Genomic DNA, 1,145,838 nt, shown 5'->3' with positions numbered 1-1,145,838 from the left:
GACACACATGACTCTGGAAACCCCTGGAATTTTCCTGCCTTGTGATGGCTCCCATGAGAATCCCCATTTGTTCCAGGACTCCCAGTGAGGGATTGAAGGAACAGCCGTTATCCATAGAATAGCAGGCCTCTGTCCGTCAGAATGTTCTCCAGGACTCTGGGAATCCTGTTCCAGAGTTTTGTACAATGAGAAAGCATTTGATTTGGAGTTTGATGCCTCCAACCCACACTTATAAAAATAAACTTGGCATTCAGGAGAGGCACCTTCTTTACTTCCCCGAGCCTTGAGGCTCACACAATAGATGTGAAATAGAAGAGAGAAAGAGGGGGCAAAGATGGCTCCTGGGTTTCTGGCTGAGCACCTGGAAAGATGGAGTTTCCAGCAGTTGAGATGGGGAAGACTGAGGGAGGGGTGGGTTTGGAAGGGACCATCAGGAACTGAGTTCTACATGCGATGCATTTGAGGTGCTGGCTAGACATTCAAATGGGCAAGTCGGGTAGGCTGTTGGATATATGTGTTTGGAGTTCAAGGAAGAGGACCAGGCTAGGAACATAAATTTCAGAGTCATCAGCATAAGGCTGGTATTTAAGGTCATTTGGGGGATGAGGTTATGTGGAATGTGGCTCCCAAAGGCCTTCAGCCTGGGACATCAGAGCCTTCTAGCTGGCCTTGGCCAGCACTTAACCTCACTGTCTCCCCTCCAGCTGTGTGCCCTTCACGGCAGCTCCAGCAGCCCCTCACCCTTCCTCTGCACTCTGCGTGTGTCCACAGCTTCCCTCCTTCACCTGTCGCTGACTGCTCCTTATTCTTCAAAGACCAGAGTATCCGTCCTTTTTCTCTGTAGCTTCTTTTTGAAAGAATGAGTATTTCTATTCTCACTATTACAACAGCACTCTGACTATATGTATTGAAACCCTGGGGCAAATTACTTCACACCGTATTGTAATACTTGTGTCATTGGTAAATATTTGGAAATATTACCCAGTGCATTTTCTCCTTGGCAATTCCTTCTAGCATCTCAACCGGAGGCTCTTCCCTCTTTAAAGCCTCTTCTCTGAGGCTTAGTACCTCAGGGAAGAAATAGTACAAAGTAAAATCAACAAACAAACAAACAGCAAAAACAAAGGCTTAACTTCTTGGCTTTGAGTTTTCAAATTTCACTATTAAAAATCCATAGCATCAAGGGAATAAGAAGAGAAGCTGTAGATTGGGAGAAAATATTTGTGAGCAACGGTGCCTGATCCCCAGGTTATTGGGTCCAGGGTAGACCTGACCATTACTAGACCTTTCATATTCCCCCCACTAAGACTGGAATTGGGGCTTAGAGATGCCTGTCTGTGTCTGCAGTTCTCTGGAACTGATGTGATATAGACAGGCTCAGGGTACTATCACAGAAGCCCCAGTAGATTGTGAACAGGGAGAAGAGAAAGGTAGCCTGTTAGAAAGGATGAAGAACAGAGGCAGGGACTTCCCTGGTGGCACAGTGGTTAAGAATCTGCCTCCCAATGCAGGGGACGCATGTTCGATCCTTGGTCAGGGAACTAGATCCCACATGCATGCCGCAACTAAGAGTTCGCATGCCACAACTAAGGAGCCCTTGAGCCGCAACTAAGGAGCACACATGCCCCAACTAAAGGAGCCAACGAGCCACAGCTAAGGAGCCTGCAAGCTGCAACCAAGGAGCCCGCCTGCTACAACTAAGGCCCGGCACAACCAAAAAAAAAAAAAAAAAAAAACAGAGGCAGACACAGGGAGAAGGAGTAATAGGAGGACACACGTGACTCTGGAAAAGCCCTGGAATTTTCCTGCCTTGTGATGGCTCCCATGAGACTCCCCATTTGTTCCATGGCTTCTCTTTTTTTGCCCAAGCTAGCTTGAGTGCGTTTCTGTTACTGATAATCAAATGGTTGTTGACCAACAGTAACTGAATCCCCTCCAGACTGTAAACATCTTGGGAGCAAAACTGACTCTGTTCATCTCTCTAAATCCAAAAGGCTGGCCAGGACTCCCAGTGAGGGATTGAAGGTACAACCGTTACCCATAGAGTAGCAAGGCTCCGTCCATCAGAATGTTCTCCAGGACTCTGGGAATCCTGTTCCAGAGTTTTGTACAGTGAAGTTATAAGCATTTGATTTGGAGTTTGATGCCTCCGACCCCCACTTATTGCAGTGTGACTTAGGAAGCCCCAATTTCCATAGCTGTAACATGGGAGTCCCAGATTCTGCTTCACAGGGTCAGTGTCAGTATTGAGAGAAATAATTTCTGCAGAAGGATCTAGCCCAGTGTCTGGCACAGAGGAGATGCCCTGTGAATGGAAATCAGCATGATTTCTAACTGCTACTGAGAGCTGACATTATTCATTCAAAAAATATTTGTTGAGTATCTACTGTGCCCTGGAGTGGTGAAAAGAGAGACAAGACTCCTCTGGTGCCTGCCCTCATGAAGGTTACAATCTAAAGAAAAGGAGGCTTTTCTTGATTGCCTTCTGTGTGCCAGCTCCCCGGGTCCAGCTCCTCTTGATTAGGGAGGGTATTGAAAGAATCACACTTTGGATCTGTCATGATGTGGTGGCTCTGTGTAATAAAAGCAGTTCTGCACGTGGTTATGGTTTCTTAGTTTCAACACCACCATTTGTGGTTATGCCATGTTTATTTTTCACATCCTTCCAGTCAAACTCTGGTGAAAGAGAGCCAGCCACATTTATACACCTATCCCACAAATGTGTTCGTCCCACCTGCCTGCCTTCTGCTCCCACAAGCATCTGGGTTCAGTCTGAGAGCACAGATGAGATTAAAAACTGTGCAGATCAGGGTTAAGTTCTGTTTAGACAGCAAGACTGGTAACTGATGAGAGTTTACCCTCCCTCTCTCAAGGCAGAGTCAGTCTGTTCTATCTATCCTACAGATCAATACCAGAGAACAGCCTTAGGGGCAATGATGTATTTATTGAGAGAGCCCTCAAGGAGAGCCAAAAAGGATAAAAGTGATCAGTGGCGATCTCAGGTTCAGGATGCTGCTGGACTTGCTTCCTGACCTACGTGGGCTTGGACTGGCGAGCAGAGAGCTCCATGCTGTTCCCCGTACTCTGCCCACGTCTCTCAGAACAAGTCCTCTTTGTGGTATTGACCACCCTTTGGGATCTCATCATGTCTGAAATACACTGATCTTTTTTTTTTCCCTGACTATAAAGGTTATATATGTTCATTATTAAAATTAAAAAAAATCTTAATGGCCTTCCTCCCTAATAAGGAAACAGTGATTATTTTTATTTTATTTTTTCACAGCTTTATTGAGATATAATTGACATATAACACTGTGCAAGTTTAAGGTGTAAAACATGATGATCTAATAGATGTGTATATTGTGCAGTGATTACCACGATTACCATAGTAACACATCCTTCACCTTACACAGTTATTTTGTGTATTTGTGATGAGAACTTGTAAAGTCTGCTCTCTTAGTGTATAATACAGTATGGTTAACTGTAGTCACCATGCTGTATATTAGATCCCTAGAACTTATTGATCTTATAACTGGAAGTTTGAACTCTTTGACCCCCTTCACCCATCCTCCCACCCTGCCCCTGGCAACCACCAATTCACTCTCTGTGTCTATGAGTTCAGTCTTTTTTTTTTTTTAAGTATATATTTATGTATTTGGCTGCGCCGGGTCTTAGTTGCAGCATGCAGGATCTAGTTCCGTGACTGCAGATCGAACCTGGGCCCCCTGCATTGGGAACGTGGAGTCTTTACTGCTGGACCACGAGGGAAGTCCCCTGAGTTCAGTCTTTTTAGATTCCACCTATAGGTGAGCTCAGACAGTATTTGTCTTTCTCTCTCTGGCTTACTTCACTGAGTGTGATATCCTCAAGGTTCATCCATGTTGTCACAAATGGTAGCATTTCCTTCTTTTTATGGCTGAATAATGTTCCATTTTACATATCTATAACTATATCTGTCTCACACTTTCTTTATCCATTCGTCCATCACAGACACTTAGGTTTTTCCCATGTCTTGGCTCTGGTGAGCAATGCTGCAATGAACAAAGAGTGCAGATACCTCTTTGAGACCCTGTTTTCATATCTTTTGGATATATATATCCAGAAGTAGGATTGCTTGTAATTCTACTTTCCATTTTCTGAGGAACCTCCATACTGTTTTCCAAGGGAGCAGTGATTTTTATTGCCCTGGCAATATGGGCAGCCTCAGGCCATGACTGACAAAGCCAATTTCCTAGCCTCCTTTACAGTTAGGAGTGGCCAGGTGACCCATTTCTGGCCATGAGATCAGTTTCTGGGAAAGATTTTGCTCCTCACCCCATCCCCCATCCTGCCATGAAAGACGAGGCCATGACACCTGGCAGGAGGAGCCATCCTGTGCCCGTGAGGCAACAAACATGAGTGTAAAAGACAACCACCTGAGGAGGTCAGCACAGGATGGAAGGACATGTATTCTTAATGTCTTCATTTTCCTGTAATAAGAAGACTGGAGGTAGATGACTCCTGGCCAAATACATGCCTATTGTTCAAGCTACTGTTGGTTGGATGTTCTGTTATTTGCATCCATATTCCTAAATATGCTATAATATAGATATACAGACGGTCCCAGACTTATGATGGTTCAACTTAATGATTCTTGACTTTACAATGATGCAAAAGCGATCCGTATTCAGTAGAAACAATACTTTGAATTTTGAATTTTGCTCTTTTCTGGGGCTAGTGATGTGTGGTAGGATACTCCCTTGTGATGCTGGGCAGTTGCAGTGAGCTGCCACTCCTAGTCAGCCACAGGATCACAAGGATAAACTACCAGTATACTTACAACCATACTGTAACCAGACAACCATTCTGTTTTTCACTTTCAGTACAGCATTCAATACATTACATGAGCTATTCAATGCTTTATTATAAAATGGGCTTTGTGCTAGATGATTTTGCCCAATTGTAGGCTAATGGAAGTGTTCTGAGCACTTTAAGGTAGGCTGGGCTAAGCTTTGATATTCGTTGATGTATTAAATGCATTTTTGACTTAATGATACTTTCAACTTATGATGGATTTATCAGGGTGTAACCCCGTCATAAGACAATGAAGATCTGTAGATACACTAAAATAGAAGATGAAAGTCTCTACCCTTTCGCCAAATATAGCCACTGTTAATGTTTGGTATACATTTTTCCAAGTATTGTATACATATGTTAATACATATAAATAATCACAAATACATATAAAATTAATGGGCTCATAGAATAAATGCATTCTGTTCTATAAACTGCTTTTTTTACTTAACAAAATACCATGGTGTATTACTGTGTCAGTACAACTTTTTTAACAAGTTAATCTTGTATTGCTAGACATTTAGGATGTATTCAGTATTTTCTCATTATAAGCAATGCTGAAATAATTATCCTTGAACATACATCTGTGTGCACTTGCCTGTTTGTTTATTTTGGATAATTATTAGACATGGACAAAGGATATGCACATATTAAATGTTGACACATCTATCTATTAAACAAATGTTTATTGAGGGCCTAGTATATGTGGCACAGTTATGCTTGATGAACAGATACCTTGGTGGAGCTTTTAGTCTGGTGGGGAGACTGACAGTTGAACAGGTAAACAAATAGTACATAGTTACAAATTGTGATGAGTGACGAGCAGGAAATGAACTGATATGGTTTGTAAACACTGGGGAGGTACTTAAATAGATGACCAGTGAAGGCCTCCAAGGAGGTGACACTTAAGGTCAGAGTTTAAGGATGAGAAGAACCCAGGTCCTGTAAAGATGGAGAGGAGGCGTGGGCTGGGTGAAATCCCCCAGGGAAGAAAGAGCTTTGATGTTTAAGGGTCTAAAAGGAAACAAGTGTGGCTGAAACAGCTGAGAAGTGGATGGAGGGGCAGGCAAGGTCTAGACAAGACAAGATCTTGTAGGTCATGTTGGAGCATTTGAATTTTATTTATCTTATGGAAAGTCACTGGAGGGCTTTAAGCAAGGGAGTGACTTGCTACATTTTATTATTATTATTATTGTTATTTAATGACCACTCTTGTTGCTATCTTCCGTTGTTTGGATGGAGGCAAAGCCAGATCAGTAAGGGATTTATTGAAGTGGTCTAGGCAAGATAACATGGTTTGGAGTGGGATATTAGAAATATTCAAATAGGTCAGTGGATAGAAACAAAGCATTTATAAACAGGGAACTTATACTAGTGGCCCACAATTTTATTTACTGAAGTTTTACATTATATATTAATATGTTAGAACAATATTATTACTGCTCTAATAGATACTACACTATAATATAAAACTTACTTTACATTGCATATTCATCATTATTGTTAATAATGTTCTTATAATAATAATTTAATATTATTATTCAGTTTTAAGAATTTCTTGGATATTTTCCTGTATTTATTTATTGGGATAAGTTTTAAAATAATTTTGTCATGTTCCATTGCACCCCACCCCCAAATTATATTTGTTCTTTGATTTGGATTCCACTAAATTTATAAGTTGAGTTGGGGAGATAAGACATCTTTGCAATATTGAGACTTCCTGCCCAGGGATTTGTTATGTTTTTCCTTTACTAAGGACTTATGTTTTTATGTCCTTCTGTAAGGTTTTATAGTTTTTTTCCTATGGGCCTTGACATTTCTTGTTAAGTTTATGCCTAGGTATTTTATAGTATTCATTGCTAATGGAATATAATCTTTTTAAAAAGTCATACTTTCTAAATGGAAATAACAGATATTTAGTGTCGTAATTAGGGAATCTTCTAAGTAATACTTCTCCTCCTCTTCTGAATTTGGAAGAAACTGAGGCAGGGGTACAGAAAAGAGACATAGGAGATAAAAATACTAACTTCATTACTGATAAAGTTGACTGGAAAAATGTAGCTTTAGATCTGTAAGCACGTAGGCTTGCTGTATTTCTCCCTGAACTGGATAGATTTACCTCCATAAAAGCAGGTAGTGCTGGACTATAGTATCTTTATCCCGGAAACAGGTCCACTTACCACCTGGTGGAGAGCACATGAAAATATTTGCTCCCTGCAGTAAGCAAAAGCCAAAAAAGAGAACTCAGAGCATCTGTTCTTGTCTAGTTCCTTCTCCCAAGCTCACTAGTGAGATAAACCATTCATTGTCCTCTAGGCCACGAGTCTTCTTCTAATGGAAGTCCCTCTATATGGAAAAAAGTCTTTTCCCTTAACATTTAGGAAAGCCATTGATCATCATTTTTATCTTATAACTAGCCACCTTACCAAAGTCTCTAAGCTTTTTAGTTGATTCCCTTAAATTTTTATTTTTAGGCATGCATTTACATCATGAACAAATGACAATTTTGTCTCTTCCTTTCCATTATTTGTATTTCTTATTTATTTTTCTTATCTTGTTGCATTGGCTTTAGTTTGTAGCAATTACAATAGGCATTCTTGTTTTGTTTCTGACTTATATGAGAATACCCTTAGTGTCTTACCATTAAATATGTTTGTGGATGGCTTCTGATAAATAAACTTCGTCATGTTAAGAAACTTAAGTTTTCTTCCTAGTTCATTAAGAGTTTTTAAAGAAAATTGTAAGGTATTAGTGTTCAATTTATCAAATATTTTAAAAGTATTTCTCCTATTGATAATATCCTGTTGATTTATTTTTCTTTAACAATGAAATGAATTTACATACTCCCTAATGTTGAATCATCCTTGTACTTTTGGAATAAATCTTGCTTGATTATGGTGGATTTTGACTTGTTTTACAGCAAGTTGGATTCAAATTGCTAAAATTTTGCAACTGCTATATAGTTAAGCAGATTGGTCTGTAAGAGTAATGATTCACATGTTAGAGATTAATTGGTGAACTTTGAACAGGTGGTCCTGGCTCAGATGAGTTTGGGAAATGCCAGGTTAATCAGGTTTCTTTACTCTTGGACTTCACAGAGACCTTAATAATACTTATTGTGATTCTCCAAAAGATAGACCAGAAATGGCATGCAGCACTAGCACTTTCTCAAGTTATTTGACTGCAGAACCTCTTTTTCAAAAAACACATTAAATTCTCTGGAGACTAGTGTTCTATAACTGATCTGTAATTCTCTATTTTGGTGTTATCTCTGTCAGTTTTGTTATCAGAGTTATGCTAAACTTCGGAAGTGAAATGGAAAACTTTTTTTTTTCTGTGTAACAGTTTAAATAACATAAGGATTATCTGTCCCTTAATGGTTTGATAGAACTTGCCTGTAAAACCATCTGAAGTAGTGGCATTTCTGAGTGATACAGATGCTCTGGAATGCACACACTAACAAGGCTTCCCCACAGGACATTCTTTCCCAACAGCCAATTCTTCCTGGCACCCTTTTCTTTAGGATCAAACAGCTATTTTAGAAAAGCCTAGAATATGTGAAAATTAGACTTGAGGCATTAGTGAAGTGATGCTGATCAGTCCTGCAGGGTCCTCAGCTCTAACAAATAGCGTGCTGGCTACTGCTCCAGGGTGCCTTGTTGGGGCTGCGTAGGGCATTTTTGGTTAAGGGTGCAGAGTTGACTCCCACCTTTCATAGTAGCCACTGTCGCTGAGGGCCAAGCTCTGGACCCCTGTCCTCATCCAGTTCCATTTTATCCTCTGGCTTGTACCTTTTCCCAAGTACTGTAGGGCGATAGGTCTGCTTAAACTTCTTCTAGATGCTTCCTGGAGGCCAGCCCTCAATAGTGCTTGCTATAGACCTCTGTGGGTAGATCATTTGCCCAGCATAAAGGGGAGGCAGAGAATTGCCGGGAGATCGGGGTCAGTTTGAGAGGCCTGGTATTAGCAGTGGGGTCTAGGGACAAGCAAAGCTTATGTGGGGTCAGCTGGATCAGTGGGTCTCCTGAACTGTAATGAGCTGAAGGATTGGCTTGGGGTTCAGTAGGGCTGGGTGTCCCTGCAATTGAGGGGGGGCGGGTGGTGTGTGTGTGGCCTGGGGGCTTCTAGGGATCTAAGGCTGTGCTGAAGGATTAGTCTAGGGTACAATGAGGCCTAGGAGAGCTGAGGAGGCTGCGGGTCCCTGGAAGAGGCCAACTTGGGGGAGGGAGCAATTGGGGCCCAGGCTCCGACAGGCCCGGGGCTCCCGTGGGTCTGGGCTGCGGCGGGGGCCGCCTGCGTACTCGTAGAGGTCAGGTCGGAGGTGCCGGGGGTCCTGCCCCGGGGCTAACGGGCTGGGCCGTGGGGAGGCGGGGTGCCGGCCAGGCGGCGGCGCGGGCTCCGGACGCGAGGGCTCCCGCTCCCTCCTCCCGCCCGAGCCAGCCTCGGGCGCCCGGCGCCTCCCACGGAGCCAGCGCCAGAGCCGGGAGGCCCCGGCCCGCCGCCGCGGCCCGCGGAAGGAGCCGCCGCTGTTGTTGCTGGTGCCGCCGCCGCCGCCGCCAGGCCGCGCCCCGCCCCTGCCGCTGCCGCTCCCCTGTGAGGCTCGCGCTCGACCTGCGGCGCCGGCCCCGCCGCCTGGGCCCCGGGCCCGGCCCCTTCCGCGCCGCCCGGGCGATGAGAAGCTGCTTCTGCGTGAGACGGAGCCGGGACCCGCCGCCGCCGCAGCCGCCGCCACCGCCGCCCCAGCGGGGAACAGTTAAGTGAGGCCGGGCGGGCCGGGCGCCGCGGAGGCTCCGCCGAGCCGCCCCTGCTGCCCCCGTGGGCGGGCCGGCCGGCGCAGGCCCCGGGCCGAGGGGCGGGTGGACGGGCGGGCGGGCGGAGCCGGGCCGCACCGAGGCCTGCGGGCTGTGTGCCCGGCCGGCCGCGGGGACAGGCCCGGCGGCCTCTGCTCGGCCGTGCGCGCGCCGCGGCTTCCCGTCCCCGGCTTGGCCTTGCGGCTTGGCGGAGCCGGAGGGAGCTCGGGGACCAGGGTGCGAGCAGCGTCCCCTGGGCCGGGGCTGGTGAGGGCTCTCGAGAGCCATGTCCGCCCAAGTGAGAGGGGAAGCGGCCCACCTGTGCCGGGGCACGGCGGCCACCTGCACAGACCCGGACAGTGGTTTCACTGGTCGGGCCCGGGGGGCCACTCTCTGTGGTCACGTGGGTGCCGAGCCGACTGCACCTGAGCCTCGGCATGATCTAGGGTGCGGCCTCATCTGTGACCTGGGCAGAGCAGAGAGGACACCCAAACTCCAGGGCACCTGTGTGCAAGGTGAGGTGCCGGCTGGGGCACCCAAGACCCAGAGTACTCATCCTCGAAGGATGGTGCGCCTGTTGATGGTCACCCCACGGGGACTCCAGCGCAAGTGAGGCTCAGGGGCAGGGGCCGGGTGAGGAAGGCAGACCCTTGAGCATCTTCGTCCTCTTTGTTACCAACACACAACTCTTCCTGAATCATCAGCCTTTCCGGCCATTAAAAATGACTCTTGCATTCCCTGCCCCTCTGCAGCCTCTTCAGCAGGGCACAGGGGAAGGCCACAGGAGGGCAAAAGGCAAATGGCTGTTGCTCCTTCTCTGCTCCCAGCCCCCACCCACGAACCAGCCCCCGCTCAGTTTTCTGCCACAAAGCAGACAGCAGGCCAGAGTCTCTTTAGGGGCCTTTGTCTCCGTGATGCCTTCTCAGTATAATCTCATTGTACATTTCTCTACAGCTGGCTGGATCTCATCTCATTTTAACAGGGCAAGAAAATCTTATCAGCTGCACCAGAAAAGCCTTAGAAAAGTTAGGAGATAAGCTGTGTGGAAGCCTAGACTAACTCAAAAACGCAGTGTGCTCAGAAGATTAGTACAGGAGACAGGTGACACCTTTCTTGCTTGTGGGAAATTGAACCAGGTATTTCAAGATATTGTGCCATGCATAGAATATTTAAATGGGGCCTCTTCTGGGACCTGGGCACCAAGACCCATGTGCAGCAGTTGACATAGCTATTACTGGTTCATTTGAGCTTAGGATCATCTTCTTTCATCCACATTTTTCATTCCTTCCTTTTAGCTTTTAGGCCGCGCTCCTGGTTTACGCTGAAGGCGTTTCCCTGCCCTGCCTCCTTCCCGCTGGTGGGCTCTTCCCCACTTTCAGCTGGAGCAGTGCACCATGATTAAATGCAAGGACTTTATAATTAGGCCTCAGCTGAAACCTTGGCTTTCCTACTTACTGTGTGTTCTTAGGGAAATGAGTGAACTTTTCTGAGCCTCAGTGTCCTCATCTGTAGAGTGAGGCTAATGATAATATCTATCTCATAGAATTACAGTAAGAAGTAAATGAACTATTATAAGAGAAGTGCTCAGCTGCATTCATGCCACAGGGCAAGTAGTTAATAGAAATTAGTGGTTATTGGGACTTCCCTGGCGGTCCACTTGTTAAGACTCTGCGCTTCCACTGCAGGGGGCACAGGTTTGATCCCTGGTTGGCGAACTAAGATCCTGCGTGCTGCATGGCGTGGTTAAAAAAATAAAATTAAAAAAATTAAAAATTAGTGGTTATTATTAAGGGTTTGTTAACTGGTTAATCAGAAGAGTAGCTTCAGTTTTTTTTAGAGTGCGTCTTCTGTTTGTGGTTATTATTTAGGGCCACTAGGAAGGGATGGTAGAGTAGAAAGAACGCTGGGCTTAGAACGTCAGTTTACCTCCTGGAACCCAGGAGACCCTAGGCAAGTCATGGAACCTCATGGGACCTTTCTGAATCCCCATTTCCTCATTTGTGAAAGGGGCCTAAGAATAAAAGCTACCCCGTAAGGCTGAATGGGCTAATGTGTATGAATGTGTGTGACGCTGTGGAGGGCGTTGGCGGGTCCTCACTAAATGTAAGTGGGATCTAACGTCAGACCCTGGTTTTGTGGGTCTGCTATTTTGACGGTTTGTTGTGGTGGGGGAGGACTATAAGAAAAACAATGCAAGAATATCTTGTTTGTGTACAAGGATATCTTGGTGCTTTACAAAACCATACAACCGTGTGAACACATTGTGATCCCCTCTCAGGGCCTTGCAAGGGGGCAGTGAGCGCTGAAGGTTCATCTCTATCAGTTTCACAGCGGATTTGCTTGTGGGGCATCAGAATCCGAGTGTCCCCGGCCCCTCTGCTGTAGCAGGTTGGAACTGCTCCGTGCTTCGTGCTCAAAGAACGACATGCTTGCCGCACTGGAAAGTCATGATGGTGTTGGAGTCAAGAGTGGGAAATGTCAAAGGTGCTGTTATGATGGTGAAGATAACAGATGACTACATGGTTGGATGTGGTGGGCTGAGAACACTGTATTTAGTTGGCTGTGGTTGAGTGAGCAGTCTCGTTTGCGCGTTGGCTTGTGGGAGGGGAGGCCTGGGTTCTTTGAATGAGCTGCCTCTCCCCAGGCTGTTCTCGCTCTCTCTGAGGCCCACCCTGACCAGCGTTGCACTGGCCCCACTGGCTCTCCTTGGCCTCGTGCTTGCTGGGCTGCCCTTGGGAATTGTGGTTTCCCTGAGTTGTCGGCACTGTTTGCGGCGGGGTTGCCTACCTCACATCTCTTCTCCCCAGCTGCTTGGGAGGCAGGGTGTGCTTGACGTTGCCTTCTTGTTGGGGGACATCCTGTGGGCAAGCGTTGGTTTACTTGACACACTTCTGGTGGGATGCAGAGCTTGTCTAGGTTGAATTGTGAGAGGCCCGTGGGCCTAGAGCCCAGGGGTCACATACTAGAGCTTTGCAGCTCATACTCTCCTGAAGACTGGAGGGCCCTCTTGCTGGGCCTGTGGCTAGGATCAACACGGGATCGTTCTACACACACACACATACACACACACACACACACATACACACCACACACACACTTTTTTTTTTTTCCAAACAGATACTGATCAGCACAGCAAAATGTTCAAAAGAATATCCTTTAGGAGAGAGACATAAGTGAATTCTTAATGAACTAAGAACCCTTAGGATGTTTATTAAAATGCAGAACCCAGGGCCTCAAACCCAGATCTTGAATCAGAATATCTGGGGAAGGGGCCCCAGAATCTGCATGTTTAACAAGAATCTTGGGTTGTACTGATGCTTACTGAAATTTGAGAACCCCAATTATAGATGCTTTTTAAAAATATTGTGAAACACACAAAATAAAATTTACCATCCTAATTGTTTTAAAATGTATACATCAGTGGCATTAAGTACCTTCCTTCTGTTGTACAACGAATCTCCAGAACTTTTTCATCTTGCAAAACTGAAACTCTATACAGTTGACCCTTGAACAACATGGGTATGAACTGCGCAGGTCCACTTATACATGGAATTGTTTCCATAGTAACTACTGCAGTACTATACCATCCGCGGTCGGTTGAATCCCCAGATGCAGAACCACAGATACAGAGGAGCTCCGAATTTGGAGGGCCAACTCTAAGGTGTATTCGGATTTTCGACTGCTGGAAGGTTTGGCACTCCTAACCCCTTCGTTGTTCAAAGGTCAACTGTACTCATAAAACTCCTGTTTCCCCCTCCCCAGCCTCTGGCAGCCACCATTCTCCTTTCTAGGAATTTGACTACTCCAAGTACCTCATATAAATGGAATCATATTTGTGAGTATCTGTCTCTTTGTGACTGCCTTATGTCACTTAGCATAATGTCTTCAAGGTTCACCCACACTGCAACATGTGTCAGAATTTCCTTCCTTTTTTAAGACTGAATAATACTACATTGTATGTATAGACCACACTTTGCTTATCCATTTATCTGTCTGTGGACACTTGGGTTGCTTCCACCTTTTGGCTATGGCAAATAATGCTGCTGTGAACATGTAGGTACAAATATCTCTTTGAGACCCTGTATTCAATTCTGTTGGGTATATATCCAGAAGTGGAGTTGCCAGATCATATAGTAATTCTGTTTTTCGTATTTTGAGGAATCACCACACTGTTTTCCACAGCTGCTGCATTTCCATTCCCACCAACAGTGCACCAGGTTTCCGATTTTTCCACATCCTCACCAACACTAATTGTCTGGGTTTTGGTAGCAGCCATCCTAACGGGTATGAGATGGTATCTCACTGTGGTTTTGGTTTGCATTTCCCTAATGAGTAATGATGTTGAACATCTTTTCAGATGCTTGTTGGCCATTTGTATATCAGCTTTGGAGAATTGTCCTTTTTCAAGTCCTTTCCCCATTTTTTCATCGAGTTATTTGCTTTTTGTTATTGCTAAGTTGTAGGAGTTCTTAATAGATTTGGATTTTAACCTCTTATCAGATATATGATTTGCAAATATTTTCTCCCATTCTTTTGGATGGCTTTTCACTCTGTTGATTGTGTCTTTTGATGGAAGTTCTGCAAGTTCTTTATACACATTGAAACCCTGTAAAGAAAATATTATCGTCCATTATTCCAATTTGAGGGGCGTGGAAACTTAGGCCCAATTCAGTTGAGTTGCTTGGGGTCACACAGCTGTGTCAGAGCTGCGACTCAAGCCCTGGTCCCTCTGAGTCCCAAGTCTGGACCCTTTCCATTCCTCTGCTTTACCTCCCAATCCTTCCCTGAGCCAATAGCATGAAGAGGCCCTATAGGGTCTGCAGGAAGTGGCCTTGGCTTGAGAAGCATTCATTTACAGGAGAGGAGATAGGAAAGCAAGACTTGGGAGTCTCTTCCTTCTGACCACTGGGGCGCTCCTTCCTGTAGATCCACATCATTACTTAGACTTTAGAAGTAGCAGAGAAGTGCAGACAGGTTTTTAACAGTTTTGTTTATTTGTTTGTTTAAGCGTTTCATAAGCTTGTTTCAGAGCCCATCTGCTACTTACAGTTCCCCAGACAGTCCGGGACTGTTCACGCCACCGTTGGTGCCGTGTCTTCTGCCTGCACTCCTTGCAGTACTGTGCACCCTCCATCTTTCAGGAAGGCCAGCTCCCTGACTGCCCAGCAAAAGGGAGCATCGCCTCATTTGTGGTCCCTTTCTTTTGGGACATTTCCTGCAGCCCGTGAGCCCTGCAGGTGGTACCCATGACTTATTCGTCACTGTGTCACCCAGCACAGTGGCACTGCACCTTGGCTCTGCATTCTCCAGTCTCTGACCCAGCCCAGGTCAATTAGAACAGAACCTGGGGGTTGGAACAGGCAGCTGTAGTTTTTACAGACTCCTTAGGGGAGTCGTCGTGCAGCCTCCTGCCAGGCCCTCATCCAGCCTGCTCCAGCTGAGTCACACCCACTTCTGGAACCCCCTGGAGTGCCACAGTCCCACCTCCCTTCCTCGGCAGATGGCCCAGCCCTGGGATCGTGGTGTTTGTCCTGCATGGAGCATCAGTGACCCCAGCGTGGCACTCTCACCATTGCCTCTGCTGCTTTACATGCCCTCCTTAATCCGATGAAACATTGGCGATTTTGAGAGGAGGACAGGAACTTCATTCATCCATCCTCCCGTCCATCCATCCATCTATCCGTAATCCATTTATTGAGTTCTCATTGTGGGCTAGGCACTGTGGTGGACATATACCTTTGCACAACTGATGTTCTGCTAGGGAAAGTATTATAGCCTTCTGAGAGGCAAGACTGTGTGTAAGTGTGTATGTGCATGCGTGCACGTGTGCACATGTATGTGCCAAGGCCATGTCCTTGGACAACATCAGGATTCTTAGTGACAGCACCTGTCTGGCTGGGCAGTGGGGAAGGTTTGGGGTGAATGGGAGATGGGACCCAGATTTTGAATGGTGGGATGGGTGCCATAGGGGAGGAACTGGGTGCTCCTGGGCAACCTGTGTTGGGGAGGGAAAGACTGGGGGACTTACTCTGAGGCTGTTCCCCATGGATGATGACCTTCAGGTTCCTTCCTCCCTCCCTCCCTTCCTTCCTTCATCAAACATCTAATGAGTACCTACTGCCTTGTAGTCAAAGTTTGGACTATGGATCTGCTGTGTCAGCATCACCTGGATCTTGTTAGAAATGCAGCTTCTGGGACTTCCCTGGTGGTGCAGTGGTTAAGAATCCGCCTGCCAATGCAGGGGACACGGGTTCGATCCCTGGTCCAGGAAGATCCCACATGCCGTGGAGCAACTAAGCCTGTGTGCCACAACTACTGAGCCTGAGCGCCACAACTACTGAAGCCCATGCGCCTAGAGCCTGTGGTCCGGAACAAGAGAAGCCACCACAATGAAAAGACTGCACACCGCAACAAAGAGTATCCCCCCACTCACTGCAACTATAGAAAGCCTGTGCACAGCAACGAAGACCCAACACAGCCAAAAATAAAAATGAATAAAATAAAATAAATTTATAAAAAAGAAAAGAAATACAGCTTCTTAGGCCCCATCCTAGACCTGTTGAATCGGTATCTCTGGGAGTGGGTTTAAGACTCTGTTTTAACGAATTCTTCAGATGCCTCATGTGTGCTAGAGTCTGAGATCTCCTCATCCAGAATGTTGGGGTTTCCATCTTCACCATTGTTTCATGCTCAGCACAAGGGCTCTCCGTAAACGTTTGTGGGCTGACTGTTACGCAGCAGGTCCTGTTAGGTACCAGGACCGTGGGAGATGCTTCAGGTGGGAGGATGGCAAGGTCAGCCAGGTTTGAGGTATTAATGGGACACGTGGGTGACAATAGCCAGCAGGGTACTAGATACACTCGTCTGAGTCTCAGGAGAAAAGTCCGGGCCGTGGAGGTAATTTGGAAATCATCAGCACACAGAATGATTATATGACCAAAGAAACTCTGAAGACCCATGTGCAAGTCACAGAGCGGGTGGTGGTGATGGGAGGTGTCTGCTGGCCTGAAGCCAGGTGTTCTGATGATTCTGGCCTGGGAGCCCATTTGCCCAGCGTTGAGGTGACATTTTTCCTCTGGACACTGTGGCCATCAAGCCAAGGCTGTGACCGTTTTATGTCACCGAATATCAAGAGAATGTTGCTCTTGGGACCTCCTGGGTTCATTTGTAGGGCATCTGCCTTCTGTCAGTGTCCTCCTTGCTTCTCTCCAGGGGACAGTATGACACTAGACCTGATGGAAGTGGGTGAGGACGACCTTCATTTGCAGTGATTGTGAGCAAGTTGCAGGTTGCGGTGGGGCTCACAGTGTACTGGAGAACGCCCCCTCCTCCCCAGCACCAGGCTCCCTGGTTTTTCACATTCAGGCCTGTAGGGGGCAGGCCTTTGGCCACGGCAGTGCTGTAGAACTTGATCCTGGTTTATCTGGGGAGAGAGAACTCCAGGATCTAGCACTGCACTGTACGGGCTGCAGCAGCCCAAACCGCAGGCCCGCCTCACATAGTTTATGGAAAATCTGTTTGGTAATCAAATGGTTAATATCAGTCTAAACAGAGGTCTGGTGGAATGGATGCATCTGTACACCCGATTCTCCTATTAGAACTAACAGACCTTCACTGGAGAAAAAGGAAGTGCTTGCCGTTGTTAGTTCCCTAGCTGGAAAGTTCTTTGTGATCTAGGGGAGCTTAGGAAAATATTTGCTTTAGTTCCCCAGTACCTTTAGCAGCCTGTGGCCTGTTGCCACCAGGTCGTACTCAACAGCATTTGTCAGAACGATTTGGTTTCTGACTGGTCACTAGATAAGTGGTCCAGGCCCAAGTACAGGTGGCGCCAGGATGCTATCCTGAGGTTCCGTAGTGGACACCTCTCAGCCTGTGTCCCCCATGGGCAGCCCCCAGAGCCGGCTGGCCATTTGCCTGGTTGCCGCAGGGACTCTGGCTTCAGCCTGCAGTCTCCTTAGGAGGTAGGGCTCTGCACCAGGGCTGCCTGAGGTGGCCCAGTTTGTGTATTTGTGTGTGTTGTGGGTGCATTGGTGAAGGCTGGCCTCCCCTGTCCTCTGTCCCCTGCTTAAGATTTGTTAGCAGGAAGGTGCCAGGAATTATGGAGCAACAGAGGAGGGCATGGGCTCCCCGCAGCCCACTGGTACCACTGCTGCTGCTGGGAAACAGGCAGAGAGCTGCCCCACGACGGCCAGCACTGGAGCTTTTACTGGGGGACGGCCGTTCTCAGTGGAGGCCCTGCTCTTCGGCCGTTTCCCACAGGGAGTGAAATATTTATCCACTGCTTTTCCTCAGCCCCACAAGCTGCTAGATGTGGGCAGACAGTTTGTCTTTTGTGCCCTTGATTTTGGATTTCAAACAATCTGATCACAAGTTCATCCTTCTGTAGGGACTTAATTAACTCACTGGTTTTGTCATTTCAACTACAGTAGCCCAATTTAACCTGCTCCCCCCCGCAATACTTTGAAATTACTCTCCTCAAAAGTTGTGTGCGAGTCCCGCCTTCAGCCCTGGTGGGCAGCAGGGGCTCCGCTTCTGAGTCGGCCTTCCTTCCTCGCCTGGGGTCCCTGCTGCGCCTCCTTTGAAGGCGGCACCCCCTGCCCGCCCCCGGCAGTTGTTGCCTCCCCCCCGCGCAAAGTGCTTTAAACTCCTCGGCCTGCACCCCACCCTGCTGCTGGAAGGGCCTCCGTGGAGAGAGGTCTGAGCTCTGCTAGGTTGGATTTTGATTTCAGTACAGGAGCTGATAAAACGAGATAAACCCCAGGCTCACAGGGCCGGGGAAATTAAACAGAGATGATATCAAAGTTCCCCTGAGTTTTCAACTGTGATACAGTAGCTTAGTTTTCTCCCAGACTGGGGCCGGGAGGCACGCCTTTGATTCTGAAACAATGTTCAGCATCAGTTAAGCCCAGCACTGCTGACTTACAGGGATTAAGCACACTGTTGTAGTAGTTCTTTGATCAGCTACAAGGGAGCCGTGTGCTGTCTGTATGAAGGGGCTTTATAGTTAAAGTTCATTTCTCTGTGAACCTGGGATGACAGCGCTGGTGAGGTGCTGCAGAGTGCTGGGAGCTGGGGCCTCCCCCAGGCACTGTTTGCAGCATTGCAGGCTCACGCAGGAAGCTGTTCCCTTACCCAGTGTTATTGGATAGAACTCATTGAGCACAGCATGGAAAAAATCCTGCTGGCCTGGAGATCACACCGCACCCTAACTGACCCCATGCAGTCCCTCTAGTCCCAGTATGTACAGCGCACACACACACACACACACACACTCACTCACACACACTCATTCTCTGTCTCCCCACCTTGCAGAGAAATCCTCTTGGGGTAGACACGGGCACGCCTGTCCAGAGCGAGGCTCTGTAGCCCTCAGCCTTGGCAGTGATCTGAGTGAGGCTGGCTGCACACTCGGGGTAGAGGTTGGGATAGGGACCAAATAACCTGTGAGGTCAAGCTAGGAGGACTAGATCAAGGTCAGTGTCGCCAAGGGACTCTCTCCGTGCCCGAGGGCAGATGTGACTCCCAGGTGCTGCCGCCATCTTCATTCCTTACCTGGTGTTTACTGAGAACCGACTTAGCTTTAGGTTGGCTCAGTCCTGTAGTTCTCAGAAATCTCAACCTCTGTTATCTTGGCCTCTAAAATACTGCATCAACTTTTGACTTTTTCTGTGGAAGCCCTCCTGGCAGCCCCAGCTGGGATGGTAGAAGTTTCCCCAGTCGCACCTCCACCCCGGCGGTTGGCCCTGTGACTTCCAGTTGGTAATGGAGCCCCCGTGTGCCGTGGATCACACTCACACCGTGCTCTACATCAACCTGTCCCCTCCTGTGCAGGGCTCGGATCTCCCTCATTAGGTCTAAATTTACCTCCGTCGCACACAAACATGGCCTTAGCTCATTTTTATTGTTGTAAATTATTTATGAGGGAAATGTTGAATCTTGAAACTGAGGTGTGGGGAAAATTAATCCCATGTTACTTCTATCTTTCTGTACTTTTCTCCCCCTTGCTTCAGTTACTGGGCTACAGCTAGAGAAAGAAGAGCGTTGGCATTTTAAAATATAATTGGTGTGCAAAGTGCTTTCGTGATGGGATATCGGATGGGAAGTCCGTCTCTCTCTGCACAGTGTATGGAAGGCAGACCAGACTGGGGAAGGAGAGCCAGAGGTCCCGTTGGGCTCTGCCCTCTGCCAGCTCGTGGTGTCTGAGAACTCCAGGCTTCCGTTTTTCTCCTCTAAAATAGGGATAATACGCCCCAGCCACCTTCTAGGTTTGGTGTGAGCATCGATTGAGAAGGAGCCCGAGAAAGCTTTTTGGTAATTGCAGGGTGCTGTTCAGATGCGGGGAGGTGTGTTAGTGTGTTCTGTGTGCAGCTAGGATTTGGAGATAGAGGTGGGTGCTGGGCGGGGAGTGCTGAGGATGACACCAGCTGTTGCAAGTAGGCCTTCGCGTTTTCTGCTGTAGCCCAGCATCGCATCTTGCAAGACAGGTTAACGTTGGCCTTAAACACCCTGCTCCCCCCGCTCCTCTCCCCGCGGCAGGTCTGCTCTGCAGCCCGGCATTAATGGCCTCTTCTCCCCCTCGCAGAGGCCTGGCCTGTGACCCGGGCAGCCGCGGACACAGTGGTGCCATCCCTTCTGGCTGGAGGCTTCGCACAGCCCGGGGAGCATTGAGAGCTAGTTAATAAATGGCCTTTTGTTAGGAAGGTCAATTGAAGTGACGGTAGAGACGCTGTTAAGAGTAATTTGCAGTCAGAAAATATGTAATTCAGGGCAGGCTGCTTTGAGTGATTGCCTGTGCCGTGGATATCTTGGGCGTTTCTCATTAAAAGCTTCCTTTGCTGGTGGTGGTGCTTCCTCCACCGCGGAGCTCTCCGCGTGGCGAGGAGTCATTTGTCTGTATCTCACAAAGGCTGCTGGATCCCCAGGGCACGGTCACTGCAGGGGGAGGAAAGAGGGAGACGTGCATCCGAGATGCTCGGTGCTAATGCCCTGCTTGCCGCATCCTCCCAGCCTGCAGGCCGGGCCGTGACCAGGCACGCGGGCCCGGGCCGCCGGCTTCTTTGTCTGCTCTGGGAGGCCGCCCGCAGCCATCTTGAGGCCTGGTGCCGGGCTGCCCGGTGCATTGTGGGAGCAGCGGCGTTAGCCCCCTGCCCTTGCTCACGCTGCAGAGCGGAGGAGGGCCATTGTCATCAGTACGTGGCCGAGGATGTGGTGACCCGAGGATGGGCATCTCTCAGCTAATAAAATGTTTATTATTTATTCCCATGCTCACTTCCCCCCTCTCTCCCTCTCAGATAGTAGAAGCCCTACTATCTTAAAAAAAAAACAACAACACTTACCTCTGATGTTCTTTATTAAATTCACAGCATGATATTTTAGCACTGGCAGAATTGTACATTCTATTAATGAACTGTTAATTGCAAAGCATTTTGGTAACCAACAGCAGGTACCAATATTCTGCAAACTGCAGCAACGTTATTTCCATGTTACCAGGAATATGGGGTTTTCCAAGTGAAGTACTTTTTGATCAGTGTTTGCTTTGTTTTGTTTGTTTGTTTTTTGTTTTTGTTTTTGTTTTTGTTTTTGGTGCTCCAGGTGAGGCCCGAACGATCAGTGTTTGCTTTGGATTGGGCTGGTGCAGATATTTAATTCTAAAGCTTCTTTATTGGGGGCATGCATGCGGATTCCGTCAGTAAATATTTATTTAGTGCCTACTGTGCGCAGGAAGCATTAAGCCCTGTTCTTTATGCAGATAAAGCTGCCTGGTAAGTGAAATTTGAAAATAGAAAACGATGCAGTGATGTGGTTTGGTGTCCTGTCCCCCCTGCCCTGTGCTTCTAGAAGCTTATTTTCAGTAGAATGAAGTAAAGCATAACTTAGTTTGGCTTTTGTCATAAACAGAAGCTGAGAGTGTGGCTGCTGCCAGGCACTTTCTAGCCTTGACCCAAGACTTGGCTCCGTTGCACTGACAAGTCTGTTTCTGGAGCCTTTCGTGGGTTCCAGGGGACGCTGATTACACGGTGACTCGCATACAGCATTCTGGTTGTTTCTATTCAGGAGGCTGTAGTCATTTTGAATAGCCTCTGCCGTTTCTGATTCTAGGCTGAGAACTAAGAATATTCCTCCTGCCTGCCTAGTTAGGCAGGGCGTTTGGTTTACTTTAGAAGCAGTAACCAGCCTTGAGAGATCTGGCAGACCTACAGCCAGTGGAATTCAATTGCTGCAGAAGGAGGTGGAATTTAACTTGCTCTTTTTCACAGCTTGTCCTTTTAAAAGCACTAAACGTCATTTACATAAGGTGTCAGGTTTTTTATTTGCTTTCTGGTGCACTGCCCCTCGAGCTGCCCAGACCCAGTGTTCTCTATATTCTGCCTGTCTCCTCTGGTCACATCAAGAGGCAATCAGCAGCAGAATAATAATTTCATTTCCCTCCCTTTCTCCCAAAGTGCCCAACAAGAATTATGGTCATTGTTAGTGTTTAACTTTGAGTAAGTGCCCACATGACCTGTGGGATTAAACACAACAAAGGGACCCGCCAGTCCTCTTGGGAGCAGCACCAACCATGTTTCTGGCCAGTTACACTGAACCTTTGTATCCCAAACCCTCCAGTCTCATCTGCTTTTTTGTTGAGCACCTACTATGTGCCAGGGAACCTCTCCAGACCCTTGATTTACGTGACTCCTTTAGTTCTCACAGCAGCTCTGCGACTGTCCGTGTCCTGACCTCTTGCTTGCCCGGTCACCAGCTAGTAAGTCATGGAGCCTGGACTCCAGTGCCATGCCTTGGCCTCCATGCCCAGAGCACTTTCTTCTGTGTGTTTGCAAAGCTCTGCCACCCGAACGAACAGTCCACCCTTGGATGTGGTAGAGGCTGTGGATTTGGAAGGCTGCACTTCTGCGGGGAGGTACTGTGAGGGAGAGAGACGGAAGGTACTGTTAGATTTAGCCGTGTCTGATTTATCCTCAGAGAAGCTGGTGGTGTCTGTTCAGAAGTCAGGCAGCTGGGCAGGAGAGTGTTCAAAGCTAACTTGAGAAGAGCAGGGGCCGGAGATGACTTGAGTTCTTGATCTGAGGAAAGGGTCCAGGGCTCCCTTAGCCAGTCCAGGTACGTGGAGCTTAGTTCAGGATATTTACCCCAAGACACTGGTTCTGCCTGTGCGAGACTTTACATCATTCACTTTAAATGCTCCGTTTGAATTGTACGCTTTCTTTTTCCTTTTCGGAACCAGGAGCAATCCGCCATGCCTGAAGTCAAAGACCTTTCAGAAGCCTTGCCAGAGACGTCAATGGATCCCATCACGGGAGTGGGGGTGGTGGCTTCTCGGAACCGAGCCCCGACAGGCTACGATGTAGTAAGTCAAGATTCGCTGATTCGGCAAATAGTTATCTCCTGTGTTCAAGGCCCTCTGAACCCCGTGTGTAAGATGTGCTTCTTCTCTCTAGGAACTTAAAACAGGGAGGGAAGATGTCACCAATGGGAAGGCGTGGGGAGCGTCCTGCTTTGGGAGTAGATGACCTGAGCCCGTCTGGGCTGTTTCGTGGCCTTAGCTGGGTCACTTGACCTCTGTAATGGTCATCTTCACATGCTGTAAAATTAAAGGGTTGGATTAGTTGATTTCCAAAGTCATTTCTAGCTGTGACATTTCATGAAAAGGATCCACGAGTCTGAAAGACCCTTGGTTTGCTGTCACAGATTGTCCTACATGTATAAATGTCATAAACGTGTTGACGTATGTTTATATAGCCCCTTACGGTTTACAAAGCAGTTTCCTACCCATGAACTCATTTGGCTCTCATGATTCCCTGGAGGCTGGGAGGGGAAGTTGCTTTCTTCCCACTGTGCTGATCAGGAGAACTCAAGCTCTGAGAAGGGAAGTGACGGAGCCCCAGCCCTTGGGAGTGGTGAATCAGGACCAGACCCCCTCCCAAGCCCAGGGCTCTCACTGACCACATCACCGCAGTATAGCAGAGAACTTGCTTTGCTTTTCAGCAGACATCTGTGGTGGTGTTCAGTAGTACCGGCGGCTGGAATTGTTTATTTTGGTTTTTCAGTAGGTAAATTCCGTTTTGGGTGAAGCTTAAAAAGTGCAGAGGAACTATTGGGAGGGTTTAGTTCACAGTGACTGTTGTCATGTGTTCTGAGCTTCTAAGGTGCTCTTATTTTCACTTTCCTCATTTTGTTTATGATGACGTTTTATTCTTGCTCATTGAAAATGTGCACCAAGAATACATAAAAGAATACAACTCTCATCAGCCAGCATTGAAAACCTGGCACAGTGATTAGATCGGTGTCTGATGTCCCAGGGGTGGGAGGGATGCCATGCCCAGTCCAGAAGAAGCCCAAAGGCAGGGTTTCTCAACCTTGGCACTACTGACATTTTGGGCCAGATGATCAGAAAATAGTGTGTAGTCGGGCAGCATCCCTGGCCTCTTCCTACTAGATGCCAATAGCACACACCCCCGAGTCGTGACAACCAAAACCGTGTCCAGACATGGCCAGATGTCCCCAGGCGGAGGAGGTGGGCAGGCAAAATCAGCTCCCCGTGCGAACGGTGCGGTGCATTTTGCGTCAGCTCATGCCGGGCCCCGTGTGAGAAGGGGAAGCCTGGTAAAATGCTCCACATCACTTTCCCAACTGTTTGAAAGCTTATAAACATTTTAAAAGTGAAAGAATGGGGGAATCTTTTTTGACAAAGATTTGAGTCTTACCTGCTGCCTGACTTCAGAGCACTGTTTGAATGTATAACTTGCCATAAAATAGAATCATTAGGTATGGCTTTGTGCCATAAAACTCCTGGGGAAGCTAATAAAAATGTTCCTGATTTGAGAAGCCCAAGTGTCTTTTGATGAATTAGATATGAAGCAGTGAGGCGTGAATCAGGTCAGGGGCTTGGTACGTGCCATCTCTGGGAGGACTGGCTCCGTGGTGGCTCTCTGGGGGCGGGGGGTGCCTGGGGTGTGACCCAGGTCTTCTCGCTGTTCCCTCTTGCGGATCTGTGTCTTTAACATTCTGCTTGTACCTTCGGGGTCACCGTGAATGCTTGGCTAGTGGGCGACAGATGGCCTTTGATAGTCTGGTTTTCTGAAAGTCTTGGTAAGTCTGACAGGAGCAGAATCTATCCCTATCATTTTCTCCTAACATCTAGCTCAGGGCAGAAGAGCGCAGTGTCAAATGAGTTAGATTAATAAGCACATTTCATGATGAGGCTGTACCAGGCATTATCATGAAAGGTGAGCAGGGCAGGAGGCTCCAGAGGGTCAGCCCGGCAATTACCCAGCCCCTGCATGCCGAGGCAGTGTCCGAGCTCCCTCCGAAAGCCCTTTCAGGGAGGGGGACGGGAGTCCTCTCTTTGGACTGACCGTTGGACTCTTCCCAGATAAGCACCTGCTTCCTCAGAGGTCTGACCCTGAGTTCAAGGGGAATGAGGGAAGGCACGGGGTGGGCAGGCAGGGAGGCACTCCCCATTCCTCTTATCCGGAGGAGTGTCGTGTGAGGTCCACATCCAAACCGAAGTGCGAGGCATTGGGTGGTGGCTGGGCTGCAGAGAGATGCTGAGACAGAAGTGTGGTGGCTGAGGAAGCTGTGCTGCGGACTGTGGCCAGGCCTCTCTCTGTCGCATCTGCCAGAGGATTAATCCCTCCCTGTGCGCAGGGCACGTTAAGTACCGTGACACGCAGCCCCGAGAGCTAGGCGCTAGACGGGCTGCTGACCCTCGATGGTACAACCACTTTAAAATGAGCAGAGGCCCTGTTGCTGCTTGAAGTAAAAGATGCCAAGTGTTTGTTTATAAAAATTTAATTTTGTAATTTCTCTGCAGGTCAGGGGAAGCTACCTAGGCTAGGGGGCTGGGGATTATTTGCTAAACTTCTCAATTTATTGTCCCTATTTCTGCAGTCCCCTCTGAAATAGCCTGCACTTTCTGCCCCTCAGCCACGCTCTCAGATCTGGGAGTGACTGGGGTTCCCTGCCCTCAGAGGGCGGGTGGGTCTCGTGTGTCCACAGTCTCTGGTAGGATGACTCTGTGTTGTAGATGCGTGGTGGCACGTGCTGTTTTATCATATGTGATGGGCAGTTTTCAATGAATCGTGATGCCGTGGGAGCACTTCATGCTAAAACTCCTCTGCGCAAAATTAACCTTTGATTACCAGGTCCCTCTGGGATGTTGCCGTGTCTAAGGGCATCAAGCTGGACATCACCGATGACCACTGTTGGGTGTATTTCTGTGTATTTCCAGTGAAATACATCATACTTTTTACCTGCATTCTCTTGCCTTTCTCAGTGAGTGTTTACAACTCACAGACTAAAGCCACAACACTGTATTTGTGAGATGACTCTTTCTTTCCAAAAAGGAACTAGCTTCCTTTGATAATATACTTCTTGGTGACATAATTTCATATGATGATATACTTTTTTGGCAAAAACAAAAAGTCAACAATACAGAGAAAGAATAATCAAACACTCCAGAGTGTTTTAATTTTAAGTTGTTTATTTGTCCAACCTATATTTTTGGGTACCTACCATGTGCTGTCTGTCTAGGAGCTGGGGGTATAGTGGTGAATGAAAACACATTCCTGCCTTCATGAAGCTTAAAGTCTAGATAGGCAGAAAGACAATTAAATGATCATACAAGTAAATGTAAGATAAAATTGTGATAAGTGCTTTGAAGGGAACTCCTAAAAGACTGTTCCATCTTTCAGATCTAGCTTTCCAGATCTCCCCATTTTTCTTGCTAAGTCCCGGATTGTGACAACACGACCCTCTCCAGCTTAACTTCTAGAAGTTGCTCCCTTTTTTCCATACCTTGAGGCCTGCCCAGTGTCTCTCCTCCAGCTTTTCCTGAGCCTTTCCCAGGGCACCGGCTCAAGTGTGCTTGGGGTCCTTCGGCTCTGGCCTTCTCCCCTGCCACCACACTGCACCATTTTTGTTGGTGACATCTGTGAGGTCGCCCTTGTCTGGGTGCATCTCCCCCGCTAACCTGGCAAGGCTGCTCCCCTCTTCCTGGCCTGAGTGGGGATGGACACTGCTTTTCCTTCCACTCCCTTGTTCTGTGACCTTCCATGGTTTCCCGCAGAACAGCTGAGACCAGAATTACTTTTCATGAGACTTTTCTGGAGCTCTGAGGATGATGGGAACAAGAGAGTGAGGCTCAGAGAATATTGCTGCTGAGGCCCAGGTCCGTCCTCCGACCCCTCCCTGCCCGGCCTCTGCCTTGCTGTTGGCTACGTTCATTCTACCTAACGGCGTTTACAATTGCCATGTGTAGGGGCCCTGCCAAATTGAGTCTTGGCCTCAGAGAGCCTAGGAGACTTTTGTTGTTGTTGTTGTTGTTTTGTTTTGTTTTGTTTTGCGGTATGCGGGCCTCTCACTGTTGTGGCCTCTCCTGTTGTGGAGCACAGGCTCCGGACGCGCAGACTCAGCGGCCATGGCTCACGGGCCCAGCCGCTCCGCGGCACGTGGGATCCTCCCGGACCGGGGCACGAACCCGTGTCCCCTGCATTGGCAGGCGGACTCTCAACCAATGCGCCACCAGGGAAGCCCTAGGAGACTTTTTTTTTCTTTTTCTTCACTGCAATCTAAGACCTCCTTCATTCCCTTCCTGAGAAACCCCACCTGACACACAGGCGTCTTTCGGCACAGTGACTCTGAAGTGGCAGATTATCCCCTAGTTCAAGGACTGTTTCCAGATGTCCAGGTTGGGGATTCTCAAGCTTTCATGGGCCTCATTCCTCTGGGGGACCCCACGCCCCAGATTCCTGCTGCAGTAGGTCTGGGGTGGGGCTGAGAGTTTGCATTCTAACCAGTTGCCAGGTGATGTTGATGCTGCTGGTTCAGAGGTCACACTTTGAGAACTACTGCTCTAAGTTAAGTCATTCTCAAATAATCTGTACACGTGGTCACCACAAGTCTATCTCAGGAAGTGCTGTGCTAGCTTTTCCTGTTATTTTTTGGCCTCTCCTGATTTAAAGTGCAGAAAGTCTCAGGGGATGTCGTGTTGTCACAATCCGGGACTTATGTTTGTGAGTTTTTTTTTTTTTTTTTTTTTTTTTTTTTTTTTTTTTTGCTGTACGCGGGCCTCTCACTGCTGTGGCCTCTCCCGTTGCGGAGCACAGGCTCCGGACACACAGGCTCCGCGGCCATGGCTCGCGGGCCCAGCCGCTCCGCGGCATGTGGGATCTTCCCAGACCGGGGCACGAACCCGTGTCCCCTGCATCGGCAGGCGGACTCTCAACCACTGCGCCACCAGGGAAGCCCTGTGAGTTTTTTTTTAAAAAACATATTTTTAAAATACAAATGGGATGGTACTATTTATACTGTCATAAAATAAAAAAATATATTGTGGGCATAGCTCTACATCAGTCTATAGAAATAGATCACATCCTCTTAATAATGCCTATTTTATTGTCTGGCTGTACCAAAATTTGGCTAATAATCCCATATTGAAGGACATGAGTTTGTTTCCATTTATCATTTTTAACGTGATAAACAACATCCTTGTGTATGTATTTTGGTGTGGTCACCCTGGTGGTGCCATAGAATAATTTCATAGGTTGGAATTACGGGGTCAGAGTGTTCACATTTTAAACTTGCTAAGTATTGCCAGGGCCTTCTAGAAATGTTGTGACATTTTGTCAGTTTCTGTTCTCACTCAAGCAAGTGTTCAGTAAAGTGAAATTTGGGGGCTGAAGGATGAATTGATCAAGTTGCCCCCCTCCCCCACCCCAGGCTCAGCGCCCAGCTTCCTGTCACTGGCCCTCCTCTGGGCCAGGCAGACCTCTAGGGGCGAGGGCCTGGATGGTATGTTGTTTCAGTGGTAGCCGTGGATCTTCTCCCCAAGAGCTTCCTCCTCTTGGGTAAACCGAGAAAGGACAGATATCCAAGTCCTTTAACTGGGCGCACGTGCTCTCAGCGTGTCTTCCTGTCTCACTTCCTTCTACTCACTTCTCCTCCCGCCTCACTGAACCTCTTACTTTCTCATATTCAGAATAAGGAGCAACTCTGTACCATCAAAGCCTTGAACCCACTTTTCCCATATTTTCAAAATTCCTGTCCTCCCCCCCTTTTTGGATAAAATTTTCCTCATCTTTCAGAACCCACTTTGAAAACTCCTTGGTGAAGCTTTTTCTGATGTTATGCGTTCATTTATTGTTTCACGCAGTGGCTTCACAGATGTTTGTTGACCACCTACTATTGTGCAAGGCCCTGGGAATTCCAGTGTCCTGGGAGGGGTTCCATCAGGTGAAAGGCGAGAGATGAGGAAGGGTGGGTAGGTGAGGCTGGATCACCCCAGAATGTTGTCAGCTACACGAAGGCATTGGCCACGCTGAGGGTGGTAGGCGTCACGAAAGGACTTTAAGGAAAAGGTTCTTAGGTTTGTGTTTTTAAAAGTTTCCTTGGTGTGTACAGGAAGGAAAATAATTGGAGGGCATAGGTACTGAGGCAAAGGGCTGAGTTTGGAGGCTCTGTATTGGGGTCGAGTGAGAGGGTGGAAGCCTAACCCGTTAACAGTGGATCGATCTGAGGGACATGGAAACATGGGGCATGGGGACCCGGATACATACTCTTTCACAGAAGAGAAATGGGTTGAATGTTGGGAGATGGGTGCAGAAGTGAGGAAAGGGAAGGACCAGAGTGACACGAGGGCGTCTTGCCGGGCAGCTGGGTGGATGTTGATGCTTTCTGTTGAGATTGGAACATAGACAACCAGGTGGGTTGAGGGTGGAGGAGGACCGTTGGTTCGGTTTTGGACACACTGAGTTTGAGGTGCTTGTGTGACGTCTGGGTGGGGATGTTGAGAGGCCCTGTGTCTGAAGGTCTGGGGGAGATGCCTGAGTGTTATCATCACATGGGGCAGAGACCGTAGTGTCATGGAGATGGTCCTGTCGTATCAGACTCCTCGTCAGAGTCCCCTGGAGCATCAGTGATGAGGGATGGTTGGGAAGGAGGCACTCAAAAGAGGGCTGGGGCTGAGCATCCAGAGAGGTAGATGGAAAATTAGTAAGAAACTGGAGGAAAATGAGTATCTCTACAAGAAGAGGTGGTCAATAATAGTCAGAGTTCACTAAGGGGTAAATAAAATGAGGCTGAAAGCTTACTCTTGGGTTCACTAACAAGAAGGTGCTTGTGAACTTGGTGGTAGGCTCAGAAGCAAGACTGGAGTGGATTTGAAAGGTCCACCTGAAGTGGGAGGTGAGAGTGCAGATGGCCTTTAAAGGAGGGAGGGTGGCAGCTGGAGGACGATATGGGATCAGGAGTCTTTTTTCCTTTGTTAAAGGTAGGCAGGGGTTGAGTATGTTTAGTTGCTGATGGGAAGGAACCAGCAGTGAGGAGGGTTGATGATATAGGAGAGAGAGGGGCTGTCTGATGAAGCAGGCCCCTGAGGGGGCCGAGGACTTGGAGTCCAGAGCCTGGTCAGGGAAAAGCCCAGGAAGTTGTGTTTGTGTTGCTCTTGTTCCTTGCCGGCGCTGCGTGCTGGAAAGCCAGCCTTGGTCGTGGCCTCTGACCAGCAAGTGGGCCTCCGAGGGCCATGCACGGACCAGGCATCCCCTAAGTCTCCACTTGCCGTTTCTTCTGTGCTTCTTCTCCCCCAGCCTCGTTTCTCTCAACACTCCTGTTTATTTCTGAAACTAATTAGACAGCAAAACATTTCTTAAAAACTGCTGGTCCTGGGGCTTCCCTGGTGGTGCAGTGGTTGAGAATCTGCCTGCCAATGCAGGGGACACAGGTTCGAGCCCTGGTCTGGGAAGATCCCACATGTCGCGGAGCAACTGGGCCCGTCAGCCACAGCTACTGAGCCTGCGTGTCTGGAGCCTGCGTTCCGCAACGAGAGGCCGCGACAGTGAGGGGCCCGGGCACCGCGATGAAGAGTGGCCCCCACTCGCCGCAACTAGAGAAAGCCCTCGCACAGAAATGAAGACCCAACACAGCCAAAAATAAATAAATAAATGGGAAAAAAAACCTGCTGGTCCTGTATAGTTTATATATTTGGGATTTCCTAAATAATTGCAAGTTTCAAATGCTTGAACTGCCAAATGAGAGGGTCTTTGGGGGTGCTAGGAGTGATCAGCTCCCCTCTGGGCCTGTGGGCTGTGTCTAGGGGCATAGAGAAGGATAAGTTTAAAATTCTAAACCCGCACATGAGGTCCTGCCTACCAAAGTGGAGAAAGAAAAAAATAATCCACTAAATGCTGAAGCTGATTCAAGCAAGTTGGTATTTTTGTATAGAACTCAAGAAATTTTTAAAAAATCAATGAAAAGTATGTGAAGATGGGAATGATATCTTATTAAAAATATATGGTAGATATCAAGTGGGAGTTGTAGGACGTAACCATCTGTGCGGTCTGATCACAGCTGTCACATGAGTCTCCAGAAAGCTGAAGTTGTGTGGGAGGCCCGAGCCGGGCAGGAAGACCACCCTGCTCCTGTGGCCGGTGGATGGGAGAGCTGCCCCTCCTGAAGCTCTGGTTCCATGAAGCAGATGCAGGAGCAGGTGTGGCAGCCTCTTCCCGCTGCCCCTGGCTCCCTCCCCATGTGGCTTCGCTGTCCAGGGCCTGCTCCCAAGGGCGGAAATGACCGCAGACCGAGTCCCAACTCACCCGCTGGTTTATTTTCAGAACCAGAGCTAGTTTTGCTAAAAGGCACCAGGTGTTCCTCTCTTTTGTTTTGTGAGAAAATACATGAAACTGAGATTTACTGAAAACACGGAAAATGGTCTTATGACCAGCCCTTGAGCCTTTGTTTCCTGTGGCCTGGATTAGCAAGCTTCGATACAGCATTGTCCCTGCACCTTCCCCTGTGCCCTGCAGAACCCTGGCCTCGGGCAGTGGAGCCACGCTGGGCAGGACGCACATGGACCACTTACACATGCACATGCCTGGCTTCCTGGAGGGGTGCATGAGGCAAACATTGCTGCTGTCAGGATGACTCTGAGATCATGGCTTTAAATTGCCTCCTTCTAAGTGTCTCTGCCCCACCAACTATGAATTTTGATTTTGACCCAAAGACTTTACTCTCCCTAATGACTTGTTCCATGGTTGGTTCATTTGGAAAGGGGAGAGGACTTGGGGAGCACTGTAGTGTTCTGGCACTCCCTCCTGCTCGCTGAAGCCTCCCATTCATTATGAGAAAGGCTCCTGACAAAAAACCTCAAGTAGTGGATTAATGGGAAAGAGGAGGGACTTGCTTTAATCTTCCATTTTTTTCAATTGAACTTTTTATTTTCAGATAATCATAGATTCACATGCAGTTGTAAGATATAATATATAAGGAGATCTTGTTTGTACCCGTTTCCCCCCAATGGTAATATCTTACAAACTCTAGTACAGCATTACAACCAGGATATTGACATGGATAAAGTCAAGATACAGAACATTTCACTTTTAAAATGTACCTGGGGGCTTTCCTGGTGGCGCAGTGGTTGAGAGTCCGCCTGCCGATGCAGGGGACGCGGGTTCGTGCCCCGGTCCGGGAAGATCCCACATGACGCGGAGTGGCTGGGCCCGTGAGCCATGGCCGCTGAGCCTGCACGTCCGGAGCCTGTGCTCCGCAACGGGAAAGGCCACAACAGTGAGAGGCCTGCGTACCACAAAAAAAAAAAAAAAAAAAAAATGTACCTGGGATTTTATTTTTGTTTGGGTGTAGTGAGGCCTACAGATCAGGAGAAAACTGCCATTGAAAAGAGGGTTTGTTTTCACAGTCCAAGAGGAGGGGGCTTCCGTGCTATGCAGGGCCACATGGGGAAGCACCAGCGTTGGTCAGCAGGCAGAGGGAGCAAGGGGAAATTGTGGGCAAGAGCCTTTATTGTGGTTTCTGTAGGAAAGGCAGAGCAAGGAAGGGTAAGCAGATTTAGGATTGTCCTAATAATTTTGGCGTGCTCTGGGCTATAAGGGTGGCCTCTAGTTGTCACATACCTGGCCTTGGGGTGATTTAGGGCAGGAGGATAGTGTTTCAGACTGAAGGAGCCTGAGAAAGGGGGCAGGTGGGCATATGGCCTCAGGATTGGTTGGTTTGCATATCAAAAGTGTGCAAATTGTGTTCTGTCTCTAGGAATTAACTAACCTTCTCCTTAACCACTGACAACCACTAATTTGTTCTCCATTTCTATAATTTTGTCTTTTCAGGAGTGTTATATGAATGGAATCATATAGCATGTAATCTTTTGGAATTGGTTTTTTCATTTTCAAAAACTCAGCGTAATTCTCTGGAGATTCATCTAGAGAATCTATTGCATGTATCAATAGTTTGTTCCTTTTTATTGCTGACTAGTATTAATTGATACTACTGCACTGCAATTTGTTTAACCATTTACCCATTGAAGGACATCTTGGTTGTTTCTAGTTTGGAGCTATCATGATTAAAGCTGCTATAAATACTCGTTTACAGGTTTTGTGTTAACATAAGTTTTCATTCCTCCAGGATAAATGCCTAGGAGTACAATTGCCGGTCATATGGTAGTTGCATATTTAGTTTTTTAAGAAAATGCCAAACTACTATCCTGTGTGGCTGGTAACATTTTACATTTCCACCAGTTATTCCGCATCTTTTCCAGCATCTGTTATTGTCAACAGTTTTTTGTTTTAGCCATGCGGCTAGGGTTTTAGTAATAACTCGTTTGGCTTTAATTATATTCCTTTAGTGGCTAATGACATTGAACATCTTTTCATCTGCTTATTTGCCATCTTTATTTCTTCGGTGAAATGTTGCTTCATGTCTTGCTCATTTTCTAATCGGATTGTTGAGTTTTAAGAGTTCTTTGTATATTATAGATATGAGTCTTGCTAGTTAAGTGGTTTGGAAACATTTTCTTCTAGTCTGTACTTGTCTTTTTACCTTAGCAGGATCTTTGCAAAGCAGAAGTTTTAAATTTTGATGAAGTCCAATTTGTCAGTTTTTCTATTTATCAGTCATGTTTTTGGTGTCAAGTCCAAGAACTCTTAGCCTAGCCCAAGAATTCTTAGCTTAGCCCTAGATCCTGGAGATTTTCTCTTATTTTTTTCCTACAAGTTTTATAGTTTTACATTTCACATTTAACTCTGTGATACATCTTGACTTAATTTTTGTACAAGGTATGGATTTAGGTCAGAGTTATTTTTTCCCCCTATGCATGAACAGCTGCTCCAGTACCATTTGTTGAAAGTTGAATTGCTTTTGAACCTTTGTAAAAAATCAGTTGGGCATATATGTGTGACTCTCTATTCAGTTTTATTCTCTGTGTCTAGCCCTCTGCCAGTACCACACAGTATTGATTGTTGTAGCTTTACAATAAGTTTTGAAATTGGATTAAATGATTCCTCCGACTTTATTCTTCATTTAAGAAATTGTTTTAGCTATTCAAGTTCCTTTGTCTTTCCATGTAAATTTTTTTTTTTTTTTTTTTTTTTTTGCTGTACGCGGGCCTCTCACCGCTGTGGCCTCTCCCGCCGCGGAGCACAGGCTCCGGACACACAGGCTCCGCGGCCATGGCCCGCGGGCCCAGCCGCTGCGCGGCATGTGGGATCTTCCGGGACAGGGGCACGAACCCGTGTCCCCTGCATCGGCAGGCGGACTCTCAACCACTGCGCCACCAGGGAAGCCCAGATTTTAGAATAATCTTATTGGAATTTAGGTGGGAATTAATGTTTAAAAGGGACTGTGGGACTTCCCTGGTGGTGCAGTGGTTAAGAATCCGCCTGCCAATGCAGGGGACATGGGTTTGAGCCCTGGTCTGGGAAGAGCCCACATGCCGTGGAGCAACTAAGCCCGTGTGCTACAACTACTGAGCCCGCATGCCACAACTACTGAAGCCCGTGTACCTAGAGCCCGCGCTCTGCAACAAGAGAAGCCACCGCGATGAGAAGCCCACACACTGCAACAAAGAGTAGCCCGTGTTTGCCACAACTAGAGAAAGCCCACACGCAGCAACGAAGACCCAATGCAGCCATAAATAAACAAATAAATAAATGGACTGTGGACCAACATGGGGGTGGTTCCCTATACCAACAACAAGCAGTTCTCAGACACCAGCTGTAGGTGTCCTACAGTTCAACAGTTATGACACTGTCTACCCGGAGATAGCGTCAGAGTCCATAGGTTAAGGGCTCAGTCCCACAAGACTGCCCCTTCCCAACTTCAGACACTGATCACCAGCCCAGGTTGTCACCTGTGTGTCTGACCAACTGGCTGTAGTTCAGGGGTTCCAGTGACCCCCTCCTTAGGTTCAGTTAATTTGCTAGAGTGGCTCACAGAACTCAGAGAACATTTTACTTACTAGGTCTTTGGTTTATTATGAGAGGATATAACTCAGGAACAGCCAGATGGAAGAGATTTATAGAGCAAGGTATATGGAAAGGGTGAGGAGCTTCCATGCTGTCTCTCCCAGCATGCCACTCTCCCCAGATCTCATGTGTTCATCAACCTGGAAGCTCTCCAAACCTCATCCTTTGGGGTTTTTATGGATGCTTCATTACATGGGTATGATTGATTAAATTATTGGCCATTGGAAATTGAGTCAACCTCTAGCCCCTCTCCCCTCCCTGGAAATCAAGGGGTAGGACTAAAAGTTCCAACCCTTTATTCACGGTTGGTTCTCCTGGCAACCAGTCCCCATCCTTAGGTGCTTTCCGGAAGTCACCTTATTAACATAAACCCAGTTGTGGTGGAAAGGGGCTTGTTATGAATAACAAGACACCCATTTCACTTTTATGGCTCTGAAGTGATTTCAGGAACTAAGGACAAGAGACCAAATATGACAAAAGATGCTCCCATTGCTCTTACCCTTCAGGAGATTCCAAGGGTTTTGGGAGCTGTGAGCCAGGAACTGTGGGTAAAGACCAAATATATATTCCTTATTATAAATCATATTATCACAATGTTAAAATTGTACATCAATTTGAGGAGAATTCCCATGTTTATTATGTTGTGTCTTCCGATTCATGAGCATAGTATGTCTCTCCATTTATTTAGTACTTCTTTGATTACTTTCAGCAGCATTTTGTATGTTTCAGCCGACAAGCTTTATACGTGTTTTGGTTGCTTTAAGCCCGAATGCTTTATTTTTTATTTTGAGCAATTGTAAATGGAATTGTATTTTTAATTTAAAAAATTTTTATTTAATTAATTAATTTTTTTTTGGCTGTGTTGGCTCTTTGTTGTTGCTCGCTGGCTTTCTCTAGTTGTGGTGAGCGGGGGCTACTCTTCCTTGTGATGGGCAGACTTCTCATTGCGGTGACTTCTCTTGTTGCGGAGCAAGGCTCTAGGCACATGGGCTTCAGTAGTTGTGTCACACAGGCTCAGTAATTGTGGCTCCCGGGCTCTAGAGCGCAGGCTCAGTAGTTGTGGTGCACGGGCTTAGTTGCTCTGCGGCATGTGGGATCTTCCCGGACCAGGGCTCAAACTCATGTCCCCTGCATTAGCAGGCGGATTCTTAACCACTGCGCCACCAGGGAAGCCCTGTATTTTTACTTTTGATGTCTGTGTGTCTGTTGCTATTATATATAGAAATAAGACTGATTTTTTGTATGTTTATCTTTGCTGATCTCACTTCTGTATGTTTATCTTTGCTGAATTTTGCGACCTTGCTGAACTCACTTATTGGTGTATATTCCTTGGGATTTTCTATGTAGACTGTCATGCCATACTTTCTTCCTTTCAGGCCTGTATGCCTTTTATTTCCCTTTCTTGCCTTATTGTAATGGCTAGAACTTCTAGCACTGTGTTGCGTAAGAGTGGTGAGAGTAGACATCCTTGCCTTATTCCTGATCATAGAGGGAAAGCATTCAACCTTTCACCATTCAGTATAACATTAGCTGTAGGTTTCTTTTTTTTTTTTTTTTTTTGTGGTACATGGGCCTCTCACTGTTGTGGCCTCTCCCGTTGCAGAGCACAGGCTCCAGATGTGCAGGCTCAGCGGCCATGGCTCATGGGCCTAGCCGCTCTGCAGCATGTGGGATCTTCCTGGACCAGGGCACGAACCCGTGTCCCCTGCATCGGCAGGTGGACTCTCAACCACTGCGCCACCAGGGAAGCCCGTTTTCTTTGTAGATGCTCTTTATCAAGTTGAGAAATTTCCTTTCTGTTTCTGTTTTTCTAAGAATTTTTATTATGAATGGGTATTGAATTTTATCAAATGCCTTTTCTGCATTGATTGATATATCATGTGATTTTTTTTTCTTTAGCCTGTTAACATGGTGAATTACATTGATTTTTGAGTAATGAACCAGACTTGCATCCCTTGAATAAGTCCTACTTGGTCATGGTGTATAATTATTTTTTATATATTGCTGAATTTTCTTTGCTAATATATTTTTAAGAATTTTTGAGTCTGTATTCATGAGGGATATTGATCTGTAGTTTTCCTTTTTTTGTACCATTTTAATCTGGTTTGGTAATATTAGATTCATAAAATGAATTGAAAAGTGTTCCCTTTTCCACTTTCTGGAAGAGACTGTGTAGAGTTGGTGTTAATAAAATGTTAACTAGGATATAAACGTTAGGTAGAATTCTCTAGTGAGATCGTCTGGACCTGGAGATTTATTTTTTGAAAGTCTTAAAATGATGAATTCAATTTTCTTAGTAGTTATAGGGCTATTCAAATAATCTGTTTCATGTTGGGTAAGTTTTGATAGTTTATGGTTTTCAAGGAATTGATCCATTTCAACTAAGTTGTCAAATTTATGTGTGTAGAATTGTTCGTAGCATTTCTTTATTATCCTTGTGATGTCTGTTAAAGTCTATAGTAATACTCTGTTTCTGATATTGATAATTTGTGTCTTCTCTCTTTTTTCTTTATCAGTTTTCCTAAAACTTTGTCAATTTTATTAACATTTTAAGAAATGTTGTTTCATTGATTTTTTCTGTATTATTGTGTTTTCAATTTCATTGATTTCTACTTTTATCTTTATTATTTCTTTCTTTCTGCCTGCTTTGAGTTTATTTTTCTCTTTTTCTAGATTCTTGAGGTAGGAGCTTAGATTATTGATTTGAGTCTTCCTCATTTCTAATATATGCATTTAGTGCTATAAATTTCCCTCTCAGCACTGCTTTAGCTATGTCCCACAAATTTTCATATGTTTTATTTTTCTTTTTGTTTTCGTTCTGTCCAGTGTATTTTTAAATTTCTCCTTACATTTCTTTGACCCACGGATTATTTAGAATTGTGTTGTTTAGTTTCCAGACATTTAGAGATTTCACTGTAATCCTTCTGTTACTGATTTCTAGTTTGATTCCATTGTGATTGGAGTACACACTCTATATGATTTCAGTTCTTTTAAATTTGTTGAGGTTTGTTTCATAGCCCATGAAATGGTGTATTTTGGCATGTATTCATGTTTACTTGAAAAGACTGTGTATTCTGCTATTACTGAGTGGAATTTTCTTTAAATATCAATTAGACCCTTTTGGTTGGTAGTGCTGTTGTGTTCCTCTGTATCCTTGCGGATTTTCTGTTCACTTATTCTATTAATTTTTGAGAAAGGGAAGTCCCAACTGTGAATTTGGAATTGTCCTTTTTCCTTTCAGTTCTAATAGTTTTTGCTTCACATATATTTTTCAGCACTGTTGTTTGGTGCATACACATGTAGCGTTGCTATGTCTTTTTGGTATATTGACCATTTTATCATTATATAATGTCCCTTTCTGTCTGGTAATTTTCTTAGCTCTGAAGTCTATTTTGTCTCATATCAATATAGCTATTCTTGCTTCCTTTTAGTTAATGTTTTCATGAAATATCTTTTTCCATACTTTTACTTTCAACCTGCCTATAGAATTATATTTGAAATAACTTTCTTGTAGACAGCACATAGTTAGATCATGTTTTTAAATCTACTCTGCCAATCTCTGTCTTTTAGTTGGTATATTTAGACCATTTGTATTTAATGTAATTATTGATATGTTAGGGCTTAAAGCTGCCATTTTATTTTTTATTTTCTAGGGTTTTTTCCTCCTGCCTTCCTGTGAGTTACCTGAACATTTGTTAGAATTCCATTTTTAGCTTCTCTAAGTGTTTTTGAGTGTATATCTCTGTATGGCTTTTTTAGAGGTTGCTCTAGGTATTACACTGTGTGTGTGTGTTTGTGTGTGTGTCTGTCTGTGTGTATGTGTGTGTCTTATAATAATCTCCTGGTAACATCATTTTACTAGTTCAGGTGAAGTATAGAACACTTACTCTCTTATATATTCTTTTACCTTCCCTCATTTATAAATATAATTGTCTTAAATATTTCCTCTACATATATACAGAACCATATCAGAAAGTGTTGTAATTTTTGCTTCTACCATCAAACATAATTTAAAAAATTCAAGAGGAGAGGAAAGTCTATTTTATTTACTTATATTTTTGCTTGCCGCTTTTTTTCTTCCTTCCCAGTGTTTCAAAGTTCCTTCTTTTATCATTTCTTTTCTGTTTAGAGAACTCCCTTTCAGCCTTTATTTTAGAGTGTGTCTGCTGGTGACACATTCTCTTAGTTTTTCTTTATCTGAGAGTGTCTTTATTTCTTGTTCATTCCTGAAGGATAGTTCACTGGACGTAGGATTCTGGGTTGACAGTTCTTTTAGCACTTGAAAAATGGTGTGCCATTTCCTTCTGGCCACTATGATTTCTAATGAGAAATCTGCAGCCATTCTAGTTGTTCTTCCCCTATAAGGAAAGTGTCATTTCTTTCTCAAATCTTTAAAATTTTTTCTTTGTCCTAGTTTTTCAGAAGTTTGACAATGATGTGTCTTGGTGTGGATTTATTTGGATTTATTCTGTTTGCAGTTTGCTTACCTTCTTGACTTTGTGGATTTATGCCTGTTGCAATTTAGGAAATTTTTAGCCATTATTTCAAATACTTTTTCAGCTTAACCCTCTTTCTCCTCTCCTGGAACTCTGATGACAGGAATGTTAAATCTTTTGTTACAGTCCCACAGGTCCCTGATGCTCTGTTCATTTTTTGTTCAGTCTATTTTCTCTCTGTTGTTCATACTAGGTAATTTCTATTCTGTCTCCCAGTTCACTGATTCTTTCTTCCCTGTCTTCCATTCTGCTGTTGAGTCCATCCATTTGGTTGATTTCAGTTGTTGTATTTTTCAGTTCTAAAATTTCAGTTTGGTTCTTCTTTTATTTTCTGTTTATTTGCGAGCCTTTCTATTTCTTTGCTGAGACTTTCTGTTTTTTCATTTGCTTCAAGCATGTTTGTAATTGATCATGAAGCATTTTCATGATGGCTGCTTTAAAATTTTTTTCAGATAATTCTGACATCTCTATCATCCTGACTTTGACATATTGATTTTTTATTTTTATTCAGTTTGAGATCTTTCTCCTTCTTGGTGATTTTCTTTGATGAGTGAATTTTGATTGAAAACTGGAAATTGGGAGTATTATGCTACATGAGCCTGGATTTTTTTTTTTTTTTTCCTGTGGTACACGGGCCTCTCACTGCTGTGGTCTCTCCTGTTGCGGAGCACAGGCTCCGGACGCGCAGGCCCAGTGGCCATGGCTCACGGGCCCAGCTGCTCCGTGGCACATGGGATCCTCCTGGACCCGGGCACGAACCCGTGTCCCCTGCATCGGCAGGCGAACTCAACCACTGCGCCACCAGGGAAGCCCATGAACCTGGATTTTATTTAAACTTTCTATTTTAGCTAGCTTCTTTTGATACTGCTCTGATTCCTGCCAGCTAGGAGTAGTAGTCCAGTTTCCCCACTTGATGACACCTAAGGAGGTGGGGCTCCTTGTTACTGCTGGATGGAGGTGGGAGCTCTAACTCCCTACTAGGTCTCACTTAAACCTTCCTGGTAGGAGTACCTCATTACAGCTCCCCTTGTGGCCTCCACTGGCATCACAGGGTTGGGGAGGTGGCCTTGGTAGATATTATGGTGAAAGTCCTGACTCCCCACCAGGCCTCTTCAACATCACCCCACCACAGGGAGGGGTGCCTCATTACTCCCTGGTGGGGTTGAAAGTCCTGGCTCCCTACTTGGCCTTCCCTGGCACCATCTTGAGGTGTTGGGATGTCTTGTTACAGCCCAGAGAGGGTGGAAGGCTGGGCTCCCTACCCTGCTTTTGCTAGCATGGGTCAGGGGGTGGGCACCGTATTTTATGTGGTGTTTGGCTGGAGTAGATTTGTTACTGTCTAAAAGTTTCTGTCTTGCTAGGATTTTCCTTTGGCTAGAGAAAGCAGGCTTTTGCGGGGGGCTTGTTTTGGTCTGTCTGTTGCTGTTTCTGGGTTGCTGGCTTCTCTAGCTCCAAGCCAGGGATATGTCAGGCAGAAAGAAATCCAGGAACTCGCCACTGTGTTGTTCCTTGGGTCCCAAGGTCCCTAGCTGCTTACCTCCTTCTCTCACCTTTTCAGAGTCCACTTATGTTTGTTTCATATAATGTCCAGTGTTTTCAGTTGTACTTAGGAGGAATAGGGAAACGTATATCTACTCCATATTCCTGGAAGCAGAAGTCCTGGCTCGCTTTAATTTTATGTTAATTCAGGGTTAACTAGATAATCTGTTTGTTTCTAAACCTGTCAGAAATCTTTCCAAAACATTTATGTTCCAGCCCTATTACGTATGTAGGCAGGAAATACGGTACTGTGCGCTTGTAAAATACAAGCTAGTTATTCCTTAATGCCTATGAGACTTGAAATGCTCAGGGCCACCTTTCTCAAATTTTGTGGTCCACGTTTACAGTATTAAGAGGCTGTTTGTGTGAGGATGATGTGTATCGGGAAGAGGGGATGTGACTGAAGTTGAGAACTGTGAGTGTTGAGCTATATTATTGAAAAATCAAGATCGCTAAAAGGGAGAGTCCGTGAGATGTCTCCAGAAAAGGGACGTGAGGCTAGGAGGAAGTATCTGCTTTGGTTCTTGAATAGGCAGACATCCAGGGGATCTAGCAACCAGTTCCATTAATTAACTAGCTATTTGTAAAGTATTGTTTTGTCTTAATAACAAGTAACTATTGTTAACAGTTTGGTCTATATCCTTCCAATCCTTTTTCTATGAATTTGCAAATGTCTAATATATAGAGAGAGGCTGTATAGTTGTGGTCAAAAGCATAGACTCTCTAACCCTCCAACCTGGGTTCAGATCTTGGCTCCGCCACTTATTGCTCTGTGACCTTTGTCAGCGTACTCTACCTCTTAGAGCCTGAGTTCTCATCTCTAAAGTGGGGATTAATAACAGAACTTTCCCCAGAGAATTGTGGTGAGGATTAAATGAGCTAATAATGTTCATAAAGTGCCTACAACAGTGACTGGCATTAGCTTGAGCTATGTAGCTGTTAGCATGTTATTGTTATGATTATTATTATTTGTACAAATGCTATACATAATATTCTTTGACTTCCCTCTTTTCCTAAACAATATATATAGGAAATCTGTCCATGTCATGTCTGGACAAATATATCAACCTCATTCTTTCTATTGGGTGTTTTCCACTGTATAGTAAGTAACTTGTTAACCACTGCTCTGCTAATGAAAACTTTTTATTTTTGCCTTTGCAAAGCAGTGCTGTGATAAGTATCCCTGTACATACATCTCTGGGTGTGTGCTGATGGATCAAAAGATATGTACATTTAAAATTTTAGTAGTTACCACCAGTAACTTTTCAAAAATGCGTTACCAGTTTATATAAACTCCCAGTGAATGGTTTACAAAATGTTCTGTTTATCCTCATCCTTACCATCATTCTTTATTATCAGTCTTCTTATTTTTATTTTTCCAAACTAGGAGCTTGTGGTGTAAATTTGCAGTTCTGTTGCTAGTAATGAGGTTCAGCATCTTTTCATGTTTATTGGCCATTTGTGGTTTTTTTTTTTTTTTTTTCTTTTGCGGTATGCGGGCCTCTCACTGTTGTGGCCTCTCCCGTTGCGGAGCACAGGCTCCGGACGCGCAGGCTCAGCGGCCATGGCTCACGGGCCCAGCCGCTCCGCGGCATGTGGGATCTTCCCAGACCGGGGCATGAACCCGTGTCCCCTGCATCGGCAGGCGGACTCTCAACCACTGCGCCACCAGGGAAGCCCCCATTTGTGTTTTTTTAATTAATTTCCTGTCTTTACAGTTGACTCATTTGGTTGGCTTTTTCTTACTGATTTGTAGGATTCCTTCATCTATTCTGTTTATTAATTCTTTGCCTGTTATATTTGTTATGTATATTTTTCTCAGACCATCATTGTCTTTCAACTTTGTTCATAGTATCAAACTTGGTTTGTTCATCTAATCAAAGTTTTTCACTTTATGTAGTCACATCTGTCAAATTTTTTCTTTTTGGACTTAAAGGTTTAAAAGATCTGCCTAGATGCTAAAATTAGTAAGTAGAAGTTTTAGAAGAAACAGTATATTCACATAGTCTCAAAGTATCTCACAAAATACTAATTACAAAAGAATAAAAGTGGGGAAACCAAGCAGATACCACCTTAAACAAGTGGTCCAAGTTAACATTACCAGTAAGGAGACAAATCAATATCTAGTGCCTCTTGATATGATTATAAATGTTACATATATATGTGAGAGAGAGAGAAGAAGCAAATATGGTAAAATGTTAACATTTTAGGGAATCTGGGCACTGGGTATACAGGAATTCTTTTTTTTTTTTTTTTGCGGTACACGGGCCTCTCACTGTTGCGGCCTCTCCCATTGTGGAGCACAGGCTCGGGACACACAGGCTCAGCGGCCATGGCTCACGGGCCCAGCCGCTCCGCGGCATGTGGGATCTTCCCAGACTGGGGCACGAACCTGCGTCCCCTGCATCGGCAGGCGGACTCTCAACCACTGCGCCACCAGGGAAGCCCATACAGGAATTCTTTGTATTATTTTTGTAACAACTCTAAATCTTAAATTATTTCAAAATAAAAATTAAAAAAATTAAAGACAGAAAAAGCCTGCCTATCCCAGGATTATAGAAATATTAGGCTTTATTTTGAGCCAATACTTCATCTTGTTTTGTTGATTTGGCTTTTTAAATACCCAGATTTTTATTTTGGGGTGTAGTATAAGGTGGGGTCTGACTTATTTTTTCCAGATGTGTAGCTGTGTTCCGAGCACCACCCTCTACCTCTCTGATGTGCAACAGTTGTCGTAGGCTAGGTCGCTGCATATACTGCACAGGGCTGTGCTTTAGTCTGGCTAAAAGCTCATTTCCTGACCCAGAGGTGGAACTCAGCAGCTTCTTTTCCCTTAGGGATAGGGCCCTTATGTAGACAACACAGTACATGAGGCAAACAAAAATAAGCTGTATTATGGTCTCCTTCTGACCTCTGCCGACCCTCAGCCAGACCACCAGGGTTGAGGGGGAGATAGCTGATCTGAGGGATCCACAAGGAATGGTGGATAGGCCTTGCCTGTAGGGCTGGGATGTGAGTCCCATGTGCCTTTTCAGTAGGTATAACAACAGCTACACTGCAGCAGGCCCAGGGCCAGGGGTAGCACCCCAGTTTGGTCAAATTATACCACTAACAAACAGCAAATCGTGCCCTTAACATTCAACCCTGGCTTTTGTGCTTAAATCTAAACTCCTGCATTATGACAGTGTTGCAACATCTTGCTTATAACTGGAAGCCTGCAGCCATCAACTCATTTAGGAAGCAGTTTGGTGATCAGTCTTGTTGCAGGATGACATTTGCTTGAGCCCCAAAGAGGGGAATTTTCCAGACTATTTCTAGGCTCTCTTCCATTTCATTAATTTATTTAACCTATTCTTCTACAATAACACACTGTTTTAGTTATTGAAATTTTATAGCATGTGGATTTTTTTGAAGTTAGCAATTCCTTGATTTTCTAAAAATTGAGGTGAAATTAACCTTTTTTTTTTTTTTTTGGCGGTACATGGGCCTCTCACTGCTGTGGCCTCTCCCGTTGCGTAGCACAGGGTCCGTACGTGCAGGCTCAGCAGCCATGGCTCACGGGCCCAGCCGTTCCGCGGCATGTGGGATCCTCCCGGACCAGGGCACGAACCTGCGTCCCCTGCATCGGCAGGCGGACCCTCAACCACTGCGCCACCAGGGAAGCCCCGAAATTAACCATTTTAAAGTGAGCAGCTCAGAGGCATTTAGTGCAATTACAGTGTTGTGTAACCATCACCTCTATCTAGTCCCAAAACATTTTGTCACCCCAAAAGAAAACCATGTACCCCTTAAAAAGTCACTGGCCTCCCCGCTCCCAGTCCCTGGCAGCCACCATCTGGGTTCTGTCTCTATCGATTTACCTATCCTGGATATTCTGTATAAATGGAATCATATAATGTATGACCTTTTTTGTTTGGCTTCTTTCACCCAGCATAATGCTTGCAAGGTTTTCATAGCATGTGTGATATCTGATAGAGTGATTTCCTTCCTTTCTGTTTTCATTTTTCAAAATTTTTGGTTATTATAACCTACTATCTGAAAGAACTTGAGAATCAACTTGTCAAATTCCACAAAATATTATGTTTTGACTCACAGTAAAATGCACTGAGTTAAGTTGATTTGAGGGGAATCCATATATTTACAATATTGAATTTTCCCATCTAGGAACATGGTTTGCATTTCTATTTATTTAGGTCTTGTTTTATGTCCTTCAGTAAAGTTTTATAGTGTTCCTCATATGTCATTTCAGTTCTGTATGTGCTTTGTTTCCAGTGTAAATGGGTTGTTTTTAAATACTGCTTTATTGAGATAAAATTGATCTACAGTATACTGCATACATCTTAAGTGTTCAGTTTGATCAATTTTGATGTAGGTATGTATACATCTGTGAAACCATCATCACGGTCAAGGTGACGAGCGTGTCCACCACTGCCACAGACCATTCCTAAGACACCACTGGTCTACTTTCTGTCACTGTAGACTAGGTTGCATTTTTTAGAATTTTAGATAAATTCTTTTTTTGGCCTGGCTTTTTTCTCTCGGAATTTTTTGTTTGAATTTTTTCTCTCAGAATAATTATTTTGAAATTCATCTCTATTGTTGAGTATATCAATAGTTTTTATTTGCTTGTTAATGAACAGTAAAGTACTTCATTGAATACTTACATGACAGTTTGCTTGTTGATGATTATTTGGGTTGTTTCCAGTTTGGACTATTAAAAATCAATCTACTCTGAACTTTCAGATACAAGTCTTTGTGTGGACATATGCTTTCATTTCTCTTGGGTAGATACCTAGGACTGGATGCTGGATTGAATGGTAGAAGTATGTTTAAACTTTTTAAGAAACTGCCAAACTATTTTCTAAATTTTTATATCATTTTGCATTCCTACCAGCAGGACATTAGAGTTTAGTTGTTTCATATCCTTGTCCACACTTAATTTTTTCATTCTTTTTAATTTTAGCCATTCTAGTGTGTGCGTAGTGGCATTTGATTATGGTTTTAGTTTGCATTTCTCTGATCACTGATGAATTTGAGTATCTTACCTTATGCTTTTTTTCCATAAAGTTATTTATTTATTTATTTATTTTTTGCCTGCGTTGGGTCTTCATTGCTGCACGTGGGCTTTCTCTAGTTGTGGCGAGTGGGGGCTGCTCTTCGTTGTGGTGCGTGGGCTTCTCATTGCGGTGGCTTCTCTTGTTGTGGAGCACAGGCTCTAGGCACGCGGGCTTCAGTAGTTGTGGCACATGGGCTCAGTAGTTGTGGCTCGGGGCTCTAGAGTGCAGGCTCAGTAGTTGTGGCACATGGGCTTAGTTGCTCCGCGGCATGTGGGATCTTCCCAGACCAGGGCTCGAACCCATGTCGCCTGCATTGGCAGGCGGATTCTTAACCACTGCGCCACCAGGGAAGTCCAACCTTATGTTTTTTTGCCATTGGTATATCTTCTTTGGTGAAGTATCTGTTCAGATTTTTTTGCCCATTTTTTAAATTGGGCTGTTTGTCTTACTATCCATTTTGAAGAGTTCTTTGTATATTCGAAATATCAATACAAGTCCTTTGTTGGACATGTGTTTTACAAATATTTTCTCCCAGTCTCTAGATTGCCTTTTTATTTTCTTCACAGTATTTTTGAAAGGCAAAAGTTTTAAAGTTTCATGAATTCAGATTATTAATTTTTTCTTTTGTAGTTAGTGTTTTATATTACATTTAAGAAATCTTTGCCAAATGCAGGTCAAGACTTTTCTCTATAATCTCTTCTAGAGGTTTTATGGATTTAGCTCTTACGTTTAGGTCAATGACTTATTTCAAGTTAATTTTTATATGTGTTATGATATAGGGATCAAGTGTCACTTTTACATATAGCTGTCAAATTGTTATAGCACCCTTTTTTTAAAAAAAAGAAAGATTATCCTTTCTTCATTGCATTGTTTTGGCACCTTTGTCAAAAATCAGCTAATCTTATATGTGTAAGTATATTGCTCACTGTATTCTATTCCATTGATCTCTATATCTATGTGCCAAAACCACACCCTTTGGTTATTGAAGCTTTATAATAATTTTCAAAGTCAAGTAGTCCTCTAACTTTATTCTTTTTCAAAGTTATTTTGGTTATCGTAGGTCCTTTGACTTTTAATATAAATTTTAGAATCAGTATGTCAATTTCTACAGGAAAGGCCTGCTGGGATTTTGATTGGGATTGTAGTAAATGTATGGATCAATGTGCAGAGAATCGACATCTTAACAGCACTGAGCCTTCAGATCCAATAACATGGTATATCTCTTCATTTATTTAAGTCCTCTTTAATTTCTCTCGTGAATCTTTTTTTAGTTTTCAGTGTAGAAGTCATGAAGAGCTTTTGCTATATTTTTCCTTAAGCATTTCATATTTTTGATGCTATTGTAAATGGTATTTATTTCCATTTTAATTCATTCTGTTTTAAAAGAGAGATAACAATTCATTTTTGTTTATTGACTTGGTATTCTGCAACCTTGATTAGTTCTTATGCTTTTTTTTTTTTTTTAGTATTCCTTAAAATTTTCTTCATAGACCATCGTGTTGTCTGTGAATAAAAACAATTTTGCTTCTTCATGTTTGGTCTGTATGCCTTTTATTTATTTTTCTTGCCTTATTCACTGACTAGATCACTGGCTAGAACCTCCAGTGCACTATTGAGTTGAGGTGGTGAAGGCAGACATGCTTGCTTTGTTCCAGATCTTAAGAGAAAATCATTCAGTGTTTCACCACTTCATTATAGTGTTAGCTGTAGATTTTTTTTGGTAGATAGTCTTTAACAGGATTAGGAAGTACCCTTCTAGAGAGTTTTTATCATATATGGGTGTTGAATTTTGTCAAACACTTTATCTGCCTCTATGTAGATGGTCATATGGCTTTTCCTTTTGTCTTTTATTATGATGAAATATACTGATGGACTTTCTTTAATTAATTTTTATTGGAGTATGGTTGCTTTACAATATTGTGTTAGCCTCCACTGCACAACAAAATGAATCAGCCATACACATACAGACATCCCGTCCCTTTACTGATTGACTTTTGGATGTTAAACCAAACTTGCATTTCTGGAATAAACCCCAAATGACATACTTTGTTGTCCTTTCAATATATCATTAGATCAGTTTGGGAAAAAATTTTAAGACATTTTATATAGAGGTTCATGAGAAATATTGATTGTTCTGTGGTTTTCTTTTCTTATAATTTCTTTGTCCGGTTTTGGTATTAGGGTAATGCTGGAGTCATAGAATGAGTTGGAAAGTGTTCCTTCCTCATCTGTTTTCTGGAATAGTTAGTGTAGAATTGGTATTTTTTCTTCTTTAAATATTTATAGAATTTACCAGTGAAGCTATCTGGACATAGGAGTGTTTTTAACTTCAGTTCAAGTTTTTAAATAAATATAATGCTACTTAAGTTACCTACTCTTAAATGAGCTTTGGTAATCTGTGTCTGTCATGGAATTTTTCCATTTAAGTTTTCCAATGCCTGGGCATAAAGTTGTTCGTAATATCTCCTTATCTTTTTAAATCTCTGTGGGATCTGTAGAATATCCTCTTCTTCATTCCCAATAATTATAATTAGTATCAGCTCTCTTTTTTTCTTCCTTGGGCTGCCTGGGTTTTATTAATCTTCTCAAGAAACTAGCTTTTTTGGTTTTATTGATTTTTCTCTATTATTTTTGTTTTCTGTTTTATTATCTTTATTCCTTCTACTTACTTTGGATTCAATATTTTTGTTTTTTATTTTTTTAAATAAATTTATTTATTTTTTGGCTGTGTTGGGTCTTTGTTGCCATGCACAGGCTTTCTTTAGTTGTGGTGAGCGGGGGCTACTCTTCTTTGTTGCGGTGCATGGGCTTCTCATTGTGGTGGCTTCTCTTGTTGTGGAGCACGGGCTCTAGGCACGTGGGCTTCAGTAGTTGTGGCACACGGGCTCTACAGCACAGGCTCAGTAGTTGTGGTGCATGGGCTTAGTTGCTCCGCGGCACATGGGATCTTCCCGGACCAGGGCTCAAACCCGTTTCCCCTGCATTGACAGGTGGATTTTTAACCACGGCGCCACCAGGGAAGTCCCAAAACAGTGGACATTTTTTTTTTTTTTTTTTGGCTGTGCCGTGCGGTTTGTGGGATCTTAGTTCCCTGACCAGGGATTGAACCCACGCCCCCTGCAGTGGAAGCGTGGAGTCTTAACCACTGGACCGCCAGGGTAGCCCCTTATTTTTTTTTTATAAATTTATTTATTTGTTTTTATTTTTGGCTCTGTTGGGTCTTCATTGCTGTGCATTGGCTTTCTCTAGTCGTGGCGAGCAGGGGCTACTCTTTGTTGTGGTGTGTTGGCTTCTCATTACAGTGGCTGCTCTTGTTGTGGAGCACAGGCACCAGGAGCACGGGCTTCAGTAGTTGTGGCACTCAGACTCAGTAGTTGTCGCGTGCGGGCTTAGTTGCTCTGCGGCATGTGGGATCTTCCTGGACCAGGGCTCGAACCTGTGTCCCTTGCATTGATAGGCAGATGCTTAACCACTGCGCCACCAGGGAAGCCCCACCCCCTTGTTTTTTTAAAAGTAGAGGTTTGGGTCATTGATTGGAGAGCTTTCTTCATTTCCAACAAAAGCAATGTAATGCTGTGAATTTCCCTCTAACTCTGCATTAGCTGCATCCCTCAAATTTTGATATGTTGTGTTTAATTTTAATTCCATTCACAATACTGATTTCCCTTTTGATTTCTTCTATGACCCATGGGTTGTTGAGGTGTGTGTTATCTTGCTTCCATATGTTTGTGGATTTTGTAGATATACCTTTGTTATTGACATCTTATTTAATTCTTTGTCATCAGAGAATAACTCAGTTTTATGGCCTAGCATGAGTCAGCAAACTTTTTCTGTAAAGGTTCAGATAGTAAATATTTTAAGCTTTGTGGGCCACATATGGTCTCGATTGCATATTGATTTTTTTTTTAACCCTTAACAAATAGAAAAACCATTTGTAACTCACAGGCTGTACACAAACAGGCTACAGGATGGATTGGCCTACATTGACCCCAATCCTAGACTATGATCCGTAAATGTTTCTTTTCTCCTGAAAGGAATGTGTATTTTGCTGTTCTTGCAGTTGGAAAATTTCTGGTCATTATTAAAATAGTTCTTCTTCATCTTTCTTTTCTCTGGGACTCTTAATTACATGTATATAGACCACTTGATATTGTCCCACAGCTCAGGTAGCTTAGATGAACACATGGAAGGAAATAACATAGATATAATCATGACGTAAGAGAAGAGAAATTAGAAGTAAGAGAAAAGAGGGGAAAGTTGTTAATTGAGAATTGATTCTTTGTAAAAAGCATAATAGATAAACTTTTGGTAAATATAATAGTAAAAGGAAAGAAAATAAATATAAGCAGAATTTAGATTGCAAAGAGGAAAGTAAGAGTATAAGGACATTTGAAAATTATAAAAGAATATGATGTCTAGCTCTTATGTTCATCCTATGCAACTAAAATTGAAAATCTTGATGTGTTAGATCATTTCTACTGCTATTTAAGAAGAAATTTCATAACAAACCCATATCAAAGGAAGAAATTGGAAAAGTCGTTAGAGAATTATTACCAACAAAAGCACTCAACTCTTTGAGTTGGCCCAACTCTTTTTAAGGCAGCAGTCTATAAAATTGTCAAGAACAGGTAATTCCCACATTCTGCCAGCTATCTTAAAACTTCGAAAAAAGTTGGGAAGCTTCTCAGTTTGTATAGAGGAAAACTAATCTTTTAAAAATTTATCTTATGTCCAACAACCTCGTTGAATTCTTCTATTGTTTCTACTTCCCCACCCTGTTTCTTGGCTGTTCCGTGACCCTTTGGATCATGTTTTAGGCTGACAAGTTTTTTATGAGCTTTATGCGATAGGAAATTATGTGATTGCACATTGAATGATGTTTGTGGAGAGGGGCAGGTGAGAGGGGAAGGGCTTAAGAAGGGGTGGACCTGTTGACTAAGCAAATGTCCAACAACTCTATATTCTCCACTGTTTTTTGTAAGGCCTGTTGAATAGTCTCCCAGTGCCTCTCCCTAACTCCATTCTAACCTGTCTTTCCTTCATTCTCTCCAGGGGAAACTTTCTAAAAGATCAGATTACTCACCTGCTTAGACTTGTCCTCCAGCCCTCTGTTTTTAGATTCAAAGGCAAGTTCATTGTTTTACTTACTACTGAATGCTTAGCAGCTAGCCCTCCGTGGGTGTTTATCAAATGGGTGGACCTCACTGGAATCTAAGACCTTTTTGATTTGCCCCTTCCCTGCATTTCTAGCCCTCCTCCCGCCCGTGGGAACTCTGTATAGTTCTCCAGATGTGCTGTTGCCAGTCTCCGTGCCTTTGTTGCATGCACTCCGTTCCTCTCCCTGTGGAATTATGTTCGAGCTCTGTGTTGAGCTATGATAGTGCCTTTACTTTCCTCCATTGCAGCTCTTACCACTCTAGTTACAGAGGCCGGTTAGCGTGTCCCTTTCCCTGCAGCCGAGGCCCTGGAGGCCGTGCCGTGGTGTCTTTCATAGGCTCTCCCTCCAGCACGGTGCTTGGCTGCGTCCGTGCTCCACCAGGCATGCAACGAGCGTTTATTGAAGTCACTGACTCCTTTCTGTTTTGCCTTTCTGTGTCTGGGATATTGGATGCCAACATCCAGCTGAGTTATGTTTGTGTTAAACATGAATTGAAATGCAATTACAGCTGGCAATGTGGTTTGAGGGCTGAGTAATAGAGTAAATAAGAAGGGTGACTTAGTCACGAGTGCCAGTTCATCTCCTTTGCTTTCCCGCCTCCTGTCATTGAGTGTGACTCATGAGCCGCATGAGTTCAACTTGTCTTCTCTTAAATCCTATCACTTTCACTCTTCCTGTGCTCCTAGCCTTGTTGGGTCTCTTCCAGGGCGCCTTTGTTAAAACCGGTCAGAAGCCCACAGCCAGGCCTTTGTGGGCTGGTTGGTTCCCACAGCACCTCCACGGCCCGCTCTGGTGGTCTGTGTGGAGCCTGGACAGAGGGGGGCCAGTGACATGGGGCAGGGGGAGCCTGGGCCAGGGTGCAGCCGGCATCCTTCCTCAAGCCCCGGACGCCACGCACGGTCGCTGGGGTTTCTGCTGATCCCAGGATCACTAGTTTTCACTGTTTTCTTAGCCAGATCCTGCTAGCACCCTAGCTGAGGCAAAAACAGTGCCTTTTATCAAAGATGTTGCCCTCTTATCTTAGACCCGTTTTGTTTTTCTTAGCCTCGTTGAACTGCATTCAGGAATTCTATCTTATAATTTGGTCTTACCTTGAAGTTAACTGATTTGGTTTGATGGAAAAACTTCCTTCTTGTTCTGAAGAAGACACTTAGATGTCTTGGGGTCTCCAGAATCTTTCAGCCCTGTGCCCTTGCCTGTTAATGAGCATTTCTATAGTCTCCCTAAGTCGGCCTGCAGGCTCCTTCATAGAAGCACACTCTCCTAGGTGCGGAGGAGGGTTCCTTAAACTTTAGAGACTGAGCAGTTGACGAGGGGAAGCATTCAGGTATTAGCAGTCATTTGTCAAGCGCTCACCACGTGCAGGTCCTGCGCTGGGCCCCGGGCATGGTCAGGTGCAGTCCCCGCCCACAGGCAACTCACAGACCCAGACAGGAGGGGTAAAATGAGCAAAGGCATGGAGCCCCTCTTCCTTCCCAAGATTGATCCCCCCACGAGAGGGGAGTTCTCACTTCCACGTCTTCCTGCCTTGGTTCTTGCCTGTAAACCCCTCCCGTGAAACTCTCTCTCCTTCTCTCCCTCTTCTCTCCCCCTCCCCTCTCCTCACAAACATGCTTCTGTCCTCTCTGTTCCTGAAATCAGACGCAGCTCGCCCCATGCTCCCTAAGTGTCTCGCTCGATAGCTTTTTCCTAATTTTTATTCTTCTTGATCTCATCTCAGCTTTGGATGCTGTTGACCAGTTTCTTCCTTCCTTACTGTGTTCGCTTTCTGAATTTAGAACTAACACACGCTCATTGTAGACAATTTGGAAGATATAGAAAAGTACAAGGAAGAAAAAAAGTGGCTCATAATCCTGTCACTCAGAGGAAAAATGCTGTTAACGTTTTGACGTACCTCCTTTAGTTTTTTTCCCTCCGTGTGTGTGTCTTAGCAGTAGTGGGATTCTGTCATATAGTCTATGTGATAACATGCTTATGATTGCGTTGTACGTTACTACTATACGATCGCAGTGTTTCCTTGAGTCGTCAGATATCCTTCTCTAGCCCTTCTTGCGTGAAGCACTCTTATCCCTTAAATGAGATTCCGCCTCTCTCCTGCCTTGTTCTTCCCCGATTTCCCCTTTGCGTGGTATCTCTGCCACCCCCCCTCCCAGGTTCTGACCCAGTCTCCTTCACTGTATGCTCTCCTCCAGCCTGGGGCCCAGCCATTCCCCACTCCTCACCCACCCATGCTAGCCTCGCTCCTCAGCCAGGCCCACGTTTCCACCTGCCTGGCAGACAAGCCCACAGGTCGAGGCTGGCTGACACTCACTCTGAATATTCCCAAACTGAGCTGTCTTGTGTGTCCTCCCCAACTCCCCAGCCAGGTCCCCAACCCACAGCTGCCCCTGCTCTGAACTCCCTCCCACTTAGAGGCCAGACTCCTCCTGGGCCTCTTCCACCCAGCCCCCTGCCCCTCCCACACCCCGTCTGGCAGTTTCTTGGATTCTCCCCCTGCTTCAGCTTTTGCATCATCCTTTTCTGTCTCTGTCACCCGAGGGCAGGACCTCACCATTCGTGTCCTGGATAGTCTCTTCCAGGAGGACTCTGGTCCCTCCCTTCTCAGCTCTGGATTTTCTCCTTTCAGCATCACTCTTAGAATTTCTCTTCCCGCTCTGAGCTCTCCAGACACTCTCCCTCTTGCTCAGGGGCGAGCCCTGAGTCCTGCACCTGCCCTGCTCCTGCACCTTGACGTGTGTCTCCTCTCACAGTCCAGCCATCCCAGCTTCTCGCAAGTGGGTCTCTTAGGACCCAGGCCCCTGTCATTTCTGGTCCTGTCTTTTCTGGGGCCATGCCTTCCCCTCTTCCTCTGCTTCATTCCTGCCTGTTGATGGTTTATGAGGCCCCCACCTAAAGCTGCCTTTGATTCTTCTCTCGCCCCAGCCCACCTCCCTGCACCCTGAATATCCGTGCTTTGTCTGTCCCTGTGCTAGGTGCTTCCATATCTACTTCACAGAGTGACCACATGAAGATACTATTATAATCTTGTTTTACAAATAAGAAAACAACCTTACAGAGCTCAAGGGCTCAAGATCACACAACAGGTGTGGATGAGCCGAAATGAAACCTGGGTCTCCGGCCTCTAAGTGTTGCCCTCTTGCTGATTCATCACGTCTTCTGGCTTTCCTCTGAGGGAGGTTCCGTGTCTTACTCATACTTGTATATGCTGAAGCGCATGGTGCAATGCCTTGCGTATCGTAAGTGCTTAGTAAATATTTGCTGAAAGAAAAGTAAAGACTTGTGGCCTGAAGGGATGAATTGCAGCCTAGTGATGACTGTACCCATAGGTAGAAGTCTCTATTTAAAACCAGGTCAGCCAACATACCCCACTGCGGCACGGGAGGGACACAGTGCTTCTGATACAATGTGAGCAGCAATATTTACCACTGAGGAAGTGTTTTCTGTATTCTGGGTGCTCGGCAAGGCTCATAATTGTCTCTTTTAATTATTACTACAGCTGCGTGAGATAGAACCTATTGTCTCCATTTACAGAGGCAGAAGCTGAGGCTCAGAGAGGTTGAGGAACTCAGCCAAGGTCACACAGCTACTAAGTGGCAAAGCCAGGATTTGACTTCACATCTGTCCTGTACCAAAGCCCATGGTTTTTTTTGTGTGTGTGTGTGGTACGCGGGCCTCTCACTGCTGCGGCCTCTCCCGCCGCGGAGCACAGGCTCCGGACGCGCAGGCTCAGCGGCCATGGCCCACGGGCCCAGCCGCTCCGCGGCATGCGGGATCCTCCCAGACTGGGGCACGAACCCATGTCCCCTGCACCGGCAGGCGGACTCCCAACCACTGCGCCACCAGGGGAGCCCAAAGCCCATGTTTTAAGCTGCTGTGTTCTGCCTCCCTGGCCCAGGAGAGTAGGTATTGGGCCGTGTGAGGCCTAGGTTGTTAGCTCATAGCCAGTAAGGGACTTTGGAACACTGTGCCATGGTTAGCCAGGACAGAGCGGGTGGTCTTCAGGGTCTGAGCTAGGCTTCAGCAGCAGCTTCTTTTTTGTTCTCTTTTCCTTCCTCTGCTTGGCAGACTCATCCTCCATAATGAAATTCTTACTCTCCGGATTCCGTGATAGAGAGAGAATCAGTGAACCCTGCCTTTTTTTTTTTAATTAACAATATCTTCATAACATTTTAAAAATTATAAAAGCTCATTTCAGAAAATCCAAATCATATAGAATTACAGGAATAAAGAGCAAAAATATTACCTTTTCTTCTCTGTAATCCTACACGTATTATTAACAGTTTGGAAATACCCTGCTAGGCTTGTTTTTTCCTTTTTCAAGAAATTATATTTATTTTTAATAAAATAAGGAATACAAAAACCTCTTATTTTAGAAATATCAAACAACACAGCCAAAGCTCAAGCACCTGTCGACCGCACCTCTGATTTCTATTAGCTGCTGTCATCCGTTGGCTTTTTCTTCCTTCTCCTCTGCATTTGCATATGTAAGTAACTTTCAGAACTACAGCTTCATAACTTGTCCTCTCAGTATGAATTAGATCATGCAGTGAGCTCTCGCTACATCTTTACTGAAGGATGCACGTGTCATTTAGCTCTTCCTACATCAGCATCTGTAGGTCACACACGTTCCCGCTCCCCGGTGTGTGGTGTCCGTGTAGGCTGAGGCCTCTGTGCAGGCATCCTCCCACTGCTCAACTTTTAGTTTCATTCTGGTTTTTCGCTAAACAAAGCCTTAGTACAGTCCTCCTTGTTTGGGTCTCCAGGCTTAGCAAATAAGAATAAGAATACAGCATACCCAGTTGAGTCTGAAATTTTTGAAATTTTTTAAAATTTGAAAAAAATGATTCATTGCTTACCTGAAGTTCACATTTAAGTGAGTGTCCTTCCTGTGTCTTCTCTGGAAACGCTCCTCCTGTGCACATTTGCGTGTATTTGAATGCCTCACTCCTTTATTTTTAAGGTCTCTATCGTCTGATTTTTTTTTAATTAAAAAATTGTGGTGCTTCCCTGGTGGCGCAGTGGTTGAGAGTCCGCCTGCCGATGCAGGGAACATGGGTTCGTGCCCTGGTCCGGGAGGATCCCATATGCCACAGAGCGGCTGGGCCTGTGAGCCATGGCCACTGAGCCTGTGCATCCAGAGCCTGTGCTCCGCAACGGGAGAGGCCACAGCAGTGAGAGGCCCGCGTACCGCAAAAAAAAAAAAAAAAAAAAAAAAAAAAAAAAAAAAAACAAATTGTGATACAAAACATTTCATATATATACAAAAGTATAGACAATAACGTAACAAATATCCACATAACCGCCATGCATCTTTCCCAAGTCTTAACGTTTCACCAGGTTTATGTGAGTTTTTTTTTTTAATAAAAGAAACAAAACGTTACTGGTGCCTGTGCACCCTCCAGGCCCACGTGTCCTTCCACGTGCCAGAGTAACCACTGAGTTCGGTATTTATCATTCTTATATGTTCTTTTCTGCTTTTATATAGATGCTATCATATGGAATACATATCATACTGTACATATTTTCAACTTGGTTTTTTGCTTAGCATTGTTTTTGAGATTTATCCTTGGGGATATGTGTGGCTCCCGTTCATGTGTCTTCAAGGCTGTGTGGAATTCTGTTGCATGAATATACTGTGATGTATTTATTGACCCTTCTGTTGATGAAGATTTGGATTGTCGCCAATTATTCACTACTATGAACAGTATTGCAAATAATATCCTCATATCGTTATGCTAAGAATTTCTTTTCTAGGGAACAGTTGAGGAGCAGAATTGCTGGGTCATTTTCCCCTTACTGAACATAGTAAATGTGTCCTCCAAAGTGGCTGTGCCAGGTTGTGCCCCACTCATTTTGGTCAGATAGTTATGGTTTAGTCAATGATTTACCATGAATGGTATAAAGTTGTCATTTTTAATTTGTATTTTCCTAAGTGGGTGAACATTTTCTCATATGGCTTCTACATATTGTATATAATTTTTCTTTTCACTTATTTCTTTTTCTCCTTGATTTGCAGGGGTTCTTTATTTATTTTGGATATTAATCCATTGTCATTTATGCATTTCTCACAGTGTGAGGCTTGTCTTTTCACTCTTTGAGTGACCTTTGTGGTATCAAAGTTTTTAATTTTAGGATAGTAAGATTCATCAGTCTTCTCTTTTATGGATTTTCTTATACACGTGTTTATGTCTTTAATAATTCCCTCTATTAAACTCATAAAGATAGTTTACATCTTCTTTGAAAAGTTTTAAAGTCTTGCTTTTCACATTTATTCTGTAATCCACCTAGAATTTGTTTTTATGTGAGGCAGAACTCTAGTTTAGTTTTTTGGTCCACAGTGATTACTAGGTATCTGCGTGCTATCGATTGAGTAGTTCATGCCTCGGCCACTGGTGTGTCATCAGCAGCTCTGTCACAGATTGAGTGCTCGTGGCTGAGAGGAACCCACCCTCCACTTGGGTGCCAGCCAGCCACGAGGGAACCTCTAGGCCACTGATGCTGCTCTCCATGGGGTCTGTGGAAGTCCAGGGCTGTGTCCTGGCGTGGCTAGCTGCAGGTGGCAGAGGCAGGAGCATTTGTGGCCCAGGTGCTCTCTCCTGACCACCAGGAATGCGGAGGAGATTACCCTCTGATGCAGCCAAGTGCCCTGCCCATGTTTCCTTCCCATTTCCGGTCTCATGGGCCTCACAGTCCCCAGGAACTGATTTCCCTGTGTCTTCCCTTCCCCATCAGCAGATGCAGAAGCAGGGCTCCTGATTTCCAGGGGTGTCTCCAGGACCCTTTGCTTTCTCCCGCCCCGCCCAGCACCAGGAACCGGTCCCCTCTGTGCCTGCGGTTACCACGGCAGCTGCAAGGAGGGTGGAATAAAGAGAGGGCCGTTCCATGCAGCCCCTGATGTGCCCCCTTCCCTCCGTGTACATCTTTCACACTGTACATTCTTTTACTTGTTCATTCAGCCATCTGGCAGATATCTGATTGTGTCCTACCAGCAAGGTCTTGGGCTCTGTACTCTGAAAAATTTAAGGAGCAGAAGTAATAATAAAGAGCTAACAGTTTTGGAGTGTCTATCACGTGCCAGATCTTATGCTAAGAGTTTTTTTTTTAAATACAGCTTTATTGAAATATAATTCACATACCATAAAGTTCACCCTTTAAAAGTGTATAATTCAGTGGCTTTTCATATAGTCAGAGTTGTGTAATCTTCACCACTGTCTAGTTTCAGAATATTTTCATCACCCCAAAAAGAAACCTCATACTCATTAGCAGTCACTTCCCATCTCCCCCTGCCTCCAGCCCCTGGCAACCACCAGTCTATTTTCTGTCTCTGTGGATCTACCTTTTCTGGACGTTTCATATAATTGTGCAGTATCTGGCCCTTTGTGACTGTCTTGTTTCACTTAGCATAATGTTGTCAAGGTTCATCCACGTTGTAGCATGTGTCGGTACTTCATTCCCTTTTTATGGCCAAATAGTATTCCATTGCGTGGATAGATCACATTTTGTTTCTCAAATGTCCATCAGTTGATGGACATTTGGGTTGTTTCCACCTTTTGACTCCAAAAATCCAAGTTCTTTCCTCCGTCTCATGGTCTTCTCCATATTAGAGAAGGTTTGATGCACGCAGCTGTCAGAAAGGAAGATCCTGGAAGAAGAGAGTTCGCTCCTGGCTAGTGTGGGCCGGGAGCCCTGGCAGGGTGAGACTCTGTCAGCCACCCCCTGAGTGACGAGAGGGAGCCACGGGGGCAAAGCCGGGGAGGCAGGAGGTCGCAGGAGGTCGCCGGGCAGATTAGGAAAGATGAGCTCCAGGAGGGAGAGCTCGGCCCGTGCTCTGGGACGTGAGTGGAGAGAATAGCCCGGAGGCTGAGGGAGCGGTGGCAGGCTCAGGACAGAGCCGCGCATTCGTTTCTCTTGCTAAGAAATATCAGACATTTCAGCTGAAGACCCCTGGCAGACTTGAGTCTCCAATCAGGATTCAAAACAGTAAAATGATGCAAATCAAATCAGAACCGAAAAGCAAGCATTCCTGGGCTCATCAGCAGATAAGTCAAAAGGCTCTTTTCACTTTATCATTTTTAGAAAGCGTTTGGGCACACCTCCTGTTAGGGATCCAGAAGGATGTTGTGCCCACATTGGTCTGAATAAGGGTTTAAGGGGCTCCACGGTTGGCCACTGTCTGACCCGGGCCAAGTGTGTGTGTTTCAGCAGAGGATGATGTAACACATCAGGAGCCCTTTGAACGTTGCTCTTGTTTCTAGTGCCTGCCAGATATTTCCTTTGGAATGTCTGCAGAATTTCCTGGCCCCTTTGATTGCTTTCTGTCTGGCAAGCACATCTTTGAATTGTGGGTGGGCTCTCTTAACACACCAGGGTGTGAACAGATGGACAAAAACCGGTGGTTAGCTGTCTTTCAAGAGCTACTCTTTGGGCAAGAGTACTTGATACTGACATTGAAGGACCTCTGACAGTTCTAAGGATTTACTGCACAGACCCTCTCCAGGGGGCTTAGTTGGGGAGCTGATTTACAAAGTGTTTCTCAGGTTTAAATCCAGCATATCTTTAGTTCTCATCCCATCAAATGAAGTCTTTTAAATTGTTGTTTTTCTTTTTTTTTAACATTAATTTTTTTTAATTTTTGTTTTTCTTATTATAAACGCTATGTAGAGTGAAAAGGTACAAACTTCCAGTTACAAAATAAATAAGTCATGGGATGTAATGAACAGCACAGTGACTGTAGTTAATGATACTATATCACATATTTGAAAGTTGCTCAGAGAGAGTAGGTCTCTAAAGGCCTCATAGCAGACACACAAATTCTGTAAGTACATATGGTAACGGATGTTAGCTAGACTTGCTGTGGTGATCATTTCATAGTGTATAGAATATTGAATCATTATGTTTTATAACTGAAACTAATGTAATATTGTATGTCAGTTATACCTCAATAAAAATACATTTAAAAAAATAACATTAGGGCTTCCCTGGTGGCGCAGTGGTTGAGAGTCCGCCTGCCGATGCAGGGGACACGGGTTCGTGCCCCGGTCCGGGAGGATCCCACATGCCGTGGAGCGGCTGGGCCCGTGAGCCATGGCCACTGAGCCTGCGTGTCTGGAGCCTGTGCTCCGCAACAGGAGAGGCCACAACAGTGAGAGACCCACGTACGAAAAAAAATAATAATGAATAAAATAACATTAAAGAATACCCGTAATCTCAACTGTGCAGAACCAAACAGTAGTTAATATTTTGCTTTGTATTTGTCTAGATCCTTTTCTGTATAGATAACTTTTAAAAAACAAAATATGAAATTGTACTTTTTTAAAAAAATTTTTATTCAAGTATAGTTGATTTACAGTGTTGTGTTAGTTTCAGGAGTACAGCAAAGTAAATTGGATGGATATATATATATATATATATATATATATATATATATATATATATATTCATTTCCAGATCCTTTTCCCATATAGGTTATCACAGAATATTGAGTAGAGTTCCCTGTGCTACAGTAGGTCCTTGTTAATTATGTATCGTATATACAGTAAGTTTGTATATGTTAATCCCAATCTCCTAATTTATCACTTCCTCCCACATTTCCCCTTTGGTAAATTTGGTTTTGAGATCTGTGAGTCTGTTTCTGTTTTGTAAATAAATTCATCTGTACCGTTTTTTTAAATTAGATTCCGGGATTGTACTGTAGAAACCATTTTGTAACTTATTCTTTCCCCTGAACTTTCCATGTTAGTAGATACCTGTCCTCAAAGTTGTTTGAAAAGCCTGCTGAGTCTGTTGTAAGGGTGCCCTGTAATCATTAGAAATGCGTCACTCCCTCCCCACTTTTGCCGTTACACTGTCTAGACAGCACCCCTCCCCCCCACCAGGCTCCAGTCCCGAGCCCCTGTCTCTGCCCCTGTCGCCCATCAGCCTTGCTCCCCCTGCCGTCCTCACAGCACCCCGCCAGCCCCCCCGCACAGCTCTGTCTCCAGATCTCATGCCAGCATCTTCCTGTCACCTCCTCAGAGAGGCCTCCCCGGTCCCCCACCTGAGTAGCCTCTCCATCCCCGTAGTCACTGTCCCCATTACCCTCTTTTATATAAGATGCTTATTACCTCCAAAAATTATCTTTTATATTTGTTTATTTGTTCACCTGTTTATTGTGCATCTTCCCCCGTCTACAATGTGACCCCTGTGGGGTCAGGGACCGAGTCTGTCTTGTCCAACCCTCTGTCCTCTGCACAACTTCGGTGTCTGGCACCCAGAAGCTCATATGAAGGAGCGAATGATGATCCACTCTTGTGCACAGAACTGATGATCTCCTCAGACTCTCTGCCCAAAAATGGAATTCCTTGGTCACAGAGCATATATATCTTTAAGGCTTTTGATATGCAGCACCAAATGAATGTAATTTAAGGCTGTACCACTTAGTACTCATTTCAGGAGCAATTGGTGTGCCCATTTCCCCCTTATATGGATTCTCTCATACGCTTTTTTGGTAAAAAGATTCCCCCCACACACACTTAATAAATTATGGACATAATTCTATATATAGACATACTTCATCCTTTCTAAGAACTGAATATGTGTTCCATTACATAGACATACCATAATTTGTTTAGCCAAGATCCTTTTGTTCCTCAATTTCCTCATCTATAAAATCAGGTAGTCACTGATTATCACTTACAGTAACTCATAGGGTTGTTGTGTTACATGAGTGACTTACACTAACAATTTGATAATAAAATACTTAGGGCAGGTCCTGGCACGTAGAACACACACAGTAAATGTTAGGTGTTGTTATGATCCTCGCAGCGTGGAGAATGCAGTGGAATAGACCGCAGAGTAGGGTCGTCGATGATGTGGTGCAGCATCTCACATAAGTCCATGCACCTCTCCATCGAGGTCCTGAGCAAATGAACCCAAGTGTGTTCTCTTCCTAGGTCTGCCTGCTCGGGCACTCCTTGGTCCTTGGGTGACAACATCCTCTAGTACCTTTTCCTCCACCTCCCCCTGTGTGCGTGAGCTCAGGTATTCCCATGTCCTGCAAGTTAAAGAATGTAATTAGAACACTAGGCCTTGCCTGAATGTACAGGACCTTTTAAAACCATTAGGGCTATTAGCTTAAATTTTAAGTCTCACAAAATAAGTCAGTCATTTCAGCATTACAATTAGTTTGTTTTCTTCTCTTCTTCTGTCATCAAAGCGAAGCTGTCCAGACCCACATGCTTCCAGAAGTGTTCTCAAGCCCTCTCTGCCCTGTAGCATTCAGCCTGAACCTGTGCCATGTGCCCCCAGCTGCCTTTCACTGTGGCATTGCTGGTGCTTCTTTAAAGTGGCCCTGGGTGGTTCTTTGTGTTTGGATCCAGGGAGGTCTGCACGTGGCTTCTCAACTGACCCAAAGGCAGGGCCCACGGGTGTCCTGGTTTTGACCTGGGAGGTTGACTATCCTTCCCTGGGCCGTGTGGGGGGCTCTGCTTGCTGGGTGCTGAGGAGGGAGAGGCAAGGTGCAGGGAGACCCACCTCTGCTCTGACCAGTGAATGACTTTGAGTTTACAGAGGTTCTCCAAGCCTCATCTTCTCATCTGTAAACTGGGTAGTAAATAGTACCCATTCCATTGGGTGGTTGGGAGGATTCACTGAGAAACTGCCATAACCTGCTTCGACCAGAGCCTGGCAAACAGTTAAGTACTCGGCAGGAATTCCTGCCCCACCACCTGTCCGCAGACCGGGAGGGTTTCCTACATTTAACCTCAGGATCCCTTCACACGGGCTTGCCCCATAAGCCAGCTGCAGGTAGCCAGCCCCGCTCCCCGCGGGCCATCAGGGCTTCCTGAACACACGTTTCCCTCTGGGACTGCTGCACGTCGGTGCAGAATTTGACCTCTGAGCTTGAGCCCGAGAAGGAAGGAAGTCGGCAGCCTGGGCTGCGTGAGGCAGAGGCTGAGCCCGCCCTGGGCAGGCAGCTTGTTCACGTCCCGGCATTGGTTCTGCAGGACTGGGGGCTGCCACTCGCAGATGCTGGCCTTGGGGCTGCAGCCCCTCCTCATCCTCGTGTTAGCTCTGGTGGACTCCGGCAGCGGAGAAGGCGCATGCGGCTTTGAACATTGTCACGCATTGGGACACACTACAGACATGCCTAGAACCGAGGTCATGTGCTGTAGGAGCATCCCTGATGGTCCTGATAGTAATGGTTCCTCTAAAAGGAATGATAGCCCCATACTGTCTTCCATGGGACATTTTCCCAGCTCTCTGATTTTTTTAAATTAAAATTTGTTTTTCTTTTTAACAAAGTGATACACGTACAGGTTAAAAAATCAGCGTACTAAAAGGCTTATAAGAAAATATAGCTGCCCCCAGCCATGTCCCTGCCCGCTCTCCATTTTTCACTCCACAGAGGCAGTTACTTTCAACTCTTTTAGATTTTTCCATTTCTGGTACTTCATCTCCATATTTCTAAATAATGTGTTTATACTGCTTATTTCTTTTTTTTTTTTTTCGGTACGAGGGCCTCTCACTGTTGTGGCCTCTCCCGTTGCGGAGCACAGGCTCCGGACGCGCAGGCTCAGTGACCATGGCTCACGGGCCCAGCCGCTCCGTGGCATGGGGGATCTTCCCAGACCAGGGCACGAACCCGTGTCCCCTGCATCGGCAGGCAGACTCTCAACCACTGGGCCACCAGGGAAGCCCTATACTGCTTATTTCTTGATCTACCTATCCTCATGTTTAGTTTTCTCATAATCTCCCCCTATCAGGCAGTATCACAATTTTTGGTAAATTAGTGGGCAGTGTTTACACATGTAAACATTGGGTACCACTGAATCAAGTAATGCACCAGGACTAGAGTCTCTTTCTTGTAACCCTTTCCTTTTCTCGGAATTAGTTCTTGACTTGTTTCTTTCATTTGCTTTATTGTCTAGGTGCCTACTGATTTTTATACAAGAATTTAACATTTTTCTTTAAAATTTTCAAGCTAGTTACTAAATGATGTTTTCAAACAGCTTTACGCCTCTGTTTTTAATTTTGTAACTGCTCCAGTACGTCCGTCACGTGCCCGTCTGTATCTCTTCCCAGTGCTGGAGTACAGTGCCGTACTCCCTCCTCCCTCAGAGATGGCCGCATCTCTCTTTGTTCCACGACCTTCTCTCCTTTCCCTCCTGTCCAGGCCCTGCCCTACGGACGTGCTACCGCCGTCCCCTGGCTGTCCTGTGTGGGATCTGTTCCTGGATCTCAGGGTTTCCTCTTTATTGATTTAATCCCCAGCCGTGCTGATGCATCCTCCTGTAGGTTCAAGGGTGGGCAAGGGATGAATTTAGTAAATTGTTGCGCGTCTGCAAAGGTCTTTATCCTACCTTCATGCTTACTTGATGTTGGTTTAGGTGGAGAATTCCAGAGTTCCTTGGAATTTTGAAGAGGTTGTTCTCTTAGTTTCCAGTGTTGCTGGTGAGAAGTCTGATGCATTCTGATTCCATTCCTCTGCACGTGGCCTATTCTTTCGCTCTGGAAGTTTTAAAGGTGGTTTCTTCATCCCAAATTTGGTAGGATTCTCCATTGCTTTGCTTTGGGGTGGGGCTTTTTTATTCACTGTGCTAGAACTCTCAGGACCTCTTGAAGGTGGAGGCTCACCTTTTGTTCCATTTTTTATTTCTCTTTCTGGAAATTTCATTAATTGGATGTTGTATTGATTCTTCAGTTTTCTTAGTTTTTTTCCCCTCTAGTTAACCTCTTCATCTTTGTGTTTTACTTTCTGGAAGATTTCCTAAACTTTCTTTTCCAATATATTTTTTGAATTTTTTATTTTAGCCGTAAGTTTTTTATGTCTAAGCTCTTTATGTTGTCTTAAATTGTTCCTTTTAAAATGTTTCTCACAATATTCTGTTCTTGTTTGGTGGTTGCAATGTAGTCAGCCATCCTTCTGAAGATATTAACTATAGATGTGGTTGGTTGTTCCTTAGCCTTCACTGTTTCCTCATATTATCTGTGCTGTTTTCAAGTTCCCCTTTTCCTAATAATTTGGGCCCTGTCTTTCATATTTGAGACTCCCCCCAGTGCCTGGTGACCCTTTGTTGTCAGGTAAGAGTGAGGCCCTAGCTCCTGGGGTCGGAGCCCAGCGGTGGGGTAAGGCCTGACGACCTGCGGGCTGCACAGTGGGTGATGCAGCAGGGAGCTGGCCTCTGTAACAGGAGGCCACAGAGCCTGTGGGTGCTGGTCCTCTCTGGAACTCTTTAGTTTCTCCAGAGATGCATCCGTTCATTTCCAGCATTTAGAGGGTACACCTGGCTGCCGAGGTGCCAGAAGCAGGAAGGAGGCTGAGCCTGGAGGGGGCCACCATTCAGTCACCGTTCACTGTGCATAGCTACCCCTTGCTTTCACTCTGGAGTCTTACTTCCTCCTTCACCTCCTTCCCCATCAGTCTGGTGTTCTGGAGCCCTGAGCCCTACTGGTCCCGTTTCTGTAGAAAATACTTCTGAAACAGGGGTAGGGATCTGGGAGTCTAATGGCTTTGTTTATAGGCCTGTTCCCGTCTGCCTGTCTCACCCTAAACTCGCACCCACCCACCTCCAGGCCCTCCACCCTCATCCCAGGGGTATCTGGTGGCTCGGGGCCCTGGGGCGCCCGTCACCCCCTCCACTCTGCTACACCCCAGACCTTCCACTTCCCAGACCTCCACACATCCGATGGCCTCTCTCTTGTATTGTACTCCTCTCTTGCTCTTTATTTTAGTGGCCCCAGTACTTCCTCCACTTTGATTGTCATCTTAGAAGAATATTGGCAGGGAAGAGAGAGAAACCCATGTGTCCATTCTGTCACTGCCCACCTACTCCTCCGCAGAGGCAGCTCCTGTACCGGAGAAGATGCGAGAAAGAGAGGGAGGGTATGAGAGTGTGAGTGGGAGAGTGTATGTGAGTGTGAGTGTGTGAGAGAAGAGTGTGTGAAGCCCTGTGACAGACACTCTGGGGGCGCTGCAGCCAGCAGCAGCACTGGACATATTCTAGTCATTTGGGGAACAAGGCAGGGTCCAAATAAGAACCGAAAGAATAAGTGGCCTTATTGTTGAAATGGGGATGTGGCCTCAGAGTGGTGATTTTGAAGCGGATACATACACTCAGTTCAAGGGATTAAGTCCTAGAAATTTCATTTTTTAGCATTCTTATTACCTCACTCCAGGAGTCGGCAGGGTCCTTGGTTCTTCACGCTTTGCTCCAGATTGACTGGCTGATTCTTTCATTCATTTCTTCAGCAAGTTTTGGTGGAGCCCGTATGTATCAGGCAGTATGCTTAGTGCAGGGGATAAATGGCCCTCAGGCATCGTCCTCGTCCTGGTGGAGCTTTTAGTCCAGTGGCGGGGCAGTAGGGGCAGGTAAACGTTAATCACACAGGTGCCTGATTTGCGTCTGAAGACCAGGTCCAGTCCCAGGGATGGGGAAGGAATCCCAGAGGACCGGAGATTGGAGCTGAGCCCCATGTGACGGTGCAGGGCTTTTCTAACCCTGACGTAGTGTGATGTCACTTTACATATCCGTTTTGCTGCCAGAGCAGACATCCTCATGTTAGAGTAGACCTGTTGGCACTGGCTTTGTGGGGGTCCTGAGTGGGCACTGAGGCACGTCTCATGCATTCTCCCCTCTGTCCCCGCAGCGCCCTCAGGGTAGGGGGCTTGCTTAAGCATTGGGCTGTCAGGTTGGGGTCTGCTGTGCCTAGAGCACTTCTTCCTCCTCCCCCTGCAGCCTCCCATCCTGGGACTCAGGACTGAGCTCACAAGGGCAGAGTTTAGACGTGAACTTCTGCAGGCGCGCCCGTGTAGCCACCTGCCACATTTACCTTGTAGCTCATCTAACTTGGGATGGGAAGAGTTTAGGTTAGTCAGCACCTTTACGTGCCTGGGTTGTAAAGAAGCTTCTGGGTACTTCTTAGCGCTCCACAGAGGCCAGGGCTGCGAAGGCCCAGGCTGTTACACCATGGCCACTTGCCTAGTCCGGCTGGGAGCCAGGCCCGGGCCTTCCGACTCCCTGCTTAGCAGTGGAGCCGGCCGCCAGTGTGGATCCGGCCTGCAGGCAGCTGCGCTCTGCCCAGACACACACACACACACACAGACACACACACACACACACACACACAGACACACACACACACACACAGACACACACACACACACACACACTCTCTCTCTCTCTCTCTCTCTCTCTCTCTCTCTCTCTCCCCCCCCCCCGCCCCCTCTCTTTCTCTCCCTCCTCCTCTCTCACCCTCACCTCCCTCCACACCGCCCCTTGGCTGGGGTTGGAGGGCGATACACATTTTCACTTCATTGCAAAGGAGTCGTGGCCTCAGGGCAAAGCTGGGCCTTTGGTTGTCTGTGTTGAATGTTTCTCAGGAGCAGATTGGAGGACTGTAACTGCCACGATGAGAAGGAGAGAAGGGGGCCTCTGAGGAAGGAGCAGGTCCACTGCCTGCTTTCTCCCTTTGCACTCCTGCGCTGGCCTCTTTATCCTACCAAGGTGTCTTCTCATTCAGAAAAGGGAAAAGTCTAGCAGTGGGTGAGAGGAGGGAATCATCATTTTCAAACCCTGGAAACAATAGCCTTGATTTAGGGTACATAACACCCCTCGGTGGAATTTCCAGTAGCCTGGAAGCCCTTCTGAACCGCCTGCCTTTTCCGTGGGAGGTTGGACACAGCTCTCTTCCTTCTGAGTCCCAGCCTTTGAGTGTTCCGCAGTCACTCTAGTTTTAAAAATTTATCAAAAATAATGCATTTATTATAGAGAAACCACATAGGTTCCCTTATTTCTTTGTTCCTATAGCATCTTTTCACATTTTAATGGTTCTGAAATCAGGATGCATCTTAAAATAGGTTTGTGCATTTTGATATGACATTTCTTTTTTTCCTGAAGGAGTGTTCTTTAAATCCATGGGTGATTCCCAAATGACTACATCTTACAACTGAGGAAATACAATAAAAGTACAGTTTGGGAAACAAAAATCTTTCAAACATGGAACCCATGGGAGAAAACAAAGCAAAAGGGATCCTTGCGAGTGGGAAGTTGGGGCCACTGCTTCAAATTTCATGTTTTCCGAGAAACTTTATGTCTGACCATAACGGGGGGAGATGCGGACAAGACCTGATCCTGTTCCGTCGTGTTTCTTTCTGTGAGGGTGACATCCTTGGAGCAGACGTTCCCTGAGATTGTCCCCATACCATTCCTCCTTCAGATTTCAGGTCAAACCTATCTGCGTATTTAGAATAAGGACCTTTCTTTTCCCTTTGTTGCACTTGCTAACTTACAATCGTTGGGTTTGAAAGAAGGCATTTTTCTCTTGCCAGTTGGCCTTTGGGCTTTCCAGAGGCCCCTGAGAGAGCGTGGCCGTCGGGGCTCTGGGACCATCCCAGTGGAGCCCCCCCCGCCCCCCTGCCCTGCGCGTGTGACAGTCCGAGGTCGTGGGCCTGCTGTGCAGTGTGGACACGGGATGGGGCTGCGTCAGGGCCATTTTGTGTAAAGAATGGAGGTGCTTTCGGCAGTTTGTGAGAACGGCCTGGAGCTTGTCAGATCAAGGACGGCTCCCCAAAGCCTAAGCCTCAGAAGGACGAGCAGGGAGGTGCCCAGAGTGCCCTGGCGGGGGCAGGGGTGGCAACTGCAGAGCTCATCCCCAAAGGGGCCCTGCTCCCAGTCTTCTGGGGGATCCCCCGTTGGGGTCCAGCCAGGGTGTGGGAGGTTGACTAATACTCTGACCTGTTAGGCCGCTGAGGGAAGAATCAGCCCAGGCCCTGATGGTCCGTTAACGAGTATCTTGGAGAGAATGGGGAGGCCGCATCCTGGCCGGCCTCCGTCTCCTGTCCCGTGTCCTTGTGAACTCTTCCCACTAGCCGCAACCCCGCAGTCCCACGCACAGGTCCTGTAAAACTCAAATCAAGGTTGGCTTCATCCTTGAATGCTGCTTAGAGGAAAATTTCTGCAGCTGAATACGAGAAGATGGCTCTTTAGACTATAAACAAGCAGCCGAGTCTTTTTTAATTGTCTTATCATGCTACAGTTTCCGACCTTGACTACCACTCACAGAGCTTGTGCCGAGAAGAAACAGTGCATCTCCCAACTCCCCCTCCACCCAGTGCCCAGCAGAGTCCCGGTGACGGCAGCCCCTGGCCGGCCCGGGTCCCGGACAGAGCAGGAGGCCGTGCCAGGCTCACGGCGGGCGGTGCCCCTTTCAGGTGGCATTTCACGCCCCATTGGACTTTTTTCTGCACCCTGCACTGTCCCCCGAGTAAGTGGTAATGAGCAACTTAATTTGCTGACTTCTCCAATCCCTTCTTGGTCCATGACAACAAAATTTGCTCTTTTCTCATTAGAAACACTTTTGTCAGGGTGTCTTTAATCAATGGCTTCCCCAGGGACAGTATTTTTAGAAGTTGTTATTTTTCACACTCTCCCTTTACCCCTCTTGGAAAATCTCTTCCCAGGGCCTTATGAAATGGACTAATGAGATGCCGCTCAAGTCCAGGGTGGAGTTAATTGGTGCAGGTACGAAGAAGCTGCTCACACGCCCTCGGCTGCATCCTGCCTCACCTGCTGTCCTTTTCTCCATCTCTTTGGTGTAGGTTGCACAGACAGCAGATGGTGTGGATGCTGACCTCTGGAAAGACGGCTTATTTAAATCCAAGGTTACCAGATACCTCTGCTTCACAAGATCATTTTCTAAAGAAAATGTAAGTCTTAGTGGTTTTCTGTTTGCTAAGTGAGCACAAGTCATTTACATTCCTGTTTGAAATCTCCTCGTTTTTTGGTTGTGGTTTAGTTTCATCACTATGTTAATTTATCTGTGGTTTTAGTGAATGGGGTAGAATCAGCAGCCTGTGCTGTGTTTCATTTATTAACAGTATTATTAACCACATACCCAAGTGTACAGTGAATTCCATTAAAACGTGTTCTCCGAAGGAGACTAGGAGATTTCTCTCACGGCTCTTGTCTGCCTGCCTTTCCTCCAGGTAACAAATCACAGGGTAGTACGGAGGTAAGTGTCTTCCAGGGGAGCTGGATTTAAAGCTGACCAACAGATGGGAGCATAGCTAGAAGGATGCCACACGGTCACCCCTCCCCCAGACATGGCCTTGTTGACTTTCTCCCCCAGTCTCTCTGACATATGACATTTCATTGTTTCTGCAGGTAGGTATCCACCACACAGGCAGATTTCTTTTACTGGGTTGTTTTTAATACTTAAGCTCATAAATTAGGAAATTTTAAAGACATCGACTAAAGCTCTTCCAACAAAGTATTCTAATGGGTGGCTTAGAAAAAAGAGAAGTGGCTTTCGTGAGTGTCCACCCTGTGTGAGGCCTGTCCTGGGCACTCTGCAAATATGCCGCTTCTGTCCTCAGACAGGCTCTTGAAGTACTAGCTCCTTTCTGACACCAGGGAGTTTTCATGCTTGTCCAAGGCCACCTTTCTTCCCTAACTCCAAATAGGGAGGAGTCAGATTTTCATTTTTAAGGCGACATTTTATTTTGGGCCTGAATGCTAAAAAAAAAAAAAAAAAAAAAAATTGGGTGGGAAATATTTTTATTTATTTTTATAAGTTTTATTATAACAGTAATACATGTTCATGATTTATAAAGAAAAAATCAGGTTCAAACATCCCCATTCAGAAGCATGGAAGGGGAAAGGCAACGGTCTTTCTCTCCATCACAAACTCCACAGCCCCATGGTCCTATCACGGTCCTCATGCGTCCCTGCAGCATTTGCTGGCTGTGGACAGTCACGCAGTTCTCTGGCCCGCACTCTCTTCCACCAGCCATTCTTGTTGTTTGTTGGTAAGTCTTTGTTAGGAGAATGATTCCAAACATACGCAGGGAGAACTCATTGCTTTAATTTTTTCCCACTAATGATGAGAGTAATACATGCTTGCCGTAAAGAACAGAGTTTCTGGTGGAGTAGGGGAACGTCCTGGCAGGTGAGCCTGCGGTGGGTCTGAGCAGGTCCCTCAGGTCACGGTGCAGCCGAGGAGACCCCAGGAACAGGTCTGAAGGCCGGGTTGCCCTTCCAGACGTGGGGCTCGTGATCTTAGGGGCAGTGCCCCCTTGGCCCCATCCTTCCCTCCTGCGTCCACATCCACATACAGTTCACTCTTGTCCCCTTTGTCCCTGGAGCTTACCTAAACCTTTTTTGAAACTAGTCGTATTCTTAGCTTTTGTCACCTCTTTTCTGCCCACTGGCTACCCTTTCTGCAGAAGGTCTGTGTGTTCACTGCTGTTCAGGGCTGTGAGGACCAAACTCCTGAGGGTTGAGCATCTCGTTCACACCCTCACTCTGCCTGGTGGTTTCATGTGTTCACTCCTGGTCTCCACTCAGCCTCAGCCTCTCCTACTGAAGAGGACCTTGGCCACAGAGGACAGCTATGATCTCATTGGTCATTTCTGATTTCTGTTTTTGTTGCATTTCCTTGAAGGCCGTGGGGTGTCGGTACTCTAGGCCAGAAGAGCCCCTGATCCCCTGGAGTGGGGACAATGACAAGTCTCAAAATGATGGAGAGAAGTCACTGGGGCTTGTTAAGTTTAGGTGTCACGGGTTAAGTGGATGATAGAAAATACACCGATTTAGTCAACATCTGTCGAACGTTCAGGAGATGTTCCTTGAGTGCCTACTATGCGTGTCTTGCTCCATGAGGGCTGGGCAGACGTGGGTGTGATGAGGGGATGTAAGATGAGGACAAGGGCAGTGGGAGAATCCTCTGCCCCTCTTGAGACAGTAAGGAAATTAGGTGCATTTTATTTTCAGAAAAAGAATGAATGGGTCCTATAGTGAGATCCAGAGGGATACAGCTGAAGGGGTGGCAGGGGCCCACTTGCCAGCCCAGGATTAGAGCAGGAATAAGGCATATTTTAATGTTACAGCCGGTCTATCCCGGCCCTGCTGTCAGAGCCAAGACTTTGCATGACATGATTTTCTACAACTGCAAAGGAGGGATGTGGAATCTCAAGACTGGACAGATTCTTAATTAGGTGACTTGAGACTCCCTGTGTAGGAGTCTGGGAAGGCTCCTCTGGAACCTAAATTCCTTTCCCCCAATAATGCTATTAATACAGAAACCTGGCTTTGGAGTGACATTGCTTCCTGGGGAAGGATTGAGATTAATTGCGCTTTTCATGCCCTGTACTTTCTGCATTACCTGTAATAATAATGTACATAGATTAGGTAGGGAGGATATTAAACAGAAGAATTTATGAACATTTGAATATTAAGTTGGTTATCTGTGGCTACCTTAAATGCAAGGTTGTCAAAAATAATTACAGTATACTAGCAAATACTGGCTACCAGAGACAATATAAATACCTTGAGTCAGTGCATATTGGGCTTTTGGCATGAATCATTTGCTCAACAAGGATTGGGAATACGTTCTTCATATTTATGAGGAGGAAATGAAAGAGAGCACGGGGTGGGGGAGGGGAGAGGAACAAGCAAAATTAATGGTGTCGCAGACTTGCTGTATTAAACCCGGTGCAGTGGCAGCCCCTGCACCGAGGGACCACACTTGGGCTGCGGGAAGCTCTTGACAGTGCAGGCTCCCGTTCCATATGCACAGGAGGGGTTTTTTCATGCTTTTTTTAATGGCTGCACCACTGATGTTCTGGTTTTATGATCAGGGACATTTGTAGAGTGTGGAGTGTGAGGTCGCTAAGTGGTTTGCAGTTGACTTCTGTAAAACCCAACTTGTCAAGTAGAAGACGTTTGAGAAGGATATTGATGACCACCCATCCATCTATGGGGCAGGAAAACATACCCAGTTGCTAATTTCTCAATGCAGAAAACAGTGATGACATGGAAAAGCAACTGCCATGAAAAAAAATTATGATAGATTAGATCAGGTGATTCTGAAAGCAGCTGATGCTTGCGAGTTGGGTTAATGGTTCAGACCCTTCCTCCACAGTCAGAGATGTATTCCACATCAGTGAGGGTTCCGCTTTCCACTTGCTGCGCTGGTCTGTGCATTGTTTTCCTGAGACCCAGCTACCTGAAATGTAATAATATTAAATCCTCAGCAAATACCATATTTCTAGAGAAACGGTTTTGTGACCACAGTGCCAAAAAACACTGGTCATAGTTTACACTTGACATTTTGACCTTCATGGCTAAACTTAAAGAATTTATTTCATTTGTGTACTTTTGGTTTATAATACATTTATTAACTATACTTTTAGTGTATCTATTGATATTGTTTAGATTCATCATCCAAGCAAATCCAATTTGATTTCTGATTCTGAGTGGCCCGCCCAGTTAAAAATGTACCAAAAAACATTAATTTATTCAGCAGATAATTATTGAGCACCTACTCTGTGCCCAGATCTATGCTAGGCTTGGATATATAGTAGTAGCAGAGATAGTTTTGGTCCTCATGGCTCTCAAACTCTAGTGGGGAAGCAGATATTAAAATAAAAACCTCACAAATACGTCATTATAAATTGACATGAAGGAAAATTGAGAGTGCCGAGAGAGGACATAGCGTAGAATTTAGATGATAGGAATTCCCTGATTGCCTTTCAGGGATGGTGTTGGCACTGTGCAGGATGGGGTGGGGCACAGAGACAGAGGGGCACGCCCTTCTCTGAGCAGGACGCCTGAGGAGTTGCTGTGCAGGGCAAGGTGGTGGGGTCGTCCGGGAACGCAGAACAGGTAAACTGAGAGTGTGCTCATGGGGACTTGTGGGGATGAGGTGCTTCTGGAAGGTGAGCATTCCAAGTGCATTGCTAGTATCCTGACAGGAGAGATTTGGGATCAGAAGGCATCATTCTTTTTTTAACTGAAGAATTTAATGAAATCTCCGAGGTGGGCCCACATATTTAAGTTGTAGGGTACATCGCTTTAGAGCTTGTTTCCAACTTGAAATGTGGGCTGCGAGTGCCAGTGCGTTTGCAGAGAATTCTCTCTTGGAATTACAGGATGGCATGCTGTCTTCGAAGATATTTTTGCACTGGTTATGGAAACTGCACACTGTGGACCCCGTGCACTACCATACCACTAAGTAGAAGCTAAGCTATAAGAGGCCCTTGTGTGTGTCATTTTAGAAGATGTGTAATATCAGGCAGCAGGGCTTTTCACTGTGTATTAGTTTATGATTCGTGGGGTTTTACAGAATGTGTCTAGCCACCGAAATTTGTGTCAATATGCAGACTGGCGATCACTTAGGAGTGTGATTGGTTCTCTGTTAGGCTGAGATGCAGCTCTCCCTGTGCAGCGACCACCCCAGGAAGGTGCTCTTTCTAAGAAACCTGCTGCCCCAAGAGCTGATGCTCAGGGCTCATCTCGCTAACCAAGGCCACATCTGAGTGAGTGGCTTTGAGGTTCTGCAGATGAAACTCCTCCCCGGGGGCCACCAGAGTCCCTGTGTAACTGCTGGGGAACATTAAATGACACCTACTCTAATTAACCTGCTGTCGTAAAGCTGCACGAGTCTTGTGTTAAATATGCATCTTGAAGCCAAAATGGCAAACCCACCACAGGCGTGTTCAGATTAATCATCTGTATCTCTTTTCTTTCTTCCCAAGAGCCATTTAGGGAACGTGTTAGTGGACATGAAGCTCATCGACATCAAGGACACTCTGCCTGTCGGCTTCATCCCGATTCAGGAGACGGTAGACACACGTGAGTCACCCCTTACTACTTCTTGTCACGATGAGAATTTTCTTCCTCCAGGTATATTTTTAGACATTTTTATGTGCACTTCTCTTCGGAAACATTTTAGGAGGCCTTACTGCATGCCCCAAATAAACCCTGCTGGCTTTTGACATATGCCTGACTTGGTTCTCCAAGGAGTTTTCAGTGTTCTGGGTGGCGGCATGTAAATGAGCAGAACGGTGCTCCCTGCTGAATCGGCTCACTCAGGAAGGGGACAGTGAAACCGGTTATAGTTTGTCCTTAGCCCGTTCTCCAGTGCTGCTGAAGCCAAGCTTGGCATGAGACCCAGAAGCAAAAGGAAAAAACCAAAAGCACACAGGGAACACAAGGGCAATAATATCCCCATTTTTGGCTCTTGGAGCACACAAGAAAAGTCAGAAGCAGAAAGACTGCAACTTAGAGTCCTCAGGATTCGAAATTGAGGGAAGACTCTGATCCCTGAGCAACACAGAGGGGAAGTGAGCGGCTGACACGTCAGAAGCTTCTTCAGGATCTTGGGGAGCTTCGAGGTTCTTGTCGTGCACGCCAGTTATTAAATAGAGCTGGAAACCTCTGGGTAGTTGAGCCTCCTCATTTTGATGTGCTATAACTTGTTTTATTTTAAATTACTTATGACCAATGTTAGGATATCCACAACAGTGATGCAGTAAATAAAAAACAAATACAGAGAATCCTTTCTTTATGACACATGATCCATTTATGAAACTCTGCATTTCACTTTTTGTCACACATACTTTATTTTTCCATAGTTAACCCCATTTTGGACCTACTTTTATTTATTTATTTGCTGTTTTCTTGCAAGCATTTCTTATGGACCAGACTTGCCATATTTACACAGACCCCCACATAGCTGTTATTTTAATGAAACAAGTGGATTCCATTGTGTAGCCTACTTTTCTTAATACTCTCCTCACTTTTGGACATTGGGCTACTTTTGTTTGTTACTGACGTGTATTAGCTAATAATTGTGATAGTTGGTATTTAGTATGTCTTTACTGTATGCTAAATGCTCTACATACCTGATCTCATTTAATCTTCAGAAGACCCCTGTTTGGAGATGGGTATCATTATACCCATTTCACATATGAGAAAAATGAGGCACAGTAACTACTTAGGGATTAAAGAGCTTATCCAAGGTTACACATCTGGAAGAGGGGGAATAACTAGATTACACACACAAGCGTGACTCCCCACATTTTTAACCATGGTGCCACTCTGTAAAAGCATGTGTTTTAAGCACCTTTTACCAATAGATTTTATATATTTATGTATTGGAGCTTTGGGATAACAGCTTTCTTGAGGTATAATTCACATACCATACAATTTACCCATTTAAAGTTACAATCCAGTGGTTTTTAGTATATTCGCAGAGCTGTGCAACCCTTACCACAATGAATTTTAGAACATTTCATCACCCCAAAAGGAACTGTACCTGTTAGCAATCACTCTCCATTTCTCCCTAGTCCTCACCTCCCTACCCCCCTGCCAGCCCTAGGCAACCACTAATCTACTTTCCGTATAGATTTGCCTATTCTGAACATTTCATATAAATGAAATTGTATAATCTGTAGTCTTTTGTGTCTGGCTTCTTTCACATAACAATGTTGTCAAGGTAGGTTCATGTTGTAGCATGTCAGCACTTCATTCCTTTTTTTATTGCCAAGTAACGTTCTATTATATGGATATACCATTTTGCTTATCCATTCAATTGATGGATATTTGGGTTGTTTCACTTAGGGTTATTATGAATAATGCTGCTTTGAACACTGATGCACGAACTTTTGTGTGACCATATGTTTTCATTGCTCTTGGGTATATACCTAAGTGTGGAATTGCTAGGTCATATGGTAACTCTATATTTAACTTTTTGAGAAACTGCCAAACTGTTTCTCAAAGGAGCTATACCCTTTTACATTCCAGCCAGCAGTGTTTGAGGGTTCCAGTTTCTCCACATCTTCAACACTTGTTGTCATTCTTTTTAATTCTCACCATCTTAGTTGGTATGCAGTGGTCTCTCATTGTGGTTTTGATTTGTGTTTCCCTTATGGCTAATGATGTTGAACATTTTTTTAAATGCTTATTAGCCATTTGTAATTTTCTCTGGAGAAATGGCTATTCTAATTCTTTGCCCATTTAAAATTGGGTTTTCTTTTTATGATTGAGTTGTAAAAATGTTTTAATATATTCTCAATATGTCCTTTATCAGTTATATGATTTGCAAAAATTTTCTCCCATTCTGTGGGTTTTCATTTCACTTTTTTTTCTTTTTTTAAACTGAGGTATAGTTGATGTACAGTTATTCCATTTTTTTGATGCTGTCCTTCGAAACACAAAAGTTTTTTATTTTGGTGGAGTTCCGTTTATCTATTTTTTTTTCCTTTGTTGCTCATGCTGTTGGAATCATACCCAAGAAGCCATTGCCAAATCCAAGGTCACCAAGATTTATGCCTGTGTTTTCTTCTAAGAGTTTTATAGTTTCAGCTCTTCCATTTATGTCTTTGATGCATTTTGAGTTAAAGTTTGTGAATGGTGCAAGATAGGGGTTCAGATTTATTCTTTTTAAAAAAATTTTTTTATTGAAGTATAGTTGATTTAAACAAATGTATCCTTTTGCATGTGAGTATCCAGTCGTTCCAGCACCATTTGTTGAAAAGACTGTTCTTTGCCCCGTTGAATTGTCTCAGCATCCTTGTTGAATACCACTTGACTGTAAGCATGAAGGTTTGTTTCTGGTCTCTGAGTTCTCTTCCATTGATCTATATATGTCTTTCCTTATGCCAGAACCACACAGTCTTGGTTACTGGAGCTTTGTAGCAGGTGTTGAAACCAAGTGGTGTGAGTCCTCCAACTTTGTTCTTCTTTGTCAGGATGATTTTGGCTATTCTGGGTCCCTCAAATTTCCATGCGACTTCTAACATTAGTCCGTTTCTGCAAAGAAGCCAGCTGGGATTTTGATAGGAATGGTGTTGAATCTGTAGATCAGTTTGAACATGTATAGATTTTGAATGATTTCCTTGTGATACGTTTACAAGTACTTGAGGCTGCTGGGTCATACGTCCTCTACGGCCTGCTCCCGACCTTCCTCTACAGCAGAGGTCTCCAAGCTTTTTGGCACCAGGAACCGGTTTCGTGGAGGACAGTTTTTGTCGTGGGGGGGGGGGGGATGGTTCAGGCGGCAATGCCAGCGATGGGCAGCGGCAGATGAAGCTTCGCTTGCCCGCCCGCCACTCACCTCCTGCTGTGCGGCCCGGTTCCTAACAGGCTGAGGACCGGTGCCGGTCTGTGGCCCGGGAGTTCGGGACCCCTGCTCTGCAACGGACTTCTTACCTTCAAGCACCCCATGCTTTACCCAGACCGAGCCACTTACTGTGCTGTCTTCATGCTCCTTTCTTTTCGGACTCCATCTATTTGCATTGTTGTTTTCCCGGCCTGAATGCCCCTTCCCTCAACTCTGAATATCCACACCCCGTGTCTTTCAAGGGTGAGCTCAAGACTGCGTGAAACAGCCTCTGATCCCTAGATGTGAGTCTGAAGCAAGCTCTCTCTCCTCTCCACAGTCAGCCACAATGGATGTGCGTCTACTGTAGGCACTGCAGGCTTTGGGATATAAAGATGAGCCTAGGAAAAGAACCCACAAGGAGCTCAGTCTAGCGGGTGGCTGTAATCAGTCGGAGGTCAGGGTCCCCATCTGCCTTCTTTACTGCTTTTCACCTGCCTGGCACAGCACACATGTGTTGAAGGGAGGGAGGAGAGTAAGCAAATGCCAGTAACAGTGGTGGGAAGCCAAAGGGGGAGTGGTCGATTCTGCTTCTGAGTTCCCATCTTTCTCTCTGTTAGGACAGACTGCACCAGGCATCATGGGAAGAACTTAGGCTTTGGAGTCAGACTCGCCTAATATGGAGTCTGGCTCTGCCACTTACAAATGAGGGACCCTGGGCAAATGACTTCAGCCTCCTGGGCCTCGGTTTCCTCAAATGGGGGGGGGGGATATTTACTGTTTTCTTCATGTCTTTGCTACTTACTTTCTTCGAGGGCAAGATCCATGTTTAATTCATCTTTGAATCGCCTAAGGTACCTGCCGTACACAGTGCCTTGATCAGAGGATGGGCTCAATAAAGATAAGCTTTATTATCCTCTGTTGCCAAATTAACTTCCAGGAATACCAATTCATGTTGCCACTAATGATACCGGCTTGTACCTGTTTTCCACCGGCCTGCCAGCATAGGCTTTGCACTTTTTATTTAGTTTTACTATCTAATTTTATTTAATTTTCACTTATTATTTATTAGCAAAACAATATTTTCACAAGTGTTTGCTTGCTACTTTTGCTTATTCTTACATGAATGGTCTCTTTAAGAACCAAAATTGCCTTGTAGACTTTTTGTATTAATTTCCTACTTTTCCCCTGTGTTTTTCTTAGTTTTAAAATTTGCATTGTCGTTCGTTTTTGACAACTAAGTGGCTTAAAATGTCTTTATATTGATATACTATAGAGCCAAGGGAGTTCTCATTTGGCGTTTCCCTCTCAATTTGTTGAACCAGTTGAGCGAGGAGGCCCAGGGCTGAGTCCTGGTGTAGCTGCCGTGGGGCCCCAGTGATCCTGGGAAGTCCCCCCACCATGACTGGGGGTGCACTGATTGCTGCCCCATGGACATTCTGAGGTCGGGTCCTGGCACCTCCAACAAGTGTCTTATCACACAAGGAAGGGTGAGTTTAGGGTCGCCTATTCATTTAGGGTCCTGCGGTCATTCCTGGAGCCTTTACCCAGGGACACGTGAGCTCAAGCTGACCAGATAAACCTGTGGTCAGCTCTGTGATGCTTGAGAGCATTTAGGGTCCTGATTTTATCAAATCAGCCAGAAAGATGAGACGCCTGTAATTAATTTAAAATACGGTTTGTTGCAATGTGTATAGCACTTAAAAACTGGAAGACTGTTTGTTTTAGTAAAGTGCTGTGTCCTTTCTCTGTGTTCATTAGCGTGACTGAACACATTTCTGTGGACTCTGTATGTTTGCTTAAAATCAGGCCTGTGTAAGCACGGGTAATTAGTGGCTCCATCTCTTACCCGGAGTTTGCTGTAGATGGAAGAATGGAGCAGAGAGCAGCTGGCAGAGCAAGTACATAAAATACCTGCATCTTAGTTTACTTGGAGGAAAGGTCTCTCCTTCACACTCTCAAAGGCCTGATCTTATCAGCTCATAGTTTTTGAAGCTGCAGGGTTGCTGCGGACAGTTTACCCCCAGTTACCACCACTGCCTTCTTGGATACAATATTTGGGGTCTGGATTCAGTATCCAGTATTATTACTCATAGCTGGTAGATCTGGTCTAGCCCTCAGTTTCCTCACTAGGAAAAGAACCCACAAAGTTTCTGAGTTTCCTTCTGGTTCCCCCAAAATATCAGCACCTGATTCTAATCTCCCCTTGGCAAAAATCAAGACCAGCAGCAGGACTGCACTTCCCTCTTTATCCTGCTCCCTGATTTAAATGCACTTATTTCCTGCCACAGAACTGAAAGGTCTTGAAAATCAATGCCAAACACTGACACAAATTGTATGCCAGAGGCTTACTTACAATAATACGGTAAGGGGGCTCCCCTGGTGGTGCAGTGGTTGAGGGTCCGCCTGCCGATGCAGGGGACATGGGTTCGTGCCCCGGTCTGGGAAGATCCCACATGCCACGGAGCGGCTGGGCCCGTGAGCCATGGCCGCTGAGCCTGCGTGTCCGGAGCCTGTGCTCCGCAACGGGAGAGACCACAACAGTGAGAGGCCCACGTACCGCAAAAAAAAAAAAAAAAAATACAGTAAGAACGTCCATGGCTGTTCTTTACTGAGCACTTACTGTGTGCCAGGCACTGGGCTAAGGGAAGCATATGTGTCATCACATTTCATCCACCCAGTGTCCCTATGGCCTCAGGTTTCATTAACTCCCTTTTACCGATAAGTTAAGTCACTTGCCTAAGATTATGGTGCTGGGTAATGGTGGAGTTGGAATTTCAACCCAGATCTATCCAACTCATGTACTGAATGGCTGCAATTGATTGAAAGTCATGTTTAAAAACCACAAATGAACAAACAAAAAACATGTGGGTGGTTGTTCACCTTTGGCAGTTGCTGGGGTACCAACTCATCACTCTAAGACTTGCTAAATAAACGAATCCCATATTTATCTCTCCTCTCCTATAACAAAGCATGTTTCAGGGAGACCAGGTAGTTGAACAATAAGATGTTTTTTATATAGAAAAATTCCAGCTAATAAATGCAGAAGGAATGACAGAAAATCACTATGTTGACGACTTTAATGAGATTATGAATCTAGGCAACAGTCATCAGGGGATGAGAAAACCTCATGAGCATGGTTGTTGGGGACTTTATAACTGAGGTACCAACAGCAGTGGGACCTACCGAGGGTGGCCCAGCTGAGCTCCAGGCCACATGTGTGACACCGTCGGATGTACGTTGCATCACCTGTGATGTGCTCCTGCCTTATCGGAATCGAATCGAGCCTTTCACTCTGCCGGTTTACAGGAAGTACAGGGGGTGACCTGAGTTCTCCATCCTGTCAGTGCCCTGAAGATAAAGGGAAGGTGGAGAGGTTGCCACAGAACAAAAGAGGCCTAACAACCAAATGCAGTGCACAGACAGTGTTTGGGTCTTGGTCCAGACAAACCAGCAGTTAAATGACACTTTTGAGATGATGGAGAAAACGTGAGTGTAGACTCTTGGATGATATTAAGGAATCATTGTTCATTTTGTTAGGAATGATAACAGTCATGGTAAAAAAAATAATAATAATTAAAATAAAAAAGCCTGCCATGGATACCTACTGAGATACTGGTGGGTGACATGACGTGGTGTTGGGGAGTCATTCTAAATCTCCAGCAAAGCTGAAGGGGGTGGGGGAAGGAGATGAAACCAGGTCGCCCATTGTTGACAGTGTTCAAACCGCATGATGGGAACATACGGATTCATCTTACTGTTCTCTCTGGTTGGGGGAATGTTTGAAAATTTCTGTAATAAAAAGTGAAAAAGGACTTCCCTGGTGGTCCAGCGGTTGAGACTCCATGCTTCCAACTGCAGGGGGCCCGGGTTAGATCCCTGGTTCGGGGAACTAAGATCCTGCATGCCGTGTAGCGTGGCCAAAAAGTAAAAATTTAAAATATAAATAAATAAAAAAATTTTTTTAAAGTGAAAAAGAAAAAAGACCATGTAGTGAAATGTGTTGACACTCAGGGTGTCCGTGTGTTTGTATCTGATGGCTGGAGCAGCGAGCAGGTTGTAGTCGTGGGTTTATTCCAGGATGCTCCTTGCAGGGGTGTGTGTGCCCTGTGGGCCCCTTCTCGGCAGGGGTTGTCGGGGGTCAGGCCCCAAATGCAGAGCAGGGTGACTGGGCCTGTCCACCGCAGCCCTGCGTCCAGCCCTTCTTTCGGGCGACTTGGATGGCTGGTCACTTCCACCGCCGGGAAGGGAACGTGACAGGAGACATGGTGTTGAAAACGGAGACGTGGGCACCTCTGGAAGACTCATCCCTTTTCTTGTCCTTTGCTTCAGAGGAAGTGGCTTTTAGGAAGAAGAGGCTGTGCATTAAGTTCATCCCACGGGATTCAACCGAAGCTGCCATTTGTGACATTCGGATCATGGGCCGGACCAAGCAGGCCCCTCCTCAGTACACGTTCATCGGGTAAGTCTCAACAACCCCAGTCTCATCTGTGCTGTCTGCCGGGAGTGCTCACGTCACCCCTGGGGACCGGGTCCTGAGACTTCTGTGTGACCCGTGGGCCCAGCCGTCTGCCTCTCATCAGCCTCTGGCCTTAGCTCTCCTTGCTGCCCTCCCTGCCTGGGAGGCTGCTGGTTCAGGACACCACGCTCCTGACCAGTATTCACAAGTTCTAGAATTCATCCGCCTTGGTCTTGATTGATCTCACTGGGGTCCCGTGCACCCTGAGCCCGTCGCTGCTACCAGGAAATTGTCAATCTCTGATTGACCAAGTCTGAGCTGAAAGTGGGGTCAGCTCCATTGGAACTCAGGCACTGGGAATGAGGGGTGGCTGCTCCCCGAATACAGAGGGAAGGTAGAGAGTCCGAAGAGGGATGAAGGGATGCTGGATGTCCAAAAGGTAATAGATGTTCACCCATTATACTCAGTCAACTGAAATTCGGGTCTCTCAAATTAATAATGTGGTTGAGGGTTTTCGGCCTCTTGGCCATGTGCCTCTACCTGGCCGGCTTTGCAATCTTCTTGCTTATCCCTGTGGGTCCCTACATCATGGATGTGTTCTCCTACTTGGCTTTTGAGGTCGGCCTCCTGGATCTTGCTCCTTTGAGCCCAGACCCTCCTCTTTACTTGAAAAGCCATGGCCTTTCCTTGAAGGCTGCTCACGGACTGGGTGATAGAGAGAGAGAGATAGAGCTGCGGTGTTTGCTTGAAGCACGTGGGGAGCGGGTGTCACAGAAATAGAGGTTATTTTCATCTTGGTGCACGATAGCTTGTTTGGACTCTTCAGCTATGGAATCTGATTCTCTGTCTCAAGATTTTGTGGTCTTTAAGAAGGACTCGGGCTTCCCTGGTGGCACAGTGGTTAAGAATCCGCCTGCCGATGCAGGGGACATGGGTTCAAGCCCTGGTCCAGGAAGATCCCACATGACGCAGAGCAACTAAGCCTGTGCGCCACAACTACTGAACCTGCGCTCTAGAGCCTCCAAGCCACAACTGCTGAAGCCTGCGCACCTAGAGCCCGTGCTCTGCAACAAGAGAAGCCACTGCAGTGAGAAGCCTGCGCACAGCAACGAAGAGTAGCCCCCGCTCGCCGCAACTAGAGAAAGCCTGCGCGCAGCAACAAAGACCCAACGCAGCCATAAATTAATAAATAAATAAATAAATAAATTATTTTTAAAAAGGACTCTATGATCATACCCTTTCTACACAAAAATCCTGTTTTGCAACATGGTTTAAAGTCATTATGGAAACAGGATTATGGAAGTAGAAAATAGGTAAGAAAATAACCATACTTCAGGTATCTTAGAAACAGCCATTTACATACAAATAGTAGAAACCAACAATTTAATAATTACTGCATGTATTATGTATATTCAGTTGCTATGTGTATTCAGTTCTTCAAAATTACACACTATGCTACTTTAAACGATTCAATTTTTAACCAATTTAAACAATTCTAAAGAATAGATTCTTACCATATATGTCTTGGTAATCAAAACTAGAATCCTTTTTTTATATCGTTTTGAAAAGATTGCTAAATAAAGTGTATTTTTGTTTCATCTTGGGGCAAAAATTCTTTTCCAGAGGAAGACAATTCCAGTGTTATTTTTAAGGAAAGAGAATTCAGTGTTCAGAGCTCTGTCACTTTTTCTTAAAAATGGGCACAGTTTCACAGGTTACTTTGCAAAGGTCTGGGGTTGTCAGACTGGGAACAGCTCCTGCAAGGCCTGACTACAGCCTGATACCGAGAAGTGGCAAAATCAGTGCAGCTGATTGGAATCAACCATCTGATAAGACATGGCTGTGGTTCAGAATAGTGTGGTGTACTGAGAGGCTACCAGAAGAATCCTCTGAACAAATCTCTTCTCATTTTTTGGAGGGATGATCTTCCTCTACATCCCAATGTGTAGTTCTGTGCGGCAGCGGAGCAGTTGGACGTTGATGTGTCTAAAATAATCCTGTTACAGTTCCTGCGAGTATGCCTGTCTCATAAACACTTGTGACCGTGGGGCATGGGGCCGGGCTGCAGGGGTGTGTGCAGATCAAGTAACAGGAACCCTGACGTGGCATCCGTCGGGCCCTGTTATCACCACCCTTAGTTGTGGTGGTTCATGGGTCACGTGCCTCGGGCTCTGTGAAGATGTCTCCAAGACTGACCCTGAGAATGAGGCTGACTCCAGGTGACACCAGGCAGTGAGGAGCTTTATCCTGGAGGTGGGGGGCGGGGGGGGCGGCACGGCATGGAGCTGGGTGGGGCTAGTTCTCCCCATAGCTAAACACCAGGCACACGTGTCAGCCCAGTGCCCTATCTGTCTCGCCCTAACCACACAAAGAACTTGAAGCAGATGATCGCACAAATACCCACAGTGAAATGGAGGAATACAAAGAATTTTGCAGACCGAGAACCAAGGAAAATGTTGATAGCATATAGTAGGAAGGCAGGCCCAGGGGCGGGGGAAGAAGATGGCCATGTCAGACGGGCCTGCTGAGTTGGGACAGTTGCCATCACGTTAGGCTTTGAACTGTGATGCCCAGAGCACAAAGGGAGGTGATGTTAACCCACCTTCATGGGCGAGAATCGATTCCCTGGCGTCTGAGGCTATGATTCTCTTAAATGAGTTGGTTTGCTTTGTAGCTCAGGTAATTTTATGTTCAACGGTGCCATAAAGATTTCTCTTTTCTCCTAAAGGGAGTTGAACAGCATGGGGATCTGGTATCGAATGGGCAGGGTACCAAGAAATCATGACTCATCTCAACCCACGACGCCTTCCCAGTCATCAGCTGCTTCCACCCCAGCCCCCAACCTTCCCAGGTGAGGCCCTGTCAGTGGCATCTTGTTCTGTTATGCGTGTCACAGAGTCGCGTGGTCTTGGGTCCCACTGGGTAACATCTTAGAACCCCTCTACTTGGTATCTGCGGAAACATTGCAGAAGCGATATACCTTTAGAGGAGATTTTACAAAGCCGGTTAGAAGTCTTTGCATTACATGAACGTAAAAGCCATTCTGTAGTCAATTGCACCTATTCTGCAGGCTTCTAAAATAGCAGAATATGCAACTTAAAATGGGCTTGTTATTCTAAAGAGCTCATAGTCGCACACAGACACATGACTTGTAGCCACGCTGCCGGGAGTGCTGGCCGTAAAAGGTGGAATTCCGTCTCTGCCTTGGCCAGCAACTCTCTCAACTCCAGGAGGGTTGGTAAGTAATTTTGTTCATTTCCGTATTGTTCCTGTTCCCAAAGAGATACAAACTAAGAGATAGGTACTTTGGGTAGGAGAGAATAGTGAGAAGTTTGTCAGGGGCTGTTTACAAAGAAACTTGAGTGAGCAAACTGGTCTCTGCACCTGATTTCCGTTGGAGCAGAGGCAGTAGTGGTCTCAACACCTTCTGTCCGATCAAAAACCTCTGCATCATTAGCAGTAAATTATTTGAGGACAGGGAACAAACAGCAATGACAGACTAAGCTTGAGAAAGGAATTACAAAAGTAAATAAAACCAATACGAAGTGGTGAGGTGGTGCCATTTGGAGCTGGACATAACATAGATGAGGACGGATCTCAGAGCTTCCGCGTGGGCAGTTCGAGGTGAGCAAAATCGACCAGGAACAGGACAAAACCACTACTGGGTGCTTCCCCCTCCCCACGCCCCACGGTCCACACCCTGCCCCCGGGAGTCAGGGGAGAGGGTGGTATAGGCGGTCCCTTGCACCCTGTTCCTCTGCTGGGCTTCCCGCTGCCTCGGACGAACGCACAGTGGTGAACCGGCAGCTCGGGGCCTGTCCTTCGGGGTGTCCTCCAGAAGGCAGTCTGGCCTTTCTCACTCTCGACAGTTTCACAAACCAAGAGGGTACTTGATCGTATCTACCACTGCCATCGCCTGAAACTTGAGGAGTATTGACAGTTTTCAGTTTCACTTTGGTGTGAAGAGATATGACTAGCTGATGAGCTTCCCAGAGTTGCGCGTCTTTGGTTTAGGAGTACGAGGCTCGCACAGCTCAGTTCAGCACTTTGGAGTTCCTTTCTCACTGCCCAGGGCACCGTCGAGGCTGCGGTTCCCGTCACGTGTGCTCAGGGTGAGCTCAGGCCCATCGCCTTGGAGAGGTTCCAGCTGCTTCCTGTTGACATTATATGGTCTGGAAGGGCCTAGAAATAGGCACCACCGCAGGGCAGATTTTAACTTTCTGTGAAATAAAGGAAGAGCTCTGATTCTCCAGTTAAGGCAGGAAGAGCAATCTCCCCAGAAGCTAGCCGGCCAGCGTGGGCGCACGGGCTCTAGGAACTGAAGCCAGGGGACCCGAGAACACAGGCCACAGAGAGCCACGCAGAACTGGAGATAGTGCGTGGGAACAAGCCTTGTGAGGCTTATGTATTTTATAACCTCTTGTTGTACAGTTTATGGTTTACAATGGCTGCAAGGAAATTGGATCAGTTTTGTTTTACTTGCCAAATAAAGCAAATGTCAAAATAGTCAATATAGGGCTTCCCTGGTGGCGCACTGGTTGAGAGTCCACCTGCCAATGCAGGGGATGCGGGTTCGTGTCCCGGTCCAGGGAGATCCCACATGCCGCGGAGCGGCTGGGCCTGCGCGTCCGGAGCCTGTGCTCCGCAGCGGGAGAGGCCACAGCAGTGCGAGGCCCACATACCGCAAAAAAAAAAAAAAAAAAAAAAAAAGTCAATATAAAATGTATTCTAATTTGACTGAGTTAAGTCAGGCAGTATGCAGTAGGATAATTGAATGTTAAATTAATGCTTCTCAGGTGTACAGTGGCCTGTACACCTACATGAGCCCCCTAAATCATCAGGGTTTTTTCTATGTTCTTCAGTTTTCATATTGTTCTCCTATTGTGCATCTTTGACAAGAAATGAAATGCTGATTTTTCAATTTTTCCACTGAAGATTTATGAAATGATGAGTATGTTATTCCGTGTGGCTTCAGATCCCTGTAATCTGCCCAGCAGAGGAACCTAACAGCTTTCTCTCTGGTGGTGAGCTGTGGATGAGGCTTTTGTTTCTGCCGGGGGTCTGCAGTGGGCCTGTAGGATGGAGGCCTCCAGGTCTGTTCCCAGGACTAGTCTTCTCTCTCTTGTCCCCACGCCTCAAACTTTGAACCAATAGCCTCTTTTCCCCTTCCTATTTTGTGCTTCTGTGCCTTTGCTCATGTGGACACCTGTGCATCAGGTGTGTCTCCCATCCCCTACCTCAGATGTCAGCGCAAATGCCGCCTCTCCCAGTAGGCCTTCCCTGAGTGTCCTGTGCCTGTGCCAGGCTCTCCCCTCAGAGCGCTTCTCAGCCATTATACCTTCACTCATGTTGTAAACTCCTTAAAGGCAGGGACTGTGTCTAGTGCCTTTTATTTCCCAGAGCTCTGCCCAGGTGCAGGCATATATTCAGTTTTGCAACAAATGCTTCTCCAACAGCCTCAGACCCTGGGCTGTAGCCTCTCTACTCCCACCCACAGACAGCTCCTGAGTCCCTGAAGACTCCTCAGGTTTTTCTGATTATGAGAGGAATACAAGCTTGTAGAAAACTGACAGAGTATAGAAAATAATGAAAAAAACGAATTCCATCTCCAGTAAGCAAAGGCTCATAACCTTTGGCTATATTTCCTTCAAGTCATTTTTCTGTGTACTTTTTACATAGGTGATATCATATCATAAAATAGCAAGTTTGTTTTTGCTGCTTCTTTCTCCTGTACTATTAAACCACAAGCATGTAAGAAATACCTCAGCTGTGGCCTTTGTGTGGACACAGGGATCAAGTTGCAAAGCCCAGGCTGGAGAGAGAGTGCGGTGATGCAGCGCCCTCTACTGACCAGATTTGGAGGAGCCTGGAGGATAGGCAGGCTGGTTCCCCCGGGGGCAGCGGGCCGTTTTCCCAGCCAATCCCCGGGGGAAGGAAGGGAGTCAGGGAGGGCCAGTAGCCGAACTTGTTGCCTTCTTGAGCCGGAGCTTCTGTTTGAAAAGCTAAAAACGTGTTCGCTGCCTACATTTCTTTCGTTGTCACTCGTATGTCAAAGAATTTCCTGTCATTTTTTGGAGGGCTGTCATCCCCAGCTTATGTCAGACAAAAGGGGCAGCTGGTGGAGTTTCTGTTGATGGGTCATCACCTGAGGCCCTCGTGGTCCTGGCAGAGCCGCCTTCCCTTTCCAGAGGCCAGTACTGCCCCTCAGAACGAGCACCTCCTGCCTGTTTCCTCCCTGTTACTGCAGAGAATGCTAGTCGAGGGGCCAGATGTGGCGTTGTCCTTTCAGGATGGGCAGTCCCCTTGGCTGTATCCGGTGAATGGGACACAGTGGTCGAAGTCCACAGCCAAAGGCAGGATGAGATGTGTTGGCAGAGCTTCTCTTCCTCACCCAGCGAGTCTTCATCACACACACACACACGTCTCTGCACTCATTTCTTGACAGTTTTTCCCACGTGAGGAAGGGCATGACACTTCTTCCGGGGGCCTGGAGCCTCCGTTTTCTCCCTGGGCCCCAGCGCTGCCCCGTCCTCTGCCGTCTGCTTCACACACATTGATCAGCAGGGTGGGCCTGGCCTTGGACATCGGGCGTGATCCCACGTCCCCACCTCTCTCCCGGGCTGGCCTCAGCTTTGCAAGTCTGCCTGGTGTGTGTGAGCAAACGTCGGGGTCCCTGGATTTGGGCTTTTCCGATTGCTTCTTTGCTGCTGCTGTGGGGCACGTGCAGACAGAGGAAGCACCTTCCCCCTTCAGCCAGAGCAGCCCCGCTCCTCTCCCACACACCAGCTCTCACATATGATTCTGCGGAGAAAAGAAGGTTCAGCTTCTGCTGGAACCGAGGTCCGGAAAAGCTCGGGGAGGCAGGCAGACTCGCAGCTGATGGAGTACCAGTAGCCCCAGCGTGTGGCTGAGTGAACAGCTCTGTGCCTTCCCACGAGGGGCCCTGGTGAGCTGCTGCCCCCCAGCTTGCTGAACAGCAGAACCCGTGACTTGATAAAGACATCAGAGGCACGCATATCAAATGTGCAGATGACACAGAGTCATTAGGGAGAGCTGATGTGCTGAGTGACAGAATCAATACTCCGCATCTCCCCTACAGCCAGAACACCCTGCCGCTACCGGGGGATGAAAGGTGATGGGCGAAAATGGACAGGGCCCCCCAAGGTTCAAAAAGTCAGCTGCTCGGGCACCAAATTGAGGAGATGTGGCCTAGCAGTGGTCCATGTGAAGTAGCCAGGCTGGGCACGAGCTTGGGTACCTCGAGTGCAGCCTGACGTGCACAGTGGGGCACACCCCCTGACCCGGTGTCCTGCGCCCTGTCAGGACATCAGGAGTGTCGCGTCCACTGCCATGCACCACCTTGTCAGAGTTACCCAACTTGAGCATTAAGCTTGAGTGTGAGGAATCACTGAGTTTTGATCTGAGTCAAGGCAAGGCAGCTGGCTTCAAATTTCTAAATGGTCACCGCGTAGAAGGGAAAGTAGAAGTGCTTCCAGGTGGGGCTGGGGCATTGGGAGCCCCTGAGGGCAAAATTAGATCAGGTGGGATGAAGTTATAAGGAGGTAGGTTTGGGCTTAACATTTAAAAAAATTAATAAAGAGAACTTCCCAAGGGTAAAAAGAACCCCGTGGCATTGAAGAAGCCGGCTTGCGAGGTCATGTGCACCCAATTGCTGACAGTATTCAAATAGCGTTTGGGTTTTCAGACCTTCAGTGGTTCTTGAAATGCATCATATTCCCTAGCCCCACCCTCAGAAATGCAGATTCAGCAGACCTGCACGTTAGGGCCGCAGACACCTTGCCCCGGGTGACTCGGGGAGCTCCAGTGGGCACCTGTCACCCAGGTCTGCTCGCGCCGCTGTCGGCGCTTCCTCATCCTCCAACCTGCAGCCGGGCCTCCTCCCGCGCACTGGAGCCGGTGTCAGGACAGAGCTCAGGGCCTGCAGGGTGGCCACTGTGGCGCCCTCCCAAGATGGAGGCACAGAGGCCCACGCGCCGCAGCCCGTGGCTCCGTCCCAGCGTGGGCAGGCAGGAGCTCGCTCTCGGAGTCCAGCTGAAGCCAGTAGCTGCACGCCAGAGTGCTGGGATGTCCGGGCACTTCACGGCTCTGTGGACAAGGGCTGGGCGGGGACCCCTGGCTCCAGCAGCGCCACTCTGCCCTTCCTGCTGGCCTGGGGTCCTAAGGGAGAAGCGGCCCCCTGAACTCTGCCCCCCAGACCTCAGGCCATGGGCTCCTGCGGTGACCCTTCACCAACACTGTCCCCCCAGGAGAAAATGTCATCTTCCTTCCCAGAGACACAGGGCGCAGCCTCCCGGGAGCCTCTCCCCATGTCCGCTGGGGCTGAGCTTCCCTTATAAGGTACGTGGCGCTGCTCTAAGTTGTTCAGGAATCTTCTGGTGATTTGTCAGCTTCCAGCAAGTTGTCAGTCACAGGTTCCAAAGTATGTTTCTTAGTGACAGTCATAATTGTACTTAACTTTTTGCGTGGATGTTATCAATCTGTGACAGATACTCTGGGAAATGGGGCATTTTGACGGCAGAAGATCTGTCACATGCATTTAGTCTTCCACTCGGGGACACCAGGATTCAGTCACAACTTTTGCACGTCGATGTCAGGTTTTGAGAACAGAGATCCTTGCTGACCTCAGAAATCGTCTCGTCACTCCCATCCCAGGGCTGTCATCTGAAAGGTTAATAGCTCTTCCTAAAGGAGAGGAAACATCCCTCCGCGATGATCTAGCATTCAGGCCATGCACGTCCGGGCTCATCCCTGTCACATCCCTTTTCGGGAGCCTGTGGGCTGCTGTGCTCCATCCTGGACCCCTGACCCCACCTTCCTGCGGGTGTGGGATCCACTGGGCCACTTGATCCACCCACGGAAGAAGCCGGCAGCGGGGACGGAGCCTTTGCTCACCGGCTGCAGTCCTGTTGTCTGAGCTGACGGCCTAAAGTGCTCGGGCTGCCTTCTGTCAGTGTTCAGTCATAAGATGCTCTTTGAACCACAGACGCCATCTGTCACCTGCCCTGTTGTGGCAGGACTTGAACGGGAGGCCTGGAGTTGCACAGATCAGGGAGGCTGTTCTCCCTTTCCTGCCGAAGTGTCTGCCCCTCCCCGAGCGGCGGCTGGCTTGGAGCGGGGGCATTTGCCTATGAGGAGGCCCAGCGGTTTCTCCTCTTTTATAGGTTTTAGTAGGAGAAGGCTCGGCCCAGAGGATTGGAGGGAATTCATTTTAGAGTTGAAAGCTGTTGTTTAATAAGGGTTCATCATTTATGAGAAGGGTTGTATGTGTCCCCCGTCAAGGTAAGAGTAGAAGGCAAGCTCAAGGGCTGATTCCAGGGATTCTTTTTTCCCCCCGTAGCAAACAATTTATGACATGGATTTTGAGCTCCATAGTCGCAAGAGACAGTTTGGGGGTACGTGAGCCCAGGGAGGGCCTGCAGGACCTTGCCCCTCTGCAGGCCGTGGCCAGGCACAACTGCAGGTCTGGCTTTACTTAGGAGAAGTAGACTTACTTTCTGTTCATGTGAACACCACACACATTTTTGTTTAACTCTGAAGGTAGGACACACGTGTTCATATCCTTCCTGCTATGACCCTCCTTTGAAGATGGACACGGTAAGACAGCTTTGCTGCTCCGGCACAGGGAGCATGGGCGTGGGAATCATCCTCACTCTGCTCGTGGTGCCCTCCACCCGCTCCAACTCAAAGCACCAGCCACCAGGGGTGTCCCAGAGAAGAACCTGCTGGAGGGGTGGGACCAGAACACAAAATCAAACTTAGATTGGAGGCTCTTGGGGCTCGGTATTATTTCATTTAAATAGCCCACGCTTACATTCTTTGTCTGGAACTTTAAAGTCCTGGGTTGCCTGCCATCCTGTTGGAGTTCTCAAGCGTGCACGTGCCCTTTTACCTGTCCGGACCCTTCTCTGGCTTCCTATTGCCTGACACGCCCCCCACATCATGTCACTCGAATCAGGCCACTCTCCTCTCGGCTCCTGGGCACCTGTCCTCATCCCAGATCCATCTCTGCTCGGGCCATTGCTGTGAGCCCCTGCCCTCCTGAAAGACACAGACGGGGCTCCAGAGTGCAGAGGACGGGTCCCGTCCACCCTCCAGCCCTCACCTCGCCCTCACCTCTTCTGGAAAGCCTGGCCACATCGTTTTCCGCCTTCCTCTCCTCCAGTTGCCTGCACCGTACAGTCTGGCATTTCACGTTTCCCTGTCATTGCCGAGTTTATTTATGTTTGGTCTTATGAATAGATTTGCTGGCTTACTGATGACAGGGGTTCTCATGTTTCCTTTTTCTCCTTTAAAGCCTCAGAAAAGGCCAGTCACAAAAATAGTGATGATAACGTTGCATCACTGTGTATCAAAATTTACCCAGTACTTTGAGCTGCATCATCTCATTTGATACAGTAAGTATTCAGTGAAAAATATGTGGCTCCAAAATGGTAGGGACCTTTGAACTCCAGGTGCCTGGCACGTGGCGGCACTCAGAAAATATGAATTGAATGTATAAAGTGAGATGATTTAGACACATAGGACCAGGTATCGCATATTGATACATCTCTCCTTCCATCTACCATCCATGCAACCAACCAACCAACCGAGACTTATTTACTGGGTGTCAGGCACGATTCAAGTACTTTATAAAGAAAAGCTCACTTCATCCTCATAACAGATCTGTGAGTCGGGTACTATTTCTTCCTCCTTTTCAAGGTGAGGAAACTGAAATCAGGGAGGTTAAATTCCTTTCCCAAGGTCACACAGCTACTAAGTGTCAGAGCTGGGATTTGAACCCAAGCGGATGAGCTGCCCCTGGCTTGCAGACTGTCCCTGTGCCCTAATGCTCGTGGTTACAGGCTCACTGGTGTGAAGCATTTCACTGGGGAGCGGAGCGGTGGTTGGGTGCAGCCCCAGGTGTCCCATCCGTCTTCACGTGCAGCTTCTCCAGGCTCCTGACCGGCGCTGGAGAGAAGGACTTCCCAGAGCCTGCCATGTGGGCGGGAACTGGGGGGCCCGTCCACCTGAGTTGTGGTTGCTGCCTGAGGAGACCCTGTGAGGGCCATATGCCAGAGGGTCCCCTCGCCCGGCTTCCAAGCCCGCGATTACGCAGGGTTGCGAGCAGTTTGATTTATTCTGGGGATCATGAGAGTGGTGTGAGAGAGACCTACAGAGCAAGGTTATTTGAATATCTTTAAAATGCGTGGGCCACGAAGCCCGCACTGCTTTTGTAACAGTAGCAAACTTAGTTTTGGTGTCAGTAATATTGAAGGTGAAATTTCATTAGAATGCGGCTTGGTATTGTTACATATGAAGGATGAGTTTAGGCTGAATGGTATTATTTTTGATATTAATTTTTAATATGGCTTATTGGGAAGTCAGAGCTTCTATTTAATGAACAATTAGGTAGTAGTCAGTACGGCTCCCACCTCTGAGCTGGCCTTCCCTGCTTTCAGTCTCGCGCATCAGATTTTGGACAAGGTATTTGCTGCTTGTAAATGTGTTATCTTTGTAATTTTTGTGACTTTGTGAGTGTCTTATTTTTCTTGGTGGTTATGATGGTTATGTGGGCTTGTTGTTGTCCCAGAGAGCGGGTTTATAAATGTGAAATGATTCCCTCCTATGCCTGGTTCTCAAATGTGCTAGGGCTCTTTGCACAGTGGGTTTGAGCTCGGGGGGTTGGAGAAAGGCCTTTTTCAGGATTATGAAAATAGTTTTCCATGTGTCAGAACAGATTTATCAGTTCACTTCAGGGTCGGTTTTGTGAAGCAGACCATTTAGAGGAGGATATTTTACCTTTTATCAGAGTGGAAGCTGATAGTCTGTTTGCAGGTGGCTCTATGGAATATTTCACCTGGGTCTCGCAGTGTAAATCTAGCCTCCAAACAAAGTAAAAATGAGTGTTAAGTGAAATTTCCTGGTATTTTACCACCTCTGAGTGCACACCGCTCCCCCTGCCCCCCGCCCATGCTGTTCTATTTCAAGGCAGGATTTCCGTTATTTTTTTTTTTTTTTTTTTTTTTTTTTTTTTTTTTGTGATACGCGGGCCTCTCACTGTTGTGGCCTCTCCCGTTGCGGAGCACAGGCTCCGGACGCGCAGGCTCAGCGGCCACGGCTCACGGGCCCAGCTGCTCCGCGGCATGTGGGATCCTCCCAGAGCGGGGCACGAACCCGCGTCCCCTGCATCGGCAGGCGGACGCTCAACCACTGCGCCACCAGGGAAGCCCCGGATTTCCGTTATTAATTTGGATGTTTAGTAGAATCCTTTGCTTGCAGTAACTTTTCAAAGGCCTTTTGGATTTATTTAGGTGGGACTTTTGCCTGTGGATAGGGTAGCATTCAACTTGAACTTCCTTCTTGAGCAGCAGATGTTTTGTTTCCAGTTGAATAATAATATTAATAATTATCAGAATAAATACAATTATCACCATCATCATTATTATTTCAGCTACAGTTTTTTGAGCGTCTTGTGCCAGGCATTGTGTAAACACTTCATGTTATATCGTTTTAATCTTTACAACCATGCAGTGAGGTGAATAATCGTGTCCTCATTTTAAGAAATGAGAAACCCGAAGCTTGGAGAGACGGTGACTTACCCAAGGGCCAGGATTGGAACCCAGGCCCCACCATCCTGTCCTCCCTGCCTTCAGGGAGCCTCAGGGCTTCCTGAGTTTAGGACCCTCCACCTCAGTGTCCCCTGCAGCCAGTGGCACGGCCTTCCCCCGGGGACCAAACCCAGCCGTAAACGCTTCTAGACCAGGACCCACATTCCACCTCTTAATTAGTCATTGCTTCATTTTGCTAAACAAACTATTTTCCACAGCTTTGGAGATTGATTGGGCAAGAAGAGGAAGACGCACAGGGCCTTTCATGAACCTGAGTTTGGCAGCCTCGCTACTCTTGAATTTTGGAGAAGCGGGTATTTTAGTAGGCTGGAAGAAGATGAAAAGCTAGCCGTGCTCATATGTTCCTTGTTTTTAAAAGCAGGGTCATTGAGGTTTAGAGACTCTTTAAATATTTCAGTTTGCAAGATGAGACTAGCTCATCTGCAATGGAAGTGTGGTGCCCTCAGCCAGGCTTGGCTTTTTTCTTCATTTCTTTTATAATGGAAGTAGGTGTTTTGGCATTTCAGGGTTCAAGTGTAATAAAACTTACATGTAGTGAATAAATACCATGATTTGGAATGTTGCTGCAGCTATGAAAATTAGTTTCCCTTTTTCTTTTCCTTTTTTGTTTTATGAGTAATCAACGACTTGAAAAATAGCAGAGTGGTCCAAGAATGGTAGTTCAAGAAACTGAAAACTCCCAAGCGTTAAAGGAGTATAGCCTTTGACATTTTTCTAAGAAAGCATTTTCTTCACTCAATTAAATCTTCCCTGGTTGAGATTAGACATCTATCCTGAAATACATATTTGAATACTGTAGTTTGAAATTCTACACAAATGCCCATTTTTAGTGAAGACAGTATCATCCTATGCCCCCATTTTCTCTTGAATTTTGAAAGGTAAATGACATGGTGGTGGTTTTTCTTGATCCCAAGTTATTTATGGAAGCCCAGAATCTGAGGGACTGTCTAGCCCAACCCTAAGTATCCAGTGAGGGACTGTTGGCAGTGACTTGTTGATACTGGCACATGGGGAGAGCAGGGCTGGAACCAGGTCTCACCTCCCCGTTACGGTGCACCTGGGAGGTGAGACATTGGTCACTGACACGAGGTGCAGGCGGGGATGGCTGTGCTCACGGCCCTGGCAGAGCCACCAGATGCCCAGAGAGGTGGGCCCTTGATCTGAGTTGTCTTCCAGGGCTCAGCCCTTCCCCGCTGTGGAGTAAGCAGGAACTCCATTCTGCTGGCATTTCCTGTCATGTTCCCTTCACTCTTCATACCTCTCCGGTTCTAAGTTTCAGAAGTAATTTGTCACTTTAGAGGAGGGAGTCATTAATAACCATTATTCAGAACTGTCGAGTCTTCCTCTCTGTGTGTGAGTTAAGCATCCAAAACATTGGCCTTGTTGGTGGCAAACAGGGCCTCCCTATTGACAGATCAGACCTGCCCCGCCCGCGCTGGCCTTTCGCATGTTCTGGTTATTCCAAGTCTGTCTTTCATCACTGAAAGGGTGGTGACAGAGTGGTTAAAGCACATCCTCCTGGAATTCATTAGTATTATTACCAAAGACCGTGTTGTAAATTGTTGATTTTTTTTTAACTGCTCGGAAAAAATTTCTCCTTAACTATTTCATTTTAACGTACTTTTAAAAAAAAAAAAAAAAAAAAGATTTTTCTCGTCAAACATTTGAAACAGAATAGTTCAGGAGCCCGGACTTCAGATCCCAGCGGGGGTGGGCTAGGAGTGGTTGTCCCCAGTGAAGCTGTGAAACTGTGTCGCCATCAGGTTGTGGGGTGAGGGGTGGAGGAAGATAACCCCCAACCTTCCAACGGTGGTTACGGAAAAGAATTGGCATTCGATGTATGTTAATGCAGGTTGCGATTCTTTAACGTTAAAATTCCACTAAAGTACTAATAATTACTGTTAATATCTTCCAGTGGAAACTTACAGTAAAGGAGGAGTAGTAGAAACAGTATTTAAGGGAGAGCTGCCGGCGTGAGAAGAATGCAAATAAGTGTTATTAGCCTAATGATTTTGCCGTCGCCATGGTTGTGCGGCAGCAGTGTTGTGAATATGTCATCCGGCACCCGTGAATTTGGAAAGTGTGTCAAAACACAACTTCAATTAGTTTGCTCTAATTATGGCTCTGGAGAGTTTGTAACTACATCACTCCTCATTAAAAGAGATTTTCTTGTACGGATTAATATAATATACAAAGGAAAGTTTCAAAGTTCCCGACGCCACTTGCTCCCGCAAGGAGCGGGCTCGGAGCAGGGCTGCTGGATCCTGGGTCTCCTGCAGCCCGCCCGCCGGGAAGGGGGCCGAGCACGGGGCTGCGCGGCCGGCTCTTCCCTTCCGTCCCGTAATCCGCTTCCTGCTGAAAGTGGCCGCTGCATATGGAGCTCTGGCCACGTCCACAGGAGGGTAATTGAACCCATCGTGAGCTTCTAAAAGAAAATTGCTGGTCAGAAACCATCAGGACGCCCCTCATTCTCAGCACCTCGGTGGAATCTGGAAGCAGAAAGATCTCTGAACCCACCATGGCCAAGCGCAGTGTGCACAGTCAGCCTTTGGCTCCATCCTGGGGGTCTTGGGGGAGATTGCATGGGAAAAATGTGTTACTTCTGGTCACTCAGAATCCTGTGGCACCCGTGAAATGTCAATAAAAGTCTTTTCATACAGTGAGAAAGAGGACCTTAAGGAAATGTAATCTCTTGTCCACACTGATAGGTAGTTATAAATGCTACTGTTGAGCCATTGCCATTTTGAAAGAAAAAAAAAAAACCAAATTCACATTTTCTTGTCCTGTTACTGACCACGGCCACCCTGCCCTGGCCACCAGTGGTGTTGTGCAGTGACTGCCTCAGCAACGCTCCCTTGTGCAGGGTCGGGGCGGCAGCGCCAGGTGTCAGGTTTGCAGTCCAAGGCTGTTTCCTTGAGCTTTGCTGCCCATGCCCTCACCCGTCTCCGGAGCAGCTGGACACAGCGTCACTGTGATGTCCCAGCTTGGGGAGCTCAGTGGTGCATTTTGAATCTAAGAGATGAATTTTAGAATGCTGCTTGAGGAGGCCTGGGTTTGGTTACCCTCCCCCTCCAATTTATTTGCACGATGCAGAATATCCAAAATACAGCTTTAAATACATTTTTATTGACTGTTAAGTGTTCTCCTTGTCCCTTTTGGGGGGAGTACAAGGTAGGGGTGTGTGTGTGTGTGCATGCGATGAATAACTTGGCCTTCTTGATACCACTCACAAGCAGTGATACCTTGAGTAAGTTATATCAGTCCTCTGAGCCTCAATTTCCTTGTCTGTAAAATGGAGATAAGAATACCTTCTTTGCAGGGTTGCTGTGAGAACCAAATGGGGAAACACATGGAAGTGCCACGCCGGGCACACAGTAGGCACCCACACATGTGACTTTCTGTCTTGGTCCAGGGTTCGTTTCAGAGTTCACTCTGGGCACAAGCAGTTTGTTCCCTTGGACCTTTCTGTTGTCACCATCTGGCCCCTCTCAGCCTCGATCGCCAGCATCCCCCCTGAGTTCCCACGGCGTCAGGCTGGGCACAGGCCTTCTCCCCCCGAGAGCTGCGCTCACAGGTGAGCAGCTGGGAAGGGGTTAAGATAGCAATTGTGTAAGTCTTCCAGGCTTTCTCCCAGTTCTGCGGTAATTTGATGAAGAACTTCACCCTAATTAAATATTCAAATTAGGAATAAGTGTCAATATGGCTTCCCATTGCCTGGAATGATGATTAATTGTATTCAAAACTCTAGTGGCCCACTGTAATCTAAACTGAACCGTGTTCTTGATTATTTCTGCACCACACTTGCCATGTTTTTGTTTTAAGATTTAAACTAGTAATTGATTTGCCATATGCTGTCGAGTATGTTGTCGTAACATACTTTAAAGTTAAGCGTTTAGGAACTTGGGGAGTTTGGAATTGTGATTTCCTTAGTCTTCTGGTGGCAGCTTTTTTTCCCTTGTCCAGTGCAGAGTGATTTGGTTGGAGTGTGCTTGTGTCTGTGTGTGTGTCTGTGTTGCCCATGAGGAAGACTCATTATATAGTCAAGTTGGTAGGTGTGTCTGTGTTGCCCATGAGGAAGACTCATTATATAGTCAAGTTGGTAGGTTGAAGTTATATTGATCATGGCAAATGGGTTGCCTGAATGGAAAATGAACAAGTCTGCATTTATACTTTTGTGCTTGTGTTGTCTTGGTGAAACAACATGGCTTTGTGGAAAAAGCATGAACTCAAATCCTAGCTCAGCCAGTTCCTTTGGCTCTGTGACCTTGGACAAGTTCCTTAACCTCTCTGAACCTTCGTTCTTCCTACCTGTAGAACCCACTGGGTTGTGAAGATTAGAGATGAGTGAGAAGCATGAAGAATGTGCTCAGTAAGTGGTGACTGTCATAAACACAGGTGATAACAGGAACAAAGCATTCAGTGCCCCCCTCCTCCAGAAAGCCACTCCCAACCGTGAATCGGCAGTGACCTCCCAGGTCTCTGACTGCAGAAGGCTCTGTTGCCCCTCCCTTACTTTGTGACATTTCTTAGGTCGTTGTCTTGACTCTTGAATTGCTGTTTCGTTGCCCCGGCCTTTCCTCCCCCACCACGTTCTTCCCTCTTGGCAGGTGGCACTGCAGCTCCCACGTCCCTGGGTACTTCACAGGCTCTAGTGAAGGCACTGGTGTGTGGTAGGCCCTCAACAGATGTTTGTTTTGTTTTATGCCATTGCTTTAAAATGGAAGCATATAACCTTACAGTCTTCTCTTTGTATAGCTTATGATACTTAAGAGCTTTTTACTTTATGATAGAGAGGATTTATGTATGTGTTTCAATTTACTTATAGATACAACTAAAGGGGAAAGATATGAGTCTTATTTGGGTTTGGGGTTTTTTAAAAATTATTTTTAAAAGACTTTATTTTTTTTAAAGAAGTTTTAGGTTTACAACAAAATAGAGAGAAAGGTACAGAGATTTCACATATACCCCCTTCCCTCACCCACGCCTTACTTCCTCCATGATCAATGTCACTCACTCACCAGAATGGTTCGTTCTTTTTTTTTTAAGATGAACCTACATTGACACATTATAATCACCCAAATTCCACAGTTTACCTTAGGGTTCACTCTTGGTGTTGTACATTCTATGGATTTGGACAAACATATAATGACGTATGTTCATCATTATAATATCATGAACAGTATTTTCACTGCCCTAAAAATTCTCTGTGCTCTGCTTGTTCATCTCTCTGAGGCCCCTCTGGCAACTACTGATCTATTTACTGTCTCCATAGTTTTGCCTTTTCCAGAATGTCATAAGAATTGGAATCATACAGTATGTGGTCTTTTCAAATTGGCTTCTTTCATTTGGTAATATGCACTTATCATTTTTAAAAAACTATCCCAGGGCCAAACACAGTGCTTGGCATACAGTAGGAGCTCAATTAAAAACTGGTGGACTGAGTTGGTCACAACGTATTGATTCTAGTACCCTTGTGTGCCTCTGGATCCCACAGTCTGTCTCCCCTTGGATGGCATCAATTTATTGAGTATATTTGGAATTAAGTTTCAGGTCTGGGCATGGAAGGTTTAAGATAGTGAATTATCATTGCAGAAGAAATAGGTCCATTTTAGGTTTTATAAAACCTCACTTGACTTTGCTGATGTCATTTACAAAACAGAACAAAGCAAAATGTCTCATCAGATCACGAGAAAGGGTAGTAAACTTTGCACTTTCTGAGGTTTGCTCCAAAATCAGTGAGAAAAAAAATCGCCACACGTAAAAATATTTTAGGGCCCAGGGTCATTACAATAACGGACTCTGTGTTTTAGTAGAACCAGGTTACAAGAAAACACAGTGTTTTCTCACCTCTCCGGGTCTGCACAGATCTGAATGGTAACTCAAAATCTCGGTTTGGAAGCACAGGGGACCCGGCGCAGGAATCCTGGCTGTGAAGTCTTAGAGGAGGATGTGAGTGCTGGTCAGGCCCTTCCAGCTGAAAGTGATCCATTTTAATTACCTTCCAGAGTGCTCCAATACCTGAGCATATGGTCCTTAAGAAATAAGCTTCCCCAAACTGTCAGCGAGTGTGGGCAGTGGTCAGGGACCTGGTTCTGACACCGTTGACCAGCCTTGGAGAGCAGACGCTCTAGAAGGTGCTTATTAAAATACCAGCAGGTGCGGCGAAGGTTTCCCTTCCTGTGACTCCCTCACCCTGCTTGTGCCAGGTGTTTTATAAGAGCCTTTTTCTTCATTAAATGGCATTCATTAAGCATGTCCTTACACCTGGCACAGAAGCTGTGTGTCACAGATGACTTCTTCCCAATGGTGTTTTGCAGGAATAAAGTAGAATTTCATTTAGCCATTTGCTGTGTTCTTTCTCCCCCTGCCCACCTTCACTCAATTATTGTGGCTTTTGCATATTCCTCCTCCATCCCTCCCCCCATTCCATTACTTTCTTTTGCACATTACCTCTGGTCCTTGTCCACCAGCAGCCACATTAGCTGGAAAACAAGATGTTCCTTTAGCATCAAGTGCTGTTCAGGACGTTTTTATATACCCCTGCTCTTCTAGAATTCTTCTCCTAATGTTTGCCATCTTTTTTTCCTGATAAAAAGAAAAATAATTTCTCGTTGAAAAAACTAACATATAAAAATATATAAAAAGCAGGGGGAGGGCTTCCCTGGTGGCGCAGTGGTTGAGAGTCCGCCTGCCGATGCAGGGGACGCGGGTTCGTGCCCCGGTCTGGGAGGATCCCACATGCCGCGGAGTGGCTGGGCCCGTGAGCCATGGCCGCTGAGCCTGTGCATCCGGAGCCTGTGCTCCGCAACGGGAGAGGCCACAGCAGTGAAAGGCCTGCGTACCACACACAAAAAAAAAAGCAGGGGGAAAAAAATCCACACCCTGACCTCAGAGACTTGTATTGTCCACACCATGAACACCGTCCTGCATCCCAGTCCTGCCAGTAGCCCAGGGCCATCACTGCTATAAGCTACCACGTCCTTTTTGTCCTGGGACGTATGTGTATGCGTACCCGTAGGGATATATTGTTTGTGTGGTGGCTTACATATATGTCATTCTGCAACTTGTTTTTTGTTTTATTCCCTTTTGTTTTGACCTTACAGCCACGTCTTTGAGATCTGACTATGTTGATATAAAAATGTCTCGCTCGTTCCTTTTCTTTGGTCTGTCCTGCTAGCATTGCCTAAACACTCTCCCAACTCCTTGCTCTTACAAACGCCACCCCAAGGATCTGGTTTCTGCCTCTTCCTGCAGCCGAGATCACTGTCCTCAACACGGTCTGCACCCGAGTTCCTCACTGAGCATCATGTCATAAGCACCCTCCCCCAATTCCACCCAGAAAACCTGTAAACATCATTTTATGTCTGTAAAATATTCTGAATCAGACATCTTATAATGTGATTTCCTGCTTTTGAGGAGAGAGTCATGACTCAGAGCTGAATTTTGTAATTTGCCTCATCAGGGTTCAGATGCAAGCTCTGCCCCTCAGGCAAGCTGCTGGACCTTTCTGAGACCTTCTGTCCAATAGCGATGATCTCAGCGCCTCGTTATAGGATCCGGGTGGGATTACGTGATGCATGTGAAGGGTAAGCCCTGCGAAAATGTCAGCGAACATTATTTTACTGTTTTTATCTTAAATAAGTCATTTCTCATGTTTCAGATTGCTTCCTCAGGCTAGGTTTCCAGAGGGAAAGAATAAACGCCAGTCCTTTTGTCTCATTACTTCCCTATTCTTAGGTCTTAATTTTGAATCACCTGGAGCATGTTTTAATGTATTTCTTTCAGGAAAAGGGACGGGATCTTTTTTGTTGTTGTCTTCACATGTGAAAGACAACTAGGGATTCAGAAATTTTTCATCCATTCAGCTTTCTTTCCCTTCCTAACTCTGTGGCTCCCTAACCTTCAGCATGTAGTGTGACGGAAGAAAGGTCTGAAGTCACCGGTAGTATTTGCCAGGATTCATCGTGGGTCTCTGTTCATCGCCTTTTCTGGAATACTGTGAACCCCGTTGGCTTCTTTATTAGGTCTTTTTTTTTTTTTTTTAAGATCAGGAAAGTGTTTTCAGCTTTACCGAAGTCTACTCGATGTGCAATAAATGCACATATTTAAAGTATAATTTGATGAGCTTTGACATACGTAGGTATACACCTGTGACACCATCACCCAAATCCAGATCATGAATATATCCACCACCCTCAAAAGTTTCTCTGTGCTCCTTTGTAATACATCCTCTCTCCTCAGGCAATCACAGATCTGCTTTCTAACCCTATAGGTTAGTTTGCATTTTCTAGAATCTTATACAAATAGAATCATACCGTATGTACTCTTTTTTATCTTTCTTATTTTACTTAGCATCATTATCTTGAGATGATCCATTTTGCATGTATCACTAGTTCCTTTTTGATTGCTGAGTAGTATCCAGTGTATGGCTAGACCACAATATGTTTATCCAGTCACTTGATACTGGACATTTGGCTTGTTTTTAGTTTTTTACTTTTTACATATAAAGCTGCTCGGTACATTTGTATACAAGTTATATGCTTTTGTTTCTCTTGGGTAAAAATCTACAAGTGTAATGGCTGTCTTGTACCGTAGGGTACGTTGAACTTTTTAAGAAACTACAGACTGTTTTCTGAAGTGGTTGTACCATTTTATATTCCTACCAACAGTGCATAAGAGTTCTAATTGCTCCTCAGTAATGTAGGAGCAATTAGTAATATCTCATTGTGGTTTTAATCTGCATTTCCCTGATGACTAGTGATGTTGAACATTTTTTTCATGTGCTGATTTACCATTTGTATATTTTCTTTAGTGAAGTGTCTGTTCAAATCATATGGTCTTTTTTAAATTGGCTTGTTAGTCTTCTATTAGGTTGTAAGTTCTGGATATATCCTAGTTATAAGTAAGATATGTGTTTGCAGATATTTTCTTCGGGTCTGTGGTTTGCCTTTCCCTTTTTGTAACAGCATCTTCTGAATAACAAGAGTTTTAAATGTTGGTGAAGTCCAATATATCGATTTTTTTTTTTTCTGGAAGAGTTTTGGTTTTTTTGTGTCTTATTTAAGAAGTCTTTGACAAACCTAAGGTCACAAAGATTTTCTCTTGTCTTCTCTCTGAGAAGAGGCCATGCTATGCCTGGTCAATCAAGATGTGTTTAAATAAAAAGTATCAAACCCCAGGGCCTGGACTTAACAATTTACCCTCTCCTTTTCCTCTTTTCTAGAATAGTTCTGTGAATCTCTTGGGTTATTTTATATATGTATGTGGTGTGAGGTAAGCGTCAAGGTTCTCTTTTTTGTGTGTGGCTATCCAGTTGTTCTAGCACCATTTGTTGAAAGGATTACTGTTTCCCAGTTTAATTGTCTTGGCACCTTTGTTGAAAATCAATTGATCATACATGTGTGAGTCTATTTTTGGACTGTCTGTTCTATTGATCTATATGTCTGTGTTTATGCCAGTACCACACTGTCTTGATTACTGTAGCTTTACACTAAGTCTTGAAATTAGGTAGTCTTGAAATCAGGATTTATTTGGCTGTGAGTCTCTTGATTTTGCTTGGAATGTTGGGAGCCCTATTGGCTTCTATATTTTGTTTGTTGTTTAGTTGGTTTTTAATCAGGCAAACTTTAAACTGTTTTTTATTGTTACTTCTCTTTTAATTGTTCTGATTTCTTTTGAACACCTAGAATATTTAGGTTGGTCTTAGTTCTCCATATTTATCATATTTTTCCTCAATATATTTTTCCTCTGTGTTCTTTCCTTCCCTGCATTCTGGAAAATAGTGGGGGGGCTTATCCACGATCCTGCTGATTCAGTTTGGGGGATTTTATTTCCGCATTATTTCTAATGCAGATAGCTTTTTCTACATCCTACAGTACATTTTTTCCCAGAGATAATGTTCTTTTTATCTTGTTGTGTGGCCTTTTTTACAGGCCCTCGTGAGGATATATATTTCTAGACTGGGTGTTGGCCAAAGGGCAGGATGTGTGAGTTGCTCCTTCCCCCACCCCTCTCCCTTGGGCGCTCATTGTTTGGTGGTGATCTCCTGAACCATCATTACCTTTCTCTATTCGCATTAGTTTTTGTAGACCCTTGGTGACTGGAGTCTGGCTAGAGCCACGTCCGGCCCTACAAGTCATAGAGTCGTGATGTCTTTTTAGGACATGTATCATTTCATCCTCCTAGTTTGAATTTTTTTCAGTCTTTTAAATATTTTCAGCTAATGATTCTTTATACCAGTGAAAGTGAGTAAACAAATGTTATTTCTCATTATTTAGGTGATATACTGTTTAAATATCTAGAGTAGTCTGTCATTCTGACTCAGAGGGGCCTTGTGTCTAAGGAACATCCTGACCCAGAGGTAGCACAACCACACACCTGCCTCCACAGAGTTACATTTAACACATTGTCCTAGAAGAGTGGCTTTCAAACTTTTGGGTCTAGGACTTTAATAGTCTTAAAAATTGAGGATTCCATCCTGCTGGAGAAAAAAAAAATAATGAAGATTCAAAAGAGCTTTTGTTGATGTGGATTATGTTTATCTATATTTACCTTATTAAAAATTAAAACTGAGAAAAATGTAAAAGAGTGATGACATCCTCATAAGCTTCTGGAAGTTTTTTCTGTCTGCTCGTGAGAGGATGAGAGGGAAAAAGGCAAGTGATGTCTTAGTGTTATTATGAAAGTAGTGGTGACCTCGCGGTCTCCCCGAGAGAGTCTGAGGAGCCCCTGGAGGTCCCTGGAGCACACGCGGGAAACTGCTGCTGCATGCGGAAGGTGGTTTTGATACAGCCAGAAAACAGAATGGGAATTGTGATTTAACACCACAAAATCTGTTGGTTGCAAGTGTGTGTGTTTGTGTGTGTGCGTGTGCGTGTGCACGCACAGGGGGTGGAAGATAGAAGTGACATCTGTCTCTAACCATGAGTCCACCGCTGCCGTACCAGCCACGGGCCCCTCAGCGCTGCCCTCCAACAGTTTGAGAGGAGAGCCGGCATTGCGGCTGCCTGGGCAGAGCCATCTTCATTACATGTGGCCACTGGGTTCGGAAGATTAATGGTAACATTTTAAAAATTCACACAGACCTGGAATCAGCACTAGAAAATACAGATTTAAATTAACAAGGAAAAAGCAGAATCCCATCAAGGAAATAAATCGTGCTGGCAACTATTGTCACATAATAAAATGTATTCTATAACTGAAGGGCTTTTATATGGAGCTGTCTGCGGCTTAGTGGCCATGTTAATTGAATAAGGTGCCAAAGACTGACTTGGGGAAAAAAAACAGAATTTCCCTCAGCCTCTGTTTAGCCGGAGCTGTGGTTGGCAGCACGTGCGACGCTGACCTATTTATTACAGAACAGCCAGCGCCCGTGCAGAGAGACGTGATGGCTTGCAGGGTATGCCCTGTCTTCTCTGGGCCATTCTGGGGGTGGGGGACAGGGAGGAATGCTTGCTAAAGCTCCCCTAGGATTCAGGGGCTGTCCTGGTTGGAATTCTCTGGTTACCAAACAGATTTTGGAATCATGATCCATCATTTGAGTCAAGTGGCAAAAATTGCTGGCCTCTAACGGTCAGTCCCCTGTTCCAGTGGTCCAGGACTTACTGGGGATGGTACCAGAGGGTCTTCATCTCTAGGTGCCACCCCAGGTAGAGCCAGTTTCCTGAGTTCTTGGGTTTACTTCTCCTTGGCCTGCTGGTGATCTTTATGAACTCTCTTAAAATCTAAAGTACACTCTTCTAGATCAACAGAGTGATCTAGAGGGATCATAGAGTGATCAACAACTTTGGGGCCCATTGAAATGACTCCACTGAAATTGCTGTCTGGGGGGGTCCCAGCCAGCGTCATGGTCATGGACTTCATCTGAGCTTTGTGTGATGCCATCTCAGCTTTGTTTGATACTTGTTCTTGTAGCTCCCCTGGCTTAGGTGCTTCAGAAGAGCTGAGTGTTTAGTGCCCATGTTCCACTGAAGTGCCTGCTTCTTCTTTCTTTCCTCTTCCAGCAACCCCTAGTGCCATGAGTGGGGCATCCCTTTAATCTTATTAGATCATCAGGTTATGGGCAATAAGCCAAAGAGTGTTGGGTTAACTGATTACAATTCCAAGTGTAAAAATAAGGGTTTTATTTTTTTTCTCAATAGGCGCTATGGTAATGGGCATGGGTTCAGGCTATTAAGTAATCTCTAAAATATTTTAAATGACTGTAAAATATTTTATCAGATGGCTGTACTGTAATTTTTTAAGCGGTCCCCTATTATTTGATATTTAATTTGATTCCATTTTTTGGCTTTATAAGCAGTGCCATGACGAAGGTAATTCCTGTAAGTTTCCCCAAATGATCTCTAATTGCAGGTCAGAACTGGATTCATTGGTTCATTCAACAGCATTAGGTCATCTCCTAGGGTTCTCCCTAATAATTTTTAAGTGCCCACTGTGTGCAGGGCACTGTTGTAGGCGCTAAGGATACGGTGGAAAGAGAAAGTGTCACGGAGATCGTGTCCTAGTGACACATATAAACAAATCGACAGTCCTGCTAAGCGGGAAGGGCTCAGCAGAAAGGGAAGTGAGTGTCGAGGGGGGGCGCCGCCAGAGAGAGGCGGGGTGCTTCCCCAGGGGTGCCTGACAGAAGCAGGAACAGCATGTGCAGAGGCCCCAAAGAGGGAATGCGAGTGAGGGAAGGAGGGGACCAGAGGCAGCTGGTGAGGTTGGAGGGTGTGAGTGCAGGGACCACAGACAAGCCCAGGTCAGAGAGGAGGGATGGGCCAGAACTGGCAGGACCTGCCCGCTGTGGGGCAGCTCGGGTTTCATTCTAACGCAGAGGGAAGGCACAGGCGTTTCATAGTGGTCCTGTACTGAGGCCCTCGGGAGCGGGGCTTAACACAGTGCCAGGGAGGGCAGAGCAGGAGTCGTACTGCCACGTGCTTGGCACGTCCTGGCGCTGTGCTGCCGGCTCTGCCTGCGTCTGTGCACTGGGGGGTTACACCCCCTTGCTGGAGGGCACCCGGCCCCTGCTGGTGGCACTGGGATTTGAACCTACGTCGGGTGGACTCTGGGCTCGGCACTCTTCACCACGACACCAGCACTGCCTCCATTGGGTGTCCAAATCTGCTTTTCCCTTGTCCCATATTAGAGGGAATGTGACCTGTGAGGGTCACTGAGCTGGTAAGTGGCAGACAGGTTGGGTCCCTGGCATCATCGGTTTCCCGGGGCATCTCAGGGTGGACCCCAGATTCCTGGTTGAGTGATCTCACTCTGTGTACCTGATGGTAAAGATGATCCATCAGGGCAACTTTAAGATGATGATGGTAACCTCCAGAGGACACGTGGACCGACCTGTTCATGAATTCTAGCTCGCTTCTGTCAGCTTCGTCTCAGAGGGCCTCAGTTTCCTGTTCTGTTAACTGAAAGTGATTGTTCCTGCCTAAAAAGGTTGCTGAGAGGATTAGGCAAGGTGACACCCGTGAAGGCACCCAGCCCAGCACCTGGCAGGTGGGTCCCCACCAGATGCCGAGGAATTAGAATCTCATTTCGCTCTGAGGCTTGGCTGACTGCACGGCCGTTCCTGTGCGTCCTCACTTTCAGGCTGATAGGAGGTTGTTGAGTGCCCCTGGGCCACTTCTCCTTCAGCAGGGGACTTTTTTGTTTGATTTAACTACAGGTGATCTGTCTCCTAGGCCCAAACTGTCCACTCTCATTAACGGGAGGCCTCGGTGTGCCTTTTCGTTCTCCTGTCCCCACGTCCCTTCCTCCCTATGTCCAGGAACAATAGAAGTGAAAATGCAAAAACAGCAGCTATTTGTGGTGCAGGGACCCCTCTTCCTACGGCCATCTCTGGATGGGGGCCGTCCCACCGTCTGGTCTTAATGCTTCCCCGTCCCCCTCACTGTCAGCCACCAGAGCTGGAGTTTTTGGTAACCTGATTTCAATTTGATTGATTCCTGTTGAGCAACTGGTCTGTAAAAGAGTCAGGCCTGCAACTTGAAATCTTTTTTCGCTGTGGCCTCTCCCATTGCGGAGCACAGGCTCTGGACGCGCAGGCTCAGCGGCCATGGCTCACGGCCCCAGCCGCTCCACGGCATGTGGGATCTTCCCGGACCAGGGCACGAACCCATGTCCCCTGCATCGGCAGGTGGACTCTCAACCACTGCGCCACCAGGGAAGCCCTTGAAATCTCTTTTAATTTCCCATTTACCGCATCAGCCCCACATTGTCTATCGTATGTGATCAGAAACTTTTTCGTTTTTTTCCCTTGTAAATTCCTGGTTGCTGCCACCACTGACTTCTTACGTCATACCTGTTTTCCTCTGTCGCAGAGGGGAGTGGGATGTGTGGTGTCATGGGTCTCCCAGAGACCCCCTGAGTCTAACTCAGCAAACACACAGGCGAAAGTGCAATAGTAGAGGCAACAGCAGTTCATGTCCAAAAAGATCCAGGGGTTTTAATGCCGTAGGTTCAATACTCGATTTGTTCAACGGCCATTTGTTCAATGATTGTCTACTCTGGGGAAGAAATTGTCCTAGAAAATGGGGTACCAACTTGATCTGATCTGGTCCTGCTCTTGAGAAGGTGTCTTGGGATAACTGGAGTGAGAGAGGATGCACAGACACCCAGTCTAGCCTGGGACAAGCCCAGCAAGGGTTTCACCAAAGGAGAAAGCTTAGGTGGAGTCTTGAAGGACGAAGGGGAGTTTGAAGAGGAAAAGGAGGAAATGGGGATTCTAGGAGGAGGGAGTGGGGTGGCTGAAGAATCAGGCTGAGGCAGGAAAAAAACGTGGCAGATTCAGAGATGTACAGGACTTTCACTCTTCCTGGTGGAGGGAGGGGTCAGCAGTGACAAGAGAGTCTGGAGAGGCGGGCTGGTGTGTGAGGACGGCTAAAACCAGGGTACAGATGTGGGTTACGTTGCCCAGGGAAAGTGTGTGGAGTGAGAGAACACACTAAACCAGAACCCTTGCCAACAGCAACCCTCACAAGGTTGGAGGAGGAGCCAGGAGGGGCTGCTGCGAGACAGAAGGAACTAGGCCAGGGGAGGAGGAGTTGCAGAGTGGGGTCAGCCAGGCAAAACCTGTTGCCCCAGAGAGGCAGGCAGGTTCGGCCAGGAAGTCCCTGTGGACAGGGCAGCTGAGGAACCGGGCAGCTTGATTCTCTAGCATACACTTCTTAAGTCCCGTGGGCCATGGAATTACCCCAAAACTGTTCACTTAGAGGGTCACAGCAGGTGATACTGACGGGAATTGTTGTCTGCATGCAGTAGGTGCTGCAGAATTGCTTGCAGTTCCATGACAGTCCTCATCGTGATTGGCTGCTCTGTTCCCATCTACCGTGGCATCTCAGTTTTTTCCCTCACTTTCCCGCAAGCAGGTCATCTTTTAAAATTGTAAATTGGATCTCATCACTTCTCTGCTTAAAAACCCTTCAGGATAAAGTCAGAGCTTGTGTGGGGTCTTGGGTGCCGTGGCCCCCGAAGCTCTCTTCAGCCTGGTCCCCTACCCTCTCCCTAGCCTTCAGGCCCTGACCACCCCGGCCTCCTTCCAGGTCCCCCCCTCAGCCAGACCTCCTGCTGCTTAGGAGATGCCCCAGAGCCCCTCCCTGCCTCGCCCCGCCAACCCTGCCCATCCCCAGTTCCCCACAGGAATAGCACTTCCTCGGGGGAGTGCGGGGAGTCTTCCTGCTTGCCCTGCGTCAGCCGCTGCTCCTGTAAGTTCATGGACGTGTTTGTGTCCCCTGCTGCAGGGTGAGCTCTGCAAAAGCAGGGATCCTGCCTGTCCTGCCACCCCAAGTACCCCCTCCCCCACCCATCTGGGTTGATGTGGGCCACGGCTTGCTCAGCCATCTCTGACAGCCGAATGGCTGGGCTGACCCTGTCTTCTCATCCAAGGAGGAGGCCCTCTGTGCAGTCACCCAGGTGCACCTGTCGTCCGAGGTTCAGCCAACACGCCACCTCCTCTGTGAGCTTCCTGGAGCGGCTGCCGCACCGTGCAGATGTTCCGTGTCCTTAGTTAGACGGGATGCACCTGCTTAGGGCTCTTGGGGCACAGCAGTCTCGGGGTGTGGGTTCTTTCCCGGCTCCTGGAAAAGCCCTTGGTGTACAGTGGGTGCAGTGCCGACACCTGCCCCCCGCCAGCTTCTTGGGTGTGCTGCCAGTGCATCGCACAGAGCCCCGCGCTCAGGAGGGCCCCGCACTTGGTTTAACGCTCCGCCTCCGCTGTCGCCATCTTGAAATTCTTAATGATATTTGACAGGTCCCCCCATGGTTTTGCACCGGGCCCTGTACCTGCCTTGCGGGGGTGATGTGCGGGGCCACGAGAGAACCCTGGGATCTGTAGACCCCGGGGCCCAGCTCAGGGCGAGCCCTCTCCGCAGGGTCGCCTGTCACCATCTTAGCTCTGCTCACTCACAACCACAGTCAGTAACTCATTCTTCTGTTTGCTCAGCTTCATTGACTAAGTGCTGTGGTCAGAGGCATCGATCAACTGCGTAAAATCCCTCTGCAGCTGCTTCTCTCCCTCCCAGGGTTCCCAAATGCGGCCTGTCTTCAGAGGCACTGCCAGGGCTTGTCAGAGAGATTTCTGGGCTGCACCCAAGGCCCACTGAACCAGACTCCCCGGAGCTGGGACTGTGAATCTGTATGGTTAGCAGTAGTGCCTGCATCTGTGCTGTGACGTATGGAACCGAGTGTGAGAACCGTCGTCCAAGCGGATGAGCCCTTGGTGTGGCGTTTGGTGTCCTCTCGGTCTGGCCCCGGCTTTGTCTCCCACAGGCAGCCTAACCCTGCAGCAGAGTCAGCTCTCCCTGACTGCCATCCCTCCTCTGAGGCGGTGTCCCCGGAAGCCCCACCCGCCTGCTTTCGTGCTCACTCATAACGTGGTTTTTATTCTCCTCCGAGCATGTGTCCTGTTGCACAGTGGCTTGTTCCTGCCCGGTTGTCCCCCCAGCCTGAGAGCTCCTTGCAGGGGGTAGCTCACCTCTGCATCCTCAGTTCATCAGGATTGAGCCGTGGACACAGGACTCGCGCTCAGCAAGGCCCCACTCCCTGGTCCAGCCGGCCAGCCGGTGGCACAGATGTTTGCTCCTCCGGGGTCTGTGGGAACAGGCCCTGCCCAGAGTCATTCTGGGAGGTCACGCGTTTGTTGTGTGGAAAGGGCAGCTTGTAGAATGTAAGCTTTCTTTATGTGATCATTACCCACCCCTCTTCCATTTTAGAAATGACCGTGTGTGACCAGAGCTACTTCAAACCAACCCCCAGTCACACCATGAAGAAGTAATTGTGTTGCTTTTGTCCCCCAGACCTGTTGGGTTTTAAATGGTTTTCCTATTATTGTAACCTTTCTTCTCGGCATTCGCTAAAGGCAGCTAATGACCACAACAAGTGGATTATGTGTTTTGATCGAATACCTGCTTAAGTGTGGGCATCGTGAGCCTTAATGGCCAACACCTGCACCATAAAAGACGCGCTGGGTTGATGGAAGGTACTTTCTGAGCACCTACTGTGTGCTCCCACCTGATGGGGACATGCGGACACAGCAGTTCAGGGGAACGTGCCATGTGGTTCTCAGTGGGCATTTGTTTCCTGGACACACGTAGTAATAACACCTGACACCTTCATTCACAAAGTGCTTCCTGGGCTATGACCCTCCACAGCCCCGCGGGACAGGCGTGGAAGCCACTGGATGGGTAATGGGACCAAGACAACAGGACAAACCAAGTCCTGTGCTCAGAGCTGAGCATCCTGGTCCCACTGGTGCACTTTGCCCAGTGGGTAGAGATCAGGATTAAATCACCCACTTCCTCAGGGCACCTGCCACATCACTTAAGGCTTGGGAAACCCTTTCTTCCTCTTGGATGTCCTTCCCTGTATGGAAAAAAGTGGCCACGGATGTCTGGAAACTTCTGAGTTCCTAGGGGGACTCGAGCTGGTGGGGCAGCTCAAGTCCTGCTTGAGAAGGCGGAGGTCCCCAGGACTGCCCGCTTCCCGGGCTCTGTGGGCTGTTGGTGGCGCCTGTGCTTTCTGAGCCTTGGGGACTGCTCCATGCACCCTGTAACCTCCTTTTTCTCCTCTGTCTTTCTCAGGCACATCTCTCTCACGCTCCCTGCTACCTTCCGAGGCAGGAACAGCACTCGGGCTGACTATGAGTACCAGCACTCCAATCTGTATGCCATATCAGGTACGTGGGACCACTGCGAAGGGCCAGCTAGCGCGTCTGTGTCCCAGGCACCGCCTCCCTCTACGTGTTTCCTGGCTGCTAATGGCATCTGTGTGTCTTACCTCTCGTTTTACCCCTGCAGGGGGCCTGTTCCCTGCAGGGACCAGGCCTTCCCTTTCCTCTGTGTCGCCATAGCGCTTAGTGAAGGGCCAGATACTCAGCATGTTTTGAAACTAATGATGAAAAACAATGCGTGGATTTCACAAGCTTGAAGGGAGGTTTCCAGAGAATAGTCACCACATCGCTCACCTGCCAGATCCAGGGCAGGTTCCCTGCGGGGACTGGGGACCCCGCACACCTGAGGCCTGGTGCCGCCTGCCCTCCGTATCCACGCCTGTCCTCATCTCTCATTTCTCAAAGCCAGGTCTGTGACCAGCAGGTGCGCTGGCGTCTCCCCCACTCCCAGCCCCATCGTATGAGTCTGTGATTTCTGAACTTGGCCTTGAAATGGATAGTGTTACCTTGGCAGGAACTTCGTCAGTCCTGGTTTCCTTTTTCAAAAAACTCACAAGCCTTATTACAGAATTGAGATTCATTAGATGCCTGGCAGGGCAGGTGACTTGCTAAGAACTGAGGAGACCCACAAACTTGACTCTGATTATACAGGGCCTCCAGTTGGGGGGCGTTTGTATATAAGGGGGAAATGGCAAATCGGTGCCACTTAGCAGCACATACCCTTAATAGTGAGTGACGTTTTGAACACGGGAACATGGCATTCATTCATGTACCATAATGAATCGGTTATTTGAAAAGTAATCTTTTTTCTAAAAATTGCAACTTCAGGTTACTAAATAGATGAAATAGAACAATGGTATAATTCGTGTCAGTATTAGTTTTTCTTGTTATGATCACTCCCTAATAGGTTTGGAAGTATAAGCAAAGGCCAGTTGTTCCGTTTCTGGGTGGCGCTCCTGCTGGGGAAGGGGAAGGGGAAGGGGAACGACAGGGATGTTCTCGAAGCCCTCACCCTGGCTTTTCTCCAGGAGCCAAGCTCCCCAGGGCAGCGGGAACGTGTTGTCTAAGGGAAGCATCTCCAGGGAGAATTTCTTTTGTGCTCTGGCTATTTCAGCAGAGTCGACAAGGAGCATAACAAGTGTGGAAAGATGACCTATTTTGTAGAAAAGCTGAATATTTCCCCAGATGCCTCGTGGCAGAGTGGTGCAAAATAGGTCTGTGAAATCCAGCAGGGCGGCCCCGTTCGGAATGCACATAAGGAAAGCTCAGTCAAAGCAGATGACTTTTTTCCCCTCCAGCTCGCAAATCTTTTTCCAGCCAAGGGGTTCGGCTGCCCCCACCTTACCTGGATTCTCTGATGGCTTTCCCAGCTGTTGACGTTTCTGCAGAGAAGGGCCCGCAGAGTGAAATCTCCTCTGGTTTGGCAGGAATGTTCCTGTCTGCCTCTGGGCCACTGCTTCCTCGCCCCGCGGCTTTGATGAGGTGTTGTCTGGGTTCATTTCAGCTGTTAGTTTAGCAGTACCGAGGTAACAGCCTCAAGACGCAGGGGAAGCCACTCAGAAACTTCCCGTTACATTTGCGTAAGTGGCAGCCAATTGGATTTTATCTTCCAAACAGAGGTGGTTGAGGCTGTGGCCCAGGGCAGCAGGCAGCACCGAATCGCCCCACCAGGGTCCAGGACTGCTTCGTTGCGATGCTGCCAGACACGCCCCGCGGAACCCGCAGGCTCCACAAGGCCTGCAAACTCAGCACTGCGCAGCCGTGGTGCAGCTGGGAAGCCTGCCCAGCGGCAGTCTGCCTGCGAGCCATTCTGGCTAGAAGGGAGCAGAGACCGCCCCCCCACCCCACCCCCCGTTCCCACAGCATTTGTCACTGAGTGGCATGTCTCAGTTTGGTATTGCGAAGTTAAGGTTTCAGTGGTTCACTCCAAAAACAGTCAAGGCAACGTGTGCCCCAGCCCGTGCACGGTGCCCAAAGCCACGATGTCTGGCGCTCTGCTGGTAGTGGAACGAAATCACCAAACTGTTCTCCTCCCGAAGCAGCTCTGGCACGCGTTCGCTGCGGACGTCAGGCACTGAGCCTTTGGTGCGAACTCCTGGTCTGCTCTGGTTCGTTCCTGAAACCCTTTGATTACTGCGCCCCTTGCTTGCGGCCCCTTCCTAAGATAAGTAGGTTTCCAAACAATGTAATTAGAAGTTTGAAGAGCAGCCCACATTTACTTTGTACATATGGTTATTAAAGTAATATATACTTTTAAGTGTTTTCCCAAGGGCATACCTGTTAATATATTCCTTCTGTACCTTTCACTGAGACAGTTCATCTCTGTCCTGCCTGCAGAGGGAGAGACACTGCTCAGAGCTGCTGAGAGACCGGTGGACACAGCATGTAGCTCTGTCCCCAGCACACAGAGGTGCTCGTGAAATGGTTGTGGAAGGAAGGGGGGAGGAAGGAAAGCATTTAGCCTAGTGTCTGCCTTGCCTGGGGGTGCCCTCTGTGACCTCTGGGGCAGGTGATCGTCCTGATTTGCTGCTCCAACCCTACAGTGTCTGGGCCACCATCTCTGAGCAGCCCAGCCCATCTCTGCACGGTGCTCCTGTGTTCAGCAGGGCTGTCTTACTCTATGTTCATATCCATCCAGCCGTCTGGGGTACCACGCGTCCCGTCAGCGTTGCATACCGACTGTTCTGCGCTGTCCAGCCAGTGGGTAGTTCTCTCTTGCGCACAGAATTGGGGTGAGGAACATCGTGCTGAAATCCTGAGAAGCTTATTCCCTTCTCTGCCATCTTGTACCCTCATCAAAACGGCCATGAAGCACACCTTTGATCCTCACACTTCCTCTTCCAGGAATTTCCTCTGGACAACACAGATGTGCAAAAAAGATTTATCCACAAGGGCGAGCACTGCTGCTTTTTAAATAAAATACCCAAAAACGGGGTGGGGGGGGTGGATATCGTAAATGTCTAAAATAAAGGCAAGTGGTTAAATTATGAAACATCCATATGGTGGCCTTAACTTTTCAAGCATCAGAAACAGTTCTGATTTAGATAAAAAGATGTACATGAATGCTGTTAAGTGACAGTCAGGACGTGCAGTGTGATCTCATTTTAAAAAATATATCTAGGGCTTCCCTGGTGGCACAGTGGTTGGGAGTCCGCCTGCCAATGCAGGGGACACGGGTTCGTGCCCCGGTCCGGGAGGATCCCACATGCCGTGGAGCGGCTGGGCCCGTGAGCCATGGCCGCTGAGCCTGCGCGTCAGGAGCCTGTGCTCCACAACAGGAGAGGCCATAACAGTGAGAGGCCCGCGTACTGCAAAAAAAAAAAATATATATATATAAATATATATATATATATATATATATTTATATATATATATATTTATATATATATATATTTATATATATATATAGGTCTGGGAAGGTACATGCCAAGGTGTTTATAGTGGTTTTCACTGGATTTTCCTGCTCTTCTTTTTGTTTCCTTGCGGTGTCTCATTTTTCTGTGATAGCACATATTGCTCTCGTAAGAAGAAGCAATATAGGACCGATGTTAACTTGTCAGGCTCTGGGGAAGCCTTGCCGATTCCGGTGATCGCCGTCTTTTCTGAGTGCTCGCAAGTCTTCTGACTCATGCTTTCAAATTCTAGTGGATATCACTTCCAGGCCACAGATCAATAACTATCTTACTATCCCTTTCTGAGGACATGATTTTTTCCTGTTGTTCAGTCCCCTGGAACCTCCTGTCCACTGATGTTCCTCAGAGACCACTGGCTTACCTTTTGCGCCCGGTGGCCCTCCAGACACCGACTGAGTGTGAAAGCACCAGGCTGCTCCAGCCGTCTCCTCACCTTTCTTGCCCCTCAAATTCCCCATCACCGTGTTATTCACTCCTTAGGGTTTGAGGATGGTTTTCCTTGAAAGAGTACATGAAATAAAGTGGTGGGTACCTGGTTTGTCTCACTCTGTGACCTGCATATAGTAGGATTGGCAAACCACTTTTTAAATTGTCCTTACTTGTGATAAACGGCAGCTCATGGGCTCATGCTTTCCTGGCGATGTTCTTACTGGTGTGTCTCCCTCAGTTACATGCCCTTAAGATCTTGTCCTGGGAGGACTGGCTGCAGGGCCATGTTGATTTCTCTGGGTTCCATCCCAAAACCCCAGTTCCTAGGTTTCCTTGTCAGAACTTTTAGTGGCTGTTAGTTTTGTTTTAAAGAATATCTTCTCCCTCCTGAACATCTTCTACTTTCATCCCAGATGATGGTATCTTCCCTTTCTTTTTCCTTACAATTTTTTTAGATATTTAGGTGTCTGACCGTTTGCTCATTTCTCTTCCACCTATTCCAGAAAGATTTAAGGTAGCTGCAAAAATGCATGTAACAAAGTGAAAATGGAAGGGAAAAAGTAAGAGTGAATGAAAATACAAGATAACAAAGTAGGGCGCAGCTATGGGTGAGGCTTTGCATGAAGCGGAGATTCTGGATTTGGTTCTGAGTCAACAGTTTGCTTACGGACAACCTAAAAATAAGCTGGTTGTTGGAGGAGAGCCTAACTATTCCTTTTATGAAGTTTTCTCTGTACAGAGGGCCCTGTAAGGTGCTGGGAACAGCCGCTTTTCCGTGCGTTTGATAAGGACTGACTGTATGCCCATGTGAGGCAGATCCACTCACGTTTGAACCCCTAAAATGTTTGGAAGTTGAGTGAGACGTTTCTTAAGAAATGCTCTTGTGCTGGGCGTCATGTGCCTTAGAGGCTGGGGACCTCGGGGGACGTCAGGAAAGAGGAGGTCCCCAACGTCCTGTCCAACCTGAGGGCCACCTGTGCCGAGGGTCCCTGTAACAAGCAGCTCAGCCCAGAGGCACCAGGATTGCTTTTTCCAACGTAGGCATGTCTTGTCAGCCACGTGGCAGGTTTTACTTAAGGAACGGGTGACAGTAGGTATGGGACACTACGCTGTAAGGGTCTTTTGTTTTTGTGGTGGTTATAAAGTGATTTATAGCGCCACGTAAAGAATTTTTACCAAAGGACTTGTTTTTCTCCGTTTTGGAAAAAATTGACACAGTCATATAAATTAGTACAGTAAAGCAGATGCATATTAACACCAGCATGTAATAAAACCCCAAATCTCCAACTCAGCCCACAGTTTCAGGATGAGCCACATGCAGAAATGCGCTGAGGCCTCGTGGGGCAGGGAAGCACCTTTTAGCGCCTGACACCTTCATCTGTCCGTCAGCACCAGGCTGACCACGTGATTTATCTTCCACTTCATCACTTTTGAGAATGAAAGAGGCACAGAGTTGCATCAGGACAAAGCCGGAACCTGGAACCGAGCCGGCAGACAGGGGCTGTGGTCACCTTGCCTTTAGCTTTTCTGTTTTCTTCAGGTTTTTTTTTGTTTCTGTTTTTGTTTTTGCTTTTGTTTTTTGATTGCTGGAAAAGCCAGCTTATTGCCCTGCACAGCTGTTGCCTCTTAAAAACCAGTCTCTTTTCAAGATGTTTGACATCAGGAAGCGTGTGAGAGTGGACAAGCTTGAGTCCATCGGCTGGCAGTTTAGCCACGACACTCGTGCAGAGAGAAGGAGAATTTTATCTGAAACACAGAACCCCGTACGAGCCGTGTAACTCTGACATCAGACCGGGAAAGCGCAAAGCAATTAAAAATAATTAATGATTTCTGAATATCAGCCTTCTCCATGCAGTTTTAATCTAGTCCTCATTTAAATTGGAAGATGGACATTTAATTATCAGTATTATGAAATTCATGATTTATATATTTCATCCAACTGGATAAAATTTCTGCCATCAGCTCTTCATCTTATTATGAAAGAAAATCTGTATATTTCACAGTGTGATCATTTAAAAACTCATCTGCAGCATACCAAACAACTGCAAACATATTTTCCTTTCATTTCTGGTGATTACATCATTTCTATCTTTTAATTAGGAAAAAAAAAATCTCGCCTGGAATATCGGAAATAAACTTAATACTGTAATGATCATAAAGCACTGCCGGGTCAGAAAATGAAGACCAAAGGACTAAAACAATAGGGTGTGTGAGAAATGCTGTTCTTTTCTGTGTAAGGTGTTCTAACAGACAGCTGCTCCACATGTCACATTTATGCTGCAGAGTTTGCGTGTGAGGTGTGTGTGTGTGTGTGTGTGTGTTTCTCCTTTTCCCATGCATGTGGGTGAGTGTCAGCCTGCGATTGGGTTGACAACCTCAAAGGAAGGGAAGGGCCGCCAGCTTCTAGTGGGAGCCCCGGAGTAATGTGAATCGCCCTCTGCATTCGCAGGTACCCCTGTGGCCTCTGTCATTAATGGACATGTTCACGCAGCTTTTGTGGCCTTGAACTTCAGACCCCTGCTTTCCTTTATCCTCCGATGAGAATTTTCAGGCTCACCTAGGACTGGTTGGAGAGGTGGGGGGTGAGCATGTGGGAGGGTGGGAGGGATCCGAGGGAGGAACATCAGTTTGATGCAGCCCCAGATTATAGCATATGGGGAAAATTCCTCAATGAAGTGAAAAAATATTTATAATAACGGTGCTCAAATCAAGGAGGAAAGAAGTCATTTTAAAAGACATATAAATTTTTATCATCCCCTCTAACAGCCATTGCGTCCCTTGTCTATCCATCTATTCCTGCCCTGACAACAAAGGAAAATAGAATAAGAAAAAGCAGAAATGAATGGGAGTGGGCCTCCCTGGTGGCGCAGTGGTTGAGAGTCCGCCTGCCGATGCAGGGGATACGGGTTCGTGCCCCGGTCTGGGAGGATCCCATATGCCGCGGAGCGGCTGGGCCCGTGAGCCATGGCCGCTGAGCCTGCGCGTCCGGAGCCTGTGCTCCGCGACGGGAGAGGCCACAACAGTGAGAGGCCCGCATACCGCAAAAAGAAAAAAAAAAAAAAAAAAAAAGAAATGAATGGGAGTGGGTGGGCACTTTACTGCATAGTGTATCTGTACATCCTGACGTAAAGGTGCGGGTGACAGGTGGCCAGGTTTGCTCTGTACACAACCATGTGTGTGCTGTCAGACGCTCACACGCTGCCTTGTTTCGATTGATGAATTGCCTGCTTTCTTGATTAAACCTTCCGTCACTTAAGAAACAAAAAGCCTGTGTTTAGATGGCAGAGTGGGACACGTCAAAAAAATCTGTCTCCTTTACCTTTGTGCAGATGTTGGGCACAGACTGTAACATGTATTATTAAAATGAATGTGGCATTTGCTGTGCATTATTCCTTTCCTGGGAGAAAGGACTGTAAATTATATGCTAATAATAAGCTTTAACCCTTTCGAAATGCAAAAGATTTAAGAGTGCAAATATTCACGTAGGCCTGGCTAATTGGACATGCTTTCATACAGCCACCGTGGTCACTGAAGTCAATGAACAAACGGTGTGTGTGGGCGGACACGCAGGGCACTTGGGAACTCGAGGTGCTCCGCTCTGCAAGTGCCTCTGCTAGGATTTTGTGGAGAGAGACCCTGAAAGCCCTTGGCTGGGCTCTGGGTCATCTTACGACAGATGAGGTCCAGAGCCATGTCCAGTTCCCCCGGCGCATCTTCTGGACCTGAGCATCAGGCGTGGTCCTCTGGTGTTCTCCTGTGTCCCCGCTTACGGGGCTGGCTGGGCTCGGGCCCGGCAGGTACCCGGTGTTGGTGCCTCGCACTTCCTGGACCTGGCTTATCAGTCCTCAGTCCAGTTGCCCAGGTGGCAGACTCATGTCCCCAAAGCACAGCCTCTCAGATCAGACCTTGCGTTCTTTCATACCTCACCTGCCCGGCGTTGGGGCTGTCGGTGGCCAGTCTCCACCTGTCCGGTGTCCCTTCCTCTGTGCCCAGCAGCCGGGGTCACTCCCTGTGTCCTCACCTTTGTGTCTCTCTGTGCCTCTGCCCCTGCCAGTCCCAGGGCCCAGGTGGCCCCACCGTCTCTTCTCCTTTCCTCTGCTGAGCCATCCTTGAAGGCCTGCTCCTACACTACCTCTGCATGAAGCTTGTCTGCGTCCCTTCCAGTCGGGGCTGCTGGTCTCCTCCCACACTGCTTTGTGTTAGAGCGATTTCACCTGGGAGCACTCTGAGGCAGCAGAGGCTGTGTTTACAAGAGACGATGAAGGCTGTCTTGAATCCTTTTTGAACCCATGCGGTTGTAATTAAAGGCAGAGAGACCAGAACGACTGTTTACTTCCCTGTTCATTCAGCAGACAGCGCTGCCGTGTGCCAGGGCCCGTGTTCCCTCTTCGAGGGAAGCGTGTGGAAGAAGGTTCAGCATGTGACTGATGGGGCGTTTGGGGTCAGAAGCACGTGGGGCCATCACACAGAGCCACCGTGCATGGCCGCACTGCACAACGCGTGTGAATGGTTCCTGGCTGGAGCTGTGCAAGGGCCCTGCGTTATGTTACCCTGGGCAAGTCACTCAACGCTGGTTACTCACCCCTGGAAAATAATGCGGTAACCGCCCACTACCTTCCCAGGATTGTTGAGAGGATCCAGGATATAGAAGAGTATGTTATAAATCAGGAAGCAGTGCGGGAATGTCACTTCCCTCCATACTCGCCTCCCCTGCAGGGCTGTGATCAGAGTAGGAGCCCAAAGCTTTGATGAGGGTTATCACTCAGGACATACTGGCTCATCTTCTTAGCCCCGTGCTCCCTTATATGATTTTCTTTGTAAGATTACTTCTCAGCAGTCAGAGTGCTCCAAGTGCTCAGGGAAAACATCTTCCTCAGGCCAGAGAAACTTGCAGTAAAGGCTCTGGCAGGGCTCGGCTTGGCATCCCCTGGAAACCGAGACCCACTGTCACGCGTCGTCACTTAGACGTTGGCTGCTTTCCGTGGCAGGCAGCCCATGAACCCTGCTCGGGAAGGTGACAGGATGCTGGCTTGAGGGCAGGAAGGAAAGACGCACTTGGCAGAGTGAGCTGGCGACTTCCATAAAATCTTCCAACGTGCCTTTGGTGTTTTGGGAGGAAAAGTGCTGGTGGGCTGGCTGCCTTCCGCTCCAGGCTTTCATTTCTGCTTTTCCTGTGCTCCACCGGCAGGAGAAAGTTACGACTTTTTCCAGTTTCATCATCGTGAAAAATAAAAATATTATTGGGTGACAGATACTTCAGTGCGCTTAAAAGGTGGCCACCCCCCTGCTGCGCCTTCCGCCTCTCTTCGGTTTTTAGGCCCGGCAGAGTGTAGGCGGCGGTGGTTTAATGGGCCACGTCCCCCTGTTAAATCCTCGAGTGAGACAGCGGAGAGGCAGTGGGGAGAGGCAGAGCAGGAGCCAGAGGAGCCGGGTGCAGGCCCAGCCTCTCCTGCTGACCGGCCCGGGGATGCCAGGCTCGGCACCAGGCGTTTCTGGATCTGAATGCCCACGTCTCTCGACACCAGGAATTGGAATAACAACATCAGTAATTCAAATGTAGCCGTAGTTCAGCTAATCTTTTTTGGAAGTTTCCTCTGTGTCAGCCACTGTCTAGCATCTAAGGTAGCGGTGGTAACACCCACCTCCCAGGGCTGGGGTTGTGTGGGAAGGAGCCTGTGTGTTTTTCGGGTTGGGATACCTGAGGTGTTACTAGCAAATGTGTACTTACTGACTCCAGACTTCAGAGAAATTCCATCCAAACGCTGTCTTGACTATAAACTTCCCAGACACGGACAGTTAGAGAAAAACCAACTTTCTGACACCTTTCTCCCTGCATGTTTACCTTCTTTGTCTAGTTTTTAAGCAGAAATATGCCTCCAAAAGCAGAAACTAAAAAAAAATAAAAATAGAAATAAAATTAAAAAAAAAAAAGAAAAAGAAAAAGAAATATGCCTCCATTTCCCCATCGTAATTCCCTTCCTGGCAGGCAGCGTGATTGTGGTCCTTTCTGAAGGCCCAGCCAGAGAAATGCTGAAAACAAAGGGAAGACGCTTAATCCCAGCTCTTCATCTGCTCTTAGCACTTCTTAAGAGGTTTTCTCTGGGGCAAATGCAGTCGTCAGGTTTACCAAACACTCCTGCCTAGGAGCAGCTTATATCAAATTAGCCCTTTGTTTCTTTTTCTATCTCTGTCTCTCCCTGTGTCGCAATAATAGACTGTCAGCTGAGAGGGGAAAATGATATAATTAAGGTAAATTCTTTAAACACATTTAGGGAGCTGAAGTTGCTTTTGCTTTTATTAACATGGATTGCATTAATTTATTTTAATAATACCTAGCCTTCTTCTAGCACTTACTGTGTACAAGACTCTGTAGTAAGCCCTTTCCATGCATTTTGTTATTTAATCCCAAAAATCCTTACCAAGAAAACCTTACAGAAAACCTTTAGGATTTGTACTATTACTACTACTATCTCTATTTTACAGATACAGCACAGCTGCCAGCGTTGCTGAGTTTCTACGTTCAAGCCTTGTTTTGAGCCTCATAAAATAAGTAGCTTTATTTTACAGGTGGGGAAACTGAGGTTTGAGAGAGTGATTTGCCCACAGTTACACTGCCAGTAAGCAGGAGGGCTGACATTCAAGCCCATCCAGACCCTAAGCTCCCAGCCCCTGCATGGAGGAGGCTCCTTCTGGCTGTGGACCATTTCCCTGCCTTTGTCAACTGAAGTTGGAAGGACACACACCCAGAGTGGCTCACGGTTTATTAGGTCTCAGTGTTGTTTCAATCTCAGATGATCCCTGGCCCCTCATCTCTGGGACCGCATCAGAGTGAGGCCTTTGATGCTTGACTGGCAATGACCCCCCCAGGTCGCAGGGCACTGCCGAGAGCGGTGTGGCCCCTGTTGGCCGTTGCTGGGCAGAACAGTGAAGAGATGAGCACACAGCCCCACACTTGAAGCTGAGTGACCTTAGGCAAGCGGCTTCACCTTTCTGGGCCTCAGTTTCCTTGTCTGTTAAATGGGAATGACAGTGGTTTGTAGTGAAGATTAGAACCGTGCCTGGTACATGGAAGGTGCTATAGATGTGTTGATTATGATTGTAATTATTCCACAGCCCCTCCTTCCCGCCCCTTCTCAGATTCTTTCCCAACCAGGAAAGGGAATATTCCAGATGCTTCAGGGAACCTCCTCTCCATCCGTAGGCAAGGCTACTGCTGGTCTTGTGTCAGAGACGGAGACCTTTGTCAGGGGGTGGGGTGGGGTGTGGAGCTCTGGGCACCTGGATGTCCCCTTGCTGTGGCCTTCTATCCGCCCTGTGGTGGCAGTGGGCAGCACAAACAGACCATTTCACACCTTGGGACTGAACTGTAGGCGTCTTCTTCCCCTGTCCCAGCTTCCCGGACCCTGCCCACAATAGGGCTCTTATTTGAACTGGCAGTCACCTCAGTGCCATCCGCTTTGAAGCTTCGTTCTCTAGATTGGGCCTCCTAAGGTGCCAGCATCTGCTGAGGTTACTGAGCCATTCTAGACCCTGTGCGACCCTCTCCTGAGCTCCTGGTCCCAGCTCCCATCCTGCTGGCCCCACTGCCTAGGTTCTCCTGCTCTCCCGCGTGGCCCAGCTCCCAGGCTCCAGCCTGGCTGACTTACGACGGTAGTCACAGGGGATCAGCTTCCAGGTGAGCGTCTTTAAACTCCTGAAGACTTCGTGAGTAAAGGTGTGGGCGTCAGCAGAACTCGGGGAGAGGTTGGATGGCTGTACGGAAAGGATGTCAGGACGAATGCATTTGACTGCTAACGTTAGGACAAAAGACATTCTGATCTGTTCTGTAGCAGTGAAGCCACCTCTCCTCTGGACAGAATACCTGAATCCATCCGTTGTTGTGCAGTTGGTGTTTGTGTCCTGAATACCCAATGCTTTTTTCCCTCTTTTTATAAATGGCCGGTGGAGGTCTTAACCTTTTATGTTTAAAAACACAATCTTCACTGCTCCAGCCTAGGGTTTGGACGGGATGTATTTATCACATGCCCCGGAGAACGAGGCTCCTTACTCCTCAGATTTGTGTTTTGATTGTCTCAGACGGTGAGTGAGGCGGAACTCTCCTCCAAGCTTGAGATCCTTTGTTCAGAGCGCAGTTTCTCGCGCCTGGCTTGTTTTACAGTGTGAACGATCTCATGATCCACTGGCGAGGCAACATCCATAATTGAAGGAGAGGAAAGCGCGCCTCCTCGGCCCTAAGCATCGCTCCTGGTGACACACTTAGAAGTACTTAATCGCTTCCTACCTGGAGGCAATAAACGCACCCATCTTTCTGTTCCATTGCCTCCTGTGTTTACCTTAAATATGCCCTGTGCTAACAAAATGCCAGTGTCACTCCTGTCAGAGGGTCCTTTGGCTCACGAGTCACACATCCCCCACTCACCCTTCTTCTGCCAAAGGTGGTTGGACCTTTTCTAGGCCCAGCGTGGGCAGCTTCTTTGGCCAGAAGCCTCTTGGCTATTCATGCTGCTTGTAAACTTTGGCCGTCTGACTGGTTTCCCAGTTCTAATAAGGGCGACCTGTCTTTGGTTACACCCGTCTTGTTCAGTGCTCAGTTCTCTGCTGGAGTCCAGGGTCCGTCCCAGGAGGTTGGGACCACGAGCCTCCTCCACTGGTGTGTGTCCAAGCAGGGCCCGGCCCGCGGGAGGCGCTCGGTGCTATTTGTCGTTGGATTGCTTCTTGAAATCCACCCTTTGTATCCGCCCTTCCCCGCTGCGTGACTTTGCACAGTTTGTGTAACATTTCATTCGTCTCCTCTTCTGAATCTTGAGGATTAGGGATAATGGATGTGAAGTGCCTTGTACTGAGTGGGCCCCGCAGAGATGGCAGCTGAATGACTGTCACAGACACTGTCGTTCCAGGGAGCGCTGGTCTTTAGTCACCTGCAGTAAGACCCCCACCTCCACCCCGCCTAAAATACAGTCAGGAGGGGCAGCTGGTCCACTAGGCAGGGCCCGAGGGGAACTCACAACTCACACCTGGAGGGACCCTGCCCGGTTCAGGGGACTTCTTGGTGTCATATAAGACCAGCCCCCCATCCTAGCTCAGAAATTGGTAATTGCTTGAGGTGTAAGTTTGTTACTGGGTAAAACAGTTTAAAAGAGAACATCTCAACATTTAAATGAGCCTCCAATTTTCCCCTTCCCTTCTCCAACTGAGAAAGGAGCATATCCGTGCTCAGGCCTCTAAACACTTTGACTTCTGTCTTCTTTGCCTTTTGGTTTGTGGCTCTTTCTTTCCTGCCCCTGTCATCCCAGGACCCTTGAGCCAGAGTCCTTACATAACTGTGAGCCAGGGCTTGGTTTCAGGGTCCATGAGAGTCACACCACCCACCAAGCACATCATGAAGGCTTCCCTGCGCTCCAGAGCTGCTGCCAGGCCGGGTCCCGGCTCCAGGGCTTGTGCCGAGGACTGGCTCGGCAGCCACAGGACACACCATGCACTGAAGACCATCTTTCTTGGGGTTTGGGAGAATAGTTTAAACAACTTTCTTAGATGTCCCCATCTTAGGGGAGGAAGCCAGGGTATCTGTCGATGCTAAGGGACTGCTCCTTTCTTCAGACTACATTTTTCTAAAAAGATATTGTACCTTTTATTTGAATTTAATGAGAACAGACATTTTAAACAGAGGTTAGTCATTTATTTTTGCAAACTATTGTTTTGATTCATCATTTTTGCAGATAATTAAATGGTTCAGTTGGCACAGTGTGTCTACTTTATTTAAAAAGGTAATTTTGGAAGAAAAGAGAGAGAGAGATGCTATTTTTTGGATCACTGCACAAGAATTGCTTTTATCTTCATCTTTGAGCATAGTTTCTGGTTGTTTTGCCAAAAGGCTCTCTCATGTTCAAGCATTTGGTGTCCTCTCTGGTCTGGGGGGGGCTTGCCCTTGAATGATTGGGTTGTTAGCCTCTATGCCCTTTGAACCGGGAGGTGAAGAAAAAATTCTGTGCTGTTACCTTTTAGAAAGACTCTTAGGTTTTAACTGGATTGGGGAAAAGAGCCTACAAGTTATGAACTTTGCAGAGCAGCAGTTTTTATGCTAAAAACAGATTAATTGTAGCCCTCGCAGTGGGTGGAGTTTAAAAGTCAATTACTGCTTGTCCTATTATAATTTACACACCTAGGATTTGAAAAAGTCTGTCACTTGGTATAAAAATGAAAAGGTTACGTGTACTAGTTTGAGTATTCCTGTGACTTTTCATTTGTAAATGCTTTAGCTACACATATTTGTGTGTGTGCAACTTGTAGCTGCGGAGTTCTAATATTACTACAGCTGTGAGCTGGATTCTTCAGGAAGAGTAACCTTTAAGATTTCATTCTTTAAATCCACAACCGCTTGGAACATAGTCCTTTGTCTGGCGGTTCATTCCACTTGTAGGCACCGTGGCAGCCCCTGCAGGGCCTCGGGGACACTCCACTCCCGGGTCATGAGCCAGTAGGGGATGGCCCTTCAGGGGTCAGTTTTTTAAAAACAAATTGCTCACGACGTTTGCCTTCTTTGATTTGCCCGTGTTTGCATCCTGAATCCATTAATTCACTCCTTAAAAGGATTTATTTTAAGTGGACCAATTAAAACTTTGGAAGCTGATTTTTTGCTGAGTAGCGCAGACCTCTGGAAGCACCATTTATAATACAGCTTCTGCCCTTTCCCACCGAGGGCTGTCTGATCGTGCTGCAAGCTCTGGCGCTCAGAGTACAGAACCACTGTTCTTTGTCCTCCCGTCCCGGGAAGCTGCTGTGTGCGTGGGTGTCTCCGGGCCTCCGTTGTTTTATGGGGACCTGGCAAGTCTGAGGAGCCCAGCCCAGCCCGGGAGCGGCTCGCAGGATTTGTTTGCTTGCATAAACCCCATAGTTTAATTTTTTTTAATAGGAAGCTGCTGTGTAGTTGGGATATTTAAACAGCTATTAACCGAATGACAATTAACAGATTGCACAGACAGATTTTCTTTTGAAAACCTCTGAAATTGAGTACAGTTTGCAAAACTATCACGGCCTAGTAATGACAATGAATTTTGATTTCCCGGAACTGATATTAGACTCCTTATTAAACTATGTGCATCTGCTTTTAATTTACTCCAAATAATTGGAAAATGCAGTGAAGCTTTCCAATTAAAGCACGGCTTTATGCTGTTTAATAATACCCCCATAATATTATAGCTTATGACGTGACAGGTGAGTTGGTGTATGAATAAAACATAAAGCCAGCAATAAGGGACGGAAAACCGGAGACAGTTGTGGGGATTTTAAATGCTGGATGTAATTTGCATATATTAATCTCTTCTTTTCAGCCTTATCAGGCGTTCTTCAGTATTTGAAGTTAAAATAGCGTTGACAGGCGGGAGTACGCTTAGTTTTTTCAAGGATTTATTACTTGTATAATTTCTGATCTTTAATAAGCAGATATGACTGATCCTCATAGTTCTATAGAACTCGGTTAATTGTTCCAGATGGCGTGTACTGATTATGCAAAATTACTTTTCACACCATTTTTTTTGTCATGGAGTTTGGAGTAAAATTAAATTTTTTATAGCCTTCTTATCATGCTGTTTTACAGTGGTTTCTCCACAGAAGTTGAATTTAATCTACTATATTACATTGACCAGCACAGTTATTCTAATGTAGCATTTTGTGATTTGACAAAGAATAATAGAACACATTGCTCATTGTTCATTACTGTGTCCCTAATAAAAAGGAGCTCCTGTGTATAGAACATAGCTGTTATTTACGAAGAATGCCTAATTCATACAGTTAAAAATGCAAAATTGTACTATGTAGTAGTTCCTTGTGGGGAGAGAATATCTGGGAGAAGCGAATGGAAATAGGCTTGTTGCTACAGATTTTACATGCTAGAGGAGGGGTCTTCTTTTAATGACCAGAGTGTTTAAATTGTGCTACTTTCTTCTTGTGTGAAGGAGAAAAAAAAAAAGCCTAGATAATCTCATTCTATTAAGAGAGGTGTCACCAGTTGACTTGTCTTGATTTACGTAATCCCAGAAGTCTTTCATAATTGAATAGCATATATAAAAGGTGGTTATACTTTGGTATAAAGTATCAAACAAAAAGTCTAAAAAGCTCCAATGATAACTCGTCTCTTAACGTTCTCTATAGCGTTAATTTTTGCAAAGCGTCTTGCGTTGGTGTCAGATCCAAGTCCAGGCTGTGCGTGCTACTGGGTGACATTAATCTAGGCTTATCCTTGTCCAGGTTCTCAGATAACATTCTCTCTACAATTCAGCTGGTAGTGGGATATGATGGACTCAACAGATGCACCCCAAAATGGGATTGTAAGGCTCTTATCTTGATGCAGGGGTAGATGCCGTTTCTTTCCTTTGGGAGAACTCCTCCCAAGAGCAGGGGGGAGGGGATAGATTTTTCTGTTGCATGAAGAATCCTGTTTGGGTGCATAGTATTTTAAATACAGTACATAAAGAAGAAAAGCCTTTCTAATGTATATAATCTGAAGTTTGACTTGTTTTCAAGAGGCCGCTGGGTAATAAGTCTTATCAGGATTTTTATAGACTCGGGATATACACTTCTATTTCAGATAGAGTAGAATCTCTCATACAGAGAGACTCACAGATCTTTCTGTGGCCCGACTGCTTGCTCTGGGTAGTTAGTTCAGTTCTGTGCATCAGCACCTCACACCCACCGCCATCCTCCCGCAGGCCCTGAGAATGCTTCCTTGTTTGAACAGACTTGAGGTGGATTTGGATCTGTGTAAAAGGTTCAATTCCCTTAGCCCTGGGGGAATCAAACTTTTTAAAAAAATATCCTTCTACTAGTAACACTGATTGCTCTTCACAGGGAGGGCCCCGGAGTAGAAGCAGGACTTCACTGATGCCTCCGTGACAGGCTCAAGGGAAACAGACAAACAGAAGGTTGCAGACCTCAGAGGTCAGAGGACGTCTGTCCAGCTGTCTGCTGAGGGTGGGAGCACACGGTGCAGGGCAGGGGTGCTGTCTGGGAGCGTGGGCTCTCCAGAGGGCCCAGGAAAACAGATTCAGTTAGATGCCCAGATGTTACCACTGCCAGTGTTGTGTAGACTGTACTGTATTCTAGTCTTCAAAATATTTTCGGTTAAGGTCTACTTTGTATCTAGTCTAGTCGTGAAAGAAGTTAAATGGTAAGGTAAATATATTTGGCTGCCTGTAGTACTGGAATGACTAATTAAACCAAACATAAAGAAATGTGATTCGGAGCCCAGGGCACTTTCAGTAAGCAGTACTAACTAAATTCTGTATTTGCTGTACCTCCAGAGTACTTCAAACACTTCAAACCTTTTGCATGCCCTCTTTTGTAAGCTCAAAATGTATTTTGTGAAAATGAAAATTATATGAAAAAGAGAATGCATAAATCAGACATGATTAAAAATATTTGTTCTAACGCAGTAATAATTTGGTAGTAATGCTTTCATCAGTATAGCTTAAGGCTACATTAAGTGGACAGACTTTATATGGGTTCTCTAATTTTAATCTTCAAAATGCTATCTAATGTCTCATTAAGACTTGCATATAATGTATCTTAAGTACAGTCATTAAATGTAGTTTAGGGAGATTTATGTTCAGATATTGCTTAAAGATGTTTTAATAGGCCCATTTACTCTGATGATATTAATGAGCTCTTAATACAGACTAAGCTTCTAAAACTAATGGTAACGACTCCAGCCTGAACACAATTTGGGCTTAGAACCTGGTTTGCCCAAGAGCCCACAGGTTAGCCCTGCTGACACGCAGGGTCAGGGCAGACCCTCTGTGGAGCCTTAAGTTTTGGAAAACGGTCTCGCCTTACTTGGTCTGACTGCTGACCCAGACGACTCCCTCCTTCTGGCAGCCCTGAGCACAGTCCCACACCGTGCACAGGACATGTGCTAATTTGGCCAAATCGTCTGTCTCCAAGGTCATCTGAGTGGCATCGACGCCCTTGGCGGTATCGCTGGGGCACGGGAGGGTTAAAGGGGGCTGTTGCTGTGCTTCTCCTGGAAGCATCTGCCAGGTAAGGAGTGCACAGCCTGGCAGCGTTATGTGAACAGCTTCGATCTGCCATAAGTGAACTGTAAAAGGTCGCGGGGGTGTGCTTTCGTAGGCATTCCTAGTGACTGAAATATACATAATAAAGTGGTCCTGCAAGTTCAAAATTGGAAACAAAAACCCAGCCCACCAGAGTCTCTGTGTGCCCCACGCTTGTGCACAGTTGTTCCCCAGGCCCCACTGCTAGACGTGTCACCAAAAAATCTCTGTTGGTATTTCCTTTTCTTTCAGAGAAATGTTGAAAAGCACTTTTTTTTTGGGGGGGGTGGTTACAGTTATTTTAGGGGAAGAAAATAAAAAAGAACCTATGAGTTCAGAGACTTTTCTAATTACTAAATTGGTTTGTTATAAAAAGATAATAGCAAATTTCTTCTTTTCATAATTGGACGTTTCTTCCCTGTAGGCTAATGTATGCACAGCCCCTGCGTGCACAATAAGTTGTGCTTCTGAAAAGCCATAACTAGCTAATAACAGCTACAGTGTCATCAGAGAGTAATGGTGTGCTGATTAGCATAATTAATGACAAATGGTGGTGCAGAATTGGTGGATTGGTTTAGCGGATGATGAATGCGGCGAGGCCTGGGCTGGGACCTGCCAGCTAGGCCTCTCTGGCTGTCAGCCCTTCTGTTCTCGCGGAGGCAGCCCTCATTAGTCATGATGGGAGGTGCCAGTTTGTATTCTGTTTGGAGCACAGAAAACTTAATAATCCAAGCAAATGTGGCTTTCCCATTTTCCTCTGGTTTTACTCCCAAAACTCTCTTCTCGCCCGTTCCCACTGTGGCTGATCCATGAGCACACAGGTCCTTCGAGACGCTGCCCTGATCCTTGAAGGGGGAACACAAGGTAGCGTAGTGGAGGGACACGTGTCGCCTGGCTCTCCTCTGACCACAGATGAATTACTTCTGCTAGGAGGACTTCTGCTTGTGCCTCTGTTTATCTGGGTATTTATAAGGGGAAAAGAAATGAACTCGGTAAGCTATACATTCTGTCCTGAAATCAGACTAGCACATTTGTCTTTGACTTGATTAATCAGACCTAATTTGCATTCTCAAATGAGACTGATAAAAATGGATTTACCTTTTAACCTTTAGAGGGGAAAAGTATTTCTCTGCAAGGTTTCTAGGGCTATCTTTCCTTAACTGATAAGAAGCAACTCTTTTATCAATAAAGATGAAAATCCTTAATTTGCGTTAGTGAATGAGACTAATTATTATATAGTTAATTAGCATCTGGAAATGAGGATTATCTTAATTACAAAGCACAATTTCCCTAACAGCTACAAAACTGTAAGTTTGATCCGTGTGGAAATTGGTAACTATTATTATGTAATTAGTAATAACATTAATAGTACAGAGTATTTAGACATCATTTGCATATGCAAATGTAATTTACCTGAGCCAAGCAATTGGACCATTAATTATTAGAACATGACAGAGCTGAGTGGAAGTTCTAGATAGCTAAATGGTATCCATTATGCAGAGTATCTAAATAATTGTCGTAGAGTAGGTAAGGACCTTTTATATTTAGATGGTCAGAGTGGTTTTTGTTTTCAGAAGAATCAGGAGTGGAAAGTTTAAACCAGGACACTTCCCTGCTTAGGGAAATAGCTGGCCCCATAGTCATCTCCTTGACTCTGATTTTCCCATGCTTCCCAATATCCCTTGAACCTTAGATGTACTCTCCCTATATATTTTAACATTTCTGAATATTGGCTCTGTCTTACAATTGATGTGTACTCTTAAAACAGTTATACACACACATGAGCATAGTGAATTATGAAGTTGATGGTGCAGCTTACAGTTCGCAGGGGAAAATTCAGAGCTTTCTGAATTTTATCTGTGTAGCCCTAGAGTCTCCTCCCTTCGGAGCTGCTTCTTTATCTGCATCTCCTCTGGTACCTATCTACTCCCTCTTCAGGCTGTAGCAGTGTTTCCCAGAAGATGGGGTGCGTGCCCGTGAGGGAGTGTGAGATGCGGATGGCCTTTAAAATTATTTTATTTCAACCATAATAGCATATCAACAGATAGTATTGTTGAGAATAAGATTAAAGCAGGTGTATTAATCAGTCTTTGCTGGGTAATGTTGCAGTCAGCAAACAACCCCCCAAACCTTAGTGGCTCACCATACCACCATTTTGTATGTCACTCAAGTTCCAAGTTGGTGACTGCAGGTTAATGCTCCATATGTCATCTCCATATGTCATCTCTTTCTGGGACCCAGGATGCAGGAGCAGCTCCCATCTGCAACATGCTCTTCTCAGAGTAGAGGGGAAGAGCAGGAGACCTGGAAGAAACACCCAGTGGCTCTGAAAGCCTCTGGTCAGACATGGCAAGGCGTCCAGGCCAGCCAGGTCAGTGTGTGGGGTTCATCCTCCTCCCCAGGAGGCCCTGACCTCCCACCTCTCACAGGGGAGTGGGAACACACACCCAGGAATGGTAACTTTGAGTTTTAAAGAGTAGTTCAGGGGGCTTCCCTGGTGGCGCAGTGGTTGAGAGTCTGCCTGCCGATGCAGGGGACACGGGTTCGTGCCCCGGTCCGGGAAGATCCCACATGCCGCGGAGTGGCTGGACCCGTGAGCCATGGCCGCTGAGCCTGCACGTCCGGAGCCTGTGCTCTGCAACGGGAGAGGCCACAACAGTGAGAGGCCCGTGTACCAAAAGTAGTTCAGAAAAAATTAAATTTAAAATGATAAAAATAAAATAACATTTTTTTAATTTAAAAAAATTTTAAGTGAATTTTCAGATGTAAAGGAAAATATAAAGTCAGTAATAATACTGGAAAAAAATAAGTGAATCTGGGACATGAGATACTGTTTCCTGAAGTGTGGGAAACATTGGCCTAGACTGTCTGCAGCTTATCTTCAGCTCATCAGGAGCTTGAATTCTCCTGGGATGGTTAGGGATTCGCTCAGGGATTTTCACAGGTGTTCCAGTGTGGCGGAAATAGCACTGCCCTCTGGGATTTAAGGCTCATTTTGACCACTTCCAAACTTGAAAAAGTCGCTTCCTTTGCCTGGGATTCAGTTTTCCCAGCTGCAAAATGAAGCTCTTGAGCCAGGCGGTCCTTCTTGCTGTTCGGCCCTCCCACCACCCCTTCTGAGCACCTGTTGAGAGCCAGGCACCTGCAGGGTCTGGACCAGAGGTGCTCCAGAAAGTTCTGCCTCAGGGCTGGTGGGACTCAGCAGTTCCTATAAGAACCTAAGAAAAAGTTTGTTGCTAGACAGAACAGTTCATTGATATTTTTTATCAAAATAGACACAAACTTTTCTGATTTATAAAAGTAGAAAAGTTGGAAAATACATAAAAGCATAGGTTTTTTTTTTTTTTTTGTGGTACGCGGGCCTCTCACTGCTGTGGCCTCTCCCATTGTGGAGCACAGGCTCCGGACGCGCAGGCTCAGCTGCCATGGCTCAGGGGCCCAGCCGCTCCGCGGCATGTGGGATCTTCCCGGACCGGGGCACGAACCCGTGTCCCCTGTGTCGGCAGGCGGACTCTCAACCACTGCGCCACCAGGGAAGCCCCATAAAAGCATAGGGAAGAAGATAAATATCACTCATAATCCTGTTATCCAGAGAAACAATTATTTTACGGTATATATCATTTATATTTATATATAAAAGTATATTTCTACCTAACCATCCATTATGGGTTTTTATGTTAGATTTATTGAGGTATAATTTACATACAATAAAATTCACCCTTAATTTTATTGTGTATTTATTAAAACTATACTGTGTACAGTTAATTAATTTTGACAGATGTCAAATCACATGATAAATGTCATGTAACTACCACCACAAGTAAGATATAGAATTTTTCCATTACCCCCAAAAGTTCTCTTTTTCCTGTTTCCAGTCATTTCCTGCACCTCCCCCCAAGTCCCTGGCAGTCACTCATGTGTTTCATGTACCATAAATGGAATCATACAGTGTGTAGTTTTGTTGTCACTTGGTGTAATGTTTTTGTGATGCGTTGTTGAATGTATCAGCAGCTCCTTTTTATTCCTTAGAATGTCTGCTCCATCTGGAGACCCGCTCCTTTTTACTCATCATTTCCAGAGCCTTCCTCAGGGCGAATTGAACGTTTGCACAGTCTTCCTCATGGATCCAGTGCACTTTTTCTAACCAGTCCTCTGTGACTGGATACTTCTGTTGTCTTCACTTCTCAAAGTTATACTTTGGTGAGCATTCCTTTAGATAAGTCTTTGTTCCTTAGGTTAAGTGTGCATTTTTAAACATTTTGATGAGTAATGACAGATTGCCCACCAAAATGGTTGAATCCATTTATACTTCCACCTAACCCTTGCTTTCCCTGAAGCCTTTACCAACTGGCTGTTGTTTTCCCAACTCCTTATCAATTTGGAAGGTGAAATAGTGAGCGGGCTGTTCCCCATGTGGCTTGGCCACCGGGATCCCTCCAGCTCTTTCCTGTACGCACCCTCCCTCTCTTCTGTTGAAGTCCGGCTTTTGCTTATTGAGTTGCAGCAGCTCCCTAAGGACAGGATCTTTAAGGACATGCTCTCATGTTACTACTGCCTTTTTCCAGTTTGTGGTTTGACCTTTAATTTTGCTTTTCCTTTATTTGTTGTGCCTTTGCCATCACATTTTAGGAAGACCTTCTCTATCTCATGGTATATTCTGGTACCTTCCTTTTCTTTAACATTTAAATCTGAATTTCTTCTATAACTTGATTTATGACATGAGATAAGGATCTAACTATGTTTTCCCAAATTATTTATCATTGTCCTGGTGCTACTTATTAAATAATCTTGTTTTACCAACTTACTTGAAAACAATCTTATATTAACCTCCTGTTGTCTACTATGATATATTTTGTGGCTTATGTCCTGTTCCATTGGCTTGAATGCATATTCTAATGAGAGAATCACACCTCTAAGTATTATACATGTGTATGTTTTGATATCTTGTCTTACTATTCTTTGTAGTTGACTTTCAAAATGTTCCTGGTAATTCTATCTCAGTTTTTTACCCAGTTGACATTTGGAATCACTTTAAGTTCCAAGGAAAATACTTTCAAGATTTTGACTGAGAAATTATTGAAATTATAACTTAATTTGGGGAGAATGAAATACTTGATCTTTCCTTCTAGAAACGTAATATGACACTCCATCCATTCAAATGTTCTTTTATATCATGCAGTAAAGTATTATAGTTTTCTTCCTGATTATCTAATTCCTAGGTTTTAAATTTGTTGTTGTTGTTGCTTTGTCCATTGCTTATATATATTTTAAAAAGCTACTGTTGGTTTTTGAATATTCATTTTGTAACTGGCCACCTCTCTATTTGCTTGTTATTTCCAGTAGCTTCCAACTGATTACTTGGGTTTTCTCTGTAGACAACAGTGTCATCTGCAAATATGATTTTGTCTCTTCAATAATATTTATACCTCATTTCTTTTTCTTGCTTTATATTATTGGCCAGAATATCCAAAGCAGCAAATGATAGTAGCAATAGCTTGCATTCTTATCTGGTTCTCGACCTCAATGAAGATGTTTCTAGTGTCCTGCAGTCAGGTTTAAGGTAGGCTAGTAATTTAAGAAAGAGAGTTTGATCATGCTAAAGGAATGATTCTTCTATTTCTATTTTCCTGGGACTTTTTTTTTTTTTAACTTTTCGTTTGTTTTTTGTTTGGGGGGGTTGTTTTGTTGGCCTCACTGCACCACGGCATGTGGGATCTTAGTTCCCCGACCAAGGATTGAACCTGCACCCCCTGCATTGGAAGTGTGGAGTCTTAACCCCTGGAATGCCAGGGAAGTCCCAGGGTTTTTTTGTTTTTGTTTTTGTCTTTTAATTCAGATGCTAATTTCAAGTTCATATAAAAATAACTTCAGAATCTATCCATGTATTATTGTATTCATACTCGTTTAATTTATTGATATGAATCCTTTTATTTTGATGATTTAGCATTTAGAAAATTATTGCTATATTTCTGAAATAAATCTTACTTTACTATGGTGCATTATTCTTTATGGTACTAGATTTGAGCTGCTGTTATTTAAGTTAGGATTTTGGTATTTTATATGTAAGGTTGGGTTTAATGCTTATTAAGATATTTTTGAGTGATCTAAGAATCAGTTTTTTCTTTCAAATAAAAGAATATTTTTAAAATATTTTAATTTCTGTTCTTGGGGGGGAAAAGAAAATGAAAAAACAATACCCTGTAAAAACTAAATGGAGTTGGAAGCATTTGGGGGAGCTAGGGATGCTTTGGGAGGAAGGACAACAATTTCAATTTCTTTCACAGTGATTTTTTTTCAGGCTTTCTGCTTTTTTTGGTCAGTTTTGTCATTTATATTTTCTTTGAAGGAAAAATCAACCCTTTCACCTAAATGTTAAAGTTTAGTGGTACAAAATTGCACCTAAGGGTTTATTTTGATTTTAAACGTAACATACCTGTGGTCATATGTATCACAAATGGGCTTTTTTCTTCCTTTTTCTTAGTTATCCTTACTAAAGATTTGTTTTACTTATCTTTTCAAGTAACCAGTTTTTTATTTGCTTGTAAAGGCATTAGGATTTTGCTTTACATTTCATCATTTAGTTTTATCTTTATTAGTTCCTTTTTTCTACTTTCTTATGGCCTATTCTGGGTTTTTTATAGCTTCTTGGGTTGAAAGGTCACCTCATTTGTTTTCAGTTCTTTTTGATTTTTTGTAAAACGTATTTAAAGCTATATAAATATTCTTGTGTATTGCTTTGATGGTAGTCTGATATATAGTACTCATATTTATAAATACATAATAATTTTAGTTTTGATTGCCTCTTTGACTTAAATAATAGAAAACATTTTTTCTGAGTGATTGGGATTTTGTTTAATTAATTTCTAATTTTATTTGCATAGTGGTCAGAGAATATGACCTCTATAATTTTTTTATTTTTTCACATTTATTGGGTCTTTCTTTGTCATCTAGTACATGAACAGTTTTAGTATATGTTCCATTGTCACTTGAAACTATGTCTTCTTTCTGTGAGGCACAGTGTTTGACATACACACTACTGTTCTTTGATCAAATAGGAAGAATGGATCCATATCCATATGCATATATACATCCATCCATCATGTTTGACCAAAAATGGTAGCGTTTATTGTTTTTTAAATTTCTTCTTGTGTCATTATCATTTCGATCATCGGTTTTGTTTGTTTCAAAGTAGTGTTATTCAGGCTGTGAAGGTTTATGATTGTGTATTTTACCTTTCATCAAAATAAAATTCCCCCTTTTTGTTCCAGTTTGTGTTTGGGGCCTTAAGTTCTATAATGTTCTTGTCCCACGTTGGCTCTCGAGTTCTTAGCACAGGCCCTGAGGCTGTGGGCCTGGTAACTCTTCCCTCTGCTCCGGCCAGTAAGGCTCCGCAGGGTGCTGCCCACAGGGGCCTTGCTTTGGGCTTCCTCCTGCCCCAGAGAGCCTTCCTGTCCCCTCCGCATCCTCTCCAGCCCCTGCCCTGCACCCTAGCCCCAGCTCTTCCCAGAAGCCATTTATCCCTGGTGACTCCTGTTGCCCCCTGGTTCCTTCTACAAGTGCATCCAGCCCACCTTTGTACCCGAGCATGAGCACAGTCTCTCAAGTGTCCTTCACGTGAACGTCAGCTGCCCTGCGTCGGCTTTGTCCACCCCTTGTGGACAGGAACTCTGCCCTCAGAGTCTCCCAACCCTGGCACATGGTACCAAGTCTAGCCCTGCTCAGTCTTTCTTTGCCACATAGTTACCTTGTTACTAAAGGGGCTGATTGCTGCTACTGGCCATTCTGTTCTTCCCAGGCTGCTCTGGGAGCACGTGGGAGAGTTCACCAGTCCCTGGACAGATCTGCAAGCTCAGCAGGCCATCAGTTAGGCAGCCTAATGAGAGGAAATGGAATTTCCCCACCACCTCCCTGGGAGCCAGGCCTTCCTTCCCAGGCAGGGCCTGGGGTCCTGGCTCTACACAAGGCAGGTAACCTGCAGTGCAATCATGAAACACCAACTATTTCATCTTCCAAAAATTAAGACCCTTACTCTAAAACTTTGATCATCAGAAGTGCTGTTGAAGCCTTGCACATTCCCTGGCGATACTCCAGGGACACACACAAGAATACCAGGCGCGGGGCGGGGGCTGGGTAGGGGAGAACGCGGGGGCTTTGGAGACCCCCGCCGTCCAGTAACTTGCAGCTACTCTCATTCAGGCTCACAGGGCTCCCTGCACCCGTGTCACACTCGGGCCGTGAGAATTCACGAAGCCGTCCACTCATTCAGCAAGCAGTCACTGAGAAACTCCTGAGGGCCCAGCCTGCGGGCCAGGTGTGGTAGGTGACACACACAGTGCCTGGCAGATCCTGGGGACGGTGGGCAGGTGCTCAGAGTGTACCGCCCACCACGCTGCTGTGACCCACCACCAGAAACGTTCGAATCAGACACTGGGAATGAGACATGTTCGTCAGCTTGTGGATATGTCTTTGAAGAAGGCTCGGCAGCCACAGGCACACAGCGCCACGTCCAGAGTGAGCCTGGCCGGTGGGGACGGCCCCAGAGAGCCGCGGGTGCCCTCTCTCAGGCTGGGTGTCTGACAGACAGGCACGGCCTCCCTGGCTTCCTGTCATTAGCGTGGTTTCGGATGAGAGTGGACGTGCCCCAGCGCCTCCTCGCCGAAGCTCATTTCCACAGGAAGGCAGAGGCTCATCCTTCATGGTTAAGAGTAAGGACAGCCTATAACTGGGGCAGAGTTAGACACTTCCTACCTTTCCTGCCTGGAGACCCCAGAATTTTCTGAACCTGGAAGGCCTGGCCTGGGCCCAGTAAGCCCTGAGCCCTGTAGGCTGCGTCGTCACCCACACTGAGGACTGGCTCCGTGCCTCCTTGAACCAGCCGTCCCACGGAGGAGCAAGTGACACGCTTCTGTTTGGTTTCAGGAATAATAATATTCATTGAGTGAAATTACTTTCCTACAGGAATTTATTTAACTGTTATTCCCATTCTATAAATGAGGCACAGAGGTTCAGAGAGCTTAGTGGGTTTCCCAAGGTCAGACAGTAAATCACGACGGTGCCCCAGGGCGCGTTCATGGTGCCTCCTGCAGAATTCCGACGCAGCCTTTCACCATCTCCTCTTGGTTTCAGGTTTCTTTCTCGTTTCCTAGACTGGATACTCCATGAGGAAAGTGCTTGGCCTTGTCAGTCTTTGTACCCCCAGCCTCCTGATGTTTATAGCTTTGACTGCGAGGGCTCTGCGGTCAAGTTCATGCCGCCTTTCGGTCTCCCCTCCGGCTGACAACCTGCGCCGCAGCACAGCGGCAGCAGAGCGGCCCAGGCAGGCAGGCTCGCTAGGTGATGAGCGCTGCAGGTTACCTGCCTTGTGTAGAGCCAGGACCCCAGGCCCTCCCTGGGAAGGAAGGCCTGGCTCCCAGGGAGGTGGTAGGGAAATTCCATTTCCTCTCATTAGGCTGCCTAACTGATGGCCTGCTGAGCTTGCAGATCTGTCCAGGGACGGGTGGACTCTCCCGCGTGCTCCCAGAGCAGCCTGGGAAGCCGGCCCCCGGCGGTGTGGCACAGATGGCAAGCCCAAACGACAGAGTAAACTCCAATATGTCTTGGAGACATTGTCAGCCTGCAGCTTATTTGTCATGTCACAGCAGCCTCGTGGATCAGGGACGTCCCCCTCCCTTTCTGTTCCCTCCCTGTGTGAGGATTATTTACAGGAAACTGGTTTTCGTAGGTTGGGGGGAGGGCACAGCGACGGAGCATTTCCAGAATAGACGTTGGGTATTTTCTTTCATGTTTGGGAAGTGAATAATAATAACAAGAACAGATACTTACCTAGCATTTATGAAGTGTCGGCCCCTATTCTGAGTGCTTTACCCAAACCATTTCTATACTCATAACAGCCCTAAGGGGTGTAGGTATCATTAATCCCAGCTTACAGATGCAGAAATGAAAGCACAGAGAGCTTAGTTAACTTACCCGTAGTCACACAGCTCAGGCAGGCTGGTCCAGCAGCTACTCAGCCGCCACACTCCAGTGTCCAGTGTGTGGTGGAGGCTGAAAGGGCACTTGCCCCTTACTCGGGGCTGGCACCTGGGACTAAGGTCACTAGGGCAGCTGCGGGATCCCAGGGGCGTCCTGCAGGCCTGTGGATGCAGACCAGCCGCTCCCCGCAGCCTGAAATGCGAGACACTAAGGCGGGGGCGTCGGGACCGTCAGGCCTTTGTTCCACCCCAGGCTGTGGCCTAGCTCCTCTCTGGTGACATCTTCGCATCACTGGCAGGGCAGGGGTCAGAGGAGGTGCAAGGGGCCCAGGGGGTCGAGTCTCCCCCAGCTCTGCCTTTCACCCCAGACTGTGATCAGGAGGCAGGCCCCTCACCATCTGGGCCTCAGTTTCCTCAGCTGTAGAAACAGAAAGGGAGGCACGAAAAGCGTCCTCAGAGAATACAGTGAGGATTCACCGAGGTAAATGGCCTGGCCCACAGCAGGATCAGAGAGTGGGCTGGGGGCGGCAGCGAGGAAGAGCCATCGGGGCCACACGGTGGGCCCCTGCTGAGGGGATGACCCTGAGGGCTGGCTGCACCTGTAGGTCCTTCAGTGCTCTGAGGAGGGGCCCGGGCGCCAGGCCACAGCAGGGCTCTCAGAGAAGCGGGCCGGGGAGGTCGAGGTGGGACTGCCCTCGCCCCTGCCTTCCAGAGGTGGGAACAGAAAACACTCAGGGCCTGGCTGGGTGCCCAGGGTGCACCTGACTTATGCACAGATACCTGATGTATCTGTCTTTCTTTTTTTTTTTTTAATTAGTTTCTGCTTTATAACAAAGTGAATCAGTTATACATATACATCTGTTCCCATATCCCTTCCCTCTTGCATCTCCCTCCCTCCCACCCTGTATCTGTCTTTCTGATTTAACTTTAAAGATGCCCCAGAACGCACAGCCTCTGGTCACAGGTAAGCAGTGAAAAGCAACTTAGGTGAGCCGTGCGATTGTCCCGAGCTGTTTGCTAAGTCTCTGTGTAAATTCCAGGCCGGTTGGCTAACTGGAGCCACCTGGAATGTCCCAGGCTTGGCGGTGATGAGAGTCACACTGCTTCACTCCTCGGACCCGCTTACCGCTCATGTGACGCTTTGTACAAGAAACCCCATCCCCTCAGCCCCTGTGCACGGGGGAGCAGGGCAGCTCGTCAAAGCCTTGTGCAGACGTTCGAAATGAGGTGCCTTGTTTTTCTCTGGAAGATGAAGGAAGGAGAGAGGTTACGGAGTGCCCGGGAGGGTCTTCATGTCGAGTGTGCCCATACAGACGTACGCTGTATGCTTCATGCTCGTGTGGCCACATGCATACACGCAGGTGCACACCTGCACACGACCGGGGCTCTCGAGTAGAATTTGCGTTGTTCCTGGTGTTGGGTGTAGGCCTTTCAGCCAGTCCTTTATTAAACCCTGAAGCTGTGCTCCCCACCAGTCACTCTGCTTGATTCTGGGCCGTAAAAGGCAGAGAAGGCGGCCCTGCCCTGGGGGCTCTCCCTCAGGAGGCGGCACAGCTCTGCTGTGCACATGGGCCTGGGGCTGGGGAGACGTGTCCCCCACGGAGCACAGTCTGTGTGGTGATTTGGGGACAACCGCGGTAACAAATTTCACGGGGCCTCCAGGTTGTTTGGCTGTCCTGGAAATTGGTTCTATTCCAAATATTGCTGGAAATAACAGGGGAGCTGTCAGCCTCTGTGCTGGTGAATAGGCAAAAAGCGTTTCAACCAGAGAAGGACAGAGCTGTCAGAACTCTCTTCCGCCACACGTGGGCTCTCTCAGACCTGTGTGTCTGGGGTGCAGTGATTTGGGGTTGGGGTGAGCTTTTTGGCCGAAGTGCTTGCAGTAATAATTGAAATTTCATAGGAGGGAGGAAGGAGGAGAAGTTCGAGGGTAGATGCCGACTGAGGCCAAAATAAAAGCACCGGGAAGCACGCAGCACTCCAGGCCTCTCTGCAGGCCACGGTGCAGCTCTTTCTCTGGGACGAGTGACCTGCTAATTGGGCGGCAGGGGGCGGGCAGTTGGCTGCAGGACAGCGTGGCTTCATTTTAAAAGCCCTGGGCTCGCGTCACAGCTCTGCTTCTAGGACAAGCCACTCACCTTCCAGCTTCAGCTCATCTTCTGTCAAATGGGGATTGTGGGACAGACCACGAGGAAGATGTGCTAAAGTGCCCGGTCAGCTGTGAGATGTGTAAGGATGGAATCCCGATTTCCTCAATGCAGCAGGTTTTTACTGAGCATCTATTTTGCCTGTGCCAGTGTCATGTACACAAAATCCCATGAAGGCGCCACCTCCCTGTGAGCCCTCCCCAGGTCAGCTGGTCCTCGGCACCCTGCAGGGAACTTTCTGGTGCATGAACGGTGCTGGCAGCGGCCAGGGGGGATGAGTGGGGGTGGGCCAGGGACCTGGCCAGGGCAGCAGAGACACCCCGAGCCATCCCCATTTGCCCCTGCCACATTCTCAAGTTTGGAGTTTTATTGTCAACTCTACTGTTGGAAATTTCCGTGACTGTTTCCTCTTGGTCCCTGCGGACTATGAAGGAACTGGGTTGCCAACGTCAGTGGCCCTGTGTGTGCCCGGGGCTTCGTGGAAGAGGTCGGTAGTCACGCCTGTGAGGCTCGAGTGGTTTCTTTCTTCTCGCTGTGCCACTTTCTCATCCACACACGTGTGCACACACGCATGTACACACATACGTGCACACCTGGCCCTGCCTTCTCTCTGGATCATCAGCATTACCAACCCAGTCACCATCCAGGCCCTGAGAGGGCAAAGCGAGATAGAGAAAACAAATGTCTCTTGTCCCATCACAGAAAAGCTAAGCCAGGAGGAGATGCAGTACAACCAAGGCAAGCATCCAGAGACAAACATGCAGGCGTGTAGCTCTGATCTGGTGTGACTCACCGCCCATTAGCGCCTTCCCTTGGTGCCTTCAATAGTTTGAAACCGTCTTTCTATACCGAGAGGTTGCCTCTCTGCTTTTATTTTCAGACTTCAAAGATTACTTTTGAAATAGTTTTTCCTATGAAATTCCAGAGGTTTTACACATATGTGAAAGGAGGAGTTTGGCTGTTAAAATGTGTTTGTCTACCCCTCGGTTCTCTTAACTACAAAGGTTCTGAGACTGCCCCCACTTTGTTCCCTTAAATGTTATACCAGCTACCTCACCACCACGTAGCGCATCGCCCCAGCCTCTTCCCAGCGTCCCCCAGGCTGATTTCTGTTCAGCTAGAGCTCCATGGGGCAAAATTGATATTTTTTTTTTATTACTGGAAGAAATATTTTGTATTTGGGCACTGTTCACAGCTCTCGGTCCTCCCATGAACCCCAGTCTCGGTAACTGAGACAGCCACAGTGTCCAGTGCTGGGCAAAAGGGGTGATGGCCCTGGTCATGGCCAAAGGGATTTCCCATCTAAGAGTAGGGGTAAGTTTGCTGTGGCCGGGGGTGTGGGCATGGTTGATTTTAACCCCTGCATGCTTTAGCCCCACAAAGACCCAACTAAATAATTGGGGTGAGGGTGGACTTTTGTGCTTCTAATGCTCTGTGTTGTGTTTTTGTTGTCATGGGTGATTCTAGAATAGTGAACTTTGATAGGTCATCTTGAACATCTCGTCTGAATACAGTAATTAGACCATAAATGTTTTCATGGGACAGTTCCCCAAGACATTCCCAAATGCCCAAATTTAAAAACAGCTCTTTAGCACATAATTTCTCCCACAAAATCTAGTAATGTAAAAGTGAAGTGTGTTGGTGAACCTTTAGAACTAACGATTCTATGAGTAAAAACTGACATCATTTATAAAGTTTTAAAAATAATTTCTGTCATTTAAGTAAATTCCTCCATATATTACATCACCCTTAATAATAATTTTAACTGTGGGTTTTGTTTATGTAAAAAAGAATTGGGCCAAGACCCAGGCTTTTGCTAATCAGGCTGTCAGTGTACTTGGCCCAGGTTTCCATTTTGCCCCTTCCTGCGCCCCAGCTCAGGATGTTTGAAATGATGGCATGAATCTAAAGACAGCTGCAGAGGGAGTTCCCTGGTGGTCCAGTGGTTAGGACTTGGCGATGTCACTGCCAAGGCCTGGGTTCAGTCCCTGGTCGGGGAACTAAGATACCGCAAGCTACATAGCGCGGCCAAAAAACAACAAATAAATAAAAATAAAGACAGCTGTGGAGCCCAAGGAGCAGTTGTCCTTAGGCCACATGGAACCCGGAAGCTTCCTTTGCTCCGGGATATTGGGTCTGGGACGGCGTTTGCTTATAACAGAGGCCAGTTTCACCTGCACCACGTGTTCCTCCTCAGCCCTGAAGCCAGGTGGTGATGCCATCACCAGCAGCCTCCTCTGCCCCCAGTTCCCTCTCCGACTTCCCTTTGTAAAATACGCAAGGGACAAAAAGGCCTCCAAAAATTCTCAAGCTGCCTTTAGTCTTGGAAGTGTTCCCGGGTCCCTGCTTTAAAGCTCCTGAACCACCTTTGAGAATCTGTACTTTCTGTGAATATCCTCACACCACAGGTCAACCAGCTCTTCACTCTCACCCAGGTTCCTTCCTCTGTCCCTTGGTGAGCAGTCCTCACGTGGTCAGTGCCTGGCTGCGCCGGAGTCCAGCTGCGCCCTTGCCCCACCTCCCAGCCCACTCTGTGATTAAACCCAGACTCCTCTCCTCACCCTCCGAGATGCGCCTTCACTTTCTTAGACCTTTTTGACTCCCCCTCCCCCTTCCCCTTCCAGCACCAGCAGGTGGCTCTTTGTGGGGCTCAATTTTTTAAAATGAAGAAAATTCAAGAAAGTTAACTGCTTTGGGGACTTCCCTGGTGGCACAGTGGTTAAAAATCCGCCTGTCAATGCAGGGGACACAGGTTTGAGCCCTGGTCCGGGAAGATCCCACATGCCGCGGAGCAACTAGGCCCGTGTGCCACAACTACTGAGCCTACGCTCTAGATCCCGCGAGCCACAACTACTGAGCCCGCGTGCCACAACTACTGAAGCCCACGCGCCTAGAGCCTGTGCTCCACAGCAAGAGAAGCCACCACAGTGAGAAGCCTACGCACTGCAACGAAGAGTAGCCCCCGCTCCCCGCAACTAGAGAAAGCCTGCGCGCAGCAACAAAGACCCAACGCAGCCAAAAATAAACATAGATAGATAGATAGATAGATAGATAGATAGATAGATAGTTGCTGCTTTTGTGGGAGGAAAGTGGGAAGTATCCCAGTTGGGCCGAAATTCAGGTGCTGAGTGTCTGACGGGCTTACTTGCTGGCCAGACGCCCCACTCATAAAATTCCAGTTGTGCTTTTAGCAAAATGACAGATTATTTCACGTCACGGCCCGCAGGGTTTCCGCCAGTAGCAGCCACCACAAATACCGAGTACCGAGGGGGAGGCCGTTTCAGGGGCAAGGACAGCTCCCCTTTCTGCCTTCTCTACTTCCGATCGCACTGCAGACGACCCCAGAAATGGGGAAGTGTCACCTCTCACCCCAGAGGGGAGAGGAGGTGTGCTGGAGGAGCACCCCTCACCCCTGGCCACTGGGGACCCCAGGCAGAACAGTTAAAGCCACCTGGTGTTTTCACAACCCTCCGTGGAAATGAAATCACAGGTTGGTGCTTGTCCAACAGCCTGGACGGCATCAAGCTAAGAGCCCCAGTCAGCACACGGCTTTGCTCTCTGCAAAAACTAAACAATAAAAACAAGTGAAAAAGGTGTGCTTTCAAAGTGTGTCTGTCAGAAGACAATTTGGAAACTCTTTCACAGTAAGGACTGAGCAGACTGTTAATGACTCGTGTCCTCGGAGCCCCCAGGGCTGCTAGACCAGCAGCCCTGAACTTTCTCTCACCGAGAGGCAGCCTTTGACTTTGGGTTCTGGGATCTGTTCTAGGCCTCTGCTCAAATGGTTTTTCCACTGACCCAATAAATGATTACATAGCAGTCAGGAGACCTGTATTTAACACCCGGTTTTGTTACCGGCCTGCTGAGTCGCACTGAGCAAGCCAGTAAACCTCTCTGAGCCTGGTGTCGTCATGGTGAAACTGGGATAGGGTCAGCCTCACGGGCACAGGGTGGAGACTAGGCTAAAGGAAATCATAGGCGTGCAGCCCAGAGGACAGTTGCAAGGCACCACTGGTGTCCACCAGGGCTGCTCAGGACTGTGGTGTCAGTGCTCCCTGGCCCAGCTGAGCCCTCCCTCCCCACGGGCCTAGAGCTGTGCCCACTTGCAGGGTGTCTGTTCCCCCGAGGAGTCTGGTCTTTTTTTTTCTTTTTTGATTCATGTAATATTCCCCTTCCCCTGGGGCTTTAAGGAAAGTATTTTTAAGAACAGGCCCCTGGTTTCCTACTGACCTGCCTTTCTCAATGGTTGCCTGCTCCTGGCATGCAGCTTTTCCTCCCAAGTTACTGCAACAGCCCTGAAAGCCTCCTGGTGGAGAAGTCACTTAGGTGTATCTTTTTGAGCTGTTTGTTCCCATTGAAATGTGGACTTTCACACTTTGTTCTGACCAAAGGGTCCCTTTAAAAAATTCAGGGCAGGGCTTCCCTGGTGGCGCAGTGGTTGAGAGTCCGCCTGCTGATGCAGGGGACACGGGTTCATGCCCCGGTCTGGGAAGATCCCACATGCCGCGGAGCGGCTGGGCCCGTGAGCCATGGCCGCTGAGCCTGCGCGTCCGGAGCCTGTGCTCCGCAACGGGAGAGGCCACAACAGTGAGAGGCCCGCGTACCGCAAAAAAAAAAAAAAAAAAAAAAAAATCCAGGGCAGATTTTCAAGTGGCTGGAAGTCATCACTCAGAGAAGCACAGAAAGGTTTAAGAAGGAAACTCAAGAATCCGGTACAAGTGAGAAATGTGTCCCTCAGCTTCAAAATGTGAAGAGTTCAATTTGAGTTAGGTAGAGAGAGAGAGAGAGAAGCCTTCTGTCTGGATTCCAGAAAGACAGTCACAAGCTAAGTGAATCTTTTTTTACCTACTAGTGAAGGTAAAAGCCATAGAAACCTGAGTACTCAGAAACCTCACTACAGATATAGAGCCAGGAAAACCAAGGACCTTTCTGGGTTCTTTTTCCCTTGTGAGTTTTAGAGGCTCCGTCCACGAAGGGTCTGGACCGAAGAGAAATCCAGGGTTAGGTTACAGCATAGTGAAGAGTCCCTGGTTGTACTTTGGCACTGGTGTTTCTTGACACCAAATGCTGTAGGAGTGTCAAGAACCCGGCCTTCTGAGCTAGACAGACGTGGGTTACGTTGCTGGCTTCCCTTTCGACTGGAAGCATGGCTCCCTTGCCTCTCGCATAGGACAGGGTGGTCCCCTCCGCCTGGCAGGGTTGTGACAGGGAAAGGGTGGAGCAGAGTGCCTGGCACTAAGTCCAAGGCTTTCACCAAATGACAGCTGTGACCAGTGCTACGGTGCTGCCTTCCCTGCCGTGGTTAGTCCTTACAGGTAACAGAGAGCCCCGCTTGTGCAGAAAAGCTTCACGGAGCTGCACGCATGAGACCTTTGTAGCCGTTTGGTCCACGAGACCCTCAGCGAAGCGCTCTCTGGCTCTCAGCACAGAGCGGAGTTTCCCCTGGTGCCATTGTCCCTAAGTTCCTGAGCCCATCTCTGGAGGTTTGGGGCTAGGGATTCACTTTTTTTTTTTTTTCTTCGGTCCGCGGGCCTCTCACTGCTGTGGCCTCTCCCGTTGCAGAGCACAGGCTCCGGACGCGCAGGCTCAGCGGCCATGGCTTACGGGCCCAGCCGCTCCACGGCATGTGGGATCTTCCCGGACCGGGGCACGAACCCGTGTCCCCTGCATCGGCAGGCGGACTCTCAACCACTGCGCCACCAGGGAAGCCCCCGGGATTCACATTTTTAACGAGCATCCCCGGTCATTCTGACACACCTGGAGGTCCGAGAACTTGTGGTGTGGAGAGAGAGGATGCCTCTTCTGGAGTATGGGGCCAGCTCTGAAGGCACCGTCTTTAAAGCACTAACAAAGGCTGGGCTCACCAGTGCCCACCCTCCCTGCCTCCCCGTCTGGACCAGCATGTCTCCCATGGCGGTGCTACTTGTCACCTCGAAGGGTGTGATTGCTCTCCAAAGAGAGGGCCCCTGTGGTCGGCTTCCTGAGTGAAGGTGCCCTGGATGAGAAGCAGTGGCCCTACGATTGAGATTACCTGCCTGGACTTTCCATCTGGGGCTCCTATTGAAACCACTGTTTTTTCCCCTGCCTGTGGCATCTGTGATCTCATGTAGCTCCATCTCAGCGCCTCTGTCTCTTTGAGGGCCCCCTAGCAGTCCCCCAGATGAACCTGTGATATACCTCACAACCTCTAAACCTGGCAGAATTTCACCGAGCCATGGTTGCTTGCTGTGGCTCTGCTCAGACCTCCGGACAGAGCAAAACGAGGCCCTGACCGCCGGGTGGGGCCAGCACTCACTGCCTTAACGAGGCGGGACCTGGGCGGAGGTGCCCTGGGGCCTCAGGCAACCTGGGCTTGAGCTCTGGCTTTGTGGCCGCCCTGCTGGAAGTGTCCCTGTGAAAATCATGAGACTCTGACCCACGTGTCTCCACCTGAAAAAGGAGGGCATTCCGCAAGACAGGCCACCAAACTGCTGGCTTGGGCCTTCCCATGTCCCTTGACTTGTTTATCCTCAGAATTCTAACACTCCTGTTTCAACTCACATCAGCTGCGTTTTCCGCTTTTGCAGCACTTCCCATGTACTGTGGAAGCGACTGCTTGGACCCATTTCTTTCCACATCCCCTCTGTAAGAGAGGAGATTAGAGGGAGCCAGGGGTAGCGAAGCAGCTAATGTCAGGGCCAGAAGGGTGGGCATCCCCCTGGGTCCAGGGCAGCAGAGGTGGGCAGGAGGGCCAGGTTCCAGAGAGATCCCTGGGTAGAATTAAGAGGCACCGTGGCGTCGCAGGAAAGAGGCTCCTGGGTTCAGTTCCTCCTCTGCATCTTGCTGGCCATGTGCTCTCGGGCAGGTTGCTTACCTGCTCTTCGCCTGAATGTTCCTTGTAAAATGGGGATGATGATGATGATTTAAATAATAACAATATATAACCTCATGGGATTGTCATGAGAAATCAGTCAATACACAGAAAGCACCTAGACCAGGGCTTGCACAGAGCAGTTCCACTAAGTGTGAGCTGCCACCACTGACCACCCTCTTTGGGATTTAAAGAAACTGATGACAGATGTGAGGGAGGGGGCAGGTCCCTGTGGCTCCAGGCCCCGGGGTGGGTGGTAGAGACGCTCACCAGAATTGGGAAGACGAAACAGGAAGCTCGCAAAGAGAAAGAGATCCGCCCTTGCTTGCTTCTCTTTCCGAGAGAGCAGAACAATGCCTGCTGCCCCTGCCGTGGTCTCCTCGCGGGCTCCGCCACGTGCAGGCAGAGCCCCCGCGATGCCCGCCCGCCCGCTACGCTGCGGCTCTTCGGGATTGCGGTCTATTGTCTTTGAATCACACTGCTGGGGAGTAGTTTGCATAGATTCCCAAGTTTGTAATTAAAACAATTGAGAAACAATTTTCACTGTATAAAAAAAAAAAGAAATCTCTTTTAAGCAGATGTTGTGCTGTGAGCCCTGTAGAAATATTATCTTATCATCAACCCAGCACAGTTATCTCAAAGCTCAAAAGACACTAAGGGAACATCTTTTCTCCTAACCCAGCATTGTTTTAGCGCCTAATACCATTTCACATTGAAAGTTGACAACGGTATCTTTAACGTTTTTCTATTGGATTAATAACGTTTAATGTTCAAAGCAATAAAGCGAAATGTTTTCGTGAGGCTGCTTTATATCACTAGCGGAAAATTCAAGTTAAAGAAAAAGACCACACACACAAAAGTAATAGACGTCGAGAGCCATAAACTCAAAAGGGAGCCTGGGCCTGGAGGTGGTGTCTCAAGCTGGGGTTCTGGGTGTGCAAGGCGTGAGCCGAGCCGAGCCCCACCTGGCGCCAGGAGGGGCTTGTGCACTTGGCGTGAGCGCTCAGCAGCCTCACCCTCTCCCCCAGCCATTCATCTCCCCCCAGCAGCGGAATATGACAATGTTAGCATTTTTCATTTCCCTGACGTTACCATTAATAAAGCAATGATCCAAAAGGGGCTTTGCTGAGTCTGTTCTTTATGCTCCCATCACTCACGACTAGATAATTTCACACAGGATCGTTTTAAAATTAAATGACGATAAAAACGCTCTGCTGTTCTGTGTTCACCAGTTCATAGAAGTCTATCAAGTCATTAATGTGTCATGACAAACTGCTCGATGGATACAAGAGTAATTAATTATTTGAATAAATAACAAGTTGAACTTGGGGCTTTGAACCACAATGACATATGCATCCCATTAAGGGCGTCTGAGAACCTTTTCAGGGCGCTGGTATGAAGAGTTAAAATGCAGGCCAGGGTGTTAGAAATGATGAAAAACAATTTCGTAAACACAGGGTAATAATTTTACGAGGAGAAAGCCGAAGTGTCACGTTTCCATGCCCACATGGAGTGCGGTGTTAAAAGTTCTCCGGCTCTGGCCATTTCAAGATACCACTTCATCAGTGATGATTTCAGAGAACAATTATACAGATATTCATAATCACCATTAATCTCTGCATATTTTTCAAGATGATTACGGCAATTATTATTTAGATTTCTCTTTTATATGCCCATTGTAGAAAGGAACAAGTGCTTATTATACTGGATAGTTCAAAGAACCTTGGAAGAAAATTCTTTGTCATCTCCGCACTCATTATTTCAACTCATGCTGCCTCTGAAAGTTCATCAGCTCTAGAAATGAGAGCAATATTAGCAGGCTCTGTTATTAAATCTTAAGGTTGAGCCCAGACTGTGGTTAGGGAGGATGGCTGGATTGTTCGTTTGTGGGACTGCTGGGTTCAGTTGGAATTACTGTCAGGTGGCAGGAGATGCCCATGACAGATGTAGTCAGAGATGGGTGGCAGCCTCACACCTATTTTCCGTGATAGACTTACAAAGTGAGCTCACAACCAATATTTAGAGAATACATTTCTGTGACATGCCCTTTAAAGGTTAATATTAAATCTGAAATCTGGGTAATTTGTGGCATTGTACTTCAGAGGCGCAGCAACCAGATAGAAGGGAGCCCACTCCCCAGAATTGCACATCAAATCGGGTGTCAGCCGAGGCGTCAGTTCTGTCTGTGGCTGCTCGTTTTCCTCCCATTCCCGTGGTCCAGGGAGCTTGTCCACTGGAGCTGAATTTTGGAAATGTGATGTACTGTTTTCCCGGGAAGCTGTTTCCCAGGGAAAAGTCCCTTGAACGTTCCGCTGATTGGAAAGGCACCCCTGCGTCGGTCAGCGTGCCCGCCTGTGCCCTGTCCCAACTACAGGTGGTAATTCTGTCGTCTCCGGTCATTGCACACCCTCTGTGGGCGCCCGCAGCCTGCCCTCCTCACAGATGCTGCAAGTCTAGCTACATGAAGGGGAGGGAGCCCAGGCCTTTGGCTTTGAATTGGGAAGTTCAGTGTCTGAGAAAAATACAAGGTGTAGAAATGGGGTTTTTTTTCTTTTCAAATTAAGTTTTTTGTTTGTTTGTTTTGTGGTGCGCGGGCCTCTCACTGTTGTGGCCTCTCCCGTTGCGGAGCACAGGCTCCGGACACACAGGCTCAGCGGCCATGGCTCACGGGCCCAGCGGCTCCGTGGCATGTGGGATCCTCCCGCACCGGGGCACAAACCTGCATCCCCTGCATCGGCAGGCGGACTCCCAACCACTGCGCCACCAGGGAAGCCCTCAAATTAAGTTTTATTATAAAGTTACAACCTGGTTCGAAGGCACACAGGCAGTGCAATCTCATGTAAACATAGGTTGGATTTCGATTGTTGTGAGACTTCCTGTAGCAGGTTGCTCTTCATTTGGTCCATGTCTGTCTGTCACTGTGGCGGGGCTTTTGGAATCACTGGGCAGCTTGGGGAGGATGAAGCCTGGGGCCTCCCATGGTGGCTGCCCCTCCAGGGCCCACCCCCAACCCCAGGGCTCAGGGCCTTGGCTCCGGGGCACTCATCCTAAGTAAGTTCTCCCATTTACTCAGGGGCGCCCAGGCCCTGGGGAACGTGACCCCACTAATCATGATCAGAAGATCTGTGTGCTGTGGTACCAAAGTGTCACATTTTGTACCATTTTCCTTTAACCTGTGGGCAGTCTTTTTTCAAATCTTAAAATTTGTAACGAGGTTATACCTTTCCAGTTTGTGTGATGCCCAAGCCTACTATCCTATTGTTAAAGTACTTGGGCAAACAAACAGGTAATTAAAAGCTTATTCATTGATCATGGAATCAGAAGAAAAAGAGTTAGAACGTCTCTGTTTCACAGGGTCCTAGAGAATTCCCACCTCGAAACACAGCTTTCTTCTGAAAGGTGCCCTTGCATCATTTATCTGTCCATCGCTTCATCCTTGCGGCCCTGGGCTAGCCTGGAGCTTGTCCTCTGGGGAAAGGCATTGGGGTGGATGATGGCAGCAGAGTGGCATTGGGAGCAAGGCCACTGACTCCAGTGAGTGACAGCTCGGGAGGTGACCCCCATGGGTGACTTTCAGCTGGTTTGGGGGGTTCACGGGCAGGAGTGGGCTCTCCCGGCCGAGCACACAGCAAGGAGAAGGGCTTATCGCATACAGAATGCATGGCTTGGTCAGGAAATGGTGAGGAGGTTGGCGTAGCTAGATCCCAAGGTGTGGGGAGCCAGGGTGGGAGGGCAGCTAGACCACAAAGCCAGGCTGTGAGGGCCTGGGCTGAGGCATTTGGACATCACCCCTTAAACCTGAGGAAACAGTTGAAGATTTTAAGTAAGGGAATAGCCTAAGGAGACCTGCATTGAAAGCCAACTCCAAAGATCCCTGGGGGCAAGTATGTCTGTCTGGGCCACTGAGCGCTATCTCCCTGGGGTGAGAGCCCAGAAGACACCACGAAGACCCCGCACGTGCTGGCTTCTTAACACCTTCCAGCTCTGCGTACCTTCCGTTCACATGTTTGCCCTTCTCGATCATACCTTTCTGCTTCCATCCTTGGATGACTCCCTCATGCCATGTAGGGAGGTGTTCCCACCTCTTCCTCAAGTGGTGGGAAGGCAGTGGATTGGAAGAGCTCCCTTCCTGTACCAGCTTCGCGGCCCTGACCACGCCCCTCCCTCCTGGGCTTCAGGTCTCTTTGGCAGAGTGGGGATGGCGACACCCATGGGGCTGCTGGGAGGTTTAAGAGGGCACGTGTGTAAGTGCCCTGACGCTGTTCCCTGGACGGACGCCCCTGGTGCAGTGCTCTCTGGAGCGTGGGTCAGCGCTGGCTGTAGACACCCGGACGCCCTGGGACACCTTCTCTCCTTGCCCTTTGGCTCCAGGGGTGGGGAGGGGGAGGGGAGGGGAGGCATCTGGCCCAGAACCTGCTATAACTCTTCCTGATTGTTGCTTTTGAGAAGGCTGTTTGAGTAGAATCTAGAGGAGGGCTAGAGAAATCACATTACCTACGCGATGGGCCAACCTTGGTGGATTTTGTACATTGTAACTTCTGAGGTTTAAATCCAGGTCTCAAATCACCAATGCGTATTTAATACTGATGTTGATTATTATGGTTTGTGAGACTGAGAATGTCAGGGTTGGGAGGGATTTTTTTTTTTTTACATCTTTATTGGAGTATAATTGCTTTACAATGGTGTGTTAGTTTCTGCTTTATAACAAAGTGAATCAGTTATACATATACATATGTTCCCATATCTCTTCCCTCTTGCGTCTCCCTCCCTCCCACCCTCCCTATCCCACTCCTCTAGCTGGTCACAAAGCACCGAGCTCATCTCCCTGTACTATGCAGCTGCTTGGGAGGGATTTTTGAGATCATCTGATGGCCCAGGGCTGCACAGCCCTAGCTGCACATATTCTCACCTGGGAGCTTTGAAGAACCACTGATGCCCAGAGTCCACCCTCAGACCAAGTAAATCAGAACCTCTGGGGGAGGAACAGCAGGCAGCAGTAATAATTTTTTTAAGTTGCCAGATGCTCGCATCAGCCGAGTGGCTGATGTGGCCCAAGCCGTTCACTCACAGATGAGGACACTGAGACCTGACTGGCCTACACGTGGGCCCCCTGACTCCAAGAACAGTTCTCTTCACTGTTATTTATTCAACAGGTATTTATTCTCAGTGCATCATATCAGGAGGTCCATGATGTTGGCATGACCCAGCATTGGTAAAATTAGCTGGGATCACGTGGTTGAAGTGCTGTTTGCCAGGTTTCTTCACTGTGAAATTTCTGTTTTTCCTTTTGTAATTAATATGTAATTTGTGGGAAATACTTCAGGACTATGTAAATAGCTCATTCCTCATCAGATTTTCGCCTACTAGTTTTAGCACCCATTCATTTTATAACTCCATCCTTCCTTCAGTATTTCTTACTTGGCATTTTATTATAAGGAAGAGCTTTCCCTTATCCTCAGTTTGTGGGTATTCATGTGGACTAGTGGATTCTTATTCATTCTTATCATTATTTATTTTGATGCTCAAACTTTTTCCATATATAGCCCTTGGGAGCCCTGGCTCCTGTGTCCCTCTGATGCATTTCCCCGATTCTTAGAGAACGTCTTTACTTTCTGGTGCAACAGGATGTCCCAGGTGTGTTCCTTCCCTGCTCAGTGCTGAATCAGCCATTTCTCCAAAGAGCCCTATTTCTTTTAGAGGAGAATCCTGGAAACCAAAAGCTGGGCACTGGGTATGCTCATCACTCTCAAGGTGCCATTGCTTCTAGGGCCTCAGCAAACAGAAATATATTATGTGTGTGTGTGTTGGAGCACATACACATGCATGTAAATGTACATGTATATTTACATATACGTATCTACATGTATCTACACGTATACCTGCTTTTCTTATTTTGAAGTATAGTTGATCTTCAATGTTGTGCTAATTTCTGCTGTAGAGCAAAGTGACTCAGTTATACATATATATATATATGTATACATTCTTTTTTTTAATATTCTTTTCCATTATGGTTTACACAGGAGATCGGATACAGTTCCTTGTGCTGCACAGTAGGACCTTGTTGTTTATCCATTCCAAATGTAATCGTTTGCATTGACTAACCCCAAACTCCCAGTCCATCCCTCTCCCTCCTCCCCTTCCCCTTGGCAACCACAAGTCTGTTCTTTCTACAACAGAATACTACTCAGCCATAAAAAAGAATGAGATAATGCCATTTGCAGCAACATGGATAGACCTAGAGATTATCATACTAAGTGAAGTAAGTCAGAAAGAGAAAGATAAATACCATATAACTTCACTTATATGTGGAATCTAAAATATGGCATAAATGAACCTATCTACAAAACAGAAACAGACTCACAAAGATATGTCTGCTTATTAAAACCAAGTTTATACTAACACCTCCAATTTTTTGATCCATCATCACCGAGTACCTTCCAATCTTCTTCGCATTGTTTTGCCAACTTCTCTTCCTCAACCTGAGTGTTAACTGTCAGCATCCCTCAGTGTTCGTCCTGGGCCTGCCTCTATCCTCAAGTGTTTTCTTCCAGAACATCTTCCCTTCTCTCGTGTCCTTGGTTATCACCATCCTGGTAACTCCCAGTCACTCCGTCAGGGCTCACTTCTGTACTTGCATCCGGGTGGTCCTCACCAACCAGTCTTGCATTCTTGGTCATGGTGTTCCCACCAGTGTTGGCCAGGGTCTTCCCTTGGATGTCTCAAAAGCCCCTCAAACCTGACACATCCAAAATGGAACCCACCGGCTCATCCCCACGCTTCCGACTCCACCCCACTGGCCCCCACATCCGTGCCTGGCATCCCTTTCTCCCGGCTGTTTGAGGCAGAACCTTAGACACCCCTGACTCCTCCCTTACCCCTCCACAGCCCGTTGCGGGATCCCTGGATTCTGCCATCTAAATATTCCTCCATGTGTCCGCTCCCCTCCGTTCCTACTGTCACAGTCCTAGTCCAGGCCACCAGCCCCCCTTGATTTACTGTCAGAACCTCCTCCTGGTGGTCCTGCCTCCAGCCTAACTCCCTCTCATGTGCCTGGACTAGGAGACATCCCTCAAATATAAATACAGTGTCTCACTCTCCAGCTCAAATACCCTTCAGTGGCTCCCCAGGGGCCTCACGGGGACATTCAGGCCACTTTAAATGGCAATCAAGCTCCTTATGAGCTGGCCCTTGGTTGTCACCCCACCCTTCCTTCTGTGCAAGTGTAACAAAGACTGAGATAGATCTGTAGCTACCCTGACACGGAAACCCTCTGACAGGTGAAAAAAGCAAGTTGCAGAACAGTTATGCTGTGATGCTATTTTTATTAAAAACACAAACACATACCCCCCAAAATTCTACAGTTCTTCTGTACATGCAAACATATACATAAGCCCATAGGAAATGGGCTGGGGGGGACCCCAAGGACTGTGCACAGACCACTACCCCGGCTCTTCCCCTGAGGAGACCCCTGAGATGCAGCTCTGGAGTCAAGGGGTGCTTAACGCAGCTGGACTATTGGAATTGTTTCTTTAGAGAATGTATTCGTTTTTTGAGGGATTAAAAAGAATAAAACTTAAAAATATATATTAGTTGGTTTTGAGAAGGTGAAAAGAGCTCTGGAAATGAAAGTGCATCTTCTTGGGCTGGGGCCCGAGCCCTGCCCAGGCCTGTCCCGTCCCCATCAAGGCTTTGCCTCAGTCGCAGGAGGACAGTGTGTTTAGACCATGCCTGCCTCCCCAGGAATGTGCCTGGTGGCAATACCCCTGTGTTGGCCCCTCGGTTCAGCTTTTTATTCTGCACACCCAAAGCCCTTTTTGTTGGTCTCGAGCTCACCGAGGAGTTTCTGTTCGCGTGCACTGGGGAAGCAGGTGTGAACACATAGTGATGGTGACTTACCCAGGAGCCCCTCAACAACCAACAAGGAAAAGTCTCACTTCATTGGATTTTATCTTTACTTTGAGCAAAATGCAGTTGGTCTCTGCCTCAAGCCATTAAGTACTTATAAAGTTGGTTTTTTTGTTTGTTTGTTTTTTGCATTTACAATTGTATTATGCTTTATTGCTAATTTTGGAGCATAAACGTAGCTGTCTTATTTACCACCCTCTTGGAAATCACTTTATTTTTTTAATTTTATTTTACTTTTTTGTAGGTAAGTTTTTTTTTTGTTTGTTTTGGTTTTTTTAACATCTTTATTGGAGTATAATTGCTTTACAATGGTGTGTGAGTTTCTGCTTTATAACAAAGCAAATCAGCTATACATATATATATGTTCCCATATCTCTTCCCTCTTGCGTCTCCCTCCCTCCCACCCTCCCTATCCCACCCCTCTAGGTGGTCACAAAGCACCGAGCTGATCTCCCTGTGCTATGCGGCTGCTTCCCACTAGCTATCTATTTTATGTTTGGTAGTGTATATATGTCCATGCCACTCTCTCACTTTGTCACAGCTTACCCTTCCCCCTCCCCATATCCTCAAGTCCATTCTCTAGTAGGTCTGTGTCTTTATTCCTGTCTTACCCCTAGGTTCTTCATGACATTTTTTTTTCTTAAATTCCATATATATGTGTTAGCATACAGTATTTGTCTTTCTCTTTCTGACTTACTTCACTCCGTATGACAGACTCTAGGTCCATCCACCTCATTACAAATAACTCAATTTCGTTTCTTTTTATGGCTGAGTAATATTCCATTGTATATATGTGCCACATCTTCTTTATCCATTCATCCGATGATGAACACTTAGGTTGTTTCCATCTCCTGGCTATTGTAAATAGAGCTGCAATGAACATTTTGGTACATGACTCTTTTTGAATTATGGTTTTCTCAGGGTATATGCCCAGTAGTGGGATTGCTGGGTCATATGGTAGTTCTATTTGTAGTTTTTTTTTAAGGAACCTCCATACTGTTCTCCATAGTGGCTGTACCAATTCACATTTCCACCAGCAGTGCAAGAGTGTTCCCTCTTCTCCACACCCTCTCCAGCATTTATTGTTTCTAGATTTTTTGATGATGGCCATTCTGACTGGTGTGAAATGATATCTCATTGTAGTTTTGATTTGCATTTCTCTAATGATTAATGATGTTGAGCATTCTTTCATGTGTTTGTTGGCAGTCTGTATTTAGGTCTTCTGCCCATTTTTGGATTGGGTTGTTTGTTTTTTTGATATTGAGCTGCATGAGCTGCTTGTAAATTTTGGAGATTAAACCTTTGTCAGTTGCTTCATTTGCAAATACTTTCTCCCATTCTCAGGGTTGTCTTTTGGTCTTGTTTATGGTTTCCTTTGCTGTGCAAAAGCTTTGAAGTTTCATTAGGTCCCATTTGTTTATTTTTGTTTTTATTTCCATTTCTCTAGGAGGTGGGTCAAAAAGGATCTTGCTGTGATTTATGTCATAGAGTGTTCTGCCTATGTTTTCCTCTAAGAGTTTGATAGTTTCTGGCCTTACATTTAGGTCTTTAATCCATTTTGAGCTTATTTTTGTGTATGGTGTTAGGGAGTGTTCTAATTTTATTCTTTTACATGTAGCTGTCCTTTTACACTGTACATTCCTGCCTCCTTTATCAAAGATAAGGTGACCATATGTGTGTGGGTTTATCTCTGGGCTTTCTATCCTCAGCATAATAAAGGCCATATATGACAAACCCACAGCCAACATCGTCCTCAATGGTGAAAAACTGAAAGCATTTCCACTAAGATCAGGAACAAGACAAGGTTGCCCACTCTCACCATTCTTAAGTACTTATAAAGTTTTAAAATGCGTTTCTGTAGCAGAGTGAGGATGTTGTCCTTCATATATTTAGAGCCCCTGCGGGGCACGTGGCCCAGCCTCTGTGGGCTCCCGCCTCCCAGCAGAGACCCACGAGGCGTCCTGCTGCAAAGCCCCTGGGGCCCCCTGGGCGGTTACTCCAGAAGGAGGGATGTAGGAGGGCTGGAGGGCCCTCAGCTTCCTCCCAGGATGTGGGGACCTGGAAGGGTGAAGCAGGCTGCAGGGCTAAAGTGACAGTTACTGTCAGGTGCTCTGTGTTTTGGAGGCCGGGGGGGAGGGTGGTGGCCAGAGAAATGGAGGGGAGGGCTTCCTAATTACCCACACGAATATTCGTTTATGGTGTGAAGGCGCCTTTATTTGAAGAGTATGGTATTTCTGACTAACCTGGTGAATTAGCCTCCTGATGCCCGGGGCAGTTTTCTTCTCTTTGCTTTGGGGGTTCTTTTCCAGGGGACATTTAGCACCTGGGCCCAGCTTGGGCCCTGCTCCTGCCGTCGAGCTTGACCTGTGACAGCTCAAGGGATGGCAGATGCCAGGAGAGCCATGATCCGGACACTAAGGGAAGCCCTCCTGGGTAGGCTTTGCTTCCGCACCTCCAAAAGCCTTTGGATCCGGAGTTACAGCCCCGGGTTACATAATTTAATGTGGATGCACTTGTGTTTTTATGTAAAAGCAGGGAGAAGAAAAAGGTCTACCTTGGAAGGGCTTTTCCTCTAGTGCCGTGATGATGACAGTTACAGAGCAGTTAGTTTGTACCTGAGCCTTATGCTTTTTAAAAAATTTTTATTTATTTTTTATACAGCAAGTTCTCATTAGTTACCTACTTTATACATAGTAGTGTATATATGTCAATCCCAATCTCCCAGTTCATCCCACCCCCACTTTCCCCCCTTGGTGTCCATACGTTCATTCTCTACATCCGTCTCTATTTCTGCCTTGCAAACCGGTTCATCTGTACCATTTTTCTAGATTCCACATATGTGTGTTAATATATGATATTTGTTTTTCTCTTTCTGACTTACTTCACTCTGTATAACAGTCTCTAGGTCCATCCACGTCTCTACAAATGTCCCAGTTTCGTTCCTTTTTATGGTTGAGCAATATTCCTTTGTATATATGCACCACGTCTTCTTTATCCAATCGTCTGTCGATGGGCATTTAGGTTGCTTCCATGACCTGCTGAGCCTTATGCTTTTTTCTCATTTAAACTTCACAGCAATCCAGGTATGATTTCCTTCCTTCTACAGTCAAAGAATCAGGCACAGAGAGATTGAACGCTTGTCCTAAGTCAGAGGTGGGGCAGCGGGCCTGACCTGAATTCACTCCTCTGAAGAGGGCTGCTTGGTGTGCCTGCTGCAGACCCCTGGCCCCTTCTGGTTTCTTCCCGTCAGCCATGCTGCGGAGCAGCCGTGGCTGTCCCCCTTCACCGAGGACAGGCAGACGCGGAGGCTGAGTGACGTGCCCGGGCCCTAGGGTGCTCGTGCGTAAGGCTCCTCTTTCCTCCCTCGGAGCCACCTCATGCGTGGGACTCAGGGAGGCTCTCGCCGTGGCTGATCAATCACTCCTTTTGGCTTATGAATAACATGGCAAAACAAATTACTTTGGGGATCTAGAAGGAAGTTGTTGGCCTTGTGTAAACTCAATTGGAATGTCACCTAGCAGACAGCTCTGGGGCGTCTACAAATGTCTTCTAAGGAATATCCCCAAAGTGAAATCACCAGGAAAGCCGAAAGGGCTTGGTGTTTTGGTTTACAAATGAGTTTTGAGAAACGGCCTTGAGATCTAGAGTTGCTGGCATTTTTCCCATCACAAATTGTAAAGAACCTTTGAAATGCCGCAGGAAAGGGGAGAAGAAAGGGCCAGGTTGCTGATTATTTACAGCTCTGAGCCCCAAGCAGGCCCACGGAATTAAAGGTCTCCTACCATTCCAACTGCATTCAATTTTATTCTGAAAATGACTGCCTGCCAGTAAGCCACACTGTTCACCCTCATCTCTGCAAGGACTTCTGAGGAACCATGACCAGGCTCACTTAACACCACTTGGCAACTGTAAGCAGACAACAATGGAAGTGCTAGTGATGGAGTCTTTTTTAAAATTTTACATTTTTTTTACCACATGACTTTACGAATCTCTTTATCAAGTGCGTTGAAATTAACACGTGTCGATTGGAGTATTTCCTCGTTGAGGAAGGAATCGGCAGGCCTGACCAAGGTGATGGGCTGGTCCTGGCCTGGTGCCTTTGGGAGCTGGTCAGCGGTGGGTTTGTGCTGAGCCCTCAGAAGTCCAGGGGTGTGCATTTGGAGGGGAGAATCAAGGGAAGGCTCTGAGGGATTGCCTTGGCGAGTACAATTACACAGTAGCTCCCGTACGCGGGAGCTGTGACCCTATCCCCTTGCCAGGCAGAGTTCCTACAGATTCATGGCAGAGCTGTCTGTGCAAAAGCCGAAATCCAGTTTTATGTCCAAACAGATACGGCCTGCAAATTGGACTTCTTCCCCTAGGAAAGCAAAGGCAGGTATCCCGGTCAGTTGGGAAAAAAAGAAAAAAACTCACCCCCGCCTCCTTTCCTTCTTTAGAATAGGGGGTGGTATTAATACAGTAGCAGATTAGAGCTTTATTTGTTTAAACCTTGCAGATTCTGTAAGCATTCACAATCCTCTTGACTTGTAGTGCCTGATTGTAAAAAGAACAGTTGAATGAGCTCATTGTTTCCTGGTTTTTTTCTTTAATGTATTTTACAAACACTCTGGTGACAGGCCTGACACACTGATTTCTATGTACTCGCACTTCAGTTTGGGATTACAGCATTAATAACAGAGTTCCATGCATCATGCCATTTTTAAGCATGATCGTTATGATAAAGGGCATATACTTAATTACAGGCCTGCTTAATTACAGCTCTGCTGAAGCTCGTTTGTTTAGGAGAATGCTAATTGCGCCACGGAGCCCACGGCACAGCCTCGCTTTCATCTGCTCGACGCCGCTCAGTGCAGGGGATCAGCGTTTTGTTAAAACTGCCACCAAAAATAAAATAGGGAAAGGAAAAGAAAGGAAGACGATGAAGAAAGCACCGTCCTGGTCCCGAAAGGGAGCCTGCCTGGCACAGGGCTCTGGATTGTAGCAGAAGCCCACGTTGGCTGTGTGCCCCTTCCAGCCCTCACAGTACCTCCTAGGACAGCCGGCTGTGTTGTCCCTGCCTTACAGGCAGGGCGGCCAAGGCTCAGAGAGGCGAGACTGCCTCTCGCCACACGTGCTGCCCCATGGAGTTCAGGCCCCTCCTCCCTGCCACACCCACGGCAGCACCACACCCACAGCTCTGGACTTGAATCCTGGCCCCATCAAGCTGTGTAACTCCTGCAGCCTCAGTTTCCTTAAACGTAACTTGCACGTGATCATTTTGAGGGTTACGTTATTTGGTGCATGTTCGCTCTCTAGTATGAGGTCAGTCAATGCGGTTTCCTTTCCTTTTCTCTCTTCCTAGCCTAGAACTGGGCTAGGGGAGAAGCTCTGTTACAGCCAAGGTTTAAGGGAGCCGAGGAGCCTGGAGGGCGGACTGCTCTGGGTCCCGGGAATGCCGCCTTTGGTGCTAGTGAGGAAAGGATAGACTTCTGTGTCCTGCTTCTGGGTTGTGAGCGTGCATCCGTCAGGCCGTGTCCGTGTGAGAACCCTGTAGAACCCCAGGCTGACTGGGAGGGCCGGTTGGGGGGCAGACATGTGCCCCCTGAGCAGTGGCTCCGTGAGAGGTGCCCCCTCGTCACGGCTCTCCCTCCATCCCCTCCACTGCACGTCACTCCGAGGAGGACTCGGCAGCAGGCCGAAGGCTAGAAGGAGGATCACGGTGAGGTCGAAACGCTGGCCTCAGCTCGGGAAACAAGGAAGGAAGGAAGGAAACGTGGCTCCCCACAAGGAGCCCGGATGGAGATGATCTATGAACTTCTTTTGGAACGCATGAAAAATGTGTGCCATTGATTTTAAGAATTATGTTTGGCAAACCTCTAGATATCTTAAAATATGGAAAGGCTGCCCAGATAAGGAGAACAGAAATGGATGTCATGGTATTAGAAGGGGATTTAGCAGTCCCACAGATCAGCTTTCTAGCAACACATAAAACCCCTCCCGGGCTTCCCTGGTGGCGCAGTGGTTGAGAGTCCGCCTGCCGATGCAGGGGACACGGGTTCGTGCCCCGGTCTGGGAAGATCCCACATGCCGCGGAGCGGCTGGGCCTGTGAGCCGTGGCTGCTGAGCCTGCGTGTCCGGAGCCTGTGCTCCGCAAGGGGAGAGGCCACAACAGTGAGAGGCCCGCCTACCGCAAAAAAAAAAAAAAAAAAAAAAAAAAAAAAAAAAAAAAAACCCCTCCCTAACTCCCTGACAAGCGGCCGTCCACCTGGACCTTTGTCGGCCAGTTCTGCTGGTCCCGCCTTCTGCCTTTCCCCAAGGAGGGCAGGGTCCCCCCTCTGAATCGTGCCCCGTCTCTCTAGCCCCTCTTCTTGTGACAGCTCTGAGAACGTGTGCAGACATTGGACCACATTCACCTTCAAGGCCTCTCGTATCTGGACCCAACCCTATCTTGCTGCACTTCCCATGTGCCGGGCACGGCGCTGGGCTCTCGGGTGCCAGGTGGGGTGCAAGGATGAACAAAAGTGGACGGGATCAGGCCTTCCTGGAGCAGCAGGTCTGATGGCTTCCTCTCCTTCCCTCCTGTGGGCTGGCTTCAGGTCCCTCACCATCTGGCAGGCTGCCCAGGACGACCCTCTGAGAGTGCAGTCCCAGCACTGAACCCCTCCCTTGAGCCCGGAGCAGACCAAGGTGGGCAGCTCCCTCACCCTGGCACCAGGACTGCTGCACTGTCCCTTACAATGCCATCCCTCCCCCTTTCTAAACAGTCAAGTCACGCTGTTGACTTGTTCAACTACAGACCAGTCTTTTTTCATGTCTTCTGCTGTTATTCCAGCATGAACATCTCTTTCATTCCATCTAACGCAGTTGGTGTTGTGGACTTAAAGTACAGGACTTAGCATTGACCTTTAGTAAATTCCATCTGTTAAATTTAGCCCGTGACTCCAGCTTTTTGAGATCTTTATTGGTCTTTTGTTATCCAGTTTGTAGACTGTCCTCATCAGCCACATACTGGATAAGCCCACTATGCATGTCTTCATTAGAATAATTGATAGCCCCCTGGGCACCCTCCAGAGAGGTCACTTGAGGTCAACATCATTTTATTAATCAGCTTCTTGAACGTCTAGTCCAACCAGTTATGGATTCTCCTACCCTTAACATTGTCCAGCTGTATTTATCCATCTTGTCCATATGCATATGGGTAACATGGGAAACTTGTCAAGTGCTGTGCTAAAATCCACGTTCTTATCAGCCTACCATAGTCTTGGCTATATTAGATTTTTTAAATAAGTGGAACTTGGTTGGCATATCATCTGTTTAGCAGACTCTCACTGGCTCCTGGGGACTCTGGCTCCCCTTTGCAGGGACTCGGGGCGTGTCACCATGGCGACTGTTCCTCTTGAGCCAGCTCCCATTCAGGAGCTTCAGCCCCTGGGATCCTATGGACTCTCTTTTCTTCCAAGATTGTTAAAGTCTGTTGTCTAGAATACAAGGAGCATCCAGCTGTGCCCGTCTTTCTGTCCTGAACTCTAAGATAAGGTGGTAACTTATCCCCGAGTTCGCAACTCTCTCCCTTCCCAGCTCCCCTTGAGGTCAGATTAGGTCCGAGTGGATCTCCACGCCGTCTCCTCTGCTGCTAAACCCCGTCAGGAGGGCATCAGCCCCGCAGTCCGGAGGGCCACCCTCACTGCTGCCTCTTGCTTCGCAGACAGTCTTGGGAAGGCATCTTCCCTTTGTTCTCTCCAAATGTCCCCAGGCTGGAGCCCCGTTACAGGGAATGCTGAGCGCCCCAGGAACCCCCTGTGCTGGGGGATGACAGAGGTGACTCACACGTGGATGGCCAGAACCCTCAGCCGAGAGGGGAGATGCGGCCCTGGCTAGGCACCCAGGGGGCCATTCTGAGCGGATCCCAGAGGGATGGCGGTGGGTGGACGTAGGGTGAAGGGGAGGGGCATCCTGTACGGAGGGGCAGTAAGCACCTCACCTTGGAAATCCTCCTGTCTCTTCCCTTTGTATGCAGGCTTGACTGCCAGCCTCACGCTGGGCAGGGGTCACCAGCCTTCCTCACTTTCGCCCAGTGCTCCCCAGGTCTCTCATTTCCCGGGGTAGTCGGGCCTTTGCAGGTCACTTACCACCTTGTCAGAACACCAGTTCTCTGAACATGTGTTGACATTTGGATGCAAACAACTGTCACCAGGGAGAAGGGAGATCTTCACCATATCTTACCAGAAACCCCCAGACACTAAGGAGGTCTTTAAACACCAAAGGCAGAAAGCCTAGTGAATGAACGAGCGGGGTTCTCCGCTTAGCGATGTGGCCAAAGATGTGCTCACTGGAAACCGCTCTCCAGCGTTGGGTCAGATTGCTACCTGAGTGCAGGAAGGGAGCTCTGCCCTGGGCCCTGCCATCTGTCTCCTGGGCAGAGAGAAGCTGGGAAAGAGGTGCGTGTGTGCAGACACGTGTGCAGAGAGCAGAGAGTGACATGGCCAGGGCAGGTGACAACAGGGGGCTTTGAGAATCTGAAGAAGTAAAGTAGGCTGTGGCTTCTAGCGCCTGACTTGGGGTGGCCAGGATGGGGGCGGTGCCTTAACGGTGAGGGGGATGGCCAAGGAAAGAGTGGCTTCGAAAAGACCATGATGGGTCTGATGGGGCTGTTTGCACACAAGCCCACCTCCTGGCCCGTAGGTCTGATGGGAAGGAGCTGGTAGAAGGGCCAGCTAGACACTTGGGGAGGGACTGGTAATGTTGTCAAAACCGTGAAAGGCCCTGGTGTGGAAGAAGCAGGTTTGCTCTCAGAACTTCCATGTATACCTCATGGAAGGGCCAAAGACTGGAGTCACTGCTTGGCACCTGTGTGGGCTGTGACCCCCAGTCTGTGAATGATCAGAAATGCTGCCAGTGCTGCATGCTCTCCTGCCTCCGTGGCTTTTGAAAGGGGGCCGGGGTCAGAGTGCCGCATGGGGTGAGCCTTGACTCCCAGCCACGTTGAGAGCACGGTGGCAACTTCTGGGAAGGGAGCTTGGCCTCTCCTTGGGTCCTGGGTGGGCCTGGTCCTGCTCTTTCTAGAAGGCGTCGTGGCCTTTCCGGGATCATCTGTTCAGGGATGGGTTTTCCCAGCTGGAAGTGAACATAGGTGCTCAGATTTCATTAGTATATTTGCGTGTGTGCTGTATTGTGTAAGGTTACTGTGGGCTTTCCCCTGCCTTTCTGGGGAGCTGTCACACTGTCCCCGGTGCTTAGCTGGTCCTCTTCCAGGCAGTGGGGGCAGGTCGCAGGGCCTCCGTGATGCGAGGTCTCTGACCACAGACGTCTCTGTCGGAGCCCCGTGGCCAAGCAGGCTTCCCAGGAAAGGAGGAGGTTTCCAGTGCAGCAGCTGCGGCCAGCTGTGCTACTGCTTTTTCCTCAAACTTACCAGAGAAGGTTCCATTTTTATCTTCCCAGAAATTATGAATGTAGCTTAAAATGAGACATTTGGCTCATCTTGCTGATCAGAGAGGCTTTGTCCCAGATTTCTTTTCTTTCTCTTATTTCCTTTCCTTCTTTCTGTTTCTGTGACTCTTATTTCTTAGAACTGAAAAAAAAATTGTCCACCACTTGTGTACAGAGAGGGCCCCATCTTAGATGTCGGGGGAGGCAGAGATGATCGTGTCCCAGGGAACTCGTCACTCGGTTTCTTCCTGTGACCACAATTTACCAGAAAACCACTGCCCTCGGCGTGACGCTCCACGCCACGCCACGCCAGTGGCTGGGACCAGGGAGTCCGGCTTTGGCCTCTGCTCAGACCTGAGGGCGAAGCCGGGCCCCAGGAGAAGCCTCCGCCCGCCCCACAGCCCGCGGCTGCCTGGCCTTCGCGCTGCGGGGTAGCGGCGTCACGCTCGGTGCAGTGCGACCTGCTCCTCCGTGTCATGAGGTTTCCACGCTGACGTCATTATTCCGCTCCTCCCGGGAGAGGGCGCGCTCGGGGAGGCAGCTCCCGGTCGTGATTTGACAGCGATGACCTGGGGACTTGGTGGGACCTGGGGACTTGGTGGGCGCGGGGCTGTGGGAGAGGAACTGAACCGCTGACACACACCCCCGCCCCGTTTTCCTTTGCTGGGGACCCATTCCCGCCCCTTCTGTGTCCTGTTAATACTGAGCAGACAGGGGAGCCGCGATTCAGCCCAGGAAAGCGGACCAGGAGCCGGCGATAGTGGCCGGGCAGCCCCGCCTGCCGAGCACCTGGGCGCCGGGGGCGGAGCCTCACACAGCCCGCACACACCTACTCCTTCGCAGGCCACGCCGTCTTCTTTACGCGCAGGCTCAGCGGCCATGGCTGACGGGCCCAGCCGCTCCGCGGCATGTGGGATCCTCCCGGACCGGGGCACGAACCCGTGTCCCCTGCATCCGCAGGCGGACCCCCAACCACTGCGCCACCAGGGAAGCCCGCACCGTCTTCCTTTTAAACTCAAGCGCACCCAAAGCCGTGGCCAGGGTCCAAACCCAGTCTGTCTGACTCCAGAACCACTCTTTCCTCCAATCTGGACCCTTCCCGGGAGCCTGACAGCCTGGCTGTGATCAGGCTCAGCTGGAAGGACATCTCAGGAACACTGCCCACCTCTTCGCCGAGCCCGGCCTTGTCCCCTCAGCCCTCGTGTGCCTCTGTCCTGCCACCAGCCCTTCGGTGGCTCCCACCGCTTACAGGCTGGACCCCAGGTGGGCTCTGGACCCTTCCCTGCTCTCACAGCTCGTCTGCAGTTCGGCGGGGCGTCTGCCTCGCTCACCAGGTGTGTGTCCTTCCCGGGAGCAGGAATGGTACCTGGGCACCCATTGCCCTCGGCCCCACTCACCTGTGCACGTGTCGGCCGGCTCCAGCCCTGACCGGCCCGTACTGTCTGTGTCAGTATCTCAAGGTACTGAACATCAGTGGTGTCTGCAATGCCATTTCCTCTCTTTTTTTCTTCTTTTGCAGCAATGGATGGTGTGCCATTTATGATTTCAGAGAAGTTTTCTTGTGTTCCAGAAAGTGTAAGTTTTTGTTTGTTTGTTTGTTTGCGGTACGCGGGCCTCTCACTGTTGTGGCCTCTCCCGTTGCGGAGCACAGGCTCCGAACGCGCAGGCTCAGCAGCCATGGCTTACGGGCCCAGCCGCTCCGCGGCATGTGGGATCCTCCCAGACCGGGGCACGAACCCATGTCCCCTGCATTGGCAGGCGGACTCCCAACCACTGCGCCACCCGGGAAGCCCCACAAAGTGTAAGTTTTAAGCACGATCCCTCTCCCCTTCTGCCCCACTCCCCTGCCCCTGCCAGAATCACTGCTGTCCTCGTGTTCTCCCCCCGCTGGAAGCTCAGCCCTGCAGCCTACAGCAGGGCTGCCTGAGAGCCGGAAGTGAGTCGTGTTCCTCCCTGGGCCCCTTCAGCTAATGCTGCACGTAGTGGGTGCTTGAGAAGTGAAAGAAGGGATGAGGGTGGGGAGGGAGCAAGACAGACGAGCAGACACACTCAGACGCAGACGCAGCCAAGGCTTTTTGATTCAAATGTGATGGTAAATTGTACTGAACTTCACCGGCTGTAAATGTTCTTGCTTTCCAAGCTCACCTTACTAATTTCTGTTCTTTTTTATTTAACAAAGTCAATGTCCAGCAGAAAGAAAGCTGCCTCACTTCCCCATTGCCCCATTCCGTGATGACCACGTTCTCTGCTCTAAATCGCAGGCATCCGAGTGGCAGGGCTGGGCCTGCTAGTGCAGGGTGCCCTGCAGCTGTGGGTCTCCCGCCCACTGCAGGCTAGCACGGACCCCATGATACACGTGAGGCAACTGAGGCCAGGCTGGGCCCTTGAGCTATCTTTAGTGACAGAGGGACTGAGTGAGCTAGCTGGGTCTGAAGGCCAGAACCCAGATCGTGAGAAGCACCCAGCACGCACAGCTTTGCGGGCCCTGCCTGGCACCCCTGTGCCCTCTCTCCGGTGGTGCCTGCCCCCCAGTGTGGCAGTGGCCCTCCCTCAGCTGTGCAGGCCTGCTCCATGCTGGCTCAGTAGACTGCTTTCTGGGCTTTTTATTTTTTTTTTTATTTTTTATTTTTTTGCGTTACGCAGGCCTCCCACTGCTGTGGCCTCTCCCGTTGCGGAGCACAGGCTCCGGACGCACAGGCCCAGCGGCCATGGCTCACGGGCCCAGCCGCTCCGTGGCATGTGGGATCTTCCCGGACCGGGGCACGAACCTGCATCCCCTGCATCGGCAGGCGGACTCTCAACCACTGCGCCACCAGGGAAGCCCCTCTGGGCTTTTTAAAATCCTTTCTGCAGAAGTTTGCTTTGACTAGCTAATAAACATGAAGGCCCTAGTTTGGGCACCAGCTAAAGAATCCTTCAGTGTTTTTCTTGGACCCAGCTTAAAACCACCCAGCTCGCGATTTGACCTGCACTGGAGTTTCCATTTTCATGAAATATAATAGGCCTTCTCTGAACCCTTCTGGTAAGCAGCTTAATCTTGAAAAGCGCTCGTGACTTGACCTGCGGAGCCTGAGTAACTTCAGCTGACTCCACTTGGCCGCGTTGCCATGGAGACGCTGGCGCCTCTCCCGCCCACTCCCTGGGAGAGGCTGTTCTGTCCTGCGCACCGGCTCCAATCAGGAAAGTTTAGTGGGGCAGTTAGAGCCTAATGATACAACAGCTGGACCTCTGCTGGATCCCGGGCCGCTCAGGCAGGCAGCCCCACTCTCGCACCACTCGGGCTGGCAGCAGGAGAAAGCCAAACTGTTTTGTGGCTACTGGCAGAGCAGCCCCAGGAGCTGAGTGCCTAATTCGGTGGCCCTGTCCCAAGATCGGGCTCTGCCGACTCAGCAAGCGCTCAGGCAGGCGGATTCGGGCCAAGCCCGGTGCAAGCGTTTCCCTGCGCTTCTGTGTTTAATCTCAGCAGCCCAGCCGGCAGGGCCCGCCCGCAGTGCTTTGTAACCGGAGAGGAAAGGCTCGAGTGATTAACCTGCCGCCGCTGCATCACGAAGGGGCACTGAGCCCAGTTAGAATCCAGGTCCTCGGGCTCAGAGCCGGCCTCTTTCTACTACCCCTCCCAGGAAATCCCCCGCCTCTGGGCTGCAGTTCAGAACCGTGAAGGCCCTGGGGTTTTGTCAGAGATTCTCAGGTTTCACCTGTTCATCCCCGGCTGCCAGCTGCTGGCCTGGGCTGCAGAAGGCTGGGCTGGTACCCCTCGGGAATACAGACCACTGATGATCCCTGAGGGGACTCGGACCAGGGACCTCAGAGACCGGGTTCCCTCCACCCCTCACCGTGCATTATTTCAGCACAGGCTTCTCTGGGCCTCCAGCTGACTCTTGTTGCCATGTGCATTTGATTTTTCATGCTGTCTGGAAAAGCCAGCGTTTTTAAAGAAAGGTCCCCATCTCTATGAAGTCACAGAAATGCCCATTAAAATGCAGTGTTACCATTTTCCACCACCACTGACTTCTTAAACGACAGTTGATGGGCAGTTCCTTCATTACCCTTGCATTTTCAAAGACCTGGAATTCCCTCCAGCTCCTTCTCTGATGCCAAGGAGTCCCAGGCAGAAGATTGGCTGCCTGCCTCATGGAGTTCCTTAGACCCGTTCCAGCACACAGGCGCAGATGTCAGGGCGGTGTGGGGAAGCCGTGGGCACCTCCATCCCCGCGGCTGCAGAAAGAGCACACCGGCTTTTCCTGTGGGCAGGGAGAGACAAGAGGCAGAAATGATTGGTGACAGTCATGGTCTTTCAGGAGACCCGTGACCCGCCCCCCGGGTGCTGTAGACAGGTGCCTAGGCCGGGGTCCCCACCAGAAGGGACCCCGGTGACGGCCAGGTTTTCTGAGTCTGTGCCAGCTACTGGTCCATTTACCCTCACTCATCACTACAGTCACACTGATGGTTTCCATGGAAAAGGAGTGGAGAAAACGCCAGATCACAAGGGGGTTTGAAGTGTCACAATTGTGAATAAGAACAAATGTGAAGCAGCATTTTTCCAGCCGTTTAAAAGGATGACTTGATCTGTATTTTCAGATGCAGCCCTTTGATCTCTTGGGAATCACCATCAAATCTCTGGCAGAAATTGAAAAAGAGGTAAGCAAGCTTCCCAGAGCGGGACAGGTGGGGGGCTTAGGTCATCACTCACTCGACCCAGGGTCTCCCATCCCTATTAGGGTTTGTGTTCCAGGAACAGGAGGGACCTAGGTGTGGGGTGACCCTCTGAGAAAAATACTTTCATTGCATTCAAGTTTATTTCTGAGAAAAAGAAACTCACTTTTAATGTGTATATTACCTAAAGAAATAAGACAGAAGGTTTTACATGATACATGGAACAATCAGTTCTGCTTCATTTTTTTTTTTAATGTCATGGCGTAAAGAAGGTAGAGGTTGGGGTGTGTGTGCAGAGTTGGTTTTTCCTCTTTCTGTTTTATTATTTGCCACCAGTAGGAGTTTGGGGAAATGTCAGAGGCTCTTCGTGATTTAGAGGAAGGATCACGGTACATTCCATTGTGCTTGATAAGCCAGACCCCACTTGGCAGCCTGTTTCGAAAGAGTTTGGATGTTTTCCTAATAAAAAAGAAAGAAATCCAGGATTGGAGCACATGTGACAACTCCGAAGAAGGAGAGCTGAGATAATGGAATCAAGCTAGAGGTCAGATCTGCTGGTGGTCTCCCCACTTTCATAAGACAGCGTTAGCGTGTGTGTCGTCTTTCACATGTAGACGGTTGTTAAGTGGTCACGTGTTTGCAGCCAGCTCTCCTCTGAGAGGCACATTTGTCTCAAAGATGGAAATGGTAGAACCATTTCAATATTCTCAGTTCCTCTGGGTTTTCTGTTGTGTACCCAGCTTTCAGAAGCAGGTTGCATTATTGAAAGATGACTGAAATCAAGGAAAATTGAATCAATGTAGTACAACAAATTTCTAAACCTGTCATAGCAAAAACAAGACGAAAAAGTCCCCTTTTGTCTTTGATTTTCAGTAAATCATAAAAACCAACGTGATTGTCATCTATAGATTTTTGGGGGTGGGGGTAAACTTAGGAAAAAGAATTTCTGGCTACCACACCAGAAATATACATGTGCATGGAGCCCCAGGTCAGTCTTGCTCAAAATTAAGGCGGCTGTCCGCTTACAGACTGCCTTTGCTTGGGGTCTCGCACAGGGTGGCGCCAGCAAGCCTATATGGAATGCCTTTGCTGGGATGTGCTCTGGCAGCAGGCGGTGAAGCAGGGCCAGGCGTGGCCTGTGACCTTTCAGGATGGACAAGGTCACACAGACCTTAAGGGGCGCGCGTGGGGGTCCGGTGGTCACACCCCCTCTCTGCTTAAAGCCAGGATAACAGTAGAACCTGTCTCACGAACACTAAATGGATAGATGTGTGAAGCACTGCAGACAGCAATTGCTCGTCACCCTGGGTAGGTGGGGTAGGTGGTGAGTGCCAGAGACTGGGCAGCTGTGAATGTCTCCCCTTCTCTCCCCGCCCATCCTCCTGGGCTGTAACCAGAGCCCCGTTCATTGAAGCACCTGCTACGTGCTCCGCTCTGGGCCTGGGCTTTACCTCCGTCATCACCGATTCTCACCCCAAGTTGACCAGGTGGCATTGTTCCTCCCCATTTCATGGGGCAGAAATTGAGACTGAGAGGTGAAATAATAATAATAGCCAAGACAAGACTGAGACCTAGCATGTCATACTCCAAATCCGCTCCATTATGACGTCGAGTCTGTTGCTCCCTGTCCTACTGATGGGGCTGATGGGGACAGTGGTACCTGGGAGGCCTGTCGACCTGGGTTCTGACCCCGACCGGGCCTTCAGGTTACCAGGACGGGGTGAAATAGGAGAGAGCCCAGTGCAGAGCCAGTACATGTGGTGGAAACCACCATAAGTTCTCTTAATTCTCTTCCCTGCTTAAAGGGCCAAAAATGTGTTTGGTTTGAATGTGTTGTCTTGATGTCGGGTGCTCTGAACAGAGCCTGGCGGGGCAGAATCCTCAGTTCTTCCACTTAACCTTTCTGAGCCTCAGTTTCCTCTTCTGTAAAATCAGGATAGTAATAAAAATGCCCTGTAGCGTTTATGGGTTTGACCAAGACAGTCATGGAAGTGGCTTAGAACAGCACCTGCTGTGGCTACTGCCCGGTTAGTTATCAGCGGCTGCTGTCATGGTCATGGTCACTGTTACTACTGTTCCCTGGTCCACAGGAAGCGGGGAGAGTCGGTGTAAGTCTGTCCTGTTGCAGCCTGGCGAGCTGCCCTCTTGCTGGTGGCGGAGCAGAGACAGCCCCGTTGACCAAGCTTGGCTTGCTTCCTTGTTTTCAGTGATGAGTTAAAAAACACACGTCTGTGTTCTCTGTTGAAAGAAATTAAAGAAAATGTAGGGGAACGGGGAGAGGTTAGAAACGCTACATAGGGTGTAAAACCATCACAAATACCACTGAAGTCAAGGATGCTGTGGAGATTTTCATTTAATCTGAGGATTTAAAAGTTACTTCCACCAGCCATCCACATGCATTTAATGGTGATTAGTATATTGACATCTACACACTTTGGTGAACGGGCTCCTCCTTCTGCAACAAGGTCAGAGGATTTTCTCCGTAAATAAACTGGAACTTGCCCCTTTAAGCCTCTGAACTCAGCATAGCTCCAAGGGTTGGAGGCCGAGGAGAAGCTTTGCCCACGGCCCCCCTGGCCTCACACTCGGGCTCTGTGGGTTGGCCCTGAGTAGCTGGGGATCCCCCTAGTCAGGATGATTTTGCCCCTTTCCATTCCCAGTCTGGCTGCCCTGGTGGAGGCAGGGGGATGTGCTTGGGGAGGGGTCTTGGGGCAGGGGTGCTCCACTGGGGGTTTGCTTTGCTCACATTTACACCATCAAGCCAAGCGCCCTCCCCCAAGAAGGCGGGAGACTTCAGGGCTGACCATGAGCTGCACTGTCCCGTTGCCCATCCCGAACACCCCCTTGGATCTCGCCTGGGATTCCCAAGCAGCGGGGAGAGCCCAGCATCAGTGGGGGCTGCTTTGTCTGGGGCAGGCGCCCCCTCCCTTATCCGTCCGTGCCCCCTGGGAGAGGTGGTGTCACCCCAGCTCACAGCAGAAACTTGGGCTTGGGTGACTGCGGCCATAAAGGAAGTGGGGGTGCTCGGCCCTCCCGGCCAGGACAGGCGTGGGCCCGCTCTCCTGCCAACTTGAACGTACTCACCCTGCCCTGCCTGGGGGATGCTTCTGAATTTTAGCCTGCGTGCGCCCTGTCACCACCATTTAGCCTCGGGGACAGGTCACCCCCTGGACAAGCCCCATCACCCCATCAGCCTTGAGCTTGGTGATTAGGGACCCGAGGGATCACCAGCAGCCAGTCCAGGAGTGCCGTCCCCAGCGGCCCTCATCACCACAGCGCGGACCCGCCGTGAACTGAGTAACAGATGCAAAGAGATGAGGTGTCGCCTCCCCGCAGTGGGTGACAGTGCGCCTCCAGCCCGCCAACCCGAGAATCTGACGAGCTCAAGCAAGAGTGTGCCGCTCGGCCCGCCAGTGGGAAGGCGGGACGAGGCTCGCTGGCGGTGTGGGCCGGAGCCGCCTGCCGCGTGGGTGTGTAGATACTGGGTGTCTGCAGGGACGTTTGTGGACAGTGTAGACAGTGGAGGCAACACAGCATGGTGGAGGGACACAGTTTTGGAGTCGAGCCCCCCGGGGTAGCACGCCAAATCTGCCACCTAGGCTGGACCCTGGGGCAAGTCTCCTGGCCTCCCCCTCCTCAGGTTGGCGTGCAGGCCCAGGAATCCCACCCTGGCCGGAGCGCTGGTCCCAAGGCTGCCGCTGTGGCACTGACAGGAGGCCCCGGCAGTCGTGATGTACGCAGCACCTGGTTACGTTTCATGAAAGGCCCCCAAGGAAGGTCATGATTAAAATCAGTGCCCATGCCATCCGGCAGATACGGGGCAAAACATTCTTCAGACGCGCTCAGGTGGTGTGGGCTGTTGAAGTGGAAAAGCCAAGGTTGTAAACCAATTCCCTCTGTGAAGCTGTCCCTCTCCTGGTCCCCAGCGCTGAGCCCAGCCTCCTGCGGCCCGACCCCGCCCTCTAGCAGCCACATCTCCTGCCGTCCATGTCCTTCCGAGGCTCAGAGTAGGGGCTTTGTCATGTACATTACCCCGAGGCAGGAGAGTGTGTGTTTGCTTACCTCCCCTCCGCCCTGGGAGGCGACCAGGGAGCAGCCAGTGGCAGCTGTCGTCAGCAAAGGCGGGGGGCTCTGTGGGGCGGGGGGTGCTTTCTGGCCCTGACCTGGCCCCCTTGCCCCGGGGAGCAGCCGTCTGGCTCTGCAGGAGGGTGGCCGTGACCCCGCAGGGCTGTGTCCCAGTGAAGCCCTTATTGTCCTCCCTGTTGCCCAAACAAAAGGTTCTCTCTGTTCAAGAGTCGGGGAAAGTGTAATTTCGCAGCCGACCCGTGATGAAGCATCTTCTCTCGGAGTGAGAAGACGGGCATATAAATATTCTGTCTCTGCTGCTCTTTATTTCCCTTGTAAGCAGTCACCCTATTTCTCCATCTCATGGACGCCCCATCGCAGCCAGGGTGAGAGCTTCCCAGCTCCTCAGTTTGGGCAGCAGCTTCTAAAATAATTCCTGTATCTCGGTTACCTTTCCTGCAGCCTGTTTATCCTCCCTCCCCGCCCACTACCCCACCGTCCCCTGTGGCCCGTCCATCCCCAGCCTCGCCTCCCTCACAGACTGCCCTGTCCCTTGTCTCACGAGTGGTGGCCAGGAGACAGTGGCCTGGACTGTAGATTCCGTGCCGTGTGCATAACACTGCAAGCCTCTAAAAATAGGAGCCGGCAATTCCTGTGATTGAAACGGCATCCAGAGTGCCTTCCAGACCCGCACACAAAGCCCTTTCCCCACCTGCTGCCGACCCTCCATGGAAAACCACAATGCTCACCCTCCCTTCTGTGGGCACCACACTCAAAAACATGGCAAGGGAGCGTCATTAGCCCACCACACTTCCTGGTGGAGCAAACAGCCTCCATTTTCGCTCCACTTTAAGGCTGAAAGACAAGGGAGAGTCTAATTAGTAAAGGGACGATCTGATATTAATCACTCCTTTAAAACTGACAAGGGAGGCAGTTCATTTAACCACTTAATTGCTACAGGTTTTTATGGGCTGCTGTTTGCAGACATATTTAATGAAGAAATTATAAATCTAAAGGAGCTTAAAATTTTAATTTTATACCTAAATATTTTCCTTGTTCTTATGTTTGTAGTCAATCCTCAAGAGTGTAGTCACGTGGAATGTTCTTTAAATGAACATATTTGCTAACTGGCGTGATTTCAGTTTTTAAAACATTGGTTCCAGCAATTAGGCATTTTTTTCAGTTCCCAAATGACTGGAGAAATTCGTCTTGATTATAATTGCTCTTAGCCACGCATATCTAATTTGTGTCTTTTTAAGTGTTAATTAGTAAACAGTTTGAGCTGACATCTTTATGTGTTTGTGTATTGAAAAATGGGGCTTATTGCTTATTTAGCTTGGGGCAGATTCCACTAGCATTTACGTCACAGCATTGAGGTGAAATTAATGGAAACACATTTGGCATCACGAGGTAAAACGAATTTTTGACTCCAACTTCTGTACATCCACTTTGCATGGACTTCTGCAAGCCCTTCCAATATATGAGATTAGACTGGATTTGGGATGTGCATGTGCAGGAAGAAAGTGAGGCAGATTTTTGTATCAGTAATGAAATGGCAGAGTCCAATTTTATAAAAGCAAAATGTTCATATCCCAGCACAATTGTTCATTCTTTCTACTTTTGGAAAGCTTTCATTGTGCTTATTAATGTTAAAAAGAATTTTGTAGAGGGAGATGTTGCAAAATGTGTGATCTCTTTGCACCATCTAGTGGTCAGGTCTTAAACTGCAACAGGAAATAAGGTGTTTTCTATCTGTGAGACTTAGTATTTTCAACACCCAGAATCTTTTCTTCTTTCTTTTTCAGTCAGGAAGCTGATATGTTTTGGGAAAGAAATTTGCCTACTTCAGTTATTAAATAAAAGTTAGTTAATTAAATAGAAGTTAACCTTTCTTATATATTGTTCCGCTCCCCTTCTTTATATTGTTCAAAGACAGAGAGCTGCTACCCAATTCTTACAGAGCTATCACACTGAGTTGAGATAATTTCAGCCAGAAACAAAGGAACCTAATGAATTAGTTTAATGGATAGCCATTCCAAACGCATAAAAGAAGTGTTAGGCTTCTTTTGAAATGTGGGAAGTAGCCTGGGGACCTCCATTTCTTGGACTCTTCAGGAGTCTGACCACAGCTTGGGAACCACTATTTGATGCCACAGACGAGATCAGTTCTCTCCCCATAAATTGTGGCAGACATCATGGGCAGTTTGTCATCTTATGCAGCTACCCTGCTGATCAGAATCGATTTTTTAATATTTAGCGTTTTCTTTCCGAGTGCAAAGGTTGTGCGTGTTTATTAAAATGCAGACATTACAGAAACATTTCAAAGGTGACAGTCCCCCGTGGTCCACTCCTCGGAGAGACACACATACACACACACGTGTGTCAAACAAAGATCACAGGAGTTCAACACTGGACATAATATTCTGTATCTTGCTTTTGCACAGACTGGTGTATCTTGCACAACCTTCCATGTCATTTCACACAAATCTACCTCATTCTTTTTAATGACTATATATGGTTCCCTTTTATGATTGTCATAATTTATTTAAGCAGTCCACTACTGATTTACTTTTGAGTTGTTTCCAATTATTTGCTATTACACCGGTACAATATATTTCCTTGTACGTGTGTCTTTGCTCCCTGGGTGTTTCTTAGAAGAATGCATGGTATTACCATTTTGCCTTCCAAAAAGAGTGTGCCCATTTAAACTTCCCCTCCCCCATCCTGTGGTGTGTGAGCGGGTACCTGTTTCCCACATCCTCACTATAGCTAAGCATCACTGGTATTTAAAGGTGAACATCTTTTCATATGTTTATTGGCCATTTGTATTTCTTTTGTGAATCTCTTCTGTTCGTGCCCTTTGCCCAGTTTTTTCTATTGGCTTATTTAGCTTCTTTCATTCATTTTTGAGTTCTTTATGTTCTTTGCAACACCTTCTTTCTGTCTTGTGTTCAAACACACACACACATTCAACCAGTGGCTTTTCACCTTATTAAAGATGTGTTCTGCTATACAATGGTTCTTAATTTTTTCATGGGCAATTTTGTCTTTGTTTTAAGGTTTTATTTTTGACTTCATGTCCTACTTAGAAGATTATAAAAATATTCGCCCATATTTTTTCAAACCCTTTGTGTTTTAATATATTAAAATACTAAATACTTTTCAACTACTGAATCCATCTGAAGTTTATTAGAAGGTAAGATCTAGAACCAGCTTTATTTTATCCTAAAGTGTTAGCCAGTTTTCACAACAGTGTTTACTTTCTTCAGTGAGTTTTCAGTGTTACTCTTATCGGACAGTTCCATCTGTTAAGAGGATCAATGGACATTTTTCTTGACTCTGTTCATCTCTGTTCTTTTTATATGAGTGCCACACTGCTTTGAATCTGATAGCTTTATAATCAACTTTAATATATGATAAGGTTAGTTCTCCCATCTCACCTCAATTTTTCTAATTATATTCACATGATTATTCTTCCAGCTGAACTTGAGAATCTTTTCAGGGGGAGAAACTCCATTCTAGATGTTTATTGTGACTGCACTGAGCATATAGATTAATAGAGGAACGATTGGTGAAAAGCCTCCACCCGGGTCTTTGTTTCTGTCTCTTAGCAGAGTGGAAGGGCGTTCTTTGTGGAGAGCCTGCACCCTTCTTTGTAGGTTATTCCTAGGTGTTTGATGTTTCGTGGCTCTCATGAACAGGATCTTTTCTTCCATTATATTTTCTGTCATTTATGTATCAAAGAGCTGTTGACTTTTGCATCATTTTGTGGGCTGGCTCTCCCATTGACTTCTATTGTTTCTGACGGATTTTCAGTTGCTTTTCTTCAGTTTCGCAGGCCGGAGTTTATGTTGTCTGCAAATACCAACACTGCCTCCTCCTGTCCCTCTTCCTGTGCCTTCGCCTGGCACCGCAGCCAGCTCGGTGAGGTCACTAGGCCACCTTGTCTGGACGGAAGTCTCTAGTTTCTATACTAACTCATAATGCTGCATTTTGGCTTGCTGCATATAGACATATCTTTTTTTTATTATCATGTTAAAGAATTATCCATCTATTTCTGTTTTCCTAAATGTTTTTATCAGGATTAGATGGTAGCTTTTTTTTTTAAATTATTTTCATAATACCTTTTCTTTCTTTCTTTCTTTCTTTATTTTTGGCTGTGTTGGGTCTTCGTTTCTGTGCAAGGGCTTTCTCTAGTTGCGGCAAGCGGGGGCCACTCTTCGTCGCAGTGCGCGGGCCTCTCGCTGTCGCGGCCTGTCTTGTTGCGGAGCACAGGCTCGAGACGCGCAGGCTCAGTAGTTGTGGCTCACGGGCCTAGTTGCTCTGCGGCATGTGGGATCTTCCCAGACCAGGGCTCGAACCCATGTCCCCTGCATTGGCAGGCAGATTCCCAACCACTGCGCCACCAGGGAAGCCCTAGATGGTAGCTTTTGGTAAATGTCTTCTAATCATCCATTGAGACGATCATATGTTTTCTCTGCAGGAATGTTAATATGGTAAATTATATTAATAGAGTTCCTAATTCTGAGAGTCTGCGTCCCCCCCCCCCCAGCTTCTTTGGTTCTGTCGGCAGTGGTGTCGCCAAGCAGCAGCCGCCACCCAGGTCACCAGGTCGCTCCTGCAGCGGCCCAGGGCGTTCATCATATAAATGAGGGAGCCAGGCTGAGCCAGAGCTGATGTTTGGCGGACAGAATTACCTGCCCTGGATACTGTCATGCGTTGTATACCTGGGTCATGAAGAACTGAAGTCAAGATGAATATGCCGTCTTTTGAAGTCCATCATAAAAGGATTTTTCTGTCATTTTCTGTCCTTTTGGGAACTCTCATCCCCCAAGTTTGAAAGTAATACCTCCCCCCTGCCAGTTGAACTCTTAGAAGGTTGCCCAGCATGTAGGTAAAAAAATGAGCATGAAGATAAAGAATGGGTAGGGCACCTTCCCAGAGTCACCCCACAGCTTCTCCTTTTCCACTCAGAAATCAGCGCCAGAAAGCGGCATTGTTTTAAATATTTTCCACAAATAACCTAGGAGAGGGAAAATACAAATATCCATTTTTTAGGTGACATTCAGATGAATTCTGACATGCTGACTCAATGAGGGGTGAGCCCCCATGGCTCTTTGCCAACAGAACCGGCGTTTATTCAGCCACAAAGGCATCTGTCAGTCCCCAGCCCTGCCCAGAGCCCCATGCCGACACCAATGGCTGGACCTGCAGGTACCCGCTGGGCCCCCAGCCTTGCAGCCTGGGAGGGGCCAGGAGAAGGAAGCTTGTTATTAATCACGCAGCAGTCCTAGAATGTGCTTTCCCCCATTTTCCTTAAAATGCGTGGCCTTCTCTGTCTTTCATCTTTCTACTTTTAAGAGTCATGGGTGCAAGAAATATTTCACTTTCTTGCTTACTTTGTCCCCATGTGCCCACACAAAATGCACTCACAGTGATAAAATGGCTGTCGACACTCTGGTTGGGCAGTTCGTAGGGAATGGTGGGGACTGCGGCAAACTGGAAAGCACGCCTCTCTCTAAAGGAAGCAGCCTTCGTTCACCTGTGTGAGGCTAAGGGTTGGGGTGCAAGGATGAAGGTCCAGTATCGCCATAGCCCCCATTTGTTTTATAAAATCTGGAAAATGCTGGCATTTTATGCAAAGTCTCTTCAACTTTGCAATGTTTATAACTATTTTAAACACCACACAGGCCACCAGTGTGTGAACCTCCAGCTTGCCCATGTCTGTGCATGGAGATACAAACACAGATCACATGTCGACTCATAATTTCACCATTCACAGGGGTGATGTGAACAAGCCCTGGGGTCAGCACTTTGCCTCCATGAGTTAAATACCACGGATTAGGGGCCATCACACCATCAGGCTCAGAGGCTGTGGGAATTCAGAGGACCCAGGGCTGGACCGACACACTGCTGCTTCCAAAGACAAGACCAGAATGACCTGCCCCCTGCCTGAGGACTGAGTCCCTAAGCTAGCTGTCTTCTCTCCTTTGCATTGAGCTGTCCCCAGAGCCTGATCTGACCCTTCACTCACCTATCCACCCACCCGTCCATCCATCCACCTGTGTCTCCATCCACTCATTCATCCACCCGTCCATCCATCCACCTGTGTCTCCATCCACTCATTCATCCACCCATTCACCTCCCCCCTCCCCACAGCCTGTACCATCCATCCATCCATCCATCCATCCATCCATCCATCCATCCATCTATCCATCCATCCATCATTCATTAATTTATTCATCTATTCTGGGCCACAGCCTCTACCAGCCTCTGAAGCTACAGAAATGTCTGAGGCCCCATCCCGACCCTGCACTTAAGGAGGAGATGGAAAGTGATGTGGGGCCCTGGAAGCTAGTGATTAGTCCTCCCTGGAGGAGGATGAATGTCCCAGAGGGAGTAGCATTCGGAAAGGCACAGAGGTGTGGTGCTTCACAGGAAGAGGGAGGGGAGATCTGAGAAGCCATGTGTGGGGAAAGGTGTGTGCAGAAACCTTTGACGCCTCACTCCCGGAGCAGGGGCTGGGGCTCCGCCCGGGTGGGGACGTAGGAGTTACTTCACCGCTCTTTGATGCTCTGTCGGTTCCTAGGTGGAGGTGCTCCTGAGCTGAGGGTGCCCTGAGAGTGGGGGGGCTCTTGCGGCACTGAGCCCAGGGTAGTAAGCCGTGTAGGGTGCTGGTGGGTGTCACCATCCCCGCCCCGGGACTCCCCGGCTTAGAGCAGGAAAGGGGCGGGGGGTGCTGATGAGGGTTGATGAAAATGACCTGGGTGCCCCGGAGTCAAAAGAGGTACGGCTTAAATCGGCACGTGGTCCATGCATTCATCCGGCAGCCGTGCCCTGTGCCCAGACAGACGTGGTGCCTGCTCCTGGAGCAGGTGGGTCATGAGGGGTCCTTTTTCAGCCCCTCATTTAGGGTGAGACTGAGCAGTGGGACTGGGTGGGGCTCAGGGTTTCTGACTCTGGGGTTGCTGCTCTCGGGTCAGAGCTGAGGAGCCCAACGGGAAAGCCAGAAGGGAAACACAGAAGAGGCTTCCCGCGAGGGTCGCACTGACCCCGCTGTGGGCTTGTTGTGGGACCCGCCCGCTTCTCGACCCCGGTAGCCTCGGTCAGCCTCCTCCCCTCTCTGAGCCCCGCCGTGCTCACGTGGGAAGAACAGCAGTACCAGCTTCACTGGGAGTGAGGATTCTGTCCCCGACCCTGGCTTGGGACCCGAAGGCTCCCGCTCCTCCTGTCCCCTTATTAGTGACCACAGGGCTCATGGGGTGTAGTCCAGGAGCCCTGACCTCCAGGCCCAGCTGTGGGCTCTCAGCAACTGAGGGGATGAACAAGGCATCTCCCCAGCTCGGGGGTATTTCAGGACCGCCCCCCCCAGGTCTGGGGGGCAGTCCTGGCTTCCCTCCATCCCCCGGGCCCCAGTGTGCACATGACAGCCCTTCTCTGGACAGAGCCCCTCTACGGGCTTGTCAACCCCAGGGTCTCCCCCTTTCACCCATTTTTTTGGATGTCTCTGTGGAACCATGATCCAAGTATGAAACGAGCACTCCTGTGGGAAGAAATGGGGAGACTCAGGCCACAGGGTGTCCCCTCCTCAGGCCCGTCCCTGCCCCTCTGGTCCTCAGTGGCCCTTTTCATAGCTTGAAGGGGTGGAGTATTCAAATCAGCTGGACGGGCCCTCCCAGCACACAGAGGAGGCCTGTGCCGTGGCACGTGAGGCCCCTCAGGGCCCACTTCTCACAATGGCACCTGCCCCTTTCCTCTCCAGGGGTACCCGAGATCCAGCAGCCAGGCTTCCAGAAATAGATGGGAGGACACAGAGTCCTCGTGTGAGGAGAGGAAGCTTCCCGGAGCTGAAATTCCCAGAGGGGCTGAACCCGGGGTGACACAGCAGGTGTCATGGCCTGGCCCGTGGAGCCAGGACAGGTGCCAGGACAGGCTTGGGAAAGGCAGGCTGTGGGGACGGCCGGGGCCACTGCTCAGAACCTCACCCACCGCCCATCTGCCCTGGGGACCCGCCGTGACTGTCACTCCAGCCCTGCGCCAGACTTCAAGTTGGCTGGTGTCTTGTTCCTTTACTGCCCCCTACCTGTCCTCACCTGGCCAGGGCCCTGAGGCCCAGCCTGGGCTCCTTCAGACCCACTCTAGCCACATCCTTCCAGGCCCTTCTGTGACCCCCACCTGTCCCCCATTTCGGAATTCCACCCGTATGAGAGGTGCGTGTAGACACCGGTCCTGAGGCTGGTTGCCCCACCAGCAGTGTGCCTGTCCCCGCCCCTGGCCTCATCCAGCCCTCAAGGGACCTTGGGAAGTTTGATCCTTCCCTGAGCCTCAGCTTCCGCATCTCAAAACTCGGGTTCTAAAAACAATCCCTTACTGCTGTTTCTTGTCTGGAGCCCTCTCGTTGATTTGATAGTTACAAGACCCAGGGAGGGAAGGGTGGGAGGGTGTATGCTTGCCTTTGCTTCTTTCCCCTCTATTTTCTTTAGCAAAAGGTTTCAGGTAGTGGTTCTCTACCTGCTTAACCATTAAAGTCCCTTGGATGCTTTTAAGAAATGCTGATGCCTGCCCTGCCCTCACCCCACCCCGACCCCAGGCAGGGCCCAGGCAGCACTGGCTTTGGTTCAAACCCTTGATTCTGGTGCACATGGAGGACTGCTTTTTCACTCTCAAGAGTGGGTGGGGGGCTTGATCACCCTCCTTCTGCCATGAGGCTGGGGCTAGAGGGACTTGGCCTCCCCAGTGCAGCTGGAAACCAAGGTCGGCATCTCCCACCGCCAGGATGCTGGCCTCACTGTGACAAAAGGCTCTTGTAATCTGGGAATCGCGTGCTGTGGCAGGGTCTTCTGCCAGGGGCCCACCATCCTCGGCCCAGGGAAGCCCCACAGAGCCCCCGACAGCGACGTCTCTTTCCTGGACTTCCTGCTGCTGTGATAATGGCCCATGCCCACCAGAGGGCGCTGTGGCCAGGGCTGGGCGCCGCTCGGCTGAGCTCAGCTCTGCGAACCAAAATGCTTTTTAATTGAAAATTTTTTTAATTCAAAAAGGATTTGCTGTTTGTACGCGAGTGCAGGTTTTCCTCATGCAGGAGGCTAATGTTCTGAGTCAACAGATCCGGGCCCAAATCCACCTTCAAAGGTACTCAGTGTTTGCCCAAGGGAGTGAAAGGGCTTCCAGAAGCGGCCCTAGTCTCTTGGGCAAACACTTTGGGGCCAGCAATCCCAGGCAGAGGACAGCGTCTGTGGGAAGGGTTATCCACGGCCTAAGGGGGATTATGACGGGGGACGTATGTTGAAATTTCATTCGAGGAGTTAGAGAAAACAAGAGGTGCTTTTCTCCAGCCAAGATAACCTACAAAGGGAAGAATCTCAAGGGCAGGGGCGGGCGGACAGCAATCTGTGCGGCGGGTCCCTGGCCCCCTCCTGGGGCGGCGGCGAACTTGGGCCGTGAGTCAGGAGGAGGCGGCGGGTGCACTCCTGATTCTCCCCCTGCCCCGCCCCCGAGGGTGAGAGAAGCAGGAGTTTGGCAGTTTACCCTTGAAGACCCTTCTATACTCCCTCTCCTGCAGTGACCGTGTCCCTACCCCTGGCCACAAAGACTGGCCTCCGACCCCCAACCAGGGCCCTTCCACCCTGGCCTACCCACCTGCACCCCCTCATCCCCCCCCCCGCCACCCTGCCATCGGGAGTGTCCTTGCCGGGCCCACCCCGTTAGCGTCCAGGTCTGCGGCCCGTTCCCGGGCCGGCTCTGGACGTCTGGGAACGCGGGCTTCTGTCTCCCTCCACGCGCTTTCTGTGGCCAGCCCCCAACTAACCAAGGTGGCCTCGCTGCCCTGGGAGTCCCCGCCACCCTGGGAGCCGGACACAGCAAACACTCTGGAAGAGCAGAGGTGGTACAGCCCACAGCTGTCTCCCCAGCGCGTGACGGTGCCCCTGCAGGGCGCCTGGCGCTGGGCTCGCTCCCTCACCTCTGCTGCGGCCCCAGGTGGGCGTCTCCCAGGCAAGGCCTCAAAGCAGCCAAAGCGAGCCCCCCTCCCACCCACCAGCCTCCTCCCCCACCCTCTCCCCCAGCCCCTCTTCAGCAGCCCCTCAGCCCTGATGCCTCTGGTCTCCTCTCTGCTCACTCCCATCCACATCCACTCCCACATCTCACTGATTGGGCCATGGAACCGACCCACAGCATCAGGTCACCTGGGAGCTGGTTCACGATGCAGAATCTCAGGCCCCACCCCAGACCTAGTGAGTCAGGATCTGCGTGTGTTAAAGGCTGATCAGCCTGCTGTTAACAGCCTCTTCAGAGCTGGGTGCCACCCTCCCCCCACGCCTGAGGAGAGACCACACTCGCCAGTCCACGTCAGCACTGCTCTCTTGAATCTTTGCCCACCCAGAACTGCCTCTGCTAAGATCACCATGTGTTTTTAACTACCGTGCCCCCAGCCCGTGCAGTTCAGGCACTGCTGCCCTCCTCCCTGGCCCCTGGGTCCATCGTCAGGGCTAGTTTCCTCCTCCCTTCCTGGCCCCAAGTGCCAGGCCCATCCTCTTGTCTTCCGACCCTGGGTGCTTTTCTCGAAACAGCTCCACACCTGTAACTCCAGCTACCCTGCCCCCCAAGTACTTCCACTTCCCATCCCTTTATTCCTGGTTCCATATGTCTCCAGCAGGGCTTGTGGCACCCCCTGGGTGCTCCTCAGGGACCACCCTCGGCCATTGGCAGAAATGCTCTTATGCTCTCTCCCCCACACTGCTTTCGTCCTGTGTTGCCCATTTGGGTTAAAGGCCCCGGTGTGCCCATGTCCATCCCCTGCCACTCTTGTAGGGCTCTCACCTGGCCCCAGCTCCCAGCATGGGGGCAGGGAATGTGATGGGTGCCGATGGAGCCGTGATGCGCCTGAGCAGCCACCAGGTGGCGGTATTGTCCCAAACTTTGCCCGAAGACCTAGTTCGGGGCTGCACTGCTCCTCCAGCCTCCTGGGAGCTGGAGTCCCCAGGCCATGGTCATTAGCAGGAAAGTGGGGCTACTTTGATGGGCTCCCCCACGTAGCCAACAGATGTGCAGCGAGTGCTTGCGTGGTGCTGGGGAAGGCGGGCCCTTAACCTGCCTCACCTCGTCCTACCTTCACAATAGGCCCCGGAAGTAGAGATCATCACGCCACCTTTTTTATCGAGGTATAATTGACATATAACATTGTATTAGTTGCGGGTGTACAACATGTTTCACTATTTGTGTATATTGCAAAGCGATCATCATAATAAGTGTGGTTAATATCCCTCATCATACACAGTAACAATTTTTTGACTTCTGACGAGAACTTTTAATATTTAGCAACTGTCAAAGATGCAGTACAGTATTAATAACTGTAGTCACCAGGCTGTACATCCCCCCCGCATGGCGTAATTATTTCGTGACTAGAAGTTTGTGCCTTTTGACTCCCTTCACCCGTTTCGCGCACCCCACCCCACCGCTGCCTGTGGCAACCACCCATCTGCTCTCTGCACAGTGAGCTTGGTTTTGTGGTTGCTGTTGTTGCTGTGTTTTAGAGCCCGCATATAAGTGAGATCAGATGGTGTTTGTCTTTCTCTGTCTGACTTATTTAGCATAATGCCCTCAAGGTCCATCTGTGTTGTCACAAAGGCAAGATTTCATTATTTTATTTTTTATTTATTTTAAAAAAATTTTTATTGAAGTATAGTTGATTTACAATGTTGTGTTTCAGGTGTACAGCAAGTGATTCAGTTATGTATGTGTGTATATATACACATACATACATATATTCTTTTTCAGATTCTTTTCCCTTATAGGTTATTACAAAATATTGAATATATTTCGCTGTGCTATACAGTAGGTCCTTGTTGGTTATCTATATTATATATAGCAGTGTGTATATGTTAATCCCAAACTCCTAATTTATCCCTCCCCCCTGCTTTTCCTTTGGTAACCATAAATCTGTTTTCTATATGTCTGTGTGTCTATTTCTGTTTTGTATATAAGTTCATTTGTATCATTTTTTTCAGATTCCACATGTAAGCGATATCGTATGATATTTGTCTTTCTCTGTCGGATTTACTTCACTTAGTATGATAATCTCTAGCTCCATCCATGTTGCTGCAAATGGCATTATTTCATTCCTTTTTATGGCTGAGTAGTATTCTATTGTGTTTGTGTGTGTGTATATATATGAACATTGGGATGCATGTATCTTTTCGAATTATGTTTTTTTCCAGATATATGCCCAGGAGTGGGATTGCAGGATCATATGGTAGCTCTATTCTTAGTTTTTTAAGGAACCTCCGTACTGTTCTCCAGTCCTGTTCTCTGGTTATACCAGTTTACATTCCCACCAACACTGTAGGAGGGTTCCTTTTTCTCCACACCCTCTCCAGCATTTATTATTCGTAGACTTTTTGATGATGGCCATTCTGACCAGTGTGAGGTGATACCTCATTGTAGTTTATATCCGCATTTCTATATTAGCAACGTTGAGCATCTTTTCATGTGCCTTTTGGCCATCTGTTATGTCTTCTCTGGAGAAATGTCTATTTAGATCTTCTGCCCATTTTTTGATTGGGTTGTTTGGGCTTTTTTGATATTGAGCTGTATGAGCTGTTTGCATATTTTGGAGATTAATCCCTTGTCAGTCACATCATTTGCAAGTATTTTCTCCCATTCTATAGGTTGTTTATGGTTTCCTTTGCTGTGCAAAAACTTTTAAGTTTAATGAGGTCCCAGTTATTTATTTTTGTTTTTATTTCCATTACTCTAGGAGATGGATCCAAAAAGATATTGCTATGATTTATGTCAAAGAGTGTTCTGCCTATGTTTTCCTATAGGAGCAGTTAGGTCTTTAATCCACTTTGAGTTTACTTTTGTGTATGATGTTAGAGAATGTTCTAATTTCATTCTTTTACATGTAGCTGTCCAGTTTTCCCAGCACCACTTAATGAAGAAACTGCCTTTTCTCTATTCTATGCTCTTGCCTCCTTTGTTGTAGATTGATTGACCATAATTGCATGGGTTTATTTCTGGGCTTTCTATCATGTTCCATTGATCTATATATTCTTTTTTGTGCCAGTACCATACTGTTTTAATTACTGTAGCTTCGTAATATAGTCTGAAGTCAGGGAGCCTGATTCCTCCAGCTTCACTTTTCTTTCTCAAGATTGCTTTGGCTATGCAGAGTATTTTGTGTTTCCATACAAATTTTAAGGATTTTTCTTGTTCTAGTTCTGTGAAAATGCCATTGGTAATTTGATAGGGATTACATTGAATCTGTAGATTGCCTAGGGTAGGAGAGTTATTTTGATAATATTGATTCTTCCAATCCAAGAACACAGTGTATCTTTCCATCTGTTTGTGTCATCTTCAGTTTCTTTCATCAGTGCCTTATAGTTTTTGGAGTACAGATCTTTTGCCTCCTTGGGTAATTTTTTTTTAACATCTTTATTGGAGTATAATTGCTTTACAATGGTGTGTTACTTTCTGCTTCATAACAAAGTGAATCAGTTATACATATACATATGTTCCCATATCTCTTCCCTCTTAGGTCTCCCTCCCTCCCTTCCTCCCTATCCCACCCCTCTAGGTGGTCACAAAGCACCAAGCTGATCTCCCTGTGCCATGTGGCTGCTTCCCACTAGCTAGCTATTTTACGTTTGGTAGTGTATATATGTCCATGGCACTCTCTCACTTTGTCACAGCTTACCCTTCCCTCTCCCCATATCCTCAAGTCCATTCTCTAGTAGGTCTGTGTCTTTATTCCCGTCTTACCCCTAGGTTCTTCATGACCTTTTTTTTCCCTTAGATTCCATACATATGTGTTAGCATACGGTATTTCTTTCTCTCTTTCTGACTTATTTCACTCTGTATGACAGACCCTAGGTCCATCCACCTCGCTACAAATAACTCAATTTCGTTTCTTTTTATGGCTGAGTAGTATTCCATTGTATATATGTGCCACATCTTCTTTATCCATTCATCCGATGATGGACACTTAGGTTGCTTCCATGTCCTGGCTATTGTAAATAGAGCTGCAATGAACATTTTGGTACATGACTCTTTTTGAATTATGGTTTTCTCAGGATATATGCCCAGTAGTGGGATTGCTGGGTCATATGGTAGTTCTATTTGTAGTTTTTTAAGGAACCTCCATACTGTTTTCCATAGTGGCTGTATCAATTTACATTCCCACCAGCAGTGCAAGAGTGTTCCTTCTCCACACCCTCTCCAGCATTTATTGTTTCTAGATTTTTTGATAATGGCCATTCTGACTGGTGTGAGATGTTATCTCATTGTAGTTTTGATTTGCATTTCTCTAATGATTAATGATGTTGAGCATCCTTTCATGTGTTTGTTGGCAATCTATATATCTTCTTTGGAGAAATGTCTATTTAGGTCTTCTGCCCATTTTTGGATTGGGTTGTTTGTTTTTTTGTTATTGAGCTGCATGAGCTGCTTGTAAATTTTGGAGATTAATCCTGTCAGTTGCTTCATTTGCAAATATTTTCTCCCATTCTGGGGGTTGTCTTTCGGTCTTATTTATGGTTTCCTTTGCTGTGCAAAAGCTTTTAAGTTTCATTAGGTCCCATTTGTTTATTTTTGTTTTTATTTCCATTTCTCTAGGAGGTGGGTCAAAAAGGATCTTGCTGTGATTTATGTCATAGAGTGTTCTGCCTGTTTTCCTCTAAGAGTTTGATAATGTCTGGCCTTAAATTTAGGTCTTTAATCCATTTTGAGTTTATTTTTATGTATGGCAGTAGGGAGTGTTTCATACTTTTAAATGTCCCTTTCCAGTTTTCCCAGCACCACTTACTGAAGAGTCTGTCTTTTCCCCACTGTATATTCTTGCCTCCTTTATCAAAGATAAGGTGACCATATGTGTGTGGGTTTATCTCTGGGCTTTCTATCCTGTTCCATTGATCTACATTTCTGTTTTTGTGCCAGTACCATACTGTCTTGATTACTATAGCTTTGTAGTATAGTCTGAAGTCAGGGAGCCTGATTCCTCCAGCTCCATTTTTCGTTCTCAAGATTGCTTTGGGGCTTCCCTGGTGGTGCAGTGGTTGGGAGTCCACCTGCCGATGTAGGGGACACGGGTTCGTACCCCAGTCCGGAAAGATCCCACATGCCGCGGAGTGGCTAGGCCCGTGAGCCATGGCCACTGAGCCTGCGCGTCCAGAGCCTGTGCTCCGCAACGGGAAAGGCCACAACAGTGAGAGGCCCACGTACTGCCAAAAAAAAACAAAACAAACAAACAAAAAATACTGCTTTGGCTATTCGGGGTCTTTTGTGTTTCCATACAAATCGTGAAATTTTTTGTTCTAGTTCTGTGAAAAATGCAAGTGGTAGTTTAATAGGGATTGCATTGAATCTGTAGATTGCTTTGGGTAGTAGAGTCATTTTCACAATGTTGATTCTTCCAATCCAAGAATGTGGTATATCTCTCCATCTATTTGTATTATCTTTAATTTCTTTCATCAGTGTCTTATAATTTTCTGCATACATGTCTTTTGTCTCCTTATGTAGGTTTATTCCTAAATATTTTATTCTTTTTGTTGTAATGGTAAATGGGAGTGTTTTCTTCATTTCACTTTCAGATTTTTCATCATTAGTATATAAGAATGCCAGAGATTTCTGTGCATTAATTTTGTATCCTGCTACTTTACCAAATTCATTGATTAGCTCTAGTAGTTTTCAGGTAGCATCTTTAGGATTCTCTATGTATAGTATCATGTCATCTGCAAACAGTGACAGCTTTACTTCTTCTTTTCCGATTTGGATTCCTTTTGTTTCTTTTTCTTCTCTGATTGCTGTGGCTGGAACTTCCAAAACTATGTTGAATAAGAATGGTGAGAGTGGGCAACCTTGTCTTGTTCCTGATCTTAGTGGAAATGGTTTCAGTTTTTCACCATTGAGGACGATGTTGGCTGTGGGTTTGTCATATATGGCCTTTATTATGTTGAGGCAGGTTCCCTCTATGCCCACTTTCTTGAGAGTTTTTATCATAAATGGGTGTTGAATTTTGTCAGAAGCTTTTTCTTCATCTATTGAGATGATCATATGGTTTTGCTCCTTCCATTTGTTAATATGGTGTATTGATTGATTTGCATATATTGAAGAATCCTTGCATTCCTGGAATAAACCCCACTTGATCATGGTGTATGATCCTTTTAATGTGCTGTTGGATTCTGTTTGCTAGTATTTTGTTGAGGATTTTTGCATCTATATTCATCAGTGATATTGGCCTGTAGTTTTCTTTCTTTGTGACATCTTTGTCTGGTTTTGGTATCAAGGTGATGGTGGCCTCGTAGAATGAGTTTGGGATTGCTCCTCCCTCTGCTATATTTTGGAAGAGTTTGCAAAGGATAGGTGTTAGTTAGCTCTTCTCTAAATGTTTGATAGAATTCGCCTGTGAAGCCGTCTGGTCCTGGGCTTTTGTTTGTTGGAAGATTTTTAATCACAGTTTCAATTTCAGTGCTTGTGATTGGTCTGTTGATATTTTCTATTTCTTCCTGGTTCAGTTTCGGCAGGTTGTGCATTTCTAAGAATTTGTCCATTTCTTCCAGGTTGTCCGTTTTATTGGCATAGAGTTGCTTGTAGTAATCTCTCATGATCTTTTGTATTTCTGCAGTGTCAGTTGTTACTTCTCCTTTTTCATTTCTAATTCTACTGATTTGAGTCTTCTCCCTTTTTTTCTTGATGAGTCTGCCTAATGGTTTATCAATTTTGTTTATCTTCTCAAAACCTTTTAGTTTTATTGATCTTTGCTATCATTTCCTTCATTTCTTTTTCATTTATTTCTGATCTGATCTTTATGATTTCTTTCCTTCTGCTAACTTTGGGGGTTTTTTGTTCTTCTTTCTCTAATTGCTTTAGGTTCAAGGTTAAGTTGTTTATTTGAGATGTTTCCTGTTTCTTCAGGTAGGATTGTATTGATATAAACTTCCCTCTTAGAACTGCTTTTGCTGCATCCCATAGGTTTTGGGTCATCATGTCTCCATTGTCATTTGTTTCTAGGCATTTTTTGATTAGCTCTTTGATTTCTTCAGTGATCACTTCGTTATTAAGTAGTGTATTGTTTAGCGTCCATGTGTTTGTATTTTTTACAGATCTTTTCCTGTAATTGATATCTAGTCTCATAGCGTTGTGGTCAGAAAAGATAGCGGATATGATTTCAATTTTCTTAAATTTACCAAAGCTAGATTTGTGACCCAAGATATGATCTATCCTGGAGAATGTTCCATGAGCACTTGAGAAAAATGTGTATCCTCTTGTTTTTGGATGGAATATCCTATAAATATCAATTCAGTCCATCTCGTTTAATGTATCATTTAAAGATTGTTTCCTTATTTATTTTCATTTTGGATGATCTGTCCATTGGTGAAAATGGGGTGTTAAAGTCCCCTACTATGATTGTGTTACTGTCGATTTCCCCTTTTATGGCTGTTACTATTTGCCTTATGTATTGAGGTGCTCCTATGTTGGGTGCATAAATATTTACAATTGTTATATCTTCTTCTTGGATTGATCCCTTGATCATTATGTAGTGTCCTCTTTGTCTCTTGTAATAGTCTTTATTTTAAAGTCTATTTTGTCTGATATGAGAATTGCTACTCCAGCTTTGATTTCCATTTGCATGGAATATCTTTTTCCATCCCCTTACTTTCAGTCTGTATGTGTCTCTAGGTCTAAAGTGGGTCTCTTGAAGACAGCATATATATGGGTCTTGTTTTTGTATCCATTCAGCCAATCTGTGTCTTTTGGTGGGAGCAGTTAGTCCATTTACATTTAAGGTAATTATCGATATGTATGTTCCTATTCCCATTTTCTTAATTGTTTTGGGTTTGCTATTGTAGGTCTTTTCCTTCTGTTGTGTTTCTTGCCTAGAGAAGTTCCTTTAGCATTTGTTGTAAAGCTGGTTTGGTGGTGCTGAACTCTCTCAGCTTTTGCTTGTCTGTAAACGTTTTAATTTCTCCATCAAATCTGAATGAGATCCTTGCTGGGTAGAGTAGTCTTGGTTGCAGGTTTTTCTCCTTCACCACTTTAAATATGTCCTGCCAGTCCCTTCTGGCTTGCAGAGTTTATGCTGAAAGATCAGCTGTTAACCTTATGGGGATTCCCTTGTGTGTTATTTGTTGTTTTTCCCTTGCTGCTTTTAATGTATTTTCTTTGTATTTAATTTTTGACAGTTTGATTAATATGTGTCTTGGCGTATTTCTCCTTGGATTTATCCTGTATGGGACTCTCTGTGCCTCCTGGACTTGATTAACTATTTCCTTTCCCATATTAGGGAAGTTTTCAACTATAATCTCTTCAAATATTTTCTCAGTCCCTTTCTTTTTTTCTCTTCTTCTTCTGGAACCCCTATAATTCGAATGTTGGTGTGTTTAATGTTGTCCCAGAGGTCTCTGAGACTGTCCTCAGTTCTCTTCATTCTTTTTTCTTTCTTCTGCTCTGCAGTAGTTATTTCCACTATTTTATCTTCCACATCACTTATCCGTTCTTCTGCCTCAGTTATTCTGCTATTGATCCCATCTAGAGTATTTTTAATTTCATTTATTGTGTTTCTAATCGTTGCTTGATTCATCTTTAGTTCTTCTAGGTCCTTGTTAACTGTTTCTTGCATTTTGTCTATTCTATTTCAAAGATTTTGGATCATCTTTACTATCATTCTGAATTCTTTTTCAGGTAGACTGCCTATTTCCTCTTCATTTGTTAGGTCTGGTGGGTTTTTATCTTGCTCCTTCTCCTGCTGTGTGTTTTTCTGTCTTCTCATTTTGCTTATCTTACTGTGTTTGGGGTCTCCTTTTTGCAGGCTGCAGGTTCGTAGTTCCTGTTGTTTTTGGTGTCTGTCCCCAGTGGCTAAGGTTGCTTCAGTGGGTTGTGTAGGCTTCCTGGTGGAGGGGACTAGTGCCTGTGTTCTGGTGGATGAGGCTGGATCTTGTCTTTCTGGTGGGCAGGTCCACGTCTGGTGGTGTGTTTTGGGGTGTCTGTGGACTTTTTATGATTTTAGGCGGCCTCTCTGCTAATGGATGGGGCTGATGTTCCTGTCTTGCTAGTTGTTTGGCATAGGGTGTCCAGCACTGTAGCTTGCTGGTCGTTGAGTGAAGCTGGGTGCTGGTGTTGAGACGGAGATCTCTTGAAGATTCTCGCTGTTTGATATTATGTGGAGCTGGGAGGTCTCTTGTGGACCAGTGTCCTGAAGTTGGCTCTCCCACCTCAGAGGCACAGCACTGACTCCTGGCTGCAACATCAAGAGCCTTTCATCCGGGCTTCCCTGGTGGCGCAGTGGTTGGGAGTCTGCCTGCCGATGCAGGGGACGTGGGTTCGTGCCCTGGTCCGGGGGGATCCCACGTGCCGCAGAGTGGCTGGGCCCGTGAGCCATGGCCGCTGGGCCTTCGCGTCCGGAGCCTGTGCTCCGCAACGGGAGAGGCCACAGCAGTGAGAGCCCCGTGTACCGCAAAAAAAAAAAAAAAAAAAGAGCCTTTCATCCACACGGCTCCTCAATTTGGGATGATTCGTTGTCTATTCAGGTATTCCACAGATGCAGGTACATCAAGTTGATTGTGGAGATTTAATCTGCTGCTTCTGAGGCTGCTGGGAGAGATTTCCCTTTCTCTTCTTTGTTCTCACAGCTCCCGGGTCTCAGCTTTGGATTTGGCTCTGCCTCTGCGTGTAGGTCGCCGGAGGGCGTCTGTTCTTCACTCAGACAGGGTTAAAGGAGCAGCCGCCTCGGGGACTCTGGCTCACTCAGGCTGGGGGGAGGGAGGGGTACGGAGTGTGGGGCGAGCCTGCGGCAGCAGAGGCCAGCGTGACGTTGCACCAGCCCGAGGCGTGCCATGCGCTCTCCCGGGGAAGCCGTCTCTGGATCCCGGGACCCCAGCAGTGACGGGCTACACAGGCTCCCCGGAAGGGGGCGTGGACAGTGACCTGCGCTTGCACACCGGTCTCTTGGCGGCAGCAGCAGCCCCAGCGTCCCACGCCCGTCTCTGGGCTCCGCGCTTTCAGCCACGGCTCGCGCCCATCTCTGGAGCTCCTTTAAGCAGCGCGCTGAATCCCCTCTCCTCGTGCACCAGGAAACAAAGAGGGAAGAAAAAGTCTCTTGCCTCTTCGGCAGCTCCAGACTTTTTCCCGGACTCCCTCCCGGCTAGCTGTGGCACATTAGCCCCTTCAGGCTGTGTTCACTCCGCCAGCCCCAGTCCTCTCCCGGCGCTCCGACGGAAGCCTGAGCCTCAGGTCCCAGCCCCGCCCGCCCTGGCGGGGAGCAGACAAGCCTCTCGGGCTGGTGAGTGCAGCTCGGCACCGATTCTCTGTGCGGAAATCTCTCCGCTTTGCCCTCCGCACCCCTGTGCCTGTGCTCTCCTCCGCGACTCGGAACCTTTCCCCCTCCTGCCACCCGCGAAGGGGCTTCTAGTGTGTGGAAACCTTTCCTCCTTCACGGCTCCCGCCCACTGGTGCAGGTCCCGTCCCTATCCTTTTGTCTCTGTTTAATCTTTTTTCTTTTGCCCTACCCAGGTACGTGGGGAGTTTCTTGCCTTTTGGGAGGTCTGAGGTCTTCTGCCAGCATTCATTCAGTAGGTGTTCTGTAGGAGTTGTTCCACGTGTAGCTGTATTTCTGGTGTATCTGTGGGGAGGAAGGTGATCTCCACGTCTTACTCTTCCACCATCTTTCCCGGAAGTCGGTAAATGGGATTGTTTCCTTAATTTCTCTTCCTGATCTTTAATTGTTAGTGTGTAGAAATGCAACATATTTCTATGTGTTAATTTTGTATCCTGCAACTTTACCGAATTCATTGATGAGCTCTAGTAGTTTTCTGGTAGCATCTTTAGGATTTTCTATGTATAGTATCATGTCATCTGCAAACAGCAGTAGTTTTACTTCTTTTCCAGTTTGGATTCCTTTTATTTCTCTTTCTTCTCGGATTGCTGTGGCTAGGACTTCCAAAACTATATTGAATAAAAGTGATGAGGGCGGACATCTTTGTCTTGTTCCTGATCTTAGATGAGGGTGGACATCCTTGTCTTGTTCCTGACCTTAGAGGAAATGCTTTCAGCTTTTCACCATTGAGTATGATGTTAGCTGTGGGTTTTGTTGTATAGGGCCTTTATTATGTTGAGATAGGTTCCCTCTATGCCCACTTTCTGGAGAATTTTTATCATAAACGGATGTTGAATCTTATCAAAAGTTTTTCCTGCATCTATTGAGATGATCATATGGTTTTTATCCTTCAATTTGTTAATGTGGTGTATCACATTGATTGACTTACAGATGCTGAAAAATCCTTGCATCCCTGGGATAAATCCCACTTGATCATGGTGTATGATCCTTTTAATGTATTGTTGGATTCAATTTGCTGGTATTTTGTTGAGGATTTTTGCGTTTGTGTTCATCAGTGATATTGTAATTTTCTTTTTTTGTGGTATCTTTCTTTGTCTGGTTTTGATATCAGGATGATGGGGACATCATAGAATGAGTTCGGAAGTCTTCCTTCCTCTGCAATTTTTTTGGAATAGTTTTGAGAAGGACAGGTGTCAACTCTTCTCTAAATGTTTGATAGAATTCGCCTGTGAAGCCATCTGGTCCTGAACTTTTGTTTGTTGGGAGTTTTTTAATCACAGATTAAATTTCAGTACTTGTAAATTGGTCTGTTCATATTTTCTGTTTCTTCCTGGATCAGTCTTGAGAAATTGTACCTTTCTACGAATTTGTCCAATTTCTTCCAGATTGTCCATTTTATTGGCATATAGTTGCTTGTAGTAGTCTCTTATGGTCCTTTGTATTTCTGTGTCAGTTGTAACTTCTCTTTTTTCATTTCTGATTTTATTGATTTGGGCCCTCTCCCTTTTTTTTCTTGATGAGTCTGGCTAAAGGTTTATCAATTTTGCTTCTTTTTTCAAAGAACCAGCTTTCAGTTTCATTGACGATTTCATTCTTTTTTTTTTTTATCGCTGAGGAATATTCTACTGTATATGTACCACATTTTCTTTACCCATTCATCCATCGATGGACACTTAGGTTGGTCCATATCTTGACTATTGTAAATAATGCTGCTGTGAACACGGGGGTACGTAGAACTTTTTGAATTAGTGTTTTCCTTTTCTTGAGGTAAATTCCCAGAAGTGAATCATGTGACAGTTCTATTTTTAGTTTTTTAAGGAACCTCCGTACTGTTCATAGTAACTGTACCAATTTACATTCCCACCAACAGTGCACGAGGGTTCCCTTTTCTCCACATCCTCGCCAACACTTATTTCTTGATGTGACCCCTCTTTAGAGGTGAGTTCACTGAGGTTCAGAGGAGGAAAGACCTGCCTGAGGTCACCCTGCAACGTCAAGTCCTTCCCTCCCCGGCCCTTCCGTTTGTAGGGACCACAGTCCTATCACCAGTGTCACCTGGTCCCTGTGGTTGCTCAAGGCTGCTCACCTCTGCTGCTCACACGGGACAGCCAGGGCCAGCCCAGGCCTCGCCCCCGCACCCAGCGCCAGCCTGGATCTGTGTCTGTCCTGGGTCGGCCTCCGGGACCACTGGCAGGGTGGCTGAGGACGCAGTGCTGCAGTGGTAGTCTGCTGGCTGCCTCGGCCTCCCCACCACTTCCCTTTGGGAGGAGTAAAACCCTCCAGGAGCTTCTGCTTCCCCTCATTTCTAGAAGGATCCCTGAAGCCCCTCAGCCTGTAGCTGTGCTCCTTTCTCTGCGTGGCCCTCAGAAGTGCCTCCTGGCCGCAGGCAGCTCAGTTTGGGGGTCGGGAGGGCATTTGGAGCCCATGGCTGCGGCTGGGGTCTGTACCCTACTGGGTGGCCACCCAGCGGTCACCCTCCTGCTGGGATGGTTCCATGTCACCTTCCTGGCAGCCCCCCGCTGGTGTCCCCGAGGCGACAGCTTCAGGTAGTGGCTGAGTTCAACCAAGCCGCTCAACTTTGCTTTATGTAGGGAAGGAAGCCTGTTTTATGGCAATTCTACTGCTAAAAAGTTTTAAAATATTATATTTTCAATGTTTAACGACCACTGACCTAATCTAAGCAACTCATTTCTAAGACCCATGGACCCACGTGGCTGCCCTGTGTGGTGTCCAGGCCATTCCCACGGCCCCACTCCCCAGCCCCGCAGCCTCAGGCCTGGCCCTTCTGCCTGGCGGGCACTCCTCACCTGTGCCCCCTCTTCTTCCTGGCATGCCCTGCCCAACATTTGGATGTTGAAATCCTGCCTGGCCTTCAAGAACCACAGGTGTCCCCACCCCTTCTCTAAATCTCCGCCAGACTCGGAACCTACCTTCTGTCATTTCCGTGAGCCGGGGTCAGGTAGGTAGGCTTGGGTCTCAAGCAGGAGGGTTGAGCTCTGGTTCGGGCCAGCAGCAGGGCGGGCCGGGCACAGGTACACACCGCCGGCGCCCGCCCTGGCCCAGGCTCATGGAGCCCCAGGTCCATCACATGCGAGGACGTGCCTGGGAGCTCAGTGCAGAGTGCGCTTCGGGGTGTGGGATGGCGCCCCTTCCCTGCGTCCCATGTCAGCAGGTGTTTGTCTTCAGGTCAGGTCAGGAAGCAGTGAGCAGAGCAGCAAGTCCAGGGGTCCCCCAAGCCTGGCAGCTGCGGCTAGCCCAGGTCAGGTCTGGGATGGAGCCCCAGGTCTGTCCCCGTCCGTGGGACTCCTCCAGCAGCAGGAGCGTGGGGACCATCCGCCGGGGGGCGGCAGGGCACACGCGGGCAGCTGTGCGCGTCCACTGCAGGCACCGCGGCTTTGGGCACTGCTGGTGCCGAGAGCTCACCTTTCGGGGGCGGGCAGGGACCGGAAGGCACCAACTGTCACCAACTAGACAGCCACCTGCAGCACCAAAGGCATCTCCCCCCCCCGCCCGCCATGCATGTGCACAGCTCACGCCTGCGGTACATGTGCACGTGCAGAGGGCCGCCCATCCCGTGTCCTCAGGGCCTCCGCCTGCCTGTCCGAGGCCGTGGGGTGGGGGGGGTGTTCTCTGGTGTCCTCGTGCCCTGACTGTGCTGCTCTGCCCCCTCCCCCCGCAGTACGAGTACAGCTTCCGCACAGAGCAGAGCGCCGCCGCCCGGCTCCCGCCCAGCCCCACCCGGTGCCAGCAGATCCCCCAGTCCTGAGGGGCCGCCTGCGGGGAGAAGATGCATTGCCCAGACTACTGAGCGCCCCCCTCGCCCGGTCCCCCCAGCCGCCCATCCACACTACCCCGCTTGGCGCTTCTGGGAGACTCTGGGCAGCTGAGCTGTTACCTCCTCGGTCATCGGCTTGCCTGACGTGACACCCCGCTTCCCTGGGGATGCTGTTCATAATCTCGACTAATCTGTGTGTGCTGTAGTGACCAGTGGCTCCTACCATGTCTGTGTGATGACCAGTTGTCCTGTGAACAACCCTACCCACCACGGGAGTCACCCCGAGGGCCCTGGACAGTTGTTCTGGCTGCCCAGTGACGCCACCGGCTCCCTGCTCTCCGGACTGTCGCCACCACTAAGCCATTGCTTCCTCGCAGAAGACCCTGAGGGGCTGGTGGCTTCGCACGGGGCCCTCCAGGGCTGACGGATCGCCCCAGACCCACGGAACACATTGCTCAAGCCAACGGTATCAAGTGCCCGAGAATTTCACAGGGACCCTAAGGAAACATGGGAGGATGCCAGTGGGTCCCCACGTGGACCTGGGCCCGGCTCCCTGCCCGCTGTGGACAACCTCGGACTCGCCCCTCAATTCACACACTGGATGCCCTGAGGTCAGGGGACAGCCGTCCCCCAGCCACCGGCCCAGAGAGGACTTGCCTTCCCAGCAAGACGGCCGTGTGGCCAGGTGCTTGCCTGGACGTGAGCTTTGCTGCCAGGACGCTGGGCTCACTCACCTCACACCCTCATCCCCACAAAGGGCTCATCTCTGCAGTGCCCACGTGCCAATGACAGCCCCAACTGCCCGGCCCGGTGCTCTGACCTTGACCAGGCCGTGGGTGAAGTGGCTCTGTGAGCCCGTGCCCAGGGACGTGGACACGCGGTCACCCAGCTTCTCAGAGCCAGGCAGTGTCTTGGTGGCCTCTGCTAACAGGGACAGTTGTTTTGAAAAGTCCGTCTGACCCAGGTCACCAAACTGGGGCCAGAACTGACATTTCTGCCACAAGTGGCCAGTGGCCATGCTGGCATTCCCCACAGTGCCAGCTGGGACTGGGTGGCAGTCCCATGGGTGCTATGGGAAGGGGGCCGCTGTCCTCCCTGGAGGTTCAGTCCTCACCCTGTGGCTGCCTTGTCTGGCTGTTGGAATTTGTCCTAACTCCCCAGAACTTATTATCTCACATCTCGGGGGTCACCAGATGGTTGGTGCTTCGGACGTGAGGTTCGATGTGTGTCTGGTCGCTGGCATAGGAAGTCAGCCTAGGAGAGCCACTGCCCAGCCAGGGACAGCCCCTCCTCCCTGCAGTTCCTAGGATGGCACAGGGCTGGCTGGGGCGCAGCAGGAACTGGCCAGCAGTTAGGAGCCGCCGCCTCTGGCTGAGAAGTGAGGCTGGGGCAAAACATCCCTCACATACCTGCATCAGCCCCACCATCCCCAGGCCCTCCACTCTTCCCCCACGGCTGCCCCTTGATCTTCATTTCGATACCTCCTGATTTCTGTGCGTTAGAGATGTGCTCACCTCTCCCCACTGTCCCCGAGACCTGAGGACATCCCCGGAGGGGCTGGCCTTCCCGCATGGCCAGGTGGCAGGAAAAGGCAGTTAGTTGGTAGAACCCGCCAGGGCCCGGGAGGCGCGGGATGGCAAGTCCCCATGAGGACCCTTTGGGATCGGTGCTTACCCAGGACAGAGCCGATGAACCGGTCTCAAATGTATGCACTGAAATGAGCGGGCTGTTTCTGGGGAATTGGGGGAGCCCCGTGGGGCCCAGAGAACCTGTGTCTGCTGCTGCCGTTTGGACGGGTGGGGCTGGTCCAAAACCGGCAGAGGGGTGATGTCTCCGCTCACCTCTGTCTGGCTGTGTTGGCTCGTGGGCTCTGTCCTTGCATCTCTCCTCACACCCCAACTGTGGGATCATCTCCAACAGGTAACACCCCACGGCCTTTCTCCCTTGACTGAGAACCAAGCACTTCAGCGGCTCCGATGGGTCCTAGGAGGTCCAAAGACAGCCCCCTGGGATCCCTTGAGGGCAGTGAGGGTGTGGCTGGGGAGAGGAGCCGCCAGCCCCCCGCCAGCCCTGGGCCATCCTGCAGTTCTGGGACAGGCAGAGCAAGGCGCAGGGCTGCAGGGCCGCCGGGAAGAGGGCAAACCTCTGTGGACTCAGGCAAGCTGGAGAGACCCCCCCCACACAACGTTCCAGACTTGGTCTGGGTCTAACAGTGACTGTGAACGTCTCCATGACGGCAGCTTAAGACAATGAAGCAGTGACAGTGTTAAGGGAGAAGTTGGCGTCCGTGGCAGATTTTAGGCTGCTCCAAACTCTGCACCTTTCCTTCTGAGGTGGGTGCCCACGTGCCCCGCCTGCCCCGCGTGGAAGTGGAGCTCGCTCACCTCGGGACCGAGCCACCTCTCTTTCTTTCTGGGACGGTGCTTTTCTTCACAAACCCTCTGGCCACGTGGGGAGGGAAGGCGGGGCTTCTCTCGGAGACATGAAGGGCGGCGGCCTCCATCCTTCCCGGAAGGACTGACCAGAGCACAGCGTCCCCTGCTGCCTTCTCTTCCCCCCTGAACGTTCCCAGTCTCTCTCCACAGGCCTTGGAAACAGCACAGCAGTGATACGGAGCAAGCAGTTGACTCCAAGTTCACTTGCAAATTTATAACAAGGCTTTTTCCACCGAAGTCCGGGAACTGGTACCAGCCACAGCCTCCACTCGGAGGGATGAGCACCCCGGCGGCGGGGAGAAATAGCGGGTTAGGCCCCTGCCCTAGCTCCCCAGAGGGCCACCCTGCTGGGAGGCTCTGATGGCCACCACCTGCCCCCGTGTCCTTCAGAAGGCGGCGGGGGACGAGGAGGACCAACACGTACAAAGCACCTACTCCTTGCCAGGCGCTAGGCTGGCACTTGAAGCACATTTTCTCCTGTCACCACCCCTCCCCCCAAAAAAACAAATACTCCGAAGCGTATGCTGTTTGCTCCCGGTTCCAGCTGAAGAAGCTGAGACATGTCCACAGGCACAAAGCTGGTAAGTGGCAGGGGCGGGATCTGGCCCCAGAGCCCCCGGTGCCAGCTGTCCCATCACAAGCACCTGCCTCCAGTCCAGTAATGGGTTCCCAGCTGTCACTGGCCCTGCTGGTGTGACAGTGTCTCGCCGAGCACGGGACGAGAGCTGGGTGCAGTCCCGGGGCTGCGGGCTGCCCGTCACCATTTACAGGGGTCCCAGCCCGCAGCTCCCGAGACCTGGTGCACCCAAGGGTGAAGACACAGAGAGGCCTTGACGGCAGCCCCGTGCCTGCCGGGTGCACGAAAGCTGAGCTCACCTCCCCAGGGCCTGGAGGGGCCGGGTGCCCACCCTCACCACGCCCCCGGGTGGCCAGCTTTCTTCACCTGTTGCGACCGTGCTGGCGGGGCCTGTCACCACCAGGAGACAGGCCTCAGGCAGGTGGCCATGTCACTAGCTTAGGAACAATGCCCTACCGCGTGTATTTATTTGAGGTGACTCTAGTACTTGGCAAAGGGAAGTTTCACTGTGTGATTGTCTTCTTAATATAATTTGTTAAATAAACGTTTGTTTTAACCTTTCCCCAGCTCGCTGCTGTCTCTGAGGCACCGAGATTGGCATCCCTCGGGGGATGCTCTGCGCTCCAGCTCTTTCCAGCTCATCCCGGCTGCTGGCTGGGTTGGCCAGCACCCTGGCCTTCCAGCCTTCTAGAAAGAGCTGGTGGGCTTCTTTACCCCCATTTAGCTTAGATGACCTGGTGACAAGCCAGAAGGATCCAAGAGGAGTGAAGAAAGCCCTGCCATTCTCTGGCAACAGCCCTCTGGAATGCTTCTGGAGGGAGAAAACACCAGTTTCCATAAAAGCATGTGAAACGCGTGCATTTTAACAGGTCGCCAGCAAGGAACGCAGAGGGGCGCTTCTATCTCTGGCTCGCCCCGCGCCTTGTCTGTGCCAGGCCGGGGCCATTTGGCTGCCAGGAGTTGGGGGACATGCAACCACGTCCAGCGCCGGTGGTTTTGTCCTGTCTCCACTGCTCACCTGCTGGCGATATGCCACCCCGAATGCCAGGGAGGGGCTGCCAGCCCTGGACACACACAGGCTCCTTGTGAGCACGCGACCGGTCAGGTTTCACCACCATAGCTCTTTACCTTCTTCATAAGTGACTTTGCAGTTTGGGGCTGGACACCCGAGTCTGAGCTGTCACTGCCTCCAGGCCTGTTCATGCCAGACTAAGGTGAGAATCGGGTGACCCTTGACCATGAAAGTCCCCAAAAGGGTACTGGCACCTCCAGCCCAGGCCCCCACCTCTGGCATCCCTCAGGTCTTTTTCCCACAGTGGGAGAGGGAGAACAGCCCAGAGAATTCCACAAGAAACCCACGAAGAACACTCAACATGGAGTTTAAGAGTCCCTCCTAGCGCCGGGTCACCAAGGAAGTACACGTAGTAGCCTTTGACATCCAAGACACAGAATCTGTTTGTTGGAGGCCTCAAGCACTGCTCGGGGGTCGCTGGGGGGAAGCACCTCACACACAGGCCTTTGGGCAGCAAGAAATTGAAGTCCACACTCTACAGCCTGGGCCAGGGTGGGCTTAGTGGCCAGACCCAAAGGACACTCGGACCCCAAAGCAGAACACAGCCTAGCCTCAAAGGGGCCAGAGCAGGCAACACCTGTTTCTCCTCTGTCTCACCCACACTCCCTCGTCTGTGTCTATCTGGGCATCTTCTTGCTTCTTGTTCTCGCACACCCTGGCCCTCCCTCTCCCGTGCTCTGTGCACCAGCATATGTGGCACATACGTGCTCACATGGCCACCCAAGTTCGCACATTCTCAGTTCACAAGACCCAGAGGCAAGAGTCCCAGGACAGACTCTGATTGGCTGCCTGGGTCAGGTGACCCCCTTCTGCCCCTAGCAGCTCTGGCCCTTGTGGGAGGGGGAGTGTGTGATCACAAGGCATCTGGAGCAGGTGTAGGTTTAGACCCTCTAGAGGCATCTGCTACACAGTGGGGCGAGGCTGTAGGCAGAGGGGTGGGACACCTCCCTGGAGAGATGGAGGAGCCCTCCACCAGTCTGTGATGAGGGGGAGGATGGTGAGGTGGGTGGAGCACCATTCGCCCATCCACACATCCACCCAGCCGTCCAAGTTGTGTTGTATGAGCACCTCCCACATTCAGGCCCCGAGCGGGGCACCAGGGACTCAGCAATGACTGACACCACTGATGTCCCTGTCCTCGTGAAGCCGACGGTCTAGCCCATCCCGCTCCACCCCACACACACACACCCCATCCATGTCTCTCCTACTCCCTCTACTTCTGTCTGCTATTTCCCACCATAACTGGCTCATCCCTAAAACTCTAGAGGCTCCCTGAGCCCCACCCTCACCCCCCCTCTGCATCGTCCCGGCAGCTGGGAGCAGCTGTGTCTTTAACTACCCTTAGCTGTATCGCAGCCAGTCTCCTTGAGGTTCAGCCACATAGTCCCAGCAGCCACCTGGAGGTCTCCACTTGGATGTTTCGCCTTGACCTCAGCACATTCCGAGCTGAATGTACCATCTTCCCCCAGGCCCCACATTGTTCCCCTTCTCCTAACTTCCCTGTCTCTGGAGCAGCTCCACCATCTCTCACGAGAGTCGCCCACACGCCCACCTGGGGCCGTCGATGATCACCCTCTTTCCAGCTGGACAGTTCTCTCATCTAAACTGGCTTTCAAACTCAGCCAGTTTTTCTTGCTACTCCTTTGTAAGCTCTGGCCTCGACGCTTTTCCCTGGACGACAGCATCAGCCCCTTAACCCTTCCCCTGCCGCCCGTGTCCTCCCCTCTCATCCGTCTTCCTCATGGCCAGGATCCAGTAGGACTGCCCCACTGACAGTACTTCACCCCTCACCCTAAGAATGAAATCTGAGTCCCCCAGGTTTCCGTCCACCACTGTCCTAGGTCTGACCCCCACCTCCCATCCCAGCCTCACCTGCCACTAACCTCCCTGCTGAATTATTAGTGCTTCCTCAAACGCTAAGCTCTGCTTCCTTGCCTTTGCATATGCTATTCCCTCTGCCTAGAATACTTTTCCCTCATTTCTTCTGCCTGGTAAACTCTTGTTCATCCTTCAAGACTTGCTCATATATCTTCTCTGGGATGTCCTTGACTCCTTCAAGCCACTGTACACCTGGCATTTTAAAGCCATTGATCCACTGGTGGTATTGGAGCCATTTGATCCTCTCATTAGGTTATCTGCTCCTGGAAGAAGGGGTATATGTCTCATTTCTTACACATTCCTCCCCAGCCACACATATACTCAAACTGAGCACCCAGTACATGCCTAGAGAAATAGCAGGCATGAGCAAATGCTCTTTGAATGAGTTTCTTGAAGTGGGTGGGCTGGACTCAATTGCTGAGGAGCCTAAGAAGAATGGGCCCCAGTGGCACTTGCTATGAGGCTTGGTACCACCCCAGGGATCATGATGACAAGCACTGGGCCTCCATGGACAAGTCTACACTGGCTTCAGAGACACCAGAGACAGGAGTGAGAGCTGGGCCCTTATCTGGCTCCTTTCTGAAGCTGCAGCGCCCAACGCGATCCATGATGGCGGTGGGGTGGGGGCAGGAAGGTGGACTGCCACGGGCTGCTGGTTCTCTCCCTTGAGCCCAACTCAGGGAGATGCCAGAGAAAGAGACAGGAAGATTGGTGGACCACAGGACCCAACACTAAAGCTAGAAGGGGCTCGGTGAACAGCAACAGGCCAGAGGGAAAGACAGCCAGTGCTACAGATGAGAGATTGCATGGGGGAGCGGTTTTCTGGCTTTGCTCAGTCATCTGCCCCTCCCCACACACACACACACATTGCACTGCATGGGTCATTTTCATCCTTTCACCATCCCTTCACCATTTTCATCCTTTCACCACCAAAACAACAGCTAGGCTGGACCCCCTCCCTTCTCCCCACATCTTGGGCCAAGTAAGTGCAACCAGAGACACAGGTCTCAGGAAAGGTGGTTCTGGGGCAGAGGTCTTGGACACTTTCCTAAAGGTCTGAATTTCCCGAATGGGGAGGACACACGGGCAGAAGTTGGCACAGATTGGAACATCCAAGGTGCATCAGTTCCTCTATAACCCTCCTTGTCCTTCTCTGGACGGAGCGCAAGGGTTTGCAACATTGACTGCACGTTAGAATCACCTGGAGAGTTTTTAAGACGTCCTGTGCCGAGATCACAGAAAGCAGAATCTCTGGAGGAGGGACCCAGGAGCCAGTTGTTTGTCAAGCTCCCCAGTGATGTTAGTGTGCAGTTGAGGTTGAGAACCAGCTTCCTTGCCACTCTGCTCAGCTCCATTTCCAGCCAATGGAGCTGAGAAGCCTAGGGAACAGTGAGTTCACACGGGAAAAACAGACACCAGAAGAGCTGGTCCACCAAAAGGAAGACAAGAATCTAACCTACCAATACCAGAAGAATCACTAATAGACCAGACAGAATATGAGTTTAATATAAACAAAAAGTAGCCCTGGGCTTCCCTGGTGGCGCAGTGGTTGAGAGTCCGCCTGCCGATGCAGGGGACACGGGTTCGTGCCCCTATCCCGGAAGATCCCACATGCCGCGCAGCGGCTGGGCCCGCGAGCCATGGCCGCGGAGCCTGTGTGTCCGGAGCCTGTGCTCCGCAACGGGAGAGGCCACAGCAGTGAGAGGCCCGCGTACAGCAAAAAAAAAAAAAAAAAAAAAAAGTAGCCCTGAAGAGAGATGGGAGGACACTGAAACATTAGGCAGGAGCAACTTGTTTCAAGTAAGAGCCTAAAAGTTCTGAAATACTGACCAAAGAGGAAAAGAAACAGATAAATCAGCAACTGCACTTGAAGATTTTAATACAGAAACTGTAGCCAAATTGATTAAATACGAGAAAATATACAAGGCCAGCATTACCCTGATACCAAAACCAGACAAAGACACCACCAGAAAACAAAATTACAGGCCAAAAGCCTGATGAACATAGATGCAAACATACTCAACAAAATATTAGCAAACCAAATTCAACAATACATTAAATGGATCGAGTGGGATTTCCCCACCATAATAAATAAATCCCACCATAATCGAGTGGGATTTATTCCAGGGAAACAAGAATGGTTCAACATTCACAAATCAATCAATGTGATACACCACATTAACAACATGGATAAAAAATCTTATGATCATCTCAGTACATGCAGAAAAATCATTTGACAAAATTCACCATCCATTTATGATTTTTTATAAATCTCAGCAAAGGGGTTTAGAGGGGATATTCCTCAACATAATAAAGGCTACATATGACAAACCCACAGCTAACATCATATACTCAACAATGAAAAGCTGAAAGCTATTCCTCTCAAATCAGGAACAAGACAAGGATGCCCACTTTGGATGCCCACTCTCACCACTTTTATTCAACATAGTATTAGAAGTCCTAGCCAGAGCAATTAGGCAAGAATAAAAAAAGGCATCCAAAATTAGAAAGGAAGGAAGAAAACTGTCACTATTTTCAGATGGCATGGTATTATATATAGAAAACCCTAAAAACTCCACCAAAAACTGTTAGAACTAATAAATGAATTTATTAAAGTTGCAGTATACAAAAATCAACATACAAAAATCAGTTGTATTTCAATACACTAGTAATGAACTATCAAAAAGGGAAATTAAGAAAATAATACAGTTTATAATTGCATCAAAGAGAATAAAATACCTAGGAATAAATTTTTACCAAGGAGGTGAGAGGACTGTATATTGAAGACTATAAGATACTGATGAAAGAAATCAAAGAAGACACACATAAATGGAAAGATAGCCCATGCTAATGGATTGGAAGAATTAATATTGTTAAAATGCTCATACTATCCAAAGCAATCTAAGGATTCAGTGCAATCCCTATCAAAATTCCAAGGTCATTTTCACAGAAAGAGAACAAACCTAAAATTTGTGTGGAACCACAAAAAAAAAAAAAAAGCCAAAGCAATCTTGAGAAAAAAGAACAAAACTGGAGGCATCATGCTCCCTGGTGTCAAACTTTATTACAAAGCTTTAGTATCCAAAACAGTATGATACTGGCATAAAAACAGACACATAGATCAATGGAACAGAATAGAGAGCCCAGAAATAAACCCACACATACATGGTTGGTTAATGTGCAACAAAAGAGCCAATAATTTATAATGGGTAAAGGACAGTCTCTTCCATAAATGGTGTTGGGAAAACTGGACAGCCACTAGCAAAAGAATGAAACTAGACCAATATCGTACACCATACACAAAAATAAACTCAAAATGCATTAAAGGCTTAAATGTAAGACCTTAAACCATAAGACTACTAGAAGAAAACATAAGCAGTAAGCTCCTTGACATAGGACTTGGTGGTGATTTTTTGGATTTGAGATCAAAAGGTAGCGAAACCAAAAATAAGTTTGACTACATAAAACAAAAAAGCTTCTGCACAGCAAAGGAAACGATCAACAAAATGAAAGGCAACATACTGAATAGGAGAAAATATTTACAAATCGTATGTCTGACAAGGGATTAATATCCAAAATATATAAAGAACTCATACAACTCAGCAGAAAACCCTGTCCAATTAAAAAATAGAAGATCTGAACAGACATTTTCCAAAGAAGGTATACAGATGGCCAACAGGTACTTGAAAAGATATTCAACATCACTAATCTTCAGGGAAATGCAGATCAAAACCACCATGAGATATCACCTCACACTTGTTAGGAAAGACAGAAATAACAAGTAAGTGTTGGCAAGGATGTGGAGAAAAGTAAACCCTTGCGCCCTTTGGTACAAATGTCACTTGGTGAAGCCACTATGGAAAACAACATGGAGGTTCCTCAAAAAGTTGAAAATAGAACTACCATATGATCTAGCAATTCCACTTCTGGGTATTACCTGAAGAAAACAAAAGCACTATTTCAAAAAGATCTATGCACCCCTATGTTCATTGCAGCATTATTTACAATAGCCAAGATATGGAAACAACATAAGTGTGCATCAGTGGATGAATGGATAAAGAAAATGTGGTATATTTATACAATGGAATACTACTTAGCCATAAAAAATAATGAAATCTTGCTGTTTGCAACAACATGGATGGACCTTGAGGGCAATGTGCTAAATGAAATAAGTCAGACAAAGAAAGACAAATACTGTATGATCTCACTTACATGTGGAATCTAAAACTTAACAATAAGGACCTGAATCAAGATGGCGAAGTAGAAGGACCCAGAACTCACTTCCTCCCACGTACACATCAAAAATACATCTACACAGGGCTTCCCTGGTGGCGCAGTGGTTGAGAGTCCACCTGCCGATGCAGGGGACATGGGTTCGTGCCCCGGTCCGGGAAGATCCCACATGCCGCGGAGCAGCTAGGCCCATGAGCCATGGCCGCTGAGCCTGCGTGTCCGGAGCCTGTGCTCCTCAACGAGAGAGGCCACAACAGTGAGAGGCCTGCGTACCGCAAAAAAATATATATATATATACATCTACGGGACCTAGAGTCTGTCATACAGAGTGAAGTAAGTCAGAAAGAGAAAAACAAATACCATATGCTAACATATATATATGGAATCTAAAAAATCAAAATGGTTCTCATGAACCTAGGGGAAGGACAGGAATAAAGATACAGATGTAGAGAATGGACTTGAGGACATGGGGAGGGGGGAAGGGTAAGCTGGGACGAAGTGAGAGAGTGGCATGGACATATATACACTACCAAATGTAAAACAGATAGCTAGTGGGAAGCAGCTGCGTGGCACAGGGAGATCAGCTCGGTGCTTTGCGACCACCTAGAGGGGTGGGATAGGGAGGGTGGGAGGGAGACACAAGAGGGAGGGAATATGGGGATATACGTATGCATACAGCTGATTCACTTTGTTATACAGCAGAAACGAACACAACACTGTAAAGCAGTTACACTCCAATAAAGATGTTTAAAAAAAAATACATCTACATGTGGAACAATTCTTACTGAACACTAATTGGAGACTAGCAGAAAGGCTCCCATACTAACAAAGCTGTAAGATACAAGCAGAATCAGGTAGGAGGGAAAAAGAAGCAATATGTTCAGGACCTGTGTCCCCAGGAAGGGACTCAGAGGAAAAGGGAGATTAGATGGGTGGAGACCCTCCCTGGGGGTGAGCCACATATTGGGCATTCCAGCCCTGGGGTCCAATAAAGGGAAGATGAGCCCCTTGGCTGGTTGGAGGGCCAGTGGGACTAACAGGAGAGCTGTGGGAAGCCTGGACTCTGCTCATGAGGAGTGCACAAATGCTCGCTTACCCCCAAAGCAGGGCAGAAAGGGCAGACGGAAACAGCCAGCTGGCTGGATTGTTTCCCGCTACCACCCCAGTGTGCACCCAAGCCTGAGCCAAACAAACGCTCCAGCACCCTTTGCCTCACGTTGCAGCTCCACACTGGGGCAAGGGCTGCCACAACCAAGGAAGAAAGCTCGGGCCATGAGACACGGTGTCAGCTCGAATGCTAAGTGATGACTTAGTGGGGAGGGGGCAGCCATTACTGACGATTGCACAGGGAGGCCATCAGAGGCACTCCAGATCTCTGACGGCAGCCAGACCACCACACCCCCTGCCCTGACCCTCACCAAATGCTCACACTTGCCCCTCTTACTCCAGCACTGCTCCCCTCTGGGACTGAGGGTGCTGGACCTGGGAGGGGAAGAACACGCACTTAAAGGGAACTGAGCCAGGTCAGAGCCAACCCTCAGGGCTTCTGCTCCAGCAACTTGGGACCTGACCCCACCCCCAACAGGGTGGTGACATCCACTGAGTAGAGGGAAAGCTCCACCTCACACCTGGCTCCAGCCCTAGCCCCTCCTTCTCCAGCCCCAGCTCCTACCAAGGAGATCGCTGCCAGAACACCCTGAGGAAAGATGCAACTTATGTTCGTGTCAAATCCAGCTCTCCCACCAAAGCCACTGGGCACATGCAGACTGTATAGGGAAACTACCACATAAGGACACCCCTTCAAGACCACCATACGTAACTGTTTGACCTAATTCCATAGAGACAGAGAAAGATAGGCAAATGAAAAGACAGAGGACTTTGTCTCAATTGAAAAAGAGAAAGCCCCTGAAAAAACAACAAATGAAATAGAAATAAACAATTTACTAGATAAAGAATTCAAAGCATTAGTAGAAATAAGACTGCTAACTGAATTAGGGAAAAGAATAGATGAACACCGTGAGAAGTTTAACAAGGAACTAGAAAATATCAAAAGGAACCAGTCAGAACTGAAGAATACAATAACTGAAATGAAAAACACTCTGGAAGGAATGAACAGCAGACTAGGTGATACAGAAGAAGGCATAAGTAATCTAGAAAATAGAATAATGGAAATCACCCAATCAGAACAGCAAAAAGAAAAACAAATTTTAAAAAATGAAAACAGTTTAAGGAATCTTTGGAATAAGATTAAGTGTACCAACATTCACATTATAGGGGGTCCCACAAGGAGAAGAGAGAAAAGCGGGGGCAAGAGTCAAAAATGTATTTAATGAAATTATGGCTGAAAACTTCCCAAGCCTGAAGAAGGAAACAGATATCCAGGTACAGGTAGCACATATGGTCCCAAACAAGATGAACCCAAACAGACCCACACCAAGACATAATTAAAATAGCAAAAGATAAAGAGAGGATTCTAAAGGCAGCAAGAGAAAAACAAAGAGTCCGTTACAAGGGAACCTCCATAAGGCTATCAGCTGATTTCTCTGCAGAAACTTTGCAGGCCAGAAGGGAATGGCATGATATATTTAAAGTGCTGAAAGGGCAAAACCTGCAACCTAGGATACTCTACCAAGCAAGATTATCACTTAGAATTGAAGGAGAGGTAAAGAACTTCTCAGATAAACAAAACTAAGAGTTCATCAATACTAAACTGACCCAAAAAGAAATGCTAAAGGGACTTTTCTAAGGGAAGAAGAAAAGGCTATAACAAGAAGTATCTATAGAAAAGGGAAAATCCCATTAATAAAAGCAAACATATAGTAAAGGCTGAAGATCAACCACTTAAATAAGCTAGTATGAAGATTACAAGACAAAATTGTAAAAATCAACTATAACTAAAATAATCAGTAAACGGATAAACATGAAGATGTAAAATATAACATCAAAAATGCAAAGTGTGGGGGAAGGGAGTAAAAAAATGTAGGTCTTTTAGAATCTGTTTGAACTTAAAGGACTACCTAGTTAAAACAAATAGATATATAAATTAGGATACTGGGATTAACAAATACACACTACTATATATAAAATAGATAACTAACAAGGACCTACTGTATAGTACAGGGAACTCTATTCAATATTTTGTAATGAACTATATGGGAAAAGAATCTTGAAAAGAATGGAGAGATACATATATATACTCATATATATATACTCATACATACATATATACTCATATATATATACTCATACATACATATATACTCATATATATATATATATATATATATATATATATCTGATTCACTTCGCTGTACACCTGAAACTAACACATTGTAAATCAACTATACTCCAGTAAAAATTCTAAAAAAATAAAACATATAGAACTTCCGGGGAAGATGGCGGAAGAGTAAGACGCAGAGATCATCCTCCTCCCCACAGATACACCAGAAATACATCTACACGTGGAACAACTCCTACAGAACACCTACTGAATGCTGGCAGAAGACCTCAGACCTCCCAAAAGGCAAGAAACTCCCCACGTACCTGGGTAGGGCAAAAGAAAAAAGATTAAACAGAGACAAAAGGATAGGGACGGGACCTGCACCAGTGGGAGGGAGCCGTGAAGGAGGAAAGGTTTCCACACACTAGGAGCCCCTTCGCAGGCAGAGACCGCGGGTGGCGGAGGGGGAAAGCTTCGGAGCCACAGAGGAGAGCGCAGCAACAGGGGTGCGGAGGGCAAAGCGGAGAGATTCCCGCACGGAGGATCAGTGCCGACCAGCACTCACCAGCCCGAGAGGCTTGTCTGCTCCCCGCCAGGGCGGGCAGGGCTGGGAGCTGAGGCTCGGGATTCGTTCGGAGCGCAGGGAGAGGACTGGGGGTGGCGGCGCGAACACAGCCTGAAGGGGGCTATTGCGCCACAGCTAGCCGGGAGGGAGTCCGAGAAAAAGTATGAACCTGCCGAAGAGGCAAGAGACTTTTTCTTCCCTCTTTGTTTCCTGGTGCGCAAGGAGAGGGGATTCAGAGCGCTGCTTAAGGGAGCTCCAGAGACAGGTGTGAGCCGCGGCTAACAGCGCAGACCCCAGAGCCGGGCGTGGGACGCTGGGGCTGCTGCTGCCGCCGCCAAGAGGCATGTGTGCGAGCACAGGCCACTGTCCACGCCCCCTTTCCGGGGAGCCTGTGCAGCCCGCCACTGCTGGGGACCCAGCATCCAGGGACGGCTTCCCCGGGAGAGCGCACGGCGCGCCTCGGGCTGGTGCAACGTCATGTTGGCCTCTGCCGCCGCAGGCTCGCCCCGCACTCCGTACCCCTCCCTCCCCCCGGCCTGAGTGAGCCAGAGTCCCCGAAGCGGCTGCTCCTTTAACCCTGTCCTGTCTGAGCGAAGAACAGACGCCCTCCTGCGACCTACACGCAGAGGCGGAGCCAAATCCAAAGCTGAGACCCGGGAGCTGTGAGAACAAAGAAGAGAAAGGGAAATCTCTCCCAGCAGCCTCAGAAGCAGCGGATTAAAGCTCCGCAATCAACTTGATGTACCTGCATCTGTGGAATACCTGAATAGACAATGAATCATCCCAAATTGAGGAGGTGGGCTTTGAGAGCAAGATTTATTATTTTTCCCCTTTTCCTCTTTTTGTGTGTACATGTATGCTTCTGTGTGAGATTTTGTCTGTACAGCTTTGCTTCCACCATTTGTCCTAGGGTTCTGTCTGTCCGTTTTTTTGTTTTTTTAAATTTTTTTTCTTAATAATTATTTTTTATAACTTTATTTTATTCTATCTTACTTTATTTTACTTTACCTTCTTTCTTTCTTTCCTTTCTTCCCTCCTTTAGACAATGAATCATCCCAAATTGAGGAGGTGGACTTTGAGAGTAAGATTTATGATTTTTTTCCCTTTTCCTCTTTTTCTGAGTGTGTATGTGTATGCTTCTGTGTGAGATTTTGTTTGTAAAGCTTTGCTTCCACCATTTGTCCCAGGGTTCTATCCATCCGTTTTTTTTCTTAATAATTATTTTTTATTTTAATAACTTTATATTTTATCATACTTTATTTTATTTTACTTTATCTTCTTTCCTTTCTTCCTTCCTTCCCTCCTTCCTTCCCTCCTTCCTCCCTGCCTCCCTTCTTCCTTTCTCTTTCTTTCTTCTTTCTTTCCTTCCTTCCTTCTTTCCTTCCTTCTACTAATTCTTTCTTTCTACTTTTTCTCCTTTTTATTCTGAGCTGTGTGGATGAAAGGCTCTTGGTGCTGCAGCCAGGAGTCAGTGCTGTGCCTCTGAGGTGGGAGAGCCAACTTCAGGACACTGGTCCACAAGAGACCTCCCAGCTCCACATAATATCAAATGGCGAAAATCTTCCAGAGATCGCCATCTCAACACCAGCACCCAGCTTCACTCAACGACCAGCAAGCTACAGTGCTAGACACCCTATGCCAAACAACTAGCAAGACAGGAACACAACCCCACCCATTAGCAGAGAGGCTGCCTAAAATCATAAAAAGTCCAGAGACACCCCAAAACACACCACCACACGTGGACCTGCCCACCAGAAAGACAAGATCCAGCCACATCCACCAGAACACAGGCACTAGTCCCCTCCACCAGGAAGCCTACACAACCCACTGAACCAACCTTAGTCACTGGGGACAGACACCAAAACCAACGGGAACTATAAACCTGCAGCCTGCAAAAAGGAGACCCCAAACACAGTAAGATAAGCAAAATGAGAAGACAGAAAAACACACAGCAGGAGAAGGAGCAAGATAAAAACCCACCAGACCTAACAAATAAAGAGGAAATAGGCAGTCTACCTGAAAATTCAGAATAATGATAGTAAAGATGATCCCAAATCTTGGAAATAGAATAGACAAAATGCAAGAAACAGTTAACAAGGGCCTAGAAAAACTAAAGATGAGTCAAGCAACGATTAGAAACACAATAAATGAAATTAAAAATACTCTAGATGGGATCAATAGCAGAATAACTGAGGCAGAAGAACGGATAAGTGACGTGGAAGATAAAATAGTGGAAATAACGATTGCAGAGCAGAAGAAAGAAAAAAGAATGAAGAGAACTGAGGACAGTCTCAGAGACCTCTGGGACAACATTAAACACACCAACATTCGAATTATAGGGGTTCCAGAAGAAGAAGAGAAAAAGGGACTGAGAAAATATTTGAAGAGATTATAGTTGAAAACTTCCCTAATATGGGAAAGGAAATAGTTAATCAAGTCCAGGAGGCACAGAGAGTCCCATACAGGATAAATCCAAGGAGAAATATGCTAAGACACATATTAATCAAACAGTCAAAAATTAAATACAAAGAAAACATTAAAAGCAGCAAGGGAAAAACAACAAATAACACACAAGGGAATCCCCATAAGGTTAACAGCTGATCTTTCAGCATAAACTCTGCAAGCCAGAAGGGACTGGCAGGACATATTTAAAGTGATGAAGGAGAAAAACCTGCAACCAAGATGACTCTACCCAGCAAGGATCTCATTCAGATTTGATAGAGAAATTAAAATGTGTACAGACAAGCAAAAGCTGAAAGAGTTGAGCACCACCAAACCAGCTTTACAACAAATGCTAAAGGAACTCCTCTAGGCAAGAAACACAACAGAAGGAAAAGGCCTACAATAACAAACCCAAAACAATTAAGAAAATGGGAATAGGAACATACATATCGATAATTACCTTAAATGTAAATGGACTAACTGCTCCCACCAAAAGACACAGATTGGCTGAATGGATACAAAAACAAGACCCATATATATGCTGTCTACAAGAGACCCACTTTAGACCTAGAGACACATACAGACTGAAAGTAAGGGGATAGAAAAAGATATTCCATGCAAATGGAAACCAAAAGAAAGCTGGAGTAGCAATTCTCATATCAGACAAAATAGACTTTAAAATAAAGACTACTAGAAGAGACAAAGAGGACACTACATAATGATCAAGGGATCGATCCAAGAAGAAGATATAACAATTGTAAATATTTATGCACCCAACATAGGAGCACCTCAATACATAAGGCAAATACTAACAGCCATAAAAGGGGAAATCGACAGTAACACATTCATAGTAGAGGACTTTAACACCCCACTTTCACCAATGGACAGATCATCCAAAATGAAAATAAATAAGGAAACACAAGCTTTAAATGATACATTAAACAAGATGGACTTAATATTTATAGGACATTCCATCCAAAAACAACAGAATACACATTTTTCTCAAGTGCTCATGGAACATTCTCCAGGATAGATCATATCTTGGGTCACAAATCAAGCCTTGGTAAATTTAAGAAAATTGAAATCGTATCAAGTGTCTTTTCTGACCACAATGCTATGAGACTAGATATCAATTACAGGAAAAGATCTGTAAAAATACAAACACATGGAGGCTAAACAATACACTACTTAATAACGAAGTGATCATTGAAGAAATCAAAGAGGAAATCAAAAAGTACCTAGAAACAAATGACAATGGAGACACGACGACCCAAAACCTACGGGATGCAGCAAAAGCAGTTCTAAGAGGGAAGTTTAAAGCAATACAATCCCACCTTAAGAAACAGGAAGCATCTCGAATAAACAACCTAACCTTGCACCTAAAGCAATTAGAGAAAGAAGAACAAAAACACCCCAAAGTTAGCAGAAGGAAAGAAATCATAAAAATCAGATCAGAAAGAAATGAAGGAAATGATAGCAAATATCAATAAAACTAAAAGCTGGTTCTTTGAGGAGATAAACAAAATTGATAAACCATTAGCCAGACTCATCAAGAAGAAAAGGGAGAAGACTGAAATCAATAGAATTAGAAATGAAAAAGGAGAAGTAACAACTGACACTGCAGAAATACAAAAGATCATGAGAGATTACTACAAGCAACTCTATGCCAATAAAATGGACAACCTGGAAGAAATGGACAAATTCTTAGAAATGCACAACCTGCTGAAACTGAACCAGGAAGAAATAGAAAATATGAACAGACCAATCACAAGCACTGAAATTGAAACTGTGATTAAAAATCTTTCAACAAACAAAAAGCCCAGGACCAGACGGCTTCACAGGCGAATTCTATCAAACATTTAGAGAAGAGCTAACACCTATCCTTCTCAAACTCTTCCAAAATATAGCAGAGGGAGGAACACTCCCAAACTCATTCTATGAGGCCACCATCACCTTGATACCAAAACCAGACAAGGATGTCACAAAGAAAGAAAACTACAGGCCAATATCACTGATGAACATAGATGCAAAAATCCTCAACAAAATACTAGCAAACAGAATCCAACAGCACATTAAAAGGATCATACAACATGATCAAGTGGGGTTTATTCCAGGAATGTAAGGATTCTTCAATGTACACAAATCAATCAATGTGATACACCATATTAACAAATGGAAGGAGAAAAACCATATGATCATCTCAATAGATGCAGAGAAAGCTTTCGACAAAATTCAACACCCATTTATGATAAAAACCCTGCAGAAAGTAGGCATAGAGGGAACTTTCCTCAACATAATAAAGGCCATATATGACAAACCCACAGCCAACATCGTCCTCAATGGTGAAAAACTGAAACCATTTCCACTAAGATCAGGAACAAGACAAGGTTGCCCACTCTCACCACTCTTATTCAACATAGTTTTGGAAGTTTTAGCCACAGCAATCAGAGAAGAAAAGGAAATAAAAGGAATCCAAATTGGAAAAGAAGAAGTAAAGCTGTCACTGTTTGCAGATGACATGATACTATACATAGAGAATCCTAAAGATGCTACCAGAAAACTACTAGAGCTAATCAATGAATTTGGTAAAGTAGCAGGATAGAAAATTAATGCACAGAAATCTCTGGCATTCCTATATACTAATGAAGAAAAATCTGAAAGTGAAATGAAGAAAACACTCCCATTTACCATTGCAACAAAAAGAATAAAATATCTAGGAATAAACCTACCTAAGGAGACAAAAGACATGTATGCAGAAAATTATAAGACACTGATGAAAGAAATTAAAGATGATACAAATAGATGGAGAGCTATACCATGTTCTTGGATTGGAAGAATCAACACTGTGAAAATGACTCTACTACCCAAAGCAATCTACAGATTCAATGCAATCCCTATCAAACTACCACTTGCATTTTTCACAGAACTAGAACAAAAAATTTCACGATTTGTATGGAAACACAAAAGACCCCAAATAGCCAAAGCAATCTTGGGAATGAAAAATGGAGCTGGAGGAATCAGGCTCCCTGACTTCAGATGCTACTACAAAGCTACAGTAATCAAGACAGTATGGTACTGGCACAAAAACAGAAAGATAGATCAATGGAACAAGATAGAAAGCCCAGAGATAAACCCACGCACATATGGTCACCTTATCTTTGATAAAGGAGGCAGGGGGCTTCCCTGGTGGCGCAGTGGTTGAGAGTCCGCCTGTCGATGCAGGGGACGCGGGTTTGTGCCCTGGTTCGGGAAGATCCCACATGCCGTGGAGCCGCTGGGCCCGTGAGCCATGGCCGCTGAGCCTGCGCATCCGGAGCCTGTGCACCGCAACGGGAGAGGCCACAACAGTGAGGGGCCCGCGTACTGCAAAAAAAAAAAAAAAAAAAAAAAAAAAAAAAAGGAGGCAGGAATGTACAGTGGAGAAAGGACACCCTCTTCAATAAGTGGTGTGGGGAAAACTGGACAGGGACATGTAAAAGTATGAGATTAGATCACTCCCTAACACCATACACAAAAATAAACTCAAAAGGGATTAAAGACCTAAATGTAAGGCCAGAAACTATCAAACTCTTAGAGGAAAACATAGGCAGAACACTCTATGACATAAATCACAGCAAGATCCTTTTTGACCCACCTACTAGAGAAATGGAAATAAAGACAAAAATAAACACATGGGACCTAATGAAACTTAAAAGCTTTTGCCAGCAAAGGAAACCATAAACAAGACCAAAAGACAACCCTGAGAATGGGAGAAAATATTTGCAAATGAAGCAACTGACAAAGGATTAATCTCCAAAATTTACAAGCAGCTCTTGCAGCTCAATAACAAAAAAACAAACAACCCAATCCAAAAATGGGCAGAAGACCTAAATAGACATTTCTCCACAGAAGATATACAGACTGCCAACAAACACATGAAAGAATGCTCAACATCTTTAATCATTAGAGAAATGCAAATCAAAACTACAATGAGATATCATCTCACATCAGTCAGAATGGCCATCATCAAAAAATCTAGAAACAGTAAATGCTGGAGAGGGTGTGGAAAAAAGGGAACACTCTTGCACTGCTGGTGGGAATGTGAATTGGTACAGCCACTATGAAGAACAGTATGGAGCTTCCTTAAAAAACTACAAATAGAACTACCATAAAACCCAGCAATCCCACTACTGGGCATATACCTTGAGAAAACCATAATTCAAAAAGAGTCATGTACCAAAATGTTCATAGCAGCCCTATTTACAATAGCCAAGAGATGGAAACAACCTAAGTGTCCATCATCAGATGAATGGATAAAGAAGATGTGGCACATATATACAAAGGAATATTACTCAGCCATAAAAAGAAACGAAATTGACCTATTTGTAATGAGGTGGATAGACCTAGAGTCTGTCATACAGAGTGAAGTAAGTCAGAAAGAGAAAGACAAATACCGTATGCTAACACATATATATGGAATTTAAGAAGAAAAAAAATGTCATGAAGAACCTAGGGGTAAGACAGGAATAAAGACATAGACCTACTAGAGAATGGACTTGAGGATATGGGGAGGGGGAAGGGTAAGCTGTGACAAAGCGAAAGAGAGGCATGGACATATATACGCTACCAAACGTAAGGTAGATAGCTAGTGGGAAGCAGCTGCATAGCACAGGGAGATCAGCTCCGTGCTTTGTGACCACCTGGAGGGGTGGGATAGGGAGGGTGGGAGGGAGACGCAAGAGGGAGGGGATATGGGAACATATGTATATGTATAACTGATTCATTTTGTTATAAAGCAGAAACTAACAAAAAAAAGAAAAAAAAAGACACACAGGGACTGAGAGTGAGGGGGTGGTAAAAGATATTTCATGCAAACAGAAACAACAAGAAAGCTGGGGTACCAATACTCATACCAGAAAAAATAAAGCCCAAATCAAAAGACAAAGAAAGGCATTATATAATGATAAAAGGATCAATACAAGAAGAGGATAGTATACTCGTTAACATATACGCATCCAATACAGGAGCACATAAATATATAAAGCAAACATTAATAGACATAAAGGGAGAAAATTACAATGTAATAATAGCAGGTGCTTAAACACCCCACTTGCATCAATGGACAGATCATCCCAACAGAAAATCAATAAGGCCACAGTGGTCTTAAATGACACAGAGACCAGTTGGATTTTTTTTTTTTTTTTTTTGCGGTACGCAGGCCTCTCACTGTTATGGCCTCTCCCGTTGTGGAGCACAGGCTCCGGATGCGCAGGCTCAGCGGCCATGGCTCACAGGCCTAGCCGCTCCGCGGCATGTGGGATCTTCCCAGACCAGGGCACGAACCCGTGCCTGCAACGGCGGGCGGACTCTCAACCACTGTGCCACCAGGGAAGCCTGACCAGTTGGATTTAATGGATATCTACAGTACATTCCACCCCAAAACAGCAGCATACACATTCTTTTCAAGTGCACATGGAACATTCTCCAAGATGAATCCCATGCAAGGCCACAAAACAAGTCTCAACAAATTTGAAGACAGAAATTATATCAAGCATTTTTTTTCTGACCACAATGACATGAAACTTGAAATCAATTACAGGAAGAAAAATGGGAAAAGCACAAACATGTGGAGACTAAACAACATGCTATTAAAAAACCAATGGGTCGGGCTTCCCTGGTGGCGCAGTGGTTGAGAGTCCGCCTGCCGATGCAGGGGACACGGGTTCGTGCCCCTATCCCGGAAGATCCCACATGCCGCGCAGCGGCTGGGCCCGCGAGCCATGGCCGTGGAGCCTGTGTGTCCGGAGCCTGTGCTCCGCAACGGGAGAGGCCACAGCAGTGAGAGGCCCGCGTACAGCAAAAAAAAAAAAAAAAAAAAAAAAAAAAAAAAACCAATGGGTCAATGAAGAAATCAAAGAGGAACTCAAAAAATACCTCAAGACAAATGAAAATGGAAACACAACTTTCCAAAATCTATGGGATGCAACAAAAGCAGTTCTAAGAGGGAAGTTTATAATCATACAGGCCTAACTCAAGAAATAAGAAAAATCTCAAATAAATAATCTAATCTTCCATCTAAAGGAGTTAGGAAAAGAACAAAGCCCAAAGTCAGCAGAAGGAAGGCAATTATAAAGATGAGAGAGAAAATAAATAATAGAGACCAAAAAAAAGACAGAAAGTAAAGAAAAGATCAATGAAACCAAGAGCTAGTTCTTTGAAAAGATAAACAAAATTGATAAACCTTTAGCCAGGTTCATCAAGAAGAAAAGAACGAGAACCCAAATAAACAAAATAAGAAGTGAAAGAGGAGAAATAACAACCAATACCACAGAGATACAAAATATAATGAGAATACTATGAAAATTATATGTCAACAAATTGGACAACCTAGAAGAAATGGACAAATTTCTACAAAGACACAACTTTCCAAGACTGAATCAGGAAGAAATAAACAATCTGAACAGTCCAGTCACTAGTTGTGAAATTGAATTTGTAAAAAACAAAACCCCCAGCAGGGCTTCCCTGGTGGCACAGTGGTTAAGAATCCACCTGCCAATGCAGGGGACATGGGTTCTATCCCTGGTCCAGGAAGATCCCAAATGCCGTGGAGCAACTAAGCCTGTGCACCACAACTACTGAACTTGCGCTCTAGATACCACGAGCCCCAACTACTGAAGCCTGTGTGCCACAACTTCTGAAGCCTGCATGCCCAGAGCCTGTGCTCTGCAACAAGAGAAGCCGCCGAAATGAGAAGCCCACACATCACAACAAAGAGTAGCCCCTGCTCTCAGCAACTAGAGAAAACCCATGTGCAAGTGAAGACACAATGCAGCCAAAAAAAAAAATTAAATTAAATGAATAAATAAATAAATTTAAAAACAAAAAAACTCCCAGCAAACAAAAGTCCAAGACCAGATGGCTTCTCAGGGGAATTCTACCAAACACATAACGAAAAGCTAATACCTATCCTTCTCAAACTATTCCCAAAAAATTGAAGAGGATGGAACACTCCCAAATTCATTCTATAAGGCCACCAATATCCTGATACAAAAGACAGACAAAGACACTACCAAAAAAAAAATTTACAGGCCAATGTCTCTGATGGATATAGATGCAAAAATGCTCAGAAACTTAGCAAATTGAATTCAACAATATGTAAACCATACACCATGATCAAGTGGGGTTTATTCAAGGGATGCAAGGATGGTTTAATATTTGCAAATCAATGTGATACACCATATTAACAAAAGGAATGATAAAAATCACATGATCCTCAATAGATGCAGAGAAAGCATTTGACAAAATTCAACATCCATTCATGATAAAACTCTCATCAAAGTTGGTATAGAGGGAACATATCTCAACATAATAAAGGCCATTTATGACAAACCCACAGGTAACATCATACTCAACAATGAAAATCTAAAATCAGGAACAAGAAAAATATGTCCACTCTTGCCACTTCTATTTAACATAGAATTGGAAATCCTAGCCACAGCAATCAGGCAAGAAAAAGAAATGAAAGACATCCAAATTGAAAAGGAAGAAGTAAAAATGTCACTATTTACAGATGACATGATACTATATATAGAAAACCCTAAAGTTTCCACCAAAAAAAAAAAAGATAAGAATAAATGAATTCAGTAAAGTTGCAGGATACAGTATTAATACACAGAAATCTGTTGCTTTTCTATACACTATTAATGAACTATCAGAAAGAGAAATTAAAGAAACAATCTCACTTACAATCGTATCAAAAAGAATAAAATACCTAGGAATAAACTTAACCAAGTAGGTGAAAGACCTATACTCTAAAAACTAAAATATTGATGAAGGAATTTGAAAATAATGCAAAGAAATGGAAAGATATCCCATGTTCTTGGATTGGAAGAATTAATATGGTTAAAATGCCCATACTACCCAAAGCAATCTATAAATTTAATGCAATCTGTATCAAAACGCCCATGGCATTTTTCACAGAACTAGAAAAAATAATCTTAAAATTTATATGGAACCACAAGAGACCTCAAATTGCCAAGGCAATCTTGAGAAAAAAAGAATGTAGCTAGAGGTATCACACTCCCTGACTTCAGACTATACTACAAATTTACAGTAATCAAAACAGCATGGTACTGGCATAAAAACAGACACATAGATCCATGGAACAGAACAGAAAGCCCAGAAATAAACCCACACACTTACAGTCAATTAACCTACAACAAAGGAGACAAGAATATGCAATGAAAAAAAGACAGTCTTTTCAATAAGTGGTGCTGAGAAGACTGGGCAGCTACATGTAAAAGAATGAAATTAGAATATTTCCTTATACATATACAAAAATAAACTCAAAAAAGACCTAAATGTAAGCCCTGAAACCATTAAACTCCTAGAGGAGAACATAGGCAGAACACTCTTTGACATAAATCATAGCAATATTTTTTTGGATCTGTCTCTTAAGGCAAAAAAAAAAAAGAAAAGAAAAAATAAACAGATGGGACCTAATTAAACTTAAAAGCTTTTGCACAGCAAAGAAAACCATCAACAAAATGAAAAGGCAACCTACAGGACAGGAGAAAATATTTGCAAATGATATGACTGATAAAGGATTAATATCCAACACATATGAACAGCTCATACAACTTAATATCAAAAAAATAAACAACCCAATCAAAAAATGGGCAGAAGACCTGAAAAGACATTTTTTCCAAAGAAGACATACATGTGGCCAACAGACACATAAAAAGATGCTCATCGTCACTAATCATCAGAGGAATGCAAATCAAAACCACAATAAGATGTCACCTCACACCTGTCAAAATGGCTATCATCAAAAAGTCTACAAATAACAAATGTCAGCAAGGATGTGGAGAAATCCCGCTGTTGGTGGGACTGCAAATTGGTGCAGCCACTATGGAAAACAGTATGAAGGTTCCTCAGAAAACTAAAAATGGAACTACCATATGATCCACCTATTCCACTGCTGGGTATATATCTGAAGAAAATGAAAATAATAAGACACTTGCATCCCAATGTTCATAGCAGCAGCATTTACAATAGCCAAGATATGGAAGCAACCTAAGTGCCTATCAACGGATGGATAAAGAAGATGTGTGTGTGTACATGTATATATATATATATATGTGTGTGTGTGTGTGTATATACATATATATGTGTATATATACACATATATAATGGAATATTACTTAACCATAAAAAATAATGAAAGTCTGCCATTTGCTACAATGTGGATGGACCTAAAGAGTATCATCCTTAGTGAAATACGTCAGACCAGAAAGACAAATACTCTGTTATCACTTATACGTGGAATCTAAAAAATAAAGCAAAGAAATGTATATAACAGAAACAGACTTACAGATATAGAGAACAAACCAGTGATTCCCCATGGGGAGAAGGAAGTGGGGAGGGGCGAGATAGGGTTATGGGATTAAGAGACACAAACTACTTTGTATAAAATAAACAAGCAGGGCTTCCCTGGTGGTGCAGTGGTTGGGAGTCTGCCTGCCAATGCAGGGGACACGGGTTCGAGCCCTGGTCTGGGAGGATCCCACATGCCGCGGAGCAACTGGGCCCGTGAGCCACAACTACTGAGCCTGCGTGTCTGGAGCCTGTGCTCCGCAACAAGAGAGGCCGCGATAGTGAGAGGCCAGCGCACTGCGATGAAGAGTGGCCCCTGCTCACCGCAACTACAGAAAGCCCTCACACAGAAACGAAGACCCAACACAGCAAAGATAAATAAATAAATTTTTAAAATAAACAAGCAACAAGGCTATATAGTACAGGGAAATACAGCCATTATTTTGTAATAATTTTAAAATTGAGTAAAATCTATAAACACATTGAATCACTATGTCATACACCTAAAAATAATATAATATTGTAAATCAACTATACCTCAATTTTTTAAAAAAAGATAGAAAGGGCAGCCGTTATCACCATCATTTTACAGATGAAGAAACCGAATCCTCAACAGGTTAAGTGATTGCCTAAGGACATAAGCTGATAAATGGTGGATTTAAAATGGGGACACAAAGCTAACTTTTCAGATACGATTTCTGATTCGTAAGCACTTTGCAATGTATTATTTATAAATTAAAAAACACCACCACCACCACAAACCTAGCTCATAGTATAGAGGACAGACGGGTAGTTGCCAGAGGCAGGGGTGGGGGTGGGCAAAACGGGTGAAGGGGGTCAAAAGATACAAACTTCCAGTTATCAAGTCCTGGGGATGTCATGTACAACATGGTGACTACAGTTATTAATACTGTATTGCATATCTGAAAGTTGCTAAGAGAGTAGATCGTAAAAGTTCTCATTATGAGAAAGAAAAAATTTGAACTCTGTATGATGACAGATGTTAACTAGACTTACTGTAGTCATTTTGCAGTATATACAAATATTGAATTGTTATATTGTACACCTGAAACTAGTATGTCAATTACCTCGATGAAAAAATTTAAAATATTTAAAGTTATTAATAGAGTCCAATTATCAATCTTTTCCTTTCTGCGCCTTGTTTAAGAATCTTTGCCCATCCTCTCGACCCCTTTAAAAATGGCTTTCATATCCCACCAGTACCGTCCCTTGGAGAGGAGCCCTGGAAGATGGGAGAGAAAGGGTTCCTAGAGGAGACAAGGTGAGCGCTGACCTCTAAGGTGGCTGGACTGGGATGAAGGATGTTCCAAGTGAGGGACAAACAAATGGGGGGGAGGGCGGGTTGCATTTGGTCACACATCCCCGGCACACATTTACGTAGGGCAACAGCGGTTCTGCTTTGCATGTGTTATCATCACACTCCTGCAGGCGGGGACTCTCCATTTCAGCGCATGTAGAAACCAGGCTACAGAGAGTGCTCAGAAGCACGGGTCAACCACAGGGAGCTCAGGACGTCCAACCCGAGCATGCCCAGCTCCCGAGCTGTGCCTGAAGGCAGCCGGGATTTTGGCCACCGGAGAAAAGGCATCGTGTCTGGTATCGGGATGACTCATGAGGCCCGACAGGCCCAGCTCCGCCAGCTCCCCTGAATGCAACCCTGGGGCTCTGGGATAACAGCCAGCAGCCACCCAGAGCTTTCCAGAGGAGGAATTGAGATCAGACCCGCAGCATGCTTGGCGCAGGGTGTGGCACAGTGCTGGCCGGCACCCAGCAGAGAGCACTGGGCCGCAGGGAGGCCCCAGAAGACCCCTTCACCGTGGGCAGGAAGGGGGACAGAGGGTCTAAGGAGCCCCCGCGCCGCCCCCCCAGACCTGTCCACCCAGTGTGGGAGCCCCTGGCCTGGTGCACAGTAGCACATCAGTGTTCCCTGGCTGGATTTTGCCAGAAAATCCAAGAGCTTCGTGTTTGGAATTTGCTTCCAGCGCTACCGCACCCATCAGCACTTCCTGCTGGGGTAGTAAACCGCTGTGGGCCCCTGGCACCTCCCCGCCCCCCGACACGGACTGGAGGGGCTCCTTAGGGCAGGCCCCTGCAGGGGCTGGGACAGCCTCTCGCTGCTTCCAGGAAGGAGGCACTTTGGAGGGAGGCAGCCCCCCACTTTGAATCCCATTTCCCAGTTGGGGGAACCTGGGAGGTCTCTTGCACTTTTCTCCTGCTTGTTTTCCCCTCTGTAGAATGGGGACCATCCTAGCAGCTCCCTTTCAAGGTTCCTGGGTCCCTGTAAAGCGCAAGGCCCCTCTCAGCCCACAGCCCGGGCCGCGAGTTCGCGCGCCCAAGTCCGACCACGCGGGGGCGCTCTGCTGCGCCCAGCCCGGCCCGGCGCCGGCCCTCGCTGGGCTCTGTGGGGACTCCTCCGCGTGCGGGAGCTCGGCGAATACCTCCGACAGTTGGAAAATGAATCCATCGACTCCACCCTGCGGACATTTGTTTGGAAGGAGGCCAGCCCGCAGCGCGAGCCCCCTCCGCGCCGCTTGGAGGTCCCACCCCTGCTGCGCCCGCCGGCTTGCGGGGAGCGGCCCATGTGGGCTCTGGAACGCCCCGAGGGGGTACCGGCCGGGGCCAGAGATCCGGATCCGGATCAGCTAGAGGGACCCAAAGCCCCCAGCTCCGCCCTCCCTCCCCAGTGGCTTGAACGAGCCACATCACGGCGCCTCGACTCCCAGCCTCAACTTCCACATCCATAAATTGGGGAAGTCAACAGTCCCTACTTAGAAAAGTTGCTGAGAAAGTTAAAGGAGATGTATCACTGTTGTCCAGCTTCCAGGCCTTAGACAAGCCACTTGCATCTTTCTGAGCCTCAGTTTCCCCAGCCACAAAATGGGGATAATAAATGTCCTTACCTCCCAGGGTCATTGAACAGATGAGATTGCAGCAGCAGCCACCTGGCACCCCCTGACCGCTCAGTCAGTGGAGCCATTGGGGTTGTTTGGAAAGCTCTGCAGAGGCCCCGAGTCCACAGCTCACGCCTGTGCCCCAGAACCACAGGTTGTCTTTTAGGGATCAAGCCACCCAGTTTGGGAGCTGCCGGCTTAGAGCCAGCTGATGCTCCCTCACTTCCCTGGCTTGGATGGGGGTGGTTCGCTGTGCAGCCCACAAGCGTCTGGGCAGGGGGCTGGGAGGCAGTGCCTCCCTCCTCCTGACTGGTCTTCAGGGCCCTCTCTGGTTGAGTCACCAGGCAAAAACATGCAGCTTTGACACCATCCAGAAAATGAAAATGTCCCGGGCGTCTAATCCTTCCCTTCCTTTTGGCAACTTAAACCACCCTGAAACATAACCAAGATAGCAAACCCAGTGTGAGTGTTCACGATGGAGTCCCGGCTCCCCCGGTAAAGCCGGCCTCGGGGACTTTGTGCAGCAAAGCAATGCCTCCGGTCAGACTTAGCCTCACCAGGTATGCAATGACCCCTGACCTCACCAGTCCACATCCGTGCCTCCAAACCGGCCCCGACCTGACGGGCACCCTCGAACCCTGACTTCCTTCCCAGTCAAGGGCTGTTACCCACCCCCATTCCCCCACCCCCAAAATATTTGGAATGGTCTTTGACTGAAATGAGATTAATCCTCAGTTCCCTGACAGTGTCTTTGGGCATGTGTTTTTATAACCTCCCTTTCAAATGAGAACCATTTGTCGTGGGGAAGCTGGGGAGGCCCAGCCCCAACTGCTGGGCCAGACATCACAGGCACCTGATTGAATGTCAAGGACAGTGCGAGGGGGCAGGGCCGAGGTGAGGGCGGGCTGTAAGCAGTGATAACCTGTCCTTTGCTGGTCTCTGGCCCCAGCCCAAGCCAGTGGCATAAGCCTGAGGCTCCAGGCTCCAATCCTGCCTCTCCCACAAAGCAGCCAAATACCCTTGAGCTGGTGAGCCCTTTAGCCTTTGCCTCTCTGAGCCTTACTTTCCTCATCTGTAAAATGGGAGAGCTGATGGGCCCTATCTCCCAGGTGATATGCCCAGCCCAGTGCCTAGAAGACAGTAGACCCTCGATGTCCAAAGAAGCGTTCGGTGGGAAGGCAAAGTAGCCTTGGCTGGGGTCTTCCAGGGGGCTGCAAATGTCCATCCTAAGTGTGGCTCGACTCTTCGTCCTTCAAGGCTCACCCTAGGTGAGGGAGGCAACCCTGCGTAGAACTTGAGTCGCTGGTGCTTTAATGCCGAGAAAATACGGAGAAGGTTGAGTTGATAGGTGCCACAGTGTAGTCTCTTTAATTAACCCTGAGCCCTCTGTCGGTGGCCTCCTTCCTCAGCACAGTCTCCCCACCCCACCCCAGGTCCTGTTTGAAGTTTGCAAATCCCCCACTGCCTCCTGCCGCCCCTGCTTGCTGAACCAACTACAGACCCTTGGGGCTCAGCTGGGAGGGCTTTATTGGCAGAGAATTTCAATCATGGGTTCTTGGCTCAAACTTGTTGCTTCCCCCAAAATCTCCCCAGCAGTTTGATACTCATGGAACTGAGGCTCAAAGGAGACTCTGATGATCTCAGAACTCAGAATTCCACCTGGGCCTGTCGGGGAGTTCACAGCCCCTCCCTTGGAGGAAGGGAGCACAGAGCGGCAAGAAAGATGCAGGTTCCTGAGACGATGCGGAGGTACCAGAATTTGTTCACTTTCCAGGAGCTGCTTAGAAACTATTTCCACCTTCAACAGCACCCCTCCCCCAGCACTGCCACTTGTGTACAGGTGCCTGGATCTCCGCCGTGGGAGCCCCCTGTTGGTCTCCGGCCTGGGGAGAGTGGGGGCATCTGAGTGGAAAGCCCCAAACTGTAGAATTGGGCACCAGAGCCACAGAGATGTGCCACTTCTCTGAAGCTGTGTGCCTTTGCCTCTCCAAAGGCCTTCCCCCGGCAGTTTCCAGACCAAGGAGCCCACCCTCTTCCCCGGGAGCCGAGCCAAGAAGGTCCTGGGACAGAGGGCCCCATGTGCCGCTCATTTTTCTCCCCCTCTGGGCAGAGCTGACTCGTTCCGTGCCTCGGAGAGATCTTTGCAATGATGGATAAGCCGTGGCCCCGACTGCCGTGGCCCTGGGGAGAAGAAACATCTTTTGCAGTTTCGTGTAAAGCCTCCCACTTCTCGCTTAATAAGTGCTGAAAGCGGCACAAACAGAGAGACCCCGGGCTTGCCATGACTAACAAGATGACCACATCAGGCAGCCGAGCTGGGGGAGAGGACCGCGCCGGCCGGCCCGGCGTCCCCGGAGCGAGGTGTCCGATTCCGATTCCCTCCCGGGACGCTCCGCCAGCAGCGCTTTGAAGCCGGGCCGAGGCCGCCGCGGAGCTGGGAGCTCGGAGGCGCGGAGCGGAGGGGGGAAAGGGCTGAGGCTCCCTCCTGCACGATGGGCACAGATCGCCCGAGATAAAGGAACCACAGCCTCCGCCAACTTGTGCTGAGTCGCTCTTTTCAAAAGCCCTTTCAGATGGTTTCACTTCTCCGCGCGCGCTTTGTTGAAAGATGTAAAAATTTCAAACCACCACAGAGTAAACATTTCAAAACTCGCTCTTTGCAAAATCAGTCACATTTTCAAAAATCCCTTGAATTCCATCTCCACCCCCTCCGCCCCCTTCTTCTGCGCTCTTCGGATTCGAGTGTTTTTCATTAATTTAGAAGCAGTCCAGGTAAAGCTGGTGTTTGCGAGCTGGTGTTTTACGGGCGGGAAGTAGCTTTGTTATTTAGGAGATGTTTTAGATAAGTCAATGTCTTGTCAAAATCAAGCAGGTTTTCTTTATTAGGGTGAAATCGTAATGAACTCATCTGCTTCTAATATTTATAAAGAGAAGAGAGGCCATTAATTCTACTGCTTGTGAATAAAACCATCTGTGATTTCTTTCCATTTGATGGGTTTTGGTTTTAATATACATTTTTCACAAATAAGCGCAGAGATTTTTTGGTGAAAATGTCACATTCAGGATCTCATAAAGAAAGAATGCAAAGAGAGGAAAACGAAATGTTTTGTTAGCTAAGTAATTTCTCACCTTGCAGAGTGGGGAACATTTGAGCCAACTTTAGCACATCAGGTGATAGAATCACCCGTTCAACGCTAATGCAATCCATGACATGTTACAACTCGAACCGCGTCCGTTTTGAAGTTTGTTTTCCTTCGGGAATTACACAGTTCGTTTAACCTAATCTGTCCTGACACTTGAATTATAATATTATGAGCTTCTTCAGGGAAGTAAAACAGTAGTTGCCTGCTTAAAAGCAAAGCAGAAGTTAATAAAGAGGGCAAAATGTCAAGGAAAAGGAGCTAATCGAATCACAGTGTCATTCTCTAGAGAAAATACAGTCAAGTTGTATTTTTTTTTTCCAGTCGAAATCTTGGACGCCTAATGACACATTTCTGTCCAGCAAGAAATTTGAACTCTGAAACCGAACTTGATTAAACCCCAAACTGCGAGACCTTGCCCACTGGGACCGCTCGGGGACTTTGACTTCTGGGTGTCAGAGCTTAATTAAAATATTCATCCAGCTGCTCTCCCCTCGCCAAGGGGGCCCAGAGGAATTAAACCAATAAGCCTAATTCTATTAGTTCACCTGCCTGTGTACACAGAGGATGCGGAAGACCATTTACGGGTCCAGAAAAAAAGCACCAGACCCACCCTGCAGATTCAGCGTGGGCCGTCACTGCATCAGCGAAACGGTCCCCTAAACAGAGTTCCACGTAACACTCAGGAGTCTCAGCTCCTGGCCCTAAACACACGCAGATATTTTTAAATTCTCTTTCAAGAAAACGAAAATGCCAAGCAAGTCACTGTAAGGATTTACGAGTGTGTGTTATGATTTATATGTCGTCTATAATAACATGTAACGTTTACTGAATTCTCTGTGCCGCTGGGCTGAGCCTTTCCCATTCACGTCTCAAGGAAATCTTCACTTCCACTCTGTGAAGTAAACACCATTACTATCCCCACTTGACAGATGAGGAAACTGAGGCTCCATGAGACGAAGTGGCTTGAAGCCCAGAATCCTCAGACCACAGAGTCTCAGCTCCTAACCCCTAATATAATGATGGCTTTCCTGACATCTTGATCTTTGTTTTAAATTTTAATTATTTTATATCTGCCCTACACACACACAGTATAAAATTCAGCAGGTAGAGAGGCTGTAAAGGGAAAAGTCAGCCTTGCTCTCACCCTTCCTCAGTCCCCTGGTCCTTCCCCAGAGCAGTCTCTTTGGACAGTTTCTAATGTCTCCTTCCAGAGTTGAGGCTTATTCCAACAAATATGTGTATATTTCCTTTTTAAAAAACACATATGGGGACTTCCCCGGTGGTCCAGTGGTTAAGAATCCACCCTTCCACTGCAGGGGGTGTGGGTTCAATCTCTGGTCAGGGAACTAAGATCCCACATGCCGCTCGGCCAAAAATTAATTAATTAATTAATTAATTAATTAATAAAAATTTAAAACCACATACAGAGGATAGCAGGTACATAATTCTGTAGCTTGCTTTTTTCATTTCCTAATACATCTTGGAGAGTTCTCCGTCTCATGCCTTTTAAGATGGCAATGCCACAGCACAGGAAACTATATTCAATATCTTGTAATAGGGCTTCCCTGGTGGTGCAGTGGTTGAGAGTCTGCCTGCCAATGCAGGGGACACGAGTTCGAGCCCTGGTCTGGGAGGATCCCACATGCCGCGGAGCAACTAGGCCCGTGAGCCACAACTACTGAGCCTGCGCGTCTGGAGCTTGTGCTCCGCAACAAGAGAGGCCGCAACAGTGAGAGGTCCCCGCTTGCCGCAACTAGAGAAAGCCCACGCACAGAAACAAAGACCCAACACAGCCAAAAATAAAAATAAATAAATAAAAATTTAAAAGAAATTATAAAATACTTTGTAATAGCCTATAATGGAAAAGAATCTGAAAAAGAATATGTGTATATATATATACACACACACACGTATGCACATATATGTATAACAGAATCACTTTGCTGTACACCTGAAACAACATTGTAAATCAACTATACTTCAGTAAAAAATAAATTTTATAAAAAAGACTGCATGCCATTCTATTCAGTAGATTTAGTAGACTGAACCATATGAGAGTGTCAGTATTCAGCACTGTTTATAGGTACCCTTGGCACCTATAAACAGTGCTGTGCTGGATGACCTTTCACACACTGACAGGTACCATATATAGGACAGACTCCTAGAAGTGCCACTATCTGCAAAGTGGCCACACTGGCTAATTTCCGAAGCCCATGTCATCCCCACATTTGTAACCCCACAGCCTAACTAGAGATGCCCCCCCAGCTCATGAATATAACCGCAGCTCCAGGGCCCCCCAGATCACTGTGGAAACAAATGTTTTCCACCCAACACAAACTCCCTTCCTGCTGGCTGTATTTGTCAGCCAGGGAATGAGACAGTTCCCCGTGATCAATACAAATGGAATAGAAATCTAGCCCAGGCAGCAGCAAGATGTGGTTTTTCAATAAGGAGACCTCCAGAGGATATTGCATATTCCTATGACAACAGCCGACAGACCTTGATTTTTAGGGTCAGAACCTGTTTAATGCGAAGGCCTGCGGCTGGGGCCTGGCCGAGCACTGGGTGGGTTGTCTTGGGCTGGAACCAGGCTGGTCCTTCAAGCCTGCTGCAGAAACCAGCCACCACCCTTGCGGACCACCTGTTCACAAAGGCGGCTGCGTTTGCCAGCTGGGCTGCCGTGGAGGCTGCATGGCTGGCCGGCCAGAGGTGATCTACAGCCACGGACCTGGTTATTTACAGCTCACCTGTGGTCCCCAATGCCTGGGCATCTCTAGGGTGATGGCAGTTTGCCTTAAAAAGGACCAGGTACCTGGCAGAGGTGGCAACGAACGTGATTGACTATTGACAGTCTTTTTCTTATTATAAATTCATCTGGTAACAGAGCAAGTCAAAGAGACACTCTGAGTTGGTTGCTATTTGAAAACACTTGAGAAGGGCCAGCTGCGAACCGTCCAGGACAAACAAGGATGTTCTAAAAACACGATTCTTGCCCAAATAACCTAGATGCCTCTGAGTTTCGTCTCTTGATTCTTCTGCCTCTTTTTAAATTATCTGCTGATACAGACCAGGGCTGAGAAAGACGGCAGAAACAGGAAGACAGCTGGCGTTTAAGAGAGATGGGATCAGCAGTGATTTATTCCAAGGATTTGATATTTTAAGTTATTGTTGTTGTTATGTGTGTGCAATAAATCATGTTTTAAAGTATCTGTTAATAGAGTGTTTTATTCTTTAAATTTTTTTTTTCTTTCAAGTGGATGGATTGTTTTTTTTAGCTGAATTCCCAGGTTTTATGAAAAGATGTGACAATAAGTAAGAATGGGTCAATAAATTTTTCCACTGGGAAATTTTGCCACCCAATTTTATCACCTAGAAAAGGTCTTGTTCTTTAAAAAATGAGAAGGAGAAGAAGAAAGGGAGCCTTGGATGGTATTGCTTAAAATACTTTGTTTGAATTTATGTAAATGTATTTAGTCCTTTGGCTTCTTAACCACTGAATTCACGTTTTTGAATTTTAAATACCATGATGGGCTGAGTTTCAAAGAGCGACTCTCAAAGCTGCATCTACCAAAGCCCTTGAAACCAGGGTATAGTGGTCCCCCAAGGAAGGTCTTGGGGGATGATTACAACATTCCTTTCTGCGACACAATAACGCCCCGCTCGTGGACACTCTCGGACCCTCTGCTGAAAGTGGCTGACTGGGCCGAGGCTTACAACTAATCTTGTCCTCGGCTCCCCGGCAAGAGGTCAGGAGGTGAGTCTTTCAGAATATGATCTCCGGCAAGATCTGAAGGGCTCCGAGAATATAACAAGTTGTAAAAGGGTGGGGGAACGGGGAGAGAGAGAGAAAGGAAAAGAATAAAAGCAAAATTAAATTTTTACAATTAAGTATATTCCTTTTTTCTTATTTAGTTAATTTCCAGCTGCTCACGTTTATTGCACATTAATTATGCATACAGCTTTTGTGCAACTTAAAACGTGAAGAATGTGATCCTTATCCTTTTATGGAGGATCCAGCTGCCCCGCTGGAGGCCCTGCCAGAGAAGCTTCAGGTCAGATGGGGCAGGAGCTGCCAACAGCCAGAGGCCCAGACGGTGCTCTCCAATCCCCCACCTCGACTTGCTTAAAAGCGTTTCCTACAGCAGGGGTGATGACCGTGGGCCCCGGAGGGTCCAAATCTAGGGAAAGCATCCCAAACGAGCTCCCCTTGGCTTATCTTGACCAACATCTATTTCAAAGCCACTGGCCAGACCTGGGGCTAAAACACAATGTGACGAACAAGGGGTGTTGGGGACCCATAACCTTCCTCCAAGTCCCCACCCCGCATGCCAAAGGAAGCAGAGGATGCGGCAGCCCAAGGTGGGAGACCCTCCCCCTAGCCCCGCCCAACCCCAGCACCAGCCTCAGTGCCCGCACCAGTGGTCTCAGGAAGGGACGGGCAGGCGGCCCTCTGCCAGAACGCTCTGTGACACCAGAGAGGGCCACAGCCTCTCTGTGCCCTGTCAGGAACTGCGCAGAAAACCCTCTGGATGCCGGCAGGCCCCGTGCCTCTCTTCCTGCCCCCATTTAGGCCTCCCAGCCCAGAAACACCCAAAGAGGAGCCCACCGCCCGAATAGAGGTGGGGATTCATCACTTGGTACGTCCACCGGGTGGGGCTCAGGAGCCCCTTCACCAGCTGACCAGACCTGGGCCAAGAGCATAGATGCAGGGGCCCCAGGCCCCTAACTCCAGGAGGGAGAGACCCTGGGGGCTGAAAGTTGCCACGTTTGACCAGGACCCCCGGGCTCTTCTCAGAGCAGGGCTCCCTGTGTCCTCGGAAGCTGTACTTCCTCCCCAGCCTGAGGGCAGCTGCCGAGTCACCTCGAGGATGCCCACCCTGGGCCAGCAGGGCAGGGCTGTCCCCCTACTTCCTGCCTGGGTTCCAAGCAGACTCAGGACCCTAGCCAGCCACACTCTCACTGCTGGGCGGCTTGGGTAACAGGGCTCCCTCTCTCTGATCCTCAATTCCTCATCTGAAAGGGGGGATCAGACTGGACACAGGGCCGCCCTGGGCTTGGGTGGAATATGGCCACCAAAGCACCCAGCCCAGGGAGAGCATCCAGGAAACAGGAGCTCACAGCAGCCCCAGGGTAAGCGTGGAGACCCCATTTCACAGTTGAGGAAACTGAGGCTTTTGGAGGGAAGCACCCCCCCACCCAGTCTCAGTGGCAGGGCCAGCTGTGTGACAGCTCCCAGTGTCCTCCTCCTGGGTCCCACTGCCCTCAGCTCACGAGGGGCTGGAACTTCCACCCCTCCATGCACTGTGGGTGGAGAGGAGGTGAGAGGAAAGGAAACACACGCTCGGCCCCTCTGTCCCTCGGCCGGCTCTCATGGAGGGTTTGCCAGGGGCTGTCCACACCCTGCACGGCCTCTTGTCCCTGCTCTCCCCATTTAGAACCACAAACTGGCTACCCAGTGCCAGCCTGGGGAACAAAGGCTGCAGGCGCGGCCCAGCCAAGAGGCCCACAAGGCGGCCCAGGCAGTGCGCGGCTCCCACTGCAGCCAGACAGACATCAGGAGGTCAAGGCCGGGCCCCAGGACAAGGCACCCGCAGGCCACGCTGGCCCGCTGACCCGTGCGTGGGAGGGGGATTTGGGCCTGGGCTGCCTCCTCCTTTTCTGTTGTTTTAATAAAAACTGCCCACTACTTGGATAAACTGGAAACCGTGCCTCCCGCCCTTCTTTTCTAGACTCCCCACCCCATCCGGCGGGTACTCGGTGACAAACTTCAAAATAAAATTGTCATCATAAAAGAAGTCAACCGCACATACTAATAAACAACACGCTTAACATTTATTACTCGGCCTTCTGACAAACTAAAATGTGAAAACATGCCAAAATTCGGGTTTCATAAAACAATTTTTCATCAAGTTCTTTCCTTTGACAAAATGCCTCTGATTCATTCCTGGCTGGCGAGACTCACTTCAAACAGAAACGGTTCCAGAAACGGGTCTCGGGTCTGATGCTCCCAAGCATCTTCAGCTCTCTGAGACTTTGCCTGATTGACCTGTGGGCTTTGCTAACATGGGAGGAGAGGGGGGCACCATCGTTCTGAAACAGAACCTTAACAAAACAGCCAGTCAAAGGCACCGAATCCCCACCATTTTATTGTGGTAAAATACATAATATTTCTCTAACCATAATCCTAACTTTTTTTTTTTTTTTTTTTTTTTTTTTTTTTGCGGTACGCGGGCCTCTCACTGTTGTGGCCTCTCCCGTTGCGGAGCACAGGCTCCAGACGCGCAGGCTCAGTGGCCATGGCTCACGGGCCCAGCCGCTCCATGACCAGGACCGGGGCACGAACCCACGTCCCCTGCATTGGCAGGTGGACTCTCAACCACTGCACCACCAGGGAAGCCCAATCCTAACCATTTTTAAGTGTGCCGTTCAGTAGCATTAAGTACACTCACATGGTTGTACAACCGTCACCTGCATGCATCTCCAGAACCCTTTGCATCTCCCAAAACTGAAATTCTGTCCCCACTAAACCACAGCTCCCCATTCCCCCCTCCCACCAGGCCCTGCAACCACCACTCTACTTTTTGTCTCTGTGTATCTGGCTGCTCTAAGCCTCACATAAGTGACATCATACAGTGACTGTCCTTTGGTGACTGGCTTACTGCACTGAGCAAACAACCTCCAGGTTCCTCCATGCTATAGCCTGTGTCAGGGTTTCCTTCCTCTTTAAGGCTGAATACTATTCCATCATATTCCACCCAAACTCTCCTAACGTCACACACACAGGTACAAGATGCTTCCCCTCAGGGAGGGGAAAGTGCCTCACAGCGCCTGGGGAGGCACCACATCGCACCCTCACCCCAGATGTTTCGATGGTCCCAAGGGAACTGGAGATATGGGGGTACCCCAGTCAGCCCAGGTCTCAGAGATTCAAACAGCTCCAGTCTGTCTGCCAGGCAAGCCCCCACTCTCCCCACATGCCTCCCTCCTCTGGGCAAGGAAGGAGCCGGAAGGACAGACCCCTCTGTACTCTGGAGCATAAGGGGGGATTCAGGGATGCGCTGTTGCCGGGGGTGCATTCAATCAACAAACACCTCGAAACCACCCACTGCGTGCCCACGCTCTGCTCTCATGGAACTCACGGGCTTTGTCACCAGAGTGCCATCCCCTCCTCCTCCAGCTGCCCTGGATAGAGATTTAAACCAAAGGAAGCTTTTAAAATAACACTCGGCCAGGCCTTCTGTTTTTCTGAGGTACCAGCACTTGATTTTTAACTAATCATCAAGATCCCTCCCTCTCAAGTTACTGTTAATTTACTTCACATGGTAATGGTGTTAGTTACTGAGGAGAACGTCCTTATTCTTAGAAAATGCACACTGAAGTATTTAGGGATGGCATATGGAATTTACTTTTAAACTTATAACAAAAAATACACAGATACAGATATGTGTATACATAGATAAAGCAAGCACAGTAAAAAGTTCACTTGTGTTGAATCTAGGAGGTGGGTATGTGGGCATTCCTTGGACTAGTCTCACGATTTTTCTTTGTATTTGTAATAAAATGTTCTATGTATTTATAATAAAATGTTCTACGTATTTGAATATATTTGTAACAAAAAAACCAAACAACCCAATTGAAAAGTGGGCAGAAGACCTAAACAGATATTTCTCTAAAGAAGACATACAGATGGCCAACAGGCACATGAAAAGATGCTCAACATCACTAAGTGATTAGAAAAATGCAAATCAAAATGACAATGAGGTACCACCACACACCCATCAGAATAGCCATCATTTGAAAATCTACAAAAAATGCTGGAGAGGGTATGGAGAAAAGGGAATCCTCCTACACTGTTGACAGGAATGTAAATTACTGCAGTCACTATTGAAAATAGCATCAGGGTTCCTCAAAAAATTAAAAATAGAGTTGCCATATGATCCAGCGATCCCACTCCTGGGCACATATCTAGACAAAACTATAATTCAAAAAGATACATGCACCTCAGTGTTCATTGTAGCACGATTTACAATAGCCAAGACATGGAAACAACCTAAATGTCCATTGATGGACAAATGGATAAAGATGTGGTATATATATATATATATATATATATATACACACACACAGACACACACAATGGAATACTACTCAGCCATAAAAAAGAATGAAATAATACCATTTGCAGCAACATGGATGGACCTCGAGATTCTAAAACTAAGTATGTCAGAAAGAGAAAGACAAATACCATATGATATCACTTATATGTGGAATCTAAAATATGACACAAATGAACATATCTAAGAAACAGACTCACAGACATAGAGAATGGACTTGTGGTTACCAAGGGGGAGGGATGGATTGGGAGTTTGGGATTAGCAGATGCAAACTTATATATAGAATGGATAAAAAACAAGGTCCTACTGTATAGCACAGGGAACTACATTCAATATAGTGTGATAAACCATCATGGAAAAGAATATGAAAACAATGTGTATATATGTATAACTGAATCACTTTGCTATACACCAGAACTTAACACATTGTATACTAAATACACTTCAATACGTTTTTTTAACATGTTGGGGGAAAGTCCTCTGCTCTCATCATGCCCCTCCCTTTATCGCTGTTTCCCCCTGCACCCTCTTACCACAAATGTGACCCAGAGGTAACAGAGGGCATGTCAGTGATGGGACATGAAAAGAACACTCTGCCAGGGGCTCCAGCAGGAATTCTCAACTCTCCAGCCCCTAATGGAGGCGTCACGTGGCTCCGCCCACAAGCGGTGGGTCCAGGTGGGAGCGCGAAGCAGCAGAGCACACCACTTCCCCGACACACACCATCCCTAGGGACCCACAGGGGCCACGGGAGGGCTGCCACCCCACCCTGTAAGGTTCTGTCCCCAGCTCTCGCTCGGGGTGTGGCTGCACTCTGGGGCGTCCCAATCCACTGTGGAGCATGTGGCCCAGAGCCCAGTGCTGATCAGAATCAGAAACCACCACCCCTCCTTGAACACAGAAACCGCATCCACCTCACTGGCCACTGTGCCCCCGGTGCCAGCCCAGGGCCCGGCACAAAGTGGGTGTCTGATGGAATGAGTCAAGGCTTACAAGGTTCTCTTTTCACAAGTTAGACAAAAGTTAAGGTCCTTGCTCACAGCCCAGCGGACCACAGAGATCAAGAGTGACTGGCTGTGGTGATAGGGGCATTGGGCACAGCTGCCGCCCGTCTTCTGGGCAGCAGCGGCTGAGGACGAGCAGGCAGCCGGCCAGAGCCCTGATGGGAAAGCCTCGAGGGCAGGCGGCTGGGATCAGGGCAGGGGGGCCGGAAGGTGGGGGTGGGACGGCAGGCCACCAGGCCAGGGACAAGTCTGACCCTGAAGTCCAGGTGAGCCTCTCCGGAGCTGCCTTTGAAAGCAGGACCTGTCTTGTGTGAAGGCCCTGGGAGGGGACAGTCTCTCTCCGGCCATTCACCGTCTGCCGTCCAGAAAGGGGACTTTCCTCCCTGATAAGGAGGAACCACCTGAGAGGGTGTTTTCTTCTAATCAGAAATCAAAGCCAAGTCCCACTGGCTGGGGGTCCTCTTCTCTCCTCCTGCTTCAGGGTGCCTGGTTCAAGGCTCGCCCCTTCCAGAGCCACTGCCCAGGGCAACCTCTGGACACCTGGGGGAGGCAGGACCTCAGAGCTGGGGTCTTGCTAACATTATGACTGTGGTCTTACTGAAAGCCCAGTCACGGGTAAGAAGAAATGAGGGAGGGTCTGTGCACCTAGAAAACTGGTGTGTTGAAGGGGCTCAAGGGCCAGCTGAGGCTCCCGCCCCTTCAGGAAGGCCAGTGGTTAAGAGCTGGGCCGTGGGGGTGACAGATCCAGTCCCATCCTGCCTCTGACCAGTAGGCCACTGAACTCGGAGCCTCCTTTTGCCCCTCTGTAAAATGGGCACAGTATCATCCTTGTCAAACCTTTGGCTCGGTGCCCAGCAGAGTGAGCTCTCAGTAAGCAGACAGCATTATCTTTGCTGCCGCTGCTGTTATTGACCTGTGTTCGCTCACCATGCCAGCATCTCCCGTGGCTGCTAAGAAGCATTTTACATGATTTTTTTTTTTTTTTTTTTGCAGTACGCAGGCCTCTCACCATTGTGGCCTCTTCCGCTGTGGAGCACAGGCTCTGTACGCGCAGGCTCAGTGGCCATGGCTCACGGGCCCAGTCGCTCTGCGGCATGTGTGATCCTCCCGGACCGGGGCACGAACCCGTGTCCCCTGCATCGGCAGGCGGACTCCCAACCACTGCGCCACCAGGGAAGCCCTAGGTGATGTTTTTTGCTGGTGGCCAGCAGACCCGGTGTGGCTGGCAAGCAGTTCTGAATATCAAGGCCAGCAAAGCCCCCTCCTCTCCCCCAGCCCGTGGCCGGGGCCAGCATCCTCACTCCGGGGCCTGCCACCTCCCTGCCCTTCCCAGGAGGTGGGATGGCCTGTGTCCCCTGAGGACAGAGGCCAGGGACTTTGGCCCCCTCTGTCATGAAGGAGCAAAACCACCGCAGGGTTCAAAAGGAAAAGAGGAAAACCTGGTAACTCGACCCAGACGGTCCATCCGCTTTATCAAAGCTGAGTCCAGGGAGCAGCGTTCCCACCAGGAGAGGCCACAGCCTCATTAGGGAGCTCTGGGGACGATGAAAAAGCCCGGCCGCAGCGCACATCCCTAGGACAATTAGGCCTTGTCCCCTCCCCGCCCCCCCACCCCCGCCTTCAAAGGCAATCTGTGTGTGTGTGTGCACACGTGCGTGTGTGCGCTGTCTTTTTGATTCTGTTTCTCTCTCTCTCCCTCCTTTCCACCTACCCTCTCACTACTCCGAGCACCAAGCGATTCTGCATGCTGTTACCGATCCATCCTCTGCCCACTGGGTACCCACACATGTTCCATATACCAGAAAAGAACTCCCCCCACCCCCCAGAGACCCTGCTTTCATGTCCTTGGAACTGGCCCCAAGACGCGGCCCCCAGACACCCAGCGCAGCCAAAAGATGGGAACGATGCGATCACTTCCGTGGACTCCTCCTCCTGGACTCCAGCTCTCCCAGCCTCGGGGACAGAATGCAAACTATTCCCCCAGAGCAAACTCCCAGCTCCGGTTTCCGGATGCCTCCCTCCACGCCGCAGTCTGAGCCTGAGCGGAGATTCTTCTCCAGATCCTCACGAGCACCTCCCCCACCCCTTCCCATGGAATGTTCCTTACCCACTGGCAGGGGTCCTAAGCAGGGACAGTAACACATTCCTCTGTACCCGGGATGCTGCCTGGGACTTCGTTTGAGAGGCATCCTGCTGTCATGAGACACGGACTCCTTTTGGGAATGCCACCCCACATAGACCCAGGCCCCGAGCACGACACGGGCCTCCCCAGTCCTGCCAAGCCCGCCGCCGGCCGCCCAGGCCCCTGGCACCGTGGGACTTTCCTGTAAACCCACAACGCCCCTTGGGAGATGCCGATTCTGACATCAGGCAATTATTTGAGGGGATCAGCATGTAGCTTTAAGCGAGAAGGCAAATTCTAGAGGCTTGCTTTTGTCATAACACCAGAGGAAGCGGGCGCAATATTTGCGAAATTAGAAACAGCCTTGGGTCTCAGGCCCTCGCTGATGGCACCCAGGTATTAATCCATTAAGGCAATCAAAAGAGCTTAAATAAAAGTCTGAAGGCTGCAATATACATGTCCATGAACAAGCAGTAAAACTTCCTGAAAAGGTGATTTCAAAGCCCTATTGCCCACGCTTGGCAAATTGCATATTTAATTATTTTGTCAGTCCTGCTCTCTCCTCTAATCTTTGGGGAAAATGCCTTTGGACATACGAAACCAGTTAGGATAATTAAGGTACGATGGAATTAGGTGTCGGCTGATTTCTCAGAAAGATGGCATCCTCTAACCTGGTATGAGATGTGTGCAGGCCCCAAAAGGCAGTAACGTTGGTAATGTCTGCCTTTCTATAGAAAGATCAAAGGTCTTTTGCCCCTTTCAAGATGTTTGTAGAATTTGTTTCCCAATTATCCCACATTTGCGCGCTGGGACATCCTAGTTAACTCTTTGATAGCACCTCTGGAATTGGGCCGTAATTGACATCAAGCTGCACTTTCCGGCTCCAGGCTCCGGGCCAAGATTCCGATCTGAGATCTATGATCCCAAAGGGAAGAGAATGGATGGGAGCTGGAAAGGGGGTGCAGGCTGAGGTTTGAGTCCCTTGGGTTTCAGCCAGGCTCTTTGCTCAGTGAAGCAGAACTCTCCCGTGGTTCAGACTTGGCAAAGGGAGTGTAGGTAAACTCCCCTGCTCTCATTCTGGTGTGAATTAGGACTAGGATTTTGTCTTTGCAAAATTTGCCATCTTTAGAGCAGACCCTGACTGCCTTCGGATACCATTCTAGAAAAGAAATGCACTGAATACATTATTTTCCCATATTGGAATATTTCTCCTGGTCCGGGAAGATGTTAAAAAAAAAGAAAAAGCCATCAACTATTTGGAAAAAGTGAGAAAAAGCCATCAAGATTTGATGTTTTAGTTATATGGCATCTTGAAACTAAATGTGATTGCGTTTTAGCACGCCAAGGTATAAAGTCAGATGTCAAAAAATTTTAACGAAAATCTAACATAAAGACTTTTTTCTGTGTGTTTTACTTGCTTTTTATCTGTTTCCTTTTTTTTCGTGTTCTGTTGATCTTTCTTGACTCTGCAAATATTTTTTCCTGATTGCTTAGTTCAGATAATGTCTTTAACATCTTTCTGTTAGCTTAAGAAAGAGAGGGAGTGGGAAAGAAAAAGAAAGACCTTTCTAAGTCTCTTTATGTGCAAAGGCAATGGCCCTTTTGGAAATAATTTTTTGAAAAAGACCTCAACAATTTGAAAAATGAAATACCATTGATCCCAAGAATTATATTCCAAGAGCTGGCCCGAGAACATTTGCTGGTATTTTGTCTTTTTCCTTCCTTCCATTTTACGTCTTAAAAAAATCCACCTGTGTCCTAGCAAGTTTTAAATCAAGGAGATGAGCTTCCAGAAGCATCAGAGGGAAAAGTTTGCCTTACACCGTCAGCTGTTTTCCATATTCTTCCAGAGAAACAGGAGATCACAGAAGCAGCTTGCCCGGCACTACTGCCGTATCCTCCACAAACGAGGAACTCAAAAATGCCTCATTTCCCTGATAAATAACTCCCATTGTGAGGGAGCCCTCCAAGCCTCCTCCAAAAATATATACCGAAAGAAAAATATTGCAAGAAAATGCATTTTCTGTTCTTTGCAACAGTAAAGGAGTGATTACGGCCTCTGACATCTCCGAATTGTGAGAGCAGTGCCTCCAGCCCGGGTTCCTGCTGCCAGAAAAACGCCTGGAAGGTCCTTCCTGGGAGGGCACAGCAGTCCCAACTAGGGAAGGGGCCCTGGGTAGAGTTGTCAGATTTAGCAAATAAAAATACAGGATGCACTATTCAATAGGAATTTCAGGTAAACAAGAAATAATTTTTTTTTTAGTGTAAGTCTGTCCCAAATATTGCACTGGACACACTTATACAAGAACATTATTCCTTGTTATCTGAAATTCCAGTTGGATGGAGTGCCCTATATTTGATCGAACAACCCTAGCCCTGGGTTCCAGAAGGGGTCAAGGAAGCTGAGCAGGGACATCCTACTTTTCCATCCAGAAACAGAATCAAATCATCAAGAAAACAGTGCTTCAGCTGGGGCTGGAACAATGCTTGGCCACCATCGTCTGGCCGTGACTCCACAGACCCGTTCCATTCTCTCACTCTGTACCCCGGTTTTCCTATCATGAGTTGGCAACTGGGGTGAGGTCTGCAGCTCTGCACCAGCCCTGAGCGTGGCTTTCCGGGGTCTCTCCCGCTCCTCCCTTCCCAAGCCCCCCAGGTCAGTGGCCCTGGCGCAAAGGAGGTAGTGCCAGGCTGGGTCACCCTGTGAGCAGACAGAGCCTGTGCTTAGAGCACCGGCTGAACACAGACACCTAGATATTTTAGTTGGATTTTTAAAGCACCAAAGTATTCACTGTGGGTAGAACTGGGACTTTGCAGGCCTTCCTCACCCTTACTTTACAGTTTAGTACTTTACAGTTTATTTTGATGAGCTACAGGGTTGGGGGCTTCATGTTGGGGGGCTTTGGCCGCTAAAGGTCTTGCCTCCTGGGACCAGCTGTCCCCAGCCTGCGGGGGCCCAGGCCTCCGAGACGTGGGTCTCCCCTGAACCCTGACTGTTTAGCCTCAGAGGCTCCTGTCCAAGGCTTGAGGCCCCAGACCGCTGGCCCTGCTACTGGAGCAGTGGGGCTTCTGGCCCACGAGGCAGGGCTGGGTGGAAGAGGGTGGTGGATTCATTCAAATCATGTTGTAGAGGAGGGGGGTCAGTGCATCAGGGCTAACTTTCTGAGTTCTCTCTCCCTCTGGCCCCCAGGCCCTAGTTCGGAGCTGCCATCCTGTTTCTTACAGCTCCTCAAAGCCCGACCACTCCCCTCGGCCAGTTCTTTCTGCTATCCCCCCTAATTCTCTCCTGCTGTAGAAGATCTTCTGGTTCTGCCGGGCCTCCAGGGAGATAGAGAACAGCTGGTCAGCATCTGGTGTTCTCCATTAGCCGGGGCCCTGGCCCCCTGGGCCTTCCGCTCCCCAGGCCCAGTGACCCTGCTTCCTCTAAACTTTTGGCTGGGTCCTGTGCTCCGGGCCTTTCATCATGTCCATCGCCGCCTCTGAAGCTGCTCCAGGCTCCCTGGACCTCCTATGGCTTCTGCTGGCCCGGGCCAGGCGGACCAGTGGGAGTCGGGGCAGAGGGTGAATGACCCTCTCTCCTCCCAGCACAGAGAAGTGGGAGGGGGGGGGTGGGCAGCCATGTCCGGAGGACGGAGGCAGAGGTCAGGGCCCTGCTAGGTTCCCCAACTGTTAGGTGAGCCTCAGCTTGTGGTCTGCAAGCTGGGCAGCCTGTGCCCTCCCTTGAAGTTCTGACGGGAGGATGCCTGCAGGTGATTCGGGTAGGGTCATCTGCTTCTGTTCCCAAACTCTCTTCCTCCACTGGGTGACTTTGGGTTAGTAACCTCACTTCTTAAACCTGAGCTTCCTGGCACACAAAGGGGTAGTTAAGATTCCAGAGGTAAGCCCCTGTCCTCCAGGTGCTTCGCCCTGACCTGCAGCCAGACCTCAGGACCTGTATTATCACGGGTGCTGCGCCCAGTGACAGGATATCGTTATCTTCCCAGACAAGGAATGTGCACATCCCAAGGCTCAGCTGTCCAGGCCCTACTCTACCTCCCTCCCGGCCCCGGATCCAGAGACTGTGGGATTCTGCGCAGCCTTCTGGCTGGGAAGGAGGGGCCTGTGAACACAGCTGAGTTAAGTGTTCCTCCTCAGGGCTTTCAGAAAGATCTGGATTATCTCCTCTTTCCAGAAGCCTCTGTGGCCCCAGTGTGTTGTCTCTGCTGAATCCAGCAGCCGCTCTCCCTAGCGTGGGTGGCTTCCCTGGGTGGGGGCATGCGTGCACCAAGCCATATGGAAAGACCTCAGGTCATGTCCCTACCGCCACCATGGAAGTGCCCCAGAAATGCCAGTTATTAAGTGTCCAGAAGCAACATACACCCTTTGATTTAGGGATGAGCTCAGCATCCCGACCTCTGGTCCTCAGAGGCACCTCGTCCTGGAAGAGGCTGCGGATCCATGTCAGGCCCCCACCTCTCTCCCCTGGGCCTCCGTGAACCCCCAGGAGCCTAGGGCTGACTCTCCAGCTCACATCGAGGTTAAGAAAGAGCCACTGGCCGCATCCCCGCTCCCTCAGCCACAAGGCATCGTATCTGCCCAAAACCCAGCACATAGCTCACGATTAATTTGGTGATCATGATGTGGAAAGAACCCCGGAGACTAGAGAAATATTTATTAAATGCAAACTTCTAATTAATTCATGGAACGCAGATGAAAACTACTCCTTAAGTAATCTTTTTTTTCTAGTGACTGAGCTACCACCTATTTTTCTAGCAATTATTTTTAACATCCCCAAAATCGCCCTGAAGACATGCAAAACACATTTCCTATGAATCGCACTTAAGAGAGGCAAGCTCTCTTTTCTCTCTGTCTCAGTTACTAAGAAAATGGGAAGTCAAATTTATTGATAATCACATTTCCACAGTAGATCCTAATGTGGGTGACTCCCTCACAGCAAACAAGGAAAGGAAACCAAGAAATCAACCCGAGAACGCGCCTTCAACGTCTTTGTGTGTTTACCATGCCTGCCAAGGTGTGTGGGTTCCAGAGAGGAATCCTCCTGATGTCAAGCGGCAGCACCCCCGCCCCGACGTCCCGGCCCCCGCCCAGGGCTCTGTGAGTGGCTCGGATAGAATCTAGGGCCCTGGGAACTTACCTGCAGGCGTCCGAGGGGCAGGTCGGTCTCGGGAGCTGCCGGTGCCAGGGCTGGCCAGGAGAAGGTGGAGGAGCTGCGTGTGGAGGCCTTCTGTGGACAGGTGCATAGGCCCATCTCACTCCCAGGCTACCTGCGGTTTAGTGGATATTTATTAGAAGCCCACGCAACCTCGTGAAGCACCTGCAGGCAATAAAACCCCTCACATGTGTGAGGCCTTGAGGAAATTAACGGCTCCTCCCTGGGGATGCATATTTTGTGAAGATGTTTATTACAGATGAAGTGCACCCGGGGTGGAACATTAACAAGTTGTAGAGTGATAAAAGGATTTTTATCCTTTTTCAGTGACAGAAGTAGGAAGAAGGCTTTAACGGAATCTATAAAAGACCCACTTCCTAAGGAATTTTCTTAACTCTTTATTCATAGGGTCAGCTGAGTGGAGTCAGGGACCTTGGACTGCTGGACAAGGGGGGTGGGGCAGAATGGGGGCCGCAGGGCCTGGATGTTGGACAGAGGATGCACGAGGAGGAGGTAGGTGGGAATTCCAGGCACAGAAGGCCATCGGAGAGCCCGGGCACATGGGGAATGCTTTCTGCCCCAGGAAACTCATTTGGAGGCCCCTCCAGGTGATGGGGTGAGTCAGGCCAGAAAGCAGGTTCCAAGCCCCTCTTTTTAACCCCCTGTTCCCCACTCCAGCCTGCAGGCCATTACTGAGATGAAAGCCCAGAGAATGCCTTTGGACCACGACTGAGGAATCTAATTGAATTATATGAACGCAGTTAAACGTCTGCTTCAGAGAGGCAGGGCTCACTTTCAAGACTGGATGCTTCAGGAGTTAATAGGCTATTTGAACAATATAGGCCGAGAGCCGAGCACAGGTGGGCTGTGTTAATAACTTTATTTAGACCCACTTTTTTTTCCCCCCTTTGAGGCGCACAAGCCTTCCATTAATGCATTCATTAGAGTTTATGGCCGGGCTCTGGTTTTCTCCTAATGACACTGTCCAGACCCGGCTCACCAGCTAATTGAGGCCAGCTGCCTGGCTGCCCCGCCCCAGCCTGGGGACCCAGTGTCACCAGGATTAGCTGCTGGGGCTGGAGCTGGACCTGGGCCTGAGCAGGGGTGGGGATGATAGCAGTTGAGGACGGGAACCCTACTGCTCCCCCCACTCACTGTAGCTGCAGGGGAGGAGGGGGTCAAGGGAGCCTGTGTTTTTGGAGGCCACCCCAGCCCCGCCCAGATGGGTGGGCTTCCATCTCCACGTCTCCTCATCGTGGCCGATGTTGCCTCCACTCCTGCCCCCTCCTGGCCCTTCTCCCCACCGCAGTCACACTGCTGTTCCAAGAGGCCAACCTGATGCCACCAGGCCCTGCTGAGCAGCCCTTGCTGTGGCTCCCCAGGGCCCTCAGAGACAAGTTCAGACTCTGTCTTGGCATTCAACATCCTTCTAGTTGCCTTCAGTCTCATCTCTCATCCCTCCTCTGCTCGTGTGGACCAGCAGCCAGGAATGCCTCCCCCTATTCCTCATGGACCCCCATTCTCTCAATTCTGCCAGACCTAGTTCAAATGCAACCTCTTCCAGGAAGTCTTCCTTTTCTGCCTGGATCAGAATCCTATGAATGTGTATATGTCTTGTCACTGACCAACTCCCCCTACGAGAACATGAATACCTTGAGGAGACGATATATGTTCATTATTATTACTAAAGTAACTACAACACACTAGTGGTTCCCACTTGGCAGCCATTTGCTGTATGTCAGGTACTTTACAAGCATTAACTCATGAACGCTCCACAGCACCCCAGGAGATACGTTTTATTGTCCCCATTTTACAGATGAGGAAACTGAGGCTCGAGGACAGGAAGTTACTTGCTCAAGAATACCTAAATCTCCCATTCACCAACTGGGTGACCTCACTTCACCTCCCTGACCACAGCAACGACGTCATGGGATTGTAGCAGCCGTGTGCTGGAACTGATTCAGACCGGCTCACAAGAGGTGCTTGTTAAATTTTCGGGCATTAATTTTGTAAGGTGGTCATTAGAAACAGCCATTGTTAACAATTAAATTAGGTAAACTTACAATTAAATAAGCAATATTAAAATTAAAGGTAATAAATACTCCAAACCTGTCAATTCCTATAAAATTACTTCATTTTACTCTCATGGATGCCCTGGAGGTTGTCTGAGTCTATTGTATCTGTGGTGGAAATTCCACATGATGCTGTGCCACTGCCCATCTCTTCAAATTCCACCTCCCATAACATCGCATCAGTCGCTTGAAATCAGCCATGGTTGAAGTATTTACATCATGGAAATTGGCAAACTCTACAAATTAGGGTTTGTACGATTTTTCTCCAGAGAGCTGGTTGGGAGACCTGTACCAGCACACCACTGGATTATAGAGAAGAGTCAATAAAGAAATCACTCTGAGCACAGTGCCTGGTACATACTAAGTGCTCAATTAAAGTTCACTTAGACGAAGATTGAGTGGGGATGATGACAACAGTGATGTCATGTTCCCCTTGTTCCAAGCCCCAAACCTCTGTTCAGCCCAGGCCTCTCTCCTGAGTTCTAGACCCACCTGGCCCCAGCTTCCCAGACACCTCCACTAGGTTGCCCAAGAGCCCCTTGGACTTGACACCCCCAGAACAGAATCTCCCCTCTGGGACTCCCCAGCTCAGTGAGGGGCAAGGCATCATCAGTCTCGCCTTCTCCCTGCCTCCCTCCCCCTGAACCAACCCTTCACCCCTACCCCTTACCTGCACTGGGGTAACTTGCCAGTCTCACTCCTTCCACGCCACACCCCTCCCAAGGGGCAGCGTGACCATCCCCAGGCATAAATCCAACCACTCATTACCCTTGCCTGGCTCCTGATTCACTCAGAAGAAGGTCCAAGCTCCTTGCCAACACCCGAGGCTTGCCCCACTCCCCAGCCTGCTCCTGCTATCTACTGGCTCCCAGCCGCACCTCCCACTTCACCCCTCAGGTGTGTTCTGCTACCAGCAATGCCAAACTGCTTGTATTGATTGGGCACATTCTTCTAGATGGTGTTCTGAGTACTGGGGCCACAAGAGTGAACAAGACAAACTCCCTGTTCTCCCGAAACTCCCATTCTAACAGGCGAAAAAAAAGTTAAAAATCATATGTATATAGCATATCATATATTATGATATACACATACATATAGCATAAAATGTGTGTGTATGTATACATATATATGTATGTGTGTGTATAATATCAGGTGGCTTTACTAGCTTGGAAGAAAATAAAGCAGTGTAAGGACAGAGAATAACTGAGAGGGCTGTTGTTTTATACAGCGGTCGAGGACAGCCTCACCAGTTGGTGACATTTGGGCAGAGACCCAGGGAGAGTGAAGGTGTGAGTCTCTAGGCAGAGGGAACAGGCAGTGCAGAGGCCCTGAGTTGGTACTGTTTGGGCTCTCCAAGGAACAGCAGTGGTTGGAACAGAGTGATCAGGTAAATTCAGAGAAGCACAGGGGCCAGATCACATCAGGCCTTGCTCACACAAAGGACTTTGGAAAAAGTCTTAAAAAGCCATTTGTGGATTTTCAGCAGAAGAGTGACATGACATGCTAGGAGGCAACTACAATCATCCTGAGAAGAGATAACAGAGTTGTGCTTGTTCTTCCTTCTGGATCTTGGCTCACTATATCCCCTTAGCATGGAATGACCTGTCCCCACTTCTCCTCATCATGTAAGATTAATTCCAGGGCCACCTCCTCCAGGAAGCCTCTTGGATCTATCTTCCTGGGTTGGGTTGGATGGCCCTTCCCCATGCTCCCATAATGCCACTCATATCCCCCCAACTGCAATTACCTCACTGTGTATAATGTGTGTTTACTCACCTGTTTCCCCATTAGCCAAATAGCACCTTGAATACAGGGGCTAGGATTCTTTCCCCCCAGGGCCAGCATGTGACCAGGCACAAAGGAGATGCTCAGCGAACATGTGTTGATGTGAACTAAAAGATACAACAATATTAACACAGTGAATGCCATTCAACAGGAGTTCAAGGAATACCTATCAAAGGGAAGCTTCTACAGGGTGCCAGAGATTCTGCACTGAACAAAACAAGCCTGTTCCTATCCTCTTGAATCTCCTACTCTAGGGTCTGGGGAACTTCCAGAAGTTAGATATGGCCAGAATATAAGAGAGGGAGGGAGAGTGGTGAGAGTTGGTGCAGAGTTCAATCATACTCTACCTTGAATGTCAGGTTAAAGGATTTGTGCTTTATCCTGTGATCAATGAAAAATTATTGAAAGCATATGGCACAGGCAAATTTCAGTTTTAGAAAGATGACACTAAAATGGCACCAGGCCCAGATGGTTTTATGAGCTCTCACAAAAAAATATATAATTCACATGCAATTCATACTTTCCCAAGAATGGAAAAAGATGAAAAGCTTTTCTTATAATAGGAAAAGATGTAACGTTCCACTTATAATTCTCTGAAGCAGTCAAAAATCTAACGCCATAACCCAGGAAAGACAGTGCCATAAGCCCAATAGACCAATCTCATCTGAAATATTGATGGGAAAATGGGAAATCAAACACTATCAAAGGGAATCTGGTAGAACAGTAAAAGTCTAATACACTGTAATTAAATAGCATCTATTCCAGGAATGAAGGTCCAAGAATACATGGTCAGCACCAGGAAAAACTACTTAAGTAGCCCATTACATATGCACATTTAAATATTATGCAGACTTTGTACTTAGGAGTGAAATGCCAGCAGCAGACAGATGAGCCAGCCCAGGCTGCTGACAAGGGTGCCTGTGATGGCGGCTAAGCTACAACGTTGTCCCAGGGTCCTCCTCCTTTTGTCTTAGTGACACAGATACACACTTACATACCCTTCTCTTCATGGCCCCCTCCAGGTATTGAAAGTGGTGCTCAGCAGACTAAGCCACATCTGAGGTTACTGGTGATTCCCAGACCACAGACCCACCCACTCCAAATAATCATGACATACCAGTGAGCTAAGAGGAAGTAAAAATATTGGAAAAGAAAGCACCACCATTTTCAAATGAAGATGCTGTTTGCCTATAAAATCCAAGACAATCAAATAAAAAATTATTAGAACTAAAAAGAGAGCTTGGTAAAAAAGCTAGTAGTTAGATAATTAGAAAGAAATGAATTTTCTATATTTCATTAGCAAGCAGTTAGAATATATAATGGAAAAATTCCCATTTATAAAAACCATAAAAAAGTACCAAATGCCTAGAAATAAGCATAACCAAAAATGTATAGGACCTATACAAATAAAAATTTAAAACTTTATTGAGAGACATAGAAGAACTTTTAAATAACAGGGAGACAAGGCATTTTATGGGATAGGAAGATACAGTGCTATAAAAATCTATAAAATGCCTATCTTCTCTGAAGTAATCTACACATTTAACACAAATACAAACAAAAGTCAATGGAATTTTATTTTTCAAATTAAATGATTCTAAAGTTCATCTGGATATACAAATGTATTAGAATCACCAAGAAAGTTCTGAAAAGAAAGATTAATGAGGAGGGTTTGCTTGTAAGATTACAAAGCATATTATAAAACTACAGTAACTAAATCAGGGAGAGACTGGCAGAGGAAGAGACAAGCATGTCAGTGAGATAGATCCAAAGACAATAAGAATTAACTACAGCAAAAGACAATTCAAATCAATAAGGAAATAATGGGATTTTTAATAAATGACCTGGAGACCTAATGTCTAATGAACCATTGAGAAAAAAATAAAGTTAGAGCTCTACCTTAAGTGAAAATAAATTCCAGATAGATTTAGAAGGGAATTCATTTTTTAATTACCAGAAGAAAATATTGGTGAGTATTTTTATAATGTTGAGTGTAGTAAAGATCTTTCTAATCTGACTCCAAAGACAGAAAAATTTTTCATTGCTCTATTTAAGTACAAAAAATTGCAAAATATTTGGTATAGCAAAGTATTCCAAATGAGCAAAATATAAAAGACACACTGTAAATTGGAGGGAAGAGGGATATTTGCTAGATATGACAGAAAGAAGTGAACATATTTACATATAAAGTACATATACATACAAGTATCTCTCACAAATCTAAAAATATGTTAGAGACAATTCATGAAAGAAGAAATGAAAGTGGTCCATATGTGTAAGAAAAGGTACTCAATGTCACCAATACTCAAAAAAAGGCAAATTAATACAACATCAAGATAGCATGTTTGATTGGTCAAGTTTATCAGATTGGTCAAGATTCAAAAGAATGATAATACCCAGTGCTGGTGAAGCTGCAGGGAGAGTCGATTGGTCAGCCTTCTTAAAGAGGCAGCAAATATTGACAGCCTTTAAAATATACATAACGTTTTATCCAGCATTTCTGCTTCCAGGACTTTGTCAGGAAGATAGTGAGATAACTTCCATACACGAGCATTCAAGGAGGCACCATAAGTTATGTGAAAACTAGATACAGCTAAAAGTCTAGGAGACAGATAAATTGTTGCACATCCATCCTAAGCAGCATTAAAAAGAATGAGGGAGATCTTTGTGTGTAGATGTGGAACCATCTCCAAGACTATGGGTAAAGAAGTAAGTAAGCAAGTGCCAAACAGTATGTTTAGCATGTTTATAGTTATGAGAAAAAAAACATATATTTATTTCTATGTGCATAAAAATTCTGAAAAAATGTCCCCCCAAAACTGTTAACAGTGGATGGTAAGGGGGATATAGCTATTTGTACTTTTAAATTTTTCATCTTGTGATTTTTTTATTTAAAAAAAATAAAACAAAGTTATACTAAATATGTGTGCATTTTCACGTGGGAGAGCTGTCAAAAATTAGCACAAATAACATGATACCATCTTTAAGAAAAAAAAAGAAATACGCATGCGTACGCATGGGCGTGTGTATGTGTGTGTTTTGTTTGTATCTGGCTTAGTCATTGTTTCATCTCATTGCTTGGCACAAAATTGGGGCTTAATAAACATTTGTTGGATAAATCAAAATACACGTTCCTGGAAGATATATGTTAATATCTTACATGGTGCTAGTCCCTCGGTGATGAGATTATGAAAGATTTTTATTTTCTTCTATTTGTCATTTTTCCTTAAAGTTTCTTTAATAAATATTGTGTTTATTACTTTCATTACCTTTTTGATTAAAAAAATAAAAGCCAATCATTTCTCTACAAAATGGGCGACACAGCTGGTCAATGGGCCAAGGGGTTGAGGTCTGGTGACATCATGGAAGACAGATGGGAGGGGCCAGACATCCTGGCACAGTCGTCTGCCTCGGGTGCACACCTACTGAAGACCCCTCCCCAGCATCCCTTCCCCACCATCCTGGTTTCCATCCCAAATAAGCATCAGGTTCACCTGGAAGCTTATTAAAAACAGCCATCCCACAGTCCCAGCCCAGACCAGCCCTCTCACCAGAGGTGGCTGAGGGCAGTCTGGTCTAGAGCCTCCAGAGCCCAGTTGGCACCAGGGCATGGGGCAGCCCACAGATCAGGGCTCGAGGACGCTGCCCTGCTGGCACCCCTGCATTCAAGGTCTCTCATGATCTGGCCTCAGTTTACAGCTCCAAAGTCATATGGCACTTTGCTTCCCTTGAATTGCATTCCCCCCAAGCCCCAACTAAAGCTCTCACTCTTCCTGAAATAGGCCTGGCCCCTTTGCACCTTTGCACGTACAGCTCCCCTGTCTGGGATGCCCCCACTTTGCCTCCTGGCACCCTGCTACCCATGGAAGCCAATTCTGGGTGCCCATTCAGAGACACCCCACATTAACAAGTGGGGACTGGAAATAGCCCGCAGCTGTCCTGCACCAAGTGTCCCGGGGGCTCTGGAACAACTTCTCATGGCCCTGGACTCTGATCACCCCTCCCAACCCAGCCCAGTGCTGGCCCTGAGTGAGTGCTCCCCTCCCCCGCCCCTCTCCGCCCTTCCTTTCCTCCTCCATCACTTTGAACGAATAATAACTAATAATTAAGAAGAAGGAGAGGTTTGAAGTCTCTGAAGCCCACTGGGGATCCTCTTTGCTGGCTCCTGCCCTGGAGAAGGCCTTGCCCAGGGAGGCCCATGGGATGGAAGGGAAGCGATGGTCTGTAGTGGAGCAGCTCTGGGCCCTGGGCCCTGGGGATGAGGAAGGAATGAGGCTCGGAGCCTGGTGGGGAGTCAGAGACACGAACAGACGAGGGGGCGGTCCGGAGCCAGGGTGGGGCCCGCTCTGACCCGCCCTGAGCTTCAGCTCCCCGTCCCTGTCCCTGAGATGGGGGTCCTGATGCCTGTCCGCTGTGCTTTGCCCATGTCCACCAAGCATCGGTGAGGAGACCTCGCCAGGCCCCCCGGTCCTCCCTCAGGCCCCTCCGCCCCAGCCTCTCTCATCACCCCAGCCCAACAAGCTCCCCTTCCCAAGGCAATGGGGGCCTTCCAGTGGGAAGTCCCCTTGACATCTCAGGGCCCCAAATGGAAGTCCCCCCACTCTTGGGGGGACTGCCTGGCCTGCAGTGAACCCCTTCTGCTGGGCTCTGCCTTCATCAGAGGCCGCTTCTCTCGCTCTGCATGCACCCTTGGCCTATAACCTCTCAGATCTCTCCACTTTTTAAAACAAAAGTCCTTTGACTCCCTTCTCCATCAGTCACACCCTCTCACTGCTCCCCCCGCTGCACAGGCAAGCTTTCCAGTAGGGTCCTGGGCACCCCAGCTGCACTCCCCCCATAACAAAGCCCTGCCCTCCCAGCCTCCTGATTCCAGGCACGACTCCACCCATGTCAGCTCCCCCATCCAGCCTTCCTTGGAGACCCTGCCTCCTCTGGGCTTCCCTCCCCCTCTGCACGCTTGTCCCCCCACCCCCCAACTTCCTGACCTTCACGTTGAGCATCCCTTTTGTTCCTTGCTGAATCCTGGGCACCTAGAACGGCGCCTGGCACAGCTGAATGAGGGAGTTGAGTGAACAAGTGAGAGAAGCCAGAGCCCAGCGTGGGGGAAGGGGCTCAAAGGGTCCAGAAGGCAGGGCCAGGCAGGAAAGTCCACCGTGGTCGGCAGAGTGGGTGTCACTGTGCTGGCAGGGACCCCCATGAGGCCGCAGAAGTTGGTGGTTGAGGACAAGGATCACAGAGCCAAACAGTGCTGATTCCAATCCCGACTCTGCTCTCCAGGCCTCTGTTTTCTCATCTGTAAAGTGGGGTTAATACCCTCCCTGGGAAGGTATTTGTGGGGATTAAGCAAGCACATGACACCAGCTTGCTTCGGTCCTGCTTGCTGTAGGGGCCTGGGCTTATCTCCGTCTCACCACAAGCCTGGAAGTAGTCAGACTATTGTCCCCATTTTTCAGATGAGGACACCAAGGCCAGAGAGGTTTGGTGGTTTGCCCAGGTCCACCGGTCTCAAGGGCTATGGGGATGGGATTTGAACCCAAGCAGTGTGACCCCAGAGCCAGTATTCCAAGCACAGCACAGCAGCCAAGCACGCTGAAGGTGCTCCAGCAGTGAGGGTGACCACCCAGCATGGGGCTTACTCTCTTGGGTTGCCCGGAGATGGAGGCCCCAAGAGGCAGTAAAGAAGCCCATGACGGTGAAGACTTTGGGCTAAAAGTAAGGACGCATGAGGCTAGATGAGAAAGGACAGGGAACCTCACACTTCAGGCTGGGAGTTGGAATGTGAGCCAGGGAGCCAGAGCCACAGGGAGCCAGAGCAGGTTCTTGAGTGAGGGGAGCCCTCCAGCAGCAGTGGGCAGGGTGGGTGGAAGGCGCCGCGTCCGTAGAGCAGAAGTTTACACTCTAAGAGGACAAGGATCTGGCCTGGCTCATTCACCACTAGGCCCTCTGTGCCCTGCTTAGTGTCTGGCACATAGTAGGCTAGCTATGATGTTGAATAGTAGGAAACTATTGATGGATGGATGGATGGATGGATGGATGAATGAGGTTGCGGTGTTAAGATAGATTCCACCCTTCAACCCAACAAGTTCTATTCTGGGAATTGTTCTGCAGACAAACAACCCAGTGATATGTGTACAAGATTCTTCCATGCAGCTTTGCTAATAATAACGAAACACAGGCCATAATCAAAATGTCCGTCATAGGGCTGGTTAAATAAACCCAGGCATCTGCACAGTGGAATACTAAGCAGCTGGAAAAAGGAGAGGACCCTTCATAGCAACATGGAAAGATCTTCAGGATGTAGTAAGTGAAAAGAGCAAGGTAGAGATCTTCGTGCGCCGTGTTTTTGCTTTGTTTTGTTTGCACCTTATAATCATATCTAAACATATATGTGCATAAAGAAACTCGGGAAGAATACCTGAGACGCTAACGGCGGTGGTTCCCTGCGGGGGTGGACGTGGGAACTTCACTGTTCTGTCTGTATATAACTTGGAACCATATGAATTGTTACCTATTTTAAATAATTAAATTTAAAATATTTTGTAATGGGTTCCAGGGTGAGGCAGGGTCTGGGAGAAGACTCAGCTGAGCCCTGAGTCTAGCCTGGGGGAGCCGAAGCCGGGGCTGTGCAGTGCTGGATACATGGTGGGCGCCCCTTGGGCCCCTACTGGGGGGTGGCAGGGATCACACCCCTTCCCCAGGCAGAGTGATGGGTACCCCTGATGTGCGGGTGAGGAAACAGAGAAGACGAATCATTTGCCTGCCTGGTTTCTAGCCTGGTAAGAAGCAACACTGGTATAGGAGCCCCTGTTCCAAACTCAGGGTTGCTTGTCTGCTTCATTCATGCATTCATTCATCCATTCATATATCAGATATTCTCTGAGCCCCTGTTCTCTGGCAGGCTCTGGACTGGGTGCCGGGGATTCATATGTAACCAGAGGAGGACAGGGAGGGACACTGTGGGCTGGGACTTGAAGGACACGTCAGAATCCACGAACAGGAGGCAGGGCAGAGGGACCAGTACAGGCAAAGGCTGGGAGGTGGGAGGGCAGGTGCTGCTGCAGACACAGCACCTGGCCTCATCCTTCCCCTCCAGATTCAGCCTCCAAGCAGAGCTGGAGACCTGCCCATTCCACAAGCACTGATATTTGGCTGCCCCAGCCTCCAAGGCGCACTAGCGGATAGGGCCAGGGATGCGGGCAGCAGGAGGAAGACAAGACCTGGGCAGCTGGATGGGGGAGGAGGTGTGGAGCCAGGCCAAAGGCTCAGACCCAGGAATGGAGCAGCCCGCCAGTGTGCACTGCGGGAGTGGGGGACACAGAGTGGGAAGAAGCGGGGGTAGAGAGGGGCGGCAGCTGCCTCCCAGGCCTCATCACCCCTCTCTGGCTGGGCGATGGGCAGGGTGATAGCAGCAGTGTTGGGCCAGCCGAGGGGCTCACTGCGTCTTCCCTGCAAAGTTCCTTATCTGCAGGATGCGCCGTTGCCAGGAAACCTGCTTCAGGCCCTGCTCCAGCCGTTGCTGGGAGGATTATCAGAAAGATTTGAGTCTTTTTAATTAAATCCGAGCTGAATGCAATTCTGCGCCCGCCTGCTCGGAGAAGCCCATTTGGTATCCTGTCGACGACTCCGATAGCTTTGTCTCACAGGCCCTGCTATCAGGCTACCTATCTGGGCACAAAGCGGGCGCCCTTGTCCCCAGCCTGACAGCTGCGGGCACCTGGGGTGTAAACCTGCTGGGTGCTGCTGGCCTGAGGGTCTCTGGGGAGACCGCCCTGAGCCAGACCAGAAAACCAGGCATGGGCAACCCCTCCGCTCCGCTTTAAAAGCCATCCTCACGGGCCAGAGCACCCAAGCCCACGCCTTTTACCTGGTGACAGGTGTAGTACCTGACTGTGGATTCCTCAGTCTGCAGCCCTAAAAGGAAGGCTCTATCATCATTCCCATTTTACAGATGAGAAAACAGAGCCTCAGGGGAGAGTCACTCACCCAGGTCCACACAACTAGGAAGTGGCAGAACCAGAATTTGAACCTGAACCCTTGTGACTGCCAAGTCTCCACTCTTAATTGCTGCATCTAGGACCCTGAATGTCCAGCCTGGGCCTCCCCAGCCATCTCAGCCTCCCTGTCACCAAGGCCTCCTGGGCTCCATGCAGAAGCCCCCACCACTAGTGTCACAACATGGACAGTGTTAACAGCCAGCCTTTGCTGAGCGGTCACTGTGTGCCCAGCGGCCTTCCTCATTGTCTCATCCAGGCCTCACCCAGCCTCAGGGGGCAGCTTCAGCTTCTTGGTGCAGAAACAGACGATCTGGGTGGAGTGGGTCACTTGCCCAATAGCACAAAGCCAGGGAGAGTCCTGCCTGGTCTTCCGCTTTTCAAGCTGGCGTTCTCCGTCTTGCTCCTCCCCTAAGGAGGCAAGCGTGTGCCTGGCACAGCCTGGGAGCTAGAGGCAAGTCAGGGTCGGGGCTCGGGGCTCAGAGTTGGTTCACACTGTGGCCAGAGGACAAAATTAACGCGATAAATAACATGAGCACGCGGGGGCAGGGCTCTTCCTTTTAGAAAACCCGGGAGCTCTGGGCACCCTCGCCTGTGTGCTGAGTTTATAGAGCTAAATTTTAATTGCAGGCCCTATACCCTGGCTGCAGCCGCCCTGCAGAGGAGGATGTGTGTTCTTTTTAATTAAATCTGTCTGTTATCACGGGCTATTGTGATGAAAGGAGGCCCATTAATGGTGCATCGGCTGCTGGGAAACCTCTTGCTGCACTGGACGCGTGGAGAAATCCCTCATGGGGCCAGATTCCCTGACCCCTCTCCTGTCCACGCTGTACCACCAGGGAGATGCTCTGGACAGGCCCCCTCACACTCAGCTCTACTACACTCCAGACAGGCACCTGCCATCCAGAGCTCTTACCAAGCACAGGAGCCCCTCACAACAGAAACTGGAAGGAGTTGGGCTCTGGGGTCAGAGAAAACTGGGCTGAATCCCGGCTGGGCCACTGGTTTGCTGTGTGACCCTAGGAGGGTAACTTCACCTCATTGGTCATGGTGGTGATGGGCAGCTCACATAAGCTGGCCCATCCTGGAAGGTAAGCTATAGGCTTTAAGAGCACAATCCTACTGACCACACACAGCATCCCAAGAAGTAGAGGCTATTGTTATTCCCCTTACACAGACAGGAAAACTGAGGCTCAGAAACAACTTACTGTGGGTCATTATGACTGAGCTAGGATTTGGATGGATCCCTGCCTCAGTTTTCCCACCTAGAAAGTGAAGATAATGATCTTCAAGTGGGAATGGGGGCTTTAGATAGGACAGTGAAGGGCATGGAATGAATCTCAGTAAATGATGTTTGTTTTTACCTGAACTTTGTATTTTAAGTACAGGGGTGACTATTAGCCTGATTATCCAGATGAGGAAACTGAGGCTTTGGCCCCCATCACCCACTGTATAGCCCCCAACATCACCCCACACGTGGACATCCCAGCAGCCTCCTTATCAGGGTTCCTGCTCTGATTTTATGCCTTTCAATCCTGTCCCCTCTGGGTACCCAGAGTAGTCTCTCATTCTATCATTAAAATAATGTATATTTGATTTTTACCTGATTATATAATAAAATCAGGATAAACATGTACAAAAGAAGAGTATAAAAAGAAAACTGAAATCACCTGTAATCCAATACTGTTATCTCTTTAGGGTAATTTTGTCATTTTCCTGTTTGCTCATTCATTCACTGAGTATTTAGTGAGCTCTTACTCTATGCCAAGCCTTGTGCATGGTGCTGGGGAAACAGACCAACCTGGTCCCTGCCTTTGGTGAGCTCAACATAATGGGAGGAGATCGATATTAAACAGGCAAGCACATCTATGATATTGAACCTCGGGTGCAAAATGTGCTGCACCACATATTTGAAGGATTATACTCCATGACCAAGTGGGATTTATTCCTGGAATGCAAGGATAGTTCAACATATGAAAATTGATCAATGTAATATATCACATTAACAAAATGAAGGGAAAAAAAACACATGATCAAAAATGAAACAAAACAAAACAAAAAACACAGTCCTCTCAATTGATGCAGGAAAAGCATTTGACAAAATTCAATATTCTTTTATGATTAAAAAAAAACCACCCAAGAAACTAGGAATAGAAGGTAACTACTTCAACATAATAAAAGCCATATATGAAAAACCCACAGCAAACATCATACTCAGTGGTGAAAGATTGAAAGCTTTTCCTCTAAGATAGGAAAAAGGCAAGGAAGCTTGCTTTTGCCACTTCTGTTCAACATATTACTGGAAGTCCTAACCAGAGCAATTAGGGAAGAAAAAGAAATAGAAGGCATCCCACTGAAAATAAAGAAGAAAAATTGTGTCTGCTCACAGACAATATAATCTTATATGTAGAAAACCCTAAAATTCCACAAAAATCCTCCATACAACTAATAAACAAATTCAGCAAAGTAGCAGGATACAAAGTAAACACACAAAAATCAGTTGCATTTCTGTACACTAACAATGAACAACCTGAAAAGAAAATTAAGAAAACCGTTTCATGTACAACAGCATCAAAAAGAATAAAATACTGGGAATTCCCTGGCGGTCCAGTGGTTAGGACTCAGCGCTTTCCCTTTGGTGACCCAGGTTCAGTCCCTGGTAGGGGAACTAAGATTCCACAAGCTGCGTGGCACAGCCAAAAAATAAAAATAAAAATAATAAAATACTTAGGAATTAACCTGACCAAGGAGGTAAAAGACTTGCACAATAAAAACTGCAATGCATTTCTGAAAAGAAATTAAAGAAGACAAATAAATGGAAAGACATCCCATGTTCATGGATTGGAAGAATTAATATTTCTAAGATATTAATACTACCCAAGACAATCTATATGCTTAACACAATCCCTACCAAAATCACAATGATTTTTTTTCAAAAGTTAAAAAAACCTCATCCTAAAATTCACGTGGAACCTCAAGGGACCCCAAATAACCAAAACAATTCTGACAAAGAAGAACAAATTTGGATTCACACTTCCTGATTTCAAAACTTACTACAAAGTTACATGCATGAAAACAGTTTTGTACTGGCATAAATACAGACAAGTTCAATAGAATATAAAGTCCAAAAATAAATCCTCACATGTATGGTCAAATGATGTTTGACAAGAATGTCAAGAGTAGTCAGTGGAGAAGAGACAGTCTTTTCAACAAATGGTTCTGGAAAAATTGGACACCCACATGCAAAAGAATGAAGTTAGACACTTACCTAACACCATATATAAAAATTAACTCAAAATAGATCCATGACCTAAACATAAAATCAAAAACTATAAAACTCTTAGAAGAAAACATAGGACAAAAGCTTCAAAACATTTGGCAATGATTTTTTGGCTATGACATCAAAGGCACAGACAACAAAAGAAAAAGAATAGACAAATTGAACTCCATCAAAATTAAATTTTTTTGTGCATCAAAAGACACCATCGGGCTTCCCTGGTGGCGCAGCGGTTGAGAGTCCGCCTGCCGATGCAGGGGACGCGGGTTTGTGTCCCAGTCCAGGAGGATCCCACATGCCGCGGAGCGGCTGGGCCCGTGAGCCATGGCCGCTGAGCCTGCGTGTCTGGAGCCTGTGCTCCACAACGGGAGAGGCCACAACTGTGAGAGGTCCATGTACCACACACACAAAAAAAGACACCATCAAGAGAGTAAAAAGGCAACCCACAGCATGGGAGGAAATATTTGTAAATCAAATATCTGATAAAGGATTAATATCCAGGATATATAGAGAACTCCTAAAAGTCAACAACAACAACAACAAGCAAACAAGCCAATTCAAAAATGGGCAAAAGACTTAAATAGAAATTTCTCCAAAGAAAATATACAAATGGCCAATAAGCACATGAAAAGATGCTCAACGTCATTGATCATTAGGGTAATGCAAATCAAAACTACGAGATACCTCTTCATACCATTAAGATGGCTATTATGAAAATAAATAAATAACAAGTGTCGGCGAGGATGTGGAGAAATTGGGACCCTTATATACTGTGGTGGGAATGTAAAATGGTAGAGCCACTGTGGAAAATATTATGGCAGTTCCTCAAAAAATTAAAAATAGAATTGCTGTATGATCCAGCAATTCCACTTCTGGGTAAATACTCAAAAGAATTGAAAGCAGGGGCGGGGGGGAAGGGGGGGTGTTAGGGACAATGGAGAGGGGAGATGAAGGCATAACCCTCAAAGTTATCTTATACAACTTTTCAATTTTGTTCCACATGCCTTTCCAACCTAATTTTTTTAAACAGATAACATTCAAGAAATAAGTAATAAATAATATGCTTTGCAAATATTATGGTTTTAAAATTTCTCTTTGGGATAGAGCTTTGTTATCTATTTACCAGGGTTCAAATCCTAACCTCATCACTTCCTGGCTGTGTGACCTTAGCAAGTAGCCTCACCTCTTGGAGCCTCGGGCTCCTCATCCACACTATTCTGAAGGGAGCAACCTCGCGAACCACGAGAACAACATGTATTAAGTGCCCAGCACATAGTGGTGCTCAGCTCTTCCTACCCGAGCTCTACCAGGGCCCTCATGCTCAGCTCAGCCCGGGCTCCTTTACTACCTGCCCCACCAGGACCACCTCTAGCTGTGGCTTCAGCCAGGGTCTTTTCTGGGAGTGGCCCTGACCAGCTCTGGCCCCAGGCTTGGCCAGGAAGTCCCCTCCCCATGGGAAAGGGGACTGGAAATGGTGGCCTCCAAGGGAAGCGGTCCCCCTCTGGGGCTCAAGTCCCACAGCCCCCATCCATCTCCTGCCAGCTGGCCAGCGCATCTGAAACCCATGTGTGTGCTCTCCTGGCCAGGAGTTTGGGTTCCTTGTTTTATGGCTTCCTAATCCACACCTGGCAGAAAGGAAGTAGTGGGTCCACCCAGCAGCGCAGAGAGTGGCCAGAGGATCCAGACAGGAAAGATTCATGGACCATCAAATGGGACTTGTGCCTCTGAGGCCCCAGCCCTTCACATGGAGATAAATCACAGCCAGGGGAGGAAGATAAAAGGTGCAGGGATGTAGGGTCCTGCCTTACGAGAAGAAACATGCTAAGGAGGACTTTTCCCTGGACTCCTGCAGAGCTGGGCTGGTGACATCCCAGGGGCTCCTGAGACATGTCCCTCATAGGCCTTACCCAGACCCCTGGCTCCCTGGGCATGCAACTTGTGCAGTGACACAGAACCTCATACTTAGAAGGGCCCCACGCTTGGCTTGATGCTCTGACTATCTTGAAATTCTCACTTTTTGAGCAGAGGGTTCTCCATTTTCAGTTTGCACCAGACCCTGAAAATTATACAGCAGGAGTGGCCAGGAGTGGCTTTGGGCATCTGGTGCCCCACACCCTCTCTGTTGGGTGTTTATCCAGCACAGCTTGCACACCTCCAGTGATGGAGAACCCATTTCCTGGTGGGGTGGCCCACTGAGTCTGCTGAGGGGCAGCTGAAGCTCAGAGGTCTTATATGACAGTGGTTGAGGAAAGGCTCCTGGTCTCCTGGTCCTGGACACCCCCGGCTGTGACCTGGGGCATATTATTGCACCTCAGTTTCTTTCTCTGAGAATGAGGTTAAAAATAGGGCTATAATGAGAATTCAACGAGATCTTGCACAGGTGGCACTGGGCACGAACTGTTTTTGTAGTTAATCAGTGATAGCTGTTATTATGTTATTGGAAAAAGCTTCCTTCTGTGCAGTTGGGATCTAGAAGGCGCATACAAAATACACACAGACAGACAGACACACAGACAGACACACAGACACACACACACACACAGAGGCTCTCCTCTAAGGTCAAACCTGTGCCCTTCACCTGGTCTCCACCCATCAGGTAACTTGTTCTCTGCTGCCATCTGCTGGCTTGAATAGGGCACTGCATCACAGGTGGCGCTGCGGAACGCCAAGCTTCGTTTGTTTTTCTAATAATTAGAAGATAACCGAATCATTCGATAGCTGTTTACTGAAGGCCTGCTTTGTGCCAGGCACTGGGATTTTGCAGTGAACATAAAAGACAAAGACCCTGCCCTCTTGGAACTGACATTCTTGTGGGAGAAATGGATAACAACAAGAAAAACAATAAGTTGACTTCCACTAGTGAGAAGTACAACAAAAAGGAAAAAAATGCACAGGGCGGGTAATGGAGCTGGTGGACTCTCCTGGAGACAGGAGAACAAAAGTCCATTCGGAGGCAGGGTCAGAAGGGCCAGGGGCCGAAAAGCTGTCAGGCATGGAGACGGGATGGGCTCTGCTGCTTGTCTGGTCCAGTCAGCCTGGCTTCCCAGCCCCGCTCCCCCACTTCCTGTGTAGCTTTGGGCAACTTCTGCCCCCAACCCAGGCCTCAGTTTCCCCATCTGGAAAATGGGGAGAATCACAGCTACTCCTCAAAACTGTGCTGTTGTGAGGACTCAATGGGATCCTGGAGGGGAAAACATTTTGTGAATTGTATTATTTTGAATCATTATAATCTTATTGTTAGCTAATGTTTGCTAGGCACTTTCCAGAGCTCTTTTATAAATCACTGCATTGAGTCCTTAGAAAAATCCTGCTCAGTAGGTACTGTGATTACTCCCCATTTACAGGTGAGGAAATCGAGGCCCAGGAGATAAAGTAGCTTGCCCAAAGGCACAGAGTTCGGTGGCAGCAGAGGGGGCTTGAATGAGTGAGAGTTTGTGGACCAGCGCCTGTCAGCAGCAGAGCTGAGAGTCTCACTCTTTTCCAGAATCACAGCTCCCTCCCACTCTGAGTCAACTCTATCCATCCTTCCAATCCTCACCTCCCTGAGGAAAGATAGTGAGAGCAGAGGAAAGGGCTTCCCTCGTGGCTGTGGCTATGACTGGCAGACCCTGGGCTCCCATCGCCACTGCCCAGGAAAACATTATCTATTGAACATGACTGTCCCATGCCATGCAGCCCTCCAGATGGTGGGGGGCAGGGCTGTTACTCTATCCATGGAACTTAGTCATTCACCCTAGCAGGTCCCGTCTCTACCCCATCTGACCCCAGATACGTTGCCAGTTTTCTCAGCCTCAGTTTTCTCACCTTTAAAGTCAGGAGAATAAGCAGGATCATTGGGAGACTTGTGAAATAGAAAGAAAGGGCTGTGTAAACTGTGAAGTGCAGTGCACACAGGGCCTCTGCCATTGCTGCTTTTCTCCAAGCACCATGCTTAGCACTTTTCATGCATTTTCTCTTTTCATCCACATACAACCCTGTAAGTGACCAACTTGTTCTGGTTTGCCTGGAACTTTCCAGGCTTGATCACTTAAAAGTCCCACATCCCAGGAAATCACTCAGTTCTGGGCAAACCTGTAAAGTAGAGAACATTTTCTCCATTTTCCAGGGGAGGAAACTGAGGCTCAGAGTGGCTATGCAGTAGCCCCGGGTCCCACAACCAGGAAGGGGCCCGGGTCTCTGGGCTCCACAGCTGTCCTCTGGCTGAGGCACCTGGCTGGTCCCTGTGGACAGTGGGAGCCATGGAATGTTCAGGGAAGTGGCAGGCTCATGCCTGGGAGCTCACAGCCCACCCAGACAGGCCTGTGCCATGCAGCAATTGAGATGTCAGCCAGCGATACACTTCAGAGGAGCACAATCTGAATGAACAGCAAAACACCCGTTACCCTCCCTTCCACGTTTAGGTTTCGCCTTTGAAGATACAAATGCCTCAAATAAGTTAAACATGGACTCCAGGCCCAAGAGACTTGGGCCCCAATTGCTTCCAAATGGGACTGTAGACTCACCTCCCAGAACGTGTGGCTGTGCACAGGTAGTTTCAGATGCCTGGGGGGGGTCCCTGGCAGAGCAGAAAGGGGCCGCATTCGTTCCTGGAAGGCCAGGCCTTGGAGTGGGAAGGCTCAGGGTCAGGGTCAACAGGTCTGGGGCAAACCCCAGCTGAGTTCTATTGTCAGACGCCATTCACTAATTGATCATTGAGTAAGCCCATAGAAGTCACTGAATTCTCAATGTGTCATTGTCCCCATTTTACAGATGGAAAAGCAAAGGCTGAGAGGGAGCATGTCTTGCCCCAGGTCACCAGGGGCAGAGCCAGGTCAGACCCAGTATCTGACAGCCCCCAAGTTCCCACTGTTGGCCTGCATTTCCCACCTCCTGCATACTCAGGGGTGACCTGGGGGTCTCTGCCCTTTGCATCCTGGTTGGTTCATCTGGAAGCTGGGAGTAAGAGTCCACACCTCCAAGTGTGTTGAGAGGACTCAGAGAGGTTTGTTTTGCAGTGGGGAAGTGGGGAAGGACCGGGATCGTGACAGCGAAATGATTGACAATTGTGATTATCATTGATCACCAGTGAAGGGGCTCTTTATGTTCAAGTACACAATTTACTCCTGTATTTTTGCTGCCAGTGGGCCCATGACACCTGCAAGGGTGTCTAATCCTTATGTCCAACAGTCCTGGGATAGGCACCTCCTCCTCCTCCTCAGCAGCTTACAGGTGCAGAAATGCAGACCAGAGCTAATGAACTTCAGCTGCTAGGTCGTGGGGCTGGGATTTGAATCCAGGCAGGCTGGGTCTACACTCCGAGTTTGATTCCACAGGATGGAGACTCCCAGGGGTAGCTGGGACCCCTGGGATAGGGACAGAGCCAGAGAAGCCTGGCTTTGGTTGGGAGCAGGAAGCTGGAGGGCTCTGCTGGGGCCCCCGGGGCACTGTGGGCACTCAGATTGGCCCACTGTTAGATGCCCTTGGCTCCTATCTGTTTCCTCTATAAAGTAGAAGCTGAACTCCCAAAGGAAATGAAATCAGGGTGCAGGGATGGAGGTTGGGTGGGCCGGGGCGGCGGAGGGAGCCACGTTAGATCAAGTTGTCAGGGCAGCCTGGCTGAAGAGGTGACATTGGGGATGAGTCCTGAAGGATGAACAGAGCTAGACTTGTGAAGAACCGGAGACAGCACACCTGCTCACCAAGCCTCATCTGTAAAGGATGCAGGGTGGAGTTGGCCCCACCCTGAGGAGGTCACAGCCTGAAGTGAAGCAGAACCCCAGGCCGCTCTGACTCATGCGATCCAGGCAAAGCTCAGAGGAGCAAGGGGTCCCAGGAGCTGGAGGGGTTGACTGGGGAGCCTCAGGGGCCCGAAGGCTGGATCACGGCCAGCCTGGGGACTGTAGCTGCATCCCCAGTAGAAGGAAGGAGGACCAGCGAATGGGCTTGGGGTATGGAGCTCAGGGCACACAGGAAGCAGTGGGCAGGGTCCTAACCCACAGTGCTGAAATCTGCCCCTGGAGGGGCAGGGATGGGCTGACAGGACAGGACAGGACAGAGGCTGAGGCCCTCGGGCTGGGAGGGGGAGGGGCCACAGATGGGAAGCAGGTGGGGGGTGGATGGGAGGCAGGAGACAGATGAGGCCTGGACAGGGAGGAAACGGAGAACAAGATGAGAGATAAGATTTCAAAGACACGTCAGACAGTGGCAGCGGCTGGGCTGGACCAGGAAGGGCAGGGGTGGGGTGCATGGGGAGGGCTGAGGGACCTGAGGGGGGCGGGGAGGGGAGGGCTGGGGACAGCTCTGGGCCAGGCTCCCCCCAGAGCCCTGTCCACACCGCCGTGTCTCCACCACAGTCCACTGTGTCCCTGACTCTGTCTAGGTGAGACTCACTCCCACCATTCAGGGGTGAACCTACTGCTAACTGTCCCCTGCATCCCTGGCCATTGTGTGATCCCTGCTGTCCCTGTGTCCCCACAGCTCTGGCCATGCCCTTGCCTGGTGACAGCACCCACACTCCGAGGGGTCAATGTCTCTATGTGGTAGGAGGGGAAATCCAGACCCCAAGCGCACAGGGCTGCCCACCGTGTGGGATTCCCCTGAGCTCCTGCAGCCCCACGATTCAGAAGCAGATGGAACCCCAAGGGAGGGGCTGGTAGGGCATGGGGGAAGCCTCTGCAAAGCTGAGTCCCTGGAAGCATCTACAAGAACCTGGACGAACTGAACGTACCTCCACCCGACCCAGCCTCCTGTTTACACGGCATCCTAGGTGGCCCGCAGGTGGCTCTAGGGACACAGAGGCATGCAGATCCTGCGGTAGCCCCCGAACTGCAGACATCAGCCCAAAGCCCCCCTACTCCTGCAACCTTTCTGCACTACAGGTGTTGGCACCAGGCAGCCGGGTCAACACCCAGCTCCACTTGGCGCTTGCTGGGGGCCATTGGTAAGTTGTTCAGCTCTCAGGGGCCCAGGTGTGGATGGGTCGATGGTGGGACGTGCATCCCAGGGTCAATGTTAGGAGCCAGTGAGGGCCTGGCACACAGTAGGACCTCGTTGAATTGGCATATGATCCTCTGCCATCTCCATGGCTTTACTGGGAATGATGGTGTATGAAGGACCCAACTAGAGGGTAAGACTTAGGGGCGTCCCCGGGGCACCCGCCCAGGGGCATGAGGCAGTGTTGGAACCCAGGGTGGAAGGGAGAGCTGAGGAGGTGTCCCGATGGAGTAGATTGGGAGGCGGTGAGAGAGAAGAGTCAGGTTTCTGGCCGGAGTCAGAGGCAGGAAGGAATTCCCTGTGTAGAGATGGGGAAGGTCGTGGAAGGACCCGGCTGGGTGGGGAGGAGGTTGAACTTTAACTTCATGCACTGAGGGCAGCACGTGCGTGCAGCGGAGGATGGGGCTGTGCGGTGAGTGACAATTTACAGTGGTTGCAGAAATGCCACTGAGTGCGGGCAGCTTGGGCAACTCGGGCGGTGCATCAGGGCAGAGGGGCTGTCACCCCCTCCCCCCCCCAGCACAGGCACAGGGAGAGCAGCTCCTGGCACTGCAGGGCTTGGGATCTGACCACCCAGAGGGGCAGGAGTGAGTGGTGCAAAGCAGAGGCTGGGCCAGGTGGGCAGAGCCCGCAGGTAGGCATGGGGGTAGGGAGGAACCAAGGAGGTGGGCTCTGAGTGCTTTGAGAGTCCTGGGACCCATCAGGCCAGTGACGGTGGTCTGCCTGCAGCCTCTGACATCAGGGCAAATGGCGCAATGTCCACAACCTGGAATCAGGCCCAAGTTTGAATCCACCCTTTATTTCCCAGTGGACGACCCTGGGCAGCCCAGTCTGAAATATCTCTGGGATAAAAATCTCTGCTCAGTGACATTGAACCGGGAGGTTTTAATCCTCCTCTTTCTGTGCATTAGAGCAAACCCAAATTCACTTTTGTAAATAACTTTATCTCGGTTAAAGTTTATCAGGTACATATTCCTCGCCAGTCATTCCGCTAAGCACTTTACATGAATTATCTTGTTTAATCTTTATCCTAACCTTAACCTCGGCTGTTGACTCCTGGGCCAGTGATTGCCGATGGGCCAGTTGTCCACTAAAAGTCCTCCAGTTTGTGATAATGGAAACACATCATCTGAAAACACACAAAAAAATATATTTCTGACCTCTAGAGCTGTGCTGTCCAACACTAGCCCATAGCCCCATGTAGCCACTGAGCACTTGAAGTCCAGCCAGTACCAATGACACTGGCAGCTAGTATAAAATACACACCAGGTTGTGAACACATATACGAATGAAATAATATAAACTATCTCATTTATTTTTATATCAACTATATGTTGAAATAATAACATTTTGGATATCTTGGATTAAATAATATTTTATTGAAATTAATTTCACCTGTTTCTATTTTAATATGACTCCTAGAAAATTTTTAATTGCATATATTTTATGTATTCGACCAGACAGCCCTGCAAAACTGCTCCAGAGCAACCAAAGTATCAACAATTATCATCAAACACAACGGTTCCAACCCCTGGTTTATGTCACCGGACATCTTTTCTAACTTCCCAGGAGGCACTCCCTACTGGCGCTAACTCTGCCGGACCCAGAGTTGGTTCTGCGTAGGCATTAGAAAGCCAGCTAGGCTTACGAGGCTTGGCCCAAGGTCTCCCCAAAGGTCAAGACACAACCCATAAAAGCCACAACCACACGTTCTTTCTGGAAGGTTTCCTCACAGGTGACTCAGAGGGTCAGGTACAAGGCTGGCTCATTCTCATCTCAGGTCCCAGCTCAAATGTCACCTCCTTGGACATGCTGTCTGGACACCGTTGAACACTTCGTATGCATAGGGACAGTAGGACAATGCCTCACTCAGGCTGGGCGACCCTCAGCTCACCCCCTGCCTTGGGGTTTCTCCCTGCACATTGCATGGTGGAAACCCACTTGGAGCCCACACATTTGCAACCCAACCGTTCAGGAAGAGATAATGCCCAGTGGGGCAAACCAGTGACCAGCAAATGGGGTAAACCTTTGAGCAATGGGGGACTGATGTGGTGGACAACCCCTTCCCCCATCTTGCCACTTGTCCTATGGATTTGAGCAGACACTGTCCCTAAATAGCACAGGCCAGCTTGATGACAGGCCCTCACACTGACTCTCCCTCCTCCCCGATTCATTCTGCATCCCTCAATCCTCCCTGGGATCGTGCTCCCCGTAAAGTACTTGCACGGATGCCTTGTCTCAGGCCCTGCTTTCTGGGGAGCCCAGACTAAGACAGAGTCCCTCCCTGGCGGCCCGTTCCCAGCCCCTGGTTCCCCGTCTCAGCATCTTTTATGCTCTGACGACTGTGTTTGTTTGTTTGACTTGTGTTTTCCTCTCTGCCCAGCTAGACTGCAGGCTCCATGGGGTTCCCTCTCCAACACCTGAAACTGGGCCTGGTGCATACTTGGTGCTTGGTTGAAAGAAATGACCCCGAGCAAGTCTGACTGTTTCTCTTTGAGCACATTAGACTGAAAAGCCAGGACTCCACATGCATCAGCTGGGTCAAGCATATTTAGAACAGAATACCTGGCAAGCTGATAGGTCTTCACCCTGGGGAGAGAAGACGCTGCTCTTCTGAAAAATAGGATGTTACCTTCTGGATCCACCCAGAGAGGACCTTGCCCTTGAAGGTGATAAAAGTCAACAAAGAAGCAAGTATTGAAATCCACCAGTCAGAGAGCATTTGGAACAGTTTCGGGGACAGATAATCCTCCCCTGGAGCCTTGATGGCCTTGAGCTTCTAAGTCAACTGGGATATTAGGAAGTATCGCCAATGCCCCAGAGAGCAGCCTGGGAGAGCTGATGACATGGACTTCCTTTTGCAAAATGGCAAAGGTACTAAAAGAACTGAGCATCCCTGATTTCACCAGCCTCCCGGCGGGGCTTCCTCAGGGGTTGGGGTGGAGACGAAACAAGACACCGCGTGCAGGAGCCCCTGACATAGGCACTGTCTTCATTATTCTTCCCACCTAGGACCCTGAACCTCATTGTCAGACCTAAGAGGCAAGCCCCGATCCACTCACACAGAGCACATCCACACCAGAGGATGCAGGGTCTACAGCAGGGTTTCTCTACCAAGGGCAAAATTAGCCACCCTTCCAGGACACATTTGGCAATGTCAGGGGGCATTTTGGGTGGTCATAGCTGGAAGGAGGGTGCTACTGGCATCTAGTGGGTAGAAGCCAGTATGTTTAATCCTCCAGAGCAAGGACAGCCCTTCACATGAAGAATGAATCAGTCCCAAATGTCCGTAGAGCTTGGTTGAGAAACCCTGAGTTGAGGATGCAGGGTGTGTATGGAACTGTCCCTGCTGCACAGGGCAGCGTGGCCCCAGCAGACCTGGGGCTGAAGCCTGGACCCCCTCTGACTGGCTGTGTATCCTTGGGCAAGTGAAGTTCCCCTTCCGAGCCTCAGCTGCCTCGACTATAAAATGGGGAAGACCACGCCCATCTCTGTAGGTTGCAGGAGGATTAAGTGAGATAATGTATAATAGGGTTTAACTCAGTTCTTGGCAAAAAGAGCTCAAGGAATGGGGGCTGTGCTAGGTTGAATAGTTCCCCCCCACCAATTCATGTCCAACTGGAATCTCAGCCTGTGAATTTATTTGGAAATAAGGTCTTTGCAGATGTAATTAGTTAAGCTAAGATGAGGTCACACTGAATTAGGGTGGGACCAAAATCCAATGACTAGTGTCTTTATAAGAGAAAGGAGGGGGACATTCAGACGCACACCGAGGAGACCCCCACAGGGAGAAGGCCATGTGGAGACAGAGGCTGAGGTCAGAGTGATACAGCTACAAGCCAAGGAACACCAAGAATCATGACCAGCCCACACGCCGGGAGAGAGGCTGGAACAGATGCTTCCCAGGGCTGTAGAAGGAACCAACTGTGCAGACACCGTGATTTCAGACCTTGGGCTTCCGGAAACTGTGAGAGAATAAATTTTGGATATTTTAAGCCCCCCAGTTTGTGGTTCTGTTTTACAGCAGCCCTAGCAAGCTAATCCGGGGTTATGGCCATCCGGTGGCTGGGCTCATCATTACCTGAAGGGAACAGATCCAGAGCACACAGAGGCCTCCACCCCCTGAGGGGACCCACATACAACTCCGCACCCAGGCTGAGTCTGGAGCTTGGGGGTTTTCTCCTCACATCGAGGAGAACGTCTGTATCTCCAGACACCCAGTCATGTCTGGGAGTCACCAACAGTCCGCAGTGTACACCATCAGTGCCACCTGTGTGCACCAACCCTGGGGTATGTCCAAGGTGGTGACGGCACACAGCATGGTGTGTGTACCAATGCAGCTCGCCACGCGTGTCTAAGGAAAGGAGAACAAATTTGGAGGATGCAGACAGAGCCCGTGGCACACACGTGTGCACATGGGGGCAACACCAGGTGCAGCCCACACACTGCATCCCCAGCAAACGGACGGTAGTTACAGCACAGAGCGAGTCTGCAGCACCCGGGCGCATGCACAGCTTGCTGAGGATACCTGCGGCCAGGGAGGATGTCTGCCTGCAGCGATGGCTCCAAGGAACTCGGAGTAGCTATGGCACATGGAAAGCAGAGAAGGAGGAAAATCCATTTGGGGCCAAGAGCTCTGTCTGAACTTTGTCCTTTTCTCAAGCAAAAGAAAATATTATTTCACCCTCTAAAGAACCACACATAATAACAGGCGAAATGTCAAGACCAATGTTGATATAAACCCCCAAGGAAAACAAACATCTCTGTACCTTCTCCGCGGCCTCCCCACCTCACCCTGCTCAGCTAGTTTAAACAGATCTAGTGGTGGGCAGAGGGGAGGCGGGGGGAATGGGAAGAGCCTGCCTGGCTGGGAGAGCTTCAAGGGAACCTGGGCCTGTCCAGGACCAGGAGCCGTCTGGGCGAGCCTGGCCTGGCGGGACACACAGACCAGACCAGCCATTAAGAAGTCATCCTGGGCTTCCCTGGTGGCGCAGTGGTTGAGAGTCCGCCTGCCGATGCAGGGGACACGGGTTCGTGCCCCGGTCTGGGAAGATCCCACATGCCGCAGAGCGGCTGGGCCCGTGAGCTATGGCTGCTGAGCCTGCGCATCCGGAGCCTGTGCTCTGCAAGGGGAGAGGCCACAACAGTGAGAGGCCCGCCTACCGCAAAAAAAAAAAAAAAAAAAAGAAGTCATCCTGATTTCAAATCCCGGTGTCACTCACTGGCTGTGTGACCTTGGGCAAGTAGCCTGACCTCTCTGAACCTGAGGTTCCTCATTGGTAAATGGAGAGGATGGTATGGGATAATGCAGTAGGGCACCAAGCACGGTGCCTGGCACATTACTGATCGTTACCCTCTGTCAGGCCAGGTCTCCCCAGGGGGTAGGGGGTGGCAGTGTCACCAGGGAGGCCCCCAAGTCTGCATGACCACGTGAGAAAACATTCCCTGAGCACCCACTAGGTGCCGGCACTAGCCTACCTGCCCTACTGAGATCACCTCATTGAATCCATGCAGCCCTATGGAGATTACCATCGAGCTGCAAGAGGGGGGACAGGTTTGGAGGAGGTGAAGGGACTTGCCCAAGGTCACACAGCTGGGAAGATGGACGAAGTTTAAAGTCACATGTGTTTGGCTCCAAGAGCCGGGGCAGGTCTCATCCAGGAAGCTGGAAGCCCAGTTCTAGCCCCAGAGTTTGCAGGACTTGCCACACCCTGAGATGTGTGTTGGGGGGATGTTGGATTACACAGCCCAAGAGACCCCCCCAGGTTTGACTCAGGCTTGAAACCCCAATTCACTAGCCTTTGGCTATTGGTCCTCCAAGCCCCACCCAGGTGACCTTCCAAACTTCCAGTCGACTTTTTCTTTTTCTTTTCTTTCCTTTTTTCTTTTCTCTTCTTTTCTTTCCTTTTCTGAATTGGAGTCAATCCAATAAATACGCGTTGAGCTCCGTCTCCATGCTGGACCCTAGGCTGAGCGCTAGAGGCCCAGAGTTAAAGTTTACCTGAGCCCAACCCTCAGGAAACTCCCCGTCCAGTGTGGGTGGGGGTGAGGGAGCTGGACAGAGGTAACAAGACTCTTAAAATACAACAAATATTCACTTTCATGGTGCCTGTATAAGCTCCACTAGGACCATAGGAGAAGGGGCACCTGAGACTTCCAGGGGAGTCAAAGGCAGGTGGCATCTGAGCCAAGACTTGAAAAGGAACAGTAGTTTGCCTGGAGGACCAGAGAGGAAGGGTGTTCAAGACAGAAGGAACGGCGCATATAAAAGCATGGAGGCAGCAAAGCCCCCAGTGATGGGAATCTGCACGCAGTTCGTGCTGATACTGAGCTTGGGAGACTGGCAAGAGAGGGTAGCGGGCTGACCCAAGATGCCCCAACAAGAAAGTAGGACAGAGAGGCTGGCGGGGGCCATGGTGGGTTTTACTGAGGTGGGTTTTATTGCAAGAACAACGGGGAGCCACTGAAGGGACATAACGATCAAATTTGCCTTTGAGAGAGGTGGCTCTCTGTACAGTAGGGAGAAGAGTTTAGAGGAGCAGGGCTGGAGATGGGAGGCCAGCGAGAAGGCAAGAGAATATGGTGGCCTGAACGAGGGCGGTGGGCCGGGGGATGCGGAGGAGGGGGAACAGAGGATGTACAGAAGGTAGAAGTGATAGGACCTGGTGCCCCACTCGGAGCAGGAGTGAAGCACAGAGGAGAAGAGGGAGGAGTCTACAGCATGCTCCGACCTCACGCCTGGTTGGAGGCTGACGGTGATGTCCCCGAGATGGGCAGCCCAAGAGGAAGTCTCATTAGGTGTTCCGATGCGGATGTGCTGAGTCTGCGGGGCCAGAAGGGTGTCCCAGAGAAGACACCAGGACACCAGGAGGCGGTTGGCTCTGTGGGTCAGGAGAGAAGCCGGAGCTGGGGTGCAGGTTTGGACCTCACCCCTGTGGTCGCGGTGGCTGAGTTCCCCCAGGGAGGGTGGTCCATGCAGGAAGAGCTGTGGGTGCACCAACATTCAGGACAGGGGGCAAAGGAAGAGTTGCCAAGAAGTAGCTGGAGAAGAAGCAGCCAGAAGGTGGTGAACCAGAGGAGAGAGAGGGTAAGGAGGAGGTAAGATGAAGCCCAGAAGCTGGACAAGTGGACGAGATGACCCAGGGGTCAGAGGTGGCCTCACCCAGAGCCATTTCAGGGGAGACTTGGGAGCAGAGTGCAAAGAGCTGAGGGGTGGGTGGGGGTGAGGAGGCGGGCATATGGAGGGGCCATACACTGGACTTTTAAAAGCTTGGCAGGAGATGGAAAAAGAGATAGAAGGTGGTAGCTAGCAGGAGCCTCAAGGTCAAGGAAGGGCTGTTATCTCAAAATGGGGCAGTTGAAGAGAGCTGGCGATTCAGGAGTTCAAGTCACAGGGGCTGACTTGTCTCCTTGACTGGAGACAAGGAGGTCCCTGTGGAGAAGACCAAGGCTGAGGTCTGGAGCCCGAGCTGGGAGTGTGGTTCCCACACTGAGACTGAGTGACATAAGTCATGAGCGGAAGGGTCAACCCAGCGAGGGCGGAGGGAAAAGCGGCCGGACACCAGGCTGGGGAGCTTGTCAAGGGCGGGCTGAGGCCTCCAGCAGGGCCGCAGAGAGCTGGAGAGGCCCCGGCTCTGGACGCAGGCTGACCTGAGTTTGCATCCCCGCTCCGCCACTCACCAGCTTCGTGACCCTGCGGTCCCCCCGCACCGCTGCTCCCTCTTCCCTGAGACCAGGATACCAACAGTCCCTGCCCCATGGGAACAAATGCATGAAAGGCATTCAGCACAGGACCCAGCGAGCAGAGGACCTCGATAAATGCAAGCGAATAAGAATAATAAATAATGAGGAGCCATCGAAGGGTTCTGAAGCCGGGAAGTGACAAGGTCAAATCTGTATTTTAGAAAGACCCCGCTGGAGGAGGTGGTAGCCTTGGGGAGAAACTAAAAGGTCGTGCACTTCTCGAGGTATTTCTCTGAAGTCTGTGGGAAGTTTGTAGTGTCAGGTTAAAGATTTTATTGGTTCCATGTTTGGTTTTTGATTCGGCTGTTTCCTCGGGTCCTCACACATCGGATGCCGGTCTTACTGGCAGACTCATGACTGGCCTGGTGAGTTGGGTCTATCTGGGGCTTTGAGGTGTATTTCAGGAATGAAATGAAGTGGTGGGAAAAGTAAATACAGAAAAAAATTTAAATAACGGCGAGGGTGGATTTGGGGGAGGGCCTGGGCCAGGGGATGGGTGGTCCAGCGGTCCCGTGAGGAGGATGCGGCAGGGCGAGGGGTGCCGGCCCAACCGGGGAGGGGCTGGGGGTGATTCCTTGTGAACTCCCTGGTCTGCTCCCAGGGATGACAAGCAGCCGGGATTCACACACAGGTCAGCACCCCCTCACGCCCCTCACGGCCTTGGCAGGAGAAGCTTCCACTCGGGAACAGCATTGACACATCTTGTAGGAGACTCCTGGGCCCACGGTGAGCCTGAGGGTGTAGCACTGGGTGAGATGGAAGACTAGCGGTAATAATATTATAATAACATTCACAATGGTTATTACTGAGTTCTCACCCCTCATCAAGCTGCACGGATCTGACGAGACGGACGCTGTCATTAGTCCCATTGCACAGAAGAGGAGACTAGGGCTCAGAGAACACTGCTTGCCCGAGGCCTCGGCTTGGATTGGAGCCCCTTGGAAGAGATGTCCACACTCTTATCCATCTTGCTTCACGCACCCCGGCCTGTGGGGAACCCTTGGCAGTGTCTCTTCTGTGAAGCCCCAGGGCGGCTGAGATGCTTTGCCAGTAACTCAGGCATAAAGTAGGAAGAGCCTGGGGGAGCATGTGGCCTCCCCTTCCAGCACTCTGCTAACCTGCTGTGTGACCTTGGGCAAGTGGCTTCCCCTCTCTGTACCTTGGCGGCCTCCTCCTCAGTCAAGTGTGATTCAGCATTGGATCTCTGGGGGTTAGGATTTCATTGGCTCCCGGCCTAGCACATAGTAGGCACTCCACAGAGTCCCGAGCCCTCTTCCAGGGCTGCCCTGTCAGGGCCGATTATCTCCATGGAATCCACACTGTGAAAATAAACATGAACTCAAGTGGCCCCGGTCTCCGTGGCAGCCAAGGGGAAGCTCGGTCCCCAGCCTGTGTCTGTTCTGGGCAAGAACAAAAGTTTCCCTGTGAAGTTGCCCCCACCCCGCTTCCCTTTCGGAGCCAGCTGGGATGGGGAGGAAGGGCGGGGGGAGGGGCCAGGCCCACAGCCGGTGAGCCCAGCTGCCTGTCAACACCCAGCCTCCCTCCCGCCCGACCCCATCCCAACACCACCCAGGGCTCAGGCAGGTGAGGGGCCCCCGAACCCAGGGGCCCCAGGGGCAGAAAGCTGGGTCTGGTAGTAGGATTTGAGGAAGAGAAGGTTCCCACGGGTGGCCCTGGGGACCGAGTGTGTGGGACCAGAGTCCAGGGATGTGGACGGGAGAAGCTGCCCAGTTACCCTCGCGCAGAGCGCCATGCCATTCACGCTTCTCACATCCCTTCACCTACCCTCCTCCCGGCTCAGAGCCTCTCCCCTCGTGGGTTTCAGAAGCTGGCGGGAAATGGCCGGTCCTGGAGGACACGTCAGAACTAGCACAGAACTTGGCATCAGAGAGAAAATGGCACAAATTCTGGCTCCACCATAACTTGAGGCGAGAACTTGGGCAGGTACGGTCCTCTCTGTGAACCACCATCTCTGCATCTGCACCACGGGAACGGACCCTCCGACTGGGGGGGAGGCGCAGCCACATCGAAGTTCAGCAACACGCTTCTGCTCAGCAGCTACTGCGCCCACGAGGACCCAGCAGCATCCTGGGGTGGATGTGAAGCTCATCCACTGTGGGTTCGGACGTGTGACGTGTGACAGCCTGGGGGAACATGGGAGCAGAGTGCCGGGGAGGAGCAGTGGGCCCCTGGGAGAGGAAAAGAGCCAGACTGAGCCCAGGGCCTGAGGAGCAGAGAGGGGAATGGGCAGGATGTGACCGCTGTGGGTGGCAGTGGGGCTCAGCACCCACGTGGACACAGCTCTCCTGACTGCTCCCTGGGGAGAAAAAGGACTGTGCGGAAGGAAGCCTCACTTCACTAAACTCTGCCCCTCTGTGTGCCCAGGCAGTGCTGCTGCGGATTCCCCTAACCAAACAAAAGCCAGAGGAATGACCTCCCTTTCCCTTCCAAGGTCATCAGCGCACAGGAAGTCCACGGGGAGGAGTGTCTCTGTGTGGCCAGTGGCCACGGTGGTGAAGTTTGTTCACAGGGCAATGGCACAGGAGGTGAGGGAGGGTGAAGGAATTGTCAAATGACAACCAGGACTTGCGTGAATTATATCTCAATAATGAGTTTTAGCAGTTTTGTAGATTACATTGGATTTTTCTACATGGATGATCATGTCATCCGCAAATAAATCAATTCTATATTTTCCTTTCGAAGTAAAATGACAGCCAGGACTTACCTGTGGGTGCACATTCTACACCCCTTGGGGTCTCCCTGAAACACCAAGAAGAACGGGGCCCTGCAAGGCGCTAGGTCTCCTGAGTGAAGAGGCTGATGCTCAGAGCTAGCAAGATCCTGCTTCCTGTCATCCTAGGCTGATGCAGTCAGAGTTATGGAGATCACCGTCCCTCCCCTCCAGGGGAGTCATGAGAACTCATGACATCAGACCTGTAAAAGTGTCTGATGCAGAGAAGATTTGGAGCCCACAGAATTGGGATCCCTGCCATCTGGAAAAGACATTTAAATGTTTGATAATAGTGCTACAGGCTAAATGTTTATATCCCCACCCAAATTCAAGGTTGAAGCCTAATCCCCAATGTGATGGTATTTGGAGGTGGGGCCTTTGGGAGGTGATTAGGTCATGAGGGCTCCATCCTCACGGATGGGATTAGTGTCTATAGAAGAGAGACCCCAGAGAGCTCTCTCACCCCTTCCACCACGTGAGGACACAGGTGTCTATGACTCAGGAAGAGGGTCCTCACCAGGCACCAAATCCGCTGATCCTGGACTTCTTAGCCTCCAGAACTGTAAGAAATAAATTTCTGTTGTTTATAAGCCACTCGGACTTTGGTATTCTGTTATAGCATCCTGAAAAGACCAAGACGTGTGTTTTATTCAAAAACTAAACATTCCAATAAAAATTACAAGGTAGGTTTTTAAATCTGTGAAACTCTTTGACTCTGCAATCCTAGTCTTAGAAACTGATCATTAGAAAATTATGAAATGCATCAAGATACAGATCAATCGATTGACAGATGATAGAAAATGCCATCACAACATCATTAATACAAAAATAACTTGGAGATAATCTGAATATTCAACAAAAACATAGAATGCTATGCCGCTGTTACGAATGACTGTGCTGTGCAGATATATCTTTGTGATGTGTTTGATTTCTGAGTGAAATAGGTTATAATACAGTATTAGAAAATAATCCCATTTTGGTTTTTATGAATATATATATATATATATATATATATATATATATATATATATGAAAATGTCTGGAAGAAGAATATTTCAAAATATTTACCTGATTATCCCTAAGAGGTGAAATTAGGAATAATGTGCACTGTTTTCCCTGATATTTTTTGTTTTATCTGATTTTCTTGCTTTTCTACGAAGTTATAATGACAACAATATAAATAACTACCACTTATTAAGCACATACTTTGTTCCAAGTACTGCACTGAGGGCTTTCTATATGTTTCCTTATCTAACCCTTATAACAATTCTGGGAGACAGGATTCTTTCAGTTGAAAGTGACAGAATACCCAGGTACAATTGCAGGATTCTTTCAGTTGAAAGTGACAGAATACCCAGTTTGAATACCCAATTCAAACTGGTTTAAGCAAAGAAAGAGGATTAATTCACTTGTGTCAACGGAAAATCATGATTGGGCTTCAAGCAGGGGTTCAAAATTTGTCCACAACTGGTTTCTCTTGACTCTGTTCCCCTGGAGCATGTTCCCATTTGGGAGCAAGATGGCTTTGAAGCAGGAGCCAGTCACACCCTCACAACTGCAAGGCTATGGAAAAGAAGTGGTTTTCAAAGGCCCTAAGGGGTACTCCATTGGACTGGTGTGGGTCACATGACCACCCACCAACCAATCTCTGTGGTCAGGTGATGGGTGCACTGACTGGCGTAAGCCCAGGTCACATGCCCCAATCACAGAGCCAGGGAGTGAAATCATAGTTCAGGGTAGGAGAGAATTGGTTCTCCCAAAGCAACAGCAAAAGCAGGGTAATGGATGCTGGACGGGAGGGGGAAAAGCTGTCCACTGCAGTTATCTCCAACTTACTAATGAGGAAGCTGCAGCTCAGAGATGGGGAAGAGTTTGTTCAAAATGATACAGATAGTAAGTAAGGAGGCAGAGATTTGAACCTTCATTGTCTAGCTCCAAAGACCAGAAACTTCGTTACTGTGTGATATTGGCTTCCGTGATTAATTGTGTAGTATTTTGATGAATTTAGAAACAAAATAAAATCATAATCCCCTGTCAATGTGTTTAGGATGCCTGACTGCTTAAGGTCAGGGTGGGGTCAGGGCACACCTGAGACCCTCGTGTCCAATGCTTCCTTCTAAGATGGTTGGTCATCCAGTTGCTTCATATCTTTCTATCAAGACAAGTTGTCAAGAGCAACCCTCACACCAGAGAATGGCAAATGCCACTTGGATAGAAGAGAAAATGCTCCAAACACAAGTTATAATATCTGATATTTATTGGTGACTTATCACGTGCCAGCCATTGTGCTATTGAGTCCCCATGACCGCCAGTGGAGGTGCGAGCAGGTGCTGCTCTGTGTTACAGATGAGGGAACTGAAGCCAAGAGAGGTGAATTTCCTTGCCGAGATCGCACAGCCATCTCACGTGGAGCTGGGCTTAGGGTGAGTCTGACTCCAGAGACAGCCTTTAATCACACTCTGATGCCTGTATACAGTTCCTCTGTAGCCAAGAGAGAATTTTAGTGGTACCTGCAGAGATCAGAACTGTAGAAAGTGAATGTGCTGATAATATAACTCCGAGTATTAAAGGAGCCAAGTAAGGCTGATGCCTCCAGCTGACATTCTCAAGACATTTCCCTGGGCGTCTGCTGGGGAAAGATTGTATGGTCATGGCTGAGGCCCAGTGCGCTGCCTAGAAACCTGCTAAATATGCTTCCCATTATGACTTAACCTCAGTCTTGAGTTTATAATTATTTTATATGGTAAAGGATGTAGTCACTGGTGAAAATAAATCCAACCTCTAAGGAGACACTTAGGTTTGAAAAGATATTCGAATAGGAAAATGTTCATGATACATCGTTAGTGAGTTTTTTAAATGCAAACTACAGATCTATCTATCTATATATAGATATAGATATATAGCAAGATCCAAATATTGTATCTTAAAAAAAGATATTCATACATAAAAAAGACCAAAGGAATACACAAAAAGACTAACTTTGGAGGCTAGTATTATGGATTATTTTTATTTTCTCATTTGCGCTTTTCTATAGTTTCCAAATTTTCTATAATGAGGTGCATTATATCCATAATTTAAAAGTTATTAAATTTTTAACAAAGGTTTCTGAGTATAAGAGGCATAAGACTTCCATTACAACCACAAGCTTTGTTCTTCTTTCAACCTTCTTTCTTCATTTATTTATTTATTTATTCATTCAACAAACATCCACTGGTTTCTGCTGTGCGGGGCTCTCACTTCGAGTGGATCAGACAGATTCCCTTGAGGCGTTCCCTGTGCAGTGGTGGACCGACAGATGAACAGATGCTCGGACATGAATGATCCCCTAGATGCGAACCCCATGAGGATAGGACCCTGCCTGGTTCATCTCTGTATCCCAGTACCTGAGATGGGGTCTGAAACAGAGTTAGGAGCTTCGGAAATACTTATGAACAAATGGGTGAAATCAGGGAGACCGGAGTTCAAATCCCAGTTCGTTAGGTTCCAGTTTCCACTTCTGCAAAATAGGGGAATAATACCTACCTCATGGGATTGTTTGAAGGCTCAACTAACACACAGAAATCTTTTTACACAAACCTGGAAATAGCAGTAGGCCCTCAACAAAGAACAGAAATAACGTATTTCAAATTGGGTGGATTCTGACGGTGTACAAAGTCTGGGGTCAGGCCTTCCTCTGCCAGTATTTGGAGCTTGACTAGAAAGAAATTTGGTTTAAAATTTGGAGAAGAGTGTGTAGACTATACTCTTATTTATCTAAGAAAAGAGGAGGCATTACATTTTAAAATGAAAGGATAGGGACTTCCCTGATGGTCCAGTGGTTAAGAATCCGCCTTCCAATGCAGGGGACGCGGGTTCGATCCCTGGTCAGGGAACTAAGATCCCACGTGCTGCAGGGTAACTAAGCCCGTGTGACACAGCTACTGAGCCCATGCGGCACCACTACTGAGCCTGTGCGTCTCAACTAGAGAGAAGCCCGCATGCCACAACGAAGATCCCGCGTGCCCCAACTAAGACCCGATGCGGCCAAAAATAAAATTAAATAAATAAATATACATTAAGAAATAAATAAAATGAAAGGCTAAACTAAAAATTTGAAGCAGCAAAAGTTATCTAACAGGAGAGGAAGGGAACACGGTAGAGGGGCAGAGACAGAAGCTAGACTACTTGTAATATTCCATGATTTGTGGCCCTGAGTTGGAAACCAGGCAAATATGCTACATAACCACATTTTAAACATGTTAAACGTTTGGAAAAGAAATTCCAAATAACACAAGGAAAACAAACAAACAAAAAGCTAACTTATGGCAAATTGGTGATAAATACATGGAGAGGAATTCCTCCAAGTGACTAAAACACAGCAGTCTTGACTGTCCATCCCTAGTAAGATATTCCCTAAAGGCAAAGCAAAAATAAATAAGCTGCAAAATAAAAAAATCAATAATTGCATTTTTGGTGGTATTGGTAGTCTCATCGGAGAGTATTATGTGGAGTAGGACTTAGCAAATGAGTGTAACTTTCACTGGGGACTGGGAAGAAAGGACACACAGCATGGGAGAAAGGATATGCGGATGTAAGATGGATGAAACTAGGTAAAAACACTATAGCCCTGAATTTAAATTAGAAATGTCAATTGAACTCATATTTTGAAAATAAATTAACAGACTTTATTTTTTTAGCAGTTTTAGGGTTACAGAAAAATTGAATAGAAAGTACCAAGAGTTCCCATATACCCCTTCATCTCCGCCTCCCCAATTTCCCCCATTGTTTAACATCTTGCATTAGTGGAGTATACTTGTTGCAACTGATGAGCTAATACTGATATATAATTATGACCCAAGGTCCATAGTTGATATTAGGATTCAGTCTAGGTGCTGCACATTTTAAGGGTTGTGACAAACATATAATGAGATGTATCCACCATTGTAGTATCATACAGAATAGTTTCCGTGCCCTAAAAATCCCGTGTTCTGCCTATTCACCCCTCCCACCCACCCACCCCAACTCCTGGCAACCACGGATCTATCTCCAGAGTCTTGCCTTTTTCAGAATATCGTATAGTTGGAATCATACAATATGTATCCTTTTCAGATTGACTTCTCCCACCTAGCAACATGCATTTAAGGCTCCTTTATGTCTTTCTTTTCATTGCTTGATACCTCATTTCTTTTTACCACTGAATAGCATTCCATTGTGTGGATATACTAGTTTGTTTATCCATTCACCTTCTGAAGGACATCTTTGTTGCTTCCAAGTTTTGGTAGTTATGACTCACGATATAGTCTATCTTTAAAAAAACAAATGTATTTCCTAGCTCTGTCCACTGAAAATGCCCAGAAACAATGACCAACCCAATGGCAATAAGCATCACTTAAACCTTAATTGTGGTCTCTAAATACCACTCCCCACTCAAAGAAACCAGGGATCCTTGAAGAAATGGCTGATTCCAGGTCTGGGGCAGAAAATGTTCAAGACAAACCTGGGCATCTTGCTATTCCAGAAAGCAAGGAAGTTATCAAAGTCTACTGAGGTCAAAAGGCTGCAGGAGCCAAACCAAACAGTTCACTCTGGTCTTGTGGCATCATTTGAGTATCAATAAGAATAATAATTGCAGGGGATTGAAACACACCAAATAACATTAAATCCCTATGTTCATAATGATACTAAAAAATTAATAATAATAACTCAATAAAAAATAACTCCAAGGATGTCAGGAAACCAACTCAGTATTTGAGAACTATTAAAGAATCAAGTCTTTGTACTATCTGTATTGTAATGTATGAAGAATATTGTACTGTACCTTGGGGTAACTAGAGTTGAAGAAGAGAAATTTCGCTTTTACAAGTATTCCAGCTAATAAATGAAGAAGGAAGACAGAATTAGAATATCATCACTTTGCAATCCCCAATAAAAGAATGAACTTGGGCAATGAACATCAATGACTGCTAACCTCACAAAAAGAGAGATCACAAGACATTATGGGCCTCCTGATGGAAGGACAGGATACCTCCTGTGAAGTATTATGGCCAAAACTCAAACCTGAATCTCATCAAGCCTTAAATCTAATTACAGGAAATACAGAGGACAGAGGAACATGTTAAAGGAATTCACAGGAATACAATCCAGATTGAGGAAAACTCTACAGGACAAACAACCAGGTTCCTTCAACAAATAAATGACAAGGGCAGAGAGGTGGAGGGGGAGGGGATTACAGGTTAAAAGGGACTTAAGGGACATATATGGACTTTTTTACAAGGTACAAAAAACATTTATGAGACCATCAAAGAAATGTAAACAATGACTAGATATGTGTGATGATAATTTCTCCAGCTATGATAATGGTATTATGGCTATAGCCTTCTTTTATTTATTTATTTATTTATTTATTTATTTATGGCTGTGTTGGGTCTTCGTTTCTGTACAAGGGCTTTCTCTAGTTGCGGCGAGCGGGGGCCACTCTTCATTGTGGTGCACGGGCCTCTCACTGTCGCGGCCTCTCTTGTTGCGGAGCACAGGCTCCAGACGCGCAGGCTCAGTAGTTGTGGCTCATGGACCTAGTTGCTCCGCGGCATCCATGGAGATCCGTGGGATCTTCCCAGACCAGGACTCAAACCCGTGTCCCCTGCATTGGCAGGCAGATTCTCAACCACTGCACCACCAGGGAAGCCCAGCCTTCTTTTTTAAAAAAGATTTTCTTAATTTTTAGAAAGATACAGCCAAAATAGCTACAGTTGAGATGTTAGAGTGTCTGGGATTTGCTTCAAAATAATCCATTGGGATAGAGGAATTGGGGTGGAATGTAGATGAAACAAGATTGTGCATGAGTTATAATTGTTGAAGCTGGGTGATAGGTATATTATTCTCTCTACTTTTATATACGTTTGAAATTTTCCATAATAATAAAAAAAAAGCTTACCAAAAATAAAAATATAAGCTCCTTTTAACAAAGCCAGAGGCAACTCAGGGTCTCTTGTGCCTCTGATGTTTTTATGTTGTCACCTCTTTGTGTAAAATTGACCTGACTGGGCTTCCCTGGTGGCGCAGAGGTTAAGAATCCGCCTGCCAATGCAGGGGACACGGGTTCGAGCCCTGGTCTGGGAAGATCCCACATGCCGTGGAGCAACTGGGCCCATCTGCCACAATAACTGAGGCCCCGGCGCCTAGAGCCTATGCTCCGCAACAAGAGAAGCCACCGCAATGAGAAGCCCGCGCACCGCAACGAAGAGTAGCCCCTGCTCGCTGCAGCTAGAGAAAGCCCGACGCAGCAAACAAGACCCAAAGCAGCCAAAAATAAATAAATTAAATAAATTTAAAAAAAATAGGGCTTCCCTGGTGGCGCAGTGGTTGAGAGTCCGCCTGCTGATGCAGGGGACGCAGGTTCGTGCCCCGGTCCCGGAAGATCCCACACACCGCGGAGTGGCTGGGCCCGTGAGCCATGGCCGCTGAGCCTGCGCGTCCGGAGCCTGTGCTCTGCAACGGGAAAGGCCACAAGGGTGAGAGACCCGGGTACCGCAAAAAAAAAAAAAAAAAAAAATTTGACCTGACTGGTAACTTTCTTCCCCTTTTCCTTCCAAGTGCCTGCTGGTGAGTTGCTTCTAACCTGCCTGAGCAGAGGTCAGGAGGGGCCGCCTGTGATGCCCCCTCCCCGTATCAGCCTGCACCCCATGAACCACTACCAACCACCAGGCAGAAGGAACCAAGCTGGGTGGGGGCCCAAGCCCTGCAGCCAACTTTGCTTGAGTGAAGTAGGATTTTAACCCCCACTACCACTTGGGCAGGTTCCTCTCTGGGTCACACCAGTGCCAGGCGCTCACAGCCTGGCATAAACCAGGTAGATAAAAGCAGAAACGTGTAGTGATTAAGAGCCTGGGCTCTGAAAGACACAGGTTCAAATCCCAGCTCTCCCAGTATGTGTCTTCAACTGCCTCCGCCTCAATGTCCCCATCTGTAGATGGGGAACAACATGAGCATCTTCCTCATAAGGCTGGTGTGTGCATTCAGTGAGAATGTGTGTGAAGCAATGAGCTCATTGCCAGGCTGGAGTGGATCCCAATAAATGGTGATTATTTCTGCTGCTATTATTATTGTTATTATTTTATATTAATTATTCTACAGCTAGAATAGGAAGTAGAGCTTTCCCCCAAAAAATTATTCCTTATATTTGCCTCTTTCCAAAGCATGCTGTATTATGGGACATTCTCTCAATTATTTCATTTGACCAACAGAACACTGTTTGGGGAAGACGCATTAGCCTGAAATGACCTCACTGGGTGCTCATTTTGGATGTTAATCGCAGTAAGCTGACAAATGGGCTAAAAGAGATAAAGTAATTTCGTGTAGCTTTAGAATTTCTCCTGGGAGTGTGGCCTGGCACACACAGGGGTTGCACACTGTTGCAAACAAGCCTTTTACAACTCACTTTATGATGCAATATAGAAGCTCTGCAGATTATGAATGTGTACCTACAAGGAGAATAAGTATAGCCCACTGCCATAATGTGTGGCAAAGCGGATTTGTGGCTGGGATAACTACCGCACTAAGCATGAATTTGTGTGTCAAACAACTTAGAGAGAAGTGGAGAGAGGTGCTCTGGAAAGTGATGCTGAACATTTTTAAAAGTGCCTTCTAATGACAAAGGACACAGCTTCACAAATGCAGGTGAAGCACAGGCAACGAAAGCAAAAATGGATAAACTGGACCTCAAAATTGAAAATTTCTGTGCATTAAAGGACATGATCAACAGAGTGAAAATACAACCCACTGTATGGGAGAAATATTTGCAAATCATATATTTGATAAGAGGTTAATATCCGGAATATATAAAGAACTCCTATAACTCAACAACAACCAAAAACCCCAGGTCTTCCCTGGTGGCACAGTGGTTAAGAATCCACCTGCCAATGCAGGGGACATGGGTTCAATCCCAGGTCCGGGAAGGTCCCACATGCCGCGGAGCAACTAAGTCCGTGCGCCACAACTACTGAGCCTGTGCTCTAGAGCCATGAGCCACAATTACTGAAGCCTGCGCACCTAGAGCCCATGCTCCGCAACAGGAGGAACCACCGCAATGAGAAGCCCGCGCACTGCAACAAAGTGTAGCCCCTGCTCGCTGCAACTACAGAAACCCTGCATGCAGAAACGAAGACCCAATGCAGCCATAAATAAATAAATAAATAAATAAATACACAAAAAATTTAAAAAAACAAAATAACCCAAAACCCCACCAAACATGAGGGGAAGACTTGACAGACATTTCTCCAAAGAAGGTATACAAATGTCGAATAAGCACATGAAAAAATGCTTAGCATCTGGGACTTCACTGGTGTCCAGTGGTTAAGAACCAGCCTTCCAATGCAGGGGACATGAGTTCGATCCCTGGTCGGGGAACTAAGATCCCACATGTCACAGGACAACTAAGCCTGTGGGCCGCAACTACTGAGCCCACACACCACAACCAAAGAGAAGCCCGCGCACTGCAACAAAGAGCCCATGTGCCGCAACTAAGACCCGATGCAGCCAAAAATAATATAAATAAATAAATATTTTAAAAAAATGCTTAGCATCACTATTCATTGGGGACGTGTAAATGAAAACTACAATGACACCACGTCACACCCATTAGGATACTACTATCAAAAAACAGAGGAGGTGGAGAAATTGGAACGCTGGTGCACTGTTGGTGGAAGTGTAAAATGGTGCAGCCACTGTGGAAAACAGTATGGCCCTTCCTCAAAACAATTAAAATAGAATCACCATATGATCCAGCAAATTGAATTCTGGGTATACACCCAAAAGAACTGAAAGCGGGGATTTGAAGAGATATTTGTCTACTCATGTTCATAGCCGCATTATTCACCATAGCCAAGGGGTGGAAGCAACTCAAGTGTCCACTGACAGATAAATGGATAAACAAAATGTGGTATATATGTACAATGGAATACTATTCAGTCTTAAAAAAGAAGGAATTTCTGACACATGCTGTAACACAGTTCAGTCTTAAAAAAGAAGGAATTTCTGATACATGCTGTAACACAGATGAACCTCAAGGACATTATGTTAAGTGAAATAAGCTGTCACAGATGGACAAATACGTATGATTACACCTAAGTAAGATACCTAGAGTAGGCAAATTCATAGAGACAGAAAGTTGAATGGTGGTTGCCAGGGGGTCAGGGAAGGAGAGAATAGGAAGTTATTGTTTACTGGGGACAGAGTTTCAGTTTTTTTTTTAAATTGGAGTATAGTTGCTTTACAATGTTGTGTTAGTTTCTGCTGTACGACAAAGTGAGTCAGCTATACATACACATACATCCCCTCCCTCTTGGACCTCCCTCCTACCCCCGCATCCCACACCCCTAGGTCACCACGGAGCACCGAGCTGAGCTCCCTGCACTACACAGCAGGTCCCCGCTGGCTATCTGTTTTACACATGGTAGTGTATATATGTCAGTCCCAATCTCCCAGTACATCCCACCCCCCCTTCCCCCACCCACGTCCACACGTCCGTTCTCTATGTCTGCGCCTCTATTCCTGTCCTGCAAATAGGTTCATCAGTACCATTTTTCTAGATTCCACATATACGCGTTAATATATATTTGTTTTTCTCTTTCTGACTTACTTCACTCTGTATGACAGACGCTAGGTCCATCCACGTCTCTACAAATGACCCAATTTCGTTCCTTGTTATGGCTGAGTAATACTCCATTGTATATATGGACCACATCTTCTTTATCCATTCATCTGTCGATGGACATTTATGTTGCTTCCATGTCCTGGCTTTTGCAAGATGACAGGAGTTCTGGAAATGGGTGACGGCTGTACAACCAGTGTGAATATACTTAATGCCACTGTACACTTAAAAATAGTTAAGATGGCAAATTTTATGTTATGTGGATTTTATCACAATTAAAAACAATAATAAAAAAGGAAGAAATGCAAGTGAAGAGTCTGAAACTAAACTGTCTCAGAAACTGCAAGAAAAAAACAATATTTATATTTACTATCTCCTTTTAACCCATTTGTCAGGTTACTGTTATAAACATCCAAAATTATAATAATAAAAATTGTTAGGGCTTCCCTGGTGGCGCAGTGGTTGAGAGTCTGCCTGCCGATGCAGGGGACACGGGTTCGTGCCCCGGTCCGGGAAGATCCCACATGCCGCAGAGCGGCTGGGCCCGTGAGCCATGGCCGCTGGGCCTGCGCGTCCGGAGCCTGTGCTCCGCAAGGGGAGAGGCCACAACAGTGAGAAGCCCGCATACCGCAAAAAAAAAAAAAAAAAAAAAATTGTTATGATAATTTTGCAGGTAATACCCAACTCATAAAATTAATATTTTAAGTAGGCATTTGACAGTTTCTTTGTCTTGAGTTTCTATACTCAAATTGGCCAAAAACATTTGGGAATATCTTCTTGTTAGGCAAATGCAGGGTGTTCTCCATCCCTCCTCACATGTTCAGGGCATAATGGAATCACCTCCCATCACCACGGTCCCCCAGCCTGGCTCTCCTTGGGCAGCCTGGACTGTTCTGGGCTCCCACACAACCTAGAACTCAGAGCTCAGGGCCCTAAGACTCCCATGAAGCCTTCCGTCCCCCCGAAGGGGCACTTCCTCAATGCAGAAAACATTTATTGTCTAAAAGGCTGTTGTTTGGGTGTGAGGGAGGTGTAAGAAGGAGGGGATATGGGGATATATGTATACACACAGCTGATTCACCTTGTTATACAGCAGAAACTAACACAACGCTATAAAGCAATTATACTCCAATAAAGATGTTAAAAAAAATAAATAAAAATAAATAAAAGGCTCTTCCTTGTGTTGTACTTCTTAATGTTCTTTTATTAAAAAGAAATGGGCTTCTCAAAGAAATGGTTGAAAACAGATTTTTAAAATTGCTCCCATGCCCTCACACCCTGAAAACACAGGTTTCCTTTTGCGGGGTCCCCTCAGGGCTGTCACCTTCCAATTGCCCACACAATGACCTCCTTCCTTGGGAATCTGGCCTCCACTCAGGGGTGGCAGACAAGGGCTTGAGGCCTTACGGTTGGAGCCCTGACGGTCACCACCATGCACTGGGGGCTTATGATGGGGACCAAGCTCCCCGCTATCTCTTCTTGTCCGCTTGCTCTGTGTGAGACACCACAGCGCCTCCAGGAGTTGCCTTTATGGTTGCCATCAAGAAGACTTAAATAGGCATTTCTCCAAAGAAGATATACAGACTGCCAACAAACACATGAAAGAATGCTCAACATCATTAATCATTAGAGAAATGCAAATCAAAACTACAATGAGGGCCTCCCTGGTGGCGCAGTGGTTGAGAGTCCGCCTGCCGATGCAGGGGATGCGGGTTCGTGCCCCGGTCTGGGAGGATCCCATATGCCGCGGAGCGGCTGGGCCCGTGAGCCATGGCCGCTGGGCCTGCGCGTCCGGAGCCTGTGCTCCGCAACGGGAGAGGCCACAACAGTGAGAGGCCCGCGTACCACAAAAAAAAAAAAAAAAAAAAAAAAAAAAAAAAACTACAATGAGATATCATCTCACACCAGTCAGAATGGCCATCATCAAGAAACCTAGAAACAATAAATGCTGGAGAGGGTGTGGAGAAAAGGGAACACTCTTGCACTGCTGGTGGGAATGTGAATTGGTACAGCCACTATGGAGAACAGTATGGAGGTTCCTTAAAAAACTACAAATAGAACTACCATATGACCCAGCAATCCCACTACTAGGCATATACCCTGAGAAAACCATAATTCCAAAAGAGACATGTACCAAAATGTTCATTGCAGCTCTATTCACAATAGCCCGAAGCTGGAAACAACCTAAGTGTCCATCATCGGATGAATGGATAAAGAAGATGTGGCACATATATACAATGGAATATTACTCAGCCATAAAAAGAAACGAAACTGAGCTATTTGTAATGAGGTGGATAGACCTAGAGTCTGTCATACAGAGTGAAGTAAGTCAGAAAGAGAAAGACAAATACCGTATGCTAACACATATATACGGAATTAAAAAAAAAAAAATGTCATGAAGAACCTAGGGGTAAAACGGGAATAAAGACACAGACCTACTTGAGAATGGACTTGTGGATATGGGGAGGGGGAAGGGTAAGCTGTGACAAAGCGAAAGAGAGGCATGGACATATATACACTACCAAACGTAAGGTAGATAGATAGTGGGAAGCAGCCGCAGAGCACAGGGAGATCAGCTCGGTGCTTTGTGACCGCCTGGAGGGGTGGGATGGGGAGGGTGGGAGGGAGGGAGATGCATGAGGGAAGGGATGTGGGAACAGATGTATATGTATGACTGATTCACTTTGTTATAAAGCAGAAACTAATAAAAAATAATAATAATAATAATAAAAAATATATATATATAATGACAAAAAAAAAGAATCCCCAGGTATATCAACTATACCTCAATCTTTAAAAATTAAAAAAAAAGAATCCCCAGAAACAGAGAACAGCCTCTCCTTTCCTCACCCTCTGCCATCTCCCACCCCCAGGCCCCTTAGCTCCTCCCCCATCCCCAAGACCCTGCTGCCTTAGTTTCCCCAGATCATTCTACCCTCCCCTAGAATCTAGCAGGCCCAAGTCTCCATTTGCATCTTCTCCAGCATGGGCTGTGAGTCCAAGCTTTCTTCTTCCCCATTCTTAGCGCTCCCCCGGAGAAGGGAAGGCAGCGAAGCGGGGACGAAATGGGATGCTCATAAGAAATCAGACTCATCTTGTGCTGTGAGAAGTCATTTCTTGCCTTGAGTCCTCAGCTGGTCTACAGGGGAGACACATAGCTCCAACCACCGAGCAAGCGCAATGTGGACCGTGTTATATTTCGAGGGCACTTGTCCCCTCCCCGTCTTACAGATCCCCTTCACTGCCTTGACACTGAGGATGTGCTCCCCATCACTCCTTCCTGAGACCACAAGGGGACGGGAGAAGGGTGAGGAAGACAGATAACCCATCTCACCATGATGGAGAAACACACGTTGCTGAAAACATATAAGAGGTAGACCTAAGCTAGTATAGGGAGTGAAGGAAGCCTCCTGGGAGGTGGTGACATTTACACTGAGACAGAAAGGATGAATAGGAGTAAGCTAGGAATAGAGAGTGGAGAAAGCCTGCCAGGCAAAGGGAACAGCCTGTTCAGAGCCTGCAGGCAGGAGAGAGTAGGAGCTGCTTGAGAAGCTGAAATAAGGCCAGTACACTTGGCATGTAGTGCAGCCTGGAGGGGAAGGAGGTAGGGATGAGGCCAGGGAGGTGGACACGGGCCAAGAGGCCTTAGAGGCCATTGGGAGGATTCTAGACTTGGAAGCTTCTCCTGGGTTTGGAAAAGCCTGAATTACCAAGTTCTTCCATGGAGAATAACTTTGCAGGGCAGATTGTGTGGGCTGAAGTGTAGATGGAGGCCAGGATGCTGGGTTGGAATTTTCTGGCTTTTCTTTGCACTGGGAACAGTTGCAGGGCTGTCTGGATCCCAGAAAGTTCAACAACATGCCAGCTTGCCTCCCTTCTGAGGTGGCCCAGCACCCACAGGTGGCAGCCTGGTTCTGCCCCTCAGTAACCATGAGCAAGGCACTTCCCCACACTGGGCCTCACTTTCCTCATCTGTACAATGGGTATCAGTGCCAGCTAACTCACAGGCTTATTTTAGGACTCCATGAGATCCCAGATGTTAGAGACTGCACAAAGGCCTGGTATGGTAAGTCATCAATAAAGGTTAATTGTTGTCATCATTACTATCATTGTTATTATTGATGTTTGCAGCCTGTCCCAACTCCTAAACGCTGTTCCATCTGTTGATTGCTGGACTGTTTCAGGGACAGACACTGCCGAGCCCCGGGACTGCGATGCTCTACTTTTTTGCATAAACGTGCATCTTGCATTCAGAAGAGCCCCTCCTTCCACAGAGGGTCCAGCGGGGTTGCTTGGGGGACACATTCCAGACAGAATAACTCTGTGTAACATGAAACCCTGAATCTGGAAACACAACCTCTATGGGAAATTAGAGGATAAGGTCTGTTCTGTGGACCGCCCAACCTCATTCCATACAAAAGGGATATTGAAACCCAAAGGCCTTATCACTTGGTCTCCTGCCTATGGTCTCACCCCTCATCGCAGCCAGAGAGATCTTCCTAAAAAACAAACATGATCCTGGCACGATGCTGTTTAAACCCTCCCATGGCTCCCTACTGCCCTCAGGTTCAAGTCCACACTCCGCGTTGTGACCTGTAACGTGCTGTGGTCAGGCTCCTGCCTACACCTGCAGCCACATCCTTCCTCTGACCCAGCCACACAGGCTTCCAATGGATCAAGTTCTCTCCTGCCTCAGGACCTTTGCATATCCAGTGACCCTCCTGCCCCCTCTAACAGACCACTGCTAATTCTTCCAGATTCAAAAGCCCACGGACGTCATTGAACCCCCAAATAGTCATGAAAAGTAGTAATATTATCCCCACTTTCCCGATGAAGAAACCGAGGCCCTATGAACTATCACGTGGCTCCTGAAACTAAGCCCCAAGCCATGCCACCCAGACTCCAGAATCTTTGAGCACCCAAGAGGAAGCACCTGGCTGCACCCTCATCATAACAGGAGAGTGGAGGGGGCTCCAATAAGAAGACTGAGCCAATGTGGTACAGAGCAAAGACATACCACTCATACATTTGTGGTCCAAGGCAAGACACTGACCTCTTTGAACCTCAGTTTTCTCATCTGTACAGTGGGGCTAAATAATAACACCAACCTCATAGGCACCTTGTGAACATTTGGGGATGACATACAGGAAGCGCCTGGCACATGGTGGATATTCAGTGACTGGCACGATGCCACCCTCCCTTGCTGCATCTGGGGAGGCTGCACCAGTCCAGACCAGCCCATCCCAGACCAGACTTGCATCACCCGAGGTTAGGCTGCCGGGGCCTGGGAACCATCCCTGCCCTGTTTTCTGTTTTGGGTTTTGTGTTTCCCAGCGTTTCCTTTGGAAAAAGTCCAGCTTCCTCCCTGCTAGAAGGAGGCAGAAGGGGATTGTTCACGCCTGGGCCTGGATGCCCAGGGGAGCCATGTGGGGAGGTGACAAGAGCCTGAGGTTTGGGGTCCGGCCAATCCAGGTTTGAATCCAGGATTTGACACTTACAATGCTGTGTGACCCCAGGCAAGTGACTTCACCTCTCTGAGGTGCTGATTTCCTCACCTGTTAAAAGGTCTCATGATTTCTACCTCAGAGGGTACTGGATGTAGATGAAGGGACTGAGATAAGAGAAGATTCTGGATGTACTTTCCCAGTGTACACACAGTTAATTCCTTTTGGGGAGGGGTTGAAGATCAGGGGAGAAGCCATAGGTTTACAGCAGGAGTCACCAAGCCAGACACTGAAGAGGGCAGGTGTCCTGCCTGGAGCAGGGTGGGAGTGGGGGTTAACTGGGGGGAAGGAGGAAGGGCACAATTCAGCTCCAGATTATCAACACCCTGCTGGAATAAGGGTCCAAGATAATCAGACCTCTGATGTTTCAGGAGAAAAATCCATATTTTCATGCAAAATCTCATCATTAAAGTATGGTAAGACACATATACTCTATGATTCTGCTTATATAAAATTCAAAAACAGATGAAACTCATGTATGGTGTTAGAAACCAGTTAGTGGTTTCCTTGAAAGAAGGGATAGGTAGTGCCTGGGGGTGTGGGGCATGAGGAGAGATTCTGGGGAGCCAGAACATTCTCTCTCTTGATGGGGTGTTGGGGGCATCACTGTGTCCCCTCTGTAAATTTATGCACTGTGCACTTCTCTATACGTATATCATACTTCAATAAAATGCTAAAATAATTTTAGAACAAATAAATCAGGACTGCAGTGCTGGGAGGAGAGACAAGCCAGCATGGGCTAAACTGAATGCACCTGCAGGCTGCATCCTGGGTGCCAGGTGGACATGTGAGACGGGCACGGGTGCTCCTAGCCCCTGACACCCTGGATTGGCTCCTGGCCCTTAGGGAGCACCCCTACTTTCCCAAGCCACACAGGAGGAGCGCCTATCCTGTCCCACCCCGGCCGCCTTGTCCGGAGAGGGCTGGGAGCCATATCTCCGTTCAACCTGCCGCGCCACCAGATCCTGCTGAGCTCAAATTCCACTTAAATGATAACGTGACACCCCCCAAACTCACCCTTGTTGATTATTCATTTTTCTTCACCAAGGATACCCAGAGGACAGTAATCAAAAGGCAGGCAGAGTTCTGTTTCCAAAAAAAGCCTTCCTAGAATCTGTGTTTCACCAAGCCCACCTCCCAGCCCTGAGCAACTCTAAACAGGAAACCCAAAGGCTGCAAACTCATTTGGCAGCATCCTGGTGCCCACGAGCCCTTGTCAGAGAGGTGTTGGTCTGCAGTGGGACTGCCTCGGCTCCGCCCCTCTGCCTGGGCCGGATATCTTGATTTTATTTTTATTTTCACTCTCATTCTTTTCAGAGGACCAACGGAAGATGCACACGCCTCCTATATAAAGCAGCACTAGCCAAAACAAATGCACATCAAATGCATTTATTTGCACAGACACTCATAAAAACTTTACTAGACACCAAATAATTAAAGGAAGAGGCAAACCTCCAACTCTGCTGATCCCCAGCTTTTGAAGTGGATTTAAGATAAAGATCAAATAGGATGGGCGCTCACCCCCATATCACACCCAGTCCCCTTCCCCAGCCATGGACCCTCAGGGTGGAGACGAATGAACTTTCTTGCTTTTGTGAATTTGTGTCCAATTCATATAAAATGTCTTTCTGCGAGTTATTCTTAGTGTCCTAATGGGGGCTTTATGGCTCCAAATATGGTCCTTGGCTTTTTCTTTGTTCGGTTCAGGTCCTCTGTCGGGGAAGCCCCTGGTTCTAGATGGGCTGCTGAAATAACCCAACCCATCCATTTGGCAAGAAATGCAAAGATTCTTGAGGAAAGTGCCTTGTAAGAAATAAATATAAATGGCACCTTGAGAGTCCCACACATACAGTTTTGATGCATTGGCTGAAGCCCTTAATTTTGTTGCCTTCCAAAAAATCCCAGCCTGGGCTCCACAGCCCGAGCAAGTAGTGAAGGCTGAGACTGTCTGTGCTGGCTGTCTGGGCACAGCCTGGGGGGTCTCCTGTGCCCAGCCCACAGCTGCCTGGACCTGAGTTTCACCTGCCCTAAAGGAAGAGAGATTGCTGAGCTCAGCATGTGTCTGGTTCCCCTCAGGCCCTGGTTGGCGGGGGAGGAGGCAGCTGTGATTTCCCTAAGTCCTGGGGACTCTCTTTCAGCCAGTATTTGAGTAGAGACTTGCTAAGTGCCAGGCACTGTGGTGAGCACTTGAATTTCATTCAACAACCCTGTGGGAATACATGCTATTATGCCCACTTTGCAGACAAGAAAGCTGTGGTAGAGAGAGAGGGCAGGACTTTCCAGAGGTCCTGAACCAGATCTGGGTGACTCCCTGACAACTGCTCTTGACCCCACTTCTAACCACTGCCTGGCCAGTGAAAGACCTTAGCCCTGAGCCACCTGGCCAGGGCACTGTCCCTCGATAGCCCTGAGGGCTCAAAGCAGCCTTTGGATCTGAGGGAGCCTGATCTCCTGACCCACCAGGGAGAAATCCCATGACTAATGACCCAGACCTTGTGCTGAGAAGTCATGAGTCTGTGGCCAGAGACCCCACCAGCTGGTTGAGGGTGGGGCTAGGCTGCAGAGAGGGCAGAAGGACTTTGCTGGAGCTGGGCGGTCCCAACGTTGCATACAGACACACATCAGCACACAGCCTCAGAGCCACACACACCAGGCCTCATCAGCAAGCTCCGACTCAACTCATGTTCCCTGCCACCTCAGCCTAGAAAACTCCAGATGAGAGAGTGAGAACCTGCTCCCAGTCCTGAGTCAGAGGGACCCCAGCTTGGACCTCCCCAGTCATTCCTCTCTGTGGACCTCCACAGGGCTCAGGATCTCTGAGCTCTCCACAGACACAGGAAGACCACAGACACTTTTCCCTGGGCTGTGGGAAGGTGACCGGATTACTTATCACACACATCCATCTCTCTGCTAGCTGAGAAGGGGACTGAGCCTTTGACCCATGTGTCCTGGGGTCAAGTACAGCCGAGATCCAAGGAGACAAGGGTGGTCACCACTGGCTCCAAAGGCCGGGACACCCGCCCTCTTCCAGTGCCGGCCGGCCGGCTCCACTTCCTGAGCACGCAGGTCTCCGGAGCCCGGCTACGACCTGGGAATAGCAGCCCCCAGCCCGGGCCTTGGCTGGGGACGGCTCTGGTCCAGCCTGGGTCCCTCCCGCGGATCTGAGGATCCCCAGGGCCAGTGGTGGGCGGGCAGCGCGGGACGGGTCTGGGTGTTCTGGCAGCCCCAACTCTCCCTGCTGGCAGGGTGGAATCGCGGATCCCTGCAGCTCAGCGCCCGCGCCTTCACGCGCTGCACAGCACTCGGCTGGGCAGCTCCCTGTACTCCACCCCTGCCCAGGATTCTCACTTCTAGCTGGGGTTGTAAACTGGGAGGGGACCCCGCGGCTGGCTCTGGTCAGAAGCACCGCTCGAGGGAGGACGGACAGGCCTCCGCTGGGGGGAGAGGGGGGTCCTAGGGCCGTGCCTGTGGGCCGCTGGTAGCGAAGGCAGGCTTCGGGAGTGCAAAGCCCTACGGAAAGGAGCGAGGAGGCACAGTGGAGATGGGGCGTCTGCAGAATTGGAGGAGCTAACTCCCGCCCTAGAGTCTCCATCTCAGATCTTGCTTCTTCCCAAGTGATTCCAAACAGCCGACTCGGTCTTTCCTTAGGTGGAGAAAATCTGAAGCTGTTTCCGACGCTTCAGTCCGAGCCAGAGAGAATCCCGTATCGGCCGGAGCGCCGGGGGTTGCCCGGGGGAATCGGCAGTTCCTGGACCGCACCGGCTCCCGTCGGGCGCAGCAAAATGCCACTCGCCGCCTATGGGCAGTACCCGACTTCGGGCCTAGGCCCTGTTTCTACCATTCAGTCTGCCACGTTTTCAGCAGGGGAAGCAGTCGGGAGGCGCAGGAGCCACGATTGTGCTTGAAAGAGACCTGGGGCGTCTGAGCGCGTGTGTGAAGGAGCCGGGACGCCGCCGACTCAGCTGGGGGAATGAGGGACCGGGGAGCCGGGACAGAGGGCAAGGAACAGGACCTATGGGTTGATGCAGAGTCGGGGTGGGTGGGGGGATTAATGCACAGTGAGCAGGGAGGACGAGGAGCCGGGACCCCAGGTTCGTGGCCTGAGCAGCCCCACTTCCAGACCACAGAGAGAGGCCAGCTGCCTGGGTCCAGACCCGACCTCGGCAGCTGCGGGCAGCTCTGAGCACCTGCCTTGGCCCTCCTGATGTAGGCCCTGGTGGTGTGGGCTGTGACGCCGGCAGGGGCACGGGGTGACATGCCAAGATTCTGTGCGCCCCAGGCCAGATGAGCCGCGGCATCCGAGGGGGCCGCCTGCACGTCCTTCTGCCTGGAGACCCGGCCTTTGGGCGGCCTGGGAATGCGACCCTGGGCAGTCTCGACAACTCTGAACGCCAGCCAGGGAGTCAGAGAAGCCTCAGAGGCCGGGCCACAGAGGCCCCCATTCCGCCAAAGGGGAGAAGAGAAGTGTGGAGAAGAGGCCCGGCATACGGAAGGTGGGGAGTGGGAAACAGGGGCAGGGGGAGGGAACGCTGTACCGGGAATTTGGAGTCTGGGGTGGGTCTGCAGGGCCTGTGATGGAATAGGATTCCTAATCGATGGAAGAGGATTCCTAACTGCGCTCTGAAGGAGAAGAGAGGATCGATCTGGACCTGGAACATGGACCCTCTCGCCTGCAGGCAGTCGCCCGACAGCGGGTGCAGGAACGTAGCGCTGCCAGCAGAGGGCAGAATGCCCCCGATCGGTCCGCCAGCCCTGCGCCGGGCTCTGCGCCGCCCGGCTCTGCGCGCCCGAGCCTCGTCCGCCTGGCTTCTCCCGGCAGCTGTCGCGCCCCCGTCCCAGATGCCCGGAGCGGGCGGCCCAGGCCCAGGCCCAGGCCCAGGCCCAGCCTCGGGAGCTCAAGGCCTGGGGTTTCCAGGCTGCGCAAGGACAGGGGACCAAGGGCGTGTGAGAGAAACTCCACAACTACCTATCACCGTCCTGGATACAAAGACGCCAAGAAATCAAGAAATACACGGAGACACGAAGACACACTCACACACAAAAAAACTGTGGGACACACGAGCACACAGAATCATTCGGAAACTCGGAGGTACACAAAGACACACAAAGGTGACACGAAGACACATAAACAGAAAAGGATCCCAGACACAATACGGAGGATGAAAGACATATAAAGACCGTGGCACCCGCATAGAGTGACAGACACAGGGACACAGACAAAGACCTAAAAAAACACGGAAGAGATGGAGGTATGTAAGGCCCAGCAGATTCACATCCAAACACACACACGGATGCAGGGGACACAGATTCACACACTCGGAGCCACTCGGAGCCCAGACAGTCGCAGGGACGCAGAAAAATTGTGTGTGCACAGAGACACGGGTGCATAGACATGGAAGAGCCTCAGAGGCGGGAGCATCCATATGCACAGACACACACAGATACCCACCGACACACACGCAGGTACTGGGCTGGGGCGGGAGCTTCTAATCCTCCACAAAGCCGGGCCCCTCCGCGGGGCCCCGCGGCACAGGGGGCCACTTCTGACCAAGCCTCCCGCAGGCTCCAAATCCGATCCGCCCTCTCGCCTCCAGCGGGGTCAGAGGACCCGCCTCCCTTGCCCTCCGCCCCCGCCCCGCTCCGCGCCAATGCTCCGCTCCGGGAGGGGCCCGGGCTGCCCCGCAGCGGCTCGCAGGGTCAATCTGCTCCTGCCTCGGGGCTGCATCGGCCGCCCTGCTCCCGGGCGAGCCGCGACTCCATGGGGACCCCGGAGGCCGAAGACACAGCCGGCCCGGGCGCGGTGCACTGCAGCCGACGCAGCGGCCTGCGCACCCTGCGCGGGTGCCTGGCCCGATGGGTGCCAGGCCCGGCGGGCGCTGGACTCGGCCGCTCGGTCTCTCCGGCCTTTCGTTCCCCAGTGCCGAGGCCCACACTGCCCAGGCTGGCCAGAGCCCTGTCCCTGCCGGGCACGGCCTACCGACCCCGGCAGGGTCCCTCCGCCACCAAAGGTCGCCTATCCCAGCGATCAGTCCAATTTCCTTCGAGCAGCCCAACGCACATCTTCCAGGGCCTTCAGTCCGCGACCCTCGAGCCACCACTCTCTACCCATGGTCCTCACTCCCAATCCTGTGAGGCCAGGTTCTCGTCCATTGCCCCACTCGTACCCGCGATCCCTTTCTCACACCTAATCATTCTCTAAACTCTAGGTCGCCTGAAACCGGGCCTCACCTTTCTTGCCTTCCCAGTGTTTCCATCCTTGATCCCGGGGCTCTTCCGGGATCTTCGCTCACCTCTCCACCCAATCTCTGCCACGCCTGACGCTTTCCCGGACCCACACCCCAAATCTGGAGCCAAATCCCCCTCTCCCCGGGCCAGGACTTTGGCAAATCCTGAGCCAGCAGCCCTCCCCTCCTGCCAGTCCCCGTCCCTCAGTCCCGGCAGCCAGCCCTCTCCACAGACCAAACCGGCTCCGGGAAGGCGCCGCCACCCGGGGGACGCCAACTCAGCCTGGTGCGACCTACCTCGGCCGACAGTCGGGGTCCCTGGGCGGCCACTCCCGGCCGGCGCCGTCCCCTGGTGGAGCCGCTGCGCTCCCCGCCGCCCGTGCAGTCTGGCCTCGCTCAGGGCCACTCCTCTTAGCGCTGAAGCTTTACAAAATATTAATAATAAAGAAAGCGAGAAAGAAAAAAAGAAAGCCTTCATTCCCCAACTCCCAAATCAGTTTTTCAAGGGGGTGGGGCTGAAGGATTTGTTTCGAAGGCGACCCAAACTTCTGTGAGGGGCCAGCGGGGCGCTCGGCCTGGCCGGGGCGCCCGGGCCCGCACTCGGGGTCGGGCACGGCGCGGGGCGCAAGCCGGGGGCGCGGGGAGCCCTCCCGCGGGGGACGGGGGGGCAGCGACGGCACTATTTGACGTGGAGCCTCCGGCTCATCCCGGCGCAGGGATACGAGGCGCACCAATGAGTTCAAATGTCAGGAAGTTTGAGGAGGGGTGAGGCGGCTCCCGGCCGGAGTATCCCTCCGCCGCCAGCTCCAGCTCTAGACCGAGCGGCTCCTCGGGCGCACTATGGCACTAGAGTAGTTCGGGGAGCGCGCCTGGAATCCTGCGGCCCGCTGCGCCCCGCCCGGGACCCCGCAGCGCCGCCAGCGCCCCCCTCAGCCCGCGGGGCCGCCCCTGAACCCCCCCACCCCCTCCCCCGCCCGCCGCCGCCGCCGCCGCCGCCGTCTCCTCCCCGCGGCTCCGTCTGCCGCCGCCGCTGCAGCCCGGCTCCGGGGCTGACAAGCAGGTGACAGAGGAGCCGGCGCGCGTGGCTACGAGTGCTCGGGAGAGCGCGGCGCGGACTGCAGCCGCCCCGGCCCGCCCGCACGACGCCGGGGCCCGGGGCCAGCGCGTCGCCGCTCCGCGCTTGCCGGGGGCAGCCGGCGGTCCCAGCCGCAGACCCCAACCCGCGGGGGCCTCGCCTCTCCGGCTCCCGGGCCGCCGCGGCGGCGGCGTGCCGGCAGGCGGGCGGGCGGGCGAGCACCCTGGCCGGCGGGGCCCGCAGCGCGCCCCGCGTCCCATGGATATAGCAACAGGTCCCGAATCGCTGGAGAGGTGCTTCCCCCGCGGGCAGACGGACTGCGCTAAGATGTTGGACGGCATCAAGATGGAGGAGCATGCCCTGCGACCCGGGCCCGCCACTCTGGGGGTGCTGCTGGGTGAGTGCGGGTTTCGGAACGCCCGAGTGGTCACGGGCAGGGGACAGGGGCCTCGTCCCGAGGTGGACACAGGGGTCCAGGCCAACGGATAAAGACAGTGGTTTGCAGAACATGGGGGCGTGGGGGACACAGAGAGAAAACTCCTGGAGTGATCACCAGAGGGGCAACAGGCAGGCACTCCTAGACAGGCATCCTGAGGGGACAGAGGTATGCAGGGATACCACCTAGGAGGAGCGAGGACAGGACAGCTCCAGCCGCCACCCCCCATCCTCACCGGGCCTCAGTTCCAGAGCTGCCACTCCGGGCGAGAGGTAGGAGACGGGTGGCAGGGGTGATGGAGGACTCAAGTAGTCACCTTGGCAAGCTTGAGAGTGGTGCCAGGTCACTTAGGGAGAGGGAGTCTCTAAGAGGGAAATGTTCCCTGGGTCAGCTAAACAGATTTTGGGGAGATGAAGGAGAGAAGACAACGAACGCCACCGTGGGGCGTGTCAGCCAGCGGGCGCCTAAGCCTCACCTCTCCTGTCTCTGTCCCAGCCGGCTGCCCCGCGCCGTGCTCGTTCTCATGTGTATTATCACCAAGCGCTGGATCTCCGGAGAAGGGGAGCGCGCAGCGCCGAGCCGAGGCTCCAGGCCCGCGGCCTCTCCGCGGCGGAGTCCGCCGACTGGGACGAACCAGCTGAGGCTGCCCGGCCCCTGGCGCGGCGGCCGGGGAAGCGCAGGCGGCGGACGGCGGTCCCGGGCTGCCTTCGCCTTTGGGGCCGGAGCTGCGGGCACCGCGCGATCGGGACGCTGGGCCGGGCTGGTCGGCGCTGACGGCCCGGCTCTCGCCCTGTGCGCTGCAGGCTCCGACTGCCCGCATCCCGCCGTCTGCGAGGGCTGCCAGCGGCCCATCTCCGACCGCTTCCTGATGCGAGTCAACGAGTCGTCCTGGCACGAGGAGTGTTTGCAGTGCGCGGCGTGTCAGCAAGCCCTCACCACCAGCTGCTACTTCCGGGATCGGAAACTGTACTGCAAACAAGACTACCAACAGTAAGCGCCTCGCGTCCTTCTCCTTTCCCGCAGCCGCACGGTACTCCAGCCCGGCCGCCCCCTTGCCATGTCGGGCCTGCGTCCGCCCAGCCGCCGGCCCTGCGCGCCGCTGGGCCCGCCAGCTCCGAGAACTCCGCGGGTTGCGCGTCTCCCGGCAGGGCAGAGCCGTCCCAGCCCGGCCAACACTGGTGGGGTGGCCGGGACCCTCCGGCAGCCCTTACTGCCATCCTTTGTCTGTGAAACCTGCGCTGGGCCGAGTGGGGGGTACGATGCTGCAGTCGTGGGACAGGGGCTGGCTTCATTGAGGCCTGCATTGGGGACCGAGAATTGATCTTCAAACGAAAGCAGTGCTTTAGGGAGCCGGGCACTGGCGGTGTGCTTCCCCAGCCCAAAGGCAGGGTTTATGTTGGTTTGGGATTCTTGAAGCAAGGAGGTGGAATAGCGGGGTGCTGAAGTGCCCAAGCAGCCAGGGATGCCCCCTTCCTGCCAGGCTCCCTGCTGCACTTTCAGTCCCTGATGGAGAGAAAAGGGTGTGCATTCTCCCCAAACCGTTCCATGCGGGAATTTTGCTCGTATAATTATTGTTGGCTGGAGAAGCTGTCTAGGAGGAGGACCTTAAGAGGTGGGAAACCACAACTTGGGTTCCCCACGGGGTGAGGAACTGACCAAGTCAGCCTTCCCCAGCAGCCCTTCTTTCTTGCTATGTGTATGTGTTGGGGAGGGATGGCTTGCTCCGCCCTGGCGCAGCCCAAGCCTCAGCGTTGAGGCCAGAAACTGTGGGCTGAGCCCTACCTACTGACTTTTGCTTTTAGCTGAGACTGTGGGTTTGTCTGGCAGGGGGCTCCTGGCAGATAAGAGTAGATCCAGGTTTTGTTTTTTTTTTCTTTTGACCCTCTGAGTTTTGTGCCTGACAGTGTGGTTAAGAGGGAGGCAGAGAGGAGCAACACGAGGAAGAGGAGTGCGGGGATGCCCAGGGCAGCAATTTGGAGACAAGTGGGTGCCTGTGAGAACTTTCTAGCAAAGCCCAGAAAACCGTTTCAGATCGGGCTATAGGGTGGGTAGGCTGCTCGAGTGGTTTGGGCCTCAGAGGGGGCTGTGTGTGCCCAAGCCTCTGGGAAAAGGCTGGGCTGCCAGTGCTTGGTAGTAAGTGCAGCCTACCTGCTCTGCCCAGGGACTGTCCCTAAATCCAGGCCCTGATGGGAAGTGGAGCAGCTTGGCTGAGACCTGGAAATAGGTGGGACTGCAGACCAGAGCCCTTGAGAGGGCATTGGGTTCTACTTCAGAAGTCTCTGTGTGAGCCCTACGCTAGCACCGATTCTGACTATGCTCCCCTGGTCTGGGGATCCAGCAGGAGCTGCTTTTTCTGCCTTGCTCTTCCTGCCAGCTGGGGGACAGTGAGAGCAGGAATTGGGACCCTGTTCAGAGTCAGCTCTTCTGTGGTCCCAGAGACCTCCGCCTCTGGACCACCCCAGGTTAGGCACACTGCCATGGATCGTGTTTGTGCTGTGCCCCGGACTGATATGATTCTACTTCCAGGAGAAAGTGAGGCCACCGGTCAGCTCAGCCACAGGCAGGCGTACAGCAGCATAAAGTGATGAAAGTAGTTTGGGGTAGATGTGATCGGAAGCTTGGGGCTGGCCCCTCAGCAGGGCTCACCGGCCTCAAGTCCACACACATCCTGCTGTCCTGCACCCCTCGCCTTGCTCTGTTTGCCTGACCCCGAGCGCGGTTGTGGCAGTGCCACTCCCTGCACAGCTCAGCCTGGATCACTTAACACGTGCGGGCCGGAGGCCCAGGAAACTGGAAATGGGCCTCCGAATCATTTGTGCAATTTTTTGAAAAAAAAAATTTTTTACATTTTGTAAATACTCTTTCCAACCTCTTGTACATATCTGCTCACTCTCTCCTCCCCACCCCTCAGTCACTTACAGAGCTTTCCCTTAAAACAAGGCGAGGATGCCCCCTGGTTCTTCAGAGCACAGAACTGTACAGTCACAAATTCTGAGCTGGATGATCCCTTAAAGCTGAATGGCCAACTCCCTCATTTTACAAAACAATTAAACATTAAACAGCTATTGCTTTGCTGAAAGTATGTTTGTTTGAAAATGAAAAAAAAAGGCGCCTAAGAGCTTTCTCCCTCAGTGCAGTTAGGGGTGTGCCTGCGGGTGAATTTTGGTTCAGGGCGAATCTCCAGCTCAAGTCTAGGTCCTGAGGGCAGCAGGCGGGCATTATTCATGCCTCTCACGGTGCCTTCCTCTTTCGCCCCCCGCCCTTCTTCCAATAATGCCAATTAGGTATCTGCACTAGGCTGGCCAGTTGGGGGCTGAAGGGGGATTGTTGTTATCAAGACAATTCTGGGGACAAATACCTAGTCGGATCTCGCATCAGCTTTTCTCTGGGAGAGCCAGCGCAGAGACGCAGGCGGGGGCTCACTGGGAAGCGATGTTCTTTGCACAGTAAAAATGTATTTCACGATTTATTTTTTTCTTTGAGGATCGCAGATGCATATTTATTGCATCTGTGCGTAAATGCTTTTCAGACGAGAATCCAGGCAAGTGGGCGCAGAAACGTGCCTTCTCAATTTTGTGGAGTCTGTGCGTCAGCGGTATTGGGAAATTAACACACACCCCCGCCATAACTTTTGAAAAATGTTTCTTCGTCTCGATAGGAGTTGCCGGGCTCGGTCCTTGGAAGGAGATTGCTATTTTTATTAAGCGCCTCTTCCTCCTTTCGATTTGTTTTAAAGATCCGGGACACAGACCCAGAGGCACAGCGTTATTTTATGCACCACAGGGGTGATTAATTGACGTTCGGCGCATTTAATAGCATTTGATAAAATCCACCCGCACGTCCTGGACCTGCAAAGCGGAGCGCAGGCCACCACGGCATTTGTGCATTTTCACGCATAACTCGAAGTCTCCTTTTTCTCAGTACGTGTTTTTCGGGGGCTCCTTCAGGGGAAAAAAAAAAAATCATCGGATAGTTCTCCTGTGCCTGAGCCTCGGGCCCCTCGGCAGCCCGAGCTCCTTCTCGGACAGAAAACCCGGTTAGAAACCGGGAGGAAACGCGGCCTCCAAACGCAAAATCACGAACACCTCTCTCCTTCCTTCACCGGAGAACGCATTTTAAAAAAATGACAACATAAATTCCCCTCCTCATTTTTTTTTTCTTTGCCGCTTGGCCAAATAGAATTATGTAACTCTCTTTTCTTGCCGTCTGTCGCTTGTCTGGAAAGGGTTTCTATCTTTTTATCCCGAGGAGGTGGCGAATTCCGGGAGGAGGCTCCGGAAGGGGGGAGGGTCGGTGGAGAGTCCAAAAATCTGTCACAAAATGGAGCCTAATCGCTTGTAAGACAGCTCCCAGATCTGACGACCTGAGCCTCGTCGGTGTGCGAGCCGGAGCCTGCGTGCGCCCTGCGCCTACCTCGGCGTCCCGGGCTGGCGGCGCGCTTCTGCCACCGGGCCTTCCCGGGCGGCCTCGCCTCTCCGCCGCTGAGCCCGCGCCAGTCCCCTGGGCCTCGCCTGCCCAGGTAGGATGCGCCCACTGCAGCAGGAGTGGGGCAGCGAAGCTTTGATTGAGTTTCACAAAAAGCCGTCTGAGTCCTGGGGTGATTTTTTTTTTTTTTCTTTTAAATTTACCCCAGCTGGCTGCGGCTCCAGTGGCCCAACCCCGCTCTTCCCAGCACATTCCTTTCCTGGGAAGTGTTTACACCGGGAAAGGCCTTCCTGGGAGGCTCACCTCTCCTCGGAGCAGCGGGTGTGGCGCTCGGGTAGAGCAAAGTCAGGCCCCAGTCTTTTCTGGCTGCTGCTTCTCCCAGTTTGGGAGACCTCCCTTAGGCCCTGCTGTAGGGTGCCAGTTACCAGCAGCATCCCCTCCACCAGTGGGTACCCCAGCTGGCATGGCCCCCATCAGACCAATTCAGAGCTACAGACACCCCTGCCCACAGCCTGGGCCAGAGGGCCTGTCCTGGAAGTGGATGTCCTTGGAAGGAAGAGCCAGCGCTTTCCCTTGTTAAAAGGCCTCCGTAGTGCTCGTCCTGGAGATCTAAGGGCTGAACGGCTCACTCTGCCAGCCCAAGTCTGGGGACCCTCTGGCTCCTGGGAGGGCACCTCTGCATTTAACCCCAGTACCTTGGCTGTAGGCGGAAGGGTAACCAAAGGCCTTCCTGAGGCTGCAGTTCTCCGCTGCTGAACAGAGGCATTATTCACAGCTGACTCCTGGCTCACCCTGTATTCCCTAGGCTCCGGGCTGGTATAGCCTAATTTGTTTGCTGGGTTTTTCTCGAGTGGGGAAAGCAGGCTGTGAGGATCTCCTCTGGGGTATGTGATTGGTGACCCTCAGCTCCCTCCTGTCTGTCCATCGGAGCCAGGCTTAGGACCACAGAGCCTTGACACCTACCTGAGCCTCTTCTGTAAAATGGGGGACGTAGCCACCCGGGGGAAAGTATTCTTATAAGGATTGGAGATAACATGCCCTAAAGGACCTGGCATCTTGCCTGGCATGTTGTTAATACTCTGGAAATTATTGTTGTTACTTTATCACCATCAGCGTGGCAAGGAATGCCTTGTCTCCAAGGCCACACACCAAACTGCCCATGGGTTCCATGTCAAAGAGAGGGGCAGCTGGCATGCTAGGCTTGCCATAAGCCTCCGTGCAGGGAAGATGAGGGATACCCTGAGAAAATCATTCCCTTTTCCTGAGTGGGACAGTGTGAGACAGACCTGGGTTCACCTCCCAGCCCCAGCACTCAGTAGCTGTGTGAACTTAGCCAAGTGGCTGCCCATCTCTGAGCCCCATGTTCTCCATCAGCAAAGTGGGGGTGATGATATAATTTCTCAGGGTGGTTGTGAGGATTACACAAGGTACCTGGGTGGGGGTGGGGAGGTTTCATTAAATGTTTCACACTTCATGGGATCCAGTATCCTCTCCTGCACTTCTAGAGAGGCAGAAAAGCTTCTGATTACATGAGTGAAAACAAATGCCCACTGTGCATTTGCAGGAAAGGCAGGCAGCAGGGTGGGCCTGGTGTGCTGACCTGTTTCTCCTTGGGGGGTGGAGGTTGGACTAAAGCGAAGATCTTTCCACTGGGGAACAATTGGAATCTCCCTGGTATATAACTTGGAAAAGCACACAATAGTATAATTTAATATTTGGAAAACTGTTCATGCTCATTTGTTTTTGTGACTCAAATGACAGAAAATGAAGCTCAATCGACATCTCCGAGGCTGCAGGGGAGAGTCAGAAGAGGGGGTGTGTGAGGGAGAGATCCAAGGATTTGTATGTTTTTCAGGTGAGAGACACCAGCCTGGGCAGTCAGAAGGCTCCTCCAGCCCAAGGAGGTATTTTTGGTCCATGAAAGCTGGCAGTGCTTCCCCACGGAACTTCCTCTACCCTGCAGCTGTGAGGTTTTTAAAACAGAAAAGGGAAAACACACACACACACACACACACACACACACACACACACTCCTACTTTGGCATTAGTTAGGCAGAGAGATGGAGGATACTCTCAATGACGTGAGTTATAACTTCCAATTTGTTGGACACCACAGTCAGGCCCCAGCGTCAGGGGAGGGAAGAAGAGAGGGATGGTCCACTCATCCAAGGAGTTCCTGTGAGCTGTCAGTCAGTTGAGGGTGCAGGAGGACCCAAGGCCCTTGGCTCTCTGGCTGACCCAGCCCTCTCCAACCCCCAGATTCTGTGCTGATGGCAGCAGAGAGCAAAACCAAAATTATATATATTTATTGCCACTGCAGTCAGAAGTGGGGAGGCAGTGGTATTGAGGGGAAGGCAAAGCTGAAAACCATATTTGAAAAAGTTGATTCACGAAGGCAGAGGAAGCAAAGTGGCAGACGTTTGCCATTTCATCAACCGGCTGGTGTTCTCCATTCATGTCATAAATGTCTCCTGTCATTTGAAGCCAAAAGCAACATGATTTGGTTCCCCGGTGGCCTATAGAGTTTTTCTCCTTTTTTTCTTTTCTCTTTTTTTTTTGTGTGTGCAGTAAATGTTTATTTGTTAATAATGTACTTTAAACAGCCTAGCCTTGACCTCAAGTTGCCTGAAGCATCCATCTTCTCTCAGAAAAATCTTTCAAAGTTTGTGTAATTTTGGGGGGAAGGTGTAACTGACAGGGCAGTGAAGGGCCTGTGTTTGCTTTAACTACTGCAGTGTTGGCAGTGGAGGGGTATAAGGGGCCACTGTGCTCCGAATGGCAACTTTCTTGAGTTTCAGGCCTGGCTGACAGCTCTTCTTCGCTGCCCTTTACCTTTCCCTGGCCTGATCAGTACAAATAAATTTCTGTGTGGGCCCTTCCTTTGTTATTCCTGGGGCAATATTGTATCCATTTCTGTTCAGCTTCTTGACTGGCAGCTGCTGGACCTGCCTGGTGGACCCTGGAGCCCTGAAGGGATGTGGGGGAGTATAGGGGTCTGGGGGGAGGGGCTTTGTCACAACTGGGAGCCAGGCCCAGACCTGGACCAAGTGTGCCGGCTGATGGCGGAGCACCTGGCTGGCCTGGCACTTGGTGAACTGGGGTGAAAAACCCGGTTCCTGGAATCTGGTTCCAGAAGAAACAAAGATGTTTGCTGCTTCCTAGCCGGCCGTGCTGTAAGAGGTTTCCTCGGGAACTGTGAGCTGGTTGCCAGCGGGGAGGGTCCTGAAGGCTGCCCAGAGCAACAGAGGTGCCCATCAGGGCCGACAGGAGTCAGGAGACCACCGAGCAGCTGGCTAGGTGCAGGAAGCTGAGTGAGCATGCTGGAACACTGTGCTGCCAGGGGTGCCTCTGCTGGTGCTGCAGCAGCGATGATGGGGAGAGGGGAGGGGCAGCACTGTCCAGATGAGCTGGGTGTGACTGCCATTCCCCCCCCCCCCCGCCTCCTGCTGTCCTCCAGGACTCAGTGACTGTTGTCATGTGACTCCTGAATTGCCATAGTTGCTGGGCTGCCTGGGTGTGGGCACCCGCCCAGGCCTGGAGTTGCCCAAGCCTGTGGAGATGGAGAGGACCACGGTGCTCTGGGGCCACCTCCTCTAAAAGGAGGGCCCTCTGAGTGGGGCACATTTTCTCAAAGGCAACAGCAAGATTGCAGTTACAGATCTGGATCGAAAATGTCTCTGGCTCCTAGTGAGACAGGCCAAGGACACTTAGGAAAGCTGGTGCCTCTTCCCAAGCTTCAGTTTCTTTCTCTGTGTAATAGGGGTGATAATTCAAATCTCACAGGGTTGCTCAGAGGAAAGTGAAACAAACCCAAAGATGCCAGGCTTCGTTCGGCATTCAGTCAATGTATGTTTCCTTCCTGCCTGCCTGGGAAGTAAGCCGGAGGCTCCCTGCCTGGCAGGAATGCATTGTCTGCCCTGAGTGGGAGGCCCAGAGAGTGTAGCCTCCTAAACAGGCCTCCTGGAGCAGCCTTGCCCACCCTCTTGCTCCTCATCCGGGTCTGGGCTGGTGTTTTTGAATTTTTTCCTTGCAAAAGGAATGGGGCAGGTCTGGCTGTCAGAAACTGGTCCTTGGAGGCAGGCAGCCAGCATCCTGTGGATGGGCCCCCGTTACTCCTGAGGCACGTAAGTCCCCAATTTTCCCCAACAGATTCTTGAGCTTGGCCAGTGTAGATGTGAACTGGCAGAGCAGAGCCTCACTAACCCCAGAGGGGCAGGCCACAGCAGTGCAGCTAGAAGGAAAGGAATGGGTGTTTCTCCAGTGCCTGGATGTGCACTGACCTTTTTTGCTCTAGCTCCATGTATAGGTGAGCAAACCCAGGCTGAGGGAGTTAAGTCACTTCCCTCAGATCCGAAGTTACTCCTGTAGCAGATTCTCCCCCCCAGCGGGTCTAACTCCCAAAGCGGATGGGAGCCACCCCCCTCACTCCTGATCTTCCGGAAGCCCCAGATTCCCACTTTGGACAGTCGTGATTCTCCCTGGAGCACCCAGCGTGGAAGGTGGGTGGGTGGGTGTGTGCAGGGGGTGGGGGTGGGTGGGTCACTGCCCTTTTCCCGCCGGAACGCCCCCAGTAAGGCCAGTCCTTGCCAGAGAAGGAGAAAGGTTAGAATAACTGCCTTTCTCCGGGCGGGGATCTTCCTTCAGCGCCCTCCCTCCGGCGCGCGGGCGGGAGGGCTCTCAGCGGTCTCCACCCGCGTTCTCCTCCAGGCCCACCTCTCGGAGGGTTCCTGCTTTTCGTTCTCCTTTACCCCCGAGTGGGGCAGCGCCGTGCACAGGCTCCTTGGCTCCCGGGCTCCTTGGCCGAGCCGCGGGCGCCAGCGGCGGTTGATGAATTTCGGTGTCACCAGGGGTTTAGCCCGGATTTGGGAACCAGGGGCTCTAATACGCGCACACGGTCCTGCCCTTTCTAAAGCGCAGCCCTTTCACCCAGCCGCTGATTTATGAAGGAATCCGATCCCGGGACGGGCTGGGCAGGAGCCGGGAGCCCGGGGCCCCCGCGGCAGCCTTCGGGCTCTTTGTCGTTGCGGGGGCCCTTGGCGGCTGCGGGTGTTCTCCTGGGCTGGACTCAGGGAGCTCTGCAGGGCGGGGCCTCCCGCGGCCCAGGAGTTCCCTCCGAGCCACTTAAACCCTCTGGAAGGGAGCTAGGCTGGCGGAGAGAGTTCGCATTTTCATTCGGAATTGAGCAAAGCCCTCGCCCTCCCCAAGCCCTCCGATCGACCCCCTCGGGCAGGCCCCAAAGCGGCGAGATCGGGAGGTTTGTTTATCGAGGGAATAGAAAATTGAAAAAAAGAGTCTAAGACCTTTTTCCCGCCTGAGAAATGTGCAAAGTCCCTCAGCTCCTGGAGGCGGCGAGGCGCCCGGAGAGCCGAGTTCCCGGCGCGGACACTGGGGCCGACCCAGCCCCCTCCCTCCGGCGCCCCCGCCGCACCACGGCGGGAGGGCGGATTTTTTTTCAGATTCGGTTTGCAGGGGGGAAATGGGGTTGTATCAATCCACAAATATTTACTCTTAACAGACTTGTATCTGTGGAGATTTCGAACAAAGACAGTTTAGGGGGATTACAAAAACCCTAAACCCCGTTTTTCTCCCGGACTTGGTGCTTTAAATGCCAATTACAGGCGAGCCATATCCAACAGCAACGGGGGGAGGCGAGCAGGGTCCGGGGAGGGAGTGGGGGGAGAGTCCAGCCATTAAATGTAACTTTTCATTATGAAAAGGATTTCGCCGGTTTTATCTTCTAATAAGATTATGTCACGAACACAAGTACCTAGGATGGTGCTGAGTGACAGGGCTCTGTCGTTTAATCAGAGGCTGCGCCGCTCAAACCGCGGGGCCCTTTGTCCGACGGAGTGAACGACGGAAACTTGCCGTCCTAATCCCCTTATTCATGTCAAGCAGAGAAAAGAAGCCGAGCACCTTACAACCGTGTCCCCTCCACCCCTTCCGAGGGCGCAGGGAGGAGGGGGGCTCTAACCCTGGGCCCCCCCCCCACCCCGCCCCGTGCCTTTCATTTCCCATCGCGCTTGGGTTTCCCGGGCCCGCCAGGCGTTGCACCAAAGGTGGGGGAAGGGATTGCTTCGGGGGAGCCTCAATTGTCAGCTTCTGGAAAATGGGGCAGAGGGCTCAGGATACAGAGGATACAGGTTGGTGAGATTTTTTGCCTCCGCTGACGGAGGGCACAGGCCCCATCTGACCCCTTTTCCCAGGAAAAGTGGCACTGGGTAGTGCACACCCACCATCCCCAGTAAAGCAGGATTGAGAAGCAGGGAGAGGTCGAATGGAGATGCCAGGCTGGGCTCCTCCGCGGGGCGGATTTCGTTGGATCCCTGGGACTGCTGTCGCCATGCTGGTACTCCTGCGAGTTGACCATTCCCGGCCGCTTGCTGGGCCCCTTTCTTCGAGGGCGAATTCCTTTGTTCAACCCCTGCAGAAACCTGCTTCTCTGCTGGGCCAGTGGCGCCTCTATTCTCGCCACCGCCGCCGCCGCCACCCCTGTCCCACAGTGTGCAGATCTTTTCTGCGGCGCTCGGGCCGCCCAGATCCAGGCAGGTCCACCAACCAGGCCCTCAACGTCGCCTCCCTGCCCGAACCCTGGCTTCCAGCTCCGACAACTAGAACTCCAGTCCCACAGCGGGCGCCGCAGGCGCGCACCTTTGTTGCTGGCACTCGCCTCCGGGCACCGTGGGAAGACAAGGGTGTCGAGAAGCCGCCGCGCACGACTCCGGGTTGCTGCACAGGCTGAAAAAACCAAAAGCAAAACCAACACCCAGCAAATGAAACCCGCGCACCCCCAGGGCTCCGCTACCCCCTCCAGAGGACCAGGCCGGCGACCTCCCGCCCGGCTTCTAGGATCTCACACCCAAAGCCCCAGAGTCCACGGAGCTGGAGGGGGGACTTCGTAGGAATTTGTCTTTAATACACCCGACTCCTTGGCTTCCTTTTAAAGCTCTTAGGCTATGCTCCGGGGCAGCCTCCCGGGGACCCCAGTGCGCCCTGGGAGCGCTCCGGAGATGCCTGACTGCACGCAGTCTCCTCCCTCTCGAGCCCAGGCTCCGGGCGTGGGGAGGATCGGGCTGAAAGCAGGGTGTCACCTCGTAAAAGCGACAGGCAAGGGCTATTTTATGGGAAGGGAGAAGGGGCAGGAAGTGATGCTTCCCTCTCTGGCCACTCTGGGACAGAGAGCCCCAAGGAGGGAGCCCCATCTGGGCAGGGGACAACCAGGGGGACAGGGCAGGGTCAAAAATAGTAGGGTCTGAGGCTCTTAAGCAGGGCATGGAGACCCGCCGGAGCTGGGAAGGGGACCAACGGACCTGGGAACCCGGAGCTCACCTCCCGCCCGTGCTCTCCCGGAGCCCCCTCCGCAGTCCCGGGCTCAGCCAGCATCTCTGGCCCTTCCTTCCAGGCCGGGGGCAGGCGGGGGAGAGACTTTCTCCCTCGAAACACTTGATACCAACTTTGTTTTTTTGGCAAGAAAAATAAGCCTTGTTTGGAAAGGGGGGTTGGTGGTCGAGTGAAGGAGGGAAGGAGCGAGCCGGCGGCAGCAGAGCAAACTTTGCGGATTAGGTTTCAGCGCCTCCGCCCCACCCCCAGCCCCGCGGCGGTGATTTGTGTGCGGGGGTCTGTGACCCTGCGAGGCATCAAAAGGCCCGCGGGAACCGGCCGAGTTCAGAGGGACAGTGGGCAGAGGGGCGGCCTAAGACAACGCAGATGGTTCATATCAACCGGGCCGGGCCAGCCTTGGGCTCGCAGCGTCTGCCCGCTAGCCTGGGCTCCTCGGCAGGGGAGAGGCCTGGGGTCTTACAGGGAGGCCAAGGCCTGAGCGGTAATAGGGGGCCAGAAACGCAGCAGTCAATGGCCAGTGGGCCCCAGCTGAAAGAAGGCCAGGCGGCCAGTGACACAGTTCTTCCACCAGGCAGTCCTGACCCCATCCAGCTCAGGTGGAGCCTGACCTCCTGAGTAGCCTCGGAGAACGGAGTGATCTTGAAAGGAGACCCTCCCGCCTCTGCCAGGAGGCCAGAATTTACCCCACCCCTGCCCTGCAGCAGCTGGGGCTCACCCAGGTCATAGTGCCCCTCCCCAAGGGACCATTAGTAGCCTTTTTCCTCTCCAGGAGGTGCCATCTTCTGCCTGCCTGCTGTGATGGGTTTGGGAAGCCCTCTTCTCTCTCTGACATTCGTTCACTCATTCATTCATTCTACCACTAAGGTAGAATGCCCTTCCTCTCTCTGCACCCTTAGCCCTTCTGCCTGGCCTGGGCTAACTCCTTCCTCCCTCCTAGCTCCAAGGGAAAGCTAAGACAGAGGCTCACTCCCACCTTGGCCCAGACCCTTGCTCTGGGGACAGGGCCCTGTTCGGTTGGGGTGGGAGGGGTGCTTACCCACACCAGCCTTGGCTCTGAGCCAGCTGCCTCCCACCCCCAGAGCTGGAGTCCTGCTGTGTACAGCAGTATGCGCCGGCTTCCCTGCCCTGGTCTCCAGGACCTGGCTTTCTCCTTGTCCTGCAGGGACCTCGGAGGACCAGGGCCACACCCACCACCAGGACCTTGGGCGGGTTGAGAATGTCCCAGCTGAAGGCCTCTTCAAGATCCTTGTAGAAACGGGAAAAGTGAGGCCCAGGTGTAGCCAGGACTTGCCCAAAATCGTAGTTGTAGCAGAACAGAAGCAGGAACCTCAATCTGCCCTCTGCCAGGTTAGGAGTCTATGTGGCAACTCCACAATTCTTTCTAGAACCCTCTTCCAGACTCTGACTTTATCAGTGACCTACTCTGTCCCCCTGGGCTGAGGTCACTGAGAGGGGAAGGTCCTCTGATTCTGGTTCTTGAGCGGGGTAACAGGCCTCCATGATGAAATGATTCTGCGAGCTTTCTGTATAGCATGTGGGTTTGGGAATTTTATCTTCTCAATTGGGATGCTGAGGGACAAGAGCCAGGTGAGCACAGCGCCCCATCCCACCACCTCTCCATCCTCTTAGTGTCAGACTCCCAGACCCCCTGGGCTTGGCCCTTCTTCTCTACAGCAGGTCACAGGGAGGCCAGCAGCCTGGCCAGGGCCACAGAGGGCCACTGGGCTGCCAGGACCTCTCAGGGCTCCGACTCCAAGGGTCCCTGCCTTGGGGGAGCAGCCGACTGGGTCATCTGTGCACGGAAGACACATCTGTCCTCCACATGTTGGAGGCCGAACAGAGGACATGTGGTTTGGGACGTGTTATCTTAATCATATTTATTAACCAATCCTGAAATTAAAAAAGAGTTTGATATTGTTACAATTCGGAAAAGATCCCCAAATCTACACCGCAACAGATCAGGAGAGACTGCCAGCGACAGCCAGGTTTCTTTCAGCTGGGATCAGGACACAGCTTTGGAAGTTCTTTGAGTTGTTCTAGTGCGGTGGGATCTCTATGCTGTGAAGTAACACTTACCGCTTTCATTTTCCCAAGCAGAGATCTGAAGCAAAATTAATTACCCGCCTTGACTGATAGTTGTTCTGTTGGAGTATGGTTCTAATCCTTATTAACATTCTCTAAAGTCAGGCATGAAATATGACTTTTGCACCACACTCTTTGGCATATGTTTTTCTTTTCCAGGATATTTTTCAGGCTATCTCCGAGCCTCACTGCTGTTCATTATTTTTGCCATAGGTCTAAAGTTGCCAGCCCTAGAGCCAGTCCCGCGCTGAGCACAGCCAAGGGTGGGGGGGGGGGAATGACACATCTCCCCTCACAACGCAAATTGCTTCTGATTATTGAGCTTTGAATGTTTTCTTCCATCATGTTTTTATTAAAAACTCCAGCATATTTACTCTCGATGGTGTCTTCAATTAGGTTTTTTTTTTTTTTTCTAAAGCCGGGGGTTCCCCTTTCTATAGCAGCATGTAAAGAAAATAGTTGTTATGACCGCAAAATTACCGTCCAAGCCTGGTTCTAGTAAATCTGGCCCTGCTTTGACAAGCCCAGCAGGCTGGGAGCTTTTTTTCCTAAGTGTTCCAGCTGCTGGGGAAACAGACCAGGGAGGAAGCCCACAGAAGCATCTGTTCTGCAGGGTACTCGGAGCTCCTCTCAGGAGCTAACACTTCCCAAGTTTGTGAGCTGCAGAAGGGGGCCTGGCTGCAGGGGGCTTGCTGATGGGCAGGCCCAGCCCAGACAGCACACAATAGCAGCAGCAACAGTAATAATCACAGCTGATGCTTGTTGAGGGGCTGTGGTTTGTCAGGTGCTGTTTTAAGCCCCTCACATTCTTTCCAGAGATATGACAGGGGTGCTGTTATTATTTTCATTTTCAGATAAGGCAAGAGGCACCGAGGAGTTGAGTAACTTGCCCAAGGTCACACAGCTAGCAAGTGGAACTGGGATTGGAGCCCAGACATTCTGTCAGGAGAAAACTTTCAGCAATCCTTTGGGAGGCAGATTCTGGCCCCTTGCTGCCTTCTGTGCCCTGGTGGTGGCCTGGTACCAGGCTAAATGTTATTTGTTGAATGGATGCTTCATAATTAAAGGCCAGTGTTCATAGCATGCTGCCTGTGGTAAAGGTTTCAGGGGGATCAGCTCATTGAATCTTCTCACTGCCCTGTGGCAGGTATTCTTATCATCATTTCCCATTTCACAACCTTGACCTGAGAGGTGCAACAATTTTCCCCAAGGTCACGCAGCTTCAGGTAGCAATAAGAGCTACCATCTATCCTGGCCACATGTTATGTCTAGGCTCAGGGCTAAGCCCTTGGCACCCCAGACCTTAGTGAGAATTCTTAAAAGCTCTATTGTTTACCCAGATTTCCAGGTGACAGAACTGGGGCTCAGAGAGGTGAAACCACATACCCAGGGTCACATAGCCAGTGGGGAGCTGCACCAGCATGTAGCCAGCATCTGTAGGTGCGAAGACTTGACTGCTCCTCAGCCCTGAGGGGCCCGGGCTGGGGGGAGCACTGGGACCAACTTCTTGGTGGGTCTCACTTGGGCTGAACAACTGTCCTGGCAGTAGGTGGGGCATATTTTGGCCATGATGGGAGAAGCATGTCTGTGACCTGCCTCATGCTGAGAGGGCATGGCATCATCCCATCCTAGCCTCCCCTTGCAGATGGGGAAACCAGGGCACAGAGAACTTAAGTGACCTGCCCTGGGCCACACAGCTAGTGAGCAGCTGATGAGAATCACGCTCTGGTGTTCCGGCTTTGAGGCAGTGTTTCTCAGAGAGACTCTGACTCACCGTCTTCATCGTCAGCATTGTCAGCATCATGCATGACCGTCCCCGAGTGCCTTCTGAGTGCTTTGCAAATACACAGTGACAGCAGGGCGGTTCCCAGAGGGAAGGTGCTTTTCCCAGTGTCACACTGCAAGATATAGCCGGCCAGGGTGTGCCCTCCTGCTCTAGGCAAGGGGACAGGGGAGCAGGCCCAGCCCATGGATGGGATCCCTGCCAGCTCTCCCAGGGCTGCCTTTACTCCTGTCCTGTCTTCTGGGCTTGGGCTGCCGGTACAGCAGCTCTGGGCAGGCTCTGTCTGCCCTTTGAAGGGGACAGCCGCCTGAGCCTGTCACTTTGAACTGCAAAGGGGCCTGCGGTGAGGGCCCGGCCCCCTCCCACTTGTCCCTGCCCGCCCACCCCTCCAGGTCTGGTTCCAGTCGGCAGGCCTGGAGCCGGAGGGGCGGGCAGGGCGGCAGCCTCCCTGTGGGATGTCAGCCTGATAAGTGAGCAGCACAGACCCCTGGAGGAGGATGGATCAGGCCGCCCACTGGTCCAGCCGTCCCACGTGGCAACAGTTCAAGCCAGTCATTGAGGTGCCATCCTCCCACAGACACGCTCTGCTTCTGCAGAGAAACACCTCCCCGAACATCAAAGATTTAAACTAAAATAACCGTAATGATAGTAATAATAATAATAATAACTTATAAAAGGAAACATCTTGCCCTGGGGCACAGGGAGTGTCACGGAATCAACCACATGCCGTGTTTGGTGACTGCTCAGTGGCAGGAAGTCAGGAGGGGTATTAGGTAAGAGACGGTGCACCTGGGCAGCTAGTTACCAGGAACCCAGCTAGGGGCCTTTTAGTTGCTCAGCCAGGTCCTGGCTAAGCTGGGCCAGGATGGGGCAGACCTACCCTGCCCTCAGAGAGCTCCTGGGCTCGATGGGTGTCCTGGGGGTGGGGGCAGAGGTAAGCAGAAATCATGTCAGCACAGTCCCTGTGCCTGGAAATGTTGGCCTCTTCTCTGATTTTGTGACCCCAGAACTGATTCCTTGGGAGGCCGAGAACTTAACCAGATTCTTAGCCAAGTAGACAGAGAAAAGATGCCAGTGCTTTGGAGCTTCAGGGTTCAGAGTTTGATCTAGGCTCTGCCACTTACTGGCTGTGTGACGTTGGGTTAGGTGCTTTCCCTGTCTGTGCCTCAGTTCCCTCAAAGTCTGTTGAGGACCAAGCACCTGCCTTAGGGTAATGATGAGATTTTAAAGGCAAAAGCAGGTGAAACGTCCTCAGGTTATGTGTGTGGCTCTTGCTGATATTGTTACTGATGCTCCCATAGTCCTTTGTGTTGGGTCTGAACAGGCATCTGGCTATGGATATATGTGTCAGGCAGTCTCTTTGCCAGAGTTCATTGCGTGCACCATGCCTCGGCTAGAACAGGGCATGGCACGTAGTAGGTGCTCAGTTCGTATTGGAAGAAAATATAGGGGACTAGCTCGTGGCTAGACTGACTCGGCTGGATTCCAGGCTCAGCCTTTTTCTAGCTGTGTGACCCTTCTTTTAGCTGTGAACTCTAGCTGAGTTCCTCAGCTTCTCTGAGCCTGTTCTCTTGTTGCTAAATCAGGGATAATCAAAAAGCCTAGCTTCTACGGTTGTTGTATTAAATGAGATGATGCATGCGAAGAGCCGTCCTGGTAGATGTGAGCTGTTTTTGTTATCGAGAAGGGAAATGAGCAGGGGTCTGGTTAATCATGCAAGACAGCAAGGGTCTGTGTACAGCGTTACCCTGGGCAGGTGCCTGTGAGGTGAGAGGCTGGTGCCAAGGAGGATTTGGAGAGGGCATTCCAGGCGGGGGCACTGGTAGCAGGAATATTAGGGGTTAAATTGGTGGGCCGAGAAAAGTGGGCTGAGACAGTGAGTCTGACTAGAGGGACTGCCTGGGGGCTGCTGGGACTTGGGGCTGCAGAGTGGGGCGGGGACCAGTAGCTATGCAACAGGGTTTGGATTTTATCCTGTGGGCAGGAGGGAGCCATTGAAGGTTATTGGACAGGGGAGTGACAGGATTGGAGAGGCACTTTATGGAGATGACACTGGCAGCGTGTGCACAGGATTGGGGACTGGAGACAGGCAGGGGGAGGTGCTGCCACCTGGGAGGCGAGGGCAGTGGAGGGGACTAGAGAGGGGACAGGTTCAAGCCAACTTGAGGAGGCAGCTCTGAGGGCTGAGGGGGGGTGGGCAAAGGGAGAGTCAGAGGGGCCTGGGGCTTGGAGCTGGGGTGACTGGAACCCCCAGGTTCTGAGCACTCTGGGCTGGACGCAGCAAGGATGAGCCACTCGGCTGGGTCCTGGCCAGGTCCAGCTTCGTGGGCAAGTTAACCAGGTCCTCCACTTAGGAAGGCTTTGCACTCGGTTTAATGCTCTGTTGTCGCCCTCTTGAAATTCTTAATATGTTTTGAACAAGTGCCCTGGGTTTTCATTTTGCGCTGGGCTTTGCAAATTATGTAGCTAGTCCCAGTCCCCAAGTCTCGGGCTCTGGGCTCTTGGAATTGAGGCCTGGGAGGGCTCAAGCTAGAACCAGGCCTATGGGAATTAAGGAGACCTCCTTCTCTACCGTTGGCCCGAGGCTTGTTCTCAGAGGGCTTCTTCCTGCTGGCTCTCAGCTTGGCTTTCAAAGCCTTCCTCAGTCAGGCCCTGCCTCTTCTCTCATTCTCTGACCTCAGCCACCAGCTCACCTGCTGTTCCCACACATCTCAGACACTTGTCCACATCTAGGTCTTACTCAGGCTGTACCGGTTGTTGCAGGATGTGTCCCTGGCCTCTATCATCCTATCTTCTTCTGGAGAAGTCCTCTGAAGGCCTAGCACAGGAGTCACCAGTGTCACAGAGTCTCCCTGGCTCTCTCCATCCCACCCCACTCCCCTTGGAGGGGAGCTTGGGTCTGTCTTGCAGTGCTTGTTAAACATGCAGATTCCTACTCCAACTCTCAGGGTGAAGCCTATGACTCTGCATTGCCAGCTGGTCCCTGGGGTTGCCTGTGCACACTGGGGTCTGAGAACCTCTGCCCCAGATACCCCCAAGCCTGGCACAGGGCCTGGTACTGGAGAGGTGCTCCGTGTCTGTCTACCAAGTGAGTGAATGAGCTGTGGTTGTCTGTCATCTCGATGCATGCAGCCTCCCTGCGGCCTGGCCTGTTGCCTGGTGTGGAGTGGCATCAGTGGGTGACTCTAAATGGTGGTGGGATGGCAGCAAGTGTGGATCTGGAGGAGGATTGGGAGGACACCTGACCCATCCTAGGGACTCTGGCTGGGCCAGGGTTCTTCCCCTCTCCCTGAAACCCCAGGGTGTAGGTTGTGCCCTCTAGGAGACAGGAAGTAGGCAGAGCCCTTCCCCTCCCCCTCTTCCTAGAGGGCGGTCTGCTCCCAGTGTGGTTCTCTTTGCACACAATCAGAGCAGCGTGATAGAGGTGAAGGGCTTTAGGTTTTATTTCTTTACACTGCATAGGCACTGAGTTAAGGAGTTGAATTATTTCATTAAACCCATACAAGTCTATGAGGCAGGGTCTGTTATTATTCCCATTTCAGAGATGTGGAAACTGAGGCACAGAAAGGGGAAGTCAGCTGTCCAAAGCCACACAGCTTAGCTCAATCTCTCCACCGTTGGGCCTCTGAGATGTCTGATCCCCCTGTGGCTCCTGTTTGTGATATCCCAGGAAAGCAAATGCTCAGTGAGTATTTGGGGAAGAGAAGGAGAGTAGAAGGAAGCCCAGCCCACCCCCTGCATCCAACTGGAAGGACCCCTGCTCCAGGCAGGGCTGGGCTGACACCATGAACCCAAGGTGAGCAGGATCATCACAGCCCGGTGTGCCTGGGGATGGGGAGCGCAGGGGAACTCAGGGGAGAAGCAGCTGACTCTGGCAGGACAGGCTGTGAGGGAGCATCCAGAAAGCTCCGTGGTGGACCACAAGACCAGGAAAGCCTCCTTGCCCAGTGGTGACCAGACTCTGTCAAGAGGCCTGGATGGTCCAGTCTTCACAGATGGCATTCCAGAATCATAAGTGGAGCCCCTTCCATGCCAGGCCCGCGTGGGCACTGGGAAGGCCTGGGGAGCAAGACAGATGCAAGCCTTGTCCTTGGGGAGTTCATGATCCAGGGGGCAGACAGCATGGAGGAGACCCAGCCAGACAGGCCCTGGGGAACTGAGTGGAGTGGGGTCCAACCAAGGGAAGACAAGCACAGATGCCAGGAGAAGGCCTGGCACATAGTAGGTGCTCAGGGACTGTTCCCATGACATTTTTCAGTTGTCCACCTACTACAGCAGCCCCTTTAATTAGCACCCCAGAGGGCCAGGCTCCAGGCCCTCCCTAATGCCATGACAGTGCTGTCTTGGATGAGTCCTTTGACCTTTCTGAACCTCAGTTTCCTTACCTATAAAATGGGTGCAACTTTTCCTCCTCTCCAGGTCGTTGGAAAGATTAACCATAAGAGGATGTGAAGTGCTTAGCACAAAGCTCATCACTCAAAAAAAAAAAAAAATAGAGCAAAGAAAAGAAATCTTTCCTTACAGCTGTTGTTGTGGTGGTCATTTTATTTTTATTATTACTAAGAATTCTAACAAAACAAACCACAGGAAGGCCAGTCTACCCCCTCTGAGCCCTCCAGAGACTGACTTAGCTCCTTTTCTCCCCTCCCTCCCACCTCCTCGGGGCCAGCCCCCATCTCTGCTCCCACCCCCACCCCTGCACAGGGAACAGAGGTGACTCAACTGGTCCAGACCTTGCTGGAGCTCCAGCCTCACAGGGGACAGAGCCAGGCAGGGAAAGGCAGGGATGCTGAGGATAATCCTGTGAGTGGAGGGCTGTGGTAAGGGGAGGGTCCTTAGGGTTGGGGCACCTGGAGGAATGCTACCTGGAGAGATGGGAAAGCCTTTACTAAGCAGGGGACATTTGGACAGAGCTGGGAGAGGCAGGAGGGAGGCTTTCCAGGCCCAGTGAATGGTGAGGGCCAAGGCCTGGAGGCATGGAAGGCCGTGGCCTTCTTGGTGAAGCACAGGATCCCCTCCCTCCCCTTCCCTTCCTGCTCTGTCCCTGGCTGTCCTCCCCTCAGATTAGTGAGTGCAGTTTGGCTGATTTGGTTCAAAGTCTAGCACCTGCTACATGCAAGACTCTGGCTAAGCTTATCACATGTACCCTATGAAGCCCAATGACACATCTGAGAGGTAGGTGTGATTATTATTCCCATTTTACAGGTAAAGAGACTGAGGCCCAGAAGTGGTGGGCAACTTGCCCAAGACCACACGGCTGCATCACAACCAGGTCTGACTCCAGCCTCTGCCCCTCCCCCATCCCTTCCACTCCCCTTTTAGTCAACTGCTTGTCATCCGCTCACTCATTGCCCACGCCTGTCATGTCACATGCAGAACAGGCACGACATCCTGGGGCTCATACACAGACGAGGGTGTGTGGACTCTTGGGACTGGCGAGATTGGGAGCAGGTACAGGCGGAGGTGGACACAAGAAGTTTTTGAAAACCCACTTGCAATCAGAGGAGATGCTGGGGCGAGGGCACTCCAGGCTGAGGGGACTGCTTTGGGCAGAGGCAGAGAGGTTGGCAAGCCCCGACCATACTAATAATTCTGTACACACTGCTGATGACGTGACCCCATCAAAACCTTGGAGGGGGCTTCCCTGGTGGCGCAGTGGTTGAGAGTCCGCCTGCTGATGCAGGGGACACGGGTTCATGCCCCAGTCCGGGAAGATCCCACATGCTGCAGAGCGGCTGGGCCCGTGAGCCATGGCCGCTGAGCCTGCGCGTCCAGAGCCTGTGCTCCGCAACGGGAGAGGCCACAACAGTGAGAGGCCCGCGGACCGCAAAAACAAAACAAAACAAAACCTTGGAGGTTCAAAAGAATAAGTGTGTGTTTCAGAGCCTGGTGGTCCTGATCTTGGTTGCATTCCTTTCTGCCGTTTAACTGCCATTTCTTTACCTATAAATTAGGCAATCTAAAAACCCAAATCAGGATTTTCAGCAAATGAAGAAATGGTAACTGCTATTTTTAAAGTAATAATAGTAACAGTAATAACAATAATAATGATAATAAAAGTCTCTGAAGTTACAGCTGAGGAAACTGGAGCTCAGAGGGTTTTAAGTGGCTGCTCTGAGGTCACCCAGCTGGGAAGTGGGTGGTTTGGACTCAGGCCTGGGGGCTGTACCGCTTGGTGCGGTGGGTTGCTGCTTCCCCCTGAAAGGAGGGGAGGAGAGCCCAAGGCCTGATTTGAACCCAGGCAGTCTGAGCCAGCACCTGCCCTGTGGGCTGCCAGCCCTTCGGTGGTGGACAGTGGGAGGCATTTCACTCCCTCGGCCCAGGAATGGGTGCGGGGCACGAGAAGCTTGGTAAAGGCTCTGGTGGAGGAAGAGTGGGACATTGTAGACCCTGGAGACAGGGCTTCTCTCCCAGACTAGGGGGTGTGGAGGAGGGCTTCCTGGAGGAAGAGCTGTCTACACTGAGAGCAGAGGGATTATCCAGGTAAAGGGGGGAGGGGAGCAGCTTTTGGGCAGGGAGAATAGCATGCGCCAGGGCCTGGAGGTGGGCCGTGCTGGGGGCACAGGGAGAGGTCAGATCACACAGGGTGTTAAAGGCTGTGCTAGGAGTCTGGCCTTTACTCGGGGGGCCACTGGAAGCCATGGACGGATTCTAAGAGGGCAGTGTCATGGTCAGATTTGAATGAGGAAGTTCACTCTGATGGCTGCGTGGTTTGCAGGGGGAGCAGGGTGAGGCCCGAGAGGAAGCTGTGGACATAGGGAGGGGGCCCTGTAAGGCCATGTTCAGGTGTGCACACCTGAATGCAGATGGCTGTAAGCACAGATGGGCACGCGCATCTGCATGGGTGTCAAGAGACCTGAGCTCCATGAGGGGGACTCGGTGAATATGTGGTGACACGTGTCAGTAGGCACCAGGCATCCACGTCTGTGTGTGCATGTACCTGGCATTCATCTGTGTGAGTCCGACAGTGATGGTGATACGGCCCTGTGTGTTTTCAAGGCTCTTTGTGTATGTGCCCACACGGCAGCTTGTGAGGTGGCAGCTCTCTGTCCAGCTGTGCTGTGTGGGAGAGCCCCAGACAGCCTTGGGCCAGTTGGTGGGACCGGCCCAGCCTGGGTAGATACCACGTGCTCTTGACACCCCATCCCTGGCCAGAGGCTGTCAGCTCCGCCTCTGCTTAGCTTTAGTGCCATGTCATCTATCAAGGGGTTATCGCTGCTGTAAATTGTCCCGAGCAGTTTGACCGCCACAGTACCTGCCTGGCTCCCTGCGGCTGAGCTGATGGCAGGCGGGTGGCGGGCGGTGGGCGCAGCGCTCTGGAACAGGCAGCATCTGGAGAGGCAAGCTCTGAGCCTCCTTGGGGACCCTGGCTTATTCTCCTACATTTGAATGCCAGTGCATACGGCGGGCAGGCAGTGGGGAGGGACACCGCGCGCACGCGTGTGTGTGTGTGTGTGTGTGTGTCCCTGCACGTGCTACTGTGCGCCTGGGCGTGCTGTGTGCCTGCACATCGTCCTCTGTGCCCGTGACAGAGTGTGCCTACCCGTCACCGTGTCATTGAGCTCAGGTTTCAGGGTGCACATGCATGTTTGTACCTGTCTGCCTGTGTCTGTGTGTGTCAGCGTGGGAGGGCATGCTGCCACGAGTGTGTCTCCGTGTGTGTGTGGGGGGGGGGACATGGGTAATTCCATGGCGGGTGGTGTGTGCACGTGTTACATGGGGGGATGCCGTGTGTAGGTGTGGGTGTTGGCCACAGCGGGCTGATATGGCAGGACACGGGGAGGGCGTACACACATGTCAGTGAGGGCACTGCGTGTGTGTGTGTGTCTGTGTGTGTTTGGACACGGGGTTGGGTGTGATGGGTGGAGCAGCAGATGGCCCCTCCTGGTCTGTGACGTCCATGGCCACAGCTCTAAGAGCCCAGCCCAGGTTTTGGCAAGAATTTCCTCTCACTTTTGTCATGGTCAGGAGGGTGGAGGGTGGGGTGTGATGACGGATGGTGCTCTGGGGCTGCCGGCAGCGGGCAGGCAGTTGCCCTCCTCACTCCCTTCCCAGGCGGTTGCCCTCCTCACTCCCTTCCCAGCTGGGAATAGTCGGCAGCTCTTCTCAGGCCCCTTCCTCCTCCTCCTCCTCCTCTCTCCCTCCTCTCTTCTCATGTGCTGGGCCCAGGCTTAGCCCCCAGCCCAAAGGTGTGGCTACCCGGACACCCTCCCCAGAGGTCAGACCCAGACCCTGGGCGGAGACAGACACTCCCCCCTCCTCTTCCATGGCCCTTCCCCGGGGGTCTACTTTGGGTCTATGGTCAAGGAGCCTCATCAGGGTGCCCAGGCTGGGGCCTGAGGACCTGGAAACACACGGAAAGGGGTCAAACGGCACAGTGCCGGGGCAGGGGGCAGGTGCCTGGAAGCCCAAGGAGCCCCCAGCCCAGGTGAGCCCCTGCTGGTGTCCCTGGCAGGTGGGTCACGGCAGGTGCACTCCAGTGGATGTGCCCCAACTGGTGTGTGTCCTCACAGGTGTGCCCCAGCCCATGGCCCCCAACAGGTGTGCCCTGACAGGTGTGCCCTGACCGAGTATCCCGGGAGGAGCGAGCGGAGCCAGCCGCTGGGCCCATGGGGCGAGTGGCTGAGCCTCCAGGGCTCCCAGTACCCACCCCCGGCCCGGAGGCCAGGGCCCTCCCACCGCTGCCACTGCCCCAGCGGCAGCCCGGCCACCCCAGGGAGGTGACCCTGACCCCACCCGGCCCCCCACGTCCCAGCTCAGGGGCTCACAAAGGGAGAGGAGGGAGAAAAATCGCAGAGATTTGTCTTGTCTGGGGCTGACAGCGGAGCGAGTGATTGCCAGGCCCGCTTGGCAGTTTTTAATCATTTTATCTCTGTTCTCGGCTCTCCGGGGAGACAGCCAGTGCTTAGCAGTCTGCTCAGAAAGACCTCAGGGCGCGTGGCGCAGCGGCGGCTCCGAGCTCCCATTATTAGCTGTGCTCTTCGGAGCGCGCTCCGATCTCTCCCGGGGGAGACGGTGAAAAATTAACATGGGCCGGCGGCGCGGGCGCCCGATGTAACTGTAATTACTCCATTGATATTCCTCACACAATAGCGCTGTCATCAGTCATTTACATAAACTTTCTCTCCGCAAAGACGGGCGGAGGTGCCTAATCCTATTGGGTACTTCCACCGCATGCATTATACATGGCAGGGGGCCCCTAGGTGCGAGGGGAGGGGAGAGATCCGGGGAGGAGAGAGGGGAGGGGAGGGGAGGGAGAGTTGGGAGGATCCTTGGAGAGGAAAGGAATGAGGAGAGGAAGGGACTAGGGGAGGCCGGGAGGAGAGGAGGGGAAGGGAGAGGTGGTTGGAAAAGAGAAGTGGAGAGGAGAGAACCAGGAGGGGCGCTAGGGGAGAGCAAAGGGCCGGCTGGGCGGAGCGGGGGCCAGAGCCCGGAGCCGCCCTGCGGAGGGCAGGGTCCCCGTGGGCTGGAGCCCAGCGGGGCTGGGGTCCCGTTTTGCCCGATGAGGGTCCCACAGAATCCGGGGCCGGCCCACCAGGTTTGGGCAACGGAGGCTCCTCTGTTGCGGGGGAGGGAGGGCAGGTGAACCCGATCCTCCGAGGGCCCCCAGCAAAGCCTTGCCCCGGATTCAGGGACCGTCCCCCACTCTTACCCACCCGGAGGGCCAAGCCCTAAACCCCGCTGGGCATGTGGCTCAGGCTGGAGGCTCTTCAGCTCCTAAGGAGTTAAAACCTCCCTGGAAATTACCCCTGTAATGACCTAATTAAAGACTTGGTGGCGGGGGGCGGGGACACCTACTCCAGGGTGAAAGCTAATAACACCTGCCCAACAATAATAATCCTGGTGGAGCCTCCCCATTATTGCTGTAGCCTCAGCCCGCTTCTGACCACCCTCACTTGACCCCCTCCTCTGGTCCTGCCTGCACAAGCTGTCGGTATCTGGGGCGGGCCAGGGGCTGAGCCCCCAGCTGGGCAGGGAAGGGCTCAGGATGGGACCAAGGGGAGAGGTCCAGGATAGTCAAATTTCCGTTGCTGAATATTTAATGAAGCCTGTGCGGTTTATTTGGTTGGCCTGTCGATTTTTATTCTTCTGTCAATAGCTTCTCATATGTGGGGCTGTGATGATCTTTAGCAGGGCCTCTCCAGGGATGGCTGCCACTAAATGCAATTATGGATTTTATACCTCAATGTGTTTGATATTTCCACTGATCTAATTTGCAGCCTGGTAGTTTATTGTTTGGCATTTTAATGACGTTCAAATGCTATGGGAAATTTGATTTCTTTTTATAATTCCTCTTAACGCAGTTAATGCGGGTGGTGGGATGGCCCAGATTTAGAGTCCAATGTATAGAAAAAAGAGAAAAGAACACACCCTGTATATGTTTAGGGATGTGTCCGTTGAAGGGAGATGTCCCTTGGAGCTGTGGAGCCCAGGTGCCTGCCCGCCTCGGGGTGGTGACCTCTGATGGCTGGTGTGGGGATCTGGGGCTCAGATGTAGGGGAGCTCTTGGTGGCACCCAGGGCTCAGGCAGAGGGCCCAGCACGCAGTCCTTTGCTCCCGCTGCCCTGAACCCCATGGCCTGTAGGCTTTGTCACAAGACCTCTCTGAGTGGCTTTAGGTCACTGCCCTGTCCAGTTGTGAGCAGCTGCAGAGTCAGGGAGGCCAGCCCTACCACTGCCACCAGTTTTTGTGGCCTGTATCTGAGGGCACGGGCTGTACCAGTCCTGGGCCTTTGAGACCAGGAGTGATTTTGTGACCTGCCTGTCATCTGTGTGACAAGTTCTTGTGGGGCCTCAGCCACATTCACCAAATGTGTCAAGTTCCAAGTCTCAGGTCAGGGCAGTCCCCACTTCGGCCCCTGCCTGCACCTCTCCTTCCTGGCCTCCTTGGGAAGGCTAAGCATGGGCGCATGGCCAGGGCAGGCCCTGACTGCTCCATAGCTCAGACCTGGGTTCCTGGAGGCCGTGCTGGTTCTGTTCAAGGCTGGACTAGAGCAGAGAGGAAGCCGAGGTCCACGGAGCAAGGTGGAGGACCCTCACCTCCTTGGGGCAGTCCCCGTGAGCTGAGCCACTTTCTTTCCTGACAGTGAGTCCACAGGCTGAGCTCTGGGCAGGAGGGGCCTTCTGCCCTTGGTTAGTGGGGTACAGCCATGGAGGACACTGGGAGAGCCTACTGCTGGGAGCTGCCCGCCTGTAGCAGGACAGCTTGGGCTGGTCTACCAGCAAATGCCCTAGATTTTCTAAAACATCTTCTGGGGAAAAAGAGTCCAGAAAAGCTCGGGAAGTTCTTCCAAGTGGCATGCCTGGAAGTGAGCAGGGAAAATGGTCCAAGGCAGGTAGACTAAGTTCCCATGTCCTGGGTTCCCAGGCTCCACTGGGCAGGCCAGGCAGCCTGGCCCAGAGAGCAAGGAGGGAGCTCATCCTCAGGCCTTCCAGGGAGGGTCTGTCCAGGCTCCCTGCAGCCTGCAGACTCCAAGTTCTGGTTTGGAAGGTGCCCTTTCCTGGAGCACAAGGGGACCTGGAGTCCAGTTGTGTGGAGATGCAGAACTAATCCGGCTGTGCTTTACTGGACACCCACTGTGTGCCAAACAGCACGCTGAGCACTTTGCATACATCATCTCATCGCATCCTCAGGAAGCGCAGGTACCATTGTTATCCCCGTTTCACAGAGGCATAGACTGAGGCTCTGAGAGTTTCATAACACCTGCCTGAGGCCACAGTGATGTTCTGTTCCAGAACAGGAACCCAGGTGTGTGTCGCTTCAGAGGCGCTGCTCTTGACCACGTGCCTGATAGTACGTTCTTCCCAGGGCCAGGCTGGGCATGTCTGTGTCAGGAGGGATGTCACCCCCTAGCTGGGGCCCTCCTCCCTCCTGCTCATCCTCAGCACAGCTGACCGTAGTTTCTGTCCCTGGGCCAGGCTACCCCCATAATCCACAGGGCTGCTGGCTTAGGCACAGTGGGTGGGTTCTGTCTTGGGGAGAATTCTGTACCTTTTGGAAAGGAATGTCTGTCCTTCCCATCCTCCTGGGGGATTCTAACCCTGCCACCTCCCCCAGGTTTCTGCTGTGTCCAGTCCATCTTCTGCATGGCTGCTGTCCACAATGCCAGCCCCTCCAGCTTCTTGGCCACTTAAATGTGAGCAGTTACAGTAAGAGCTAACACTTATGAGTCCCTACTCCAGGCCAGGCCCTGGGCTAGCACTTCCCACACATTCCCCCACAACTCCATGGTTATCCCCATTTTACAGATGAGGAAACTGAGGATCAGAGAGGACACATTCCTGCTAGGGGCCTAGTGTGACTCAAAGCTTTCCCTCAACATCCCTTCCAATTAGAACAATTATATTATTCCATAGCTTTCTTTTGTGTCTCCTGCCACCTAATTGTGTTTATGTATGTGTCCCCAGCCAGCCTCAGAGGCCTGACAGGGCAAGGGCTGGGTCTGTCCTGCTCATAGTCTGTCTGCTGCTGTAACAGGGCCTGGCAGCCCTCAGATCCCAGAAGGACTGTTGAACAAATGCATGAATGGACAAGTGAAGGCCCAGAGCCCATACTCTTGACCTCTCCTTCCAGCAGTTCTAAGATCTCCTGGCACCTTCAGGAGAGATTTCGGTCTGGATGCCAGATACCAAGGTTTTCATAGTTTTCTTGCCACATACCCCTCAGGTCCCATCATCAGCCCCTCAGCCCCACCCCGGATGTCCAGTTCTCACCTCCAAGGCTCACTTTCCCTGGACACTCAACTCCCTTTCATGCCTCTGTGCCCCTGTCCACACTGTCCTCTCCACCAAATAGCTTTCCCCTTCTCTCACCAGGCAAACTCCGCTCAGCCTGCATGACCCAGCTCGGGTCATGCCCCAGGCAGCCTCTGCAGTGCCTCAGGCCTCATCACATGGCTTTGCCACTGTCCCCTGCTGCCCTGGCATAACCTGGAGGGAGAGTCTCCCGTTATAGCACAGACACTGGGGAGGGTCTGTTGAATGAATGAATAAAAGAAGGAAACAAGGGGAAGGAACACTTCTGTGGGCCATCTCAGATAACTCCCCTGCCCAGGCTGGAGGTTTAAAACAAACTGGCTTCCTGCTCACCCAGCAACTCCCACCCTGGGGTGGAAGGGAAAATGGATTGAAACTCTGTTGGCTCCAAGTGTGGACAGGGGCACTGTCAGCAGGTGATGGATAAGCAGCCCTCTTTGGCCTCACCCTGTCCTGAGAGCTGTCCGGGTGTTAAGTGGACTCCTCCCTTCCCAGACCCAATCAGCAGTGAAATCAGACCTGAGTAATCTGATGTTCCACTTAGGAAAGAAAACAGGATTCCCCAGCCTGGGAGGAGACTGCGGCCACGGTGGGCAGGGGGGGATAACCTACTAGCATCAGCGTCCGCCATCAGGGGCCCGATAAGATCTTCACAGCTTGTTATCCTGGGTCAGGCTGACTTGTGTGCATGGCTGGGGGGAGCTCTCCAGGTAGCTGGATCTGCTCTGTAACCCGCCTGTGGAGGGCTGAGGAGCTGTGTGGAGACGGCTGCAGGAGGAACCGGGGTCCCAAGACCTCTGTCTGCCCCCAGGAGCACCAACTTTTGATCCTTGAGCCTTCACCTGCATCTCAGTAGATCCCAGGGGAACGGATGAATGCAGGCAGTGCAGTTCAGTGGGGCCACACAGACCACAGCTCAGCGTGAGCCTAGCGCACTCGCTTCCCCGCTATGGCCCTTGAGCAAATCACACACCCTTTCTGAACCTCAGTTGCCTACTCTGTCCCTGGGGAGCACAACTCCTACTCCTGGATTGTTGACAAGATTTAGTGACACCTTATTTGTCCCCGACACGGTGAAGCAAATCAAAACTTAGGTGACCAAGCCATTCATTGTCCAAACCAGGACACTTTCAGAGTGAAAGAGGATGTTATTAATAATTATGCTGGGGGCTTCCCTGGTGGCGCAGTGGTTGAGAGTCCGCCTGCCGATGCAGGGGACACGGGTTCGTGCCCCGGTCTGGGAAGATCCCACATGCCACGGAGCGGCTGGGCCCGTGAGCCATGGCCACTGAGCCTGCGCGTCCGGAGCCTGTGCTCCGCAACGGGAGAGGCCACAACAGTGTGAGGCCCGCGTACCGCAAAAAAAAAAAAAAAAAAAAAAAATTATGCTGAGGCCACGGATACACATCAGGACCCTCCCAGGCAGCCTGGGATCTATAGTCACCTATCAATGAAGCACTTTCCCAGGGGTCAGAGCCAAGGCATCTCAAGGTGTATCACTGGGCTCCCATATCTTTCCCTAGTGCTTGTTGGTAGGCAAAGGGCTCCTGGGATTAGCTAAAAACAATACTATGTACACTTACTGCCTGCCAGCCACTGTGTTTTCTCATGGGATTGTCACGATAGCCCGATGAGATAGGTACCACTTTTATGTCCACTTGCCTAAAGGTCAAGTGACTTGCCAAGGTCTTACAGCCAGGAAGGAGCAGAACTGGGGCCTGAAAGCAGGTCTGGCTGACTCCCAAGCTGGAGATGTAACCACCGGACGCACTACCCACATTCCCACCAGGTCAGGCCAGTTCCTCTGCCCCAGCAGCTGAGGGGCGAGGAGGCTGGGCTGATAAAGGGCCATCTGGAGGCCAGGTGGGGACCATCTCACCCTGCCAGGTAACCGGGCCGCCGGCTTTTGGGCCTGCATGGGCCTCCCCAGACCTTCGGTGTCCTGCGCCCCGCCAGCAGGGCATCTGCAGAATTGGTTTCCCGGCTGGAGGGCGTCCCCCATCAGCTCAGCAGCTGTCAGGTTTAAAGAATGAGATGGGGAGAGAAATCTATAAGCTGCGGGTTTTGAAAAACCTGTTTGTTGGGTGAGCTATTGATTGACTGGAAGGCTCCTCCCAAGTCAGCATTTAAGCTTACTGAGGGACAGAGGATGGTGGGGCCAGGCACAGAAAGCGAGGGAGATATGTTAACTGCCCCCACCCTGCCTAGTCCCCTCCCCTAAATCACTTGCTTGGGCCTTGTTGGCTGTCTCCTTCCCTGGGATAGGGGGAAACTCAGGACAGCCTCAGGACAGCCATCTCTGGGGATCAGTTATTCCTTACTTTGGAAGCTCCCTGTTTCTGCCACCTGCATCTGGGAACTGTGTTGTGACATGGGCAGGGTAGGGCCCTCGCTGCGACAGGGCGGGAGGGACAGTGGCTTTGCCCTCCAGCTGAACTGAGTGAGAATCCTACCCTGCCACTTCCTGGCTGTGGGACCTGGGGCGAGTGCCTGCCCCTCCCTGAGCCTCAGCTTCCTTTCCTGAGCTTCGTTTGACTACTACCCACCATGCAGGGTGCCTTTGCCGGGAGACTTAGGTGCACACTCAGCTGGGCTCCATGTCTGCACTGAGGGCGGTTCCTGGGTGCACCTTCCTGAGTCAGGTGGAGATGGGCAGGTTTCTCTTGGGAGTCTCTGGAGCAAGACAGGCCCTTTCGGCAGTTACGTTGAGTTCCTCAGAATCCCTGACAAGAGCTGTCAGGGACGGGGCCCCGGGTGCTTCTCCTGCCCTCCCAGCCCACCTGGCCCCAGCGGCAGCAGGCATTGCCCTCGCTGCATTCTTCCTGCTCGCTCCCGATTTGTGTTCACGTGGCTGGGTCACCCCCACCCCCCGGAGGTCCCAGTGAAGAGCCTTCCTCAGTCCAGGGAGCCCACCTCTCAAATAGGCACACCCCCTCCCCACCCAGCGGGCACCTCGCTCCAGAACTCGGCACCTGGCCCTAGGCAGACCCCTCATCGGCACCTCCTCTGGGCCCAGTTGGCCTTGCAGGGGGGACACAGGGAGGACTCAGACCTGGACCCTGTCCTCGGGGAGCCCCCAGTCTGATAGGGGAGACAGATATGGACACTGGTGGTACCAAACCCAGGGTGATCCCTGCTGTGCTTGAGCAATGCCCTGTGGCCCAGCAGGAAGCAGAACCACGTCTAACCCAGCCGTCCCCACATGGTACATGCCTGGCAAGCAGAGCACAGACTGAATTTCAACCCACTCCCCGCTCTGAGGAGCGTCTTGTTCAGTGAACAACCTACACAAGCATACGGAGCGGCCCGGGAGATCCATGGAGAAGGCAATTACGTAGACCCTTTAACTCAGAGATGGTGCGCACAAGGCTGAAGGGTGGACGATCGGCTCCCCAGGGCCCTTGAGCCACAGGAAGGGAGGACGGGTTGATGCTGGTGGAGAATGGCTCCAAGTGGAGCTCGAGGGGAAGTGGGCTTGTCCTCAGAATTCTCAGGTCCATGGTTAAGGGTTGGAGTTGACTGTAGAGTCCAGAGGGGTTTTGGGCAAGGGAGCAACGGCACCCCAACTGCTTCAGAGAGGGTGTGCCAGTGCGAGAGGAGCTTTAGGGAAACACTGTAGCTCTGGGGTGGGAGCGCCGTGAGGGCAGGGCCTGCCCTGGCCTGTTCTGCACACTTAGTACAGTCCCTGGAGCCTGGTACGCATTCGCTAAGTATTTCCTGAGTGGATTATTGACCCATGGGAGAGTGTTACAATCTTGGCTCAGTTCTTCTCATTTGAGGCCAGAGATTCCTGGCTTCTTGGCAGTGTGACCGGGGCAAAACATCGGGCTAAACTCTATTCTTCCTCTTGAAAAGAGGAAGAGACCCTCAGTTTTCTCCCCTGTGATATGGGGTGATGCCCCAGAGTAGAGTGTGGATGGCAAGAGGAATGTCTGAGTGCCTAGGAAAGCAGGGAGGTATGCTGACCCCTCTTATCTCATTTATCCATCCACCCCACCCACCCATCCATCTAACCACCCACCCATCCATTTGTTTACCCATCCATCTGTTCATCTGTCCGTCCATCCACCCACCTATCCATCTAGCCATCCATCCATCTGTCCACCCATTCATTTATTCACCCATCCATCTGTTCATCCGTCCACACACCCACCTATCTATCTACCCATCTATCTGTCTATCTGTCCTCTGTCCACACATCCTTCCATCCATCCATGAATCCACCCACCCATCCATCCATCTAATATTTACTGAGAGTCCACTCCATACCAGACCCCGTGTTAGACAAATGAAGACATGGCAGTGAAACCTACACACAGAGCCTACCCTCATGGACTCACAGCCCAGTGGGGGAAACAGGTGATTAGGTTCAGCGGGCCCCAGTCCCATGAGTCCAGGGCCAGTGTGGACATCTGTTAGGACAAGCCCCTTGGCTGCTGGGGTCCATTTCTGGGAGATGAGCAGATTCCGGCTCTTAGAGCCAGTGATCCCAGAATCAAACTCTTGGTCTAGTCCACACATACTCCCCTGTGCCAGACCCTGCCCTAGTGCCGGGACACTACAGGCAAGGTCCCTACCCTTGGTGGGGGGCAGGGGGGGCACGCTCACACCTCATGCTGGCTATGCAGTTGCTGAGGTGAATTGAACAAAGTCACAGTTTAAAGGGGGGGGGGGACACAGACAGACTGTGATAAGTGCCCCGATAGCACCTGAGTCAAGGTTTGGGGTTTGCTAAAAGGAAGGACAAACACATTTCGCTTTGGTGGGTCAGGGAAGGTCTTAGGTAAGAGGAACCTAATGGACTTACTACTCTTTTGAACAAATATCTTTTTAACGTTATTATTATTACCAAAGCAATACATGGCTAGGAAAAATTCAAATATAAAATGTCTAAACAAAGAAGGAAAAGCTCTCTCCCCACCTCCTGCCCCCTCCCCTTGGAGATAAACTCCCTTAGAGGTGGGACCCATTCCTCCCGACATTGAGTTCTACACAGTTATGTTCAGTTCTACATGCGCTACTTTGGGACAGAATGGAATTGTGCTGCACATACTTACTCTTTGGCAACTTGCATTCTTCACTTGCTGGGCAGTTCCTTTCCTGTTGGTGCCCCGTCTTCACTGAGCTCTGGCCCGGAGTTCCTTTAACCAGCCCCTAACGATAAACAAGGGCTTTGCATCTGATTTTCACTATTACACACACTGCCATGGTGAACATCCTTGTGCAGCAGCTTTGCACAGATGCACAAGTGGATGTGGCCGTGGATTGGGAGAGTAGGGGACCACCAGATGGACCTGTGGGGAAAGCCAAACACCCACAGATACAAAGTGGCTTCTGCCTGGTCCGGGGACTGATCAGTGGCTCCAGGGGGCTGAAGTGCTGGCGTGCCTTGGTTGGGGGGATCCACGACCTGACGGATCCCCTCAGGAAGCCACACCAAGAGGAGGCTCAGGGCTTGGGGCACCTGCTCAGGACTCTGAAGCCTCTGTCCGTGCATGAGGATGCCAGCCTCTTGGGGAAGCCCAGAGGTCTCACACAACCCCAGGCCCAGCCTCACAAGCCCACCCTGCGTCCTTCAGAGCAGCCACCCCAGGGCAGTGCTGGGAAAGGACTGCGTGAGCTCATGGGGACACAGACTTCTCTCCCCAGAGATCCGATATCTGCCCCCAACCCTCCATCCTGCTGTCTCCAGGGAGCTGTCATCTCTGTCCTCCCCCTCCTGCTCTCCTGACCCTGGCGGCTCCTTGGGTGACGGGAAAGGCAGCTTTCCAGCATGTGGCCCTGACGCAATGTGGTATACATTTTTATTTTTTCAGCACATTGTGAAACTCATAACACTCGGTAATGACTTCCTCACTGTACTGGGTAAAGAGAAGGAAGGGGGGAAGAAAAAGGCCCTTGAAGAAAAATGAACCGTGGCGGTAGGCATGGACTCCATTTATAACAATATGGAAATTGATTGTTGAGTCAGAGGAATATTTTGTAGTTTGCTTAGCTGTGCTCAGCACTAATAGCCAGGAACATTAGTGAACCCCGGGAATGACTTATGGGCACATTAAGGAGGCCTCGAGACTCCTGGGCCTCCCTCGGAGGCGGGTCCCAGCCCCTCGGGTCTGCCCACTGCCATGGGCACTAGCTGCTTCCTCCCCTGGGAGAACCAGCCAGGGCTGCAGCTCTGCTGCTGGGGAAGAACACAGGTGCCATCTTGATGGGGTGATGGGGGCAGGACTTGGGTTCAGATCTCAACTCCTCTCACTTGTTGGCTGTGTTACCTTGGGCAGGTGACTTGGCCTCTCTCAGTCTTCGTTTTCTCATCTGCAAACTGGTGTTCATCATCCCTCGCTTAGGGAGTGTGGGAAAAATAATGAACGTGAAGCCAGGAGCCCAGAAGTGGGCAGAGTGGTGGCTCAGCGAGCCAGGCGGCCAGATGGGTGGACAGATGCATAGGTGTATGACTCGCCTGCTGAAGGTGAGGCCGGACTCAGGTGGAGAGATGCTGAGCTGCCAGTGGAGGCCTTGGGAGTGAGCAGTGGGGCGTCCCAGGACCATGAGGTCACCAGGACCGGGGAGGCTGTGACCATAAGGACCAAAAGTCATTAGGTGGAGGGAGGCCATGACTTCCAGCCCTTTCTGCACATCCGCAACTTCCCAACCCAGAGCTCCACCTGGATGGGGGCATCAGACTTCTTGACTTCCTCACATGAGGGCTCTGCAGGTCCCTGAGACACCATGGATCTTGAAGTCGTGGTCCCCACCACCACCCATCAAACCCTCTTTCCCATCCTGGTGAGAGGCACCTGTCGTCCTCCGGGTACTTAGGTCAGATTCCTTGATGCCTCCTTCTCCCTCACCTCCTATGTCCTGGCTGTTTGACCCGTTGACTGTCACTCAAAGCTCTTCCCGGGCCTCCCTGGTGGCGCAGTGGTTGAGAGTCCGCCTGCGGATGCAGGGGATACGGGTTCGTGCCCCGGTCTGGGAGGATCCCATATGCCGCGGAGCGGCTGGGCCCGTGAGCCATGGCCGCTGGGCCTGCGCGTCCGGAGCCTGTGCTCCGCAACGGGAGAGGCCACAACAGTGAGAGGCCCGCATACCGCAAAAAGAAAAAAAAAAAAAAAAAAAAAAAAAGCTCTTCCCTTCTCTCTGTCCCCTTGGCCATCCCCAACCCAGGCCTTCCCATCCTTCTTCCCTGGAACCATTGCCTCAGCCTCTTCCTGGCCTCCCTGCCTGCCTGCCTGTTGCTGCCCCCACCCCGAAGTCAGTGCACTTTTTAAAATGTTGATCTGACTTTATCACTCCCTTGCTTAAAAACCTTCCACGCTCTCCAGTACCCTTCCAGGGATTCAAGACCTTCTGGGAACCTCCTAGAGGCCTTCACCTGCTGTATCTGCCTGCATCCTCCCAACTCCTCTCCTGTGTATGCTCTAGCACCAGGGGTCTCAAGCCTGAGCAGGCGTCAGAACCCCCCGCCACCGCCCCCCTCCCAGGGCTTGTTAAAATAACCACAAACTACAACTGGTACAAACTACCAACAAACTAGTTTGTTAAACTAAACAGGGTTTCTGATTCAATACCTCTGGGGTGGAGCCTGCAAATTTGCATTTCTAATAGGATTCCAGGCCTCCAGGCTGAGGCCACTGTTCTAGGGAACCTCACTTTGAGAACCACCATTCTAGGCACAACTTATTTTTTTTTTAACTGTTCTCAAATGTCAGTTTCATTCTTGCCTCTAAAGAATTGCACCAGCTGTGCCTGCTCATGAGACTGTTCTTTCTTCCTCTTCTCAGCCTGGTGAACCCCCGTCCATCCTCTCCCCATGTGCCCAGGCAGAGGCCCACCAGGAGCACCTCTCTTACAGCATCATTTTGTCCCTGTTGGCCCACAGACCGGGAGCTCTTGTCTGACCACCTCTGAGCCTCCATGAGGGCCAGGCATCGGAGGCCCCAGATAAGGGGCTTTGTGCTCTGCCCAAGTATCAGGGCAGCTTGTCCTGGCAGGTCAAGCACAGAACCTGTCTGCCAGGCGTCTGGACCGTGTGTGGGGGCGCAGACCCTGGTCAGCCCTCCTAGAGGCCAGAGGGAGCAGAGGCCTCTGGGAAGACAAGGCCAGAGCCGCAGCTCTGACCGGTCAGCTGAAAGGCAGGCAGGCTCCGAGGGGGCCGCTCAGTGTTTTGTTTTAATCACGAGCGAGATGCTGACGTGGGCCTCCCTGGGGACGGTGAGGGGGAGACCAGCCCCACGGGCGGTAGAGGCGCTTCTGCAAACAGTGAGGAAAACCCAAGTCAGCAGTGGCGGGGGAGAGAGGGCCAGCGGTCCTGGAGGGAGAACATTCATTACGCCAGGAGGGCAGCGGGGGAGCCCTGAGACGCTGCTCGCTGCCCAGCGCTTGGGCCTGGCCCCTCACACCCTTGGGTCCCCAGGACAGCGTGGCCGGCCTTGCGGGAGCCCTGTTAGGAGCTGCCGTGCAGCTGGAAGTTGTGGCCGCAGCAAAACTTCCAGCGCATCCTTTTCGTGGGTGCCCTGGGCGGCCCTCGGCGGGCTGGGAAGGAAACTGCTCGCCATACCTATTTTAAACACCAGTGTAATGGTTTATGGCCCATAGAGGGATAATTACGGAGTGCAGAACCCAGCTTTTATGGCCCCCCCTCCCTGGGGCGCACTTAGAGAACAGTATGTGTCATGTAGCCAATTTAGATAATGATTCTGATAAAGATAAACGGAATTGTTTATTATAAGTAATTGGGTCTGCTAAGACCCAGATGAGGCAGTGATGGGGAAGGATGCAGTCGGATGTGGGGGGCTTGGAGACAGGGGCCTGGAAGGGGCTCCAGGTTGGAGACAGGCCTGCTCCCCTCTCACTCCTTGTGTGTTTCTCTCTCTCTCCTCCCCCCTTTCCTTTTCCCTCTCTCCCGTCTCCCCCGTCTCCCCCATCCCCCATCTCCCCGTCCCCCCGTCTCCCCATCCCCCCCCCCCGCCCCGTCTCCCTCTCCTCCCTGGGCCTGAATGGCTCCTCCTCCAACTGCATCCTGGGCAGAGGCAGCTCCTGGGCATAAATAAATCATGGGGCTTTCTGTCGAGTCAGCTGAGCTGGGGGAGGTACCTGGAAGGAGGGCTGGGAGGATAGGGAGAGAGTTCCGACCCGCCCTGGGCTCCAGGGCAGCCTGGCCTGTCGGCCACCGGACCCCATGCAGGTCCCTGGAACCCTGAAGCGCCGCTGTCCTCCTGGCAGCTGGCAGGTGCAAGGCGAGGGGGAGGAATGCAGGGAACTGGGGGCAGCCGGAGCTGAGATGCAGAGTTGTCTCAAGGGGGACAGTGGCCCCCTGGTGGGGGTCTTTGTGAAAGATAAACAACATGAAGGCCTTTCGAGCCCAGCCCCTCCTCACAACACACACACCTGAGACCTCTAATTGTGCCTCAGCCCCAGGCAGGGCCGTGGGAACGCTGCCCCTTTAACCTGCCCGCCTGACCCCTCTCCCCCAGGTCCCAGTTTCCTCTCCCGAGGCCTCCTGGGTCTCAGTGCCTGGCTCTGCAGGGAGGGGGAACGGGATCCTGAAGACCCAGATTCTGAAAGATGGAGCGCTCAGAGATTAGAGCCTCAGAGAACAGGACCATGTCCTCAGGGTCTCTGAAATGAGGATCCGCAAAGCCAGGCCCTGAGCTGAGGGCTTAACAAGCCAAGGTGTGCACCCGCAGATCCTGCAGACCAGTGCCCTTGGGGGTGCGGTGGGGACCTACAAGCCAGGGTCTTAGAGGGGGCCCACAATCTAGTTTGAATAGGAAACTGCAGAAACCAAGGTGTGAGCCTAGGGGACCCCACAAAATAGGGGAATCCTATAAACCAGGGTTCTTGAGACGAAAAACAAAAACCACAAGCCAGGGCGCCTGAGGCCTGGGGCTCCCCACGAGCCAGGACCCTTGAGGCGGGGTCCCTACACAGAGGCCCCCAGTGGCCCATCAGACGCAGGTGTAGGGGCCCCAGCTAGGCTGCCTGAGGCTGCAGCTCCCCCGGATTGAAACCCAAACCGGAGGAGCGGCCTGTCACCGGGCCTGTGATCCGCGGCATGATTGAGGGGGAGTGGGCAGGGCCCGCGGGCAGCCCCTTTGCGGAGCAGCAGCGCGGCAGGAACCTGAGGAGGAGAAAGAGCGGGGATTTTCTCTTTCTTCCCCGTGTGCTTATCTGATCGGAGCCGAGGGGAGGGCTCCGGTTCAAAGGCAGTGTCCTTATCAGCTGGGATTTGTTTGGGGCGTGAGAGCTGCACCTGGCAGGGAAACCTTCCTGCAGGTGGGCGTGGGGGAGGCAGCCTGGGCGGGTCTGGGGCTCCAGGGTGCACGTGTCCCCGTGATCCGCACATTCACGGTCTCTGCGTGCGCAGGTCTGCGTGCCCTCTGTGTCTGTCTCCGTGTGTGCACGTGGCCGTGCCGGTTCCGTGCACATCTCCACCTGTGCGTGACTTTGTGCACGTGGGTGGGCACGGAGCAGACATGCTCTGCGCAGAGGACCGAAGGAAGGGCCTCACATCTGTGCCTGGGATTGAGCTTCCCTGGTGATGCTGGTCCTCGCCTATCTGCACCTTCCTGTGGGAAGCAGGGGATGGGTAGGTAAGTGGCGTCACAGGTCACTCATGATCCGGCAGGGACAGGATGAGTGGGGAGGGGCATGATGCTGAGGTAAGGCCCTGGGGATGTTTACGGAGAAGAAAGAACGGAGAAGAAAGAACCCAAGGGTGAGGCCAAATCAGGTGAGGGGAACTGGTCCAGCCCAGGGCCAGGGAAGGCCGCAGAGGGAAACTAGCTACAGGTCCAGGGTGCCCAAAGGCTGGAACAGAGCAGTGGGCCCTAGGGTGCCGTGGGGCTGGTGTTTTTTTGTGCTAGGAGTTGACTTAGCTTGAGACCCATCCGCTGTCCCAAACCCCTGCTTCCCTGGTGTTTATTTCGGGTAGATGTTTTTAAATTAATTTTTTATTTTGAGATAATTGTAGAATCACGTGCAGTTGTAGAAAATAATCCAGAGATATCCCCTGTACCCTTTACTCAGTTTCTCCAATGGTAACATCTTACGCAACTAAAGTACAATATCACAACTAGGATATTGACATCAATTCAATTCAGATTTCCCATGTTATGTGCATTTGAGTGTGTTCTTCGCAATTTTACCACTTGTGTAGATTCCTGTATCCACCGCCTCAGATGTGGTACAGACCGGTTCTATCACAGGGAACCCTCCTGTTGTCCTTTTATAGCCACACCCATCTCCCTACCCCACTGGGGTTTATTGTTTTGTTTACTTTTAGAAAATGGCACTTCTATCTACCAGGCTCCCAAGCTGAAAATCAGAGTATTTTCTTGGTACCCCTCATCTCTGCCCACCCTGTGCATCTAATCATCAAGGCTTGGGCATCGCCTAACACCAGTCATTTCTGGAACTCTCCCCTTCTCTTCACTCTCCCATCACTGGCTCATCTCTCCGTTGGGCCCGGGCTCTCCCCCTCCAGTCTGGGCCCTGCCCACCCACCGACAGTGGTAGCTGTAACCGGGCCCTCCTTCTCAAACACAGCATCAGCCCCATCACCGCGTACCTCAGAGGTCCCACAGCTCCACTGTCAGGATGAGAACATGGAGCACGTGGCTAGCTCTGCCCTGCCCGCCTCCCAGCCCCCACTCTCTTTTACTCTGTATTCCAGTCATTCTGAGCTACTTATGCGGGGGGGCCCGGGATGCCACCCTCCCAAGCCATCCCCTCTGCTGGGGCCCAGGGCGCATGGCTGCCTCCTTCTCTTGGGTGACTCTGCCCCTCCTGCAGGTTTCAGCTGGAGTGCCGCATCCTGGGGGCCTTCCCCAGCACTCTGCCTGGCTTCGCTGCCCCTTGGCTGGGCTCCCGCAGCCCTCTGTGCTTCCCCCACCCTGGCCCCATCCTACGTACTGTCGTGATGTTTACTCACTGGTCTTCCCCAGAGACGGCAAATAACTTGAAGGCAGAGACTGTGTCTGGTTCAGCGCCCAGAGCCTGGTGTCTGCATGGCTGGGAGCAGGCACCCGAATCAAGTTTGCATGAATGATCAGTGGACGGGTGGGTGGATGGTAGGTGCCCAGGTGGAGACAGACAACCGGGGGTCGGAGCCAGTGGAGGGAGAGACTCGCTCTTGCCAAACCATAGCTGCATGTTGCAGAATAGGGCCTTCCCCCTGTGACCTCTGTCTTCTCTCCTGTGACCTGAGTGCCAAGACCTGAGCGGCTGGCTCTGGAGAAGGAAATAAAGGAGTAATTACTGAGTGCCTTCTGCATGCCAGGCGGGGAGCATGCCACAGGGAACAGGGCGGGCCAGTGGGAAGAGTAGGGAGTAGGGGCAGTTGCGACACACAGTCCTGGGTCTGTTTTTGCCTGCTGTGTGACCCTGGACAAGTCCCTTCACCCTGTGAAATGGTGTCCCTTCCTGTGAAATGGTGGGTTACGATAATACCTTCTGTGTGCAGTGCCCAGGAGGAGCCAGGGAAGCAGTGGGCGTGAATGGGATAAAGCTGTGCTTTTGTCGTGAGATAGTTAACTTTTTGGAGGCCCCCAAAGGTGCCCTGGCCTGGGGCCGAAGCCAGGAGGCTGTCCTCAGCTCAGCCCTGAGGACCCTGCCAGCCCTGCCCTTCAAGCCCTCCTGCGGTGGCCTCCACTGACGGGAAGGTCTAAGTGTCCTCACTGCCCCAGACACCCAGCTGGTTCTCTTGACAGGAACAAGCAAGATGAGGGCAGTGATGGGTGGGGCTGAGAGGGCTGCCCAGGGCGCCAGAAGTTGGGGGTCACCTGCCCAGCGCAGGGGAATTCTGTCCCAGGAGGGTGGACAGACAGATAGGAAGGGGGGGTGCTCCAGGATGACGGGTGTACCAGATGGAAATCCTGGCTTTGCTCCCTACTAGCTGAGAAGCTCTCCACAGCAGAGGCAGCATGGAGGGAGGGGTTTTGCTATTTTGTTTACCGATGTGTGTATCCCTAGTACCCAGAGCAGTAGCTGCTCAAAAAAGCTTTGTTGAATGACTGAATCAAACTTGGGCAAATCATGTCACTTCTCTAAGCCTCGGTGGGAAATGGGAATATATTGCTGCCGTTTTGTTTTGTTTTAGATATAATTCGCATCACATAAAATTCACCATTTCAAAGTGTGCAATCCCTGGTTTTTAGCGTAGCCGCAAGGTCTGTGCTGCTGCTTGGTCATTGAATGTGACACCGAGGGGTGAGCGATCTACACAGTGACTGGCTCTTCTGCTCAGGGACGGGGCTGTGCTGCTTCGTTTATGATGCTCACCTGCTACTTCCTCAAAGGCTGTGAGCCAGCTTCCCAGATTCTTGAAACAAAAGCAGTGGCTCAACTCCCTGGAGAGTGCAGGGGAAGTAAATCAAGCACCCAAGCGGATACTTTCCCGAGACGAGGATTCCACTGAGCTCTGAGCATCCCAGCAGCCAAGACAGAAGGGGAAATAGGATGGAGTAGAGAATCCCCCTGGTCTGACCACTGAAGGCTGATGAGTTCATTGGGAGAGATTTTCTTTTCCTGTTACCAAATTCATTTTTTGCAGGTGTCTTATATGAAGAATGGAAAATGGGCAGGTGTCAAATCCCCAGCCCTTGCCTTGTGCCTGCCCATCAGAGGCTCCCATTAAACCTTTGATGAAGTGAAATATTGAACAAGATCTCCAGCGGAGACCATCTCCCCCCAGCTCATAGTTTCAGACAGACAAGATGAAGGGCGAGGAAGCCGCTTGGAGAAGGTCTTTCTGAGGGTTATACGCCGGGGAAGGAAGGGATGTGATGCTTCAGGGAACTCGAGGGACCTGGGGGCAGGTAGGGCTTAGGAGCCTAACAGGAGGGTGGAGGTCTCCCTGCCCTCAGCTTGTTAGTGCTGAGCTCTCTGGCGAGAGTCGAGACCACGGTTTGACCGCAGCGTATCTCACCCTGGGCTGTATTGCTCTTTGTTGCGGGGAGCTGTCCTGTGCATTGTCGGAAGTTCAGCAGCATCCCAGCCGCTACCCACAAGATGCCACTAGCACCACACCCCCAGCCATGGCAATCAAAAATGCCTCCCGGCATCGCCGATGTCCCCCGGGGGGGCAGCAGATTGCCCCTGGTGGAGAACCACTTGAGTTGGAGAGACATCAGACCTTCTGACCTTACACTTTGGTGTGGCCACATTGGGAGATGGTGTGCACAGATACCCCAAACCGCCCTCCATCCATCCTGGATCTGGCTCTTGCCCGTCACCCCATGAAAGAAGGAATCTCACTCTTGTGAGGTGGCACTGGCCACCTCACAGCCACTCACCTGGCCCCATGGCCACCTTTTAAGCAATGTGTATGCATTTTGGGGGGGACTATTTTATTACATTTCGTTCTGAGCTTTTAAGAAAGTAAAACAAGGGCTTCCCTGGTGGCGCAGTGGTTGGGAGTCTGCCTGCCGATGCAGGGGACACGGGTTCATGCCCTGGTCCGGGAAGATCCCACATGCCGCGGAGCGGCTGGGCCCGTGAGCCATGGCCACTGAGCCTGTGTGTCCGGAGCCTGTGCTCCGCAACAGGAGAGGCCACAACAGTGAGAGGCCCGCGTACCGTAAAAAAAAAAAAAAAAAAAAAGTAAAACAAGCGGGAAATGGTCAAAATAAAAGCGCTACTACTAGTGAGAAGAAACAGCCTTCTCACAAAGGTAGACATCACCAGCTTGACAAAGTGGACAAAAGACTGTCTGGTTGGGAAGGAAAATAATGATGTTAAAGAACACGAACATGGTAGTACGTTAAAAACACTGGGGCTTCCCTGGTGGCACAGTGGTTGAGAGTCCGCCTGCCGATGCAGGGGACACGGGTTCGTGCCCCGGTCTGGGAAGATCCCACATGCCACGGAGCGGCTGGGCCCGTGAGCCATGGCCATTGAGCCTGCGCGTCCAGAGCCTGTGCTCCGCAACGGGAGAGGCCACAACAGTGAGAGGCCCGCGTACCGCAAAAACAAAAACAAACACTGGAGAGCATTTTTAAAGCCTGGGCAGGTATTTTTGTATGACACACAAAATGCACAAAAGAGGCAAAATGTGCTTGGGAATCTGACCATACTTTTAGTTCTCTGCAGAGAGAACTCTGATTGTATGTGTAAGTCTGCCACCGAACAGTGACTTGTTTCCAGGGGCTGCCTGCCTGCAGTAGGCAGGGGTGGGGGCCGTGAGAGAGGGAGAGACCCATGGGCTTTGGATCCCAGAAGTCTCCTGAGGGAGGGCGGCAGGGCGTCCTCATCGTGGAGCCCTTGCCACTTGCACAGGGGCGTGGATACCCTGCAGCTCCTGAGCCAGAATTTTGGAAGTGGGAGGATCTTGATGCATTCATCCATTCAGCAAGCAGTTAGCGAGGACATGCTGTGGGCCAGCCACCGTATTAGGCATGGAACATACAAAGATAAGCAAGGGAGCTCCCAGTTTTGTGAGAGCACCTAAGGCTGTTGATGAACTGTTGTATAGGTTGTTCACTGCACAAGGGCACCCAGCCAAGGGGGTGAGTAGGAGACTGAAATCTATCTTGTACTTTGTTCACCTGGTCTGGCCGGAAGAAGGGGTGCCACCTTCCTTTAGTATCAGGGTCCAGCATGGGCTAACAGTTAGTGAAGGGATGAACACCAGGCCTTGGGGCTTTGCTTGGGGGAAGTAGCAGTGGGATGGGAGAAATCCTCTCAGAAGAGGGGCCACAGGATATGATAACATTGTTGCAGAGTCCTAGATGCGGAGGGCAGAGTGAGTGCAAAGGTCAAGGAGGCGTGAATAAGGACTGTCTTTGGGGAGAGTGGTGGCAGGGTTGTAGGAGTCGGGGGAGGGGTGAGAAGTGAGGCCAATGGGGCAGGAGGGGTTGAGCCTGCAAAGGGCACCACATGCCAGGTTTGGAGTTTGCGGCTGGAGGGGTGGGGCGGGGAGGGTCTGCAGCCAGGGCGGGACTTGTCAGCTCTAGATCCTTTTGGCCAGGGTAAGGGGAGTGGGCTGGAAGCAAGGTAGCCTCCCTGCCCCCTCCCGCAGGCAGCCAGGCCTCCAGGGGCCTCGGGGCACCCTGCCTGCTGACCCTCTGCCCTCCCTGCTGCCTGCCAGCCCCCTCCCTCTGGTCCAAATTCCCACCTCCTGATTAGATTTGGGAAGGACTAATTAGATATAATTCATTATCCTCAAAAACGAGATCAGAAATCAGGAGCTCTCCTCAGAAGAAGGTGGCCTCGCCCCTCATCCATCATGCCTCTAAGTAACCAATTTAAAGTCAGGCGGACGCACGCGGCAGCATTATTACCTTGTCATAAATAGTTAGGGGAAGGCCCCCGAACAAGGCAGCTTTATAAATGGTTTTTATCACATTAGTTTGCAGTTATTTGTCATCCACTTTGCTTAAGATAAATGCCGAACAAATAATCAAATTATCAAGCCAAAACCTTGGAAAGGCATTTGCATTAATTGCAGCTGTAAAGGCCAGGCATCCCAGTCAGGAGAGCCCCCTGCCTCTCTCAGGCCTCGTTTGCGGGGTGGGGCTCGAGGACTTCCTGACAGGGGTGGGAAGTCTGTACTGGCAGCCGGAGACACCCAGAGGCCCTGCTATGGGACAGGGCCAGCTGGACCTGGGGCTGGGCTGGGCCTTTCAGGGAGCTGAGGGGCTGTGCTTTCCTGGGGCTGGGGCCGGGGTGTTAGGGTGGGTTTGTCAGGGCCCCATCTTCCTCATACACCCACAGACACGCTCCCACAGATACACACATACACACACACACACACGGATGCATGCAAACACATGCAGACTCTCTCTCACACACACACACACACACACACACACATACACAGTCCTTACTCTCTGTTGCTGGGAGCTCATTGGTGCCTTTTGTCTGGCCCCAGAAGGGCCCTGTCACAGGCCTGAATGGACCCCCTACCCCTGCAGAGCATGACAGGTTCAGGCGACTCATGCCCCAGGCCTGTCTGGTTCCTGTGCTGGCCACCAGTGCTCTGGTGGCAGGTGGTGAGGAGGGTCCCAGGCCTGGGCGGAACATGTCCAGGGGCGCCCACTGACCCCTCCCAGCTGGGCCCGGAAGGCTCCCTCCAGCAGCAGCCCCTCCGTAACGAATGGCAATTTCACGCCGCCCCCAGGAGGCCCTCCTGTGCCCCAGCTGGGCCAGGGACTGGCTAGGCCTGCAGGCTCCTAGCCGTCCTCCCCGCCCGAGCAGGGCCGGCCCTCGCCCACCCAGCTTCCTCCATGTTCAGGTCAGGGCAGGGGTCCTGCTCAATCATCTGGCTGCAGACACTGGCCTGACGTCAGAGGCGGTCCTGGGGGTGGGTGTCTACACTGGCCTCAGAGGTTGTCTTATGTGGGGTGGTCTACACTAGCTTCAGAGGCTGTCCTATGTGTGAGCATCTCCACTAACCCTAGAGGTTGTCCTGGTGTGGCCAAGGCAATATGAGCCTTCTGTGGTCAGTGTAGACCCTCTTGGAGCTGCCCAAGAAGGGATTTCTGAGGCCAGTTTAATAATAAAGTGATTAACATGGACTCTGGAGCCAGGTGGCCTGGGTCAAACCCCAGCTTGACCACTGTGAGCCGTTGGGCAAGTTACTTAACCTCTCTGTGCCTCAGTTTTCTCATCTCTAAATAGGGTAGTAACAATATTAACTGGGTTAATATTATTTGTAAAGCGCTTGTACCAAAGCCTAGAACACAGCACCATAGCAGCGCTTGAAATACAAGAGGTCAGAGTGATTTCCAGCCTCGTGTGAACATTCGAGCAATCTTTGCTTAATGGATTTATCTGCCTATCCTGTCCTTCCTTCAGTCTAACACTAGTCTTCCCTGAGCATCTCATGTGTGGGCCGGGGCTGCGGCTGTGGCCAGGCCAGCTGCGGTCCATGCCTGCTGTGGTTCTTGGGTTGGGATGGGGACACAAACAATGAAACAGGCAGCGTCGGGGCCTTTGGTGGGTGTCGTGATGGGGGACGACACAGGCAGCTGCTGCAGAGTCGGAGCAGGTGAGCTTAACCAGTCAAGGCACCCCACAGAAGGGGTCCCTGAAACAGCAAGATCTAAGATCTAAGATGGGAACGAGGTAGCCCAGGGAAGAAGAGTAGAAAAACTTCTCCACGCCGGACAACCTCTGAGGCCAATGTAGATACACTAACCCTGAGTGGCCTCTGCAGCCAGTGTAGACACCCCACGCAGAGTGACCTCTGAGGCCGGTGTGGACGCCCCAATGCAGGGCCGCTTCTGCAGTTCCATTGGCTTCTTGCCAGGAGCGCTGGCAGGGCCAGGGCGGGTTCCAAGCAGGGCAGCCCAGGACGAGGCAGGCAGACATGTCCAGGGCAGCTGCTCCGGGTGGTGGGCGGAGGGCTGGCGCGTGGGGGGCACTGAAGCTGAGCCACAGCACATGGTTGCTGTCTGTTTATTGGGCAGCGGAGCAGGTTTAATGGGCCAGCCCGCAGGCCATGGAGAGGCAGCCCTCAGAGGAGCCGTAGCAGAGGGAGGCCCTCCCTCCGCCCCAGCCGCCCCAGCTCAGCTGGGCCGCCGGAGCCTGGGGCTCTGTGGGGCCCCGTGGGGTCCCTGCCTGCCCCTCCCCGTCCCCCAGCCTCTGGTGTGGCTGTGGCCCAGCCCTGAGCAGGCACCTGGAGATGCCAGGCCCCGGTGGGAGGGGCTGGCCTGCCCCTCACTATCCTCAGAGGGGTCCCTGCAAGGTGTGGCCATCACAGCCGGGAGGAGGACACCTGGCCAGGCGCGACCTTTGCCCTCCCCGGGCAGGCCTGCAGCACCCCCGGCCCAGTGGCCCTCGCAGCCCCCAGCCGCATCAATCACTCATCTTCCCACCCTCCGAACAGCTGGTGCTTCCAGGGAAATTACCTAATGAATCAACAATGCGGGGATTGTGGAGGCAGAACGGCTAGAGACAGGCCTCTCCCAGTGCTAGGCCCACTGGGCACAGAGGGTACCCGTGGGCCGGTAGGGCCCCCTCCCCCCTCAGGCTCCTACCCCCAGCACCTTGCCGGTTAAAGAAGGCTGCAGTCAGACAGACCTGGGTACCACGGCCCGTCTCTCACTTGCCAGCTGCATGGCCTTACGAGAGTCACTTTACTTCTCCCAGCTTGGGTTTTCCTTGTCTGTACAGATGGGGTTAATATGGTACCTTGCGCTCTGAGACTGTGCTGACCGAGAGACATGGCCCATGTGCAGTGCTTAGCAGGGGGCCTGGCATGAGTGATTGCTCAGTGCATGGGAGCCTAATAATAATAGTTATGACCATACCTGCCCAGGAAACGTTCATTTATTTATAGTTCCCAGTGACCCTTGCCAGGGAAATTCCCTTCAGCCTCACTCTCCCTAGCTGTAAAGTGGGGCCAGGGGCCTCTTGGCTTGAGGGTCGTGACAGGGACTGAAATGTCCCAGCCTGTGCAGGGCGGCTGGCCTGGAGCCTGTCCCTGGAAACCTCCTGGCTCCCAGCCTGGGAGCACAGCCCTGGGAATTCTGCAGAACCAGTTCCCTGATCTAGCTGCATGCGACTCCCACGCCCTGCCCTCAGGGGGAAGGATGCCTGCGCCTGGGGTGAGCACAGGGGCCTGGGGAGGTACTGCGGAAGTGTGTGGGGCTGGGCTGGGAGCCGGTGGGCAGCCTGTTGAAGCAGGCCCTGAGCTGGGCACAGAGGGCCCATTGTTGCTGGGCCCAGCCGGGCTAGGCCCCGAGTTTCGAGAAGTGTCTAGACAGGGCAGCCCCAGGCCCTGGCCTGGCCTTCCTCTGGGCGGGGCTGTGCCACAGCGGACAGGCAGGGAGGCTGGTGTCTTCAGCTCAGAGAGACAGACGGAGGAGGCTCGGGTGGGGGCAGGGCTGCCAAGCGGGAAGAACAAACAGGCACAGTCCACACGCTGCTGGCAAGGAGGACGGGGTCAGCTGTGGTGACCCGCGTGGGACCTGGAGAGGGACCTAGACCTGGGAGGCAGAAAACCCCGGGCTCCAGTCCTGGCTCTGGGGCAGGTGATTGCCCCTCTCTGAGCCTCGGTGACCTCAAGGGAACAACCTAAGGCTTAACAACTCTGAAGTCAGAGAGACTTGGGTTCAAATCCCAGCTGTGTCACTACCCAGAGCTGTGTACCTTTTGCAAGGTATCTTTGTGAGCATCAGCTGCCTCTTCTGTAAAGTGCGGATAATGATAATCCTTTCCTCGTTTCTAAAATGAGATGAAAGAAACGAGATGTTTAGAGTGGTGCCTGGCAGGTAATGAATGTGCGATAAATGGTAACGACTGCAGCTATTATTATCATCATCATCCCGATTTGTTTTGGATGAAACCAGACCTGCACATCACCTGCCAGGCATTGCCTGGCACAGAACCGATGGTCACTGTTGAGAGAGCCTTTTCTGAGACAGCGTGCTAGGGCCCTGGCCCTGGCCTTGGCCTTGGCCTCGGTTGCCCTGCCCATGAAATGGGCTCATCCCAGACCAGGCCACCCACAGCTCAGGGGCAGTGGGCCAGGCCATCTGTGGGGAATGCCCCTCCGGGCCTCTCTGCCTCCCAGCGTGGGGCTGTTCTTAGCCGGATGGGTAGGAGTTGCTGCTCTTCTCTCTCCTGGTATTTTTGGCACGTCCTGACTGATGGGGCTCCTCTGCCCTGCTGCACCAGCAGCTCCCACAGAACCTGGCCTGAACCTTGTACCAGGGTCTTGCCTCCCACCCCAGTCCAGGGAGACACCAGGCAGAAGAGACACCTGTGCAGCCACCTCTCATTTGCCACCAGCGGCCTCCGGGCCACCCACAGCTGGCCCCAGGTCTGAGGCTGTGGGGGTCTTAGAGCACCCGCCAGGCTCCCCTCCCCCACATGCTCTGTGTGGTTTCCATGGCAATGAACACAAATCCCCTAGTGCTTCACAGAGGAGCCTTGTTTGTTTTGTCCACATAACTCTGGAAACCATGTCACAGGCCCCGGCCCCCCAAATCCCCCACTCAGCCCAGCACACTCCCCAACCTGATCAGATGGACGGGCCCAGAATGGGGGGCAGCACGCTCCTCCTTCTCTGGACCAGGCCAAGGGGCCATTGAGGGGGAGCCGAGCCGTGTCACCTCCCGGCCCCTTCCCCTCTTGGAGCCTCACTTCCCTTGCCTGTAGAATGGGGATGTGTCACGAGACAGAACGTGTGACATGGCCTATACTAGGTGCTTAATAAATGCACGAGTTGTGCAGAATCTTTCCTGTCCTTGACCAAAGTAATTCACCTTTCTGAGCCTCGATTTCTCTACCTGTGAAATGGGGATAAAGGTCTCTTACCTTATTAGAGGGGATGAAGCATTCAATAAAATGATGCATGTACAGTGCTTAGCAGGGTGCTTGGCACTGAGCAGGGGCCCACTCAGTGGCGATGCTTTCAGTGTTGCTCCTGTGTTATTATCATCATCCCCAGCTGGGGGTGGGCTATTCCCACCAGGCCCCCCTGCCTCCCTCCAGCTCAGGGAGCTGCTGCCTGAACCCAGTCCCCGTCCTCGATGCCACACCCCCACCCCACCCCCTGGCAGGGTAACCTGATTTGGGGGGAGGGGTGGTGCAGCCTGGCACAGCCCATTGTTCGGGTCCCCCTGGAGCTGGGGCCACGTGGTTGGCGGGGGAGCTGCCAGCTGTGCGGTGACATTCCGCAGCCCTGCTAACTGCTGCTCCTGACTCTGGTGGCTAAATTGAGTCTCGGTTTCCTTAAAATGACTATTTATTGCCTTAGTGCGGTACTGAGTATTTACTGAGTGTTGGCAAGAAAGGCTCGCCCAGCTCAGGGCGGTGCGGCCTCCAGCAGCGGCAGTGGGGCTGCTCCAGGAAGGCCGTCTGGAGAAGGGGGGCAGCCCCTCTTTCCCAGAGAAACAGAGGCCCCTCCGGTGCTCCCCGTGCTGGGCTGCGAGGGCGGGGTTGCCGAGTCTCTGATCTGGACCACCCCCTCCCCAGGTGGTGTGTATTCAGGAGGAGCAGGCCTGCCTGACACCGCCCCCAACCTCGCCCCTCACAGGCGTGGAGAATCGCTGGCCTTTGAACAGATCAGGCACCAGCTGCCCCCCACCTGCCCCCAGCAGCCCACCTCCTTGGCGGGGCCAGCTCATGCCAGCCTGGGGCATCTCAGCTGTGTCCCCTGCACAGAGACCTTCACACACCCAAAAGGCGGGGCGTGGGCCCTCCCTGAGGGCTGCACCATTGTCTCCAGTGTTAATGCAAACGCTGACCAAAACCCAGAAGGAGCCCTGCATTGAGAGGCTGCAGTGTTGTGCCTGTGAAACAGAGATGGGAGGAGAGGAAGCATCTCCATTGGAGCTGCCCTGTGTGGGGCGCCTGAGCCGGCCCTGGGCCGAGGTGCTGTGCCCCGGAGCTCAGGAATCCCCCTGACAACCCGTGAGGGTAGCTGCTGTATTTGCCCTATTTTACAGATGGGAAAACTGAGGTTTGAGAAGTCAGATCTGAACCCAGGTCTGGCTGCTCGGCTCCCCACCTTGCAGGGTCCCAGGGTGTTACGGTAGCCCAAAGGAGGATGCCAGGGGTGCGGGCAGGCTCCCTGGAGGAAGCGCCCATTGAATAGCCCTGAAGGACAGAAAGCATTCAACCAACAGCCCTGGAGGGGGCCCTGGGCAGGTCAGGAGGAGGGATGGGGGAAGCAAAGGCAGAGGGGTGGACCAGGAAGAATTTCAGAGTGCGCAGTAGCCACGAGAGTGAGGCCGATCAAGTGAGTGGAGCCAGATCAGGGAGAGCTCGCCTTTGTGCGGCTGGAGCCTCAGATCCAACTCCTAGAAAGAGGAAGGAGAGGCCGTGAGGGAGGGAGAGGGCAGAAAACTGACGGCAAAGAAAGAAACAGCAAAAGGAAGAGGGAAGTGGGGAAGAGAAGTTGTCGAAGTGGCCGCGATCATGAGGACCACAGCTCAGGTGTCCGGCCTTTCCTCTGCGCTGGCACCGCTCTGGGTGCTTCATGGATTCAGAGCGTGGATGGAGAGCTCGGGCTGGCCGAGGAGGACTTCGGAGGCACACTCAGACTGCGGGCTGCCCAGGGGAGGAACTCTGAAGACGTCTGAGCAGCGTGACACCATTTGACTTTCATTCCCAAAGAGCCAGGAGGAGGCAGAGAGGTCCAGGAGGCCAGTGTACGGGCTGGCAGGGCGGGTGTACAGGGACAGGGGTCCACAGAGGTGCCACGTGGGCAGAATAGGAAGCGGAGTGGACCCAGGTCGCGGGGTCCTGGACCTCAGCCCAGGTGTGAGTGTCACCTCTAGAAGAGCTGGGCAGATGAACCGAGCTTAGGGAGAAGAACGAATTGGGTTGCAGCACGTTCTTTCTTCTTTACATTATAAAAGTCTTTGTTGCTTGTTTAATAAATCCAGACCAAGCAGAGGTAAGTCAAGCAGAATGGGACAGTCCTCATCCCTTCCCCCACCCCCTTCTCAGAGGCGGTCAGCAACGGATGGGGAACATTCCAGACCTTTCCTCCATGTGTGCGAGCATGTTCTGCAAGCATGTCCTGTGCACATGCAGTTGGCTTTCCTTTTTAGGAATCCGTATTTTCTCTGTGCTGCTCTGCTCTGCACTTGTCTGCTCCACTTAGCAACGTGCTGAGGACATCTGCCCATTGCAGTGCATGTGGATTGACCTCTGTCTTTGTAACCACGACATAACAGTCCAGGGAATGGGTGAGCTTTGATTTATTAACCCATTTCCCCCACTGACAGCCCTTTGGACTGTAGCCAGTGCTTCACTGTCACACACACAATACATCAGCAAACATCCTGGTACATATATCTTTGTGCACGTGTGCCGCATGATGGGAACTGGGGTGTAAACACATTGGGTGGTGCTGCCCTGGGGGCATCTACTCTCAGCAGCCCAGGAAGCAGGTGGGCGAAGGGATCTGGAGCTCAGGGGAGGAAGGGGGTGCCTGAAGGAGGGATCAGTGCTGCAGAACTGGAGGTGATGGCTTGAGGGCATTTGGCATCAAAGTGACAATCGAAGTCATAAAGGGACAGAGACCTAGGGGTCCTAGCATTTAAGAGCAGGTGGCGAACCAGGAACCTGCAAATATGTGGGGGGAAACCAAGACCATGTGCCTTCATAGTTACCGGAAGAAAGGGATGGAGAAATGTGTAAATGGCAGAGGAGGCTGTCAAGCCCGTTGCATAGTCCTGGCACATAGAAGCTGCTCACTAAACATTGGGTGGTTAAAGGAATGAATGAGTGAATGAGTGAATGAATCAATAAGGCCCTTAGGTCTGGAAGGTGTTGTGTGTTTTCAGCTGAATGGTAGTTTGGGGCAAGTGGAGAAAGCTGAAACCAGGTTGCGTGGGGAAGGATGCAGGTAAGGCTGAGGTAGCAGTGGGTGTGGACAGTCTCCTCAGAGCCTGGCTGGCCAGGGATGGGAGTTTGCGGCTCGGGGACAGGGACTCTTAGGCCAGGGGCCCACAGGGACCTCAGTATTGAGGTGCTCAGGCCTTGGAGGGGGTGTGGGAGCCACTTCCTGAGCACCACCCTGGGCCCTCAGCACTCACCCTCTCCTTGTTTCTTCACCAGAACCCTGCGAAGGCAGGTGATAACCTCCCGTTTTACAGAGGAGGAAACTGAGCCTCTGGAGGTGAAGTCATGAGCCCAGGGTCACAGAGCTTAGATGAATCCACATCCTACAGACTCCAAAGGAGCCCCCCCTCCCCGCTCTGTGCCCCCTACTCTCACCCCGGCCCTCCTGGGGTGGCGCTTATCAAGGAGTGATACTTAAACAGAGCCAGGGGCCCCAGGGGAACTGGTTCCCTTTACCCACAGAGTGGGGTAAGTGTTTGCATTTTTCCTCCTTTCTTAAACCACCATGGAGGCTTTGTTGGGTAAAAAACCGAGATGCAGTCAGATTTATTTGCCATTTAGAAATGGACACAGAGGGCTTCCCTGGTGGCGCAGTGGTTGAGAGTCCACCTGCCGATGCAGGGGACACGGGTTCGTGCCCCGGTCCGGGAAGATCCCACATGCCATGGAGCAGCTGGGCCCGTGAGCCATGGCCGCTGAGCCTGCGCGTCCGGAGGCTGTGCTCCGCAACGGGAGAGGCCACAACAGTAAGAGGCCCGCGTACCGCAAAAAAAAAAAAAAAAAAATGGACATAGAGACGGTGACAGGCCTGGGGTCCAGTCCAGCCAAGGGGCTCTCTGGACACCTTGGGCACTGGGTGGCCCTGGCCCTGCAGCCTGAGGGGAGGACTGGGGAGCAAGAGTGAGGCTCGCACAGCAGAGAAGATGGGCGGGCATTCCAGGGAGTCAGCGGGCAGGAGTGGAGGTGGAGAGGGGACAGTCTGTGCAAGGAGCAGCAGGGAAGCAGAGCGGGGTCCAGCTGAGGGCTGGGAGCTCATGTGTCTGACATGGGGTGAGGCCAAGGGGAGCTGGATGGAGGGCAGGGAGGCCTGAGCAAGGCTGGGCCAAGAGGGCAGAAACCAGGATGGACGGCTAGCAAGGGTGTGAGGCCCCGGGGAAGACTGCAGCTCGGGAGGAGAGGCAGTCAGCAAGCTGGGGGCCCTGAACTAGCCACCAACCAGCCTTGGCTGCAGCCGCGGGCTGGCCTCTTCCCTCTCAGCCTGGGCCTCCTGCCCCACCCAGCATTAACCCTGTGGCTACTTTTAGGAGAGCCAAACCTTCCTAGACGTTTTCTTCTGAAAAAGAGCTTCACTTGGGTCTATAGTTTTTGTGTGTGTGTGTATGTGCACACGCGCGTGTGTGCATGTATACCTGTATGTCTAGGTGTGTCCCTTGCCACCTGTGTGGGCCTATGTGTCTTTGTTTTCATGTGTCGATTTGTGTCCTTGTTTTGTCCAGCATCTCTTAAGTTCTTGTGTGTTAGTGTATGCTTGGGTTTTTGTGTGCTCTGTGTGTGTTTGTGCACACTGTGTATCTGCAGGTGCCTGTGTATACCTTTGTATGTGCTCTCAGGTTTCCCTGTGTAAGTAGATGACATTCTAGTCACCTTAGGTGTGTGACTGTGTGTCCACATGTGTGTCCATGTGTTACAAGTGTCCCTGTGTGTGTGTATGTACTTATGAGGCCATGTGGCACTGGGGCTAGGAGGTCAGTTGTATCTAGGGCAGGGCAGAAAGGGAGCCCAAAGTCCCTTGGAAACGAGATAGCCCACTTCCCTTCCCCCAGGATGCCCCCCCCCGAAAACCCCCAGGACCACGAGGCAGGACAGGAGCCACAGTGACCCTGGCAGTGGTGAGGGAGGATGCCTGCAGAGGAGGCTGAGGGCAGGGCTCTCGGGCCCGAGATTGATGACAGCTGCAGGCAGGAGCTGCCTGACTGACAGGGACCCCAACATGGAGGCTTCTGCAGAAACCTGGCACTGGGAGGTCTCCCAAATCTGAATTCCCAAGAGTACCTCTGGCCTGTGCCTCAACCTCCCAGAACGGAGGCCAGCAGAACTGTGTCCCCCAGAGCAGTCACTGGAGCAAATGTGGGTGACACCCCTCTAAGGGCAGACCCCTGAAACAGCCCCAATGGCCTCCCATGGCTAGACACGCCTACACAGTGTCTCTGCCAGTAGGAATGTACATGCGTCCGTGGTTATGCACAGCGGTAGAACGTGTGAGCATGCTCAGAGATCAGCCTGTAGATGTAGTTATGCACACGTGCAGTCATAAAAGGAGGCACGTCTCTGTGTATGTGAATATGTGCGGACAGTATGTGTGTGCACGGCGGCACAGGCACTCGTGTGTATATGCAGGCATGAACAGCAAGGTGGGGCAAATACAGATGTTCAGGTGGGTGTGAGTGGCCGTACATGAGTGTGTATGGATGTGTGCCTATGTAGTGCCAACATACACATCCGTATTGGCAGGCTTGGGTAGGTGGATTTGGGGGGCTGTAGACTATTGGTGCATGCAACCCAGGCGTGCACGCACGAGTGCGTACAGGGAGGCGTGTGTACGTGTGGAGTCCTGTGTTCCGTGGTGGAAGGCGGGCTCACACGAGACTTGTGTACACGTAGACCTCTTCTCCCTGACTAAGCTCGCCGCTAGCACAGTGGTTGCCTGGTGGGGAGTGCAGGACACACAGACGCACAGCCAGGGGGCATCAGGTGGCAGAGTTGGGGGCGACGGAAGCTCAGGGCGAGGGCACCTCCCCAACACTCGCAGAGCTGGACATCCCGGGCACACGTCCAGGCCCAGCTCACCTGCGAGTGGGCAGGATTCCGTCCCGTCCCAGTAAACCGGTCTCTGCTCCGCCACTGCTGCCGGGCTGTGAGCGGGGCGGGGGTAGGGGGACCAGGCTCGGAAATCGACCATAAATTTCTTGAGATGCTTTTTAATTTTTTAAAAGCTTCGCTTAGATGTTTTGCATTGAGAAAACCCACAAATATCAGCTAAATGAGGTGTGCCAGCGGAAGGCCTGGTGGCCAGGCCCACGGCCCTCCCCTCCCCGCAGCTGGGCCTGGGCTCAGCTGGGGCCCCTGGCCTGGCCAGTGGGGCCGAGGGGCCCATCTTTGTTCCGAGCGGGGCTCAGACTGCAGAGTGGCTGGGTAAATAGTCGCCGCAGTAATCACAGGCTGATTCCAACTAATTAAATCCTGCGCCAAGAGCCCACTCCAGCCAGTATCCCGAGAGGCCACGAAAACACAGACACCCCAGACGGGGCTTTGCTCCAGGTCGGGTCTGGTGCTCTAATCCCATATCTTTTGAAAGATAGGCGAGTCCTGGGATGAGGGGTCAGCGGGCCTGCCCTGTGCCGAGCGGTGGAATTTTTCAATAACCAGCAGCTGGGTCACCCGGCACACAAAGGCAGTGTAATATCCTGTGGGCTTACGCGGGGAGAGAGCTCAGGCCGCGCAGAGCCAGCTCCCTCCAGGCCCGGGGCGGCGGTCCCCCACAGCCCAAGCCCCCAGCAGCCAGGCCGCCGCTGCTCTCCCACCAGAAGGGCAGAGACAGCCTCGGTCGCAGCCTCTGCTGCCCCCTCCTCCAGAGCCTGGGCTTCCAAGAAAATTCATCTTCCTTATTAAAAACCAGCCTTGATGCTCTTAGGCCCCAGCTGCAGGCTGTGCAGGGACCTGCCCAGGGTAGGGCTGTAGGGACCAGGCCCCTTCCAAGGGGGAAACGACGCTCCTCGTGCGGGAAGACCACGCTGAGCAGGGCAAAGGCCTCCAGCTCTGGAGTCTGAAGGGTGGGGATTCAAATCCCATGGGGCCTGTCGGCCTGAGGAGGTCCTGGCTCGTCTATGTGCTGGCTGGTGACCTCAAGCAAGATGTCCCCTTGTCCGCTTTGTGAGTGGGTGATCAGGGCACGGTCGCTCTCTGTTCCCTCCCCCAGCCTCAGTTTCTTCCACTGTATAATGGGGATCTGGGGCCTTCCTCACATGCTCTGGGGAGAAGCAGGGTTTGTGCCCCCGAGGGACTCACACACTGTAGAGGGCTGTCCTCGGCAGGAGCCATGCAGCACATGTGAGAGTGATTAGAAGCTGCAGAGACCCAGTTGATTTTATTTTATTTTATTTTTTCTTAGAGAAACAATAGTTGCCCCCTCTCCCGAGTCTGGAATGCTTTACGCCCAGGGTCTGGGACCCCTCATTTAAATTGGCTGCGAAGGGACAGGCGCTGTGAGCCCCGGGAGGAGGTTGTTAGGGATGGAAAGCCCGGGCCTAGGAATTTACAATCCGTTACTTGAGAGGTGTCCTGCCTCCCCCTCACCCCATCCAGGCCTTCGCAGGCCCAGCATGTGCCGTAAAGATGTCACACTGGGTGGGGTGCCGAGGAGGGATCCAGGGCCTGGCCTCCGGGGGTGGGGAGGGCTGTACACAGCCTGAGACAGAATCCTGGTTGCACTGTGTTCGGCAAGATGAGGCCAGACAAGAGCTTCCCTCTCCGAGCCTCGGTGGCCTCCGTAAAGCAGGACACCGAGAGTGCTGGGTAAGCGGGAGCGTTTGTTTTTATCACGCACCCCTCCCCCCCAGCAATGCCAGCTGCGAGTCCAGCGATGGCTTGATGTGATGAGGTCCACAGACCCATGGGGCGCCTTGCAACAGGGACTTGGTCAGAGTTGTGCACTTCCCACTGCCAGCCTGTGCCAGGCACAGTGCCAGGAACTCTGCTCACATACCAAGCAAGCAGCTCTTTTTGTCCTTTGCCAAATCATACACTGACCTTCTCTCTTATTTGGGGCTCTGACACTTTGTAGCTGCGAGGCTTGGCACAAGGCACAGTGCCTCTCTGAGCCTCAGTTTACTCATCTGTGAAATAGGTGGTCATTTCCCCTGCCTCACAGGGTTGGGAGGAAATGAGAGATAATGCATGAGCTCAGCCCAGGGCCAGGCACGCAGCAGGTGCTCAGTACACAGTGCTCTTGGTGCTGGGGCAGGGGGAGAGCCTGACCCTGTGGGAGCACCTCGCAAGGGAAAAGGCATTTGAGGGGACCTGGGAGAGTGAGTGGGACCACCAGCAGAGGAAGGGGGAGGGTGCGGCATGCTGGTGGCCGGGCACTGTGGGCACCTAACACACCCAGGTCCCCTAAACAGCTCACCACCAGACGGGAGGGTCAGATCGAGAGCCACATAGGAGCCTGATGGTGAGTCAAATGTGGGTACAGGTGGTGAGGGAGAGGGAGGACCCAGGCGTTGCTCAGGCACAGGTGCAGGGCGGCTGTTGGTGGCCTCAGGGATATGGAGACACCAGTCTGGAGGTCAGTCAGTGAGGTCAGCTTCCCTTGAGGCATCTGAGGCGTTATGGTTCGGACGCTGAACTGGAGCTGCCTGGGAGCTGTGAGGAACAGGGCAGAGGGCAGGCCTGGAATGGGGCCCAGGAAGCCTGGAGAGTCCCCCTTGGGAGCCCTGGGCAGACATATTCCCAGGAGGTGGTCTGAGAAGGTGATTCCCCAGACACACCAGCTTCACCGGGTCTCCAGATTCTGAGACACTCAGCTTCTGCTCTTGGCAGAAAGTGGGCATCGGGGAGCATTGCCGGGAGTCCCCTGGATGGAGAGTGGGCACCTGGGAGTGAGCTCTGCGGGGCCTCGGGTGACTGTGGCCCATCTGGGCCAATCAGCCATTTCAGTCACCAATTCCTGGAGCTCCCCCCCACTCCCCAGCCCTGAGCAAGGACATCCTTTTCTCAGAGTTGAACATTTAGGAATCTTCTCCGGGGTGGTGGGCAGGGGGTGGAGGGCGCATCCCCAAGGGCAGATTGCAGATGCCTTGCAAGGCCCTGTGTGTGTGTGTGTGTGTGTGTGTGACTGTGATGGGGGAGGGAAGCAGAGTAAACAGCCACTGCCCTGTCCTCTCTGCGGCTGTGGCCAGGTACACAGGCCTGTTTGGACAGCTGCCTTGTCTGTCCGTCTGTTTGGGAGATGCTGGCTGATAGATGGGGGTGGGCCTACTGTTAACCCCTCTCTGCCTGCAGTGCTCCCTGCCTCCTTCCATGGGGTTCAAGGGGGCAGAGGGTGGTCCTGGCTGCCCCTACCACAGCTCCTCTCTGGGAGGACACCTCTTGCTCTGAGTCAGGGACAAGGTTAGGGGGCTCCAGGGCGTGGAGAGTCTACGCCCCACTCCCGCCAGGGAGCGAGGGGCAGAGGAGGTGTGCCCTCCCCAGTGGTGACCAGGGGCAGAATCTGTCCAGAGCCCTTCTCCTCACCCCCACATCCATGCTCTAAGGAGCCTCCTCTACCTTTATTAAAAGCCAGCTGCCAGGCTTTCTCGGGGCTGCCCTGTCTCCAGAAACACAGCCTCAGCGTGGCGTGGATGAAGGAGGGGTTCAGGGCCACCAGCCGCAGGCCCCTCTAAAGGGAGAGCAGACAGAGATGGGGATTGAGGCTGGTTGTTGGGGAGCCGGGCTCAGATCCGGAGGGGGGAGATCCCCGACCCAGTGATGAATCAGACGCTGTGCTGGCTGTCGGTGCAATGAGACCAGGGTAACTTCGGACCTGGGGTCTCCACGCCGTCCCTGTCCACCACTACCTGTCCCCATCCCGGTCTTGGCTCTTCCATTCACCAGGCATCGGACAGGGTCAGGTCGAGGGAGCCACCCAGGGCTCCCCCCAACCCAGCCCAGAGCCCAGTCCATCTCATGCCTTACATCGCTCTCGGTAACCTGCCCCCTTCTTGCACTCCTGCACCCCTGGCCGGGACTCCCCGCACCTCTCACTGGCAGGGCACCGACAGTGATCCTCTTAGCTGGTCTCCCTGCTCCCACTCTGCACTCCCCCCTACCCTGGGTCCCTACTCAGCAGCCAAAATGATCTTCTAAACATGTAAATCGCTCCAACCACTCCCCACTTAAAACGTTTCAATGGCTTCCCATGGCTCTTGAGATTAAGACAAAAATCCTTTAAATGGCCCGCAAGGCCATCAACAGGGCACGGGTTAAATAAATTAGGGTTTGCTCATACAATAGAGTAGCGAGCAGCTGTATAAGGAGGTGCTCCAGGCCAAGACGGGGAGTCCTCTCCAGCAGTCATGCAGGAGGGCGGGGGAGGGGTGGGCGGGACACAAGAACAGTGTGTAAGGTAGTGTTTGCGTAAAAAAAAAAAAAGAAAAGAAAAATTGGACAAACCCCCCGACCAGTCCTCATTAAAAAAAAAAAAAAAAAAAGTCGAGGGAGGGGAATAATGGACCTACACGGGCTTGTGTATGGGCTATCTCAGGAAGGCGGCTTGAATGGAAGACTTGGCTGGTCTCTGGGGAGGGGATCTGCATGGCTACGGACTAGGGACAGGGTAGAGGAGAGAGCAGCAAACAGCCTTCTTTACATTTGAATATTAGACCATGCAGTGCACTACCTATTCAAAGCTACGTCCAATTATTTTTAAAACACCCTCAGTTTAAAAAGTAGATGGTCTGCGAGACCCTGCGCACTTCAGCTTGTTCCTGCTACTCTGCAGCCGCCTCTTGTCCCCTGCCACACACGCATCTCCGCAGCTTTTATTTCTGGTTAATGCTGGTCCCGTCTCTGGGCCTTTGCATGCACTGTTTCCTCTGCTGCCTGCACTGTCCATCGCTTGCCATCCTCACCCGGCTGATTCTCCTTCCTCTCTGTCTCAAACCTCTGTCTTCAGGAGAGTGGGCTTCTCTGATGCGCCCCCCCCAGCTTGGGCTGGCTAATGAATCATTGCGATATCTTCCTATTCGCTTGTCTCCCTTCTCGACTTGTAGGGCCATGTGGGCAGAGTCCACTTCTGCCTTGTCCACAGCTGTCCCCAGTGCCCAGCACTGCACCTTGCACACAGTAAACACCACATCGGTATTTGGGGAATGGGTGAACTAGCAACGGGAGAGGATGTCCTGAGCATTCCAAGGAGAGGGCTGTTGCCATGGAGGTTGGTAGGTGCCCACCTGGGCCTTAAAGCAGGAGGATTTTGCCCACCGGACTCACAAGGCGCCCGGGCACCAAGCAGAGGGCAGTGCCAGGCGCAAAACCCAGGCAGCTGGATTTCTCTCTCTCGCACCCGGTCTGCCAGCCCCGCTCTCCACGCTCAAGCTGAGCTGTGTGTCTTGGGGAAATTACCCTCCCTCTCTGCGCCTCAGTTTGCTCCTTAGCAAAATCGAGGCTTGGCAGGGGTCCCTCCGAGTTCTAGGGGCGGGGCCGGGGGGGTCCCACGGGGAAGGCGCGCACACAGTCGGCGCTGGATAAATGCCGAGGGAACTGCTGTGGGCGCAGGGAAAGGGTTAAAGCCGGGCGCTTTTTAATTGTCAGATGACTGCGGGCGATTAGCGCTGGCAGCTTCCTCAATAATCGCTCTTCTCTGTACCTGCTGGGAGCTTAATTAAAAAACAAAGAGGCTCAATTTAAAGGCCATTACTATGCTAATGCGGCCGGGAGGGCGGTGATTAAGCGGCTCGGGCGGGCTGCGGGCTGCTGGGGCGGGGCACGGGGCGATCAGTTACCTACTAAACGGGCGGCCTGGCTGCGGGGCCGGAGCGCGGTGCGTGGCGGGGCCCAGGCCCGGACCCTCCCGCAGGGCCCGAGCGCAGAGACCCGGGGAGGCGGTCTCCCAGAGCCTCTTTTTACTCCCTGGCAAGGGCCCGGGCCGCGGGGAGGGAATAAATGCCACCCACTCCTCTGAGGGCCTCCTCCTCCAGCATTTCCCCCCGGCCTCCCCCGGGCCTGGAGTCCACTCTGCTCCCGCACCCACTTCTCGGGTTGTCGTGTCTCAGGCCCCTCAGCTGGGGGACGTGTTCTGCCCATGCACTATGGCTGTGTCCCTGCAGTGTCAGCCGGGCACAGGCCACTGGCCAAGAGCAGGTCTGGGGCATTTGCTCCCCAGTCCCCAGGCAGCTTCTTAATCTCCAAGAAGGCAGGAGAGAGGCGGTTTTACTAGCCAGGCTGGCATGAGATGGGGCCCTCTCTCTACTAAACCAGCTGAGTGACCTTGGTAAGGAAGGGACTCCTGCCTCCGAGGGGGGTCATGAGGCACTGGTGAAGCCCCTGCCTGTGAAGCTATGAGCACAGGGCTGGTGTGGTTCCTGTGAGTGTGACAGTGGGAATGTATGCCAGTGTGCGGTTCAGAAACTGGACAGCAAGAGTACAGGTGTGTGTGTGTATGTGTCTGTGTGTCCGTGTGTGCACGCGCGCGCGCATCTGGGAGGCGGGGGCGGTGGGGGGTGGGGGGGGGTTGGTCCAGATCTCGTGAGACTGGGCAGTGAAGCCCTCAGTGACTGGGCTAACAATGTTATCTCTGGCTGCTTTAAGAGGAGTATACGGTAGGGAATAAGGGAGCAGACGAATCTTCTTGCCCATGGAGGACTGTGCTGAGCAGTGGGCTGCTGGGTGCCAGCTTTAAGGGCTGTTCTGACACTCAGGCTCATGACCAGAGTGTAGAGAAGCAGCCACCAGAACCTGGGGGTTATAAGCGGGAGAGGGAGGTGTCAGGGGAGAGATCACTGAGTAAGAAAGAGCACACTCAGTCTATGGGGTCCCAGCTGAAGCTGGACATTTCACACCCAACATAAGATACCACAAGACTGTCTTGACCTGTAGTTTTGACCTGAGCATGTTTTCATTGGCTGCCTGGTAAAATTTGTCGTCATCAACTTCGGTGATTTTGTTGCTAACATTAAAAACCACCTGAGCCTGGGGGTAAATTTAACTTGGTAAATTGAGCAGTACAAAATGCAACTGACAGCAGTGAAACTGCTCATGGTAAAATGTGTCACTGGCTACAAATTAACCGAAGAGTCAAATCCTGATAATCAGTAAGATACAATACAGGCACAAACCTGACAATGGAGCAAATCTTTTATCAAAAATTTTTCATGGGAAATAGTTTATCTCAGTGAAAATAATTTTAGTAAAATAAAAATGGAAATGGAAAAAGTTGTAAATTATTTAACTGCACTAGAAAGAAAATTGATCAAAAAATTAAATTGCCTTAATGGAGTTTGTTCCAGAAGACACTTGCTCAAAGGGAGTTTATCAGTGTTGTTATAACCCTAATTAAAATGCTGTGGTCTATGTATAGGGAGTCCAGAATCCTTGGGGTCAGAATGATGGGGCCAAAACATCAGTGAGGTCAGCTGTTAGGCTCTGTGGTGCCCTGGATATCTCCTTCTGAGACCTCTTTCCCCTGGAATATCTTGTTCCCCATTACACCAGGGGCTCACTGAGAGGAAGTGACCCTGTGTCTTGTTCCCCACTGATTCCTCGTCACTTAGCACAGCACTTGGTCATGGTGGGTGTTAGGTAAATGCTTACAGAATCAACAAGCCTTCCAGTAAGCCTTGAAAGGCAGTTTCTGCTTTGAAAAGGAGGAATCATGGCACAGGATTTGGCACAGAGCGAGTGCCTAAGTATACGTTGGATGGATGGATGGTATGGATGGATGGTTGGATGGATGGCTGAGAAGGGTGGATGGGTGGGAGATGGGTGGATAGCCCAGCAGGTAGGTGGATGGAGACCTGCGTGCATCGGTGCCTGGGTGTGTGTGTGGATGGATGGATGGATGGATGGATGGATGGATGAGTAGATGGAAACAAAAGAAACCTGACCTGTCTATCTTCTTTAGCCCAACATTCAAGGCCTCTGGCTTGACCCTTCTCCTTTCTCACCTAAGCTCCAACCTTTCTGACCCACTGTCTCCCTAACCCTGAAAATGGCCTCCATTTTCTTCATGGCTTCGCTTTTTATCCAACTCCTCCCTCCCAGAACGGTCTCTCTGCTCCTTTGCCCCTGCCTACCCAGAGCCCAGACACTGGGACTGGACACACTCCTGTTCGCATCCCAGGCAGCACTTGCCCCTTTCAATTATTTACACTCTTTATAGCCCCCTCCTCCAGGAAGTCAGTCCTCCTCCCCCACCCCACTGACCTTACACTTCCTCAGGCCCTGTCCTGGATCACTCAGCCCTTCCTAGGCTGCAGCCTTGGGCCTGGCCTATTCTGGCCACTCAGGACCCTGGAGAGAAATCCAAAGGCCTCTACATCTTGTGGTGTGTGGGGTTTCTTATCTTGCACCTGTGTTTTCAGCCCCTCATATCTGTACCTTCGGCACCCCCAGGCCCAGCCCGGGTCATGGGCCCACAGCGCTAAGTTAACGAACGGAGCAAGTGCAGAGTCATTCCAAGTGGCGGGCAGGGAGGATGAGGTTGAGGCAAGAGAGGGCTTCAAGCCCAGGGAGGTCCAGGAAGCCAGGAGGCGAGGCTGGGAGGGTGTGCTCTGGAGCCCGACGTCCCAGCTTCCATCCCAGCTCTGAGCGGTTGTGTTACCCTCTCCAAGCACCACTTTCCTCTCTTAGGAAAAGAGTGCCAGAGCCTGTCTCTAAGGGGTCTTATGGGGGAGGAGTATGTGTGCAAATAAGGCACAGGGCCTGGTATGTAGGAAACACTTAATAAATCTAGTAAGTAATAATAACAATAATAATGGCTGCTGGGACAGGAATAAAAACGCAGACATAGAGAATGGACTTGAGGACACGGGGAGGGGGAAGGGTAAGCTGGGATGACGTGAGAGAGTGGCATGGACTTATATATACTACCAAGTGTAAAATAGGTAGCTAGTGGGAAGCAGCCGCATAGCACAGGGAGATCAACTCGGTGCTTTGTGGCCACCCAGAGGGGTGGGATAGGGAGGGTAGGAGGGAGACGCAAGAGGGAGGAGATATGGGGATGTATGTATATGTATAGCTGATTCACTTTGTTATACAGCAGAAACTAACACACCATTGTAAAGCAGTTATACTCCAATAAAGATGTTAAAAAATAATAAAAATTGATGTTTCTAAAAAATAATAAAATAAAATCAAACATAGAAAATTTAAAATAATAATAGTAATAATGGCTGCTGGATTTGGCAACCTGGAGCTGGTGACTCAGTGAGAATGGGGGAAGGGAACCTAGGATCAGCTCAGAGGGGTTTGAAGAGCAGGTGGGAAGAGAAGGCATAGGGCCTGGCTCATAGTAGGTGCTCAGTGAATGTTGATGGATGAGTGAATAAATTATCAGATGAATGGAATTCACCAGGGAAGGGCAGAAAAAAGAGGGAAGAGTGTCAACCCAAGGGTTAATGAAATAATACAGGTAAAGCCCTTAGCTTGGGGCCTGGCCTGGAGCACACAGACCTCTGCTGCATGTAGGCCCCGGCTGGAGGGCAGGAAGAGGCAGATGGGGGATGATCAGAGGGACATGATGCTCCACCTTCCACCTGCCCTGCACCATTGATTGTCTCTCCCTGATGTCACCAAGAGAAGTCTGGTCCCCGGAGAAGCCCCAATATCCCCAAATGGAAAAGAAACTCCTGAGGCAGAGTCTGGGCCTTGCCCCTACGACCCCAGGGGTCAGAGCCCCAAAGGTGAGAGACTAGTTATCAGGTGCCAAGCCACGTATAACTCACTCTGTAGGAGTGTGTATGTGTGTGAGCGTGTATGTCTCCATCCTGGCAGCTCCCAGTGTCTCCAGCCCAGGGCCTCTCTCTGAACACCAGACTCGTACATGCAACTGCCCTCTGGACACATCCACATGGTTGTTAGAATTCAGCTCAGATGTAACATGTCCTGAACTGCACTCCCGACTCTCCCCTCCCCCACCTCGCCTCGGTCTCCATTTCATTTAGTGGCAACTCCATCCTTCCAGTTGTTCAGGCCCCCAAATCTTGGACTCAACTGTGCCTCTATCCTTTCTCTCACATCCTCTCGTGTCCCTGTCTACCTACAGAATGCGTCCCAGGTAGGGTGACTTCTCAGCACCTTCCCTGGTCTAAGCCGACATTATCTTTTGCCTGGATTATTGAGATAAACTCCCAAAGCGTCTCTGGGCCCCCACACAGCTGCCTGAGGAACCTGGTTAAAATGCAAATCAGATCACACCCCGCCTCTGCTCAAAACCCTCCCTCCAAAACCCCACGTGACCTGCCCCCCCTTCTACCTGCACCTCCTGGCCCCTTCCCCTGTTGCTCACCTGCTCCAGCCACATGGGTCTCCTTGTCTTTCCTCCAACACCCCAGATACACTCAGGCCTCAGGACCTTTGCGCTTTCTATTCGCTCTGCTGGGAACCCCCTTTCCCCAGATATCTCACTAAGGCCTCTGACCTTTCTAAATCTCCTGGTCTCACACACACACACACACACACACACACACACGCACACGCACGCACGCACACCCTGCCCCTCCCCGTCGCTCTTCTTTGCCTCTTTATTATTCATCATTGTCACCATTTGTTACACTCTGTCTGCTAGAGATCTGTCTATCTGTTGCCTGTCCCTCACCCTTTCGATTGGAAGCTGGGGGGGTGGGGTTGGGAGAGACTGTCCATTTGACTCACTGCTCTATCCCCAGCCTCCAGACAGTGCCTGGTACGTAGTAGGTGCCAAATAAATGTGTGTGGAATCACCGAATGTGTGCCTGCCTGGGCAGGCTGGCCCCTGGATGGTACCCCGGGCTCCCAGCTGGGCTTGTCCCTCCCTGCCCCAGGCCCGTGACCTCGAGCCCCGGCTGCGGGCTCCCGACAGCGCCCCGGGCCGGGATCAAAGGGCCTTGGAGCCAGCGGCCCCGCACAGCTGGGTCTGTGCGCCCGCAGGAAGCGCCGGGGCAGCCCTCACGGCAGGCCCGGCCCCGGCGCGGCTAGGTTGCGGAGAGGCCCGCGCGCCGGCGGCCGCCGGTCCCAGCGACCGGCCACGCCAAGCATTCCAGCCGCGTGATTGACGCGCGCGCACCGGGGCCCCCGCCTGCGGCTCCCGCCGCCGCCCGCCTGGCCCGCCGCCGCCGCCGCATCAAAGCAGATGTTTGCAGCTGGTTTGAGTTGGATCCCCATCAACAGGCCCCTTTTTGTCTCAAAATAAAAACCAGCTACGCGCGGAATGATAAGGACGCGGCAGGCACGTGGGGGAGATGTCAACGAGTCGGGGAGGGAGGCGGCCGGGCAGCTCCCTCTGCCTGCTTTCACCGCATCAGCTCCTGCAAGTGACAGGCAGCCTCCAGCAGCAGCAGCTGGCCCCCCAAGAGTGTCTGGAGTCCTGTCCCCTCGGCTCCTGTGAACTCCAGCTCATCTCTCAGCCAGCATCATCATAGACGCCACAGTCCCAGGAGCCATCCTAATACGAGCCACCTCCTGAGCGCTTACTATATGGGGGCCTGTCCTAGTGCTCTGCGGCCATTCCATCCTGGGCTCCCACGCCAGCCTGTGGAGGTGTGGCACAGAGCGGGCAAACATGGGACCATGATCACATGTTAGGTGGGGATTGTGGTCCGAGTTTTCAGACTGGAAAACAGGTTCAGAGAGTAGAGGTGGCTGGCTGGCCCCAAGGTCAGGCAGCTGTTAAGTGGCAGAGCTAGAGACTCTTCAGACCATTTTTTCTGCCTCCAGGACCAAGTTCTTTTAACTCTGTGTCATGTCACCTTTTCCAGGAAGTCCCCAGCTCTCCTCCAGATTGACTATCATGCCTTTCTATCCCCACCCCAGCCTGCTGAGTGTACCCCATCAAAGCACATGTCACGTTATGCCAGCTCCCATGGGGCGAGATATGACCTGACTCTGTTCCCCAAACATCTTGCACGAGCCTGGCACAGAGTCAGACTCCTTGGGTGTTTGCTGGGTGAATCCGTGAAGGTGTGGACAGTGGGGACAGAGGGCCTTCAGTTCCAGGTGCCAAGCCTCGTGGTCCCCTTGGAGGGAGTGTTTCCAGGAACTGTGAGACTTGGGCCTGGAGAGGCCCTAAGGGAAACCAGGACCAGAATCTCCCTGGTCCCCAGTGTGGCCCTCGGAGAGAGTCTCACAGAAGCTCATACCACAGGGAGAACTCAGACCCAACGATGTGATGGGGGCTTCAGACTTGAAATTGGAGGTGCAGAAGAGAAGGTTCCAGAGCCTGCACTGGGCACCACGTGAGACTTAGACTGGGGAGCGAGAGGGAGCACACACCTGCCGAGATGCCCTCTGGACTAGGCCTTCTCACATCACCAGGTGAGGGAAGGATTAACACCCCCATTTTACAGAAGAGGAAACTGAGGCTCAAAGAAGGGATGTGAATGACCCAAGGCCACATAGCTGGTGTTGGAGATGTGGAAAGTCACACCTCTGAGGACGAGGATGGGGGTGGGGGGGTGTTAAAAGGGCCCTTGAATGAGCAGGAGAAGGAAGAGACGCAGGACAGAGGGTCTAGTTGGCCCACCTTGAGTCAGGTGTCCAGGCCTGGCCCAATCACTTAAAGGTCAGGGAAGTCATTTTATACCAACTTGGCACTCCCAGGGCTTTCCCTGTGAACTATGGATGACAGTGCAGTGCGGATGTTGGGGGTGTTACTGCAGGACTCCCAGCCCAACAGGAGTGATGTATAGAACTTCATTGATAAAAAATTGGGACACTTTACTCCGGGTTGTTTAGCTGTGGAGGGGGCGCGGGAGGGCAAGTTCACTTATCTTGTTAGCTGGTAGTGTTCTAAGACCCCCCAGAAGCAGGTTAGCCAATATTCTATTGTCCTACCTGCCTGCCCATTTCATTTCTCCCAAGGTTATTCATTCACTCAACAAATAGTCACTAACCACCAACTCAATGCCAGAGCAAAGGGTAGGGGATTGAATTAGACCCAGTTCCTTATTTCTAAGTCAGTGGGGGCTTCAGACACACAAGTATCTGGATCTGTGGGTATCAGGGAAGGCTTCACAGAGGAGGTGACACTTGAATTGGGTCTTGAAGGATGAAGAGGAGTTCAACGAGAAGTGAAGGGAAGGGGTTGAGAAGATAGGTCGTAGAGTCAGATGGAATTTTAGGTGCTAAGGAGGCAGGAAGGGACTTGCTGTGTTCAGGGAACAATGAGAAGCGTGGCAGCTGTAGCAGAGCATCTCAGGCCCGGTGTGACGGGTAGAGTGGGGCCTTGAATGCCATGATTAGATCTTTGGGCTTATCCTAGAACTGTTGGGAGCTCTTGGACTGAGAACCCAGCAAGGGGCTACATAAACTGTAAAGTACAGTGATGGGGGTCTGGGAATGGCAGTACAGTGAGGAGGAGGAGGCCGAGGAGCTTCTACTCAGCAAGGATAGTGAACTGGTGCTGGGAAGTCTTGGAGAGATGATGACAGTGATCATGACCACCACGCGTTGAGCCTGGGGGGATGTGCCCAGGCCATCATCCCCACTGGACAGATGGGGTCACTGAGGCTCAGAGAGGAGAGGGGACTTGTGTAAGCTTCCAGTGCAAGGAAGTGACAGAGCCAGGATTCCAAGCCTAATGAGTGCCGTGTGGACTCCAAGATCTGGGGATGAAAACCCGTGAGGAGAGGCTGGAGGGGCCCCGGGACGTTAGGAAACCAGTTTTATCAGAGGTAAAAGAATCAGCTGTACTGCATGTATCACTGCAGGTGTCAGTGGTTTAAGAGAAATTAATTAATCAGTTTTGTAATCCACGTTCAAATGCTCCCGAAAAAATTGGCTTTCTGAGTTTTGTTTATTAGCTTTATGAGTTTAATAAATTGAGCATTAAATAAATAAGCCAATAAAAACTCAAAGGAGATGGAGACATGTTGTCGTAGCCTGGGACTCTTTAAGGGAAGGACATCCCGAAAAAGGGAATTTCTTAATCTGCAATCGCAGATGATCCTGGGGGAGGGGGAGATGTTCAGTTTGGTTGAAGAAACTGGGTGCTGGGCTTATGCCAAGTAATAAGAACTCGGGGTGTTCAGAGCCTTGAGGGTAGACAGACGTGGGCATGATACTCAGAGCAAAGGGCCAGGGTAACTGATGAACAAAGAAACATCTGGACGCACAGAGCAGGGAGGGAGTATACAGTGATGCTGCCGTGTGACCTTGAACCTGCCCTCTGCATCGTCCTGTGCTCATCTGTGAAACGGAGATGGAAACATCTTCCTTTTAGGGTTCTGTGAGGACTCAATGGGGTGATGCAGTTAGATGTTAACTGAGCTCCATGTTATTAATGAGACACAGAGAATTGAGCCAGGAGTGTGCTCTGTCCAGCCCAGGCCAGACGGAAGCTAGAAGGATGGATCCAGAACCCAGGGTGGTCATGAGAAGGGGGAATGGTTGGGACCTGCATCAGGAAGGCTGCTCCCAGGGACCCCTGGGAGACCCCAGCGAGGATAATCAATGAAAACATGTCGGACTCACGTGGAACAAGAGAAAGGCAGAAGCCAGCTCTTGTGGGATGCCTCCTTCATGCCAGCACAGGGCCGAGGGCTTTACATGCACTCAGCTCTCCCAACAGCCCCACAGGTAGGTACCATCATTCTCATTTTACAGATGAAGAAATGGAGGCTCACTATCTTGAACAAAGTCACACGGGGAGAAGTTATGAAGCCAGAAGGGAACCCCAGGCTGCCTGCTTTAGCCTCCTGCCCCACACACAGCTCCCCTCCCACGTGGTCCTGTCTCCCCAGGGCAGGTGGGTGAGGCTCCCACAGACCAGCCTGGGGGTGGGGACTGACTTGCCCTGCCTCACGGGCTGAACAGGGCTATATTGGATGGTTCAGCATTCGTTCAGCCAACATTCACTGCTCACCTGAGTGTGTACAGGGACTTAGGCTCAGCACTGAAGACACAGAGGTGACCATGGGGAAGATGCACCTGGAAATACGTAAAGTGTGGTCCTCAGGAGAAGTATCTGAGACTGGAGAGGAGAAGGGGGCTTCCTGGAGGAAGGGATGTCCAAGCTAAATCCTTCATAAGCAGATATTTGCCAGGCAGAGGCTGGGAGAGGGGGAATGGCGTTCTAGGTTGTAGGCACAGCATGAGAGAAAAAGGTCAGCGGTTTACATGAAAAATGGGGAGGGGATTGTGTGGATTGCCAGCAAGCCTGTGTGTCTGTGTTGTGGTCACAAAGCTGCCGTCTAGATTTGGAGCTTCTGGGTTGGGGAAGGAGCCAGGGCAGGGGGATTGGCACTGAGAGGGCGGGGCAGCTAGAGGGAAAGCCACAGGGAGCTCCCCGCTGGGCCAGAGCTTCGGAGCTGCCCCACAGCACCCCATCGTCCCCTGACCCCGGGGCCTGCCCCGTCCTGGCCTCCCAGCCCAAGTGTGGGAAGCAGCAGCACACCCATCTGGAATCCCCAGGCCAGCTGGGGTGTGGGGACTGTTGTCCCTATCTTACAGATGAGGAAAGTGAAGTTCAGACTTGCCCAGGGTCACAGAGCTGGTCAGGATGGAGAGCAGGACCAGGGCTCCAAATCCAATGCCCTTGATGCTTTCCGGGCCTTTCACGTCAGGCTCTGGAGCATCTCTGGGGCAGGAGGGGAAGGGAGGCCGGGTGGCCCGGAGCTTTTCAGCTTGAGCAACTCTACATCACTGGTCAGTATTTGCAGCTTCAGGGCAGCATTCACGGAGAGGCCTGCCCCGGCCCCCAATCACTCCCTCTGTGCTCACAGCTTTATCCTGACAACTCACTGCATTTTCACACTGAGAAACAGGCAGTGTTGCTGAGCCCATTATACAGATAAGTGAGCTTTGAGAGAGGAAATTACTCGCTCAGTCACAAACCAGCAAGTGGTGGAAACAGGCATTGAACCCGAGTCCATCTGATTCCAGTGCCACCCGCCTGTAGCTGGGGCTGCTGCTCAATGGCTGGTTCCACTGATCCTTCATGGTGGGAGGGATCGAGGGGGGGAGTGGGGGGCTCGCAGAGAGGAGGGCACCCCGCTGGCACCCCAGCGCCTCCCACACATGCAGTTGGTACCCTGGCACAGTAGACAAAGGCAGCCCCATAATCGGGAGCGAGTATTTCATGCATCCCCCCCACCCCGATGTTTTATTGGGTGGAGAGATGCTTGGAGACCAAACGGATGGCACATTCTGTTTATAAAGTGTGCAGTTTGTTTTATTTCCCGAGTTTTTGCAATCTAGATAACAGATGATGCCCCGAGTGGCTGGCGCTGCCTCCGTAATGGCGGCACGGAGACTTTGGAGAAGTATTAATAATAGATTGTGTTGATGAGTTTGGAGAAAGTAGCAATCAACCCCCTGCTGCCAAGGCATTAGCGGGGCTGTTCTGAACGAAGCCTGCATGGTGGCAGCGCCTGCTAATGCGGGTCACACACCCCTCCCCCCCGCTGCCCCCTCCCACAGACTAAGAGGGCCTCCTCTCTGGGAACCACCCAAGGTGTGCCAACCCAGCCTGGGGCCCTGGCCCTGACATGGTGACACAGAGATGCAGCCATTGCCTGTCCACCCGTGGGCCACAGAGGCCAGGCTGCAGTCCTCAGTGGGGCCGCCAGGTCAGGAGGTAGAGTGTGGGGAGAGGGACAAGGAGGCAGGGAGAGGGGCAAGGCAGAAGTGTCCTCTACGTCAGAGCAGCAGTTTCTCCAAACCTGGCCCCTCCCCTAGCCCCTTGGCAGAGTTGGAGGGCCAGCCAGATTCCTAAGGGCCTCTGCTTAGGGTACCTGGACAGTTGAGTGGGTTGCACCCTGAACAGAGGTCTTCAGCCAAAGGGCCAAATTGGAGCTGCATCCATCTCATATACCGTTGTGAAGGCATGTGCGGACCAGTGGGGTCCTGTCTGCCTGAGCCTCTGAGCCTCTGCACCCCCCCAAGCCTTCACTCATGGCTTTTTCAAACACTGAGGCCTCCTTGAGGATCAGGTGGACCTCTGTAGAACTGGGAGCTGACAGGGCCATGTGCCATCACTCTGATGTCGTACTCATTCATTGAGTTAAATGCTCAGTATCATTGAATCCTGACAACAGCCCTTTGAGGGAGGTCCTGTTGACATCCCCATTTTATAGTATAGGAACTGAGGCCTGAGATAAGCATAGAGGATGCCACCTCCCCCAGACTGGGGCATCAAAGAAGGCTTCCCAGAGGAGGTGGCATTGGAGTTGGGCATTGCAGGATGAGTAGGAGCCTGCTGGGTAGACTAGAGGTGGATGGCAGGGGTTGCTGGGGTGTCCCCAATTTGAGTGCCCTGGCCAGTGCCAGGGCAGCAGGCAGAGCTTGGAATGGCCCTGCCCACTGCGTCCCACCAGCTTGCCGTGGGCGGTGCTGATGGCAGCCTCGGGAAGGGAGGCAGGCCGAGAGCCCTGCATTTATGGCCATTTCTGTTCCAGAACCGATTAGTAGAGAATTGCAGCTGTAATCTGTGCCTGTGATGGCGGGCCATAAAGAGGGATGGGATGTGCACAGTGCTCCCCAGGTGGCGCCCACAGACGTGGCCCGGGGACGTGGGGAATGAAAAATGGTTTTAATTCCCTCCCAGCAGCAATAATTTGATTCTTCATAAATTTTTCCATCAAAGTGTTGTTCCCACAGAGCAGGGCACGTGACAGGGATCGGGGGCCGGGAGGAGCGGTCAGTAGGTGCAGGCAGAGGCGGGGCCCTGCTGCTCAGGCTCTTTCTGCACACTCGCCGGAGTCACGAAGACCCCTGCCGCCACCCCCAGCTTTGTCTCCGGAGATGGAAGATGGATCCTCCCTGTCATGGAGGGACTGGATCAGGCCCGGAAACAGAGCCGGCCCCATCATTTACTACCCACGTGACCCTGAGCACGTGACTCTGCCTCCCAGCACCTCAGCTTCCTTATCTCTAAAATGGGATTAATATTTCCTACCTCATAGGGTTGTTGCAAGGGTGAAATGCATTTCTGCATGCAGAGTGCTTAGAAGAACGGCTGGTACACCATACGTACTCAGATTCCTAAGCTCAGATGAGGGATAAGCAGGTGGTAGCCAAGGCAAGGGCCAGAACATGTTGAAGAGCCAAGCTGATGGTGCTCTGGAGAGACTGCAGGCTGTTCCATGGGGCCGAAGCCTCGGGGAGCAGAGTGGTAAGAGAAGAGGCAGGACTGTGAAGGGCCTGAGTGCCAGACTCAGGAACTTGAAGTTTCTCCGAGGGCACTAGGGAGCCATGGAAGAGTCTGGAGCAGGGAAGCAGCACGATCAGATGTGTGTTTTAGACAGATCTTTCTGGCTGTCATCCTGGAGGGTGAGTTGAAGGGGTTGGAGAGGCCAGGAACCGAGGGAGGGCACTGGGGCAGCCCTCAGGCAGGAGAGGAGGGACCCAGGCTGGGTGATGGGTTGGGCAAAGCTGGGGATTGCTTGGATGTGGGGGAGAGGCAGGGGCAGAGAGGAGAGCCGGCGCTAGAGTAAGGGTAGCTGGGACCTGTGGGCTGCTTGGCCTTCCCCTCAGGGCAGGGGCCCACCTGGCTCCCAGGGAAGGCAGAGGCTGAACCTGCACTCTGCCCTCTAGTGGCCACTGTGTCTATGAGCGGGAACGACCCTGAGCTGATGCTCCCAGAAGGCATCTCCGGGCAGGTTGCCCAGTGCCCACCGTGAGGCCGCCAGGGCCCTGTGAGCCAAGGGGGTAAGGCTCCCACTGTCTGGCTCTGTGCCCAGGGAGGGCCTCTCCTACTTGGGCTGGAGGGTCAGCGTGGCGGGAGGAAGAGGTGCTTTGTGGGCAGTGCCTCTGGGAGGGACCCCTGAGCCCAGCCAATGCACCCACTCTGCACCTGCAGGCTCTTCGCGGCCAAGTGCAGCGGCTGCATGGAGAAGATCGCCCCCACTGAGTTTGTGATGCGGGCGCTGGAGTGCGTGTACCACCTGGGCTGCTTCTGCTGCTGCGTGTGTGAGCGGCAGCTACGCAAGGGCGACGAGTTTGTGCTCAAGGAGGGCCAGCTACTGTGCAAGGGTGACTACGAGAAGGAGAAGGACCTGCTCAGCTCCGTGAGCCCCGACGAGTCCGACTCCGGTGAGCTGCGCCTGGAGCTGGGGCAGGCGGTGGGGAGAGCCGCCCCTGCAGGAGAAGCCCACTCGTGACCCCAGGACCTGCACTGTACACAGACACTGCACCCACATCCGATACGCACGCGCACTGATGGGTCCAGTACACACGTGCACACGTGGGGTGCACACAGACACGTGTGCACAGCCCCACAGGCGCACGAATGTACCTGGACACTATCACACACAGGTGTAGGTGCATGTGATCACAGATGCACACACACAAGCACATAAAATGCATGTGTGGATACCCATGCCCAGAAGTGTAAATACACAGACACATGTCCGTGTGTAGACATGTGCTTACATGCCCAAGCATGCAGAAGCCCACACCCATGTAAACAACATGTGCACGCACGCCCCAGCACACTCACACAGTCAATACCTATGCATGTGGCTGCACACGTTCATCCACGTGCTTACATGTCCTGTAGCTTGCACACACATGCTGGCACACCCCCTGCTCTCTGGCCCACCCCCCTCCCCCCGCTCTTATCCTTGCTGTGCCCCGCCCCGCCCCGTGACAGCACAGCATCCCAGGGGTCTCTCCCAGCACCGGGTCTGCAGGCTGCAGGTGTGTCTGATCTGACGCAGCCTTTCTGCATCATCCCCCAGAGCCTTCAGCAGTGGGGAGCAGCAGCCCCAAGCTATTCCCTTTTTCCCCCGCTGCATGGGGAGACTGGGGCCCTCGGTGATGGAGGGAGAGACTCCATTTCCCGGGGTGAAGCCTCCCCTCTACCCTGCTCCAGCCCCCAGAAGACTTCACCAATTTGGAGCCCTCCTGGCAGGAGGGGCAGGGCCAGCCGGGAACAAGTCTTAAGGGGGAAACGTCAGGGAGCAGGCTGGCACCGTGTCATTCCTGGGGGTGGCGAAGATGGCCTGGAGCAGGGGGCGTGGGGAGGAGGCGCCCTGATCCGCCGGGCCTTGTGGGGAACCTGCAGCCCATGGTCACAGGACCTGCCCACACAAAGGAACGCTGTCCCTGCCAGAGCCTTTGGAGGAGGTGTGAGCTCCCACCACCTGTACCTCTGTCCATCCCTGGGCAGGACACCACAGCGGCCAGGCTGCCTGGGCTCCTGTGGGAGAGAAGAGGCCAGCCAGGTGCCACTGGCACGTTCATGCCAGGCCTAGGGAGGGGTTCTCGGAGGGAGGTCCCCTCCACAGGGGCTCATGCTCAGAGGAAGATGGTCTAGGAGAAAGGAGACCAGTTCAGACTCGGGGTGAGCAGAAGGCATGGTGGGTGGGAGGGAGGCTCTGCTATCTGTCTGGGGCTGGCATCTCTGAGACCCACAACTCGGGCATGGAAGTGGGTGTGGGTGTGCCTCCAGGTGAATACACATGCTTCTGCATGCAGGTGTGTGTGTCTGTTCAGATGTGTGCATGTCTGTATGTCCCTGCCTGTGAGCATGCACCTCTACGTGTGTATGTGTACGTGTACACATGTCACGGTCACAGGTACTCCTGTGTGAGAACGTCTGGAGTGTGTGTCTTTGCCCATCAATTCTTAGTCCCTGGAAGCTCCAAGGAAGCAGGCTCCTGGTAGCCTTCTCTCTAGGCCGTGAGGCCCAGCTAGTGCTGGGCTAGTGCCATGGAAACTGGTTTTCCCAAAGGCTGACATGCTGGGCTGGGGTCTTCCAGGCACCAGAGGCCAGCAGGACAAGGTGGGTCCCAGGCAAGATGGGTCAGGGGAAGCCCAGGGCCAGAATGAACACGGATGCCAGCATCTCTCCTCAGGCGGGCCATGGGCCTGATGAGGACAGCAGATCGGCCACAAGTGAGCATCCTGTGCTCCCTCCAGTGTGTCCAGCCACATGTGTACACCTGCGTGCTTCTGCAGTGCCCATACCTGTCCCCACGTGGGCCTGTATCTCTACCATTCTGAACGTGTGCGCATCTGAGTGTGCAATGCATGTGTGCTTGTGTGTCTCTGCCTGCTCACCAGGGTGCCTTCCTGTGTGTGTCTGCCTGTGTGTTGTCAGCAGAGCAGGTCTGGGGGCCTTGGTTCAGGTCTCCCTGGGGGTCCAAGATAAGAAAGTGAGGAGTGTGTGCTGAGGAAGGGCACATACAGGACCCGGATGGGAGATGAGAGACTAGATAGGCAGGGCCTGTGGGCCGGGGGAAGGGGGCGGTCTTTACCCTGAGGGCACTGGGGAGTCGTGGCAGGTGTTAGCAGGAGGTGATGGGATCCCATCAGGTAGCAAGTTGCCTGAGGATACGAGGCTGACAGGCTGGGGTGTGTCCCCCACAGTGAAGAGCGAGGACGAAGATGGGGACATGAAGCCGGCCAAGGGACAGGGCAGCCAGAGTAAGGGCAGTGGGGACGACGGGAAGGACCCACGGAGGCCCAAACGACCCCGGACCATCCTCACGACGCAGCAGCGAAGGGCCTTCAAGGCCTCCTTCGAGGTCTCCTCCAAGCCCTGCCGGAAGGTGAGGGGCGCCTGGGGTGGGGTGGAGGCTGACAGCCCCGCACGCGCTGCCTTTCCAGACACCACCCCTTCTGCTCCTGCTGGGGGCTGGGCGTCCCCCCACTCCCCGCCCATCCCCCCAAACCTGCTGCCTCCCAGCTGCTGCCCCCACCCCCACCCCCAGGCCTGACCCGTCTCCTTCTCTATGGGCAGGTCCGAGAGACGCTGGCGGCAGAGACAGGCCTCAGCGTGCGTGTGGTCCAGGTCTGGTTTCAGAACCAAAGAGCGAAGGTGAGTACAGGCACCTGCCACCCCGCTGGACGGGGGTGGGATGGGGAGGGGGTGCAGGCAGAAGACCAGGGGCCTGATGAGGGTGGCGTGGGAATGAAGGGGGGCTGGAGGTGGAGACTGGCACACACTGTGTCTCCTGCAGATGAAGAAGCTGGCACGGCGGCACCAGCAGCAACAGGAGCAGCAGAACTCCCAGCGGCTGGGCCAAGGTGAGCAGGGCGGCCTGGGCTGGGGCTCAGTCTCCGTAACTAGACTCCCAAGAAACCTCCCACCAAGGCGATCAGAGCTCAGGGAGCTGCTGCCTTGGAACCTGCTGAGATCAGTAAAGGCGAGAGGCAGTGGGGGCCGTGGGACACAGGAGGGGCGATGGCAGGGTGGGCGGCCCAGAGGGGTGGCAGAATTTCCATATTCAAACAGTGATGCGGTGTGCCAGGCACTGTTCTCACGGTTCCGCACGCTCCGTCTCACTTAATTCTCACAGATCCCTGAGAGGAAGGGCATCGTTACATCCCATCTCACAGATGAGGAGACTGAGGCTCAGGGAGACTAAGGGACTTGTTGGGATCACTCAGCTAGTAAGGGGCACAGCCAGGCTTCAGCCCGGAGTGTAGGGCTCCTAAGCCTGTGCTTTTAACATGACCGTACACCCTACTGCCCACAGTAGAATTCAGCAGAAGTCTCCAGAGAAAGTCTGAAAGTGTTGAGGAGTCCAGGGTGGAGTGGGCTTTGCCCAGATGCTGTTTCCACAGCTTGGGCTGGGGCTGGCCTCCCCGGCCCCATGGGGACATGGAGCCTTCTAGGTCTTGAAGGGAGGGCACTGGGAGCTCCCTGAGTCTGCCAAACTGGGGGAGGGGCCTCAGCTGCCTGCTCCCAGGTGAGCCGGGGTCTCTGAGGCAGATGCCAAGGGATTGATGGGCAGCCCCTTCTACTCAGAACTCTGGGGCCAGACCAGTGTCCCAGGCTGGACCTTGGGCTTCAAGGCCGTGGCCTCAGAGCCCAGCTCTTCCTGTCTTCTCTCTCTGCCCCCTCTCCCGAGATGGCCCAGCCTTCCGGGGCTGCAGCCACAGCCTCAGGTCCCCCAGCCTGCTCCCAAGCTGTGTCTCACTCTCCGGTGTTCCCAGCTGCCCCCTGGATGCAGCCTCCCCAGGAATGCTCCACGGTCCCCTCGAGCTCATCACAGCCCATACTGCACTTCATACCGCTGCCCCTGCTGCCACATGCACAAAACACCTCCTACAGCTCCCCTACCCCGTCTCAGCAAATGGCACTACCACCCACCCAGTACCCACACCAGGAACCCAGGAGTCACCTCCCCCGTCCTGTCCTACACGCACTGCATCTGCTCAGTCACCAAATCAGGCAGTGGTTTCTTGTCCCATGTCCCTCATGCCCCTCTTAGTCCTTCCCACATCTGCGTTAATACAGACCCCAACACCTCCCAATGGTCTCCTCCTCCAGCCTCCACCCTCCCAGCCTTTCTCCACAGTCCCTCCACAGCTAAGACCCTCCACTGGCTTCCTACAGCCTCAGGGGAGCCCCCACTCAGCTCGGGTCCCCAAGGAACCATCTCTCTCCCCAGGCACGACCTTCTCTGGTCCTCACGCTCCATCCCCATGGACTGGGCTCTTTGCTCCCACAGCGCAGTTTCTCTCTTCTCTGCCTTTGCTGCCCTTCAGCCTGGCATGCCTGCCCCCTGCTCGGCTGGTTGAACCTCTGCTGGTTGTTTAAGTCGCATGGAGGTGGTGGACCCCTTCCTCCAGGAAGCCTTCCTTCCCTGAGCCTTGTTGGCCGGGGTGCGGGCTCCACCTTGATGCTCCCAGATGCAGGGCACTCACTGCACCCAGATGTTGTCGAATCAGTACTGGCTGCACACTGGAAGCCTCTGTCATCCCCAGGCTGGGAGCTCCTGGAGGGCAGGGCCGTAGGAGGAAGGGAGGAGGTGGGGAGGGAGGGCTCTTTCTGGAAGAGACGCTGGACTGTGTGTCTGGGGAAGGTTGGTGGACTGGGGGGTCAGATATGTAGGCTCAGTGACCCTAGAAGGCCACAGGCAACCTCAGCAGGGGCAGGGCTGGGAAGGAGGAGGTCAGAGAGACCGCAGTGGGCAGCCTGGACTGGGGTGTCATGAGGGAGGTCATGGGACTCCTGGGATACATCTGTGAGGTCTCCAGGACAGGGCAGGCAGGGCCAGTCAGTGAGGGCGTGCTCTGTCCCCAGAGGTCCTGTCGAGTCGCATGGAGGGCATGATGGCCTCCTACACGCCGCTGGCTCCGCCGCAGCAGCAGATCGTGGCCATGGAGCAGAGCCCCTACGGCAGCAGCGACCCCTTCCAGCAGGGCCTCACGCCGCCCCAAATGCCAGGTGACCACATGAACCCCTATGGTAAGCTGCCCGGCCCCCTGCTGCCCCAGCACGGCCCCTGCCCCCTGCCAGACCTGGCAAGCCTGGGGCCGAAAAAGCCACCTCCCGCCCCAGGCCCCCCCCCCCCCCCGCAGACCCTTCCGACACAGCCCACCTGCCTCCTCCTGACCGGAAGGGGGCGCCCTGGAGACCTCACCCACAGCCCCCAACCCCTCTGGTTGGGCACCGTCGGCAGGTCATCCTGTCCCTCCCTCACCTCCAGCCACACTGCCTGTAGGGCCAACAGGGCCCCCAGGAGCCCCAGCCTGTACCCCGGTGCTGACACCGCCTCTGCCCCCCAGGGAACGACTCAATCTTCCACGACATCGACAGTGATACCTCCTTAACCAGCCTCAGCGACTGCTTCCTCGGCTCCTCGGATGTGGGCTCCCTGCAGGCCCGCGTGGGGAACCCCATCGACAGGCTCTACTCCATGCAGAGTTCCTACTTCGCCTCCTGAGAGCCAGCCAGGCCGCACGGACGCTTGGGCAAGGGCCCTGGGGTGGGACTGCAGGCCGCAGAGGCCGCCCCGCCACCCGCACAGACTCTACAGACAGCCATACGGTGCCCTCCCCTCGGCCAACTGGGCCTGGCTAAAGTGCCCACTGGGCACAGCCAGACAGGCAGACGGGCACAGCCTGGGCAGGGGCTGTGTCCTGTCCACAGAGACTGTCACCCCCAGGGACCCAGAGCTCTCGGACAGCCACTCATCTCCCAGCCCCACCTCGGCCTCTGTCGCCTCCTTCCCCCTCCCCATCTCTTTTATGGGAAGCTTAAATTCTCTCTATTTTTTTAAATGTCCTCTCTCTGTCCAGGCCACCTCCATGGCATGGGCCTAGGTCGAGGCAGGGCCCCCGTGCATGCCCCCAGACGATGGTGTGAGAAGCGTGTGTACCTGTGCCCTGCACTGTGCCCACCTCCCCCGCCTCTGAGGGCAGGCCCGCCAGCCTAGGATCACCCCTTCCAGCTGGAGCCTGGAGCAGGAGTAGGGAAGAGCCTGGCCAAGCCCACCACAGCTCTGCCCTGAGGGGCAATCCTGGCGGGACCAGGGACGGGTAGGTTGAGCCCAGGCTGACTCAAAGGGATGGAGACATACATGCAAACGCACACACTTAAAGGCACACCCATGCGGAAACGCACACAGATACACAGACATGCTGAAAGAGACAGACAGGCCTCTGCGGGTCAGCCCTGCCCTGTCAGGAAGGGGGAAGCGGCCAGACAGGGGCAGGGAGCCCCTCTGGCAGCAATAGGAGGGGAGGGAGGAAGCGAGGAGGCTAAGGTGAGCTTGAAGCATGTGGACACAGATGTGTCTTAGCCTCTGCCCAGACGGGGGCTGCCTGGGCAGAGACAGAGGCCGAGAACCATGTAGAATCAGACCAAACAGCAGAACCTCCAGGGGGAAAAGCATCTCAAAAGTCACCCACTTGGCACTCCATAGGATGTTTGGTTCCTGCCCAAGCCACTTCTGCCTCTCCTCGCATACCTCCAGTGACTTCATCGGGCCCCAAGTCAGATGCCTTTTCTGCTGATTTCACCTCTGCCCTATTCAGCCCCGAGTCCTCGCTTCTCAAAGCCAGGCTTTTCCAGCTTCTCCAGCTCTTCCTTTTAAACTGTACCGCCCAGCCTGGCTGCAGCTTTCCCTCTAAAGGTATGGAACAGATATAACCCAGTCTTCCCACTGTCATCAGCCAGCCAAAGTGAGCAGGTCAATCACCTCCCCCACTTTAGGCACCCTGCCTCTGTTAATGTGGCCTGAGACCCAGTGAATGGTTTAGGGCACATAACCTTGGAAACTCACCCTGCCCTTTTGTAACCAGAGCCCCTGACCCTGACACATGTGTGACAGCTAAGCCACAACTCTCTTCTCTGTGTGTGTGGAGGGGGCACTTATCGGTCCCTGGAGATCCAGTGAAGGACCTTGACTTTTTTCTTGTTACGTTTCCTCTTATTTGATTCATTCCAGCCTGTGGAGTTTCTCTGCAGCCCAACTCTGTGACCACTGGTTTGTTCTCCCTCCTCAGCACATCTGCCGAGGTAAGGAGTTGGCCCTGTGTGTCTCACCCAAGGCATGTGGACCATTTTGTCAAACGCCCTGCTAAGAGCCAGATACACTGTATCAACCTCTGCCCCCAATCTACCCAACTACTAACCCTGTCAAAAGAGGAAGTGAGGCCAGGCTGATGGGCCCTGTTCTCAGTGACCCCTTGCTGGCCCCTGGAGGCCACTGTGTCCTCAGCCAGTGCTCATGGCTCTGCTTTCCATTCTAACACTGAGCCCTAGGCTGCAGAAGTCTGCCTGGTCCAGCCTTTGAGCTGATGGGATGACGGGTGTCTCTCCACCCGTCTGGAGAAGGAGGGCCCCTCTGTCTGGCCCTTCCTGGGATCCTCAAAGTTCACCAACATCCTCTGTGGTTTTGCTTCTCTGTCCTCTGGGGAGACCTCAGTCCCTCCAGAGTATCCTAAGCCGACCTCCCCGCCCCTCCTGGGCTTCTGCACTCACGTCTTGCCACGCTCTTCACCATGGCAGGGCTGTCAGAGCGGAGATGCAGCTCAGAGCCAGCCCTCAGGCCCCAGCAGCCAGCCTGGCCCTTCTGGGCTCTTCTTGTTCTACACAGAACTTGCACAGGGTCTTAGTTGATGTCCTGAGTCCTTCTGCAGTCTCAGCCCACCTAGGTTCTGTGCCATCTCTTGGTCCTGGGTCACCACTTGTCCCTTAGGCAGACACTCTGGTTTCTTGAGAGATGGTCCCCTTTCTCCTCTTATGTCCACACAGTCGAATCATGCCAGGGGCACCGGGGCAGGTCCAGGGGTAGATGTTTTCCCCCACCAGTAGGCCTGGCTCTTCTCTCTCAGACTCTTTAAGTTGGAAGGAACCTCAGGAATGGGTCAACTAGTCCACCCCTTATTCTGCAGCTGGAAAATGTGGGCCAGGAGAGGGGCAAGGACAAGGCCTCTCTCAACTAGTCAGGGACAGAGCTGGAGCAGAGAATAGGGACACCATGCCAGCTTCTCATTCTCTGTGTCTGGTGAATGACCTCCAGGTCAGGGGGCATGATTTGTCTTGGTAAAATTGCCATTCTGGGGCTTCATAAACCCCAACTCCAACCTGGGCTTTTCCTCTGCCATTACACTGCTCCTTGCCAGGAGCTGGTACAGGACACCCATGCTGATGACCCACAGGTTGTAAAGGAAGAGGGACCTCAGCCCCTCGTGCCAAAGATGCCCCATCAGCTAGTTTAGGTAGCACCTTCGCTGTACTGCAGCTCGCTGCCCCCAGGCTCTGATGCCCACTCTGCCCGGCCCTGGACTAGGTGTGGGGACACAGCTGCACAAGATGTAGGCCCCCCCGCCTTGAGGGTCTCTCTCCTAGGAGGAGAGGCATACACATTCCGCCCCAAGCCTGTCTGGACATTGTTGGGGACCCATTTCTCAGATGAGGAACCTGAGGCTCAGAGAAGGTCACCCAGCAGAAGCACGCAGAACCAAGCAGGCTTGCTGGGGTCTGGGCCTAGCTGAGATGGCCAGGCTCTAACCACTTTGCGTAGGAAGTGCAGCCTTGACCTGAGGTGGGGGGCGTGAGTGGCCAGGACCACCCCCGCCCCTGCCGTGACACGGGCTCACCGTCACATGGTGCCTGGCTGGGAAGCCCAAGGGAAGGGGGAGGTGACAGTCTGGTCTCTGGAGGAGGGGGGAGAAGTGAGAGGTGGGCAGGGGGTGTGCTGGAGCAAAGGAGAGTCCTATTTCCCTTGGGGGAAGTTGAGTCTCAGAGAGAGGAAGGACTAGGCCCCAGGTAACACAGCGAGTGTTACCACCTACCCCATGGAGCCTCCCAGGGAGGCCACACAGAAGGACGCTATGGTTCTAAGGGTCAGACCGTGGGCTCAGCAGAGCCCATAGAGGAGGGGCCAGTGCCAGTGGGCTGGGCATCTTGGGAGGCTTCCTGGAGAGGATGAGGTAGGGGGGTCCACCACGTCCAGATGAGCAGGGCCCTAGCAGTGAGGCTTGGGGGAAGGAGAACTGGCTGAGCCCTGCCTGGGCCCAGCCTCAGCTCTGGGCACCACCTGGGGTGAGAACCTCATCTCCCATCTGGGAGAACCTGCAGCTCTGGGCTCACTGTGCCCCACGGGGAAGGGGGTCCACGCTCACAGGCACGCACACAGACACACACCCAGACACACATGAAGGTTCACGGACCCACACTCGTAGACATGTCGCTTGGGGGCCAGGGGAGCAGGAGGGACCCTCCAACGTTTGGCCCTTGGACGGTGCCATTTCCAATGGGCCTCTCTGCTGTGCCCCGCCCCCTCCAGGGTCCCACGGGAGCTCAGCCCAGCCAGGTGTGGGGACCGGGCCACCGGCCATTGCTGTTCTCCTTGTACAGACTCTCACTGTCCACCCGCCATCCCCAGACACATTTTATTTAATAACTTGTCATTGTTAAATTATTTATTCGCGTTTACCACGTCACCACCCAGCCCTGCCCTCCACTCTCACCTTCCGCCTCTTCCCCCAAATGCAGGAAATGGAAACAACAAAAAAAGATGAGACATCAGTATATTTGTAAATAAACCAACCTGTACACACCTGTGGTGCCTCTCCTTGGGGGGAGGCTGTGCGGGGCCTGAGCCAGTCCTGCATGAGATGTCAGCAGATTTCTCAATGGCCACCAGGGACAGCAGGTCAGGAAGGGAGAGCCTGGGGTCTCTGGTCTAGCCGAACACATTCCCTTGTCCCATCCGTGACTGTCATCTCCCCAGCCTTGTCCTATCCCAACCCCAACCCATCTCCATCCTTGAAACAACTGCATCCCTCCCATCCCACTCCATCCCTTTCCCCAACACATTCATTCATTCAACCATCCAATATGAAGGACCCCTTAAGTGCCAGCCACTAGGCTGAGAACTGGGGCTTGGTCCCTGCCTCAGGGAGGTAGACAGTGTGATGTGAACTCAGTTGAGGTACACTGCAGCCTTGATATAGGAGTACCCAACCTCATCTGGAGGGGCGGAGCATCATGGAAGGCTTCCTGGAAGAAGCTACATATTAAGCTGAGATGGGAAGTTAGCCAGCATGGGGGCACTGAATGGGGAGGACTGTCTGTGAGCACTCCAGGCTTGTGCAGAAACTCAGGGGCTGGCAAAATCTTGTGAGTCTCTTAAACTGCAAGAATAGCTAAGTTTGGGGCTGGGGGAGAAGCAGTGAGGCTGGAGGCAAGGCCAGACCATCCAGGGTCCTGATGCTGAGTGGAGAATAAATCCAGTTAGGTCAGATGGACTGGAGACTGGGGTCAGCTGGGTCAGGTGACAGATGACGATGGCTTTGACTAGGGTGGTAAAATTGGAGAGAAAGAAGGGGGCAGATCCCGGAGATACTGGTGAGAGGGGAGTGAGGGCAACATCTAGGTTCCTGGATCACTGTGATAGGGTCCCTTGAGCACTTTGATCTGGGGCACGTGGAGCTGAGGGTCTCTGGGGCATCCAAGAGGTGTCCTGGAGAGGGCTGAGCCTCAGAAGGACCAGATCTGAGGCTCCAGGTGTTCAACAACCAGGTGGATGGTCACTGAGGCACAAGGTGGGCGAGCTCACCCAGGGGAATGTGACAGGGAGAATGAAGCTGAGGCCAAATCCTGAGGAATCCTGAGGACTCGAGGCTGGACATGGATGGCCCTGGGATCCAGGGGAGATGGGGTGGGGCTGGGGCCGGGGGTGTGGAGATGGCAGAGACTCAAGGAATGTGGTTCTCAAAGTAAGTTCCTTGAGGTCTCAAGTTTCCTCAGAGTACCTTGGGGAGTATCAGTGTGTGCGCGTGCGTGCCCATGTGTCTATGGAAATAGCTCTGTGGATCAGTTTGCCTGGGTAGATTGTGTAGGAAGCTGGGAGTCTGCACGTATTGGTTTATGGTGTGCAGCTGGCTGTCTAGATCCGTGTATGGAGTTGGGTGTCTCAGACTTGTGTCCGTGTGTCAGTGAAGACATTTGCACAACCACACCTGGGTGTATCATTGCACATATCTACCTGGTTGTGCATCAGGGGCACCAGCGCCCCTGGGGGCAGCTCCACCCCACCCTCTCCTGCAGCCTCAGGTGACTCCCAGCCCCAGGGGCTTCTGGGTGAGGCCCTTCCATTCATCGCTTTCTTCGCACCCCACGCACCCCCGAGAGGCAGATGTCAAGGTCCCATATTTCAGAAGGGAAACCCAAGGCTCAGAAGGAGGAAATGACCAGTTCAATATGACAAAGCCAGTAAGAGGCAGAGGAACCAGGGCTCAAAACCAGGTTTAGCTGTAAACCCATGGCCTCAACACCACCTCGGATGCCTCCCTAATCCCACACTCTCTGGCCCTGCATCCTGGTCCTTCAAGGTCAGGCCCAGGGGCCCATGGAGCAAGGAAACTCTCTCCTACCTTCAGAGTGGCCTCACTGAGGCTCAGAGAAATTAAGTCACTTGGCCTAGCCTGCACAGCACAGAGGCAGGACTAAACTGGGTCCTCCAACCAAGCCCCAGGCCTAGGCTTCTGAGAGAGGAGCCTCCCAGCTCAAACCCCCCACCCCACTCCCAGCAGTGGGCTGCCAGCTCTCTTGCCAACAAAATTCTGTCACTAAAAAATGTTTGGCGGGGGTGGAGGGGAGGGGCTGAGCTAATCCACTGCTCCCCTCTCTCCTGCCTGTCTTCTCCCCCCAGCCCAGAAAGTGAAGTCAGGGGATGGGGAGGAAATGTAGGCCGAGTACGGAGACAAGAGAGGGTGTGGGAGAAGGTCTCCCTCCAGGCCCCTCTTTCCAGAGGACCAATAGTAACCAAGTCCCTGCCACTGCCAGTCACAGACTTTAGCTCACTGACCCTCACAACAACTAAGAACAGCTCTTATCCCATTGCAAAGATGAGAAAACTGAGGCTTGGAGAGAAGTATCTTGCTCCAGGGTGATTCCTCCCAGAAAACGGGGGTTGGAGAGGGTCTAGATCACGGTTCTGTGGGAGTTGAGAAGAGGGGTGGTCCCAGGAGAGGAACGTGACTCTGAGCCCACCCTACAAAACTTGTCTTCGAGAGTCTGAGGCCCGGCCCGGTCCTGCCTCTGGAGTTCACCACTGCTGCCTTCCCTGAGAAAACTGCGGGCTGTGAGGCTGGATTGGAGAAGGTGAGGTCTCTGCAGCAGCTACGTGGGATACGAATCCACCTGATGCATGTGCAGTTAGATGGGCGGTCCAACAGGCATTAGGAGGATGATCTGAAGGAGGATGGCTGCATACAGCCCTGCAGTCCCCCACCGTGATGAGAGGGGCGCCCCCTGGGCTGAGGCAATGCAGCTGGCCTGCTCACCCATGGCTAACCTGCTGGAAGTTTCGATGGGCACTGAGGCAGAGAATTAGGTGGCTGAGGGGTTCCACCCATTGCCTCTGGGAGCAGCCTTCAGGGATGCTCACCGTGCACCCCACGCTGTGCTAAGCCTTGCATGTCTCGTTCCACTTTCTCCTCGAAGCCCCGTGGGGCGAAAACAATTGTAATGTCCACTTGACAGTGAACACTCTGCTCTCTGCTGTTCCTCCTGTCCTGCTGGCCAGGGCCACTCTGCCTCAGATGCCCCCTTTTGGCCTCTGAGTGTCCCAGACCCCACGCCAGGCAGACCTTGACCCCGGGCACTGACGGATGGACAGGGGGCTCTATTATGGCTTTGACTGCAGGGCAACCCCTGGGGCTTGAATGGAGAATGGAGACAGCCCCCGGATTGCTCATCCCTTTTGGTCTTCATCCCTTGCATGGCAGACCCTCCCAGGACCCTGTCCGCCTGGGAAGAGCTAAGAAGGAGCTGCGAGACAAGCACAAAGGACTCAAAGCTGGGGAAGGGGGGGCGTTCATCAGCTGTGCCTGGGAAATTGGGGGAAGCCTCCTGGAGGAGGGAACAGCCAGAACAAGTGCTCAGAGGTTGGAGCCTCAGAGGACCAATGAGGCGGGGCACACCCAGGTTAAATTCAGGGTCCAAAGGCCAGAGACGGCAGGAGGTGAGATGCCCACACTGGGCATGCCAGGTGTCAGTCAGGCCCTTGGCAGTGACAGGACAACTGACACATCCCATACTCTGATTTAGCTGAGAATAAAGTGAGCACACTGTGAGATTTTGAATAATAGAGAGGAGTATATGTAAAGTACCTATTTGTGGCCTAAAGAGGAATAATAAAAACCTCTGTATCCGCTCCCTAGGTTACAAAAATGTACCAAAAATGTACATTTTCAATTCCTTGGAGCCCTTGAGGTACCCCACCATGGTCCCAGAAGCCCGTTTCTTCATTTGAAAAGCTCTGATTCAAATCGGAGCCAAATCTGCAATGAAGTGCAGGAAGTTCTCAGCACAGAATCTAGCAAGAACGGGCCCAGTGGCAGGGGGCCCCTCGTTCATCTCCTGTCTGCACGGAACATCCAGGCGCCTTTCTGTGTGCAGCACCCCACTTTCACTCCTTACCTCCCTTGGGGTGCTTTGCTATTTAAATCCCCAGCACAGACCAGAAACTAGTTTGAATTTTGCTTCTGAACCTGCAGTCACCCATCAGGCCACGAGGTGGCGACCGGGAGTCAGGCAGGTGACAGCTGAAGCGTCAGTTAGGCTCAAGAAACAATGCAGAGATGGGGCAGGCTTCAGATCATGGCCAGAGAAGGAAGGAGGGAAGAAACTCTCCTTCTGGGAGGCTTCTGTGCACCAGGCCCTGTGTGAGCGCTTTACAAGGATGATACCATGCATTTCTCAGCATTCCCATCTTACAGAACAGAAAAGTAGGCTCAGAGATGTTAAGGAACCTTCCCGAGGCCACACAGCTAGGAAATGGCAAAGTTGCGAATTGAACCAGAGCTGGGTCGGTGACAGAGACAAAGGAGGAGGAAAACAAGGGGAGATGGGAGGGGGGAAATAGCAGCCTTTCCTTGAGCCCTTGCTTCAGCGACTTCCAGCCTTGTCTGTCCGTCTCACTGATTCCTCACACTCACCTATGAGGCAGCTACTGGCACTACCTCCATTTTACTGATAAGGAAACTGAGGCTCAGGGAGTCTTCTTATCCTCAGTGCCCTAGCTGCTGGGGAATCAACCCTCCCTGAGCCCAGAGGGAGGAGCGCAGGGCTGAATAGAGGACTGCAAGGCACCCCCCACAGTCCCGCCTGGCCCCTTCTCCACCCCTCCTTCAGTACCCAGAGAAGCCTCGTTCCCCGGGCACATAAAGGGGGGGGCTCCCTCACCAGTGCAAGATCCAGCTCCACTCTCAGTGTGTGCTGGTCCTTGTGGATGCTTCCAGAACAGGGGATGCAGGTCACAGTTGGGAGCCCCAGATTCAAGGGTCAGTATTTCATTCTGATCATTTCAATCCCTGTGGCCTACCAATGGGGGGCAACTGATCTGGTGGGGGCCTGGGGCTCTGAGGGTATCCCATCCCATCAAGCTTCAGAGAATGGGGGGGGGGTAAGTGCGATGATGTCGAGTTCCAGTCCCAGCTCTGCCAGTTGCCGGCCATGTGACCTGGGGCAAGTCACTTAACCACTCCAAGCCTTGGTTTCTTTGTAAACAGAGGGACAAGCATAGCGCCATCATGAGGCTCACATGAGCAAGTGAACCAGGCACAGAGTTCAGCCAACCCCAGGTGCTCAAACAATGCAGCTAAGATTATTCATGGGTGCTTCTCCCTCTGCCTACCCAGGAAGCTAAGTCAGCCCAGAACACTGAACCAAGAGGAGCCCAAGGGCCTTGAAGGCGGTGGACGGGGGGTGGTCCTTAGCACTGACAATGGCAAGGCTCCCCCTACCCCTTTAGGCCAGAGAAGCTTCCAGGAGCTGGGTTTCCTGTGACACCAGGCTACCTTTTGCCATGCTCGGAGGCTGACAGACACCTGGGCCTCCCATGACCTCAGGGGCCATACCAGAGGAGGCATCGAGGCACAGACAGTCAGCCAGGCCTGAGTCTCATGGCACAAGTTACAGGGATGCTGGTAGTTATGCTATCTGAGCTCTTGGCCATGAGCACATGCCTGGCCCCCTCTGGTGCCCCACACACAGAGGGGAACCCCCTCCAGTTCACCCACAGCTGGAACTGGGAAGCTGTGCCGCAGGGCCAGGCAGTGGGGTACTTCATAAGCAACAGAGGTCAATTGAAAAAGTGAATTACTGGTGCTGAGTTACTAATAAGCAAACAATCAAGTTATACCCACCACAAAAATGACCACAAACAGAGCGACCGTGACAAGAGCAGAAACCTGGAGTCATGCTCTGCAAAGCAAAGTGCAGCTGCAACTCTGGAAGAAAGCAGCTTACTACAAGGGGTCTTGTTGCTTATAAAATACTCTGCCAACAACGAACAATAATGATAATAGTGAGGACGACCAGGACAATAATGATAGCTACTGAGTACTGGGTACTTATCATAGGCTAGTGCCTTCAGACATGATCTCATTTTGTTTTCACTCAAAGTACTGTCATCCCCATTCTACAGATGAAGACGCTGAGGCTCTGAGAGGTGAAGGAGCTTGTTCCAGGTCACAGAGCTAGTGAGTGGCAGATTCTGAGAGCAACTTACCACTGTAAACAAGCAACTCTGCCTAGAAGGAAGGCCAGGACAGACAGGAAAAGCTCCAATATTTTGCAACTCTGCCTTTCTGAGGGGTGGAGCGGGCTTCACCGGACCAGGCTCCAAGCCAAGGATTGCCTTGGAATGGCCTGAGAGACAGAGAAGGAGGCCACATCCCAGGGCAACAGGAGTGAGGATTCAACAGCAAGGCCGAGAGGTGTGGCCCGTCTTAAGCTGCCTCCCAGGTGCTGACCATCAGGTTGGCTCAGGCCAGGACAAGAGAAGCAGGGAGAAAGGGAGACTGACAGCCAGAAAGCCACCCTCCCTCTCACGGCTAGCCCCGTCTATCACAGACATGGTCTGTGCCTCTTGCATCATTGCCTTGTGCAAAGGGAACAGCGGAACTCGGTGGTCAGCCACTTGCTAAGTTCACACAGCCAGTTGGCACAGACGGAAAGATGGGGAAGGGAAGAGAGAAGGGTGGGTCCATTTTCACAGATTAAAAGCCCCCCACACCAGGAGAGTCCAGGGAAGAAATCTTGTAGATTAGGAGCCTAGAAAGTAGATGAACATCAGGCAGGTCAGGAGGAGAAACAGGAAGAAGTAGGCATCATCCATGGGGAGGCCAGATATAGAAGCAGGTGCAGGAGCTGGGCTGGAAGTCTGGATTGGGACCCCTGGGAGCCTGGCCACACTCCGAGGCTTTTCCAAATCACTGGGAAAGGTGGGCACCTGTCTCAGAGGTGACTCCTCAAAGCCACGGCACTTCTCAAGAGGGGGCCTGGCCAGCAGCACCATTGCAGGGAGGACTCTACTACCTCCAAACAGGAAGAATACTAAGACAACTACTGAGATTTTTTTTCCCCTAGAGTTTTTACTTTATATTAGTTGACTGCTGTGTTGTTTGGTACAAGGTTTATGATTATTTTATCTTTCTCAGGGAATGTATCTTTCTTCATTAGCTAATGTCTATCTCTGTCCTGTTCAATGCTTTTGGTACTGAATTCTACTTTGATAATAATGTTGGTACTCCTACATTGTTTTTTGTGTGTGTGTGCCTTAACCTACTATCTTTGTCTCTGTCCAGCCCTTTATTTTATAATCTTTCTTTGTTCTTTTTTGGTTATACCTTTTTTTTTAAGTGTGTAACTGGAGTTCATTTTTCTTTTTGTTATATCTGATACATACACAAAACTTATAACTGATATAAGTTGCGAAGCATAATAAGATAAACACCTGTGAACCCAACTAGAGCATTACGAAAGATAGAAACTAGGACACTACCAAGACCACTGAGTCTTCCTGAGTATTGCAGCCCATCCCTCTCCTACCTCATCCTGAAGATAACCACTATCTTGTATTTTGTGTTTATCATTGCCTTGCTTTAAAAACAAAAACTAATTCCTGATCGCATAAAATTATTATTGTTCAGTTTTCCATGTTTTTGAACTTTATGCTAGTAATATACTATGCATAGTCTTCTACTAGTTCCATTTTTTACTCACTATTGTAGCCAACATTCATCCACATTCTTGCATGTGACCATTATTCATTGCTATCTAATATTCCATTTATTTTTTAATTTTCCTATTGCAGATATTTGGGTTTTTCCAATTTTTCATTAAAACAAACAATGCTGCAATGAATGTCCATCTACATGACTTCTAACGCACACATACCAGAGTCTTTCCAGAATATAATCTGGTGGGGAGTTGCTGGGTTGCCAGGATATGCACAGGGTCAGCTGTGTCAGACAAAGTCTGTATCTTCCATGGTGATTGTACTATTTACACTCTCACCAGCAATTAAGAAGAGTTCCCACTGCTCCCCATCCGTGACAGTACTTATCGATTTGGATCTGCCCCAGAGGATTAGTGAGGTTGAGCATCTTTTCATATGTTTATTCTCCATCTGTGTTTTCTCTTTTGTGAAATGCCTATTTACGTCTTTCACTCAATTTTCTTTTGGGTTGTTTGTCTCTTTCTTATTTATTTCTAGGGTTTTTAAAAATATATATATTCTAGATACAAATCCTTCACTAGTTTTTATGTGCTACAAATAATTTCTTCCAGCTTGTGGAATAGAAGTTCTTCATTTTTTTTTTTTTTTTTTTTGCAGTACGTGGGCCTCTCATTGTCGTGGCCTCTCCCGTTGCGGAGCACAGGCTCCGGACGCGCAGGCTCAGCGGCCATGGCTCACGGGCCCAGCCGCTCCGCGGCATGTGGAATCTTCCCGGACCAGGGCACGAACCCGTGTTCCCTGCATCGGCAGGCGGACTCTCAACCACTGCGCCACCAGGGAAGCGCCCGAAGTTCTTCATTTTAATGTAGCCTGATTCATCATACATTTATGGTTTGTGCTTTTTTTGTGTGTCTTATTTACAAAATCCTTCACTACCTGAATCAGAAAGATACTCTTTTATATTTTTTCTTAAATTTTAAAGGTTTGACTTTCACATTTAAAATTTTAACCCATTAAGAATTTATTTCGGAGTACAGGTGAGATAAGGGTCCAACTTCATGTTTTTCCATATGAATAATCAAGTATCCAGGCACCTTACATCAAATAGTTAATACTTTCCCAGTCATCTGAAAAGCCAATTCTATCGTATGTCAGCTTTCTACACATGTGAACTTTTATTACTGTTGCACTGGTCTGTTGGTCTAATCCCATGCCAATACCACATGATCTTAACTACTAACACTTGATATTAAGCCTTGATTGCATTTAGGCATGTTTAACCACCATTTCTTCTTCAGGAGGGTACGGCTAGTCTTGGGCTTTTGTTCTTCCACTTAGAATCAGCTTGTAAAGTACTTCAAAAAATCCTATTGGGGTTTTGATTGGAATGACAATTACTCTATAGATCAATATGTGGAGAACTGAACAGGATAAATCTCCCTGTTTATTAGGTCTTCTCTGACGTCTTTCAATAATTTTCTGCAACAGGTCTTGCACATCTTTTATTATATTTATTTTTAGATTCCTTACTTTCTGTTGCTATTCTAAATGTCTTTTTCTGAATTGTTTTATAAGCAAGTGTAGAGACGAGCAATTTAGTTTTGAATATTATCTTATATCCTGCCACCTTCATAAACTCATTAATCCTAATAATCTCTTGGTATATTATTTTGGATTTTTTAATGTAGATAATCATCTCACCTGGAAATGATAGTTTTGTTTCTTTCTAATCATTATTCTTCTTTCCTTCCTTTTCTTCTCCTTCTTGTTCTTTTTAAAATATTAAACACATTGGCTAGGCTTTCCAATAAAATGTTGATTTGGAGGATATTAAGATTCTTGTCTTGTTTTGTTAAGGATACTCCTTTTTACTTTTTATTAATAAGTACGATTTTGCTAAATTTTGTAAGTTAAGAAAATTCCCGGGCTTCCCTGGTGGCGCAGTGGTTGAGAGTTCGCCTGCCGATGCAGGGGGACACGGGTTCGTGGCCCGGTCCGGGAAGATCCCACATGCCGCGGAGCGGCTGGACCCGTGAGCCATGGCCGCTGAGCCTGCGCGTCCGGAGCCTGCGCTCCGCAATGGGAGAGGCCACAACAGTGAGAGGCCCGCGTACCGCAAAAAAAAAAAAAAAAAAAAAAAAAAGAAAGAAAGAAAATTCCCTTATTTTCCTAGGAAGGTAAGAATTTTAATCATGAAAGAATGTTGATTTTGATTAAATGCTTCTTCTACATAGATTTTCTCCTTTAACCTGTTAATGTCACTGCACATATTTACAATTTAATATATATCAATAATGTTATAGAACATGTAATACATGCTATGTAATATAATATCTACTATACATAATCTAATAATATATCATATAGTAATAATATTAATATTATATTAATATATAATATATATTAATGTTAAACCTCATTAGGTCCATGGTATAAACCTGGTTTGGTCACGATTTTTAAATACTTGTTGGATTCAGTCTTCTACTCTTTCTTGATTTTTGCATTTAGGCACATGAATGAGGTTGTCCTGATTTGAATAATAAAGTTATACTGGTTTCTCAAAGTGAGCTGATAAGTGTTCCTTTTTTTCTATTCTCTGGAAGAGTTTGTATAAAATTGTAATATCTGTTCTTTGAATGTTTGAAATTATCTGGGCTTGATGTTTTCTACGTGGGATTAGCAACCTATTTAATTATGTTTAGTGGTTATGGGACTATTCAGGATTTTTTTTTTCTTAAGCCAGTTTTGATAAGTCATGTGTTCCAAAGAATCTGTGTATTTTGCCTGTTTTAAAATTTATTTAATACAGAGTTATATAAAATATTCTTTTTATCTTTTTAATCTCTGTTCTAGCTGTAGCAATATTTCCTTTCTCATCCTTAATATTATTGATTTATGCCTTTAAAAAATTCTTTTTAAACTTTGCCAGATGTTTATCTACTTTATTAGTCTTTCAAAGAACTAATTTTGGCCTTGTTGATTCCCTCTACTATATCTTTATTTTTCTATTTTATTATGATATTCTTTCTTTTCTTTCACTGAGTTTTTATTCTTTTCCTATTTTTGTAAGTTGGATGCTTAGCTAATTGTCAGCTTTCTTTTTAAAAAATATAAGCATTTAAGGCTCTAAATTTCCCTCAAACTACCACTTACACTGCATTACAAAAGTTTTGATATGCAACATTTTCATTCATAAGGGCTTTAAAATTTTCCAGTGTGATTTTTTTCTAACTCACAAACACATGGAAAATTTTTTACTCATTGTTTTATCATTGATTTTTAACCTAGTTGCATTGCAGGTTACAGAAACATGATCTGTATACCAGATATTATAATTTATTAAGAATTGTATTATGTTCTAGTATGTGGTCGCTTTTTATACATTTCCCTTGTGTGGATGAAAACATTTGTATTCTCTAACTGTTGGATTCAGAATTTTATCTACATCCATTTGTTCAGGTTTGTTAATTGTGTAGTTAAAATCTTCTATATCTTAATTTTTTCTTTGCTTGACATAGCAATAACTACAAGAGATATGTTGAAATCTTCCATAATAATCATGGATTTACCAATTTTTCTCTGTAGTTCTGTACATTCCTCCTTTGTATGTTTTGAGGCTACTTTATGAACTGAATTGTTTTATCTTCCAGTTTCATTAAAACTTTTATCATTATTAGGAGCTCTCTTTATCTTTTACAATATTTAACTTAATGACTATTTTTTTGATAGTAATAAAGCCACTCCAGCTTTCCTTTGGTTGATATTTTTTCTCATGAATCATTTGGGTTTTTGTTTGTTTGTTTTAGTATTTATTTATTTATTTATTTGGCTGTGTCAGGTTTTATTTGCAGCACACAGGATCTTCATTGCAGCATGGAGGATCTTTTGTTGAGGCATGTGGGCTATAGAGCACACGGGCTCAGTAGCTGCAGCATGCAGGCTCCAGAGTGTGAAGGCTCAGTAGCTGAGGCACATGGGCTCTCTAGTTGTGGTGTGCGGGCTCTAGAGGGTTCAGGCTTAGTTGCCCCGTGGCATGTGGGATCTTAGTTCCCCAACCAGGGATTGAACCCATGTTCCCTGCATTGGAAGGTGGATTCTTATCCAGTGGACTACCAGGGAAGTCCCCTAATGTATCATTTTGATTGCCTTTATTTTCAGCCTTTTGGTGTCCTTATGTTTTAGGAGTGACTTTGTACATAACATACAGCTGGATTTTTAAAATATTTAATATTTCAAATATTATGTCTGTTTTCTTACTAAAGAGTTTAGCACATTTACAGTTTTTACAGTTAGTGATAAATTTGGATGTGTATCTGCCATCTAATTTTGTACTTTCTTTTTGATCCACACCCAAGTGGGGAGGTGAGACTTGATCCAAGCATTTGGGGGCAGGAACTGAGGGGGCCCCACCCAGCCCTTTCTGGGCTCTCTTGACACCATGGGCCTGCAGGGAGAGTGCGTGCTGGTTGCCATGACGGGTGATATAGGCTTCCCCCGAAGGCTCTGCCCCTGCACGGGGCAGCCTGCAAGCAGAAGGGGCAATTCAGTTCAGAAGGAGCACAAGGAAGCCCTCTGGGTCACTCATCAGCCCTGCCCTCCAATCCAGCATGATGAGTAATGCAGTTGATATTTGATGGGTCTGTCTCTGTGCCTTATTTCTCATTGGTTCCAAGCTTGGCAGGAAAGAGAGGGGTTTTATTTGTTGTTTCCATCTCAAGTATCAACATATGTATTCAAAATGACTGTGCTTTTTTTTTTTTTTTTTTGCGTTACGCTGGCCTCTCACTGTTGTGGCCTCTCCCGTTGTGGAGCACAGGCTCCAGACGCACAGGCTCAGTGGCCATGGCTCATGGGCCCAGCCGCTCTGCAGCATGTGGGATCTTCCCGGACCAGGGCACGAACCCGTGTCCCCTGCATCGGCAGGCGGACTCTCAACGACTGCGCCACCAGGGAAGCCCAATAACTGTGCTTTTAAATGAAGATACAAAACAAGTTTTGATAGAAAGGAAGGACCAGGCAACTGGGTCATTGTAGGTGGTGGAGGAGGGGTGTTGGGACAGGGGTTGGAGTGTGTGTCTCGGTTGTGCCTTTGTGTCCCTGATATTGGGGTGACTGTGAGTGAGTGTGTCTACATCTTTGTGTCCCTCTTAGGGACCAAGGACAGTGAATCCTGTGCCCCACCCCCTTCCAGCTCTTGCTTCCCTATTATGGGGGAGTCTCCCGTGGGCCTGGGAGGGTTTTAAGCCCGGGTGCAGTCTCTTCCCCACAGAAGCCCAGGACCCCAGTGAGACTCTGACCCCACAGAGAGGGTCTTGCTTCTCCAAAGCACCTGCTGGTCAGACCCCACCTGGGAGTGCGTGTGGTGGGTGAGAGCAGCACCCCACAAGCTGCACACCGGCCCCTGCTGCTTCCTGGCATCCCTGATCTCTGTTCAGTGTGTGATTTTTTACGATCGATCTTATATCCGGCACAATCAGATTTATGGCTCCTGCATCTTATGAAATTACACAGATGTTGCTGCTCTGCTTCTCTCCAGGACAGTAAAAGGCAATAACATTCTTGCAGATTTCGACAGCAGGCAATTCAATAAAGGGCCATGTATATTTTATAAGTACAATAAAGACAAGGCTCTCTGCCCGCTCTGCGGCCCGCCAGGGCCCAGCCCTGCACTGGGTGGCCGCCTGTGCCCTCTTCCTGTCTGTTTGTCGATCAGGCCTTTCCCACTGTCACACAGGGGAACGGGGAGATTTATCCCCTTTCTGATCCATTATTTAAGTTTGGCTCCAGGGACCCTGCAATGGGGGCTGTTTAAAATTTAAAGGTGTTTGTGGAACTTAATACTTTCCTTCTCCTGATTTGTACTATAAAATTTTATCTATATTTTTGTTGCCCCATAAAACGTTTCTATCTTATCAGGATGGCTTGTCCTTTTATGGGCAAAACCATAAATATCTGATGAGGTGCAGGTTGGCTGAAGGTCTCACAGAGGAGTCCTGGGAGTAGGCAGGAGGAGAGCATCCTGCCCTGCTCTGCCGTGGACACCCTGTGTGGCTGGAGGGGACGGGGTACCGTACCTCTAAGACTCAGTTTCTTCACCTGTAAAGTAAGGAGAAACATAGCACCCAGGGCTGTTGTGATTCAGGGAGATGTGGCACCAGTAGTGTTTCCTTGGTACCTGGCACAGCCCAGAGGTGGGAATAGTAGAGGAAAGGTCTCCATCTCCAGGGCAGGACTGCAAAGTGCCAGGCCGGGCTGGGAGCAAAGGTCTGTGCCAGCTTGGCAGTCACTCAGCCTTGGTGTCCTCATTTATAAGATGGAGACATGAGGTTCCCATCACATGAGGTGTTGTGTGGATTAATGAGTACTGCCTGCACAATTACTAGCTCAATGCCCCACACATGGTAACCGCTTCACATTTGTCAGGTGTTGCTGTTGTTGTCATTGTTACAAGGCAGTGCTGGGGCTGGGGCGAGGCAGGTGAGGCGCCCAGGGAGCAAAATGCAAGGAGACCTCCCTCTAGGAGGTGCACAGGTGCAGGTGGGCACCTGAGAGTGAAGCCGCCTTACATTTTGCACCTTACGATCCTCCCTTGCCTCACCCTGGCCCTGCTACCTGGGTCATTTTCATTTTGCTGGTGGGCAGTCGTGGCTGATCAGAAGCAGGCCCCCCAGGTTAGGGGGGTGGGAGCAGTGTTCCTCTTCAATAGAACCAACACCTCCTAGAGGTCTAGGCATTCCTGGAACAAGACTGGACGAATTTTGGTGTTCCCAGGGCCAAGCCAGGCCCATCCCTTCTGTGTGACACTCACCGATACCCGCTTTGTGCCAGGTGCTTGCTGGGCCTGGCAGCATCAAAGAGAGGCAAGTATAACCTCTGCCCTCAAGGGGTGCCTGGTCTAGTGGGGGGGACTGGCACATACTGGCATGGGGGTTCAGGGGCACAAAAGGGGAGGGGCTTCTACCTCTGTAGAGTGGTGGTGAGAGAAGTCAGGAAAGGCTTTTTTTTTTTTCATGGAGGATCCTAGTTCCCTGACCAGGTATCGAACCTGTGCCCCCTGCAGTGGAAGCTCAGAGTCTTCACCGCTGGACTGCCAGGGAAGTCCCAGGAAAGGCTTTTTGAAGGGGGCTCTTGAGCTGGAGCCAAGAAGGACAGGTAGGAGTTTGCCAGAGCAGAAAGGACACTCCTTCCAGGGAGGAGCATGAACCAAGGCGCGGAGTGTGAAATGCACTAGCTGGCAGGTACCAAGACTGAGGTCAGCGTCTAGTGAGGAACCTGTGTCCCCTGAAACTTCTGGAGGTTAAGGTAGAGGTGCAGGTCCTCAGAGAACGGAAGTGTAGACAGGAGTCAGTCAGTGCCTCCCAGAGCCTGAGCCGGCCGTGTCCTGGGGCCACTGGTAGGACGAGGGTCCCTTGAGGTGGGGCAGGTCTCAACACAGAGCCCAGAGCCCAGAGGTGTGAGGCTGGGTAGCTTCACTGCTGCAGGACGGCCTCACTCTTGGCTGGGGCCCCGACAGTGTGACTGGAAGGGCTCCACTGTTTAACGTAGTGGTTCTCAAGTTTGGCTTCATACCAGATTGATACAAACCTTTATCCAGTCCCTTTGGCTCCAAGAACTGGAGGGAGGGAAGCAGGATTGGTCAGAGGGTGAAGCTGAGCTGCGATCTAGTTACCACAGAGACCTCAGCTGATCTCAGCAGGAGCTCTGGAGCTGGGATGATGGCCCTTCAGAGTGGCTCCAGGTTGAGGCAAGGAGGCGTGTCTTTTACCTCAGCATCAGGCGGTCATTGGCTGTGGTCCATCCCGTGGGAAGGAGGCAGTCCCACTGGCCGGTGCTGTCAACAGGCAACCCTCCAGGAAGCTGAGTGAGTGAGGGTCTTGGTCCCGAGCCTCCAGGACACAGCCTCACCTGTCAGTGGGGATGGCTGGGTGCCCATTACAATAAAACACAGATCAGGGGCTTCCCTGGTGGCTCAGTGGTTGAGAGTCCGCCTGCCGATGCAGGGAACACGGGTTCGTGCCCCGGTCCGGGAAGATCCCACATGCCGCGGAGTGGCTGAGCCTGCGCGTCCGGAGCCTGTGCTCCGCAGCGGGGGAGGCCGCAACAGTGAGAGGCCCGCGTACCACAAAAACAAAAAAACAACAAAAGGTACAAACTTCCAGTTACCAGATAAATAAGTACTAGGAATGTAATGTACAATATAAGAAGTATAATTAACACTGCCCTATGTTATACATGAAAGTTGTTAAATCTGAGAGTTCTCACCACCAGGAAAAAAATTGTTTTTCTGCTTCTTTGATTTTGCATCTATATGAGATGATGACTGTTCACTAGACTTATTGTGGTAATCATTTATGATGCCTGTAAGTCAAATCATGATGCTGTATACCTTCAACTTATACAGTGCTGTGCATTAATTATATCTCAATAAAATTGGAAGAAAAATTAATTAATTAATTAATTAAAAAAAAATTCAGACCTGGAGGCTGCAGGAGGAGTGTCCTGGGCATGTCCTCTTCTGGGCAATCCCCCTTCCCAAGCATGTGGTCTCCATGAGAGCAGCTATTTTGTGCAAGGTCATCCTGACCCCTTGAGCTCAGACAATGGCCAAGGAGGGCTGGGCTGTTGTGTCCCTTGGGTGCTCAGGGAACCAGGCACTGAGAGTTAGGAATGCAAATGGTTTGTTTGAGAGTCAGGCTGTGAAGGGGGAAAGGAGGAGAGGCCTTTCTACCACAGCCTTGTGGAGCCACAGTCGTTGGCTGGGGCCACCCCAAGAAGAATATGACCTTGGCTCAAAAGCTGAGGCAGACTTAGAGGATTAGCAGCAGGGGGCTGACAGCTAACTACCTTCCTTGCAGGGGCAGCACGTTCTTCCTTGAAGGGGAGTCTGAGCAGTGCATCTCCACGTCTACACAACTGTTCACCCAAGCGGAACAGGCAAGCAAGGTCTCTTCCGGGACTAAGGATCTTGGACCTACAGACAGTAGAGTGAGGCTCTCTGGACAGCCGGAGCTGTGACATAGCCAGCTCTGGAGCCCTTGGTGGCAGGTGGACTGTCCTGTAGACATATGGCTGAGGGGCAGGGGAGCCAGTTTGTCGTGGGAGAGGAGGGTGAGGCAGGCGTGCAGAGAGAAGAAGTGATGAGTTGGGGGGAGGAGCCCACAGCACTCAGCTTGCTGGTGCCCGTTGTTCAGGCTCAGGTGTACTCTGCCCTTTTCAGCTTGGTGGTTCACCATGTTCTTCTCCAAGATTCCGCCAATAAATCCCCCCTTTTGTTTAACCTAGTAGTTTCACAAAACCACTAGACTCCAGAGTTTTAACCAACACAGGGAGGATTTGCTGGGGCTGGAGGAAGAGGAGGAAAAAGCACAACAGAAATAAGAGGATAGAGAGGAGGTACTGGAAGAGCTCTGCTGAGGGCCGCCCTGCTCTTCCATGGGTCGTCTCTTGGGATTCATCGTGACCTTATCCAGAGTGTGGCTGGTCCTTCCTGGATTCTGGGGACCGATTAGTGGAGGTGCCGCTGGGACCACACCAGAGACTCCCAAAGCGCGCCCCATCTCAAGCCTTGGGGGGTCGCACTTTTGCTGAATGCTCTTTACCAGTAGGCGAAGAAATCTGTTTTTCTGGCAGAGACTAAGCAAACACTGAAATCTCACCATCTATCATCAAACCCTGGAAATGGTCAGAAAAGATTTATAAAATAAGTTAAGGGATTTCCCTGGTGGCTCAGTGGTTGAGAGTCCGCCTGCCGATACAGGGGACGCGGGTTTGTGCCCCGGTCCGGGAAGATCCCACATGCCGCGGAGCGGCTGGGCCCATGAGCCATGGCCGCTGAGCCGGCGCGTCCGGAGCCTGTGCTCCGCAACGGGAGAGGCCACAGCAGTGAGAGGCCCGCGTATCGCAAAAAAAAAAAAAAAAAAAGAATCCGTCTGCCAATGCAGGGGACACGGGTTCGAGCCCTGGTCCGGGAAGATCCCACATGCTGCGGAGCAACTAAGCCCATGTGCCACAACTACTGAGCCTGCACTCTAGAGCCCACAAGCCACAACTACTGAGCCCACATGCCACAACTACTGAAGCCCGTGCACCTAGAGTCCATGCTCTGCAACAAGAGAAGCCACTGCAATGAGACGGCAATGAAGGGTAGCCCCCGCTTGCTGCAACTAGAGAAAGCCTGTGCGCAGCAATGAAGACCCAACGCAGCCAAAAACAAATAAATATTTTAAAAAATAAAATAAAATAAGTTAATTTAAATGGAAGTGTATTCGAAAGCAAGGAAGAGAATGTCCTAAGCAACAGAAACAAACAGGAATCCTTAAAGGAAGGAAGCAGATGAAAGCCACACAGGAAGAAGGAGCCAGTTATGGTCACATTACGTGTTGGGGGAGCTCCTCAAAGGTGAGCATCAACCAAGAGTCACCCAGCACCCGAGGATGCTGGCGCTACAGAAGAGCAACAGCCAGCTCAATAGATGAGGAATGTCACCTAGGAAGCAGATGAGTGAGCAAACGGAAAAGGACTTTGAATTAAGGACATTAGTAGGATCATCAGAGATAAAGGAGAAAATTCCATTCTACAATAATAGGAAGAAGACAAAATAGGCATTTGTGAAAAGGAATCGATTAGTTTATAAATAAGAACTAGATGACTATTGTTTTTTTTTTTTTTTTTTTTTGCAGTATGCGGGCCTCTCACTGTTGTGGCCTCTCCTGTTGCAGAGCACAGGCTCCGGACATGCAGGCTCAGCGGCCATGGCTCACGGGCCCAGCCGCTCCGCGGCATGTGGGATCCTCCCGGACCGGGACACGAACCCGTGTCCCCTGCATTGGCAGGCGGACTCTCAACCACTGCGCCACCAGGGAAGCCCCTGACTGTTGATTTTTAAGTTTGCTGAAGCTTAAATGAATGAGCTAAAATAAAATTTCAGAACATAGCACAGAGAGAAAAAGAGAAGGAAAATATGAAAGAAAAGTTAAATGACATGGAGACTAGATTCAAAGATACAAACATCTGTCTACTAGAGTTATAGAAATTGTAAAAGTGATACTCCTGCCCCAAAAGATAAATTACCTACAAAGAAATGAGACTCAAATGGACATGAGACTTCTCACCAGCCCCACTGGATGCAAGAAAAAAGGGTAGGAATGGCTTTAATATACTGATCAGAAATAACTTTGAACCTAGAATTCTATACCATCACTCAAATTCCAGGATGAAATAAATAAATACATAACAGGTATAAGGAAGCAGAAAGGATGCTACTCACAGGCCCTCCTAGAACTAACAAAAGACAAATTCCAGCAAGAAGAAAAGTGAAGCCAGAAGGAAGTTGTGGGCTATACGAAGGAATGGTGAGGCAATGTAACACAAGTTGTTAATTTTTAACAAGTTATAGTAAAACATTATTTTAAATAACAAGCTGGAGGGACTTCCCTGGCTGTCCAGTGGTTGGGACTCTGCGCTTCCAATGAGGGGGGCACAGGTTCCACCCCTGGATGGTGAACTAAGATCCTGAATGCTGTGCGGCATAGCCAAATAAATAAATAAATAAATAAATAAAAATAAATAACAAGCCGGAAACACAATCAAATCTAAAAGTGTGTGTGTGTGTAGAAGAAAATCGGGAAAATGTCAAAATTTTTGCATTTTTTCCCTTTAGGTGAATCACATAGACTCTGATTAACTTTAGACATTTAATGAAAACACATGTTTAATAATGGGCATCAACAAGTTAAGGGCAAAATAGTTTTTTTTAAGAATAACCATGAAAACAACAAATATAGAATGTATGACAAACTTGTAGAAGAAAAATTTTGATCAACAACAGAAGAAAAAAAGTGTGTGTATGAATAATGAAGAAGGCATGTTTATCACTTTTTTTTTTTTTTGCAGTACACGGGCCTCTCACTGTTGTGGCCTCTCCCGTTGCAGAGCGCAGGCTCAGCGGCCATGGCTCACGGGCCTAGCCACTCTGTGGCATGTGGGATCTTCCCGGACCAGGGCACGAACCCATGTCCCCTGCATCAGCAGGCAGACTCTCAACCACTTCGCCACCAGGGAAGCCCTATCAGTTATCTTTTGCTGAGTAACAAAACTATCCCAAAATTTAGCGGCTTAAAACAACAACAAAATAGGACATTACTCTTGAGGACATTATGCTAAATGAAATAAACCAGACACAAAAAGACAAATACTGTCTGATTTCACTTATATGAGACACATCGAGAGGTCAAATTCATAAACTCAGAAAGTAGAATGGTGGTTGCCAGGGGCTAGGGCAGGGGGGATGGGGAGTTGTTGTTTAACGGGTTTTGCAAGATGAAAAATTTCTAGAGGTCTGATATACATACAGCAAGGTGCATATGGTTAACAGTATTGAACTGCACACTTAAAAAGGGTTAAGATGCTAAAACAAAACCCAAAACTAAACATCAATTTATTTGGCTTCTGATTCTGTGGATCAGTGGCCTGGGCTACGCTCAGTGAGGCAGATCTGCTGACCTGGGCTGGGCCCACTCATGCATCTGCAATCAGCTGCCTTGTTGGCTGGACACTGGCTGGCATAATATGGCTCAGGTGGAACAGTTTCTCGGCTGCTGATGTAGGCCCTCATCCTCCAGCTGGCTAGCCTTGGCTTGTTCTTAGGGCAACTTTGGGAGTTCCCAGAGTGAGTGTCAGGCTCAGAACAATAATAGTGCTACTCCACTGTGTTCCATTGGTCAAGTAAGTCACAAGATTTCTGCCATCTTATCTTCTGTTCTCCATTTGCCATGCTGTAGTAGCCTGTAAAAATGGGCACAAATTATTTACCTCCCTATTCTTATCCTTATTTTACAGATAGGAAACTGAGGCTCAGAGAGTTTCAGTGATTTGCTCAAGGTCCCACAGCCAGTGGGGAAGAGAGTAAGGACATGAGACTGGAATATAGTCTGTTTCCAAAGCTCCTGGAAAGCAAGATGTGGAAAATCCACACTCCCCATCCTCTGGCCTCTTGAGGTTAAATAGTGCTCCCTTAATTCTTCCTGGCCCCCACATGGAGTGGGAACACAAAATTCCAGGAGAACTTGACCTTTGTAGGCAGCTGCCTTTTCTTAATGGCCACTTAGTTTCTAAATGGATACTCTTTAGGAAAATCCCAACTCTAAGTTAGATGAACCAACTCAGCAAGAAGCTTTTGATTCATACCAAGAATGTGTGGGGTTTTGAGAGGTACAGGACTACGGGACAGGAGAAGGAAGGCCTGAGAGCCAGGAAAAAAAGGGAAGAGAGAGAATTAGGAGGGGAAACCAAGATGTGGAAGGAAGGGAATTGAGAAAGAGAAAGAAAGGAAGGAAGGAGGGAAGGAAGATAGAAGTTTAGAAAGAAGAGGAAAAAGAAGCATTTAATTGGAGAGAGAAATTGAGGAAGGGATAAAATATGAGATGTAAAGACAGAAAACAGAAAAAAATGTCAGAAAGGGAAAGGCAATGAGAAACAAAGGCACAGAACTCAAAAACAGCAACAGAGAGAGATGATATAAGAGCACAGAGCGAATAAAAGAGAAAAACAGCAAGAGAAAGAGGGAGATGGGTGGGAGGGAGGGAGGGAGAGAGAGAGAAATTGGGAAGAAAGACAGGAGAAGAAGAAGGAGAAAGTAAAAATGAGAAAGGGCCCAACAGATGGAGACAGAAACTGACAAAAAGGATAGGAGGGGACCAGAGACGGAGGCAGGAGGGAAGACAGAAGAGAGGCAGAGGCAAACTTTGCATATTGAGGATGATTTGCTATCTGCTGGGAGGCTGCCACCAGTGGGTGGCAAACTCCCCCTCCAGTGGGAACTATCCTCCCCCCCACCCATGCCACTGCAGGCAGAACGCTCCCCCACCCCACCCCCGCCTCCACTCCCGGTACCAACTAGAAATCAAAGGCGGAGGTATTTGGTGCAAGTATTCCTCATTCAGAACAGAACCATTAATGTATTCTAAAAAGCTTTTTAGCTGTGGCCTGCTCTGCATGTTATTAATTTCTTTATTACAGATCTTGTTATTTTCAGAGGTCCCCGGGGACCCATTAACAACGGATTTTTATGGGAAAGAAGTCGGTTAAAGTGGTGGGAATAACTGCTCCTCAGCTCTGAGTCAGTAATCGGAGTTGCACCGAGGATAATGCAGGCTGTTTTAATTTCCAAAATAGCAACAGTTCAGACATTTAATTGCAGTTTTATGCCCTTTTTTCATGCTGCCGAGTGTAAAATATGTGACCAGTAATATATAACGGCTAACCACTGAGCCATAGACTGACCAGGCTGCCACATCTCTCCTGAAAAGGGGAGCAGAGAGGAAGGAAGGAAGAAAGGAAGGAAGGAAAGATGGAAAAGTGGAAGGAAAGGAGAGAGAGAGGGGAAAAAAAGAAGACCCTGGGTACGTTTCACTGAGCTCAAACCACTGTACTGGTGCAGTCCTCCTCACCTCGCCCTCTTTCACATTCTCCAGCTCTGTATGGTAAATTTGAAAACTTCATTTTCCCCTCCCCTTTTTCCTGTTGCCTCAACGTCCCCCACAAACACGCTGTGAGCACCGGCTCAGGGGACCACAAGGGACCAAGTGCGCCAGGGTGATAAATTCGGGCCTCCATCACAAGTTCCGCCTCCTTCCCATCCTTCCCTGACCAATGGAATGGACGTAATGAATGCACCAATGAAAACGCACGTAACATTAAAACGCACCAATGAAATCCCCTGGCGCCATTTCTCACGTGTGCCCCCACCCCCCTCCCCAGATAAAGGCACTTGTCCCGGGTCCTCACTAGAGCTTTGCTCCCTGGGCGCTCCTCCAGCGTGATCCCCGTCTCCCCGTGCAGTGACTTTGTCTCTCTCGAGGACCTCTGGATATAAGAAACTTTGTTTTCCTGAGCCGCCTCCGTGTCCCGTCTTGTGGCCGCGCCTGACTGACCATCGCCTAAAAGAACCCAGAACAATCTCCTAGCGTGGCAGCTGACATCTCGGAAATCTTTTCCGAGGGAACGCGCGAGCCCCTCCCGGGACGATGGGCGTGTGGTGCCGAGGGGGGCTCAGCACGCCGCTGGGAACCGTTGGGTCTGTGGAATTGGAAAGCTGCTTGTCCCGGTCAACAGAGGCCACCTCAGCCCAGCAGGCCGTCTTTTTTTGGAGCTGCCCGTGACCTGCAGGGCACTCCTGCTGCCGAGCGGGGACGGTCACTGGAGTCCGACGCCTTGTCCCCACCCCCACCCCCTCCCGCCCCCTCGTGCCGGGAAGGCACCCAGGGCCTCTGCGGGCGGCAGCTTCCCAGGTGTCTCTCCTCAGCCGACTAACAGGCCCAGCCGGGGATGGCAAAGACAAGGCGTTCCGTGAGCTGTGGCTTCAGGAAAACAGGTAACTCTGTGTGGAAGGGGGGTGGACCTTGGCATCACGGCGTGGCCTCCAGAAGTCCCCGCTCGTGGCCCAGTCTGTTTCTACAAGGCCTGGATCCGGGGCCCATCCTAGGGTAGCCTGAACGCCCTCAGGCCCCGGGCCCTCCTGGCCTGCGGGATAGGCCTGCCCTCGCCCACCGGGCCGTCCTTCTGGGGCTGCGGGTGCCCTCAGTGCGCCGGTGATGAGGAGGTTTGAAGGGGGCTTACTGTCAGGCCCCATCTGGGCCTGCTGTTCTTATGGGACTAGCGGCCTGACAATCCTTTTGTCTGTAATCCACAGGTAAAAGTAATTCTTTGCTTGTGAGGTAGAATTTATTGTAAGATACTTTGTTAATATAAGAATAGATTGTTGGGGCTTCCCGGGTGGCGCAGTGGTTGAGAGTCCACCTGCCGATGCGGGGGACGCGGATTCGTGCCCCGGTCCGGGAGGATCCCACATGCCGCAGAGCGGCTGGGCCCGTGAGCCATGGCCGCTGAGCCTGCGCGTCCGGAGCCTGTGCTCCGCAGCGGGAGAGGCCACAACAGTGAGAGGCCTGCGTACCGGAAAAAAAAAAAAAAAAAAGACTTTTGGGGAAGCAGAACGCTACAGGACAGAAGGCAGGTATCTCTGGTGGTAGCTCTATTCCAGGAAGAGGCCCTCTATCTAAATTCTTTTAGGCAGTCAGGGGGGAGGTCAAAGTTTCTTCCTATTTCGGGCCTTGATTGTTTTCAGCTGGAAATAATCTGCATCCCAAAGAGACATTTTGGGGTGGCAGAGTTTGTTCCCCTACCTCACTGTAGTAGTTCCCCTGAATAAAGTCTGCCTTACCATCAAAACAAACAAACAGACAAAAGCTCCTTGTCCCTTGGGCATCACCAGCCTCCATTTCTTTTCCAGTCCCTTCTTCCTGTGGGTGCCAGGCCCCAACCACTTAAAACCTTCTGATCTGTAAGCACCAGGAAAGCTGATAATGCACTAGTTCCCAAGCCTGATACAGTGTCTGGCACGTGGTGAAAATTGTTTGCGTGGATGACAAAGGTTTTCGTTTTTCTCTTTGGTTCCTGCCATCTTGGCACCCAAGGATGGAGTGTAAGCTCCTTCCATGGACACAGCTCTACAATCTCTGTGAGCAGGTTACCTACGACTCCCCAGCGTTCTTGATTTTACACAGTACCAGTTGAGGGAGTTTGTGCCTGGGGTATGCATTAACTCCCTTCTCTGAGAACTGCCCCTTCCTGCCCAGCGGAGGGCCCCCAGCCATGCTTTCCTGTGTGACTTGTGCCCCTAGGCATAGCCATTGGACCAGGTATGGACACATGACCCAAGCTGAGCCAGTCAGACTCTCTTTTCATGCCATTTGGAGGTTTGACAGCAAATCAGTCTCCATCAATGGCTGAAATGATAACTTGTATATTTATGAACTGTAGAGCCATTATAGTCCCTGTGTTAGAAAATTCTATTGTTAACTTGGTTAAGCTATGAACACCTCTCCTAGAATCTCCTTCTAGGGTAGAGTTGACTAAAAGAAGAATTGGGAAGTGGAGGTGCAGTAGCTGCCATTATTGTCTGATGGTCTTTGTGGCTAAAAATGGTGACAGACAGATGCTGAGGTATCCAGTGGGTCCCAGTCTGTCCTCCTTCTTCTTTGCTCCACAACCTGTGTTTGTTCCCGTTCGCCAAGAGCAATTCCAGGTTCACCATGAGATGCTCAGCAATGGACTCACAGGGGAGGTAGCGACCCAGAGGCAACAGTATCCCATAGACCTCCCTACAAGCCCCACTTGGGAATCCCACTTCAGTGGCTCCATATGCTTGGCCTCCAAGATTCCACCTGAGCCAAAGCTTCAGGCATATTGTTTAGTGACTTTGCCTCTGACCCTCTAATTCCCTCTCTGGACCTGCACTTCCCTAGCTCCGTCCACAGTTGTGTCAGGCCTAATCCCTATAATAAATCCATACCCTATAACACTCACAGTGGCTTTGCTTCCCTGACTGAACCCTGACTGATACAGTTATTAGTAGTGGTGATGCTTCCAGGGGAGCGGAGCTGTAAGGATGGGAATCTGACGTTGGTTCTCTGAGTAGATTTAGAGGCATTAAGGACACTGTTTTCAGGAGTAAAGGGGGTACCGGTGGTCCATAGCATGTGCTGGTGAAGCCGTTATTAAATTATCACCTTTAGACCCCTGCAGTCAAGGCCTATAGAAGGTGAGACTGACCAAATAGCTACTGCCAAGGAACATTTCAGTGGCAATAAAGGGTATAAGGACTGTGAGGTGGATTGGTTGCTACTTAGTGCACTGGAAAATTTGGATAAAAAAGGTGATGAGCTTAGGGCTTTAAATTCCCAAATCAAGATGTGGGTCAAGATCCAGAAAGCATTTATGTCTGCCCTGAAAGAAAGCCTTATCTCCTGGAGCTGCAGGTTGAGATTTCTGAAAGCCAAACCCAAAGTCTATTCGTGTGGATGGCTGAAGGACAATGCCAACTGAATTCACACCTTGGAAGTTCTCTTATTAAAGTTAGAGGGCTTTGACTGAGAAGGAGTGGGACCCTAAAAACTGGGATGGAGACACCTGAGCAGACTCTGATGAAGATGAGTATCATGAACTCCCAAATCTTACCAATCTTTTTGCCAGTAGAAGCATCCCATCCTCCCCTTCTGAGGAGGTTACTCTCCTGGTACCTGGAGAAACTCTAGTGGCCTCTTGAGGTGATGTTCTTATTGGGGAAAGGTGATCTTCCTCAAGACCTGCCCCCCACCTCTCATTGCTTCTAGATCTTTTACTAGACTTAAAACATGGCAAGCTTCAGGGGCTCAGGTACAAAGTGTGACCATGAATAGGCATCATATACACCAAAGAATTGCAAGATGTCTCTAACTTGTATCAATGTAGGATGGACCCAAAGGGTGTTGGATCATGGTGGAAGGAATACAATGTTGGAGCTGCCTGAATTGATTGATATGAATGTACTAAGGGATTCTAGATTAGTTATGGTAATTTGAGTGGCTTTGTATTGGTCAGGGTTCTCCAGAGAAACAGAACCTTTAGGATATAGATAGATTTAGATAAGAGGAAATTTATTGTAGGAATTGGCTCACCCAGCTATGGAGACACAGTGTCCCATAGTCTGCTGTGTGCAGGCTGGAGAACCAGGAAAACCAGTGGTATAATTCAGTCCAACTCTGAAGGCCTGGGAATCTGGGGGGCCTGATGATGTCAGTCCCCATCTGAGTCCAATAGCCCAAGAACCAAGAGTGCTGAGGTCCAATGGATGTCTCAGCTCAAGCCGAGTGAATTCACCCTTCCTCTGCCTTTTTGTTTTATTTGGGCCCTAAATAGATCAGATGGTGTCTGCCCACATTGGGGAGGGACATCTGCTTTACTTAGTTCACCAATTCAAATGTTAGTCTCTTCCAAAAATTCCCTCACAGACACACCCAGAAATAATAAATGACCAGCTATCTGGGCATCCCTTAGCCCAGTCAAGCTGACACATAAAATTAACCATCAGAGGCTGGGGTGGCTAATAGTTAGCTCAGTTGGTTTGTTGAAACCTGGACCCAAATATGAACTCCCCTGAGCCTAAATGAATAAGGCTGAGATTTCAGAACTTCCCAGATATACTATAGAGGGAGGCATCCAAAAGCTTAGGAAAAGAAGAATGCTAAGATGGATTTATTGTATAAGACCTGCTCACCTACCCCTCACTATGTCTCCTAGGAGGGTCCAGAGGACTGCTCACCAAGGCTTTGAGAAATACATTGGTGAGGGGAGTCCCAGCATTCTGAAGAGCTCTGTAATGTTCTCTGGAGGACAGGAATTACAGTGGGAAATGACGCCATGAAACTGAGCTTCTTGAATTCAGTGGGGACGATGGGATCCCAGGGAGGCACTTAACTGACAGAGACAAGGTGGCTGTGACTACCATAATTCAGAATAGTCTGACCTCAAGAATGTTTTAGCTGTGGCTGTTTGACTGTGGTGTCCCTAGGATTGAAATAGATGGGCAGCCTACTAAAGTCTTACTTGATTTGTATAAACCAAAAGCTCTAGATCTGGTGAACAGAAGTCTGGCCTGAATCAACACAATAGAGAGCTGCATTCTCCAAACCTGTTCCTAGATTTGAGCCATTTCATACACCCCAAACCCTTCGAATAATGGGGAGACACTTAAGGAAGGAATGCTACACTGACAAAAATGTATACTGTAGCTCTTTTTTATTTTTATTATTATTTTTATTGAAGTATAGTTGATTTACAATGTTGTGTTAGTTTCTGGTGTACAGCAAAGTGATTCAGTGATTACATAGATATAATCTCCCGCACTCCCAATTTATCCCTCACCCCGCCATAACTCTTCTTTAACGTACTGGAACTCTTCCTCCTAACCTTCCCTAAGGGGACCAGCAGCCATTTACCAGGGTGACTGTGCATGGGGGAATGGGAAATAACCAGACTTTGGGGGATCACTGTATGCTAAGGAACCCAAAATGACATTGTGGCCTACCAGCTGTAAAGGGATTATGGTAATTGGGTGATTAATGGAGTTTTGGCTTGAGTCAGTTTCCATGTGGACTCAGTGGTCTCCAAAACAGTGCTGTGGTTATCCACATCATCATATCACATCACTTCATCATCAAGTGGAAGTAGTTTATACTAGATTGGGCTTGATGGGTCTAGAAGGCACAAGTAAGTTGGATGAGTATGTAGCTCTTCTGCTGTTTTGCTTTCTCCCTTTTAGTCTATACCTACATTCTTATGAGAAGTTTCCCAATGACCAGTTAACAGAGGAAGAAAATATTGAGGATTTGAAAATGATTATGCGTGACATGCAGGAACCATCTAAAAGTGGACCAGTGTGGCACTAAGGCCCTACTGTGGGGTGGTTCTGAGAGCAGTGGTGAGACAGAAACCTTCCAGTGGGCAGTTGAACAGTACACTTCATTGTTCATCTTGCCTGGAAGGAGAAATGGCAAGAGGCACGGACTTACAGTGATTAATAAAAGTTAATTGCAGGAAGTGGCAAACGGTTTGGCTAGATGGTCAGGGACTTGGAAATAACAGAATTGGAAAATTGGTGACAAAGAGATCTTGGAAAGAGCTACGTTCACACTGTGTGAAGATATTTGTGTCCCATGTAAATGCTCATTAAAGAGCAACCTTAGTAGAGAAGGATCTTTATACTCAGATGGACAAGATGACCCATTCTCTGGATTCCAGTTAGTCTCTTTCCCCAGCCACTTTTGTTCTTGCTCAATGGACTCATGAACAGAGTAGCAATGGAGCAGGAATGGAGGTTATGCATGGGCTCAGTAACATAGACTTCCACTGAACAAAACTGATTTGGCTACAGTTGCCACTAAGTGCCCAATCTGCCAGCAGCAGAGACCAACACTGAGCCCTTATATGACAGCATTCCTCAGGGGAGCAGCCAGCCATGTGGTGATAAGGTGGTTACAGTAGACCACTTCCAACATGGAAGGGGCAGCACTTTGTCCTCACTAGAGTAGACACTCTGGTTGTGGATTGGCCTTCCCTGCTCACAATGCTTCTTTCACAACCACCATTACTGCCTCGTCCACCATCATGGTATACCACACAGCATTGCTTCTGTCCAGAGAACTCATTTTACAGCAAATAAAGTAAGGTGGCAATAGGCTAATGACTCATGGTATCCGTTGCTCTTATCATGTTCCCCATTACCCTCTAGCAGCTGGCTTGATAAAACAATGAAATGGCCTTTTGAAGACTCAATTACGACACCAGATGAGTGGTAATACCTGTGGGCCCAAGGCAGAGTCTTCCAGGTTGTGGTATATGCTCTGAATCATTGTGACCAATATGTGGTATCATTTATTCCATGAACAGGATTCAAGGTCCTGGAATAAAAGAGTGGACATGGGATTGGTTCCTCTCACTGTTATCCCAATGGTCCAATAACCATTAAGATGGTCATGTGGCTTTTGTCCTTTATTCTATTAATGGTGTATTACATTGGTTGGTTTTCTTATGTTGAACCAACCTTGCACTCCCACAATAAATCCCACTTGGTCATGGTGTATAATCCTTTTTAAGTTGATATTTGCTGGTATTTGTACATGTATATTCATAAGGGATATTGGCCTATAGATTTTTGTGTCTGGTTTTGGTATCAAGATAATACAGGCTTTATAGAATGAGTGGTAAGTGTTTCCTCCTCTTTTATGTTTTGGATGAGTTTGTGAAGGATTTGTGTTAATTATTCTTTAAACACCTGGTAGAATTCACCAGTGAGGCCATCTGGTCCTAGGTTTTTCTTTGCAGAAAGTTTTTGATTACTAATTTAGCCTCTTTACTTGTTACAAGGTCTATTCAGATATTCAGCTTGTTTTAAAAAAAGCCCATTTTAGTAGTTTGTGTCTTTTTAGGAGTTTGTCCATTTCATGTAGATTAATTTGTTCATAGTATTCCCTTATAATCCCTTTTATTTCTATAAGGTCAGTGGTACTCTCTCCTCTTTAATTTCCGATTTTAGTAATTTGAGTTTTCTCTGGGAATGGGACTTTGAAGGGGCACCAACCCATTCTGCCTCGTCCAATAGCTGCCAGCCTGCTGGTTTTTACTGTAATTGCAGTGAAAGGGCAACTGCAGAGCCAGGGAGGGGGAGATGAGAAGAGTGAAAGTTAAAATGCCATAAAGGTTGCTGTCATTACTGATATTCAGCTATTGTTTTTTTAAAAAAAATAATAAATGCTCCCCAGATTGCTACAAGCCTTTGGTTAATTTCCAGAGTTCTGAAAAAGTTGTTCCTGACAATTTTTGCTGGTGTTTTCACTACTTTTATGGAGAAGGGAGTTTTCAGAGGTCCTTACATTGTCATTTTTGCTGATGTCACCCCTCTTTTTTCTTAGAGGTACATAAAGTAATAGTGTTTCTTACAATTGATGACATCTTAGATTTGATAAAATATTATTAAGTCTTAGCTGTAAAACACAACTAACTACGTAATGGGAGAGTTAAAAATAAGGTGACACTAAATGCTAGACGATAAAAATAAATAGATTATGGGCTGATATATTAATTAAATGTCTTAGTCCTTATATAATTATGGAAAATGATAGAGACCTTGATTATTAATTCCTGAGTTTGTCACATCAGTTATTTATGTTAAGATGTAAGGGTAATTATTCAGATAAGGTAAACAGAATATGTAACTTATGAACCAATAAAAGGGAAAAGGGAAAATTATTAATTTAGTGGAAAGTAGGAAAGAAGAAAGGGACAAAGGAAAACAGTGAAGAGACACACAGACACAAAATAGATGTTATAAATAATCTCAAAATAATAATCACAATAAATGTAAATAAATTCACCCATTGAATGATGGAATTTTTCAGATTGGTTTAAAAATTCAGCTATATATCTTATTTATAAGAGATACACCTAAAGGAATGAAATGGATTGTAGTAAATGTATAGAAAGACATATACAGTAATAAGTAGATACTAACCAAAATAAAGCTGGTATAGCAATGTTAGTACTAAACAAAATAAACTTTAAAGAACAATATTAAGAAAAGTGGGTGATAATTAATGATGAAAAGAATAATTTCCCAGGAAAATATAACACTGAACTTTATGTAGCCTAGAAGGCATTAAGCAAAAATAGACAAATCCCCAGTAATACTAGGAGATTTAACACATTTCAGATGGAATAAAAAGAGAGAAAACTAGTAAGGATAAAGAAGATATAGAAGACTAGATAACAGAATTAACAAACAATAAACATGTAGAATTCTCAGTGTAGCAAATGGAGAATATACATTCTCTTCATGCATATGTGGAATGTTTATAAATATCAACCATTCTATCACATAAAAGAAGACTCAAGGGCTTCCCTGGAGACGCAGTGGTTGAGAGTCCGCCTGCCGATGCAGGGGACACGGATTCGTGCCCCGGTCCGGGAGGATCCCACATGCCGCGGAGCGGCTGGGCCCGTGAGCCATGGCCGCTGAGCCTGCGCGTCCGGAGCCTGTGCTCTGCAACGGGAGAGGCCACAACAGTGAGAGGCCCGCGGAAAAAAAAAAAAAAAAAAGAAGACTCAAAAAATAACAAAGAAGCACTGTCTAAAAGACCTCATGAAATTAGAATTTAATAATAAAAGGCTAGCCAGAGTGGGAAAGCATCCCTAAATAACTAATGGATTAAAGAAGAGATTATAACATGAATTACAAATATTTATAACTGAATAATTAAAACTCTACATGTCAAAAGTTGTGGGTTGCTGCCAAAGTGGAACTTTAAAAATTATAGCCTTAAAATAGCTTTATTAGAAAAACCAAAATGACTAAAAATAATTGAACCACATTTTCAATTCAAGAAGATAGAAAAGTGCACTAGAAGATAAAAGAAGCAACAGAAATTAGCAACAAAATCAAAAGTTAATTCTTTGAAAAGACGAATAAAATAGACAGCTTCTGGCAAGGTTGATGAAGGGAAAAAAGAATTTTTTTAAAGGGACGTAAGTACAGACACTGTAGAGAAGAAAAGGGTCACAAGGGAATACTTTCAATGCCTCTATGCTAGTGCATTTAGAAACTTGTATGACATAGATACATTGTTTAGAAATCTAAAAAATGATCAGCTTCAGAAAAAAGTAGAAAACGCAAATAGACCTATAACCGAATCTGACCTACAATGAAAACATCAGAATTTGGATATTTTTCAGGTGAATTTTACCAAAATTTCAATGAATGGGTAACTGCTGTCTTATTTAAGCTGTTGAATGAATAGAAAGAGAAACAAATCCTCACCTCCATCTCTTTTCTTCTGCTGAGATAACCATGATACCAGAATTGGAAAAAAACAGTGTGAGAAAGAAAAATGATAGACCAATCTCATTTTGGAACACAGATACAAAATTCCTTTTAAAATGGCAAAATGCATCTTAAATTTCATACTAAGAATACACCAAGACTAAGTTGAATTTATCTCAGGAAAACAAGGATGGCTTAATATTAGTATATCTATTGGTGCAATTCACCACGTTAATAGGTTAAAAAATAAGATCATTTAAAATCTCAATAGATGAGAAATAAAAATAAAATATTTAAACTCTTAGAAAACTATGAATATAAAAGAACTTTTAAACCTGATATAGTGAACTTACCAGAAATCTACAAAGATTATAAGTGGTGAAATATTAGAAGCTATCCCTTTGATTTTATACTGAAAAGAAATATGTGCAACACCAAAGACATGATGGAAATAATTGATAAGCTGGACTCCATTAAAACTGAAAACTTTTGCTCTGCGAAGAAAATATCAAGAGAATTAGAAGACAAGCCACAGACTGGGAGAAAATATTTGCAAAACATACAGCTGATAAAGGACTATTATCCAAAAATATACAAAGAACTCTTAAAACTCAAAAATAAGAAAACAACTTGATTTTAAAAATGGACAAAAGACCTTAATAGAGACCTCCCCAAAGAAGATATACACATGGCCAATCAGCATATGAAAAGATGTTCCACATCATATGTCACTGGGAAAATACAAATTTAAAAAATGAGATACCACTAGACACCTATTAGAGTGGCCCAAATCCAGAACAGTGATAACACCAAATGCTGATGAGGATGTGGAGCAACAGGAACTTTTATTCACTGCTGGTGGGCATGCAAAATGGTACAGCTAATTTGGATGACAGTTTGATGGTTTCTCACAAAACTAAATGTGGTCTTGCCATATGACCCCGTAGTCACACTCCTTTGTATTTAGTCAAAGGAGTTGAAAACTTATGTCCACACAAAAACCTGCACACAGATGTTTATAGCAGCTTTATTCATAATTTCCAAGACGTGGAAGCAACCAAGATGTCTTTCAGTAGGTGAATAGATAAATAAATTGTGGTATTTATGGAATAGAATATTATTAAGTATGAAAAAGAAATGAGCTATCAAACTGTAAAAAGACACAATGCATATTGCTAGGTAAAAGAATCCAGTTTGCAAAGGCTATGTACTGTATGATTCTAACTATATGACATTCTGGGAAAAAGCAAAACTGTGGAGACAATAAAAAGATCAGTGGTTGTCAGGGGTAAAGAGAGGGAGAGATTTTTTTTCTTAAGGCAGTGAAAATACTCTGCATGATATTATATTTATGGACATAGGTCATTATACATTTGTCCAAATCCATAGAATGTCAACAAGAGCGAATCCTAAGGTAAACTATAGACTTTGGGTGATTTTGACATGTCAGTGTAGGCTTATCCTTGTTAAAAAAGCACGTGTCATTCTGGTGACTGATGTTGATAAAGGGGGGGCTATCCATGTGTAGGGGCAAGGAGTATATGGGAAATCTCTGTACTTTCTTCCCAATTTTGTTGTAAACCTAAAACTGCTCCAAAAAAATTAAGTCTCTTAAAAAACAAAAGAAATACGAGGCATAGGGAAAAAAGTAATAAATTTGACACTTTTGTAAGAAAAATCTATTGAGCTAAGTACTGGGGGATACAGAAGTAAGCAAAACAGTTTCTACTGTTACAGAGTTTACATCCCAGTGGAGGAGGCAGACAAAAACAAACCAATTTATAGTATGTCAATTCTAAAAAGAAAAAAGGGGCGAGAAAGAAAGAGCACTGTGTGTGTGCATGTGTGCACACAGGGGTCAGGGAAGGCCCGACTGATTAGATATTTGAGCAAAGACCTGAGGTTGTGAAGGAGTAAACCAGGTGGGATAAGGGAGTTCCAGGCAGAGGGAATAGAAAATGGCAAGTGGAGGCAAATTTTATATGTTGTATATCCAAAGTATACACATTATCAGAACTAATAAGAGAATTTAGCAAGGTTGCCAGATACAAGATAAATATTCAAAAACCACTGGGGTTCCTATATAGCAGCAGCACCCAATTTGGACATAGAATGTGAAAAGGAAAAAGATTTCATTCACAATAGCAACAAAATCAACGTAACTATGACTAAAAGTAACAGAAGATACACAAGACCTATGTATAAAATAAATTATATATCTTTATTGATCTAATAAAATCTACTAAATAATATCTAAATATATGGATTATGTTTATGAATGGAAAAACTCAATATTGTAAAGATGGTAAGCCTCCACAAATTAATGTAGAAATTAATTGGAATTCCACACAACACTGTAAATCAACTATAATAAAAAAAAAGGAAAGAAATTAAATGGAATTCCAACCAAAGACACAGGAAGGTTTTTAAAAGGAACTTGGTAAACTGATCTTTTTGGATAAGGGCCAAAAATAGCTAAGACACTTTTTTGTGTGTGTGTGTGGTACGCGGGCCTCTCACTGCTGTGGCCTCTCCCGTTGCGGAGCACAGGCTCCGGACGCGCAGGCTCAGCGGCCATGGCTCACGGGTCCAGCCGCTCTGCGGCATGTGGGATCTTCCCGGACTGGGGCACGAACCGCGTCCCCTGCATAGGCAGGCGGACTCCCAACCACTGCGCCACCAGGGAAGCCCCAGACAGTTTTGAGGAGGAAGAACAAGGGGACAGGGAGGTGCTTGGCCATACAGTATTAGGATGGCACTAGCTGCTGAAACAAAACCTCAACGTTTAAGGCTCAAATGTGATAAAACTTTATTTCTAGCTTGTTTAAAATCCAGTTCTGATGTTCCTGATCAGTGGGCAGCTCTCCTTCAAGCAGCAATTCATAGACCCAGGCTTCTTCCATTTTAGGCTCCCATTTTTAAAGGTCATCATGCATATTTGCATCAAACTGGCAGAAGGGGAAAGAGAAGGATCACGCATGGGAGGTTTTATAAGCAATGCCTAGAAATAGTGTACATTGTTTCCATTCACATCACTGGTCAGAATTCACCCACCTACTTGCAAGGGGGGCTTGCAAGGGGGTGCTGTGAGATGGAGCCCAGCTGTCATCCTAAGAACAAGAAAAAAGAGGTGTAGCAAAGAGTGAGCCAGTCTTTGTCACATCTGCCATGTATCAAGATTTCTTATAATCCCAGTACTGGGCATATACCCTGAGAAAACCATAATTCAAAAAGAGTCATGTACCAAAATGTTCATTGCAGCTCTATTTACAATAGCCAGGAGATGGAAGCAACCTAAGTGTCCATCATTGGATGAATGGATAAAGAAGATGTGGCACATATATACAATGGAATATTACTCAGCCATAAAAAGAAACGAAATTGAGTTATTTGTAGTGAGGTGGATGGACCTAGAGTCTGTCATACAGAGTAAAGTAAGTCAGAAAGAGAAAAACAAATACCGTATGCTAACACATATATATGGAATCTAAGGAAAAAAAAAAAAAGGTCATGAAGAACCTAGAGGTAAGACGGGAATAAAGACACAGACCTACTAGAGAATGGACTTGAGGATATGGGGAGGGGGAAGGGTAAGCTGTGACAAAGTGAGAGAGTGGCATGGACATATATACACTACCAAACGTAAAATAGATAGCTAGTGGGAAGCAGCCGCATAGCACAGGGAGATCAGCTCGGTGCTTTGTGACCACCTAGAGGGGTGGGATAGGGAGGGTAGGAGGGAGGGAGACGCAAGAGGGAAGAGATATGGGAACATATGATATGTATAACTGATTCACTTTGTTATAAAGCAGAAACTAACCCACCATTGTAAAGCAATTATACTCCAATAAAGATGTTTAAAAAAAAGATTTCTTATATATAAATATAATCATCAAAACTGTAGTGGCACAGGGATAAACGAATAGATCAATAGAACAGAAAGCAGAACCCAGAAACTGACTTACTCATGTATAGGAAGTTTGTATATGACAGTGCTCGCTTCACAAATTAGTGGGAAAATGGGAAACCATGTAACACAGGGTGCTTGAACAACTGGCCATCTATATAGAAGCCAACAGAAAATAATATATAAATAATAATAAATATATGGAAGGCCATATATAAAAATCTAGGTGACATGAAGGCTAAATGTAAAAAAGTAGGGACTTCCCTGGTGGTGCAGTGGTTAAAAATCCACCTGCCAATGTAGGGAACATGGGTTTGATCCCTGGTCCGGGGAGATCCCACATGCCACGGAGCAACTAAGCCCATGTGCCACAACTACTGAGCCTGTGCTCTAGAGCCCATGAGCCCCAACTACTGAGCCCGCGTGCCACAACTACTGAAGCCTGTGTGCCTAGAGCCCGTGCTCCGCAACAAGAGAAGCCACCGCAATGAGAAGCCCACCCACCGCAACGAAGAGTAGCCTCCACTTGCTGCAACAAGAGAAAGCCTGCGTGCAGCAACAAAGACCCAACGCAGCCAAAAAAAAAAAAAAAAAGGGCAGGCTAAAAATAACTGGAAGAAAGTCTTAGAGAATATCTTGTGGTGTTGTTTAGGAAAAGAGTTCTTAAACGTAGGGGAGAGAGCAAACGAGGGGGGGTGGGGGGAACAAGAACCAACCATGAAGGAAAAGAGTGCTAAATTTGTCCTTTCTGCTCCATTGTTTTGCCTATTCCTGTGCCAAAACCACCATATACAAAGACATCCTAAGTTTAAAATATTTAAAAACCACAAAGTGGATGAATATATTTTCAAAATAAAAACACTGCAAAGGATTAATATTCAGATTATATAACTTCTTCAATTCAGTAAGATAGAAACAAACAACCAGCAGAAAAGTGGACAAAATACCTCAACGGCTAATATACAAAGGAGAAAATGGAATTTCCCATAAAAATGAAAAGATGCTCAACTTCACTAATAATTGGGGAAAGACACAAAAATGATCAGCAATAAGACACCGTATCATATCCATCAAATGGGCAAACATTTAAAAGTCTGGCAGTACCAAGTATGTATTAATAAAGATGTGGGGAAATGACTCTTGCAAACTGCTGGTGGGAGGGCAAATTAGTAAATTAGTGCAACAACTTTGGAGAGAGATTTGGAAACACAGCTTGACAATGTACACACCCCAGGACCCAGCAATCCCACTCCCTGCTATATTAATCAGAGATATTTTGCTCTTACACACAAAGAGACATGCACAAGGATGCTCATTGCAGGATCATTTGCAATTGCATAAGAAATAAAGTAATCTGTACATCTACCAATAGTGGAGGAAATTAAAAAATTATGGTGTCTTCATACAATGGGTTACTCTTCCTCAGGTAAAATGAATGGACCAGGGCTACATGTATCAACATAAACAAATCTTATAAAACAATGTTGAATGAAAGCAAGTTGAAAATGATTCCATTTATGTAAATATGTACATAATGGTATGTGAAACTTATTTAAATATTAAAAATATATAAAATAATACTATATTTTAATGGACACCTCTATAGTAAAAGTATAAAAATGTGAATAGCAGATACACACCAATTTAGAATAGTAGTTACCTATGGGTAAGTAAGTAGCAGTGAAGAAAGTAATGAAAATGGATCAGGAGGAGGGCAGAATCAGATAGACATAATACTATGGCAAAATGTTAATGATTGCTAAATATGGGTGATGAGCAGAAGGTTTTTATTATATTACTCTATTCTTTCATATATATGAAATATTTTATATTTTAAAATTTAATAAAATAACTTTTAAAAATCCCAGGGAAGGGGCTTCCCTGGTGGTGCAGTGGTTGAGAGTCTGCCTGCCGATGCGGGGGACACGGGTTCGTGCCCCGATCCGGGAAGATCCCACATGCTGCGGAGCGGCTGGGCCCGTGAGCCATGGCCGCTGAGCCTGCGCGTCCGGAGCCCGTGCTCCGCAACGGGAGAGGCCACAACAGTGAGAGGCCCGCGTAATGCAAAAAAAAAAAAAAAAAATCCCAGGGAAGGAGTCTAATTGGCCTATCCTGGGTCAGCTGCCCATTTTTGGACCAATCAACTGAGTCATGGAAGAACATGGCTGCTCTTGCTCTAGCCATGTATTGGAAGGAGGCTGGGGATGGAGATAGTGTCCTTGAGAAGGGAGGGGAGCTGCACAGACAGAACCAAAGATACCCACTGAGTGCTGGTCCCGGGGGCATAAACAGCCAAGATATATGGGAAATTAACTAGGGTACACATTAGAATCCCCTAGGAGCTTCTTTCAGGACTCAAACCCAGACCTGCTGAGTCAGAATTTTCAGGCATTCAGATTTCAAAAAAGCCTTCCTGTTGGTTCTGATGGGAAACCCTAGTTAAAGAAAATCATGTAAGGCCTTGGGTTCAAACCACCAAGTTGAAGCCCCTGGCCCAGGCAAGTGGGCCTTTATGCACTAGGTAAAATAGGGACTTCTTCCCTCCGAGAGTCAGCCTGTGGACAAAGGAGAGGACGCACACAGGTGGACTGGTTTCTAGGAAAACCCCACTCCCAGGCTTCATCCTTCAGTAAGTAATACCCTTGGCCTGAACCACCCATCTTGGTTCCTCTGGGGTTTGGCTTTAGGAGGTAGGTTAGTGAGGAGAGGGGTTTGAGCTTCTCTTAGAGGCCAAAAGTTTTAATGTTGGTGATTTTCCAAAGCCCCTTTGCATGGTTTAAAATGACAATAGTAAAAACAATGACTTGCTCATTGCCAGACACTGTGCAGAAATGATTCGTCCAAAGTCCCTAAGCTAGGGGTTGGCAAAGTCAGGACTCAAACCCAGGTCTGTCAGACTCCCAGATCTGTGCCCCGGGGAATCTTGGATCACTGAAGATTCTTCATAGTGTGGCAGCAACTGGCCTTCTCTCCTTACTGCCTGCTCTTGACACCCCAGAGTACACTCATCTCCGAGCACACCAAGCACGACCTGGTGGTGGTGATGATGCTGTCAATGGCTTCACACCCTTCTTATTGTTGCCCTCTTTACATGGTGTCCCCTGAGTATCCTTTCTACCAAACCATCTATGTGGCAAGTCCTCATGGGTCTTCAGGGCTTTGCAAAATGTATTGGGTAGGCCAAAAGGTTCATGTGTTTTTTTCTGTACGATGGCTCTAATAGCACTTAGTTGTCTTTAACGTCATTCGAAACAATTTTTTTAGATTGTATGTAACAGCTGTCATAGCAGCATGCATTAAAAAAAAAGACTTATCAAAACTGGTGAATTTTTGTGTAGCCATTTCAATATTGAAGATGGAAGAAAAAAAGCAACATTTTCAGCATATTATACTTTATTATTTCAAGAAAGGTAAAAACTCAACTGAAATGCACAGAAAGATTTGTGCAGTGTATGGAGAGGGTGCTGTGACTGATTGAACGTGTTACAAGTGGTTTGCGAAGTTTTGTGCTGGAGATTTCTCGTTGGACGATGCTCCACGGTCGGGTAGACCAGTTGAAGTTGATAGCAATCAAACTGAAACAATAATTGAGAACAATGAATGTTATACCACATGGGAGGTAGCCTACATACTCAAAATATCCAAATCAAGCATTGAAAATCATTTGCACCAGCTTGGTTATGTGAATCGCTTTGATGTTTGGGTTCCACATAAGTTAAGTGAAAAATACCTCTTGACCATATTTCTGCATGCGATTCTCTACTGAAATGTAATGAAAACATTCCGTTTTTAAAACAAATTGTGATGGGCGATGAAAAGTGGATACTGTACAACAGTGTGGAATGGAGGAGATTGTGGAGCAAGCAAAATGAACCACCACCAACCACACCAAAGGCTGGTCTTCATCTAAAGAAGGTGATGTTGTGTAAACGGTGGGATTGGAAAACCAAACAATTAATTCCAACAAGTACTGCTCCCAGTTAGACCAACTGAAAGCAGCACTCGATGAAAAGGGTCCAGGATTAGTCAACAGAAGACGCATAATCTTCCCTCAGGATAACGCAAGACCACATGTTTCTTTGATGACCAGGCAAAAACTGGTACAGCTTGGCTGGGGACTTCTGATTCATCCACCGTATTCACCGGACATTGCACCTTCGGATTTCCATTTACTTCAGTCTTTACAAAATTCTCTTAATGGAAAAAATTTCAATTCCCTGGAAGACTGTAAAAGGCACCTGGAATTGTTCTTTGCTGAAAAAGATAAAAAGTTTTGGTAAGATGGAGTTATGAAGTTGCCTGAAAAATGGCAGAAGGTAGTGGAACAAAAGGGTGAATATGTTGTTCAATAAAGTTCTTGGTGAAAATTAAAAATGTCTTTTATTTTTACTTAAAAAACCAAAGGTACTTTTTGGCCCACCCAATACAATACTGTTGGTTGCTTACCTCTCATCTCCCCCATTCCACTGTGCACTCCCAAAGGTGGGCACCGATTCACTCATCTCTGTATCCCGAGTTGATGAGCAGAATGTGAGGGGATGAGTGAATACACAAATGAGTGAATGAATCAATGGTAATGGCGATGGCAAGCAAATGGTAGCAATGCAGAGGAGGGGAGTGCGGGCCTGCAACCATAGTAACAATGATGTTGCTGTGTGATAGTGCTAGGAAGATGGTAACCATGGCAACACTGATGGTGAGGCCTATTTAGACAGTACAAGTGCTGCCCGCTGTCCATGCCAAACCTGACCCACTCAGTGGCCAAACAAGATGATGAGTACAAGTAGCAACTGTTGTCCTGCTCCCTGCTCTAAGACCCCCCACCCAGGGCTTAGTTTCACAGTGGTCACACCCTCTTCTTGAGTGACCCATGAGACTCTAGGAACACTGTGTTGGGGGCAAGGAGGTCCAGCCTGCCTGGGTGTGGGTATATGTGCACAGGCAAGAAGCAGTAGGATGGGCAAATGTATAAGGTGTGATTTGTGCTAAGGGCAATCTTCGTGTGTGCACTCGTGCCTGCTGCGAGTATGTCAGGGGAAGAGGGACAGTTCCATATATGTGTGTGGGGCACGGCCAGATGTGTCGAGGGCTAAGTGTGTGGGAAGGGGGAGTCAGCCTGCCGCGTGTGTGGCTGCAGTGCGGTGTTTCTGGGAGGGGCGCCGTGGCGGGGGACGGTGTGCGCGCGTACAGCGTACGGGGTGGGGGGGGGTGGGGGGGCTCTGCCCATCCATCGCCCCGAGCTCAGCGAGCGAGGCGGATATCACAGTGTCACAGGGGCTCGGCTCGCAGATCTTATCCTCTTCATTTCCGCCTGAGCCAAGCCGGCCCGCACTAGCTCCCTGAAGGCTCCATCCATCATCATGGAGGGAAAGATGAGGGCTGGACGGGGGTGGGGGTGGACTCTCAGATGGCGAAGGAGAGGGAGGGGGTGGCAGGAACCAGAAGCACCATCGGACACCCGAGAAAGGCATGGGGACAAGTTGGCGGGGGGTGGGCATTTTTGGATCTGCTCTTCCCCGTCGGGGAGGAGATGCTCTCTTGGCCCTGGCCAGGCTGAGGGACAGCGGCCGGACTCAGCCCTAGCCTGGAACACCACGCAGGTTGCTGGGGTCCGGATCCCTGGTGCCTGGCCCCGCTCTCCCAAGCTGGGGGGCAGTGTGGGGAGGGAGCGTGTCTCCATTCCAGCCCTAGGGAGAGGGGTGTATTAAGCGCGGGTCCGCACCTGGACCCTCCGAGGTGGCTCCGGGCTCGGGCGGCGCAGGCGGGGGCGGGCGCCCCGAAGGGAGGCCTTATTTCATTTCCCCGCACTGCTGAGGTTTCTGCGAAGTGTCTCTCTCACCTCTTTAAATTTTACGGTGCTTGGCTTGTGGCCGCAGGCCCCGCCCCGGGCAGGAAGTGGGTGCTGGGTCTGGGAGCCTCCCCGGCCAGGGGGTGACTCCACCAGGCAGGGCGTGGGTCAGGCCCGGGGCGCCCGGACTCTGCGGGGCGGCCAGCCTGCGACCCCCCTCTGGTTCCTCCGGGCCTTCCTGGAGGGGGTCTGGATTGTCTGGGCCCAGGGGTAGGGTTTGCCTCGTAGCTTCTCAGGCCCGGCCCCGCCCCCTTTCCCAGGCTCCTTCGTAGGCCACACCTCCCTCCTCCAGCTCCCAGTTGAGTGTTGGGGTGTGGGGGGTCGAGGAGGGATCCTGGAAGAGGGAATAAGAGGACTAGAAGTGGATATCAGCCTTGGGGCCCCGATCTCGGTCAGGTACACCAGTGCAGTCTGCAGGTGAGGCAGGTAAGCTCCGGTCCCTGATGGACGGGGCTGGCACCTGCTGGGAGATCAGGTTTGGGGGCTGGAAATGAAGGGAGGGGGCATGGGGAGGCAGCTGGGCCCCAACACTTCCCTCAGGAGCCTGCTATGACTCCTTACCTGGATCAATTAGTGGGGGCAGGAGTGTGGTCTGGCACTGGAGGGGATGAAGGAGAACAGGAGACGAGTGTGAACAGGAGGGGGGCTTGAGCGAGGAAAGAAGCGTGAGCAGAAGGGCGTGGAATGGCTGAGGATCCCGTTAACTGGGGGAGGCACTGCCCATAGACACCCAGCCAGTTAGAGTCAGGATGTGAACACAGTTATGTCTGACTCCAGAACCCCTTTTTAAGATTTGTAATCATCACCTTGATTTCTCTACAGTTTACTTCTTATTGATACAGCCCCAGATTACCCAGTCAAGCAGCCACAGACATAACTTTGTGACAAGCACATAACCAGAAGGAAACAAAAAGCACAAAACAGAAATTTGGCTCCCCTGGCCTGGGAGATGTGGAGCCAGTGGCCCAGCAGGGAGAGACACCAGCTTCCCAGATTGCCCCTTGTAGGGGGCTCTGGGACACCAGGGCTGGTTCAGTTCAGAGCAGGGCGTGGGAGTGGGGGGCAGAACTGCAGCTGGAACTGCCCGCCTGGTAGTTGAAGCCTGCTGGAAAAGGCTTTGAAACATTCTTTTTTTCTGCGTTGACCTGGAGAGGACATGTCCTGGATAGCACACTCCAGGGAGCTCAACCACCAGCATCTGTATGAGGAAAAGTGGTCACCTCCACATGACCCGGCAAGGGTCTGTTGTGGCCGCCCCTCCCCTTCTCCCACACCTGCTCCTGGCTAACGGCTCCTGTCTTCACACTCCTCACAGCCCATCTCTCACCGAGTGCTATGGATTTGCGCTTCTAAACATCTCTCAAATCTGTCCCCTTCTCTCTTATCCGTGCCACCTCAGTCACCGTACTCCTTACTGTGGTCTCTCCTTGTGTTATTTCAATGAGCTCCTATCCGTCGTCCTCGATAGTATGATGACAATAGGGCCCTGTCATACCCTTTTAAAGCCCTTTAAGGGCTGCTGGCTGCTCCCAGGATAAAGCCAAAGTTCACAGCGTTGAGTTCAAGGCTGCCTTTCCTGCTTCCCTCACTTCGTTTTACTAAAATAACCTTACCCCTTCATGCTTCTGAGCCTATTGCATGTGGTTCCCTCTGCCTGGAATGCCCTTCCCTCCCTTCTGTACTGGGCTAGATTTTTGTAACCCCAGGCCCAGCTCAAGTACCTCTGCTCTGGGAAGACTTCCTGGAGGGAATCCCTCTTCTGTGCTCCCTTGCCCCCTGGTTATAATTGGCTGTTAGGATCTGTCTAGGTCTTGCACTAGACTAATTGCTCACAGAGGGCAGGGCCCTTATTTCACATAGGAGCCTGAGAACCTGGCAGGAGGAGTCAAGAGGGGATTGCTGTTGAATGATAAAGGGGAACCGGTATTGTTTGGGACCTAGCACCAGGCTGCCCCCAGCCTGTTTCTGGACTTCCTTGGACATGGGACCCTGGGTCCATGATACTTGGGGTGTGCGTGAGGAGGAAGAGGCTGGTGAGTGGCATTGTGAGCTTGTTTGAACATTATCCCTTCACATGAATTCTCTTTCCTCTGAATCCCTCTCATACTGCCCCCAATGCTGCAGAAGACCTACCTGTAATTAGGACTGAAGATTCAGGAATGTTCCAATCACTGCCTGTGGCTTTTGCGTCTTATTGAATAGGGTGACTGGTTGTCATGGAAACCCGAGTGCAGGAAGCTCCTTCTGGCTCCCTTCCCAGGGTGGAACTGCGGGCTGAGTGCCCTCTATGGCCTCTGGCTGAGCTGCTGCCAAGCTGGCAGCTGGTGCTGGATGGCTGGGGCCTACCCACTCTAGGCCAGACTGGGTCTCATCATTCCTTCCTCAGTAGAAGTTTGTGGGTTCATCCCAGAGTGTTGACCTGAGCCTGCACCACACACTTCAAGGCTGTAACCCTATAAACATGCTTCTTCTCCTTTGGGGACCAGCAAGCCTCTGGATAAACTCAGGTTCAGGTTCTAGAGTCAGACAGCATGGGTTCTAGTCTTGACTCTGCCACTGCTTGTGTTGCTGTGTAGTCTTGAGCAAGACATTTAATTTTCTAAGCCTCAGTTCCCTCATCTGTAAAATGGGGATAATAATAGCATCATGAGGTTTCCACTTTGGGTAAGATGGTGAACTAGTGCTCTAAAAGGCCCTCCCACTAAAATACAACTAGATTCTGCATGAATTACAAAAACAAAACAAAATAAAACAAACCATTATTTTTAAGGCATTGCTGCATTTGTTAGAAAGTAAGGGAAATCTCTAAGGACTAAATATCCTCTGCCAAGAAAAACTCAACAAGACAGTGAGTAACTAAAACTAAAGCATGGAGTCATCACTAACAGGTAAACAGGAAAGTCAGGCTAAATGTTGAAATAAGCACTGTGATAGGCAAATTAAGTCTAGGGCAGAAGCAAGGTGAGAGAACTTAACTTGAGACCCCTGAATTGTGCCAAGGTCTCTTGAAGGTGGCTAAAGTAGTCCCAGGTTAATAGCAGCCCCGGCTAAATGCAAATGCCATCAGTATGAATGTAATGTACCTCCAATTTAGGCCCTCAGGATTCCCACAGATTAAATTAAAAATATGAGCTCACAATCAGTGATCACCAAACTACAAGGAAACAAGCCACTATGAGTGAGAGTCAGCAATACAATAAACAATATGCTGAGGCAATACGCCCTTCCTAAATACTTTGGCTATTGGAATTACCGAATACAGAATATAAAACAATCATGTATAAAATGTTCAAAGAAATACAAGATGGAATCACATCGCAAAAAAGTATGTGGAATAAAAACCTGTCTACAATGGCCAGAAGATTTGAAAATAAACCAAATAGAACTTGTATAAGTGAAAATTATAATCAATGATATAAAAATCTCATGAGATGGACTAAATAGATTAAATGCAGCTGAAGAGAAAATTATGAACTGGAAAGTAGATCTGAAGAAATTACCCAGAATATAGCACAGAGAAAAAAAGAGATGTAAAATATAAAAGGAGGTTAAGAGAAATGGAGACAAGAATAAGAAGGTCTACTATGCAGCTGAAACCCACAAGGAAAGAGCAGAGAAAGCTAAGGTGAGATTATATTTGAAGAGATAATGGCTGAGAACTTTTCAGAACTTGTAAGAGAAGTGAATCCACTCTGAGACACATTGTAGTAAACTTGCAAAAGACCAAAAATAAAGATAAGAACTTAGAAGCAACAAGAGAATAGAAACAAACTGGTTATAAAATAATGGCATTTAGACTAACAGTAAAATTATTATCGATAGCCACAATAGAAATCCATAAGAAATGGGAAACTATTTTCAAAGTGCCAAGACAAAATAATTATTGACCTAGGTTTGCATACTCAGTAAAACTATCTTTTGAGAATGAGAACAAAATAAAGTCATCTTCATATGAACAAAACCTGAGGGATTTTATCACTGATAGACTTTCATTAAAGGAAAGTAAAAATGATCCCCAAAGGAAAGTCTGATATACAAGAACAAATGGTGAGTAAGGAAGTGGTAAACAAGTAAGTAAATTTAAACAAAAAGTGTCTGTATAAAATAGTGTTAATAGGGCTTCCCTGCTGGCGCAGTGGTTGGGAGTCTGCCTGCCGATGCGGGGGACACGGGTTCGTGCCCCGGTCTGGGAGGATCCCACATGCCGTGGAGCAGCTGGGCCCGTGAGCCATGGCCGCTGAGCCTGTGCGTCCGGAGCCTGTGCTCCGCAACGGGAGAGGCCATGGCAGTGGGAGGCCCGCGTACTGCAAAAAAGGAAAAGAAAAAGAAAAAAAATAGTGTTAATAGCAATAATAATGTCTACTTTGTGGGCAAAAAAGAAAAAAAAAGGTAGAACTCAAATACTGGATGTCAATCATATACAAGTTGGGAGGGGTGATTGGAATTAATGTGGTTTAAAGTCCTTGAATTATCTGGGGATGGCAGGGAGACTAAATAATTATTAACCCTAGACTGTTTTTAAAGTTTGAAAAATAAAACTTTAAGGGTAATTTCTAAAAAATAATAGAAAAGGAGTATGTAACTACCAAATCTATAGAGGAAAAGAAATGGAATAAAAGGGGAAAACCTCTCAACTTTTAAAAAGGTGAGAAAGGGGAAACAAGAACCATAGGAAAGATGGCGGAATCAGCAAGGGGTGCAGAGAGAGGCCAGGGATGCTCCTCATGGAAATGTGAGTCCACATAGCAATAGAAGTATCTTTGTCTCTGGCCTCTCTTCCAAGATGAAGTCCCAAGGAACTCATGGGAAAGTGTGAAAAGATGGGGAAGGTGTACACAGGGCTCTGGGCTCTCTGAATGCCTGGAAATTACCTTTGCCTGTCAGTCACAGCTGCCCTTGCCCTACAGTTGTGTGAGGAGGGGAGAGGTTTTGAAGGACAAGAAACTGATACAGAGATAAGAGTTGGTTGCTCCCAAGGAGGCAGTCTTCCAACAGCATGCTATCAGCTATGCATTGCTGCGTAACAAATTACCCCAAAACTTAGGGGCTTGAAACAAGTGCATTTGTTATCTCATAGCTTCTTGTAGGTCTGGAATTCTGGGTCTTCTGACTCAGGGTCTCTCACAGGCTGCAGTCAAACATGTTGGCTGGGGATGTAGTTATCTCATGGCTCAACTGGAGAAGACTACTTTCAAGCTCACTCATGTGGTTTTTGGCAGAATTCAGTTTTTCATGGGCTGTTAGCCAGAGGCCACCCTCAGTTCCTTGTCACATGGGACTTGCCAACATGGCAGCTTGCTGAGGGTACAAGCTGAGAAGGCAATGGAGAGAGACCACCAACAAGACAAGTCACAGTCCTAATCACAGGAGTGACATCTCATCACTCTGCCATATTCTGTTCCTTAGAAGCAAGTCTCACTCAAGGGGAGGTGATACAAGGGCACAAAGAGCAGAGGCAGGGATCACCAGGAGCCAGGTCAGAAGCTGCCAATCACAAGCACTCTTTCCAGAAGCTCCTCTTATCCAGCCACAACCAGGGCCCAGAAGGATCCCTAAGGCTTGTGGTTCAAAGTGCACTACAATGAAAAACTAGGCATGGCGAGGCCAGACTGGTGAGTGCAGCGAGAGGTAACTATGACCAGGACCAGAAACAGGTGGCCCTGGATTCAAGAGTGGGATTTTTTACATTAAAGCCTGAAACCTCTCTTTAGGGGTGGATGGTATAGCGGGACTGTTCTTAGCTAACCAATCAGCCATTGCTAATCCCATTTTCTCTTGCCACCTTCCACGATAGGCCAAAAAGCTGTTATTCTTTTTCCCAGCCTCCTTTGCAACTGGGACAGCCTTTCAGTTCTTACCAGTGAGGTGTAAGTGTTCTGGGTAAGAAGTAGCTAGTGCCATCCACCTCCCCCTCCTCCCTGCCTGGGATACAGACATGATGTCTGGAGTGGTGGCAGCCACCTTGTGACCATTAGCTGGTAACCATGAGGCAGGAAAAGCCTACCTGCTAAGAATGTTGAATTAGAAAGACAGAAAGAACTTTGCAGGCATCATTGTTTATTGGGTCAACCACCACGAGCAGCCACCTTTCTCCAGACTTCTTATAGCAAGAGAAAATAAAGTCCTATGGATTTGAGCCAATGTTTGCTGGGTTTTCTGTTACCTACCCAGCCAAATACAACCTTTATCTGGCTGAAAATGGTAGCCAATAAAAAAAATGCAGCTTTGAAACAGATCTCTCCTTCTGTGAGGCAATGCAGTGAACTGGTTTACAGATGCAAAAGGGCAGAGAGAGATGAAAAAAATTTTAAGCACATGCCATCCAATTTGTCAGGAGTGTGGGAAAATGATCATTCTTATGTACTGTTGGTGGAAGTATAAATTGGTTTAGCCTTATCAGAGGGTAATTTAGCTATATCTATTATACTACAAAATGCATAAACTCTCTGACCTAGAAACCTCACTTCTATAAATCTATCCTACAGAAATAATCACATGCATGTGTAACGTGATAAGCATAAGAATGTTTATTGTAGCATTGCTTATAATAGCAAGAAGTGGATGCAATCTCTAATTCCATCAACAGGCACACAGCTAAATTATAGTTGAAGTCTGTGCTATCCAGTATGGTAGCCACTGGTCCTGTGTGGTTACTCAGCACTTGAAAGGTGACTAGTCCAAATTGAGATGTGATGTTAGTGTAATGTACATGCTGGATTTCAGAGATTTAATGTTTTAAAATACTGTAAAATATCTCATTAATTACTATATATTGTTAACATGTTGAACTGATATTATTTTGGACCTACTGCGTTAAGTAAAATATATTAGCAAAATTAACTCCACTTGTTTAATTTTCCTTTTTTCAGTGTGACTACCAGAAAATTTTAAATTACTTGTGTGACTCACATTATATTTCTACTGGACAGTGCTATTTTTTAAATTAATTAATTAATTAATTAATTAACTTATGGTCTCCGTTGCTGTGCAGGGGCTTTCTCTAGTTGCAGCGAGCAGGGGCTACTCTTTGTTGCTATGTGCGGGCTTCTCACTGCAGTGGCTTCTCTTGTTGCGGGGCACAGGCTCTAGGTGCGCAGGCTTCAGTAGTTGTGGCATGCGGTCTCAGTAGTTGTGGCTCGCAGGCTCTAGAGCGCAGGCTCAGTAGTGGTGGGGCACAGGCTTAGTTGCTCCGCAGCATGTGGGATCTTCCCAGACCAGGGCTCGAACCCCTGTCCCCTGCATTGGCAGGCAGATTCTTAACCACTGCACCACCAAGGGAAGTCCTGGACAGTGCTATTTTTTTTTTTTTTTTTTTTTGCGTTACGCGGGCCTCTCACTGCTGCGGCCCCTCCCGTTGCGGAGCACAGGCTCCGGACGCGCAGGCCCAGCGGCCATGGCTCACGGGCCCAGCCGCTCTGCGGCACGTGGGATCTTCCCGGACCGGGGCACGAACCCGTGTCCCCTGCATCGGCAGGTGGACTCCCAACCACTGCGCCACCAGGGAAGCCCTGGACAGTGCTATTTTAAACATAGATGGAATACCATGTAGCCTTTAAAAGAATGAGGTAGAGAGGGATGTTCATTTGGGAAAATGCCCACAGTATATCACTAAGTTAATAGAGAATTTGTACAACTAGAAAATTAATATGATCCCAGTTTTGGAAAATAAAGCAAGTGTTATGTGTGTAGACAAAATTCTTAAAAGGACATACTAACCACTAACAGTGGTTACCTTGGCGTGAGGTTGGGATCTTGCTTTTTTTTTTTCTCACACTTCTGTTATTTGATTTTGTTGCACCAAGCATGTATTTCTTCTGTAATTGAAATGATTTTCAGTGAGAAACAGAGAGGAGTAACAGCAGTAAAGTAGTAGCTGCCACATTTTGGTCATAGAAACTTGCACATTAGAAACCAGGTTTCTGAACAATGCAGAGTGGATGATCAGGGCAAAGAACTACAGAAAAGCCAAGTGGGAGGAGGGGGCAGCCCCAGGGGACAAGAGCTCAAAGGACACAGCCAGACAAGGGTGACACACCACTGCAGCATCCTGGCTGTACCTGCCCAACTGCTTGTGAAGAATTTTGGGCATCATCTCTGACCTCTAGGTACCAGAGGCTGGAAGCCACTACCAAGCCCTCTGGAGGCGGCACAAGATGTGAATGTTCTGAGGGCTGCTTTTTGGTAAAGCTGCATGCAGCACCCACTTCAGTGGTCTCAGTTAAGACCCATTTGTAAATAACAGAAGCCCACTTCCAACCACCTTAGGAGAAAGGGGAGATGTTGATATTGTGGGGTCTTTCCTATCTGGTAATCTCCTGACTGCCTGGTTTATATCTGCTTCTGTTACTTGCATAGCCATGGGCCCTTGGTCGGATTTCTCAACCTCTCTGTGCCTCAGTTTTATCATCCATTATTTGGGGATAATAGTAGCTCCTACTTTTTACATTTTCTATGAGGACTAAATGAATTAATACATTTAAGACGCTTAGAACAGTGCCTGGTGCAGAGCAAGCAGCCCAGAAACGCCCTTTTGCTCTTTACACATTTAGTGATCAGTGTATTAAACTCACTAATTTTGTAACCAAAAGTTCCCCAAACATTGAATATCCGTATGCAACTATTCCATCCAAACCTTTAAATGTAATCAAATTCTCTTAATCATTGATTATATTCACTTACTATATATATATATTCATTAATTATATGCATTTAAACATTGATTATAAATTTTCTCAAATCCTCCAAAACATCTAGATGAAATCAACCTCTAATATTTCATCTTTTTTAAATGCTTCAAACATCTTCAAAACTGACTAATCTGATCATGGTGATCACTCACCTCCCTGTTGCCCTTGTATTTAGCCTTTAGTAGAAGTTTCTAGAAAGTTGATAATGTGGATTTTTATCCAGTTCTTCATGATTTCCTCACTTAATCTTATACCTTCTTGGGGTTACAGTAATCATGCCTGACCTAAAAGAGAAAGAACACCGAGTCAGGCAGCTGAGACTTCAGGGTCAGGGTTCAGGACCTCCAGTCCGTGCCATTCAAGAGACACTAACCAAGCCAGAGCTGACTGGACAGGGCCCTTCTCGTAGGGAAAATTCATGTACTACATCCATGAGACTTCCTGAGGCCCATCTTATCTTGCAACTGGTGCCTTCCCACCCTCCTCACGTCCACTGACAAGGTTTTAGCCACGGCCTGGACCAGGTTACCATTGCCAGGTAACCTGGCTTTAGTGAGCATGGCTTCTGGGGGCCTCTCCTGTTAGGCAGAGGGTGGGACCGACTCACCCTCTCACCCAATGGGGGGATTGCTGTGGGCAGGGCAGACACTGCAAAATATTCCATCTCAGTGAAATATTTGCTGTTGTTCTCTTCGATTCATTCACACAAAAGTGAAAGAAACAGAAAACACAAGATGTCAAAAACAAGACCAATTAGGGAATTCTCTGTCGGTCCAGTGGTTAGGATTTGGCACTTTCAAATCTTGGGGGGCCAAGGTTTGATCCCTGGTTAGGGAACTCAGATGCCACAGGGCCAAAAAAAAAAAACAACACAATTATTTTCAGTTATTCAATTCTCCTATGAAAAGACAAAGATTCTTAAATTGAGTGAAAAGGAAAAATCGAACTCTATTTTTGGTTCAGTTATCTCCTGCTGAGTGACAAGCCACCCCTAAACATAGTGGCTTAAAGCAACAATGAATTGTTATTTCTCACAGTTCTGTGGTCAGGGATGGGAACAGGGCTTGGCTGGGGTCTTCTGCTCCATGGAGCATGGACTGGGGTCACTCAGCTGTGTTCTGCAGGTGGCTGGGCTGGACTGGTCAGTCCAAGAAGACTTCACTCACATGAGTGGTGCTCAGTGCTTTTCTCTGTCACCAAGTGTGCTTTATCATTTAATATTATAGCCTGAACTTCTTTAAAATATGGCAGCTGGCTTCCCCAAACACAAATGGAAGTTACCTGGCCTCTTAAAGTCTAGGTCTGGAACTGACACAATGTCACTTCCTCTGCTTTGTACTGGTGAAGGCAAAATACAAGCCATCCTGATTCAACAAGAGTGGAAATAGATCCCACCTTCCGGTGAGTGGAGTGACATGTGCTTATAGGGAAGGAAAGAACTTATGGTGGCCATCTTTGGCCTTCTCTTTGGCCAATTTGCTTTACAAGAAATCCATCTAAAGTTAAAAAATTATGAAAGATTTAAAATAGATAAATATATTTCAGGAAAATTCAAGTAGAATAAAGAGAGGGTGGTAATGTTCCTATTTTTAAAGGCATAATTCAAGGGGGAAAAGCATTAAATGGAACCGAGGGATACTTTAAACCGATGAAATGTGGGATCCTCAAGAAAATGTATTAATTATTTACTGAACACTCACATGGATAATTCTATTTAATTTCACAACAATTCTGGGAGGTAAATGCTATTCTTTGCCTCATTTCACAGACAAGAAATCTTAGACTTAGAAAAATTAAGTAAATCAGCCACACCTACGTATTTTGTAAGAGAAAAAACTAAGATTTGAACGTAGGTAACCTAACACCAGAGTTCCTGCTCTTAATCACTGAGTGATTGATTGATTATGAATCTGAATCCAACGTATGAACAAATACACTGAAAAGAATATACAAAGCAAAAACCGAAATATGAGGAGACTTTTAAAAAACCACAACCAGATCAGGAGATTTTTAAAACATCTGTCTCAGAATTTAACAGATCAAATATTTTAAAAATCATATAGACAATCTAAATAATAAAATTAACAAGATTGTTTTTAATAAATCTAGAGAGAATTTGAACAGGGAATACCTTTTTTTCCCAAATGCTCACAGAACATAAAGACAAATTGATTAAGTAATGAGTCTCAAAGTAATCCTCAATAAATCCCAAACAGTAGAAACTACAATTTCTACAAATCAATATTAAAAAGACAAATGACCAAGTAGAAAAATAGGCAAGAGATAGGAAGGGACAATCTACAAATGAGGATAAATAAATGGCCCCAAAGAGATAAAGATGCTCAGACTTCACTAGCAAACATGGAATTTGAAATCAAGTCAACAAGATATTATTTTTTTTCACCCAAGAAAATGGGAAAAATTTTTAAAATTGAACAATCAGTTGTTGGTAAGAGGATAGGAAAGGAGTTTGTATAGTGCTGGATGAATGTAAATGGATATAGCCATTGTAAAGAACAATTTGGAAGTATCAATTAATAATTTAAACTTTTTTTTTTTTTTTTTTGCTGTACGCGGGCCTCTCACTGTCATGGCCTCTCCCGTTGCGGACCACAGGCTCTGGACGCGCAGGCTCAGCGGCCATGGCTCACAGGCCCAGCCGCTCCGCAGCATGTGGGATCTTCCTGGACCAGGGCACGAACCCGTGTCCCCTGCATCAGCAGGTGGACTCTCAACCACTGCGCCACCAGGGAAGCCCATTTAAACATGTTTGACTATGTCACCCACCAACTCAATTTGCAAAATCTACGCTGGACTTCTGGTGCTGGCCAAGATAAAGGAAGCCACCATAACCCATCTCTCTCATTGCTTTCAGCTAAAAGGTCTGGACAAAATACAAAAGTCAACAGCCTGAGGACTCTGAAAATAGCAAATGGATTGGCAAAGGGAACCAAAACTCGAAGGAAGACTCTTACAGAGTAGATTTCCAGGGTTCTCTTCTTTTACCATCCAGCTTTCACCTGAGGGTAGCCCCAGTATGAAACTGTGAAGAAGGTGCAGGCAGCAAAAACTCAAGAGAAACCCATTTTCCTGGACAAAGGAATTGGAAAAAAGAGGCCTCTGTGAGTTAGAGTTTGGGCTATCTTTTTTTCTGTTTTCTCTCTTTCAACCTGTCCCAAGGGTGAACCAGTCACAAAGTTGCACTATGGTGGCAGAGGTGGTGGCATTGCCACCTAAAATCCCAAGAGAAAACCCACCTTTCTTGCCAGATGAACCAGAGGAGGGGGCTCTTATGGCTTAAGGAGTCTGGGAAAATTCTCATTATTTTGTCTCTCTCTGCATTGCCCTGAAGGTGGCCCAGGTCATATGGAGCGCAGTGCGACAGCACAGGTGGCTGAAACCTTAAGGGACATAGAAGACGGGTATAAACACGTCAGTTAAACGACAGCATTGTTAAGAAATTCCCTGGCAGTCCAGTGGTTAGGACTCAGTGCTCTCACTGCCGGGGGCCCAGGAGTTTGATCCTTGGTCGGGGAACTAAGATCTTGCAAGCCATGCAGCCAAAAGAAAAAGAAAAAAGAAAAGCCAAAGCTCAAAACTGGATTGAAGTTTGAATTAAAGTCAAGTTCCAAGACATTAAAAACAACAAAAAAAGACAACATTGGATTGAATACACACACACATACAAGGCACAACTACATGCTGTCTACAAGAAATTCACTTTAATTACATAGGTAGATTAAAAGTAAAAGGATAGAGAAAGTTATGCTATGGAAACACTGATCAAAAGACAGTTGGAGTAGCTATATTAATATCAGAAAAAGTAGACTTCAGAACAAGAAATATTACCAGAATAAAGAGGGATATTACATAATAATAAATAGGTTAATTCACCAAGAGGGTATAAAAATCCTAAATGTGAATGCACATAGCAACAGAGCTTCAAGATGCCTGAAATAAAAGCTGATAGAAAGAAAATGAGAAATGGAGAAATCCACTGTTATAATTGTGAGTTTAACACTCCTCTCTCAGTAAGCAATAGAAAAATAAACAAGCAAGGATATAGAAGATTGATCACTATCAGTCATTGTGGCCTGACATATACAGAGCACCGCATGCAAACAGAGCAGAATACACATTTCTTTAATTGCACACGGAACATTCACCAAGATAAAACAGGTGGGGTCATACAATAAACCTGAGCAATTTTTAAACAGAGAGATCATATATTCTCTGACCATAACATACTTAAACTAAAAACAATAGCAGAAAAAATCTTTTAAAATGCCCAAATATTTTAAAATTAAATAACACCGTTCTAAATAACCTGTGGCTGAAAGAGGAAGTATCTTTGAAAGGAAATTTATTAAATATTTTGAACTTGGGACTTCCCTGGCATTCCAGTGGTTAAGACTCTATGCTTCCACTACAGGGGTCACGGGTTCAATCCCTGGTTGTGGAAGTAAGATCCCCGCATGCCACCCAGCGTGGCCAAAATTTTTTTTTTTAATATTTTGAACATAATGAAAGTGAAAATACAACATACAAAAATTTGTGGGAGAATGCTGGCTGCCACGTGCTGAGGGGGGAGGGGAAATAGGGGCCCCAGGAAATGGGTATAGAATTTCAGTTCTCTACCGAATATAAAAAAGTTCTAGAAATCTGTTGTACAACAATGTGCATATGGTTACCAATACTGTACACTTAAACATTGTTTGGGATTTCCCTGGTGGCGCAGTGGTTAAGACTCTGCACTCCCAATGCAGGGGGCCCGGGTTTGATCCCTGGTCAGGGAACTAGATCCCACATGCATGCCACAACTCAGAGTTCGCATGCCACAACTAAGGAGCCCACACATCACAACTGAGGAGCTGGTGAGCCGCAACTAAGGAGTTCAGCTCCTACAACTAAGACCCAGCGCAACCAAATAAATAAATATATTTTTTTAAGATTGTTAATAGGATAGATTTCCTGTTATGTCTTTATCACGATAAAAAAATATTTGTAGGATTCAGCTAAAACATTGCCTAGAGGGAAATTCATAACATTAAATGCTTACATTAGGAAAAAAAAGGCATCAAATGTAATATATAAGCTTCCATCTTGAGAAACCAGAAAATACTAAATTAAGCCTAAAACAAACACAAGGGGAGAAATAATAAATATAAGAGCATAAATCAATGAACTGAGGACAGGAGAATAATAATCCATGAAATCAAAAGCTGGTTCTTTGAAAAAATAGTTTCAGAGCCCATGGGATATTAAGTCATACTCACTTTATGACCTTAAATACTTTTATTAACAAGCAACCAAGATTACAAATAAATGAACCAAGCATTCAACTCACAAAGAGTTAGAAGACAAATAAAATAAAATAGGAGGAAAGAATAAGTAAATATAAAAGCAGCAACTGCCTAGGTTTAAATCCCAGCCTCACCACTTGTTAGCTATATGTCCTTAGGCAAATCAGTTACTAACTTTGCAATTCAATTTCTCATCTGTAAAATGAGATAATAATAGTCCTTAACTCATAAGGTTGTTATGAAGATTAAATGAGTCAATACAGCTTGGAGTGGTGCTCAGCACCAAGTAAACACTATATAAATGTTTGCTATTATTTTTCTCTACTGCTACTATTACTATTAAGTTTCTGGCAATTCTGATGAAGAAAACAAAAGAAATAAAACACAAAAATACATCATGACTAAGATGAGAGAAATACAGAGATTTTTAAAATTATAAGCTAATACTATGTATCATTTTATGCTAATAAATCTGAACTTTTCTAGGTAAATAAGACAATTATTTCAGGAAGCTGTAAATGGCTCAAATTGACTCAATAGGGAGAAAACAGAAAAGACTAAAACTGTAGCAAATGACTTTAAGGCAATTGTCAAAGGCCTTAGGACCAAATGATTTTACAGATGAATTAGCAAACATTTTAGGAATAGATACTGCCTAAATTCTTAAAAAAAAATTTCCAAATCACTGAAATGCATGAAAATATATGGAAATATTCCAGTCCATTTTATGAGTCTTGCATAATCTTGATACCAAGAGCAAATAAAGCACACACACATACACACACACACACTTTATGAAAAATCTCACCTAGTTACAAAAATTCTAAATAATATATCAGCAAATAGCATCAAGTAAAGAGCAATATTTCATCACCAGGTTTATTCTTGGAAAGCAGGTTGGTTTAACGCAAGAGTGTGGGTTTGGGAGGCAAACTGTCAGATTTTGAATCTAGCTTTATCACTTTCCAGGAACTGGCTGGATGACCTGGGTAAGGGATGTAACCTCTCTGGTTGTTTTCCAGTTCGTAAAATGTAAATAATAATATTTACTTCACGGGCTTCCCTGGTGGCACAGTGGTTAAGAATCCACCTGCCAATGCAGGGGACACGAGTTTGAGCCCTGGTCTGGGAAGATCCCACATGCCACGGAGCAACTAAGCCCGAGCACCACAACTACTGAGCCTGCACTCTAGAGCCACGAGCCACAGCTACTGAGCCGCGTGCTGCAACTACTGAAGCTCGTGCGCCCAGAGCCCGTGCTCTGCAACAAGAGAAGCCACCACAATGAGAAGCCCGGGCGCCACAAGGAAGGGTAGCCCCCGCTTGCCCCAACTAGAGAAAGCCCACGCGCAGCAACAAAGACCCAACACAGCCAAAAAATAAAATAAATTAAATTAAATTAATAAATTAAAGTGAATAATAATAATAATATTTACTTCATAGAGATGGGAAGGTTAAATTAAAACAATTTATTTGAATTTAGCCAAGCATTTGGTACATAGTAAGCACTCAACAATGGCTAGATATTAGTATTCATTTTAAAATGATTTTTAAAAAAACCCTCGGTGATGCAATTGGCAGTTGGCTTGAGCTCTCCACTCAGCTCAAGTTCTCAAACAGGGGTCAACTAAATGTCAATTTCTGAGTGGAAGGAATGGAGAGGAAGGCAAGGAAGGGCATGGCAGGAAACTCAAGGAGCAGGGAGGCAGAGAGTGTGTCCCTGTGTTCCCAGTATTCTTCCAGCCCAATCTCCCTAGATTGGTTTGACAAAATTAATATCAAACCCAGAGAAATTCCTAGAATTGCTGCTCCCATCCTAAAAGTCCTAGCCAGCCACAGAACTCAGAATGGTCCCCATGGATATTTAAGTCATAGCAGCAAACAACCACCAGGAGGCAGCAAACTGAAGCTAAAACAGGGGCATACAGCCCAGCCCTGAGAGCCCCTGGCCTGCTGGCTGCTCACTTTCATCCTGTTTATTCCACAGTCGTGCAGTGTTGCAGTTTACCCCATGGAATATCTTGAACCACATTTAATGCATTGTGGTGGAATTTCACTAGACAAATTCAAAAGCAGGAGAGTATGTGACCATCTTCATAGATATCTAAACATCACTTGATCAAATTCAACTTCCATTTCTATTTTCTAAGAAAACCCTTAGTAAACCAGAAGTTGAAGAAAGTAGTCTTACCAGGATAAAAACTATTTGTTCGGGCTTCCCAGGTGGCGCAGTAGTTGAGAGTCCGCCTGCCGATGCAGGGGACGCTGGTTCGTGCCCCGGTCTGGGAAGATCCCACATGCCGCGGAGTGGCTGGGCCCGTGAGCCGCAGCTGCTGAGCCTGCGCGTCCGGAGCCTGTGCTCCGCAACGGGAGAAGCCACAACAGTGAGAGGCCTGCGTACCGCAAAAAAAAAAAAAAAAAAAAAAAAAAACTATTTGTTCACTCACCCAACAATTGTTTTTTTCCAAAACTCACAGCAAATGTCATACTTAGTGGTGAAACCTTAGAGCAGCAGCTCCAACACTACCTGTTAGAATCCTGTTCCAGGAGATGTTACACAGTAAGGTGTGAAAAAAAAAAGGTCAGTGGTCAATCAGTTGAAGATATGTTACTTAATCTTGAACATCGACAAGGCATATTAGCATCAAATTTTCTGATTATTGCTGAAGTAAAGAAGCATGTTTGTCTTTGTTTAACCCAGCGTAGGTTAAACAATAAAATAAAACTTTCTCCATAAAACTATTAGCATCCTGCAGAGGAGCGTTCTTCAGATGTCAGTTTTGGCAACTGCATTAAAGCCTTCCTACTCAAGGTAGCAACATTCAAGAGTGTCTGCCTTGGGGACTTCCCTGCAGTTAAGAATCCACCTGCCAATGCAGGGGACACAGGTTCAAGCCTTGGTCCAGGAAGATCCCACGTGCTACGGAGCAACTAAGCCCTTGTGCCACATCTGCTGAGCCTGCGCTCTAGAGCCTGTGCACCACAACTACTGAGCCCACACACTGCAACTACTGAAGCCCACGCACCTAGAGCCCATTCTCTGCAACAAGAGAAGCCACCACAATAAGAAAACCGTGCACCGCAACAAAGAGTAGCCCCTTAAACTGTATTCTTAAACTGTATTGCAAAATTGTCAGTCTTCCCTCAAGTAATCTCTAAATTTGATATGATTTCAATAAAATCTCCACAGGAAATTTTTATCTTGAGAAACTGACTCTATAGTTCCTCTAGTAGAGTAATTGCACAGAATGGTCAAGAAATTTGGGAACTAAAAGACCAGCCATGGGGGTGGGGGGCTTGCCGTACAAAGTTCATCCCAATACCATGAAACTAAGCTAATGGAAATACTGATGGAAAATTGGGCAAATAGACCAACAGAGCTGGGGGAAAAAGGCACAGAAATAAAATATCTGTGTATCTGTGGTGGTTTTGTCGAGGCTTTAGGAGTTGCAAAATTAAGATTATTTTACAGAATCGAAGTAAAAGGTAAACAACCAGACCTCAGGAAGAGTAGGAACCAGGGCTGTGCCAGGAGTGTCAGCAACAGAACGTGTGGCCCTGTGAAGCTGGTGCAGTCCTGCCTCCATCTCCTCTCCTTCCATCTCTTCCTTTTTTTTTTTTTTTTTTTTGCAGTACGCGGGCCTCTCACCGTTGTGGCCTCTCCCGTTGCGGAGCACAGGCTCAGCGGCCATGGCTCACGGGCCCAGCTGCTCTGCGGCATGTGGGATCTTCGCGGACCGGGGCACGAACCCTCATCCCCTGCATCGGCAGGTGGACTCTTAACCACCGCGCCACCAGGGAAGCCCCTTCCATCTCTTCTTCACTTCAAATCTGAAGCTGCTGACTTGGTGCTCTGCCGACCAGGTGTTGGCCTCTGATCCCACTACATATGGCTAGGGTGAAGGAGCTTACCCCTGGATGGAGAGGGAACAGTTTTCTGAGAAGCAGGTCGGTGCCTGGATACCCCAAAACCTGTCTCCACCTTGACATCACTGTGATCGTCATGGATACTTCCAACTCTACTCAAAATAACTGGACACAGGATCTTCCCCCACTAACCTGGTCCTTCTCCAAGTGTCTGCTAGTTCAGAAGGATACCATGATATTCCCAGTCAGGCAGGTCAGAAGCCAAAAGTCCTCTGACCCCTTTGCTCTCTCCCATCCCACGTGTCCAACTGACCACGAAGTCCAGTTGATTTTATCTCCTCAATATTCCTAGAATCTGTCCACTTCTGTCCATCTCTATTGCCATCACCTAAGGAATTGTCATCTGTCACCTGGATTTCAATAGCCTCTTTGCAGGCACTTTGCCACTTGCTACTATTCGCCACACTGCAATAGCCACCTTTAGCAAGTGCAAAGCTAATGAAGTCACTTCCCTTCCAACGTTTCCCATGAGACCCACAAGGCTCTGCACGGTCTGGCTGCTGCCCACCCACCAGCCCATCACCAGCTATGTCTTTCCTTATCTTCTGAACTCCTGGCCCACCGACCTCCCTCCGCCCTTTGAGTACCTCATGTGCTGTCCTGCCTCGGCATCTGTGCACACGTTGTTCCCTCTTCCCCAGGCTGCTCTGCCTGGGCCACTGCATTACACAACCCAGGAATACAATGATCTCTATGGTAGTGACGCCCCCTAGGGTTGTGCAGTGGAAGCAGCTCTTACCACCCAGCCTTCTCCAGGTTAATGTTTACTCACTCTTCAGAGCTCAGCTCAACACGACTTCACCAGGGAAGTGTCCCACCATGGGACCAGATCCATTGCCTGATGCTTGCTTTCACTGCTGCCAATTCCATGTAGCACTCACCACAATACTCAACATGTCATTTATTGTACAAAATTTTAAGGCAGCTTTACTGAGATGTAATTTATATATAGCAACATTCACCCTTTTCCAGGGTGCAGATCTACGAGTTTTAATAAACACATACAGTTGTGGGACCACCACCTCGATCAGGATATAGAACATATCTACCGCCCCAAAAAGTCCTCTCATGCCCCCTAGAATCAATCCCCTCCCCAACCCAAGCCCCCGGAACCACGGACCTGCTTTCTGCAACTATAGCTGTGCCTTCCACAGAAAGTCACATATATGGAATCTGTAATATATGCAACCTTTTAAGTCTGACTCTTTTCACTTAGTCGCTGTATAATGATTTAATGTGTGTCTTCTCTGCCAGAATGGAAGGCTCTGAACAGTGAGCGACCATGTCTGACTCAGTAACTACTGTGTCACCATAACCCACCCCGGTGTTTCTCAACATTTTTTTCATGATTGCTCCTCTAAGGAGAAAATTTTAATTTAATTTAAATTCTCCCTGATGAGAGAAATTAAATACTAAAGAATAAGATATTGTTGAGTAGAGACGAGCTTTGGAGAAACACAAGGCACTGAAATAACTAAATATTTTTTCACTCTCCAAGAATGAATTTTCACCCGTGGGAGGTGATATCATCCCCACTGAGCATGCATGGCCCAGCACATAGTAGGTGCACAAAAAATGTCTGTGGATTCAGGAGAGAATGCGTGTAGACATTGCCACATGGTGGCACCTCGCAAGAAAGCCAGCTCATCTCACTTGCAGGCATTGCTGTGTTTCAAGCAGAGTTGGGAGTGACTCTCCACCCAGACGTGGAAACACCTCCCTTCCTCTCTTGAAAACCCCACCAGTAACAGCAAGCACCATGCTAGTGGCTTCAGAAGTGAGGCCCTAGCATCCATATACTCAGGACATAATCAGATTTGTGCTTTTGAAAGTCTACTCTGTCTCCAGAGAGGGACAGGGATTCGAGGGAAGAAGATGGAAGTGGGGAGAGCAGATAAGAGGCTGTTGTAGTCATGGCAAGAAATGAAAGTAATCTGAGCTCGGCTAGTGGCAGTGCGGATGGAGGATAATTTAGAAAGTAGAATCAACAGAACTTGGTGATGAGTTAGTTGTAGAAAAGGGTAAGAAGGGTGGACATCCCTATTTCTAGCCTGGACATCCAGGGAGATGTTGGTGCCATCCACTGAGATTGGACACGGGGTTGCAGGGGGCTAAAGGTGGCATGAAGTTCATTTATGGACTCTTGAGGTTGAACTGTCTTTCAGTTGTTCAAGTGCAATGTCTTGTTGGCTGCTGGATATACAGGTGAGAAGTTCAAGAGAACTATCGAGGCTGGAAGTAAAGATTTGGGAATGGTCAATGTAGATGGTAGCCCAGGTCATGGGAGTGGATGACCTCATCAGAGAGCATGTAGCATGAGAAGAAAAGATGGCGCAGGGCAGACTCTTGGGACACTGAAGGGTGCCCAGCCAGAAGAAGAGGCACAATAGTGAAATTAACCGTTAACCTAGCATTAACATTTAGGTTGTATCTAGTTGTTGTTTTTTTTTGTCACTGTTGTTGATTGCTTTGTTTTTTGCTTATATAAACAACACTGTCACGAATATCTGTGCAGAAAGCTTTTTCTGAGTATAGGATTATTTTCTCAGGATATATGCTTAGAAGAAGAATAATTAAAGGATAAGAACATTTATGACTATTGATGTATTCTGCTACATTGCCTTCCAAAAGGTTATCAATATGCTTTCTTGTCACCAAAGTGTGCGAGCGTGCTCTCATGGACACAAGTAGTCTTCAGTCTTGTTCTTTTTTTTTTTTTTTTTTTTTTTTTTTGCGGTACGCGGGCCTCTCACTGTTGTGGCCTATCCCGTTGCGGAGCACAGGCTCCGGATGCGCAGGCCCAGCGGCCATGGCTCACGGGCCCAGCAGCTCCGCGGCATGTGGGATCTTCCCGGACCGGGGCACGAACCCGTGTCCCCTGCATCGGCAGGCGGACTCCCAACCACTGCGCCACCAGGGAAGCCCCAGTCTTGTTCTTTTTAATCTGTGTTAATTTGACAGGAAAAAAAGGAAGGGGGGGGAGGGAGGGAGGGAGGGGGCAGGTGATGGAATCCACAAGATTTGGTGACCCATGAGACGTGGAGGGTGGTAGCCACAGAGAAGTCAAGGATGAGTCTTAGATTGTCCATTTGGGCCCCTGGGTGGATGCTGGGATGGACAATTAGGAGGAAAAACAGGCTGGCATAAAGGTGATGCATTCCATTTTGGCTTCTTTGAGGTTGAGGTACATGTGAGGCATCCCGAAGGTCAGATGTTAGAGGGTCAATTGTGTTTGCAGAGCTGAAGCTCAGAAGAGAGGCTCTGGTTCCAGAAGGGAAGAGCTGCAATTGCAGTTCCTGATCCTGAAGTGGAGGGAGCACTGCAGTGTGGAGGGCACATTTCGGGGAGCCCCCAGGATCCTGCATCTCGTGCTCTCGGCTCTCTTCTGATTTCAGCTGCTGCTGCGGTGGGCAGTTCCATACAAGCTCAGACTCCCCTGGCTGGCAGGGTCCTACCTCAAGCACGCACCACGTCTTTTCCCCTCTCCTGCACCATGGCTGTGTGCTCATCCTGTACTCAAGTGCCCCCTGGAAATGCAGGGACTTAGTGCCCTTGTGTACATCCTCCCTGCAGTGGAGGCAGGAGTCAATGGATCTCTGAGCAAGGGGACCCTGCCTTTAACAGGCTGAACAAGGTTTATCTGCAGTCCTGGAATCCTGACCCTAAACCCTCTCCACAGAGCCTGGATCTTTGCAAAACAGTCTCCTGGAGGATGTGCAGTCTGGCTCCTCCTAATGGGAGGGAGTGAAGGATGGAAGGCAGGTTTCCAGTCCAGGATGACGCTCTACCCTCTGGCCATCGACGCCCCTGCCTTCTTCCCTGATCTGTACTGTCTCCGGAGCTGGTGAGTAGGACCTCCCCCCAAACCCAGGATGGCCCTCTATTATCCTCTGAATGTTCTCCGCACCACCCCCACCACCCCCACCTCGCAGGCTCAAGCTGCTCACCTGTCCTGGATCAACTGCAACAGCGCCACCTTCAGGCCACCCTGAAGTATTTACCGAACCCCACAGGGAGCCTGGATTACAATCCTTTAGGCTGGGAGGTGGGATGGCAGGGGCTGGGTTTACATTGCAAGCAGATGGTTTGGGACAACTCTCTTCCCCTCTCTGAGCCCTGTTGTAAAATGGGCACGACAATACCTCAAGGGGAGGCTCTGAGGATAAAGCGAGATAATTGCATAACACACTGAGAATGGGCCTGGTGCCCAGCAAGAGTGCAGTGACCATTTCCATTATAAGGTTGGATGACATGCTTGTTAGCCTGGTTTGGAAAATCCCCAAACAACCAACAATCTCTGGGTTTTATAAAAAAACAAAAACAAAAAGAAAAAACTTAAAGAAGCCCTTGGCTCCTTTTTCTTTGATTCTTTGCTTTTTCGCTTTGGACCTCAGAGGCACAGGATTCAATTGCTCACAATTGTCATCTCAGCTCAGTCATCATCAGCCACTCACAGGTCCTCTTGTGTTTTTGTTTGCTTTGCTTTTGTCTCTTCCATCCTCCTTCTCGAACTCCCTCCCTTCCCTCACCCCTTTCCCCACAGGCAAACATTCTTATATTGTCAATGTGTGAGTGTATGCAGCCATGAGAATATATACTGCAGCATATATAAGTAGTATCTGCCAGACACCTTGTTTGGCATTACCTTTTTACGATCTGCCCATGTTAATACACATCATTCTAATTCAGTCCGTTGAACCCTGCGTGGTGTTCATCATTTGCGTATGCACCCTGTGATTTATCTACTCCCTTATAAGTAGGCATTTCGGTTGTTTCCAGCCCTTGGCTATTACCATTAGATGCTTTGAGCAATATCCCTGGGCAAGTCTCTTTGTCTCCCTGTGTGAGAGGTGCTCTGGAGGATGTGCCCAGAGGTGGAATTGCTGGAGTGTGGGGTATATGCCCTCCACACCAGCCCCACAGCTCACACTCCTGCCAGGACAAGGGTTCCTGTGTCCCCACCAGCATATGCCCATCCAATAGCTATCAAGTGGAGCTGAGTGTCACCTTCCTCTCCTTGTCTACCCTGGCTGTCCCTCCTGGAGGTGCTGCAGAAGGAATCGATGATGCCATGTATTCTGTTACCTTTTAAGACAAGTGGCTCCAACTGCTGGATGTCCCCATACCCCATCACTTGCTATCGTCCACTCACAAGGAACCAGCTTGGTCCCAGCCAGCTGGACAAGGGATGGTGCAGGAGCCTAAAGATGTACCAGCGTTGTGTGTGGCCAGCCCCAAAATGGCCCTGAAAACTCCATCCATACCGAGAGTACCAAATCAACCCATCAAATGCAGTTTGTGTGCCCACCACCTCTCTCTAGGAAGTAGAAATTCGGGGCAAACAATAGCGGTGTGGGTGATTTTGTTAGGGCTGCTGTCCTGAGCCTCCATTAGCAATTTTCTTGGTTGTCTCTGAGGCATGAGGGGCCATGCAGCTTGGATAAGCTAGGGTCTGGGACCAGGTGGCGGTGAGCCCTTCAAGCTCACATTTCTCCAGATCTCTGCAGTACATTTGCCTATAAGACTTCAGAGTCACGGACTGTGGAGTCGGAATGTCCTGGGTTCCAGTCCCAACGCAGCCACCTCACAGGACCGCTGCAGATGACAAAGGCATAGTACACGTGAAGTGCTGAGCTGGGCTCCAGGCACATGCTAAGCCTCGAAAATGGCCATCTATATTTGTAACAATCCATAACACAGCAAATACATTCTCCACTTTACAAATTATAAAAGCGACTCCCAGAGAGGCTGAGCCACTTGCAGGAGAGCAGAATTCAAACTCAGGTCTGTCTGTCTCTGTTCGTTTCTATCTTCTCAGGAAACTTCACTGATTCCCGTCCTCTGCCAGGACCTTGGGCTAAGTCCAGTGCTAGACAGGACTCCAGGTCCTGGATTCAGTGGGGAACAGGCCTCCTGGGCCATCTTGGCAGGAGTCCCTCAGGCAGTGGGAGGCCCAGGGCAGGCCTGGGCCCCGGCCAGGCTGCAGGAGGCCCCCAGGTGTGGGGGAGGGCAGCAGCCTGGCCCACCTCCAAGCACATTCAGAGCCAACCCAAGGGAAACCCTGATTCTGTCAGTGCCGGCATGCCTGGGGCACAAGCATTGAAGACATTAAATATTAAATGTGTCGGCTGGCTTCCAAGCTTGGTAATTAAAACTCTTATTTCATATTTTACACAGGATGGACAGGAAGGTCATGGGGCTGTTCTAAGAGGTTTCATAGCTCCCTTGTTCACAGATGATGTGGCTCTTCTGAGGAAAACCTCGCTCTCATCCGGGACCCACACTGACCTATTTATAAAGTCATTTCCTGGGAGGGCAGGGAGTGGAGGTCGGGAGGTCTCCAAGAGCATAGGGCCCATTCAGGGCTCCCAGCAGTGTCTTAGGCTTTCTTTCTACTTCTCCAAAATGCGTCTGCGTTCCCGGGAACCTGCAGAGGGCCTGGCCTCAGGCCCCTCACCTCTGCTGCAATGGCAGCCTGGGAGCTGGAGCTGGCTCTGGAAATGGGGACAGAGAAGGAGCTCCAAGGCAGGTCTGGAAGGAGGACAGGAGGGAGGGAGGAGCCTTCCCTTAGCCTCCAGCGCCATCTGCTGACCATGTGCTGAACTGCAGCTTCCCCAGAGACCAGCTGGAGACCACATTTGAGCTCTAGGCTGGGGTGAGAACAGGGGATCAAGGAAAATCAGGCCTGATGCTTCCGGGAACACTTTAAAAACACAATTTACTTTGGTGAATTTTCCACTCTGTCATTCTCGGGGGTCAAGGGATAAATAAGACTCAGACTTGGATCTCTGGGGACCCAACCCAACATGATAACCAGGACGTGTGTGATAATCAGCATGCAGTGAGCATGGTCCTCCACGATTTATGGTGGTTATGTCATTGTGGGTGCTGTTCTCATGCTGCAGGCCCATTTGACAGATGAAAACATTCAGGCTGAAAAAAGACCCCAAAGCCAGATTACTTCCCTGCCCTCACCCCCATCGTCAATCTTTCTGCAAGGCCTACCATTTTCACCTCCAAAACACACCACGAGTTTTCTTCTTTGCCCCCATCGTCATTGTTACCTTCTCAGTCCAAGCCATTCTCACCTCTTCCCTGGACAAAAGCTTTCCACCAGGATCTTCCCAAGAGGATCTTGTCACCTCCAGCCTCGCCCTCTACCATCTATTCTTCACAAATAGCCAGTGGGATCTTAGGACACGAATCAGATCACATCCATCCCTTGCTCAAAAACTCTGATGGCTCCCATTGCCTTTAAAATAAAATCTAAGCTTCTTGCCAGACTCAGAAGAGCCCTGTGGGGTCTGGCTCTGGGGTTCTCACCAGCCTCATCTCATGCCCCTCTCTCCACCCTCCATGCTGCAGCCATGTGGGCTTCCTCAAACATGCCAAGATCTTCCTGAGCTCAGCTCTTTTGCAGAGGCTGTTCACTCTGCCCAGAATACTGTTCCCTTTACTTCTTCTCTCCTAATTAAAAGTTCTCTGTGTCACAGAACGCCTCAGGCCTTTCTTGACCACCCTCTCTAAAGAACACCTGCCCTGCGTTTTCTAACCCAGTCTTTCATTTTGTTTTCTTCATAGAACTTCTTGGCGCTTGCAACAATTGTTTTTATTTGCTCATTAACTTTTTTTTTTTTTTTAATTTTTTGGCTGCGTTGGGTCTTCACTGCTGTGCATGGGCTTTCTCTAGGTGTGTCAAGCGGGGGCTACTCTTCGTTGCAGTGCGCGGGCTTCTCATCGCTGTAGCTTCTCTTGTTGCAGAGCACGGGCTCTAGGTGCACGGGCTTCAGTAGTTGCAGCACGCAGGCTCAGTAGTTGTGGCTCGCGGGCTCTAGAGTGCAGGCTCAGTAGCTGTAGCGCACAGGCTTAGCTGCTCTGCAGCATGTCATGTGGGATCTTCCCAGACCAGGGATTGAACCAGTGTCCCCGGCATTGGCAGGTGGATTCTTAACCAGTGCACCACCAGGGAAGTCCTTTGCTCACTAACTTTTAAAAATTGTTCCCCCAACTGGAATGTAAATTCTGAGCAGGCTGGGAGCATGTCAATTTTGTTCATCATAGCACAGGGTCTGCCAAATAGTAAACACCAAGATGAATATCTGGCACCAAATGCAGATATAAAGCGTCAGAGAAGGTTTTCTGAGAAAGTGACATCTGCCCTGAGACCTGAAAAACGTATAGGAGTAGCTCAGGAGAAAGGGGAGGCGGCAGGGAGGAGCACTCCAGGCAGAGGGCAGAGCAGGTGAAAGTGTTATAAGGCAGGAAGATGCTTGGCACCTTCCAGAAATTAAAAATGGAAAGAAAGCTGGCATCACTGGAGAGGAGTGAGAATGAGGAGAGCCTGAGAGGAGGCTGCGGCGGAAGGCTGGGGGCGAATGGGCTTGGATCTTCGGCCTCAGAACCTGGGACACCATTGAGAGATGACAGGAGAGGGGGGAGGTGAGCAGAGTTGTGTTTTTACGATATCCCCCAGGCTGTACTGTGAAGCATGCAGGGGGCAGGCTGGAAGCAGGGAGACCAATTGGGAGGCCATTGCGGCAGTCAGGTGGGGGATGGGAGGAGGTGTGTCCCAAACAAGGGCAGAGGAGACAGCGGTGGAAGTAAATGGATAAGTCCAGAGGCCTCGGGAACATATCAGATAGAGAGTTGTGAAGGAAAGAGAAGTATTCACCGAGCTACATGTTTCTACAAAACTGGACCTAAGGAAGTAGCATTCATTGAGATGAGGCACAGGTTGATGTGTGGGGAGATAAATCAGCTGTGATTTTTTTTACATTGCAGATCACAGAAAACCCAACTTAAATTGGCTTAGGGACTTCCCTGGTGGTGCAGTGGTTAAGAATTTGTACCTACCCAGCCCAGAAGAAGAGAAAGGGCCAGCTGTGACTCCCTTGGGAGAATAGGAATAGTCTTTCCCTAAAGTGTCAGTAAACTTACCCTTATGTTGCATTGGTCTAAAGTGGGCTTTGTGCCCAGTTCTGTACCAGTGGCTGTGGCCTGGAGAATGCCATGGCTTTATTACTTCAGACCTGGCTACTTGAATTAATTGCTCTGGCCAAGGAGAGATGACTTCTTTGAGTGGATTAGACCAGGTTCTCCATCCCGTTTGCACATTCGAGTCTCTTGGGCTGAAGCCTAGGCCAGGGCATTTGGAGAGTTCCCCTAGGTGATTCTAATGTGCAGATAGGGTTGAAATCCACCAGAGCCTGTTCCTAGAGCCCGGAGTGGTGTCAACCCCACAATTCGAGTTGTCATGGGTACCCAAGGCAGGTGTTGTGTTGGGCACAGGATTCAGGGCTGGGATGTTTAGCCCATGATTTGACATCTCATAACCACAGAACAATCATTAGCTATTAATACTTTAAAGCTTTTTCAATGTCCATAACCTTATCTTATATTTGAATCAATACTGTGTTTGCATGCCCCCACCCACCTGCACTCACAGTGCAATTTTTTGGTTCTGACTGTTGATAGAAGGAAACAATTTTGTATGAATGGCTGTTTGGGGATCAAGGCATCACAGAGCCTGAACATTAAATTCACCTGTGGCCCCAGGTTGGTGAGGCACATTCCCACGATGCAGATTGGGCCAGCAACCCCCGTGGTGACATCCTCCCACACCCAGTCCATTGCACATTTTCCATTTTATCCTGTACCAGTTTGTCACTGCTCCTTAATAGACCACCCTAAAATCCTGTGGCTTTAAACAACAGTTGTTTGTTATCACTCACACACCCATAGGTCTGCTGGGTCTGGCTGAGTGAGGCTGGGCTCCCCTGGGCTGCACTGCTTGAGGCTAAAGGGGCCTCTGTGGTCCCTCCACATGCCCCTCATCCTCCTTGGACCAGCAGGCTGTGGCTGCCGAGCACAAGAGGGTAAGGGGAAATGCAAGAGGCGTCTTCCACCCTCGTATCACGTGGCCAAGACCAGGCAAGGATGAGGAGTAATCTCTACCTTTAGTGCAAAGGACTACAAGTTAAATGGCAAAGGATATGGATATGGGGGGAGTGCAGGATTGGAGCCAGTGAAGCATGGCTTTATTTATTCTAAGTAATGAACAGTGTCCCAGGATAAAATGATTGATGTTTGAGAAGTCAATCCCTCCCCCACACACCCCCTCTGAAAGGGGGAGTCTTGCTTGCTGGGTCAGCTGCTGGCTGCCCTTTTCTTGTGGAGGTTCTGGGTAATCGGCAAGTCTCACAGAAAGTAGCCAGAGGGGGAAGTTGATCTCTAGAATAAAGAAAGGAGAAAGAGGGGAAGCTGGAGAGAGTGGAGCTGCTTTGGTGTGGAGAAAGAACACTGCTGGCTTCCAGCAGCAACTCGGGCCCTGTTCCCATGCTTCCTGACACCTGGCTCAATCCCCGGCCTCAGTTCCTTTTAAGGAGCCATTGAAGGCGTCAAGGCTGTGAGTGACAAGATTTGACCTGCATTTTCTGAAAACCAAGACCAAGAATAGCTAAGACACTCAAGAACAGCAGGCATCAGCTGTCAGGACTTATGACAAAGCTTTTATTATTTATCATTATTTATTATTATATTATTAATTATTATTTAATATTAATTTTATTTAATTATTTTATTAATTAATTAGGATGGCATGGTTTCAGCACAAGGACAAAGACAGCAGAAGGAGAGCCCAGAAACAGATACACACACACACGCACACGGGCATGTGATAAATGACAAGGTGGCCCTGCAGAGCAGTGGGAAAAGGAGCGAGTTTTCCATAAGTGATTTTGAGGCAATTGGGTCTCCATAGGGGAAAAAATGAAATGGGACCTCTAATTCCACCATTTACAGCCATACACATGGTGTGCAGGCCTCAGGAGGATCTGGAACCAAGAACTGGAGGACTTTGGGGAACCTTGGTGGCTCCTCTGCCCTGACCCCCCTCTCCTCCCCTCCTAATGTTTACTGAGCACAGTTTAGGCGCTGGGCACTGTACTGAGGGCTTTACAGGCTCTCTTGTTGAGTCCCTGCAACATTGCTCTGAAGCCCGTGTTATTATCCCCATTTTACAGCTGAGGAAACTGAGGCTGGGGAATCAAGCTGTTTGTCCAAGGATACATGATGCATGTGCAGCAAGGCTGGGATTTGAACCCAAGTAGGGCAGTTCCAGAGCTCACTGTTCATTCTTCCTCCTACATAGCCCTTGAATCTGCCTCTTCCTCTAAATCTCCACAGCCATCCCTTAAACATCTCTCACACGGACAACTGCAGTAGGTGGAGACCTCATAGGTCTCTCCCCCCTCAGTCTTAAAATACAAACTAGGTGTGTCACTCCTCTGTCTAAAACCCTTCAGTTACTGGCACACAGACAGACATACAGTTCAATGGCATAGAATTGACAGCCCAGAAAGAAACTTACATATTTATGGTCAACTAATTCTCAACAAGGGTGCCCAGACATTTCAATGGGGGAAAGCTTAATCTTTTCAACAAATGGTGCTGGGACAACTGGATATCCACAGGCAAAAGAATATCTCACACCATATACAAAAATTAACTCAAAGTTGATCTAAGACCTAAATGGAAGAGACCTAACACTCTTAGAAGAAAGCATAGGTGTAAATCTTCATGACCTTGAATTAGGCAATGGTTTCTTAGATATGACACCAAAGCATAAGAAACCAAAGGAAAAATAGATAAATTGGACTTTGTCAAATTTAAAACTTCTGTGCTTCAAAGGACACTATGGCAGTAACTAAACAGAGCATTATGTTTTAATCGGGTTTTTAAAATGTTTTTTTTTTTTTTTTTTTTGGCCACACTACGCAGCTTGCAGGATCTTTTAGTTCCCAGACCAGGGATCAAACCTGTGCCCCCTGCAGTGGAAGTGTGGAGTCCTAACCACTGGACCGCAGGGAATTCCCATAGATGCGCATCTTCATATAACTGTTTTCCCACAGATGGCGGTAAAGCGGCTGGAGCAAGGAGCATCTTTTTCTAATTCTACCAGCGGTGTTCATAGGCTGTCTCAGGGCTGTATGCACTTCCTTTATCTCAAGGGATACTTGGCTGCTAGGCTGTGTCCCTTTCTACACTGTGAGCCCCACTTGTCAGGGGCTATATTGGGACAACTCAGTGTGGGGTCGCAAACATTTAGCACAGGACCTGACACACAGCAGACACTCAGTGTCCATAAAACAAAAGAGTAAATGAATAGCTAAGGGATGAGAGATGGGTAGCAGGCGAGAGCAGAAAGATGAATAAGCTAAGGCTTCAGGAGCTGGGCCAGAGGCAGAAAGAGGTGGCACAGCTGGGTAGTTCAGATTATGGACTCAGGAGCCAGGCTCCATCTCCATCATTTACCAGCTGTGTGACCTCCCACAAGTTACTTCACCTGTCTGTGCCTCGATTTGCTCATCTGTAAAAATAGAGATAAGAATAGCACCTCCTGGGCTTCCCTGGTGGCGCAGTGGTTGAGAGTCCGCCTGCCGATGCAGGGGACATGGGTTCGTGCCCCGGTCCGGGAAGATCCCACATGCCGCGGAGCGGCTGTGCCCGTGAGCCATGGCCGCTGAGCCTGCACGTCCGGAGCCTGTGCTCCGCAATGGGAGAGGCCACAGCAGTGAGAGGCCCGCGTACCGCAAAAAAAAAAAAAAAAAAAAAAAGAATAGCACCTCCTGCAAGGAGTTGGTAGGAGAATTTGTGGGACTAATGTTTGCAAAGAACTAACATAGCAATATACAACAGTTTGTTAAATAAATAGATTGATAGATAGATGATAGATAAAATGAAGGAAAGATGAATCATTTTGTTTCTCTCTCAAAGCCAGGGTGAAAGGCAGTCCCTGTAGAGAAGCTGCTGCCGGGTATCCCCCTTTGAGTGGCTGGAAGGTAGTGTAACACTTCTACTCTGAAAACATATAGGTTTAAGAGCATCAAGACAAACACCCCGGCTGGTAAGGACATCTAGACTAGAGGGTATTGCATTAGCATACTGTTAGTTAAGGAATTATAGCTCGTAGGATACCAGCTTCTGCACAATAAAATTATTTTTAAAACAACATTTTAAAAACCCGATTAAAACATAATGCTCTGTTTAGTTACTGCCACAAAATGTTTCATTTGCAAATTACAGCCTAGCGGATTTAATCTATTTTCTGCTGACACCGTATTAGACATGATGGACCAGGAAGGGAATGCAAGGCTGTAAGCTCCAGAACTTAGAAGCTTTTGGGCTCCTCTGCTAAGCCTTTTTGGTGGACGGGGCATGGCCAGGCTTCCTCCCCACCTCCGGGGCCCTGAGGGTCTCCTGATGGCCTGCAGGTAGCGCTTCTCCCCATAGACTCTTCTTATCAAGTAGGGCTTGGGACTTGGCAGGATGCTGTGTGCTGAGTACAGACTGAAAATTGGTGCTTCTTAGGGCCAAGTTCAGCCTGTTGATTGTCCACCTGCCTCATATCATGATTTCTAAATATTCAAGCCAACATTTAAAAATCAAGAGATCTCACTTAAAATCCAGATGCTTTGCTACTTTTGAAAAATGGGAAAGGTGGCACAGTGGTTAAGAATCCACCTGCCAATGCAGGGGACACAGTTTCAAGCCCTGGTCCGGGAAGATCCCACATGTCGCGGAGAGACTAAGCCCATGCACCACAACTACAGAGCCTGCGCTCTAGAGCCCGTGAGCCACAACTACTGAAACCTGCTCGCCTAGACCCTGTGCTCTGCAACAAAAGCCACCGCAATGAGAAGCCTGCACACCACAACAAAGAGTAGCCGCCACTCGCCGCAAGTAGAGAAAGCCCGCGCACAGCAACGAAGACCCAGTACAGCCAAAAATAAATAAATTTATAAAAAAAAAAGAAAGAAAAGAAAAATGGGAAGAATTGACCACATGGAACTGTCGTTGTCATGGAAATAAAAGGCTGGAGTTTTGAGAGGTCACGTGCTTTCCAGTTTGTCACAATCCCTACCATTCCCTACTATCTCCCTCACAGTCAGGAGTTTGAGACTTACTCAGATCCTGTTTGCTGTTGCAGGTGAGCTGTTGCTTCCTTTTTTTCTTTCTTTTTTTTTTTCGGTAGAGAAACATTCCCTGATTCCATATGCATCTTTTTGGGTACCAGCTGGAAACAGACGACACACTCAAAGCTGGGTAGTTGAGGAGAGTTTAGTAATGGGATTATTTACAAAGGTATGGACAGAGTTTAGGAAAAGCAACAGAGGGTGCTACAGCACCCAGTGCTACGAACACTGGGGAGTGTTCCAACCCTAAGTCTGAAGGGATGTGGGGAGGGGGACTGGAGAGAAAGCGCTGCTGTTGGAGCTGAGGCAGGGGCACGGGCTGCAGTCAGCCCAGGGTTCCTCCACATAGACAGAGCCTGGAAAAGACTCCTCCAGTGTCTGTCCTCCCTGCCTCCATTCTCCTCTAGTGCTCCCCATGGGCCACACCATCTGGAAGCCAGAAGACAAAGGAGTCCTCCCAGACCTCCCTTATAGCTCAGCTTCCTGGACACAGAGTTGGGGAGCATGGGAGGCAAAGAGAGGATCTGGAAGAAGGACCAAATGGAAGAGAGCCAGCATGACATGTGTCCATCAAAAAGAGTAAAACAGGGCTTCCCTGGTGGCGCAGTGGTTGAGAGTCCGCCTGCCGATGCAGGGGACACGGGTTCGTGCCCCGGTCCGGGAGGATCCCACATGCAGTGGAGCGGCTGGGCCCATGAGCCATGGCCGCTGGGCCTGCGTGTCTGGAGCCTGTGCTCCGCAACGGGAGAGGCCACAACAGTGAGAGGCCCGCGTACCGCAAAAAAAAAAAAAAAAAAAAAAAAAAAAAAAGGCAGCAAAACCAAACATACACAGAGGAGACCAAATGTTTAAGGAAAAATAAGAGAGTGTATACATCTGTGTGGAAGTTAAGAATAGGTATTCTTATACATTTAATGTGTGAATACCTAGTCCGCTTCTCTTGTCTGCATCATCCTCCTGGTCCCCGTAGGTATCCGACTTTGCATCACTGACCCTGGGAAAGTTATCCCTGTCCCTGCCTCCTCCCACCCCACCACAATTTCTTTTGGCTTTATTTCCATTTGGGAAAGGAGATTCCCATCCATTCCCCAAGGAGGTAACAGCATTAGAAACAAGACCCTTCCCCTTCTCCTCTCCACTCCCTCATCTGTGTGGTGAGGCAGGGTCCAAGTCAAGTTCAGACACAGCCCTCGCCCTGGGCGTGCCCTCAAGAACAGCTCATCCTTGTTTCTGTTCCTGTTGCCATGCAGGTATCTCAGCAAGGTGGAACATCCCTGCCCTTGGGAAAGGGCTGCCTGGTCTAACCACTCCCCCACAGCTGGGAGAGACAATTAGTCAGCTGAGGGAGGGAAGAGTCAGAAGCCCCATTTTGACCCCAGGATGGAGCTGCCTTCTCCAACTCAGATTTGCCACTAATGTCGCTAAAGCTATTGCTCCCATTTGATCTCAGTTCCTTATGCCCCATATGGAACATATGGCCTATTTTTTGACTGCCCAGCGTGGACCCCATCCTTTCTGTTCGAAGAATTCCCCATTTTATGAGGCTTGGAGGGGAAAAGAACCCATCTCCCACTCAAGAAGTCCCAAAGGCCAGGTGGTCACTTTCCCGGCCTCCCTTGCAGATAGGAAGCAGGCACAGGACCAGGCTCAGACAGCCAGAGGAGTCCGAATTGGTCCCTAGTGGCTCAGGTGAGGCAGCGGCAGCCATCGTAGCAAGATCGGCTTCCAAGGCAGCAAGGGCAGTAACAGCACAGACCGGGGTGTCCGTCAGCAGTGGCCACGGTGGTGGCCTTGGGGGTGGCAGCAGCATCCTGGCCACTCCAGTCCCGTGACCTGATTGTGGGCACAGCTGTGTAGTCACCGAGCCTGAGCTTCCAGCCCTCCCAGGGACTGTGTGAGCCGCCCATACCCCTCTGGTGAATTCCTTTTCTGCTGAAATCAGCCAGACTCCACTTCTGTTCCTTGTGACTTTGAACTCCTGCTGATACATGTGCACACAGAACCCTGGAGGAAAGAAGAGATAAATGGCACCTCCAGCCGCTGCCCCCAGCAACTCCCTCCCAGTCTGTGTGTCAATTAAGACTATCTTGATTGTAAAAAAGCAAAACAAAATAAAAGCAAAGCCTCAAGCTGACAAAGAATAAAGAGAACATGTGAGTTCACAGCAGCCTGATCCCGTGAGGCTAAAAACAGGCTCTCACTAAGAAACTGATTTGTCTCTGGCTCACTTGTATGTCTTTCTTGCTGTCAAGTTCATGTTCAGCCCCCTCACAGGGGCCCCTGCAACTACAGGCCCTCCTTTCATAGCAATAAAATGGCTACAAGAGTTCTCGACCTCTCCTCCTCCCATACCACCCCACAAAAGAGAGTCTCTTCTGGGAACTCCCCCACAAGTACAGGGGTGTCCAGATAAGGTCACAGGCTTGCCCCTGCATACACCATGGTGGCAGGAAAACAGCATAAGCTGATGGGCTTAAGGTAATCAAGGTTCATCTCTGGAGCTGAATCCCCTCAGACCATCGGGTGAGAATGGGGCAGGTGGTGAAGTCCCCAAGGAAAGTCAGCTTCCTGTTGGTGGGAAATGGGGGCATGGGTGCTGGGCGCCTTTGGGAGACTCAGATATCTGGGTCACCTCTCAGCTCTACTCCTGCCTGTCGGGGTGCACCTGGCTAGTCCCTTTTCCTCCTCATGTCTCAGTGGCCAGAACTGTACCACGGTGGAGAGTGGGCCACATTCTACAGGTCTGTGGGTCTTGGAGGCAGGGGTAGGTAGCATTACCTTGAGGCAGTGGTTAGATGGACTGAATTGTGTCCACCCAAAATTCATATGTTGAAGCCCTAGCCCCCAGGACTCAGAATATGACTGTATTTGGAGATAGGGCTTTAAAGAGGTGATTAAGCTAAAATGAGGCCCTTAAAGAGTAGGCTCTTCATATAATGTCCTTGTAAGAAGAGGACATTAGGATATACAGACACACCAGGAGCACTTGCCTATGAGGATACAGCCAGAAGCTGGCCATTAGCAAAGCCAAAGAGAGAGGCATCAGGCGAAACTAAACCCACTGACACCTGGATCTTGGACTTCCAGCCTTCAGAACTGTGAGAAAATAAATCTCTGTTGCTTCAGCCACCAGTCTGTGGTAGTTTGTTATGGCAGCCCCAGCTGACTAATACAGAGCTCATGAACTTGGAAGGGGAGGTCCATCTGGCCAAGTTCCCATATCCACTCTGCCTCATACCAGTTGTGTAACCCTGGGCAAGTCCCTTCACTTCTCTGAGCCCAGCAGAGAAGCTGGGGGAACACATTCTCCAAAAGTGGATACTATTTCAAAGTTTTTATTGGACACTTGCAGACACGGTGACTGTTAAGAGCATAATGAAAAGATATTAGAGGGGGGGCTTCCCTGGTGGCACAGTGGTTGAGAGTCCGCCTGCCGATGCAGGGGACACGGGTTCGTGCCCCGGTCCGGGAAGATGCCACATGCTGCGGAGCAGCTGGGCCCGTGAGCCATGGCTGCTGAGCCTGCGCATCCGGAGGCTGTGCTCTGCAACGGGAGAGGCCCGCGTACCGCAAAAAAAAAAAAAAAAAAAAGATATTAGAGGGAGCAGGGGGAGAGCTGGGGCCAGTCTGCTCATCAGGCAACTAAAGCATCAGTGGTCTGAGCTTGAGCCTTACGAGAAGTAGTCAAAGGGCAGTGTGCCCCCCACTGACCAGTGCCGGGGGTCCCCTCTCAGCTCCACATGCCCCACCTCCAGACCCTGCCCTCAGTATCTAGGGAACTTTTGGGGGCTCCCTCTCCCAGATGATAAAATCTGGCTTGTGCTTCTGCCAGAGCTCCAGATTCCTCATGCATAGAATGAGATAAGAGCATCACCTACCGCATGGAGTTGTAAATATTTAATAGGATAATAAATGTGAAGTGCTTAGCACAGCGCCTCCTACAGAGTAAATGCCTGAAGAGTGAGTGTGAAGGCTATTGCAGGTGCTTTTCAACTTCCCTTGAACTAGATATTGATCCTCCCAGTTATAACCCACATTTCAGCTAGACTCCTAGGCCTTTAAAAGACAAATAAGATCAGCTGAAACCACCACCTCTTCTCCTGTGGAGATCTCAGTGTGTTTCTAAGATGCCTGAAAGTACCCAGGGTGTACCTTTCCTAGTTACCCCTGGATCTAAGTGCCAGCCTATGCTGAATTTGTTCTATTTCTGTCATTGTCTCCAAAGGAACTTGACCCTTCCTTTGACGTACACACACACACACACACACACCACTCCTGCAGGGCTTTTGTGGGTCTAACAGCCATTATTGAAAGTCTAGGATGACAGGGGGTGGGGTTAACATCACAAGCATCCAAGCAAAAAACTCCTTAAATTCACATATTAAATATCCTTTATCTTAAATGAGCTTTCATGCTTCCTGCACCAGAGATGTTTCCCTGGCCACATCATAAAGCTCCCTGGACTCTCATCAACTTGCAGACCTCTCTATCCCTTTCATCCTTCCTCTTTACCCCCTCTTTCTTGGATAGGCCCCTCTGAGCTCTTCTCATTCCAGTATCAGAGTAACGATGATATATTGAGTTATCAGTCCTAATTCTTCACCCCTCTCTGTGTCTTTTTTCCATGTGACTTTGCATGTATGTCCCCCTCACTAGAACTGGAGTGCACCTTCCTACGCCTTGACTGTGGGCTCAGCCATGTGACTTGTATGGCCAGTGTGATGTTAACAGAAATAATAGAAGCAAAAGCATGAAATATGCTTGCACAGTGAGGCTTCATCTCTTACATCTCTGTATTCCATGAGAAGAGCTTCCCCTGGGTAGCTATACCGTCACTTCAGCTGGGCCCCAAAATGAAAACACATGGGCAGACCTGAGCCCAACCTGCCAGGAGGAGCCAGACCCAGCTGGACCCACAGCTTGAAGCAGAGCTGCCCAGCTGAGTCCAGCTTAGCTAACCTGCAGACACGAGTGAAGATAAATCATTGTTGTTTTGGGACTTCCCTGGTGGTCCGGTAGGTAAGACTCTGCACTCCCACTGCAGGGGACCTAGGTTCGATCCCTGGTCGGGGAACTAGATACCACATGCCGCAACTAAGAAGTCGGCATGCCGCAACTGAAAAAAAAGATCCCGCATGCTGCAACGAAGACCCGGTGCAGCCAAAGTAAACAAATAATATATAAAATAAAATAAAATATTTTTTAATCACTTTAAGAAGTCATAGTTGTTTCAGGCTACTGAGTTTTGGGGTGTCATTTTGCAGTAATAGCAGACCAATACAGTAATCGGTGCTGAAAGTGGGAGGTTGCAATACAAGTCACTGAATTTGGGACCAGTCAATAAGTAGCAAGGAAACATTTACATGAGGCTGGAAAACAGGGGGGAAACTGTTACAGGAGACAAGAAAAGGCAGCCTGTGTTAAGTAGTGAGAAACATTTAACAAAACAGTTGTGTATGAAGATATAAATAGCAGAAAATGTGTCTAATGAACTTTTAGAGTTGGGGGAAGACATCTAAAGACAAAATGTCAAAAATATGACTTTCTTGCTGCTGGATAAAGTTGAAATGTTACTACTACAGGAAAGAGATATGCTCAGAAAAGAACTGGCCAGTTTTGGAAGCAAGAGTTAGGGGGAATACAGAGTCCAGAGCTTGCTAAGTTGAAAAATAAAACTCTATCTCCAACCTCTCCAGCCAATAAAAGATAAAAAAAATTAAGAATCTTAAATCAAAATACAGTTTGTGGGCAATAATCAAATCAAGAACATGGATCATTTCAGCTGACAAAAATGTTCCTAGAAAGATTAAGGGTGCAACCCCACAAAATCGTGATGTCCCAAAGTACCAGAAGTTAATCGAGTCTATAGAAAGAGGCACATGTCAGAAAGCATTGTGAGTATGGCTTTTGTCACATGGAGTTGACTAGAAACACACAAATTGAAAATCCAAAATGTTTTTGAGAGCTATGTATTGGCAAAAGTGTCATCATCCTAGGCAGAGATTTTCCCAACTATTTATGGGAAAGAGAAAGCTGATCGCCACCAAAAAGTGTATATTCCTCAATACTCTCTGCAAGATGCTCTTCAAATTAACCCAGGGAGCTGTTGGAAAAGGAAGAATTTCCCAGAGGGCAGAACCAAGAACTGTAGAGAACAACAGATTGAGAGCCACTTCTTGAGAGGAGCCAGGGGCCAAATCAAGGAACACACTAATCCCAGGATGGGAATTTTTTAAAAAGGGGCAAAAGATTTGAACAAACTCTACACCACAGAAGAGATGAATATGGCAAACATGCACATGAAAAGATGCTCAACATTGTTAGTCATTAGGAGAATGTAAAATAAAACCACATGAGATATCACTACATATCTATTAAAATGACTTTTAAAAACTGCTATACCAAGTATAAAAGGAAGGATGTGGAGCAATGGAATTCTCCTACATTGCTTGTGGGACTGTAAACTGATATACTGAACAATGTAAAATGAATCACTGTGGAAAACAATTTGACAGTTTCTCTAAAAGTTAAACATATATTTAGGATACAACCCAGTAATCCCACACATACGTATTCACACAAGTGAGATGAAAACTTAAAACCTGTACATGAATACTTATAGTGGCTTTATACATGATTACCAAAAACTGGAAATAATTCAAATGTTCTTCGATTGGAAAATGGATAAACTGCAGTATATCCATATAATGGAATATCACTCAGCAATAAAAAGGAATAAACTACTAATACCACAACAACATGGATTACTCTCAAATGCATTATGCTAAGGAAAGGAAGCCAGACTCAAAATGCTACATACTGTATTACGTACGATTCTTTCTGGAAAAGGCAAAACTACAGGGACAGAAAACAGATTGGTGGTTGCCAGGGGTAAGGGGTTGGCTACGAAGGGGCACTGGGGGATTTCTGGAGCTAATGGAACTGTCCTACGTCTTGATTGTGGTTATAGTTACATGACTGCATGTGTTTGTCAAAAATCATAGAACTATACACCAAGAAGGGTGAATTCTACTGTATGTAAATTGTACCTTAATTTAAAAATGGAAAAAAAAACTGCACTAGTCATTTTAACCTATGTTATGCTAAAATAATAAACACTAACTTCTAACTCTAAGAAGCTTATAGCATCAAAAGCATATTTATTTATTACCCTATATTTTTATCTCTGGTCAGCTTAGGGCTCTGCTACATGCAATCTTCACTCTAGGACTCATTTTGATGGGGCAGCCACTTTCTGGAACATTGCTGGTCTCCATGGCAGAGAGAAAGTAGAGAGAGGGAAATTACACATTGGCTCTTAAAGCTTTCACCTGAAAGTGACACGTATCATTTCAATTCCTTTTACATTGGTCAAAGAAAGCCACAAGGCCACATCTGTGTTCAAGGGCAGGCCTACCACATATCCAGGAGAAAGACAGGAAATATTTGGTGGACAGCACTCATGAATTCCAGTCTCCACTCTGATGGTGAATTTGTCGAGTTCTCTTAATAATTCTATCAATTTTTACTCTATACCATAGTTTGAAGCTATTATAATATTACATGGATACAATATAGACTTATTATGTACTCCTGATGAGTTGAACCTTTCTCATTAAAAAATAGCCTATTTGTATTAGTCATCTTTTGTTAACTTATGCTGCAGTAACAACATGATAGCATGAATCATGAACTCGCTCAAAAAGTGCCCACTTGGAAGTGACACATTTCATATTACATTAGTCAAAGAAGCCGCATGACCACGCCTAACTTCAAAATCTCAGTGGCTTATAACAAGGAGAGTTAATTTCTCACTCACGTTATACATCCTTTGTGGGTCATTTGTGGAACTACCCACTCTTCATTCTATCTTATTTTCATTCAAGGACCCAAGCAGAAGGAGCGGTCCCATCTGGGACATGATCTGCTTCTGGCAGAGGGAAAGAACCGTGGTTCTTAAAGCTCTGCTCACGAGCACACATAATTTCTATTCACGTTTCAGTGACCAAGCCTGAAGTCCATGGGGTGGGAAGTAGAGGCCTCTTACAGGGAGGAGTAGCAAATTATGGAGAACAATAATAAAATTCACCACACTATTTTTAGCAGTGCTTTTTGCCTTAAAGTCTATTTCATCCAATGTTAATACAGCTAACAGACCCAGCATGGAATCTCTTTTACCATTCTTTTACTTCAAATTTTCTTTGTGTTTTAAACAGTGTACAGCTAGGAAACTCCCTGGCAGTCAAGTGGTTAGGACTCAGTCCTTTAACTGCCGTGGGCCTGGGTTCAATTCCTACTTGGGAGACTAAGATCCCACAAGCTGCACGGCAAAAAATAAAATAAAATAAATTAATTAATTTTAAAAATAAAGAGTGTACAGCTAAAAAAAATTTTAAAGCTGGTGTTATAATTTTTCTTTTAACTAGAAGGTTTAGTTTTTTAAAATATACTTATTGTGATTACTGAAATATTTAAATTTATTTTTCCACTTTATTTCATGCTTTATATTTTTCCACTTTTTATGTTCTTTTGTTTCCACCTTTATTTCCTTCCCCTTTTTCCCTTTCCCTCTTTTTAACAATATTACTTTTCTTCCTCTGGTTTGGTCTATAACTATTTTTATTCTTTCAATAGTAAGCCTTGAAATTTTAACATTCATATTTAATTAGAAGTCTAATGTTAATCAATATTTTTATGGACCGTGGAACCAGTCAATTAGATTGATTGAACTAATGGCTCCAGTTCTTCACTTTCTCAGTATGCAAACCCTTTGCCATAATCCTTCACAGCTCCCTCCTACTACAGCCTTGGACTCAGTTATGTGACCTACTCTGGCCAATGAGATGTTTTAAAAAAGTCTTGAAAAATGTGGTTGTACATTTCCATTGCTCTCTTTTGTGTCCCTGCCATTGCCATGAGAATTTATCCCAACATCCTGGCTGGTGAGTAAGAGACTCATGGAGAAAAGTCAAGGCTCCCAGTCAAAACCATACTAGATCAGCTGACCCCAGACAAGTAGGCAAGCCCAGGCAAGCTCAGCAAAGCTTTCTAACCAACCCCCAGCAGACACTAGACATGTGAGCAATAAACAAATATAGCTGCATCCCTCTAGGTTTTGTGGCTGTTTGTTATGCAATAGTTAACTAACAAACACACACTTTAAAATATTTTAACTTCAGTAATCCTCTTATACTTTATTACTATCGTTCCATTATTTTGGTTTTGCCTTTTTTTTTTTTTTTTTTTTTTTTTGCAGTACGCAGGCCTCTCACTGCTGTGGCCTCTCCCGTAGCGGAGCACAGGCTCCGGACGCGCAGGCTCAGCGGCCATGGCTCACGGGCCCAGCCGCTCCGCGGCATGTGGGATCCTCCCAGACCGGGGCACGAACCCGCATCCCCTGCACCAGCAGACGGACTCTCAACCACTGCGCCACCAGGGAAGCCCGGTTTTGCCTTTTTTAATCACACAAATTATAATTGTTCTTGTTTTTTGTCCCTGATGTTTGTTTATCTTTAACCATGTGTGCCATTTCATTTGCTCACTAATCCTTATTAGTCCTCAGATCTTCCTCCTGGGATCATTTTATTTCTTCCTGAAATATATCTTCTAGATCAGCAGTTCCCAAATTTCTGGCACCAGGGACCGGTTTTGCGGAAGACAGTTTTTCCATGGACCAGGGGTAGAGGGTGGGAGGAGTGGTTTCAGGATGATTCAAGCACATTACATTTATTGTGCACTTTATTTCTATTATTATTACATTGTAATATATAATGGAATAATTATACAACTCACCATAATGCTGACAGCAGGTAGAGCTCAGGTGGTAATGTGAGCGATGGGGAGCGGCTGTAAATACAGATGAAGCTTCGCACCCTCGCCCGCCGCTCACCTCCTGCTATGTGGCCCAGTTCCTAACAGGCTGCGGACTGGTACCAGTCCGTGGCCTGGGGGTTGGAGACCCCTGTTCTAGATCCTTCAGTTAAGTTCTTTTGGTAGTAACTCTTAGTTTTTGTTGATCCAAAAAGTACTATGTTTTCATTTTTGAAAGATTGTTTGCTAAGTATGCAATTCTAGGTATAAGATTATTTTCTCTCATCACAGTAAGGCTATTATATCATTAATGATATTATTTCATGCTATTATTGTTATCATTGTTCCCGTTATTGCTTTTGTACAGTCAGGAGTTAGTATCACTGTCATTCCGTGGTTGATTATCTGACTTCTGTCTGCTTTAAATTTTTCTTTTTAATTTCTTTTTTTATTTCTTTTTGGCTGTGTTGGGTCTTCATTGCTGTGCGTGGACTTTTCTCTAGTTGCGGCGATAAGGGGCTACTCTTCGTTGCAGTGCACAGGCTTCTCGCTGGGGTGGCTTCTATTGTTGTGAAGCACAGGCTCTAGGCACGTGGGCTTCAGTAGTTGTGGCATGCAGGCTCACTAGTTGCGGCACACGGGCTTAGTTGCTCTGCAGCATGTGGGATCTTCCTGGACCAGGGCTTGAACGGCGGGCAGATTCTTAATCACTGCGCCACCAGGGAAGTCCCCTGTCTGCTTTTAAAATCATATCATGCTTTGGTGTTCTGCAGTTTCACCAGACTGAATCTAGGTTTTCTTTTCCCCTATCCTGCTTGGTACTCACTGTGTTTCCTGAGGATGCTTATCTTTCATCGATTCTGGAAAATTCTCGGCCATCATTATTTGACAATTGCCTGGCTCATATTCACTTTATTATCTTCTAACATAACTGATAAGCATGTGATAGACGTCACTTTTTTTCATTTCCTTATCTCTGGGATGCTTTTGGGTAATTTTCTTCAAATCTATTTTTTAGCTCACTAATTTCTCTTCAGCTGTATCTAATTTGTTATTTAACCTTTCCAATGAGCTATACACTTAAAATGTATCTGACTCTGCCACTTGTCTTCTCAGCTCATGGGTTTCTGTTTTTTGATTGTGGGTTCATATTCATTTGGAAGCCTATCCATGGGAATTCTTTGAGACCTGGGTTGACAGTGAGTTCTTCTCAAGAGGACTTTGCTTTATCCAAGTACCATAGGTACTATCTGCCCAGATCTATTTTAAATTGAAATGTTCAGCTTGTGGGCTTTTGGACCATACAAATTGTGTCGCCATGTGATGGCCAGACTTTGGCCATGCATCCACTAGGAAAATGTTTTACCCTTCCACCCAAAACCAAGGCAGAGTCAACTTTCCTTGCTGCCTGCCTCTGCAGGGCAGTATTTTGTTTTTTTCTCGAGTCTATCCTTCCCCAAAAAGATATATTCCTTCTTGGGTCCCAACCTGATGTTCCAATTTGGCTGTCATCCTGCCTGGACCCACGTAGATGCCCCCATAGCTGGTAGTAGCATTATTGTTTACCTACCTCCAGAGATGATTTTCAAAATATTTGTCAGTATGGCATATGCACCAAACCAATCAGAACAGATACAGACTGTACCTGTGCATAACTTCTGAACATTAATTCTAACTTCCTAGGCTTATGTTTCTGCTCCCTTTCTGACCTCAGATGATTTTCCTGACTTTCTCACAAAGTTATCTATACATTTTAAAAGGGTATTTTCAATACTTCTCCTAGCAATTTTATATATTTTGTTGCCGTTATACTTGGAGATATGTAGTCTATAATATTGCTAGAAATAAAGTCCAAGTAAGTTTATTAGGCTCATGCAACAAACATCCAGGAGTGAGCAGTCCAAAGCTGAGACTGTAGCTTAACGTCATATGAGACCTAGGCTCTCTCAGTCTTTCTGCTTTGCAGGCCGTGGCCAAGCACTTAAGGAGCACACTCAACTAGAAGTCCTAGTGGACTCCGTAAAAACAAAAACAAAATAAGCAAATAAGAACTTTTCCAGAAGCCCCACTCAATGACTTCTATAATACGTATTATGGGCTAGAAGTTGGTCACATGCCTATGCCTAGTCCAACTACTGGCTAATGAGAATGAGTTTACCACTAAGAGTCTGGACCAATTATGAGTCATTCCCTCCAGTCGGGGTGGAGCTTTTCCTTGGGGTTCCCGTCATAGTGCTTGCCACACCGAGGGCACTGCTCCTTTCATTGAACACTTACTGAGCATCCACTACGAGCCAAAGGCTCTGTGGAGGCACAAAAGGATTTGACACAATCTCTGCTAGATAAGCTGAGATAGGTCAAAGGGTTTAGGACTCGGTATCCGCTCAATTCTCAGCGGTGGCCCTATAGCCCCTAATGCAGATTGACCTGCTCCAGGTTATACTGCGCAGCCGCCGGCTCTCTGTGAGCACGCTCCTGACGCCCCGCCCCAAACGCGAGTCCCGCATGCGCACATCGCTTTCTCTCTGACGCACCCCCGGAAGCACTGGCAGTTTTGGTGGGGGCTGGACCGGGAAGCGTTTCCGGGGGCGGGAGGCGCAGGCTGAGGCGGTCGCGGCGGCGACGGCTTGAACGGGCCTGGCGCCGGCGGCGGCGGAAAGTATCCCACCGGTGGGCTATGTGAGCGTCGAGGACTTGGCAGGTATGTCGGAGTCTGGACAACGGGTAGCAAGGGGGCAGGAAGGGAAACCGGTGAGGTATAAGGGCTTCTCTGCAGGTCGAGGCGCGCGCACCGCTGGCACCGCCAGGCCCATTACGCCGACCGGGATGCTGAAGCCGCGCGCGGGCCGTTGGAGTCCCGGCACCCCGGGTCCGACCCCTGCGGTCTCCGGCCAGCCCGGCGTGCGTACAGCGACCCCAAGGCCCCTGAGGCAGCATTTCGCCCAAGGTCACCCCGCGGTGGCGGACCTCAGCGGGCCAGAGCGCTTAGAGATCCTGCCCCCCCGTCAGTCCGCCCGCCGGCCTTTCGGGGGCGCCGGGTGGGCGCGGCTTAGCAGCCTCGGGATCGAGTCAAGGCCGGGAGAAAGACTACGCCGGGACTTCGCTGATACCTGCCTCTGTTTACCTCTGTGTTTCACCTTTTTTGTTGTCTGTGTCACCTGTTGTCTACCTGCCCTTTTTGCCTCTCAACTTGGCTCCTGTCAATTTTGTATTTCTCTCCACTTTGTCTCTCTCGAACTCATCTGAGTATCTGGACCCTGTCTTTATATCTGTTTCCATCTTCTGTGTCTCTTGACCATGTGTTTCCCTTTTAGTCCTTAACTCTCATTCATGGCCTGCCTGTCGGTCCAGCTCTTTGCCCATCTGTGTTTCTCTCTCTCTCTCTCTGCCAGTCCTGTGTCCTTCTGTCTTGTTTCTGCCTCTCCTAACTGGGTTTCTCTGGGCGGGCCTGCCCTGACCTCTGAGCCATGGAAGGTGACTCATGACCCTGTGAAGCTTCCTGCACGGGTGACAATGTCAGCGACTAGACTGCCGTCTGACCTCAACTCTGACAGGTGTCGCCCAGCCTAAGTGTCAGGGTGCAGGAGCTCCTGGAGGACAGAGAGCAGGCCATCTCAGGGCCAAAGTAGCTTGATGAATCCTTGCTTTTTCTTACCGTGGTTTTTCAGGCCTGCCCAGCTCCCTACTTCCCTTTGCTCCATCCACATGGCCTCCAGGGTTCTAAAGAGCCTGCTTTCTGAGTTACAGCTGCTTAACTAGGCCTGTCTCCAGGCTAAGGAAGGGTCTGAGATTCTCTGCCCCTTGGGGCTCATGGAACAGTAGCAGAATTTCTGGGAGAGCTGTATGCTTAGTTCAGAGATTGTGTCACTGTGTACAGTTAAATTATGAGAAACATAATAATTTGGGGTTCTTCATTCTTTGCTTTACAAAAGTATTCACCGGAGAAATAAGCCAGACACAAAAGAACAAATATTGTATGAGTCCACTTATATGAGGTATCTAAAATAGGCAAATTCATGGAGACAGAAAGTGGAGTATAGTTTACCAAGGGCTGAGTGGGAGGAGGGCGTGGAGAGTTTAATGGATACAGAGTTTTAGTTTGGGATTATGAAAAAGTTCTGCAAATGGATAATGGTGATGGTTGTACAAAACATAAATGTACTTAATGCCACTAATAGTACACTTTAAATGGTTAAAATGGTAAATTTCATGTTAGGTATATTTTTACCAAAAAAAATTGCTAAGTAGATTCCTGGAACTAACAAGCTCTATGAAAAATGTGACTTTAAAAATTCATTCTGTAGCTTTTAGGAACATTTAGTTGAACTTACGTTACTTGATGCCTGCTCTCCACAGCCAAGGTCCTTAGAAAAGGAGTTTGGTTGAAAGAATTTAGTTTAAAATTTCTACTTGTAGCAGGTTCCCACCCTGGCTGTCCCTCCATATTCATTGGATTCAGTGCAGGAATCTGCTACACAAGCAGAAAATTTGAGGAAGATTTTAACTTTTCACATGAAGAAAACTCTTAGGGTTGGAAAAATAGTCTTTTTATTATAATAGTGAAAAATTGTGTTATTTTCTTGTGTGTTTTCTGATGGGGGAGGCCTTTGTTTTATGTTCTCTCATCTAAGTTATCGGTTTGTTTGTAAGCTAGTTTATCAAGGTTTCTTATAACGTGTAGCAGCAGAATTACTACCATATTGAATCCTAGATACCATCGATTATTTTATGTACCACCAAAGGGAGAGAAAACGCTGCCAATTAAGCTATTGCATACGCTTCTTTACATTTCTAAACTTATTTAGACTTTTTTTTTTTTTTTTTTTTGGTTGCGCCGGGTCTTAGTTGGGGCGGGCGGGCTTCTTAGTTGCAGCATGCGAACTCTCAGCCACGGCATGCACGTGGGATCTAGTTCCCCCACCAGGGACTGAACCCAAGCCCCCTGCATTGGGAGCGCGGAGTCCAAATCACTGCGCCACCAGGGAAGTCCCTAGACATTTTAAAATGATACTCTAGTGTATGTGTAAAAAGAAGAAAAGTGAAATAAATTGGTTAAAATGTTCATTAACCTTCTTAACCTTCCTACTCTTGAATACTTTTCAATTCAGAGTTGCATCCGTGCTTTTCCACAGTGTCATCTTTTGTGCCATCAGAAACGTTGATGAGGCTCTCAGGAATGCTCTATCATTGTCTTAGGCAGAGACAACTGTTATAACTTCCACCTGGATATCACATGCTAATTTCAGAAATTTTAAAATGTGAAAAAAAATGTGCCTCTTATAATCAGTTGAATATAGTTCTATATTATTTTCATGAACTTTTCCTTTTTACCTTATTTATGTTTGCAATTAGAATAGAAAGAAACTTTTGTCTTATTTGTAACATACTGAGGGAAAAACTTTTATTTTGTTGGTATGTGGAACATACATACCAGCAAGTGCTGTTTCTTCCTTCTGCTTTCTTGATTGAGCTTCTTATCCGGAATTCTAATGAATATGAGGGTGCAGTTAAAAACATTTCCTTGGCTTTATTGTAACGTAATGGCAGGATGACTGATAAGTGGGGAGTTAGTGGTTAGAACAATAACTTCTCTTTTGAATCTCAAAGAATTTACCACAATGGACCATTTGCCCTGAAGTGTTTAAGTAAACATTCAGCTGTGGCATGAATCAAACTTCACAAAGTAGGTAGCTTGTTTTTTAAAAATCCTAAAATAGGTTTTACTAAGTTCTTTGGCTACAGTGTTCCAATTAGAAAATATAGGGGTATTGATTGATAATGGTCTGGAGGCCAAAAACACTTTTGCAAAGGATAGTTTAATTCTGCAAAATTACATAGGTATCGACCAGTGTTGGTTTCCTATTTTTGACAGATGTACCATGGTAATACAAGATGTTAACATTAAAAGAAAACTGGCTGACAGTCATATGGGAACTCAACATTTTTTACAACTTTTCTGTAAAACTAAAATTATCCCGTAATTAAAAGTTTATTTTAAAAATACAAAGGCAGAAGCTAAGAAGGTGCAGAAACAAAGCTAATATAACCAAAAAATATCAATCGTGATTAATTTTCTTTCTGCCACTCACCCACAAGTATAGTATTTATTAGCAAGGCACTGGTACACAGTGAATAGCATCAGCATCTCTTACATTTTCAACGTGATTTTTCTTTTCAGAAATCAATGTGATTTTAATTTGAAACAAAACTAAGAAATGAGTTCCTCTTCCTCGTTCATTCATACTGCTTTTTGATGGTCATGGCATAAGGAACTTTATCCCAGGAATACAACTTTGCATTAGGTAAGCTATAAACTTGCTAAAAATGCAGTGTTTTAAATTATTTACTAAAATGGTTTCTTTTTCAGTAAAAAAATAATAATGTAGTTGTATTTAATTGCCCTAGACCGGAAAGGTTCTTTTACTTCTCTTCTGAGGAGTATATATTGCACATTTTAAGGCCAATCACTGCCATACTTTGTACTGTTAGAGCATTTAAATTCCAAGAAATTTTCTGCTAAGTGACTTTTTTTTTTTAACTTAGGAAAATAGTAGATTTGGAATTACGCTTCTGTTTAAGTCCTGACATACCACTTCTGAGATATTGTGACCTTGGACAGATCTTTTAACCTTCTTGAGCTTTAGTTTAACTCGTGAGTGTGATGATACAGGGGTATTGCCAGACCCAAGTTTACATAGTCTGCTTTGTGAACTGTGAAGCATTTGACTAAAGTATTTTTGTATGCATGGGGTGTTGGTATTATTTTACATTTGTGCCAGTCTAGAGATTTACTAAAGTAATATTTACTGTACTAAAATGTGCTCTCTACAGTAAGCATGCAAATTACCATGTGCCGTGATTAAGAAATCTCTGGAGGGCTTCAAGAAAAGTCACTCGTGGGTCGGCTTCCCTATTATATTGTTGTCCTCTGTGTTTTTAGGGTATGTAATTGGTATTTAAATAGTGTATAAAACTTGACATACAATTCCTCAGCTGAATAATAAATACAGGCTACTTTTAAACTCGTCAGAGTTGGAAGGGATCTTGGAGGTCATCTAGTTCAGTGATTCTTTTTATTATTATTATTAATTTATTTTATTTTGGCTGTGTTGGTTCTTGTTGCTGCGCACAGGCTTTTCTCTAGTTGCGCCGAGCGGGCTACTCTTCATTGGGGCGTGCGGGCTTGTCATTGCGGTGGCTTCTCTTGTTGCGGAGCGCAGGGTCTAGGCACGTGGGCTTCAGTAGTTGTGGTGCACCGGCTTAGTTGCTCTGCAGCATGTGGGATCTTCCCAGACCAGGGCTCAAACCCGTGTCCCCTGCATTGGCAGGTACATTCTTAGCCACTGCACCACCAGGGAGGCCCTAGTTCAGTGATTCTTTAATATTTACCCTTTGTCCTCTTCTTTAAAAAAAAAAAAGCCAGATAATCTCAGTGAACAATGGAAGGAGTTAGCTGGTATTGGTGTGTTTGTTTTAGAACTGTTACTATTGGATTTTTTTTGTTGTTAACTTTGCAAGGTGACATATAAAATTGCTAGTACTTCATTAAATCTGAAGACGGTGAATAATTTGCTCTGGAGTTTATGAATGTGTTGTACATTGTAGATTGTTTCAGGTATTTATTTGTGAAAATACTCATCTTTACTTTCCATACTATCTCATCTCTCAGACTGTTTTGGGCCTGAGCAAGTGTTTTGAATTTAAATTCCAGGTTCACTGCTTACTGGTTATATGACCTTAGGCAAGTAGTTTAGCCTCTTTGTCTGTTTCTTATTCTGTACAATAGGAATAAAAAATATCTATCGAGTGGGTTGTTATGAGGATTAAATGAGAATACAAAAAGTGCTTTGCACAGAGTCTGTTACAATACATGCGCTAAATACGTGGTAGATGCTGTTACCTCTCCTACTAATTATGACATTTTCCTGGTTACCCAGTTGGGATTGGTAACTAGTTTACCTTGCATCACTCTATTTTTTACTTTTTATTTATTTATTTATTTATTTGTGATACGTGAGCCTCTCACTGTTGTGGCCTCTCCCTGTTGCGGCCTCTCCTGTTGCGGAGCACAGGCTCCGGACGTGCAGGCTCAGCGGCCATGGCTCATGGGCCCAGCCGCTCCCCGGCATGTGGGATCCTCCCGGACCGGGGCACGAACCCATGTCCCCTGCATCGGCAGGCGGACTCTAACCACTGCGCCACCAGGGAAGCCCCATCACTCTATTTTTTAAAACTTTTTTATTGAGACATAATTCATAGGTAGTTAAGAGGGTTTTTTTTAGTATATTTAATGGGTTGTATACCCGTCACCACAACTTAATATTAGAATTTTTGTCTCCCCTTTAAAAAAAAAACCAATTTGCAGTCACTCCTCGCCCTGTGGTTCCTTGCAGCCGCTGATTTCCTTTTTGTCTCTGGATTTCCCTATTCTGGACATTTCATATAAATGAAATCACACAAGATTTAGCCTTTTGTGTCTCACTTCTTTCATTTGGCACAGTGTTTCAAGGCTCAGCCATGTTGTCGTATCTATCAATACTTCATTCTTTTTGATTGCCGAAAGAATGGCATAATACATATAGTATGTAATAAAATGGAATAATATTCCATTTTATAGAGATACCACATTCTATTTATCCAGTCATCAGTTGAGGACATTTGAGTTGGTTCCACTTTTTGGCCATTATGAATAATGCTGTTATAGACATTCATGGGTAAGTTTTCTGTGGACATCATATGTTTTCATTTCTCTTGGGTATATACCTAAGAGTAGAATTGTTGAGTTACGTGATAACTCTGTTTAACTTTTTGAGGAGCTGTCAAACTGTTTTCCAAAGTGGCTGCCCCGTTTTACATTCCCACCAGCAATGTATAAGGGTTCTTTCTAATCGTTCCATATCCTCTCCAACACTTGTTAGTGTCTGTCTTATATATCATAGCCATCCAAGTGGGTGAAAAGTGATGTCTCATTGTAGTTTCGATTTGCATTTCCCTAATGAATAATGATATTGAACATCTTTTGTATGCTCTTTTGTGTATCTTCTTTGGGGAAATGTCTATTCAAATCCTTTAACCATTTTTCAATTGGGTAGTCTTTTTATTATTGAATTTTAAGAGTTCTTTATGTATTCTGGATACAAGTCACTTATCAATTATATGATTTGAATATATTTTCTCCCATGTTGTAGGTTATCTTTTTTTTTTTAATAGATCTTTATTGGAGTATAATTCCTTCACAATACTGTGTTAGTTTCTGTTGTACACCAAAGTGAATCAGCCATATGCATGCATATATACCCATTATCCCCTCCCTCTTGAGCCTCCCTCCCATCCTCCCTATCCCACCCCTCTAGGTCATTGAAAAGCACAGAGCTGATCTCCCTGTGCTATGCTGCTGCTTCCCACTAGCTAATTATTTTACATTCGGTAGTCTTTTCATTTTCTTGATAGTATTATGTGTACCTTGGGCTACTCTTGCATCTTCCTGCCTACCCAGTCAGTTAGTCCCATCAATTCTGTTTTCCATACCCACTGTTACTTTCGTTGCCTCAAACCTAGAGCATATTTACTGAAATCTTAGAATTGACCTTTATTTCAGACTTGCTCCTGCTTTAGGACCATCAACAGATTATCCTTTCTGAACATATTTCACAGCATGTCACACAGAAGTTTTCAATGCTGCCTGCAGTGCCCACATTTAAAGCTCAAACTCGGGGCTTCCCTGGTGGCGAAGTGGTTGAGAGTCCACCTGCCGATGCAGGGAACATGGGTTCGTGCCCCGGTCTGGGAAGATCCCACATGCCGCGGAGCGGCTGGGCCCATGAGCCATGGCCGCTGAGCCTGTGCGTCCGGAGCCTGTGCTCCGCACTGTGTCACACTCATAATACATTCAACCTACAAGAGATTAAAATAAACCAGAATGCCATGTGGTTTATAATGTTTCTTTCTGTGTTAATAAGTGAGATAGGCTTACAGTTTTTTCTTTGTTGTCCAGTTTTTTTTTGTTTGTTTTGTTTTTGCGGTATGCGGGCCTCTCACTGTTGTGGCCTCTCCCGTTGCGGAGCACAGGCTCCGGACGTGCAGGCTCAGCGGCCATGGCTCACGGGCCCAGCCACTCCACGGCATGTGGGATCTTCCCAGACCAGGGCACGAACCCGTGTCCCCTACATCGGCAGTCGGACTCTCAACCACTGTGCCACCAGGGAAGCCCCTGTTGTCCAGTTTTGATAGCACGGTTTTATAAAAAATAATTAGCAAATTTTCTCCCATCTTTGTTCCCTTTCTCCCTTCTTCCCCCTCTGAAACAGTTTATATAGCATAGGAATTAGTTTTAAAGAATTTTCCCGTTGTGCTTTGGGCAGTCATTTGATTATGTTTTATCATTTCTCCATAGTTACTGATCTGTTAGATTTCTATATTTTTCTATAAAGTTTTTATCAATGAGACTTTAAAATTTATTAGGGGAAAATTGTTTTCTATTTTAAAAAGTTTCTATCATGTGATTATATTTCATTTCTTATTCCTAATTTTGTGAATTTGACATTTCTAGATTTATTATTGTGTAATCACTTGTAATCAAATGAGCTCATGTATGCATTTCTGCTTTGGGGGATTTATTGATGCTCTCTGTGGCCACTTAATGATCATTTATGTAAATGTCCTATGGAAACTGAAAAAGAAGATGTATTATTTGTAGGATACAGAGGTTGTATGTTTCAGTTAAATTAGCATTATTAATGATAACCAGTCTAAACCTCTAGATCCAAATTATCTTTTGCCTTATTGATTTATTAAAGATTAAAAGAGGGACATTTATATTTCTTACTATAATTATGTTTCTGTCACTGTTGTTTTTTTTTAAACTATACTACGGTTTACACATACAAGTTCACAAGGTAGCCCTCATGTGAATTTTAGAATTCATCAATTATCAATAAACTTTCACCTCATTTGATGCTTTTTACATTGAATTTACTTTGATATTAATATTGTTGTCTGAAATTTTTTTGTTTTCATGTACCTGTTCTTTTTACTTTTGACCTTTTTTGTGATGGATTCTATTCACTTTCCTATATCTAAAAAAGTACTTCACCTTCATTTTGAAAGATATTTTGATTGGGTATAGAATTCTAGGTTGACAGTGTTTTCTTTCAGCACTTTAAATATGTCTACCATCTTGCATTGTCTCCTTTCTTCTGGCTGGCATTGTTTCTGACAAGAAACTTGCAACCTTTCTTACCTTTGGTCCTCTGTACACAATGAATCTTTTTTCTCTGGCTGCTTTTAAGATTTTCTCTTCGTTACTAGTTTTCAGTGATTTGATTATGCTATACCTTGGTATAGTTTTCTTCATACTTCTTGTGCTTGGGGTTTGTCAAGCTTCTTGGATCTGTGGCTTTGTAGTTTTTATCAACTTCAGGAAGATTTTGGCTGTTATTCAAATAAATTTTGGGCTTTATACCCTCCCACTCCTTCAGAGACTCCAATTTTGTGCCTTGAAGTTGTCCCGCAACTCACTGATACTCTTTCCCCCCTTCCTGTTTTCTTTTTTTTTTCAGCTTTTTTCTATTTTAGGTTGTTTGTGTTGCTGTGTTTTCAAGTTCACTAATCTTTTCTTCATGTTAATTCTTTTGTTATTCTCATCCAGTGTTTGTCTGTAGAAGTTCAATATGGGTTTGTTTGTTTGTTTGTTTGTTTTCCTGTCTACCTACTATGCTTAATTTTCCTCTATTTTCTTGAACACATGGGATGTAGAATTTTCTACCAGTTGTGTAAGTTTGTCATTTCTGGGTCTGTTTCTGTTGATCAGTGTTTTTCTTTTTTATCTCTCCTTAATATGGGTTATATTTTCCCGCTTCTTTGCATCCCAGGTGATTTTTTTTTTTTTTTTGCGGTAGGCGGGCCTCTCACCGTTGTGGCCTCTCCCCCTGCAGAGCACAGGCTCCGGATGCACAGGCCCAGCAGCCATGGCTCACGGGCCCAGCCGCTCTGCGGCATGTGGGATCTTCCCAGACTGGGGCACGAACCCGTGTCCCCTGCATCGGCAGGCGGACTCTCAACCACTGCGCCACCAGGGAAGCCCCTGATTTTTTTTTTTTTAATTGAATGCCAGACATGAATTTTACCTTGTTGGGTTCTGGATTTTTTGTATTATGTAAATATCCTTAAGCTTTGTTCTGGAACACAATTAATTTATTTGGAAATATTTTAATCCTTTTGAGGCTTTTTTTTTTTTTTTTTGGTTGCATTGGGTCTTCATTGCTGTGCGCGGGCTTTCTCTAGTTGTGGAGAGCGGGGGCTACTCTTCGTTGCAGTGCGCAGGCTTCTCATTGTGGTGGCTTCTCTTGTTGTGGAGCACAGGCTCTAGGCACGTGGGCTTCAGTAGTTGTAGCATGCAGCCTCAGTAGTTGTGGCTCACGGGCTCTAGAGCACAGGCTCAGTAGTTGTGGCACATGGGCTTAGTTGCTCCGTGGCATGTGTGAGGCTTGTTTTTTGTTTTGTTTTGTTTTGTTTTTGCGTTACGCGGGCCTCTCACTGTTGTGGCCTCTCCCGTTGCGCTCCGGACGCGCAGGCTCAGCGGCCATGGCTCACGGGCCCAGCCGCTCCGTGGCATGTGGGATCTTCCCAGACGGGGGCACGAACCCGTGTTCCCTGCATCGGCAGGTGGACTCTCAACCACTGCGCCACCAGGAAAGCCCCGAGGCTTGTTTTTAAGCTTTGTTTAATGGGACCAGAATTGCATTATTGTCTAGGGCTAATTTGTCCCCACTGCTGAGGCAAGACTCTTCTGAATACTCAAGGCTTTACACTCAGGCAAGTTTTCTTCTATTAAATATTTTATTTGATTATTCCTTCTACTCCATTTGTTTTGTTATTTCTTTCAAGGACGCTAATTAGCCATATGTTGGATCTCTATTCTCTGTTCTCCTGTTCTGTTATCTTCTCCCTTGCTGTTTTCATATTTTTATCCTCCTCCTGCATAAAAGTTCCTCAAAGTGCCTTCCACATCATTGATTCCATTTTCTATAGTTGCAATTCTGCTCCTTATTGCCTGTTTAAATTTTTGCTCTATTTTAGTTTCCTTACATCTTGTCTTTAATTCAGTGGCTCTTTTTTTCATATCATTCTACTGTTTTGTCTTATCTTCCTTAAACTTCATTCATGGAGACTGCGTTTTCATGTTTGTGGAAATCAGTTTAAAAATGCTGTCTAAACTGTACTCTTTGTTTACACTTTACTATTTTCTTTTTCTTGGTTATTGTAGAATCTATTTACAGACCCCATTTATTTACAGAATAAAACTATGTTGGGAAACATTTTGTTCAGGTCTGAAGATTTCCCCCTTTTTGGGCAGATTATTTTGGGGTCCTTCACTGTCTACCTGAATGCTGTTATAATCAACTCTTAGCTCTTTTGCTGGAGGATGGGCTGACTATATGGACACCAGGGTTAGCTTGAGTAAAATGGCTGGGGCTGGAGGCTAGGTCTGAGGCACTGTTAAGAGAGTTTGAGCACTTCCTTCTGTGTTGGTGAAATTGTTTTACCAGGGGCCTATTTTTGTCTCTTTGGCCCAGCTGGCAAAGGATGGGCCATGTTTTTGCCTCCTTCCTGGAGCTACCCTCTCGTATCAAGTCTTTAAAAGTTTTCTGCTGAGGCAGTGTGCAACCTTTGGTATCCCAATGCAGCCATCTCTGAATGTTGCCAATATGCAAGACCTTTCCTGTGGTCTGCCCTGGCTTTTCAGCTGCAGGCCTTCCAGATGAACAGGTATCCGTTGGTCCTCTGTCAGGATTACTGCTACCAGAATTGCGTGGTATAGCAGGTGGAGTTGCCAGGTCAGTGTCTCCCTTTATCCTGGCCCCATCTCCACTATATCCTTAATTAAAATTTGTTGCATGTAGATAACTCTGATCCCAACTTTTCAGGCTAGTTTTTCTGTATTTCTTAGATTTTTTGGTTATAGGATGTAGTAGATGGGAAGGATTGTATGCTGCTCTCAAGTCTTCCTCTTACCCTGGTGACACCAAAATTTATAGTGACAGGATATATAACTTTAGAGTATACCAGGTTCCCGCCTCTGAATTCCTCTTGAATTTGTAACTCTTTTGTGGTACTTTTATCAGGCTTTGCGTTGAATAACAGGGTTGTATGCGTGTTTTTTTATCTCCCTACCAGATTATAAGCTCTGGACAGTGACATTCCTTCATCATCTTAGAAATCTCCCACAGTACTTTGCATATAGTGTTTTATGTTGTAGGTTTTTTAAAAAAAATTTTTTAGTGAGTTAATTACTTTTATGAAACTCTTAACAATTGAAATGGCAACTGTACTATTAATATAGGTCACAACTGCCTGTGAGTTTGTAAATATTGCTTATATAGCAGGAAAACCAGTAGGAGAGGGGGAATATGTAGAAATGCGACATTCACTCAAATGTAAGGGTAGAAGTCAGGTACTTACTAAATTACAAAGACTGTTACCACCTTGACACAGTTAAAAATAAAGTTACATGACTTTTTTTCCAGTTTGTTTTTTTTTCATGTGTGGTAAAAAATAAATATCATTCAGGGGGCTTCCCTGGTGGCGCAGTGGTTGAGAATCTGCCTGGTAGTGCAGGGGACACGGGTTCGAGCCCTGGTCTGGGAGGATCCCACATGCCGCGGAGCAACTAGGCTCATGAGCCACAACTACTGAGCCTGCACGTCTGGAGCCTGTGCTCTGCAACAAGAGAGGCCGCGATGGTGAGAGGCCCGCGCACCGCGATGAAGAGTGGCCCCCGCTTGCCAAAACGAGAGAAGGCCCTCGCACAGAAACGAAGACCCAACACAGCAAAAATAAAATAAATTAATAAATAAACTTCTACCCCCAACATCTAAAAAAATAATAATAATAATAAATATCATTCGATTTGCCACTTTAACCATTTTCAGGTGTACAATTTAGTGACATTAATTATACCCCAGTGTTGTGCAATCAGCACCACTTTCTAGTTCCAAAATATTTTCGTCACCCCAAATAGAAACTCTATCCATTAAGCAATAACTCCCCATTTCTCACTCACCTGAGCCCCTGGTAACCTCTAATCTACTTTCTCTGAATTTGCCTATTCTAGATATTTCACATAAGTAGAATTATACATTTGTACTTTGCGTCTGGCTTACATAAATGTTTAGCATGTTGTTTTAGTGTAACGTTTGCAGTGTTCATCCATGTTGCAGCATATATCAGAGCTTCATTCCTTTCTGTTTGTGTTCTCTATGTGTCTTTTCAGTATAATTGATTTATAATATTGTTAAAGTCCTCTATTTCCTTATAGATCTTCTGTCCTATTTTTCTATCCATTATTGAAAGTGAGGTATTGAAGTCTCCACCTGTTTTGTAGATGTGTATGTTTCTCTCTTCAATTCTGTTCATATATATTTCTTTTGTTAGGTGCATGTATGTTTTGTTTTGTTTTTATTATTTATTTATTTATTTATTTGTGGCTGTGTTGGGTCCTTGTTGCTGCGCGTGGGCTTTCTCTAGTTGTAGCGAGCGGGGGCTACTCTTCGTTGCGGTGCGTGGGCTTCTCATTGCGGTGGTTTCTCGTTGCGGAGTGTGAGCTCTAGGCACGCGGGCTTCAGTAGTTGTGGCTTTCAGGCTCTAGAGCGCAGGCTCAGTAGTTGTGGCGCACCGGCTTAGTTGCTCAGTGGGATCTTCCCAGAACAGGGATTGAACCTGTGTCCCCTGCATTGGCAGGCAGATTCTTATACACTGTGGCACCAGGGAAGCCCTAGGTACATATATGTTTTTAATTATCATGTATTCTTGATAGAGTGATCCTTTTTGACTTAAAATCTATTTTGTCTGATAATAATATAGTCACCGCAGCTCCTTCTGTTTCTCTTTGTGTGACATACCTTTTCCATTATTTTACTTTCAACATCTTTGTGCCTTTGTATCTAAAGTGAGTCTCTTATAGACAACATATAGATAAACCATGTTTTTTAATCCATTCTGCCAGTCTCTTGCCTTTTAATTGGAGAGCTTAACCATTTACATTTGAAGTAATTTACTGATAAAGGAGGATTTACTTCTACCATTTATTTCTAGCTATCTTCTGTGTATCTTACATGTTTTTTGTTCCTCAACTCCTCCCTTACTGCTTTTTAACTGAGATTTTTGTTTTGTTTTTGTATACAGTTTTGATTCCCTTCTTTCCTTTTCATGTATATTTTTAGTTATCTTCCTAGTAGTTACCTTGAGGTTTACAAGTAACCTCTTAAACTTAGCTGGTTCCAATAGTGTGTGAACACTGCTCCTCTGCGTCTCCATCCCTCCCTCTTCATATTGTGATTGTCACTGATTACATCTTAATACATTGTGTGCCTGGTAACGTAGATTTATAATTATCGTTTTATTCATTTGTCTTTTAAATCATTCAGGAAAAAAAGAGGAGTTGTAAACCCAAAGTATAATATCAGCTCTTATATTTACCTATGCTGTTACCTTTATCAGTAGTCTTTATTCCTTCATATGGCTTTGAATTACTATCTAGTTTTTTTTTTTTTTTTTTGCGGTACGCGGGCCTCTCACTGCTGTGGCCTCTCCCCTTGCGGAGTACAGGCTCCGGACGCACAGGCTCAGCGGCCATGGCTCACGGGCCCAGCTGCTCCGCGGCATGTGGGATCTTCCTGGACCGGGGCACGAATCCGTGTCCCGTGCATCGGCAGGTGGACTCTCAACCACTGCGCCACCAAGGAAGCCCTCTAGTGTTCTTTTATCTCAGCCTGAAGGACGCCTTTATCGTTTCTTGTAGAGGAAACCTATTAGTAACAAACACCCTTAGCTTTTGTTTATCTGGGAGTGTCTTAATTTCTCCTTCATTCTTGAAAGGATAGTTTTGCGGGTGTAGAGTTCCTGGTTGACAGATCTTTATCCTAGCACTTTAAATATGTCGTTCACTGCCTTCTGAGTGCCGTGGTTTCTGATGAGCAGTTAGTTGTTGGTCTTACTGAGGATCCCTTTTGTGTGATGAGTGGCTTCTTTCTTGCTGCTTTCAAGATTCTCCATTGTCTTTGGCTTTCCACTATTTGACTTACAGTGTATCTCATGTGGATCTCTTTAATTTTATCTCCTTGGAGTTAAGCTTCTTGGATGTGTGAGGTTTATGTCTTTCATCAAATTCAGGAAGTTTTCAATCATTATATAATTTAATATCTTTTCTATTCTTTTTTCTCCTTCTGAGACTCTGATTTGCATGTTGGTATATTTGGCTTTCCATAGGTACCTCAGATTGTGTTTCTTTTTCTTCACTCCTAATACTCCTCAGACTGGATGTTTCAATTGCTTTACATTTGAGTTTGATGAATTTTTGTCCTTTTGCCTGCTTAAATCTGCCATTGGACTCCTTATTATGAATTTTTAATTTCATCTTGTATTTGTTTCCTTGGTCTGCCATAATAAAATACCACAGGCTAGGTGACCTAAGCAACAAAAATTTATTTTTTCAGAATTTTAGAGGCTAGAAGTCTGAGATCAAAATGTTGGCAGATTTGGTTCCTCCTGAGGCCTTTCTCTTTGGCTTGCAGGTGCCAGCATTTCACTGTGTCTTCACATTGCACGCATGCCTGATGTCTCTCTGTACAAATTTCATTTCTTATAAGAATACCAGTCAGCTTGGATTAGGTCCCACCCTAACAACCTCGTTTTAACTTAATTACCTTTTTAAAGGCTCTAAATCCAAATATAGTCACATTCTGGAGTACTGGGGATTAGGGCTTTAACATAGGAATTTTGGAAGGATACAGCTCAGCCCATAATACAGCTGTTACGCTTTTCAGCTCCAGAATTTCTATTTGGTTACATTTTATAATTTCTGTCTGTTTATTGCCATTGTTCTGATTTTCTTTAGTTCCTTGTCCATAGTTTTCTTTAACAATTTGAGCATATCCAAGACAGTTGACTTCAACAGCTTTGACTAGGACTTAACAATGTCTGGAATTCTTCAAGGATAGTTTCTAATTCTTTTTTTCCTGTGAATGTACCTTGTTTTCCTTTTTCTTTGTATACTTTGTAATTTTTGGTTCAGAACTGGATATTTTTAGTATTTTAATGTGGTAGCTCTTGAAATCAGATTCTTCCCCTCCTAGGGGATTTTTTTTTTGTTTCTTGTTGATGGCTGCAGTTGTCTGTATGGTGATTTTTTTCTAAACTGTTTTGCGAAGTCTATATTCCTTGTTGCATGTAGTCACGGAAGTTTCTGTTGCTTTATCTGTGTGATGGGCCGCGTCCTGACAGAGATTTCCTTAAATATTTGGGCCCAAGGAATGGGGAGTGGTGTTTGCATTTTAAAATCTTCCGATGGATGCTACTGGGAAAACCACTGCAGCCTGAGGGGGCCAAGAAAAAGCTTGTGTGGGCTGGCCAGACTGGCCAAGATGCAAAACCCCAAATTTTTGGACAGTGTTGTTCTTGCCACCCTGGCATCAGCCAGGCACTCTTGGAAATTGGGCCACTGTCCTGCAAATTGTGGCGGAGCCGAGGAATGGGGATTATTGCTGGTTTGCAGCACGCTGCTCTCTTAACGAGGTTTAGCAGCCTCTTCTTTCATCGAGCATTGCATTGGTTGCTGTAAGTGTCTGATCAGATTCCAGAGTTCAGAAATGGTTTATTCTGATCATTTTAACAGTTTACTAGTTGTTTTAGTGGAGGGATTGACACCTAAAGCTTCCTACTCCACCATTTTCTCTAACATCGCTTATGGCGTTTATTTTTATAGAACTGTTTTTAAAAGCCTTATCTCGGTCACATAAAATTCCACAACAGATATTTGAAATCTTGAGGAAAAGATGAGTTATTCAATAAATACTGTAGGAAAAACAGGCTTGCCATTTTGGAGGGGAAAGGAAAAACTAGATCCTAACCTTCTCCTTATACCAAAGTAAACTCTTTGCATATTAAAGGTTTAAATGCCTTTTTAAAAAATGGTGCCAGGAATAAAACCTAAACAATTCTTTTTACTTTTTAAAAATAATCTTGGAGTCAGGAATGCCTTTGTGTGTCTAACACAAAATCCTGGGGCCACAAAAGCAAAGATTGGATAATTTACACAAATTTCGAAGTTAATCTGAATTTACAAAAATCAGTAAGATGAATTGCTCAATTTATTTGAGCAAAGGATATGACTGATAATATATAGCAAAAACAAATGACCAGTAAACATGAATAGAATATCAGTCTCATTCATAATGAAAGAAATATTGATCAAAACAGTGAATCATGGATTATTCACTTAGGAGATTTGCAAACTTTTTTGCCTTGCTTGATAAAGTCCAGCATTGGTAAGGGTGTAGGGGAGTAGACACTGTCATTTACTGTTGGTAGGAGTGTGACTTGGTGCAACCTTTTTGGAAATTAGTTATATACGTATATATACATATATGAATGTCAAACGCATAGTCCTTTGACCCAGCAGTTCCACTGGTAGAGATTACCCTATAGCTTTTTCCAAGGATATGCCAAGATAGTCATAATTTCAAAAACCCAGACAATTGAAATTCTGTAAGAAGAGAACTGATTAAATTATCATACATCCACATAGGAGAAAGCTGTATAGCCATTAAGCAGAATGAGTTACCTCTTTTTATGCTAATGTGGTGTCTTAGTCCATTCGGGCTACCATAACAAAGTGTCATAGACTGGGTGGCTTATAAACAACAGAAATTTATTTCTCAGAGTTCTGGAGGCTGAGAAGCCCAAGGTCAAGGTGCCAGCAGATTTGGCTTCTGGCGAGGGCCCACTCACTAGTTCATAGACAGCTGTCTTTTCACTGTGTCCTCATATGGCCAAAGGGACAAGGGAGTTCTCTGTTGTCTCTTTCATAAGGGACTAATGAATCTAATTAATCCCATTCGGGAGGCTCTGCCCTCATGACCTAATCATCCCCCAAAGCAAACACCATCACATTGGGGTAGGGTTTCAACATATGCATTTGGGGGGACATAATCAGTTTATAGTATGTCAGATGTTCTACAAGATACATTGAGTGACAAAAGCTAAGTACAGAATAGAACGTAGGTAATGAGCCCATTTGGGTAGGAATTTTTAAAGGATGTATATGATTTATTCTGATATATGTGCAGAGAAGTTTCTAGAAGTATATACAGGAGTTTGTTAATGGTGATTTCCTTCCGGGGGAGGTGGGGGACTAGGAGTAAATGGTGGAGAGATTTTTTTTTTTAACAGCTTTTTTGTAAATTTTTTTATGCGTGTGTTTTATTCCCCCCTTCCTTTTTTCAAATAGCTAAAATCAAAATTCTTTACTGATGAGAGCAGAGAATCCAGATGTAGTTCTCAGAATATACATACCGCTAGTCTATATACATTTATGTAGTTAACTTTTCCTTTTGAAATTACAAATATCTAAATAATTTATTTCCTGGTCTTATTTTTTTGTTTTAAATTATTACGCAATGTGTTAAGAGCTATAAACCATAAATTAACACTTCATTCTGAAAACACTGCCTTACCTCTTAAAATTATTAATGACTAATCTGGTATTTTAGCATCTTCTTAGAAGAGGCAGTGATGTGATAGGAAAAATAGCATAGGCTTTGGAGTCATAGAGACCTAGATTTCAAATTCTAGCATAATAAAAACTAGCTTTTATTTTAGCCTTAGGAAAGTTACTTGAAATAGTGAACTTAAGAATGTCAGTCCTCTACGTTTGCAGGGTCATTACAAAGATTAGGTGAAAAAAGGTGTACAGTTCCTGGTATTGGGTTGGCCAGAAATTTCCATGTTACAGAGAAACCCAAACAAACTTTGGCCAACGCAGTATATAGTAATTACTCAGGAAACATTAGTTTCTTCTCTTGGCATCTCTCCCTATCTCTGAAAGATAACTTTCAACCTTTGTTGGGTTATCTGCTTCTTTTATCTCATACTTAGAAAATCTGGTATTTAGCAGTGTTTAGATATGGTATTAGACCTAGGTGACAAATAGCACCAATAAATCTGTTGAGTTTTCTGGTTTGTTTTAATTTACTATGGAATTATGGGGCCTGAGCATGCTGCAGAGTTCATCTCGTTGATCACTCTTGTTAGGAATTGTCTCTAATGCTTGACTTATCCCACAAAATATATTTACAATCCCTTATAAGGCAATCCCTTATTCTTCGTTATAACTTTATTTTCAGATTGAGTTCATTCAGTAACAGGGACAGTATTTACTGTCCTCTTTGTTCTATAACTTTTTAAACAATTTGGAGATCACCCGATAGAATACCTTGCCTTGCCATTTCGTTCTGCTTCACATTATGAGAAGCTCTTAAAGGGCTAAAATGCTGACAGCAACCAGAGAAACCCATATTGTTTGGGACCTCGGTGAGTTCACCCCTGTGGTGCTGAAGGACCAAAGGCCTGACTGTTTTGGCCCCACCTCTTCAGCCCCCTGCCCCCTTAGTGGGTTCTAGCCTGGTGGTTTCCTTGCAGTTCCTTGCAGTTACCATGGTCATTTCTGCCTGAGAGCCTTCACCTGTGCTTTTCCTTTTTTCCACAATTCCTTCCTCACCCCAACTTGTCAAATGTAGGTTGAATCTGAGGCCTCTTAAAAATTCTGTCGTTTGGAACAGGTATTGTGTTTGTTTTGACTAGAAATATTTACTTTGTTTTACTTGAGATTTATATAGCTTACAAATATCTCTGGATTCTATTTTCCCACTCATAGACACAGACAGTATCAAGAATTAATACCATAAAGAATGGTGGCTGGTTCCTGCTTTTGGCACACTCGCACCTGCAAGCCTTGCTCTGGGGAATGAATGCTCCACCCACCATGCCCACAGGCCAGGGGACTTTATGGAACTGTGGAACTTGTCTTAGTTTTCTTAGTGATCAATAAGTTTCTCTTTGGGCTGGAATTAGTACTAATATTTCTTTCTCTTGTAGCACCAAACAAGATTTGTGATGAAATGGAGCCTGGAACAAACTCTTTTCGAGTAGAATTTCCTGATTTTTCCAGCACCATTCTGCAGAAACTGAACCAGCAGCGCCAGCAAGGACAATTATGTGATGTCTCCATTGTTGTCCAAGGCCACATTTTCCGAGCACACAAAGCCGTTCTTGCTGCCAGTTCACCCTACTTTTGTGACCAGGTACTCCTGAAAAACAGCAGGAGGATTGTTTTGCCTGATGTGATGAACCCCAGAGTGTTTGAGAACATTCTCCTATCAAGTTACACGGGACGTCTAGTAATGCCTGCTCCAGAAATTGTTAGTTACTTAACAGCAGCAAGCTTCCTCCAGATGTGGCATGTGGTAGACAAATGCACTGAGGTTTTAGAAGGAAACCCTACAGTCCTTTGTCAGAAGCTAAATCATGGCAGTGACCACCAGTCTCCCAGCAGCAGTAGTTACAATGGCCTGGTAGAGAGCTTTGAGCTGGGCTCTGGGGGCCATGCGGATTTCCCCAAAGCCCAGGAACTGAGGGACGGAGAGAATGAAGAGGAGAGCACCAAAGACGAGCTGTCATCTCAGCTCACCGAGCATGAATACCTTCCTAGCAACTCGTCCACGGAGCATGACCGGCTGAGCACTGAGATGGCAAGCCAGGATGGGGAGGAGGGGGCCAGCGACAGTGCCGAGTTCCACTACGCCCGGCCCATGTACAGCAAGCCCAGCATAATGGCTCACAAACGCTGGATCCATGTGAAGCCTGAGCGCTTTGAGCAAGCGTGCGAGGGCATGGATGTGCATGCGTCCTACGATGAGCACCAGGTCACAGAGTCCATCAGCACCATGCAGACGGAGCACTCGGTCCAGCCCTCGGGAGTAGAGGAAGACTTTCACGTCGGGGAAAAGAAAGGGGAAGCAGAGTTCGATGAGCAGGCTGACGAAAGCAATTACGACGAGCAGGTGGACTTCTATGGCTCTTCCATGGAGGAGTTTTCCGGAGAGAGGTCGGATGGGAATCTCATTGGGCACAGGCAGGAGGCTGCCCTAGCAACAGGCTACAGTGAGAATATTGAAATGGTAACAGGGATTAAAGAAGAAGCTTCCCACCTAGGATTCTCAGCCACCGACAAGCTGTATCCTTGTCAGTGTGGGAAAAGTTTCACTCACAAGAGTCAGAGAGATCGACACATGAGCATGCACCTTGGTCTTCGGCCTTACGGCTGTGGTGTCTGTGGTAAGAAATTCAAAATGAAGCATCATCTCGTGGGCCACATGAAAATTCACACAGGCATAAAGCCATATGAGTGTAATATCTGTGCAAAGAGGTTTATGTGGAGGGACAGTTTCCACAGGCATGTGACTTCTTGTACCAAGTCCTACGAAGCTGCAAAGGCTGAGCAGAATACGACTGAGGCTAACTAAAAATAGGATCTGGCCCTTGAGTGGCAGGCACAAAAATAAACTATGGTAATTATGCAAATCTGGGCACAGATGATGCGTGCTACTTGCTATTATGAGAGAAGCTTAAAAAAAAGGAAGATATTTCTGAAAGACCAGCTCTAAGTAGGCCAATTAAAAAATCTTAATTCTTCAAATTTGTGTGTTCCAGGCCTGGAGTGGGTAATGGGGATAAGCTAGGCCCCCTCACACCTGGCAAGGTAAACCTTCAGGCCCATTGTGAATGAGGCAGGTGGACTTGGTGATAGCGACACCTGCACTTGGAATTGGACTCCAGCCCACCAGTTCCATTTCAGGTGGCAGGTTATTACAAGGTCACATGGGAATTTCAGTTTGCTCTTACTATAGGTACTTAGGTCATGTGGGTTTGTTTCGGTAGCTGCTTCACTGAACGAAATGCTACTTACGTAATAGCTACAAACAATGTGATTCCTAGGATCCTAAGTTGATTAACAGAGCTCTCTTACCTAGGTTTATTCTTTCTGAAGGGTATTTTAGCCAAAACTATGGAGATACTAAGAGGGTGACCTTCTAAGTAAGAAACAAATAACTTATGGTACAAGCTTCAAATTCTGTAAGATGCCACTGTCACAATGTGTTTCAGACTCTTGATAAGTCAGAGTTTTATATTTTAGTACTAACATTTAGTTTAAACAACTGTTTCTAATTGTAATTCTCTAGGGTGCCAGACATAGGTATTTCTAACTGGTTTGCTGTCCCAAATCCCGTTTAATTGTAGCATCCACACAGTGGGATCTGCTCTGTGGCTAGTAGACATCTAGCCTGCTTTGACTCTCTGACCACGGTACCATTGGCTGCTCCAGCCGATTCACTCCGTCTTAGATTATGGTGCTTCCTGAAGAGGTCAGTCAATGACCACAGTTACTGGGAAGGAGCCAGCAGTCACGGCTGAGAGTTACCTATGAACTTCAGGAGCTAATAGAGTGCTACAGTGACACTACAACTGGCAGAATGCGAGTAGCCGAGTAGCCGAATTTTGAGTGTCAGGTTATACTTGGGCGGGGCAAGTTGTGGGGTACAATTACCCAAGAAAAGAGGAGTCTTGAAAATACACTGGTGGGGGAGATACTCGTAGAGGGGTACACTGAGCTAATCCTCCTGGCTCTTTAGGAATGTGTTTTAAAAGGCAGAAAGAAAGAGTCCTAATTTTAGGAAGTAGTCCACAGATTCATGCACTCATATTATGGATAAAGCTGCGTAAGTTTACAAGTCTACATAGCTATATCTACCAAAAAAATGAGAAAAGCAGCTATTCTGAGACCTTTTCTGAGGATCACCCAGAGGTTTTAGGTTAAAAAAGAAGCATGTTCAGGCTGTTTTAAGCTGTGTGACACACCTGAAGTTGTCACCAGGGTAGGGACAGGGTGCTACTGTTACGTTAACTTTTCCGTAAACTTACCGGCTTATTATTTCTTAGTGGAAACTTTTTTTCCTTAAAATAAAAATAACTTTTCTTGGATTTGGGGTGAAATTTTGTTCTAAGAGTTTGGCTTTGCTCTGAAGTGGGAGACTTTGCTGGCAATGGCCTCTGATCCTCAAGCTCCTACCATCAAGGCATTTACTTGTTAAACGTTGTTTGGAAAGGGGAAAGAAAGACTTACTTACCAGTTAACTCTTGTAATCGAGGTTACAAAACAGGGATGTATTCATTAACACTGTATCATTCTCGATATATAAAAAGCACTTTGTATTTAAAACTTTATTATAAATATATATATATATATATATATATATTGATTTTTTAACCTAGAAACTAGATATTACCTCTTGGTTGTTTGCCACGTTAATATCTTCTTCTCTTAGTGTTGAAACTTCACCAGTTAACAGTCATTTCTCTGTGTACCTAACAGAGAATATAGAGGTGACTTACAATCAAGCTCAGTTGCTCCTTCTCTTTTTCTCACGTTAGAAGCAGTGGGTTTTAGGTATGATCCTAGCCTTTATATGTGAGGAGAAATTGTTGTATTACTCCTACTAATTTCAGTACTAAGGCAGTGAAGTCATTTTGTTCTGCCAAAAGCTGATCACCCTCTCCCATGGTTATCAGCAAACCATTTTCTGCCTGTTTGGAAGGTTTGATGTACTGGTTTCTATTAAAGATTATATTCACATGAGTGTTGGGACATTTGGAAAGAAGAGTCTGAGAGGTAAAATTAAAATATTCTGGAAAAATCATGGTCCTTCAGTTATGTTGAGATCAGCACAGCACCCCGTCATGAGGAACAGTGAGGAAGAGCTCTTGTTCAGCCAGGACTACTGGGCAGCTCTTCAGTGGTAGTTTTGGAAGCAGTCAGTTGTGCTGGGACTTATTTAATGTGTTATGAAGAGAGGGATATCTTTTATTGAACTCCTTTATTGTACATCAGCTACTAAATGTAGAATACAAAATGTAAGTTCCTCACATCTGCAGTTTAAAGCTTTTTATGATAGTGGGGGTTTTGTAAAAATTAGAGTTGCTAATCAGGTCAGCCAGACCCTGTGAGGTGGCTGGGCATCTGAAATGCTGGCCGTGTTCAGAGAGGTGGGGAAAGGGGATTGCCTTAGTTTGGATGTTAAAAGTGAATGTTTATAAACTTTGCTTTTAGGATTAGGAGATCATACTGTATTACTACCTTTTTTTTTTTTTCCTGCCCACCCTGGGTTGGATAGATAGTCTCTCTCCTTACCCTCAGCACAGCTTTAGAAAATCTTTATCCTTCCCATTGAGTTTGGATAGCAGGGGGTTAACATTTCCAAACAGTCTTTCAGGGATCTTGTCAATGGCCTACAACCAAGGTATTTGTCCCCTACTTTGAGTCTTAACTGTAGTTTTTCTCCAATCCCAGTGGGACGGGGCTTCAAGGCACCACCAGTGGTATTTAATATTAGTACTTATGCTATGCCTTTAATTTTAGATACACACATTGCAATAATCCACTTGGTAAAGTAGGTATCACCGTCTAACTGAGGAAGGACTACGATAGCCTTTCCTCAACTGTGGAGGGTTGTCCTCTGGCACTCTCGGACCCCAGCCTGTTGATTCTGATTTCTAGATCTCACTTTCCTCCAGTCTCTTCTTTTGGCCACTACTTTCAAAGAGTCTGCCCAAAAGGGTCTCCTCCGTTCTAGTGGGCATTTGCTGAACTAAACTGACCCTAAGCCGACTTCTAGCTGTTTGGGAAAGCTGCTTAGTCTCAGTGGTCTTCCCACGGAGGCACACACCTCCTCAAGCTGCTGTAGAAGTGAAGTTGGGGCAGAGCAGGAGCAACAACACTGTGCTTTCCCTGAGGAAGAGGCTTTGCTGCAGCCCCCTGGGGGAGGGTGGAGAGGATGCCGTCACACCAAAGCCAGGTGTTTGCTTTTATACGGTCTCCGATAATTAGGAATGCTGAAAACCAAGCAACATATATCCGCGGCCTCACCCCCCAGCCCTCTGGGCCACACTAATTTTGTGATTTAGGTTGCTTTCATGGGTGACTAACTTTGTTCAGTGAAACCAGGGTGTGTGTTTGTTTGGGTTTTTTCTTTGCTACTTATGTGTTTAAAGGTACATGTTTCTTATTTCAAATCTCTACTGATAGTGCCCTATGGGAAGATGCTGGAACACATTTTGCAAATGTGACTTTTTTTTTTTAGTTTTTTTTTTTTTAGTTTTGCTTGAAGCCTGTGTCATAATGTCAGTTGCTGCTGCCTTCTTTCCTTTTATGAGGTTCCCAACGTTTCTTCTAGAAAATTACTTTATTTATGCAAGTCAGGTGACTTAGACCACAAAACCATTTGATGATAAATAGATTATCATTAGGTGCATATCTTATTGATATTTTGTGAAATGTTATGCCTGTGTTGCAAAAGTTGAATAGTTTTGTCTTTATATATTGCTGTCTTCAGTGTACAGCATGGTTTTACTTAATTGAATGTTACTGTTTAATATTTTCTTCTTATAGAAGAGACCACAGCCTTTTGTATGACATGTTTTAATAAATGTTATCTGTCAACTTTGTAAAAGTTTTGTTTTTCACTGTGGATCTATGACCACATGTCTTTGTTTTCATCCTGGCTTTTGCCACCTGAGAATAAAAGTTATATCGTGGCCTTTTGACAAGTAAATGCCAAATAGACAGCCCGATCAAATGGGTAGCGAGTGATCATTTGCTGTGTCAGGCATTTATGACGATTAACTCACTTAAACCCCCACCAGCCCCATCAGGGATTTAGGTGTGCTGGTTATTCTCTGTTTGCTCCTCCAGATTCCCTCCCCACCTTGGGCTTCGCTTTGGAGGCTTGCCTCTATGGACCCGTCCTTCTGGCTTCTGGTTAGGATCTACCAGAGACACGCTGGGAGGAGCTTGGCGGATGGGAGGAGAAAGAAGGCAGGGCCTTCACTCGCCCGGCTCCTTTCTGCCAGGTGTGGGTGGACAGCAGATGGGCTCCTCTGCCAAGGCCCCAGCTCCTGTCAGGCAGCTTCAGGGCTGGGTAGCAACACCCTTCTCTTGTCCTTTCAAGCTGAGGGTTGGTCCTGACTCCCTGTCTTGCCGGCCCTCGGGGGCTTAAGTGTCCTCATAGGAGTTCCTTAGCCCTGCCCGTACCCTTTGTAAAATAGTCCCTTATGAAACTCTCCTCAGTCCCTGCAGCTGAGTATGGATCTGTTTTCCTGCCAGAACCCCAGATGATGCCTTGGGTATACTCACTTCACATGTGAGCCTGCTGTGATTCAGAGGAGGTAGGTCTGTTACCAAAGGTGGTTCTGCGACTATGGGGTGGAGCTGAGATTCAAAAGCAGGACTTCTGGCTACAACACACGGAGGTGGCTTTTCCACTGCTCTGTAATGCCTCCGTGCTCCTTAGATGGGTCTCTGCTTCACCTCACTTTCCCCTCCCCCACTCTCCTCCCTCTCCCCCACTCCCCTCCCTCTCCCCCACTCCCCTCCCTCTCCCCCCGCCCGCCAAGAAAACCCTCAAGAGGCAGCAGCAGTGCTCTTTAAAAGTGCCGCAGGCGCTGTGGGCCCCACGTATTTCCTAACAACAGCTCATTACCAGAGACACTGCTTGTTTTAGACCAAACTTAACCATCTTCCCACACAAACCTTCTGTTACCACTGTTTGTTGTGAGGGGTTTTTTTCCCCTCCCCACTGCTGATTTTGAAGCCAGCTACAGATTGCCTCAGCTAGCTTAGCCATTCTCTGTATGGGAAGAAGTCCAAAAGAACCATTTCTGGCCTTTTTTTGAGGTGGGGCCGGTCCATCCTGACGAAGGGCAAACAGTTCAGGCGCTGCAGCATGGTGACCCCTCCAACCCCTACTTCTACCCTTCCTGGGTACCCCGCTGAGGCCTCTGGTTACCTGCAGTCCAGCCCACCTAGGAAGCACGTTTTCCCATACAGCTCCTGCAGGGGCAGAGACCTCTGTGTGTGAAGATGAGAAGCACCGTTTCTTATCAGGAGAAAGGAAAAAGATGAAGTGGCTCATTTGTATTTGGGAACAGAAGCAGGGTGGAACGTGAGGGGTGTTATCCATTTGGAGCATGTAACACCTGTGCAGTTTATTTAGATTTCCTCATAGTCAGATCAGGGACTGCTTCCCACCAAACCACCGAAGCATTTCTTGAGAACAGTCTCCGCGCCTGGGCACCTTGGAGGGTGTACAGCTCTAGAATTTGCCCACAGTCAATGGACCAGTTAGCAGGTCAGCAACAGGAAATGAGGTAAGCTTGTTGAACTTGATGTAACAGTCATTTACTGTTTGGTAAGTGATTTTAAATTTATTCTTTCTCAGTGCAGAACATGAAAGATAAGAACTCTGTACCCTTCCATCTCTATCTTGTGTTCTTTTTAAGAAAACTTGCTCAGTGTCCTGTGTTTAGAGTATGGCGAATGAAGATAGGAACAAATGGCATTTTTTTCCCGTAATGAGAAATCAGAAGGGGAGTGAAGGTGGGGAGAGAAGTCTTACAGTCTTTTTCTGAACTGGTTTTACTAGTTCGAATCAAAACTGAACCATCTGATTTTAGAATCTTCTATCACTTTCTTGTCCCACTGCAAGTAGCTTGATTACAGGAGAGTCACAGCTGTCCAAGGGAGTATGTGGGCGCTATGAAACCAAGGTAGTTCATAAGCAGTATTGTAGGTAAATAAACTTAGGTAAATAAATAGGTAAATAAAGAAAAATAGTGGCTTTTAGACTGTAGAAATTGTGTGTTCTATTCTTTTCTTCCTCATATTCCAAAGTAAAACAGTACTAAAGCCCTTAAATGTATTTATAACTTAATGAGATACTTGTTACTCCCCAGAGTATAATGGTCTGTCTAATATAATAGCTAACCTTTATTGATAGAGGCTAAAGGCTGCCTCTAGAACGGCCCCTGTCTTGTTAACTTGGGGTCATCCATGCTGGGATAAAATCTCACTTGTTAGGGCTCTTTGAAAAGCTCCTCAGCTGCACAGCACTCCACTCATGGTGAATGGATGCCAAATCTGTAGACGATCCTAGAATTCCTGCAGGATCTGGCTGAGTAGAAATTGAAGGCTTTAAAATGATCGCAGTGACCTTGAACCAGACTAGAAAGGATTACTTTTTTACCTCATTTATATAGTGTGTCATAATGTGTGAAATATCTTTTGTCTACTCACAATATGAAGATACAGAGAATTTTTCTTGGAGAGTTGTTTTTTTTAATGCAGTTCTGTATATTTATTGGGCTCTGAACACCCACTCAACCCACTGAACACCGTACCTACTTCAATAGGTGTAAGAAGAACTGAGGTTGCAGACTATAAATAACAGCCCTAAGTGAAGGTTCATTGCATGCTTCACATATGCTAAGTATTTAACTTGCATTAACTCATTTATTCCTCGTAACAGTCTGTTTCTCCCAGGCCACCTTATGTAGTGGGAAAGGATGACAGCTTCCTATTCTGCTGGGGAGATGCTTTTTCTTTCCCCCTCAGAAAAAACCCTCTCTAAGCCCTTACTCCTGGGCCAGGAGGGATGTCTGTGTCTGCGATATGCATAGTTGTCCCTCTCCACCTGCAGGGCACTGAGCATGGCTTCTAACGTCGGGGAGCAAGGACCTACGCCAGATTATCCTGGTACACTTAGGTGGTGGGTGACTCACTGGGTGTCCCTTGGGTTCGTGCACTTTGCTGTCTTTGGAGAAATAGAGACTCCATCCAGAGACTATTCCGGGCCTGGCATCAGTAGCTCACCCTGCTTGAACTCCTAGGGTTCAGGAAATAATGTGAAGAAATTAACCCCAGGAATGGAGAGTCCAGTGATTTACAAACTGGTAGAAAAGTCCCCTCAAGGCCTACTCCAAGAAAAGGGGAGGGGAAAGGAGCATGATCCCCCCCACTTCCCACCAGAGCAGCTTTAATTTCACATAGTACAATCAACCAACGGCTTGCTCCTTTTTTTTTTTTTTTGGTGGTACGAGGGCCTCTCACTGTTGTGGCCTCTCCCGTCACAGAGCACAGGCTCCGGACGCGCAGGCCCAGCGGCCATGGCTCATGGGCCCAGCCGCTCCACGGCATGTGGGGTCTTCCCGGACCGGGGCACGAACCTGTGTCCCCTGCATTGGCAGGTGGACTCTCAACCACTGCGCTACCAAGGAAGCCCCTTTTTTTCTTTTCTTTTCTTTTTTTTTTTTTTTTTTGCATGCTTGCTGCTTAACAGAGTTTACATTTATGTGGGCCTACTGAGTTCCACACTGTTCTAAGCACTTTTCATGGGCTGACCCTTCACCTTCACACCTACCTTGTGAGGCAGGTGCTAATGCCATCACTGTCTAGCAGGAGGACACTGACAACAGCCAGGATTCAAACCCCGGCAACCCGAGTCCTGGGCTCCACTAAGCTACACATGCTCTGTTGGGTTCAGAATGTCCAGAGTAAACCCTACTCTGCCTGCTGGTGCCCTGGGTGTTAAATTTTGAATGTAAATAACCTAGAGAGGGGTTCCAAAGGCCGAGGGCTTATCTGGGCCCCCTGACCACTGCTCTAGTGTTTATCTCCAGGAGACCAGGTCTTGGCACCAGCAGCACCTGCTGCTCTGTGGGTTGGTGGGCCCCAAGCAGGCCCACTCTGTCCCGATTAGCCTCTGGGACAGGTATGCCCTCACAACAGCCCCCGTGCCTAACATGGTCTCCTACCACCTGACTGCTCCAAGCCCTCCTTCTCAAGCAGATCTAATCCTGTCACCTCCCATGATCCACCTGACAGGATCTTAACTCCTTAGCTTGCCATCCAAGGCCCTGATCTCACATTAGCCTACTTGTCCAGTCTTATCTGCTGATCTCCACTTGGGCCCTGGCTGCTCTCCTTGGGCTTTTCTTTGTCCTTGCATGAATGATTTTCCCTGCCTTGAATACTCATCCTTCTCTTTTCCATCCACATTCCCCTAACCTTTATCCTCCCGGAAAACTTTGTATTGTTCCAGGCTCTGCAAAAATAATCCCTGTGACGCCTTCCCTGAGCACGCCTGAAAACTATTCACACCACTCTTAGTGATTCCATTTTCATTTTAAACTCAATTCTGCTGTAGCGTTTGTCACTGTATTGTAATTTTATATATACCATCCATTCTTCACACAAACCCATGTCCCCTGCTAGACAGTGAGCTCCTCAGAAACAGGAACTGTGTCTTAATTGTCTCTGAGTGGCCATTCCTGGCACAGTCCTGATTAACAGTCAGTAAATACTGCTGAATTTAAAAAATAATAATATATGCAGATTCACTGTTGAATCTTTATCCACCAGTTACAGCCATGGACTTTTTGCTTTGTCAGAGATCTTTCTTAGGAAGTATGGGCACCCAACAATCTTACGAAGTCCCTCTTCCCACTAAATGTCATCTAAGTGTTGCTGAAATTGCCTGTTAGCTAAGAATTCTAAGATAAGTATACATCCTCTTTCCTAACCCAAATGAAAGATTTTGTATCCGAGCAGGTAATACTGGACACTTTAAGTAAAGTCAGGCAGAAGAAGGCAATGGGATTTATCAAAAAATGATTTCTGGTAGAGAAAAGTCAGTGTCTGGCTCACACCAGAATGTCAGTAAACAGTTGACAACTTGCTTTGGAAGCAGGATAAACTGAATTGCCATACTCCTTATTAAATATACCTGCCCTGTAGTGAAGAAAAGTGATGAATTTTTTGTTGTTGTTAATTTCTGCTGAGCAGCTTGTTCTAGAAGAGGGCATATTTTCAGTGAGATTTTGGCACAGTATAAAACAGATGGTTACATGTTATTTGGTCCTTCATCTAATACTAGAATTTGTGGCAATTGATTAAGGACCAAAAATTGCTTTTGGACAACATTCAAATTGTGATTGTGGCGATCTGAGCTTTAAGTAGCAATAGAATGTTATAGTTTGGAAACACAGGATCAGGCTAGACAATTGGGCGGGTTATAAGAAATAAAGCATTCGTTTTGCGTGAATGGCTCTGAGAGAGCATGGCATGAGACCTTTCTGACCATCTGAAAGTAGGGCAGCAGTGACCTTGTGACTCTCACAGCAGCTCTGTCTAGGAGGTATTAAGCAGTTCTGCTAGAAACCGATACAGAAGCATCTCAGGGCAAATAAATGTTCCCAGTCTTTTCAAGTAGAAGGATCTTTTTTTTTTTTTTTTTTTTTTTTTACATTTTATTTATTTATTTATTTATTTAGCTGTGCTACATGGCATGCAGGATCTTAGTTCCCCAACCAGGGATCAAACCTGCGTCCCCTGCAGTGGAAGCGCCGAGTCCTAACCACTGGACCACCAGGGAATTCCCAGCATCATTTTTTAATATTAGAAAAATTTGCAGAGCCCCCTCCCACCATGATAATTGTTGATCAAGAAAAATTCAAAATCACAAACCACTATTGTGAAGTCAGTAATACTTAGATGCATTTATATTTATTCTTCAAAAAGTATATAGTTGAAAAGTATTAATGCAAACATTTGGGATATCTCAAAAGTAGCTTTATATTCTTCCAGGGTCTGTTCTTTGATTCATTCATTTGCTCATTTATTTACCAAATGTTTATCGACCACCAGCTTTGGCCCTGGGCTGGGCCTCCAGATGGTGATTTCCTGTCTTCAGAGGTTGTGAAAAGCACTCCAGGAGACAAAGAAATGGACATTTCAGGTTAGGTCCTTGGCTGTTTGTGTCATACAATTGGCTAAATCTTATGAATCCAGGCCTGTAAATAAGATTTAACCATCAACTTTGAGAGAATACTTCCCAAACAAACCTAGCTGTGGATGTGGTGAAAGCCACTGAGCTTAATTCATCTGTAGGACAAGACCCAAGTTACAACCATTTCCTGTAATAACTACCCTCAATATCACCTGCTTTTCTGGATTTTCTGGATTTTAACTCATCACTGTCATCCTGAGGGTGAAGGGGTGATTCCCTATCAGTAATTCCTAATTCTGCCTTCCAGGATTTTCCCACTCTACCCCTTTGTTCTTCCTAAATTTTTTAATTAATTAATTAATTTCTTTATTTTTGCTGTGCTGGGTCTTCGTTGCTGCGCGTGGACTTTAGTTGCGGTGAGTGGGGACTACTCTTTGTTGCGATGCGCGGGCTTCTCATTGCGGTGGCTTCTCTTGTTGCGGAGCACAGGCTCTAGGCACGTGGGCTTCAGTAGTTGTGGCATGCAAGCTCAGTAGTTGTGGCTCGCGGGCTCTAGAGCTCAGGCTCGGTAGTTGTGGCTCACAGGCTTAGTTGCTCCGTGGCATGTGGAATCTTCCCGGACCAGGGCTCGAACCCGTTTCCCCAGCAGTGGCAGGCAGATCCTTAACCACTGTGCCACCAGGGAAGTCCCCACTCTCCCCTTTTGAACAGAACCCTTTTCTCCTAATTTGTCTGCCATAGTTCAGCACATTGAATTCACAACAACAATATGGACGCTGTAGAATAAATCATTAACAGGCTCTCAGCACACTATCTAGTAGGTAGAGTCATGCTTTCAAAAGGCCTAACACTATGTGCTGTTCTAGATGCTTGGGATATAGCAATAAATAGAACAGATAAAATTCTCAGCTCTCCTGGAGTTCACATTCTAGAGGCAGATAAGCCTGGTAGCTCTCTAACACTAACGAGAATCACCACAAACTTCAACACAGGAACAGGATAACTAGGGAAATGCAAGAAGCCTTCCTAGTGCCATGAGCATCTGAGCAGGGCCTGAAAGGATGGGTAGAATTCTGACCTGCGGAACTGTGGATTGGAGTGAAGAAGAGAACAACCTACCCAGAGGGAAAATATGAAGAAAGGCATGGAGGTGGGGAAGTGTGAAAGGAGCTGTGGGAATACAGTAGGAAAGGTAGGTTTGGGGGCCAATGTGTTACTGTGGTAATGGATGTCAACTACCAAGCATTCATTGTATGCCAGACTCTGTGCTACATTCTTTACGTGCAATATCTCTTTAGGTCTTTACTGCAATCCAGCTTGAAAGGTAAGGGAAAACCAAGGCTCAGAGAGGTTAAGTAAGTAAGTGGCAGAGCCAGAATTCTGAACTAGGTCATCTGACTCTGGAGCCCAAGTTCGCGGCAATTACAACATGTTGGTGCTCGAGGTCATGAAGGACCGCAGATCCCAGGCTGAGGAGTAGGGATTTGATTTCAACTCCAAAGGGCGATGATCAGAGCTGTCGGGAAAATTAACCAAATGGAATGGTATGACCCATGACGTATTTGTGCTGCATTCCCTACATGGGCTGAGTGACAAATAACAGGCTTGCCAACGTGGTCTCCTGGGTGTGGAACAGGTGCCTGGTGGGAGGAGCCAACGTGAGCCCAGGTAGGTCAAGTTCAAAGTCAGTGTTGAAATGGGGCAACCTGGACTCCTAGTAGCCTAATGGGGGGCTGTTGTTAACCTAGGTAGGGCCATCTGAGGACAATAATTGCAGAGGCTCCTTTTAAACTTGCTTTTCTCCATGGGATTTTTGCCTCTGGCACACTGATCATGTACCTTCCTGCCATGCGTGCCAGTGAAATTCCAATTAGCAATTTCTTTCATGTAATTCAAGAATTGCTCACCAGTGTCCTCAAGAATGGACAGCAGGGACTTCCCTGGTGGCGCAGTGGTTAAGAATCTGCCTGCCGATGCAGGGGACACGGGTTCGAGCCCTGGTCCGGGAAGATCCCACATACCGCGGAGCAACTAAGCCTGTGCGTCACAACTACTGAAGCCTGCGCACCTAGGGCCCATACTCCGCAACAAGAGAAGCCAAGGCGATGAGAAGCCCGCGTACTGCAATGAAGAGTAGCCCCCACTCGCGGCAACTAGGGAAAGCCTGCACGCAGCAAAGAAGACTAGCTCAGCCAAAACAAAAAAAAAAAAGAGAAGAAAAATGGGCAACGCTCACCCTCTTCTTTACATGAAGGTCACGAGGGGGAGGGTGGTTGGCCAGGAATTTCAAGAACTCCATCCACACACACATTCAATTAAGTTCAATTTTTTTAAGGGACTTCCCTGGCGGTCCAGTGGTTGGGACTTGGCGCTCTCACTGCCAAGGCCCTGGGTTCAGTCCCTGGTCGGGGAGCTAAGATTCCGCAAGCGGTGTGGAGCAGCCAAAAAAAAAAAAGGTCAATTCTTTGAAGACTTGGAAGGTGCCTGTCACCACCGCTGTCCTCTTTATCTCACCTAGATGATTGCGCCAGCCTGCTCTCCTCCACTTCTACACACACCTGTCAACCTCACTCTTCCATGTCACCAAGCTGCTCTGAAACCTCCAGAGGCTCCCCAATTCCTACCAAAGTCGGCCCAAACTCTCCAGACCATAGGATTAGACTTCCAGACTTCCCTTCTGGTTTGTTTTCACTATTTCTCCACCCTGCCTATTCTACTCTCCAGCTAAATCCCATATTCCCTTGAAATTGCTCTCAGCCTCCCTATAACCGTGAGCGTTACTGAGATTCCCTCTGCCAAGCATGCTCATTACGTCCTCTCCTCCTGCCAGAATCCTACCCATTAGTCCTGTCCCAAATAAAGGCCATTTCTAATGCCACCTCCTCAGAGAAGCTTTCACTTTTTCCCATCTCGGTATCATCTGTTCTTCCTTTAGAGCCCCTGAAAAATTTAGGATGTGTCACCCCTGCAGGCATCATTTGTATGCACATTGCTAAGCTCTGTGAGGACCAGAAGGGTGTAGAGACCTGCTTATGTCTGTTCATTACATGTCTGTGTTACAGCAGAGGGCCTGGCACCCAACCAGTTTGTTCAGTTGAAGTCAGAGCAGCCTCCTGCAGTCTTTAGCAAGGCTTGGGTGGCAGTGGCAAGATGAGAAACTGGAGAGACCAAGATACTCACTGAGATAAAGAAATATCACATTCTCGTTCTGAAGAGAGCTGAAAATGCGTGACACTATACCGTCATTGGTGGTATTTCCTCTTCTAAATTGTCGCCCTGCAAATGCAGATATTTTGCAGTCAGCCCCCCAACCCCCAAGCCAGGAACCACCTCAGAAATTTCTGGGTATTGAAGGCTGGCTTTGTCACATTCAAGTTGCTCCCTTCCTGGAGGCTGAAATGTGCTGACTCACTGAGAGGACCCTGCTGTACCTCCAGCAGCCCGTGAACAACAGTCACAGCCGCAGCAGAGCTGCTGCTCCTCGGGGGCCTCTCCTCTCTCCGCAAATGGAGGCTGATGATAATTCAGCTGTATTTTCTTTTTGAACTTAGAAAAATGACTAGCTTGTCTGACTTTAAGCACAGTCTCTTCCTTGTTCTGTGAGTAATCTTACCAGAGTCACAAACTGCTCCTTTTAGAAATCCAGACCCCAAAGAATCACCCTGCCTAGGGCAGGATGAAAGTCAACTTGTTATTCTACAGAATGCCTGGGACGCAGTGTGTCCTGTGATCAGAGTGGCACTTGAGGGGCAGTGATTCTGCAAGATGGAAGAGCAGCCTCAGAGTCTGTGGTTGGGAGCCCCTTCCCACATATGACCCTTATCTGCTCCAGGGGAAAGTGTTACACGTCTTAAAGATCTTTTCCAGACAACAGCTACACTTTCTAGCAGCTACTGACCCCTGGCCTCCATCAGAGGTCATGATGATAAAGAACTTGTACAGACAGTGATCAAGGAAAAGAGCCTGGGTGAGAGGTCCTCCCCTGTTCACTAGGAAAGGAGAGTTTTCTCTTGGTAGAGTTTAATGACCCCTACGGACACAAGAAACCTGGGCAGGGTGTGCTAGTCTTTTCATCGCTCTCTGAGTTGGTTTAAACTTATATTTACCCCAAAGCTTTGCATTATCATTGTGTGATTCAGTCCTGGACCTCAGGATTTCCTGCTGGCCACATGCACTTTTTTTTGGTAACTGAAATATGATCAAGCATAAAAATGCACAAATCATAAATGTACAACTCAATGAATTTTCACAAAATGAATGTACCCATGTCATCAAAAAACACGGGGCTCAAAACTCCCCTCATTCCTCTTTCCGTTTCCTGACTGTAAGCACTGTAGATTAGTTTTGCCTGTCTTTGAACTTTATATGAATGGGGTCGTAGAGCACACATACTCTTGTGACTAGCTTCTTTGGCTCAATGTTATGTTTCTGAGCTTTATCCACATTGTTGGGTGTGATTGTAGTTCCCCATATTCATTTTTAATTCTTTTGTTCTGTAAATGGGATGGTCCCCCAAATTGCAACTCAAACTCCATCAGAGTACCATACTCTATACCAGACCATTTCAGCTGTGGACTAGATTGTCATACATAATCCTCATCCTACTAGAAACAGCATTCCCATCTGCAAGAATGTGACACAAGCAAGGGAAATGATGGGTATTTGGAGAGACTCCTGGGCCAACAATATGGCTTGAATTTGAACAAGAAAGGGCCATGCTTAAATTTTTTCCTCCAATTCTGACTTTCTGGGTCTCTCGATAGAGGGCTACGGTCAGGCTGTCTTTGGAGTGTGCCTTAGAATTCAAGAGGGTCTTTCTGCTGAGGATGTTTAACTGGGAGAGGGATCCAGAGGCTCAAATTATCAGTGAAACTTAAGAGCTCCACACATTTCATTGAAAGGAATGGCTGTCTAATGGGTGGGTTTCTGGGATACATTTTTGGTACAAGATTGCTGATGTGTTAACGGAAAAGAGGGTGTTTTAGGTGACCTCTCCCACTGGGAGAAGGATCTCCATCAGTTACACGCTTCCATTGGCACCTGGGGCTTGTTGTTGCTCACTTCTTAGAGGTAAACTCTGCCTGGTTTTCAGCTCTGTGGAAAGGCAGGGTGAACAGCAATTTTGAGAGGAGATTGAAGTGAGGACTAGGACGGCTGGCATTGTAGGGGATGGCAGCTGGATGCTGCCCACTCAGGAGGGCTCTGTGAATCTATATTCCTACTTCTGAGCCATCTCATCCTAGTGGGAGCCAGCTGGAGCCTGACATCTTTTTATCCTTCCTTAGTTCTTGGTTTTAAGACATTTATTGAGCTTGGTGCTAGGCACAGGGACCACAGTGGGGAACAAGACACAGCCCCTGCTCTCAAGTCACAGGAAGCCCCTGACAACAGGAAATGCTGGTAACTTCTAAGAATTGTATGAGAGCCAGACAAGGTCCTTGTCGTTAAGCTGCTTAAGCCTGACAGACGAATCAGCAGATGCCTAGGGCTCAGCGTGATAGGTCCCAGGTAGTTGGACATGATAGAGAAGGCTTGGCAGGAAAATAAGACTTATCCTAACAAAACCCCACTGTGGACATAGGAGCTTCTGGCTTTTGCTTGTTTATCACACATAAGACACTTTGCAAAGTGCTTTACAATCATTATCTCATTGTACTACTCCTAACAACCCTTTAGGATCAGAACGCTTATCTCCATTTCACAGATGGGGAGACAAGTTCAGAGAGGTTAAGCATCTTACCTTTGTTCAGGGAGTTTTGATCAAAGAAACTGTGTTCTTAATTTTATTGCTTGACCGGAAGTTGAGCCACTCCTAACAAGACTTCAGGCCCCAAAGTTCTGCCTAAGACTTCAAAAAGATGAGCATGTCCAACTTGGTCAAAATTCAGGGAACTCAAGGAAAAAGAAACACGAAGAAGTTTAAAGGAAGAGGAGAATGGGTAGAGGTTACTTATCTGTATGTCTTGTGAGTAAGGGGAGTGGGTTAAGACATAAGAATTGTTACAGTGTAAATTGTCAGCTAGGCCAGGCTTCCATGCTGGGAGATAACCAAGGGGCTTTGATTCTCATCATGCAGAGATGAGATCCTCTCTGCAGAGGAGTGCCCTGGACAAATGTAACCCACTGACTAGTTTGGCCATGAGTGCATTTAAAGTAAAGAAGGGGCTAAGATTCCCCAACCTGCTTGAGTCTTGACTGACAAGGAAGGCATCATCCCCTTTGAACAGAGACTGTTCTTCAGGCGATGAGAGTGGGAGGGAGGGAGGGAGCAGGTCCGCTGAAGAGTTTTTCTCATTAAGTGGCCAGAGGCGAAGATTCCACGGAGCTAAGCTCCATGATGAAAGGGGAGCCGAGAATGACAGTGGTTGGGGAGGACGGGAGATCCAGAGGGGCTGGGGAGGGGGGACCGGAGACAAAGCCAGGGTGCGCTCCCGTGCTGCACTCTCCCCTGCATGGCTGCCATTAGCTCAGTCCCTCCTACGTGAACAGCTACTACTGATTCAGCATCCACTAAGTACAAGCCTTCGAAAACCACTTTATTTCAACTATCTCATGGCATTCCCATAACAACCATCTGGGACAGGTGCGCTGTGACCACGTCCACCTTACGGTTGAGAAACCGAGGTTCAGAGAGTCTGATTAACTTGCCCAGGGTCTCATGGTCTTTACCACGTTGCCCAATCTTAGAAAGGTGGCAAAAAAAGTTAAGTGTCTAACAGTGGACGCACTGAATCTGAAAACAAAGCCAGCCCCATTCTGGGCCAGGGATAGTGGACAGGACCACAGGGATGAGACCAGGAGACAGAGGAGACACAGGAGCTGCTGAGGAGCAGATCCTCGGGGAGCCCAGCACAAGAGGATTGATCAGAACAGGGCAGGTACACAGGCAAACCCCGGCTCAGTGTCAGCAGCCGGAAGAAGATTAAGGTCAGGAAGGCAGGTAAAGGTGCCATGAGCCCCTGCTCACCCAGCAGCTATGAGCATCCTCTGGTTTGATACAGAAGTCAGGTAAGAATTTCAAACTGGTATAAAAGTTTGTCATCGGGTAATGTACTGTCTTCTCTCTTTTCCCCTTCCCTGTTTATTTTTTCCATAGCCCTTCTCACCATCTAACATACTATATATCTTGTTAGTTTATTCCTCTCTTTCCCTGATAGCATGTACACTCCTGAAGGGCAGGGATTTTTTTTTTTTTCCTGTCCACTGCTATATCCCCAGCACCTAGAGCAATGTTTGGCACTTAATTAGCACTCAAAAAATATTTGTTGAATGAATAAATATGCAACAGTCATGTCATGACAGGGTTTCCCAGGTATTGTGTGCCTCCACTGCCCAGCTGATCTGCCCTGAGTGTGGTGATGTCACCTCCTCCTATCAGAGCTCCATCCTGCAGTCACTGATTCCTGCAGTGTGAACAGGCAGGGAGAGGATGCACGGGGACCCTGGGAGGCAGGATCAAAAACCAGATGCTGAGCACCTTGTTTGTGCTCAGCAAGTCAGAAAAGCAAAGGTCATGGTGGCAGATGTATACATTGACCAAAACTCAATTTACCTCATGAACGTTGATTAAAAGAAAGAAAGATGGACTCTCCTCCCTCCTCCACAGTGCCTGGAACCATCCTGAAGCCCCAGGAACTCAGTTCCCAAAGGGCTCCCCTCCATTCTGATTCTGTTGTAAGAAGGAAAAAAAAGAGGGATTAAAGAGACACCCCCTCTCCAGATCCTCATATTCGAAATCTTTAGTGAAGCCATCAAACAATCAGATGCCATGACTTTTATTTTTCAACAGCTTTCAACTCAAGAAAGTGCTGAAGTCATGTCTAAGGTCAGTGGAACTATTTGTTCTGGGGAATTTTACTGAGGAGAAAAGTTTCCATCTCCCCGGGCATCTTTTTTAAAGAGTCTTGGTCATCAAAGTCATCCTGCAAAACCCTCTGACTTCTGAGGGAAGGCGAGCAATGCTTCTGGTCTCGTGTTTGATGGACAGGATGTTGGCTTTACATTAAACACATGTGGCAGCAAGAATGCTCTTCACGTGCAGCTTGCTCACTTCGTTGAAATCCAAGGCATGCCTGGCAGGTTTGTGCCTGGTTTAGAACACTTAGAGCTCAATCACCTTTTGAAACCAGGCTGCATCTTTGCAGATGTCTTCACTTTACTAACTTTAGTCAGACATCTGCCTGTGAGAAAATGTGATGTGAGTTACAGCAGTCCACTTCAAGACATAGCTTTCAAGAATGCCATTGATTCTGAGATACACTCTGGATTTATTGACCGAGTTTGGGGCAAAAAACACAACCAGATTAAATATACTCACTGATTGTAAAATGTCTTTCCAGGAATGTTTAAATGTGAACAAGAATGTTTATTAAAAGGAAATTTGGGAATGTTAGGCTCCCTTGACAGATGGATAAGAAAGGGTAAAAAAGATTAAGTGATTCACCCAAAGCAACTCTGAAGTCTCCACTATTCTCTTGACCAGAAGACAACACTGCCTACCACGGTTTGTATGAGCGTTAAGTATGAAACTTTGCGATTAATGGCTTTGATGGAAATTAGGAGGTAAATGCACTGGGCCAAAAAGTGTTATGTATCTGTGTACCTTCTCCTGGAGGGTAGCCACCCTTTTGATGAGGTAGATGTGTTCTCTGCAGGGACTGGGGTGGATTTCCTGAAAACCTTATTTTTCAAATGAGAACGCCCTACAAATGTGGAAGATCTTTCTCTTCTTGCCCATCATCCTTGTGAGTCAAAGGAAGCTGCAAGACAGAGGCTGTTCAGAACCAAGAGACAATTTACACAGACAGGGGGACTCAGTCATAAGCCATGATGCAGGGAAAAGGGGAAGAGAGGTGTGGGTTCAGTCTCTCAGTTCATCCACTCATTTACTCCTGTTTTGTTTCCCTCAGCAAATATTCACTGCTGCTTATTTAGTACCAGGTTCTCCGCAGGGTGCAGAGGAAATGGATCAATTAAACAGCCCCTACCCTCAAGGAACACAGACATAGGAGCAAAAACTGGTAACCGTTCCTTATCTATTAATTCAACAAATATTTATTGAGTACCAAACACTGGAGAAACAGCAAGAAAGAAGTCAAACAAGGTCTCATCCTCATGGAGTTTACAAGCTAGTGGTGGGGGACACAGATATTAAACTCGTAATTGTACAGGTCATTAATTAATTGCCATTGTGGCTACTACACAGGAGAAGTAGAGAGTGCCAGCAGTTGTCTATTACAGGAGTGGTATTGGAGAATCAGCAGGAAACCAGGAGAGAGCAGATCAGGAAGAAAGTGAGTCAGGAAGGACTCCAGAGGCAACACCTGAGCCCAGTGGGTACCAGCAGGGCTCAGATCAGAGGCAAGCCAGGCCCACCCAGAGGCTGAGCAGGTGAGACAGGAGGACAGGAAAGAGCCATCTCTCTCTCCAGGAAGTGAGAAAAGGCTTCACGAAAATGGGTGAAGGCTCTTGAAGCCATCTTTCCTCCCTTGCTTTCTTGCTGACCAAGAATAATTATTGTGTGTGCCGTGCTCTATTATGGTCATATTTACCACTGAGGTCGGTGTCATCACCCTCTATACAGATGAGGAGGCCAGAGCTCAGCAGGGCGAGTGCCTGGCCCCACTTCAGATCACGGAGCCCTTGTGAGGCTGAGTTACGGCAGTCCACCTTGTGAGGCTGAGTGGGGACGGGGACCCGGATCCGCCTCACTGCTTAGCCATAGCACTCTACTGCCCACCCTTGGCTGTGGGAGGGGAGGCCACAAATCTCACCCCTCAGCCTAATTGCCATTTAACAGATGAAGAAGAAAGGCTCCCATCACACAGGCAGTGAGGACCAGAGAGTCTCCCAGGAAGACTGCTCTTCCCGGACTGGGTGGAACACCTACTCTACTCTGCAGAGTTGGCCAGGTGGAAACCTGACCCACTAGGATATTCTATAATAGAAGTCGTTGGACAGCTTGGGACTGTTTGGAGAGGCTGACTCCCCCTGCTGGCCCCAAACTACTCAGGTAGTGAGACAAGTGGAAGGGGCACACCAGTGGGTCCTGGTGAGGGGAGCAAGAGAGAGGAAATCCCAGATAATATAATTTTTTTGTTTAAAGGATATTCGTGACTTACGTGTGTCAAAACTCTGACAGGTGCCAACAGACAATAAGCTTTGCCAGACTCTGGGGATTTCAAAGTGGACCTGAGCTTTGGCAGAAGGGGTCCCCTTGTGGAAGCCAGAAGAAGGAGAGGCTGGGATCAGATAACCTGGCTATCTTGACTCTCTAAGTGCTCAGGAATCTGGAATAGATAAGAAGTGGAGATTTGGGCCCTGTCTGTCCAAGAAAGGGAAGAAGAGGAAAGGAGGGAGAAGGAATTAACTTTTACAAGCACTTCTACACTATCTCAATTAACACATGACATGGAGGGGAGGCTGGAAGATGTGTTTGGCCATGTGCCTTGGAAGAAGAGAAGGCAGAACACAGATATTGGCTAACACCAGACGCCAATGTTGCATACCTCCATTATGGCAAAACCCCTCTTTGACTGGATGAAATGTGACTTTTATCATTTCATAAATACTGCTAGGGAAACTGGGTAACTGGAATGAGGCCCATACATCACCCTCTAGTCTCTTTTCGATTTCAAATAGGCAAAGTTAAATCATTTAAAAATGCCACAAACATCATGGGAAAACACAAACACATGCACCCTAATTGTGAAGTGACACTTTTCTAACTAAAATAAGTTAGTAGAGATTATGACACATAATCAGCTAAATGACAACAACAAAAGCAGGGCACTGGAAAAATATATGAGTTGAGTGACCCAGTGAGGTGGGGGAATAAATATAAAGCTATGAGGGAAATACCCAGTGTCCAATGGACGGATGGCTAATAACTTTGAGACACGTGGCACAAAGTTTAAATACTAAGGAACATTTCAGTCTTTATAATCCTTAATGACACGCAAATACGATTATTACAGCCAAGAAGACCCCAATTCTTACCAATAAACTTAGCAAAAATCAGTTAAAATGATGAAACCCAAAGCTGGTCTGTGGGGAAACAGGAACTCACTCATGTGGGGTGTGAATCAGCCCAGTGGTCCTGAGGAAACCTGGCCTGACAAGACGATCGATGTCTTCCTATGCCTTTGGGTTCACAGACTTCACTCTTGGGGGCAGATCTCAAGGAAATAGCTCAAGAAGAATAGTAATTAGAGAGTGAGACTCTGCCCAGGTGCCTGCAGTTAGGTTACCTAAAGTTCTGTTCGGAATATTCCATTGCCACAAAAAGTTCCTGTCTGGAGTCAGACAGACAAGGGAGCTCCTCCCAAGTCTGCCATTTAGCTGTGTGACTTTAGATGACACTTAACTTCTCTGAACCTCAGTTCACTCCTTGATAAAATGGGGATATTAACAGTCCTGGGGCTGTGTATTAAAGGAGGTCATGTCTATAAAGTGTCTACACAGCGCCCTGCCCAGTGTCCAACAAAAGGTGGCCCTTGTTATTGGAAGGTGGCTACTGGACGGAGCCTGGAGAGTTCCCACTTGCGGAGGATGAGGTAACATCAGGAAGTCTCAGCTTTCTAACTTGAAGAGGAGCTGGTATCTTTGACTCCTAGTTTATTTTTATTACACAGTCAGAAAAAGGAAAATAAACTTCTGCCACAACTTCGCAGGAGTCCACCAAAATGTAAAGGGTGTTTACATTTCACCTTACATTTCACCTAACATAACACCTGTGTTATTTCATAACACCTTCAAAGGGTGTTAAATTCGCCTGAAACAGAGAGGAAAATGCTGAGCGAGGCTCCCACCCCAACTCGAGTGTCAAGATTGGGTGTCTCCAAGGATCTGGAAATGCACATTTTTTTTGAGACTTGGTCTGTGACAGGAGTTTCACATCCCCAAGTTCGTTATTTTTATCTCGGCTTTGAGGGAGAGGGAATCTGCCCAAGGTCCTAAGTTAGGTGACCCGGTCCGGCAAGGTAACCACCGCACAGGTAACTGCTGTGCAGCCTGGGTGAGGGGCAGGCATCCGAAGGGCTGTGAGAGAGAGGGTCTCGGAAGCGGAAGGCTGGACGCACGGTGGGTGCAGGCCCCGGGTGATGGCAGGTCGAAGGTCCTGGCCTCTCACCCATTCCGCTCCGGGAGCCCCGGGCGCGGCCCGCGGAGCAGCCCTCCTCCCGCCAGCAGGGGGCGCCGAGGAGAAGGCGGGCGGGAGGCCGTGATGCGCGGAGCTGCCGCCGTTCCCTCCCGGAGTCGGGACCAAGGCTGCCGCTCGTCCATTCGTCCGCGGCGAGACTCCCGGACACAGCCCGAGCGGGATCCCAGACTCGGAGTCCCGGAGAGAGACCCGTCCCGTGTCGCCAGCACCCCAGTCCGCGCCTGCCCGGAAGCGCCGGCGCTGAGGGGGCGGGGCCGAGAAGCGCTTCCGGGGGCGGGGGGCGCGGGCTGGGGCGGCAGCCGGAGCGGCGGGGACGGGCCTGGCGCCGGCGGCGGCGGAGGGGGCGCCGCGGGCGGGCAATGTGAGCGCGGCGCTCTCCGCAGGTGAGTCGCGCCGGCGGGGGGCGGCGGGAGGCGGGCAAGGCGCGGGCGGAGCCAGCGGGGTCGGTGGCAGCCCCTGGCCGCTGTCCGGTTCCCTCTGGGCGCGGCGGGGCGGGAGCCTCTGCGCCTGGTCAGCCCCTCGGGCCGGCGGATGGGCGGGTGGTGCGGGTTGGAGCCGAGGCCGGGCGGGGTCGGGAAGCTCTGGGCACCTGCTCTGGTCCGGCGCGCGCCCCCAAGGGGCCAACCCTGCTTGGCCCCGGAGTCCGGGCGCTGCTGGCGGGTCTGAGGGTAGCGCTCGGCCAGCTGCCCCGGGCTCCCCAGCCTCCGCCCGGGCGTCTCGGGATCCCCCGCTTCCGGGCCCCTCGGCCCCGGGGGCGCTCCCCCTTTGTACGGGGAGGCCGGATGGTTAAGTCCCCGGGAGAGCCGGGCCGGGCCGCGGGGTCGGCCCTGCTGGTGGCTGCAACCGAGCTCCTGCCCCACGCCACGGCTTTTCTCCAGGTAAACAGGCGGCGGCGCGTCCTGCTTGGCCCTGGACGTCTCCATGGTCACTCTCGCCCTCAGACGGTCCTACCATTACGGAGGGCTGGGCTGGCCTGGGTGTGTAAACAGTGTCCTTCTAGGCTAGGCGGCTGTGCCTTGGGGCATGAACAGTCTGGGAGTCTCAGTCTTGAGGCTTTCAGCAAGCCTCTTCCATGCTGGGCCTCAGTTTCCCCACCTGATCAGTGAGGGTTTTAGATAAGCTCTCTAAAGACCCTTCCAGCTCTATCATTCTGTGTATGTCTGAAATTGGAATGGCTGTCCCTGGTTCAAGATATTGGGCAGTTTCACCGAAGACTTTTTGCAAATGTGGACTTTTTAGCCGCTTAATACACTTGTTTTCAGACAGGGTTTAAAATGAATCCAAGAAGCGTTTCTAAACCTAACCTTATCCTAATTCATTCCTTGCTTTTGTTCCTAGTAGTAGTCAATCACATCCTGCTGAGTTTTTGCATGCAAAAATTTTTTTTGTTGTTTATATCTGCCCATTTTCTCTTTGTTCCCTAGTCAGGCCCTGTTTGCCTCACATCTGGATGATTGCAGCAGCTTTTTAGCTGGTCTCTGACTTCAGAAGTCCCCCCCACCTCTCCCATCCTTCCTTTATGCTAATGCTAAACTTAATATAGGAAGTCAAAAAAAGAGTTGAGTGTTTGCTTGCTTATTAAATGTCAAGATGCTGTTCCATGTGGTGGGGTAAAGTAGTAGGAGGCACACTTACAGCCTCCAAGCAGCTTTACACTGGGTGCTGAGACTTTACCTGTGGAAAGGTAATTGATTGATGAGACAAGCCTGTGTGCTGTAGTGTTAAGAGGAAGGAGAGATGGAGGTTACTATAGGCCAAGTGGTCAGGAAAGGCTTTAGTGAGGGGGTGGGGTTTGAGCTGGCTGTTAAAGGATGAGTAGGGCTCAGATAGGAAAAGAAGAATCAGACCCAGTGATCCTGTGGAGTTAGTGAATAGACCAGTTTCCTTGTAGAGAAGGGTGCTCAAAGGAAGGGAATAAGGAAAGATTGGCTGGGCTAGTTCCTGAAAGAACTTGAACACTAGGCCAAAGTTGAAACTATTCTAAAGGCAGTGGTGAGAGGCAAGAGACTAGGGGTGGTTCATGATCATTTACAGGAGGGGAAGGGAGAGGCTGGGGGCCAGGAGATAAGCTAAAAGGCCACAGGTATTTATACCACTATTCAAAGCTGAGTACATGCTCTGCCTGCCACACTGCGTCCAGTCAGTGCCCACCGTGCTTTTCAAGGCTCTCCTCACCTCCTTGGACCTTATTTGCTGCTTCTCCTCCCCGTCTGTCTCCTGCAGAAGCGAGTCTGTGACTGCTTCTAGGGCGTCGCTCCTCTGGTTCCCCCTTCTGAAGTCCTGGCCTCCTTTTTCTTCTCCTCTGTGTAAATTCTCCATTTCACTTCCTTCAAGCCCCTGCTGAAGATATACTTCCTCCAGAGGGTGTTCCCTGACTGCCCTACCCCCATGCCTTTGTGGCACTGAGAATCTAAAGCACAGGATTCAGCACTTGTTTCTTGGTTACTGAACTTGCTCTTGTCCCAGATGAAGTGGGTGTTTTTTTTGAGGGCAGTTTGTCTTAATACTTCTCTTGAAGCCCTTGTAATATCTAATACTGTAGCTGGGCTTTTGTAATAGGTATGCAAATACTTCCTAATTTTTGTTGGTAAATGACTTAAATTTTTTTGAACCCCCCCCCTTTTTAAAGGAGGAGCTTTTATTAGTTATCAGTTTTCTCTGTCATATATCATTTACGTCTAGTGCTGCCATTCAAGGTGGATGTTTTCAGCTTTCATTCTTCGAGTGCAGATAACATAAAATGAATCTTTGAAACATTAAAATGTTTACTCTTGATTATGGGAAAGGAAAACATCATGTAATCCTTCAGTTGGAGGCTGTGGGGAAAGTACATCAGCTTTGGAATCAGACCGGTCTGGGTTGGAATCCCAGCAAGGCTACTTACTAGCCATGTGAACTTCGACAATTTATATAATGTCTCTGAGCCTCTGTTCTCTCATTTGTAGTATGGGGATAATAAAATCCATTTCCTAGGGTTTTGTGAGTTTTAAAAAAAGTATATGAAGGAGGTAGCAAAGTTTATAGCACCTAGTAACTGCTTAATATTTACATTTTCATCATCATCATCATTATTAGGTGTAAATTTATCAAGGTGGAGAAATGATAGGCTGCTGAACCTCAGTGTATTTACTGAGCTGTGTATTTCTACATGTCTGTGGATCCTACTTTTACCTTCCAGCTGAAGCACTTGTCAAAAATGTCAGTATCACGAATCTATAATGTGTCATTATGTTTTATTCCCATTAATTTTCATCTTTCTCTAGTTTAAATTCTGCTTAATGGTTTTCAAACTTCTTAATTGTGTCCATTTAATGTTTTGTAGCTGACAAACTGCTGAATTTAGCTTAGTGAAGGTCATCAGCTGAAGGCAGTTTAATTTCTAACGGTTATTTTCTGGTTGTATTGATGGCATGGAAAACTTCATGGAAGAAAGCAATTCAAGGTGAGCTTTTCTAATCCTTTTATCTTTAGAGGTGGGACTTAATATATTTCCCAGGTCTGGTACCCCCTGAAATGCCAGCAGTAAGCAGATAAGATGCTACTCCTTGACTTTTTTGAGTTCTTTGCCCTAAGAAAGCTTATTCATTCTTTAACTGAAACAAATCTTTCTATTTCCTTATAGGATTTTAAGCATCTAATTGCCCACTTCATAGACAGAAGTAAAAAGAATGGACATTATGCAGAGAAATGGCTGCAAAGTACGAGGAATTGTAACCCCTTAATTATCACTGTGTTGGTGTAATGATACACCCTTAAATGAGAAATTTTCTTTCCACTCAAAGGTGATCAGTAAGACTCTAGCACCAGTAAAACCCCCTACTTCTCACCACTGTGCCTGGATTAAAATCTTATTCTTACGGGAGATAAGAATTCTGGCTCTGGAGACTGTCAAATCCAGGTTCAAATCCTGGCTCAGCCAGTCATTAGTGAGTTTGGGAAAGGTTCTTAGTCTCTCTGAGTGTTTTCTCATCTGTAGAATGGGGATAGCTGCCGTGTCTATCTCATAGTGTTGTCATGAAGATTCAGTGAGCAGGTAGAGAGCCTCCTTAGTGTACAGAGCACAGTTGGAGCTCAGTAACTGTTATTGCCAGTCAGGTTAAAGAGTCCATTCCTACTCTGCTAGCAAAGCTCAGAAGAAGCTTCTGATGTTCTGCACTGACTGAAAGACAGTCTCCACTGTCAAACGAAACCGCACTCTCAGAATTATTGTATCTGAGCAGACTTGGAGAATGTTAACGCCTTGGTAGGAAATCTAACAGTTTGGATAAAAATGTTCTTTCAGGCTCACATGAATTAATGCAGTAAGAACTCTAGACTTGTTTTCTTTTAAATTAGGATGAGTACTTCATGAATATCCATCACGGAATGCCATTTTATTTATTTTTTTCTTGCATTGGGTTTCAGCAGCACCAGAATGTTTCATGCAGGCCTGGTGTTATTCGGCTGCTGCTTTCTGAAGGATTAGATTGTACTTCATGACAGCTCAATTTTAGTTTTGCTCTAGACCCAGGCAGAAATACCTAGGAAAGTTATTTTTGTATCCTTGTGACTGCTGTTACCATGCCTGTTGTCCCCAGTGCTTCCATTCTGGTGTCTTTTTAATGACTTTTTGTTTGAGAATGATAAGGGATCTTCAGGTCTTCAGTGCCTGATAGAGAAAGTCTAGCTTGAGTTGTGTCTCCAGTATCAGCAAGTGACTGAAGCCAGCAGGTGCAAATCTGGGTTTGGAATCATGAGCATCTTGATGGAGAATAATGGGTACTTCCTGGTGCCTTAAACAACTTCCAAATTTGTAACCTTGCTTTCCTTTCTTGGAAGTGTCGCAGGGTATTTTTAAATGAAGTGGAGCAAATTAGAGTGTTTATGGGTTAGATGGGAGTGAACCACCTTGCTAGATTTTTCCTGCTGGTGAGACGATCCTACGTCTCTTGGGTGTTCAGCAGGAAAAGTTGAAAGCTGAGGGTGCCGCCATGGTGGCAGTCATGGATTTTGAGCCACCGGCTTGGTTTAGGTTGCTGAGAGCCTCTCTCTGCTAGACACACTGTTAGGCTCTGGGCACACAGTCCCTGCCCTCAGAGAGCTCACCACTGAGGGTGTGAGCTCAGTAGCACGGGAGGCTCAAAAATCAGCACATCTCATTTGCTTAGGTTTTACACTTTTACTTTTGCTCTGGTTGTCATTACGGGGAAACAGTTCCAGGGTTTTACCCAAGGATTTTTTAGAGGGGATTTCAAGGCCCACGTGGGTGTTTTGCCCAGATGACATTTAAGTGTCTTTTCTCATCTTTAGGTTCTCTTTAGAATGGATTTGCAGGGTGGGAAGATGGCACTGGTCTAGGTACTGGTTTTCACTGTTTGGTTTTCTTAGAGCTTAACAAAAGGCACGATGCAGAATTTTATTAGTCAATGAAACGGTGCCTTAAGGAGAGGGCTAGGTGTGGATGTTTCCTCTTTTGTGAGATACCATGTTACAGCAGGAGCAAATAACGGTTCCTTCTGTTCTCAGCTGTGTTTTCTGTTTTCCCTTTTAGTAACCGCATGTTACCACATCCATCCTTGGCTAGTACAATTTTTGATTACTCCCAAATTGTGCCTATTGGACAGCTCTGTTCAGAGGCCCAGTAGGCAGCCTAAACTCAGCTTGTCTGAGGCGGAACTAACTTCCAGAGTGGATAGCCCTGTTGAGTCCTCCTTTGGACTCGTGCTCAAATTGGCTGCCACCGGAATCCAGTTTGAGATTTCCAGTCTCGTATTCAAGGCCGTCCACGTTCCCACTGTGGCATTCCTCTTTCCCTCGTCACTCCTTGTACCTGGGCCCTGGCCACTACCCCAGACACCATACATTTTCACTCCAGTGTTCTTTGCTTCTGCCATTCCTCTGCCTGAAGTGTTCTTTCTGTTCCATTTGAAATGCAAATTCCTGTTCAAATATTACTTCCACCATGAAGATTTTATTTATTCTCTTTGATTAAAAAAAATTCTCTTTGGTCAAAAGTAATCAGTCTTGTCATTGCTCTCATAGTTCTTTGTTTCTGCCTCTATAATTGTCTGCTTGATACAATAACTACCCATCTGCAGCCTATCTTTCTCTAGATTCCTTGGTTTTAAAAATTATATATTTTTAGGTAAAACCCTATAACATGTCTTAAAAAAACTTTTAGTGAGAATAATACAGCTATATGATAAAAAAATTCAAAAAGTATAAAAGTCTGTTTCCCTTCCCTCTCTCCAGTCTGTAGTCCTCATTCCCAAAAGTCACCAACATTAATGGTTTCATGGGATTCCTTCCAGAACGGATACAGCAGTATATACTTGTTCTTTTAAGAAAAGTACATGAAGTGAATCACATATATACATACAGATTTTTCTATGGCTTGCTGCTTTTGGCTAAATATTAGAGCTCTTTTCCATGTAGAAGGATACAGGTCTATTTATTCTTCTTAATGGCTGCGTAGTGTTTCATTGTTGATTGGTTTTTTGGTTTTTTTTTGTTTTTGAACAAGTCTTCTCTGGATTTTGAGCTCGTTTTCCTCTTTTTTTTTTTTTTTTTGCTATAGCAAATAAAAATGCTCAGTGGACAGACATATCCTAATAAGCTATTGTAAGTACTGTGTATTTGTAGGCTTAATTCTTAATAGTTAATTGTGGGCCAAACGATGAATGCTTTTTACATCTTAATTGATATTACCAGATTATCCCTCAGGATTACACCTGCACACTTTAAAAATGTGTGCAGGTCTGATGGGTTATGAATGGTATCTCATTTTTTTCTTTTTGTAATTCACATGTCTTGATCATGAATAAAGCTAAACATCTTTTCATATGTTTTTGATCACTTTTTCTTTGAACTGTTAATATCTTTTGCACCTTCTTCCATAGGATTTTGTGTGTCAGTCCAAATCTGTTTGAGTTATAATATAGCCCTTTGTCAAATGTGCATGTACTTTCCCTCAATATGTCGTTTATCTTTCGGCTTGGGGGGTGGATTTTTTTATATATATTTCTATGTTGTCAAATGTATTTGTCCTTTGTGGCTTCTGGGACTTATGTCATGCTTGCAGAGGCCTCTATGACATTATTATAAATAAATTCACCCATGCTTTCTTTTAGTTATATTTTGGTGATAGTTAAGTCTTTTAAAAATAGTGTCAGAAGACTATAATGCCATTAAATGGAAAATCATAGGCCCCTCCTTACATTCCCTAGTGCTTTATAAGAAATTGTTAAATATGCAGCACCTTTGAAAACTTAGGGAGCTGTAATTTCCATTAATCGGGCGTTTTATTTTATGTGAACCTATAGTGGTCATATAGAAGAGCACGCACTACCTTTTTGCCTCATTTGCTCAAACTCAGTGGGAGGAGCCAGGTGAGAGGAGGAACAGAGTGGCGATGAACTGGCGTCTGTCCACCCTTCCCAGGATCAGCCATGTCTGTTAGATTATGGTCAGCTGGTTTCCCTGTCTTTACGAAGTGACTTTTCTAAAGCTCCTTCAGGTAAAATGTGTTTATTCTTGGTGAGCTTTGGAATCTGGATTAGGGGGTATCATTCCCTTGTTTGTAGCGTTTTCAGAACGGCGTCTTGTCCTGATGCCTGGGTGTGGTCATATGTTCCGTAGCTTTTTTTGGGTGGGAGCTTGCAGAGATTTCAAGCAGCTTTACTTGCTAAGCCTTGCTGTCATATGGTCTCGCATCAGATCTTAGTTTTCTTGTCAGAGCATGCGTGCGTGTTTATTTCTAGGACCCTTCTCCTTCGCTTTGCACTTCAAGTCTGTGGGTCGAGTATCCCCGGCTGGCTTGTATGGTAATTTAGGGGACAGCACCTTTCCCCTGTGGCTCGTGCCCACACTGCCTCGCCGTGTGAGTGGCCTCCCTTCTCTGGTTGCCCGGTCTGCCTGAACTCCCCGGCATGTGGCTGTGCTTTTCCCCAACCGGGTCGCTCTTCACTCCTCGGGGTTCTGCCTTGCTCTGGCCTGTGCTGGCCTTGCTGCTGTCCTCAGTGCTTTCACACCTGGCTTCCTCGCTACGTGGTCAGTCCTGGGTAGCCCCTCACAGCCTGCTCTTGCTTTTTAAAGGCCCGTCTCAGTGCTGCTTTGAATTCTCTTGAACTTGGGCTGAACCTGTGTCTTGGCAGCATCTGCTCTCCGTGACTCTCTTTCACTCTCAAACACCAAAAGGACCACTTACTTGAGCCCTAGATCGGTGGTTTCTAATGAATAGAGGCTTTAGCATATGAAGATAGCTGTTTATTTAAAGCAGGTAAAATCAGCCAGGGTGCAGGGCTCTGATGGGGAGGTGGGAGTAAAAGCTGTGAATATGGAAGGCATAATAGACTGCAGCTGGAGGGCCGCCTGAGACTTCTTTCTGATCATAGCCCTTCCTTCTACCGGTGACTTAGATCTAGAAAAGAGGGAGATTTTGATCTTGAAAGAGGCTACTGTGGTAAATTCCTAGAGCTGAGATTGCTCGTGCACAGACCATGTGCGCTTGTAAGTTTGATGGATATTACTAAAATGCTCCCTTTTGCCTTTCTTCATCTCCTTCCTCCTGGCAGAGGAAGGAGTAAGAGCCCTGGGCAGTGGTAGGAGGTTGTCACCTGTCACTGTCCCTTTCCCTGGCCACCACCCTAGGGCAGGAAGGTAACCTAGGGCAAGCTTTCGTTTCCTCCTGCCTTTCCCTCAACTCTCCTGCCTCCCTTACTGGTCCAGCTACTCCCCTTGGGCACATTAAACAAGGATAAGGGGTTATTGTGCAGGTGTCTAGATGGCCAGACTTTGCAGCAGCCCTGAAGAAGTTAAGTTAGCCTCTTGGAGCCTCAGTTTCCTCACCTATCAAGTGAGGGTAATCGTACCTGCCTTCTGGTGGAAGGTCAAGAGAATTCAGTGAAGTAATACATATAAGGCCTTTACGACATGCCTAGCATGTATCAAGCATTCAGTAAATATTGTAATTGATGATGATGATGATGGGCTTTTCCAAGTAAGGGGGGAAGGCTAAGGAGTGTGGTGGAAGGTGGCAGTGATCCCCTTGGACAGTTGCTGAGGCTGGTGTGGAGGTGGCTGGACGAATGTCAGGACTGCCCACGTCCGAGGTGGTCCTTCCCAGAACCCACTGTTGAGACCAGTGGTGGCAGAGTCTCGTCAGCTGACTGTGGCAGAGGCTGTGTGTGAGGTGAGAGCTGCTTCCCGAGGGGTGAAAGCATTCTCCAGTTAAAGAAATTGGAGAGCAGAAAGTCTGTGTGTCCATTGGTTGAATGAGCAGAAGAGCGTTATGAAAAAATCGGGGAGCTGACAATTTTGAACTTCCCAGAGACCATTGCAACTAATGTCCTCCTTGTATATGTTTTTAAAAAGAAGTATTTCACATTGTTATCCAAAGTATAGTTTTAACAAACAAAACCAAAATAAGTATTGTTAAAATAAGTATTAATGGTATTGAAGAAAAATATCCAGTTTATATATACTTGTTTTTAATTAAAATATAGCAATGTAAATGTCTAGTTTGGGGATTTTTTTTGTTTACTATTGATATAATGGGACAGAAAGACCTGTGATTAATCTGCTGAATTAAAGAATACTGATTCTGAGTGAGTGAATTCTGATTCTTTAGTGAGTGGAATAATCAAATTCATTATCGTTTTCTGAAGCAGCTGCAAACTTAGTCTAAGTGAAAAACTAATATAAATCACTTCTCTGCATTATCAAAAATGAACTCCATTCCCATCTCTCTCTGAGTTGGGAGGAATCTGCAGTAAGCCTGTATCAAACTGCAAGACTGGGACTCTTATTTATCTTTGAGTCCCCTTTGGTTTTGTGGACGTAAGAGATTGAAATTGAACATATCCTATAAATGTAGAAAAATAAATTCCCAGTCAGTATGTCATTTAGTGATTGCAGTTAAATCTAATACTTGCAGCACATTTGACAAAGGCTCGTTTTCTTAATTTGCAAAGAACTCTGACAGTTCAATAGAGAGTCAGATATGGGCAAAGGATATGGGTAGGCAGTTCAAAGACAAACTTAGACAAATTGCCATTGAAGATGAGAAAAGATGATCAACCTCATTTGTAATTAAATCACGGCAAAACAATGAGATACCACTTTTAACCTGTGAGTGTGGCGAAAGTGAAAAAGTTCAATGTTCATTATTGGCAGTTATGGGGGTACAGGCACTTCATGTGCTGTTGGTGAAGGGACAGTTGCTGCCACCTTTTGGGAGGTAAGTTGGCATTATCGATGGATGTGAAAATCTAACGCAATACCCCTCTGCTAGGAGGAGCTACTGTGCCTGTTTAAATGGTTTCCTGCTTTTGGTATCACCTGGGGACTGATTAAGTACTGAGTACGTGGTGGCACAGCCATCCATGGAATACTATGAAATCAGAAAAGAGGATGCAGTAGATGAGCTGGTGCTGCTGTGGACAGATTTTAAGGTACATTAAATACTTTTTTTTTTAATATCTGTATTAGAGTGTAATTGCTTTACAGTGGTGTGTTAGTTTCTGCTTTATAACAAAGTGAATCAGCTATACATATACATATATCCCCATATCCCCTCCCTCTTGCGTCTCCCTCCCACCCTCCCTATCCCACCCCTCTAGGTGGTCACAAAGCACCGAGCTGATCTTTCTGTGCTATGCAGCTGCTTCCCACTAGCTATCTATTTTACATTTGGTAGTATATATAAGTCCATGCCATTCTCTCACTTCATCCCAGCTTACCCTTTAAATACATTTTTAAAAAGCAGAGTACGGAGCAGTTTATGCTGATATATGTTTATAATTTTCTCTGAAAGAACACCCAAAAACTCTTTCCAGTGATTGAGAGACACTGGAGAAGAATTTTGCTATCCATTTTACATTTTTCTGTACTATAGTTTGAAGTTTGACCATATGCATATATTTTATTTTAAAGATGAAATTAAACATTGATCTAACTTTGGTGTAGGCCCACTGACATTCCATTCAAGGGAGAAATCAAGACCCTCGAGGAACCAGTGATTAGCCCATGCTGGAAAATTGCAGAGGAGTGGAGGGTTCTGTTTGAACTTGATGTGTCTGTGAGAGGTTCTGGCTTCCTTTGCTTCAGGACCACTGGACCTGATAAGTCAGGTCTGGGTGTAGAATTGTGATTAATTATGACTTTTCCTCCTTTTATGTGACTAGGACTTAAGTTACCTGTAAATTCCCTGTGTGTCGGTCTCTGAGAAGCCTCTTATTCGAGAGTGTTGCTTGTTAGCAGCTTTAGGCAGGAGTCTCTGAATCTCATTGTCACTGCCGAGAGGACGCGTCAGTGTCAAGGAGAGGAGAATGGAGCACTTCCTTTCTCATTTTGCAGAGAAGTGGAATTCCTCTCTTAGGTGTTAATCATGGTCTTTCATTTTTCTCTTCAGTGATTTTCTTTCCAGTGTAGTTCTGTACTTTTTTCTGAGAAGAAGATAAAAAGCCACACAGAAGAGGAAGACACCTCATTGTGGAGCTATTTTCAGTTTTACAGACTATTTCAGAAATGCTTTTTTTGTTTTCCTTTTTCTACTGGTTTTTGCCCAGGACTCTGTACCTTTAAAAAACTGAATCCACCTTTCTTTTGCCCTTTAATTCCAGAAGTCACTATTTACACATCCTTGTGTCCCGAAAATTCTGTAATGAATAGGTAACATTTGACCACTTGGCAGGTGCCAGGCAGTTTCTGTGTTTCTAGAAGGCAGTCTGGTGGAGTTATGAGCATGACCCCTGGAGCCAGACTAAGTTCATCTGTTAGCTCTGGGACCTTTGGCAAGTGTCTTAACTTCTTTTCTTCAGTTTCTTCATCTATAAAATGGCAGCAATCATAGTATTCCCCTAACAGAGTTGATAAGAGAATCAAATTAATTAATATGTGTAAGGTGTTTAGCACAAGATAGGTACTCATTATATGTAAGCTATTATACACATTCATTGCATGAATTTCCCTCATTCAACTATTACAGCAGTCATGTTGGGCAGTAGTTCCTCTAAGACCTTTTCTAGATACAGAGATCAAGGTTAATGGACTTGTCTGAGGTCACGTAACTATTTAAATGTTCATTGTTATTACTTTTATTAGAAAGTGGCACAACCAGGATTCATATCCAAGTCTAACTTCAAAGCCAGTTCTCTTTGTTACACCATCCTGTCCCCCTAAAAAAAGTCTCTAATAGCCAACCTTGATTGCCACGTGCCAGGCAACCGTCGTGCTAAGTGCTTCCTACATGTATTCCTTATAACAACCCATAAGGCAAAGACTATTGCTATTGATACTACCATTAAAAACAAAAAAACAAAAAAACTGAGACTTGGAAAGGTTATAAAGTACCTTGCCCAAGGTTTTACAAACGGAAAGCAGGTATCATTTGAATCCATACCCGACTCCAAATTAATGCTTCTAATGGTTATATTAGGATCTTTTCTTATCTCTTAAAAACTAGATGAGGTGCCTTAAATTTTTTTAATGTTACTTATTTTTAATAAGTAATACATTCACATAGTTTAGAAATTTTAAGAGTTCAAGGGGGCTTCCCTGGTGGTGCAGTGGTTGAGAGTCTGCCTGCCGATACAGGGGACGCGGGTTCGTGCCCCGTTCTGGGAGGATCCCACATGCCGTGGAGCGGCTGGGCCCGTGAGCCATGGCTGCTGAGCGTGCGCGTCCGGAGCCTGTGCTCCGCGACGGGAGAGGCCACAACAGTGAGAGGCCCTCGTACTGCAAAAAAAAACCCTAGATGAGGTGCCTTAAATTTTTTTAATGTTACTTATTTTTAATAAGTAATACATTCACATAGTTTAGAAATTTTAAGAGTTCAGAATGATTCAGTGAAAGCTAATGGGACTTCCAACTACCTCATCCCTGTCCCAAGAGGCTATTTGTTTTTGTGCCTCATTCCGGAAATATTTTGCTAATATTTATATATGAATATATTGACACAGTGAGGTATATATGTTTTCATAGTGCTTTATACAAATAGCATATATACTGCTCTGCATCTCAGCTTTTTCATTTAGCAATATATCATGGTGATTGTTTCATACCAGTATGAAAAGAGCTTCCTTATTCATTTTTTCTGGTTGTATAGTAGTCTTTAATATGGACATACCATAATTTATTAGCCAGGCTCCTCTTGATGAGAATTTAGTTTGTTTCCAATCTTTTGTTATGAACTGTCCTGTAATAAATTCCTAGAGTTGAAATTGCTCAGTCATGGGGGATCGTTTGTAATTTTGCTGGATACTACCGAAATGCCCTCCAAAGTATTTGTACCATTTTATACTCACCAGCAGTGTCTATGTCAAATTATCATCTAGTAGAGATTTAAAAATACATATATTTTTGTCATTCGAAGTAATACATGTTCACTATAGAAATTTGAAAAATACAGAAAAATACAAAGAAGAAAGTTAAAACATCTTTACTCTTACATTAATGTAAATAGTTTATATAATTCTTTAATATTATCTCTATGTATATTTACTATTTGTAAATACATATATACTTTTAGAAATATTATTCTGTATATTCTGTGATTACCTGATTTTTTAACAGCCTTGTTGAGGTATATAACTTACATATAAAATTGACCCATCTTAAGTATAAAATTCAGTGACTTCTAGTAAACTTAAAAAGTTGTCAAACTATCACCGTAATTCAGTTTTAGACCATTTCCATCGCCCATAAAGATCCCTCTTGTTCATTTGCAGTTGATCTGATTTCTTGCTGTGTTCTTAAGTATTTATTCATCAAATATTTATTGAGTATCCACCATGTGCCAGTCAGTTATCTGGCAGATAGTTAATATAACAGATAAAAATTCCTGCTCTCATGGGAACTAACTTACATTTTGTGGAACTAACTTTGAATTCTTCTTTAAAGTCATTTTAGTGATGATACCGTATTCAGTATATAGCTGTATCATACTTTATAATTCCCTTATTGTTGGACATTCAGATTGTTTCCATTGTTTGCTTTGTAATTGAATATAGTTATGGATAAATTCTTGTGCCTATATTCATGATTTTTTTTTTTTTTTTTACAACACAGAGTGCTGAGTTGAGAGAAATTCCCATTTTAAGGCTTTTATTATATTTGCCTCCCAGAAGTATGTGAGAGCACCCCTCTTCCTATGACACTGCCAGCTGGGTTGCGTTTTTAAGTCTGGGCAATTTGAGAAAGAACAATTGTGTCTTGTGTTAATTTTTATATTTTGGTTTTTTATTGATGAAGTCGTTAAACATTTTATCCCTATGTTTAAAGGCAATTAAATTTTTTTTTTTTAGCATCTGTTCATATTCTTTGTTCACTTTTCAGTTATTATATTTGGCTTTTATTGATTTGTAAGAGTTTTATACTTCCCTGCCATAGATGTTATATTTTTCATAATTTGTCTCTTTTTGTTTTTTGGTAAAAGATATTTTTTAGATGTATAAAAGTTTTACTTAAAGAGTTAAATCTCCCTTTCTTCTTCTGGTGTCTGCCTTTGTGTGCTCAGAAATGCCTTCTCTTGAAGTTATTTTTGGGTATGTTGTGAAGAAGGGATCTAACTTTATTATTATTTATTCATATTATCCAAGCAGCATCTATTTCCAGAAATCTTCCTTTTTCACTGATTGAAAATGGCCCCCAAAGGCCCATCCTGGTCTGATTTCTATCTACTTGATAGCCCCATGTGACCTCTGCCCTTGCTCCTTGTCCCAGCTGTGCCACAGTGCTCCAGTATTTCCTTCCTTCCTGACTTGGGCTCTCATCTCTTTGTGCATGTGATTCCTTCTGTCTGGAAAATTGGAACTTTCCTTGCAGCACCCCCCTGCCCCCCAATATTTGGCTAACCTTTATCATACTTTAGGTCTCAGTTGAGATATCATTTGTTCAAATGGCCTTCTCTGACCACTCCTCCATTATGAAAGATCTCATAGCTCTTATCACAATTTACAACAAGAGAATTGTAGCTCACCCGGAGCTGTAGTGCCAGGCATACGGAAGACTCTCAGTATATATTTACGAAATGAATGAATTATAGCCTACTCATACATTTTGACATCTATATGTTTGGCTGTATTTTTCTTTTTCTAAAATTTTTTCAGTATTTCTTCTTCTAGATCTAATGTCCAGTTTGGTGGCCATGGCCCACACATGGCTATTGAACACTTGAAGTGTAGTTATTCCAGATTGAGATGTGCTGTAAATGCAAAATACACATCACATTTTAAAGACTTGGTATGACAGACATGAAATTCTAAGAGTGTTGTGAAAATACCAGTGACTTAGTATGAAAAAAAGAATATAAAATATCTCATTAATAACTTTCTAATATTGTTGAAATGATAATGTTTTAGATATATTGAGTTAAATTTTATATTTTTCCTTTTAAACAATATAACTGCCAGAAAACATTACACACATGGCTTGTGTTGTATTTCTATTGGACAGCAGTGTTCTAGATGAATTTTAAAATCATTTTGTCAAGTTTCTAAGAAAATACTCCATTGGGCTGCATTATATTTATAAATTAACTTGCGGAGAACATGTCCATCTTGATAGTATCAAATCTTCCTACCAGAAGCATGATAATGTGTCTTTGTTTATACATATTTTTGTCCTTATTAAAGTGTTATAGTTTTCTTCTTGTGGATCCTATTTTTTGTTTATCCCCCAGGTATTTTATAGTTTATGTTAATATTGTTGCCTGTAACTTGTCATTAGCTTACCTAACCGGTTTTTTATGAATAATAATTTTTTAAATCCTTCACTTATTAGATCCTGATTCTAACAGATTTTTTTCAAGCAATTCTTTTGTGTTTTCTACGTAGTCATATCTCCCTTGGATGATAATTTCACCTCCTCTTTTCTAAAGGCTATATGCCTTAATTTTCTCTTGCCTTGTTTCTTTGGCTGGAATTTCAAGAACAACATTAAGTAAAAGAAGTGATGGGCAGACAACCTTGTAGCCTTCCAGGCACTAGCAGGAATTCCTTTACAAAATTGTTTACCAGAGAGTGTGCCAGGGAATACTAATTCTTTGGAATATTAATATGTGTACCTTGAGAGAAGAGTTTCATGGTTAAATGAGTTTGCAAACTGCTGAGTTAAATAGAATTCTTGTCTGTAGGACTTTGCAGATGGGTTAGTATGCTAATATGTTTTTTAATTCCTAGGAGGTAGGGATATTGAGCTTGGGGCTTGTGTTCTACTAAGTACATTTTGGGGAATGTAGGTATATTTTCTTTTTAAGGGTGATGTTGCCATTAGTTTGCAGTAGATGCTATTATATTAGGAAAATATTGTTCTATTCTTAGCTTATTAAGTATTTTTTTCCTTACTTTGAAAGTGACTTAACTTTTTAAAATGCATTTTTGGCATAGAATTGATTTGGCCATATGGTTTTTCTCCTTTGACTTATTGAGGTTGCAAATTATATTTGTGTACTTCCTAACATATAGCTGTTCTTATATTTGATCATAATATATTATTCTTTTAATAGGTTATATTTGCTAGTATTTTCTTTAGGATATTAAAGTAAGTCTGTTTAGTGAAGTCTCTTTACTTAGGTAAAGTTGACGGTCTTTATGCTGTTTGCCATATTCTAATACCAGACTTATGCCATATGAACTGAGATGCTTTAAATATTTTAGCATGCATCTAGAACAGTGTGAATGGCCTGAGGATCATTTGTGCTTTGGCACTTCTGTTTCTTTTTAATTCTGCCAATTTATGTTATTCTAAAAATATGTCCATTCCACTCGGATTTCAAATTGGTTTCAATCATAAATCTAGGATAAATAATGACACAGGATTCCTCTCTCACTAAAATGTTTTAATAAATTCTGAGGTGGTTAAGAAAAACTCTGATGTGATTTATTATCACACTGATTGATCTTTTTCTGCAAAAGTCTTAGATTTAGTTGCACATTGTCTTAAATTTTAAAACTTTGTCTCTGTGATTAAATACTGTTCTGTATTAATTACTTTTTTGTTTTCTTTGGGTTTAGTTTGTTCCTTTTCTAACATCATAAGTGATTTCATTTATTTTTATTTTTTATTGTTTAATGATAAAATTTTTTAAGGCACTGACATTGTTAAAATTTGTTAGTTCAGAACCCTGGCATTTCATTGTGAAAAATTTCAAACATACAGAAAAGTTGAATTTTACAATAAACACCTGTATACTCAATCTAGACTCTACACTTGTTAACATTTTATTTTGTTTGCTTTATCACATATCTGTCCATCTCTTTTTGGATGCATTGTTAAAGTAAGTTGAAGATATAAGTAAACTTCATTCCTGAACCCGTACTGCAGATTTGATGTGAATTTTCTTATTTTCTAAATAACTTTATTCTTTATTGATTTTCTCTTTGATTCAGTACTTATTCAGGAGGTGTTTAAATTTCTATTGATTGGGTTTTAAAAACAAAAATATAAATGTGCGATCTAGGGCTTCCCTGGTGGCGCAATGGTTGAGAGTCCGCCTGCCGATGCAGGGGACGTGGGTTCGTGCCCCGGTCCGGGAGGATCCCACATGCCGCGGAGCGGCTGGGCCCGTGCGCCATGGCCACTGAGCCTGCGCGTCTGGAGCCTGTTGTTTTGATCAGAGAATGCAGCCTGGGCTCTACACCCTTCTGTAGTTTTTTTTTGGTTTTTTTTGTTTGTTTTTTTTTGCGGTACGCAGGCCTCTCACTGTTGTGGCCTCTCCCGTTGTGGAGCACAGGCTCCAGACGCGCAGGCTCAGTGGCCATGGCTCACGGGCCCAGCCGCTCCGCGGCATGTGGGATCTTCCCGGACCAGGGCACGAACCCGCGTCCCCTGCGTCGGCAGGCGGACTCTCAACCACTGTGCCACCAGGGAAGCCCCCCTTCTGTAGTTTTGAGGGATCAGGGCTGTGGGTTCTAGGCAGAGGGCAGCCAGCCTGTCCTCAGCACACCAGCACTCTGGCTCACTCTGTGAGCACTAGCTGAGGATGATGCACTCCTGACATGTCCATCACTCTTCTTGATCCTACTGTCTAAAAACTCTTCACTGAAGGCGACCGAGCATTGCTCTATGAATTACCAACCCAAAAGGATGTAAATGTATGTAGAGCTGAAGGGGAAAAAATGCACATCAAGACAACAACTCAAACTCTAAAAAGGTTTAAGCTCCATTCAGTGTATCCAGTGTGCTGTATACTTGCAAAATACCAATTGGAAACATACAAATAAGGCAGAGCATTTTTTTTTTTTTTTTTTTTTTCCGGTACGCAGGCCTCTCACTGTTGCGGCCTCTCCCGTTGCGGAGCACAGGCTCCGGACACGCAGGCCCAGAGGCCATGGCTCACGGGCCCGGCCGCTGCGCGGCATGTGGGATCTTCCCGGACCGGGGCACGAACCCGTGTCCCCTGCATCAGCAGGCGGACTCTCAACCACTGCGCCACCAGGGAAGCCCAGGCAGAGCATTTTTTTTAATGAATTTACTTCTGTTTTACAGAGTACTTCAAATCCTCAAAGGTAGGTGAAACAGAAAAATATATTTCTTAAAAAGGATACCAAGTTCTCAGAGCTAAAATGGCTCTACTGTATGTTACATGCTTTACTTTGATCAAGATATATGTCAGGTAATTAGGAGACTTGGCTAATAGATCATTAGGTTATTTAGCTTTAGGTGAATTAACCAAGGCATGAAAGACTGAAAATAAGTAAGAGGAGAAAAGAAATGCTCAGGCGGACCCTAGGAGGTATAGTAGCTACAGTGGAGGGGGTGGTGGTATTTTTGCAAGGCTGTGTTTATGCCGCTTGTACTTAGTGAGGAGTCACTGGCGAATTATGAAACTCTCTCTTTCCTCAGATTACGCTTCATGTCAGTAGAAATGGACAGCAGCAGTTTTATTCAGTTTGATGTGCCCGAGTACAGCAGCACTGTTTTGAGCCAGCTAAACGAACTCCGCCTGCAAGGGAAACTATGTGACATCATTGTCCACATTCAGGGTCAGCCGTTCCGAGCCCACAAAGCAGTCCTTGCAGCCAGCTCCCCCTACTTCCGGGACCATTCAGCATTAAGTACCATGAGTGGCTTGTCAATATCAGTGATTAAAAATCCCAATGTGTTTGAACAGTTGCTTTCATTTTGTTACACTGGAAGAATGTCCTTGCAGCTGAAGGATGTTGTCAGTTTTCTGACTGCAGCCAGCTTTCTTCAGATGCAGTGTGTCATTGACAAGTGCACGCAGATCCTAGAGGGCATCCATTCAAAAATCAGTGTTGGAGATGTGGACTCCGTGACTGTCGGTGCGGAAGAGACCCCAGAGAGTCGTAATGGAGTTAAAGACGGCAGCTACTTTGCCAACCCGGTGGAGATCTCCCCTCCATACTGCCCCCAGGTGCGGCAGCCTACCACAAGCAGTGATCTTCGGATGGAGACGACACCCAGCAAAGCCTTGCGCAGCCGTGTACAGGAGGAAGGGCACTCGGACCGAGGGAGCAGTGGGAGCGTCTCTGAGTACGAGATTCAGATCGAGGGGGACCACGAGCAAGGGGACCTGCTGGGGAGGGAGAGCCAGATCACTGAGGTGAAAGTGAAGATGGAAAAGTCTGACCGTCCCAGCTGTTCCGACAGCTCCTCCCTGGGAGACGATGGCTACCACACCGAGATGGTTGATGGGGAACAAGTTGTGGCCGTGAATGTGGGCTCCTATGGTTCTGTGCTCCAGCATGCCTACTCCTACTCCCAGGCAGCTTCACAGCCAGCCGGCGTAGCTGAGGCTTTTGGAAGTTTGAGTAATTCCAGCCCATCCAGATCCATGCTGAGCTGTTTCCGAGGAGGTCGTGCCCGCCAGAAGCGGGCTCTGTCTGTCCATCTGCACAGTGATCTGCAGGGCTTGGTGCAGGGTTCCGACAGTGAAGCTATGATGAATAACCCCGGGTTTGAGAGCAGCCCCCGGGAGAGGAGTGCAAGAGGTCACTGGTACCCGTACAATGAGAGGTTGATCTGTATTTACTGTGGAAAGTCCTTCAACCAGAAGGGAAGCCTTGACAGGCACATGCGACTCCATATGGGAATCACCCCCTTTGTGTGCAAGTTCTGCGGGAAGAAGTACACGCGGAAGGACCAGCTGGAGTACCACATCCGGGGCCATACCGACGATAAACCATTCCGCTGTGAGATCTGCGGGAAGTGCTTTCCATTCCAAGGTACCCTCAACCAGCACCTGCGGAAAAACCACCCTGGCATAGCTGAAGTCAGGAGTCGCATCGAGTCCCCCGAGAGAACAGATGTGTATGTGGAACAGAAACTAGAAAACGATGCGTCAGCCTCAGAGATGGCCCTAGATTCCCGGATGGAAATTCACACGGTGTCTGATGCTCCTGATTAAGATGGTAAAGAAGTGCACCCACACAAAGCACATTAATCAATGCCTATTTGTGATTTGCTTTGTTGTAATCTTTGGTTTTCCCAACCATCTGGAAATCTCTTGGTCTCTTGGCAGTTTTTCTAAGGTTTCTGGAAGGAACACTTCATTGTGTTTATCCTTGCCCCCGCCCTCCCTCCCTCAAGGAGCTCAAAGCCTGAAGGGCCGCGTATCCAGGGAAAACACAGGCTGACAGGATTCCTCTCTGGCTGAACTCTTCATCCACAATCTGCCAGTGATTTAGCTATGCCAACTGGTTGACCCTACGTTCTCTGCCAAGAGGCATGCTCTCTCATTGTGTGCACTGGCACCAGTGCATTTCCATGGAGGGAGACTGGGATGCTGTCAGCTGATACAAATGGGTAACCTTTTCTAATTTAAAATTACTTTTAGGGGGTAGTTAGACAATTTTTATACATATATATATAATAAAGCAATTATTATATATATAGTATATATACATTCTCAAATTTGATTTTATTCTGGTTGAGGTGAATGTAAGAGGAATATATAATTTAATACAATGTGAACAGGGCTTTTGACTCTGTCTCGCCCCTACCTAATATGTTAGGGTTTTGCCCCTTTATTTCCCTTATAAAAGAATGTTAATAGGTTTTCAAATATATTAATCATTGTGTCCAAAAGCAAGCAAAGCAAATCACAGTGTTCATAGCTCTGCTTCATAACAAATACATAAACCAAATGCCATAAAATGTATTCAACTCTAGTTGGAAACCATTTGGAATTTTTGTTAGTTGTCCAGTAGGTTAAGCTGGATGACCCGTGGTGCTGACCTTTTTACATACAGTAGTGTTATATTAGTCAACCCCAAAGGAGCAGTGGTTTTCAATGTTTTTACTGGCCTATGAATCTACCTTCATTCCGTACTGTAGAAACATACATACCAGGTAACTAAATCGAATCACTCTCTACCGTGAGTTAGTACTCGCACTAAAGGAAAGGGATTTGTAGTTCTGTCTACAAAATTCTCCAAGCAGTGTTGTGGTTTTTTTCTTCTTTCTCTTTTCAAACAGCCAGTTCAGGTGCACAGCAACTTTTTCTACATGCAGTTCCCAGGGAAACTGCAGAACTTGGAATTTGTACTTTTTGTAAAGATATACTCTACGGGAATTGCAAGCAATATATCTATCTTAGTATTGTGTGAGCTGATGAGAGCCTCCGTGGCTCCCCCGCTCTCTCAGTGTTTCCTGCTTGAAGAAACCAACAGTTAAAAAGCCCTCTAAGATACTCTGTGTGTCACCAAATCTCTGTGTGTCACCATTTTTTTGGTCACGTGGTGCTATTTTTATGTTATGTATCTTTTAGGTCAGTATAGTTGTAGAAAATGTGAAATCGAATGGTAAAAGTGAATTCTAATTTTTTTCCTCTCTTGAGTTTATAGCTTGAAAAAAGACCTCAAAAGCATGTGCTGGCAAACACATTACTGTATAAAAACATACCTGAGTCCTATTTGGATAATGTTTTATTAGTACTTGAGGAAGTGTCTTCAGTTTTATATTTTGTTCACCCGTGTGCTTCTAGTATACAAAACGGGCTTTATGAGATTGCCCTGGTACTGTATACTCCGACAGAGCGTAATGTTGTAAGCAGTTTGGTGGTGAGTTTGTGCTGCAGGCTGTTGGTAAGATGTCAGCACTCCAGGCTCTCTGCTTGAGAACCTTGGCCCTGAAACTCACAACCAGCATGTCTCCACGGGAGAAGAGCCCAAACCACCTAAGAGAAAAACAAAAGCGAAATTCAGACCAACCTCAGAGGCTAGGAGTTAAAGGAATACAGAAGTAGATGTTTGCTGGTTTTCCGTGCTTTTTTGGCTCTTAAAATACCAAGAATGGAGTTGGGGTGGGGGGTGTTTGGGGATTTTTTTTTGGTTTTTTGGGGGGAAAAAATCATTCAGGCCCTTGTGTGTGATCGCCCCCGGGGGTGGTAGCTGTGCAGTAGCATCTCTTCAGCACAGGCGATCTGTTCACGCGTGAGCCGCTGCTCTCCACGTCAGTGTTACTACGTACAGACACGCGAGTCCTGCCGCTCCAAGGAGCGACTTCTGCTAACCGGGTATATAGTATGCCTTTTCCTGTCAGACTGCCTAAGTCAGGGGTCTGTTCTCTCCCTGAAGCACTTGCTCAACTCCTGTCAAAGCCGTGTGCCTCAAGGGGAGGCTGGGCCCCAAGTGTTTACCCACTTAAATATGTTCTGGGGTTTCAGGTAAATGTTTGTGATTTTTTTTTCCTTACATAAGTTTGGTTTTGATTTTTTTTTTCCTTCAAAGAATTAAATGCAAAAAATTTGTGTTGTGATACAAATCAAGTTTGTGACAAGAAGCGCCCAAATCGAGGACATGAGAGGTCAGGCTCAGGGAAGGAGCCTCCTTTTCACTCAGGCTTGGGGCCTTCTGAGAGGTCTCCAGAGCATCCTGTGATAAACGAGACAAGTGAGGAGGGGCGGCACTTGGGGCAAGCGCCTCGAATGTCCTGGTTCTTGTCACCGTGTCCGTCTTAACCTTATTTACATGGAGTTCTTTGTATTTGTAAATTTGTTTTACTGGTTTGAGTTTACCAAAGAGTGACTTATCCAAAATTGTCTTTGACAAAAATATACATTGCTTTGATTGTACAGTTCAGGTTCAGACATTGTAATGGGACTGTTAAGGGGCAGAAAATTGATTGCGTTTCTCTCTAATAATCATGATTCCACGTTTTGCAAGTTCCACTTGCTCCCATTCATGTTGCTAACACTTTACCCTTTCCACTGCTAGCAGTGTTAAGAATGAATTCTCAAGCCATAACCCAGTACTGTAAGGTCCCACAGGGCTTCGAGGGAGGCCGCGCGCGGGCCAGCACAGAGCTGCGTGGCCTCTCTGAGCGCGCGCACTGCCGTGCTTCTCAGTGTGCAGGGCGAGGGAAAGATTAACTCCGTTCACATCGGGCAGCAGCAATTAATTGTGCCTTGTCACATGAGGATGTGCCAGGAGGATTAACGTGACCACAGAACAGAAACGTTCTCTCCCCGAAGTTCACTTCACGTCTCTGCAGACGAAGTCCGCTGTGTAACTCCTTAGAGCGACTCTTTTTGGAAAGCAAAGTCCCTATTTCTGTACAGTTTTAGGTTAGATGTTTCATTTATAACAAATGCAGAAATCAAATAAGATAAAAGTGATATGTGAAGAAATCTTTTACAGTAAAATATATCCTGAATTCATATAGGTTTGTTCATAATTGAGTCTCTTCTTGAGCTACCTTTTCAAATACGTAGACAATGTGAAGACAGTGACAGCGTCCTTTTCTATAGGTGTTTAACCTGTTATTACAAACTGTGAAAACAAAGAATTTTATACTTTTACTAATGTGTGTGGTTTTAAACAGTTATTTTCATTCTAATCAGTTCTCTACCCTCTAACCTCTACTAAAGCTGTAAATACATTTAGAAATTCTATTTGTCAGTACAGTATATGAAGTCAAGTTAATTTGGGGGTCAGTGGAAAGCCTCCCAATTGGCTCTGCCTTGGCAGTTTTGTTTTGTTTTTTGTTCTTTCTTTCTTTCTTTCTTTCTTTCTTTCTTTCTTTCTTTCTTTCTAACAGCAGAAAGGATACTCTGTTGGTTCACTGTTCAGCAGAAAATACTGTAGAACTAAATTGGTAACTTCTACATCTTCCAGAGCATGAGTAGATGTCTTTTCTAATGATAGCAGTTATAACAAGTCTTTGTTTCTCCCCTGGCCCAGACCATAGGCCTGCATATTTTTGTGCGTGGTTTTGTTTTTACTTTTGTTTTTACAGCCTAGACTCTAGGAAGAATCTGCAGGAACACAGAACAAGGGCTGGGAGGGCATCATCTATGTGAATGAGCTTTACTTTAAAGAAATCAATGTATTTTATTTTAACAAAGTTTTCCATTAGTGACTGTGATTTTTTTTGTTGTCGTCGTCGTTGTTATTGTTAAATTCTGTAATGGTTTCCTGTGAAGCCTCCACTGAAAGGGACTCAAATATGCAACACCTAAACTATTTTCCAAGGGCACATGCCCCTTGAATGGTGCTTCTAGACTGGTCAGGGTTATTTATTAAATTTTATATATGAAAGTATTGGGGAATTATGTAAATTCTTTATATGAAACTCTCTAGTCCATAAATCATAGGTTTCATACTACTCAGTGCAACTGAACTGAAAGTTCAGAAGAGTCATTCACATTGTTCGAAATTTGTGATGGTTGTCACTCGTCACGTATGTCTCTTCAGTAAGTGCCAGAGTGTTTCCACTGTTTCTGCCCAGTGCGTGACTTCTCGGCCCACAAGAGAACCTTTTCTCTCTGGTTCCCCTTGGGTCTGGCACAGACAGGGCTGGTGTCGTTCTCTATCAAGTCCTGGAGTTAGCCTTGCAGCAGATTCAGTAAACAGACCTCTTGCTGCCCCTCAGTGACAAGTATGCTGTGAATTCAACCTTTGGACTTGCTGCCCAAGCCTTTGGTTGCTGCCCTGAGTATAGTAAGAGGTAAACTTACCTGGTTTCTTCGAGAATGACCATTTTCCTAATGTGAAAACCATCTCTCTCACCACTTTTATTAGTAGGGCTAACATTTTTTTCCGTTATAAATGGTTGAGCAATTTGAATGACTTAACACAGTGTCATTATCTTGCAATATAAACTGGTAACCTCACAACTCCACACTTCATCACCATATGAAGTAAATGAAGCTAGCTAAGCGGATGCTGTATCAACTAGTAACTTGCCATTAAGGATTATTTTATAGCATGAATATAAGACTATTTATTCAAATGATATTTTACTCTTGTATTCATTTTGTTTTAGATTTGTGACATGAATACTTCAGTGCTGCTTAATTTTGTTCTGAATTCTTGTTTCTTGCTTGTAAATGGCTTTTTTATGGTATAAAGTCAATGGAAATTGCTGTTTGTAAATAAAAATGCTGCTAGAGCAGATGTGCTGTGGTCTTCCTCCGTATTCACCTCTTCTGGCCCCTTGAGTTTCACAGGCTCTAACAAACATCCTCCGGTGTCATAGTTTCTGTAACCACTGTTTTTGAAAGGTTAGGATTTCCTAAGAAGCTCTTGTGCCACCGTGGTGCTGCAAAGAGGAGAAAGAAGCAGATCTCTCTCTGACCTTTACCATGTGGGGTAGAGACTGGATTGTCAGGAGGCCGAAGTCTGCGGCCAGGATCGCCGGTGAGCCCTTTCCGCATTTTCCTGCCGAAGTGCCCTCTGGCTCCATTGAGTGTGCCTCGTTCACTCCCACCACAGAGCTTAGAGGTACACACGCCCTGTCTCCTGCCTCCAGCTCTCTGAAACTGAGCAAGACCCTGTGGGGCCCTCCTGAGTACGGAAGCCTTTCTGTGTCCCCCATTTATTGTTTTCAGGAGGAAGGCTTCAGCCTCCTAAACCTTCCCTGAGTACCAAAGCGCAGATTCAAACGGTTGCTAATCGGAAAAGGGAGGGATTGTAGAAACGGAGGAGGAGCCGTCAGGAAACTCGTCAGCTACAGGCCGGGCCTGGTCCCTCCTCAAGGGATATACCTAACCATATACCTTTGAGTTCTGCGGGAACTAAGGCCCCCCCAGGTGGAGTTATTCAGACAGAGCACCAGAGTCCTGGAGCGCTGCCCTGTTATCACCAACCAGCCAGAAGAAAGTCACACACCCTGCAGCCTTCACCCCCAGTTCTGCCACCGTCCTCCTTGCTTGGCGCTAAAGTCAACGTTTCTCTGCTCCAAACTTCGACGTTTTGGTTTGTTTGGCCTGTGAACTTCTGTTCGGTATAATGTCTTCTCCCGAGAAGCCAGTTAACTCCTCCTCCTCCCCAGATTTTATTAATAGCTCAGGCCTCCCTCCGGCAGGGAGCCCTGCAGCAGCCCTTCTAGGTCAGGCCCCTTTAACAGAGCCTTTTGTTGAGCTGTGTTCCTCCAGCCCTACAGCGTAATTCATTGCTCTGAAAAATTGGTAGCTGTGTATTGATTAGTGAGATTATTCAATTAATGTTTCTCCCTCTAGCCTGCAAGCTCCATAACAGCAGGGATCCTGGACTGTCTCCCTCACCTGTATATCCTTAGCCCACAGGGCCTGGCATCGCAGCAGGCACACAGGTAGGATTGAATGAGTGAGCAAAAGCAGATATTCTGGGAGGGTCAAGCAGGGCAGTGTGGCTGGGAAGCGGGCCAGGATTAAACTTAGCTCCTGTGCTGACAGAGCTGGCTTGCTCCTTGCTGTAGAACAGGTTGTCACCTTTACAGTCGAGCAGGCAGTGCGGTGGTGCGTGGTGTAAGAGGTCCACGTAGGAACTGGCTTTATTGCTGGCTGGCAGCCTGCGGGACTCTGCAGGTACTAAGAGCATGGTGGAGAAAGTGCATTGATTGACTTGCGTGAATCTGGAGGTCTGGCTTCTAGCCATACCTTTGCCTGATACCCTCTTCAGCCCCAGTTTGTCTGTAAAACGTTGGAGCTGCACTCATGGCTCAGATAAGTTGTGAGGCAGTGGCTTCTGTAGGCTTGCTTTTTCCCTAAGGCTGGAAAAGTCACCCAACGTTAAGAATCAGGGGCGAGCCTCTCAAGCAGGGTTAGAGGAATAATCCCAAGGGGATGCGGTCCTGGAAATGAGAACACCACCTGAAGTAGATAAACTGAATTGGAGCAGATACGGTGTAGACCGCATTGAGCTGCTTTGCTGGCAAAGGCCATTGGCAGTAGCTGGCTCTTCATTTGTCCTAAGTCATGATCTGTGCTCGCTTTGCTTTCTTCCCATTATAGTTCATAATTATCCCCAGCTGGCTGCAGGGATGTCCGTGATGTCCTTTTCCAGTGTCAGCAACCACCAGCCAATCCCCGGACCATTTCCTTGAAAACCCCTCAAGCCTCAGTGACTCATAATTAAATATCTCTGTGATGTTTTCCTTTTGTTCTGCAAGGCAGGCCTAGCTTGCATAACTTTTGTCAGCAAGTGGGACTCCAAACTTCAGAACACAAGGTAAATGGCAGAAAGAGGCCACCTCAGAGGAAACTAATGTTGCGGAACGCATCAACTTGGGGTAGTGCGGTGGAGCCCTCACTGGGTGATTGCTGTGCTTGACGGAAGACGTACAATAAAGCCTGCTGCTCTAGCTTTCATTGGTCAAGAATGTGCTATTATTCTATAGTGGCAGTGGGAGGAGGTATATGTTTAAATTAACAGTGGATTATAACGCAGTCACCCACAGGGCAACCTGCCTGAGTCTGCAGGGACAGAGCTGTGTCTCTTTCCAACTCAGGCAGCAAACAGGTGCCCCAGGTGCCCTGCCCATCATCTTTCGAAGAGGTTGCTTATTAGGGCTTCTCTTGTTCCTGCCTCTGCCCTAAAGGAGCTTGGCCTTTAGGGCAGTCTGGCTGGGCTTCTAGGGGCTATGGAAATGACCCTTCAGGGCAGCCAGCTAGATGTCGCTGCTGCCCCCTCAGGCTACGCAGACAAGCCCATCTCGCTTTGCTGTGGAGGCAGCGAGGTCCCCGCACTCAAAACATGTCTTCATCCCTTTTGGCCTCGGCCTTGGCACTCTGATCAGCCCTTGGGCCCTCTTCTTTGTGTCCTGATGCAAGATTTGCTCTGTTGTCCTTCCCTGGGCTTCCCTGGACCCCACTAGTAGCTGTGCATAGCCTGGGCCTCTGAGCTAGAATGGATAATGCAAGTTTGCTTGCAGCTCCCCCAGGTGCCGTGTGTGTGTGTGTGTGTGTGTGTGTGTGTGTGTGTGTGTGAGTGTGTGTGTGTGTGTGTGTGTGTGTGTTTTCTTTAAAATGTGCAAATCAGGGGAAATTCCCTGGCTGTCCAGTGGTTAGGACTCCACGCTTCCACTGCACGGGGCCTGGGTTTGATCCCTGGTCAGGGAACTAAAATCTCGCATGCCACATGGCACGGCCAAAAAAAAAAAGGGCAAATCAGAGGGTAAGTCATTTTGAATTCTGCCCCCTTCCCCAGAGTGCTCAAGACACTTGCACTCTCCTAAGAGTGGGAACGGCCCTCCCAGGCCATCTATTCCCCGCCTCCCAGTACTAGGACTCCTTACCCTAGTCCTTGTAACTCATCTCCAGTTTCTACTTGCTGTGGAAACTGGCTGCCGCCCAGGGGACTCCGCTTTGACAGCTTTCCATGATAGAAAGTCCTTCCTTATCCTGAGCTCCAAAACTGCCTCACTGGAGTTGGCCCCTTGGCCCTCCGTTCTACCCCAAGGACCACAGCATTTCCGACTCCCTCCAGCCCTCTCTTTGGGCTTCTCTAGGCTGAATATGACTCTAAGCTATTTTCTCTAGAGCCTAGACCATGGGAACATCCTTCCTCTTTCTGTCTGCCCACTTCTCTCCACTTCAGGGCTTTAACAGATATTATCAGGAGACATGTTTCTGACAGAATTTTGTTGGAACTGAGGAATCTATAACTTGGAAGAACACGTCTTTGGCAAAAGAATTGCTTTTGTGTGACTGTTATTTTAACTAGCCTATCTGTGCCAGACGTTCCATTCATCACACATCTGGGTCCCTGGAGCAATTTTCAGGGGTTTTTTGTTGTATTTTTGTTTTACCCCTCAGCTCCTTCACTCTCTCCATTTACTTCTCCAAATATTAATGTGAGAATCAAAAGCTACCTTTCATTTTGGAGATCTGGGCTCTGAGGCTGGACTTTTGCATCTGAATTTCCTCGGAGGCCTCACACCATTCCCTTTGAGGGTTTCCTCTCACTCACTGTGATCACTGAGTCTCCGGGGGTGGGAGCTGAGGCTTTCTGAACTTCACAGGTGCTGGTGCTAATTCAGCCGGGCAAAGGGATTCCTGTCTTGCACGTCTCATCCTTGGGAGGGAAAGCACGGGCCGACTGCTGGCTTCATTCCACTTCCTTTCTGCCCTTTCAGCACAACTGCGTCCCCTCACTGGGACCTCATGCACTCCTTCCTCCCTGCTGGACCCTGGCCAGGCTGGTGGCGAAATGGGAATGTTATTGGTGTTCAGTAACTAAACTGCTAGTTCCCTTCTTTCCCTCCACTGCATGGTCCCTCTTTCCCCAGAATGGGGCTCCAGGGACCTCCTGTCACCATGCTCTGTTGAAAGGCCCCACGTCCAACTGCGGTCAGGGGATGACCAGCTGTAGTCCCTGTAAGGACTGGAGACTTCCACTCTGAAGGTAAGCCCAGCGCCTCTCCGCTTACAGTTTTCCTTGTGGAAATGTTTCCCTGTATAAAGTGTCAGTTGCTATCTGGATATAATGGTCTAAGCCCAGATGGAAAGAACTTAATGGCGTCCTTCCTGGGGGCTCTGTGCGGATAGCTGGGGCCTCACTGATCCCCCCGAGAGAGCCAGCGACAGGGTCTTGTAACTCTGAGAACTCTAGGAGGCCAGAGGTCCCAGGACAGGGTATCCTGTACCTTTGTCCTGGGCACTAAGATGACCACTCTCTCAGGCTCTGGATGGCAGAACTCAGGTGGCCTGACCTTGATTCCAGGACACCACGCCTTCCTACTGTCTCTGAAAAGGATTACATTGTCATGAGCCTTTGCCAGCCCTGGTGCACTGTGAAAAACCATTGAAATGCTGCTGGTTCTGCATTGGATATAAATTGCATTCATTGGCTGGAGCCAGTGGACACATCCTGTAAATAGAGACCTCAGCTTTAAGGCCTGTGTCTAGTTTTGAGTTCCCTTGAGAACCTATATCCTGCTGGAGCGAGGAGGCCCAGCTAAGTGAAGAGGGGGCAAGACCATGAAGGAGGGACTTCCTGGTGGTCCAGTGGCTAAGACTCCACGCTCCCAATGCAGGGGGCCCGGGTTTGATCCCTGGTCAGGGAACTAGATCCCACATGCTGCAACTGAAAGATCTCGCATGCCACAGCTAAAGAATCCTGCATGTAGCAACGAAGATCCCGTGTACTGCAACTAAGACCTGGCACAGCCAAATAAATAAATAAACACATAAATATTTTTTTAAAAAAGACCATGAAGCAAAATTCAGGTGAATTAAATAGTTAATTGTAGAAGAATGAAACCATGAAAAAAACTAATTTAAAAAAAGTGATGGATTATTTGCTTTTGCAGTGGGGGAGATATTCTTAAGGATAAGACCAAATAGAAAAAGTCCTAAGGGAAAAAATAGGTTTGACTATATACAATGTAAAATATGTTCAGTAAAAGCAAAACAACAAAACAAAAAAAACCACACTACAAGTTTAGAAAAAACTTTGCAACATATAGTACAAGAGCTTTTTTTCTTTATAAATTTATTTATTTTTATTTATTTTTGGCTGCGTTGGGTCTTCGCTGCTGCACGCAGCCTTTCTCTAGTTGCAGCGAGCAGGGGCTACTCTTCGTTGTGGTGCGCTGGCTTCTCACTGTGGCGGCTTCTCTTGTTGTGGAGCATGGGCTCTAGGCGCACAGGCTTCAGTAGTTGTGGCTCGTGGGCTCAGTAGTTGTGGTGCACGGGCTTAGTTGCTCCACGGTATGTGGGATCTTCCCGGACCAGAGCTCGAACCCATGTCCCCTGTATTTGCAGGTGGATTCTTAACCACTGTGCCACCAGGGAAGTCTCAGTACAAGAGCTTTTTAAAATTAATAAGGAAAAGATGAATGGTCCAATTCTAAAAAGGAAAGGACCTAAAGAAGCAATTCCCAGAAGAAATACTCAAGGCTAATAAGTACATGGTAAAGATACTTTATCTCTGCAGAAAGCAATCAAAGCAATAACAAGAGACCATTTTTCTATTTATTCAGTTGGCAATACCCAGCATTGATGAGGGTGAGGGAAAATTGGACACTCACACCTGATGTTGGGTTTGTAAGTCAGTATAACATCTCTGGAAGGTAGATTAGTACCCTGCTTCAAAAATTTAAATGCACATTCCCTTTGACACAGTGGTACTACTTTTTTTTTTTTTTTTTTTTTTTTTTGCGGTACGCGGGCCTCTCACTGCTGTGGCCTCTCCCGTTGCGGAGCACAGGCTCCGGACACGCAGGCTCAGCTGCCATGGCTCACGGGCCCAGCCGCTCCGCGGCATGTGGGATCTTCCCGGACCGGGGCACGAACCCATGTCCCCTGCATCGGCAGGCGGACTCTCAACTACTGTGCCACCAGGGAAGCCCAGTGGTACTACTTTTAAGAATTTAACCTAACAAGGTAGTCTAACAAATAACAGAAGATGTACAAATTTATTCATCCCAGTGTTGACTATAATATCGGAAAGTTGTAAGCCCTTATAATGTCCATCAGTAAATCTGATACATTCCTACAATGCTATTGTAGGGAATCATCTAAAAAGATGATATAAATGCATAAAACCTTTAAGGCATGGAGAAATATCCACGAAATATTGTTGAGTGTGGGAAAGCAACTTACAAAAGAACATATGTTGTGTGAGACTACTTAAAGTATACACATGTATATATGACATATGATATTACATTACATAATAACATACATAATGGCCTCTATATTGAATACCTATAGATATCTATGTTTTTTGAATGAGATCATGTATTTAATGAGTTGGAACATTGTAAATGCTTTATGAATGCCAGCAATTAGGAGATGAGGGTGGATAGGGAGCCAGATGTTTAGGTATATTTCATTTCAAGCTAAGGAATTTGGATTTTACCCCATGGCCATGGGGAGGCAGTAGAACTCCATTCAGTGAATGTTTCTGGAGTGTCTAGTACAGAAATGCCAAAGTTGAAAAGGCGTTTTCAGAGAGAAGATTGCTGAACAGGTTGAGGTTTGTACCAAGGGAACGTCAGCCAATTGGCTCCCAGGGTAGATGGCCTTGGGGACTTCACCAGGGTCTGGGGCCAGCCCTCAGACTGACCCACCTAGAAATCTGACTTTGGAACACAGGGAAAATGGGTCTGAATCTACCACTGACTTACAGTCACTAAGTGTAAAGACTGACGTCTAGAACTAGGGTGCTACTATATTATATTTCAGTGAGACCTAAATGGTATGCTAAAATGTGACATGTTTGGCACGTTAATTTTCAGCAGACCTACACGGGAAGCTACTACTATAAGCTATACCACTATGGATGTACCAATCAATGATGGCTGCCATTTATTAAATCCTTACTAAACATTTGTTAAACATTAGGTGCCAGATAATATATTAAGCACTATTCATGCATTATTTCCTTGAGTCCTGAGAACAACTCTGTAAGGTGAGTACTATTATTTATTATCTGCATTAAACATTTTTTTTTTATATCTCCATTTCCTAATACTGGAACACTGAGTCACCATATGACCGAGCTGCCCTTGAAGAACTGGACATTATCTGACCCACTGAGCCAAAGGTTTGGGCAGCAGCAATCATCAGGTAGAAATGGTATATGAGATCGGATTCAAGAATGTCCAGGAGGTACTATTCATACGTGGTATGAATATGTGACTCCATACCTGTAACACCTCCTCCTGCTGTATGGCCTCCTCTACCTCAATCTAAACTTAGAGCCTCAACCTCCACCTGTGCTGGCACCTACTAGAAATGACTGCTGAAAAATATCTCAGCCCCATGCAAGAGATGGTGTAAAGAGAAATCCTCCCAGTGGGCAATGCATTTGGTTGTCCATTTTTGTTGACTGAAAGATGACCAGAAGTGCAGGTGTATATAGATTCATGGGCAGGGCAATGGCCAATTGTCTGGGTAGATGGTCAGGGATTTGGAAAAAAAAGGACTAAAAGATGGTCACAAGAGGGCTTTGGGAAGAGATATGCAGATTGACCTCTCAGAATGTTCACAGAATGTGAAGATATTTGTATCAGTTATCTATGGCCACCTAACACACCATCCCCAAACTTAGTGCTTTAGAACAATAACCAGTTCAGTTCCTCATGATTCTGTGGATCAGCTTCATTGGGCATTTTTTTTCTGAACTTTTAGGTTCTGATAACCTAGAATCATTCTGTGATAGGTGATTTATAAGAAATATATATTTGGCCATTCAGATGACCAAATATATATTTCTTATATATATATGGTCTTCATTCATGGTTCCTGGCTCACAGCTCCCCAAACCCTAGAATTTCCTAAGCAATTAGAGCAAGGGCAGCATCTTTTGTTAAAATATGTGGTATCGCATCCTCAGTTCCTGGGGGGAAAAAATGCTTCAGAGCCATAACGATGAAATGGGTATCATGTTATCACAATGAGCCCCTTTCAACTGGTGTGTTAATGAGGTGACTTTGGGGAATCTCCCAAATATGGGGGGAGCTGATTGCCAGGGGAACCAATGAATAGAGGGTTGGAACTTTTAGTGCCACCCCCAAGACCTCTGGGGAAGAAAGAAGGGCTGGAGGCTGAATCAATCACCAATAGCCAATGATTTAATCCATGGTGCCGATGTAATGAAGACTCCATAAAAACCCAAAAGGATGGGGTTCAGGGAGCTTCCAGGTTGGTAAACTAGAAAGCTTCCATGTGCCACCGTGCCAGGCTTGAAACTCCATGAGGACGGAAATTCCATTGCTCAGAACCTTGCCCTCTGAATCTCTTCAACTGGCTATTGATCCCTTTCCTTTAATATCTTTCAAAATAAACTGGTAATCTCTTGAGTCAACCAGTTTCCTGAGTTCTTGTGAGCCACTCTAGCAAATTCATCAAGCCCAAGGAGGGGGTTGTGGGAACCTCTGATTATAGCCAGTTGGTCAGAAGCAGGTAACAACCTGGACTTTCGATTGGTGGCTGAAGTCAGAGACATTCCTGTGGGACTGAGCCCTTAACCTGTGGAATTGAGTTGACCTGTAGGACCCAGATGGTGTTGGAGAATTGCCAGTTGGTGTGGGGAAAACCACGCCCCCTCCCACACAGTGGAATTGGTGATCAGAACTCTTACTTTCCTTTGTCCCTTCAGCCCTGGGAACAGGCGCTCCTTTCTTCCATCATTACATGTTTCCTCAGGGTAATAAGGTCCTTACACTCCATGAGAAATGATATTATTTGAAGATAGGATCTGATTAACTAAAGATATATATTGTAAACCTTGGGGCAACCATTAACATTTCTTGAATGTTTAATGGTTTAACATATTTGTACTGGCTTGTCTGTAGCAACTTAGAACCATTCCCTGTTTCTTCTATACCCTCCCATGTATCTCAAGGTCTGGACGCTTAGGAGAGCTACATTTCCCAGCATTCCTTGCCAGAAGGGTTACTAGTTAGACTCTACCGGTGAGAGGTAGAGTTGACTCGTTATTCTCAGGAATTATGCCCTATAAAGTCGCTGAGAACACTAAGTTAGTGAATACTGAACCATTGCTCCTAGGGGAAATACAGGGTTAGGTTCTTTTGAGTCACCAGTCACAACATTTTTGCCAACCAATCAATACATACCCTTGTTTTATGTGTGTTTCTCTTTAAAGACACCTTACGTGATACATACTGGTGATCTTTTCACACGGAACTCACGACCAGCAGCTCTGTAACTCATGCCTGAACCAAGTTCATCTAACACATGCACTTTCTCAGTAAGGCACATCTTACTGAGATGTGCTTAGAACCCTGGACAGCACTTCGGCAGTATGCCTGGGGGCCACTTTAAACAGCAAAATCACCAAGAAAAAGTACAAGAATGTGAAAAACGTGGCACTAAATAGATCATGAAAAAGACAGTTGTTTACAGTGTGAGAGCTAAACAAGAAGGCAGAGTGTCACCTCATTTGACCTCTGCCCAGACACACATTGGGTGACTCAAATTTTTGCCTGTCTGTGAATGACCTTGACAGTGCTGGGAATGTTGATTTTTGGATTGCAAATAAATTTTAGCACTAGGCTAATTCACAAATATGGAAACATGAATAATGAAGATCGACTGTATGACCATTTCATGGCCACCTTGTCTACCATCTTCCAGGGCAATTAGGTATTTCTGCTTTACTGAGAATTGGCCATCGCTTCTTTCCAGGCTTCTAAGAGTCACTCCAGTAGCTGGAGTCCTTGCTAGGGTGTTAAATCCCATGTCCTGAGAAAGTATCCCCAATGAATTCTTGCTTATCTATTCTTACATTCCAGCTTCCTTGATCAAGCACCCTCAAAATTCAACCCCGGGGGTACTCCCCTGGCTTCTGCCAGTACATGCTGGCTAATTCTTCCATTCTTCAGGTATATAGCCTATTTTTTTTCCTTATCAGGCCCTGGGCATCAACAGCCAGGTTATGCTGAGATTTAACCCTAGTTACCAGCCCGGCCACCTGGAGAGGAGGTAGGGGCAGCACTGCTGGGAGGGACACCTGCTGTCTGTGGGGAAGGGCTTCTGTAGCACCTGCCAGCACAGTGGTAGCTCCGGTTCTTAATAAAGAAAAGTGTGCAAGCCCGAAGGAGCTTGGGGTTCATGCTGCAGAGTCAACATCCCCAGGAACATCCATCCAGATGTCTCCATTCCATTATTTAGAGTCCTAGGTTTTCCCCACCAGGGCTCTGACCTTCACCAAACAGACTTGCCTTGGCTGAGCAAATATCTCTGGAGCTCTAGACTCTAATAGTCAGGTTTTCAGCCTGCCACTCAATGTGTCTGTCCTTCCACTACATAGGTGATGAGAGCCTCTTTGTAAGCTACCTCCAGAACTCTCTGGCTGTCACACTTAGCCATTAACGGCTCCTGAACAGCTCTCGGTCTCTCATCATCCTTCTGTAATAAAACATAGCTTTAACCAGCCATCTAACTTCCTCTGTCTTTGTAGGCATTATCCTCCCCATGTTTTTCAAACACTGGCCTCATAGCACCAACCACAGTATCCTCCTCCACGGGGATAAATATCACCACCCAGGTCACTGCCAGTGAAATCATTAGCATTTGAGCCACCACCTTGTTCCAGGGACTTTCTGTGTTCCACGAGGAGGGCATCTTCTTTGCCTGCTGGGCAGTGGCTTAGTCAACGTTTCTGTGTGTCAGGAGTCTGGCAGGGCTTAGCTGGTTCCTCTGCTTCAGGGTCTCACAAGGATATACTCAACATGTTGGCGGGGGCTGCAGTGTCATCTGAGGCTTGACAGGGTAAGGATCTGCTTCTGAGCTCACATGATCATTGGCACCATTCAGTTCCTTGCAGGCTGCTGGACTGAGGGCCCCAGTTTCTTGCTGGCTGTTGGCTGCAGGTTACTCTCAGCTCCTTGCTGGGTGATCTTCTCCACAGGGCAGCTCACAACATGGCTGTTTATATCCTCAAAGCCAGCAAGAGAGCGTCTCCTAGCTAGATGGTTTACAACTTATGTAACATAATCACATGCAACCTAAAATCTCTGCCTTATTCTGCTGGTTAGAAGCAAGCCAGGTCCTGCCCACACTCAGGGAAGGGGATCACACAAGCCCATAGACATTGGGAGGTGAGGATTATGGGGGCCACCTTAGAGTCTGTTTACCACAGCTTCCTTGTTGATCAACATCTCTAATGAAAACGTCTCCTTGAACTGTCCCAAAGCTTGGCTCTCCGTGAAATACAAGCCTGTGCGGAGGCAGCTGGCCTGGCCTTGGTGACTTTTCCAGCCCTCCTTTCCTCCCCTGGCTCAAAAGTTCCTTCCCCTCATTTAGAGTTGGCCCATTCCATCAGCACACCACAGTTTCACTGTGGGTGATCTGAACCCTAGCAGATGCAGCTAAGATCCTCTCCACATCCTGTTACACAATGTTTGAGCATAGGAGTGACATGACTGATCAGACTTTCTGATGACTTTTAAAAACAGCTTTATTGAGACAAATTCATACACTATATAATTCACCCATTAAAAGTGTACAATGCAATGGCTTTCAGTATATTCACAGAGTTGTGCAATCACCAATTTTAGAATATTTTCATTATCTCAAAAAGAAAGTCCACATGCCTTAGCCATTACTCCCAATTCTTGCATCTTCCCAGCCCTAGACAACCACAAATGTACTCTCTATATAGATTTGCCTATTCTGGACATTTTACATAAATGGAATCATATGTGATCTGGCTTTTTCACTTAGCATGTTTTCAAGGTTCATCTATGTTACTGCATGCATTAGTACTTCATTTCTTTTTATATTCCATTGTATGGATATACCACATTTTATTTATCCACTTATCAGCTGATGGACACTGGGTTATTTCCACTTTTGGGATATTGTGAACATTTGTGTACCAGTTTTTTATATGGACATATGTCTTCCTTTCTCTTGGGCATATACCTAGGAATTCTTGGATCACATGGTAACCCTATGTTTAACTTTTTTTTTTTTGCGGTACGCGGGCCTCTCACTGTTGCGGCCTCTCCCATTGCGGAGCACAGGCTCCAGACGCGCAGGCTCAGCGGCCATGGCTCACGGGCCCAGCCGCTCCACGGCATGTGGGATCTTCCCGGACCGGGGCACGAACCCGTGTCCCCTGCATCGGCTCCTGTTAGGTACCAGGCCTTCTTCCATGTGTCACCTCATTGAACGCTCCCAGCAGCCTTTCTGAAGAGGGTGCTATTTTCAGCATATTTATTTTTCAATAAAGAAACTGAGGCACAGAGATGTTAAATAACTTGCTTACTTACACACAGCTTGCTGGTGGCAGAAGCAGAGTTTGGATTCAGGCAGTCAAAAGTCCCCAGAGTTTGCACTCAACACCGACCCTGTGCATTTCTGAATCCAAAGGCTCTGAGCAGAATGAACCATCGCATTACATTGTCTCTTGTTCTCTTTAAGTAAAATAGCTAAGTATCTTCTTTGATGATTATTCTTTCTTAATGCAACATGGCAGAAATTTCCCTCAGAGACTCCTGAAGACTCAGAAATGGTTTAATTTCCACTGACTCTATTTCTTTTCTTTTTGTTTCTCTCTTTTTCTTCCATAAGCTTTGGGAAGACAGTAACCAAATCTTTCCATACGCTGATGTTACTGCAAAATGAATTTGAAAATTGTCAAAATGACGTTCTACTTGTCTGTGTGTCCAAGAATCATTCAGAGTAACGCAGGACATAGGGCCTCCTTTCTGTGGGAGGCCGAGCAGAGATTTTCTGTGGTTCTGACTTACAGGGCTTCACAGAACTGGCTTCAACTGTCTTTACAACTTACCTCTGCGACTTTAATCAAATGACTTAACCCTTCTGCTCACCTCATTGTGCGTGGCAGAGTAAAGAATCTGAGAGCAGAGAGACAACAGACAACCTCATTTCTCAGCTTAGCACTTGTGTGGTCTTGGGCAAGTCCCTTCACCTTGAGGGGCTTAATTTTGCCCAGCTGTAAAATAAATGGGCTGGACCCGAGGCTCTCGAAGGTTTCTTCTGGCTCTGACGTTCTGTGTTCTGTGCCTACCTCCGAGTTGTAAAGAATGGGCATTAAGGTGATGTTTCTCACAAAACCATTTTTTGTTGAAAACAATAAATCCTAGGTAGAGGTTTCAAGTGTAAATTGTATGAGGCCTGGAAGGATGTATGGGGAATAAGATGCGCTGCTATTTCTAGGAAGGGGATGGGCGTGGCGGGGCGCTGAGGAGGGTGTGCGGGCAGCTGAGCATCCTTGCAGGCGGAGACCACGTCCGAGGGTTGCAGCGGAGGCCGAGGCCAGGGAGGACCTAGGCTGCAGCGGCTGCGCACTGGCGCGCCCAGCCGGTCGATTTGCGTGTCTCCGCCTCTGCGACGAGCTGGTTGGGGAGACTGGTCTGGCGCCGCGTGCCGATTGGCTGAGCGGCCCGCCGCTCAGACCCAGGAGAGGACGGTTCCTACTGCGGCTGGGCGCCGGCTCCGCTCCTTCGTCGGCCCGCGCTCCAGCTGCGCCCGGCCCTGGCCCGGCTTGGCCCGGCCCCGGCCTCCGAGCGAAGGCGCCGCTGCCGCCTGGGCCGCTCCCAGGGCCATGAGGAGGCGGCGGCAGCCACTGCGGCCCGCGTCAAGGTGACCGGCCGGGACTGCGGCGGCGGCGAGAGCGAGCGGTGAGAGGAGCGGCTGGCGGGGCGGGGCGGGGCCCTGAGGGCCGGGCCGGAGGGAGCTGCAGGTGTGTGGGGCGGGACCCTGAGGGGCCGCTGGGCCGGGGAGGGGCCTCGGGGCAGGGGGCGGGGCAGGGGTGTGTGTGGGGATTGTGTCCGGCGGTCTCGGGCACGGGGACCGCGCCGGCGGCTTTAGGTGTGTGGAGGGGATGGGGGTTTTGGTATGGAGTACAGCGGGTGTGGGGGTGGAGGTGGGGAAAGGCCGCCGGTGCGGGGGGCGGGGCTGGAGGAGGCAGCTGGGAGGGGCCGAGGGGGCTGCAGGTGCGGGGGGCGGGGCCGGGTGGGACCACAGGTTTACCGGGGGAGGGGGCTGCGAGGTGAGGCCAAAGCGGGCGGAGAGACCGGACCTGAGGAAACCACAGGTGCAGGGGGCGGGGCTAGGGAGACCTGCATTGGTGGGGGGCGGGGCCCCGAGTGGTTGCTGGTCCGGAAGCGGGGCCCCAGGTAAGAAGCGGGCAAAGGGTGAGTGGTCGCCGGAAAAGGGAAAGCCGCCCTCCCCGCTGTCCAGGGAGTTTGACTGGAAGCAGGAGCTTTGGGCTCTCTGAGGATTCTGGAGGCTTCGAGGTTGCGGCTGGGCCGGAAGGGCCGGCTAGGCCTGCCTGTGCGTCTCCTGAGTCGGACTTGGGTCTTAGCTGCCCTGGTTACTAGGCCGGCGGCTTCCCCCATGCCACGCCGTGCCCTTAAGTGGGGCGCCCCGTTTTTCAGTCTCGGGGGCTTTTCCTGTCTCCTAGATTGGTGGGGCGGTTGGCTTTCATTCCATCAGCTGTTGAGAAATGTGTGTGCTGGCAGAGTAGTTAGTGTGAAGCTTGAAGGGTTCTGGCTTGCTGTTTCCTGGTACCAGATGTTGCTGCAAATCTTAACAGTGGTCGTCTCCAAAAGACTGAAATGGCAGCCTGGTGAGCGGGCAGAACAGGAGTGAGGGTTCAGAAGCTTTTACCTCTGTGTTACCTGGAGAGTCTCTCACCTCTCTGAGCTTTGTTTCTTCCTTTGCAAAGTGAGCATCCTGGTTCTTGCCTTGTGTGCCTCTCAGGGGCCTTGTGAGGATGGGATGGAACAGTGCCTACTGGGCACATCGTCGGGTAAAGTTGTGAGTCTGCTGCCTCTGTGCCGATGGGCAGATTGTGTTTGGAGACTGAGGGTCGAAAGAGGAGGGGATTTCTAATCGGTAGACCATTTCTTGCTTGAGGTTGGGGTGAGGTTTGTGGTGAGGTGGTGACTGCTGCTCCCCGTGAGGCCTCTGAGGGAGCTGTGGCAGATGGAAAGCACAGGAACATTTCATTGTTTGCTGACCTTTAGACCCCAGCCCCAGTGAGGACTCTGAACTGGAGCCTGAGGCTTAGACTTGAGCCTTATGGAATTTCCCCTCCCCACCCAAGTATGACCCTGATTTTACCACACGCCAGAAGGAAGACACCCACAAAAGGGGAATGCCAGAACTTTGTTAGGTTTCTACCGGGCAGAGAGAAGAAAGCGAGGTGATGGGGCTCCCTCCTGTTTGGAAGGGTGTCCCATACCCATACGTGTGACCTTTCATTGCACAGTGCCTCTGCTCACTAGCAGTGTGACCAGTTCCTGCTGCCTGTGTTGCAGGCACAGAAGAGAAAGCAGGAGGAGGCTTCTCCTGTACTGGCCTGCAGTTTTCTTCACTTCAGATGCTGTGGGACTTTGGGGGACCAACCCCCATGATGCTGGCCTCTCTCACTACCACCTGGTGTGGCGGTGACCCAGTGGCATCATGGGGATGGCATCTAAGGGATGGGTCCTTACTGGGGCCCGTGCTTGTGTGGCAGGCACCCAGAGGCTCTAAAAGCAGCATGTGTGAATGATCCCATTCTGTCCCAGCAGAAACGATGTACATGTCTCTCAGAGATCGCTGCGCTCTGGGTAACCATCATGCTCTGTGGGTTAAAAGGAAAGCCCAAACTTGGTGGCACACAAGAGCTAGAAAATGTGTTGGGTAATGAGGGGACTGGCTTTGTGACTGGTGTTGTTGGAGTGACAGCACCCAGGGTTGAGAGAGAAGCTTCGTTCATGGAAAATCTTGCATCCAGGGCTCTCTGTGACGTGGCTCCAGTCCACCTGATTTTCCTTTTCAGCATGGAGGGTCAGAGCTCTGGCTCGGAAGTCAGACAGATACGTGTTTGAAGCCTTATACACCAGTTTCTTAGCTTCTCAGAGCTTTCATCTCCTTATCTGTAAGACAAGGATAATCATGTCCACCTTGAGAGGTTGTTATGAAGAATAAATTTGACAAGATCTGTGAAAGCAGGTATAGTAGGCTGTCAGTGTTAGGGTATGTTTCTGCCCCTCCCTGACTGCCCATCTTTCAACACAACAAAACAGCATGTCGCATGTGAGGAGAGCAGGACAAGTAATTTTGAGGCCTTCGCTTCTTTTTTTTTTTTTTTTTTTTTGCGGTAGGCAGGCCTCTCACTGTTGTGGCCTCTCCCCCTGCAGAGCACAGGCTCCGGACGCGCAGGCTCAGCGGCCATGGCTCACGGGCCCAGCCGCTCCGCGGCATGTGGGATCCTCCCAGACCGGGGCACGAACCCGTGTCCCCTGCATCGGCAGGCGGACTCCCAACCACCGCGCCACCAGGGAAGCCCGGCCTTCGCTTCTTATGTAACCTTGATCAGAGCCCTTCCCCTGTCCAGGCCTCAGTTTTCTTAGCTGAGTGAGGATGGTGTTAGAATACGGGAACATCAAGAGTGATCCTAGCTCTGGCCTTCTGATTGTCACGTTTTCCCGAAAGGCAGGAGGGAGGAAGCTAGTGACCTGTTGTTTAGCTCTTCTTTTAAAAATACCTGTTGAGGGCTTCCCTGGTGGCACAGTAGTTGAGAATCTGCCTGCTGATGCAGGGGACACGGGTTTGAGCCCTGGTCTGGGAGGATCCCACATGCCGCGGAGCAACTAGGCCCGTGAGCCACAACTACTGAGCCTGTGCGTCTGGAGCCTGTGCTCCACAACAAGAGAGGCCGCGATAGTGAGAGGCCCGCGCACCGCGGTGAAGAGTGGCCCCCGCTTGCCACAACTAGAGAAAGCCCTCGCACAGAAACGAAGACCCAACACAGCAAAAATAAATTAATTAATAAAAACTCTTACCCCCAACATCTTTAAAAAAAAAAAAAACCTGTTGAGCACTTTGCCTGGCACATAGTAGGTGCTCATTAAATACTTGTCGAAGGGACAGTTGAAGGACTTTCAGAAGAAGGTGTGGCAGATTATCTCTGCTGCTTATATGTATGCTGTATCTGCACCTTCAAAGTGCATTTTATTTACTGCAGAAAAAAAATGTTGCAACAACTTTATAGTGAAATTAGTGAACCTCAACATGAAAGACAAAAGTTGTTTCACAGTCCTATTTCACCACAAATTAAGCTCACCCAGTTTTTCATAAACAGACAAGGTTTTTTCATGGTTGCAGTCATATGTATGTGAGCATTTGGAAAAGGCCTGGTAATAAGGAGTTTCTTTAAATGGTGTTTTTGTCTTATTTTTTTTAAGAATTAAAAAAAATCACACATGGATTTTTTTAAAAAAAGACAAGTAGTTCAAGGGGGACAAATTGTAAAGTGTCTTTCTTGCCTCAAGCTGCCAGTTCCCAGTCTTCTCCCTAGTGACAACCACTATTACCATTTTCTTGTTTTGTTATATATTTTTTCTCTTATACAAAGAATAGCATCCTATACGTACTTTTGTTCCTTTATTTATTTACTTGATCTATTTGGAAATTGTTCCAACATTGGAAAATGTTCCAATTGGTACATACAATTCCTCCTTAATAGATGTTTTTGACTGATATCTTAAGCACAATTTTGTGTCTCCACGCTCCCCCACCCCTCCATGATGTTTACTCAGTAATGGTTAGCAGTCATTGTTTAGAAGACTAACAAGAGATAGCCCTTGTTTTTCTCTAGGAAAGAAATGGCTTTGGTTCCAGTGAACAATAGACTAAAGGGCAATCCATGTATCTGGATGCAAGGCAGACACAGAAAGAGAAAGGAAAAGGGATTTGTTCACTAGTAATTGAAAACTGATTTTTCATTCAGCCCATGATTCAAAGTCCGGCTCTGGCACTTACTGGCTGTATGACTTGGGGCAATTTACCTAATCTTTCTGCGTTTCAGTTTCCTTATCTGTAAAATGGATGGTGATAATAGGATCTGCCTTTTGGGGTTTTTGTGTAGAAGAAATGAGATCATGTATGCAAAGTACTTGCAGTAACAGGTCATGGTAGGTGCTCAAGAAGAGGTAGCTGCTGTGTTATTAATAATCTAAACTAGACTCTTATTCTTTGTTAGCAGATATTTACTGGACAGCTGAGGGTGAGCCATGGAGAATGCCCAAAGTCCTTGCCCTCAGGGTGCTCACATACTATGCAGAGAGACAAGCACACAAGTCACTGATGACAAAACAGGGCTCAGCGGTGGGGAGGTGAGCAGTATAGGGCTCAGGGAGGCAGGAAACAATGACTTTCCCTTGGTGGTTTGGGAATGGCTTCTCAGTTCAACTTTTCCCTTCTCTGTGAAATCTACTCTGTTCCTCTACAAGTGACCACTCCTGTCTGTGCTCCCTTGGCTTTCATTGTGTGTACACCTTGACCAGATCATGCGCCTCACTATTGCATGCATTATTCTATGCCTGTGTCTCCTCCCTGCACAGGGAAAGTTTCCTGCTTTCTTTGCTTCTGAGTCTCCAGGGTGGGCTCTTGGTGGACATTGTGATGGACCTCTGCTCAGACAGGTCATGCTACCGAACGTTGGCAGACTCTTATTGATAGGTCTCTGGTGAATCCCAGACTCTGGACTCTAGTGCTTCATTCCCCAAGTATTTGAGTGCTGACTGAGACACACATGTGCCATATACTAGTGGTAGGCTTTGGGTCTGAGTGGCGATACTTGTCCTACAAAGTCTTAGGAGTGGGAGAGGGAAGAATTATTTGCTCCAGATGCTCCAGGACAAGATGGGGAAACAGAAAGAAGGACAAGTCGGAAAATGAACTGCTCATACTTGCTGAAGCCCACCTCCCCCTTCCCCAGAAGTGTGGCTGCTGACCCTTCCCTTGAGGTGGACTTGCGGAGGAGCAGGCCTCAGGGAGCTGAGTGGATGGTCTTTAGATTCTGATCAGGGATGGGGAGAGTTGGTTGGGTTGGCTTCTGTGAGGGCCATCCTGGGGCCACTTCCTTCCTGTGGGCATCCATCCGCCAGCCTTGCTGCGCTCCTGCTTTGGGCCAAGCCCTCTGCTGAGTGCTGGGCACATGGAGATGAAGGAGCTCCATCCTGCCCTTGGGGAGCGGATGGTTGGTGGAGGAGTCACGTGCAAACAGAATGTGACCAGGAGGGGATTGGCGGTGACAGAGGACCCCGAGTGAAGTGGCCAAGCAGATTCACACTCTGGAGCCAGATCTGGGTTCCAATTCTGGCTCCTCCACACACAACCTCTGTGACCTCAGGCCAGTGTCTTCCCCACTCTTAGTCTCAGTTAACTGATTTGTAAAATGGGGATGGCAGGGTTCCCTTACTGGGGGCTGTCATTGAAGATTCCGTGGAATAACGCCGTGGGCTGCTTAGTGTGGTGCCTGACGGGAAGCTGATGCTTACAGAGTGCTCACTGTCTTTTATTTATCCTTGGTGCTGGGGCAGCACCAGGAAGCACCTGTTTGGCTGTTTTCTCCAGGTTCTAGTGTAGACGGTGCCAGTTGGTGGTGAAGGTGATGGCCAAGGTATCTGAGAAACCAGCTCTGAAGTCACAGAGTGCTCAAGGAGTCCTTGGGACTTTCCTTACAGGCCCACAGGTGTTTCCTCCCCCGTTTTTGCATGAGCTCTTCTCACAGGTGGTTCTAGCCCAGCTCCATCGCGAGCACCTTCTCTTTGACCCCCTGCACTGAGCAGTTCCACGGCTTTTCCCCAAAGGGAGGCATGAGTCAGGCTTGTCTCACCTGCACTTACTGAGGAGAGCAGAGACCATGAAGACGTGGAGAGGCACATTCTTCCCTGGTTTTTCTGCAGAGCTTTCAAATCCATTGTGTTCTTCAAAGGAGATTTATCTCCTGGCGTCAAAGAGGCAGACAGGGGAGCACTTACAGCAGACTCTGGAGTCAGGCCTATGTGGGTTTGTGTCCTGACCCTACTCACAAACCCTTTGACTTTGGGCAGGTGACCACTCCTCTTTTCCTCATCAATACAGGAAGTGTGATGGTACTTACCTCCGTCTGGTTCTTACAGGACTTCAAGGAGATGACGAGGAACAGGGCTTAGCATAGCGCTTGCACTTCATGAGCATCCAGTCAGCGTGAGCTAGAATAATCTTCTCTTAACCCATTGTTAGAGGGCTGTCAGGATGCTTGTTTTTTTTGCAGGGGATGTTAACTTATTGCCTGTGGAAGTTATGTGAGTTATTGCACAAGGAATGTGTTAAAGCTCAGAGGTACTTGGTGGTGAGGGCTGGTGGGAGCACCCAGGGTGGCAGGCAGTACTCAGCCTGCACTGGGACTGTGCACGCAAGCCTTGACGCCCACAAAAGCAGTAGGTGCTGATGAGGGGGAGGGTGGAGTCACCCCAAGCGTGGGCCTTGTCTCAGACCTGTCCAGGAACTGAAGGCTGGTTTCCCAAGTACTTTCTATTTCACTGTTCTGTGATTCCATGTAAATAAATGGGACTTTAATATAAACTTATGCAACATTATACTTTCCCTCTTTAGGATTTAAATATTTTTATAATCAGATTTTATTTTAAGGTTAAGACAGTTAACTTGAGTAATCAGAAGAAAATATAAATGTTTGGCCTCAACAGTCAAAGGTTTCTTTGAAAATCATCTTATTAGAGACAAAAGAAAGAGTAATGAATGTAATTAAATTCGTATTTATTGGATACAGTAATTCTCACCCATTCTTGTATAAGCTTGATAAGTAGGTCAAGGGGAATCTGTGTTTTTGATACATTTCTGAGTGATTAAATATTTATGGAAAACAAGTTAATAAATTCAGGAGAATTTGCTGTGTCTCTTTTTGTGGCAATAAAGTCTCTTATGTGGAATTAGTGACTTTCACTATTTTAAGATATTTTTTATTTTGTGCCCTCCCTGTAGCTGTGTTTTGTTTTTTCTTTCTAGGTACCATATCTCCAGCACTTTCAGGCCACTGGCATTTAGGAATGTTCCCACGGGGCTCCCACAAAGCCCTGCTCTGGCGTGTAGCAGCCTCGGCTTCCTGTGACTCCCCCACCAGACTTTGCAGAGTCAAAGTCTGCATTTCTTCTTCCCACCGTATTCAGGGCCTAGCCCAGGGCTAGTGCTCAGCAGCCAGAATGATCTGAGTGTGTTGTTCCCTCTGCTTAAATCCCTTCAGTAGCTTCTGGTTTCTCTTAGAAAAAACCCAAATTGTTTGCATGGCCCGCGGGTGTAACGACGTGCTCTTCGGTGTAACTGGTGTAACTGTTGTTCCTCACGTCCAACTCCCCGGTGCAGGGTGTGCAGTCCCGTCACACCATGGACTGTGGCTTTGCTCACAGTCCTGTCCTCAGTGCCTGCCGTAGCATCTGGCACGTAGCAAGTAGTACATAAATGCTTGTTAAATGGACAAATGAAATAAAGGGTGAGTGCCCAGTGACTGATTTGAATCTATAAAATGAGAAGGTTGTTGGATCTGAGGTCCCTTCATTATAAAATATTTCAACACTTTACAAAGTCTCTGACACCTGTGTCTTTAGCCTCATAATGATTCTTCAGGGTAGGTGGGGCGGCCTTTGGTGTGCGGAGGAGAAAATGGAAGCTCAGAGAGGGTGAAGGAATTGCCCAAGATGGAGCTATGGGAGACACAGAGGGCTCCTCAGGAGTCTTTTCTCACAGCCCGGGCTGCCTTGAGGTGTGGTTTCTGACACACATTGGAAGAATCACAGGTGAGATAGGGAAACAGGGATTCATGGACAAAAGGTACTTGTAATAGTTTCTCTTGGTTTTAGTTGTTTTAATGTTCCTGATAATTGAATTTGAAGAGTTGTGTTCAGTTTGGGGTGATGGGTTTAAGGTCTGCTTTCATTCTAGGGACCAGGAAACCCTGATCTTTCTTATAAATAGCGAAGGTATGGGATTGATGCATGTGCTGATTAGTTGATAACTAAGATTAGAATTTGTTCTTTCTGGGAAGCTTTTTGATAAAATTAGAAGTTACTTGCTGATTGATATGTAGCATTACTTTGCTGTTTTCAAAAGATGCTGGTTGCGTCAGTTAGCCTATTTCTCTAATTTATCTCTGGGTATACCTGCCACGGGGCTCTTCTGCAGTGAGCATTGCTGTGGCCGTTGTGCTCACCAGTTGTAGTGTCAGTCTGATCTGAAGGTTAGAGATCGTTGAGTCCACGCTTCCTACTCTCCACATGAGGATGGGGACTTTGCCAGGGTTTCATACTCAGGCGTACTGATTCTCCACCTGTAAAACCCATCCATTTGTATGTTGCAGTTTCTCAGTAGCTGCCTGCAGGTCATGTAACGTTGCTCATAGACCATGTCCATGAAGAAGCATTTCTCTCTGATGAAAACCTCAGCTTCCGGGTCCCCTGTTGAATCTACAGTGTGACTGGGGAAGAGGAGCTAACACCTGACTTGGTGTCCAGCACCGGTATTCGGTGGTGGTGGCTGGCTGAGAAAAGGCAGTGCCTCTTGTGGTCTGCTAGCAATATGCGTGTTGATCTTAGGGGGTTTCATCATGATGTTAGGGGGCTGAGAGGTTATTGGAACCTACTTTTATCAATATAACCAGTATACTTGTGGAACAGAGAGAGCAGCCTGGTATTGTAGGAGGATCACTGGGTATGAAGCCAGAATGCCAAGTGTGTCACTTTGCTCTGACACCTGCTTTCCAAGTAAATAGGAATATCCCCAGTGTGTGTGCATCCTTTCGTTAGTGGGAAAGCCCCATTTTTTTTTTTTTTTTGCGGTACGCGGGCCTCTCACTGCTGTGGCCTCTCCCATCGCGGAGGCTCCGGACGCACAGGCTCAGCGGCCATGGCTCACGGGCCCAGCCGCTCTGCGGCACGCGGGATCTTCCCAGTCGTCCCCTGCGTCGGCAGGTGGACTCTCAACCACTGCGTCACCAGGGAAGCCCTGAAAGCCCCAGTTTTAAGATCTGAGGTTGCTTTGTGAGGGTTGCGTCAGAGTAAAGAGAGCTCGATGTTATTCAACTCTTGTACCAGTCACGAAAGGCAGCCTTATTCCTTGTTCTTCCCTGTCTTCCAGACCTGCCTGCCTGCCAGCCCATCTGTCCATCCGCCGTCCATCCATCCAGTCCTTGTTCAGGGCCTGCTGAGCGCTAGCATTGTGCCGAGTGTGGGGCTGCAGTAGAGGAAAAAGACAAGTCTGGTCCTTGCTGTCGTTTGGCTCGCAGTCTAGTAGTGAAGTTAAGTGAGTATAAAAATAAGGACAAAACCCGTAACAAATAAGTGTACCAAAGATTAATTACAGCACTGACAGTGGCTGTAAAAGAAGAGTACAAGGTGTTCAGAGGCCATAAACCAGATGGGTGGTCAGAGACAGCTTCCCAGAGGAAAGAGGAGTTGGAGTTAGCAAGGTGAAGAGGTGGCGGCTGCATGTGCCGTGATCCCAGGTGGGGCAAGGGTGTGGTGAATTCGCGAAGTCACACAGCCGGGGTGGTCAGAGCCCTGAGCGTGAGGGGACTCTGCAGCGCTCACGGCCCAGTGGTCAGGGCATTGCTTTCTTGACCTGTGCTGGAAACGCCCGACAGAGTCTGTCGTTGCTGACTCTTCTTTTTCAGAACTCCCATCTATCGCCAAAAGCATCTGTTACTGAAACATTACCTGCCATGGTTTCCCAGATAGCAGTTCGCCTTGTTTTTATTGCTTTAAAGATTGGTTGCTTCCTTTGCTTCTTGAGGGGGTGGAAGAACACCTTGATCTCATTAGTGGTTTCACTCATGAAGTAAACACTTACTGAGCGTGTAGCTGGGCCTGGCACTGCAGTCCTTGCCCTCAGGAGCCCACCAGCCGACAGATGGGAGTAAATAAATGACGAGGATGTTGTGTCGGGGCTGGTAAGTAGTGGAAGTGGAAGCTCATGGCACCAAGTCAGACTCACAGGATCTCAAAGATAGATGTTCTGTGTCCCAGGTGCAGGGGGACACAGGCAGAGGAAACAGATAACAGGGGTCCAGAAGCAGGACAGAGCATGCTGCGGCTCGGGTGTGGTGAGCTGTGTGGGGTTGCAGGAAACAGGTCAGAAAGGTGGTTTGGGGTCAGACCTCCGAGGGACTCACAGGCAGCGCTTAGGAGTTCGGACGTTCTCCTGTGGCCGGTGGAGATTTGTTCCAGAGTTATAGGAGGAGAGAAACTCCTTCAGTTATACTCCTGGTGTGGAGGATGGGTGGTATGGGAGGAGACTGGCATTTGGGAGATGGGTGAGGGAGCCATGGGGATGGAGAGGAGAAGGTGGGTTCGAGAGAAACCGAGGTAGAGGCCTCTCTCCTTGGAGATTTAGCGGATGGGAGGGAGGGCGGGCAGTGCCAGGGTTTCTCACTTAGTGATGTGAGGTGCCGGACAGTCACAGGATAAGGAACGTGAGAGGAGTGTTGAGTTGGGAGGGGAAGTTGTGAGTTTGGTTTTGGCCATTTTGAGTTTGGGACGCCTGTGGGACAGCACCTGGCAGCTGGCCTGCTCGCCTGGAGCTCAGAGAGAGGTCTGAGCCAGAGCAGAATCCTCCGTGGTGTTTGTGGGAGAGAGGCTGGTCATCTATGTGTTGAAGGGTTTTCACAGGTGGTTCTGACGCCTCACTGGTCTGGAGAGAGAGCCGTGGCCCTTGGGGAGGTGGGAGTTACTCAGCAGGGTTATGAGTAGGGACCAGAGGTCCTGGCTGGACTGCTGGGGGCGCCCAGTGCGCGGCCGGGGCACAGTGGGAGAGCTGGGGGAGGAGCGGCCTAGGAAGGTGATGCTGTGGGAATTGGTGGGGGCGGGATCCCCTCCAGCTCTCTCCCCGCAGGGCCTCTGCCCCTGCCCCCCGGAAGCTGAGTGCTTTGGTGCCACCCCCAACCCCCTTATTTTCCCTAACAGCGGAGCCATTCCCACATGAGAGAGGTCGTTTTAATGACCTTTGCTTCCGTGTGTGTGTGTGTGTGTGTGTGTGTGTGTGTGTGAAAGACTCTGCAGAGGAGGCTCTGCATCCAGCCTCTAAACCCTTCAGCCTCTCTCAGAACCTTCTCGAGAAATCCACCCCGCCTTCTCTTGCTGGCCCTTCGGACTGAAATCTCTGGCTCCTGAAGCAGGAAAGTTGGGGCCCCATCTGGCATTCTTGGGGTTCAGGGTGGGTCTGCAACCTCAGTGGGAAGGGGATGTGTCTAGATCCCAGGAAAGGCAGCTAGCAGACATGTGGGAGGAAGTTCTGAAGGTGAGAAACCACTGGGCCTGGACCAATGTGGTGTGGGAGCCCTGTGACTTGGGAGTGCATCCTTGGTCCCCCATGTGTCCTGAGCTTGGATAACAGGGAAGAGCCTGCTGTAGAATTTCCAGAACTTACAAGTAAGGTCTTAGAGTTATAAGAGGACCTGAGATCTACTCAGACGGCTGGTGGAGGGAGGGTCCAAAGTTGTCAAAGTGGAGTTCTATCCCCCTGGTAGGACAGAATGCCTCAGATCAGCTAACAGAACCTGGGGAAGAGCCTTTAATCTGAGAGAGCCAGTGGGAGACTGATCGGTGATCCAACATGTCTGTTGTAAGTATCACCCTGAACCCAAAGACCTAGGAGTGTAGGGCGGAGGCAGAGACCCGCTTACCACTGACCCTGGTGCTGAAAGCCACAGCTGAGGAGCAGTGAGACAGGATCAGGGATACCTGGAGGGAAGTAGCTGTCCTTAATACCAGGGCCAGCCATCCTGGTATGAAGCCGTTTGTTCCTCAGGAAAGGAAGAAGAAAAGGGATTAATGTTTGTTTAGTTGAGAAAGCCCAATGCTTAGTCCAAGAGAAGGGAATAGATGGATAGATGGGAGTGCATGTACCTTACGGGACATAACATGTTCAGCTCTGTGGGACGGAACATAAAGAAATGGTTGAGAGTAGGGGGTCAGACTGAGCTGGGTTCAAATCCCGCCTTTGCCCAAGGGCTTGCTGCCATAGCCAGGGAGGATACTCTTATCGACTGTGTGTCCTTGGATAAGTTATCTAACTTCTTTGGGCCTCAGTTTTCTCACTTGAAACAATACCCAATGATAATAATACCCATCTTGGAGAATTATTGTAAGGACCAAGTGGTACATTCCTATGGGTAAGGTGCTTACCAAAGTATCTGTCACAGAGTATTGCTTCAGTAAATGACAGTAGTCATAGTGATGATGATGGTACCATCATCAGCTGAGGACCTCTGCAGGTATCTCCACTGGACTAAACCCCACCCATATAGCAAGAGTGTGAAATAAAAAACTTCAGCAGTAACAGGGTCAGCCATGTGAACATCGCCTACGGGCGGGCAGGAGCACTGAGAGGATAAGGATGACAGTGGAGCATCACAGGAAAGTTTACATGATGGAAGGTGAAAAAGCCCCAGGCCCAGGCACCTTGGTCAGGGGAGTGTTATTGACTGTGAAGAAGCGAGGCAAGAGGATTCTGGGTCAACAGCTGGAGGTGATGAGGAGCAAGTAGCACATTAGCCTTAGTCTTTAGTGACGATAGAGATTGGCACCACCTCTTTCACCTCCCTCAGTGTTCGGTGGGCACTGGGGGAGGTGGCATGAGAGGTTATTTACCTCAGGTCTGTTTGTCAACTCCACATAGTCTCATTTTTATGAATAGGCTTATTACAGAGTAGCCTCATATTAAATGTTTTGCATTGATACGAGGAAAATCAATGAGTCAATCAATCAATTTCTGGCTCTTTCCAGGGAAGTCTAAACGTAGTAATAGTGACAATACTCTATCTCCAAATATTGGTAAAGATTTAATGCAATTCCAATGATACATTTTATGAAACTTGATAACATAGCGATCTTCATCTGGAAAAATAGATTGGTAAAAAAAATTTTAAGGCAGTGAAATGGCCTCTTTCTTCCAGATTCTGTTTGTTTCAGCGAATGTTTGAGTTGCCTGCTCTGTGTAAAAACAGCACTTGCCCCTTTGTTGGGGGAATACAAAAATGGGTATTTATTGTGATACATATTCTCATATAACCTTTTATCATTCTCTTTATGAGGGAGCCATTTCTGTAGGTTAGGGTATGAATGACAGAGAACTCAAAATAATGAAGACATAAATAAGATTGAAGTTTCGGTCTTATGTGTGAGAAGTCAGGAGGGTAATCAGCTCAGAGTATTGAGCCTACGTGGTCAGAGACCCAGGTTCCTTCTGTCTTGTTCCATCGGGAGGTGATCTTGGGGATGGCTTCTAAGACCAAGGTCACTTTGTGGCCTGAGTGGCTGCTGGAACTCTAGCTTTTGCATGTACATTGCAGCCTTTGAGGGCCACTTTACAGCAATTGCACATGACACTTCTTGCATCCCGTTGGCCTTCTCTTGGTCTTATGGCCACACATGGCAGTAAGGGAAGCTGGGAAATGTAACCTGTATTCAGGGAAACCATATGTCCATCTAAAAACCAGAAGTTCTATTACTGAAGAAGAAGAGGAGGATGGGTATTGGGGACCAGCCTCACCATTACTGGCCCCATTAAACAGATGTGGAGCCTATAAATGGTTGAGCCTTCACAACTTACTATAAGGCAATAATTTATTAATCCCACATGGCACTTGGGTAAAAGCAGGAAAACAGATGAATGGAAAAGAAGTCAGTTCATTGGTAACTTACCCAGGAGCTAAATTCATGAGATATCAGGAGTTACACAGAAGCACGGGAAGGAATGATTATTATGCTGGGGCATTTGGATTTCAATGCTGAAAAGAATTGATAAGCTTAACCACTACTGCAGTGGATTCTAGGTGAGTTTGAGGTAAAGGACAAAAAAATGGAGTTAAAGGTGGGGAGATGTATATTGAATTCCGTAGTAAGATCTAGGAGAGGCAGGTTACTGGACCAGGTAGTAGGGGGAATTAGGAGGGAGAACTTTCTTGTCTACTTGGTATCTATTGGTATGTATAACTCCTGAGTCAGACAAAGGACTTTATTACCAGCATAAGCATCAGTGTGTGTCAGTTTCCCTTTCCCCAAGTCCCATGGAGGTGACACTGTGGGCCCAGATGGATGCTGTGCCTTGTGTCACACCTGAGAAACACAAGCCTGGGGAACCTGCTGCTTTATGGCAGGCAGTGAGCAAGGCTGCCCTTTGTCCCTGAGGGAGACATTATCGCATCTCTCAAGGTTGCTCTCTGCAACACAACCCTGTGAAATGGCCTAGGTAAAGGTGGTCAGGACCTTGCATTCTTGGCACTCCCAACAAGACAGGTTGGAGTGCCAGAGACCGCGGAGGACTGAGTCTCCCAACAGGTGTTGTCAGGATCAAATGGGACGATGCATGGAGATGCGTGTGCAATGGGAAGCTCTCGGTCAACGCTACCCTGTAGAATGGCTGTGGGCTGCGGAAAGGCAGGCCCAGCCATGACTCGGTCAGTTGGCACAGTCTTTCCACCTGGTGTGCCGTGTCTAGACAAGACTGAAGGTGCAGTGGGGAGGTGGAATGGGAGAGAAAGGCTGCTCTCAGTTGCTTGTGTTTAGCTTTTGCCTCTTGTACACATTTCATACCCAGTACATCCCTGGGGCATGTACTCTGCTAGCTCTTGGTAAATTATTTATAATTCTCTTTTTTCTTATGTATAATCAAATGAAGTCTGTTTCTTGAGCTTAATATTTGTGGTTTTCTTAATTAAAAATTGAGTACAGCGAGTCTTTCTTAAGAAATAGGGTATTTTTTGTTTATACGTATACTTAGCAAAATCCTTGACAATTGGTTCCAAACTAATGAAATTTTAAAACTAGATGATGTATAAAAGTATTATAAAAATGTGGAGCTAAAAGACATTTGAAGATTAGCTCAACTTTCTAGTTTTATACAGGAGGAAATAGGCAAAAGAAGTGAAGACGTTAACTAAAGAGTGGTCACCGTTGATGAGTGATGGAGATGGTGTTGGACCTTAGCTTTGAATCCACCAGGGTAAATGGAGAGGGGACCAAGGGGAGCCCATCTGCACTATTTTTGGATAAATCTCAGGCCAGGTCTCATCTGTCCTCATTCAAGAGTGAACAAATAGAAAAATTAAATTAGAGAGGACCCACTGAAAAGATCCAGCAGTATAAAGGGAAATAAACAAGGGTGCAAAAAATAGAGAGGATCAGGCTTTGGGAAAGAAGTTTCCAAACTTTTACTCAGTAAACTGAAGTAAATTTCAAACATCATCTTCTTTGTCCTCTCAGACAAGTTATAGATGCTATGAAAGACGAAATGATGAGTCAACAGACTGAGGTGAAGCAGGAGCTTGTGGACTTAAAGAACGTGGGGAAATAAATCACGCATGCCAGCACTGAAATTACTGGCACTGCAGAAATTCAAGGTGTCAGGAGGAGGACAAACTGCCAGTTTCACAAGGGACAAGAAAGCAACAGAGGAGACCGCAGATGTGGATGATGGACCAGACTGGAGACCAGAGCAAATCCTCAATTTTCCTGAACCGAAGAAGGACCTGAATCCATAAATTATAAGGGCTCATCATGAACCAGGCAAAAGTAACAAAATTAGCTAACACTTCAGATATCCAGGTGAAGTTTTTTTGTTTTTTGTTTTTGTTTTAATTTCAAGGATAGTGAGAGGATACCATTAACATTCTGGTAGAAGGAACCTTTAAATCCAAGAAAAAAAAAAACTAGGCTAGGCTCAGGCTTGTCTACAGCACAGGTGCCAGAGGCAGTGGAGCAGTACTCATCGAGTTTTGAGGGAAGGGTTGTGACCCAAGAATTTCATACTTAGCCAAGTTTTATTTCACAGTTGATGGCAACAGAAATTCATTTCAGTCTTACAAGGACACACCTTGAGTGTAGCTTTTGCCACCCCCATGCACCATTCCTGGGGGGGAAAAAATCACTGGAAGGCATGGTCCAGTAACTGAGAGGTGAGTCAAAATGAAAGCCCATGAATGGACAAGTCAGAGTAGGAAAGGATTGGCAGTCAGGGTGGAACCATTCAAATATAAAGTTATTTCTAAATGATTGTGATTATGATTATAAAATAGAATACAAATGAATTGATTATGAAAAGAAGATATAACATTAAACCTTAATTAACAGAAAAAGCAGGAATAAAATTCCTGCTCAAACCAGAGATCATGCATGTGAACACAGTCTGTACTCGAGAAAGAACTGTACAAATGCGAGGGATGGAAACATCTCCAGACTTTTTATATATGTCTGTTTCAAAGTTGGGTTGATAGACCCTTTTATTCTTTCTTTCCTGTCATGAGTCAGGTGTTGGGATTGGCATAGTCCATAAGCACGTTCTTTTTATCAGTGCGTTAGCCTCTTGTTGGGGTGTTTATGTTGGAAATAGTATTTCATTGCAGGTAGAAACAGTATGCTATTCGGAGTCAGAAGACCTGGGTTCCTGCTCTGATTCACCTTGGTGTTGTGAGCTTGAAAGAAGCACTGATTTCAGTCTCCTTTAAAAGTGATCGTAATACTTACTTTGTGATATCTTACTGACCAGGATGGCTAAAATGAAAAAAAAAAAAAACAACTATATCAAGTGCTGGCCAAGATGCCGAGCAGCCAGAATGCTCATACCCTGCTGGTGGGAGTGTAAATTTGTTTAGCCACTTTGGAAAACTGTTTGGCATCATCTACCAAAACTGAACACGTACTCACCTTATGACCCAGCAGTTCTGCTCTTGGGCATCAACCCAACAGGAAGGCATGCAAATGTGTTACCACGTGGCACCACTCAAGAGTGTTACAGCAGCACCACCTGTGATAGCCCAGACTGGAGACAATCCCAGTGTCCATCAGTAGCAGAGTGGACAGATGCAGGGTCACCTCCCACAGTGGGAACCTGTGATCAGTATGAGTTCATGAACAACCATGAAAAATGAAAAATGAGGATGAATTTCACAAGCATAATGTTCATTCAGGCACAAAAGGTTGTGTACCGTATGGCTCCATTCGTATAAAGTTTAAACGGACAGAAGTAATCCCTGCTGTTAGAAACCAGAGTGGTGACCACCCTTGGGAGGCAGGTAAAGATCGAAGGGGGTGCGGTGGGTGGTGGGGGGCTCGTGATGTTCCTCCATCTGGGTGCTGTTACACGGGTATGTTCACTTTGCGGGAATCCTTTGACCTGTGCGCTGATATTGTATTATTGTATACATTCTTCTGCACATATGCTGTACTTCCATGTAAAGTTTATTTAAAACTCTGTCAAAGGAAGCATAGCAGTCACATTGCTCTCACTAAAATTATTATTAATAATGAGAAGGAAAGTTTTTTGTATTATAGAATAAAATAATTGAACGTATTTCACCTTTATCTCTTCCTTCAACTGTTTGCATTTGTTTTGTAATGTATAGAACGTGTCGGTACTTGGGAACATGTATTTAATTTACGAATAAACATATGTATGTTAGAGGTGCTTGCTTAATGTTTTCTCAGCTGTTGGGAGTGAAGGACCTGAAAGTTTGATTAGCTGTGACTCAAGGTCGCAACAAAAGGGGGCAGCCCGAGCCGGGCCTGGCTGCGGGAAGCAGGTGGCGAGCGGGGCCCTCAGTCGGTTCGGTCGGCAGCCTGTGTTTGGGTTGCTTTCTTGCTGCTGGAGCGCGAAGTGTGGGCCAGGGGAGGGTGGCCTGAAGCTGGAGAGGGAGGCAGGGCCTGGCCTCTGAGCGCCTTGGGTTCCTGGGGGGAGGGGCTGCGAGGCAGCTCTGGAAGGGGGTGAGCAGAAGAAAGGAACCAGCAGAGGTGGCCAGAGAGGCCGAGGAGACAGGAGGAGGAGAAGCACGAGGTCATTGTTTGAGGCTGCTGATGAGTTTCCTGAAAGAGGGACTGGTGAGCCATGTTGGAGGCTACCGAGAGCTCGGCCACTAGCCTGAGCCTCAGCCGTTAGGCTGCCCTGCTGACCCGAAGTCGGGCGGGGTGTTGCCGTGGGTGGTGGGGAGGAAGCAGCCTGGAGTTCAAGGGCCGAAGCTCTTTGGAAGACTGGGAGAACTGTGGATGTTCTCAGGCCGAGAGAGTGGAGGAGACTGAGGTGCCTCAGGAGACTGAGGAGAGTGCTGGCCCTGGGTCTCCGGTGGACGCCTCTTCCTCAGAGGTGGGAGCGGGGGGGTCAGGAGAAGACGCGGAAGCATTTAGGTTAAAGGAAGGACCCGAAGGAGCCGAAGGCAACTTTCCGCAGTGAAGGAGGTCATGAAGCCGCCCACCTGGCTGTGGGGGGCGGAGGGAGGGGGTGCTTTGGAGGAAGGAAAACAAACCAGCCCCAGGGGCCTCTGCAGGCGCCGGGTGCAGGATGCTTGTCTGTGCCAGTGGGCGGCTGAGAGGCTGCCCCCCGTGCTGGGTGGGCTGGGCACTGCCTCCCTGGCATGCACTCTGAGGCAGGGGTCCCCAGGCGGACCCTCCCATGCTTACCACAGCATGTATCCAAAGCATGGTGGGAAAGGAGAATAGTGACCGAAGAAGTTGAAGTTAATTCCGGTGATCTTAGGACAGGCTCTGCTACCTGATAGGCTAATGATATCACATATTGATCTATGGGGAAGGTTTTTGACATTTCAAAGAACAGATTCAAATCAGATCTTCTAGCACTATAGTCGGTCTGACCTTGCTGAGCCTTGAGAAACAAGTCTTACTGTCTGGAACATCGTGTAAATGGAATTATCCCCCCTACTTTTTACAGCGGCTACTGTTTGGAAAGAGACGTGCTGGGATGGTTTATCCTATTGGCCTGGGATTATGAAGCCCAACATGTGTTCCTGGTAAGTGGGTTCACTGACCCTAGTGACCTGTGCCCTCTTGAGCAGAGAGCCAGGCTGTGGCACCCAGAGGTGCAGCTGGTACGGGTGAGCCGGGTCCTGTTGCAGTCAGAGGAACCTGCTATCAGCGAGTCTGCAGGGTCGAGGAGGGCACAGGGGCTTTCGGGACATCAGGCATCCTCAGTGAGCCACACGCAGAGGGTGTTTTAGGGGCTTCTTCTCGCCAGATGAATTAAGCTCTGGGGTTTTCACCACTGGTTCTTGTATCAAGGGTTTTTTCCTTTCTCTCTCTCTCTGCCTCCTCCTCGTGCAAGACCACTTGTTGCCACCCTGTTTTGCTGTCATCCTTTTGCTCCTGTTGCTCAGAAGACAAACATTCTGTATCGGCCTCCCAGCAGTTGGGGTGACTTGGGCGACCTCCTTTCTCTCAACCTCAGTCAGGTTCTTGTACCTCCCCACAAGCCCCTCCCCTCTCTCTCGGTTCAGCTCCCCTCCTCACTTTTGGCTGTCCTTGCTTCAGACCCTTCATCAGAGAGGGCCGGCTCATTGTGTGAGTTACGCTTGGCCCTGGGAGGATGGGTGAAGGAATATGAAGATATAAGGAATCTTATAAGATTCAAGGCATAAGACTTGATCATCGTCTTCAAGAGACTCTATAATCTACTCGTCAACCCCCTGCCTCCCTCTCCCCCCCGCCCCCCAATTCTTGCTCCCTGAGATTCAGCCCACCTCATCCGGCACCTCTTCCAAGAATGCTTTTCTGCACTCCCCAACTCACTGGAGCACTCCTCCTTTTAAACTGTCCTGACACTTGTTTCAACCCTCTCTCATGGCCCTGGCCACGATCCGCGTTGCATTGTGCTTTTTTGATGTCCCCTGTACCTCCTGCCTTAGCTCCTTGACTAGACTTCAAGCTCTTTTAAGGTAGGGATTGTGTCTTGCTCATTATTGTATTCTGTGCAGTGCCTTGCTCAATGCCTTATACATAGTAGGTGCTCCATAAATTTTACTAGACTGGAACCAACGTGGACTCTCTCATGGCTCCCAGCATCCATCCCCTTTGCAGCCATGGTCCTCAAGTCTTGAGATACCGTAAGATAATAGGGGGAGAGGCAGCGAGTATTTGCCTAGAAGAATCCTAGGAGATTTTATCCAGGTAGGAGCAGCCACAAAAATGCTAAAAGCTGAAATATTACAATATTTTTCAGAGTCTTCTAGTAGCCTTACCCTTCTGTCAACCTACTTTCACAAAGAGGCAGATGGTAAAGTTTCTGATGCTCTCCTGCCAGGGCCCCAGTCTCCCTTCCTTGATATTGCATGATTAACTACAGTGCAAGTAATTCATACAGTGCTTAGAGGAAGCAAGTTCCCTGAAACTTACGTATCGGAGGGATTGGTTCCCCTAAGGAGGATGCTGGAAATAACTGTTGGTTTAAAGGTAAGAGCATATGAGAAAACTGAGACTCAGAGATAAGTAATTTCCCTGTGATCACACAGCAAGTAAGTGTCAGAGTTGATATTTGACTCTAGGTCAATCTAGTTCTAGAAATGCAGTTCCTCTCCTCTGTCTGTGCTTTTGAGGCTGATTAGAGCTGGATTCCACGAGAGTGGCTGCAGCTGCCCACTTGCGTCCTATGCCCTCCGAGGGACTGCCCGATCTTGCCGATCCCAGGGGATCTGGGCGGAATTGCTTCCTGTCCGTGAAGCTGGGAGAGGACTGCCTCTCCCCCATCATCACTAGGGGACCAAAGGGCAGAGGGTCTCCTCCCCACTTCTCAGCAGGAAGATCACAGTTTGCCACCTCATTTCACTTGGGTCCCCTTGAGCAGAGGCTGTCAGGTCATACAGGGCCTCAGGCTTGTCACTGCCACAGAAGCTCGAGCGGTCTGCCATGAACAGGGGCTGTGTGAACCTGTACCCTTCAGCAGGCAAAGACACATGACGGCTTTGTGGGATCTTAGCTGGAGAAAGAGGGAAGCCAGGCTTCACACTTGGAGCAGTGGCTCCTTTGAGGCAGGATGGAAGGAGAGGATGTGTAAGAACTTTACAAGGAGAGAGCTCCTCGGGGGACGCAATTAAAGGGTACCAGAGGCTTGCTGGAACTAAAAAACATGGCTTTCGAATTTAAAATTCAATTTAAGAACTGAAATTGGTGGTTTGGAAGGTCAAGTAGAAGAAATGCCTCACAACCCAGAACAATAATAAAAAGAAATGGAAGTAATGAATTAAAATGTGAGACACTGTCCATGAGGGAAGGCCTTGGAGACCTTATCCAGGGGACCTGCCATGGAGTCATGGGAGTTCCAGAAGGAGAAAAAGGAATAGATGGAGGAGTAATAGGAAAACAATAAAAGAAAATGTCACTGAATTGAAGACAGATTTGATTCTTCACATTAAATGGATCCATTCATCCCATGCAAAGCCCAACACTTAGACCTACTTTCTAGTAAAATTCCTAAACTCCAAGAAGAAAGAGAAAAATCTTAAGAAGTTTTGTAGGAAGAAAGAACAGGCTGTTTTCAAAGGAGAGAGAATTAGGCTCTCATTGGGCCTCCCACATGCAGCCCTGGCGGCCGGAAGACAGTGGTCCGGGGTCTCCAGACTGTTGGAGACAGGGGGCCACAGCCCTCGCTGAGCCAGCCGAGATGTCACTCCTGGTCATTGCAAAAGAAAGACACTTCACATGCGTGAGGACATAAAGCATACGTCATCTGGTAGGTGTGCCTGAGGAAAATGCCCAGTGAAGTTCTCTAACCAAAGGACAGTTAGAGCAGAGATTCTGGGGTGGGGGACATGGAGAGTGCAGGAAGCAGTGAGCTGTGGTGCACCCTTTAGTGCACAGAGATTAATCTCACTGGATATTGCTACTGTGAGTTAGAATTTTTATTGTGTGTTATTAAGAACTTTTAAAATAGAGGAGAACTGTATGGGAAAACATAACAGGCTGAAAATAAAAATTCTAAACCATCTCTGTAAAACCCAAGGCTTTGGGAGAAAGAATGAGAGAGTGGGGAAATGAGTGTTCCACTTTTTTTTTTTTTTTTTTGCAGTACGTGGGCCTCTCACTGTTGTGGCCTCTCCCGTTGCAGAGCACAGGCTCCGGACTTGCAGGCTCAGTGGCCATGGCTCACGGGCCTAGCTGCTTCGCGGCATGTGGGATCTTCCCAGACCGGGGCACGAACCCGTGTCCCCTGCATTGGCAGGCGGACTCTTAACCACTGCGCCACCAGGGAAGCCCAAGTGTTCCACTTTTAAGAGACTTAAATAAACATAGGGCAAATAAAACATAAAGGCATTGTTATTTATGTGTATTACAAAAAAGAGAAATAAAGGTTCAATTTTGACTTTGGGGAATCAGAAGGTGTATTGGTTAGGAATAGATTTTGTTGCATGTAGTGGATAACCATGGAATAACGATGGCTTAAACATATAAGGGTTTATATCATTTCATGAAAAAGTAAAGAGGTTGGTGTGGTGGAATCAAAGTCATCACAGAGCCGCCAGGTTCCTTGTATCTCACTGCTCTTCCAGCCATAGCAGATTGCCGCCTGACTCAAGATGGCTGCTTGAGCTCCAGTCATCACATCTGCATTCCAGAAGCCAGAAGGAGAAAGGGGAGAAGAGGGGTGTGCCCTTTCCCTTTCAGATACTTCTCAGAAGTCTCACACAGCACTAACATTTACATCTCACCGAGTGGAGCTTAGCCACACTGAGCAGCAAGGGAGCATGGAGTGTGCTTAGCTAAAAATAGGAGTTTTCTTGCTGAAGAAGAAAAGGAGAAAGAAAGAAGTTGGAAATCCCTGCCTCAAAAGATCATCACTAGCAGAATGCAAATAAAAACAATAGTTTTCTTTTTTACCTTTTTAAGTGGCAAAATGTTACAAAGATTGATAAAATCCAATGTTAGCAAGTGATTGGGGGAAGTGAGTGCTCCCTTACATTGCTGTTGGGAGTATGAATCGTTCTAACTTTGGGGGAATATAATTGAAAATATTTAATGAGTATTAAATGTCCATATCTGTCAACCCAGCAACAATTCCTGCAGAACTAAAGCACCAATGCAAAAAGCAGTACAAAGCTGTTTTCTGCGCCACTGTTTGTAGTGGCAAAAAAGTGGAAGGAATGGGAGCCCCCATCAGCCGTGTATTAGGCAGTTATTAAAAAGGATCCAGCTCTCTCTGTCTTGACATGAGGGAAGCCCATGACACATTGTTAGGTTTAAAAAACAAATTGCAGAATAATGTCTCCAGCAGTGGTTGCAGACTGGTGGCCAGTAATAGTGTGTGCCAGGCGAGTGCTAAGTGCTTTACATTATTCTCTTCTCACAGTGAACTTACAAAGAAAGGACTGTTAGATTGCCTCTTTTCAGAGGATGAATTTGAAGCACAGAGACTAAGTGACTTTCTTAACGGTGACCTAGCCAATAGACACTGGACCCAGGATGTTACCAGGTCTTCATAATCTGAGCTCTTACTAACTCTGCTACTCTATCCAAGGAGCACTGTCCAGTCTCTCTCTCAGATGCCTTGTATGGCCAGTTCAGTGCTTTCCAAATGTTCAGAATGGAAAGCTTTAGGTGGCGTAGTTGGCCACAGGCCCCATCTGTCTTTATTCTGTGACACCTGTAGCTTCGCCGTGACATCATCTGCTGGGCCCCCCAGGCGTTTGAGGGTACAACCTTGGGTTCTGGTCTAGTCCCACTTGTTTACAGGTATTTATGTTGCTTGGCACAAAGGCTTGGAGGCGTGTACTCCTGGCTGCCCACTGTGATTGCCTTAGGTGGGTGGAAGGGGGTCGGCATTGGGGGAAGGTGGTTTCATGGCTTTTTATTTGTACATCCCTCTTGGGTTTGGCTTATGACAACAAAGATATGTTGCTTTTGTAGTTTAAATAGGAAGTCCGATAAAGTATAATTTAGAGTGATGAAATATCAAGAAACAACCCAGATAAATTGCTGCACCTTCCTTTTTGTCATTTGTTTCTTTTGAGATTGCCTTTATAAACATCTGTAAGCAAGGAGACTTGAGTTTTCTTTTTTATAAGACGAAGTTTTAGGACTTCCCTGGCAGTCCAGTGATTAGGACTCCATGCTTCCTCTGCCGGGGGCCCAGGTTTGATCCCTGGTCGGGGAACTAAGGTCCTGCATGCTGTGTGGCATGGCCAAAAAAAAAAAAAAGATGAAGGTTTAGGCTGTCAGTTGTATTAGCATTGACCTCTCATTCTTGAACCGCACATAAATAGGCATCAGCAGTGGTCCTCCCTGATCAGGAGAAAGGCTCTGCCCTATCGTAACCTCAGAGTCAGAGATGGGAAGCATGTGAAGTGGGGCTGCTCAGAAAAGGGTCTGTGAGCCGCAGAAGCCGTGGGCCGCTCCTGATGCTGCCTGCGTGACCCTCTCGCTGGAAATCTTGGGGAGGCAGCTGAGCGTGGCCACAGCCGTGACCGTCCAGGGAGGACGAACGTAACTCAAGACAAATAGGACGAGCGCTAAGAAGAGTCTGGGTGCTCCAAAAGCCTGTAGGAGAAGGACACAACATAGTCAGGCGTCACAGAAGGGGTCTCAGAGGACGTGACATTGAAAATGAGGCTGGAAAAGGGCAGGAAGGAGCGGGGAGGAGAGGAGGGACGAGGATGGTTCCAGGGAGAGAACCAGCCCCTGAGCACACCTGGCTGCGGGGGGGACAGCACGGTGGGCGTGGCCACCAGCCACTCTACCGCCCTTCTGGCACCTGTTCTATCTAGTGTGCACGTCTCTCCTTCCTTGGCTGGAAGCCCCTTCCAAGGGGCTGGGTTGGGGAGGGGCCTGCAGAGGCATGCACTGCCCTGTCCCCCCAGGGTAGTGCCTGTGACTCAGTGGGTTGGGTACCTCTCAGCCCCCTTCCTTCCCTCACACCAGCTTCCCTCAGTGACCTTGCCTACCGACCCTCTACTGCGAGGACCACGGCCCTGACCACCTGGGATCAGGGCTGGAGGGATTGTTAAGGCAAGTCCCACCCACTTTTCACTGAGGCCCCTCCTGGGTGGCAGCTTCTACCTGAGCTGAACCTGAGCCCAGAGCGTTGCTGCTTCCCCTGCCCCCACCCCAGGAGTTTGCATCACTTCTCCCTGCGTCCCCCACCCTCCCCAGTCCTGCAGGGGTGCTCTCCTTGAAGTCCCTTTGTGCAGTCCATGTGCCTGGGGGTGCTGATGGGCCCCTTAAGCATCGCCGTCTTGCCCTGAACTTGCCCCACCATGATGTAGTCGGCTGGGGGAGTAGTTCATTCATTTTTACTGAGAACACAGCAGAGTGCTGGGTACTGTGTTGGGAACTGGGAATAAAATAACAATGTTTGAGCACTTACCCCGTGCCAGGCGCTGTGATCAACACTCCACAGAGGTGGCCTCAGTTCAGGAACTTAATGCATATAAAACGCTTAGACAGCCGCCTGGTGCCCATCACCACTCCCGAGTGCCAGCTGGTGCTATTAGTTGTCCTTGCCATAACCACACGAGGGGAGGACAGTCCTGTATCTCCACGCAGAAACTCAAGCTTAGAGGGGCACTTGCCTGCTGTCACATAGGACTCAAACCTGAGCTCTCCGAGGGTGAATGTGTAGGTGTGACTCTCGCCTTCCAGAGCTCATGGTCTAGCAGGGAGATGCCCGGCAAGAGCACTTTCTTGTCAGAGTGCCGGGTACAGCGGGCTGAGTGAGGGCACACGGAAGAGGGGCCAAAGGATGGGGGAGAGGGGGAGACTATTCCAGGCAGAGTCCTCGCTGAGATCAATGTCACTTCCTCATCACTTGTGGGATGTCTGTTTCCTCTGGGCTTTGGCGAGGAGGCTCCGGTTTGGTGGTCTGTGCACGTGCTCAGTTAGCGGTTAATCATTTGAGGGCCCGGATATGGCTGCCCCTCCCAGCCAGACTCCTGGGACCTCGTCCTCCAGGCACTCCCATTGGGGAAGACCCCTCCACCTCCAACCACTGTGTGACCTGAGGTCCTGTCACTCTGTGAACCCCCAAACTTCTTGGGGACACACGTGCAGATGGCCTGGGTTATGGCTCTGTGTTGCCCACCCCGCTTCTCACTCCATTTCTGTGAGTACCTTCAGCTGCCCCGTAGAACTGCTCCGTTGCAGTTAACACAAAGGAACGAAATGTCATCATAGAACTATGATTGAAGATCCAAGCTAAATAAATCCCACCGTGACCATGCTACCCCAACAAATCAAACTGTTTATGTTGCCCATTTCGTTTCCAGTCCCTGTCCACAGGGCAGATAGGTTTTTATACAGTTATTGTGTGTCTTGCCTCTTTTTTATTGATAACCTTGAGGGGATTGGAAATGAGATTGATCAGTTAGGAGGTGGCCACCAGGTGGCGCCAGAGCACCAGACATCCGACTCCAACCTCCTACGTCTGATCCCTGCCGGTGGGAGCATCCGTCAAGTGCTTGTCTCTGGAAATTCACTTTCAGTTTTCCCTCCAAATGCTGTGTTGCTCACAGTAAGTGTTCCATAGTTATTTTAAAAGAAATCAGACAATACTGAAGTGTACAAAAAGTAGAAAGTAAAAGTGCCGTACAATGACACCTGTAAGAAGCATTGACATTAAGACTTGAGTACATATCCTTCTAGACTTTTGTGTGAGTGTTCACATGTATGCGCAGATATTTCAAAACATGTGCAGATGTCGTTTTCTCAGTGAGCACTTCTCAGACCACTGCCCCCATTTAAAATTGTAACCCCTCCCCCTCCCCACTCTGCCTATACCCTTTCTCTGCTTTACTTTTTTCTCTTTTATCACCAGCTTATAGACCATGTATCTTACTGAATGCTTTATTTATTGTCCGTTTCCCCCACTAGAATGTACTGGGGGATTTCTGGCTTTTTCGTCACTGCTTTATGCCCAGCACCTAGAATAGTACCTGACACATACTAGACTTCTGGTAACTTTTTGTTGAATGAATGAACAAATGAATAAGAGTGAACATGTCCTGAATCTGTGGACATCTTTCTCTGTCTGTAAATACTGATGTACCTGCCCAAGGCCACTCTGCAGAGAGTGAGCCAGAACTCCTGGGGGGCTTCTTTCTGTATTAAGAGAACTTCATCATCTCATGTGGCATTTCAGAACCCTGTCCTGTTTACTGACTGACTTTCACTTCTTTCATGATGTCTTTTCCTATACAGAAGTTTTAATTTTTCACATAGTTAAATCTGCGAATAGTTTCCTTTGTTTTCTAGCTTTTGTATCACCCTAGAGAGGACTTCACCCTGGGACAATAAAAATGAATAATGACTTGTGTTTCCTTTGGTATTTTTTTTTCTTAGAGCTTTATTTATTTATTTTAAAAAATTTATTTATTTGGCTGCGTCGGGTCTTAGTTGTGGCACGCGGGATCTTTATTGGGGCATGTGGGATCTTTCCTTGCAGTGCGTGGGCTCTTCGCTGAGGCACGTGGGCTCTCTAGTTGCGGCGTGCAGGCTTAGTTGCCTTGCGGCATGTGGGATCTTAGTTCCCTGACCAGGGATCAAACCCACGTCCCCTGCATTGGAAGGTGGATTCTTAACCACTGGACCACCAGGGAAGTCCCTCCTTTGGTATTTTTATGGCAATTTTTTGGTTTGGTTAAATCTTTATCAAAGATTTATTCTTATAAATGATACTGGGTAAAATTTAAAATAAATCCCCCCAAGTGAATAGAAAATTGTTTCATCAACATTTATTGAATAATCCATTCTTTCCCACTGTTTGAAATGCCATCTTGATCAGATATTAATTCTCAGCTATACTTGATCCTATTTTTCTGCACTGTGTTCTGTCCTGCTGACCATTTATCACACCAACTGCGGCTTCCTGAAAGGACAGGTGCCGTCTCATTATACTTATTTTTTGAAAACTTCTTAGCTATTTTTAATTATTCTTCCAGACAAAGTTTTTTTTTTTTTTTTTTTTTTTTTTTTTTGGCGGTACGTGGGCCTCTCACTGTTGTGGCCTCTCCCGCTGCGGAGCACAGGCTCCGGACGCGCAGGCTCAGCGGCCGTGGCTCACGGGCCCAGCTGCTCCATGGCATGTGGGATCTTCCCCGACCGGGCACGAACCCGTATCCCCTGCATCGGCAGGCGGACTCAACCACTGTGCCACCAGGGAAGCCCCAAAGTTTTAAATCAACTTGTTGAATTCCGAAATGAATCCTCTTAGGATTTAGAGTGAATTTGCATTTTGTTTATAGATCAGTTGGGGAGAACTGATGTCTTTACAATATCATCTCCTTATTCAGAAGGAGTGAAATGTCTCTCCTTTGATTTAAGTCTTCTTTTTTTGTCTATAAGTAAAGTTTAATAATTTGCTTCAAATGATTTTTGTACATTTCTTTTACAGTTTACTTCTATGTATTTTTTTTCTTTTCTTAGTAGGCCCTTGTGCCATTACATTTTCTAGCTGGTTATTGTTTGGATAGAGGAAACAGTTGATTTTATGGCCAGATGTCTAACACTCAGAGCTTTCTTCTCTATCCGATTCCATCTGCTTCAAATCTTCTAGGAATTCTTAATTTTTGGTTTGTTGTTGTCATCATTCCCTGTACTTCAACATTGCAACAGATTTCTCAGTCTTCTTATTTTTCATTTCAACAAGATTAGAAGAGGGGAAAGCATATGTGTCGACCTAGTTCATTGTCTTGAAACCAAAATATATTCATATAGTTTGATGTGCAGATGTCGTGTTCTACGCGGCCTTTGGCACCCTCCCACCCCTCGCGCTGCCGTATTCGCCACGGAATGTGGAATGGCACTGGGACATAACCTACAACTCGGTGGGTGTTACCCTTAAACCCGTGTTCACCCGGCTCACCCCGCGGGGCACGCCCTCTGCTCCTCGTCGGCTTTGTCCTGCTGCTGCCGCTGCTTCTGCTCCCCTTCTGCAGCCCGGCCTTGCCCACCCTGCCTTACTCTCCAGAGACAGTGTCCTTCCTAATTTGGTGGGAAGCGCCAGGCTGTACACAGTGGGTCAGCACTCGGTGGTACTTGTCAGGAAGGCCCAAGAGTGTGGGTGTTCTATTCTGCCAGCCTCCTCTTCACCTGGAGATTTCTGAAGCACCTGGTCACAGGAGGAGCAGCAGAGGAGGATAACGGACCCTCGCTATGAGCCGGCCCGTGCCTGTCACCCACTCCAGGGCTCTCTGGTCAACATTGGTTGAAGCAAGTGATGGCCTCCTAGCCCACTGGGGCCGCCCCCGCGCTCGCTCCGTATTGTGGGTCCTTGCCTTCCTCTGGCAGCGACAGTGCCCAGGGCCATGCATGCCAGGTGCACTCTTGGGTGCAGGTGGGAGTCAGAGCCGGCTGAGCCCAAGCAGGGCCCTTGTCCACCCTGTGGGTCTCAAAGCAGCAGTGGGGAGAGGAGGGGGCCCTGGACAGGCGTGTCACCTGTGACACCTGGTGATGCTTCTGACGGATGTGGTCCAGGCAATGACCTGGGCCGTCACCAGTCACACCAGTACTTCCTCTGCCCTTGGCAGGGACTAGGAGGGAGGGAGGGAACCTCTGCTCCTTATAGGAAACTGCCTTCCGTCCGATCCTCTGACTACTGTAGACGGTGTGTGTTTGGCCCACACGTAGTGGGCGTAAAATGCCCGAACCTCAACACCCCAGAGCACAACCCTTGAATCGTGGTTTGTGCGGGAAATGGTGAGTCCCAGGCATCAGGCCTGGCGGTGGAGCTTGTGTGTGTGTATTGAGGGGTTGTGAGGGTGTAGGATCCCTTTTTAAATTTAACTTTTTATTTTGAAATAACTTTAGACTCACAGAAATTTGCCAAACCGCGCATAGCATTTACACATACCATTCACCCAGCTTCCCTGTTGACTCACGTAACCACAGTACAGTTATCAAATTAACCTGGGTGAGTTAGTTTAGGTAGGACACTATGAACTAAGCTAGCAGCCTTTTCCAGATGTCACCAGTTCCCCTGCTCCAGGGTTCAGCCCAGGATCCCTCCCTGCATTTAGTTGTTGAGTCTCATCAGTGTCCTCCAGGCTGTGACACTCCCCAGTCTGCCCAGAGGGTCACACCAGGTCCTCACTGGATGAAATTCATGGCCTGGCTTTTGTGCTTCTGCTTCACCTACCTGTAGAGTCAAAGCGTCTCATCTGAGAGACTTTGCCGGGCCCCCAGGTACCGTCCTAGGTGCCCACGGCACTCTTGCTGCCAGATCCCAGGGCTGTCCCCAGCTCCATCCTGAAGGGTTCTGCGGTGTCTCAGGCCGCTGGCTGAATACTTTCTCCTCTTCCCGCTGCCGGCTTCTGTATAATAAGGTCACTACTCAGGTGGAGTCGTCTTCTGTTATCCATCAGGGTATTTCTCCAGCTTCCTTCTGGAGGAAGATCTGGGATGCAGCCTGTTTTCCTCCAGCTGGGTATGTATGCTCTGCATACAGGAAAATTCACTCTTTTTGTGTACGTCCTGCAAGTTTTTGGTTTATGTTTTCAAAGGATCACTCTGTTTGTGTCGAGAATAAACCATGAGGAGGCAGGGGTGTGGCAGGGACACTGCTTAGGAGGCCGTCCTGCTGTGCAGAGGCTCGGGTCAGTTTGGAGGTGGTGAGACGTGGTGTGTCCCCCAGAGAGGGCTTATCCCTGCTGGTGGCTGCCCATGAGGACACGGGCACCCCCGCTCTTCCAGTTGCAGGTGACATTGCCTGCCTTTCCCCAGAGCAGATGTCCCCTGGATGGTAATTAAGATTAAGTGGGTGGCTGAGGAGGGCTGTGCAGAGTCGGGGAGAGGGAGTGGGGCGCTGGGTCCCTTCTCTGGCTTTCACGATCCCTAACGTGCAGAAAGGGAAGTGTCACTGCCAGGCTTCCAGAATGGAAGCGTGCCAATCAGGATGCTCCCGGGCTGTCTTGGGTGTCTGGGATGTCCCAGGCAGGCCACCCTCATTTTCTCACTCTCTCTTTTACCCCCATTTCCCGAAGCTCTCTTCAAGTCCTCCCCCACACATATCCCTAGGTTTCCCATTTTCCTAAAACCTGCCTCCCCTCCCTGTGGAAAACTCAGGTCTTACTCATCAGCTAGTGGCTGCAGGTGAGGGTTTCTCTCTTCCCCCTGTTTTCTGCAGGCTTGTCCTGGAAGTGAGGAACCTTTGATTTCAAGAATAATTACATGTGCATGGGGCAGGGATGGGGAAGCTCCAGCCGGCCTTTTCAAAGAGGGTCTAAAATGAAACTATCCTGCCAACCAGAGGATTCGTTTTCTTTTGGGAAGCCTTTCATAGTTTTATGAGAAATAGATATTTTTCAGTCACATTCCTCCTATTACCTTAACTTAGAGGTGATTTCTTGTGGTCTCATGCTAAGAGAGCATTACCCTTGCTTACCCCTGCCACGGGGAGGGTGAAAGTGGTGGTGACGGGTGTCAACACAAATAATAGCTGTCATTAATGATGTACCATGCCAGCCGCTTTTAATGTGCACCATCCTGTGAATCCCTTCAGCCATCTTTGAGGTCGCTACTGCAGTGTTCCCCATTTTACAGATGAGGAAAGTGAGGCTTGGCCAGGTCAAGCAACTTGCCCAGGGCACAAGGTCAGTGATGGGTGAGAATTCAAATCCTGGTTTATATGTTTTCTAAGCCGCAGAGGTACCCAGCTCCTTCCCCTGCCTGAGAACTCGCTCTGCTGTAACTGTCTTATTCTTAGCTCCTGCCAGGCCTGTGGTTGTAGCTTGTCAACCTCTGGGGGGTTGGAGGTGTTGAACCACAGGCTGTGCCTGCATATATACATGCGCACACTTGTGTCTGTCTGTATATCTATTTGTGTGTGGCTGTGTGCACGGATGCTGCCCTACCCTGTGTGAACGTGTAACCTTGGGGACAGGGACTAGGGATTGTGGGGACTTCCCTTGTTTATTTTATACCTTTTTAAAGGTATTACTCTTATGTAAAGGATTCTGGAAGCCCTCCTACTTGAGAAGAGCAGGCCTGAGTAGGCATCGCTAGGCTGGACTTTCTGAGGACGGATGGGCTGCTGGTTTCTGCCTCCCCGGCCTCAGCGCACAGTGTGTGGGGCATGGGGGGTGCCCGGTCAGCGCTGTCACATGAATTCGCGGGTGGCTGCCTGTCTGTGCTGGCCCTACGTCAGCTCCATGCACGTAGGTGCTTCACTTCTCCAGGAAGACGCCCTTCCTTGTCCTTTTCTCCAGGTTTGCTCAGTTTCACAAGTTTTCTCTTGTTTTTGTCTATCTGCAGACCCTCAGACTCCGCACCCAGCTCTCTTCCCCGAACACTGCTGCTTTCTCTCCCCGTCTAGCCCGCTCAGCTCATTATCTGGCCCTCAGTGAGGAGGGGAGATGTTGGATGTCGAGCATCTGGTGGGTGGCTTGAAAGGGGCGGGGGAGGGCGTGGCGAACGCGACGCCGAGGGATGGCATCTCAAGTCTCATGTGCTCACGTGGCCGGGGCCTCGCATTGAAAGCCGCCAGGCGCTGCTGCTTGCCAGGAGGAGGCTTGGCCAGTTTGGAGAGGGTCGGGAGGGGGTATAGTGAGAGCGCCATTGCCAGCCCGCACGAGGGGACCTTTCCTGGGCGCCTGGCAGGTGGTCCAGCTTCAGGGTGACCGTGACCCTGGGGGAGGCCTTTTGGTACTACAAAACGGGCACGCTGTGGCTGTCCAGAGAGAGAGGGAGAGAGAACACATACACTTACTGTTCCTGACGTGGAGTGAACAGCTGGTTGTGGCAGAAACTCTCTTTGGTTCTGTCTCTTCATCTTCTGTTCAGACGCAGAAGGTGGAGCAGCCGTGCCCTAGCCTGCGGAGAGCAGCGTGCCCACGCGAGGAGGTGGGCTCGGATACGGGCTCCCGGCCGGCTCTGTGCTGGTCTGAAACATTTGGAAGACATCACTCTCTTGTACTTGAACATTCCTGGATGTGTGTATTTTCTTTGAAACAACCTCCCCAAGCTTAGGAAAAAGTGGTTTTTCTGCCTTCTCCACAGTGGTCTGCACCAGACTGTCTCCTGCTATTTCCTCGGTTTCCTGAACCTGCAACATTGAAGGAGAATTCTGAAAGTCTGGAAGGAAACCAACATCACATATGGGACTTTCCTTCCCCTCTTCAGGAGCCCACACACGAGACTGGAGTCTGTCACACAGAAACCAGAGACACGGGGTGGTGCTGTGGTTCTGATACAACTCCACGTTCTTACTAAGTTACGTCATGAGAATCTTTTCCTCCTGCAGGAGGCATTAGTATGAGAGTGTGTGCGTGTGTGTGTGTGTAAGAGGTGAAAGAGGGTGGGAAGACAGGGTTTTTGGCCGAACTTAACAAGCTGGTACCCTTCCCTCGGTGCCGGACTGCCTCCCTCTCCAGCAGGGGGTACGGGCAGGCAGGTGTGCGAAAAACGGATCCCCGAGTTACAGTGTAGTTTCTCTCTCTGAGCCTCAGTTTTCTCATCTGTAAAATGGTTTTTTAAAATAATTTTTTAAAATAAATTTATTTATTTTCGGCTGCGTTGGGTCTTCGTTGCTGCACGCGGGCTTTCTCTAGTTGCGGTGAGCGGGGGCTACTCTTCGTTGCGGTGCGCGGGCTTCTCATTGCGGTGGCTTCTCTTGTGGAGCACGGGCTCTAGGCGCATGGGCTTCAGTAGTTGTGGCATGCGGGCTCAGTAGTTGTGGCTCGTGGGCTCTAGAGCACAGGCTCAGTAGTTGTGGTGCACGGGCTTAGTTGCTCCACGGCATGTGGGATCTTGCCAGACCTGGGATCAAACCTGTGTTCCCTGCATTGGCAGGCGCATTCTTAACCACTGAGCCCCCAGGGAAGTTTTTTTTTTTGATGCGTATAAATCCTTAGCCAGAGCCTTAAACAGAGTAAGTGTCTAATAGATTGTTGTGATGACAGCAGTAATCAGACTGTGTGTGAGCTCCTCGAGGGCTGGCCTGAGTCCTCTGCACAGAGCAGGGCTTGGGAGAAGGGTCTCCAAGTTTACTGGAGGATTGAGGGAGTGACCAGGAGGCAAGATGCTGTTCCTGTGGCTGTAGTGTCAGGGCCATCTGTTAAAGCTGGCTCCGTGGAGAGCCCTGCCTGGCTTATTCGCACCCCTGTTAGTCTAGGATGGGCAGGGGCTGGGGTCAGGTGAGGAGGGGAACCTATTCCCTGTGCTCCTGGCACACTGGCCTCTGGGGTGTGCTTTCACACCTCTGGGCTTCTGCTCGTGCTCAGAGTGCCTGTGGCCCACCCCCAGCTTACCTAGAAACACTCACACTTGCCCTTTTCAGACCAGATCCACGGCTCTTAGTGATGTCTTCTTTGACGCCCAAGGTGAGCCCGTGATCTGTTACACCACGTGTCCTGTGAGTATCTACCTATGGGATTTTCTCCCCCCTGCTACACTGCTGGACCCTGGAGGGCAGGGCTGTGTCATCTTTGACTCTGGTCCCCAGAACTGGTCCTCCAGGTCTCACTGGATGCATGTTGAGCCAATGAATGAATGAACTGCTGAGCAGTTACCCATTTGTAATGGCCCTAAAGGTAGGAGTCATTTATCCTCCGTTCCTCTCTTTTCCTCTCCTGTCACATGCAGTCCATCAGCAAGTCTTGTCTGTTTCACCTCCAGAACCCCTCCCAAGTCCATCTCTTTTCCCCATGGCCAGCAGTCCGAGCTGTCAGCATCTCTTACCCCCAGCTGGCTTTGCTGCACCCATCTTTGGCCTCCCATGGAGTTCTCTGCATAATAGCCACTGTGATCTTCACAAACAGTGACATCAGATCATGTTACTCCCCTGCTCAGAACCCATTCCCAGGCATTCCAGGTAAAACCCAAACTCCCCACCATGGCCTGCAAGACCCTTTATGCTCTGGCCCCAGCTCGTCTGTCCACTGCCTCCCACTGACCGGGCTCCAGCTTGTCTGTCCACTGCCTCCCACTGACTGGGCTCCAGCTGTGGCCATCTCTCTCCATCACATACCTGCTGAGCTCCTGTGCATCTCAGGCCCTTTGCACTCGCTGTAGACTCTGTAAAGGACACTCTGACTGGTTTTTATGGTTGACTCCTTCCTAGGGCTTTAGCTCAATACTGCATCTTCAAAGTCTTTCCTTGACCACCCTGGCAAATACTGTCTTCCACCCTATTTTATTTCCTGAAGACCCTCATGATCTGAGTTCACATGTGGTTTCTGACTCCTGTGCTGGAATGTGAGTTTTCTGGGGGCAAGGTCTGTTCGCTTTGTGTCCCCTGTGCCTGGAACAGGGTCCTTGACCAGCCTTCCCTGCATTTGGATGGGAAAAAAATGACATCTTTATTTTCACTAACTTCTAACTGAAATTTGGCATCTTCCTCAGTTGCTAATGTAGACAATAAATTATAGTAATATTTACAGTACCTGGGACTTTGTCACCAATAAAAGTCACAGCTACCTCCATATCACATAATAATTGTGGGCATGCATCTCAGAAAATTTATGTTCTTGACTACTTTGAAATTATGGTAGTTATTAGACCCACCAATAGATCTTGCTATTTAATGCAATTATATATATATACATATTTTTTCCCTTACCTGAAGAAATACATATATTACTATATTATAAATTACTTTGAAAATAATTTTATAACTGAATTTTAATACAGTTGGCTTCCTGAGTAGCCCTGTGTAATTGGTTTCCTCTATAATTTTATTTTATTCATTTAAAAACATTTCTGTGAGAAGAGGCCCATGGGCTTCACCAGATGGCCAAAAGGGTCCAAGGTACAAAAATGGTAGGAACTCCTGGCTAGAACAAAGTCCGCACAAAGTAGGAGCTTGATGAATGCATGGATGGACAGGTGAAAGGATGGTGTACATCTTCCCCTGTGAGGATGAACCCCCTGTGTTTTTAGGGTCAGGTTATGGTGGCTTGACATGAACTTGGTATTTAGGAAATAGCTTTGGTCAAGGTCTTTTAGAGATCTACTCCAACGATCGACACTGAAAAAGAGACATTTATTACAGAGCCCCGGGGGCTGGAACCTTTTCTTTCAGACACAGGCTCCCCCTTCAGCTTCTCTCTGCACATCTGCTGCCTCCCCACTCGGAGGGACTCTCCTTGCACTGGGCAGGATCTGGCCACCCTCCCCTCCTGAGGGCATAGTGCTCAGTTCGGCTGACCAGCAGAGGCTGGCACCGTAGGGTCCTGAGTTCCCGGAGAAGCAGATGGGCATTCTGGTCCAATCAATCCGGCCTGGGAGGCACGGTCCACATATTCAGGGGCCTTCCCGTGGGGTGGGGGAGGGGTTCTCAGGGAGGGGCCTGGGCTGGGCTGACCCCTTGATGGGAGTCTGGTCCCTGGTGAGGAGTTGGGGCTTGGCCGGGCCTCAGGGACGGCAGGTGGATGGGTGAGGGTTCCTCTGGGCCCTGGAAAGGATGTTCCATTCTGCTTGGTCCTCTTATTTCTTTTCTTTTTTCTTTTTTTTTTTTTTTTTTGCGGTATGTGGGCCTCTCACTGTTGGGGCCTCTCCCGTTGCGGAGCACAGGCTCCGGACGCATAGGCTCCGGACGCACAGGCTCAGTGGCCATGGCTCACGGGTCCAGCCGCTCCGCGACATGCGGGATCCTCCCAGACCGGGGCACGAACCCGTGTCCCCTGCATCGGCAGGCAGACTCTCAACCACTGCGCCACCACGGAAGCCCGGTCCTCTTATTTCTTAGCATGTGAAATATCTCTTGTCTGAGAGTCACTGCCCATAAATTAGGCTGTTTTGTCAGTGGCGAGAACATGCAGGAGTCACATTGGAAACAAGCGATCTGTCTGTCTGTCTTTCCAGCTCAGGCCGCCAGTAGGAAGCACGATGGGTAGCATGGGTGGGCTGTCACTTTGTCTCTAGGTGGGCTGGGCCAGAGTGGGCCCGGGGCGGGGGAGTGGGGGGCAGGTCAGGCCTCATGGAGGAGGAGCCCTACGCTCAGACCCCTGGACTCAGCCTGTGCTCCTCTGGGGGCCTGAAGCCCACAGCTGGAAATCTCCTTCCCAGTAGGGGAGGCCCGTGGTTTCACAAAGCACCATGCTTTCCTTTCTTTAACGTTTAAAGTTAACTGTTTGTTTTAGGAAAAAAGAATAAGTATAAATGGATGAAACTGCAGGATTAGAATTAACACTAATAGCCATTAATAGCCTTAACAGAGCGCTTGCTCGGTGTTTGACCTGACCCTAGCACTTGGCGTGCATTTTCTCGTTCAGTCCTCACCTGGGCCCTCAGAGGAGGCCCAGGCCCTGGTGTCCACTGACCAGGGTTTGGACTCCCCAGTCCTGCCACTTAACTAGCAGTAAGTTACGTCACCTCTCTGGGCCTCAGTTTCCCAGGAGTGAGAATAGCCTCTGCCTCACAGAGTTGTTGTGAAGATCAAGTGAGCTAAAAATGTCGTGCTTGGCCCAGCGCCTCGCTCAGCATCAGCACTCCCTGTTCACGCCATGTGCGCGTGGGGTGGGGGCCCCGAGTGCACCACCAAAGGTCGCTGGAGAGATGGGCCAAGTTGGCGACGTCCTGCAGATGGGAAGTAGGGAGTGAGCAAATGACGGTCATGGAAAAGGGTCTGAGACTCATGGCCCCTAGGCTGAAGGGCTGCGTGACTGGTTACCAGGCCGGTGGCGAGAGCCACGGCCTCTGGTTTGAGCCCGGCCGAGCAGACTGGGCTCCATGTCTGGGCTCCCCTTGGAGAGCCCTGCAGAGTGCTGGGCGCTCCCTGAAAGCAGCAAAGCCCACCTCAGCCTGGAACTGGAGCAAGTTGGATCCACCCCAAGAGGGTTGGCTGGCTGTGTGCCACTCTGTCTCCCCATGGTGACTCCATCAGGCTAGGATCGAGTCACTTTGTTCAGATGGATGAGCAGCTTCCATCCATCAGCACAGCCTGGCTGAGTCGGCCCCAACCCCAGTCCATGGGAGCTGGTTTGTCTGGTCTGAGACAGCCCTGGCAGCCTGATCCCCTCAGCTGCCTTTGGACCCTTGCATTTCTGGATTCCCCACTTGGAAGTCTCTGGGCTTTCTTGGAGGTTTCTGTTGGAGGGTCCCACCCACTTGATTCCTAGGAGGCGTTGCTTCTGTTTCAGAGGTGGGTTCCTCTCCCCTCAGGCCCATCTCTTTTTTTTTTTTCTTTTAATGTGTTGTTGGATTCTGTTTGCTAGTATTTTTCTGAGGATCTTTGCATCTATATTCCTCAGTGATATTGGTCTGTAATTTTCTTTTTTTGTAGTATCTTGTCTGGTTTTGGTGTCAGGGTGATGGTGGCCTCATAGAATGAGTTCGGGAGTGTTCCTTCCTCCACAATTTTTTGGAAGAGTTTGAGAAGGATGGGTGTTAGCTCTTCTCTAAATGTTTGATAGAATTCACCTGTGAAGCCATCTGGTCCTTGACTTGTTTGTTGGGAGATTTTTAATCACAGTTACAATTTCATTACTTGTGATTGGTCTGTTCATATTTTCTGTTTCTTCCTGGTTCAGTCTTGGAAGGTTATACCTTTCTAAGAATTTGTCCATTTCTTCCAGGTTGTCCATTTTATTGGCATAGAGTTGCTTGTAGTAGTCTCTTAGGATGCTTTGTATATCTGCGGTGTCTGTTGTAACTTCTCCCTGTTCATTTCTAATTTTATTGATTTGAGTCCTCTCCCTCTTTTTCTTGATGAGTCTGGCTAATGGTTTATCAATTTTGTTTATCTTCTCAAAGAACCAGCTTTTAGTTTTATTGATCTTTGCTATTGTTTTCTTTGTTTCTATTTCATTAATTTCTGCTCTGATCTTTATGATTTCTTTCCTTCTGCTAACTTTGGGTTTTGTTTGTTCTTCTTTCTCTAGTTCCTTTAGGTATAAGGTTAGATTGTTTATTTGAGATTTTTCTTGTTTCTTGAGGTAGGCTTGTATAGCTATAAATTTCCCTCTTAGAACTGCTTTTGCTGCATCCCACAGGTTTTGGATCATCGTGTTTTCATTGTCATTTGTCTCTAGGTATTTTTTGATTTCCTCTTTGATTTCTTCAGTGGTCTCTTGGTTATTTAGTAATGTATTGTTTAGCCTCCATGTGTTTGTGTTTTTTACGGTTTTTCCCCCTGTAATTCATTTCTAATCTCATAGTGTTGTGGTCAGAAAAGATGCTTGATATGATTTCAGTTTTCTTAAATTTACTGAGGCTTGATTTGTGACCCAAGATGTGATCTATCCTGGAGAATGTTCCGTGCGCACTTGAGGAGAAAGTGTAATCTGCTGTTTTTGGATGGAATGTCCTATAAATATCAATTAAATCTATCTGGTCTATTGTGTCATTTAAAATTTCTGTTTCCTTATGTATTCTCATTTTGGGTGATCTGTCCATTGGTGTAAGTGAGGTGTTAAAGTCCCCCACTATTATTGTGTTACTGTCGATTTCCTCTTTTATAGCTGTTAGCAGTTGCCTTATGTATTGAGGTGCTCCTATGTTGGGTGCATATATATTTATAATTGTTATATCTTCTTCTTGGATTGATCCCTTGATCATTATGTAGTGTCCTTCCTTGTCTCTTGTAACATTCTTTATTTTAAAGTCTATTTTATCTGATATGAATATTGCTACTCCAGCTTTCTTTTGATTTCCATTTGCATGGAATATCTTTTCCATCCCTTCACTTTCAGTCTGTATGTGTCCCTAGGTCTGAAGTGGGTCTCTTGTAGACAGCATATATATGGGTCTTGCTTTTGTATCCATTCAGCAAGCCTGTATCTTTTGGTTGGAGCATTTAATCCATTCACATTTAAGGTAATTATTGATATGTGTGTTCCTATGACCATTTTCTTAATTGTTTTGGGTTTGTTTTTGTAGGTCCTTTTCTTCTCTTGTGTTTCCCACTTAGAGAAGTTCCTTTAACATTTGTTGTAGAGCTGGTTTGGTGGTGCTGAATTCTCTGAGCTTTTGCTTGTCTGTAAAGCTTTTGATTTCTCCATCGAATCTGAATGAGATCCTTGCTGGGTAGAGTAATCTTGGTTGTAGATTCTTCCCTTTCATCACTTTAAGTATATCATGCCACTCCCTTCTGGCTTGTAGAGTTTCTGCTGAGAAATCAGCTGTTAACCTTATGGGAGTTCCCTTGCATGTTATTTGTCATTTTTCCCTTGCTGCTTTCAATAATTTTTCTTTGTCTTTAATTTTTGCCAATTTGATTACTATTTGTCTCAGTATGTTTCTCTTTGGGTTTATCCTGTATGGGACTCTCTGCACTTCCTGGACTTGGGTAGCTATTTCCTTTCCCATGTTAGGGAAGTTTTCGACTATAATCTCTTCAAATATTTTTTCAGGTCCTTTCTCTCTCTCTTCTCCTTCTGGGACCCCTATAATGAGAATGTTGTTGCATTTAATGTTGTCCCAGAGGTCTCTTAGGCTGTCTTCATTTCTTTTCATTCTTTTTCCTTTATTCTGTTCCACAGCAGTGAATTCCACCATTCTGTCTTCCAGGTCACTTATCCGTTCTTCTGCCTCAGTTATTCTGCTATTGATTCCTTCTAGTGTAGTTTTCATTTCAGTTATTGTATTGTTCATCTCTGTTTGTTTGTTCTTTAATTCTTCTAGGTCTTTGTTAAACATTTCTTGCATCTTCTCGATCTTTGCCTCCATTCTTTTTCCGAGGTCCTGGATCATCTTCACTATCATTATTCTAAATTCCTTTTCTGGAAGGTTGCCTATCTCCACTTCATTTAGTTGTTTTTCTTGGGTTTTATTTTTTTCCTTCATCTGGTACATAGTCCTCTGCCTTTTCATCTTGTCTGTCTTTCTGTGAATGTGGTTTTTGTTCCACAGGCTGCAGGATTGTAGTTCTTCTTGCTTCTGCTGTCTGTCCTCTGGTGGATGAGGCTATCTAAGAGACTTGTGTAAGTTTCCTGATGGGAAGGACTGGTGAGGCCCATCTCTTCTGCCCCTGGAAATCCTGAAAGTTTTTTTTTTTTTTTTTTTTTTTTGCGGTACGTGGGCCTCTCACTGTTGTGGCCTCTCCCGTTGTGGAGCACAGGCTCCAGACGCCCAGGCCCAGAGGCCATGGCCCACAGGCCCGGCTGCTCCACGGCATGTGGGATCTTTCCGGACCGGGGCACGAACCCATGTCCCCTGCATCGGCAGGTGGACTCTCACCCGCTGCGCCACCAGGGAAGCCCTGAAAGTGTTTTTGCTTATTAATAACCATTGCCTGTCATCATGTGCTAATACAATTTGTTTTTAGTATTTTAATATTTCTTTGATTATTTCAAAGGGATGTGGAAGGGGGGAGTTAAATGTGTAAGTTCAGGTCACCATCACGAGACAGCTGGTGGCTGCTGCATTTGCTGCGGTTAATTTACCTACTGTAAAATGCACTCATTCCAAGTGTACAGTCCTATGGCTTTGTGGATTTCTGGGGCTGTGTAACCATCACCACATCCAGTTTTAGCACATTTCCATCACCCCAGAAAAATCCTTTGTGCTCATTTGCAGTCAGTCCTGCCACCACCCCAGCCTCTCATTGATGTGCTCCCCCTCTCTATGAATTTGGCTTTTTGGGCATTTCATAAGAATGGCCTCATATTGTACAATCCTTTGTATGACTTCTTTCACTTAGCTTGATGTTTTTGAGGTTTATTCATGTTATACTTTGTATCAGTGTTCCATTTCTTTTTATTGCTGAGTAGTATTCACATTGTCTATCCATTCCCCAGTTGGTGGGCACTTAGTTTCCAGCTTTTGGCTAAGATGAATAAATTCATGTGCATGTCTTCGTGTGGACATATGTTTTCATTTATTTTAAAGATAGCTACCTAGGTGTAGAATTGTGGAGTCATTTGGTAAGCTGATGTTTAACTTTTTAAGAAACTGCCAAACTGTTCTCCAAAGTGGCTGTGCCTCTGGTACCTCGAGCCAGAAGCCATGCATCCTCAGCTGGTTCCCCCTCCCCCCCCCACATCAGTTTCTGTTGCATTTCTGTCCTTACCATCTCTCAGTCTGTGTCCTTCTCTTTGGTGTCACTGCTGCCACTTTAGCTCAGAGGACCCTCGTCTCTTTCCTGATAATTGCAGTTGGCTTCCAGCTGGTCCCTTTGCCTTCTCCTTTCCTTCCCCCATTACATCCTGATCGCTTTCCTGGGAAAAAGCTGGTGGTGGCTACAGTACTCTGATGTTCAGTGATGTGATAAATGCTCTACTAGGGGCATGTACACGTTGGTATGAGAGCACTGGTTCTCGTTTGAGTGGTCCAGGTGCGATAACCAGGGGAAGTGACATTTGAGCCACGTCCTGAATAATGATGGTTTGGTGGGATGGCATGAGCAAAGACACCAAAGCACGAGTTACTTAACCTCTCTGTGCCTCAAATTCCCCACCTGGAATATGGGGGTAATAACAGGACCTACCAAGGACTGTTGTGAGCGTTAGAGGAGTTACTGTAAGTGAGGTGCGTGGCACATGGCGAGAACTCTCTGAGTCTTAGCTAGTATCCATATTATTATTATTATTGATGGAATGGTCTGGTGCACAGGGAAACACGGTAGATTCACTTTGTCTTCTTCACCTGCCTTCTTTTTAAAACAAAGGTCACAAACTCTAGTGTCTGCAGGAGCCAGGCAGGTCCCCAAGTGGCTGTACGGGCCAGGTGGGGTCTGAAAGGCACTTGCTCCAGTAAGTGCACCAGTACAAGGGGCAGCGCTGCCCAGCCCAGCTGATGGCCGTCATACAGGAATGGGGCCCAGTGCTGCCAGAAAAGTCACAAATCCAGAATTCTGTATGAAACCTTCCAATTTTTAAATGTTGGTGGTTAATTTAAAAAATACTAAAACCTGTACAAGCCTAGCTGACTGCATCTGTGGGCCATATTTAGCCTTAAGGCCACCAGCTTGTAACCTTTCTCTGACGGTCTCCTCTGGGGTCACCAGCTCAAGTCCAGCACAACTCTCTCCCAGGGTGGGATTAGCTTGGGTTTGAAGGCTGGTTTTTATGAGCCCCTTTGCCTTGCAGGACTTCTCCAGACAGGTTATGTCACCGACAGAGGCTGCCCTGAAGCTCCCTGTGGCCCGGAGACTATGTACAAGAAGAATGGTCTGATGGCTAGCGTGCTGGTCACCTCTGCCACTCCACAGGTACTGGGGCTGCGGGGCCGAGCCGGGGCCGTGGGTGGGGTGGGTGGGCCGGGGCTCCTTGCAGCTGACCCAGGCCCCCTGAGTCTTGGCCCGGGGGCTGCAGGCCTCCATGAATGCCACCATTCTTAGCCCTCCCGACCAGCCATGCCAGGCGTGAGATTTGGGAGGCAGTCAGTCCTGAGGATCAGTGTGTTTTCTGAAGTCGTTCTCTTCAAAGAAAAATAAATACCTGCCTAGTCCAGTTGTAGCAAGTGCCCCATTCCATTTTGGTGGCAAGAAGGGATCAGACCTTTCCCAAGCAAAGCCGTGGCTGATTATAAATAGGTCACACATTCTGGAATGAAGTCAGACAGAAGTGCTTCCAGCTGGCCCCATGTTCCTATTTACCTTGCTCAGGAGGAAATGGCTGTAAGGGCTGGTGGTCGAGAGTGGCCTGGGCTCGGGCCCCTGCCCTGGGGGTTTGGGAGTTTGCTTTCCAAGTTCTGTAATAGAACAGAGGCAGGCGGGGGATGGGGTGTCATCTGAGGCCTGGGGAGACCACCATGTCAGATGCGTAACGCTGGGCTCCTGTGACAAACGGACAAGGGGGTGCTCCGTGTTCTGAGCTCACAAGGCGCTCATGGTCGAGCTGGGGTTTTGAAATGATCCTGTGCAATCAGCTAGAATTCATAGGAACCAATCCATTTCTTATAACCCTTTAAAAAAATTCCTTAGCTTGATCTCTGGTTCTGAAAGCAGACTTGTGGGTACCCGTTAAAATTCCCAGATGGCGCCAGTATATATTTAAATAAAGTTACTGCGTCGTCATCACCACCACCACCTCCACCGCTACCACTGAATGTATTTGGGGCAACTTTTGATTAAATAAGGCCGCTTGTATGAGTGTGTATGTTTGGGGCAGGTGCAATGGGGTGTTACAGGAAAGTTATAAAACCTGAAATTCCAGGAATGGACTCTGTCTGGTAACTGGAGGAATCAGACTTCTCTTTCCATTTACAGTTTACACTCCGTCTAGAGTAAAATTTCTTTCTTTTTTAGCCTCCGTCTGTGTATATATGTATACATACACATATGTGTGCAAACACACATATATACTATATATATCTACATATATGTGTATATATATAAATATACATGTATATGTGTATCCAGAACGTGGTGAGAGCTTAATAAATACTTGTTGAATGAATGAACAAATGAGTGCATGTCTAATTGAAGTGCTCAATACATTTTGATGACTGAGTGACACGTTTATACAGATAGACACCCGTGATTTAGTGCTTAACTATATACCGGGCACTTCTTTTGTACATTCCACAGGCATGATCTCACTTAATCCTCACAGTAACCCCATCAGGCATGTGCTGTTGTTTCACCCCCAGTTTATAGGCGAGGAAACTGAGGCAGGGAGCAGTGAATGAACTGGCTTCAAATCACACAGCTGGTCAGCGGTGGGTGGGGATTCACAGCCAGGCCTCTGTGACTCTGGAGCCACTGGTCCTGACCACGATAACATTACACTCCCCGGAAGAAGATCAGCCCCGTCACCTGCTTCAGGCTGCTCTGTGGAAGGGGAACATGGAAGTGCAGAATGATTTATTGGTAGCCATTGCTCAGGGTCTATAAGACCGAGGGGTAGAATAGATGGCCAATTCCAGAAGTATTCAGGATTAGTCTTTATTACTTTTCAAAAGTGTAACACAGATTCTCCTCAGAGGAGAATGTCCCATCGCCCGTGGAACTTTCAAAATAGCCATGTCTGAGCCCACCCAGGCCCCTTGAATCAGCATCGCCCAGGGAGGGGATCCTGCCAGTTGCTTTGTAAGCTTCATTTTGTCTGACCTGTGCCACAGCCCTGGGGAGTGGGTTCTAATGGTGCCATTTTACAGATGGTAGCTGAGGCTCCGCGAAGTGAAGAGGTCAGACAGCAGCTCGGGTGGAGCTGGCATTCTAAGCAGGCCTGTCTGACTTCAGAGCTCAGAGCTTCTTAAGATCATCTTAGAGTTTGTGGTAGCCTTTAAATGACAGAGGCCTATTGAAATCTACAGGTTTAAGTTTCTGCTCCTCCTTTTAACCTCACGTTTTCAGTTGTTGACTATTGGTTTCCCTCCCTGGCCTAAAAACACTCTAGTTTCCAGTAAGATTTTCCAGATATAGCCATTTTGGAAAGAGTGAAATAAAGGGGAATTAATAAAAGCATATTCTCTAAATCCCGGTCCAAGATGTTGAGGTTAATGGAAACCACAAAATCCCTCTTCACAGGTTGAGACGAATAAAACCATTTATGAACAGGGCACAGTTTTGGGGTGGTAAGCTCTACTGGTTCCCCAAAGTAGAATTTGATGGAATTAAGTAAAATTGAAGAGAAGGTATGTTCAACATTCTGGGATGCCTACAGTGTTGGGTTTCATGTAACTGGCCACATTTGGGGAGTTTAACTCGCTCTTTTACGGGAGACCTTTCCTTTACGTGCAGGGCTCCCGGTGTTCTTCTTAACAAGGGGCTCTACTAAATATAACTTTCACGCCGTCTCCAAAACTGGCCGGTTACCTCTCACCTCATCAGCTAACAGGCTTTGAATTCCAAGTGGCCCCTACATGAAATAAGCCTTGAGAGTCAATTTAACATTTTGTATAATAATTTCCTGCAATGAATTTAAGTGGAAAAAAAAAAAAAGGTGAAACCAGGTAATGTTTGAAAAACATAACACAGCAGGTGATCTCCTCAGGCCTCCTAAGATGTGAAGGGTGGGCTGTATCTTTTCACCGCCCCTCCGCCACAGAGGCAGCTGGAAGCAGTTGGGGTGTAGTGAGTGAGGGGTAAGAGAGATATACAACTGGGCTCACATTCTGGCTCTTCAGTTTCCTAGGTGAGATACATTGGGGAAGTAGCACTGCCTCTACTTCCTTACCTGTAGTATGGGAATAATAATAGTGTGTACTCAGAGAGTTGTTATGAGAATTAAATTAGATTATGCATATGAAGTGCTTAACACAGTGCCTGGAATAGGGTAAAGCACTAAACAACAGAAGCTTTTATCATTGTACGGTTCTGCCCCTCTTGCATCCTCAGTTCTGAGGTTTGGGAGTCAGTGATTGTGGAGTCAGCCAGACTGCTCAGGCGGCCCCATCTCTCCCTGTCCTCCGCAGGGCAGCAGCAGCTCAGACTCTCTGGAGGGCCAGGGCTGCGACTATGCCAGCAAGAGCTACGATGCCGTTGTCTTCGATGTCCTGAAAGTGACTCCCGAGGAGTTTGCTGTAAGTAACAGGACTGATGTGGGTGGCTGGGCACCACAACGGGGAGCTCGAGGGGGTTGCTGCTCAGGGTTGTTTGCTCAGATTGGAAACAAGCCGTATATCCAACAACAGGGTATTGCCGAATAAAGTATTCTTTATGAAATACCATGTGGCATTAATAAAGGGTGATGTCTGCAGGCAGGGATAAATTAGGAGTTTGGATTAAAATATACACACTGCTCTATATAAAAGAGACAACAAAGAAGGACCTACTGTATAGCACAGGGAACTATACTCAATATCTTGTAATAACCTATAATGGAAGAGAATGTAAAAAAAGAATATATATATATATATGTATGTATAGCTGAATCACTTTGCTGTACACCTAAAACTAACACAACATTGTGAGTAAACTATATTTCAATAAAAATTTTTTAAAAGTAAAAAAACCCACAAATATTTTCAGTAGGTGTATTACAGTACCTGGTTTGGAAAAATTGTTGGAGCAGAAAAACCTTTGTACCTGTCTGGTTACAGATGCATTACAAAATTAATTTTAATACTTGTTGCATTGCTATAAAGATCAAAATTAAAAAAAGAATTAAGGAAGGAATGTATAATATAATTATATGAAAGCAAAATAATAAATAACTTTGAAGGATAAAAATACAGGAAGTTGTCTATCTAGGAATTTAACTACCTTGGAAGGCGTACACAATATGTATGAATAGTAAGTGAAAGGAGCAGGTTACAGCAGGGGTCCCCAACCCCTGGGCTGAGGACGGGTACTGGTCCGCGGCCTGTTAGGAAGCGGGCCACACAGTAGGAGGTGAGCGGCGGGCGAGTGAGCGAAGCTTCATCTGCCACAGCCCATCGCTTGCATTGCCGCCTGAACCGTCCGCTCTTCCCCACCTGGTGGAAAAATTGTCTTCCACAAAACCGGTCCCTGGTGTCAAAAAGGTTGGGGACTGCTGGGTTACATCACAACTTACAGAGAATAGTGCCATTTTTAAAAAGCATGCACAGCACCTACATATTTATATTTGCATAAGAAGAGGTCTAGATCCGATGTTTACATATTCTTAAATATGTGGATACCTGTATAGCCAAACATAATATTTACTGTAGTTTCCGGTTGTAGGATTCTAAATAATTGGAATTTAATTTTTCTTCTTTTTGTTTATTTGTACTTTCTATATTTTTACAATGACTGTTTTCTACAATGATAGACAATATTATTTGAACAAATTCTGTAATTATAGATTAAAAAGAATTGTTTTTCCTTCAGCCAGTGTGTTGCTGCTGGTCGGTCCCTGTGCTTCTTTGTTGTGGAGGAGCAGGCTTGGCTCCTCGTTTTGCCATGACCTGGTTTCTTCCTTGTGCACTTTGAGGGTGGAGGGAGGACGTCGGCTCTGGGGTGACCTGATTGCAAGCGCTGCCCAGGGCTGCATTTCTCTGCAGAACCACGGAAGTATTTCCGGCCATGCCCACTTTTTCCCGGTCCCCTTGCTGTAACAGGTTTGGTGCCCTCCAGGGGTCTGTGGAGCTAAGTGGGCCCCATCTCTTTGCTCTGCCATCACTTGCTCTCACGTTTACTTTGTGCCAGGCCATGCTGAGCCTGGCACATATGTCACCTCCCTCAGTGTGTCTGAGGGATCCTTTCAAAACCAGTGTAAAACTCTTTAGGGGCTCCCGTATACTAGAATGAGATCCGGAATTCCTCGCGAGCCTCCAGGGCCCCGTGGTCTGGCCAAGCCTCCTCTCCTGCCCCATCTCCTTGCTACCCAGCTGCACACCAGCTGCCTCTTTCTTCCCCAGACTCACCTGGCATCCCCCTGCCTCAGGGTCCTGTGCTTCTTCTTCCTTCTGTCCTAATGGCTCTTTCCCACATGTCTGCCAGTCTCTGTTCAGATGTCAGCCCTTAGATAGGAATTTCACGGGCTAAGGTAGCATCTGTACATCACACGCTTCCCTGACCCTGCTCTGTTTTCTTCATATCTCTAATGACTGCCCAACAGTACATTCTGTAATAGTGTTTTGTATGGTCTGTCTCCTCCACTAGGATGCAAACTCCCGAAGGACAGGAACTTTATCGAACTCTTTCCCCATTGCCCAGAATAGTGCCTCCCTCATAGTACACGTTGACTAGAAGAATTCAGTCCTCAGAACAACCTGATGAGGCAGATTATTAGCTCCCGATTTTCTAAGAAAGGAACTAAGGATCTAAGAGATTGGTTTTTTTTTAACCTGGATCATGTAGCCAGATGTGGGCAGAGCCAGGTCTGAAACCTTCATCTCCTGATTATCCACCTAATGCTGGATGGTGATAACAAGGGCAGCTCCCACTTTTGAACACCTACTTTGTCTAGGTCTTGCGCTAAGTGTTTTACATGCATTAATCTAACTTACTTTTCACCACAGCCTTACAAATTAGGCATATTTATTATTCCCAGTATACTGTCACCAGTATAGAGAGGAAAATCACCTCTTCATACAGATAGTAAGTGGCATTATCTGTCTGGGCTTTAAAACCAGGGCTTCTGACATTCTAGACCAGTAGAAATATAATCTGAGCCACATATGCAATTAAAAAATTTTTAGTAGCCACATTAAAAAAGGTGAAATTACTTTAAAAATATTTTTTATTTAACTTGCTGTATCTAAAATATTATCATTTCAACCTGTAAACAACATGAAATTGTTGAGATACTTTGCATTCTTTTTTCACACTATATCTTCAAAACTCAAAGTAGTCTTCTAAACTTAAGAGTGCTGGCGACATTTCAGATCCTCAATAGCCGCTAGTGAGGCTAGTGACCACTGTATTAGACAGTGTAGTGCTAGTCTGTCCTCTCAGGCACAAAACTGTAGTGCGTCTCTCTCCTTTAGAAGACATCATTGACCTTGCTGGCTGTTGGCTTAGCCTCTATATTCTATTTGCTTTTGTTTGCTTGTTTTTTGTTTTTTTTTTTTTTTTGGCTGTGTTGGGTCTGCATTGCTGTGCGCGGGCTTTCTCTAGTTGCAGCGAGTGGGAGCTACTCTTCGTTGCGGTGCGCAGGCTTCTCATTGTGGTGGCTTCTATTTTTTGTGGAGCATGGGCTCTAGGCGTGTGGGCTTCAGTAGTTGCAGCATGCAGGCTCAGTAGTTGTGGCACACGGGCTTAGTTGCTCTGTGGCATGTAGGATCTTCCCAGACCAGGGCTCGAACTGGTGTCCACTGCGTTGGCAGGCAGGTTCTTAACCACTGAGCCACCAGAGAAGTCCTGCTTGTTTTTTTTTTTTTTTTTTTAACATCTTTATTGGAGTATAATTGCTTTACAATAGTGTGTTAGTTTCTGCTTTATAACAAAGTGAATCAGTTATACATATACATATGTCCCCATATCTCTTCCCTCTTGCGTCTCCCTCCCTCCCACCCTCCCTATCCCAGCCCTCAAGGTGGTCACAAACTGCTTGTTGTATTTTTGAGCTGTGTTTTTTAGCTTTGTGAAAGGGATGAAGCAATAATGAGGTTTAAAAATCCCTTTATAGTTGTTCCCCACGTGGAAAGGCAGAGAGTTAGGCTGCGCCTAGAACATCATTGTCCAGCCAGACCCCTTGGTGAGATTTTGGGCCTGGTTTTCTAGTCTCAGCCCTAGAGTGTTGCTCAGCCCAGCCCAGTCTGGGAAGACTGTAGGGAAGGGCAGTGAATGCTCTGAGGGTGCAGTACTAACACTTGGCTGCTCCTGCCAGAGCCAGCATGTCTTCAGCTTAGATGTGAAGCCAAGTCCCCTGGAGTCTTTGGTCTTTGGGGAAGCATTGGAGCTGCCAGGTGTTGGAATTGAACCAGACCACCTGGTATTTAGTTTCCTGTCTAATAATATGAAAGATAGGAAAAAGCCAGACGCAAGAGTCCAATAAAAAAATCATTTGAGTGATTCTGGGAAGATGGCGGTGGCGGCAGCATAGTTCTTTATTCTCCCTGAATCCCCACGTAAAAACATCCAGAACAACTAGATAGCAAACCCTGAAACCCATGAGAAATATTTACAATAAAATTAGGTGTCAAGTTATCCCTATCAAACCCAAAATACAAATGGCTGGGGTACTCCATCAGTATCAAAAAGACCTGCAGAGTATCAGCTTCAGTATAAGAGAAAGCAGAAGTAAGTATTGGGGCATTTGACACACTACAGAATAGGAGAACCCCAGAATTTCCATCAGGAATTCACTGGAAAGTTCGGCAGGTTAATGTGAGCATAGCAACTGAAATTGACAGAAATTTTGAACACTCAGATAATGGGTGGGTGGAAGAGATCTGTGGACTAGCCCTATGAGCTCTTGAGACCAACCAACCAGGGCTCACTTCCAGAAGAAGGCTCCATATCAAAGAGAAAATGATCAGGATAGGGAAAGTTAAGGAAAAAGGAGGTCTAAATAAATTGTGTGTGTGTGTGTGTGTGTGTGTGAAATCTCAAAAAACAACTGCATGTTGTTGAACACTACATGAAAGTAACCAAATGAAGCTATATGAAGTTAGAAAAGCTACCCTGAGCCATGTTCCCCTCTAGAAAATTAGGAAAACTAATTTTACATAAAAATAAGCAACAGAAAATTATTGATATCAAGTCTTTCAAAGTTATTATAAGAAAAAAAGAGTAAGGACAGAATTCTGTAGATAACAAAAGCATGCCAGAAAGACATGCCATAAAACATTTAAAAACTATAACCTTTCTACTTCAAAATAAGCTAAGAGAAGATATTAAGATCACACTGTAAGACATGAACAACATAAGTCTGAAATAGAAAAATCTCAGGAATGAGGTGGCAGAGTTAGGAAAGCATTGAAAATAAAAGTTATTTTGGAAATGAATGTTGAACTAGAAGGAGCACAAGAATAGATAAACATAACAGAAAACGCCTTAAGGGGGGAAAAATTTTAAGATCAAAGTAAATGAAGAAAGAGATAATAAGACTTTGAAAAAAGTGATAGGACTTCCCTGGTGGTGCAGTGGTTAAGAATCTGCCTGTCAATGAAGGGGACACAGGTTCGAGCCCTGATCCGGAAAGATTCCCACATGCCGTGGAGCAACTAACCCCGTGCGCCACAACTACTGAGCCTGCAATCTAGAGCCCACGAGCCACAACTACTGAGCCCACGTGCCACAACTACTGAAGCCTGTGCGTCTAGAGCCTGTGCCTTGCAACAAAGAGAAGCCACTGCAATGAGAAGCCCATGCAACACAACGAAGAGTAATCCCCGCTTGCTACAACTAGAGAAAGCCTGCATGCAACAACAAAGACACAACACAGCCATAAAAAAAGAAATAAATTGGGGGCTTTCCTGGTGGCACAGTGGTTGAGAGTCTGCCTGCCGATGCAGGGGACACGGGTTCGTGCCCCAGTCCGGGGAGATCCCACATGCCACGGAGCAGCTAGGCCCGTGAGCCATGGCTACTGAGCCTGCGCGTCTGGAGCCTGTGCTCCGCAGCAGGAGAGGCCACAACAGTGAGAGGCCTGTGTACCGCAAAATAAATAAATAAGTTCATTAAAAAAAAGTGACAAATATTAATGATAAGCAAAGAAGATCCAACATACAGATAATGTAAATCCCTGAAAGAGGAGAATAAAAGGCAAGGAAACTGAACAAATACTTAAACTATAATTTAAGAAGATGTTCACAAAATAAAAAAAGATTCAAACCTACATATTGAAAGAATATACTGTTACTCCATCTTGGCTGGAACCCCTCCCCCCCCACCAAGTTCATAACTCAGTTGAGGAATTCTAGCATTCCAATGACAAGGAGGATGACCCAACTCTGAACTAGATTTCCCCCTTGTATGTGACATTCCATTGATCCAATAAATAAATCTTGGCACTCAATGCAAGTTCTTGGTCATGCCTGGGCAACCCAGAATAGTCAATACCAAGATACAGTCTTGGTAAACTACTTGGGTGAGAAAATTATAGAGAAACTTGAGGAAAGTCAAGATAGTGGTTACTTTTGACAGGAGGGAGGGACTTGTGATTGGGACAAGGCACATGGAGGAACTCTTTTTTTTTTCTTAATTGTGGTGAACTATATGTAACACAAAAATTACCATCTTAACCATTTTAAGTGTACAGTTCAGTTGTGTTAATAAGTACATTCACACGACTGTGCAACCAATCTTCAGAGCTGTTTTCATCTTGCAGACCCGAAACTCTGTGCCCATTAAACAACTCTCCATTTCCCCCAGCCCCCACCATTTACTTTCTGTCTCTATGAATCTGACTACTCCAGGTATCTCATATAAGTGGAACAATACAGTGTGTGTTTGTCTTTTTGTAACTGGCTTATTTCACTTGGCATAATGTCCTTGAGGTTCATCTATGTTGTCGCATGTGTCAGAATTTCCTTTCTTTTTAAGGTCAAATAATACTTCATTGTGTGTATATACCACATTTCTGGGGTCCATTCTGACATCAATTGGGGTGGCTGTTTCTTGACCTGGATGATGGTTATAAGGTGTTCGTCTTATAATTAAGTCATCAAACCATGCATTTGTTTAATGTGGTTTCCTGTTAATGTGTGTCATTTTATGGTCAAAAGGGTTACGGGGCTTCCCTGGTGGCGCAGTGGTTGAGAGTCCGCCTGTCGATGTAGGGGACACGGGTTCGTGCCCCGGTCTGGGAGGATCCCACATGCCGTGGAGCAGCTGGGCCCGTGAGCCATGGCCGCTGAGCGGGCGCATCCGGAGCCTGTGCTCCGCGGCGGGAGAGGCCACAACAGTGAGAGGCCCGCATACCCCCCCCCCCCCACACACACACACACACACTCACTCTCTCTCTCTCTCTCTCTCTCTCTCTCTCTCTCTCTCTCCATGGAAACAGAAAAATTAATACAAGTAATGACTGCTGTTGTTTCGACAGAAAAATATGTTCAAGTTCTGTTCTTTCTCGAGCAAAGAGCAGAAAGAAAATGTAATAAAGAAGAATTATATTTAAAAAAAAAAAAAAAAAAAAAAAGGGTTACGATCATTTCAAAGGTCCTTATAGTTTTTAGTGGGGCGCTCTGCAGCTAGACCTCAGTCCTTCTCCCCAGTGGCTGGAAGCCGAGCACAAAGCAAAGCAGGAACTTGTCTTTATCATCAGCAGGTCATGGACATTCTTCTAGATCAATATGTATAGATTTAATTCTCTGTTTTTAATAGCTGCATAATATTCCAGAGTCTGCATGTACCATAATTTTTTTCAACAAGTTCCCTTTTTGATGGCCTTTTAGATTACTTCCAGATTTTTACTACTACAAATAATTGTTCAGTAAACATCTATATTCATCTCTGTATCTAAATGTAGATCTCTCTCTCTCTAATCTTCTTATATACCAATGCTTTTCTTTCTGTATGAATTGGTATTGCTGTGTCAACAGTATGCTCATTTCAATTTTTAGGAGATAATATCTAAACATAGTGCCTGATCCTGGATGAGGAAAAACTTGCTATAAAAGACAGTATTGGGATAATTAGCAAATTTTGAATGTGGACTGTATATTAGATAATACGGTTGTACCAATGATAAATTTCCTAAGTATAATAATTTTATCATTATGTAAGAGGATCATCTTGTTCTTGGGAAATAAAATGCTGAAGGATTAAGAGGTGAAGAGTCATAATATCTGTATTTTACTCTCAAATGGTTCAGAAAAAATGTGTGTGTATATAATTATATATATATATATATATAATTATATACATAAAAATAAAGCAAATGAGGCCAAATGTTAATAATGAAGCTAGGTGAAAGGTTATAGAATTTATCATATTATTCTTGTTTTTTTTTTAGAAGATGTTGGGGGTAGGAGTTTTTATTAATTAATTTATTTTTGCTGTGTTGCATCTTCGTTTCTGTGCGAGGGCTTTCTCTAGTTGTGGCAAGCGGGGGCTGCTCTTCATCACGGTGCGCGGGCCTCTCACTATCGCGGCCTCTCTCGTTGCGGAGCACAGGCTCCAGACGCTCAGGCTCAGTAGTCGTGGCTCACGGACCTAGTAGCTCCGTGGCATGTGGGATCCTCCCAGACCAGGGCTCGAACCCGTGTCCCCTGCATTAGCAGGCAGATTCTCAACCACTGCACCACCAGGGAAGCCCTATCATATTATTCTTGCAAATTTTTTGTAAGTTTGACATTAAAAAATAAATTAAATGTTAAGAACGTTTTTTTTTTATGGGTTGCTGCCAGATTACTTTCCAAAAAGAACTGAGCAACTCAACTCATAGTCCCATTAGTGTGATGGCACTGATGGACCACAAATGGTGTCTTCCTCTTTAATTTGCATTTCCTTGACTATGATTCTAAAATTGTCAGACACAGCAGCTCTGGGAGTAGAAGCCAGAATGTATCTTTGGAGCTGATTACTTTTTGTTCCATGAGCCCTTCTGGGGCTCATTTGGATTGATCTAAATACAAATTGAAAGATATCTTCTATTATAAGACATACCACTGATTTGCCAACAGCTTTCTTTGTTTATTTGGACTCGGGGAGAGCCTTACACTAAAAGGTTGTGGCTGGTCAGCCACTGTTAGAGGGCAAAACACTACATTCAACATATGCAAAAACCAGTTTGTTTTCTTTTTGGCTAATTTGCTGTCATTTATCCACATAAAACCACCTCCTCTTTTTCTGTAGGGCTGTATTGTGACGCGATCCACTAGGTCTCTCCATTCTGAAGGCTTCATCTCTACAGAAACGTTCTGTAATATGTGGAGATTGGCCATTTCCTTAAAAAGCATGGATTTGTAGGGGGCCCTGGGCTAGGAGGGAGGAGGTGGGAGAAGGGGTTAGGGTAAAGGAAGGCATTGCCAGGTGACTAGCTTAATTGGACATCCTGTATTAAGGCTTTATTTTCGAAAATAAGGGGAAGCCATTAAGAGACTTGTTCCTGAGTGTCCTCATCACAGGCACGTGCCCTCACTACGGCAGGAACCACGAGGGCCTCATTGTCTTGTGTTTCTGTTGAGGCTGTGCCACACCCCTAGGAGCCTGGGACCCAGCTGTGAAAAGGAGCAGGACCTGACCTTGCCCTCGGGTCCCCACTCCTACCCACATCCTCCCTTTTGGTAAAACTGCCTGCCTCCAACTTCTGGAGAAGGATTGCTCATCAGCAACCTTTTCTACGTGTGTTTGGCTTTGTAGTAAAATGACATGAAATTTATAATCTGATGATTTTACCTATCTATCTATGTATTCTTGCTCTGGACACTGCATCTTTTTTTGGCCAGAATCGAGAAGATAGAAATAGGAGAGATTCTTCTGAAAACCCTCTGATTGTGTGTTTGGGACCAACCATTCCATTTTCAGTCTCGTGTCCTCTCTTGTGGTTTGTCTTGAATAAAATACCTGAACACATTTTCTGATTTATGGTCTGAGTGGGAATCAGAATATTTGAAACTCAGACCATCCAAAAAACTATGAAATGTAAAGTCACTATTTTAATACATCATTTGGAAATTTAGTAGCAAACCCTAGAACTGATGGCAGGATGGAAAGGAAGTTTTCTCATTTTCATATTAGCAGACTTTTGGTTCTTTCCCTAAGGGACATTGCAAGCATCCTGCCGGTTCTTCCGGATTGGGAATTAACTTGAACTGTGGGAGAGATTTCCAAGGCGCTGTGAGCTCTCAGCTGAAATCTCCTGTGTTCACAAGGCCTTTCTGTTCCCCAGGATGGCAGAATTAATCCACGTGTGAGGAGCACTTGGCTAACAATCTCCACGGGTCTGGCAGGAGAAATGCCAGTCTGTTTGCACTGCCTGGGACGGAGCTTAGGGCCCTGTAGCTCTGGGCCAGACACACAAGCCCATGGGCTTCAGCACATAGTAACCACTCACGTTGTGCTGATGTCCAGGGCCCGCTTGCCACAGGTGGGTGGACCCAGAGGTGGAAGAGCTCGGACTCCCTGGTACCATCCACGTCTCTGCTGAGCTTCCGTTAGTGGAGGCATTTCACCTCAGTGCCCATGACGAGCACCAGCCCCTTGGAGGGATGAAGCCACCTGCTTATTTCCGTCTCCTCCTCAGCCCTGGGGATGGTATGCTTTGGCCTGCATCCTGTGTTTCCCAGAAATCCAGTGATCTTGGACCACCTTTAAATTGTGCCAAGAGGTGACCACAATTCTGCACCTGAGCCCTGGATTGTGGTTACAGCTGACATACCATGTGTGTTGCCATTTTTCTCCAATGTATTCTTGACACGAGATTTTTTCTCATGACAATATTTGCTGACTTGAGGTAACAGCCTCCTTTAAGTATTTTTTAGAGCAACTCTGAAGCATGGATGTTCAAACAAATTAATGGTCCCTTCTTTCCTAGCTCATGTATTGGGCAGGAGCCATAAGTTCATATGCCAGTACATGAGCCCATGTATGTGACTCCTCTTTTGCCAAAAAATTATGACGTGTAAACATGTATATGATCTTTGTGAAAATGCAAGACAAGAGGTACAGAATACCTGGCACCTGTAGGTGTACACACACATATATGTACACATATACATATATAGAGAGAGCATCTATTAGGTGCCAGGCATTCTGTACCTCTTGCCTTGAATTCTCACAACGATCCTATTAGATAGGGATTATTGTCACCATATTCTAGATGTGGCAGCTGAAACTGGGAGAGGTTAAAGTCATGTGTCAAAGAGAATATTGCTATTAAGTTATGGTGTCCAGACACATGCCCAAGCCCCGTGGATTCCAGAGCCCATGTCTGTTCAGTGCATCGTGTCCTCCCAGATGCCCTGTGTACAATGGACAGGTGTCTTCTCTCATTAGTGGGCATCCAGAAGCTCTCATCTCTCCGTTCCATGGCCTGTCACAGAAGCATCTGTTAACTTGGTTCCTGGCATCCCATGTGACATATGGAGATAGGTATAGGTCATGTGAAGTCAGCGCAGTCCATGCCTTGGCCTGCAAAACTGTCAGCAATGACGCTTTCTCTTACTGTCACCTGATGAGCTTCTAGCGATGGGAACAGATTTTTAACTGGATGTGTGTTTTTGCTATTGACAAAACTAGTGCTTCTCAAGCTAGCTGTGATAAAGGACCAGTTTTTTCCTTTCCAATTAGTTAAAGACTGATACTTTAAAAAAATACAATAAAAATGTCATGGGGATTGCTATAAAAGTTTCCAAATGCTTGCTCTCAAATTCCGTAATTATCTCATTGTGGGCTGGTGGAATAAACAGTTTGTGGTCCAACACTGGTCTGTGGATGCATCTTGAATAGCACTTTACCATATAATTTAGAGGAGGCTGAGGCTTCAGAAGAAACGTACACTTTCTATAAGCCACAATTTTAAAAAAAATTAAATTTACAGTAATAGATAGTGTCTCTGTTTAGCATGCTAACTTATAATATGGTGTCTGCAACTTTTTAAAATTGTAAAAGTAATTCATGCTTGAAACAAAAACTCAAACAGAACGAAAATATCCAAACTTAAAATGTTCCCCTTACTTTCACTCCCACCCTCCAAACTACTATTATCAATTCTTTTTTTAAAATTAATTAATTAATTAATTTTGGCTGCGCTGTGTCTTAGTTGCGGCACGCGAGATCTTTTAGTTGCGGCATGAGGACTTCTTAGCTGCGGCATGCATGCGGGATCTAGTTCCCCGACCAGGGAGTGAACCCGGGCCCCCTGCATTGGGAATGTGGAGTCTTACCCACTGGACCACTAGGGACGTCCCTCCATTCTTAACTTGGAAGTTCGTCTCATGTTCGAGAAGGAAGGGTGGATCAAGATTTATGAAGAGGGAAGGGATGGGCGAGGCATTTTCAAAATTTACCCAATTTTTTACTCTATCTTGATTTTTATTTCAAGGGGGGAAGTACGACTTCTAAGCATCATACTTTATGACAACCTTATTACTCTGTATAGTTTCAAAGTCACATGACAGCTGTTTTTGGTTTCCAGTATTTTCTAACCCCGATTCTCTTTTGTTGCAGAGCCAGATCACATTAATGGACATACCCGTGTTTAAAGCCATCCAGCCGGAGGTCTGTACCTTGTTCTTGACACTGTGCTACTAATGCTGGGGCTGGGAGGGGAGGATTTAGTCGGCCATGTTAGACTGACTCAGTTTCCCGGTTTCTCTCTTGAAGTCTCTATAAACTCACCTTATTTAAAGAGGGCGTCCAGGAGCTTTCCATTCTCAGAGGTGCTCACTCTTTGAGTCAGGTGTTTAGGTTCTCCAGAGGATGTCACTGCATTTGGCCCCCTCTGGCAGGGCTGTGGGCAGTTGGTGCCTACCGCCTTCACACCTGAGGCAGGCCTGACCACGCTGATTCCTTTACCCAGGCCACCTCTGCTGGAGACGCTCACTGTTGAGACAGAGATGGGAGAGAACGTTTCCTAGAGAGCCTTCTTTCTGTTGATGCCAAATTCTGGTGGTTGCCTTGTTTCTGATTTTGAAGCCAGTTGCCACAGCAAAACACATACATATTCATGTTAAAAGCATACATATATTTTTAGAAACAGCATATTCAATAAAGAGAAAAAAAGTTGATTTTAGTCTTCGGAAAAAAATCTCTGGAAATGTTTAGCAGTTGATAACGAGGCTTTACAGTTATTTTAGTCAGGGTCCTGGTTTTGTTATCAAGTAATAGAAATCCATTTCGCGTAACTGAGTAGGCAGAAGAATAATTTGTTGCAATCATAAAGGGGGCACTTTCAGAAGCTATGGCATGGAGTTCAGGCAGCCTGAAGAGCCGAGCAGGATGCAAGCCCTCTCCCTGCTCCCCGCCTCGCCTCTGCTTTTCCCTCTCCTCTGCTTTCCCCTCTCCTCTCTCTCCTGCCCTCTGTCCTGTCTGCCCCTGTGGCCCAACGTGGCCTCCCCAAAGGGCCCATATTTATGTGATGCCGTGGAAGCCACCTTCCACACCTGAACCAGCAAATCTTAGTCCAGCCCCGCTGAGTCCTGTGTCCAGTGCTGGTTCAGAGACTCAGGTCAGGAGTAGGTGGCCAAGATGAGCGAGAACAGCTGAGAGGACCCAGCCTTGTGAGTGGGGTGCAGATTTCAGAGAAGAGGGGTGTGGGTGGGGGATATGTCAAAACTATGGTGTGAATTCCAGAACACCACTCTGAACATGATGCCCTTCTTACAGACTTTGAGAAGAACAGCATATTTTAATACAAAGCCAGACAAAGGATCCAGGCCTTCCTAGAGCTGGCATCCAACCCACTACAAATCAGGGGGAAACTAGTATTGCTAGCTGCACTCAGCATTTGTGTGAAGACGTGGCAGTGATTTGTATTTCAGTGTGTGTGTGTGTGTGTGTGGGTGGTGTTCATTAGGTTTGGGGGGCAGAACTATGTTTGCTTTTTTGAACTGGCTGACTTCAGTCTTTTTCTATTTTCTTCTAATGTGGGATTACACATTCTTTCTAATTAAAAACAAAAACAGAAAACAACCCAACACACTACATCTTGGAGCCTCTTGGGGAAGTAGTTGTGCGATGGTTGCCTTAGTTCTCAACTGAACCTAGCTCTGCTCGTGTTCTCTGCTTAGCTTTGATCTGGAGCAGTTTAGACGCTTGGATCTTTATTCTTTGTCCTGAGCATCAAGGAGGGCAGCCCAGCCTGCTGTGAGCCCAGGGAGGCTGGGGTGGCTGTTCGGGCTGACTGCAGGAGGGAAGGGATGGGGAATTCTTCAGAGGCACAAGCAGGGGCAGACCAAGACTTTTCCCAGGGCACTGCAGTTCGGAAGGTGCCTCTTCCAGGGCATATCTCGTTTCAAGTTGTCACAGGACATTAAGGTGGAGATGTTTTGCTCTCAAGACCAGCTTGGAGCTGTGGTTCTCAATCGTGGCTGCACATCAGAATCACCTGGGCAGCCTTGGAGACACGGGGTGCCTGGACTCTACCCTAGACCATGGAATCTGAGTCTCTGGGTTAGAGTCTAGAACACAGTCAGCTCTGTTTTCTATAGAAGCTTACCAGGTGCTGCTGCAGAGTCAGGATTAAGAATGAACTGCTTCAAGGTATCTGGAGAAACCCTAAACTTTTATGTCTTAGATCTATGATATGTTAGCTAGAGATGGAAGAGTTTGTTACTCATTGTCATTGTCAAAACTGTGGTTAAAAGGAGCACCCTGGGAGCTGTCCCAGCTTTTCTGCTCTTGTTATTGCTGTTAGCAGACTGAAAACTGCAACTTTTCCCCTTGATGATGTCTGCCACGTTATGGCTGGACCACCCCAGCGTCAGAAGCACACGTATAAGGGACACTTGTAAGTTTGATGTAGACGAGACTTTCCAGGAAGCAGAGGCCAGCATGTGAGAGCAAGATGGGCATTGTGAGTGTCTGGACTCCCAGAAGATCAGGAAACCTGTGCCTTTCATTCCTGGCTGTGCATCAGAATCACTTGAGGAGCTCCGTAAAAAAAAAAATCCAGATGCCTAGGCTTTATCCTTGGAGATTCTGATTCCATAGGGTTAGAGTGGGGCTGGGAATCCATTTCAGTCAGTTGTAGTCACTCTTCTTTTTGATGCATAAATTATCCTGCCTCTAACCAATGGGGTCCCTTTCATGTCATCTCCTGTATCCTTTTAACATGATCCCATTATTTTTTGATAGCTTCCTTGCTCTTTGATACAACAAGGCATGCTAATTTCCTGCTGAAGACCTGGAATCAGGCATTCCCCCAGGGGTCCTGGTTCCTTTTAGTAGAGGGTAGTATTTAGAAACCTGCAGTCTGGGTGAGAGGATGTTCATTGCTACTGGATTGCCATTGCTTTTAGACCTTTTTGGTGGACGGGGCTAGGAAATATTTATTTTTTTAAAGGAAAAGTCATGAGTTCATGATTGGGTAGGTAGTATTATTTCTCCACAGTCCTTCCTTCCCTCCTCATCCTTGTCATGACTCCCCTGTGGGTGGTGTACATTTCCCCACCCCATGGACTTCGTGCCTGGCCCGTGACTTGGGCACAAGTGATGGGATGCAAGTGGTGAGCTGAGCCAGTAAGAGGCAGGAAGCTTCACCAGCCGTCTCGGAACCTCCACTCTCTCTGAGGGACCCATAGCTATTGTGCATTTAGCCCGAGTCCCCAAATGAGGACATTAAAGATGACCTGACCCCAACCCAAAGCCTGAATTCCAGGCTAACCTGGCACAGCCCAGCCAACCTGGCAAAGATTAGCTGAACTGCAGTCACTCGGCTGACCGATGAGCATGAAATAAATGTTGTCTTTGTGAGCCTCTGAGATTTCAGGATTGTTCGTTAGACCACTTTATCGTGTGGAAACACGACCAGTACAACGTTGACCTTTCCCTCTTACATTCCAGGATTCAAATCTAACATTCCAGGATTGTTAACTTAATTCCCTTGTTTTTTATATGTTTTCTTTTACACTGACAATTCTGGTTCCTAACAACAATAAATAATGACTTTTTTGTATTATCTCATCATATATACGTATAATAGTTTTAAAATAATAATATCAGTATTACTATTGACCAGCAGACTACTAGTTAAATTTGACCATTTCTTTGCAGTTCTGTTTGTCTTTAGTTCCTTTTCTTCTCTCCCTCCTACCACTTACACATGCAGGTGGGCCTCCCTCCTTGGCTTCTCCCAAAGGTCTTTGGAAGCACCAGGGCAGAGAAGGAGTTTATGCCCACTTGGTTCTGAAGGGTGGCATCCTGAGAGACCCTGTTGTCATCCCAGTGCCTGGAACACAGTAGATACTCAGTTAATATGTGCTGAATGAGTGAAGGGTGATGACTGATTGAATGAGAGGAGAAGCGCTGTAGCAGAACATTATCTGACCAAGTTTAGGCACATGGCCAAGGAGGGCATACCAAGTAAGGGGACGTGATCACCCGGGTGCCTGTTTTGCGGTGTAACCACTTCCCCCAAAGCAAGGGTTTTGTCTGGTGAGCTCAGTCTTTGAAGATTCAGATTTCCAACTGCTGTTGATAACTGAGGGTAGAACTGTGGCTTCTGCTCATTTCTGCAAGGGGGACTGCAAGAGCATCGGCCCAGGGCTTAGAGGAAGCCAGGCAGATGGTGAGTTAAGGATTGGCAGAGAGCAAGGAAAGTAGAAGTTAGCAAATACGGAACCATAACTGCCCGGTTCCCCAGTGACTCCCACAAGTGACCAATTTTGTCAAAAACTGGCGCGTTAACGCAGATACAACTTTGTAGCATAATAGCTCACAGCTGTGTTTAACTTACTAGCTGTGGCCTAGAACCCCATCCCCACCGTGGTGGATTGGGCTGCAGGGCTGGGTGGGTTCCTGGCTGCCGTGGCTCGGGGTGGGGGCTGCATTGTGAAGGAGGGCTTTCTGAGGGGTCCTGGTGGCAGCAACCTTGGGAGAGGGTACATTTTCAGGGTGGCATGTTTCCCCCCAGCCTTACCTACCAAATCTGTCTGTCATTATGCCCACCTCCCAGCCTGTGGAATTGGAGGCCCAACAGTTTCTCAGAGACCAGCTTGAACGTCAGAATTGTTTTTGTCATTAGTTTTAACGTGGAGCATCAAGGGGGAACTGCTGTTCTTAGAATGTGCTGAAAATGTGCACGCTCTGCACTTGACTCAGCCCACTTTCTATCCAAGCCCAGCTGCTAGGCCCACTGGTGCTGCCTGGTGTGCTGGAGAGCACGGGCTCAGTCTGGCAAGGCTTTGTGCAGTCCCAGCTTCACCCTTCCTAGCTTGGACTGTGGACAAGTTACTCATTCTCCTTATGCTTCAATTTTCTCATGTGTAAAATGGTAGTTTTCACCTTACAATGGGTGTGTAAGAACTCAGGGCAATGCCTGCATATGCTAAGTTCCCAGTAACTTGTGGCTGTAATTTCTCACCGGTGCATATTTTGAATAGGTTCTGTGCATTTTTTAAATATTTATTTTTATTTATTTATTTGGTTGCACCAGTCTTAGTTGCAGCAGGCAGGCTCCGTATTTGTGGCATGCGCACTCTCAGTTGTGGCATGCATGTGGGATCTAGTTCCCTGACCAGGGATGGAACCCAGCCCTGCTGCATTTTTTAAAAATTAATTAATTAATTAATTATTTGGCTGCATTGGGTCTTCATTGCTGCATGCAGACTTTCTCTAACTGTGGTGAGCAGGGGCTACTCTTCATTGGGCAGCGTAGGCTTCTCATTGTGGTTGCTTCTCTTGTTGTGGAGCTCGGGCTCTAGGTGCGTGGGCGTCAGTTGTTGTGGCATGTGGGCTCAGTAGTTGCGGTGTTCGGGCTCAGTAGTTGTGGCTTGCGGGTTCTAGAGTGCAGCCTCAGTAGTTGTGGTGCACGGGCTTAGTTTCTCCACGGCATGTGGGATCTTCCCAGACCAGGGATCGAATCCATGTCCTCTGCATTGGCAGGCAGATTCTTCACCACAGTGCCATGAGGGAAGTCTGGGTTCTGTGCTTTTTGGACGTGAGATCATGCTCCAAAGTACATTCAGTGATGCCTGGGTGGGAGCCAGTGGCCCAGAGGAGGTGATGCTCTGAGTAGCAGAGTGGTTAAGAGCACTGTACTTAGAATCCTTCAGACCCAAGTTCACACCCTAGTTCCCTGGGTGGCAGGGAGGCTGCCATCTACATGGAGACTCACACCACGGTGACCTGGGGGCCATGCGAAGACTGCGTGGGAAGACTCTCTCTGCCTTAGGGTCAGGACACTGGCACTGAGCCTTGAAGGCTGAAAGGGATCATATCTGAGGGCTGATTCAAGGAATGGGATGGGAGTGGGAAGGGCGTTTCAGGCAGAGTGAATAACTCACTGAAAAGGCAGATAGTATATTTACCAAAGTTTAACACTACTTTTAGTGCCTGGCTTCTGGGGAGAAAAACCGGTGAGCCCATTGTTCTCTCGGTTCTGTGTTCCTCAGGGGCATGGTTTCCGGGGATGTGGGCATGCTCACCAGAGGTCAGTGTGTCACTCTCTTGCTGACTGGCAGCTGGGGGTGTGCAGGGTCTCAGAGGCATGTGGATGGGTGTCCAGCAGGCCCGAGTGTGATGGAAACAAACTGCGGTGGGTACCAAACTCAGTGAGGCAGAAGGTGTCTCCGTGTGCCTGTGGTTTCCAGTCTTGCTGTCCCTGCCGACATTGCTCCATCCCCGCTGCCGGATTTCCCAGTAGTCAGGCGGACCTTCACTCATTCACTTCTTCATCTGTCTACTGTGCCACATGCTGGAGGGACAGAGACAGAGGGGACATGGGCACCATCCAGTGAGAGTGAGGGGCGGACATGTAAACGGACAGTGGACAAGAGGCATTTGGGGCTGGCAGGGCCTCGAGGAGAGGGTGGCGGGTAGAGGGGTCAGGAGGCAGAGCTTTAGCTTGTTAACCTTGGGCGTTCACGGAGGGGTTTCGAAAGGGGAGTGACATGGACAGATTTGTATTTTAGGGTGTTCGTTCTAACTGTGGAGACAGAGCCCCCTGCAGTCAGGGAGACCGGTCTGGGGAGTGTGCAGCTGTGAGTGGGAGGCAAGGGTGGTAGTGGTGGTGGGAAGGGGCCTGGCCCTAGACTGAATAGGGGGCTGCTGTGAGGGCCGAGGCAAGAAGACACAGCAGACAGAGGGGTGCACTCTGCGTGTGGGGAGCAGAGGGCAGAGAAGGAGGCAGAGGAAGCGGCCCTGGAGGCAGGAGGAGGCCCAGGGAGCCCAGTGTCCTGATGTCGAGCAGGGTGGTGGGCAGCGTTTTGTCCAGGGGAGGGAGGCCAGGAGGTCCTGGAAGGAGAAGGATTTCAGAGTTCAGGGTCAGAGGTGGGGTCGCTCTGGCAACTGTGCTTGAAGGGGTGATGGCTGTGCTTGTGGGTAGCTGAGGTGGAGGGGGATGAAAGTCTTTCCAGGGGGAGGTTGAGGTGCATTGTGACCCAGAATTGAAAGGACACCACCCAGTGTACAGACCTCCCCGGAGGTGATGGCGGGAGAGTGGGAGGAGGAAACTGTGAGCCAGAGCTGAAGGCGAGAGCATCCTGGGCTCGGGAGCCAATGGCAACGTGGAGGGGAGATGGAAGGGCCCAGAAATGGCTCAGAAGAAAGCTGCAGGCCTAGACTGGAGCCTCGTGAGGGAAGGAACCAGAGTGTCACCAGCACCTGACACTTGGGTTTGAGGCACAGGCCAGGTGCTGAGTGTCAGTGGAAGGCAGGCAAGGGGTGTTCCAGCTGGGCATGCATCCTGGATCCTTGCTCCCCTCCTCCCTGCGGCCCTGGAGGGAGCCTGGGATTTAAAGGGGATATGTATATGTATAGCTGATTCACTTTGTTATAAAGCAGAAACTAACACTCTATCATAAAACAATTATACTCTAATAAAGGTGTTAAAAAAAAGTTACCTCAAAAACAAACAAACAAACAAATAAATAAATAAAGGGCAGATCCGGTGAGAAGGAGGCGGTGGGAGTGCATTAAGAAATGTTTTGGGAAAATGGAGGCGGTATCCAGATAGAACGCTTGTCCTTGGGCGGCACTCACTCTAGAGAGATTTGGTTTCACCCTTCCCCAAATCAGGGCTTGAGTCCTCGGGGCCTGGCTGGACCGGCATCTGCTGGTCTGCCGAGGAATGGAAGACTCCCCACTGAAGTACACGGTTTCCTCTGGGCCACATGACACGTTGCAGTTCAGGAAAACACTGCCTGTGGGTTCAGGAACCTGACCCTCTGGCCTTTTGTCTGGATACCATTTGCTTGCTCTGAAGAAGCGGGCATTCCAGAAAGCAGAGGTCAGTGCTGGATGTCGGACAAACCCTGTGTGTCTTTGCTGCTCCTTGGAATCACAGCGTTTGGCCCTGGGAGAAGGGAAGAACGTTGCCAGCAAGGCAGTTTTTTGTAAAGAGGAGATCGGTTTCGCTGACATCATTAAAACCCCTCTTTCAGGTCACATGCTGGGCCATTTTCTCAGACCATTTCCCTCCACTGACGCAGCCTAGCCTAAGCCACTGCCATCTCTCCTCCGATCACATCTCCCCACGTTCAATCCCGGCCCCTCAACCTCCTCTCTGTATTTGGAGACATCTCTCTAAAGCCAAAATCCGACTGTGTCCCTGTCCTACCTAGAACCCTCTGGGGTTCAGTGCTCCTAGGATGCCAACCTGTCTCTTTTACCCAGCCGGCCAGGCTCTGCATGATGGGCCAGCCGTAGACCTCCTGCCGCAGCCCACCGCTCCATGCTGCCCCGCGGCCTCCCTGGTCTCCCTGCCTTCCCATGTGCTGTGCTCTCCACCTGGAATGCCCACCTCTTACCCATCACAGGCGACTCCTCCTCCTCTGTCAGGAGATGCAGTGAACAGCTTAGATCTCAGGGTGCTGCAGGTTCCCCTCGGTTCCCTCTCACCTCACCATCTACCACCGCTCGTGTACAATGCTCTTCACCACTGTGCTAAAATGTCACGACTTTGGAAAGTCTGAACGATTAGTGTTTCAGGTCTATCTCCCTCCTAGATTATAAACTCCACGGATGCAGGGATCATGCCGGTACCCCATAGCCTGTGACCTGGCACAGTGCCTGATGTTATTTGTTGAATATATATAGGATGTAGGAGTAAAAATAATAATAGTATGGTCCCACTGAATACTCTCGCCGTCTACGCTCTCCTGTCTCTTTGTTAAAAAAACGGAATCAGGTAGTAGGGGGTGAGCCAGCTGCCCTCCAGTTGGGCCGAGGCCTGGGGAGGACAGCTCCAGCGTTTCAGTGTTGATGTTAGTTAGCAACAGAAGCCTGGGCAGCTGTCTTTCTCATCTGTTACTGCTCTGAGTTTGCATTTGTTATTTGCTTCGCATTTCCTAGTAATCACTCCATCCTTTGTAAGGATTTCTTGTCACAGTGAAAACAAAGTGGGAACGGGCTTTCCCCCAGCTCCCCTCGTGATGGAGACAGAGGTTGGAGTCCCTCTCTGGGCCCCAGAGAAAGACCTGCCTGAAGGGTGGGGAGAGCCGTCTGGGGCAGGAGTCGGGTCTGGCTGCAGACCTAGGCCAGCAGCACATTTGATCCAGTGAAACCAACACTGCAATTTCCAGACTCATTTTTTCTCCCTTCTTGAGTGTGGGTATGACATTAGTGCTGGTTAGAAACCAAATTTCCTTTTATTTATTTATTTATTTTTTGCGGTACGCGGGCCTCTCACTGCTGTGGCCTCTCCCATTGCGGAGCACAGGCTCCGGACGCACAGGCCCAGCGGCCATGGCTCACAGGCCCAGCCGCTCCATGGCACGTGGGATCCTCCCGGACCGGGGCACGAACCCGCGCCCCCCGCATCGGCAGGCGGACTCTCAACCACTGCGCCACCAGGGAAGCCCCCAAATTTCCTTTTAAATGAATTAATAACACAAAACAGAACATTTGGCGAACAGCTGTTTTCGTCCATGGGGACTTGCCTCCTGGTTGTGATTCTGTCTGCGAGAAAAACAGGGTTCGCTTAGACTCTTGCTGCAGGAGCAACTGCCTGATTGCAGGCAGTTTGGTGGGATGGGAGGCTCATGCTTCCGAGGCAGGAAGATCTGCATGTGAAGCCTGGCTCCGCTGCTCTCCAGCTGTGTGATCATGGCAGGTTCATTTACCTCCTTGGGCCTCATCTCCTTCATTGTAAAATGGAAACGATGCCCGTCTCACAGTGCTGTGATGCTTCAAGGAGATCACATGGGCAGGCAGCCTGGTGCACAGCAGAAACTCAACAAGCTATTTCTCCTCTTTTGAGAGAGGTCAGTGATGTAATAAGGAGAAAAGCAACGACAGGCTAATAAGTCAAGCTTAGAAGGGCCCTGGGCCCAGCAGTGTGTCGAAATCTCTGAGGAAGGACCTTTTGACACTGCTGTTCCCTAACTCCAGCCCCAGTGGCACATTATGGGGTCAGTACTTGTCAGGAGTTGTTGGATGAATGAGAGGCAGGTAGAGGAGCATTTCCTTCGGGGCTCTGGAGTGAGAAGGACTAGGTTTGTATCTCTGGGACCGTGCTTAAGTCACTTAATCACCCCAAGGCTCAAGTCACATGTCTGCAAAATGGAGCTGATGATATGACTACCTCAAAAAGTTGGACCTGAGGACGGAGTGAGATTTTTTCAGCCTTATTGAGGCATAATTGACATATAATAAATCATGCATAAATAAAGCCAATAAGTTGATGAGTTTGGATGTATGTATATACATGTGAAACCATCATCACATCAAGATAATAAACATACCCGTCACCCAGAAAGTTTCTCTGTGCTCCTTGCAGCCCCTCCCTCCTCTCCACTCCCACCGCTGTCTTCTTAAAATCAGGTAATATAAGTCCTTAAAATGTGTTCTTCTATTTCAAAATTGTTTTGGCTATTCTAGTCCTTTGCATTTCCATAGGAATTTTAAAATCAGCTTGTTAGGTTTTACAAAACTTGCTAGGCTATGATTGTGATTGGGTTGACTCCATAGATCAATCTGGGGAAAACTGGCATCTTAACAATACTGGGTCCCTGGAACCATGAACATAGTATGCACATCCATGTATTTAGGTCTTCTTTAAGTTATTTTAGTAATGCTATATACTTTTCAGTGTATAGGTCTTACACATCTTTTGTCAGATTTATTCCTAAGTATTTCATTTTCTATGCTGTTGTAAATGTTATTTTATTTAAATTCCAATTGTTCATTACTAGTTTATAGAAATGTGACTGATTTTTGTAAATTGACCTGTATCCTACAACTTTGCTAAACTCACTTATTCTAGGAGCTTTTTTTTGTAGATTCTATAGGATTTTCTACAAGATGATGATAGCTCTGTGAATAACAACAGTTTAATTTCTTTCTTTCTAAACTAGATGCTTTTATTTCTTTTCCTTGTCTTATTAACTGGCTATAATCTCTAGTACCATGTTGAGCAGAAGCGATGAGAGCAGATATCCTTGGCTTGTTTCTAGTCTTAGAGGAAAAGTGGTCTTTCATTTTTAAGTATGATATTAGCTGTAAACTGTAGGTTTTTCATACATGGCTTTTATCAGATTGAGGGTGTTCCCTCCTAATCCCAATTTGCTGAGAATTTTTGTCTGGAATGGGTATTGGGTTTTATCAAATGTTTTTCCTACATCTAATGAGATAATCTTTTTTTTTTTCAGTCTGTTGCTAAGGAGAATTACATGATGGATTTTTTGAATGCATTCCTGTGATAAACCCCACTTGGTCATGATGTAGAATCCTTTTTGTATATTGTTGGATTTAATTTGCTAAAATTTTGCTAAGAATTTTTGCATCTGTGTTCATGATGAGGAATACTGGTCTGTATTTTTCTTTCCTTGAAATGTCTTTTTCTGGTTTTAATATCAGTTTTTTAAATATCTGGTTTTAATATATTTCTGGTGTTATACTGACCTCATAAAACAAGTTAGGAAGCATTCTTTCCTTTTCAATTTTCCAGAAGAGTTTATGTAGAATTGGTATGATTTCTTTTGTAAATATTTGGTAGATTTCACCCGTAGAGCCATCTGGACCTGGAGTTTTCTTTGTGGAAAGGTTTTTGTTTTTTTCCTTTTAAATAGACTACTTTTAAGAGCAGTTTTAGCTCACAGCAAAACTGAGCAGAAATTAGAGAGTGTTCCCATATACCCCTTGTCGCCCCCCGACCCCCAACCGTTTTCCTCACTGTCAACATCCCCATCAGAGTGGTACATTCGTTTCATTGATGAACCTACATTGACACATCATTATTACCCAACATCTATAGTTTACATTAGGGTTCACTCTTGGTGAACCCTTGTACATTTTATGGGTTTTGACAAATGCATAATGACATGTATCCACCACTATAGTATCATACAGAATAGTTTCCCTGCCCTAAAAATCCTTTCTCTATTCATCCCTCTCTCTCCCCCTTGGCAACCACTGACCTTTTCAGTGTCTCCATAGCTTTGCCTTTTCCAGCCTGTCATAGAGTTGGAATCATACAGTTTTATGGCCTTCTTTCACTTAGTAATATGCATTTAAGGCTCTTCCATGTCTTTTCATGGCTTGATTAACATTTCATTTTAGCACTGAATAATATTCGATCATCTGGATGTACCACAGTTTATCCATTCACCTGTCTTACTGAGAGACATCTTGGTTGCTTCCAAGTTTTGGCAATTATGAATGAAGCTGCTATAAACATCCAAATGCAGTTTTTTTGTGTGTAGATATAAGTTTTCATCCCCTTTGGCTAAATACCATGGAGTGCAATTGCTAGATTACTGTGGAACGGTTTTTAACTATGAATTCAATTTCTCTAATAGATGTAGAGTACTCATGTAGTATATTTCTTTTTTTTAGTGAGCTTTGGTTGTGTTTTTCAGTGAGTTTGTCTGTTTTATCTAAGTTGCTAAATTTATTCCCATGAAGTTGTTCATAATATTCCCTTACCCTTTTAATATCTATAGGATCTGTAATCATTTCCACTCTCTCATTCCTGGTATTGATAATTTATGTCTCCTTTTTTTCTGATCAGTCTGGCTAAGTTTATCAATTTTATTGATCTCAGAAAAACAGCATTTGCTTCCATTAGTTTTTTTTCTATTGCTTTTATGTTTTGTAATTCATTGATTTCTGTTCATATTTTTTAAAAAAAACATTTCCTTTCTTCTGCTCACTTTGGGTTTAATTCACTCTTCTAGCTTCTTAAAGTGGAAGCTGAGGTCAATGATTTGAGACCTTTCTTCATTTCTAATATAGGCATCTGGTGCTATAAATTTCCTTTTAAGCATTGCTTTAGCTTTATCCCATACATTTTGATATTTTGGACTTCCACTTTCATTCAGTTCAAAATGTTTTCTAATTTTCCTTTTTTTTTTTTTTTTTTTTTTTGCGGTACGCGGGCCTCTCACTGTTGTGGCCTCTCCCGTTGTGGAGCACAGGCTCCGGACGTGCAGGCTCAGCAGCCATGGCTCATGGGCCCAGCCGCTCCACGGCATGTGGGATCTTCCCGGACCGGGACATGACCCTGTGTCCCCTGCATCGGCAGGTGGACTCTCAACCACTGCGCCACCAGGGAAGCCCCCTAATTTTCCTTTTGATTTCTTTTTGATCCGTGAATTATTAAAAATATGTTACTTAGTTTCTAAGTATTTGGGGGTTTTCTAGGTATTTTATGCTATTGATTTCTAATTCCATTGTGTTTAGAGAACATACTTTGTATGGTTTGAAATTATTTTAAATTTATTGAGATTTATGTATGGCATAACTATGGTCAATCTTGATAAAGTTCTGAGTGAATTTGAAAAACTGTGTATTCTGCAGTTCTTGCATAGAGCACTCTATGAATGTAATTGAGGTCCGGTGGGTTAATAGTATTATTGAAGTCATCTATATCCTAACCTAACTGATTTTCTACTTATTTGTTCTATTGATTATTGAGAGAAGAGTATTGAAACCTGCCATTGTAATTGTAGATTTGTTGATTTCTCTTTAAATTCTATCAGTTTTTGCTTTATGCATTTTGAAATTCTAGTATTAGCTGCATAAACATTTACAATTATGTCTTCCTATTGAATTTACCCTTCATCATTATGAAATGACCCACCTTATCCCTGGAACTATTCTTTGCCCTGAAATCTACTTTGTTTGATAATATAGCCATCTTTCTTTTGATCAGTGTTAGCATGTGCCATGGTCTGAATGTACCTCCCAAACTCATATGTTGAAATCCAAACACCCACAGTGATGGGATTAGAACATGGGGTCTTTGGGTGGATCCCTCATTATTGGGATTAGTGCCCTTAAAAAGAGACCCCAGAGAGGGGCTTCCCTGGTGGTGCAGTGGTTGAGAGTCCACCTGCTGGTGCAGGGGACAAGGGTTCGTGCCCCGGTCCGGGAAGATCCCACATGCCATGAAGCGGCTAGGCCCGTGAGCCATGGCCACTGAGCTTGCGCGTCCGGAGCCTGTGCTCCACAATGGGAGAGCCCACAACTGTGTGAGGACTGCGTACCGCAAAAAAAAAAAAAAAAAGGAGACCCCAGAGAGCTATCTCATCCCTTCTACCATGTGAGGACACAGTGAAAAGATGAACCAAGAAGTGGGCCCTTACCAGACACTGAGTCTACCAGCATATCCTGGACTTCCCAGCCTCCAGAACTGTGAGAAATAAATTTCTGTTGTTTATAAGCCACTCTATTTATGGTATTTTTGTTATAACAGCCTGAACAGACTAAGAGAGCATGATATATATTTTTCATCCTGTTACTTTCACCCTATTTGTATCTTTATATTTAAAGTGGGTTTGTTGTAGGAAGCATATAGTTGAGTCCTGCTTTTTTTCCCAATCTGACCACCTCTGCCTTTTAATCGGGGTACTTAGACTATTTATATTAAATGTGATTACTGATTTGGTTGGATTTAAATCTATTCTTGTTCCCTCTTCTTTGGACTTCTTTTTAAGTAATTGAGCATATTTCATGATTCCATTTAATCTCTTTTATTGGCTAACTAGGTATAATTTCTTTTAGTGGTTGGTTTAGGGTTTATAATATACATCTTTAACATATAACAGTTTACTTTCAAGTGATAATATACCATTTCATATTTAATATAAGAACTTCAGAAGAGTGTACTTCTATTTACCTCTCTCCCATTCTTTGTACTATTGTCATACATTTTACTTCTACATATGTAATAATCTTCTCAAGACATTGTTCTTGTATTTGCATTAAATAATTATCTGTTAAAGAGATTTTTTAAAGTACATATATTTGTAGTGAGGTGGATGGACCTACTATGGACCTACAGTCTGTCATGCAGAGTGAAGTAAGTCAGAAAGAGAAAAATACCATATGCTAACACATATATATGGAATCTAAAAAAAAAATGGTTATGAAGAACCTAGGGGCAGGACAGGAATAAAGACGCAGACATAGAGAATGGACTTGAGGACACGGGGAGGGGGAAGTGTAAGCTGGGACGAAGTGGGAGAGTGGCATGGACTTATATATACTACCAAATGTAAAATAGATAGCTAGTGGGAAGCAGCTGCATAGCACAGGGAGATCAGCTCAGTGCTTTGTGAGCACCTAGAGGGGTGGGATAGGGAGGGTGGGAGGGAGATGCAAGAGGGAGGAGCTATGGGGATATATGTATATGTATAGCTGATTCACTTTGTTATAAAGCAGAAACTAACACACCATTATAAAGCAATTATATTCCAGTAAAGATGTAAAAAAATAATAATAAAAAATAAAAGTACATATAGTGAAGTGCACAAGTCTGAAGGTACAGCTCAATGCATTTTTACAAAGTAACAAACTATGTAGCTGCCACTGGATCAAGATACGAAACATACCAATACCCCAGAAGCCTACCTCATGCCCCTCCAAGCCATTAACTACACCCAAGTGTGATTTATTCTAACTTCTATCACTACTAGTAGTTTGTCTATTTTTGAATTTTATATAAGTGGAATCATATTGTATCAATATATACTTTCTATTGTTACTTAATGTTATATGTGTGAGACTTATTGTGTTTGTGTGTGTAGCAGGAGCTTTAACCCTTTTCATTTCTGTATAGTGTTCCATCCATTGTATGAGTAGACCTTATTTTATTTATCCTTTCCAATGTTGATGGGTGTTTTGGTTGTTTCCAGGTTGGGGCTATTGTAAATAACGCTGCCACAAACATCCTTGAACATGTCTGTTTTTGGACGTAAACACCATCACTCTTGAGTATAATTTCCAGGAATGGAATTACTTGGTCATAAGGAATGTGTATGTCCACTTACTAGTTACTGCCAAACAGTTTTCAAAAGTGTTGCACATTCCCATCAGCAGTGTGGGAGAGTTCAGCTGTTCCGCACCTTTGCTGACACTTGGTATTGTCAGAGGATGGAACAACAGCAGTGAACAGAGAGCTCCCCTCAGTGCATTATCCTCTTTCTGGGGTCTTGGGCCTTCCTGGCTGCTTTGGTTGCTCTCTGAAATCTTTAAATAGCCAGGTTTTTGTTGTTGTTACTTTATCCAATTTTTATGGTTAATCTGATACTAGTTACTTTGTCATAAACAGAATCAAAAGCCTCTTTCTTTGTTTTGAAAACTATTCTTTATTTTGAAAACTATCTTCCGCAGAAAAAAGTTATTTTTCTCAAATCATATTAAGGTATCATTCTACTCCAAAAGTGTGTAGGTTGGCATGAGTTGCATACATCTGGGTAATGACAGTTATCACTGTCATTGTGTTATCTAATATTTTCCCTTTGAAAGGAATTTATGGAAGTGTACCTTACCTTTATGATTATGTACTTCTGTTTGTATTTGCAATGATCCTAGCTTAAGTCAAAAAATGTCAAACAAAAAGAGTGCAATGAAGCTTACATAGTCTTTGGTCTTCCTTTCATAACCAGACATGGAGGCTGCAGTGATAGGACTCTTGTCAGTGATCACATGACACCTGCAAAGGGGAAGGAGCACCCACCTCCCAAAGATTCCTAGGGGAGGGGAGACCTTATTGGGAAGAAGAAGCCTTGACTTGGAGAGGCTGAACATTTTCCAAAGCTCGGATTCACCGCAACACAAAAGCCTTGTTTTGGAATACCCTTCAGAATTGCTTATTGCTTTGCCAAGCAAGAGAAGTCAGGAGGGAGCTTGGTGAAGCCACATAACCTGGACGTGGCTGAGCTGAGCTGTGGCTCGGAGCTGAGGAAGGAGATTAAAGCAGTTCTTGTGTCAAATAATATCATTTCTAGAATAGCTGACCCATCTTCTGGTATTTTGAAATAGGTCATGGAAAGAATCAGTAGTTGTGCCGATTCTTTTGAAATTCATCGCACAATCTGCTAATGATAGTCTCAGAGCAGCCAGCTCCTGTTGCTGCCTGTTACCTGCATGTGGTCAGCATCCAGGAAGAATTCTTATATTGCAAACCTCTTTGAGAAACTTCCAAGTCTTCACGAATGGCAAACAGTTTCCTTGCCAAACTAAATTTTGACTGAAAGGAATGTCAAGGCTATCTGTGCACGGATGAAGCATCTGCTTTGTCTGACAACACATCTGGTTTTGTAGCTTTGATGAAGCAAGAAGGCCCACCTGCCCCTGTGGCTGGGCCTTCCTGTGCCAGCGTGTATAGATGTCAAAGGCTGCAGTGGTCCTGAAAGCCTGCTTTGAAAGCCTGCAGTTTCGTAAGAGCTGGGGCCTGGGGTTACTGCCTTCCCAGGAGGTCTTGCTATGAAATGGAGCAGAACATAGAGCGGCTTCGACTACCCAGGAGTTCGCTGGCTCTCCGAAGGACGAGTCTTGAAGTACCTGACCAAACTTCAGACTGAAGTTCTACAATTTTTTTCTTTGAAAGTAAAGGAAAACACACAAAACAGAGAAAGAGGAATTTATTCATGACTTGGCTTACTAGATATTTTTGGCCACGTGAATGAGGTAAACCTTTCATTTCCCCATTATAGATGTTTCTGAAAAAACGGGCTGTTTTGGCCATGCTGTCCTTTCGAAGAAGAGACTGTGCCAGACAAGTCTGTGAGCTTTCTACTGCTGGGAGACATGTTTGTGCAGCCTGGGAGTGGCAGAGTCATGCTAAGTCCTCAGCAGCAGAGATCTGGAGATACCTAGAGCACTGTACTTCTCTTTGAAAGGAAAACACGCAGAGGGAGTCTGGATTCAGTCCTTCCTTGGGGGCAACTCTTCAGTGAAGGAGACCTTGACATTGCTCTCCTCAGTGGGTTGAGAGAAAAGAAGGTGATGCAGCGTTGATTCACTTGGCCAGCTCCTGGAGAGCAGTGCTGGTCCTAGACATCCGATGCTGGCTGACTCTCATCAGTGGGCTTTGGCAGTGATGATCTGGTGCCACTGCCTTCCTCTGGGAGCCAGGGTTCAACGTCTGTTGGTAAACAAAAACGTCAAGTCGACTGAGCCTCAGGGTGTCACGTGTCAAGGAGCGTTGTGTGTGTTGGATGTCGAGTGTTTCACAATTCCAACGTTGTGTTCCGTCATAATATCTATAGCTGTGTTTATTGGGTGCTTGCTGTGTGTCAGTCACTACTCTAATAATTTTACATGAATCAGACTACTGAATATTCACAACGATCGTATATAAGGTAGGCACTTTTATTATCTTCATTTTCAAATGAGAGGCCAGAGAGGCTAATCGATCTGCCCATTGTTATAGGCTGGTCAGTGGTAGAGTCAAATTCAAACTCAGGTGGTCTGGCTCGAGGAGCCACACACTGACCCCTGGTAACTGCCTCTCTCGAGCCGGACTGCAGCAGGATCCACAGGACAGTCTTATCAGCACAGTTTGGATTTCTTTTAATTCTTTTTAGGAAGTTGGTGTTAATTTGTTTTGCTTGAAAAAAATAAGAGAAATAACTTCTGAAAAGATATTTCATTTAAACTTAATGAAAAAATAAATAGTGTAAAAACTTTCACATAATTTTGTGACTCACATTTTACTGAGGAGGGAGCCATAGCTTTCATTAGATTCCAAACGGCCCTGAAACCCAAGCCTCGTGTGTCTTTGTCTCTCACATGCTTGGTGCTGGGCACGTAGTATCTGTTCAGTAAATTGTCATTGACTCACTGACTGAAAACTTGCTGTGCTTACAGAGTTGAGCCGCCAGCATCTGGAACACTCAGTTTTTCAAATCACTTTACTTTCTGTGGGTTGATACAGGATTCCACTCACTCAGGCAGCAATTAGTTATTCGGCACCCGCTCTAGCCAGGTTCCTCCTTAGGAGCCGGGCATGCAAAGGTGAACAAGTTAGGCTCTTAGGTGCTATTCCTGCGAGTTGCTAATGGTCTAGGGAGGGAAGATGGGCAATTCAACAAGTGCCTCGATAAAGAACAGTCAGGGGGCTTCCCTGGTGGCGCAGTGGTTGAGAGTCCGCCTGCCGATGCAGGGGACACGGGTTCATGCCCCAGTCCGGGAAGATCCCACATGCCGCGGAGCGGCTGGGCCCGTGAGCCATGGCCGCTGAGCCTGCGCGTCTGGAGCCTGTGCTCCGCAACGGGAGAGGCCACAACAGTGAGAGGCCCACGTACCACAACAACAACAACAACAACAACAACAAAAAAGACAGTCAGGGCTCCTGTCCGGAGCGTTACAGAAGCCCTCGAAGGAGCATCCAGCTTGGCTTGGGGTCGTGTAGGGGATCAGGAAAGCTCGTCTGAACAAATGGTGTGTAAACCTGCACCTGAGGTGCGAGGTGGAGGTGGTCAGGTGCAGGGGAGGGAGGAAGAAGAATATTCCTCGCAGAGGGGGCAGCTTGGGCCAAGGCCTGAGGTGAGAGACCCAGACAGGGAGGACAGGGCACTGAAAGAAATCTCCCGTGTGGCTGGGTCATGTGCAGATTCTGGGCACCTCGGTGGCTGATGGAGGACAAGTGGATGATGGAGGGTGGGGTGGGCACTTGGGGAATTTGTTTTCGTGGGTGTTGAATTTGAGGTGCCTGTGAGACACCCACAGGAGGTGCCCGGCACCAGGAGCATGACAAGGCAATTAGATCACTTCACTTCTTCCTCAGAAGGTTTATTTATTTATTTATTTTTGGCTGAGTTGGGTCTTTGTTGCTGTGTGCGGGCTTTCTCTGGTTCTGGCGAGCAGGGGCTACTCTTTGCTGCTGTGCGTGGGCTTCTCCTTGCGGTGGCTTCTGTTGTTGCAGAGCACGGGCTCTAGGCGCGTGGGCTTCAGTAGTTGCAGTGTGTGGGCTCAGTAGTCGCAGTGTGCGGGCTTTAGGGCGCATGGGCTTCAGTAGTTGTGGCTCGCGGGCTCTAGAGCACAGGGTCAATAGTTGTGGCGCACGGGCTTAGTTGCTTTGCGGCATGTGGGATCTTCCCGGACCAGGGATCGACCCCGTGTCCCCTGCATTGGCAGGCGGATTCTTAACCACTGCGCCGCGAGGGAAGTCCCTCTCAGAAGGTTTAAATTGGTCTATTCTGTAGACCTATCTGCATGCCCTCCAGCAGATTCTAGGTTCTCGGGAGCTGCTGATCCTGGCCTTTTCTAGAGGAGGACCCCTAGGCTTGTGAAGAGATCCTGATGACTGACTTGCCACTGGAGACTTCTTAGGGCTCAAAGTGTCCCTGAAAGTTGGGACACTTAGTGGGACCTGGGAAAACAAAACACCTGAACGAGCAGCCTTGAGAGAAGTGGCCCTAGTGATAACCAGAGCAGCCAGGATGGGGTGCATCTTGGATAGGATCCCTGGTTGCCTAGAACCTTCCAGAAAGGAAGGGGAAGAGTCAGGGCTCTAGCACCTTATCTTTGGGGAGATTGTGTGGCATACTGGTTAATAGTGTGAGTTATGGTTCAGACAGAGCTGAGCGGAGATCTCACTCCATCACAAACTAGCTGTGTGAATTTGGGCAGGTTCCTTAACATCTTTAAATCTTTGTTATCTCATCTATAAAACAGTGATGACAGTAGTAGCTACTTCGTAGAGCTGTTGGGAGGGTTTGTGTGGTGATGCATTTAAGTCCTTACTTAGCACTCTGGCTGGAATATTAGTGCCCAGTAGGTGGCTGCTGCTGCGGTTCCTCATCTTCCTCTTTTTCTTCTTCCTTAAATTGTTGTTGTTACCACCCAGATGTCTCTCTGAGATGGATGCAAACTGGTCTTGAGTCTTGAATGCCAATCCTGTGGATTTAAGAAGGCCAGATCTTTCTCCAGATCCGTGCAGGTCCCTGGAGGCTTATTCCTAGCACGTACATCATTTCTACACCGAACCACAGTGATGCATCAACAACTCTGCAGGTTCCTCCCAAAGAATCTGCCACTTAAAGTGCTAGGGAGCCATGGAGACTTCTTGGAAAGGGAACCTTGGGACCCACAGTAACAGCTTTAACAGGCGCTGTAGGCATCACTGTTTCTAAAATACCATGGGCTGCACCCTCGCTGTGGGTCCTTTAGCTGATCCCAGCCTCTTCCCAGCTCTTTGTTCCCCTCTCAGGACCATCCATCTCCCTTCTCTGTACAGAACAGATCCGACCCCCAGCTTCTGCAGCCCAGTGTGCGGCCTTAGATCCTTCAAGGTACTCAGCTGCACAGAGCACCTCTGTCTAACAGGACCACCCTCCGTTGAGGACCGTGACTGTAAATAGTCCCTTTGGTGGGGATGGGGAGAAGAGGTCATTATTATTTTTATTGATGGTCACAAATGCTGCTTTGCTCTAGGCCCCAGGAAAGAAGAGTTGGCAGGTGAAATCTACTGAAGGCCTGGAGCTGAGACCATGGGTTTTGGTGTATGGCCCACCTAGGTTGAACTGGCCTCGCACTTGCTGCTGTGCAGCCTTGGGAAATTCGATTCACTTCTCTGAGTCCCTGAACCTCTGAGCCCAGGCTAGCTTTCCCTTCCCAAAAACTCCATACCCTGGGGCATATGTCCCCAGGATGCCTGTGCGATGAGATACTCTCCTAATCTCCACCCTTCCCACTTTTGAAGGATTAGCTCACAGCCCTGACTTCATTGACCTTTAGCTACATAACCCCTCTGCAGGGAAGCAGGGAAGCAAAGCTGCACATTGGGAATGTCAACAGAGTCCAAACTCCCTCGGAGTTGGAAACTGGAAACCAGGTCCCGGGTCTCTGGTTCCTGGCTCCTGACTCTTCCAAGGAGGTCCCTGGATTCCTGTTTGATTGGTTTCCCTGAGAAAGGGGCTTTCTACGCCTTGCCCTCCGTCAGGCTGTCCCTTCCCTTCCTCACCCTTTCCTTCATTGAGGCCACCCAGGCTGCTGGGCTGTGAGAACACAACAGTGGGAGACCAGGTGATGTTTTTAGTTTCAAGTAACAGAAAACAGCTCAAGCCAGCTTGACAGAGGGGAATTTGCCAATAAAAAGGGAAATTTGCTGTAAGCCTCAGGGTGTCTCATGGAACCCAGAAGTGGAGGGAGGCTGGAATCTGGGCTCAGAAGCCTGGCCAGACAAGTCCTTCCTCAGCTCCCTTTCTCGGGGCTTCTGCCGGCTCCCTCTGATTCCCTGGTAGGCAAGGGAGGCACAAGATGACTGGCCTAAGCCCTGGAGGCTGACTCCGTTCTCTCTCCCTGCACCTATAGTCCAAATTCATACACAAGGAATTATTGATGGCGCGGTGGGGGTCGAGTTCATGTCATCCAAGGTGACTACCCCTGTGATGGGGTCGAGGGCAAGGTGCAGTTCCCAGAGAAGTAGGAATGGTCAAGAGCTGGGCAGACACCCCAGCGTGCGAGTAATGGGGAACCAGTGTCCTTCCATGTCCCCTTGTCCCAATACATCATCTGCCTCTTGGGGACCTTCTGGCTCTGAGACCCTATCTGCTCCAGTCAGCACCCTTCGTGTTTGTACTGTGTGGGCTTCTGAGTGGAGTCTGAGAGTGGGGTGAGGGGTCGGTGCCTGGGAGGAGCCGGTTAAATGAGCTGTGGCTTCTGAACATGGATGCCCCCAAATGGTCCATGTTCAGACAGCCTTTATTTGCACAAGGCTTAGGTCAGATGTGGGACACTTGGCCATTAAGAAGTGAACGCTGTGTAGCTATTTGGGGTTAAGAAAGATCTCCTTATGCAGGAGCTCATTCTGCAGGTTAGTAACTCTTCCTGTGGTTTGTGTGTGTGCCTCTTTGGGGGATGAAAGTCAGCCTCTGGAGGACCCAGACAGCCAGGGGCCAGTCTGGGCCATCTGGGTCATGGAAGGAGTCCTCTGGGGTGGAAGGAGTCCCTGAGCCACTGCCGTCCCTTCCCCCTGGGTGGTCATGGCAGTGTGGCCAGGACAGGGGCTCTGCCTTGGCTGGGCAATGAGGGGTCTGCCCTGGGAGCTGGGGACATGTGTGGTGTCCCCGGACCGACAGCCTATTTTTTACGGAAGTACTTTTCCTTCAGACACTTAGAATTCGGTCCGTGTGTATTAGACAAATTATATATCTAACTGGAAAAATCTAACTGCATCTTAAATCCTTTACTTATAATGGGCTGATATTTAAAAAGCCATTTTAGTAACTTCTGACTAGGTTTGTACCTGTATGCAATTGAGACAGTTAGGTTGATGTTTAAAAAAAAATAAATACTGTTTAATAGGATTTTGCATGCCAAGATTGAGGCTGAATGTCAGAGCATAAAAATGGGTTTATATGTAATGGGGAGATTACAGACAGTCCCCTCTACCCCTGGCCCCCCTCCCACAGAGTGGTCCTGGCAACCCCTTCCTGCCTATAAATATTTGGGGTTGCCTCACTGGCATGTCAGCATGGGTGAGAAGAAGCCAGATGATTTTATGATCTATAAATGCAAGCACCAGACATGCTCCGAAATTCATTAGTGTTTGCTTGTCATTACAAATGGCCTGGGTTGTTTGCCTTCTGACTAGACGGGTGGACAGTCAGGGCCCAACTGCAGGGCGTGGAGGGCTCTGAAGTTCTGACTCTCTTGGGAAATGAGAGTTTAAAGCAAACTTTTAATTTATGGCTGGAGATTGTTCCTTTCTCTTGAGCGTAGGTCTTGAAAATTTGACTCTTTAGATGTAGATTGGCTTTTCCTTCAGTGGAAAATATGAGATTCTTGGATGAAAACTACTCATAAAATGAGTTGTGATCTCTTGTTTTTTTCCCTTTTTCTTCTTCTGCATTGTGGATAAACTTTTTGGAGAGAGCAAGCCTCTCAAAATGTTATGCCCAGACACCTCTGTGCACGGCAGGATTTGCATGTCTCTTCCCCAGCCCTGTCCCACTCCACAGAGCACAGCCCCACTCCTTGGCCACTTTTCCCTCCTCTTGGACCTGAGGCACTCAGGGCTCAGGTTGTGGCCAGCTTCTGCCTACCTGCCTACACTCCCAGGATCCATATCAGACCCCAGATGACCCCTTGAGGTGATTGTGAGGCTGTGGGAGGCTCTGAGCCTCTGCCCTCTGGTGTGGAGGCGGTCAGAGCAGCGCTGAGCTGTCTTGGCTGTGTATTTGCCGAGTCAAGGTATAGGCAACCCTTGGAGTCTGAGTGGCATCTGGAGGAAGGCTGATGTGCAAGGGGGCCAGTGTGTGGTCTCCGAGTGGAGCTGTGGAATTTTTTTTTTTTTTTTTTTTTTTTTGCGGTACTTGGGCCACTCACTGTTGCGGCCCCTCCCGTTGTGGAGCACAGGCTCCGGACGCGCAGGCTCAGCAGCCATGGCTCACGGGCCTAGCCGCTCCGCGGCATGTAGGATCTTCCCGGACCGGGGCACGAACCCGTGTCCCCTGCATCGGCAGGCGGACACTCAACCACTGCGCCACCAGGGAAGCCCGGAGCTGTGGATTTGAATGTAGTTAGAGGAGACGTTCTTCTAAGTGATCCTCTTGTGAATTGGGTAGGCATTCCTGGGCCTGCTGGGGACGGCGGGTTCCATGCTTACCGTTCAGTCGTTCGGCACATATTGACCTGAATGTATCACGTGTGAGGCTCCCTGCCTGGTTTTCAGGGGACTCGAGGGCGAATGCGGAATCCCTGGTCTAATGGGGAAAGTAAGAAATCTATGTAAATAATGGCAAGGGCCACACTGAAGGGGACAGACTGAGCACTGTCCGGGAGTGGGGCCTATACTCGTAGCCGGGGTAGCGGGCAGAGCATCGTGGAGGGGGTCCTGTTTGTTCATGGCCTGGAGAGATCCGTATGATTTGGCCAGAAGATCAGAAGAAAGGGTATTCTTCTGGGAACAGCTTGAACCTGGTAAGGCAGTTGGGAAGGACGTGGCCATGTACAGGGACCAGTGAGCAGGTTAGTTTGCTCAGAGCAAAGGAGAGGGGAAAGGTGCTGTACAAAATTAGATGAGAGAATAGGGTAGTCCCATTGTGGAGGACTTGAATGCCATGCCCGGGGCCCTTGGGACTTGGTTCTATAGGCAGAGCTGTGCTTCCTTCAAGAAGCAGAACAAGCAGCAGCCAAAGTTTTCACAGGCCCTGCGGCCACAGCATACCCCAGACCAAACCCATGATTCTTTCCCCAGAATCCTGCTATGGTCCCCATCCCTGGGATGGCACCCCTGTCCACCCGGTCAGGCCAGGAACATGGTGTCTGTCATCGGCGACTCCTCTGTCCGATGTTCTCTGCCCGTAGTCAGTCCCTGCCCCGTCTCCCCTCCTTCCCCCTCTCTCTGTCCCCAGAGTCACCTCCAAGGCCAGGCTGCCCTCTGGACGCCTCCTCATCTTACATGCTCATCTCTATACGCACTTCTGCCCCTCCCTGCTCTGTCGCCCACCCTGTACTTTTTAAATCTCTGTCCACATCACTGAGCTTCTTCAAGATTTCCACTGGTTTCCCCGGTGCCCGTAGGATCTGTCCCAAGTCTGGAGGCCACGTGAGACCTGGTTTATTCCTTCCTGTCCAGCCCTCCCCCCCGCCTCTCTGCTCCCCCTGCTCTGGCTTCCTCGCAGGCCCTCGGGTCTACCTCCAGGCCTGCGCGCCGGCTGTTCTCTGCCTGCCGTGCCTGCCCTCCGTGCCGCTCCTGTCCCTGTGACCTGGCTCGCTCCCAGTCCCCTGCTCCTCGGCTGTGCCAGCCCCCCATTACTCCTTGGAAGTTGTCCTTAGGCACTTAGCAACACGTTCTTAATTAACGCCTGTCTTCTCCACTGGAAGGCAAGTGCCACGTTCACTGCTTGATCCCCCAAGCCTCGCACAGAGCCTGGCACAGGGAGGCGCTCGGGGAGACTGGCTGGCATTGCTGATTAGATGGGGCTGGAGACAGAGTTGAGGGGCTGCCAGGCCTGAGGTGGTGATCGGAGCCATGGCCTCACTCCCTGTCCTACAAAAGGTGGTGTCACACCTCCGAGGCTGTTGGCTCTGGTGGCTGAAAGGCTTCCTCACACTTTTAATTTCAACAAGTATCCCTGTATAGATCAAACATTTGAAAGGTGGTTTTTGTTTTAGCTTCTCAGGAGAGGAAACAGCTTTTCTGAAAGAGCCATTCCTCCTGGGCTGCTTGTGCACTGGCCTTCCCTGGTTACCATCAGAGAGTTCCAGTGTCAAACCCGAGTCACTAGGTCCTGCTGCGGAGCCATTGCTGGAGTTTATCAGAGGTCTCACTTTGTTTCCAGAAATCCTGCTCTGTCCAGGGGCTTCACGTTGCTTGTTATCAAAAAACAAATTACCAGGGGTTGGGGAGAAGACTCAGTGTGACACGTAGAATGAAACAACTTTTTTTTTTTTTTTTTGCGGTACACGGGCCTCTCACTGTTGTGGCCTCTCCCGTTGCGGAGCACAGGCTCAGCGGCCATGGCTCACGGGCCCAGCTGCTCCGCAGCATGTGGGATCTTCCCGGACTGGGGCACGAACCCGCGTCCCCTGCATCGGCAGGCGGACTCTCAACCACTGCGCCACCAGGGAAGCCCGAAACAACTATTTTGATGAAAGAAGACTTACCCTGTGGCCCCTCCTGCAACTCTGCCTCGATCCAGATGAAGTCAGGCCTGGGAGCTGGGGTGGGGTGGGGGGTGGGGGAGGATGTCCTTAGGGCGGGGCAGCCTTGAGCCCCTGTGCAGCCTCCAGGCTCATCGTTTTCTACAACGCACCCCTACCGACCTCCCCCTGCCCCATCCCCAGTTCAGCCTTTTCTGAGTGAAATCTGTCCACTCCCAGGCCCCCTATCTGGTTACCTTATCTCATACCTCAGTGTCCCCCTGGGACCTTTTTGTATTAAAAGCTCAGGCTCTGGTTTCTGCCATTTACTGCCTAGATGAACTTGTATAAATGACTTCATCTCTGTGAGTCTCAGTTTTTCCATCTGTAAAAGGGAATAGTAAAATCGACTTCATGGTCTGGCTTTGAAACTTAAGCAAAATAAACTAGATGTAAGCACATTGCACAGTACCTAAAGTGTAGGAAACATGCAATACCTTGTGGTTCTCTTCCTTCCCTGACCTTTTGTTCGCTTTGTAACCCCTATAGTGCTATCCACTTTGCAGATACTCCATCAGTGTTATTCAAAATGTTGGTGAAAAATCATGGGAATAATGCTTGACCAGGCTGAAAGCACAGTGGTTAAGAGCTTAGGTTTTAGAGTCATACACACCTGGGTTTGAATCCCAGTTTTGTCACTTATTTGCTGTGTGACCTTGGGCAAGTGAATTATCCTCTCTGGATCTCAGTTTTACTTGTGTGTAAACGGGGGACAGTAATAGCGCTTCCTGGTGAATGCCGTTGTTAAAAGATTAAGGGACGTTAATGTAAGAAAAGTATTTAGCCTAGTGCCTGGCATACAGTAAGCAAGCTGAGCTGCTGTTGTTATTGGTTTATTATCATCATTATTATTATTCTTAGCCTGGGAACAGGACTGATCTTGTCTAGAAGTACCCTCCTCACAGAGTGAGGAGGAGCCATGGGGCTGGTGGTTGGTTATCTCAGTGTGCTCCCACCGTGTTCTCTTCCTGTCTGGTGAGATTGGGGGCCACACAGTTTGGGTCTCAGCCTCCCTGGATGTGTCCCTAGTGTCAGGTGGCCAGTGCTGCCTCTTTGGCATCTGACCAGACAGTTGTGTCTGCTCCTGACATGCAGACCTTCAGAGGATGCTTCTCTTGGGGACGTGGAAAGCCTGTGGGGCACTCCCCGGGTACTGCTTCTGCTCTCTCTCCTGCCCTGGACGGCGAGCTGCCCCCGTGGGGCCTCCACACCCTCCCTCCCCATCTGCTCCACCTGGGTGCGCCTCTCCCCTACCTGATCGCACTTGGATTTAACCCTGAATGCCTTTCTTTCTTCTCTCTTTTTCTCCCTTCTTCCTTCCCTCCCCTCCTTTCTTCTCCCCTTCCCTCCCCTCGCCTCCACTTTCATTCCCTTCCCTCTTTCTGTAACCTGGGCTGTGTTCTGTCTGTCTGCCCCCAGCCTGCCTCCCCCAAGCTAGTTCCCGGCTCCTGCCTCCCCGGACTGTCGTGTCCACCCCATCCCTGAGGACCGGCACAGTGCCCCGAAGCCCCCTGCTCCTTCTTGACTGCGTCTCTGAGACTCAGCCTCTCCACACCCCCTCAAAACACTTGCAAAGAAAACTGCTCAGTCCCGCAGTCTCTAGGGACGGGGCTTACTTAATAGCGTTTTTCTATAAAGCTACACTTGTGACCTCTGCTTCCCACAGGATCATAGAATGGGAGAACTGGGAGGATCTTAAGGACCATCGAGGGCCACTGTATTTTACAGACAGGACACTGAGCCCCCCTAGTGGGAAGAACTGACCCAAACTCTCAGAGGGGGTTCAGGGCACAGCTGAGGTTAGAACCCAGGACTCCTTACTTAGAAAGACCCTGTAAAAACGTGAAATTGCCAAAGTGGGCTATACATGTCTTTCTCTATCTTTTTTTTTTGTTGTTGTTGTTGTTAAATTTATTTATTTAATTTATTTATTTTCGGCTGCGTTGGGTCTTTGTTACTGCATGCGGGCTTTCTCTAGCTGTGGTGAGCGGGCCTACTCTTCATTGCAGTGTGCGGGCTTCTCTTTGCGGTGGCTTCTCTTGTTGCGGAGCACAGGCTCTAGGCGCGCGGGCTCAGTAGTTGTGGCTTGTGGGCTCCGGAGCACAGGCTCAGTAGTTGTGGCACACGGGCTTACTTGCTCTGCGGCATGTGGGATCTTGCTGGACTAGGGCTCGAACCTGTCTCCCTGCATTGGCAGGCGGATTCTTAACCACTGTGCTACCAGGGAAGTCCCTCTGCATCGTTTTTGAACGTATTTCATTCTGTCTGTAACCTGCGTTCCTATATAGCTGCAGTTGGATCTACCTCATCCGTTAGAGACAAGCTCTACCTCCCTTTGGAGGAGCAGGGGAGTGGAGGTGGGGTCAGACCTTCAGTAACAGGGACATACAGAACCCATTACTTACGGTCAGTCATGAGTGGGTTCCTCACCTGTTCTGTCTTCTTGCTTGTCCTGGGCTAACCTTCCTGTCTGCTTCTCAGCTGGCTGCCTTGGCTCCCCACCTCACCCCGGCCCTGCTAATGGGGCCTCTCGACTTGTCTTTGGTTCACCTGCCTGACCTCTCCTTTTCAGTAATTATATTTTGTATTTCAGTGTCATTGTCCATTGGTTAGAGCTGTGTTGTCCAAGATGGCGGCCTCACCTAGCTACTGGACACTTGAAATGTGACTGGTCCAAACTGAGGTGCTCTGTAAGTGTGAAAAACAGACCCGATTTCAGACATAGTACAAAAAGGATGTAAGCTGTCTCATCGATAATTTTGTATATTTTGTATTGATTACAGGTTGAAAATATAGTATTTGGGTATATTGAGTTAAATAAAAGAAATTATTAAAAATAATTTCACCTGTTTTTTTCTTTTTTTTAATGCGGATACTAGAAAATTTAAAATATATGGCTTGCATTATACTTCTGTTGCGCAGCACTGGGTGATAGGCCTTTCTCAACCAGGAATCCATGAGAGGATTAAGCCTAATGCCTGAAGGTCCATTGTGTGTACAAACGTCCCAGTCTTAGGAGAATTAAGACAGTCACCGTCAAATCACTTTCCGTGTTCTATGGTTCAGATAAGGAACCTTGTTGAGAAAGGATGCACCACCTGTTGTTTCTAACTTTAATTCAGATTCCTTTAGTGTTTCTCTTGTTATATAATGATGGCTGTTGGTTTGAGATAGATATTACTAAGCTTCTAAGAAGTTCTTTTTTTCTTTTTAAAATCCCAAATGAATGTTGCATTTTGCTAATTACTTTTTTCAGTATCTGAGAACATAACACTTTCCTCTTCTTTGACTTATTGATGTACTGTTATTATGTTAATAGCTTTCATAATATTAGCTTATTCTTACTTTTTTTTTTGCGACGCGGGCCTCTCACTGTTGTGGCCTCTCCCATTGCGGAGCACAGGCTCCGGACGCGCAGGCTCAGCGGCCATGGCTCACGGGCCCAGCCGCTCCGCGGCATGTGGGATCTTCCCGGACCGGGGCACGAACCCATGTCCCCTGCATCGGCAGGCGGACTCTCAACCACTACGCCACCAGGGAAGCCCTATTCTTACATTTTTTTTAGACAAACCTGCTGGGCCATGTACGATGATTCTTTTTCCCACTTGTTCTGTATTTGTCAGGTGTTAGGGTTTGGGGCTTCTTTCCATTGCTTTCTGTGCTCTGGAATAAATTATTTAGCATAAAAATTAGGTGTTACTTAAACACTTAATTATGAGGTCTGACAGGACTCACTGGTAAAATCACGTGGCCCTGGAAATTTTGAGTTAACTTTTCAAGTTTCTGATGTGGTGTTTAACATACTCACCAGACACAGAAAAGTTTTGTTTGGACAAAAAATCGTAGGCAGTGCGAGGACTAGGTCAGAGCGTGCCTTTCCCGGTTACTTCCAGAAGTTTCATTTTGTGTTCCCGGCAGTGTTACAGACGACTGCAGTTTGCGAAGATCCAGATTAAGAAGGGTTGAATTCTGCTGAAAAAACGTGATTACCAACTTTAAATTGCAGTGGAAACAGTGAGCAGCACACCAGATATTGTAGAAAACCAAAGGAGAATTAAAAGACAGACTAAAATTTTCTCCTAGAACTCAGAGGAAAAACAAAAGGAGACGAATATGAATTGTTTCTAGGAGACGTCAAGTGTGTATGGAGCGTGAAAGGAGGGTGGGGCAGATGTGAGAAAAGGTAGTAAGAACAAAGCCACAGCTACAGTGTGAGTTCCATTGAGAGAGAGAGTGTGTGTGCGTATGCGTGTGTACCTCTGCGTACCTCTGTGCCTGGGAGTGGGGAAGGGCCTCCGTTCTGGAGACGGACCTGCTCTGGGGCCAAGGGGCCAGGCTCCTGAGACCTACAGACCCAGGCTGGAATCTTGGCTCTCACGTTGACCACACATGTGGGTTTGAGCAAATTGCTTAACTTCTCTAAGCTTTCATTTCTTCATCTGTAAAATGGGGCAATTATAGTATCTATCTGATAGGGTTGTTGTGAGAATTCAGTGAGCAAAGGATGAATGTACATAAAACAATTGACATCGTGCTTGACGCTTAGTAAGTGCTCAGTAAAGTTAGCTGTTGTTGTTATTGTCATTATTGTTGACCGGATTGTAAATTCTGGTTTCTCTGGGTGTTAGGCTAATGGGTGATTTAAATTCTCTTCTGTGGGCTTTCTGTATTGTCTAGGTTTTCTGTACTGAACATGTGCTAGGTCCCTGATCAAAAAAAAATGTATTCTTTTTAAAAAGAAAACATCTGAATGATGTTATTTGGGAAAAAAATATCCCAAGAATACAGAGAAAGGGGATTGAGCGCAGTCCCCAGGGTGAGAGTGGGAAATGAATGTGAGGCCCTGTGGGCCTCGTGACCAGCCCGGGAATCCGGGTGGGCTGCACTGCGGGCCACTCTCCATTCTGCTCACAGGGCCCTTTCTCTGTCACGTGGACTGGAGGTTGTTCACAGGGTTGCACTTGGCCGCTGCCCTGCCTGGACAGCTGGTTCTAATTGTGCAGAGCTGCACAACACTAGGGCTGAAAAGGGAATGTTTAGGGAAGTTTGCGTCATCTTCATGACCCTAAATCTGCATGTTTGCTAAACAGACGGTAGTTTGAGGACTTGATGAAACAGTAGTGATTGTAACCCAGTTGCTGTACAGAAATGAATAGACTGGAAGCTGAGAAAGCGGAGCTCCTCCTACTAGGTCAGGGACCCCCACACACCCCGACCCCGCAGAAGACACCCATTTGTCCCCAGCGATTCTTTCCCCCTCGGTGGTTTGTCTAGCCAGGGCTTCTGAGCCCTCATGGAGGCCCTCATGTTCATTTCCCCCGGGGCCAGGCTCCTCCCTTTCTCCACACACAGCCCCCGGCAGGTGTTCCTTTCAAATTACTAAAGTGAATTGCTCTCAGGTGAGAAACTTATGTTGCCCGTGTATAAGGTTAGAGTACAGGTTAGATTGTATGTAGCACAGCACAAGAGCACGGGGGGGGTTGGGTCCGATAAAACCTCCCCAGCGCACAGCATGGGGCTTTTGGAGCTGCTTCTGCTCAGCCCCTCTGTAGCCTTCCAACCCCACTGAGAATAAACTCTAGTCCTTACCTGCCCTGGAGGCCTCCACCCCCTCCCTTGCTACCCCGTCTCCTCCCAGCCGCCCCAGAGGCTCAAGCAGCTCCAGCCTCACTGCCCACCTTGTGCTGTCAGAGCTTCCAGGGTCTTCACACTCGCGCTCCCTTCGGCCCTGGAACCCTCTCCCTGGATCCTCGCAGAGCCTGCTGCCAACCTCGTTCGTGGTCTCCACTCCAGTCGGTTTATCAGCCAGGCGTCCTGAGGCATCCGCTCCAATATTCCATTCCTGCATCCTGGTTAACAGTTTTTTTAAAGGATTTATCATCATGTGACTTATCACAAGTTTCTCATCTCTCTCCCCTCCTGTAGAACATAGAACGCAAGAGCATGTTTGTCTGGTCCATAAAACATACTTTAACTCTGGTATCGAATGTAGATGTGTTTTATAAATTGTCAATTACTGTTGTCTCTTCCTTTTCTCTTCCTCTTCCTTCTTCATCCTTTCTTCTCACCCTTTCCCCTCTTTCTCCTTCTTCTCCTTCTCCTCCTTCTTCTCCCAGGAAAGAGCTAAAGATGCCTCAGCCCACTGACAGTCACTCAGAAAGCTTGGATCTAGGAAATGTCTTTTTAGGTCTTCAACCTTCAGAAATAAAGCAGGAAACTGCAGTTGCTTTTTGTTGTCTTGAGTTACAGTGATTTGTGTTCATGTCTGTCTCCCCCACCGGCCAGACACTGAGCTCCTCGAGGTCTCGTCTGACTGTCCTGGAGCCCCTCCAGCGTGGGGGCTGGTGCTCAGCTGGCCCGCCCGCCCTCCTGTCTTCTTTCCCCTCTTCCCTGATCCCTCCGTTCTTCCTCTCCCTTCCTTTCTTTCTTCCATCCTTGCCTCCTTTTACCTTTCCTCCTCCCCTTTTCTTTTCCTTCCATTTTTCATCACAGCCAGTTTTGTCCCAGTGAGGGTCTAAGGCAGCCTCCCCGGTTAGCTGCTCCCTCCTCTGCGATTCACTTGGGTAAAAGCCCTGATGTTTCCTGTGGGACAGGCCTGTTTCCTGAAGGTTCACATGGTCATGATTTCACATGCTTACTCCATCAGAAGGTACAGAAGTGTCTAGTGGCCACCTGAAAACTATCTGCTATTTATGTTGACACATCTGCGTTGTAGATGTTGACCCTGACAGGTTATATAAGCAGGTTATGAGTTTATAAAAATTTTGTGTATTTGAGTGTTTGCTCAACTGTTAAAATTTAATTTTAGAAGGTTTACAATGTGTAATATTATAACATGTCACCTATTAAAATTTGTTTCAAAGTAATCTTTTCATGATATTCAAATAGTACAGAAGAGCTTATGAAGAAAGGCTTTGATCCCTTACTCCAGTCCCCTCCCCAGAGGATCTGCTGGTTATTTTTGGGACTTTATTTGGTGCGCTGAGACCTCGATTTCATCAACTTTATATAGTGTCTCTTGACTGCTCACTTCCCATGCTTTTCCTCCCCTTCTCCACTTGCCACCTTCTGTCAGCTGTACTTTTACATTGTCAAGTTAATTAAATTAACATTCTGACATTTTGCAGTTACACCAAGTCCATCAGTTTTCCTTAGGTTAACTCTAAAAGTTGCAAACCAACAAACAGCATTCATTTTTATGGCTATGTAAATGTGTGTCATTCAGTGTCAAGCTAGGTAGCGTGCCAGGGTTGTATTTCATTCTCTAAGGACCCTGGGCCATTCAAGAGAGAATATGCCTCACATCAAGGGCCCACAGATTCCCTTTTCTTTTTTTTTTTTTTTTTTGCAGTACGCGGGCCTCTCTCACTGCTGTGGCCTCTCCCATTGCGGAGCACAGGCTCCGGACGCGCAGGCTCAGCGGCCATGGCTCACAGGCCCAGCCGCTCCGCGGCATGTGGGATCTTCCCGGACCAGGGCACAAACCCGTGTCCCCTGCATCGGCAGGCGGACTCTCAACCGCTGCGCCACCAGGGAAGCCCTCCCTTTTCTTTTAATCCATCAACTGCCTAATGTTGGGGAAAAAATAAAATATTTAAATGTATACAGCTATTAAAATATATAATATTTAAACATTTAAAACATATACTATTTTAAATGTATGTATACTATTTAAATACATATATAACATTTAAACATATACAAGCAGGGCTTCCCTGGTGGCACAGCGTTTGAGAGTCTGCCTGCCGATGCAGGGGACATGGGTTCGTGCCCCGGTCCGGGAGGATCCCACATGCCGCGGAGCGGCTGGGCCCGTGAGCCATGGCCGCTGAGCCTGTGCGTCCGGAGCCTATGCTCCGCAACGGGAGAGGCCACAACAGTGAGAGGCCCGCGTACCGCAAAAACAAACAAACAAACAAAAATATACAAACAGGAATTTCTTGGTTTTTGTTATTCCTGGAGATTATAATTGCTTTTTTCTATCATCATTTGCTCTCATCATGTCCTCAAACTTTTTCAAGTTTGCTGTTATGTTTTTATTCCTATCATATTTTTAATGGCATTAATTTTTTTCCAGAGACCCTCCTTCAGGCCTCTTTGTCTTAGTCCCATGTGAACTAGTTGTCCTCGATGCTCGGACTGTTTTCTTTCCTTTTTTTTTTTTTTTTTTAGTCACACTTATTGAGGTTTTATTTTATCCAGTAAAATTCACGCTTTCCAAAAATTATTTATTTATTTATTTATTTATTTTCGGCTGCATTGGGTCTTCATTGCTGCGTGCGGGCTTTTCTCAGTTGCGTCCAGCGGAGGCTACTCTTCTTTGCTGTGCACAGGCTTCTCACTGCAGTGGCTTCTTCTGTTGCGGAGCACGGGCTCTAGGTGTGCGTGCTTCAGTAGTTGTGGCACACGGGCTTAGTTGCTCCGCGGCATGTGGGATATTCCCCGACCAGGGCTTGAACCCGTGTCCCCTGCATTGGCAGGCAGATTCTTAACCACTGCTCCACCAGGGAAGTCCAAAATTCATGCTTTTTAGTGAACAGTTTGGTGAGTCTTGATAAATGTATACAGTAGTCCTCCCCTTATCCGAGGGGGATACATTCCAAGACCCCCAGAGGATGCCTGAAACCGCAGATACTGCCAAACCCTTATGTACAGTTGAGCCATGAACAACATGGGGGTCAGGGGCACTGACCTTCCACACAGTCGAAAATCTGAGTATAACTTATAGATGGCCTCCTTATGCATGTTTCCTCCATATCTGAGGTTCTGCATCTGAGGATTCAACCAACTGCCCATCCTGTACTACTGTAGTATTTACTATTGAAAAAAATCTGCATAAAAGTGGACGTGTGCAGTTCAAACTTGTGTTGTTCAAAGGTCAACTGTACTGTTTTTTCCTATACTACATACATACTTATGATAAAGGTTAATTTATAAATTAGGCACAGTAAGAGAATAAAAACAATAGCTAATAATAAAATAGAACAATTATAGCAATATGCTGTAATAAAAGTTTTTTTTTTTTTTTTTTAAAGTTAGGTGAATGTGGTCTCTGTCTCTCAAAATAGCTTATTGTACAAATTTAATGCCTTTTTCATCTTAACTAAGCATTTATGCACTGTGGCTATAACTTTTGCAGTTTGAAGGGTGACAGCAAAACTAGCATGACTTTCTAAAAAGATATATTTATTTATTTGGCTGCTCTGGGTCTTAGTTGTGGCATGCAGGATCTCTCAGTTATGGCACATGGGATCTAGTTCCCTGACCAGGGATTGAACCCGGGTCCCCTGCACTGGGGGCATGGAGTCTCAACCACTGGACCACCAGGGGAGTCCCAAAACTAGCATGACTTTCTTTTTTCTCCTTCACAATTTCACGGATAGAAGATTTGTTCTTGCCGCAGATCTTAGCAACCTCAGCATATATTTTTTTCTTTCCTTATTAAGTCGAGAACTTTCGCCTTTTCATTTAAAGGAAGTACTTTACAGCTTCTTTTTGGCATATCCTAAGCCTTTAAAAAATTTTTATTTATTTTTGGCTGCATTGGGTCTTCGTTGCTGCGCGCGCGCTTTCTCTAGTTGTGGAGAGCATGGGCTACTCTTTGCTGTGGTGCACGGGCTTCTCATTGTGGTGGCTTCTCTTGTTGCGGAGCACGGGCTCTAGGCACACGGGCTTCAGTAGTTGTGGCGCGTGGGCTCTAGAGTGCAGGCTCGGTAGTTGTGGCGCACGGGCTTAGTTGCTCCGTGGCATGTGGGATCTTCCCGGACCAGGGCTCGAACCCGTGTCCCCTGCATTGGCAGGCGGATTCTCAACCACTGCGCCACCAGGGAAGCCCCTTGGCATATCCTAATTGCTAGCATCACTCCTCTTGTGCTTTGGGGCCATTATTAAGTATAAGGGTTACTTGAACACAAGCACTGTGACACCACCACAATCAATCTAATAACAGCTGGCTACTCGGTGACTGACAGGCAGGATATGCTGGACAAAGGGATGGTTCACCTTCTGAACTGGACAGAGCTGTAGGGCATGAGACCTCATCATGCTTTAGAACAGTGCATGATTTTAAAATGTATGAATTGTTTATTTCTGGAATTTTCCATTTAATATGTTAGGACCTCAGTTGAGTGCAGGTAACTAAAACTGCAGAAAGCGAAACCGTGGATAAGGTAGGCAGGACTACTGTTCTCTCATGGAACAACCACGATCCAGGGCGAGAACTTGCCTGGCATCTCAGAACTTCCCTGTGCCCCAGCAGCCAGTGATCTGGTTTCTGTCCCTATAGTTTTTACCTATCTCCAAATGTCATAAAAATGGAATCCTATAATATTTTTGTGTCTGGTTCCTTTTACTTAGCATAAAGCTTTTGACATTTATCTTTGCTGATGCCTGTATCAGTAGTTCATTCCTTTTTATTGCCGAGTAGTGTTTGATTATATGGATGGATCACAATTTGTCCCTTCACCAATTGATGGAAATCTGGGTTGTTTCCAGTTTGGGGAAATAGAGAATTTCCATATTGAGAACTGCCATAAACATGCACACAGTTTTTTGTGTGTACAAATGAAATGTTTGCTTTAGTGAGATTGCTGGGTCATTTGGTTAAGTGTATGCTTAACATTAAAAGAAACTGCAAAACTGCTCTCCCAAATGGCTGTACCATTTTGTATTCCCAGCCGTGAGGTATGAGAGCTCTGAAATGCCTTACTCCCTAGTCAGACCCCACTGCCAACCCCCAAACTGGCACTGTCTCCCCCCACTGCCTCAGTGGGTCACCCACTCCCTGGGGTGCTTTTAAAACTCCTTTGACTAGTGTGTGACTGTCCCACCAGTCCTTCTGAAGATTGTTCCAGAGGGTAGGTTGGGAGGGATGGGGAGAAACTTGGAGGTAGAAGGAAGGAAAAAAGGTTGCCGTTGAGCAAGATGGTAATGTGGTGTCAGTGGCTGGTGCTGCCTGCTGGTGGTGGTCCGTGAGGTCAGATTTAGTGACCTTTCCTTGACGTGGTGCATCTTCCATGTGGGCATGTTTTAGGAATGTGATTTGGAGAAGATTCCAGTTAGAATTAAACACATGCCTGGAAGGGCCACATGTGGCTGCTTATGGCTCAGTGGCTTAGATCCTGTGGAGGTCTTCAGGGAGGACTTGTCCCACTCCCCAGGTCTCCTCTTCCAGGGCCTTACCTCATTGACCCCAGGCACAGTCCTTTCTCAGGCCACCTCAGGGCATCTGACTCCCAAAACCCTAAGCACAAAGCTGGTGGCCAGAGAAGCTTCCAGGGTGAGCTGAAACCAGTGTTGATTCTTGCTGTCACCTAGAAATGCTTGCAGATGGGGGTATTAAGACAGAGTTGTTTTTATCTTGGTTAGGGATCTTTTCCATGGACAGTTTCTTTGTAATAAACACTCTCCTTTGTCAGATTGAATGTCTAAATGAATCTCATGTCATTAGGTGTTTTTACTTAAGGCAGCTGGTCAGACACCCTTTTGGTTCTAGACGTGCTGATTTTGAGGTGCCTGTGGGTGGCCAAGGGAGGTGTGGCCAGGAGGTGGCTGAATATCCTGGTCTAGAGTCAGGAGAGAAACTTGGGCCAGACATGGGCATGTGGTGGAAGCCATGGTGGTGTGTGTGATCTTCCAGGAAGGGATGCAGATGTAGAGAATATGGAAGACGACCCTGGTGGGGCTTGGGGGACATGTGTCAGAAAAGAACGAAGCAACTGGAAAATACACTGTGAATGGGGGGCCCGAGAGGCGTCAAGACAACCAAGAGAACACAGAGCTGAGGGGCAAGGACAGAGAACAGAAAATATGCAGAGGGGTTGCCTCGCCAGAGAAGGAGGTGGCCAGGGAAGCGGATTGAAACAGGGAGAACCGACAACCCTTTCAAGTGGCAGGGGCAGGAGCTAGAGGAGACGGGAGGTCTAGAAAAGATGGCTTTTGTTATTACTATCGTGGTTATTGTTGTCATCACCATTATTATTATTAATGGGAGAGGCTTTTGCACATTAAAATACTAGCAGGGGGGCTTCCCTGGTGGCGCAGTGGTTGAGAGTCTGCCTGCCGATGCAGGGGACGCGGGTTCGTGCCCCGGTCCGGGAAGATCCCACATGCCCTGGAGCGGCTGGACCTGTGAGCCATGGCCGCTGAGCCTGCGCGTCCAGAGCCTGTGCTCCGCAACAGGAGAGGCCACAACAGTGAGAGGCCCGCGTACTGCAAAAAAAAAAAAAAAAAAAAAAAAAAAAAAAATCCTAGCAGGAAAGAAATTGGAGAGGAAGAGGTTGAAGATACAGGGACCAGAGAGGGCATCAGAGCAAGGCCTCTGAGCAGGGAGGGGGAGGGAGCCAGGAGGAGAGCGGGTCCTGAGGGGACAGGACCTCTCTTCCACTAAAGCCTGAGGACGGGAGAGAAGGCAGGTAAATTTGTTTATTTAGTGGCAGAAAGTTTCTCCCAGGTGAACCCAGGGAACAGCCACATGACGGAGAAAAGGTTCCAGAAGAAGCTGGCAAGGACTTGTACAGGCTCTTACTGCCCTTTCACATCCAGTGGACCTCAGCAGGCAGCTCAGAGCCAAGGACAGCCTGGGCGAGATCAGGGCCCCAGCGCACCCCAGGGCAGCCACAAGGCTGGCTCTACAGCACGCAGGGCTACCAAGGCCTTACCAGCCTCAGCGCAGCCCCTTGTCTCCCTTCTAGAAGCAGCCCTGTCTCCTCTGGTCAATTTTAACTTAATTACACTCAAATCTGTTCTGTAGCATGGACTTTTTTTAGGTAATAGTGGCTGCAGGAGTGTTGTTCTATTACTTCACATTTTCCAAACCCACTTCACACAGATGGCATCTCATATTCCTATAAGGCCAAACACAGAAGAGGAATACTGCCAAGGAGGCTGGGCTTGGGACTTGTTTTAGTGCAGTTAGAATGGCCTTATTTCTTTTGACATCTTGATAAATCTTTCTGCACTGGATTTGGGAGATTTCAACACTGAGGAATGCTCATGCCATGTTCATTCAACAAATGAATCTGCTGTGAGCCAGGCCTGTGCCCTGCATGTCACCTCCTTTGTCAGGCTTTATCTCTCTTGGTCTCCACCACAATTCTGTGGAGTTAGTCTCAGCATCCCTGTTTTCATCAGCGATGCAACTGATGCCAAGAGAGCGGTCACCCAGGAAATGAGTGACAGGGTTGGGATTTGGAGCAAGGAAAGGACCCTTTCCATTTTATCAAGGAACCTCTCAAACATAGTGTTTTACCCTGTTGAAGTTTTAATTTTAAAGATTTTTTTTTTTGATGTGGACCATTTTTTGAATTTGTTATAATGTTGCTTCTGTTTTGGTCTTTTGGCCGCGAGGCATGTGAGATCTTAGCTGTATTGATGGGACCCGCACCCCCTGTATTGGAAGGTGAAGTCTTAACCACTGGACCACCAAGGAAATCCCAAAGTTTTAATTTTAAATGTGACATGTATTCCAGTGCAAAAGGGTCCTTAGGGAATTGTCAAACGCCAAGAACTGTACATACAGTTTTTAAATCAGGGTCTTAGAAATATTCAAATCAAACAAATTTGGGACAGATGTATTAAGTACCTGCTTTGGTTCTTGCCTGAATGACATCAGCAGAATGAAAGAGAAATAATAATTGATTTTGTTAATAATTCAAGACAGCAATGAGAGTGTGTGTGGAAGAAAGAAGGGAGTGTTTGGAGTTAAAGCCGTGTCTGACAGCAGCGTGACCCTGGAAAGAGGAGGCGGGTAATAACATTCACCAAGTGATTGTTACATGCCAGGTGCTCTGTGTGAGCTTTAATCTTACCTGTTCTAATGAGCGTCACGGGTAAATATACTATCAGGCCCATTTAAGGTGAGAAAAGTGAGGTTCTGAGAAGATACACATCACGCAGCTGGTGTGTGGAGGGTGGGCTCTGACCTGGCTTGGTCTGTAAGGTCCACACTGCTCCCTTTGAGGATGCCTTCCAAAGTTACTTACGGTGTGGAAATAGACCCAAACTCTGAATTAAGTGAACCCTTACACACGTGTACCCTCCCTGCCCCCCACACTTACGGATGTGTATATAACTTCTGCTGTTTATTAAAGAATTCAGGGAAAAACAAAGGGAGCAACCTCCAGCCAGAAACTGGGCAACAACCATGTCTCAGTCCTTGAACATCAGTTTTACAACTTCTCTTTTATATCCGATTATAACACATACATTTCCAGGGCTGGCTTTGGAATCCGTAGGGGAGAGAGGCTCTTGTCCTCACAGTTACCTTTCGAAAGGGCAGTAATATACATTTGCCGACTGCATATGTTCTAAGGGTGGGGTGGAGTAGGAGTCAATGGAACTGACTTTGTAGGTCAAATATACGCTAGAAAAGAAACTCAGATACACACAACGAGGAGAATCATGGTAAACAGGCAAACTCTACAGCTCAAAGGGATTCACGTCTACTTGTGAAAAGAAGTGGAGCCAGAGCATCATTCAAGGTGATGACTAGGACTCAGCCCTCTTCTTTATTAAAACGGACGTGGTGAGAATTACATGAGATAACAATTGATGCTCCCTGTCCCGTACCGACACATGGGGGATTCTTGGTAAATGGTAGCATTAGTTAATATCATTGTCATTACCATGACTTGGGATCTAAATTGTGAGGGTGAGAAGGACTTGGCAGGGTCAAGGATGTCTGCTGTATTTTTTCATGTGGGTGACTGGGAGGACAATGGTGCCATTTATAGAAGTGAGGCCTCCAGGAAGAGGAGCTGTGTTTCTTAGCTCCTGGTTGGTTCCCAAGCGTTCTCAAGTCCAGGTCATTCACCTTGAATCCGGAGCTGCCCATTGCCTGCAGCCGGCTTCCCATAGGCGCCTGCCGGTGACTTCAGTTGGGTCCTAAGATGCATTTGAAGGGCACGGCACTTCAGGCCTAACTGCTCAGTTTATCTTTGGCCATTCCCACAGCACCCCCTGACTTCCTGGTAGACCCCTGATCTGCGTCTATTCCAGCTGGTAGGCGACCGACCCTCACTAAAGCCCTTACAAAAGTTCCAGGTGTGGGGCAAAAAATAATGTCATTAATAATACAGAGGCTGAATATGAGTTAGAAGGAAGCCTTGTAACTGAGGGGTAGAGAACTTTCCTTTCCTGCACTCTCTCTGCCAGGGGTCGCCAAGGCACAAACTGGCAAAGCTGGGCATTTAGTTAATGGCTTTTCCTTCATCCTTTTATCTACTTCCCCCAGGTAATCCCATTAGATTGCTCCCGTTACCTCCCTTGGAGAGGAACCATCCTCACTGTTAGGTAACATTTAGGTCATTTGACTCTTCAAATTATAAGGCTAAATCTGCTAGAAAAGAAGAGACCAGGCTCCTGAAGAAGATAGTAAGGCGACCTGTCCTTCTGCTCCCTTTTGTTTATATGAGAGATGGGAGGGGCAACTTCAGGAAAGAATCTGAGGTCATCCCAGAAGCTTCTCTGATCGTAGTGGGCTTGGCCCAGGACGTCCCCTGGTTCCAGGGATGGAGGATGTCACTTGGTCAATGAAATCTGAGCATCTTCAGCCAGATTTTAATTTTAAGTTAGCCCTGGGGTATGAATCCTGCTCAATATAACATTATACCCTCTCTCAGACAATTTGCATTAAGAAAGGGCTTCTGGTCCCGAGGAGCTGGCAGAGTGGCAGTGGCGGGGTTGAGAATAATTTGGCACAGAAGTCCTGGGAGATGTGGCCGGGGTTATGGAGAAAAGTATCCTGCTTCTCACCCTCACCTCTGGGGGTCCCAGGATACACCTCCACCTATAGACCCAGCCCTCTTCTCCAGAGGAGGAGGAGAATCTCTCCCACCCGGGGAGGACATAGATGGCCAGTGCTTCAGTCCTTCCCCATCTCTGTGTCCACATTCCAGTTAGATGCCCTGCGGTGTTTGCATCCCCATTGGAATCACTGTTGAAATTGACTTTGTGCTTCCCAGGAACTAGCCAGCTGTGGATGGAGTAAGAAGGAGAAACATAGTCTCGCTCCCAACGTCGTGGCCTTTACCCGGAGGTTTAACCAGGTAAGAACGCCGCTTGCATGTGCCTGTGCAGATAGCGCTCTGTTGTCCCCCATGGGCTGGGAACCCCTCCAGGCTTCAGTCTCAGGCACCTGGCCCCAGGTCCAAACCCCTCTTCCTAAGCCCCACCTTCATCTGTGCTTTTTCACACAGCGGGTGGAATTGAACACATCTTTTCTGTGTTTAAATCATTTCGGTGGCTTCCAATTCCACTTAAGCTAAGGTTCAGGCACCTTCATGTGCCCTACAAGGTCCTGCATGGTGTGTCTGGCTTCTGTCCACCTCTCCAGACTCATCTCTTGACTGTCCCCCTACTCTGTGGACTTCGGCCATCCTGGCCTCCCACCTCTTCCCTGCTGCATCACATCTTGGTCTCATCAGGCCCCCATTCGTGCTGTCCTCCCTCTTCAGCTCCCAACCAGATCTCAGTGGGAATGTCACTCTCTCTAGGAGCCTCCCATGAATCTCAGCCTGTAAAAGGTCTCCCCGTCATATGTCCCCTCAGTGCACCTGTACTTCTCCATGTGGTCCTTTCCCCATCTGTCCTCATTCTGTGTAACTCTTTAGTCTCCATCTTCCTTGGCCATCTGTGGGCTCCACGAGGGTAGGAACCATGTCTATCTTGTTCATCACTGTGTCCCCCACCACCTTGCCCTATGTCAGGCATATAATAGACCTTCAGTAAATATATGTAGAATGAATGAATGAGGCACTCAGGAAACACGTCTTGAATTGAATTTCTTTGAATTTCTGATGGCCTGGTCACTGGCCGCACGCATGCTACTACAAACCGACTTGGTCCAATCAGAACCTTTGCTGCAGGTAGGAAGCTCTGCATCCCCACCTAAAGGAATGACATCAGGGACTTGGACCAGCTAAGTGGGGTAGGCTTCTGACTGCTCAGATAGACCTGCCAGGACATGATCTTCAGTAGAAAGTACCCTGCAAGACCCCTTTGAATAAACCAAAGCTCCAAATGGGGCTGTTGACAGCTTTTCCTCTTTCTTCTTGCTTTTCTGGTTTCAGATGAGGACAGTGGCCTCGAGGTTGCACAGTGTACGTGACTGGGGCTCTGGGTGTTGGGCCTGGGTTCCCTTTGGGCCTTCTCTCCAGCTGGGCCATCCCGCTGGGAAATGCCGGGTCCTGCACATTGCCGTTACTCAGCTCTCTCCAGGCTTCTCCAGCCCTGGCTGGTTACCGCTCCAAGCATAGTGGGAGCCTCAGAGAGGCGCCAGCTTGTGTTCTGATGATCAAGGCCAGAGTTCACATTATTGTTGTTTTCTGAGATACAGCAGGAACTAAGGAAGGCCTAGCCACATCTGTGGTAGGGACTGTACACCCTTTGTTTTGAACAGAGAAATACTGAAGCCTTTTTTTTTTCTTCTTTATTTTCAAAATCTTTTCCTTTTCAACTGAGCTTAGTCTTTTAAAAAAAAACAGATGTGTACACAGTATCAGGGGATTCATAGTTTCCTTAGCAAAACTATTTGGCTGGGAGCCAGCTGAGTCCCACCTCTGATCAGCTACAGAGCTCCCGGAGGAGGGCCACTGGCGGCTCTGATGTAATCTGCTCTGCACGTGGAGGCCAGGTCAGTTTGGCAAAGGGCAGTGCAGCTTGTTCTGCAAACAATTGTATTGTGTCCAGCTCAGACCAAGTGGGTGAAATGAGCCAGAAGTAAAGCTGCATTTTCCCAGACAGAATGCTCTGAGAAATGGTCTCCCTGCTGGCCTGTGAGCCACTTAGAGAGCAGTTCCTGGACACAGCCCTGGTAGCTCTGGTTTGAAAACTGGCCAGCGGCCAGTCCATCAGCCGCTGGGGCTGCTTTCTCTGAGATGAACTGATTGGCGTCTCTTCCTGGCAGACTTCCATGTGTGACAACAAAGCTGCTCATCAGACTCCAGATAAAGGCAAGCAGGTCACTTACCTTTCTGAGCCTGTTTTCTTTATCTGTCAATGAGAATAATAATAATACTCACTTTGCACAGTTGTTATGAAAATTAAATGAAATGATATAGGTAGAGCTCTTAGCGCTGTGTCTGTATGTAGTAGGCATCCAAACATTTTTTCGGGAAAAAAGGGAAGATTAGCTGATTGGAAGGAGGTTGCAAGGGAATCTGAGGCTCCCTGTGGCCAAACCAAAAATCCAGCAGCCAGTGTTCTGGTCGGCCTCTGAGGACGTGCCTGCTTCTCCATGTGACCTGAGTCCCTTGGGATTTGTTTATAGAGTGGCTGAGATGGAAGAGCTTGGCCAAGTTCCCTAAGGGTCTGTTATGGGCCAGGCTTGTGTCTTGGCCCCAGGGAGTTCACCATAAAGCCAGAAGTTCTCAGTCTTTTTCCGATCACGGGTTCTTTTGAGAATCTGACAATATCACATATGAACCTGCCCTCAGATAAGTACATAGATATATACATTTGCATTTAGTTTGAGTGGGTTTGCTGCCTCCCCTGCCCACTGCCCCCCAGAGTCTGTACATGAACACTTTAGAGGTCTGTGGACAGCAGGCTGAGGAGCTGTAGTCGCATGGAATCAAACAGGCCTAAGTTTCCACCTTAGCTCTACAACTTGTTGCCTGTATGATCTTGGGTTGTCTTTCAGCCTCTGACCTTCCTCATTTATAAAATAGGAAGAATCATTTCAAGTGATTTTTGAAGATTAAATAAGAATCATGGATATAAAGGGTTTAGCTCAGCACTTGACATATAGTAAACAAGTAATATTAGCCTTAAAAAGGATGGTAGTGTAGTGGGAGCTACAAGCTGAAAGGAAGGTTAGCCTTGGGCCTAAGTTCTGACGGTGGGGTTGAGATTGTGTCCTGAAGATGAAGAATTAGGAAGAGATGGAGAGGGAATTCGGATAATCTGGTTCCAGTCCAGGCTCTGCTGCTAACCTGTTCTGAGGCCTTAGGCAAGTCCAAGTCGAGGTCTCAGGACCCTTATGTATTAGCAGAGATTGGACCGGGCAAAGGTTCCCAACACTTTGCCCTGGAGGACTGCTTTAACTTTTCTCATGGACTCAGACTGAAACCCCAGCTCAAACTCACCTTACTGGCTTATGTAACAATGTCCAGGGAGAAACTAGACTTCACGTATTGCTAGGGGCCTTGGATGTTGCTGCTCTCTCCACCTGGAGGTCCCTGGAGACGTTTAGGGAGGTGTTTTCTCTGTGCTGGCTCCCCTCAGGCAGCCTCCTCCTCTGTGGTTCCAAGATGGCTGCCAGCAGCTCACTGTGAGGGCAACCCCTGCAGAAAAGACCTTCCTCTTCTTCAGTAGCTCCATTTGATGTCCTGGAACAGAGACTCTGGGGTTGATGGCCCTGGCTTGGGTCCCATCCTGTGCTTCGTGATCTCATCACCCTGACCAGGAAACAGGAGGCTCTGGCTGGCCGGGTCTCAGAAACAGGCCTTCCCGTGGAGGTAGGGTAGGGGGCCAAGGCCGCAGGGGATTGGAGGACTGGCAGTTCCTCAGGGAAAGTTGGTGCTTGGACAGGAAGAGGCTGAGGGATGGCCAGAACTGCCCGCAGACCCTCTTCCCTCTTGCACTCTTCCATCCAGCTCTGAGCTGTCTCCCCTGATCAATCTGCTGATACCCCATCCATGCATCATTAGCCTAGTCACTGAATATTCCTGATCCCTCTTGGCTTTAATCGAGACTATTTAAAAAACAGTTATTGAGCACTTAGGCTCAACTTACTGAGTTAGATACTGTGCTAAGCATTTAACTTGCATCATCTAACTCTGTTTTCACAAAACCCAATGAGGCCGATATTTTAAACCCATTTTATGGATGAGGAAGCTGAGGTTCTGGAAAGTGAAGTAACTTGCTCAAAGCCACATAGCTGGTGAGTTTCTTTACTGAGGGGCCTCCCCATTTTTCTGAACATGACTCCAGTAGAACCCCCTGTTCTTCCAGACTTCATTTATCACAGGGCTGGGAGGCAGTGTTAGCATTTTCCCTTCCAAATGCTACCTCCAAACAATTATTCTTTCCTCATTGTATAAACCCTCTTTCATTTGAGGCTCATTACTTCTGGTTATATTCATTTATTTATTTAATAGACATTGACTGAACATGTACCGGGCTCTGTGCTAGGTTCAGGGGGTCAGCAGTAAACTAGATGTAGCCCTTGCCATCATTAGCTCATAGTCTGGTGGGGGAGACAGACGTGATGGAGGGGATTACAGTCCAGGGGAATCAGTGCTAGGGTGGGAAAACCAGAGGAGAGGTGTGGGCATAGGAAGGGAGGCCAGGAGACTGGATTGGAGTCCGTCCCATTAATCTAGGCAAACGACAGAGATGTAAAGTGGCCGGGCTCAAGAGAATATTGAGAGACCGAATGATAGCACTGGGTGATTGACTGGATTTGGAGGGAGATGACAGGAAGGCGCAAAGGAGGCCCTGCTTTGGTTCTTGGCAGCATCACTCTTTGAGATGGTGAGTGCAGAGGAGGAAGAGCAGTTGTGAGAGAGGAGATGACAGAGAGGAGAGAGGTTTGGACGTGTGAGCTCAACCATGCAGCAGGTAATTGGATATTTGCGTCTGGGAGTCAGGGGAAAGATCCAGCTTGAAGATGCAGATATTGGAGTCACCTGCATTCGAAGCCACAGGAGTAGATGAGATTACCCAGGGGGCAACAGAGGCCCACGTGAGAGCCTCAGGGCTTACGGGAAGGGGCTGAGAAAGAGCAGCCTGGGCACGAGAAGAACACCCAGAAAGGCTGGCGTCTTGGAAATCACTGTCTCAAGGATAACGGGATGCTTACAGAATGGGTCATTTAAAAGGACTAAAAAAAGAGTCTTTTATGTTTAGCAGCACGGCGGTGCTAGGCTCAGCAGGAGCTGTTTTGCGGGGATGTGAAATGGAAGCTGGGCTGTAGCAGCTTGAGCGGTAGATGTGAGGAAATGGAGAGAGCAGGTGTAGGCGATGCTTGAACAGTGGCTCTAAGGAGAAAGATGAGAAGAAGGGGGTGGCTGGAGGGGTGGAAGACGTTCAGGGAGGTGTTAATGTTCCTCTTTTCTTTTCAGCAGAAAGAGCCTTGGGGGTGTACATATTTTGAATGGAAAGAGCCAGTAGACCGGGAAAAATTAAAGATGAGGAGAGGGAGGGAATACGTAATGAAGTGAAGTCCCCGCGAAGGTGGGAGAGGCCGAGGCCTGGGACCTCTTCATCGTAAAAGGCGAGTCGGCAGAAAGGAAAGATACAGACACAGGTCTGCTTGTAGGTGTGCAAGAGGTTCACGGCTCCTCTTTCCTCAGTGAAATAGGAGGTGAAGGCGGGGAAGCAGGAGGAAAGCTTGAGGGGTTTGGGGGGAGCTTGAAAAAGCCACTCCAGGGGAAAGAGAAGGTTGACTATGGAAATATAGAAAGACTTGTGGGCAGAGCCGATGGAAATAGAGGTTGTGGCTTTTAAAGTAGCCCCAGGGCATGAGGGTAGCTGGTTTTCTCTAGTTGCACTTTGCAGCCTAAAGAGAGGGGCACAGGAGGGCAAGCGGTTGGATCCATCCATGATGAGCAAAGCAGATTTTTTGAAGGACCATGGGGCAAGGGACCTAAAAGTACTGGCTAAGAAGGGGCTGAAGTGACAAATGATAGGGGATCCGTCTGCTCAAGAGGAAAAGGGCCACCAAGGACTCCAAGGCGTGGTGAGAGGGAAGGATGAGCACAGCAGTGGGGCTGGGGTCAAGGGGCAGGTGAGGATTAGAAGGTTAAAAGTTGTGGCCCGAGACTGGAACTTCAGGTTTCTGATGCAGGGCAGTCCTGGGTAATTTGGAGAAGGGGGTGACTGGAGTGATAGGTGGGTAACAGTTGCTGAAGTGACCATGGTCGTTCACAGTGATGTTGATGTTACCCAAGGAATAAGGCAGGGTTTGCTATGGAGAGGAAGGCAGTAGTCCAGATTCTGATCTGCTTGCTATCTCTAAAGTTTTACCTTTCCAGAATGTAAAAAAAAAAAAAAAAAGGGGGGGGGACTCATATATATGTAGCCTTTTCTGACTGTCTTTTCACTTAGCCATATGCATTTCAGATTCATCCATGTCTTTGTATGGCTTGATGGCTTTTTTATGAGTACTGCTCATTGTATGGATTTACTAGTCTATCCATTCACCTTCTGAAGGACTTACAGTTTTTGATGATTATGAGTAAAACTTCTATAAACATATGCATGCTGTTTTTTTTTGGTGTGGACATAAGACTTCAAATAAACTGGGTAGGGCCTCCCTGGTGGCGCAGTGGTTGAGAGTCCGCCTGCCGATGCAGGGGATACGGGTTCGTGCCCCGGTCTGGGAGGATCCCATATACCGCGGAGCGGCTGGGCCCGTGAGCCATGGCCGCTGGGCCTGCGCATCCGGAGCCTGTGCTCCGCAACGGGAGAGGCCACAACAGTGAGAGGCCCGCATACCGCAAAAAGAAATAAATAAATAAATAAATAAATAAATAAACTGGGTAAATATCCAGGAGTACAGTTGCTGGATCGTGTCTACCATTTTGCATTCCCACCAGCAAAGAGTGAAAGTTTGTGTTGCTTCAGGAAGAAATAAAACTGTCTTTATTCACAGATGACATGATGATCTATACAGAAAATCTCAAAGAAATCTATTTTTAAAACTCCTGGAACTAATAAGGGAGTATAGCAAGGATGCAGGGCACAAGATCAATATATGAAAGCTTTCCTATATACCAGCAATGAAGAACTGGAACTTGAAATTTAAAAAAAAAACCACCATTTACAGTAGCACACACATAATCAAGACATACTTAGGTATAAGTCTAACAAAGTATGTACAGGTTTTATATGTGGAAAACTATAAAACACTGATGAAAGAAATCAAAGTAGATTGAAATAGAGAGGTATTCCATCTTCATGTATTAGAAGACTCATTGTTAAATGTCAGTTCTTCCCAGCTTGATCTATAGATTCAATTCAATCCTAATTGAAATCCCAGCAAGCTATTTTATAAATATCAACAAACTGATTCTAAAGTTTATATGGAAAGGCTAAAGATGTAGAATAACCAGCACAATACTGAAAAAGAATGAAGTTGGAGGACTCACTCTACCTGATTTCAAGACTGATTGTAAAGCTATCAAGACAGCTTGGTATTGGCAAAAGAATAGATGTCTAGGATTATGAAACAGACTAGAGAGCCCAGAAATAGACCCAGACAAATATAGTCAACTGACCTTTGACAAATACATGAGGGCATTCAGTGGAGAAAGAGTAATTTCTTCAACAAATGGTGCTGGAACAATTGGAACTGTTTTTGTGCATGTGAAAAAATGAACCTAGACACAAGGGTTTAGGCCTTTCATAAAAATTAACTCAGGGCTTCCCTGGTGGTGCAGTGGTTGAGAGTCCACCTACCGATGCAGGGGACGTGGGTTCGTGCCCTGGTCCGGGGAGATCCCACATGCCGCGGAGCGGCTGGGCCGCTGAGCCTGCGTGTCCAGAGCCTGTGCCCCACAACGGGAGAGGCCACAATAGTGAGAGGCCCGTGTACCACAAAAAAAAAAATTAACTCAAAATTGATCATAGACCTAAATGTAAAAGACAAAACTATAAAACTTTTAAAAGAAAACGTAGAAGAAAACCCTACATGACCTTTGGTGATGAGTTATTAGATATAATAACACCAAAGCACAATCCATGAAAGAAAAAATTGGTAAGTTGGACTTCATTAAAATTAAAATCTTCTATTCTGCAAAAGACATTTTTAAGAGAATTAAAAGACAGCACAGACTGGGAAAAATATTTGCAAAACACATATCTGATAAAAGACTTGAATCCAAAGTATATTCTTAATACTTAACAATAAGAAAACGACCCAATTAGGGACTTCCCTGGCGGTCCAGTGGTTATGCCTTCGCCTTCCAATGCAGGGGGTACAGATTTGATCCCTGGTCTGGGAGCTAAGATCCCACATGCCTTGTGGCCAAAAAAAGCAAAACATAAAATGGAAGCAATATTGTAACAAATTCAATAAAGACCTTAAAAATGGTCTACATCAAAAAAAAATCTTGAAAAAAGAAAACAACCCAGTTAAAAAACAGGCCAGGGACTTCCCTGGTGGTGCAGTGGTTAAGAATCCACCTGCCAATGCAGGGGACACGGGTTCGATCCCTGGTCCAGGAAGATCCCATATGCTGCGGAGCAACTAAGCCCATGTGCCACAATTACTGAGCCTGTGCTCTAGAGTCCGCGAGCCACAACTACTGAGCCCAAACGCCGCAACTACTGAGCCGACACACTGCAACTACTGAAGCCCGCGTGCCTAGAGCCTGTGCTCTACAATAAGAGAAGCCACCCCAATGAGAAGCCCGCGCACTGCAATGAAGTGAAACCTGCTTGCTGCAACTAGAGAAAGCCTGCGCACAGCAACAAAGACCCAACGCAACCAAAAAAACAAAAAAAACCAGGCCAAATATCTGAATAAGTACTTTACCAAAAAGATGTAACCAAGGGCAAATAAACGTGAAAAGATGCTCAGCATTATTTGCCATCGGGGAAATGCAAACACTACGCACCTATTAGAATGGCTGAAAAAAAAACCCCAAAACAAACAAACAAAAAACTTCACCAAACCTGACAGTACCAATTGTTGACAAGTAATTGGAGCAACACAAACTCTCATTTGTTTTTGGTGGGAATGAAAAATGGTACGATCCAGCAATTGAACTCCTCAATATTTATCCAGTTTATTTGAAATCTTACATCTACACACATACACATATTCACACACACACACAGATACACAAATAGCACACAAATATTTATAGCAGCTTTATTTATAATAGTCAAATACTGAAAGTAACTAGGATGTCCTTCAATAGGTGAAAGGATAGGCAAACTGGTAAATTCATACAATGGAATAGTATTCATCCGAAAAAAAAAAAAGCCATCAAGCCATATAAAGACATGGATGAATCTTAAATACATATTGCTAAGTGAAAGAAGCCAGTCTGAAAAGGCAACCTAAGTGTGATTACCTCCCCCATTTTTTTTTGACGTTCTGGAAAATGCTGAAAAAGAGTTCTGGAAAGGTAAAATTATAGAGATGGTAAACAGATGAGTGGCTGCCAGAGGTGTCAGAAGGGGAGAGCTTTGAGTAGGTGAAGAACAGGGGATTTTTCAGGGTGGTGAAACTATGCCGTATGATACTATAATGTTGGATACGTGCCACTGTGCGTTTGTGAAAACCCATAGAACTTTACAGCTTAGTGCTAAATATGCACATTTTAATCACTGTGGAGATTAAGGGGTCCTAGGATGGAATGTAGAACAGAACAAGCGAACCTAACTGGATTATAAATGTATGAAACAACCTCCCTGAGAAGGGTGAGGGGAAAAGGTGCTGGCCTAAGTAACTCTGGAAATGAGGGAGCCTGAAAGATTAAAGACAAAAGGAACTGTATATAAGCACTGTACTCTGATCAAGTTATTTCCCAAAGGCGGATGGGTAACAAATCTGGAGCCATTATGCATGAGCACTGGAATTGAACAATTAAGGAAATGGGTGGCAGATGGTGGGACCCAGGTTTCTCCCACCTGTTGGAGTGGGAAGTTGTAGACAAGCAAGAGGAGGCTAGAATGATCCATATGGTAATGGATTGGAGGTGGAGACATTAGTAGTAAGTCATATTTAGCTTAATATTGATACAGATGGTTACATATAGAAATATTTCTAGGTATGTATATACACAAGAGTTAGGGTACACACACACAACATTTCCTTGCTCTGCATCTGAGAGGACCTAGAAACAGTGATACCTAAGTAGCACAAGCACACGTAGCTCCCAGATCTTGGTTTCTAATACCATTATCTAATAAAAGGAACCAGGGGGCACTTCCCTGCTGGTCCAGTGGGTAAGACTCTGTGCTCCCAATGCAGGGGGCCCGGGTTCGATCCCTGGTTGGATGCCTGGTCGGGGAACTGGATCCCACATGCATGCCACAGCTAGGAAGTCCGCATGCTGCAACGAAGATCCCGCATGCTGCAACTAAGACCCAGCCAGCGCAGCCAAAATAAATAAGTAAATAAATAAACAAAATATTTTTTTAAAAAGGAACCAAGGCTCCTTGGAGAAATGGCTGGTTTCGGGCTGGGACAAGAAGTGTACAGGATGAGGGGGTAGCATCTTGTAGTTCCAGAAAGTAAGGAGGCGTCAAACCGACCAACCGAACAATGCTGGGGGCATGTCGAAGCCAGCTCTCTGTGGCCAAAGCTGGAATGATTGGAGTACGGAGATACATAACATAGTAGTGGATCAAAACCTCAAAGTATAAAATCAATATCCACGAGTCCATTCTGAGGTAAACAAATGATGGAATCAATAAATGGGGGAGACTAGACAAACCTCCTATGCAGAAGAATTCCAAAGAATCTGTGTAGATACCTTGCCCTCAAGAAGGTGGCGCACAACTGCCTCCTTCCTTCCATAGCGACTTCCTTCCAGAGTTTGAGGTGATCGTATTATTTATGCAACCAGCTCCCTACTGGTGGGCATATTCTTTTGCTTTATAAACAGTGCTTCAGTGAACCCTTGTATGTATATCACTCTACATTCCTGTATTTTTGTAAGATAAACATTCCAGGGAGAATATAACTTTTAACAGCTTGAAAGATATATTCAAGTGGTTCTTCAAAATGGTCCTGTGAATTTCTACCCCTGCAAACAGTGTATGAGTATCAGTTTCTCCACACTCTTGGCACACTGTATGACTCACAAAGGGATAATGTATTCTCTTTAAAATAAACACCTTTTACTAATCCAGAGTCAGAGGACAGGTGTCCCAACGGAAAGGTGGAGGAAGGACCTGAACATGTAATTCACAGGCAGATAATACAAATGGCCTATAAATATTTGCAACAAAAAACTGAAAAAAAAACGTGCAAAAAATGTTAACCGAGGAGTCATGAAAGAAATGTAAAATAGAAACAGTGAGACATTAGTTTGTCCACTAGGTTAGTAAAGAAAGAAAGAGCTGTAATAACTGGTATTAGCCTGCTCCAATTTTTATGGATCAACAAATAAAACTTTTGGAGGCCAAGTGTTTAAATATATACTTTTGAAAAAAGGTACACATACTTTTATTCACTCCACCTTACAGGAATTTATCCTCAGACCTTAATTAAAAATGTATAAAGATATATGTATAAATATGTTCACCACAGCATTGTCTATCACAACAAAATAATTCGAAATAAGCTACCCAACAGTAGGAGGTTCCTTAATGATGAGACATCCCTAAGATGAAATGCTTGGCAACTGCTAAAAAATATGTTGATATTCTTATAGATTTATAAAAATTCTTGTGATAGTATGATTAATATATACCAATTTAATTGAAAAAGAGAAACATGTTCTATGACTAGACAGTCATACGTTCTGAGACATGACAAACATATGTTCCAAGAAGGACACATACCACAATGTTTATCACGGGGGTCTGTATGTGAGAATGAGCTTGCAAATGACTTCTGTCTCTTGTGCTTATCTCTGTCCCTTTGTTTTCTGCATTAACCTTCTCTTAAATTTTGTAGCTAAAAAACAATTAAAACCATGGTGATTCTCCCCTTGTAATGTCTCTCTCCTCTGCCCCTTTCCTACATCTCCTTCAACACTGCCCTTGCTCAGGCCTCCCATCTCTCACTTAGACCATCACCTCAGCTTCTTGATGGGTGTCCCTGCTCCTGCAAAAGGGTCTAGCCTGTCACTCCTGTGCTCAGAAGCCTCTGGAACTCCCCCTGCTCAGCATAGTGTCCCCTTGTTTCTCCAGACCCCCTTCCCTTCTAAGTTCAGTCTCCCTCTCCGCCCCAACCCCACGGGGCGCCTGCAACACCAGTCCTGTCCACCCGCTCAGCTCTCCCTGGTCTCCTCACCTGTTGAGGGTCTACCCATCTTTCAAGGCCCACCTCCTCTAGGAAGCCTTCTTTTCTCATTATCTCCCCCATACTCCAGTTCACTTGGTTTGAACTTCTTTGATGGCCATGATCACCAGCTGCCTTTTAATACAGTGATTTCTGGACTGACAGGTCTGGACTCGCAGTGCCTGGAGCACACAGTAAGGGCTTCGTGGAAGTCTGCTGAAGTGAACTGATCCAGAGTTGCCTCTGAACACCACCTGAGTCAACTCTGCCACGTTCCGTAATTATGCTTTAAATAGGTGTGATTTTTTTGACACATAAGAATCTATTAAATTATACATATAAACTATCACACTTGAGATTTATGTGGCATAAAGTGTGCATGTATTAAAATATAAGGTTTATGGGCATATCACCTAGAAAAAATCTTGCTATATGGAAAATCTTTCTTCTGTAACTGGCTAGTAACATTTGAGTCTGAACTTAATTTTAGGCAATTCCTTGGAAAAAATGATTCTATGGAAACCCAGGCATGTCCTGGAGGCAACCACAATTACACAGAGAAAACTTTTCTATAGTATTCCTGCTTAATATAAGAAGCCAAATTTTGATTCTTGGTGATTTAATCTTTTCTTGTTTTCTCAGTGAAAAGTGATAGTATTTCAGTGAAGGGAAATACATTTTGGTTGCAGCAGTAAACATGCTTTGATAACTCTGGACTGTCCTTAACTATTTTAGTCTTTGTAAAATTTAGAGGTTTTAGATGCTTAGCCTTCCTTTTCAATCCACGTCTCCCCTGTTCTCTGCCCATCTCTCCTCCTTTCTTTGCGGGGCTGTCATTGCACTCTTGGGCATCCATGTTTCACATAGAGCTGTTGTTACAGTCATGAAACATAAACAGGAAAGCAAACCACTGCCCAGCGTTTCTTAGCATGAAGCTCCTCTTGTTTCATTGAGGCATCGTGTGAGTCAACTAGACACTGGTGGATGACTTTCTTGTTCCCACCAAAGGACTCAGGGGCTCGAGGATGGTCAAGTGTGAATGATATTCTGAACCAAAAGTACCAGTATATCCTTTTGGCATATGCTGTCTCCAGAAAAACATGCCCTTTTACCTGCATTGCTTTACAGAACTTTGAGAGATGTTTTTGTATCACTTAAATTATTGGACAAACCTCTCCTAGAAAATGAAATTTGTTATAATTGTGCGAATATAGGTGAGTCCTTCTTGCCTTGGGTCTGGCTGGGGATATGGCTCTCATAGGTGGTACTGCCAGCATGCATATCCCTTTGTCTGGCCATTTGTCCATCGGTCCATCCATCCATCCGTCTCCCCATAACTGGGATCCTTCTGAGCAGAAATCCTGTCTGATGCATCTCAAAATTTCCTGAAGCACCTTCAGGGAGACCCATATGTCGATGGAGGCCCAATAAGTCCCCTGGCTAATGATGGGAGTACTTATTTCTCTCAGCACCACTATGCGTGTTGGAGAGCTGGTGCTGATGGCATGGGACCCACTTGTAGGGTTGGGTGTCATAAAGGAACCCTCAACCTCCTGCAACCCTAGGGTTTGCTCTCTCAGTCTCCCAGCCTCTTAGAAATCCCATAGAAGTAGTGGGCGGGGTAACTTGGTTGGTCCGGTATTTAACAACTTTTCTGGTGTGTGTGTGTGTGTCTGTGTGTCTGTGTGTCTGTGTCTGTGTCTGTGTTTGACTCTACAGGTCAGTTTTTGGGTTGTACGAGAAATTCTAACAGCACAGACTTTAAAAATAAGGGCAGAAATCCTGAGCCATTTTGTGAAAATAGCCAAGGTAAGCTGTTTTATTATGACTTTCCCCCTTCCTTTCCTTCCTTTTTTGTCGCAAAAAGGTGTTTCCTTGGTACTTTGGGAGCTGATTTGCTCTGGATGAGCGGGGCAGGGTTCAGACACGGGGCTCTGACCCAGCTTCCCCAGGCAGAGGCAGCTGTGGGACTAGCCTGGCTGCTTGCTCGGCCTCCCAGCCCCTGTGCATGCACAGGCAGGTGCCCTCCACCCTGTGGTTTTGGCAGCCAACCATTCTTTATAGCTGGCCTTTCACAGACTCTCCACGAGGCCCCAGCAGCTACCTCTGGGGTCCATTCATCCTCCTATTCAGATTTAGCCAGTGCTGGGAGTTGATGGCTTTTAGTCATCCTGCACAGTTTGTTCGCGGTCAGCAGAGCTCACCCCACCCACTCTTGCGCTTGAGGCCCGGGCCCTGCTGCCCCGACCCCACCCCCTGGGCCTGCCCTGGTAGGGTTGGTCCTTCCCGGTTATTGGGCACCAGGCTCACGTCTTTACCCCACTTTCCCCTCCTCTTCCCTCATCTCTGCCAGCCCAGGCTGTGATCCCACGGGCCTTCCTGGACCACTCTCATCTCTTACACAGTCCTGCCAGCCCCACCCAGCCCACTGCTCCCCACCACGGGGCTCGCCTGACTCAGCGGAGCACCGTCCTGTCTGTTTACTGCCCGCTTTGTGTGTGCATGTTGTCTTCCCACCAAGGTCCTAGGCCAGCTCACCTTCACTGCGGCCCCTCTCTGGCCAGGCGCCATAGCTGCTGCTTTACAGAAATGATTGCATTTGACGCTCACATTATTATTATCCCATTTCCTGAGGAGGAAGGGGAGGCTTAGAGAGGTGGGTGTCCACGCCCAGGCCCCACGGTCAGTCGGAGCATGTCGCTCTGCCTTCAAGAGAGCTGCTCTGCTGCTCCTCACAGCAAGGTTGTGTTCATCCAGCTCTAAGTATGTTAGGGGCATGGACACTTTTACGTCCTGTGCATTCTGAAGTGCCTGGAACTGTTGCTGGGCTTAATGATACTTGTTGCTCTCGGTGAGTTCGTGCTGGGCCACGAGAGAAAGTGGGATGAAGTTCCAGCCCACCTGGTGCTTTCAGTGTGGAAGTTTCCAGTCCCCACCCAAGGGATCCAAAACGATTCCTCCTTAAGCTCTGCCATCTTCCGATGGTGGATCATCATGCTGGCGCTGTGCCCTGGGTATGTTCTTGTTCGAGCCTCTTCCTTTCTCTGGGCCTTGGTTTCCCATCTATAAAATGGGAAAGGGGTGGATTAGATAATCTCCCAGAGAACCTTCACCTCTAAAAGAAATTCTGTGACAGGCATAGCCATTCAGATACAAAGGATGAAATTCAGCTCACTCAGAGAATCTATTATTAGACACAGCAAACGATTAGGGAATATTACGAGATGTATGAAATGCAGTATTAACTTGTGTGGTAAGGGAGAAATCTCCAGGTAGGAACAGAGCCGTGAGGACTAGGCATAAGGGCTTTTCGTGGATTTGTTCATTTCACTAAGCCCTGCTCTGTGCTGTACTAGGTCCTAGGGGTATGATGGTAGATACCGCTTCATCCCGGCTCTCAGGGAATACACGGTCCAGGGTGAGAGAGGGGCAAGTGCAAGCAAATACAGTCCAGTGGGCTAAGGAAATGCACAGGCTGCTGTGGGAACATGCAGGTGGGGTGGGGTTGGGGACAAGTCTTCCTGACAAAGAACAAGCAGCCCACGCCGCACTGCCCGCTCTCCCGGGTGCCAGGCACTGGTCTAGCAGTTTACGTGCACCGTCCCACGCAGCAGAGGTGCTGTGATTACCTTCCTCGTTTTAAATATGAAGATGTCGAGGCTCAGAAGGCTTAGGTAACTTGCCACAGGAAACACCAGTAGTGGGAACCAGGGTTGGAACCAGGCCTCTTGGTTCTGTGGAGCCTGCCAGCTACACAACTTTCACTGGCTCCTGGGAGTGAGAAGTGGGACCCGGGTCCTGTTGGCAGGTTTCCTTCAGCATAAAACCAAGAGCAGAGCAATTACATTTTTCTGTGCTCACCCTCACCTGTGTCTCCTTCTGTTGCCCTCCGTGGTAAGGAACTTGTCTGAGATGGAATTAAATCCAAATGTTCTCACTAGTTTGGGGTCTGGTTCAGAGAAGCATGGCCAAGTGGCTGGGAAGCAGGAGCTCCTTGCGCCCAGCTGAGGGGATCGTGCAGATTGATAACATCTTTCCTCAGCCTCCCGCTTCCGGGTGTGAAGGTAATCGCAGTAGACCCATGTTGATGTTGTTGGCACAGCAGAGGTTTCGGTTTACAAAGGCCTGCTGGAACAGTTCAGATTCATCTAAAAAAAGAACAGAAAGGACGTTATCAAACCTCATCCCGAGCCATGTTTCTGTCCAGCAGCCAGACTAGTCAGCTTACGGAATTTTGCAAATGTTTTAGATGCAGACTCACCTTTTGACAATCTGAAAGAAAAAGAGCATATGGTTCCTGTGAACTTCCTAGAACTGTATTTTCTACATGAGATACTTTTAAGTGTAATTGAATTTCATAAATATGACAATATTTGGTAACACTTGAGCATGTTTTTGTTCTGTTGTTTATAGCAGCAAAATAATCTATTCCATATCTTTTTTTTTTTTTCAGAAACTTCTAGAACTCAACAACCTTCATTCTCTCATGTCTGTGGTGTCAGCATTACAAAGTGCACCCATCTTCAGGCTGACAAAAACCTGGGCTGTAAGTTAATCTTCCTAAGTTTGTTCCTTTGGTTCGGGCCGTCCTTTCTTTGGTGAAGTTCTCCATTCCTTTAGCCCCAGAAGGCTTTCTCGGTCTGCCCTTTGCCAACGACGGAGGATGACTGTGGGTTAATGAAGTGTCCCGTGGCCACTCTCTCTCCTTCAGTGACCTCAGCCCCGTTTTGGGACAGGGAAGCTGTGAGGAAGCCGGCGTGGCTGGGGACCCTTCTGGACCTGACAACATCATGTATGATGGCGGGGTCAGTGGCATGACGTCTGCCCTCCACTTCAAACTGCCCCTGGGAAGCCTCGCAGTTGCGCTGGGCTGATGGCCGTACAGCTAAGAGTTTCTTTGGAGGAACCTGTGACCCTCATGTAGGGAAAAATAATTTTTTTTTTTCCTGAAGGCCATGGATAATTTCAGCTCAGAGGTGGAGTCTGATAGTTATATAATTGAGTCTGTAGGAAAGTTTTTCTGCTGTAAAAATACTTTGAAAATATCTCAGACCTCTTTATCCTCCTCAGCTTGGCACCGCGCCTGACGGGGGAAGTCATTGCTATTTCCATCCCTCATTAGCATTCACCTCCTGGCCCGCCTGATCTGGGGTCTCTCACAGCCACACAGCCCAAGCCTTTCAAGACCTGTTTATGTCCCACAGAACTGAAGGAAACTGTATGGAGTTGTCAGCTGTGCTTCCGCAACTAACTCACTTCCGAACTTCTTTCTGCCAGTCTGCGGGGCTGGGCTCTGTTTCAGACTTGGCTAGTTCAGGGGCCTTTAAAATACTTAGGGATTATGTTGTAGGTTGTCAGAAGTGAGCCTTGTTTCTTTAAATTGCAATTTTCCATAGATCAAGCCATAGCAAAGTGGAGTGAGAGGTTTTAGCCTGGAGTCAAAAGACTGGGTCTGCATTCAGGCACCGTCTGTGCAGAGTGATTCTGTGGGACTCGTCTCCTCTTATCTACTTAGGGAGGTTGGCCTGGATCTGTGGTTCTCCGTTAGTGCTTTGTGGAGCCCAGGGGTTCTTTGGAACTGACTTGGGGCCAGCAGGGGCTGGGGGAGAGGACGGAGGGCACCAAGCAGACCTCCAGAGCACGGTTTCCCGCCAGAGCAGCTCTGTTTGCATCAGTTCTATGTCCTGAGCTTCTGGGTGAACTTCAGTTGAGCAGTGGCTTTGGAGGTCAAAGCAAGTTTGGAAGCCACTGGTCTCTGTGGTTGCTGCCAGCCCTGTGATTCCCTGAGTCCATCTGAGCCATGACGCTTTTTTCAAAAGTTGCTTGGAGATTCTTTTTCAAATGAATTTTCCATCATTTAGATGCTGCTGTTGTTTCTTGGACTGCTGGGAGCTCTGTGTGGGCCCAGAAGAAGGAATGCTGAATCTCACGGTACACAGACCTTACTGTCAGTAACACAGGGACTCTCAGTGACCCCATAAGTGGCACAGTCAGTGAGGGCAGCAGGGAGTCAGCATGAGGGGCCAGCACAGAGATACCACCCACTCAGGGATGGGCAGGGCCCATCCATGGAGCTTTGGACAGCGTTCTCCTCAGGATGCTGTGCCTTGCCCAGGATGGTGGGGCAGCATTGGGCCAGAACAACATCCAGGACTGCTCCATGTGGCTCGGCAGAGTCCTGTGCCAGGGTGGCCGGATCATCACTGCCATTGATAGGTCTTTGCTGCAATGAAGATAAATCTCCCACAGCTCCTCAGAGAGCCTGGAATGAAATATCCACCCAGGACCCGTTTGAAAGCATGAGCTTCCTCACCTAACTCCCTTTTAGGCCCCGTGGGTCAGCTGTTCTTCCTTACAGATTTGCCAGGCACTGCTCTAAAAGCTTTCCCTATATTAACTCATTTCCTCTTTTTAAAAAAAAAATTATTTATTTATTTACTTATTTATTTGGTTGTGCCAGGTCTTAGTCACGGGGGCGGGCTCCTTAGTTGCAGCTCGCCAGCTCCTTAGTTGTGGCATGTGAACTCTTAGTTGCAGCATGCATGTGGGATCTAGTTCCCTGATCAGGGATCACATCCGAGCCCCCTGCATTGGGAGCGCAGAGTCTGAACCACTGTGCCACCCGGGAAGCCCCCTCATTTCCTCTTGACAGCTACCCACCATCAAGAGGAGGCACAGAGAGGTGGGATGACTTATGCAGGGTTCCCCAGCTAAGAAGCAGAGCGGGAATCAAACCGGAGCAGTCTGGCTCCGGAGTCCCTGCGCTTACCCACCACACCCCACGGAGCTCAACACGGACAGTTCCAGTGATGCCTTGTCAGTCAAAACAAGAGAGCGGGCCTGTTTGTTGTTTTGTCTCCTCTATACACAGTGCTCCAACAGGAACTTTAGAGGTGAGATCAGCAGACTCTGGGTGCTGCCCCAGGCCGTTGAGCCTCTGTTCTGGCTGTGGCTGCTGTTGGCCTGGCTGCTGGCCTCTGACGTGCACCCTTCTTTTGCCATTAATATCTGGTAATAAGCTTAGCCACAGAAATGTTGCCAGAAAAGAACTGTTTTCCCTCTCCCTGCTTGTCCCTTGATCTGGGGAAGGGAAGTCAGAGGAGGGCCCCAGGGAGGGGACACACAGCCAGAGAGCCAGAGAGCTGCAGCCAGGCCTTGAAGGCTGCCTTTTGGCCACTTACTCCTTGGTTAGTCCATGGCTTCCGCTGCTCCTCTGGTTCCCTGGGATTGACCGCTGACTTTGGCATCTAGCTGGTGGGAGCCAGGGAGAGGACAGGAAGCTGCGGTTACACGTCACCAAAGGACGGGGGACCCAGGGCAACAACAACTGTTCTTCTTCTGAGAAATCTCCCATCGCCTCCTAAGGGCTGAGAGCCAGGACTGTTTCCTTGGTTACAGAGGGCCACTTAGCAAGGCAAAAGGTGGGGAGATGCAGCATCCTAGGAGGTAAGAATGGCAACTGCCAAAGGCTGTGTCAGGGAGAGAGGAGGTGATACACACCGCGTGGATTCAGCATGACGTCTCCGAGGTCGTGTGTGGGGAGCTGTTTGTTCTGTGTAAACCCACCGTTCAGCCTGCTTCAGACCAGACTCTCCCCTTGCGCCCACCTGTCCTGTTAGTCCAAGGACAGTGGTTGGTGCAGAGCGCTTGGGAAATGGTGGGGGCCAAGCTCGCCAGCTTCCTCCTCCATCCAAATCCCCCAGCCCAGGAGAACCGACGATGCCGCTATATGCCTGACACTCTCTCTACACCTGCTGCGACAGAGCACACAGGGCATCTGCTCTGCAGTTTTGTTCACAGGTCTGCCTCCCTCTTTGATCACCTCCCGTCTTGGTGCAGACTGATTTTGTCTCCATATCCCAAATGACTGAGTTTACACTGGTCGTTTGAACTGTATATGTTTGTTGTGCTGAATTGTGTCCTTCTTTTGCTACTTCTTTTCCCAGTAATGAGATTAGCCACTGAAACGCTGCCAAAAAATTGCTGCTTCCCCTCCCCGCACTTGTCCCTTGATCTGGGACTGGTGAAATCTCATGGCCCTGCAGAGCAGGGAGGAGCAGGCCCACCAGCCGTAGCAGCCCCAAAGGTCAGAATTTTAATAGTCTTCGTTTTGCAGAGAAGGAAACTGAGGTTCCAGGAGTTGTAGTAACCTGTCTCAGATCATGGAGCTGATGAGTGCCAGAGCCGATGTGATGTAGCTTTGCCTTGATGGACACATAGTCCGTGTGCTTGGCCATTTGCTGGATGACTTGTCTATGATGGAACCTGATGTTGGAATCAGGCTGGGCACAGGGCAGGGAAAAGCAGGCACACACACTGCTTGGGAAGTGGGGCTGGAGAAGTGAGGCTGGCACACAGTTCCCTGGGGACAGTGTATGACCAGCTCGCTGAATGCAGTCGCTGGGGTTGCATTGAAACCCTGGATATCTGGGAAACCTGGATGGAAGGGGGTCACAGGTGTGGGAAGAGACCTGCCGCGTGGTTTCACTACGGATGGCCTTCAGTGAGGGCCAGTTGGTCATTAGCTGGTAGGCAGGGCAGCCTGTCGGCCTGTCCATGGCAGGCTGCTGAGTACCAGCAGCTGGGTGAGCTGGGACAGGGCAGAGGCTGACCTCGCACATAGGCTCTCACATAGTAGGCCCATAATAAATGCTTGCTAGATGCACAAACAGGGAGGGAGTCACCTTCTGCTGGCCTGGAAAAACGCAGATAGGGTCTGATTTATCCCAACACTGGGCCTGCTTTGGAATATTGGCTGCCTCAAAGCCATGAGACCTAAGCAAGAAATCCTATCGGTCAATTCTGATTTCCTGAGCACACATACTGTGTGGCTCTTATTCATTCTGCAAATCAAGTATTTATTGAACACCTCCTCGCCTGCTCCATGCCAGGACCCGAGGCTATGGTCAAGGCCCCTGTCTTCATGGGCTTTTATGTTATCCAGGGGAGACGGACACGTTTTTGTGGGAGAATAAACATGTGCCTAGTCTGGCTGGTGTAAAAAGTGATCAATAAATGTTTGTTGAATGCATGAAGTCATGAACCAAGGGCTGTCAGATAGGAATAAAAGTGATGCTGGAGACCAAAAGAGGAGGATGCGATAGGGACTGACTGGGTGTTCAGGGAAGGCCTGTCTGAGACCTGAGTGACAAGAGGGAGCCAGCCACGCCAAGGTGAGGGCACAGCCAGTGCAGAGGCCACGGTGGAAGAAACTCCAAGGCCAGTGTGACTGGAGCGCAGCAGGCCTGAGGGAGATTGTGAGGGTGCTGTGGACGGGCGGCGGGGCCATCTGGGAAGGGCTCAGCCCAGAGAGGAGTTAGGTTCTGTTCTGAGGGCAGTGAAGGGTTTTAAACAGGAGACAGACATGGTCTGCTTTAGAGTTGCTTTTGTTTTTTAAATTAGTGTTGCTACTATGTGAATAGCAAATTGGGATTGCATGGGGGCCAGAGTGGAAATGAGGCCGGGTTAGAGGGTTAGGGCAGAATCCAGGAGTGAGGTGATGCTGGCTGGCATCGGGGAGGTGGCAGTGGACATGGGGAGAAGGAGGCAGAAAGGGGAGGCATTCTGAAGACAGAGGTGGCAGGATTTATGCCAGATAGGATGTCGGAGGTGAAGAAAGGAAGGGACTGGAGGACGATCCCTAGGTTTGGGGCCTGAGCAGCTGGCAAGAGGGTGAAAACTTTTCTCTGATTAGGGTGATCCCAAGAGGAGCCTGACTTATATAGGAGTGACCTGGGGGGTATGGAATTCCTGGTGATTCGCTCATTAATTACAGTTGTATGCTATACATCATGTGTACACACATACACACATGCACACACACGCACACACACGCACACACACACACACACACACTCTGCTTGCTCTGGGCACTTTCCTATCATGATTTGCTCTTTCCTACTGAATTCATCCAGAGAGTTTGACTCATCTGCAGCAGCAAAGTGAAAACTGAAGAACTTGGCAGGGAGGAAGTCACAGCCGGTGGGTCAGGTGGCCTGGTCTGCAGGGTGGTGGCCTGGAAGGGGAACCCTCCTGGGAGCAGGGCTCTCACTTCAGGCATCTGGGGGCACAGGGTCGTTGAGCAAATCTCCCAGGAAGGCAGATGTGTGGGGTTCACGTATTTTGGATTTTAGTCTTTCATGCGGGAAGCGCCTCTCCTTCCCTGTGTCTGATGTGGGCCCCAGTGGCCCCTCTAATGTTGTTGAGAAAGTGGTGACGGGCATGGGCTGCCTGTCTCAGGTGGGAGGTGAGGTGGGGGAGGGAAGGCAGAGGAAACTGACATTTGCAGCCTCCGATTACTCATCCCCCAGTCATTCCTTGGCAGCCCTGCCTGCACTGCTTCTCAGAATTATGAGTTCTGCGGATATTTGCACCTTCCTCTTCCTTGACTTTGCCACAACTTTTGTCACCCCCTTCTTGAAAACTCTCTCTTTGCTTGGCTTGGGGTTCTCCCGCTGTTCTGACAGCTGGCTCCTCCCTGACTGCTTTTGTCCCTCTTACCCACTGGCTGTACGTGTGCTGCAAGGCTCTGACCCAGCTCTCACCTTCCCCAATCCGATTCCTGTCCCATGGGGCTCTCCCCAGCTTGGAGGGCTTCATCCACGTCCTCTGTGCCCCGGTGGTGGCTGCCTCCTTGCTCTCGCCCCGCTGTCTCTGGAGCCCCAGGCCCACGTTCCTGTGCCTGCTCCCCGGACCTCTCTGCTCCTGTGCTCCTTTGACCGATCACCCTTGGCGTGTCTGAAATCAAAGTTTGCTTCCAGGAAGTGATCGTGAGTGCCCAGAGACTCTCTGAGCAGACTTATTTTGGACTTTGAGGTAATATGGTAGACGGAGTGATGAGGGGGAAAGCCCCTCCCTCCCAACTGCCTGCTTCAAACACACAGACATAGATAAACCAAATTAAAAATCAAGAAGCAAAGCTGAACCAGAAGCCAAGAAAGGAAAGTCACCATGTGCTAGAAATAAAGAATGCTCTCAGAGTCAGCACAGCGAGCAGAGTTCAGAGAAGGCGCTGTGTGGAGACCTTTGCAGCTGGCGGGGGGCAGGGGTTCTAATGCCTGCACTTGGGGGGCTGGAATTCAGCTACTCACAGGAATCAGAGAGCCAGCAAGTGTCCCTCGTCAGAAAATCTCTGTTCAGCCTGGGGGAGCCCCAAGGGAAAAAGTCCTTGTGAGAAACTGTCACCCCAGCCTGTACCTCAGGTAGCTGTTGGGTCTCAGTACACGCGACCTGAATTGGTATGGGGACCACAGGCCAAGAAATGAGGGGCAGTGTCCCTTGCAGATTAAGAGTGTGGACTCCCGGGCTCAGCCTTGGACCTGCCTCTTATGGTAAGGATTAAATGAGTAAATATATGAAAAAATGTTTAATTTTCAAATGGGCTGGCAGAGGCTGCCATCGCTGTAAGCCAGGCCCTCTGATTTATGACCTGATAACATCCTCATCTTCTAGCTGGTTTCCTTGCTTCTGGTCTTACTGTCTTCCTCACACCTCCCATAGAGTGATTGCCCTACGGCATAGCTCTGGTGTTTTCATTTCCCTGATTAAGGACAATTTTTAGCACTCCCCCACCCTTTGCTGAGCTGGGGGTGTGTCTGTACTCACCACTCCTCCAGGACAGGATGCTCTGATGTAACCGTTTTTTTTTTTTCTTTAAAAAAAAATTATTCCAGCAATTTTATTTATTTTTAAAAAATTAATTAATTGATTTTTGGCAGCATTGGGTCTTCGTTGCTGTGTGCAGGCTTTCTCTAGTTGCGGCAAATGGGGTCTACTCTTCGTTGCGGTGCGCGGGCTTCTCACTGTGGTGGCTTCTCTTGTGGAGCACGGGCTCTAGGCTTACGGGCTTCAGTAGCTGTGACACGCAGGCTCAGTAGTTGTGGCGCACAGGCTTAGTTGCTCCGCGGCACGTGGGTTCTTCCCGGACCAGGGCCCGAACCTGTGTCCCCTGCATTGGCAGGCGGATTCTTAACCACTGTGCCACCAGGGAAGTCCTTCCAGCAATTTTATTGTATAATTAGTGAGCAAGTTAACATGAAATTGCACTATGAGACTTTTTTCTTTTTCTTTTTTTCTCCCCCCCACCATCCCACCGCCCTATCCCCTTTGGTAACCATGAGTATGTTTTCCATGTCAGTGAATCTGTTTCTGTTTTGTAAATAAGTTCATTTGTATCATTTTTTTAGATTCCACATATAAGTGGTATCGTATGATATTTGTCTTTCTCTGTCTGGCTTACTTAGTGTGATAATCTCTAGGTCCATCCATGTTGCTGCAACTGGCATTATTTCATTCTTTTTATGGCTGAGTAGTATTCCATTGTATATATATACCACATCTTCTTTGTCCATTCATCTGTCGATGGACACTTAGGTTGCTTCCCTGTCTTGGCAATTGTAAGTAGTGCTTCTGTGAACAGAGGGGGGTGCATGTACCTTTTTAAATTAGAGTTTTGTCCAGGTGTATGCCCAGGAGTAGGATTGCTGGATCATATGGCAACTCTATTTTTAGTTTTTTAAGGAGGCTCCATACTGTTCTCCAAAGTGGCTGCACCAGTTTACATTCCCACCAACAGTGTAGGAGGTTTCCCTTTTTCCACACCCTCTCCAGCATTTATTATTTGTAGACTTTTTTTTTTTTTTTTTGTGGTATGCGGGCCTCTCACTGTTGTGGCCTCTCCCGTTGCGGAGCACAGGCTCTGGACGCGCAAGCTCAGAGGCCATGGCTCACGGGCCTAGCCGGTCCGCGGCATGTGGGATCTTCCCGGACCGAGGCACGAGCCCGTGTCCCCTGCATCGGCAGGCGGACTCTCAACCACTGCGCCACCAGGGAAGCCCTGTAGACTTTTTAATGATGGCCATTCTGACTGGTGTGAGGTGATACCTCATAGTAGTTTTGGTTTGCATTTCTCTAATAATTAGCGATATTGAGCATCTTTTCATGTGCTTGTTGGCCATCTGTATGTCTTCTTTGGAGAAATGTCTGTTTAGGTCTTCTGTATATTTTTTGATTGCGTTGTTTGTTCTTTTGATATTAAGCTGTATGAGCTGTTTGTATATTTTGGAAATTAATCCCTTGTCAGTCACATTGTTGGCAAATATTTTCTCCCAGTCCTTTTTATTTTGTTTATGGTTTCCTTTGCTGTGCAAAAGCTTTAAGTTTAATTTGGTCCCATTTGTTTATTTTTGTTTTTATTTCCATTACTCTAGGAGATGGATCTAAAAACATATTGTGGTGATTTATGTCAAAGAGTGTTCTGCCTCTGTTTTCCTCTTGGAGTTTTATAGTATCTGGTCTTATATTTAGGTCTTTAATCCATTTTGAGTTTATTTTTGTATATGATGTTAGAGAATGTTCTAATTTCATTCTTTTACATGTAGCTGTCCAGTTTTCCCAGTACCACTTTTTGAAGAGACTATCTTTTCTCCATTGTATATTCTTGCCTCCTTTGTCATAGATTAATTAATTGCCCATAAGTGTGTGGGTTTATTTCTGGGCTTTCTATCCTGTTCTGTATGTCTGTTTTGTGACAGTACTATACTCTTTTGATTACTGTAGCTTTGTAGTATAGTCTGAAGTCAGGGAGTCTGATTCCTCCAGCTTTGTTCTTCTTTCTCAAGATTGTTTTGCCTATTTGGGGTCTTCTGTGTTTCCATACAAATTTAAAAATTTTTTTGCTCTAATTCTGTGAAAAATGCCATTGGCAATTTGGTAGGGATTGCATTGAATCTGTAGATTGCCTTGGGTTGTATGGTCATTTTAACAATATTAATTCTTCCAATCCAAGAACGCGGTGTATCTTTCCATCTGTTTGTATTGTCTTCAGTTTCTTTCATCAGCGTCTTACAGTTTTCAGAGTACAGGTTTTTTGCCTCCTTAGGTAGAATTATTCCCAGGTATTTTATTCTTTTTGATGCATGATATAACCATTTTGCTGCTGCTCTTTTTAATCCATCATTTTAACATTCATTACACTACCTTTAGTTTTATAATAATGAATATTTTGTCAGTCTATTTTAAACTGTCATTTGAATTTTTAACCCTGGATTTCAGCGATCCCTTAGAGTTAGGGAAGATACTGAGCTTGGATGAGAGAGAGGGTTTTTGGTTTGTCTTGATGGGTGTTTTTGAGGAAAACTTGCATTTGGGAATGTGGCACTTGATGAAAGTCCTCGAGTAGGGAGATCCTTACAGAGTACAAAGGACATAGTAGAGGCATTTTGGCAATGGCAGCAAATATCAAAAGGTTTCATACCTACTTCACACCTACTTCCTGACACTAAAAAACAAACCATAAACCTTTCAGCTGTGGCCAGTGGAGCATCTGCTGCCACCAGCAACATAGCAACCCAGAACCCCAAGTCACATACAGAAGAGACGCAAGAGTTGGCCAGAGGAATTTCCTGTTCAAACACAGCCACAATCAGCTCATTCTTTCCCCTTTGATTAGTATTCACTGTTCATGCTTAACTACTGTGATTGGCACCCTGTTGGCAAGTTGAGTTGAAATATCTGGAATAGTAGAATAAGCAGTCAAATTGGTCATCATATGTCCACAGTATCCAGAATGACCAAGTCAAAAACATACTTTGCCAGGTCAAGGTGGCCGTGTGGGAAGACGCAGAGTTAGTGTCTCCCCACAACTAGGGCACCTGCTGGCCACTGGTGGGGGGACGCTGACACCCAAGGAGATGGGAGGAACCCCAAAGTGAACCAGTAGGATGTAGGGGGACTGAGGGGGCAGTAGAAGTGGAGGCCAGATAGGATCGGCACCCCTGAGGCTGGGGAGATCAGGAGAGGCAGGCGGGAGGGGCCCTCCGGGAGAGGAGTGGAGGGCGTTTGCCCCGCCCACTTGAGCTCAGGAAGCCTGCTGGGCTCCCAGGTGAGGTCCCCTGCCCTCTGAGACCAGGGGTGTGGGGCACACCTGGGCCCCTTCTGTTCCTTGAGCCTAAGCCCCACCCCCACAGCCCCCAGGGCCTTTTCCAGCCCTGTGGGTCCTGAGCATTGCCCCCGCCCACCACCCAAACCTCACCCTTGCTTAAGCCCCGCCTTCCACAGTCAGGCCTCCCCTCCTTTTTTTTTTTTTCTCTTTTCTCTCCTCCTCTTTTTTACTATTGTGGTAGTGATGTACCTTCCAGTTGTTGATTCATCTATATTTTTATTTTTCTATTTTTCCTAACATATATGTTAGTTTCCTAGTCTAAGTTTATTTTTTACTTTGTTATTGCTGTGGTTTTTGCCACCCCAGGTGGCTTGCAGGATCTTGATTCATGAACCCGGGGCCGGGCCAAAGCTCCTACGGTGGGAGCTCCAAGTCCAAACCACTGGACTAACAGAGAACCTCAGACCCCAGGGAATATTCATAGGAGTGAGGTCTCACAGAGTTCCTCATCTCAGCACCAAGACCCAGCTCTACCCAATAGCCTACAAACCCCAGTGTTAGAAGCCTCAGGCCAAACAACCAGTAAGACAAGAACACAATCCCACTCATTAAAAAAAAAAAAAAAAAAAAAAGAGATGGCAAACAAACATGTCACAGATGAAGGAGCAAGGTAAAAACCTACAAGACCAAATAAATGGAGAGGAAATAGGCAATCTACCTGAAAAAGAATTCAGAGTAATGATAGTAAAGATGATCCAGAATCTCAGAAATAGAATGGAGGCACGGATTGAGAAAATAAAAGAAATGTTTAAAAAGATCTGGAAGAACTAAAGAACAAACAGATGAACAACACAATAACTGAAATGAAAAATACACTAGAAGGAATCAATAACAGAATAACTGAGGCAGAAGAACGAATAAGTGAGCTGGAAGACAAAATGGTAGAAATAACAGCCGAGGAGCAGAATAAAGAAAAAAGAATGAAAAGAATTGAAGACAATCTCAGAGACCACAGGGACAACACTAAACGCACCAACATTCGAATTATAGGGGCCCCAGAAAAAGAAGAGAAAAAAGAAAGGGTCTGAGAAAATATTTGAAGAGATTATAGTCGAAAACTTCCCTAACATGGGAAAGGAAATAGTCACGCAAGTCTGGGAAGCACAGAGAGTCCCATACAGGATAAACCCTAGGAAAAACACACCAAGACACATATTAATCAAACTAACAAAAATTAAATTCAAAGAAAAAATATTAAAAGGAGCAAGGGAAAAACAAAAAATAACATACAAAGGAATCCCCATAAGGTTATGAGCTGATTTTTCAGCAGAAACTCTGCAGGCCAGAAGGGAGTGGCAGGATATACTTAAAGTGATGAAAGAGAAGAACCTACAACCAAGATTACTCTACCCAGCAAGGATCTCATTCAGATTCGATGGAGAAGTCAAAAGCTTTTCAGACAAATAAAAGCTAAGAGAATTCAGCACCACCAAACCAGCTTTACAACAAATGCTAAAGGAACTTCTCTAGATGGGAAACACAAGAGAAGGAAAAGACCCACAAAAACAAACCCAAAACAACTAAGAAAATGGTAATAGGAACATACATATCGATAATAACCTTGAATGTAAATGGATCAAATGCCCCAACCAAAAGACACAGACTGGCTGAATGGATACAAAAACAAGACCCATATATATGCTGTTTACAAGAGACCCACTTCAGACCTAGGAACACAAACAGACTGAAAGTGAAGGGATAGAGAAAAAGATATTCCATGCAAATGGAAATCAAAAGAAAGTTGGAGTAACAATACTTATATCAGATAAAATAGACTTTAAAATAAAGACTGTTACAAGAGATAAGGAGGCAAAGTACATAATGATCAAAGGATCAATTCAAGAAGAAGATATAACAATTATAAAGGTTTATGCACCCAGCATAGGAGTCAATACATAAGGCAAATGCTAACAACCATGAAAGGAGAAATCAACAGTAACACAATAATAGTAGGGGACTTTAACACCCCACTTACACCAATGGACAGATCATCCAAACAGAAAATAAATAAGGAAACACAGCTTTAAATGACACAATAGACCAGACAGATCTAACTGATATTTATAGAACATTCCACCCGAAAGTGGCAGAGTACACTTTCTTCTCAAAGGCAAATGGAACATTCTCCAGGATAGGTCACATCTTGGGTCACAAATCAAGCCTCGGAAAATTTAAGAAAATTGAAATCGTATCAAGCATCTTTTCTGACCACAATGCTGTGAGACTGGAAATGAATTACAGGAAAAAAAACCTAGAAAACACAAACACATGGAGGCTAAACAGTGCACTACTAAATAACCAAGAGATCACTGAAGAAATCAAAGAAGAAATATAAAAGTACATAGAAACAAATGACAATGAAAACACGATGACCTAAAACCTATGGGATGCAGCAAGAGCAGTTCTAAGAGGGAAGTTTATAGCAATACAATCTCACCTCAAGAAACAAGAAAAATCTCAAATAAACAATCTAAACCTACACTTAAAACAACTAGCGAAAGAAGAACAAAGAAAACTCAAAGTCAGTAGAAGGAAAGAAATCATAAAGATCAGAGCAGAAATAAATGAAATAGAAATGAAGAAAACAATAGCAAAGATCAATAAAACTAAAAGCTGGTTCTTTGAGAAGATAAACCAAATTGATAAATCCTTAGCCAGACTCATCAAGAAAAAAAGGGAGAAGACGCAAATCAATAAAATTAGGAATGAAAAAGGAGAAATCACAACTGACACTGCGGAAATACAAAGGATTATAAGAGACTACTACAGACAACTATATGCCAATAGAATGGACAACCACGAAGAAATGGACAAATTCTTGGAAAGGTACAATTTTCCAAGACTGAACTGGGAAGAATTAGAAAATATAAACAGACCTATCACAAGTAATGAAATTGAAACCATAATTAAAAATCTTCCAGCAAACAAAAGTCCAGGACCAGATGGCTTCACAGACAAATTCTATCAAACATTTAGAGAAGAGCTAACACCCATCCTTCTCAAACTCTTCCAAAAAATTGCAGAGGGAGAAACACTCCCAAATTCATTCTACAAAGCCATCATCGCCCTGATACCCAAACCAGAAAAAGATATCACAAAAAAAGAAAATTATAGACCAATATCCCTGAAAAATATAGATGCAAAAATCCTGAACAACATACTAGCAAACAGGATCCAACAGCACATCAAAAGGATCATACGCCATGATCAAGTGGGATTTATCCCAGGGATGCAAGGATTCTTCAATATACGCAAATCAATCAATGTGATACACCACACTGACAAATTGAAGAAGAAAAACCATATGATCATCTCAATAGATGCAGAAAAAGCTTTTGACAAAATTCAACACCCGTTTATGGTAAAAACTCTCCAGAAAATGGGCACAGAGGGAACCTACCTCAACATAATAAAGGCCATATATGACAGACCCACAGCAATCATTGTACTCAGTGGTGAAAAACTGAAAGCATTTCCACTAAGATCAGGAACAAGACAAGGATGTCCACTCTCGCCACTCTTATTCAACATAGTTTTGGAAGTCCTAGCCACAGCAATCAGAGAAGAAAAAGAAATAAAAGGAATACAAATTGGAAAAGGAAAAGTAAAACTGTCACTGTTTGCGGTTGACATGATACTATACATAGAAAATCCTAAAGATGCCACCAGAAAACTACTAGAACTAATCAGTGAATTTGGTAAGGTTGCAGGATACAAAATTAACGCACAGAAATCTCTGGCATTCCTATACACCAACAGCAAAAAATCAGAAAGAGAAATTAAGGAGACACTCCCATTTACCACTGCAACAAAAAAGAATAAAATACCTAGGAATAAACCTGCCTAAGGAGGTGAAAGACTTGTACTCAGAAAACTATAAGACACTGATGAAAGAAATCAAAGATGACATAAACAGATGGAGAAATATACCATGTTCTTGGATTGGAAGAATGAATATTGTGAAAATGACTATACTACCCAAAGCAATCTACAGATTCAGTGCAATCCCTATCAAACTACCAATGGCATTCTTCACAGAATTAGAACAAAAAATTTTACAATTCGTATGGAAACACAAAAGACCCCAAATAGCCAAAGCAATCCTGAGAAAGAAAAATGGACCTGGAGGAATCAGGCTCCCTGACTTCAAACTGTACCACAAAGCTACAGTAATCAAGACGGTATGGTGGTACTGGAACAAAAACAGAAATATAGATCAATGGTACAAGGTAGAATGCCCAGAGATAAACCCACACACATATGGGTACCTAATTTACAACAAAGGAGGCAAGGACATACAATGGAGAAAAGACAGCCTCTTCAGTAAGTGGTGCTGGGGAAACTGGACAGCTACATGTAAAAGAATGAAATTAGAATACTCCCTAACACCATACACAAAAATAAACTCCAAATGGATTAAAGACTTAAATGTAACACCAGGCACTATAAAACTCTTAGAGGAAAACATAGGAAAAACACTCTTTGACATAAACCACAGCAAGATTTTTTTGAGCCTCCTCCTAGAGTAACGGAAATAAAAACAGAAATAAACAAATGGGACTTAATTAAACTTAAAAGCTTTTTCACAGCAAAGGATACCATAAACAAGATAAAAAGACAACCCTCAGAATGGGAGAAAATATTTGCCAATGAAACAACAAAGGATTAATCTCCAAAATATACAAACAGCTCATGGAGCTCAATATCAAAAAAACCAAACAATCCAGTTAAAAAATGGGTGGAAGACCTAAATAGACATTTCACCAAGGAAGACGTACAGATGGCCAAGAGGCACATGAAAAGATGCTCAACATCACTAATTGTTAGAGAAATGCAAGTCAAAACTACAATGAGGTATCACCTCACCCCAGTTAAAATGGCCATTATCAAAAAATCTAGAAACAATAAATGCTAGAAAGGATGTGGTGAAAGGGAACCCTCCTGTACTGTTGGTGGGAATGTAAATTGATACAACCACTATGGAAAACAGTATGGAGGCTCCTTAAAAAACTAAAAATAGAACTACTGTATGACCCAGCAATCCCACTCCTGGGCATATACCCTGAGAAAACCATAAATCAAAAAGACACATGCACCCCAGTGTTCATTGCAGCACTGTTTACAATAGCCAGGACATGGAAGCAACCTAAGTGTCCGTCAACAGATGAATGGATAAAGAAGATGTGGCATATATATACAATGGAATATTACTCAGCCATAAAAAGAAACAAAATTGAGTTATCTGTAGTGAGGTGGATGGACCTAGAATCTGTCATACAGAGTGAAGTAAGTCAGAAAGAGAAAAACAAATACCATATGCTAACACACATGTATGGAATCTAAAAAAAAAAAAGAAAAAGATACTGATGAACCTAGTTGCAAGGCAGGAATAAAGAGGTAGACATAGAAAATGGACTTGAGGACATGGGGTGGGAGGGCGAAGCTGGGGGGAAATGAGAGTGGCATCGACGTATGTACACGACCGACTGTAAAACAGTTGGCTGGTGGGAAGCAGCAGCGTAGCAGGGAGATGGGCTGGGTGCTTTGCGATGCCCTAGAGGGGTGGGATAGGGAGGATGGAAGAGAGGCTCAGGAGGGAGGGGATATGGGGACATGTGTATGCATATGGCTGATTTGCTTTGTGCGCAACAGAAACTAACACAGTGTTGTGAAGCAAGTATACTCCAATAAACATCTATTTTTAAAAAAAAACAAACTTTGCCAAATGGGGAGTTTCCATCTCTCTCTCACCTTCCAGCCTTGTACAAGGCAACACTTGCCTGCATTTCTGCCAAACTGCTGCTCCCTTAAGCATCCCTGTGTGTTCCTACCTCCAGGCCACTGCTCGTGCATTCTTTTGCTTCTGGAGCCTCTCCAGCCCCATTTCTGCTGGTTGAAATCCTTCAAGACTCGTTTCTATGACTACCTCTTCCTGGTTCCTCCTTCCCATAATGGAGTTTGTTCTCTCCTTCCAGAGCACTCTCATAGTGTTTCTGACCCTTCCTTGCCTTAGCCAGCCTTTCCCATGGCTCAACCAGGTTGAACAAATTGGGGTGTACACTGGGTACCTGGCTCCTCACCCACACAGACCAACTCTGGACCCAGGATGGGCCCTTGGCAAACTTCCGTTCAAGGACCAATCACATCCTCCTGGCCCTACTCTTGGGGCTTTGTAGGAATGTCTCCTGGGGTTGCCATGGCATATTTTCTTTTTTAATTAGCAAAATTATTGGAAATACATGATTAAAATTGTCCTACAAGATTATGCATTGTGTATGTATGTATGCATGTGAATGTATGTATGTGTATATGTGTATGTGCATATAAGCTGTTAATAATTTTTTAAAAGATAAAATCATGACTCATACAAGTATAAATGAATACTTGTCAAATATTTTATTTAACTCATTAATTAGTATGAGAACCAGTAAAATATTACAACTGTATTCCAAGAGAACTGAGACTACTGCACTTTTATGGTCAGGTAAAGAAGGCTGACATAATCTTTAAAATGGGTAGAAAATTAGTCAGTTTTCCCAGGGTGATGATCAGTGGGATTCCATGAGACATCATATGCCTTTATATGGGCTGGAATTATTTGCATTACTACATTTTCTACAGGTTAACATCTATCTGTACAGAGTTTAAAATAGCCTTAGTCAAAGACAGATATGGACAGCTAGCCAGGAGACTTACTAAATTTCAAAGTCATAGTTTTCTCTTATGTTACTTATAACAGTCTCCATTGCGTCTAATATTTTACATTAGATATATGACTTTGTAGTTTATTTTTCAGAAACCAATAGTTTGTATCTAAAGAGGTAAAAATTACTTTTTTTAAAGCACCCTAGTTTCATTCCATACTCAGTCTGTTGAATCCATTGGTCCATAGATTATCCGCAGCACTAAAAATTCTTTCCATACCAACAGTAGACACTGGAATTAAAATAGAATTTTGAGCCAGTTTTAACATATTTGAAGCAACAGGTTCTTCATTGAAAAGCGGCATTTCCACGTATCAAGAAATGTTATTTTGTTGAAAAACATTTCCACGTATCAAGAAATGTTATTCTCTCAAGGCAAGGGAACAAGATACCATCGTCCTCATAAAGTAGATTTGGAGGGCCTTATTTTTTTCTTCTATGGAGACAGCTTCCTGTTTTGAACTATTTACCAGAAGAAGGGAATTTTTCATCGTTAGTCAAGTATGAGTGCCACAAACAGGCTCTCAGAGCATGATAAGGGAAATTTCCAAGAGCAACCTGCTTCTTCAGGTATTTGACCAAGATTTGTGATCTTCGTAACATTTGACCCTGTGGTTTGAGTTCCATTTATCCCTTGCAGCTGATACTTGCCACCATGAAAATTATTTAAAATCAATATTCAAGGCTTTTATTTTTACCTTGTAATTTTAGTTCACTTTGCATATGTGGTTTTGCCCCTTTCTCAATCCTAATGTATATTTTTGCATTTTGCCTTACTTAATAGAGATTTTTACCTGTTTTATTGTGATTTTTATAAAATTTAGTTATTGGGTTTAGTTATCATGTCTATAGGTTTTGTGTTTAGTTATATATATATATATATTTTAAAACATAATTCCTAATTTTATCTATTAATCAATTTCTCCTACTCCCCCCCCACCCCAGTTTTCCTAGTTTCTTGAGTTGAATGTTAAGTTCATTTATATTCTTATTGTTTAATTATATAAGAGTTAAAAACCATGCGTTTTTCCTCTCAGTACAGTTTTGGCCTCATCACATAGTTTAACGTATAGTGATCTATACGTTCTGTATGTTTATGGTTTGTAAATAGTCCATTACCTTGGCTTTTATTTCTTCTTTACCCAAGAATTATTGGATTGTTCAAAAATTTCCAAGGAGTTGAATTTTTAAATTGTCATTGTTAGTTTTCTTATTTTTTTGTTCAGCAGATCTTTAGGCAGTGTTTTCTCTGTGTCAGGAACCATACCAGTTGCAGGGAATAGTGGAGTGAATACAACCAGCATGGTCACCGCCTTCATGGGAGTCTTCATTTGCTGAGGGATCACAGATATAATCCTACAGATAGTCACAATCGTAATAAATATTATGGAAGGGAAATCTCAGGGTGGCCCAATACGTCTAAACTTTACTAGAAGTGAAGTTGCCTGTTGTATTTAGTGAACTTTTCCTTAATCTTATTTCCTTACCTCTTTTCCTGAACATGAATGCTTTTAGTATCTGTTTGACTTAGGTAGGCAGATAATTTGTTTTCTTGCATGTAGTTCTGATGGTTTCTTCCTGAGGCTCCCTGTAAACTCTAAAATCTAAAGGACCCTCAATTCACAGGAGGTTTTCAGTTTATGGCTCTACTTGTAATAAAAGTTTAAAACATGTACAAGTAAATGCTGTTATATTTTGAATAAACAAATCCTATATTTAAAAAATTAAATCTTAAAAGAATTTTCTCAGCATAATACATGCACATGATTTTAAACATCACTAAGTACTGAAAGTCTCAGTGAAACAACTAACACTCATCGCTCTGTCTCTCCATACCCCATTCGTTCCCCCAGAGGCAGACACTCAGAGTTATTTAGTGGTTTCTTCTGGTCATTTCTGCCACGTTTCCATCAATGAGTTTTTGCTATAATTTCTTGATCCACTCACTTTAGACAGTATGTGGTGACTTCTTTGTATGATGGATGTTGGTTTAGTTTCCCTGAACCACCTTTCCTCATTCTTCAAAAACACTCATGTTACTATGGTTAAATCCCTTTTACTAAATGAGTATTCATGTTTTAATTATTAGGAATGTGCAACTATGGTTCTCTGTATAGTCAAGTAGTTAACTACGAATACCATGTCTTTTCTGGAATACTCTTTTGTTTCCCCGGCATTTCTAAATCTCTCTCTCTTTTTTTTTAAATTAATTTACTTATTTTTGGCTGCATTGGGTCTTTGTTGCTGCATGTGGGCTTTCTCTAGTTGCGGAGAGTGGGGTCTCCTCTTCGTTGCGGTGCGCAGGCTTCTCACTGCAGTGGCTTGTCTTGTTGCAGAGCATGGGCTCTAGGCACGTGGGCTTCAGTAGTTGTGGCTCGCGGGCTCTAGAGCACAGGCTCAGTAGTTGTGGCGCACGGTCTTAGTTGCTCTGCGGCATGTGGGATCTTCCCAGACCAGGGTTTGAACCCGTGTCCCTTGCATTGGCAGGCGTATTCTTAACCACTGCGCTACCGGGGAAGTCCCTCTAAATCTCTTTTAAGGAAAAATTCTTACTCTAGCTACCACTTATCTACCAGATATTTTATATGTATATGTAAATACACACATAAACATATATAATATTATTTAATATCTTATCAGATTTTTATATATTGTATATAAAATCTTTATTTTATTTAATTTTATTTTTATTATACATAATAAATATATCCATCCCCCCCACAAACGTGCTGTTCTGTCAGGCTTTCTATCAAGACTTCTCTTTCTCTGGAGACATCTCTTCTGGGCTTGATAGATGTAGACCAGTCGTTCTTGAGTCTTGCTGTTCATCTGTCATCTCCCTTTACTACTGATGGACCGGGTCCACTGTTTCCTAGATCCCATATCTTCCTGGACTTGGTTTATTCTTTTCATTTTGCTGGGGGAAGTTCTCAAGTAGTGTTCAAATGCTTGCATGGGAAATAGATGTTCTGAGCTTTTTTCATGTCTTCTAGCATCCTGTGCATTCCTTTTGAGGAATCTGATGCCATCCTGGACCTCGCTTGTGGGCACAGAATGGAGCAGATGAGTGTAGTCAACCAGTCCCGGCCCTTCTGAACGTGTGTGTGAGTGTGTGTGGGCAGGGATGGAGGGGGGGGTAGGAAGTATGTGTGTAGAGAAAAGGTTAACAGAAAGGTGTGGCCTGGAGGAGCCTGGTTTTAAATTTAGGAAGCGTGCAAATGTGGCTGCCTTTGGTGGTCTGACTCCACCAAAGAACCCCAGTTGTTGGTTTGAGGTCAATCTGCAGGGTGATTTTTAGGGATATCCTCCAGGGCTCGAATCATGTTGGCCTGGTCATGTCTATGTCAGGACACAGATGTCCTGCTGATCAGCTCTGTGGTGCCATGCATAGAGGCACTTGACAGGCTAGGCAGATAGGCCAAACATGCCAGGGGACAAGGGCAATCCCTCAGCTGGGTCCAGAGGCCCAGTGGAGGGAGCACTGGGCACCAGTATGGCTCAGCTGCAGTGTGTGTGAGGATAACATAGGGATTTGTTTGACTGCTGGACGAACATGGGTGACTGCCAAAGGATTCGGTGGGGTTCTAGGTTTCATTGATAAAGAGATGACCTGCCAGCCAAGGGGGTGAGGGGCCTGCTCAACTTTACAATGGGGCAATTCACAACTAGAGTATCTGGTTCTCATCTGGGTATAAGTAGTTCATTTAGTGAATTACTTGTCCTTAAATGTTCATTTCAAATGCCTCTCTCTATACAGAGGCATCCTTGATGCTTCCCTCGCCCATAATTTACTTGTTGTTTGTCTGGGTTCTTGGTCTCTATTTACTTACTTACCATGTTGCTATAATATACATTTTTCTCCTCTATTGAATCAAGTTCCCCAAGGTTACTCTGACAAGTCACTTAATCCTTGTGATTATGAACCTGAAATAGTGGCAATAACCCCGGCTCCATTTTCGTCCCTGGGCTTTGTTTGTAAAGATCAGATGCGTTGTATGTTATGGTGCTTTACAAACAGCAAATGGGAGATGGTGTGATTTCCTGTCCATTTGTTAATATGACGAATAACAGCCTTAAATTAGCAAGCCAGTTAAGCAGCCGTCATCCCAAGCATCTGTGTAGCATCCCCACCCTGATGTGTCCTGAATTTCTCAATGGGAAAAAAAAAAAACAAAACAGCTTGCTATTTACTCTCCAACTTCTTCAGCACTGGGACCTTCCTTTCAGCTTTTTCTTTTGCCTCTCTTCTCTGAAGTCCTTAAGCTGTCACTGCTCAGCTAGGCTGCTCCCCCTGTGCACTCCAGAGGCTGCACCTTCGGTGACTCCAGAGGCTGAGGATCAAGGAATTCGCCGATGCAGCCTGAGTTTGCTGGTGTACCAGGCATGGCCTCAGTTTGGAATGTGCAGACCTGGGTCCCAGGAACCCAAAGGGGCTATTTCAGCACAAAAGGCCAGCTTCTCCTGGTGCTGGACAGTCACTGTTCTACTTCTCTCTGCTGTATGATGGCGCTATTGACCACTGGCCTATCTCAGTCTGACTGATGTGACAGGGCTGCTGCTCCCGGTCCTGCACAGACCATGGGGTCTCAACGCCACACCTGACCAAGGATGCTCCTGGCCTAGGGTCCACACCCTCCGCCATGGATCTCAAATCCCACAGGCACTGGCCCTGGAAGCGAAACTTGGGGGTTCGCAACATAAGCCACACGCTGTGCCAAAGCCAGCCGTCTCCGGCTGATCCTTCCCCAGATCCTCTTTTTCAAGCCTGCTCTCAGCCTAGACTCCTTTCCTCAAAGCCATTTTATTCAAGGAGACTTACTGCCATTTCCTGGCACTGGGCCTTGACTTGGGACATGCAGGATGACCACAGCATGAGTCCTTAGCATCAAGTCTGGAGAACCAGGATTCAGTTTCTATTTCTTTCTTCCAAGAAGCCTCCTTATGAACACTGAGCCATCCCTTCCCTGGTGACCAGCTTTACATTCCAGAGATCTCAGTCACGAAGGCTCTTACGTCTCTAATCTCTGGGCTGTGGGTGCCTGCTCATCCTGTATTTGCATAACTAAATCACCCCTTAGATGACTGCATATGGAAAAGAAGTTTGGCTTATTTTGAGTAGAACACCGTACCCAGTGTAAATATGACACAGCCACAGACCACAGGGAATCTGGAGGAGATAGACCAGATTGGAGAGATGGCCTGGCTATGTGTTCAGCATATGCAGGTGAAGCGTGTGAGATCTTCCAGGGCCTTCAGCAATGGCAGAGATGTGGAGGAGAGAGCAAGAATCTCTCTGTGGACACAGGGAGAGAGACCTGACTTGACTGTGAAATAGCTCTAGGTGACCTTGAGCAATTTGCTTTACTCTCTGAGCTCCTTGCTGTTGTAGGGTCTGTGCGCCGTGAAGGTGGGTGCTATGCAGGGGATTCTGGCATCATCTAGAACGAGGGACTAGGTAGCTTTGGAGGGTATCTTCCAAGTGGGAGACTCTGAAAAATGACCAAGTCGAGCCTATGAAACACTCCATCTCTACATGAAACAGCACCTTAAAATCCTTAGTTGTGCCCAGGATGCTGCACATCATAGACATGCCATTTAGGAGGTTTCCTTTTAGTTTTCATCCGCAGTTATCCTTTCTCTTTTGCTTCTTCCGGTTTATTTCTCTTCTCTCTCATACTCTGTTTTTTCCTCACTCCAGCTGTTGAATCGAAAAGACAAGACCACCTTTGAGAAATTGGACTACCTGATGTCTAAAGAAGATAATTACAAGCGGACTCGGGAATATATCCGAAGCCTGAAGATGGTTCCCAGTATTCCCTATCTAGGTAGGAGTCTGAATTGGATTATTATTTTTTAAACCTGCTGACTGCCAGATAAGATGTTTTTACAATTTCTAGTTGAGAAATTTCCATGAAGCAGCATGGGCCATGGATAAAGAGGTGATTGGTTGGCTCCTTGGGTTAGAACAGGCTATTGATACTTCCTGAAGATGGGAATTTCCTGATGAGGGTCTTGAAACAAGGGATATTCTGCTGCTAATACAAATTATCTGTGAATCCCAAGCCTCCCCAGCCTGCAGCTCAGAAGGGTCACAGGACTCTTACTGGTTTATCCACATCTTCTTGAACTGGGGGCACTCAGGCCCAAACCCCTCTCTTCTGATTCTCTGGACATTATTAATATATAAGATTTGTTCCAACAGAATTATTATAATGATTGTTGATTTTAGTGATTCGAAAATAATACATGTTTATTGCAAGGAACTCGGAAGAGAAGAAAATTAGTATCATTTGCTATCCCACCTAGAGATAATCACTGTTTTGCTTCATATCTTTTCATTCGTTTGGATGCATATAAAATCTGTATGTTTACTCTGTTGTGAACATTTAACGTTATTACCTGCATTTCTATACTATGACTCAGTCCCATCACATGGATTTGTCCAGCTGGAATCTCTCTAATATTGACATTTGTCTATACATTTTTGCTATTAAAATTTTGCAGTGGACATCCCTGTGGCAAAAATCACCTATATAGTTATGATTATTACCTTGTAATAAATTCCTGGAAGTGTGATTAGTGGGTCAAAACTTTTGCAAAATTGTGTGCCTTTTCATGTATACTTCAAAACACTCTCCATAGAGGTTGTAACAACTTATATTTTCATTAGGAGGGGAAGAAATTGCCTGTTTTCCCCATGTGCACAAATGCTGTGTATTTTCATGTGCTTTTTTTTCTTTTCCTTTCTTTTTTTTTTCCTTTGCCAGTTTGACGGGTGAAAAATATTTCTTTTGGTTTGGTTTTTCACAGTTATGGTAATTTTATGAAAATTTTCTATCTCTTTATGATATAAAATAGTATTAAGAACAAGGAAAATTAAGGTTTTATGGAAGTGACTCCTAGTATTTTCAGAAATCTAGTGTAAGTTTTTTGAGATACATTTTTGACAACTTTTAACTGTCCTCTATGAGCATTGTTGTATTTAAGTTTCTAATTCTTTTAAAGCTAATTTGGAAAACTTAATGTTAGTAGGAAATTGTCCATTTGACCCAAGTTTTTGAAATTATTAGCATAAAGTTTTTCCTCACTTAATTTTTTTGAACATAGGGTTTTATATAATCACTTATAAATTTTAACCTCCTGTGTATGTATGGTTACATTTGCTTTGCATTCCTAATTGTCTGCATTTTTGTTTTCTCTTTCTTTTTTTAATTTGCTTTGCCAGAGGTATGTCTGTTGGTCTTTCCAAAGAATTAGACTTCATATTTGTTTATCAGTCACATTGTCTTCCTGCTTTCTAATTTACTATATTCCATTAGTCTAGGATGTGCTTTTTTTCTCCACATTTTTAAATCTCTCAAATTGGGATGCATCTTTCAATTGATGCTAACAAAGCATTGTGACATGGTTTAATTGGCAGCAGTTTTTCTTAGTGATACATAAAATTATGGTGCATCCTAAATTTATAATAGATGACATCCTAAATTTGACGAAATATGGAATTTATGCTTTTGTCTTTTATAATTCATTTCTTCTGCTTTCCTTAAGTTGTTTTGTTATTGTAAACAGATTATTGGCTTATTTGTATATATATTATTCTTTCTACTTTCATTTGGAAAACAGTTGAGGGTATATATTTCCATCTAATTGCTGCTTTGGTTGTATCCTACATGTTTTAATGTATAGTGTACTGAGTGATATCTTTAAATGTTCTGTAATTATAGTTTCAATTTTTCTTTTATCCAAGTGTATTTAAGGTAGTGTTTTTTTTTAATTTTCAAGAGCTTGAGTTTTTGGTTTTGGTTTTTTCAAATGGCTTTATTGAGTTATAATTCATGTATCATCCATTTAAAGTGTACAATCAATGATTTTTAGTATATTCACAAAGTTGTACGACCATAGGGCAGTCAATTTTAGAACTTTTTAATCACCCCAGCGAGAAAACCCATACCCATTCATAGTCACTCCTTTTCCTTCTCGCCACCTGCCTTCCACCTCCTCACCCTCAGCCCCAGATGAACTGCTAACCTACTTTCTGTCTTCATAGATTTGCTTATTTGGGACATTTCATATGAATTGACTTGTACAGTGTGGTCTTCTATGACTGGCTTCTTTCCCTGAGCGTCATGTTTTCAAGGTTCATCCCTGTTAGAGCATGATCAGTATTTCATTCCTCCTTATGGCCAAATAATATTCCATTGAATGGATGTACCACATTCTATTTATCTGTCATCATCTGATGGATATGTGAGTTGTTTCACTTTTTGGATAACACTATTTTGGCTCACTTTTTCACTATTATGCATAACCCAGCTATGAAGGGCTTTGGTTTTTAAAAATGGTCTTCTCTCTAACTTTTTTTAACATTGTTTTAGAATATATGACACATATGCTTTCTAGGTTTTTAAAAATGTTTGATATTTATCTTGTGGTTTAATATAACATCAGTTCGTGTAAATATTTCATGGGTGCTGGAAAAGATGTAATCTCTCAAGTTACTCTTATAATGACAACATTCAAAATTTTCATTTTTGACAACCTGGTCTGTCAAGGACAGAAATATGTCTCAGAGTCCCCTTGCATTTCTAACAGTTTCTGCCTTACATTATTTAGTAGACAGTTGGCCCTCCATATCCCTAGGTTCTGCATTCATGGATTCAGCCAACTAACTCTCAACCGAAAATATTCGGGAAAAAAAATCCACAGAGTTCCAAAAAGCAAAGCTTGAACTTGCCAGGTGCTGGCAACTACTTACATAGCATTTAATCGTATTAGGTATTACAAGTAACCCAGAGATGATTTAAAGTGTAGGGGAGGGTGTGTGTAGGTTATATGCAAATACTATGCCATTTTACATAAGGGACTTGAGCATCCCTGGATTTTGGTATCTGCAGGGGTCCTGGGGCCAATCCCACATGGATACCAATGAATGACTATATAGAAGTTTATAACAGTGGCAGATTCGTTATGAAGTGTGTCCCATACAAAACGATTTTGATTCCATTTATTATTTGCTTTTATTTTGTTAGTGTTAATTCTTTGAAATCTGATTTATTTTTCCTTTGCATTCATTTTATAAATCTTTGACTATATTGTGCATTTTAATATTTTAAGTTGTTTTGTCTTAAGTGTGGTCCTTAAAAACCGTATTTAGTTGGGCCCAATATGAGGGATCTTGCCTTTCAGTAGGGGAGTAAAAGTCTTTCCCATTTGTTTAGACTTAAGCCATGTTATTGAATTATCATTCTTTTTTCACGCTTCCTTATCCTTTCCTCGTTCTCGTCTTACCACTTGCTGTAAACTACAATGCCTTTCCACTCAGATCTGCAGGTGGAGGGCATGTTGGTGTGCGCAGCTCCCAAGCCTATTCCCACCTTGCCTGAGGCTAATCAATCGGAGGATTGGTCGATGGCATTAGGGTGCAGCCCACTGGTTCAACTAGCAGAGGTGCTCCAGGATCATTAAGGATGGCCTCTTCTCTCTCATAAAATGATCACAAGAGCTGCTGTTGATTGTCTCCTTTCTCTGTGCCCGGCACCTTGCTAGGTATTTTAATGCACCATCTCGATGAACACTCACAAAATGGCCCAGTGAATAAGGAGGTGCTGAGAGGGTCACATAACTGGAGAGTGGTAGAGCCAGGCCTTGGCCCAGTGGTGTGGCTATAAGCCCTAAGCTCTTTTTAAAATTATTATTATTATTTTTTTTTGGCTGTGTTGGGTCTTCATTTCTGTGCGAGGGCTTTCTCTAGTTGCGGCAAGCGGGGGCCACTCTTCATCGCAGTGCGCGGGCCTCTCTTGTTGCGGAGCACAGGCTCCAGACGCGCAGGCTCAGTAGTTGTGGCTCACGGGCCTAGTTGCTCCGCGGCATGTGGGATCTTCCCAGACCAGGGCTCGAACCCGTGTCCCCTGCATTGGCAGGCAGATTCTCAACCACTGCGCCACCAGGGAAGCCCTAAGCCCTAAGATCTTAACACTGCCCTCTCCTGACACCCTGCCTCCACTGTTCAGGTCATTATTTTCCTACTCCTCCCTTTCAGTTGCCACCTGTATGTCCTCTGCCATTTATGACTTGTGGATGGCCTCCATCGGGCGCTATGTGAAGTGGGATGAATTGTCTTGGCTCTTTCTTGTGACACTGTTCTTGGACCACAAACCAGTGCTGTCTTGGGCTTCTGAGAGATTGGTCGGTGGGCCTCAGCCAAGGGCTGACTCAACGAATACCATCTCCCCTTGCTGACCTGTGTCCCTTCTCATCAGACCAAACGTATGCCCCCAGACCCCTCCCCTTCGGAGGAGTCCCCTGTTCAGGCCTCTGGCCAGATGCCCCTCGTGCGTGACCATGATGGCTCTCATCAGGCCGCCGGGTAGGTCCACACTTGGCAGCGGACATGTAGTCCGTGCCAGGGCCCCTTGACGCTGAGTTTTTGGACAGATGCCCCCTCCTTGTCCTTGATCACCTCATCTCAGCTGTCTCTTCCTGGCAGGTACTTCCCAAGAGACTCCGTGCGGGCCTCTGTTCTCCTGTAAGACCCTCCTTGTCCCTGAGTGAGCCTAGCTCCACTGCCTGCTCCTATTCCTTCCCCACTACGAGGATTTCCCTCCCCCCTTGAGCCAATCGGACTGCATTTCTCATCCTTGCATCAGAATGACTCCTGCAGTGTACAAGTCAGACTGAAAGAACAGGAGGTGACTCCAGTGTGCTCTCTGTCCTCAGGACGGTGTGTGAGGGTTTACCATGGCGGGGGGAGGGCAGGGTTTCATTAAAAAGAATGAAGAAAGATCCCATTCTGAGGCTCAGCGGGGCCATCCATCCTGAGGGCAGCTAAGGCCTCCCTGCACCTCTGATTGCCATGGACAGACCCTGTCCAAATCCAGGTTGTGGTTTTAGTACTGGATTCCTCTTGAAAACCCAACATGTCCTGGAGATGGATTTGTTTATCAAAAGAGGAAGAGTTACATAATTCCTGGAAAGTACAATATAGGAAAAAATGTCTGAAACCATTTCTTTTTCCCCTGGCAACGTCCTCACCGTAGGTGTTTTCCTTGGGGGAGAGGGAGTTATCCTCTGGGAGGGACTTGAGGTCAGCCCTTGATATTTCCAGCTGCTTCGTTCGTTTAGTTCCTGCTTGAGACTTTGAGCGCTGCTTCAGTGGTTATTTGCCTCTAATAGCAAGTATAGGTTTTACTTTTGTAACGATTCTTTTAAACCTCTGTGGAAGGTTCTACGCTAACTGGTTTCCTGGGACTATTCACACATGTGTCTCTTACTCCATGTAAAGATACCCTCATGTACTACTGGCACATTATTAACCATGTGGGTGTGTATTCCAACTCCTTCCAATGCAAATTTTAGAGCCAGTTGGCTGCACTTTGGTGCACTGTTTCTTGTGAAGCATAATTTAAAAAACACTGAGGGAAAAACTTACTACATTTCAAAAATAAGACTCTCTTTGTCTCAAAAAGTTTATTCCCATTTATTTCAAAGTGCAAAAATAGTGGTGGGAAATAGTCAGGTCAGTTATTTGCAGCTTAATTTTATCTGATAGTTACTCCTCGTAAATACCCAGTTCAGGTCAAAGTGATAACAAAAGCAGGCAATGAGCTGTGAAGCGTGGCTACAGCATTTATTTCCAAGTAGCTTTATTGATTTAGAGGGTGTTTGGTTTTCAGAACCTATAATTCCCTCCAGGAAATAGCTAAATAAAATTACGAATGTAATAGATTTTAAAAGGTTTAGAGCCTGATTCTAAAAGTAACTATAGGCAGTGTGGAAAATTGTGATCTCTCAAGGAACAAAAACTAGGCATTCTGACAGTTCTGAATAGTTAGAGAACGTTTAGATTCCTGGTAAATTTACCCAGGCTTCTAATATGTGAAGTAAATTTCTAGAAGCTAAGCTATTCCTTCAAACAGCCGAATCCTCCCATTTTTAAAAAGCAAGGTATTATTTTCAAATATGGACTCCGAAGTTTAAAATAAAGGCAAGTTGTTTCCAAATTCTGGGTATAAAATTAAAAGACTTAAACTGTGGGATATCTAAAAGGACTTTCGAAAAGAAGTGGTCATTGGTCAAAAAGAAGCGTTTACGCTGATGCCCCAAAGCCCCCAGAACAGCTGGGAGTGAGGGGCTCACACTCTGAGCCTGAGGGCCTCACGCGCCAGGCCCCCTGCAAGGTGGGTGTGTTCTCACCCGGGCACCAGACTTCAGTTCTGCTCTGGCGGCGCTCACGGCCCAGATCTGATCACTGGCAGTGAACTAGAAACCAAAGTGAGCTGAGCACTGTGGAGGGAAAGGCAAAGGAGTGAAGAAAGGGGGACCCATCCCAGGCTGGGGGACCAGCAAGGGTTTTCTGGAGGGAAGCCCTAAACGATGAATAAGCTGGATGAAAGGGTGGCATGTGAGCATCCCAGACAAAGACAGCAGCTTGTGCAAGAGCCCTGAAGTGGGGAAAAACATGTTTGCTGGGAAAACTGCCTGGAGAGTAGAGAATCAGGGGGAGGGTGTCGTGAGAAGCAGCTGGAGTGGGAGGGAGGGGTGAGGTTGCTTAGGGCCTGGACACTGGGAGTGGGGGGCGGGGCTCAGGCTCCGGGCCTCCGCGAGCAGTAGGGGACCAGGAGGGTTTTGAGCAAGGGCGTGGTTGGCTTGGGTTTGCCTTGAACATGGGTCTCCTGGCCGACAGCAGGTGCCCGGCTTGGGGGAGGTCAGGCTGGAGGAGGGAAAACCAGGCAGGGGACCACACGGAAGCCTGTGGTGCATCACTGTATTTCAGAAACTGCTGGGGGTGGGGGAGGGGAAGGGGAAGCCCTTTTGCAAACAGTTCATTTTAGAGCAAAGCCTTGGAAAGACCTAAAACAGTTATCAGTGAGCATGTCCCTCATACCGGATTGGAGACTCCTGCATCTCCCCGTGCCTGGGCTCTGAGAATGAAGGATGTGCGCATCTGAGCAGAGATGAAAGGGCACGGGCATGCGCTCTCGTGATCTCCCTCCCGAAGGCAGGAGGGCTTGAACTGGTGGATGCCGGCAGATCTTCTGCTTCCCAGAACTGAATCAGAGTGGCTGTTGCCCCTTTGGTGGGGGCCTGTACCACCCCAGGACCAAAGTCCTATGGCTCCCAAGTTAGGGTTACCACAGTGTTATCCACCTGTCCCCAAGTTTGCCAGCATTAAGACTAATTCTTTCCTTTAACTCCCAACTGAAAAAATTCCATTCCACATGCAGGAAATCCAGCCTTTTTTCCCTTCAGTTCCCCACCCCACGTGTTCCCAAGAATCCCCAAGGAATACTCATTTGTTCCACAGATCCATCCTGGTCGTTCCTGGTGCCTCAGCCAGCTGCCTGGCCACAAACCCTGATCCCTCCCTCCAGTCATCTTCTGCTTTCCTACCCAGTCTCTCCAGCTGGACCTGTGTGGAGCCAAGCTCCTCCTTCCTTTTTTTCCTAATATATTTATATATTTATTTATTTATGGCTGCGTTGGGTCTTCGTTGCTGCACACGAGCTTTCTCTAGTTGCAGCGAGCGGGGGGCTACTCTTCGTTGCAGTGCGCGGGCTCCTCATTGTGGTCGGTGGCTTCTCTTGTTGCGGAGCATGGGCTCTAGGCGTGCGGGTTTCAGTAGTCGTGGCATGCGGGCTCAGTAGTTGTGGCTCGCGGGCTCTAGAGCGCAGGTTCAGTAGCCGTGGCTCGCGGGCTCTAGAGCACAGGCTCAGGAGTTGTGGCGCACGGGCTTAGTTGCTCCGCAGCATGTGGGATCTTCCCGGACCAGGGCTCAAACCCATGTCCCCTGCATTGGCAGGCGGATTCTTAGCCACTGCACCACCAGGGAAGTCCCCCCCTTTTTTAAAAAAATAAATTTATTTTATTTATTTTATTTTTGGCTGTGTTGGGTCTTCTTTGCCGCACGTGGGCTTTCTCTTAATTGCGGCTAGCGGGGGCTAATCTTCGTTGCATTGTGCAGGCTTCTCGTTGTGGTGGCTTCTCTTGTTGCAGACCACAGGCTCTAGACGCATGGGCTTCAGTAGTTGTGGCACGCCGGCTTCAGTAGTCGTGGCTCGCAGGCTCTAGAGTGCAGGCTCAGTAGTTGCGGTGCGTGGGCTTAATTGCTCTGTGGCATGTGGGGTCTTCCCGGACCAGGGCTCGAACCCGTGTCTCCTGCATTGGCATGCGGATTCTTAACCACTGTGCCACCAGGGAAGCCCCAGGCTCCTCCTTCCTTAGCCAGGGAAGCACAGCTCGGGGATGGCTAAGGGGATGTCAGTGCCACAAAGAAAATCTTAAGCCTGCGTTCTGGAATGCCTACTTCTGGAGCCCAGAGCCGTGCCTTTCTCCTCTTTGCCCGATGGCCACGTGCTACAGGGCGCAACCAGCCCAGGAGAGCCTTTGATCAAGTTTCTCCTTCTCCAGATGGAGACATCCAACCCCCTCTGGGGCCCAGCAAGCAGGGAAAAGCTACCTTCTGACGCATCTCAAACATGCTTCTCAATCAACAGAATAATCACAAAGACACAACCCATCCCAAATGAAGGAAACCTTTTCCATTATTTTTTCGAGTCATCAGCTGCATATGGTTTTAAATCTCTCCCTTCCAGAGAGAATTTTGCCTTTACTTTTGCAATCTCAGGATTTGTTACCTTAAAATCCACATTTCTCTGGGACTTCACAGTCTTGGTCAATTTTCACAAAAAGCCAGTGGATGTTATTAAAATCCCCATTTTGCGAATGAAAAAACCCTACTATTTCACTTATGACTTAAGCAGCATCGTACGCCAGGCAGACACCAAGTTTAACTCCAGACCTCATGCTCATGGCTGGGGTTCCACCCTGCCTTAACGTATGCATCCTCCGTTTAACATCTGTCTCCATGGAGAGAAGCAGCACGGGAGGAAAGCACGCTGGGGGAGAGGTTTCTTTCCTTCAGGCTTTGCTGCCCAGTGCTGAGCCGCTGGTCACATTTGTCCCTTCTGGGGCACAGGGAGGACCCGCAGTCAGCCTTTCCGTGGGTCGAGCAGTTTTGTCTGAACCCCGGAAAGGAGGTGAGAGCACGAGCCCGTTTTGTGCAAGTGAAGGTGTGTTTCCATAGCAGGAATCTGTGGAGTCATCAGACAACTGCTCCTCTTTGACCTTTGCTCTTTGGACTTCTAAATAGAAGCTGACAATAATAAAAATGACCAGCGCTCACATTTACTTCCTCCGCCACACAACAGGCCCCGCACCGAGTGCTTTACACTCCTGATCTCATTTAATCCTCCCAACACTCCTTCCTCGGAGGAAGGCACTATTTTTAACTTATGTCACAGTTGCAGAAGCTAAATAAGACTTGTTAAAAGTTTCACCACTTACTAATGCCACATTCTAGTGCTGCGACCCCAGAGCCCCACCACTAACCTCAGAATATGCCATGTGTTCCTGCTAACAGACCTTTACCCTCTGGAGAAACCAGACAGTGGGCTGAAGAGAGGAATGTCTCCAGGGCCCTCCTGTGTGGTACAGGGGCTCAAGGTGGGAGAAGGAGGGCCTTCCCAGGGTCAGCCAGCCCTCAAGAAGAGAAGGATTAGGGATGGAGGAAGGGCTAGAGTTTCTCCAGCCACAGAAATAACGTGGGGCCATTGGGACGTCTCTTTTGGAAAGAGTTAGGACAATGGCCCTGAGAATCTGAAAGATTTCACGTGGTAGATAGCTTCTAAGACGGCCCCGACGATCCCTCGTATAGTCCCTTCCCCTGGAGCTCGGGCAGAACATACTGACTTGCTTCTAACAAACCCCTACGTGACAGAAATAATGGGATGTCACTCCGGGATTCGATTATAAAAAGACTGCTTCTCTGTTGGGTGTTGCTGTCGTCTTACTCTTTCTTGGCTCACGCATCCTGGGGGACTCCAGCAGCCGTGTGTTTGGCTGTCCTCTGGCGAGGCCTGTGTGGCGAGGGTGTGAGGCCTGCCGATAGCCACGTGAGTGAGCTTGGAAGCAGATTCTTTTTTTTTTTTTTTTTTTTTTTTATTTTTTATTTTTTTTAATTTTTTAATTAGTTTCTGCTTTATAACAAAGTGAATCAGTCATACATATACATCTGTTCCCACATCCCTTCCCTCATGCATCTCCCTCCCTCCCACCCTCCCCATCCCACCCCTCCAGGCGGTCACAAAGCACCAAGCTGATCTCCCTGTGCTCTGTGGCTGCTTCCCACTATCTATCTACCTTACGTTTGGTAGTGTATATATGTCCATGCCTCTCTTTCGCTTTGTCACAGCTTACCCTTCCCCCTCCCCATATCCTCAAGTCCATTCTCAAGTAGGTCTGTGTCTTTATTCCCGTTTTGCCCCTAGGTCCTTCATGACTTTTTTTTTTTTTTAAATTCCGTATATATGTGTTAGCATACGGTATTTGTCTTTCTCTTTCTGACTTACTTCACTCTGTATGACAGACTCTAGGTCTATCCACCTCATTACAAATAGCTCAGTTTCGTTTCTTTTTATGGCTGAGTAATATTCCATTGTATATATGTGCCACATCTTCTTTATCCATTCATCTGATGATGGACACTTAGGTTGTTTCCAGCTCCGGGCTATTGTGAATAGAGCTGCAATGAACATTTTGGTACATGTCTCTTTTGGAATTATGGTTTTCTCAGGGTATATGCCTAGTAGTGGGATTGCTGGGTCATATGGTAGTTCTATTTTTAGTTTTTTAAGGAACCTCCATACTGTTCTCCATAGTGGCTGTACCAATTCACATTCCCACCAGCAGTGCAAGAGTGTTCCCTTTTTTCCACACCCTCTCCAGCATTTATTGTTTCTAGATTTCTTGATGATGGCCATTCTGACTGGTGTGAGATGATATCTCATTGTAGTTTTGATTTGCATTTCTCTAATGATTAATGATGTTGAGCATTCTTTCATGTGTTTGTTGGCAGTCTGTATATCTTCTTTGGAGAAATGCCTATTTAAGTCTTCTGCCCATTTTTGGATTGGGTTGTTTGTTTTTTTGCTATTGAGCTGCATGAGCTGTTTATAAATTTTGGAGATTAATCCTTTGTCAGTTGCTTCATTTGCAAATATTTTCTCCCATTCTGAGGGTTGTCTTTTGGTCTTGTTTATGGTTTCCTTTGCTGTGCAAAAGCTTTGAAGTTTCATTAGGTCCCATTTGTTTATCTTTGTTTTTATTTCCATTTCTCTAGGAGGTGGGTCCAAAAGGATCTTGCTGTGATTTATGTCATAGAGTGTTCTACCTATGTTTTCCTCTAAGAGTTTGATAGTTTCTGGCCTTACATTTAAGTCTTTAATCCATTTTGAGCTTATTTTTGTGTATGGTGTTAGGGAATGATCTAATCTCAAACTTTTACATGTCCCTGTCCAGTTTTCCCAGCACCACTTATTGAAGAGGCTGTCCTTTCTCCACTGTACATTCCTGCCTCCTTTATCAAAGATAAGTTGGCCATATGTGCGTGGGTTTATCTCTGGGCTTTCTATCCTGATCCACTGATCTATCTTTCTGTTTTTATGCCAGTACCACACTGTCTTGATTACTGTAGCTTTGTAGTATAGTCTGAAGTCAGGGAGCCTGATTCCTCCAGCTCCATTTTTCGTTCTCAAGATTGCTTTGGCTATTCGGGGACTTTTGTTTTTCCAAACAAATTTTGAAATTTTTTGTTCTAGTTCTGTGAAAAATGCCAGTGGTAGTTTGATAGGGATTGCATTGAATCTGTAGATTGCTTTGGGTAGTAGAGTCATTTTCACAATATTGATTCTTCCAATCCAGGAGCATGGTATATCTCTCCATCTATTTGTATCATCTTTAATTTCTTTCATCAGTGTCTTATAATTTTCTGCATACAGGTCTTTTGTCTCCTTAGGTAGGTTTATTCCTAGATATTTTATTCTTTTTGTTGCAATGGTAAATGGGAGTGTTTTCTTGATTTCATTTTCAGATTTTTCATCATTAGTGTACAGGAATGCCAGAGATTTCTGTACATTAATTTTGTATCCTGCTACTTTACCAAATTCATTGATTAGTTCTAGTAGTTTTTCGGTAGCATCTTTAGGATTCTCTATGTATAGTATCATGTCATCTGCAAACAGTGACAGCTTTACTTCTTCTTTTCCAATTTGGATTCCTTTTATTTCCTTTTCTTCTCTGATTGCTGTGGCTAAAACTTCCAAAACTATGTTGAATAAGAGTGGTGAGAGTGGGCAGCCTTGTCTTGTTCCTGATCTTAGTGGAAATGGTTTCAGTTTTTCACCATTGAGGACAATGTTGGCTGTGGGTTTGTCATATATGGCCTTTATGATGTTGAGGAAAGTTCCCTCTATGCCTACTTTCTGCAGGGTTTTTATCATAAATGGGTGTTGAATTTTGTCAAAAGCTTTCTCTGCATCTATTGAGATGATCATATGGTTTTTCTCCTTCAACTTGTTAATATGGTGTATCACATTGATTGATTTGCGTATATTGAAGAATCCTTGCATTCCTGGAATAAACCCCACTTGATCATGGTGTATGATCCTTTTAATGTGCTGTTGGATTCTGTTTGCTAGTATTTTGTTGAGGATTTTTGCATCTATGTTCATCAGTGATATTGGCCTGTAGTTTTCTTTCTTTGTGACATCCTTGCCTGGTTTTGGTATCAAGGTGATGGTGGCCTCGTAGAATGACTTTGGGAGTGTTCCTTCCTCTGATATTGTTTGGAAGAGTTTGAGAAGGATGGGTGTTAGCTCTTCTCTAAATGTTTGATAGAATTCGCCTGTGAAGCCATCTGGTCCTGGGCTTTTGTTTGATGGAAGATTTTTAATCACAGTTTCAATTTCAGTGCTTGTGATTGGTCTATTCATATTTTCTATTTCTTCCTGAGTCAGCCTTGGCAGGTTGTGCATTTCTAAGAATTTGTCCATCTCTTCCAGGTTGTCCATTTTATGGGCATAGAGTTGCTTGTAGTAATCTCTCATGATCTTTTGTATTTCTGCAGTGTCAGTTGTTACTTCTCCTTTTTCATTTCTAATTCTATTGATTTGAGTCTTCTCCCTTCTTTTCTTGATGAGTCTGGCTAATGGTTTATCAATTTTGTTTATCTTCTCAAAGAACCAGCTTTTAGTTTTATTGATCTTTGCTATCGTTTCCTTCATTTCTTTTTCATTTATTTCTGATCTGATTTTTATGATTTCTTTCCTTCTGCTAACTTTGGGGTGTTTTTGTTCTTCTTTCTCTAATTGCTTTAGGTGCAAGGTTAGGTTGTTTATTCGAGATGTTTCCTGTTTCTTAAGGTGGGATTGTATTGCTATAAACTTCCCTCTTAGAACTGCTTTTGCTGCGTCCCATAGGTTTTGGGTCGTCGTGTCTCCATTGTCATTTGTTTCTAGGTATTTTTTAATTTCCTCTTTGATTTCTTCAGTGATCACTTCGTTATTAAGTAGTGTATTGTTTAGCCTCCATGTGTTTGTATTTTTTACAGCTCTTTTTCTGTAATTGATACCTAGTCTCATAGCATTGTGGTCAGAAAAGACACTTGATACAATTTCAATTTTCTTAAATTTACCAAGGCTTGATTTGTGACCCAAGATATGATCTATCCTGGAGAATGTTCCATGAGCACTTGAGAAAAATGTGTATTCTGTTGTTTTTGGATGGAATGTCCTATAAATATCAATTAAGTCCATCTTGTTTAATGTATCATTTAAAGCTTGTGTTTCCTTATTTATTTTCATTTTGGATGATCTGTCCATTGGTGAAAGTGGGGTGTTAAAGTCCCCTACTATGATTGTGTTACTGTCGATTTCTCCTTTTATGGCTGTTAGTATTTGCCTTATGTATTGAGGTGCTCCTATGTTGGGTGCATAAATATTTACAATTGTTATATCTTCTTCTTGGATCGATCCCTTGATCATTATGTAGTGTCCTTCTTTGTCTCTTCTAGTAGTCTTTATTTTAAAGTCTATTTTGTCTGATATGAGAATTGCTACTCCAGCTTTCTTTTGGTTTCCATTTGCATGGAATATCTTTTTCCATCCCCTTACTTTCAGTCTGTATGTGTCTCTAGGTCTGAAGTGGGTCTCTTGTAGACAGCATATATATGGGTCTTGTTTTTGTATCCATTCAGCCAATCTGTGTCTTTTGGTGGGAGCATTTAGTCCATTTACATTTAAGGTAATTATTGATATGTATGTTCCTATTCCCATTTTCTTAATTGTTTTGGGTTCGTTATTGTAGGTCTTTTCCTTCTGTTGTGTTTCTTGCCTAGAGAAGTTCCTTTAGCATTTGTTGTAAAGCTGGTTTGGTGGTGCTGAACTCTCTCAGCTTTTGCTTGTCTGTAAACGTTTTAATTTCTCCATCAAATCTGAATGAGATCCTTGCTGGGTAGAGTAATCTTGGTTGCAGGTTTTTCTCCTTCATCACTTTAATTATGTCCTGCCACTCCCTTCTGGCTTGTAGAGTTTCTGCTGATAGATCAGCTGTTATCCTGATGGGGATTCCCTTGTGTGTTATTTGTTGTTTTTGCCTTGCTGCTTTTAATATGATTTCTTTGTGTTTAATTTTTGACAGTTTGATTAATATGTGTCTTGGCGTATTTCTCCTTGGATTTATTCTGTATGGGACTCTCTGTGCTTCCTGAACTTGATTAACTATTTCCTTTCCCATATTAGGGAAGTTTTCAACTATAATCTCTTCAAATATTTTCTCAGTCCCTTTCTTTTTCTCTTCTTCTTCTGGAACCCCTATAATTCGAATGTTGGTGCGTTTAATGTTGTCCCAGAGGTCTCTGAGACTGTCCTCTGTTCTTTTCATTCTTTTTTCTTTATTTTGCTCTGCAGCAGTTATTTCCACTATTTTATCTTCCACCTCACTTATCCGTTCTTCTGCCTCAGTTATTCTGCTATTGATCCCATCTAGAGTATTTTTTATTTCATGTATTGTGTTTTTAATCGATGCTTGATTCATCTTTAGTTCTTCTAGGTCCTTGTTAACTGTTTCTTGCATTTTGTCTATTCTATTTCCAAGATTTTGGATCTGGGAAATAGAATCTTGGATCATCTTTACCATCATTATTCTGAATTCTTTTTCAGGTAGACTGCCTATTACGTCTTCATTTGTTAGGTCTGGTGGGTTTTTATCTTGTTCCTTCTCCTGCTGTGTGTTTTTCTGTCTTCTCATTTTGCTTATGTTACTGTGTTTGGGGTCTCCTTTTTGCAGGCTGCAGGTTCGTAGTTCCCGTTGTTTTTGGTGTCTGTCCCCAGTGGCTAAGGTTGGTTTAGTGGGTTGTGTAGGCTTCCTGGTGGAAGGTAGTAGTGCCTGTGTTCTGGTGAATGAGGCTGGATCTTGTCTTTCTGGTGGGCAGGTCCACGTCTGGTGGTGTGTTTTGGGGTGTCTGCGGACTTTTTATGATTTTAGGCCACCTCTCTGCTAATGGGTGGCGTTGTGTTTCTGTCTTGCTAGTTGTTTGGCATAGGGTGTCCAGCACTGTAGCTTGCTGGTCGTTGAGTGAAGCTGGGTGCTGCTGTTGAGATGGAGATCTCTGGAAGATTTTCGCCGTTTGATATTATGTGGAGCTGGGAGGTCTCTTGTGGACCAGTGTCCTGAAGTTGGCTCTCCCACCTCAGAGGCACAGCACTGACTCCTGGCTCCTCAATTTGGGATGATTTGTTGTCTATTCATGTATTCCACAGATGCAGGGTACATCAAGTTGATTGTGGAGCTTTAATCCGCTGCTTCTGAGGCTGCTGGGAGAGGTTTCCCTTTCTCTTCTTTGTTCTCACAGCTCCTGGGTCTCAGCTTTGGATTTGGCCCCGCCTCTGCGTGTAGGTCGCCGGAGGGCGTCTGTTCTTTGCTCAGACAGGACAGGGTTAAAGGAGCAGCCTCTTCGGGGACTCTGGCTCACTCAGGCCGGGCGGGGGGGAGGGGCACGGAGTGCGGGGCGAGCCTGCAGTGGCAGAGGTCGGCGTGACGTTGCACCAGCCCGAGGCGCGCCGTGCGTTCTCCCAGGGAAGCCGCCCCTGGATCCCAGGACCCCGGCAGTGGCGGGCTGCACAGGCTCCCGGAAGGGCGGTGTGGACAGTGACCTGCGCTCGCACACAGGCTTCTTGGCGGCGGCAGCAGCGGCCCCAGCGTCCCACGCCCGCCACTGGGCTCCGCGCTTTCAGTCGCGACTCGCGCCCGTCTGTGGAGCCCCTCCAAGCAGCGCTCTTAATCCCCTCTCCTCGCGCACCAGGAAACCAAGAGGGAAGAAAAAGTCTCTTGCCTCTTCGGCAGCTCCAGAGTTTTCCCGGACTCCCTGCCGGCTAGCTGTGGCACATTAGCCCCCTTCAGGCTGAGTTCTCGCTGCCAGCCCCAGTCCTTTCCCTGCGCTCTGACCGAAGCCCGAGCCTCAGCTTCCAGCGCCGCCCGCCCTGGCGGGCGAGCAGACAAGCCTCTCGGGCGGGTGAGTGCCGCTCGGCACCGATCTTCTGTGCGGGAATCTCTCCGCTTTGCCCTACCCAGGTATGTGGGGAGTTTCTTGCCTTTTGTGAGGTCTGGGGTCTTCTGCTAGCATTCAGTAGGTGTTCTGTAGGAGTTGTTCCACATGTAGCTGTATTTCTGGTGTATCCGTGGGGAGGAAGTTGATCTCCGCGTCTTACTCTTCCGCCATCTTACCCGGAAGTCCGGAAGCAGATTCTGCCTGAGAGGAGCCTTCAAAGGAGGCCGCAGCCTCTCCATGACTGTCGTCTCATGAGACACCTTAAGCCAGGGGCGCCCAGCTAAAACATACCCAAACTTCTGACCCACGGAACTGCAAGATGGCAAATGTTTATTGTTGTGAGTTGCTAAATTTGGAGGTAAGTTGTCACACAGCAATGGATAACTAGTGCATTGCACCCACTTTATCACTACCCCACATTTGTTACTTTGTTGCCCCACCTATACTGGAACAAAATCAGCTGTAAAACTCAACACACAGAAGACTGTCAGATTCTGGATGTTAAAAATTGTATTGAAATGCATTAAGTTTACTCATTCACTCATTCATCCACTGCACACATATTTTATATGAACCCACCATGGGAAAATAAGAGGAGCCAAAGAAGCAGAGGGCAAATCACTGTCCTCAAGGTGCCTACACACTTGCTGCAGGAGACTACAGCAGGCACCATGATGGAATCAGGAGCAGGTTACAGCTGGGGCTAGAGAGAGACAGACAGACAGACAGGCAGACAGAGGTGAGTTCTACCTAGACAAATCAGGAGATTCCCAACCGCCCCACATAGCAACCTATGCAATGGTGGGACAAGTGTCCAATTCCTGTATCTATTTTGGGTTTGCTTTATTGATGGAAATCCAGAGCTGTGACCTGCTCCCTTGTGGAGGTAGGGCCAACCTAGAAAAAGGACATAAGTGCTGTTGACAGTCTCCAGACAGAGCAGATGCCTCAGGCTAAACTCCAGACTCTAGACAGCAGACTGTAGGGAGGAAAGGACTCCTTTTCTCTCCCTCTCTGGTCTTCAGTCTCTAGGGCCTGGGCTTTTACTGGTAGAGTTGGAGGTATGTACCCCTGGCAGTGTGTGCTGAGCTGATGTCTAGAACAAGGGACTAATCTAGGGGCTAAAAGGGAGGAATTACTTCCTACCTGCCCTTGACTATTTACGGAGAGGACTCTATGAACCCATAAATCCAGGACAAACCATCGATGACAAGATTCCTCAGATGTGTGTTATTTTCTGTTTACTTCTCAGAGACAATATCAGAGTAGTTGAGAGCAAGAGCCCTGGAGGCAAACTGCGTTCTTTCAGATCCTGACTCCGCTGCTAATGAGCTGAGTCCTCTTGGAAATGTTACTTCATTATCTTTAAAATGGGAATAATCACAGGATCTACCTCATGGGGTAGCTGTGAAGAGCAAATAAAGTATTCCATGTAATGAACTCCAGATAATACTCTGTATGGAGTAATTATTTGCTGTAAAATATTTATCATTAAAAAACCTCCTTAATTAAAAAAAAAAAGACTGTCAGATTGATCTCTGGGGCAGCAGGAAGTGCTGGGTCCCAAAATTAGAAGCTGATTTTGAGGGAAGGAAATCCTCTAGGGCAGAGGGAGCGGTTGCCACATGGAGAGGCGATGAATTCTGGAAGCTCTGTGAGGAAGGAAGGTGCCTGGGGACAAGCTGATTAGAGCCTGAAAGGTCCCAGGAAGTTACCCTCAGAAAGGCCTAGAGTGTAAGTCATCCAGGGCTTTAGGGGCCCAGGAGTGCCTGTTCAAGGGGGGGCGGGCAAGATCTCTGCTTCCTGCGGCCAGAAAGGCTGTGCCCAGCAGTGCCATTCAACTCCCATTCATCTTTTAAAAACTCTTAAAATGACAAAAGTAGCACATTGTTTGTCGTAAAACTCACACTAGAAAGTCTATAAAGTAGAAAGTGAAAATCCCCTTCCTCCCCTCCTACTTCGCAGAGGCATCCAGTGTTGGCAGGTGGGGTGTGTCCTTCCAGGCACTTGAATCCACACGGAGAAGTATCTGTGCACATGGGGGTCTGCAAAGAGTCTCGTGCTTTTTAACCAAAATGGGAACCTTTGGGTAGACAGTTTGTTTTGCACCTTACTTTTTGTTCCACTCGAAGTGTGGTGGGTACTGTTCGGTGGCAGCAGGTACAGAACTCCTTCATTCTTCCAAGTGGCTCCATGGCACCCGTGGCCACGTGGCGCCTTATTGGACGGGGCCTGGATGTACGTTGATTTGTTTAGCCCCTATTGATAAATGCTTAGGTTGTTTCTACTTTTTCCCTTGGCCGGGTGGTGCAGTGGAGAACACCTTTTTACTTGTATCTTTACTCACCTGCCAAGAGTATTTCTGAAAACACCAAGAGCTAGAAGTGGAATTGCTGGGCACAGGTGACGTGCGACTTTCTTTTTGGTCATTGCTGCTGGGGAGCCCACGTCCTGGGTTACAGTTCCACTCCCACCCACACATGCCAGCCTGCCTGTCTTCTCTGCTCTCACCAGCGCTAACCATTACCAACCAGTTTCTTATAATGAAACGACAGGTGAAAGATGGCCTCTGGTTTTGATACACATTTTTCTACCCACTAGTTCTTTGTGCTCTTGGCAAAGAAGCTGCTTCCTACTTCAAGCCCGTGCTCCCTGGGCCTGGGCTGGGCAGCCAGGCCTTCAGGCCTCGCACCCAGCTGCTCAGCTGCCCCTGTTTCCTGTGTCTGCATCCTGAATGTCTGTCCTTAATTCCTCTCCCCGCGTCCCCAGCACAGCCCTGCACTGCCCTGGCTGTCGGATTCCCGTGGAGAGGAGGCGATGCCCGGCACACTCGCCTCGGGCTAGGTCAGCTTTCTGGGTTCCAGGGAGGCTGTGTGCTTCCTCTAATTCTTTCCCCTCTTCGAGGTGACTAGGGCGTGGGCCTCTGTCATCACACTGCTCCAGAAGGCAATTCTAATGCCATTCCCTCTCTGTTAGCTACACTTGTGGGTTCTGGGCCACTCCCAGCTCTGCTAAGGGTCAGGGCGAATGTGGCCTGTCCACCCTTGCCCAGGGAGCGGTCCTCCTAATGTGAGGTGTCCCTCAGCTTTAGGAGGGTACATGCACTGCAGCAGCGGGAAGGAAGCACCCCTGACCAGCATTTATCATGACCGTCGGCGAGCAGTGGGGAGGTGCTGCGTGTGGAAGGGCTTTGGGAAGGCTGCACAGCTGGGAAGGATTATCTGTGTCTGAGTTCCCATGTTTGGGTGAGCTGACCCAGGATACCCCAGGTCAGGAGTGTCCCAGTGATTGTAGGTACCAAGGCATGTGTCCACAAGGGGGTGGAATCCCAGGCTAGAGCTCGTTCAGGCCTGACTGCAGGATCTGAGAGAGACTTGCCAAGCAAGCCCCTGTCCTGAAGGCATGGAGATGGGAGATAAGCCAACATAACAGGGGCCCAGTTACCAGATAGTACAGACCAAGGCTTGGACGAGATAGAACTGGTACATGAGGTGACAGCCAGACCAGCCACAAGCAGGGCACTCCTAGTGCCAGAGGGCGGCGCTTAGTCCAAGAGGAAGGGAGGAAGGCAGGGCCCAGCCACTTCAGCCCTGGCAAAGGATTGTGAGCCCCAAGAAGCTGAGAGATATTCTCCATCACTGCCCCCTATTATTCTGTGCCCTCAGCTCTGAGATAAATTGGGCAATCAGCCCTGGACTGACTTCCTGACAGCTGGGGACCTACTGTCCATCCAGCTGCTTCTGCACAGGTAGGCTGGCTGGCCAGCTCACACACCCACTTCTGTGGGCAGCAGGCTCCATGCTGCATGATTATCAGACATACTAGGAAGTGATGATGGGGTGAGAGAGGAGCCTTGGTCATTTCATTTCATCATTGGGGACAGTGATCTAATCCTGCAGAGGCAGGAGCTCAGGAGTCAGACAGACTCGAGCTCAAATCCTGAGCATCTCAGGCTGCATGTTCTTGGGCAAGTCACGTACAACTCTGAGCCTCAATTTCTGTTACGTCGAAGGGAGGGTAATTGTAGAACCCACCTCACAGGGTGGTTGTGAGAGTTTAAAGAGACACACATGGTGCCTGGCACATGGACAGCGCCTATAGATTGCGGGTGGTATGAGTGCTATCCAGAGCAAATACTGCCTGGAAGAGCCCAGCAGTGGGGAACTTGTTGCCTCCTATATCTATGAAAACTATCGAGAAACTCGGCGTATCCAGGAAGGGCAGGAAGAGCCTCCTCTGGGCACAGCCATGTGTCATGTTTAGTGACACAGCTGAGCCTGGGAGGGCAGGAGTCAGCAGGGGAGGGGCCGGGGAATAGGACATGATCTAACAAGTAATGGGACAGAATCCATCTAGTTGGCAAAATACGGTCTCCAGAGAGGATGGGGACCAACAACAGCTGGAGTGTAGTCCAGACACCTTTTTGGATATAGAGCCAGCCTTGACCTCTCCTCCGCTGGGACCGTGGGAACTTCCCCCACGCCTTCCACAGCCTTGAGCTCCAGCAGCCGCGTTCCTGCCACCAGCTCTGCTTGGAGCCCAGTCGATAGGAGTGAGGTGGACACCCAACCCTAGCGGGCCAGTCGGGTCCTCTGGCTGGGAGTTGGCTGAGAGGAGAGGGGCTTCAGGTCTTTGCTGGCACTCAGACCAGGAGGACACGTGAGCTCAGAAATTCCATGCTGGGAAAAGCTGATCCATGCACGAGAAACAGAGAGAGACCCTGCAGGCAAGGGAAAGGGAAAGGACAGAGAGAGAGAGGCTGAGAGAGCGGGTTCCTGGCCTCTCGAAGGCTTTCCAGGCAGTTTCTGGTTCCTGGTCCTTGTGAGGCCCAGCTGTGTCCCTGCTCATGGACTCCGGGAGATACCTCATGTCCTTATGTAACCAGCTTATTAAATGAGCTGGACCCAGTCAGGTGTAAGAAGAAACCAACTTTATTTTTCCGCAGTGTCCTTTCCAGCCTACTCTGTGGATTAGTTCTTTTCCCAGTCGACACTGAGAACTTAGCGGGTCCCGAAGTCTCTCTGCTGTTAACAGTCACGTCACTCCAGACCATCCAGTGTAGGGGTCAGAAGTGTGGACTCCTACAGCCGGTCCCGCTGGAGGCCTGGGGTGGGGGAGGGCACACGCTCAAGTGCCTCCACCAGACCCCGCAGTCCTATTGCCTCCCTCCTGGTCCACTGAGCTTTGTGGCCCTTGGGGTTGGAACAGACGAGACAGACAAGGGAGAGGCAAGGGCCCCTCTGAGGTGGCCTGTTCAGTCGGAGCCCAGAGCTGGCACCCGTGGGTATGCCAGCTGCCCAGAGTACCCACGCTCTGTCTTTTCCCTCTTCCCGTCTTTTCTCCCTCTTTGTTGCCGCTTCTTCAGAATTTCCCTTCGGGGCACCTCTGACTCAGCTCCCTCCATGGGGCAGTGCTTCTCCTCTAGCTGACCACTTATGGCCCTTCCTTGGCTCCTGGGCCTCCTGCACCGCCCCTCCTCACCATCCAGGCTGCCCTCTGGTTCCTAGGAGCTGTGTCCTTGCCTCCCCGCCCCCATCGGAGGGCTTACCCTTTGCTCCCAGTGCAGTACCAGCTTCTTACTGCTCCCTACCTCTGGCCTGCAGACTTGAGGTGTGAGTCAGATGGGAGTGCTTATACTCACCAGGCCAGGCTCTTGGAATGGTCCCTGGAAGCTCCTCTCACTGACTGAAGGAGGGGGAACACCTACCCTCCCTGTGGTGGCAGCGGGGGAGCATATCATGGGGACGACTCATCCCCCCACCCCGGGATACTTTTTCTGCACCTCTTACACAGGCTGCAGGTGGCTCTAATGCTGCAGAGCCAGTTTGGGGCCACCCCCTTGCAAGGAGGGTCTTGCACCTTTTGCTCTTGGCAGTTATGATTTTGTCCTTAGCCTTTCGAGACTCGGAAAAAACCGAGGCTGAAAGAGTGCCTGTTTAACATTTTGTTACACTTAAAATGTTCCTTTTTTGTTTAATCCAGTTCTCTAGCTTTCGCTTACTATAACTGAGAGTTTTTACCAGACTATGTAAAGCAGATGAGGTGCTCTGGGGAGATCGGGGGGACCCCTTGAACTCCCAGAGAGCATCAGCGGAGTATGAACAGCATGGATTCCCATCCCCAGTGTTTGCAGTAGTTCAAAGGTTTCTCTTTCAATCTGGATCAGATTGGCAAGATTCGGGGGGAGGGGGCCCTGTTCAGTGTCACTTGCTTGGGGACCATCTCTGTTTTCCTGCCGTGTTCCGCACACGAGCCCAGCAGGTGGGTGCCCTCTACTGATCAAGGTGTCACTGACTTCCTTCTGGGTCTACAGAGGCATTCACCGTGGAGACCTTAGTAACAGTAGGAGCCCTGTGACTGCAGGCCTTAGAAGTCCCCGGGCGGGATGGGCGAGGAGGAGGAGTGTTGATGTGCGTTGGTTGTGCCGAGTGCTGTTTGCCGGCAGGGGAGCGACTCCCTGGGCACCAGGCGTGGCGCCTGAGCACAGCCCTCTCGTCTCCCTGTTCTCTTCTTTGATGCTGTTGGTTTGGTAAACGTACTTCAGGGAGAGTGGGTTCCACATCTCTGATGGGCATATGCCTCCCTCTCCTTCCATACAGCCGGGGTATGATTTGACCAAGACCCAGGTTTAGGTATCGGGGTGTGTGGGGTTGGAGAACCAGTGGTGTCAGGCCCTACTTTTGTTTGGTTCCAGCTAGTTTAGTAAAGGGTTGCTCCCCGTTGTCCAGTGTGGCTTTCCAGAGCTCTCTGCTTTGGGGTTTGGACATAAGACCAGTGACTGGTAAGGTTGGGCCCTGTTTACCTTTACCGTCAATCCTTGCATCCCACACACCCGACTCCAGGTATGGGAGGGGGTGGGTGTGGTCTGGGCCAAGGTTGAGGACGCCTAGTGGTGTCCAGATTCCACTGTGGCCCCCAGCACTGACTAGGCCCTTGGGAGATTCGTGCCTGACATCCAGAACCTTCTGGACTAACTCCTGCTGGGGCATTTTACCAGCAGTCTGGCTGTGAGCCTCACTTTCTCCCCTTCTGTGAAGTGAGGGGAACAGTCCCTCCTACACAGGCTGCTGTGAGGTCACATAAGAAGACACAAGTCCAACTCCAAGCATGTAGTAGGCGTCAGTAAACATCAGTCTCTCCACAGTACAACTTTGCTAGAAAAGGCTCTCATATGGCAGCATTACTTTGTCATTAAGAAGAGAGATTGGTGAGTCCAAAGGTTTAATAAGTACGTTTTAAATTTTGATATATACGTTGCCAAACTGCTCTTCAAAAATATTGAATCAGTGTTTACTTCCATCCAGAGTACATAGAGTACATATTTCTCCATTCCCTTGTCAATGGGGAGATTGACATTTTTTCGTCTTTGCCAGTCTGCTAGGCACCATGTGATGGTTTATGCTTGATTTAATGTACAACTCTGGTGATTACTGAGGTTGGCCTCTTTTCTTGTTTACTGGCTTTTGTGAGTCTTCTAACATGTTTGTGTGCTTTACCAAGTTTTCTATAACAGTGTATCTTTCTTCTTAATTTGAAAGAGTTCTTGGTGTAGCATGAATATTAATCGTATACTTTTCTCTTTAATATTTGCCTTTCAATCTCAGTCATGTTTTATTTTATTTTGTTTTGTTTTTCAGAGGGCAAAAAATTCGGGACTTTCTTTAGTCCTATCCCTTCGTCTTTTCCTTTATGGTTTTGGGGTTTCTCATCAAGCCCAGAGGCGCCTTTCCTACCGACAGATTTGTTTTACAGGAAGGTGGTTCTGGCAGCTAGTGTGGAAGTCGGATTGGGACGAGGGAGGTGGGGGCACAGGGCTCCTTGGTCTGGTGGGGAGCCTGTTGCTGTGGTGGTGGGGAGCCTGTTGCTGTCGTTGAGGGGAGAGGGGAGGAGGGCCTACACCAAGGCAGAGAAGAGGCCTTGCATGGAGGGGTGGGTCGACCTTGGCCAGGGGGAGGGAGGAGTCCTGGCTTCTCACCTGAGCAATTGAGTAGATGGTATCATTTGGTGAAATGAGACCAGACCTGGGGAAAGGTGTTTCAGATGTTGACTGCACTGCTTGTGTCTGGCAGAGACATCCAGGACGCAGCTAGACATAAGGAGGTGGGGCTCCAGGAAGCCATCTTGGCCTGAGGTACTGTCGTGGGACTCCTCAGGGCAGAGTTGGAAACCAGGGATAGGGAAAGTGTGATTTAATTGATTTCCATGGATGAATCTCTTCCTGGTTTTACTCAAAGAGGCTCTGGTATCGGAGGTCCCAGGAAGGCATTCTAAAACAATAACGCACAGTGTAGATACATCCAAATAGCACTGATGGCTTTTATTGCAGATGTGTCATTACAAGGATAATCTGAGAATATATTAAAAAAAAAAAAACCGTCCCTTTTATATACACAAAACATGCTACATGGAACACTTTGTGAGACTGCTGAGGTAATAGGCACACAGCCAGATGCGGACAGTACCGAACATTCCAACATCTCGCCCACCCCGACCCACGTGCCCTCTAGGAGGGTCTCATCTTCTTGTTCATCCCTTGCTCCCTGCTTGGCAAGAGTCCCGGTAGTACCGAGTCTGATGCTCTGTGGCTAACAGGACTAAGAAAGCCGCCGCACTGTGATGCGCTGACCCAGGGCTCCGTGGCCCCTGGTTATTCAGTAACTCACGACAAGTGGCTAGTTCTCATTTTTGTGGCACTTGATCTCCGGGGAAGTGTAGTTTGGAGATGAGATGTGGACACTAGTCGGCCTGAGAGCATGGGACCTTTGGTACGTAGCCATTTGGGGCCCCCAACGATTGGATGATGACTTCTCTTCAATCGAATATCTGCTGGCAAGGTAGGTTATTATTTCTGTGAAGGTTAAGATGACAGGGAGGCTAAACTGTGACTGGAAAATACGAGACTGCAAATACCATTATCCTTGTGGCTGAGAGTTAGCTTTTGGGCCTGACTTTCCCTTTCCTGACCACGTGGAGTCCATGCTTTCCTACTTAGAGGCTAAGGAATCTTGCCTGGAAAGAAAGCACAGGGGTACAGAAAAGGTGAGGAGTCAGTAGGCAGGGAATAGAGAAGAGCAGAAAAGGTGCCTGGAACACAAGTGGCCAGGGACTGGAGCACGGAGGGCACTTAATTGAATGGCATTGAATGCATGGATAGGTGGGTGGATGGGTGGGCGGTGAAAAGTCCTGAGAATGAGGAGAAATACAGAAATAAAGAGGGATGGGAGTTTTGAAATTGGGTTAGGTGCCAAGGGGGATCTTAAGCAAGGAAGTTGAGAACCCCTATGTGAGAGAATAGTACTGTAGACAGTCCTGGAAGAATCCAGGCCTGTGGACGCCAAGGATCGTTGTTTGAATGAGAGCTACACAGTCTGTGATCTGCCCTTAGACTCAAGTAATACAACATGAATGAAATGCTCTTCTCCTAAGAGCAGAGCTGTTGTTAACAGCCTCAGCAGCTGAGAATTGAATATACGTGTATTTAGGTATATAAGGCAAACCTATATATGTATCTAGATATACGCCACGTGTATATATCTAAATGCATATATACATGGTATACACATAAGTGCACAAGGTCGGCTCACACACGTGTATATTATGAAGGTGTTTTGTTTGCAGTTGTGTTTTTATTGCTGGGGCTTTATTTAAGGAAAGACTTGTCTGCCGTCCTGTCCTGTCTGGAAACACGAGGGGCTGTCCGATGTGGAGAAGAGTAGTAGCAACAGAGAATACCGCTTGGATTCAGTTGTATTATCTGCCGCAGTGACTTGGGAAATCAGAGTCCAGCGTCGCAGTCCTCCCAGTCCTGAGGTGAACTGGAAGGAGGCGCTCTCTGTGCTGGGCCAGTACAGCCGGGCAGGCTCCTGGCGGCCACGAGGGGTCAGGAGGGGGGCCAGCCTAGTGGAAGGTGTTGGGGTTCGGCCGGATCATCATCACCACCTTCTTGAGCGAGTAGGAGCCTCCTCGGAACTCAGCCCAGTAGACTCCATCCTGGTAGCGGCTCCGGTAGTGGCCCCCGCGGTACCAGACCCCGTTGAGGTTGGAGTGGGCACAGGCATTATACCACCAGCCGCCCTTCTGGTAGTGGGCACAGTTGCCTACGGGAGAGAAAGAGCGAGAAGGGCTCAGGGAGGAGGTTCTCCCCGTGTCCACCGTCTGCCTGGGGGGCTTCCGAGGGACCCCCTGTGGAGGCATTTGGACCAAGGGTGCCTGAGAGGGGACGGGGCCTCAGACCTGCCTGCTGACTAACGAGCTCTGTGATCTCGGGCAGGCAACTTGACCTTGTTGAGCCACTGAATTCTCAAGGTAAAATAAGGATGAGCGCGCTGCCCCCGCACAGTACGGGACCCGTGTGGGAACCGAAGGAGGCCACGGATTAGCCCAGGGCTCGCTGCAGAGCAAGCACCAGGGAGGAAAACAGAAATGACCTGAAGTGGGCGGGTAGAGGGCCAGTTTTTCTGAGGAATGTTTTTTAAGAGCTGAAACTATTAGATCAAGAGTCTTTACAGAATGACAAAGGAAGTGTTTAAGATGAAGTGTTCCTCTATTCCTCCCAAGCCTGTATTCCAGCCAAAAACAATTTTTTTTTCCACAAAAGCAAGATATTTTCATAAAGTTTCTGGCACTATCATATATCATGCTGGATTTTGCTGCCAAGGACAAGCAGTTCGGAACAACAGTAAAAGTGTGGGCAAGGTACAAGCGGGCATGCAGGGGCATCGCCCTTCCCAGGAGGGAGAGGGAAGACATTGTCAGGCCCAGGGAGAGACCCACTCAGGGGAAGGGCTGCCCAGTCAAGTTTGTGGGTTTGGGGGCCCGATGGGGCGGGCAGCTCTGCTCCAGGAGAGGCCTTGGGGCCAGGTGAGGAGGGAGCAGGCCAGCTGAGGCAGAGAGCCGAGAGGAGACTCAGCCCCAGGCATCCCCCAGAGCCCCGGCAGCCCAGGTTTTCCCAGAGTTTTTCTCTGGCCCCTCTGGGCCATGACCCGAGGCCACGAGGTCCAAGCGGCAGCATCGGATTTGGAGGGCAGAACCCTCGGCGCGCCACAGCCAGCCTCCCGTCAGCCAGTGGACGCCCCTCCTGAGCTTGCCCCGCATGCCTCCAGGGACAGGGAGCTCACTGCCTCACATCCACTGACGCTGCTGCTGGACAGGCCTGAAGGTTGGGGTTGCAGAACAGTCTTCTCCCTGCTCCCCATAATGGTCCTCAAGAAAGGCTGTAACCAGCCTCTCTGTCCCCAGAGTCTGACAGTTCTGATGAGGGTCATCTTCCTGCCCTGTTCTTCCGGAAGCCTTGGCAGCCCTGGCCTCAGACGACACACTGCCTCCTCGGGGCCCCTGCAGCAGGGTCAGTTCTGCACCAGGGAGTAGGTAGAGGTGTCAGTGTCTCCCCCAGTGTGGTGAGAACAGTCTGCTGCTGTAGGGACCTGGAGTGGGGGTCCCTCCTCAGGGTGTAGGCGGCCGGGCTTGCCAGGGAAGTGCAGGTGGTTCCTGGGACAGTCCTCAAAGGGGAGGCTGTGGCCTTTAGACTGGGACCTATCAGGGAGCTGGGGCAGGAGGGGGCTGGGTTTGCCCATGAGAACAGCCTTGGCCTGGAGGCGGGCTTGGCTCCCCAGGGACCAGCCAGCGAGGGCCCAGGGGCCCTCATCTCAAGGAATTGAGGTGTGGAGCCTTGAGATGAATGTGGGGGGTTGATGTCTGGACTCAGGGTTGGACTGTGTGTGTTTCTTACAGTTTTTTGTTTTTTTTTCCCTTGTTTTTTTGTTTAATAAAGACCTGGACTTGAGGCACGTGATCTTGGACAGGTCGTTTCATCTCTCCTACCTGGTTTCCTCTCATAGCTTCCCATAGCACTGCATTGTCAGTACACACTAGAGACTGCACCCACTCAGAGCCTGACTCCTCCAAGTCCCAGACAAAGCACTTCAGGCACATTCTCACCTTCTCACCACCCCTCTACGTAGGTATGTCCTTACTTCCAGATGTGGAAACGGTCCCAGAGAGATTGAACAGCGTGCCCAAGGGCACAGGCATGTAGGAGGTGGGGCAGCATTGTTAGCCAGGGTGTAACATGGGGACATGTCGCCGTGACACCCAGCGCCTCAGGCAGGGAGTGATGCAGTGCACAGCCCAGTACAATGCCCAGCTTGGCCCAGAGTGGCCCTCGGATATGTAATTTGTGCACCTCTTTACCTCCCCCTTTTTGTAAATGCCATGCTGACCCAGCCTTGCGAAGGGGATCTGTGGACAGAGGGCAAAGGAGTGGGCCTTCAGGGGATGGGAGCGGGGTTGGGCAGCTGGGCCCTGGGATCTTCCTGTTCTCAGGCCTGGGGGTCAGAGTCTCGGCTTTGACTGACCTCTTTCCCCTGCCCTGCACCTAGGTGTGACTCCACTGGTCCTACCTGTGTAGACATCATGGTCTCTGTCCAGGGTGGTGAACTGCTTGCCATTGTGCCAGGTAAAGGAGTCACCGGCGTTGCCATGGTAGCGCCCCAGCCGCAGCTTATAATACTCGCTCTCAGGCTCCAGGCGGAAGCTGGCATATTCTGCAAAGACCTTGCGGCCAGACCAGTCTTCCATGGTCACCAGCAGTTTGTAGTTGCCTTGGTTCGTCAGCCAGTAAATGTTCTCCAGGCCCAGCCAGTACTCGCCGTCGATGTTCCCAAACCCTTGCTGGGGAAAACGTGGGCAAGCATTAGTGAGGAATATGCATTGATCGTACATGTGCCCGTTCCATTAGATCACGAGCTTAATCAGCGTGCCGCGTGAAACCAGCAACCCGCTCGGCAGGGATCCCTCTTCTCGCACCGGGCCCATTAATCGTGGGGGTAGCTAACGGTGGTCTTTATAAGACATCTGGTTCTTACTTCAGGACCAGCAGGGCCCGGCTGTCAGCTGCTCAGCGCCAGACAGAGAGGCCTGGAAACAGGCAGAGCAGAAGGCAGGCCTGCATTTAATTCCCCACTCCCCCACCTGGCTGTCACTTGTTGAGTCACTTTGCCTGTCTGAGCCTCAGTCATGCAACACTCAAGACTATTTAGAGAGTGCCTGTTTCATGCTAGGCATCGTGTGAACGTGGGAGACGCTATGTTACCTTCCCTGCAGGGTTGCTATAAGGACACACGTAATATGGTAAATTAAGAGCCTAGCACACAGTAGGCATGCAACATGAGTTCCTTGGACAATTCCCTTACCTTCTCTGAGCTTCTGTTCCCTTCTCTGGGAAGGGGCTGTGTGTGAGGGTCCCATGTAAACTAATGCACAGGTGTGAGCTGTGACAAAGGCATGCCACATCCACCTGGGCACCCTCCTAGGTCTAGAATCCAGGGGATTTGTTATAGTTTTTCCAAGTATTTTTGGGTGTCATCAGCCGAGTGGTGGCCACTTGAAGTCTTGAAAAATAGGTTGGATTCATTAATGATAATAATAGCTAGTATTTAGTGAGTACTTACGGTATACTGGCACTGTCGGCAGAACTTTCCGTAGGTCATTTTATTAACCCTCATGCCAACTCTATGAACTAGGTACTATCATTATCCTCCCTAGAGTGAGTGGACTGAGGCCTGGGGAGGCCCAGGGTCCCAGAGTGCGTGAGGGTGAGCCAGGATTTGAACTAAGAACCCAGACTTAACCACTGCGCCTACTGCTCTGAGGAAGAGAACGTGGAAAGGAGGCGGAAGGGGTTAGGGCGTCTTCAGAAACCTCTCAACTAGGAGGCAGAGGAGAAAGAGGAGAAAACAAAGGCACGGGCTGGTCAGGAGGTGGGCTGGAGGGCAAGCAGGACAGGACCGGGGCATGGCAAAGCCACGTGTGGGTGTCGTGGTCCAGGGAGTTTGTCGGCTCTGCAGGTGTCAGAGGCCCAGGCTGGATTCACTGCTCTCGCCCTTCCTGTCTGTGCCACCTCTTCATCTGTCAACTGGGTCCAGACCAGTCTCTCCCTCCTGGGGTTGATGTGAGAGCAAAGGAGGTAATGAACGGAAGCACCCAGCGCTGCGCCCGGCGTGTGGCAGGTGTCAGTGAACTCAGCTGCCCTCGCGTCCTCGGTACCACTTCTTTGTTCAGAGGAGCGAGACAGGTGTGGGGTGGAGCCCTTGCAGCCTTTCCTCCTACAAGGAAGAGCATTCAACTTCCCAGGAATTGGGAGCCCAGAGGATGAGCCCTGGAATTAGGACCCAAGTATCCCCACAGTTCCCCAAAACGGGCTATGTGGGAGATTTTCCCAGGGCTTGGGAGCCTTGGGACTTGCCCCTTCTGGGCTGTGAGGACAGGTCTTCCCCTTGAGAGCCCCAGCTGGGACCAAGGTGCTCCCCAAACCTGGCTGGGGTGAGGGGCTACTGCACCCCAGCATTTCGAAATTCCCACCCCATTCATGGGGCTTTTGTGGTCTGAACCCCTGTCTCTGTCCTGCCACAGTTGCCAGGGGGGCAGCAAAGGAGCGGCTGGTCCCCCCTACCCTGGTGGGTTTGCAGAAATGGCCCCGCCAGTGTCCTCCTCCCTTGGGCCACACAGGCCCTGACGGGCAGCAGGTGCCTCCTTCCGAGGGCCCTGGCACTCAGGTGGGCAGTCCTCACCTTGTACGTCTCCCAGTTTCGGAAGAAGTTGACCGAGCCGTCCAGGCGCCTCTGGATGACGGTCCAGCCCCCGGGGTCATGCCTCTGGTCGCACCACACCTGCATGAGGCGGTTGGTGTTCTCTGGCTTCACCAGGTAGATGGAGCTGGTGTCATGGCCATCCTCCAGGGCCTGCAGGCAGTCTCTCCACGGGCCTGGGGACACAGGTGTGCGGCCGTCACAGACCTCCCTGCTGCCTGGCCGCCGAGCCACGTCCTCCCCTCCCCTCACCCCTGGCTGCGACCCGCGCGGCACGGCCTCGGGCAGGACTCCAGCTGGAAGCCACAGACCTGCAGGGTGAGGGGCCTGATTTGGGTAGCCCAGGGCTAGGGGTCTGGGCGCACTGTCACCCCTGACTCCCCCATGGTGTGATTTGGCCGAGCTTCCTTACCTCTCCAAGCCCTCGGTTTCCCCAGTTTGTAGAAGGGAGATCATGTTTACCTCATTGGGGCTGTAAGGATTGCTTGGATCATTTGTGTGCCATTCCTGGAGTGATTTTTTTCTGTTAAGTTGGTTATACTGGCAAAAAGAGATGTGAGCCTGCTGAGAGACAGCAGGGTCCGTCAGCACCGAGCGGGCTCCGCCCGGGCAGCGAGCCGGGCTCGCTGCCCCTCCCAGCATGGCTGACTCCACGCCCGCCTTCCCAGCGACGGAGCCTGGTGACAGTCGTTGCAGTTTTTAGTAAGTGAACTTCCACGGGGGTCACAGGGGCCCAAGCAATGCCCAGAATCTGTAGCCAGAGGTCTCAGGATATTTCTGGGATTCAGATGCTGGCCTCCAAAGACCTTTAGGGGGGACCAAGTTTCTGTTCAGCTCCATCTGTATTTTCCAAAGGAGGCTCACCGAGGGCCAGGTGCTCAGAGCCCATGTTTCAAGGTCCATGCGCTTAAAGGATGGTGTCTAGGGCACCTTCCAATCCATGGCTGTCTTTTTTTTTTTTTTTTTTTTTTGCGGTACGCGGGCCTCTCACTGTTGTGGCCTCTCCCATTGCGGAGCACAGGCTCCGGACGCGCAGGCTCAGCGGCCATGGCTCACGGGCCCAGCGGCTCCGCGGCATGTGGGATCTTCCCGGACCGGGGCACGAACCCGTGTCCCCTGCACTGGCAGGCGGACTCTCAACCACTGCGCCACCAGGGAAGCCCCATGGCTCTCTTTTGAAACTGAGACGAGATGGGTTCTGTGATCTGTGGCTTCCCCAAGCTTGGGCAGCCCAGTCAGAAGGGATGGGTGTTGCTACTGTAGGTCTCTCAACACACCCCTCCCCCACTTCCCCTGGTGGCTTCCTGTGTTTGGACATTGGTCACGTCAGCAAGAGGGTACAAACCTGAGTCACCAAGGGCCAAATAAGCTGGCTTCTTCCTTATTGATCTGAGAAAACTTCGAAGTTTTTCAAGACCTAGCCATTGAACTGTGTATTTTACAATAAATAAAATCACCACACATAGCTTCAGCTTCTCTTCAAAACGATCCTAAACTGAGCATGGTTAAGACCAAACGTCCTAAAAATATTCCATCTTATTCTATTAATGTGTATGTTTATTCAACAACTGTTTATTGAGTCCCAGCCTCAGCAGGTCCTGTGCTGGGCAGTGGAAGCCTTAAGGCAAGCGGGGGCTGCTCCCATGCCCAGCAAGGGGGGAGCTGACTTCACCAGCTTTCTCTCAGCCTGAGTTCCTGTGGAATCCTGTCCTTCCTGTGCATGGGGGAGGGCAGAAAGGGCAGGCATCAGGGACGGGTGCATTTAGCTTTTCCTGTGTAGATCAGACTTCTCACATTCCTCCCTAGCTGTGATTGGGCTGGATTCGTCCACACCTGATGGTTAAACAGGGCAAGTTTGGGTTTGGTCTTTGTTGGACACCTCAGGTGGGCTTTTCCTGAGGCCTCACAGATGGGCGTGAGCATCCCCACCTGGAACCTGATGGCAGGGCAGGGGCTGTCTTGCTCACCCCTCTGTCCCCAGCGCTCAACCGCACCGAGAAGAAAGGTGGGCGTGGGTGCTCGCCGCTGACAGCTAACTGGGGCTCCCCCTTCATCCTCCAGCCATTTACCTGCTGGCCAGCCCTCCTTCCCCCAAGGGATGGCCAGGGCCCCAAGCACCCGCCCGGTAGCAGATGTGGCACAAGCAGCTGCTTCCTTCTTTGCCTTGTGCCTCTCCCGTCCTGGGAAGGGGAGGCCAGACCTCCAGAAAGAACATTCATGAAGGAGAGAAAGATTTTGGTTGTGTTCAGCCCGTGGCCCCGGGGACCAAAGCAGAGAATGGGAGTCTGTCTCCGGCAGCTGGAGCAGAGTGCAGAGCGGGCGTGGGGGGCCTCCCAGCTCGATACCAAGTCAGAAGCACAGGAGAGGCCATTCGATGCGGAAGCTGGCGACAGAAGGTCCGGCAGAAGCCTGCAGAATAACACCCAACTGAAAGCGAGCAGCCAGGCCTCTTCCTCCAGAGCCGCCGTGGGGCTCCATGGATTCTCAGGCTGAAAGGCTGGCTTTGAAGGCGGTGCCGCATGGGGAGAAGCTTCGAGGACGCCAGGAGGGTAGCTGGTCAGCCTCGTGGCTCCCATCCTACGCTACCTGTGTGGGTTCCCTGAGTGGTTCCAGCTTTACCTTTGACACTTCTACAAAGGGCTGTTTTTAAAAGGCAAGTGTTTTTAAATGTTTTGGAGCCAACCAATCCCTTTAAGAGTTTGGGGGAAGAAGCTCCAGACCCTCTATCTAGAAAGATGCACAGACACACAATTTTGCTTGTAATCAGAAGGTAAATGGACTTCCAAACCCAAGATTATGAAACCCTGCCTCTGAGAGAGGCTTGACTGGAACGGTAGTAACAATAAAATACTTCTACTAGCCAACACGTGCTGGGCGTTTACTACGTGCCCCAACCATGTATTTATACCCGAGATCTTCCTGACACACCTGCCAGGTAGCTAGTAGTCTCCTCACTCTACAGATGAGGTAACTGGAGCGTGGGGACGTTGGGTGACGCTCCCTCCCGGTAGGGGCAGGTGCGGTATCCAAACCCAGTGGTCGTCCAGAGCCCACACTCGAAAGCCCTCATCCTTTTCCTCAGCCGGAGTGGACTCCAGGGCAGGGGCCCAGGCTGACCTCTCTCTGTGTCCTTACAACTAGGCCGGTCAGCCAGGTTAAGAAAAATAAGAACTTACACTTCTTCTCTGTCAAGGTGTTATGCCTTTTTAAATCTTTGATTTGTTTTTCTTCTGTGCTTGCCTTTTGGTGTCCTTTGCCCATTTTACAACGATTTCGACTATTTTACAACTATTTTTAGTGTTTCTTATGATGGAGAATCTTTCCTTTCCTTTTTTTAAAAGGCAAATCTAGCACTTCTTTCCTTGAAGGCTTTTTAAGGTATGACATGCTTTCTAGAATCATGGAGTAGGTGCAACATAGTGTAGACGTATTTAGTATTTTCTGCTGTTACTGAAAAAAAAAGCCTCCATACATCTCCTACATCCTGCACTTCACATGACACTGAGGACTTCCCATCAAGAATGTTTCCAGACAGTTATCTCTCAGACACCTCTGCAGAGCTCTAGAAGATCTCCGGCATTCAAACATGTTCCCTTTTCTTATTAAAGGCACTAGTGGCAAAGGTCAGAAAATTAAATGATGGATGAAAATTAGTCAGAAAAATACTTGGCGTTGAAAAGTTGGCAGCAGTGAAATGATAAAGCAGCAGAAAACGGCAGCAGTGAGATGATGATGCCGCTCCATTAAAACGGCTGAGTCAAAACATCCTCCTCTGATGAGAAATCTACACCTGTTACCTATACACAGTGTAATTGTTGCGGGGTCAGCCGAGGTGTCAGACTGACTCAGGAATCTGTGCAAGCGTTTATGTGCTGGGGACAGGACCCCAACCTTGGAGTCCGGAGCCCTTAGCTCAAAGCTTGGTGGCCGCATCTCCTCACAGTGTGACTTTGGGCAGGTCCTCACTGAGCCTCCATCTCTTCTGTAAACAGACGGAAAGAACCCTACTTGTTCTGAGGGTCTCCCGAACACAGCACCCGTCACGAGGCCGACCAGGGCAGGTGCCAGGGAGGGTTCTTTTTCTCTTTCCTTTGACAGATGAAAGCTGGTGGTTTTGAAGCTGTCCACTCCCCGCCATCCCCTAGCCCCAAACAAGTGACTGTATTTGCTTTCGGATTTCCAAGACTAAGTATAAGATTATTTACTGATGGATGTTTTCCATAAAGGCATATTGTGAAAGTCAGAACTTCAGTGGAGAGGGCCACAAAGACTAATGGGAATGAAGAATGGAAACCTTCTTCTTTTGTCAATGAAGCTGCATCTTCAGTGTGCGGTGGGCAGGGCTCTCCTTGGAGCAGCGCGGAGTACCCGGCAGTGTTTCACTTGGCGCTCCTTCTGAAAGGGCAGCCCTGCCCGGAGCACCAGGCCAGCACTAACTCAGCAGCACCAAGGCTGTGAGTGCAGGGAGCGCCCCGACCTCATCTCTGCGAAGAATATATTTACACTGTTGGCGGAGCTGCAGCCAGAACGTTCCACATGAAGGAAAGCGCGGCTGCCATGGCCAAGCCGAGTCTGTGTGGTTCCCTAGAGGAGCAGCACAGGGTGTGGAAGGCACATAGGCCCTGCAGTCAGGAGGCCTCGGGGAGAAGGGACATTGGCAGTGGGAACACAGAGTTTATAGGTCTTGGGCCCCCAGACCCCAATGTCTGGTGAGCGTTGGAGGCGATCGGGTTTGGGGGCCTAAGTCCCCTCCCTGCTCCCTTCCTCCTCACTGGGGTTCCTGACAGAGGGATCCGGCACACAGGGCCCCTCGCCTCCCGGGAAGCCAGGAGCCACTTACTGATGGCTGCTCCGGGGCTCAATACCCCCAGTGTAGAGCCTTCCGGTAAAGCCGAGTTGGAGCCTGCAGTCAGCCCAGACCTACGGGTAACTTTCTAGTTCCAGTGTCCTCCCTGTGGGTCTGAGGCAGACCACCTTCAGCCTGACTTGCCCACCCAGGCCCCAGTGGAGAAATGGACTCACCAACTGCATCAATTTTCAGTGCAGTCACTAGGGAAGTGCGGCCCCATGAATATCTGACCAGGCCGATTGGCCGAGGCCAGGAGCTGAGAAGTGGGTAGACATCGGGCCTGTGTGGGCCAGAGTGATGCCTCTTCTCCCTGCTGCGCCTGAGCCATGGGGAGAGGGGCAGAGTCCTTCCCGGCCATCAGCTGGGCTAGACCACGCAGCCGGCCAGCAGCCTGACAGGCCTCTCTACCCCCTAAGCCCAAGTCTCCAGACTTGACCACCTGAGGCCACACAGAGGACCCTGTGGCCTGCGGGAGACGTTCTGGGGTGTTTTAGTCCATACGTGGGCACCGCAGAGAGGCTTCTGTGATGTCACCAGGAAGCACTGCTCTTATGTGAGAACCGTGTGCCGCTTCCTATTATTCTCATGGATGGTCTGCCTCCAACAAGTCTTTTGGCCCCTCCCTGAACCAGTTTTCTAACAGGAGAAAAGACTAGTTGTGTTGAAATTGGATTTTCTGACCCAAATGAATAATCTGAGCACCAGGGCACATGTCCACTGCTTAGGTGTGAGTCCTGCTTAGGCGTGAGTCCCACCCCGGCCAGCATGAGGACCTGCCAGGCGTCCCGGGTGAGGCAGGAGAGCCGAAACCCAATGCAGGGGGCAAGGAGCAATCACGTGTGCTGCTCGAGTCTCATGTATCCAGACGGCTGGGGAAATCATATTTTGGTTGTGAACATGTATATTCTATGTCACTCACCACTTTTCAGTGAACCAGAGCACAAAACAATAATCTAGCACAGGAACAGACGGTACATTCCCAAAGCCATCTCAGTCAAGTTCCTGCAGCGCCCCAGCGGTGACATTCTAAGTATCGTTTCTGGTCCTTCTGGGGAAAGAGTCCAGACGCTCATGCCTGCTGTTCAGGCCCTTTAAGTCCTCGGACAGCGAGCACACTGCCTGGGGCTGACAAGCTTTTCAGGAGTTTATGAAAAGTATTTGAGCCCTAAAAAAAAATTGTGAGCTATAAAATACGAAAAGAAAACTGCAAAGTCAAAATTTATAAGTATATAATTAAATTTCTACAAAGTGTAACATTTTGTCGAATTCATTAATTGTTAAATTTAGTCTTCATAAAAAATGTTATTACTTTTGAAAACAATTTGTAGGTTACATTTTTCTCACTTCACAAGAATTCCTGAACGTGCCTGATGTTTGCCGAGAAACCAGAGCCAACCATAAATTAATTGTGCTGCACTTGGCCAAGTAATTTCAAACACAAACTTATTAAAAAATCCTTTCAAAAATTTTACAGTAAAAGTTATATTAGATGTGCGAGGTGGGTGTATTTCAACGCACTTGGTACATCCTGAGGCATCCCCAAATAAGAGCCCCTTGGGCCCATGAAGAGCTTGAAGGGGTCCTGTTTCTGCCTGTTTGACCTCAGGATAAACAGATATTACAGTATTGCTTCCCAGAGAACACTTTCAAAAGCACCGTGCCCACTCCTAGGTTTCCACCAGTACCCTTGGGCAGGGGGAGAGACAGAGACTTTAAAGCGATTTTAAAAAGAAAAGAGGTCAGACTGGGAGGGGCTCTGGGGGGGCTCCCTGGGTGCAGAGGTGAGCAGTTCCCTAGGGCTCCCTGGACTGGTGGGGTGAAGCCCTGGGCTCCCCGGTCGCAGTGATGGGACTGAGTGGAGCTGTTCTGCGGGCACATCATGGAGGAGCTCATCAGACCCATGACTGTGCCCCGCAGATCGCGGACGGGGGGTCGTTCCTACGGTTCACCAGCCCGTTCACCCTTCCCAAGAAAGGGAATCAGCCTGTGGGCTCGTTCTGAGAGAACCTGTGTTGGCTTTCATTGATCACCTCTTCCTTTTCCAAATGCTCACACATCACTCTTCAAACTCTTTTCTATAATTTCACCGGGGTTTGACCACATGCCAACTGGTATGCAATTTCTAGTATGTCATCCTTTTTCTCTTTCTGAACACAGGACATTTGCCCAGCTCCAGGCCTGATCTCCCTGATTTCTTGATGATAGTGGCAGTGGTTGTGAGAGCACATCTACCTGCCCTCAGCCCTCCTCGTCCCCTCCTCCAGGAAGCCTGCCCCAACCCCAGAAGAGCTACTCAATCCTTCTCAGGGTTCTCATAGTGCCTTACATATCTGTCTTCACTGGAATATAGTAAGAGTGATGACTGCCTCGGATCCAGAGCCTTTCACATGCCAGGGGCTTTACACAATTTTATTTCAGCCTCACAAGCCCCTGCGCAGAGCGATCACACGACTGGGAAGCAGAGGACGTGGGGTCAGAACGGGCTCTGCCTCCAACGCCCTGGTTCTTTCCACTGTACTGTGCTGTGGCTGTCACACGTATTGGGATTGTGGGGGTCTGTCTCCCCGCCAGACCGTGGGCTTCTCCTGGGCCGTGACCATGGGTTGACCCCCCCAGTCCAGTGCCGAGAGCCACCTGGCGCCTCCCATGCCTTCCTCCGTCTCCCATCTTCTCACCACCGTGAGGTGCGTTCCCCTTGTCATCTTCATCCTGTTCTTTCCAGTTTAAGAATCAATGATAATAAATCCATCTGGAAACAGGGATCCCCACAACAAAGGATAATTAGCATCCAGACCAAACCTTGAGTAAGGAAACCTGTTATCTGGGGAAGCCTGGACAGTCTGTAGTAGAAAGCCTGCACGTTAATGCCCGGGGTAGGCCCAGATGATTGGATTTTCTGTTCTTTTTGATGGCACTCTAACACACCACCTAAGATATCTTAATTTCAACATTTGGAAATTTTAAAAAAACTGTTATATTTGTCACTTAAGCTTAAAACTTTCCTAGTGAAATTTCTCTCTGTATGTATAGTAATTTTAACTTAAATTATTCAAAAAAATCCATGAAGGGAAAATCACTTATTCATTTGAAGAAATGACTTAAGAGCACTCCAGGCCCTGCAGCTCCACTGGCTCAGCTCGAGATGCAGGGTCAGCATCCAACATGCTCGTCGTCCAGAGTCATCTCAGGGGCAGCTGAAGTGCTGCAGAGGTGGAAGGGGCTGTCTCAGTGTTCCCGGGGCAGTCTCTTTGGCCTCCCTCCCTCCTTGCTGCTGACTGAGATCACTGAGAAGTGGGCTGTGTTACTTTTACAACAGTACATGATGCACTGCGCTCGACAAACCTGGCCAGCCTTGTCTTAGACACTGTAGTATGGTGCTCACTTAATGCTGCTTTCTTTATCATTTTTTCGGGGGGAGTATCTCAGGGTTATGATACAGTTCACAGCATCAATTCACCACAGCAGTCCATTCATGTGACTAGTGAGCTGGCCACAGAGGCCTGAGCTCCCGGATTTTCTAGATTACGTTCATTTTGCCAGATGCCAAACTGGGGGGATTTCCAGGCCGCAGGATGCTAGCTCACAAACTGTAACAATAACAAGCTGGTGGTTTATCTCTCGGGGCTGTAAAGAGCCTGAGCATTTAGCCAAATGTCCTCCCTGCAAAGTGCCTGAGTAATAGAGGGAGAGCTTGCCATCACACTCCACTCCAAAGTACCCCAGGAGGAGAGACGAGGAAGCAAAGCTAGGAGGAAGATGACCCGACTCGAGCTCAAGTGGCTTTTGTTTATGAAGAAGCTAGCAAAGAATGCTCCTTGAAATATCACTTGATTATGTAGTTTGTAATGAATTTGGAAGTCTTATTTTGTTCAACAATAACATTCTAGGAACATGACAGCGTAGCACAGTGAAAACAGCACAGGCTCTGGAGGCAAGAGAGCCAGACTGGGTTTTCCCCACAGGCCCTGTGACCGTAAAGGCCGAGTGCTTGGTGGCTGTAGTCACCCTCACCGTCCTCACAATGCCCTTCTCCAACCCTCCGCCGGGCCTCAGGCGCATGTGGGACCAGCAGTGCTCACCTGGACAGACCATCGCTTGACCTCCAGAAGGAATGGAAGCCACGCGTGATCTATCTCGTTCTCTATTTTAGACCACAGTCTAATGTACATATTCCCTACCTCATAATGGGAAATAAAATACAAGGGGAGAAATCCGTCTAGGAAAACAATCTTCTTAAAGTTGCCTGTGCCTCCCTGGCCGTGGACCATCTGTTGTGAGGGATGGGTGGTTTCTGTGTGTTATCTGTGAAGCAGCGTGGCTGACACCTAATGTGGCCCCAAGAGCAGATCATAGCTACTGATTTTTATATATTTAGGGTTAACATATTTAAAGAAATCAGGACTTCAGACTTAGCTATACATTAAAATGCTGAGTTGGGCTTCCCTGGTGACGCAGTGGTTGAGAGTCCGCCTGCCGATGCAGGGGACACGGGTTCACGCCCCGGTCCAGGAAGATCCCACATGCCGCGGAGTGGCTGGGCCCATGAGCCATGGCCGCTGAGTCTGCGCGTCCGGAGCCTGTGCTCCGCAACGGGAGAGGCCACAACAGTGAGAGGCCCGCGTACCGCAAAAAAAAAAAAAAAAAAAAAAAAAAAATTGCTGAGTAGAAGTAATTCCAGACAATTTGTCCAGATTTGATACAAATGAAATATCAGATTTAATGGGAGCTTCAGTTGGGTCCATTTACTGGAAGTCAGGTGCATGTTACGTTTTCTGAGGGAGAGCTCTGTTGTTTCAGAAACTCCGTAGTATGAGGCTAACTTAATTCTATTTTCTTTATCTTATTTTCACAGTAATGATGTCTTTGTTATCAGAACCATAAGAGTTCTAATAACAAACCTAACAAATCTACCAGATCTTTTACAGGGAGCTGCCTGGAACCTGGTACATGAAATAGTGATGGAGAGTCAGGTCCCAGGCAGCTGGCACCTGGGGTCAAATCAAGCATTTATAGAGTGATTTTCACACCAGTTGCCCCCTAGCCTTTCCATGGGAATGTATAGTATCCCAGAGTGGCTAAGACACCCTTGCTTTGAGCATTGGCTGAGCCACTTACTTGCTGTGTAATCTTGGCTAAGTTACTTAACCTCTCTGAACCTTAATATCCTGGAAGTTACAAGCCCAGGGACCAGTGTTGGCTCTGTCACTGACAGACTCTGGGACAAGAAGGCTATGCCAGGGGATCCGAGAGGCCTCTGACAAGCTCTAATATTTTATGATTTTATGGTCCCCTCTTTATCCACTGAGAAAACAAACTGAGCTGATTATGTTTTTCTCAGGAGAGAAAACAGCTAGAAATGTCTACTCCTTTTGGTTTTTAAAGATTCATTTCAGACAAGGCCTCACTGTGGGCAGCTGGTGGTCACACTGCCTTTTCTTCTCTGGTCAGTCCCTAGGATGGCGCCACAGCAGGAGGGCTGGCATGTGCACGGCGGTGCCTGGGCTGCGCTGAGGAGTAGTGTCCTGGGCCTCCCAGAGCCACCTTGAGAGCAGGCTCTAGCCGAGGCTCCATGCTGTCCTCTCCTTGGCCTCTTAGAAAGTGACCCCTGCAGCCTTCCTCTTTAGCAGACCTGATTGACGTGGGTGCACAGGGCACACAGGTGGAGGAGGAGGTCGGGGACACGGAAGCGTGAGGAAGAGTGGACAGGAGGAGGGAGGGAGGCAGCCACGGGGCCCCCCAGGGGAGATGGCCACAGGCGGGGCCATTTGGCCCAGGCCTTATCACAAGCATCACTCTAATGGAAATGCCCTTAGGTCTGGCCAGACCTGAGAGGGACGCCAGGGAAGCCGGGAGCTGCCTGGGCCTCCGTCACTCAGGCTCTCAGAGACCTGGGCCTGGGCCTGGGGCCAGCCTGTTACTGTCTGGCTGGGAACAAGCTGGTGAGCGCAGCTTCAGATAAGGGGCCATGGCTCCCTCAGTCCCCTGGGAAAGGGCGTGCTGTGGGCTGAGCAGCCCCGACAATGAGGAAAAGAGTAGGTGGCTCTGAGGTTGCAGAATGAAAGATTTAGGAGCTGCCAAGGCTTGAGTGCAGAGGTGTTTAATTGCAGAAGTGTCTCTGGCTGAGTGATGTCCCCAGAGCAAAGAATCTGTTGGGCCAGAGCACAGAGGAAGGTTTTGTCTTCCAAGACCAGAACCTGCCCCCTAAGTTCTCAGAACAGGCCTGATAAGAGCTCTCTGCCGATTGGCTGAGAGAGACCATCTGCCTTTTCCTCCTGTCCTTTGTCCAACACCAGGAAAGGGCAGGGCCTCCCAGCCTCTCTCCAGGCTCTGCCCGCCCCTTCAGCTTCTGCAGCCAGGTGCTCAGTCTCGGCAGGGAATGCCTCGTGTGGGAGTGCAGTGGTCAGATGAGTCACAAGGAATCAGTTACAATCAGTACCAACATTTGGGAAGGCTTTGCTTAAAAAAAAAAAAAGGTAAATTATAGTGCATTCAGATTACCTCCATAATAAAATCACTGCCATTCCCTCCATGCAGGTGTGCTTCCTTAAGTGGGAGAGAAAGGGGTTGGTTGCACGCAGGAGCCTTGGAATGCACACAGTCCAGGCTGAATTATGCACGTGAAGAAGCAGGAGAACCAAACTACTTGAGGTGCCAGGATTAGGGCCATGCCCCTGGGTCTTTGCACGGATGCATCTCCACCGGGGACCCCCTAGTAACTCAATCACCCAACTCCCAAGTCCACCTGGTAAACTCTTACAGATCCTTCACTCTGACGTCCCCACCTCCGTCCAACTTGTCCCTTCTACTGCAGGCAGACTCAGTCATGCCACCTTAATAGATGTAGTGCCTGTAGGCAGGCACTTAGCACCCCGTGGTGTTACCATAGTGACTGCACAGCCCACGATTTTCACTGCATTCCTGATTTCAGGTACTTTGTTATGTTGGTCCCATAAATTCTCACAGCATTCTGGAAATTTTGGCTTTGACAGGTGCTCTCTCTCAGAGAAATCCTTTGTCAGACCTGATGTGCTGATTTTAGGGTCTAGAACTGGTGGGCACTGGATAGGTCCCAATGCATTCATGAATCTGCCGTCTCCCCCAGACTAAGTTCCTGGAGGTTAGGACTGTCGTTTTCACAAGCCCCCAAGTCCAGCACTGTGACTGGCAAAGAGTAGGGGCTCAGCTATTGTTGGCTGCCCCACGTGATGTATATCCCATGCCTGATTGCATTGAGTTTCCACGGCAACCCTGTGATGGTATGACTCTTCTCCCCATTTTATAGAGGAGAAAATTAAGGCTCAGAAGAGCTAAATAACTTTCTTATGAGCGAACAGCTAATAAGAGGTAGAGCCTGGGTGCAAACTTAGGTCTTTATTCCTACACTATGTATCCACCAGCTTAGTTCAAGCTCAGGAATGTCCTGGAATTGTTGAGTCAGAAACCAGAGATGCTTAAGCGAGAGGAGGTCTGTTGCCTAACTATTGAGGTCAGCCTGCCTCATGTCAGAATTATATCATTCAGCTGAGCCTTCATTTTGTGCCACGGGCATGTTTTACCCTCTGGGTGCTCTGGCAGGATGTATTAACACACTCTGCCCTCTCTTTTGGAACTCCCGGTTTAAAATAGACACGTGTACCGATGAACCAGTCATCAGCTGTAGAATGCCAGAGCTAAAAATGGTCTGTTTTTTAAATTTCAATCTCCTGTTTCAAGATGAAGAGACCAAGACCAAAGGAAGCTCATAGCTACCATGTACTGAAACTTACCATGGGCCAGAACTGTGCTAACCACATGTTGTGCAGTATTTCATTTAATCCTCAGGTAGGCACTATTTTAATCCATCCTCTGTTGATAGGTGGGGAAACTGAGGCTCTGAGGGGCAAAGCGACTTGCCTAATGTCCCAGAGCTAATCAGTGGGGAAATCGGAATTGGAACCCAGGTCAGTCTGCTCCAGAGCACAAGTCCTCAACCTGCACACCCAGTAGAGGGCTTGGCTGCAAGGAAAGATGCTCTGCCCTGCACCTCGCTACCCCCACGGACCTGCACACAGCGCCGCCCTTGTCTTTTGCGTGGGCCACCCTCGTGCACTCAGGTTCAGCCTTCTCTGGAGTTAGCAAGAAACTGCTCTTCCCAGTGTACTGGTGGTTATTTTCAGAAGTGTGAGATAAATGTAAAACAGGATAGTTTCAGTAAAAATATCTCCCTGTTTATATAACGAAGTGGTACAAATATCACTGACTTGAAGCAGATACGTGGTTACTTTTCTGCAAAGACGAACGTAGTCCTCATATGACAGCCCATTTGTAAGGCACATGAGGTCCTGGATGAATGAGATACTGAGCTTCAGGGGGCTGGGCTCGTGCTCCCCCCGGAGTGAGGATCCCCAGAGTCCTCGAGCACAGAGGAGTCAGCCTCAGCTTTAAAGTGAAAAGGCCTGAATTCAGACCCAGCCTGAGGATCCTAAGCCTGTGAGCAAGTCCCTCATCCTCTCAGTTAACCTTCTGTAAGGAGCTGCAGGGGCTAATGATGTAATAATATACATGAAAGCGCCCGGCGCCAGTATCTGGGTCAAGCTTCAAAACCTACCAGCAGCCCCATTCCTCCCCCATGATGATATTTTGAGAATTACCATATTTATTTAAGATGAAACATGTATTTAAGAGTGTATGGAATCATCACTGAAAATTCTAGATGCAGCAGACGCTAGGAAATGTGTGGGCTTTAGAAAGTACCCCTTCCTCCCCCACAGCCCCTCCCTACAATGTGTTCATCATACTTCTGCTGTGATAACACTTGCTTTTCCTCTGGTCTGTCGTTTCTTCCGTGCGCATTTACCAAATGCCAGTTCTGTGCCAGGCACAGTATGAGAGCTTGCAGGAGAGACGTCCTACCTGCCTACACAGAGCACCTCTCACAGAGCCCAGAAGACTCAGGCCTGGGTTTTTTCCTATCAGAAGCCAGAAAACACTTGTTGTCTTCTGAGATCCCCCTGTTTCCTGGTTCTACCTTGGAGCATCCATCTGAGGAATGTGGTCCCCCTCTCACCCCACCGGCTCTTGCGGCTTGGCCCAAGGGACCGCTGGGGGATTGATGGCGCAAGCCTTTGGCCTGGCTTCAACTTGCCGCGGCTCTTCCCCCACTTGTGGTCACAGCCAAGGGAAGCCTGGCGCCCGGCTCTGAGGCCCAGATGTTGCAGGTTCCCGGAAGGACTTACCCGACGGCTTGTCTGTGGAGGATGGGAGGCTGGTGAGGGTGGGCATGGTGGGCAGAGGGGGTGGCAGCACCTTCAGGTTCTGGTCGCTCTGGATCTCGTTGGTGGAGATCTGGTTGATGATGCGGTTGTAGGGGGGTGGCTGGTAGACGCGGGGCGGGGTGGCGGGGGGCGGCTGGGGCACGGGCCGGGCGGCGGGCACCCGCTGGCAGTGCTCCTCCAGCTGCGCGATGATCTCTGACTGGTTGTGGGCCAGCGTGGCCAGGTGCTGGTACTTGTGCTCCAGGTCCTTGTACTTGCTGGCCAGCTGCAGCATGTCAGCCGTCTGGTTGAGGATCCTGTTCTCCAGCTGGGAGAGCTCGAGCGCATTGTCCCGCTTGCGGATGATCTCATGCAGGAGCTGCATGTAGAGCTGCGTGACCCGCGAGTTCATGTTGCGGCTTTCCTTGCGCAGCAGCTTCACCTCGCTCACGATGCCGCCGTCCACCTCCACCAGCTGCTGCAGCGTCTCGATCTGCCGCTTCTGCTTGAGCAGCTCGTTGTTGAGCAGCTCCAGCTCCTGCTTGTGCACCCGGTTCTCCAGGAGCACCTCGGGCTCCTTGGAGTTGACGCAGATGGCGCCCGTGACCCGCTGCTGGGGAACGATGAAGGTGTAGGTGCACTTGTCCGAGGACTCGCCGGCCCGCTTGTACCTGTTCAGGTAGATGAACTCGCTGGGCGAGCCCTCCTCTGTGCCCTCAAAGCCCTCCTTCTGGCCCACAGCCGCTCCCAGGGCGGCCAGCAGTCCCAGCCACCAGCACGTCACGCACAGCGGCCTCATGGTCCTTGCAAAGTGGGGGTTCTTCTTTGAGAGCAGAGACTATGAAACCCTGGAAGTAAACAGAAGGGGAGACTCAGTGAGGGTCCTGTCACTGCCAGCGGGCCTGTGCCATAAATGAGCTCAGCCTTCTTATCAGGCAGATGTTTCCAAAAACGCAGCTTCAGGAGGCAGCCCTTCCGGGAGCCACAGAAAGAGACAGGCGGGCCCGGCAGAGGCAGGAAGGAAACAGGAGGGGACCGAGCATCTGAAGGCAGCAGGCCAAAGCTCCGCCACACCTGGAGCCTGAGAACCACACGAGGGCAGCTTGAAGCTGGGAGGGGAGGCAGAGGAAGGGTTGTCCCATCTCCCTCCTCCTCTGCCTCACGCTCCTCAGACCGTTTAGCCTCCCCCTGGACGTGCCCTTTGTAACACCCATCACAGTGGAGATGAATCTGAATTCTGTGTGATCTCTTCATGGATCTATGCTCCATAAAGGCCGGCGCTGTGTCTGTTTCCATCCTGTATCCCCAGGATGCTGCACTAAGCAAGCTTTCTGCAATATTTGTTAAATGAATGATTTGCTAGACATAGTATGGATGTGTTCAGTTTGTAATGAACAGTGTCAGTGAAAGGATGTGTCTAGTCACGTGGCTTTGGTCTGTGTTAGCCAAGCTCCAGAGCCCAAACAGGAGCAAACAACTCTTCTAAATCCAGATACTTCCAGCAGCCAGTAACTGCACGGTCCCCATCACCGCCACACGATTAAGCCAGGTGGGAGCAGAAAACAGACATGTGTCTCCAGATTTGTTTCAGTTCTATTCTTAGACCACTTGTTCCTTCCCTAGATATCCATTGAACATCTGTGGTATGCCAGACGGTGTGCTGGCTGCTGAAGATGCCGCTGCAAACAGGACAGAGCCAGCCCCTGCCCTCACGGGGCTTACCCATCATTACACAGCCCCTAAGTGCCGTGAGGCAGAAGTAGTGTATGCAGTGGAAGGGTAGAACAGGGAACTGACCTAACCAGAGGGGTCAGGAAAGCTTCTCTGAGAAAGTGACCTTTACGCTGACCCTGGAGTGTTGAGTAGGAGTGAGCCAGGCCAAGAGGGAGGGGACAGGCGTGCATAGATCGCTCCTCTCGCCTACTCAAGGACATGGCTCCAGCAGCTCTCCCCCAGCTCTCCGGCATGATCACATTTTTTCTACAGTCATGCTGTTATTCCTTTCAACTTAAAGAAAATCCTCTCTTGACCTCACATCCCTTCTCCAGCTACTGTTCCATTTCTGTGCTCCCCTTTTTAGCAAAACCCTCTGAAGAGTTGCCCACACTCACTGTTTCCAGAAAGTCCCTCTCCTCCTGTTCTCTCTCGAGCCCGTTCCCATCAGGCCTGGCCCCGTCCCCTCTGTCCCAAGTGTCCTAGACAGGATCGCCAGGGGCCTCACTTGCCAGACCAAATGGCCAGTTCCTGGTCCTCCCTGATACTTTGCCTCTCAGCACCCGGGGGACATGGCAGATCACTCCCTCCTTGGACTTCCTTCCCCAAACACCACCCTTTCTTCCTGTCTCACTGGCTACTCCTCAGTCTCCTTTGCTGGTTCATCCCCAACCCTGTCCTGGGTGGGGAGGGGGTGGGCGGAGCTCAGTCCTCAGACGTCTTCTGTACCTTGGTGATCTCATCCAGTCTAGCCTGGGCCTCACCCTGAGTCCAGACTCATATATCCAACTGCCCCTTTGACATTTCTGCTCAACTACTACTGCTGCTACTGCTACCGCACATCTCAACCGTAACTCATCAGGAAGTGAACTCCTGGGGTTCCCCACATCTCCACCCCAGCCTGTTCATCCCAGTTTTTCCTGCGTTAGCAAATGGCAACTCTGTTCTTCTGATTGCTCAGGCCAACAAACTTGAAGTCATCCTTGACTCCTTTCTTCCTGTCATACCCCACATCTAATTTACCACCAAATTATAATAGCAATATCCTGGGACTGTTCCCAGGATCCTACTGCTTCTCCCCACCTCCCCTGGTACAGCCCACCTTCACCTCTCGCCTGGACCTGACTGGTCTCCCTGCTCCTGCGCTTACCCATTGCAGCATCTCCTCAGCCCAGCAGCCAGAGTGAACCTGGTAAAAAAGTCAAATCAGGTCACTCTTCTACTCAAAATCCTCTGGTGGCTCCTCGTCTTGGAGAAGAAGCTAACGGGTCTCTAAGGCCCCCCCGCTCTGGCCCCACTCCCTCCCTGACCTCATCTCGCACTTGCTCCAGCCATGCTGGCTTCCTGGGCGTTCCTCAAGCGCACCGATGGCGTGGGGCCTTTGCACTTGACCTGGCCTAGAACACTCTCGGCCCCTTCCGCGTTGCACAGCACCCCCCCACCGCCGCTTTCAGGTCTTTGCTGAAATATCACCTTCCCAGTGAGGCCTTCCCTGCTTACTTAAAATTGTGACCTCGCCACCCTCCCCCTCCAGAGTCCTTGTCACCATCAGGCATGTAGTGTCTCCCTTCCAACCCCCGAGAGTGGAAGCTCCGTGATGGCAGGGGGCTTGTCTGTTTTGGTCACTCCTCACCTGTGGTGCCTAGCACAGGGCCTGGACTACATAGGAGCTCAGTGAATATTTGTGGACTGAATGAAAAGACACAGCCACCAACAGTTGCCGTGAAGTCGGGGGTGCTAGGAAAAGGGGTGTAGCAGGCGGGGCCGGGGAGGCCCGGCAAGTGACTGCCTGAGGGCGTGGGCGTGTATTACATTTATTACTACCGTCCCTAACATCCACTTAGTGAGTGCCCACTGTGTACCTGACCCTGCACTCAACATTTTGCAAGGGTTTTCTACTTTATTGAATTCTCACAGTGGCTTCTTGGTAGATACTGTTGTTATTTCCGTTTTAGTTTTTTGTTGTTGTTATTTGTTTTTTCTTTGTTTGGCCACCACGCGCAGCATGCGGGATGTTAGTTCCCCGACCAGGGATCGAACCCGCATCCCCTGCAGTGGAAGCACAGAGTCTTAACCACTGGACTGCCAGGGAGGTCCCTCCATTTTGCAGATGAGGAAACTGAGACTCAGCGAGGCTAAGTGACTTGCCTAAAATCACACAGCTAGAAGGTGGCAGAACCAGGACTCAGCCCTGGCCTGATGTACTCAAACCTTCAAACTCTTAATAACTACACAGAAATGTTCTTAATCTGGTTTCTAGTAATAAAGTACTAGCATCATGACTTTCTGTTTTCACATTAACTTACCCTAAAATAACAACCATGACACAGAACCTGAAGGTTTTGTCTTCCCCAGACCCCTCTGGGGGCTTCTCTGGTGGGCAGCCTGGACAGCAGGAAGTTACAAAACAGACCCGGTGCTCTCCAGGGCCACGCTGAGCTGCTTTCCACTTGAATGAGGAAGCCCCAGCTTGGTTCCGAAGGCGAGCTCAGGCCTTTCAGGCCAGGCAGAGAAAGGTGTTTGGAGCCTCTGGTGTGGGTTGGACTATGAGGTTAGGGCTGCAGTGACGTTAGTGTAAACCTCGCTGAGTTTGTGAGCGTTTGCCTAGTTTCCAGCGCACTTTTAGCTGCTCCAGTGCCGGCGGCCACACCCAACCCACACCAATGGGAAGGAGCCGCCCTCCTGGCCTGGGCGGGCCTGCCGTCGCTGCCTTCCCACAGGCCGCTCACCTGCCTCTCCATGCTGCTGTGATGCTGATTGCGGATGCCGGCGAGGGCTCCACCTTGGCCAAGTAACTGCCCCAGGACCAGGAAGGCAACTTGGCTTCAGGCCTCGAGACCTGGCCTGGTGGCACTGTTTACCACTGAGTTCTGTCCCCTCCAAGTGTGGGCTCTCACGGCTTCCCAGGCAAAGTTCTGTGCCCTTGGGCTTGAGATCCTGAAGGTGGAGCCTCTTCTGTGAAGTGGGGTGATCCAGCCCACCTTGCACAGTAGCTAAGGGCTGTGGAAGTGCTTCCAAAACCAGAGGTGGGGATGGCATGATAGCAGCATGAGAGCGCCAGCAAAGCCGACTGGCGGCGAGGAGTGCTGACCACACTCCGGCAGTGTGTCCAGCACGTGTACCATCTCCTTGATCCTACCATCCCCCCCGAGGAGATGCCAGGACTAACTGTCCCATTTGACAGCCGAGGACCTTGTTCCATGTCACAGAGCTAGGCCTGCCCAGGAATTCTGTCTAGCCTCACCTCCCACCCTGAAGGAGTCCGCTGGTTGGACTGGTCCTGGCTGTCATGGGGTCCCTAGCATCTCACACAGCGCTGGGCACAGAGTGGGGAGGCACCAGACGTGCAAATGCAGTCAGAAACTGTGCAGTCCTTAAAGAGCATTTCTTGTAGCTGTCCAATTAAAAAGAGAATGAAACTTGACGGTTAACACTCGTACAGCTTTTTAGGTTCACGAGGCCCTATACATACACATTATCTATGTAATCACCACGACCTTCAGAGCCGGTTAGTAGTAGTATGCCCATCTTGAGGGTGAGGAAACTGAAGCTCAAGAGGGTGTCAGGTAACTTGCTCAAGGTTGCATTGCTGCTGGTGGGACCAGTCATGAAGCCGCACGATTTGGGGTCTTACTGTCACATTTCTCCGGGGTCTGGGCTTGGCGGGGGTGACTTGGAGCCATTCAGGTTACAAGAAGGAAGGGAAGGAACAGTGCACTGTGCTAGGTGCCTGACATACACTGTCCCAGGGAGTCCAGCAAGGTTGGTATTCCCCCCAGTTTATAAGTGGGGGCACCAAAACCCAGACAGGCTAAGTGACTTGCCCAGGAGCACATGGCAGACAAGAGCCAGAGCCGACTCAGCCTAGAGCTGGGGTCAGCCTGACACCAAGGGCTGTGCTGTTTGTGCTGCCCTTGGCCTTGGAGTAATTTATTTTCCTTAAAGCTTCCAACCCCCTCCTCAGTTTTTTGCAAGTTTGGCAGTTCTTAATGGACGGTAATGAGTTTGTTTACTTTTGCTCTCTTGATATTTATTCAACTAATTGCATCCCAAGAGAAATAACTCCCCAGCATTCCAGCCATCTTAGGCCTGGGGAAGAACTCAACTCCAATCAAAGAGATGCTCCTCAGTTTCTTCCTATGACCAACAAAGAAAAGCAAATCCAACTGTTTTCCTTGGCTTCAAAGTGAAAATAAAAATGATTCTTGAAATTGCTTTTCCACATTGTATTGTGAGGAGTTTCCATTATGCACGTGTTTCCCTCCCCACAACTGGGGCTGGTGCGACTGAGCCACATGACGGGCTCTGCACACTGGGAGGCCACCTCCCCAGGGTCTGGGTCCCACCTAGCCTCCGGTGGGCAGCTTTAGGTGTCCCTGTTTGGCCTGCTGTGGTGGGACCCCACACCGCGTGTCCATGTCCCTCTCAGCACTGCAGCCCTGCAGCCCCGGTGAGGGGCCACTTTGTGGGAAGAATCATTTTCATAAGACAGAGCTGTGTGTCCTGCCCTGTAGCAGAACAGGGCATCTTGTGAGTTCTCACCCCAAAGGGTAGGAATAAGGAAATTTCAAATACTGAAAAAAATAGTAACTACAACCAATTATCACCATGATCCAAGCACCTCATAAACATTATCTCACTTCATCCTCCCAACAGCCCTGGGAGGGAAGCCATTATTTCAGGGTTGCCGCGCATGGTGGCCCAGGTTGTGCACTGTGCAACCCTAGGGAGCACAAGTCACATTCATAGTCTTTGTAGTTTTGTATATTTAAATCACAGCAATATTCTAATTCTCACAAAGACGCTTTTAAGGCTAACGGCAGAGCTGACAGTTGTCCCCATTGCAGGTGAACAAACTATTGAGATTCAAAGTCCATGAGTCATTTTGCCCAAGGTTACCAGCTTAACTAAGTAGCAGTTGGTCACAGAACCCCAAGATATATACCATGCTGCATGTATGGAAGTGACAGGAAAACTCAAAGGAGATTGTTCTCTGACAACTGCCCCCACTCCAAAGCAGAGGGAGAACAGGAGAGCTCTTGTGACCCCCGGGACTGCTGGCCCTGAATTAAATCCAGCTCCCAGGATGATGTTTCATCACTAGTCCACGTTGTAGTCCTGTCTGGGGGCTCACAGAACCCATCCCTCCCTCCCCAGCCAGCCCTGCCCCATCATCCTGTGATCACAGATGAAAGCCAGGTATGAGTCCGGGTCAGAGGCACTGCAGGAGGCCTGAGGAGTGGGCCCCTTTCAAGGCAGCAGGGGAATCTGGAACTGCCACCTGGCCCCAGTGTGCCCGGCGGGCCCCTGACAGGAAGCTAGGAACTTGAGCTGCACTTGAGTGAGTTTGATGGAACCGAGCATGAATCGTGATGTTAAACCAACATCAGGACAGAAAGAAAAAATCAAAACTTTGAAGTTCACAAACAGTTTTTCCTGCCAAAGCTGGTTGAGATGTATGATGTGCAGTTAGGTAGTACCAAACCAACTGGTAATCCAGGATGAGGGAGGGATCCAGATAAAGGAAAATTCCAGAAGAAATGGCCCTAGAGGGCCCAGCTGACCACATGACCAATTGGATAGATAATAACAGCTATCATTTGTTTGTTGTGAACTTACTGTGTTCTCAGCCATGCTCTATCTCATTGGCGCTTACAACCCTATGCATAGGGGACCATGCACGCTGGTTGGCCCCAGTTAGGACCCGTTATCGTATTAATTATTGACAGCACCCTGTTTTATTCTCAAAAGTGTCCTGATTAGGTAACAAACTATTTGGTCTCCTTACCTAGGAGAAAGGTATTATTATCTGTATTTGCAGTAGAGGAAACCCAGGTCCAGAAAGGTTAGGTCACTTGCCTAAGGTCCCTTGGAGTAAATATCGGGACTGGGATTCAGCTGTTGACTGCAAGGTCCATGTCCTCACCTCCATCAAGAGTGTCTCTCCAAGCAGTATGAGTAAAAGGTGCGCCTGTCTGTTTGCTTAATGGCCAAAATGCAGATTACTTCTTAGTCACTCTTGACTGACAAAGTAGAAATAGCTTTCAGGTCAGCACAAGGGTGAGTCTTGTTGGATGTTAGAAACAGTTCTTGATTATCCAAGTGGTGAGACCCCAGAATGGGCATCTAGGATGAGCAGTGGTGTCCTCACCTTAGAAACCCTGGAGAAGGAACTGTGCATCACTTGTCCTGGTGATTCACCGCCAGCCTGGAGGCCAGGGAGGGAATAGCCACATCTCCAACTGCCATCCCTTCCCAGCCTAGGATTCTGTGAATCATCCCCACCAGAAGGCAGTGTGGGTACCCAGGGAGTCTGGAGCTGATTCCCAGACCCTGCCAGTTCAACTCTAATAAGACCACCGAATGAGCCGTTTGTCCAACCAGCCAGCCTTCCATCCACTTAGCCTTCCCAGCCAGCCCGCCATTGTGTATCGCTGCGTCCTGGGTCCAGCCCTGTCGTGGGTTCTGGGAACACAGGTGTGAGCCAGAGAAGCAGGCAGGTAGGATCAGATGGATTTGCCTGGAAGAGTGGCAGTGGAGGGTCGAATCTGCCTGATGCTCCTGCCACTGGTGTGTTGCTGGCTCCAGGGCAGGGCTGAGTTCATGGAGGAGGCGGGTTGTGGTCGTACTGTGAGCTCATGGGGCAAGAGGGGATGTGGTTAGGCTGCGGGAGCTGGTTGCCTTTGCCAGGGGGACAAGGATGCTGCTGTTCCTTTTCCACGGTACATTATTTGGGAACCATTTTGAGGTGGTCCCAAAGCCTGCGCACTGAGCCCTCTGTGCCAGGAGCCTCAGCCAACAGAGCAGAGGCAGGAGAGTCTGCAGAAGCCATTTCAGAGCCCGGCTCCTGCGTTGGCTGCTGCATTTCCGGCAGTGCCTCGTGTGCTCTGGAGCCCTGGAGCTGGGGGAGCCTCAGACGGGAGAGAACAGCTAGGGACTGGGTGGACAGCACTGTCCCAGGGCAGCTTCCTGGGAAATCCGGACCTTGCCTGGAGCTGCTCTTCTGAGCCAGGCTGAGTGGTTGGCACCATGGCCACCTCGGCCTGTTGGCAGGGCCTGTCCCCTGAGCACTGGGACAACCACTCTGTGCCTACCTCACTGATCCCAGCAATTCTGTAAGGCAGGGGCTAGGATTATCCCCATTTCACAGATGAAGAAACAGAGGTAAGGATGAAGTCTTGCCCAGGCCTCAGAGCTACCAAGTGGTGGAGCTGGGCTTGGAACCAGGTTTGTGGACTCCATAGCCAGCTTTCTTACCCACACAGCCCTTCCTGGCCTTCCTGCCCTCAGCCGCTCTCTCCCCTGCACTCTGCACTGCTTGCAGCTCCAGGCCTCTCTCTCTAAAACACACATCTGGTCTTGTCAGTGTCCTGCTGAAAGACAGAGCCTGTGTTGTCGTGCCTCCCTGCGTCTGCACGTGCTGTTCTTTTTTTCTGAAGAGTCTTTTTTTTTCTTTTTTTTTTCTTTTTGCGGTACGCGGGCCTCTCACTGCTGTGGCCTCTCCCGTTGCGGGGCACAGGCTCCGGAGGCGCAGGCTCAGCGGCCACGGCTCACGGGCCCAGCCGCTCCGCGGCATGTGGGATCCTCCTGGGCCAGGGCCCGAACCCGCGTCCCCTGCATCGGCAGGCGGACTCTCAACCACTGCGCCACCAGGGAAGCCCCTGCACGTGCTGTTCTTTTTGCCTCGGCACCTTCCCTGTGTCCTGCCTGATGCATGCCTACCTTCCTTGCTAAGTTGACCTTCTCAGTGAAGCTGGCCATTCACAGGGAGGGCCCCCTCCCTCCTCCAGCTCCTAGAAGCAGCTGGGGCTGCTTCCATCACAGCCCCCAAGATACAGCATGTCTGGTTCTCTACCCCAGACTGCAAGCTTCTTAAAAGCGGGGTCAGGGTGGTTCCCCCTCTGAATACCCAATAACCAGGATGGCACCTGGGTTACTAAATAGGAATTCAAGGACTTCATTCATTGAACATATTTCCTGAGCATTTCCTCTGTGCCAGCCACTGTGCTGGGGGCTGGAGATAGAGCAGGAGCAAGGTAGGTGCCTGCCCTCTGGGGGCCACAGTGTCTGGGTCTGAGGCTCCCTCCCTCCCTCCTTCCTTCCCTGCTTCGTTCATTCATTCAGATCCCTTCTCTCCCTGTCCCTAGTGGGTATTGGAGGTCCAGCAGTGACTGAGAGATCCCACCTTTCCCTTGTGGGGGCTGGGGTGGGTCCATCTTGGGCAGGACTTTTGTCGTTCCCGGAGCTGGGCGGGTCCTCAGGCAGCTCTCAGATAAGAACAGAGTTCATTCTGGGCTTTTCTGAGGTGGTCTTGGGCATGCCTTTCTGGAGGACTAGGCAGCAGCGGGAGGCTGAGGCTCTAGGGCTGCAGGCCCCAAGACAGGCTGGTTTCACCAGAGGATCGACCTAACACAATAGCTTGATTGTGAGAGGCCTGGCTCCCCACACCCAGCACGTTAACATGTCTGTGATCAGAATGTGTCTTAAAACTGCTGTGTACGTGGAACGGGACATTGTAACATTTTAACTCCCCTCCCAAGGCTGTTATTAAGTCAGTCATACGGCTAATGGTCGTTGTGTGGGAATGTGGTTTTGTCATAGAAACTACCCTCGGAATGAGGTTCTGATGCGACCCATCTATCACCACAAACTCCTAGCTGCCAGTGGCTGAATAACCCTTCTATTTGGGGTGTTTCATATAAATTCGCAGAAAAGAAATGCTATTCAATGGATTGATTCATTCTTGAGATTCCCGCAGTGTGTTTGTCCAGGATGGCAGTGGGCTGGGGTGGAATGGGCCCAGATCTGGGCTTGGATCCTTGCTTTTTGACCCGCTAGTGGAGAGACCTTGGCAGAGGTGCTGCACCCGCTGACCCTCAGTTTCCTCTTCTGTAAAATGGGGAGAGCGCCATGCATCTCACAGTTCCGTCTTAGCGCCACACGCCTCCTCCTTACAGCTCTCCCACTGTTGTGCGTTTGTGTGATTATTAGATTCACCTTCTCCCTCTCCCCACTGGGCTGTGGGTGTCGTGAAGCAGAACGCCTCCCCCATCTGACTGCTGTCAATTGAGACCAGTTTGGACAAAGTGGGCTGTGACTCAGAGAGAGGCCAGAAGCTGAATGTACTTGCCTTGGGCGGGGCTGCTGCCTGTTCTGTTTGTTCTGCTGTAGCTGCCAGTTGCGGCTCCCGGATCTCTTCTCCGGGATTGCTCAAGTGTGGCCGGTGTAGGCCTTGAAGACCTGAGCTCAGGTTCTGCAGCCCTTGGAGTCTCCAAGTTAGGAATGTGGGAAACACACCAGTGGTACCTCAGGCACATAGATGACTGCTGGCCCGAGGCTCTGCCCCACTGAGCTGGTGCAGAGTTCCATGGAGCTGCCGGGGGCGGCAGCCATACAGAGCACCAGCTGCGCAGGGTTCTGAGCTAAGACAGCCTGGCTTGGAATCCAGTTCCACCTCTCATTGACCGTGCTAACGCAGGCGTGCTGTGTAGCTGTGCTGAGGCTTGGTTGTAAGAGGGGTGGCGATGAGGCCTGTACTGTCTCAGAGGTAGGCTTCTATGACATAAGCAGGTAAGCACGTGGCTTTCAGATGGGATGGTGCAGCGTCTCTAGGACACCAACCGAAACAGACTTGACTGCGAGACACCTTGAACAGGGCATTGGAGTGAGGCAGGGAAAGGTGTGGACTTTGGAGCCATACTGACCAGGGTTCACATCCCACAGAATCACCAACAGTGTGACCTTGGGCAGGTTGCTTAACTTCTCTGAGCCTTTGTTTTCTCATCTGTACAATGTGATGCTAAAACTGGAACCTGCCTCCTAAGTTTGTAGCGAGGATGAAATGAGATACTGCATGTGCCTTACTTAGCCCAGTGGTACTTAATAAATCACTGTGTGATGGAGGAATGGTTGGAGAAATGGCTTAGTTGCTCCGCCCATGAAAGTGCAGGAATACCGTGCAGTCTCCTCCTGGGCCATGTGCTTCACACATTTTTGTCTGCCTTTACTGAGTAATAATTAAGCTAATTTGTGTCAGGCAGGCCTGTGAGGTCAGTCAGAGTCTCTACTTGGCCCGGGCTGCCCAGAGAGCATGGTGAGCCACCGTGGTTCCCGGGTGGAGCCGTATATTTCCAAATGCTTCCAAGAGTTCAGGGACCTCTGGAGCCACAGGAGAGAAGCTACTGTCCGGGGCTAAGATGCATCAGTGTTGGCTGGTGTGAAATCCACCAGACTTGGCCATCTATCTTGTGGCCAGACTTGGGTGATGGGGGTGGAGTTTGGGGGAGGGGGTCCCTGCCTCACCCTCTGCAACCCCAGGACAGGCCTGGCGTTGGTCCTCCTGCTTTGTGGACCTCCTGCAGCACGGTGGTAGCTCGCTTTCCTCCCTGCTGGTTCTGGTGAGGGGATCAGCAGGCAGGGGAGTACTGCTGTGTGAGGGGTAGGATGTTCTTACTGTAAGGCTGGTATCAGATGCACCCGAGGTCCTTTTGTCGGTGCATCTGCACTCCTCCTTCATGTGGACTTCTAGGATCTGGATGTGCTGCAGTTGCCCCAGACATAAAGCCCCCCTCCTCGGGCTCCTGGGAGGATCCCCAGCATGGGTGGCAGTAGTGGTCATAGCACTGGCTCAGCCTGGTGGGATTTCCTGACAACCCCAGCAGAATGTATCCAGGATAGAGAATCTGGGTCTCTGCTCTTCTCTGTCTGCAATTCTGATTGTTATGGCTCATAATACTCAGTGACTAATGTTTTCTGAGGCTTTGCCACATACCAGGTACCGTGCTAAGGCCTTCCCGGTCATGATCCCATGCGCTCCTCCTAGAATGCAGTGGAGCGTGTTTCAGAGTGCTGGGTTCAAGTGCTGGTGCCGACATTTACTAACCATGTGGCCTTGGGCACAACACTTAACCTCTGTGCCTCAGTTTCCTCACCTGTGAAATGGTGATGACTAACAGTACCTGTGTTATAGGGTGGTTGTGAGGACTCTACCTCTTGAGCGCAATGTAAGTGTTAGTTGTTACCAAGAGATGGGCGTTACTGTTATCCCATTTTACAGATAAGGAAACTGAGGCTTAGAGAGGCTAAATGATCTGCAAGGGCCACTTAGCTCATAAGTAGAAGAGCTAGGATTTGAGCCTAGCGTGTGAGCACTACCTCACTTTGTCTCAATTTGGAAAAATACATGTGGGGAGCATTTGGCCAGCTTCGGAAGTGGCATTCTCAACTTTCCTCAGAGCCCCGGTGAAAGGGGATCCTTTTCTAAGTAACCGAACTGCCCTCTGGGAGCTCTCATAATCCCACAGCAGAGGCAATAGCTGACCCATGACACACATATCACAGGAGGAGAAGGGAGGGATCAGTGAAGAATTTCTGTTTGGAAATGTTATCTAACGAGTGCTTTCAAGGGACTCAGAATGCAGAGCCTGCACCGTCCCCCAGCCGGGTGCCGGGGAAGCCTCATCCTCCCCTGTGTCCTGGCCAGGCCACGTACAGCCTGCTGGAGACCTGGGGCTCCGTCCCGTCCCATCCCGTCCCATCCTGTGCGAGGAGGGACCGAACGTCCTTGGACCCGCCGGGAAACCAGGGCAGCGCTGTGCCCCGAGTCACAGCGGCAGGAACCTCTGGCTGATGTGTCCCTCCCGGCTCTGGACCCCTCCGCTCCTCCCCGGCTGAGGGCATGAGCAGAGGCTGCTCAGCACCAGGGAACTTTCTGAACGAGGGCTCCCGGCTCTCGCAGGACAGCGTTTGCTTTTGCTTTTGCCTCAGCAGAGTCTCCAGCCAGGGTGCATAGGAACCCAAGACTGAAAGACAGCTTCCGGAGTCCTCGGGCTAGCCCTGCGTCCGTGACTCCATCGGCCCGCTGGCCCCTCAAGGGTACCCATCCACACAAGCTCACGCTCGCGCACACACCCCGGCTGCGGAGCCCTGCCCAGGAGCCGCCTGCCTTCACCCCAAAGGCTCTTTGTCTGAAGGAGAGTGGGGCTTACTGATGGAGCCCTCGAAACCCCAGCCATGACCTCACGCCCCCAGAATGCCACCCTCTGCCCAGGTGTCCACAGGTCCTGTCCCAGAAGATGCCTTGTTTGGCTCCAAGCGAAAGCAGGAGGGCCCAGCTGCGAGCATCCCCTTCCCTGGCTGGAGGGGTCAGGGTTCTCGGACCCAGAGACCCGGCGCCAGCTGCTGCCTCTCGCCCCCGTCCCTCGGTGCCACAGAGTGGGCTCTTACCTCTTCCCTCCTGCCTGGCTCCCGGGGCAGCTCCTCACATGCTTCACCTCGGCCGTCAGCGGGGCAGCCCGGCCATGGCCTCCCTGAGTCGCAGGCTGGACCGGCCGCAGAGCAGCCCTGCCTCCCTGGCCTCTGCTTGCTCCGCTCTGCCTCCGCAGCGGGGCTCCGGCCGGGGGTGGGGCGGGGGCTGGCCCGGGGTCCCGCCGGGCGGCTCACAACCTGCCTTCTCTCGCGGGGGCCGGCAGCTGCCCCAGTGCCATGCTCTGCAGGTCCGGAGCTCAGGCGGCACTGCTCAGGGCGCGGGGTCCATCCTCAGGCCGTCTGCGGCAGCCTCATTTGAACTCCCAACTCCTTTGTGGAGCCTTTACATGCTGCCGGAGGAAACTGTGAGCACAGCCTGACCCTGGTTGGCTGCAGGCACTTCTCTCCACCCACCAGTGCAAGAGGATCCCCCAGGCCCCAGAAAGGCTCAGGGCCTCCCCTCAGCCCCAGACAGAGGCGGGCCGCCCGGTGATGTCACACTAGCTCCGGCCCCAGCTGGCCGGGCCCCTCCCGCCCCAGCCTGCTTTGGCGGCCTCGGCGGGCCCCCTCCTTCCTTGGCACGAGCAGCAGCCGGGCCAGCTCTGCTCCCTGGCCCAACAGCTCCCAAAAGCCCGGGCAGCCCCGGGTGCGCTCTGCCGAGGCAGAGAGCTTCCCCTCCGACTCAGGTAATGGGTTTAGATCCGCCCCAGCCGTGCAGGCAGCGGGATGGCGTGTGGGCTGCAGGGAGCCGGGTCCTCCCCTGGATCGCTGCCTCTTCCAGGCCTGCCCCGCAGAGCCCCAGGTGGGCAGGCAGGGCAGCCCCGCACAGACGGCCTCTCCCCATCAGCCGCCCTTCTTGGAGGCTTCACTCTCACCTCTAAACCCTGGGGAAGGGAGCCCCAGGCTGTCTGCACAGCAGCCAGCAGGATCTGGGCTGTGAAGTTAGGGAGAAGCAGTGGCTTGGGACAGTGGAAGTACCACTGGCTGGGGTGGGGGCAGCGCTGGGGAAATGCTCCATCACTTCCCACCTGAGGGGGCCTTGATTGAGTCACTGCATCTCTCCGGGCATCCCTCTCATGCATCAGTAAATGAGCTAAAACAAGTAATCTACCTCCAAGGGCTGCGGCGAGGATTCTATGAGGTCATGCAGGAAAGGCCTTGGCGTAGGGCAAGGAGGCCTTAGTGGACTGAACTCAGGACTCTGGCGTCCAGCAGGCCAGGGCTCGCGCTCCCAGAACTTCCGCTGGGACCTCCCGTCTGGCTCTTCGAGGAACGCACGATGGGAGTCCATCGGCACCCTCAGCACAGAGCCTGCCCCCGAGACGGAGCTCATGAATGTTTGTGGAGTCAGAGCAAGAGAGCGGCCTAGAGGCTCATCGGCACAGGCCGGGGGCGCTGGCCTGCTGAGTGGGCGGAGGCGAGTCCTGGGAAGGAGCAGCCAGGGCAGGTTTGTCCTCTGCCTGGACAACAGCCTTGTGCAGTGTTGGTGGTAACTCTCCTTTCCCTTTTAAAACATTTTTAGTGATGATGGTGGTGGTGATGATGATGTTTGGGTACAAACTGGGAGAGAAACTTTAGTGGGGTTTTCCACACCGCTGGGCACAGCATATCGTGTTCCCGGGTCCACCGCACTCCTCCCCTCCCCAGGATAGCCACTCCTGTCTTTGCAGAAGGAGAGCACCTTTTCTCTTTGCCTCAGCTTCTCCCATCCTGCTCAGACCTTGTCCTCTGGCAAAGGTTTTCTTTGCCAGAAGACCCCAGCATCTTACAGACCACCACATTAGCCAGACAGCAGGATGGCACAGAAACCTTCCCCACATCGACTCCGGGGGTGAAGGTGTTGCCCGTCCTGTGGATTTTCCAGAGGGCCTGGAGGGTCCTGGTGGGGCCACGGCAGGCTGGGGGCTCAAGATCAGCTGGAGCATATGAGAGGGGCCTAACTTCTTCCGAGCTGCACCCTAGACAGCCTGGATGCAGGCATATTCCTTTCTTTCCCTCCCTCCTCCTTCTCTCTCTCTCTCTCTCTGACTCTCTTTTCCAGGATGTATTTTTTGGGAACCTGCTCTGAGCCAGCACTAGGAAGGCAAAGTCCCTGTCCTCACAGAGCTCGCAGGCCGGAGGGGAGACAGACAGACAGACTCGGGCACCTGAGAAGTGCCGGGCACAGGGAGTATCTAAGCAGGATGTCTGATTAAGCAGTCAGGGCAGGTCTCTGACAAGTGGTGCTTCAGCTGAAAACTGGAGGATGGGTCAGAGTTAGCAGGTGGTGAGGTTGGAGGGAGGATGGCCTGGGCGGAGAGAACAGCGCATGAAGCGGCCCCAACAATAGCTCCCCGCCTCAGTGAGACCTTGACACTCTTCCCAATGAGAGGTAGGATCTCTGCCCCCTCCCCTTGAATCTGGGTGGTTTCTGACTTGCTTGTAGAAGTAGAATGCCGTGGGAGTGACACTACCTGACTGCCAAGACTGGGTGGTGAAAGAAGGCAGTGCAGCTTCTGCCTTGTTTACTGGCACACCCTGTGTTGGCGCCATGAACCAAGCTGGACCCCAAGAAGTCCAGCTACCCGGAAGCTGCCGTGTGAAGACTGCATGTACCATGGGTCCCAGCTGGCAGCTGGCATCAACCCCCAGACATGGGAGGAAAGAGGCCCATCGCCATTGAGTCATCCCCAGCTATAGCGTCTTCCTGCTGAGGCCCCAGACATCAGGCAGCAGAGATAAGCCATCCTAGTGTTCCGTGTCTGAATTCCTGACCCACAGAACCCATGAGGATAAGGAAATGGTTATTTTAGGCCGCACAGTTTTGGTGGTAATTTGTTACGCTGCAGTGGTAACAGGAGCGGACCCTGAGGCGAGGGCAACCATGAGTTCTTCCAGGAGCTGAGGGGACTGCGGTGTGGAGGAGACAAGGGGAGCGTGGCAGAGGGTGAGGCCTTGTCAGAGGGGGGACTTCACCCCAAGGGCAGCCAGGAAGCACTGCAAGGTTCTGAGCAGGACAGGGTTCCGGCTTGCCTTTGTTTTCAAGAAGGCCACGCTGGTGTTGACTGGATTGACAGGTGCTGCGGCCGAGGCATCAGAGCTGCTGGGAGTTGGTTGCAGCTGTCCTGGTGAGAGAGGTGATGGAAGCGATGGGACCCCCTGGGGCAGGAAGCATTCCCAGGACATCCCCCCTGCTCTGGGAATAGGTGCAGCCCAAGTCCCTTGGTTACTAAACAGATTTGCTTTCACAATTCCAAGTTCCTGGGATCCCACCAAGTGGGAAAGGAGCAGCAGGATGGCCGTCTTTCCTCACCCACTGCCCTGTTAGTGGCCTTGGGCAATCAGGGCACACCCCTGGGGAGCCTGAGCTGGGCAGTCAAATTCTGGTTCTACCGCCAGTAGCCCTGAGCCTCACTTTCCTCCTGTGGAAAATGAAGATGATGTAAGGATTTACCTCACAGGGCTGTTGTGAAAATTAAATAAGATGTGACACATTAAGTGTAACACACATGGTAAGCACTCAGTAATGTTGGCTCTGGTCGTTTTAGTTGCCCGGGAGTCCCCTGAGCACGGGGGCATGTGTGGCATGGGCCGCGTGGAGCTCTCCTTTTGTCCAGCCCAGCACAGCAGAGTGAATAAAAGGATGGCTGGTGGGGGAGGGTAAAGAGCTGTGGCTCAGAGGCTGATGAACCTGTGCTCAAATCCCAGCTCTGTCACTAACCTGGGCAACTTTCCAATTCTCTCTCAAACTTTGTTTCCTCATGTTAAAAAACGCAATGATAGGGCTTCCCTGGTGGCGCAGTGGTTGAGAGTCCGCCTGCCGATGCAGGGGACACGGGTTCGTGCCCCGGCCCGGGAGGATCCCACGTGCCGCAGAGCGGCTGGGCCCGTGAGCCATGGCCGCTGAGCCTGCGCGTCTGGAGCCTGTGCTCCGCAATGGGAGAGGCTACAACAGTGAGAGGCCCGCGTACAGCGGGGGGGGAAAAAAAAAAAAAAAAAAAAGGCAATGGTAATACTGACTCCTAGGGGTTACTGTGAGGATTAAGATAACATACCGAACGCGCTTAGCACAATGCCTGGCACTCGGCATCGCTCAGGAAATTGCAGCTGCTTCTCCCGCCCCCAGGCCCCTCCCCATGCGTACCCAGAACATCCTCATCAAGCCTCCGCCTTGATGGCTCCCAGATCTTGGAATCCTCCTGACCTCAGTGAGCACCATCCCTGCGTTTCCACCTGCCTGTTGGACTGGTGTCATGCGACTAAAGCATTTGAGGAAAAGGGAATCTTTTTTTCTTTTTATAGTTTTTACCGGAATGAAAAAGATGTGTGATGTTTACATGGTGGCAGAATACAAAGAATCTTCATTATGTCCCACAGTTTGTGTAAATTTCATGTGTTTTCCTATTTATCACCTTCCTGACAGTTACAGGTTGTTGTTGTTTTTTTCCTGTTGGGAATGTTGGGATGTTCTACTGAGATAACTGTGTATGAGGGGTGGGGGCTGAGGCGGGGGGAAGTGCACGAATAATGTGTGTTACGTAGGCAGGGGTGCTTGGGAGGGGATGTTTGCTGTGTCTCGCAACCTCGGAGTCTTACCAGCATTTCAGGCTTCCCATTTCCCAAGCTGATTTTTTCCTTTCGGCACTTTTGAAACGCCTTTCCACCGTCTCCTGGCTTTCACTGTTTCTAATGAGCAGTCAGCTCTCTTCCTTGTAGTTGTTCCTGTGTACGTGGTGGGTCTCTTCCCCTCTGACTTCTTTTTTATTTATTTATTTTTTTTGCGGTACGCGGGCCTCTCACTGTTGCGGCCTCTCCCGTCTCGGAGCACAGGCTCCGGACGCGCAGGCTCAGCGGCCATGGCTCACGGGCCCAGCCGCTCCGCGGCATGTGGGATCCTCCCGGGCCGGGGCACAAACCCACGTCCCCTGCATCGGCAGGCGGACTCTCAACCACTGCGCCACCAGGGAAGCTCCCCTCTGACTTCTTTTAAGATTTCTCTCTATCTTTGATTTTCAGTAATTTGACGATGATGTGACTAGGTTTGATTTTCTTCATATTTATTCTGTATGGGATTCACTGAGCTTCTTAGATCTGTGGGTTGATATTTTTCACTAAATTTGGGAATGTGTTGGTGGGGGAGGTTGGGGGCCATTATTCCTTTAAATATTTCTTCTGCACAATTCTCTCTCCCCTCCCCTTCTGGAACTCCACTTACACAGTTGGTGTTGTCCCATAGGTCACTGAAGCACCAGTTATTTATCTTTATCTTTAAAAAAAAAATCTCTGTGCTTGTTTGGATCGTTTCTATTACCTGGCTTCAAGTTTGCTGATCCTTTATTCTGTAGTATTTAATCTGCTGTTAATTTTATCCAAATTATGTTTTATGTCAGGTGCTATACCCTTTTGGTTTTAGAATTGCCACTTAGTTTATTTTTATGTGTCCCATTTATCTTCTGAGATTCCCTATCCGTGCGTTCATTCTGTACTTCATTTCGTGAAAACCCTGTACATATTTATAACATGTACACGTTTTCAAGTCCTTCTTTACTAATTCCAACATCTGGGTCGTCGGTGGGTCTAATTTTATTATTTCTCTTGATCGTGGGTCACATTTTCTTGCTTCTTCACATGCCTGTAATTTTTAAGTTGTATGCTGGACATTTTGGATGCTACGTTGAAAAGACTCAGTATTTTATTGTCTTCCTCTCAAGAATGTTGGGTTTTCTTCTGGCAGGCAGTTAAATTACTGGCATATTCCCTTGATCTTGTGGAGGCTTGGTGTTTAGGTTTTGTTCAGGTAGGTTTATTTTGGTTTTGCCCTTAATCCTAGAGTATAACCCTTAATCCTGGGTTCACTTGTAAGGCATGGCCTTTCTGGGGTTAAATTGAGAGCCTTAAGTGCTGGCTAAGCCCCATTAACTTGGCAGGACTTGAACTCCAAACTCCATCTTTCAGGCAGCTGCTGAACTTTCTGCCTCTCAGCTGCTGCTTTCTTTTGGGCTCCCAGGACTGACTCTCTCTCTCTCTCTCTCTCTCTCTCTCTCTCTCTCTCTCTCTCTCCCTCTCTCCATGTATACAATTTAGGGGTTAACTAAGGATTCAAGGGGAATTTGTGTAGTAGTTTTGGAGCTCCTCATTCTGTGGCTTTCTCCTTTCTAGCATTTTCCCCTTCAATTTCCATCCTCAAGGTCCAATCTCTTTCTCCTCTTCCCAGCCAGTAATGCTGCTGCCTTCTGTTTTGTCATTCTGTGTATCACCTTGAGTAGGGAAATACCCTAGTGTGCTTCCTGTCTTTCAAGGACCATGTCTCCTCCAGCTTCTATTGCTTTGGATTGCTTTCAAGTGCTTTCAAGCAGTTGTCTTTTGTGTATTGTCCAGCTTTTATCATTGTTACTGACCAGAGGGTTAGTTCAATACAACCTCCTCCTCCTTTTCAGGAACTGGATCTCCGCACATCCCAACTGAATTCGCCTTCTCACCCAAACCTCCTGCTTTTTATTGATGCCCTACCATAAACCTAGCCAGTTGGTTGGTGGTCCTTAATTCAGTTGTCTGCCCTCCCTGTTCTTGGTCATAGTCTGTTGGGAAATATCAGCCCCAATAATTCATAGTTTGGTTCAGCGCAGTGTACCCACCAGGGCACTAGAAGATGAAAGAAATGTGTGGCCTCACAAGCCTTGTTAGAGCACCTTATGTAGCTACCTGCGATGGGCTGGGTGTCAAGCTCAATATTTTATATGTATCTTTTTTTTCTTCTCCTCCCAAAACCCTATGAGGGAAGTATTACTATTTTGTTCTACTAACAAGAAGAGTGAGGCTTGGCAAAGTGAGCTTCCTTGCATCAGGCCACACTGCTAGGCAGTAATGGGACTGTGATGAAGACTTACATCAAAGATAGCAGAAACACTGTGTTGTGTTGTCCTGAAAACAAATTACATTTCTTCAATTTTAACTTTTTTTTTTTTTTTTTTTTTTTCGGTACGCGGGCCTCTCAGTGTTGTGGCCTCTCCCGTTGAGGAGCACAGGCTCCAGACGCGCAGGCTCAGCGGCCATGGCTCACAGGCCCAGCCGCTCCGCGTCATGTGGGATCTTCCCGGACCGGGGCACGAACCCGTGTCCCCTGCATTGGCAGGCGGACTCAACCACTGCGCCACCAGGGAAGCCCCGATTCTAACTTTTTAACACTTTTTTCTTGTTTTAGGATCTCTGAAATCAAGAGGCATCTTAAAGTTAGTAGCATGTCAGGGTTTAATTGGCAGTACTTTTTCTCTTTTACTGGAACATGGCCCATTTAATGGTTGACGACTTCTCAGATTCGAGGAAGTGTGGCAGTTTTTAGTGATCAAGGCTGCAGTGAGGCTGAGCCATGGGTGAGGGACAAAAAGGCCAGGCCCCTCCTCTCCTGGTCAGCTGGTCTTGGAAAGGCCTACGGGAGTGTCTGAGCATCAGGAAGGCTGTGGAACTGCCAGAAGCGTCCATCCATCCAGATTTAATGAAGCAGCTGCCTCTGAGCTGAGAGTGAGCCAGCTGGTCCCCTCCTCTCCTGGAGGCCTTGTGGTCGGGTCCTGTGACTTGCTGCCTCATGTCTGGCAGGGGAGCCACATGTTTCCTGGTGAGAAGTTAGGAGACTTCTTTTATGGGAAGTATCTAAGGCAGTGCTAATAGTCCTCCCATACTACCCAGTGTCACAGGGGATGTCCCAGTATACGGAAAGCCCTACGAGGACACTGTGTCTGTTAAGTGCTTGCCGGGCAAGTCTATCCAAATGTCAGCACAGGGTGCATGCTCAGTTACAAAGCAGTTTGGAGAGGCTGTTGTCAGCTTGTCCATCTCATTCCCGACTTCCCAACCCACCTGCCAGGGGACAGAGTCAGGGCAGTGCCTCTTCTCAAGCCTGGACATCACCTGACAAACACATTCGCTGCAGCTCAGGCAACAGATACTTATTAAACCCCATCTGAGCACCAACTATGGGCTCCAGGCCAATTTGCCCGAAGCCAATTTGCTGAGACTTCAGTTGACTGGTTTTCATTTTGTCTTCGTAACAGTATCTTAAGGAATGTTCATTTGGTTTGTCGCCTCTCTCTCACCCTGCAGCTCACGTGGGGGCTTGTCCCCAAGAGGGGAGACTGAAGAACAGAGACAGGAGAGATTTAATTTTCGTTTCCTGGTTTTCTTCTTGGTTCGTAAGAAACACTTCACAGGAAATTTCCAAAGCTGTTTAAAATCATCCCCATCCAGCATAAAAATTTTAAAAACGGTTGCTTCTGGAACGCTGTTGTCTGTATCAGACAGGACCTTTGTCCTAAACAGGAGATGAGGGACTGGAGGCAGTTTTACGGTCAGTGGGAAAGGACCCCAGTTTGCTTACAGATAGATACCTGCTGAAATTCTCGTCCCGAGGGGTAGCCAAGCTGTTGCCAACCTTGCTTATCTGTCCTGGGGCCCAGCGAGGCGGCTGAGCAGATAAATAAGGGCTTCTGACAAGAGACTGATGGAGTGAGCTCCCCAGGCATGAGGCCAGGGCGGGATCACGAAGGAGAGGTGCTGGCGCTGGCGGGGAGATGGGCTGGTGTCATCATAGAGGTCCAGGGGCTGGGCCTGGGGCTGCCTCATTCTGGGCTCTGGCCTGAGCATCTCACTTGAGGCCTAGTGCATAGAAGCACACGCTAGTGAATGACTGTTGAATGACTACAGGGGAATACTAGCCTTCGAAAGCTCATCCAGGGTTTCTGACTCAGGGTCTCGGGGGTGAGGGCAGCAAGGGGCACCATTCGGGAGTCTACCTAGGAGGAGAGCGGGGAGGAGACCAAGGAGAGAAAGACAGCCGCCCTGACATGGTGAGGCTGTGTCTAAACCCCTGGCGAGCTGCCCCAGGCCTGCCCCAAGCTGGCTCCCTCCTCCACTGATCTGGCTCCCGGGTGCCCCTGCCCCAGCCTTGCCCTCTCCTCTTCTCCACTGCTCCGTCTGCCAGGCAGGTACAGGAAGGAAGGCAGTACCTGTGATGGGCCTTTCGGGGCCGTCCCGCCAGGTGTGGGTGAAGCAGCAGAGGGATGTCCGCTCATGTTCCTGGTCCAAGTGGATGATGTCCGTGTCCCCAGTCTTAGCCCCTCTGCTCTGCAGGCAGGGCTGGGCCCCAAAGTGCTTTGGCGTTTGTTGTCTCCCTTGAGTCTCACGGCAGGCCTGCGGGTGGGGAGGGCAGCAGTTACTCCTTTTCATAGGTGAGAAAAAAGAGATGTGAAAATATCGTGGTCGTCACTGTCGTCATCGTTTATTGTTTACTCCGTGTCGGGCATTGTGCCTGTCCGTTCCCCGGCCTTATCTCAGCCAGTCCTCCCGGGGTCTGCGCGGGCGGCGCCGCAAGCAGGGCCCGCGACTCCCTCCCTCCCTGGGCACTTGGTGAGCTCCTTCCCCCACTAAAAATATTAAAAACCATCTTCCATGACTGCATTGGTGTAAGGACAAATATGCGAACATTATATATTAAAGCATTTTCTGACCTAAAATTTCACTTTTTACTCTCATTTTAAAAGAAGCTAGGGCTTCCCTGGTGGCGCAGTGGTTGAGAGTCCGCCTGCCGATGCAGGGGACGAGGGTTCGTGCCCCGGTCTGGGAGGATCCCACATGCCGTGGAGCAGCTGGGCCCGTGGGCCATGACCGCTGGGCCTGCGCGTCCGGAGCCTGTGCTCCGCAACGGGAGAGGCCACAGCAGTGAGAGGCCCGCGTACTGCAAAAAAATAAAAAAATAAAAAAATAAAAATAAAAATAAAAGAAGCTAGAACATTTTGGGGGCCCCTGATAGTATCGTGAGCCCCCGGCCCCGTGCCTGCTGCACCTGATGGATGACTCGGCCCTGACTGTGAGAGCACACTCCCATCTCCATGAATTCAGAACCCCAAATTGCTGAAAAAGTAAAAAACAAACAAACAAACAAAACACCCCAGCAAGCCTTTTTTTAGAAGTTGGGCACAAGTTCATTTGGTGATAAAATCTGACTTGACTTGCCGTGAGGTTCTCCGTAGCGTTCAGGCTGCGTGTTTGCAGGCGGCCACCTGAGTCCACGGGGCCACCACTCGGTGCTGACGTCGCCCCCTCCCAGTGGATGTGTTCGCTTGCAGATCTGCTCTCCTCTCCTGCACTGTGAGTTCCTTGAGGATAGGCCCATGTTGTGTGCATCTCTGTGGATACAGATATTAATCATTCCTCTTTAAATCCCTCATTTCATCTTTCTCAGTGAACCCATAGGGAACTGCTATTCACAAGTTATCTATAGCTGGCATCCAAAGCGATGAGCCAGCACCTGAGGGGGGCGGGTCTCTGGGTTTGCTTTGCTTGAGCAGATACGGGAGGATGGCTGCGCTCGGGTCCCAGAAGAACATGTGGGAGACAACTTCATGGGAACTGGTAATGGCGATGACACTGGTTGAGCGTTTACTGGGTGCAGGCACTGTGCAAAAGGTCCATGTGAATTATCTTCTTTATATTCACAACAACTCCAGGTGGTAAGAAGCACTGCTTTCCTCCTTTTAGAGCTGAGGAAAATAAGGGTTAGAGTGATTAAGTAGCTTGCCCAAGGGCCTACAGCTGAAGCGATGGAGCAAAGACGCAGATCCAGGCACGTGGACCTCTGGTGCCACCAGGATAGAGCCTGAATCCGGCCTGGCTCCCAGAGAGCAGCTTGAGCTTGAGCTCTGGACAGCGAGGGCTCTCAGCAGAGGCCTGAGGAGCTGATTTCACTACACTCGTGGTGAGACCAGGGCTCATGCAGTGCTGAGCCATGAGGCTCGGGGCCACAAGTCTCAGCAAGTGCCGTGGAGCAGGGCAAAGGCCCCCTCTTCTGTGGGAGACATCCACTCAGTTATTTCACACATGTTTACAGTGCCAGGAGCTGGGGACCCAGCAGTGAACAAGACAGACACAGCCCCTGGCCTTTTGGAGTGTATGTCTTTTTAAGGAGGCAGACAATGAAGAGATGAGATAATTTCCAGACCGATGAAACCAGTTAATGGAATAGGAAAGATGGGGGTGGGCGGGGGTGGGAGGGAGGCTATTTTAAACGGGGTGCTCAGGGAAGGCTTCTAGGAGGGAGGGTCACGTGAACCAAGGCCCAAAGACTGGAAGGAGGCAGCCATGCAAAGGAACAGCACGTGCAAAAGCAATGGGGTGGGAATGAGCTTGGCCCTGAAAGATCAGTGTGGCCCAGCAGAGGGGCCAAGCAGGAGAGTGGAGGGAGGCGGAACGAGAGAGGCATGCCGGGCAGGTCCTGTAGGCCAGGTGAGGCCTTAGGGTTGGATTCAGCGTGCAGTGGAGGCCCCTGGAGGGCTGCAGGCAGGCAGATGATATGCGCTGCTTGGCGTTTTCTCATTGTCCCTCTTGGTGCTGGGTGGAGAGTGGTCCAGGTGGAATAAGGATGGAGCTGAGAACACTGTGAGGAGACTTGAGGGACTGTCCAGGTGAGAAGCCAGGGGACTGGCACCAGGGCAGTGTCAAGGAGATAGTGACCAGTGGTTGGACTCAGGCTAGGTTTTGGAGACAGAAACCCAGCACGACTCTGATATGGTGAGCATCGTGCTGCACTGATAAGCACCTTGAAGGTTTGCCACTTGGGAGCCCTTGAAGTAGAGTTCTGGGAACAAGGTAGTGACCCACAGTCGGGACTGCCCGGTCCAGTTGGGCAGTACACACCCTGTGCAGCTGTACATGGCAGCCCTGACCACAGCCAGCACTGACAGTTGGGTAGTGCTGGGCACCATCCTGTAGGAGTGTGGGGAAACAGGTGCCAGCAAGGAGCTGGAGTGAGGAGACCCCACCCCAGACACTACCAGAAATAACTGGGGGAAACCTGGGAATGAGTTTGCGGTGCTGCAGATATGCTGGTGGATCTATACAACATTTTTGAATTGCTGTTAATGTGATCCTGTGTGTCCCCTCAGGCTGGAGTGGACTGGAAAAGTCCATTTACTTACCCCACTCCTTGAACTAGTTTGTTTTCATCCTTGAGGCAGCTCCTGAGGTGAGTGCTCACAAGGTTATTACCTGGAGAGACATGGACAGCTCAGGGTCTCCTGGGGCTTGCTGGAAATTGTTTTCAGCAAAGATTCATGGCTCCGCTGCCCCAAAGCTGGAAGGGGAACTTTGCAGCAGGCCCTGTCAGGGAGAGGCGAGAACTTGTAGCTGTGGCCCTTGAAAATCAGAATGGGTTGTTTCTGCATCTTCCTGGGCTTAAGGCTCTCAGACCTGCCCTGGCTTCTCTGACTAGTAGGTCTGGAGTGTGGCATCTCAGGGGCACCCACACAGGCCCTGCAAGGAGTAGGGGCAGCTGGTGCAGGAGGCTTGCTTCAGCCCCGCTAGCCTCCAGACCACCCCCACTGCCCTTCCTCTCACCCTCCCTGTGCTGGACTGGATAAATCTCAGCTCTGAGGCTGAAACCCTGGAGGGCAAGGGACAGGTTTCCCCTGTGCTGGATATTCTCCAGTTGCTGCCCCGTGCCCAGAGCCTGACCTGTATGGATTGCCTCGATGGGCTCCCTTGCCTTCTGGCTTCGGGTTGGGTTTGGCCAATGGCAGGTGCCAGCAGGTGATGAGAGGGTGGGAAGAAAGTGAGGACAGGTGTATCGCCAGCTCCCTCCCTCCCTGCTGGACCATGGCTGTCGTGGTGGCGTGATGGGGGTCAGCCAGGCCTGGGCTTGAATTCTACCTCTGCCTCTTATTAACCACGTGACTTCTGAACGTCACCAATCCTCTCTGCGTCTCAGTAACCTCATTTAACAACTGTGGATGGTAGCACCACCTTCCCAGAATGGCTGGCAGGAATAAGTGAGTCAATGTGAGCGCAAATACCCTAGTGCAATACAGGCTACACTGTAGGTGTTCGGTAAATGCTGGCTCTCTTCCTTTAGTAACTGGGAGCCCCATTATCCTGGGTTTCCAATACACTGGGTCCTCGGGAGATCACTGGTCATTTTGTATCTCTCCAGATGGCCTCCTTTAGTTTTCCCTCTCTGGTTTGCATGTCTGTCTGTCCCAGAACCACTCCCACAGAGCCTCACGACCAACAGTCCTTTAGCCATAGGGTTGCCTCCCTGCCCCTGCCTTGGTCTGCAGCCTGTGTGTGAAGTCTGCTTAACCAACATGGCAGGAAGCAGGCTTGTGGAAATTGCACATGTGCACATCCAAATGTGATTTGTAACATTTACTGAGTGCTTACTGTTCCTCAGAGCAACCCCAAGAGATAGGTTCCTTTATTATTACCCAATTTTCAGAGGCAGAAACCGAGGCTTAAGAAGTTACTTGACTTGCCCAGGGTAAGAGTGGGTACGTGGTGGGCTAGTGTTGAACTTGGGCAGTCTGGCACTCTCAGACCCTGGTGACCTGCCTCTGTCGTGGGGAAGCCTCAGCTCTTCAGGCTCCAAGGACCAAGCCGTTTTGGATAATCAAGGTGACTGGGAAGCTACAAGATTATCTCTCGAAACATCCAGTGCTTTAAAATTTTTATCCATTCTCATTAAGCTTTTCACACAGACCCACATAGACACACACACACACACACACACACACACAGCACACTACCCTCTGAAAATCTTGGCTAATCACACTCTCCTTGGTGACTCAGTCGTCTTGAATAGACTAACTTTACTGCCTGTAAGCTCCAGGCAGCTGTGTTTGTTGTTACTTTTCTAGCTCTTCTTTCCAAGGCAGCAGTCACCTTCCCTTCCCGGCCTCCCATCCCTCTCCTGATTTGTTGCTTCTCGCCAGCCGAGGTCCCAGAAATCTGATAGAATTATTTCTAAATAAGAGTAGCTGGGCTCTACACTAGTCTGAAGAGCTCTCCTGTGAGTGAAGTACATGAGAGTCACTGCCTGCACTTGATCACATCAATTTCGGGGGCTCAAAGGCCCTCGGTACTTACAAGGTCTGTGCTCTTACAAAATATCTACTGTCTGCTGCACACTTACTGTGTGCCTGGCATGGTGAGAGGCCTTTTAAGTGGATTATTTCACTGAATCCTCAAAAACAGACACTTCCAGGAGAGGTTCTCTTTACTGTCTTCCATTTTAAGTGATGAGGTAGCTCAGGCACAGAGAGGGTAGGGAGTTGACCCACTGCCACACAGCCAGTAAGTGGCAAAGGCAGAATTTGGACTGGCTGGGCCTGTCTGCATCCAAAGTCCACAGCCGTTAACAGGCTTTAAGCTCTCAGCTTCCCAGCAGCGTGAGGATGGGCAAGTTAGGGAAGCTCTGATCCTCATTTCTTCACTTGTAGGATAATACTGTTTGTTCCCAGAATTACTATGAAGGTTGAGATGTTGTGTGCTTGACACATCGTAGGCACCCAATCAGCGCTGGGTCCCTTATGCTCATCATTCCAGCCCATCCTAGATCAAAGGTTCTCAAGCTTTAGCAACTTTGGAATCACCTGAGAACTTGTTAACACACAGTTTGCCACCCCAGAGTTTCTGATTCTGTAGGCCTGGGGTGGGGCCTGAGAATTTGCATTTCTAAAAAGTTCCCATGAGGATGGCGCTGTGGGAACCACTGCTCAAGATAGATGAGTTTGCCAAGAACGTGAGGCCGGGTGGCCCAGCCGTGACCATCCCTACTTCTGACGGCTGTGTGGTTTGGCTTTTCGCAGCCATTTCCTGGGAGATGGCTTGAGGCTTTTAGTCTCTCCCTTTGCCTCTCCTTCACCAAAATGGCCAGGTGTCACTGACCTGGGAAAATGGGGTGTTTAAGCAGCAGGGGATGTCTGGACTGTGAAACAAGCTTCATTCGACCAATTTTATTAACATGTCCCTGACGTCCAACTGCTTTCCTGGCACAGAATAGGAAATAAAAGGCACATGAAAAAGATAATAAATCATCTTGCAGAAATGACTTTTATAAATTTTCAAACACCGCTTCCCCCTCAAAAAAAGAAAAAACCTTCTGAAGCATCGCTCAGGCCAGATACACCTTCCTTCACACTTGGAATTTTAGGTTTATTTATATACTGGTGTGATTGATGTTCTCCCCTCCCGCAGCAGGCTGTACGGGTGAAGCGGTCACCTCGTCACCCCTGGGTCCCCAGTGCTCAGCACAGTGCCTGGCACACCGCATTGGGTGCTCAGTTGTCATTGCTGTTGGGTGGATAAGTGAAGGGCTTGGTGGTACAGTCATGGGTGCTGGAGTCGGAAGGACTGGGGTTTGAGCCCAGGGCCTGGCCTTCCTGGCTGAGTGGCCTTGGGCAAGTAACTGATCTTTTGTGCCTTCATTCCCCCCTCTGTAAATTGGGGATGATAAAAATAATACCTATGTTTCATAGGGTTGTCATGAGAATGAAATGACATAAGGTATCCAAAGTGCCTGCCATGTAATGAGTGCTTTATTTTTTCATCATCATCATCATCATCATCATCATCATCATCATCTTCCTGCCTGGCAGGCCAGTGTACTGGTATAGAGTGTGGGCTCTAAAACCAAACTTTCCACCACTTACTAGCTGTGTGGCCTTGAACAATTCATGTCACCTCTCCGTGCTTCAGTGTCTTCATCTGCAAAGCGGGCATTCAGAGGCACCAAGCACGCAGTGTTCTTGTCACCGGTTAGGACGTATCCACGTAAGGTACTTCCACGTCTGCAGAGCCTGTGGCACGGGCAGCCAGGCCGCATGAGGAGGACACAAGGGAGGAGGCACAGTGCACCCCAGGGGGCTGCCCTTCTCCCCGATGCCCACCCACCCTCGGCCCAGGAGAGAGAAGAGCAGCGGGGCAGGGGAGCGCTCCTGGGTAGAGAAACGTCCCCAGGCTTCTGCAGCTGGAAATCCCTCTTCCTGGCAGCCCTTGGAAGCGCAGCTCCGTCCTCAGCTGGTTCTGATTACTCTCACGGGCTCCAGAGCATGCTGCGGTGGCGTTCCCCTCCGCAGAGCCGCCTTTGTCTGCAGACGTCACTCCCTTCCCGCTACCTGCCAGGCTGGAGCCGCTCGGGGTGGGGTGTGCCCGGCAGGGACGAGCCCCTGCCCGCCCTCAGGCCTGCCATCGCCTTTCTTCCTCTGCCAGGCTCGTTATGGGCACCCCGAGACCTGGCCCTCCTCCCTGGCATTGTCAGAGAAGCTTTCAGCACCTCAAAACCCACCCCGGGGCGCCCTCCCCATCCCCCATCCCCTGTAACGTGGAACCCAGACCGTCTTGGTTTCTATGTGTGCAGAGCGTTTGGTAAACAGAATGCTTGAGCCCTGACTTGCTGGAAGGGGCGAATCCCAGCTGACGCCCCTGACGCTCAACCTATTTTGGGCCTTGTCTCTCCCCTGCCGAGGTCTGTGGTCACAGTGTTCATCCGGTCCCCTCACCCCCACCCCAGCACCTACCATGGGGGTCGGAGGGATGGCCGGAGGAGTGGGTTTCAGCTTCCTTTCCGGCTAGAGCCTTGGCCCAGCCAGGTCTCCGGCCCCTGCCCCCCCGGGCTGCACCCACGGATGCCTGGTACCCGCTTGGTAAATGCTCTTGTCCCCACTCCCACTGTGAATGCCGCAATTCAGCACACACAGAGAAGAGCTTCACTTAAGAAAGAAAGTATTCACGGCTGCCATCCAGCTCCAGCAGGCGCTCCGGGAGACAGCTGCCGGCTCCCGCCCCTCCCGGATGGGAGGGCCACCAACCCTCCACACACACAGGGGTCTCTCCTCCTTTTTTCTTTTTTTTTTTTTTTTTATGACCCACAGTCTCTTTTGGTTGCTGGACCAAATGCAGTTTAAGTCTGTGTTCAGAACACCTCATTAGTAAGTAGCAGATGAACAGTCTTCTGGAATTAAGAGAACACCTCCCATTCAAGGAAATATGTGTTACAGGCCCGCATGTACCCGGCACTGGGCTAGGCTCCTCTGCCAGAACTGGTGCAGCCTGAGGACACCGAGCCTGTGATCCCTTCTCCACCCAGGACCCCTTTCGTGTCTCTTCTTTTTTTTTTTTTTTTTTTTTTTTTTTTTTTGCTGTACGCGGGCCTCTCACTGCTGTGGCCTCTCCCGTTGCGGAGCACAGGCTCCGGACACACAGGCTCCGCGGCCATGGCTCGCGGGCCCAGCCGCTCCGCGGCATGTGGGATCTTCCAGGATAGGGGCACGAACCCGTGTCCCCTGCATCGGCAGGCGGACTCTCAACCACTGCGCCACCAGGGAAGCCCTCGTGTCTCTTCTTAACTCTGGGTTTTGAAAACTCCTGTAAATAATCATAGCTGCCATGTGTACTGTGAAGTTCAGGTACAGTGTGAAGCTCTATCCTGATCTACATCATGTAGATGAGGAAACCGAGCCTCAGAGAGTCAAAGGTCTTGCCCGGGGTCACCACCTCGCTCCTGCCCCCAGAACAGATGCAGAGCTCTGTTTCTTTACTGTTGCAATAGAAACTGTCTCTGTGAAACGTGCTGCTGGTGTTAGGTGAAAAGAAATGCCTCACCCCCTTCTTGTTAACAAGCTCGTAGCTAACCGGAGCTTCCGACCAGCCGAGAGTAACTGTATAATGTTTGTCGCACGGAACTGAGGTGATGGTTTCCGGCCCTACCTCCAGTCTCAGCCCCTTCCCCACACCCACCCCTGTGAATCTGGGAGGCGTCATGCAGGAGAGAGGGTCCTGGACTCACAACAAGGGTAGTTTGAGGTGAGGCGGGTGCTTCTCCTCCCCAGAGCCAAGTGGGGAATCTCTGGGGGAGTCCTTTGCGAAGGTTGGGGTGCCTCCTACAAGAGAGGGACTGGGCACATGATGAGGGACTGCAGGACCCTCGGCCCACCGTGGAGCGCGGGAGCACCCCGGGGCAGCTGAGAGCAGGGGCTGCATCCTTTTCAGCTCCCCCCCACCCGGGTAAGGAGAGGGAGAGGGTGATTGACACATAGCCCCTGAAGTTCAGATCCTACTGAACATAGAAACTGGTGCCTATTTCTGGTGTAGGGATTTCTGAAGGGGGGCATCTGTGGAATCACCAGCCTTAAAGAACGCGGGTGTCTGGGAAGAGGTGGGTTCACCTCCCATTCCCGTTCGCGGTGGCCCTCACAGGATGCCAACAGCCACCCCAGATGTTACTGTGTCTCCATGTGAAGGGAGCTGAAGCTGGCAGTGGGGCAGGAGCTGTGGCTGCCCAGGTGGCCACCGCACCAAGCCGTGGGGGACACTCAGCCTAGAGAGGGGTCAGGACATGTGCCCCTCATGGCAGGGAGAGGATGCCTGGCTGCCCTTCGGCCATGGAGGGGCCAGGACACAGCTGAACACATCCCCAGGAGACCCAGAGCACCACCTGCATCAGAGGAAACCAGACCAGGTTCTCCCACCAGTGACAGGTGACCCCTGTGTGAGCGGATCTCACTCCCCACCCCGCCTCCTGGAGAGAGTGGGCCCAGTGAGGTCTGCTGGAGTCTGAAAGGCATTAGGGAAGGAGGTTCAAACAAAGAAAATGGCCTTGGTAAAAAGCACAGCACCCTCCATCCCACCTCCTCCAGACCCCCAGGGAGGGGTGGGGGGGAAGGGAGGACAGAGGTGAGCTCTGAATGGAGTTTGAATCAAGTCTTCAGATAAACAGAACCGAGTCTTAAATCTTGAAAGGCTACTATGCTAATCATGGAAAGTGACTGCCAAGTTACAGAATCTGGCGCAGATTTCACTGAGGGACCAGCTGCCCAAAATTGGAAAGGGGAGTCAACACAGCGCAGCTGAGGAGTGGCGTTGGAGAGAATAAAGCATTTCATGTCTGTGCCCCCAGTGGACTCCAATTCTGCAATAAACTAGTAATGACCTCAGTCATCCAACGACCCCAGGTTGGGCGTCACCAGGCTGGCCACCTGAACTTCCCACAGATGCCCAGAAGGCCCAGGACTGCCCAAGGAGCCTCAGCTCACTGGGTGGGAGAGGTGTGGTTGGCAGCAGCCCAGAGTGGGGCGTTGACATGGATGAGACCCACTGGGGCTGCCAGCCAGGGGAGCCATGGCAGCAGAGGTGATGGGGTGAAGTGGGAGGAGAGAGAAGCAAGCAGGAGGGGAGAGTCTCCTGAGCGTTATGGAGCTCCGCCCTCTCCGCCACTCTGTGTGGGGCTTTCACAGGTCTCCTTCTCACCCACCAGCTGACCGCAGAGGACCAGACCTGAATCTGGCCCCATCATGGCACATCAGCCCCCAGCCCGTCGTGGGGCTCACACTAGGTCAGTTAGAGTTCTGCCTGCTTGTTTTGTTTTGTTTTGTTTTTCTGAGGCCAGGGAGAGGGGGGAATCTCTGTGCCTTGGTTGCAGCGCTGACATATCCTGACACCACAGCTGCCAGTGGCCTGACCTCTGCCACGTGGAGAGTCTGAGTGAACGAGGCGTGCAGTCGCGCCCCAAGACGGGCAGCAGTCCAAGGTGGGGAGAGTGGGTTGTGCGGGCAGCAAGCGCCCGCTCGAGTCCCCTGCGCCAGCCTCCCTGGGGCTGCCCTGGGGCTGCCCGCATTCTGAGGTGCAGCCCCTGGTCCTGTGAGCTATTCTGGGATTCTTAAAGTCCTTCCCCATTTTGAAGCTGTTCCGGGTGAGTTTCTGTCACTTGCAACTAAAAGGGTTCTGATTTACACATCTTCCACCGCCCGCCGCTTCTTTGATTTAAGAGCTATTTACTAAGAGCCTGGGGTGTAGGAGACACTGCGGTAGTGCTGGGGAGGCAGCTCTGGGTAGGGCAGACGTGGCCCCTGGCCCTCGGTGCTCAGAGCCTGGGGGCGCAGGCGTCAGGTAATCAACAGGTCGGGCAGACGAGGCTTTGGACCCTGCTCTGTCCCTCGCTGTCCAGGTGATCTCAGGTTGTTCAAGTGCTCTGAGCCCAGGTCCCTCTTCTGTAAACGGGGCTGCCTGAGGGTTCAGGGAGGTGTGATGCGGAGCTGGCAGCAGCCCTCGGGGAATGGAAGCCTCTCGCGTCATGGGGATCAAAGCGACCCGTTGTTACAGAGGAGAGGCCCGAGGTGGGCAGGGGGGCTCTGCAGGGAGTGCGGCCCGAGCCTCAAGCTGCAGAGTGAGCGGGCCGTGTCCAGGCGTTGGGGACAGCATGTGTGTGCTCATGTCCACAGCCTTATACTTCATGACACGGTGTAGAGCACACTGGTCTCTAGAATCAAAGCGTTCTTGACTGTCAGGCCAGAAGTTCCAACCCCCTCGTTTACAGATGAGGTTATGGGGCTGCGGGGAAGTATGGGAATTCGTCCACGGCTGTGTTGCTCGTAAGGGCCAGAGCTGAAACAGGAGCTCAGGCCCGAGCCCGACTCAGCTGGTCCAGTACTCATGGCGCGGTACCAGCCACCAAGCTGCCGGCGAGAACAAGGAGCATGTCCCGGAAGCCGGGAGCCCCGAGGGGAGCCCCGAGGAGAGAGGGTGGACGGGCACCAGCAATCCCAGGCCAGTGCAAGAAACGGAAGCCAGAACCATCCCGGGCGCGGGCTCCCCCCGGGGAGTAGGTGTTGGATAAGCTCACAAGTTGCCACCATCCTCAGGTTGTCCAGGAGGCCCTGGAAAATAGAACCCTTCATGCCAGCTCTCAGCCCGCAGAGCGGCGTGTCCCGTGGAGGTCGGCCACTGAAGGACAGAGTCTGGGTCCTTCCCTAGCTGTGTGACCTCGGGCACCTCCGTGTCTCAGTGTCCACGACTGTAAAGTGGGCATAATGCTGGCAGCCCCCTCGGTGAAGCCCAGTGCCGGACATCCAGGGGGCCCTCAGCCTGTGGGACTTACTAGTTTATTATTAGTGCACTAGGGTCACAGTTACTGGTGGGTAGGCAGCGCTTTCATGGCCGTAAGTTGTAACTCAAACTGAATCTGAATTCTCTGTGTCCTGTTCTGGTCCTGGCAGGGCTGAGGAGCCCGAGCTTGGGTCCCACAGGATCACTCTGTCTCTCCCTGTTATCTGCTCCTGTGCCTTTCCCTGCACCGCAACTGTCTGTCCTCATAAGGGATGGAAGACGATCCTTCCGGGGAGATGAGTCCAGGCCTCAGGGCCAGCAGTGCCTTGTCTGGGCTCACCCTGCCTCAGAGGAAGGTCTGGCCAGAAGGGGGGTCACGCTGCCCTGTGCTGACACACAGCAGGCCTGGTGAGGCAAGAGTCCACAAGCCACCCCATGCCCCCAACTCCAGGAGGCTGCTGGTGCAGCCTGGGGCTGGGAGAACTTTCCAGACCTGCCATTGCTGGGGCACTCTGACTAGGAAGTTGTGTCTGCCAGGGCTGTGGCAGACTTCACCCAGCCACACCACCACCCAGTCTTCTCCTTCTCGGGAAGAGGCACCCTACTCAGCGCTGCACAAACACTCCCATACCCAACCTGATGTGTGCCTGGCTGTGCCAGCCACAGAGGCCCTGGTGGATAGGACCGGTAAGAGACCTGTGGGGAGGTGGATGGCGAACGGCCCGTGGTGTGACCCATCTGGGATCAGAGCTCAGAGAATCTTCACTGGGCTACGTGTGAGTAGCCGGTGGGTCAGCAGAGCGAGGGTGGAGGGGAGGAAAAGCAGAGGTGTCCTCAGCGGAGACCAGGGCGATAGAGGCCCAGTCTCCAGGGCTCAGGCCCTAACCCCAGTCGCCACTCCCCGGGTGCCAGGAACCTCCCTGCGCCTTGCCATCCATAGAACAGCTACTGTGAGGATCCTAAGACAATGCATTGTTTCCCCAAACTTTGGGCATTTATGACCATCTTCACTAATCCTACTAATGTTCTGGCTCAGTTTTTCTCTTTAAATCTATTTTGTTCTTATCTGTGATTTTGAGGGTTTGCTGTGCTGTCGTTTTTCTAAACATGTTAAAATAGATACAAATGTCCATCCCTGGACCAATGATCCTCTCAGTGGGCTGTGTCCACACGTTGGGGAACACGGATGACACGTGTTGATTGCTGGTCTTGATGCTCCACACGTGGTGACCTCCGAACACGGGTCAGCTTTTATGCTGTTGTGATTATGATTGTTGCGGCCATTGTCAGGGCAGCAAGCCTGTAGGAGGGAGGAGGGAGGGAGCTGGGGCTCTCTCGTTACTGCAGACCCTCTTCTCCACCCCAGGAGGTCCATCCTCTTCCTTTTCCTCCCACTGTGAGAGTTGGCTTTGGGGCACCAGAGAAGGTGGTGAGGCAGGGGAGGGCCTGACTGACGGGGTCAGATGTGCGCCTGTCCACACCCAGACCCTGGAGCCGGCCCAGCACCTGTGTAAAGCAATAGCTCTGATTATGTGCTGTCAAGATGGACCTGGACAGGACACACCCTGGGCTGGCAGCGGGGCCCGCGGCAGCCCCTGTCCGTGTCCTGGGGCCTTCTCAGAAGGCATCTAGGGTGTCCAGTACTTAAGACAATGCGCCAGCGCCTCCGGGGTTGGGACCTTTCCATTTCCACTGAAGAATGAGTCCCCTGGGGCCTTCCACCAATGGAACTGTCCACCAGAACCACGCCATGGCCTGCGGTCGGCTTGTACAGAGGAGTGTGTTTATGTGAGGGACACACCTAGATCCCACGAGAGGTCATTTCACAACCGTGGGATTACAGGCAGTTATTTTTCTCATCATGCTTTTCTGTGTTTTCTAGGATGAACATAAATTCCCTTTAATCAGAAAAGAAATGTTCTTTTAAACCTTAAAAAAAAAAAAAAAGTTAGTGTAGATAGGGAGACATTAAAGATACCCGAATGAGCATGGAGTCAGCCTGGGAGTCCACGCTGGCGGAGGTGGGGGGAGGCGAGGGAGGGTGGAGAACGGGTGCAGGCAGATGAGGGCAGAGCAGGAAGCCCAGTCGTTCACTTAGGAGACGACAGGGTGCCCCCAGGGAGGGACAGCTGTGGGGTGGGGGGTAGGCAGCCTTTGGGGAAAACCAGCCACCAAAGGGAATAAGAGAGGCACCAAGGCAGGGAGGGACTGAGGAGTGGGCTCAGGGCTGCTCTGAGGTTGGAAGCTGGGCACCGGGAGGGATGGCCGTTCCACGGGGCTGGGTGGTTGCCCCCTCATAGCACTGGGCAGCCTGTGCAGCGGCTGGGAGCCGCTCCGGAGATCCGTGAGAGCTGGGGCTTTGCCATCCTGCACCTGCCAGGCCAAGGAGGGGCGCCGGGGGCTGAGGCCCCGAGTGAGACTGGGGTTCAGGTGCTCCGCCCTACGGTAGGATGTAAACTCTGACCGGAAGAAAGAGGAAGGAGGAGAACTCAAGCTTGAGATTTTTGTCCCAAACTGAAATTCCTCAAGTATTTTTTAAGTTTTAGAGATCCTGCAGCCTGCAGCAACACAAAGCTGCCTCCCTGCCTGACCATCTAATTTTGCCTTACTCACAAGCCGCCCTTGGGGGTTTCCAGCTCTGGCGCCCTCCGTGCCAGCCAACAGTCTGCCTGCTGCCAGAGAAACATGTGTGACCTCATGCTAGTGGGTCCCAGACTTTGGATTTCATGGGGAAAAGAAAGTTTGGAGACTCTCACAAGGCTGCCAACTTTATTTTTAAATGGCGAGTAAAGATAATATAAACTATCATCATTGTTTCCCCGAGGAAGAACATTTTAATACCAACAATGCAAGCAGTCCATAATCTCAGAATAAACGATATTTCTTCCCAAGTAAGAATAATTGCCAGCCTTTTGCTGACACGGGTTTTTAAGTTTTCCTTTCTTTCTTTCTCTCTCTTTTTTTTTTAATGTATTCTTTAGTTAAAACGTGTTGAATATAGAAAATTACAACATAAATTTTATTGCTTGGTTTTACCTTATATGTAAATGTGTCTTTGGTAGGAATTTGTCATTTTGTAGTGTGTATTCAACAGCCCATTCCAGGACTTGGCATTTTTCACAGCTGTTTGTGAAAATGGGAGCAGCATTCACATAGGTCTGTTGGTGAAAATGGGAGCGGCACTCTAAAATGCTAGTTGCTCCGTCTGGAACATTCTGGGAGAACATAAGCCTCATGCCTTTTCACCTGCCTTCTCCCCACTGCTGGGAAGTAAATCAGGGTGGCAGGCCAGGTTTCGGGCTAGCCAAGGCTGCGGCTCTCCTGCCCAGCAGTGGCAAAAGCCCAAGGCTGAGCATCAGAGGCCTGGTCACCTCTTGAGGAGCAGGGGCTGCCTCCAAGAGGGGCTCAGGGGCCAGTGAGGCCACTGTCCTTACAGACCGGCCTGACGTGCAGGTGTGTGGGAAGCCTCCGTCTCGGGCGCCCAGAGTAGGGATAGAGCGCCCGATTGATGACCGTGCAGCAAGTTCATGGGCGAGTGCCACCCTGCACTGCGAGTGCCTGTGAGATGGACCAGGCCACCGAGGGCCTGGGATCCCAGGCGGAGTAGTCCCACCCAACTGCGTGGGTGAAAGCCAGTGGGGCAGAGACCCGGGGGCGACGGGAGGGGCGGCTGCAGCTGGAGGGAAGCAGGAACCGTCCCGGCAGGTCGAGTGAGGTCAGCAGGCACGCGCAGCTCTGTCCGCAGGGAGGGCTCCAAGCTCTGTGCCCCTGGCTGTAAACAAGACCCCGGAGTCACTGTGGGCTCACGGGCATTTCGTGTGCCCCACGTGATGGTTGACCAGTTAAATAACTGGGAGGAGGAGGGACACGAAGTTTCCTGGTATTTGGGGAGGAAACCCCAACGTGGGGGGCTTGTTGACTTTATATTTACATATATGCGTAACAAATACATGTATTTATTGCTACTTTGGTGAGAAACTTAAATCTGACAGTAAATATCAATGATTAGAATAAAGTGTTATCTTACTTAAAGATGAATTATACATTCTTTTTAAAAATGCACTGACAACCTTGCAACACTGCTGTAAATTTTCTTAAGTATTTCAAACCCCACCAGTTCTAGCACTTATGTTCCCATATTTTTGTCATGTAGTTCATTTTAATTTTCTTAGCTGTCTCCCTATTGTTTGACATTAGAATGTTTCCAATTTTTGTTGTTTTGTTTTGTTTTGCTTTTAACCACCGTAGATGTCCCTGCAATGAATACCTTTGTGTGTACAATGTTTTCCCTTCTTTTAAAATTATTTCCTCAGAATAAGTTCCTACGAGTGGGATTACTTAGTCAAAGGATATCAATATTTTTCTGGCTTTGGAATCCCTAATGCTTTCCAAAAAGGTGGTACCAACTTACCCTGCTGCCAACAGCGTATGGGTTTTCCCGTTTCACCACAGCCTTGCTAGCTTTCGGCATTGGTCTTATTTTAAATTTAATGATGTAATGGATTTTAAATGGCCGCTTTTATTTATTAACTAAAATTTCTCTGTCCACTCCGTTTCTCCACTCAGAGCCCCTATACTTTTTCTCCACATTCTCCTGCCACGACTTGATTGCTGTCGACCCCTAGACATGAAGCCCGAATGAATGAATGAATGAATGACCGTTTGGGGCTGGACACTCTTCCTTGTTTCTATGGGAACTACCTCAATAGATTTTAAGGGAAGGACAGTGGAAAGATGTTTAAGCTATAAATAGACTTGGTGACACCTCTTATTTGGTCGAGGTGGTCCCAGTAATGAATGTAGACTCTGTGCTTCTGGGAGTATGTTTATGTCTCATTTGAATTCCAGAAGACATCAGAGTTAAAACGTTAGCGCATGATGTGTAATTTAAGTCAGAGATGAAAGAGTCCCCATCATAAGCAACCCCTTCTTTCTAGGCGTCCCATAATGAGCAAAGCAGAGGTCTCCAAGTACGCGCTGGACTCCCAGATGGAGCCTGTCTGAAGGAAGCTTGAAGGCCAGCCCCTGTGCTGTGGCCTCACCCTCTCCTCCTGGCCCCTGGAGAGTCGGCCTCAAGAGCAAAGAAGGACAGGACAGCCTGCAACTAGCCCCAGACCCCTCCTGGGGCCTTGGCTCTGCAGTCGTCTCTGTTGCGGGCCGAAGCCCTGGGCCCTCCACCCCGTCCCTCCAGGCCATCTCCTTGTCTCCTCGGTGCCCCGTGTTCCCACAACTACGTGGGCTGGAGGCTTACCCCTCAGGCCCGATGATCAATGCTGCCTCTCTGGCTCTGACCCCTGGCCAGCCCCCTCTCACAGTGCTTTTGACCCATCCGGTAGCCACTGCACCTAACCTAGCCCCAGGTCCCGGGACCCCACCCCAGAGCACCCACTGCTGGCAGCCTCATACACGGTAAGTGAGGGGATACGTGAGCTCTGAGCTCCCCAAAGTGTGGACGTGCACTACTTTTGGGCCTCCTGATCTTAGATGGCATGTAGATTACCTCTCTTCCTTTGCTAGCTAAGTATCTCTCTTAATGCGATTAGCACAATAAATTCGTGATTTCACTCAAAAACTGTTAGGTTAAAAAATATCTGGTAACCCAGCAATTCCACTCCGGGGTATACACCCAAAAGAACTGAAGACAGGTATTCACACAAAAACTTATATATGAATGTTCATAGCAGATGAATAGATGAACAAAATATGGCATGTACATACAATGGAATATTATTTAGCCATAAAAAGGAATGAAATACTGATACATGCTCCAACATGGTGACCCTTGAGAATGATATGCTAAGGGAAAGAACCAGGCACAAAAGACCCCATCTTGTATGATTCCATGTGTATGAAATGTCCAGAGTGGCAAATCCATAGAGACCGAAAGTAGATGAGTGGTTGCTTAGATTGAAAAGAGGGGCGAGTGGGGAGTAAGTCAGTACAGGATTTCCTTTTGGAGTGATTGATGAAAATGTTCTGGAACAAGATAACGGTGGTGGTTGCACAGCATCATGACAGTACTAAATGTCACTAATGATCAATTCTGTGTTATGCTTATTTAACACAATAAAAAATTTATACTGTAGATGCTATGTTGGTAAAAATCATGAAGGTGACATGTAAATAAGTGAAGTTAAAAGAATGTTACAGTAAATAAAGCAAACCAAGAGCCAAGAGCTGTATACAGGTCCTCACCCTCCAGGGAGGTCTGTTTTATCACTGAGATCTGTTTGCGGTGGGGAGGACCAGCTTTACCCTCGGTGTCTGCGCAAGGACAGCCGCTCTGCCTGGTGCCAAGTAAAGCGCTTTGTCTGATCTCACTGCAGCCTCACAGTGGCCTTCCAAGGAGGTACACTTATTCTCCCCATTGTACAGAGCTGGCCAACGGCCGAGCCAGGCAGGCACGCCGACCCACCAGGCCCTGTGGCGACCTGCATCTTCTCGCCTGGGGTTCCTTGGAAGCAGCCTACTGGTGACACCCCCTACCCTTAGTTTTCAACAACGGGGCAGTTATCTTCCTAAACTCATTTATCAACTATAGAGTTCCTCCCGCTGCTGCCTTCCCAGGGGTGAGTGACCCCCGGGACAAGCCCTCCAGCTTTCTGCTTCAGGTTAGGAAGGGCTGCAGGTCACAGTGGTGCACGGAGGATCAGCTAAGTCGTTTTGCTCTCAGGCAGCCTTCTGGTTCCACCTTTGCTCTGACCAGTGGCTCTTAGACTAGAGGAGGAGCCCTGGGAGGTGGTGGGCTCTCTGTAGATGATCTGGAACCGCCGATGCTATTCTCAGCATAATCCGTTTAATGAGATTTGGAGCCCGGCTCTGCTTCTCACCAGGCGTGCAACCTCAGACCAGTTGCCTAACCTCTCTGATCTCTAATTTCCTCACCTAGAAAGTGTGTGTAATGGCATTTACTCTGAGGACTGTACTTCTCCTTTGTTGTTCTTGTCATTACAGTTTCAGTTAAATAGTTTATTTGTGCAGTTACTTGTTTACTCTCTGACCCTCCTGTAGGTGGTCAACTCCACAGAAGCAGAGGCTGTATTGGTTGTGTTCCTTGCAGTATCCCTAGCTTCTAATCTAACATCTCGATAAGTATTTGTTGAATTAAAGAATAAATGAATGCCTGAAAGCGCTCAACACAATGCTTGGCACATAGTAAATGCTAATAGATGTTAGCAGCCATTAGTGTTGTAATTATCATTATTATTATTCCAGGTGATGTAGCAAATGCTTTCATACAGTAGCTCTGATTCTTGAAACAAGGTTGGAATATGCTCCTCTTGCAAAAATGGAAATTGAGACTCAGATAAACTCAATAACTTGCCCAAGTCCCATAGAACTGCTGCCCATGAAGCCCATAACCTGCCACTGCCCTAAATTCCTCATCAGTAGCTGCAAAACCCTGAGTCGTTTTGTACAAACTGGGAACAGTGTATGTGATGTAAAATTATACCTGTCTGAGCACACATGTCAGAAATAAAGCACATTTTATGGGAGGCAGTACAGTACTCAGAACTTACGGTTATTCAGAAGGTGAGCAGCCTTCCCAGGGTGCTACCCGCCAAGTGCAGAAGAACTCCCCAACCCTGGGCCACCAACCTGGGGCTCTCTCTGCCACCCAAGTAGTGGCCAGCTCCCCACTGGACCCGGGGTCTCCGTGGAAGAGAAGCATCTGTTCAGTGCTTGGTCGTCAGGCCCAGGAGGGCAGGCAGGGAGCACGTCTGGTTTTTCTCACTGTGGTTCCCCCAGAGCCCAGTGCAGAGTTGGTGGAAACAGTGCTCAGCAACTGTTTTGTGAATGAAAAATGAATGCATGCCTGATTGAATGAATGATGGAACAAATGAACAGAAAAATGAACCACCCTGCTGTGGTTACATTATCTCATGTAATGCTCGGGGTGGATGGATGTATAAGGTGGGCACAAATGAGATCAGGTCCAGGTGACCAGGCTGCTTACCCAGGGTCCCCCGGTGGAATGGGTATTCAGACCTGGGTCTCCCTGCTCCGTGTGCCGCCCTGAAGACTAGAGAGGGTTCCCTTTCCCCAGACAAGAGTGCCCCTCACAGCTCTGTGATGGAGGCCAGAGGAGAGGCAGGAGCAAGGGACGAGATGTTCCCAAGGTGGTCCCATCCTTGTTCAGCCCTTGCTGTGGATGTAACGGGACGTGGGGGGCTGGAAGAGGGAGAAGGCGGTGTGGGGCTTGGAAGATGCAACCTGGGTCCCCCTTTCTCGGTAGACTGGGCCTGCCACAGACAGTTACTTCTAGTGATGTCATCACAGCACCTCAGCCTTTACTGGGCAGTGACCTTCTTCAGGGGGATATACATACCTCACCTGACTCATCCCACCTCCGCTTGAGGGAGGTACCGCTAACGCCCGTCCCCTGCTACAGAGGCCACAACTCGGGGTCAGAGGAGCTGAGGAACTTTTCTAAGGCCACTGAGAGCGTCAGTAGCAGAGTTGGCCCTCCCCCCAGGCTGCCTGGCTCCAGAGCCCACACCCTACATGGCACCCCGGGACTGCCTTCCCAGGCTGGCCTCCAGAGGACCGCATAATCCCCAGAGCCTGGGCCCAGGCACCATTTGGAGTGTGTTGGTGGGCCACAAATCACCCAGCCTGAGCTCTGGGTAATACACTTGGAACTAAGTCCTGTTCTGGCCTGGAGATGTTTCCATTCCCCAGAAGGACATCTCCCCCTCTGAGGACAGGGCCTATGACTCAGCCCTCCAGGCCTGGGCTAAGGATCTCGGAGGGTAGGGACCACAGGACTCAGCTGGTGGCATGAAACAAAGCGGGGGGTCCCTACAGTCCTCCTGTTGAACAGAGCACGGGTTGGGACCAGCCAAACCTAGATTCCAATCATGGCTTCTCCAACTACTGGCCAGGAGACCTTTGGAAAGTCACCCTGCCTTTCTGAGTCTCAGTTTCCCCATCTGGATGATGGGGGTAATGATGCTTTCCTGGGAGCCCAGTTGGTAGATGAACTGAGGAGATGGTCTAAGGCCCAGAGCACAAAGTCTGGTTCAGGGTCACCCCACAAATGCTAGTGTCCCCACCCCACCTTGGCAGGCTTCATGCATTCATTGGCTGTCCTGCACAGCCAGGACGAGAAAGGGCGAGTATCAGAGCCAGACTCCAAAGTGAGGCCTGGGGGGCATTGTTGGCTCTGCCACGCACTCGCTGTGTGATCTGGGACAAACAGTTTAGCCTCTCAGAGGCTTACTTCCCCTTCTGTAAAACGAGGACTCCATGAGATTATGCAGGTGCAGCTCTTAGCCTAGGGCCATGCTCGGTGACCACGCTCTGGTCGCTCCCAGCATTCACTTGCCCGAGGCTCATGTCTCCCACCCCACGCTCTGAGGCAGCTGTCTTGCCCCAGGAGCCTATTTGAGCTCCCCGACCCCCGGGTCCCTGTGCACCAGAAGGTCTTGCTGAGAGTAAGATCCAGGCCAGATTGCTGTCAGGAAACCCGGATGGAAGGAGAGGAGCAGAACTTTGCCCAGAGCCGGGCCCACTGCCACCCAGGAAACAGGACATTAGCAAAATAGTCTTCCTTCACCATTGCCCTGAGGCAGACTTTTTTTTTTTTTTTTTGCGGTACGCGGGCCTCTCACTGTTGTGGCCTCTTCCATTGCGGAGCACAGGCTCTGGACACGCAGGTTCAGCGGCCACGGCTCACGGGCCCAGCCGCTCCGCAGCACGCGGGATCCTCCCGGACTGGGGAAGCGCAAACCCGCGTCCCCTGCATCGGCAGGCGGACTCTCAAGCACTGCGCCACCAGGGAAGCCCCCAGACTTTTTACTTTGGCTGAGATGAGCTTTTTCAGCCTCCAAATAGACCTTCTTACTGGCGTCCCCAGGCTACCTCATCCCCCCACCCCCAGCCCCCTCTCAGCGCCCCCCAGCCCACCTCCAGGCAAGCACAGTCTCCTGCTTCCCGGGTGCTGGGTGCTCCCGGATTCGGCAGGAAGCACTCTACTCACACCTACTCTGGACTTGACGGAGTTGCCTCTCCCTGTGCTGTTTCAGCCATGGCCGAGTGGCCTCTCCCCTGGGCCCCGCAGAAAAGCCATCATTCTCAGAGTTCGTCTGCACTCTCCACATCTGACACAGTGACACAAGCCACCGAGCGCTTGCTTTCTCCTGCGGCATGTGCAGGAGGGGTTTCTGGGCTTCACAGACTGCTGACGAGGGAGTATGGTTTAGAGCACGTGTGATCCGTTAATACTGCATCCAGAAGTCGACGTCTTCTGCTGCCCTTAGGCTGCGATGGTGAAACATTCCCATAAACTTATGGAAAAAATGTGCATTGACCAAATTTTATGGCATCCAAAATCATATGTCCTCTCTTTGGGTCTTTATACTTAAGTACCATAATCACTAGGGGAAAATATTTTTCTTCTTAAAAAATGAAAGCAATTGACAAATCACCAGATGTCCTAACATTTCATGAATAATCAGTCCCTCCTGCTTTGAGAAACTCCTCCTCCCATGGGGAAACTCTTGCGCAGGCAGTTACCGTATGTCATCACAGTCATTCTGGTGGAAGGTCAGGTTCAATTAGACCCAAGCAAAAGGGGCCCCTACAACTCACTTGGAGGGTCAAGGTCACTTCCATGGGTTTTTTTTGTTTGTTTGTTTTGGGGGGTTTTATTTTTGTTTTGGGGTGGGTTTTTTGGGGTTTGGGGTTTTTTGCTTTTGCTTTTTTGCGAGATTTTTTTTTTTTTAATTCAAACATTTATCCAGGGTGTGTCTAGGGATGGATCTCTTTCCCGGGACCTGGGACACGCTCCTTGGGTAGATGCCCTTCCCTGGGTCAGCTCTCTGTTCTCAGGCCCCTGCATCCCGTATATTCTTTCTTCCCTTGCCCTTTTCCTCGGCACTTGACCTCGCCAAATTGCTCTCCCATATCATTGCTGTGAGTATACAAAATACCCATTTTGCTCCTTGCTGCCTCCGATGTTAGTTTTTTTCTTTTTTTTTTTTTTTTGCGGTACGCGGGCCTCTCACTGTTGTGGCTTCTCCTGTTGCGGAGCACAGGCTCCGGATGCGCAGGCTCAGTGGCCATGGCTCACGGGCCCAGCCGCTCTGTGGCACGTGGGATCTTCCCGGACCGGGGCACGAACCCGTGTCCCCTGCATCAGCAGGTGGACTCTCAACCACTGCGCCATCAGGGAAGCCCCGGATGTTAGTTTTTAAAATTCTTCTGTCATATTTTTAGTTTCTTTTTCTTCTTTTCTTATGTCATGCATCTCTCTTTCTAGCTTATCCTCTTGCAGTTTCGCCCCTGACAGTTCTCTCCTATCCCAGAAGCCTTGTCTTCTTGTGCTGTGTTGAAGAGAAAAGGTGTCCCGAAACCTTCTTCCGGATGCTGGAATAGACCGAGGACATATGCTCTCATTCTCAGCCCCCTCTGCATGCAGTTCAGGCCCTGTTATTTGGCAGTATTTTTCCATGTGCCCCTTACTGGATTTTCTTTCTTCTGAATGCATCCTTGACCAAGTTGGAATCTGTTCATCTCTGGGGCTTATCAATAGGCATTTGGTTTTCCCTCTGGACATGCTTTAGTTCTTTTCCGGGGGTAGCCATCTGCAAATGGATGTGAGAAGGTGGAGGGGAAAGTCCCAGAGCCCCTCAGATCAGCCCCTGCTGGGCAGTGTACTGGTCGTTGACCCAAGTTTTCATGTTTTTCTGTCTCTGATTCTCTGCGTCTGGGGACAGGCCCTGGGAGGCACACATTGACAACGTCTACATTTGCTCAACTTCTGTCCTCTACATCTGCCTGTAGTCTATTCAGTTTCTTCCTAGGTTCCAGCAATAAAGCCGTCCATCAGTCTTAGCTAATGGGGTGGTTTTCTTCTTTTTTTCTATTCACAAAAGTTTTAGTGATAAGTCAGGGGAGGCTCCATGAGGGGCTGTCTGGTCTCTTCTGGAAGGTTTTCAGAAACAGGTATGTGCCCCCATCACCTCTTAAAGTTGTTGGGTTTTTTTTTTTTTTTTTGCAAGTCACTTCATTGAGTGCCTGCTTTATCTCAATACTACGCCAGCCCCTCTCCTGTGCATTAGGTCCTGAGTCTTCACCTCGGCCCTGTGAGAAGCTACTGTCTCCATTTCCCAGAGGAAGAAAGCAGTTGAAGAACTCACCCGGGATCACACTAAACAAATAAGTGACAATGCCAGGATTTGAACACAGGTGCCTCGAGTTTCAGTATCACTCCTCCATGTATTGAGCTATAAGAAACACATATAACATAGTCCATAAGAGTGCCGGCCCTAGGCCAAAGACCTGGGCTTAAATCCTACCTCTGCCATGTCTGTGCTGAGTGACCTTGGGCAGGTTACTTAGCATCTCTGGAATTGAGGAGAGGGGCTGAGGCAGGGACCAGCCCATCTCTGTATCATATACCACTGGTTCCTCTGGGGTCGCTCATGGGCACCTGAGGATAATTCCCCAAAGTAAGTATGCACTAGAGTATTATTTTTTAGCAGTTCTGTGTGCTTAATTATTTGTGTAACTAATGCCTCTGTTGAATGCATCTGCCAACTAGTACACCTCATGAGGTCAGGGACCGTGCCCGTCTATACCCCTGTGTCCAGAACGTGGGAAGCACTCAGTAAATATTTGTAGCACTAATGCCCTTTCACATCACCTAGTGGGCTGGTCCCTGAGCACAGCACCCTGTGCCCTTGCAGCTTCCTCTCCCCACAGCGACCCGCCGCCTTCCGTCTTGCTCCCCACCACTTCTGATTGGTCAGCAGACATGCTTTCCTGCCACTTCGGCCTCTCTCTTCCCTGCAAATCACCCTCCGATGGTATAGCGAGGAATGAATGTCCTAGTAAGGGTAGTGTTGGCCCCAGAGCCTGCTGGAACGGCAGTGTGCTGTGAAGAAAGGGAGGAGCCAGGACTGAGAAAAGTTGGTGCTGGAGAACCAACCAGAGTAGAGGTCTAGGTCCCAAGGAGGCGACCAGGAGCCCAGAGTCATGGGGGTCAGGTGCTTTGAATCATTTCCCAAGGGCGTTGAGTCTAGTGGGCCGGGGCTGGGGAGGGGCAGGCAGCACAGAGAGTAGGTGTGGGTGGGCCTTCCAGTCTGACACATGATCCCAGCCAGTGACAGCCTGGCTCCCCTCCACCCTCCCATCCCACCCATCAGACAATCCCAGACTAGCAACAGCATGACTACTTCCAGCGCCCCCTGCTGGTGGGGGCGAGTGTTTCTCCTGCCCTGGTGAGATCGGCTCACAGGCTCCGTGGGAGTAGCGCCCCCTACAGACCGAGACTATGGCCTAGGGCTGGAAAAGGCTGGGCTGGCCCTGGGCCAGCTGGATCTGGCTGGGCCAGGGAGGGTCTCCAGTGTGACCTGGAGCAGGGCAGAGCCCACAGAGATGGCCCCCACGGTAGGGCCACAGGAGCCCCTGTTCTCTGAAAGCAGTTTCCCAGGACAGTCCTGCGGGACTCCCATCCTCTCATCTACATCAAGAAAGGCAGGGAGAGATCAAAACACCTGAGCCTGAAAACCACAAATAAATCAGTAGTCAGATGCCTTCTTTCTTCCCAAGGGGCCCAGGGAGAGTCTTTCAGTATTTCATTTCAGCAAAATCAGGAAAGAATTTGCTTTCAGATAGTGAAAATCAGTTTGGATCTAGGTAACCCTCCACAAATCTGTTGCTTGTTTCCCAGAGAATGCAGGGATTGGTGATTGAGGTTTAGAATGTCGTGTTTTGTTACACAGTTTCCATTGAGTAATGAATAAATCTGACAGTTTTGCCTTTGCCTCCATTATTTTTTTGTTATACTTAAAGACTAGGTGAAGTGTGGTCACAGATACGTGAGCACATTTGGGGAAGTGGAAAATACTTTGGTGATTGAAGCAGCCGTCTGTGAGCTCATTCTCTGGCTGGAATCCTGGTGGCCTCGGACGTCCAGGGAGCCTTTCTGTGCACAGTAGCGAATCCTTGAGCCAGGGTTGGAAAGACAAGCTGGAGAGTGTTTTCCTTGGCACATGGGCAGCCTCGGTTCTACCCAACATGAGGCAGGTTTCCGAGGCTTTCGCTGGGGGAATCATCTTGCGTTTCCTTTTGGTGACGTTAGCTACTCTGGAAGCCCTTCATAGCACTGAGAAATACGGGTATTTAGCTTGGAGACACCAGAACACAGGGCTGACCCTGTTAGGGTGGCGGTGGAGTGGGGTGCTTGGCAGCCACGGCCACTCTTATCCACTGAGCAGTGGGATTTTGGTGGCCAGAATGAAGAGTCATGTATGTGCAGATAAAGACTCAGCGTCCCGTTTGGTTGTCCCCTACCCTGTGCTGGGCCCTTGAGAATGCAGAGACGGAAAAGACGCAGCCCTGGCCCTTAAAGAGTGTGTGATAAATACTGTAATCAAGGGGAGGGTGCGTGCTCTGAGAGCCCAGGAGGAGCCCGCTAACAGCCAGAAAAGGAGGCCGAGTGGGCATGGGGTGGACACAGCTCTGCCAAGCTCAGAGGCACGAAGCAGAGGGCCGGTCCAGGGAGCCAGCCACACGGGGCCCGCACCCAGCTGGAGCATCACATGAGAGGAGGGCGGGAGGAAAGCCCAGAGACGCAGGCAGCGAGGGATGGAACCCAGGAGCCGTGAACACCTACAGAGGGAAAGTTGTTGGGTAATTTTAAATTGAGGAAGGGCATGATCTGATTGGGTTTGAGAAATCACTGGGCGGAATGGGTTGGAGGTGGAGACCAAAGGTGATAATGAAGTGTAAACAATGGCCTGGAGACAGATCACAGGTAGTCTGTAGAGGTTTGTGGCCTTTACATCGGAAACTAAAGACCGGGTTTTCAACAGGAGCTGAGAATGCTCGGAAAATCATTTGCATCAACTATTACGTCCCTTCTCCCTGCCAAAAAGTGTTTGCTTTTTTGAAGAAAGAAAGAGAGATAGAGATCTTGCTCTTTTCGATTTCTAAAAGTAGTACATATTCATAGCTAAAGGCTGAAAAAATATAAAATTGTATAAAACAAAAAATAACCCTAAACTATCCCTGAAGATGGTTGCCGTTAACAGATTGGGCAATATCTTCTCTCTCTCTCTCTTTCGTGTGTGTGTGTGTGTGTGTGTGTATCTCAATATCTCAATATAGGGGGGTGTGTGTATCAATATGGAGCGTGTGTGTGTGTACGTGTGTGTATCTCAATATAGGGGAGTGTGTGTGTGTGTGTACCTCAATATAGGGATGTGTGTGTATCTCAATATAGGGGTGTTTGTGTGTATCTCAATATAGGGGTTGTATCTCAATATGGGGTGTGTGTGTATCTCAGTATAGGGGTGTGTGTGTGTCTGTGTGTATCTCAATATGGGGGTGTGTGTATCTCAATATAGGGGTGGGTGTGTGTGTATCAATATAGGGGGGTGTGTGTGTATATCAACATAGTGGTGTGTGTGTGTATCTCAATATAGGGGTGTGTGTTTGTGTGTATCTCAATATAGGGTGTGTATGTATTTCAGTATAGGGGGTGTGTGTGTGTATCAATATAGGGGTGCGTGTGTGTGTGTGTATCTCAATATAGGTGTTTCTGTGTGTGTATTTCAATATAGGGTGTGTGTATGTGTGTATCAATATAGGGGTGTGTGTGTATATGTGTGTATAGTCATACCAGATTTGTTCACTTAAAAACACATCATGTTGGATCTAGAGACTGTCAGAGTGAAGTAAGTCAGAAAGAGAAAAACTAATATCGTATATTAACACATATAGGTGGAACCTAGAAAAATGGTACAGATGAACCGGTTTGCAGAGCAGAAATTGAGACACAGATGTAGAGAACAAACGTATGGACACCAAGGGGGGAAAGCAGCGGTTGATGGGGGTGGTGGTGTGATGAACTGGGAGATTGGGATTGACATGTATACACTGATGTGTATAAAATTGATGACTAATAAGAACCTGCTGTATTAAAGAAAAAAAATATATATATATTATTCAAGTCAAAAAAAAGAAAACATCATGTTGCCAACAAACACATGAAAGGATGCTCAACATCACTAATCACTAGAGAAATGAAAATCAAAACTACAATGAGGTATCACCTCACACCAGTTAGAATGGCCATCATCAAAAAATCTAGAAACAATAAATGCTGGAGAGGGTGTGGAGAAAAGGGAACCCTCTTGCACTGTTGGTGGGAATGTAAATTGATACAGCCACTATGGAGAACAGTACGGAGGGTCCTTAAAAAACTACAAATAGAACTACCATACGACCCAGCAATCCCACTCCTGGGCGTATACCCTGAGAAAACCATAATTCAAAAAGAGTCATGTACCACAGTGTTCACTGCAGCTCTATTTACAATAGCCAGGACATGGAAGCAACCTAAGTGTCCACCAACAGATGAATGGGTAAAGAAGATGTGGCACATATACACAATGGAATATTACTCAGCCATAAAAAGAAACAAAATTGAGTTATTTGTAGTGAGGTGGATGGACCTAGAGTCTGTCATACAGAGTGAAGTAAGTCAGATAGAGAAAAACAAATACCATATTCTAACACATATATATGGAATCAAAAAAAAAAAAGAGGTTCTGACGAACCGAGGAGCAGGACAGGAATAAAGATGCAGACACAGAGAATGGACTTGAGGAGATGGGGAGGGGGAAGGGTAAGCTGGGACGAAGTGAGAGAGTGGCATGGACATATATACACGACCAAATGTAAAACAGATAGCTAGTGGGAAGCAGCTGCATGGCACAGGGAGATCAGCTTGGTGCTTTTTGACCACCTAGGGAGGTGGGATAGGGAGGGTAGGAGGGAGACGCAAGAGGGAGGGGATATGGGGATATATGTATACATATAGCTGATTCACTTTGTTATACAGCAGAAACTAACACACCATTGTAAAGCAATTATACTCCAATAAAGATGTTAAAAAAATTTTTTATAAAAAAAGGAATGCTAGTGATTTATGTATATTTACTTTGAACTTAACTCTGTTATTTAGTTGTAATAGTTTTCCAGTTGATTATCCTAGATTACTTAATTATATAACTAATATGGTAACTAATTATATAACCTAGAAATAATGACAATGTTACATGTATCTTTAATATTTATACCACATTTCTTTGTCTTAGCTCATAGATTTGTGCATCCAGAATAGTGTTAAATTATAGCAGAATGGCAAGTATTCTTGACTTGTTCCTATCAATAGGATTTCAATATTAAGGAGGTTGTGTTAGTGTTTCTACCGTGCATCCTTTGTCATATTAAGGAAGTCTGTTTCTAGCTTAGTGCTTTATCAGGAATAGATACTAAAGTTATCAGTGACTTTTCAGCATCTCTCAAGATCATTTGTTGAAATACCATTGCAATCCCATAGTAAACCTGTTTGCTTCAAGATACTGCTAATTTGATTTGCTATTTTTATTATTTTAAAACACTGGTGAGTTTTATTTGCTAACATTTTATTTGGATCTTTATTTACTAATGATATTGGTCTCTTTTTTTTTTTTTTTTTCAGTGAACCAAAACAGCCTTTATTTTTAGGATACAAATTTTCTTCTGGTTCAAACTTTTATGACATCCTTGGACCATCCAGCTCTGTCAATTCTTATTTTAAGGTTCAGTTCTAGAACAGTTTTTTGTTTTTTTTTTTTACATCTTTATTGGAGTATAATTTCTTTACAATGGCGTGTTAGTTTCTGCTTTATAACAAAGTGAATCAGTTATACATATACATATGTTCCCATATCTCCTCCCTCTTGCGTCTCCCTCCCTCCCACCCTCCCTATCCCACCCCTCTAGGTGGTCACGAAGCACCGAGCTGATCTCCCTGTGCTACGCCTCTGCTTCCCACTAGCTATCTATTTTACATTTGGTAGTGTATATATGTCCATGCCACTCTCTCACTTTGTCACAGCTCTTTTTTATGCCATGTCTGTCAGGTTTTGATATAATGGTTATGCTCGAGTCATAAAAAGAACTGCACATATTTCCAGCTTTTCCTGTGCTCTGGAACAGTTTAAGTAATACTCGGTTTTTCTTTTACTGTTTAATGGATGGGTCCATAAAACCACTTGGATATTGTGCTTTTTAATCATGGTATCTTTCTTAATATTGTTAATATTTTTCTCTTTATTTGGTGAGTTGAAGGTTTTGCCCCTTCTTGAGACAATTTTGGGAAGATAGATTTTCCTAGTAAGCACACATTTCATCTACATTTTCAAATATGTTGGCATAAAAATTGCACATGCTACTATTTTAACTTCTCCTCCATATTTGAAATCATATCCCTTCTCTCATCCCTAACAATGCACATCTGTGTTTTTACCTTTCTTTTGTTTTTTCCTCCATCATACATACCAAAGGATTGTCTACTTTATTGACTTTTTCAAAGAACCAACTTTCAGTTTTATTTATCACTCTGCAGTGATAAATATTTCTGATTTTATATTTTTAATGCTTTCTCCTATTTTGTTCTTTTTAGTTCTCTATAATGAACACTAAGTTCATTTCTTTTTTATCTTTCTTAATTATTAATATAAGCATTTGAGACTATGAATTTTTCTCTGAGCAGAGTTATGTGATTTTGATTGCATCCTATATGTAGATAGTTTGTGATTTTAATTCCTTCTTTCATCTCTGAATTTTTTGGAGTGTTTTTTTCCTTTCCCAAATGGTTCGTTTTTAAAATTTGTTTTTACCCCTGGGGCAGGGGATGGAATGAAATTGCTTCAGACCTATCAAAACCACATGGGTTACAAGTATGGGAAGTATGGTTTCCCCCAAAGGAAAAGTGAAGGCTGTTTCCAAAAGAATTGGGAATAAATTAAAAAAAAAAAAAAAGAATTGAGAATAGATGTTAGGCAGACAAAAAGTACCAGTTTCTTCTCTACTGCCAATAGAATTGTTGAAGGATTAAATTAGATAGTACGTGTAATTTACTTAGCACAGTGTCTGGCACAAAACAAGCCGAATAATAATCACCAGATTAATGCCCTCTCCTTACGCCCTTTCTTACTGCTGGTCAGAATACCAGCACATGCTACACAAACCCACAGCTCTTAGGAGAACCTTTGCAGACAGTAGGCCATCCCATTGCCCCTGTAGATTACCAGGTAATCCCCAGGGCAGGGGGGGGATCGGTGGTTGTGTCTTCATTTGACCTCAGGGAGCCAGAGGAGATTCTCTGTGGGCTGCAAGGCTTTGTTCACGTGCCTTTGTGATTCACCGGCCCCAACACCAAGAAAAAGAGGAGGCCATGTGCTCCTCTAAGAAACATAGCCTCTGAACACCTGAGGTGTGACTGCCTGGCCCCGCCCCCTTTCTGCAGACCTGGGAAACGTTTGTCTCAATGTCAGCCAGCTTCCAACACATTTCACTTGAGGAATATTCTTTAGATGAGGATTTGTTCTGAAGTCTGTGTTTTACACAACTGATACTAATTAACGGGCACTAATTAACACTCAGTCTTCTGCATCAGACAGGGCACGCGAGCCGCCCACTGAGATCTCCTTGTGCAGTCGATGGCATCGCTTTGTGCCCTCATAAAAAAAAAAAAAAAAAACCCCAAAAACAAAACCCTAATGAGCTGCTGCTCTCTTATTTCATTTGGAATTTATCAGGAGTTTATGTGATCAAACCACACAAGTATAGTTCCGGGTGCCAGCACTCCTCATTTCTGAAGTTTGAAAGTGATCTTTTCAAAGCAGAGCAGGAGAACATGGGAAAAAAGTCTTTTATCTCAAACTTTAAAAGAAAGAGAGAAAGAAAATGGAAAGCATAAGATGGAAATGTGGCATATTTTTATGCTGTGGAGGGTTTTTTCCCCTCAACACAGCAGAATTTCCCTTATTAAATAGATAGCTGTGTGAGAAAAACCAAAACCAGACTCGGGATGGAAGTGAGACGGGTGGCGATGGGAGAAACAAGAGAGCAGTGAGTTTCTGGGCTGGCGGTGAAGCCCGGTGCCAGCCGCGGGCTTTGGCTCTGGGAGACTGGGAGCGCCCAGCTTCAAGCAGGCTCTGCACCACGGAGCCTAATGTCCCTCAGCTTAAGAGAAGGGTCTGTTCAGGAGAGCACCTCCTTTGTCAGCCTGACACTCCCTCCTCAGGGCCAGGGTGTCTTGTGGACACGCCTGGCGGGGGGCCTGGACTCACTGTCAGGAAGAAGGTTTGGCCACATGCCCCTGGGCTTGGGACCAACCCAGCTGGGGAGGCATCCACAGCAGAGCCAGCAGAGGGCTGCTCATCCCCAGCCCCGGGGCTCTCTGCCTCACCATGGCAGGCTGGTTGGCACCCCTGTTGCAGCCACAGCAGTGTCACCAGCCCCTCTGTGGGGTGTGGCAGGAGGGAACAGAACATATTCTGGGTAGCTGTCCATCTCACAGGAGGTTGAGTCTGCAGGCAGGCAAGCCACAGAGTGGACGCTGGCTGCCAGCCGTGTCCTCGGGTGGGTGGCAGGCCACAGGAGGGGTCCTCGCAGCCCCAGCTCTGACTCTGGCACCCTTGTCCCTGTGCCAGCCAGGACTCCCAGCCCCCAGCTTTCAGCACTGCTCTCTGTCCCAAATCTTTGGGGTCAGGCGGGCATGAATTCAAATCCTGATTCCCCCACTTGTAGGTTGTGCGGTCTTAGATGTGTCCCTTTTGCTCTGTAAGCTTCCATTCCCTAATCTGTAAAATGCAGAAATGAGAACACCTACTGTGCTGTGCCAGTTGCGGTGAGGATGCTGTGGTACAAGCAAGGCCAGCCTCTCCTGTCGCAGACAGTGGCTGTTAGTATTACGGTTGTTTCCTCCAATGCGTCTGCACCTCCCAGTCTAGCCCCAGCCCCTGGCACTGCTCAGCCTCATAGCCGCCAGGGCCAGTAGCTGGTCCAGTTGCTGTCCATCTTGACAAGGCCAACAGCACGGTGTCTTTTGCCGCAGTAACGCTGTGTAAAAGGAAGGGAGCTGAGACATCCCAGCTGTGCTGTCTCAATCCAGATGGAAGCTCCCAGAGCTGGTCGTCTGAGGTAGGTGGCCGCACGTGGTCAGCATCTGGGCGCCATCCACAGTTATGGCAAACCCGGCTGGGTGCGTCTCTCCCACGGGCGTCCCGCTCCAGTTCCAAGTGGGGCCTCGCCATGGAGCCAGGCTCGGGGTCAGCTCAGCTTCACGGGCACCTCAGTGGTCCAGGCCCTGGGCCGGGAGACTTCACAATCACCATCATTATCCCCAGTCACAGTCAAGGAAACACAGGTCCCGGGAGGCAAAAAGGCTTGCCTGAGGCCACCCAGCTGGTAGGCAGCAGAGCCAGTATTCCAAGTCTCCTGGCTCCAAGCCCCACGCTCTCCCACTTCCACCACAGCTGTGTGTCATGGGGCAGAGCTGGCAGGGCCCCCAGGCCATGGTGGGCCCGCTGACGATGGGACCTGGGACAGAGGTGTCACGATGGGTGCCAGGGAGGCCGCGGGGAGGAGGTGGACGGTGCAGCCACCGTGTAGTCGTCAGCCTTCCTGGAGACTGTTCACTCCAAGGGGGTGTCAAGCAGGGAGAGCCATGGCCTGGATGCCTGTGGGGTCAGCTGTGCCCCATCCTGCCTGCCTCACCAGCTGCCAGGCTCCAGGGGATCTGGCTGGGGTCAAAGAAGGACTTGACAGTATGGCAGCCTGGACTGACCTGTGTTCGAATCTTGCCTATGCCACTTGCCAGCTGTGTGACCTCAGACAAGCGATGCAGCGCTCTCAGCTTCAGCTTCTTCCTCTGTAAAGTAGAGAGAAAACCTCCCTGACAACAGCATGGTTATGGCAAATCGACAAACAGGGCAAAGCTCTTAGTTTAGGACCTGGAGCACAGTAAGTGTTCGGTCTTATTAGAATCATCACTTGACTCCCCGTGTCTCTTTCTTCAGCTCCAAAATGAGGGTAATGATGTACTTTGTAAGGTTACGTTGTGGACTAAAGTATGCCTTTATTCATCCCTTCCTTCTTTCAACTAATGTTCACCAAGCAGCTCCTGTGTGCTCTGTTCCAGCCGCTGGGGTTGAGCTTGTGGAACAGGACACTTCCTCCTCAGAGGGCTTTTAATAAAGTCTGATGGGGGAATCAGACAGTAGATACAGGAACGAGGCCAGTAAGTATCTAATGGTGGCTGTGGTTGAGTGCTGTGTGTCAGGCTTTGTGCTGCTCTGGCCCAGTACAAGTGAGAGGTGGCTCTTCTGATGATTTCCTCACGGTTTAGGCTTTTAAATATTTCCAGTTACAGGCTAATGACAATACTGGGAAGATTTCTCTGGATTTGTGCAGTATTACCTGTAGATTTGCTGCTTTGGGAGTGACAGGCTGTTCACTTGGGAATTCTGTCCAGGTGTTGCTGAGGCTTGGGGTCTGCCCTGGCCGCCAGGGCCAGGAGGCCTCCTTTGGGAGGTCCCCTCCGTCCTCACATGTGGTGGCCCTGGCCTGGACTCTCAGGTCAGGGGGGCAGATAGGTGTTTTGTGGAGGAGGGTGATGAACACTGTACAGTGGGGTTTATTCTTAGGAAGTAGTGAGCTCCCCATGCCCCGAGGGGACAGGCAGCAGCTGGGGTGGAAGTGGTGTTCGGCCCCTTCGAAGGCGAGCTTCTCCTGACCTCTGTTTGCAGAGCCAGGACCTGACAGGGTGCAGAGGGGCCAGCCCCGGTCCTCACGGGGCAGCGGAGGGTGAGCCTTCCATGCCGGGGGTGTTATTTGAGAAAAGGCGACTGATTCCTCGTGCGTTTCTCATGCCCAGCGAGTGGGTCGGAACAGGCACTGGAGCCAGACAGACCTGGGTTCAAATCCAACACACTCGCTGTGAGGCCTCAGGCTCATTTCTTAATCTCTCTGAACCTTAGTTTTCTCCTCAGCCTCCCCATGGGGTCGATGGGAGGACCACAGGAGAGGAGAGGAGGAGGTTCCCGTCTTGTAGCCAATCCCAGGAAGCGTCAGTTCTCTCCCGTTTCCCATATCCTGCTCCTTGGTGTCCCTGCTCCCGGGCTGAGGTTCACTCTGCTGCTCAGAGCCAGCTGCGTTCGGGTCGCACACAACGTTGGCCTCTGGAACAAAGCTGCCTCGTGTCCCTTATCCCCTCACCTCATGCTCAGCACTAGGGGGTACTTTTTGTTGTGGTTGAAGCGTTAATGGGATTTTCGGGATTGCCACTGCTGAATCCTTGGGGAGGTAGCCGAGTTACATTTTTAAGAGGGGAGAGGAAAAACAAGGTCGAGAAGTAATAAATCTGTGGACTTAAATGTTCCAAACTTGGAGCTTCTATACAAGGGAAATGACTGCTAATTTTTAAAATTTTGGAAACATGGTGCCACTAAAAAGAAGGGAAGTGGAAATGATTCCTGTGAGAAGTGGTAGCATATGTTTCTGTGATTAACAGTTTCCCGTAAAAATGTGTAGCTATTTTGAAAGCAGACGAATGACTCATGGTATCCAGCACCAGCAGTCCACTGTGATGGCAGGAAGCATGTACTCTGCGGAGGCAGGCTTGGGTTCAGCTCCCATCCCCATCATTTACCGGCTATGTGACCTGGAGCGAGTTAAACATCCTCTGTGCATTTCCTTTTCCTCCTCTGTAAAATGGGTTTTATAAGAACAAAGAACATAATGAATGTGTAAGTCAGTGCAGTGCTTGTCCAGCCATGCAAAAAACCTACAACTTTCATATTAAGTACCTGGTTAATTACATTTGTTATCATTCTTAGTAGTTTAATAGTCAACCTTCAAGGCTATAAATTTTCCTCTGATTACCACTTTGGTCTGATCCCATAAATTTTGATATGTAGTGTTCTTATTGTCATTGTCTTTGAATAGATTTCTTATTTTAGATTTTTTTGTTTTTTCTTTGACCTGAGAGTTGCTTATGAGTGTGTGTGTGTGTGTGTCTGTGTGTTTAACAAATGGTTAGAATTTTTTCTATATTTATTGTTAAATCCTAGATGTACTGTAAGGTCAAAGAGAGCAGATAATATGACATTTACTTTTTGGAGCTTATTGAGCTATTTTTTATAGACTAGCATATCATCAGTGTTTGTAAGCATTCCATGAGTATTTAAAAAGAATTATATTTTTATTTATATAACACCAAGCTTGTTAATTTTGTTACTTAAATACTACATTTATATATGGACACATACATATGTATATCGGTAGATGCATGTATGTATATGTGTATATTTTTGTATGTACATGCATATGTGCGTGCACACACACACACACACACACAATTCTCGAAGAGACATACCAAAGACTCCCTCCATGTTTGTGGCTTTCTTGAATCCACTTTTCATTTTTGGCACTCTTTTGCTTTGTATATTTTGGTGCAATGTTGCTTTATGCATAGAAGTTAGTAATCATTAGATCTTCTCAATCCACTGTGCCTTCCATTAATATCAATCACTCCTCTTTGCCTTGTTCAACGTTTTCTGCCTTAAATTCTGCTTTACATCACTACTCCTGCTCAACCCCACCAATATTAATGGTGTAGTGGCAGTACTCATGGGGGGCTGCTGGAAGGATATGCCACCCGTTGTCCATGCACATCTCCAGAGAGACTAAAGTGCGACCCTGCAGCAAGCCAGTCAGCCGGGCCACACCCCACAGCCTGTCCTGTTTTCTCATCCCTGGCCAGGTGGCTTGTCCCAAATTCCCCCTGGGGTGATGCCATGAGACCATGCTGAGGCTCCACCCTGGCCTATCACGGCAGTGTTTTCATATCCCACGTTATTTTCTTATTAAGCACCCTCAGCAGAATTCTCTGTCTAGCCTTAGTTCTTTGTACCAAGGATGGTTGCTTTTTCGATTTCTTCTTTTGTTCTTTAATTTATGATTTGGGGTGTGTGTATGTGTATCTATGGACAGATAGATAAACAAGTAGACACACAGCTAAGTGAATAAATGAAAAACTGAATTCAGACAGTGTTCTCCTGGATATGACACCTTAGACTTATTAAACTGCAGTGGTTGGTAAAAAACACAAGTATTCATTCATCCCTTTCGTGTCCTGTTATTTTCCAGTTGGGTTACAGGTAATAACCCTTGTTGCTGGAGCGTGTATGAACTAGAAATGCTAACATCTTGCCAGCATTCATTTTGGTTGTTGCTCAGATGTTTGATTTAAAGTTGAGCAGTCTGTGTGAAGAGTTAGTAGTCAGGATTGGAATTGAAGTCCAAATCATACCGCAATTTTCCATGTCATCCTATACCTTCTAGCACAGCAGTTCTGTTTTGTGCCATTTTGTTCTGATTCATGGTGAACACCTACCATCATTAAATATCTTCCTTAATTTTAGGCATCTATCTTCTGGATTTAATCTACATTGATTCTGCATATCCTGCCTCAGGCAGCATCATGGAAAACGAACAAAGATCCAATCAGATGAACAATATTCTCCGAATAATTGCGGATTTACAAGTTTCCTGCAGCTACGGTTAGTACCCCTGGTTGTTGGAATTGTGAAATCTTACATCACCGAAATTTGGGTCCAGCACCTTATCAGTGAGAAAGCTCTAGAAACCAGGTAGTCCCCACAGAGCTCTTCATTTTGATATCTTGAGTATCAAACACATTCTGGATCTTTTATAAGCATGTTTGATCTTCAGAGACCATGCAAACTAGATGTTACTATTTCTGTATCACAGATGAGGAAACTGAGGCTGAAAACAGTGTAGTCACTTGTCTAAGGTCACACGTCCAGTGAGTGGCAGGGCCCAGGTCCTTCATTCATGAAGAGCTTTGTGGGCACCTCCTGGGTGGCTGTCCTCCAAGCAGATTCAGGTACTTGGGCTCCTCTGTCTTGTGGCTCTGCTGTGTCCCATGGCCCTGAGTCCTCCACTGACCTCTACATCCAGCTGCAGAAGGAGAGAGAATCATACCAGAGTGGGATTTATGGACCAGACTTGCACGTGGTGCTCATCAGTTCTGGCGAGGGAGGCCGGGAATGCAGCGTAGCTGCGGGCCTAGAGGGGACAGGGGAGTGACTTGGTCAACAACTGGCCAGGCTCTGCTACACGTGACCAGATCCAAGGGGTGACTGTGATGGTGGGCGTCTGAGACGGTTGGAGGAGGTGTTGTTGGCAATGCCGATGGGCCGTCCACGTGGACGGTGGGGGATGGGGCTTGACTGTGAGCCAGGTGCCCCGGTCCTCCAGGAATGGGCCTGAGTGACCAGGGTGTCCGGCAGCAGGAGTCAGCAGAGGGGGAGGGTGGCCGAGCTGCAGGAGTGTGCCTCCTTGGAGCAGGTTTTCACAGGACGGGGGGAGTAAAAGTCTGGAAGCAGCAAAGCGGGACAAGGAAGAGACCGACACCACCTCCAGTACGTAGGGTGGGAGAAACCAACAGCCTCCATGTGGCAAGGCCACTGCAGGGGGGCCCACACAAGCAGAAGGTCCGCTTATGAGCGCCGCCCCTACAAGCGCCCGCACTTCCAGACCAGCTCTCCTTCTGCCCAGAGGAACAGGGAGGGGACTGTGTTCCCACTGCCCTTTCCACTCAAGGACCTCAACACTGGTCCTGCTGGCCAGCAGAGCAATTACATACACAGCTTTGGGGCCAGACAGATGTGGGTTCACGTCTTGGCTCCGCCTCCTGAAAAGTCACTTTGTCCTGTCTAAGTCTGAACTTTTCTCATAGTAAAGATGGGGACATGACTGTGCAGGGCCCTTAGCCCGCCTCAGCATTTCATTAGAGCTCAGGAAATGCTCACTCTTACTACCATTATGTTCCCCTGCCCCTTCCCCGTCGTCAGCTCCGTGAAGCAGGGGTCATTATCCCCATTTCAGAGACAAGAACACCGAGGCCCTAGAGAGAGAGAATCTCACAGTTACGAGGCAGAGCCATCAGGGGCTCCTCACGGCACCCGGATGCACCCGCCCGCACCCCGGGAAAGCGAGGGCCCTTTCCCACCCTCTCTCCGCTCCTCTCCACAGCGTCCTCCACTGCCTCAACCCCTCTCCTTAACTGGTCTGTCCCACCCTGTGGGGAACGAATGGCAGACAGCATCAGGGAGGGTTTACGGCCGCCTCGGAAAGAGCGCAGTGACTGTGACAGTCTGGGGAGTGCACCTGTCGTCAGTCACCCCGGGACGGAGAGACAGGGCCGTGTGGCCGAGGCCGCAGGTGACCCGGGGTCAAAACTTCTCAGCAGTGTGACCTGGCAAGTCGCCATGGCTTCCTCCTGTGTGCAGTTGACATCTTACTCCCCGAAATGAGGCAGGTGCAAAGGTTGAGGCAGGTGGCTTCTAGAAATCACTGGGTGCAGAGCCTGGCACAGAACAGGTGCTCAAGCGTCTAGGCCCTTCCCTTTCCTCTCAGGGTGCAGCAGCTCCAGCCCGTGGGCCAGACTCTCAGGCTGTGCCAGGATCTGGGTTGGGCCTGCACACCAGGCTGGATGGGGTTCATTCCTTCTTGCATTCTTGTCACACGGGGCTGGGCAAGTGTGGGAGACTTGGCCAGTTACTCCAGTGGAGACCTGTTTTAGGGCACACACACCTCGCTGGAGACCATCTTTCCCCCAAGACCCATCTTCCCCCAGCCAAGGAACTGTGGTGACCTCAGGGTGTGGTGTCTGTGGCCCCGCCATCTGGGGGGCACTTCCTGAGGGACCCCTCTGGGCCCAGCACAGGCCTGGCCTAAGGGATCATCAGCAACTGTTGAAAGACTGAATATATGTCTCAGTCCCTAAGGAGCTTCTCATGGGGGGCCTGGGGATGGGGAGAGACTGAAGCCCCTGGGTTTTGTCCTCCTCCTCCAGACCACCTCACAACCCTGCCCCACGTGCAGAAGTACCTGAAGTCCGTGCGCTACATTGAAGAGCTCCAGAAGTTTGTGGAAGACGACAACTACAAGTGAGTGCCCCCGGCCCCCTGCAGGGCTAACGGGAGGTCGCTGCAGCAGCACCGGCACCTCCCCCCACCCAGTACGTGTGCATAAGGTGACCTCTGACCCCACAGAGCCCACAGCAGGGCTGCTGAGTGTCTCCTCCCACCCGCCCCAGCCCCACAGGCGCCACCGGGCCGAGGAGGGTGTTCTGTCAGCTTCTCAGCGTGGCTTTTTCTAGTGGGGAGCGTGAATGAATTTGGGCTCCACAGCTGTGTGTGGTGCAGGCTTAGTGCTCCAGGTTCTCAGGAGGGACTGCCCCCACTCAGCGCTGAGCGGAAGGACAGCTTTCTAGCCACATCTCCAGGCTGCCAAACAGAGCTCTCCAAGAGCCTGTTTCACGCACGAGGCAGCTCCCTGGGGCCCCAGCTTGCTGCTGGACTCTTGCCACCTGGCGCTGGCTGAGGCCCCGTCTCCATCCCACGCAGCCCGTATGGAACAGGCCCCATTCCCATGAAGACCCCTGTGGACCCTTTGGCCTCGTCTTCCATTCACCTGCTCTGGCTTTCAGTTCTTTCTTCGTTTGTGGCAGCTGGGAATTTATCCAACATTTCTATGGATTTAGAGGCAGAAGGAAGGTTTTTCACGTTGGGTCTGTCTGCCGTATTGATTGGATGGATGTCTTCTTGGCTCACTTTGAGCCTGAGGTCAGCTAAGGGCCTCAGGACTTGTCATATGGCCTGATATATGATGGCGGCAAGTCTCAGCTGTCTTGTAACTGATCATTTTCCCCCCTAAACGTCAACTTTACATGTATTCTTTTAAATCTCATCTTACTGGTTGCTTCCAGTAAGCCATGCATGATCCCTTTGGATCCTGCTATCCAATATATTTTTAAATCTCTTCCAGTTTTGTGTCTAAAAATTTGATCAACTTGATGATTTGGTCTTCATCAAAGTCACTGGAAACTGTAGAGAACTGTGGCCACTAGAGACACCCCAGGTTACCCCTTTTCACTCACCAAGACCTTGGGAATGGCTGTTCAAGGTTTTTCACCTGCCACCTCTGCAGGAGTGGATCTCAGCCCTGGCTGTGGATCAGAGACACCTAGGAAGCCTTCTAGCCATCCAGGTTTGTGGGGGTGGGCAGGGTCTGGAAATTTGTATTTTTTCAAAGCTCCCCACATGGTTCTCATGATTGGCTATCTTTAGGAACATAAACATAGTGTCTTCAGTTGTTATTGTACAATAGAATATAATAAATTTTGATCTGTTACATAATCATAACGGCAATAAATAAAGGCCAGAGATTACCATTAAAATTACGTTTGCCACAAACTGCTCATTTTTACTTACAAAGCATTTGCTGTTCCTGAAAAGAGTACCCCGGAGTGGGAAATTATTCCCACTTAGGATCGGGGGTAATATTTTCCATTCATGTGCCAATAATGCGGTGAAGGAGACAATAGTTTTTCATTAACACTAATATCCTTTAAGGAGAAAAATGGTCTATAAATACTTCTGGCCGTGAGATAATCCTTGGACAAGCTGCAGATTGTGAGTAATAACGCCTTCTGTTCTTAAAGACATTGAACACCCCCAGCACCTCATGCCTGGATTTCACACAGGCCCTTTGCTGTGGTCCAAGTGGACAAACCCAGGGAGGAAGGCTGCGTTCTCGCCCCGTGCCCAGACCACTGAGGGGGTCCCTTCCCAGGAAGACCCTGGCTCTGAGTGACACGGGACGCACAGGGCTTGTGACTCTGCTTGAGCATCCCACACTCCCTGGCCCAGCTCACCCCCCCGAGACGGTCCCCACCCCAGAGGACGCAGGCTTAGCTCTTACCTTAATGACGTTGTCCCGACCTGCTTTGGAGGCGTTGGGCCAAGGAGCCCAACCAGTGCTTTGTTTTCCTCAGCCTTTAGTCTATTTTATTTTATTTAAGAAAAATTACCCAAATTCCTACCACTTAGAAAGCCTGACGGTTGGCATCAAGTGAACATTATTTTGGACATTTCTCTATGCATAGAAAGTACATCTATATATATATATATATATATATATATATATATATATATATATGGAGAAAGATGAATAGATGGATGGATGCAAGAATAGAATTTATTAAAATTGGATTATACCACACTTTCTATTTTTAATTAAAAGTATTTACTGTAATTTAACCAGAAAAAGCAACTGAAATAAACCATAAGGAATTGCTGCTCTTCAAATAAATATTTCTCCACCACAAGAGATATTATTTCCTAAAAGGGCCTTCTAAGATTAACAAAAGAGGTCAGGAAAACCATGAAGAGGTTGGAGTGCCTAAGTTCTCTTTTAACTAGATTTCCATGGTGAGCAGGGTCCGTTGACTCTGGTAATGAAAGATGAGATCGTTAGCAAGCTCCCCCCTCCACTGCACCATCTTCCAAATCCTTGTGATTTATCTTCTTATTTCTACGTCATCCAAGTTTATAACATACACGTCATGTTCAGGAATCATAATTCCTACTATTTCGTGTTTCGAAACATTTTCAATTCTTACCACCTGTCACTTCTCCATTCCTGGAGTCTTTATTTTAAATCAATCCCTTATTTAGCTGGGTTTCGTCATGAAGTACGTTTTCGAAAGTCCTACACTTTCGAAAGAGTCCTCCGATCTCTTTCATGAAAACATTTGCATCTGACTTGCTGGGCTCCTTTGCTTCCCTCCCTCAGGACACGCAGAGCCTGCTCCACTGCCTTCTGGCGCTGGATGCTGTCGTAGACAAATCTCACGCTAGTCTGGTTTTTCCCTCTTATAAGCAACTTGTTTTGTCTACCTGGTGGGTGAAGAATTCCTTGAGGTTCAAAAGCTTCACAAGAGGAATGACTCGGAGTGGAGGGTTCTGTACCAGATTTCCCTGGAACAGGGTATGCTCTTTGTTCATTACAGAGGAATTCTTTTGGTTTCTGTCTTTGACTACTTCTGTGCCACCTGGCTTTTCTCTTTCCAGCGTTCCAGGAATCCATGATGCTCTGCCTTCCAAATCCATCAGCTTCTTTCTAATGGCCATAATCTCCATCTTCTTCATCGACAGTCACTGGGATGGTCTGTTTCTACCCTGGTATTCCTCCAGTCCTCTCTTGTTTCAGTCCTTGATTTGTTCGTTCCCCTAGATTTCCAGTCTCCCCTTTCATCTTACCCATTTGTGTTCTCATCTCATTTTTCAGGTTTTGTTTTATTCAGCCCGAGTTCTAAAGGACGTGGGGGATTTCCTCATGTGCCTTGGGGCTGCCTTCTGGGCTGGGGAATCTGGACAATGCTCTCTTCTTTCCTCTTTCCCTTTTTCCTGAGAGGACATTTGCTAGTTTGCCACACCGTTTCTTTTCATCTTGCTTCCATGTGAGAGGCTTCATCTGGATATTCCATGGCTCTCATGCAGGGAGGCGACGTCTGACCCTGCTCCCCTGTGTGAGAGGGGCTGGCTTGCCTCCTGCTGTGCTGTGAGGCCCAGGGCTTCTCAGTCTCTGCCCTCTCGTGCAGCCGGTGGGGGGACGCAGAGCTCAGGCTCCGTGGAGGCAGGGAGCAAGCGGTCTGTTTTACAGACAGCAGCTCTATTGAAAGGCCTACAGCAGGGTTTCCTCCACCTAGTTTCGGGCTGTATCCCATTCCTGAAAAGGATACCCTCAGGTTTCGAATCATCCCCCACCCCCCACCGCCATGGAGCCTTCGCTTCCATCAGAGTATTCCCTACACTATCCACCTGGCCCATCCGTTTCTCTCCAGAATCTGCAGCCAGTCAGAAGAGGGAAAGGGAAGGGCTCCCGCTCAGACCCACCAAGAAGTCTCAGAGGGCAGGATAGGAGCCGCACCGTGTTAGGACTCTTGGCTAGACTGCAGGATCCACTTTTTCTTTTCTTGGCTACAAGTTTCTGAAGTTCATGGCTTCAGTTTATACCCCCTCCCTTGCTGAGTAGCAGCTGGTGAGTTCTTTTACTCCTGAGCCTTTATAATTGTTTGTTCGTTTTGTTGGGTGAGGGAGAAGTCTGGTAGCCGGCTTCACTCTTGTCATTTTCACCCAGAAGTTCTTAATCGATGCTTTTAAAAAATAGTAATAACCGTTGCATCAGACCTCTCTGGGGGCATCTGAGAGAGACTGCAGTCTAATGATTAAATGCCCTGGTTTGGGGTTTGGGGTCAGACAGCCCTGGTCCCCTGCTCGGCCACCTGTTAGCCCTGTGAATCTTGGGGAAGCTGCTTGACTTCGATGCTCCTCAGTTTCTTCCTCTACAAGACGGGGATGGTGTTCCTAGTTTATAGCGTTGTCTTGAGAATGAACACGTCTGTGCCCGGCAGATGATGGGCCATGATTACACTGTTTACTGTGTCTTCCTTAACCATTATTTTTTGGTCATGGAAATCCCCTGGGGACCTTGGAAGGCAGTGGCTGTGATCTGGAGCAGACCTCAGAGTATTCCTGGGTTCTGTGACTGTAATAGCCCTTAACAGAAGTCCAGCTTCTCAGTTCCAAGCGTGCACATGTTAGCTTCCGCTCCCCACCCCCTGACACGCCAGAGCCCATCTAATCTTTTGAAAATCTTTGTTTTCAGACTGTCGCTCAGAATTGAACCAGGAAGCAGCTCCCCGAGACTAGTCTCCTCCAAGGAAGACCTTGCAGGTATCGTAGCCACCTCAAGTGGGGGCAGACTCTCCAGTAGCCCTAATGTGGCTGCCAGGGTTGGTCTTTCCTGTGGAGCCAAAGGCCAGAGTCCGGTTTGCAGGCTGGCAGACTCAGCGTCCCTGCTCACAGCCTGCCCAGGCTTCGGATCACATGGGGCCCCTCTGGGCTGGGGCTCCCTGGAAGAGCCTGAGACCTAAGACAGGCAAGATCAGAACCCCAAGCTGGGAGCAGGCACAGGGTAAAGAAAACCCCAGCACCTTCTCCTGGTCACCTGGACCCTTGTCATCGGGCCTACCGCCAGGCTCGGGTTGACAAGCCCCGGAAGGGTGTGCGGGATGCCTGGGGTATTTCCCACCACACACACACAGCTCGCCTTCCTCGGGCATCAGTTTTATTGACATATTGACAGTGTTCCCTAGAGGTTAGGGGCCCAGGCTTTGAAGTCAAATCCAAGCTGTGCCGTTTCCAGCTTTGTCACTTTACCTCTGTGATCCTCACTGGCCTCATCCACAAGATGGAGGTGATACCAGCTCTCACTTTTCAGGGCTGTGCCACCCGGGCAGGGTCACACTTTAAAGCCCTCCGCCCACGTGTGCACGCAGTGTTAGCTGCTTCAGAGTCATGCCTGAGTTTCCTTTTATCCGTATTCCATCCAACTCTTGTCACTGGGACTGAGCTCTGCTGCTGCCTGGGCGGGGTGGGGGGGGACCAGATTGGGGGCGGGGGTCTGACTCTATTTCCTCCTCCTGGTTTGAGCTTGGGTGACACCAACCTGGGTTCTAGGCCACTGCAGTCTTGGACAAGCCACTTCATGCCCTCTGGGCCTCAGTTTCCTTACCCATAAGATGGGGATAATCAGTCATCCATCCCAGAGTCGCTAGAGCATCAAAATTGAAATGATATTCAGAAGGCACGCAGTGTAGAGTCTGACAGGCAGTGAGTGTTTGGTGAGGGGGTGGCTGTCGCAGGCTGCTGCCTGGTGTCATGCCACCCCCAGCCTGTCGATGTCTCAAGCCACTCTTTCTCCTTTCTGGAGCCAGGCCAGTGCAGCAATGCTGCTGGCCCAGGACCGCAGAGCCACAAGAGGTGGTGTATGCAGCCTCCCACTAGCCCTCCCAAACAAGGCCTCTGCCCTGAGGGTTTTCTCTAGGCTCCGTACCTTTCCCAGCCTCTCCTGGCTCCATTGTGCAGGTTGGACCCTGCCCCTGGTCCCCCCTGGGTGCGGGGGGGGCGGGAGTTGTTCCACAGTAACTTAGCAGAGGGAGATGCTGGTTGATCCACACAGCCTTGGGAGTGCTGCTGTCCACAACTCAAGAGACAGAGTGCTGGCCTGAGCTTGATTTTCACAGTGTTCCATGAGCCTAATATGCAAATATCTTCTGCAGTCTTCTCCCACATCCACTGCCTTCCACACGTGGCAGATGACCCACCAGCAGAGGTGACCAGAAGGGAAGCTCCTGGCACTGGTCCTTCTCTGCCTTCTCAGCTCTGCCCCTGTTCTAGAACCTTCCCCCGCTCAGTCGGACGTGTTCCTTCCGGACGCTCAGCTACACCTGACCGTGGGTAGGGGGTGGACGGGGGGCAGGGATTTCATCAGAGGGATGTAGGAAGTAGCAGTAGGATTCTAAAGCAATCGTTTAGGGCCACAGAAGGAACAATAGGAAATGCTAACCACTCAAGACTATTTCTTCAGAAGAGAATGCCAGAATTCTGGAGCCGGAGAGTGGGCTCAAATACAAAGTGTTCCGCCCTTCTGAGTCTCCTCCAAATTAGTTTGAATAGAGGCCTCTGCACCCTACCTGGTTAATACACCTTAACAAGATGACCACATACATCTCTGGCCTTCCCCAGGTGCCAATAAGTGCCCACCACCACACTTTCTACCCTCCAGACATGCTGGAAGATTCATCTCCCAGTGCCCCAGTTTGGAGACAGGAGCCAGACGCAGAAAACTAACACTGCTAGTTGGGGGTCTCCAGGACTGGACCACTCACTGAGCCCTGGGCCGGAAAGGAGGAGCTGCTTTCACTTTTGACCCCTGCCTATGATGGAAACCAGTACTGGAGCTGGGACCCAGCCGCCGGTCCAGCCTCCTCAAGGTTCAGCCGGACTCTCCTTCCATCCCATCCCCCATCACCTCCACCTGCTCCGTTGTGTATTAGCCATGTGAAACCAGAAGCCAGCAAGTTAACTAACCTCAAGCATCTGTCAGAAAATCCTGGCAGGAAACAGAATTGCCCCCGGATGACTCACAGGAAGAAACTTAATGAAGGTGAAATGGCAGTAGGAATAAATACTTCACACAAAGGATAGCGAGGCCCCCAGCGCCTCTAGGCTGAAGGACCTGGTGGGGAAAAATGTTACCGACTCTGGCAAGCTCTGAGTCGCAGAGGACGGTCAGCTTGGCAGGAGCTGTGGCAGCGGAGGGGGAAGCAGGAAGGAGGGGGAAGAAAAAAATGCCCTGACCTCACTCTCCTCTGCCCTCCCACCCCATCTGCTGCCAGAGCCTCCCATCGGCCAAACCCATTTGGAGGCCTGGGTGAGGGAGCCAAGAGATGCCTCTCGGGGGTCAGCCTCCCACAGGCACCAAGCAGGGCGAAGAATGCATCTGAAGGGTCAGACAGAACACCCCACATACCCGCCAAGCCTCAGTTTCTCCATCTGTAAAGCGGGCATAATCACACCTCCCACAGAGAGTTGTGCAAATTTATTGAGGTCACGTGTGTATAAAACACTTAGCAAGTCCCTGACTCATGGAACACACTCATCAAGTGTGACTTTATTAGGGGGATGATATTATTGTCAATATTATGATTCTGCCTCTGTCAACCTGAATCACTCCTCAGGTTTTAACAGAACGTCATGGCCCCAGGGAAGCCTTTCCTCCACCCAGCCCCACCCCCGCCCCCAGGTCAGGCCCCCTGTTACACTGGGGTCAAGGAGCACACCATGGCCCTAACGCAGCCCACCCTGGTTTGTATCGGAACACAGCCACACGCAGCCGTGGGCACGTTGGCGGCTTGCTCACTACGACAGCAGAGCTGAGGTTGGGACAGAGACCCCACGGCCTGCAAAGCCTAAAACATTCACTACCTGGCCTTTTCCAGAGTCTGCCGACCTTGCGTTATACCCTCTTGCAGCTTCTTTGTCCCTCTGTGTCTGCTTTCCCCACCAGCCCGGGGTTCCCAGAGCCCGGCACCTGGGGCGCTTGGTTTCTGGGCTCCTGGCGGGGCCCTGTGGGCACCTGGTTCCCGGGCTGCCTGCTGACTTCACATTCCTCCCAGAAAAGTGCTGAGGCTGGCGTTCCCACACAGTGTGGCTGGCAGACCCCGTGGCCCAGGAGCGTCTGCACTGACTTTTCAAATCCCTGGCTCCAGCCTGGAAGCAGAATGTTAAGGTTTTCATTGATCACCAGAGGGCCTGGGCGCATCTGGAAGGCTTCAGACGCACTCAGTGGTCCCGGCTTCCCACCCTCAGACGACAGAGGGGACCCGCGGGGTCCCGTGGGGGGCGGGACCAGAGGGCAGTTCCAGGGAGGCCTTCTGTGTCTGGCAATTAGACTGGGCTGCGTGGCAGGAGCCCGACCAGATCCGGGGACAGGAATGTGCCTCTTGCAGGCCCAGGAATGGGAGGAACGCAGCCTCCCTTGGCTCCTTGGGATGGGGGCTGGGCCTACAGCTCTGGGCTCTTTCCAGCCAGCAGGCACCCCACACCTGCCGAGGAAAGGCCCCAAGAGGCACCTGTTCACTCGAGGCTTCACATGCCAGGGCCGACTGTGAGCCAGGCCCCGGCGGAACCCGGCGAAGACCTGCCCTCCTGGGCTCCATTCATGCCTTAGTCGGGGAGGCAGGAATCCGAAGGCGTGAGGGGACAGGGCAGCACTGGGTCTCTGCGATGCCCCTGCGCACCACTCTCCACCCCCGGGGAGCAGCTGTGCCAGCAGCTCTGCACCGACAGATGGACAGACGGTGAGGAGGGAAGTGGAGAAACCTTCTCAGTTTCTGGTCTGGGGAGAAAAAAGGCCAGGAATGCCACGTCTTCCATTCCCCCCCCCATATGTAATGTTTAGTTTATATAAATGAACTAATATTTTCCTGGAGAGCAAAAATCATAAAGAACGTTGACCCCAAGAGAGGGCAAATGTTTGTGTGTGCCTTGGAACCGGTGAAGACATTTCCAGATCTCAGGAGCCCCACCTCCACGTGGCTGAACCAACTGACAGGTTTTCTCTGAAGATTCCTTGGCAGCAAAGCAAGTCCATGGAAAATCTCACCCTGGGCCGCAAGTTTCCTTCAGGACTGCTCTCCGACACACCTTTCCATCTTCCTTGTTCTATGGCCCAGCGGGTGAAAGCCCTGCTTTGGAGTCGGGCAGACCTGAGTGCAAGGGCTGGCTCCCGCCCTTCCTAGCTCTGGGACCTGGGCAATTGGCGTAGCCCCTCTGAGCCTCGGTTTTCTTACTGGTGAAATGGGAATAGGAATAAATACTTCACGTAGGCTTACTTCACAGGGCTGAGGCTGGGCTGGAAAAGCCCTTAGATAGGGCCTGGCCCTCGCCAGCAGGCTCTGATGCTGACCGGATGGAGGGACAGCGTGACACAGCCAACAGAGCACTGGATGGGGGGCCAGAGTGCCCTCACCTCAGCTCCAGCTCACCACTCACCAGCTGCGCCAGGTACCACGGCCGTATAACCTGCCAGCCCGGGACCTAGTGGCACAAAGCGACCATTTTATTCTATGCATAGATTTGCAGGTCAGGAATCTGGACAGGAAACAGCCTGTCCAAATTCTGCTCCACGATATCTGGGGTCTCAGTTGGAAAGACTTGAAGGCTGAGAGGGACTTGATGCTGGGGGCTGGAACCATCTGGACATGCATGGTGCTGGCTGGTTATCTGGGGCAGAACACGAACATACATGTGGCCTCCTGTGTGGCCTGGGCTCCCCTGCCGCATGGCAGTCTCATAAGTCTTGCATGGCATTGCTCCCCGAAAGCAGATGTCCCCAAAGCATCATGGCATCTGTGTGACCCACCTCGGAAGTCACATAGCCTTGCTTTTGCCACACCCTGTAGGTCAAGGCAGTCCACAAAGGCCTGCCAGGCCCAAGGAGAGGGCAGGTAGACCTCTCCAGTTGGTTCATGGTAGGGAAACAGGGGTGCAAAGATAATAATAGTAATCGTAATAGTAACGGCAGCTAACACGTACTGAGGGTATACTCTCTGCCGGGCACTGTTCTAAGCCCATCCCATGTGCTCGGTTGGGGAGCCTCACACCTACCCTGTGAGGGGGTGGGGGGCGTGTGTGTGCAATATCATCCCCATCCTATAGGTGAAGGTGCTGAGGTGGGTGCACGCCCTCACCCCCCATCTTATGCCTGGAGGAAGGGCAGAGCCAGTTGCTGAGCCCAGGGGTCTGGACTGGTTGTCACCTGTACCCAACACGTGGAAGAAGCAGGATGCACCTGAGGGCCCCAGAGCACTCTGGGCTCTGTCCCCATCATCTGTGCAGGGCAGGAAGCACCCTGCCTCTGGTGACAACCTTGGCACATCTGTGACTTTCCCACAGACACTTGGAGTTGCAGGCTGTCCCAACGTGGTCCTTAGAAGACTGGTTCCACGTAAGAGTAGAACTCCAGACCTGCTTTGGCATTAACTCTCCTTCCCTCTCCCCAGCTGGGGCCTGACTACCTGTGACGAGAGAGCAGGGGTGTTGGCCGCTCTCCCTCCCTGGGCATTTCTCCACCTTCTTCGGCTTGCTGACTGCAGGGTCTCCACCTTCCTCGGCTTGCTGACTGCAGGGTCTCCACCTTCCTCGGCTTGCTGACTGCAGGGTCTCCACCTTCCTCGGCTTGCTGACTGCAGGGTCTCCACCTTCCTCGGCTTACTGACTGCAGGGTCTGGGTGCCAAGAACAGTGCGGGCACAGTGCCGACTCCAGATGCTTCTTCCTCTCACGGCACTTTCATGGGTTTTGCAGAGATTCCACCGGTCCCTTGGCCCAGGCAGATGCAGATTTATTCCAGGGGCCACTGCATGGCCCCTCAGTCTGTGCCCGCCACCAGCTTCTTGCTGCTTGGGATCCCCTCAAGCCTTCAGCTCCATGCCAGCTCTCCTCACAGGGGCCACCTTGGTCCATGGGAGGCCGTACCTGTCCTGGTACCAATGGACCTGTGAGCACAGCTAACCCTAGTGTGGCCACCACTGTCCTCTGGCTGCAGCCATGTGGGCTCCAGGCCTGAGTGAGGCACTGGGAGTGCCCTGGGTTTCCCAGCTGCTGGGGGACATAGAGCAAGCTCCTCAAGTGGCCTGGAGACCCCTCACTGTGGTTGGGGAGAGTGAGAGAGCCCCCCACAAGTGAGGCACGAGGACCCCCCCACCCTCTTATATTCTCAGAGTGTGTAGGGGCTCCTAGTGAGGGGCTCAAGAGTCAGGGAGCCAGTTCACCCTGGAGTTCACATCTACTTGTCCTTGGAGTCTCCCATCTTAGTAGCCTGTTAGTGTCAAGGTCAAGCAGATGAGCCAAGACTTAAACCTGCTGCCTGCTGCGGTCTGGGGATCTGGGCCTCTGGCTCTGAGGAGAAAGCGTCTGGGCCTCACCACAGTGGAAGGGTGATCGGATGCCATTTTTCAGAAGGAAATGAACTAGGGCAAACTGAGTGAGTGTGAGATAGAGCCTGGCTCACAGTGAGGACCCGTAAGAGCTACATGTATGAGAAACAAAGAACGCGTGTGAACGTAAAAGTCACCGGCTCCCAGGCTCCACCATGAAACCTGGCCAGAGAAGGCTTTCAACACAAACAGACTTTCTGTGCAGAGGGGCCCCCAGGCCCCGGAGGGCCGCCGGGCTCTGGCAGACCCAGGGAGGGCCCCGGCCTGAGAACAGGGCTCTCAGCCCGCGCAGGAAAGAAACCAAAAGACGCAGAACCCCTTGGAATCGGGCGAAAGTGGGCGCTGCGCCCCAGGCGCTCAGGGCGGCGCTCGATGGCTCCGGATCACACCAGTTGTCATCCTGGTCTCCAGGGAGGACACGGAGGCTCGGAGTCTGAGCGGACTGGACCACGGGCTCCCAACTCAGCCCAGGCAGAGGCTGGACTGGAATGCAAGTCTTGTGATTCCAGATTGAGTCGTTTCCCTCCGACACAGCTGCCTCCCATTAATTTCGAATGTGTGAGACTTGGAGCACAGCCCCAAGAGCGGCAGCAGGGCTGCCAGGCTGCTTAAATCGGGCAGTGCTGACCCGGGACAGGGCCACTCCGATGCCACTGGAACCCGTGGGAACGAGGCTCCCTATCCCGGCCACGTGTCCTCCTCCGTAGAGCCGGCTTCTCTGCAGCCGTGCACATGTCACTGGGCCATTCAGCACACTCGGCTGGTGCTCCGACTGCTCGCCCAGGCCTGCACTGGGCACTGGGGACGCGGTCCCTTCCTCCCGGGGCTGGTGTCGGGGCGGGGGCGGGGATGGACGGTCAGCGGGAAATCACACACGATTGCTTAGCTTCAGATGGCTGGGCGCTGAGAAGGCCAGGCACAGGCCACACGTGCCCAGGAGGATGGGGTTGCCGCCCTCTTTGTGAGAACTCAGGGACCTGAATTCTGTGAAGCACTGGGCCCTGCATCTCAATGAAAGCCCTCGCCCGTGTCTAATTTAACCCCTGAGGGTGGGAGAAGACCAGCAGTTCTTTCCCTCCCAAGAGAAATGTACAGGATGAACAGGAGGTCGTTTCTGGGGCGCTTTGGGCTTGTCTGCTGTGGTCCACGCTGGTGGGTAGCAGAGGCCCCTGGCTCCTGGCAGCCTCCTGGTGTTGGCTGGCCGGCCAAGGCCGCCTCTGAGAGGAGGACATGACAGCTGAGACCAGGGGCTGCTGAAGTCAGCATCGTGCAACACTTCTGAGCCGTCTTCCTTTAGAATTACGAACGAAGCACAAGATCACTTTCTTTGTGAATTTAAAATGATCATTTTCTCAAATACCTGTTCTGTTGATCCTGGTTTCACACACGTCCCTTCTTAGCCTTTCTCCTCTTCTCCTCCCACAAACACTGGTTTCCCGCCTTCTGTCCCAGGCCTTCCCCCTTCCCACTGAACTTACAGCCTGGATGTCTTGCCCACTCCCGGGGCTCCACACACTCCTGTGCTGACAAGTCCTGCACACCTGTCCCCAGCTGCCATATCTCCCGAGCACCGCACCCATCTACCCAGTGGCCCGCAGACATCAATCCCAAACTGAGCTTCTCATCGGCCCCCCCAGCCTGCTCCCTCCTTGGTGAATAGCACTAGCCTCCACTGATGGTTACCCCTGAATACCCCTTGTGCCACGCAGCTGGTCCACCTCCTAGACACCTGTGGCTCACATCTCTCCTTCCCAGCCTGTGGTCTTGACCAGAGTGAGATTTCTAGGGTGCAAATCTGAGCATATCACCCCCTCTCCTAAAAATCTCCACGCCTTCCCCTCATTGAGCTCCAGGCCCCTCTGGGGCGCCCCCCCCCACCGACACACACAGACACACACACGCACACACAGACACACACACACACACACACTTGCCACCCTCAGCTCTTCAGCCTGGCTGGCTCTCTGCAGTTTCTCGACTAGGTCCTGTGTCTGTCATCGTGGGCTCCTTCTGCCTGTACGGCTGCCCCTGCTGGAACTCCTGTGCCAGTCTGGAGGTCAGACCCTCCGGGTCCTCTCTGACCTTCTTATGTCCTCAGGTGCCCTGATCATGGCTCCACTGCTTACCAGCCCCTCGCCCGACCCTTCCGACCGCGGGTCCCACACCATTGAGATGCCAACAGGGCCTGTGAGGCAGTGTTACTGTGAAGCTTGCATCAGATCCTGTGTACAGAACACTGAGCACAGCCTCTGGCACCTTGTAGGTGCTCGATGAATGTCAGCCATCACCACCACCACCACCATTATGGTCGTGGTAGTTATTCAATTGATGTATTGAATAGTTCTTGCTGTCACCGTATTTATTTATTTTTTTCCTATCCAAGCACGTGTCTTTCCTGGGTGTAGTTATCTGGTTGCTTGTCTCTGTCCCCACTTGAGTGTAACTGTGTGAAGGCAGAACATCAGCTCTCTAATTCAGCGTGGCCGTACCGCGCCTGGCCCGGGTGGTGTTGAGGAAGGCGGGAGGCTGCTGTGTCGTTTCCTCCTCACAGGCAACCTGCCAGGCCAGACCACTGCCCCCGTCTTGCAGATGCAGAATTCAGGCTCAGAGGTACGAGTGACTCGCCCAAGGTCACTCAGCCGGGAGGTGGCGGATACCAGTGGGAGCCCAGGCCTGTCTGCCTCTGGATTCCATGTTCTTTGCTGTCGCCATTCATCATCCTTAATCCTGTCCACTCCAAAGCCGTTGTTAGAGGGCCCTGTGCTCTTTTCTCTTCCAGTCAATGAGTGGTCTGTTGGGCAGCATGTCAGTTTCTTGAGAGAAATGTAATGAAAACCAGATTTCTTTCATGATATCTCGTTCCCCAGTGACTGTCAGTTCTCATATGTTCCAATAAAACTGCTAAAGAAACAGCCACTTAAAGATTATTCATGGAAAAATTTTGCAGAGGAAAAATAGAGCAATCTTCTGAGATAGTCAAGCCGCGTGGTCAGTTTTTCCAGCTGTCCGTGCCATATCGGGCTGGGCAGTGGGGACCACACTCTGCTAAGCCAGGCCAGGGCCAGGCTCATTATCACCGCCCCCGCCCCAAGGGCAGGGAGAAACAAACTTGCCAGCCACCCGCTCAGAACCGGTCCCAGAAGACACGTGTCCCTGGTGCTGTCACGTGGTGGCCTCCCCCCCAGGCCTTGGTGGGGCAGGAACATGAGGCCTTTCAGTAGCAGAGTGTTACGGTCAGAGAGGCCACCTCCATCCCTAGGTCCCAGCTGAATGGAAATTCTTCTGCTTCGGCGTCAAACCCGGGCTGTTGGTCCGCGATGCAGGGATGGGAGTGTCTGAGACCCAGGGCAGTCTGAGCAGCCTCAGCGTGGAGCCTGGGCCTAGGGAGATCACAGCCTCTTCTGCTTGTGCCCCCACCCCGCCCCCCAACCCTTCCCTCAGCTGGCTGGAGGGGCATCTGAGGCCAGGCATGTCTCCCGTCCAAAGCAGGGAGAAGAGGGGGGCGGATCTGGGCCTCGGCCTGGAGGGAGAGTCAGGAGCTGAGTGGAAGAAACCAAGGGCGAGTCTGGAGGCTTGGGAGAGCCAGAAGTAGGGGTCAGAGCCAGGATGCAGGAACCACCGGAGACAGGTGGGGCAGGGAGTGGATCAGGAGTGAGCAGAGACTGAGGAAGTTCCCAGAAGAGCCTCAGAGCGAACGGCTCTCGCTGTACACACGGCCGGTTAAAGGAGCAAACCCAGCACCCCTCTGCCACGTGACCAGGTGTGCCTCCCACACAAGGACACGAGGATAGTCAAAGTATCAACTGCACAGGAGTCGTTGAATTCAGACACTGAAGTGTGTACACAAGCCTGGCACACAGTTGCTGCATAACAGATGTCAGTCTCCTTCACCTTCCCTTCCTCGGAGTAGCAGTTGGACCTTATCCGTCACACGTGGCCTTCAGGAAGTGCCTCCTGCTTATCAGATCACCTCAAGTGTGTCACCGTGTTCCTCCTTCCTCAGGTTTCCACTAATGCCTGACCTTTGAACTGCTAGAGCTCCTCCCCCGCCACGTGGCCCCCACTTGCCACCACCAGCAGAGTGGTGTAGCCCTGGGCCCAGGTCCTGTGCGTGGTAGATATAGAAGCCCTGGCTCTCTTACCTGCACATCGGGCCTCCTCGGAGGACCCGCCCACAGCACGGGGCCCGGCCCTCAGCATTCAGTTATCACCATTCTTAATACTACGACACCACCAGTTCAAACCACGAGGAGGAGCCAGGAGATCTGACCTTTATCAAATAATTTCTGAACCTGGGCTGGGAGCCAGAGTGACTCAGGCAGTGAGACTGTAATCCCACGTACATGCAGCTGACAAACAAGGCGCATTCCACCCTCCGCATGGATACATTTATTGAGCAATATGTGCAAAACAGAAACAAAGCCGGATGCTCCCATGCTTGCCTTTCCTCCCTGCAGCAGCTACACGAGATGTTTCCCCTGGGACAGAACTTGCTTTCACTCCATTGCTTTGAGCAGAAGTTCTTCACCGGGTGCCCATCAGAATCACCTGGAGATCAGCACCCCCAAACTCCCCCTAGGCCAGCAGAATCAGACCCTCCTGGAATGGGCCCAAGAAACTCCATCTCTCACACACCCTCCAGATGCTTCTGATACAAACATGCCCTGGTTAAGAATGACAAGCTCGAAGAAGCTGATGGCGGCGTGGAACCCCTCACAGGAAAATGCACACATACACGAAGCTTAGCCAGAGTCCTCGCTGGCTCCCATGGACCCTCCCAGGGTTGGTGAAGTCCAGGCCACGACACTCTGACTTCAGTATTTTTTTTTTTAATTTTTTTGGTTTTTGTTTTTTTTGTGTGGTACGTGGGCCTCTCACTTGCTGTGGCCTCTCCCGTTGCGGAGCACAGGCTCCGGACATGCAGGCCCAGTGGCCATGGCTCACGGGCCCAACCACTCTGCGGCATGTGGGATCTTCCCTGACTGGGGCACGAACCCGCGTCCCCTGCATCGGCAGGCGGAGTCTCAACCACTGCGCCACCAGGGAAGCCCCTCTGACTTCAATATTATGGGTTGGTCTGTCCGAGCCCCGTTCTTGAGATGCCGTATGCAGGCGGGAATTGGTACCTCAGACAGCACCCCCTCTTGTTACCGAATTACGTCCTGTGGACCCTGCTCCAGCCTTAGCCTGAGCTCTCTGTCTCAGCAGAGGAGGGTTATTTTTTCCATTTGGGTCCCAATAGGCAAATGACGAAACAGAAGCTGAGATCAACACAGCACAAGCTTTATTCAGTGGCCAAAGAGTGGAGAAGCAGGAACTAAATTCACAGATCAGTTAATTTTAGAGTAAAGACAAAGGGAGGAGGAGTGAGGTAATGATGGGGAGAAGGATGCATTAGTCTGCCGGGGAAGGGACGGGGCTTTTTCGAGGGAGTGGGGTGCCACCCCCTTTTTGTCCTTCTTTGGTCCTTAATGTCCAGTCCCGGCCACAGTAGATGTATCATTTAATGTGCTAATGTAGTCAGATCAACATATAATGAGACTCAGGGTCTGTTGGAAGTCAGATTCGTGCCATCTTGGTCCCAGCTGGTTCTATGTGGTTTTTTTCTTTGTGTGTGTGTGTGTGTGTGTGTGTGTGTGTGTGTGTGTAGCTTCCTTTATCATCTCTGGACCCTTTAACTTAAAGATTTATGTTCACTGCTGCTAGAGTCGGAGGTGTTGGCAAGTTTTGAGCAAGGACACTCCTGCTAACAGAGGAGGTTGATGGGTTTTGAGCAAAACCTGGAGCTGCTTTGGCAGCACCCTCTCCTGCCACCTGGCCGAGAGGCGGTGTGATGTGGCCTCCTTGAGAAGGTTCTTTGGGCTGCAAACAACAGAGGCAGACTCTGGCTGGGAGGGCTGAGCAGCCAGGTCAGGGAAGGTCAGGGGGGCACTGGGACTCCCTTCCACCTCGCTTTTTGCCTTAACCGTGAGCCTCTCTCACCATAGACCCGCCTGCTCCTCCTCCACAGGCAGGGAAACATGGCCATCGACCGTATCTAGGTTTTATTTCTCATCCCAAAGAGAGATTGTCCTCAGACATGTTCCTGGCCCAAATCTGAAAATCCTGGGGAAGGTGTCTCCCCCAAGCCGGGGTCAGGGGCAAGGCCACAGTGGCACTGGTCTGGGGTTGGCTCCCCTGTGACCCCCATCGGGGGAGGGGCGATTTCTGGCAAAGGTGCTGGGCAGGTGGTCCCAGGTGCCCCTTCTGTGCATTCACAAGGCCTAGACTTGAACCGGATTCCACGACAACCAGGCCCCTGTCCTCGAGGCTTAACCCCCTGAGCTTCTGCTTCCCCATTTGTGAACCAAGGCTAATAACAGGCCTCAGGGGGTGTTGTGTGGGTTAAATGTGAAGCATTGCAGGGCTGCGGCAGACACAGATGACACTCAAATGGGGTGATCGGAGGAGAGTGTCAGAACGAGGGTGTCGGGAAGCCCAAGGCACAGCCCAGCACCCCCAGCTAGAAACAGTGGGGCACTGTAACTGCCCCTAGGCCTGCAAGGGTGCAGGGAAGCAGCGGTTACCAAAACCAGAGCAGAGGGGTCCTGGAGACCGCACCTCTCAGGGGTGACCACAGGAGAGAGCTGCAGGAAGCGGTGCCCTAGCCTCGCTGTCGTCCCTTCCCCCGTCTCTGGCCCGGGCTCCCCATCATCCTGAGCTGACCAGGAGCCAGACGGAAGGGAGCCCACTGACCTAGGCCCCATAGTGCATCCCCCAGTTCATGGCACAGGGTGGAGAAGGACGGATCTGGAGTCCAGCACAGCCCCTTAGCACGGTGCCTGGCACAGAAGGGGTGTCCACTCATTTTTCAAGTATGCTCATTTTAAATGACGAAACATTTATACATAGAGAATACCCATTGTACCTCCCACCCATGTTTAACAGAAGTTAACATTTTGCCGTACTTTCTTTATATTTTCTTAATTAATTACAGGGAGAGCAGAAGTCCCTCTCACCCCATCCTTTCCCTTTCTTCCCTATGGAGGTGTCTACTGTTCTGATACAGTTTGTGTTATCCTGTGTAAATTTTTGTGTTTTACTACAGGTATACCTATATACAAACATATATACCATTTTTTGGTATGTTTTTTAAATTTTACATAAATGGCATCATGCCATCCACATAAACATTCTTTGGAACTTGCTCTTCCTACTTCTGTGATTTTATCCATACTGATACCTGTGGATCCAGTTTCTTCATTTTTTCCTGCTCTGTAGAATTTGTTGAATGAATAGACCACAGCTCACTTATCCATTTCCCTACCGAGGGGCATGCAGGCTGTTTCCACATTGAACATCATTGTAAACGTGTCCCCTTGTGCACGTATGCAAGAGTTTCCTGAGGGCAGACACCCAGAATTGGAATCCCAGGGTCGCGGTGATGCCATGAAGGCATGGCATCTTCACCTTTACTCAGCATTGCTAATTGCTTTCCAAGTATTTGACACTCAAATGAGCCCCAAACTAGCATTCCTGTCTCTCCACACCTAGCCAACACTTGATATTGTCACGCTAATTATTTTTTTACAATCTAATGAGGTGAAAATGTACCTCATTTTTTACTATAATTTGCATTCCCATTATTACCAGTGAGGTTACGGCATCTTTCCCTATAGTTATTGGTCATTGGAGTCATTTCCTCTTTTGTGAATTGCCGCGTTTGTCTCCTTTGCCAGTTTTCTGGGGGTGTGGGTTTGCCTGTTTCTTACTGGTATTTGAAGTTCTCTGTAAATCTGAACATGAACCCTTTGCTGGTGATGTGGGTGACAGATACCTTCTCCCAGACTACAACTTGCCTTTTAACATTGCTTTTGCTCTCTTTTATTTATTTGTTTGTTTGTTTCTTTGGGTGCAGAAATGTTTAATTTTAAATGTAGTCAAATTTATTCATTTCTTTTCCTTTAGGGTTTATGCCTTTTGTTTCTTTCCTTTCCCCAAGGTCATAAGGATTGTCTGTTTTCTTCCCAGTAGTTTTGCATTTTTGCTTTCCACATTTATGGCATTAATCCACTTGTATAATATAAGGTAGGAGGACTCTAATTTCATCTTTTTCCACGTGGAACCCAGTGGTTCTAGCCCCATGTACTGAAAAGAGCCTCCCTACCCTCTGAATTGTAACGCCGCCACCACCATGAAGCAAGTCCAGGTTTTCACTTCTGATTCACTGAACAGTTCTCTGCCCATGCCCCAACTCCAGACTGTTTGAATTACTATTGTTTTGTGTTCCAGTCTGATATCCGGTAGGGCAAGTCCTGTACTATTCTTCTTAGGATTTGTCTTGGCTGCTTTGTCCCTTTATTCTTCCATCAGGATTGTAAGATCAGCTGAAATGACCAGGTATGGCAGGGATAGAGTACCATATGCCCCTGACGGTTTCAAGCAAGGAAATGACATGGTCAGCTTTCCATTTATCAAACACTCATGAATCTGTATGGTGGTGGGATTTGAGAAGATTAGACTGGTTGCAGGAAGAAGATAAAGTGTGGGGACCCAGACCAGTCAGTGACAAGAGAGGTGGGCAGGGAGGGGGTGTACAAAACCTAGGGGTCTTGGCGGTCGTGTACAGCAAGTGAGAAGAGCAAAGCAAGTCACCGTCTGGAAGAAGCCAAGACGACCCCTCCTTCCCTCCTTCTGGAAGAAGCCAGGTGACTGAGTGGCCAGCAGGGCCTCCAGCCAAGGCTGGAAATACAGGAGGAGGGTCCAGGTTCAACCCCGGCTGAACTTGTGGTATCTTAGGAAAGTTCAGATGGAGATGTCATGCCAACGGGTGGATACGTAGGTCTCAGGCTCAGAAAAGAGGAAGGCGGTAAAGATTTGCGTCATCAGCCGATCTGCTGAGTTAAAATCAAATCAAAACCAGGAGCCAAAGAGGGAGGCCTGTGTAGACAACACCAGCTGCTGGAGGCTAAGGAGCCCGTGGAGGAGGCAGAGCGACCGAAGAGGCACAGGGAGAAGCAGGAGCGCGTGACGTCACAGACGCCCCGGAAGCAGAGCCTTGCGACGAGCGAGACACCAAGGGTGCTGGTGAGGAGGCCGATGAGCGTTCAACGATTAGGCCAAAAGGAGGTCAGTGGGAGTGTCATCAGGAATGAAAACCAGATTCAGCGACTTGAGGAGTGAGCGAGGGGGTGGCAGCGGAGTAAAGGCCTCTGTCTGAGGAAAAGTGGCTGTCCGGGAGGAGAGCCGGGGCCGCGAGACCTTTTCACGGAAGATGAGACACTAGAGTGTGTGCACAGGCTGGGGAAGGGGCCTGAGTGGCGGGAAGGGGAAAGTGGGGGCGTGACTTCTCAGAGGGAACAGTAGGGCTGGGAGGTGGTCCCGGCTCCCCAGGCCTGGCAGGTAGGCTGGTGTGGACGGAGGTGCACGTGGCAATTGCAGAGCCAGACGCGAGGAAGCTCAAACTTGACAAGCACAGTTTTCTCATGGCAGGAGAGTGGCATCCTTTGGAGGGGAGGGTGTCTAAGAGTTGTGCAGGGGGCTGAAGGAGGGAGGAGACTCCTGGGGAATAGATGTTGAACGGAACAGCGGAGACCTAGTAAGGATGTGGCGGCAGGAACTTGGGGAAGTGAAGGAGAAGATGTCGGGGTTGGGGGGTGCGGCATGGAGGGGGTGCAGGGAGTGGGATGGCGGCTGGGAGCATGAATTCAGAGCTTAAGATGACGTGAGTTCCTTGCCTTGTGAACCCTCCGAAGTGCCAGAAGGGAGCTAGAACTTTCCGCAGTGGACAGGCTGGGGACAGGGGTCATTGTTTTGGACACTAAAATAAGAATGAACCAAGCATGCTGGAGGACATGGGAACCCTTAGGTCACTTGTGGATCTGCGGCGTCTTGTGGCGGAGGATCTGGAGCCCTAGATGGACCTCGGGCCTCACAGGCCCTCCAGGACGTTCCCCAGCATGGCCAGGCAGCAGCCCCTTGGTTTGCAGGGTGTTTGATGTGCTCCGCAGGAAGTGGCCCAGCCCCTTTGTGGAAACCCTGGCCCCCACTTCCGGTGTCTGGCCCAGATAGCTAAGGCTAAGCTGGCATCTGGGGTCATGTCCCTTTGAGACAGGCTGGGACCTGGGGCCCTTTGCTGCAGGGCTTGTACCTGGACAAACGTCTCCTCCAGCAACAGATTTAGAGAAACTATAAGGGACTAAAAATAACTGCGGGCATGGGCGGCTGGGGCAAATTATGAACAATAAGATACAAAAAGGCCAAAACCCAACTGCCACTTCTGAGCAGGGTACTACACGTGATCCCTGCACACAGCACCCCCAAGGGGTGGGCACACCACCTAAGCCACCCCTCCAGCCTGACCCACCCATCCGCCCCTGCCCTGACCCCACAAAAGGAACCAGCTCGTCCCCCTTCAGGGAGTGAGCGAGGGAACCTGTTACTTGTTTTCGCTCCCCTGTGAGCACGAGTCCGAATAAAGCCTTGCCTGAATTCCTCGTCTGACCTCTTGTCAGTTTCTGTTGATTAGAGTCCAAGAACCCGTCTTCGTAACACCTTAAACACCTCCCTTCCCAAGCCACAGAAACTAAAGAGTACCACAGTGGTCCAGACCACACCCCACAAAATATAGCTGTGGACATGGCCAGCATGAAGGATTCTGCCTCCATCTCTGCATATGTGGCTCAGTGGACTTTGTGGCCCCGACCCCCTGGCTCTGATGACCTCCTGTTGGCCCCATGACTGGGGCTGAGGAGGACAAGGTAATATTATCATAATAAAACCCGAGTGAACGCTAACTCTGCACACATTACTTAATGACCCCTCCCAACCACCTGCCAGGTGAGTGAATTATTCCCACCTTTCAGATGAGGAAACTGAGGCTCCAGGAGTAAGTAACCCATCCAAGGTCACCCAGGCAATAGCTGAGAGGCCAGGGGTCTGAACCCCTGCCTACGTAGCTGTGCTTCCTCTCATTAAATCCGCTGCTCCCCGATAAGCCCTCCACACCTCCCTTTTTGTCGGATGTGTGGTTGAGAACAGAAAGTGGCCGTGGAAGGGCACAGGGTAAGGGCCCTGGACCTAGACTCAGAAGTCACACTGTTAAGGCTCAGCTCTGCCACCCAGCTGGGTGGCCATGGAAGAGTCTCGCCACAGGGAAACAGGCCAGGATGCTGATCCCCGCGTCCAACTCCACGTCTGTCCACGGCACTCTCCCCCGTATGAGCAGCAGGGCTGCCCAGTCAGGGGACCACCACACAAAGCAGGACACTGGCGCTCCTGACGGTCGGTTGTCAGCCTGGAAGCAGAGAGGGAGGGGTCAGGGTCTCGCGAGTGAAAGCCCACGGGACTTGGGAGAACCTTGCCCGCCATGACAGCCGGGCCAGGTGCCTTCCCCCAAACCCGGCCCCCTCTCCCCTGAGCCTCCACAGCACCACCATCACTCTCTCTGCTCTGTTCACAGCCCCCGCCAGCGGCTCCAGTTCTGCGAGGTTCAGCCGGCGGCCCACCTGTCCTGACACATCCGTGGCTGGCAGCCTCCCCACGCCCCCAGTTCCGAGACACAGGAAGAGCCACAGCCTGGGCAACAAGTGGGTGACTGAGCGAGCACCCCCTGCTCCCCGGGTCTAGACTGGGCTGAGCGTGGGGCGTGGGCTGAAGGGCTGCTGGGAATGCCGGCCCACCGGGCCCTCCCCCGCCCATCTGGGAGTCCCTGATGGGCACTCTCGGCGTCCCGGGCTGGTGCCCTCTCCTCAGGCCTGGCATGCGCTCAGGAAGAGTGGGGGCGTCCGCGGCAGCACGGCCTGCGAACTGGTGACGGGGTTTCGCGGGCTCGGCAGCCAAGGGAGGAAGTGTGCGGGGAAGGGCAGGGAAACAGTGGGGGGATTCCAGGAGGTTTGCCCAGGCTCGGGTAGTGCCTCCTTGTGGAAACCCCAGAGTCCAGTGGACGCCATGACCGTCATCCAGGGAGCACTAGGTGTCTCATGGTGCTTGTGTACTGGGGCTCAGAGTCTCTGCTCGCCAATTGTTGCAGAAAGCCTGCAGAGCAGTGAGCCTGCTGCTGGTTCACCCAGCTGTGTGGGGCTGACAGCTGGGGGACATGCATGGTCCTCAGCGTAGCCGGGGCAGCCATGCCCATGTCCCCAGGGTGTTGGGCACAGAATCCTGAGCAGTTGGGTCCCTTCCTCCCTCCCTCCCTCCCTCCCTTCCTTCCTCCCTCCCTCCCTCCCTTCCTTCCTTCCTTCTTTCCTTCCTTCCTTCCACCATTAAGACACAAGCCTCAACCAGCCCAGACCAGCCGTGGAGTCACTTACAGGCTGGAGGAGAAAGGGTTGCTCTCCAAGTGTTTGGGGCTTGCTCTGTGCTAGATGCTCTGCTACGTTCCTGTCCAGCATTCTTTCACTGAGCCCCTGCAGGCCTCCAAGGTAGGCGCTATATGATACACATTGTAAGAACGAGGCTGGTGAGGTTTGACAGGTGAAGTACGTTGCAGTGGTGAGTAAGGCTGGAGCGAGGATTTGGACCAGGTTTGTGACTCCAGAACCAGACGTGCTGACTGCAGGGTCACACTGTCCCTTCGCTTGTGTGGCCCCATGGCTCACCAGCACCCTCCGCTCACTTGAGCCTCATAGTCATCCTGGGAGACACGCAGGGCAAGTATCGTAAGTCCCCATTTGACCGGTGGAGAAACTGAGGCTCAGAAGAAGGATGTGACTTGCCCAAGGTCACACGGGGAGATAGGGCAGAGCCTGGACTTAGACCACGGTTCTGGGTGGAGGTCTTTCTCCTGCAGCTGCGCCGTCTGCTCAGGATGCCAGGGCAGGTGTAACCACTGTCACTCCCTAGATAAGGAGCTTTGCCTTTCTTTCTTCCTTTCCATTTTCCAGTATGATGTGTCAGTTGAGTGTAGTTGAGAGTAAAAGTGCGACATTCCCATCGGAGAAAGCGAGGCACCTGCTGGACGACAGCGTCCTGGAGTCGCGCAGCCCCCGCAGGGGCCTCGCCCTCGCCTCCTCCTCTGCCATCACCAATGGACTCGCCCTCGGTAAGCGTCTCCGGCCTGCACACCACAGCGGGTGGGCCACAGCCCAGCGTGTGTCTCTGTGTCACCGTGCAGTGCCCGGTGGCCCCTCACCCCCTGCAGAGGGGGCTCCCCACAGGCGTCACCAGAGCTAGGGAGGCCTTTGCTTCCCGGCCTCCGAGGCTTCACGAAATGCCCTGGGTTTGTCCTCATCCTGCTGGTGGCCCTGAGAGTGGCAGGCAGGCTGGACAAGGACCTGAGACCCGCCATCCTTGGCCGGCAACTGCCAAAGCCTGGTTGCTGCCCCCGCGGGGCTCCGTCCCTGGGGAGCCACAGCCCCCTCCCGTAGGGCAGAGGAGGAGGTGCTGCAGGGTGGCCACTGGGTGCTCACTGTGCCCCTGTCTTCACACTGAGAAGCCAGAGTGAGGGAGGGTAAAAAACTGATCTTCTGGGATGAAAGCATATGTCTGAACTTCAGCCAGAAATGGTGCTTATGTCAGTGGAAGGACAGAAACTGAGCTGCTGGGGCCAGGAGGGGAGGGGTCAGAGCTGAGGATGGTGTTGAGCTCTGGTCACAGGTCTGTCCCGCTGCAGTGTCCAGGTCACCTGACCAGGTCACCTAGGTCATTTCTGCTGTCAGACAAGCGTACGCTCCACTGGCCGTGTCCTTTCAGTGTGCCCATGCTTCTGTAGTCTGTGTGTCTGTCTACTTCCCTTAACAGGGAGTGCTCCTGGGGCTGGCAGCAGGTTAGTCGGAGGCCTGTAAGGTGGAGGGCCCCATGGAAAGGAAGAGGGTGGTGCGGACAGGACAATCGGGCAGGAATCTCACATCCCACGTCCTCATGAAATGAGGCCGGTCTCTGAGGCAGTGCCAGTGCAGGGGGCAGCTGTCTCCTACGTCCTGGAAAGTCTGTGACAAGCAAGGTCCATGTCTGCCTTCTGTCCAGGAAGGAGGTCATCCCACTTGGACCCAGTCCGGGGTTTATACCAGCTTAGGAAAGTGTAGCCTGCGGTTCATGGGTGTGCCTTGGGGAAAGAATTCAGGGTCTGTGTGTTGGGGAAAGGCTGGAATAAACCACGTAGGCAGGTCCCTTCCCAGAGACTTTAACGTGCTTATGGGCTCTGTGGGTCTCCCAGAAGGCAGCGGAGTCTGCAGGTTCCCTCATTATCTGGGCCGAAACCATCTTCCTTGGAGAGTCCTCTGGGATGGGGTCCTAAGGAACCAGTCTGGGAAATGCTGGCCCAAGAGCATTCAGCTGGGCAGCAGAACAGCTGTTTTACATCCAGGAAACTTTCTGAGCTGTGCCTGAGCCCAGGCCTTTCTACTCCTGAGACAGAAAACTGAGTCAGACGCAATGCTGTCCAGTATCCAGGTGGGAGATCACCAGGCAGTTTGGTTCTCAGCTCTTCTGCTCGGGAAACTCAGATGTTTTTCCGTTTGGAGCTGAAAGGCTGGGAGCACGTTGCCGTATGTGCATGTGCCCTGTCTGGAGCTGAACTGGTCCCCTCCGTCCTGTAACTCCCAAGGGACCTGAGATCTCCTCCTTTTCCCCCCTCGCACTGCCCGGCTGTGGTGTCAGCAGGCAGCCCAGGCAAAGAGTGTGGAACCCAGGCCCCTTTGAGAAGATCTCTCTACTGTGCTTGTGGCTGAAGCCGGGCCTTGGAGAGTCCAAGTCGGCCACAGGGGCAGGCCTGGGGGAGGGCTGGGCCCCGCTGTGAGCACACTGCCCAGGATCTGAAGGGGCGCTCCGTCGGGGCCTCTGTCTGCTGCTAGGCAGCTGCTCCCTGACCAGCGTCTAGTCGAGCCCTGACCTGCGGAGGAAGAAGTGTGCTCGTTGGGCCCCTATCTTCACCAGGTGAGGCCTGTTTGACACTGGTTTTACTTGGGCCAGAAGGGAGGCGGTGGTGAAGCCAGGCCAGGCCAAGACACAGGCCTAAGGGCCCAGACCTCAGAGGACTGGTGGGCAGGCAGCTGCAGCCCTCAGGGGCAGGGAAGGGAGTGGAGGACCCACCCTCAGGGGCAGGAAACAGTGGGACGGGATGGGCCGAGAGTCAGAAATAGCAGCAGCAAAGCAGAAGCCGAGCCACGCTGACAGCCACAGGGTCAGGAAGCTGTTCCTCCGGCATGTCTGTGCAGCTCGGGGCCCGGGCCCGGTGACCCAGGAGAACGGGCCACTCCAGGTGGCCCCTCTTCTGCGAGGCGGCCGCACTCATCCATCTGTGTTCCTCTTGCAGGCAGTAGTGAGAGCTCAGAGTTTAGTGAAGAGATGTCTTCAGGGCTGGCAAGGTGAGTGTGGCCTCCGCTCGGCCTCCTTCCCAGGGGAGTCGCTCAGGGCCTGGGGAGCTGGAGACCAGCCCCCCGACCTCACCGGCGGCCCAGCCTGGTGAGGCTGCCCTGTGGCTCCCGCAGGGCAGCGTGCGCAGCCCACGGGCGGGGGTGCCAAGGCGGGAAGGCCGCTGGGCAGGCTGGGCATGGGGCGGACGTCCCAGCCCCTGCTCGGGCAGCCCCGCGTATCACCTGGTCCAGAGCTGGCCCGCGAGTCTGAGGCCAACTCCCGAGGAGACCTGGGTGTAGATTTGGTCTGAAATGAGGGTTCTGGAAACCAGACGCCTGAGAACGGGCCTCGTCTGGAGATGGGCTTGTGGCTCCGCCTGGTGGGGTCTGAGAGCGCTGCACCCCCGTGGCCTCAGGCCTTTGGGCCGACACCTGCCGTGCTGGGCACTGGTGAACTAAGGGGACCCTGGCCCGGGGTTGGGCTCCCTGCAGCCAGCCCGTCTGCCCTGGGGATTCACCCCCTGCGCCTACTCCGCTTGCTGCCGCTTCCTCTGCGCCAGGCACCAGGTGGGCTCTGGGAAGACGGGGACTCTGCACGGGGAGCTCCCACAGCCTAGGCGCCGCCCAAGGTGAAGGGCATCGTGGCGACTTAAGTTCTGAGGGGAGCCAGGGAGACCCAGTGATGCAGAGGCAGGTCTGCACCGTCCCTCAGAGTAGCCCCTCCACTAGCCTGTGTGCACAGCGGCCTGTGTGCAGACAGGCACACACACACTCACACAGACACACACACACACGCTACACCCTCTGCGTACGTGTGTATGTACACACATACACGCACACTCATGTATGCTCACACAAATTTGGGTGTACATTCACAATGCAGGCATACACATGCCTCTCACGCATATACACACACTCCTTCTCTGATGTTGAAGCCGCCTGTCTCCTCAGCCTCCACAATCATAAATGGCCAGAGAAGGGGTGAATCCGGCCAGTCCATACAGGGCAGAGCGCTATCATGTGGGGATAAGTGATCTTTGCTGAGCACTCCCTGTGTACCAGGCACTGTCTTGGTCTCTCCCAAGCCTCAGACCTAGCTACGCGGTGGTTACTCGTAAAACGTCCCCGTTTCGTGCCTGTGGGCAGCAAGGCGCGGAGAGGTGACGTGGCGGTCCCGCCTCACCCGCCCCGGTGGGCAGAGCTGACCCACGTCCACCTCGCCCAATCTGGGGCCCACCTCTTCGCCACCATGCCTCGTCCAGAGCCGCCGTGATGCTTCAGGGACTGGCCCCATGTCGGGCAGCCAGTCCATCAGTCCTCGTGAAACCCCAGGTCGGGGGCTGAAGAGGGGGAGGGACGACGCCCTGAGCCCTCGGAGCTGCTCCCTCTGTCCCGCCGCAGGCCTCCTGGAGGGACGTTTGCTCTGACTTGGGGAGCACAGGCAAACGGGCCCAGCTGCCCTCTCCCTGCCCACCCCAGGGAGGGGTGAGAGCCAGACAGGCACCGGGCAGACTCCGCATCTGACGAGCGGGAGTTTGACTTTTCTCAGCACTGGTCAGGGGACTCGTGGGGCAGCCCCGAGGAAGGGGGCTTACGGGCAGTCCAGCACCTCCCCAACCACGGGCCGACGAGAGGACATTGATCCTGAATGGTCTCCACATCTGGAGCTGCTCATGGCTTGTTCGTTCCTTCATTCACTCATCCTTTCCCTGTGTTCACTCGTTCACTCATTCATTCAAAGCTGTTTATTAAGCAGTTGCTCCCTGCCAGACACCTTGCCAGTCACTGAGGGTGGCAGATCCGGTTCCTACTAAGCACCCACGGCTGAGATCAGAGCTACCAGGGAGGAAGGTGGAGAGAGAATTCCCGCTCAGGGAGACGGTGCTGTGCTCCACTCGGGGGAAACACCAAATGCTGCAGCGTTTCTCTTCTGTCTCTTTCACTTAGGATCTAGCATTAGACCCGCTCTCCATCTGAATGTCTCTCACAGGACGCTGGGTGGGCTTTCTGGCAAGCGCTGGTCTCACAGACAGCTGGCCTGTGCAGGTGTCCAGCCCCGCCTCCAGGAGAATGGCCTGTCCCTCACCTCCTCGGGACCCAGCTCCCGGTCCGACCCCTTCTTGCGGAGGGGAACAGGAGACCACCTGCTTTGGAAGATGCCGGTGGGGCTAAGATGTCCCCTCTGGCGCCTTCCGAGACCCAGGGCGGTCCTGACGGTCCAGACGCCAGCTGCCCCTCGGTCTCCAGCTCCCGCGGCCCAGCCTCCAGTCTCCATGTCCATCCTGCACTGGCCTCTTCTCATGTCCCCCAGAAAGAGTCCACTCCCTCAAAAGCATGTGAGCGTTCTAGACTTTCCTGAAGACCCCATGGGAGACCCGGAGGGGATTTATCTCACACGCTTTCTCTCACGGTTCAGTGGCCACAGTTCGTGTTGCTGCCTGGGCCCCCTTATTCCTAACCTCCGCCCGCCCAGAGCCCAGGCCCACGGGACCTCCGTCCACGCCGGCCTCCCCCATGCCACGTTGCCCCTGCTCACTGAAGGGGAGCAGATTCCCTCTTCCCCAGGAGCCGGGCCTCACTCTTCCTGGCCCCAGAGACCAGCGGCTGTCCCCAAGGAGCCTCCCCTGCCGGGCTCCCCGCCCACTGTTCCCAGCAGATGCTGTAAGAACCCGCTCTCCCTGCATCTTTACACGTGCATGGGTGGACGGTGGCGTCAGAACCAGAGACAAGGGTGCAGGAGAGGGCTGGGCCAGCCCCCCCAGAGGAGGAGGTCCTGTCTGTTCCAGTCCCCAGAGGCCAGGCTGGGAGAGGCGGGCAGCACCTTGCCCCACAGCCCTGAAGCTTACAGGCCACAACCTTCAACTGACTTGCCCCCCAGCCCTGGTGACAAGCTTGGCCTTGGCCAGGAAGAGACATGGAGCCAAATACCAGCATGCAGGGCCGGGAGGCCCAGGCCAGCGACCCGCCGCCAGCACACACCCCTCTGTTGGTCTCAGGGCACATCATAGTCAGCCTTTATGCTGCTGTGAACAGGCGGGTAGGATGGTTCTCGTTGTCTGGCCAAGGGTGGGATCGTGTGGCCCATCTTGCGGGTTTGCCTTTCCTGATTCACTCCCCTGGACGTTTCAGCCCTGTGGCCCCCAGGCATTCTTGGGTGGCAGCCGGAGCTCAGGCTGCGTCCAGTGCTTCCTGAAGTGGCCAGCCTTAAAGAGCACCCGCTTTGGAGCCCCCAGAGTCCTGGGACCCGTCCGGCTGCTCTCTGGCGGAGTGGCCGCATCCAGCCACTGTTCCTGCTAGGACCGTGGAGGGTCCAAAAAGCCAAGGCGGCCTTCTGCCGCTGCTCTCACCCTCCTGCCCCTCATCCAGCTCAGCCTCAGCAGGTCGCAGGGCCCGTGGGCTGAGGAGGGACGGGAAGAGAAGGGAACCCTGAGGCGGCCAGACCCTGGGCAGTGCTGGTCATTTCTCAGCCCCCCAGCGGCCCCCAAAGACCCTCCCTATCTTCAGGGCCCAGAATGAGGACAGAGTGGTGGTCCTGGGTCAGGGCCCTGGGGAGCCAGAGGGCGGAGTCTCTGGGGAGGGGGCAAGGGTGGGACGCCCCTCACGTCCCTGACCTGATGTTTTCTCACCTGTGTCCTGGGAATGGGACAAAGGCAGGAGAGCCCTGTGTCACATCTGCTTTCCCAAGGAGGCAGGGAGGTGGCCCCGGAAAGGCATTTTCAATGCATCCTGGATGAAGTGGAAGGTGGGAACTGTGGACGCTGCACCAGGCTGGCCTCAAGCAAACCTCAGCCTCCTCAGAAATGGAACGGGCAGCAGGGAGAGTTAGTCGGGCCTGTCCGTAAGAGGTAACAGCTGCTTCTTTATGCCTGCGTTGGCACTGAAGTGAGAACAAGAATCTCAGCGTAGGAGTTAAACATTTTAAATGAAGTTTTTACAGAGAGCGAAGTGGGTGATGGGGATGAACACATATGTGTGTATGTCTGAAGGTACATAATATCATTCCTCTTGGCTGTCTCTGCTTGTAGAGTTATTGAGAGACTTTATGTTCTTTTTCTGTATTCTCCAAATTTTCTACAATGGGTAAATGTTTCTTTTTCACCCAGGAAAAAAATAACATTTAACTTTCTAAAAGAGGGTGTAATCAGAAATGTTTCCTGGTCACTTTTTAAGGGGTGAAATATGAAAGCACGTCACAAAGTTCATTCCGAAATACTCAGCCATCCTTCTCCTCTAGTCTGACGTTGCCAGGCTGTGCAGAATGGCCTTCTCACATGACAGACAGGCCAAACTATGGGTGGTGGAGAGACTAGGAGGCCGAGGGGTCCTTGGAGGAAGCCCCTCTGGTGGGAGAGGGAAAGGGAGCAGGAGAGGAAAGGGCGCCGGCCCCCTGAGAAGCAGAGCTGTTCGTCCTCCTTCCTGGGGAGGCCGAGCTGCATCAGGGGGCCGGTCACAGCTCATGGCCGAGGTGGGAGACAGAGATTCAGTCCACGATGCCAGGTGCACAGGGGGTCATGAAGAGGATGCGACGGGAAAGCCCAGCAGGGGGACCTGAGTCAGACTGGGGGTTCAGGGGTGGCTTCTGGTAGAGGCAGTGGTTCAGCAAAAGCCGAGGACATTGGGTGAAGAGGACCACAGTGGGCCCTCAAGGGGGGTCCTGGGACCTGAGGAGGCTGCGAGGCCTGAGTCGTGTCCAAGGAGGGGAGAGGTGGCCCAGGGAAGCTGCGTGCCCCTGAGACTCTGCAGGAGGGGTGGGCTCCGTGATGAGCCCTGGTCTCTGAAGTTCTGAGTGTGCCTCTGCAGAGAGAGGTCATCGTGACTTCTGGACACTGTCAGCAGCGTTGGGGAGTGGAGAGGTGGGCAGGGCTGAGGTCAGGGCTGCTTCCTCTCTCAGGGACCTTGGGCATGTCTCTCAAGCTCTCTGAGCCTCAGGTTCCCCAGCTCTACAGGAAGGATGCTCACAGGAAATACTGGACACATAGGTGCAGTTGCTCCTGTCGGGGAACTTACTTTGGGATGTGTGTGAATTTCGCTCAGTAGGAACTTCTCGCCAGCAAGCAAGAGATCCCGGAGTCTTAAGGCTGGGTGGGACGAAGAGAAAATTTCCCACATGGCAGTCGTCATGGGGTGGATGGGCTACAGTGCAGGCAAGTGTCTGCCAGCCCTGCTGGCCTCCAGGGTGACTCTGAACTGCGGGGAAGGCCCCTTTAAGAGGGTGCTGTCGACAGTTGGCCTGTAGGTGCTCTGGGGTGTGGAGTAAGTTGGGTGACACAGTTTCCGCACTGTGCTGTCTTTAGCCTATGAAATCTTCTAGCATCCTTAGGGAGACCCCAGGAAAGTGGAGTCATGGCATCAGAGCCCCAGGCCTGCTACCCCCAAGTCAGAGTCTTTAAAACACTCCTTTTCCTCCTGGAGAAGGTCAGAGGACTCTGGTAGATGCCTTGGGATTGCCAGGGTTCAAGGGTGCCTCTTGGGCCCCAAACTCTGCAGCATGTTAGGAGAGGGAGGCGAAGTTCTGGGGGCGATCCTGGAGGCAAGGGGTCCACTTCAACTGAAGTGCAGCCATGAGGGTGGCTGTTCTCAGGGTGACCCTCACAGAGGGCCTCACTGCCCCACCCCCATCCCCTGTGGCTGAGGCCCAGGAACCCCCCAGGCTGGTGGCCCTCCCCTTCCTACCCCTCAGTCTGGTTCCCCGGGTCCATCCCGCTGCTCCATTCTGCTGCTCTGCCTTGGGTGACAGCCCAGTTGGGTGATGTGCCAAGCTTCTGATTTTGGTTTCCCCCAGAGATGACCTCTCTTGCCTTGTTGTCAGCATCAGACACTGACGTCTGGTGAGTAAGGCTCTACCCAGGAGCTCAGGCCCCTCTGGGAGAGAAAAGCGGGCAACAATCCCTGGCCTTTTGCTTGATCCTGTCCTTGGACCCTGACAGACAAGGGCTGGGCCCTGTCTGCTAGCTGCTGCGACTTCACAGGTAGCTGAGAAATCTCTGCCCACAGCCTCTCTGTCCAGCACCTACAACCTCTCAGAGTCAGGTCCTAGAAGGTGGACAGGACCCTCCTTCCGTCTGGTGTTGACCCTTCTCCATGCATACCTGCTATGCTCTCCTCTCCTTCTGCAGCCCAGATTTCTAGACCTCTCGGCTCACACTGGGGAAGCTTGATGCCTCATAGCTCCCAAGTTTACATGTTATAGCTTCAGCAAGCCACAGAGCCTGACTGTCAGCCTCTCAAATCTGGTTCTTAATTGCCAAGAGAGAAAACCTGATTGACCTGGCTTGGCTCAGGGGTGGTTCTGTCCCCTTAGCTAAGCATGCAGTGCAGATATGGCTCCTAGGGACCCACTCAGTGGATCAGGGGCGCTACCCAGAGAAAAATGTGATTCCCAGGCCGCAAAAGCCCTTTAACAAGTACTGCAGGAAGGGACATCCCAGGCCCAGCAGAACTTAGGGTGGCAGCTTCCTGCCTGCAGATGAGGGTAAGTCATTAGGTAGCGGCAAGGACCAAGACCTCGTCCAATGGGACGGCCTCCCAGCAAGGGTTTGCTGGTGCAGGTGGACACTGTTGATGAACAGCATCACTTGAACCCTTCCACAGGTACACTCCTACCAGGGGCCCTGTGCACTTGAGCCTGAAGAATGGTGGGGGGGCTGGTACTTCCGCTAAGACAAGATTACTGAGGCCTCAGTGTAATTATTATCCAAGACTTCTCCTGGCTCCCCACTCCTGGGCCAGCAACAGAGACTCAGGGCTTTCTGAAATTTAACCCCCAAGATACCTGCCACCTAATGTGTACCTAGAAAACTACTGAGGAGACGATGCCTTTCAGACCTGCCTCGGCCAGTCTGAATTCTCATGATGCTGTTGGCCTAAGCAGGACCCTGGCTGCTTCCACCTTAACGGCACCAACCATCTTCCTTTTCCCTATGTTGTGACCTTGGGCAAGTTACTCCACCTCTCTAAGCCTCAGACTCCTTGTCTATAATGTGGGGATAAGAACAGTGCCTGCCCCACAGTATTGTGTGATTAAATAGGATAGTGAACGAGTACTGCTTAGCACGTTGCCTGGTACCCATCCTCCCCGTCATCACCATCATCCCATCCTTTGATCATCCTGATCCTCATCATCACCATCCTGTCCCCATCATCATCATCTTTATCATCCCCATCATCTTCATCATCATCATCTTCTTCTTCTTGAACACACTTTGGGACTGAGGTGTTCTACTTGGTTGCCAGCCCACAGCTTCCCCAGACCAGACTTCCCATGAGGAGGGTGGCCTACTGCAGCCCTCTTCCCCCACTCCTCCTCAAGATCTATCCCTGAGAGGGAGCAGTAGAATGGCCTTCCTGGGATACATTCTGTTCAGCCACTTGTTCCCAGTATGTTGCTGGGAAAGGTATCTGTGGTTCTGGAGTTGGGAGGCCCCATCAATTGGAGAAATGCCTTTATTTCTGGAGTTCACCAGATACCACTGCCCACTCATTTTGCATTTTCTGGCCATGAACATTCAAATAACAAATCTCAAAGCACTGGAAGTGGTTCCAGTGGCTGAAGATCCTGGCTCCTCTGTGCTGATGCTAGCCTGCCTGGGCCCAGCCAGAGCCGCCCCACCTGTCACAGCCCTCCTCCAGCCCTGCAGTGCTTGCCTTGGGAGGGAAGGCTGGCCACCACCCTGTCTATACTCTCCTAAAAGCTGGCCTTGGGGAAAAGTCACCATTACACTGCACTTCAAAGCCAGCGTCACTCCCCAGGCTCCAGGTGGAGCAGGCTCTGACCTCCCCCACCTGGAGCAGCTTGACTGATGCGGGCCCTTGGCTCACATGGAAAAGACATCCTCCCTATGTGAGCACTTGTGTCTCCATCCCTAATGACAGGCCAATGTGTGGCTTCACCTCCTTGAGCCCCAGTTTCCTCATCTAAGACAGAGTGAGAACAGCGCCCCTCACAGAGCTGGGAGGAACGGTGTGTGAAGGCACTTAGCCACCTCCTGATAAGTGGGCGATAAATGGCAGCTGCTCTTAAATGCCAGGCAGCCAGAACCACCCGGAGAAGACTCCATCAGGGGAGTCAAGGGACCAGGGACCTGGGAGGTGGCCCCACCCCAGGAGATCCAGGGGTGTGGATCTACAAATCTGTGGCCATCCAGCCTCACAGACACTGACAAAGCCCGTCCAGCGTGAGCTGCAGCAGAAACCTGTGAGTAGGGGTGCCTCTGAGAGCGGAATGCCAGGAAGCCGCCCACATGGTGCTGGCTCCAAACGAGGACCCTGTCCCCATGGCGGACTCCTCCCCATGCGACAAATCAACCTCTCTCCCACCCTGAAAACTGTGGGTTCAAATGCTGACTTACTTGGCTCATGCCTCGGTTAAGTGTCTTCACGTCACTGAACCTCCGCTCCCCATTCTGGGGAGGAGGATGGTGCTGAAACAAAGCTCCCGTGAGATCATCAGTCGCCTGACACATAGGAACGGTCATTAACTAGTCACTCTCCCGTGAGCCTCCCCGTGACCCCCGGCGTCCCTGCGCTGCCCCCAGCAGTCCACTGACCTTGGGAGCACCTCCTTTAGGAAGAGTGTGAGGAAAGACTGCTTAAAAGCCTAGACTGGTTGGAAGACGCTGATTTAAAGCTCTCCGTCAACAAACGTCAGTCCTGCCAAACGTCTGCCAAGTGTGCAGCCACGGAGTGTCTCAAAGAAGTGGAGAGAATGATCGAGAGACGGTAGCGGCACCAACCACATCGCCCCATCTGTGGAACAGTCCACTGTCGTCACACATTTTCCTGGGGTATCAGGAACAAAGACTCATGAGAAGAAAGGTGGAGAAGAAGGGGCCGGAGGATCCAGCTCTGCCAAGGGAGGCTCCATCTCCAATTCCAAACAGACGGCGGCTCTGAGCGGGAACCCAGGTCAAACGAGGAGACATCCTCCGGGCACAGAGATGCTCACCGTCAGACCCTGCCCTGACTCATAAGCGATCCCGGTTACAGCTGTGGAGGGGAGCGTCCCTGGAGGCAGTCTGTTGGCGCTCTGCACAGCCTGCTCAAGCACGGGGATGTGACGTGCCGTGGTGTCATGCCCAGCTGTGAAGAGAGGGAGGAGGTGGTGTGGCCTGTAGGCTGGGAGGTGAGCGTGTCGGGACCTCTGAGCCACGGCTCGTGGTGCGGGTGGGGTGGGCCTGTGACCATCATCTGTCACGAGGGTTGGGTGGGGAATGGGCTGAGACCCATTACGTTTGAGGACTTGGGGGACCCAGCACATGCTGCAGCTCTTTGTCACCTAAAGAGGAGTGGCTGATGGACGAAAGGGACAGGGTCCCAGGGCAGTCGACCTGGAGGACCATCAGACTCCCACCAGCCCTGAGCGTGGGCTTCTGGACAGCAAACCCAAGATGGTCATCAAGAACAGTTCCTTCCTGAGTGGAGGATGGAGGGGCGGAGAGCAACACAGCCCCCTCTCGGAGGAACCTGAGCTCAGTGATGGCGCGATGCACCTGCTGCAGTGAATGACGATGACCCCACACCACCCCCCAGGTGTCCAGTGCCACAGGGGAACGTGGCAACCTGGGACTGGCAGTGGACAACAGAGGGAACACTTGAAATGGACGTCTGGACCTTATCTGGCTTTATAAATTGGGTTGCATCATTGTTTGGCCAATGGAAAGCTATAGCCCAGGGATAGACCATGCTGCAGGGGTGGGGAGAAGGTGGAGGAACAAGTAGACACAGGAAGTCATTCTGCCAAGAGAGGAAAAGGATAAAGAGAGGAAGATGGAAGCCTTCCCTCAAATAGGTTAAGATCCCCACCTACCCTGGAAGCTACATCTTCCCCTGGAAAGGCTCACTGCTGGGGAACTACAGGTGAGAGAGCGGCCTGATGGGCAGCCCACGGAGAGGTCCTGGAGCACCAATTCTTGGACACTGCAGCAGGTCACAGAGCAGGTTTGCAGGGAACCATCTGGGACCAGCAAAGAGACTGTCCGATGGAGAAGACGTAGCAAACGGAAGAATTCAGTAGTGTCCGGGTGAATAATGATGCTACACATGCCCCACCCCATCCCCACCCTGGGCCAACATGCAAGACGGCCCACAATTCTGTGTCTGTGCGCTTTTAATTGGATTGACCATGGAATATTTGGGCTACACAGCATTTTCTCTCAACCTCACATTGGGATAAGGGGTGTGCCTGGATCTTAGTCATCCCCTTGACACTGGAAGAAAGGTGAACATTCAGTTAAAAGGTTGAGGAAACACTTACCTGGAGACTTGGGGACTCGCCCTGATGGAGGCTCCAGGGGTGTTGTGTTCACTAACCTAGCAGCTCCAGCTGTGCCCCAGATGTGCTTGCAGTGTGACTGAGGAGGCTGGGGGAAGAGTTGGGGCTGAGGCTTCCTGAGCTAATGACCACATAGTCTGCGATGCCCTCGCCTTCTTCAGGAGTAGCTGGTCTTTCCAGGCTGTTGCTAAAACTCAACCCTTTTCCTCTGAAGCAGGGGACGTCTCTATGCCACGCTGGGGCCCAACTGGCGGGTTCCAGTTCGGAATTCTCCCAGAACCCGGAGCTGCGTCTACAGGTATTCATTTATTCATGTGATCATTTATTCGACAAGTAGCTCTGTGGTGCTTGCTGGGTGCCAAGCACTGTGCTTGATGCTGCCGACGAGACGGACTCAGCCTCTGCCTCAGCCTGTAGGGCTTTTGCTTCAGGAGAGCAGAAACGGAACAGAAAATCACAGGTGCCGATGGTCCAGAGAGGAGGCCTCCCTGGAGAAAAGACTGGAAGAGTGATAGGAATCAGCCAAATAAAGTGAAGAGAGGTGTAGGGGTAAGAAGAGTACCTGCAGCCCAAGGGACAGCCCATGGGGCTGTGAGGCAGGAAGAGCTGGGGGATTTGGGGAGTGAAGGAAAGTCCACGTTGTAAGAAATGAGCCGGGGAGAGGGTGGCAGGTGAGGCCAGAGAGGTGGGCCAGAGCCACGTCCAGCAGGGGGAGAGGATGGTGGTCTCAAAGGCACTGGAGGGGTTGCCTGGGGGTGGGGGGAAGGTATCGGCAGGGCCAGGTCATGCTGGCCACGGTGTGCAGGGCGCATGGGAGGAAGGCAAGCGTGGACGCAGGGAGGTCAGGCGAGAGTATTGGGCAGCCGTTCAAAGGATGACCAAGTTCTGGCCTGAGGTGGGGGGAGTGGGGTGGCTGAGACGGGCATATTTAGGCCATGGGATCAATGAGTCCTTGGGATTGATGAGGTTTCGGAGGTGAACTGATGAGAGGAGGGAACCCCCAGGTTTCTGGCTCCTTCAGCCAGTGGATGGTGATGCCTTCCACTGGGATGCGGAGGGAGCGCTGCTCGGCTTTCATGCAGGGTTGAGGGAGGTGTCTATGGGAGGTGCCTATCCAGGGAGCTGAAGCTGATGCTTAGGAGAGCGGCCTGGGCTGTGCTGCACTTGGACTCTTCACCTGTAGGTGGCGCCCGAATCCCCATGGCAGAGGGAGAGAGAGGAGCCCTGTCGCAAAGGCGCAGGGCGTCGGGGTTTGGGGCCGCTGTCCCCCTTCTTACTCCATCCCCTCCACTCCCACTTCCTCGCTGCTCCTGCCAACACAGGAAGGAGGAGGTGCTGCGCAGGCCCCAAGCTCCGCAGGTGGAGAGGAAGCTCCGCAGGTGGAGAGGATAGGGTACGGGTGCTGCTGGGGGCCTGGGTTACAGGGAACGTGGGCACCAAGCCTAGAGCCGCTCAGCACTCAGAAAGACGAGGGAGGTGCAAGTTCTCAGCTGTGGGTGAGCCCAAGGCCACCGTCCTTCAGGTTTTCCGGGCCCTCGGGGCCCTCCCCTCCCCAGCCTTGCCCAGCACTGTTGAGTCCTTGTCCTGTGGCGCCATTACGGACACGGCAGTGGGGGACCCGTGGGCCCCAGTGGGTGAGAGGGTGCCTGACCTCAGCTCCTCCAAGGCGATGTCTGACTGGGGGTCTCCCCCGCAGCCCCACCGGCCCGTGCATCTGTACGCTGGGGAGCTCGGCGGCGGTCCCCACCATGGAGGGGCCTCTGAGAAGGAAAACTCTGCTCAAGGAAGGACGGAAGCCCGCGGTGAGTGCAGAGGCACATCTGTCTAGAGGCGGCATGGGAGGGCATGGGCTCCAGAGACCGGCCGACCAGGGTTCCAATCCAGTTGTGCCACTGAGTGGGCAGGGCCTCAGTTTCCACATCGGTAAATTGGGATAAAATAGTCCCTACATCCTGGAGGACTTGGCAGGACTGTCACGTGTGTGGCCCTGCACACATTGAGCAGATGGTGAATGGGACTGTGCGATTATCTTGAGGGCAGGTGGAGGCCTGGAGACCCTGGGAGTCAGGGTGGGTACTGTGCCTGAGACGGGCAGCACGGCCTGGGTGGTATCCCGATGCAGATCTCCTCCCCCTTCGGCAGCATCATGAAACGCGTGGTGGAAAGGACAGGGACAAGGAATCAGGAGGCCTCTCAGGCTCCCCCATCAGCCACTGGGTCACCACGTGCTGAACCCAGATGTCCCTGGCTCCATGACCCCTCAGCCGCTTGCCAAGACCTCTTTTGTTTGTTCTACGGAGCATCCACAGCAAGCTGCCTGCAAGCCCGCCTGTGAGCTGCATCTCCAGGCAGCATCTGCCCGTGTCTGCTCTGGCCTTCCTCTCCTGCCCTGGCTGCTGCTTGCCCCTGTCCACTGCCCACAAAGCCACTTGGAGATGCCCCCTCCTACCGGCGCCCAGTGTGAAGATGCCAGGCCCCTAGCCCAGGTGCTGCTCTAGAAGCTCCCCTGTCTTCGGGTGCTAGGTGGTTCTTGGGTGAGGAGAAGAGTCTTCATCCCAGCCCTGGGCCACACTCTGGCCCTTGGACCCAGAGTGTCACAAAGCATCCTGCGACATGAGGCCCTATATCTGGTCTGCTGTACAGACCTGCTTGCTGCCCTCCTGGACCCAGAGTCCAGGCTCCAGTCATTCTGGGGCCAGAGCGAGACACTGTTTTCCCGATGCTGGTTGGCCCGCTGGTGAGCGATGAAGTTAATCCAGGGGGTCATGACCCATCTTTCTGAGCTGGATAGAATAGACTGGAAAATGTCGGAGTTTCTTACACATAATAAAAGTGAACATTGTTTCATGAAGCTTCTTTCAGTTCAACATACATATGCACGTGTGTTGTACACACCTGTGGGTGTTGTCAAAAAGGTCTGAAAGCCAGTGCTTTCACCATCTGAGGTGACGCAGTTCCCCCACCAACCCCGCGCCACCCCCCCACCCCGCCAGTGTGAACAGGAGCCTTGTAGGTCGTGATGCAGAGCAGTCTGCTTCATGCCTAGGGAAACAAAAGCCACACCTGCAGCGTGGCCCTGCCGGGCATCCCCACTTCTAGCCATAAATGCTTTCAAAGTGCTGCCATCCGCTCGCAGCCAGAGCACCCCATCGCAGACATTACGGTTCTTCTAGGTTATGGTTTAGCTTGTCCGTGTTTTGAAACTCTTTTTCCCCAGGACATTCTTGGGTTCAGGTCACCTGAATACATAAAGGTTGTGCCTTGGCACTGCCCTAAACAAGGTGGGAAAAGGAAGGGCTCTTGGGGTAAAGGAGAGGGAGGGCTTAGGGCTGATGAGCTGCTGAGGAGTCTCCCTCCTCTGGGCCCTGGGAGGAGTGGCACTGAGGGGTGGCGGGCAGGGACGAGATGAGGCCTGCGCTGGCACCGCTCGGGAGGAGGGGCCCCCCCTTTCCACCCATGTAGCTGGGTCTCTAGTCAGGCAGTGGGGGACTCTGCCCCTCCCCGTGTGACATTGTCACTCTGCCTCTGCAGCTGTCCTCGTGGACCAGGTACTGGGTCATACTCTCAGGATCCACCCTCCTGTACTACGGAGCCAAGTCCTTGAGGGGCACAGACAGAAAACACGTACGTTCCACGAAAGGCCTCTCTGTGCCGGCACTTCGTTTGGTGCGAAGCGCAGGGGGGTGGGTGGAGGTGGGCAAGGCGGCGGGAGTGGAAGGAACCTCGCCTGGCCCAGCTCGGCCTTCCCTGGGGAGCGGAGGGTGTGGGCCTCACGGCTATGCTGTTGTTCCCCTGCAGTATAAATCCACACCTGGCAAAAAGGTCTCCGTCGTGGGCTGGATGGTGCAGCTGCCCGATGACCCTGAGCACCCGGACATCTTCCAGCTGAATAACCCCGACAAAGGTAGGCAGCAGGCCAGCGCTGGGTGCCTGCAGCTTCTCTCTACCCGCTTTCTTCTGCTGCTAAATGTGCATTTTGAAACAATAGGGACTTCTGAGGCTGCTGCTTTCCTTTTGCTTTAGGCTCTGATGTTCACAGGGTCCCTCGTTGGTCCACAAAAGCTGCTTAGATCGTGGTGGGCGTGTCCACTGAGCAGTGTGCATGGCACGTGGCAGCCGGAATCCTTTTCACCTATGGCTACTGGGGCCCATCACCCCTGGAACTCTAGCCTCAGGGTCCTGGAATGAATACATAGTGCTGGATGAGGCAGTGACCATGCGGCTGGAGGAGTCTTGGGTGTTGGGAGATTTCAAGGACACCCCAGCGTTGCCTGTGCCGTGAGACTCTGGCAGTGTCCTGCTCCAAGGCCAAATCAGAGAAGAACCCTTCTATAAAAGCTCCAACTTTCACTTGCTCAGTCATCTCCCGGTTCCTCCTGGTTTTATACTTCCCCCATGACCATGCTGAGAAGAAGGAGAGGTTCTGCACTGAGGTTCAGGATAGGCCATGCTAACCTCCTTGGCAGCCTATGTCACGTGACAAAACCCTGGATTTCCTGGGTATCCTAGCTAGGCAAGTTCACTGGAGCTGTAAAGACCCTGAGCATCTTCACACCTTCACAGGAATGTTCTAATGCAGGGTTCATGTACCTACGATTGCCCAGGGATCTTGTAAAAATTCAGATTTGGATTCAGTGTATCTGGGGTGGAGACCAAGGTTCTGTATTTCTAACAAACTCCCAGGTAATGCAGATGATGGTGCTGGTGGAGGGTCAGGGTTTGAATGTTGTTAGCTGGGAATTAAAGAAGTGAGAGCCTCGAGGGGCCCAGGGAATGGAGAGAGCTAAGTCCTCTGCTCTGCTTCTGAGTGACTGAAACACGTTCGGCTACGCACACGTCATAGTGTTTCCTCAGGCTACTTACCATTTGAGTTTCTTCCGCGAGGCTCTGGGACCAGATTAGAGGTGGTTTCTTTAGGAAGTAAAGGTTGTACCTATACCAGCTTGACTTAAAGACTGTATGGTCATGGGGTCCACAGGCCATTCTCGGGGCTGAGCCCAGAGGAAAGCACTGTCCCCAAGCAGAGGGAAATATGACACAGCAGGTGGCCAAGGTCCATGGATAGAATGCAAAAGGTCTGTGAACTTGGGTGGGAAAAAGATCACATCTCTGTTTTCCATGACCTCTAATTCCTTTAATTATAAGTATTAAACTACTAACTAGAATGTTCACAATACCTGTGATTTTATCTGCAAGAGAAACCACGGATATTTTCATATCACGTATTATTGCAGATATCTTAGAATAGCATTTCTGTTCAGCTTGTTGCAGTTACAGTACAGTATTAGGCCTGCCCCCAGATCTTGTCATTAGCGCATTAATAAATAAGCACGTAGAGAATGATATCACTCATTTATTTTTTAGCAGTTTGGTAACTGTATTTCAGTATTATTGATTTTCTTTATATTTTATTTTATGCATTTGGAACATAATTCTGAGAAGGGTCCACAGGCTTCACCAGAGCCAAAGGCACCATGGCCGGAAAAATGTTTAAGAGCCCTGGTCCAAAGAGACAGGCGGGGGGCAGGGGAGCCTCCTCCTCTACATGCCCCGAGCTTGCTTTGGGCTGCTCCTGACCTTCCCTAGTTTAATTACCCAGGTCCACGTTTATCTTCACGCCACAGTCACAGGCAGACCCTCCCATGTGACCTTCCTCTTAACCAGTGGTTTTCTACCCATCAGGCAATGTTTACAAGTTCCAGACTGGTTCCCGGTTTCATGCAATACTGTGGCACAAACATTTGGATGACGCATGTAAAAGCAACAGGCCTCAGGTAAAGTCACCAAAGTCCTGCTTGTTACCTAAAATACCCTCTCCCACCCTCGGGACTAAGGGTCCATAGAAAACACACCTCCCTCCTTCCCCCAGAGCCTAACAGCTAAGCTCCCAGGCGCCCTATTTTGATCAGCCTTTTCCCATTAGACAGGGCACCCACTGCCCCTCTTGGAACTAAGCCCAACTTCAGACTAGAACTTTGAATCTGGCCCCTGTCTTTCCTACTAAAGGAAACGCCACAGAAACATCCATCAGAGATAGGTTACAGGTGGGATAGTGCCCCAAGGGTCAGGCTACAGCATCTACTGAGGTCACCCCCCGAAAGTTGATTCATGGGCAAACTCCAGTCTGACAAAAGGGCCTCCCTGCCCCCGACAACCCTTAGGAATAATGATAATAATAGCTCATTTGTTGAGAAGCAACCATGGCTGCTGGTGAGTGGGGCTGTCCGGCCCCTTGGCATGCTTGAACCAATAGGACCTCTGGTCCGCCATGCCTGCCTGAGGCTCTGCTCCCGCCCCCCACTGCTGCCCCTCCCAGGACCAGGCTTCAGGAGAAATGCTTTACGTGCAGGAATTGGCCGAATCCTCCCAACATCCCTGTGAGGTAGGTTCCCATACTGTCTCCGTTTTATGCTGAGGACACTGAGGCTCAGAAAGTGGCAGACACTTGTTTAAGGCCCCATGGTGAGTAAGATCTAATCCCGGTCTGCCTGACACCAGAGTCGGTACTTGCCGGGTGGGGGTGGGTGGGGCGGGGACCTGGCTTGCTCAGCCTCCTGCCGTCGAGCCAAAGGCCTGGAAGCACAGCCTCTGCTGTCCAGGCTTGCTAGAGGGGTGGCTGCTCAGCCCTCACACCAGCCCGGGCAGCAGGTGGGCTGCTGGGGCCAGGAGCACTGAGCTTCCCTGACCTGTTCCCCAGGGATGAGCTGGAATTGGGGCTGGGGAGCTGGGTCCCTCTCCTCCATCTGGAGAGAGAGTGCCAGGGCTGGAAGAGACTGGTGGCAGCTTCGAGGAGGAGGAAGGTGGTGCCGAGTTCACAGCAGGCGTGTGAGGCCCAGAGGGCAGGGGCTGCAGTGGTGCTGGTCACAGCACAGTCACAGACTTCCTGGCCCCTCAAAGGGGCTCTCATAAGGCAGAGGGAGGTCTCTAGTGGTGTGTCCCATGATTCTGTGCTCAGTTTGGGCCTATTCAGGATTTTCATCTGTAACATCGATGAGGACACATATAACAAGCTGATCAAATTCTACACGATAAGAAGCTAGACGGCGAAATTAGCAGAAAGTCCTCGACAAACTAAAACAGTAGGACAAGACTGATAAAGGGATAAACTTGAGGCACCACAGGGAAACTGAAAATAAATTGCATTCGAGTCCCCCAGCTCACTTGCTAGAAATTTGTCTGGGGCATATGTGCACACACGCACACACGGGTGTATGGGTGAGAATGTCCACTGCAGCATTGTCCTTAATAGAAAGAGAAAAAAAAAAGCACCTGGAAACTCGGCAACCCTCAGTAAACCCCTATTGTGTACCCCTGATCTGTGTGTGATCATCTGAGAGGGGCTCCAAGACATAAGTGAAAAAGTAAAGTGTAAAAACACGTGTAAGGGCAATCTCATTTGTGTTAAAATACACATGCATATTTATTATATGCATGTCGGTGCCCATAAAATGTCTAAAATGACGTACAAGAAACTACAGCTCTGCGGTCTCCAGAGTGTATTTTGTGCTTAAGCAAATGTAACTGCCCATCTCCACGATGGGGAGACCAGGGTCTTTGGTTGACGGTTACCTCAAGGCGATGAACAAGGTGCTGCCTCAGGTCACGTTAAGAGGGGAAGAGCGTCCTGACCTCCTCCACCCTGGTCACTCCGTGCATGCCTGGGGCCCCTCCTTAGCTCTGAGAGCACATTGCGCTGGAGCTCACCTGCCGCACACAGGTGACCCGGAGGAGTGACAAGGACTGAGGTGGGCCACACAGATGGTGGGGGGAGAGAGAGGCAGGGCCTCGGTATCTGCTCCACGGTGACAGTCGTGGCCCTGGTGGGAGGGGGCAGCCGGGAGCAGGATGGCTGCCCTGAGCAAGTGTCCACTGACTCTCTGGGGGTGGAGGCAGCCTGAGGGTAGCAGCAACTGCCCAGCAGGTAGCAGGGAACTGGGTCAAACCCACTTGGTAGAGGAGGTGTTTGGTCAGAAGGACAAATGGACTGAATTTCACGTCTGGCAAACGTGGTGTACCGTGACAAGCTTTGGCAACGTTTAAGTATTTTTGTCCAGTTTTTAGACCTAAGGGAGACGGTCTTCTATTTTTTCTCCTTTTTCTCCTTTTTATTTCTAATTCACTTTCAAACAAATGTTCCCACCCTCTGCTTTATGTAATAAGAAAAAATTGGCAGAACTAAATATTCCACAGCAGAGGATTATTGAAATAAACCACACTACCTGCATGTGATGGCATGCGATGAGGGCGTTACAGAAATGCATCTACTCCTGTAGAAAATCTCAGTGACTAAGGTGACTTTTCTTTTTTGTGGAACTGCATTTCTTAAAATTGTGTGTGCTAGCACTGAATACACTTCAACTTCATTGATAGCATATGTGTAAGGTGTAAACCACGGCAATAAAGCAAACACTCGTGTACCCACCACCCCGTCTAAAGGCAGGACCTCCCCAGTCCTCGGAACTCCTCCCGTCCAAGGGCTTCTTCATAATTCTGTCTCCCTCCCGCTCACCTATGCGCCATAACCACTCTCCTGATTTGTTTGTTTACCATTCCTTTAAAATGTGAACACATGTATTTGATTCCTTAATGTATTGTCTGGGGTACATTTTTTGAAACTTTTTTTTAAAGAATAGAACCATAACTGTATAGTTTCTTCTGTGACTTGCTTTTCTCCTACAGTATGTTCCTAAGATTCCTCTGTGTCAGTGTGCATAGCTGTCATTCATTTACTTGTAATTTTTTTTATCAGTTCTTCTGTCCGTGATCCCAAGAATGATTTCCTGCTTTTGGCTATTCTGAACAGTGCTGCTGTGACCGTTCTTATAACTGTCTCCCAGTGCAAGGAGATGCATTTTTTCCAATTCATCATTTTGACCAAATTGCCACCAAGATGGATTTGTTTTTGATGAAATTGCTTCTCATCAAATTTCCGGGAACCCCACGGCAGTGCTTGGGGAGGAGGCCTGGGGCTGGGGGCGTGTCCGCAGCCTTGAGGGGAAGGAGAAACACCCTGACCTTGGGGCTGGTGGTCCCCCCAGTAAAGGTAGCTGGGATCTGGGCCTGGGGACACAGCATGGGGAGCCTTGGGGTTCCCGATATCCCCAAATTTCCCCCTTCTCCTTGTGCTTCCACTTGCCAACTCCTGCCACCCGCTAACCACCCCCGCTCCTCTCCAGAGGCATGTGCTTGTCCTGCAGGATTGGTCAGCTCTCCACTCCAAATGCACTTGTGCTTTGACCCAAGGATAGAGGTGGAGAGCGTGGGCGCTGGTGTCTTAGCCCTTTCACTCACCCGCTGTGTACTTCACCTCTCTAAGCCTCAGTTTCCTCATCTTTTTAATGGGGATAATTCCAGTACCTGCCTCCTGGGGTTGTTGTGAGGACTCAGGACACAATACAGATGCGGTACTCAGAGCCTTGCCTGGCACACAGCAGCCCCATAACACGTGGTGGCTGGTACCACTGCTGTGCCCTCTCCCCTTCCCCCACCACCCACTCATTCACAGACTGACTGGGAGAGGCCTGAACCCTTCCCTTAGGGACCACCCCCGTCCCCTCCTGAAAGGTCAGAACTTTGACAAGAGGCTGAGCTTTCTCTTCTAGGTACCTGCAAACCTTATGTCATTTGAATAAGTCTCTGCAGGACTTAAAGTGACTTCAGAGGCCTCTGGGAGCCGGCCTGGGACTGGTGGCGAAGCGCGTGTCCGGGGCACAGGCCTTTGGTGGGGTGCTGGGAGACTCAGAGCTGGACTCAAGGGGACATGGCCGAGGCCTCACAGTCCAGAGGGCTCCACCGGTGCGGGGGTCCGCCTGCCGATGCCCAGCCACCCCCATGACCCCCGTTCTGCAGCACCACCTCACGGCGCCACGATGGGTCCCCAGACTGTACAACCCGTCCTCCCTCCCTGGGCCTTCATCCGTCCACCAGCTGCTGCTGCGACCAGAGAGCATCCGTCCCACGTTGGGTCCCCAGTGCTTTCTCCTGCACAAAAGAGTGGACAGCGTCCCCCCGCGTGAGGGCTGGAGGAAAGGGACAGGCGGGGACTGGCTCCAGTGTGCCGGGTCTCTCGCCCACAGGGCTGCCTCAGATTTTGTACAACCCCGAAGCGTCCTCTGCGTGTGCGTGCCGTGTCTGTGTGCGTGCAAGCGAGCGAGCGTGGACTCTCCGAGAAACATGCATTTTGGCACAAGACTCGCGACATCACACACTTCATTCTCTTTGAGGCCCTGCTTTAACCTTAAGCGATCGGCTGGTCCACCGAGGAAGGTCAGAGTGAGAGCCCAGATTCCTCCTGTGTTAAGGGTCCCTCGCATTCTTTTACTGTAAACAAACAATGCCTTAAATTGTGTCTTGTTTTCTGTTCCTATGGGTGCTATTCATCCGGAAGGCCTGCTCCCTGGGCCCCTGGGGCCCTTCCAGGCCTTGTTGCCGTCGGCTCTTCTGAGGCAAGACCCAGCTTCAGGACCGTGGACTGGGCCGGCACTGGCCTGCTTGCTTCCTCCCAGCCCCTCTCCCGCAGGGTCTGAAGGCCCCGCTCTTCTCCCCCCTCCCCCCTCCCCCGGGTCAGCATGGGAAGTCGTGACGCCTTCTGCCAGCTTCTCGAGGCCGCCTGCACGCACGGTGACCTGACCGGCTGCTCAGAAGCTACTTTTGCACCGACCTCTCCCCGCCGAGCAAGGCTTTTGCTCCCATCCTCTCACCCCTTTGCCTCCACTGCCAGGGCAGGGCCACTGGGATTCTTGATTACACTGGGGAGCTGAGTGACACTGAGGCCTTAAGCTCCCCCATTCTTGCCCCCAAACACAGTCACCAGCAAGTTCTCCATCATCCAAGTCCAAGGGCACAATTGTTGATGACCATGGTGACGAGAGCAAAGCCCTGGGGAGGGGACGGTCCGAGCTCTGCTTTGGGCTGAGAGCTCTTCAGGTGAACAATGTCCTTCATCTGTCACTCCTTGTCATACTTTTAAGTGACTTTTATTTTGCACAAATACATTTTTATTTAAAGTAATGAATAAAAATTAGCTTTATTTATGGTAGCCTTATCACCATAGCTTCTCCCTTCAGCCCTTCCCCACCCTCTCTCCTTCCCTCTCCCCTTCCCTCTCCCTCACCCTCTTTCCCCCTCTCTCTTTTTTTTAAATCTGGGTGTCCTAATTCTGAGAAGGAAACTCTTAATGATTTTCTGAAAGAGACTGAATTTCTGCATCCTTGTTGCTATTGTGGTTTCAGAGCTCACACTGATCAGATACTAAACTACTCTTAAGAGTTTCTGGGCAAGATGCTTCAAAACAACATCTTAACCAATAAACTGTAATAATAGGTCGACTTAAGAACTACCAAAGGACCCACCACTGTATTTTGATCAAACGGTGACCACTTTTCTGAAAATTCAGATGAATTGGTGAGGAAAGTAATTGTCATCAGGGTCTTATTTTGTGGTTGAGTCTTACTATGCTCCGTAACTAACCCTCCTTCAGAGCAAAATCTAGAATACTTTCATGCCAGGAGAAACTCCAGAAGGTGAAATTGAGGCCAGCAAACCTTGGTCATCGGTGCTTCGCACACCCTCCCGCAGCTGGGGTTGAATGCATGCACCTAATTCATACCAACAACTGCTCAAATTAGCATCTGGAGGCTGAATGAATACAGCAGACACTCCAAACATCTCTCACCAGAACCATGCAGTGTTAACGCTTTAACTTACACTGAATCTGATTCTACCTGTTAATTTTTTTTAAGTCTTAAGTTTGAATGAAATTGCCAGACTACTTTCCTTGAATTTCTCTACTCTTGAAACTCTCCTGGTTTTTCTGACATGAAATTATAGAAGCCAATCCAAAAACCTCAAAATTTCAGACTCACACCAAATCAGGAACTTTCCTGCCCTTTACAGATTTTCCTTGTCTTTACAAATGTTTTCCTCTGAGCCTAATTTTGAAATAGCACAATTGCAATTCTTTTCAAAGTGTCTAGTCTTCTCACTAAAATTGAGATTGATCCCATGTTCCCTCCCGGAAACACTCCTAGCTTGGATTCTCATAGAACTGGTAAGAACCTTAAACTTACCAGCAGAGTCCTGCAGATGAGGCTGTAAGGCACTTGGCTCTCTCCCAGCAGGGGCTCAGGGCCAAGCATGTGAGTTAAGTGCTGATTGTCTTTCCAGTGTTGGTTTGTCCCTCAAGCTGCAGGTGAGGAGGCCTGCAAGCCAGGGACAGAGGGGGACAGGCACAAAACCCCAAAGGGGAAAGTCCCCGGGTGGATTCTGGCCCTGGAAGGTAGCATTTCTGGGTCTTGCTCTTGGACTAGTCATGGTGCACAAATGTCTGTGATGTGTCTTGCATGCATATGTTGTATCATTTTTTGTTAAGCAAAGAGATCATGGCACCCCAGGATGAAAGTTACAGTTTGCTATCTACAAACTGTGGAGTAGGTAGCCGGTATCCTCATGATGCCACCCACACAGCTCACTCCCCTCTCCCCGAGGAGTAATTTTCACCCCTCTCAGTCCAACACGGTTTGTAACTCAAGGTCAGCCAAGTGCATTCTGACAACTGAAACTTCGTGGAGGATAGATTTGGTGGAAAGCAGTAGAAATATTGTTCTGAGCGTGCCCAGTGGGACAGTGTGGCCTCCCTTCCCTCCCTGAAGAAGCCTGCCCGTTCATCACCCTGTCCCCTGTGGACCCTAAAGAGAAGACACTTGAAGCGATTCTGCTTATGAAAGAACCCGCTCTCTCTTGCCAGCTGAGTTTATAAAGTGTTTTTTCTTGTTACCAATATGGCCAGTATTTCTTTCATCGTCTTCCTCCCACCTCCCAAGCCCAAGAATTGTATCTTTTAGGATGCCACTGTACAGGTGGAAAAATGGTCCATGAAAACGGGAAGCCATTCGCAAGCAGGGTCTGCTTTCATTCCACAGGCGGAGTCTAGAGCTCTGGGTCCACGTTACTGTTGCTTAGAACCAGGTGAACGTTGCTAAAAACACAACCTAACTTATTTTTTGTGACTTTCATGAATCACTTTAATCAGCCCCACATCATGCTGCATGTTAGGTGACTTCATGTTTTAAAACGGAAAAAAAAGAAAACAAAAAAACTACGAGAGTCCCTCTGAAATAACAGATGCTCTGTGTGAAACCACCCATTCATCCATTGATTCTCATCTCTTGTGAGTGCTTCCTGTGTGCCAGGCTCCACCCAGGATAGAAAAGTCTGAGAACAAGACAAACCCAAGCCCTGCCCTCATGGAGCTGACCCCTCAACGAACAAATAATCTTCACCATGCCATTTCCTCTCTCCCAGCAAGACCCTGCCTCCCTCCTAGCACAGGGTAGAAACCAGGTGCAGATTCCTCCAGAAAGGCTTCAAAAAGCTCAACAGACTGAAAAGTCCAGTTGCTGTCCTAGTGACTGGTTGGCACAGAACAGCCAGGCACAGAGCTACAGCTGAACACAGTGAGGACTCCGAGGTGGAACCGGAGGGTAGGGTCAGAATGCTCACAGTATTTACTTCAGAGGTTTTTTGGTTTTAATTTCAATGTTAAAGACAAGTACAGCATGAGTGAGAGCTGCATTTCCTTGGGTGTCGAGAACTCGTCCCATGGACCCCCTCGCCACTGGTGCTGCACAAGTGTGTGTGCGCCACGGGCAGCCCCGAAACCCCTGCTCGCAGCAGCAGCGATGGATCATCTGTCGGTTCTATAACCACTCATCTCTTTATCCATTTCTGAATGACTGTGACCATTCAATAATGAAACAATAGTGATTAATTTATTAGTATGGTATAACCTTCAATAAATTTTGTGCCAAAATGCATGGTTTTCCACTTAGCATTCAAAATGTTGCATAGAGAGTAGTTTTCAATTTCTTATGTATTATTCAAAGTAAGTTGAACATCAGTTTTTACATTTTAATTTGTCTCTTGTTCAGTCTGTTGCACTCTCCTGGGCTGTCTTTTCTCCCGGCAGACCCCCTGCATGCAGTTGAGTAAGGACTTTTCCTAATTCTTGTGAATTGTCTCATCCACAGTAACCACTGAACATCAGCCCTCTGTGGGATTCTTTAGATTTTTGGTGAAGTATTTTGTTACCTCAGTCTTGTATCAAGTTGCTGTATTTTTCAGCTTGTTACACTGATGATAATTGTTTCACTAATTAAATAGTTTAGTGTAAACATTTTTGTTTACTTTGAAATTAAATGTTTTCCAATGAATATTGCTCAATTTATTAAAGTCACATGCATTTATTTAGCCAACAGTTGCTGTGCCAGACAGAGACGTGAAGGAGGTATGGGCGCTCAGCTAAGAGGTTACTAGAACATAGATGACATACAGGAGCAGTGCCCTCAGGGAGGGGCGGAGTCAGTGCTGTGGGCACTCCGGGGAGGCACCTGGGGGATTGGGAGAAGCTTTAGAGGGCAGGGGCATTTGGAGAGTCATTTCAGAGATCGCTGAACACATGGTGGGTGGGAGAGGCAGGAAGACAGAAGAGAAGGAGCAGGATAATATGGGGAGGCAAGCAACCCAGTCTCAGTAAAGGATTTGGGGGAGCAGTGGGATCCCAGTCTGAAAAGATGTGTTGAGGGGAGTTCATGATGCTAGGCAAAACCCAGAAACCCACTCTGGCTTGCTTAAGAGAAGAGGGGGCACTGTCTTACAAGGATTGTCCCATGGAAACCTGAGGGGAGGACGAAGGTGAAGTCTCAAGGGGCAGGAAGGAGAAATGGGAAGCCCCCTACATCTTTTCTCTCCCCTGCATTCTCCCTCCAGACTGGCTTCTCTGCTGGAATGTCCGGCAGTGGAGGAGTCCAGGCCTTCTGGGAAAGCACCTTGAAGTTATTGAGGGAGTGTGCACCAGGGGGTGACATGATCCAAGATGATCATGGGCACCCCTGGCCCCGCCTGCCTCAGCTTCCCAGCTAGTGCCTTCCAAAGCTGCGGTGGCCGATTCTCCAAGCTCAGGCTCCTGCACACACACTCCGCAGCCTCTGCTCCACCACCCCGGTTCGGGCCCGTATGGCCACACCTCCCTAGCTATGACAAGCCCCGCTGGTTGAGGGGCCCTAGCTCACCTGCTCCTCACGACTTAGATGGTACAGTGACCCACAGCTTTACCCGGATGGGGTCGCTGCCCTCAGCCCCAGGGCAGTGTTCGAGGGCTGTGAGATGGATGCATCTGACGGTGCAGGAAAGTGATGAAGTCAAGACCAGCTCACAACTGGTAGCCTGCAAAGCTCCAGCCCCTCAGCCTCACTGCGATAGGCACCACAAACAACACTTGGAGAAAGCAGTACCTCCTTTTGATGGATGGAGAGATCGGCGAGCTAACGCAGACTCTACGGTAGAATTCCTATTTAGCCTCGAGGGCCGACATCATACCCGGGAATGTAGCCAGCAGGCCAGGGCCAGGGCACCCGCGGAGGTGAGGTGGAGTGGGCGGGGCCACATGCGGAGGCGGTGCTGTGGGCGGGGACTGTCCGGGTTGGGTTGAGCAGGGCTGGGAGCTTGAGCTTGGCCGGCACTGTCGAGGCGAGGAGAGAGGGCGCTTTCGAGAGAAAAAGCAGGGCCTTGCCTATGGTTGGGGCACGGGGAAAGGCGGCCCTAAGAGGGGACGGTGCTACGTTAGAAAGGGCCGAGAGGTACTGAGATGTGGAGGGGCGACTCTCTGAGGAGCCGACCCTTGGGGTGAGGGCGGAGGCCGCGCGCGAGAGCTCAGTAGTGGGAGGGTACGTGGGTGGGGCCTGGGTCGGTGCTGAGGGCCACGGAGCGGGAGGGGAGGGGCCGTGGACTGTACGGAGCTGAGGACGGGGTGGCATTTTAGGCTTGTGGGCCTAGCAGAGGTGCTGACAGCCCGCACGGGGAACCCCGCGAGGTCTGTGTGGGAGGGGCGTGGCTGGAGTCCGGGGCGGAGCTGGGGTGGGGTCTGGACCTGGCTGAGAGGCGCGGAGTGGGCTGGGCCGCAGTTCGGGGCGGGGTTAGGCGGGGTCTGGACCTGGCTGAGGAGCACAGAGTGGGCGGGACTGAGCCTTAGGGCGGGTCCAGGGCGGGGCCTAGATCCCGCCGAGGGGCACGGAGCGGCTGGACCGAAGTTAGGGGCGGAGCCAGGGCGGGGCGTAGGCCGGGCAGAGGCGCGCGGGGCGGGGCGTGGGCTGCGGCGCGCGAGCCGAGCGGCCCGCCGAGCCCCGCCGAGGCCCGAGCCCACCCGAGTGCGCCCGAGCCCGCGGCCCCCGCCCGGGGCGATGGAGCCAGAGCCCGGCGGGGCGGCCGCTGCGCTCCTGCGGCAGAAGAGGGCGGCGCTGCGGCGCAGGGGGTGCAGCTTCGAGAGCCCCAGGTACAGCGGCCCGGGAGGGGTGCGGCCGGGAGGGGCGGAAGTGGGGAGCCGGCCACGTGGGGGGTGGCCGTCTGAGGGGACCGAGGGCCGCGAGGTCGCGGCGGGGGGAGGGGTCTCGGCTGGGGTGGTGGTCTGAAGAGATCTGGCGAGGAGCCTGAGCACAGCGGCCGGGAGTCGAAGGGGGCTGGGCTGTCCGAGCGGCAAGTGCGGGAGGGGGTTGCCCCAGAGAAGCACCTGACGAGAGTCGGGAATCCAGACCCGACTGGACGGGTCCAAAGCGTCGTTGAGACGCCCCCAAAGCGTCGGCCCCTTGTCAGGCCCCGAGCAAAGCCGTGGCTCTAGGCGGATTTCGGGCTGTGGAGAATTTGCCCTGCCCGCCTCTTGTAAATGCTCAAGGACAAGGTCGAGAAATAGCCCCCCTAAAGTCCAAGGGAGGTAGGTCTCCCTCCCCGGGGAGTCCCTCTGAGCTGCCCCAGGACCCAGGCCAGCTCCAGCCTTCCTAGCCTGGCTCCCCAGATAACGCACACCTGCTGCCTCACGGCCCCGCCCATCCTGGCCGCTGGCCCCGACATGCCCGGCCCCTCCTGCCCCTCTGACCCGCCGATGCCGTTCCTCTGACAGGGGTGCCCGTGCCCCTCCCGCCCGCTTCCTTTGGCTTGGGGAACTCGCCTGTTGTGTCCGGGTCCTTCTTCTCCCTGGAACCTTGCCTGGAAGACACGCCCTCTCCCGCCGCGCTCGGTGGCGCTCCCTCTGCTTGGCGAGATTCCTTCCCTCAGAGGGCATTTCCTTGACTTGGAGTGTCTTCTCCCGCTCCAACGTCGCTGAAGTGAGCCCTCCCATTTTTCAGTCCCTGGTCCCTTCCAGAATACTCCAGCAGCCCCCCAACCACACTTCCCATCTTTACTCTTCCACGTCTCAAATCCACATTCTCATTGGCCGCTGGAAGAGTCTTACTGCACTGTCCACTGTGCCCCTCCCATGTCTTACCTCCCCTCCCCCCTCCCAGGAGCTCTCCGTCTCCCAGGGCTGCGATGGGGACTGGGGCAAAAAGGAAGGGGAGAAAGATAGGACTCTGGCCCTCCCTGTGGCAGAAAAGAGGGTTCAATTGCTAGGATAAAAAACAGGACCCTTAATATGAGATGCCAGGCCCTTGTCACCTCACCTCACCCTTGGTGCTTCAGAAGTACCTGATGAGAGTATAAGCATCCTGAGGACAGAGACCATAGCTGTTCACTGCTCTGTCCTCGGAGGCTGGCTCAGGCCGGGCCCATCACAGGCATTTACTATCTCTTGAATAAATGCCTGACCAGCTGGTAATTATTCCCTTATGCTGTGCTCTCATCTGTGCCTTTACTCATACCATGCTCTTTTCTCTACTTAGAATAGTCTTGTCTTTACTTTTTGGGTAACGCCAACCCCTCCTCTGGGAAGTCTTCCCTGAACCCCAACCTGAGCTCTGTGCTGTATCAACAATCTACACATTGACTGCTAGTCCACACACCACTGTGTATAATTACCCGGATAACACCTCTCCCCCACTAGACCGGGAGCACCAGGCAGATATGGTCTCTGCCCTTCTGATGCTTACACTCTTGTTGCTGGAGCATGAAGGATGGAAAGTGCACCAAGAGATGAGGCTGAAGAGATGAGTCAAAAGCTGGATCCAGGCCTGAGGTAGAATGTTTAGAGCAGCACTGTCCAATAGAACTTTCTCTGATAATGGAGGCATTCTATAGCCCATCCTGTCTGATACTGTGACCACTAGCCACCTGTGGGTATTGAGCTCTTGAAATATGGCTCATGCAACTAAGGCAATGAATTTTAAATTTTATTTAACTTTAAATAGCCACATATGACTAATGTTTCCAATATTGCACAGCACTGGTTTAGAAAATTTCTCTCTTCCTCTGAACTCTCACTTTTACCACCCCCTCCTTTGTCTTCATGATGTTACACCTGAAAGACTAAATGACTTCTTGGCCTCCAAAGGTGTTTCCCTCTATTTAACACTCCATGATATTATTATATAAACCATAGAAATAATGATTACCATTTTTGTGATTATAAAAATAATTTGTTTGTTGGAAGACAATGTATTTAACCCATCCTTTATTATTGTACATGCAGTTTATTACCAGTTTCTTACTCGTACTAAAGACACATTGAATCCATGTACATTAGTCTGTGTATGAGTCTGTAAGAGGTAATCATCTCCTTAAGATAAATTCATAGAAGTGATAGAGATTATTGGATCCCAGAAAATGAACATTTTAAAGGCTTTTGAAGCATAAGGCCAAATTGCCCACCAGAAAGTTGTGCCAGTTTATAGTTCTCCCAAGAGCATACAAACGTGCCTGTTTTTTCTCATCCTCACTGCTAGGCATTATCATTTATAAACATTTGCCAAAGCGATATCTTGTTTTAATTTGAATTTCCATGTTTAGTAGTGAGGTGAAACTTTTTTCTCACATTTATTCATAATTGGTATTTCTTCTTCAAATGAAATACATATAATGTACTTTGTCCAGTTTTCCTTTGGAATATTTATCTTTTCCTTATTGAATTGAAGCACTTTTTATTTATTAAGGGAATTAATTTTTTTGTCAAATATGTAGCAAATTTTTTTTCAGCTACTTTAATTTGTTTTTTTTGTTTTGTTTTGTTTTTTTGTGGTACGCGGGCCTCTCACTGTTGTGGCCTCTCCCGTTGCGGAGCACAGGCTCCGGATGCGTAGGCTCAGCGGCCATGGCTCACAGGACCAGCCGCTCTGCGGCATGTGGGATCTTCCCGGACCGGGGCATGAACTCGTGTCCCCTGCATCGGCAGGCGGACTCTCAACCACTGCGCCACCAGGGAAGCCCTAATTTGTTTTTAATAGATCTTTATTGGAGTATAATTGCTTCACAATACTGTGTTAGTTTCTATTGCACAACAAAGCGAATCAGCCATATGCATACACATGTCCCCATATCCCCTCCCTCTTGAGCCTCCCTCCCATCCTCCCTATCCCACCCCTCTAGGTCATCGCAAAGCACCCAGCCCATCTCCCTGCTACGCTGCTGCTTCCCACCAGCCAACTGTTTTACAGTCGGTCGTGTATATACGTCGATGCCACTCTCACTTTGCCCCAGCTTCGCCCTCCCACCCCATGTCCTCAAGTCCATTCTCTGTGTCTACCTCTTTATTCCTGCGCTGCAACTAGGTTCATCAGTACCTTTTTTTTTTTTAGATTCCATATATATGCGTTAGCATACGGTATTTGTTTTTCTCTTTCTAACTTACTTCACTCTGTATGACAGACTCTGGGTCCATCCACCTCACTACAAATAACTCAATTTTGTTTCTTTTTATGGCTGAGTAATATTCCATTGTGTATATGTGCCACATCTTCTTAATTCATTCATCTGTCGATGGACACTTAGGTTGCTTCCATGTCCTGGCTATTGTAAATAGTGCTGCAATGAACATTGTGGTACATGACCCTTTTTGAATTATGGTTTTCTCAGGGAATATGCCCCAATAGTGTAATTGCTGAGTCATATGGTAGTTCTGTTTGTAATTTTTTAAGGAACCTCCATACTGTCTTCCATAGTGGTTGTATCAATTTACGTTCCCACCAACAGTGCAGGAGGGTTCCCTTTTCACCACACCCTTTCCAGCATTTATTGTTTCTAGATTTTTTGATAATGGCCATTCTGACTGGCATGAGGTGATACCTCATTGTAGTTTTGATTTGCATTTCTCTAATAATTAGTGATGTTGAGCATCTTTTCATGTGCCTCTTGGCCATCTGTATGTCTTCCTTGGGGAAATGTCTATTTAGGTCTTCCACCCATTTTTTTTTTCTTTTTTTTTTTCTTCCACCCATTTTTTAACTGGTTTGTTTGTTTTTTTGATATTGAGCTCCATGAGCTGTTTGTATATTTGGAGATTAATCCTTTGTCTGGTGTTTCATTGGCAAATATTTTCTCCCATTCTGAGGTTTGTCTTTTTGTCTTGTTTATGGTTTCCTTTGCTGTGCAAAAGCTTTTAAATTTAATTAAGTCCCATTTGTTTATTTTTGTTTTTATTTCCATTACTCTAGGAGGTGGGTCAAAAAAGATCTTGCTGTGGTTTATGTCAAAGAGTGTTTTTCCCATGTTTTCCTCTAAGAGTTTTATAGTGCCTGGTGTTACATTTAAGTCTTTAATCCATTTGGAGTTTATTTTTTTGTATGGTGTTAGGGAGTGTTCTAATTTCTTCTTTTACATGTAGCTGTCCAGTTTTCCTAGCACCACCTATTGAAGAGGCTGTCTTTTCTCCATTGTATGTTCTTGCCTCCTTTGTCATAAATTAGGTACCCATATGTGCGTGGGTTTTTCTGTGGGCATTCTACCTTGTACCATTGATCTATATTTCTGTTTTTTTTTTTTTTTTTTTTTTTTTGCTGTACGCGGGCCTCTCACTGTTGTGGCCTCTCCCGTTGCGGAGCACAGGCTCCAGACACGCAGGCTCAGTGGCCATGGCTTACAGGCCCATCCGCTCCACGGCACGTGGGATCTTCCTGGACAGGGGCACGAACCCGCATGCCCTGCATCGGCACGTGGACTCTCAACCACTGTGCCACCAGGGAAGCCCTATATTTCTGTTTTTGTACCAGTACCATACTGTCTTGATTACTGTAGCTTTGTGGTATAGTTTGAAGTCCGGGAGCCTGATTCCTCCAACTCTGTTTTTCTTTTTCAAGATTGCTTTGGCTATTTGGGGTCTTTTGTGTTTCCGTACGAATTGTAAAATTTTTTGTTCTAATTCTGTGAAGAATGCCATAGATAGTTTGATAGGGATTGCATTGAATCTGTAGATTGCTTTGGGTAGTATAGTCATTTTCACAATATTCATTCTTCCAATCCAAGAACATGGTATATTTCTCCATCTGTTTATGTCATCTTTGATTTCTTTCATCAGTGTCTTATAGTTTTCTGAGTACAAGTCTTTCACCTTCTTAGGCAGGTTTATTCCTAGGTATTTTATTCTTTTTGTTGCAATGGTAAATAGGAGTGTTTCCTTAGTTTTTCTTTCTGATTTTTTGTTGTTGGTTTATAGGAATGCCAGAGATTTCTGTGCATTAATTTTGTATCCTCCAACCTTACCAAATTCATTGATTAGTTCTAGTAGTTTTCTGGTGGCATCTTTAGGATTTTCTATGTATAGTGTCATGTCATCAGTAAACAGTGACAGCTTTACTTCTTCTTTTCCAATTTGTATTCCTTTTATTTCTTTTTCTTCTCTGATTGCTGTGGCTAGGACTTCCAAAACTATGTTGAATAAGAGTGGTGAGAGTGAACATCCTTGTCTTGTTCCTGATCTTAGTGGAAATGCTTTCAGTTTTTCACCATTGAGTATGATGCTTGTTGTGGGTTTATCATATATGGCCTTTATTATGTTGAGGTAGGTTCCCTCTATGCCCATTTTCTGGAGAGTTTTTATCATAAATGGGTGTTGAATTTTGTCAAAAGCTTTTTCTGCATCTATTGAGATGATCATATAGTTTTTATTCCTTAATTTGTTAATGTGGTGTATCACATTGATTGATTTGCATATATTGAAGAATCCTTGCATCCCTGGGATAAATCATGGTGTATGATCCTTTTAATGTGCTGTTGGATTCTGTTTGCTAGTATTTTGTTTAGGATTTTTGCATCTATGTTCATCAGAGATATTGTCCTGTAGTTTTCTTTTTCTGTAACACCTTTGTCTGGTTTTGGTATCAGGGTGATGGTGGCCTCGTAGAATGAGTTTGGGAGTGTTCCTCCCTCTGCTATATTTTGGAAGACTTTGAGAAGGATCGGTGTTAGCTCTTCTTTAAATGATTGATAGAATTCTCCTGTGAAGCCATCTGGTCCTGGACTTTTGTTTGTTGGAAGATTTTTAGTTATGGTTTCAATTTCATTACTTGTGATAGGTCGGTTTATATTTTCTAATTCTTGGTGTTTCAGTCATGGAAAATTGTACCTTTCCAAGAATTTGTCCATTTCTTCCTGGTTGTTCATTTTACTGGCATATAGTTGTTTGTAGTAGTCTCTTAAAATCCTTTGTATTTCTGCAGTGTCAGTTGTGATTTCTCCTTTTTCATTTCTATTTTTATTGATTTGCGTCCTCTCCCTTTTTTTCTTGATGAGTCTGGCTAAGGGTTTATCAATTTTGTTTATCTTCTCAAAGAACCAGCTTTTAGTTTTATTGATCTTTGCTATTGTTTTCTTCATTTCTATTTCCTTTATTTAGCTCTGATCTTTATGATTTCTTTCCTTCTACTGACTTTGGGTTTTCTTTGTTGTTCTTTTCTAGTTGTTTTAAGTGTAGGTTTAGTTTGTTTATTTGAGATTTTTCTTGTTTCTTGAGGTGAGATTGTATTGCTACAAACTACCCTCTTAGAACTGCTTTTGCTGCATCCCATAGGTTTTGGGTCATCGTGTTTTCATTGTTATTTGTTTCTATGTATTTTTAAATTTCTTCTTTGATTTCTTCAGTGATCTCTTGGTTATTTAGTAGTGCACTGTTTAACCTCCATGTATTTGTGTTTTTTACAGTTTTTTTTTCCTGTAACTGATTTCCAATCTCATAGCATTGTGGTCAGAAAAGATGCTTGATACGACTTCAACTTTCTTAAATTTTCCAAGGCTTGATTTGTGACCCAAGATGTGATCTATCCTGGAGAATGTTCCATGTGCACTTGAGAAGAAAGTGTATTCTGCCACTTTCGGGTGGAATGTTCTATTAATATCAATTAGATCTATCTGGTCTCTTGTGTCATTTAAAGCTTGTGTTTCCTTATTTATTTTCTGTTCAGATGATCTGTCCATTGGTGTAAGTGGGGTGTTAAAGTCCCCTACTATTACTGTGTTACTGTCGATTTCTCCTTTCATGGTTATTAACATTTGCCTTATGTTTTGAGGTACTCCTATGTTGGGTGCATAAACATTTAATTGTTATTTCTTCTTCTTGGATTAATCCCTTGATCATTATGTAGTGTCCCTCCTTATCTCTTGTAACAGTCTTTATTTTAAGTCTATTTTATCTGATACAAGTATTGCTACTCCGGCTTTCTTTTGATTTCCATTTGCATGGAATATCTTTTTCCATCCCTTCACGTTCAGTCTGTATGTGTCCCTAGGTGCGAAGTGGGTCTCTTGTAGATAGCATATATATGGATCTTGTTTTTGTATCCATTCAGCCAGTCTGTGTCTTTTGGTTGGGGCATTTAATCCATTTACAAGGTTATTATTGATATGTATGTTCCTATTGCCATTTTCTTAATTGTTTTAGGTTTGTTTTTGTGGGTCTTTTCCTTCTCTTGTGTTTCCCATCTAGAGAAGTTCCTTTAGCATTTGTTGTAAAGCTGGTTTGGTGGTGCTGAATTCTCTTAGCTTTTGCTTGTCTGAAAAGCTTTTGACTTCTCCATCGAATCTGAATGAGATCTTTGCTGGGTAGAGTAATCTTGGTTGTAGGTTCTTCTCTTTCATCACTTTAAGTATATCCTGCCACTCCCTTCTGGCCTGCAGAGTTTCTGCTGAAAAATCAGCTCATAACCTTATGGGGATTCCTTTGTATGTTATTTTTTATTTTTCCCTTGCTCCTTTGAATATTTTTTTCTTTGAATTTAATTTTTGTTAGTTTGATTAATATGTGTCTTGGTGTGTTTTTCCTAGGGTTTATCCTGTATGGGACTCTCTGTGCTTCCTGGACTTGGGTGACTATTTTCTTTCCCATGTTAGGGAAGTTTTCGACTATAATCTCTTCAAATATTTTCTCAGACCCTTTCTTTTTCTCTTCTTCTTCTGGGACCCCTATAATTCGAATGTTGGTGTGTTTAGTGTTGTCCCAGTGGTCTCTGAGATTGTCTTCAATTCTTTTCATTTTTTTTCTTTATTCTGCTCCTCAGCAGTTATTTCCACCATTTTGTCTTCCAGCTCACTTATTCGTTCTTCTGCCTCAGTTATTCTGTTATTGATTCCTTCTAGTGTATTTTTCATTTCAGTTATTGTGTTGTTCATCTCTGTTTGTTTGTTCTTTAGTTCTTCCAGATCTTTTTAAACATTTCTTTTATTTTCTCAATCCGTGCCTCCATTCTATTTCCGGGATTCTGGATCATCTTTACTATCATTATTCTGAATTCTTTTTCAGGTAGATTGCCTATTTCCTCTTTATCTATTTGGTTTGTAGGTTTTTACCTTGCTCCTTCATGTGTGACATATTTTTTTTCAAGGTTTGGGTGGTGGGCAGGGCCTATGCTTAGGACCCACGGGGCTGGAAAAGGCGCTGGAGACTGTGGGGGGTGGGTCTTAGGCTCAAGGAAAAGAAGGGGCCCAGTCGTGCCCCCCAGCCCTGGTCTCAGAAGGCAGGGGACCTCACCTGGGAGCCCAGCAGGCTCCTTGGGCTCAAGTGGGCAGGGCAAACGCACTCTTCTCCTCTCCTGCTCCTCCGGCCTGGGAGGGCCCCTCACACCTTCCTCTCCTGATCTTCCCAGCCTCAGGGGTGCAGATCCTGTCAGGCCTCCACTTCTCCTCCCCCGTCAGTCCCCCTGTGTCCTACCAGTTCACTTTGGGGTTCTTCCCGTCTCCTTGGATGTCAGAGTTTCTCACCAGCGGCCAGCAGGCGCCCTAGTTGTGGGGAGACGCTAACTCCACGTCTTCCCACACCGCCATCTTGACTCCACCTTCTGTAGCAAATATTTTTTGCACTTCATTATTTGCCTTTTAACTTTCTTTATGGTGTTTTTTTGTTAGACTTTATTATCATTTTTTTTTAAGTTTAGTCAAATCTACTAATTTATTCCTCCTGTTTATGCTTAGTTAAAAAGGTCTCCGTGACTTAAAAAGATAAATGTTCGTCTACAGTTTCTCCTAATGTTTCTGTTGCTTTAAAAAAAATTACTTCTTTAATCCGTTAATCCAAATCATCTCACTTTTAAGTGAGAAATATTAAGAGCTGTCTTGTATTGGGCTGACATCGTGGACTTTTAGGGCCAATGAAGAACAGTCACCTGTGAAACATCTTAACCATATAAGTGTGTGGGTCCCTCCTCCAGGCCTATTGTTCCAGAAAGTCCAGGGTGGTAATGGGGCGTGGGATGCAGGTGATTGTGATGGACAGCCAGGGGAGGGAGCCTTGGCCTAATTTGTGGGCGTGTTGCCAGATTAGCCTCCCTTACTCCAAAAGTCCTCCACTACTTCTCATTTCCTATTGTGTCAAGTTTAAATGCCGCTGCCTTGTGTTTAGGGCCTTTCAGAATCTGGTTTAACTATATTTACTCAATCATCTTGGTGACATCAAGGCAAAAAAGGCATTATTTCAGGATGGCAACTGTCTTTGCTGACTATCCTCTATCACAGTGGTCCCCAACCTTTTTGGCACCAGGGACCAGTTTTGTGGAAGACAATTTTTCCACGGACCAGGGTTGGGGCGGATGGTTCAGGTGGTAATGCAAGCGATGGGGAGCAGCAGATGAAGCCTTGCTCGCTCACCCACCGCTCACCTCCTGCTGTGTGGCCTTGTTCCTAACAGGCCGAGGACTGAAACCGGTCTGCGGCCTGGGGGTTGGGGACCGGTGCTGTATCAGCTCCTACAACTGGCAGGCAGACACAACACATAATGAACACAAAGGAGCAAGGAGGGGCCCAGGCAAGAGGCCTCCGAGCAGGTGGCAGTGAGGAGGACTAGCTGGGAAACCTGGAGGCCATAGGGCCAGACGCTGATGCTGTGAAGCCGCTTGCCCTAGATGTGTTTGTCCTCATTTTGTAGGAAGGCATATCAGGCTGTGTTCAAGAACAAGGGCTTTGGAGCGACACAGACCTGGGCTCAGGTTTCTGACTTTTCGCTTGCTGTGTGTGTGGCCTTGGACAAGTTGATTAACCCCTCTAAGCCTTGGTTAACTCATTTGTAAAATGACCGTAACACCGCTCTCACAATATTGATGTGAGCTTTAAGTGAACTGATTTGTGCAAAGTGCTAAAAACAGTGTCTGGCACAAAGCATTACTAAATCATAACTGTTATGGACAAAAATGATTAATGTTTATGTGAAGGTTCTCAACCTTTCCCTTCCCATGCCTCATTAAAATTCTAGCTTTGCCCATTCAGTTTTTCCTCCTCTCCTGCCCTCAGAGCAAGGTCCTGCCTTGCTTTTTTGTAGTTTTTTGAGCTGTAGATTTAGGAAAAGAGGGATTGAGGCAAAGGACAATAGGTCCACAGGGCACTGGTTAGGACTGCCTGAATAAAAATCTGTAGGGGGTGCAGAAACACCTACTTTGTCTGAGTGTGGCTAATAGGTTTCCCTATTGTTTTTGTTGCTCTAAGATATATTTTAAGAAATATATCTGTTATCTTTTGTGACTTTGTGATGAACCTGAGTTATTTTAAAGTACTCCTCTCTTGCTGAGCTGTGTCATTTTGGCTGCAACACTTCGTGGAGCCAGACCACATGTGAACCAAAGCATTAACAGGGTTACGTAGTAGGACTGGATTTGCAGCATAAATCCTCAAGATCAAAGAATCTCAACATTGAATGGAACTTTAGACATCTCTTAGGTCAACCTCTCAGACAATGGTACTTAAAGTGTGGTCCCTGGATCAGTGGCATCAGCATTACCTGGGAACTTGTTAGAAATGCAAATTTTCAAGCCCAACCCTAAATTTACTCAATCAGAATCTCTGGGGATGGGGGCTTAGGAAACTGTTTGAGAACCAGTGCTCTCAAGTCTAATATAGTGGTTCTCAAACCTGACATATATGAGAATCACCAGGAGGGCTTCTTAAGACTGTGTTCTGCCCCTCCCCCACCCCCCACCCCGAGATTCTGATTTCCTAGGTCAGCGTGGGTCTATGAATTGTATTTCTAACAAGCTCACAAGTAATACCAGTACTGCTGGCTCAGGGACATATTTTGAAAACCATTCCTCTAGGATAATACAGGAATCTTTTCTACAACACTTGCAGCTGGTCATCCAACTTCTGCTTATTACATCTAAGGTCAGGGAACCCACTACTGCAGGCCTTTTTGTTATTGGGCAACTCTATTATCTTTCCCTAATAGTGAAGTCAAATCTCGCCTCATTATACTTACCAGCCATCATTCATAACTCTGCTTTCATAGCCACTTGCAGTGGGCAATGCCTGTGGCTCTGATACCAGGTGAAAAGTGGTGGCTTGGATTGTGGTCAAGTGATTCCTACTCCTGGCTACCCAGTTGTAATCACCATTGAACAGTTCTCCTTCAGCTACAAACAGGACTAGTAACACATTGCACCTTTTCTGATTAGTGCCTTACCAGTTGTTAAAATTTTTTTAAAGATTATCAAAGGCTATGAATGGCAAGCAGAGGAGACTCATCGATTCATGCAACTGCAGAATGCTGGGGGAGACCAAGCTTTAGGAGAGGATAGATCCAGGTGCTCAAATAATGTCATCATTAATCTTTCTTCATTTTCTGGGTTGACCTTATCCTCGAGGTCTTTTCTCTTGGAGGCAAAGAAAATGAATGAGTCCAGGTTCACTTTCTATCAATGGACAATCCCAGCAGGAAGATATTACCTCTTTCTCAAAGGTTCTAGAGCACGTCCCAGGCTTGACATTCGTTGGATCTCTTGGGTTCTCTGCTCATCTGTGAACCAATCATTTTGGCCAGAAGGGGGTAAAACATGCTAATTGGCTGGGCCTGGGTCATGTGCCCAACCGAGAACTGAGGGGTTAGATCACTTCATAGAGACCACAAGGAAGTGATTCCCCAAAGGAAAAATCACAGTACTATTACCAGAAGAAGGGGAATGGATACTGGATTGCCCCCCTGCCCAAAAATAGTGCCATTAAATTTGGAAAGCTTTCCAAATTATAGATACCCAGATGTCACCCTAGAGTCACAGAATGGGATTTCTGCATTTTTTAGTACTCATTGTAAAAGACTACCTTAGCTGAGTGGTTAAATTATGCTTACTATGTTTAGCCACAGAGAGGGAAGAGCCCTACATAGACAGAAGATTTTGAATTACAAATGGAAAACATATTTTCCACTTTCCCAGATATTGCTTCCTACATAGCGGCTTCCTTATTAGTAATGCATATAACTCACGCCTTGTGAGAACAAATTTGATGCCAAGACAAATGCTTTCGTGTTCCTAAAGATGGCTTTCCAGGCCAAGATAGAATCAGAAAAGAACAGTTATCCATTATGCATTTGGTTGCCTTCTTTTCTTCTTCCTTATGTTTCTCCTGACTCTTAGATTCTTAGTTTTTTTTTCTTTTTTCTTTTTTTTTCAGGAGACTTTTTTTCCCTGATGCTTGTAAACAAGCATTTTAATGTGAGCTGTTTTCACAGCCTTTGTCCCTCTATATTATGTCATTATTCTTTTTTTGTGTGTCAGGCCCTTAAGTATTTAATCACAAATAGATCTGCAGCTGTCAATTTTCTTTTGGAAAAACAGCAGACCTCCTGAGAAAGGCTATTGGGAGCTGTCTTGTATCGGGCTGACATAATGGGCTCTTAGGGCCAACAGAGAAAATTAATTTTCATATTATGTCTGTTCTCCTAAGAGAAGGGAAAAAAACAACTTTTATTATTCACTAAGAGTTTGAGTTAATACAAACCAGATTCCTTTCTTGGAGGAAGACAATAGTCAAATTAGTTTTGCTTTAGAAGGTTAATATGAGAAATTATATTTGGTTGTCTGGTTTCCAGAGCTGAAGATCTGAACAGAGATGAAGTCTGACAAACGATGCTGTAGGAAAATCAGGAGATTTGGCCTGTACAGTGAGACTCACTGCTGGTTTTCCTGGGGAAAAAATTTTTAAAGCAGCACGCAAGTGTAGAGGTGTTGGAAAGTCTGAACCACACATGTGGTTGTCTCTAGAGCTACGATCTTAGAGGACAGGAGGCAAATATGAGTTAGCAATGAGGTGTGGCTGCCCAAGAAGCTGTATATAGAAGGCTGTTCACTGTAGGATTGCTTGTAAAAGTGTAAAAAAAAGTCCAACAGGAATGTGTCAATACGATGCTAGTCATCTGTTAAAAAGACTGATACCAATCTGTATTCTGACTTGGAAAGATATCTAGGATATTCATGGATGTTTAGTGAAACGAAGTAAGTGGCTTCTTCTGGTGATAGCAAGTGTGTAGAATTACATATGGAATTTAAGATTTTCTAGTGGCCATATTTTAAAAAGTGAAAAAAAATGAAATGAATTTCAATAGTTTATTTTGTTTAACTCAATATATCCAAAATATTATCATTTTAACATGTAATCAATATTAAAAATAATTAAGATAATTTCCTTTTCTTTTCAGTACTGTCTTTGAAATCTGGTATGTATTTTACACTTCAGCATCTTGGTTCAGAGCAGCCACTTTTTTTTTTAACATCTTTATTGGAGTATAATTGCTTTACAGTGTTCTGTTACTTTCTGCTGTATAACTAAGTGAATCAGCTATATGCCTACGTATATCCCCATATCCCCTCCCTCTTGGCGTCACCCTCCCTATCCCACCCCTCTAGGTGGTCGCAAAGCACCGAGCTGATCTCCCTGGGCCATGCAGCTGCTTCCCACTAGCTATCTATTTTACTTTTGGTAGTGTATATATGTCAGTGCTACCTTTGCACTTCGTCCCAGCTTAACCTTCCCCCTCTCCATGTCCTCAAGTCCATTCCCTATGTCTGTGTCCTTATTCCTGTCCTGCCCCTAGGTTCATTAGAACCATTTTTTTTTGTAGATTCCATATATATTTGTTAACATACGGTATTTGGTTTTCTCTTTCTGACTTACTTCACTCTGTATGACAGACTCTAGGTCCATCCACCTCACTACAAATAACTCAATTTTGTTTCTTTTTATGGCTGAGTAATATTCCATTGTGTATATGTGCCACATCTTCTTTATCCATTCATCTGTCGATGGACACTTAGGTTGCTTCCATGTCCTGGCTACTGTAAATAGTGCTGCAATGAACGTTGTGGTACATAACTCTTTTTGAATTATGGTTTTCTCAGGGTATATGCCCAGGAGTGGGATTGCTGGCTCATATGGTAGTTCTATTTGTAGTTTTTTAAGGACCCTCCGTACTGTTCTCCATAGTGGCTGTATCAATTTACATTCCCACCAACAGTGCAAGAGGGTTCCCTTTTCTCCACACCCTCTCCAGCATTTATTGTTTGTAGATTTTTTGATGATGGCCATTCTAACTGGTGTGAGGTGATACCTCATTGTAGTTTTGATTTGCCTTTCTCTAATGACTAGTGATGTTGAGCATCCTTTCATGTGTTTGTTGGCAATCTGTATATCTTCTTTGGAGGGATGTCTATTTAGGTCTTCTGCCCATTTTTGGATTCAGTTGTTTGTTTTTGTGATATTGAGCTGCATGAACTGCCTATATATTTGGAGATTAATCCTTTGTCAGTTGCTTCATTTGCAAATATTTTCTCCCATCCTGAGGGTTGTCTTTTCATCTTGTTTATGTTTTCCTTTGCTAGGCAAAAGATTTTAAGTTTCATTAGGTCCCATTTGTTTATTTGTGTTTTTATTTCCATTTCTCTAGGAGGTGGGTCAAAAAGGATCTTGCTGTGATTTATGTCATAGAGTGTTCTGCCTATGTTTTCCTCTAAGAATTTTATAGTGTCTGGCCTTACATTTAGGTCTTTAATCTATTTTGAGTTTATTTTTGTGTATGGTGTTAGGGAGTGTTCTAATTTCATTCTTTTACATATAGCTGTCCAGTTTTCCCAGCAACACGTATTGGAGAGGCTGTCTTTTCTTCATTGTATATTCTTGCCTCCTTTATCAAGGAGAAGGTGACCATACGTGCGTGGGTTTACCTCTGGGCTTTCTATCCTGTTCCATTGATATATATTTCTGTTTTTGTGCCAGTACCATATTGTCTGGATTACTGTAGCTTTGTAGTATAGTCTGAAGTCCGGGAGCCTGATTCCTCCAGCTCCATTTTTCTTTCTCAAGATTGTTTTGGCTATTCGGGGTCTTTTGTGTTTCCATAAAAATTGTGTGATTTTTTGTTCTAATTCAGTGAAAAATGCCATTGGTAGTTTGATAGGGATTGCAGTGAATCTGTAGATTGCTTTGGGTAGTATAGTCATTTTCACAATGTTGATTCTTCCAATCCAAGAACATAGTATATCTCTCCACCTGTTTGTATCGTCTTTAATTTCTTTCATCAGTGTCTTATAGTTTTCTGCATACAGGTCTTTTGTCTCCTTAGGTAGGTTTATTCCTAGGTATTTTATTCTTTTTGTTGCAGTGGTAAATGGGAGTGTTTCCTTAATTTCTCTTTAGATATTTCATCATTAGTGTATAGGAATGCAAGAGATTTCTGTGCATTAATTTTGTATCCTGCTACTCTACCAAATTCATTGATTAGCTCTAGTAGTTTTCTGGTAGCATCTTTAGGTTCTCTATGTATAGTATCATGTCATCTGCAAACAGAGACAGTTTTACTTTTTCTTTTCCACTTTGGATTCCTTTTATTTCTTTTCCTTCTCTGATTGCTGTGGCCAAATCTTCCAAAACTGTGTTGAATAAGAGAGTGTGGGCAACCTTACCTTGTTCCTGATCTTAGAGGAAATGGTTTCAGTTTTTCACCATTGAGAACGATGTTGGCTGTGGGTTTGTCATATATGGCCTTTATTATGTTGAGGTAAGTTCCCTCTATGCCTAGTTTCTGGAGAGTTTTTATCATAAATGGGTGTTGAATTTTGTCAAAAACTTTTTCTGCATCTATTGAGATTATCATATGGTTTTTATCCTTCAATTTGTTAATATGGTGTATCACATTGATTGATTTGCATATATTGAAGAATCCTTGCATTCCTGGGTTAAACCCCACTTGATCATGGTGTATGATCCTTTTAATGTGCTGTTGGATTCTGTTTGGTAGTATTTTGTTTAGAGGATTTTTGCATCTATGTTCCTTAGAGATATTGTGTTGTAGTTTTCTTTTTCTGTAACACCTTTGTTTGGTTTTGGTATCAGGGTGATGGTGGACTCGTAGAATGAGTTTGGGAGTGTTCCTCCCTCTGCTATATTTTGGAAGAGTTTGAGAAGGATAGGTGTTAGCTCTTCTCTAAATGTTTGATAGAATTTGCCTGTGAAGCCATCTGGTCCTGGACTTTTGTTTGTTGGAAGATTTTTAATCACAGTTTCAATTTCAGTGCTTGTGATTGATCTGTTCGTATTTTCTATTTCTTCCTGGTTCAGTCTTGGAAGGTTGTGCTTTTCTAAGAAGAACTTGTCCATTTCTTCCAGGTTGTCCTTTTTTTTTTTTTTTTTTTTTTGCGGTACGCGGGCCTCTCACTGTCGTGGCCCCTCTCGCTGCGGAGCACAGGCTCCGGACGCGGGCTCAGCGGCCATGGCTCACGGGCCCAGCCGCTCTGCGGCATGTGGTATCTTCCCGGACCGGGGCACGAACCTGTGTCCCCTGCATTGGCAGGCGGACCCTCAACCACTGCACCACCAGGGAAGCCCCAGGTTGTCCATTTTATTGGCATATAGTTGCTTGTAGTAATCTCTCATGATCCTTTGTATTTCAGAGAAGCCACATTTTAAGTGCTCAAGAGCCACGTGTCATTTGTGGCTGCCTTATTGGATAGTGTAGATATGGACCCTCAGGTGGGAAATGTTTGAAAGAATGCATCCAGGTCTTTGTTTTGTTCTTTAATGTGACTATGAATCATAGTGAAATAGGGAAAGGTAAAACATTTGTGGGAAAAAATGTAGGGATACCAGGAGACTTTAGGAAATCGGAATCAATAAATAAACTGTTAGTGGGAAGGATGCCTATGATTTGATGGACTTAGGTTAACTGTTCATATAAATCCCAAGTAAAAGTTAGACTTTGAAACTTATATGTGAAACCATTGTGTCATGGATACATGATGTAATTTAATGGGGGGGGAGGAATTAGTGTAAATAAACATTTTTAAAATAGAAAGAGGGAATGATTTTTTGGGTCAAATATTGCTGCTGGGTCACCCAGTGGAGAGCCAAGAATTGACCATTGGTTTAGCATCATGTGGGTCATAGGTGGCCTTTGACAAGAGCTGTCCTTTGGAACAGTAAGGATGAAAGTCGCACTGGACTGGCTTTGAGAGATAATGGAAGGACAGGAACTGGAAACAGTGAACCTAGTCAGCTTTTCGCAGGGGTGGAAGGGATGTGAGTTGAAAAACTGTTTTATTTGGTTCTGGTTTGGGGTGTTCTGCTTTTGTTTTATAAAGATATTTATGTCTGATGGGAATGGTCCAGTAAAGAAAAAAAGATTTCAGTAGGGAGAGGGGGTGTTTTACTTGAAAAAGAGAAAATTCACAGAGGATATAAAAGCTGCCCTCCCACATTTGAAAGGGTGTCGTATGAAAAAGGAATCAGGCCCACTCTGTGCATGGCCCAGGGCTAGACCTAAAATCACAGTGGGTACGAGGGATACTAAAACAGACTGGACTCAATACGCGAAAAGTACATTCCAGCAGTCAGTGTGCCCCAAGCTAACATGGCTACTTCAAGATGCAGTAAAATTTTTGTTACTGGCGGTTAAACCATCTGTAATTTAGACTAGTATTTCTCAACTCTTCTGTGTTTTCAGTGCACTTTTGGATACAACAGTTTTAGGTGACACACCTGGAAAGGCTCAAGACAACACAAAAGCAGGTCGGGGGTAGTGATCTCAGAGTCACTGCTGCAGCGTAGCAGTGACCTTAGAAGCGTCCGCAATTAGTGTGTGTTCTTTTGGTTGCCCTTCAGCACCTCTTTGCTGATTGGAACAGAAATGCCTAGTGCTTTGAGCAAGCTCTCTTTTAAACTCACAAGGCAAAATGTCTTCCCATCAAAGTACATAGTCTCTTTTTCTTGCCCGCTGGAGGTTATACCACTGCTCCCACCAGAAAAAGATTGTGCGTACTCTGCACTCTGCACAGGGTCACACGAACTGTTAAGCTCAAAACCCAGTTGGACAGACATCACTATATAAGGCCTATCGGTCAGTAATCTGTTGCAGACGACAGAATAAACTTTACCTGGTAGAAATAGAATGAGATATAATAGTGATATGGAAATTACGTGCTTACAGAATTGTTGGCAGGGCCGGAGAGCAGATTCTAGTCTGAGCTCCCAGTCACAACTCCTGCCCCCAGGACCACTGTGCTCTGCACTGATCAGGGAGGCTGCCACTGCATAACAAGAAGCTGATCTATCAAGAAGCAGCTGCAGGGCTTCCCTGGTGGTGCAGTGGTTGAGAATCCGCCTGCCAATGCAGGGGACACAGATTCAAGCCCTGGTCCGGGAAGATCCCACATGCCACGGAGCAATGAAGCCCATGCGCCACAGCTACTGAGCCTGCGCTCTAGAGCCCATGATCTGCAACAAGAGAAGCCACCGCAGTGAAAAGCCCATGCACCACATTGAAGAGTAGCCCCCGCTCGCCACAACTAGAGAAAGCCTGTGCGCAGCAACGAAGACCCAATGCAGTCAAAAATAAATAAATAAATAAATAAAATTTATTTAAAAAAATAAAAAAAAAGAAGCAGCTGCCACCTAAGCCAACAGCAGAACCAACTCTACTTTGATCCCCAAAGCTGCCCCTGCTCCCTCAGAAAGCCAGAGAATCAAGAAGCTGCTGACTCCAGAACCACAACAGCTCTGTCATGATCTATAAAAGCAAGCGGATGCCCTTTGTCCTCTCCCTTCATCTGCCTGGCTCCGTTCCCCACCAGTCTCTCATGAGTGCATCTGATTTAGAGTGTGGACTCTAAATCATGTCCAGAACTCTGAACTGCCAAGCAGGTTAGGACATTACGTCTTAGCCTTCCAACTTTTGCAAGTTGTTCCAAAATATCTGCCACAGCCAGCATCTTTCTTCAATCACAGCAAACATAAATAAGACACACTGATCCAAAGTTGGTAGCACACACTGGTGTGCGGCTACATACCTGGCACGCCTATCTTGGAGCCGTTTTAGTAGGCGAGAAGGTAAAAATGGGAAATCAAGACTCAGGTGGCAGCGTGAAGTGGATTTTCCAACAGTTAAGTGTCGGTGATTGCATAGCTTTAACACAAATGAAAGTTAGGACATAAATGCCTGTCTTGCATTTTATGACCAGAGAGACAAGTGTCTTTAGAAGAGCTACCAGCCATGAAGTCTTTCCTAGCATCAGTGCCGTATATCAGGCCTGGGCTGATGCTCGGCAGATGGATTGCCTTTGCTCCACTTGTCACAGTCCTCACAGAGCAGCTGCCTGCCAGAGGTTGATAAAGAAATAGAGTAGGTCCCATAGCGGTCTGACTGGGGCCACCAGCGACCTCATTCAAACGGGGCCAGAACAGCCCGACAGAGTCTCTCTATTCCATATGAACACTTTCCTCATATTTTTGCGGCATTCCCGTAGTCACTTATTCATTCAAAATATATTTACTGGACTTCCCTGGTGGCGCAGTGGTTAAGATTCCACCTGCCAATGCAGGGGACACGGGTTCGAGCCCTGGTCTGGGAAGATCCCACGTGCCGTGGAGCAACTAAGCCCGTGCGCCACAACTACTGAGCCTGTGCTCTAGTGCCCACGAGCTACAACTACTGAGGCTGCATGCCACAACTACTGAAGCCTGCACTCCTAGAGCCCGTGCTCCGCAACAAGAGAAGCCACCGCAATGAGAAACCCGCGCACCGCAACAAAGAGTAGACCTCACTCGCTGCAACTAGAGAAAGCCCGTGCGCAGCAACAAAGACCCAACGCAGCCAAAAATAAATAAATAAATTTATTTATTTAAACAAACAAACAAACATATTTACTGAGCCCTTCTCTGTGCTAGGCACTGGGCGTAGACCGTGAACAAGGCAGATGGGGCCCCTGCTCTCATGGACCTAACATTCCAGTGGAGGGAGGGCGGGAGGCAGACAGTGTACCAATAAACAAACACATAACTGGGACGGCTCCAGTGGCGTGAGTGCCACGGAGGAAGAATGCTGCAAGATGGGGAGTGACGGCGTGCGGGAGGGGCAGTTTCGATTTGGGAACAGAAGGGATTTGTCTTCCCGCTGCCCCCAGCTCTGTAGGGGTTACTGCTCCCTTGGCTACTGAGCCAGCTCAGGCCCCAAATGCTGATCGTCATTGCAGATAAGCAAGAATGAGGATTTGTGCTTGGTTTAAGGTTGTTTTCAGCCAACAATCCAAACGAGGATAGGAGGTCAATAACGCAAGGGAGTGGGTGTGGCTCCCAGAAGTTTCCCGTGTTGTTACCTTCTATGCCATTTTGCTGCCTTCAGGGGTCTACCTACCAGTATATGAGACAGACAGCACTTGTGCCACAGTTGTGTTCCCCCGTGGTCTGTTTCTCGCTGCATCACTGGGCCTCAGCAGGCCTGGCTATGGCCCCCACAGGTGCTGGTCCCCATCTGGGGCTCCTGGATGGTTCTTCTCAGTGACTGCGTCCTCGTGGCCATCAGCAGAGGGCTAACTGTGAAGGAGGCCACATTTCTCTTTACTCCCATCCGTTTAGACTCATGATATGAGCCCTCAAGTTGCCCTGAGGGCTTGGGAGTCACAGAGGAGAAAATTGTAAGCTGTGTGCTTCTGAGGGCTGCCCCCAGGCCAGGAAGAAACCACACGCATACACAGCCCCAGCTCTGGAGATTCGCTCACAGAGGCCCGCATTTCCTCCCCTTCAGGCCCACCCCCAGAAAGCACCTCCACGACGTGAATCAACCCTTTTCCTGTCACACTCTGGGATTTTTATCCTAGAACCTTGAGAAGTCTGTTTATGTATTATCTGATCTTTTGTTTTGAGTTCTTACTCTTTCATTTTCTTGAGAACACAAAGCTGTTATATGTTTCATCGGATTCCTGTTAAAAATCTTCTCGTTTGTACTTGTATCTGCCTTTTGCAAACCTCTTTTCATAGGTCCTGTGCTAGTTTTTTCCTGCATGTTCATCTGGGATAGAAGCAGCTCTGTCTGGGTCTGTATTTACCCACTGATAATATGGGTAGATTCACCTTGACTCCTTTCCCTGTCTCTCTGAGTGATGGTGAATCTTCTCTTTCAGAGCTGGTGCTGGAGGTCTGGCTTTGATGCTTCTTGGGAAGTGGGACAGAGACAGTGGGAATGTGCCATCTGGTTGTACTCTCTCCCCATGCCTGCCCTCCTGTCTGCAGAGTCCCCTGTGCCTGTGGTGAATGTGACCCCGTGGCAGGACTCTCCTTAAATTTTCAGCCCCCCACCCACCCACTTCAGGGCAGACAGCCTCCTCCAAAGAGGGTCTGGGTCAGCACGATTTCCCATGATTCGTGGACCTTCTTTTAGTGGGTTCAAATGTAATTGGTTAATACCTTTCAGGAGGTTCAAATGGCTCTTAAGATATACTTTTCCTTCTCTCCTTCAGCTTTTCCTCCGATTAGGCCACCCCTTCTTGTTAAAAAGCTGGGGCAGTGAAAAACAAAGAACAAACAGCTTCCGCCTCAGTGCTGCCCATGCTTCCAGGCCTCAGCCCTCCAGATCGGGCACTGTCGGCCTTTAGGACATTCTTGCCCATTTCCCTCACGTTACATAAGCTAGGTAGACCTTGATGTTCGCTTTCAGTCTGTCCACAATTAATTGTATACAGCAGATCTTCAGAATTCTAGCATGGAGTTTGGTCATTCTCTTGTTTCAGTGAGTTTTCTTCTATGTATTGGGCTATTTTTTCTTATTTCCATGGGTTCCAAGGAGTTATGCAAATGAGCACTTCCTCTGCCATTTTCCAAGAAGTTCTTCCTCTGCTGAATATTTTAAATAGTGAGACAAGAAAGATAAAATATGTCAGAAGATTAAGAGGAATGTACATTTTTTAAATTAGAAAGTTAAGACTAGAAAAGATAACAAATGAGGAAAATGATTAAAATTAACAGTGATGAGACAACATCTGAACAGTTAGAAAATGAAGCTAAAGAATTAGATGAAAGTATAAAACAAGAACTCAGAAACTCTAAGGGTAAAGGTATGGCAAAAAGACAAAATTAAATGGTGGGAAAGGTTAAAGGAACTAGCATTTAAGTGTTTCTAAACAAATTTTAAAGATGAAAGGGCTGGACAATAACACACTAAAACAATGAAATAATCTTAGTATTTAAAGATTAAAAAGATATAAGCAGCATATGAGGTTATCCCATTCTGTCATGTTCCATGTTAAGATGTACCTTATGTACTGATTTACAAAGATGTCTAAGACTGTGGTTTAGGGAGGAGAGCAAGTCATGGAGCGTTATATATTCTCCGCATGTGTGTCACAGAAAGGTTGCAGATACGTAGAGAGAGGAGTGATGGGAATGATACCAAACCGTTAACTGGGAGCGGAAAGGGAGTGGAGGTGGGGATGTTGTGCCTGCCATCGGGTCCCCTCAGATCCCCTCACCATTTCTGGAATCTTCTCCCCTCCCCTCCTCAGTGCACTTTTTCTCCAATACCCACACCTGGGCGGCGACTCTTCCTAGGTGGGCCGCCCTTGCTCACCGCGGCTGCTTTGCCCACCTGTGCAAAGAGTGCCAAGTACCCGGGGACTTCACAGCCCTCACCCCGACCCGGGGCCCTCAGTTCCTCTTGGCAGATGGGACAGCTCTGAGGTGTAACCAACCTCGAGCAGATTGTAAAGCAAGCTATGTATGTGATTTTACGTTTTCTAGTAGCCACATTAAAATCAATTCTAATACACTTTATCTTCAACATGAATCAACATAAAAATTATTGAGATGTTCTGCATCCTTTGTTATCTGTACTAAGTCTTCCAAGTCCGGTGTGTGTTTTACACACGCACGTCTCGCTTTGCCTGCCCCCATTTCCTTGCTCAGTGGTGACAGGTGGCGCGTGGCTGGCGCGTGGGACAGCCCAGCTCCACTCAAGTTGAAGCTGAACCTTCACAGGACTTTGCCTGAAAATGAAACCTCACCTCCCTGTCCTGCTTATTGGTTTCTTTTAGGAGCAGTTTCTTTCCTTTTCTTTTTTTTTAACTTGCATGATTAAGAAAGGAACATTTTCTTAATAAATGTTTTGCATACAAGTGTTATTTTTGTCATTGAAAAAAAATCTAGAGGGTTCAAAGAAAAAAATATGTCTCTCATCCAGAAGCCCTGCTTTGTTATTTGTTTGTTCGTTTATTGCTAAGGCAGCCATAAACTCTAGTGACACTGGGTTGCAGAAGACTTGAGGCTCCAGTGAGTAAAGGACAACTGACATCATAGCAGAGCCTTCCCTTCTTGCCATTTGTCGTACGTGGAAGGCTTGAGCCTTTCATGTCTATAGAATTCCTGCCAAGATAAGTGGCCTGAAGCCAGCTTAGAGTAAGATTATCCAGCAGTCCGGGTCAGATATGCAGCCTGTGGCTTCTCGGGCCCAGGTAAGGTGATGGGGGAGGATGGGTCATCACTTATGAAGGAGGAATACCAGGGGGACCTGGCAAGAGTGGCCTTTTTTTCTTTTGCAACATGCTGCAGCCTATAATTGGTACTACTGTAGCAGCTTGGGAGTGGGCAGTGCCCATCTGGCTCCAAATTCCCAGGCTGTATGGAGTCACTTCTCTTGGCATCCAAACCCTGCAGCAGGATGGTGGCTCCCTGTGCAGATGCCTCTTCCTCACTAATAAGACCACTAGGTCTTTTGTCTTTTGCCCTGTCACAGCGTTTTATTAAGAAGACAATATAAAGAGTCCCTTTTGACAAGTGTTATCTAAGATTGCTTTTTATTTTTATTTTCCCATTTCCAAGTATTTGGATTTTCTTTGCTTACTTGTGTGTCACCTGAGGTAGAGGTGGGGGAAGAACGCTACTGATTGGCTCAGAAAATAATTCCAATCAGAAAGAGCAGGGATGCCTACATTTCCCTAACAAAGCCACCCTTCTTCATCCCAGAATCACCTTACCTCCTTACTCGCTGTGTCATCAGAGAAAGAAGCAGGCATGTTTCAGCAGTGCATTTCCCAATTTATTCCCATTTGTTAATTCTGCAAGCATTTACTGCTTACTTCCTCTATGCTATTACTCTTGAATGTGGGTTTGTCCTTTTGTCTACAGTGTTGTTGCCTGTGTAGGCTCTTTTTATGGCTTCTCTTGGCTATTTTAAATGGAAACTGGGAGATAAACCAGGCACTCCTGGACCAAACACCAATGGCCATGAGGCCCATCCTCTGAAGGTACTCCAGACAGAGCTTTCCCTTCCTCAGTGAATGTTGCCTTTTTCTAAATAAGTTTGTGATGGTTCACATGCTCACCTTCCTCCTTTTACCTTCGACCCCGCTGACCTGAGAGTGTGGAGGACTCCACTTATTGCTGAGGGATGTGATAGGATTTGGACGGTTCCAGGGCCACGAGGCCACAGTGTGCAGGAAGGGCGTGGTGCTGTCTTAGTGGGGCACCTGGGTCTTGGGAGGGCCTTGGCTTTACCCTCTCCTCATTACTGATGGGCTGGCCCCTGGGGAGGAGCGGCCAGAATGGGCCAGCGATGGGCCCGCGTTCTTCTCTGTTCTCAGTGCCTTTCCCACCTCTTTCTGTTTCAGTACAGCACTGCAGCCTCCAGGCCCACTGATGGATCCGCTGACGAAAGGGTCCAGTGGGAGTCAGATGGCACAGACCCTTCTATGGAAAGCCAAGTCGTCTCTCTCCTTTGGCATCCAGCCCCTGCAGACGTGGCCAACAAAAGACCCCGAAGTAGAGGCCCAGGTCAACCTGTAAGTAAGTAAGAGAAGCATCATCTCAGTTGGGGCTCATGCTCACTCTAACTTGAAACCCCTTAATGCTCAGGAAGAAAATTATCTTTGGGGGGAAGAATAATGAGAGAGAGAGGAGTGGATATTTGGTTCAGAGATTTCATTTCTTTCTTAATGGTGCCTTATGTGTATGTATGTATGTATGTATGTATGTATGTATGTATGTATATATATTTATTTAGCAATGTTCATTGAGCACTTACCCTGTCCAGGCCTTGTCTCAGGCATGGCAGGCAAAAAAGATTCAGTTCCTGTCCTCAGGGCATTTACAGCTCATGGCACAGATAGCCATTAATCAAATAATCATACAAATAAATACGAACAAATTGTGACAAGTGCTATGAAATGTAGTACCTTGATTCAATAAACATTTACAGAATGCCCCCAATGTGCCAGCAACATACTGGGGATATAAGAGAATAAGACATCTCCTCACCCGTGAATATCAAATAGTATCTAGAAGGGGAAAAAATTCTAATTATTATTCAGAAGAAATGATAATAACTATGCTATAACTAATATATTAATAGATTCCAGGTCCCATAGGGTGGTAACTATGTTTTCCTGTTTACTCCTGAATCCCCAGGGCTTTGTTACGGTGTACAATATTTGTTGGATGAATGAATAAGTAATGAATGAAGAAGATACTACAACACAGGGGTGCTTAGCTTTCCAGGGGAATCAAAGGCAACTAGGTGCAACGATCTAATTGCCTTAAAAGCAAATGAGATGCTTCATCAGTTCAATGCAACAAATATTATTGATGCTTACTGTACCTAAGGCCAACCCCAGAGATTCTGATTCAGTGGCTCTGGAGTGGGTGAAAGAGGACTCTTCAGGGACAGCCTTTCCAGGGAGGCAGACAAGTAACCAAATAACTCCAGCACTGCTAGAAAAGAAGCATGTATAATGTGCTATAGGAGGAGGGGATCTGTGGGAGGACAGGGAGGAAAACGGGGAGCAGTTGCTCTTAGCCAGGCAGGATGACCATCGCGCCAGGCAGGAAAGGGGAAGAAAGCCACTTTAAACAGAGGAAAGTGCAGAGCAAAGGCTCGGATCCATGAAAGTGTGTCCCAGCAGTGTTGACAGGCATTAAAGCAGTGATTCTCAACCCTGGCTGCACAGGAGAATCATCCCCGGAGCTTTAACACATATGAAAGCCTGCACCATCCGCCCAAGATTCCCAGGTCTAGGGTGGGACACAAATACCAATATTTTATAACGCTCCCCAGGGGATTCTCTTGTGCAGCAAATGAGAAATGCTGCTTTAAAAAATGTAACCACACAAAAATAAATACAAAATAGTTATTTAGCACCTTATATGCCTAGCTAAGGGGTATGAATTTTTATATCTCGAGCAATGAGGAGCCACTGATAGCTTGCCTGATTTTAAACGATAATACAATTTGAAATAGACAAGGTTCACAGGGTCTGGGTAAATTCACGACTGCTGGTTCTGCAGTGGGTTCTTCTGGGAAGCTAGAGAAGTCTGGAGTCACAGCTGCCTTTTCAGAGCTGCCACCATACCCCGCACCGTGGCGCGGTAGGTCCATTTATGAGAATATGGGAATTGAATGTCTCCTTGATCTGAAACTGAAATCTAAAATTTCAGTGAATGCTGAATTATCTGGGCGAAATGCTCCTGTTTCTTGGGGGCCGCTGGTAACCCACGTGTGGGCAGCTCCAGCTCTTTAGAAAGGAGGGCAGGGAAGCCTGGGCTTTATCTACTAAAGGTGGAGCGGGGGTGGAGGGTGGGGTGGGGGGGTGGGGAGTGGAGGTAGGTGGGGGGGTGGGGGGAAAGGCCACTCTTCCTGCCTCTGAAGCTCCAGGCGGGACTCTCAGCGCTGCTTCTTTCTAGACTACAAGCCCCACAGTGCACCGCGCGGATGACGTAGTCAAAGGGGCGGGCAGGACTGCCGGGAAGCCTATGAGACGCAGCGGAAGCAGCCCGAGGTGGTGCTTTCCGGGTCCTATTGGTGAATCTGGTTAGGAGTGGGACCAGGCCTTGATGATTGGCGGCCGCAGGGCTAGCGAAGCTGCCGTGAGAACAGGGCGGGCGGCGTCCGGCCAAGGGCTGCTCCCCAGACTCAGGGGCTGGGCTTGAAACTGATTCCACCAGGAACCAGATACTGGGTTTTCTGGAAAACAGGCTAGAAAGATGCGTCTTTTAAGAACCGCTGCCATTCTGCGGGCTGCTCATTTATTAACTCATTCATTCAGCAAACTTAATTGATTACCTGTGTACCAGGCACTTGTGCAAACATCCCAAATGCGTTTTCTCTTTTAGTCTTCACAAAAAAACAGATAACTACTGCAGGCTCCATCTTACAGATGAGGAGGCTGAGGTCCAGAAGAGTTAAGAGACTTGTTCAGGTCACACAGCTTGTAAGTGACAGCAAGGATTTGAATCTAATCTGTCTAGCACCAGTTACCATCTCCTAATCTCAGTGTGCTCAGCGTGCCATCAGGAGCAAAGTGTTTATGGGGTGTCAGTGTCCACAGGGTGACTTGGTATTGTCGGGTGAAGATTATAGCAGGACCGGACTGGACACCAATAAAGTTGACCAAGCACAAAGTTGGGCCTTGTGCGAGGTCTCTTGGTCATACAAGGCCTGCTCTCACCAGAAAACGTTTTTGGTATCTATGAAAGAACCTACTGAGCACCTGTGTGCTGTGCTGGGCCCTGTGCTAAGCACTGGTATGCAAACGAAGCATCTCCTTCCAGATTAAGCGAGCCTTATGGAAGTGCCGTTACCTAGGGCAATCCAAGGAGATTTCTCAATGGAGAGACTACTTGAAGTGTGGGAACTTTACCAGGCAGAGGTGAAGGAGGCCTCCCCAGACAGAGGAGACTCTCTGTGCAAAGGCCAGCAGCGTTAAAGCATTCTGGATTTGAGGGGAACCACAAACAGTCTGGTCCAGCTGGAGCTTCCTGGGGAGCAGTGAGCCTGGGATGGCAGACAGAAGCCAAGTCACTGGGGAGTGGGAGGGCTTAACCTGCCTGCTAGGAAGTTTGGTCTTAATTCTCTCAGCCAGAGCACAGCATGATCAGATTTGCATACTGGAAAGATAACTGGTGTCAGTGGGCAGCTAGATTGCAGAAGGATAAGGCTGGTGGCAGGGAGACCTATCAGAGTGACCGGATAGGAGATATTAAGTGTTCTGATGAGTGGCAGGAACAATGGGATTGAGTTAAGAAATATTTAAGAGGAAGGTTAGCAGAAACTAACACGCCATTGTAAAGCAATTATACTCCAATAATGATGTAAAAAAAAAAAAGAGGAAGGTTAGAGTGGACCTGGTAAATGCATGGGTGGTGGGGTGAGGAATAAGACAGAGATCATTAGATACTGCCGTGGGGGCTGAAGAGGGGTACAGTTACATCTTTGGAGGAAGGAAGTTCTTAGAAAAGTCTTAGAGAGAGTAATGTGAAGTGGATCTTGAAAAAGGAGGAAGAACGTTCCTTCCTTCTTTTCTTTTTCTTGAGTAGATTTTAATTGGCAGAGGTGGGGAGGAGGGTATTCTGGATGGCCGGATCCTGGTTTGCCACTTGTATGGTGAAGTAGGAGGAAGTTTGGAAGGTCAAATTGGGGAACATATTGTGAAAGGTGTTGTACTTAATGCCAGGACATTGGGAGTCTGAGTGGCTTTTGAGACAGACAAGTGATGGTTTGAGCTCTGAGGTTTTTTTTTTTTTTTTTTTTTTGCGGTACGCGGGCCTCTCACTGTTGTGGCCTCTCCCGTTGCGGAGCACAGGCTCCGGACGCGCAGGCTCAGCGGCCATGGCTCACGGGCCCAGCCGCTCCACGGCATGTGGGATCCTCCCGGACCGGGGCACGAACCCGTGTCCCCTGCATCGGCAGGCAGACTCTCAACCACTGCGCCACCAGGGAAGCCCTGAGCTCTGAGTTTTAAGAGTTAATTTCACTGATATGTACAGTGAGGAGGCCAGGAAGCCAATTAAGAGATGGACTAGGGAGGGGCTCGTCGGTTGTAAGTAACAGCAACCCAACTCAAAATAGTTTAGGCGAAAAAGGAGAATGTGTAGGTTAATGTAACCAAACTACGGGAAAGGACAGATCTCGCTCGCTTCAGAGAGTGACTGGATCCAGGGACTCTAGTGCCAACAGTCAGTCCATTCTTCTCTTACACCCTCAGCCTCCACCCCTTAGCCCTGCTTCTCTCTGCCTGTTGACCTCACTTGTCTCCTACCGTCCATGAGTTTTCACCACGCAGCTGTGGGTGTGATCTCAGGCAGCATGGGGTATGTTCTCAGAGAGGAAAAATCTTCCCCATCAGTTAGAAGACGCTGGGGAAGGACTGTAGTTGCCCAGCCTGGGTCACATGTCCATTCCTGGCTCTGTGGGGGAGTGTCTGTTACCAGGGGCAGAGGGGGTAGTTCTGCTTGCCCTGGCAAACAGAGCAGGGGTGGTCAGGAGGTAGGAGAACAGAATTCAAAGGGGTCCGAGAGGCCAGTGGAGGAGTTGCAAGAAGGGCAGTGCTCTCTGACCGGTCACAGAAATAACTTAGCAAGTTTGTTCAAAAATAGAGATCATGGAACCTACTTAATTAGAATCCTTAGTGGTGGGACCCAGGGATCTGGCCGAAGGTGTCAAATATAACAGAAAGTTTGAAGATCGAAACTAAAATCTTCCATTGAACTTGATGATTCGGAAGCCATGGGGCTCCTCTGAAAACGCCGTTTCCGTTGGGAAGGGAGGGCAGAAGGGAGATGGCGAGTCTCCCTGCTTCCTCACGTCTCCTCATTCATAACCTCCTTTCAGGGCCATGTCCCACCCTACAAGAGGCAAAGTTTCCTCATTAGCTCAATACATTAGAAAAGACAAAGGAAAGCTATTGGAAAGATGGTTATTTGAGGGGCATTCTGCCTTAAACGGATGTCAGCCAAGAGCAGAAGGAAGAAAGTTTGAAAAGTTTTTAATTCCATCTGAATTACCTGCCCATTCTTTTTTCCCATCAGTCCTTCCTGTGATTAATTACAATATACTACCAATAAGTTGGATTTCTTAAAAAGTATAATTCAGACTTAATTTCCCTCACTCGGCTGAGTTAGCAGTGGTTTGCTTTTTGATCTTTTGGAGAAAGTTGCCATGTATTTGAAAGAGTTTATCATCAAGGCATGATACAAATATCAGGCAATTTCATATTTAGACATTTTAAAATAGCTTCCAAAAGCCTCAAAAGACCTAGTTTGCTCCTGGGTAAGGGACTACTTGATTTTAAAACACAAAGCTGGAGAGAAAGTCTTTGGGTTTACTGTTGGGGAAATTCTATTGTTTCCATGAAGAAACTTCTCCTCCAGTTCCATGGAGGAAAGAGGCTGGACAGCTGACTTGCCCCTTCCTCTTTTCCTCTCTTACCTTTGGGATCTGGTTGCCCACCAAGCTTGTGCGTTAGCTCCTCTCCTGTTTCCACATGGAAAAACACACCTGCGTCTTCTAGAGACAGGTGTGGAGGCCCATCTGCCTTGGTATGCCCTGTTGGAGCTCGACAGTCATGAGACAGTGATTCCTCGGCAACCATTCAGGCGAGTAGCTGCCTCTCTGCAGACCAGACTCTCCCGCAAGTGGGCTGCTCCAGGTCTAAACTTAGGGGAAGTAGTAGGAAGTCTATGTGGCTGTCGGGCTCAGCCACATTTGCCAATGAAACTCTGACAGTGAGGAAACTGATGTTTTGATTTCCATTTGCCCGACTCCTGCCTCTAATTCTCAACCGATTCCAAACACAGAGAATAGAGCAGCTTGATTTATTAGAAAGCTCCCAATGCTCAGATAATTGTGAGACAGGCTAGGATCTGTGTGGGTCTGGTTAGGAGGGGGTTTTGTTTTGTTCTGTTTGTTTTTATTCTCTTGTTCTTCCCTGTCATAGCAGAGTATGTGGCACATAGGAAGTGCTCACTAAATACTTGTTGGGTAAGTTAAAGATAATAGATTAGAGATGCCAGTTAGGAGGCTCCTGCAATGATGCAGGTCTGGGCTAAAGCAGAGAACGTGAAAATGGAAAGGGGAGAAGTGGCAAGGGACTGAAAAGCATGGTGGAATTCTAGAAATATCCTCACATGCAAAATGGCATATACAAGGTTATGCATTGCAGTTTATTATTAGTAGCGAAAGGTTGAAAACCGTTTACCTAGGAAACTGGTTAAATAAAATACAGTACATCTACTCAGTGGAATAGTATGTAGCCATAAGAAAGAATATGGAGGATCTTTTGGTATTGATTTGGAAAGATCTCCAACGTACATTAAATAGAAAAACAAGGAGTGGAGTTGTGTATAGTATGCTACCATTTACCAAAGACAAAAGGGAATATGTATTTCTCTTTCTTTGCATACAGCATCTCTGGCAGACACGCAATAAACAATAGAGGTTGCTGGTGAGGAAAGGAAATGAGGGGCCGAGGAGGGAGGAGAGGACAGACTTACCCCTGTATGGCCTTTTGGACTCTTGTGAGTTTTGAAGCAAGTGAGTTTTACCTCTTCAAAGAGTGAAATACAGATACAAACATACAACAATCAAAAGCAACACTGTGTGGGGCCTGTACCGGGGGCCTGGAGACTGATTAAGATGTTGGATGTGAGAGAAGACCTGGGCGATGACTCTGAACTTGCACCTCGAGTGACTGGGAAGAAGATGGCAGCTCTGCTGACTGAGCTGTGAGTGAGGAGTGGGAGTGAGGGTGACTCAGGCATTTTATGTTTTAGACGCCCCCGGGGGTGTCTGCAGAGCCATGTCCGACAGCTGTAAGTCTGAACTTGCAGTTGGAGAGAAAGATTGAGTTGGAGATTTGGTCTGGGGAGTTGTTAGCATAGAGGTGGTATTTGCAGGTGCCGCAGCAGTAAGGTCCCCAGGGAGGTGAGCGGCCTGAACGGAAGGGAGAGGAATGTGGATCTTCACAGCTCAAGGGTGGCGTACGGTTCAGCACTGAGTTGCTGCTCTGTGTGATCTAAGTCAGGGAGGAGTACGGCATCTCTCTGCCAGGACATCCTGGTCCTTTTCTGGGAACAGAAGCTGTACCATTGAGCTCCACATCCCCTGGAGGAATAATCACTAACAGCAATCATTCTTCCTCAAGGAGGTTATGCCATTACTAAGAACTCTGTTCCTTTGACTATTCGCGTTGTCTATTCTTTCAAATTTTATAGTCCTCGAGGGCCAGCAACCCATTTTTGGTGCTCACCTCATCTCAAAGTACAGTGCGGAACACCACAAGGACACACTATAAATAGTGACTAGAGAGTATGACTCTTTTTAATCATTGCTTTTAGGAGGCAAAAGGAAATGGTTTAGGCTGCCCTGCCCTAAATTCACCTAAGCCAACGGTCTTTTTTTTTTTTTTTTTTTTTTTTTTGCTGTACACGGGCCTCTCACTGCTGTGGCCTCTCCCGTTGCGGAGCACAGGCTCCGGACACGCAGGCTCAGCGGCCATGGCTCACAGGCCCAGCCGCTCCGCGGCATGTGGGATCTTCCCGGACCGGGGCATGAACCTGTGTCCCCTGCATCGGCAGGCGGACTCTCAACCGCTGCGCCACCAGGGAAGCCCCTAAAGTGAGAGCATTTTAGATTACAGGAGAATCTAGCTTATCTCTAGGTTTCCACAAAGAGACTTTTTTTCTTCTTCGTGTTGTTCTTCACATGCATACACCTTCCTAATGATGCAAATCTCTGTTTCTTCAAATAGTAATTGTGCTCAGACTATTCACCTGCTAAGTGCTTCATATGTATTTTCTCATTAAATGCAACAGCCCTATGAGGATTGTCCCCTGGTTATCAGTATTTGTTGAATTAATTCATTAATCAAGCCCCATTTTACAGTTGTAGAACTGAGAGCCCATGAAAGACTGTTTCTTGCCTAAAATCAGGCCGTGAATTAGTGGTGGGTTAGACAGAGTTCAGTAAATATCAGGCAACACTTATGTACATGTAATTTCTCTATACATATAGATGTTAGTTTATTTAAGTTTAGGATCAGAGTTTCTTTTTTTTTCTGTATGACATTCTAAAGTAATTTTTTATTGTACTATAATTTACAGGCAACAAAATGCAAGAATCTTAAGTTCACAGTTGGATGAGTTTGACACTTGCAGATGATTCACTTTTTAATGTTACAGTGTTGATCCATTGCACTTAATTGTATTGCCTATTTATTGAAAAATGCCAATCTCTAGACATAGGGAATGCCAGCCTCATCATGAGCTAATGGCTGGTGAATGATATCACAATGTGTTCATTGTGATGGCCCCCACAGCATTTTCTTTGTTTGCTCATATTACTGGCATTGTATTAACCTCTGAAGTGAATTTTTTGAGATTAACCTGATGCAACATTTACAGTATTTTCACGTCTGACTCAAAGACAAATTTCATGAATATGCTGTGTAATGCAGTTCACTTCCAGCAGCAGCTGACAGTGGACTTGTGAGCAGCCGGGGGTGTCTCTCCAGGCCTGATCCTAGAGAAAGTTATGAAGGGGTCCCTGTGTTTGCCCGGCCCCTTCTCTAGGTACCTATCTAGTATGGCTGGCCTCACCCTCCTGTGTCACTCCTGGCCCCCCAGTAAAGAAGAAAAACCCTAGGGGACATGGTGGCTCTCCTCAGACATTTGAAGGGCTTTCCTATAGAGGCGATCTTGTTTTATATGGCCCCAGAGAGTTGGCTGGCTTGCTTTCATTCATTCATTCATTCACTCATTATTAAATAAAACCCCACTAAGAGCTAACTCTGTACCAGGTATTATGTTACAAGCTAAGGATTTTTCATTGAACAAAACCAACAGAGAACCTGCCACTGTGAAGCTTATATTTTAGTAGGGGAGGCAGATGTTAATCCAATACCCTCTTTGTAATTTCCAACCTGGGGGTGGAGGTGGGGTCAGGAAGAAGAAGGAGTTTGGAGGGCTCATTCCAGGTCCTAAGATGAGAAGATGCTCAGCACGTTGAAGGCAATGAAGAAGGGCATGGTGGTGGGAGTGCTGAGACAGGGCGAGCGGGCCAGACAGGACAGCTGGCCGGGGGTGTGGAAGTGATGGTACGGAAAGTAAGAAGAAGTGAAAGGGTGAAGATGGGGGACCAGCTGGTGGAAAGTAAAGTGTGATGGATTTCAGTTCAATGTAGAAAAAACTGTTGGACAGGAAGAATGGAATGCCCTGGGGCATACTGTTTCTTTATCACTAATAGTGTGTAAGTAGAGACTTGCTGGCTATATTTCAAGTACCTGGTAGAGAATACACTATCACAGATACCAGACTGGACACCAAATGACCCTTAAGTCTCTGGACCTGGAAGTCTCTGGACGTCTCTGGAAGTCTCTTCTACCCTAAGATCCTATGCTGAGGTGGCAGGAAGACTGACCAGGCTATTGTAGGGATCTGGGTATCAAACAGTGAGGACCCGTGAGATGAAGGACTAAGCTGGCTAAATATGGGAGATGATCACTGAGGAAATGTCCAACCATGGGGGAATGGAGAATCAGTGGGGTAGTGATACAGCAGGAGACTACACAGCACTGTGAGTGATACAGGTATCAATGTGTACAAATCTCAAGTGCCAATTGTTCAAAGAAGCTAGCTGCAGGGAGATAGTCACGGTATGGTGTACATTTGTGTAAAATTTAAGATCATGCTAAACAGTACTGCATATGGTTTATGACTACATAGTACAAATATAAAAAGCAAGCAGGGAGTGCGAACCAAATTATTTAGTGATTGTTTCAAGGGAGAGAGAGATGAAAATGAGATCAAGGAGAGGTACACAGGGGTTTCAACTGTATCTATAATGTTCATTATATTATCCTCTATTTTTCTGCATCTTGAAGAAATAAGACAAATTAGAGAAGAAATCCAGGTGCTTCTTACGTATAGCTAGGTTTTGAGAACCAGAGTCAGTGCTTCTCAAAGTTCAGTGTGCATTTGAATCCTCAGGGGACCTTGTTAAAATGCTGATTCTGTCTCATTAGGTCTGGGATGGGGCCTGAGGGTCTGCATTTCTAACCAGCTCAGGGAAAAGGACCACTCTGAGTAGTGAGTGTCGGAATGACCTTGGTGTTCTCTAGGATTCTCGCTGCCCACAGGACTGTTTGCAAGTGCCCACTCTGGACAGCATGCCTCCCTTCAGGGTCTGGGTACAGTTGGGGGCAGTCTGGGAATCTCAGGAGAGAAGCTTTGAGAACTTGGGAAGGCACACTTTGGAGGGATTTCTCCAAAGAAGTTAAATCGACAGGTGATCCAGGGAGGTACGCGGCAACATATGTTGTCTGCTGATTTTTTTTCCTTAAATACGTTTCTGTTTAACACTTTGTGGTCATGCACGGGCAGGTATCCTGTGGAGCATTGTTTCCCAAACCAAATTGTACTCTGAGCTAGACATCCCTTTAGTCTTGACGTTATAGGAAAGGAGAAGCCAAGGTCGCTAAAGACTGGGGAGGGAGGGAGGGAGCAGATGTGTGGACATTACACTTTGCAGGAATCGTTTTCTAGGTAGCAGCTCCCAGGTTTCTGGATGGTGGGTCTTGAACTGAGCAGAGTGACAGGCCTCTCCTATCCTGAGATGGCATATGCTACTCAAGAAGGGAACAGAAGAGGCTGTTGTACAGTTTACGAGATTTGCTATACACAGGTGTGCTGTGCTTGCACAAAGCTTTTGTTCCTGTGAAGTCCGACGGCCTTTGTATTTTCCCACCGCGCCGGAAGTGCTATAACAGCAGGGAGCACACGTCTCAGGTTTAGCACCTGGCCCAGCACCTGGGACCTCACAGGTGCTCAGGAACTGTTTATGGAATGAGTGAATGGATTTCAACTCAGATACAGGTTTTTTTTTAATTAACCTTTTTATTCTGAGAACATAATAGATTCATATGCAGTTATAAGAAATAACACAGAGAGATCCCAGGTACATTTTACCCAGTTTCCCCCAATGGTGACATCTGGCATAACTATAGTAAAGCCAGGAAATTGTCAGTGATCCATTGGCCTTAGATTTCCCCAGTGTCACATGCAATCTTATCACGTGTGTAGGTTCATTTCTCCACCACCACAGATAAGACACAGACATGGCTCCATCACCACAGAGTCCCTTATGCTGCCCTTTTATAACCACACCTACCTCGCTCTATAATTTTGTCATTTCAAGAATGTTGTATAATAGAATCACACAGTAAGTAATCTCTTATGGTTGGTCTTTTCCACTCCGCACCGTTCCCTGGACATTCATCCAAGTTGTTGTATCTGTCAGTAGTGTGTTCCTTTTCCTGGCTGAGGGATATTCCGTGGTGGGCATGCACTACAGTTTGTTTATCCATTCACCCTTCCAAAGATTTCTAGGCTTTTTCTAGCTTGGGGCTATTATGAATAAAGCTGCTATGAACATTTGTGTATAGGTATTTGTGAATATATTTTTTCATTTCTCTGGGATAAATGCCCAAGAGTGCAAGTGCTGGGTCATATGGTAACTGCATATTTAATTTTATAAGAAACTGCCAGCTGGTTTCCAAAGAGGCTTGGCTTACCTTGTACATTCCCACCCACAGTCTATATATATATATTTTTTTTAAATAAATTTATTTATTTTATTTTTATTTTTGGCTGTATTGGGTCTTTGTTGCTGCACGCAGGCTTTCTCTAGTTGTGGCGAGCGGGGGCTACTCTTCATTGCGGTGCACATGCTTCTCATTGCTGTGGCTTCTGTTGTTTCAGAGCATGGGCTCTGGGCGCGCGGGCTTCAGTAGTTGTGGTGCATGGGCTCAGTAGTTGTGGCTCATGGGCTCTAGAGCACAGGCTCAGTAGTTGTAGCGCACGGGCTTAGTTGCTCTGCGGCATGTGGGATCTTCCCGGACCAGGGCTTGAACCCGTGTCCCCTGCATTGGCAGGCGGATTCTTAACCACTGCACCACCGGGGAAGTCCCCACCCACAGTCTATAAGTGGTCCAGTTGCTCCATGTCTTCGCCAAAGTTTGGTATGGTTGCTGTTTTTTATTTAGAGATAGAATTCCAAGGGCACTGGTACAGATTATTATTGAAAGGAGCCTTGCAATGAGTTACCACAAGACTTTAGTAATAGCAGAGAACCTGGTAAGTTCCAGGGACACCTCTCTTTGTCCAGAAACTTAGTAGACACATAAATACTGTAGGAGGAATGCATTCTAGAATGTTAGAGAAGTGAGGATTAGAATGAGAAAGATGACTGACTAATGGTGGGAGGTAACGTCAAATATACCCAAAGATATGTCAGAATATCTAACGGCAGATGGGGGGTGGAGGAGGGAAAGGAGAAAAGGGGGCAGAAACCCACCTGCGTTCAAGTAGAGCAAAGGCCAGCAGAGGTTATCATTAATTCATGACTCATTAATTCAACAAATATTCATGGAGCAGCCTGCTATGAGCCAGGCATTCTGAGACACATGGGACATGGTCATGACTGAGGTCGGTAAGGTCCCTGACAGTTAGAATAACCAACATTTATTTATGTGTCAGGTGTTGTGCTAAGCACCTATGATATCTTTTAATCCTCCCACAGAGACAGATGTTATTTTAAGCCCATGTTACAGGTGAGGAAACAAGCTCAGAGAGGATAAGTAACTTGCCTGGGGCCACAGAGCTAGAGTGCCATGGAGCTGACATTCAAATCCAGGCATGTCTGACCACCTTATGGTTGGTGGAACTTGCTAAGGGATGGTAAACTTAAGATCCTGGTACAGGAGCACCTGGTACTGTGACCCCAGAAGCACAGTTGGGGAACAAGATGCTGTCTGGAGCCAGAATCCAGGGGCTCAGATTTCCTGGGACTCTTACACTCTAGAAATCCTCTCGCTTACTTCCTACTTCCTAGTGTCTGAAATCTCTTCAAAAGGGGACAGGATTCTTCCATTTCGTCATTAGAAGTTAATGTATAATTGCAGCTCTGCTTTTTTGTGTCACTTATCTTCAGAAGGAGAGACAACTGCTCCCTTATGTGCAATAAGCTATTCTCGTACCTGTTGTTAGGAGGCCCGGGGCTACTTCCAAGCCTAAATCTGTAGTCTGGCACATTTTTCAGCTTCTGTGTCCCTCAAATAGGGGGATCCCATCCATCTGTCTATTACAAACTGCTTATCAAGGGGGCGGAGGTGTTGTCCTGGCGCTCCTGACATGGAGCTCTGCTGTTGGTAAGCCTGTTGCTTTTCACAAATTCTCTCTGCTGATCCAGGAAGAATACCGGTCTTCCATTGGCTTTAACTCTTCCAGCAGGGCTGGAGTTGACTGAGGCCCGGAATAGTGGGGTCTGGCAGTTGTTAGGGTCAGTCACTAATCTCTGGGCCACTTGAGTAAGGACCTGTATTGCTGAGTTTCAGCTTCCTTTTTTTCCCCTTTTTCAGTTTCCATAACTTCGACTCTTTGGAGGGAGTTGTCCTGCTTTCCAGGTCCCTGACTTACATAATGGTAATTTTTCCAGCCTCAGTGTGGAGCTGGAAATCTTTGCTCTCATCCCAGGCCTTCTTTAGAGATTTAACATGCTGGTCCTCAGCTCTGTGCATGCTCGCAAAGCGTGATCCAGCATCCTCTCACGTTAATTTACTAAAACAGAAAGAGTTTCTATTGAGAGCCTAGACCATAGTCCCTGTGAGGAACTTGAACCCTCTGATTCTTTTTTGCACCTGCCTTGTTCTGGTGACATGCTCTTGGGTCCCAAGTATTTTCTAGGTGAGGTCGCACTGCCAACACTTTTAGGGAGAGGATGTCGTGCTGAGCTGTGATGCTGCCCTGAGCCCCGCCCTAGGAGGCTGCTTGGCCCCAGGTCTCCCTTTCCACCACAGGGGAAAAAAAGGCATCTTACATTTGGTAGTATATATAAGTCCATGCCACTCTCTCACTTTGTCCCAGCTTACCCTTCCCCCTCCCCATGTCCTCAAGTCCATTCTCTACGTCTGCATTGTAAAGCAATTATACTCCAATAAAGATGTTTAAAAAAAAAAAAGGCATCTTCTTTAAAAATTCTTTAAAATGTTGGTAATCATGTATGCTGCACGCCCCTTCCCAGGGCTCTCTCTAACAACCGGAGAAGAATTCATACTCATAAAAAGAGCGATAATAATAGCTAACATTTATTGAGTAGTTTTCATGTAATAGACGTTATGCTTAGAATAAATTTTTACCTGCTCTTTTTAGTGTATTCTTTATAACCCTATTAAGTAGGTGATACTATCAACCACATTTTATACATGTGGGAACTAATGCCCAGGGAGGTTAAGAACCCACATCTGTGACTGAAGCACTTGCCCTTAGGGACTATATGACACCTCCTCCCATTCATGGAAAACTTGATCAAGGCCTTGTCCTTCCTTATAAAAGTGCCGCAGAATGGCTAACAGGTTTCCCAGGGATTCCAGAGTCATCTGGGAGAGCAGTATTTTTCAAAACATTGTCTGTGAACCCCCTGCATCAGAATTCCCACCACTGCTTATTAAAATCGCAGTCAGGCTGAATCACAACCTCTGGGAATAAGGCCAGGGAATCTGCATTTTTAGAAAGCTCCCCCCCACACACCCCCCCAGGGATTCTGCTGGACTCTAATAAACACTGCTATTTTCATTGGCATACTAATCACAGCTTATGGGTAGGCCTGAAACCAGCAAAAGGGATTGGTGAGGCTCTAGGGCAGGGATTGGGCAATCTTTCTATAAAGGGCCAGAGAGTAAATAGTTTGGGTTTTGCAGGCCCTACAGGTCTCTGTTACAACTCCTCGACCCTGCCATAGAAACACAAAAGCAGCCACAGACAGCCTATCACCAAAGGGCGTGGCTGTATCCCAATAAAACTTAGTATTCAAAAACAGGCAGTGAGAGGCCAGAGCTTGCTGACCCCGATAGTCATCCTGGCCCACCAGCCCTCTGACAACCCCTTTTTTGTGGGGCTTATTCTTACACTACTTTCTGTTACCTACAGAGAGCTGTACCCATGAAATTAAAATCACCTGTTGTAACAGATAAACCTTGAGTCTTAGTGGCTTCAAGCAATAAAAGTTCTTTCTCATCTCACAGTCCAGTGAGGGTGTGCCTACTTAGGATATTCTGTGTGGTCACTTAGGGACCAGGACTCCTTCATGGTGCGGCTTCACCCCTCTTGGTCCTCACAGCCATCCTCACAGCCAGCGGATGAGGAAAGAGAGCAAGGATTATTCATGGGAAATTTGTATGGGCATCGTCTGGAAGAGGTACCCATCATTTCTACACACATTTCACTGGCCAGAATTCTTATTGTTTGGGGTCCAGAAACAGTGATTTCTCAAGCTTGTGAGGCCCTTGGTCTCGAGACTCTCTCTAGTCCCTTCTGTCTTTGTTTGAAATCCATCCAGTTCTAGCCCGGGCTCATCTCTTCCTTGAAAAAACCTTGCTAAGTTCAGCCAGTAGGAGCCAGCCCACAGGTTCACTGTGACCTGTTGAGCCACGTTCTTTAGAGCTGCAGGCTCAGAAGACACAGGTCTACCTCCTCAGTTACTGTAGGTGCAAGTTTTATCACCAGTTTGCTACTCTACAACCTAGATCTCTGTCTCTCCAGCCTCTGAGATGCATTTCCTCCCTGGCTGCTGCCTGCCTGTGAAGCCTGTGCCACATATTTTAGGTTGTTGTCATGGTAGTAACACCCCACTGCAAGATACCGACTTCTGTCTAGTTCAGGTAGCACAGCGGCTTTCACAGGTAAACCCAAACTCTACATGATTAACACAACTAACTGTTTATTTCTTGCTCACAGCATATTCTAATACAGATGTTCTTAAAGGTATGACCTTCCACTTGGTTTTTTCCTTCTTGAAGCTCTGCCTTCCTCTGGGCCCTTATGGTCCTCTCCACCCTGCTGGCCGCAGGGCAGGAGGGCAGGCGCTTCCCATGGGATCCCACAGGCACATCACTTTGGTCTGTATTCTCTTGGCCAGAAATCAGTCATATGGTCACAGTCACTGCAAGAGGGGCTAGGAAATGTAGTCTAGCGACAAGCCCCAGGGGAACAGGAAATAGGTTTTGGTGTGCACGTAGGCATATCTGCCTCTTGGGCCAGGACTGTCTGGACTGATGGAGTACCGTCCGGGGGCTTATCGGGAAGAAGGTCAACAGGTGGCCTGCCTTGGTGCTCACGAGGGGCGTTATCAGGCAGCAACTAGTGAGATCTGAAAGATGTGCAAATATCTTCACAAACGCAGCAAACGTTTACTGCATGTCCACCCTGTGCTCAGCAGTGGGCCAGACTCTGGGGACCTGAAGGAGAACAAAAACTCCCCTTGGAGCTTGGGGTGATCCCCCTAAACACAACCCTTGTGCTGCTGGATGCCAAGGGGTCAGAGAGCCTGGGGACAGAGGAGGGGAATGGGGTGGGTTTTTTAACATGGCTGGTTTGAGTGCCTCCTGCCGCCCTAGAAATGCATCCTGTATAGTTCAGCCTGCCAGCCACCATTAGCAAGCGCTGTCTCTGCAGTGCATCGGATGAAATGTAATTAGAGGGGAAAAGGGCAGCCGATAGCTGATGTTCTGTTTATCTCTCTTGGTTGTTTTCCTAGGACATTGTTTTCCCTCTATGAGGCTTCTAAGGAGGTGGTTGCTCCAGGATGTAGGGTCGTCACCTTTTTTGTGTTTGTTTCTGGCTGTTGGCAAAGTTAGGGAGCTGGCACTGTGTCTTGGACCCCCCTCTGTGGTGCTGAGGACGGCACAGGGAGGGACCCAGAGCCCGGCATCCTTGCTTTTTTCATATTGTTGGCCATTTGGGTTAGAAGCCGCTGCTGCTGCGGTTGGTGACTGCATCATGGGCCTGGCTTAACTGGTGAGGTGGGCTGAGGTCTGGGCAGACAGCGCTCAGTCAACAGCCATTGAGCATCGGCTCCGTGCCCGACCTCTGTCCAAGCCCGTGGACACCTCCCTCCCTGGAGTCCACTCCCTCTCGGTAACTCAGGGCGCCGGGGAAGGATCTTGAAACTGTTATGTAAGGCAATGGCAGTATTCTCCAGGAGCGTTTTCAAAAAGGGCTAAGAAAATGGGCATAGAGAACATAGCTAATAGTGCAGCAGGCCACGGAGGGAAGTTTTTACATCTCTTTCAGAGATTTTTCAGTAGAAAATCATGTCACTAGAAGCAGGAAGGTAGCCTGGGTAAATATCTAGGACACCCTTCCAAGCTGCATTCATTAATTTGTCACATGGTTTCAGCTAAGGCAGTGAGGACTACAAAAGGTTAAATCTCTCCTATACGATGAACTCAGCCATCCCTGTGAAATGGAGGACGCGGAATACCATTAGACTCTCTAATTTCATTTCTCTCTTGCTGTCCTTCTTGGAGCCTATCGAATAGTGACCTGGCAGAGAGTCAGTTCTGTGGACGTGAAACATCCGAGTCAGTCTCTTTCTGAACGTGCCAACAGGGCTGTAATTTAGAAAATGTAGCCTACCTTTTAAGGAAGGATGAAAAGGTACTAAATGCACCTTTCTTTGCATGTTAGATCCCAAATATTTGGGATATATTAAACACGTAATTTCTGGGGAATTTTATTTTCTGTTTTATTAGAGTATTTGCATGACATATTAGAACCAACTTATTAAAACTGTTTGTATTTGTGGATCTCTGGTGGTTTCATGAGTACTGCTTGAGGTCCTATATATGCCAACTATTCAATAAGATGTGTCTTTTGAGTGTGTAACTATGCATTCAAGATGCAAATGCAGTAACAGTTTTGCCCTTGTTTTAATTACTCTTCCTCAACAACGCATGTGATTTTTCTTATCGGATTTAAGCCTTTTCTGAGGGGAGGGGGTAGGAAAGTATTAGCTACTGCCATGTAAGAAAAACTAAATATACTTGGAAGTTGGAATTTTACATTTTTCTGTTAGTCCTAGTCTTTTTCCATATTGTCATGTTGTCATAAATTAAAGGGGAGGGCGTGGGGCCTACCAGGATTTTGAAGGGGTTTTTTTCCTCCTATAAAGTTTATGTCTCCTGTATAGCATCCCATAATGCTGGTTATTTTTATGCTGAATATTTGGGACAAAGAGCCTCTCTTAAACGAAAGATAATTGCAAGCTTTGTCCCTTGCCTCAAGTTTACTGCAGGGTTTCTGTCCTCGTTGGTTATACAAAATGAAATTATAAACCACCAGTAGCCTGGGAGATGTCAATCGATTCCAAATGACTAAATATTTAATTCAATCATTGCCTATACTTCCAGGGATGACTCGGGTGTTTTTCTTCTTACTGAGGGCTCCATGAACGCCCGGCTCTGCAATGGCTGCTGAGGACTGTGTCTGTTGCAAGGAGGCTCCCCTGCAGTGAGGAGCTGGGCAAGCCTGTTCCATAGCAGCCCTTTTTGCAAATGGTAGTGGATTTTTGCAGAAGGTTTGTGGCCAGATCGCTATGTATAATACTGATGAAGCATTTTTGTTCCAGCTCTGTCTCGGAAGACCTAGGCTGTAGACGTGGGGATTTCAGTAGGAAACATTATGGATCTGTGGAGCTGGTAAGTTTACACTGTCTGTTCAGTGGTAGAACATTGATTTTGATTTAGAGAGGATCGCCAAGCTCTTCAGATCTTTTGTTGTATATTTACTGTTAGACCATGTGAGTACAGTATAAGGACTGGATGGGAATGAATGACTACTGAAAGGCTATAATAATTTGATCATCTTTATCTGTGTGCTTTTACTGTTACGTACTTTTAATCTGTGTCTTTCAGTGTGTTAAAACATGTGGCTTGGTATTTTTCTCTGTTAATGGTGTTATATAATTAAATAAAATCATTTATGAATTAAGAAAGGTAGCATTTGTTTTTATGTTATCTTGTTCCTAAAAGTTTCTAAATCTAGTTTTTGAGGTTTAAATATTATTGTAATACATATTCTGATTTTTCTGTCCCTTTGCTCTCTGGGTACGTGATAGGAGTTAGAATATTTATGAGCTCTTTTTTTTCCTGTTAAAAGTATATGTGTTGGGCTAGATAAATGACTGTGATAGGTAATAGATATCTGGAATGAAAATATCCATATTTCCCTTAATGAGAGAAATTGGGGATTGTGTTATGATTTTTTTTAATTGTATGCTTTCATTTTAAAAGGGGCATAATGAAGGCATATCATAGCCTCAGTTTTTTAAAAGACAGAATTATGAGTTCTTTTCCCACAAGAAAAGAACAAATTGCATGGAAATTTGAATAAATTTTCAGGAAAATGTGCTGATGAGATTCTCTTGGTTATTAAAACATTAAATTTATTATTTCTATCTATTTACAAAAACTGAGTTGATGGGATCCATTTGTATAGTACCCAGTTATCCCCAATTAATATAAGCTGCATTCTTGCAGGGTTTAAAAAGGAAAAAAAAAATTATGCCAGAATCATGTGCCAGTAGCATTCTACTTGAATTCAAGCATATATTACAGGTTTGACTGTGTACCTGCCCCAGGTATATTCCTGAAAATATGCATTAAGTAAAAGATTTGGTCCTTGTTCTTAAGGCGCTTACTGTCCTCCAGCTGGGCAGATAAGATATACATAGTATATCTAAAGAATGAATTTAGTCACATAAAAGATGCACTGGTTGATTCAATCAATGCCTGTTCTGTGTGAGTCACTGGTGACACCACGCCAACTCAGACCACCGCCTCTCCTGAAAGAGCATGTGTATAACTATAATTCAAAGTGGGAATTGGTAAATATTGTGAGAAGCACACAGATAGGCCCTGGTGGGGGTTGGGAGAAGGAGGGAGCGACCCATTCTAGCCAGGCATCTCAGGGAAGCAGCCTGGAAGGCCTTATGGGGGCTGTGGGATGTGGGTTGGTGGCAAGGAAGACAGACAGTAGATATTTGCACACAGCAAGATTCTTGGCAGTGATGATTCGAAGGGCAGCAAGCAAATGGTCCTGCCCAGCAGAGAGGGTAGGGCAGCAGAGCGTAGTGGTTACACAACAGCTAGGCTTTGGACTCAGACAGGCCTGCGTTCACATACCATTTCCATCACTTATTGTCTTTGTAAACATCTCTGAACCCCAGGGGTGCCTAAGAGCTTGTGCTCTGAAGTCATTCTTGTTTCATCATTTACTAGTTGTATGATCTAGAACTTCTTTGAGCCTCAGTTTTCTCATCTATGAAATGGGGTTTATTAATATTATCTACCTTACAGGGTTGTCAGGAGGATTAAATGAGATGATGCACATAAGCACAGTCCCTGTTAACTAGCTATAACAGCAAAGATGAAATTTGGTAGCAAAAGTAGGACCTTGACTCTTAGGTAAAGACTTGAACGTGATCTAATGAGTATGGAGCTCTGTAAACAATGAGAGTGGTGTCTGGGGGAGACAACGTAGGTGTGTAGGATGGACCCTTTATAGACTTGTGGAAGTCGCAGAATATCAGACTGGGAACGTACTTCAGAGCAGCAGTTTCAAGCTTGAACAGGCATCAGAATCACCTGGAGAGTTTATTAAAACAAATTGCTGGATCCCACCCCCAGAGTTTCAAGTTCAGTAGATTGGGGTTAAACCAGATTTTGCACTTCTAACAAGCTCCCAGATGATGTTGATGCCGCTGGTGCCAGGACCACCCTTGAAGAAACCCTGCCTTACTGAATCCTAGACTAGGCATCAGTTATCCCCAGCCTGATGAGGCAGCTCACTGAGCAAAAGTTCTTCAATCCATCTGTTCAGGTTTTTACTCTAGAGCCATGACTGTGTGTGTGTGTGTGTGTGTGTGTGTTTATAACTTTTTAAATGTTATAAAGTAACTTTTAAATACATTTTAAAATTCCATGTGTAATTTCACCATCTTGCAGAAAGTATTTTCATCTCCTTTGGTACCTTCCAATTTTTATAGCTCCAAAGCCATTTCTACATGGCTGTAATCAAATTATACATTTACTTTCACATTCCTCTTTTTTCATTTAACTGTATTTTGTAACTATCTTCTTGTTATGTAGTCTTTGAAGTTACCATTTTAATTGGTGCATGATAGCCCAACAAGGTGATAAACAATTATCTGTGGAACAGTTTCCCTCCTTTTGTAAAATCAGGTTGTTTCTAGTTTTCCCACGTTAGAAATGACATGCGCTAGAGGCTGCAATGGTTGGGAAAGATGCAATGAGCAAGTTCCAGTTGTGCCATCTGAGGATCTCTTGAAATTCAGACTCCAGTGTGTTAAGGGAGGAGACATTTTCTCTCACCTATGAACGGCAGAGTATTATTAAATTAAAAACCATTTTATGCATCCTAAGTTCATGAGAAAGCGAGTTTAATTTTTCTTACACCTGGTTTGACGAATATTGTTGGGAACCCAATCGATCTTGGGCGTCCTGGAACTCAGACTTTGTAGAGAGGTCCTTAGGATTCTGTAAAATTGAAATTTTAGCATAAACTTCTTCTGACCTTCAGCAAATTAGGTAGAAGTCCTTGTGAAGAAGGATATCGGCCATTCAAATCAGCAATGAGGGCAGATGCAGGGGCTTGGTTCCTAGGTTTCAACTGGGTATACATTTGGTGAGAGACTGTGGAGCTCAGATCTCTACTGACTCACAGGAGAGTTTCTCAGCCCTGATTCAACAGCTGTGTGTTGAAGTTTCCCGCCATGGGGCAGGCACGGTGCCGGGCACTGCGCGAGAAGGAAAAAACCAGTTGTTCTGCTCTCCTAGAGCTGGAGATAGTCTAGCTTTAGAAACCAATGGCCTCAAACTTTGAGTCTCCAGGCCATGTGTGTCTTGGCTGCCCCCAGCTGTGTTCCCTGCCTTAATCAGGGATGGTTTCCTCGCAAAGAACGGAGATCCACTGGGTCCAGCTCAGGTATAAAGAAATGCATGGAAAGGGTGTGGGTGAGTCTCCCCAGAATGCAGTGCAGGAAGCACAGCTGGGCCCCATGTGACTGGGAAGCCATCAAGCAGCTATTCTCATTTCTCTCCAGTCCCTGTGATTTCTCAGCTTGCACTCTTCTCTGCGTGTTGATACCAATCTCCTCTCTGCACGCCAGCTTCCCTGAAAGCACGGTTGCCTCTCTCCAGTCCATTTTTTTCCCAGCAGCGGTGGTTTTTTTTTAATACTTCTTTTTATCATGGTAAAATATACACAACATAAAATTTACCATTTTTAAGTGTACAATTCAGGGCCATTATGTACATCCACAGGGTTATGCAACCATCACCACTATCCACTTTCAGAACATTCTTCATTATCCCAGGTAGATACCGTACCCATTAAACAATGATTCCCCCCACTCCCCAGCCCCTCGCAACCTCTGTTCTATCTTCTGTCTCTGAATTTGCCTATTCTACATATACATGTAAGTGTAATTATACAATTTTTGTCCTTTTGTGTATGATTTATTTCACTTGGCATAATATTTTCAAGGTTCATCCATGTTGTAGCATGTATCAGAATTTCATTCCTTTTTATGGCTGAATAATGTTTCATCATGTGTATATACCGCATTTTGTTTATTCACCTATTGATGGATGCTTGGGTTGTTTCTACTTTTTAGCTATTGTGGATAATGTTACTGTGAACATTGTTATACAAGTATGTGCTTGAGTCCCTGCTTTTAATTCTTTTGGGTATATTAACTAGGAGTGGAATTGCTGGATCTTATGGTAATTCTATTTTTAACTTTTTGAGGCACTCTCAAACTAGTCTCAAAGTGGCTGCACCATTTTACATCATTCCCACAGCAGTGCTCCAGGGCTTCAGTTCCTCCACGTTCTCACCAACACTTGTTATTTTCCTTTTTTTTTTTTAATAGCCATCCTAACAGGTATGAAGTAGTATCTCATTGTTGTTTTGATTTGCCTTTCACTAATGATTAATAATGTTGAGCATCTTTTCATGTGCTTATTGGCCATTTGTATATCTTCTTTGGAGAAATGGTATTCAAGTCCTTTGCCCATTTTTAAATTGGGTTGTTTGTTTTGTTGTTGTTGAGTTTTAGGAGTTCTTAATATAGTCTGGATATTAATCCTTTATCAGATATATATGATTTGCAAATATTTTCACCTATTATGTGGGTTGTACTTTTATTCTGTTGACAATGCCCTTTGATGCACAAAAGTTTTTAAATTTTCATGAAGTCCAGTTTATCTGGTTTTTTCTCTTGTGGCCTGTGCTTTTGGTGTTTGTATCCAAGAAATCATTGCCAAATCCAGTGTCATGAAGATTTCCCCCTATGTTTTCTTCTAAGAGTTTTATAGTTGTAGCTTTTACATTTATGTCTTTGATCCACTTTGAGTTAATTTTTGTATATGGTATAAGGTAAGGGTCCAACTTCATTCTTTTGCATGTGGATGTTCAGTTTTCCCGGCATTATTTGTTGAAAGGACTGTCCTTTTCCCATTTAATGGTCTTGTCATCCTTGTCGAAAATCAATTGATCATGTATACAGGGTTAATTTCTAGGATTTCTCTTCTGTTTCATTGGTTTATATGTCTGTCTTTATGCCAGAGTGATGTTTTTAAATGTTGACAACACAATGTCTTTTCTTTCTTAAATCCCTTCTGTGGCCCATTGCACTGCAAGCCCAGACCTTTTACAAAGCCCTACAAGATCCTGCGTGATCCCTGTTCTGCCTTCCTCTCCCACCGTCTCTCATGCTACTCACCGTGCTTCAGTGGCCTGATTTTGGTCTCTAGAACCATTTGAGTTCCTCCCTGTCATTTGCCCTTACTATTCTCTCTTCCAGCTGTTCTCTAACTCAGCATCCTCTTTATTTTCTTAATGGTGTTTATCACAATTGATTTTTTTTTAATACTTCTTTGGCCGTACCGGGTCTCAGTTGTGCCATGCGGGATCTTCGCTGAGGCATGTGGGATTTTTTTTAGTTGCAGCGTGCAGGATCTTTAGTTGCTGCATGCGGGATCTAGTTCCCTGACCAGGGATCGAACCTGGGCCCCCTGCATTGGAAGAGCGGAGTCTTAACCACTGGACCACCAGGGAATTCCCACAATTGATATTTATTTGTTTACTAACTACTCTCTCATCCACTAGAGGTGAGGGTGGGAACCATGTCTGCCTTGTTCATTGTTGGATTTCTAGGCCCTGGCAAGGCCCTGGCACATACAAAGTTCTCATTCACTGTTTCTTATTACTAAATTGATTTCTAGTCCCCCAATCCCCTGGTCTTGCAGCCCTTTCGCCCCTCATAGTCATAGGGTGAAGGGTTCATTCTTGGACCCTAATTTCTTGGATTCGGGTATCTATCCCTGATTCAAACAGTTGAGTTCAGGGTAGTGGGATCATGTGGTATAAACGTGGCCTCCTAGACCCACATCCTCAGCAAAGTTTGTGGATAGGGCAGATTCTCTCTGAAAAGGATATAGAGAAAAATCAGTTTCAAAGAGCATGAGCTGGGAAGGAGGCCTCACATGTGTCTGCAATATTTCCTCTTATAGTAGATGATTTAAAAGCTCCAACTATAAGCACCTGGCTAAAATGTCATCCTCTGCCAGTGGACTATTATCTCTGACACTTTTTTTAATCCCATAAACAATGATATGGATTATAAACTCTCTAAAAATAGGAATCATGGCTCTTTATTTACCACTGTGTCCCTCATACCAACCACAATGCTTAGCATTAGTAACTTAGTAAATATTAATTGAATGAATGAATGGTTCAATTTGGTTGGAATTAGAGAGTAACCTAACCTGTCAAAAATAAAGACGGGGGCTTCCCTGGTGGCACAGTGGTTGAGAGTCCGCCTGCCGATGCAGGGGACACGGGTTCGTGCCCTGGTCCGGGAAGATCCCACATGCCGCGGAGCGGCTGGGCCCATGGGCCATGGCCGCTGGGCCTGCGCGTCCAGAGCCTGTGCTCCGCCACGGGAGAGGCCACAGCAGTGAGAGGCCTGCGTACCGCAAAAATAAATAAATAAATAAATAAAATAAAGAAGGAAAAACGAGCTTCTTTGATCCCCCCTCCCCAGTATAGACTCATCAGCTTGCAGTGCATTCCATCTGAAACATATGCCGTTTTTCTTCCTGATGAATTGAAAGTCTGGTCTGTCGTGGCAGCATTCTAAGCAAGGCACAGCTATTACCCCATCGACCATTCTTCTTTACTTTATATCGAAATCTGTCAGGATAAGATTGTTTGTAGTTTTTACTGATCTTTCCTTGGCCTTTGACTCAATGGGTAAGAAACTGATGTGTTACAAATGATAAATGGTATGGGCGCCATATGGACCTCTCCCCTGCCCAGTCCAGCCACTGATCCTCATATAACCCCACATCTGGATACCTCTGGGGAAGCCACAATCTGCAGGTAATTTCAAGTCTGGATAAAACAGGGTGGTATATTGTCCATTCCTTTTAAAACTTGTACCCTAATGACTCAAGCCTGCATTTGGATCAGCTGCATGTTCCCCTGGTATGTCAGAGAGACACATATAAATGCGACTCTGTGAGGGTAGCATGGGTTTGTTGTTATGAGCTCAGGGTGGCCTCAAAGGACGTCTGGCTGTACTGAGCACAACCAAAAGAGGGGTTTATCATGAGCTTGGTTGGCATCTGCAGATTTTAACATTTGAGGTTTTGACTATGCGAAGATTTTTGAAGTCTGATATGTAGTAATTTGTATTTTTGCTCAGGCACAAACTTGAATTATGCCTGTGGGACTATTGTGCAGAAACACGACTCTTGGCTAATGAGTGATTTAGCTAGCTGCCTGCCCAGCATCCCTAATACTCTACAGGGTTGAGTAGGCTTTTTGTTTTCAGAGGCATTTTATGGGAGAATTATATTCTATGTAGTATCACTAAATTGAGAGATGAGTGAAGGTACCAGCATATTTCCCTTAGGAACATCAAAACATCAAGACTTCTACATTCTACAACTAGAATCATAATTTTGGCAGATGTTCTCTGATATTTAACTGGCTTATATTTAAGGCTTTGATAGCTGGTTGACTCATGTAGGTACTGCAAGGTGTAACATTCATCTGGAGTTGTCAGTGAGTTAACGTGGTTAAAAACTCTGGTGCTCTTTTTAATATTTTTGAGGCCTTTGTGGATGCTCAGTAATGCCGACATGGAACATTTTCCAGGCTAAAATTATTGCAACCATTTTCAGTAATGTAGAACTTTAAGACCTTACTCAGATCATTATTTATGCATGAGAATGGAACCAGAAATCTTTTATTATGATTATTATTTTATTATTATTATTAGTTTTGCTGTTTACTGAATGCTTACTATGTACCAGTGACTGAGCTAAATACTTTAGACGCATTTACCTATTTAATCCTCCCAAACAACTATAGGCAGTAGATGTTATTTGATTGCACCACACACTGTGGATGCTCAGAAGACATTTGTGGACACTGAATGGATTCCCGTTTATCAGACGATCTCAGAGAGATCCCACGGCTAGTGAGTGTAGCGGCGACACGTCAGCCCAGGTCTGTCTGACTCCAAGAGCCCCTGTGCTTAATCTCTCAGTCTACGAGCCTGTGCTGTCATTGTCCTGCCACTTGTGGGCTGTTTCCTAAGGCAATTGGATTGATTGTTAGAGCAAACATCTCTGGCCTTCATCAACAGCATAGAGTAGCTCTGCTTGAGGTTTTAGCTCAAATACATAATTTCGAACTCTCTTAGGTCCAAATCTTAACAAAAGCTTGATTTTAAGAAGCATGTTCATAAAGAATTACCTAAGAGATGTCCATGCCATAAATGGTTTAAATTTAATTTCTGGATTAGGCCCAACCATAAGGTAGCTGCAGACACTTGGCCTGCCTTTCTTGGCCCCTCTTAGTCTGGCTTTTCTTGATCTGTGCCTTGGTGTTACGCCTTTAACTTGCACTGATGGACAGAGCAGGAAGGAGCCATATGGATCTGGACGGTGCGTCTCTTGCAGGAAGGTCTTGAGGATTTTTCTCAGTCTGTCACACAGTGTCTCCTTTAAGAGGGCCTATGAGAAAAATTTTCCCGGGACCAAAAAGCAGCTTTGTTGTTATCCTTATAGGCAGTAGGAATCCTCTAAATGGCTGGCTGGGTTTTTTCCTCTTTGCATTGGCCTCTAGGAAGCTCAGGACCCTATTTATGGCTTGCTTCTAACAGCCTTAAAGGACTTTATAACATGCAGCCTAATCTTATTCTCTTGTTTTCAGGTTATTTACCCACACCTAATTTTCCCTTGTTCTGAATTTCTTCTGTATCTAATTTTCTCCTTTGAGTGAGATACATTTCAGTAAGCTGCTTTAAATCTCTTCTAAAAAATAAGGTAGGGGCTTCCCTGGTGGCGCAGTGGTTGAGAGTCCGCCTGCCGATGCAGGGGACACGGGTTCGTGCCCCGGTCCGGGAGGATCCCACATGCCGCGGAGCAGCTGGGTCCGTGAGCCATGGCCGCTGAGCCTGCGCGTCCGGAGCCTGTGCTCCACAATGGGAGAGGCCACAACAGTGAGAGGCCCGCGTACCACAAAAAAAATAAAATAAAAAATAAGGTAGAGCAAAAATTTAAAAAAAAAATCCGTATTCAGCTTCTAGCCCTTAACAGCATATCCTCTGTCCCCCATTGATGGTGGCTTAGTTTATAGAATGGTTTTGACCCTTGTCTCCTCCCTACCCTACTTTTTGATTAGTGCTTTCATGAACTATTTTCCTAGGATCAACAACACCTGGGGAGAATTAGCATCACCTGCCCAGCCGTTTGGTGACCACCTTGAGCACTGAGCCCTGTGTTAATGGTCTGGATAATTGGGGTCCAAAAATCTTCCAAATCAACTAGCTAAACACACACTGTAATCAGAATACCAGACAAGTCCTCCAACTTTTCCAGGCAAAATCAACCCTGGAAACAGCCATTTCAATGATACTTGGCACCAGCGTGCTCTCTAGTTTCACAACTAGGACTGCAGACGCTCCACGCCCTCCTGGGTAGCACGGGCCTGGGTAGCTCACGCTGGGTTCCTCGTGGCCGCACAAGTCTCCCGTTCCTCCCACGTCCTCCTCCGGGTGACCCTCTCTGCTGCCGCGGTGCCCTCAGCTCAGCTCATGACCTCTGGCTCCTACACCTGCTGCTGGAACCCTGGGGTCTTTGTTCTGTGACTCCAGTGGTCTTCAGCTGGTGGGATATAGTACTCTGCTGGACTATTAAAATACTTTCAAATTTTGATCAATGTACAACAGTTTGTATTTTGTGTACCCACAGCTACAAACTGTTAACATATTGTTTATTGGTTAATTCTTCACAGCAAACCTAGTTTTCTACCTTGATTGTGGTCTCTTGTATACTCTGGAGGTAAAATTCTCAAGTGTGTCTCAAACACCCAGTCTTTCTTAAGTGTCTGCTTGGTTGATATCCGTTGCCTCTCACAACTTACTTGTGCCAAGGTGACCTCTGCCCTATACCAGGTCCTGTCATGTGCCCAGCTCAACTTTTAGTAAGACAGACCAGGCTCAGCGGTATGTATCGTCAGTTGTAGCAAAAATAAATTTTAAGCTTGATCAAAAATATATAATGTTGGGACTTCCCTAGTGGCGCAGTGGTTAAGAATCCGCCTGCCAATGCAGGGGACATGGGTTCGAGCCCTCGTCTGGGAAGATCCCATGTGCCGCGGAGCAACTAAGCCCGTGTGCCACAACTACTGAGCCTGCATGCCACAACTACCAAAGCCCGCGTGCCTAGAGCCCATGCTCTGCAACAAGAGAAGCCACCACAACAAGAAGCCTGTGCACCGCAACGAAGAGTAGCCCCCGCTCACCGCAACTAGAGGAAGCCTGCGTGCAGCAACAAAGACCCAATGCAGCCATAAATAAATAAATACATTTATTTAAAATATATATATATAATGTTATATACCTTTGTATACTGCTCTTATGAATACAAAATATTTTCAGTTTTCTGAAAGGTATTTTTAAGAACCTGTGTTTACTTCTGAATTCAGGCAGGTCTACCATCAAAAATGTAGTACTTGACAGCCATGAACACAGACCCAAGAGTTTGAAAAACACCCTTTTACTTCTTTTAATGCTGTTACCTTGAAAATGAATCTTATTTTTTGGCCAACCTTTCACCATCTGGGCTCTGAACAGTCATAGCTCTTTGTTAGACCCTCAGAACCAAGTCTAATGCTTTTAACTTATTAGCTGCCCCCTGGTAGGCAACTTGGGACAAATTTCCCCGGGGGTGTGGGACCCAGAGCATTTGAGGCTTCTTTCGGGTCTGTCTCAGCACCCCCAAGCTGAGACCCTTGTCTTCAGCTTTCTTCTGTCTTGGGGCAAGTCCCTATTTTGTTGGGGTACATATCCATTCCATGGGTTGGAGCAGCTTCACCCTCTTTGTAGGAGAGGAGAATATCTGTGGTTTTAAAATTTGCTCCCCTTTTGCCCCCCACTGGGTGAATTTAGGGAAAGTCATGCCCAAATCCAGTGTAGCCTGCCGTGACTGACTTACCAAAAAGGGCTCCCAGTTTCATGCCACAATGAATATTCTTATTTTTATATTGAACTATTTTACGTATTTAATTAAAGCAGTTACTTTGGGCTCCTTTATGTGTAAGAAAAGGATTGTATGCTTTTTGGCCTCAGCTTTTTAATTGGTCTTTCGCAGTTATCACTGTGTTGCAATCTTTTAAAATATAATCTCAGGCTGTGTTTGCTTAATAGATGTGAAGACTTTTTAATTATGTTGGGAGTACATTTCAGCCCCTCTAAATTCTCCTTTTGATCCCCACGATAGTTCCACAAATTCCCTTGCAAATTCGCCTTTGGATGCTTCCCCTTCTTGTTCCCACTGAGCCTGCTCTTGCCAAAGTCACCAGAGACCTTTCTGCTACCAAATCCAGATGATGCGTTTAGTCTTTAGCTCACAGGCCCACTCTGCACATGCGCCCTGTTAAAACTTTCCCCTCCCTTGGCGTCTGAGCCTCTGCTCACCCGTGCTTCTCTTTCTATCTCCCTACTGTACCTTCTCAGCTTCTTTTAGGGAGCTCTTCTCTTCTGCCTGGCCCTTGAATTTGGATGCTCCTCAGGGTTCTCTTCTCACTCTGTCTGCTCTCCCTCGCCATCTTTCCTATCCCATGGCTTCAGGTACTGTCTTTAGGCTGGTGACTCACAGATCCATATATTCTTCCCAGGTCTCTGCCCACAGCATATAGGACCACCTGCCCAAATGTCCACTGGTCATTGCCATGGGCAACTGAACCTTAAAACGCCCACTACGGAACTCACCGTCGTTGCTCTTTGCCCACCCACACCACTGGGTAAATGGCTCTACCTTTCCTTCCGTTGCTAATATCAGAAACCAGGAGCTCACCCATAGCCCATATCCAATCTCTTACCAAATCCTGTTGGTTATATGTTCTCAAAAGATTTCATGGGTAAGTTGCTCTTATTCACATGGATGTGCACTCACAATGCCAGACCGTCTTTTGAGGAGACGATAGATAGATAGATAGATAGACAGACATATATATGTATATATATGTATGCATGGAAATATGTATTATGTATATGTACTAATATAAATTTCACAACTATCTGATGAGGTATAGAAACTTTTGTTACCCTCATTTTATAGATGAGGTAACTGAAGTTCAAAGAGATTAACTTGTCCAAAGTCACATAACTAGTAAGTTCCAGAGCTTGTCCCTCTGTCTTATGCACAGTAGGTTGTATTTATTTAAAAGTTCTATAATCTCCCCATTGTTATAGGCTGTGCTCCAATGCCCCTCATACTTTACGGCACATAAAAACCACTTGAGGAATTTGTTTAACATTCAGGCTCTGATTTGACATGTCTGGAGTGAACCAAATAGTGTGCATTTTTTTTACAAGCTTCCATTGTGAAAGTGACTTTTAATTCCTTATGTGTTTCTCATTTGATCTCTTAAGGAGATAGGAATAGGAAAAGGACAGGCGTGTTTGCTTCTATGAACTCCCTTTTTGGAGTGACATCTGTGTCATTTCCTCCTTCTCTGAGCTTCCGTCAGTTCTTCTTGGTCTCCCTGACTTCTCAAAGATTCCATTCAACAAGCTTTGATAAGAGCATCTAGTTTTTCAGAATCCTCAGCTGTAGTTAACCTGATTCTGGGGGATGATTTGCTTAATGCTACAAAGAGTACTTTCCCAAATGTCCCACTCTGTCAGCCTCATACTTATGCTTTCAAACAAATAACAACAACAACAAAACAACATCAAAAAGCCTTCACATCTCTCCTTTGCTTATGGAATAGAGCTTTTAGCTTTCCAAAAATGCCTCCAACCAGTCTTTGGAGCCTTCACACCTCTGGTCCATGATCCAGGCAAATAGGCCTTTACTCACCGTCACCCAGGCCTCTGGGGCTTTTTTATGCCTCTCCGTCCTTCTAAAATGCCTTCTTGAAATACACCTCTACCAGGGCTGTTTTCCATGCAGCCTTACCTGCTTCCCCTATGGGGAAATCATCTTTCACTCTTTAGAACCCTGCAATTCTTTGCATTTCTCTATGGCACATGTCATATTTTACACTGAAATTATTTGTGTGCATTTCTTATACCTTTTCAGTGGGCAGAACTCATGGTTCTTTTTTGTTGTATCCCCAGTGGCATCTAGCTCACTGCCAAATGTCTATGTATTAGCTAAAAGATCAATTTTGCTAAAAATCTGGTGTCTGATCAACTTTTTTCCTTTCTTAAATTTTTATATTACTTTCCATTCTCTGTGTGTCTATGTACACATGCACGCCAGTATACTTTTAAACATACTTTTCTGATTATAAAAGGAATACATGCTCATTATAGAAAATTTGAAATATAGTGAAAAAGCACTGGAAAATTAAATTAGTCTGTAATACTACCACCTATGGATAATCACTGTTAAGACTTAGTGTGTGTCCCTTTAGTAATTAAAGTTATATACAAAACGGTTTTATATATTTTTTGTGCTTCTTTACTTAAAAACAAAGTAGTCTCTTTTTGAAGACATAGATACTCTTCCACAAACAACTTTGTCTTCTTCCATCTAAATCTCTTATTTCTTCTGTGTGTCTGATTGGCTACGCACTGGCTAGGACTCCAGAACCATGTTAAATATCATGGTTGCAGGCATCCTTATCCTGCAATTCCAGGTAAGTTTTTTAGGAAGTATGTGAGGGTTATCTTTTCTCAATCATTGTGTGTCTGAGAACGTCTTGAGCTATGCCTTCCATAAGAACAGCTTGGTTTGTTTTTAAATTTCTGAGTCATCACCTTTCTCTCTTAAAAATTCACAAATGTGGGGGACTTCCCTGGTGGCACAGTGGTTACGAATCCGCTTGCCAATGCAGGGGACACAGGTTCGATCCCTGGTCCGGGAAGATCCCACATGCCGTGGAGCAACTAAGCCCATGTGCCACAATTACTGAGCCTGTGCTGTAGAGCCTGAAAGCCACAACTACTGAGCCTGCATGCCACAACTATTGAAGCCCACGCGCCTAGAGCCCGTGCTCCGCAACAAGAGAAGCCAGTGCAATCAGAAGCCCACGCACCACGATGAAGAGTAGCCCCCACTCGCTGCAACTAGAGAAAGCCCGTGCGCAGCAACAAAGACCCAATGCAGCCGAAAATAAATAAATAAATAGATTTATTTTTCGAAAAAATTCACCAATTTTGATCTGTTACTGTATTGTTTTCCTAGGTCTGCCGTAACAAATTACCACAAACCGAATGGCTTAAAACAACAGAAATTTATTCTCTCGTAGTTCTGGAGGCTAGAAGTCTGAAGTCAAGATGTTGGCAGGGCCACACTCCCTCTGAAGGTTAGAGGGAGAAATCCTCCCTTGCGTCTTCCAGCTTCCATGGTTGCCAGGAATCCCTGACATCCTTTGGCTTGTAGCTGCATCACTCCAATCTCTGCTTCACATGGCCTCCTGACCTGCATTTCTGTAACTGTGTCTCCCTCTTTTCTCTTATAAAGACACCAGCCATTGGACTTAGGTCCCACCCTAATTCAGTGACCTCATCTTAACTTATGTAATTACATCTACAAAGGCCCTCTTTGCAAATAAGAGCACATTCTGAGGTTCCAGGTGGATGTAAAGTGGCGGCAGGGGGCAGGGGACACCATTCAAGCCAGTACAGTTACTTTCTGCCCTTCAGTGTTCAGAAAGAAGCCTGAGACAGTTTAGTTTATTTTCTTTCGCAGAAACCTTTCCTGCCTGGATCTTTCTCAAACCTTCTTTATTCTTTTATTTTAAAAATGTTTCCCATAGTTTCTCTGTCTTTCTCTTCTCACCAATTTTTCCTAAAATATTGCATCTTTGCAAATCTTGGACCCAGGTCTTACATCACGGATGAATATTTTCTTCAGATATATCTTTGATTATTGCTCATTTTTTCCCCTTGAAACGATAAGGAAGATCTTTTTTCTGTTCTCTGTAGCTGTCTTTTCCTTCTCATTATTTTCATTTTGTTTTGCTCCTTTTCATTTGGAAAGGCATCTCAAATGATAAACATCCTACTCTCTCTGTTTTCTACAGTAAATGTTTTGCTTTCCTTCTCCAATGAAGATTTTAATCCTACATTTGCATATTTTGTCCTCTTTTATCTTGCGTGCTTCCACAAGCTTTATACACTTGTTGCAAAAATTGTCTTCTGTTTTATTGAGGACAACAACCGCTTTTCTAAACTTTTATTTTGGTTTCATAGTAAAAAATGATGAGCTTCCTTTTTTATTTTTCAGGATCATACGTAGCATTTTTTTTTCATAACTCCCATGTTGGTGATTTTTTTTTCCTCTTTACAAAATCTTCAAACAAAAACAAAGAGCTATTCAGACCTTGTATTTTCAACAGACAGAATGTACAATGGCCTGAGCTCTCATTGTCCTTTTGGGTACTGCAGCTTCTCTGAACCAAACATCTGGATGGCCAGTGGTTGTGCAAAGCTCCCTGATCAATATCCAGAATCTAGCTGGCATTTATCTTGTAAAGCTCTGCTGGAATGAGATAGGATGTTCTCCGTGCTTGGATTTTTGCTGCTCTGAACGAGTAGCTCTAGAATTTATACATATAGCCAGGACTTAGGGGGCTCCAGGTAGCAGTCTGGTTGGAAGAGGAGTATTAAAGTAATGTTTGCTTAGCTCTTTACATAAGCTTGAGAAAATACCATGTGTGTAGATTAAAGAACAGGATGGAGATTAAGAAGGTTCTATCTCCCCCCATCCCAACCACACTTTGGTGCGCTCAGCAGCTTGGCATATTGACAAAACCATGTTCCCCAGGGCGCTCTGCTACCAGGACCCTTCCGGTCTGTCTCCCTACCTATGGCACGTTGCTTATGAAGACTGCATTTTCTAACGTGGACTTTGTCTCCCTCCCTCCCCACATCTTGCCCAATGTGTTCTTAGAGAGAAAAAGGTGCTGGAATGGCTGGGGCTACCTTAAAATGCAGTACCTGTGCAGTAAAAGGATGACACCTAATGTTTTATTGTTACTCTTCATATAGACCCAGTGGTTCTTAGTCCAGAGGAGGTGGTGAAGAGAAAAATAAACTACCATCCAGCTTTCTGTAATGACCACAGATTTGCTCTGTTTTGGGCAGCCAAGTCAGTGACCGAATATGTTTCCCAGTTCTTTTCTCCATTGGCCATACAGTAAGTAGAAAACGTCCTGATATTTTGGCCATAGGGTGGACAATCAGTCTTCAGACTCATGAATTGTCATCTTTTGTGCTGAATCTTCACAAATATTTTACTGGGAATTTGAGTATCAGGGACTAGTCAGATATTATTATTATTATTTTTTTTTTTTTTTTACGGTACGCGGGCCTCTCACTGCTGTGGCCTCTCCCGTCGCGGAGCACAGGCTCCAGACGCACAGGCTCAGCGGCCATGGCGCACGGGCCCAGCCGCTCCACAGCATGTGGGATCCTCCCGGACCGGGGCACGAACCCGTGTCCCCTGCATCGGCAGGCAGACTCTCAACCACTGTGCCACCAGGGAAGCCCCTAGTCAGATATTATTTTAATGAAGAAACCAAGATGGATAGCGTTTGAGATGGAGGGTTAGATGACAGTACTCATCCTGACTTGCCTCAGATTTCTCAATAGAATAGGTGGAGAAGTCATTGCTTGGAAGAAAAGGTGTTTCTGGAGTGGCAATTTGGTGATTGAAAGGTCAGGGCCAAGATGGGAGATGTAATGGGAAGTGAAAAAGGAATGGATAAAAGAACTGGGGAGCAGTAGTGAAGATCTAGCCATGGTCAAGAAGCATGAGCTTGTCGTCGGCCTAGTCATATGGAAATATGTTTCTTTGAACACAGAAGGGAAGCATGAGAGTTTACTTGGTAAGAGGTGATTGAAAACTGGGACTTGCCTTGGTGGGCTTGAGTAGAACTCAGCAGTACGAAGGTCTGTGTGTTAGTAAATGCAGTGTTGATGTGATTAACCACAGATCCCCAGCTAGAATGTGTACCGGAAAGAGCCAGCGTGGGTTATAAGTCAGGTACTGTGATGACAAATCTATACCAGTGTGGGTGAGAGCAGGTTTGGGGTCTTAGTAGTGGACGACAAAGCCATGGAGTTAAGTGAGGTCATTAGATTTGAGACAGCTGAAGGACGTGAGCTCAAGACATCAGATAAATCACTGTGATGGACGTTGAGTTTGCTGAGGATGGTGGCCAGAGATGTGGATGATAAGTCTGAGCCCAGATCCGAGGCCTTGGTTGTTCTTTAGCCAACAATTATCTTCCTAGCTGGAGAATCTTCTAACCAATTCAGGTTCTCTGACATGTGCCCTGGTGCCCAGCACTCCAGCTGCCCAACCTCCCAAATCTTTTCTCCACCCCATGGCACAGGCAGAAGAGGATGGAAGTGAAGAGTGGGAGGAAGAAAACATCTCCTCTGGTCCCCGTCTCCACTCCCTTGCCTCTCGCTGCAGACAGCGGAAGTGAACCAGACTGACCAGGAGAAGTGAACCAAGGGCCCAGGAGCAGCACTCGCCAGTCAGGGGATGGCTTATTCCACCCATGTTCAGGCCTTATCTCCCCACCTTTTTCTGATGGAAACATTTTAACTTTCTTTCTTCCCTTCTGAGCCATACTTTCTAAGTCAGGGGTATGGATGTGTGTCAGGGTGTCTACATGTCTGTGATTTGTGTATGCAAATGGTCTCCTTGACCAGTATTTGTAGTTTTAAAAATCTACTTATGTTGGAAATCATTTCTCAAAGGTCCTGTACATCTTCCAGAATAAATTGCATTATAGCGACAAAACCTTCGCTCCCCAAGGCAGAGTTGTCCCTCCAGCCTCTGACCGCCCCCAGTGCTCCATCCTTACTTCTGTGCTCTGGCATTTAACCAGGTTATGTGTGATTTATCTGTTTACATGTGTGTTTCTCTCTCTCTCTGTGCTCCTCCAGGGTAAGGATCATGTTGCATTTGTCTTTATAATTCCAGCAGTTAGTACAGACCTTGAGAAATTAGTTCTCAATAATATTGGAAGAATGACAAATGTTTAAACAGATCTTCCAAGAGTGTAAATGCAGCACTGAAATGGTTTAATCATACTAACAATAGTCAGGGCATTTTATATTAATCATTATCATATTATTATTAAAATACATATTGTTATAACAGGATTGAGCACTTCCTATGTCCAGAAACTATTCTAGGCTCATTCCATGTTTTATATTATTGAATCGTCTCCACAAGCCTAAAAGTGGCTACAATCATTGTCCTCATTTTAGAGATAGGGAAAATGAAATTTAGAGAAGAAAAATTGAGTGATTTGCCCAAGGTCACACAGCTAGTAAGTGTGGAACTGAGATTTGAACCTGATCAGTTGGGTGCCAAAACCCACACCTGTAACCACTCATTTTAAATAGGGACAGGGGATGGAAATCTGAAATATTATTTTTAAAGATATAATTTACACAAATTTTAAAAGATTTTTTCCTAAGTTAAAATACTGTTTCTGTGACTTATATATACCTGAATGCCAAGTACCCAGTGCATGATAAGCAGAGATCGCAGGGATCCTAGTGCTGCTTAAGGTATGGAAACAGACACCAGCCCAAAGAAACAAAGCAATTCAGTAGAGAGGAAAGAGCCTTTTGTTTTTGAAAATTTATGTATTTGTATTAATTTAGGAAATATTCTCATCTAATTGCCTCTAATATTAAACTAATAATACTTTTATTTACAGTAGTTAATGAATAACACTTTATTCTTCCTTTTTTAATTTTTTCTTTTACATTAATTTGTTAAATCATACAGATGGATATTATTGCTTGGATATTACTTTTTTCCAGAAATAAAACATCTAAGATATTGAACACTGTTTACTGTTAAATGAATCAGTTACAGTTTGGCTGAAATTAGAAAGCGTCTACTCCAGATATTAAATTACATGAATTTCCACCATTTTTAGTATATTTAACTAACTGAAGGTGTTTCAGCCTGAGAAACTGAATTGATCTTGGTCACACAGAGTTGCATCAAGGTCCAGCATGTCACAGTCCTGTCAAGTAGAACTTTCCGTGACTGTGGAAATTTGTCATTTGCTCTGTCCAGTGTAGCCATCACCTGTGGCTACTGAACACTTAAAATACGGACAGCGCAACAGAGGAACTGAGTGTTTTTTATCTCAATTAATTTAAAATTAGATTTATTAAATGGGGCTAGTGGCTCCAGTATTGACCAATGCAGGAACTCTAAAGGAATTCCTCACAGGACCAGGCAGATCCTAACCAAGTGATGATTTGATTTGCTTTTTCCCTTTTCTCTCTTGGGCGCAGTCCTCCTCAGTACCGATCCTTTAGTGTATGACCAGGTTAGAAACGTTAGACAAAATAAAATAACGTAAAAACCGTGTCCTTTTTTCTTAGCATTACTGATGTTAAATATATGTTAATTTCCTTCCCCTGAACTTCTGCACCAAAACAAACTCAAAAGAATTCTGCTGTTTGTATCTTCTGTAGGGAAACTCTCCCCTGCGTTCCTGGTGAGTGAGGGTGTGGCTGGCAGGTGGAAATGGGGCCCTTCCCCTCCTTGAAGACCCTCTGAGCCAGGACTGCCTCTGTGGGGTGTTGTTCTGACAACCTCTCCAGTTCTACAGTTACTGGTGTATTCAGGTTTCTTCCTCTCCTTAAAAGAATCTTCATTATGTATATTTTCCTAGAAAATTTCCATTTCACTGAAGTTTTTGGTAATAGTCGCATAGTCGCACATGGTATTCTCTCACACTTTAAAAAATCTCTTTTCTGCTTAGCAGTTATATTTTCTTTATTATCACTCTGTGTATTTGTGTTTGTCTTTGATTTTTATTTATTTCTTTATTTTATTGAAATATAATTGATTTACATTATTGTGTTAGTTTCAGGTGTACAGCAAAGTGATTCAGTTATATATATGTGTATATATACACATTTATGTATATACAGTATATATATATTTTTTCAGATTCTTTTTCATTATAAGTTATTACGAGATATTGAATATAGTTCCCTGTGCTATACAGTAAGTCCTTGTTGTTTATCGATTTTATACATAGTAGTGTGTATCTGTTAATCCCAAAGTCCTAATTTATAAAAATATGGAATGCTTCACAAATTTGCATGTCATCCTTGCTTAGGGGCCATGCTAATCTTATCTGAATCATTCTAGTTTTAGTATACATGCTGCCGAAGTGAGCACTCTTTGCTTTTTAGAATCAGACTTGCTGGCCATCTCTTGGATGTGTTTATCAATTCTACTGCCTTTCTAAATCTGTAATTTCTGCTCTGATCTTTTATTGACTCCTCCCCCCTGCTTTCCTTGGGTGTATTTCATTGTTCTTTTTGTACCTTCTAGCAGTTAATGCTTTAGTTCATTGTTTTTATTCTTTCTTATTTAATGATGAAATCGTTTAAGGATATGAATTTTCCTGTAAATACAGCATCTATTGCATTATCTGTTTTGATAGGTACTGTTTTCGTTGATGTCTGGATAGTGTCCAATTTTAGTTTTCTTACTTGAGTTTTTTCAGATGTATATTTTAAAATTTCCCACTTTTTTATCCTTTTGACACTAATTTCTCATTTAGTTGCACTATACTAAAAAAATCATCTGTATAGTTTCTGTTTTGCAGAATTTATTCATGCTTGCTTTTATCCAATATTTGATCAGCTTTTAAAACTTTAATAGATTTTCTTAAAAGGTATGTATTCTCTGTTTGTACCTTGATAAATTCAGTATATGTCTATTAAATCATGCTTATTAATTTTATTATTTGATTCCTCTGTAATTCCTTACTATTTCTTGCCTTGACCTAGCAGAGAGAAATATACTAAAATCCCCCATTATAATTATAATTTTAGAATCTCCATCTATTTATAAGAGTTTTGTTTTATAATGAGTGTCTATAATTATTATATTTTGGGGGTGAGTAGATCTAGCTATCCATGTACCATAACTTTTTTAATGATATTTTTTTCCTAAGTTCTACCATCTGATTTTATTATTCCCTCACCATTTTCTCCCCAACTTACCATGAATATTTTTAACTTTGCCTTTCTTTTTCAGGATTATCTTATTGTATTTATTGTATTGTTTTATTTTATTATCTCTTGCAGCTAGTTGGATTTCATTTGTATTTCCAATCCTTGAGCCTTTCTTCCTGTAATAGAGGAGTGTAGCCCATTGATATTTATTGTAATTGTCTGTGCTGTTCTCTCCAATGACCTCTATGAGGTGTTCCAAACTCCCCGTTATCCACTTCCTCATTTTACCCCTCTCCCTCACTCCATCCTTTAGGAGTGCAGATCCGGACTGATCAGATAAAAAATATCTTACTGGTCACTGAACTCCTGGGTAGGCAGAGCGCTTGCAAAGGTCAGAGCACATGTGGGAATGTCCTTTTTGGACATTTCTCCTGAAGAATAACAAAGGGCCAGGTATACTCCTGTGTGAGGAGACTGCCTGACTCCCTCCTCTCTGCTGGCTTTGGAGGGGTGAGCTCTCAGATTGCCTTGCTCTCTACTTTGTTTCTAAACCTTTCGGGCTGGTCTGCAGTAAATAAAGGCATTCTCTAGTTGTGGTCTAGCTCATTAGTAGGGGACCTTACCAGAGGGTAGTTGGTCTACGGAATGATTTGGTTGGCCTTGGGTTCTCTGCCCAAAGACCATCTTAATAACACCCCAGTCCATTATTCCTTGCATTTTTCTCTCAGGTATGTTCTCTGTGTTTTTGATAATCATTTTCCTCTATTTATCTCAAACTGATATTCTAATCTACTCTTTTGGGGGTATTTTCTTCTCAGTATCTAATTTTGAATTCACTATGGTCACTGTGAAATGTGGTCTACATTTCAAAATTCAGAAACCATGCTTTTACATCAGAAAGCTGATCACAGATTGTTCCATATTCATAGATCAAGTATCCTCCCAAATTATTACAATTAGTGATGACCTAAAATTTCCTTGTGCTTTTTGTAGTAAATTATATTTCCTAGAACATTTGCTCGTATACCTCAAGTCAGTTTCCACATTTTAAATTATGGACTTGTCATAGGTTTAATGATTTTTTTCTTTGTTCTTCCTTGTAGGGTATGTTATAGGGTATATAGTTGGCTTAGAACATCAAAATGCAGTTAAAAACAAGTGTATTTCTCTGTCACATCGAGCCAAGCATTTTAAGTTGTTGGGTGGCTGTGCCCCACACATTCAGGCTTGGGATGAACCCACTGTCTTCAGTATGGACTTCGAGGTCTCTCTGGTCATTGAGGTTTAACCAGTGGAGGGAAAGAGCACGTCTGGGGGCACCTCCCCTCTCTAAAGGGCTGGGATCCCTGCATGCCACTGGGACATTGACCCACCTGCAAGTGGGGATATGAAGTCAAATGGCCACCTTGAGGGAACTGTGGTCTAGCCATATGTCCGGCTACAATTCCATTACTATGGAAGATGGTGAGAATGGATTTTGGCGGCAACCAGAACTCTGTACCACGTGGAAAGAGTCGGAGGAGAGGACTTCTTGGTTGTGCAGTACTGGACATTTAGATGGGTTCTAGTAGACATTGTGTCATTCCTGAGTCAAATCTCCTTCCAACAAAGGGAAGAGTTTATAGATTTTTAATAGTTTTAATTGGCCAGATCAAAGGCTTATGAGGAATAATAGAAAGAAAACTACTGATAGAAACAGTTTCTCTGCTGTGTTAAAAGGATATTTTTTTCCTGGAGTGTTATTTTTTTCAACCCCTCATTCACTAGAGCACTGTCCCCTTTCACATCAGGTGGTGTACCAGTCCTCATCAGCACCAGCCTCCACGGCACCCTCTGGTTTATTTAGCCAGCTGCCCGAGCCAGCTGGGGGTTGGGGAGGTGTGGGGCAGCGGAGCTCTGGGGCTGCCATTCCACTTGCCAGTGAGAGTCACTTCCCCAGTGTGACTGGTAGGTCTCCTTCCCACCTACTGCCCGAATACCACCCCCTCACCTCAGACAGCCCTTGCCAGCATGAGCTCAGCAGTGTTAGTTTGACCTTAGTTGGACTAAGTTACTACTCAGGCTACCTTTCCCTTGCAAATGGTGATTCAGGTGATTTGGTCTGTCCTTCACCTTGGTCTTTCTTTCATCGTAGACCTGGTAGAATCTCTTTGAAATTTCTTGGGTGAGTAATGAACCTTCTTGCTTTCTGGGGCTAGAGTAGATCTTTCTCCCAGTCTCATATCCCTTTGGTCATTTCCACAGGGATTTGGCATTCATCTGTTCATGGATTTCTTGTGTAATAAATATTTAGTGAGTATCAATACTATGTCAGGCAGTGAGCATAGCTCTGGGGAGGCAGTGGTGAGAAAACCATCGTCTTCCTGGAGCTTCTCAATGAGAGTGGAGGGGGTGCATGAGGAGAGACGGGCATGAATCAGGTGATGGCACAAAGGAATGGCATTCAGGACCCTGAGGCCCTCTCTGAGACTTGCAGTGGGAGCTTTTCCCAGGCAGTGAGGTCAAGGAAGGTGTCTGAGCAATGGGAGCTGTGGTGGAACTGAATGATAAGGAGTTCACGAGGGGAAGTGGGGAGAGGAAGACCTTCCAGGTGAGGGGGTCCTGTGCGTGCACGTCCCCTGGTGGGAAGGAGGGGGATGCCAGGATAGAGATGGGACAATAGAGATGGGATTGTGGGACAATCAGATTCGCAGTTGCCAGAATCCCCTGCGCTTTGATGTGAAGAGTGGTTTGGAGAGAAGTGATGGTGGGTGGATGCACAGGCCAGTGAGGAGATGGTTGCAGTCACCCAGGGGAGAGATGACAGTGACCTGATGGAGATGGTGGTGGTGGCGATGGTGACGGTGATAGAGTTAAACGTGTTAGACTAAGGCAGGAGTTCAGGGTCTTCATGGGTTTGTGATTATAGTTCAGAGGAAGCTAAGTTCTTTCTAACCATCAAATCATTAGACATGTCCTTCCTTTCTTCTTTTTGAACCTTTCAATCAAGGTAAGCGATAAACTTCTTGCTCTAATCTCAGCAAAGGAAGAGGGAATCATAGCCTGTGCCTAGCAGTGTCTGGAATATAGTCCACCACTATTTATACTTGTTATGTGAATGAATGACTGAATCAGTGAATGATGGTCAGTCTTCTCCCAAGCCTTTGATTCCTTGATGAGACTGGCTCTAGTGAGGACTGTATCTACCAACCTCTAATACAGGGATGTGTGTGTCACCCTCTCTCTTTATACGCCTATGGCAGACATTAGTAATTGATTGCGGCTCCTGGCAACAATGTGTGACAGAACACATGGAGTATCACCAACCAGGGAAACCTTTCTCAGTCTTGGTGTCCAGAGGTAGATCTGATACCGTGTGACCCAAAGCGCCCACCATACTCTGCCATGTGGCTCAAAGTCCCCAAGCAAACAGACACTCATGCAGGACATTCCCAGGGCTTAGAGATCACCTCGCAGGAGCTGAGCGCAAAGGTCAGACCTCTTTTTTGGGCAAATTAAATCCTTTGCTACGTAGCCTCTGTTGCCCATCTTCAGTCTATCAACAGTGTAATGATCTGATGATATAAAAGCTAAACATATACATAAAAATCTTCTTTGTAATTGTTTTTAGAAATGATTTTGCAGGATATAGGTTAGGTATACATATAAGTTAGGACCTTATCATGGACATTCCATGGAGGAGGGTTAAGTAGGGTAGTGGTCAGATGAGGATAACAGGCTTCTGGCGTCTGACTGCCTGTGTTCACATCCCAGGCCCACCACTGACTTAGATGTAACCTTGCCTAGTTATTTAACCTTTCTCTGCCTCAGTTTCGTCACTCATCAACGAGAGTAATGATAGTACCTACTTTGGGTTGTTTTTATGAGAATTAAATGAGATAACACATGTTAAGGCCAGAGGAGTACATGGCATGTAGAAGCGCTCAATAAATATCAGATACTATTATTTTTGTATTTATCGCGGGAAAAGTTTATCAATCTTTTTCAAACAGTTTTCCTTAGGGAAAGTTGTAGAGTTTTTCCCTGACATTTTTCCATTTATTTTCACACTTTCACATCTCTGAAACACGAGTGAAACTATGAGATAATCATTCTTAAGACATTGTGTGTCATTTTCCTGGGTAGGACTTGAGAAGTGCCCCTCTGGGCACGTGTGTTCTAATGGGATTTCTGGGATCTGGAAATTGTTGGCAGCTCTGCAAATCTGTGGGCAGGTCTCAAAGGTTAAAAAAAAGACGTGGCATTTTCCTACGTTGCTACTGAGAAATCTCGAAGATTTAGGAGAAAGTAAGTTAAATCTTGAGTCAGCGATTTTAGGACTGATGCACCAAGCACTGATTTCTGTTTACCTCATCTCTTTTTAGCACCGAGCTCCTTGAATGGAGCCTGCCTATTTGCAAGCATCGCATTGCTGGAGCTAAAATACAGTCTGGCAGCCTTGGAAGGGACTAACTGGCCTTTTGGAAACTGTTTGAAACTGAATGAAGCACAAGAGCTTTCTGTGATGTTAGTAGAGCCTTGAGTTTCTGCCAGCCATTAATTGTTTTTTAGGCTTTCCTGTGAAGGCAGCTGAACTTGAGACTTGGCTTTCGGTGTTGCCATCTGTGAGCTACGCTTGTCCACGTGCGACGTGGGTTAAGCTTGTGGGGAGCGTCACCTCAGTGCTTCAGTATTGGAATATGTTCAAATTTAGATTTGATGCTTTTGTTTTCCACTCTTATGGGTTAGGTGTTCCTCACTCTTCAGCTTCCTAAAGACTGTGGGGCCCACCTGTACGAGGGCGTGGCTGATAGAGCTTCCAAGAGACTGTTAGCTCTAGGCTGGGCCCTCCAGCTCTCACTGGATTTGACTTACTCATAGGCAGATACGGACAGATGGAAGGGGCATTGCAAATGGTGACCCAGCTTCCTAACTGAGTGCTCTTTTGTCCCCCAGCTTATTTCTAGTGATGCCGATGGAGCCATCCAAAGGGCTGGAAGGTTCAGAGTGGAAAACGGCTCTTCAGATGAGGTAAGGAAGTCTGTATCATCACCAAGCACACAATCATGGTGCCTGTGATACAGCCGTGAGCAGCTTGTGATCCTCTTTTCCACAGAACACCTGCCTAAATGGAGCCCAGGAAGGGGTCAGAAGGGCTCTTCAGAGTTTTGCTTGAAGCAAACAGGAAGGGAAAGTGCCATCATTCTCTGTATGGAAGGTGCTATTAATAGAGTGACGCGTACCCTTTGAAAGATCTGTAATAAAGCCAGGTAGACACATGAAGGTGGTCTGCCAGCAATGGGACCAAAAGACAAATTCACAGCCACAGCACCCTTTGTGAATGGCCCCTGGAACCCTAGCTCTTACCCTTTGCCAGGCTTGTAGGCTTGGAACTGCCGTGTGAGCAATGTCGGGGTCCAGGAGAGAGATGCAAAATATTACTGTGATTATAAGATGCCGTCTTTATTCAGAGGAGACACCAAGAAAGGAGGCCATTCCTGTCTGCCACTGCTTGGGCCCAAGCCCTCTTTCTGGGCTCTGCTGGTCATCCTCGCCATAGGCCACAGGGACTCACCTTGCTGGCCTTTCTTTGTTAAATCTTCCACTGCCCGCTCCATCCCTTGGGGTCTACCCCCAGAACTGCTGAGTGCTACCTAAGCCCCCCAGTTTTTTCTTCCTTGCTGCTTCTCTGAGAGGCAGCCCATTGCAGTGCTTCAGCACCCCCAGCTTTGGCATCAGGCAAGCCTGGGCTCAAGTTCCAGCTCCCCCACCTCCTAGCTGTGTGACCCTAGGCAAGTAATCAGCCTTTCTGAAGCCCAGATTCTTCATCTCTAAGGAGGAAACGGTCTTGGGATTATCGAGAGGATTCAGTGAGCTAAGCTCTTAAAGCTATTAGCGCTCTGCCCAGTGTATAGTGAGAGTTCAGTGAGTGAGAGCTGTAATAGTAATAATGGTTGTTGTTGTTCCCATAAGTGGTGCTGTATGGCCAGCCTTGCCCTCCTGACCACTTCCTTAATCACCTTCTTGGTGATGGGCTATGGATTTAACTTGAAAGCCACAGCATTCAGGAAGTTGTTGCTCATCTTCACCTTTGCCTTAACTTAGCAAAGCCCTTCACCCAGACGTGGTAACCTCACCATTGCTGTGAGGCAAAGGGGGCAGTCCCACCTTGGGCTGGACCCCTGAATAGGTGCCCACATACTTCTTATCCAGAATAATGTCAACTGACCTTCATAGAAGAAAGAACTCCCAGGGAAATTTGCTTCTGAAGCTTGGAAACAGCCCTCCCCAAATGGTCCTGCTCCTGAGACAAGACAGTCTTATCCTCACAGACTCAAGCAGCCAAGGGTGTCCCAGGAGCTAAGTCAGGAGCAGAAGCATCGAGTCCTCATCCTCCAGTGCTCAGAAAGCTAGCAGCTGCCAGGCCGAGTATCTACTTTGAGCACCTAAGTACCGAAGATACCAGAGGTTGCTGTACCTCAACACATCTTTCTGCTACCAAAATTTTTCAGAACTTCAGCCCAGCCCGAAATGAACAAACTGTACTGGCTTTCCCCACCCCCACATAAGCACAACTCTGGCCCCTGCCAAAACCAGTGTCTAGAGGAAATCCACAACTCCCCAGAAAAACATAAATGGAGCCTTCATGCAGTCCTAGGATCACCACGCACTTTGGTTATCAAACACTCCTGCCTGGCCCTGTCACCTGGCCATGCCACATGCCAGAGGACAAGGTCAGGGACTGGAAATCACCTTTGGCGGATCATGGGCAACAGTGGCTCCAGAGTCAGGCTGCTGGGGTTCAAATCATGGCCCCGCAACTCACCAACAGTGTGGCCATGGGCGGTTCACTTAACACCTTTAGAACCATTTGGTGGAGTTACTGATTTAACAAATCCTTGTGGTCTGTTGCATTCAAAACACAGTCCTGTCTCAGATTGCTTCTGTGGGCTCAAATACTGTTTTAAACTTTGTTTCCACCAAAGCCACCGAGCATGAGTGCTCCATTGGAGCACCTTGGCTGGGTTTATATCCATGGTCTTCAGTTAAAAGCTCTGGCCAGTGCCAGCGCCCAGCCTGGTGTAAGACCGTGGAGGAACATGAGACCCAGAGGAAAAAAAACCTGGCTTGCTCTGAGTTTGTTAAAGCAGTTAGTGCATTAGAAGGCTCAACACGCTGCTTGAAGTTTTTCAAACCCATGAACAAATTGCAAAGCAATTTCATTACTGAGTTATTTTTCCTTTTATCGTTGCATTGATACAGTATGGATACTAGACCCTTATCAGATATATGATTTGCCAAAATTTTCTCCCATTCCTTAGGTTGTATTCTCACTTTCTTGATTGTGTGCCTTGAAGCATAAAAGTTTCTTAATTTGCTAATATCTAGCTCATCTATCTTGTCTTCTGTTGCTTGTGCTTCTCCTATGGTATCTAAGAAACCATTGCCTAACCCAGGGCTGCTTGGTCACTTTTTAGAGTTTACTCTTCCCTTCGGATAATGTCAAATTTGTCTTTTATTTCTTTAAACATAGTCAGTATAATGGTTTTATTATCTGTGACTGATAATTCCAATATGTGAGGGTTTTTGTGGCCCTCTGTTAGATTTTTCTCCTGGCATATTCTCATGGTGTACTGTGCTCCTCTGTGTGCTTGGCTGCCTGATTGTGTGCTGTTTGTTGTTCTTGAAGATGACTTTTTTAGGAATAATATAAGGCTTAGGATGTGTTGCCTTTTGGTACAGAGTGTGATCCTGTGATTTGTAATAAGAAATACATATTTGGTCTTCGTACCTCCTCCTGGCACAGAGCTCCTAAAACCCTTGGAATTTTCTAGGTAATGAGAGTGATCATGGTGTCTTTTGTTATGTTAATAAGTGATTTCTGGAAAGCCCTTAAGTTTCCTAAGGATGGGGGCTGGTCACCAGAGAAACCAACCACGTGATTAGAGGGTTAGCGCTTCAGTCCAACCCCAGCCTCCTGGGAGGGGAGAGGGGCTGGAGAGTGAGTTCAATCCCCAAAGGCCAATGATTTAATCAGTCGTGCCTATGGGATGCAGCCTCCATAAGAACTTGAGAGGGCAGCGTTTAGAGAGCTTCCAGATGGGTGAACACCTGGAGATTCCAGAAGAGTGGCCGGCTCCGAGAGCATGGGCACTCCACACCCCCTCCCACATCCACATACCTTGCCCCATGCATCTCTTCCATCTGGCTGTTCCTGAGTTATATCCTTTTATAATAAACTAGTAATCTAAGTAGTCAAGTGTTTCTCTGAGGTCTGTGCTCTAGCAAATTAATCGAACCCAAGGAGAGGGTCATGGGAACCTTCAAGCTATAGCCAGTTGATCAGAAGCACAGGTGACCACCAGGATTTACAGTTTGCAGCAGAAGTTGCAGACGTCAGAAGCAGTCTTGTAGGACTGAGCCCTTAGCCTGTGGGATCCGACACTGTCTCCAGGTAGACAGTGTCAGAATTGAGTTGAATTACAGGACACCCAGGTGGTGTCGGAGAATTGCTTGGTGGTGTGGGGGGAAACCACATATTAGAATTGGTGTCAGAATCAGAGGGAGGGTTTGCATTTGCTTTTGCCAGACACCTTTAAACTAAAGTCCCAGCTTGAAATAAACCCTTTAAGCCAAGATACAGGATGGAGCTGCAACTTTACATGAAGGCTGGCTTGTGGTCACAGCACCTCAGAGACACTCCTCCACTCAGTACTGTGGCAGGCTTCCTTGGAGTCTTTGGGGTAAAGGTGGTCTCTTCCAGTTCACTCTTTTCTTGAATGTGTAACCCTTTGGGGGTCCCAGCTTAATGTGGGGTGGGTCTCCTATAGACCTACCTACTTCAGTGGATCCTGGGGGTTTGATTCTTTGCCCTCTTGCCTCTTGAGGTCACCAAAACCCAAGAGTAATTTTGCCAGGATCGATAGATGTCTTCAAGCTAAAGAGAATTTCCATGCTCCACTTACCTCTCCGGGTTCCCACTTGCCTTTGTTTTGACTGGTAATTCCTTACTATCTTGTAAGCTCTCCAGTGCTTTTAAGGAGATGACTTTAATATTTGTCTAATGCTTTTAGTTTCTTCAGTGGGAGGTTTGGTCGAATAACCTAGCTCACCATTACCAAAAACATAAGTTACATCAGGAGCGCTATTCCTATAATACATCAAGTCATTCATTCAACCCACACGCAGGATCACTTCTCGGTGCCAGACAGGCTGAGCGCTGGTGATGCGGGAATGAATAAGACTGCTGACTGCTAGGGTCCCTGCCCCCGTGGGCTCACAGACAGGCAGGAGAGTGGTCAATAAATAACACAGATACATAAGACGATTGCAAATTTTGGTAACTCCTGTGGAGAAAACACACACGGGGCGTGTCATAAGGACGTCACGGTGAGGCCCAGGCTCTGAGCAGTGCTTCTCAGACTGTGTGTGGTGAAGGGCCTGCTTTTTTAGTTCCAATCTGTTGCAGGACTCTCTGTGGTCCTACGACGACGTATGACCGGTTTGCAGCACCCACTCATACAACTCACTACCAAAATCAGTAACATCCGGATTGGTCTGGGTTCTGTTTAGGGAAGCTAAGCCCCCAAGACTCGCTCTCCACTGCTGTCTACTTCATCACAGACTGTAAGCAGATCAGCACCCACCCGTGGACCGCACCTCCCTGCCGTAGAGTTCATCTAGGCCCATCCTCCACCCGTGGACCGCACCTTCCTGCCGTAGACTTCATCTAGGCCCATCCTCCACCCGTGGACCACACCTCCCTGCCGTAGACTTCATCTAGGCCCATCCTCCACCCGTGGACCACACCTCCCTGCCGTAGACTTCATCTAGGCCCATCCTCCACCCGTGGACCACACCTCCCTGCCGTAGACTTCATCTAGGCCCATCCTCCACCCGTGGACCGCACCTCCCTGCCGTAGACTTCATCTAGGCCCATCCTCCACCCGTGGACCACACCTCCCTGCCGTAGACTTCATCTAGGCCCATCCTCCACCCGTGGACCACACCTCCCTGCCGTAGAGTTCATCTAGGCCCATCCTCCACCCGTGGACCACACCTCCCTGCCGTAGAGTTCATCTAGGCCCATCCTCCACCCGTGGACCACACCTCCCTGCCGTAGAGTTCATCTAGGCCCATCCTCCACCCGTGGACCACACCTCCCTGCCGTAGAGTTCATCTAGGCCCATCCTCCACCCAAGGCATGAACCCCTGCAACAACTTTGCCAACAGTTAGCTCCTCTGTCCCTGCCTGAATATATCTCCAGTGATGGGAAACTTGCTCCCCCCTTGATAGGGTTTTTCCTCGGGACACCAACCAGTTCCATCACCAGCTAAGTCCCCTACAATTCCGTTCAATCCTGACCGGAACCACCTGGAGCTAGCGTCAGACTCCACTGGTTTCAGGCTCAGTTCCACACGCTGCCCTCACTTCAGACACCGGTGGCAAATGTCAGGTCCCTAGGGTACCCACACATCCGTCTAACTGGGCTACAAAGTTAGGGGTTCCCATAACCCCCGTCCTCGGGTTCAGTAATTCACTGAAATGACTCACAGAACTCTGGAAAGCACTTTACTTACCATACCCATTTATTACAAAGGATACAACTTGGGAACAGCAAATGGAAGAGATGCAGAGGGCAAGGGATGGGGGATGGGGGCACAGAGCTCCCCTGCCCTCTTTGGGTGCACCACCCTCCCAGCACCTTGATATAGTCACCAACCCAGAAGCTCACATGGGTATGGTTGATTCATTCATTCAATCTCCAGCCCCTCTCCCCTCCCGAAAGGTTGCAGGGTGGGGCTGAAAGTGCCAAGCTTCTAATCAAGCTTGATCTTTCTAGCTACCGGCCCCATCCTGAAGCTAGCTAGGGGCCCACCACGAGTTGCCTCATTGGAGCAAAAGATGCTCCTGTCACCCTTATGTCTCAGGAAATGCCAAGGGTTTTAGGAGTTCTGTGCCAAGAGCCAGAGACAAAGCCGAAATATAAATTTCCCATTATACCACAGCCCTAAAGTTACTTCCATTTTTCGGCATCTCTCATTGCTAGAAAGTTTTTTTTATTGAACAGAACTCATCTGTCTATATTTTCCACTCAGAGTTTCTATTTATGGTTTCTGGAGCCCATAGTGTAAGGCTGAGCCTTCTTCAGCATGATAGACCTTCAAGCTTTCCAAGACATCTGCTGTTTTTCTCCTAAGACATGGACTCAGTTCCACTTATCATCACACTCCCTGCTGCTCCTTGGACACATGTGAGGTGGTTTATGGACCTTTTAGGTGGAAGTGCTCGGAATGAACACCTGGCCCCAGGTGCCCCTCACGGCCACAGAGTGAGGCCGGCTCATCCCCTTCCTTGCTGTGCACACACTCCTCTTTTCATGAAGCCCAAGGACTCATTACGAACCTACGATATGCTACCCCCAACTCCAGTCTTTTTCACGTGTGCTGTTATTTAGCTGTGAGGCAACATCATGGTATAGTGGAGACAGTTTTGGAGTCAAGCAAACCTGGGTTCAGACCTCAGCTCTACCACTTACCAGTTTATGACTCAATGTCACGGAGCCTCAATCTCCTACTGGGTAAAAAAGAGAGAGAATTCCTACTTTGTAGCACCTGGCCTTCTCCACCCTTTACTTGTACAATTTGTATTTGTACCTAAATGTAGGACTCTGCATTGTCCACACTGAATTTAATCTCATTAGTGTGTCCTGTAATTGCTAAGTGTCAAGAGGTTTTTTTGACATCTTGATTCTGTCACCTGTCCTATTAGCTAACCCAGTGAGAATCTTTTTTTTTTTTTTTTTTTTTTTTTTCAGTATGCGGGCCTCTCACTGTTGTGGCCTCTCCCGTTGCGGAGCACAGGCTCCGGATGCGCAGGCTCAGCGGCCATGGCTCACGGGCCCAGCCGCTCCGCGGCATATGGGATCCTCCCAGACCGGGGCACGAACCCGTATCCCCTGCATCGGCAGGCGGACTCTCAACCACTGCGCCACCAGGGAGGCCCGAGAATCTTTATATTACCTTCAGATGTGCTTATCCTGCCATCTGTGTGCTCATTCAGATTATTAATTAAAATGACTGTGACCCTTGGGTAGATCCCTGGAAACCTCCCTTACAGCTCACTGGTATGTATCAATTAGTATTTGGTGGAGCAGAGGGCACAATCTTTCAGCTTTTTATAGATCTCTTCCTTAGCACGGGGAGGATTCTCTTACACACTGTTGGGGGACATGTAGATGAGCACAGTCTTTGGGGAAGGCAATTAGCAATCATTAAAAATGTGTAGGGCTTCCCTGGTGGTGCAGTGGTTGAGAGTCTGCCTGCCGGTGCAGGGGACACGGGTTCGTGCCCCGGTTCGGGAAGATCCCACATGCCGCGGAGCGGCTGGGCCCGTGAGCCATGGCCGATGAGCCTGCGCGTCCAGAGCCTGTGCTCTGCAACGGGAGAGGCCACAGCAGTGAGAGGCCCACATACCGAAAAAAAAAAAAAAAAAAAAATGTGTATATCATTTGGCCAGCAGTTCTACTGCTGGGATGTGTACTGTAGCGTTATTTTAAAATAAAAAAATAAAACCACTTGGAAACAACATCAGTTTCCATCAGTAGAGGAATGATTTTGAAAATTATGATTTAGACACTGGAATGCTTAGTAGCTGTTAGAAAGAATGAGGTACAGGTAAATGTAATACCGTAGAAAAACATTTACCATACAGTGCTAGACATAAAAGCAAGTTCCAGAATGATTCGTATGATATCATCCCATTTCCTTAAAAACAACAAAAAAGATCAACTTGCTTGTCAATATTCAAGAAAATTTCCAAAAGGTTACCTAAGAATTTAATAGTAATTGCTTCTGGAGTGGAAATGGGAGGTCAGGAAAGAAGTTAGAGGACCTTAACTTTCTACCCTTTTATGTTTACATATTTTACACATCTGTACTCAACTGAAGTGTTTAATTTTTTTAAAAAACTATGTAGTTGTTAAAAGGAACAAGGTAGATCTGTAAGTACTAACAGAAATATTTCTAAGATTTCTTTTTTTAGTGAAAAAATAAGTTTCAGTGTAATACCTATAATACTATCCCATTTTTGAAAACAGATTATGTGTATATATATACATATGTATGTAAATGTATGTGAATGTGTATACGTATGTATAGACACATTTTTGTAAATGCATAAAAAGACCTGGGACTATCCAAACCAATCTGGTAACATGGTTATTATATGGCAAGGAAGTAGATTAGGACATGGGGGTTGAGGGGAAAAAAAGCATTTTAATTTTTGTATGATCTAACTTTTTTCAACCAGCTTATATTTATATTTGCAATTCAAATTTTTTGTTTTTTTTAATCCATCTTCTTTATTGTCAGTGTTCTTTCAGCAATTTAACCTAGAAAGTGAAGGAAAGTCAGTTTAAAAGCATTCATTCATTAATTAAACTCACTCTGGAAGAGGCTCTGAAAAATCACAAGCATTATATAAAACTGTGGATCTCATTTGTAGCCTGAGTGCTTGTGTTGTGTGGACTCCCTGCTTAAAGTCAAGTATTAGAGAACATTCAGATAAAATGGGGGTGTTATACATGGATTTTGATTAAATTCTCTTCACAATATCCTGGCCATATACAGTCTTCATCCTTCACATCCCGCAAGTATAAATGTGGTTAAACAAAGCAAAACAAGGAAAGCAACAAGGAGCTTTTGTGGGCTTTGGAATTTGATGCAGAAATGATTCAGGATTTCTCAGTCTCAAGACTCATTCAACCCTGTGGGCATGTTCAGGCACATCTGCAGCATAGAAGAATTTGAGTTCATTACTGCATAATACCTTTTAGCAAATAATTGTCTAAAAGGGATAAAATTAGCATGGGTGTTTGTAATGTTAAACTTTGATTGGAATATGTGCTCATCAGAATATTTCCTCCTAACATTCTTGTTGATGTCAAGTAAATACTGTGTTCCTGTGTAACTGTCACCTTAAAATGCTATAGGAAGTTTCTGTATCTTTGAAATCCTCTATAAAGTAGGCCATACTTAAAATAGTTAGGATTTATGGTGGTTATGTAAGAAGATACTCCTATACTTGGGAAATACACATTGAAGTATTTAGGAATAAAGGGCTATTATTTATGCAATTTAGCCTTAAATGATTTGGGAAGAAGTGTGTGTGCGTGTGTGTGTAGAGGGATAGAGAGTAGTGAACAAGTGAATAATGGGATAAAATGTTAGCAGTAGGTGAATCTGGTAAAGGGCATACAGATGCTTTTTGCACTCCTCTTATTCTTGCAACTTTTATGTAAGTTTAAAATCACTGCCAAATAAAAATTTATATATATGGGTGTGGGTGTGGGGGGATATATATATATATGTATATATATATATATATATCGCTGATTTTTTTAAAGTCAAGAAAATTCAATAAAGGCACAATAATACTAAGAATTTTAACCTACTTTTTACCCCTTGATAGATTAAAAAGGCATAACATTAAGTAAAAGATTCAGAAGATGATATAATGGTTAAGATTTTAAAAAAGAAAAAAAACACTCTGACATTGGAACTGATTTGTTTTAGCTCCACTGCTTATTATTTCTGCAACCTTAGGCAACAAACTTAAATTATCTAAGCATCAATTTCCTCATCTGAAAGTAAGGGGATAAAATCGACTCTATCTCATGAGTTGGTGGAGATACTATGGAGATAATTCATGTAAAGTGTGTGGCCTAATACTTGGCACTTAGAGCTCTTTCCGTGAACGTCATTATTTCCAGAGCAGTGAGAAAGACAGAAAGCATCCTAATTCACTTTATAAAGTAATATAACCCTGAAAGCATGACAGAAATATATACTGAAAAGAAACCTAAAGATTCATCTCACCAACAAATATGATACATAAGTCATTTTTTTTAATCCAGCAATACAGTATATCAACAGAATACCTATAAGGGTGTCTTCCAGAAATCTAAGAACCATTCAGTATAAGAAGAGCCAATGGTATAATTTATTACATGACTATGATTTTCCCCATTTAACCTATTTGCTAAATAGTTGCCAAAAAAAAAAAGCTTTCAGTAAAATTCAATATTCATTTCTGAGAAAACCACTTTATAAACTTGGAATTGAAGGGAACTTCTTCAACATGATAAAGAAACTGACCACAGACATCCAGTAAATCACTAGAGCCATGTCAGAATGAGAAAAGAATGTTCCAGCAGTCTGTCTTACACACAGGGCACAATGTAGATGTCAATGGAGTTTCAAACTGTATATTTAGTATGATTCCATTTTGGTAAGAAAAGTACGTATGTACATGTAGGGGAAAAATTTGAGGAAACCATATCAAATCATTAATAGCGATTATATCTTTGGATAGAGGATTCGGATTATTCGTTATGTTTATCCATGTTTTCCACATTAATTGAGTTACAGTAAATTTTTAAAATTCTACAAAGAATATGAACTCAAATAAGATGCTGCCGAGATGTGTTCCAGGTGAAATGTGCCTGTTACAGGGTAACAAACAGAAGGGCGTGCCTCTGCGGGCACCAACTCCCAAATGTTGTGGAAGCTTCAGCCCAGAAAGGAGAAAAACTTTAAACTCAAGTTAGAAATTGCTTAACTCACTGGTTCACCTGGTGCTTTTTCCTACACCCCAAGGACCTTCAGAACATTTCTATGATGTGGATTTTGACAGGTGTCTTTTCTAATGAGAACATGTGGTTACAGCCCTGTTTGTACACTTTTAACAGTGACTTTTCTGGTTCTTTGGCATCTGGTTCATTGCTACCTTGTTTACTTTCTAAATAAGCCTCTTAATGGCATAACTTTGTTCCATTACAGAATGCAACTGCTCTGCCAGGCACTTGGCGAAGGACAGACGTGCACTTAGAGAACCCAGAATACCACACCAGATGGTATTTCAAGTATTTTTTAGGACAAGGTAATTATGTCATTACAGTGGTTGGAAAGAAAGGATATTCAGAATGAAAATTAGTGTTGGTATAATTTCTGGTACCCTATATGTGTGAAACTTATCAGTTTAGGGACACTGAGGTCAGGGCATTTCATTTCAAGGTCAGTTGTAAGCTTTGTAGATTTGTAAGCTTTGAAGATTCAGCCCTAGTAGGTTTTCCTCCGTTTTAAATTTGTTATTTATATTTTATTTTTTATTTTATATTTTTATCTTAAAATTTTTTATTTAGTTAGTTTTTGCTAGTTATTTTTGTCCCTGGGGAGTTAAAGAGGATTAGATAGTATGAATGAGTGATTTGCGAGATGAGAAGAATTTGCAGGGCACAAAACAATTTTAGACTTAACAAGGCACTTACCCGGTCTACAGTGGGCTTTGAACACTTAGTTGAAGGCAGTGAGGGGGAGAAACGATTCCCTGAGCTCCAGGGCTAATGCAGAGCAGAGAGGCATTACGCTGTAGGCTCTGGTGACCAGGATTTGTTTATCACTTACCATGTGCCAGGAAATGTGCTCTTGCAAAGGCAGCTATGATTCCTGCCCTCATGGAGACTACGGACTGTTTGAATCCTGGTTCTGCCGTTATCAACATAGGACCTTAACACTAGTTACTGCCACTTCTCTGAGTCTTAATTCCTTATCTGTAAAGTGGGGGTATTACTAGTACATACCTAGGAGGTTTGAACAGAAGTGTCAGTGAGGCACACTAAGCCTGGTGCCTGGCACATACCAAGAGCTCTGTCATGAATAGTGATGTACATTTGAAGTGAAGGGCTCATGTGAACATATATGGAAAGGTGGAAAACAGGAGCGTGGTTAGCGACAGAAAGCAATGGGAATGGAAGAATAATCACTATGGCAGGATTAGAAATGGGTTAGATAAATTGCTTATCAGGCTAATGCATTTATTTATTTGTAGAAGGTGTGATACTTGAGCTATAAAATGAGAGTGAGCAGACCCAAATGATGTCTTTTTAAAAATCGGATACTGTATTATTCCAAGAAGTTCACTTATTTGGCAAGACATATCTCTTTATAAAGAAAGAAATTGGGGGGCTTCCCTGGTGGCGCAGTGGCTGAGAATCCGCCTGCCAATGCAGGGGACACGGGTTCGTGCCCCGGTCCGGGAAGATCCCACATGCCGCGGAGTAGCTAGGCCCGTGAGCCATGGCCGCTGAGCCTGCGCGTCTGGAGCCTGTGCTCCACAACGGGAGAGGCCACAACAGTGAGAGGCCCGCGTACCGCAAAAAAAAAAAAAAAAAAAAGAAAGAAAGAAATTGGGGGAAAGTTGCTATCTTCCCAAATGCTTGAAAGCATAGTGCTTGGATGCCTTCAGCTGCCTCAACGGGCTTAAACAATAAGGGAGACAACAAGAGACCCAGAGGTAGGGCAAGCTCTGGGGTTGGTGGAGTCAGAGGCTTGGTGATGTCATCCATGCTGGCCTTCCTCAGGGTCACAAGATGGTTGCAGCAATTCCAGGCATCACTTCTAGACACCACTGTGTCCAGGGGAAAAGAAGGCCATCTTCAGGAGTGAGGAAGCCCTTCCAAAAACCCCTTGACACACTTTTCCTCCTGTCTCATTGTCCAGAATTGGGTCACATGTTCATTCCTGAGTCCATCCCTGGCAAGGGGGGACAGGAGAGCATGATTAGGATAGAGTAACCAGGTTCTTTTCCGAGCTGGGCTGGAGATGACTGTTCCCTGACCCTGTGGGAAGGGCTGGCTGCCACCTGCCATGCCCACTGCTCCCAGTGCCTGGAGGAGCCGGCTGCATCTTCACTGTTCTGAACCTGCCTCTTTTCCAGTCCATCAGAACTACATTGGAAATGATGCGGAGAAGAGCCCCTTCTTCCTGTCGGTGACCCTCTCTGACCAAAACAATCAGCGTGTCCCTCAATACCGTGCAATCCTTTGGAGGAAAACAGTGAGTATCAGACCTGCACCTGGAGTTTCAGCACCACTCCAGAGTTTAATCAGTGTCATTGTCAGCCTTTTTCTACTAGGGTTTTTGAGTTTGGCTACTGAGGATTATCCTGTTCACAGGGGAGACCTTCACACTCTGAGTTTAAGAGCAATTTTTCCTACATAAGCCACTAAGTAGACGTGTTCATTCCCCTCAATCTCTGCCCTCTCGGAATACACAACTATGTTATTATCGCTGTTACTGATACTGAAAGTGATGAGCTGGCACACCTTCAGCTAAAAGAAACAAGATTTAGTGGAGGAATATAATACTGTTACATGGGCACAGCCCCTGGGGGGCTCCTGTTTCCATGAGTCAGTTGGTCAACTGCTGAATCAGCTGTGCTTCTAGGATTTCTTTGAGGCTTAGCTCCTTTCATCAATTTCATGGTGTAGAAAAGCAACCCTAGATCTAACAAGTACCTCCTGCCCACGGTGGGCTCTGAACACTGAGCTGGGGACAGCGGGCTGAAAGCAAGCCCTTTCAACTCGAGGGTGCAGGTCTTTCTTTAGCTCAGGAAAGTTTTTTTTATGTTCATTGGTGTTGCTTCTTTTCCTGTTCTGAATTTTTTCTATTAATTCTTATATTCGACCTCTGTCTTTCATCTTTTACCTTTTCTCATTATCTTCTTCTCTTGTTTCTTTTTTTCTTTGCTTCTCAGAGAATTTTTTAGAGACCATATCAACACTAGAAAGAACAGAGGGTTTGGAGTTAAGCAAACTAGGGTCAAATCACCTCAATAACAAGCTCATTTTGTGTGAATTTGAGATATTTGCTCATGCCCTCTGAGCCTCCATTTTCTTCTTTGTAAAATGGGAAAAGTTCTGGGCTATGGCTCACAGGGTGATGAGCACTAACAAGACTACCTGAAGTGAGATCTTGCTTGAAAATTTACCCAGTGTCCCAAATCGTCAAAACTGGTTAGGTGCCTAAAGGATAAGACATCTTATTCTTGAATTGGTGAGTATGGTGTATAATTTTAAAAGCAATAAAATAAACCACACTTAGAAAATGTTAGTTCTATTATTTTGTGGTCCCACCTGATGGGTACATTTGTTGAAATCCAGTATTTAAATAATTGCATGCTGATTTTTTTAATATATATATACAGCAGGTTCTTATTAGTCATCAATTTTATACACATCAGTGTATACATGTCAATCCCAATCTCCCAATTCATCACACCACCACCACCACCACCCCCGCCACTGTCCCCACTTGGTGTCCATACATTTGTTCTCTACATCTGTGTCTCAATTTCTGCCCTGCAAACCAGTTCATCTGTACCATTTTTCTAGGTTCCACCTATATGCGTTAATATACGATATTTGTTGTTCTCTTTCTGACTTACCTCACTCTGTATGACAGTCTCTAGATCCATCCACGTCTAAACAAATGACCCAATTTCGTTCCTTTTTATGGCTGAGTAATATTCCATTGTATATATGTACCACATCTTCTCTATCCATTCATCTGTCGATGGAGACTTAGGTTGCTTCCATGTCCTCACTATTATTGTAAATAGTGCTGCAATGAACATTGTGGTACATGACTCTTTTTGAATTATGGTTTTCTCAGGGCATAGGCCCAGTAGTGGGATTGCTGGATCATATGGTAATTCTATTTTTAGTTTTTTAAGGAACCTCCATACTGTTCTCCGTAGTGGCTGTATCAATTTACATTCCCACCAACAGTGCAAGAGGGTTCTCTTTTCTCCACACCCTCTCCAGCATTTGTTGTTTGTAGATTTTCTGATGATGCCCATTCTAACTGGTGTGAGGTGATACCTCATTGTAGTTTTGATTTGCATTTCTCTAATAATTAGTGGTGTTGAGCAGCTTTTCATGTGCTTCTTGGCCATCTGTATGTCTTCTTTGGAGAAATGTCTATTTAGGTCTTCTGCCCATTTTTGGATTGGGTTGTTTATTTTTTTTTAATATTGAGCTGCATGAGCTGTTTATATATTTTAGAGATTAATCCTTTGTCCGTTAATTCGTTTGCAAATATTTTCTCCCATTCTGAGGGTTGTCTTTTCGTCTTGTTTATGGTTTCCTTTGCTCTGCAAAAGCTTTGAAGTTTCACTAGGTCCCATTTGGGTTTTTTTTTTTTATTTATTTCCATTACTCTAGGAGGTGGATCAAAAAAGATCTTGCTGTGATTTATGTCAAAGAGTGTTCTTCCTATGTTTTCCTCTAAGAGTTTTATAGTGTCCGGTCTTACATTTAGGCCTCTAATCCATTTTGAGTTTATTTTTGTGTATGGTGTTAGGAAGTGTTCTAATTTCATTCTTTTACATGTAGCTGTCCAGTTTTCCCAGCACCACTTATTGAAGAGACTGTCTTTTCTCCATTGTATATCCTTTGCCTCCTTTGTCATAGATTAGTTGACCATAGGTGCGTGGGTTTATCTCTGGGCTTTCTATCTTGTTCCACTGATCTATGTTTCTGTTTTTGTGCCAGTACTATATTGTCTTGATTACTGTAGCTTTGTAGTATAATCTGAAGTCAGGGAGTCTGATTCCTCCAGCTCCATTTTTTTCTCTCAAGACTGATTTGGCTATTCGGGGTCTTTTGTTTCTCCATACAAATTTTAAGATTTTCTGTTCTAGTTCCATAAAAAAATGCCACTGGTAATTTGATAGGGATTTCACTGAATCTGTAGATTGCTTTGGGTAGTATAGTCACTTTCACAATATTGATTCTTCCAATCCAAGAACATGGTATACCTCTCCATCTGTTGGTATCATCTTTAATCTCTTTCACCAGTGTCTTATAGTTTTCTGCATACAGGTCTTTTGTCTCCCTAGGTAGGTTTATTCCTAGGTATTTTATTCTTTTCATTGCAATGGTAACTGGGAATGTTTCCTTAATTTCTCTTTCAGATTTTTCATCATTAGTGTATAGGAATGCAAGAGATTTCTGTGCATTAATTCTGTATCCTGCAACTTTACCAAATTCATTGATTAGCTCTAGTAGTTTTCTGGTGGCATCTTTATTATTCTCTATGTATAGAATCATTTCATCTCCAAACAGTGACTGTTTTACTTCTTCTATTCCAATTTGTATTCCTTTTATTTCTTTTTCTTCTCTGATTGCCGTGGCTAGGACTTCCAAAACTGTGTTGAATAAGAGTGGTGAGAGTGGATACCTTTGTCTTTTTCCTGATCTTAGAGGAAATGCTTTCAGTTTTTCACCATTGAGAATGATGTTTGCTGTGGGTTTGTCGTATATGGCCTTTATTATGTTGAGGTAGGTTCCCTCTCTGCCCACTTTCTGGAGAGTTTTTATCATAAATTGGTGTTGAATTTTGTCAAAAGTCCTTTCTGCATCTATTTAGCTGATCATATGGTTTTTATTCTTCAATTTGTTAATATGGTGCATCACATTGATTGATTTGCATACACTGAAGAATCCTTGCATCCCTGGGATAAATCCCACTTGATCATGGTGTATGATCCTTTTAATGTGTTGTTGCATTCTATTTGCTAGTATTTTGTTGAGGATTTTTGCATCTATATCCATCAGTGATATTGGTCTGTAATTTTCTTTTTTTGTAGTATCTTTGTCTGATTTTGGTATCAGGGTGATGGTGGCCTCATAGAATGAGTTTGGGAGTGTTCTTTCCTCCACAATTTTTTGGAAGAGTTTGAGAAGGATGGGTGTTAGCTCTTCTCTAAATGTTTGATAGAATTCACCTGTGAAGCCATCTGGTCCTGGACTTTTGTTTGTTGGAAGATTTTTAATCACAGTCTCAATTTCATTACGTGTGATTGGTCTGTTCATATTTTCTTTTTCTTCCTGGTTCAGTCTTGGAAGGTTATACCTTTCTAAGAATTTGTCCATTTCTTCCAGGTTGTCCATTTTATTGACATAGAGCTGCTTATAGTAGCCTCTTAGGATGCTTTGTACTTCTGCGATGTCTGTTGTAACTTCTCCTTTTTCATTTCTAATTTTATTGATCTGAGTCAGTCCTCTCCCTCTTTTTCTTGATGAGTCTGGCTAATGGTTTATCAGTTTTGTTTATCTTCTCAAAGAACCAGCTTTTAATTTTATTGATCTTTGCTTTGTTTTCTTTGTTTCCATTTCATTTATTTCTGCTCTGATCTTTTTGATTTCTTTCCTTCTGCTAACTTTGAGTTTTGTTTGTTCTTCTTTCTTTAGTTCCTTTAGGTGTAAGGTTAGATTGTTTATTTGAGACTTTTCTTGTTTCTTGAGGTAGGTTTGTATAGCTATAAACTTCCCTCTTAGAACTGCTTTTGCTACATCCCATAGGTTTTGGATCGTCGTGTTTTCATTGTCATTTGTCTCCAGGTATTTTTTGATTTCCTCTTTGATTTCTTCAGTGATCTCTTGGTTACTTAGTAACGTATTGTTTAGCCTCCCTGTGTTTGTGTTTTTTACGGGTTTTTTCCCTGTAATTCATTTCTAATCTTATAGCATTGTGGTCAGAAAAGATGCTTGATATAATTTCAGTTTTCTTAAATTTACTGAGGCTTGATTTGTGACCCAAGGTGTGATCTATCCTGGAGAATGTTCCATGCACACTTGAGGAGAAAGTGTTATCTGCTGTTTTTGGATGGAATGTCCTATAAATATCAATTAAATCTATCTGGTCTATTGTGTCATTTAAAGCTTCTGTTTCCTTATTTATTTCCATTTTGGATGATCTGTCTGTTGGTGTAAGTGAGGTGTTAAAATCCCCCACTATTACTGTATTACTGTCGATTTCCTCTTTTATAGCTGTTAGCAGTTGCCTTATGTTTTGAGGTGCTCCTATGTTGGGTGCATTTATATTTATAATTGTTGTATCTTCTTCTTGGATTGATCCCTTGATCATTATGTAGTGTCCTTCCTTGTCTCTTGTAACATTCTTTATTTTAAAGTCTACTTTATCTGATATGAGTATGGCTACTCCAGCTTTCTTTTGATTTCCATTTGCATGGGATATCTTTTTCCATCCCCTCACTTTCAATCCTTTCAGGTACATACGTGTCCCTAGGTCTGAAGTGGGTCTCTTATAGACAGCATATATATGGGTCTTGTTTTTGTATGCATTCAGCAAGCCTGTGTCTTTTGGTTGGAGCATTTAATCCATTCACATTTAAGGTAATTATCGATATGTATGTTCCTGTGACCATTTTCTTAATTGTTTTGGGTTTGTTTTTGTAGGTCCTTTTCTTCTCATGTGCTTCCCACTTAGAGAAGTTCCTTTAGCATTTGTTGTAGAGCTGGTTTGGTGGTGCTGAATTCTTTTAGCTTTTGCTTGTCTGTAAAGCTTTTGATTTCTCCATCGAATCTGAATGAGATCCTTGTCGGGTAGAGTAATCTTGGTTGTAGTTTCTTCCCTTTCATCACTTTAAGTATATCATGCCACTCCCTTCTGGCTTGTAGAGTTTCTGCTGAGAAATCAGCTGTTAACCTTATGGGAGTTCCCTTGTATGTTATTTGTCCTTTTTCCCTTGCTGCTTTCAATAATTTTTCTTTGTCTTTAATTTTTGTCAGTTTGATTACTTTGTGTCTCGGCATGTTTCTCCTTGGGTTTATCCTGTATGGGACTTGCTGCGCTTCCTGGACTTGGGTGGCTATTTCCTTTCCCATGTTAGGGAAGTTTTCGACTATAATTTCTTCAAATATTGCACTTCCTGGACTTGGGTGGCTATTTCCTTTCCCATGTTAGGGAAGTTTTCGACTATAATCTCTTCACATATTTTCTCGGGTTCTTTCTCTCTCTCTTCTCCTTCTGGGACCCCTATAATGCGAATGTTTTTGCGTTTAATGTTGTCCCAGAGGTCTCTTAGGCTGTCTTCATTTCTTTTCATTCTTTTTTCTTTATTCTATTCCGCAGCAGTGAATTCCACCATTCTGTCTTCCAGGTCACTTATCCATTCTTCTGCCTCCGTTATTCTGCTATTGATTCCTTCTAGTGTAGTTTTCATTTCAGTTATTGTATTGTTCATCTCTGTTTGTTTGTTCTTTAATTCTTCTAGGTCTTTGTTAAACATTTCTTGCATCTTCTTGATCTTTGCCTCCATCCTTTTTCCGAGGTTCTGGATCATCTTCACTATCATTATTCTGAATTCTTTTTCTGGAAGGTTGCCTATCTCCACTTCATTTAGTTGTTTTTCTGGAGTTTTATCTTGTTACTTCATCTGGTACATAGCCCTCTGCCTTTTCATCTTGTCTCTCTTTCTGTGAATGTGGTTTTTGTTCCACAGCCTGGATTGTAGTACTTCTTGCTTCTGCTGTCTGCCATCTCTGCATGCTGATTTTTTTTGTGTGTGTGTGGTACACAGGCCTCTCACTGCTGTGGCCTCTCCCGTTGCAGAGCACAGGCTCCGGACGTGCAGGCTCAGCAGCCATGGCTCACGGGCCCAGCCGCTCCGCGGCACGTGGGATCTTCCCAGACCGGGGCACGAACCCGCGTCCCCTGCATCGGCAGGCGGACTCTCAACCACTGAACCACCAGGGAAGCCCTGCATGCGATTTTTATCTCAGCTACGTAGTGTATCAAAATTGCTGTGTAGGGCTTCCCTGGTGGCGCAGTGGTTGAGAGTCCGCCTGCCGATGCAGGGGACGCGGGTTCGTGCCCCGGTCTGGGAAGATCCCACGTGCCGCGGAGCGGCTGGGCCCGTGAGCCATGGCTGCTGAGCCTGCACGTCCGGAGCCTGTGCTCTGCAACGGGAGAGGCCACAGCAGTGAGAGGCCCGCGTACCGCAAAAAAAAAAAAAAAATTGCTATGTACCTCTTTTTGGAAAAGAAATTAGCAGAAACTTAAAAGAACAATAATTTTTTTTTAACTTTTAAAATTTTAAACATCTTTATTGGAGTATAATTACTTTACAATGGTATGTTAGTTTCTGCTTTATAACAAAGTGAATCAGCTATACGTATACATATATCCCCATAAGGAACAGTAATCTTTTATACACACATACATACACACACATTTGCATGCATGCATACCTATATTGCAATAAAGTAGCAACTTCAAAAAGCCCAGAAAGAATTTCCAGGAACTACTACAGAATAAACTGTGGCTAGGAACTTTTTGTGATGATTAAAACTAGTACTAGTAATAACAATAAAATCTAACCTTTATTGAGCATTACTGTATGCCAGGTAAGTCCTCCAAATGCATAGGTGTTATTATAGTTTAGGGAACTTAAATGACATAACTGAGGGAGGTGGCAGACCAGGCAGAACCCAGGACTGCATGCTGAGCTGTCACCACTGTACATAACTAATTCTATATGTGATTCTTTGACTCATGCTGTCACTCTCCCTATCCTGTGAGCTCCATGAAAGGAGGGGACATACTGCTTTGTCCTCAGTATCCCCACCAGCAAGCCCAGTGCCTGGCACATAGAAGGAGCTCGATAAATATCTGTTGAACGAATTCATGAAATGATTAATAATTAATGAATTGAAGTCCAACTTAACGTGTGCTCTGCTGCCTCTATGTATCTAAACTTCTATTTTATGTTTCAGACATTTTTCTTTCTTTAAGCAGGTTTAAGGTAAAAATCTGATCTAAAGTAGTTAGGTCTTACTCGTGAATTATTTCCTGCAGACAAGTTTTGGCCTTACCCCTCTCCCCGTGCCACTGCATTTGGGATCAGTCTTGCCATCAGCATGGCTGTCCTTGAAGCAAGTTTAAGCGTCAGTTTTAGAAGATAACGCTGGAGAACAGGTGCCAGTTTTCCCCAAGTGCATGATCATCTCTTCTCCTTAGTCACCTACTGAGAAGGGCTGGTGCCTTCGTCCAAAGCCTCTTATTTTCTGCACCAGGAAGGCTGTTTTCTGGCCCCCTCCATTTTTTTTTACTTATTTTTTTTATGTTTGCCTATTACCGTATTCCAGTCTCTTCTGGCTCAAATATTCTCTTCGGATGACTCTGTCTCTTTTGGACAAATAATCAGCCTTTCCGATTTCAGTCCCCTAGCCCTGTTTCTCCTGAAGTAAATGTTTGGGTATGTGAAGAGAGGGTCTCTGAGGCCTCATGGTGGGGGGAGGGGAGGACCTGGGATCCACCCGGGGCCCTCTGGGCTCTTTCTGGTTTCTGCTTTGGAGGAGCAACCCCTGAGGTGTAACTGGTCTCCTCCGGCTTTTGCGGGGGGTCACTGGAGCACACCTGTCCCTGAAGTCCGTGTCCCAGCCGTTTGCTCCGTGTAGTGAAGTCACTGTGCGTGTGAACACTCTCACCTGACCCCAGGTCTCTGCCGCTCGCCGAGCCTCTTGGAAGTGCTGCACTCTCTCAGCCCTGGGTCAGACGGGAGGAGGCGGGAGCGTCACCTTAGGCTCGGGTCTCTAATCTTGCTGGCCATCCCTGCTGGAAGCTACCGAGTTACTGCCCCTCACTGTGTTCAGACAGGTTCTACCTGGACTTCAGGACTCCTCTGGAAGGCCGTGCCTGGGAAGTGAGCCTCTAGTCCAGGTGCCTCCAGGTCTTACCTTGATGTGCTTACAGCTTCCCCACCCCTACCCCTATCAAGGCCTGCCCTCGGAACGGAGGCATCAAGGGCCCCAGCACCTAACCCCTCAGCTTCCCTGTCTTCCTCTTCCTTCCTTCCACTGAGGCAAGGGTCCGTGTCGCACTTCTGCTACCTCCTTCTGGAAGAGATTTTCTCAGTCCTATCTTCTTCCTTCAGAAAACAGTCACTTCACCTCCTCACCTGGGACGGTTGCCAGGTACTGGGGCAGGAAGAGTGGGGCAAAGGCAAGGGGAAGTTTTGCTTCTTTTAATTTCCAAAGCTATTGTCTGTATTACATTATAAATTGTGATGAGCACTCTGAAGGACACGAAGACAGAGAACAAACAATACAGAGCCCTGCCCAAGTGGGATAGTCCAGGGAATGCTTCCTGAGGAGGTGACATTTAAAGAGACCCACAGGATGAAAGGGAACCAGCCACATAGAGAGTAGGGGGAGGGGTGGGGGGAACGTTCCAGACAGAAGGAACAGGAAATACAAGAGAAACAGGAGCCTTCTGGGGATGACTCTTGGATGGTGAGAGAAGTCAGGGAGGTGGGATTGAGACCCAGGACCACCATGGAGGCAGCATGGGGTGGGCAGAAGGAGCATTAATCCCCTTCTTCTGAGAAGTGCCAATGCCCAAACCCAGAGCCTCTTCTCTCGGCCCTAAATTACGTGCAGGGCCGGGTAGGTGTTTGCTGCCCACTGAAGGGCAGTGAGGAGATGAACACATCAAAGCAGAACATCGGCGTCAGGGTCAGTTATTGAGCCCCTGTTGGCCCAAAGCCAGCGCTGGAGGCTGTGAGGAATCCAACAATGCAGGTGACTCAGCACTCCCTCCCTCCCCCCATGAGCTCACATTCTCTCATTAAACAGAAACACAGCTAAACGTATAAACCCTGCTAGAAACTGTCTTACACATCTCTGGCTGTGTTCCTTCTAAACCCAAAGAGAAAAAATGACTCACACTTGTAAAAATTCCATCCAGACAATACAGCAAGTGAAAACGAAGAGGATCAGGGCTTCCCTGGTGGCGCAGTGGTTGAGAGTCCGCCTACCGATGCAGGGGACACGGGTTTGTGCCCCGGTCTGGGAGGATCCCACATCCCGCGGAGCGGCTGGGCCCGTGAGCCATGGCTGCTAAGCCTGCGCGTCCAGAGCCTGTGCTCCGCGACGGGAGGGGCCACAAGAGTGAGAGGCCCGCGTACCGCAAAAAAAAAAAAAAAAAGAAGAGGATCAAAATCCAACTACCCAGTGATAATCACTGCAGCGTCCTTCTCGACATCTGTCCATACACACACACACACACACACACACACACTAAATGGGGTAATGTGGACACGCACTTCTGTGTCCTGCTCTGCTCACTTAGTGTTTCCTGATACGCACGTGTACTTGACTCTCCCTGTGCATTTTTTGGTTCCACTGAAAACAGAGAACTGGAAGGTGTTTTTTCTAGAACAGCAACCCTGGAAAGCCACAAAAAAAATGACGAGAAGGAAGAGCTTTACCCCTTTATAGTGAAGAAAAATACAGATCCACAATCCCAAGAGCCCTGGGTTTCACATCCATTTCAGCAGCTTGTGACGATGTTACCAGCACCCAGGCAGGGCTGGATCCTCCCTCTCCCATTCCATACATTCCCCCCAAAGCTGCTCCAGTCTTCTCTTAAAAGCTGCCTTTGGTGTGTTTGGTGAGAAGAAAGGGTAGACAAGCAAGAAGGTCAGATTCAGGACCCTGTTCTAGACGGGTTGGCATCCCACACAGGTGACCACAGCCTGAGGTAAGCTGGGGCCGGTGAAAAAGTAAGGCCACAGGACTAACTCAGGTTTCAGTGGGTGGGTCATGTGGAATTTGAAAATGCATATTCCTATCATAATATTTATATGTAGAAAATTTTTTAACTCTACGTAATGCAAACTACAAAAAAAACTCAACCTAAATTCCTTGGTTAGTAGAGAATCCAAAAGAAGGGCTCTACCTAGTGCAACTTCTGACACTTAACTGGGAAGGCATACTCATCCCCAGCCTGGAGTAGGGGTGAGAATACCCAGTTCTCCAGGGCCCTGAGTGTGAAAGTTTAGTTTGCCAAAAGAGATCATGGGCTTGAAAAGTTTGGGGGACTCCACTCCGTGCCATTGGTCAGGGCTCGGACACATGAGTTTGCAGATGTGTCCTGAAAACACGAACAAACTTGCCTGATTCCTACAAGGAATGTCCTTTCCCTTCTCTAGCTGTTTGTGCTGCCAACTTTATTAATAGTCATAGTTAGAAAGGGAATTTTATACATGGACTGCGTCATAATCTCTTTTGCTAAATAAGCATGTAGTATAAATCCTTTGCGAATTATAAATCTGTATCGTCTCTTTCTTGGAGATTGTAAAAGAGACTAGCCCTCATCTCTCCTGGGTGGGTGCTTAGACATGGAACTGAGCCATCAGGCAATCCTTCCTTCATTCCCTTTCATTCAGCCAGTATTGATTGAGTACTTCCTATGAGTTGGTCAAAATGGGTACTCATGCAGAGAGGAAGAAACAGACTTTAAATAAGTAAACACAGACAAATATAAAAGTACACATTATGAAAACTTCTCTGAAAGAATCAGGTGATTTCTAGTTTAAAAACTCTTTGACCTGGAGGAATCACATTTGGGTCCCGTTGAATGTGTGGAGACAGTTTTCTTCTTCTGATCTTTGAGGCTGATCCATTTCCTGGCTCAGAGACCAAACCCCCTTCTCCTCTGGTTCAGACGGCTCATCTGCTCATCACAGCACCTGAGACAGCGCGGACCCAGCAGTCCAGACGCTGAAGAGTAATGCTTAAAGCATAAATGCCGGGACTTCCCTGGTGGCACAGTGGTTAAGAGGCCGCCTGCCAATGCACGGGACAAGGGTTCGATCCCTGGTCCAGGAAGATCCCACATGCCAAGGAGCAACTAAGCCCGTGCGCCACAACTACTGGGCCTGCATGCCACAACTACTGAAGCCCGCGCACCTAGAACCTGTGCTCCGTAACAAGAGAAGCCACCACAATGAGAAGTCTGCACACAGCAACGAAGAGTAGCCCCCGCTCACAACTAGAGAAAAGCCCATGCACAGCAGCGAAGACCCAATGCAAAAAAAAAAAAAAAGAAAAGTGTAAATGCCAGGTAGGGGGGAATGGTGGAAGATGCTGTCAAACCTCAGTAAGTGTTTTTCTAACATAGAATGTATTTATATATATGATGAAAAATGAGAAAGACTGGACATGGGTTTCTTTTAAATGACCAGGTAAGACTCTCTCAGAGGTGGAAATTGCCAAACTTCTCACTGGTTTGCTGTTTTGACTTTCCAGGGTACCCAGAAAATATGCCTTCCCTACAGCCCCACAAAAACGCTCTCTGTGAAGTCCATCTTAAGGTGAGTACAAATGAGCAGAAACCCAACACCTGGCACCCATAAATGGGTTTTTTCCTGTGATCATTCTGATGTCAGCTTGCTATTTCCTTGGGCCTTGGCATTATACTCAACATTTTGCTAAGCCCTCAACATGCATTACCTCACTGAATCTTCACAGCAGCCCTATAGGACAGATAGTGTTATTATCCCCATTTTATGGATGAGGAAATAGAGGCCCAGAAGGACAAAGCCAAGATCACACTGCTTGCGTATAGTAGGACTGAGGCGCAAGTCCAGGTCTGGCTGCTTCCGAGCTTTGCTCTCAAGCGTTTGTGTTCTGCATGCGTCACCTGCTTCTTTTTTCCGGCACTCATGCAAATATTTTGGTTTCGTAAAGAAAATCAAGAAATTTTTTTCCTTTCATTTTTCTGGTTTGAAATAGAACTCAGATGTCAGCAAATGCTACTCTGAGAAGAACGTGCTTATTCTTCACCAAGAGAAAGTTAAATGAATGGAAGGAACCGCTCGCTGCTCGGTGCTCAGCTGCCTCTCGTGCCCCCATCTTTCCACCTCCCTCTCATCTCTCCCCCATGTCGGGTGGCAGCCCCCCCTCGGGAATGCCACCACGCAGGTCGGCCTGTTGCTCTGTCACCAGCTAAGATGTTACATCATAGTAACAGTAGCTTCTGTTAGTCAGGTGCTGTGCTAAATGCTTGACAAGCATTCTCTTGGGGAATCTTTAAATCAGCTCCATAAAGTAGATCTATTACCACCACCACTCCACATAGGAGGAATCGGAGCCTCAGAGAGGTGAAGAGATTTGACAAAGGTCTCACAGCTGGTAAACCACAGAGCTGGGAATTAAACCTGGGTTCGTGTGATGCCAGGGCTTGGGCTGTCAACCACTAATGCCATCCTGTGTGAATCTGAGACCTTATCCTGGTGGCCTGGTGATTTAGTCTTTATTTATCTGCAACTAGGTGGTGGCAGGAGGTGGTGTTTTTGATGTTCCCACCCACGGCTCGTACTTGCCAGAATGTCCGTTAGAGTGACAAACCTGACTGACAGTTAGGCATTGCAATTGGCTGATGAAAGGGTCCTGAGATTAAGAAGTAAAACATTTCATATCTCACGTTCAAGCTTGACTTCGTCTTCAGATTGCAGACCTTCTCCCCTCTGCTCTAGGCCCCCTGATCTTTCTCCTGGCCAGTCTGAAGCCCAAGCTAAGAGGGCATCAGTGCAGAGGTTAACCTTTTTCTTGAGCACAGAAGTATCTTGCTGCTTCTAAACCTTAACTTGCTTTGAGAGCAATAGTTTGAATTATATTGGCTTAAATTTCTGTGACTCCTTTTTTCTTCTTCTTCTAAAATGAAGTTTCTCCAGCTCCTTTCTTCTGTATATTTAAAGACCAGGGATTTCACTGAGTTGTAATTTCATTTAATTGTCTGAGTAGGCCTTCACTTTTCAGTCCTCCACTCATAGCCAGAGCAAGCTGCAGCAAGAGAGTATTTTTAAAGTTGCGAAGATTAAAACTTCTACAGTTGCTGCCAATAGAAGAAAAAAAAAAAATATATATATATATATATATTTTTTTTTTTTTTGCGGTACACGGGCCTCTCACTGTTGTGGCCTCTCCCGTTGCGGAGCACAGGCTCCGGACGCGCAGGCTCAGCGGCCATGGCTCACAGGCCCAGCCGCTCTGCGGCATGTGGGATCTTCCCAGACCGGGGCATGAACCCGTGTCCCCTGCATCAGCAGGCGGACTCTCAACCACTGCGTCACCAGGGAAGCCCAGAAGAAAATATTTTATCTCTGTTTGTTACAATCATGAACTTGGAAACTTTAAAGGAAATTAAAATATAAATACTATGGAGTCAGATAAGCCTGAGTTCACATCATGGCTCCACTACTTCACAGCGTTGTTATCCTGGACTATTTCTTTAACTTCTGAGCCTCAATTTACTCATCCTTAAAATGGGGATAAAATAGTACTTGCCTCATAGAGATTAAATGAGATAATCCATGTAAAGCATTTAGCAGGGTGCCTGGCATATAGTAAATACTTTGTAAATATTAGCTATTATTTTTACCTTTCATTTACAAATATGAGGATTCTTGCTGAAAGGGGCCTTAGACATCGTCTAGTCCAATTTCCTTGTTTTACCTCTAGAGGAACTTAGCTCAAGGAAATTCACGTTGCTTGTCCAAAGCAAAACGTAAAAGAACAATCCTGCTAAGGACAGCCTTTTGCCCTAAGTGGGAGAGGAATTGCCAAAGGAAGAAAGACACGTCAGGTCATCTTAATTACATTTCATTTTATCCTTAATTGCTATGTAAATGTCAGTGAATCACTTTTTTAGTAAATAAAAGTAAGAATCATGGAGATTAGTCAAGGTTGCCTGAAACAGATGCTCTCAATTCCCCCCTCCCTCTCTTACTCTGTGAGTGTGCCTAGGGTACAGCCACTGCGGTCGGTTACTCGCGTATGTTCCTTCACTGATCACTCCTTGTTGGTCTGTACCTCCTGTGGCCCTTCAGGGAGTCCAGCTATGATTTTCCAGGAGGTAATACTTAGCTTTCCTGAAGACCTGGGAGTGGCTCCACATTACTTAAGTTCCCTCCACACTGCAGCTCACTCTGTCCATTCTATTTCAGTGCCATGAATCTGGACAAATTCGAGAAAGGCCCCAGGGAAATTTTTCATCCTGAGATACAAAAGGTAACAGAGAATTTTGTGCTTCATAATTGTATAAATTTGATCACAGTGTTAGAACTGACAAATCATCAGTGATTCTTCGCCTAGGATCCCAACCAGAATCACCAGTGGTTCTCATCATGGAGAACCTCCCACCCGACATTCTGATGCAGTCAGTCTAAGATAGAGGCTGGGAGACTGTCATTTTCAGAAATTCAGAGGATAGAAGATGTCCAGAAAGCTGTTCTAGGACTTACTATTAAGGGAAAGCAGTCCGCCTTGGGAGAAAAAAAAGTTAGAGTCATAAACTAGGTAACAGTCCCTCAGAAAAATGTCAGCCAAACTTTTGTCTTGCAGTTGCAATCAATTTGGCTTTGAAATCATCCCCTTGAAACATAAACACAGCCATCACTAATGGCGTGACAGTTGTGTGTTAGAGCTGAGCTTCGAGGAGTTGGCCTGCCAGGTGGGGTGACACAGGAAGAGGCTAGAGAGGCAGGTTGGGCTCTATCTAGGAGACAGCAGGGAGCCAGTAGAATCTTTAAGCAAAGGAGCATAATGCTTAAATGTGCTTTTTAGGGAAATAATTCAGGCAGTGTGAGAAGGATGGATGGAAGCGTGAGCGATCTTTGTGTGCATACCTTCACGATACAGTTAGCTTTTATAATAAGTTACTGGCTCTCAACTTAGCTTACCAGAATGTATAGAATTGTGAATTCCCATGTCTTTTGTTCTAATTTAATTTTTAAAATAGTATTTGTACCCTGACTCAACCCCAGAGGGAACTGAGGCAAAAATGGATGTGTTAGGTTAAACTTTAAGCAACTTTAAGCCATAATGTGCTTAATAGTAGTTCCTTATAGCCACCTTAAAAACAAATTAGAATTATAAGTTCAGTACCAGTGTGCCCTTATTACTTAATTTGTACCAGTTATCATACTCAATCCTTTCCTTCTTAGAGCCTGGACCCCCAGACACTGGGGCCAAAACCCACGAGCCTTTTGGATGCTTCCTTCTGCATCTTGCTGCTGATCAGATCCCGTCTGCCCAGAGAGGTTACCCCTGCCTGGCCATCCTTATCTGCTTTGTCTCTCCCACAAAATGAGACAGGACAAGAAAACGAGATACAGCAACCTTCTGCCTATTTATATCATCACTCTATGCCTGTTTTTCACCAAACAAAAGACACTTTCACACTCTCTCTTCCATTCATGAGCTTTCCCTCCATCCTCTGTGGGTGTGAGCATCCAAATGTGTGTGTGTGTGTGTGTGTGTGTGTGCAACTTACCAGCAGTAGTTCCCCTGCTGTCATCAGGTGTCTGTAGATTTCCCTTAGGAAGGCTTGAGCAACAGGCTTCCGGTGCAGGGAAAAGAGTTCTTACAAATCACTGGATCCAAAAGGTAAACAGAAAATAAACCAACTGCACTCTAAAGAAGGCATCTTTCCACCAAAAGTGGGAAGGTGGCTGATGCTGTTTTAAAATATTATTTGTCTGTTTCTGCTGCCCTTCTGTGTGACATTTTTCTTGGGCGAAATCTTCCCAGAAGCGGCATATGATCATCTGGCTTTAAGTGGTTAGAGAAACCTGGGCATCTGTGTGTTTCTTCCCATCGCTATGCATCATCTTTGTTTCCCGATAGTTGTGGTATAATATGCCTTTCCTATATGACCAGGTATTGTATAAAAATCTGTAGAGCTAAATTTGAATATTTTAAGCACTTCGAAGGGGAGAAAAGTGGTGTCAATGTCAGTAGACTGAAGCTTGGCTTTCACAGAAAGTCAACATAAAATGACCACCGTTCAGCATGGACATAACTTTTCGAACTTCATTTGACAGGACTTGCTGGTTCTTGAAGAACAAGAGGTAAGTAGTCTCGTGAGACTCCTGGTCCTGCCGCTCCGCCTCCATATTTGTAAACGAGCTTCCCCTTCACCAGGAACACAGCCCTTTCTCCCAGGCACACCTCTCTGTGGATTTGCACAGAGAGAATCTCTTATCACTGAAAGACTCCACTGACATGTTTTCTTGGGTGTATTTCAGAATTTTCTATACAGCTAGCCGTAAAGATAGAAAAACAGTCAAGCTGCTTAAATCTGCTTGGAAATATTCGAATGTTAACCTCATGATCAGGGTAAGGAATTAGGTTTTTGTTTTCATTCAGTTAAAGCTAGTGTACTTTATTAGCACACTCGACTTACAGAATGCCATATTATTTGCATGTTTCCATTTCCTGTTGTCCCACTTTTAAAAAAAAAATATGTTGGGTTTTCCAAGTCCGTAACTAACAGAGAAATATCCGAAATATTCTCAATAGACAGTTGAGTAGATCAGTGGAGTGTGTGTACACTGTGCCTCTCGGTAAATGGCAGTATCATCCGTCCAGTTGCTCAGGCCAAACTTGGAAACATCCTTGACACCTCTCCTTCTGTCACACCCCCCATCTAATCCATGAGCACATTCCATGGACATGACTCAATGCCTCCACCACCACCGCTCGAACCCCTCGACACCAGCCCCACCGTCTCCTGCCTGGACTCTGCAGCTCTCCAGCTCTTCTCCCTGCTTCCTCTCTTGCCCTCTCTTCTAGTTTTCACAGAGTATCCAAACATGCCAGGCCCGGTCCTCCCTACGAGGGCCTGCGTGATATGGCTGGTGCCACCTCTCCATCCTCTGCTCTGCACTAAGCACGCTGACTTCCTTCTTCTTCCACCTCCTCAGGAAGCCTGCTCTTCCCACCGCAGGGATGCTCCTCCCAGGTGTCTCACGGGTCACACCCTCACTTGATTAGCATCTCTGCTCAGCAAGGCCTTCCCTGGTCGCCTGTTTAAGACAGCACACCCTGTCTGTCACCCACCGCCCTTCTCACTGCTTTGTTTATCTTCTTAACACATGGATTTCATTTGTTCCGTTTTTATCTGTTGCCCCCATTAGAATGTAAGCACCATGAGAGCAGGGACTTATTCAATTTTGTTCACTGCTGTATCTTCAGAGCCTAGAACTGTGCAGATAGAGGACACAGAGTAAATATTTGTTGGTTGAATAAGTGAATTATGTATTGATTGAATGAATTATGAAATACTATGATGCCATTAAAAAGAATGAGGTAGACCTCTATTTACTGGCATGGAAACATTTCCACGACATAGTATTTACTGACAAAAAAGCAATTCACAGGGCAGTTGTTTTTATAAACACAGATTTCTATGTGTATTCATTCATTCACTCCTCTCCTCCATTCATTGATTCAACAAATGTTTACTGAACTCTGACTGTGGGTGAACCGTGTACTACTTGAGGCATTGGGGATACATTGCTGAACAAGACAAGGTCCCTTCTTCATGGAGTTTACAATCTGGTGGGCTAAGACCAACTAAGCAAGTAAATAAGCAAACATAAACACGGTACTGTTGACAGCCCCAATAGCTGTGGGGAAAGTAAACAAGGTAGGTGATGTGGGGTCAGGAGTAGGTTTTATACATTAACCAAACAGGGAGGGTTTCTCTGAGGCAACGGCATCTCAGCTGATTCCTGAACATGGTGATGTAAATGCAAGGAAGGAAGCTGAGAGGTTTCACCGCTGACAGTTGGCAGGAGTTGCTTTGGGCAGGTTCATGGAAGTGTAAGGTGGAAGGAGGCTGAGAGGTTTCACCGCCGACTGTTGGCAGGAGTTGCTTTGGGCAGGTTCATGGAAGTGTAAGGTGGGATGAGGCAGAGAGCAGGCAGAAGGAGACATCTACATTTTAATCTACATATTAACCATGTACGAATCATGCTTTTTGCTAAAGAATCCATGAACTCCACATGTAGTTTGTAAAAGGCAAGAAATAAAAGTCATACACATTTCTGACAAACATTTGAAAAATACAGAAATGCACAAAAGGCATAAAGAAAATATCACCTACAATCATGGAGAAAACTAGTATTGGTATAGTATCACATTTTGATATATGTTTGTTATATTTTATATAAAATTAGGATTATACTATATATAGTTTTTATGTCTCAAAATTACTCACTAATTCACAAATATTTATTGAACACCCAAGAGTGCATGCACCTGCCCGTTGTGACAAACAGTACAGAAATTTATCAATGGAAAACATGAAAGCTCCCCCACTTCGCCACTCCGCCCTCCCTTGAAGAACCACTGTTTGCTCTTTGGTGTATATCCTCTCACACTTTTCTTTGGATCTCCCAAATTTTGAAAAAGGAGTAGCTGATCTCTTTATTTCTCAATTTTATTTCCTTACTAAGGGGGTATTTGCTAGAAGCAACAAGAGCACTCATGACAGTGTACCTGAAGAGGTGTGAGCAGTGGTCAGCCTCCTTCAGAGCTTCTCTGAGAGCTGTGTGGCCAGTGCACTCTTCTTTAATCCTGCCAGCTTCTTGACTTCATCTCAATTCCACCCAATTATAGTGATAATCAGCTGCAAAGATGGGCAGGGAAAAAATTAGTAAACAATACTAGTGATGTTTCTGAAAGGTTAGCTATTTGGTAAAGTGTTGTTTGGTGTCCTGAAACCCAAGTTTTATTTGTCCACTGTGTAGAGAGCGCCCCCTGCCCCCGCCAGGAGAGAACGTGGCATCCCAAGTAAACACACGTGGAGAGGGTGACAGATGTGTAGGAACATGTGAATCACAGAAATATGGGGACATTGCCTAAATAAGAGTAACAAGGAACCGGGGGTGTCCAGTTTTGAATCAGGACATCATTTCTTGATTCCAAAAGATTCTTCTGGAATCAATGGGACGTTAGTCTCCCCCTTATACTTCACTTTCTTCAGAAGAAATATAATTCCTAGCATACTATTAATTCCCAAGAATGTGACTATACGTTGGTTATAATCATGTTGAGTTTTGTCTCAGGAAATTTAGAACTTAAAAATTTAAAGTCCCATACAAGTAGGCATTACAAATATGACCTTATCTCTATGGTGAGTGTCTGAGCAGGACTGAAGTTCTGAGAAAACCAGTTCCCACAGATTCCCTCCGCCAGTCACCTCCCTCCAGGGGCCCAGGTAGGGTCTTGGGACTTTGAGTACTCCCTCCCATCCCCCAAGTAGCAGCCAGCCTCATGAAGCACTGATGATGTTAGGTTCAACACTTCGTTAAAATATGGCCCGTGGTGGTCAGGTAGGCCCTCCTCAAATAGCCCCTCCTAAAAACTATCTCCTCAAAAAATATAATGCATCTGTTCAGCGATGCCTTGATTTCTGGAGATAGGAGAAAAGTCTGTTATTCATTGACATCATTTGGGAAGCCCGGGAAACAAAATTACCAAAATGAGACCCCGTAAGGAATTTCAAGTACTTATCAAGGCCTTGCAACACCAGTCTTTCTGGAGCCTCACCCTGAAGTGTGTGAGTACTCTCAGCAAGGGTACTGATGCCAGTCACAGAGCTGCCCCAACAAAGCTTTTGAAAGCTTCAGCCAGTGATCAGGCAGCAGTGGGTCCTCTTTCTGCTTGTAACTCTTAGCTTCGCTCAACTCAAAACCATCCTGAGAAGACTCTCCCACTGCGTTGGAAAGAGCACTGGATCAAAAGTCAGGAGACCCGACTTCCGGCCCCAGTCCTGCCATCCACTTAGTACCAGCCTTGGGCAAGTCTCGTCTTCCCTGGGCTTCAGTTGTCCTGTCTGTAAAATGAAAGCTATGGATTCAGTGGACCATAGGGTCCCTTCTGGTTCTAACAGGCTGTTAGTTCATGGCTCATGGCTCATGGCTCCGGTCACTGACCCAGTCTTTCTGCCCTTGGCTTGCTAGCTGTCAGCTCAGCTGGACCTGATCCTGAGCCTCCTGACCGTCTGCTGGTTGGTTCCTCTAGTCCTGTCGTTCTCAAAGTGGGGTCCCTGGGCCGGCAGCATCAACGTTACCTGCGGACTTATCAGAAACACAAATTCTTGGACCCTACCCCAGACATGTGGAACTGGAGACCCTGGGAATGGGGCCAGCAATCTTTATTTTAACAAGCCTTCCAGGTGATGCTGATGCCTGGTCAAGTTTGAGAACCACTGCTTTAGTCTCTGCACTGTTATTCTAAGAGGGTCATCTGTCGGACCCCAAACTACTGTAGGTGCTTGTTAAGGGACCTCTGAGAATGGAAGCGGTGCCAGAGTCTTAGAGACATGTGATTGCTATCACATTCCCAAAGGAGAGAAAGAAGAGCTACAAAAAAGCATAGAACCCTGAAGTGGACAGAAATCCGTGACAAAATCCTAAGAAGTTTACCAAAAATGAGTTTGTGATGAAGAGGTGATCATCTGGAAGCAGCTTGTGAAAAATAAGTTGTATCTGACCACTTGTGTTTCTTTTCTCATTTATGACGCACACAATTATGCCATGAATATTTATTAACCCTCTCCAGTATACCCAGCACAGTGGCGGGTTCTGGAGATTCCACGGAAAGTAAGATGTGTACCTTCCCTCCTTCACAGGACTTAAGTTCTAGTGGTAGAAATGGACAAATATGCAAGCTCAATAAAAAGAATTACAGAGTGTGAATAGTGCTATTAAGAAAATAAATAAGCTGCCGTGAATAACAATGCAGGGAGTGTGTTGGGAGATCAGGGAAGGCCTCTCTGGAAATTGACGTTTGAGCTGAGACCTGCATGGTGGGCAAGAGCTTCTGTAGAAGGAGCTGTGGAGGAGCCCCGGGTGGAGGGAGCAGCCTGGGAGCCGCCTCCCTCTTCCTCACTCCGTAGAGGAAACCACCAGGTAGAGAATTACTACTACTGATGGGTATGCATCTGTCCCTCAGGTATATCGGGGGCAGAAGAATGTTTAGAAGTTCAGCCGTAGACCTTTGGATTTTCAGTCTTAATTCTCCCAGATCCAGCTGTCCTGAATTCAGGCATTCTGCCTTGATCCCCGCCCCTCTGACCCACTGGCAATGTTTTAATCACCTTTGTTCTTTGACCCTTAACTGACCACCGAGAATTCCCCCATCAAACAGCCTTGCAAGGGTTGATTCTTTTCCAACCTCAGATTTTTTAAAATTATGAAATACTTCAGGCACACAAAAATGTATAGACAACAATATAATGAAGACCTATAACCCTATTACCCAATTTAAGAAAAAAAATATATTAAAAATACAGTTGAGCTCCCTGATCCCATTCCTCTCTCTTCCCTGTGGAAGCTGTTATCTTGCATTTGGTATTTATCATTCCCACAGAGTCTGATTTTAACCCAGCATTTAAAGTTGAGGATAGTAGACTGAACATTTGTACTAACTACTCCTTGATTGCCTTTTTCTCCCCACATCTGTTTTATGATTTCTTGAGATTAAATAGCTTTAGGAATTGGGGCAACTGAGCTTTTAGAATACGTTGCCTACAGTTTCCATTTCTATTTCTAAAAGAGTCCACGAGATATCAGCCTCAGATTGTTGTGTTAAATTTTGAATTACACTGAGCTCTCCAGGTTCCAGACTGCTGCTGCTGGGCTGATCAGAGGATGGTGCCAGTCCTGTGAGTTCCTGTGGGCTATTTATTTTGAGCACTGTTTTGCTGCAGAATGGACCTGGCATCCTGCAGATGCTATTAGTAATGAAATTTCAAATGAACTCACAGAAGAGCACAGCTTCCTCTGTAAGCTATAAAAATCAAGGAATGATTGTTGTTAATATTGGTCAAAATTGAGATGGAGGGGAGGAAGTAATCCACCAAGTAGTCGTTCCGGTCACTGTAGTGTTCCTGCATAACGACTGGCACATCTCATGACTGTGTACGCTTTGATGAGAAAATTAAATTCAGCACCTTTTGTTGTCTCCTTGTAAGGGCTCTGTGAATTTCAAGTTTGGGGTTCTTTTTGCCAAAGATGGGCAGCTCACAGACGATGACATGTTCAGCAATGGTGAGTGTCTCCTTTCTTCTAACAGACACCCCGCCCCGCCTCATTGCAATTTAGATGATCCCAGCTGAACTTGCCTGTTGCATTGGAGTTTTTTTGTTTGTTTGTTTGGGGTTTTTTTGCGGTATGTGGGCCTCTCACTGTTGTTGCGTCTCCCGTTGTGGAGCACAGGCTCCGGACGTGCAGGCTCGCGGGCCCAGCCGCTCCGCGGCATATGGGATCTTCCCGGACCGGGGCAGGAACCCATGTCCCCTGCATCGGCAGGCGGACTCTCAACCACTGTGCCACCAGGGAAGCCCTGGAGTTTTTAATGCAAAGAAACAGCCAGTAGTTTTATGAAGTTGAAGGGTAAATTTTCAGGGTAAATTTTATAGGAAAGAAGTTGCCCAGTTTCCTTCATCTGGCAAATATTTATTGGTCACCAAATTACTGGCACCAGGGATACAGTCTAACTGGAAAATTACATGGGGATTTGAAGAATTTCATTCTACATAATCTCAGGAGCAAAGAGGCGACTTTTCTCGGGGATTTTTATGCTTTATGCTTGAGAGAATTATAAAATGGTCCTATTTCCTGTTATTTCACACTTTTCATATTAAAGACCTGTTTCTTATCAATGGGAGCAGTAATGATTTTAAAATTTTCAATACTAGACCCTTGTGACCCCAGTCTGGCAGCGCTCAGGTTGGTTAGTCTAATTCTGTGGTTTTCCTTTCCTCGGATTCTGGGAACCGTGACCCTCCTGTACAGTCTCCGAGAAGAGGGAAGCACGATTTCTCATGCTGTTCGCCTGCTGCACATGTCGGTGGAGCCTAGTTAATTTTCAAGTGATTTCACTGCATAGTTAGAAAACGGGGACTTGTGGGCACTGTACTTTCTTCACATTTGACCTCTTCTTACAGAAATCGGAAGTGACGCTTTTCAGAAATTTTTAAATCTCCTGGGTGACACAATCACTCTCAAGGGCTGGACAGGCTACCGTGGAGGTCTGGACACCAAAAGTAAGGTTGCCTCCTGATCCCTTCTGCTGTAATTTGTATAACTTTTGTTAGTCAGCCTCATCTGAATTTGAATTTATACCCAAGGTGGGGTACGCTATCTTATAACTGTACAGCATTTCTAGTTTTTTTCCTATACTTTTACTTCTGCCGTTTTATTTGCTCTTCACGGCCAGTCCTTGATGTAAGCCAGGCAGGTGATGTGAGGCTCATTTGGCCTAAATTTGGTAGGCTTCACATCAGGTACCCTGACCCTCTGGGGGCCCCATCTCGCCCACATTGGAGTCATGTCACAGATTCTGAATACGGAAAGGTTAGGCGATTTGTGAGAGCTGCCCTGTGAGTAACTTAACTGGCAGAGGCAGGGGTGAAGGATTCCGTCCCAGTTGTCAGGCCTCAGCTCCCCCCCACCCCTGCCCGCCTGACAAGCTCTGTGCGCCTGTGGTGCCTCCTGGAGAACCTGCAAGTCCGTCATCCTCACTGCCCTTTCCCAGTGTAATCTGACAGACATCCTAGGAGTTAGACACTGTTTTCGTCCCCATTTTCAAATTAAGAAACTGAGGTTCAGAGAAGGCAAGGTAACATGTCAAAAGGAACATAGCTAATGAGAACTCGAATCCAAGTCTAACTCCAAAGCGCATGCTCTGAATCACTATACAATGCTGCCAGGGATATAGTTCCTTTTGTTTTATGGACATGATAGCTGTTTGTATGTCATCTTGTGTTCATTTTGTCCTGAACACCAGCAGTACTAGAAGGCAAGGAATTGTAACGTACTCTCCTTTTGAGCCCAGACTTCTCATGATCTCCTCTGCTCCAAGGCAAGGCATGAATCAGACAGCAAGCGAGCTTAGAGGGGGCTGAAGAGGTCCCCCCTTGTGGGCAGGAGCCTTGCATCAGTTGGAGGGGGATCCATACTGTTGCTTCCACTCAGGTGGATAATCATAGGACCTTTGGGATGTACTAACTGTGCTGTGTTCCTCTAGCCTGCAAATAAAGACTATTTCCTATGGCCTCAGAATTCTCTGTGCTCACTAAATGTATATTGTATTTTACAGATGACACCACAGGGATTCATTCTGTTTATACCATCTACCAAGGGCATGAGATCATGTTTCATGTTTCCACCATGTTGCCATATTCCAAAGAGAACAAACAGCAGGTACGTGTGAACATGCAAACCATTCAATTGTCAGTGACCTCAGTGTGGAGAAAGCATAGCTATGACTTCATAGAATTAGAGACTATGGATGTTAATACATGAGCTGAACTTCAGGCACCAATTTTGGGGATGTTGTTACGGTCTGTTTATTTGAACTTTCAACAAGCCGTAGGAAGAACTACCGTCACTGATCAGGAAATAAAGGATCAGAGGCTTTGGTGCATGTACACGTCTCTGTGGACGTGTGTGTGTGTGTGTACCTTTGTGTGAGTGTGGTTTTCTACACTTCTGAGGGACTATCTTGCATATACGTGGCCTTTTCTCTGTGACTTCTGTCTATGTGCCTTGTGTCTTGTCAGAATGAGATTTTTCCAAGATGCAACACTATGTTTCCTGAGGAATGGTTGCAAGTGTTTCTTCAGGTTAGTGCAGGAGGTTAACACTGAGCATCCACATGGCCTGTGCCCTGTCGGGGAAAAAACTACCTGAGAACACTCCTCACCCACCCCAGGGATTAGCCGTTTCCAGGAGAAAACTTGCCAGTTTGATGAAATCTAGATGTAACAATGATACATGCTGCTGGTTTTTGAAGGATTTGGGGGGTTCCATTTACCTTTTTATTAGATTCTTGTCCCTTTTTTTACACACTGAAGGCATCTGTATAAGTAAATATCACAAACATGAATGGACAGTTGTTCAGCAAAGATTTGTGAAAAATACGAACCTAGAGAGGGTATGTGATGGGCTAAAAGGGCTTTTTTCTGAACACTTATAATCCATATTTCAGTAAGACTTCGGTGAGGGGGAAAGACACAATGCAGATCATTGGTCTAAAACATGGCGGTGTTGTTTTTAGACATAGCGGTGCTTTGGGGACATGGTGGGGGGTGAGGGGAGGTCAGGAAGAGCTCGTTCTGTCTGGTGGTTTGGGGCCTGGAATAAGGAGCTGGTGAGTTCTCTTATAGGCAGTGGAGACCCATTGGAGGTTTTAAGCTTGTTCTGATTTTAGAAGGCTATCTGGTAAAGGACAGGCGGAAGCAGGAAGTGCCTCAGCCCAGGAAACCTGCTTAAGTGGCTGAGTTACTTTCTGCAAGGCGTCTTCCCTCGTGTGGTTGAGGTGACCTGTGTTAGTGCTACCAGGCTGTCTTTACCTCTTAGGAGCTGAAGCTCTTAGGATCTTGGGATCACGTGGAGAAGAGAGACCAAGCTGGCCTTCCCAATCGTCATGAATTGTGTTGACCTCTTACATCTCAACAATAATAGCGAAAAACTTCCACTGAAGTATTTTACAATCCTCCTCCTCCCCCAACTCCGTCCGACATTTTCAGCCCTATACATTCACCAACATTGCCCATGTCCTGTGACAGATAAGGGCATTAGCCAGAGACAGGAGGAAGCAATGTGACAGTTCAACCTTCACCCAACCCAAGTCTTTAATCTTTTTTTTTTTTTAATTTAATTTGTTTTTGGCTGCGTTGGGTCTTTGTTGCCGTGCACGGGCTTTCTCTAGTTGCGGCAAGCCGGGGCTACTCTTCGTTGCGGTGCGCGGGCTTCTGGTTGCGGTGGCTTCTCTTGTTGCGGAACACAGGCTCTAGGCGCACGGGCTTCAGTAGATGTGGCATGCTGGCTCAGTAGTTGTGGCTCGCAAGCTCTAGAGCGCAGGCTCAGTAGTTGTGGCGCACGGGCTTTGTTGCTCCGCGGTGTGTGGGACCTTCCCGGGCCAGGGCTCGAACCCGTGTCCCCTGCACTGGCAGGCAGATTCTTAAGCATTGCACCACCAGAGACGTCCTAAGTCATTAATCTTATCTTTTTGAGGGGGCTGTTAGCATATTAAGACATAACGCGCTTACCAGGAGAACTGAAATATTCCCAGATGGACTCTGGTGTGCTCAACATCCTGGCCAGCTCCATGGGTAGTGCTAGGGTCCTCCACTTGCCCAGCACCAGTAGATTTGAAGAAAATCACAAGTAGAAAACTTGTCTCTATTACCAGGAAGATAAAGCAGGTGGGAAGAGTCAAAGAAATGCACAGTGACAGTGAACCTTGTTGGTGCCTGATTGTGGGAGAGCAGAGAAGGACCGCTAACTGCAAGCCTCCTTCTGAACCTGTCATGGTTTCTTGGGGGCCTAGGGTAGTGGTCAGAAGTCAGAGGCCAACGTGGCTCATAAAATTTTGGTGGCTTTTTGACCTCCTAGCATCTAGAATGCTAGCGGAACAGTCCAAGCCACGTTCCCAAATCTGATGTAAAGAAACAAGCTTTCACAAAGATTTTGTAGGTTCTGGTATTACAGTTCACTCCTTCATCTCTCTCCTCCATCACCAGACCAAACCACAATGGGGGCAGGGGAGGGGGTGTCGTTATTTGGCTCTCTGAGACTCATCTTCTCCCTAACGTCCCGTGATGTCTGCACCCCTAACGTCCAGTCTCCCAGCATCCCAGACCCCGACTGCAGCACTAGGACCAGGTGAAAGCACGGATCTGGGCCAAGCCCTAGCTCTGCCACGAGCCAGCTCTGTGGTCTTGGACACCCCGTGTGTGCCGCCAGCCCCAGAGCTCGGTTCTCGGCTCCCTTCTCTTTCTACACTCATTCGTCCCTTTATGATCTCATCCAGTCTTATGGTTCTGAATAGCTTTTATATGCCGCTGACACTCAAACTTACAGCTCCAACCAGCCCTCGCGGGAACTCCAGACCAGATACGCAGCGTTCTCGACACCTCCCCTGGGCTCGACATCTCACACCTAGTCTTTCCAAAGCTGAACTCCGACTCTCCTCCAGACCTGTTCCTCCTGCAGTCTTTCTTATCTCTGTTGATGGCTCTTCTGTTCTTCCAGTTTCTGGGGCAAAATGACTCTGGGGTCATTCTTGACCCCTCTCTGTCTCATCCCATTTTCAATTTATCAGGAAATCCTGTTGGCTCGACCTTCAGATGACACCCAAACTCTCCTCACCCTTCTATTACCATACAGCTCTGAGCCCCATCACCTCTTGTTGGATTATTGCAGTAGCTTCCTCTCTGGCCTCCCTGCTTTTACCCTGGTGCCCTGATAGACTGTTTCTCAGTCCTCCAGCCAGAGGGATCCTTTAAAATGCACATCAGTCTCTTCCCAAACAGTGGCTCCTGCTTCACTCAGAGTCAAAGCCAGATCCTTAGAGTGGCCCGCAAGGCCCTGTGTGACCTCTGTTCCTTCTCTGGTCCCATCGCCCACTACTCTTCTTATTTCCTCCCTCCCAGTCATATTGGCTTCCTTTCCTGTTCCCCAGAGTCACCAGATACTGTCCCATGTCATGGTCTTTGCGTTGCCCTTCTTTCTGCCTAGAACTCTCCTAGAACTCTCTCCTACCAGGTATACTCTGGCTGACTCACTCACCACCCTCAGATCTACCCAAATATCAGCTGTTAAACTGAACCCCTGGCTGAATTTAAAGCTGCAACCCACCCTCCCCCAGTGCCCCCAGGCCCCTGCGTGGCTCGCTTTCCTCCACTGCACGTATTACTGCCTAACGTTATGTGTATTATTTAGTACACTTGTTTGTTATATTTACTATGTAATTTCTGTGCCCCCTGCTAGAGTGTACACCCCATGAGGGCAGGGAGATTTGTCTGCTTTGTTCCTGGCATATACTAGGAGCTCAATAATTACTTTTAAAAAATATATAGGGCTTCCCTGGTGGCGCAGTGGTTGAGAGTCCGCCTGCCGATGCAGGGGACACGGGTTCGTGCCCCGGTCTGGGAGGATCCCACATGCCGCGGAGCAGCTGGGCCCGTGAGCCATGGCCACTGAGCCTGCGCATCCGGAGCCTGTGCTCCGCAACAGGAGAGGCCACAACAGTGAGAGGCCCGCGTACCGCAAAAAAATATATATATATACATATATATATATATATATACATATATATATATATGTATATATATATATATATATAAAAGCCATGGAAGCAACCTAAATGCCCATCGACAGACTAATGGATAAAGACGATGTGGTACATATATTCAATGGAATATTACTCAGCCATAAAAAGGAATGAAATTGGATCATTTGTAGAGATGTGGATGGACCTAGAGACTGTCATACAGAGTGAAGTAAGTCAGAAAGAGAAAAACAAATATTGTATATTAATGCATATATGTGGAATCTAGAAAAATGGTACAGATGAACCAGTTTGCAAGGCAAAAATAGAGACACAGATGTAGAAAACAAACGTACGGACACCAAGGGGAGAAAGCAGGGAAGGGGGGGCGGTGGTGGGATGAATTGCGAGATTGGGATTGACATATATACACTAATATGTATAAAATAGATAACTAATGAGAACCTGTTGTATAAAAATAAATTAATTAATCTCAAAATAATAATAATAAAAAATATATATAAAAGCTTTATTGAGATATTATTCATATACCATACAATTTGCCCACTTCAGTATGTTCACAAGGTTATTCAACTATCACCAAGATCAATTCTAGAATATTTTATTACCCCAAAGAGAAACCCCTCTCCTCTTAGCCATCACTCCCCACTCCACCACTGCCCAGTCTCTGGTAACTACCAATCTGCTTTCTCTCTTGATTTGCTTATTCTGGACACTTCATATAAATGAAATCGCATAATATGTGGTCTTTTGTAACTAGTTTCTTGCACTTAGCATGTTTTCAAGTTTCATCCATGCTGTAGCCTGTATCTGTATCTCATCTCTTTTTATTGCTGAATGATTTCCCATTTTTTAGATACCTACCACATTTTGTTTATCCACTCATCAGTTGATACATCAAAAATTACTTATTTTTATTTTAACATAAAATTTACAATTTTAACCGCTTTTAAGTGTACAGTTCAGTGGCATTAATTACATTAAGCACAGTGTTGTGCAGTCATCACCACCGTCCATCTCCAGAACTTTATCATCTTCCCAAACTGAAACTGTATACCCATTAATCAATAAATCTGCATTTCTCCCTCCCCCAGCCCCTGGCAACCACCATTCTCCTCTCTGTCTTTATGAATTTAACCATTCTAGGAATCTCATATAAATGGAATCAAACAACATTTCCCTTTGTGTCTGGCTTATTTCACTGAGCACAATGTCCTCAAGGCTCATCCATGTTGTACCATGTGTCAGAATTTCCTTCCTTTTTAAGGTTGAATAATATTCCATTGTATGTTTATACCACATTTTCTTTATCCATTCATCCACTGGTGGATGTTTGGGTTATTTCCACCTTTTGGCTATTATGAATACTGCCACTAAGAATATTGGTGTACAAATATTTGTTTGAGTCCCTGCTTTCAATTTTTGAAGTATATACCCAGAAGTGGAATTGCTGGATCATATGGTAATTCTATGTTTAATTTTTTGAAGAACCACCATAACATTTTCCACAGCAGTGGCTATATTTTACTTTCCCACCAGCAATGCATAAGTTCCAATTTTTCCACATTTGTAACAACTCTTGTTATTTGGGTTATTTTCTTTTTTTTTAATAGCTATCCTAATGGGTGTGAAGTGGTATCTAATTGTGCTTTTGATTTGCACTTCCCTAATAATTAATATATTGAGCATCTTTTTGTATGTTTATTATCCATCTGTATATCTTCTTTAAAGAATTGTGTATTCAAGTACTGTGCCTATTTTTTAATCACATTATTTGTTTTTTTGTTGTTGAGTTGTAGGAGCTCTTTATATATGTTATTGGATATATGATTTGCAAATATTTCTCCCACTCTTTGGGCTGCCTTTTCACTTTGTTGATAGCATCCTTTAGTGTACAAAAGTTTTAAATTTTGATGTAGTCAAATTTGTGTATTTTTTTCTTTCATTGGCTGTGCTTTTTGTGTCATATCCAAGAAACAATTGCCAAAAATCTTTTTGAACTGAATTGAATTGAAATTATTAGAACATCTCTAAACCTTACTTTCCTTATTTGCAAAATGTGAATAATATCTAATATGAATCAGATAGGGATCCTGTTCTCGGGAGCTTACTGTATAGAATAGGGGACACACAAGGGATCCATGGAGTACAGTGAATCATCCTGTTTGGCCAATTAGGCAAAGGTGTTGGACAGGGGTTGGCAAACTATGGCCCATGGGCCAGATCCAGCGTACTGCTTGTTTTGTTAAATAAAGTGTTACTGGACACAGCTATGCCCGCTGATTTATGTATTGTCTAGAGCTGCTTTTGTGTCACGACAGCAGAGCTACATGGTTGTAAAGAGACAGTACGATCTGCAAACCCAAAAATATTTACTGTCTGGGCCTGTACAGAAAAGATTCACTGACCACAGGTCTAGGAGATCGTTTTGGAAAGGTCAGCTGGGGTCAGATTAGGTGGGGCCATTGTTCTCGCCAAGTATATGCTTCAGAACTAGCGAAGGCATTTATTTATGTTTTTAAATATACATGTTTGAGCCCCATCCCTAGGGAATTCTGATGCAATGCCTCTAGTCTGGGGGCCTTGAATGCCAGACTAAGGAGATGAAGCAGGAGTGAAGGTGAACCCAATCAGAGCAGTAAAGTGGGAGAGAACAGAGGCAAGGAGGCTCCTGAGGGAGGGTAGTCAAGAGGAAATGCAGGCCTAAGTTGGGAGAGGAGGGGAGGAGATGGCTAGGGAAGCCGGGAGATGGGCTGGTGAAATTTGGTAGGCAAGGAGTCAAAGATACTGAAGCTCTGGGCTCTGCGAGCGTTGGGGTTTGTCGTGCCGAGTTAGTGCTTTAACTCTGTGAATGTACCGTGTATGAGCAAACTTCTCAAGGGATGTGTTGTATGTTTGCATCCAGGTAGAAAGGAAGCGCCACATTGGAAATGACATCGTCACCATCGTGTTCCAGGAAGGGGAGGAACCTTCTCCTGCCTTCAAGCCTTCCATGATCCGCTCCCACTTTACACGTATCCTGAGCCTGTGTGAACCCTCCCATTAGCAAGCTGTTGGTCAGCCTCACTGGACTTAAAATGACCCTCAAACCAAATGTTACGGTTGACTGGCATGTTGTGGTTGTTTTGCATTGCTAGATTCTTAGACCCACTGTGTTGTATTTTTCCCTCTTCTCTCTCCATCCGTTGCAGTAATGGATGGACGCATTCTCAGAGAATTCTTGACTTTGGAACTATCTTCCCTTTCCTCAGGTAGTCTATGAAATGAGGGAAACTTCCTACCACCCATTGATAATAAAGGAATTAGAAGAATTATAGTTAGTGAATCCTCTGAGAAATTTGCTTTAGGTATAAAAACTTGCAAGTTAAGATAAAAAGCCAAAATAATGTGTCTTTGTTGATTCTAAGCCCTAGCTGCTACATTACCATCTCTTGACATTTGAGATATGATAGAATTAATCCTATTTTTATTTGCTTTCCCTCTGCTTCCTCTCATCCCTCTTTAGCTCATATTGCTGCCAAAGCCCTGCTGAAGTTCTCGGTAATGTCCAAGTTCAGCTCAGTCACACAGGCCTGGCACATGAATATGGTCAGCCCAACACATCCCCAGCCTTGGCCCTGTTGTCCTGGGCCGCTGGCCGTGACAGTGAGACCCAGCGGTAGTGCCTACAGGTTATACCTAATAAGTAAAAGGCAACTAATAGGCGTTTTCAGAAAAAAATTCTGGTTTAGTTGTTCGTGTTCCTTGGAAACTCCAGTGAAAATGTTGGGAGACAGAACCGTGGTGACTCATTGCATCTGCAAGTAGATTGCTCTGCATCCTTTGACTTGTTCACTGTAGCCTCACAAAATTGCCATGAGGACAGGGAAGAAAACAGATATGCATGTACACATTAATAATAAGTGATATCTTGCTCTGTTCACTGATGTAGGACTAATATTTCCCTCTTCCTGCAGCGGGTCTTCTTGTAGAACAGAAAGAAAACTTCTCCAGGAGGGGGAGGGAAGTGATCAGAGTGATGGAGAGCTCATCATTATTTTTAGAATTTCCTTTTGTTATGAGTTTTAGATTTGAGGCTTGGCATATTTGTTTCTGGAAAGGGACAAGCTGATAATTAATGCAAATTCTTTCCACTAAGTCTGGGAGTGGAAACGCTTTGAGAGACTGAGGATGGTTTTTAGCCCTAGCTAAGGAAAGCCGGGGCTGGGAGATGGTGGGGGAGGAGGAGGAATGGGAGAAGGAAAGGAAAGCTGGTGGAGGTGGTACTATTTCAGACTCAACTCGCCCGACACAAGCAAAGTAGATTCTACTGAGAGGCTGCCACCAGCTGCACTGGTTTGTTTTGGTTTGTTTTGTCTACCAAAGCCAGAAGGAGAGAGAAGGAAGGTGTACAGTGGAAACATTTACATTTCTTTTCTTTTCAAAATGTGTGAGATGAAATATATGACTAATTTCATTTTGGGATCTTGTTTATACTTTCAGGCGAGGGAACTGATCTTTTTGCTTTGTTGTAGTTGCTTAATAGTGTTATTTATATTGCTTTTCTGACGGATTTGGAGAAGTAGCCCTTTCCTGAAAGGATGAGCACGCAGAGCTTGAACCTGTGTCTTCCTGGGCTGTCTCTTTAACAGAAGTCAAGGTTCCATCTCAGCCTATGGGTGACAGGAGCCCTGACCCCAGGAGCAGGTCCAGGATGATTCTGCACACAGGGTTTGCAAAGCACAAGCCGTTGACTGTGTGAGTTGGGGTCGTTGATTAATTTCCTTAACCATCACCACAGATATTTTTGCCTTAGTGAGGTATGATCAGCAAAAGGACAATTACAGGTTGGTAACAACTTTATCTCGATTGCTTGTTCTAATTCTCATGTTTACATGTTAATTTGGCATTCATTTTAAGATTTTTTTTTTTTTTTTTGGTCACGCCGGGTCTTAGTTGCAGCAAGTGGGCTCCTTAGTTGTGGCTCGCCAGCTCCTTAGTCGTGGCATGTGAACTCTCAGTTGCAGCATGCATGTGAGATCTACTTCCCTGATCAGGGATCGAACCCAGGCCCCCTGCATTGAGAGCTTGGAGTCTTAACCACTGCGCCACCAGGAAAGTCCTGAGACTCTTGATATACATATTTTTTGATTGATTTGAAAGCCACCGTGTCTTCAGGAAAAGCTTGTTTCATATAGTGTTGCTCCATGCAGTAGACCCAAGGGTCAGGGTCAGGAATGTTACTGTGCTCCACAGAGGGCACAAGTGTGATATGTTTGATCTTGACCAGAGTACCCTCCTCCCTAGGCTACATTCTTGCCCGTTTATCCTTCTCAAAAATTAATCCCGTTCTCAAAAATTAATCTGTTAAAAGGTATCGTGATGTTGTGAAAAGAGCATGAACTTTGAGCCAAATAGATCTGGGTTAGAATCCCAGCTCTGTCACTTATTAGCTTTGAGGCTTTGAAAAAAAAAATGTTTATCTTCTTGGAGCCTCAAGCCTCGTCTGTAGAGTGAAGGTAATGATTCTACCTGGACAGGTTAGTGAGAATCAGCTGATGCTATGTCTTAAAATACCAAGTATGCTGCCTGGTGTGCAGTGGGTGCACAGTGGTGGTCTTTGCTGTTGTTCCTGGGGTGCCTGACCTTGCCTGCGGCTTGGTGGGTTGGACCACGAAGGATCCAGTAAGACTTGGTCTTTGCCCTAAAGCACATAGGATTGCTGCATGGTGGCCAAGGCTCTGGCAGCCCAGAGAAGGCCCTCCTCCTATGGAAGGAGTATTCCTAACAAATCACATAGGCAACTGAACAAATTTAAGATCCAAATATCAGTGATCTTTGAAGGAAAACCAAGTAATTCTGCAATGTTCTCTACACAGGCTGAAAATATTTTCAGAGGAAAGCGTACCACTCTTTGGCCCACCCTTGCCCTCCCCACCAGTGTTTACAGACCACCAGGAATTCAGGGACTTTTTGCTAGTGAAATGTAAGTTTCTATTTTGAAATGTTTTTGCAATTGTTCTACATCAGAATACATTTCTTCCAATTCTCCCAGGATGCTGTAAAGAAGACATCATTGTTTAAGCATTGATGGCATTCCACGTTCTGTTAATCCTTCACGAGAAGCATATTTAGTTTTCTGACAGTGTTGTGAAGGTCTCTCCTGGGTTCTCATCTATACCTACCATCCTACCCACCAAATAGCTAATATTTATTCAGTTTGATATGCCTAGCTCTGTGCTCTTTTATACATATTATATGACTTATATTCTTACAACAACCCTATAAGGAAATATGGTTATATCCATTTTACAAGCTAGAAAATTGAGACCCCAAGAATCTAAATAATTTGCTTAAAAATGCACAGATAACAGCACAGCTGGGATTCAAACCCATAACTATCTTTTTTTTTTTTTTTTTTTTTTTTTTTTGCGGTACGCAGGCCTCTCACTGTTGTGGCCTCTCTCGTTGAGGAGCACAGGCTCCGGATGCGCAGGCTCAGCGGCCATGGCTCACGGGCCTAGCCGCTCCGTGGCATGTAGGATCTTCCCGGACCGGGGCACGAACCCGTGTCCCCTGCATCGGCAGGTGGACTCTCAACCACTGCGCCACCAGGGAAGCCCCACATAATTATCTTGACCTCAAGCCCCTAACCGTACTGTACACTTTCTATTATGTGCTCTTCCACTTTATTGACTCTCAGTGTCTGTTGTCCACTAAACCACCGGCTTTTTCTTCCAGAAGAAACTTTCATTGAGCTAAGAATCCCAGTACTCTGCTTAGGCAATTGTTATTTTTTCTAACAAAATGCAGCAAATATATATTTAATCCCATTGAATGGCATCCTGGTGGTTTGGCCCATGGGTTGGATGAGTGTGTGGATGGGTGGGCAGGTGGATGGATAGATGAGTGGGATGGTTGGATGGATGGGTGGGTGGGTGGACTTGTGGATGAGGGCACGTTGGGTGTGTGCTAGGTCTTCAAGTAATTAGACGTACCCTCTGCTCAGGAAGCTTGTAATCCAACAAGAAGGGTAAGATAGACATACCTATGGACTATGGGTTTGTACAGAGAAATTTAGAGAGTTTTTAAGCATTCTTCCATGAAAGAAGAGTTATACCAGTATTAGGAAAGTGGGTCGGTGGCATTTACTGTGAGGAGTTTCCTTGAGAAGGGCATTCTTCAATAGCCTGTTAATATTTGTAACTCCCTTTATAACTTGATTTATTTTAGTAATTAATGGTGAAAAAGCCACTCTGGAAACCCCAACGTTTGCCCAGAAACGTCGACGAACTCTGGATATGTTGATTCGATCTTTATACCAGGATTTGATGCCAGATTTGCATAAGGTAACCCTGGGTCCATGGTGTTCTTTCCTTCTCACGGGGTCTGAGTTGAGAACACAAGTCCTAGCGATGAGTCCTGGTTAGAAAAGCATAGAGTCGCCTGATCCTGCTGTCAACACTGGACTGTGGCCTCCAGGGGCTCATGTTCTCTCATGGTTGTCACAGGAAGAAGGGATGTTGAATGTCCATATACAGGAGCATGATTTTCATAAAGCCAAGGCCTGTGGAAGTCGAGATGCAGGCTGAGGGCGTGAATGTCAGTCAGCAATCCTTGGAGCATTTGAGAGTACTTTTGGGGTATCTGTCTTTGGGGGTACTGCTCAGCATTACCCGTGCCATGGAGCTGATAGACAGGCAAAGTGGGGATTTTGGGGGAGAGACTGGGGGCTCTATAAGGTTTTCTGGAGATTTACTGGCGAACCCCATATTCAGGCACTGAAATAAGCATGTACATTTACTGAAAATCCACTCTGTGCCAGATACTTCCTAGGCTGAAGGTGTATCCACACTGATGGGACCCAGTACCTCCCTGAGGAACCCAACGCCTCGAGGGGCACCCATGCTTTTTGGAGGCCTCTAGACTCAGTGCGAGATCGCCACATGTCAGAGTGGCTAACGAGTGTTAATGCAAAATGAAATCATCGTTGTTTAGAAGCATTTCCCAAATTTAACAAGGAAGCGCAGAACAAGGGGGGAGACTTCCCTAGAATCGGTACAGCTACAAACTCCAGCAAAAGGAGTTGCTACTGACGTGTGAACATAAATGCAGTGTCCGGTCTCAGGTGGCCTCCCGGAGAGATGAAGAACATCAAAACGAGCTGGTGCTCGTGCAGTCCTTTCCCTTCAACACAGTGACCACCACCATCTTATAGGTGCCCTTGACTTCTGGCTGGCCAATACACCCTAACTACTCACAGGGACTGGTCCAGACCACCCCCAGGGCCCTACAGAGCCAGCCATAGTTGGCAATCTGTCCATCCCTTTTTTCCTTAGAGTCAGGAAACGGTGAAGAGAGGGTACCAAGAGGAATATGTGATGTCCTTCAGGTCTCAGCTGAAACATCACTGCCTTAGCGGCCTTCCCCAGCCCCCACCTGAAGCCACGTGCCCCTGTTAAATGCCTCCACCTGCTTTACGGACCTCCCCTTCATACACATTATCCCATGTGCCAGTCACGGAATCAGTTACTTAATCTGTCTCCCCCGTAGACTCTGCTCCACCAGGACACAGACCATGTGCATCACATCCCCCAAATCCGGCACAGCAGTAGATGCTCAGCCAATACTTGCCAACTGCATGCGTGCACCCAGTTCTCGGCAGTTTGGAAGAAAGCTAACATTTACTGAGTATATGCCCAAGCACCTTCCATGCATCTCCTCACTTAGTCCTCGTAACACACCTCAGAGACTGGTGTCAGCCACACAAAGACACTGAGACTCAGAAATTAACTCCCTTGCCCGAAGTTACCCAGAAGGCCACAAAGTTGCACAACTCCAGGGAGTACTGTTCACATAGAATTTTGTGTGTCGTGTTCCAGGGGTGCCCCTCTCTGAGAATGGCATCCTTGGAGCTGTGCAGCATGGTGGCCGACCACGCTGTTAGGCAGTTAGTAAGAGGGGGCATGCTGGTTTGCTTGATTCCAGAGCCCGTGCTCTCAGCCTCCACGGGGCGGGCTCTCCCCCTGTTGCTCCTTAACCCCTCGCGTCTAGCACAGACCTGGCAGGCACTTAAGTGGTGCCTCATAGATGCTTATTGAGAGAATGAATAGAGAAGGCAGAAGTAGGGCCATTTGGACAAATAGGTTTGTGCACTAAGAGAAGCCAAAGGATGAGATTTGACAGCCATCTTTGGAATTCATAACTTGTCTTTCTTTTTCAGAACATGCTTAATAGACGATCTTTCAGTGATGTCTTACCAGAGTCGCCCAAGTCAGCGCGGAAGAAAGAGGAGGCCCGCCAGGCAGAGTTCGTTAGAATAGGGCAGGTGGGTTTTATTCTGACACCTGTTTTATTCTGACATCCAAACCAGATGCCCCGCCTGCAAAGAATGTTATGTTTGCATACTCCTGGAAGAGCTCTGTGACTTCTCTTAGGATTATTGTGGAACCACGAGTGAGATTTTTTTTTAATTTTATTGAAGTATAACTGATTTACAGTGTGTTCATTTCTGCTGTACAGCAACGTGATTCAGTTATACATATATATTCTTTTTCATATTCTTTTTCATTATGGTTTATCACAGGATATTGAATGTAGTTCCCTGTGCTATACAGTAGGACCTTGTTGTTTATACGAAGATTTTTTTTTCCTTTTTTTGGCTGTGTTGGGTGTTCGTTGCCGCGCACAGGCTTTCTCTTGTTGTGGCGAGCGGGGGCTACTCTTTGTTGCGGAGCATGGGCTCTAGGCCCACAGGCTCAGTAGTTGTGGCTCGCAGGCTCTAGAGCGCAGGCTCAGTAGTTGCGGCACACGGGCTTAGTTGCTCCACGGCCTGTGGGATCTTCCCAGACCAGGGCTCAAATCCGTGTCCCCTGCATTGGCAGGCAGATTCTTAACCACCAGGGAAGTCCCTAGACGAAGGAGATTTTTGATAACCATGTAGGCGTAGCTCTCTGCAGGCGTGAGCGAGAGGAAAGACCTCTGCTGAAGTGGGGTGACACTGGCTGGGAGCAAGAGGCCACAGGGCCCAGGCTGGGCTCCCTCTTGATAAGGGAGCACGTATCATTTGCCTGCCTCCCGGGGATTTTCTGAAGTGTGGGGAGCCAATTTAGGGAAAGCACCTTGAACTCCTCCCTGGCAGGAGTCAGCACACAGGGGGTGTCCTCGCAGGAGACCTGGATTCCGCCTACTGCTTGGAAGTAGTCGTCACAGTGAGGCGGCTCCCAGGCATCACCTTATTCCAGATTTTGGAGGAAACCATTCCCCCTTTGCCTTGCTCCTACGTGACATTAGTATTTCTCAGTTCTGGGGGTGACACAGCTTTCTGCCTTGGTCCCATGTCACAAGAGGGAGGAGGAGAGCTGCCAACTGCAGACAAGTTTCTGACCAGAAAGTCGAAGCCAATAGCAAGGCGATCAGGAAAGCTTAACGGCAAAGATAACCTTTTCCCAAAGCAGGTGCACTGTTACTGGGGCCGTCCAACTTTGGTCCATGTTTAAAGATACCCCGACTCGGGACTTCCCTGGTGGTCCAGTGGTTAAGACTCCATGCTCCCAATGCAGGGGGCTCGGGTTCGATCCCTGGTCAGGGAACTAGATCCCACATGCCACAACTAAGACCCGGCGCAGCCAAATAAATAAATATTAAAAAACAACAAAAAAAGATACCCTGACTCTACTTTCAGAGATTCTGATTCATCAAGTTTGAGGAGGGACCTGGGGATTTTTTCCAATACCATCATTGGAGATCACTGTACTGATATACTGATTAGTTGAAATGACAGAAAGCATTTGGAGTCATGAGGGCTTCACCAGGTCCAGCTGACTCCTCCGTTCCTTATCTTCAATGATAGGGCAGCATGGGAACCTGAAACTTTAGCCTGAAATTAACTCCTGTTTCATTAAAAAAATTTTTTTCAAATCATACTTGTTGATCCTGCTGTTGTTTTACTGCCTGATAAACTGAAAGAGATCTCTGTTCTGTAAGGCACTAAAACTGAAATCCATCGTGAGAGGGGATGCTCCATCAAGCCTGGTGGCAGCAGGGATCTGTAAAAAAGAGGTGAGTCGATGATGCTTTCAAGTTCAACTGTGAATGTCCTTTGTCCTCAGTGAAGTTGTTGAGATTCTTAGGAAGAGGTTTGTGGAGCAGGAGAGGAACAGCGTGTCTACAGCAGAGTCCGCAGGGGAAGCCCCAGATAAAGCTGGGTAGCATCTAGTGAGAGCCTCCCTGTTTCCATATTGTGCCTGTGCCTTTGCTTAAAGGAGCAGAGCTTCTAGACAGGACCTGGACGAGCAGACGGGGCCCAGCAGTGCTCCTCAAGCCCTGTGTGCCTACAGACCCCCCAGCCATCCTGACCAAGGGCACGTTCTCATCAACAGCTCTGCGTGGCAGGGCCAAGATGCTACATTTCTAACAGGATCTCAAGCGGTGCCTGTGCTGCTGGCCATGGACACACTAAATGGCAAGGCTCTAGGGCAGTATTTCTCAAGCCTTAGTGTGTGTTAGAACCACCCCCCAGAGTTTCTGATTCCATAGGTCTGAGTGGACCCTGAGAATGTGCATTTCTAACAAGTTGATGCTGATGGTGTTGGTCAGAGAACCTCAGCTGAGCAACCACTGCTTCATCTGCAGTTCATTCAGCCAAACCAATAACTCTATGGCCTGAGTATCTACTTCTCATTTCCACTTCCTGTGGAAAAAGAACTAGGTGGTCATCAAGCATAGAAGAGAAAACAATGAAAACAAGTCACAGTACAAACTTACTGTCTGCATGATTTTGTATTGTAAAGCCCATACCCTACATACTGAAATATGTCCATGTTCAGAGTATGTAAAAGGTAGTTAAATGGAACAAATCCACAGTCAATGCATCACTGGAGAAATGGCCATCGTAAAAGCAAAAGAATTACGAATACATCTACTCTCACAATAAAGGTATGGATGATCTGTATCTGAATTGCAGAACCTACAAACTTTAAAGTCTGGTTTCAAGAAAATGATGAGCTCAAAATACAACTGATGCGGAAAAACCACAGCCAATTTCAGACACGACCGACGGCAAAGCATCTTTTCCAAAGGTTCCAAAGGTTGCAAAAATTCCCACTATCTGCTTGTTCTATGAAGAGTAGAATTTGCAGTGTTGTCAAGCCCTTTATAGATAACAAATTCCAGTAAGACTTAGTCACCTTCTTAAGAAGAAGTTCTTCGGTGTACATAAAAATGAAAGTAACTTGTTCACCAGTAAACGACAAAGAAAGGGCTTCCATGTTTTGGATCAGTGCATGACCTACCAGTGGGCCACGGGCCATCCTTGAAGAAGCACTACTCTACAGGCCCTCGTGGACTGTTGTGCACTTGGCTCCGCAGAGGCCAGAGCCCCACATGCTGTTCCCGAGAGCGCTCTACTTGCAGAGCATGGGCATTGTCAGCCTCCTAGGCATCCATCATTTCATGAGCTGTGTTAATGTCCATAGCGGGGAGCCAGTGAAGAGCTCTGGGCTTGGGCAGGAAGGCCCGAAGGCCACATCACTGCCCTCAGAATCTGCACCAAGCCCGTCATGTGGCAGCGGGGAGTCCAGTGCAATGATAAATGCCATCAGGCCTCAGACCAGAGCGTCTGTGGGTCTGGGGCTGAGTTCTCATCGCTGACACCTCCTACATGATGGCCTCAGACTCTTGCAGTCCCCAGCCACTTTGAGGGCCTGTGAAGCCGGTGGACCTCCATGCCCCCAACACACACACTCCAGCCCATTAGAATTACGAATGGCACCTATACAGCATGTTGAACACAGTTTCAGGGCTTCACGGACCTCCCTAAGCCCCCCTGGATCCTTCAGGGCCCCTAGATCTTCTGGGTTAAAAATCCCAGTTCTGCATAAGCGTTCTGATCTTGTGTCCTGCACTCAGAGAACGTTCTGATATTCGGAGTTGGCTTTCCACCTTGGTGTCTAATGCTCTAGCATCTGTGTCTTTCGCCCAGTTGGCATTTACATTGGCTTTGCTTTTCCATATCCTCCTGCTCTAAGTCACGAACTCAGAATTTCCAGACATCTTAGGGAACTGCCATTCCAAGTAATGACCTGCACTTGTGCAGCCCTCTTTCAGTTTATAAAATATCTTCACATTCTTCATGTGATCTTTTCACAACAGCCTGAGCCTCATCTTAGCAATTAGAATATTCATTTTGCGGCTGTTGGGTTTTATAAAGGGAAAGCATACTTTTCTAAGACAGCAATAATGCACACAGTGTTTACCCTCATCCCAAATGACACCCTTGCAGGTGACCTCAGAGCCATCGCTTCTACTTTGAGTGTGCGAGCGTGTGCTCACCCGGCCCATGCAAACACACCTACGCATGCACACGGGCTCTTGTACAGCCCCAGGTAAAAGTGAAGACGTGGGACTTCAGCTCGTCCCTGAGAATCTCCACAGACTTCCTTGTCCCTTGAGGGCAAGCCACATGCTTTGGAGGGAAATTAATGGTTGAGAATGTCCCTGATTCTGGTGTGGTTCAGAAGCCATGAACAGCGCCTGCAGACTCCAGGCATCGGCTGCAGCTCCGAGGCAGCAGTGAGGTGGGGCTGACTCTTCCTGCCCGACATGGAACGAAACTAAGGATGCGGGTTCCATGACGTGAATGTGTCACGTGGGGGAACACGAGTGGGTTTCATCAGCAGCCCTCGCCATATTCCTACAAACAGGTGTTATTTTTTTCTTGAAGATTTGTAGCCTTAAATGGGTCAGTAAGCATTTTCATGTTAAGACGATATCAACTTCTTGCATTGTATACGTTTAATAATTTTGCCGAATCAGCAACACAGGAATCTGACTTTGTTTAGAGAGTTGGGTGGGACTTCCTTTTATAATAAAGAGAAACGTTTGCTTAGAAAACGTTACCAATGCTCCGATTGCCCCTGTGGGGCGTCATTACGATATAGACTCTGGTCACGGTGCCAGAAACATGTGACTCCAGCCTTTTCCTATTGCGTGCGTTTCTGGAAGGAGACTTTTCTTCTTAAGAAAGGTAACTGAGTCAGAGCCCTTCTAGCTCCCAGGGTTTGAGGGCATCTGTGTTGCTGTTTTGGGCGGTGGTGTGCTGTGCGTTTCCACCTGATGGGCCGGTGTGTTCTTTCTGGTGCACTTACCTTCTGATGCTTGGTTGCCTCGCAGCCTTGGGAGCCCCAGTGTTTCTGCAGTAATTTCCCTCACGAAGCCGTGTGTGCAGATGCCTGGGGCCAGGCCTTGCTGGTTTCCACTGATGCTGGCGTCTTGCTAGTGGATGGTTAGTGAGTAGCTGCTCCTTCAAATGTCTCTCTGTATAACTTGTAGTGCTTCTAAGATGGGTGACCGCCGGTCAGCTCCCTTTAGATAAACGGGTCCTCAGCAGTGTCCTTAGCAGAGCTTTATTTCCTTAAAAATTACTCCCTTGTTTTCAACAGGCAAGCCGGGGCTGGAGGGGGGCGGGGGGGTGGGCACGGGCATGCATGACAGTTTCATCCCTTCCAATTAGTCTGTGGATATCAAATAACCTGCAAGGAAAATCTCCTTTGTGGCCAATACTTATGATTCCAAAATTTTACTTTAAATTGACAAGGGCAGGTTGTTATTCAGAGCCGCTGTCTCAGGGATATACTCTCTCTTGAAGCACTTTTGTTTTTCTTTTAAGATTTCTAATTTGAAAAGTACTCAGTATCCAAAACAAACAATAAGAATCTTAGATAACCTATATTTGATGGATAGAGAAACAAAGATTTTGACAGGAAGACAGATCTCATCTCAATATAAAACCAAACTTTTCACAGCTGGGTGGGTCAGCCTGCCCCCAGGGAGGCGGTCAGCTCCCTGTCACCACAGATCAGTCACCAATCAGACATGACCTTGGCAAGGATGCCATAGAGGGCATTCAACTTCGAGTGGGGATTTAATTTAGCCTCAAGGACTGTGTGGTCCTTTCCAGCAGGAGGCCCCTTGGATTCTTCCAGACTCCTAATGAATGATAAAGGAGCTAAACACTAGTAGCAAGTCATGTCCTGGGGCTTCAGAGGGAGCCATAGGTGTAGAGACAGCATCTTCCAAGGGCACATCCTCCGTGCACAGGAGCAGGCTGCCCGGTCTCTGGTTACCATAGTGATGCTTTATGAGCATCCTGAAGGCCACCTCCTGTGGGAGTAACGTAACGGCCTAAAACTGCAGCATCTTCCCATCCTTGGCCTCAACCTTTACTCCCTCCTCAGTCCCTGACTCAGCACATTTATAAGTATGTGCTGTGTTCCGGCCCCGTGCTAGGTGCCTCCTGTAGGACGATGAGAGGTGGACAAGACTTTATAATGGACTTATTTCTGACCTTATCTGTTATTTTTGCCATATCTTTAAATGTTGTATCCATAACATAATTTTTTAAATTCACATATATACACATATATAATTATGTATATAACGAATTTACTAAAAGCCAGATAACTTAAAATTCATAAATTCAGAATTTAAATTAAATATTTCATTTTAGAAAGTTTTACAAAACAATTAGAAAATCTTTGTGATCTTGAAGAAAAGCTCTCTGAGCTTCAGGTTTCTCTAAAGTGGGGATAATTTTTTAAGTAGCTAAAAAATAGTTTATAATAATGAGAAATGATGAACTAAACAAAATAAGGATGATGATCCTAACCGCAAGGGAGGAGATGCGGAGATTACATGAAGTTACTTACTTACCTGTAAGTGCTTAAAGCAGTGTCTGGCACACAGCAGTAACTTACCAAACAGTCGCTATCATCATTACTCTATCCCTATGAACTTGCCAGAAGGTAACAGAATCTATAGATTTTGCTCAAAGTGCAACCAAATAAAAGAATTTATTTAAAAAAACAAACCTTAGGGGTTTAGTCTAGTCTCTTAGTTTTACAGATGAAGAAACAGAGGCCTAAAGAAATGATGTGACTTGCCCAAGACCATACAGCTGGTTAGTGGTACATCTGGAACCAGAACCCAGAGGTGATTCCTTGTCCAGTGCTCTCTCCACTAAACCAACTACATTTTATTAAAATTAAATTAAACACTACCAGTGTTACTGTCTTTACCTTCATGCAGATTTCCAAGACTATACTCCTGGGCAAATAATTATGAAAATTTTTGTGATGAAAAGAATGTCAAATTCTACCTGTTTGCCTTTTTAGGAAAGAGAAAGTATGTTTCATAGTGACTGTTTGTAAGGCTTTTGCCTAAAAACAGGAAAAAAAATTCTGCTTGAGTTGCTTCTATGTAAATGTAAAATCCAAACCAAGGTTACCAAGTCCCTTTCTGAAATTTTCATCTTTACGTATCCAAAATGTAATGAAAGCGTCAGATATAAGGATTATTGTGAGTGCCAGGAAATTCTTTTCTTTCAGACTTGAGGGACATTGTCTTAACACAGGTGGTAGCCATATACACCCCCCACCAGCTTAGATGTATTACTCAGATTATTACTTTCATGTCCTAGTTATGCAGTAATGCATCCCTGTTTGCCTTTGCTAAAAAGAGAATAACCCTTAAGGCTTTCTTTGTATTCCTTGTTGTGCTTTTAAGCCATAATTCTCTTGTTATTTCTTTGTTTACCTTTTTCTTGTCTACACTTAATTGTATTACGGATTATCTCTGTGAGTGAATCTCTCCATTTCGTTTCACGCCAAGTTCCACTCTATCCCGTTAGCCTCTGCTTAATTTCATTAGACTTACCCCCTTGAGAGTCTGCTCCTTTCAAGGTCACTGTTAAACGTCAAAATTCTTTGCATTCTAAGTGTAGCAAAACCTACTTTGAAGGGAGACTAAATACTGATTAAATATGCTGCCACCGTTTGTTTTGGTTTTGCAGTAATAGAAAAGCCAGCTCTAAAAGATTGTTTCTTCCTAAAGAGATTACAAGAGGGAAACCATGTTATGAAATAGTCATTGAATCCACGTCACTTTCTCATATCCTTTCCTTCCCTTCCTTCCTGTGCTGTATATAAAGCTGTTTAGCCACCTGAGAAAGACTAGATGGAGAATAACTGCTAATTTACTCTGTACATAGTCAGGCAGCCACACGGTATCCCTCTGCTTTAACTGTAAAATGAAGTGCTTCTGTCACATTAATTCCTTATGGCACAGTTTTCCTGTGCTCACCCCATCAATCCACAGGGATGCAGTGCTGTTTTTAGGCTACAACACTGGCTAAGAGCCCAGCCTTTGTCCTTGCACAGACTTGGGTTCCGCAAGCTCAAGACGTGAGCTTAGACAATTTTCTATCACCTCTGAGCCTCAGGTTCCTCATTTGTTAAATGGGAGTATTAGAAGTTCCTACCTGGTAGGGTCATTGGGAAATCTACATTAAATGACACATAAAACACTTAGCATTAAGGCCTGGCATGTAGGAAGCCCTCAGTGTATGTGAACTGTCATTCACAAAATGAAACAAGCATAGTCACTTAGTCAAACATAGAGACGGGTACTGGAATGATCATCTCATGGTTTGAAAAATTGAGTCTGCCCCCGCAGAAGCACAAAGAGCCTGAGAATCAGTCCTCCTGGGAAGGCCTGGGCTAGAGGAGCAAGAAAGTGTCTGATGGGCTGTCACAGAATTTACATTAGCCCCGATCATGAAGGGCAACTACAGCCAAGCCCTCTGTCTAATAAGAGGCTGTGTGCTCTGACAAATACAGTGCTCTCACAGGCCTGCAGGAGTGGGACGATAAAAGCTCTCCTCCCTCCTGGGCGCCGTCCAGGGAGGGATGAACTCCCAGACAGACAGCTTTCTGGAAGAGCCAAGATCCTCAGGGCCTCTCACACCTAAATTACAATTAAGGAAACACCCACACCCACAGCCGAACACTTGAAGACCTAAGTGTCTTCAAAGTGCAGGTAAAGAATAAGCTAGACACTTCTGCCTAATATGTCTACACCATCCTGGGACATCTTTGCCTTGCCCTGAGTCTGTGTCAAGCTTTGCTTATGGAACAGCCTTAATTCTTTTAGTCCTCTTTGTCCAAGGGACCCCCAGGAGCAAAGTAATTGCTGGCAATTTAAGATCCCAGTAAGTAAGCTTAAAAACAAATCCTATGTATAATGCAGTGTCTTTAATCATCTGTTTACCTGACGTCTTCCCAAACATTTCCACTAAAATTAGTTTTTTCCTGTTATTTGGGAAACATAATTGATATTTCTCTCTTATTTTTGTCTAAAAAGGAGATTTCATGTTCCTATATGGAGAAATACTGAAAATTTATAGGTAAATTACTATTGACGTGGACATAAGGCATGTTGCAATAGGAAGTTTGTTTTTATTTTATATACAAAAGGAAATTCTAATTTTGCTTTCTTGAGAAATATGCAAAATAACCTAAGATGTGATATGATTCCAAATATGACAAAAAATCAGAAAATGCTCAAGAGAAATGGCTAAGCTTATTAGCATTTTTTAAAACTTGGTATTCAGTTCTTTGGAATAATCCCAGCAAAAATTGGAATTGGGAGATGCTGCTTTTTCTTTGATGAACATTGAGGAGAAGAATACAGCTTAGGGGCCCTGCCGTTATGCTCACTGTATGGAGTTGTGAATGCCTTTGGGAAAGAAATGCCAGTCCTTCTTCCTGAGCTAAGAGGAGACTAGTGCTTGAACTTTCTGGGTAGCCCTTATGAAAGCTCTAGAAACTGTCCTCCTTCCTCACCTAGGGAGAACCGGGGTCCAAAACTACCCACAGGCACGTTTTGTAGGTTCTAGAAAGTGTGGGCTGGGTTGCAGCATCGGGTAACCAGGTTTCCTCTTCCAGATGACCTTCCATCAGTGCCAGTGTTTGACAAAACTCTGCCCGTGAAGCAAATGCATGTGCTGGAGGCGCTGGACCTTCTGATTTTCAGAGCAGACAAAGGTGGTACTCCTCTCCAGGTGACATTTTCTGGGAGGAAGGGAAGAGTGTAGCCTGCAGCCGACACAAGGGCCGTGGGGCTCTGGCTGCATCAGTGGTGCCAGCTGTTTCTTCTCCTGGTGCCCAGGGCTCAGGGGCCTTGGTGGCCCATATGTCCTCTGAGGAGGGGATGGTGCGGGAGAGAAGGGAGGGGCATCCTTGATTGCATCATTACATAAAGGCGATGCCGGGTTTCTCCTGCATTCTGGAACACCTCAAATTCTGATTCCTCAAGCAGTCATTTTCCTATACAATCCACCCTTTCAGTTCTTCCAGGTCGTCTTACTTTTCCATCCATCTCCTCTGTCTGCTTTATCTCACCAGGGAAAGATGCCCGCCTCTTTGTCTTCAGGCTCAGCGCTGTGCAGAGGGGCATTGAGGGCAAGCAGGCCGTGAAGGGCAAATATGACTGCAGAGAAAACAAGCTGGAGAAAACCAAAGGTGACTCGATTCCTCATATTTTGGTGGTTTCTGTCCAATTAATCTTTTTCTCAGACTGCCCAGATTTTACTGAAAAGAAAAATGAGTGGGAGTTCGATTTTATTTGTTTTCACTTGGAAACATCACAAAGGTAGCATCACTGCTTCCCTAAGAGAGCTTTAGCAGTAGAAAAGCAGGTTGAGGACTCAAGGAAATTCTAGGTCTTGTTTGACAAGTTTGGGAATGAGTTAAGTTCTATGAGCAAACCTGTGAAAAGAGACTTTTAGACTTTGGTTCCCAGAACTCTGATCACCCTTCACTTTAGTTCATATCATGTAATGGGTGTGAAGCTAAGTCCACAAACTCTAATAGAGAGGGAACATGACTTCCTTAATTGTCCTGTAATTCAACCTAATTTTTATTTCAAGTCCGCACTTTGCCTAGTGGCGGGAATGTTTCTTAGTCATTTCACTGGGTTATGCTTAATTTCCGGGGTTCTTAGGTATCACCAAATTGTCAAAGCTTGGAGGCTTCCCACCTCTCATTGTGTGTTCAGCATCATCGATTTCTCTTCCCAGGCTGCCACGTGTATGCCATTAACACGCACCATAGCAGAGAGCTGAGGATTGTGGTTGCCATTCGGAATAAACTGCTTCTGGTCACGAGGAAACATAGCAAGCCAAGCGGGGTGACCGGCGTGTCACTGCTATCTCCCCTGTCCGAGTCACCTGTTGAAGAATTCCAGTACATCAGGGTAGGTTTTCTCATCAGATCGCTTGGCTCCTGGCCAGGGTGTCACGAGGCGGACTCCCTCCTTCCACCCAGAGTCTGCCATCCACTGGCGTTCAGGAACTGACTGGGGAAGCCCTCGCCTGTTGCCCTGGTTTCCCCAGAAGACTAAGGTGAACAGGGCTTTTCCGACTCCATCCAGCTCATTCATACCAGTGAGCACCCAAAGATGCTGCCCTAGTGGAGATCATTTTGAAATGTATAGAAATTTAGAATCATTATGTTGGGCACCAGAAACTAACACAGTTTTAAAGTCAATTATACTTCAAAAACAAACTCATGGAAAAAGAGACCAGATTCATGGTTACCAGAGGCAGGGGGTGGGGGGAGGGGGAAGTGGAGGAAGGTGGTCAGAAGGTAAAAACTTCCCACTGTAAGACAAATAAGTACAACATGAGAAATATAATAACACTGCTGTATGTTATATATGGAAGTTAAGAGTTCTCATCACAAGGAAAAAAATTGTTTTCTTTTTCTTTTATTTTGTATTTATATGAGGTGATGAATATTCACTAAACTACTGTGGTGATCATTTTATGATGTATGTAAAGTCAAATCATTATTGTACACCTTAAATGTACACAATGCTGTATGTCAATTATATCTCAGTAAAACTGGAAGAAGGAAAAAGAGGATGCTGTTCTAGGTCCTGGGGATACAGTAATGAACAACAAGAAAAAAGTGTCTTTTCTTGTGGAGATTGCTTTCTAGTTGCAGGACAAGAGAAATAGGCCAGTAAGTCTATGAGTCCTGAAGATAACAGTAAAGTAGTGTAAGGAGGCAGAGGATCATGGATCAGGGAGGTAGGGGATCTCTTTTAGAAGGGTATCTCAGAAGCCCTCTCAGAAAAGATTACCTTTGAGGGGAGATCCAGAGGAAAGATGGGACCGAGTGATGAGGGTCTCTGGGGAAAGGGTCTCTGGGCAGAAGGGGAGCGGCCAGCGAGGGCCCAGTGGCCCGGCTCAAGGCACAGCCAAGAGGCTGGGCGGCTACAGCCGAGGGGACAGACAGGGGGTCAGTGTATGGGGACCAGGTTCTCTTGGGCCCTGAAGGCCATTGCAAGGACGTTGGCTTTGACACTGAGCAAAAGGGGGAGCCATGGGAAGGTCTGAAGCAGAGAAGTGGCAGGTTTTAAAAAGGCCATGCTGGCTACTGGACAGAGGAGAGAGTAGGGGGCCAAGGGTGGAATAAGGAGTCCAGCCAAGAGGCTGATGCAGGGCCCTGGCAGGAGACGAGGTCAGCTTTGGTCCTGGGCAGGTAGAAAGGTGTGGTGGACAAAGCTGCCCCTTTGCCTGAGTCAGTAGGATTTGCTGCTGGGCTGAGCGTAGAGCCTGTGAGAGAAGCCTCCTGGAGCATCAGGGCCCTTCCCGATCTTACCATTCTAGCTTTTTTTTTTTTTTTTTTTTTTTTTTTCCTGCGGTACGCGGGCCTCTCACTGTTGTGGCCTCTCCCGTTGCGAAGCACAGACTCCGGACGCGCAGGCTCAGCGGCCATGGCTCACGGGCCCAGCCGCTCCACGGCACGTGGGATCTTCCCGGACCGGGGCACGAACGTGTGTCCCCTGCATCGGCAGGCGGACTCTCAACCACTGCGCCACCAGGGAAGCCCCCATTCTAGCTTTTTTAAAAGCTATGGTACAGGGACTTCCCTGGTGGTCCAGTGGTTAAGACTCTGTGCTCCCAATGGAGAGGGCCTGGGTTCGATTCCCAGTCAGGGAACTAGATGCCACATGCCACAACTAAAGATCCCGCATGCCCCAATGAAGATCCCGCGTGCCACAACTAAGACCCGGAGCAGCCAAATAAGTAAAACATATTAAAAATAAAAAATAAAAACTATGGTACATTAAGGTGTCAAATATGTCAACCATTGACCACTAAGGCGGAGTAGGCCCGTAAGTGAGCTGAGAAGTTATTTTTGCCTAGAGTTAAAGCTGCCTGAATTGTGCGTTTCAGTTTCTGCTAATATGCAATTCCAGGGGACAGAACAGCAAAACAGTTAAAGCAAGTTACAGTCTTGGTTTAAATAGGTGTTAGTCTTCTCATACAGTGCTTAGCCGTCTTAATGAGTATTTATGCCGAGCATGTGCATTTATATGGAGTATAAGCTCTGAAGTCAGGTTTCTTGAGTTCAAGTCTTGGCTCTGCCACATAGAAACTATGTGACCGTAGGCAAGTCATGTGACCTTTGAGCCTCAGTCTCCTCACCTGTAAAACAGAATAACAGGCTTACCTACTCCATTAGGTTGTTATGAGGATTCAGTGAGAACGTGCCTGGAGCTGTTAACATTAGCTGTTGTTATTATTATTATTATTAAATGACAGGATGGGACCAGGCAGTCTGAGGGCTGACACAGGCCTCACTGTTGAATTGCTTTCGTAAAATTGTTTCCTGGCCTCTCCCCTCTGCAGTGGACAGAGGGCTGAGCCTCGAGGACAGGCTGTAGGAGAAGTCTGGCACCGTCCTTCCCGTCCTTTCCCACCCCTGCCTCCCCTGCAAGCACAGGGCTCTGCAGGGGCCTGGCGGGGGGACTCTTCTGCACGGGGGCGGGCAGTGGGGGGTTGATACGAAGGTGGCTGCTCTGTCCTCACCCCTTTCTCCTCCATCATTGTCCACCACACAGGAGATCTGTCTGTCCGACTCTCCCTCGGTGATGACCTTGGTAGATGGGCCGTCGGAAGAGAGTGACAACCTCATCTGCGTGGCTTACCGGCACCAATTCGACGTGGTGAACGAGAGCACGGGGGAGGCCTTCAGGCTGCACCATGTGGAGGCCAACAGGGTCAGTTGACAGATATGGGGGCAAGTGGGAACCTAGAAGGCTAGGAGTTGTGTCTTCTAACTTTGTCATGCCATGATGAGGATTTCTTTAAAACTGTGTATTATTTATCATATCAGTATCATGCGATGTACTATTTAGGCTGCACCACCTGAAGCTGCCATCTTTGTAGGTCCAAATGGTTCAGTATAATATAACTGCCCATTGCCCTGTTCAGCTTTTCCAGGCCTCCCCCTGCCATTCCACCCTTCCCAGTAAAAGAAGAATGAAGAGTCAAAAAGCTAAATGTAAATAACTGAGTAAATGAGAACATTTGTTTGGTAATTCATACTGGAAGGGCCTTTGGAGAGTAAGGTTGCTCTCAGAGGCCCTGCAGACCCACAGCGTGGGGCCTGGGTGGCAGGGGAGGGTATAGCCCACGTCTCCATCCCCTAAGAGGCTGTTACAAAAAGAAGAAGGGATGAAACACCATTAGGAGAGAGAGAAAAAGCAGATCAGCACTGGGGGGTCTATACCCTGGCCTGACCTGCACAGAGAACCACCATGTCCTGGATTTGGACAAAATCTAGGGCCCACCCGAAACTGCACTGAAGCACGAAAGAGGACCTCATGGGTTCGGAGCATCAGCACCCGGGAGTGCCTGTCACTGAGCTGCTCCACACAGACAAGCAGGTCACAGAGCTCTTCAGCCCACTTATCGCCGTGAAGCAGGTCAAGGCCTGATAACACTTGAGCCACTTGAGGTCTGCATGGTGCAGGGCCAGCACTCTGGCTTAGGTTCAAGGACACAGCAGAACAAGGACGTTGTCTCCAGGGAGAATGTTGTTCCTGATGAGAGTTTCCAAACCCACAGGCTTCCCCCAGTCCTGTTCAGATGTGTCAAAGAGACTGAGGGATTTAATTATGCTTTTTAAGAAATTAAAAAATACAATTTATATTTGGACAAGCCCTACCTAAATATGCACTAAAATTGCTAATTACTGTATGAAGAAGACTTAACACCTAATCAAAGCAAGATTTTAAAAAATAGAAAAGTCAGAAAAAGCAGCATCTAGATACAGTTAGGTCTCCTTATCTTCAGCTGTTGTCAGTTATAGCTTAGTCTGTCGGTTCTCGTATATATACACTAGTCTGGTGGCACCCAAACTAGTCTGCAGTTGGAGTCATCGAGGAGCTTCAAATGCTACCGAGGCCCGTGTCCCACCCACAGAGACTTCATCGGCCTTGGGTGTGGCGTGGGCTTTAGAATTTTCAGATGATCCCTAGGTGATGTGGGAAAGTTTGGGAACCACTGGTACACACTGCTTCTCAACTCTGGCTATAATTGCCTAGAAAGCTTTAAACAGATCAGTGCTCTGATACACCCAGATCAGTTAAACGAGAATTCCCGGGTGTATGCTATGGGAATCAGTTGGTCTTGAGTCTCCCCCAGGTGATGCTAATATAGACCTAGGAGAAGGAATCTACCCTGAAACTCTCCCTAACTTAAAGCCAGGACTCCCGTCCATCCCAGCAGCCAGGAACCTATCATCTCTTCCAGCCACTGACGTCTGAGGAGGAAGGGTCCAGTCTGGCCTTTGAAAGTTCTTGCCCCTTCTTGCTTTTCAAAACTCTGTACAACCAGACAAAAGAGACAGAAAGAGACTGGCCTGGCAGGTCTTTGTTGAATCAATCCTTCCCTGGCAACTAGTCTCTTAAGATTCATGAAGGCCCAGGAAAAAATGAGTTAAAGTTTTCTTTGATGACTTCTGTGTTTGTTTTTCTGAAAACTGTGAGAAACAGTCCTAAATTTTTCTGTCCTTTCTTCGATATGCTTTTTAAAGCAAAGATACAAAACTTTTCTCTAAGAGAAAATGTTTAAAAACATATTTTTGTTGTTAGGCGTGTCCCCTGGATCCAAGTGGGTCAGTGTGCATAGGCCCTCCTAGGACAGTGGTCCCAACCTTTTTGGCGCCAGGGACCAGTTTCCTGGAAGACAATTTTTCCACGGACGGGGGCTGGGGGGAGGGATTGTTCAGGCAGCAATGCAGGCAGTGGGGAGCGGCAGATGAAGCTTCACATGCTCACCCTCCGCTCACCTCCTGCGGTGCTGCCCGGCTCCTAACAGGCCTCAGACAGGGGGTTGGGGACCCCTGTCCTAGTAAATCAGCAGCTGCTGTGTTTGCTGAGCAGGCAGAGGCACTGAGATAGTGGCTTGTCTTTGCGAGGAATTTACTGTCCAGTTGGGAAGAAAAGCCCTAGAGAAATGAGGAGAGTAATGAGCATGCTTTCTAATAGCTGGTCAGAAGTGGCCTGCGGGAACAGGGTTACTTCCCACCAAGACGTTCCTGCAGGACAAGCCCTGAGTGCAGTGAAGCAGGAGAGAGGCTGACCCTCCTTGAGTCCTGGAGATTTAGTGCCTCAAGTTGCCCTCACTGCCTGCCTGCTCCGTGTGCGGCCATCCGGGCCAGCCTGGTTTCCGGCCCCCGTTCCTCCTCTCTTCTCATCCAAGACCCCTTGATTCCCACTGTAGGCTTCAAACCCACCTTAGGGTCTAAGACAATCCTAGCTTGAGAGAGGAGCTGTTTAAGAAGCACCAGAGCAGCCTTCTGAAAGTCAATGTCAAGTTCGTTTTACCAACAGGCCGACTGTGACCTACTGCCCCAGCTCCAACAGCCAGCACTGGCCTCCTTCCCAAAACAGAGGACTCCTCTGGAGGGAACTGCAGACCTGGTAACAGGATCTGGGTCTCTGGCTTTGCTGGGCCCAACCCGACTGTCTGCCCAGACCCCAGCCGGGCTCCATTGACAGCTCACCCCGGAATCACGTGGGGAGGCTGGACACTGACCTCACAGTGGTGACCTCTTTCACTTGTTACAAGTCTGTGTTTTGAAGTTTCACAACCACCACATATGACTTTTATTATTTTTAAATGCCAATAAAATGAATTATTTTTAATCAAGGAAAAAATAAAAAGCCAGTGCCTATGTCCTACCCTAGACCTACTATATCTAGATGTCTAGGAGCGAGAACCCAGAATACGTATCTTTTAAAAGCCCCCTAGTTAATTCTCAGGTCCTCGCCTGGTCAAGAAACTGCTGCAGGAACGACTCCTGCCAGCGCCCATGCCCCGCCCCCCTGTCCTGGGAGCCGACATCTGTATCAACATCTGTATGTATATGGAACATGCACACATGAACCCGGCCTCACCGAGCTAAGTGTTAACAAAGTCTGACGAAATGCAATGGGGGACCTGAGGAAGGAGTGGTTGAGTCCATGCTGTGGTCTCTGTCCCTGAATTTCGGCCTTGTAGCCTTGACAGGAATGTGCTGTTCACTTCCCCCATTTCTGCAGAAAAGGAAACTGAGGCTCAGAAAGGAGGAGCCACATTAACCCCAAACCACACAACTAGTAAGTAGCAGGGGCAGGATGTGAACCCAGGCTGCCTGCTCCCACGGCCATGCCCTTAAACCCAGCCTGTGGCATCCACAGCCTCGTCACAGAGCGTGATGGGGACAGCAGGTCCAGGCTGCAAAGCTGGCAGCACTTGGCCACTCCCCTCAGGAAGTGCACAGCCTGGCAGAGCAGACAGCCACACCCTCTAGGGCTCGAAGCCTCTAGCTGAGATGTGTCATCTAACTGACAAGTACGGGGACACCTGAGAAGGAAGTGACTCTTAAGTCAAAGTGCTGGGGAGGGGGGGTTCCCTCCAGGGCCGAGGGGGCTCAAGCGCTGTTCCCTCCCGTGATATACCCCACTGGTGCTGATTCCATAGCTAAATAGTGCCACCAGCTGACATGATAGAGCATTTACCAAGTACCAGGCCCTGCATGAGCTCACGGAATCCTCAGCCCCTACAGGAGTGGATGTTCTAGTATCTCCCATTTTACAAATGAAGACACTGAGGTTCCGAGAGGTTAAACCACTGACCTAGGTACCCACTCCTCTCAAGTGGCAGAGCTGGGATTTCACTGACCCAGTCGTGCGTTCGGGAAGTACGTACTCTGCTCCTGCCACTCGACAGGCCCTGATCCCGGTGCTGAGGATGTCACGTGAGTGGGTCGGCACGGCCTCTGCTTCATGGAGCTGAGATCCAGTGGGGCGTAGAGTGCCAGCAAACAAACAAGCAAGCAAGCGAACATCGGGCAGCAGTGCACGTCATGCAGATCATTAAAAACGAGGGCTATGACCTACAGCAGCAGAGGAAGTATTTGGGATTTGACCCCCAGGTCTCTCTGATCCCAGAATCAGCACCCTTGACCTCTGGGCCTTGCTGTCTCCCACCCCCACAGAGCCCCACAACTCTTGGTTCTGGCATTGGCCCCATTATACCATGCTTTACGTGCCTGGATGCTTTTCTGACTTTTTCTTAAGGGGTGAGACGCTGCCCTTTCATTTCTGCGTGCTTGATGGCACCTAGTACAATGCCAGGTAATACTGGGTGGGAGATGGGCCGGGGTTCCATTGCGGCGACTTGCCAGACACAAGGCAGAAGCCCTGGCTGAGGGTGGCCAGCGGGGCTTCAGCACAGTCGTGAGACCGTTTAGAGGAGAAGGCTGCATTTGGGAGAGAGCAGTGAGGAGGAGGGCCTCGGGTGCGGAGGGGCCCCAGTGCAGTGCTGGGCAGCTCGGAGACTGGAAGGGGCTGGAGAGAGCTGGGCCAGAGGGAGGACACGTGCCCCTGCTGGAGAGGTCAGGCCTAGCCTGGGGCGCAGCAGGGGGTGAGACACAGAAGAGGATGCTGCTGGACTTGGGTGAGAAGGGGAGCCCCAAGGCCTTGGGGCTAGCTCTGCTAACAGGAGGAGGCTTAGAAGGCAACTAGTCATGTGTGACATAAAGATAGTAGCCTCCATGGAGTGCTGATTATGTATCAGGCCCTGTGCAAAAACGTGTGCCTTGTTTCATGGAATTCTCATGATGATCCAGCAGAGTCAGGATTACCGTTATAGCGGTTCACAAGTGAAGACCTGGGGCCAGAAGTTAAGCCATTTGTGACAAGCCACAGAGGCAGCGAGTGGTACAGGCAGGATTGCAGCTCGGGGCTGTCTGACCAGCGTCGTGCTCCCTTCTGTTCCCCTACGCTGCCTCCTGCATTCCTGGGTATGGAACCTGTTGCGTTTGAGAGAAAAGACTTAGGAATATGGGCTGGAGCTCTGAGGAGAATGTGTGCCTGAGGTTGTAGATCTAGAGATTTTGAGCAGAGTAAAATCTGAAGCTATAAAGGTGGGGATTTTTCTAAATGAGAGAAGAGCCAAGAAATGGAAGAATAATCTGAAGTGGGAGAGAGGGCAGGAGGGAGGAGACGTCCCATTTCAGGGCTGCGGATCTCTGGATGGAGAGATGAGCCATGGCCAAAGGCCTCCAGGCTGGGGAGAAGGAAACCTTCATGGTGCTCAGAGAGGGCAGTGTCCCTGGTGGTGCAGGAGGACAGACTACAAGGGCTGAGAAGACAAGTGAGGCAATGAAAGAAGCAGGAGATTTTTACAGGGTCAGAGTTTTGAAGCTCAAGAGGGGCCAAGGACACTATCAGGTTGAGAAAGGTCTTCTCAAAAGCAGCAACGGAGGCCGGAGAAGAAGAGCTCGCCCAGGCCACAGAGCTAGGGCTTCCGACACTCTCTGCATCGTGTCATGCCGCCTCCCTGGAAGTGAAGGAGAGAGAAGAGAAGTGCAGACATGGTGATCCTGAGATTCAGAGATTGTGTTTGAAGCAGGAGGAAGTGGCCGAAATGCAGGGGTGTTAAGCTTGGAAAAGAACCGGGGACCCGGTTCAGATCTTGGCTGGAGCACCCTTCTACCTGAGGCACTAGAGCGACTGCACCTCTCTGAGCCTCACTTTCCTCATCTGTAAAATGGGAGCAATGCCACGTACTTTAGGGGTTGATGTGAGAGTGAAACAAATAACCCATGTGAAAAGCTTTATGGACTGAGCCCACTGTATAAATAAGAGGCCTGTCAATAGAGATGGAGATGTCCGCCTACAGAGCTTCTCAAAGCATGGGGAAAGAGGGTGAGAAAGTCCCCGTGGACTGCAGTTGTGGCCACCCATGTGGCATTGTGGGTGCTGGTGAGGTGGGAACGACCCCCAGTGCCTGAGTTTACAGAAAGCCGTAACTTGAGAAAGTCTTTTCATAGTGTCAGTGTCCAGCCTGCCCACTACCATTGCCCATTCTCATTGCAGGTTAATTTCGTTGCAGCTATTGATGTGTACGAAGACGGGGAAGCCGGACTGCTCCTGTGTTACAACTGTAAGTAAAGGATGTGTTTTGATCTCTAATTGCTAAAATCAACTGTTTTTTTTTTTTTTTTTTCTGGACAATTTAAAGGGACTTAGCTTTAGATTTACCTGATGTATCATTCCTGGGTCCTTAATTCCACTCCAGGGCGTATCTAAAAATTGCCTTCCTGCCTGGATCTCCCAATACGCCAGACCTCCTGGTAAGACGGTGCAGGGGCTGCCTGGGGGTGTCTCCAGGCCGTGGGAGTGGGGGCTCCATCTAGGGAGCCCTTACTGTGTGCCACGCGCTGTGCTTCACCCACCTCAGTCACCGTTCTGTTGACTTTTTCTGTTACTATCTGTCATCTGGAGGGAGATAAGGCTCCTGAGGCCTGGAGCAGTGAACGGACTTTCTCAAGATTGTGCAGCTACAAATGGCAGAGCCCAGGTTCACATTTGGGGCCCTCTTGACTCCAGTTCCCCATATTTTAACCACAGTTACTCTTCCCCTTTTTGTTATTTCTCGGGTGTTAATGAAATCAGCCTCAACCTGGCGTACCCGGCTTTAGCTGGGTTAGTTTGGGTCAGGTGGCAGGTGGGTTTCAGGCAGACCAAAGATATCAAATAGGGTCTTTAAGGATTTTCAGCATTTCAAAAGCTAATGTGATACTACAATAAAAAGGATCTTTTTAAGGCAAAGGTATTAAGATATTTTCCTGGATAAGCCTGCCCAGTCTAACTAAAACAATAAAATATATATTTTTTCAGCCTAGAATTGTATTGATTTAGAGTGGTGATGCTGGTTATATCACATGGGGCAGATATTTTGATTAATTAATCTTTGATTAGTAAGTATGATAATTTTCAGTAGAGAAATTTGTTTGATAAACATCCTCTTTCAAAATTCGAGATTTATGGGGAATCAGGAGAAGGTAGTCACAAGGAAAGAACTTCACCAGTAAATCACTCTTTTAGGATATTTTATCCACAGATCTATCTAAACCCTTCTCAGATTTGAAGCTAATTTTTATCATATGTCTGCTCCTTTCTAAAATATAACTTCCAGAAACCCAGAGTTTTCTATAGAGAAATTTATATCTCAGATAAGTTAAAAACTTTTCTACATGCAGAAAGGTACTTTTCTTCAGAGAAATTTGTTTTAAAATTAGAACCTATACACTGTTCCCCACCAGCTGGATGGGGAAAGTCAAAGGAGGGAAGTCATAGATTCTGAGCTGCTTCCCAGGCAGTGACTTTCTTAGAATCCTGCCCCCGCACCAGCCCCCATTCAGGCGGTTCTTTTTAACCACAAGGGACGGCCCTCTCTGTGCCAGGCCCGTGTCGGGCTCTCGAGACACAACAGTGAAAGGCCCTGCCAGGGACACAGTGAGCTCACGCTTCAGGGAACAGCAGGCATGGGCGCCAGTTCATGGGTGTGAACAGGCTGCACAGCTCTGGGGTTCGAGAAACAGCTTCGCTTCCTTTTCTGAATCAGTTCAGTCTAATTTGGAGGCCCCTCCCCTCAGGCGCAGAGACCACCAGCACTGGTTATTGGAAGGGAGCGCCCTCTGCTTCCCTGGGGCTTATCCATTGGAAAGCGTGGGGGGGCCGGTGGGGGGCGCCTATGGACTGCAGTCCGGTCGCCTCCTCCAGGCCCGCGTGACCCCCTCTGAGGCAGGCGGAGGCCGGGTCTGGCCTCCCAGGCACAGCACAGCCACCCGACCCGTCCAGGAGGCTCTGTGCTCAGGGGCCAGGGTCTCCTCCAGCCCAGCCCCTCAAAGCCCCCAGCAGGTTGCTCTCCCCTAGTGGGAGTTGAGGTGGGACAGGGGAGAGGAGAGGGGATGTGTGTAAGGGACCTGGGCCTTTAGAAACACAAGGCGCTCTGTCCTTCCTGAGTCGTTCATTCATTCAGCAAATCTCTACCCAGCACTTCCGATATCCAGGGGTTTCAGCAGTGAATATAAGCACAAATCCAGCCATCACGTGGAGTTTACATTTTAAAGAGAGCAGGTAGGGGCTTCCCTGGTGGCGCAGTGGTTGAGAGTCCGCCTGCCGATGCAGGGGACACGGGTTCGTGCCCCGGTCCGGGAAGATCCCACATGCCGCAGAGCGGCTAGGCCCGTGAGCCATGGCCGCTGAGCCTGTGCATCCGGAGCCTGTGCTCCGCAATGGGAGAGGCCACAACAGTGAGAGGCCCGCGTACCGCAAAAAGTAAAAAAAAAAATAAAAAAAAAAATAAAGAGAGCAGGTAGACAATTAACAAGATAAATAAGAAACACATGCAGTTTGTTAAATGGTGCTGAGTGCTGAGGGGAAATGAAGGGAGAAGAGGGGCCGGAAGAGGGGCCGGACTGGGCAGGAGTGGGGTGTGTGGGTCACTGGTCACCAGTTACAGGGGGTGAGGAAGGCAGGCCTCGCTGGGAGAGGGGCGAGGACCGAAGACCCAAACGGAGTCCAGGTATCAGGACTGAGTGTTGAACATGAAGGTATCAGGGTGAGTGTTTCAGGCAGGGACGAGGGCAGGTGTAAAGACCTTGAGGAGGAACATTCCCATACAGTCAAGGTGACCCCAAGATGACCCGTGATGACCCCAAGATGACTCACAACAGAGTGAGCGAGGGTGCGAGTGGATAAAAATGACATCGGCAAAGAGGACCAGACTCCAGCAGGGCCTGGTAGGTGAAAGGTCTTTGCGTTGCACCCTGGTGAGCAACTGGAGGCTTTTGAGCAGAGGGGCGACCGGGTCTGTAAGAGGAAAACGCCTCCACCCCCGCCATGGTGTGGAAGCGGGAAGGGCGGGGACTGCGCTCATCTGACGAGCACGCCAGGGGCCTGGACCAGGACTGCCGCAGGGGAGGCGCTGAGCGGTGGTCAGGTCCTAGACGTGCTTTGCACGTGAGAACCAAGATAACGTGCCAGTGAATAAAGTGTGGCTGTGAGGGGAAGAGAAAAGGAGGACTGCAGTCTGGGGACGTGAGCAGCTGGGAGAACAGAGAATGCCATTTACTGAGATGAGGGAGGCTTTTAGAAGAGCGAGTTTGGGGAGAAAGATCAAGGGTTCAGTTATGACCCATCAGCATCTCTGAGATATCCCAGTGCAGACAGTGAGCGATCACCTGGTTCAAGTGCGGGCTCCGGAGAGGGCTCCCTGGGGGTCATTAGCAGGCAAGTGACCTTTAGGGTCCTGAGACTAAAGAGATCACCCACCGGGAAGCGGGGAGAGACAGGAGGAACCAGCAAAGTAGACTGAGGAGTGGCTGGAGAGACAGGAGAAAGTGGGGTGAGGCCCTGAGAGGCAGTGTTGAAGGGAGTAGTGACCTGCTGTGCCGTTTGCCTCTGGCAGATCTGGTCTGAGATGGCGCTTGGGTTCACAAGGCCACTAGGAAACTTGACAAGAGCAGGTGTCTCCGGGGAAGACGTGGGGACAAAAGCCTGATTGCACAGGTCAGGAGAGATTGGGAAAGAGGAAGCAGAGCCAGGGAGTCCAGACAAGTCTTTCAAAGAATTTTGCTTCAAGGGGAAAAGAATAAGGAAGGGTGTAACAGCTAGAGGAGGAAGAGAGGCCAAGGATTTTGTTTTCTAAAAGGTGGAATAAACAGCATGTGTAAGGCTGTCGGGAAAGATCCGATGGAGAAGGGGAAACTGCGGTGCAGGACAGAGGGGAGAAGTCCCTGAGGGGGCGAAAGCCACGGGCCAGAGTGGAGAGGGAGTGAGCTGCACCCCACGGCATCCAGAGTCGTGGGCAGGACACAGCAGCTGGGGGAGCCGCTGCTGGGACATCCGGGTGTCCTTCCCGAGTGCTCATTTTCTCAGGGAGCGAGGTCTTTAGCTGAGAATGAGGATGCTTTTTGTCCCCTAGTGAGTCCACTGTAGCAAAAACAGAACTGGCTCTGGTGAGTCTTTCTGTCCCAATAACTCACTCTGTTAGAAAAACAGTGATGAGACACTATAAGTTAACTGCTAGACAAGGCACAGTGGTCACATCACAGGAGACCCGAAGCTTCAGGTGGGCCAGCAGTGGTCATCCCCAGCCTAGCCCCACATCGCAGGGGGCAGCAGCAGCAGCTCTGGCTCCGCGACCTCTGCCCTCTCACAGAGGGGCCGCAGCTCTCGATTCTCACACTAGGAATGGCAAGAGACTGCTTCATGGGCGTGATGTTTCTTATTAGGGTGGTGAAAATGTTATAAAATCAGATTGTGAGGTTATACGCCTCTATAAACATAACAACAGTTCATTGACTTGAATGCTTAAAATGGATGAATTTTATGGTATATAAATTACATCTCAGTAAGGCTGTTTTTAAAAATAATTTAAAGGGCTTCCCTGGTGGCGCAGTGGTTGAGAGTCCGCCTGCCGATGCAGGGGACACGGGTTCGTGCCCCGGTCCGGGAGGATCCCATGTGCCGTGGAGCGGCTGGGCCCGTGAGCCATGGCCGCTGAGCCTGCGCGTCCGGAGCCTGTGCTCCGCAACGGGAGAGGCCACAGCAGTGAGAGGCCCGCGTACCGCAAAAAATTAAAAAATTAAAAAAAAATAATAATAATTTTAAAATAAGATTGTATGGCTAAAACATGTGATGGGCTTCTGGAATAAAAGGGGCCTTTGTTTCTACGTGACCTTTCTCACTCGAAGAGGGTCTGAAGCACCTGGACTTGTGTTTAGAGCTCGGAGCAAGCTAGGAACTGGGTAACTGAATTAACCTGGCCTTAATCTAATGCTGGCTTAGATTCACCAAGGTGATAACAGGCACATGGCTTCAAATGTTCATAATAAAATGTTGGGGGAGTGGTGTACAGCTCCCATCACACGTCCTGCTGAGTGAGGCTCAGAGTGTGATCCCCTTGTAGGAGGCCTTCCTCCATCCAGGGGCTGCCTTCAGGTGCCCCTTCTTCCCTGCAATCAAGCCAACCTGGTTCTCTCCCAAGTAGAACTTGAGAGGCTGTGGACAAGCTACTTCACTGCTCTTTGCCTCAATTTTCTCATCTGTAAAATGAGTGTAATAATAGCATCTACTTCATAAGTTTGTACAGATTAAACGGAAGAATGTTTTAAAGCTCGGTGCCTGGCTGATAGTAAATTCTCCAAAAATGGCAGCTATGATGACTTGTAGCAGAAATATTACTCTGGCTCAGACCGCCTCCAGCGCCTGAGAATCTGGCGTCATGGCAGTATTCGTCCCGGCTTTCATAAAGAACGAGCAGATAGGATGCTATTCTTGTGGCCTGTTTCTCATTTATCTAATTACGGTTACCTGAGTGTTGCGTCTAACAAAAATGAGTCGCTGTTGTTTCGTTGCAGACAGTTGCATCTATAAAAAGGTTTGCCCGTTTAATGGTGGCTCTTTTTTGGTTCAACCCTCTGCGTCAGATTTCCAGTTCTGTTGGAACCAGGCTCCCTGTGCAATTGGTAAGGAAACCCTTTATCATATGTTCTTTCCCGCTCAATAGACATATCTGAACTGTTCCATCCTATGTAAGCAAACTAACTCACTGGCTTACCGCTAAATTGCTGTGAATTCTGTGAGTATAATGAGTACTCAAAGCCTTCTTCTTCTTGAATTGTTTTTCATTTTGTTCCCCTTTGGGGACTGTTGTCTTCCGCTGTTCCTCCCAGGTCTTCTCAGTGCCTGAGCATGTGAGCATTTGAGAGCAATTAAATATCAGTTTCAGTAGATCTTGAACAAGATCTCCAGCCTTGAAACGCTGACAGACCTGGGGGAGGAGCACAGTGCACTTGGAGTCCTTTTTATACATTTTGAAGCTTGAAAGTCTAGAATTACAGAAACTCAGGTACTTTGCCTGCCACTGAAAACTCAGGATGTGAGTGGTGGTGCTTCGTTTCTGTGATTTAAGATCCACAGCTGGGCATCTGCCTGGGGAGAGTCGGATCAGAGCAAGAATCTTAGCACTGTTTTCCTCAAAGTAGAAGGCTTTGTTGATAGGTAAACATGATGGAGTTTTGAGAGGAGAGCAGAGGAATGGATCCAGACACTCGGAGGATGGGGTGGGTTCTGATGCAGATTAGTTATGGTAAAAAAGGGAGGGAAGGGCTTCCCTGGTGGCGCAGTGGTTGAGAGTCCGCCTGCCAATGCAGGGGACGCAGGTTCGTGCCCCGGTCCGGGAAGATCCCACATGCCGCGGAGCCGCTGGGCCCGTGAGCCATGGCCGCTGAGCCTGCGCGTCCGGAGCCTGTGCTCCGCAATGGGAGAGGCCACAACAGTGAGAGGCCCACGTACCGCAAAAAAAAAAAAAAAAAAAAAAAAAAGGGAGGGAAGGGTTGGAAACGGCTCTCAGGTCTGAGCCACGGCACTGCACCGGGCCCCCACTTGAGAGGTCAAGGCTAGAGGCGTGGGTGTGGTAGGAAGAGTCAAGGTGAAGCCAAGAGAACGGATATGTCGCCAAGGAGAGAGGGCAGAGGGGGTGGGCCAGCGTGAAGGAGAGAGTGCGAAGTGGCCGGTAAAAAAGACAAAGGTGGGCTCACAGGGCCACTGGGGCATCTATGGCACCTGGAAGTCATCAAAAAGATCTCAAGAAGAGGGGCCAACGTTTAACAAATAACTCAGCAAACCCACTGAACCCGAGGGACACTGTGAGGGGCAGTCCCTGCCCAGACACACAGACAGGAGGAGCATAGGGGAGGGTGACCCAGAGACAGGGAATGAAGAAGGAGTAAAGGCTAGGTTCCCGGGTGGAAGGCATGTGCGAAGGCCATGTCAACCTGCAGTCTGGACCACAGGGGGAAGGTCTCCAGGACCTGGGTGGGTGGTGTGCCTCCGGAAGATCGGGTACAGGACTGCAGCAGGAGAAGGGCACAGGGAGAAGCTGGGACAGTGCACACGTCACTGGGCAGAAGCTTGGCTAAGACAGGCTTTCCTGGAATTGGGGGACACGCACCCGTGAAGGAAGAAGAGAAGCAGCCAGAGGAAGGGGAGAGATGGGAGTTGCCAGAGAAGCAAGGGGGATGTGAGAGGGTCCTGGCAGCTCCACAGCCGCAGGCACAGGCTGGGAGCGGACGCCCCATTGCCTTGCAGTGTGTGCATTCCCCTACCTGCTGGCCTTCACCACCGACTCCATGGAGATCCGCCTGGTGGTGAATGGGAACCTGGTCCACACGGCCGTCGTGCCTCAGCTGCAGCTCGTGGCCTCCAGGGTGAGTAGAACTGGGGTTTTATTTCTGTCTGAGGGGCTTTGGGCACCCCCAGCATGATGAGGTTTCAGGCGGGCGCAGACATGTTCACGGTGAGGCTGACAGTGCCAACACCTCGTGAGTGTTGAGATGAGAAAGCTGAAAACAGGCTCATGGGTTGGGTTTTCCTGTGCGAGTCCCCTTGGGCTTCAAAACGCCCCTCCTTAGTGTTAAGAGTCGTCGGTGCTGGTGGCAGTTGGGGAGCGCCCAGCTGAAAAGAGAAATCCCCCATCAAAGCCTGGGTCACTACTGCCCTGAAGAAGAGGCCAAGTCTAGAAAAGTAAGAGCTTGCAATGTTCCTTTCTTCCTTTGCCGCTGTCTGTCCTCAGTTTGAATTTGTGTCCCACAAACTATGGCTGACAGGCTAATTCATGTCTGGTAACAGAATGTGAGCAAAACCGAAGGATGCAGGAATGACGATCTTCCAAGCTGTCTTCTACTCCTGGCGCATAATCCAGCAGGTCTTGTGCTAGTCCCCTCCCCCAAGTCAGCCCCACACCCTCTCCCTGGCTCTGCCAGGCCAGGCTGGTGCCCTGCTGCACGCCTGGGGCACTTTTCCATCCTGACCTGCATCACATTTGGTGGTGGGTGACTGCGTACTTTCCCCACTGCACTGACAGTTCTGTGAGGGCAGAGACTGAGCATCTTATCCACTAACGTAGCGCCAGTGGGGTGCTGGTAAGTGTGTAACCACCACCAGCCCTCTGGAAAATGGGTGTGTGTACATATACACACACATATATGGACATCAGTTGATTACAAATTTTACTGATTATAAAATGTAAATAGCTTACAACTTACAAATAATAAAATACGCAATGCTTTTATCTTAAAGTCCATTTAGCCAACTGGCTCTCACAAAATGCTTTTGTTAATTTTGGCTGAATTCCTTTCTCCGTAGCCAAACTAATGCTGCAGTTCAACTACAATTTTATGGTTGGAATTATATCTCCATCCGTTCTTCTTTTTCCAAGTTTGTTGTCATTAAATCTGATATGTGGGGCTTCCCTGGTGGTGCAGTGGTTAAGAATCTGCCTGCCAATGCAGGGGACATGGGTTCGAGCCCTGGCCCGGGAAGATCCCACATGCCACAGAGCAATTAAAGCCTGTGTGCCACAACTATTGAGCCTGCGCTCTAGAGCCCGCGAGCCACAACTACTGAGCCCACGTGCCACAACTACTGAAGCTCGTGCACCTAGAGTCCTGCTCCGCAACAAGAGAAGCCACCGCAATGAGAAGCCTGCGCACCACAACGAAGAGTAGCCCCCGCTCACTGCAACTAGAGAAAAGCCTGCACACAGCAACGAAGACCCAACACAGCCAAAAATAAATAAATAAATTTATTTTAAAAATCTGTTATGTGATCTATTAAACTATTTTTCACCCTCGTACAAATTATTAAACCAAAACTTCTCTCAATTTTAGCATTAGATTCAACACACTTTTAATTTTAATCTTCATTATTAACATTTTCTTCATCACTATAAGTCTAGACAATCAACAAAACAACATATCAAGCTCTGATTTGTAGCATTTGCCGATTTCCATGGTGTAAACAGTCCCACCATGACTGATCTCAAGCTTCCCACGTGACACGATAGAACACAGCGTTAGGAGCCACTATCACACAGCATTGCCCCACCCGCCCAAGACAGTGTTCATGTAAATTACCTCAAGAGCTTGGAGAATACTCAAGGTAGTAAAATAATTAGGAATGGTTGAATTTTGATATTTAGTTCCTTTGTTTTTTAATATAATTTAAGTTTAATAATGGCTGTGTTTAGCAGCCAGCTTGCAAAATCCCTGAAACTCAGCGTCCCTGAGTCCACATACCACCGCCGTTACCCCAAAGCCAGCGCATCGAGGGTGTGCTTGAGTATTTGCTGAATCACGAGAACCCATTTCCCCACCTGTGACATGGTCTGACTGAATCCCAAACCCTCTCCAGTTCTAACCTCCAGGTGCCCGAGATCCGTGTCGGGGAAGTGTGTTGTGTCTGTGTTTGCAGCAGGTGTGTGGGAAATTGACTCTTTTCTATTGTGCATCAGCAAACAGATAAGTGGGTGAGGTGAACGCTCAGGAAACGTCTGAGTGCAGAGCTGGAAGCCGCTTCCCCGGCTCCTTCCTGCACCACAGGCCCCAAGGTGGGGGGCAGTTGGGGGCCCTGCAGTGATGACAGAAGGGCCGGTGGGTGCAGGGCCTGTAACAGCAGGTGGCTCAGTAACGCCTTCTCTTTCTCTCTAGTCGGATATATACTTCACAGCAACCGCATCTGTGAACGAGGTCTCATCCGGAGGCAGCTCCAAGGGGGCCAGTGCCCACAATTCTCCTCAGACACCCCCGGGCAGAGACACTCCAGTGCTTCCTTCTTCCCTCGGGGAAGGTGAAGTCCAATTTTTACTGACTCATGATAGATAGTTTTGATCCGTTCTGATTTCTCTAGTTCATTGTCAAATACTGACATGTGACTACTGCCGAAGGAACTCACGATTTGAAGCCCTAAAAAAACTTGCATTGTGGTTGCATTCTTAAGAAACCTTGTGACAATGCCCCCCCCAAAAAAATCCCATTATGAAAACAGTTGTTGCAATGGGGAGAAGGGAGTTGAGGGCTAGAGAGATTCCAACTTGCCCCAGCAAGTTATCTTTCCTTCAGGGATGTTAACAGTATAGTAGGTTTTTATAGCTTAAAGGACATAGTCATAAAACCCACACATTACTCAGCACCCAGCTTTCACTCTGCCTGGCTTCGCCCTTGAACCCCGCCCGCAGGCCTTTGTTGTGGTTACTGCCTCGTGCTTTTCCTAACTTCTCACCACATAAGTCGTCACTATGGCTCGTTGTCGTGAGAGCCTGGAGCTCCCGAGCAGGACAGCTGTGCTTTTCTTGTCGACTCCTTCCTCCTGTGCACACGTAACCAGGAGTGGGTGCGTTTTTCCCCATTTACCCATGAACACGATGCCCTTAGAAAACAGAGCCGTCGGGCACCCTCACTTTATTGCCCCTAATGAGACTTGGGAGGTCAGCCTGCAACATAAACTCTTCCTTCATGCTAACTATGTTGAGGAACCAGGAATTATCCTCTTGTGAATAACATGAGCTCTTCTTAAAGTTCTGATGTTCTTTTCGAACTCTTATTTCAGGTGAGATTCAGTCCAAAAATCTATACAAGATTCCACTCAGAAACCTGGTGGGCAGAAGCATCGAGCGGCCTCTGAAATCACCCTTAGTCTCCAAGGTCATCACCCCGCCCACCTCCATCGGCATCGGCATCGCGGCCATTCCTGTCACTCACTCCTTGTCCCTTTCCCGCATGGAGATCAAAGAGATAGCAAGCAGGACCCGCAGGGAGCTGCTGGGTAATGGCTCTCGATTCTTGTGTTTGCACTGTTTGTAAAGATACCCGCTGGGGCTTCCCTGGTGGTGCACTGTTTAAGCGTCCGCCTGCCGATGCAGAGGACACGGGTTCGTGCCCCGGTCTGGGAGGATCCCACATGCCGCGGAGCGGCTGGGCCCATGAGCCATGGCCACTGAGCCTGCGCGTCCAGAGCCTGTGCTCTGCAACGGGAGAGGCCACAACAGTGAGAAGCCCGCGTACCGCAAAAAAAAAAAAAAAAAAAAAAAAAAAAAAAGATACCCGCTGGTTTTATCTGTGGATATTAACTGTCCTCAAAAACAATTAGCCCTTTCATAAGGGATTTATAAAGAAATTATAGTGTACCTACACCGAGGAATACTATACATCATTTACCCAAAGACAATGATGTGTCAATCTGTATTTATTGATGTGGAAAGTGCCCAAACCATGTTCGGGGGGAAAGGGCAGTTTGTAAAACAGTAGGTTTAGTCTGATATGACTTTTTAAAACATAAGTATCTATATATGTCTAATTTCCTAGGAAAGTGTCCAGAAGGGTTTATATCCTGCAGTCCTCAGATAACATTTTACATTCGTATATCCAAAATTTTAATTTACTTGGGGTTTTTTTTTCCACATGCTTTGTTTGTTTTCTTGCATGTCTGTGGTACAGTTCAGTTATCCGTCTCAAAGCCCCTGGACTGTGGGGCAGTTCTATGGGGATGGTAGAGATGTAAGATCTTTGCTGTGCCCTCCTCTCTCAATTTACAGGTGGGAGACCAGACCAGAGAAGCAAAAAGCACCATGATGATTGTGAAAATGCTAGACTGTTATAAAGATTTTTGTTCAGAATTGTGAAAACAAAATGAGGAAAAATGGAAATGTTATGTCAAACCAGTAAGAACTGGTTTGAAAACTTGAATTGGCATCTGCACGGCATAAAACTGCAAGGACAGCTGGCCTTGGCACATGCCTGTCCTGCAGTAATGTTTCCTGACCAACTGGAGAAGGGGATTCGGACCACCTGACAGGGCAGGCCTTGACATTGGCAAAGTCAGTTGGTTTTAGAAGTTGGTGGCTTCCAGGGCACTTTTAAAACATATGCATTGCTATTTTTAACCCACTATACCCTTAGAAAGCTTGATCTGCCAACTATTGTATAAACCACTGTGCTTTTCAGAAATTGAATCTCTGAGTTGGAGAATTACAGTTTCCAGTGGTAGGACTGTAGATTTTCTCTCCTTCATTAAACTCCTCTCTTTTTTCCCCAATACATATATTCATTCTAATCAGAAGAAAAAAAGACCTTCTACCAACAAGACAACAAGAAAACCAATTATTTAAAAATACAGACTTTATCGTCATTCCTCCTGCCTCGATCCCAATAATGCACCAATACCCAACCAAGAGGAAAAGGGCATTTTCTGTCTCTGTGGCAGCCCTGTGGTAATGACCCTCTGACCTGTGATTCTCCCCTGCAATCCAGGCCTCTCCGATGAAGGTGGACCCAGGGCAGAAGGAGCACCAAAGCCCAAGTCAAAAGCCCGGAAGCGGGTGGAAGAAAACCAAGGAGGCCCTAAACCAGGAACAGTGAGGTCAACTAGCAGCGAAAGGTAAAGAGGGACGCAGTCCCCAGCAGCCCCTTCTCAGGGTGGTGGCCCCTGAAGTCACAGGACAGCCACAGGGCCCTTTCTGCTGACTGATGACGCCATGTGCCAGCCCCTTTGGCCAGCAACAGCAGAGGGTTAGCAGCCAGCTCCCCCCTGAGGATCTCCATAGAACACTGCCTGCCAGGGAGGGGCCCAGACAAATGGGTGACCTCACTAGCAATCCAACAAATGCACACTAAAGTACACTGAGACTTTTTTTGCTCACCAGATTGACAGGGATTTTGTAAAACAAGAATGTTCAGTAAGAGTGACAGGTGCTCTCCAGTACTTGTGGTGGGCGTAGAAACAGGTACAGCCTTTCTGGATGGCCGTTCAGTATCACATGTCCATGAATATTTGTTGAATCCCACTGATTTGTCCCCTGAGGTTCTCTGTGTCCCTCAATAACATCTTGCCTGCTCCTGTGTGGAGGGCAAGGGGGCACATGTCCAGGCTCCATTAAGTCATTCAACACACATTCTTGGAGCACCTGGCACTGAGCTGGGGATATGGAGATGAACTTCAGGGGTTCACAGGCTGGTGGGAAAGGCCAACAAAGACATTCTAGGAATTACAGCATTCCAGGGTGGCGGGTGGTGCAGAAGAATGAGGGATGCCATCACACCACACCTGGGGCGGGGGGGCGTCCCAAACATCAGGAAAGGCTGAGCCCAGTCTCATAAATCAAGCAAGCATTAGCCTGGCCCAGAGAGAGGCAGTACTCACTCACGCTTTAATCCAATGCACTTTCATTGAGCCCCTACTGTGTGACCAGGCCCCTGCCCTCATGGACTTTACATTCTAGTGTGGAGAAACAGATAATAAACCTGTGAACGTGGGGCTTCCTTGGTGGCGCAGTGGTTGAGAGTCCGCCTGCCGATGCAGGGGACACGGGTTCGTGCCCCGGTCCGGGAAGATCCCACATGCAGTGGAGCGGCTGGGCCCGTGAGCCATGGCCGCTGAGCCTGCGCGTCCGGAGCCTGCGCTCCGCAATGGGAGAGGCCACAACAGTGAGAGGCCGGCGTACCGCAAAAATAAATAAATAAATAAATAAACCTGTGAACAAATAAGCAAACGCTATCATTTCCATTAGTGACAAGCACTGCAAGGAAATCTATAAGAAGGTAGTGATGGGGGTGGGGCAGATAGAAGGTCTACTTGAGGTGGGGGCTGGGAGTCAAGGAAGGCTTCTTGGAGGAAGTGGCATTGAGCTGAGCTTTGAATGAGAAGGAGCTGGGGGAACAGCCCCGCCGACAGCAGGAATAGCAGGGGTAAAGGCCCTGAAGAGAGAGAGAGAGAGAGAGAGAGAGCGGGAAGAGAGTGGGTCAGCTTGAGCACAGACAAGGATGCAAGGTCAAGAGCGGCCAGAGGCTGGGCCAGGGCTTTTACAGGCCCCATGAGTACTTGTTGAATGAATGAACTCCCTGAATTTGGTCAAATTGGTTTTGCAGGTATCAAGAGAGTGAGCGTCCTGAATGCAGGAGAAAATAGAGAGGGCGGGGGTGGGCTGGGAGGAGGCTGGAGGGGTCAGCAGGGCCAGGGCCTGTGGCCCGGCGTTTCAGCCTTGTCTTCAGGCCGTGGAGAGCCAGGCGAGGGTTTTAGACAGAGTGACATTATCCCGACATTATCCCGATTTTCCTCACAAACACCTGTGTGTCACCGCTGGCCTTTAAAACCCATAACCACCCATGAGATCGGGGCTGTCTGCCTGCAGAACACCAGCTCTGCTGGGGTGGGGGTCACTCTTGCACTTCCCCACCTCTCCCCCATAATGGCAGGGGCGGGGGAGAAGGGCTCCCGAGTTTAGGGGAACAGGAAACAGAGCAGCCAGCTCAGCGGTGCCCCAGGACCCGTTCCCAGTGCCTTTTCTCCTCTAGGATCACGTCGAGCTCCTTGGAAAGTCCTTCCACTTCCGAAGCCAATCCCGAGGGGCGTTACCAGTCGACAAGCTCCGACCCGGACCCTGTGGCTGAGCGAGAAGGCAGCCCTGTCTGGGGCAGCAGCCCCTTTCAGCTCACAGCTTCCTCGGACGAAGACATTATTGACTTGAAGTAAACAGAGTCCCAGTCGAATTTGCCATCTTTAATTTTCTTATGGAGGTTTATACTCTTTAAGCAGTTCCGACATCAGTTCTCAACAAAATGTGGCTTTTAGCCTGTCCGTGGTCTGTTGGACCAAACCTTCTGCACCCTCGGCCAGTTTGGGTCACTCTCCAATGTCCGGTGCCATCTTAACCTTTGTTTCTTTCTGTTCAGGAACCATCAGTACCCTTGTAATTAAAGGTGGTAGATTTCATTGAGGTTTTAGACTGAAACTTTGAATAAATCAAAAATGTTCCTTCTTAGTTACTGCAACCTTCTCTTATATTTTATATACTTAGATGGAAAAGTTATTTTTTCATTACAGTTTTGTTTTGTCACATACTGTGTTTCTTTTATAAAGAAAAGCCATTGCTTTGAAAATTTATTATAAATAAGTTTTCTTTCTGCACCTTTGGCCCCTGTTGCTGTTTCAGTTCACTGTGATTGGAACCAGCTGCGTTTCTGCCTACAGACTTTTGAGAAAAGCTGAATTTTTAGATCTTCGAACCTCCTGCTTCTTTCTCTTTGTGTCTCACAAAAAATAATAAGGTATAGGAGCCTGTTAAAGAGTCTTAAGATTTTTTTGGGGGGGTTATTGTTATTGTGAAATCATATAACCAAGAAACAGTTACTCTCCATCATCAAAAATATCATTCTCAAATCCCCTCCTCTTGTTCCAGTCTGCTTTACTCTCTCACATGAACCAAATGATTATCCTTCTTCTTATCATGTATCTGCCTTCCGTTGCTCCCTCCTTAAAGTGAGAAGAAAATGTGAGTCTGGCCAGGTGAGAATGAAACAGTGAGATGTCAGCCTCTAGCCAGGGGAAATCAAAGGAGGGAAACCTAGTTTCACTGCTATTGTAACAATTTTAAGCGGTGTGAAGAAGATATTACTTTTGGCTTTAGTCTGATGGATTCCATTTTATTCTGTCTCGCCTTGCCTATATTACCCAACAAAAGAAACTTGAGATCATTTCCCCTGTTAAAGTGGCTCTGAGGAGTTCTTCTGCAGGTCTTCTCACTAAGTGCAGAGGCCTGCACTTGACATGACCTTGATCTGATAGATTTCACAGAAGTTCTGGACCCTACGTCCTCTGGACCTTGCACACTGTGGGGAGAGCTCCCCTCTCTGCCTGTGGCACAGACGGTCCAACATGAAGCATCCGAGCTGAAGGTTGCCTGGTCCCCTTCAGCAGAAGGCAAGAGGTGAGAGTATTAACGACAGAGCTTTTTAGGTGTGCCCAGGAGTCTCCCCACAGTCTTTGTAGCATTCAGCATTCCCGTTCTTCTGTGTTTTGTTATGCCCTTTTTGTATAAAGGGGGAAAACACCCGATCAACTACATACTGTATCTCAACCTCACCTAAAGTTTTGTGAATTAGATTCTATTATTCTTGCTTTTCAAGTAAGGAAACTGAGGCTCAGAAAGGGGCAGTGATTTGAACCTGTGAGTTCTCTGACCCCAGAGCTGTGCTCTCTCCCCTGTCCACCATATAGAGCCAGGCTGAGTGCCTTGTATCGGTTGAATCCGGCTGGTGTTTTTCGTGTTAAAATACTCTGTGAGCTTCATGAGCTTGTATGTGTGTTTTTCCTGTCATTTTTTTTTTTTTCTGAAGTTTCTTACTTCTCAGCCTGGAATAGAAAAACCAAGGGCTATCTAGACCATTCTTTCAAAGAGATGGGCAGCAAGTGGCACCCCCTGATTTGACAAGAGTCATAGATCTGAGGAGTGGATGTAGAAACGGCAAGAGGTGGGGGCCCTACTAAACAGACTGACGGTGCTTAGCTTATAAAGGGGGAGCGGGAGGCTGATCTGGCAGCAGAAAAGGCCAAGAAGTGAGCACTGCACACTCATGGGGGGGAGGTGACCAGCAAGAGGGCAGGAGCACGTCTGTAGGGATCCATGGCTCAGAGGGCGGGCTGGCCTTAGCTGGGCTCGCTGGGTCACCCAGTTTACAGAAGCCTCTCTGCATATCCCTCAGGCTGAATTGCAAAGTAAACCGTCTAAATGCAGCGTTTGCCCCTGAAGTCTGAGGCATCCCTCCTCTCTGCAAACACCAAGTACCCACTGTCTGGAGCAGGAAATCATGTCCATCGCGGGAGGGAGAGAAGTAAACAGGTGATCACAAGCAATGATAAGTGCTAAACATTTATGACTGGAGCACAGATGCTGAGGAAGCACAGAGGGGCGGTTGCCTAAGTCTTGAAAGACAGCACTACCAGGTGACTGCACTAATCATACAGGCTAGCATTTGAGTACCTGGCATGTGCCTGGTCTTTTTACATATTGCCCCGACTCAAAACCCTCCTGCAAGATAGTTAACTGTCATCTCCACTTAGAGGTGAGGAAACGGAGGGCCAGAGAGGGATTAGAAGCTAAGCCTATCACTCTCTTAGCCCTGGTTCTTGCCGGAAATACACAGCACTCCACCGCAGTTGCCTGCACCCAGAGAGCGCGGCATACAAACAGCGAGATTCTACAGCGCACTGACTTCATCGTACTCACCTCCAGCAGTGACCTGGGTGCACGCACACAGAGAGGCTGGCTATTAACATCCGCAGGGAACTCAAAATTGGGAGATATTAAGATGAAGATTCCAAAGTCAGGGTTACCTATGAAGTGAGTGGAATTTAACAGGGAGCGTAGAGCTCACTGATTTAAGCCCAGATCAGTCACAGCTATGAGGCATGAGGGACCCCGCCCAACACGGGACCTCAGCACCCGAAGGTCCTGGTCATCGTCGGCAACCTGGGCCTCCCCCCGGCCCACCCCAACCCCGAGTCGTGACGAGCACGGAGGTGGGCTGCGGCGCCAAGGGCCACGCCTCTGCCCCGGCAACGAAGCTGGAGCGCCAGGCTCTGCATCCGAGAGAGTGGGTCAGAACCGTTGTTTGGAGACCTTCCGCCCTGAGGCTCTAGGTGGGCAGAAGTGCCCAGGCCCCAGGGCAGCGGTTAACGCTGAACAGGAACCGCAGACCCGACCACGGAAGAGAGTCGCTGCTGCCCAGAGTGGGGGCGGGAAGTTCTGGGCGCGGCCCACGTGCTCGCCTTCGTCCAACTCCTAACCCCATTGGTTGAAGCTAGATTGAGAGGCGGATCCAGGCACAAGTGCAATCCCCGCCCTCCACTCTCATTGGCCGGCTCGGTGTGAGGCATCTATATGACCCCGCCTCCGAGCTCGCATCACACTCCTATTGGATGGCTGTGTGCTCCGGCCCAGCTACAAACTCCGCCCCACCTATACACTGGATAGCTCTGTCCTAGGGGTGGTTCCAGTGCTCGTCGCCTACCGGCTCTTTGCTTCCATTGGTCCGCTTTGACTTCAAGGGCGGCTCCTAGCGCAGAGGCGAACACCGCCTTGAGTTCCCATTGGTTACTCCCATACCCGCCGCCGTTCCGACCCCGCCCCAGAGCCACCACTCACCGTTCATTGGCTGGCTCTGGCCTGACAGGCCGGTGCAGGCCGCACTCGCGGGACCCGTGGCAGTACAGGCGTCGGAGCTGACCGGGCAAGCGTTGGCGGCGGACATGACTCCTGGGGACCAGGAGGAGACCCAGCCGCTCCTGCGGCCGCCGGGCGGCAGGTGAGCGGACAGGGGAACCCGAGCCCCGGGGGCGCTGCCTCGCCCCTCCCGCTGCGCCAGGCCCCGCTCACCGACCTCCCCGTCCCAGCAGCGCTCCCCGCAGCCGCCGCGTCTTCCTCGCCGCCTTCGCCGCTGCTCTGGGCCCACTCAGCTTCGGCTTCGCGCTCGGCTACAGCTCCCCGGCCATCCCGAGCCTGCGGCGTGCCGCGCCCCCGGCCCTGCGCCTCGACGATGCCGCCGCCTCCTGGTTCGGGGTGAGGCCTCGGGCTCACCCTCCAGCCCTCCTGGGACCCTCCTTCGCCCACCCTTAAGATGGGCGCCAGGACCCTCCCCCTGCCTGGCTTCGGGCGGGCACTGCGACCCTCCGCCGAGTACGTCCCGGCTCCCCTGCCAGGGGTCGCCCATCCCCTTCCCCCAAGGCCGCTGAGGGTGGGGTAGAGGGCGAGGTTGGGCCGCGGCACCCTCCGGCGCCCCCTCCTCAGCCGGCGGTCGCCCCGCCCCCAGGCCATCGTGACCCTGGGCGCCGCGGCGGGGGGCGTGCTGGGCGGCTGGCTCGTGGACCGCGCTGGGCGCAAGCTGAGCCTCCTGCTCTGCGCCGGGCCCTTCGTGGCCGGCTTCACCGTCATCACCGCGGCTCAGAACGTGTGGATGCTGCTCGGAGGCCGCCTCCTCACCGGCCTGGCCTGCGGCATTGCCTCGCTAGTGGCCCCGGTGAGTGTGTCCCCCAGCCTGGCGCCCTGGGACCCGGGAGAAGGAGCAGACCTGGGGGCCTTGTTTCTCCCTGGCTGCGGCCCCCTGCCTACCTGGCACCATGCCCCTTCCCTGCTTCGTCTTCCTTACACTCCAACGGGCCTTGGAAATAGCCGCTGTTACTGTCCTTGGTTACAGATGAAGTGAGCTTAAGAAACCTGAAGTCCTTTGTTTAGGCACAGCTAGTCAGTGGTGAAGCTATTACTGTAGCCCAGGATGGTGCCACTTAACAAGCTCTCTCTTTTGCTCTACAAATAAGATGGTATCTGTAGATGGTCAACAGAAGCCTCACAGTATGGCTCAGATCCCCCCTTTGTCATTCAGACCACTGACTACCGTTTAGCAGGAAAATCCTGTTCTGGTTTGTCCCCAGGGGCAAAGCCTGCTGGGACCTGCCCTCCCCTTCACTGCTCAGGAACCTGACCTCCAGCCACTTCCCCTGCTTCTCTCTCACCACCTCCTGACTCAGCACTGCCCAGGCTGCCTTTGGAGCTGGACATCTGGGTGAAGTCCTGGCTCTGCCACTTACCAGGGCAGAGCACGTCTCTGCGCCTGTAAAATGGGAATAATAGCATCACCTCGTGCTGTGGTTGTGAGGCTTCAGTGAGACCCTGCACATACAGCCCTGGCCCTGGCATGGCCTGTGGAAGGACTTTGGACCCTGGCAGCTGGGATGGTGACCCATGAACTGCCGCTGGTCATGAGTTTGGATGATCAACCACCCACACCCTAACCTGGTCAAGATGGAGAGCAGTAGCTCAGAATCCATCCCTTTGCACCTACCACTCATTTCAACTGCATTTGCTGGGTAACAGGCAGCAGCTAGGTTGGATTTTATATTTTGGAGGGTTTTTTTTACTGGGCAAAAACACACCTGTCGGGGCTTCCCTGGTGGTGCAGTGGTTGAGAGTCCGCCTGCCGATGCAGGGTCACAGGTTCGTGCCCCGGTCCGGGAGGATCCCACATGCCGCAGAGCGGCTGGGCCCGTGAGCCATGACTGCTGAGCCTGTGTGTCCAGAGCCTGTGCTTCGCAATGGGAGAGGCCACAACAGTGAGAGGCCCGCATACCGCAAAAAAACAAAACAAAACAAAACACACCTGTCTTAGACATGGGCATAAGGTATGGAATAACCTAGAAGCATGGGCAAGGGCTTTCTGGCTCCTGAGCCCAGAGGATGCCGTGGCAGTCACTGATAGCAACTGAGGTGAAGAGTTCCTGCTTTCACTCCAAGGGCACCACTCAAAGTACGGTCCTTGGACCAGCAGCCTGGGTGTCACATGGAGTTGGTTAGAAAGGCAGAATCTTGGACCACCGCACACCTATTGCATCAGGATTTGCATTCTGTCAAGGGTATACATACAATAAATGAAAGGTTGAAAAGCCCTTCTTGCCCCCGCCCCACACACATAGCAGCCACTTCTATACCCTTTCAACACCTGCTGCAGATCACTTGGTGGGGGCAGGGAGGTATGCGGAGGGCTCGGCTGACCAGGGCCTGCAGTTAGGAGCCCGCTGGGCCTGCAGCTGCCCCAGTCGAGGCTCTCCTCAGCTCTGAATGGTTGAGACTTTCCAGTTTTAAGAACTCTTCGACCCCAAGTAAAATCCCATCTTAATTACCAACAGGTCTATATCTCCGAAATTGCCTACCCCGAAGTACGGGGGCTGCTCGGCTCCTGTGTGCAGCTGATGGTCGTCATAGGCATCCTCCTAGCCTATCTGGCAGGTATAGTTTTCGTGTTATCTCTCCTGATAACTGTTAATGGCTTCGTGGCTATTTTACAGATATAGAAACTGAAGTTCAGAGAGGTCAAGGGATTTGCCTGAGGTCACACAGCCACTGCCCAAGATGCCAGGTTCCCAGACCACCTCCCTGAGACCCTGGGTCATGTGGGTCTTGGGACAAAGTTCTGGGGAGAGCTGGAGAAGGTGATGTCCTCATCTTCCCAGAGCAGAAGCGCATTCCAGGAGTGCAGGGAGGGCTGACTGGTTAGGTCAGTACCTCGCTGTGTGGTGGCAAACTAGGGTCCTGGGGGTGGAGGGGGCACTCCAGAGTCTTTAGCCTAAGAGCTTGGAGGACCCAAGCCTGTCTCCCTCAGAATCAGTACTGGATTTGCAGCCTGAAGGAGGCAGGTTCCAGGGGACCCGAGGGTCAGAGCTGGGGCCAGCATGAGGAAGCTTCCAGAGGCAGACTGGAACTGAGCTGGGATAGAAAGAGGGCAGGCTTCACATCTGACAGTCCCAGGTTAGGGGAATCTGCCAGTTACTAGCTGTGTGACCTTGGTGTAGTCACACTGCCCCTGGGAGCCTCAATTTCCCTGTCTTTAAGTGGAGATAATCCTACCTAGTCCGAGACTGTTGAGGGATTAAGTGACACTGTGAAAAGTGCCTGGCAGCAGGTCCCAAATGAGAATTGTCAAGGCATGGCCTGAGAACCGTTGGGGGTGGGGGGGGCTTTGGGCCTGACGGGCTGTGGCAGGGCCTGGGGCACGTGCCCTCTGGTTCTTCAGAGTAGCTGACATGCGGGTCCGTGGTCTTTCATTTTTACCCACTTACCCTCCTGAGTCTCATTCAGAGTCCTGCCAGCAGTCTAGCTGCCTTGCGGGGCCAGCAGTATGCCAAAGCCCCTGCACAGACACTGACGTTCGGGACAGACATGTGGGTCACACCCGTAGAATTTCCTCCAGCTCATCATAATCTGCACTTTCATTGATCAATTTCTGTGAGTTTTGATTGACTGGTTTTCAGTGAAAAGTCTCCCCCAAGTCTGTCCCTCTTCCTCTCCGGAGGCGCCAGCCTGGCCTGCTTCTCGGCAGCCTTCCTGAGAGTCTGCATGTAGGAGGACTATGCATATTTATTCCCCCACTCCTACGTTTTAGACGAATGGTGCCATATACCACGTCAATACAGCAAGCGCCTTTGTTTAATGGCTACATAAATATTCACTGATATACCCCCCCATCGTTTCCACAACATTTCGCAATAATAATGACAAACCCGAGGGTAGTCATGCGAAGGTACTGAGGTCCCCACCCCTTAAGCTGAGTCCCTGGGGATGGCGAGGGGGCAGGCACTCCCAGAGAAGGTCCAGGCTGGCTCACCCCAGCTCTGATGTCTGACCCACCCCGCCCCACCCAGGCTGGGTCCTCAGGTGGCGCTGGCTGGCTGTGCTGGGCTGTGTGCCCCCCTCCTTCATGCTGCTGCTCATGTGCTGCATGCCTGAGACCCCTCGCTACTTGCTGACTCAGCACAAGCGCCAGGAAGCCGTGGCTGCCATGCAGTTCCTGTGGGGCTCCGAGCAGGGCTGGGAAGAGCCCCCTGTCGGGGCTGAGCACCAGGTGAGGGGCTGGGAGCCAGAGCTGGAGGGAGGGGACCATGAGGTATCACCCCTTTGCAGCCAGGGGAGGTCAACACAGTCTGTTGCAAAGGTTGTACACGAACAGTGGCGGTTGGGATCAGGGGTGTTCTCCTGCTCGAGCCCCACTGCTCAGCTGGGCCCCAACCTTGGACATCCCTGGGAAAGCCTGAGCCTTGATCTTCCTGTCCCAGGAAGAGAAAGGCCAGGCCACATCAGAGGAAAATGCAGGTGCAGATTTGAGGACTTACAGGGAGTTGTCAGGCAGGGGAGAAGACTGAGTCTCTGCCCCTTACCTGCTGTGTGACCTTCCCATCTTTAGCCCTAGTTTCTTCATCTGTAAAGTGGGAGTCATAGCACGTGTCTGGCAGTGGTGGTGAGGGTCAGTGGGGCGTGGGGAGGCGCTTGGCCCAGGCCCAGACCCAAGGCTGGTGGGATTCGGGAACCCTGGGCTCTTTGCTCATAGAACATCTTTGTAGATCCCCCAACAAATCAGGAAGGGACGTGGGGAGGTGAGGATCTTGTCACCTTACAAATCGGAGGCTGAAGTGATGCAGGGACCTGAAGCAGAGGCTCCCTTACTCCACCAGGCCTCAGGACGGTGGGCTCAAAGCTGGGGCGCCCTCGGGACAGGGTAGAGAGAAGCACTGATGCCTGGTCTCCATCTGAGCAGGGCTTCCACTTGGCCCAGCTGCGGCGTCCTGGCGTCTACAAGCCCTTCATCATCGGCATTTCACTGATGGCCTTCCAGCAGCTGTCGGGCATCAACGCTGTCATGTTCTATGCAGAGACCATCTTTGAGGAGGCCAAGTTCAAGGTAAAGAGGCCTCTGCCCCGGCCTGCCTCACCTGGATGCCATATGGGTGGGATCTAGTTCCGGGGTCTTCGCCTGACCCGCCTCGGCCCGTCTCCTCAGGACAGCAGCCTGGCCTCGGTCATCGTGGGGATCATCCAGGTGCTGTTCACGGCTGTAGCGGCCCTCGTCATGGACAGAGCCGGGCGCAGGCTGCTCCTGGCCTTGTCAGGTGAGGCCCAAGGGTGACAGCTCAGCCCTCTGCAGGTGGGTGGCCCAGGCCAGCCTCCCACCACAGGCTGGAGGGTCTTTGCTGAGGTCACCACGTTGAGGGAGGAGGACAATGGCTGAGTGTCCCTGAGAACAAGGCCAAGACTTCAGGAGAGCTCTCACCGAGCACTTGTCTGAGACCAGGCCCGTGCTAACGGCATCGCTGCATCACACCTTAACCTTCACAGTGAACCTACAAGAAGGCGCCATCAGGGCCCAGGGTACGATGAGGAAACTGAGGGCCCGGGCTGAAGTGGCTCAGAAGCTTGTGGTCTTTCTGGGCAAGTGACTTTACCTGAGCCCGTTTCCCCTCTGTGAAACGGGGGTAACTGTGGGCCATTGTGAGGATCAGGAGATGATCCGAGTGAGGCTCCTGGTGTTCTGAGCCCCACCGAGCACTTGGTGCTGCTGGGAAAGTGGGTCTGGCCTCTGTGGCTGCTCCTGCTTCCTCAGGCCAGGGAGGGTCTGCTTCCAAGAGCTTCTTGGAGTTTGCTGAGGTTCAAGGTCCAAGCCGGGGCTGGCAGGGCCGGGCCCGGGTGAGTGCAGCCAGGCAGGGCTCTGCTCACTCCCCCTCTCAGAGGCATCCGGGCCACGTTGCTGTGGCCCACAGTGCACTGAGACTCGAGCCCCCCAGTGCCACGTGCCCGGGCCACGGGCCGCCTCCCCCTGCCCTGTCCTGCCCACTGCCGCGCTCCGCCTGCAGGTGTGGTCATGGTGTTCAGCACCAGCGCCTTTGGCGCCTACTTCAAGCTGACCCAGGGCGGCCCCAGCAACTCCTCACACGTGGACCTCCTGGCGCCCATCTCCATGGAGCCCGCCGGTGGCAGTGTGGGGCTGGCCTGGCTGGCGGTGGGCAGCATGTGCCTCTTCATCGCCGGTGAGTGGGGGGGCTGAGGGGGGGGTGAGGGGGCCGCCCTGTCGCCCCCGGGTTCCTGTGGCTCCCAGTGAGGCCAGGCCTACCCGCCCTCGCCTCTGCGTCTGCAGCTCTGACCGTGTGCCAGGCACCAAGCCGAGCCCGTCTCTGCTCCTCTCACACGACTGCCACGGCAGCCCTCCAAGCAGGTCCCTCCTTGTCCCGTTCCGTAGCAAAGGCCTGATGCATAAGAAGTGAGGACAGTGGCCTAAGACTCCAGGCTGGGATCCAGGCCCCCTCAGGCCACAGCTGCGCAGCCCCGCAAGACTTCAGCCCAGGTGGTCTGCAGCGAGCCGAGGGTCCAGCCCCGTGGGCCCTAACGCCTGTCTTGCTCCCGCAGGCTTTGCTGTGGGCTGGGGACCTATCCCCTGGCTCCTCATGTCTGAGATCTTCCCCCTGCACGTCAAGGGCGTGGCCACGGGCGTCTGCGTCCTCACCAACTGGTTCATGGCCTTTCTCGTGACAAAAGAGTTCAGCAGCCTCATGGTGAGTGCGGGCCCTGATGGCCTCCCCTCACGCAGTAGTCGGCAGAGAAGCGCTTTTCAGAATTTCTCTTGTTGCGAGAGATTTGGGGTCCGTGGCTCTGCATTTAGGCTGAGGCCCAGCGTCTTGCGACACCATCTTGGTCAGGGGTGAGGGGGAGCAGACGGGCCAGGGCAGGCGAGAACCCCAGGCTGTGGCCACTCAGGAACCTCCAGGCTGTCCAGGCAGGACAGCAGGGCTGACCTCGTCCCCCATTGGACTCCGGGGACACGGGCTGGAAAGCAGGGCTGTGAGAGAAACTCCGGCTTTGGAGTCAACAGGCCTGGGCTCCGTTCCCCATCTTGGCCGCCTCCCTGCTGGGTGACGCTGGGTGTGCTGCTCACCCTTCTCTGAGCCAGCTTCCTGGACTGGAAATGGACAAGGGTAACGTACCTTCCTCTCAGGGTTGATGGGAGCATCAGTTCAGTTCAACACGTTGCCACCTTCTCACGGATGGGCTGACACAGACATGGTCCCTGCCTCAGGGCCTCCCGTCCGATAGGGGGCACCACTCTGGTGCAGACAGTCAAGGCATTTGTTCAGTCATTCGTTCCCCCCCAGGTCTCCTGGTACGTACCATGTCCAGGCCTGTTCAGGGTGCCAGAACGGCAGTGAATGAGATGGACAGGGTCCCCTTTATGACAAGGACTGGTGTGACAGTGGACAGTGGGGGGAGGATGAAGCACCAGGAGGCCGGGCTGGGGCAGGGGAGGCAGGTCATGAGAGGGGTGGATGCTTGGGGCTGGACCGGCCTCTGTGTAGAGCCTGTGCTACCCCGGGGAGCATGTCAGGAAGACCAGAGCAGAGGCCTGGGGGTGGAAATTACTTGCCAGGAGCTTGGAGGGGACAGACAGTCAAGGAGGGGGATGGCACCAAAGGACCTAAGAGTGACCTGCGGGTGTACAGTGCTGAGAGGCCAAGAGAAAGACTTCAAGCAGCGGGGGGTGGGGTCACCATGTCCCAGAGGAAGAGGAGCTGAAAGGGAGTGGCCTTCGGTTCTGGCACCTGGGAGGTCACTGGGGCTGGGCTGGGAGAGTGGACTGACTCTGACTGAACGTCACCGCTCCCTCCCCCCTCCACGCGTGGGCCCTGAGTGTCCCCGTGTGTGCATACGCCCCCATCGCCACCTGCTGATAGCTCCCCCATTTCCTCCCGCACCAAGAAGAGACTCCTAAGGCGGCAGGGACCACGGAGGGCAGGGCCAAAGCTGAGTGTAGAGCGGAGATCTGTGGGCCCTGGGGTCACACACTGGGGGAGGAAGCCCAGCTGTCACTTGATAGCAGGTCTCTGACCTGGGGGCAGTCACTTCGTCACAGTGAACCTCAGTGTCCCCGCCACACAACTTCCACACCTTGGACAGTGCTCAGCTCAGGCTTCTGGATGGCGGACCCCAGAACCTCCTCCACTCCCCTGAGCCTGGGCAGGGTGGGCCCCGATTGGGGCCTCGGCTTCTCGGCTGGGGCATGAGGGCTCCTGACCTGCCGCGTCCATGCATGGCCTCTCCACTCTCTTTGCAGGAGGTGCTCAGGCCCTACGGTGCCTTCTGGCTGGCCTCTGCCTTCTGCATCTTCAGTGTCCTTTTCACTCTGGCCTGTGTCCCTGAAACGAAAGGAAAGACTTTGGAGCAAATCACAGCCCATTTTGAGGGGCGATGACAGCCCCTTCCCGTGAGTGGCTGCCCCTCCTAGCTGGACCGGCTTTGGGCCTCGGAGGGGATGGTGCCCGCCTGTGACTCCAAACTGAGCCTCAGCTGCAGCCTGGACGCCCCGCCTGCCCCCAGGGAGTCAGGAGCCAGGACTGTAGCCCCTTGGAGCCTTGTCCTCTGGGGCCCCTCCTTCCTGCCCAGCTCTCTACAGCCCAGTGAAGCACGGGGACAAGGTTCCCAGCCCCTGGGTCCAGTTTCCACTGCTGCCCTGTGACTCGTGCGGAGGGAACATCTCGGAGACGCTTTGTTGTCCTGTGGTCAGTCCTCCACGTGCCGTCTCCATCACGACACAAAAGTGACAACAGAGAAGGGGGACTCTTGGTTCCTGGTTTTCTGGAGAAGATGCTTTTGGAGGCTGGGTGATGGCCATGGTTACTCCTCTCACATGGCTGCATTATCAGGAAGGAACTTTGCCAAATAAATATTTGACTCAGAAAATCAGGTCATGACCTCTTTGTGTGGGCTGCAGTCCAGAAGGGCATTTTCCTGTGCCTTCCATAAAACTAGGCCTCCCACGAACTGAGTCTTGCCAAGAACATCTATGGATCTACTTTCTCGTGGTCAGCTAGGCTTGCCTTTGGCACTTGGAGGTCATTCCTGACTCTTTCCTTGGGTTCAGTCCCCTGAATCATTAGTCATCAGATCTTGAGTTCCTCCTGCAAAAAAGAAGCCTCTCTTCATATTAACTTTAATGGAGCCAGAAGTCTTTTACAAATTACTTTTATTGTCTACTGTATAAGTAATACATGTTTATTGCAGGAAAACTGGAAAACAGATTTATGTCATATAATTATTTTCTATGGCAGTTAACCATCTGCTAGGCACTATCCTAAGCACTTTACAAATAATAACTCCTTTGTTTAGATAAATAATAAAATATTCCCACCTGCACCTTACCAGACAGAACCTCTGTTGAGAATTTCGTTCTGTCTTGAAGGATCTCTCCCCCAACATACTTGCTTCCCGGCATCACTGCACAGAAGTGGGACACCCTACTTCCCATTCCGTAACCTGTTTTTATTCACTTCTCAGGCTGTGCAGCCCAGCATGTGCCCACCTTGACATCTTGTATTAAGCTTTGTAATGAGACCGAATGAGACCGGAGACAAGGGGAATGGAAGTGTGGAGTGGTCCAGGGCAGAGCGGTGGGGGAGAGCAGGAGAAATCGCTTAACTTCCCTAAGCCTCAGTTCATTCATCTGTAAAATGGGCATAATGATGTTATCTCCCTCGTGGGGTTATGAGGATGAAAGGAGATGATCACGTAAAGCATTTAGATCTGAGGATGGCACTGAATAAGTGCTCAATCAGTCTAGCTGCTGGTGGTGGTAAGGCTGTGCAGGTGAGGGTGGGAGGCTGTGGTGGAGACAGGGAGCTGCATGCAAGGCTGGTTGTGAGGCTGCATGTGAAGCTCTAGGGGTGCTTCATAAGGGGATATTTGAAATCTTTACAAGTGTTTCTCTTTATACTCTATTTCCTACCCCACTGCCTCAGCAACCTGTGATTGCTACCAACACCTACTTATAGGTACCAAGGACCGTGGACACACACACTTTTCAGAGGTGCCCGTACACTCCCTTAAGGCCTTCCCATCAGAGCACAAGGTGCTTCAGGGACTAAGAGCCAGCCCCAGCTGACAGCCCTGTATCTACCCCAGGAGCCCAGTCCAGCACCATCAGGCACAGGTCCATGAAGAAGTGGGGCAGGATGAGACATCCCCAGAAGACAGGTGCAGCAGACGCTGCGCTTTACCCAGCCTGGGATAGAAATGTGCGCTGCCAACCGACATCCACCCCATCTCCCACTCCCACCCCCAGAACAACTTCCAGGAGAATCCTGGCTTCTGAGAACGAGGCAAGAAATTCCCTAACACCACCCGGTGGACACGGGCGGAATCAACTGCGGCGTGAACCACTCTGCTACCCCCCAGTGGCCATAGGTGGGTTCGCAAGGCTAAGGCAAGAAACCCCTTGCTACGTCCTAGTGGCTATTATGGGTTTAGCACCTGCTGGGCCTGTGGCACGGGCAGAACACACCAGCTGGAAGAGCCCACTAGCCAAGGAATGCAGGCAGCCTCTGGAAGCTAGACAAAGCAAGGAAAGAGATTCTCCCCTTAGAGCCTCCAGAAGGAAAGTAGCCCTGAAGACACCTTGACTTTAGCCCAGTGAGATCCACTTCAGACTTCTGACCTCCAAAGTTGTAAGCCTAAAAATCACACAAGCCCAAGGTAGAGAACAGCTTATCTCAAAGAGATCTGTGGGTGTGACTTGCTTAATGGAGTGAATCCCAATGAGATTCATAGAAGACCCACAAATGTAGAATCATATTGGGAACAACACTACGAGCTATGATTGAAAGGGAGAGAGACAGTACAAAATGAAAAGAGGCTTAGGACCCCCAAACTCATTTCCGCTTCCCGGGTAACACATTCTCATCTCCTTAACGTCAAAATGCCTCTGAAACTAAATTGCTCATCAGAAAATTGCTTGATTAGTGAAAATCAACAGGCTTGTGGGGAAATTCCATCAACGCTCTGAGGAAGCCCACTGAAATATCCCCTGGGGCAGCACGGAAGCCCCCAAGGACAGGATATTCAGGAATCTCCTCTCCCAACACTTCTAACTGAACACTGTTAAAGTGTGCTTCTTCCCCTGAGATTACTGAAGACGTCTTCCTGATGATAAACTTTTATACTTTGACCGTTCCAGGCCAACCTGCGGCTGCCCCGTTCACACTGAGGGGCCCTCACTTCCTTTACCCCTCCCAAACTATCAGAAGGGCGCAAGAGGACCGTGAAGGTGGCTGGGGTTGGGCCCTGAGCTGACTGACGAGGGAGAGGACCTCGTGGAGCCGGGCCCCGGGCACATCAAACCCCTGAGCAGAAACCAGGCGCCTAGACCTAGTGCAGATCTGCGCCTGCGCTGAAAGCACCACTCCCGTGAGCCTTCGCGGCCAAGTCTCTTCCTGTCCAAGAGGCCCCAGTCATTGGATCCGGTGGCCCTGAAAGCTATGTGCAACAAAGCGTGATGGGAAATAGATTCTGGGAGCAAGAACAGGCGGAAGCCTCGCTGGGAAATACTGTCCACAAGGGTGTGCGGGTCACAACCTGGCACCGAGAGACAGAAAAAGGCTTTGGCCAGTAACGAGCCCGGAGATTTCTGGGAAATGAAGTCCGGTGGAGCAGGGAGGCATGTGCGCATGACCGGAAGTGGCGTTGTTCAGGCGCGTCCCGTTTGGAGCGAGAGGCGGGTTTGCGGCCACAGTTTCTGAGCTCGTGCCGGAGGCGGTAGCCGGGAGCTCTCTCGCGTAGGTGGCACCGGCTTTTTCACGTGGTGTTCTGCCTGAGACCGAGGCAGGTGCGCCACGGGCTCCCCAGCCGAGGCCTGGCTGTGGCTGGGGAGACAGTGAAAGACCCGGCTGGACAGGCCGGACCGGGCTCAGCACCGCAGGCTCAGACCCGGCCTTTAAGGGGAGAGGCCTGAGAGAAGAGCCCAGAGCGGGGCTGGGGCTGCAGTGAAGCGACGCTGACGCTCAGAAAACTGCTGGGAGGCGGTGGCGCGAGTTGGGACCCAAATGCTGGAGGAAGGAGGTGAGACGGAGTGGTGGAGCGGTTTGTGGCTTCCAGCTTGTCCGCTAACAGTGCTGTGTGACCCGGATCAGAGCTCGGCGGTCATCCTTTCCACAAGTGGCTGGGGGACGATCCTTTTTGTGGAATAAAGAATTCCGGGGTCAGAAAAGTTTGCAAGAGCTCAGCCCTGGATCATCTCTGTGTCCTGTCCCTTACTCCAATCTGTTGATGGACCCATGGCATTAGAAAGTAGAGAGAAATGGGCCCTGGGAAGGAAAATGGGACTTACTCAGGGCCTCCTCTGTTGCTTCTGATCTTCCAGACCTCTTGAAGCATCAGGGATGTTCGGAATGGGAGCCCGTTGGCTTCACCTCATATTGAGGATGGGTTCAACCCAGTTGGATTGTGAAATCGTGGAGGATACTGGAGATTTAGAATCAGAAGGCTAGGATTCCTGTTTAAGCTCTGGGGTACCAGCCAGCTTTCTTAGCCTGTGTTTCTTCATGGAGGAAAAGGTAAAATAACGTTAACTACCTCGTTCACCTCTAAGAGCTGTAAGCATCAAAATGACGCTTTTGAAAGCACCTTTTTTTAACTGAGATATCATTTACATGCATTCACTTTTAAAGTGTACAATTCAGTAGCTTTTAGTATATTCACAAAGTTATGCAACCATCACCTTTTTTTTTTTTTTTGGCTGCGTCGTGCGGCATGCGGGATCTTAGTTCCCCAACCAGGGATCCAACCCATGCCCCCTGCACGGGTCTTAACCACTAGACCACCAGGGAAGTCCGTCACCATTATTTAATTCCAGAACATTTTCATCACCCCAAGAGGAAACTGATATTACTCCACATTTTCCCTTCCTCCTAGTTCCTGGCAACCATTAATCTATTCAATACTTTCTGTCCTCATGAATTTGCCTATTCTGGACATTTCATGAAGATAGAATCATACGATATATGTGTCTGGCTTCTTTCACTTAGCATAACGTTTCAAGGTTCATGTTGTAACATGAAGGAATCTACGTTTTATGGCTGAATAATATTCCATTTTTATTTATCTCTTCCTCAGTTGTTGGACATTTGGGTGGTTTCCAGTTTGGGCTATTATGAATAATGCCGTAAACATGCATGTGCAAGTTTTTGTGTGGATGTGTTTTCATGTTTCTAGGGTTTATACTTAGGGGAGGAATTATTCTATAACTCTGGTAACTTTGGTAACTCTGTTTAACTTTCTGAGGAACTGCCAGACTTGTTTTCCACAGTGGCTGCACCATTTTACATTCCCAGTAGCAATGTATGAGTACTTCAGTTTCTCTACATACTCATCAACACTTGTTTTTTTTTCCATCTTTTTAATTTTAGCCATCTTGGTGTGAAGTGGTATCTCATAATGGTTTGATATGCATTTCTCCAATGACTGATGATGTTGAGCATCTTTTCATATACTTAATAGCTGTTTGTATCTTACTTAGAGAAATACCTATTCAAACCCATTGCCCATTTTTAAGTTGGGTTATTTGTCTTTCTTTGTTGAGTTTTTAATATAAAGAATTCTTTTTATATTCTGGATACTAGACCCTTAGAAGATATATGATTTGCAGATCTTTTCACTTTCTTGACAGTGTCCTTTAAAGCACAGAGTTTTTAATTTTTATGAAATCCAGTTTAGCTTTTCTTTTGTTGCTTGTGCTTTTGGTATCATGTCTAAGAAACCCATTGCCTAATCAGAGGTCATAAAGATTTATATCTGTATTTTCTTGTAGAAGTTTGAGCTTTTACATTTAGGTCTTTGATCCATTTTGGGTTTTTATATGTGGTGTGAGGTAGGAGTCCAGCTTCATTCTTTTGCATGTAGATATCCAGTTGTCCCATCTCTATTTTTTTGAAAAGAAATTTAATTTCTTGGCACTCTTGTTGAAAATCAGTTGTCCATAAATGTATGGATTTATTCCTGGACTCTCAGTTCTTCTCCATTGATCTGTATGTCTATCCTTATATCAGTTCCACACTATTTTAATTACTGTTGCCTTGTAGAAAGTTTAGATCTTCTGTAATTTCCTTGAACAATGTTTGGTAATTTTCAGTGTAATGTCTTGCACTTTTTTTTCTTTTTTTTTGAGATTTGATGATTTTTTATTAAAGAAAAGTATCTAAATGGAAGCAAAAGTAACAGTATCCATAAAAATACTTGTTCTGAAATATTTACACATTAAAAAAACAAAGAATTAGGATTGAGAATAACATCAATTTATGAGAAATTGCTCTGAGCTTAACAGATACCTCAGTGTCTGTAAGGAATGATTTTCTCAATTAAAGACTTTATGGTCTACAGAGAAAGGTCAACTAGAGGTGTCAACAGTTTTAAATCTATTACATATAAAATGCAGTGTTGGGCTTCCCTGGTGGCGCAGTGGTTGAGAGTCCGCCTGACGATGCAGGAGACACGGGTTCGTGTCCTGGTCCGGGAAGATCCCACATGCCGCGGAGCAGGGCCCGTGAGCCATGGCCGCTGAGCCTGCGCGTCCGGAGCCTGTGCTCCGCAACGGGAGAGGCCACAACGGTGAGAGGCCCGCATACCGCCAAAAAAAAAAAAAAAAAAAAAAAAAATTTAGTGTTGAGGATGATGTGTGAAATTTAATTTAAAAAATGAAAAAATAACATTTTGAAAAAACAACTTTAAGAAGAATACTAGTGACAAGAGATTAGAGGTAGATATGGCTAAGAAAGTAAAGTAAATTAATCCATACCAAAATAAGTATCCTACCTATGTTATTTATACTTTTTTGCTTATAACATCAGTAATCAAACTCTTGCACTTCTTTTGTTCAGTTTATTCCTAGGTGTTTTGTTCTTTTAATGCTCTTGTAAATGGAATTTAAAATTTCATTTTTGGATTGTTCATTGCTAGTGTATAGAAATACAGTTGGAGAACTGTTTATTCAATCCTTTGCCCTTTTTTTTTTTTTTTTTTTGCGGTACGCGGGTCTCTCACTGTTGCGGCCTCTCCCGTTGCGGAGCACAGGCTCCGGACGCGCAGGCTCAGCGGCCATGGCTCACGGGCCCAGCCGCTCCGTGGCATGTGGGATCTTCCCGGACCGGGGCACGAACCCGTGTCCCCTGCATCAGCAGGTGGACTCTCAACCACTGCGCCACCAGGGAGGCCCCTCTTGCCCATTTTTAATTGAGTTGTTTTTTTATTGTACATTCATGTTGTGTCCTGCAACCTTGCTGAACCTGTTTAGCTGTGATAGTTTTCTGTGGATTCCTTCGGATTTTCTGCAAAATCATGCCATTCACAAATACAGGTAGTTTAAATTCTTCCTTTCCATTCCGTATGCCTTTGGCTTGCTTGTTTGCTTGTTTTTGCCTAATTGCTCTGGCTAGAACTTCCAGTATAATACTGATTAGAAGTGGCAAAAGCAGACATCCTTGTCTTGTTCCTGATCTTAGGGGAAAAGCATCAGTCTTTAGCTCTGGGTTTTTGTAAATGCCTCTTATCAAGTTGAGGAAGTTCCCTTCTGTTCCTAGTTTATTGGATGTGTTTTATCATGAAAGGTATCAGATTCTGTAAAATGGCCTTCTTGGTGTTCACTGAGAGGATCATATGGGTTTTTTTTTTCCCCTTTGTATTAATATAGTGTGTTATACAGATTGATTTTCATTTGTTGAACCAACCTTTCATTCCTGGGATGAATCCCACTTGGTCATTACCTCTTCTTTTGATTAAGCAAATGTCTTAAATTTGCAGAGCCCCTTTCTCCAAGGAACTTAATTGGTAATAGTTGTAAGCTGTATATTTACATGCTAGGCATTGTGTCAACTGCTTTGTCTGCATTTAAATCTTCACAGCAACTTTACATGGGATATTATCATTTTACAGTTGAGAAAAATGAGACTTAGAGAGGTTACATGATTTGTACACTGCTGGTAAGTGGTAGATCTGGAATACTTGAGACTCTATTACACTCTAATGCCTCCCTGTGTTTGAGTGAATTGATGGAACTTCTGAGGTAGGAAGGGAAATTGGAAAATTTCTATCCCATTGCAAGTCTGCAAATTCAGCCTCATTGAGCCCTGGGACCTATAATGTCATTTGAACACTCTCTTCAGAGTGAAAATTTGAGACTTTCTAGCTTGGTGAGCTGTAAATTTTATGCCTCACTGCTTTCTTTCTCTTCCTCCAGAGCCACCTTCTCCAGATCCTGCCCTTCCCCAAGAGGAAGGCACAGAAGAGGAAGGAATGGCAGATGGTCTCCTCACAGCTGGGCCCCAAGTAAGTTGGAAAGTTACTCTGAAAGGCAGCCTCTTTTTTTTTTTTAATATTAAGGGTGTTTTTGGTTTTTAATTACAAAAGGAATTCATGCTCTTTATAGAGAACCTGAAAAGTATAGACAACATACCCCCCCCCCCAAATTACACTTAATCCTACAAAGAAATAACACTTAACATTTTGATTTGTGTCCTTTTTTTTTTTTTTTTTTTTTTTTTTTTGCGGTACGCGGGCCTCTCACTGCTGTGGCCTCTCCCGTTGCGGGGCACAGGCTCCGGACGCGCAGGCTCAGCGGCCATGGCTCACGGGCCCAGCCGCTCCGCGGCATATGGGATCCTCCCAGACCGGGGCACGAACCCGTATCCCCTGCATCGGCAGGCGGACTCTCAATCACTGCGCCACCAGGGAGGCCCTGATTTGTGTCCTTTTAGTCATATTCTTTTTTTTCTGTTTTCCCCAAATGGGTTTGTCCTGATTTGTAACCTTCTTTTTATTTACACTTAGTAGAATTTGATTAATATTTCCCCAATTTCATTAAGAGTATTCTACAGAATTATTTCTAATAAATTCCATTTCATAGTCCTTCTATGAGGGTAAGAACTGTCTTCTCCCTTTGTTTTTCTTGACTAGACTAGGAATTGGTCTGTTTTCATTTTTAGAAAGCCTGCTCTTGGATTTCCTCATCAGTTTTACTCTTTATTAACAGAATTTTCTGTATTAGTTTTTTTGCTTCTGCTTTCCTTAGATTTATTTTAAAATTCATTTTTCAAAATCTCTTGAGTTGAATCCCCTAATTCATTTTCTTCCTATTTTGTTCATATATATTGAATATTTTTGGTGGTGGGTCTTTATTTTTTTAGATATGCCAAAATCGTGACTTTGGTTTCTTGTCTGCACATTTAGCTGGTCTGTGCTCCATGCAGGCAAAGTTTGTGTCTCTTCTCCACACAAAACATCCAGGTATAGTGTGATTGCAGCTGTAGGTTTTATGGCTCAACCTTATTAAATTACTCATTTCTTCCATACCTTTATTTATTTGTTTATTTTGTATTAACTCTGTCAACAACTAAGTTGTTTAACATCTCTCGTAGCTATATTTTAAATTTCTCCTTGCACTTCCTACAGTTTTTTCTTTATGAATTATATATTTGTTATTTGGTTCATGACCCTTATATCTTCATAATGGATTTTACTCTCTTGATTATTACAAAATGACCCAAATGTTTTAAATATTCCATCATTTTTAAAAATGACCCTCTTTGTCCCGTTTAGTGCATTTCTCAGTGTGAAGGATGTATTGGAAGGACAGGTAAAATTAGAAATCAGGAGACTAGTTATGATTTGGGAAACGATGGTGGCTTAAAGCAAGGTAGTGGCAGGGGCATGGAGAGAAATGCATGAATTCTCATGATATTGAGGAGGAAGAATGAATATGCAGTTGACATGAGGAGCTGCAAGAAAGGGGAAGATAGCACCCAGTTGTCTGACATGGCCAACTAGGTGACTGGAGGTACCATTTCCTAAGCTGAAAATAGGCAAAGACTCTGTTGCCTCCGTGCCTTTGCTCCTGATGCCTCCATTGCCTTGGACATCCTTCTCTTTCTCCATCTGAGGAACCTGCTCCTTGAAGGCCAGGTTGCCCTCCATCTATGATTCCTCCTCTGTTATCCTAGCAACTAATGTGTCCATCTCTTTGACACATTATTACAGGTGGTTGCATACGTGCTGGCTCTCCTGCTGTACTGTGTGATGTCTGAGTAAGCAGGAATATTTATTAAGTGTTCTGAAAACATTAATCATTCACATTTCTTTGCTAATTTGCAGCTGATTCCTTGTTGCATAAACTCACACATTCTAATTTTGTTTTTTCTATATTGGCGCTTTTAATTCCCAAGCACCTGTTAGTTCTGCCCAATTACTGCTTATATACATAGTTTCTTCTATTTATGTATAAAGTCTACTAGAATTATAAATATGTGAAGACAAGAGAGACTGTATTTTATTTATTTTTGTGCATCAATATCCAATATAGTGTTAGGCACATAAGAAGTGATCAATAAATGCTTTTCTGGAACTACCCTGAGTCCTTTCGAAGACCCTTTGTAGGCCCGCTAACCAACACACCCAGAGCTGCCAACCTCCCCACCCCCTCATATTCTAAGGCCACTGGGCAAGAAGGAATATGCTTGTTGTTTCAGGGATCCACACCTTGCAACAGTGTGACCGTAGCTTTTACCCAGAAGGGATGGAGGCAGTTGGCCCCTACTCCGAGGGACAGGTTCAAGGAAGGGATGCCAGAAAAGTCCAGAAACCTGGTCCTACTGGGTAAGGAAACCATTGAAAATGCAGAATTTGTTCAGTTCTGAAAATGTTTTACTTCCCAGTGTCGAGTGATCCCGAGTGGCTCTGCTGCACCAGAGTGATAGTGTTTGTTCCTCCTCGTTCCCTAGTGAAAGATCTCTGCGTTCTGGTTTGGGAAATAGGCAGTTTCATTTTGTTCCCCCCGAGGCTGCACCTCCCCATTTTCTTATTTCCCAGGAAGGGTGGGGTAGCCTTCAGGCCAGTTCCTCCATAGTCACTAAGTTCCCATCTTCTTAAGTATCTGGCTTCATGGGCTTGCTTAGCTCCCTGGCTTGACCCCTCCTTGAGGCTGTTACTTTAGCTCTTTTCAGAAATGCTCTACTAAGACCTTGGCACCGTATCTATCTTATTTACTGCTGTGTCCCCTAGCGCCTGGTACCAATAAACAGTGCTCAGTGCTCAATAAATATTTGTTGAATGAATGATATGAATGACCTGTTTCCACTCCCCTCAGTTCTGGGAGGCTATTTATACTTAGTACAGATCTCTAAACCCCACTTTTTGTCCCCCTTAAATAGGACTTCCAGTCTCCCAGCCTGGTATGAACTCCCAGTTGGAACAAAGGGAAGGTTCATGGTTGCTGGAGAGAGAAGGCCTAAGGAGTACCTGTCCAGGTATGTGAGCAAGCACTAAGCCAGTCAGAGTCTCGGGAGCAAAAGCCCCTTTGAAACATGTGTTAGTGCATTTGAGTATTTTAACAACCGGTGAGGTAGATATTATTATCCCTGTTTTATAGATGAGGAAAATAAAGCTGAGAAAGGCTAACTCACTGGTTCAGAGCCTCACAGCTAGAAAGTGGCAAGGCTGGGGTTTGAAGCAACATCGGTCAGACTCCAAAGCCCTCTATCCACGCTGTCTACTCAGTCTCCCCAGGCTGGGAGGCATTTGGGAGCACTGGTGGTATTGCTGGCCTCTGGGAAATGAGAGTCATCTCTGCTGGCCTAGCACATTCCCTGCTTCGGGTTCACCTCACTGAGGATCTCAAGTACCCACCTTTAGCCATGCTTCAGCTGTGACACCTACTGCTACTCCCCTCTCTGACTAACCCTTTATTGGATTCTGCACCCACACCCCTTCTCTCCCTCTTCGTGGCCATGCTGGAATTTTCTGAAGGTCTGATACTAAGAAACTTAGGGAAAACGAGCAAGGGAAACCATAGTTTCTGCCTTTATCTCTTGCTACTCATCTAAGGCTGCTCACTCCACCCCCGCCTTCATATTTCAGCCCTTGCAAATGTCTGACCTCTGGCAGGGCCTGTGGTTCCAGGCACTTCTGATATTTTGAAACTTAAAGAATCAGAGGTACAATGAACTTAACAACTTTAAGGCGACAAAATTTTAAATTTTTCTAAAAATGCGGTCTAATGCTTTATATCTTTTATGGTTGCTGTAGGACAATGAAAACAAAGCCTCTGGCTTATTTTGCGCATGGTTCATCTGAACTCTTCTTCACATTTTATCCTCTTTCTAAGCAGCCTATCGCATGTCACCTCAGCCCTTGTAACTCCAGGCACCACTCACACTTGCTGAAATACTTCCCTTTACAGGGAGCCTCACTGCCTGCTGCTTCCTTCTCCCAAACGCCCTGCTTCCCAGCACAGCATACTTGTTATGCAGGACCTTTTAATCTGAATCCAGAGAACCCTGTGTGGAACTTCGGGAATTGAATACAGTGTTTTGTGGCAATAACTGCATCTTTCTGGGAAAAGATTTCATCACAGTCTCAGAGGGGTTCAGGATCCTTTAAAGGTTACTGAAAAAGATTCAAATCACCATGTCACTAGAAACAGAAGTTGGGAAAAGGTGTTACCACAAAGATCTGTGCCCTGAGGTATTAGTGTAGAGTATTAGTGTGGAAGCAACTTCGGATGTGGACCCACGAAAGACGCATCCAGGTCCTGGCTTGCTACGTATTAACTACATGGATTCAGAGTAAACCACTAAATTGTGGTCGTCTGTTTCTATATCTGAAAAAATGTGGATAACAAAATCTGTCTCACTCTTTGACATACTAATATATATGAAAAAAAGTTGTCGACAATGTAGGGCAGTATTAATTCTGTAACAGTGAAGTAGCTGGAGCAAAGTTTTAAATCTGGCTATTAGAGTAGCTAAAACACTGCTCCTGTGATGTCGCACCTCTGCTCTGAGACCCACCGAGCATCCTGGGCATCGCTGTGCCTCCTGGGCTGGTTTCAGAGCTGTTATTCCATCCCACCCCTCCCAGAGTGACAGACAGACCCAGGTCTTCGACCTGCCTTTGCCTCACTGCTTGGTACATGCCTGGCGTTGTTTTAGCTACTGGAGGTGCAACAGAGAACAAGACGTGGTCCCTGCTTACATCCTAGTGAGGAACGTACATACAGCGAGTAAACAAAATAACTGATACAATATTGGATGGTGATGAGTACTGTGAGAAAGGGGAATACAGGTGGGGTGGGGGCTATCCTAGATCGGATGAACAGAGAAGACCACTTTGAGGAGGTGACACTGGAATTGAGATCTGAAGGAAAAGAATGAGCCAGCCGTGTAAGTATCCGGAGGAGGAACATTCTGGGCCACACCACGTGTTGAGGCTTTGAGTTGGGAATAAGTTAGACTTGTGTTAGGATGAGAAGAGCCTAGGACTCAGTAAACAAGTGGGGAGGGTGCTAGGCAGGGGGCAGATCATGTAAGGCTTAGAGGCCATGGAAGGCGTTCAGGTTTTATTCAAATAGGAAGATAGGAAGCCATTGAGGGTTTTGAGCAGGGAAGGGATAATATTTGTGTTTGAAAAGATAACGTGTGGAGACTAGACTTTCAGTGTTCAAGACTAGAATCAGGGAGATCAGTTAGGACATTCCAGTGAGAGGATGGTGGCTGCTGAGGAGGAGGATCAGGACATAATTGGGTGTTAAAGCCAACACGACTTGCTAGTGGACTGGATGTGTGGGAAAGAGACATTAAGGATGATCCTGGCCTGAGCAGTTGGGTGAATGGGAAGACTGACAAAGACACTGGCTTGAAAGGGAAAATCAGCGGTTCTGTTTTGGGTATATTCAGTTTCGAATATAATTAGACCGTCTTATACAGGAGCCAGCACCCATGCCCCCTGTAGTGGAAGCGCAGAGTTCTAACCACTGGACAACCAGGGAATTCCCCGCATAGTCTTCTTAATTGCTCCTTTCTCCCACTGCTTCTTTTGTTGTCACTTTTCTTCTTTCCATCTTTTACTTAGATAGATGGTCAGTTTTTGAGAGCTGTAAGACCAAATACCAAGTAACATAGAGATACCCTCAACCCGAAACAGGAACTTTGGTGCTCTTAGTAGACTGGGCTTCGAATGCACATGCAACTTAGAGGGAAACCTGCTTAATGGGAAACCATTTAATACGATTTACAAGGAAAAGGTCCAAGTTAGTAACAGGCACTCATATAACACTTGCTATTCCTCAGGTATCATTCTGGGTCCTTTGTGTTTTAGCTCATTTAGTCCTCTTAATAATTCTGTAAGAGAGCTACATTCACAAATAATAAATCCAAGGCATAGTAATTTGCCCAGAGTCACACAGCTAGTAAGAGGTTGAACCCAGATTTGAACCCAGGCAGTCTGGGTCAAGATTCTGTATAGAAAGTCAAATAAAGCATACCTAAAACTAACCTGCTGTTTTCCTAAATAAGGTAGAAACAGGAAGAATCTTTTCAGGAAAATTGACCCTTGTGAAAAGAAGCTCCATAGCCTTCCCTAAAACTTCACTCCCTTAGCTATAAGCCTCTATGAAGGAGACAGAGAGAGATGTCTGGGACCATTGGGTTCACTTAGTTTTAATACTTTGCAAATATTATACATTAATTCACACTTTAAGGTTTTCTCTTAAAATGAATGAGGTCCCAAAGGGGATTAAGAATCAGTAACTCTTTTTAAAATTATCACCCACCCCCATCCATATTATAAAAGCAATGTTATTCTTTTTAAAATAACTTTTTTCTAATAAAAATAAGTTCATTTTAAGTTTAGAAAAGAATAAAAAAGAAAATCAAGATCTCCTGTCATCCCACCACACAGAGGTATTACGTTCAATCTTCGTATTACAAAAAGCAGCGTTTTCTAAAATTAAGGTAACAGTATGTAATTTTACATATTCCTTCTTTCATCTAACAAGCATGTTGTTTATTTTTATCACTGCATAGTCCTTGAAAGCAAGGTTTTTATAACTTTTATTATAAAAATAATAGTCACTGGAGAACATTAGAAAATACAGATAAGCGTTGAAGAAAATAAAAACTACCCCTGCCTAATCCCACAACCCAAAGACAACACAGCTTATCTTCATTGTATAACTTGCCAGTGTTTTTTCAATAAATACCTTTCTACAAAAGGAATTATAATATACAGATTTCAAACATGACTTATAACTGCTGAACAGTGTCCCTTGGTTGGCTATACTATATAGTCATTCCTTGTTATTAAACATTTAGGTATTTGCTTTTCATTTGACAAATGATGCAGTGTTGACAACAAATGATATTAATGCAGGTGAAGTGGAATTCTATGTCAGCATTTTAAAGACTCTTGACACATGCAGCCAGATTACTCTCCAGAAAGCCTGTCCATTTATGCAGCCGCACCAGTGCGTGAGATATCCCAAATGCTGCACTCTTAAAACACTCTAGAATTAACCATTTTTTTTTAAATCTTGCCGATTTGATAGGTGAAAACATTCATCCTGCTGGCATCAGTCATCAGTTTTAAGTGAATTGTTCAATCCTGGTAATAGTAGGTTGCCCAAAACCACACCGAGAATTGTGACTAAGAAGACAGCTTAAGACAACCCAGTACTTGGCAAAAGCACAGGAGAGCAGTGTCAGAAAGAAAGGAGAGGAGTGCATCTGAGGCAGGTTCAGGATAAACTTCTGTTGTTTAGGAAAGGGAGCAAAGAATGCTCAAGTCTCTGAAAAGCTTTCTGATCATTGTGGTTTAGAACAGAAGCATCCTGGGTGAAAGGGGGTGGAAGCATCGAACCTGTCCCACATAAGAGCTCAGCCAGACTCCTTCAGCCTTTTGTCTTTCGGTATCTTTTCTTTCACCAAAAGAATCTTTAAAATTGCTTTTGTAAATATTCTTCAGATTGGAAGATTGTATCTGAATCACCACCTGAACAAGACATTTCTGAAGAATCATTCCAAGACCCAAGTGTAGAGATGCCCTCTGGGGATTCAGATCACAGAAACAGTGAACTGGGGAAGAGTTTCAATCTGAGACCAGTTCTTTCTCCACAGCAGAGAGTTCCTACAGAAGGGAGACCCCGTAAATGTGAAACGCACACAGAGAGCTTCAGGAAGAATTCAGATATAATTAAACCTCACAGAGCGAAGCCATACATATGTAATGAATGTGGCAAAGCCTTCAGTTACTGTTCTTCCCTTTCTCAGCACCAGAAGAGCCACACTGGGGAGAAGCCATATGAGTGCAATGAATGCAGGAAGGCCTTCAGCCAGAGCTCATCTCTTATTCAGCACCAGAGGATTCACACCGGAGAGAAACCTTATAAATGTAGTGAATGTGGAAGAGCCTTCAGCCAGAATGCAAACCTTACAAAACACCAGCGAACTCATACCGGAGAAAAGCCCTACAAATGTAGTGAGTGTGAGAAAGCCTTCAGTGACTGTTCAGCCCTTGTTCAGCATCAGAGAATTCACACTGGAGAGAAGCCTTACGAATGCAGTGACTGTGGGAAGGCCTTCCGCCACAGTGCAAATCTTACAAACCACCAGAGGACTCATACAGGGGAGAAGCCCTACAAGTGCAGCGAATGTGGGAAAGCCTTCAGCTACTGTGCGGCATTTATTCAGCACCAGAGAATCCATACAGGGGAGAAACCCTACAAATGTAATGCATGTGGGAAGGCCTTCAGCCAGAGTGCAAACCTCACAAACCACCAGAGGACTCACACTGGAGAGAAACCCTACAAGTGCAATGAGTGCGGGAAGGCCTTCAGCCAAAGCACAAACCTTATAATCCACCAAAAGACCCACACTGGGGAGAAGCCTTATAAATGTAATGAATGTGGGAAGTTCTTCAGTGAGAGCTCAGCCCTTATTCGACATCATATAATTCACACAGGAGAAAAACCCTATGAGTGCAATGAGTGTGGAAAGGCATTTAACCAGAGCTCATCCCTTAGTCAGCATCAGAAAATTCACACTGGTGTGAAACCTTACGAATGTAGTGAGTGTGGGAAGGCCTACAGGTGTAGTTCAGCTTTCATTAGACATCAGAGACTCCATGCTGGAGAGTAACTGGGAACATAACCAAAGTGGATGGGGACCTGACAGGTAATCTGAAGGCATCTGGGGACATCTGACTTTAAGTCTAGCCCAGAGCCACATGCAAAAGCACCTTTAATAGTCACTGTTTTACATGTTGCATCTGGAAGGTCTCAGTTGCTCTCTTCTTTCTCAACATCTTCTTAGACAACCCAACTCCAATTCAGTTTTAAAGACTTACCTTTAATTCAGTGGTAAAAGCACTCCAGAAACGTTGATTTATAAAGAATGAGTGAAAGACTTGGTTCCTACTTAAAAGGCCAGGTATTTTGGCAGTGGTCTGGTTGTAGTAGTCTCTGCTTGAATGAGGGCTGTTGCAACAGGAGAATCAAGAAATGTTAGCCAGGAACGAGTATTTCCCATAGTGGAGCCACTGAGGTTTAAGATTTGGGGGAGTGAATTCAAGTGAGGAAGGGGATTCTATAGCCAGCTGTTACTAGAATGGGGCTGGGGGAGGGATGCTGAATCTAGACACAGCTGCACACAACCTGCACTTTCTGAGCTGCTCGAATGCTCTATTCTAGTTACTGCTGTCAAGAAAAGACCGAGGAATGACAGTGAGGTTGAGGGTGCAGGAAGAAGCTAATGAAATCCCTCAGCAAGGCACATACCTTTAAACGGAGTTCTTAAGGGAGGGAAGGCTAACAAAACTGGGGCAACGTGACGGCAGCCATGCTTTCCCTGGCTCAGAGGCAGGTGAGTCATTTTTTACTTTCCCCTCTTGCTGACAGCCGAGTATCTTTTAAATCAAGCTCTTTAGCCTGTTGGCCTGCTTCCTTTCTCCCTTGCACCCAAATGGTGTAGATCTCATCTCAGCACTTATAAACTGCTGTGAGCTTACTTGGTTTTTGGTTAGGTAAGCCTGATTTGAGACTCCCCATTACTGGTCTACTGTAAGGTAAGCTGTTTGTACCCTCAGCCATCACCCAAGGCCTCTAGCTTTGTTTCCTTGCCGACTTGCCCGTGTCCTGGAATGTTCCTCACTCCAGCGGATCTCGGGCAGTCCTTTCCACTAAAGCAGTTTTCCACCCCTGCTTGCACCTGTGACTAAAAACCACCTAAACCACCATGACTAAGTGGGACAGCCAAGTGACCAATGGCAGGGAAACGAAGTTCTTGGTGCCTGGTGCCGTCATTCCCAACTCCCTTTAGGCTAGTGCCCAGAAGCCCCTTCCAGGTGGTACTTCAGGCTGCTCGGGTAGCTTTGTCTCAGTGTCCAGGTGTTTGAGGTTCATTCATTGCATATCAAATAAGGTGAAAGTGAGTGATGAGCTCTAGAAACTCAAAAGGAACAGAACTAAGGAAAAGACAAGGGAGAGGCTTAGGAAAGATGAAAGCATTCATTAGAAAATAGTCTGTGACTGGTTTAAAGCAAACCAGGGTAGGGCTAGGAGCTGCTAACTACAGAAGAGGACTTTGGTTGTCCCATCAGTGGTTCTGAACCACAGCTGCACACTGGAATGGAGAGCAAAGCCTTGAATCATGGGCCCTGGGCCCAGAACCCACCAAATGATTAAACTGGTTTGGGATGAAGAGCTCCTTCCCTAAGTGTTTATTATGTTTAACTCCCCAAGTTTTCTTTCTGACCAAGAACTTTTTCTTGAGGAGCTCCATGAATGTGTCTCCAAAAGCAGACTTCCTTTCTAGGTATTTTCTGAGCTAGTCCCATACAGGACAGAAATGTGTTGTCCACAGATTGCTGCTCCATCCCCAGATTCTGTCACCCTGGCCTCAATGACCACCATTTGACCACAAAGCCTAGGCTCCCCCAAGGAAGAGGCCACATCAGAAAGTCCACTGGTTGTCAAATAACCCTTTATTATTTTTCTTGCAGTTCTTAACTCTGTGGAAAAGAAAAAAAAAAAACCCTCAGTAATAAGACAAAAAAACCTTATCTCCCAGCCCCACTATTGAGCACTTCTAGAATTTTCCACCTTTTCCCCAAGGATACATTAGTTAGCTTCCCCTCCAGTTTTCACCCTAATTTTAAGCAAAGCAATGCATAAGTCACTTACAGCTGGACATTCCACCGCACCACTGTTGATGTCTTCTATGATGTCGTGAGGGTGGCGGCCATCAACATTGCAGCCCACAGACTGGGCGGTCCCCAGGATCTCTTTAATGGTTCCTATAATTAAGGTGGAATCAGAGGGACTGTCATCCCTCACAATCCTCAGATACCAGTGGGGAAATACAGACAAGGAGAGGAATAACTATTTTATGGAATACAGGAATAATCATCACTGCTCCCCTAATCAAAAATTCATAGCTCCATATATTTAAAAGCTCTGAATGCAAAAATGTCCACAGGTCCTATGATACCAGATTCTTTCAAACCCAGAAAGACACCACACCACAATTTCAGGTCTTACAAAATAAAGTCCCTTCTAAGTGGGAAAATGCCACTAAGTGAATACATCTTGCTTGACAATTAGGTGGCCCCATACTGTTCCGTTCTTACCAGAGAGTTCTCTAGCTAAAGATCGATGCCGCATCTGTCGGGCAATGCTGACAATCTCATCGAAAGTGATGTTTCCACTGTGCTTAACTGCAGAAAATAAAAAACAGCAAAAGCTTTGTTACCACCTGAGGCCAGAGCAGACCAGTCAGTCTTCCCTCACCCATTTCTAACCTGTTCCCATGCTTTCGGCACAGAGTCATCCACATGAAGAACAACCCTGTTTCCTAAGCTGGGGTTTAGTATCAGCTCACCACTGGATTGCACCAGCCAACAGAAAACTGGTCAGGTGCAGTGGCGGGTGGCTAGGGACAAAATCAAGTCTTTGCTAACCTTATGTGGAAGGGACTGTTTTGCAGAGGAGAAAAAACATGCTGAAGTGACTGAGGTTGATTAAAGCTGTCCATAGGGTCTGTCATCCAGCTAGGAAGCTGCTCTTTCTTGATTACTGGTTATCTTTCTCAAGTTTCTTCACCCTGCCTGAACATGTCCCTCCTGCAAGCGTTGAGTGGGATCTGTTCCACACCAGGGACTGGGGAGAGCCACATGGCACTTCTTGGCAGTGCCTCGCTCTGGAACAGCTTAATACCTGTACCATCCCTAGGTTTCATTAAAGGGAGCACGTGCAGCTGTGTATCAAACACTGGGCACACAATACCACTCACATACTACCAGGGAAAAAGCCACTCACTGTTTTTCTGCTTCTTTCTGTCTCTCGGCGGTTCCTTGAGGGCTTTGATGATCAGGGCAGAGGCAGAAGGTACCACCTCAATCTGCGGAAGAGATTCTCAATGGGAATAACATACCCTACCCCACCCTCCAATGAGAACAACCCATACTACCATGCACCTTGGCTCTCAGAATCCGTGGGCCAGATGCCACATTTACTGTACATTCAGGTTAATTTTCATAACCTGAAACACGTCCTACCCCAGCAAACATAAGTGATTTACCCAGTGTCTCAAAAGTGAGAAGAGCTAATATCTGACCCATGCTCTCAAAAGCCTTCCCCACAGATAAAATTGCTCTTACCTCACCACTGGTGGCAGGTGACCATGTCAGCAAAAAACCTTCCTCCCAGGAATCCCTACCTCTGCCCTCCCTCAAACCAAGTACCTGGGCCTGTCGGTTCTGAATGGTCAGTTTCACTGTAATCCTCAGACCCTTCCAATCGCCAGTTGCCTTGGCGATGTCATCACCAACTTTTTTTGGAGACTGCAGAAATAAAAGGTATATAATCACACCATGCCCTACATCGAAGCAGTCTGAAAATCTGCCCAGTCCTCCTCACTTGGCAGCACAAGCAAACTGTTTGAAACACGTTCAACTTTGCCTGCCCAATCAAGGCATGGCTATCACCATACTAAACTGGAAAACAGGCTGCACAGTTTAGTTGGTCCAGGGCTGTAAACTGCGGGTTCAAGGCCACAATGGGACCAGGGCCCTTATCTACCTACCCTCTCCTAAGGACCTATGTGGTAATTTCCAACGCTCTTACATTTGAATCACCGGGGGCCTCTTTAAAGACACCAGGTCCTTGTGTCTGACCAACCCTAGTCAATCTGTGGGGATGAGGTCTGGGCATTTGCCCCTTTACAGTTCCCTGAACAGGAGAGATGTCCAGTGAGTGCCAGCTGAGCTAAGGGCCAAGGGTAATGAGGACACTGCTTAAGCAAAACCATGGTGGGAGAGCTTTTCAGACAGGAGACCACTGCTCAAGGAATAAAGGCCTGATTATATTCAAGAAAAAGGAAGTTCAGTAAAGAGTATAAAATGGAGGAAAAAGCAGGTAAATAAGTCTTATCCTAGGTAAAGCTAATCACATTAATCAGTAGGTTCAGAGCAGAGTTGTTAATACAAGCTACTGTAACATTCACCAAGATCCTCATGTCACACCCCATTTTATCTTCCCAGCAGCCATATGCCCATCTCCCTAGGCAACAGGCCAAGTAGGCTATGCAGTGTCACTAAGCCACTCCTGACTTCAAAAACCTCCTCTATCCCGTCTCTCAGGGACACTAAGAGCAGCAGCTAAGAGGCACTGGAAAGTTACAGGTTCAAGGTACCAGGTTCCATCTTTACCTACAACCTTTCTGTGACGGCTAGTGCCAGTTCAGGCCTAGCCGGGGATGGCAATCGCTCACTGTCAGGGGCACCTCAGACACAATCGTGTTTGCACAAGCCAGAGTCGAACTCTGCTCTCCGCATACAAAAAGCGCCCCTCCACAAGGATGACTTACCAGACCCAGGGGGCCGATCTTGGGGGCCAGGGCAGACGTGGCACCGACTTCGCCACCGGTGCACCTTAGGTACACTGGGAGAAGGAAAGGATCAGTGCCTCCGCAAGGGGAGCCCCCAGGTCACAGCCCTCCCAACGCATCTTTCCGGGCCTGGCCACACCACCTTCTGCCTCTTCTCAAAACAGCCCCAAGAACCTCGTGGGGAGCGAGGCAGGACACCCCTCCCCCCAAGGCGTGGACCGCTCCAAGCGCCACGTGGGACAGCGGCCTTCCGCTTGGCTACCGCTGCCGAGGCCCACACCGCGCCGGCGTGGAGGAAGCCCCGGACGCCGGCCAACGGAGCCTAGGGGGACGCGCCCGGAGACAAACCTTACCCAAGGGTGGGGGCTGCAAAGCCGCCACAGGTCGTCCGGTCCTGCCCCCCCATCTACACGTGGGGAAGCTGAGGCCCAGAAAGCGGGTCGGCCAGGACCACACAGCGCCCTGAACGCAGCACCAGAGGGCCAGCCTCTAGGGGGCAGCGGCTCTAAAACCCGCCGTGGGAAAGGCAATTGCGGCGGAGGCCGCAAGCCGGACGGAACGCGGGGAGGGATGCACCATCCCGAAGCCCCGGCCACATCTTAAGCACGCACCGACTTTGATCTCGTTGGGGTCGAACTTAGGCGGCATGGTGGAGGCGGCTGGTGTCGGATGAACCCGGATTCGGGACGACCGAAGAAAGTTGCACCTGAGCCTCCTCCGAGCCGAAAGCCGAAAGACCGGAAGATGGGGCACTTGCGCCGGTTAAGGACCTGAAAGCGCGGCTCTCGCGAGAACTGCCGTCCCCGCCCCATCTTGCAGCGACGCCCTTGGTGCCATATTGCTTGTGGGCAGGCACCTAAGGCTGAAGGCTGGAGAAGCAGGCACCGCGGTGAGCTGTAGCTAGGGGTTCTGAAGCGGGGTTCGGGGCAGTTCTCCCGGGGGAGGCAGACAACAGAGCGCTGCTCCCGAGATCTCAGGCTTCGTTGCTGCCCATTCTCCCTGAGGGTCACCCCATAGTCCCTGTCACTCTATCCCAGAACCCCGCCCCTCTCCTGCGGGTCCGCACCAGCATTCCGAGACCCCACGGCCACGGCGATCCCCTACCCGCTTCTAACTCCCTCGTGATGTGGGCATTTTAGCTATTAAAACAATTTTATTAGAGTCTAAATCCGGTCCAACTCTTAATTCTAAGATTCTGCGGTCTTCGGTCTCAGACTTCGTCATCCTGGTCTGCATGACTTTCTGAGATTCTGAGTTTCGGTCCCTAGTTTCTGCGTTTGGAGGAGAGCAGACTGTGGCTCCGCCGGGCCTGTGCCAGGTGGTCTGTCACCCGGCGTCCATGACCAAGACCTGCGAGTGATCGGCCTGCCTTGAGGTCCACCAGAGGGAACGAACGTCGGAGACCTGTGTATCCTCAAAGCAAGGTTGGGCACTGCCCACCCCAGCCAGGGGAGGAGGGTGTGGCTCTTCCTATCTGGGCTGGACGTCGGGGGAGGGGATGGATGAGGCGTGGACATCCGGGAGCAGGTCGGGAAGAGCTGATCTCCTAGGAGGAATGGAGGAGAGGTGGCCGTTGGGGAGGAGGTGAGGGAAAGTTAGTCATTGGGGAGCAGGCGGATAAGAGCTGGTCATCAGGAAGAGATGGGGGAGGGCTCTTTTTAGATCATTCCCCATCCCTGCAGACAGGTGGGGTGACAAGAGGAGCCTGAGCCAGCTCTGCAGGCTTGGCCAGCTCCCCAGACAGCCTTCACCTCTATTGGCAGGGACCTGTGATCTCTATGCCTCCCCCTGAGGAATGGGTGTGTGTCTTCTTCAACTGCATCTTCTCCCTGGCCCCTTTCTCCCTAGATCCTTCAGCTGTAGCAGGCCCTGAATAAATGTTTGTTAGATGTGTGGTGCTACGTGGTTAACATTTATTGGGCACTCATCATGTGCCAGGTTCTGTGCTATGGGCTTTGCAAGTATGGAAATGGATCCAAGTAGAACCAAGTGTTGGTAACATTATTACTCACACTTTACAGATGAGGAGACTGGGGCTCAGAGAGGTGAACCAAGGGGACATGGTTGGTGGGTGACAGATCTGGGACTCAAAACCAGTTAAACAAAGAAAAAACAAAAAAGAAAAAAATTCTATTTCATCCCAAAGTCCATGCTGTTAACCATAAGCTTCCCTGTATGGTTGCTTCCTGGCCCATCGCTGTCCCATATCAAATCTGATATTTTCTGGTACCAGGCAGGCAGTGAGCACCTGGCTTCTGAGTTCAGGACGGTATACTTAATGTGTGCTAAGTTACTGAAGCACCAAGGAGTTGGGCAAACTCCACAGGATCGGGACTTGAAAGAGCAGAGTTCCAGACTGGTTCTGCCGCAGTCCAGGCTGTATAACCAGCTCGCTGAACTTGATGAGCGTCAGTTTTGTTACTATAAAGAGGGCTGTGGTGAGAATCAAATGGAATAATAACTGTGAGAGTGGCAAGATGCCTGAGGATTGCTGTTGAATTTTTATTTAGCTCAGAAATCTCTTTGGTTATGATGTAGTTGAGTTCCCCAGGGTCAAGGTCAGGGCTGGCTAAAGCCATGCAGTGTTTGGTTTGCTGATGCCACTCTGATAGTCTTTCAGGGCCTACAAGGGATTCATCAGCCAAGTCTGTTAGAGTCCTCAAGGAGCATCCTTGGGAAGGACCTAAGGAAACTTCTCCAAGTCAACCCCCTTGTCTAACGTGGAGGAGAGATGGGGGCCCAGAATGGGGAAAGGGTATGCCAGGGTCTCACAGTGGGTCAGGGGCAAATGTGGGCTCAAGCCCAGGTCACCTGGCTTGCTGTTGTGCTCTTTCCACATACTGCTGCTTATTTTTTTTTTTTTTTTTTTTTTTGCGGTAGGCGGGCCTCTCACTGTTGTGGCCTCTCCCCTTGCAGAGCACAGGCTCCGGATGCGCAGGCTCAGCAGCCATGGCTCACGGGCCTAGCCGCTCTGCGGCATGTGGGATCTTCCCAGACCGGGGCACGAACCCGTGTCCCCTGCATCGGCAGGCGGACTCTCAACCACTGCGCCACCAGGGAAGCCCTTGCTGCTTATTTTTAGTCAACAAAGAACAAAGAGTGTTGAGCACCTGCTGTGCCAGGCTCAGGGCACAGATTGATGGTCACGATGGACACAGCCCCTGCCCACAAGGAACTCATAGTCCAGCAGATCAGCTACATGCTCTGTGTTACTGTGCTACCTGTCCTGGGTGTTGGGGACCCGTGACAGAGTCCCCAGGCCCTAACTTCTCTCCTATGCCCTAGTGTTGTGAAGATTGCTCTGGGAAAAAGGAAGGATGCCACTCTTCTTCCGGAAGCGGAAACCCAGTGAGGAGGCTCGGAAACGGCTGGAGTACCAGATGTGTCTGGTGAGAGAAAATGGATTTCCTCTGCATCCATCCATCCCCATCACCACCTCTGCCCCACGCGACAGGGCTCCACACTGCACTTGCCCTCCATAAGCCGGTCACACTTCTCATTACTCGTTCACTCTCTTCTCTGCTGGACCTCAAGCCCCATTAAAGCAGAGGTCATTGGTCCACCTTCAAAATGGACTAGTTGAACCAGATGGTGTCTGTGATCTCTTGAAGCCCCTTAATCCTATGTCTCTTTGCCTGATTTGTCCACTCTGGAAGGTTGGACCCTCTTTTTTTTAACTCTTTTTATCCCTAGGCAAAAGAAGCTGGGGCAGATGACATTCTTGACATCTCTAAATGTGAGCTCTCAGAGGTAAACTGGGGTGGTGGTTGGCCCGTGAATTTTTGTCTGCCCTTCTTTCTTAGATCACGTGTCCCTGGGAAAGATAGATGTAGACTGAGGCTTTTAAAAGGCCAGAAGCTCCTGTCAAGAGGTGTTTCCTTAGATTTTGTTCTTGTCCAAGAGAATTGGGACAATCTTTGGGCTTCAGCATAGTCTTCAAGAGTCACAGAGTCTAGAAAATGTACTCACGGATTCCTAGGGCACTGGGAGAGCCTGGGATTCTCTACCAAGCACCAGAGATCTTTCTTTTACCTCTCATAGCGTTCCTGTTGGGGGTGGGGTGGGTGCGTGGGCAGGCAGTCACCCGATAGCTGATTGGAAGGGAGGGCTGACCACCCGAGCAGCGTTCCTCCCAGCTTTCCCCAGGCTTAGACTTATTCACCTCCTGCCCCGTCTCTCCCCAACGCGTGTGCCACTCAGAACACAAGTTAAAAACTGGCAGGAGGGAAGGCACTGATCCTTCTTTATCTTATCTTAGATTCCCTTTGGGGCTTTTGCAACATGCAAAGTTCTGCAGAAGAAGGTGAGACAGATCTTCGTTTTCAGAGAATTATTTATTGCTTGTTTGCTTGTTTGAAATCAGGCGGGAATTCTAGGAGTTGTCTTCCTGGCACAGACATCCCCCTTCTCTCTGAATCGCACCCTTTCAGTCTGCAGCAGGTGTGTTCACAGGAGAGCAGGCTTTGGCATCAGGCAGCTCTGGCTTTGCAGTCCTGGCTTCGCCCCTCCTGAATTGGGCAACTTCCTTAGGCTCTTACATCTCAGTTTCTTCATCTGAGAAGACATCTGAAATGAAGACATCCGTAGTTCTACTCTCACAGAGCTTTTATTAGAATTACAGGTGAGGTAGGTAGGCAGGTAGAAAGAGAGATAAATGCCCTGAATATAGTGCCTGCCACATAGTAGACACTGAGTAACCGCATTGTTATTAATAATAAAAACTATGGGACTTCTCTGGTGGTGCAGTGGTTAAGAATCCGCCTGCCAATGCAGGGGACATGGGTTCGAGCCCTGGTCCGGGAAGATCCTACATGCTGCGGAGCACCTAAGCCTGTGCACCACAACTACTGCGCCTGTGCTCTAGAGCCCGTGAGCCATAACTACTGAAGCCCGCGTGCCTAGAGCCCATGCTCTGCAGCAAGAGAAGCCACCGCTATGAGAAGCCTATGCACTGCAACGAAGAGTAGCCCCCGCTCGCCACAACTAGAGAAAGCCTGCGTGCAGCAACGAAGACCCAATGCGGCCAAAAATTTATTTATTTGTTTGTTTGTTTGTTTAAATAATAATAATAAAAACTACACTCATTTCATTCTGGTCACCCAGGGGAGGTTAAGAGTGGAATGAATGATTTTTCAGAAAGGCATTGCAGACTTGAATGCAGATAGGTAAGAGTATTCTAAATGAAATGTGTAAATGAAGGGAGGTAAAACGTGTTCCATACCAACAGAGCAGTGAGCTCCTTGACACTGGCGTATCCATGCAGGGGCTGCCGCCTAACAAAAACAGCAATAGATGACTCGGATTGAGCGCTGGACCACATGCCAGCCCTGGGCTAAGTGATTTTTGTCTGTTAGCTTGTTAACCATCAGTGGCAGCCCTCAGACAGGAAGTTATTATTCTCTATTTTCCACAAGAATATACTGAAGCTGAGGGAGGTTAAGATCAGGTCAGCTGCATGGGGATCCCTTCTCAGGATGGAAGGTAGAATTAGACCTCTAAGGTCCCTTTCACCCTGGAAACTCCAGATTTTAAGGTCAATCTGGTTCCACATTTGGAGACATCCCTTGTGACATCTGCCAGAGCAGAGAACTGGGCAGGGCGGGGCCCCTAGCAGCCTGAGCTGAGCTGGCTGCCCCGCCTCCAGCCTTCCCTCCCTGCTGCTCTTCTTTAGCCTAACATGTCAAAAATCTTTTCCACACAGGTGTTGATTGTCCACACAAATCACCTCACTTCCCTGCTTCCTAAATCCTGCAGCCTCCTGAGTCTCGCCACCATCAAGGTACTGGGGCCCTTCTCCCAGGCGTCGGGGACTCTGCGTGGTGTTCCAGGTGGTAGCCAGCATCCCTGCTCCCTTCACGTGTCCTCTGTCAGAGTTTAGGCCAGACATGCCTAGTGTCATGGTGACTCTGGGGTTTAGTGAGCATGGTTTTATCGGGCACCTTGTCTGTGCTTTGTGTGGGGTGCAGTTGCAAAGAGAAGCAGCCACAGGCCCTGCCCTTAGGGAGCTAGGTGGAAAGGCAAACCATAAGCTCATAGCAAGTGAGCTGGCAGAGAGCAGGGAGACCAATGGGCCCAAACAGGAAGGAACAGGAGGGACGCCAGGTGTTGTGTGGTCAGTGCGTGAAAGCTTGGTGAGCTGGGGCACCTCCCTCCCTCCTGACAGCTCCCCCAGGACAAGGACTGGGATATAGTCACAGTATATGTGAGGTGAGACCCCAGCGTGGTTCCACAGGAACATAAGCTGTGGCAGTGGGTACACACACTGGGAGAAAATACTGGCAGCGTAGGCATCAAAGTGGTTTTTATGGCTCATGATGGTGTGCAGGGATTAGGGGTCGTTTTTACTTCTCTTCATTTTTCTGGTCCAACATGCATTATTTTTATAATCAGAAAAAAGATAACATTAAAAAATGTTTATGTTTATGTATATATTTCGTATATATGCATTTTATAGTACGTATGTGCACACACACACACATATATATATATTTTGCTCATTTTCATTGTTAAAAACATTAGGAAATACAGTTAAGCATAAGGAAAAACATACAATTTCACACTCTAGGGAACTACTATCAATATTTTATTGCATATTTGGTAGTATTTTACTATGCAAATATGTATTTATACCATGAGGCTTTTTTTTTTTTTTTTTTTTTTTTGCGGTACGCGGGCCTCTCACTGTTGCGGCCTCTCCCGTTGTGGAGCACAGGCTCCTGATGCGCAGGCTCAGCGGCCATGGCTCATGGGCCCAGCCGCTCTGCAGCATGTGGGATCCTCCCGGACCGGGGCACGAACCCGTGTCCCCTGCATCGGCAGGCGGACTCTCAACCACTGCGCCACCAGGGAAGCCCCCATGAGGCGTTTTTAACGTGAATATCTATGCATACTCTTTTGTAGCTTGCTTTTTTCACTCAACAGTAAAAATAAATATTTGATAAATAAGAGAATGAAGTGGTATGATACTTTTAGAAAGGAAATGAGATGGAATGATCATTTAGTTGGGGAGGAAGGGTCAGTGCTCCTGCTTTCAACACCAGAGGCGTGGGGCACCCCTGCCCAACCTCACCCTGTCTCTCCGGAGCCTGAAATCAGAGAGCCTTTCTCAGCAGGTGACTTCTAGGTGTTAAACTTGTTCTCCTTCTGCAGGTTCTGGATCTTCATGATAATCAGCTGACAGCCCTTCCTGATGATATAGGGCAGCTGACAGCCCTCCAGGTATGGCTTCAGGAAACAGAACACCCACCTCTGACCACCTAAGCAAGAAATGGCAGCCACACAGACCTGGAATGTTCTGGTCGTGCTCTTTCTAGCCAGGGCTGCACTTGGTGCCACCGGCTCCTCCCCCTTTGCTCTTGAGATGCCCAGTGATGGCGTCAACAGAGCAGTCTGGGCTGTGGGCATCTCTCCACCCTGTTTTTGGCATGTGCTTTTGGGATTTCATCATGAGCTTCCGCCACTTTAAAGAAAAAGAGCGCCCAGAGAGTCTACCTTTTCCCAATGATGAGTTCAGCACTCTGACTCACCGTCTCACTTCTGCTCCCTGTCAGTGGCAGCCCCTGCATTTACTGAGCGTTCACTGCATGCCAGCACCAAGCTAAGCGTTTCTCTTGCGCTGTCGATTGATTGATTCCTCACAGCCACTCTGTGAGGCAGGTGTTAGCATCATCCCCGGTTCACAGAGGAAGACGCGCTGTCCTTCACACTTAGATTAAAATCCCTTCTCTTCACTGTGCCCCATCAGACCCTGTACGCTGGGCCCCCCTGTCTTCCCAGCCTCCTTTCCTTCTCTCTCCCCTCCACTGTCTGCACTCAACTCCTAAAACCCTCTGGCCCTGTGCCCCCCACCCCCGGCAGGGCCTCTCCACAAGGCTCTTCCTTCTGCCCGAGTGGCTCTTCCTCCATCTCAGCCCAAATGTCCCTGCGAATCCTCCCCGACCCCCCATCTAGGTGGACCCATCTTGTTTGCCTCTGTCTCGACCCGCGTCTTTCCCAGAGAGCACTGACTGCAGTCTCTCAACGAGCGCACTGCCTCCCACGTGGAGGAGGCTCAAGATGACTTGAATGAACTACCCTGCGAGGTGGGTGCTGTTATCACAGTTACAGAAGAGAGGACGGGTCCAGAGGGATGACTGTAACTTGCCCAGGGTCACATGGAGAACATGTGGCTGAATAGTAGTAACTGCCCCCACTGAGAGAGAGCCACAGTGAATACCTGGGTGTAGGATCTTTTGGGAATTGTTTACGTATATATTTTTGTAGAATTGCTGCATTCACTGTTTTGTAACCTTTGGATACCTGATAATAACTCGTAACCATCCTTTGGTTCATCAAATATTCATCTGCCACATTATTTTTATTTTTATTTTTTGTGGTAAGTGGGCCTCTCACTGTTGTGGCCTCTCCCGTTGCGGAGCACAGGCTCCGGACGCGCAGGCTCAGCGGCCATGGCTCACGGGCCCAGCTGCTCCGCGGCATGTGGGATCTTCCTGGACCAGGGCACGAACCCGTGTCCCCTGCATCGCCAGGCTGACTCTCAACCACCGCGCCACCAGGGAAGCCCTGCCACATTATTTTTAATGTGCTTCCCTTTCCATCATATCTATTTTTAATGGCTTCCTCGTGTGTCATCCTGTCAGCCTCGCTCACCTCATGATGCCACATCCTGGAGGGAGTGTGGCCTTTGGGATCCAGCGAGCCCGGGGTTTCGATCCCGGCACCACCAGCTGCCGGCCTTGAAGCCTTGGGCAGATCCCATTGCCTTTATGCAGCCCAGCTTCCTTCTGCTAACACTGGGATAACTAGGCCTCATCACATGCTGCCTCACCTGGATCCCTGAATCTGCTCGTCCCCTTCTTCCTCCCGCCCTGATTATGGGGCCATTGTTGGCTATTTTGTGGTCAATATAAATGGTACAACCTCAGCAAGAACTAGGTTCAAAGTCTCGCTTTGCCCTCCTGGACACATGACTTCACCGCTCTGAGTCTCAGTTTTCCCATCTCTCAAATGGGATCATAACAATCTTTATCTTCCTCACAGGGCTGTCAGGAGATAGAGGTGTGTGTGGTGCCCGGATGACGCCTGGCCTGAAGCAGGGTAGACACTGTTGTCTGTGTGTGCGCATTCTCATGCCATTTTTCCCTCTTTCTTAGGTGTTGAACGTGGAAAGGAATCAACTGACGTATCTCCCACGTTCCATTGGGAACCTGATCCAGCTCCAGACCCTCAATGTGAAAGGTAGGGGCCAGGAAAACCTGTCCATGTGACCCTTGGTCAGCTCTGGGCTGACGCAGCCAGCATCCACAGGGTGCTCCTCCTGAGAACCATTGAGCACGAGGGCAGCCAGCCCCCAGGTGTCACTCTAAACTGTCCGACTTCCTATTTAGTCCATCTGTCTTCATGGTAACCAGAGACAGGGCATCTGGAGGGTTCCTGTGACTCCTCTGAGCCAGGGCCTCACAGGGAGGAGGGCAGACGATGTTGACAGCTAGGCCCCCGAGGCTCAGTCACTGGTGTTTAGAATGTGGTGGACGGACTGGGCGCGAGTGATTCTGAATAGCGCTTCCCGCCTCTGAAGAGCACTTCCAAATTCAGCGGTGCCGTGAGCCTCATGACAAATCCCTGAGGTAGGGAGAGGAAGGAGATCTTATCCCCAATTTACACGTGAGGAAAACGAGGCTCAGAGAGCAGTGACTTGCTCCAGACCACCCAGTGCGATAGTGACAGGCCGAGATTCTAATGCGTGCCTCCCCGTACCCCCAACTCTTTCATTTCTTGTTGGCCTTAAGCACTTTCTGTACAGAATGCCCCAGTTTGCCCATTTGTAACATATAAACAATGAAAAAAATAATGGTACCCAACTTACTAACCACTTACTATGTGGTAGGCCCTGTGCTGAGCACCTCATATGCATAATCTCACTGAATCCCTCAGTATTCCTACGAGGCCAAATAGTATTATCATCCGCATTTTACAGATGAGAAACTGGTCCAGGGAGGGCGTCAGTTTTCCAAAGTCACTCAGCTAATAAGTGGTGGAATGGGAACTTGAACCCAGGTCACTGAAACTCCACTGCCATGTTTTTCCTTATGGAGTCTCAGGTTCCAGGCCCTGGCACATGCCCCAGGCTCAGAGGGGGGCACCCTCCCCCCTGGGTCCTCATGGGAGTCAGGCGGGAAGATGGTGAAGGGGTTTTGGGGTGCTGAGCCGTGCCATTGGGATCCCTCCAGACAACAGGCTGAAGGAGCTTCCAGACACCTTGGGGGAGCTTCGGAGCCTGCGTACTCTCGACATCAGTGAAAGCGAGATTCAGAGGTTGCCGCAGATGCTGGCGCACGTCCGAACCCTGGAGGTAGGTGGGGAGATGTTCTCGCCTGGGGTCCTACCTGGCCTTCCCACCGCTCCCTTCCCACATTCCTGGAGGCCTGCCCTGGTCACGGGGTGCTGGGGTCACAGAGGTCTCAATGTCCTCAGGGGCTCACAGGGCCTGAAGTGTGAACCGTTGTAATTATGTGACTTTTGCTGCCATGATGGAGGCAGGAAAACAGATTTCTAGAGTGAAGAGATAATGCCAAATCCTGACGGGGTTAATTAACATTCTATGAAAGACATGGTATTTGAGCCAGACCTTGAAAGAGGAAAAAGCTTTGGAGAAGTAGACACGGGTAACGGGAGCATTGCAGGTGGAGGAAACAGTTCGGGAAAAGGCAGGAGGTGGGAAAGCCCAGGACACATTAAGGGGAGAGCAGGGAAGCTGATGTGGTTGGAAGTTGCTGTGCCTGGAGGGTCCAGGGCATAAAGAGCCCGGGTGCTGTCAGGGAGGGAGTGGCCTCAGCTTGGAGCTGCAGAAACAGATTCATCAGAGCAGGGGGTAGTGGGCAGGGGAAGGTGAGCACCGCGGACATTGTGTTAGTCTCCCAGGGCTACCCTAACAAAGCACCCCAGGCTGGGGAGCTTAGACAAAAGACTTTTCTTCTCTCACGTTCCTGGAGGCTGGAAGTCCAAGATCAAGGTCTCGGCAGGGTTGGTTTCTTCTGAGGCCTCTCTCCTTGGCTTGTGGACGGCTGTCTTCTCCCTGTGTCCTCACATCGTCCTCCCTCAGTATGTGTCCCTGTCCTAATTTCCTCATCTTTAAGGACACCAGTTGATACTGGATTAGGGCCCAGACAGGTGACTTTGTTTCAAACTTGATTACCTCTTTAAAGACCTTACATCTTGATCGCGTTGAGCAGTGAAGTGAACGATGTATAAAGAGGGGTCCCCTTGTGTCTGCAGACTCTGAGCCTGGACGCATCATCCATGGTCTACCCCCCACAGGAGGTGTGCGGCGCCGGCACCGAGGCCATCCAGCAGTTCCTCTGCAAAGGTAAAGCCAGGCAGCCTGCCTCCTTCACTCAGGGAGCACCAGACGTGACCCCTGGGACTGCTCTGCGCCAACCCGTTGGCTGGGGGACGCCACGGTCCCTGCCTGCTCAGAGCTCTCCAGATCTGGCAGGAGAAACAGGCAAAGCAGATCGTCACACAAGGAAGTACGATTACCGATCATGGCTACAAGAGAGTAGAACGGGGCCCCTGGTTTAGGCTGGGCCCTCGGGGAAGGTCTTTCCAAGAAAGTGGCTCGACTGAAACCTGAGGGATGATTAGAAAAGAGAGAAGGATGTTCCTGGCAGAAGGAGGTGCACGTTGAAGGGCCTGGAGGGGCGGGGGAGCGGGAAGCATGACGGAGAGAAGGCCAGGAGGCTGGTGCACAAGTAGAGGCAAGAGGAGCAGACGAGGCTGGGGAGGGCACCCGGCCGGGATCAGACAGGAGGGGGATTTCATCAGATTTGCTTTTTACAAAGACCACTGCAGGGCTTCCCTGGTGGTGCAGTGGTTGAGAGTCCGCCTGCCGATGCAGGGGGCACGGGTTCGTGCCCCGGGCCGGGAGGATCCCACATGCCGCGGAGCGGCTGGGCCCGTCAGCCATGGCCGCGGAGCCTGCGCGTCCGGAGCCTGTGCTCCGCGGCGGGAGAGGCCACAGCAGTGAGAGGCCCGCGTACCGAAGGAAAAAAAGAAAAAAAGACCACTGCAGCCGCAGTAAAGAGGAGGGATTGGAGGAAGCAAGGACGGGCACCAGTTAGGAAGTCACTGGGGTCGTCCAGGAGAGAGGTCACCGAGGGCTGGACTTGGAGGAGCGGCGAGAACCCAGGGCCACCCCTGGACTGGGTGCCAGGAGGGGAAAGCAGTACACCCAGTTACCTCCTGTCAGCCTGGATGTGCTTAATTAGGGGCTCTTGTCCACCTGTGGAAATTTTAGAACATGGCCAAGACTTGCATACATATGGTCATCTGATTTGTGACAGAGGTGCCATTGCAAAGCAGTGAGAAAGAAAAGCAAAGGTCTTTTCAATAAACAATTCTGAATCAATTGGATATTCATGTGGGGAAAAAAAAGAACATTAACCTAACCTCTTCCTTAGACAGGCAGCACTAACCATACAAGACTGATAGATTAGATTTCATTAAATCAAAAACTTCTCCTCTTCAAAAAACACCACATGGGGAAAGAAAAGGCAAGCCATAAAGTTGGAGTCGATATCTGCAATGCATACATATCCAACAAAGGACTTATTCCTAGGAGACAAAAAGAACTACAGATCAATAAGGAAAAGCTGTTGTCATAAGACTTGAATCGGAATTTTATAGAAGAGATTATTCAGAGGGCCAATAGTATCTGATAAAAGTGCTCAACATGGTTTTAGTCAGTTAAAAAATGCAAATTAACCCAGGGATGCAAGGATTCTTCAATATACTCAGATCAATCAATGTGATACACCACATTAACAAATTAATGTGCTCCGCAACGGGAGAGGCCACAACAGTGAGAGGCCTGCGTACCGCAAAAAAAAAAAAAAGAGAGAGAGAGAGACATGCACCACAATGTTCATTGCAGCACTATTTACAATATCCAGGACATGGAACCAACGTAAATGTCCATCAACAGATGAATGGATAAGGAAGATGTGGCACATATATACAATGGAATATTACTCAGCCATAAAAAAAACGAAATTGAGTTATTTGTAGTGAGGTGGATGGACCTAGAATCTGTCATACAGAGTGAAGTAAGTCAGAAAGAGAAAAACAAATACCATATGCTAACACGTATGTATGGAATCTAAAAAAAAAATGGTACTGATGAACCTAGTTGCAGTGCAGGAATAAAGAGGTAGACACAGAGAATGGACTTGAGGACATGGGGTGGGAGGGCGAAGCTGGGGCAAAGTGAGAGTAGCATCGACGTATATACACGACCGACTGTAAAACAGTTGGCTGGTGGGAAGCAGCAGCGTAGCAGGGAGATGGGCTGGGTGCTTTGTGATGACCTAGAGGGGTGGGATAGGGAGGATGGGAGGGAGGCTCAAGAGGGAGGGGATATGGGGACATGTGTATGCATATGGCTGATTTGCTGTGTTGTGCAACAGAAACTAACACAGTATTGTGAAGCAATTATACTCCAATAAAAATCTATTTTAAAAAATGCAAATTAAGACTGCAAAGAAGGACTTCGCTGGTGGCATAGTGGTTAAGAATCCACCTGCCGAGGCAGGGGACATGGGTTCGAGCTCTGGTCCAGGAAGATCCCACATGCCATGGAGCAACTAAGCCCGTGCGCCACAACTACTGAGCCTGCGCTCTAGAGCCCGCGAGCCACAACTACAGAGCCCAGGTGCCACAACTACTAAAGCCCGTGTGCCTAGAGCCCATGCTCTGCAACAAGAGAAGCCACTGCAGTGAGAAGCCCACCACGTACCACAACAAAGTAGCCCCTGCTCACCGCAACTAGAGAAAGCCCACATGCAGCAATGAAGACCCAATGCAGCCAAAAATAAATAAATAAATAAATAATTTTTTAAACGACTGCAAAGAAATACTTAAACCCTAAGACACCCACTAACATGGCCAAAGTTAATCTGTCAATACCAAGAATTGGGAAGATGCGGAGCAGCTGGAGCTTCCATACTCTGCCAGTGGGAGCATAAACCCGAAAAGTCTTCAGAAAATTGTTGTCAGTATCTACTCAAGCTCAACATTCAAATACCCTATGACCCATTGGCTCCACACCTTGGTAGGTGCCCAAGAGAGAAATGTGTATGAACAAATGCCCAAAGCTACGTATGGAAATTCTCATAGCAGGACTATTCATAACGTAGCAGAGTGGTAAGCTGTTTTATACTCACAAATGAGCACCACACAGCAACCAGAAAGAACAAGCTGCTGCTGTGCTCAACAAGCTGGATGAGCTCACAGATACACGTGGAGTGAGAGAAGCCAGACGCAAAGGAACATGCACTTTTATCAGCACCTGAGCCCTGAACCAACCCTGATTCCTGCTTCTGAGAGTGTGTTCACTTTTAAACATTCATCAAGCTGTTCATGAAGATTTTGTGTTCTTTTCTGTGTGTATGTTATACTGCAGTTAAAAAGGAAAGAGAAGTTACACGTGCATCACACAACAGCTAATCAGGCCATGTATCTACCAAATTAACCTTTGAGCAGCAGGTGATTGTAATGGTCGAGCCAATGGTCAAGCTAGACCAAACCATTTATTTGAAAAGATTTTAAAGTTATGCAACAGTAGGTGAACAAAAGACGTAAGGAATAATGCAGTGAACATATGTATACCTACTATACAGTTTAAAAAATAACCCAGGGACTTCCCTGGCGGTCCAGTGGTTAGGGCTTGGCGCGTTCACTGCCGGGGCCTGGGTTCATTCCCTGGTCGGAGAACCAAGATCCCACAAGCCAAGCAGTGCATCCGAAAAAAAAATCCTTCAATTTATTTAAACTGTGTAGCTGGTATATGTATGTACGTAAAATTGTTGGTTTCACTCTTTTAAAAACATAAAAGAAAAAACCCCACAGAAGATGTCATACTAGGTGATTCTATGCCCTGCTTTTTTCACTCAAGAATAGGTCTTGGGCCTTTTCCTATCCCAGAATGTGTGGATCTGCCTTGTTATAAACTGCTGTAGAGTATTTCACATGGCGGAGCCCCATCGCTTATGTATGGAAGTTATTTCAAGTTTTCCCCTGGAATGAATGTTTTACCCCCCACCTCTCTGGCAGGCAATAGTAGAGTTGGTAGGTGTAGGAGGGACAAGCACTCTGTGTTGCCTCTGAAGAGGTTACATCAGTTTACATTCCATGAGGAGTATCTGAGAGGACTCTTCTTCCCCACAACCTGGCTAATGCTTGGTGAGATCTTTAAAAGTCTTCTAATCTGATGGGTAAACAAGAGAGCCTATTATTATTTTAATGTAATTTCCTTGATTATTTGAATATTTTTTCATATGTCTGCTGCCCATTTTTAGTATTTCTTGTGAATTGCCTATTTATATCCTTTGGTAGGGGAAAAAAGGTGACTTTACTACATTAAAATCTAAACAACTTTACCTCAAAAGGATACTATCATCAAAGTTAAAAAGAAAAGTTACCAACTGGAAGAAGATAGTTGCAACATATATTATAGACCCAAGGTTATTAACTACAATATGTAAAGAGCACCTACAAATCAGCAGGAATAAGGCAGAATGGGCAAAGATTATGAATCCTTTCAGATGATGCAGGAGGACACTACACAGGGCCAGAGAAGGCAAGCATCTTGCCCATACACAAGAAATTATGGGGAAAGCTGGGTCTTGGACCCAGGCTTCTTAACTAAGTTCAGGCGTTTTCCATCACCTCATTCTCACTTGGATGGTAAAGAGGCAGGTGGGGGCGGGGGGTGGGGACGGGGAGTGGGGGGGTGGGGGTGGGCGGTGTTTATTCACTCAGCTGATGCTTATTGAGCTCTTGCCACATTTAAGGCCCAGGCGTTAGACGTGTGAGCAGCACACGAGGGCTCAGCGTCTAGCAGAGTGGCGTAGTGGACTGAGGCAGGGGTGGGACAGGATGCTGGCAGGGGCGGGGTGGTGGGTGAGAGCGGCAGAAGCGGACTGTTCTGGGTTCCGAGGTTGTCTCCTCCCTCCTGGTCAGCTGGTGTCCATCTCTTGCAGCGTCAGGGCTGGAATACTACCCCCCTTCTCAGTACCTGCTGCCAGTCCTGGAGCAAGATGGAGCCGAGAACTCCCGGGACAGTCCCAGTGGGCCCACGGACAGATTCTCCAGCGAGGAGGTAGAATGGCAGGTAAGGCGCACCTAAGTGCTGGCATGCGGCGTTGGGGCAGGGGGTACGCAGGCGCTCTGGGCACTGGGGAGATGTTCAGAGCGTCAGCCCCCGGATTCTATCAAACTAAAACTCACCTCCCTTCAAACCCGTGTACTTAGAAGCCTTCACAAGGCTTCCTCGGTGGCCTCAGCCCACGAGCTCCCCAGCAGCAGCCTTGCCGTGCTCTGCTCTGTCCCTGAGCCCCTCGGGGCCTTTGAACCCCTCGGCTGGAATTCTCCCCACTCACCTTCTCCCCATAACTCAGTCTCATCCTTCAGTTCCTAGTTGAAACATCACATCCTCTGAGTAAGCCTTCCCTGACACAGCAGCCCAGTTCAGGTCTGTGCATGTTCTCAGAATGCCCTGTGCGTTTCCTTGGGAGCACCTATGTTGCTGAACTCAGGTTCAGCTGCTCGTCGTTTAGGAATCCAGTACTGAGAGACAAGTGTTGGGTAAAAGGAAAGATAGCTGTATTGGGGAAGCTGGCAATCCTGGGCGGAAGGTGGATTCGTGTCCCAAGGAACCAACTCTCCACTGTCAATCAGGGGGCAAGGGCTTTTAAAGGGGAGTTTCAGGGGTGTATAGGCAGAAGGAGGGGGCTAAATGCAGAGCAGCACTGTCAGTGCGGACAGTCATCTTTTTTTTTTTTTTTTTTTTTCTTTTGCGGTACGTGGGCCTCTCACCGCTGTGGCCTCTCCCGTTGCGGAGCGCAGGCTCAGCGGCCATGGCTCATGGGCCCGCTCCACGGCATGTCCTCCCGGACTGGGGCACGAACCCACGTCCCCTGCATCGGCAGGCGGACTCTCAACCACTGCGCCACCAGGGAAGCCCCTGACAGTCATCTTGAAGTTGGTTAGGTGGTGGCCTGATCAGCATCATCTTGATTGTTTTAGGTACAGTTAATCTTTAACTCCAGGGTCAGTTTGTTCCCATTTCCTTGAGATTAATTCTTGGAATTGTGTGAGATGGAGCAGTTTGTCATGGCTACAGTCTGGTCATCATGTAGTTAATTTCTTCCACCTGTGGCGGTTTTAGTATTTGCAAAACAGCTCAGAGGCCGTGGCTCAGAATGTTATCTATAGCCCTTGAGGAGGAAGTAAAGGTCCTTGACTTGGTTTAATGGCTAAACTAATATTTTGCTTTGCTTGACTGTTTTCCTTTGCTTCTGTAATTTCTCACTTCTCTGGTTAAGTTTCTTCTTTGGCTAAAGTTTCTCTACAGACAAGGGGCAGGTGGAGGACATTATGGGTTGGGAGGGGCAGAATCTGTCCTGGGAAGGTACCCTAGGGCCCTGCTGCGTTATAATCACAGCTCTAAATTACAAGAAGAATTACATGGAAGAGGATTTGTTTACTGTGTGTCTCCCTGCTGGATGGAGCTTCGGGACAGTGGCCCTTCTGGGTCCCTGGGGGTGGACTAGTGTAGGTCAGGAATGGAGGAGGAAGCTCAGAAACTGCCTCTGCTCCCCCCACTCTGAAGGCCCACAAACCTGGGCCTCCGATGGCTGGGAAGGGAGGCACCAGCTGTAGCCAGTTTGCCTTCGTATCTTGCACTGTTTTTTTTTTTGTTTTTTTTTTTAATTCTCTGGTTCCCTGATGCCACCCTTCCCTGTATTCCAGCACTGCTGTGAAGGCTTTCGTAGGGTTATGTTTCCTCTGACAGCTCAGTGAGAATTCGAGAGGGAGGAGATTACTGTCCAGGAAAATTGTGTCAATTTATGCTCTCAAAGTATTTACAACATACATTTCTGATGAAGGATTAGCAGACTGAACACACAAAGAACTCTTTGGAATCAATATGAAACAGAAAACCATCCTAAGAGAAATTAGACTGAAGATATATCAATAGGTACTTTACAGAATAAAATAGTACTAAATGATCAATAAGTATGAAAAAATGCCCAGCTTCACTAGTAGTTAGGAACAGGTAAATTAAAACAATGAAATGGGGCTTCCTTGGTGGTGCAGTGGTTGAGAGTCCGCCTGCCGATGCAGCGGACACGGGTTCGTGCCCCGGTCTGGGAAGATACCACGTGCCGCGGAGCGGCTGGGCCCGTGAGCCATGGCCGCTGAGCCTGCACGTCAGGAGCCTGTGCTCTGCAACGGGAGAGGCCATGGCAGTGAGAGGCCTGTGTACCGCAAAAAAAAAAAAAAAAAAAAAACAATGAAATGCTATTTTCCTCCTCAGATTGACACAGATTTCACTATGATAATTTCTATTAGCCAGAGTGTGGGGAAGCAGTGGCCCCATAAATTGGTCTTGGGAATGGAAATCAGTATCCCCATTGTTGAAGATAACTTGACAAAATATGTCAACATTTCAAATGGGCACAGCCCACAATCCAGAAGTTCCATTTCTCAGTATATACCCCAGAGAAACACTTGCACAAAGAGACACTCAGAGGAATGTTCGTTGCAGCCTCACTTATGGTAGTGAAGTATTGGCAGCCCCCGAGATGTCTGTCAGTGGGAAGAGGCTGAACTGACGTGTCCTATTCATACGGTGAGAAAGATCTGTTCAGATTTGGGTCACAGGACAGGTGGATAAGTGAAAAGGACAACTTGAACACAATGAAAATATTCAATAATATATTTCCATTTTTATGTTTTAAAAGGAGGTTCAAATACATAAAAAAACAGATCAGTAATTGCCGGTGACTGGGAATAAGAGGAGGGTTTGATGACGGGCACAAGGGAATTTAGGGGGTTATAGGACTGGTCTACATCTTGATGGTAGTGATGATTACAATACTGTATGCAGTTGTCAGAACTCATAGAACTGTACATTTCTTCAAAAGGATGGATTTTACAGTATGTAAATTATATCTTCATTAAAAAAATGTTTATATATATATGTACACACATACAAATATATGTATTTTTCCAAAGGCACAAATTGTAAGTAGCTGCATGGGGTTGGGTCTGATAATGATGTTTACATGGGGGCGGGGGATGGGGAGCATGGAATGGGGGTTGGGAGGGAATCAGGATTAGGCCCAGGAGTGGTCAATGGGTACTACTTATTTTTTATAAATTATTTATTTATTTATTTATTTTGGCTGCGTTGGGTCTTCGTTGCTGCGTGCGGGCTTTCTCTAGTTGAGACGAGCAGGGGCTACTCTTCGTTGCAGTGCGCGGGCTTCTCATTGCAGTGGCTTCTCTTGTTGTGGAGCACGGGCTCTAGGTGTCAGGGCTTCGGTAGCTGTGGCTTGCAGGCTCAGTAGTTGTGGCTTGCGGGCTTAGTTGCTCTGTGGCCTGTGGGATCTTCCCGGACCAGGGCTCGAACCCGTGTCCCCGTGCCTTGGCAGGCGGATTCTTAACCACTGCGCCACCAGGAAAGTCCCAATGGGTACTTTTATATGCATGGGCTTTTTACAAGGAGAATATATTCAGATGTTATTTGTATAATTAAAGATTAACTTAAGATTTTTCCTATGCTGAAGTAGGAGGAAAATTTTTTATTTCTTTATAGGATGCTGCTTTTACAGCTCAGACAGACCCTGATCCTGGTCTCAGAGCCAGATGACTAAATAGAAGTGCTGCTAAAAAAAAAAAAAAAAAAAAAGTGTGTGTGCACGTGCTGGTGTTTGATTACAAAACTAGTTCACGCTCCTTGTTGTAAATCTAAACAATACAGAAATAGATGGAGTGAATGTCACCCCTCCTACCCTGCAGTCCCATCCCCTGGAGGAATCGCCATGAGCTGATTAATGAAGCTCCTTTGTAGCTTTTGTCTCAACAACCACAAAGCTCAGACTTGAGTTTTGATGGTGGTGTTCTTACAAGAGTGGAAGCGTGTTGCACACACAGTGAGAGATAGCAGACATCCTTCTCTAGCTACGCCCTCATTCGCCCCATCGTTTGACAGTTGTGTAATAATCCATTGTGTGGATGAACCACGACTTACTGAAGGAATCACATTTTGATGGACATTTGAGTTATTTTCAGTGCTTTCACTCTTTTGAACAATTCCTCAGGAACTTGAGCACGCGCCTCTGGGCATTTGTAAGTGTTTTGGTGGCTGGAGCTGGGTACTTGCAGGTGTGTTGTGCAGACATACAAGGGAATCAGATACCCATTCTTGGTCTCTTTTTCGGAGCACCATGCGTTCTCAGTGCTGCATCAACAGAACTGCCTTGAAGACCTTCCTACAGTGGGCCAAGCCCAGTGGTTCTCAACCCTCGTGTCCACCAAAACCATCTGGAACTCTTTATCAAACAACCATCCCCCTCATCCCACCCATCCCAGCCCTCTGATGCAGTCCTCTGGATGTGCCTGCAAATCTGAGTGGTGTCAGGCTGCCCCGGGGACTCTGTCCAGCGAGAACCGCTGCTGCCCACCTTCTCTTGACCCCACTCTCTTTTTTTCCTCCCAGAATAGGTTCTCAGACTATGAGAAGAGGAAGGTAAGAAAATGCCTTTTGTCCTCTGTCACTTTTCTTCGCATTAAACATCTCAACTATTATAAAAGGTTTGAGGAAACAAGTTCTTCCTGGCTCTAAATTATAGAGGGTAAAGTAACTCCTTCCCTTTACGTACGTTGCCTCACCACAGTCTCACGCAGCCTCGGTGGCTGGGAGGGTGTCTCCACTTGACAGATGAGAAGACTGAGGCTTGGAGAGGTTGAGCCCAACCCCAGGCTCTAAACCACTAGCCTGCGCCAGTGGAGAGCCCGTTTTATTACAGTCGGGCCCCGCGGGGGCGAGGCTCAGTGTTCAGACCTGTCGCCTGTACCGTTCAGACTTGGGGGTGCATTCCCCCTGCTATCATGTCCAAACACCCACAGAGCCTGTGCCAGTACTCACCAGGATCTACCTTCTTGCAGGAACAAAAGATGCTGGAGAAACTCGAGTTCGAACGGCGCTTAGAACTCGGGCAGCGAGAGCACGCCCAGCTCCTTCAGCAGAGCAGCAGCCAGAAGGACGAGATCCTCCAGACGGTCAGGGAGGTTCGTGCGCGGCTAAGTGGGGTCAGGCCTGTCTGCTCCCTCTGCCAGGGGCCTCCTGACTCGGGCTGAGGTCCCTCTGATGTGGGAAGGCGGTGGGAGTGAGCTCTCTCACTTCCCCCTCCAGGACATGGGGTGGTGGGGGGTTGTCCATATACATCACCTCACCCAGCCTGCTCCGGTGCCTGGGTACCCTGAGGCCTAGCGACACACCTGGCCCAGGGTTATGCGGAAAGGGCTGGCAGGACAGAGACAGAAAACCTAGTCTCCGCCTCCCAGGCCAGGGCCCCTGGCTGCCCTGTGGCGTCTGGGGGTGGGTGGGTGGTCGCCCCCCACTGACTGGGGACCTCTGCCCGTCCTGCCGCAGGAGCAGTCCCGGCTGGAGCAGGGCCTGAGCGAGCGCCAGCGCTGCCTGGATGCAGAGCGTCAGCGGCTGCAGGAGCAGCTGAAGCAGACAGAGCAGAACATCTCCAACCGGATCCAGAAGCTCCTGCAGGAGAATCAGAGGTCAGGCTCCCAGCCCCCTGGCCCCCAGACCCAGAGACCTTCCCCCACCCGATACCCTTTGAGGAGCTCAGGACAGAGGTCCATTTCTCCCTCACGGCCTCTGATTCTGCCCAAGGTCTCGGTGCTGCAATTCACACCAACTTAAAAAAGAAGGTGATCTGGGCATGACCAGGTTTGCCTCTTGTTTTGGGGCTGCTACTGATTGGACCTTTGCCTCCCAAGTTTCCCATCTGTAAAATAGGTAGGTTTAACAAGTCAAAATCACGTCCCGTGCCAACATTTTGGGTTCCAAGTCACCAGTCACACTGAGGACAGCCATTTGCCTTATAGTGAGACTGGCCTTAGCCCAGGTCCTGTCCAAGGCAAGAGCTGCAGGGAGCAGGGCAGGCAGAGGTCGCGAGGAGCCCGAGAAGGGTCAGTCGGGTCTCTTGGGGAAAGATTTCAGAAACAGGCTTCCACCCCCCCATGGCCTCCAGCCTCCCTTTCCACCATCCTCGGAGTCTCTCTCTCCCCCTCGCCCACAGTTATGCAGTTAGCCTGCGGTGCACAGTGCGCTCACCACCGAGGGCGCCCGTGAAAGCTGCCATCTGCTGAGTGCTTGTCACAGGCCAGGCACTTTTTATTTTCTCATTCACTCATTACCAACAGTCCACGAAGTTTTAAAAACTTATTATTCCCATTTCACAGATGAGGAGCTGGGGTTTGGAGTGGTTGAGGAATTAGCCTGAGAACACAGAGGCCCTAAGTGGTCGGTGCCTAAGCCCCCCCTGAGCCATTCTGTTGGAAATGGGCCCGCTGGTGACTACAGGCTTTTCATGGTTTCCTCCACAGGCAAAAGAAAAGTTCCGAGATTCTGAAGTCGCTTGAAAATGAAAGGTACGTGTTCTGCTCTAGTGGGTCTTTTTTGGGCGCTGCCTTCCTTCCTGGGGATGCATGGCTCTGGGGAGAGAAGGTCTTGTGATTCTCAAGGATTATGCCAGAAAGTTTTCCTAAAGCTATGAGGAGATTCACCTCCTCAGGAAGTATTGAATTAGAAAGAATCGCTGCCTTCAAGTTTGTTAAAACACGTAAGACACTCCTGAGAAAAATTCAGAGACGTGAATAAGAATGTATATATAATGTCCTACTATATTTTTAGAATAAAAAATAGAACAAAGTCCACATTTCTGGGAAGAAAAACTTGGTTACATAAATTATGTACAGAGGAATACTCTGTAGCCATTAAATATCTTATAGAAGAACATTCCTTATTAAGGGAAATACACCATATTGCTAAGTGGAAAAGTGTCTACAGTGTATCATTTCTTAAAGACACTGCCTATATCTGTGCTCAGAAAGCAAAAGGACATTGAACACTTTTGAGAGGCAGGAATTGGAGGTGGTGATCTTGTTCTTTCCCCTTTGTGTTTTCTGCATGTTTCAAATCCACTGCACTGAGGTACCCACCTTAGTGATTAGAAATGGAGGGACGGCCCCTACCCCCCATTCCCTGGGTATTAATGTGAATCCCTCCTTGTTCTCAGGGACCCTAGACTATCAGTGTGGACCTGGCTGCTGTGCTTTGGGGGAGCCTCCCCTCCCCGTGGGCCCAGCCTTCCTGGCTCCTGGCTGCCTGTGCAGGCCTCCTGCAGGGGGCTCCCATGGAGCTGCAGTGTAACCCCACCACCCTGTCCACTTCAGCCGGGGGCGGTGGCAGCCAGGGTGGTCTAGACCAAGCTGAGCTGTGGCCGGTGGCATCACTTATTCAGCACGCTGACTGAGTGCCCTCTCTGGGCTAGGCCTGGGCTATGCCTAGGGTCCAGGGATGCGCCCCAGATACGGCCTTCCCCTGAGCAGCCTGTGGGCCTGGGCAGGAGGCAGGAGTGCTCAGACGATACATGCTGCTTCCGATGAACTCAGACCCTGCAAGAAACATTAAAGGATGTTGTCCCCCTCCCAGCCACTGTGCCAGTCTGGTGTGGGGGGCAAAAAGTGTACACACAAGCAACATGCACATACATACGTGCCATTACTTTTTAAATTTTCACTTATTATATCACAGATGTATTTCCATGCTAAAAACCTCATTATTTGTACTAGCTGTAGCGAATTCCACTATATCATTATATCATAATTTATGTAGTTAGCCCTCAGAACATTTAAGTGGTTTCTGGCGTTTCATAATTACAAACAATATTACTGTAAACATCTTCTAGATATACCCTTACGCACTTATGTGAATGTTTTGTTTTTTTTTTTTGCGGTACGCGGGCCTCTCGCCGCTGTGGCCTCTCGCATTGCGGAGCACAGGCTCCGGACGCACAGGCCCAGCAGCCATGGCTCACGGGCCCAGCCGCTCCGCGGCATGCGGGATCCTCCCGGACCGGGGCACGAACCCCTGTCCCCCGCATCGGCAGGTGGACCCCCAACCACTGCTCCACCAGGGAAGCCCTATGTGAATGTTTTTGAAGGAAATATTCGAAGAACACTTTGATGGTATTACCAGACTGCCTTCCAAGAACATTTTGCCAGTTTACACTCCTCTCAACTGTTTATAAAGTACCCACTTCTCCACCTTCACTGCCATCACCAGTGGTTATCAGTTTTCTTAATCTCAGCCAACCCGATAGGTGAAAAGATTTAACTTCTTTCGTTATCAGTGGTGTTAAGAATCTTTCCATATGTTCTTTGGTCACTTTTATTTAAGCATCAGTGAATTGGCTGTTTGTATCCTTGGCCCATTTTTCTAAGGGAATGTTTATCTTTTTATGCAAGAAACTCTTAAAGTTAACAGGGCCCCAGTGGAGGCGCATGATGCCGTGGGCATTCAGAGAGCATGCCTAAGTTCTCACATCTGGGAGGACTTCTTGAAGGAGGTGGTGTTCATCTGATGGGATTCCCTGTTGGAAATGTTACTGATACATTTGCTGAATAAATGGATTGATTTTTTTCTAGAATAAGAATGGAACAGTTGATGTCCATAACCCAGGAGGAGACAGAGAACCTACGGCGCCGTGAGATCGCCTGTGAGTCTCAGGGTGGGGTGGGGCGGGGCAGGGACCTGGGAGCAGAGCGTGGCCAACTGAGGGGCAGGAGTGGACAGCCATCCCTCTTTTGGTCACATATAGAGGGCGCTGAGTGTTACCCCTCAAGAGGGGCGGCCAAGTCCCGTCATAGAGCATGGGCCCTGAGGTCAGGCTGAACTTGGATTCAGAATCCCAGCTCAGGCACAAGCTGTATGACCTAAGGGGCATTACTGGTCCCTCTCAGTTTTCATGTCTACAGAATGGGGAGAAAGGTAATTATCTGCCTCCTGGGGTCATTATGAGGGTCAGATAGGGTCATGCTGGCACAAAGCTGTTCATAAAGTGTGGCTGTGGGCTTCCCTGGTGGCACAGTGGTTGAGAGTCTGCCTGCCGATGCAGGGGACACGGGTTCGTGCCCCGGTCCGGGAAGATCCCACTTGCCACGGAGCGGCTGGGACCGTGAACCATGGCCACTGAGCCTGTGCGTCCAGAGCCTGTGCTCTGCAACGGGAGAGGCCACAACAGTGAGAGGCCCGCGTACCGCAAAAAAAAAAAAAAAAAAGTGTGGCTGTTAGGGCTACTCTCCTCAAGGGCAGCTGTGGCCTCTCTTGAGCCCCTGGGAACTCGCCTTCCCGTCGCTCCCTGGGTGGTCCTGGGGCACCACACTGTCCACACAAACAAGAGGGAGGTCTCCCCATCTGATCCTGAGAACATCAAGCCACGTGGCATCTTTAGGATTCTCTATGTATAGTATCATGTCATCTGCAAACAGTGACAGCTTTACTTCTTTTCCAATTTGGACTCCTTTTATTTTTCTTCTCTGACTGCTGTGGCTAAAACTTCCAAAACTATGTTGAATAATAGTGGTGAGAGTGGACAACCTTGTCTTGTTCCTGATCTTAGTGGAAATGGTTTCAGTTTTTCACCATTGAGAATGATGTTGGCTGTGGGTTTGTCATATATGGCCTTTATCATGTTGAGGTAAGTTCCCTCTATGCCTACTTTCTGGAGGGTTTTTATCATGAATGGGTATTGAATTTTGTTGAAAGCTTTTTCTGCATCTATTGAGATGATCATATCGTTTTTCTCTTTCAGTTTGTTAATATGGTTTATCACATTGATTGATTTGCATAGACTGAAGAATCCTTGCATTCCTGGGATAAACCCCACTTGATCATGGTGTATGATCCTTTTAATGTGCTGTTGGATTCTGTTTGCTAGTATTTTGTTGAGGATTTTTGCATCTGTGTTCATCAGTGATATTGGCCTGTAGTTTTCTTTCTTTGTGACATCTGTTTGGTTTTGGTATCAGGGTGATGGTGGCCTTGTAGAATGAGTTTGGGAGTGTTCCTCCCTCTGCTATAGTTTGGAAGAGTTTGAGAAGGATGGGTGTTAGCTCTTCTCTAAATGTTTGATAGAATTCGCCTGTGAAGCCATCTGGTCCTGGGCTTTTGTTTGTTGGAAGATTTTTAATCACAGTCTCAATTTCAGTGCTTGTGATTGGTCTGTTTGTATTATCTGTTTCTTCCTGGTTCAGTCTCAGAAGATTGTGCTTTTCTAAGAATTTGTCCATTTGTTCCAGGTTGTCCATTTTATTGGCATATAGTTGCTTGTAGTAATCTCTCATGATCCTTTGTATTTCTTCAGTGTCAGTTGTTACTTCTCCTTTTTCATTTCTAATTCTATTGATTTGAGTCTTATCCATTTTTTTCTTGATGAGTCTGGCTAATGGTTTACCAGTTGTGTTAATCTTCTTTTTTTTTATTTATTTTTTGGCTGCATTGGGTCTTCATTGCAGTGCACAGGCTTCTCATTGAGGTGGCTTCTCTTGTTGCGGAGCACGGGCCCTAGAGTGCACGGGCTTCAGTAGTTGCAGCACATGGGCTCAGTAGTTGTGGCTTGTGGGCTCTAGAGTACAGGCTCAGTAGTTGTGGCACGTGGGCTTAGTTACTCCACGGCTTGTGGCATCTTCCCGGACCAGGGCTTGAACCCATGTGCCCTGCATTGGCAGGTGGATTCTTAACCACTGTGCCACCAGGGAAGTCCCCTGTGTTTATCTTCTCAAAGAAACAGCTTTTAGTTTTATTGATCTTTGCTATTGTATCCTTCATTTCTTTTTCATTTATTTCTGATCTGATCTTTATGATTTCTTTCCTCCTGCTAACTTGGGGGTTTTTTTGTTCTTCTTTCTCTAATTGCTTTAGGTGTAAGGTTAGGTTGTTTGTTTGAGGTGTTGTTTCCTGAGGTAGGATTGTATTGCTATAAACTTCCCTCTTAGAACTGCTTTTGCTGCATCCCATAGGTTTTGGGTCATCGTGTTTTCATTGTCGTTTGTTTCTAGGTAATTTTTGATTTCTTCAGTGATCTCTTGGTTATTAAGTAGTGTATTGTTTAGCCTCCATGTGCTTGTATTTTTTACAGATTCTTAAATACTGCTTTTAATATTTTTTCTTTGTAGTTAATTTTTTTTTTTTTTGCGGTACGCGGGCCTCTCACTGCTGTGGCCTCTCCCGCCGCGGAGCACAGGCTCCAGATGCGCATGCTCAGCAGCCATGGCTCACGGGCCCAGCCGCTCCGCGGCATGTGGGATCCTCCCAGACCGGGGCACAAACCCGTGCCCCCCGCATCCGCGGGCGGACTCTCAACCACTGTGCCACCAGGGAAGCCCTGTAGTTAATTTTTGATAGTTTGATTAGTATGTGTCTTGGCGTGTTTCTCCTTGGATTTATCCTGTATGGGACTCTCTGCACTTCCTGGACTTGACTATTTCCTTCCCCATATTAGGGAAGTTTTCAACTATAATCTCTTCAAATATTTTCTCAGTCCCTTTCTTTTCCTCTTCTTCTGGGACCCCTATAATTCGAATGTTGGTGTGTTTAATGTTGTCCCAGAGGTCTCTAAGACTGTCCTCAATTCTTTTCATTCTTTTTTCTTTATTCTGCTCTGCAGTAGTTATTTCCACTATTTTATCTTCCACGTCACTTATCCGTTCTTCTGCCTCAGTTATTCTGCTATTGATCCCATCTAGAGTATTTTTAATTTCATTTATTGTGTTGTTCATCATTGTTTGTTTGCTTTTTAGTTCTTCTAGGTCCTTGTTAAACGTTTCTTGTATTTTCTTCATTCTATTTCCAAGATTTTGGAGCATCTTTACTATCATCATTCTGAATTCTTTTTCAGGTAGATTGCCTGTTTTCTCCATTTGTTTGGTCTGGTTGGTTTTTATCTTGCTCCTTCATCTACTGTGTGCTTCTCTGTCTTCTCATTTTGCTAAACTTACTGTGTTTGGGGTCTCCTTTTCGCAGGCTGCAGGTTCGTAGTTCCCGTTGTTTTTGGTGTCTGCCCCCAGTGGCTAAGGTTGGTTCAGTGGGTTGTGCAGGCTTCCTGGTAGAGGGGACTAGTGCCTGTGTTCTGGTGGATGAGGCTGGATCTTGTCTTTCTGGTGGGCAGGACTGCGTCCGGTTGTGTGTTTTGGGGTGTCTGTGACCTTATGATTTTAGGCAGCCTCTCTGCTAATGGGTGGCGTTGTGTTCCTGTCTTGCTAGTTTGGCATAGAGTGTCCAGCACTGTAGTTTGCTGGTGTTGAGTGAAGCTGGGTCTTAGCTCTGAGATGGAGATCTCTGGGAGAGCTTTCGCCGTTTGGTATTACATGGAGCTGGGAGGTCTCTGGTGGACCAACGTCCTGAACTCGGCTCTCCCACCTCAGAGGCACAGGCCTGACACCCAGCAGGAGCACCAAGACCTTGTCAGCCACATGACCAGGTACGTGGGGAGTTTCTTGCCTTTTGGGAAGTCTGAGGTCTTCTGCCAGCGTTCAGTAGGTGTTCTGTAGGATTTGTTCCATGTGTAGAAGTATTTCTGATGTATGTGTGGGGAGAAAGGTTATCTCCACGTCTTACTCCTCCACCATCTTGAAGGTCTCCAATGTTCCTATTTTAAAGGTCACCATCATCCACCATTTATAAAGAGAAAGATTGTGTTTGCATTTCTGGAAGGATGTTTATCAAATTAACTGATTGGAAATAGACTCAGTGTTAGGGATCTTTTCTTTTCCACCTTTTCAAACTTCCCTATTAGCTATTTTAGAAACTGAGCATGTATCATTTTTATAACTGAAAAATTTCAATAAAAATAACAAAAAGGCAAGAAAGGGTAATAACCCAGAGTTGTTGAGGGCGTATGGTATCGGGCTGTCCTGTGTGCTGCCAAAGGGAGTATGAATCAGCAGGTTCTTTCTGGAGGGCAGAAAGGGTAACTTGTATACATCATCTATGACCTTAAAACTGTGTACTTCTAAGCATTATTCTAGGAAATAATCAAGTAGATGTGCACAGAAATATCTGAGCAAGGATATTTATAGCAGTATCATTTAATAATCGCAGAAAGACTCCGAATGCTCTGAATCAGAGGATTATCTTAAACTTTGGTAATCCAGGCACTGTAGTATTCTGTAGCTATTAACATCACGTCAGCATGTTGACATAGGGATGCATTCATAAAAGGTGAGAAAGTGGTATATTTAGTGTGATAACATTTTAATTTTCTTTTATTATGTAGAAATATACAAAGCATAAAATTTACCATTGTAACCACTTGTAAGTGTACAGTTCTGTGGCATTAAGTACATTCACCTTGTTGTGCAACCATCACCACCATCCATCTCCAGAACTTTTTCATCATCCCAAAGTGAAACTCTATACCCTCTAAACAGGAACTCCCCACTGCCCCCTCCCCCGGACCCTGTAGGACCACCATTCTACTTTCTGTCTCTATGAATCTGACTGCTCTAGGTACTTCGTATAAGTGGAATCATACAGTATTTGTCCTTTTGTGACTGGCTTTTTTCACATAGCGTAATGTCTTCAGGGTTCATCCACGTTGTAGCTTATGTCAGAATTTCCTTCCTTTTTAAGACTGATTAATATTCCGTTGCATGGATAGACCACATTCTGTTTACCCATTTGTCCATCAATAGGCACTTGGGTTGTTTCCACCTTTTTTGCGTGGATAATGTTGCTATGAACGTGGGTATACAAATATCTGTCAAGTCCCTGCTTTTAATTCTTTCATTTAACTTTTTAAAAATCCATCAATATGCATTAAAAATTAACCAGAAGAATATATATCAAAATGTAATAATATTTCTGGGTGACGAGACTATAGAAGATTATGTGTATGTGGTTCAGTGTTTTACAACTAATCAGACTTTCAAGCTGAAGTTACTTCTGTAGTTTAAAAAAAGACTTTTTTCTGAGGTGACTGTCAGGTGGATGCCCAGGTAACGCCCATGAGGCCCCCCAGGAGTGGCTGCTCAGCACTGTCCCCACCCCACCCCCATGTTTCCACAGCGGCCATGCAGCAGATGCTGACCGAGAGCTGTAACAGCCGGCTCATCCAGATGGCCTACGAGTCTCAGAGGCAGAACCTGGTCCAGCAGGCCTGTTCCAGGTAAGGTAAGGAAGAGGCTTCCCGAGTGAGGGACTTTGGGGAGCCGGCTCAGGGCCCAGGACCGTAGGGTGAGAGCTGGCACTGGAATCTCTTGCCTCGGGCCACCCCACCCTGGGCCATGATGTCAGGAGCAAGTTACCACTGGTCTAAGTGACTTTTCTGGTTGGACCCTAAGGAAGCACAACTAGCCGATGACAGAGCTCGGGTTTGACCCAGGCAGTGTGCTCTTGACCATGGTGTACTTATAAATCTCCGGGGCTCATGGGTGGGGTGCACTGGAGGGGGGATGGTGATGGGGTTGCCTTCATGCTGACAGCCACTTTGGGTCTGGCGTTCCAAGTTCACCCCAGCACCGTGGCTTTGTTGAAGGAGCTGCAGTGCCTGGCAGAGCCAGTTGAGAAAAGCTCCTTCGATGCTTAGCAGCCCCAGACAGGGACAGACCAACACCCCTGGCTGCCCTTGTGTTTCTCCTCCCACCTGGGTGGCTCCAGTGCAGATGCCGCCTCCTCCCCGCCCCCCCCCCGGGCACCTGGAGCATGCCAGCCTCCCCGTGTCCCTGCAGATGCTGGGGGTCTCTCTCCTTCCTGCTGGTGTGACCTTGGTTTTAGGAGTGTGGGCACTAGGACCAGACAGATGTGGATTCACATCCCACTTCTATAACTAACTGAAGTCTTAGGCAAGTTATTTTCCCTCCCTGAGCCTCAAGTTTCTTATCAGAAAAAGGGATAAATCACAGTACCTACTCCTAGAGTTGTTGGAGGATTTAATGGGCATTAATGATCGTACTGTCTGCCACATAAGGGTCCAATAAATAACAGCTACTGTTATGAAACAGACAAACTTAAAACCAAGATTGTACCAAAGTATGGACATATTAGGTTTGCAGAGTTTGGATTTTTGTGCCAAAGTCACTAGACTTGTTCTAGGGGATGAGAGCAGGTGAGAGACACTGGGGTGGAGGGTGAGACGTTAGTGCCCGGGAAGGACAGCTTTCTCTCAGCCTGAGTGGCTCACCTGGGAGGTCATGAGCTCCCTGTTGGTGGAGGTGGGTGGGCAGAGGCCAGGCAGCCACTTCAGGGGGGGCATCGTAGCAAGGATTCCAGTGGAGGGGTGGATGACGGGGCCTCAGAGATCATCTCCACAGCTCTGGAGACACAGAGACTCCGTCACCCTCCATCTAGGGCCATGGGATTCAGACAAAGCTCCATGTCCACCCCGCCCCACCAAGCCCAGGATGTGGCCCCCAGCAGGCGCTCCATGAGTATTGTTGAATGAATAAGTGGTTTATCTCCATCTCCTCCAAGGTGCCTGGCACATAGTAGGTGATCAGGAAATGTTCATGAATTTGCTGTGTTTCTGGCAGCATGGCTGAAATGGATGAGCGGTTCCAGCAGATTCTGTCCTGGCAACAGATGGATCAGAACAAAGCCATTAGCCAGATCCTGCAGGAGGTGAGCCCTGGGGGCAGGGGCTCAGGAGGGGGGGGGCAGGAGGGACGTGGGGAGCCCGGAGCAGAGTGGCAGAACTCCACGTGGAGGCGCCGTCCTGGACTCCTGGACAGTGTGCAAGAACCAAGATGCTTAGAGAGCTGAGAAACGTACTGACCATCAGGATGGGGGGCAGGGAGAGGCCTCTCTGGGTGGTCGTTTCCACTCACTGAAGTCTAGAGAAGCGCCCTCCCCAGGCAGCCGCTCCCCGTGCTGCGTGGGGCCCCATCATGAGGACAAAACGGGCAGAAGGCGGTGGTGGTACCCACCCCGTGGAGTGAGCCCCCAGACTCCTCACTTCCAATCCCGCCGCACCTCCATCTGCTCTCCCGCCAGCTTAGCGGGCGCATAGCAGGTGCTACTGAGTGGACGGGACCAGGAAGGACCCCTGTGATTTCCTCCCTCCTGTGTCCAAATTGTTCAGTCCCAGCTCTCCCCACAGGCCCTATTGGAGTGTCACTCCCCGACCCTCACATCACCTCCCTCCTTTCTTCCTCCGTGATGTTGTCCTGCCACTCCCTGGCCCATCGTTTCCTCTTTCCTTTCTCCCCAGCTCCCATCTCTCTCTTCTTCCAAAACGCATTGACTTAGTATTTGTGAGATTGTCTGAGGAAAGTGCTCTGTTTCTTAGAGGGGATGTCAGGCCTCGTGGTTAAGGTGAGGCTGAGAGCTGGGCAGACTTGCATGCTAATGCCAGCCGGTTCACTTCTCCGAACCTCGCTTTCCTCATCTGTGAAATGGGGCACTGAAGGTTCTCTCGTCATCGCCTCTTCCATGTGCAGCGCGGGAAGAGCCCTGAGCACGGTGTCCAGCACGTAGTAAGCGCTTAACAAGCATTATTTTAAAAAATTAAACAAGTAACCTGAAAAGTTGTCGTCTCTCTAAGAAACAGAAAAGGCATATGTTAAGGTGTCTTTGACGCAGATTTTGTTTTCCCTGCGGGCCCCCTGAGTGGCCATGCTCTCTGTTGCAGAGCGCCATGCAGAAGGCAGCCTTCGAGGCTCTCCAGGTGAAAAAGGACCTGATGCATCGGCAGATCCGGAAGCAGGTGAGTGCAGGCTGCGGCCCCCCCCCACAGACCCGCCCTGTGGGCTCTCAGAGGCATTAGGAGGGGGCTCCAGGCCAGCCCGACAAGAGGTCTCCCCGGCACCTCCCTCCCCTCACTGAGCCTCATGGAACCTACTCAGGGTGTCAGGAGGTGCCTGGGGCAACACTGTGCATGCCAGCAGGTGAGACCTGTGCGTGCTGCTTCTCATGATGCCCAGGGCTGAGGGACAGGAGGCCTTGACTGCTTGGCAGCCACAGGCAGGACTCCTCAGCTGGCTCAGACCTGTGTCCCTGTCGGCCCAGATTGAGGAGCTGGGACAGGCTTACCCCCAACCTGAGCGAGCAGGCAGGGCCTGGTGTCGGCTGAGGAGTGACCTGGACCTGGACGGGAGGAGGTGTGCTCTTGTCCGGGCTCTGCTGCTGACCTGCGGGCAGCCTTGGGCGAACCCTACGCTGGGCCTCTTGGCCACCCCCATCCAGCAGGGCTGTGTCTGGCTTGCTGGGCTCCCTGAGCACGTGGCCTGGGTGGCGGCAGACAGAGCGAGCTTTCAGGCTATGGGACGCACATCACCTTGTATTCAGCACACTTTGAATTTCACATTTTGCATGGTTGTTTTTTTCTTTTTATTCTTTTTTGCCAAAACCAACTTACCTTTTTATTTCCCCCTTTAATTTCAATCCCACATTGCCAGACATGAATCTCATTCCTCTGACCAGGGTTGGTGGGGTCATAGGAACATAGGGACAAAGGTCATAGGCACAGGGTAGAGAAGTCACTGGCCATGGGGTCTGACCCCAAGGGCTAAAAGCCCCCAGTCCACCCTGAAGGTATGTAGTGACTCCCAGACATTCTCACTCTGGGTGATTTTGACCCACCAGGCCAGCTCTTCCCTTTCAGACAAGCAGGGACATCCCAAGGAAAAGGCACACTCACTTACCTGCTGTGTGTCCTTGGGCAAGTTACTTAACCTCTCTGAGCCTCGGTTTCCTTGTCTGTAAAATAGAGGCAATAATAACTTCCTAATAGGTATTGATGAAATGATGCAAATAAATTGCACAGCACAGTCCTAGCATGTGGAATCTCAATAAATATCAGCTACTACTATTGTTATTATTATTCAGTCCCTTCCATTGCCCTCTGCACTCCTCTGTGACAGCTGTTTAGAGGAAGCAAGAGAATTGGACTGGTAAGAGGCTCAGTGAGAATTCCGTGTCTGTTCTTCACTCTGGTCCTCACCTGGAAGGAAAGCCCCTTCACTGCACATACCTTGATCAGCACCCATTCTGGGCTGGCCCTGTGCCCGGCTTTTGATCAGCTATACTGTCCAGGACAAGAGGGTCCATGCCGCAAAGCGTTCAGGGCCATGAAATAACGAATTCTTTTTAAACCCCCGCTGATGAGGTTCCCAGGGTACACAGGCCCCCTTCATTGCAGAGCGCCCCCAGAAAGGATTCTTAGATCTACTTGGCCATCCAAGAGCCAGTGGCACAGGATTAAACCGTGGTTAATGTGAATTAAAAAACCCCTGTCTCATCTTCTGTTTAGATTAAGTTAATAGAAACTGAGTTATTGCAGCTGACACAGCTGGAGTTAAAGAGGAAATCCCTGGACACAGAGGCGCTACAGGTATGTAGGGCTCCCTAGCCTGCCCTGTCCCCCACCCCATCCCCAACTAATGCCCCCACCGCCTCTCAGCTGCTCTCCAGCAGACAAGGCAGTGATGCTGGAGGATGCCCTGGCCCCAGAAGGCTCGTGGGAGCCCGGTCTGGGGGCCGAGCCCAGCGCAGGCCAAGGTTAAGGCTGGGATCAGCCCGTGGCTAGGCAGGAGGGTCAGAGGAAGGAGGGTTTCATTGCCAAGGCTCACCCGGCTGCATCTCCATCTCCGTGTTTTCTTTGTTTTGGAGCTGGGTTGCTACTGAGCTCCCTGTCTCTCTAAGTCATGCTTCTGGGGCGCTGGTTCTCACGGCTGACATCACTGGGGAAGGAGCTTTCTTGGTGTTCCAAGGATGTCTGAGGAGTGGGCCCAGCTGTGGCTCTATGAACTCCAGCCTGGGTGGACACCAGGGTGGTGTTCACACCTGGGTGCTCACACAGATGTGGAGGCTGCAGGGACTAGCAGATAGCGTTCTGGACTGCAAACCCGGAGCCCGGGTTGTCTCCGCACAGTCTTGCTGTGTGACCTGGGTGGGGAGGCAGGAGGGGCAGCCCTTTCCCTTCTCTGTACCTTAGTCTCCCCAGCTGTACGCAGAAGGGTTGGATCAATGATGTGTGAGGACATGTGCCCCGTACCAGGCTTTTGAGCAGAGCCTTCTGTCTGTCACCGTCCCTGTGTCTCTCCTCAGTGGAGCAGTCTTCATTTGTCTCATGGGTTTCTCAATGCAGGAGAAGACTGCTGGGGTCTGGAATCCCACGGGTCTGTCACTGTATGACGTTAGGCAGGTTACTTCCCTTCCCTGGGCCTCCACGTCTCCCCTGCATAAAAGGGAAATAGTCTTTCAGGCCCAGCCTGTGTCTCGGGGCCATCAGAGAGGAGTGGGCTAGGAAATGGAAAGGCCTCGGCCTTGCGGGGGTTGGTGTAGCTCTGAAAGAAGATGCAACCACCGTGCTTGGTGGGTGCCCATGCCTCCTGCCCGTTAGAGCTGTGGGGCTCCTGTTTTCGGGGTCTCCATGGGGTTTCCAAGAGGAGGAGAAGAGTGGAACACAGACACGAATGGGGCTTTCTCGGGTTTGCATATCACTCCATCTGTGTAGAGCCTTCCTGGCTGGCGTGGGTCACTCACCCACCCTCCCTCCCACTGTTGGCTTCTGCCCACGTGCTCCGTAGTCAGTGAGACTGAAGTCAGGTACCTGCTGCTTGTCATTTCCTTTGTTTGATGTTTCTTACCACTGCGCTGTCTTCGGTCACTAGATCCCGTGCCTGGCCTTACCCCCTGGGGAAGGGAGGTACAGGCTGGTGAGAAGGTGGGGAGGGGATGCTTGGGCAGAGAGGCCCCTCTGCTCTGTTCCCCAACTCTCAGCCTGAGATCAAGGACAGAGCCTTGAATGGAGTCGGACCCACTGTGGCCCCCCTCAGCTGCCAGCTGAGAACTGAGTGAGGGGGATCCTGCCGCCGCGCTGCGGGGACTTCTTGGGCCGGGGTACTGCGAGTTTCCCAGCACTGGGCGTGGTCTTGTGTTGCAGGAGATGATCTCGGAGCAGCGCTGGGTCCTGAGCTCCCTGCTCCAGCAGCTGCTCAAAGAGAAGACACAGCGAGAGGAGGAGCTCCGGGAGATCCTGGTGCGTCTGGCTTCCGCGTCGAGTCGCTCATGGGTTTGCTTTCCCTAAATGCTCTTGCTGTTCTTAGAAACACCTTCATTAGTCTAGTAATAGTTGTTCATCAAAGAAAAAACGGAAAGTTCAAAGGAAAAGAATCTTACTTCTGAGAGTTGTCTATTGTTAATGTTTTGAGGTCTGTTTTCCAAACATCGGGGTGCACGTTTATCGTGATGCATGTACGTGCCTGTAACACAGAACCGCGCACCCCTTTCCAACCCGCTCGTTTGCACCTGCTCTTTCCTGTCTTTCATGTCCTCTGCGTTCCTTCCGTGGCTGCATTGAGATGGGCCCTCGTTTGGCCTCTTGTCAAGCATACTTCCCGTTTTTTTACTTTTAATAAGCAAGGCTGTCTCGGCAGCTAAGTATTTGAGAACAGCCGTGGGTATTTGTTTGCTCAGGACAGATGCCCAGGAGAGTACTTGGTGTGTCCAGGGCAGACCATTTAGTAAAAGCCTTCGACAGGAGTTGCCCAACTGCCCCCTGGACCCAAATGGGTTTGACTCTGGCACATCATCAGGGTGGCAGAGCCCCATTTAGGGTGGCAGGTCAGGGTCACTTCCTCCAGAGCCCAAGTGCATCTGAGTGGTCAGGACCCAGTCTTTCCTGTGGCGTTGTTACTGCCCCAGACGTCCTCTGAGCTCCACCCTGGGCCAGGCCGTGTGTCGGGGATGGAAAGGAGCGAGACCAGTTTCTTCCCGAGCCCCTCACGAGCCCAGGTGGCGTGTTTGTGCCAGTCAGAAGCTGCCTGTTCCTCACGGTGACTCCCTGCCTTCACCTTTAAATTGCATCAATGTGTGACCCGCGCCCTGAGTGCCGTGTAGGGGCAGCCGTGCCGTGGCCGTGTGCTCCCGCCCTCAAGGGGCCTCGGGGACTCACTGTGTACCTCATCAGGACCTGACCATCAGGGTCATGGACTCCCAAAGAGAGGTGCGCCCACAGCCCAGAGAGGGCCAGGCTGGAAAAGGGGAGCCAGCTCAGCAAGGTACAGGAGGGACCACTAGAGGGGGCTGGGGAGACGCATGCAGTGTAATCCTGCCGCCCACATCACGTGGACGCCCAGCGCGCAGCTGCAGTCCTTGGTAGGTGGCTTGGTGGTTGAGAGCACCGGCTCCGAGCAAGACAGACCTGGGTCTGAATCCTGGCCACGACACGGGCAGCTCTTTGACCTTGGGCTGACTGGTATTCACTCTGAACTAATCACTCAGTTTCTTCACCTGTGAAGTAGAAACTACTTCACAGAATAGTGAGAATTAAGTACAAGGGCATCTCCCAGTGCACAGCACGGTCTGGCACGAAGTGCCCTGACGTTGCTGCTGCTGCTGCTGTTAGTATCGTGTGTTCACTGCTGTGTCCTCAGCACCCAGAACCGTGCCTGGCCCAGAACAACACTCAGGAATGTTTAAGTGATGGAATGGAGGAATCGGCTTGAATAGCATGTTTATAATTCTCCGGCTTTGTCAGGTGAAGCCCACTCCGGAAGCTGAAGGTGTCCTTAGAATCTTATTTCTCTCCCTGCCTGGCACCCAGAGGACACACCAAGCCTTCTTGGGGGAAGGAGACGGCTGCCTAGTACTTTGCTCTTCCCATAAGCAGATGAGAAGGTGTCCCCCTCCAAGTCATGATGCCCGGGGAAGGGGGGGCGGGCACCAGGTGTCAGCAGCCCAGGTTCCAGTCCCCCCATCAGGTATGCTGTGTCTGAGATCGTTCTCAGCAGTAAAGTGGGGGTAGTGATGCCTCCTGCCTTTCCGGGCTCAGCAGTTTAAAGGGTGAGGCAACAGTGGGTAGGCAAGTTCTTTGTAAAACACCAAGTCATCCACGTGCTCAGAGGAGCAGAGTTCACAGGTGTCACTGTCATTGTTTCTGTTCACTGACCTGTAACTAACAGTGTCTGCTTCCTTCTTGGCAGACGGAGTTAGAAGCCAAAAGCGAAACTAAGCAGGAGAATTACTGGCTGATTCAGTATCAGCGGCTCTTGAACCAGAAGCCCTTGTCCTTGAAGCTGCAGGTGAGGACTGCTGGCGCCCACCCTGCAGGAGCCTCTGGCCTCAGTGATGCCCGGCTTCCTGACCTGTCCAGTTTAATTCCATTCATATTTCTGGTGACTAAGTGTACCAGGTCCTGTGCTCGGCCCGGGCAGGGACAGAAACGAGAGGGAGGAGAGTTGGTTCAGGTGACTTTTCAGTCACTGCTGGGCAGAGCAGAGACCCGCAGCCTGCTGTGCGCTCACCAGCGCAGGGGCTGCAGATGGGACAGCGGTGGTCCCCAGCCTCCCCCACCTCCCTCCCTCCTCCTCCCTCCCTGCCCCTCCCTCTCTCCCCCACCTCCCTCTCCATCCCTTCCTCCCTCTCCGGCCTCTCCCCTCTCTCCCCCTCCCTCCCCTCCGTCTCTCCCCCATCTCCCCCTCTCTCCCTCCCTCCCTCCCTCCCTCTCCCTCTCTCACACGTGTGCACACACACACACCCTTTTTTTTTTTTTTTTTAAATAAAAATGGAGTCTTTCTTGGGAACTCCCTGGTGGTCCAGTGGTTAAGACTCTGCGCTTCCACTGCAGCAAGCACAAGTTCGATCCCTGGTCGGGGAACTAAGATCCCGCAAGCTACATGGCATGACCAAAAAAAAAACCAGGAGTCCTTCTATAAGGCTATTTTGGCAACTTTTTCCCCTCAACAATAGTGACAGGCTGTTCTCCAGGCCCGTGTGCGTAGATCTCCTCATTGTTTCCAGACGACTGCACAGCATTTAGGATCTGGATGAGCCCTCATTTGTTTAAACAGTCCCCTCTTGATGGGTACTTAAGTTGCTTGCATTGTCAAGTTTACAGAGTGGCAGTGAACTAACTTCCTCGTGCATCTATGTCTATGCCCTTACATATCCATTTTTGTAGGAAAAGTTCCAAGAATACGTTTTACATATTATGTTGTATGTATTTGAACTCTTTGTTTGCTGTTGTAAGTAATGAATTCTTGGTTTTTTCCCCATCCGTGGTACACTTGGCTTCTCCCTTGGGTCTGTCCTGTAGGAGGAAGGCCTGGAGCGCCAGCTGGTGGCCCTCCTGCTGGAGCTGTCGGCCGAGCACTACCTTCCCATCTTCGCCCACCACCGCATCTCACTGGACATGCTGAGCCGGATGGGCCCTGGGGACCTGGCCAAGGTGGGTAGCAGCTGCCCCTCGGGGGAGGTGAGGGCGGCGGGCAGGGCCCTGGCCCAACCCAGCCAAGGGGCCTCTTGCTCTTCATACAGTTCTTGGTGAGGCCCGCGTCATCAGCTGTCAAAGGGCCACCTTGCTCCCAGAAGGCCAGAACATGTGCCCCATGTGCCCCTAGTCATGTGGCTACAAAAGCCAGGGCTATGGGTCCTGCTGACCCCAGATTGTTGCCCCCTGCCCCCCACCCCGGTTCAGATTGGTTCTTCACCTCATAGGGCTGGACAGCCAGGACCTTGGAGCTCATCTGCACCAGCCCCCTCCCCACCCCTTGGATTTACAGTTATCACAGCAGCAGCACTGCCCGAGCCTGGTACATGCTGTACTAATTCATTTACCCTTCAAAAGAGACAAATACTGATGCCGGCAAATATTTGACAGTGCTAGGCGCTGTTCTAAGCATGTTTTACATACAAATTCATTAAATCTTCCCAACAACCTGGGCAGGCACGTGCTGACATTGTCATTTTTCGGATGAGGAGGCTGAGATACGGCAAGGTAGCAGTTTGCCCGAGGTCACACAGCAGAGCCTGGTGCTGGGGTCCATGCTGTTGACCACTCTGCTGTACTGCCCGGCCCTCGGCAGACGCAGACACTGGGGCTCAGAACCACGCTCAGGAGGACTCTCTCTGGAGGCTGAGGGACTGTGTGCTTCTGGTACGGCCACTGCTCAGCAGCTCAGCCTCGGTGTGAAGCACCTGACTGTACGAACTGTGACAGAGGGTCCTGACTTCCTGGTCGTCACAGGGGTGACGGGAGGTCATGCGGGTGAAGCTGTCAGCACAGCCCCTGCGCGGGCTTCACACCTGCTAAACTGTAGCTGTTACTAGTGTTGGTTTCCCTCTGGGCCTCAGTGTCTCCCTCTGCTGTACGGATTGTCGGGCCCTCGTAGGCCTCCACGTTTCCAGCTGAGGGTACTAGAAGCCAGGGAGGAAGTAGTGGCTCTGACCGTGCTGCAGAGCAGGTCCCTTGCCCAGCCCAGGCCATGACCTGCCCTCCTTTGTCCGAGCAGGTGGGCGTCTCGGAAGCCGGCCTGCGGCACCAGATCCTGCGCAGAGCCCAGGAGCTGCTGGACGCGACCAGGACCCGGCCAGGTACTGGTGCTGAGCCCTCTCCTGAGCAGAGCCCTTACGTGTGGGCTGCGGTTGGGGGCGTCACGTGTTTACAGTTCAGGATGAGTCCTAAGGGCTACTTCTAACCCTGGCCAGTCCTTAAGCTTCCCTCCTAAAGGAACAATTTATAAATGGGAAAAGCAGGCTCCAAAAATGGAAAAAAAGAACTTTTCCTACAGCAGTTTCAGGACCCTTCTGGCTTCCCTAAACCCACCCTACTAGACGTCAGGAACCAAACACTCAGGATCCCTGGAGTAGAGGGAGAAATCAGCCAGACCCAGTGCCCACCCTGTGCCCAGCACTGCGCCCCAGCGCAGGCCTGTGGTTTGGATGTAGGAAGGTGTTTGTGATGGTTGTGAAGGAGGTGCCCTGCCCTCATCCGGAGGCCCGGGAGAGGGCAGGTGCTGTGGCTGACCCAGGGGGAGGTGCGGGAGTCGGGTCTCCTGTGTGCCGAGCAGGACAGGTATCAGGCATTTGATGACCACCATGTCAGGCCACCTTTGCTGCAGTCCCGTGAGGTGGGCACCATTGTTACCCGCATCTGAGGGATGAGGAAACTGAGGCAGAGATAGGTTAACCCTAACTCTAACCCTTAGGGCTTCTTCCTGATTGTGGCCGCCCTGCAGGGAGGGGCTGGGCTGGAAGGCTCCTGAGCTCCAGAGGGCAGGAGAGCCTCAGGAGTTTTCCCAACAGTTCTCTTTCTGATCCCAGGACTCAGTATGTGTTATATTAAATATAGAAGTGCCCCCTTACAGTGATGGTTTTGGGGGGACACCATGATACCCCTAGAGGGTCTAGAGTGGTTGTGATAGGCTTTTTAAAAAAACTTCAGGCTTTTTACAATTATAAAAAATACTACTTGTAATTTAACCTGTAGAATAAATGAAAAACATGAACCAAGGGGATGGGGGTCAGGGATGGAGAGAGACTTGGGGATGTTGCCTGTGCACGTGGTGTGATAACGAGAGAGACCGATTCTGATGTCCTCCTTGGCGGCAGTTGGGACCCAGGCAGGGGACGCTGGATCCAGGGCAGAGCAGTGGACATGCTGGGGGCTCTGCCGGAGGACAGGGGGAGCAGCCTTGAGAGCTGCTTACTCCTCTCCCTGCTCCTCTGGGCCACCTGCGCCTGGGCCCCTGCTTGGAGACTCTGCGAGCGAGGTCTAGTCCTACCCAGGGCTCCTGCGGGGCAGCTCTACCACCATATGGCCCTGTGGCCTCGGGCAAGTGGCTTCCCCCTCTGAGCCTCCGATTTCTCATCTCTGACAGTGATGAGCCCTACTTGCAGGGTGGCTGTGAAGGATTCAGAGTGTGTTAGGGGTAAGAGGCCCCAATGAACCGGCGCCCCCGCTGTCACATTTTACAGGTGGGGGAATGAGGCTCAGCAAAGAGAAATAAGAGGGTGTGTAGGAAGGCAGGATCCTGCTCAGATCCCATCCCGCTCCAGCTCTCTGTCCACTTGGGGCAGGCAGGGCCAGGGGAGGCCCTAGGGATCGGGGTCAGGTGGCCATGACCCTGCCTCAGCCTCTCTGTCCCCACAGAGCTACTGAAACCACCCCAGGGCGAGGTCCTCCCCACGGCCCCTGAGGAGCTTCCCGAGGCAGTGAGACCGTCAGCCCCCTGCGCAGAGGTGGAGGCCCAGACCTCAGAATGTGTTGTGTGCCTGGAACGGGAGGTAAGTCTGGGGCAACGGGCCCAGCCCCGCCCGCCTGCCCAGCGCCCGCCGTCTGCAGCCTCCCGGGCAAAAAACAGGAAATTAAAATGACCCCTGATCCCATTACCCAAACATGAGTAAGGCTAACATCATTTTCTGGGCCTTTTTTGCAAAAGAGGTTTTTCTCCCACTTAGGAAGTTTCCCTTCGTGTATGTATTAAGTCATTAAATATCAACAACACAATTTTCTCTGAAGAGACTTTTTAAAACCTGTTTTAAAAACTGTAACAAAATTGATGCCTATTATAAAAATTCAGCAATGTAGCACGTAAAATACTCCCCCTCCCCCCAGTGTGATCCTACTTAGAAAAGGTCACCACGTTAGTAGTTTGATTACCCTGTGGGTTTTTTGTTTTTTTGTTTTGGTTTGGTTTTTTTGTTTGTTTTTGTGGTACGCGGGCCTCTCACTGTTGTGGCCTCTCCCGTTGTGGAGCACAGGCTCCGGACGCGCAGGCTCAGCGGCCATGGATCACGGGCCCAGCCGCTCCGCGGCATGTGGGATCTTCCCGGACCGGGGCACGAACCCGTGTCCCCTGCATCGGCAGGCGGGACTCTCAACCACTGTGCCACCAGGGAAGCCCTACCCTGTGGTTTTTGCTGGGCTCAGGGAATGCGGTGATACAGGGGGCCTTGGTGGTTATAAATTTAACCAAACCGCTGCTCTGGGCCCCGGAGGTGGCTTCCTAGCTCTTGTTATTACAAACAGTGCTATACTGAACAGCCTTGAACAGAATTTGGAGCACATCCTTGGTTATTTCCTTAGGATAACTTACTAAAAAGAGGAAATGCTAAAGCAAAGGATAGACACACTTCCATGGCTTTTAATCCATAATGCTGGGGTGGTTTTGAGACCGAGGGTCCGGGCAAAGTGCATAGAAAAACCAGAAATTGGGAACAACGTGCACATCCAACGACCGGGCTGGTGAGACAGGGTGGGGCTGTACAACGTGCACGGCTGTTACAGAGAGGGGCCGAGGGTGACCAGGAGGGCGGTGGCACGTGCTCCTGTGCGGACTGGAGCGTGACGACCGTGCCGCCCGATCATCCCCGGGGAACCAGCCCGGGCTGGGGCCCAGACGCTCCCGCGCTCTCTCCTCAGGCCCAGATGATCTTCCTCAACTGCGGCCACGTCTGCTGCTGCCAGCAGTGCTGCCAGCCCCTGCGCACTTGCCCCCTGTGCCGCCAGGACATCGCCCAGCGCCTCCGCATCTACCACAGCCGCTGAGCGCCGGCCGCGGCCCGGGCCCGACACCTCCAGCCCCACCTCTGCCACCTGCGGGCCCAGGGCTCCAGCTCCCGCTCTGTTCTCCATGGACTAGCACGGGCCCCTCTGTCCTGGCCCAGGCGGAGACAGGAGTGTTCCTGACCGAGGACAGAGCCAGCGTGAATACTGTGGAGGAGAGAGGACCCCTCGCCGCACGAGGACAGGGTCTGGGGTGTGGGGTGCCGGCGTGCCTCCCTCTGAGCTCAGGCCTGAGTGTCCAGCTGCCTCTGGCAGTCACGGGCCCCCCCAGGAGCCTCATCAGGGGAGCCCGGGCAGTGCTGTCCCACTGGGCAGGGTGGTGGGAGTGCAAGAGGGCCCTGGCCGAGGGGAGAGGTGGGGAGGCCACCGTGGCCTGTCCTTGGACTGACTGGCCAGAATGTGTTCAGAGCGGGCCTGGTGCCGCAGCAACGTCGGCCCCTCCTCGCCTTCCTCTCTGCTGCTCCCCGCACGCTGGGCCCCTCCGCTCTCCACATCTGCACCTCCTCCCCCCACACAGCTCCAGGGCAGGCACTGAGCTTTGCAGACCCGAAGCGGGAACGTCAATAAACCCATCTCCAGCCTGTTCCTCCAGAGTCATCACTGGGTCCTGATGGAGCCCGGGGAGGGGGAGGGGGTTGCAGCTGAGTCAGAAGGGAAGGGGGGAGGTGCAGTGTTCCCAAAGGTGAAGTTATCCAAACCTCCCTCGTTGCAGGTGGAGAGACCAGGGCTCTAAGAGAAGGGCTCCAAAAGTCTGCGGAGCTTGTGGTGCCGTGTGGGCTGTGCTACGTGCTCTGTTATCGTTACCCCAGACCAGGGGGCTGGATGTCCCGGGCCCTGCGACAGGAACGTGGTGGCACTGGCTCTGGAGCCTAGAAGCATCTCGACCCCTGAACCCATGCAGCCACGCAGGTTGTTCACTGCACAATTCCAGAAGGAGCCATGCTCCTGGTACTCACTGTAGAGCTGCACCTTTATCGTGCATTTTCTGGCCGATAGTCTTGAGCCAGGGGCAGCGTTTTCTTTGGGCTAGAGGCAGGCCTGCTCGGGGTGCCTGGGCTCTGCCTCCAGCTAACTCTGACCCTGGCCAACCTTCCACGTCCTAGTTCCCCATCTGTTCAGCAAGGGACACGACGGATCCCCGACGTAGGCCGGCGGCCACCAGGGAGCCCTGAATGCTCATCGCAGGCACAGCCTAAGAGCCGGCGGGATGCAGGGGACAGGCCCTCACTCTCCCTGCCTTGTGACTGTCAGTCCTGTGGGCTGAAACAGGACGGATGAAGGGCCCATGTGGTGTGAGTCCTGCTTTCCAGGTACCCGGGGCACCTCTGATGGTTCCCCTCCCCACACACCCTCCTGGGCTCTGCTTAGCTAAGAGGGGAGACTGAGGCCTGAGGTGGGCAGGGCCGCCTCGCAGAGCACAGTGTTTGGCGGGTCTCCTTGAACCCTCAGTAGGTCCCCCCTTTTATAGACGAGCCTGAGGCTGAGTTCAGTGACTTGCCAAGGTCAACAGCAAGACTGCAGCTGAGCCCCTGCTTGCTCACCTCAGCCCTTAACAAGCCTTCAGCCACTGGCCACCGTCCCCCAAGGTGGTGGGGGCCCCATAGCCTCAGCCCAGGTTCCCCACCTTCCTGGACCTCAGTTTACACATGGATGAAATGTGACAGTGGTGCCCGCCACCTGGAGCTGCTGTGAGGCTCCTAGTCTTGCACGTAACCTGCACGGCTCACAGTAAGTAAGTGCTCAGAAATACTAGCTGTGTGAGCAGGAGTCTTAAAAACACTGGCATCACCGTTTGGATCTAGTGTGAGCCTCAGGCCCACATGGCCATAAAGTAGCTGTCCTCCTGCCCTCACCATTGCCCGAGACTGCCAGAGGTGCGCCCTGCATGGATGTGGCTGAGGAAGCCATCTGAGCTGCTAGCAGGTTAGTCACCTACCTGCTGGGTCCCTTCTCCCCAAGCCTCAGTTTTCTCCTCTGTAAAATGGGATAATAGAAGAACTCTTGCCGTGCACCTGTAAGCACTCGGTCAAGCGACCATCCCAGAAAGTCAAGGTGCACAGACGCTCCTACTCAGTCTCCAGCAAAGGTCTCCCCCTGCTGGCACCACACATGGGCCACTGGCTTTAAATAAAGCATTTATTGATTAGTAGAAGCTTAAACAGTTTGCATAATATTTTCAATACAAGATTTGAGAAGGATTGGAAAACCACAAAAGAAGGCACCAGAGGAGAGCATCTTCAGACGGAACGAGTTGGTAAAAAAGGTTAGTGAGGCGTTGACTTTAGGGCTTGGGGGACTGGAAGGGGGGTGGTCCCTGAGCACCAGCCAGTGCTTCACGTCCTGGGGGTCCCAGGGCCCGGTCCAGGAAGGAGATCAAGGGGATGGAGGATGCAGGGCTGGGATGGGGTTGAGGACCCTGAAGGACTCGGTTTCTGCCCTCCCCACCCTCCCCTCACAGCAGCAGGGGGAGGGGGTCTGGGAAGGCCAGGAGGTCCCAGCCTGAAGATGGTCTCAGCTTGACCCTCACCCCAGGAAGGGGGATGGCTGGGCCCCATGTGACTCATGAGGACATCTGAAGAGTCCTGGAGTTTTCAGGGTGGGGTGACTGGAAACTCAGAGCAGCAGGGGCCGAGCTCCAGCCTGACCCAAAAGCTCAGTGGTGCCCTGGGGCGCCTCGGCCCATCCCCCTGCCCCTCACAAGCCCCGCAGCTCCCTGGGAGGATAGCGCGTACCTTGGAAGTGGCCTGCAGAGTCCACACCCCCCCCAGTCCTGCCACTGAGCAACGTGCCACCGCCCCCCCCAGCCCAGCACGGGGACAGAGGGACGCCGGAGACTGGACCCCAGCTCGTGGAGGGGGAGGCGCCGGCCCAGCTTCCGGCGACCCTCCATCTGCCACCGCGCCCACCCTCCCAGCAGTACCTCTGCAGAGGTCACGCCCTCCTGCCCGCAGACACGTCCTCTCCCCAGACCAGCCCGTTCCAGGCCTTTCTTGTTCTCTCCTCAGGCCCACGGCCCCATCCCCCTCCGCGAGGCAGCCCTCCCCCAGCCTGAAGGCCCCCTCCTTGCACATCCCCTCACCCGGGGCAGGACAGCAAGGCCAGTATCCACTCCAAAACTGGCCTCTGGGGCCCAGCCGGGAGGAGGGAGGAGCGGGGCCGAGACGGGCCTCAGCGCTCCGTCTTCCTGGCTCCAGCGAGCCCCTTGGTGAGAGGAGAGAGGATCCGTGGGCTCTGTGTCACAGCACATGCTACCCTTACCGCCCTCTTCCCAAGGATGGCAAGACCCACGAGGGAAACGGGCCACAGAGGCAGGACTCAGGGACCCAGGGCCACTGAGTGCTCCCAGCCCCCCCCGCTGTGCTCTGGCCCCAGCAGGAGGAGGAAAGCCGAGATCATCCCACAGAAGAGAAAACAGACCGACCAAGTGTGACCGAACCCAATAAAGTGACTCAGGTGGGCCCATCCCCGCCCAGCCCCAGAGGTGCCACACCAGCCCGGCCCCATCCCCACCTGGAAGGCACAGGCCCAGCGCTCCCCGCCCAGAGCTGAGCCTTCCAGTGCCTCGGAGGGAGTGGCCCGTGTGCCATGTCCAACAGAAGCTCGGGGGCGACTGGCCTAGAACTCAGTCTGCACCCCTGCGCCGTCCTCGGTGGTGGTATGGATTGGGGGGCGGCCGCCAGGGCCGGACACCTGCTCCCCGGTCTCCTGGTCACTGGGCTTGGGAGGCTCGAGGTCCGAGGCCTTTCCAGGTGGGAGCTGCCGGGGGTGTGAGGCAGGCGGTGAGGCGGGCTCAGGGGCCGCCCCGGGCTGGGGGCTCTCCTGGGCGGGGGCCCCATTGAGCAGGGGGCCAGCCGGTGGGGGGCTCTCAGCCTGCAGATCCTGGGCCAGCAGACCACGGAGCTCGGTGATGCTGTCTGCGGATGCAGTTGCTAGCGGCTCGGGGACAGCCTCAAAGGGCAGCACCGCCTCCTCGTCCTGGACCACGGACACCACCTGCTTGGCACGCCGGCGCTTTTCCGAGAGGATGGCTGCTTCTGGGATACCAGGGCTGCCGGCGTCCCCACCACTGTCACTGCTGCCACTGTACTCCTCTCCCCAGTCGATGGGCACGCCCTCGGCCAGCAGGTGCAGATTGGGGTCGCTGTTGTGCATGACCACGCTGTCCCGGTACAGGTTGTGCTTCCTCTGCACAGCGGCCTCCTTCACAGCTACAGGACAAGAGGGCGGTGTCGGGACATTTACCACGGGGCTGACGGCCGCCAGCACACCTTACACTGTGACCTGCATCATCCCCCAGAGGCCTCCCTCGGCCTGAGTGGGTGCTGTGAATGGGACGAGGCTTATTTCAAGCCTCAATGCCAGGAAGCAGGGGCTGTGACCCTACACCCTGTCACTCACCTGATGCTCCCCAAAATGTCAAGGACCCACAAACAAACTAAGGCACAGGGATGCGATGCTACCCTTCTGGGGCCACACCGCTAGTAGTGGGCCCACCCCAGCCCACGGCGTAAGTCTTCTCTTTTCTTTGTAGCTTAGCTGACCCCACCAGGAAGACCTCTGGGCGGCCACCTCCACCACCCTCCAGGCAGGAAGGGTCCCAACAGCAGCAGCAGCCCCCACCCAGCTCTGCAGCCAGCCCCCGGGGGCCGGGAGGCACGCACCCTGCAGGATGTCCTTCATGACCGTCTGCAACACCACCTCCTCGTACGTGTTCTCCACCAGGATGAACCTGGCAAAGTCCTCGAATATCAGCTCCTGGAACCGGGACAGCTCCTGCCGGGCAGGGGTGTGGGTGGGGGCAGAGAGAGGGGTGGTCAGGGCTGTTGGTCAGGCCCAGGGCTGGGGCTAGCGGGGGGGAGGGGGAGGGGTGGGGGAGGAGTGGGGAGGGGTGGGGGGAGGGCGCACTCACCGACTTGCAGGTGGGCGCCAGCTTCTTGAGCAGGAACGGGACGGTGGTCTGCAGCAGAGCCTCCCGGAAAAAGCGCTTCCGCACGGAGCTGCTGTCATAGTCGTATTTCTGCCACGAAGAGGGGCCAGGGAGGCTCTGAGTCAGGGAGCTCCACCGGTCCCTGGTCTGACCCGAGCCCCAGCCTCCCCCTGGGTGGAGGGGTGGGGCCTGGCCGGGCGGCTCACCTTCAGCACCCGCTCCAGGATGCGCTGGATGGACTTGCACAGCTCCTCCTTGGTGGGCCCCTTCCCCAGCTCCTGGTGCAGGAGGGTCTCGAAGGTGTACACGGCGTTGTCCATTTGCTGCCGGCGGGGCACACCACGGGGCACGTAAAAGGGGTGCCCGCCGGGAGGAGGGGGCGCCTGTGTGCTCAGCTGCCCGTTCACTCGCTCGCCCCTGTACTGTCTAGTGTGCTGGCTCAGGGCTGGGCACCGGGGCCAGTCCCTGCCTCAGGGAAACAGAGGCCCTGGGCCCTGTGGGAAGGGGCTTAGGGAGCAAGGAGGGCCTCCCAGAGGAAGGGGTCTCTGAGACCCAAACGATGAGTCTGAATTAGCCAGGTGAGCAGAGGGGCAGCGTCCAAACAGACCAGAGAGCAGAGCGGCAGAGAGCATGCTGGGGCCGAGTGGGGCTGCAGCGAGGCCCGTGAGGAGGACGGGGAGGGGCCCGGGGAGGAAGGCCACAGAGGCAGGGCCTCTTCCCCAGGAGATAGGGACCTGGGGATAGCACCCTGGGCTCACCTCACGCATGAGGATCTGGGCTCGCTGCTTGAACACAGATGTGCTGGACACGTCAAAACGCTGCTGCAGCCCATCGAGCCGCAGCGGCTCCATCTTCTCATAGCAGCTCTGCATCTTGAGGGGATGATACGCCAGCTGGGACAGCTTCTCCATGTACTGTAGGGAGGCAGAGACACGCGGGACCTGAGCTGGGGCTGCCAGAGTAGCCAGGCAGCCCCCCAGCCCCTGGGCCCTCGGGGTCCAGGCCGTGGGGCTGGCACCCGGGAAGGCCCTCCAGGGGTGGCGGTCACAAGGGCAAGCGCTGGAGGACCCGGGACAGGAAGCATGAGGATCTGAAGGCAGGAGGAGGGGGTCCAGCAGCACAGCGTGTGAGAAGAGGCCAGCCCGGGCGCTGGGTGACCGTGGGCAAATCGCTCACCTTCTCTTAGCCTCAGTTTCCTCAGCCTCCGAATCAGGAGATGGTTTTTCATGATCTCTAAGGTCTTCTATGGCTCTCAAATTCTATGATTATTATTGTCAATGGACTCCTCAGTTTGGGGTATAGAAGACGCTAAGATTACAGGACCAATTCTCTCTGTATCTGACAATTATGTGGGGTTCCAGGCAGCTGACTACCCCAATATGGGGTCTGTGGAAGACCGTTCACCCCGAGAACCAGAGAACTCAGAAGTGAGAGAGGCTGGCGCCATTTGTGGGGTGCACGAAACAGCATCTGTGTACTTGCCCGGCCCCTTGGTCTCCTGCAGACCCTCCATTCACAGGTTATGCCCCGGAGGGGAGCGGCCAGCCCTGATCACAGTGAGGGCCTGACGGGGGCCAGACCAAACCCAAACCCAAACCCGGGGCCAGTGCCTGGCTCACCTCGCCCAGCTTGTCGATGCCGCCCTCATTGATGACGTTCAGGTTCATGTCGGTGACCTCCTTGAAGAAGACGTCCCGCACTTCGGTGAAGCCCTGGCTGGTGGGCACCATCAGGGCCTCCAGGATGGATGGGATATAGGGCTGGACATGATTCCGGACACACACCTCCGCCTTGGGGAGGATGGAGGCTGCACCGAGGGAGCTGGTTAGCGGATGGCACCCCCAGTAGCAACTCCCACCATCCCAGGCCCCCAGGCTAGAGGCAGGCTGTCGTATTATTCTTTAAAGAAAACCACTGGTGACAACGTTAGCAAACTGAAGGATTCTTGAGGAACAGCTGATAATGCAGCACAACTAACAGGGAGTTCTGAGACTGGATCCTGATGTTCCTGAAACTGTGATGGCGAGAAACTAAGAAAACCGCTCGTGTAAAGGTCGCTAGGTCGGCAGTGTTTCTGCTGAGCTAGAGGAAGAGAACTCACCTTTGGGGGTCTTGCTCCTTCATTAAAAAAAAAAAAAAAAAAAAAATGAAAAACACTCCAGTGGCTTCAATGAGCCTCTGGGTTTTGCAAACCCCGATTCTGCTCTGGAATGGTGTGGCCTGACTCAGCCCAACCCTGGAAAAGGCTGCTTACCTGTGGGCAGGGACTGTCTCCAAGGCATTCTGACCAAGGCATTTTTTAGCCAGTGGGTGTTTTGACGTCCCTCCCTCTCCCCTGCCCAGCTAACATTACTTGTTCCACACAATAAATGTCAACTCTCGGTGTCCTCCCCAGCTCGCAGTGAGAACAGCGGTTAGAGAATAACCCTCGGGCAACTGACAACAGTCACAGCTGTGGCCAGCGTGTGATGGACAAGTGAGTGAAAGGATCCCATCAGGCTCAGAACAGAAAGGAGCATCAACTGACCAGGGAAAGGCTGGCTCAGTGTGAATCACCAAAGTCAAGCTGATGTCGCTAGAACGACACATGGTAGATCTGATGACCAACGATGAACAGGAGGCTTGAACCTCCTCACCGTCATTTAGGTCACCAAGATCTGAGTCTATAGAAATAACAGCTGGCAAACACCTCACAGGGGTTGGAAGAACAATGCCTCAGATTTGATTCTGGTGTTTTAAAAATAATCAATCAAGTCATTCCTGTGAAATGCAAACGGATCCCTGAAACAGGCAGGAGGGACGCCCTGACCCCGGATGGCGGGTGGTCCCAGCACGTCCACCAGGTGATGACAACCACAGCAGGTGGCCTGCCTACCTCGGATCTTGCTGGCCAGATGCTCCTTGGAGGTGATGATCTGGTCCATGTCGGTGCGGATGACGGCCTCCATGGCCGGCCGGGCCAGCTGTAGCTTGGATAGCACGGCCTCAAAGCGTGCCTTGGCCTGTTCATACACCATGCGGTACACGGTGTCTGAGATCTGCGGGCAGGGCGGAGGTGTCAGCGCCAGGCTGAGGGTGCCAGGCAGCTGCAGGCCCCCCACCCCCACTCCCAAGCCCAGGCCTGCCCACCTGGATCCACTGCCGCTGTCGCTCCTGCGGTTTCCCCTTCAGCCGGGGGGCGAGCTCTGCCTTCAGCTCAGGGCCCAGCTCCTCCATCACCAGGTTGCTCAGGATCTAGGACCGGGAGGCACAGGCCGGGGCAGGGGTTGGAGCATGCCCAGCCCCCTCCATATTCCGGCAAGCCCGGCCACTCAAGCCCCCCCCCACCCAGAAAGCTGATCTTCGCTCCACGTCTCCACTGCCCTCCCTCCTGAGCATCATTCCCACAGGTCCCAGCTTACCTGCTTGGGTGTCCTGTAGGATCCTGTAGGGGCCCCACCTCAGGACCATTGCACATGCTGCCACCCTGTCTGGAATACCACACCCTGCCCTCCTTGCCTGCACATGAAGTGTGTGCGTGTACTTGTCAAACGTCTGTTTCTCCTAGACAGCCCCCTGAGGGCCAGGACTGCGTCCCTCTTACAGTGCACCCCAGCACCTAGTCCAGGGTCAGTGCTCAGTTAATGACTGAACAAAATAACAAGTAGCTCCCCCTGCGGGATCCACCTCAGCCTCCACCCGTCCGAACCTGCAGCCAGTGCTCCAGAGCCCTGCCTGTGGCCCCGCGCTGACTTGCGCAGTCTCCCCGCCAGCCTCCCTGGCCTCACCTGCACCTCGTTCCCACACAGCATCTCCCAGGTGCCGTACAGCTCCTTGGACTGGCGGTACATGCGGATGGCGTCAGTGAACGCAGGGCCCTCCACCTTGGAGTCCTCGGGGATCCCTGCCCGGGAGAGGGATGGAGAGAGGAGGTCAGTAGGATGGCCCGTGCCCTCCACCAACACCAGTGGGTTGACTGCCCAAACTCCCCCGACCTCTGACCCCCACGGCTCTTGTAGCAACAGCATCAGGAGTAGTTGCAGTGACAGTAACGATAAGAACCCACCGACAGCCGTGGACAGTAAGACAGCCCTCCTCTGTATCCTCCATCTCCTTCAATCCTCCCAACCAGCCCGAGATGTGGGCACTGTCGTTTCCTCTGCTTTTCCAGATGAAGAAACAGGCTCCGAGGCCAGGCCACTGCCGAGGGTCCAAGGCCAGTGAGCAGCAGAGCCAGGACCAGAAGCCGCCACCACCACCAAGGAGAGGCCACCCAGCACGGCAGACAGCGTACCCGAGGCACCCAGAGACCCTCCCTCCATCAGGGGCCTGCCAACTTTCCCCGCAAAGGGCTAGACAGTAAATAGTCTCAGCTTCGTGGGCCAGACGATCTCCGTCCCAGCCATTCAACCTGCCATTGTAGCAGGAAAGCAGCCGCAGGCAGTGTGTGAACAACGAGCCGATAAAACTGGATTAAAATAGGCGATGAGCCCAATTTGGCTCACGGGCCATAGTTTGCATAGCCTCGTGGCAGGTCACTGAACCCTAAGGGACCTGAGTTCTCCCTTCTGAATAGTGGGAACAATGACCAGCCTGGCCTCCACACCCACTGTGGGGCGGCAGGGCCTGGGAGCAGGCCCAGCAGGTACCACATCGCACTTTATAGTAACTGCAGCCACACATGGGTCCGCCTTGCTCACCGCCGTGCATCCAGGGGACTGGAAATACCATTTCTCACTTTTGTCACTGATGGTGGCGGTGGTGGCCCAGATGAGTTTGCCCACCTCCCCCGTGCTGGCGAGGGGGTCAGTGAACAAGGCATGGGCCTCAGACTGGGTGCTGGGGAGGCAGGCTGCAGGAAGTCGCAACATCTGACTTCGGGATGAACGTGGTTAAACACCTCACAGCCAGGCAGCTGGCGGCTACCCTGGCCACGAGCCCCTGACCGCTGTGTCTCCAGAGCCAAGGGAAGGGGAAATGGCAGCCAGTGCCTCCGAAACCCCGACCTCCACTGCAGTGACTACGGGCTGAGTCACCCACACAGAGAAGAAGCCCCTCTCTGCCGTGGGGAGAACCCCTCCCCTCCACATCCGCTGACGCAGGAATCACACTGCCTGGCGGGGCTGGAAGAGAGCTCAGAGGTGGGGAAACTGAGGCCCAGCCCCAGCCCTGCAGTGGCAGCTCCGTGGACTGGGATGGGGGCGTGAGGGGCATCTCACCCTGCATTTCAGGGACCTGAGATGAGGAGGGAGTGACGGGGGCAGAGCAGGGGTGTCCCAGCTGGGGTGCCGCGCAGAGCCCTGGGGTGGGTGCTGCCCAGCTGGGCCAGGGGAGGAAGCCCCTCAGGCTTAAGGAGGGGCACCGTCTCCCAGAGACCGGGTTTTGCCTAGAAAAATCCAGCCGTGCGTTATATGCAGCCTTTCTCACATTGGGGCATTTGCAGTCTGCAGACGGCAAGCCGGGTGTGCCAGGCAGGGTCGCTCTCCAGGCGGCAGGACGCCGAGCCAGAGGGTTGGGCAGCAGGAAGGAGGCCGCCGATGCCCCGGGCTCTGGCCAGTCAGACGTGCAGCCTCAGACCCTCAGGACATCCTTACTCTGCACGGCGAGTGGCTGAGTCAAAAGGGAGGGTCACCCCTCCCGAGCTCTTCCCCTGAGCCTGGCTGTTAGGGGCTGAACTGTGTCCCTTCAAAGTCCTATGTTGAAGTCCTGACCCCCAGCGCCCTCAGAATGTGACTGACTGGAGACAGGGACTAGAGAGGAAATTAAGTTAAAACGAGGGGCTCAGGCTCGGCCCTGATCCCATATGTATGGCTGGTGTCCTCAGAAGAAATCTGGACAAATTGCGCACACAGAGCGGGGACTGTGTGAGGACATGGAGAGACGGCAGCTGCCTGCTGGTCAAGGACAGAGACCTCGGAAGAAAACAGACCTGCTGACACCTGGATCTTGGGCTTCCAGCCTCCAGAATTGTGCAAAAATAAACTTCTGTTGTTTAAGCCGCCCAGTCTGTGGTCCCGCGTTACGGCAGACTAAGGCTGAGACCGCACACGCATTCCCTCACCTAATTCCCCAAACGGCTCCCAGAGGGACAGCTGTTCTCAGCCCCACTCTCCCCATGAGGAAACGGGCTCAGGGAGGCAAGCAAAGTCACTGGCTCGAGGCCACACCGCTAGGGAACGGCAGCCCCAGGGCCTGAATCCAGACCGGCCGACTCTAGTGAGACCTGGAGACTTCCTGCCCGTGGGGTCCTCAGGGTCAGGCTGAGAAAGGAAGCTACATTCCTCAGGCCCGGGCAGCAGGCAGAGGGGGACGGCGGTCGGACAGGAAGAGGCCTTGACCTCTGCACCCCAGGCCCAGCCCGAGGGGGCAGCTCCATGCCCGCCGCCTCTTGCTGCCCCAGCTGCTCCGGGAATGCAGGATGTGGGCGGGGGCCGGACGAACTGTGTCCACCCAGCTCGGCCTCCTTCCCGAGCCACCCCCCACTTCCTGGCAGCCCCCGGAGTGAGCAATTCCAGGCCCTGCAAATTCCAGGCCCAGCCCCCGAGGAAGCCGAGAACTTTCCCACAGTCCTCAGGGTGGAGGAAAGGCTCCTCTAAAACCGCCCTGTCAGCTCTCAACACCTTGCGGCCGCAGGACGCCTCTCCCCCCGCCCCAGCAGCTCTCCCCGGCCTCCCCTCCTGCCCACAGGACCCACACCCATACCCCTCAGCCTCCTGGCTGAGCGCTCGCTATGTGCTAGGCACGGGGCCAAGAGCTCTACCCAACCCAGCTCATGTATTCGTCCCCACGATCCAGCAAAGTTTATCACAACTGCCATTGTGCGCATGGGGAACCGAACGGCGGCTCTTCCCCACCTGGTCTGTCCCCACCTGGCCTGGCCTGGGGTCACCTGGCCAGGTCTGCCATTAGCCTTGGAAACCTTCAGAGGGAGGAGCTGGGCCAGGGAGGGGGAGGAGGAAGAGGAGGAGGGCGGGAGGAGGAGGGACGGTGCCCCAGGCCAGGCAGCCAGAGCCCAGATCTCCTCAGCCCAGTCCTGGCCCCGCAGCCCCCGGGGACCTGGGAACAGGAGGCTCTTTGTGGGCGGCAGGGGCTGGCCTGACTGAAGACCTGGTTCCTGCCGCCCGGCAGATTCCAGCCGGGGCAGAGGCAGCCCTGGAGAGCAGAGAGGACAGGGGACAGGTGGGGTGAGCCGAGTCACTGCACAGCCGCCTCCAGGCGTGGGTGCCCACTGTCCATCCAGCGGGTGGAGCTGCGCCCAAGGCATGCCGGGCAGGGAGAGTAGGGCAGAGGCAAGGGCAGGGCGGGAGCAGCGGCCTCCCTCTGCTGCCCGGAGGCCAGGTCACCGGGAAGGAATTTCAGGGTCCAGGATGGGGTTGCTCCTCCCATAAGGGCAGAAAGCCCCTCATGCCCCACCCCCCGGCTGAGAGACAATCACAGGCCTTTCTGATCAAACTCCTTAAAGCCCTACAAGGCCCTCCAGACCTGACCCCAGTGCCCCCTCCAGGCCCATTTCCAGGCACCCCCTCCCCACTTCAGGGCCTGGGCAGCCTCCTCTAAACTGCCCACACCCCGGGCCTCCTTCATGCTTGCTGCGACCGCCGTCTGGAACTCACCTCCCTCTGCTCTAGAACTATTCATCCTCCAGGTCTCAGGAAGCGTCCTCAAGGAAGCCACCCTGATCTACCCCTCCCCACACACAGGATCAGCACCCCCCAATACATACACACACTCCAGGTTCCCCAGGCGGCTCCCACCCAGCACCCAGCACAGCTGTGACTCATCACCCCCTGGTGTCCTCATCTGTTTAACATCTATCTCCCTACCAGGCTGCCGGCAGCACAGGGACAGGGACCATGTCTTGCTTCCTTGTTGCATCCTCAGTGCCCAGCCCTGGGTCTGGCTCAGAGACATTAAAAGGTTTGTTAGGGCTTCCCTGGTGGCGCAGTGGTTGAGAGTCCGCCTGCCGATGCAGGGGACGTGGGTTCGTGCCCCAGTCCAGGAAGATCCCACGTGCCACAGAGCGGCTGGGCCCGTGAGCCATGGCCGCTGAGCCTGCGCGTCCGGAGCCTGTGCTCCGCAACGGGAGAGGCCACAGCAGTGAGAGGCCCTCGTACCGCAAAAAAAAAAAAAAAAGGTTTGTTAAATGAATGAGTGAACTGGAAGAGACCTTGTAACTTTACAGGTGAGGACAATGAGGCCCTGAGGGAGGAAGGGAACTTCCCACACTATGGTACAGGTCACTGATAAGAAAGAAACGATACCATAAAAAAATCTTTACCAAGCATTGAGTGGATTCTCACTGTGAATCCTCACAAACCCTCTGAGACACAGGAGAGATTATTATCCCCATCTTAAAGAGGCTTCAAAAGGTAAGTTGGCCTCCTAAGGTCCTGTTGCTGGAAAGTGGCAGAATCAGGATTTTTTTTGTGTGTGTGTGTTACGCGGGCCTCTCACTGTTGTGGCCTCTCCCGTTGCGGAGCACAGGCTCCGGACGCGCAGGCCCGGCGGCCATGGCTCACGGGCCCAGCCGCTCCACGGCATGTGGGATCTTCCCGGACCGGGGCACGAACCCACGTCCCCTGCATCGGCAGGCGGTCTCTCAACCACTGCACCACCAGGGAAGCCCAGGATTTTTACTTTGTGACCCAAGGGCTCAACAACTGCATCCCTCTGAGAACAATATCCCCAAATTTTTTTCAGAGCATCACAGAACTGTTTTCATCAAGGAAGAAGGTGAAGGGCCAGCATGACAGTGGTTTCTAACAACCCCAGAAGGAAAAGCAGAACAGCTCATAGAGCAGGGTGGCCACACCGCACTCGGCCACTAGGTGTCACCACTCAGCACATAATCCAGGTAACCCCGCTCCCAGCTCCTGGTGCCTACAGGCGGCTCACCATTGTTGCAGTGCCGGACGCAGTCCTGCAGGACAGCCTGCCACTTGTCCTGCTCAGCTTCCGTCATCATGCAGAAGTAGTAGTGACGCGCAGAAGGATGCCAGAGGATGAGCGGGAACTGCGTGGGGCACTTGAGGACGGGGGCACTGCCCGATTTTGATGTGGTCCCTGTGGAGACAGTGCCCTCTGAACAGCTGCCCTCTGGGGCTTCCCTCGGCCAGAGGACGCCAGCAGCTGACCCCTCGCCCTACCATGAGGGGCAGGCTCAGGTCCAGAGAGAGCTGGCCTGTCCCGGGGTGACCAGAGAGCCAGTGGAGAGGCCACTTCCTTCTCTCTTGCTCCACAGCCTGGCTAAAGTAATGTCAGACTCGCCCAGCACCATTTCTCAGAGCTGGTAATGCAGCCACCGCCCTGGGGTCAGGTTTTAAACTCTGTGCATGAGGCACAAATAACACAGGGTCAGAGCCCTCAGGGTCAAAGGCCAAGCATTACCTTCTTGGGTTTCCCTTCAAATTTCAGCAGCAGAGGCCAAAGTGTGGCTTAAATGTCCAAGGGGGGAGGGAGGTATGGGTGTGGGAGATAGAGAATAAATAAAAGGGGATTTTTCTCTATTTTGTCCGCATGGATATTCGAGATCCAGCGAGATAAGTGGTCCTGGGCTGTGACCTTGCCACTCCTGTTAATAACAGGACAATGGCAGTTCTTCTCTGGGCCCTGGCTCTGGGTCCCTGCACTCAGCTCAGCACACACAGCACCTCATGGGGTCTACATAACACCCCAAGGTCAGCCCTCTCAGTGCAGGGGCTGGAATCCAGGAAAGCCGGACTCCAGCTGAGCCCTCAACCACCAAGTCCCACACAAGGGTAAAAGCTGCCCCCACAAGGCCAGCATCTCCCTTACCCCTTGGTCTCCCTGGGATCATCTAAGAGGCAGATGTTCTCCCACAAGGTTGCTGGGTGTCTCTGACGGGGTGGGGTCGCCTAGGATAGCTCCTTACAAATGCAGTACTGGCTCAGCAGTTTACAAATTAGGGCATCTGGAAGCCTCTCAGGGACCCAGGGAAGAGGCAGGGTAGAGAGAGGTCCCCCTGCACAGCTGTGATTGCCAGGCTCAGGAAGCAGGGGCTCGGGTGGGGCAACCCAGTTCACTGCGTGGCCGCAGGAAAACCCCTCTCAGGCCTCCCCTTGGAGGCTCAGGTTGTGCTGGGCACTTGCTGCTAGCTCTAGACCCAGCTCGTCTTCCTGCAGATGTGGAGCCTGGAGCTCCAGGATTAGGGGCGCCCTGTCCCCTGGCCAAATCCCTGGGTGCTTCGCCTGGGATGGGTGGTCCTTTACCTGGTAAGGAGTTGCCAACCAGCTCCAGGTACTGGTCCAAGGAGGTGAGAATTTTGTAGCCCGCACTGTTGATGACGGCTCGGGGTGGGACCTGCCGCTCATAAGCCTGAGGAGGGGGCAAGAGAGATGGTCCCTGGGGGTTACGTGCATGGCCAAGCCCAAACCCCGTCTCCATCCCTGGCTCCAGGGCCCCACTCAGTGTTGCCTGCCCAAGTCAGGGAAGAGGAGAAGGAAGAAGGGGAGGAGGGGGAGAGAGAGGAGTCTGACCACCACCATGACTAGAGGCAACATGGCGTAGTGACCTGGACCCAGGGTCTGGGCTCAAATCCTGACTCCACTGAGTACCGTCTGTGTGATGCCAAGGATAAGCACCTCCTTTGCTTTAGTTTCCTCATCTATAAAACCAGTGTAATAACAGTTCCTACCTCACAGGGCTGCACGAGGACCCAGTGAGATAATCCACACAACGTATAGCACAGTGCCTGGCACAGCGAAGGTCAGGGAGCACTGCTGAGGTGACTGTTATTATTATCACCACTGCACCTACGGTCTCTACGAGCAGCAGCTACCACTAGCCGAGTGCTCATTACATATCAGGCACTGTACTACGGTCTCTGCATGCTTCATTTCACAGAATTCTCACAAGCCAGAGGTGGGGACCATTACTAACCCCAAGTTCACATCGCTGGTAAGGTAGCCAACCTGCACGCAAACCTGATCTGTCAGCCCCTAGAGCCCAGGGTCTTTGACCATTTCCCTGAACTGTCCACTAACTTCCTAAGTCCCCTTGGGAGGAGAATGAGGATTGGGCGCTGCTTTCTCACACCAGTGGGGGGAAAAAATAGTTCTGACGTAGGAGCTCATACAGCAGGGCTGCCATGCTGCACTCAGCCACTAGGTGTCACACTACTCAACACATTTCTTAAGAGCGGCTGGAACCTCCGGGGCAATGATTTTCAAAGCGTGGTCCCTGATTAGCAGCGTCAGCATCACCCTGGAACTTGTCAGAAATGCATATTCTTGGTCCCCCTCCAGACCTGAATCAAACTCAGGGTAGGCCCAGCAACCTGCTTTTTAACAAGCCCTCCCGGTGAGTCTGGTGCATCCCTCAAAACAGAGGGCACTCAAGCCTGTCCTTCGGCTGTTCTGCAGAAATGTTTGGTAGAAGAAGGGTCTGCGGCTCAGCCAGGTGGGGCTTCCCTAAGGGCCCAAAGCAAAGGAACAATCGAAGGACACCCATCCCCCCACTGCAGGGCACAGAGTTGCAAGGGTGGGGGGCAATCAGGAAGGAAACAGATAGGACCACCACCCAGGGGTCCTCTGAGGCAGGGAACAGCCAGTTAGCTGCTGCTGTTGAAGAGCAAGGAAGGGAGGGGCTGGGGAGCAGCAGGAAGCCCAGGGCAGGAAGGTGGCTGAGGGGGAGGAGGGCGCTGGAAATGGAGAGGTTTGGAGGGCCTCGGGGGTGGGCAGGAGCCAGCGACGAGTGGCCGATGGGGGGAGAGGCAGAGTGAAAGGGGACCCCGGAGAGCTGGGTGCCTGGCTGGATGAAATGCCACTTAGAGAGGGCACGCAGCACAGCAAGGTATGGGGAGGCCGGAAGGGGTGGGGGGGAGGCTGCTGAGGTTCTGCTGTGGGCGTGGCAACAGCCAGCGCTGGGAGGAGGGGAGGGATGCGGGTGGAGGTACGGAGTCTCAGGCTTAGGAATGGGGGGCGTGCAGCATCAACTAGTGTAGAAGACGGCAAGCCAGAGAAAGCTGCGGAGAAGGGGAAGAAGCGGCCTGGCCAGGCCTGGGAGAAGCGGGGGGCTCCGCGGGGCACCCACAGCTGGGACGGGCCGGGGCCTCACCACTTTGTTCTCGTAGAGCACCAGCCCGTAGTTGTGCGGCACGAGGCTGAAGCGGTTCCTCCACTTCTTGCTGTCCTCCTGGTACTGGAAGAGGTTCCCCGAGAAGATGATGCGCTCATCCAAGGGCACCTACAGGAGGGAAAGGGCAGGGAGTGAGACCCAGCACGGGAATGGGGTCCTCCAAGAAGGTGAGCACGGCCTCCATCCTGACGTCACCAAGGCTCCTGAGGCAGGGCTGCACGTCACGCACTTGGCAGAGGAGGAAAGTGAGGCTCAGGGCAGTGAAGGGGGGCCCCTGGGGTCCAGGAGGATCAGAGGTGATGCCAGGACTTGAACCCAGGCCGGGCACCACAATACCGGGCCCAGACAGAATCCCACCCCATCCTGGCCCTAGGCAGACGCGGCTGCCTCGGGACAGGTCTCTAGAGCACGAGGCAGGCTGCTTCCCCGTCCACCCCCACTGCAGTGTGGGTGTGCGACAGTCACTCCAGCCGGAGGGGACACGCTCACAGGCCAGCACCGGTAAGGCCCCAGCATCTGGGCAAATCTCTTTCCAGCTCTGGGCCTGTTTCTCCTTGGGGCAACAAAAACGTGACCACGGTGGCTCCATAGAGCCTCCCCAGCTCTGACAGCCGACAAGATGGTCTCCATGAATCTGGGTGGGGGAGGAGGGGACCTCAGCCTGGAGGGTTGCCGTCTGACCAGCATCCTGGCGGACTAGTGGCCAGTGTGGGCAGCAGAAACGCCCAGACCTTCCTGCAAAGCCCTAGCTTGGACTCGACCGCTGACGCAGTGTGACTTCAGCCCCATCACATCACTTCTCTGAGCCTCAGTTTCCTCACCTGTCAAATGGGACAGTGACAGCACCGACTCCACCGAGGTATCTCGAGGATTCTGTGCAAAGGTCACGCAGGCAGTCGGCACCTGGCAGGCAGTACGATACGCGGAGCCACCACGACCACTATTGGGGTTACTGTCAGTGTCATTCTCCAGCTCCTCAGGCTGACTTATTTGGGGAGGGGGAAGGGTGACTTGCTTCAGGAGGGGTAGGGGTGGCCGTCTCGGAGCGAGTGCTTCCTGAGCAGACCCGCACTGGGAAGCTTCAGGAAAGGAGAGACAAAGGCCACAAGGGAGCAGCCCTCCTCCTGGATGGGAGGAGCTCGGGGAGTCAAATGTTCCTGTTTCTCAGCAGCGTCTATCTGTTCTACAACAAATACAGTGCCTTCTGCAAAAAGAAACATGCATCATGTGTAATAAAGCGAGCAAGTACTGATATGGTCTTAATGGTGCCTAACCCTTCCTAGCTTCCTCGCTCTGCTTCTGGGCCTGCCCCGCAGCTGGAGTCAGAGGTGAGCGGCCCGTCCCCAGGCATCCTCACCCCCAGCCCTCTCGCTTCACATGCAGCCTCCTCTCCCCAGCAACTCCTCAAGGGGAAATGCCAAAACATTCTTGGAAAATGAGGGCCTATTGTGCTCAAACAATAGGCCCCTGAAGACTGCTTCCTACCCAGGGATAAAAATATTTACAGGAAAAGAAAACGGTTACCCCTACCATGCACCTCCCCCCCCCCCACACACACACAGTGGGCTTTGCCCAAGTCACAGAGCTGGGCTCAGTGGTCTATATTTAGACTGGGGCCTACTCTCGAATCCCCCATCTCTCCTAGAAAGGAAAGAGCAGACAGAGCTCTCCCGACACCCTGGTCAGACCCTCACTCCCACCCCCAGGCCCCTGGTCTGCAGTCCTCCTCTCTGCTTAGAGCTGGAGCCCAGGCTTGGGCAGTGGGAGGCTGAGGGCACAAGCTCACCACCCAGGTGGGGCTGCCCAGGCGAGTGGGGCTCAGCAGCACCCCCAAGTCCACCCCTAGATCCTGGGACAGCCCGTAATGGGTAGGTGGTGTGGGTTTGGGTTTTATTTTTAAGACTTTCAAATGGCAGAGTCACGTGTCCACTGGAAGGTTTGCAGGAAACAAAACGGAACCCGACAGCCCAGGCCAAATATTTTGGACTCTGCAAAGCTCTCTGATGCCACGATGGGCATCTTTGGTAAATGGTGAATGGTTAGAGCGCCGTCCCCAGGCTCTGACAGCCCGAGTTCCAGCCCCAGCTCCCCGGCCCACAGGTGACTCCACCTGTCCAAGCCTGTGTCCACATGTGGGATGGGGACGGGACTAAATCACAATCCCTATGAGCAGTGTCGTGCTGGCTGTATGAGCAGTGCCCACACAAAAGGACAGCTGTTTTTATTATTACTATTACTTGTATTATTATTAATTGTATTGTTATTTATTATATTATTATTTCTTTTTTTTTTTTAAGAGGAAAGGTCATTTATTTCCTTACTTATTGATTTATTTATTTGCCACACCTTGCAGTCTGTGGGATCTTCCCCGACCAGGGATCGAACCCATGTCCCCTGCACTGGGAGCACAGAGTCTTAACCACTGGACTGCCAGGGAAGTCCCTGTATTATTATTTCTACCAAAAACAATTTATGTGATGAGGATGATGATTTCTAGTATTATATTGTTATCATGACTTAGCCTCACGACGGTCAGTTTACTGAATGACAAAATGGGACCAAAGATTCCTCCTTGTCAGGGATTGTGGGTGATTTCATCTTACTCTTCCTGCTTACATGTTACTTCTGTTTTCTTACCACCAATACTCAACCTTGTGGGTGTTAAAGGCGTTTCTTATGCAGAGTAAATGCTTAGCCGTCAGGGAACCCCATTTCTGTCTTAGCTTATTGGGACCCAGGTTGCCTGTGACATTTCCTTCAAAATAGGGGAGCCATTCCAGTTCTGCCCACTGGAAGCAGCTCACCTGGGCTGGGTCCAAGGCCATCTTTCCTATTACGCAGGTGTGCTCCTGCCAGATACCCAGGCCAGGCCACATCTGCTGTCAAGGGTCGGGAGGGTGCCATGACATCAGGAGACCAGACAGTCTTTTCTGGGCCCCAAATCAAAGGGAGATGTGACGCTCTGAGAGGCTCTGACACACAGCCTTGACCTCCCCTCCACCCCAGGCAGGCTGGGGGTCAAGACAGAAAGAGACTTTGGTCAGGAATCTGGAACCTGGCTTGAGTCCTGTTTCCACCACCCTGGGCCAGCCATTTAAAGGCTCAGCTTCGGGCCTCTGCACGTGCCATTCCCGTGGTCTGATATTCCTTCTCCCATCAGGTCTTGCACTGAGATGGCCCTTCCTCCAGGAAGCCCTCTTGGGCTACCCAGACAACTCAGGCCCCACTGTCTGAGTCCACCCTGTCATCTCCTTCACAGCGCCCACTTTATCGTGTAAAGGGCTGTTTACTGTCTCCCTGAGTGTCTGGGGGCAGCACGGGCAGCGTGGCCCCAGCACCTGACCCGTCACAGTCAGTGTGTGTCCCGAGTAGGGGGCCTGTCTCTTGGCGGAATCCTTTAGTCTCAGTGGCAGCGCTCCCACTCCACTGACTTGACACCTCCAGCTGTTCCTCCTGCTGAGATGACACCAAAGGGTAACAAATCCTCAAAGCCTGGTCAAGCGATGCCAGCTCCCACCCCTTTGGTCTCGTGATACACAGGCGCATCTTTAGGCACTTGGTTTTGGGGGAGGGTGGGGAGTGGAATGAAACAACTCCCAGGGGCCTCTGCGGGCTCTTCCTCTGCTCTGCCCCCTCCTGTCGCCCCCTGCACACCCCACTGTGCCCACGCCCCTGCCCACACCGTTCCCCCTTCCAGAGACGCCTTCCCAATAATCCGAATCCCACCTAGCCTTCAGAGCACCACGTGATGCCCACCCCCTCCACAAAGCTGTTCTCTCCTCTGGCCCATGACTCTTCCCTCTGGGCACCATTTCACAGACAGAAAAACAGGCTCAGCAAGGTTACCCAGCAAGTGGGGACTCACACCCCCATTTGTTCTCTCACTGAATCCTCATCCTCCTCTGTGCAGGAGGTACCCATGTGGCAGATGAGGAAACAGCCTTGAAGCTTACATCAATGGCCCCGGCCACCAGTTAATAAGAGGATTTGAACCCAAGGCCCCCCGAGTTCTTTCCCACCAGACCACGGGGTTCCAGCCTCCATCCCTCAGCTACGGCACTGCCCCCGGCCCCTCGAAGCCTGATCACAGGATGACCCGGGCAGCCCCAATGAAGGCGACAGGACTGGGGGCGGAAGCTGTGGCGAGGTGAGCAAGGGTGACTTCACAGCCCACCAACCATGGAATTCAGCCACGAATGCCCCGAGCCCCAGGCACTGGGGTTGGCTGGCTGACCAGTCTGATCCCCAGAGAGAAGCTGCTGGGCGCTCTGCCAGGGACCACCAGCCAGGAATAAGTAGCCTCTGGGCTGCCACTCAGCCACTCCAGGGCCGGGCCACCTGCAGAGGAGGGGGGCTGGCACCCCTCCTCCTCATCACCCCTCCCTCTGCCACCTGCCCGGACATCCAGTAGGCAGAGGGTGAAGGTCACTGAAAGGGAATGACCCAAGTAATGGACGTGCAGTGCCCTCAAACAGGACTTCCCCGGGCTGACACAGGGCCCCTGCAGCAACCCCAGAGGAGCAAGGGTTGGCCTCTCACCCCAAGTGCTCAGACCCAGGCCTGGCGGCTTCCAGCTGGGAACCCTGAGCCCCACCAGTGCCCCGGCTAGTCCCTCACTTCCTCGGCACCACTCCCACCCCCAGCCCCATGCCAGGGCCGACCACAGGATCCCCTCCCCAGGAGGCTCTCCACCTCGTCCGCCCAGGCTGGAGCCAGGCAGCTTCCAGTCCTCACTGGACAAATATTTACGGTGCAAACATAATCCTACCACTGATAATAGGATAATGACAAGGCCAGGGATGATGAGTGTCAGCCAGCACCCGCCCAGCCCCAGGCGCCCAGCCGACAAACCTCTAATCCTCACAGCCACCAGGTTCGGGAGGTGTGTTCATCCGGGTTTACAGATGAGTACATGAGGCTCCACAGGTGAGGTAATAGCTCGCGGGCACACAGAGCGTAAGAGAAGGAGCTGGGCTTGGACCAGGCCTGTCAAGATGACTCAGAGCCCCAGCTCTGCTGACAGAGGGGCTGGCCCGGGGGAGTTGCCCACGGTGCTAAAGGGGCCTCGACACCACCACCAGGTCACCTGCCTATTCAGAAGCCGGGTGCGGCCCTTAGAGACCACCCAGCAACAACGGGAAACCGAGGCCACGGAGGCCGCCCTGCCCCTGGCCCAGCACCTCTCACCTTGCGCCAGAGCAGCTGGGCCTGTGGTGCCCCGGTGCCCTCGATCTCATGTCGCATGCTGTTGAAGAGGGCGACACCATACTGGTCCTCGTAGAAGCGGAGGAACTCCGTCAGGATCTTCCCGGTTTTCTCTGAAAGGGAGGGACAAAGGGGCCATGAGGTTGGTGCAGTTGTTTCCGGGCAGCAACCCTGCCCCAGGGAGGGGCACCTACCTTGCCCCAAATCCCAGTTCATAAAATTGTCCGCATCTGCACTGCATTCCTGGTAGGGGTGGTGCATTTCCCACACACACGTGGGTGAGCTTCTGGGCGGGGAAAGGGGCAATGACCCTGACAGAGAAACCACCAAAGACACGAGAAACCAACAGACATGTGAAAAGACACTTGGCCTCACCAGCCAGTGAACAAACGCAAGCGGAACCAAGATTCCGTTTTCCCCTGTCAGACCAGCCAGGACCAGCCAGGACGAGAACAGGCACCTTAACCATATCTGGGGCAGTGGGGAGTTGGGACGGTCTTTTTGGAGGGGGACCACAGCTGCGTGCACAGTTCCAAGGGTGCATGGGTGCCCTTTGATGCCGTACTTGCTCCTGTAGGAACCCAGCCCACAGAACTCACACAAGGACAGCAGGCATCTATGCACCAGAAATCACCAGAAACAAGCCAAGTGTGCACGCGGGGAATGATTCAATACCTAGCAGTTCACCCAGGACGGTCAGAAGATGAAGGGGACCTAAGTACAGGTACCAGCAAAGGGAAGGTGTCCGTACTCTGCCACGTAAAGAAAACAGTGCTACAGAATCCCACACTGAACATCATCTCATTTAAAATTATTCCTGTATGTGCGGATGAGTTATTTATGCTTGGAGACCTCCAGAAAGAGGTCCCAGAAGGCAGCACTCCAGGCGGTTAAGGGCGGCGCATCCGGGTGTGGGAATGAGAAGCAGAGAACAAATTTCATTTTCTGCTTTATTCACTTGTATAGCATTTCAACTATTTTATGAGCATGATTCTTTTCACAATAAAAAAATAAACATTCTAAAATCAACTCATCTACCAAGTTAACAACCCCTTTGCTTTCACTGGCTGTTTGCTTCTCTCTTCGGCTAAAGCAGTTTCTGAACAGAGAAGGAGAGTACTGGGGCGCCAGAGCAGGCCCAGCACATGCTGCCTGGGCATCCCCATTTACAGATGAAGAAACTGAGATCCAGAGAGGGCTGTAACCCACGCCGAGGGCGCCTTCTCCTTGGGCAAGGCTTCCCGGTCCTGAGTAGCTGCAGCTCGAGTCCTGACCTGGGGTTCGTGCTGACCCACTGTGCGGCTCCCCTCTCTGGGCCTCAGTTTCCCCCTGCACACTGTGAGGACCAGACTCGATAATGGACAGGCCCTACCACCTTGGACAGTCTTGGATTCCAGGTTCCAAAGACCTGTTCCTTTCTCAGAGGAGAAGGGGCTGATGTGATGCCGCCCCTCCCATGGGTGGCCTCTGGATACCGAGGGCACCCAGCCAGGACAGCATTTCATTTAATCCTCTCAACAGCTCTACGGGGTACAGCTGGTGTTATCCCAAGTTACAGAGGACACCGAGACTCAGAGAGGTTAAGTCACTGGCACAAGGTCACACAGCTAGTTGAGTGGCAAAACTGGAATGCAGTCCTGGGGCCCAGCCAGGAGGTGGTGGCTGCGGAGGAAGGCTGAGAGCAGGTGCCACATCCCACACCTAGGGTCTCGGGCAGGCCCACCCCCTCCACTCCTTCCAGAGGCAGCTCAGCCTGTGGGTCCCTCTCCACAGGCCTGTGCCCCCCTTTCCTGGAATGAGCTCATGTCTGTTCAGATTCTGTTTGGGGGGAGGGAGGGGAGAACAAATGAGGAGTTTGCTTTGAATGCCTATTTCTTAAAAACTATAAACCACCAGAACTCTCTCAAACACCACGGGAATTGTTTTGAAAAATGATGAGGCGGGCTGGGGGTTGGGAGGTGGGGGAAGACGGGGTAACGCACTGGAGCCAAACAGAGAAAACAGGACCGTAGACAACAGCAATATTGTAATCGTCATCATAATCGCTCCCTTTTATTGAGTGCTAACCCAAGCCAGTGGGTGGGCAAGTTTCACATGCAGGATCTAAAAGCATCTTCACAAAAACCCTAGGGAGTCAGTGCTATTGTTTTCCCATTTTAAGGATGAGGAGGCTTGCAGACCCAGCACTGGAGAGCCAGGTTCTCAGCCTCCAGCCCAGGGTTTTGCCCCAGCTCTGCCGCAAACAGCCGGACAGCCAGTGGGCACTCTCCCAGCACGCAGGATGGGGAGGCTTGGCCCTCGGATCTCAAGGGTCCTTCAGCAACAGCTCTAGGATGCCTGACTCAGCCCTGATGCACCCAGCCTCAGACACAGCGTTGTTTCCAGAAGGGCTAGAATATGCCCTGATGCATGGGAAGCCAGGCCCGGGAGGAAGCTGCCATCCTGTGTCGGCACTCAAACCCAGGTCTGTCCGACTCACAGCATGTTCTCAGCTGCCGGGTCAGCGGAGCCCAGGCATCACGTCCTGGCAGGGGAGGGCCCAGCCAGAAGGCCCAGGCATCGCCCCGTCGAGGGGCACACCAAGGCCCACGATGGGCAGGGCTGTGGGTTGAAGAGGAAGCCAGGGGAGGCCGAGGAAGTGAAACAGAGAACGAGGTGACCCAGATGGAGACAGAAAATGAAGGTGAGACGGACAGGCCTGATGCATCCAGGCTGAGAGGAGCAAAGTATCAGGCAAGAAGGAAATTCATCCTTGACCTCTCACGCTGGGATGCAGAAGAGTTAGCCAAGGGGTGCTGTGGGACCAGGGTCCAGAAGTAGAGGGCGCGAGGAGTGGGAGAGGAGAAGTCACCCGGCAGAGGGTGGAGGGGGGGAGAGGGTACAGGCAGAAATATGGGTTGCCTCACTCGAAGGAGTAGGAAACGAGAAGTCAGCCCTGTGGGCGCTGCACCCCCAGACAGACTGCGGCAGCCCTGATTTCAGCCGACCGCCATCCCAGGCATGCCTTGCTACCCAAACTCGAGAGCCGTATAGACCTGGACCTGCTTTCAGATAAACTCTTTGCTACCTGAGATTCCAGAACCAAACAGATCAGACAGTGTGGGGTCTCTCAGTACCCAAATCTGCCCTCCAACCTGGGAGCCGAATGGATTGGGATAGGGAGGGAGGCTGGCCTCTATCTAAGGACTGAGTGCAAAGCCCGGGAGGGCGGGCCTGGCACACACAGGGGCTGAGCAAGGGGGCTGCCCACTCAGCAAGCGGTTCCTGAGTGCCCACTCCACGCCACGCCCCAGGGGCTGCGGACGCTGCCGCCCGCCCGCCGGCTGAGAGGTTAGGGGCTATAGGAGGAGGGTCCCGGCAGCGCCAGGGAACTGGGTAGCTCAGCTGAGGTTTGGCAGCAGAGAGAATGCTGGAAAGGGAAGACGGTGAGGGAAGAGGGCCACGGGATGGCTTCTTGGCAGCCCGGAGCACATTCTTGAGAGATGTCCTAAGACAACTTGGGAGGAACTGCCACGTGCTGGTACAGAGGAAGTGCCACAGGAAGACAGAGGATGAGGACTCGGGGGGCTGTGCAGGGGGGCCTAGGGGTCAGGGCTGGAAAGCCCTCGGAGAGGCAGGTGGGGGAGGGGGTCCAGTCCCCTCCAGGAGCAAAGGGCTCCCAGAGGAGGAGCCCCGAACAGAGTCCCCCAGCAGCCTCTCTGGCCGGACGCTGCGGAGGAGGGTGCAGGCGGCACTGCAGCCCTGGAGAGGCAGCTCCTGCCTGCTGAGCTCGGGGGCCACGGCCCAGGCAGCCCCCTCCCTGCAAGGCCTGCTCAGCACCCCACTCTCTCCCTCCTTGCCACCCTGCAGCGGCGATCTCCCTGGAGCTGCCAGAGGGGTTTATTGACTCAAATCCCACCACGCAGCCCTGCCTGGGTGTCCACGGGGGGTCCCCGAGGCCTCAGGCGCCCCTCTCTCCTCCACACCTACCTGTACCAGCTCTTCCTGCCTCTTCCCAAGGCTTCGGGAGACACCACATGCCAGGGATTCGGGGCCTCATCAGCCCAAAGGGGACTGTGAGCCAGAGAGGGTGAGGGGCTCACCTGAGGCCACAGAGCCAGACCAAGGCAGTCGGGGTTCTAGTCACAGCCTGCTGACCCCCTCCTGGTCCCGGCTCTGACCACTGTCCACAGGGCCCCACAGGGCATCCCTCCTCGCAGCGGGAAGAGGATAAGTAGGTTGTGGCCCATGTCCAGAGGCAGGGTCGACCACAGGGGTCCCTGGCCCGGGAACTGGGAGGCCCTGGCTAGTTGGAGCGATGCAGTTGCTGCTGGGAGCTACGGAGAGATGCTGGGCTGGAGCAGTCTGAGGATGAGCGCCGGCCTCACCCACCCTCCACACTTTGTCACACATCCTCCCTCCTTTCCTGCACTCAGACCCAGATGCTCTAGGATAAGAAGGTAGGTGGGTACTGACGGAGCCTGCCCTCCAGCCCCAGGCACTGAGGTCAGAACCCCAGTTCTGAAGACCCAGCCCCACAAGCTGCCTAGCTCTCTCAGAACCTCAAGTTCCCCATCTGTAAAATGGGCATAACTGGTGGGTCCAGTTCAGGACCTCCATAAATGTTACTACTAATCACAACCATCATGCTCAGCTTGTAACAATAGTAAGGACTGTTTGAAAGTTTTTTTTTCTTTTTTTGGTGGTACGCGGGCCTCTCACTGATGTGGCCTCTCCCGTTGCGGAGCACAGGCTCCGGACGCACAGGCTCAGCGGCCATGGCTCACGGGTCCAGCCGCTCAGCGCATGTGGGATCTTCCCGGACCGGGGCACGAACCCCTGTCCCCTGCATCGGCAGGCAGACTCTCAACCACTGTGCCACCAGGGAAGCCCCTGTTTGAAAGTTTTATTAGCAGGCATAACTTTCATAGTTTGAAAAAATGCAATAAAGACTTTTTTTTTTAAAAGAAGCAGGAAGAGAATTGCAAAATAATAATAATGATAAGGATCGGTAGGTCTTCATCAAAGACCTGAAAAAGGGAGCGCTCCCCAGGAGGAAGGAACTGCACAGACAAGGTAAGGGGGCGGGAACACCTGGACCGGTGCAAGGACCATGCAGGAACCCAGGTTCCCACCTGATCCTGGTGGGGCTCCCTTGGCATAATCTTCAGCCTCTGTGAGAGCCCAGAACTGATCGCTGGCCCCTCTTGTGCCCCTTTGCCAGTATATGCTGCAGAATTAGGAGGTAAGCTCATCCCACTCAGACGCAGGGCCCGACACACACACACACACACACACACACACTCACTCACTCTCACTCTCTCTCTCTCTCTCTCTCATTCTCTCTCTCTCTCTCTGCCCGCCGCCCCAGGGGCTGTTTTGGAGTCTTTTGTTGAGCTGGTTGAATAAGGGATCTTGCATCTGTATCTCTGGTTCTTAGGATGGCTCGGCCCGCCAGATGACTGGAACCATGTCTCCAAAGCCTGTACCCTTTGGGGCCATCAAGGGTGACCCAGAGGGGCCTCCTTACCAGCCAGTCTTCCTGACTCTGCCCCCAGAACTAACTCCCAGAGTTGACTGGGGTGCCTTTCCACTGAGGACTTGTGTCTGTTCAACAGCTCAGGTAATGCTGATAGATTGTCACCCCCACTTTATAGATAAGGAAACTGAGGCTCAGGGTGACTTGGAGACCTTCTGAAAGACACTTAGCCTAGGGAATTCCCTGGCGGTCCAGTGGTTAGGACTACACACTCTCACTGCTGAGGGCCCCACTTTGATCCCTAGTTGGGGAACTAAAATCCGGTAAGTGCAGCACAGCCAAAAAAAAAAAAAAAAAAAAAAAGACACTCAGCCTAAAAGGGGAAAGAGGTGGGTTTCAAACCTAGTCTCACATCAAAGCCTAAACCTTCCCCCACCTCGTAAAGCCTCTTCATTCCCAACAGTTTCCAAGGCTCTGCCCTACACTTTCTTGCTGGATCTCTGCCTGTTCCCTAGAGGCAGGCAACACAGGCTTTACAATCCCCATTCTACAGATGAGGAAACCGAGGTTCAGAAAGGCAAAATGACTTTCCCAAGGTCACACAGCTGGTGGCTAAGAGCCAAGACTGAAGTCTGGGCTCTCCAGCCCCTACCTGGTCGGAGCTGGCAGGGAAACTTCACTCCTACTGGGTCCTCATTTGTCAATCTTCTGTGGACCTCAGTCTTCCTACTTGCAAAATGGGTGGGTGGGTCCCTATTGGCTCAGCTGATCTAAAATCTCAAAGATGATCTAATCAGTACTGGGCTCGCCCCAGGAGCTGACTGGGATGCTGGCCTCAGCACCATTTCTTCTTCTTTTTTTTTTTAAATTTATTAATTTTATTTATTTATTTTTGGCCATGTTGGGTCTTTTGTTGTTGTGCGCAGGCTTTCTCTAGTTGTGGCGAGTGGGCGCTACCCTTCGTTGCAGTGCGCAGGCTTCTCATTGCGGTGGCTTCTCTCGTTGTGGAGCACGGGCTCTAGGCGCATGGGCTTCAGTAATTGCGGCACGTGGGCTCAGTAGTTGTAGGGCACGGGCTTAGTTGCTCCGCGGCATGTGGGATCTTCCCGGACCAGGGCTCGAACCCATGTCCCCTGCATTGGCAGGCGGATTCTCAACCACTGTGCCACCAGGGAAGCCCTCAGCACCATTTCTGAGCTGCTGGTGAGTCAGCTCTGAGTAGAAGCTGACCACAGCCCCCCTCGGGCTGGACAGAAGAACTGGGGATGGGCAGTGCAGCAAGACCCAGCATCACCCCCACTTGCAAACACGGCACCGTCTCCACTGGGCATTCAGGCTCTGGGCTCAAGTTCCAGCTCTGCTACCAACTAGCTGTGTGACCTCGGCCAAGGTACTTCCCTTCTCTGGGCCTCTGTTTCCCCCTCTGCAAAACAGCACAACAGTATCTGCCTGCTCAGGTTCTAAGAAGATCAGTGGCTAACTAGCATAATGCACGTCACCCTGGCAAGGAGGCATGCTGCTAATGGGGGCTCCTGTAAAGTGCCTCTTGTCTAAGGTTCCTCTAACCCAGGGAGAGGCCCTTGAAACAGGTGGCGCAAACCCTGGCCTGCCCCGGCCCAACCCCAGGACCAGCACCACCAGCGGGCAAGGCAGCCAGAAGAATGTTCATCTCTGATTTTCCAAACTGACAAGTTAAGGATCACACTACTTCCTGCACTCAGAGAGCGGGGGCCGGTCAAGAACTGGGGAGGCCCCAAGGTGGCCTGAAGTCCCCTGGTTACTCTGGGGGCCGCTGTGCTCAGAGAGAAGGGGCTTGCTGAGCTGAGGATGGGAGGAAGGAGTGCAGAGGTCCTCGGAGAAAGGGCCCAGAAAGGTACCTTCCGAGAGCCTCCAGTGCCAAGCTGAGGAGATGCTTTGCCTTCTCATGGCCCTCCCAAGCCCAGCACACGCCATACCTGTGCTAAGCCTCTTACCTCGATCATCGCCCCCAATCCTCAACTCAGCCCTGGGGCAGGTGGTGTCTGAATTGGAGGAATGTTTAAGGCGCGGAGACGGAGCCCCAGAGAACTGCCAAGTCCCTCAGCCGGGAAGCAGCAGAGGCAGGATCTGAGCCCAGGTCTGGGAGCCCCTCTACACTGACAAGGCACCAAGACGAAGAGGACGCTCTCCAGGCAAGATCACATCAGCCCTGTGCCAACCATGGGGGCTTCACGCTGGTCCCGGCCCTGGATTGGCCCGAGCTGAGGGCACTGTGCCAGACCCATCCCTGGCTCATCCGGTCCCTCCAGTGGGCTCCAGGGACATACCTCACCCACGAGCCCGGCCCCGTTTCAGGGCTGAGAGATTTGCCGACTGAAACCAGGAGGGCAGCACCCTGTAGAGTGGGGCAGGGCCACAACCGGCCTGCCTGGTTCCCAGAGCCCGGGGGAGCAGGCCCGGGACAGGAAGGTGGGGGAGGCGACCGGCGATACCAACCCCACCCACCCCAGAGCCAAAGGGACAGCAGAGGCAGAGTGGGGGTAGGGACTGAGTTTCCCTGTGTCACAGAGTTGTCCGAAGTACCACCATCTCCATCACCTGCCTGGCACAGCCAGGGAAGCTTGAGGTCCAGAGCAGTGGTGACACTCTCCTAGGGTCACACAGCATGTCCTGACAGAGCTGGGTCGGCATGCCAGCCCTCAGTGCCCGGCCCAGGGCCTTTCTGCTCAACACCCCCTATTATTACTACTAACACGTAACAGCAACAGCCACTTGCTCAGCAGCTCCTCTGGACCCACAATGGCACTACACATTACATGGAGTTACTCTATGTGTTGTCCCCACTTTACACAGAAGAAAACTGAAATTCAGAGAGTTTAAGTGATTCCTCCAAGGACACACAGCTTATAAATTATATGGACCCAGAACAATCTGAGTGTTAACAGGGAACAAAAGTTTGGGCAAATGCATCTCACCTCCACCTTCCAGACTGCCAGCCCCTGGGGCGCCCCACAGCACTGGCCCTGTGGGTGGCCGCCAGCAGAAAGGCCGACGGGGCTCCTGCTCAGGACCTGTAATCCGGAGGGGGGAAGCTGGCAGAAGGCGGGGAATGACAGGCCCCATCAGCCAGCAGGAGAGGAGGACTGGCAGCGCACCCGTGAGAAGAGCCTGAACCAGCAGCTGGAACCCTGCAGAGCCAGGAGGGGACACGACAGCTGGGCCAGTCCTTGTCCATAAGGGGGACAGCACCCAGCGAGGGCAAGGGACTGATCCAGGGTCATCCGACTTCTGGAGCCAAGAGGATTCCCACCCCAGCCGTGTCCTGCTCCCCAGAGCAAGGCCATCAGGGTGAGGTGGGTGTCCTAGCTGCCCAGGGGTGGGTCGAGAGGCCAGTACAGCTCAGCCCACCTCCACACCAGGCCCCTCCCATCTTACCCCTGCCACAGTCTCCAAATTTCTACCCCCTCGGCTCCCGTTTCCCTCTAATCCTTCCCACACACAGGAACCACGGGGATCTTTTTGTTACAGCTCTCACCCTGAATCTCCCCTGCTCAAAAATTTCCATGGTTCCCACTGCCTTTAGGACAAAGATCAAGCTCCTCGGCGTGCCCGCAGACTCCTGGGTGCCCTTCCTCCCTGTGGGGTCCCTCCGGGTCAGGGACACCCATCCCTTCTCACTCTCCACTGCACCATCCCTTCCCCCGGGAGGTCCCCAGGCTGGGTGGGACCTCCCCCCCTCCCGTGATTGCACAGTGGGTAAGGCCTGTGCCCTGTCTCATACCCCCAGGCAGTACCCACCACATCTGGGACAGGACCTGGCACAAAGGAGGAACAGGAAGGAAGCCCGGAGCGAGAGGCCAGAGGCAGAGGTCCTGAGCCAGGGACCCCGCCCCGCCCCGGTGGGGAGCCGCCGCCCACACTGAGCAGCACAGCTCCGCACCCGCCCCAGAGATTCCTCACCACAGAAAGGGATGCCCAAGCCGGGGCCGCGGCTGGGTCCCGGGGCCACGAGAACGTGCACCATGCTGTCCTTCCTCCCTGCCGGCCTCAGGTGCCCCGCAGGGACCCTCTGCTGGGTCACCCCTTCCCTGGAGCCAGTTATGAACAAGGAAAAGCCTCACTCTGTAATCCAGCAGCCCCCAGCATGCCAAGGCCCGGTAACAATGGACACCTGATGGTGCGCCAGCTCCGTGCTTCAAGTGGGACATCAAGACAGCCCCGAGAAGGAGGGTCCTCATCACCCCCGAGGACAGAGGGGGAAACAGAAGCATGGGGCAGCTAAGGAGCCTAGCCGGCCTCACACAGCTGGTGAGGCAAAATGCCGGCTGGTGACGCCCAGTACCCTGCAGGGGGATTTGCCACACTTTGAGCCCTGGCAACAGCCCTAGGAAGTGGGTACAGGCATCACCCCCACTGAGGACACAGAAGTTGTGAGGCCCAGTGGCTTGTCCGAGGCCAGCCAGCTGTCAAGTGGAGAACCCCAAATCCAAGCTGGGACTCGAACCCAGGCTCTCTGGGCGGTGGAAACATACCGGAGACAGTCACGCGAAGTGCTTTATAAAGGATCTCGCTGGACCCCAGAGACCAAGGCTCATCCATCACCGAATTCTCAGCACCTGCCACGGGGCCTGGCCCACTGCCGCCCGCAAACACATCACGCCAAATCCCTCCCTCCCCCCACAATGTCCCACCTTCCCACCTCCACGCTTTCACTTGTGCTGTGCCCTCTGCCTGAAGCTCCCTTCCCCCTCTTTTCCACAGTTCAAACTCTTAGCCAGACTTCAGGGCCCTACTCAGACATCATCTCCTCCAACACAATGCTTTGCAGTTTCCCATTTGCACGTAATTATAATAATAAGTGGGGCATGAGCTAATGCATGTAACATTTAGCCCAATGGCAGGCACGAAGGCAGCTCCCATCTATGTTAGCAATTATCGTCAACATTATTTCATTCAACCCTCACCCAGATTTATTGTTAAACCCACTTATAGATGAGGAAACGGAGGCTCAGAAACGTGAAGTGATTTCCCCAACATCACACAGGCAAGAGCAAAACCAGGACATGAAGCCAAGCCAGCCTCTGTTCACCACTCTACCCCAGTACCTAGAACTGTGCAAGTCACAAGTCAGGAGTCCCTGTTGACTCTCTGGCAACATTTCCAAACTCGCCTGGCAGCTCCCAGGTCAGGGTGGCATCTCGGTCACGTCTGTATCCCAGGAGCCCAGCGCGGCACCAGCCCTGGGAGAGGAGAGTGGGTTTCTCACAGAGGCAGGTGTGTTCTGGGGCCAAGCTCGAGGCAAGAAGCAAACCCGGGGCTCAGAATGGCCTCTCTGGGCCTTAGTTTCCTCGTCTGTAAAATGGGCATAAGGTGATAGTTTCCCCCTCCCTCCTCACTCAGTGACTAGGGGTCCTCGGGAGATGTTAGCTTCTGTCGTTAACAGTCAAAGCACCCTCAGGAGATGCTGGTTTTGCTGCTAACAAAGGGCCACGTGAGCCTTATAAAGGTTCGTGGCTGTGATCTTAACCTCTAGCACCTGTGGAATCCCTGCCCTAGCGTGTTCCCTCATTAATGGGCCAGGCACATACGCTGGTAACAGGCCACCAGACCTGGGAAGGGCACTCTGAGATCAAGTCCAAGCTCCCCATTGGACAGATGGGGAAACCAAGGCTGGGGGAGTAGGGGAGAGGCAGCCAGGGCCCCCTAGCCTTGCCAGTGGCCCAGCTCCTCCTGAGAGCAGCCTGGGGAGAGGAGTCTGGGGCTTCAGCACCCAGTGGGAAAAACTGCCTCTGGTCTTGGGGTCTCTGGCCTGGATCCCTCTCCCAGAGCCCACCCTCTCCGCCTGGCCATCTCCTCCCCCTCCTCCCCAGGCTTGGACGTCACCTCCTCAGGACCACCCCCGCCAGGACAAGTCCAGTGCCCCGGAGTCTCCACCACCACAGCCTTGGTGGTTTTTGCAACCACCGTGACTGTCTGTGGGGGGGGCAGGGGGGCGGTGGTGACACAGAGACCCAGCGCCAGGCTGACGTCTGGCCCAGCCGGGTGCTCGACAAACGAGTGCTGAATGAACCACCCGCGGTGGGAGGTCACCCAGTTTCGGATGCCAAAATGGCGGCCCCGGGGGCCTGGGAGGGAGGCTGAGCAGGGTAGAGGCTAGCCGGGCCTCCCAGCACGAAGGCAGCTTTGGGGCAAGGCAGGGGGACCAGGAGGGGCCGGCCAGGATCCCTTACAAAGCTGCCTTTAAAGCTCTTCTCGGTTAGCAAATATTTAACCACGGCTCAGCGACCCAGGTCTGGTGGGAGAGCGTGCTCAGAGGAAGGGGGGGATGGAAGGGGGGGCGAAGTGGAGGCCCAGGGAAATGCCCCACCCCCAAAGGCAGACTGCAGACCCGCACCCGCCAGGGGCTGCCCTGCCCTTACACCTCGAGGAGGCCGCCTTAGTGGGAGGAAGTCGATTCCCATCTTGACACAAACAGAAGGAAACAAAGGCCCTCTCATCCCCTCCAGCCCCTCCCTCCCCGCCTGGCAGAGCCCAGTGTCGGCTGTGGGCACCCGACAGTTGGTGGCTTGTTCTGGGAGCCCAGACCCAGGAGTGCCTGCTCCCTGGGAACACAGACCCAAGCTGGGGCAGGTGCAGAAAGGGCGCCAAGGCCCCCCTGCAGCACCCCCAACCCAGGGCAGGACCGGCCCACCCACACCTGCCCTGCGCCACTTCCACTCTCACTAGTCTCCAGAGGCTGGTGTCCTGCACCAGGCCCTGCCACAGCCAAGGCCACACCCCAGGCCAACAGAGCCATGAAGCATGCAAAGGAAGGTTGAAAGCAGCCTGCAGGACCAGCCTCCTTAGACTGCTCACACCGCTCCACTTCCCCCATCCTCCTGCCCCAGAGAGCCCTGGCTTGGGAGCCCGACAGACACAGAACAAACCCCAGCTCCGTGGTCCGGTGCCTTGCTCTGAGCCTCAGTATTCTCCTCCGTGCACTGGCGATAATCGGCTTCTCCCTTGTACGACTGTTGTCATCAGGCCGGGCACAGAGGCGGCTGATCTGTGACGGTGATTTTATAAACACTAACCTCCATCCCGCTCACACCCAATCCCCGTTCCTACTGACTTCTCAGCAACATCCCTCACCTGTTCTCCTACTGACTTCTCAGCAACACCCCTCACCTGCGTGCTCTTCTTTTCTTCCTTGCCACGCCCACTGGAGCATGGTTAAGATCACAGCCATGAACCTTTATAAGGCTCACGTGGCCCTTAGCCCTCTCAGCCTGGAACCTGGCCATCTGTCAAAGCTGCCCCCAGGCCGTGGTGCCCCTCAATACACGTCTGCTCTCCGCCCACAGTGCAGAGCGCTGAGGCTGGACCGGGCGCCCAGGGCACTCTGCCACGGCACCCTCACGCTGGCGGGTGCCCACCACAGGCCCGGACCCGTTTGAGAGCCTACCGCCAACTTTCCCCATAGCACCCAGACTAGAGTTAGACCCTGAGATCCCAGGCAGAACTCGCTGCCTGAGCCCCTCCTCCATGACCAGCCTGACAGCCAGCATCACCACCCAGCCCCTCCCACCAGCCACCAGGAGGCAAGGCGCTGGGGACAGCCTGAAATCCACGTCCGTGTCAGTCAGCTCAGGATCAACCAAAATGGTAGCTGGGGGCAGCACCAAGGACAAGTGAGGGTCTCTGGGGCTCCACCGTGCTGGCCGAGAAAGGTTTTGTGTAGCCCTCATTCATTCATTCATCAACCACGGGGCACTGGGCATTCAGGAGTGAGTTAGACAAACCCACTCCCTGTTGTCTAATGAGGGAGACAAGACTGTCAACAAAACCTACAATGGGGCTGGGAGCAGCAGAAGAACCCAGAGGAGGGGCAGCTAACCCAGCCCGCGGCATCGGGGAAAACTTCCAGCAGGAGGTGGCACCCGAGACATGAAAGGGTGCTGGCAAGGTGAAGGAGGTTTGGGCAGGGAGAGCGTGCCAAGCAGAAGACACAGGAACTGCACAGATTCAGACACGCGAGAAAATATTCATCTGTTCCACAAACATCTCCGAGTACCTTCCTGTGTCGAGAAGGGCACTTCCACAGAACAGTGTAGCGTCAAGGTTCTGGAATTTGATCTCAGTTCAAATACTAACCCCGCTGCTCACTGACTGTAGGACTTTGGACGTGGCTTAATTCTCTCTGAACTTCAGTTTCCTGGGCTGTAAAAATGGGAATAACAATGGTACCTGGCCCGCGCCCCCCGTCGGGTTGTCATAAGGATTCAATGAAACGAGTAAAGCCACAGAGCCTGAGCAGGTGGGGCTTGTATTATCAATGATGATGCCTGAATAACTGAAAGGAGTTCCACCTGCCCGAGTGTCGGTGGCCGGGGGATGAGTTGTCAGGTGGGCAGTGGGGTCTTTCACAAGCTCAGGGGTCCCACAGTGTGTCCACCCGTGCTACTGGCAATTTTCTGTGATGTGTTTCGTGCCATGAAATGGGGACCAGAAAAGTGGAATCAAAACAGCAGCTACCCGCTCCCTCTGCAGGCCATTCAGAGGATGGGAAGGTAACACACTTGGGGTCCAGTCTTTCTGGGCCCTTGTCCCTCAGAGGTTAACTATTCAGAAAGGAGAAGTGGGCGGAGAAACATCAATGAAGATTCAGAAAGCAAACACCCAACAAACCATAAGCCACCAAACCTCGGTGGACCACAGCTCCCTCCGCTCCACGGCACTGCAGCTGGGCCACTTCTTTGTCTCTCTGAACCTCCACTTCCCACAGGTAGCCTCACAGGGTGGACAAGGCCAAGGGCGAGGCTAGATGGGAAAGTGCTTTGAACTCCACCAGGGCGGGACCACAGTGTCTTGCTTTCCTGGTATCTTGTATTTATACCTCTCTCTCTTTTTTTCTTGCCTTATTGAATTGACTAAGACGTCCAGATCAATGCTAATGAAAATACCTCTGTGGTTTCAACATCAAGTTTGCTCAGGCTTGCTCAGTATGTGACGAATGATGCTGTAAAGGGCTGAGTACCAGGTAAGGACTGTTAAGGGAAAAAAAAAGGGAGGACCTAGCTCAACTCCCAAAACAAAAGAGTTGGATAAGTCTCAGGAAAAGAGATGCCGTGGAAAGCCAGCCATAGCCAGGCCCCGGCCGAAATGGAGCCTGTTCTCGAGTGACCCACCCACAGCAGACAGGACTCCAGAAGGGGCTTTCCATCTCAGGGGCCCAGTGGTGGGACAGGTGGCCCCTAGAGAGTAGGGAGCTCCCTGTCACTGGAGGTATACAAGCAGAAGCTGGATGGCCAATTGGCAAGGAGGCTATGGAGAAGATTCTGTCCCAGGAGAGAGGTTAGCAGTAACAACACAAACAGACAGGGACTTCCCTGGAGGTCCAGTGATGGAGACTCCACACTTCCACTGCAGGGGGCACAGGTTTGATCCCTGGTCGGGGAACCAAGATCCCGCATGCCACGAGGTTGGGCCAAAAAAAAAAAAAAAAAAAAGATAAAACACAGACAGACCCAGCTCTGCTACTGACCATGAACTTCCCAAGCCTCAGTTTCTTTATACATAAAATGGGGGTAAAAACAGCATGCACCTCAAAGAGTTGTTGTGAGGACCAAATAAGAGAATGTGTGAGTAGTGCTTGGCGCTCTGCCTGACTGCTGGTAAGAGCCCGATCAATGTCAGCTGCCATTCTAATAAGAATCAATCACTAATAAGTGCCAGTTACTCTGGCCAAAGCCTAATGGAAAAAAGGCTAGGGACTTCCCTGGTGGCGCAGTGGCTAGGAATCTGCCTGCCAATGCAGGGTACATAGGTTCGAGTCCTTGTCTGGGAAGATCCCACATGCCGCGGAGCAAATAAGTCCGTGCGCCACAACTACTGAGCCGGCACACCTAGAGAGCCTGTGCTCCACAGTGGGAGAAGCCACCGCAATGAGAAGCCCACACAACGCAATGAAGAGTGGCCCCCACTCGCCCAACTAGAGAAAGCCTGTGCTCAGCAACAAAGACCCAACGTAGCCAAAAATAAATAAAATAAAATAGATAAATTTAAAAAAAAAAAGAAAAAAGGCTAAACACAGACACACAAATCCCGCACATTTCACTAGCCGAGTGCCCTCTGACACCATCCTTCTCACTAAGTCCAAGGCAGCCTCCGTCCCAAGCTGCTGCCTGCCCCTGTCCATCCCCCTGCCCATCTATCTGTCTATCTTCCTGTCTATTGCTCTATCCCTCCCTCCCTCCCTCTCCCTCCCTCCCTCTCTCTCTCTCTCTCTCTCTCACACACACACACTCACTCTCTCTCTCTCTCTCTCTCTCTCTCTCTCTCTGCTGCCTGCAGTGCTGGCTCCCTGGGTCCAGAGGGAAGTGGGGTGGGAGCAGGGAGAGGGCGCAAGGCAGGGAGGGAGCAGCAAAAGGAGACCAGCCCAGGAAGGGAGGGAGAAGGAAGATGAGCCACTGTGAAAATTCACTCACGTGCTAGCTGCTGGGCCAGAAGGAAACCCAATCCCAGGCTGGAATGCCAGGGACCCTCGGCATGGAGAGGCTTCATGCAGATAGAAGATGGAAAGTTTATTCAAATAACAAGACTCCAGCGGGCTGCCCTCCTGAGCCAGCAAAGGACACAGGCCCTGCCCCACCCCGGGGTCACCAGCTGCATGTCTCCTCGGGCTCCAGCAGGCCCAGAAGGGAAGGTACAAGGGCAAATCTCCCGGGAGGCCCTGCCAGCTTCACATTCCTTGTTCCAGGTGCCTGCATGCCCCCCACCTGTGCTTCATGGGAAACTCTGCTCTCGGCCAACAGGCCCACGTTCTGTGTCTGCTTCTCCGGGGGTCAGGTGAGGGTGAGTGGGGACAGGCTCACCGTCTCCCCTGGCAGTGATAACAGATACCAAGCCCAGATTTCCAGGAGGTGATGCAGGGTTAAGAGCGCTGGGGCCTGGGATTTCCCTGGAGGTCCAGTGGTTAAGGCACTGTGCTGCCAACGCAGGGGGCGTGGGTTCAATCCCTGGTTGGGGAACTAAGATCCCACATGTCACATGGTGCGGCCAAAAGATTAAAAAAAAAAAAAAAAAAGCCCTGGGGCCTGAGTCCGGGCACCTGACCACGACTGGGTGACCCTGGGCAAGTCCCTCACCCTCCCTGGCTCTCCAGCACATCTGTCCAGTGAAGCGGCTGGACTCCATCGGGCTGAACCCTCAAGGCCTTCCTCAGACTATGACTGTCCCTGACAGCCACATTCCCCCCATTCAGGGCAGAACCCCGTTAGTCATCAGCATAACTTTGCTTTAACAATTAACTGGTGTCTGTTTCCCCCACGAGGACAGGGACCCTGTCTGTCTCATTCATGACCTATCCCCAACACCAAGCACAGCACCGAGAACATAAAACCTGTCCCTGGCTGTGAGATTACACCAGAGCCCTCCATTCGGTCTCCCAGGCATCTTACGACACAGGAAAAGGTTGGGGTTTTCCAGAAAGGCCAGCTCAGGCCTGGGGACAGACCCTTCCCAGCCCCAGAGGCAGTGTTTGCCAGGGTCTCGCCAATCCCAGTAGGGCGCTTCCTACACAGGTGGGGCCTCGCACCTGGAGCCAGCCAGGCCAGCCCAAGGTCACACCTCAGCAGCAGAAAAGGTCACCACCCCCTCACGCAAACCGAGCTGTCACCTAAGCTCAGATCCTCAGTTTCCTTTTCTGGCAGATTCTGTCAAATGATACAGCACCTGCAAAGGGCCTGGGAAATTGGAGCTGAGCAGGCCCTGCACTTGAGCCTGGGGTGAGGTAAAGGGACAGAGGCGGGGTGTGTCTGCGGGACTCTCACCTGGGGCCGGCAAGTCACCCTGCTTCTGTGTCCCCCGTTAGAGGAAGATCCCGGCCCCACGCAGGGGGACAGATGTACCAGCACTTTGAAACACCACCACCAAAGGGTGGTGCACATGAGGGGCACTGCTGCCATGGCCAGCAAGACCCAATTTCTGGGCAATTCTGCTTCCCCCAAATACCTGCACTCTCTCAGCTCTGGGGCTCTGCAGAGCTGCCCCTCTACCTATGACTCGTCTTTCTTCATGCCTTGGGTCTCACCTAGACATCCCCTTCCCCAACAAGCCTTCCCTGACCCCCCAAGTCTGGGTCACTGCCGCTCCCTGGGCTCCCAGGGATGCCCTCACTCCCCACCTTGGCGGGGGTTCCATGCTGGGTCCTTCCTCCCAGAAAGGGGTCCTTGGGAGGATGAGGACCATGGTTGCCTCCCCATCCTGCACCCCCAGCCCCACACACGACCTGGCACTGAGCAGGCTCTCAAACAATGCTGGGATCAATGGATTAATCCCATGGAAATGATTAAGGCTGTCCAACAGAGCCCTGCCTGCAACCACGGAAAACAGGAACAACCCAAGTGCCCGGTGATAGGCGTTTGGCTGAGCAAGTTAAAAGGCAGGCTATTGCGGCCATAATGGAATATTCTGTAGCCATTCTACATGCTTCAGGGGGATGACCAGGATGCAGATGCCCACAGCCCACTGTAGATTTTCATCTTCTTCCTGTTACTTCTCTTTATCTTCTAATTTTTCTTTGATATTAGATATTGCTTGTGTAATGACAACAATAATAAAAGGGGGGGGGCTCTGAGGAAGCTCAGAGTTGAAAGGTGCAGCCTCCAGGAGCTGAGGAGGTGACCTTTGTTGGATGCTGGCAGGTGGGAGCCATTGTGGGTCTGAGGGGGAGGTCAGAGCTCACTGCCAAGACCTGACTTTAATAGCATCCTGTCGCTTGACTCCAGCCTGCCAGGGCTCCTCTGGGAGGGAAGCCCTGACCTTGGCGGGGGCGCTGGACCCCAAGGGCAGAAACTCTCAGCTCTGAAGGTTCACTTCGTGCCAGGCGCCAGGCATGGCTTCCGTCATAAAGCTCACAACACCACGAGGTGGTTATGCCATCCCCACTTTACAAATGGGGAAACAGAGACACAGAGAGCTGAGGCCACAAGGCAGAGGGGGAGCCCTGAGCACTGCAGAAAGGGGTCCCCGAGCCCAGCCTTCCGCCTCACACACCTTCAGCAGCCGACGTCCAGCTCTAAGCACCCAGCGGGCCTGCGCACCACACGGGGACCTGGGCCATGTCCTGGCCGGAGCGGTGAGTGGGGTGTCTTAAGGGTTGGAGGACTGGTGGCTCACAGATCCGCCCAGCTGGATGAGAACAGCACGCTCCTCTAGCCCCACTGTTCCCACCATGCCCACCTGCACTGCCTGGCGCAGAGAGACTCCACGCTGGAGAAGCAATCCACCACTTCCCGGTGTGAACCCCCCGAGTCTCATCCATCCACCCACCCCCTGCAAAATCTCTATTGACATGTTCATCAATTTCCTTCTATATTTTTTGTACACCTGCACAGACATACATACTTGCAGACGTACAGCACATCTTCACTTTCAATGGCTATGCAGTCCTCAAGGCTGGTGGTCATTGTCCTAAAAGCCAGATGACATCCCAGGCCCTGGGAGGGGCCAGCAGCAGGACCCTGGCCTGTCACAGCACCCCTCCTGGATGGACCCGTTTTCCTGACCAGGAACTGAGACACCAAGAGGGGAAGGGACTTGGGCCATGTGGAGGACTCTGGGAGAATCCCTGGGCCACCAGGAGCCTGTTTCCTCATGTGACAGGAGGGCAAATAACAGGCATCGCTGAGAGATCGGGCGGCCGGGCTCCTCCCGGGCCTGGTGCAGGGCCCACGTGGGCGAGCTCTCTAGGAGCGGGGTCGTTTCATCACGATGTGCCCTCTGATAACTATTTAATTAATGATTGGCCGGTAGCCCCTTGTTCAGGGCATCCCCCCAGCCAAACCTTGAACTCTACATGGGCAGGGCCTGGGCGAGCCCGGTTTGGGTGCCACGCACACAGCGGGCCCTCAGTCAAGGTGTGCCCCAGCGCCTGATGCACAGTGAGTCAGTCGGGGTGCCAGGACCCAGGTGTCCCATCCCCAGCCTGTCACACCAGGGCTTAGTGCCAGAGGCCCAGAGCCCAGAGGGGTCGGGAGCCAGGGGGAGGGTTGGCCCACCCAAGATCAAGTCCCTGGGCCCTGCCTCTCCAGGCCTCACCCTTGGGGCTCAAGGACAAGAACAAAAGACTCAAAGCCAGTGAGTCAGACTGAGAGGAATACACGCCAGGAGAGAGGAAGCTGTGTGTGCGCGCGGCGGCACGCACACCAGGCCTGTGGTCTCAGACCAAGGTGGGGGCAAACACTCCTTCCAGACGGGCAGAGGGGAAGTCAGAACCAGCCAGGGCTGTGCCCCTGCCCACGTCTGCCCCGCCCCTCCACACCCCCCAATGCACTCTCTGCACCCACCAGACCCTTCATCCAAATAGCTTCAGGTCCCTGTGCTGCGAGATGGAAACCTTGCAGGACACTGACTCATTCATTCGCTGCTAAGGAATTAATTTAAAGTAACAAATTTTAATTATAGCTATTGATTACTGAGCATTTACTATGCCCGGCACTGTGTTAAATATGCATAAATGTAACTGATAAATGCACATAATGCAATTTAACCTTTACATTAAAAGCATATCCAATATAATAAGGGAAGTAGTAGTATTATCATTCCCATTTTACAGCTGGTGAAACCAAGGCATCAAGAGCCACAGTAACTGTCCTAAGGGCACCTGGCTAGTAGCTAGTGGAGCCAGCTCTGTCCCTCGAGGCCACACTGTCTGCCTTGTACTGCTCGTATCACGGACAAGAACCTAGGACCACAGCCACATGAGGCTCCCGGAGGAGGCCCCCACCCAGCCTGCCACGAGTGGGTCCAGGGAACAGCACTCCTGGCTGCAGGCTTAGTCCGTGGGTCCTGCAAGGCCTCTCAGGGCCTAGAACTTGGCCCAGAGGACCCGCAAGAGGCTCTCGCCTAAATCCTTCATTGAACCCCGGTGGAAAATGAGGCCCAGCATGGAGGCTAGGCCGAGCTCCCCTCCACGGCGCTGGACCCTCAGAAGCCACACGGGGGGCTCAGGAAGAGGGGAGGGGAGGCGAGGGGCTCTGCCCCTAATCACACAGGAAGTCTGCTGAGCCCCACCCTGTGGGGCTCCAGGCCTGACCGCGGCCCGGCCCCCAGCCTATAGGGCAGGCCCCAGAAGCACCTCCTCTCAGATTCTGCCACAATTTCAACAGGAAAACAGGAAAGCTGAGCTGGGTGGCCTGCTACAGCCCGACTCGGAGTGGAGGTTTGTCTCCCAGGAGCAGGCAGGCCTGAGAAAGTAACCCTTCTGCCCTGAGAAGGGGGCCTCACCTCTGACCACAGAGACTCAGGTCAGGGTGAGAGAAAGGGCTTGCTGCGTTCAGCCACTCGGCCCAAATCGTGTCCCACCCCGTGCCCCCCCGCCACCCTCCTTGAGATGGAATCGCCCCATTTTTGAGACGGGGGAACTGAGGCCCAGAGAGGGGAAGCCCCCTGCCCAAAGCCCCACAGTGAGCCGTGACTATGCTGAGCAGAGCCCGGAGGGCTGCCCTCGGCCGGGCTGAGTAGTGGTCGTCCTGAGGGATCAGGCCTCTCCCCGCTCCTTTTCCTGGCAGCCTGAAATATGGCAGTGGGGCTGGAGGGGAAGGTAGCTTGGCTTTTTTTAATCCTCCACAACACCTAGCTGTCTGCATGTGGACAGGCCTGGGCTGTCTCCTCAGACACAGGCCTATCTGTGAGGCCAGCACAGGGCCGCTTCTCTCATAGAGGGCTTGTTTGTTTACTCAGTTTTCAAAATTATAACCTTCACAGCCCCACCCGGGCCCATTGCTCCTTCCTGACCAGCCTTTGCTGTCTGGGGTGTCCACGAATGGAAAGGGCCCTGGGTTCCCGTCCCAGGTCTGCAGCCTCTGAGACCCTGGGAATGTCCTTTCCTCTTTCTGGGCCTCAGTTTACTCACTTATGAAATGGAGGAGGGGATTGGTCAGATGATTGCGAAGGGTCCTTCCTGGCAAGCAGGGAGGTCTGGGCCAGAAAAGGAAAGCAGCCACGGCCCATGAGCAAGCTCCAAACTCAGGGAAAGGGGGATCTGTGGCCTGAGCAGGACAGGCCGCAAGCGAACCTTCCATGCTAACCGCAGCTCCGCAGCCCAGTGGGGCCCAGACTCCCCAAAGCTTCAGCCCTGTTCTCTTTTCTCCCCTTCCCACTCCTCTCCAGAGAACACTTCCAAAAAAACAAACAAAAAACAAAAATGGAAACAGAAGTGCAATTGTCAGCCCACTCCCCTCTGGAGGTCCCATCACTCCTAAAATCCCTGGCGGGCAAATGACACTGCTCCCCCAAGGACTCAGCTAACTGGAACTGCCGTTTACCCAGCGGGTTCCATGTGCCGGGAGCAACTGCCTCCCAGAATCTTCACATGCCCCAGAGGCAGGGATCACCTTCCATTTTACTGAAGGCGGAGAGTAACTTGCCCAAGGCCACGGGGCCTTTGCTGGCAGAAGCCAGTTGCCTCCAGGTCAAGGCCAGACATGTTGCCTCTTGAGTTGGGCTGACCAAATTTAAAACTAACATGCACCTCAGAAAACATAAAGATCCACCGTCTTTGTAACACAAACCACATTGCGTTCAGCTTGATGGAAGCATCTTGGATGGCATGAGTCCCTGAGATCAGGGCTCGCGTCACTGCTTCATCCCCACCACCCAGCTCAGGCCCAGCACAAGACAGGTTTCAGAGTGGGCTTTTTCCCTCCACAGCAAGATGGCATCACACAATAAATAACTGCTGGGCACCTGCTCTGTGCCTTCAACACAGCCCAAGGCCCACAGGCTCCCAAGAGGTCAGAGCCAGGAGGGCCCTAGAGATTGTGCTCGTGCCCCATTGCACAGATTGGCAAAACAGGGCCAGAGAGGAAGAAGGACTTGCCAGAGGTCACCTGGCACCAGCCCTGAGACTCTTGCCTCCCAGGCTGCACCTATAAATGGCTCCTGGCAGGTGGGAAGGATTCGAGGCAGGTAAATAAAGCACAAGAGGGTGAGTAGCTTCCTGCCCAAGGGACTCCTCTTCTAGAAGATTCTGGCTTCACAAACTTGGCTGGACACAAACAGCTGTCAGGCGTGGGGAGGAAGGACCGCAGCTGCAGCTGGCTTGGCCACAGATGTGTGGGTGGGAAAGTGGGGTCCACAGTTTCCAAACCACAATTCATTTTTCCTCTGCCCCTCCTGGGTACCTGGTTACCCACTGGAGCCCCTGGCCCTGCAGGTGGACCCTGCACCCTGGCCCACGCCCTGCACTTTTGTTCCCGAGAGGAAGGACTCCCTCGGCCAGTGTCCTATCGAGGACGATGCGCAACAGTAATGACTGGTCATAACAGGAGTCAGCACTGCCCACATCATCTCGTTGATCCCTCACAATGACCGAGCACATCTGGGCTACCTTAGGCCCACTTTACAGATGAGGAACCTGAGGCCAGGGGAAGGGAAGGCACCTGCCAAATGACGGGGCAGTTGAGACAAGATCTCGAAGCCAGGTCCTCAGAATCCAGGCCCACCCTCTTTCCACTCTGCCCCCAGAAGCAAAGGTTCTCATACTCAGAGCTGCTGAGGAAGGGAGTGAGTCTCCTGTCATCAAAGGAATGGGAGCAGGGGCAGCTAGGACCCCTGGCTACCTCAATCAAACAGCCTATGGGGGGTCCATCAATCCCACAGGGCCAAGAACAGGCACCAGATCTTCTCAACCTCACACATCACCATCACCAAGGCCTGGCTGCTCCATCACTCACTCACTCACTCACTCACTCACTCACTCTCTCTCTCTCTCTCTCTCTCTCTCTCTCTCTCTCTCTCTCACACACACACACACACACACACACACGTCCCCTGACTGTACCCCATCTGCACTGGTTTGGGCCCCACTCACCACTGGGCTCTCCTCTCACCCACCCTCCTAGGCCTCCCCAGGACACTCAGGACAAAGTCCCCTCTTCTTCAGGGCCAGCCTGTGAGGCTCTCTCCTCTTCACCCCACCCCCCCCTCACCCATTGGGCCAGTTCCCCTCTCACACTTTCCTGCTGAAGGTCTCCCCCCCGCCCCCCCGCCCCGAGAACACTCCTTACCCTGAAGAGGGACAGCCAGCCAGGCAGCACCACACGGGCAGGGGCTGTGTCAGAGTTTGGGTATCAGTGTGTCCCTGGTGTCTAGCACGGTTCCTGGCACACAGTAGGAGCTCAGTAACTATTGACTGAATGAATACAAGAATGACCAAGTGTGTCTGGGGCAAGAGCTCATCACATGCCTGTGGGCTCTCCCAGGCATGCAGATGGCGACCCTCTCCCTCAACTTCTTACATCCAAACCCACCCAGCCCTGCCTTTAGAAGGTACCTAAGACCACTAGGAAAAGGTTTTCAGAGACAGAGAACTCCCATAAGTAGATCCTGGTCTTGGGGGTCACAGATGGGAAGAAAAGGCACAGAGAGGCATAGCCATTGGTTCAGAGTCACACAGTAAACAGTCAACAGGACCAGGCTCGAGACCCAGATCAAGCAAATAATTCTGGACACGTGGCCAGGCAAGGGGCGGGGGGTGTTCCTATCTGTCTTTTGCCCCTTCATTCCTGGGCCCTGCCCAACATCGGACACAGAGTAGGCAATGCTGCTGACTGACTCTCCTGTGTGACCACAGCCCATCTCACCACCCTCCAGGTGCCTGCTGACCACTGCAGATGTCCAGGGCCACAGGCTGGTGCTCCTCAACCTGGGGCATGCCAACTTCCTGGAACACATGGCAGGGGTCTGGGTGCCTGAGGCTACAGGACAGACTTGGCCCAGCTCCCTCCAGGTAGCGTCCTGGAGCTACCACGCGCTGTGTTCTCACCACTCACCAGCCCCGTGCTGCGCTGGGCAGGGGCTGTCACTCTTGATTCTACGCCCTGAGAAGCTAGCACTCTCGTCCTCTTTAACGGGAGGAAGACACTGAGGCTCAGAGGTGGTGGCCGACCTGTCCCCAAACACCAGAGTGGCAAAGCGCAGACTCGCACCCAAGCAGTCTGAACGCACAGCCTTGCCCAGACCTCTGGACTCCCTGCTTCCTTCTGACTTACCATCCACTGTGTCACCAGGCTGGTCCCTTCACCTCTGTAGGCCAGAGGTAGCACATCTCCAAACCGAGATGGTTCCCAGGGGTGGAACCAGGTGCCCTGGAGAGATGGGCACTTCCTGTTCTTCCAGTTTTAAAATCTGGGAGATCAGAAGATTGCAGTGTTCCGTGACTCCGGCCCTAGATTCCATCAGAAGAGGGGCATGGGTCTACTCCACCCGCGAGGGATTGGAACCTCGGCATCTGCCTTCATCTTTCCTTCACACTCGGCCCAGCACCTTCCACAGAAGACCCTTCTTCCTCAGGCAGGGAAGTCGTTGGGGTGGGGCAGGGGAAGGAAAAGCAGCTCAGGAATTTCTGTGACCGACCGCAGGAGGATGCTACGAGGAGACCCGGGCTGGAGTGAGTCATGAGCTCTGCCTGCGGAGGAGGGGGGGGCGCCAGCAGGCGGGCAGGACTGGCCAAAGGCAGACTTGAGTCCGGCCGAGTAAAGACAGGAGGACAGATGTGTGCAACCCAGTCTCTGACACATGCTGCTGTTCCACTTGGCCCCTGCCACTAACCTGCACTGCCCCCGCGCCCCTAACCATGGCCTGTAAAATGCTGGGGAGGGAGGTGGAGGGTTCAGATGCAAAGAAACAAAGGAAGGCTTGGCACAGAGTAAGTGCTCGGTTAAACAATGGCTAATCTTACAGGTTCAGAGCCGGGGCGGTGCACTCCATCAACTACCATCCTCAGGCAGGAGACAAATCAGTAGACTCCCTGCAGGCTACAGGCTGGGGAAGCGGCAGGACCTACGTGGTCACACCCAGACGCCATGGGCATCAGTCCGTGTCCCCAGCTCACCGGCAGCTCCTTTGAGCCTGCTCCCAAGGAAAGATGCTCAGAGGTGTCCGGGCCTCCCAGGAACGGGCCTCCCTTGAAACGCCCAGGTTGCTGGAAGCAGGCTGGGGGGTGCGGAGGGGGAGTACGGCAAGAGGATGAGTCTGTCTTCAGCAGGGAAGCTGACCAGAGCCGGAAAGGAAACAAACACAGTGACTCAGTTTGCCCCTGAAAACCACCTATTTGGTCACAGTGGAGCATGGCAATGTCCTACATTAGGGGAAAGGCTAAGAAAAACGTCTGCATGGACGGCCTCAGGTGGAACAAGATGTAGCTTTGAACGACGCTTCCAGGGAGGGTCTAATGACCTGGGAGAGATGTTTATTATGAATCGTTTAGTGCAAGGAGCAAGGCACAAATTGAGTCATGGTCTCAGCAATGTGTAATAAACACAGAAGGGAAATACCACGAAAGAATAAAGTTATTGCAGGATGGTGGCGAGTGACTCCTAATTTTGTCTCTAACCCTCGTTCCTCAGGCGGCAGGAAGGGAGGCCCATGGCCCAGTTTGGGTTTAGAAAGGTCTCTTTGGCAGCGTGTGTGGGAAGGATGGAGGGGTGAGACGGGAGGCAGCTCTGAGCAGGCGAGGCTGGAGCTCAGGCCCCAGCAGTGGGAAAGGAACAGACGGAGTGGAGGCTGGATGGAGGGGGAGGGCAGGGTCAACGCCAACAAAAGCACGTTATGTAAGACGACACAAGAGCAGGGCAGAATCCCCAGACGCTTTACCCCCAGGGGCTGACCCAGACCTTGGCTAAGGGCAGCAGCACGGGGGAGGGGGGGCGATGGAAGGGGGAGCACTGCTTCCGGCCAGCCTGGGCTCCTTCATCCAGGAAGCCACGCACCTGGGTTGGGGGGTGGCCAAATGCGGACCCCCCCACCCCTAAACTCCTGGGACCTTCAACCACTGCCCGAATGAGGAAAGGCAGGTTTTTAAAATCAACTTGGAGGAAAGATATTAACTATTCTGTTCAATAAATTAAAGATACCCCCTTTCTCATATCTGATTGTCAAAAGGGGTGATAATACTTGGTACTGAAGTACCACATGCTGTCAGGAGGGAGTGTCAAATGTTTACAGTCTTTTCAGAGGCTCTGTGTCAACACATCAAAACGTGACCCAGGAGTTCCATTTTGAGGCCGCTCTGACACCGGAACCCGGTGCAGGATGTGTGCAAGGAGGTTCGGGCAGCACCGTGATTACGAGCAAAACACTGGAAACTCAACGTCGGTTAACAGTGGTCTGGGTAAATAAACCTTGCCACGCACAGAAAGAAACCCACCCACAGAAGAAGGCAGACTCACATGTTCTGACATGGAAGGGTATCCATAATATACGGAGTGAAACAAGTCAAACCACAGAAACATATAATTGGACCTCTTTTTATAAACAGAGTTAAATGTGTATGTACACAGATGGGCGTTTGGAAACAGTGACACACCAATCTTGAGGGATTTCTTCTGGGCAGTGGGATTGAAGGGAGGGAAGACGGAAGAGCTCTGCTTTCTGCATTTTCCACTCCCACATTGCTTGCGTGTGTGTTAACTTTTGCAATCAGACGAGATTAGCAGTGGTTGCCTCGAGTTGGGAAGGACTGAGGGGGAAGCGGGGGTGACTACTAATGGGTGGAGAGTTTCTCTGATGGGTGACGTAATGTTCTAAAATCAATTGTGGGGAAGGTTGCACGACTGTGAATATACAAAAAACCATTGAATGGTACACTTTAAGTGGGTGAATTGGCTGGCAGGTGAATTGCGTTTCAATAAAGCTGCTATTTAAAAACAGAATTAGCAAGGGGAAAGGTGAGGCCGGCAGAAGGGAGGAGCGCAGGCCCTGGCAAACTTCTGCACAAGCACTCCCGGATAATAAACCTTAAGGGCACTGTGTGTACGTGTGTGTGCCGGGGGGGGGCGGTTCCTTGGCCCCCACAATTTCATCTTGATCAACAGAATTTCTGGAGCAATGATTGAGTCTTTCAAGTACGTCCTTGAGGCAGAGCCCTCATCCCCCTGACCCACATCAAGCAGGGCCAAGTTTCCTGCCAAGGGCACGGCACCCAGCCCCTACTTGCATACCTCGAGCAACGGTGAGCTCACTCCCTCACCTGCTCCATCTTGGTTTATGTGGCTCAGACCATATGCAAAGAATCCCTCTTACAGCACTGATAGGAGCCAGCGAGCACTTCCACTCTTGTTCTTGTCCTGGCCTCTGTGCCAGGTAGAAGGTGTGAGTTGGCCTAACCCTACCCCCCACCTCTCCATGTCTTAGTTCTTTCCTTGTCATATGGGTCCTCCCCTCACTGCTCTCTGGACCCACTCCAGATAGCCCACATCCATCTCACACGTATGCCAACACAGAAGGTAATCAAGGTTTCTAAAAACCCAGGTGGATTCCTGCATCCCAGAAACCAGCATCAACCCTGACCCCAGGGACTGGACAAACCTCGGAGAAACAGGACCTAAACCACAGCTGCAGTTAGTTGCTTGCTTCAAACTCCAAACACCTGGCCACTCTCAAGAACAGAGGGTAAAGAACAATCTCAATAATAATGGCAGTTGTTTGCTAAGCACTTACTATGCCCCAAGCACTGGGCCAAGTTTCTGACCTGCATTATCTCATTATTCCCATTCTACAGATAAGAACACTGAGATTTAGATGCTGGCCCAAGGTCATGCCAGCTAACTTGCTGTGGAGTCAATGTTGGGACCTTGAGCTGGCTCAAATCTGAGGAGATTTGTGGGGAAACTTTGGGATGGTTAGGCCCTCAGAGCTGGAAGGGACTATGGCCCGCAGGGAAGACACCCTTTCAATCACAGTGAGAAACAGACTGAAGAGAGTTAAGTAAGAGGCTGCCTGAGGTTACGCAGGCCTCCTGGCTCCCAGGCCAGGGTTCTTCCTCCACACAAACTCCCTCATGAAAGAAGGAAGAGAATCATCCTGCCACTAGCCCCACGGGGCCTCTGGTGTGAGAACAAGCCCCTGCTTGCCAGGAGCTTTGAAATCCCAGGATGAAAGGCGCCGTGACAGCAAAACAGCACCATGGGCAGGAGCGCGCCTGACCCCTGCCAGGACTTGCAGGCTGGCACTCACCTGCTCACCTCCTCAAGGCGGGTGCAAATCCCGGGGAGCCACTGGCCAAGCCACAGAACCCGACCAGGAACAGGCCTCGGAGCTCGAGCTCGGAGCACAGCTGACTTCTCTATGGGGCAGCACAGCTGACTTCTCTATGGGGCAGCACAGCTGACTTCTCTATGGGGCAGTCCTGGATCCCTGGGTCGGAAGGGCTCTGGAATTTTAATTGTCCTGCAGGAAAGTGTTGGCTGCTCTAGCTGCTCCGTGGGTGGGGTGGGGTGAGGAGGATTCGAGGATCACTGGAGGTGGCAAAGCACGCCCCCATTCCCCACAACATAGGATCACTGGAGGTGGCAAAGCACGCCCCCATTCCCCACAACAGAGATTTCCGAGGCAGCTCCCTTCTGTGGGAGGGGGCTGGAGGCTCGCTGGTTTCCTCCCCTCCCACCCGGTACTGCAGGAGCTCCCTCAGGTGAGTCTGGACCAGGAATTTGAGGCATTTAAGGAGGGTTATTAATAGCACTGAAGTGTTGAGAAGAAAGAGGCCAGCAGGCTCTGAGTGGGCACCAAGCCTGGCATCCACAAAACAAACCCAACCCTGTCCAGGGGAGGACACTTCACCTTCTGTGGCCTCAGTCTCCTCTCCTGTGAAGTGGCAGTTCTCAGCCCAGGAGGCGGGAAGAGGGGGAGAGCCAGGGCTGGGTGTGGAGGGAGGAAAAACCCCACCAAAGAAGGCGCAACACACCCCAACCAGGCCGGGTGAGGGGCCTCAAGAGGAGGTCGTGAATGGATGGACTGTTACAGAGGCCCAGGAGGCTGCCACCAACAGGGAGGGGACAGGAAGACTCCGCCCAGGCCTTCCTCCTCCCAGAGTCCAGGCCTGTCCTACAAGCAAGTATTCCAGGACTTAACCCCCTGCTGGTCTGACGCTGGAGAGGGTCTGACTCATTTCTTCATCACCCTCACCACTGGGCCCGGGCCCAGGCCTGGCACAAAGGGGGATCTCAGGCCGTGAGCCCAGGACCACAGTCACAGGACAAACCTCTGTGCCCAGCTGGGGTGGGAACCCGGCGTTAAGGGACCCCTGGTTCCTGTTCTCCAGGGGTCTGAGTGGCAGAACACAGCTTCTGAAACTCTAGAGAACTGCAGGACACATCATGATAAGTGTAGGCGGACACCGTGCTCTGGGTCCACCAGACAGAGAAAGGCAGATTCAGCCAAGAGGAACGGCCTCCTCTTCCCATAGGCTTCCCCCTCCATCCTACATGGGCCAGCACCCCACGCACTGGGGTCTCCTCTATGCCAGGCTGTGCTAAGCAAGCTACGTGAACTAGCTCACTTAAGTCTATTAATAAGGAAGAAATGATTCACCCCATTTCGAAGAGGAGAAAACTGTGAGGGGCCAGGACATTAGGAGACTTGTCCAAGATCTCATGGCTGGGAAACAGATGCTAGGGTTCCACCCAGGCAGCCTCACGCAGAACTGGGTTTCCCAGGCAGCCAGAGGGTCTCACCCTCTCTCCACTCTCTGAGTTTTGGGGAGGAGGAACCCAGGACCCTGCTGCAGTCCCTGGGCTTCCCCAGGGAGTGGGGAGGGGGCAGCTGCTCTTCTGAGAAGTGGCCACTGTGCAGAGGTGGCTGAAGGAGGGGGCTGAGGAGGCTGGGCTCCGGCCATGACCAGCCCCCTAAACAAGCTGCCAGCAGAAGCACCCTGCTGTGCCAGAGTCCAAGGACAGGGATTCTGACCCACCCCTCCTGTGTATCCCATCTATCCTAAGCCCACTCCCCAGGCTCAGTCTCAGGCCTTGATGGGCCAATCCCCTGGAAGCCTCGGCCACGTGTACTGGGGCTGGGGCCAGGGCGAGCGGGGGACTGGGACAGCTAGGGAAGGTCAGGACACGCTGGCCGAGTGGGCCTGGACCGCTTCCGGGCGGGGATACCCAAGGAGAGGCTGCGGCCCCTCCCATCGCTCTACTGCGGTAGTGTGTTGGGGGATCCGACGAGACCCGGCTCCAAGGGGTGGGCGGGAGTTCGAGTCCCCCCCGGGAGGGGGAAGGGCGGCCTCAGAAGGGGCCGGGAAGGGGCGCTCAGACGTAGAAGAAACAAGCTTGGACAACAGTCTTGGTCCCCCAGCCACTCCCGCCCTGCCCGGGGCCTGACTCTCCCGAGACCCCGGCAGGCTGGCCGGGATGGGGGCGTGGCCGGGGGCTCCCCGCCGGACCCCCTGCGCGCGCTGCGCTGCGCGGGACTCACCTGCGATGTGCTGGCGCCTGGCGTCGTCCAGGTGCGTGGACAGCACGTCCCCCATGGTGAGTAAGAGCCGCGGCCCTATCCGGCCGCCGCCTGCCGCTGCCCGCGCTGCTCAGACGGGCGCCACTGGCGCCATGGAGCCGGCCAGCCCTGCTCCCGCCGCTCCTGCCCTCTCTGGCTGCGGCCTCACCCGGCTCGCGCTTCGGCTCTAGCAGCGTCAGTCCGCTGACCGCCTCCGCCTCGCGCCCCAGCCCGCGACCCAGCAGCCCCACCGCGCCCGCCCCGCCCCGCCCCGCCAGGCCACGCCCCTGGATCTGAGCCCCGCCCCCTCGTCGGTGGCTGGCAGGCTGGCGGGCTGGAGGGCTGGCGGGCTGGCTGGCGGGCGGGGCAGGGGGCCGGGGATGCCGGGACCGCCCGCAAGACAGGAACAAAGAGAAGGTCGGAGAAAGAGAGACCAAGGAGAGACGCAGAGGGAGGCGCACCGGACCGTGATCAAAACGAAGAAAGAGATGGGGCTGGTGGGGGCATCTGAAAGAACGGGAGTGCCTGGGGGGCTCCAGCCTGAGTGTCACCCCCTCCCCGACCCGCTTGGGAAGAGAATCACGCCGAGGAGGACGTAGGGGACCGGTAGGCGACGCCTAGGCGCACTCCTCCCGCCCCTGCTCTCCTGCCCCCAGCCCCGCCCGCCGCCGCCAGCCCTCAGGAAGTTCCCTGGCCTTGATCCGACCTGCCCCAGAAGGTGTGCCCTCCTGTCTTGCACAATAGTGCAGGGAAAAGGGAGGTGGCAGGCAAGGCTCCAGCCCAAAGGCACCCCTGGTCCCAGTGCCAGGCGGACATTCCTCGGGCTCGGCATATGGGTACTTCAGTTGGGAAGTGGTTTGTGAGACAGGGCAAGTCAGGAATAGAAAAAAAAAAAGTACTTTACAGTTTGTAAAAGACTCAGATTCAAAACCCACGGACCAGCGTGGACTTTGGGTACCCGGCCTGCGGGGCTGGGCATGATTGGGTCACGGGTAGCAGGGGAATGTGTTTCAATTCTACCCACACTATCCCCCAAGCTGGTAGAGGAGACAGGTTAACCCCTGGGATCCCCAAATCATGGACTGGGGTAGCAGAGGTCATCCTTTGGCTGCTGATGCTCAGACCTCCTGTACTGCATACCAAAAGTCACCCAGTTTCTGCTTGCTTACTCCAGTGACTGAGTACTTAACTTGTCAGTGTGCCCCACCCTGTAATTGGACAGCTCTTACTGTAAGTGTGACATAGGCAGAAAATGATAATAAAAATTAACTTTACTGAGCACGGGTGCTTCAGTCCTGTCAGCGCCACAGAAGGTAAGTTTGAAGTTGACTAATGTGATCTAGGCCAGTGGCCTGTTAGGAACCGGGCCACACAGCAGGAGGTGGGCGGCGGGGGAGCAAACGAAGCTTCATCTGCTGCTCCCCGTCACTCGCGTTACTTCCTGAACCATCGCACCGCCCGGCCAAGTCTGTGGAAAATTGTCTTCCACAAAACGGGTCCCTGGTGCCAAAAATGTTGGGGACCGCTGATCTAGGCACTCTTCATGCATTCAGTGATAAATGCCTGCTTGCTAGGCCCTCTGCAAGATGCTGGGGATGAAAAGAGAGGATGCAAGCTGTCCTACCTGCTCTGGGACCCAGGACAAGTGGCATTATTGTGAACCTCAGTTTCCTCATCCGTCAACTGAGGATAATGATGCTTTGTTGTGAGGATTAAATGAGATAGCAGAGTGATTAGCACAGCACCTGGCACACGATGGGTCCTCTCAGTAGACAGAACCCACCATTCTACTATTTGTTACACTCCCTGCCCTCGAGAGCATAGAGAAACTTGAGGAAGGAACAGAACATTCTGTCTTGAGGAAAATCACAGAAGGAGTAGTGCCAGAACTACAAGTTGGAAAAACCAGAATTTTGACAGCAGATACTGAGGAACAGCATTCCAGGGAGTGGGGAAAGCACAGGCAGAGGCACAGGCTTTGAAGAACAGAATGTATTCACGCAGCAGAGAATTATCAGGTGGACTTGAAGTCAAGCTGGCAGAGATTATTAGTTTCCTTCTACAGAGACAGAAACAGGCCCAGAGAGGGAAAGTGACTTGCCAAGGTCACACAGCAAGGTGGAGGCAGAACCCAGCCAGAGGCCAAGTCTGCTGACACCCAGTGTCTGGTTCTCTTTGAGCCACCAGTGGTGCCGCTAGCCTTATATCCTTTTTCCCATGGCCCAAACTATAGGGACTGGAAAGGCCTGCTCTGCTCTGGGAGGTGGGTAGATGGAGGTAGCTGACATCTGAACACCGCAGGGCATCTCCTCAGCTGGCCTGGAGGCCTGGGCCATTTGGGGTAGAGGTGGGGCCACAAGCCAGCCTTTTGCCAGGCTCCATGGTGCACACAGGCCTGTGAGCCTGGAGCACCCACACACTTCCCAGCGTGTCAGGCCCCTAGCCCAGGGGGCTCTCCCTCTTGGCTTTGAAGACCCTCTGTCACATGTCACCACCTAGCCCTTCTGAGCACCCATGGCCTCACATGTGAGACAAACAAGATAGTAGTAGTGGAAAGGCATTGTGAACATGTGAATAGCTCTCCCCAGACCTTGGGGCCAGTCCCCTCTAATTCAAGATTAGTTCAATTCACACACACAAAAATGTAGCAGGGAAGAGGGGAATTGACCGCAAAAAAGGTCAGGGCCAAAATTTTGAGATGAATGGAAATGGTCTTTGCCTTGATGGTTACACAGGTGTACACATTTGTCAAAACTCATCAAACTATACAACTTAAAAGGGGTGCATTTGATTGTATGTAAATTCTACTTCAATAAAGTTGATTTAAAAATGAAAAACAGGGGGCTTCCCTGGTGGCACAGTGGTTGAGAGTCTGCCTGCCAATGCAGGGGACACGGGTTCATGCCCCGGTCCGGGAAGATCCCACATGCCGCAGAGCGGCTAGGCCCATGAGCCATGGCTGCTGAGCCTGCACATCCGGAGCCTGTGCTCCGCAACGGGAGAGGACACAACAGTGAGAGGCCCACATACCGCAAAAAAAAAAAAAAAGAAAAACAGGAACTTCCCTGGTGATGCAGTGGTTGGGAGTCCGCCTGCCAATGCAGGGGACATGGGTACGAGCCCTGGTCCGGGAAGGTCCCACATGCCACAGAGCAACTAAGCCCGTGCGCCACAACTACTGAGCCTGCGCTCTAGAGCCTGTGTGCCACAACTACTGAAGCCCGCGGGCCTAGAGCCAGTGCTCCACAACAAGAGAAGCCTGCGCACCGCACCAAAGAGTAGCCCCCACTCGCCGCAACTAGAGAAAGCCCGCACGCAGCAACGAAGACCCAACGCAGCCAAAACATAAATAAATAAAATTTTTTAAAAATAATAAAAACATAAAAATGAAAAACGGAGTTCCCTGGTGCCCTAGTGGTTAGGATACCGGGCTTTCACTGCCCGTGGCCCTGGTCGAGGAACTGAGATCCCACAAGCCGCACAGCAGGGCCAAAAAAATTAAATAAATTTTAAAAATAAAATGAAAAACAAGTATACGGAGCACCTGCTACGTCAGGCGCTATTGTAGGTGTTGGGGGTACATCAGTAAACAAGATAGTTAAGATCCCTGTGCTCACAGAGCTGGAGGGAGAAAGATAATAAACAAATAAGATGGCTTCAGGGAGTGCTAAGCATTAAGATGATATAATAGGACCAGAGGATGGAGTGACAGGTGTGGGGGGTGCCACCTAGGAAGGTGATCTGGGAGGGCCTCTCGGAGGAGGTGACACTTTGAGACCTGATTGGCAAGAAGTCTGGTCCGTGAAGACCCAGGTATAGCTACCATTTATGGAGTGGGTACCACATCCAGGTATCACGCCAGACGTTCCCCGCCTCCTCTCACAGGGTCCTCGCAACTACTTTGTTGGAAGAATCACCAATTGTGAGGATTTTTAAAAGATGGTATTCCATTGTATGCACTTAGCAATCCTTATTTAAACACTAGATAGATAGGTGGGCATGGAGAGGTCATGCCAGGTAAAGGTGACAGTGTGAGAAAAGGCAAGGGCGATGAGTCCTTATGGACCCCAGGGCCTGAGGGCTATTCCCAGACTCCTGCAGGGAAGAAGAGAGAGGGTCCCCTGCCATGGATGGGTGGGATGAGATGGGAGGCTCCCCAAGCATCCAGAACATGGGTTTTTAACTTTATTCTGGGAAGATCGTAAAATTCTTTAAAAGTTCTCAACTCGGGGCTTCCCTGGTGGCGCAGTGGTTGAGAGTCCGCCTGCCTATGCAGGGGACACGGGTTCGTGCCCCAGTCCAGGAAGATCCCACATACCTCAGAGCAGCTGGGCCCGTGAGCCATGGCCACTGACCCTGCGCGTCCGGAGCCTGTGCTCCGCAACAGGAGAGGCCATAACAGTGAGAGGCCCGTGTATTGCAAAAAAAAAAAAAAAAAGTTCTCAACTCTCCACTACTTTAAGGTAATAAATCAGGCCAGGCCAGTTATGATCTTTGGGTGGGGGAAGAATGATTTCTTTTTTAAAGGAAAGAAAAATGATTATAGTCATCAGCACCATATGAGGAAGAGGAAAGGGTCCCAGGAAGTTAGACATCAGGAGAGTTTCTCAACTCTAAAAGGTTGGGAACCCCCGCTCTTATACTTGAGGCTGTTTCAGTGTTCAGTTTTTAGTTTTGAATAAACTAAAGAATCTTTTCATACATTCATTGGCTATTTGTGGGTGGTTATTATTATTATTCATATCCTCTGCTTTTCTATTGGAAGGTCTATCTTTTTTCTTATTAACTTTTAAGAGCTCTTTCTATAGGAAGGATTTCTCAACTCTGCAAGGCAGGCGCAGGTTGCTGGGGGGGCAGGGTGTCTCTGCTCTTTTTCTAGGGCTCTGGGTGCCATCTCTATCCACCAGGCTCTCCCACACCCTTTCCTTGGCCCAGGCCCCAGAGCCTGGTGGAAGATAACAGGCATGTGGACAAAGGATAGGAATGGTCCAGATCTGGAGCAGAGAGGGAAGGTTCCCCCCACCCCCACCCCGGCCAACATGCTGGGCCTGCCTTCCCCCCACCCCGCCCCCACCCCACCCCCAGGCCAAGGATGCCACCTACAGACCCTGATTCATCAGTCC

At 48.7% G+C, this 1,145,838-nt stretch overlaps 12 protein-coding genes across 43 annotated transcripts; 9 read left to right on the top strand and 3 right to left on the bottom strand.

The window, feature by feature from the left end:
* Positions 1-9,341: 9,341 nt before the first annotated feature.
* On the top strand, positions 9,342-203,778 carry MVB12B (multivesicular body subunit 12B). Of its 4 annotated transcripts, none has more exons than XM_081236905.1 (10): positions 9,342-9,585; positions 22,849-22,971; positions 69,698-69,805; positions 74,636-74,732; positions 82,315-82,444; positions 85,170-85,292; positions 113,139-113,233; positions 168,912-168,967; positions 171,971-172,030; positions 172,382-173,019. In XM_081236905.1, the coding sequence occupies exons 1-10, from the start codon at positions 9,505-9,507 to the stop codon at positions 172,382-172,384; spliced, it is 876 nt and encodes a 291-aa protein (XP_081093031.1). In that variant the 5' UTR covers positions 9,342-9,504; the 3' UTR covers positions 172,385-173,019. The 4 variants fall into 4 exon arrangements, with proteins under 4 accessions (XP_081093031.1, XP_081093029.1, XP_081093032.1 ...); XM_081236903.1 differs by lacking the exon at positions 172,382-173,019 and adding an exon at positions 200,116-203,777 and having other exon boundaries at positions 9,343-9,585; XM_081236904.1 differs by lacking the exons at positions 9,342-9,585; positions 172,382-173,019 and adding exons at positions 65,833-65,983; positions 200,116-203,778 and having other exon boundaries at positions 22,899-22,971.
* A 100,912-nt stretch (positions 203,779-304,690) lies between these two features.
* On the top strand, positions 304,691-384,907 carry LMX1B (LIM homeobox transcription factor 1 beta; the record flags this gene model as incomplete). Of its 2 annotated transcripts, none has more annotated exons than XM_081237612.1 (8): positions 304,691-304,829; positions 305,672-305,858; positions 379,087-379,319; positions 381,600-381,781; positions 381,973-382,050; positions 382,193-382,259; positions 384,265-384,408; positions 384,750-384,907. In XM_081237612.1, the coding sequence occupies 8 exons, from the start codon at positions 304,691-304,693 to the stop codon at positions 384,905-384,907; spliced, it is 1,188 nt and encodes a 395-aa protein (XP_081093738.1). The 2 variants fall into 2 exon arrangements, with proteins under 2 accessions (XP_081093738.1, XP_081093737.1); XM_081237611.1 differs by having other exon boundaries at positions 384,265-384,429.
* An 89,773-nt stretch (positions 384,908-474,680) lies between these two features.
* Positions 474,681-499,485, top strand: ZBTB43 (zinc finger and BTB domain containing 43). 2 transcript variants are annotated; one of them, XM_081236137.1, is made up of 3 exons: positions 474,681-474,788; positions 478,266-478,389; positions 494,018-499,485. In XM_081236137.1, the coding sequence occupies exon 3, from the start codon at positions 494,041-494,043 to the stop codon at positions 495,442-495,444; it is 1,404 nt and encodes a 467-aa protein (XP_081092263.1). In that variant the 5' UTR covers positions 474,681-474,788; positions 478,266-478,389; positions 494,018-494,040; the 3' UTR covers positions 495,445-499,485. The 2 variants fall into 2 exon arrangements, with proteins under 2 accessions (XP_081092263.1, XP_081092264.1); XM_081236138.1 differs by lacking the exon at positions 478,266-478,389.
* Positions 499,486-518,059: 18,574 nt separating this feature from the next.
* Positions 518,060-543,093, top strand: ZBTB34 (zinc finger and BTB domain containing 34). Of its 4 annotated transcripts, XM_081237659.1 has the most exons (4): positions 518,068-518,139; positions 521,079-521,198; positions 528,027-528,186; positions 536,579-543,093. In XM_081237659.1, exons 3-4 carry the CDS (start codon positions 528,155-528,157, stop codon positions 538,101-538,103), a joined length of 1,557 nt encoding a protein of 518 aa, XP_081093785.1. In that variant the 5' UTR covers positions 518,068-518,139; positions 521,079-521,198; positions 528,027-528,154; the 3' UTR covers positions 538,104-543,093. The 4 variants fall into 4 exon arrangements, with proteins under 4 accessions (XP_081093788.1, XP_081093785.1, XP_081093787.1 ...); XM_081237661.1 differs by lacking the exon at positions 521,079-521,198 and having other exon boundaries at positions 518,096-518,139; XM_081237662.1 differs by lacking the exons at positions 521,079-521,198; positions 528,027-528,186 and having other exon boundaries at positions 518,060-518,139.
* Positions 543,094-566,350: 23,257 nt separating this feature from the next.
* Positions 566,351-852,813, top strand: RALGPS1 (Ral GEF with PH domain and SH3 binding motif 1). Of its 7 annotated transcripts, XM_081238240.1 has the most exons (20): positions 566,403-566,471; positions 599,890-600,011; positions 603,161-603,268; positions 615,213-615,263; positions 657,485-657,568; positions 671,149-671,238; positions 673,883-673,975; positions 696,773-696,899; positions 802,035-802,172; positions 804,494-804,587; positions 809,152-809,219; positions 827,270-827,396; positions 828,693-828,850; positions 831,062-831,113; positions 841,589-841,669; positions 843,068-843,173; positions 844,903-844,995; positions 845,170-845,275; positions 847,054-847,145; positions 850,974-852,813. In XM_081238240.1, the coding sequence occupies exons 2-20, from the start codon at positions 599,955-599,957 to the stop codon at positions 851,001-851,003; spliced, it is 1,755 nt and encodes a 584-aa protein (XP_081094366.1). In that variant the 5' UTR covers positions 566,403-566,471; positions 599,890-599,954; the 3' UTR covers positions 851,004-852,813. The 7 variants fall into 7 exon arrangements, with proteins under 7 accessions (XP_081094364.1, XP_081094363.1, XP_081094360.1 ...); XM_081238238.1 differs by lacking the exons at positions 828,693-828,850; positions 831,062-831,113 and having other exon boundaries at positions 566,351-566,471; positions 841,586-841,669; positions 851,005-852,813; XM_081238237.1 differs by lacking the exons at positions 828,693-828,850; positions 831,062-831,113 and having other exon boundaries at positions 566,351-566,471; positions 841,586-841,669.
* On the bottom strand, positions 721,804-756,597 carry ANGPTL2 (angiopoietin like 2). Its single transcript, XM_081237323.1, has 5 exons — positions 756,121-756,597; positions 742,165-743,030; positions 728,083-728,276; positions 725,914-726,184; positions 721,804-723,612 (listed from the first exon to the last, which is right to left on the bottom strand). The coding sequence occupies exons 2-5, from the start codon at positions 742,979-742,981 to the stop codon at positions 723,413-723,415; spliced, it is 1,482 nt and encodes a 493-aa protein (XP_081093449.1). The 5' UTR covers positions 742,982-743,030; positions 756,121-756,597; the 3' UTR covers positions 721,804-723,412.
* Positions 852,814-857,582: 4,769 nt separating the features above from the next.
* Positions 857,583-1,011,859, top strand: GARNL3 (GTPase activating Rap/RanGAP domain like 3). Its single transcript, XM_081237472.1, has 30 exons — positions 857,583-857,698; positions 882,234-882,404; positions 900,854-900,923; positions 926,735-926,809; positions 937,622-937,721; positions 939,558-939,676; positions 951,520-951,584; positions 954,219-954,282; positions 956,097-956,123; positions 962,039-962,114; positions 963,014-963,112; positions 964,168-964,271; positions 971,051-971,159; positions 972,926-972,971; positions 974,004-974,110; positions 975,358-975,473; positions 977,348-977,452; positions 979,111-979,185; positions 982,297-982,408; positions 986,907-987,005; positions 987,366-987,482; positions 988,040-988,215; positions 990,874-991,032; positions 997,186-997,252; positions 1,002,519-1,002,626; positions 1,004,251-1,004,369; positions 1,006,650-1,006,788; positions 1,007,548-1,007,763; positions 1,009,248-1,009,374; positions 1,011,288-1,011,859. Exons 1-30 carry the CDS (start codon positions 857,607-857,609, stop codon positions 1,011,463-1,011,465), a joined length of 3,237 nt encoding a protein of 1,078 aa, XP_081093598.1. The 5' UTR covers positions 857,583-857,606; the 3' UTR covers positions 1,011,466-1,011,859.
* Positions 1,011,860-1,014,946: 3,087 nt separating this feature from the next.
* On the top strand, positions 1,014,947-1,024,263 carry SLC2A8 (solute carrier family 2 member 8). 9 transcript variants are annotated; one of them, XM_081237373.1, is made up of 10 exons: positions 1,014,947-1,015,076; positions 1,015,168-1,015,330; positions 1,015,581-1,015,787; positions 1,017,451-1,017,550; positions 1,018,963-1,019,162; positions 1,019,853-1,019,996; positions 1,020,096-1,020,204; positions 1,020,946-1,021,119; positions 1,021,496-1,021,641; positions 1,023,195-1,024,263. In XM_081237373.1, exons 1-10 carry the CDS (start codon positions 1,015,021-1,015,023, stop codon positions 1,023,330-1,023,332), a joined length of 1,437 nt encoding a protein of 478 aa, XP_081093499.1. In that variant the 5' UTR covers positions 1,014,947-1,015,020; the 3' UTR covers positions 1,023,333-1,024,263. The 9 variants fall into 9 exon arrangements, with proteins under 9 accessions (XP_081093499.1, XP_081093498.1, XP_081093503.1 ...); XM_081237372.1 differs by having other exon boundaries at positions 1,015,165-1,015,330; XM_081237377.1 differs by lacking the exon at positions 1,015,168-1,015,330.
* Positions 1,024,264-1,026,498: 2,235 nt separating this feature from the next.
* On the top strand, positions 1,026,499-1,041,540 carry ZNF79 (zinc finger protein 79). Of its 5 annotated transcripts, none has more exons than XM_081236523.1 (6): positions 1,026,499-1,026,970; positions 1,031,139-1,031,227; positions 1,033,423-1,033,549; positions 1,034,104-1,034,199; positions 1,037,582-1,037,682; positions 1,038,997-1,041,540. In XM_081236523.1, exons 1-6 carry the CDS (start codon positions 1,026,955-1,026,957, stop codon positions 1,039,861-1,039,863), a joined length of 1,296 nt encoding a protein of 431 aa, XP_081092649.1. In that variant the 5' UTR covers positions 1,026,499-1,026,954; the 3' UTR covers positions 1,039,864-1,041,540. The 5 variants fall into 5 exon arrangements, with proteins under 5 accessions (XP_081092649.1, XP_081092650.1, XP_081092647.1 ...); XM_081236524.1 differs by having other exon boundaries at positions 1,037,577-1,037,682; XM_081236525.1 differs by having other exon boundaries at positions 1,026,502-1,026,970; positions 1,038,692-1,041,540.
* A 113-nt stretch (positions 1,041,541-1,041,653) lies between these two features.
* RPL12 (ribosomal protein L12) lies at positions 1,041,654-1,045,376 on the bottom strand. 2 transcript variants are annotated; one of them, XM_081236527.1, is made up of 7 exons: positions 1,045,221-1,045,376; positions 1,044,589-1,044,662; positions 1,043,465-1,043,563; positions 1,043,040-1,043,121; positions 1,042,352-1,042,438; positions 1,041,906-1,042,018; positions 1,041,654-1,041,733 (listed from the first exon to the last, which is right to left on the bottom strand). In XM_081236527.1, the coding sequence occupies exons 1-7, from the start codon at positions 1,045,255-1,045,257 to the stop codon at positions 1,041,728-1,041,730; spliced, it is 498 nt and encodes a 165-aa protein (XP_081092653.1). In that variant the 5' UTR covers positions 1,045,258-1,045,376; the 3' UTR covers positions 1,041,654-1,041,727. The 2 variants fall into 2 exon arrangements, with proteins under 2 accessions (XP_081092653.1, XP_081092652.1); XM_081236526.1 differs by lacking the exon at positions 1,041,654-1,041,733 and having other exon boundaries at positions 1,041,828-1,042,018.
* A 20-nt stretch (positions 1,045,377-1,045,396) lies between these two features.
* LRSAM1 (leucine rich repeat and sterile alpha motif containing 1) lies at positions 1,045,397-1,090,277 on the top strand. Of its 5 annotated transcripts, none has more exons than XM_081236516.1 (26): positions 1,045,397-1,045,498; positions 1,045,878-1,046,033; positions 1,047,895-1,047,998; positions 1,048,303-1,048,359; positions 1,048,868-1,048,912; positions 1,050,311-1,050,388; positions 1,051,759-1,051,827; positions 1,053,762-1,053,846; positions 1,054,839-1,054,960; positions 1,055,884-1,055,974; positions 1,060,647-1,060,777; positions 1,065,173-1,065,202; positions 1,065,622-1,065,744; positions 1,066,109-1,066,248; positions 1,067,080-1,067,124; positions 1,069,183-1,069,253; positions 1,074,602-1,074,701; positions 1,076,065-1,076,152; positions 1,077,162-1,077,236; positions 1,078,782-1,078,862; positions 1,080,417-1,080,512; positions 1,082,458-1,082,556; positions 1,083,570-1,083,701; positions 1,084,765-1,084,846; positions 1,086,405-1,086,538; positions 1,087,677-1,090,277. In XM_081236516.1, the coding sequence occupies exons 3-26, from the start codon at positions 1,047,927-1,047,929 to the stop codon at positions 1,087,800-1,087,802; spliced, it is 2,172 nt and encodes a 723-aa protein (XP_081092642.1). In that variant the 5' UTR covers positions 1,045,397-1,045,498; positions 1,045,878-1,046,033; positions 1,047,895-1,047,926; the 3' UTR covers positions 1,087,803-1,090,277. The 5 variants fall into 5 exon arrangements, with proteins under 5 accessions (XP_081092642.1, XP_081092646.1, XP_081092644.1 ...); XM_081236518.1 differs by having other exon boundaries at positions 1,045,459-1,045,498; positions 1,045,824-1,046,033; XM_081236517.1 differs by having other exon boundaries at positions 1,045,459-1,045,498; positions 1,045,802-1,046,033.
* NIBAN2 (niban apoptosis regulator 2) lies at positions 1,089,943-1,140,954 on the bottom strand. The gene is made up of 14 exons (XM_081236515.1): positions 1,140,698-1,140,954; positions 1,110,010-1,110,140; positions 1,104,802-1,104,930; positions 1,102,956-1,103,061; positions 1,101,622-1,101,789; positions 1,096,515-1,096,630; positions 1,095,877-1,095,981; positions 1,095,623-1,095,785; positions 1,094,367-1,094,554; positions 1,093,506-1,093,661; positions 1,092,954-1,093,070; positions 1,092,730-1,092,837; positions 1,092,482-1,092,593; positions 1,089,943-1,092,028 (listed from the first exon to the last, which is right to left on the bottom strand). The coding sequence occupies exons 1-14, from the start codon at positions 1,140,750-1,140,752 to the stop codon at positions 1,091,436-1,091,438; spliced, it is 2,247 nt and encodes a 748-aa protein (XP_081092641.1). The 5' UTR covers positions 1,140,753-1,140,954; the 3' UTR covers positions 1,089,943-1,091,435.
* Positions 1,140,955-1,145,838: the final 4,884 nt, after the last annotated feature.

This window comes from Mesoplodon bidens (genome assembly GCF_964165515.1).
Source record: "Mesoplodon bidens genome assembly, chromosome: 6".
NCBI lineage: Eukaryota > Metazoa > Chordata > Mammalia > Artiodactyla > Ziphiidae > Mesoplodon > Mesoplodon bidens.
This window is presented reverse-complemented; position numbering and strand designations above follow the sequence as displayed.

Excerpts from the sequence above, each read along its gene's own strand:
- MVB12B (XM_081236903.1), top strand. The coding sequence starts at position 9,505 with ATGAGAAGCTGCTTCTGCGTGAGACGGAGCCGGGACCCGCCGCCGCCG. Across the intron at positions 113,234-168,911 it reads CAATCTGTATGCCATATCAG|CAATGGATGGTGTGCCATTT; the intron begins GTACGTGGGACC and ends CTTCTTTTGCAG. Across the intron at positions 172,031-200,115 it reads TGGCAGAAATTGAAAAAGAG|TACGAGTACAGCTTCCGCAC; the intron begins GTAAGCAAGCTT and ends CTCCCCCCGCAG.
- ZBTB43 (XM_081236138.1), top strand. The coding sequence starts at position 494,041 with ATGGAGCCTGGAACAAACTCTTTTCGAGTAGAATTTCCTGATTTTTCC.
- ZBTB34 (XM_081237659.1), top strand. The coding sequence starts at position 528,155 with ATGAGCTGGTGCTGCTGTGGACAGATTTTAAG. Across the intron at positions 528,187-536,578 it reads TGCTGTGGACAGATTTTAAG|ATTACGCTTCATGTCAGTAG; the intron begins GTACATTAAATA and ends CTCTTTCCTCAG.
- RALGPS1 (XM_081238240.1), top strand. The coding sequence starts at position 599,955 with ATGTACAAGAAGAATGGTCTGATGGCTAGCGTGCTGGTCACCTCTGCC. Across the intron at positions 600,012-603,160 it reads TCACCTCTGCCACTCCACAG|GGCAGCAGCAGCTCAGACTC; the intron begins GTACTGGGGCTG and ends TGTCCTCCGCAG. Across the intron at positions 841,670-843,067 it reads ACCCGGAGCTGCGTCTACAG|CCCCACCGGCCCGTGCATCT; the intron begins GTATTCATTTAT and ends TCTCCCCCGCAG.
- ANGPTL2 (XM_081237323.1), bottom strand. The coding sequence starts at position 742,981 with ATGAGGCCGCTGTGCGTGACGTGCTGGTGGCTGGGACTGCTGGCCGCC. Across the intron at positions 728,277-742,164 it reads CTCCACAGACAAGCCGTCGG|GCCCGTGGAGAGACTGCCTG; the intron begins GTAAGTCCTTCC and ends CTGTGTCCCCAG. Across the intron at positions 726,185-728,082 it reads GAAACTGGGAGACGTACAAG|CAAGGGTTTGGGAACATCGA; the intron begins GTGAGGACTGCC and ends CGTTTTCCCCAG.
- GARNL3 (XM_081237472.1), top strand. The coding sequence starts at position 857,607 with ATGGAGCCAGAGCCCGGCGGGGCGGCCGCTGCGCTCCTGCGGCAGAAG. Across the intron at positions 937,722-939,557 it reads CAAGTATTTTTTAGGACAAG|TCCATCAGAACTACATTGGA; the intron begins GTAATTATGTCA and ends CCTCTTTTCCAG. Across the intron at positions 972,972-974,003 it reads CAGCAAAAGGACAATTACAG|GCTGAAAATATTTTCAGAGG; the intron begins GTTGGTAACAAC and ends TTCTCTACACAG.
- SLC2A8 (XM_081237372.1), top strand. The coding sequence starts at position 1,015,021 with ATGACTCCTGGGGACCAGGAGGAGACCCAGCCGCTCCTGCGGCCGCCG. Across the intron at positions 1,015,788-1,017,450 it reads TTGCCTCGCTAGTGGCCCCG|GTCTATATCTCCGAAATTGC; the intron begins GTGAGTGTGTCC and ends AATTACCAACAG. Across the intron at positions 1,021,120-1,021,495 it reads CATGTGCCTCTTCATCGCCG|GCTTTGCTGTGGGCTGGGGA; the intron begins GTGAGTGGGGGG and ends TTGCTCCCGCAG.
- ZNF79 (XM_081236521.1), top strand. Across the intron at positions 1,031,228-1,033,422 it reads TCCTCACAGCTGGGCCCCAA|GGATCCACACCTTGCAACAG; the intron begins GTAAGTTGGAAA and ends TTGTTGTTTCAG. Across the intron at positions 1,033,550-1,034,103 it reads CAGAAACCTGGTCCTACTGG|GACTTCCAGTCTCCCAGCCT; the intron begins GTAAGGAAACCA and ends CCCCTTAAATAG.
- RPL12 (XM_081236526.1), bottom strand. The coding sequence starts at position 1,045,257 with ATGCCGCCTAAGTTCGACCCCAACGAGATCAAAGTCG. Across the intron at positions 1,043,122-1,043,464 it reads TTCAGAACCGACAGGCCCAG|ATTGAGGTGGTACCTTCTGC; the intron begins GTACTTGGTTTG and ends TCTCTTCCGCAG. Across the intron at positions 1,042,439-1,043,039 it reads CAGAAAGAAGCAGAAAAACA|TTAAGCACAGTGGAAACATC; the intron begins GTGAGTGGCTTT and ends TATTTTCTGCAG.
- LRSAM1 (XM_081236516.1), top strand. The coding sequence starts at position 1,047,927 with ATGCCACTCTTCTTCCGGAAGCGGAAACCCAGTGAGGAGGCTCGGAAA. Across the intron at positions 1,047,999-1,048,302 it reads TGGAGTACCAGATGTGTCTG|GCAAAAGAAGCTGGGGCAGA; the intron begins GTGAGAGAAAAT and ends TTTTATCCCTAG. Across the intron at positions 1,065,745-1,066,108 it reads TCCTCCAGACGGTCAGGGAG|GAGCAGTCCCGGCTGGAGCA; the intron begins GTTCGTGCGCGG and ends GTCCTGCCGCAG.
- NIBAN2 (XM_081236515.1), bottom strand. The coding sequence starts at position 1,140,752 with ATGGGGGACGTGCTGTCCACGCACCTGGACGACGCCAGGCGCCAGCAC. Across the intron at positions 1,110,141-1,140,697 it reads CAGGCGCCAGCACATCGCAG|AGAAAACCGGGAAGATCCTG; the intron begins GTGAGTCCCGCG and ends CCTCCCTTTCAG. Across the intron at positions 1,095,786-1,095,876 it reads GACAGCGGCAGTGGATCCAG|ATCTCAGACACCGTGTACCG; the intron begins GTGGGCAGGCCT and ends CCCTGCCCGCAG.